General features: G+C 38.9%; 12 protein-coding genes, 4 long non-coding RNA genes and 1 other non-coding gene across 26 annotated transcripts; 7 read left to right on the top strand and 10 right to left on the bottom strand.

Annotated features, from left to right (window-relative positions):
* Positions 1 to 13,653: 13,653 nt before the first annotated feature.
* Positions 13,654 to 594,910, bottom strand: LOC139698975 (protein similar-like). 2 transcript variants are annotated; one of them, XM_071597969.1, is made up of 13 exons: positions 594,380 to 594,910; positions 322,371 to 322,558; positions 319,694 to 319,845; positions 318,875 to 319,057; positions 316,642 to 316,853; positions 303,996 to 304,102; positions 186,665 to 186,812; positions 25,261 to 25,802; positions 23,746 to 24,062; positions 22,081 to 22,520; positions 21,005 to 21,225; positions 20,012 to 20,535; positions 13,654 to 15,179 (listed from the first exon to the last, which is right to left on the bottom strand). In XM_071597969.1, the coding sequence occupies exons 1-13, from the start codon at positions 594,418 to 594,420 to the stop codon at positions 14,883 to 14,885; spliced, it is 3,372 nt and encodes a 1,123-aa protein (XP_071454070.1). In that variant the 5' UTR covers positions 594,421 to 594,910; the 3' UTR covers positions 13,654 to 14,882. The 2 variants fall into 2 exon arrangements, with proteins under 2 accessions (XP_071454070.1, XP_071454069.1); XM_071597968.1 differs by lacking the exon at positions 594,380 to 594,910 and adding an exon at positions 407,845 to 408,455.
* A 164-nt stretch (positions 594,911 to 595,074) lies between these two features.
* LOC139698894 (uncharacterized) lies at positions 595,075 to 595,904 on the bottom strand. The gene is made up of 3 exons (XR_011703024.1): positions 595,747 to 595,904; positions 595,560 to 595,644; positions 595,075 to 595,468 (listed from the first exon to the last, which is right to left on the bottom strand). It is a non-coding gene; the product is annotated as an uncharacterized lncRNA (long non-coding RNA).
* Positions 595,905 to 613,095: 17,191 nt separating this feature from the next.
* On the top strand, positions 613,096 to 614,657 carry LOC139698941 (uncharacterized). Its single transcript, XR_011703031.1, has 4 exons — positions 613,096 to 613,617; positions 613,774 to 613,935; positions 614,009 to 614,136; positions 614,247 to 614,657. It is a non-coding gene; the product is annotated as an uncharacterized lncRNA (long non-coding RNA).
* A 3,500-nt stretch (positions 614,658 to 618,157) lies between these two features.
* mEFG1 (mitochondrial translation elongation factor G 1) lies at positions 618,158 to 651,997 on the top strand. The gene is made up of 15 exons (XM_071597558.1): positions 618,158 to 618,260; positions 618,383 to 618,541; positions 618,611 to 618,743; positions 621,186 to 621,390; positions 624,621 to 624,737; positions 627,940 to 628,058; positions 628,881 to 629,076; positions 634,944 to 635,139; positions 637,778 to 637,924; positions 638,557 to 638,751; positions 640,338 to 640,490; positions 644,651 to 644,768; positions 645,662 to 645,781; positions 648,683 to 648,843; positions 650,649 to 651,997. The coding sequence occupies exons 1-15, from the start codon at positions 618,192 to 618,194 to the stop codon at positions 650,832 to 650,834; spliced, it is 2,274 nt and encodes a 757-aa protein (XP_071453659.1). The 5' UTR covers positions 618,158 to 618,191; the 3' UTR covers positions 650,835 to 651,997.
* Positions 651,998 to 654,965: 2,968 nt separating this feature from the next.
* mRpS5 (mitochondrial ribosomal protein S5) lies at positions 654,966 to 667,267 on the bottom strand. Its single transcript, XM_071597913.1, has 10 exons — positions 667,124 to 667,267; positions 666,928 to 667,041; positions 666,695 to 666,820; positions 666,353 to 666,580; positions 664,466 to 664,500; positions 662,492 to 662,687; positions 658,776 to 658,975; positions 657,881 to 658,027; positions 656,173 to 656,289; positions 654,966 to 655,175 (listed from the first exon to the last, which is right to left on the bottom strand). Exons 1-10 carry the CDS (start codon positions 667,191 to 667,193, stop codon positions 655,056 to 655,058), a joined length of 1,353 nt encoding a protein of 450 aa, XP_071454014.1. The 5' UTR covers positions 667,194 to 667,267; the 3' UTR covers positions 654,966 to 655,055.
* Positions 667,268 to 671,092: 3,825 nt separating this feature from the next.
* LOC139698835 (uncharacterized) lies at positions 671,093 to 672,454 on the bottom strand. The gene is made up of 4 exons (XR_011703017.1): positions 671,891 to 672,454; positions 671,654 to 671,781; positions 671,329 to 671,409; positions 671,093 to 671,253 (listed from the first exon to the last, which is right to left on the bottom strand). It is a non-coding gene; the product is annotated as an uncharacterized lncRNA (long non-coding RNA).
* Positions 672,455 to 674,239: 1,785 nt separating this feature from the next.
* Rab1 (RAS oncogene family member Rab1) lies at positions 674,240 to 682,098 on the top strand. Its single transcript, XM_071598142.1, has 7 exons — positions 674,240 to 674,408; positions 674,935 to 675,007; positions 675,086 to 675,133; positions 675,208 to 675,255; positions 675,339 to 675,566; positions 677,741 to 677,952; positions 680,649 to 682,098. Exons 1-6 carry the CDS (start codon positions 674,383 to 674,385, stop codon positions 677,936 to 677,938), a joined length of 621 nt encoding a protein of 206 aa, XP_071454243.1. The 5' UTR covers positions 674,240 to 674,382; the 3' UTR covers positions 677,939 to 677,952; positions 680,649 to 682,098.
* A 7,840-nt stretch (positions 682,099 to 689,938) lies between these two features.
* On the top strand, positions 689,939 to 690,014 carry TRNAA-GGC (transfer RNA alanine (anticodon GGC)). The gene has a single exon. It is a non-coding gene; the product is annotated as a tRNA-Ala (tRNA).
* A 3,132-nt stretch (positions 690,015 to 693,146) lies between these two features.
* Hr96 (Nuclear hormone receptor HR96) lies at positions 693,147 to 705,146 on the top strand. The gene is made up of 7 exons (XM_071597656.1): positions 693,147 to 693,278; positions 693,688 to 693,886; positions 697,297 to 698,507; positions 699,999 to 700,239; positions 701,483 to 701,695; positions 704,028 to 704,255; positions 704,874 to 705,146. Exons 2-7 carry the CDS (start codon positions 693,707 to 693,709, stop codon positions 705,075 to 705,077), a joined length of 2,277 nt encoding a protein of 758 aa, XP_071453757.1. The 5' UTR covers positions 693,147 to 693,278; positions 693,688 to 693,706; the 3' UTR covers positions 705,078 to 705,146.
* A 13,263-nt stretch (positions 705,147 to 718,409) lies between these two features.
* LOC139698965 (uncharacterized) lies at positions 718,410 to 722,501 on the bottom strand. 2 transcript variants are annotated; one of them, XR_011703034.1, is made up of 3 exons: positions 722,220 to 722,501; positions 721,968 to 722,144; positions 718,410 to 719,662 (listed from the first exon to the last, which is right to left on the bottom strand). XR_011703034.1 is itself a non-coding variant. In XM_071597960.1 (3 exons), exons 1-3 carry the CDS (start codon positions 722,249 to 722,251, stop codon positions 719,338 to 719,340), a joined length of 516 nt encoding a protein of 171 aa, XP_071454061.1. In that variant the 5' UTR covers positions 722,252 to 722,501; the 3' UTR covers positions 718,410 to 719,337. The 2 variants fall into 2 exon arrangements, 1 of the variants encoding a protein (XP_071454061.1); XM_071597960.1 differs by having other exon boundaries at positions 721,968 to 722,126.
* A 138-nt stretch (positions 722,502 to 722,639) lies between these two features.
* On the top strand, positions 722,640 to 754,671 carry Afti (aftiphilin). 5 transcript variants are annotated; one of them, XM_071597955.1, is made up of 9 exons: positions 722,640 to 723,003; positions 723,252 to 723,375; positions 723,983 to 724,158; positions 724,250 to 725,403; positions 728,343 to 728,567; positions 729,540 to 729,737; positions 735,540 to 735,600; positions 741,547 to 741,660; positions 749,407 to 754,671. In XM_071597955.1, exons 3-9 carry the CDS (start codon positions 723,999 to 724,001, stop codon positions 749,802 to 749,804), a joined length of 2,310 nt encoding a protein of 769 aa, XP_071454056.1. In that variant the 5' UTR covers positions 722,640 to 723,003; positions 723,252 to 723,375; positions 723,983 to 723,998; the 3' UTR covers positions 749,805 to 754,671. The 5 variants fall into 5 exon arrangements, with proteins under 5 accessions (XP_071454056.1, XP_071454058.1, XP_071454059.1 ...); XM_071597957.1 differs by having other exon boundaries at positions 723,986 to 724,158; XM_071597958.1 differs by having other exon boundaries at positions 724,069 to 724,158.
* On the bottom strand, positions 754,660 to 766,066 carry LOC139698963 (putative leucine-rich repeat-containing protein DDB_G0290503). Its single transcript, XM_071597953.1, has 6 exons — positions 765,877 to 766,066; positions 765,297 to 765,795; positions 759,923 to 760,038; positions 757,090 to 757,324; positions 756,518 to 756,648; positions 754,660 to 756,438 (listed from the first exon to the last, which is right to left on the bottom strand). Exons 1-6 carry the CDS (start codon positions 765,945 to 765,947, stop codon positions 754,737 to 754,739), a joined length of 2,754 nt encoding a protein of 917 aa, XP_071454054.1. The 5' UTR covers positions 765,948 to 766,066; the 3' UTR covers positions 754,660 to 754,736.
* A 7,644-nt stretch (positions 766,067 to 773,710) lies between these two features.
* On the bottom strand, positions 773,711 to 781,159 carry LOC139699049 (lysosome-associated membrane glycoprotein 1-like). The gene is made up of 5 exons (XM_071598052.1): positions 781,075 to 781,159; positions 778,152 to 778,348; positions 775,373 to 775,610; positions 774,826 to 775,005; positions 773,711 to 774,173 (listed from the first exon to the last, which is right to left on the bottom strand). Exons 1-5 carry the CDS (start codon positions 781,157 to 781,159, stop codon positions 774,037 to 774,039), a joined length of 837 nt encoding a protein of 278 aa, XP_071454153.1. The 3' UTR covers positions 773,711 to 774,036.
* Positions 781,160 to 844,881: 63,722 nt separating this feature from the next.
* Positions 844,882 to 934,929, bottom strand: sky (GTPase-activating protein skywalker). 2 transcript variants are annotated; one of them, XM_071598154.1, is made up of 12 exons: positions 934,868 to 934,929; positions 934,456 to 934,673; positions 934,129 to 934,279; positions 874,424 to 874,612; positions 874,046 to 874,179; positions 873,787 to 873,897; positions 870,733 to 870,987; positions 860,337 to 860,555; positions 857,454 to 857,540; positions 852,738 to 852,896; positions 849,696 to 849,937; positions 844,882 to 848,690 (listed from the first exon to the last, which is right to left on the bottom strand). In XM_071598154.1, exons 2-12 carry the CDS (start codon positions 934,657 to 934,659, stop codon positions 848,549 to 848,551), a joined length of 1,893 nt encoding a protein of 630 aa, XP_071454255.1. In that variant the 5' UTR covers positions 934,660 to 934,673; positions 934,868 to 934,929; the 3' UTR covers positions 844,882 to 848,548. The 2 variants fall into 2 exon arrangements, with proteins under 2 accessions (XP_071454255.1, XP_071454256.1); XM_071598155.1 differs by lacking the exon at positions 857,454 to 857,540.
* Positions 934,930 to 935,792: 863 nt separating this feature from the next.
* On the bottom strand, positions 935,793 to 960,206 carry Mo25 (calcium binding protein Mo25). 3 transcript variants are annotated; one of them, XM_071597623.1, is made up of 8 exons: positions 960,032 to 960,206; positions 959,275 to 959,521; positions 958,988 to 959,155; positions 956,675 to 956,793; positions 955,847 to 956,015; positions 954,470 to 954,634; positions 946,851 to 946,955; positions 935,793 to 937,801 (listed from the first exon to the last, which is right to left on the bottom strand). In XM_071597623.1, the coding sequence occupies exons 2-8, from the start codon at positions 959,374 to 959,376 to the stop codon at positions 937,619 to 937,621; spliced, it is 1,011 nt and encodes a 336-aa protein (XP_071453724.1). In that variant the 5' UTR covers positions 959,377 to 959,521; positions 960,032 to 960,206; the 3' UTR covers positions 935,793 to 937,618. The 3 variants fall into 3 exon arrangements, with proteins under 3 accessions (XP_071453724.1, XP_071453726.1, XP_071453725.1); XM_071597625.1 differs by lacking the exon at positions 960,032 to 960,206 and adding an exon at positions 959,663 to 959,987; XM_071597624.1 differs by lacking the exon at positions 960,032 to 960,206 and adding an exon at positions 959,637 to 959,987.
* Positions 960,207 to 974,205: 13,999 nt separating this feature from the next.
* Kap-alpha3 (karyopherin alpha3) lies at positions 974,206 to 996,401 on the top strand. Its single transcript, XM_071598102.1, has 11 exons — positions 974,206 to 974,723; positions 975,841 to 975,943; positions 976,457 to 976,655; positions 983,436 to 983,596; positions 986,416 to 986,642; positions 987,586 to 987,711; positions 988,864 to 988,998; positions 992,522 to 992,626; positions 992,971 to 993,205; positions 993,505 to 993,596; positions 994,864 to 996,401. The coding sequence occupies exons 1-11, from the start codon at positions 974,661 to 974,663 to the stop codon at positions 994,957 to 994,959; spliced, it is 1,542 nt and encodes a 513-aa protein (XP_071454203.1). The 5' UTR covers positions 974,206 to 974,660; the 3' UTR covers positions 994,960 to 996,401.
* Positions 996,402 to 1,013,288: 16,887 nt separating this feature from the next.
* LOC139698805 (uncharacterized) lies at positions 1,013,289 to 1,014,633 on the bottom strand. The gene is made up of 3 exons (XR_011703014.1): positions 1,014,190 to 1,014,633; positions 1,013,978 to 1,014,071; positions 1,013,289 to 1,013,776 (listed from the first exon to the last, which is right to left on the bottom strand). It is a non-coding gene; the product is annotated as an uncharacterized lncRNA (long non-coding RNA).
* Between the last annotated feature and the right edge of the window lie 138,800 nt (positions 1,014,634 to 1,153,433).

Genomic DNA, 1,153,433 nt, shown 5'->3' on the forward strand with positions numbered 1-1,153,433 from the left:
AAGTTTGCGAATTTGTAACAAAATTTTGTTTCAAGGATGTCAATAAAGAGAAGTATTTATTCAGCTGCCTTGTCTTCTTAAATAACTGATAATAACACATATATGCTACCCAACACGAGAGAATATCTTTCAACTTGAGATCCTGAGGAAAAAGGAATTTATTATTTTATATATCCCTGAAAAGTCGTCCTTTTAATGATCGTAATCCGTTCATTCCTCCTATCGTAGGCATTCTTTTAGTAAATATTTAGTATATATTAATAATCTAGTCTATTAATAATCTACAAAACTCCTCATATTGTTTGCAGTCTTAAATAAAAAATAACTGATATTGAAACTGCTAAAATACTAGGAAGTTATATTGATAAAAAACTTAACTGGGAGACCCAGATCAGTCAGATATGTAATAAACTGTATAAAGCTGCTTTAATGTTAAGAAATCTCAACTTTCTCATGTCAAGTAAGTATCGTTCAACACTTCACCATGCCTTCTTTCAATGTCATTTGAATTATTGTGTTGAGTTGTTGTCATTCCCCATGTTAAACAAATTTTGCTACTACAAAAGAGACCTATTTGCTCTCTTGCTAATAAACCACCACGTGATTCCTTCAGCCCTTTTTTTATTAGATATGGAACCATTATTGTATTTGGTTTATATATCTTGAAGGCTCAGATTCATGTAAAAGTTAATCTAGAAACTTACCAATTTAGATCTTGCATCCATAACTACACCGCAAGAGATAAATCGAATCTAAGAACTACTTATTGTAGATTGCCATCAATTTACAACACATTCCATAATATGAACATACAACTGTATAACTATCTGTCTACTCAGTTGAAAGCGGACTGTATCCAGAGTTTCAAGAATCAGGGTATATGGCAACCTGGTTACTTGCTCACTCACTTTACTCATTGGATGAATTATTTTGTGACAATCTTCATCACATTTAAGAACTTATATTTATGCATTTAGAAATATATTTATATTGATGACATTTAATATGGTGGTACCATTGTTCAAAATGAATAAAGTGTTATTATTATCATCAATGTATAACACTGGAGTTTGCCCGGAAGCTGTAGTCATACAGGTACATGCTAGGGAATTTTGCTTACCTCTACTATTGTGAATAGATGCTTACCATTATTACAAGCAACCACCTACGAGAGGGGCACTATCTTAGGCCTAGATTCTATATATTCTGCAGAAACGAAGATTGGAAATACAATGAAGAATTAAAAGTATGGCTAAGCGAACCAGGGATCAATATCCATGCTCAGTCATGACTGATGAAGAATTTTTTGTTTTGCTATGTAAAGTATGACCAAGAAAAGGTTTTAGCATAATACCAGATAAATTTAAATATTATGGTATTACTGGAACAGAACTTACCATATTTCCATCTTACCTAGTGGGACACTCAGAGTGTGCTGAACTAAACGGTGTGCAGTCTTCCATGCTCCCAATTCAATATGGTGTCCACTATCTCAGTTCTAGGTTCTATTCTATTTTTGTTAATGATTAATAACCTTCCCTCTAATATTGCAGTATTGTCCTGTATGCAGATGATGCAACCTTTATACATGCATACCCTAATCTACAGGTATCAGCAACTATGGTTGATGCCTCCTTAATTGCTAACATTAAGTGGTTTAAGATACAGAGTTTGACAATAAATTTAGAGAAAACGCAAACTTAGGAGGCAGCTTAAGAATATATATGTCAAGAGGATAACATGGTGTAATTATTAGGATTCCATCTTGACTCTAAAGTGAGCTAGAGTTCACATGTCAACATTATCAGAAGGAGGTTATAAAATATGCTATACCTACTTAGAAAACTTATTATGTAAATTACTTCATAGCCTAAGGTCCATTTATTTTGCTTTCTTTAATATTCGTCTTAATTATGTCCTAGAAATCTGGGGCTATGTTCCTAATATAAAATTTGTCTTCATGCAACAAAAAATCCATCAGGATAATAACTCAATCTTCAACATCAGAACACTGCAGGCCATTATTTATAAGTTTGAATATTCTTTCTGTGTGTAGCATGTATATCTATGAAATATTGATCTATGTAAAAGATAATAAACATTTGTTTTTTCACAAGACTTGAAGCACATGATTATAAACCAGAATAAAAAATCACGTCTCCATGTGCAACGGTAGATTGACCAAATTACAGCATTACTTGAATAACTTTGGTATAAACATATTTAATCAACTGCCGCAGACTGCTAGAAAAACTAGCTTTTCCAAATTTAATCAAACCTATTGTTCATGGCTAGTCTCTAAAGCTCTGTGCTTAGTGAATGAAGTTTTTATTTATAGAAAAATGGATATGATTTTCTTGTGTGATATGTCTGATTTGCTGCCATGTATTATATATCTGATATGTTGATATGTATCATAGGTACAACGTGTTCTGTTTGACAAAATCTATTGTATACCTACTTAATGACCAATAAAATAGCAATAATATTGAGGAAGCTTGACCACAGATGAGGAAATGGCTCTGTATTACTGGAGCTTTTACTTTCATAAAATAAGATAATTGAGAATATATGGGTTCATCTGATAAATCAGTAAAGAACAGACAAAAAAACACTTGAAATATTTCATGACAAAATGCCACTTATATAAATAGCTTTTATTACCTCTCTTAGCTTCTTTCTCCACAACAACCAAATATGTCAATCATATTTTTGATGCCCGGCTTTCCAATAAAAGGTAGAAGCATATGAAGATCATCAGGCCACTACCCCAAAACAGTAACTCAATCTGAGAAATGAGTTCAGGCAATTTACCACATGTGCCAAAAATTTCAACTCGTCTCTCACAAAATTCTGAAGCTGCTATAATTGCTAAAATGGTTTATGGTTCTTTTTATTGATTGATCATACTTTTCTCTGTTGATATAAGCTCATGCAGATATACATGTGGTCTAAATGGAAGGATTCTCGATTTGTCGAAAATTCTTTGCTCCACTTTGTATTACTTCTTCAGTGTGTGTAGACACATTGTATTGTGATTATGGTAATTGCAGTGATAATTGCATTGCTGGAATTTTGGGGGATGCTGCATCTACTGAGATTGCAGGGGAAACTTTGTTTTCATTAATGAAGTAAATCAGCCTGGACTTGTTTAAATTGGGTTTTATGAAGTTAAGAAGACACCATTCATTACAAATCTGTGCTACTTCAGCTGCTATTTCTGTCAAACTGTCCACTGAGGAGGCTGACACAATAATATTTGTATCGCCAACATACAATAATGTATCTATTCTTTAAATGGACTCAAGTTTATCTATTAGATCATAAATATAAAGTAAAAATAAAATAGGGCCAAGTACAGAATTATGGGGAACACCAAGTGTTACTTCCCCACCAGGAAAACAAATTTGGAGCCATTTCTTAAAAGATTAAATTCTTTATACTAATTCCAATTCCATTATAAACCTCAATTGTAGAAGCAATCCTCCCACAATTTACTTTCCACCTGTCTTATTTTCAGTATCTTACTGCTTTGAGTCTATATTGCCTATTCACTGTTTCATTCCACAAAATTTCAAGGTGTACTACCAAGATAATATATTTTTTATAAAAATTCTTTGAAATGCCTCTAGGTGTATCATGGGATTAGAATCTTTTGATTATATAATGCTTAATTATTAGACATAAACAATATTATTAGTTAGTTCGACCCTCAATCCCTCCTTTCTTGAATATGCTACTATTATTGATTAATGATATTCTCATCATTGAATAATAATTTATTTCCATTTGATAGATTCATAGAGTAGCCATAGACTGTCATGAACACACATGCATAAGACATTGCAAAATGTAATACACATATGACAACATATCCTCCAAATATTCAAACTATAGCATAATTTGCTCTTCAATATTAGCTTTATATTTCTTTTAAAAAGTTATAATAATGAAGTGAACTGGATACACAGAGGAATATTATTAAATTTAAGAGATGCAGCATGATTAGACCCTTTGAGGCAGAGTGTGTAGGGATACTGAATGGTATGAATGTCATTTTTCCCATGCATGTGATCATTATGAATACTAGCATTCCGAGGAAAAAGGCGAGGATCATTTTTTATAAGCAGGGCTCATGAAAGAATATAGACTGAAGGAATAGTTAAAATTTAATAGGATAAAAAGAGTGGTTTATTAGGTGAACAGATAGATACTCTAATCAAAACCTTTGTAGTATGCTTTTGTAATGAAAATGCCTTAGAAGAAATGAAAGACTTCCCCAAAACATAATACCCTATGTACAAGGTAAGCAGGCACTTTAGCATAATACAGTGAAATAAGTATGCCAATGAACACTAAAGGGGTTAATTTTCTGATAATGAGGATATTGGTATCCAGTTTATCAGACAATTCTGGTATATGAATGGAACAGTTCAGCATTTTATGGATATGGAGCCCAAGAACTTGACAGAAACTGAGAAGGGCATATAAATAATTAAATCATCTAAATAATATCCATTTCCTTTGTTATATTCTTGATTGTACTTTGTGAACTTAAATAATGGAAGTAGTGCTGCAAGAGGTTTTAAGATGCATGTGATTGAACTTTAAGGAGTTTATGGCTGACCGACTATTGAGCTAGCTAAAGTACCACACCTGGTAAAAGTAAGTAAGCTGGTGATTGTAACTTTTTTCTCTGCTTGCAAACTAATTTTGAGAGAGTAATCAAACAGTGTGGGTGCCCTGAAACTTCAATCTTGGCCCAATCTCCAAATCATCATAGAATCAATAAGTCAGATTGTGATAAAAGGCATATGACTGACAGTTATGGAGGCAAATTTTACACTTCAGATGAAGGAAAATGTGATCTTTACTTATTCTACCAAGATCTATGGTTAGAGGAACACTATGTTTCCATAACTATAATTAGGAAATACCATCCACAGTTACATCTCTCCAAGAGATGGAATTTCTCAATCAATATGGTTTGTCTAAGAACAATAGGATGCCACAAGAGGCAATTTGGGGGTATCTTACAACTTTGTGTCAGTCAGTAAGGAAGGTTATTATGCAAACCAAGAAGTTTTCATATGATTCCAATTTTTTTGTGTGACGTTGTGCTTGGCGCAGCGTCACTTGCCCAGTTCGAATACGCGCGCCCCTCTCGCGAGCCGTAGAACGGCGGGGCGCTATTTGTGGGCGCCGACAATGTATGTAAGAAAAAAAGAAGAGCGGAGCGCGCCGCGCGCGGAGAGTGCCGGCCAACACGTGGTAAGGAGAGTTCGTTGTGAGATGCCCGAGAGAGAAGGTCGTGGGCTATCATCGTCGAGTCACCGACAGCCTGCGAACACCGGGGGTGCGCGTGCCAGCAACCGACCTCGCCGTGTGGGCCCCCCGCAGGCCCCGACCGGAACATCGGGAGCCAGCAGTCGACAGCGAGGCGGCCATCTTCGGCTGCAGCCGAGCGGCCACCCAACATCGTGGCCCAGCAGGCGTCGGCACCGCGCGTCATGTTTGCTTGGGAGCGCCCACACCTTTTCTTGTGATAATAAATAGTTCTTGTGAAGTTTACTCGTCGTAGTCCATTTTTATGCGCCTCCTAGCGTCCCTCGTGATTTCAGCTGAAGAGCCGCTGCCCACCCCGGGGCACATAAAAGGTGAGCGAGCCCTCCCCTGGGACGAGGAGTGTGATGGGCCAGGTGACAGCCAGCGGCGTGACTCTGCGGCTAGCCATGTGGCTAGCCTGGCGCCCTCAAAACAAGTAGAGTCGCGGCCTCCCTTGTCTCGCGGTATCGGGGAAAATTTATCTATAAATTAAATACCGCGTCACAAATGGCGCCCAACGTGGGGCAGCCTTTCTATTGTTGTGCGAGAAAAGTGACAATTATATTTCGAGAGTGCGCATGAGGCGCGAGTGTAAAATGGCGTCGCGTCGGCCTTGACGAGGCAACAATGGTGTGAAGGAGAGCGAGCGGAGTGATACCGGCATGGTGTGCAAAGCGTGTGTGTGAGCGGGAACGATGCGTGATTAACATCGCGCGAGCGCCAGTTATTACGTACAGCTCTTTCGCGAGCGGTATACAATTTTTCTATTTGATTTATAAATTAGTCCTTTTTTTCTTTCGCTATACATTTTCATGAAATTAAAAAATTTAAAATTCTTTGTGAGGGAAGCAGTAAATAAGAGATTATAATTTCTACTCAATCTTTTGTACTTGAATGTGGTTTGTGCGGTTGCTTTGAGTGGTTGCTTGGCGTTGAGGGTGGGATGAAAGCTGTGAACATTCCCGAGGCGACTTGTTTCCAGTTAAGTTGCGGAGGGACGATCGGTTTCTAAGATTAACTACTATTATTGGCTTGAGGGAAGCTCCGTGCGTAGCCACGTATCCCCAGAGTGGCAGAGGATCCTTTGAAAAGAGGAAGCGGAGTTTGTAATTTTTGAATTTTGAGGTTAGGTTATGCTTTTAATATAGAATTCTGATTTATTCTGCCCTATTTGTTATAATAACTGTAGAACAGGGAAATATCTTTGGATTAGGATTAAATTTTTGCAGTAAGCGTATTTTAGGTTAGGTGGGGCAAATCCTTTAATTATTCAATAGGTTAAGAATTTTCTTCTTCCTAATTTACAATGGAGGGTGACACTGGATTTTTGGCGAGATATCAGAGAGATATGAGGGCACTGCTACGGCATTCAGCGGTAAAGGCAGAATTTGAAATAATTAAGCAAATGAGTGAAGAAGAGGTGGAAAATGAGTTGTCAAGTAAAGGACACTCCTTGGTAGGGCCACTCTTAGTGCGCAAAGAGCGATTATTGCGGGCTAAGCTTCTTTTGGCACAACCACGGTTAGGGACGAAGACCTAGATGCAGGGCGGAAAATGAAAGGAGCATGCAGTAAGGGGCATAAAAAGAAGCACATCGAGACGGAGAAAGTTGCCGCAAGCGAAATTAATGAGGAACTGAACCCCATTCGGACCATTACAGCAAACGCAGCGGGAGGCCCTCAGCCCAAACTGCCGCTGATGGACTCACATGATTTTCCGCCGCTGGGGGAAAGGAAAGAAGCGTCAGATTTGACCAGAGAAAAGGAAAAACTGCGCATTCTGCCTTCGGAAGCGAAATCAAATCAGAAAGAGATACCAGTACAGAGCGACCGCAACTCTGAGGAAATAAAGGAGTTGCGGAGTCAATTGCAACAGCAGAACGAGATGATCAACAACCTAACGGATGGAATTAGCCGAATTTTACAAAAATTGGGCAGTGAGAAGAACGATAAGGAAGTGAACTTGAGAAAGGGTTCCAAGAAAAAGTATCGGAGGGAAATAACATCCACTTCGTCATCTTCTTCAGAGTCGGAGGTAACGAGCGGGTCGTTATCTACTGACAGCAGTGATGACTCGGACGATGCATCAGGGGACGATGGACATAGACAGAGCATCAGCTATGAGTTAGGAAGGGCCATAACGAGACCTACGTGGTCTAGGCCTTCACAGGCGAGAGACCAGGGACCGGGCTTTGACGGAGCTTGTTATTCCTGCGGAGAGTCGGGACATAGGGCAAATGCGTGCCCAAGAGTCCAGTGTTTCAGCTGTGGCGCAAGAGGGCATATCAGTGTCAATTGCCCCAGTCGACCTGGAAGGACACAAGAAAAGTGCCAACTTTGCGGCAAGGTCGGCTTATTGGCAATTAATTGCCCTAATTGCAAACACCTGTTTACTCGGCAGGAAAACGGACAAGCGGGGAGTCGCCTAGCCCAAGCGGCTTCCCCGCAAACCAATCCGTCGAACACGAAACGGCTGAATTAGATCTAGGTAATCATAGGAATAAGTCGATTAGGTTAGGAAATGGTGATTCGATTTTGGAAAAGCCGAGTTGGACAGCCAAATTCTGCGAACCAAATTCGATCAAGGGAGATGTAAATAGTGGAATAAAGGATTGTATAGGGAAAGGAAGGGAGATAAACTCAGATGGGCCAGATGAAACATCTGCTCCTGGGTCGAGTTGGACAGCCAACATCCACCACCCATCTGAGGCGTTGGCAAAGATCAAGGATGAAGAAATCTACAGATCGAGGTGGACAGCCAACCTCTATCGATCTGGCCAATGCTATGGAGCTATCAGGAAAAGCTCTCCAGCTGAGCAGTCGAGACGGACGGCCGACCTCCACTGCAAAGCTGATATTTGCTGTCCAGCCGTTGATTTCGCCGAGCCGAGCGGGTCAGCCCGTCTCCGCCCACCAAATCAACCGCATATGGGGCAGAAGGCGCATTGGTCGACGGAGTCAGCTCCGCTCTGCCAATCCGTTAGGTCGGGAGAAAGCGAAAGGGTCAAGTCTTTGGTAGGATCGAACAGGCCAGCCTGTCTCCAGCCGCCAAAGCAAGCAGAGAGTGAGAGAATGAGTGAGAGGCCTCAGAGCATCTCGTCGGTGCCACAAAGCCCGCCGAGACATGCGTGGAATGTAGATTCTGCCCAGTCGCTTCACGCGGGCCGGAAATCAGAACAGGAGAGCGATTATGAGAAATTGCCTCAAGTACTGTTCACTCTGGATCGGTTGTGTTCCAACAAAGGGACGGGCAGGAATGAGTCGAGTGAGAGTGTGACATACCCTGTAACCATTGAGGACAAACCTGATAGGCTGTGTCCGGTTCAGGGAGGGGGAGTCGGCGTGGAGTCCACGCCTAGAGTGAGTTTAGCGAGTGTGACGGCAGGGCTAGTAATCAATAAGGAGAAGAGCGAGTTTTGTTGTACCAGGGCTGCATATCTTGGATATCTGTTAGACGCAGAGGGACTTAGACCAGATCCGGAAAAGATAGCTCCAGTCGTGAATTATCCAGCACCATCTAACCTCAAACAACTAAGACGATTTCTTGGTATGATTGGATGGTACGCTCGGTTCATAAAGGACGATTCGGAAATCAAGCTTCCATTGGTCAAGTTATTGCACAAAGGTCAAGAGTGGGAATGGACAGAGGAACAGCAGAAAGTGTTTGAGACATACAAAAGGGCCATTACAGAAGCCCCGGTCTTGGCAAGGCCGGACTTCTCTAAACCCTTCATCGTACAAACTGATGCGAGTAGTGAAGCAATTGGAGGTGTTCTTTCTCAAGTGAATGAGGACGGAGAACATCCAATCGTTTATGTCAGCCGAGTTCTCACATCAGCTGAGAAAAACTATACGACGACAGAGAGAGAGTTGTTAGCTATTCTATGGGCCATAAAAAAACTAAGGCCTTATTTAGAGGGCTACAAGTTCCTCGTGATCACAGACCACTCCGCACTCCAATTCCTGCGAAATCTCAAGGAACCTACGGGTAGGCTCGCGAGATGGGCGCTGGAGTTGCAGCAGTGGGACTTCGAGGTGGTGCATCGTCGAGGTAAAATCCATGATTTGCCTGATGCACTATCTCGTATGTACGAGCAACTTTCTGGCGAAGAGAAGATCGCTGAAATTACGGAAGTAAAGGATGAGGACTACCAACGCAGAGTCGAGGAAGTCAGCAAATATCCGGAGAGGTATAAAAATTGGAAGGTCGAAGCGGGCCACTTGTATCGTTACAAGTACGATGAGCTGCTCGATCCAATCGCTGATTGTGAAGAGGGCTGGAAACTCGTGCTTCCAAAAGAATGTCGAGAGCGGGTCATCAGGGATGCCCATTGTGAACCTTCATCGGGCCACCTCGGAGTGGAAAAGACATTCGATCGAGTCGTACGAGATTACTATTGGAGAGGGGCCTATCACGACATTCACAACTTTGTGAGGCAATGTCAGGACTGTCAACAGTTCAAAACGTCGCAGCAAGCGCCTCAGGGACTATTGGGTAAAAGAACGGTAGAGAGACCATGGAGCGTCGTAGCAGCAGATCTCATGGAGTTTCCGCTTAGCAAAGCCAAGAACAAGTACTTAATAATCTTTCAGGACTTATTTTCAAGATGGGTGGAGCTAAAGGCGGTCAGAGCTGCTACGGGGGCCAACGTGGTTAAAGCACTTGAGGAGCTTGTCCTATTTCGCTGGGGAACGCCGGAGTATCTCTTGACAGATAATGGAAAAGAGTTTGATAACAAATGCGTAAGAGAAGCATTGGCAGAGTATGGAATAACGCATACAACAACGCCTCCATACCATGCTCAGGCAAACCCAGTGGAAAGATCCAATCGAACGCTGAAGACGGCCATCGCGATGTTTGTAGAAATAGACCATAGAGATTGGGATCAGCATTTACCCGAACTAAGGCATGCAGTCAACACCGCGAAGCAGGCCTCGACTAAGATCTCGCCAGCCTATTTGAACTTCGGAAGGCATCCACTGCCAGTGAAGAGTTTGCGGCGCGAGCTTGAGAAGGGGGAAGGCATAGAGAGCAGATTGGATCCACAAGCGTGGAAAAAGAGGGCCGATAGGTTAGGCTTATTACGAGATCTAGTAACCGAGAACATAGAGAAAGCTCAGGAAAAACAGGCGCGAGCGTATAATAAGGGTAGAAGAAACATCGAATTTAATGTAGGAGACCTAGTAATGCGTAGGACCCACCATCTGTCCAGTGGGATTGATAGGTTTTCAGCCAAGCTAGCCCCTAAATTTGAAGGACCAATCGCGATACTAAAAATCCTGTCTCCAACAGTTTATATCGTAGAAACGCGTTCCAATAAGCAAAACGCGAAAGTAGATATTGGTGACTTGAAACGATATATAGCACCAAGATCCACTCGTCAAAGTGGTGAGTTCTCCGAGCGCCAAGCCCAAGGAGCACACTCTCAAAAAAATTCCTTATGAATTTTGGTATTATGTAATAGGTCAGCATTGTGTGTTTGCCTCATGTTATCTGGTCTGTGAGTCAAAGTGAGCGATGTATTTTTCAATAATGTGAAAATCTCTGTCGGACATTATTGTTGCTATGGCACATAGCCCTTGAATTGTGGTGAATGAAAGTTTGCAAACGAGGTGTGATGTGTTTGAGCTGAGGACGTACTGCCTTTTATAGAGTGAATTATCTGAGCGAGTGATGCTTTTGTTGAAATTTTGTGAGAAATTCCCTTGGAATGTATGAAAGATTCATGCCAAAAGTTTGTTCATACCAAATGTATTACTTGATGTTCATAGAGAATGTGGTTAAAATTAGAAAAAGTTGTGCTATCCATTTTCTATCCAATAGCTGAAGACAGAATCTCAAAACTGAGTGAACTACTGGTAGAAATCTGTGAAATTGTTGTTATTATATTGTGTTCATAGGTTTCAGTTGCAGGCTCGTTTGTAAGCGGTCCACTCGGACGAGTGTCCGGCTTAGGGAGGGGGTATGTGACGTTGTGCTTGGCGCAGCGTCACTTGCCCAGTTCGAATACGCGCGCCCCTCTCGCGAGCCGTAGAACGGCGGGGCGCTATTTGTGGGCGCCGACAATGTATGTAAGAAAAAAAGAAGAGCGGAGCGCGCCGCGCGCGGAGAGTGCCGGCCAACACGTGGTAAGGAGAGTTCGTTGTGAGATGCCCGAGAGAGAAGGTCGTGGGCTATCATCGTCGAGTCACCGACAGCCTGCGAACACCGGGGGTGCGCGTGCCAGCAACCGACCTCGCCGTGTGGGCCCCCCGCAGGCCCCGACCGGAACATCGGGAGCCAGCAGTCGACAGCGAGGCGGCCATCTTCGGCTGCAGCCGAGCGGCCACCCAACATCGTGGCCCAGCAGGCGTCGGCACCGCGCGTCATGTTTGCTTGGGAGCGCCCACACCTTTTCTTGTGATAATAAATAGTTCTTGTGAAGTTTACTCGTCGTAGTCCATTTTTATGCGCCTCCTAGCGTCCCTCGTGATTTCAGCTGAAGAGCCGCTGCCCACCCCGGGGCACATAAAAGGTGAGCGAGCCCTCCCCTGGGACGAGGAGTGTGATGGGCCAGGTGACAGCCAGCGGCGTGACTCTGCGGCTAGCCATGTGGCTAGCCTGGCGCCCTCAAAACAAGTAGAGTCGCGGCCTCCCTTGTCTCGCGGTATCGGGGAAAATTTATCTATAAATTAAATACCGCGTCACATTTGGAAGAATAAAGTTGTAAGCGGTTCGGGCAAACTATGCACAAAATTCATCCTAAGCATCATGAATATAAAGATTATATGACAACTAAAAGACTTTATCAAAAACTTCATAGACTGATAAGTTTACCTAAGTGTTCATGGTGGTCATAACAATGTCTGAGTCCATCCTAAACCTACCTTGAATGGTAGACTACCAAATAAAATATATATTTGTTTGAAATCATATGCATTCTGAAACACGCTTGGGCCTCTCAGAATTTGGTAGTCAGAGCATCATTATGATATTTAGTAATTACAGTTTATTTCAAATTAGAGTCTTGTGTCTACACTATGTATGCACCTTGTTTTCATGCCAGTCTGCCTTCTGAGCTGAAGGGCAGGTAAGAAACTTCTAATTTTTCCATCAGTGCTCCTTAAACGCTGTTTTGCTAAAGAGCCCAAAGCCCATGAAGCAGGTAGAGCATTAAACTATGATAATATCACAATATGAACTCAGTATAATTGTGGACCCATGCCCATTCACACTGAAGGTCCCATTCTGTGCCAGCCACAGCCTGAAGGCTCTTCTAAAATGTTCTTGACCACACAGCTAAGTGTAGTTTGCATACAATGGAAAAAGTTTATGTATACATTTCAATAGAAATGCCTCTAAAACAGATCATGGTTATTTTTCTTACCTTTTCTGTGATTCCAATTGCCTTCCATTTTCATTCTCTTCTTATCCATACCCAGCCTTCACTGCAGCACAGGTAAATAACTTTCATGACCAAAGAACGATGCAAGGCAGAAGGCAACAATTTTGAGTATGCATACCAGTGCTCCACTCTCACTATGAATGATGATATATCGCTCATAATATGATAAAATATTCCTTTGGAGGAGGTCTGTCATCAGGCCATGAAAATATTGATATTGGACTGTTACCATATTGAGATTATTGGTATGCTTTATTCCATATAAATAGGACTAGTACTTTTATCAGAGCAAGACTGCATCATGAGCATAACTCTGCAAATCAATGCAAATGTGTACCAAGCCTTACAGTAAAAGCTGATCAGAGGGATTCTACCATAATAATAATTATTCCTTAAAATTTCCTGTTTCCTTAAATATCTGATCAGTTGACTCCTTGATTACATGGAGTCATAAATAAGTAAAAACATAAATGCAGAAACACAGAAAAATATGGTATAAATGAGATTTCACAGTATTCACAAATTAAATACTGTGAATTAAAAGATCTCAATTAGCAAATTTATAATAACCACAGTTATCAACACTAACGTTGGTTTGATAGGTGAGGGTTGAGCTACCCTAACACTGAGCCATATACTACATTGAAATTCACAGACGCATTGGTATGCTTTGGTATAAAGGTGGCCTAAAGGTATATGAAATTTCACACATCACAGGTTTCCCAGGAAGATCTGGTACCCGCAAAAATCACACGGCTTGTGTGCGGCTGTGAGTGTCTAGAGGTGTCAACTAAAAAACCAAAATTAGGCCCTCCAGTCATTAATCTAGCACTAAACCCACTGGACTACCATGCCCCTAAATTTAAAAAAGTAACATCATTTCCTGCTGTCTCCATTGACTCTACAGGATAAATCTCGACTTCCTTAAAATAAAACACAGTGAATTTTATAGTACCAAATAAAATTTTAATTTCTACATAAAGGGTTAAATATGAGTTAATTAAACATTTTTCAAAAACATTCTTTACAACCTGACATTGATTTAGTAGTTGGAACAAATGTAAAGACCTAGTACATTAATTCATGATTTCAAGGCTGCTTTCATAAAATAACTCATTAAAAATATTTTCACAATATGTAATTACATTGTCACCACAACTGTATGTATAACAGATATATGAACGTTTGTACATATTCGTTTGCAAAGCTAGTAAACACTAACTTAACAACTTCTCCAAGTATTGCAAATATTTAAAAACACTTAAATAATAGGCACATTAAGTTGATTAAAAATTACCAATTTTCATAATCAAAGAAGAAATGCTGAACGCAGAAAAATGATAATAAAAAAAATGCAACTATAGGTATCCATGTTTAATAACCAAGCGATAATTTTGAAAGTAAGAGTTTGTAACAATTGTAAATAAAGAATTAAAGTGAAAAAAATCAATGAATCAATAATAAAAATGTACAGAATATTACTTTCAACAAGTACACCTTACGAGTTATGTCAAAAACCAAAATTTCACATAAATGCTTATGGAGATTAACATAATTAAGAGAGTACAAATTTCTCTCAAATAGTGTTTTTATTTGGTTCTCCAAGATAACTGGATCATTTTGTAGTAAGGTAGGGACATGTAAAAATAGGAATTCAGAGTGTCACCTTTTCATTGGAGGTATTTTGAACATTATTCATTCGTTTGATTCAGAAGCAAAAAAAAGTTACATGCTCTCACAAATAAAATAAATCACTGAATCCTCAAAAATTTCTAGGCATCTAGTAAAGAGCACAAGAACTATAAGTAATTATGTAAGCTCATAAAATATAAACTCAAATGTAATGAATAAATGTTCGAAAAGACAAAACAATTGTACTATCTAGTCAAGGTATAATCAGCTACACAAATTGATGATGCCTTAGTATTCCTTTTACTAATTTAATGTAGCATCTTTTTCCAGGATAATTACCATCCTATAAAAAAATAACAAAACAATTATACAGTGTCCATCACCAACAATTCTTCTCATTCAATTATTCCAACAAACAATGTTGTTAAGTTGGCATAACACCAATGAGGGGTACAATCACGAGAACTAGAAAGAGTGAGTAGCATTGGTTGATAACATTTAAAGCATATTATTAGGTGATTATACTAATATTCCATCTCTTTCATTCCATTGGTACGTCAGGTATCTCCAAGGCAGAGAGTAAATCACGACCTTGTAGCAGACTTGAAGCTGACCCGAGTGGAGCATTGACTTCACAATCCTGTCGGCTGAGGTCAATCAATGATGGGATCCCTGTACTGTCAGGCTCTAGCAGCGAGAAGGAATTTTTCCTAAATGAGGCTTTCCTGATGTCTTCCCTTAAACTGGCTGAGTCACTGTACTGCATCTGGTTGTACATCCCTGGCATTGCATTTATTGACTCCATTGGGCTTATACTCAGTTTCCTGGTAACTGCACCCTGAGTGTTAAACATAGAATAGAGTTCAGTAGCCGTTCAGCATGATATGTCTACTTCAACAAAACTAGGCAATGATTAATTAGACAAAAACATACATTTTAACCTTTCTAAACTTTCAAAATGAAGTTTTCAAAAGGTTCAGACAATTATCAGAAAACAATTGGATTTGTTTTAATCAACATAATGAAAGCCAATGTTGCCATTGCATATGTTCATTGTGACTCGGAAACAAATTATTTGAAGTTACTTTGAAAAATAATATTTAGATGAAAATTTCATCAAGTAAATGCCTAATATAATGAAAAGTATTCAAAACTGAAACCAGTCACTTTTTTAAAGGCAATACCAAGTCTTTGCTGACTTGCAAGACACTTAAGACAGATAAAAAACCCCAAAACAAGAGAGAAAAAGAACTTTTGAGAATTAGTTTAAAAGTTAAATCAATAGATATATAAAGATCAAAATAGAAAGAGTTACTACTAGCAATAAAAGTCAGGAAAAAAGCCAACAATAGATTTAAGGTACAATTTAACTAATCACTACATAAAAACTGTTTTAAATTCAATTTTCTCGGTGATCACTTTGTTTTTATGAGGCCATGATCACAACGTATGTTTAACTAGAACTTAGAACTTATCATTATTCACTGTATCTCTCAGTGTGGATTCCAAGAAAGGGAGAGTGGAGTAATCTCTTTTTTTTTACACATTGTATTTTGTTAGAATGTTTTAAGGCTAGGTATGGATTTTCTTGTGTAGTGTCATTGGTGGGTACGGTGTGTGAAAAATTTAAAAATGCAATTACTTCCAATAAGTGCATATTTTGTTTTGCAGCAGCACTATAAATGTCAATTCACAAAGATAATTTAGAAGATGATGACAAAATAATAAATACACTGTGAAAATACTGTAGGCAGATAACTCTTAATGTTTCCAAATTAGTTATGACTAGAAGATCATTTTCACTGCAATATGAATACACTTCTCTTTAACCATTCAATGTTTTATACTTTTCTTATTACAAAAAGAGTCAACAAGTGATTGAACAAATGTGGATCTTTGAATCAGACACTATGCAATGTTTCGCAAACATAACTTCTTACTAATGTCTTTGCTGTCAAGGACTATGAACCGTGATGATCAATGGCAGTAGAGTGAATGATGACATGCAAAATCATAAATCTAGCCAGAAAATTAGTCTGCACTAAGAAAAACTAAAGCATCATTAAAAAATCTGGTATACTAAAATGGCTCATCAGCAAGAGAAAGCTGATAGTCAATAATAATATAGAATTTACCATGAAAATTACTGGTATGCAACATGAGCCTCGGCATTACTCTACAACCCAGTATGGCATTATTTAACCTACAAAATGGCCAAAGCTTTATGATCTAGAATATGATTTGGGTGATTCGATACGATTAGGGTTTGGAAAAACATAGGATAGAGTAATGTCTGAAGGACAATGAATTAAGAATATCAGTTGGCTCAACAAAAACAGATTTGAAAAAACATGAAAAGAGTGTTATGGTGATCTGATTTCTTACAAGGCTATTTCATACAGTTTCCTTTTTATACAATGAAACATATTTAGAATTTTTTTGTGATATATCATGATTCAATTTCATCCAAAAAACAATTGAGCAGGGACAAAACTCCATCCTTAAAAATCAAAAACATGAAATGTTATAATGATTTACCTAAGATCGATTGACACTTCAGGATACACAAATTGATGTTTTAAATATAGAAAGATGGGAAGAAAGATTTTCCAAATTAGGAGAATAATTATGGAACAACAGACAAATAATGAAATTAAAATATGGGAGAAAAGGCAATATATGCCTTGAGTAAAACATTGTGGATTCCACAAACTTGGTGGTGATATTGGTGGATGACTAATGAAATAACAAGCAGTTGATATTATAACTGCAAAATATAGATGGACTTTGAGAACAGTGATTGCAATAAGTTTTACAGCCCAGTTGCAGGTTCTCATTTATGGATTTGTTAAAGTGCAAGTAAAATGTAAGTTAATATTAACCACACTCAAATTGTATTCTTCAATTTGAATGATTCAATGTGAAGCGAGATAAATTCCTTTAGACAATAATAAGAAATTTAGAAACCTCCAATAGTGTTATTTTGGTCAGCCGGTAACCATCAATGGGGAGAGGTAAGGGCTTGACAGCAAGAAGATGTCAGTATCGTAGCACTGTTCAATGTCTATGGCTTGACATCCAACTGTGAAATGAAAATTGAATGATTCGATGTCTGAAACTTCAAGGTGTGACACATTGATGACCTAGACCATTTTAGCTCTTTCATTTTTTCTGAAGCTAAAGAGGCCATGAAAATATTTTGTTTAAGTGCAAATACTACTAAGGAAATTGAGATTTTAATGAAGCAAATGATATCTGAATACTTTTTCTTTTAATTATTAATCAGACTGCAACTTCTCATTATTTCATTCTTTCCTAACTTCTTGCCAATGGTAGTGGGAAGCAATAGCTTTTCTCAGAATTATTAATATGAATTTTTTTCAATCTTCAAGAAATATGATGCAATGTTCCGTGAGCAGTCCTGTATCCTTCGGCATAGTATCTAAATTTTAACCATCAGTCATCAGCCATTCTTTTCCAATGATGAAATTCTAATTTTGATAAAATAAAAGAAATTCATGTAATCAAAGTAGGCATTTCAAGTTTTGTGCATTTGTGTGTTGAGCTGTTCCTTGGTGCTTGCATTTATATCTGATACATTAGACAAATCAGCAGTCATTTTAAGAATTAATGGATTGAGTAAGTAACTTGTTAAAACCAATGAGAGAGTAAAAAGAGGAATAAAGAAAACTTTCAGGCTCTGCATAGGAATAAATGTAACACAAATCATACCATGTCAGATGTAGGGGGGAAATTTGAAGGAGATCCACACCAAGAAAATAATTAGCAATAATTAATTATATTAATAATAATATTACCATATATGAAAATGGCTTATAAATAATTATAGAAGAATAAAAACTGCAAAAACAAAAAACATATAACACATAAATTCTCCGTGGTCAGATGAGCCAGATGAACAATTCCCATTCCTGCCAAGTCTACTTTTAGGTATATTAACCAAATGCTGGCCAACAAATCTTCCCAAGAGGGCATCTCTATCCAAATACCGATGATTTAGAGCAATTTTAAGGGCATTAACGTGCCATAAGAGACATATTAAATCAATAATAAGTAGTTCTCTGGCTAAAGGAAATCATTAAAACCTTGTCTATGAATTTAATGATATCAGAATTTTTTTATAGATAACTTCTGAATTCATTATATAATGAGCAACTGCAATATTATTTTTGATATTTTAAACAACAACAAAACTTTTAATACGCTAAATATTTTAAAATGATAGCGATTTATAAGAATATATAAATCTGACAAAAAATAAACCCAATACAACTCCTTCACATTACTAAGGATGGGTAATTTGAGATAATCCTATAGAATCCCTATGTTTTAAATTGTATTTGTGAATTACTAGACATGTAGGTTCATTATATATATTTGATGATCATATTTTCTTGTGAAATCAGAAATAAAAATGAATAAAAAAAATATTTTAATCAGAAAAATGATTGTCCCTTTTTTGTGAATTAAATCTTGTTAATAAAAATGAACCTAACTTTCTTAAAACCTCCTTACCTGTTCCCCTTCTACTGCTAATGGTGATTCATTTTTGTTTCTAAATATTTTTTGAAAATGTTGAATTTTTGTCATAAAATTCCACATGAAGTTTTATGTAATTTGTTCATCTGGATAGCATGTGGGGGAGTGTAAAGGCATTCTTAACCAAGTAAAGAAAGTCATCAAGTATTAGTTTATTTTATTTATATACCAGAGAGCTGACATTTCTGCAATCCAATCTGTGACCAGCATTCCTTCAATATGGATTTTTACACTACTGATTCCCTAAAGGCATTATTGATTTTTTTCTCAACAGGTACAGTCAACAAGAATGTCATGTATTTATTACAACCAGTTTCTTACAAACACATACAGGCATGAGGTTACAAGCAGGATTTTGGTGTCAGATTGTATTTCAGTTGTACTACTTCATTAAGTCACTACATACCTACTTTCTTGGATTTCTTAAGCTATCTTACTTTATTCCCATTCTATGTCTCCAATACTTGAAGATATACTTGGATTTCCTTTCTATTTTTTATCTATGAATTCCATTTCATATTTTAACACTTCCATACCTCCAGAAAATGCTTCTCAAAATTTCTGAATAACACAGTTCATTTCCTTGTATTGCTCATTAAAAATATTCTGTCAACAATTCCTAAATATAATATGTAATCCTCTTTTTTTTTTACAGCAATCCCACAGGATTATAAAGCCGATGATGACATCTATATGGTACAAAAATTACAACAATGTAATTCATCAGCACTCGTACATTGCACATCAATATGCAGCATAATCATACACTTAGGCCTTCCAAAATAATCTATTCCCTGAAAACCTGTGATGATATCTTTTTTTTTAGCATTTCCACAATGCTCTCTCCCATTAAGTATTCGAGCAGCAAAATCCCAAAACACTTACCATTTAACCCCCCTAGGGAAGATTTTGGGCAGTTTTATTCAACATGGACAAAATAAAGTCCTCCTGTGGCCTTAAACACAGCATTTTCTCAAATATTCTTTATTCTTTTTTATTAATTTCCAGGCAGGCAGACTAGGTTCGACTGGCCACACTGACACTTTTACTCCGCCCTACCCTGTTCGGGCCCCAACAAATGTAACCTGCGCTCATGTCGCACCCACTAACCAGTAAATTCATCAGGACACTGTCCTTCATGTTTGGTGGCACCTGATGCTGTTGTTGCTGAATGCCTACTGGAGCAGGCAATGCCTTTGAAGCCGTTTTGGATGCTGTGGTCGTTTTAGACTGCGCCGACTTAGCATTACTCTGGACCTGGCTTCTGGTCTTCCCATTAACCATCATACCCTTCCCCCCACCATTACTCAACCATCCCAAGTTGTCCTCTGAGGGTTGCGCTAACTTCCCTATCGTATCACCCCCACTCGGGGCAATCAACTGTTGCAGCAGCTGCGAGCCAACCAATGTGGGAGGAGACTCCTCACTCCCCCCTTTAGGTCTCTTGCAAGAGGACTCCACGGAGAGCACTGCAGGGCTTGTGGACGATGAATTGTCGGCTGTGCGACGTTTACTCGTGTGGCGCTGTTGGTGTAGTCCATCTCCTGTCCCACCTCTGCTTCTCCAGTTATTGCTGGCCACAGAGGGAGGTGTCCCACCGCCAGAAGCCCAGTGCATAGCTTTCTCGCATGAGCCTTTGCATATCAGAAATAGGCATTAATCTCACATTTTGAAATGAAGGTACCTCAAAGCACTTGACACAATGACCTCAATGTTTAACTGTAATCACACAAATGATTCCTCCTCACCTTCCAACATGAGCAGTGATGACTTTTCATTGCTTCTGCACAAAAAATACTTATGAAACAACGTGGGGTGGAGAGAGGGAGAAGATAGCTACATTTATTACTTTTTACTTGATGATATTTTATATTTACTTTAAGTTAAAGTGGTGGTTTGACAAAAAAACTAGAAGCATTAAGGAGGTAACTTTAATGGATGACCTTAAATACTGTTCATATTGTCATCCCAACACAAGATTATGAGGAGATATATTTTTGTCGCATGAGAGCTATGGAAATGTCAGATTGGAACTAATAACAGCTTAAAATTTTCAATAACAATAAATAATGTAATTTAAGTAAGTTACATGTTGTCACTTACTGTTTCTAGTGTACACCTGATCTAATATTTCACTGGGATCCACCAGCCCTCCTCCATGGTCATTCATTCTGTTTCCCACTTTGGATACTACAATATGGTCTTCATTGGTTGGCAAGGTTTTCATCTTTTGAGATTGCTGAGACACAAGAGAGGTCTCATTTCTCAACAACTGAGCCAGACTTGAGGTATCAAGGTTTTTGCTGTCCGAAATGGTAGTGGACCTTGATTTAAAAAAAATGCAGACGTTTAACTTTGATTTAATGACAATTCTTTTTATGTCTATGAAGAGAAGTTCTGCCAATGGATGTGCCTTGGTGGATTCAGACAAATCACTTTATCTTTTAAGTTTACTTTACAAGTTCCATCTCAGTTATCACATGAAAAAGCTACAGAGTGGACCATTTTATCTTTCACAGTTAGCCAGTAAATAAAAATAATCAATGGGTGGTCATTGGACACCTAGTGTTAATGGGGTGGCACAAATGCAAAAATTTCTCAGCGGCAGAATTTGAAAAGGTTGAGTGAAAAGTAACAGCAACACTACACTATGCATTCCTTCAACAATTTTCCCTTAATGAGCCTTCTCAAGCATAGGGCAGAATTTTTCGAGGCCCTGAATCAGAAGAGAAGATGATAGTCAATACCCAAGAGTAGCCTAAAGCAAGTTTAAAAGGCTGAAACAGCACTTCCGGATCAACAACTTGCTGCCCCAAGGCCATAAAGCAATGGACTGTTTGCATGGACCAAGAGAAGCATGCGGCAATGAATGAATGCTACTTGCCAATTGCTTTGTGGGTGAACTCTGTTCAACCAAGGCAAGGTAATGGCACAGATAATATTACTCAGGCAGTATGGACGGAACACAGTCCAGGAGGAAATTAAGTCCACCAGTACATATTTACACGATTAGTGAATTAAGTTCGAATTAAATTAAGGATTGTCCTCTGAACATGAAGAATTTCAAAAGGTTGGCCACTGTTTCTTTTTCACTCAACCCTCATAGAGCATTAGGCAAGACATAGGGAAAATAACAAGATCTCTCCTTAAATCCAAATTGAGAGAGTTGCTAAACCTACCAAGAGTCTTTCAACATTTTCTCCTTTCTGGTTAATCCAATGCAGTTGATGGCATCCCCCCCACTGTTCTGGGCACCATCCACCACCACCCCGCCAACGTCCCCACAACCCCTGATCAAGTCCTCCCTGTTAATTGTTGCACCATCTTCCACAAATATCTTTTCCCCTACATCCACCACAACTAACTGGTCAGACGAAGCACCCCACATGAGGTCTGTGGTGACAAGGAGGGGGAGGTCCTCAGTTATTGGGGGTATGTAAGGAGCACGCATGCCCACTTCGTCATCACTTGAGTTGACCATGCCAACGTGAAGGCTCCCCGTTAACCCACCAAGAGAGTCATCGTCTTCATCCTTCACACCTCCCACCAATGAACCACCGCCACTCAACTCCGGACTGCCTAATGATGCGATGCTCGAAGACTTGATGGCACTCGAGCACTAGGGAAGGGAGAGAAGATGTTTCATGGCCCTGCATTGCATCATGGGAACCCTAATTTATTCTGTACTTCAGGGATTATAGACAAAGCCAAAGCTTGCAGTGTTCAAGATGCCCAGGGAAAGTAGGTATGGAAGGAGTATAAAAAAACGAGATTAAGGGAGCTTTAGGCAAGGATGGGCAGAGATACCAACCCAAGTTGACCTTTTTCCTGAGACATGTGCCTATTCACTTCTGGCACCTGGAGTTCTCATTCTCCCTACTTTATTTTCCCAATTGTCAAGTATCCCTAACCTGTAAGAAGCTAAGCAGCACTTTCAAATTGTTGGGAATCGATCATTTTTTCTAGGAAGGGATCTACACTCACAAATTACCCTTTCACCCATTTTAATAACTCAAGATATTCCTTCCTAAACAGGCCTGCTGCACCAGTGCCACAAGCTTTGGTTTGGTCTACAAGTTAACAGTCTACATGGAATCAGGGCAATTTGTGGAGGTTTAACCCTTCGACATGAATGCACTGTCTAATGCTGTAATGAAGTTACATTTTCCAGTAAAAGGTTAATGAAAAGGTTACAATGCTGTATGGAGGGTTCAGGACAGATATGTGTTATCCAGGAAATATCAAAATATGCCCTTCAATGCTGTGGAAATGTTGGTGATATTACAAATGTGAATGGTTAGGATCAGAAGGAAACAATGAAATTTACGACAACACAGAACATGTTTGAAAAATGTTCACATCTTTTTGAACACAGCATCATTCTCTCCTCAAATAACCCCATCAATTTCACCGTGACTCATTGAAGAACTCCCTTTATTTTCTCTGTCTGCGCAAACAAAAGAACACATTTTTTTCTGAATAACATAGATTTGCACCATACATGTGTGCACCAGAGAATTTTATTCCTAACAGTAATTTCACAATGATGACAAAAATTATGAGTATAAGGTATTAGAGAGGGGTAAATCAAAAACACTAAACCATTCCAGAGAAAAGGGTAATTTTATTTTTACAGTTAAGTTTCACCAACATCATAGAACCTTCAAGATGACAACACATGAGAAGGAGCCAAGACATAAAACTTACCTCTCACATATTTTCCCCTGAAGACACCATAATGTTGGAAAAATCTAACTCCCTTTTCCGAAGCATATTTCAAAGCACTTATTCCCCAAATATCATTTAATTTAAACAAATGATCCAATGCGGTGTATCATGTATACCTCAGAGGAGGACAGGGGTGAGGTGGAGATGAAATGATCACTAGGTGAACAAGAGGCGGACCCAGAAGAGTCCTCTCGGTATGCCAGGAATTGGTTCTCATCTTCCTTGCATCCTCTCGTGGGGTCTGCCAGACCCCCTACAGTATCAGAGTCTTCGTCCTCTGGTACTGGGACCATGGACAGTGGAACGCAATAGTCATCTGAGAGCATGATATCAAACATGGAGTCCTCAAGGAAGGAACTACCCCCCAGAGGGACGCAGACATCTCCAGCAGTGGGGGCCAAGTGGGTCAAGTCCTCAGGCTCCTCCTTCAACACTGTGAACAACAATGGATGAATGAAGAAATTTCTTCTTCAAACTCAAGGGAAAAAATGGATTTTGAGCAGAGCAAAACAAATGACATCAATCGTACTCCCACAAATGGGGAAGAAACCTTAAAACTTCAAATACATTTATTTCAGGACTATTGCTCATCAGCACTGGTTAAAAGAATTTCCCTCAGAACATAATTCATTAATCTATATAATTTAATTCCTATATTTTAAGTGAATAATTGATTATATAATGGATTTGTGAAATGTTAGTGGCTCCCAGATGGGAAAAACCATATAATTCAATAGTTTCATTGATTTGAATATGCAAAATAAGTACATATTTCTTACAGGGGAATGATGAAACATCATTCCTGCTGGAGCAGATTATTTTTCAAAAGCGGATACCATAATTGCTCTGCACCTAAGATTGGGCAACATTTTTTGTTGAAAAAAATTTTGAGTTTGGGATGCTGCAGCATTTTATCTTCATCGAATAATAGTGATCATGTTCATAATTGCCCCATGAAATAATTAGGCCAGTCAAAGAACCATGAGCATGCCAGTGCATTGCCAAGAGTCCCTTATATTATACTGCTTCATGGACCATTAATTTTACTGCTCTTAATGAACCATCTTATTTTTTTTGAAGATCCCATGGTGAGCACACATACTTTTTTGACCAACTGGAATTGAGACCGTGGACCTGCCATCCATGCTGAGTGAGGCCCATCCATAGCATCCCATTGCACAAGTCAGAATCAGATGGAAAGCACAGGCCAGAGTTAATGCCATCAGTATACCATAAAAGTGGAGAATTTCATGTTCCCGATCGAAGACCTGCTGTTCATCAATTTTCGACATCTTTTTACTCCTGGATATTTGTTTGTAAAGAAGACTTGGGTTTGCATGAAAAAGTCGAATTAAAAGATCTCCACTTGCATTTCTGGCATCACTCTGGGGTGCTTTAATTTCTCTGAACAAATGGTTGGAATCATTGGACGGACTCCTGTGCAATCTGCAGCTTTATCCAGCCTGGAGGCAGGCCAGGAGTAACAACTCCAGATGACCAGCAAGTATTGTGCTACCATGAGTGGTAATCCTGAAGCATCCTGCCAAACTGTATCATCAAGGAACACACAAACTGAGCCGGGATAAACTCCAACGGCATCAGACCCGACTCAAATCGGCCGTGGAACTCACTAGTGAGCCCGGGCTCGTCGTCTGAGAACATCAAGAAGCCCTTGTTCATCTCTTCGGTCTTGGGCACGAAAATCTTGGAGGTGGCCGCCTGGGGGCGAGGGAAGAACAGCCTCGAGGGAAACGGTAGGGGTGGTGAAGCGGGCCTCAACTCCTCCTCCACCCGTCCCACCTCCTCCGCCTCCTCCTCCCCTCCCCCTGCTTTTCCTGCTGTCGCTTCAGACGACACCGCTATGTCGTCGTCGAACAGATCAGGGGAGAGTACCGAGTCATCTGAGCCCAGTAAATCGACAACCACGGCTGCGGACCCGGTGGCGATGGGGGGCAGCGGTTCCTCCGCCCCGGGCTGGGCGCTCCCGCGCCTGCCCTCGGCGTCTTCTTCGTCCTCTGCTTTGATGACCGAAACCTCTTCGTCGTTAAGCCCTTCGGAGGTTGTCAGGGCCTCAGAGGCCGGGATGGCCGCGGTAACTCTGGAGTCCTTGGCGCTGGGCTCCTCCGCTACGAGCTGACTGCAGGAGAACACCTCATTCTGGCACTCGATCCCACTGTGAACGAGCAAACGGCGACGATATGGTCGGGAGCCAACAAAAGAGGAAAGGAGGTTGAATGTTTGGACGACGCTACGTTTGGTCGGTGAAAACCAATGCTCAATGGTGTTCAAGAAAATTGACTTAAAGCCTCACAACCTTGATTTGCCTTGCAAAGGATGCTGAAAATTTGTGAAAATTCGAAAATTCAAATATACATGTAATGTCATGGCTGGTCTCACATTTTACCAACAGTTGACAGCCTTTTTCCATTATTTGTAAATCTATAAAATTCCGAAGAATATCATTTTCCGCCGTGTTTTTGCGTGTTCTTTTTATATTTCTCCAATTTTAACTTAATTAAATATTATAATTCACATTTGATCACCAGATAGCGACATACACAGACAAGAGCATTCTCATTTCCATCACCTTTCAATAACCCATCTCTCTTTTAAGATCAAACAGCAGATAAAAATCTTCTGTTTTAAAGTAGTCTCGTTCATGTTCGTGACGATTTTTAGGACTCGGCTAAGTCCTTAACTACTACTCGAGGGAGGAATATGCGGGATATTGGGGAAGAAACGTTTAAGGGAACCCAAAGAGCCGGAAAGGGAATCATCAACTTTCGTCTTCCTCGAAGGAGAATGTAGTGAAAAAAAACCTCCGCAGGTATCCACGTGATCGGAAACCAAAGAGACGAATGGAGACAAATGAAGAGCGATTGCCGTATACGTATTCACCTGGAGAAGAGGAGTGGAAGTCGGATAAGAATGAGTAAATACGGAGGAGATGCAGGTTGCATACCATAGCAACGTCGGCACAGGTGGGCTCCAGCGCGGAGAAGGAGAACCATCGTAATTGGTAAGAGGACGCGGCTGGCGAAATAACATTTACTCGTTGAGCCACTTTACACTGAAAACAAAATGAATGGCGATTCAATTTAAAACCCACGAATTTCCTTTTAAAATGAACCTTTTTTTGGCCGTTTATCATAATTTCCTTGCAATACATACTGCCTGTCAGTTCACATAAATCAGCCCTGCAGGCGTGCCATACCTTTCAGGTGCAAATTGAGAAGTTAAATGATGTTTCAATCACGTGAAATGCGTTTCTAAGAATCTCCCCTCATGCTCTCCTTAAGTGTTTTCTTTGAATTCAATGGCACACTTGTTGAGTTCCCTCACCATGGTGACCGACCGAGGGATTTCTTTTCGCGAAACATTGCCCTCAAGCACGGTAGTCTATTTTTCAACGTCGCATGTATAAAGTTAAAATTTTTGTTTCTAACACACACCTAGCGGCCAATTTCGAGCACCATCCGAAGAAACGACATCAACAAACAAACCTTGAACTTGGAAACTGTGAATTTTGTTGCTTCGAATTTGTGGGGCCGTCTCCTTCTGCGTCTGAGGTCTATTCATTCTTCGGAGGCCAATGTGATCGAGGAAGAGACAACACCAGGGGTGTAACGGAGGAACTGGAAGGAGAGGCCAAGTTGCCAATACGGTTGACAATGCTTTGTACCTCCAATTTCGTTGACAGGTGATGAGGAAATATTTTGACGGGTGGCCACAATGGACCGTGGAGATTCAAAGAAACGTCGTTCATTGACGATAATCGGAGTAACTTATGCCCGCTGTGATAGAGAAGAGGCGCCCACAATGAATTAGAAAAGCTTTGTAAAGTTGCCAGCGTCTGTTCACGCTAACACTTTTGCGGGCGAGGAGAATACAAACAGATCAGATGGACTGACAGCCGCTGAAGATCCCATCTCCAAACCTACTTCAGCCAATGCAACAATTTCAAAGTGTAAAAATCATTAGCCTTGACCCCTAAAATTGTTGCATTGAAATGCATATTAGCGGATGACTCCCTTAAAAAATACAGTTGCAGCACCTCCCGCAGTTTCTGGGAACTACTTCAGCCATTTTACAATTAATACAGAGCAAGGGTTCACCATAATTATTTACGACATGGGTGACCACTTATTTCCAATTTAGAAATTACCACGATTTTCATAAAGTATGAATTGAAATAGATCAGCATATGCGACCATTTTACAAATCGAACAAAATAAAAATTCAACGATTACAGTTGAATCGCTAAATTCTAAATTCTTTAAAAATGCGTAAATCAGAGCCCGCATTTTTCTCATTACGACTGTTAATCGGATAAAACTAGGATAAAAAATCGGACAAATTCGTGCCGAGGGGATTACGATCAACTAGAACACGGAAAAAAAGTTGGGTCCAAAGTTTGAGTTAAGATTTACAGCAACCCAAATAATCCCTATCCCCACACTACTGAGCACGTCCTGCGTCATCGCAACCCGAGGCAACTTCTCTCAGAGATTAAGCCGGCAGGTCACGGCGGAGTCCTTGAATAGAGGTGCAGGTTGTGAGGACGGAAACGACACTCTTAGTAAGGACGAGTCTTGGTCGGGAAGGTAAAGAGTTAAGGAATGCCCGACTGCACGCGAATGTGTCCACGTTCGCGAATGCTACCTTCGCGACTGTCATCGCAGGAAAAGGAGAAAAAATGTGCCCCTTGCAAACGCGTCTGCTCCTATTTTTATAGCAGCCTGCCTAAACTCGCCCCTTCCCCTCTGCATTTCCTTCCCCACCCCCTTTCTCCATTAGACCGCATTGTAACGCCACCGTAACTAGTTTTCCGAGATCCTTAATGCTACCACCTAGCCGAAGAGGCATTTACAATTTAAATAAAGGATTTTAGGAACACTGCTTGGAAGGGGCATGGTATTAAATATGCCTTTTATTTAATCTTATCTTATTTCCAAAGCGACTCTTTATTATGTTTCAGGAGCACAAATGGTACACCGACTCCTATGAGCCTGCGTCATCTTTATCAACGCAAAGATCACCTTAATGTAGAAGTGACTCTTTAAGTAAATGACGGAGAGAAGCCTATTGCCACCATTAGCCAATATATAGCCGAGAAGTGTCCACTTCCCAATAAAAAAAACTGCCGAAATGGCAACGAACCCATCCGATCCTTCATTTAAATACTCCTCATTGGTCCTCCGTTGCAAACGAATTTCGTGCCACCGATCGACGACATTTATACGGCCCAACATATACTCTCGTATCAGTCGCCGGGATTTTTTTATGAAGTGGACTTTCCCGTCATAATGAAACCCGGCTCGTTCGTCTCGGGGGCCTCGGAAATGGTCGGTGAGGGAGACGTGACGATTACTATCGCCCACTTCCCGCGAGGAAGTGAAGGTGGGCGGGTTGAGACTCCGGGTGGTGCGACGTCGCCTAGGGCTCCCCACCTGTTCGTCTTGGAATCTAGTCGCGGAATTCCAAGCAGTCGATCGTTTTTAAGATGCACTTAACATAGAGCCTCCATTGTAAAGACCTTAGAAAACATGCCCCGATTAAAAAATATTGTGTGTTATAACCTGTCCTTCATCGATTTATTAATAAAAAATAATGGGGGAGTCATCGATCATTTAATACCCATGACAAAACATCTTAAAACGTCTTTATCCGTCTTGAATAGCACTCTCTTAAAGACGGGATCATGATATCGTCCCTTTCAACCAATTCTCTCTCGAAATTTACTCGCTTGTAACTTTTAATTTTCTTGTAGAAAATTTTGTCACGCAAGCTGACAGTTTATCCTCATGTCATCTTAGCCAAACATACTTTTCTGCACATGTGCAATCGAGCATACAGGTATAAGAATGAAAGTCAAGTTTTCAACTTTCGCATAAAAAATGGTTGCAGTTTGTAGATAACAAGCAAGGACGGCAATCTTATTCTCGTTCGGCCGTCCAAATCAACACTGCCGCAACGATATCGCACAAGAAAAAATGTTCCGACAGAGAGAAACCTGGCAATGTCTTTCTACAAGCAAGTCATAAATAAAAATTCTAAAATAAAATTTGAACGGAAAGCCCATTTTATTTTACTATAGGAAATAGAAAAAAATATAACAAAAATCTACAAGGAACTGCATCGGGTTCTGATTTCAGATAATAGTGACGAAACCAACGCGATGGGACCCATTTTAAGGAGAGCCAAGGGTAAAGTTGTATGTACGTGCTTTCGTAAAATGGCTAGCTGTGGCTTGGTAACGCGTCAATAAATTCATCTGTTCTGAAACGCCACCGAAACATACTCAGTTACATGTTTACACCCATTGTTGGAATCAGTCAGCGCATTATCTTGCATTTAGCTGAGTGTAATTTGAACCGAATACTTAAATCGAAATTCAAACGAAATCATCTTTCCAAGAATATTTCCCGAGAAAAGTGATAACTACTTTGGAGCACTCTTTGAACGATTAATTAATCAAATTCGACGCAATAATCACGCAGGAATCAAACCATCGAAGTTTATATGTTTTTAACGGTCGCCTTTGAATGCTCTGTTGAGCATATAGGGTAGGAGGCCGCCGGTACAGGGTGACTTAAAAACAGCCCTTAGAGCGTCGCGTTACCGACACTAGGAAAAACCTCGCGGGGAGTCAAGCGTCTTGCCGCCGTAGTCGGCCTCCAACCGCGATCGCCAAGCCTTCGTAACGGCAGGAAAATGTAATGGGATGGGGATGGGGGTGGGGAGAAAGATTACAACGGACGCTTCAGCTATGCCCGGTTAAGGGCTTCGCGGCGTCTCGGACCGGAACCGCACGCTCTAGACTCCCCGGGCGTCGAACTCGCGGCCCTCTGGAATGCCGTCTGCGCCCGTCTTCGCGCGGCGGCTAGTAGAGACGGAGAGAGAGAGATATATAACCCGGCCTCCTGTAGAGGCACCTCCCGCATCGCCTTCCCAATCGCCGAAGTGAGCTCCGCGGTTGCCGCCGCCGCTCGACTTTTCCCTCGTCTCGTGCGCCGCATCTCCCCTTTCGGCTCGGATTCTCCCCCGCACACTGCCACGCGCCACGATTCCTCCCGCATTCCCACGCGCTATTTTTGACGTCGCGAAGTCAATTTAAGTTTCCTAGAGGATACAGGCGTCTTGTTTGGTTGGGATGCCCACCCGTGGCGACGAGAGTATGCCAAATTGCCATGGAGGCCGGTTCACAATTAATAACGTAAGAACTTGAGAAACGCAACTTAATTTGTAGTTGGACATGAGTGGGCCCGGTCACACCCCTTAGTTGAGAAGCTAACGTATCGAGATTGATGAGCCATGTTTATCGGTTATATCTAAATAGTTTATGTTGTCTGATTACGGATGAGAATGTGTCGATTTACTCTTGAGTTTTCCAAGCACATGCGATTTGAGCTTACGTCAAGTCTTAAGTTGAGTTATTAAGTTTTTACGTTGCTTGCGAACGAATTACGGCTATGCACCACGGCCCAAGTTTCCGTACAATATGTCTCCAAAAGGTATGTACGAGACAACTCGCATGCGACTTATCTAGTATACAACTTTCGCATGATGCGTCTCAAAGAGTAAAACGTGTGTGGCGACCAGTATGGTTTACTCTGACAGTTTAAATGATTGCTGCCGTCAAATTAAAGGTGTTCCTACTCTTTGTTAAGTGAAACTTCCATCGTTCCTTTATGCCACCTCCCATTCACATTTCTGTGGCATCGTCGTCACCTCACTGTCACCTCGTTAACATTACAAGCCCAAGCACTCTTTTCTTTCTAAGAAATCACTCTTCCACGCTATGTTGCATAAACTATGAATTGGAAAATGGAGTCTACACTAAACCCTTTCTCGTACATTTCAATACAATTCCGCATACGAGTCATTCTTCGATCCGAGATGCACGGACACTTGGCTAGTGCGTCACGTGGCCTTTGGAGAAAGGCGAATCGAACACAAAAAGTTCATTTTTCTGGCACCGAGGGAACTTCTGAAGGACCTCCATTAAACTATACAGTCGGAATAAACCATCCGGATGGAATAAGAGAAATACAAATGAGGAACTCTCGCATTCAGAGATCTGAATACACATTCTTTCCCCACTCATTTAACGATAAAAACAAAGTCAAACACAAATGCACCAAAGTCTCTTGATCTCATTCGTCTTCGAGTTCATCCGTCATCCTTTTGATAAACGATTCGCAACTCTTCACACTCATGCATTCATGAAAAGCATACCTTCTTGAAACCTTCTCTCACGTGGGTAGTTGACGGCCAAGTTGAAGAAAGCCGACCTAGGTGGAGTGACACTCGACTGAAGGCATCAATTTTATGGAAATTCATGAGATCACAAATTAACTGAGACTATTTGCCTCGATATGCCTTCGTGTTAGATAAAATAATTTCGGCAATAATTATCCAGGTATGAAAGCTAGATGTCCAGGTAAAATTAAAAGGTTATAGCCTCCGCTATGCTAAATGTAAGACCACTAATTCATTCAATCAAAACTTTACAGCTAACACACGGTGATTACATTGCAAAATGGTTCCATTTATTCTAGTAACGAATAGTGAATGTGGGAATACCAGCCGTACCTACAGCTTTACACACTTAAGTCGTGAAGTACATGAAAACGTGCTAATGTTTCCCAACAACCTGAAAGTCTTAGGCAACTAAAGAAAGTTGACTTAAACTTAAAGATTGTGAACATAGGACAGCGAATCCGTATGCTTGGAGGTACATATTTGAGGAAAGAGAGATAAAAATGCGATGCGTGTACGGGACTAGCCTTCGAAACAAATATTTTACCAAAAATTTTAAGGAAATTGCCCGCGATCCAAGTGCTATGGACTTAAACGCACAGCATTATTGAAATAGGGAAGCTTTCGTAAATCGAGGTAAACATACTATTTCTAAATAATTACGTCACAATTATGCCAATCAGTCTGCTTCCTACGCATGGCTAATCAATGTCAATTAATACAGCCTTCAACTACAGAAAAACACAGGTCCGCTAAATATCGCAAGTAACTAAGCCTCACTTCCGCAATTTTGGGCGAAGTGATTAATGTTTTACACGGCTACAAGTTCAAGACACGCTTGTTCCTTAAAAACGGATTTCAAAAATACTCACAGTGAACTTTTCTGTGAGCCACACGATAGAATATCAGTATTTGCCATTCCTGTCAAAATGGTTGTTAACGTAATTCTGCTATTAGTTAACTCCATACAGCGGCCACACAATACCACACTAGCATACCCCAAACTGACCACAACCTCTTGCGACGGATTGCAGGATTGTGGCGCAGAATGCCCTTTTTATTGATTAGAGGTACAACATAAATTCAAACACGGCTCACGGCTGAAAACATGCAAGTACATAAGTCAATTGCAATGCAACAACGAGACGAGACGGATCCCTTCTTTCTTGGTCGCGTTCCTTTATGCCAAATCGTTATGCATATAAACGCGCGCCGCGGGTAGACGCAGCGTGCAATTCGCTTTCAGTCCACCCTCGCGGCAACGTATTCGTGGGTGGGGAGGGCCTCCAATCCGCCCACCCCCTCCTACGATTCCAACTCCCCCACTTCCCCCCCCCCTCAGTGATTCGATAATTGGCTCCGAGTGAGTGCAGTGTTGCCTTTTGGACTCGGGGGGATGGGGGGGGGGAGGAAGGTACCTATCCCTCTCTCCCTCCCCCGAACACGCTCCCCCGGAGGCTACGACCGCGACGCCAGCGAATCGAGCTTGGGCCCGAGCATCCGAAGACCCGGTCCACACCCACAGGCGCTTGCGGACGAGTGGGTTCCCTGAAAATCGTCTACGAATATTTAATAACAGAAGCCCGAACTGGGAACCTTAGCAACACGTGCTGGCGTACACTCCCGTGAACAGAACCCTCTCCACCACCCGCCAACGAAGTAAAGAAGCTAAGTTTTCATTCACCATGCAACGAAATTCGACGAACCATCGTCCACATACGTGACCTCGAACTCGAGTAAACATCCTTTTGGAAGAGACGGTAGGGATGTGCTGGCGACTGGAACGAACTAACAGAACGAAATCCACGCACGTATTTTCAGCAGGGGTAAAAAATTACAGAAGTCCGTCAAAAAAGCCGTGGCCAATTGGTTGAAAGTTTTCGGAGAGAGTGAAGCGCTAAACCTTTCAAGAGTGTGCTCTTCTAGTGACAAAAACAGTCGTTCACAGCCACATCGCAAATGAGACTTGTTTGTGTGAGGCAAACAACTGAATCTGCTTCCGTTTATGGTAGAAGGCGACGGTCATGTCGAGGTTTTCGTTTGCAAGCGTCAGCAATCGTCGAAAATACACATTTAAAAGTTAAAATATTAATAAAATATTTTATGTCGCAGGCGAAAAGCTATGGACACTAACAAATATGGACACAGAAGAAATAACCGATTTCTTTGGAAAATTTCCGTCGCACAATTCCCAAGCGAAAGTACGGAAATGAGGGTATGCATTGTCAACATTTTTCAGGAAGAAGAGGTAGTCCAACCATTTATATTCCAACAAAATCAGCGAGTGTCATTTTCTATGCGCTTTATTTTTGCGTGTCCCACGCCTTTGAACATAAATATTCATTCTGCAACATTCGTTAGTTTAGGTTAATCAGCATTACGTAGGTAGTTAGCCACTGGAATTTTGAAGAATAATGTGTGTTGGCAGGAGTTAAACATTTGACATATGAACTCCTCTATATACTATGTGTTTACCAGCAGACAAATCCCTGCAGGTGTGTACTCAGCCAAAGAGGATCCGCCGAAGCGCGAATCGAACGAAAGGAACTCTGCCAGAGTGGCACTAATTTATTGTCTGATGGCGGCGGGGCAGGTCCCGCATCCCGCCTCTTCAATTCAATTTCTGGTGCGGGATGTCGGCTAGACGCGGGCGGAGAGCACCGAGAAGATGGATGAATATTAACGCCTAAATTCTATTATTAAACCAAGAAGGAAACAAATACGGACAAAAATCAACTAGAAACTGTTGCTCGTTCTCCTCGGCACAAACAAAATATTACCGCTCCCTGTCTGAGATACTGATGATATCTCTAGGCCCGGCAAAAGATAATGAAGAAAATCACTGATTATTATTTGGAATCCGAACGCGCTTATATCATCTCTGCCGGGAATCCAAACGCGAAACATTCCATTTCTTGATAAATATTTACCATGAAACTTGAGTTATAACGGCACCTGAATATTACATAGGGATTTGGTAGAGAAAAACTGTTTCTAATTAGGCTCACTTAACGTAAGTCAAGTTTAAAAACTTGAAAACTTGAGTTCGTCAGCTTATGTTCAAAAGATAGTCAAAGAGCGTCAGTGAACATTAACGCCCACCAGCGAAAGATGATCCCTTATTTCTTACGTATTGAATGCACATTACACATTATTATTATTAGAGGATGAGGATCCATTTGGATCGACTATAACACCATGACAACTGCAGTGAAATGATTTCATTACTATTGTATATTATTCGCTATTAAGACCTTCTTGACACATCAATGATAAGCGAGCTGGAAGAAGCAAAATGGATACGAAGTATTGCTATCACCAGCTAATCCAAGGTCAAGAATTCCGTCTGGAGTTACCGGCGTAATGTCTGATTGTGAGCGTGGTTTTAGCGAAGGGGGCTCATACAGAACCTATCTTCGCAATGATCTCAGGTGTCGTCGCGTCTCCCTCCGATCAACGCTACGACCAGCATACCATTAAAACGTTAATACTTATCAAGAAAAAATCAGTAAAACTTTGGGAAGAGGATAACTAAATATTAAACAACCCCTAACAACAAGCTGGGAAGAAAAAATACAACTGAAAACGCTCAATTGCTGGTGCAAAAAGCAAAGTGAAATGTCATTGAAACAAAAGTTACAAATTCTCGACGCCGAAATTCTGCTCACTTTCCTTAGAAAAATACTGGCACTGCAAAAATTGCGCGTAAAAAAGGTCATGATTATCGTCTCAAGCTCGGTTAATCCTCATGCTCTATAGAGCATGCAAAAATAAAGAGAACGAAACGTTTCAATGAAGACGTTTCCCACACGCTCTCGCATAGGGTGACTGCCGCATGTTTTCGCGCATTTCCCTCCGAAGTTACCCCAGTTCAGAGCACGAGATGAAAAGACTCTCTCCGACGGAGACGACTCGGCATCACTCTTTGGGATTACCTACGCTTCCCTTTTGAGGGGGCGGGGCGAAAGGGCGGGGGAGAGTGGGGGGTGGGGTGGGGTAAGAGGAATGTGTGAACCTCCAACCCACTCCCGCTACGGACCAGCCGCTAGGGCATGGGAAGGGCGGGACTGGGAGGTGCAGGAGATTCAGAGCACCAACAGGGCCACGCCCGCTAATCCACTCAACAATGGGAGCCTTGCGAGGAAACGTGACTTTTTTTGGGGAGAGGAGGGGAAGAGACTCTCGCGGGATAGGGGGGGGAGAAACCGCCTAGGAGGGGGAGGTCTCTGAAGGGTGGGTGTAGACGGGGAGACGGGGGCCACGCACGCAACAGGAAACGAGTCGAATGGAAGCCTTCCCTCTTCCCCTGTCTCCTCTTGCAAGTTGGAATTGAAAAGTCGAGGGGACGGACGCTTCGACAAGGAGACGGGGCAAAAAGGGCGAAGGAGAATCGAAGGAGCATGACGACTTTCGGGAACTGCGGTCTATCTATTTAAGACATGCGCAATAATATATCGCAAATCTCCGCAAGGGCGTTGGTTTCGGGATTCACGACTCACGAATATGACGATCGCTGCAAGGGGACAAAATTTTTGTCATTCCCTCGTCCCCCCTGCATTTCCTCCTGCTACCTGAGTTGTGGTCGCGAACAGTCCCAAGGGAAAAAGAATTCGTTGAACTCGACGGTTTGGCGGCCGATCTTTTAAGAACGTTATCCGTAATATCTGACTTGGCGATGTGGTTCGGGGATTTAAATATTTCTTCAATCTGTCTCCTCAACTTCACCACAATTCGGTAGGGGTAATGACCCTCGGTGACGGTAGTTGAACGAAATACAATATGGTTATTTTGAAATCCACAGCTTAAATGTTAGAGAAGACAAAATTTCTAATGAAGGCCAAATAAGGACGACACATTTAACATCATCATAACTTTTTTTCAGCGACGAGGGTCTCCGTTCACTATGCCATATTCAGGACCGAAATGATATTTAGACGGATAAAAATTGAAATTCACGAAGCGTCATCCTCCAAGCGTCCATACCTGCTCTCTTGCTAGCTTGCGGTGAAACATTTAATGGCGCGGAACATGAATGGCAGTAGGTTATTCGCCGCAACTTGTTTACAATAAAAAAAATATATTCCCGGGTAACACTCTCTCGGATCGGCCGGAGTAATTTTAAAGCCACGTCGTCATTGACTTTCGGAGTGAAATACGCCACTCCAGCACTCACGATATTACGATTACGATAAGTTCTGAAGATCCGATGCAGTCAGTTGCCATCAGCAGGCAGAAGCAGGGCGACAAGAACGTTATAGGAGTACTGGGTCGCATACAAGAAGGGGAGAAAATCGCATGGATCCTAAAATCGGACTATATTTAAAGCATCATGTGCCGGGTTAAGTTATTTTGTCGTGAACAGTCAGTTTGGACACAGCTGAAGTACATTCAGGTATGTTTCATGGCGAAGTATTGGAATATCCCATTTACAAGAGACGAAGTGTAAAAAGGGCGATCGACCACGATAAGAGAACGATGGACTGCATCAGGAGTGTCGGTGTGAGTGTGTGTGTGTGTGTGTGTGTCTGAGAGAGCGAGATGGAAACGTTTTTGGGTCATTAGTGCCACATTTCCACGCAGCAAAACAATTTCGCAACTTCATTCTCGCGGGTTTCGCGAGTGTGCTCGTGTGCCTGTATATTAAACGTTGGCATTTAATTCTCGGCGCAATCCCGAGCTCTGAATTATGCACGGCAACGAAAATACTTCCTTTGCAGGTAGGATCGCGGTTAAATTATCATTAGTATCCGACGCCGCACTCCTGCACACTCCGGGCGTTCGAAGAATACAAAACTATTGCTAAACGCCCATAGACTCGTGGGTGAACAGTGCGTGGTTCTTTCTCAATCACGCCTGGGTGTACGAGTATAGTATGTACTTCTCAGACACCAGGCACTCACTGGGAAACGCGACAAAATTTACACCCGTCCTGGAGATGAACAGGGGAAGTAGGGCAGGCATATTCACTGGTAGAACATACAGAGGGAGGGCCATTGTGACTAAAACCGCGTCCCTTCCGATCTTGAGTCATGACAGGCACGTACCATCACAAGTAGCATACGATTAAGAGAAAAGTTTTGTAACTTTCCAGAAAACTAAAGCACATCGCCACGAACTTGCTGAACTAAACTTATTCACTTTTGACTCAATATACATATATTTTAAATGTATTCTTCACAGTTTATACCCTTCTATAAGCAGCCTATAATGTATATTCTTTTTATCCCTCTTACCCGCCGTCTTGACATTTCACCCTTTGAGTCTTCTACATCCCATTTCCTGTCGATCCGCCACCTGCTCTCTCTTTCCTCCTCGTCATTTTCCATCAATTTCTTCTCTCCTCCCTTTCCAGCTAGGCATATTAAAAAGACAAAAGTATTCCAGGATAATTAGTCTACGATTTAACAGCAATCCTCTCCACCACCTGCCGCCATCGAGTCTATTTGTTTGCACACGATTGGCATACCTCATTTTCCAATGAATCATTAATTTTTGGAAGTCGCTTTAAGTGTCGGGTTGATGAACTATTTGGCGCACTGGACAGCTAAAAAGTACCAGAGTTTGAAAACTCTCGGTCCTCCTCCGTCGTTTAGTTGCGTCAAATCAAATTGGCGCGGATAAAATTTAATAACACGGATCATCGTACAGCAACTGTGGTGGGTATTATCAATTTATTCCTTTCCTGTCATTCCCATGCATGAGGCTTTCCTTAACATTTCTTTCTCCTCTTAACAACTTCCTTCATCACGACTGAGCTACAGTGTGACTCACAAAAATACCTCTTCCGGATGATAACTAAGGACTCTTTACACGGAAATTACGGGTCCATATTTCGAAGGTAGCACTCATCTCTTCTTCGGAACGAGAATAATAAAGAGTCATTATTCAATTACTTTTCTCTACTAATAACCTGGTCAATCAAGTGCACGAAAGAAGCCTTCTTTTTGCCTCGCATTTTTCCAACCTTACGCTCGCCAAGTAATTTCCTCACCAAAAAAATGACACTTGGAGAGCCCTCAAGCCGAAAATCACGAATAGATTAAAATAAATTGGAAACGCCCTTGATAATTACGTTCGAATTGGATTAAAAAGAACTGCTTTCCCGGGAGGGTATCGCCCAATCCTTGAGGGAGTCCGAAAATGAGGCGAAGCCACATCATTTCCTTCACTATAATTTAGTGATGTGTCCGTATATCCTGAGAAATTACAACTTTTTTAAACGCTATGAATGGCTACCGAGGTAGTTAGGAAATGTGAAAAAATGTACTTACCAACTAACGCAAAATTATCTTGAAGAAAACTTAACGGGTAAATATCCTCCCCAAGTCACTGCGAACGCGGAAGGAAAACAAACCCAATTATGTTCGAGAACTTTAGACAGCTGTCTAGGATCAATGCAATAAATTACGATAATCAACCGAACGCACCAATTGAATCGTTTATAATGGAACTATTCACCGTGAACGGCTTGGACGGGAGTCGTATATTATGCACTTCTACGCCTATGCTAAAAATAAACATTGAATCACGCAGATCCATGGTACATTTGATTCTTTTCACTCTTCCATCCACAATGACCGTGTGGGTAAGACGCAGTCGGCTTTAACTCACTCTCTGAATCGAGAATGCACGGAGAAAGTGCGAGGGGCGGGTCTATTGGCGGGAGAAAGAGGATGGGGGGGGGGGGTGGCCTTTGGGTCTCCAACTCACCCGACTAACGAATGAGCAACTAACTAACTCAACGTTCCTACCAACATCCCTTTCCACACGACTTTGGCCCACGTGAGGTAGCAAAATGCGAATGCAATTGGATCTAGTTTTCGAGCCAGTTCACGCTTTCAATCGGGCGGCGATGAATCACGAAAAAAACGACCCGGCTACAGAACTTCTTCTCCGGTTGGCAGCACTGAGCGAATATGTACTCCCTCTCGCTATCTCTCTCGGGCGCTGTCACGGCCAAGGTCCGAGGGCGAAGGGGTTGGGGCCGGAGGGAGAGGGGGCGGGGCGGGATATGTATTTCGGGCGCCAGTGGTGGACCGTCGGAGCAAGAGAAACGGGGGGGGAGTGAGTGGAAAGAGGGTTGGCGGAGGTGGATTGCGCTCTCGGATGCGATGGAGCAAAGGAGGCATCCTCGACATTTGCCCGAACACGAGAGAATGCGATGAATGCACGATGACATCCCGTAGAAGGGACCCAAATTCGAAATGAATGGTGTTTAAGGAGAGACCGGGATTTAAAGCGACACGAACCCCGAGTTTCCCCGGAATGACACGCCCGGAAATCTTTGACACGATACGCCTCTGAAGACGATTCAAATTTGAGATGGAACATGGAGATGAAGGTAACGGTGATCTGAATAGGATTTAATACTAACCGAACCAGTTTCTAAGGGTGAACATCTCCCTCTAACAATTTCGCACACGTTCACAAATAAAATGAAAACCTAACTGCCACTGATAAAACATTAGCAAAATAAAAAAAAAATTGGCATGGAAATATTCTCAGAGGTTGCATAAATAAACCACAGCCCTGCTACACCAAATTAAATGCCACAACAAATCTTCTAGTTATTTTGTTACTTCAACTCGGAAAGTCAATTTCTCATCGACTTTTTTACGCCGTAATTTGTTTCAAAATAGCAATCAAAAATCTCGAAATATATTAGTAATTTTGCGACAGTCCATTTCAGTATTGCTTGCATAATTCTCAAGTATTTTTAAGCAGAATTTCTTTTTTCTGAAGGGCAATAGAATTCTCAGAGAAGCGACTCCTAGAGAGGGATAGTTTCACTGCTCTCGAAAACTTAGGTTCTGAGAACTCAGGACATGATAGACTAGATTTAAAATCAGGATAACATATTAGTACCGACTTGATGCATTGTATCATTATCATTGTCTTTCACTCTACGGGTTCCAATTACAGTAGCGATATTTCTTTGATTATCCCTTCTAATTCCACAAATCTACAAGCCCATCAATAAGCCGTGGGTACGAATTGTGCCATATCTTGACCTGATACGAAATATTAAACAAATTGATTAATAAATGGTAAGCCAGGAAAACTACTAAATAAATATGTAATTAAACTGGGGGTTGGAGCTAATATGACGCAGAGTGTTAATTAAAAGTTTAGGTTGCAAACTGTTTTCGAAGCTAATGACTTAGATATTAGACAACTGAATATCACAGACCTCGAGAATTTATTTATTATCGTGGGTGTTCGAACGCTCTAACCCAGAAATAAAAAAGAGAACTTGGTCAAAAATCTGACCAAAATTGGTATTCGTGACGATTCCAAAAAAATATATTGGTCATCCAGAAAACAAGGGCTCGCGGGTTAGAGTAATTTAAAACGAGACAGTTCAAACAGTTCTTTCAAAATGTTTTTTTTTATTAGAAAAACAGAAAGTATGATACCGTGTCACCGATAATGCAATGTTTTTTCATGTCGGCATTGTGACCCAAATGAAATTTTTCAATTTTATCGTTGGAATTGTTAGAAAATATTTGTCTGAGCTAAACTCCATAATTTTAAAGTGCCAGGTTAATGTTTTAGAATACCTAATATTGGTTAATTCCATGATTTATCTGTTCCAGCTAAGTAATGCGGGAAAACAACGGGATAAACGACGGCCACTACAATTATGCACCAAAAATATACGTAAAATCCCGCAGATGGGGATTTATCTTGACAGGAGGATCATTCTGATCATAACTAACTCTTAAGAGATAAACATTACAGTGTCCCTGCCCTTTTCCCTGTTACTAATGAATAATCCAAAGACCAATTATTCACAGGTATATTTACTTGGTGGAAAAAATAATTACCTTGCGAGTCCTTAAGTAATTTCTATCAGAAGAATCGCATTTGTACACCAAGCCTTTATCACTGAGCATACTGCACAAATGCAATGTTTTGTGACGCGTACACGAGAAATGTCTACATTCAGGACCAGAGTCAACAGCTTTCCAAGAATCCAACACGAGAAAGGTCTTATAGACAAACAATGACCATAATCACAAAATCAAATATTTCGTCAATATTCTGTCCGTGAACGCTGAGGCAAGGACATTCGGGAAACTCCAAGAATAAAATTGTTGTGCATATCTAATCATTCTTACTCAAAATTAACAGAAAATGGAATTAACGCAGGGAAGGAAAAGCTGAAGATATTTGAAACTACTTTCCACCAATCACGGAGCCAAAACACGCATTTTCAGCAACTGAGCGTTCTCGAGTTTTCGATATCTTAATGCACAAGTGAGAATTACTGTGTTTCCAGATTGGAAGGCATTCGGGCAAGTATTTAACGATCGTGAAAAACGGTTAGATAAATAACTATGGTACGAAAGATAGCCATCAGTAAACTTGATGTAAACTAAGATAATATTCCCCTTATCTCCGTTTTACGAGCTTATCTGGCATTTTCCCTGCGATAGCATCTTTTTTCAAGAGGCCATATATCCCCAGTTCACTTTTTGTACTTTAAAACTGAAGATCTGTCTTAAAACCAGCCATTTAAAATTACCAAAAACATCCCTTGAAAAATCACCAAGACTTGTAGTTACGAATAAAAAGTAATACGCATGCAGAATCGACGCCAGGAAATCCATTTTTAAAACTATCTCGACTTCCGCTATAGCCACAAGTCTTAAATCTAGCCCCTTCTTTGAACTTCGCTTTCAGTGATTATGGACTGAACTCCTTTGGATGCAAACCATCTACACTGAAGGCCACAGAAATACAATAAGAACATCCAAATTTCATAAGTGTGCTGACTTCGTGAATTCAGAACATGGGTAAGAAATAACTGGAGTTGTTTTCATTTCGCCAGCCGACACTCTCCTCGCAGCAATACGCATTCAAATTTCTATATACAATTTTTTCCACGTCGTAAGATACCCGAAATACCCAGAGATTAGTTAATATTCTCTTTGGATTCTTTTATTATCCACCGAGATGACACAGTGAGCTAAGCGTTCCGCTACTGACTGGAGAGCACATGTACGATCTTCCACCGACTAGCTTCAAGCTCAGTACTTTCCGAGTACCAGATCTTCCTGGGTAACCTTATGTGGTAGAGGGGACAGGAACGGGGTCCATTACCTGATCCCTCCAGAAATGGAACCACCAGGATTGTGAATTTCACACGCCGTTGCACTGAACACGAGGTGATCTTTATCCACTTCTATTAAACAAACCTTCGGCTTGAACACGGCTGTGGATTTTTTCGCCGATTCCTCACCGCATTTCCTCTGAGCATTGAGGTGAAAATGACGGAGGAAGATCCACCAAGAGAACGCGACGGATTTATTTTCAGTGGAGGAGGGGGCGAGGATGTGCCTGGAGCGCGATCCCCAAGGCGTGACTTTCTGCATCTCCGTGTCGTGAGGCAGCGGGGGAAGAACGCCGTCGTGTCGGGGGACACCGAGATGGGAGGGAGTGGGAGGGATTTGGGTGGCCGGGAACGGAGAGGTGAGGGGGAATTGGGAGACCCTGTGCGGAACACGCGTTGGGGAGGGCTCTTCTCGGAGGGCTACCGTTCTGCGCACCCAATTGGCGGAGGAGGTCGGACACGATGGTGAAGCTTATGGCAATGGCATTTACATTTGACAGTATGACACGCACCTTAGCATTCACGGCAGTGAGCATGCAACCGTGAGTGTGGACGTTACCCCCCTTACATTAGAGCAGACGATGCCCTCAAGTACTCTCGAGAGCTCTTCCTCTAGCCACATTCTGATAATTACCCATTCAATTTGACAGAGAGAGAGACGAATTATTTACAAGACAGGAAAAATTACCGCTTTGATTATTAAAAAAATTACGATTAATTACATCCCTCTATGCTTCATAATTGCAATATAGAATTTTGCAAACATTTTTGCTCGCCTGGGAATTCAATAAATAATTAATTTCAATTTTATCGTTTCAGCAGAATTAATTAGTAATTAACACTGAGATTGGATAAGTTGCCACCCGTAATAAAAGGAATTTAAACCTTATTTGGACTTAAAAATCTCGTGCTAGTCGGGTCAACCTGGAGAATAATATATTTTCCAGACAGAAAAAAAACAAGTACGTCTCAATCGCGGTACGGTAGTTACGTTATTAGGTTCTGCATTTATCCCAAGTGTAATTTAGACAGCGATGTACCCTATGCATCACACCTGTCAAAATTAAAAATTCTTAATTTATCGGGAATTTTTCGGTTTACTACGGTCAACCAAGAAACATATTATTGATTTCCATAAGTTTTTTAGTTCCTAATCACAGCAGACTCCAAAACGTGATTTAAAAAGACATGGTTGTCTCTTACATTGGTCGAGTAAAACTATCCTTCATGCACTTCATTAGTACTACCTTGTAATGTTACGGTTATTTAAAATAAAAACTAGGATTCCATCAACATCTTTAAAAAATAATCGGTATTCCATCTAATTATACCCTGTTAAAAATCCCTTAGGCTGATAAAGTTAAAGTTAATGATTTCTCATTCAATACAATCCGTAGTGTCGCCGTTTTTCTCCTTGGTTTTGAATGATGAAAAGACGGATTTTTTTTGAGACTACTAGGTCAAATATTTCAATTACAGGAAAACTCTAAATGCTTAAACTTCGAAGAAAACTTGTTTATTTAAATTGAGAGCGCTTAGGTATGAATTTTACGTCTTCTGTCGATAACACTGGTGCCCCACCACTTCCTCGGGTAAAGAACGGCAGAAAGTTACCAAAAATATTTTCTCCTATTGCCTCTCTCAGTGCGTGAAAGGTTATGGATGATAAATTCACAATTTTAGCCACTCTCGTGAATTTTTACATCGCGAAACGATTGAATCACAATAGCTGAATAATTGACGAACGAGGATTCGGACAACTGCGAGGGTGATGAGTTAACGTGTTCCAGGTGTATAAATAAATACTGGTTTGGAAAGGTTTTACTCGAGGAAAGATAATTACGATCGAGGTACGGATGACATTTCGAGAGCATCAAAGAGTATGGAGAGTGTGTGAGAAAGAGGGGGGCAATGCACCGTACCCGTGAACGAAGCTGAAGGAAAGAAAAGGCGCGGTGCACAGCCACCACCAGAGAAGTCACGCTCTGAAAAATGTAAAATGATCTGGGCAGTACGAGAAAGCAGTTTTCGAGTTACGAAACACGCTGAACGAGGAACAAAGGCCATCTCGCGTTCCTATTCTCTAAAAAAAGTTTATCGCCTTACGTATCCGGCCTGGCCGACCCAAGTCGGGTACGACGACCCGCGTAAAATCTTTTTAAATGATACAGTTCAGTTTGAGTCCTATGAAAACACAGACGATGGTTCGTGAAGTTTTTGTCGTAACTGATGTCTAGTAAGAGACACGCCCAGGAAAGTTCTCCAGCGGACATATTTTTTTCAAATCTTACAAACATTCATTGTCAACAGTGTTTGAATCCGAAAAAAAACGTTTGGTAGGCAAATTCATGAAATATAAGATTCAACCTTCACCAAAGAAAGGAGAGCGTTTAGGGAATATGAGAAGTAGTACCTAAAAATCTACCGGGGATTAGAAAATGCGCGCTTAACGACGCAATCGCCGAAAATTACCTCGGATGTGGGTCGCCTCCCCATGAAAACCACAACTGCTCGAAGAAGATACAAAATCGGAATTCAGTGTGGGCAATAAGTAGGCTAAGAGTTCCATTAATACTTCAGGTACCTCTGGTGAAGTGAAGAAGCGAAGAATCGAACCCATGAAAGGTTTCAGAAATAACGACAGGCATATCGCTCATAATAACAGAGCAAGTAATCACTAAAGCCATCAATATTTATAAAAATAGAGAATACTTTTCGGTTTCCCTGAACGGAGCAGCTCTGATACAAACCATAAGGTCACTTTTGGAAGTTAAAACCTGTTAGCTAAACAAGCAAAATGTTTCCCACGGCTCATGACAAAGGCTGTAGAATTTGAAAAAATATCAAAATTTCAAAGGGGAGGATTTTTACCATATTGATCCCACTTGGAAATATTTATTCTAAGACCTTGAACATACGGGAAGAATTTCATTGTCTTCCGCTTAAATTTGAAGGCGAGGTCAACAATGAAAGAGGGCCTGACCATTGAGTAACGACTACTCTATAATAAAGACGCGTATAAACCAAGACAGTTGAAAACTCACTGATTAAAGGAAGCTAAACGTTGGGAAAAATAGCAATTACTCCTGGGAATTAAACAAACATTCTATTAATAAACCCTGTTTTAACACGGTGAAACCCGATTCTTACTTTGGACTATTTGACCTAAGTCTTGATTTAAGAGCAACTGATTTATTTTCATTCAAACAGTAGATTTTCCGTGGGATCAGAAACATAAAATATAGTCCTCCGCAAAAGCTGAGGATTGACAAGTATATTCGGGATATTTGATGATAAATTTAGACGAATCTGTGATCCCTAAATAATAAAAATTTGATCGAACTTATGTCAAAAAAATAAAAACAATTCCGAACGTAGTGCAGCCGAAATCTCGAAAAAGGCAAAGATGCGACAGTCCATATTTTCGAAAAGCTCATCGGTGACAGGTGCCGAAGGGTCGAGAAGAGAAGATTTCGCGGAAGAGTGAAAACACGGTTAAGGAGGATGGGTGAAACGAAAGGAGGATGGGGAGAATTGTTTCGGAAGAAGCTCAAGACTTTGGAAGGATCGATCTCCGTGGATAAGGAAAAATAAACAAGTCGAAGCGAAGAGGAATCCGGACCACTTATCCGCTAACCCACGCGGAGAAAATTTATCGAGACGGAGGGGGAGGATCGAATCGGAGGGGGTGGATCGGGGGGAGGGGGGGGGGAGATATGACTGAATGGGAACAGCAGCTAGAGGCGTGGGCGTGACGTGTTCTCACACGTGAGAGCATCCTCTGTCTGAATCAGTTTCCCGACCGATAGCTACGAAAGAGCCACGGGTGGTTCGATAAAAACGCTCTCTCTCTCTCTTTGTACGCGTTGAGTTCTCCGGAACATGGAGTGATATCGCGGTGGCTTTTTCATTCCGTGGTGAAGCCTTTAAGATTCCACGTGAAACAGAAATGGCCGAAACAAACAACGCAAGGAGGTGAAATTTGGGATGAAGAGCAGGAAAAACGTTCGGGAAATAGGACGAGGAAGTTAGGCGTTCGAGTAAATGAAATAGGAGAGATAGACACTGCCACAGACAGATTAAAAAAATCCTTCTTCCCTCGCATTATACGCAATCATAACGAAATCGAACCCAAAGGCAATAACAAAATTAACTTAAAATTTGATCAATGGTTCAAACTTAACCATTATTTCATTGTGCACTCAGGCATGTTTGTGCACGAGAGTTTTTGTATGCCAGCAATTGCGCATTTAAGTGTATTTATGAAATAACAATTCTGCAAGAATGACTGAAGCCATAACACTCTCTGCCACACACCCTTGCGGAGTATTGTGTATGTAGATGCAAGCATTCGATCTTTGCGACTGAGTAAGGAGTTTTGTGGGCTGGTCGAGCGAGATAAGTATGTGGAAGCGGAAAAGTGAGGACGAGAAAGAAACTGGCTGTCAGCATTGGACTAATGCCACCAAATTGCGCCAAGAGATCATTCTCTTTAAACTTCCATCCAACCGACGATTATGTCTCATTTCTTCGAAACGGGAATGTGTATGAGACCGAGAAGGCAGAAAACAACTCAACAACTCTGGTGAAAGCATTCAGGGTGCTGAATCATCACAGACACTTTTAAAACTGAAAATAATGCCGAGTATGCAGTATTTGAGACCTTTCGTTCTCGTCCCAATATTATGTCGTTCTATTTTTAGACTAATGGCTTTATGCAAGATTTTAATATCGCTAAAAGGGTTACCGAGTGTTGCTGCATATGGGAGCATCAATGGGCACCAAGTTTCCCACATTGAAGCGAGCGTCTTAAGGAGTGAAGACGATCTCTAGGCACTTCATCATTAAGAGTAATCTACCTATTTAAGGTGGATATCAGACGTGCCTAACGAATAGTACTTCTTTCCTTAAGTCCACGTATGCAGCAACGCAAGAGAACCACATATTGCTCCGTACACAACCAAACTTAAAAAGACCTTCGCCTCATACTTTTCTGTCCCATTAATTCGCGATAACTGCACACATCCCACAAAGGGTGGCTAACTAGCGATTAGCGTGACATGGGAGTGACAAGAGGGGCGATGTTGCGGGGAAATTAATTTTTCCGGTTCCCAAAGGACACGCTTTGCACCTATTACTCGCGCGCGACCACACCATCAACGCCATCGGAGTGACTTTTAGGCGGCTGGATTCCCCGCCTGGGCCCGCCAATGGGAAGGCAACCTCGCTACACCTGGAAGGGTTCCACGCTCCCTGGCTAACGGTGCCAGCGTGTACAGGAGCGAAGAAATAAATGGGAGGGGGAGTGAGAGAGGGAGATGTAAAAGAGTGAAAGGACAAGACCCTTTTTCATGCCCGCCTCCCCTCTGGAAATAGGGGGCGTATAAATAGTCGCACCTGAGAGGGGGAGGGTGTGGAGCGGGGTAGGGCGAGGGAGACGCGGACGCGTGCTTGCCTGCCCTCGCCGCCTAACAATCACGCGACGCGCAGTCCTCCACTCACTTGCATCCGACCAACTCTCCCTAGTCGCCGTCGGCGATTATTCGCGGACGGGTCGAAACGGAACGTAACCTCCGCGGACGGGATATTGTGATTTCAAAATCGCACGTAACCTGAGCGTCGTAAAAGCGTGCGTGTGCATTGACGTTAAATTTCACAACGCAACGGAATATTCACGTCGCATACACGAGGTGTTTACGTTTTGAGCCGAGGGATTCGACAGAATTATTTATGGCATTATATCACGCACGACGTCGATGAAATAATCTATCTATTGACGTCGGTCTACGCCATTCGGAGGAGACAGGGTCCACTGGAACCCCTGACCATAATAATGTTGAGCGGAGGTTAAATAGAAGGGTAACATCAGAACAAAACTGGAAAATATTATTTATTTTACTAATAATTTTGTTAAAATCAAATGTATTCGGTGTCTTAGGGCATGGTAACTTTAAACAATTTATTGGGACCGAAATAAATAAAATATCTTATTAGGGAAGGTGTCTCGGGAGGGAGGAAAGATGGTGTGCCCCCGTTACCCCTCCCTTCGGATACGCCACTGATACTACAATTCGGGTAATGAAATGGAAATTAGAGTGAAGTAATCATCTCAATTATATCGCCTCAAAAGCCACTTACGGAAACCTTTCGTCATTTTTCCAATCAAGCTTGTATACTCGGGAGAGAATTTCCCAACACTGGGCTCCAGTAATTTGATAAGTACCTATAACTGCTAGGATAGGTTGTATTAATACCGGTACTTATGGCCTTGAGAGATCCTGATGGAGAGAGGTGTGATATGGAAGAGTAGGAAAGGGGTTCCACTTCGATTGGATAATCGAAATGTGGGCGGCGATGAATTTCACTCGGAAAATACATGTTCGAAAATAAAAGAAAACAATGCATGACAGCATGGTCGGATCTATGAATTTTTGAAGATTTTTTTTATGCCATCTGATCATTTTCCGGTATTCCAGAGCGCGTCGCACGTCCCCGTACCTTAATGTGCCACATGCAGAGAAAAATTCAATTTCCTCCGAGAACATGAACCATGGGCATCCCTATTTCCGGACTTGGGGGGGTCGATCAGGTGGACTACCAACCCTTCGGACTTCGTTACTATTTCACAATACCACTGTTATTCCAACTCAACTTTCAGGTGGTGGCCTCTTTCAGGAAACTCGACAATACTCTAACTCACTGCTTATACATCACCGAGATAGTTTCACAAGCACTGTCCGTTTCGTTTCGTAATCGTGAACGATGTGAAAGCCAAATAGTCATAGCCCTGTACACATTGGACGGTCATTCTCACCACATTTCTTCCAACTTTTGTAAAAAGGCTGTTTAACCCTCCCCGATAATCACATAGCTGAACGAACTGCACATGATTCGCCATGGAAGGGTATTAAGAAAATTTACGAACTTCAATAGAACTTCAACAAGAGCTTCAATTACAAGATTCTATACAAGTCTGCACCTACACAATAGCCCACTAGGCGTTGCGGAGGGGTGTGGAAGGGCGTTAGGACACCAGCTATGAAAATAATAGGTGAAACCATTAAACGGGAGATTGGTATTAATTTGTTGGTGGATCACCGCTTTAGTTTTCAGAAGAGAGATAAAGAATTCTTGAATTTAACTAATGGAAAGCATTTCACTAATTATACCAAACCCGATTAATTAATTTTATCCGACCTACCGATGTAGGGTGAGATTTCTCTATTATGTCATCGATCTCACGAGTAAAGTCGCACGACTGAAGCCTTTGCAATAAGTTTAATCTTACGATATACCACAGAATGATGAAATGGGTCCGAATTTAAACCCAAAGGATTTCGTATTTGGATCCCGTCTACGAAGTTGCATTGGCCCTAGTATTGGTTACTATAAAGTTAGACGGTGGGATATAATCTTAGCCGTAGAAGCACACCAAACCGTAACACACTTCTATGCTTTTAACTTTAATGATTTCATCCCGGGATATTGACGTCTTGGTCGCAGAGCTGTCTTTTATCTCCTAAATTATCCAGTCTCCCTCTCGATATCCCAGTCTGGTTCTGTGGGTCAATGCGAGTTGCCGTCGATAGCATGCGACGTATTATTTTTGAGTGGGTCTTCGCATTGGCGAGGAGAAAAGGGGAAGGGCGAAGCGATTGATAAAAGGACTCCGGGTGTTCGATTTTCCGATGTTGTTGTCGAGATTCCATCCCTGCACAACCAACTCTACCCTTCGGCCCACGGCGCTGAAGTCGAGAGCTCTCGGCATTTTCGTGGAACCCGGATCATTTAAATGCATTTAAAGTTTCGTGAACAGCCAATCTTACCTAAAAACACTCATATATACGCAATTATCTTCTCAAATCTATCTGACTAGCGGCAAGTCTTTTAACCTATCGAAGACGCATCGCAACAATTGACTCACGCATGCCGTGCACGACGGTGCTATCAGAACTACTGTCCTTTCACAGCAATCCCCCAAAACTAATTCATCAAATTATTATGCCAGCTCTCATGAGACGTTCTTGCCTCCTGAAACGAGAAGCGTACCGTGCAATCGTCACTGATTTAAGCGTCCGTTTGTTTGTGATTATTGACTCCATGACAAAGGATATGAATGTCCAATGTCCAGAAGGGACGACGAAAACTTTATTATATATATATATAAACTGACCTAAAGAAGGCCTCAGAGTAGGCCGAAAGCTCAAACAATCTAAAATGTGAGTGTCCTTTTACGTGTCATTCATTTTATTTTGTGTTCTATCGTGCCGTTAAAAAGTTACTATATTCCTTATTTATTCAATCTTCTCCTCTGCTCGTATATTAGGTTTTGAAATGGAATCAGAAGGAGAATGAATATTTGACCACATTTTCGAGTAACCAGACACCACAAGAGGAACATTCTAGCGCAAAAAACCGATGAAGGCCGGAGTTGCTCAATACACACGATTCACTGACACGCGCTGCAAGGCATTCCAATTTGACACAATAAGGAAAAGGTAATTACTTTTCCATACGGAGACTCTCATATACCTGAACACGTGCTCAGTGTCTCACGGATTCGAATGATACAACTTGCAGACTATAATCCTACGTTGCGATCGCTTTACGGCCGCAGAGATCACGAGACTATGGCACCGAGGGAGTGATTCATTTCCCTCAAGAATATATGCGCAACGCTTGTTAAGGAGAGAACAGCAGCCGGTCATAAGCGGGGACGCCCGATAATAAAACTTCGCCAACGAGAATTACAAAAAAATTAAACCGGAACGTAAGATCTGGTCGAATGAACTAGATTTTTCCCAATCGAAATGAGATTTAAATGGTTGGCTGTGGCATTTCGAGAGGTTTTCCTATTCTCCTGGACTTTCCCTTTGTAACTTAGGGGCCGACCACAACACCGTACCATTAACTTTCACGATACCATGGAGAACAATCTGAATATCTGGGAAGGTCAATGGCCTCCATTACACCACTAAATAAGGACGAATACCGTATCCACATTTATTATTTAGGCCAACTTTGAAGCTTTAGGTTCATTTTTAAGTTTCATGAAGATCTCGCAAATTCCTCTCACTGTATCAACATCACTTCTATTTTGTTAAAAAGAGGCCGAAAATAGTACAATCAGATTGGCTCTTGTAAATGTAAAAAGGCAAATATAACAAATTTTAAAATTAATTGTGAAATATCATTAATAAAACTACTAGATGTAACTAAAGGAAACTCTTCGATAAACTATGGTACAAATTTTAATGATTCATAACGAGTAGAATAGGAATGAAAATCCTCTGTTCTTTAGTAATTGGCTAGCCTTAATTATAACAGGTGATCGGCATTATCATTATTTTATTTGTTATTTCAGAGTATTACTTTCAAATAATTTTAGAGTAAAAGTTCTTTTATTAATTTTGATCTTAGTGATGTACACCCTTTGTTGCTTGGCAGCGTTTCAACTCCGACTCCATGCAATTTGTCATGCACATATCGACTAGTGGTTATACTTTTCAACCCACTTGGAACCATGAAATGCCTTTAGCGCCAACGCCAACATGCCTTCCCTATTTTTTCTCGTGGAATCCCTCAACAAGGAGAACGTTCAAGTCTAAATATAGCAACAAAATCCTCATCGACCTTGTTGTCTATAATTAAAATGAAACGTACTTTTATGTCTTTTTCTAGTTTTGATGAAGTCGAGGACCTACGACTGCAAGAAACTTTTAAATAGACGAAAGCCTAAATGAACATAATCAAGGCAGTACCATTGGATTGAAGAATGATTATCGTCTGGAAGACTAGCTTGACTTGACCGAAGGCGACTTATAAGATTTGAATGGATAGGAAAAGAAAGTTTCGGAGAAGGCAGAGAGATCCAATAATTACGGGGAAAACGGTCGAATCAAATGAAATGACGGATATCTTGAAAACAAATCTTAGCTCTTTTACGGCACGACCATAAATTGCAATCGTTTTCGGTGCGCTTACTGAAGTGGGTCGGTCTCCCAAAGTGTTGACACAGAAGTTTTACGCGCCTGGGCTGATCCGCAACTCCCTAACCCTTGGGGAGCATCCTAGATGTGCGCGTGATTCCTCTGTCAGTAAACCAGCCAGTAGAAAGTCCCGGGAGAGAAGAGAGGGGCGGGATACGGGAAAGAAGAGACTCCCAGGATCGACTTGGGAGCCAGTCGGGTGTTAGATTCCTCCCACCGACCCACAACCCCACCACCCCGCAAAACACCGGGAGTATCTCCTTTCCGAGACGGGGGGAGAGAAGTTGGTGGAGAAGGGTAGAAGGGGACGACTCAGGGGCGAACTCCGGGATAGGGAGGGAACATGAAATCGAGGGAAGAATTACTGCGCCGAAAAGGGTTACGGCGGGGGGAGGAGAACATGGATGGGAACACTAACACGGTTCCACGGAGGTATCGGGTCGACTCCCTCAGGAAATAACACATATATATGTGAGACATTTCCGCCCCGCCCAGAAATAATGGAAAAGAAAGTCGGAGAAGTTATATACGTTTTCCCAGCTGGATCAGGGTCCTTTTGTTAAGTGCTTCGAAAAGGAGAAGTCATGGAGAAGATATTTCAAGGGACTTCTGATATTAGTTTGACACAAGCGAATTCCATCATCGGCAGGGCACAGACCAACGCGTGGAATAAATCCGAACGATTCGGTGTTCCCTCGCAACTATGCTGCAGGTGTAGCATATAGTGGCTAAATTTTATACCTTTCGGAGTACAGTTAATGACGCGCTAGTGATATATCCCACACTGCCGCCATTTTTTTCTAGGACACTAATTATTACTATATTTGATGGTCTTCCGTTTAAGGTAGGTTTTGGATGGGCACAGAAGGAACACGCCTACATTTCTTAGCTAACAAGACAGAACCTTACACCCTACAGAAACATATTCTTTTACTCCGCATACATTCTGTCCGATATGACTATCCTTTTCCACCCCGTACATGGCCTACCTGACATTCTCCCCTCTTATCACAGCATTCAATCGACAATCATATTGTTCTACATCCACCTTTAATGCCTCCTTTGGATTATTCCTATCAACCCTCTTTCCTCCTCAAGAATGCTTAGCACTTTAGGACGGTAATGACTAAAAAACGTATCCCATTACCCATGTTTCATTCGCCAACGTGTTTCCTTTTCCTTCAAAAAATTAGCACCACCATGCGACCTCCATAATTAATTTCAGTGACTAGACAATTTTCGTATCAATAACAAGTCACTTTGGTTAACGTGCCAAAAAAACTCTGGTCGAAATTCCAAACGTAAACGTCGACCTTAACATCGTAGACGGATTCGCGATCCTTTAATGTTTTACCACGCTTTAACGACCGGTGCGCGACGTGACTCCTCCCTCACGCATATGTTTAAAGCGATCTAGTGGCAGCAACCTTTAGTCTGTGACGCCAACGGGTGTGGGTGGACTCCGCGACTGCAATCGATATGCTCACTGAGGGGGAGCTTAACGGGGGTTGAGCGCCCCAAAATGTATGTGGGGGACGTCGCGCGCGAAATCCGACGGAATTGGACGAAGTAGGAGATTGAGGAGAGAGGGGATGAAAAAAAAGGAACGAATTATGGGGAGACGTGGAGCACGCGGAAGGGTGAGAGAAATGGGAATGTCGGGATCCCCTAAATCGCGACCGAAGGCATGAGGAACAGGAGGAACGAATTTCGCGGATAGGATCCGATGCGTGATCGACGACACGAAATGGTTGGGAATAAGGTCTGAGGGATGATTGGGAATGACTTTGAGGTTCCCTAGGGAAACGGGTGGCTTTGAGAATGGCAAATTCTGACGCGAGAATGGTTGGATAGCGGCGCAGAAAAAGTGTTTTGCGGAGGACCCAGAGAGATTGGTGATCAACTAGGAGGAGGGACAAAAAAAATCACGCATTCAGTTTCCGGCAGAGCTACTCTTCACGAGAGAAGAAATCTGAAAGAGATTCGACTGATGAGGTCAACATCATCCTTACATAAGCATGAGGGTGATTACGAAAACAGCACACATTCATCACTTAGGAGTTTAGTTAAATTTTCAATACATGTATTCTAGGGCGTAGCGATTATGTTCACAACTATACCTAGACTTACCCTCTGGACATCCGAAACATTCCTTCGTAATACCCACACCTTTTTCGTAACGCTACTCTCTTCTTAGGTCGCACTAGTTTCTTACTCACACATATTAGCCAAAATACTAATTCTTCCTACCCTTTCCGATTTTATAACGCTACCCAGTTCTAAAAAGCATGTGGTCATATATACTAGGACTGGTTGAACGAGCTATCCTGTCAAATTCATCTGCGAACTTCTTCACGTTTCCCGACTTTCACTTCCACCATTATTTGTACCGTCTACCTCGTTCAGGGATGTCGTCCGTAATCCTTCGCGGTCAAATTTACCCCCGCAACTGTTATATCACATCTCAAAATGTCCCCGATGAGTTCATAGGTACTTATTTCCTTGATTTACACAGACAACTTTCTTCTTCTCTTTTTCTTCGAGTTCTACTCAACAGATTCTTCGATTTGTCATCTTCGTAACTCGCCTGTAGCACTATGTTCCCATTGCTAATATAGCGACGAATAAATAAAATCCAAACATCCGAGGGATATATTATACGGGTCTCAATCATGCATATGCACCAAAGAACCTATGCCAAAACGTCTCGTTTTTGCTACAAATATGTATAAACACTTTTGGGTCGGTAAATTTCTGAGTCAGAGCTAATTTCACGACGGGTTGAAAAGAACTTGAAACTAGAACACACATCGTACTTACAAGAAATTTTAGGTGACGCAAAGGAAACCTAGTAGAAATGATTCAAGTTATCACATAAACAAATACATAAAGGAGTTAAACAAAGCATAAAAGCTCTCGCCAGCAATATTCGCGCCGCCGCAACGGCTATCTAGAAGAGGCAATAAAAGAAGCACAAGAATTGAGCATAAAAGTAGTCGAGGTGAATGGCGAAGAAATTAATACGATCCGGTTCGCAGACGACTTCGCAGCAGTTGCAGAAACGCGAGAGGACCTGCAAGCAACTGTGAATGCTATGGGTCAAGTATTTCGGCAATATAGGACGAGCATCAACAAGAAGAAAACTTGAAATCTTTGTGCGTGGAAGAGAGAAGCTGAAGGAAGATATCACAATACGAGGAATGAAACAAGAACAATTGGAACCCTTTATCTACCTGGGTAGCATTATATCTTGAGATGGAAGAAGTCGGCTGGCATCAATCGAAGTATAGCTCAAACTATGAAGGCGTTCACGAAGAAGAGGCAACTAATATGTTCACAGAACCTTAGATGGCAACCTAAGAAGCAGTCCATCAAAATGTTTGTATTCAGCATGACACTCTACGAATTCGAGACATGAAACATCGGAAAAGTGGATCAGCGAAGAGTAAAACCGTATGAAATATAGTGCTGGAGTAGAATGTTGAAGATTAAATGTACAGCGGGGAACGAGGAAGTATACAGAAGAGGTAAGGACAATACGGAGAACTAAATAGATTACAAAAACCATGAGGTACAATGGAATAACTGGAAACATAATAGAAGGAAAATCGTATTCCCAGGATACACGAAAACGCAATCGGGGGGGATTAAAACTATAGAAAAGAATGGAGGGCAACAGTAAACCAATCTCAGTATTGAAATACTAATGATGATGCTGATCACAAAAACATCTGAAAATACGGCTATGTTGAGGGCGGTCAGAGGGCAGGGACATCTCTATTCGTGCACACACTAACTAACCTGTCCAACAGTCGAGAGACTAGAGCAGACCGACCGGGGGGGGGGGGGGGATGGAGAGAGCGACGCCGCGAGAGATTCGTTAGCGCGGCACATAATCACGGGACAAGGGCGTGACACGCGCAGGAATGGGCGAAAGAGAACGTGGAGTGGTCGGAAATAGACGAGCGGCCCGCGGAGGGGCGCAGGTGGCTGGTTGCTGGGAGGTTGCTGCAGCGGGGGAGGGAGGTGGGCGACTATTGGCCGCGCGCCCAAAAAAAATTTAGTCGTTCAAATTTCGGTTGAAACTGTAATCGTTTGTTCGAAAATTTCATTTTTCATTCTTTTCTGGACCCCGTGCATGATAAATGTGAAATATTAAAGATGTCCCAAAAACATATATAATAAATGATGATGCATTTATTCCTTGGGTAATGATGCACTGTCTTGTACATCGCCATTCCTTCGCAAGCCCTCTGCCCCGTTGATAAATTATACAACAGAGGCTCAGTTAATGCAAATGGTTCTTGCAATAAATCTAGTAAAATAAAATGGCGGCGAAAGCATGGCATGTGGATTAATTTTAGGACAATACTATTAATAGATATCTATACTTTCTTCCTCAGAAACGAAAGGAATCATAGTCTTAATCTTTTTACAGCCTTCGAGTCGCAAATAGGATAAGTTTAAGAAACAACCAACACTTATCAACAAAAAGCTGAAGATAAAAGCCACAATATAAAAAGCAGCCGCGATTTATCGGTTTTCTCGTGTATCTTCGGTTTTTTCCTGAAGCCTCAAAACTATTTTAGCAGCAGTTTCAAGGGGAGGCAAGGACCAGGAGTCTGGAACAGCTGACGCATTGCTAGGGATGGGAGAGTAAGCTGGTAGAGGACGGATTTTTGGGGAATGGAAGGAGTAATAAAAAAACGCCAAAGTTGCCAATGGTCTTCTTTTAACGAAAAAAACAAACAAGGGACCACGATTCAACGTACCATCCGACGAACAGTATACTGCAATCCCCTGCAAACCCACAAGCAGGGTGTGGCATACCCTCGAAAAATGACCCAGAGCTGGGAATCGAACCCTACATCTCGTATTAGAACGCTGTAACACTCCATTCTATTGCACTGCCATTAATATGCTTACATCCTGATTGAATTGGAGAGTATGAACAAGAGACTAGGCACCAGGGCTCAAGTATCTGAGCATTATTTTGAACGATATCGGGTGCAATCGCAAGGGAGTCAAGGGAAGAATCTGCTGGATATAGGCAATTAAGAAGACAACAAAAGACCAAAAATAATTACAATACGAAGTTAAAGGGAGTTAAACATACGGAAGAGACGAGTAAAAAAGGTCATTCAAACGTTTATTACGGAGCGTTGGGTAGTATATTTCAAACATGGCCTTGGTCTTCATCATCAACCTACCCAGCAAGTAGACATGGAGGCGCGTGGCGGGGAATGTTAGATCAAAAACCAAAACTGTATTTATTGATTATTAGCAGATGGCATAATTTATATTTTCAAACTGCTGTGCGTTGAGTTCCATACAGTTGTGGTCACATCTTGTGTGGAGGAAAAAGAATTTCTTTAATAGGCCTGTTCGGCAGTTCATTTCCCTTCATCTTTCCCAGTGATCTCATCTACCATGCGGGGTTAAAATTATTACTTCTGTATCGGTGATTAACTCAAATAAATCGCATTCATCTAAAAGTTTGGGCCTCACACGTAATTTTCGTACTTCCAGTGGATTCTAACCTACGATTTTCAATAATAACGTGACGTTTACTATAATATAACGCACCTCCTTCACTTTTTCATTACGCGCTATTCGTTTTATTAAGTCAAGTTTCTTTAACGTTGTAACCCGTTTTAAGTGTCAGTGTGATTCCCTAGTCTTCGAAGTGTTTTCACGACTGCCATGCCGCCGTCATCACTAGGGCATTGGAGAGGATAGAGCAAACAAACCAAGTGAAATGGAAGACAAACGAGAAATGTTTGATAAGGTTGGGGAATGAGCGGAAGTTGACGGAAGAAATTGGAAAAAGGCAGAAGTAGAAGTGGATCACAGAGATATTGAGAAGCAGTGAAACCTAGACAACTCTGAAAGAATGCTGGGAAAGTGGAGAAGTCAGAGTAAGAGAACAAACATTTTGCGAAGACATGAAGGGGATAAAAAGAATGTAAGGCAAACGAGGGTTTAGGTTGGGAGGAAGGGATTCGGAAGTTTACGCAATCAAGATTAAGTTTCTCAAAGTCGAAACAAAATTTACGACTCCGGTGGATACAGTCGTAACGCAAGGGAAATGAATTGAGACTAACGTAAGCTTCGAAACAATTTTTTTTTCGATTATAAAACAAACCCTGCGAACAAGCCAGCAGGACTAAACTGACTCGTGGGCTCCAGGTGTACTAGTTCACGGGGAAACTCCTAGTCCCTTAACATTTTGGCAACAATCAATCCGTGGCGTGGTGCATGTCTGGCGTGGAATCACACACCCTGGTAGTGACTACCATGCTGTCATTTAGAAGGAGAAATCTGCCTCCATCGGCAAGCTGGCTATGATATTGATCTCGGATACTGTGGAAAGCTCTAATCTGTAGAAATTCCTTTAAAATTAATAACTTAGGTTTTTATTTTCCACTATAATTTTAATCTATTGCACAACGTGCTTCGGCATAAGCCTGCCATATTTAGGCACCTCCATGTATGTAACTTAAAATAATGTAATGCCGCCAAAACGTATTGCACACAGAAATAGAAGTGAAGCATAAAACAGAAACCTAATTTATTTATTTGCTACGATATTAATGACTATGCCTCGTCAGTAGGACTCCAAAGAATAGGACTGGCATATTATCGAGACGTGTGCATGCAGCCCATGGCTGGAGGAGGAGACAAAAGCAAGAGCGGGAGGAGGGTGGGAATTCTGTGGGGAGGAGGGAGTGAGATTCCACGGGGATGGCGGACGGAAGGGGTTTGGCATGAATCCAGGGAGGGGGGGAGAGAAGAAAGGAGAGCGTCTTCCATTAGCTGTGGGAGAGGAGCAGCTGTTCGATTCGGTCTCCAGGAGAAAGGCTCCATCCATGAATGGCGTCACCGCTCCGGGTGAAGGGAGGAAGGGGGAGGCGAATTTCCTCCCGACGTAACGGTACGTGACGACGGGCAAGGATGTGCCCGGGGGAACCGTTACGTCACGTTAGGTACGACTAGAAAATGGAAATCGTCCGCATTTGCCCGACCCATCAACTCACTCAAGATTTAAAAAAAAGGCTGCTTAGCAACAGAGATAAAGAAACAAGTCGGCACTGTGGAAAGACAATACATCAATTTCATCCAAATACTGTTCCGTTGATGAATCTTTGAGAACTTCGTTGTGCTCGTTTAACTTGATTTCTGCGACGGGCGTCACGCAAACGTGTTACGAATGTCCTGAAGCACGCGAGAAGAGTTCAGTTGACTTTATTCCTCGCTCTACGGCAATGATTTCCCGTAAAATTATTAAGAGGGTGGGAGGTAAGAGAGGGAGGACGATGAGAGGAACGTCATGTTATTTTAGTGAAGTTAACCCCCGCCTGAAAGAGTGTGAAGACGAGGGAAGAAGGGTGGAAAACGGCCAAAATCACCGTTACGTCATATATGGCAGACGTAAAACGCAAGGGAGAGAATGCAATAGAGAGAACCTCAGCGGGAGCGGAGAGATGGCGGACTAATAAGAGAGAATGTAGGCAAATGATTCGGGATAAAAACGAACCGATTCACGATGTTTGTCTCGAATCTTCTTGATAATCCCGCATCGGCACAGAGAAGACTGTCACTAGTATAGCAAGTGGTCCATGGGGCAGAATCAGTTTTGGGAAGAGCCCCAAAAACTAGCTCGCATCCTTTAAGATACCCGAGATTCTTTCCAAAAAAACAAAAAATACTTGCATCCCTATGGTAATACCTTCTTCCGCTCCTCTTATTATCCACCACAATTCAATTAGACTAAAATCTCGATTCAATTTCTCCCTATTCGAATCTATTTCTACCCGTGCTCCACCAAACTTCCATCCGTAACATCATACTTTATCATTCTATCAATTTTTGCGTCTTCTCCTCCTACGGTTTCTTTGGCTTATCCTACCCTCACCGAATGAAATCCTTCGGATAATAAAAATAAAGAGAAATATGGAACCTCACTGGCAATAATTTTGGTCTGTTTTTACAAGCGAGACACATAAACGATACCATGAAGATTACCGATTACGCACGCCGTATGAATTTTGAAATAATCTTGCGATAACTAATTATACTTTCTTATCCTCCTCCACAGGGAAAATGTTCTTCTGCCTTCTTTAATTTTCTAATCTAGTCGATATTGAATTCACAAATTTCCGGGCGAAGTCATGCGAGTAGCTTTCTAATCGAGGGGGAAAATAATGCCCCTTCCCTCTACATCCTCCTCCCCTTCTACCATCTGCGTGTGAGAATTTCTAGAAAACATCACAGAAACTATAAAAAAAACCATTCACTTTCTGGAAGAAACATATCACGGCACGGGAAGAGAGTAATTTCATTTGGCGAAAAAAAAGTAAAAATCTCGAAGACTAGGAGAACGTGCTCGGATGAGGCGGTGGAATTCCGAAGACAAGCAGGGGAGAGAGTTTTAGAAAACATGAGGATATTTAATAAAAAAAAACCAATATGCCTAAACAGAAGGAAGCATGGATGCGCATTCGAGACAGTACCACTGAGTTTGGACGGCGCGTCGTGCCTGCGAGAAAGAAACTGATAAAATAGAATCTCACGGAAAGTGAGATCGAAGAAACCTCGAAATAGTCCCTTGAGTTCTACTGTACAAATGAAAAAGCAAAGTGTAACGCATAAAAGCGGCCGGATTTACCCACGGATGGCAGCACTATTCCAAACCACCAAAGGGCGGCGAAACTCAGACCGTGAATCTCAGAATGCTGCGGAGAATTCCAGGACTGACCGCAAAGGATGGGGGTGAAATTATAAGGGACAAGGGTGGTGCGCTTGCCACCCTAGAATGGGACGAAGGCATTAAAATTCCAGATGATAACGGAGAGGGGAGTCCAACGATGGGAGACCGGTGGTGAGACCTGGCAAGCCGTCGTCATCTTTTACGGCACCATCCCCTCGTCCCTTCTTGGAAGAGGAGAATTGATGAACGCGCGTAAATTATGCAAGGGTTGTTGAGTAAACAAAATTTATCACTCGTTTGCACCAAAAAAAGAGAGATTATAAACCTCGTCTCTAGTAAATCGAAACAGTTAAGCAAAGTCTCATGACGGGGAGTGTCCTTCAAGAGGCAAAAACAATTAAGTGTCGCCAACTTCAAATTGCTATTTTAGTCTCGATGATAAATTTTGTAAGAGGGCCGTTCTGAAACGAAATTCGAACTTAACAAAAAATCCCATATTGGCAGAGAGTGCTTCTGAAGCTCAGGTTTCAAAGCTGAAAGTCCTTTTAGGTTGATCGTGCAGAGAGTATTCCATGTATGAATCTGTTCCGATACTGGCCACGTCCACATTTCACAGGCTATGAGGGTTTAGAGTGTTCTATGTCACATCTCCGCTTTTGCCTACTGGCATTGAAACACACTTTTGGTTTCGAGAAAGACTGTAGGTGACCATTCCACATCGAAAAATGAAATTTCTATCGTCATTTCTTGTCCAAGGACTGAATTTGACAGACTCTTGCGTGACCTAAAAGGAACGAGGAAAAACCACAAATTAAGTGCAGTCAGGTGAACTTCCAAGGTTGCAAGTTGGCACGGAAGGAAGCAGCGGTAGTGACGAAATAAAATAAAGGCTTCTTTTGAAATGCGGAAGGAGGATGTGGGTAGGAAGCGACATTATTATCACTTTCAGGAAAAAAGAGTGTATTGCAAACAAATAATAAAACGCGAAAACTTCAAACTTAGTCGAGAGGAGAAAGGAATCCCAGCTAAGTTTGTCACTATCTCGCCAAAGAAGACAGAATAAAAACAGTAAACAATCAGGCGACGGTAAAAGGACGACATAACGCCCAGGTTTTAAACTTCACACACCTAAACGTACACATTTTTTTGGGGAAGTCGTTTAAAAAATAACCTAAAAAATAAGTTAATTAAAAATGTACATAATTACCTTCAAGTTAGTTCTACATGCTGTACAGTAGAAATTTAAACATAACTTGAGAGGGTTGATAAATAAAACGTTCCTAAATAAACTCATTCCATTTGAAACTCCTAAATTAAGAATAAAAAAACGAACTCGTTAGCTTATATTTAGCCATCCATTCAAACGAATTTCTTCAATCGATAAATCAAGAGTTCGCCCAGAGTAAACAATTACTTTAGGGACTTACTAAATATTATTCCCAAAATTAATTCATTCCATTTACAACTTCAAAGTTAACATTCAAAAAGCAAGCTCCCTAACTTATATTTACTTAATCATTCTGACGAACTATTTCAATCGTTAAAAGCAAAGATTTGCCCACAACAAACAAAGGAATATATCAGTTATTAGCTCTTAATTGAAATGGCAAATTTATGCGGTGCCTTCAGCATGCCCCTCAAAGTATCGATCAAACGGCAAGAATTCCAAATCATGTAAACATCGACATAGGTCAGTTCCGCTCTTTACTCGGAGAATACGAACATTTCAGTGCTCGAGTTTAGGTTATTATCTTGCGACACGAGATCGAACTATATACAAGCAGCCTTAATGACGGCTCGATAGGTAAACGTCTCATTGTGGTCACGCAAATTCCCTGCAGTCCTTCTCCAAATCATTGCCTTCGGCCGTCTACGCCCAAAATGCTCCCTTCGCTTGAGATTATGACTCTTTTTTTCCCGAAAATTGACGCGTTTATCTTTCGGATTCCAACAGCAAACCACTTTCGACGAGAGAAGGTAGATTTAAATTTTTGAGTCTCACGCGGACGGAGAAATATCAGGAGTGAATATAATAACGCGGGGACCGCAACCGTGGAGAAGGTAATACGTACTAGTGGCAGCAAGTCAAAAATCTACATGGCGCAATTCATGAACGTCTTCACACACATTGGTTTAAGGTCTGATTAATTTTGACGGTACAACAATCCGTGATGAGGGTATTTGAAAATCCGTGACGTAGGAGACAGTGAAATTTTACTTCTAAGTATTAGATATGGATAAAAGCACACGATTAATTTTTAAACTATTGACTTTGCTCCCATAGTTATTTGAACCTTTTACGTTTTTCTAATACAATCAACAATGATTCTAGAGACGTATACTATATTTGTCTTTGAATATTCACGTGCGGTTATGACAAACTTAAGTAGCGTTACAAAATTATTTGAGGATCTAGGTTGAGAATTACTTACGGAGCGAATGTTAAATTAAAAATTAAATGTCCTGCATAAATTGGATGCTTCTTTAATGATGATGTTAAAAATGTATTGCTAGTTTCATCGCACTAAGTTAGGAGAGATCATGTAAATAAAATCAGAGAGATGAAGAGTAGAAAAGATATATTTAGGATGTCATTTTTCCCACGAAAGATAAGGGATCAGAATAACGTTGTCCCACTGAGCTAAGAAGGAAAAAGTATTATGGATCAAAAGTAATCTGATGTGTAATCACCCCCTGTCACACACATACTAGCGATGGCTTTGTAAGGTACTATGTGATGTTGAAAACTGCGACAAATAACGTGACGCGTTTGCAAAGGACGCCCATCGGGCTCACAAAAATGGGTAGAAACTAATACGACTGGTAGGCAAGCAATGAAGGCTATCTTGGACTTCTCACGACGGGAGCGATGATGATGCAGAAACAGGAGCAAGGAGGCTGATCTTACGTCGGAAGGGTATCGGAACTCGGGAAGACGTCACACACCAGATTCCGCAACAATGCAGTCGGCCGGTATGACGAAAACATGACACGATTTAACGCATACAATTTTCCGATAAACTTATATTCAATGGCAGATAATAGATCCTGATTTTTCGTCAGTAATGGGTTGGAAACATTTGTCGACCTTTATCGCAGTATGGGGTACCGTTCTTACTCTCATCCTGATCCATACCGTTGAATTTTTTCTACGTCTATAGAATGGGTGTATGTACTAGTCCTTCGTTTAATATTATGCGTAGTTAAAAAAAAACTTAATCGTAATGAACGAAATTTGGGGATCTTCTGAGCGCATAAAATATCATTACTATCATAATTAAAAGTGCACACACAAAAGAGGAATCCACAAGAGGAGTAACTTCTGATCAGAGTTTATCTGAAATATTACGTATTATGTGTTAGGACCTCCGCGTCCAAACATTGCATATTCTGCGAGCCGTCACGTCACAGAGACCAAGCGTTTCGTTATAATATCATTGTAACAATTACTCATCTGTTGAGTAATATGTTGGCGAAAGGGGAATTACAGCGAGGTCGACACAATTGGGAGTGCTAAACGGTGCAGCTGAAACTGCGAACTAATTGCGCAAGGGAGACGAGTATTTAAATCCATCAGCGAGTGAGACCATCTCTTTGGAGTTTTTAAAGCTACAGGTAGTCTACTGAAGGCGGATTCGGCGCAAAAAATGAATTATAAATAACCCTGGACTTGAAAAAAAGCATCACTAAATAATATAAAAAACCTTTTTTCTTAGAAAAATGGACCTGCGTTCAATGATGACCCCACCCGCCAGACTGAACGAGAAGTTGTGCACGTCGTGACCCTTCGACAGAAAGTGAGAGTATAAATCGATTCCAGCAGCTCGAGAACTTAACATACTCCCACCCCTCCAAGAGAAAGTGCAAGTACATCGCATCCCCTCACATGCCCTCCCCTTCTACCTTTCCCTCCACCAGAGTGAGGGAGGGAGGGGAGAGGGCGAGGAAAGGAGGAGGGGGAAGACGGGCGTGAGATTTCAAGGTCCGCCCGAAGATGCGATGGTGATCGCAGGGAGGAGGCGATGTCCGGGTTACTGGAATTAGTTACCTGGATAAAACGGCTACCTCTCACGGGTGCCTGAGATAGAGTTTAGATATCTTCAAAATTTAAGTATTGGTTTCGACCAAAGAGAAATCAACTCTTTTCAAAGAAAAATACAGCGAGGGCAAGCCAGCCAAGTTGAAATTTGGCACTCCAAATGCTTTTAATTAGCAGTCCACTTACGTCTCACGACGTCATAGCTGCTACGTCATAGTTGAGAATATTGTCATATTCATAGATGTAGCCCGCAGTAATTTAGCGATACCATCATCAAAGAAAAAATCGCACTATCTATGAGAGAGATAATTAAACTCATTAACAAATTCCAAAGAAACTGCGGGAGATGCCGCAACAGTTAAAAGCCCCAAAATTTCAGAGTTTAAGAGGACGCCTCGGTAGCTTAAGTGGCTAAAGCACTCGACCGGATATTGAGGGATCTGGGTTCGAGTCCCAGTCAAGGCGAATGATTTTTACGCTCTGAAATTGTTGCATTAAACTCATTAAGTATATCTCCCACCGTTTGATTGACTTTACCTATCTTTTCAGTAATTACGTAATATACCTGGCGTTCCCTTATTTTTAAAGCAGATCATAGGCTTGTAGCGGGTCTACCAACCCACATTACCTCGGGTACTTGGAAAGAGAGACATATCTAAACTCTACAATTCTCCTACAGTATATACCAAATGGATGAAAATAAGTTTACCGATCACGACCTTCAAACGAAACATACAAATATTATAATAATCTGAATGGATTTTTTAATCCTCAGCTTTGTAGAAAAACTGTTACGGCGGACAGAATATTTATCATGTCCTGATCTGAGAAAAAAAAAGAATGGAAAAGGGCAAATTTTTTATATTTTATGCGCTTCAGGCATCGCCAAATATTGACTAGATTTGCGACGAAACCTTTTCTAGGTTAATAAAATTTACAGTTGAACTCCATAAATTTTTCCCCTTTCCTCAACTTGCAATGCCTTGAGGTTGAGCGAAAGGACAATGGAAAAATAGAATAATCTTTCGTACTGCGATTGCCCCGAGGAAGAGGAGCCGTTTCATTACTTCGCCACCTAACACACAATCTAGATCAATCTCTTTCTTGCCGATAAGGTCTCCTTTCCACGCACGTGGCACCTTCCCACGTATTACGGTCCAAAAACGGTGGCGACCACGCACGGGGGCCGGGCACCCCCAAACCCGCGCTCCAACATCATGTTTCCGTCAAATCAAATCCACCGCTCGCACAAACCACGGGTGATTATTAATTCGGTACCCCTGGCCCAGCCACCACATCCCACCCAGCCCCTTCCTCCCCTCCGGAGGCAAGTGAGTCTGTAACTCCTACCTACCCGAACCCCAAAATACAAGGGCAAGGGAGGAAGAGGGAGGGCAAGTTATCGATCCGTTGCGAAGCGACGGACGTCTCAATCGCTAATGAGCAATCAGTCTCCTTTCTGGCCTCTGTAACTATACGCCATCCCCGTATTCGCTTCGGTGATGATGCCATTAATTGACGCGGCTATTAATGCAATTTGAAGCGGGCATCCAATACATGGGGACGACGTAGAACCGCACTCGACGGTTTTCGACCGAAAGACAGGCAAATTGGAGTTTCCACGCGAAAAGAGACGACATCTGCTCTCAGAATTGACTGCCATCCGGGGTGGAAAATTGCTGAAGGAGATTTTACGTTTAACCACACGAATTTGCACTGTGTATTGGCGATTGTATCGTTGACTCATTTCAGAGCAGAACAGCAGCAGCTGAAATCACTAACAATTTGCCTGAGACTTAAAATTCACGCAAGCACACTTGTGACACCAAGCAGTAGTAGTTAATGAATTTAGGATCCTCGACGACCGATGTCTTTCGAACAACTTCCTGGAGATATTTTAAGAAAGATAAAGAGAAAGCGTAAAATATGCTAGTTTTTATGTAATCTATCGTGTACATTCATGTCTTGAAGCTAAAATTGTGACGACGTGGGGATTATTTCGGATACAACATCGGGGGGGATGCAGCGGTCAGGGGTTATGTGCACATGCACCAACCAAAATCCACCTAAACCTATTCCCAACATCAGTGAGACAACGCAACGAACACAAATAAACCTGAAAAACAGAGAACCCAACTCACGTCCCGCGAAATCTCCAAGGAGCCATTACTATGTAGACTTAACAAGCGAGCACAAATCAGAGCGGTTGAAGTAGGGTAACAAACTGGAATATGGAGGTCAAAAGTAATACGGAGAAATACTGCGTAGGGAAAGGCAATAAGGACACTGAGTGTGCGTGGGAGTTGAGTGAACCGGAGACGGAGAGCGGGTGCGGATGCAGTGACCGCAATGAGTGAATAAAGGGAGACGCCCATCGGTTGGATATAAATCTACCCGACGGAACAAACTAAACGAGGGCACCTGTTGTCCCCCACGACTCCGGGAAAGAGAAAGGCCTGACTTCGGGTAATGAGTGCGTCGATCATCTACGATGGGAAGCTGGAGCCGAAGGGGGTGAGTGACCAACGAGAGCTGGGATGAGGTCATGGAAATCCTACGCGGCCGCGATCGATGCAGATGACGGCAAACCGGAGTAAATTCAAACGATCCGGACGAGATTTTTCTATCCTGTCACGCATTAACTTTGATGGTTCTCCAGTATCCAAAATTTAAAGACTAAAAAAAAACTCGATGATTTTAAAAAGTGATTAAAACGTTTTGTAACTGGGCAATTTATTTCCACACGGAAACCAGCTTTGTTCACATTTTTATGGCACGCGCTATCTTATATCCTCCGACGAACTACGCACATAACCCTAGCTTGAATTTGCATTGAATTCAATTGCAGTAAATTAAATAAAAACTGCTGGAAAGTAAAGGTTTAATCTAATTTTTGGAAATAATAGTATCGCTGTAGTGGATTTCACGACGAAGACAAAAATGGTTTGCGTGCAAGGTATTTCTGACCGGTATTATCGGCCATAAAGTTGTCCCGCAAAATTAATAATACTTCCATAGCAAAGGAAGATAAAACATTGAAAATGTGCGACTAAACTAATAAAGATTGGGGAAACATTTTGTTAAAATTCGGCGTCGATCTAGCAAAAACTGTTCATATGGTAATGCCAACAAGTAAGGTGTTATTCCTAGGGGTACAGAAATTTGACACTTTTCATTTATCTCCCAGATAACTTGATTTTAATAATGTTGAAAAGAACATACTCGTAACCAGGTAACTCGTATCAAAAGAAGCTAAATTCCAGTGTCTGCCTCATTGAAATCTACTCGGGCATTTTTTTTAACGATCAGCGTCAAACTAAGGGACATGTAATTTCTCCGCTCACAGTACCCAAATCTCCATCATCTTTGACGATTGTTTTCATCGACCCTGACATGCGACGTGGAGGAAGATTTCCCTTGGGGGTCCACCATCGCGCGAGAATGGTGCGCGCACCGCATGGTGCGCACGCCACCGCACCACGGTCCATAGGACATCAAGGTAAACGTGAAGGCGAGACTGAGAGAAGAGGGCATGAAAGATCACGTGACGTTCGGTTGCGAAACCACGGGTATTCCAATGGGTCACTCTGGATGTCATTGTTCAGTGCGTGTGGAGCACGACTGAATTGAGCAGGGGACGCAGCATCCAGAGCGCGGTCATCACACGGAGGCATGGTCTTTCATTGCCATTATCCCACTGTCCGGCGTCTCCAATTGGGTGCGCAGTAACGGCCTGAAAATGATGGCTCAAAGGACTTTCCATGGAAAAAAGGACTGACGGAAGTCTAGCAAATTAACAGCACTCACAAATCGGAGGAGTGATAAGAAGAGTAATTATCCTTCCTATTTTTTTCAGAAAATTCAAAAGTATTACACCCTGATTATCGACACGCTCGTGTTGACGGTGTTGCGCTCGCAATGAAGAACAGCGCTTCTGAAACACATGCATCAACTGTATTCTTCGACCATTATTATCAGCTTATGAGCTGCCGCAGTTATTTAAGTTTAATTTCATCGATAAAGCCATTAATACATTCGTTCAAGATCATTAATTAGATGTATTTGATGCTTCCTCCAAAAGTATGGGAAATTTTGTACAGATTCAAATACTCCGTGAGATCAAAAGTCGTACGCAAAAGGCTTTTTTGCTATTGAGGGGTCCGCATATTTGTCTAGGGCATTCCGTTCCGGCCGCCAACACACATGACAAACATTGAAGTTGCTACAATGAAGCATGATAAGTGGCAGGCAAATTAGCTATCTGGGACAAAACACGTCAACTTAACCACCCATAATACCGTTGGCAAATCAAACAACACAGTCCCTTTCCCAAAAAAAATCGCAATCCTTTTCTTTCCCATTGAGTTGAGGCCACTAGGACTACGACGCATGTTGAAACTCATTTGCACCTATATTTTCGCAATATAAACTTCGATTTGAACAATAGGACGAAAATTTGATTCATGAACTACACCCCAATACCTTGCCTGAATTCTGAACTCCTCGACGAATAAACGCGTATTGTTATTGAAACGAGAATAAAAATTTAGGGGAGTCCTACTACGCCTAACCCGCCACGAGCATAATAGAGTAATTAATAGGGATAGAGATTGCATTCGAGAATAAAAACAGAGAAATAATATAAAGCGTTGCGGAATACGACAAACGCGAAGGGAAAATGAAAACAGCGACGCAGAAGGCATGACAATCGCGAGTAGTATCAGAGGGGTGAATCAGTGAAATGGCTCAAAACTTAGAGAAAAATAAGGAACTGTAAAAGAATTAAAAAAGGTTCCATTTTATTTTTATATCAGATTTAAAAAATGGGATCGAAAATAAAAGGTCGACCGTTTTCATCCGACCACCGCAATGATCCACTTATCTTTTTATCCTGCAAAAATACCACTTACGGTTCACAGTAATACGGCAGAATGACAAGACGAGTGATAAAATATACATCCAGAGAACAAGGTATAGATATACCCCGGATCCATAAAATTTCAATTACATATTATGTATCCAGAAAAACTAGTTTGTATAAGAGACGATAGGAATAATAACTGGTAAATGTTTCTCCGTCTCACGTTCACGACAGACTATCTTGATCCATTTTCATTGAGCTTTCAATCGTAAATGGGAAAAAATCTATGGGGACTTAAAATGTAATGTTATGATCTTTCAATAATACCTCACAATGAATCAAGCTTTCTATCCATAAATCAGAAAAAAATCAAAGATTTGCAGAATTGTAAGCGATTGTTCATCGTGCTAGTCATTTTATTAATGGTATGCTAACCGAATCGTCACTAAAACCTTTAAAATATCCTCAGAGTCAAATATATGACCCTAATAAACCAAACCTTTGGTAGGAAAGAGATCTGAACGTGGAAAAAAAATCACACACTCGACAACACAAAAATCCAACAGCCTCATCAACACGTAGAATAAAATCGTCATAACCGGCGAAATCTTCGATGCACGAAGTGTGTAGGAGGTGCGGCGCGCTAATTCGTGAATCGTTTTCGCAGACATTCCTTGCAATTACGTCTACTTCATGAAGGCACTCCAAACCAGACTCATTATTATTGGGGACTCAACGGAGCAAAGTCTACGCGACGCCAAGGACGCTCTCCCCACCCCGAAGCGATAGAGGCTCCGGGGTCACGTGATCCGAGAGCTTATCTTGCGTCGTCTGTCGCACGACGTGGGGACCTCACGCGAATCCAGTTGCATCACACACAAACATACGCGGATTCTCCCGCCGCCGCCGCAAGCGCCAGCCCTCCCTCTACCAGGGTGAAGCGTAAGCTTAACTCGGCGGCAGTCCGTCTGTGGAGACGGCCCGCGCGCTCGACTACCCGGCTGCAACGCCAAACCCACGATCTGCGCTGGACGGTCGCCCCTCGGGATGAAAAGAGACGAATCGCATTCCACGGAAAAGATTGGAAAGGAGAAAATACGGGAGGGGGAATGAGGGAACGGGAGACTTCGATCTCCATCTCTCTTGAGACTCCACGGAGACGACTCCGAAAGGGTCTTCTTTTGCAAGCCTATGAAACGGAACGGTCTTCTTTCATACGAATCGAGGCGTTTCGCAATTCCTCTAGTGGGGAAAGATAAGAAGTCGAGGTGACGCGACTTGGGATGACTGGTGACAACGAAGTAATATCTCCGAAAAGATAATAAAGTGCATAGGGAGCAATATTTGCGACGTGCAGACCCACCGCTTAAAAGCCTAAATCTCTTCTATATTTCCAGAAACACCAAAATCCACGACCTCACAACGAACATTTCTAGTCATATGATCAACGCGAGAATTCTCCAATTCCAAAATGTGACATGACTGCCTCAGAGTTTTGATGTGAATTAAACGTGTATAGTGGACGCGTGAAAAGAGATTAGTGACTTTCATGGTATACATTCATGACATGCTTTGCGTGTTCGTGATAGTTTTTTGCACAAAGGGGGAATGAAAGGAGTCAACGTGCGCGAGTAACGGCGGAAATAATGCTCACCAAGCGAGCGGAACTATAGGAGAGAAGAACGTTTGAGCGAAGGATGAATGCGAGACCAGACTATGCTTCATTCAAGTATGATTCTCCCAACAAAACTCTGAAATGTTAATGAGTTCTAAAAAATAAATTGCAAATAGTCATGGCTAAGAGCTTCTGATTTCAAATATGAGTTTCAACATTCAGTAATTAAAAACGTTCAACGAAAATTTGGGTTGCCATAAGAATGCTTGTTAATGGTTCGTCGAAAACAACTCCAGATTATTTCTTCCACCCAATTACTTTATCATTTCAGCCACGTAGCATCTCGGAGAATAGCAAAAACACTTCTAAGCTCATAAGCCTTACGTACTTCAAAGCTTCTAAGCCACCTGCTCATTACCGAGGCTAATGAATTAGCTGTAATAATGGAATACTCGCAATCACCGAAAAAATTATAAAACGAGCACGCACTTGTGTTAAATTCACAATTATTTCAGGATTGTCTCCAATATATTATTGTTAACAGATACCAAAAACATAACTCGCCGAAACACTGACGCCTGCGAGAAACCCCAACTCGAATGAAAAAGAAACTCTGCGCCCCTGCACTTTCCTGCTTACTGAAATCACATGATGTTCCCGACTCATTCCATACAATCTGCGAATGAAGCAATTCGGAATGCGTGACTGCCAACGCAAATGGGAAGGACCGGCGCGAGAAGTGAGCAGGTACGTATATTTCCTAAGAGTCGTAATATCTTCTCGATGATGGCCATAAAAAAAAGTGAGAAAAAAGGTAAACGACCGACCGGCGCACGCCCCAGAATGCATTTCCTGAAATGGTACGGGCAATACACAAGCGGGAGCGTGCATACTGGTTGGACGGTTGGACGAAACGCGACTACCCCGAGGGGTGGAAATATGCAACTGAAGGCGTCTTAGCGTTCACGGAGAGAGGAATTTAGCTCGAGGGTGGACATGAGGTCAAGGATGGGAAGAGGGATAAAGAGAGGGAAGAGAGATCGAAAAGAAAAATAAAAGCGGGGAAGAAATGGTGTGGAAATGACGCATTTCTAAGAGGTGAGGTTTTATCGGCCGTTAAGCTTGCCCTTCCCGCGATAAGCTGTTATGCCATCGGGAGACGTAAGACAAACATATATGAGACGAAGTGGCGGAGAGCAATGGAAAGAGATAGTGGGGATTGGAAATTTCAAACAGTCGGGAAAAAGAGAAAATCAAACGATTAATTGCGTCCCCTCCCCTCTCATAAGTTAAGGAAAGCCATTCCACCAAGTAAACAGTGTCAAAACGTTTCACAACGCTGAACTCGCGGTCCCGACCCGTGAACGTCGATCGACGCTCCGCGAAATAAAACCAACGAAATTGTACAACCTGGCGGTGCTAATTTCTGACCTCGTCCGTTTTTTTTGAAAGAATTTCAATTACGACCCGTTGGCTCGTAAATGAATAGTATTTAGAACTCAAAAGTTTCGTTATTCTCGACAAAATGAAGAGGTATTCAAATCTGTTTTTTAATTTTTATACGTTGATACGGTCGCGTTTCACAAAGCACAAGCACCAAGTTGTCCTTGCAAGTGGACACTATTTACAACGCACACTGACATTTTACTTAAATATTGCATAAAAAGTTTGCGAAGACACACAGTTAAACACGCTATCATTAATATTATTAACATCGACAATCTACTAGTTAAAGCAGGTATTTTCATGAACACAAGCAGCCAAACGATAGAGCAACACTTCCTTTGTCTCTATTAACAATGAAGCGGAAAACAAATACTAAATGTTTCCTCTCACTCTGACATGGTTTCTGGTTCTTAAAAAGTATTATTGTACTTGGGTTTACGATTTAATTCCACTATGTTTCCGAGTTTTACTGGTAATATATGATAAGTGCTTCCAGAAGCAACACAACTTTAAAGTAATATTTTTATACCAATATTTTAGAATAAACTCTTTACTCAGAACATGCAAATGAGGCAGATCAGTTTAAATAAATAATACTTACGATTCTCCAGCAATTAAATAAGTCCCTTTTTCGCAGAAAAACGAAAACGCCTGAAGAATCGGGGTAGATCATACAGCAAATAGGACGCAACATGAACATCGAATTACTCAAACGATTATATCACAAAATAATATAACTCGATAAGATGAAGAAGAGAAATTATGTAAAACTTAAGGAAAGGTTATCTATTGTCTATTGATAGCTTTAACCTCAGTTGGAACACGACTAACACCCGCGTGGTACTAATAAAATTGAAAGAAACGAAAGCCTTGATAACAAGGGTTGAACTTTGACCCCAAAAAGACCGGAAGGGAGAGAATATGGAATCTAACACTATGAAACGAAACTCATAGAAGACCTTCGAAGTGAAATAAAATTGAAGAATTACAAGCGAATTGTGAGAGTATAATCAATCAAAAGTGAACTTAATAAGTGCAACTAAAGGTGAAATCTTGACATGATATCACGTATGGGGTTAAGAAGCATAAGCGAAAAAGAAATGAAAGAAAAATGAAAAAAAATCTATAAAACCAACGGTGGACTTACAGAATGGTGTTTACGAGGTTGGCTGCGTAAGACGTTAAACTTACAAGCCAACTCAAAGACCTAACGAATCGTTAGGAAAACAAACTACTGTCAGAAGTAGACTTTCATGAGTGAAAATTTCAAGAGCTAAGTAGAGTTCTCTTTGCAAATTTGATGAAGAAGCCAGGAAAAGAAATACTCTTCGAAAGTACGCTTATAACATGGTGTCCATCGAGTGCGCCAGATAACGAAACGTTTCCACCGACAAAAAGAAAAATATGATTTAACTGTCACAGCTTCTTTTAGAAATGCTTGTGGAATTTTTCATCATGTAAATAAAATTAATGGATGTTTCGGTTTCCAGCGAGAACATACATTTGTTTATTACACTGGTGAAATGGCAGCTAGAGACTGAATTCTGTTACGTCGAAGTTTGCGAAATCAGAAACAGCAGTTTTTGACCTATATGTCTCCTTATAAATCCCAACTCGGTCCATGATAAAGAAACGGGAAAACGCGTGAACCATTTAAATCCAAATTAACGGTATACAATATTCAATGAACCTAAAAGCAAAAAAATAACACATTTCCATATAGTTACCATACAGGAGCACTTATGAAATACGGCATCTTCACAAAATGAAGCATTGACGAAGAAAGCAGAGAATACAATGAAAAGACTCAACAATATTCTTATCAGCAAGGGGTATCGAAGAAAAAACCTATTCACAACAGCTGTCAACTTGTAAGAGACATAGCGGAGGGGGACATTTTGCAAGTTCAACACGGTACCTAAGGCGCAAATAGACTGTTAGAATAAGAGAGCGGCTAAATAGGGAGGGAATAAATTTAGTATAAAATATAGTATGATCAGATAGCAATCATACACCATATTCCGATCAGCAATTAAAAAATAACCCAACAATTTCGGAATCTACGATTAAAAATATCAAAACAAAATATATAATCTTATATTAACATATAATTTACGCTTTCAGTCTACTTCTCCGTCCTAATTTGAAAAAAAGCACTCCCATTTCGTTTCAATTATGTTCGTATCCTTGCGTTTATATTTCCCACAATGCACACATAGCAATGGATAGCTTCAACGTGGCCAAATAAGACGAAATCATTTCAATTCATTTTGCTGTAAACGATATAGATGGCAACGTTTGTAGATGTAACAGTAATGGCTATTTATCGAACAGTCATAGCTGAGTACAAATGTTGAAATAAAAAAAACATGGAAGAAGTGATCGTACACAAAAGATTATTCAAGAAATAAACGGTATAAAACCTGTCTCGGAAGTTGACTCCCCATTTTAAAGAACATCGAAACGATTTTCTATATTTTGATTGCGTGATTTTTAACTTGTTTCCTTTTCTTGAACTACTTAAAGTGAAACCAGTATGGATAAAAATAACAAATAAAATTAACGATTGGTTTTGGAATCACCCATGCCCCACTACACCCTAGCTAGGTGGCTTGCAGGGTCTCATGTAGATGTAATGTTGGTACTCGCGTATCGGTTCCGAATTTGGCCGCACGGAGTGGTTGGGTGTACATCTCTTACCCTTCTTTCAAGGATCAATAAGATGCCTCACGTTCACCGAATAACCGCCGACAGTTTGTTTCTTTCTAATGCGTACGGAGGGGCGAATCGCGCAAACTCGCGGCGAGTGACGAATGGCAGGAGAGGAAAGTGCGAGAAGGGATGGACTCCCGAGCTCGGCTCAAACCACTCACCACCCCCTCGCACACGCACACCGCCACGGCTGACGAAGGACTTGCCGGAGTCCCGATCGGGGCGATAGAGATGACGAGGAAAAACGGGAAGACCGCCGTTACCTGAGGGAAAAGCACCAGGGTGGAGGAAGACCGGACCGAGGCGTTGAGAAGCCAGCCATTTGTAGTGGTCGGCGCCACGGAAGGGGCAATAAACGGAGAGCTTTCTGGGAAGAGTATGAGGGGGGGGTGGGGAGCGGCGGCCTTGCGGGAAAGAAGAGTGCACTGCGAAGGGGCGGCGAGAAGAGAGTCCCTTAATATTGATTTCCGGGGAGAGAGAGATAGGGGAGGAGAAGAGGAAAGGTCAACACGGAACACATTGACACGTGCGAGAAAGAGAGAGGGAGAGGAAGAAGGGGAAGAGGAACGTTCCCGGCGCTCCAGTGCTTGTCATCGTCACGGATTTGGGAATAAAAAATGGAACAGTAGGGGGGAAATTTTTTTCATTTCCTTTCGCATAATCGCACTCGGCTTGGAATGAGGGATGATGGAAGAGCCACCATGTTCCGCCCCGACCACCCTAAACAAACAAACCACGCGCGAGGACCCGTCGACCCGAGAACGGGGAAGGCAAACAACTATCTGAAAGTGCCGAAGTGTGCAGAGGGAAGAAATACCACAAAGGGTGACCCATCCCACAAACGACCGCGATATCCGAGAAAAGCCTCCTTCCAACACGACATGGAATTCCCGCGTGAGAGCTGTAAATTGCTCAATTAATGAGTGCTCAACTCTCTTCTCTAAATTGGTTCGCTCCCTATTACGAGCACATAAAATTACCCAACAGCATGAATTTCATTTGTTTTAGCGAGAAGATGTAATTGAAATTCGCATCTTTTTTTTATCATAACCTTGTGCTCTCGGTGACCGAAGGTCGCAGTCCGAATTCTCCCTCATTATGAGGTTTTTGCAACCTCCGTTTGTTCAATTCCCGAGGGCAAGCAAGGAATTATAAAGGTTCCAGGGTCACTGGGAGATCTTCAAAGTAAGATTAATCTCCCAACACGCAACGTTCAAAGTTAATAAAGACGAAGGTCGTAAGAAAGACCACAGTAGATTCTCCATCGAATTCAACAACCATAAATAGAAATATTTTCATTTCCTTGAATGATTCGTACATTCTTCACACTCTTGAATTAAAATGGGTTACGCGTACTGAGAAACAACCACTGCCCTCGAAGGTCTTGAATTACAGCAATACCATAACAAGCGCTAAATAATACAACAACATACATTTTGGCTGAATGTCCTAACGTGAACATACTAAATAAACGCAGGTACGAATCTCACGGAATTCCTCAAACGGTCCCCCGTACACGTATCGCCGTCAAACCCGTAACGGAAGCAAACCCTCCCAGTCATCCAGGGACGGGAGTCGAACGTGGGACACCCAGTTTGAAACAACACCCACACTTATCGATTCGGGCGCTCTCCCTCTCGTGGAAGCATGAGGGGAAATGCGCTCCCTTGTATATATCCCGCCCACCCAAAAACCCACTCCTTCCGGGCAGGCGCGGAGAGTAGTGGTGGTGGGGGGTGGGGATGTGGTCGAGGAGACGGGGATGGGGTGAACAGCTGATTCGGCCACATAGCGAACTCCGCACCCGCCGGTTTCGAAAACTCCGCCATTCCCCAAACGGAAATTCACTCTCTCGCATCGAGGCACTCCGTTTCGCAAGAGTACCGGCCAAATTGCAACCTCTCCAACACTCCTTGAAAGTAACATAAAACGTTCTCAACCCCACCCCGACGAATGTACAGGGCACGATACGTATTTTGACGGGATTCATCATCATTAGAAGGTTCTGCAAGGGAAATATTTTCAAGGTCTTTGACTGGTGCAGAATCGGGCGCAAGATGCACTAAGTCGCTATCAATCGACACCTTTACCTTACAAATGAATACTGATTTAACGACGTAAATGACAGTGAATTGAGTTGAAAAATTCTCATCCACCAACCCCAATTAGTGCCTCCGATCATTAAAGCGTTTCTCTAAGCTACTAGTCAATTTACAAGCCCTTCCGAAACAATCTTAAATGAAATACAATGCCTTCAAATTCGCATTCTGTGTGATTCAAGCAAAGAGTACGCTCTGCACCATTTACGTACTATCACAAGCAGACTCCGTATATGTGCCGAGTGCAACGACTAGTAAACTGACTTTTAGCTTTGAAAAATGGGAACCAGATATTTCGCTTACCAAAGGTAAAATACAAATGTAAGTCACTTCTGTTGTTCGAATACACAGCCTTGCACAGCATTTGATTTAGTAACTTAGCTGAGTTATATTTGAGGTCACACCTATCACTATTTTGAGAGAACTAGCAAACTTGATTCATATGTTTGAAAAATTGCGCCCAGGACTTTGGAACACACGCTACAGCGGTATTTTCTTAATTGGAAGACCGCGAAGTAGACCCTTATTTTGCACGAGAGTTTGAAAAAATAAATCCATACATGGGTTCGATTTTACGCACTTAAATCGATTGTGAACATTACCATTCGCCATAAGCTATGAAGAACACCACTATGTGAATTTTCAAACTATAATTTAACTTCATAAATTTTCACGAATTATTCACAAATTGACGCCAGACTTTTTATCTTCCATTACCATTCCCGACTCGAATCACGTTTTATACTAAAATTTGTGAACATTTTAAACGTTTAATATTATTTACCGGAGAAGCCAGCGTCACCACTCAATTGTGTGTACATGTATATCTTAACTATGCCAAGAACAGCGATTGATAAACACTGATCTATATTAACCTATCAGTCTGTGCCAGTGATGAGATTAGAAATCACGACCTTCGGGTCAATAGATGGACGAGATAATAGCCAGGCCAACGTGCGGTTATCGTCAACAGGGATTTACACACCACTAGAGAAAGGTATCTGGAATTTGCTACTTTTAGGACCCAAACCTTTGGAAAAGGCGCCCGGAGATCCTGGTCTGTCGATATCTAGTCTAGTCTACGGGAAAAAACAACTGAAAGAATACAGCAGATGGAATCTCGGCCGTGATTGGTCGAAGAGAGGCGAAGTACAGGTATTATAGGAAATTTCATCGAGCGAACAACAGAAAAGGGAAAAATTATTTCTCTCGGCTTCAGACACGACTAGCTCAATTGTACAATTGACAACCACCTACGCTTGCAAGCAATATTAATATATAACTACCATTCCACGATGAAGATGATCAGCCGACGGCAGTTTCGGATTGTCATTGTGACTACGACTTTCTAAATAAATGATTAATGGTCGATTCGATCCATACCGCAACTCGATAGAAAATATACAAACTTGGAAAGGGTAAAACGGTGCTCATATTTGAAAATACTTCCAAATAAACTCCGTAACGTGAATTATCCCACGAATTCTCAATAGGTTACTTCCCGATATTTGTTATTTACAAGTCAACTTCGCAGAATATCAATACCGAAAATTCGCGAAACGTAAATATGGATTTTTTTTAAATCAAGACTTGATGAAAGATAAAGATTTATGCATATAAAATGTTGGGATATCTATGAAATAGTCATTGCTGCGACCGCGAATCGTACGAAGGAAAATAGATCGTTAAAATCTATGCACTCGACTTATTATCATCTATCGATTCCACTTATTTATCTGGGTGGTTTCATCGTCCAATAGAGTCGACGTCTTAGTGTCAGAACTGAACATGATGGATCAGCACCTTTCAAAAATATTTGGTCTGGTTCATTCCCTGTGCGATTGGATAGACTCACGAAACTAATTCCCACAATAACCTTTCTTCGAGGCTTTCTTTCTAATAGCTAGCATGTTGTCGCGGGAGAAATCCGATGGAGACAGGAAATATAACTGGAATAAGTAACGAGAGGAAATGCGTTCTTGGAAACCTGTTATGTACTTCAGAATGTGGAGTTGAAGAAATCATGTAGGATACAAGAGGATCGCGTGCTCAGTGTAATGCTGAGAAGTACTAAAATCCTAAGAGAACCACGACTAAAATTTCAATGGGGAACTGCAAATTAGTCTTGCTTAGACCGTCGGAGTCAGTTCTCTCTAGTAGACCACTACACTAAATAGCAATTAGAGACGCAGGAGAAAGGGAATAGGGAGAGAAACACGAAGCAAAAGGTATAGGTATTAGGCACGGGTATAAGAGACTGCACGGACGGTCATCGCGTGGCATTTCACGACACCCAAATGGATTGATCTGTCCTGCGTGGGTGGGGGAAAGGACTCTGCTCCCCCCCCTCCTCCTCCCCCTCCCGCAGACAATTGAAGGGAAAGAGAAAGGGGGGATGGGGTTTCGTGCCGCGGAGGGAGGTCGGTCGGAGAGGGGCAGAGGGGACAAAGAGAGAAAGAGTGAGACCGAAAAAACATTGACATCATGACGTCACTCAGCGTGGAGAGGCCAAACAGACGATCAACAACCGACAAAACACCATCGCACAACTGCGAACCTCGCTCGTCCGCCTTTAATGATATCCAAACGACCACCCTTTCCCGACAGTTAAATGCGAATAGTCACACGAGTGCCGCAATTCCTGTCCGGCGTCGTGCACTCATACAAATCTTAGGACTCCGGTTGGTAAATGCGGCGAGACACTCGATACTGAATATTAGATAGGAAAGAGGATGGTTTCGCAGCGACGACCGATGGGTTTGTACGTTTACACGACTGCCACCGGTCATTCAGGAAGGGGTCTGGACGCAACTACGCAAAAATTGTAGACCCACTTAATTAACATATACACTCATTTGGTTTAAAAGAGTGGAGGTTTGCCATTAAATAACCAACTGACTTCACTTAACATGCCATATCTCAATTACTGGTCGGGCGCGTCGGACTGATACATCGACCGATTTTCCCGCAATGATAACGGCTTCGTTATTTATATGAATTAATGTCAACACTTCCATCAAAATATTTCAAAATAAATAATTCGTCAAGCAAAAGTCTCGATATGGGTATCCTAAGAGTAATTATAAGTGGCATTCATTGTTGAAATTATCGCAAGGCAAAAGAATCGAGTACGATGATGCGACTTCAAGTAAAATGGAAATGGATAGTAATTATAAATCGAAAGTCTATTACCAATCAGGGGTGTATCGATAGCATGCCCTAAAAATATATTTCTTCAGGATCCCTCCGGAAACTTCTCACTACGAAACGTAGGAGCCCGGAGTTTGCAATATACCGAAGATTGCATGTATCCAATTTTGACGAAGTGCTTTCCGCCATGACAACGTCCATTCCCGAGGTAGGGATATTTCCGAGGCCTTCTACTTATCTACTGGCTTCGGCAAGCCACGGTGAACACTCTTTTGGACTAAAAAATGATGCAGAGGACGAAAATATATTATGGTTTCGGGTTCGGTTTGGGTCCATCCGGACCAGTCCGGAATTAATGCATCATCGCTACGGATGCTTAAATCTCGCAACATCTTCGACGTCACGGATCATCGCGACCGAAGGAATATAATACCTCTTTGACCCCAATCGCCCCAGGACTTGACACCAATCAAGAAGAATGGAGAGTGGGGGGGTGGACGAGAGAGAGAGCGAATGCCGAAACTGCACGGTTTCAAATCGGTCGACGCACGCCTTACGCATACGTACTCAGGCCCCTTCGAATCTGACGTAAGACCAAATACTTCACACCAAACGGCCGCACGAGACCTATTCACACGCGGAAGTACATCTAGTCACAGTGATAATTATCTAACACTGCACTAAGTTTCCGGGATAAAAATTTTCAGAACGAAGATGACGAATTCATTTCGTTTTAATGCGAAGAATCGTTACTTCAATACCTAACTGCAAGTCACGGTGAATAATTGACACAGCCATTTTAGCTCATGATCAAATTATTCCAGATATGAGATACAGAAGCCATTGGTCGTCTTCACTTTAATGCTATGCCAAAGCCAATGGAAAGTATTGAGCTTGAATTCACCACCTTAGCGGGATAACAGGGTCGAATTGATGGTCTAAATAAGACTTAAAACCGGCAGTCGTGAAGCGACGTCGATGACAAGCTCCAATCATTCCTTTTGATCACCTTAGATGTTACAAGAGCAATAATTCACCAATAGATGATAAATCAACTGTCATATATGAATTGAGTGAGAAGATAACAACCTCAAGACACTATTTTACTTTGAACAAGGGAAACAAATGAAAGCAGTTAGACTATCTTCGCGACTAACGATTATTTTCTTTCATCTACCAGAAAGTAGGGATGGTCAGAGCAATAAATTTGTTGATGCCGTTATCACATAAAGATCAGGATAAAAACTTGAAACCTGAGGTGAGAAGAGAACTGATCAAACCAAAATCGAAAAAGGGAATGCGAAGAAGAAAAACGCATTTTAGAAGTCACAATTCTAAAAAAGATTAAAAAATAATTAAAAAACTCCCCTCAAAGCAAATCAAAAATGGGATTAAACATTTAAGCTCTATGTCCAAGATATGCTACCAGCATACGGTTCAAAAATCCGAAAATGCCAATACGAGAGGCGAAATTCATATGCCCGATCTTGTACAATAGATACCCCAATTGCGCTTCGTTTCCTCTACTGCCATTGATGATAAAACAATGGATTCTTAGCCCATTACCTTCTAATGACTGGGTTTTATGTTATTTCTTTGGTTACCCGCAGAAAAGATGCAAAGAGCAATGAAGATGCATCCAAGTTCGGGTACACTGCCCTGTATAAAAGGGAATAAAGACTCCACAAAACGGAGAAAATAAGTATATGCGAAAAAAACATTCACATGAATGACAAAAATTGACAGAATGCTATACGCACCAGTGAAGTGCTCCTAAAATAAGACACTTATCGACGCAGGATGCACAAGAAAATCTCACTCACAACTATTCAGAAGTTAGCGAGGAAAAAATATTAAAAAATAAGAGAGTACAGAAATGCAAAAAAAAATCATCAGTTTGGCTAACAAATGAACCATTAAATATCAACTCCCATCCAAAAAAAGGTTTACCACCCGTTTCCTCTCTCATAACACTTTACTTAAACAAAACCTCACGAAATAAACAACACATCTTTGCCGACTGACATAATAAAAACAAATTATTTTACCTCTAACTACTGTCTTTTCAGCTTCTCATCACCTACCATCTTGATGCAGTACTTCTATGAAGCCCCTACTCTCTACAGCACTCTTCCCTAAATACCTAGCAACTTCTCACCACCTCATTGATCCACTTTTTCTCCCTTCTAAGAATTTTGGAACATCGATTTCATCTAGTCTCATTCTATCCATGACTCCCTCCTTCTATCGCTCTAATTCAGTGAGCTTAACTTTATTAGCTTCTCAAAATCCATGCACCAATACTTTCTGTTTTCCATACAGCTTCCCCGGCGAGACGTAATGAAAGCGAAAATGCAAAAAGATTCAACGAGAGCCCAAGAGAGCAGAGGCCTCCTCCGGGCGGACGTGCATTCCTCTTTGAGAATACCTATTAAGCTCCTTCCCATCCGTTTCGACGATGACTCAAACGGGACACAGCGGGGGAATGGAGGGAAAGGGCGAAGGGGGATAACACCGAGCGATTTCCATTCCACATTTAACCTTCCCCGACGGGAATTTAAGGGGAAGAAAAATAAATCATGCAAAGGGAGAGATCACGAAAAGAAAAATTATATGAACGGGAGGCCAATTTCTTCTCCCGGAGAACGTGCGGCCGGAACGCCGAAACCCCTTCTGTTGTTATTGTTGTTTTGTGCGAACGGACGAGTTCGAGAGCAGAGAGGAACCGGAGTGGGGGGGAAGGGGGAAATGTGTGAGAGTGGAGGGGAGATTGCAGATGAGGGGGAAGTGGAGTCGCCGCTGCCACGCTGATTGGACGACGGGGTGGGTAGGGGATCCGCGGGGAAGGATGATGGGGGCAGAGGGGGTGGGGGAGGTGTACGAGTGCGTGTGTGTGGGCGCTCGTACGTGTGTTCGTTCGCTTAAGGCATCCATCGTGCACATCGCTGTAAAAACACGCTGGATCGAAAATAGTGCATCGCACCGGCACGGGATGAGAGGGGTTAGGGACGGAGAAAGAAAGGGAAAGCTATGGGAATCAACGGAGGTGGGGGGAGAGAGGGTGGGTTTAAGTGAGAATGGGTTCGTGGTGTGAAAGGGAGAGTGTTGGGAGGGGGAGATGGGAGAGAGAGGGAGGGGCGAGAGCGAGGGACGGGAGTGTGGGCGAGGAGGGAAGTGAGGGGATTGGTCGGTGGCACAGGGAGTAGGTATTGATCGTCGAATCGTGGTTGGGGCCCTTTTATACGAGGAGGAGAGGACGTGGGAGGAGAGGGGTTAGAGAGAGATGGGGAGGGGAGAAGGAGGGAGAGAGAGAGAGTTTTGGGGGAAGGACTTCCCTCTCCACGTGAGGGAGTTGGCGTGCCGGGGGGATGCAAGGACGCGGCCTTCGCAAGTAAACGCGCTACTCCACCGGCGACGAAGACGCCCCCCCGCCCGGCCCATTCCCCCCTCCCTCCGCACGACACTCCCGCTCCCCTCGTTCCGACGCCCTCACATCCCCGTAAAAACCAACCCTCCACGCCCACGCAGGAACACCTGGTTGGGAGGAGGGGGGGGACGAAAGCGACACTCCCCTTCTACCAAAATAAACCCACTCCCCTTTCCCCGAGACGAACACACTTCACTGGAAACAAAACAACACTGCACCTCGGGTTTGGTTGGTCGGGCGAAGAGGTGGTTTCTTTCTCCAAGGGGGGGCACCATGATGGGAGGGGAGGATTGAACCTCCCCCACCAAACTCCCTCGGAATTCGGATCTAAATTCGGGGGAGCACATCCAGCCCATTTTCCTCCTCTACGAGTACACCACCACCATGCGCCGAAAGAAAAAATAACAAACCCGGAGATGCGATCAATTCCGGGGGGGCGGTTTACATTTTTCGTCCGTTCCTATTCTTTCCATTCACACGAGAGAGAGAGAGAGAGAGAAAAAGAGAAAGGGGTCGCTTGGGGTGGGGGGAGAGAATTCACCACTGGGGGAAGGGGAGACGCGTGCGTGGAAACGAGTGCGGGGGAGGATTTCGCGCGAGAACATCCACCCCGAACGGCGAGGTGTGGTGGGCGATCAACACAACAATGGGGTCGACTCTTCCAGCGAATTCCTTTGAAAGACGAGCCGGAGGGGGAGGAGATGGGACCCTCCCCCGACCAACCAAAACGACGACGGGGGGAGAAGCGGGCACCTTCTCCGGCCGTGGTGTGGGAAGAGTCCCGCGGCGATCCAACGGTTGATCCTCCGTAGACGAACACCGACGGCGGGGTGCGACGTCCTCGCGGCAAGGGGCGGGGACACCCCCGGCGTCTTCTCCGCTCGCTTTCCGGTCGAACGCCAAGTCCCTTCCCCGAGTGCTGTTGAGTGTCGGAGCGCGTCGCCTCTTCCCTCCCTCGCAGGATGAGTCTTCCACTACTACTGCCTCTCGCTGTATCTCGTGCGCACCTCCGACCGTCGCCAGCTCCAGTCCCAGAATGAAGCGGTAGCAGAAGGGGGAACGGCGGCGGTGCCTCCACCTCCTCACTCCGGCCGAGAGTGAGAGTTGGGGGGGGGAGGGGTCGGAGGGGAAGGGGGAATTGCAGCGGAGGGGAAGTGGTATCGGAGGGAACAGACGAGGAGGGGTTGGAGGGAGGGGAAGGAGTAGCAGGGCTGCCAATCTCCACCGACGAACGAGACGACAGACACGGAGACAGTTGAAATTTTCGAGATCCTAATGAGTTTCCACAGCCTTCACTCCGACCGACTCGTGCCCGGGGAATTTTTGCGATTTCAACGATACCGCTGACCTACACCTGGGCGTAGGATTACGAGTATTACGGTGGTCGGTGTACTGGGATGTATTGGGGGGAGGGGCTGAGGGCGAATTCTTCAACGGTGCTCATACCCCCAACTCGGGTGCCGTGTAAAGAATTATGGCTCTGAAGCTGACCCGGAACCCGTTTCTTAAAGCTGCAATTGAAGTTTAAAGTCCATTTCAGAAGAAGGAGAAAATTCGGGACGACACGTAATATGGAATGCAGATGTGATAAGTGATGGAAGGAAGTCTTAAGTCATCATAAAGCTACGACTAAAGGAAGCTGCAACGGCTAGTGAATTGACTATTGATCCGAAGTACCCCTGGGAATAGGATTACTGGCTGGTGACCAGAATAACGGTGGATCCTAGGGTAATATCCCTTGGTGCTTCAATCCTTTTTCGGATTCCATGGGGGGGCACTAACAGTAGAGAAAACCCTCAGTCGAATCGGTCATCATGTGTTTTCAGTGCCTTGCAATAGGTCGCAGCATCATGTCACAACATTTTCAGCTCTGATTTACCATTTCCTTAGTCTCATATTCTTCTATCTGACACTAACCAGGAGATTGATGACAGAAAATCGCTAGTTTTTCCTTAGTCTCATATTCTTCCCTCTGGCACTAACTAGGAGATTGATGACAGAAAATTGCTAGTTAAATTGCCCGGCAGTTTTTAGCATAAATCCTCTTCATACATTCTCCCTGAGGAGATCTTTTCCGACCTTGGCTGGAGTTAATGGTTTGACATTATTTTCTCTCCTCATGTTAATTACTTGATTCACCCACGGAACGAAAAAACTACCTAATACTATACTATCACTTTGTTTCATGATGACGCCACTAACGAGAACTAAGCTGAAGTTAATCAAGCAATATGGCTAGGTTCCGCTTCAGGAAGTTAAATATGGTATGATAAAATTCAATCAATTGACGTCATCGATGAAATTAGCCCTGAATGATTTTAATATTTCATTTTAGCCATTTAAATTGTCGATTTTGAACTTAAATAGTAGAAGATATTAATGAAAATGCTCGCTAATTAGCTTGATGAATTTACGAGTCGAAGAATACCGAACTGATATTTTCACATTCATGTAAAATGAATATTATTTCAGTCTCTTTCCTGTTTCCGCATTACTTTGCATTTAATACAGCCTTTCTTCGTGGAATGATTATGTTAAGTGTTTTCTGCGTTCAATAAATATCATAATTATTCTATTTGGTACAGTCAAATGCCAGGGATCGCAAGATGAAAAGTTTGCTATTATCTTAAAGAAGATTATGACATCTATCCTATGACCTAAGAATTATTCCAAAGCAAGCAGATATAAGAAAGGGTAGAGGTTTCACAAAATAAAGATTAAGTGCTGAGATGGAAATGAGTACGTGACAACATACACCTTCGAGGTGGCGGGGTATTATATAGATGTTATTTAAGTATCCTGAACAAAGCATGTTTCTCACCTCGACGAAAAATCCAAAAACCCCGTCGCCTCTTGGCTCATACACTTTGGAAACCTTGGCAAGAGCTCGCGAATGACCAGATTCACGAGATTGCCATCTAGACCAGTCTTCTGATGAAAACACTGTCAACGTGATCGAAAAAGATAAAAACAACTCACAAAGTTATTTCCCATTTTTGAATTGGCAAACACAAAGAGATCCGATAAACACACTTCTCTCCCGACGCGAAGAGCATTTAATATCACCAGAGAGGACCCTGTCTGGTATCGGGTTTAAGTCATCGCCCCTGTCAACGGTCAGCTGGCCACTCAATCAAAAAGCTAACGAGCGACCAAAAATTTCAATACGAAAGATTGTAAGGGAAACGTAATACGCGAAGACCTATTTAACTTGAAAATATATTCACCCAAAAAGAACACAAGAAGGAGCACCAAAATGATCATGATGTTCGCTGGCTCTGAGCCGCGTGGATGTTTATGAGATCGGGCTTTGGTGCAACGCTCGGGTTATGCAAACCTGCTCCTCTCTCATACATGAGATGGTAACTACGAACAAAAAAATGCGAAGCGGCGTCATTGAATTATCGCCCGACCCCCAGAGAGACCAGGCTCCCGCAAAATTACGCAAACCGACCCAGAGTGATAATCTCGGATCCCGCAGATATTAAATTTTATTTAATATGTAGCACACCAAACACAGGCTCTCGTCATTTATCACCGTAAGATTTCGTTTTAATTGCTCTGATCCATTAAAAAAGCATTTATGATCCCATGCTAAACTTTGAATAAAATATTTCATTATACGAGAATCGGGATTGCTATTCTGTACAAGCTGACCGTATTCCACCATGACGACATTCGGAAAAATAATAACTTGTGAATTTTAACTCCCTCTGGTAGCAACACACTAAATTCCTGTGCGGGTAGGTGATTCAGAAGAACCCCATAAAGAATCTATGCCGCGTATACACACGCGGTAGGAATGATCGTCGTTACTCGTTGAGACCTCACGAGGGGAAAATACCTTAAAATCACATTGGATTGGCTCGGGTGGACAGAAAAGAATATCTTGTAGGAATATTGGATACTCATGAAGTTTTATTGATTGCCGAATTAGATCGCGCAGATGAGCCATATTCGTGAAACACTGTCACGATTAACTGATTAGTGTATTTTAATAATTAAAGGAACTAGTTTGATTATCACCCGCGGAGTAAAGAGATCAGAATAACATTATCCGGCCGGATTACCAGACCGGGGGAAAAGAATTTTCATTTTTCCATTCTCCATAGCCTAGCGCGTTGTTTATACATCTGGCTTTATTTTATTGCCCTTCCAGTTCCTACAGTTCCTCTCGTGTGCTTAGGGAAGTGTATCTCACTTACATACCATAGTGCAGGTGTTTGGAGAGTTTTCATGATCTTCCTTATTTGAATTATTTTACAGAAATATATGGTAGATAAAAATTAAGAAAAACTTAATTTTTGATGCTGCAATCCTGATGTGTAATCATCCCATGCCACACACTCTAGCTGAGGCTTACAGGGTACCATGTAGGATAGAATAAAATATTATTTCATAGTCGCGGGGCAGCTAGCGGGAACTCGGTTGCAGAGCATTGACTCGTGCGAAATTGATTAATTGGCAGCAAGGCCTCAGCGGCTTAGCAAGAGAGATACGTATTAACACTGAAATTGCCTTTCACATTCCAGCGCGGAGCTTCGGCGCTGGGATTCTAGTGCCCTGCTAGTTTTTAGGGAAGGGAGACATTTTTCCTCAGATTAAGCTCACACGAAAGAGCAGCCCTGGAGAAAGATAGAGGAAAAACATTTGAAAACTGGAAATTTCACAAAAATATAATATCAAGTTTCTTCATACATGATCTCTTCGATCTCAGGACGAAGAAGCTCCCCCTCTCCAGATCTCCGATCTCGAGTCCCGTCAATCTTATTTGATCGCCGTCGTTTGTTTTATTTCGTCGTATTGGTTTTTTGCCGCCTCTTGTAATGCACGTTCTTTCCCGTGAATGTGATTGCATCGGTTTTTTCGCAGAATGGTTTCTTAGTTGGGGTATGCCCAACGGAAATGAAGACGGCGACCATCTTGGTATCACAGATACCTGGAAGATCACTGGCGTGAAAGAGATGCATACATTGGATTGTAGAGATAACGTCTCCGTTAACCTTATCCTTGCCGGCTCCGTGAAATGAATTTAACACGCTTGCATAAGGGTAAAGAAGAGAGGGAATGACCAGAAACAACTTTCATCCTTCACTAAATCCAAAATTCGCATATTTATAGCCAATTGCGAAGATATGTGGGGAAAGTGAAATGGACAGGTCAAATAACAAAGGGATTTAATTAAGATAAGGAGAGGAAAGATAAAAATGGGAATTAAAAAGAAGGACAAGCCTTCCTGGAAGGAATAAACTCATTAGGAGAAATTCCTTCTGATCAGATACATAAAATAAAATAATGACAAACGTCCAGGGAAGAAGAAAATATGCAGAAATGGATTGGTAGTCGGATAAATAAAGAGCGCTGAGCCTTACCCAAGCTCCGTGAGGGGTAGAAGTAGTCAGTGACGATTATTTTTCTTAATCAAGCAAAAGGTATGCAAGATATAGCATCAATTAGAGTGAGTGGTTGGAAACAATCCTGATCAACAAGAACAGAAAATGCACTTTCAGACTTTCAGTGGTATCCTAGAAAGAAAAATTCGAGCCAAATTGCAATTTATTACCACAGGAGACTGTTCCACCCTGATAAATAGATTCGACCACCGAGATAAAATAGGAGAAACAAAAACCGTCACCGACATATTCAACTATTGGTTCTTACCTCTCACGAGGGATAATCTTAACAAAATCAAACCTAAGCCCCCGAATATATTTGCCTAAAGAACAAGGTTTGATGATTTGATTAATTATTGCATTAAATATATAGTAGACATATTTTTGCAATTGTATACGAGTTTTTCAGAATGTGAACAGATATATATTCAAATTTATTGAATGAAATTATAGTTCAGCACGAATAACTGGACTTTGAGGTGGTTAGCGGGATATTATGTAGATGAAGATATATTTTAAAATAAGATATCATTTCTAATCGAATTGAACGCCGAAGGCAAGGAATTAAAAATATCTTATAAATTTAACATTCAACATAAGAGTGTTAGATTTAAAAGGTATTTTTTTGTAGTCGTTAAGCCTGAAGGTGAAGTTTTTTTCCATTTCGCTCTCTCTCTCTCCTCTTATCCTCCCACACAAACTGAGCAACGATCCAAATAAGAGGAGAGCGACAGGACTAGTTCCAGACCTTGTTTTTCCCCCAATGGGCCTAGTGGTTGGGAAGCTGGCACATAAAGGTGGTAGATAAGGTATTTCTCGCGGGAGGACTACGAAATGGAAGGAGCTCACGAAGGGAAGATTGGACTCCGGAAGAGGGCGCTGGGTAATTGGGATGCAGGAGAAGGGAATCACGAGCGGAAGGCCGAAGAGAGAAGGGGAGCCAAGCGATGCAGACCAGGGAACAGTCGGAATACGTAATGGTGACGTATGCTGACACAACCCTGGGATGCTACTGCAATTTACTAAGATCCTGGGACTGCATATTACGCTGCATTATCTTTATAGTGACCAGAATGGTAAAAAAATATTATTCGATAAATTCAAAGAAGTGAAAGGCATTTTTTTCCACAATATTTATTTCAAACTAATACGACCGGTTCCAACTTAAAAATGACCAGAAGATATCTTATTCAGGTGAAATCCGTCACACATGCTTAAATAAATACAGTGGAAAAATACTATGCATATTATTTTGAAAATATGCAAGAAAGTTACACCTGAAACTACCAATACCATTTGAGCAGTCTTTTAAGTTTCATACCTCTCGACGTGTTTCAGGCATTTGACCAGTATTCTGGACGAACAGATACACGGTTGAAAGGGTATTAGAAAACGGAATGGAGGTAGCTAAAGAAGAATTTACAAAGGAAAGGAAACTGCTGACCAAGAATCTCCAATGAAGACGCAAGGAAATCTTTAGCAAAGATCAAAAAAGATTGTAGCGCTGCAAGGTCTAGAACTTCGTCTTCGAGGGAAGAGGACGACAAAAGATAGGTTTTCCAGATGGGAGAGAGAAAATGCGCTGGACAGGGAGAAGACAAATAAAGCGATGTTACATATGGCTGGGACAGAAAGGAAGTTGCTGGGGGAAAATCGAAGAAAACAGAAAAGGTGGATGGAGGGAATATTAAGTGGTGGTGGGATGTTGAGGAGGATTCGTAGAAAAGGAAGTATGTTGTGAAACGGAAGAGGATAAGACGGTATTTTAGGACGTTATAAAGAGGGGAATGGGGTAATAGTTGGCATAGAATGGAAAAAGGACAGCTCAGAATTTAAATAGTTTATGATTTTCAGAAGTGGTTTCGCAGGCCACGATAATGTGTATCAGTTTTCAGAGACCGTTTAAAATTTACCTTGCCACACACCTACCATAAACAATCTCAAAATACGCGTTTGCGATTGCGTAATCCGTATATGATGCAATGTACGGAGCTCTTACAAATCCCACTCATATTGATTTGAACCTTTTCTGCTAGTTCATTGCGAATTTCCCAACTAGGATGAAAACGATTCAGACGGGACGATAGATCACATTAAGCTATGGAGAAGGAAACGAAAAGGATTCGACGAACATAAATATAAAAAATAATGCAGTATCTACGCATAACTGCTACTTCACGTAACTCATAAATTATTGACGACATCAATAAGTGTAATGGGAACAGGAGAGAATACTGATATTGCGTTTTTAAAAACACGCCACTCTCAATGTCACAGGAAAATTCCAGAGAAAATATAAAAAAATCACCTAAACTAGAAGTCGCAAACCATTTATATAGTCCTTTCTACAACATATAATGAAGATTTAAAGGAAATAAATTTCAAAATAATCTTGAGATAACTTAAAACAATCCACGCTTCAGCTGAACAACCACCATTTCCGCTACACAACCCCTTCTAAAATTGGAGTTAACCCCTTAATTTACATATATATTTAAGTTTATCGGGATGAGTTTACGTAAAAATAACACCACATGAATTGCCGACTTAAGCAGCCCTACCGGACACTAGTGAAGAGTGAAGTCCCCATTCTACTTCGGGATTCCCGTCGCGCATGCTAACAGTGCAGACAACAGTTTCACCCCGTCCAGGGGGCAAATTACGCAAATTTGCGTAGGTCCACTAAGCCAACTTGAGCGAAGCAACGCCGTGAGAAAAATGAAACCTCCATTAAGACGACGCCGAGGAAGCCTTCCACACGACAGAAGAGCCTCCCATTGAAAGCTAGAAACTGGACAACATTTCTCTGCCTTTATATGTCGTGCCAGGATTTTTATTTGCTTCCATTCAATTAGCAGTCCTGGGAAATTCAATAGAGAAACTTACCTTGGTTAGTTCTCATGAAAATTAACTCTCTCTGTTAGAAGTACCGTAATAATTTAACAATTTATTCGTATTTTCTCGAATGAATATTTGAGTTAACTTGTAGCCATTTATAATATAATTCATAATTATATATCCACGTATTAAAATGCACTCCGGCGCTATCTTCTCCGCGCAATCTTTTCCTGCATTAAAATCAATGAATATCCACATATTCATTGATTTTAATGCAGGAAAAAATTGTTAAGTTAAGAAATTGTTAAGATTGTTCTCAATATTCCTCTATTATTTATGCCAGATAAAAGTTCAATTTTATTTAAAATACTTAAAAACTTATCAACGTATATCCACTTATTGACAGTTAATAAATTTTAATTGGTAATTCAAGCATGGAGCCGAGTTATTGACTGGCAGTCGACCGCTCCCGAAGCCTCAGGCATATAGTATTTCGAGGAAATGGAATCACAGTATTAGTCAAATCAGACGTATTTCCTGGTATATAATTCGAACAATATTGAAATGATACATTTTTAATAAGCATATAATTATTGGAGTTGTTTCATCCGCCACTGTTCCATTTCCAAGTGGCCGGAATATAATTTAGGTGCAGTGTACACTCACAGAATTGACGTTAGCAACCAGTGACTCGCTCAATCCCACGGTTAAGGGCAAATATGGAGCAGCGCCCATTATTGTATCACAGGGCGTAATTTTACCGATGGGAGTGAAAGTAGAAGGCGGCTGAGGAGGAGAAAAAAAAAGGCAGACCGACGTAAAACGTCATCGCGTCATCTCTCCCTGTGAGAGTGACGCGAAACCCAACAAGCTCGGACAGCAATCGGAGTCATTGCCCCTTCAATTGGGATTGCCCGCCGTAAAGCACCGCGTCGAAGAAACTCGCAGGGAACAACAGGTGCAATCGCGAACAAACACACGCCCGCTCTTTTCAATGAAGTCATACAAAGGGGGTGGCGAGATAGAGGCGGAGGAGACAGAGTTGTAGGTTGGGGGGGGGAGGGAAATGAGGGGAAGAATGTGAAGTAGATGGGAGGGGTGGAAGTGGTGAGGAGCGTCGACGGGTTGTTGGGGGGGGGCGGGGTAGGCGAGAGGAGGGAAATTCCTACCGCGTTTGCCAAAACGAAATCATGAATGCGGCTGGAGAGGACGGAAGACAAAAAAGAAGACGTGATCTACCGCACGGATCTCACGACACCACGGAAATCCTTGCCAATTCAAGAGTTGACTCACCGATTCGTAAATTTATCCAAACGTGGTAGACCGAGCATTCTTTGCAGTGATTAACGGAGGTGAGATCAGGCTGATGAGGAAATTTCCGGTGTTTAGGGATAGATGGCGAATCGGAGTAGGGTAGATTTTCTTGAGGGAGGAGGGAATGCACAAAAAATCCAGGTTGTCTTCGAAATTCCTCCACTATTTCAAACGAAAGGCTTCAAAGGAGAACAACCTCGATGGAAAAGCACTTAACCGAAGGTTCTTTAACATGGCGACCAAGTAAGGAACGATATACCACAAAAATATCGTACACCGTTTGCACTGAAACTTATGCGCTCGACATAACAAGTTAATGAGATATATTTTTCAAATTTTTTCAATCTTCAAGAAAGAGTCACGGGTGTAACTTAAATGCGGTAATTTTTCATACTACGACATAATATCGTAAGTGGAAATTTAGGCGTTGTTGTTTCATCAAAATTTCTAAGTTTATCAAATCTCCTTGTCCTCCAGAAAGTGCGAGGTTACAGAGAAAGAGAGAGAAATGTTACAGAGAAAGAGAGATAAATAAAGAAAAGAAATCTCAAATCGAGAAACAAACACAATGATACTCAATACAAAATTTATAAAGTGACGACCCACGTTTCAGCGCAAAGCATCTGCATCTAAAGATTTATACCAGATAATGACGAGCCACATCGAAACCCGGATCGTAACTAAATAAAAGTTTGGAGAAATGTCCAACTGCTTACGTCTCAATTCACTATGAATGTATTCCACAAAGATACGCCGCAATAAGAGTAGTATTGCCAGACAACGACTTAGAGCGATGTTTATTTCCGCCAAGGTGGGTTGGATGTTTGCGACCATCTTTGTAATTATTTTAATTAATTATTTGTTTTTTATTATAATTCATATTTAATTTAAATTAAAAAGTCTCCTTAAGGCATTGAGGGTTTCCTGGGAACAGTTCCAACAAAGCAAAATCCGGGGAACACATTCGGAATAGCTGGAATCAGCTCCGGTGCAATCCCGCTACCTATTGAGTCATGACAGGAGCATGATCAGCGATGGCGACCGAGTTTCGTCATCTTTCTCTCCTGCGATTACAGCAGTTTTTGCTCCACTTAATGTGAATATTCCCTAGATGAAAAACGAAGAGCTGCTTTCCATTTTTGGAATCTAGGCTGTTGAAAAGTTGTTGCCTATCGTGAAAACGACGAAAGAGAAGTTAACTTGTAAAACAAAATCTCTCTGCCTCAGTGTGTGAATACTAATAGAGTGATACATGACAAAACCTTTGCGTGTGGTTCTTATTCATTGTTTGAACCGCTTGAAACGTTGCTACTTCGATAAAATAAACTTAGAATTATGCTTAGAATTAGAAACGTTGTATTCGATAGCCAGCAGCGTAGAGGGGCTAGATTTCTAAAACGTAATGACAAACTGAGTAGCGCTTCAAAATATTTAGATGAAATAAGTTGGGATTTACACACAGATCGGAGTTATTATTACAGATTAACTCTCTTGCATGATTTGGAAGGATGTTTCTTTACCAATGATGTTGAACATGTATTATTAGTCCCAACGTACTACGGTAGAAGAAATCATGTAAATAAAATTAGAGAGATGGAGTGAAGAACAGACATATTTAAGATTTCATTTACCCCTATTTAAAAATTTAGATTTTAAATGTCATTCTTCCTCAGAACTATAAGGGATCAGAATTAATTAATGGACGGCACTTAGGGGAAAAGTATTTTTATTTTTTTCATTCTACATAGCCTAGTTTGTTGTGTATCTAAATTACATTATTGTACTTCTTGCTATCTTCAGCTACCGTTGTACACGTAGAGAGGTGTATCTCACTTATATACCGTAGCACATGTGCCTGGAGAGTTACCATGATGTACCTTATTTGAATTATTCAACAGAAATATACTGCCATTAAAAATTAAGAAAAACTTAACTTTTGATGTTGCAAGCCTCGTGTGTAATCACCACCGACCAGAAACCCTAGCGGTGGCTTGCAATGTACAACTTAGAATACAATAGAGTTTCTTGTACAATATCAATGGCAAAGAAAAACGTAAACTCTCCGTATAATGAATTATGTAGATAAAACAAATGCCTAGTATAACGGAGCCACCACTGAAGTGTAACCATAGTAATTCAATTGGTGCACGAATTAGCGGCGGAGCATTTTTTTTGGCAATAAAATATAGGGTATCAGGCATCAGTCGGTGGGAGAATTTTAGGTTAATTTAGAAGGAACAGAATCACATGGCATTCTTCAACACGTCATATATTTTGCAGACCATGGTTTCGACGAATTTTCAAGGTGTCGGGTCAGTGAACCATCACAGGTATATTTAGGCATTTTGGAGGGGGGGGGATGTTGTTTCTGGGTTGGAGTAGGTTTGAAAAGATAGGGCGAGGCCTAGTATATCATCTTTCCAAACCCACTCTAACGAAGAAATGACACATCCCTCTTCCCAAAAGCCTATATTTACATGTTATGGCTTACCAAAGAAAAAAAGACACTCGGCGTCGAAACAACGATCGGTAAACAAACTGAGTGCGGCAGTACAACAATTGATTCCATCCGTTCAAAATAATACTATGATATTATCAAGCCAACTGACCCCATAGAGACATTTGTGGCGACTTTATCTCCACAAAGGTACCTGCCACGCAGCATTAATTTTGTGTTTAAGTTAAATAATACTATTGTTATCATAGAAAAAGTATCGGTTTTTAGGATGAGACCCTCCAAAATCTACGTTAAACAGTAGACCATGTAATGATAATATTTTTATTACATTGTGACAACAAAATTAAAATTACATGCACATTCATGCATCAAGATTAGAGTGTGCAAATTTCCCGCTTTGCACTTCGGTGTCCCTTGTTTACCTTTTGTTCTCTCGGAGAATGGACCGAGTTCTTGAAGTCCCAACATAGAGGTGCCCTACTTTGCATTATTTCGGATCGAAGCTGGAGCTGGAGGAGAGAGATGAGCAATAACACACCGAGTCCACTCAGTTCCGCAAAAGAACGTCAGAAACGATTTAATATAGAATCGGACCGCATTTATGAACGATGTAATCCGTCAAGGATATAAAAACAATCACAATTGGCAGTCACAATCGCATGGAAGAGAAGGTATATTGGCAAACGGAAGAAACCATTGTCAGTAAGCGATGATGAGAATGATCGCCAGGGATCGGATTTTGTGGCTATTTATGGCGGATAATACGTTTCCGGAGCGCAATCGACGTGATAATAGCTGTGCGGAACAAAAATGAATGGCATAGCTGAATGAGCGTTTGGAGGTCTCACATGACGTCATCTACCCAGTGGCGGCGCAACGCGAGGAAAGGTGAAAGGCTTGATTTTTTTATCTTCATTTTATGGTCTCGTGCATTTCAAAAAACTACCTTTTCGATTTTATATAAAGGTGACTACCCCAAAATGAGCACAACATACTTAGGTATGTTGTGCGCTTCTATGTAAACATGAGAATCTTTTCCGTAAAAAGGCACATTTCTATACATTCCAAATTCTTGAATGAATTTCCTTCGTTGGTGAACAAATTTTTCGAATACATCGTGAACCACTAGTCACTTCTGACCTGAAAACGTATATATATATATATATATATATATATATATATATATATATATATATATATATATATATATATATATATATATATATATATATACATTCAAACACGAAATCCCGCCAAACGGCGAATAAATACTCATATATACAGAAACATATATAAGGAAAAGGGATAGGAACACGTATAAAGGACGAACACAATAGAGGTGGGGAAGGCGGAATCGAACGGATCACAAGAGTAAAAATATCTCCTCAACCGGGACTCGAACACCGGATCTTTCCACTTGCCGGGCGGATGCTCTTAACCACTTGAGCTATCGAGGATATGTAATTTACCCTGAGATCCGTGGGTCTTATATGTCGCCAAGCGCCCCGATTCTTTAGCCAAGAGATGGCGTCAGGGGGCTGTTTCACCCACCCTGATCGAGGATATGTAATTTACCCTGAGACCCACGGATCTCAGGGTAAATTACATATCCTCGATAGCTCAAGTGGTTAAGAGCATCCGCCCGGCAAGTGGAAAGATCCGGTGTTCGAGTCCCGGTTGAGGAGATATTTTTACTCTTGTGATCCGTTCGATTCCGCCTTCCCCACCTCTATTGTGTTCGTCCTTTATACGTGTTCCTATCCCTTTTCCTTATATATGTTTCTGTATATATGAGTATTTATTCGCCGTTTGGCGGGATTTCGTGTTTGAATGTGTATTTGGCCAATGTGGCTCATCTCTTTCTTCTGGCTATGCGTGCCACGAAACGCACTGTTCCTTTCCTGTATGATGTTGTATGAATTCTAACCCACTGTCCTTTCCTTTCCTTGTGTATTGTCTATTTCTCCTTTGGTGGGTGAAACAGCCCCCTGACGCCATCTCTTGGCTGAAAGAATCGGGGCGCTTGGCGACATATTAGACCCACGGATCTCAGGGTAAATTACATATCCTCGATAGCTCAAGTGGTTAAGAGCATCCGCCCGGCAAGTGGAAAGATCCGGTGTTCGAGTCCCGGTTGAGGAGATATTTTTACTCTTGTGATCCGTTCGATTCCGCCTTCCCCACCTCTATTGTGTTCGTCCTTTATACGTGTTCCTATCCCTTTTCCTTATATATGTTTCTGTATATATATATATATATATATATATATATATATATATATATATATATGTGTGTGTGTGTGTGTGTGTGTGTGTGTGTGTGTGTAAAGCGTTGGACTACTGCCCGGAGGGCCCGGGTTTGATTCCCGGGTAATGCTCTCTGGGAACCTGAAGCTCTATCCAAGCTATGTGATTTTTCGGGCACCGTCAGGCTTAGTACTAAGTGAACTATACATCACCTGCCAAACCGACCTCCGGCTTGATTACTGTGCTTATATATATATATATATATATATATATATATATATATATATATATATATAAATATATTTTATAAACGAAAAGTCAAATATATTCGTGAGTGTCCTTTCTTTTTGTTTCTGCGTATAGTTAAGATTGAAATAATATTTTACACGTTTTTTGTTTCTGCAGCAGAGCTTTCGTTTTCGAAGACATTACATGGTGTTACACGAACGATTATTTTAACCTGGGTATAGTACTGGCAAAAACCTACAACATTCAAAGATATCGAATCACAACCCGCGATGAAAAGACCGAAAAATACCACTTAGTAAAAAAACGTGCTGGAAAGTGTATTGCGGGCTGGAAAATTATGAGAACCAAGATATTCATAGAGAAATCAAAGGTATAATTGCATTAGATAAGTACGACAAATCAAATGCGAATCGAGCCTCGGAGACTTGTTCATTTTTAAAGAAAAACAAAATTCGACGACTGAGACGAGATTTAGGACGCGGCTAATGTGGTTGGAGTGTGGCCAAATTGGGTCGACGAAAAATCGTGGACGTTTATCAAATTACGAATGTTTATGGGAGTGCGGGAATGAAAAGTCATAGGAGGCGAGAGCGGTCGAGGGGTTAAGCTGCGGCGCCACTTACACGTGCCGTCGCATCGGCTGCTTCCGTGCTCGACAGCACGCTTGAATCCACAGGTTGGTAGAGGGGGTGGTTGTGGTGGTTGGGTATTTTCTAAATGGTATTAGGGAAGGGTGGGGTCCGAGGGATCGATGGTTTGAATCCTACGGTAGGAACCCACCACCCACTCAAGGTCACTCGAAACTCGCCACCACCCTCCACTTCCCCGCAAATGCCGCAATGTCCCTGAAGAAGCAGCTTTTCCTTTTACCCCTAGTCCTCCCCAATAAAATCCCGGATGTATAACCAACCCTATTCGGGCCAGGAAACCACACGACGAGTCCCTAATTCATTGATTTTTTGCCACGAACAAGAACAATTTACGTCGTGTTTATTCCGTCCTACTACGTCGCAACCTAAGCGAATGCCGTGGGTGTGACGTCACTACACCGTAAGATGGCGTCATTGTGAGCCCTGTTCATAGATTTTGCGGTTCTCAAAATAAAGAAATGATAGGGTAAATACTTTATCAATGTGTTCTAATAATTAAACAAGAATATTTGGATAATTTGTGGAACCTTATAATAAGTTATGAAAGAATATATTTGTATACCACACGTAAATATGTCTTTATTGACTGACCCAGATTTCGATATATCCATGTTAAAAATATTTTTTATGCTAAAATATATTTTTAATTCGAATATTTTAATTTTTCAGAGAAGAATCGCCACTGAATGATTTTTTTTAATTTCCATTTTAGTGAAAATTTGCGAAGATTTATTAAAGGAATTATATTATTCAAAATCAGTTCAAAGGATATATTTAATTTCAATATTAGTTGAAATTACTCACCCAATACGGAGGTAAATAAGATGAGAAAATGCCAACTCTACGTTTACGTCGCAAACTCAAGTACATTTTTCGCAGGCTATGAGCGCATTCAGTTTGCACTTGTACGACATTTGAAAAATTGCATTGGTTATAGGAGAACGATTCATCCAGATGCCGACGGGAGAGTATTTTTATGCAGCAGCTAACGCCAATGGACAACATCCCCTCACGTTCTTGCAACGGCTTGCAGCGTGTATTGCATAGACGGTTTGGCTTGCGTGACGTTTCCGACGGGAACCACATGAAAATATTTCCCAGAGAGAAAAGACATTTATAATTTATTTTAATTGAATTATAAATAAAGCATTTAAATTCCAACATCCGAAGAGTGAAAAGGATACGAAATTTCGAAGAGTGTACGAGTAGTTTCATTTACGTACGCAAACGTTTTCATACTTTGTACCTTCTTGCATGAATTGATAAGTCGATGTTTTTTTTTTGGGAATAACAATCAAATGCATTCTGTCGAACACATCACATGCATAAAAAGTGAGATGCTGCATCACTAAGAAATGAATATTACGCACCACTATCCAAAAATATCCAAAATATGTGTATATCGTATGATTGCAAAATAATGTTTAAATACTCTTGATTCTGATTCCGAAGTCTTAATTATACGAGACCTCAAGGCATAAAAATGACGCAACGACTGTCTCGAAAGACACGAACTTAACATTTTCTTTGGATGCATGGAAGAATGGCGAGTATGATATTTGAGCGCGGAAGTGACGCAACGCGGAGTAAATCTTGCACCCACGGAAAATCGGTACCTCGGAACATTCGCACAAATTCTTAAGGGTGGGCTGCGACACCGCCACGACGACGGATCGTCGCGTCTTTTTCCCGCATGGCTTTTCCCCCTCCACCCGACAAAACGTACTCACTTACTGGAAATGCGATAACTACCCCACACAATGACAGCTACACCTCTTATCATTCATGGAAATGACAACCATGAACTGTGTGCCGACCGACGAATATGGCATACGCTAAGGTTTCTGTGTGAATGACAAGAACAAGCTCACCATATCCGAATCCTTTCTCACTTACCACCTTGTACATAAACTGTGTCCACACAGTGAGCAATATATAATATGGGCTACATAGCAGTCATAGAAAGAGTTATTCCTTACGCGGGTAGCCCGTTTTCTTCTTTCGAGAATGAAGGAGATGAAAATCGACAAAGAAGTATGACCAAAATACTGAAATCCTCTTCGAGGTTTTGAAGAAATTTCAATTTTTCTCCGAAAGCGTGTGCGAAATTGGTAATTTATTCAGGTTTATCAGGCTGAAATTATAAATAAATCTTGGTCCGCGAAAATACACTCTAAACAGAAATCACATGACTGCCAAGGTAGGAAATGAAACCATTTTTTTTTAACTGCTACACACAAAAACCACAACAGAAGAGAAATTATAGATATTAATCCTTTCGATTCCAGTAAAATGTCGCCGAAAGAGTGATGGGTTAAAAAAAACACCCGAGAAAATGAAAAAAACTATGGAGAAAATTAACATCAACTTCGATTAAATCGGCTGCTGTTCAGCAAAAACTTCTTTGCTGGCCCGGCTCCTCGCCAAAGCCATGACGTCAGTTTGGAAAAGGCCGTTTCCAGGGCAACAGACGCTACTGTATCGTGTCCAACAAACGGCAAGCAAAAACGCGCTCCCCAAGGACCCGAAAAACATACAATACCCATACATGAACCCACAACATTGACTGACATGCAGAGGGTTAGTTGCGGCACGTGGAGGATATGGCAATGACATTCGTATCATCTTCGAAAATTAGATCATGGCTGCAGCCTTCTCAGGGTTGGCCACATATTTTTTTCGGTCCGCTGCGGTGCCTAGATGGCGCTGCAAGTGAAATATCGGAACGAGTTACGTGCCAGCAATTTTTCCAAAGCGGACTCGGCTGAAAATACATTTTGAAACAAGACTCGCTCAAAAACAAAATGCTGTCAAACTCATAGCTGTTATTCCCCAGCTGCTTCGACGTTGTCTTGGCGATACGGTGCATGTAAAACTACGGAATCTTTCAGTTTCAACATTTCGCTCTCGCTATTGAGAAAGAGCCGGGATGTGTTTTTCTATCAACACTCTTAAGATGTAAGGAGAACCAAATAATAGGTAGCATATGATACTGCGGCTCCCAAGACTGAATCACTCTTCCATTTATATTCTGGAAAAAAAGCCTAGCTATGACTAGTTAATCTTCTTAACACTTCACGCAGCTTTCATATTAATGGCAACTGCATTGTGTGAAGGAGTATATGCAAACGCAAATAATGACACATTCCCAGGACTAAAAAATTACTTTCGTTTGAATTTATACAAAACGATTGAAACAGCTTTCGGGAGTACGATAACAACGTGGAGTGGAGCTGAAGTGGACACAGGTGGGCTTCAGGGGATAATATGATGTGGTCCACTCTTGAATGAAAACATTACGGCATATTCTTAAACAAATAAATGTGATTTCCCAGACACATATGCTTATAGAATAGATTTATTTTTCGAATTCAGCAATAATTGCCCGTGTTATTATGATAACAAAATGTTCACAACTTCATGGTAACCGACTTGGTGGACAGCCATGGGTGCCAAATATATTATTTTTACGTCAAAACTTCAGACAGAGAAGAAGGGATTTAACTGCATATGGTAAAAAAATTGACGATTTTTTCAACTGTATCACATAAAATATTCCACATAAAATGTAACATTAAAACTTAAATGAAGCCCTTAAGATTGACGAGTTTTATTCCTGGCGAAATAAATAATACTGTTAAAAATGTGTAGAGAGACGACTATAATATAAAGTAAAATACTAGTTTTAAAAACACAGAAATATTTTAGAAAATTCTGAAGAGACAGGTTTTGCCATACGAATCTGGTATAAACTATGAGAAGTCTAACACGGCAATTACAAAAAGGCTTTTTAAACTATTCCACAAGATACTGAAGGATGTAAAATTAATTCCTCTGGACAATCCATTAAACTCAACAATCGACATGGTAGTCTAATTACATTCAGCAGGAGAAACCTTCCGTCCACGGGATACCAAAAGTGATTCCATAACAAAATTTTAGACTTCCGATCACCTCCCATTTAGCGATCCACAAACAGTTCGCCATTGATTCTTGGCGATAAGTTGCCTTGCATTCGGCGTAGCTCCACCCAGGTGGGCGGGTTAGCGGGGGAGAGGCGCCCAGTGGGAGGGGGGAGGCGTGAGGGGGCATACCGGCTCGCAGCGTGCCTTGCAACGGCCATCGTCCCCCCTTGCATCACTCCAGCCCGTCCTCCCACCCACGCGTTCGGTAGCTCACCCCCTCCCCGGGGCCCGCGGCACCCCGGGAGACGAAGGGGGAGGTAGGGGTGGGGACGGGGTGGCTTCGGGCGCCGAGGAACAGTTGGGGTGGGGGAGTCCCCATAGTTCGAACCCCGACGAGGGCAACGACCTCGAATGGGGTAAAACAACCCTTCCGTTCCACCCCCTTCTGCACGTAACGATCTAGTGATCTCGCCGGGATTCGAAATGGAAACCGTGGCGATGCAGTTTGATTCCTGTGGGTCAGGAAAACGAGTTTTTCGTTCATCTTATTTCATGACAAGAATCAGGCGTGAAAAAAACCCGACCTTTTTCACAATAAAGGAGGCAGCGTGAGATTTCCATTTGAAGAGAAATGTGCAGTCGAAAATCAAAAGGACGGGAGAGAAAGAGAAAAAGGGAGAGAGAAAGGCAGGCATGAGGAGTCGAACTCACGACCACCAATCGACCCGTGTCGTTTATTTTCCATTACCAATAGCGACGGAATCGATTTTCCATCCTCCCCCAAAAAGGAGGCCCTAGGTGCCCTCGGGAGGTCCACGTCTACGACGAGAAAAAAAGGTCGGCCTTATGTTTTTTATCACTTCGAGGAATAAATGAATAAGCTCCGGCACGAGGGCTGCGAAACAAAAAATAATGGAATTTGCAAGAGCGCTGACGGAGGCGAGGTGGAGAGCGATCCTCACAATGGGCGGTTGAGGGGAGTTGTGGGGTGGTAGTGGGTTAATTGCAGATCCCCGGAGACCACGCTACTAGGTGGTCACCAGAATGGAAAGGTGAAACTAATGGACGGGCGTGCTATGTGCCACCAGTCACGTCCTCTCCCACGACCTCGACCCGTTCATGAGCGGACATGATTTTTTTCACCGCCCCATTCTCCCGATTTTTCTATGCCACGTGGCAGAATGTTCTTCTGCCCAATCTTGCGACAAAAAACCCAAGCCACACTTCGTACCTTTCTATTTTTCAACTAGAATTTGGCTAAGCTGTTTACATTTTTACCACACATTTCCATGAACTTAAGAAATTAGGGACACTACTCGAAGAAGGACGAACGATATTGGGAAAGTTTTGACTTTGACTGTGGAGGATTGAGGAAGAGGTTGAATATAGGCCTATGTAACGGTGAATGACCCGAAAGTTAGAAAGAATAGGGAGACAAACATCTTTGCTGAAAATGACGGCCAAGAGGGAGGTCAGCTGGGTATGGAAAATTGTGATGCATCACCACTTGATAAAGAGATTAATAGAAGGAAAAATTTAAGGGAAGGAGGAGGATCCATATTCCAAAGAAATATGAACAGGGCAGAAGAGGAGGGGAGAAAGTTTTCCAACTGATACCTGCATATCTCCATTCAAGGATAAGAGATAAACCGAAGTGACCTATGTGCACAACCAAAACGGCATCCACGACACAAAAGCGGGTATGAAATCGCTAATACCACAATAATCAACCCGAAAGTTGATTTCGTAGGTGAGGGAAGAACTCACCTCTTAATTCGTATCCAGTGCAACTGCGTGTGAAATTCGCACATCGAAGGTAAATGAGGCACTTCCTTCCTCTTACATCACCTGGAGGATGAACGTTGTTAACGAGCGAATGTTGAAATATGCGAAGGCATTCCCATTATGAACACACATCGCGCATTCTCCCATAATATATCAACTGTAGCCGAATTATCTCCAAGTGTAAGCGTTCAGCTTAAACAGAGCAAACGGATAAAGATTATAAACGCAGAAAGAAAATACTCTCATAACGTAATCATCCATTCGAGGCATATTCCTCTTAACTAGAATACAATATGTTATAGTGGTTTGAGCATCACAAATTATTTTAATGACGTAGCATTTGGCACCTACCACTTACTCAAGCTAGCAGAGGTATTTCATCATGCTCGAATACGACCTACTTGCGGTACACGGAGATGACAGAGCTACCATCAAAGCATCCCCACCCAAGTTAGTCACTCCCATGGAAACAGAGAATGCGTAACATACTTTAATTCATCGAGTGGAATGTATTTTCGAATAACATTCACTACGACCCGTACCATGTTTAAATGTTAAGAGGTTACACGATATTTACCTTTTAATTATTTCGGTTTCACGAAAATCATTAATGAAGCCGCTGATTTGTGGACTCCTTAAAAAAAAGGCCACCACTAATCAAGGCTGGGATTGAAATTTTTCCGGATTTAAGCGCCGCACCCTGTATATCAACATTATTAGAGGATATATGTTGGGAAAGAAGGTTAAATTACAGATTAAATCTCTAGCAAAAATTGGAAGGATGTCTCTTTAGCAATGAAGTTGAAAATGTGTTATTTGCCCCATCGTACTAAGGTAGGAGAGTTAATGTCAATAAAATTCCAGAGATTCGGTGCAGAACAAATAGATATAAGATGTCATTTTTTCCACGAGCGATAAGGGATCAGAATAATGTTTTCCGACCGCGCTAGGGGAGAAATGTGTTTAGAGTCAAGCATATACTGCTGTGTAATGAATCCCTGTCACTCATCACCGGCGGTGGCTTGCAGGATTCTATTTAAATAAAATATAAAATTATGTGATAAAGTACAAATAAAAACTCACTCTACTCACCCAGCTTCAGGTTAGAGCAAACACGAGATTACGGACGCACGAATTTAAACGAAACTTGCGGTGACTTGGTACACTAGACACCAAAACCAACACATTCACCGGCGGAGAAGCGTTCCGCGAACAGTGCTTCTTTTCAGAGATTAGTTTAGCGCCAATACGCGTTCTAACGTGGTTGCGGCGAGATTTCACGGACTCGGGATTTTGAACTGTGCATTTGCCCCGAAGAGAGCACACCTCTTCCACGAACGAAGTCAAGAGATTTAATCAATCTGTTTTCCCGAGTAGAGAGAATGTCTCACGATGAGAAGGCGAATCGTGGCATTTGAGACGCTGGTTCGGTTCAATAGCCCACTGCTATTTCATGGGTTTCGAAAAGTCGCATCCTCAAACTAGAAATGCCATAAATACGTGAATCTTTTAAAAAACTCACCAATCAGTCTTACAGTAGTATGTTAAACTAAAATCATAAAATCGACCGAAATTATCCTTCGGTGTCTCTGCTTGTATGGTCATTTAAATGACATCAATATATTTTCTATTTAAGATAGTAATAGAAGGAAAAATGCTAAGAAACAAAAGTAGAGAGAGGAAAGGAACAGGTATTTTGCATGGTATTGAGGGAGATGAAAACAACATAGAGCTAAAGAATGAGTTATCGTAATGTGTAGCATGGGGTCTACGGCTATTTTACGTCAAACCTGTCAAGTTTTAGGAGTGGCAGGCAGGTTTTAGACGTGTCGTGGCAGGGTCCATCCTATAACTGATATGAACCGATAGAATACATCTAATAAACATAAACTATTATGTCTAAATACTTATGCATTTGTGAAGAGTGACACCCATACCCTTGGAGCAGTTACCTCATTCGTAGCCATTAATAATCTCCGCCTACTTCTCAAAATTTTGCATTGGCATTCCCGCACTTCAAACTGTCGCCGCCATATCCAACGTGCCAATCCGCCAGAACGCCATGGAATGGGTTTTAAGTATGAAGAACTATCAACTGAGCAGTGCAGTGCGTGTGTACGCGCGCGCAGCGATTCTATACTCATAAACTCCCTAGAAGTGGTCGAAATAGTATCACATGCGTAAAAAAGCATACAATCCATATACTTACACAATTTATTCATTTCTCACCCTCTCACATTTTTTACCACAAACACTCCCCAATGATCACTTTCCCACTGCATTTATTGGACATCTACGCAAGTCCAAATTTAAATGCCGTGCATTTACGTGGGAAGGAGTACAACTTTATGAACTTCCATTTTTTGCTGCCTCCGACTAACATTTATTTTTTATGCACACCATTAAGATGATAACATTTTGTCCGATACCCACTATCAATTAAACGCACACTTTACACGAGCGGGCAAGATTAAGATTTTTTAGAAAGATTCAGAGCATCCCCAAGTTTCCTGATGACACCGAGATCTCAAATAATGTTGGTAGACTCGGCCACTGGGATGAAATAAAGGGAGATTTAGGGTAGGCAAAAATTATGTGGTGTTATTACCACTTATCTATAATCCGAACACGGCTGTAGGTCAATACACATTGTGCCAAGGCAACCGCATGTGCAGCGAGAATACTCGGAGGGCAGCTGGCACGTGACGGCAGACACCGCTATGCCCCATTTCGTAGGAACCACTCAGGGCCACGTGGATGGCTGGAAAACCGGAGGAAGGCCAACGGCTAACGAACTGACTCTGTGCGGTCGAGAGGGAGAGGACGAGAGAGAGAGAGGAAGGAGGGTGAGATTGGGACTGATTCTTCCCTTCCTCCACCTTCCTTACCCACGCCTGGAACCCCACTAACCACAGCGTCCCCGTTTGCTTCATCGCCAGATTGATTTATCGCCTTCCGCGGTTCCCTCTCTCTAAGTGGGCCGACTCGACGAGGGCCATTGTGCGAAAGTGTGAGTGGTGCCGTTCACCCTAGGGAGAATTCTCAGGGATACGCGATGGGACCATTTTAAAATTACTCTCCGAAGTCGCAGCGTGGAACCCCTTGACCCCCTCCAGCGTGTTACTGGACGGCCGCGCGAGCAACTCTGTCTTCGGGCATCGTGCTCACTGCAAAGAGAACGAACGATGCTTCGATTTCCGGCGTGCAGCCGATCGCCTTTTCATGCGAGTCAACTCCACGTCGTTCCACAACAAAATAAACACACCATGTTGAATTTTGTGTTTATTTGGAATATGAAAAAAGTTAACACTGTTGATATGGATAGAACTGGGAGAAACTCGAGATGTCACATTTAAATAAATAAGACGTATAATTAACGAGAAACAACTTTGACCCAATCGCCATCAAGGGAACACAGAAAGCGAACGGTTCGGTCAAACTATTGCACCACCCCCAAGCCAATCAACAAATGTACCAAATATTGTAGGAAAAACACTAAATAATAATTAAATTCTCAATACACAGGTGGAAATTGCGAAAAAATATAGATGGCCAATATTCGTGAACTCTTTCCGACAGAGAATAAATACGAGTGCACTGAAGCATATGGCATATAGTATATAAAAATATCCATAGGCTGACAATCACTCTCGGAGCGAAGGTTAAAATACAGATTGGAGCTCTTGTATAAATTGGAAGGGAGTCTCTTTAGCAGTGATGTTGAAAATGTAATATTAACCCCATCGTACTACATTAGGAGAGATCATGTTAGTAAAATTAGATAGATTAAGTGTAGAACGGATAGATTTAAGATGTCATTTATTCCATGAACAATAGGGGATCATAATAACATTGTCCGACCGCGGTAGGGTCATGTTCGGGTAAAAATTATTCTGGTGTGTATTCACCACCTGCCACACATCCTAGCTGTGGCTTACAGGGTACATATATAAATAATAATGTACATCATAAGAGGAAGATATCACTTATGGTGTGATGAAAGAGGAGATTACATCCTCGGGTATGAATTGGGGGCGGCAAAGAAGGACTTAGTTGAAAAGAGGGTACCAGCGAGATTCAAAATACCCTCAGATCTAATGAAAAAAATCTGACTCTCGTAGCCATACGATATACGCGTAATTTTTGATGTTTGCGCCACAAGAGAAATATCGGTGGCATAGGGATCAGGAAAAGATAACATTGCGTTCGAAATTTTTACTCGTGGTGTACAGAAGGTAATTTAAATGTATAACCTAAAAATCGCACTCAGAACATGAAATAATAATTTATGAAATGCGCATCGGATAAGTCATGGTATTACATGGTGATATTTACACGGAATTACTAAAATAAGGAATAAGAGGGATTAAGGTTTTAAAGGTGAGGATCGAGTAAATTAAACTATTCGTTACTTTGTGCTTTTTTTCCTTACAAAATACAATAACTAAAGTTTGCAGAAAAATCACACAACTAATCACGACGATGTGAAAGTATTGTAACCCATGTCGCGGTTTATTTATTCGTGCGGTTTTCAGCTAATTTTGCAATAGTAATAACTCGTAGGTAAGAATCGAGCTTTCTTTGATTAAACACTTTATACATTCAGAGTAACGAGAGAATTTTCTTCCCTGGACCACCACAGTTGTGTACGAAATTTTGGTTCCTATAAAATAATACCGCTTGAAACTCAAATGAGGTTTTTCAACGGTACTACACGAGATTCTTCCGTCAATAATAAAACGCTCTAACCACTAAACTACAACGCAATCGTTTGATATCTATAAATCTATAGCGACCCATATGCTTTCTGGGAAAATTCATCAAATTCAAAATGATGTCGGGTTTCCTGGCCCCCTGACCTGTCTCAACTTGGGCAGAGGGAATAAAAAGAAAACCTCGGGAATTTCGCCGGATTTACAGGTAGATGGACTCTCAGTCAAAGCATCACAAACCAGCTAGCACACGCCTTCCTCCCGCCGGGGTCTCCGTATACCCATCCACAGGAATAAAGGAGGAGGCGGGGCTTATGCCAATATCCCTGATCCCCTCCGCCATTCTTTCCCGATCGAAATTGCTGCGCCCGGCACGAGAGAGACGGAGAAAGACATTCCCCGTGAAGAGGGAAAGTGCACATGGGAGATCGATTGCCAATGGGGATGGGGGAAATGGAAAAAGGAGGGGGGATGAACTTCGCCCAGGGTGTGCTTAACACTGCACAGAGCAACAGAACAATTGCAGATTCGTGCTCGTCGTGAAACCCCGTGACTTCGAGGGCGGAGCGTAGTGAGCGGCCCTATAATGACTAATCGCTGCTAAGACTAAACCGCGCGACGGTCGAAACCTAGCCACCCTGGACCATTTAATTTCTACGACGTCGATGTTAAATGTTACAACGAGATATGATAATGGGCTAACGGTACAGATGCGAAATAATATTTGATGGAGTCTGAAATTTGTATCGGCGCGATACGAAGGCGAGAGAGAGGAAGGCAAACAATAAAGAGTGACGCAATAAATGGCCAGCCCATTTCAGACATGTGACTTGGCAAGTTACTATTGGTATGTTCATTTGCGGCATCGATCCTTTCACAACTCAATATAAGTTACACCGATATAAACAACATTGTCTCCGCTTACCCAAACATTGGCTTAATCCTTAATTAGATAATCGTCCCTCGCTCACATCTATATTAAATCTATCTCCCGCTCATTTCATTAGAGACGCCTCCTCCTTTCCCCACGCACCGTTCTCCTCTCCTAGCCTTAACTTCCTCTTTTTCATGCGCCATCCACAATAGATATCTATTTTATATGAACAGTTGTCTATTAATAAATGAATGTGTTTGATTATATATATATATATTTTATAATATATATATATATACATATTTTATATATATATATTTTATAATATATATATATATATATATATATATATATATATATATATATATATATATATATATATATATATATATATACTAGCTGAATACCCGGCTTTGCACGGGTTAGGGAGAAACAATGATATAAATATACTACATAAATAAAAACAACAAATTATAAAGTACAATAATACACTACTTCATACAAATTTAAGAATCTTTTTTATTTAACACCTGTTTATAAACTACATTTTTTGTTTCATATCCAGGAGAAAGAATATATAAATTTTTAGGCGAACCTACTCTGGAGCAAGCAACATAAAGTTGCCCGTGGCTAAAACATGGCGATCTTAGATCAACACCACAAAACTTTAGAAGACTGTCCCTGTGATTTATTAATGGTAATTTAAAAAGCTAGCCAGACTGGAAACTGTAATCTTTTAAAGTTGAAGGGAAGATCAGTTGGGATTAGAGGTATCCGTGGAATAAAAATTATTTCACCTTTTCCTTTTCCAGTTAAAATGACTGCCTGTATTATATTTTTCATTAATTTTGTCGCACACAATCGTGTCCCATTGCAGAGTATTGGTGGATCTAAATTTCGCAATAAAATGATTGGAGATCCTACTTTAAGTATAAGGCGATGTTGTGGCAATCCAGCTGAATCAAGTGAATTTAGGAATTCCGTTGGATAATTGACGGCTTCGTCAGCATCCACTACGGTATCAACCGATTTATATTCAATCACGTCTCCTGGCAGCATGGCTAGTATCTCCTTGTTAATTTCATTAACATCATCGTTCTTAGGAGCAAGAATGGCTCTTTCCCGCAACCATTCTAAATGTTTATAATTTTGATTAACGTTAGGATAGACTGCTTGTATCATATCGCGGACAGTTTTCACCGATACACATAAATCTGATGACAATTTTATCATACCAGATGCTTCAATAACTAATCTATCTTCTCCAATCTCCAAAAGTTTATTTGCAAAATTTTGAGCATTCCTATCTCTTAAGAGGATTCGCATGTTTTGTTTAAGGCTAATTTCTTGGACATGATTCCATAGAACAGAATGTTTTAAACAGGTATAAATTTCATCGGCTGGAGTCGATTTTGGAACGACAGGCAGAGTTTGACGGAAGTCTCCACACAGGAGTACCAGAGCTCCTCTTATTAAACTGCAGTTTCCTCTAAGATCGTAAGTGTTGCGTTGAGGGCCTCAAGAGATTTTTTATGAGCCATGGTACACTCATCCCATACTATCAATTTACATTCTATAAGAACTTGTGCCTGGCCGCTTGTTTTAGTTATATGACATGTGGGATTTTCTTGTCGGGAAATATTAAGTGGCAACTTAAGGGCTGAGTGGGCTGTTCTTCCTCCTTCCATTAATGTCGCTGCAATACCTGAAGATGCAACGGCTAGAGCAATTTCTCCATGAACCCTGATTTCAGCGAGAACTAAATTAATTAAAAATGTTTTTCCCGTGCCACCAGCAGCATCAAGAAAAATGATACCTCCTTCTTGTTTATCTACTTGATCCATTATTGTTTCGTACGCGAATTCCTTATCTTCATTAAGAAGTGGCTTTTTATCCGCGATGTATGCTTCTAAGTCTAAGACATTGTAGCTAGTTTCACGTATATAATCTGGATAAAATACACCCTGTTGATCTTGTACAGGTGCAAAAAGACCGAGTTCCACTAAAGTCTTGTTAACCATGGTGATACACTTTTCCTCCAAAATAATCAAAGTTTTATTAAAAATGTCGGAGTTAAACGTAATATCCAATGTAGGATTTTCACTTCGAACTTTAGCCAGTATATCCTCATTCATTGATTCTTTATATTTTTCCCATAATGTTTTTGGGTTAGATGGATTACAGGAGGTTATTATGATGGCAAACAAAATTCGGATTTGTCCTGGAAGAGAAATCAAACTGGCCTCTCGCAATGAGTCATCCCAGTGTTGATCTCCTTCTAGGAACCCTAAATTCTGGCAAGCTTCTCTGAATGTCTCACATATTTCTCCGTTTACCGTTCTTAATTCTGCAAATGAGCGAGGTCCTCTAATGTTATGTGGAAGCATTCTTAAAAAATAACATTCGGCGTTGTTAGGATGGACTGTGTAGACTCGGCCCAATGCGTCACATGAATAAATATTATTCTCAGGATCAAAGTTGCCCATTTTTCTTCTACAAAAGACTTTCCTTGATGTATTCCACGTATAATATCTCGGCAATTCTGAATACAATAGTGTTCTTGCAAAAGTATCCTGCTGGCATAGTTGGAAAAATGCTGTTTCTATGACAGCAAAAAAGTAAACAAATTACATACATACAAACAAACTCTCTCCTTTATATATATATATATATATATATATATATATATATATATATATATATATATATATTTTATAACATATATATATATATTTTATAATATATATATATATATATATATACACACACACACACACACACATACCTACACATTTTGCTTGTTCATTTGTTTTGTATTACGAGAAATTTTCAGCGAGTGTACTGCCTCACTATCTATCGGCTGCTTTCCATTATCCATCTATCCCACAAGAGAGGAGGGTTATTATAGCAAGAAACTGATCGGCTATGTACGAGGCCTCTCCTTGAAGTATCACCCCTGAAAATGCAAACGTGAGCGAGCTGCAATCAAAGAAAATGGACGACTGACAATGCTAGAAATAGAAGATGATTTAGGGATTCCAAAAAGTATTGTCTCTGATATATTAACAGAAGATACCGGCATGAAACGTGTCGTTACCAAATTATGGGGGTGAATACAACCTTCACCATGATAATACACCTGCCCATTCATCGCATGTGGCACAGGATTTACTGGAGAAAAATAGAATCACACAAGTCGCTCAGACACCCTGCAATCCTGACGTGGCTCCTTGCGATGCCTGCCTTTTTCCTAAGCTAAAACGCCGCTGAAAGGACGCAAATTTCAGTCCGTTGACGAGATAAAGGAGAAAGCGATGAGTCAGCTGATGGCCATTCGGAAAAGGGACTTTGCCGACTGGTTTGAAAAGTGGAAGACACCCCAGGATAAGTGTGTGATGTCCCAAGGGGAGTACTTCGAAAGGGACTATGGCAAATTATTCCAGGTAGGCTATTTTTCTCAAATTATGGCATGGCTGGATGCTTTCCTGACAGACCTCTTCCATAACGATTAAACCTTAAGGGAGACATTGGAAGTGAAGAGTTAAGACATATTGAAAATAAAGCACACGTAAGTGGAAGACGATACATGACTTTGCTATGCATATTTAAATTGAAAATTAAAAAACTTGGCTTTTCCACAGAGAAAATGTGGAAAAGCCAAGTTTGTTAATTTTCAATTTCAAAATGAAGATTTTCCACCAAGTCACGCCAGAAACAGTTTTATTTATACAGTATTTAATTAAACTATTCCGGAACCTTCGATGATTTCAAGACACACGGGATCGATAAATACGATGAAGATAGCTTCTCTAATGCAAACGGCCACCTAGCTTCCGAGTGGAAATTTGGCCAACGGCCTTGGGGCTGGACTATCGACTCGGCCCAGGGAGAGTGGGCCATCCACGTGCATCGCACTCCCGCCGACGTCGTAAACATGTCTCCCTCTCCCATCGAGGGGAGGACGGCGGCTTGGCGGGGGGGACGCCGGGAGGGGGATACTGGGAGGGTTGGTGCTGGAAGGGAAACATCTCTGCGAGAAGGATGGAGAGACGCAGGGGCGCTGTGCCACTTTCACCCGAGAGACGAAAGTAAGAGTTTCAGGGGTCCGTTAATCTTTCCTGACTATGCCCGAAGGATGAACACGGATTGACCGGTAATCCGGACCTCGCCTGCTTTCCATCTGTAAATCGACCGCTGGGTAAGTCCCACACGCTGTGAAGCCCTGAAGAAAGAAGTCAGCATGCACCAAACCTACCTCATTTACCACTATGAGGTTATTCAACAACGCAATTTCATCTTCTAAGAAACACGAACCTCCATTTGGAGTAAAACAACCTCTTCTGGGTACTCAAAAAGATAGGAATAGGGCCAAATAATCGTAAAAATTAGTATCGAACTTAATCGACGCTTTTAGCCTACCATTGGGCAAGGGTACTAAGGTAGGATACAGTTTTACAGCAAATGGATACTTGAAAATGTATCCACTATGAAATGACTTCAAGTCCTAAAACTCTTAAACGCGGTAACTAAATATATCAGTCGTCATTACTTTTCCAGTCAATCCAACATAACTAATGCTACACCGGATTGGTGGGGATTGTACAAGTATTTAAATTTGGCACTTTAGAAGCTTTGTTTGCGCCCTACAGACATTTTAGGGCACTAAAATAACTTCCAATTCCCATTGTTTAAACTTAGTCTCGAGGTACATCCACTAGAGACACGACTAAAATTTTGTCGATTGCCCCGGCACTCTAATTGCTATGAAATCCTAATAATTATGAATTGGATAATGCGGAAAGGGAAATTTCGGCGTTAAGGCCATACTGCGGCTGATGCTCTTCGAGGCTTTATATGAGCGTTTCGGTCATGCTGGCGTAATTAACTTCGTTTCACGCCACATAACTGCCGCACACATAAAACATGTTGTCATCGATGGCTCGACTCTCCAGTTAGTTCTCCTTTGATGTCTTGGAAAAGATACGCTGGCGTCACGATACGATGAATACACGCTTTAAATATATTTGAAATGGATGAGCGATGGAGAAAATTTAGATTCCACGTAAATAAATGATACAAGGTACCTTTCATTGGCTTCGTCCCATATGAGCAATCATTCAATCATGACAACGACCTTTGATGATTAAGTCAGGGTGACATCAAGTTTTTCATCTTTCCCCATAAAATTTTACAAAACTGAACCTGTAAACGTATGTCTTCAAAACGAGCAATTAGAGAAGCGGAAAAAGACGGTAATCACGATCGCTAACCTTTCCGACTGCTCCGTCATTTTCCATAATCTATGCTGGAGGTATTTTCAATGTAGAAGACTCGAAAAAACCAGGATTGCCATTGCGATGATAAAATCTCAACAGCTGTCACTAAAATAGTTTCGAAAGATATATTCGATAGAAAGATTAAATGAATATGCAAAATCTCACCTTGTACGAAGGTCACAAATAATTGAATGACCCGAGTTCCTTGCCGAGGGGAAGGATGATTTTACTTACACATAAGATAATTCTCTGGCTTGACTAACTTGCAGAGCCAAGTCGCGACATTTAGGTCTGGAGGCGCATTTGAGGGACCCTTCACCCTCCAAAAGGTCTCCTCCGTGAAAATGGGTAAACTATTTACTACGATCAAAGGTCTAAACTTTCTTCCGAAGGGATGTGGTGTCGTACCTGTGACTTCATGCAATACTTGTGGAGAACAGTTCGTTGAATATGACGGCGGCGCAAGAGGAGCTTCGCAACAAGCGAGGACGTGAGAGGGACGTCGTAAAAAAATAAAAGACACCGATCTGCACGCAACCCGTGCACGCGAGGCGCGTTATCTTAGCGAATTGACGTCTCCATTAGGATCGTGCGCACCCTCGTATGACCAGAAAAAAAAAAACACCTCCTCCTTTTTTTTATGAAGAGTGGACCTCCTTCACGAACTAATTCATCCAATCTCACTAATGGATGCTATCATTTACTCGCTTCTTAGCGATGCGACGTGCCACATAATTACGTCTAAATGGACTCAACTTCACCGATCGAGGAGCCAAATGGCCCGTGGACGGCCAACAGATGTACGCCCTCACGAGAGTTAAAAAGAGTTGACGCGAGGAAAACATAGTAGGGGTTGACTAAGTTGACGACTCATTTTTCACCAATTACCGAAACCGACATCCTTTCAATATTTTTCTGAAAAATATTATCTTCAAATGAAAGCAAGAAAATCACTAAATCCAGACATTTTATGTGATGTGAAAAAAGATTCCACCTTTCCAACGTTTAACTGAGATTAATACCGCCACCTTCGTTCGTTTGAGGATTGGAACTTGAGCTTCATTGAACATACGGAGTTGGGACCAATTGAGCAGAGCCCATTATGAATCAACAATACCTGAATTACTGATTTTCTAACCACTAAGAAACCTTTCCAAATTGCCACTAACCAAAAAGGTTCCTTTTCCCACTAAATTCCAATTACTCCGCGGACATTTGCATTTCTTGGCGGTGAATCATCATGGAAATTATGAAATCATCATTAAAAAATTCCCAAGCGTTACCTTCATTCCTTCCTCCTGGGTGAACAATATACGGGGAATATGTCGAAAAACTAGCAAAAAATGGGATTCATTAGAAGAGTATTGGGAAAGTTAGACGAAAAGGTTAGAGAGAAATGTTACCTTTCGCTCATTAGGTCTCATTTAGAACATTGCTGCTCCCCATAAAGTTGGATTAGATATTTAGATAGATATTTTAGCAACCTGCAAGCCACCACAAGGGTGCGTGGCAGGGGGTGAATTTGCAGAATCGGTTCGTGTACAACGTTGAGGAGCTAGGTTTGTGAAACGTTGTTATGGCAAAATGAGTGGCGCACCACCATTAATAGAGGATCTACATATATTGGGAACCACTCACGGAGGGAAGTGTAAATTACAGAAAAAATCTCTTGCATAACTTGGAAAGATGACTCTTTAGCAATGATCATTAGCCCCATTTGAAAATGTATCATTAGCCCCTTCGTATTATGGTAAGAGAAATCATGTCAATAAGGTTTGAGCGATTAAGAGCAGAACAGATAGATTTAAGATTTCGTTTATTCTACGAACGATAAGAGATCAGAATGACGTTGCCCGACCTTGCTAGGAGGGAAACGTGTTTTGGATCAAGAGTAGTACGGTGTGTAATCACCCCTTGCCATACACCATAGCGGTGGTTCGCGGGGTACTTAATTAACTCAGAAAATTTAATAAAAACTTATAAAGAATAACATCAAATTTCCAAAACTCAGACGAAACATGTTTCCTTTAAAAATGTATACAAATAAACAAACGGTCACAACTGGTGATTTGGAGCTAATCGAGGGGTACGCGAATGCACAAGTCCTTCCTCAAGATTGCGAACCGTCGCCAAAGATCTATTACATATGGCCCACAATTTTAGGTTTCCTCCCGCAGAAACCGCCTGCCTAAGAGCCCGAGATGAGAAGTGTGATATACGCCCAAGATGAAATGGACGAAAATCAACTGGTATGGAACGGGAGGGCTGTTGGGGGAGCGGGTAGGGGGGGGGGGAAGCAAGTATGGATGGGCGGGTGCTGAAAACCATCCTTTTAATCCCACCGTCCGTCGGTAAATCTCCCTCTCGTTTGACTCTTTTGACGGTGACGGTTTATCGCTTTGAGATGGCTCGCCCAGTAAATAATTCTTTCAGCGCCCCCCGTCACGCCTGATTCTTTTGATTTCTCGGAGTTGTCTTATTTTTTCGCTTAAAGGAAGGACACCGTAAGCCGATAGAAAACGATACGGATACTGGGAAATATTTAGCACGAGCAAATGAAAGTTCCCGCGACACCCCTTCTCGTCCACCCTCCTTCCATTCACCCACGCTCTTTTAAGTTTTAAAATAGTCACCGCGCTCTCTCTGTTCCCAAGGGGACAATCCTCCTCCCTCCCCACCCAGATTATTCCTTGACCGTTCGTACGCCATTCCCAGAGTCTTTCCTGTTTAAGTTAGCATACGTGTTTCACTTTACTTTAAACACCCATAATTCCAAGAAGTACGTAAATCAAGTAAAGGCTCTCTATATCATGTAAATATTCTTGACAATTTAGAATTTTTCGTCAAAGGAACCACGCGCGTCATAGCAGGACCGTATTTTCAACACCAGTCCCAGAGGGGAGGACGTATGAAAAGGAAGTTTGGAAACATCAAATGAGCTTAATGTACTTTTTACAAAATGTGTTAGGTAATTCTTGTCATATATCTTTGTATGTAACACTGAACGTTCGTATGTAGCACCGGACGAACGCAAAACGAACTGCAATTCTGCTTGAACTTTAGAGAGAGTGCTTTCACTTTGCATTGCCATTGAGAGGAGACATTCGTTCGGGGATGGGATCACATGTCCCCGTTACCACCCCCCTTGGACTTGCATACACAGATACTAAAACGCACACAATTACCTACAGTGTTATTCCATGTAAACCTTAATTATCAGTCGATGTGCGTCACCAGTGGATTGCCTTGCGTCACAACTCGACTGATTCCAATTTAGGTATTCAAATCAAGGTAGACTAAATTAATGTAAATTGGATTAAAATGAACGACGTCGCAATATTTGACTTAAATTTCACCAAGTACTCGGCGTGTCTCTAAACATCCACGTATTTACCGAAGGATTTCCGCAGACAAAAAAATTGGGGACAATTCCCGCCTACTCTGAATTTCTCGATTGCAAGAGATTTCCCTCTATTCCATTTGCCGCGAATGCAATCCGTCATTGTGAGCGGAGAGCAGCATTTAAATAATTCAAATTTATGAATTTTCCTCCCGTTTATTCCCGACTATCGATCGCCGGATCCTCAATTTTAAGCCTTAGGCAAATTAATTGTTCCATGCTTTTATATCCGTTTCCTTTCCTATTCACTCACAGCAATTAAAAACTTTTAGCTTAAGAACGTTTGGACTTGCAATTTACAAAGATATACCGAATTAAATTTTCACAAGACTAATCAAGACAGGTGTATATTTGGCTTGAAACCAATTTTCAGGAATAGACACACAAGCTGCGGGAATCAGTAGCTCAATCGAGAGTGGAAAGGATTAAGACTCGTTTTAATGGGCTAAATAATTCTATCCAATAGCATTCATCACCTTCTAAACATTCAGTTGAAATAATTAAACGTAATTATATTTAATCACAAGTATATATCCTTTAATTGTACGCACGTATACAAGTATTGGAAGAATTTAGAGTTTAGTGGTAGATAGATAGATAGATAGATAGATAGCGGTCTTTATTTGGGCGAAATTGAGACCAAATGGTCCCTTCTTCCATTTAACCCATCGTCATATACATATTATATTAGCCATTTAAACTTACAGTTACATTCAAATCTAAACATAAACACATAGAGATAGACATAAATTCATTAATCCAAATTTTCACATCGAAAAGAAAAAAGTATATACATATATATAAACACACACATACACACACATATATACCTATATGCATACACGTACATACACATATACATACATATCCACACACACATACATATACACACATAAAACATACATACATGCATTCATACACATGCATAAATACATACATAAGTACGCACATACACACCCATACATACATACATATACATATATAAATTAAGAATACTCCTTCAAATACTCAAATTAAATGACAGTGAAGATAGAGTACAATAACAATGAGGAAAGTCTAAGCAAAGAATGAGGTTTGTGGGAAAAGCTAGGGAGAGCGTGGCATTGCTCAACTAGTAAAAACCCACGCAGGAAAAACACCCACGAAGAGAAGGGGGGTGTGAAAAACCTGCGAAAACCCTATTAATTAGAGGAAAGATACATGTACATTGTAACAATCAACCAAACAACCAAAAGTGGTAGAGAAGAATGAAGATCAAATTGATAAATTGAATTACGAGCGACAAAAAATTACAACAGAAGAAGAAGGAAGAATACTGAAATAACCAAAATTACGTAGCATTAATTTATAAAAAAATATAATAGGGATAAAGGGATTTGATAGGCCAATAAATAGGCTACCTGCGTACCTACGCAGCTCGTGCCGCGTGCGAAGAAAATTCTTTTATAACTAGAAACCGCAGTGAATAAAAGATGTTGTAAAAATTATTTCCATCATTTAAATTATTGAGAATTTCCACTGGTAACTAACATTTAGCAAGGCTTAATTTTGGTGTTGAATAAATGGTGACAACCCCTGATACACAATCGAGCGGTGTCTTAGAGGATACCACCTAGATGAAAACAGTTGATGAATGATAAATGTAGAGGAAGTACTATAGTGTAAGATTCGGGATGAATTGCATGAAAAAAATGTTGACGCAAGCCAAGGAGAAAACATGTGCGCATATTGAAGAACTGAGCGGAGAGATGCGACAGAAACCAAGAACGGATCAGAAATGTTGGCGACCACGCGATGGCATAGAAGTATTTTTCTTTTTTAATTAAATCTGTTCAATTATGAATTCATGATTTCATCTAGCCTTATTTTACTGTCCTAATTCTTACCAGAAATTAATCTCACATACGTATAGAAGAGTTCCACACTTAGATACGTAGTATAAATATATACCAACAAATAATATTATCGGTATCATTTGAATTATTACGCATATGTATTGTTATCTAATAATTAAGAAACCTAAATGTTTGTTTATGCCTGCTTGGTGTTGAATAATTCCTTGCCACAGACCCCAGCTAAGTGTGGCAGGGTGCCATGAGATGTAGACAGACAAATCACAGGATTGCCGGTCATCACTGGGGATGTTTAATTACCTTTACTCGTGCAAAAAAAGTTGTACGTATAATTTAAAATGTACGTATAACTTCCCAAAAATTTTCAACTTGAGTCGGCGACAGCGTTCGATGGAAGTTCTGCATATGTATAACCACCCCACGTGATCGCCACCTTTCTTTCCAACCACGCAATTATCTCTTTCTTGCCATACAAATCCTCGCTTTAGCATGCCAAGGAGCTCCCTCCGTTCTCTGCTACATAAATAGCTCGCATCTCTTCTTCCACCCCTCCCACATCCCAACCCTCTTCGTCCATTCAGCCAAAGACGCCGAAGCGAAACCTAGGTCGCGTAATAAAACGGCTTCATCCAATTCACGAACCCGTTTCCCTGTGATGCTTCGGTATAGATGGCGAATATAACAGTGAAAGAGAGGGAGGGAACGATGTTAAGGTCACAAAGGCAGCCATGACAACGAGAAACTGGCTAAGAGATCATTAGGGAAATTCTGAGAAAAAGTTGGAGTATCCAGATTTTTAGATAGAGCGAACTAAGTTAAAGTTTTGCCTTGCAGTGAAAGGACGCTCTCCCCTGAGATCCGGTTCCGCTAGCCTCTCAAGGGGAACACAAAATTATTTAAGAGCGCAAATAGGAACTCTGACGTCAAATCCATCACGATACTACGTTATTTATAGATGCTACTAGACGCATTATCATGATTCTAAGGACGTTCTGCGTTTGATAAAATGTACATGGGTTTAAAAATCCCCAAAGACACTTTACACTTTGATGTTTAAAACGTATCCAAAATCCCATTGCACAATGGTATGTGAGATCGTTAAAAAAAGATTATTGAGATTAGCCGTAGAACCTTCCTGTTCTACAGGTCGTTTTTAACGTATAAATATTACCGAACATTTAACATCGAAGTAAACAGGGTAATAGCAACTTGTAACAGGACGCATAGATTTACACGTAATTATAATTTATGTTAGTGTAACCATCACAAGACAAAAGTACGCGAATTATCCCATAAGAGCACATTTCGAATGCGTATGTTAGTGGCTGAAACCTGATACTTTAAAGCACGTTTGTAAGGCATTTCCATCGTTTGTGTAAGACACATCACCTCCCCGTTAGCTCGTAAACTTACAGTAACATGTAATATGAGCCACAAATTCTTATGACATTCCGCAAAGTGCTATGCGGATGTAAAATCCATCTCCGGTTTAGAAGAAAATTATCCGTTCCCTTTCCCAATTACCGTAATTGAAGTTTTTTTCGCACGCATCAAACTACATGTATCATACTGTCGACAAAGGAAACCGTTCGAAGCGATCTGTCTCGTACTTGAGATATATTGGCCACAACGATAAAACATATCTGTCTGGTCTTCTACCACCGAAATTTCTTGGACTAGCAACATAGACAAGGGCTCCAAACGTGACACAAAAGTGTTGCAGAATCCTTTATTATTACACCACCATAATCCATTTAAATAAGAAACATAGTAGTAGTGTTCCATTAGTTACATATAGCTTTCATCACATCTCAGTTTCGAGTCAACACATAGTTTTCACGTAAATGTAAAAATTTACTCGACATTCATGCGCCATGTCGTAAATATTATTGATAATATATCATCAATTAAATGAAAAATTGCAATCGTGTTTCATGAAGTAATTGAACATTTCCATAAAATTAAAGACTTCATACCGTAAAAATTATACGATGGGAGAATCTCTGAAAAAAGGCTAAACATGCCATCTAATTTCATTTCTCCCCGCAAAGTGAACGTAGGATGAAAAATAAGTGCCCACCCCCCTGCCCCGGGATCTACAGGTGGTGGAACAAACCTCCTTTTCTCCAGTACTGTCCGTCTTTGCGCCGGATTCCGTCCGTCTCCCTGCACCCCCTCTCCCGCTATTTCCCGCGTTCTTGACTACACGGCCTCGTGTTCCACATCCATCGACGGGGGTGGAAGAAGTGAGGCGCAAGGGAGAGGGGGGGGGGGAACCCCTCGCTAACGACATACGTCGCACATACCCCGGCAGCGGGTTTTGAAAAATACCCTTTAGCCAAACCGTCCATCAGTCAACTTCAAAAAAATGAGGCGCCAAACAATAATAACTTACGCAACAGCTCAACTTTTCTGGATTATAATAGTTCTTTCTGAGAGACACCGCCGCTTCCCTCCATTACATCTTTCCCTACGACCTCTTCGACTTATTTCTTTGCTTCGTTTCCCCCTCCCCCCACAACACGGCGTTCCCCGCAAACCATGCACGATATTTTGAGCTCACAGCTCTCATACCCCAGAGTCGCCTCATGTTTCGCGCCCGGCTTGAGTGTCAATCACCTCCCTCACGGTCACACACGTCGGAGTTTAAGGCCCATCGTCTGACACATCATCAACGATGAACACTGAACACTGCCATCACGTTTCCTGCGCTCACATCCGATACGGAAATCGTGTCACACTTGCGATTTGGGAGCGCACAAGCCTTCACATGTTCCATCCACGTTCCAACTTGGCAATGATTAGTTGAAAACAATGTAGGCTTTATTTATCACATAGTTTGAAAAAAAGTATACCAATCTTGGGCCCCTAGTAGCAACCAATTGTTGCGCACCAGATTGAAGTCAGTAGTTTAAGAACCGGTTGGATTATTTCAAGCATTGAAAGGCCTCCTTCAATGCAAGGAAATATCAGTTCATTGACGAAACAATTTATTTTATTCATTTATGTACCCTGCAAGTCACCGCTGGAGTTTTTGGCTGGGGGTGAATACACACCAGACTAATTTTTACCTGAGCATGACCTTACTGTGGTCGGGCAGTTATTATGATACCTTATCGTTCGTGGAAAAAATGACAATGATGATGGCAGTGGAAGACAGAATCTGGTAATGAGTCAAAGGAAAAGAAAGTTCTTCTGCAACAGATATACCAATCTGAAATTCGACCGCAAAGAAACTTGACGCTTAACCTTCGTTCGTTTCATTGATTTAAAAAAGGAAACAACGATTATTTATTTATTTATGTACCTTGCAAGCCACCGGCAGAGTGTGTGGTAGGGGGTAAATAAACACCAGATTAATTTTTAATCAAACATGACCATGATGTTAACTAACGATGATTATCACAATTGATAATTTTCATAGGGTTAACTTCTATACTAATTGGATCCTAATTAAATTCAGACTGTTCAATAGACCAGATGAACGTGTAGTTGGACAGGGAGGTTAAAGGGTTGAGCATTACACGAGCCAGTATTGGCATAAACGTATGAACGAAGTAGAGGGGAGGAAATAGCGGCGTTATTCCACTGGGCTTCGAGCCAAGAGGAGCGCTTGATTTATTCACTCCAGATATGGCCATTAAGCTCATTGTTTCAGAAATATTTGCGCGGAAAATGCCGAGGGACCAAATTGATCAACGGCACCACAGCCGTTATGTTCTGGACCAACTGTGGTGAAATGACAGCAAATTCATTGACTCGAGTATACTCTTTCAAATATAATAGCACAAGTCGTTCAAGCATTATTTCCCTAGTTTTATTTGATAGCTATATTCTAATACGGTAATGTTTTATTTAATAACATGTGGCACTATGCTGCTAAATTCAGAATACGCTCTTCAAAACTGTACAGTTTATTAACACTGCACCATTTTAACTGCAAGGCCGGACCCCATCGCTGTTGACTTGCGAAGTACAGGTACAACACGACATTTCGCACTTACTATTCCAAGTGCGATTACATCCGCAACGCGAGATGCTGTCACCTTCGGCTTGCAAAACAAGCGACGACATTCCGTATTTATCATTCCAAATGCGATTCCTATCACTCGCCTAGCTCTTAAGATATGCTTCTTAAATTCATTCGTCGCTTTTCCAACCTTCTCTAAGCGTCGCCATTGAAAACGAGCACCACTTCCGAGGAAGGATATATTGGCAAGACTTTATCTAGTGATAATTTTAACAAACGTTAATATGAATTAAATACCATAACGGGAGACTGAAAATGATTTTTACACTCCAAAATTATTGCATTGAAATGTACACTTAGCGGATGACTCCGTCAAAAGTTACTGTTGCGGCATCTCCCGCAGTTTCTTGGATATGAAAGAAAAGTTTCTGCCACGCCACCGAAATGTATCAGCAATTTGCGTAATTAATGGTCTCCGGGAAACAGAAAAAGGGGCTTGCGTTGTTCACCAATATTAATACATCAATATCAATTTCAAAGTCTGCAATAAATTTTTAAAATGGGGGTGCGAAAATTTGTCTCGAATATTCCCTCTTGTAAGAACATCATCACAGTAACGTTGCTCAACTACATGTGGTTATTCCAGTACTGTATAACTTGTCAATTGTTACTACTTTTTTTCTTTTCATTAAATATATCTCTTATTCCTTCGTCTTAACATCATTATTTTTGACATTATTAGGCCTTTCTATATTTTCTTTGCACAATATGACTAAGGAGGAGCACTCCGATTTTCATCAGGCGCACTCGATTAAAAAAGATTCGTGGAATATCTAAATGCGAAGAACAAGGCCGCCATTCATCATAATTATTCGATGACCTCCTTGTCGAGAAACACATGCATACAAAAAATAAGTGAAATGAGACCAATGGTGATGACCGCAATGAGAATTACGGCTGCGATTTTATTCCGACGGTTTCTTACTTAACAATCACCGGAAAAGAAGTCCCATCTTCTCGCAAGACTGCTCAGCGTCGCGCCGATCAATCCACGTAAAAAATATCGGAATCGACGCCCAGCAACCTCGCAGTTCCCTTACCTCGATCGCTGCCACTCCCCTCCACCCCCCCCTTTGGGATACGGGACGTGTGTCCCCAGAGGACTCTGGTCGGATGATTCGCCGCTCATTTACCCGAGCGAATTGTGAGGGCGGGAAATGAAAGATTACGTTTTGCGTCGCCGCTGAGTGGGGGACAAGGGAAGGGCAGCGAGGGAGGGAGAAAACGGGCTCAGTACGTGACACACTCGAAGACAGCGGCAGGGACGACGGATGCCAGAGGTCAAGCAGGGAGAAATCACAAGAGGCAGTCGCGCAGCCAAGGTTTTCATTCCGGGTTCGTCCTCAGGCCTCTCATTAGAGGGACAAACACTGCTGGACGACCGAAGCTGGGGGAAATATGATAACCGGAGTATTGTGTCGTTTGGGAATGAAAGTCACATAGCCTGTTTCACCGACTGAATGGAAACGCCAGTTGCTATTCAACGGAGTATTTACACACTGGAAGTGAAGGTCCGAAACCCATGGGAAATTGAAAACATTTAATTTGTGCAAGCCTAGGGCCTCTCGGTCACCGTACTTGGGAAAAAGGAAGAGGGGGCACAATGAGAGCGAATTAAATGGTGGTCACACTGAAGAAAGTGATTTAAAGCAATCGATTTCGCAAAACATAAAAATAACACTGAATATCACCTATACAGAGGCTGTGAGGTTTTCGAGAAAGAGGAAGGCTAACGTAAACGTTAAATAGGAAGGTAAAAGTCAGAGCAGGTCGAGATACTTTAGCTTTCTAGACAGCGTTTTGGACCAAGATGATCAAAGTCGTCAGGACAAATGCGTCAGGCAAAGAAACTTTTTCGAGGAAGAAAGAATTGGTGATAGGGACTTCGAGAAAGGATGTTCAGAAAACTCGTCAAAACTTTGATATGGAGCGTAATCATGTACGGCTCGGAAACATGGTCGTTGAAGCAAGATAATAAGCGTGGATTGGAGGTTTTTGATACGTGGGTGTGGATAAGGATGGAAAAGGTGAATCGGACAGAAAGGAAAACAAACGAGGAAGAAGAGGAGAGAGGGTTTTGGCAGAAATCCAAAGGAAGCAGGAAAGATGAATGAAGAGCAATTTGATTGACGCTAGGATGGAGAAGACTGTGATAGAGGGAGAGCGTATTGCAAACAATGAATTTTGGACGATATGAAGGGAGGAAGGAAGTATGTGGAATTGAAGAAGGGTTTATTATAGCAAAAGATATCAGGTTTTGTTTTCTTAAGAGAGGCTAAAACTGTATCGGTACCTTCAACGTCAATTTTCCACTTATTTAAACTTTCAGTCGTATTAAATTATTGAACAAATACAGAATTATTTCGATCACCTTGAAAGAGAAATATAAAAATTCATAAAAAAATTGATTGGAAGAGGAGGTGACCGCTATAATATCCTCCAGGCTTGGTCCTCTCTTTCTAAATATTTTAGTCATATTTTTAATGCTCTACAAGCCACCTTTAGGGTGTGTAGTAGGGGGTGAATACAAATCTCTCTTCCCATTCTGTATGCTGCATTAATTACTTATTTGATGATTGCCCGTTTAAGTGTGCTTGAAGTTACTAGAATAAAACCTAACGGCACAAAGTAGAGTCACTCAACCCGAATCCAATCAATGATAATCACACTGTATTTCCTCACTTCCCAAGATCAAAATGAACCGTAAAATTTTTCAACATTAAACGAATATTTGATGAAACTCAAGGTTGTCTTGAAAAATGGATCATTTTAACGAAACCACTGGCAAGCGTCACTCTTTTGGTGAAAATTATTCAAAAACACATCAATCATTTTTTTAGCCAACTTCTCTTTTGCTACTGACTAATGACTACATTGACGTGGTAACAATTTGAAACTTGAATTGAAATTTGCATCAAATCTGCGCATAACTGGCGAAATTTCTCCTTCGCTTACCAAATCATCAAAATTTAATTAATCTTCGCTGGAGAGGGGGGGGGGGCAGGAAACGTATACCCCCAAAAAGTGAATGAAGAGGGATGGGGGTCAATTGAATCAATTTTAATTTACATGACTCCGCGATAGAAAATCCCTTTTGAGTTCAGCCGAAAATTTATGCGATAAAAACACGAAATCGAGAGTGTGGGAAGCATTTAACAGTGGGATCCATAAGGTAAGGTAGTCTTGATTGGGAGATGTAGCAGCTCCTGTCAATTCCAGTGGCGAGAAAAAAGGGACGACGATAATCAGGAGAAGAAGCGAAAGAGAATCAGTAAAAAGGGAGAGTTAAATTGGAATTTGTAATTCGCAATCATGTGACACGTCAATTCGCATCGGGATGGTTTTCTCAGAGATACGAGGTTCATCCGGAAAGTAGTACCCGTTCGTGCCGCATGAAGTGCTGACGACGCGAGTAGCCGCTGGACGAGGTCAGATAGCTTCAGTGGCTTGTCTGCCTTCTCTGAGCCAAGTTGCGTGACGCTAGCATTGCCTGTGTTGTTTCTGTGATTGTTTACAATGTTTAAAAAAATTGAGAACGCCGCCAGTTGTGAAGTGAGGGCAGTGATTAAATTCCTCAATGCAAGAAACGTTCGCCCATGTGATATTCATCGCCAATTAAAGGAGGTGTATGGAGACAATGTAATGGACGAGTCGTCTGTTCGGCGGTGGTGTCGCAACTTCAACATGGGGAGGGGGAACACACACGACGATGAGCGTTCGGGGAGACCGTCTGTCATTACAGACCAACTGGTGAGCTCAGTTGACGAATTCGTGAGGAACGATCGGCGCGTCACAATTGATGACATCTGTGAGCATTTTCCCAATGTTTCTCGAACAATTGTTCATGAAATTGTTAAACACCATCTGCATTATGCAAAAATTTGTGCAAGATGGGTCCCTCGCGTATCTCAATGAGCTGGCGGCGAAGGACTATGCAGCAGGAATACAGAAACTTGTCACACGTTATGACAAATGCCTTAATTTGCTTGGAGATTATGTTGAGAAGTAGTTTAAAGTATCCTCTTTCAAATAAAATTTTTTATGTTTGTTAATATTTACTTTTGTGTCTTTATTTCACGAACGGGTACTACTTTCCGGATGACCCTCGTACATAATTTCGGCCTTATGTCCTTCAACGTTTACAACAGCGATTGCGTACGGGAGTTGACTCACATATCTGAGATGTATCATTAACCACTCGCACAAGGGTTGAGTATCGCTCACGAACGATTTTGATACTTGAGCCGCCGTCTTAGTGAGTGAGTTTAAGTGAATAAATCTGATGCCAAGGAGCGAGATAAAGAGATTAGCGAAAAATTTTATCACTAACGATCGATCTGCAAAGGGTTACCAAAGCTGTAATGGCGGCAATGCTGAATATGTAGCAGCTACCAAACACCAACAAATTTAGCCCGACTCTCCATCCACACAGTACTCTATAATCAACCGCTAGGGTGTGTGGCTGGGGGTGATCCAACACCAGGCATGCAACATCAAAAATTAAGTTTTTCTTATTTGTTTGTTATTTTTATTTCTATATGCATAGTATCCTGCACGCCACCGCTATGGGGTGCGGCAGGTGGTGAATATACACCAGACTTTTGACCCAAAACACTTTTCTCTCCTAGCGCGGTCAGACAACGCTATTCTGATTCCGTATCTTTCGTGGGAAAAATTACATATTGTATCTCTCTGTTCTACACTTAATCTCTCGAATTTTACTGACATGATCCCTACCGAAGTAACATGGGACTAATAATAAATTTTCAACATCATCGCTAAAGAGACATCCTTCCAATTTATGCAAGAGATTTAATCTATAATTTAGCCTCCGCTCCGTGCATTACAATACACAACATACGTAAACATTCAAATAGTGAAGATATTGATTATTGCAGTTACATGTACCACGGCACCTCAGCGTGAAATACTTGTGTATGCAAGGGAGACGAGCTGCTATTAACAAGAAGGACAATTAACTAAGGTTAGAAGAAATAAAATCTTCAGCGGTGAAAGCAACGCTTAAACCATTTTAATCTGCCGAGCATCAAATAATTAAGTAATATGATCTAAGCACTATTTCGTGAAAATTGGGCTTGAATCGTCATTATTCAGTGTTGTTTAATGACGATTATTCACGTTGAATGGAGTGGGGGTTACATCCGCGGAAGAGGATCTAGTTCCGCAATTTAAATAGAGGTTCGAATCGAAGTTCACCACGCTGTGGGTGCTTCGAGGAGCACCGGGGTTGCGTGTGTTTCCCTGGAGAGAAGTCAAAAGTCAGTCGGCGGAGGTCGTCGCGTGGAACGAATCCATTCCAGGCCGAGGAGGTCAGAAAATGAAGGGGGGGGGGGCGTGAGACGCGGCAGGGGAGAGGCCAAAATTGCGTGCCGCGGAACCCTTTGGGGGATTCCTATGAAGGAGGGAGATGTAGGGGGTACGGAGAATAGGAGATAGAAATAGAAAAATAACTCGACGCTCTGATGGAAGAGTACTTCCTCACTCGAGACAAGGAATCCTTTGGGAGAACCGACGCGATCGCACGCATTCATCTTTCGACGGTCAGAATTCGGTCGCTCAGCTGGTCCACGTCATGATACAAAACATCGGAGGATATAGGAAATAGGAGCTGACACATTTGGTAGTCCACTAGTTACTCGATCCACTTTTAAGTATTACACATGAACCCCCTTACATGCAACCAAGAGTTATATCGAGCCAATCGATTTTTATCGAATCGTATATCAAATCGACTCGATTTGGAAAGAGAAAGTCTAACCGCGCTCAAGAATGTTAACAGCAAAACTGTGGTGATAGGAACACTAATGCCAGCTCAAACAAGCGCCTGGGCGTTAAATCAATTCCTAACCGATAAATTAACAATTGAATTGAAACCTGAAACTAAATCATACATGAAACGCGCGACTTTAGGGAACGGTGTGGTCCAAAAAATCGAAATAACTCGGATGTTGACAGGAACGGTGGCGACTTCGTCGTAATATCGGAATCGCAAGTTTTATTTAGTACCCTGCGAGCCACCACTAGCGTGCGTGGGATCTTCCCGTTAAACCGAAGGCGGCACACGCAAAGAACTGTCCTCCCATAGCTCTAATACGTGAATTTCACGTTTCATCGTAAGGTTCAGTACAAAGCGAGATCTAATCTCAGATGTCATGCAAATTTTGTTTTGATTACTGAGGCCAGTGGTTGGCATTTATGTTTAAGATTTAAGACTCCACGTGCAGCGCAGAGGAGCTAGATTTGCAACACGTTGTTATGATAAACTTAGTAGCGTATCCAAAATATAAGAGGAGCTACGCTGGGAATCACTCACGGTTAAATTACATATTATATCTTTTGCACAAATTGGAAGGAATTTTCCTTAGCAGTGATGCTGAAAATGTATTATTACCCCCATGGAACTGCGGTAGGCGAGATCATGTCAGTAAAATTAGACAGATAAAGTGTAGAACAGATAGATTTATAATGCCATTTTTTCCAAGAACGATAAGTGGCCAGGATAACATTGTCCGACTGCGGTCGGGTCATATTCGGGTCAAAATTTGTCTGGTGTGTATTCACCCCCGGCCATACAGCCTAGTGGTGGCTTGCACGGTACTAAAATAAATAAATAAAAAAAGGACTTACTGAATATGACTCATGATACATTTTTAACGCCAAAAAATTCAGTGGCTATAATTTCACGAATTTAAATCTTTACGTTAAAAATTCAACATCATCAACATTAGGAACGAGAATTGAAGGGAAAATATTTTTAAGAAGTTACAAAGTTTGGGAGCAATTACCCCACATACAACTTTCCCTAATCAGTACACCACTCAACGGGTGAAGGACCGTTAATTACGTGGGGAAGGGAGAAAACACAACGGGAGACGGGCTTCATCCCTTTGATTGCGGTACAGCCATACAATCACCCGAACCAACGGCGTAAGCAGAGAGCGCTGGGGGATGATTCTGGAACGAGCACTGCAGACAGACGGGCAACGTGACACGCGTTTTGACCGAATGGAGGTGGCCATACGGAAGGGTTAGGAGGCAAAGAGGAGGGTGCAGGGCTGGATCGAGCGTGGGGAGCGACGGGCGGCCGCCGACCTGGGCGCCGCGCGTTACGTGCGCGACCGTGGAATCTCTGGAAAAAGAGAGAGAGAGAGGAGGTCTGGGAGGGGGGTGGCAGACACGAGTCCAGCCATGTATACGTGAGCTTTGGCATGTTTTGGGCGACGTCCCACTCTCACCCTCCCCTCCCTCCCTCTCTCCCTTCAACCCCTACCCTTGGCCGCCAGACTCCATGCACGCTGTGGGTGTGAACGTGTGACTAGAAGGGCTAGTGGAAGGGATGGAGGGGAAGAAGGAAAAAAAATCCGGGAGCTTACCTTCTCGGGAGGAGAATGATGAAAAAAAAGAAGCCTCACGGGCGATGATAAAACGCTGGCATGAATTCTTGACTAACCCCATTTAAGACGCAGGAAAAGCCTAGTATGCTAGCAAAATTTTAACTCTCGCACAATAAATTCTCTTTAACTGATAATTGCGCAAGCTTTTAGGTACTTAAATATGCACTCATTCATGTTAACTGACAGCGACAAAAGAAATAACATCTGTACACACACGTTGTGAAATATAAATGGTTACATTCAATAACATTTAGCTTCTGCAAACAGTATCGTACTCTTATTTAATAACACTGCAACGCTTTTCAGCTTCATTAAATGGATCCTAGGATGTTAAAAAAAACAGATCACCGAAGTAAAATACTTTTGTGCATACGTAGCATAGGAGTTGCTAATTGAGGAATTCTGGGAATCATTATTTTCAAGTCAACAGATAACATCTGCACACACCCCCGATGGGATTAGCAGAGAGTTCGGAAAATAATTTCATTCCGCTTGACATTAAGAACTGATTTATTACGTACGGGCATGAAACTGTGCAAACTTTCTCTCCACAGGTAATTTAAGCAACATTCAAAATTTTTAAGAGTCCTAAGAGGAACGGATTAATTCTGGTCACCGGCGAATTTAAAGCAAAAAGTATACAAATCAATTTCAGCGCGTCACTACGCTTTTGAGCAATACGTAACTATCAGTAACAAATAGTATTTATGATTCATAATGTTGTTAACAGAACGTAGGGCATAATAAGTTTATTCAGGTCATCACAAATATAACAACGATTAAAGCCATTGATTATTTTAAATATTTTCAACCTAGATTTCGAGGTGGAACGAAAAGCGTATAACTTAAAAAAACCTTTGACTCGAACGACTAGGAGTGCAAATAACTTTTAAACTATTTTCTCCATGCTAAGTTTTACAAGTTAAATAAAAGCTTTCATTATCGGACGACAACAGAGAAACAACAGACAAATAGTCACAAGGACTGTGAAAAGGTAAAAAAAATAGAAATAATAATCAATTGCCAAACTAAATGGCATATATAAATCCTGTGAAACCTTCGATTGGCGAACTTTCTTAAGGAATAAATAACCGTGCGCTATTGAGAGCGTCTACTATATTGAGAAGACATGAACAGAGACAAAACAAAACTTCATTTACTTTCACAATTACTTATTCAAACGACTAGTTTCGTCGAACGGTCTACCCAATCAACTGAGTATGGTACCTGCACGGTGAAACCAACTGTTTAAATAAATGATTATTAAATACATCAAAGTTTTGTTAAGTCTCTGCTCATAATTGAGTTCCATAAAGTTGTCCCTAATAACAATTAATTCGAAAAGACTGATGAGCATGTCCGCAACTTTTCCTACCATGAAACATTAAGAGCTGGTTTTTCTCTGAAATTTTGAAATGCAATGCTTATCGCAAGATATATTCTAAAATGTTCTAAAAATTATAATGAAAGGGAGCAGACGTTGGCAAACTCTACATGGGTGACTTAAACAAACAAAATTCGTCAACCGTTTGAGATGTTTTCTTACAAAACTGCATGTAACTACTATGAAGGAACTCGAAATTCCCTCAAAGGAAATATATACAGTATCTTAGAGCTATATTTTATTTAGGGACTGCTATTTAGTGGTTTTTACGTCGGTTTCATAACATTATATACAGAATCCGCAAATGTATACGCTTTCAACGAATTTTCTCGTGAAAAACAGTAGGGCGCTCGTAGTATTATAGCACACGATATGACAGTTCGACAGACAATTTGAATCAAAAATACTGAGCAAGGAGTGCCCTCGTATATATAGTCATTAAGGATGAAACTGAGGTGTCAACATAAAATTAATCCATATAAAAAGTATTTCACGATGAATAAACGCACCCGTGAACGTGAACAACAGAGGACTCTTTCGCAAAAGAAAAGGTCATCAGAAAGGAGGAGAAAAAAAAACACGTTCGCCGCTTTCCCCGAAGGCCACGGCGGCGATGTGTCACTAAAAGAAGGATGGATGACAAATTGAGGCCGACGACTATTTGATTGTCTGATTGGTTATTGCCTTCATTGCGAAGCGACAACGGGGACTATTAAAGTCTTGATGACTGCTACCTAGGGGAGTGGGGGTCAAGGGAGGAGGAAAAATGGCTGTTGAGGAGGAAAGAAAGAGGCGGGCTTGGAAATGCAGGGCGGGAGGGAGTGTTCCACAGATGGTTAGTGAGGGGAGATTGGTGATATGCGCTCGGCAAAAATAGGCACCCACAGACACCTGACTGGGGGCTGTCCTACCATCTACATCGCAGCTCCTGAAGAGTCGGATTCCGAAGCCGCCAGCCATTGGGCGTCCGCCCAACCCATGAACCCATTCTAGTATTTTTTTAGTACCCTGCAAGCCACCGCTAGGATGTGTGGCAGGGAGTGAATGCACATTAGACTAATTTTGACCCGAACAAACTTGATGAATCCCACGGGAGGAATAAAAGGGATGGAGGGGGAGTGGGGAAGGGATGGGGCGGAGGAAGTAATTAAAAGAAGCAAATTGACTACTCCCTCGCCCATTGAAAACAGTGAACGAATAAAATAGCTCATTCAGTTAAATCTCGTCCCTCTTCGACTAAGTGCGCCGTCGAGTATATAACACGAGACATTAAATTTCTTGCCCTTAACAACTTCCCACGTCAACAAAAAAGATCTACCTTTGGCGTAAGAGTTTGCAGGTTGGATTTCAAAGAACTGAGAGGAAACGCCGCATTGGCTACTTCTGCGGAATAACCCCCTGCTTTGAACAAAAATGTGAGCATGGAGCAGTAAAAAAATTATTCACCTCAACGGAGATTCGAACGTTGATCCCTTGATACCCGCCGGGGTGTCATAGCCAGTTAAACTGCCGAGGCTTCCTCTTATAAATTGACAGCAAAAGCTGACGCCCAAGTAGCTTGAATGATTTGAAAAACTGTGTGGGATATTGAGAGATCCAGGTTCGAAACCAGGTCGAGGCGAATGATTATTACCCCGAGGAACAATCTCATTAGAAATGGAAAGATGGCGGCCCATAGTCAATCCATCTCCGGGCTTAAATCACGACACAAATATTACTATGCCTCATACGACATCCGCCATTCCGTTGAATGTACAACCCAAGAGTACTTCCGCTGTGTTGAAGGCGGTTTAGATCGTGCGTGCAATGCTTGGCTATCCATGAAAATGGTAGAGGACGTTATAATCCATCGATGGAAGGGAATCAAACAGGAAATAATACCAAAATGCAATGCTAAGATAAGAAAAAGCGCTGACCGCAAGGGGAAGGCCCTTCGTGAATACGAGATCAATCCATTATCACAAGAAGAGCAAATATTTCAATGCCTAACTGGTGATACGAATCTCTGATGCGAGTCTCTCGTAGTCTGATAGTGCAAGTTCTGAACCAGATAACGCTGCAAAATTGAATTACTACAGAAAAGTTTTTTGAAAAATATTCCCTGTGTCGATAAAGATTAGACACACAATATCATCGCTAAAATAAGGTAATTTGTAAAATAACTTTCATAGAATAGATTGTAAAAACATTAATCAGAAGTTACAAAACAGTTTTCTTTTTCTCCCATATTTATCGATATCAAAGAACTACTGCCTCAATCCGGAGTTGTTTCTTCACATTCAAGGTTTTGACCACTTAAGATCTCCAAAAGCGGTCTAAAATACCGGAAAACTCTCTTCCTTGGCATCTACGAGTATCAATAAGTTAAAAACCCGAAAGCGGGAAACCATCTTTACAACACCTAGGGCGTTTGTTTTAGCAACGCTGTACTATTTATCAAATATAAGATGAAAATATGGTTTATTTCAAAATAATAATGAGGAAATTATGTTATCACCTACAACAAGACAAGATAAACATTTCACCGAAATATATATATATATATATATATATATATATATATATATATATATATATATACCGATGCGCTACATATATACACATGCACATACACGTACACATATATACAGAAGACAATACAAGAAGATGTCCGACATATGTAAGACAATACAAGAAGAAGACAATATACAAGAAGATGTGTACGTATGCGTAAGAGCATATTTCTGCATATGAGCTTATATAAATTTATGTACGTATATGAACTCATATTTGTGCATGTACAGGTATGGGTGTCCTTAACACTTCTCACCCACCCTGCCGCCACACGCCCTTGCGGCGGTTCACCGAAAAACCCTCGGCTATATTTCCTTTTCACGAACGTATTTATTCCTCTTTTCTTTCACTTCTATTAATCTAAAATCAACCACTATATTATGCCAATCCGGTTGCTATGCTCGGACGCATAGTGTAGAATTATACGGGGATGAAGTTGTAAGAAGCCAAAAAATCAGCGACGACGGACGCCTATTTTTATTGCTTTTCGTTCCGCAAGTTTCGTGGTTCTAGGCCAAGGAGAATGCAACCGCTACTACGTCGAAGGAAGGTTTAAAATGCTCAACACCGTTTCATATTGGACTACACACCGTCTGCCCCCACTGGCGTTTACATGGAATTCATGACGCCGCTCCCTCCCCATCGATACACGCGAGCCTTCCAATTGGAGATCCGGACGTTCCATCTGCACGGAGCCACCACACCTTGCGCGTCAAAATAGACGACGAATTGTCTACCCTCGCCTGCTCAACGCGGCAAGGAATAAAGTGGGCTGCAATACATATAACCACTCTTACCAACCTTCCGCCCACAATAGATGAAAAGGATGGAGTGAAAAATAAGAACGAAATCCTAAATAACGCTCTCTTATCCGTTTTTGGACACCCACGGTGCGATCACGTGCGGTTTTATCTGCCATAGCGCGTGACGTCGTGCTCCGTATTACCGCGTTTGAACAAGGATCATGCTGCCCGTGTCCAATGAAACTTTGAAGTGCCAGGATTTACGTTATTTAGGGTTATACACGAACGTGATGCGAAATACGAAAAACGATGATTTGAATTTCCGTCAAGCGTCGCTCTAATAACAACAGTAAAAAGTGTATGAAGCGAACGGTAACTACGGCAGTATGGATATTATGGGAAGAGTCAACCCTAGCCGTACTCTAATAAATGGGCAAAGGATAGGCGAGGTAAATTAGAGAGGAAACAGTAAAAAGCGCAGGTGCAGGAAATCTGTGAACGCTAAGAGATAGACAAGATTGAAATTGAAGCTGCAGAATAAATTTAATTCCAAGGAGAGCCGTTATTGCTAGATTTATTTCATCTGAAATAGAGTAATTTACGTGTATGCACGAAGGAAAAATTTCCTAAGAAGAAAACAAAACCCTGGTCTCCCGTGTACACACAAAAACATGTTATTCTTGGCTAGGCTCATTATTAAAATAGAAGTTCCTTTGATGAGCGCGTGCCAAAATACAATATGAATACACCTTAAACTACTTAGTAACATCTGATGCAACGACATTTTTACAATGATACTACCCCTTGAATATGATTATTTTGCAAAGGAGAGTGGAGATGGCGATATCTCACAGAATACAAGTAAGTAAGAAAGTAAGTAAACCTAATACAAGTAAACCTTTTGAGTAAACCTAATTATGTCGCCTATGTGTAGAAATCGGTAGTATCGACATTAATTTCCTGTAAAAAATATAAACAGTTAACTTATTCAGGGGTGATGAATTTTCACTAAGTTGAGTCTGATACAATGTACTCAATACATTTCATACACCACATAGTACTCTGCAAGCCACCGCTAGGGTGTGTGGCAGGGTGTGATTACACTCCTAACTACTCAAAATACCCCCCCCCCCTAACGCGGTCGGACAAGGTTATTCTGATCCCTTATCGTTTGTGAGAAAATGATATCTTAACTCTATCAGTTCTCCAGTTGCTCTCCCTTTTATTTACAAGATCTTTCCTGTAGTAGTGCGACGGTGCTAATAATGCATTTCTAGCATCATCGAAAAAGAGACGTCCTTCCATTGTACGCCAGAGATTTAATCTGTAATTTAACCTTCGCTCCGCGAGTGATTCCTAACCTAGATCCTCTAACACTTCATGGGGGTTGGTCGTACCACAGTATTTAATGCATAAATATTAGAACATATACCATTGAAATCGCGGCAACAATTCCCTGAAAATGGTCCAGTGGGTCGAAATAAAGTCATAAGTGGATCGCGGAAACGAACACAGAGTATCGTCATTTTTTTCATGCACTGGCAGCAATTGGGCGTTGGCCAATGAACGCTATAATGACACACGGGGGGTACAATATTTCGAGCGAGCGACTGGCACGATGACGGGCTCATGGCAAGTAGGGAACCATGCAGGAATCCCTCACAACAGACACTTAAAAATAGAGTCCCAAACGGTTTATGCGGTCGCTTTGGCAGCCGATATTTTATCCCGGCTCACCTGAGTAGGTGATGTGGGGGGAAAGGCTGGGACTATGAGGAGACTAGTTCTCCCCTCCCACCCTCATCGAACATTTTATTTTCCCATTGCGGGGCGACAGGCCGGGGGGGGGGGGGGAGACGCACCGCTGAAAGACGACGCGCTCACTCCCCTCTTGAGTTCACTTTCCGGAAAATATTCCGAGTGAGGGACTCTTTCTAGGCGTGTGAAGTAATGCGATGGGGAGCCGTATCTTGTCACCTGTCTCCCGCGAAGCCTTCCCTCTCCCCTTGCGCGCATGCGAAATCCCGAACGCGTCCAAGTAAAACGACTCGCCTCCGACGCACGTCATCTATCTCGCCTTTCATACCCGCGCGCCCTCTCGTGGTGGCAGATACTCTCCCGGCGCCCGTGAAATAAAAGAAGAGGAAGGTGATGGGGCGTAAAGGTGGGACGAATGACTGAAGGCCACGGACCTCTCCTAAAAATCCCTGAAGTGCCATTCGATGGCTCACTAATTTTGCTTTCAAGGTCGCTCTGAGGTGTTTCTGGCAACGCCTCTCTCTCTAGGGTTCTAGGGGATGCTGGGTCCTCGGAAGTATGTGCAAATTGTTTCCCGAGAGAAATGAAAAGTCGATGTTAATATTCACTTTTATCCGTTTACATGTTTCTTTTGGTAACCTGTCCGCACATAATAGTACTGCCTATGTAGAACTTTTTTTTCTCAGCCGGCGAAAACTCCAGGTTCAGTATGAAAATTTCCTTCAAGGAATTCTCAAATATGTTCATGTAAATCCAAAGGAGATTTTTCAAAAATATCGCCGACAGTGCTCAATTTATTATCATCGAGTCTTATTTGGTCCAAGATTGAAGAGGTCCATTCGTGATATAAATTAAACATAACTGATTCAGCTTTAAAACGTAAGATTTCAAAATGAGAGAATTTAGCGTTTTAGACTGTACCGATATATTTACGATATCTTTTTCCTCACGAGCGATAAGGGATCAAAATAACTGCAAGCGACCGCGCTAGGGAGAAAAAAGTATTTTCTTTTTTCATTACTATCGGGTTCGCTACTTACCGCGCTAGGGGGGAAAATAATTTTTCCATTTTAAGTAGCCTAGTCTGTTGTCATTTCATTTAATATTTTATTTTCTTGTCCGTATTGTAAATAAAATGCGAAGAAAAGTACTTTAGGCAAGGGTACCGCGGTTCATGTACCTGTAGTTGTCATTATTTACATTTTTAAAACTATTTTACGTATTTAATGTCACTAACAATTAAAAAAACTTAATTTTTCATGACATAACAAGCGGGAGATAATAAGACTATTTTGGAACGCGGTAATCCGCTAATACAAAATTTCGGAGTTTAAGAGAACGCCTCGGTAGCTTAAATGTCTAAAGCACTAGGTCGGACATCAAGGGGTCCGGCTTCGAATCCCGCTCAAGCTGAATGATTTTTACACTTAAGAATTGGTGCATTTTCAATTTTGATGTTGTATGCCAGGTGTTGAATGACCCCCTCCAAAATATCCTGCGGTGGCAAGCAAGGTACTGTGCAGTGGTAGATAAAAAAAATCTAACGTCGAATTTTCCGATTGTATTTTGATTACTATAATGCTGAACACATGATGAATCATTTTTTCATCACCTGGCTGATATCCTGGACTGGTATTCTGCGTAGAGTTTTGAATTATTCTTCCAGTTCCAACTAACCTCCCCCAGACCATACGAGATCTTTATTTGGCTTAAAATTCTATCCCTGCATTCCATCCGCCCAAAAAGACGATGCTACAGTCCCTTCAATTTCCTTAACGGGGGTTAACGCACACCATACCAGCAATGCCCTCCGTTTTCTCACAGATACCTTAAGAAGCGTTTCTAGCGCAGTCAGCCATAGTTCGTACTGCGATCAGAAATTGAGGTCACCTCCATATTTCAGGGTTAAAAGTTAATAAGGACAAGGAAGGGACGAACTAGAGAGAATCATGCCGTCCGAACGTACTCTTTAACTTCGTATTTTCACTCATAAAGAATAGTTAGTTAGATCGTACATTACACTTTAAAAAGGATGGAACACAAATGATGGCAGCTCTGTTTGGCGTGTGACTCCTTTGATATTATTTGAAGGCTTAAAACAAACTTCCAATCTTCACGTAATTAAATTTTAATAGCAGGCATTTTGCTAGCATAACCATGTCATAAATACCCGAAAAATAGGATAAGTGCACAGGTACCCAACAGTGAACAAGTCAGTGCCTCCGCTTAAGATTTCTCAAGCAACTGGTAGAGGGTACATTTCTGGTTTCTGATATTTACGGAGTATATTTAATAGTGAGTGCACATTTTTCATGCACGACAAAACATTATTTATTGCCTCGGAGTGCTATCAGGCCAGTCTTTCCATCGATTGAGACGTGCATGATGTCGGATGAAAGCAATTTCAAACTTGTGGGAACGCTTACAAAGTTAATACTCGCGTGGAAAGTACCTGGGGAATTGGAACAGATGGCGATCGAATTTCTTCCGCACACGCCAAATACAGCTCAGCAAACAAAAATCTATCACATGCAAGCGTCTATTCTTCTCTTATCTTAGTTTACCTATCCCCGCAAATTATCTTGAAATAAACCAACCATTATTATTACGGCCATTCACCTATAGATTTCCAATATTGAGAAGCATGAAGATACGCGAAAATCTCGCAAATTAACATTTCCGGACGATCAAGGAAGAGAAAATAGACATTAAAAGTAGAATTCGATGATTTTAACACATATTTAATTCACGTTAACACATTAAACAAAAATGCTTTAGTTAAACCACGTTTATAATATGCGGAAAGTATTTGAGAACAATGGGAGTAAACTTACATTAATTGGAAAAGGTTGAGAAAATCGATTAAATATTTTTTTAATTGTTAACAGAAGAGTTACAAGCGTCAAAGGTATTTTGGCATGATAAGTTAAGGAGTTCCTCGGTTCACAACGAGAGCAGGTATAGCATAAAAGAGTTTTAGAAAGGTAAATGTCACCTGAGTTTTCTTGCGACTCCGAGGGAATTATGGGAATCGCAAAGGTAAAAAAATAGGAATAAATATGGCCGAAGTGCAGAATTAAATAATAAATTCCGCGTAACTTATAATTACGGATCATCAACACTTTAAATATAATACCAGCAAAGACTTTGCAAAGGAAGCACTGCAAAAAATAAGGAAAAAATTGCGATAGTTAAACCTCTTTAGTCCCGGTCTGCATTTAGCCGCTGAATTATATTTCATAAAATATAGCTTAAACTGCTTTGATTAACTTAGACAATTTTACAAAATATATTATTGAGCAAAGCGGGTCGTGGTAGCCCAGTGGGTAGAGCGTTGGACTGCTGACCGGAGGGTCACGGGTTCGATTCTTGGGCTAGGCACTCTGGACACCTGCAGCTCCACCCAAGCTATGTGATTCTTCGGGTACCAGGTCTCCCTGGTAAACCATAACCGGCACAGGGAAAGGAACTGGCCCCCCTACCCTGATGTGTGAATTTTCACACGCCGTATAGGGCTTAGTACTGGGTGTACCTCTACCATCACCTACTAAACCGACCTTCGGGTTGATTAATGTGTTTATGGTTTTATTATTGAGCAACTGAAATTATTAATTTTTAAATGATCTTTAGGAAACACATGGCTAAAAGACTGCCCAAATCGCGTTTACTACTCTCGCCTTACATTACTGAAGTAGTCACACCAAAGGTAAGTTTTAATGATATGTAGCAGTGAACTCGTGAAATGTCAACCCATCTATTTCGCGCTCTGTTTCTCTCACGTGAGAAACATCATAAACGTACATCGTATTTTTTCCATTCCTGAATTAGTATAATAATCTTTTAAATCATCATAATATCATTTCATGAAATTTAAACAACGAAGAAACACAAAAAAACACGCCAGAGATAATTTCGTCCGTCTTGTATATTGTCGCAAATCAGGCACGATGACAACCTATTCAATCACAATAATAGGTGATCCAGAATTTGATCGAAGGAAAACGTCACGAATTTTCTCCCAGTGAAAATAGTACCGCATATCATCACTAATATCATTAATAATTAAAAAAATTCGGAAACCTGTTAGACAATCATTTTTTATAAGCATCCAGAAGTTTTATCATATCATATCAGTTCAGTTTATTTTGATTTTCCTTGGATCCTGAGAACAATTACAAAAAACCAAGTTATTACTACGAACATAAAGATTGTAAACAATCTACAACTTTCATCACACAAAATCATTTCCCACTTCACTTAAATTTACCCTGCTCACAGAGCATACATGACCCACTGTCTTAAACAACACATTGCTCTTAATATCTTTCCTATCCATATTCCCTTCGTTCCTCAAACAAATGGCAATTCCTAATAGGAAAATTTATTTTTCTACATCAGAGATTTAAATATTGTACTTGTTAGTTGTATCCATCCAAAACTTACCATAACCGGTAGATACCCTAGTAAAACATCAGAGATAACTGTCTGCATGATCAAATTTAGCCGTTACACCAATGTTTAGTGTATCTTTCTCTGAGTACCACTTGTGGTTACATAGAAAAGATACAAAAAATAAAATGAGGTACATTATCAGCAGAACTTTAATGTTGAAACGCTTAAAAAAATTATTTTAAAAATATCCTAGGGGTTGAGCCCAATAACAAGGCGATCAAACGTGACTTTCGGAAAAAGCTAATAATAACGCTCGCGATGCCGCACCAAAACAGACTTCTTGAGCAATGCCCGAGAATTGTATGATGTTTTGGCTATCTTGACGAAAGTGATGGTGTGTTAAATCCCATTTAATTCTCACTATGAGCAATACATTTTGATTTCACAAGTCCATCTACCCCCACATCGAGTTTCGGCAAACATTTCTCGGACGAAATATAGGTAGATCTTTAAATAAAGAACTTGAAGTAATGATGGGGTGAAAACAACATCAAATGCAACTCATTAATCCTCAGAAATTTCATAAACAATGTTCTTAATCAGAATCTTGACGGCGGAATGGTAAATTAAACTTATTTATGTAAACAATGTCACCATGGACAAAATTGTGGTAGGTTAACTTCAGCATGTGCATCATCACAAGGGTCAAATGACGGATTTGCTATTTGCTTACACGCTGCAATTACCACAAATTGGCGAATATGCGATGCATTGGAAAATTAATCACGGTACTTAACCAATTGACAAAAACAATGAAATGGAAATTCAACAGTAAATGAACCGACGGAGGGAAAGAAGAACACGGAGCGAATTTGAGTTCTAGTGAGAAAACATTTCACTAGCATTACCCCCTTATCCATTCGAATGAACAATCACCGCTACTCCTGCAATTCTGCCTCACTCTCTTCTCTTCCTATTCCTTCACACGCATATTCCCACATACATACCATATATATATATATATATATATATATATATATATATATATATATATATTTTAAAGGTAATCTACCGGTTAAGGTAGGTTTTTCGATGGACACAACTACCAAACAAATATTTTATTACTCCTAACAAAACACAAAATCCATCATCCTACTCCATATCAATATATATATATATATATATATATATATATATATACATACACTTTTACATTACTTCTATATCTTCAGATGCAGACGGATTGTATCCGTCGAAATATCAAGAAATAACGTGTGAGTGTTCTTCTTTTTTTGTGTTTCTATATTGAGTGTTACTGTGTATTGTACTATTCGGCACTTCCGTGTTACGTCTACGAAAGCATATATATATATATATATATATATATATATATATATATATATATATATATATATATATATACACACACACACATTCAAACACGAAATCCCGCCAAACGGCGAACAAATACTCATTTATATAGAAACAGATATAAGGAAAACGAATAGGAACACACAAAAAGGACGAACACAGGAGAGGTGGGGAAGGCGGAATCCGGCAGATCTTGAATGTAAAAATATTTCCAAGACCGGGATTTGAACTACGGATCTTTCCACTAGCCGGGCGGAGGCTCTTAATAAGTACACACAGTTACTTCATTTTTTAACAAGCGGTGCATATTCCACGGCCCGCGCCATCTATAGTTGATTTTTGTAATTACAAAAATTTTAAATTTCATATTACATCTATGAAATTTTCCAATAATTTATTTAATTTCATACGCATATATATATATATATATATATATATATATATATATATACATAGATATATATAAACACATATATTTACACACGCATGCATACATATATGTACATGGGTGTGTGTATTTAGGATAAATGGGATTTGGAAGATCAACTCCCCTTTTACCTCTGCGCCAAGTTCGAGGGCTTCCTTGACGAATGAGAAATCGAACCACCGATCCGGGTTTCCATCGAGAGGGGAATTCTTTCATTTCCGGCCGCGACGACTCCGGTTCACGTTTGCTCCGACGCCGCCCTTGTTTGGACAGCGAACGGCACGGGGGTCGAAGGGGGGAGGGGAGGACGCCTAGATCGCGTAACCCATCAGGAGAACGCTCCCGCCACGCCCACGCACAGCAGCGTCGACGGGATCCCTTAACGCCTAGTACCTTCCCTTCGACGGCAGGGAGGCGCATGTGAATTAGGTAGGAATGGCTTCCAGGAGGACATTCTCAAAGGAAAGTAAGCGTCCTTTGGGGCGTGGTGACATACAAACGCGCCCGCGAAAGGAAAATTATTACTGAAAACCATTCTCCTGTTGCTAGCCATTAGAATGGATGATGAAATACGAGTACGAGGTCGTTTTGGGTCTCACAATCTGGAATTCTTTCATCTTGAAAGGATGGAGAAAATCAACACTGCAATCCATATCAAATTTGGTGTTCGACGAAATTCAACGAACAACTGCAGTGCTATTCTTCTCTATCCTTTCCGGGTCATGTAAATATTACAAGTACATTATTGAAATGTCTATAAGACATCATATTTTACGGAAAGTTAAACCATGATATCGACGCTGAATATTTTTCCTCGCTATGATTTTATCTCACTTCAATTGAGATGAAAGTCTTATTGCGTATTAATGCCTATTGTTCAACTGCCATAATCTGGGACATTATCAGTAACTTTTTTTGCGCGTTATCACTATCGCTACTTATAGTGCGTTTCTCTATTCCTGTGAATTTACGCAAAGAAAAATCTTACGCGGACCTATTTACTTCATTACATTTCTTGTACATTTGTTAATAAGATCAGAGAGAACTCTGGAGGGAGATATTTCGAGTATTAAGAGGAGATCTCGTGTTACACTTCGGAAAAGAAAAAAATCAAAGATGCGGAGAAGATGGGCGCAGGAATCGGTGAATTCCAATGATGCATTATATACATTAAGGAAAGTCAACAAGTAGATGAAATAAAAAATACGGTAGCAGTTTTTATTCAGTAAAGCAGCGATACCTAGTGGCATATAAAGTTCATTCACAATTCAGTACATTACTCAAAATAGATTACGTTAACTTTTCCACATTATCATAGCCTGAATAATTAGCATTTTGAACTAATGGCGGAACACCTCGAGAGTAATCAAAAATATTATTTATGTATAAATGTATATAATTGCAGAGATTTCAGTCTTTTTGCCTTTTATACTTTAAAATAAAGTGCGACTATAAAATTATCACTTAAATAATGAAAAACACAAATAAGGTCGATTTTATACAGACAATAACAAATAATTTCGCATCAAAACAGCCAAACGTTCTGTATACGAATGCCTAATGCAAAGGAAAATACAATTCAAATGTCTCGTATCATTACTATCAAGTAAGCGATGGAAAATCGATCAAATTTTAGACGGGATACATCAGTGTAACTGAAACAATGATAACATAGTTTGAGTAAGCAAGTAAGAAGTAATAGTCCCCCTGACCAAAACAGTTATCCATTTCCATCCAATTTGGATGCTCACCTCTAACACGAACTTGCTCTAAATTCTTTGAAATAAAAAATACAGGCATTAACGTATCTAACTGTCGTTATACTTAGGTCTTTGTTTTTATGCGATTTTTTTCGCGAAAGAACTTGGCCCGCTCTAATGGCACAAGTTTTTTAAGGCGGAGAAGTCGTGGAACAAACATAGGTTGCAGTGATATTAAACAACCTTTTTCTTTAAGAGTGCCCAGAATCGGCTGCCACAAGATGCTTCTATCCCATTATTCGAATCGGTGACGAATTTCTGAATTAACCGGTTGAATACCAAATCTGGGAAATAACCAAAATTTTCGATTAACCTTAAAACTAGTTTTTTCCAATTGTTTCGCATATTAATCTCTTTCTTCGTTTTAAATCATGCTTAAATCTACCTTTTAAATCATGCTTAAATCTACCTGGGAACATGAGATAATATGTTTGCTAATTTAAAATAAATATTCACATCGAGGAGAGGAATTGGTATAACAATGAAAATTTCTCAGCCAAAAAATACCAGCAACTGTGGAGCTGAGATTCTCTTTCTTTGCTTGCTCAGAGGTTTTGCTTGCTCAACAAATGTTATTCTCAAATTACCAAAAGATCACATTTTTCAAACAAATATTAATAAAAAGATGGCTATACCACCAAGATGGCTTTGAAAATGACATTTACTGACGAAACTACAGTTGACTTTTATAAAATGTCAATAATAAAACTAATTATGTTTATTTTGTTTTTTGTTCCGGTATAAATTGCCAAAATATTTACAAGTGGACACATTTTCTAAATAAATAAATTGTCATTACCTGATGCTTGACTTCGCCTTTAAAAATCGCAATTTTACCTTACGAGGGGTAAACACATACGATATGAACACGAATTACGAAAAACTAATAGGATGATAATCCCTCAGTAACTACAATGAAATGGATGGGCATACACAAGATGTCATTCAAATATCATTCTTAGGAAATTAATATCGTGAGAAACAAGTTTGAAGAATTTCTAAGGAATCGTGGGAACTACTATCAAGTCACGGTCGGTGTTTTTATGACGGCTTTGTCTTCGAGAATCGTAGAGACAATGACACAAATGAGGGCAAGAAAATAATTCGCCCATTTCCAATGGAGGAGAAGGAGAAAAAAAAATTAATGAAATAGGAAAGTGAGAGCGAAGCTAATAAAGGGATTGGTTTTCGGAGGGAGTAATTTTTTTACCGAGGAGGACTTCGGTGCACGGAGAAATGAAAGCAAGAATAAATGAGATTTGCGAAACTCGCACTTCGAAACGTAATGAACCCGAAGAGGCGTCCTTAATTAAGGCAAAAGGGTTGGTCGGTGGGAGTAGGGGTGGGGGGGATGACGGAAAAGAAGGAGAGCAGTAAAGGGTGAAATAGAGGGGGGGGCAGACGTAGAGAGCCGACGTCACTTATTTCACTCCCCAAAACGCACTTCCTTCCCTAATCCTTAAAAAGGAACTTCCTCGGCTTCCCAGATGGAAAACTGCCCCTTGATTAAGAAAATTCTCGCGACACGCTAAATTCGCTCCAACGAAAACTCTCCCGACGGACGCGGAAAGAGAACGATTGAAGTGGTCGAATCCGATCGGTAGGTTCACGCCGAGGAACATTTTTTTTACGTCTGCGGACGACAGAGTCAAAGTGGCAATGGTTCCAGGTTCTTTTCTTTTTTTTCCACTTTTTTATTTAAATGCTGTTTGAATGAATGGGTGCACTTTGAACCCTCAACGGGAACGAATCGATCATTCTCCCACGCCGCTTCCTGGGATCCTCTCTGGCGCGAGAGCAGGCTAGAAATGCGCATTAACACTACTGAAAGCCTTGCTCGGTTTCTAAGGGCACGCTTCCGTTATTGAAGGTGGAAAAAAGTGCGAAGAAGCCACCCTAAAAGCATAGGCGCATACACGATCACACCGTCAGGTACTTTACACTCAACGAGCCCATGCCGGGGATCCATTCTACTCGCAGTAGTACACAAAACATCAATGAGGAAAGGAAGAAGATGTTCGAGCACCAACCATGCGCAATGATTACGCAACAATTCTAATCACTTCTCAGTTGTGGACGCGAATCGTGTGCGAGAACAAGAATATCCTGTATCGGCTCGTTTGACGGTGTTGTCCCCTCAACTTCTTACTGCCTCCTCATCTACGAATTGCATATGGGATCAGAATTATTTCCTTGGTGTCATCGTTACACCCTTAGGTACTTGATGTGTTCTAAGCTAAGTGATTACACTGCCCCATTATTAATAATAATTTATTGCGGCCATGGTTTATACGTTACTTCGTCATCTTCAGGTTACAAGAAAATTATGATTAATTTGAAGTGTAATTATTAAGTTACTAATCTATCGTGTTCGCCTTCCACGACATCATGCTTGAATCGACGCAACAGTAGGAACTTGTTACGTTCCAGATATTTAATTCTTGATTGTAATATTCGTGAGTTGAGCAGCTCAAAATTTTAAGTACCCTATAATCGCGTGACCCTTCCAGTTTGTTCGTAGTACGATTTTTGGACTAATACGACAACTTTTCTTAATATTTTGTTTTATTTATCATCTAAAATCCTCATGTGCTACATACACCGGAGAAACTTTCCTCTTACGCTTCAATAACCAATTCAATTTAGAATTAGGTATTTATCCTCATTTTCATTTTCTTCGTATCAAATCTTAGTTTCTCCTAATTAGTCCAACGCCGTAAAACTCTCCTGGTAAACCCCTGGTGGCAATTAATTTCAAAACCAAATTTTAACCCACTCGAAAATTCCTGAATATCTCTTCCTCATTTCCCTTACTAATTAATAAAATTTTAAAAAATCTTCCCATTCGTCACATTGCCTGGGCTAAAGACCCACAAAGCTTTTTCCCTCCCGCCACTCAGCTGCTCTCTCTCTCCACCTTCCCACATTCTTCCCCAGCAAACTGTGAATGGCTGAGGGAGGTTCCGCTTATTCCCTTCTCGGTTCCTTTATTTCGAGATCCATTTCTGTTACCAACGTACCGGATTAAAGACCAAGGACCCCGCAATTATTTTTCAAATCAAAAACTTTTAATATCATGATTCCTACCGGTGTATCCCCAGATGTATACTTTCAAATGGATTTAATACATGAAGGAAGAAGCAAAAAAAATAGCCATGGTTCACTTCATCTTAGTACGTAGCTGAGGGTCATGCAGAGCGGTAATATTCGCTTGAGGATCACATATAAGTTATAACCGTTGTATTTACTCAAAAACCGGAAAACGCTTTGGTAGAAGAATAATGTCGGATATCAACAAAGGAATCGGGCCCTAAAAATTAGAGCGTAGAAGTTGAAAGACCAAAGCTAATGACAAGAAAGAAAATATAATAAAAGAGAAGACATAAAATGCTTTTTACGGAAAGTACTGTTACCCTTAGCAGAAATGTGGATTATGATGGCTAGAATGTACCTATCTATTTGGAGATGCGGTCAAGGATAAGAAAAGATTAAATACGGCCGGCCCGAGGTGGGGTTAGGAAGGAGGAATATTGCGAAGGGGAACGGCCGAATTGAGTTAAACTGAATACCAAGTGGTGTAGAAGAGAGTCTGCCCTGAATGTCATAGGAGGGAAAGTGCCAACGAAGCAGCGTAGGTTAAGGAGAAGAATTACCACACTGGGAAAACTAAAGGCCTGCGGAAAGTACGACGCACTGAGACAATTGTACAGCCACAGGAAAGGGAAGAGGAAAAGGCATAATTAAAACATGTAATAACAATTATAATGAAAGTTGAATGCCAAAAATGTGGTCTACCAAAGGGTTAAAGAGAAGAGGAAATATTTTTACAGCACAATGAACACACGAATTCCAATTACCGTTTTTGGAACTTAATTGGAAACCTTACTAATAGTAAGTTCAATTAAATTTTGGGTCTCACATTCCGAAATTTTGATTGAGAATTACTTTTGAATGAGTGAACACAGCCAATATGGCTCATTAACCAAGCTACAGAAGGGAAAAAGGACGATGAAAAGATGAAATAAAGCTAAAAGTGAACACGATGGCTAAAGAAGTGAAATGTCCAATTTAGTAAAAGTAACACCTAGTTCTCAAAATATCGGAGAGGTCCTCGGAAACCGAGGGCTAATTAAGCTGTAAATTCATCTCAGTTAGAGCTCCCCAACATAGGCATTAGGCTTCAATGGCTAAATAACAAACGACAAAACCAACCACCTACGATTCTAATTAGAGACTTAAATGAAATGGAAACCTAGGATCACAGCAGTTATATAGGTAGAATGCTGAAGGGAATACATTCTTCACTTATCCGGGAACGCCCATAAAATCTTCACTACGATAGCGTTTTTCTTTTTAATCGATATCTCAGGAAACCTATTGAAAACACGTTTTAGTTTCAGTGCGTAATCGAAGTATAACAGCTAAGCACCAAACTTTAACCAGAAGGAAACGGTTAAAGTAAACCAGGCGAAACAAATACGCTATGCACGGTAGGTGGTGTAGCAGAACTAAAATAAGAATACGCCGCGAAAATAGCAATAATAGGAATGAATCTTTTTCGGGTCCATAAACTGATTCCTTTGCCATAAAAAGAAAATATATATGGAACCTTACAGTTAAAAATGATAAACGCGAACGCTCCTCTACGTAGTCTCAACTTTCCTTCGTATTTTATGCCCCAATGAGTTAATTGGAAATATATCCCACTGCACTTGAGTTACTATCAAATTGAGTTTTAATTGAAGTCACCTTAATTTTTTGTGATTCGAAAATGTATCCAATTGAATAAAAAAACCTCCAGTGAGCGGCGAGTACTATAAAATACAACATACATTACCCAAGATGAATCGGAAATTTTATGGTAGCACGAATAACATTTGAATTGGCACAGGACGACGTTCTAAGCAGAAAGAAAGAAACGATGAGTTCGTACACATACGAACTCACTTCGCAGGAAAACCAGGATACGTTTTTAGGCCAAATACTATTTTTTGCGAGAGGTACGTCAAACATTTCACTTTCCCTTTCATTCCTGCTCCTATGACGGAGAACTACTCTACTTAAAGCGCAAATTCACCCAGCAAGTTTTAAAGTGGTGGTTTAAAAACAAGAATCAAAGTGAAACATAAAATTTATGAAAAATCAAAAATTGGGTGGGGGCTGCGTCATTTCCAGGCCGCTCTGATGGTTGTTAAACCAACCGTTTCTCTTAAGTAATCAGCGTATGAAAAAATGCGCGTGGCGAAAGTTTCGCGACGAGCAATATGTGTTTAACGGGCGTCCCAATTCGTTGCTGACGATGCCGCTACAAAGGAATACCGAGACCGGAACACGCAGCAGGGTCCGCCGCCTTGAGAAAATGAAAATGTCCCGGGAGAGGATGGAGCCGGAAAATCGTGAGACGGGGGAAGTCAAGGGGGACGGGCCAAGTGGCAACCCCTTAATGCGGAACTCGTATTAAGCGGGGAGTGTGGCAGGGGGTGTATGTTGGAGAAGGGGAGCCTTAATCCCGACCCAATCCCGACGTGCCGCGGAGAATACACCGCCATCCCCACTTCCCGTCGACGGAGAGAGCGGCGGTGGAGGGGAGGATTGCCTCGGGGTCGTAACCCGGGCGACGAACCCGTGCCACCGCCCCCCACCTCCGCGGCCGGAGGCTGAGCGAGGGGTGTGCCCCTATTCGGGTGAGGGGGCGGGGTCTCGAGAGCGGGTGGCTTGAGAGGCGCTTGGTGGGTGCGGATGAGAGAGGGTGTAGAGATGAAAACGGTTTGATCATCATTAGGAACAAAATGAGGCCATCGGATCCGCCGTGTCGTTAAAAAAATATACGCCTCAATGAGTGAAACATTGCTTGAATAAGGATAAGGTAAGAATGAGGAGTAAAATGGCATGTTCACTAAGATGATACTTTTACTGACAGAAAAATTAGGACCACCACGTCTCCTCCAGTTTAACCACCGAAAACGCACATGACTCAAGTGGGACCTGAAGATACAAGCTTGGTATAGGAGGTGCCCGTTTCTCAAAGTTACATCTCGATTTATCAGTCCTCTAAACATCATATTTAATATAATACAAAAACTTTAAATCATATATTGTGTACTGTAAGCAAGTAACAAGAGGATATTCTATCAATGCATCAGAAAACCTAGTAAATGTGTAATATACTCGCAAACCGACTTGATACTTTGAGAATGGGCCCCAGATCAGTTTGACTGACAAATGGATGTAATGTTTAAAATAATGCATAAATTCTCTTAATACGGGCTTCCCATTTGTTGGAGAGCTTGCTCTTGTTGAATTTTAACAATTTTCCTTCTTCACCGTAATGTACTTCACTGTCAATTCATTATTTACAACCTAATTTTATTTAAACGGTAAGGAATGGATCGCCAGCGGAATGTTTCAACAAGAAATGTACATAAGCGAATCTATATTCATAAGTTAGAGTGACGAGAATTTTTCCAAGATATATTTCTTGCATTCAGTGGCAATACGTACAATGATTTAAATAAACCAACCACCAAACAACCAAATAAATATAATTTTCACAAACTAATTTCACTCCAATTGTCAATGACTTCACTCTTCACTTCCCGCTCAAATCGCGCTTAGGATGAAATTAGGCCCTAGATACGACACTGCTAAGTTACAATGCTAATACGTATAACAACAGTAATAGACGTTGCCATTTGTAACCCAAAGGAAGCTATGTAAAAATGGCGATAAATAAGCTAGAAGCTTATGGCACAGATAAATATATCCTCGGCTGGAGAAAAGCATTTTGAATGGCCGAGTATGAAGAGTAGTTTTTGGTGTTAGCTCTAATACATTAGAAGCCACTTCAGGTGTCCCCCAGGGGAGTGTCATTGGACCTCTTCATAGTCAAGAAATAGGCTCGACAAATAGGAGTTCCTTCCCAAATGCCTAGAGCGTCACAAATATCGAAACAGAAAGTGTAGACTTGGCTGGTTACATACCTAGGTGTTACCGTAACTCACGACCTCTACGAGGAATATGTGGATAAGCTAACAAAAAATTAGAAGAATATTGGGGAAATATGATGAGGTTCAAGAACAATGTTACCTTTCGCTGGTCAGGCCTCATTTAGGAAATGCTGCTAGCACATGGCATCCGCATGAAAAAGGATGATTACCGAATTATGTACATAGATCGCGTCCAGCGAACGGAGCTAAATTTTTTAATCGTTACCATGAAAAACTAACTAGCGTATCTAGATTATCAGAAGAACTAAGTTAAAAATCACAAAAGGAACTGAGATTAAATTGACAATTAAATCTATAGCATAAATTGAAAGTAGGTCAGTTTAGCGTTTTATTATTAGCCCCATCGTACAAAGGAAGGGGAGATAATGGCAAGATGAGAGAGATCAAGTACAGAGCCGATAGATTTGTTATCTTTTTCCAACGAACGATAAGGGATCAGAATAACTATAGGCGATCGCGCTAAGGGAAAAAGAGTAATATTCTTTTTTCATTTTAATAACACCAGTATGTTTCCAGTATTTTATCTAACCTAATTTTATTGCCCTTCTTGTTACTGAAAGCTCTCCTCTTATGTGTAGAGAAATATATGTCACACACCGTAGTGCATGTACCTGTAGTAATCACTATATACATTTCAATTATTTCACATACCTCAAATAACAATCGGTAAAAACTTAATTTTTTCAATGTTACCCGCCTCGAGTTTAATCGCCCCTTGCCACATACGCCAGAAGGGGGTTGCATGGTACAATATAGATGTATATGAGGCGTTAAAGCGAGTACTGGGATACAGAGTTCAGCGACTAACGGTATACATCGAGAAATGAAATAAATTGTGGCGCGAGAGTAATTAAGAGCTTTTCCATACCGTTTCCTAGTGACGCCACGACGCTCATGTCGCTAGGGAAGCTATATGATATGCTTCCACAGTGAGCGAGATCAGGGGACCATACATTCGCGCACGTAATTATCTTCGCTCAGGCAAATTCTGGGACAAATTCTCGAGGATTGCTACCGCAGACTCGAGGAACCCCCACAAATTAAGCCCATTGCAGGAATTTCGCGGAAGAGTGCCCTTGAGAACCCCTGGCGTATACGCTGCAGCGTGATTTTTGCGTCAGCCGGGTCGACGACAAACCACTACGGGATCCCGGGCGGGATTATCCGGGAACGACGAAGGGAGAGGCGGCGGGAAGGAAGGAGGGGGACGGAAAGGGGAGGACGGGAAGTGGTGAGAGCGGGAAGGGGGTAGGAGGAGGAGGAGTCGGATGGAACTGAGTGAGGGGACGTGAAGAAAGAAATTGCAGCGAGTCGTGAAAAGACCACCGAGAATATTGCACGGCGAGAGTGGAATATGGGGGCAGGGTGCGTAAGGGGGCGGTGGGTGGGATCTGTTGGGGTGCTTTGGGATTCCGGGGGCGAAGTCAGAGGGTGCGCTTAGGAGGAGAAAAGTCGGGCAGGGGGAGAGGGGGTTTGCTTGTGTGGGCAAGGGAGGGGATGGAGGCCTGGAGAAGGGGTGCCGATCACCCCCGTCCATTTCCCTCCCTCCGACCCAAAAACACGCCGCTTTCTCACTCTCTCTCTCCCATCCCCCCCCTCAGGCCAGGAGCAAGGAGTAGCGTGCAAATGAACGAATTTACATCTTCCCAGTGACATATGAGGGTCTAAAATAATTAACCTGTAGTAGGAAGGAAGGGTCGCAGTTACTGCCAGCCTCGAACTCAAATATAAGGAAAACGAGGGATGAAACACATTTTCGACCGTGGTAACTGGTGAGGGTGGGAAAGACAGGGACATTTCGTGGAGTGTGTACTTTTTAATGCATTGGCTGATATTTCACTGGATGTCTTCCCTCATTCAGAGCTTCTGAAATTTAATTTGTTCTCTGTTTTAATTTTCACCAATGATGAGTGTGTTTTCACCTCCTCTATGCGACCTAAGCTTTAGGTGAAAAACTAATGCCAATCAAACTAAATTCACACGGTGAAAAAGATAGGGACGTAAACTCCGAAAGGAAAAATATTCAATTGTCTTCCTTTGCATCAGTCTCCTCCATTTAATAATAACTGATACACTATCTTCCATTCATTACACCTTTGTAGAGCAAAATTAAATTATTAGGCATGAGACGAGTGAGTAGATATTTGCCCCAAGTCTTCAAGAAAAAACAATTTGTGGTATTCAACATTCTTCCCCATCTTTGAGATGTTTGATATAAGCTTATTCTCACAAATACTTCTCACTAAATCTTCCTTAGCAATAAATCCGCACCGCACACAAAATCCATGAAGGCATAAACGGTTAATTACAATCTACTACAACTTTCATATTTACATCATATCGCTGTTTTTCATTCCTACGACGAGTATCACTTCCAAGAACGCCAGAAACGGATTCATCACCCGGAGTTTTATCTTATCACTCCGGAATTGTTCAAACAGCCGTTGCATAATGCTCCCTAAGTATGCGCCTGCGCCACGGTCCCATAATCAAGGGCTTAAAAGAGGGACACTTGCTGTCTTAACTGCACGGTGGTAAGAGGGAAGAGAGAGAGATCAGTAGGCACTATGCATGGGAAATACTAACCCCGGCCTCACGGCGAATTGGCGACTCCTCCCAAAATTGCGAGGACTCCCTCCACGACCTGGGGGTGGAATGAGGAATTGGTGAAAGGGGGGGGGAGAAGGGAAAGGGGTGGAGACGAGGCGGTTGCCATGGCGACCGGAGGGGCCGGAGGGAGAGGAAAGGTGGCGCGCACGTGCGGACTCGGAACCTCAATAAAAAGGGAAGAAAGATAGAGAGAGAGAGAAGCATTTCGGTTTTGAAACTCCTTGACGCGGACGTCCACCCTGAATGTCCCACCCTCTTCTTCATCTTCCCCGGCGACTTCGAAGACCAGTGGTCCCCCCCCCCACCCAATCCCCAAAAACGCTCTCCTTACCCGAAGGAACACTTCCACTGGACTCTCTCTAATCCAACCGTCTTCTTCCCCTTCCCAAAACGATGCCGACCGGTAAAACGGACGGCAAAGCGACGTTGAAATATTTATCCGGATCGACAGACCACAAAGCGATCCCGGTGAATCCACTTTGCAGTTGAATTGTTTGTTTTTCGACCCTCATTAAAATGAAAGCACCTAGGAAAATAAACACAAGATGAACGGAAAATGAAGGAAATACCTCATGTAATGCCTCCAAACATACCTTGTACATGCAAGGGCATAAAGCAAAGTCCACAATCTTCTGTACTAAGTAATATTGTACACTGATTGACGTTTTTTAAACCAAACACAGCATTAGCTTCAGATGTACATATGCCTGGAAGATACTGCTAATTTATGCGGGTCATAATTATAATATAAATGCCGTAAGGTACATTATTATAGCTAGAAGTTTTATAACGGAAATATTTACACTGAGAAACTTAATTTCACAAACTCATCCATCCTGCTACGCTTTTTGCGATAAAAGGAGATTCAGGGACGCAATACAGCCACTGAAAATGAATTCAAGAGGAAAGGCCGTCCCGCTAAATACCCTTTTATGACTTTCCCTTCCAAAGAAGATGGCGGACTCTCAAACCGTGTGTAACTACGTAGAACTACTTTTATTGGCAAATAAATTCCAGGAGGCTATTTTGCAACGAAAAGCCCAAGGCAATTTATAAGCAAATGAAATAGATAGAAATGGAGGAGAATCCTGAGATGAAAATATTAAGTGACCATAAGTCGTAGACCAAATGCCAGATATATTGGGCGGCTCATACAAACTCTTTATTCGAAATACAAATCCAAACTTTATCCGGATACTACAAGAATTACATGAATGAGATTACAATAACGCGGCCTTTCGATTTTTGAGTCTGCCCGCCGAAACGAGGGGAAAAACAGATTAAAATGAAATATTGATTGCTGAACCCGGTTTACAGTTCCTCTAATAAATTTCTCGAAGGACGGATATTTATTTTCATTACACTATTATCCAAGACGGAGCGTCGCTCTGTATAGATCCGAACGCCAGTCTTTGTTGCAAGAGAATGAGTGGAGACGAGTACACAGGCTTTTGAACTGTGGGAAGAATGGAGAAAGTACGCGGGACAGAGAGGAAGACTAATTAACAAGTTTAAAATAGGGTGGGCGAAGAGAGGAAGTTACTCGGTGAACTCCGAAAATGGCAGGGAAAGTGGGAGAGGGAAATACTGAGCGGTAGGGGGATACTCAAGGCCGTGATGAAAGGGAGAACGTTGCTTAAGCAGGATTGAGGAAGGAAGTGGCTTTGTTGACGCCACGAAGGCAAGTAGAAGGTACGAAAAAACAAAGCAGGTAGTAATGTTGGGCAGGCAAGAGGAATATGATAGTCACTCAAACTTCTTTTAATGCACAGTCTACCTTGAAAAAATAATTATTATCTAAAGAATTGCATGCTACCCAATGCGACAGGGAAAGACATTTTCCTCAGTGAACTAAGTGCTGATAAAACTATGGAAATGTAAATTTTACAATTCCAGTTATTCCTCGTTTTAAAGTCGCTCCAAAAACATTGAGCAAATATGGTTCCACGTTACATTATCCATTTGACAAAGGATTATTTTTACGTTAAAACTGGGACTCTCCTTAGACTGGAAAATACTGCAAAAAAATCATTCTGAAAATGCCTGCATAATTTTTGCATTACTCCAGTGAGATAAGTAGGAATAAATGATGATGATTTCGCGGCATGATAAGATTCGTACACGAAGAGAGAAAAACTAATCTAAGAAAAACCGTGCTCAGAATTAATCAACTGCTTCAAGAGAAGGTAAGGAATTGTTTTCCATGCATGCTGCCTTAATTGGGGTTCGGAAATATTATATTTCAGGGAATATTTAGATTCTTAATGTGATTTCTCGTCTCTGATGAAGGAAAACTAACGCACTTCATTTTTCAGTAAAAGGAAACGGAACATATATATATATATATATATATATATATATATATATATATATATATATATATATATATATATATTTCTTTTATTGATTTAAAATTCCCCAGCAGACGGAAATCACCTCTTTCGGAAATGAGATCTTAATGCAGATACCGAAAGAAAAATGAACTTCTGCGCCAACTTATACATTAAGGAAATTCATGAGTTTCTGTGCCTTGTACTTAGCTATGGTTACTTAACATATAGATAGCATTTTATCAAGTTAAGCTTAAAAAACAATATAATTACAGAATTACTTTTCCAGACAACTACGGTTGGACGAAGGTATATCCTACGTGAGATCACAATTTGTATTAATGGCTAACCACCGTTTCTATGGTTAGCGCAAATTATTAAATGAGACGTTATCGAATGGACATCCCTAATTTCATTGAATATCCTTGACGTGCAATGTGGTAAACGCAAACTTGCATGCGGCAACGGCCGGACGGGTGAATTACTTCTTAAGTCTCCTAAACCATTTACATGCTCCCCAAAAAAAGTGATTAAAAATTCCGGCTAAGAGCAATAGGGCAGTTCTGAAAAACAAGGGATAAATTTAAAAGAAAGCAACTGTAATTGATCATAATACAGTGAGACTCCTTTCTTTAGACGGTAAATATCATTTTGCAGCCCACATAATTTATTCCTAAAGAAGGAACTGAATGCATACTGAAATATTGACGCCACCTGAACTTTACGCAGCAGTTATGGATTTAATTTTCAGCACGCAAGCACGAAATCAGACCGCCACCGCCATGGGCGGCTTCGGAATGCTATTTCTGGAGCACAAAACATTCCCTCACCTCAATCCACAAACCAATATTTTAAGACGAATATATGACATGTGCGATCGCTAGAAAAGCATCTTAAAACAAGTAATGAGGAAAAATGTAAAAAAATAAAGAAATATCTATCATAGATGCATTTATCATGTCAGCTGTATGTATGGTTAGTAGGGTGGGTACTTTCCTTCAATGAAAGCGTGTCGGAGTAAAAATTGTGACAAATCAACCGTAGGAAGTGTACGAGTAAGAAAATGCATCGCCGGCAATGTAATGTTAGGCTGTAGGGAATGCAACATATCTATTACAAAGTTAATAGCGCATGCGATGTAATATTGCGTCATGGAGACTCCAAAAATGGATTTTTCCGCTTCAAATCTGATGAGCGATAAGCTAATTTAACATCGAAACTCAATTAAAAATATCATGGTAGTAACATTAATTTTTAGGTTATATCGACAAATTTATAATTGCCAATAGAGTCACACTTATGGAATGAAAAAAGAGGGTAAAAGTCAACAAATCTTAGTATTATCTATTCGAAAAGCTCCAAGTAATTTTGATGATCGATATAAATACGTCCATTCACATTGCCTAACTTATCGCTATTTTTTAAGAGAATATACGGTTTTTCTATGAAAACTAAGATTTTTAATAATTGCATTAAACCTTATGTAAGGTAGTTTACGGGTTGAGATGACAATTATTTCCAGTAATCAGCATATACAATAGGGAAAATAATGGTCTCAAATCTAGACCTACGATTCGCTGCACGAAATTAAGGGTAAAACCAATGAGGGATTACCGATCAACATAAAATATGCACAGCAGGGTAACTATAGAAAGAGACCGACAATATTTGACAAATATTGGTGCTGCTTGCTCTATTGTGCAAGTAAAATTGAAATGAAGGGCGGCCGTTGCTTCTGTAAGGCATTAGAAAGCAAAAGAAAACTATCCCCATTTGAGATCACGGTGTGAACAACAAAGGACATTTATTATGTTTCCGTGCTCTAAGATACGAACGCACCAAAGGTTCTGTGTAACTGATGTTCAACATCAACGAATTTGAATCAAAGTTCAAGAATTTTCAATTGCTGTAAATGTGTCTGTGGTGGAAAAGAATTGACTGAAAGACCAAAAAGACAAAGAGCTCGGGGAAAATGGTAACAACCAGAACTAATCCAAACGATGCAAGATTTTAACACTAAACAAGTTAGAGCAAAATCTGGAAAAATTGCTGCCAAGTAGTTGCAACCTTTAAAGCCTGAATTCAGACTATCGAGAAGAGAACTGGTCTTATTATATCACAAAGAACCAAGCCTCCCAAAAACTCTCGCTTTTTATGAGTGTTCAACGCTGAAAAACATACTATCGCATTCATTATACGAGTATGTACTAAGGTTTCTTTTTCTTGTTAGTGGAGTCCAAGACATCCATGAGTGCTTTTCATTTTGATAGCCAAGACACCAACCTCAGAATTTTGGCTAGTATATTGAACGCAGTACAAATTACAGCCGTTTACCAGCAATTCCTGCCGCCTATTCAATCGTGTGTGAATGATTCTGACACGTTTGTCAAGTTTCTTTGGTTATAAAAACGTCAACACATGTCCATCGACGGCGGGAACACCGACCGTCACTCTATAAATCAGCAGAAATACTTACTTTCGAAAAATGTGTGAGCTTTCAAAAGAAACGGCATCAAAACAAAAATAAATTTAGACTCGACAGTAAAAACACAACACCGTGAAATGTACCCGTCCACTTTACACAGACGTCCGATGTGGGGAGCCACTGCCACCGAGAAAATACTTTTGGAAAATAAAAACAGTGCGCCGCTGAAGAATTTGAAATCAACGCACCAGCAGTTGAAGAAGTAATCCTACAAGTCAGTGAAAAAATAAACCGGCGGCGAAGGCGGAGTAACGGCCTTGTCTGCCACCCTAAAGGTCACGTGTTCGATTCCCGCCTGGGTGGATATTCCTCCACCTAGGGCTTAGGTGTTTGCAATTGTGTCAATTGTTATCATTGTTAATATGTAATACGATGTAAAGGGAAAAAATGCTGTTTACGGAATAATAATAAATTTAAAAAATCAGTGGAAAGAACTTAAGGCAATGAGATGAACCAGTGCGACATACTTGTTATACACAGTATACATACAGTAGCAGTTTACTGAAGACAGTGATTGAACGATCCTATGAGCAGGAAGATTGAAGAAGGATCACGAATGCCGTGCACTGAATACGAGTAATTGCAGATTTTGATACAAGAGTATGCAACGTTGTGCACCAACAATAACATTGTTCGAGGGCGGTAAGGTCATTCTCGGCTAAAATTATTCTAGAGTGTATTCATCCCCTGCCATACACCCTGGCGGTGGCTTTCAGTGTATATAAATAATTAAAAAAATAAAAACATTAGACAGAAAATGAATAGGGCAGGACCGAAGAGATGGGTTATATCCAACTAATATTTTGACTGCTAAGCAACAGTGAGGTTAGGAGGTATGTAAACTACATTACCCTATTTTTTCCGAAAGTTCCTTCAAAAGATACAATTTTTGAAACAGCGGCGACTGGCGATTTGAATGCCATGTTCCAGAATCCATTCAAGTTACATATACCCTTTTTCCTTCGGGATTCTTCATAGATCTGCGTGTGTGGGGTACAAGTTCATTATTTATCCCACTTACGAACGAAACGTTCAGCATAGGAGATTCTATTTCGTAGGATCCAACCTCAAACCGATCCCTGAATTGTCATTGGGGGTGAGCTGTGACCTTAATGATGTACCCTGGGTAGAGGTCGGTCCGTCTTAACTCAGTGACGGGGAACGATGGTGCAGGGGCGAGTCAGCCCCGGGCGGTGAGGATGGGGCTCATTATCCCGGCCGGCGAGCGACTTGGTGGGGGAAGGAAGGAGGGGCCCTCGACACAAAGGATTTTATTTCGAGCAAACCATTTCATTTCGTGAGACCCTTCTCAGCGTTACTGCCCAAGTGAACCAAAGTAAACAAATGTTTGCTGTTGTACGTCAACGCGAGAGGGCGCCGTGGGGGTTCGCCGACGGGGTGGATGGGGGGCAGGGTGGGGTCCATAATAGTCCCGGGCGTAAGAATTCGTCGGAGAAAAAAAATACAACCATAGAGGAATACCATGGTATGCGACCTTTATTTGCGCTAACATGATTTTAAGAAATGTTTTCGCAAAGTAGTGTTCATTTAGGACTTTGCAAAGTTCGAATTCGGCTACTGAAAAGAGATATACATCGACAATATCGTACTTCAAAGAATAAAATGTAAGCAATTTAACGGAATTTTGATTAATCGAGGTATTCTGGATATAAATGGTAGGTTTTCGAGAGCTACTAACAAATATTATCTTCTATGTTACTCTCCCTTGCTCTAAATTATTTCCTTCTCCATATTCACGTAAGTTCTTCCTCCCATCAGCTTGCCTTAGAAGATTAATTTCTACCTTCTTAAACCCAGCTTACCCAACCCTTTCAATTCTATCATTCCCTTCAGCATTCTCCTCACCATCTTTTGCAGCTCTCTGGATTTTACATAACATCTTCCTCTCTCCGCCCAAAATATTTGAAAGTTGTCATTAGTTCTCCCATCCGTTGAACTCATTTTCCTCATTTTTTTGCACGCCCGTTTTTAAAACACACTACCCTGCACTCTTTCTTTTGCTTCTAAGACCAGGTTTCAGATACAAATAGCGCTACGCTATAGTATATTAAAGTCTGCTGAAATGTACGCATTTCAGATTGAAGTCCAAATTTTCTCCGTGCCACATCTATATACGAGGGTCATCCGGAAAGTAGTACCCGTTCGTGAAATAAAAAGACAAAAGTAAATATTAACAAACATAAAAAATTTTATTTGAAAGAGGATACTTTAAACTACTTCTCAACATAATCTCCAAGCAAATTAAGGCATTTGTCATAACGTGTGACAAGTTTCTGTATTCCTGCTGCATAGTCCTTCGCCGCCAGCTCATTGAGATACGCGAGGGACCCATCTTGCACAAATTTTTGCATAATGCAGATGGTGTTTAACAATTTCATGAACAATTGTTCGAGAAACATTGGGAAAATGCTCACAGATGTCATCAATTGTGACGCGCCGATCGTTCCTCACGAATTCGTCAACTGAGCTCACCAGTTGGTCTGTAATGACAGACGGTCTCTCCGAACGCTCATCGTCGTGTGTGTCCCCCCTCCCCATGTTGAAGTTGCGACACCACCGCCGAACAGACGACTCGTCCATTACATTGTCTCCATACACCTCCTTTAATTGGCGATGAATATCACATGGGCGAACGTTTCTTGCATTGAGGAATTTAATCACTGCCCTCACTTCACAACTGGCGGCGTTCTCAATTTTTTTAAACATTGTAAACAATCACAGAAACAACACAGGCAATGCTAGCGTCACGCAACTTGGCTCAGAGAAGGCAGACAAGCCACTGAAGCTATCTGACCTCGTCCAGCGGCTACTCGCGTCGTCAGCACTTCATGCGGCACGAACGGGTACTACTTTCCGGATGACCCTCGTATATATAACATAAATAATGCTAACAATGGCGTATATTATTCTTTTTTTCGTCTATCCACATCCGTTCAATCCTTTTTTCTCTCTCGTCAACAGAGAAGATTTAAAAATGGAATATTGAAAAATGCTTTCAGGAGCGACCCGACAAAACATTTAGCAGTCAGTAGATCACAAAATCGCGCAGAGCTGATTTGATAATTAGCATCAAACAGAAGCCGATCAACTATTAGCGGAGAAAGAGTTATCAGAGACACCCTTGGTTCCTAAGTTTTGAGATATTTTTCGAAAAAAATTAAATGCGTATATTAAGACCTATTACCAGGAAAGCGATCGAGTTTCAACCTTGTTAGAACCTTTGGCTACCGAACAATTGTAATTAGGTAGAATTGAAAATTTTATGAAAAGACTAGTCCAGGATATCAACGCATAAAATATATCAGCGGCAAAAATCCTGGGGAAAGATGTCTCGAAAGGCGTTTAGATTCAAGCCGCAACCAACGAAAAAAAATTGATAGAAGAAGAGGAAATGGCATATATACTTAACTGGAAGGAAGAGACGATACGGAAAGACTGCCCAAATATTAAAATCAATAAACTCAAAACATCGTTTTTACAGGAATAAGTTCATATTAAAATAGGCTATAAAAGCTGACAAGAGGGGAAAAATATTTATACCACGGAAGACTAATCGCCAGCGATGGAATAAGAAAGGAGGATATAGGAGGCTGGATAGACCCCGAAAAGAAGAATTCCTTCCCGAAAAAAAATATAATTTGAGGGTGATTTTCATTTTAGAGAGGTATTGAAAAAAATAAAAGCAGAAAAGAGAAGGATGGAAGTAAAGGAAATGCAGAACTACAGACGAATTAGGAAGCCTTCATGGATTGAGCGAAACAAAAAAATCTTACAAAAGGGTATTGCCATTAAAAGGGGAAGAGATAGGGCTAGTGAAAACAAGGAATGAAAAGTCTTCATGTTATACATCCTGAAGAAAATAAAATAAGAAATTTTAAATTGGATGAACGTCAAAGGAAGGAATAAATGGAATACTTGATTTAAAATAATGAGAGATTTGTAACGAAGGAAAAATTGCGAAAAATAAATTGGGTTAGCACTGCGGAAAATGTGGACAAGAGAGCTGGAGAAAACAAATTTTCGCATTGATAACTGCCAACGATGATCGATTAGCCTATAGTTTGATTTCGAAAAAGTTTCGCCTATGTTCCACTATACAACTCATCACATCTCCAACCGATTGGTTGAACCGCTGCCTATGGAGCCGGGCGGTAGGCGACAGTTCCAAGATATGAGGAGACATCGTCCACATTTTTGCACGCGGAATGGAAGAATAAAACTACGGCGCGCGGGAGAGGAGGGTAACGGAAGAGTGAGCGGTTGACTGACGGGCCGGCGAATAGCACGACTCGGAAAACAATAAAGGTTGAGGCAGGGGAAAAAATGACGAATGGGAATGATGAGCGAGTGAAAGAGGGCGGAGGAAGAAGATAAAAAAAAGAACAAAAGGGGAGGCTCCAAAGGATTACGAGGATGGAGTGAAAGGGAGGAGCGAGGAGGATGTGTGCGAATGGAGGAAGGGGCAAAAGAGAGTGACTTTTTGGCAGACGATTCCGAAATGATGGTAGTACGGGGGCGAGCGCATATTCGGCGGGTTCGAAAGAGGAGGAGCTCATGTCTCTCGGCAATTTTCCAAGGACAACAGGAAAATGCGAAATGGTGAACCGAGGGGAAAGGAATGAACGGGGGTGGAGGTCTAGCTATTTAAGGCGATCGCACGAATTGTTGCCCCGCGGCTTAAATCAAGAACATCAAAACAGGGCACGTACAAACGTTTTGGGAGACTCAAGTGCGTTAAATTGTGTGAGGCAACAAGAGACTTTTACGAGGGAGCTTTTGCTATGGGCCTTGAAAAGTTTTCTCAAATTATGGCGCGAGGATGTTACTCATACAAAGTACTGTAGACAACGCATAAACTTCCATGGCTCAAAAGGAGTGCGAGAGACGAATGTCTGTAGATTGGGGTAGTTTCTATTACATTTCTGATACAAAATAACATTTTGAATCTCTCTCTTATGCCCATATTCTACAACCTGATGTGTCTTATTCGGAGTTTATTCAATCAATTTTTATGGTCTACCTCAGATATCCGACGAAATATTAAGTGTTCTTAAAATTACATATTTTAGTAAAATAAACTTTCCCTCACGGGGCTGTCGAAAGATATGTAAACTGTAATGTTGAGTCTCCCCACGTCCAATAAATCCATCACATAAGTTCAAGTGAAAAAAGTGAAGAACATATGAAAGAAAATAACAACAAATTAATCTGAATACCACAGCTGTGCTGACTAATGTATTCATCGGAGACCTGAACAGGCCAGTATGAAAAGAAGATTAAATAAAGTCCATCTCAGAACAAGTCAAATCATTGGTTGTTACACTGACATCAACCTTTTCATGAAGGACACACTTCAGAAGAATATGCGGGTCAGCCCCAAAGAAGCTAGGCTCCATGAAAGAGGTAGCAGGAAAATGCAATGGAAAGGTAAGACAGAAATGTTACTACGCTTTAATTAGGATACATTTGGAATAAGACTCAAAAATTTTGAATCTATGGGAGAAAACAACTCACTAATTGGAAAAGATTCACCGAAAACGTATCGGTCAGATGGTTGAAATGGCTATGCGAAGAGAGGAAGGGTGACAGGTATGTTAGAGGAATTATTTCCGAAGGCCCTTTATTCACGAGAGAAGAGGGCACGCAAGACTTAAGACGTTTACAAAATAAGAGGACGCCGAGTTATTCTTGCGACAATGTGTGGGGGATCGAAGATGGTGTGGGGGCTAACGTACTGGCTTCCCACCCAGAGGGCGCGGGTTCAAATCCCGGCGGTATTGAATATTTTTCAGAGGTATCTCGATCCCTACTTGAGGTGCTTTGCGGAGGGCACTTTGAGTGAGTACGCCGTCCGTCGGATGGGACGTTAAACTGCGGACCCCTTGGCGCCTTTCGTAAAGAGTAGGATAATGCCGACGCCGGGTTTCTCTCCACCCTTCATCCTTTCCTGTTCATCCCCTATGGCGCAAATGACCTCAGCAGTCGGTCGCCTCCCCTAAATACTACTACTTCAATGAGTGTATTATTATGGCTCCCAATGATATTGATAGATTCGACCACCGATATAAAAGGAGAGACAGACTCCGTCACCGATAGATGCAAGTACACGTCCTTCCATCGCACGATACGCAACCATAATAAAAGCATGCCAAGCCCAAGAACATATTTACTTCAAGACAAACTTTAAATGATATAATCCATTATTGCACGAGTTAGGAGGGTAGTTTGAAAGGTTCTCGGAATCGCCAGCAGTTGTCAGCGCTAGCGCAATGAGTTTCTCGCGTAGTAAATGGCAATTCTTTGAGTAAACACGTGACGCTTCAGTGCTCTGGGAAGAGATCTTGTGAAAGCCTCTTTGTTGTTGTCCCCAAGCAGTGAATGTGAAGATGGAAAAAATGAGATTCGAGCATTGATTAGATGCTAAATAAAAACGGCATGAAAGAAAATGATATTCATGCCCATCAGATCACTTTGGGGGACACTCAGGTCCTTCATATTCAGCTGTTTCCAAGTGGACAGACGAGTTAAAGTTTGTTCGGGACAGCTTAAATGATGGTTAGCGTAGTGGTGGGCCAAACTGTGCCACTACCCCAGAAGTTATTGTTGAAGTGTATAAAATGGTCATGGAGGATCGCCGACTGAAAGTGTGAGAAATCGCTGAAGCTGTAGGGATGTCTCCTGAATGGGGATATCGCATTTTACCAATGGGATTTTTTTAAAAGAAAATTATCTTCTAGATGGTTGCAGCGACTCTTGACGCAGGATCACAAACGCATCAGAATGGAAATTTCCGAACAATGTTTGACCAGTTTTTAGAACAACCAACGAGATTTTTTGCGCCGGTTTGTGACCACAGATGAAACTCGGGTCCACTACTATACCCCAGAGACAAATTAGCAGTCAAAACATAGCAAGGAAACATGTTGATTCACCACCAATAAAGAAAAAAAAGACACTACAATCAGCCGGAAAGGTTATGGTTTCAGTTTTCTGGGATGCGAAAGGGATTCTGCGGATAGATTGTCTTCCCACGGGTCAAACAATGACTGGGCAATACTACGCTAACCTCCTGGACCAATGACAGCAAAAGATACACGAAAAAAGGCCAGATTTGGCAAGGAAGAGAGCAATCTTTCTTCAAAACAATGCTCGCTCTCACATGTGTCGTCGCCTTGGCAAAAAAAACGCGAACAAAGATACAAATTTTTGCCACACCCGCATTATTCGCCTGATTTGGCTTTATCAGATTTCCAACTCTCCCCTTGGCTCAAATCTCCTCGGTGGACGTTGATCGAGATGGGATCAAGATATTGGAACATCAATGGACCAAGTGCATTAGTGTACAAGGAGACTACATTGAAAAATAAAAAAAGTTTATCTAAGGTAAGTCGTTTATTTCTATTCCATTTCGAGAACTTTTCAAATTAATCTCTTGTACCGGCAAGTATGTGTGCGAGCGTTTTGTATACATGCAAATATACTTATTAAATGCATATATGAACTAATATTTGTGAATTATATGGCTATCGTCCAAATGAACCCATTCAATAGCTCTTGCGGCGTTTTGAGGGGTATTATGTAGATGTAGCCTCCTACAAGCATTTATTAAGTCCAAAAATGACCCATGCTATTTTATCGTTCAGTTCTTTGTATTTCAATCCCAACGAAAAGGCAATAACCGCTTCAAAAGGGTATACAAATTATGGCGACGGTTTGATTTACCGAGAAAATGAAACAATCGCCCGACAAAAGCACCTATCACATGAAACTTGGATAGACCTACTCGCTGAAACATGAAAATTACACAAATAATTCTGAATATTGGATCTCTTAGAGATTTCAATTAAAAAACTTTCATTTTTTAAATTGACATGTAAATACCTTTAACGAAAATGATTTCAATATCTCATTATCTGCAATCAATTAGCGAGCAACAATGTGGAAGAACTTTTGGAAGAACCGTAAGGAGAATACAATTAAGGTATTTTGAAATACGTAATCAAAAATACCTTTTCATTAACTAACTTTTCCATTGCGAAGGTCCTATTTACATTATATTAGGCCAAAAGGTCAATAAAATTTGACGAATAAAACCGAAAGGGAAGTTTTAATACATCCCTTGAAATTGTGTATTTAATATGTAACTTGAAATAATGCATACATGAGTAGAATGATTTCTTAAATATAATTGAAAGGTTCGGAGCATGGTAATGGCAAACATTAATTACGAATACTTAGTAATTAAACATAGCTACTTTTATTTTTAAATATTATCTTATTAACGCTGGGAATCAAACAAGTTTTAAAACTAAAGGCATTACATTTTCATTTATGAAATATTGAAAATCTTCAATAAATCATGTAAGTCTAATAAGTCATCAGTATTTACGCATGTCACTATTTCTTCCTCCAAGGCCTTCAAATTAGTAAACAAGTGTCTCATTTCATTACGCGTCTAAGTCTTATGGGGCATGAAGATTAACGCGACGATGCCAAAATCATATTCACACCTTGTTTCGAACTCCTTAACATTAAATATGAAGAGATACCGAGATCTTCAACGCGGACACATTTCCACCATTGAGGTGCGTCAGCTCTCAAAGCGATGATTTATGAAAGGTGGTAAGCATTTTATTACTCAAATTAAAATACTAACAAATAAGAATATTATTTGGAACTCATCTTTCCTCACGTCTACCTATTACAATATTTATAATAGTACATATATTTGTCAGTCTAAATTAGCCGCGAGAGAGTAATAATAATAATGACTTATTTCCACTATCACTACAGAAAAACTTTCTATTATGATGAAAACCTTACCATGCGAAATTTCGTAGTAAACATAAATGTACACAGATCAGAACTCAGAGTGAAATCAGGATGCTAAATGAGGTAACTAGCATAGGGGACCAACTGTGGAGACCACACTTTTAGTCGAAATTCGGTTATTTCCGCCAACTATTAAGATGTAAAACCTGGCACTTTCCTCATAATCACGCCAAAGATGAAGGATTTGCATTTTCGGATCCCAACGAGATAGCAATCGGTGATCCATAGTTGGTTGAGAAAGCAAAGGGTGGGGACGGAGAGTAGGGGGAGATTTTTGACGAGGGCGGAAACAAAAAAAATGCTTGTGGAAGTAGGGGTAGAGACAGAATAGGCGGCATTGTGGTCGCTGCTTTCATGTATTTCGCCCTTTTCGTGACTTATATACCCCTCTTATCATTATTCCGTAAGGGTGGCTCCCCTGGGAACCAACGTAGCCTCCCTCACGAAGAAAGAAGGCAAAGGAGTCCTCCCCGCTCCACCCTCCACTCCCCACCGCTACATCCGCTCACTACACCCTTCATCTACCCCCGTCCCTCCCCCGCGACGTGGATCGATCCATGTAAGGAGCACTCCCCTCCCCTCTTCACTGGCTTCCTCATGGGCAGAAACAACTTTTCCTTTTTCGCCTCACTCGAAATTCTCGCGTGCAGCCAGGACCCCCCCTTCCTATATCCCTTCAAGTGCTCTCTCGCCCCCTTCCCTCACTCCCATTCGTCAGAACTGAGGGTTGGGAATGGACGGAGTTGAGAGACCCCCCCACCATCGCCTCCCCAGCTCACATCCCTTTCTAATCTCCCCGACGTCATCAAGGGAACTAAAAAGAACTCAACCGCGTACGCGTACCATTAAACACCGCAGGAACCTATTAACCTCGATATTAGTCACGGGAGCGAGCGGAAGAAGAATGCAGAATCCCTTAAATGAACGTAAGAAAAAAATACCCCACCCATGATGAGGACGGGAAATTTGGCAGACGACGAGGCAAACATTTTAATGGAAGCGCAGGCTGAACGATTGAATGAGAATTTAAGAATGAAGGGACGTGAATTTAGAGGACCGATGTTAAAATGATATAGAACCACAAGAAAGTAACATTAAGGATAAAATTGAACAAAAAAGCACGGGCGGATCCAAAGTAGTGGAGCTAGCCCCCCTCCCCTTCTCATACGGAATATTTTTGGCCTTAATAAAATCAAAATTATTATTGATTTTCCCAGCACTAGTTTCTGAATAAATTTTGTCCCACCAGCATAAAGTTTTCTAGCGCAGATTTCGTTGAAGTCTCTAAATTTGTGCGATTAGCTTCACATTAACATGTCCTATACATTAATTTTTAGAGAAACAGGCAGTGAAAATATTTTTTACACGTGGAAATGATCACCCTTGGATGTTTCTCGATCCGTTACTAACGTTTAAACATGCTTATTATTTTTTAAATTAAGGATATGAACAGTCATGAAAGAGGTAGAAAGATACTATTAGAAAGACAACCTTAGCTGTCAATAGGACAAGTTGATTTTGATAATAATCAATAGCATGGACAAAAAACGAATGTTATTAGCATACATGAAGGACGAGAACAAGAAAATTAAAATAATGATTAGCGAACGCGAAGCACATCTTCTTATACACTATCTCACTGGCATGATGCAACGAATTTACAATTTTGAAACAATCCGCCCGATAAAAAAGATTTCCATTTAAAAATTGAACTCGAAAACATTTGTGCGAGCGAAAGGGGCACAAAAATATCATTAATTTACATATTTTCATTTTGTGATTTGCAATAAGTTTAAGAATAATTAGGTTACAATCAAAATACGAATAAATGCATCAAATACTGAAAGAAAAATTTGGATTATACCACATAAAGACTCGATACTTTTCTTTTTTCAACCATTACTAACTCTTGAATTTTCCGAGTATTAATCTCTCAATGCTTCAAAAGAAACATAAAAATAAATTACTAAGAGTAAGGTTAAATAGGGTTACTTATTATTTCAGTTGTAAGAGTAATAGCTACGAATGTTTGATGGGCACTATTGCTGATGCCTGAATATTCTGCTTTAATTACAAGACAAAACTCCAACAAGGGATGAGTGCATTATAAAGCTATTTCTATAACGATTTCAGTTATCTTGATTCACGGTTTTACAACGCAATCTGAAGAGAGGAAAGTTCTGCCCAATAAAGGTCGGAAATTGTGTTTCGTAGCTGCGATCATGCATTAGCCGACCGTGGGTTTACAAGAGTGAGAATCACACTTTCCCTTGTGATGTCGTCAGTTGGAGATATTTATGACCCCAATAAACGAGGGCGAGAAACATTTTGTTTGTGACCAAAATTAATTCGCTTATGGAAAATTGTTTTTAAAGAAAGTAGTACACCTTTTTTATTTTGGGTCAGCCCAGGGAAGTACACTCCTTATTGCATATTCTTTTACAGGACAGAACTATCTCATCATTGTAGACCTACTACCATCTCTCTATGTAAGAGTTTAAAACATATAAGTAAAATAAGTAAAGTAATATTCTCTCAGGCTGTAATATGCCATTGAAAAAAAATTAAAAGTATCTGTAGATATGATTCATACAACGAAAGCCAAAATAAAAATTTAAGAATCAATGCATTCATCTTTATTTGCATTCATTTCCATTTTTATCGGAAACAGCAATTAGTCCGGTGTTTTTATGCAAATCATTTCTAGCTAGTTAATGGCCATACTGCTCAAAATAAATGTCCAGAGGTGAACAATTGTTACCTACTTTACTAAGAAAAACTAAAAGCAATTGAAGAAAACAAGCCATTGCATTTTTTATTCAGTCGAATCAATTTTTAACAGACGGAATGGGTTGTTTGGAGAATAATTACTTTCGCGGGGCCAGGCCAGGATGATATTTAATCGCCGAAAATGAAGCGCACGCGAAAAGATGACGGACTACTTCCGCAGCAATACATCGGTACATCCTTCCGAACGTCAGATCTTCGCCGCTTAAAATTTCAAAATCGAAGACAAAGGAATAAGCTACGCGTGAAAATTATGTTCCCGCTTTTATGCTTGCTATAAAAATCTCCAATTCCATAATCATGTTACTGCAGTACTACTACTGTAATAGCAGTGTTGACACAACATGAGGTATGCCTGCAAGGAATTTTATGAACATGAGGTATTGGAATGCAAGGGATTTTATGAACCTACACGTTAATAGTTTCCCAACCGCAATCATTGTTTTAAAAAGTTAACGGGCTTCTTCACTCTTTCCCGTGTCGAATAACTCTAGTAAAAAATGCATAATTTTTTAGGCTTAGTATTCTCAGGAAATAAAAGAATCTCATCTTTCACTTCTCATCATAAAATGTGCTAAAAGCGGATTCTCATACAAACTGAAAGGGAATTATATTCTTTCCTTCACTTCATCGTTTCATTCGAGATATTTTGTTTTTTGGGTCTCATCTTTTATTTATATCATTAATAAATACACCTGTCAGTGGTAACAAAACTGGGCCCCAAAATATTTTTTTTTCACCAACAAACCTTCGACATGCTACCTCACGAGTGCTCCCTGCCGTCACTTACGAATGGGACGGAAAGAATCACCACAGGAGGTAATTAAGAATCGAGTTTCCTAGAGTGTAGGCATCCCACATGCCACATATGCAGTGCGGGTTAAGTCTCTCTCCTCATCCTGATAGAAACCTCAACGGTAGTTAGTTCTTGCTCTTTCGCTTCAGGATTTTGAAGACGCCCATGCGATCAAGGCTTCTCTAGAAGATTACTAAAATCAATTATGGATACGATTAGAACGTTTACCTCCAGTTTTTGCATCTGTTGACTGCATCGACAATTCCATCGCTTGCTAAATCCTTGGTAAACTCCTTTTATCCGGCGGAAAAATTAACAATTTACTTCACACATACTTCAAGGAACTTGCCTGGTTGGATGTTAAATACAGGAGAAAGTATCAGTTTGCGACTATATTACATGAATTGTTTGATTCACACTGACCGCATTATATTCTGCATATCTTCCCGCCTAATAAAAAGATATAAAAACCGAACTGCTAATGAGCATCATTTTGCCCCGGCACATAGAACAACTACACATAATTGGTCATTCACAGTGGCTGGCGAGCACTTATGGGATAACATCCCTCGACAGACAGAGGGGGTATCATTATTAACCATTCCCAAAAGGAAAATTTCTTTAAATTCAATTAAAAGGCAAACAAGGTATTTGAATGCTTTGATTTTAAATGTTATCTTCTAGATGTTTATTCCTAGGGCATTTGCAGTCTCTTTTTAACGGTTTGTACCTATGATGTGCTCTACGTTTATTACATTATTATTATTATACATTTTTCTTTGATATATGCACATATTCAATTTTTTCTGTTCGCATATTCAACTTATTATGGGTTATGCTGCTTTTTATCAGCTCTGAAGTGTAAATATCTTATTTTCCAAAGGCACAAGACGCTTAAGAGCAACCAACTAATTCGTATTCCATTACATACTGCCTGCTTCCTACTGATGGGATACGAGTATTTCACCTTCCTCGGAAGTAGCAAAACATGAAATGGACGGAGGTTGACGGGCTTCAGAAGGATATTGGTTCAAACTACAAAGCGTATATCCTGACGAGGAAGTTGTCATGCTCAAAGAGGATAAATGTACAAATACGTAAGAAATACGTGAAAGTGTTCGTGGAACTCTATGAATTAGAGGTATGTTACCCTGGAAAAGCAAACCGTGGAAGAACAGAAGCCTTTGAAACTTGACTATAGGTGGGCTGTAGAGATCAAAAGGACAAATAAAGGAAAATCTAATGAATATGTAGAGCAGCAGAAGAGGAACAGGTAATGTACAGCACTAAAAGGAGAACTCACAGAAGAGTTTCAAACGCTCCTGTGAGTTACCATTATAAAGAAAATAACGGAGGTAATATTAATAATTAAAATTAAACATAGCCATTTTGCTTGATAAGTTAATAATAAAAAGGAATTCAAAGTCTAATGCCCAAAGCATAAATTGAATTCAACGATTTTCCTGCATGGCGGATCTTACAGGCACTCTAAGTATGACTCCTCACGCAAATTCCTTCAAAGAGACCATTTCACCCTGAATAACCTAGAATTAACCTTTTCCATCCCATTTAAAACAAAAATTCCATTATTGGAATGATATGGATAAAAATTCGCTACAACATTCACATTTGGATCAAAAATTATTGAAACTTCACATGCATGAAATGTTCACGATCATTAATTAAAGAAATATCGAACTTTCGTAATTGTATGAAGCGGAATTGTGAACGCCTTCCAATTACTCGGAAGAAATAATTAACGATTGACATCATAAGCTACACGAATACAAATCAATCGAAAAATACTAATATGAATTTATACTCAACATGTAACTCCAGAATTACAGGTTAATACAAAAACATTCAATTATAAAATATAGCGTACGTAAACCTATTATGCATCATTCGTAACCAACATTAAAGATATAAATCAATAGAAATGAGTGAGAAATAAAAGAAATACATTTCCCTCAAGTTGGGACTGGAAAATGAAGAGATAAATTATTGGTAGCGCATTTTCAATGACTGTAACAAAAACCATTGTTTAGGACAGCGGGAATAGTGTGATTCTGGGCCTTATTTTACGCTAAATGCACCAAAAGTATAATATAAATTATTATCCAAATCATTATTGGTACGAGTATTCTAGGGATAGGAGGCTTATTTATATACTGAAAAATATTCAACAACACTATGTACTTCTGTAGCACATATAAACATAATACAACAGATCCAATCCTTTCATTATGTCGAAAAATAAGAATGCGTTTCCCTTATCTTCCATAGGAACTCCTGTCCACATCAGTCATAAAACTCGCCACAGCCGCTCAATATATACTTTATCCACTCTTTATTTCTTCTTCGAATTTTCCCCATCAACTCCACTCTACGTCAGCCCTCTATACGACTTCTTCATTTGTCGTCCCCTTAATTAATATCGTAAAATATCCAATACAATAAAAATACGAGGGTCATCCGGAAAGTAGTACCCGTTCGTGAAATAAAGACACAAAAGTAAATATTAACAAACATAAAAAATTTTATTTGAAAGAGGATACTTTAAACTACTTCTCAACATAATCTCCAAGCAAATTAAGGCATTTGTCATAACGTGTGACAAGTTTCTGTATTCCTGCTGCATAGTCCTTCGCCGCCAGCTCATTGAGATACGCGAGGGACCCATCTTGCACAAATTTTTGCATAATGCAGATGGTGTTTAACAATTTCATGAACAATTGTTCGAGAAACATTGGGAAAATGCTCACAGATGTCATCAATTGTGACGCGCCGATCGTTCCTCACGAATTCGTCAACTGAGCTCACCAGTTGGTCTGTAATGACAGACGGTCTCTCCGAACGCTCATCGTCGTGTGTGTTCCCCCTCCCCATGTTGAAGTTGCGACACCACCGCCGAACAGACGACTCGTCCATTACATTGTCTCCATACACCTCCTTTAATTGGCGATGAATATCACATGGGCGAACGTTTCTTGCATTGAGGAATTTAATCACTGCCCTCACTTCACAACTGGCGGCGTTCTCAATTTTTTTAAACATTGTAAACAATCACAGAAACAACACAGGCAATGCTAGCGTCACGCAACTTGGCTCAGAGAAGGCAGACAAGCCACTGAAGCTATCTGACCTCGTCCAGCGGCTACTCGCGTCGTCAGCACTTCATGCGGCACGAACGGGTACTACTTTCCGGATGACCCTCGTACAAGGTATTAAGTGAGAAGAACCCTTATTCGCAGAATTTTGTAACTTTTGAGAAAATATATTATTTTACGACTCCAAAATCAATTGTTTTCCTCCATCTTCTTCACATCTTTCCTTATATATTTTAGACTTACGGATAATGAAAAAAGATGCTGGAGGTCACGTCCTAAATCTCCTTCATTAATCGAAGAGAAGTGCACGCGAGGTGTCGTCGCACCTGACATTTTTCTTAACGGCATTTTACATGACGGGGCTCGACAACCAGGTTTGAAACCAGGCTTTTCTAAACATAAATATTACATAATTTTAAAAACAGCAATAACCGACCACGTTTTTGGTGCACCTCAAGTATGTTCCACCATTATAACTTGCCTTTACACATAAGGGTCGATATATATCGTTCACCGAAAAAACAGAAATTCTAATAAAATTCTAACAAAAGTAACGAGAATACGAAAATAAAATACAGATATTTACGATAACGCCCATCTCAGGCCAACACTGATCCCTCCAACAACTCACTTCATAGCAGACGCGGGTACAGGCCAACAGAATCAAACAACAATTTTGAAAACCTCCGTTCTCGAAAAATGAAATCGTGAAACATTGCTCGAAGGGGTACGCTGGAATTGAGGACCCCCCCCCCCAAAAAAAAGACAAAGCCGGATATACGAGAAAAAGAAAAAGGCATTAAGAAACTCAACCCTCAAATTGCTTTTTGTCCCGGGAAAAGAGGGAAGGGGAGCGGAAATCATCCTTGGACGGATATATGTAGTCAATGTTGAATAACAAATTAATGATATAGAGAGGAAACGGAAGAAGAAAAAAAGTGGGCCGTACTGCTTCCTCCACTGAGAGGTCAATAACCCCTGACGCTTTCATTTTCAAAGGAACTCCTTCGAATGAAATAGATTTGACTCCACTGAATCGTAAACACGGGTGGCCTCTCACAGAACTGAGGAATTACGAGAGTGCTTCAAACTTTGAATCTCAAGTGTTAAGGAAAACAGCCTAACGGCATCAGTCCCTTTTCACCGAGCAATGAAACGATATTATGTGCCTAGAATAATGCGATGTGTTTATTCCACTGGAAAATCGTCACCAGAGCGACTTAATACATACGTTATTAAATAGAAACGTAACGTTGACTTTCATGAATATCAAAATTTCATAAACTTGTCTAATTAATGGGAAATTGGAATTTCAAAATTTATTTTCACAATTAATGTCCATCCAGACTTGTTATCTTCCCATTCCACTTTATTTAATCATGTTTGTATGATGTTTCTGCGTATCACATTATACTCGTAAACTCTAACGTAGAAGTCTCATTAACGACATTCATGTCTGAGGTAGGATTCTATCTCTTCACCTTCGGTTTGAATTAAAAGAACACCGTATCATGTTAAGCATTTGACTCTCTTTAATTAATTTTGTCTAATCTAACCTCTATATATCAGATTTTTAACTATAAATTATTATTAAACATGAAATGTACAACGAGTAAAAACTATTCATTTCATAATGAGCTGCCACGCCTGACAATTGTTCTTTGGAACAGTTAGGTCGCCTAACTTTCTTTTAGTTAATACATTTAGTATTATCTTCCCATAAAAATATGTGGAAATGCATATTAATAAGTAAATAGCTGTCCATACAAAATAACTTACATTGAACCACAATACATAAATATGTGAAAATATTCTCCAATCGTTTAGCATACTATTATTATTTATTTTAATTAAAAGTGTATCTTGACTACCCTAAACTCACTGTATTCCAGAGACCAATTTCTCGCATTTTTCAAATTTTATTTTACAAGCTTCCTTTTCCAAATTTCACTGGGAATATGATTACCGTTTCGTTTTAGTGCAATTGGTGCATTTTATTTTCAGCTGACTGCGACCTCACGTAATTCTGAATGTGTGACACTTGTAATCGAGTAAAATCACATTAAGGAGATGGGAGCACGTGACGATGCCGACAGCAGAACACTGGTGTGGAGAAAAGGACATCACATTTAACTTCAAATCACGCGTCCATGGGTTACGTACAGTGATCAGGGAAGATAGGGGTGGGGAGGGCACGTGAGTCCCACACCAATCACGGTCACGCATTTATCCGAATTTCGAGAGTGATCTACGAATCCTACGGACGGAGGGAAGCCGATTCCATCAACAGCAAGCAAAAAAAATCGAGGAAGAGAAGGGAAGGCTTAAAACGGTCCATATATCACCGTGGAAAGTCAGAGGCAATCTTTGTGGACAAGGCTCCGGAGCAACACGGCACAAACAGAAAAAACTCCTCGCAATCACCGAAGGGTTGGTGCAAAAACGAAAAAATCAAAGAGTAAATTTGCGCTGAGGAAAGCAGGGAGGAGTGCAAATTCATGTTGAATCGTCAAAAAGCGATATAATCAACACCCCAAGCTACTAGTGTATTATAAAACATACGCTGAGATGAATGCTGATTTTAAGTAGAGAAATCAACCACAATCATTCAACTTTTGCTGCAGATCATAAAAACTCAAGGAAGGGTTGACCCAAATAAGCAATTTACCATCTTAAAAGATTTTAGCGACTTCCTTTTACTGCTGTCAGGCAGAAAATTATTCTCGCTAAACATCATAACGGCACCAGTTATGTGTTATGTAAATGGAAACTCCAAATTAATCCAAAACAGCAACTTCAGAGTTAAGTCGTCGACTGCAAAAGACATTCAATGGTCGGGGAGATCAACAGAGGGAGGACTTAAAAATCGCATCAGTCATCGTGTTAGCCTCAAGTTGGTTTTATAGCCCATGCTGCCTTTACAATGGGAGCCGTTAGCCTTCGCATTTTATAATTCCAGACCTCGTTTGTATTCAGGGAAGACCGAGGAGAATAGTAACCTGACACTGTTTCGGTTTCACTCAAATATATTTCTCCTTTATCCTTTCCCTTTTAAATGAAAATTCTCAAGAGTACCGAATTTCTTGGATTCAACCAAGAACAAATGTTCTCTACCCGCCCCTTCGCGTCAACGGGCAAGTTTTTCAATTCCATCCCAAGGTCTCTTCTCGGAAAAGAAACCAACTAGTTTCAATAAAGAAATTCCTTAGCCTTCACAGACAAATATCTATTAAATGGCTCAACGCTCTTTTAGAGAAACCATTTACTACCATAAGTATTGAAATGTAAAGTTGTCGAGTTTTCATAAAAGCTCAAATACCCTCTGAAATTGCACATGGCAATCGGAAACGCAATCAAGTTAATTTCTTCTTAAGTCTACAGAGTACTATTTTAACATGTTGTAGTAACGTTGACCATTGCCTAATTAAGGAGTCGAACGATGAGTTCCTTTTTATAAAGCTCAGAATAAAATGAAATATTTGGCTTTCTAACTTCCAGGTCCAACTTGAAACCCAAAATGAGTTCACGATAATTCTAATCAGACTTATGCTGAGAAAAGTATTTCTATTCGAAAATAAAACAAAACCTCGTCTTGAGAGAATTCATATTTTAAACTAAAGTAATATTCCATCTGAATAAATCCACATTTATTCACAATTCAAGTACATATTTTGGCAATTTACAACGTGAAATAACACGTCCGACGTAATGTAACCGTAATTGTACACATTTGATCGCTAGTTGAATACATTTGACGGATCCCATCTGTACAGCTCAAGGTTTTTGACGTTAGGATATTTCCGTTCATTTTACGATCGTGCAAACCAAAACTTTAAGTCCACTTAATAAATATTTCTAGTCTTTCGGGATTGAAATTAATCATGGAATATTGGTTTAGAGCCTCATGAATAGTATTTATCAAGTTTCTGCTCAAAATTAACGAATAATCATCGCGAATTCACTCTTCTTGGAAACCTAACTCATTACGAACGTAATGAACTGCAGGAATGTTGTCCCAATCGATTTAAATCTCTCCCAGCTCACCCCGCTTCGATTTTTTGTTCCTATCTATGACCATGGCGCCCAAATCTTAGCATAGTACTATTCCGCTGTCGTTTTTGTTCTTATATAGCAGGAATTACCTTCTCTTTGTATTTCTTGTCTACCCACATACCTGCTTTTGCTATGGGGTAAACGTTACTATTGAATGTCTGCCGATTTCGCTCCTGGTTATAGTCCTCCGGAATTAATTCATTGAAAACAATAAAAAAAAAGACTTCTTGGTCCCTGGTGGTTAGTTCTTTGGTGCGCTTTACTAATATTTCATCTCACATTCTTACTGAATCGAGTTAAAATTGCACTGGAAACTACAATTTAAATAAAAATATCAAATGTGTAGTTCAACTGTTCACACACATAGTAATAAACAAAAATTATTACTAATTTGATTAGAAATATATTGAGCGAGTGAACCCACCAGTAGGAACAAGCGATTGAAATATTTTTATTGGCGCAGAGTAAAATGAATAGGGCCGCATGCCTATGAATATGATGCTAAGTTCCATCAATCCTAAATCAGTAGTAAGGGCAAGTTGCGTTCCTTTTCTTCCAGGTATTTTGTCAGCGTACACATTTGATTTTTTGGAAGAGAATGTTTCGAAAAACTGGCTCATCATCGGTATCACATTTCCGGTTGATTTAAAAAATGATGCCGAGATATAAGGCAGAATTATAACGAGGAGCTGCGACAAAGTAGAATCTTGAAAGAACGAAAAAGAAAAATATTTATTCTCCCCTACATTTTTCAATGCAGTCGTCAAGCAATCTCGCATTTCTCCTCGAACATTGATCTCACATTTCACCCCGTTGGAGGCGAAATAATGGCATGGGCTCCCTGCCAATCACTCAGATAACCCCCTGAAATCTTAATCCCACCCATCCCGTCATACCTCCATCTCTCTGGGCGTGGGATTTCTGGGGATAAATGGCATATAATAAGGGGTGACACACGGCCATGTGATGGGCTCGGGATTCTACTTTTTTAGTCATTCCTAGGTTCAATACACCAACCCCACCTCCCCCTGCTCTGCTGAACCGGGTGGGTGTCTCACTCGCTTGACGGCGGTTGGGGTTAAGGGAGACGGCTGGCCGCGTATTCCCGACGCGTTGAAGTTTTGAGAACCCACGCCGAGATGATGATCGAGACACAGAAAGGCTTTCTAGCGCGAGAGTATGTAAAGCGCTTACCGATTAGAGAATGCGCCCCCTTTTCGTCACGCACGTAGCCACTTCCCGCCGTAACCCTTACCCACCTTATCTCAAAACACTTTCCGTCACTCCGGCCACCTCATAAGTTTTGCGGTATTTTTAGCATTGATTTTCCTTTCGTAAGCAGATCCTCCCTGAGGAAATGCACTCGGAGCAATGGATACCGTCAAATTTTAAAACAAAATAAAAATATACTTCAACGCGAATCACATCACCAATTAAACTCAAAAATGATTTAAAAACAACAATTATTCACTATTTTACGCTGGATTAGATTTTTTCAAAGTTTAAATAGCAATTTTTTAATATGAATACTTCAAAATAATTTTACAAGTTTTTATTGGTGGAAGCTGTTTTGTGTGGGGTTTAAGGCTATATAAACTAATTAAGTATGGACTAAACATAGAAGACTCTAGAAACAAAATCAATTTAATTCTTTTAAAATGATTTCATTCACCTCTAAGTAAACATTATGGAAGAAATACCATTTAATAACAATTTCCTATTCCTAAATATTCTCTTATTCAATCGAAATTAATTTTTTTATTTCAAAATTTCTAGACTCGAAAAATCTGATTATAATCTTCTTTGCGAGGGCTTATCCTCCCACAAGGTCACCAGAATTAATTAACTACGGTATGATAACGGCCGAATATCAAAACCTCCTTAAATCAATATTTTTAAGCATAAATCCAAGTAGCATGAAGGCTCTACACAAATGTTTAATTAAAAATAGAACTCGCAGTTATTCAATCTACGGACATATTTTGCATTAAGTTTTTACCGAGGAATTGGTTTATCATTCGCTTCCAGGCAACTAGTCCTCGAATTTGGCCAATGCACTCGTCTAAGCGGATTTTACTGCCCAGCATAAGGAATAAGAAAGAACTCCTAATATGGTATCCCTTTTAAGACTTTCGAATTCTAAGAGTAAACAAAATTAGACATAAAAATTATAAAAAACTTTTTTTAAGCTCTTCCATGTAAAGCCGTTGGCGATTGAAGTCCACTGGAGTCTTCTAAAGTACTCAGGGAAGGAAAATTAAAATAGCTTTCATGTAAGTATCACACGACGTGAAGAGAGCTAACAGAAATGTTTGCTGAAGCTCTCGACTGCTAATCCTAAGCTCGAGTTTTCATGTTCGGTACAAGCGTAAGAGCTTCGTCTTGAATTATATTAAACGAAATGGAAGGGTGGAGCTTAAGCTCCATGTTTATCCTAGGATAACATAAAGGATATTAATAATATCGGTTTTCATATTACTGGATTAATAATTTCATTTGGTCTTATCAATGATTTGTCAAAATTTTCATTCTTCAAATTTCACTCCCTCGGATCATTTTTCCTCGTTACCTCATTAGATTGGTCAATTCATTCTAAATATAAAGCACAATTCTTACTCGGGATATCTATTATTTTTTACAGTATTTTATTTATTAAGGGTGGGTTATTTTATTTCCGATTATGGCTGACTATAATAGTGAGACGGTGATAAGTAAATGTAGGCACTTTTTGTGTGGCTGGAACAAAATCTAAAATGGATCACATTTTATTATGTGACAAGATAATTTTTGTTCATATACTACCTTGTGTAAAATGAGAATACGAATATATTTTAAGAATTTTCATGATGATGCGACGTGAACATTAATCGAGATGTGTAGTAATGATTCACCATGTAACATACTACACTTGAAACGTCTATAATTTGAATAAGAAATCGGTAACTACTACAGAAATCAATGATGGGGTATTTGAATTTCCGTTTGGCAGGTTGGAACCTTCTCGGCTTAATATAATGGAACATTCATGCGAAAGCTTGAATATTACATTGTTCACATTTTATTTGAGCACACACATACTTGAACTATTCGGCATTATTTTTCTAGCAATTCCCGCTTTCTTAAAGAATAGAATAGTTGCCACTGGTGAACAAAATGTAGAATCAATTGCTGGAAAGAATATACAAGACACATTCATTCCAGACAAAAAGATCTGCTTTTTGTACCATTAGATTGCCACGAGATAGGATATTTTACACCAATCGATAAATAAACAATCCTCACAATATTTACACCAAAATTATTATGCATGAAAAACTATACTACATTCAAACAGTAGAATCCGCAATCTCGAATTGACATTGCTTTCCACTATGAATAGCATTCTTGCAATCTTCCAAGAAAGAACATTGCAGGGAAAAATTGCTGAAAATATCGATAAATGCTGCAAAAAAAAGAAGAGACGAAAAAACACAACGATTATTAAGATCACATGCAAAAATACACTTTTCACTTGACACGCATGTTCTTCAAATGTGTTGACAGATGAGTCATGGCAACCACCTGAAATCAAAATGAACATGGACACGTCTGAAATAACAAGGGTTGCCTGAAACACTCCCGCGTCCTTCATGCAGAATACTTAAAAATCTCGGTGGCATTATTACACAATTGGGCATTACTCACATGACCAAAATTTCCCTTCAATAGAGTTCTGCAAATTAGAATCTGGTAAAATTAAGAGTACTCACCACCAAAATTTACCTTGGCAGCAAAATATACTGTGGCAACATAACGAGATGGAAATTGTAATCTACAATGCAATTAAGGCTATCAAAATAATTTCTTCATCATTATACAAACGATAGTAAGTTTATCATTTATATTACTCTCGCATTAAAAGAAAAAAATAAAACAATAATTATCACTTACGCAGCTTTAGGCAAATAAAAAAGTTGTGAATAATAAAATATATAGCATGCAAGCAAACATTTACCCGAATTAAATATCTCGATTCACGTTAATCGCGGAGGGATTCGCTCTTCATTTACTCTGCATTTGAATAAATATGCATTCACATTGATCATTAAGCGTTAAGTGCTTTATACGAAAATGAAATTAACACATCGTAGATTCGAAAAACGATTCCGTGTTGCGAAAACTTGTGTTAGGCCAAGATCTACGGAATACATTCACGCCAAAGATAGTGGATAAAGGAAATGGTAAATTTCATTGACACCTGCAAAAAGAAAGTAATGCGACACATGCTTGCTACATTTTGCATTTCCCGTGGATTTTCTCGATATTCCACAAGTACACTTGTAGAAATATTTACCAGATTAAAATTTCCAATGCTTGATACATATGATTTTTTTCCAATCATACTTCAGTCAACTTATGATTTATAAACATCACATCGATGACGAGGTATTTTACGAATGCAATCCCCGAGTTTTCAAATGTTAAAACGATTATCTTTTATCGTAAAATGTTTACCAGGCTTGTAGCAAGCATGTAGCACTGAAATCTACGTCTTCAGGGGACAACATATGATAAAACGTTTACGAAATGCCTCCGAGATTTCAACACCGCAAGAGTAATATCCCGAGGTTCTGACTATGCGAAACTGCGACCAACTGCAGAAGGACACAAAAGGCGGGTAGCTTAGTTCGTAACAGTCACTCGGCAGATAGGACGGAGAACGTGTCGCAGAATTACCACGCTATGAGATTTATCTGGCGATGAAGCGGAATGTGGTGAATGGGGGCGTTGAATAGGGCACGTAGCTCCTTACCTGATGACGAAGTTGACGCACACGACACTCGAGGGCCTTTGTCCCTTGCTGTCGTAGAGAACGGTGGCTTGCGTGAGGACCCAGGCGTAGCCGCCACCCTTTGCTAGAAAGCGGTAGCTGCTTGTTTCGCACTGCCCCTTGGAGAACACTGGAATGAGAGAGAGGAAGGGTAGACGTTCAAATTAGTTCAATTTTGAATACGAGTGCCGGTTTCAATGATTAATACATCTCATCTCAGCTCTTGAGCATGAGCGTAACTTTGAAGATGAAAGATGAAACTAGAGTAATCCGCCAGAAGGCTAGTTTATTAAAAATCCGAAACAGGGCAGATAAGAATAAGGAATTTCCATTGAAAATTGCAAACACACACGCACATACATACACAACCACATACAAACACATACGCATACATACATACACACACACGTATACATATATGTACACACATATACAAATGTATATTTATTTATAATAAGGCAGTAACACGTAAAAGGTCTCATCGCATTAATATCAAAAACTGAAAATACGAATGTGGCATTAAAATAGGGTTAACAACACATTCCATTTGGCTTTTGAGTGCATTTTTATGAATTTATATCAGCAGAAATCTATTTAGCAGAAGCCCGCATAACAAGTATTTCTATTTAAAAATGCCACGGTGTGTTTGTGAGACCTCTGAGAAAAGGTTTATAACGTACCTGATATATGTACTTGTACGTACAACCCATAATGGAAGGTCTTACAGGAAATAATTGAATAAAACATATTTACGGGCAGAAATGCGACACCAAACACACCTCCCGGATCTCGCACGGGTCAATACTTATAGTTTTTTTAGCCAATATTCTGCACTATTAATTCAGCCAATCGACGATCACACATCCGATGGAAACGTAATTTCGGTCTTAAATATTCGACTTTAAGGCAGTAAATGTACGTTGCCATTAAAAGGCCATTGCATACAATGCAAGTAATTGACGCCGCCTAATCCAACTTTTGGAGAAAAAAATTATTTAGAGAATTTTAAAGACCGTAGATAATTGCAATTCATTTTATAAATCCGGAAGTTACCTCGAAGAAAGTGGAATGATACTTATTTCATGTGTCAGAATGAAGTTCACTTTCGTCATATGAAGAAAACCCTGCCACTTCCCAAAAATCTGGCAATAGTTACTCAGACACCCTTAGGTGTTCCTAATAAGGCAGAGAAATAGAAATATCCATAGGCATACTTAAGCTTGAAACGAGAAATTTAATGAAAATCCAGAAAAGGATAATATTATAGCATACACAAAAGTAAATAAGTGTGCCTCACGCGAAAGAGAGTTTTGGTTATAGAACATCTTAAACTTATATGACTTTTATAGGATCATCAAGGCAATGTGGAGACTTCCTTCAGAGAAAGAAATGGATTTAAAGTAGAGGAGGCTTAAAGTACGAGAAAGGCTGAACGTAAATGCGGTACCAACATACTGCAAACACTGAACAGCGGAATGAAATTTTACCTCCACGCTACCTCAGGAAAAAATGTAAACTCTTCTTTCTTAGCAAAGAAACCGGATTTTAATAATAAAAAAGTAAAAAGATGAAAACGGACCGCAGGCATGGAAATGCATCCACGAAAAATGAAGAATGGATTCGGTCGACAATCCAGAAATCCAATTCTCTATCTGAGTTCCCTTAGGACGAGAATTATCCATATTCTGTTCACGTGAAAACCTCAGAGCAACACCACGAACATAAATTTCCGACTCCATGGTGCAATTCATTCCCCAAGTTACGTGTAAGTACGTTTCTGAAACATAGGAAGAAAGAATATTTTCAACATTTTACACAAGTCTCTAGCCCAAACAACCTACGTCGTGGCTCATATCTAATCTGGTTCCGTGACAGCTCAAGCTCATGCTAGGGATTCCCAGACACGATATTTTCAAATTTAATACTTGAACAAATTCTATCGGACAGCCCCTTCTCTGAACGTATCCGCGACCCTATCAATCCTCTGACACGCCCGGATACTTGTCTTTTCTACGTGATACATTACAGAGAGATACACATTCAAAATAGAAAGACTAAAGATAAGAAAACAAAGGGAAAAGGAGGAAAGGCAAGGGAAGGAAGATAATTAAACCCGCCTCGTAAAAACGGAAGCGGGAAGGAGTCCAGATCGGCCGTGGTGATATAAAAAAGGATGCAGACCACAGTAACGCAGCGCTTATCAAGAAAATGACTTTTCTCTCAGAAGAAAAACAAACTCCATAGCTGATCCGAAAGAAAACGTTTAATGACTCGAGATCGCAAAACATAACAATGATTCCCTAAAGCTATTGGACTAATGCACTTTTAAGCAGTGCTATTGTTGCTCAGATACATAAATGATATTTTCCTTCTCTGGCCTCATGGTACTTATTCCCTGAAAACGTACATGTCCGACCTCAATGCTTCGTCCTCTCTCTCCATCAATTCTACCGTTCACTATCCCCAAATCACCTTCCTGGATGTAAACGTATCATTAACATGCAAAAAATTCCCCACGTTTATATATATAAAACTGACCAACAAACAAACACTTGCATTATAACAGTTGCCATCCATAGCAAACCAAACGCTATATTCCTTATTACCTTTCCATAAGAGGGTAAAGAATCTGTAATCCCCCCTACTCCCTTAGTAAATTCCTCTCAAATCAACACCATTCCCTCCTCCGAGTTTATCCTGAATCCCTCCTAAACAAAATAATCCGAAGACATGCTAACACTCCCAAACCTTCCTCCACCGCAAAACCCCACACTCTTTCAATTTGTACCACATACTTCCCTATCCTAGAGTCTCTGAGATAAATCCTCAAAAACCATAATTCCACCACCAACGTTTATCCTAAATGCCCCTCCGTTACTTTCAAACGCCTCGCCAACTTATCAGATCTCCTCAAATCAACCAATCCACTACTTAAACCCCTACCCAGTCCCAAAACCACTCGCATTCCCAGCAATAAACTTAGATGCAAAACGCCCTATGTACCTCTAGCAATTTAGTTTACCTTCTAAAGTGCCAAGTTTGCCCTGCCTTTTATATTGGGCAGTGTATCACATTCCTAAATATTAGAATCAATAACCACCAGGCCACATACAAAAGAAATCTTCCCTAGCTATGAGAACTATTGACGACCACACTCCGACATACACACAAACACAGGTAGAGCAGCGACAACACACAGTATAAATTAGAGACACTATTAAAGATCAAAATGCAGGCATTTAAAAAAGGACACTCATTAATATTTCGGCCGTCAGACCGCCTTCGCTAAACGAAGACTATTCTTCTTTGTTCCACGGAGGCCTGGCCGCAGAAACGTTAAAATACACGTGAAGTGTCCTTTTTATCCGTGTCTATATTTTAATAGCTTTGACTATTCAGAAATAATTTTCTTCTGTTTTTATAACCTACATATGATAGTTATGAAACCTAGCGTGTTTAACCAACGTGCGTAGGTTATAAAAGCGGAGTCATAGATATTCTGATATCCTTAGCAACTTCATTACTGTTTTTCTTTAACAAACAATATTGAATTAATGTTTCGATCGCCGTTACCCATCGTGACTTGGATGATATATGGCGCGATAAATTACAAAAACCACGTACAATTTATGAACAAATCCAGATTTTCTGAGGATATTTTTCCTGATCGAGCAAACTAGCCGACCCTTCCAGATTATGGACGAGTTCACGATGCCCTGATGCAGACAGGTTCGCTCTCACATTTTGAAAAGTTGAACCAGCAGCGAACGCACAACAGAACGAAGTGAAAACGGAGTCTGCTGTGTCTGGTTGTCACTCGCAACCGCCAAGTTTTCCCTTCCCATTGTGTCTCCCGGAATCCGAGTGACATCTAAAGTGGATATAACGCCACGGGCATTCCATTTTCCCGATGGTGGCCTCTCTGGGCATCTACTTCTCCCTTGGTGTTAATAGGACAGGGGCAAGCGTGAAATCAATTCACTCCGGGGAGGAGACTTGATTAGGCGAACGGCTCTGGCGTAATGGGGTAATCAATCCGGAAGCGGGTACAGACACCACGCACGTTGCAACACTTCTGAAGCCATATTTCAGTTGTGGTTGTAGAGAGCACTTCGCAAAATTTGTAAATCCTAGGACAAGAATAAAAACGAGTGTGCAAATATGCGTCATCGGCTAATGAACCCTTGGAACGTGTTTCCTGCATTTCTGTACACGCAAGGGGGTTCAATTTCCGCCAATATCATGAAATAAAAGCGACAAAATACATTTTTAGAGCTATTTCATTGAGAGTGCAATCTAACTACTAGCGCAAATGCTTTGAATTAGATATCTATTCACGTACTCGCCCTTTTGCAGTTGGTAATTTGCAGCAAAATAAATGTCGCTATGCGCGATACAAGTCTTTATAGCACAACACTTGAAAAATGTGTACCAATTATTACGACGGGGTTCCAGCAAACGTACGAAATAAACACGAAAAGATACAACGAAATTACTTATGATGTTAGTGTTTTAGTCAAAGATGTACAACACATATTTATGTATCCAATATCTTAAATGCATGTATGTTAACAATTACATAAATAATACGATAAAAATCCTAAATTACTGAATCATTTTCCACATGCACAACGCCTCTTGCAAGTTTTGAAAACAACAAAACATCACAGGGAAAACATCAAACGCATTAGACAAGAGGCCCTTGTCCTGGCAATACAGTTTTCTTCAAAACTTAACCTTACCACCGTAAACCACAACAACAAATCAATGTTGACTCAATTTCTGTACAAATGCAACGCAATGACACGCAGGTGTTAGCTTCAAGCAAACAATTGGGTGACACAAGTTGCAAAAAAAATACGAAATAAAGGGAATCTTTCACATAAAGTTCATTGTGATAATGTCTTAATAAATGTCATGTGTATATTATTACTCTAATATTAGTGCATCTGATTTATAAACAAACAGAATAGGATAACGTAGAAAGACTAGAAACAATTTCATCCGACTGTATTCCAGTGCAAACAGGTTAAATCAAGATGAAATTATTATATGGGAACGATACATTTTCCGATTATTCCCAATCCCAGGTGGAGTTCTCATTTACTGGAAGATATACAGGGTGGCGCAATAAAATTTTAACGAGAGAAACGGGAAGAGCTAGAGCATAAGTGAGGCGGTGCACAGAGCAGCCAACGGATCCATTTGGAAAAGAAATAATGGGTTTTGCGGTGCTCTCCTTAAGATGAGGGAGAAGTTCCATATGGCTCAGGGGGGGCGAGTGGATGCTGGGAGAGAGGGAGGGGAAGACGAAATGGAGGCACACTTTAAGAGCGTCTCTCTTTACCATCACACATTTCTGGGGATCGCCCGTATCTCCGGCGGACTTAATCGGCTCAAAACGATTCAAAAAGAAAAGCTCCTGCCAGAGACTAGGCGTCACTCAACACGATTGATGAATTTTCACACCCCGAGGGAAACAAACGATCAAAGAAATCATCGTCGACCAGTCTCATTCTTTCTTGGAAAATAATGCGACTGATGGGTGGAACTGCTCAAGATATGAAAAATATACTTTTAATGGGCGCGTGACAGTTCAAGGGAGGGAATTTATGTGATGACGAAAAAAAAAACAAAAATCCTCGCTCACGGATTGGAAGCAACTTTGTAAAAGGAACCCTTCCAAAAACGTTCTCGGCTGTCATGGAATCATCACAACAACGCTGTGGAAAAAGTGGACGACTACATACAAGAGAAATTATCATTATATTAAGAAGAGGTAACCGATGTTTCAACTTTCTCATTAAATTATTTTGTCAGAAACAATAAGGAGTGTTTAAAACTTGACGACGCCTCGTAAACCTCAAATATAACTCCTACCACGGTGCAAGGACAGAATTCAATTCTATAATTAAAAAAGAAATTTCCCATTATTAACTACAGACGTAATACTACCTTGATCTAAAATTTCCCGGAATTTATTCAGAAAATTAAAAATACAAGTTTATTCATCTAAATCTATATTGTCCCCTTCAAAGTAATCCCCATCGACTGCAACACACTTATGCCAGCGCTTGATCCAATCCTCGAAACATTTTTTATATTCGGTTTTCGGTATGTCCATCAGTGCTTCCTGCGATTTTTCCATTACTTCCTCTCGGCTGCTAAAACGCGTTCCCCGTAATGGTTTTTTAACTCGATTGAACAGAAAGAAGTCACAGGGAGCCAAATCAGGTGAATTCGGTGGCTGTTGGATGGTATTTGTTGCATTTTTCGTCAAAAAATTACGAATAATGATAGCACTGTGCGACGGTGCGTTATCATGGTGCAAAATCCACGAGTTTTCTGCCCACATTTCTGGTCTCTTTCGGCGAATTGCTTCACGCAAACGTCTCATAACGCCCAAATAATACTCTTTGTTTACTGTCTGGCCTTCTGGCAAAAATTCATGATGCACTACACCGTTGTAATCCATGAAAACCGTCAGCATTGCCTTCTTTTTTGACTGAAAACGACGTGGTTTTTTTGGTCTCGGCTCATTTGGTGAACGCCATTCACTTGCCTGATGTCTGGATTGCGTGTCGTACTCATAAACCCACGTCTCGTCTCCAGTAATGATCCTTTTGATGAATGTGGGATCGGATTCAGCCTCGCAAATCATGTCTTTTGCGACGTCAACACGGTCTCTTTTTTGCATGAAATTGAGGTCTTTTGGCACCAACTTTGCTGCTACACGACGGAAACCCAAATCATTAACCACAATGTCTTGGGCGGATCCATAGGCAATGTTCAAGTCCTCCGCTATTTCTCTGATGGTTAATTTGCGGTTATTGACCAACATTTCTTTTACTTTATCCATTTTTTCACCGACTTTCGATGTCGATGGTCTGCCACTGCGTTCATCATCTTCGATTGACTCACGACCACTTCTGAACCGCTCGTGCCACTGGTAAACGACCGTTTTTTTTAGAGAATCGTTGCCGAAACACTTTTCCAACATTTCCAACGTCCGTGCGCCACTAAATCCGTTTTTTACGCAAAATTTAATACAAGTTCGTTGTTGCAAATTTAAATCCATTTCTGAAATTGTAAAAAATCGCCAACACACACAGAGATAGATGTACTCTTGGCTACGTAACTTTTGCAAATGTCAAGTTATGACACTAAGATTTAAAGGGAATATCAACAACAGATGTACCAATTTAACAAAAAAAACAGAACTCAAATCGGAACGATGGGAGCGCCACACGGTGGTTATTCCGGGAAATTTTTGATCAAGGTAGTATTCCTCTCTTAATTGTTACTTTAAATAAAGGGACGAACAGCGAGTGGTCTTTCTTTTCGAGAAGAACAAAAAAAAATTACATCCGGTTGAGGTGAAAGGGTACCACGACGGTACTTAGTATGAGACATTTCAATATCCTACAGTATAAGAAACTGTTCCCATTGTGCATTCAAAAGTGGCAAACGCTGCTCACTGCAAAATAAGGGAGTGTGCGAATATTCCTGGAGCAGGACCTTACAGCTTTCGAGCGGAATTAGATATGGCAGTAGCGAAATGATTAATGAAAAGGGATCCCTTAACTTTATCTCAGCACAATAATACTCAAACACTACACAAATATTATATAAAAGATTAACTAAAAACAAAACGACTTCTTTAGTATCAATAAAAATACGCACTTTGCAAAATAACATTCAATCAATAAAGCATCATCATGAAAAGGCCTCGAGGCTGTTGAAACAAGTAATGGTCCATCCAGTGTGCCAACCTAGGCAAACGTCAGGTATGCTTCTCCTTAATAATCCATCGTCGAAGAATTAGTGCGAGAGGGATTTTATCGGGAAAATCCAGAGCGACAGAGTTTGGAGTGGCGCTCCGAGTTCAGGGGATCGTGACGGATCGCATGTATCCACGCCGGCCATTCCCAAGAGCGTCGTTATCCGGATGCCACTTCACATTAATTGCCCTGGAAACACACTGAACAGATTCCTCCTTAATGACTTGACCAACATCGCATTATCCATTTTCGGATATCCTTAGCATCAAGTACTGATACCCATAGCAACGAAGTGGTCAAAAGGAATCCATGAACAATATTCGAGCGAAAAATAAGGAGAGCAGGTAGTTGTTTTATCATAATATTCGAAGTCTAGTTATTTCTGAAAAGAAAACTATGGGCCTTACCGTACATATTTATAGGAACGATAGGTTTACAAAAACAATCGTGAAGGTGGATTTTATGAGGGATACTTAGGAATGTGCGGGGCATGAAGCTGGAAACGGTAGCCAAACAAGCTAAGTTACACGATAACATCAAGTTGGGTGCATATTAGAAAAGTGAACTGAGCTCAGTACGATAGTTGCTCCTATTGTTAAAACGATACATTTAGCGAAATAATAATTTGGTCTCAAATAAAAATCGTATGGCTAAATATCAAAACCGTTTTTTTCCAAACCAAACGAAGGATCCAAAAAGACCAAATGCGCCATGATGGGCAAATAGTAAAATTATCAAAATATTTATCCATTACAATGAAGTTATCCATGACGCGTAAATGGTTAATTTAACAAAGTGGCTTAATATCACGGAAAAAAATTTAAACAAATTAATTCTTTTATAAATATTTAAAATTGTGTTGATTTTGCGTCAGGGTTTGAACGGCTACGAGACTACATATCAAGATGCAGACGTGTAATATTGAAACAACCATTTCTTGCGGTGCGCACACGGTGAGGCATCATTTATCTAATAAGGAGAAGACAAGGAACTCGTATTTTTTTCCAAAAAACACTGAACGAGAATGTCTGGGTAAATTTGAACCAATGAACTCCGATTAACAGCCGCAATTTGTCTAATGAAAAGAGATTCGCGTGATAAATCGCGACCGTCGGCATAATGAGTGGGCGCAATTTATTTCGGGAACAACAACGAGAACAAGTCATCAATATGGCCATACCAATAGCATTCAGAACGATAATGCAACATAAATAACAAGCTGCAAATTAGCAACTACATAAACACTACAACTTAACGATACTTGAACAAAAAACAGGTTATGAGGAAATTATCCATACAAATTAATAAAATTGTACCCGTTTCGATTATCTCCACATGACTATACCTCATTCACTGAAAGTTCGATCATGTGAAAAGAGGATGCACTCATTTATTTACTTAATAATATGCTCGTATCTGCAAGTTAATAATAACCGAACTTTCAGCTTGAGGCAGGTCTGTCTTCGTTGAAAACATCGTAAATCTCAGGTGAGGAAAACACCATTATATTGAAAGCTATTTAGAACTATTGAGTTAAATGAAAATAGGATATAATGCCATCGAAGAAGAATAACCCATATTATTGCAATATACTCTGTGGCTGTCGTTAATTTCGAAGAAGCCTCAGCACTTGGTGCCAGTATCGAAATAACGGCTATGAAAGGAGCACGCAAATTTATGCGTTAAAGTCTTAGACCTGGTTACCATATCCCATTCCGATCCATGTCCACTTAAAAGTTCAATATTTTAGACTCAACAAATACATGACTCCAATGTGATAACATTCTTTCACATCCCGTAACTAATCTCCAAATTTTTTAAGGCTTATCATACGAACAAGTCTTTAATGCTGCCCGTTACAGCCGAAAATTGACCATTACATATGTCCAGAGTCGAGCCAGGATGGAAGAATTGACTACCCCGTCGGTCCTTGCCCCAGAGGGGCAAAGGTCATCACCCTTCGCAAGGGTCGGGATGCAGCGAAAGAGGTTCTTTTGTGGCAGGGGCGTGGAACTTGAGAAGCAAAAGTGTGACAGGAGAGGGGCATGGCGGGGCGGTGAGGTAACTGCGCGTAGGTGGGGGAAATCAAGGGAAGGGAGAAATGCAGGGGAGGGGGACAAAAGGAGGGGAAGTAGGTCGGTGGGGGAGGAGCTCGAATGGTTCCTCGCGTCCCGCGCGCCCTCGTAATAGACCGAAGGCGTGCTCTTAAATTCCTTCAAGTGCTGACAGCGCTCTCGGAAATAAATCACACATTTTTAAAATGGCAGCTCGAGGAGTTCTTTATTAACTCGCCCAGCCGAGGAAGGCTTCTTCTCTTTGCTTTTCCTCCTGGTCCGCATCCTAGAGGCATCGCCGAGCACGGCACATGCGCGAGTGAAACGGGAAATTAAAGAAGACATAAAACGTAAACAAAATCGCAGAGTAAACACGGAGGAAATTGAAAGTCAAATTTCACTGAAAAGTTTGACGGGAAGGAGAGAACAAACGGAAGGAGACTATGGTGAAGCTGGTAGGAAAGGTCGCTAAGCCGGTGTACTAATTGACTGAACTATAGAAGTACCATCGCTTCCAAAAGTCAGTACGCATTTACCTGCGAGATGAAAATTGGGGAAAGATTAAAATATTCGTTATGGTGTCACTTGGACTGTGATAGTTAACCGTCGCTTCTAGAGAGGTCGGAGTGCTTGCCAACCATTTGATGCCAATATAACGAACGGTTTTACCACGGCAAATTCTCGGCGCGCATCTGAGAGAGAACAAAATTTTGGAAGTGAGTACATAGAACGAGAACGTTTCAAATAGCATTCTTAAAAAATATAGTTTTTCTATTTTATGGACGCAATTCATATATTTTTGCTATAGAAATTTCAGACAAGTGAAAACGTTTTTTGATTTGGAATAAGGCGCCTCCGCAATCCTTTGCAGTTTACACTACGAGAAATAAACATATCTCATTTTGACGAGCGAACATCTCGTGAGACGAGGGCACGGGTACAATTCCCGAACAGCGCCAACACTTTTAAGTAAAACGAAATGATTTTAGGCTAGACATTCTTGAGCAATTTGAAACATCCTGCCGCAAGAATTTTAACGCGGTTAACAAAAATCTCTCCCCCAAACGTACAAGGAATGTGACCTTAGATCTGCATTTCAACCATCTTGTTTCCAACTCTCATTCTCTTAAAATCCGACAATAAAATACATTCCGTAATTTTTAACGTTGCCATTTTCATGGCACCCCGTGATCACGTTTGGGTAGATGAAAACGATATTGCTAATAATTAATATCCTGCGGAAATTGAAAGACCATATTAGGCTTCTTTCGCATCAATCAAACAGGTACCAGTTCACAACTTTAAGTTAGAAACTTCCGATTATGTAAGTACCGCAGATAAGAATCAACGCCACAGTCTCTAAGTGACATAACGTCCATGGACCGCTGGAAAAACCAAATGTATTGGGCAAACTTTAAGACATAATGGATTTATTAGAGGTATAATAGAGAGAGAATCAAATGAGAAGATTCTTCGAGAAAGGTCAAGGAACAAATCTACAGACCAAGTAAAGGGGGAAGTAAGATGGAAGAGTTATCAGAGCATACTGGAGTTAGCAATCTTATTATTAAGCCTACAGTCTAAAAAGCAGGATTTTTTTAATAGATCCACTTCGTAAGCATAGTTACATTTCTTATCCCCACCCACGCGCCACAAAATGAACATTCTAAAACTTGAAATACAACAATCATTCTTCAAATCGATATATTACCCTCCTTGCCATCATTTCATCCATTTAACCGATACTTTTCCTGTCTCCACCTCTCTTAACCATTATCCCCCCCTCTATCACATTCTTCAACGTTTCATTGCAAAGAAATACACCTGAATCTACTTATTCTGGGTCATTTTCATTTCTCCCAACAAACTTCTCTCCTATCCTACAATACCTAGAACTTCATAGTTTGTTTTCCTATCCACCCACAGCAGTTTTTCCAATCCTTTACACGACCAAAATTCAAATAATCCCAATCCAAGCTTATTTTCTTGACCCGAGTTGTACTATACTACGCTCCATATTAATGTTTTCAATAGTATTTCCTTTACATCTTCATTTATGGGCCTGGGCTTCTCTTATTCACCTTTTGAAAACGGGAAGTTATCAATGGAAAGGGAAAAGTGGAGAGTTGCATCTCACCATAATTTGTTTGAAAATTTACTAAATAATATACGAGTGAGAAGACTATACATTACTAAGATGCACTCTCTGCAGCGAGTTTTCTTAGTTGTCTGAAGACTATAGTATATGGGCAACAAGAGAACATTGCCTTTACTTACTCCATTTGGCAGGCCTACTCGTAGCCAGTTCCTTCTTTGTATCCGACTTTCGGTGCATGTCTAAAAACCGCACTTGTCGTCTAACCTTTTTTTTAGCATTTTTATCTGTTATTTGAGTTATTTTCCTACCTCTACTTCGGCCTACATTGACCAATATTGGAAATGCAAATATTCCACATGCCAGCAAATAATCCCTTAGCCTGCAGTGTCCAATCTAAATCACATTCATTTTCCTGACCATTTCTATCACATCATTTTCTTTTCCTGCTCCACTTAATACCTTCTTGTTCCTCACTATCATCTTTCCTTTTCACTGTTTCTATTCCACTCGATATTCACATTTCTAAGGTTTCTTATCACTTTTCATCTCCCTTTAAGAGTCTCCGCTCTATACAGTTCCACAACGCAAATAAAGCACTTGGCTATTCTTACGGTCAAACCTTTACTTAAAGGTTCACCTAAAATCTTCCCTTTCCTTTGGAACGCTTCTTTCGTCATATAAGAACTAATACTGATCTCTTGAGGTTCAAGGCACATCATCCATTTTCACACTACCCATATACTTAACCCGCGTTACACATTCATCCTTAAATCACCTCGTAAAATGAAAGAAACAGTGAAACGTAATGATAATCACAGCTCCCGTCGTTCGATTTGAATTCGACGAAAGGATCCTATTTCAATCTCCTTCCCTCATTATCAAACTTAAATAAAATATACCATGCCAACAAATACACGGTCACTAACAAAAAGATGACTTCCATTACATGCTAACGCAGAAGTATGTACACAGCATTCCTCTCAAAATTTCCATTCGCGTTGAACACTTAACGTATTTGAATTTCAAAACGCCTCCCCGGAGTCCACAGCTGATGGGTCAAACGATATGTCCTCGTTTTTGTTATTTTCACTCTGTTAGTAAGATTTACGCGAACATCCTGGTGCTGGCGGCGATAATAATTTGAGTATCCGAAACATGTTGCCTTAAATCAGGTTGGTCATGGCAACCCTTTATACCAACCAGCTTCTTCAAAAACACACTAAAAACTACTTATTGAATGTAAGAACGCAACAGAGTTTACCAGGACAAATTTTTACAACATAACTTAGATATTAATTATGCCCAAAACCCTGAAAAGTTCACAATGCTAGCGCATGTGCATTAATCTCAACCAATTCCAATTTCAATCCATAAAACTCAACCAACTCAAATATTTTCTTTGACCCTCATATTTAAGAAGACTCCAGATAAATTACCAACTGTTCTGCCTTAATAAGGATAACTTAAAAGACGAACATGATCCATCATTTGATTAACGTTATAATGTAACGCAACGAAACGTAACGCGATCACTAATCGTGAACGTTCCCTATTTCAAGAGTGGGATAAATTTTAATCTTAATTAATTGCCCTTCTTGCAGCTAGCAATTCATTTATTCAACGTAGCGAAGTATTTCAAGCTTGGATATCGCAGTACGAGCATCTCTTGTTCTCAATATCTACGTTATTTGTATTATTTTACATTTTTATTGTAAATAATAATACAGAAAAACTTAATTTTTGAAGCTGCATGCCTGCTGTTGAATCATCCCCCTGCCACATACCCAAACGAGGTATTACAGGTTATCACGTAAATGTAGCCTCTGTGCTTCCCAAGTTCATTAGATATGTTGTAAAAGTCAATATGAACCTCCATTTACACTCGTCCACCATATTGTTCTACAAGAGAAAGTGCAGTCGTGTTGTGTACCGAGGTCACGGGGAACGTGGTATTATGTCCTACACTGGGATCCAATGAAAGGGTGTCAGGGAAAAGCTATTCTTGGACGCTTGGCATTCATTATGTCCCTAGCGGAATTACCTCGAGAGAGGAAATTCCAAGCTATTCCCAAGCAAAATCCCTACACTTTCGTTCATTCGAATTCTGCAAGGAGGTGAATGCGAATTTAAAATGATGAGTGTTAATTTCTCTTGTAACACCTAGGAAGCCTTGAACTATCAACGTGACGTGGGGTTGTCGAGACTATCCCTCGTGCCAGAGGGCAACGTGAAAACCCCACATAAAGAACCCCTCGAGAGCGTTTAACTCACTATTATTAAATCAGTCTTTCTAAATCTTCGGTGGACCGCAGAGGAACCCCTTTATCCACAGAAGAAACAGGGGAAAAGATAGAATTTTCGGTCCCCATTTCCATATCTTCTGCATAAATATTACAATTTCGGGGGGAAAATTTGCAATTCATAATTGCTTAAGCAATTAGACGGGGTCGAAAGACGAAGAGAGGGAAAACTAGCGTACATAACAGATGACTTTTTTAAGGGAAATGGAAACCGGAATATTTTCGACTCGGGATCCAGGAACTCTTTAAGTATGGTTCCACCTACTACTCTATTAAATACAATTAATCTCATCGCATATCGCTTTATGTTTATATACAACCCGAAGTGAATGACTAGTAAAATAATTCAAACTCGTAGTGTAACGCCGAAAGCATTATACGGTATTCAATAAGTAGGATAAGATAAGTCGAATTTTAGTTACGAGTAACTTTTATTTGATACATTCAATTATTGATGATAAAACTAATAGCGTTGCTCATTTCAGACTTTAAAACTTACAACTGAGTAACAAAAACACGATATTTTCAAAACCTTAAAATGTGCCCCTAAATGCTTACCACCAAGGATTTCTGTTTAATGACCAAGAAAGAGAACATCACGTACAAGCACAGGGACTCGTAAAAAAACTGCTGAGGCACATTTTCTCACCAACACTAGATCGACGACGCCATTCACGTGCAAGTATTTGGAAAGTTCTTTCGTGTGCTGTCGTAAAGGAATTTGCTAGCTCCCAAACCGTAGTCTTTTCCCATTATTACCGGAGCAGGGAGATCACATGACTTGAATAATGAGGCAACGGAAACGTTGCGCATTCTCAAAAATGAACAACAGCGAGCAAGAATCCTCTAAGCTCGCAAAAAATAGCACCACTTGGACCGTTTCCACACGAGCTCGCGGGGTCACCCCAACGCCAAAAGCGAGCCAATGCGATCGGAAGGCCGGAGTCAAGATCGCCTTATCCACTAGCATATAAATTAGGGAGAATTCAAATTGAAACGGTATTCATGGCATGAACATGAACTTCCGTAATCAGTTGAGTCAGAAATCATTGAATCGGTTTCATCTCATAATTTTCAAATTGAGAACAAAAAAGAGGAAATCAAGACAGAAATGTTATGAAGCCTTTGAAAAGAAAGTTACTCGAAAGGGTTTTATTTCGATCACAAATTGCTAACAAAATATTGAGCAAATATAAATATTTCAAGTTCAGATAATTTTTATTTCTGCAAAACAAATACTAATTTCTAGTACAAACTACCCATTGTTTTATGACACTCCTAGTGCAATATATCCTAGGAATCGAATGGTATCCGTACATTGCTGCACATATTGCCAGGCCTAGAAGCTATTCAAACGCGATAAAGTATGTTCACTAGGACATGAGACATGCAAAGTAATTTTTTCTAGATATTAAATAAACAGATCTCTAGTTTAATACCATAGCCGTTAAAGACATCGAAAACTTTGTGCCAGCTAATTGCAAATTAAATTGCAATAAGCTGAAAAAAACTATTGATTAATTGCAATTAGCTGTGATTACAAATGTAATAGAAAAGCTCCTACTTCGTACTATTAAATTTAGGGTCATTTTGCAGATAGTAGTAAGTCTTACTCTGAGAATAAAATGGTCGTTAGTGTAGAAATAATTACACAGATTAACGTTTGGTATTTCATTCATTCAAGATATTCCACCTTATAAGGCAGGTTTTTGGACGGTCCCTCACGCTTAATATTTCTTCATACCATAAGAACGTCCTCTTGTTTACCCTGCATTAATTTATTTTTAATTTCTTCGTAACTTCCGACTGCCATCATGCTGTCTAAAAACCTATTCCCTTCCTTCCCGTATACCGCTTGCTCAAAACTCTCTCATCTGACACGGCCTTCGACATGTCGCTACCTATATGAAGAAAGTTACCGATAACATCAAGAATTTTGGCAGCACAAACGCGTGGCTGGGTAATTCCGTACGAAGTATAGTTCGAATTACTTGAGTAAAAAGATTCGTTTCGCCCACAGTAAAAATATAAATGGTCCGAATGATTTTTTCAAATTCTTGAATAATACTAAACACCGCCAGCAATATTTTCTGTTCTAAACACTAATTTATACGATATGTCAAGACCAAATCAAAGACACGAATTTGCACACGAGATTTTTTAAAGTAAACAGCTGAATATTTGTTTTTAAAAGAGAAAACTTTCAACATTACATACTTTATCACCCGCATATTCCTTAGGCCGGGACCAAGGTTGACCGTTGAGACAGGTGAAGTATATTTATTTTGGCTACACATATAAAAACTTTTTTTACGGCAACCTTTCATCGGGATATCAACGCGAAAAATGCTCAAAACCATCAACGGTTCAGTCACACAAAAGAGGATCCTCACTGCTGAGGTTAAGGAACGACATGATTGGTATGCGCTTATTGAGCCTAAACCTAAATTTCACTGCTCTGCGTCGCCGTTTAAACATAAAAAATCCGAAAAAGAAATTTATTCGCGCAGATGCTGAACGGGTGGAGGGGGAGGGCCTGAAGGTAAAGGCGGAGAACGGTTTAAAAAATGACAAATTAACAAAACAGTTTTTCGAGGACAGGCGACACAGAAAAGGGAACTGCTTTCCGTTTCTTTACTGCGAGGCAAGGAACTTGTCTTCCGATTCCCTTTGGGATCTCATCTCGCCACGGACGGTGCTGACGGGAGGAGAGAGTGTGTGGGAAGTAGGGGCGGGGGAGGATGGCAGCGAAGGAAGAATGAGAACCACATGTTCGCTTACGGGGGTGGGGGAGGGGTGGAGAGCAGGTGGGCATCGGGCCAGATGAAGTCGTTGGATGGGGTGGGATTATACAACTAGGCAACTAGGCCAACAAAGCGGACCGCTGATGCACTTAGGTATCGCGCGATGAACGACTTTTATCGCCACATTAAGGTAGGATTTAAGAGACCTCCTCCGCAACGAGTTGCTCATTAATGGGTTGGCACTCCTGCACGTTTGGTGGTCAGGGGTCAGCGACCTGTGTTTTCCATCGGGGATCTCGATAAGGTCCCTCCTTCGAGCCTAATATTCTGGACACCCCGGGGAAGAATTGGACAAGAGAAGAATCAACGCAGTTCAGGAAGAATTGACTTGGAATAAGTTAATTAACGTAATGGAAAATATAGTAGAGGAAGGATCAACTCAATTGACCGTCACTTAAGAGATATTTAAGAATTTAGGGAAAAGATGGCATTTCCACTAATTACTACTGAATAATCAACCCGGTTTCAACAAACCACTGTCATCATCATGTGCGAATAACAATGTGCGTAATAAAGAGGAGACATTATTGGAAGAAGATACGAAGTCATTTTTTATTTAATAAAAAGGCCTCATTCGGAAAATTCAGAAGGTTCAACGCCGGTTAGCCCGTTTAGTTAAAAACTCTTAAGATAAAACGAAAAGCGTCACAGTATTGCTACTGGAGTTGGGGTGGGAATCATTATAAGAAAGAGGATTGAATGCTAGGTTGAACTTAATAAATAAAAATGAAAATTCCAATGACGCCTCATATAACACATGGGACCCTCAAAAAATCGGTTTGATTGCCGAATTAAATCGAGTGCAGCCAATAGGAACTGGACACGTAAAAGAGTGTTATGGTGAACTAATAAGCGTATCCATGTTATTAGAGGAACCTGTCAGGGAATCACTCATGTAGCGAAGGTTAACTTACAGAATAAATCTCTTGCACATTTTGAAAGCAGGTGATGATGATGAAAATGTTCGTGTATCATTACCTCCAACTAAGGTAGGAGAGATCGTGAGAATAAGACTAGCGAGATCAAAGGTAGAACCGACAAATTTAATATGTCATTTTTATTAAGCAATCAGAATAGCTGCAAACCAAAGCGCAAAACGCAAAGCGGGGAAATGAATTTTTCAAATTCTAAATAACCTAGAATGTTATCAATGCTTTATTACACCCTTGTTTTATTCTTCCTCTTTTTACTAACAACTCGTCACGCATGCCTATACTAGAAGTATTTTGCCCTAAGATACCGTAGTTCCAGTAACTGAAATTAACTTCATCTACACCATTTACGAGATTTCACAAATTTATTGGAAACTAACATTTCCGTAACGCTTCCTAGTGGTGACTTGCAGGGTACCATGTTGATAACACATTCAGATTGATACATAAAAGTGAAATATTTATCGTGAGGCTTAACACTATTTTTAATTCGCAATCTGGCGGATTTACTGCACTTCTTGAAAACTAAGTATATTGCCCTTAGTAGATGCCATCACTACTGCGTTCTGCTGTCCTTTAAGCCATCATATAAATTCCCTTCTTTCTTAATCTGCACCGCAGGGCTTGACGCGACAGATTCCCAACCATACACATAGCAGGACCAACGGCAGAAGAAGAAACTTCATATTATCTGACAAAAGCATTTGAAATTAGAAAAGCTACCAGAAGGTCAGGGATGAGGCTGCGGTGCCAGAAACGCAAAAAGAAATTATAACACATAAACAAAAAAAATTCCGTACAATGCATAAATATTCACCAACAGAAAAGCGCAAAATATAGCGGAGACAAAAATAAAAGTATTGACCAACAATACCATCACACAATATTAGCGAAATAAGAAAATATGGCAACATACTTTTATCGTTTGATTTATTTGCCTTCTCAACTCTATCCTAGCATGCCAGTTATACAAAATGAGGATAGACCACTTTTGGCATAGTACACGTGTTTCCAAACACACTATTCGTAGCTCACACGTATCTTTAAATACGGACAGCTTTAACGATAGCCCTTTCTTGCGGTGGATAAGACCAAGAGAATTAACCTTTGTAAATTTTTTTCGCAGCTGGTTATTCTCTACCGGCACATAAGAGCGAATAGTTATGCGCAAGAACATGGTCGGCTGGTTAGTAACATTAAAAATAACATAGAATTGGAATAAAAAATTGTTATTAGTACCTTGTTATCTAACGAGTTTCGTTAAAATACCTCCTTATGAATATTACTCGTATTTTAGACGGAATAAAATTGAATATCCAGTTGGAACCCATTGGCGTAACGGGCTCCCGGCCCGGAATTTTTCCCGTTCTCCCCGGTGACGTGAGTGGATCGCTTCCAGCACAACACGCTGGCTTCCTGGGATACGATTTTATAAATACTCTTTTTATGAATGCAGGTTAATGGACGCCCTCAGGGTTATCCCCAAGCTTCTGTGAAGGAACGCATGCGAGTGAATGTAAGCATTGGTTTTCGGAAATATTATGTAAAGAACGAGCAATTTTAGTACCTCTTAAATAAATAAAATTCACATAATAGATTATTGGAAAAATAATCCTGGACCAACCAAGAAAGGCTCTTCTTAAAGCATGCGTTTCAATGGAAAATATGGCAAATTTTGATGAGTGGTGCCACAGCCGAATTTTCTGCTTCTAAGTTTAAAAACAATTTCGCTCTGTTGAAACTTTGGGGAAATGTTTGCATGCCCTAATGCATGACGATTCGATTCTCTCCAAGGACAAGGGCTGGCTCCCTGAAATATTTTCTTAGGTTTTTATGCGAGGGAAATAAATTAATCCTTTCTAGCCGGAAAATCCGAAAGACTACATGCCAGGGTTCCAGAAAAAGAGCATAAAAATACCCAGTTCAACTCCCTGGACTGAGGCACAGTGGCTATGCGGGCGACCGGAGAATTTTTACGGAACACTTAAAAAGTCTCCTCCCTGGTCCAGACAGCCGCTTCTTCCGCTTCATGAGAACGAGAATATTTTCCACAAACAAATAAAATAAGTTTTCCTCCGTCGCACGCAACTGTCAGCACACATTTTATGGGAATCGAAAGGATAAACTAACTCTAAATCTCTTCCCTACATTTATGCCCCAAAACCCACTCAAAGCTGTTTGGTAGGGACTACCAACTTCAACGGACAGGAATGGTGTATGTGAAGGGGAATTGGTGTGAATGAACCAGGGGCGAGGATTTCTGCTGCCATTGCGCGTTTTTCGCGAAGAAGAGAAATCAATAAATCTCTGCTTCTTATAGCTTCTTCGTCCCTACTTTTATATTTGGACCACGGACAACCTACTGAACTTCAGGAGTGAACTTCCTCGCTCTGAATTTCTTAAAAACATCGCATTCTGACGTAAAAACTTCATTCGCATTACGATTCCGATAAGAGAAATCCTTGCAGCTGACGCTTCATCTTAATAATTTGCAACGAATGAAATCGGTTTTCGTAGTGTTAGCAATAGTTATCAAGGGGAGGCGATCAACTGCCGAAGTCATTTGAGCCATTAGGGTATAGGTTTGTAATTGGGTAGGGGTGTGAGATTCAGGGAATGGGAAAAGGGTACAGAGAAACCTCTACATGGTATGATATACATCTACATGGTACCCTACGAGAAACTGCAAGGGTTTGTGGCGGGCGTAATTCAGCACCAAAAAACCAACATAAGAATATTGTTTTTATTAGCTGTTACTTAAAATAAATATGTAACATAATTCAAATACTGTACATAATTATTACTATAGGTACATGCAATACGGTATCTTAGGATAAAATGATGCTCTAATCATACAAGATGAGCTGAAAGTAACAAGGAGGAATACACACAACGGTTAGATGAAATAATGACACCACAGCAAAATACATACACAAAAAAAAAGAAAATGATTATCCCCCACCCACCTAGTGTGGTCGCTAACAATTATTCTGATTACTTTTCCATTTATTTAACAATTTGACAATCATTTGACGATTTATTTTAAAATTTTAACGTTCCATCAGACGGACAGTGAACTCCCCTTAAAGTGGACTTCCTATGCCGCCCAAGTTAAAGATCAGAATACCGCTGAAAAATTCTGCCCCCGGGAGTGGGAAGTCAGTACCACTGGCCATTGTACCAATCCGATCCACTGAGCATTTTTTTTACGTCAAGAATAATACCCCTTCGCATTTTCATGCCGGAAGGCGTTGTCATCGAGGGGTAGAAACAGAATAGGACTTCTCTGCCCAGTTAAAAAAGTGAAAGGGGGTGGTCGGATGAGAGGAGAAGAATGGAATGGGGGCTCGGGCCTTACGGACGCCCAATTCCCAGATTCAATCTCTCGAGATTGGGACTTGAGGAAGGAGGAAAGGGGAGGAGAGTTACGACGGCTGCGAGTCGGAATTGAAGAGAGGACGGGGATTGCTGTCTTGCCACAAAAATGGGCGCTATTCCCGGCGTTACAGGGGGCGCTATCCCGCCGCTAATCCCTCATGAGGAAGGACCAACCCGTACAACCCCTCGGGGATCGCGCTTCAGTTCGGCGATCCTTCCGGGCCACACCCAAGATCCCCTCCTTGACCAAAACCATGGTAACAACATGTCCTCCCTCCCCACCCAACGCAGCCTACCACCTCCCCCCGGGCCGGTTCAATGAAATCGCACGGAGGCTGTTTGATGGCGACGTTTTAAGGGTCGTTTCGTCGGATTACGCCTTCCCTCCATATGTGTGGGAGGGCTGGGGAGGAAGAGAAAGGAGATGGCCCACGCGGTGCACGGGAAGACCGGGATTAATACTCTGCGGGGATCCGTGAGTTTGGGAGGCCGGGAGGAGATCCCACCCCGACGAAGGAACGGAAGGCGCATTTCTTTTTATTACCCTCGCTAACGAGGACAAGTGAGGAAACCCGGCCGCAAATCCTTGCTAGTCTTCAAGGGAACCGAAAACGATAGGACGTTAAAGGAAGCAAGTTATCTGCTCCATTCACTTCACCCTAAGTTTTGCGAGGAAGTAACGCTGTCCAATTAGGACTCTGCTAAAGAAAATATTCATCAACTGCGGTTCTCAAAGTCGGTCATTAAGATGTAGGAGCGGAATATCTAAGAATGCTGTCACTGACTATCTAAATCCTCATGCTGGATTGATTCTCCTTTGGCAGCATTGCAGTAATGAACGGGATAATACCTCGCCGAGATTATTAGGTACATCCGGCGACATGATTACAAGACATGTCGAATGGGAGCCAATAATAAGGATAAATCAATATCTTGTCAATGGAAGAAATGAATGAGTTACCGAAAGAAGTTACATGAATGGGAAATATGGCATCATCAACTGGAAAATGTGTGTCTCATTACGCACCCGATTGTGTGAAAATAAACGCCACGAAAAATTGCAAACGTTCATCAAACAGAATAATTCACTACACTTAAAACAATTTTCCAAAAATATCCTATTCTTGTTGGAAGAAGCTAAGAAATGTGGTGATGCGAAGTCGGTGTCCAACCAAAACCGTCCTTAAACGAAAGACGGCCAATTAATACATATTTGATCCAACATTAATGTATAACATCCAAATCCCGCATTGAGCGCTTACATGAAAGATATATTTTACTATTGTATGCTTTTGCTCCTTTTCAATTTCAAAGGATTACATATCAATTTTATTATTTTTCCAACACGAGCGGGCAGGAACTGTCAACTTCATTGACGAGAAATGGCAGCAGGGGGTGTATCAGATGTAAAAAAATGGCAGGCGAATAAAAATTAAAGAAACAAAATTTAAGAAACGACATTGCAGGTTTTTTAACTTCAAGGCTAACACTGTATTCCAAGAAACCGAGAGAGAAGCAGCAACAGTAACTTTTAACGGAGTCATCCGCTAACATGCTTTTCAATGCAACAATTTCAGAGTGTAAAAATCATTCGCCTTTCCCGGGATCCCGGTCAAGGCGAATGATTTTTACACTCTGAAATCGTTGCATTGACTAACATTCAATGTAGAGAAAACACCGATTTTCGCAGGGAATCTTATTGGATAACGCTATCCTGCTAATGCCCTGCCCATCTTGTTTTTTTCTACGCTAATCTTTACCAGCGCTTTCACCTTCCAGCTTTAGATTATCCAGGATTTAACATTTTTATTATCTTCTGCCCTTCATAAAACGTTACTGCAGCTTTGTCTTAGCGAATCGTTTGTAATTATTTTCAGACGATTCTGTCCGATTCATGACTTTCCCAAGAATTTTTCCACCTTCGGTTGCCTAAAATACGAAGATCGAAAAATCGATACCAATTTAATAGATTTCACGAAAATATACATATGAAGTACAATCGGTTTCTTCACACTGGTAACATCTTCCAGTACTTCACGTATGACTGAGAAGTGATGTTATGTGATTAAGACAACTGTACCGCAATAAATAATTTTCGTGAAATCCACTTTTTTGCGAAATCTATTGAGCTTTTATCTATTCTTCACGATGAGATTTAATTATGTTAAACCTGAAACGGGTGTATGCAACAGGAATGGGGAGCCCATTAGGAGAATACGTCTTTGACGTAATTGTAAATACTGCCTATACGTCCGAAACTAATTTTAAATGCCTAATTCACGCGGAGCATAAAATTCCGAGGTTTCACGAAACTTACGAGTTGACTAGAATTAAATTCCTGCAGGGTGTGTTACGTTCTCCTAATGAGTCTAATCTAATTTCAAATTTAAAGCGTTTTTCAAATTTCTGTGCAGGAAAACAGGTTATCAAATTATTTTATTCATATATGAAAACGTCCACCGTTGGTTTTGGGGTTTGATAGATCCACTGCACACTGTTGATTTCGAAGATCACCGGTCCAACCTCCTTTTGATGACACACCGAACGGAATCGAGAGACACGTGGGAAACACACGAGGGGTCCGTCACGCGCATCCCTCCCCCGCTTTGTGGAAGGAGAAAGCGGGGGTGGAAAGCGGGGAGTGGAGGGGAGTGCAAGGCGACTCCATTTTCGGGAGGCAAGTACTCCTGCCAGCCCTGGATCCGCCGCCTCCCAGCATCTCGTCCTAATCTGGAGAAGGATGAGCTCGTTCCGGAACGAAAATAGGAAAGGATGAAGGGATAGTGGCGGGACGGAGGAGGGGGACGGCGCGTGACTGCGGAGGTCGCCACGAGAATCAGGTTGGGGGGTGAGAGGAGGGGGGTCTGCCAAGTTCAACATTCGTCTACGTGCCGATCGGGAAGGGTGAAAGGGAGGCCGCCTCGGCGGGTCACGTGATCGCCCGCCCTCTCGGGTCGGTGAGAGGGGCGGGGGAAGGGGTTCACGTGCCTCCTCATCTCACGTGGCACCTCTCACGGGGGGTGACGAAAAGGGTGTCACTGCACCACCGATGGGATTGGGAGCCAGGTGTGGTGGATACAGAGTGAAGGGGTGATGATGTGGGAAACACAACTGTCGGCTCGCAACGATGGAACACTCGCAGATTACACAATATGATGACCCCGAATAAAAATCCAGCTCTAATCAAACAGTTATAACCAGAAAAAAAGAACCGTGAGAACATTTTTCCATTCACTCAGGTGTGATTAGGTACACCATCCCTGGTCTGGCGGTATGCCGCGATGTTGCTTGAAGCATATATGAGGCAAAGAAAAAAAATACAACCTAAATTAGCAGGCTTAATTTTTTGGGAATTCATGATGAATACCAATCCATTTCACATTTTAAAGATTTAAAAAATCCAGTTGCTTTGCATTAAGGCAACCACTCATTTCTACACATGCCCAACTTTTTCACAATTTTACTACCAAGTGTCTGACAACTAATTGGCTACTTTTATGAGGATCATGCCTAATCTATTCGCATGCCTCTGGCATCACTAATGTCGGTCCGAAACTACATTCTGGCATATTTCCAGGGCCTGCACGTGCGAATCCCCATCAAAAATACCAACTGATCACTCAAACATAAAGAAACACGTTCTCGACGGGTATTCCTGATTTTCACACCGTAATCCCGATTCAAATTTCAGAATTTCCCACATTAACCCATTCATTCCCGAGCTGTTGAATAAATCGGGACATCCCTGACATTTTTCCCCGACTGAGCGGTCACCCTTTTCACGAAAAAAAATTGAACTTTCAGCCCATCATCGCCAAGAAAACAAACTTTTTTGAGTTGATGACCTTGATTCACGTTATCGCATTACGACCCAGACTCCACCGGACAGAAAACAATAATGGACATGCAACTGATTGCGGAGACTGACATAATCGACAATTGACAAATATAGAGTAGAGCAATTGCGCCAACGACTCATGGAATAATGAGAAACGTGGGGAGAATGTGGGTACTTGGAATCTTACACTCAAAAGGCGTCATTTTTTTCATTTCCAAATCCAGCAAAACTTTCTACCACTTAATTTTCTGAATGGGTGTGAAACACTTATTTCCAACAAAATATAGATACGAGGGTCATCCGGAAAGTAGTACCCGTTCGTGAAATAAAGACACAAAAGTAAATATTAACAAACATAAAAAATTTTATTTGAAAGAGGATACTTTAAACTACTTCTCAACATAATCTCCAAGCAAATTAAGGCATTTGTCATAACGTGTGACAAGTTTCTGTATTCCTGCTGCATAGTCCTTCGCCGCCAGCTCATTGAGATACGCGAGGGACCCATCTTGCACATATTTTTGCATAATGCAGATGGTGTTTAACAATTTCATGAACAATTGTTCGAGAAACATTGGGAAAATGCTCACAGATGTCATCAATTGTGACGCGCCGATCGTTCCTCACGAATTCGTCAACTGAGCTCACCAGTTGGTCTGTAATGACAGACGGTCTCCCCGAACGCTCATCGTCGTGTGTGTTCCCCCTCCCCATGTTGAAGTTGCGACACCACCGCCGAACAGACGACTCGTCCATTACATTGTCTCCATACACCTCCTTTAATTGGCGATGAATATCACATGGGCGAACGTTTCTTGCATTGAGGAATTTAATCACTGCCCTCACTTCACAACTGGCGGCGTTCTCAATTTTTTTAAACATTGTAAACAATCACAGAAACAACACAGGCAATGCTAGCGTCACGCAACTTGGCTCAGAGAAGGCAGACAAGCCACTGAAGCTATCTGACCTCGTCCAGCGGCTACTCGCGTCGTCAGCACTTCATGCGGCACGAACGGGTACTACTTTCCGGATGACCCTCGTATTAGTACTCATTTATACCTGGTTACGAGGTCCTATTGAAACGATCAAATTATGGCGCACTACTCCGAGGAGAATAACGCAATAAACACATTAAAGGGTGAATCCATCGAACACGCCATAAGGTACACCGGCTTGCTGACGACAATAACCAAATGGAATCGTGAGAAAGAAACTCAAAGGGGACTACAACAACAATGGAACATTGTTTTTGTAATGATGATTTACATGGAGTACGAGGATATTATGAAAATAAAGGACTTATTAAACAAATAGACCAATGGCTCTATCAAACTATTCCAAGCAATGTCAACCGAACAATAATAATTTGTGGATCATAAAGCCAAATATGTTCCAAAAAGCATTAATCGATTCCTTTATGTCATCTATTTGAATCTACACGAAGGAAGTCCTTTCAACGAGACACAACAGTGGTTACTTCGGGTCTCAGGCAGCACGAAATTATCTCACCAAATAAGAAATAGGAACGTGAGTCACATGGGTCGGAATAAAAAGAGAATCTTCGAATCAAGGTAGTGGGCAATACGGATATTGGAGGATGGCTTGTAATATATCTCTATTTGTGCGTGGATTCAGCGGGGCGTTAAAGGGAGGTCTAGGGATAGCCGGACGTGTCACAGACACGAGTCGATCCGAAGGCGAAACCACCTCACAGACGAATAGTACTTATAATTTGAAGCGCACCAGTGTCTCTAGCTCCACTTTTCCATCAAAAATCGCACCAAGCGCAGCAGTCGCCGACGGACACAACGAAGCTTGGTCTCTTCGCCGCAGCATTAATAATGTTTCGAGAAAGGGATAACTGAATAAGACACATCGCTTGGGCAAGGATGTAGCCACATTGACACTCCTGTTCCCGTTATATCACCGAAGTTTAACACTGTTGAGCCTAGACGGAGGCTGGACGGGTGAACGCCATAACTTTACCGTGGTACTCCTGCCACCTGCCTGCACATGGCAGCCAGTTTTAACATAGTTGGCACAATAGATGAAGAGGTATAAGTGCTCGGGGATCTATAGAAAGGCATTTCGAGCAAACAATCAAGCTCTTTGTATTGAAGGCATTGCCTGGGCACCTGAATGATTCCCTTGTTCTCCCACAAATTCTTGGCAAGTGCGTTCTTTTTCGGCAACTCGTGAAACTTATACGTCTCTGCCTCTGGTAATTATGCTCCTTATTAGTTTGATTTTTCAATAGCGAAGGAGACTGAAGATTGTTTGTAAGCCCACTGAATACCCCAATCTCTCACGTCACCTACAAAATAAGTAAAACGCTCTCTTTTATCAAATAACTTTGGCTCGTTGTCACTCTTTCAAGTGGGTGAGCAAAAATTATTAACACAAAATCTGTTTTTTTGGCGGAGCTTAAATACATAAAATAGAAAAAGGACGATCACAATGTGCTATTTTTTTGTATAAACCCCCATGGAATTATACAACGCTTGAATAATTAAAGCTACAGAAAAGATCTATTTAAAACTACTTACTTTCACAGCTTAATTATACTACATGAATCTCGAGTTTTCGCTGAAAACATCATATTCTATTCCTATATACTTATCGAGTCATTAAGATTTAATTCTAGTCACTTTAACGGATTTTTAATAGTTGCAAAGAATCTCAACGCTAAAGTATAGAAATTTTGAATATTGAATCAACTAGAAGGCCAAAACATTACCAAGAAAAATTTCAACAAAATATTCAGACATTAAGAAAACGACGATAATTACACCAGAATCATTCTAATACCAACCGAGGTCTAATGTGTGTTTAGCGTGGCGTCCAACTAGTATTTAGCTTTACGTGAATATTTAAGATTTAAACTTTACGAACTAGCATAACTAACTGTAATTTAGAGTGACTTAGCTATAAACTAATATTCTCTTTGTCATATTAAATGAAAGGACGACTAGACAAAACCTATTAATATTAACTAAGCGTATAAAATAGGGCGCCACCCATCTCAATAATGCATGCTCTACACACACGGGACAGAGACATAGAACAAAATATTATTTCAATTAGTTTAATAGTAGTATATCAATAAATGGAAAGAGAGGCCAACATGGTAGCATTACAAAATTTTAGCACTGTAGCATTACATTATTTTGACAGTGTAACGGAACAAGAATTATTAGAAAGAACTAATTAGCTAACAACTCCTTCGTTTAACTGGTAAGTGTAAAACAGGAGAAAATGCTTCGAAGAATAAGGATAGTCCAAGGCACCCTCAGAGCATCGTAGTCGTTTATTTGGTCCAGCCATCTGAATTAGATACGTAAGTGGTTTTTCGTAGTTTCCACGAAGGGAAACAAGTACCAAGCGGATAGGAGGCGAGACCCCTGGGGTGAGAAAATCTAGAGTGAAAAGTCTTAAAGCATGAGGCCATTGCGGCTAACAGTGTCCGAAAGGTGTGACGCCGTAAATCACTCGGATTGCACGTGATTCGCAGTAGAGAGTCACACTCGCGTGAAAGAGAAGCCCCTAGAAGCTCCCCGAGCTGATACGTGGGCTATTTCCTCCCCATCTCATTTTTCCAAGCCCGGAAAGTAGAATGGCATGCCAACGAACGATTACTTTGCAAGTGCAGCGGTCCTATGTTCTAATCAATTTGGACTTAATCGCAACTGGCTATCAGCCAATGAAAGGAGAGAAGAAACAGAAAAAAACATGCTACTCTGTTATTATATGGAACAATGTTCTTAGATACTGGGGAAAGGGTGGGGGAAAGTAAATCCTGGTTAAGGAAACTCGATAAACAGGGCACTTACCCTAGCTTACCTTTTCTAAATTGTGAATTGGTGGGATTGCATCCCAGGGAACTTTTACGAAAACAAATAGATGAGGTAGTTATCATAATTGCATTAAAATGTTCGGAAATGTTCAAGGGATGGCGAAAACTACACAAGTGCACATTGTTTATTATTTAGACGAATAAATTATCACAATGAAAGGAAACGTTCCCTAACGAGTAATTCCGCAGACATTACAAGCTCAACTTGAGAAACTAGTTGATGTCGTAATAATCTGCTGACCTGCGATCTCGGATTCGAACCCGGGATTGGCAAAATTTTTCAGGGTTATCCCGATAGCTACTTGGGGTTCTATACGGAGAGTATTTCGAAATGTAGCACGCCCTGCGCCGGATGGAACGTTCATGCGTGGACCTCTTGGTGCCGTATCTTGAGAGTAGGCTAATGCCGACGACGGATTTCTCCACAATTTCCTCCATTCCCTGAAAATCCTACAGCTATCCCGACTGTCCCAAATGGCGCAGATGACTTATCTGTCGGTTGCCCACCCTAATAACTACTACTAGTACTAACTCATACAATATGGCAATGAGAAAGTTGCAATTTTAATTATTTTTTGTAACTTCCACGACTTGGGTCATTGAAGCCAATAATTAAATGCTATTTCCGCAGAATCAGGGCAAAACGGCGACATCAGAAGCGTGCTTCAAGCAGGTCGCCTTAGACTAATCGGACACCACCTACCGGTAGTAGAGAATTTACCAAATAATGGTTTACCTTTTCTCAATCTTGCACACGCGCTGCCACTTTCTCGGTAATCATTAAGTTTTAATTAATGCGGAGAAATTTTCTTCGAGTGAGTTCAGGCTCAACACCCTTTGAGGAACGCGACACTTTCGCTAAAACGGGATATTGCCGCACCAAAACGGACAAGGAAACGCTCTCTGGGTCTCTGGAAGTGACGAGTTTATCCGAGTAAGAGAAATGTGGAGAGGAAGGGATGGGGGGAGGGTTAGGATATCATGGGAAGACTATCGTGGCAACAAGCGCCGCTGGGGAGCCGGCTGAAGTTGTGGGCTGTGGAAGAGGTAAGGGGACGCCGGGAGGAAAGTGGGAGGGGAGGGGCTGAGGGAATGGGAAGCGACACGGCAACGAAACACACATCTCTTCCACCCCCACCTCCCTCTTCTTCCCCCAACGAAAACTTAGGGATCCCTTTGAGAAATCATATTCGCGAACTGGGTTGGGGGTGTCTCAAGCGCTGACGGGCCGGAACAACCTGAACAGCTCAAGAAGAGAGAGAGAGACCTTTCCTCACTGAATTGGCCCGCTCAATCGCGAGCCTATATCTTCGCCACACCCCGTAGGTCGCCCAGGAAGCGTGCGGCACGGGTTGTTAGGTCACCTGCTTTTAGCGACTATATGGATGAGTCAATATACGTGTATAGGCATATACATTTTCAATATTGTCGCTAAAAAGAACTACTTCTAATCTCCATTCAAGCCGTGCACTGCAAGAAGCGTGTTAGGTCACCAATATTCAGTGAAAAGATGGATAAATGTTCGAGTTTTGTGGTTCGCAGCTAGGTTATTCGCTAGTAGTTTTTTCCCTGTTTATATACGTTTTTTTGTGATCGCGAGTCGTACGAGGAAAGAAACAGTCTCTGAATCTATTGGTCCTGCAGTCTATCCTCTTCATCTCATCCAATCCGCCAATCATGTCGAGCTTTAATGATTTATTCGCTGTCATAAATTTAATCGGGTGTCCTCCTGTCCCTTTCCAATAAATAACCTTAGTCCGCCCACTCCTGGCGTACTAGATGGGAGTCCCATTATATGTCTTCCATTAGCCGCGTTACACTCGTTTTATATTCTTGGCATTTATTTACAACCCAAGTGAGCCACTTGCTTGCTGGCACATTTTTCTATCTACTTAATCTACACCTTCGACGGATGTGAAATACTTGCCGTGTATTCCATGAGCAACCACGCTACTTCAAAGAATCAACCCTCCCTTACTTGTTCGTTACATTTTCCCATAACTCGTCGAATGACTCAAAGTTTCTTCCTAATCAAGCCTTCAACAGGGGAATGGGAAAAGATTGTTTTCAAGTTCGGTCCATGTTCGCCGTACATAATTCCCACGCGCATTCATTTCGATTCAGGCTTTGGGAAATATAAAGAGGAGCAAATCCTACCCGATAAATCCATTAGTCTCCACCGTTATCATCGTCGAAAAATGGTTGACTTCAAACCTTCATTCTTCCCTCACTAATGCTAACTTAACACTATCACGTCCTTACATATCTTCCTATCGTACATTTTTACTTGGCTGATTCTACAAAAATGAGTCAAGGACCTTCTTCTTCATAATATTCCTAACAAATTCATAATGTCTTAAGGTGTGCCATATTCATCTGGCTCTAATATCTCCTCGACCATTGTCCCATTATTAAAAAAAATATAAAGTTCAAGCGTAATCATTCTCCCTAATCATCAATTCCTAAGATATCATTTAGCATTTGAAACTTGATTCTTACAGAACCACCATTTCTCCCCTGATTTTTAAAACATTCATTCCTGAATTAGCCTTCCAATTTGAAAATCCGTTGATCTCAACCTCCCCGCTGTTCCCTGACCAATGACCCGTTCACGTAGAAAAGATTTTTTTGGCTTTACGTGGGCGGAGGTATACCCAATTGTCATCTTATCGCAACTGACCTTGTATGGACTAAAGTAGCTTTCACTTTCCCATCGAATCACAGTAGAGGGGCATAGAATGCATTTTAGGGAGGAACTAAATCTCTCTCTGACTGCTTTGAAGTTCACTTCGGTCTGTTACTGTCTCTGATGTCAAAGTGATTGCCTGCGAAAAGCGCCGTTTTCGTATCGGCGGTTTGCTGTTTTACGGTCTACAAGAATGTAGGTCAGTTTCTTAGGATACCAAGGCAGGAAGAAAATTTTTTGTCCATCGAAAAGGAAGATAAATTATTCATTTGAACTTCGACAACACAAACAAATCCCAAACCAAAGAGATAAATGGGAAATATTTGAATTCCTTTGTAAATATTCATGACCAGCGTTTATTGCGACTCATATCCATGTATTTATTCACAAGATCTGACAAAGCTGTTCTGCCACTACGCCTCCCGTGACAACAAAGTGAGGTGAAATGGGAAACGCATTTCATTGGATACTCGATCAGTGACCTCCTTCTTTCTGAGACTTTCTCCGCGATAATTTTTCTTAACGAAGGCATTGTCTCTTAAACTAGATCCACTTCGTCCGGTTCGCCGTCTGTATAGACTTCAATGAGGCCTTTTCCTAATCTACTCTCTTGTATACTTCGTTTCCCGTCTCTTATTCGCAAAGATATGATCATTTCGGATTTGAAAAAACGATGCGCATAGCCACAAAAATGCATTATCACCCTTCACGTCTCCACGAAAACTTTCTCCATTCCAGTAATGCGACTATGGAGAGTCTCCCTGGCTGGCGGGCAAGGTCATATCCCATCATAAATTCCACACCACGTTATTAAAGTTAAGGCATCACAACATCAATTCCCTAGTCAGATTTTGAAATCGATTTTTTTCGGTTTTGCCCATATTTTAGCGATTTTACCACAGAACTAACTGCATCAGCTCCATACAATCAGATAGGTGCCTCCAGAAAACTTTACTTTCTAGGGCCTGCCGATTTCACTTTTTCGTTTTGGCCATATTTCATCCGTCTACGTCTTTCCCCACTGAATATAGTATTCCTTAATATTTTCCCTCCCGGAACGACTTTCTATAAGTCCATCCTCAGAGCATCATAAAGATGAAAATAAATTCTCTTTCTTTGAATTCATTCTCACGACATAACTCCACCGAGTGCGCTATGCTTTTAATGATATTTTCCACACTTTCATCCAAATGTCCCAAGTCCCGAATGAAAATGAAGCCCTGAAGACCGTCAAAGCAGCAAAATGGTATCGTTTAAAAACAGGAGTAAATTGTGAAAGGGCCCAAAACGGAAGATGAAGAATGGTTTTACAGATAATATGATCAACTTGTTTTTAAGTTTATTATCAATCAAGTTTTCTTAACTCTGAATATATAGTTTCTTGTCTATTTAAAAATACCGAAATCGACAGTTTCACATCAATACTCGCTATGGGTTTCGTCAAAGTCATTTTCCTATGTAATTGCTAGTTGATTCTGTCTTAACGTTACTGACACTGTATGAGATTCGGGGGAAATTTTGATTGGCTTTTAGTCTGATTTTAATTATAGAATCTTAATGTAAAAATGCCGAAATATCGTTTTAGAATTGTTCAAATATTTTTATACCTAAGGATATTAGAAGCCACACCGCGATAATATGTATTAGCATGAGCGAGGAAGTGGTGAACGGGCTGATTACACAATTGTAGCAGAATTGGAAGCTAATGGTCATATCCTTACCATGGTAAAGAAGAACAGTAGAAAGTAATGCACAGAAGATCATTACGTACATAAAATTAAAGGCAGTCAGGGAAGCGGTATATAACAGCAAAATTTCCCAAAAGCATCTTTACAGGCACGAAAGTCAGAAGGAACAGAATTGAAAGTTGGGAAGAGTAACAAGCCATACCTCCTTGAATTCGAATCAACCTCTCTCCCAAGAGTAATGCCATGAACCCAAAATGGAACGCCTCCCCTGATATTGGGAGAGATAAACATTCCGAAGTTTCTCCTTTCTGAGCCCTGAGGCGTCGGTCCCTCGAGTGAGTGCAACATCAGCCTGGGTATATCATAAAAACGAATTAGGGAAATGTCACACCAATGAGGGAAAAGAGGAGCCCGGGAGGTTGCTAGATGCGCACTGCTAAAGAAATGTCCACGACAAAAATAGATTCATGCCATGAGAGAACTCACAGTGGAGACACATAAGAACTCAAGAACTAAAGAATTCATTTATAAATTAAAGTAATCCATCAAGTGTAGTAGAAGTCTAATATTTAGTAACTGTAGCCCATGATCATATTCTTCGTCCGCTGTCATTCTTAAACAATAATTACCCAGAACTTTTCACTAAAATCTAAAATAAAAAACGACGTGAGCTTAAGGGATGAATCGCCGTTTTTCATTTTATATGTTGTCATAACGTATTACGTTTATTAAAAGTCAGTAAAATATGAATAGCCTTTAGGATCCAATTGATTTCTAGCCTTAACGTAATGCTCAGTCAATTGAAGGCCGTAATAGAAATATAGAGTCACTTAAGTGGACCTTGTTCCAATGAAATACACCGAGTAAAATAAGGAAACAGTTAAGTTTCGTACGCGCAATATATGGGTGGAAAAAATTTATTGTATCTTTGTTAGGTCGGAAACTTTTCAGAGCACCCTCGTAAGATACCTAATTTATTGGACACTGTTACTATCGACACTGCACCTAATATGCAATTAAAGACTCAAACACGATTGAGTGAGCAAAATAAATTACGCAAATCTTTAACGAAAAAGATCTAAACTAATCAGTGTCGGAAACCCAGAGCAATAAACTGTCTTAAAATTCAATGCCATCATGGGAAAAACTTACACGCATAACATTTCTTGAAGTCGCCGTTTCTACTTCAGCAGTTAACAATACATTTTTTACGCCATAATTCCTATAAAATCACTCTTTCTGTGTCAGTTACAGATTACACGAGCCGTGTGATAAATTCTTCAGTAGAAACGAATCTCCATAATGAGAGGGAAAACTTTGATTGAGTCGTAAATTAAAATTGAGTCGAAAAATTCTTTTCAATTTAAAAAAAATGAGTTTCCCAGAGTAGATCATTTTATTTTGGATCCCCTTTAGCTACATCCCTCACGCACCGACGATCGAATATTATCGAAAAAAAAACGAGTGTTACACGGTCGTACGAAAACCGCAATCAATCCCCATCGAGTCACATCATTAAAAACCACACTATCTCCATGCTTCCAAATAGAATCGCGCTGGCTCGCATGATACAATCTTAGTGAATTTATTTTAACAGTAAAGGCAACACGGGCCTCCTCATAGTGACTGCCAGGGCGAAATCGTGGCAGCCGACGGGACGACGATGAATGACGTCGTGTGGGAAACATGTCCTGGGATCAAAATAAACAGAGGAACAACGAATATAAAAGGGATCATTAAAAACAATTAAGATAAGGAGGATCAAAGACCAACGAAACGCCTGTGGAATTCGAAAAGAGGTGAAACACTCAAAGTGGAAATAAACGTGGGGTTACTCGCGCGTCGAGCTGAATACAAATGATATCCGAGTATTGCTCTCCGATTTCGGCCACGCCACTCCCCCTGACTTTGAAAGAAGGTTAGGGAGAGACTTGATAAAGGAGCACACTCGCCAAAGACAAACGGTAATCAAATAGGCGCCATTTATATCATTTATTGAGAATATAAATAATATGAGCAGCGAGAAACGCCCTTTTCACGAACCAATACTTGTAGTAACCTAAACGCAACATACAGCATGTAAAACTTTTTACAAATTCCAAAAAAAATCGTTGTATTGGAGAGAAACGGTCACGAAGAAAGTAGAATGGACGTGTCCAGGCCACCACTAAAGCATCCATCCTGTGATAAACCGTGTGTGCGCAGTGGTGTCTTATCTGATCCAGTAAAATATCAAGTAAAATCATCCCTATAACTAGGTTCTTATCCATGTATCTCGTAAAATAATTAACCTTTTTTCAAACATACGATCTCGTATGGTTTAAAGAGCAAATTAGATCTCAGAGAATAACTACAACACGTTATTAACAGCTTTTATCAAATTATAACGAAACAATTTCAAGGAAGGAAATCTTTCCAGGGGATCTAGCTATATTCCTCCTAGCGGTTGGGGGCACACTTAAAAATCTTCACCTTCCAAATGAGAAGTAAATTAATAAGATGCATGGGCAACGTTCATGCGGAAATGAATTAATAATTAACTAAGATATAAAAAGTATTGTGGGCCAGAACCAAATCCCTTTTCGCGAAGGAAGATTTCTAGGGAGATCAGTTCTTAGAGAGAACATAAGACGAGTGATTGTTCAGGGATTAGAATTTTCTATGGTCCGGGGAAACTTTGATTTGATCTTGATTTTTTTTCAATTTTACTATGAGAGCAAACATTTAAATTTTCTATACATTCCATCCCTGTGATCGCACCTGGGATAAATTAACCTGGATTTAAAATGATAACGACTCTTCCGCCCAGCCGGCATCAGGGTAACCACTTTCCAAAATTAATTTCTCTCACCACAGACGTGAACACGATGGTGTGGCATTCCCTTAAGTGTGGTAACAAGTTTTGTTAAGATATCCAAGAAAATTTAAAATCTCGTGATAGAAAAGGTATATGCAATCGAGGTGATGATTCTTGATTCAAAACTTGACGTACAGTAATCTTGACAAATCAAAATTTGACAAACTGTAATTCATCAAATGACATTAAAGTGGATATTTTCGGCAAAACAAAAATGATGATAACAAGTAAAAAAACATGATGTGGGCAGTTCCAATTAAGGAGAGATATATATATTGCAAGTAGTAATTAGAGGTCTGAAAAGGTGCTCTTTCGAAACTGAACGAACAATGATGGGGGTCCGAGGAGGGAATGTGACCCAGGGGCCTCTCATATAGCGTCGAAAGCCGGCCCTGGATGTGGGTGTGATCTTTCGAGGGAAGACAGGTTGTTGAAATGAGAAGGGTTTTAACACTCAAACGTCTCCTTGACATTTAATACCCCTCCGGTCGACGGAGAAAGAGCAAGCAGCTCTGGTTTTGCGGCCCGGGCACCACGGACCCGCACCTTTTACCTTATTCCCTCCCTCCCCATCCCGATCCTCCGGCCCGGGAAATAGTGGGCCGTTTTCCCCAAAGGACAAGCAGCGCCACTAGATGGAGAGAGAGTCCCTAACCCTCCCTTTCGCACCGGATTAATAAAAATCTCCTCGCGAGCCGGCCTTTTGACGAGTTCATTCGCACCTCCCGTTACCCTCATTCTAGAGCTGTGTGGCCATCAGTATCACATAATTTCTCATTCTTTATTGAGTTAGAACCTGGTAGAGGAACGAGGGAGAATACATGTGAGCTCTAACTTCGTAATGTAGTTGTCTTTTTACGAAAATATAGACCGTGGGAATAAATATCCCACGTCCTCTTACAGCATTTTCAATCGAGAGCCAACTATCGGAACACGGAGAGGTTTTCAAGGTTCCCCGATTATTTGTAAACCATGGGAATTGATTGAATGTAAATAACAAAATAACTTAATGCCAAGAGTGGTTCCCTTTACGTATGGGCAATTCTACGAGACGAAACTGAATATTTTGAGCAATCAATAGTTTAAGCGAACTTAGTAGTTTTCCACAAATGTATTCGTCGGCATTATGACGTGTTTCCCTGTATGATAACATATTCAGGTGCACTCAATTACGATTACTGTAAAGGAAGGAAAAAATATCGAATGTAATTTATACATAGAGGAAAATGACAGCATAACACATTTCATACAGCTAAGGAAGTAAAATCCACCCAGAGCCGTCGAAATTAAACCGAATATAATTGCATGACATTAACTCATATATCCCAAAGCACGTCAAAATGTAGAGAAAAATTGATTGGCAATATGTCGATGCTGGTAACACGAAGCTTGTCGCAAAAGAGAAGTTGAGGTTTTTCAAAGAGAACAACAGCTTAAGACTAAAAGAATCTTATCGTTGACTAAAATTAAAATTAGGTCTAGGCCGGTATGTGGCATGAACATCCGATATCGAAAGTAATTATAAAACCATTACATAAAACAATTGTCAAAATAACCCTTTCTTGATAATATGCCAAAAGAAACATTAGGGAGAAGAGTGGGTCAGATAAAAAATATATCTGCCACACAAATATTCTGTACTCGTTGATTTTTTCCTACTACTATTACTTCACTTTCCGCCAAAGACCACTTCGAAGCCGGTCAGTAAAATTTACTCTCCAAAATACATACAAATAACATAAACCTTTCAATAAATTTTCATTACACTTTTACATAAAAATGAAATCTCCTTGGTGCCAATAAAAATCAAGATCTTTCCTCTTTGTTGATCGATTGCCTTAAGTTACGTCATATGTTACTCAAACCTTTGTCGTATGTTAAATCGGAAATTACCGATCAAAAATGCATGAAAAAGACAAAGAACCGAGTCCTTCTATTAAAGAACATCACTAAGTAAAAAGATTAGTAATAAAACGGATCCCACCAGAACTAAGTTTTGATGTTAAATTGAGTTTCGAGGCACGACATGCCAATAAAACGTGTATACCAATTATAAGAAAACATATTAATAAAAAATTACTTCGAAAGCAAACAGCAAGGAGACCAATTATCTGATGCGAAATTATTTCTTAGGAACTTTACTTAAAGGCAAGCATTTAAAATCCTCTTCAACAAACACATTTTGGAGAAAATGTATTCCATTACACGCGTATGTCCTTCATTTTAAGCAATTGAGCGGGGTCCGCATTTGGTTTGGATTCACACCCTCTGCTCTCTCTGAAAACAGTCCTGGTTAGAGAGCCATTTTTATTCCCGTAAGCAGGCACGCCTACATCTCGTCACTCTTAAATGTTTGGCTCGAATTAACAATGATCACGCCAATATGGGAAATTGCAGCGTGCAAAAAGTGTTAAGATATGTCTGCGCAAATCTTCTAGAAATCACCTAAGTGAGAATACCATAAAAAATTAGGAAACATTTCCAATTTCAGCTGCTATGCCATCGAGTGCCCCCAAAATTCTATATTTTTAAGAGATGGTACCCGATGAATTAGGAAAATAAATATAAATTATTTCCGAAAGAGAGAATTCTTTCTTTAAACGGTCTCTGAATTTGAAGAACTAGGCATTTAAAAATTCTTTTAATTTGAAGCACTGAACAAACAGAAAAACCCAGGAATCCTAATGGGCGATGCAAACCGTCCCTTGGTCTAAATCCCTGGCTACGCGCCTGGTATCAACGAAGGATAGCTGCTTTGAAAAGACTGAATTGGAAGCTTTACCGAAGGGACAATCCACGACTTAGGAAATGATTCCACTCGGAAAGTCGCCATTAAACCTAAACCACTTTCTCCACATTGCGCCGGTGGATTACTGAAGACGCTTCCTCCGTCCCATTGGGAGACGTGGCAGAGCGGCGGCTAATTAGAGGAACATTCAACTGTATTCCCGTTTCAAAGATATAGTCGAGCTACTGGAAACTTACCAAAGGCATTATCGAAGGACAGGAAAGAAAGCTGTGCCAAGGTAAGGAGGGATGATGAGAAGAAATGAGAGCTGAGGAAGAAAGTAGACATGTGGGAACAAAAGATACCTAAATAAATAGTTTCTCGGGGTTAGAGCTCAGGAACACACCTTGAGTATATCCAAACACGCATGTCATTATTATATGAAAATAAAACTTGCGGAGGCGCGAAGAATGATGAAATGAAGGGGCGTAGAGCCTAGAAACTAATTCGGGACGAAATAACTGACTGAATCAAGTAGACTTCTCTCACATGCGGAAAAGATCACGCCACGCATACTCGAGCACTATTGGTGGAGACTCAAGGTCAGAGTGGTTAGCAACACTCCGGGAGGCAGGCAGAATTCATTTCATTCGAGGAAATCACCGAATTAATACTAGGATAATGGGTTCTAAAACTTGGATATTATGCTGGCGTTTGCGTACAATCATAAAAGATAAAAATCAACATACACGCATACATATATATATATATATATATATATATATATATATATATATATATATATATATATATATATATATTATATAAACACACATGAATACTATACGTTTCGGTTAGTAGTTCTATTTTTATCCTGTATTAACATGGAAGGGTGCATCAAGAATTAGTGAACGCGTAATATATATATTATATTACATATGTAAATGTGCGTGTGTTCTGAGTACTGGCTTATAAGATTACTTCCGCGCATTGAACTATAAAATTCCTACATAAATCTTTAATTAAACCAATAGCAGATTTTTTAATATGCATCGCCTAACTCGCCATTCGTAACTTTTTAACCGTTCCAGTAAACTTAAGCACATTTCTGAGAACTTCTCGAATATTTTCAGCGATATAATAAACATACTACCTTAATCAAAAAGTTCCCGGAATAACCACCGTGTGGCGCTCCCATCGTTCCGATTTGAGTTCTGTTTTTTTGTTAAATTGGTACATCTGTTGTTGATATTCCCTTTAAATCTTAGTGTCATAACTTGACATTTGCAAAAGTTACGTAGCCAAGAGTACATCTATCTCTGTGTGTGTTGGCGATTTTTTACAATTGCAGAAATGGATTTAAATTTGCAACAACGAACTTGTATTAAATTTTGCGTAAAAAACGGATTTAGTGGCGCACGGACGTTGGAAATGTTGGAAAAGTGTTTCGGCAACGATTCTCTAAAAAAAACGGTCGTTTACCAGTGGCACGAGCGGTTCAGAAGTGGTCGTGAGTCAATCGAAGATGATGAACGCAGTGGCAGACCATCGACATCGAAAGTCGGTGAAAAAATTGATAAAGTAAAAGAAATGTTGGTCAATAACCGCAAATTAACCATCAGAGAAATAGCGGAGGACTTGAACGTTGCCTATGGATCCGCCCAAGACATTGTGGTTAATGATTTGGGTTAGCAGCAAAGTTGGTGCCAAAAGACCTCAATTTCATGCAAAAAAGAGACCGTGTTGACGTCGCAAAAGACATGATTTGCGAGGCTGAATCCGATCCCACATTCATCAAAAGGATCATTACTGGAGACGAGACGTGGGTTTATGAGTACGACACGCAATCCAGACATCAGGCAAGTGAATGGCGTTCACCAAATGAGCCGAGACCAAAAAAACCACGTCGTTTTCAGTCAAAAAAGAAGGCAATGCTGACGGTTTTCATGGATTACAACGGTGTAGTGCATCATGAATTTTTGCCAGAAGGCCAGACAGTAAACAAAGAGTATTATTTGGGCGTTATGAGACGTTTGCGTGAAGCAATTCGCCGAAAGAGACCAGAAATGTGGGCAGAAAACTCGTGGATTTTGCACCATGATAACGCACCGTCGCACAGTGCTATCATTATTCGTAATTTTTTGACGAAAAATGCAACAAATACCATCCAACAGCCCCCGAATTCACCTGATTTGGCTCCCTGTGACTTCTTTCTGTTCAATCGAGTTAAAAAACCATTACGGGGAACGCGTTTTAGCAGCCGAGAGGAAGTAATGGAAAAATCGCAGGAAGCACTGATGGACATACCGAAAACCGAATATAAAAAATGTTTCGAGGATTGGATCAAGCGCTGGCATAAGTGTGTTGCAGTCGATGGGGATTACTTTGAAGGGGACAATATAGATTTAGATGAATAAACTTGTATTTTTAATTTTCTGAATAAATTCCGGGAAATTTTTGATCAAGGTAGTACATCTAGCAAAACTAGTGACTTCCAATAAAGTTAATACTTCCTTCATGCCATCTAAAATAGCTTCTCTCTTCCGTCCAGTAAAAAGATTACCTAGCAATCCCCTTCGTAGCGGACTTGAGCATCTTACGACTCGATATCTCTTAATTATGGATAATTTGACGTCTTCTTCGAATTTCCCCGTTTAATATCTTCCCTTCCTCAAGCCTACCTCTCCCTTTGATCTTCCTACATTCATCTTATGTTCGCCGACTTACATCTCAAATGCTTCCAATCCACTTACACTACCTTTCATCACCGTGTTTTTTTAAACATTTTAGCGCTATAGTTGAGATTAATGACTAATAATAACGATATTTCAATTATTTCATGCAGTTTCGTTTTGGTTAAATAACGAAATGACTAAGAAAAATATAAGTTATACACCTACATAAATGCTTCGCGATCCATAAAAAGTTGAGTGGCAGGGGGTGCAAACATAATTAGGGATTGTTCTTTACCGAATGATCTCAGTCGACCCGAATTTAGGATGCCGATTAACCCGATTTTGGTTGAATGGAAAGTAACGCCAACTAACAAGCTAAAATTGAATAAATGAAACAATTCCAAAGAATAATTTCGACTTTGAGCTTAATCATCATCAGGTCGACGCTCAACGTCGGAACATCAATAAAAAACCATTCTGTAGAATTATTTATCCTATCAAAATCAAGATGGAATTCCACACAGTAAAGCCATAAATTGTCTCATTCACAGAACCTACGCTTCCCCGAAAATATATTCACTGTTTAAATAGTTTCGCTAACTTTCCAGGGCATTTTCTTGTTATTCTTAGGAAGGGCACTAGAATGAAAGCAGATTGCTTAGACAATTAACGAAGTCTTCATATCATGATATTAAAACAGCCAGAGCTACAGTTAGAGCAGATTTCCAACTTTTAACGAACCTATACTTTAAGACGTTAGATGTGCATAGTGGAGCAAATGAAGACATCCTGATGAGTTCATTAGCTTATCGTACTCCGACAGCTATTCATCAAGATGTGGGAAGTACATACGACTGCATTGGTACATTCTAAAAAACTAAGAGCAAAAACATTTGGCTTCCGTGACTGACATGGAATATCTGCCGTGCGATCCTTTTAAAGAGTGACAACAAACCTTGATCATTAATAAAAGTACAAATTAGGCACGAGGCATGCTTTTTAAAAGTAATCCGGGAAAACTAATTCCACGATGCGATCTAAAATAAAAAAGACTCGCTGAAATATGCAAATTCGCTTTGAAAATTGATTAATACCAAATTCTAAATCACAACTGCAGCGTCAACATCAGTAAGAGCAACATCAGAATGAGAAATTGCTGTTGACGCGAACCGAAATAATCAAAAACTGGTCTTACTTATCAGTACGACTAAAAGGCAACACAGTAAGGAAAACAGTAACAAGACGCAACCGTCAAGGGAACAAATGAATCGAAGGCGACGGACATAGCTAAGGGTAGAGTCTATCAAAAATTACCGCGGGGAGAAGGTTAAACCATTAAAAGAAAACAAGGTAGCAATTTATTACACGGGATAGGTACGATTTAAATGGGGAAATGCAGCTAAGTAGAATTTAGGATCGGGGTTTCTATAAGATAAATATTAATGAATGACTCCGGCAAACATCAAACGGAGACGGCTCTTCTAAGGCAAGTCGAGTTACACGTCCTTGGCGCTTCAAGGATAGTTCCTGAGAATCTCTTGTCGTGAAACCAGCGTTGAGAAAGACGCCAATAATCGCCCTGGGACCTGGTTGAAATGAGGTGGAAAACGAACGCGCCGAGAGGCGAGAAAGGGGTGTCGCACGTGACCACGGGCGACGATGGGGCCAGGGGCTCTGAAGGGAAGGCGTCTCGGACCCCGCGAATGGAAAAGCGAAAGTTGACCGGCGCTCTCGCGCGCAAGTGAGACGGGGGCGGGGGGAGACAAAAGGCGAAGGAGACAAACAAGAGGACGCTAAAATAACCGCCTCAAGTCATCCTCAACGATGCTTCAATTAGTGTCGCGAGAGTGACGAAGCTCTTTTGAGATCCCGGATCTTAGGCGACGTCCGAACAAAAGTGATTATAGATGCGTTAAACCTAAAAGTAAATATGATTATTCAATAAGGGATGAACATACAATTTAATACACGAAGTTTAATTAATATAATTCAATCGTACGTCATATACTTATCTTAATGTGTACTGTATATGCGGTATTTTTTCCATTCATCGGACTCCAGTATTTCGTCAACGAAGGCCGTTAAAGTTGAAAAAAGTTCAATTCGTCTAAAATTGTTTCTAATGCAAATAGCTTTCCGGAAGGGGTTCTTTACATATGGAGCTAAGTCTTGATAATAGGAGAATGAGGAAGCAACTTAAAAAATTTTCGTGGGATTTTCATAAAAAATTTCGCAATGTGAAACTGAGCATTATCATGTCGCAGTATCCAGTCTGTTGCTTTTAAATATAACCTTTTGTAATATGTATAGCCCATGAGAATTATCGGCGCATCCCTGTATGCACCATTTACAATTGTTTGTGCTGATACAAGATGATGATTTACCATTCTCTGCAAAACGAAAATGAAATAATCTGTTTGCTTCGATGGTTAACCAAATTGCTCTTTTATTTGTCCAGTAATAAATTTATTACATTTTGGAAATTTTATTTGAAGGTCCATCATTCCCGTATCTCGAAAATTTCATTACCCTGTGATAACTAGCATATTATTTTAAGTTCCTAACTTTGCAGCAGTCGAAATTATTGATAATCACATTAATTAGCAACTCAAAATACATTCTTATATTCATGTTAACGCGTAAATGATTACACAAAGGTTTATAATGGCGATTAACTGCAGTCGTCATTTAGAAATAATGGTCATTCATAGCAGAAGGAGTTAAGCAGCTGTAAGCACTTTTTCCAATGGCTATTATCGTGCGAAGGCAAAATAAAACGTTTAATGCCGTTTTCTTAACAATTTAAATACCAACTGTCAGCATTAAAAAGGAAGCGTTCGTCGGCAACAATTACTTGTTCAATTCCCCTGAGGTTCAGGAGATTAAATGTCCGTAACTGCATAAGACACATGTTCACTTACACGTATTCAATTATTACAAGATAATGAATAACGTCGCATTACTAAATTACATACAAATTGATTTCACCAAGCTAGTTACAAGAATTAAACAACTATGAAAACTATACTTAAATTTAAGCAATAATAATATTTTTAAATCATGAACTACACGTGAAATTAACACAATAGGTTAAATGCGATAATGGTCTGCTAGCTTAATTAACGCATTTGAAATAACGAAGAAATTATGTGTTTGAAATGACGTACACAAATTAAAATTCTAATATACCTTCAATAAGTAAGTTCTGCTTTCCCCTACTCCTAACTTTCCCAACCACATAGGTACCTATTCTTTGTTAAGTTACGTAAGGCCATTTTCTCATACCATACATGATTCTGCTCATGAAATATTAATAAACGTCAACCCTAAGGTAAGGATATCCTTTTTAAATTTAAAATTGAGCTCCGACAGTCATTCCAAAGCGAATATTTAACATGAAGCGCTAACTATTTGACAAAGTAATTGATTGGTTGAATTTGAAAAAAATGCTTGAAGACACAATGACCGCGAAGAAAATCAAACCAATGAAATTCATGATCGCACTATTACCAAGAGAAGGTGATTTAGACCACCCAAGGTTTCGTCGACTGAATTTCTAAGTAAAATGTTCAATTCAATTGAAAAGCCATGATTTATTTTATTATTTATTCGCCGTGCTATGTTGCACGCAACATGAAATACAATTTCAATAGGTATGCGATCTATTGTTGATTCCGCGTCTGACGTAAGGAGATAAAGCAATGCCGCCGCGCCCTTTCTGACGATCCGGCGTCAGAGTGAGTGACGGGTGGGTGGTGGGGGAAATGGAGAAAGGCTGACAGGAGGTGGGAGGGCGCTGTCAAGAGGCGAACGTAACCGACTGCGTCACTTCCGCCAAATTACGCCCGCCCGCGTTGCATCACGCGGTTGCACTCACCCGACCGCTGCTCTGCGTCTACACCAGGATGCAGAGAAATCTAATGGATTCCCGAGAGATTAAAACGGAAGCCGAATCGCTAAATACCGAAGAATTGCAACGGTGAGCTTATGTCCCGCATACTTTCAGGGAAACAAAACAATATTGCCACTAGAGAAAGAATTCAAATGTTCATTCAGAACGAACACGATTGACATTTAGAAGCTAAAGAAATGAGGAACGTAGCAATGATAAAAAAAGATCGAAATGAATGCACTAACTCGGACAATGTCAATAACTTAATACGCCTAGATCTATATTGTACACTGCAATGCACCACTAGGGTGTGTAGCACGGTGATTAAACACCAAGCATACCACATCAAAAATTACTTCTCTTAATTGTTAGTCACAATAAATATGTAGCATTAATCAAATTATATACCTGTAGATGATGATCGCTTTAGGCACATGCACTATGGTTTCTTAGCGTGAAACACCTCTCTCTAAATTTGGGACGAGCTGCTAGTAAAAGGACAATAAACTACTAAGGTTGGATGAAATAATGACAACATATCAGGTGATTAATAAACATAATCGAATATAATTCTTATAGACAACATTTTAAGGAATGTAAAATTTGCTATAAAAGAGTTGCGATTAAATTTACTACCATGAAACATGCTTTAAACTTAAGCCATTAGAAATTACCTTTTCCAATAAAATTTTCATTGAGAACCGACATTAACACTACATAAGGTCCGCATTAGAGAAACCTGACTTGCTCATACATACTTATATGGTGGGAAAAATAAAGAAATTAAGGAAAGGTATAACATATCTATCTATCTCAGTCAAATTTATACTATGAGGCAGGTATAGGTATTTCGAAACAGTCGGCGACAGTGTTAATACATGGATTACATAAAGTCCCAAGGAAACACACTACAGTTGTCAAATGTTACGAGGAATCATAAAAATCATTAAAAAATGAGGAAAGGACGGAAGCCCCTCTATCAATGAACATCAAGCGAAACAGTTACATTTAAAATGATAGGGGCCACTTGGTATTACTTCGGCCATTGACGAGAAAATTGTTAATACATTACCGCAGGAGCTTATGAGACCACCAAAGGGAAATGTAAGGAATAAATTAAATACTTACTTCGTTCTTACTCTTTCAAAAGACTACATGAATACAAGGAGAACAATACCAAGGATACAATTCTTAGTAGAGTTCCGGATACACAGATATCCTTACATTCTCACTGATGATATCAATTACGATATGCAACAAAACACAAGATTACACATTTACATGAAATACAATTTAGGCAAGACTTAGACGTACATTCCCCACCGAATACCTAAGGCAAAACTTGAATCGCCTTAAACTTTGTACGAAACATAGATAGAGTACTACGCTGTGTTCCTTTGTCCTTTGTACTATTCATAACATTGTCCTTTATTAAACGGAATAAATCTTTGACTCTATCTGCATTTAATTTTTAATTCAAAATCGCAAACTACCCAACTCTAAAATTGCCCAACTCTAGTCTACGTAAACAAAACAACGAAGGCGTATCGACGACTTAAACTTATCAACGGTTACATGTGCTTAAATCAGCTATTTAGAAGAATATTTCCTAAGATAAAATTACAACGAAATATTTTATCAACAGTACAAGATAATTTATTTTCCGCGATTTCAATACACTATACTCAAGTCTTTATAAAATTTGCTGACTGTCAAAACCGACTAATCCCATGATCTTAAAATACCAATTTATATGGCAACGCACAAGATAAGCTGATGATGTCTAGATAGAAACATGAGAAGGACGGATAAAACTTGGATGAAATATTAACCCATGTATAATCACAAAAAAAATCAGTTCGTAACTAGGCTTTTGTTCGAAATTTTATCACCTCCGTTAATTTTTACATCAACTATTGCAAACCCAGAGAGCTGTGAAAAATTCTGCGCAGTAACTTTAAAGAAGTCATCCACTAACTTGCATTTAAATGCACCAACTATGGCTCCTAGGTCTTACATTTTGATCTAATGTACGCAGTTACGTGTTTGAGACGTGAACTCAAGCCAAAGAAATTCTGCAGGACTAACCCTTTTTAAGTTATTCTGTAATTCCCGTTATCGAGAGAACATCAATATTATTCAGCCTTTCATCTGACCAGCTTTTTAGAACATTTTTTCAACGTATAGGCAAGCAAGCGATTTCACCAATTTTAAAACAAGACCAAGATGAAAGAAAGTAAACTGCTTCCTGAACACGACTCCCAAGTGAAACGCATGACACGACAGAATAAAATATCGAAGAGCTAATGTCTATTATTTGCCTTCAAAGGGTTTGACGCCGCGAAAAATTCTCAACCAGCCGTGAGCAGTCGAAGCATAGGTAGCGTATTGTAGTCCTAATCCTATCTCTGGCCACTCCGACCCACCAATTACAGAATACCCTTACTTAATTATCCCGAAGGAAAAAAATTGAATACCTGACCCCTTAAAAAGCTTCAGGGGAGGAAAAGGGGATTATGGCAATGGAAAGGCCAGAGGTCGCCTTTAGTAAAATCTCTTATTTCCTGACTATGGTAAAGAATTCCATAAGAGAGAACCGATATGCTGATGCGTGGGGGAAATCAGAAAGAAATACGAAAGAGGAGACTGCGGCCGTTGAGAGAAAAGACATATACCTTTAGGGTGCGGATAAGGGCGAAAAGGGATCGAATGAAATATCACCCAGTCCCACACGGAATAGAGGAAATAATTCAATTAAGCCCCCACGCACTCCACGCAAACAATGTTCTGGTCGCAAAAAAAATGATACTCATGGGTCAACATTCTGCGTCGATGTTGATTTACAGAGATAACAGGAAAATACTACTTCATATAATCAGGTTTCCTTTACAGAAGCTCCAATGTTTTTTTCGTGTGCCTGCAAAAGGACGAGCGTAACTGCTCATGGACGATATTTGTCCATCTTTAACTCTCCCTACAACTATATGGTAAACATAGATTTACATTTCAGAATTTCCCCTAGGAAAAAGTTTATATTCATGATTTGATTTTCACGAACTTTTGTTAAAACAGAGCTTATGTTTAGAAAGAACGAACCGAAAAATTTAGAAAGTTGAAAGAAGCCACGATCCATCGATACGTGGCAGTAATAAATTAGAAAAAAATATCGATGTTCCCTCAGACACCAGTGCACAGAATCCATAGTTAATTCAATAATAAAACGCCCCAGAAGTCCGTGAATAAGAGCAGGAGTGCCAACTTAATTTTGTTTCATCAGTTCTGTCATTCTATAAACATTTCACCGGTCGATACAACAACACATGCACAAAAGTAGCTAAGTAATTTGCCGGCCTGTTACGCAACCTTGGTCTCTTATTCAACCCCTTTAACGATAACCCATTATTTTAATTATTTAGGAATAATAACACCAAAAATATTATTTCTCTCATGGACCCTCCGTTCTAACCTTAAGTTTATAAAGTTATAAGTGTACAGCCGTAGGACGAGTATTGCCCAATCATTGTACGTACGTGGGCGTGAGATAATCGTCCTCGGTGAATTGAAAGCTAAGTAATAATTCAGATTTCATAAGGACTGATATATTAGGGATTTGCGTCATATTTGCAACGTACATTTGTTTACTTTAGTCTCTCATTATTCGTGATATAATATTGAATAGAAAAAACCAAATGATTTAAAAAATTGAAATTGACGGCTTGCAAGGAAATGTAACAAGGTTAGAGAGAGGTGGCATTCAAGCTTTATTAGGCAACATTTGGAAAACCCGGCAAGTATTTTGGATCCATGTAAGATAGCTTTAGTTGGGGAAATAGAAAATTTTCATAGAAAGTCCACAACATTTGTTTAAGATTTCCACGAGAAGAGAGAGTAAGTATTACGGGTACGTCGGAGGAAATAGTTTAAGACATTTAGAAAGGCACAAAATACTTCATATTGATAGCTACACCGAGGAAATATTGTTGCGGCCACAAATTGTGACGGTAGCTGCGAACACCGAGATAAAATGAGAGAGATAGACACCTTCCCCGTCAGAGATAATTATTCCATCTTCCCTCGCACGATACGCAATTATAACAGAATCGAAAACTAACACTGAAAATATTTATATTAGGATATACACTATATTACATAGTCAATTATTGCAGTACGCAAATAGGCACGCATGTTTGTATTTGAACAATTGTCTTTGTATATGAGCTAATTTACATTCGAATTCATGAATGAACTAATATTTGTCCTTGTATGGTTGATGGCCCCCGCCCTACCGGCATTTTGTGGGGTATTGTGTGGACGTAAATAATATTATATTACGCAGTTTAATAGGATACGAAGTTGATTCCAACTTCCTATCAAGCAAAATAAATTTTGCCGGGAATCGAAGCTTGGACCACGGAAAACATTCCATCAAAAAGGAATGCCTGGTCGAAGGGGCGACGTTGGCTACTACCAACCATCATTCTACGCTTTTCAACCGATCAGTCAGCGCCCGAGGGAGAACCCGTTATTCACCACTGAAACCGCCTTTGAAAAATATCATCCCTGAGTTCGCGGTCGTCGGAAACGTTTGGGAAGAGTAACCACAGGCATTCGTCTGGGTTCCCAGTGCCCTTACATAAAGACATGGAGTGTAAAAGCAAACGTTCATTAAACAGCATGTTTTAGGATGAAGTGAAAAGCATAGAACCGACATAGAATAGATAGCAAAGACCGAAGGACGTTTTCAAAGGAAGCGAGTGGGGAGGGTTTTGCGCTTGACCTCAGTCGTCTTGTATTTAGAGCATTCGTTTCTGCGCTGAATAGAGCAACCGGCATTCTTTCGGTGAACAGGAGAAATAAATTCACAGGACATGGCTGCCACTGTGTAACTATAAGACTACAAAAATATGTAATAGCGGGCTTTACTAACGATACACATCTGAAACGTTTAACATTTAAATACAAAAATTCTACAGTGACACTGTTTTCAAAATAAGGGAAAGATACAGGACAACCTTGAAATATAGTTTGCGGAAAAAATAATTTTCTAAGGAGAGATTCTTAAAAAAAATCAAGAGACTTTTTCGAACGAATTTCGAATAACTCATTATTTTCACGTCTTCAGAAAACTTTCAGTATTAAATTTGTGGAAACGCTAAACATTAAAATTAAGTGAAACTCTGTGATTTGTCACATAACAATTGATTCAAAAACGACCATGATTTAAACAGGGAAATATAATTTTCGAAGACTTGAAAGTGACCAGCTGAAAACATGCCTTTACTGCACAAAGTCATTTTTCACCAAATGTTTTAAGAATTATTTCGCAATGTTTAACATCATCCCAATATTTGTTGCTTTCCCTTCGACGGTGAACAATTCATCCTAGTCCATTATTCCACTGTGCGCAATGATTTGATCGAGAAGAAAAAATTAACTAGAATCATGAAACCAAGGCATTGATTCCTCCATGATACTGGTGTGAAGTTACATTGCTTATCAAAATGACGTAGGGAAAGATCGCTCCTATAACTCCATGCCGCGTTTACAAATTCAATTTGTTCTAAGTTTTTCATTGAAAAATAAAATTTCTTACCGACCGCAATTTATTCTTAAGCATAATTTGGCATACTAAATCCCAAAAAACTGGGAATAACGTCTATTTGCATTTGCAAATGGGCCACATCAAAGTCAGTCCTCCAGAATTCGCATTAATGACGAAGTTCCACACAATCCACTGGATACGTCTTTCAACAATTTAACGATAGAACTTCTGATTACATAAGGGGCACGAGGGTTCCGTACAGTAGCTAGTTTGAAGAAGCTAAATTTAGTTTCGCAAATTCCCAGAATCACACGAAAACTGTTGTCAAGATAAGAACCGAAACTTCTTGCTTCAGCAAGGCTTCTTGGATTAAAAGTAACGGGTAGTCTACAGAAGTAAATTGACCTTACAATAATTAACAGAAACTTATCAAGTTTCACAAAGGACTAAACACGCTATCCTTAATCGGACATTTAAGTTTTAAATCCTGATATTAAGGGTTAGAAAATGTACGAACTCTAAGTTAGCTTATCTTCAACGTATTAATAAAATGGTCCCGCAGAAGAGGGTAATGGTAAGCGCTAGTGGTTTAGCAATAGCCATGATTCTACATCAAATAGGTCTTATATAAAACACCGCTTTTGTGTAAGAGGGGGTGATTCAATATGGGGTGAATACAGTGCGAATTCAGATAGTAATAATTTAGATATTATTCTACAATTAAGTTTTCATAACTGTTGTTTACTAATAATACAAAAAATAATTCAAATTATGAGGATACTGGTAATTTAAGATGCACGGACTACGATTAATTAGCCCATATGACTTCTATTCACGCAAAAGAGGCGCTGTCAATAACAAAAAGGACAATAAACTGAGGTTTGATGTAATAATGGCAACATCTAGGCCATTTAAATAAAAAAGAAAGCTATTTCCCCCTCTAGCACGGTCGCTTACACGTATTTCTGATACCTTACCTTTGGTGGAAAAAATGACATCTTAAATCTGCAGGTTGATTGGAACCACTTGATCTCTCTTTTCTTATTGTCATGAAATCAACTACCACTATACTATGGAGCTAATAATAAATGTTCGTCATCATTGATGAGGAGATCTGCTGCAGTCGTGCCGATATATTGATATATATATTTATTTTCCTTGGAGTTAATAATGATAACAATAACGGATACTTAAGGCAACATTATATTGATGCAAACTCTACTTCAAAATATTAGGCAGACTGTTAATTCAATATTCCCTGAATCAGGGCCTATTCCAAATCACGTATGATTAAGCACAAGCAAGCTTTAGCAAATAAGAGTTAACACTTTCAATATCGTTCCGCATGCATACTTCTGCACAAAATGAGTTCAAGAGAGCCTATCGATAATTACCCCGAAGGTAATGGTCGTCACGGTGATGGACATAGCAAATGACCTTCAATGTTAAATATTGAAATTAAATCACTAGAGGAGGGGTTGCTGATAATTTCCCAACCGGCGAATTCAGTCCCCTTATCCTATCTGATATTCAAAAGAAATAGGAGTCCAAATTTTCATTTTGATAAATTTGAACTTATAAGGTCATTCCAAATAACTAAGATATTAAAGCCTCAATTATTATTACCATGCGATAGTTGGACAAACATTTGAATGCTTAAAAGGTCAGCACATTTTAAAAACACCATCTAATGTCAACAACGATTTATTAAGCTAACTCATGATTTCCGGTGCTTATTTGGAGGAGGTTGCCGCTTTTGATTCATTTCAAGAAGCCCCATATTACAGAAATCAGTAAAGGTGATATTTCTTCGACAAAGCAAACGTAACAGTACCATTAAATCAACGTTCCTATGGTCTCGCGACTCTTGCAGAGTCGTCGGCCCAATCAAAATCCATCCTCAACTCAAGCAATCAGCAATGATTCCAATGTTCACGCTGATTGCAATGATCCCGCAACGTACGTTATGATACCTCATTAATTGATTACTATTAGCAATTATGAATCACGGTTTTCAAACGCAAAAGAATATCGGATAGCCACCAATGGAATATTCAACGAAAGTGAAAGGAAAGTTCCATCAAATACTCGTTCTCTGCTCAGAAAACGTCGAAGTGAAGGTAAACAAGCGATATTTCCTATCGCCGACTGGTATTAAACCATGAAAAAACGAAATTTATTTGCATTAAAAAATTATTTTTAACAACTTTACCATATCAAAAATTTATTTTCCTTAGCTATAAGAAAATGGTAACAACATGAGGTCAGTAAAAGAAAAAAAAAACAAACAAGCAGAGTAAGCTCCATTAAGAAGCAAAAAATAAGCATAGCGGATAACAAAAAAATCCTGTTAAAATAAATGGAACTCCCCCATTTTCAACAGGGCGTATGCTTGCTGGTCGTTATTTACATTGAAGACAATTGCAAATCGGAAGTTAACAAGTTTAGTATGATAAATAATTTATTCAACACGGCAGAATTTCTATTTTCCTGGGTTCTTTATTAAGATTTCCCTACGGGGACATGGTTGCAATTGACAAGGTATGAACCAGCATTCATACACGAGCACTACCGTGGCCCACTGGAATTTTAAAAAAATAGTCCTGGTAGCGGCGAATAGTGTCGGATATCTCTCGTGTGACGCCTGGAGGAAGACTCGATAAGGGTAAGAACGCCATAAGAACCCACATACACCGGCTGATTGATTAGAGAGGATTCCGTGGTTCGTTCTGTCGCCCTCATCCTTTAAGTCCCTTTCAAACGTGGACCTTTCGCTCTATCATTTAACTTCCTCCACACGATTGATTCGCATTGGTGGGCACGAGGGGGCGAAGGTAGTGGGTGGGGAGGCGAGTCCGAACATCGAACTACTGGAGAGCCACCCACTTTTCTGAGTGACAAATGAGCAGGAAATCGACCGGACTCTCCCGAATGAGAACCGGGGCGGGGAGTTAGGAGTCAAGGGGACGGAAATGCGTCCTTCGCGATCCCCATGGGAAGCAAGCAGACGACACCCGGAACTCACGAACGCTTCCTGTCCGAGGAATCCCTTCGGAGGAGGAGGGGAAGAAAAGGAGGGTACATTACCCCTTCTCATCGACACTTTCGAGGTCCTGTTCAGGGTAAGAAAACGTCCTCGAATTTTCCCTAACGCGAGAAACGTGGGTAGATGAGGGGGGAGAAGAGAGCTCTCGCCCAAGCTGGCTTGGGTTGACGACAGGGAAAACCAATCACATAAATTCGTACCGAGTTCATCTGATCGGGTCGCCTGAACGCTAGAGAAGAGGTCACGTGGTGCGGAACGTGGGATGCGTGGAGCAAGATGGAAACCGGACCATATACTGGGACTGACGGAAGAAGAATACCGTGGAAATGAGTCTAGACGAAATTATTTTCAATCAGGACTTAGGGTATGCCGTCAACATCAAAGGAGCACCGCGTTCGAAAAGATCGTGCGAATAATATAAAAAGGAAAAAGGGCGGGAGTCCACCAATCAGGAGTTGAGCAGACACGAGGAGTGAGCGGGGACGACTGATAGAGGGCCAATTGCAAGGTGCCTGACAGCAGGAGGGCGCAAATCATTCGGACGCAAGCGTTCATTTATTTATAAAGTTCGCGCCAGAAGAGGAGTTGCTCTGAAACCTTAGTTCCCATCATCTGTTACATACCATTTCCGTTATATCTGAACAGTACCAATTATCTTATTTTGCATGGGAAATAACAACAATGATATTACTGTTGCAATGATATTAATTATTTATACAGGTACTTGAGCACATAAAGCGGAGTTTAATGAGTTTCCTTCACGGTTAGAGAGGCGGATATAGAATTACCACTTAGCTTCAAGCATAACTCTCACATAATGCAGATCATCATATGGTCCACCTTTTTCACTCAGTCCGAAATGCCTAATCATTTTATTTGTCCCCAATTACTCAAAATCCTTCTTAAATAATATTTTAGACACCCGCTATCTTCCCATTGGTATCTTTTCCATCCATTTTTTTGTCTTCATCGTATTTATTTTGCCAACTATTTCCTCTTTTACCCCATACTATCTCACACTTGTTTGTTTCTATTCTTCTCCAAAAAGTTATTTTTTCATCCTTTTCCATTAGAGCTTCACACATGGAGTCCGGTGTAAGCTTATTCTCTTTCTTAGAAGACCAGCTTGCACCATACAATGCTCGCTATATATTTTCAAGGGTTCAATTTTATTGTTCGTTCTTCTTTATTCACAAAAAGCAATGGTTACCCTCATTTAATACTTTTCCATTGATGACCTCACAGGCAATTTAAACAGGGTATGATTGAATATATTATTTTGAAAGAGTATCTTGGTCTAACCTAAAGATTTTTCTCCGGCATGAAATTTTTTAGATATGACTAACAATTTAATCTCTGATATAACAAATGATTTTATAGCCGGATGCAGAATATCAACAGACAATTATCACAGATTATCATGCGAATATTATTTTAATTAAAATCCCAAAACTTAAACGTAAACATTTATACTCTGGTTTTAACGCTATGTCGCATTGTAAGGAAAAGTCAGCATATCAACATCGCATTGCGGCATTAATTCCCTATGTTACATACATATATACATATATACATATATATATATATATATATATATATATATATATATATATATATATATATATATATATGATGAACGTGCCTTTTTTATTGTAACCCAGAAATTTAGCCGTAACCAGCTCACACAAAATAATGCGGGAATGCAAAATAAGAAGCCAACAGCTAAACCTACAGCTGTAGCAAGGTCGCAGACCGTGCATGAAAGTTCTTAGCTTCTAGTCAGCTCGTTCACTTACTCAAGAACTTTGCTTAAAAGTTATCGCTATCATTTGCCAAGTTCATCATCATAAAATTTTCACTACGATTTGAACATATTCTTATTCCAAAGGATCTGTCTTTACGATTACACACCCGTGAGTGTGTGCCCCAAAAATCGGAGTGATTCTGATAATACAGATCTACGTAAAATACTCATACTACATACTTATCGTAAATGTTCACACACACAGGCAACTTTTCCACGAATTACCAACAGAAATTCACCACTACCTATTCTGGCAAACTTGCTATAGCAAAAACTATTATCATTATTAAAGTCAAATAAATGATACTCTAAATTTTGTTTGTTTCGAATTAATAGTTCACGAAATTATGACGTCGTTTAGAAGAAATGTACCTCTTTTATCAATACAGAGTTGGGTAAATATGCAGAAGGAATGAGATTAAAAGGAATAAAATTATTTTCGGATGGGTGGAACCGAAGAAAATGAGGTCAGAGTATATGGAGTGGGATAGAGGAAGATAAGACGCCGCCGCTATCTCAGAGAAGGGAGAGAAGAGCAAGAGAGGAGAATGGATGCGAGCAACGACCGCCATCCAATTCCTAGCCCCACCCCCGCTCCTTGTATCTCCACCCCCTTTTCCATGGACGTCGTCCTTAAAACCCTAGCGAAGAGGAAGAAGGCGGAGGGATAAGTGGCGCGGGGCTGGAGATAGGGAAGAAAGGGACCGGAGGGGGGAAGACTGGAGAAGGGATAGGGAGGGAAAGAAAGCGAAGGCGGTGGGGCGAGAAATCGGGGCCCAAAACGACAACGGCCCGAGCTCCATTGTACCCCGTCGCCTCCCGTCCCTCTCATCCAGGCCACCTCACTCCCCGAAAGCACACATCCAACCATCAACCTAGTCCCCCAGGACTCCCTCCGGAGGGGGAGAGAGCCCGGTGTGAGCCACCCCCCCTTAAATTCCAGGGGCATGCGGCCAAAAAACGTCGGGGTACGGACACGAGTCGGCTGTCGGGGGAGGCGATCGTGGAATACGAATTGCGAGGACAGAAAGGCTTGCGGGGTGGGTTGCTAGAGGTGGGGAGGGGGGTTACGGAATGATGAGAAAGGGTGCGGCCGGGGGTGCAATTCTTCCCGGGGAATGGGGTAATGGGGTGGTGGGCGGGAGGGAGGTTTGCAGATCGGGGCCGTTGGGGAGGGGCCGAGAGCGGACGGGATGGGAAAAGCGTACCTCACGGAAGCTTTCTTAACGCCGACTGACAGGTTTTTAAGGGATCGTTTTCCTACCCAGTCAGGAGAGGGATACTTATATATATATATATATATATATATATATATATATATATATATATATATATATATATATATATATATATATACACATACATACATACATACGAGGGTCATCCGGAAAGTAGTACCCGTTCGTGAAATAAAGACACAAAAGTAAATATTAACAAACATAAAAAATTTTATTTGAAAGAGGATACTTTAAACTACTTCTCAACATAATCTCCAAGCAAATTAAGGCATTTGTCATAACGTGTGACAAGTTTCTGTATTCCTGCTGCATAGTCCTTCGCCGCCAGCTCATTGAGATACGCGAGGGACCCATCTTGCACAAATTTTTGCATAATGCAGATGGTGTTTAACAATTTCATGAACAATTGTTCGAGAAACATTGGGAAAATGCTCACAGATGTCATCAATTGTGACGCGCCGATCGTTCCTCACGAATTCGTCAACTGAGCTCACCAGTTGGTCTGTAATGACAGACGGTCTCCCCGAACGCTCATCGTCGTGTGTGTTCCCCCTCCCCATGTTGAAGTTGCGACACCACCGCCGAACAGACGACTCGTCCATTACATTGTCTCCATACACCTCCTTTAATTGGCGATGGATATCACATGGGCGAACGTTTCTTGCATTGAGGAATTTAATCACTGCCCTCACTTCACAACTGGCGGCGTTCTCAATTTTTTTAAACATTGTAAACAATCACAGAAACAACACAGGCAATGCTAGCGTCACGCAACTTGGCTCAGAGAAGGCAGACAAGCCACTGAAGCTATCTGACCTCGTCCAGCGGCTACTCGCGTCGTCAGCACTTCATGCGGCACGAACGGGTACTACTTTCCGGATGACCCTCGTATATTTAGTACGCGAGCGGCATTACGTCACTCTAAAAGGCTTTGACAGGAGGGTTTTGAAATGCCGTTGCCACCCTTCCATAGCAGTTAAAATGCGATCAAATTTTTATTACCCGACCGAAACACTTTGGTACGACGACCCGTTACTTTATACCCGATGGAGAAAAGGCCCTATTTTAAGTTTTTCTTAAACTGAATTTCTTCGAAAGTAAAATCCATTTAAAATTAAGCGATCCACTTATTTGTTTGACAACTGGCAATTGAAATTAAAAAATGTAATGGCCCTGAGTGACTTCCGAAAACCAACAAAATGGAGCGTAATGATGAAAATTAAGATAATGACTTGCACTTTCCACTCGCGAACTAGAACGACGATGAATTCTGGCCCACACCGAATTGGATTATATTAGATAACGCTCACATTTAATTGACAAAATCAGAAAATATATTAGATGTAGCCTAGCTTATTTAAGAAGGCTTTCGAAGGACCTATTCCCTACAAACTGCTATCCTTCTAAGACCTAGCAAACTTTACAAAAAAATACATTAAACTCTATTATAAATATTACAATAACTCATTCTTTGGATACACATTTGTTCTACCTCTCTGAACTCCATTCAAAATCCCTATTCCTTTCATCCCAATCCCTAGATTTAATTTAAAAAACGCCTTTCAACTACAGCCTTCAACATCCCATTTGTTGCAAGTACAATTATCTCGGCAACCACTGGTTTTGCCTTTTCCGAATTTCGCCCAAAAGTATACTCTCTTCCCCTACCATTTCCGCAACTTTTTTTTCCTTACTGTCATAGTGTAGAAGAATATTAGTAAATATCTCCTAGAGCTAGAAAAAAAACCGTCACAAAATACCTGAGAACACTGAACCTATTAAACTATACTAAAAGCATTTTGTGAAAACAGGTATTTTTCATTCTAATTAACCTATTACGTTGCCATTAGTTAATCTAATATTTATATCAATGCCTTCTTGTTAATAACAGTTCATCCCACATGCGTAGTGAGGTATTCAAACTCAGATACCGTGGTGCACGTACTTTTAGTTAACATTATCTCCATTATTTGAAATACTTCGTGTATTTATTGGAAACTAACAATCAAGCAACACTTAATCCTGGCGTTTGCACGACTGGTGTTGGAACCCTCTGCCACACATCCTAGCTGTGGCGGCGGAGTAACATAAAGCATAAGAGCAAAAAATAGGAAAAGTTAGTAGCATAATTTGACCAAGTTATGGCGAATAGTAGTAAATCTGTAACTGAAATAAGGCGGCGTCATTTTTTAGAGAGATGCATGTGAAGCATGTATTTTCTAAGAAATATTACCTTGAAGCAAGGAATTAACTATGGAGGCTATTCGCAAGACCACTTTGATAGAACTGAATCTCAGACAAATTACCACAAATGATATATATTTTAAAGTCTTGTATGATTATTTCTCAACACCTTCAAAAATAACAAGGTGGAAACTAAATAACTTCAAAAATATTATTTAGGAATACGTATTTTCACAAACAAGATACAAATATCTCTAGTTCCGAGACGATCAGATAATTTAATGTAATATTGAAGTACACCCATAGCCACAGAGATGATAAATAATGGTATATAAGATTAATGTCTACAACGGAAACTTAATGATTTCAGAGAACGGAAACTGAATAGCTTGGTCCCGCAAAAGCTGATTCAACGCTTTTCGCCAAGATCGGCCCCGAAATTTGCTTCATGCGATGGAGAATTATGATGAATTCAGACACATCATAAAACTTCCCCCGCAACTTCTTAGCGCCAATGGATAGATGTTACGCGAATACTACTTGAAATCGGTCCCGATGTCGACAATCGATTTCCAAATCTCTACGAATAAAATTATTATTTTATCATTTAAGAGTTACGTTGCAATTAGGCGATTTTCCTTGTGGCAACGGTCAAGTTTGGTCAAAGATCACTCTCACAACGAAAAATACTTACATACACGCACTAGAAAAACAGATAAGAGACAAAATATTCTTACATACAATGACACTTCCACATCACATACAAACAATATTTTAATAACTACAATGAAGTTTATTACCCAGTGGCTGCTTTACATTTGTACTTAAAACTTCTAAAATTGGATGGATAGGGCTCAAACCATCAAATGATCGCCATGTAACGAAAAGTGCGTGATATTAAATTTCCAATATTGAATTGATTGAAAGGAAATACCGAAGTGACGATAATTATCAGGTAATTCGAGCAATTTCGACAGTATTCGTACAATTTATTCCCGTAACATTGCATTCATCGCATACCCTACAATATATAAATACCCACAGTAAAACGAATTGTATAGTAAAATATTTGAAATTTTAGCCGATTTTTAATAAATGAATTATCGTCCATAAATAAAAAACATACTACAGGTAGATACACTACAATTTTGGGACATTCCATGTTGCATTGGTTACGCAGCTCACATTTATCCTTATATGCAACGAACCAATATTGTCTTATCGAATATATTGTCCACCGAAAGACTGTCATGAAGACATTATCACCTACATCATCACATAGACGATAATTATCAATTAGAGATGTACATGCTTTAAGCTTACCGATCGATATAACGATTAACGAGTCTCAATATAAAATTACGACGACCCTCGATCATCAAGAGTTCACAAGTTTCTAATAATTATTTTCAAGACATACATATATTACTGTACGGTTGTCATGCAAAAATTTGAGTTTTGTTCTGAAGTGTTGAGACCAAGGAGCCTATAACAATAAAATATGCATAATAATACAGAGGCTTAATGCTGTTTAATTGACATATTAAATGTGAACCGTTTTTTTACTTATATTATTGATGCATCGAGACACTTTAAGGTATTATCATCCGACATGCCCGATAAGGCAAAAATATCGATGTTATTACGATGCACGGTCACATAGTATTCCCACTGGCAAAACCGAATGGAGGATGGATTCCGTAGGATAGCCCCCTCTCCATGGTCGACTCCTTGCAAGCATCCATCCCCTTTTTTACCCTACCCCTCGCGATTCCCTGCGTTGTCTAAGGGATCATTTTCCTCTTATACGGGACGGGGCGAGGCCTCTTCCACCCTCCCTGCATGGCTGCCTCGGCAGGGTGGGTGGCGCGGAAAAATATTTCCCAAGGATCGGTATTGGGGTTTAAGGAACGAAGATGGATGGAAGGACGGAAGGGCTATGGGTCCCCCCGTGCCTTCCCTCGAACATTCCGGGAATCCATTGCTCTTCATTCGCTTTCGTCGCGCGGAGATAAAAACAATAATGGTGCTGAAAGATGCGGGTGGTGAGGGAGAGAAAACGGGAAACTAAATGCTTAGGAAAACATACATGATTCTGCACTGATCCAAGGAAATCTTTAACCGAAATCACCGGCCCACTATTGATCAACATTAAGCTACTATTTTATTAAAGACAAAATCGGCGTTCATGACAGAAGATTTGTAGACCATCGCGACCGTGCTTTCTTCCACTTATCCCAAAATCCGGATCGGACTCACAAACCGTCTTCCTCGGAAAAAACGACGAAACTATGATCTAGCAGAAAATAAATGAGAATAATCGGCTGAGTACATCACGAGAAGGTATATTCGGTAGATCATATTTATTTCCATTTTTCTTTTAAATACGTCGAAGCAACATCTAGTGCAGTCACTAAGAGACACCCTCTCCACAAAAATAGATATTCGCAGTAGTATTCATTAAGGAAAGATACGTCGAGCTTAGGCCGAGTTGCCTTACATATAGTTAATATTTGGGATAGTTAAGAATTTGTGAAATGGAGGCGAAGAGGGGACAAGGATTCGGTTTCAGCATCTTTTCATCACAGAGACTTCTGTTTATCGCTTTATTGCTGATCACATGCTACCATGTAAGCTCGGCATGAAAATTAGGGGGAGAACTGAATATCACCAAAACCCACATACGAAGAAATAGAACCTAGGCCTTCGAAGATGGTTTCCAGTAAATACCCGCGGTACCTTATCGCCTTATGATTGTGTATGGGGAGCGAATACCGACGTCCTGTTGAAAGAAGGGGCATAGTATCTGTCCTGTGACCGGTTCATCTAGTGAGTAAGAAGGGCATGCCTGGTATTAAAACGAACACGGAGTGAAAAAAATTAAGCACATAAAATACGACATTCCCTAAGACCTACGTGTGAGAAAAGGGACATCGTATCTATCGTTGGCGCCATAAAGGGGCATCGCATCGTATCATCGTTGCCTTGGACGACCCAAGATTGTACCCGTTTCCTCCTTCAATACAGCGATCTAATAATAAATTATCGTCATCTGCCACCCCTGCAGCAAAGAAGAGCATTGATTTAGCTAAAAAAATTACAATGGAGAGAAATTACAAAATCAATTTATAGCATTCAAATTTGAAACATATTCATGATTTAACGTAACGATATAGTAAATTAAATTTCTGGAAAGTGACGCGCCTGAATTCTTTCATATATAGGTGGGAACAATTCCAGAATAATTTAATTAGCTAATGAAAATTCATCATTCTACAGGTCGAGAAAAAATGGAAAAAAGTTACACATTCAATAAGTATGGAATTATTTATTAAAAAAAGGTGAAGGAATGGAGTTGGCCATGAAATATTGTAAACCTGGTAATTCAATTACGAATGAATTAACATGAACGATAAATTTGGAATTATAGAGGGAATGCATGGGCAGGTTACAATGTGAAAAAGATATTTCAATCGATGTATACAATGAAAGGAGAATGCTGTCACACGCCGCGATGACAGACGAACACATCCACTGGGCGATCTGAAGTAAAATTTACATTTGTCATTATCAAGTACACATCGCGTCAACTCCACGAATGATTCTTCAACACCCTAGCAGAAGTCCCCACAAGCTCTATTATCAAACAATGCATCAGAGGGTTAGACACTCGATAATGCATAAACGAAGCGCATCTTCCCTCCAATTCTGATTTGTGGAAAACACATGCATTCTGTATGCTTTGATGGTTTTTCACTCAAGTTTCCGAAATAAGTATAAAATATTTTTGGACCGTTGAAATAGCCATATTTTATGAGACTTAATGAGCACGCGTGGCATGATGCGATTAAAAATAAACTAAATAAAAAAATGACATTTTAAAAAGTTGTAAATAATGCTACTTAACGTCCAAAAACAATCAAAAGTGAATGGCCAAAGCTACAGGAATTATGCCCGACGAGCTCGTTCCAACATTATGTTTAAGGGAACCCAGAAGATCAAAATTTCACGAGTACGCACCCATAACGCCTAAGCCTGTCTTTTTATAGAACCTTAACATAGGTAATAATTTTTAAGTTATAAATAGTAACGACTGAGGAGATGGCATGAACCGAAACTATAAATCTCAGCTTTGTTTCATAAAAGTTGACGATATTGGATCCCGCTGCTCCCACCAAAGAGTTACTTCCGAGATGCTGTGTGGCGTTCAAAATATTGGGAAAATCCAAGGTTTAGAAAACCTCTCAGAGAACATGGGCACGCGTTAAAGTTAACTTTTCGACGAAAGCCGTTCCAAGCGGTGAGGCTGAAATAAGAGCATTCGATATTTGATAACTGGACTGTGATAACAGTGAAGCTGAATTGTCTTAAGACACAAAAAATTCAAGCATAAAATTGGTAAGGATGCAAATAGAATAAACCTCAAATATTTTTCTCCTCCATCGGTACTCACAATTGCTTCAGACAACGCCTCGCTTTAATTCAAACTGACCATCTGAGTTTAAGCATTAGTACAAGAATTTTTTCAATTGAAGCTTAAGATGATTTCAAAAATTGCTTCTCAAGCGGTGCTCCTGAGAAACAAAAAAAGTGAATCATGCCCTAGTACTAGAGTTTGTCGTCGGCCGAGCGGGGGGATCTAGATGGTGCGATTTCTTAAGTACTGGCCCTCCACCCAAAAGACCCAGGTCCGAAAACCGGAGGTGGCAGAATTTATTAGTGATATCCATATTCCGATTTGGGGTACTACGCGGAGAGCAATTCAGCAAGCGCAGTACGTCGTCCATTGGACGAGAGGTTTAACCATGGGCCCCTTGGCGCCTTTCGCTGAGTAGGCTAATGTCGACGTCAGATTTCTCCCTCCTAACCCTACCAAATTACGCAACTATCTTGATTGGCGCAAGCGATCTCAGCGGTCGGTCCTCCAACTACTACTTCTCGGTCAAGCGTGGCAATAATTATCAACATTTTAATTTACAAAAAAAGTACATTAAAGCTACACACGCTCTGATAATCCTGAACAGCGAGAGGGGGACCCGCAGACTTCCAAAGATGGAGTCAATAGCCTACTCTACAATACAGGTCCAGTGTATATTCATGAAATACTATTTAGGAAAAGAGTAACAGATGAAGAGCATCGGAATTTTCTGCCACGACTTAACAACAAAAGCGAGAGGGAAAAGTGAAAAATTACGAAAGAAAGTACGTCTTAAGCTCTAAAAGTGTGGACTATAAACTGGAGGGAACGTCACGGTCATTTTTCTTCCCCACGCTACCACTCTCCTCCACAGGGTTATAGGGGCAGGGGGGAGGGATTGTTGAGCGACAGAGCAACAGGGGAGCGAGCCTACAGGGTGGGAGAGTGTGTTTTCAATATTCTGGGATGTCGACGGGAATATATAGTATTGCACGTCACTTTATTCTCTTATCGAGCAATCAGATGAGTCTGCTTGGATTGCGTCTCACGGAAGGAAAAGATAAACCCACATCCCTTGAATACTCGGCTAGCGATGGAATGGGGAAACAGAATGATGGATCTTGGTTTCAAGTTTGGGAAGAATGGTTCCTTCGGAGATAAAAAAAAATTGACGGAGATTTTATTTACCTTGGAGGAATCGAAACTGAACCTATCGCAAAGTCCATTTTTAAGAAAGAATTGGAAATTCATGGTCGTTTTGTCTAAACTTTAACCTATTCCAATCATACTTTAACATAGTATTTCTAAACGGGGACGTCCCTTTTTTCCTAATTACAGATAGAAATATTCTATTTCATGGTCTACCTCTTAATATAGGTTTTCGATGAACATAGATTATACAACCGTACAGCGACACACTCCCATACCTCTCCTGACAAAGCACTAACGGATACCCTGTACTGCAATAAGTCCCCCTGCTATTCCTTATAACTCCTTCCTGCCTTCATTGCGTCTAAAATACATGGATATAATTTTACCAGTCTCATTTCTACCTCTTTCTCGTTCTCCCAATGTTCTCCCCTATATCACATGCTTCAACATCCCATTGCCAATCAAAATGCTTTGCACCCATTTTCCCTTTGGATTTCTCCCAATAATCCTTCCTCCTATCCCAGCATACCTGGCACTTCATCGTATGTTCTCCTCAAATAGTATCAAAGATGGAATGAAAAGTAGGTGACAAGCTGCAGTATTATAGAAAAGAAACACAAATAAATATTTGGACTGAACTGGAAGAGTTTTATTAGAGTTTTATTAGAATTTGAACAAGAAAAGCAATATAATTTTGAAATCGTATTTCAACAGCATTACCATGATTCACACAACTATTTTATTTGCTACTACACGACAACAAATGGTTAGATGATTAATTAACACAGCAGCCTGAAACCTTGATAATTTCAAATTACTAATAAAAATACACTTTTGAAAATTTGAGAGAAATTGAAGTTAAAGGGGCAGCGATTCACTTCATTAGAGGCGATTGAAACGGTGGTGGGAAAGAATCTTAACAGAATTCTAGTACAGGCGTTTCAGAAGGTGATGATGGACTTGTAGATTCGTGGTAGGTGTTTGACCGAGTTGGGGGAAGACTATTTTAAAGCCTGATAATAATTAGAAGTCATTTAATTGTCTTGTTTGATCTATACGTGTCCAGTCCTGGAACTTTGTAAATACACGGTGTATTTCATTAGATATTCTACCGGTTACCGCAACATTATTAGTAGTATAAGGTAAGGCTATGGTAAGGTTTTTACTGCAACTCACATGACTCCGTATACATCTCTTTACCTCAAATATGACTGTGAAACTAAGTTCATGGTATTCTCAACGGACTATTTTTAGTCATTAACCCATCCTATTTTCTCCTTAGATGCAGTTCATTTCATACATTAGGGCGCAATGATGACTCATAACTAGTTCATTCTTCATAGAGTTTAATATTACAGCAGTACAATATTTATTTCTACGATACTTATTGTCTTCTTGCGAAATAAGTCACACGGAAACATATATCCAGGACACATTTCTCTCTAAAGCACTCAAAAATTACTGCACAGTTAAAATGCGAAAAAATACCCATGGGTGTACACATGCTGTATTACAGACGAATAATTGACTGTAAAATAGCAGTCAACCCATTGCATATCTCCAAAAATGTACACCGCAATTGTTTATTTTTGATTTTAAAATTACGTTGCAATTAGGCGATTTTCCTGGTGGCAACAGTCAAGTTTGGTCAAAGATAACGAGATAAATAATAAGATAAAAGATGGGGTCTCCGCATGAAATAAGTTCATCCTGTCGTCTCGGAATATAGAACCCCTCACGTGAAAATAACATGTTAAATAGCAGAGTCAGGAGGAATAATTAAACATAAATTACCCGGAAGGATGCTATAATATTTCCCCGAAATAGGAAGTTGCTTAGCATGAGCGACCAGCGGCTGAAACGATAGACCCACGAAATGTCTGAAACGGTTGACTCATGGAAATAAAAACACCTCGTGAGAGGTGCCACAGAGGTGAGAAAAAGGAGAGTGAATGTGAGAGGGACGGGCGGTGATGAGTCGAATAGTCATCAGGGGGCCGAGATCCCTGGGAGATTCACGGCAGAGCAGATCAAACGCTCCTTCTCTTTCTTTCTTCCTCGGAGTGGCTGCCGCCCAGTAGGAACAAGTCATCCGGTGGTAATTCAGCGTGGAGGAGACGGGAACGGATTTCGTGGGGCGTGACTAAAGGGGAATGAGGTTATACATTTCTCCGCTTCCCGAAAAGATTCGCACACGCCGAAGGTGGCGATGGCAGAGTTGGAGAGAGGGGAAGGTGTGGGCGTAGAAGGGAGAAAGATAGAGTATTCAGTACACCCGCTATCCCCTTCTCATCCCTCATCACCAGCTAAATCATCCCACGCAGTCAAAATCCGAACGCCATCAGTTAGCATTACTCACATTACCCACAACTTTGCACAGGTAACAAGGAATTTATGATAGAAACTTGAACCGTCCATTTTTCTTCACAATCATCTTCTTGATGTAGCCACCTGGCTTAAACTGTTTTGACATAATTTTTACCTTAATACGACCAACGTTCAAAATTAAGTTTTGAATGTAAATTAATTCTTTAAATAAAACTTTAACAAGGTACCACAAGTTCAAAAAACCTGGGCATAAACTCTCCTTATTCGGAAATTATGTTACCTATTGCAAACGTTTATTTAAATCATTTAATTGTGATGGAATGCCAAAAAGTTTCCAAAGGAATAGTTTCAATTATACGTTAAATTTTTGGCTGGTCCCCATAAATATTTACTCATCCTTGAGCTGCTCTCAAACACTATACGATATAAACATATTTTCCAACATGAATTCCCTGCTTAGAATTAAATATGGTGGCAAAGTTCAATCGTGTTGAAACACAAATTAAATTACTCGATACTGTCTCCATTATAAATAATTATACGCATATTAGATCTTCCAATAGTCAATTAGCTTTCCTCATAACATACGACGTAAAGTAAGTGAAGGTGCACTACGCGAGGACCTGATCAGATATCCTAAAATTGCCGTCAACTGTGCTTTGCGCTACGATAACCCCTACTAAAGCATCTACTTTGTATTTGTCCTTATTTGGGATGAATTGCCTTTCTATTTCAGAAAATTGAAGCGAGAAAACCGAATATGGGAAATTCATCCATCGATTTCATGCCCTTCGGGTGCAAAGGTGTACACTGATAACGATTCAGGAAGAGAGAACTACAAAGCAGAAAAAAGGGCAGCTCCTACCCTTAACAAAGGTGCTCGTCATAACGGTTGGCTGGCTCCGAAAATGACTCCGAGGACAAAGAAAGCCAAAGACAAGAGGGCGATCACAGTAACAAGGGTTGACTTCGTCTTCTCCCATTTCCGATTGCGTCTTTCCCTACGCTCTCAACCCGAAAGCGTTCACTTCGTCTGATTTCCTTCCCTTACCCTGACATTGGTACACCTACCTTCGCTCATTCAAACGGTTGAAATTGGATTACTTGACGGAACATACATTCCTTTATAAATGATGAGCGCAGTAACAGCGTATGCTGGATGGTGCCAGAGAGGGCGAGGGCCAGAATTGTGAAAAGTTACCATGGCAGGGTTGAATATATAAATAATAAAGACGGCTGAATGAATAAAAAAAACCTTTGAGATGGAAATTTTACGAAGAAAGAAGGTTATAAATAAGAGCACCAATCCTTGACAAATGAATGCGAGAGAAATTTATGACGATGCAAAGAATGCTAATTTTAGAATTCAACTTGTGAGGCAAAATGAACCAAAAAAAATAGGTTGGGGCTTTAGTATTAGATGCTGTGCCAGTATCATTAGAGAAGAATTCAATTGTTTGATTTCTAAAAAAAAGTAGTCTGTGTTCAAAAGAGCAAGAAGAATGACACATTGAATAATTTAATATACTTCCTCTTAAGTTCAGAGATGGATTTCCTATCTTTTATTATCCTAAAATATGTGACGTTATCATTCAGGTATCAACTGACTTTGCTGACGATGTCTCCTTCGCAAAATGAACCTTATTCTAAGGGCAAAGAGTTATTCATCAAGCTGATGGGTTAAAAAGCTAAGAATAGTTCACATTAATTATTCCATAAATGAATGAATGAGTGCGCCTATTAAAATAATACACAGCAATACGATTACAACTTAATGAAGATGTCCCATTATAAGCATTTCAAACAACATTTTTATAGGTGGTGTCCTAACACTGTCCTGTCACGTACCAAAGCAATAACTCGCGGAGAATTGTGTTAGTCGAAATAGACCCGATTTTAACATGGTAGCGAATTTCAAGAAAATTATAGCAAAGAAATATTGTAATTAAACACTTGTAGTTTATTTGTCCAAAGAAACGGGCACTGTAGCGAGATTTCCATTTTCTTGTAAGGATGGTCATTTATGCAATGCATTACTAATTACGGGCTAAGACTTGGATGAGTTCAAAGATTGGATTAGAAAGAGGAGGAAATAAAAAGAAGATGATGAAGTAAAAGAGTTAGGGGATAAAAAAAGTTTTATTTCGAAAAAAACTGTTGTAATACCGATAAATTCTAGAGATTTTGTATGTTCAGAAATTATCCCAATCAAAACCATTAGAGAAATATAAAAATACACATCTTGAACTGATGGAAAAAAATTTTCATGGCCCTGAATATACGACCTACAATATAAATATTACTTTTTAGACATAAGCTTGAAAACACTTGGCGCACTTTAATGCAGATCATAGTATGTTTTCATATTTATCAAAAATAGACAGCTCGCGAATAGGAAATAAGAAAATAGGATGAGATATTTTGAGGGCGTGTGTTGTGGATAGGCAGATAAAAAAATGACATATAAGAATTAATTTATCGCATTGACATAACAAATGAAAATGCGACATGGCGACCAGATAGCCTTCTTTGCTGAAACATCAACCGGTATTAGGAGGCTATGGCTAACGGCCGAATTTTGGCCCAGAATGAAGAACGGCATTTTATTCTGTTCTACACAAGCGTCGTTCTCGCATAATTAGCTGGCGGGAGATGACCTATGGCGAAACATCATCCAAAAATATATTCATTCGCTTAAACGTCAACCTAGGAACACAATTGGAGAATTACTGTAAGATGTGCGAAACTAATGGGATCGCGTTAATAAAATGAGTTCGGAAAAAGCAAAAGCCAAAATTTTCATGCAATGGCATATTTTAGCTAGCTAGTCGACATCAATAGGAGAAAGCATGTCTAAGTAAATTTTCTACCTTCAATCATTACGGAAAAGTGGACGTTAAATATTCGATATTCATGACCCCTCCGATAAAAAATATTAGTCCTAACTAGTTTCTCTCAACACAAAAAAAATCCAAAAGAAACGTCGTAAGAGCCATTAGTCGCGATTCTTAAAACATGACCAAATGTTTGGCAATAAGGATTCCGGCAAGCAAGACTCTCACCAAAAACCATTCAAAATATCCAACACATGTCGAAGGGTCTCAGAAATTCATTAGCGTTGTAAAACAACGAACAGATGTGTACTGAACATATACACATAACAAATAACGCCTCGAGTTAATACGATACAGGCCATTTCTGGATGACAAATAAAAGAATAAAATGTATTCCACCAGCGAGGGAGTCGTCTCGTCATTTCTCTCGAGTAGCGGCCGCCACGATCCAAAAGGCAACAGCTCTTCTTTTATCTGCAGAGGAAACAAATCGGAGAGAGAGAGAGAGTGAAAGAATAGAATACGGAGAAGTGGGGAGGGTGAGGATGACCGAAATAGAAAGAGGGTGACTCCTGCGAGCGCGCGTGGTTGAGGACGAGTGAATTTTCGTCTTCCCTTTTACAATCCACTTTCGTTTTTTCCTCTTTCATTTAACGAGCCGAGGGAAAGGGAGGTGCGCGGAGAAGAGTGGGAGGCCGACAACTAAACTCCTGGAAGGGAGCCAGGGGTCCCCGAGGAAAGAAGGATCGCGGAGGGGTGGGTGACGGAATGGGAGTACTCCGTTTGACACTGGTGGATTTCTAAAGAGCACCTTTTCCGAATACTTTTTGAGCCATCGTACGTAGGCATTGCGAAGAAAATGGTAAGAAAAGCTGAAGAGTGGCTTATGACACCTTGAAGTCCCTTCATAGGTACGAAGTGTACTGGTAAGCACTTTTTGTCACGATTATTCCCTCGCCTTCAATCATTCTCTTTTCCAACAATAACTGGTATAAATATTTTACCCGTAGAATTTTGTTAAAACAGAGAGTTACCCGAAAGTTAGAAGCCAATCTAGCCCCGTTAAGCGCTGTCAGCCCTGCTTTTATATCAACCACAGAGTTTATTCAAAACTTGTCATTGTGCTAATTTTCGCAAGAAGGTGTTTAGAAAAATAACCATTCCTTTCCATGTAGTTTTGGGTTAAGGGTTCAAATCAATATCACAAACCAACCGTACTGCTCAACACTAAATGTGTCCTTTTATGTTTGGGATATTGTTTTAGCGTCCGTCTTGGTAATAGTATAGGTGCAGAAGCAATTACCTAGTTTCATTTCCGCAAGTCGCGTTTCTGGATGAAGTCAAAATAAAAACCTTAACAATTGCTCTGGTAAGGAAGAAACTACTAACATAGCGGAAGATAAAACTTACCTCTGACTTTAAATTTCATAAGGAATCAGAGATAATCCATCTTCGAAACCTAAATGAGCTGAGAGACTCAATCTGGTCACGCCAAAAACCCAAATCTCGAAATTGCTGTAATAATCGATATAACACAACGATATGAGAATTCCTGGTGAAGATGATTGACTCGACCGTTTTCTATTATGTACTAAGGAGATTATTACAAACTAATCAATGACGAAATGGGACATGATAACTTAATATATCTAACGAAATAATTTTATGCCGACTATCTGTTTTTATCACTATGTATTACATTTGCACTAGAAGAGATCGTTATTATCAAAATACAGGGTTAAGTATTGCAGGATTAAATATTACCTAAATATCGAGTTATTTAATCCTTACATTAACATTATGTTCTTTATTTCTTAAAAGTTATTTCATAAAAATTGATTCTGAATCGTCTGTATTTAGCATTGAAATCTGATTAGTGTTTTACCTCAGTGCTAGATTTACTTCTTTGAAATTAGGTTTGTGATTTAGGGCCATTATGCGTGATAGTAATCATGAAATCAGGACCACACCCACTATTGGAGAAATAATCTTTCCGTTGATCAAATCCCAATCACTCTCTCTTTAATGATTGTGAGTCCCTCAATGCTGTTTTAGAAAACGCGTTGGGCACCCCATTACTTCACGGGGTGAAACTGATACAGGGTGAAAAGGCCCTGAGTGCTACTTATAAAGCATGGAATCTTACTGTTACACTCCACGACTCTTGCAATAACTGCTGTGTTTCGAGGGAAGAGGGTAATGTAACATGAATGGGCTTTTGAGCTGTATCCGTCACAACCCAGAAGCGTGAGTTCGCACGACCCACTTGCTGAATACCGGAAATGAGAAGTCGTAAATTTAATGATACATAACCAGAAACTCATGGACCATAAGAGCAGCGGAGGAAAGGAGATTAAAGGCAATGGAAATGTGGCACTATATAAGAATGATGCTGATAAAATGTACCACTATTATAGCAAAAGAGGGAGTAACCCTTACAGAGAGTGAAGACAAGCCAACAGAACACAAAGAATAAGAGGAGTATTAATGGGGTAAACCCTGAGGTATGGTAGTTTACTGGACACCATAATTGGGAGAACAATGGTAGGGAAGAATTATTTGAGGGGATAAACAAGGATGAAATGTGGGAAACAAACAAGGGGAGATAAGATACCAGTGCAAGGAGCTATTGACAACGAAGAGGTAGACAAGTAAAATGAGCTGGGAGAACTGCACCCTAATCTTCATTCACGACACACACCGACGAATTAAAATCCCCAAGAGAACAATTTCATTTATTTTCTAGTTGTGCCTCTTTCTGAGTATCCAATTATTCAATATTGCGATTTATTCATGACGCATTGAAATTTAGTACGAGTATTAACTTTATCGACACAACGCCTTTCTAATGAGAGACATTATTCATTTTATATGAAATGTAATTATACGCGTTCTTGTGCACGTCTAAAACACAGTATTGCGACTAGTAGCCTTGCCGGGGCTTTGAGAAATTTATTACATTGAATATTAACAAAGGAATTGAGAAAATTTCATTTAACATTAATTAAATATTAAATTAATTAAAAATTACCATTGGAATCCCTTTAGTCACGACGAGCGGAGGGAAGACTAAAAAGACTTCCAGAAAGGTGCACATCACCTTATTTTGCTTGTGACGCCGAGGTAAACATTGTAGTCCATTGCATTGGCAGACTGAACCATTAGGATAAAATATGTAAGTGAGATAGACACAATCACCGGTAGATAGACTCAAGTACCTGCTTTTCCCTCGCATGTTGCACAGCCATGGAAAATTCATAAATGAGCCCCCCTACATTTTCAATTCAAAAAGAAAAATTTATCTTACGCTTCTAAAATTTAAACATCACCCGAACATATATTTTAATTCATGATGTAAAATTGGTGTAAATGCGTGTAAATATAATATACATATTATATATATACACACACACACACATACATATGTGTGCATATACATGTGGTATTTGTATGTGTGTGTGCGTACATATATATCCGTATTCATACAAACATAGATACAAATAACCGCATTTTTAATGCATAAACGAAAATCGCACGCAACGTTGGTTTATGCACAGAGAGAGCGTGTATGAAGAGGCGAGAAGGATTGCGGCACCCGAAGCCGTACAAAGAACACAGCGGCTGAGCAAGTCAGTGAAGCGGGCGATTCGGCTGCGATGGTCTCTCCATCACTCGCCGGGAAAAAAAGGGGCGAGTGCGGGGAGCAGGGGGCAGATCGTGGCCGTAAAAGTGACGACGTCGGCGAGTAGAAGGACGGAGAGGGAGGGAGTTCGATGGCGAGAATGAGACTTGTTGATTCCAAATGAGCGTTGAGCAATCAATGACTAGCGAAGGGGAGCGTGGCGAACAACACAAAACGAAATGACGAGCGCAGAGGAGAGGGGAGACACAAATGGTCGCTATTTCTCTCGGCGGCTGCGAGGGAGGGGGGGATGAGAAATGAAAATGCTCGCATCGCCAGAGGTTATTTTCGATAAAAAAAACGACGAGTCCCGAAAACGAGAGCAGTAAAAAGTTTCGCAATAACGATGTTAGGAGAGGTGATGGAGTTCGACTTCACCGCAGGGAGGGAATCCGTATCAAGGGCTCAGTACGAGCTAGAGCATGATGCTACTGTTATAATTGCTGGGAAAAAACATAATATTTCCAAACCTGTTCTCCATTTTTCCATGTGCATGACAAAGAGCAAGCGACTAAATGCCACTATCGGTATTTATTAAAAAAACAACTCTACTAAGACCTAAAGTTATCATTTTTTCCTAAATTTGAAGTAACATATCTATGCCAAACAAGAAAACATCTTTACATGATTTACCTGGAATAGAATCTTCCCTTAAGATATTCATTACTGAAAATTAAGAAAAAGAGACTAATTGATGGACGCGCAAAATCACAACACACATGAGAATTTCTGCTAAATCTAGCATTCGTGCATTTCAGTATACTTTACGAGATAAAACTCCGTTAACGATTTCCCTGACACAAAACGGAGGTCTGCAGGACTAGATAAAAATGGATTGCAATGCATGGTGAAAAGAAGACAAAGAACAAGAATTTGAAATGTCTTTCTTAAATATAATTTTTGGTGGCTAACAGCAAATGTATAAATTCATTCCTTAAACCCGAAAATTGTACAATTAATTTAACTGTGTACAGGGTGACGTGGAGCAGCTTTCTTAACAATATGGGATCCTAATGAAGTTAGATAAATAATTGAGTTAGATCGCGTGCAAGTAGAGGAGCTAGATTTCTAAAACGTTGTTGTGATAAACTTAGTAGCGTATCTAAATTATCAGAGGAACTAGTAGTAGTAGTAGTTTTGAGGGGAGGCGACCGACAGCTGAGGTCATTTGCGCCATAGGGGATGGATAGGAAAGGATGAAGGGTGGAGAGAAACCCGGCGTCGGCATTAGCCTACTCTTTACGAAAGGCGCCAAGGGGTCCGCGGCTTAACGTCCCATCCGACGGACGGCGTACTCACTCAAAGTGCCCTCCACAAAGCACCTCAAGCAGGGATCGAGATACCTCTGAAAAATATTCAACACCGCCGGGATTTGAACCCGGGCCCTCTGGGTGGGAAGCCAGTACGCTAGCCCCCGCACCATCTCGATCCCCCCAGAGGAACTACTTTGGGAATCACGCATGGAGATAAGTTTAAAGTATAGATTAAATACCTTGCTTAAATTGGAAGCAGGTCTTTTCAGCGATGATGCTGAAAATGTATTATCAGGCCCGTTGTGCTGCGGATGGAGAGATAATTAAAATTAAAGATATCAACCGTAAAACTGACGGATATTAATGCCATTTTTCCCAAGAACGATAAGGGATCAGAACTGCAAAAAACCGAACTATGGGGCAAATTATAATTTTTGAAATTTAAAAACTCTCAAATTTTGTTAACGTTTTATCTAACCGTTTTTTTATTCTTGTCATAACTAGCAGATCGTCTCTTATGCGTAGTAAAGTATTTCACACAGATACCGTAGGGCATGCAGCGTAGTTGTCATCAACCATTCATTTTAATTTGTTTTACATATTTACCCCAACTAACAATTTAAAAAAAACTTAATTTTTAATTTTGCAGTCTTTCTATTGAATCACCCCCTGCCACACACCCTATTATAGGCTAGCAGGGTACCACGTAGATGTGAATAAAAATAATGAAATCCCAATGTGGTACCATCTTATGTTTATATTTGCAGCGGGCGATTCAACGCCTAGGTGACATGATTAGGAAAATGTGTGAACATATACTATATTACGTCAAAATAAGTCAGCGGTTAATTCAATTCTTTTCATGTTATACCACAAATTTAGAACCGGCGGCCAACCACTGGCTATTAATCAAGAAAAAACGTCAACTAAAAGTTCCAATATTCTCAAGGTAAGAATCTGCGCATTACTCAGAGATGTGCACTTACTAAGAACATGGCAATATTTATGACATACTTTCTGCAATCGTAAATATTTAATTGTACGAGTACTCATACATCAGGAAAATTATTACTTCGAAAAGAACTACTTATACCGCAATGAACGATTTGTAGTTCGCAGGAAATGGCACAAATGAAACAACATTTATTCTACAACATTTTCCCGCTGCTTGAAAATCTGGCGCAAAATTTAAAGGGCGTACCGCTCTTGAGAGTTAGGTTAAATTGCATTTCCGCTCAGCGTTACTTTCAATATGAAATGGGATGCAACGGCATACTTTAAGCGGCGGTGGATAATGGAATACTGAGTCCTCTTTCTATGCTCAGAGCCACCATTACAAGGTCCAGCGAGTCACGCCAAGAATTATAATGGATGGATAAAATAAATGAAGGAAGCCTGGCACTTTTCGTGGCCCGCAAGACATATATCTCACAGCTGTCTCAGGAGGGGGAGAGGAAAAGGAAGCAATGGAAGAGGCCGAAACACACAAGAAGCATTAAAGGCGACCCGTTACAGTTTTTGAGAAAACAAGGGACTTTAAATAAAAGGGTGACGAGAGCAGGTAAACGGTAATGGTCGGTTTGAAGACCCGGGAACATTAGAGTATGTCAGGTTTTCTAATTAATGATATAAAGAGCACGGCCGTATACTTTACGTCAATATCCATTTTTTAAATTCTAAATAACCGAGAATCTTGTGATTGCCGTATCCAAATATTACTTCATCGTTCTTCTTGTTACTAGAAGCTCGCCTCTTTTGTATAGAGAAGCATTTCACGAAAAGATACCATAGCGCATGCACCTTCGGTAATCCTAATTTACATTACTTGAATTATTTAACACATTTATCGTTACTATCAATTAAGAAAAACTAAATTCGTGTGCTTTCATTTCCAAATGAAGATCCCGGGTTCGATTCCGGCTGACACCTCTACACTAACCCAACTCTACCTTAATTATTCGTCATTACGAGTATCACAACTTTCTGGGATACCGCATGGGGTGGAGAGAAAAATGCTGCCTTTCTTCCCTCTTCCCTGAAGTAAAATTCACACACGCCGTAGGGATTAGGAGGAGATTAACTCTAGCCTCATCTTGGGCTTGATAAATGAGGTCTTTTTAATTTATATTTCAGAAGCACTTTTGGGATTTATATACTGGTGGTTCGAACGAGGGATTATCTAGGAATTTTCTGATATGTTGCGATGAGTTGATGAAGCTAAAGAAACCACAAATGATTTCAGCAAGGCCGATACCTTTCCAAAAAATATTGTGCTTTTGATAGGATGTGTGGCCTCCTCACACTTTGGAAAAAAAGGATGTCATTCAAAATGTTTGAAGTCCTTTAAATGTTTTTCATTCCTGAGTTCCCTGATGATATATACCCCTGCGAGCGTGACTGCTCTTTAAGAGCACAAAACGCTCTCACGGGCATCGAAAAATAAACGACGAGCTCTCAAAGATTATGTAAACTGTACGCGGGAATAACAGGTCGACTACCTCCGGTCATTTCAACGTTTTTGTTCATTTCCAAGAAACCGAGAACCTTCATATAATGAGCCGTGTCATAGATGAAGAGGGTGGGGCGCAGTGAATTGAATTGAAATGGGGAGAAAAAGAGCCCTTGAAAATTCCCGAGTTGATCTTTGACATGGTGACATCTGGTCTCGGAATCAAAAGTTCTTATCGCGAAAATGCAATATGCGCAAAACCACTCCCACGTGAACACAGACCGGGATGTGGACTTACCTTACGGCAATTATCCTAATGGGGGCGACAAAATTCAAAGACTACGAGCTCGCCACACTCCCCGTAGCTTTTGGGTCATATTCTCTTTTTTTGTCTCTGGTAAAAATCATACACGCCATTTTCACGTAAAAATGCCGACCTACATCTATATTTTCTGGAATATTACTTGTAAAACTGATTTTCATAATGAAATCAAGGTAGAGACGCAAAACTAAGCAAAATATAAATGTCCTATATAAATGAACAAGAACGTTCATCTTTGAAGCGGAATTCAAGTGGTATTAATTATAGTAAAAGAGTTAACTAAATGGCTGGTTTAATTAAGTCTTTCGTGAAATTACACTAAGGCCGCTCTTGATAGTTATACCCTAAAACAATGAAAAAATATTAATACATATGCTGAAGGTTACTGCGGATGTCAACATTTAAAATAGACATTCGAAGACATTATATCCATATTAAAATAAAACTAGTTCCATTTCTAAATTATTTAACCACAAACCGGGTCACGAATTACATGTAATATAAGTACTGGCATTTACTATTTTTGCAATTAAATTATTACATTCGTGGAGAAAAGATACCTAATGAAGACCGCGACCGCAACTCATGTTGCACAGTTTTGAAGACATTTTGTCGGCAGGCCGTTCGCTCGCGAAGGTAAGAGCGAAAGACTTTTTGATAGAAAGATTGCAAAGACTAAGACGAACAGCGTAAAAAAATATTAACAGGAATACTTTCATTACTATCAAGAAAAACAAGCAGTCATCATAGAGCACGACAGTTTTAACGTAAAAACGGTTTAATTAAGAATTTTTAACCTCCATCCCCATGACTATGAACAACATTAGAAAAAAATACTCTAGCCATTTAGAGCGGTGAAACCAGGAATGTCCTTCGCACTTACAGTTAATAGTAAAACTTAGAGGGATATCGTTAAAATGGTTCAAATATGTACTGAATGCTTTCCAGTGCAAATTACGATTGACGTCAAAAAATATTTCCCCGAATACGTACACAAGCAATACATCTTTTTGTCCGTAGGAGAAATAAAATCACCCACCAAAATTTTTAAATTAAAAAAAATATTAAGCGCCCAACCCCGCAAGGTAAAAACCATGAGATTCGGTACAGTAATGCATGCCTCTCAGTACTGAAAGGATGCTCAGAAAACGTTATGATATCGACTCAACACCATCGAAAGCCCCCTTCACCTTACGATCGGGACAGATAGTTCATGTGCAGAATAAGGAGACTTTAGGTACGCTCTTCCCGCCTTTGAAAAAGTGAGAAGAGCGACATCTGGCCCAGGATCCAAAGCGTTTATCGCGAAAACATGAACCGGGCATAAACAGGAAAAAGTGGGAGAGATGAAGAGGAGAAGCACGCGGTACGGAAGGAGGGTGAGAGAGGGAGAGAGAAAGAGAAAAGGCTGGAGACAGAAACGACCCCCGACTATGCATGGCACACAGGGAGGGTTTAAGCAGAAACGGGCGTAATAACACGAAAACGACCACACCGCGAAGGAGATTCCATGCTTGTTCGCAGCGGGGGGATGGGAACGTGGAGGCCGGAGGCGTTCAAGGCGGATCATTACCCGCTGGCGAATTTTTTATCGCGGCACTTTCCTGCTCGGAGTGGGGGCGAGGTTATGACGAGGGGCCAAATGGCACAGGGCGTGGGCCCCGAAACCCGCACGGGGTGGAGGGACGACCGCAAGGGTAGCAGGGGCGATGAAAGGCGGTGTATCGCATCTCTCCCTGGCGCGAAGCGAGTAACTTGGGCGTGGCGTGATCGGTCTTTCAAACAGTGAACTAACCACGAAACGCTAAATACAATCATCACGCGCCTGAACACAAAGCATGTCGCTAAAAACCACTATGCACTCCTCCGCCCTTCCGCACGCAAGGGGCTGGCGCAAACAAATTCACATTTTTTTCATAAATAAGAGAGGGAGGGTATCAGCGGATCTTGTCTTGGCGTTTGGTAACCCTGTCCAAGGGGACAGCGAAGCCAATGACACAACAGCGCAGTATGACTAAAAGAACAGGAAACAAGGCCAAACAACGCAAGAGGAAAACCTACCGTAGATTTTCACCCATAATTGATGGACAATTTAAAAAGTTTTCTCCCACACGTCCCTTTTCATACTAAGTGTTAGTGCGATAAAATAATCGTTACGTCACCCAGTCCGGGGGAAAGGTCATGAATACTTTTACGAGTTCTACAAACTGAGTCCGGGTCAAAAATAACGTAACATGATATACAGCATCAGCATAGACCCTCGCCGAAGAGGCTGTGATAAAGGGATAGCTTAAGGTTCAGAAATCGGTAAAACCGGTATATATTTCATTCGATTTAGAGAAAGGCAGCGAAGCAAGGGAAACTCGTTAAAGAGACTATAAACTTGTTTTTTTTTAAAGAAAATACATTGCGTGACGGCAATTATTCCGAGTTTAATCGCCCAAGTTGTTCCATAAAAATAAACACCACGCAGCCATAATGATCATTGATTACGTTCCCTGATTCAATTTTTCTAGAGTTCAAAGATAAAATTTAAGTTTAACATATTTCCGAACAATTCTTTTACTTCTTGGCAAAGTAAAATTCTGGGCTACGTGATTTGTTAAAAACTATAATATTCAATATAATTTGAGAGCTTGGGCTGTTTAAATTGAGTAAGAGGAGATTAGATTTTATGGGAGAAATGAAACAAAATACTGGTTTTTCCTCTAAGCCAGTATTTAGCCACTAAAATAATAAATTTTCGAAATTACTGATATCTTTTTCCAATCCAATATTTCCTTAATTGATTTCGTATTCCTAGTTTTATGAAAATGACAATGGCTTGGATATCTTATTTTTCTAGGCTATGCTTTGTAGAACATCTCTACAGAATTGCCCTCCATTTTAATCATATCATAAATGCACCATATTAACGATTGTATTCGTGAGGATAGCATTTATATAAATTTTAAATACACCTACACAATAGCCAGGGAACCACCGCTGGGGTGTGTGGCGGGGTATGTAAGGTCACCAGTAATACATGCACAAATACTACTTCATACATCAATTTGCACATGTAGAACCTCGTTACAACCTTATTCCTTACTTCCTTGAGGACCTACCCAAAAACGAACTTCCAGAAAGAGATTAAGATGCAAGGACCACGGCCAACTTAACCTTCCACACCCTCTAAAATTTCTCTCTTTGCCTAGTGAGTATAAATGTATCAACAAAACGAACTGAAATTCAAAAGTTTACCTCATTATGCCTAGTCGTTAAAACACCAGTTGTGCATTATACTAAATCAGTGAAAAGAGTAATGCGTGTTCTTCATAAACCTACATCAAGAAAGAATACGACGAAGAAAAGATCAAGGCAGACATCTGTAAATGCCTATTCAATGCTTCGGAGCTCCATAAAATAATAAGGGATGAAAGGTCCATTACTAAATGAAAAAATACAATGCAACAATTTCAGAGCGTAAAAAACATCATTCGCCTTGACTGGGATTCGAACCCAGATCCCTCAATATCCGGTCGAGTGCTTTAGCCACTTAAGCTACCGAGGCGTCCTCTTAAACTCTGAAATTTTGGGGCTTTTAAAGGAACAAATAGTTTCTTTGGAATTTGTCAAAGGGAAAACACCATAAGTGTTTAAAGTTGGCTTTAACCTCGTGGACAGTGGCGCCTCGCGCACGACTACGAATGCATGTGACATTGTATGTACGGCATTTCGTCATAATATCTAGTTCCTTTAAAAGCCCCAAAATTTCAGAGTTTAAGAGGACGCCTCGGTAGCTTAAGTGGCTAAAGCACTCGACCGGATATTGAGGGATCTGGGTTCGAATCCCAGTCAAGGCGAATGATTTTTACGCTCTGAAATTGTTGCATTGAAATGCACATTAGCGGATGACTCCGTTAAAAGTTACTGTTGCGGCATCTCCCGCAGTTTCTTTGGAATTTGAAAAAATACATTTTATTTGTCGCATACACACTCTCGTCACTCAAACTGAAAATCGATTAAAAAAAATGACATCGCTCTGAATCACTATGAACGCATAGAACAGGAATGGGATCCTGTTACTAGAAATCGATGCTGATGATATGCCTTATCATGAAATACCACATATTGAAATAATTAATCTTCAATCGTCTAGTTGCTAGAGCTAACAGACATTAAAACAATAGTCCAGCGACAATTATGTGCATTCAGGAGATTATTAAGGCGAAGCAGAGGGAGACGTGAAGGAGGATTTGATTTAGAGATGGTGCGATCTAGAGAAGCGGTTGGGACGGCTTCTTTTTGGGGAGAATGAGTGAGCAGAGAGGGGGGGTAAACCAGGGCACAGCGAGAGGGAATGAATAAGAAGATGGAGAGTAAGGGAGTGAGGGAGAATCTTCGCTGAGAGAAGAAAAACCGGGGAGAATTCGGGGGAGTAGCGCGGGGCGAGGGAAGAAAGGACCAATTGTGGCAAAAAGAGGATAAGGAGCATGGAGGGAGACGGGATAAGGGTTTTAGGGTACATGGGGCGAGGCGTGGGAATGAATGGGGGAGGAAAATGGGGTCAACGAGGGTTTCTGTAAAGCCCTTCCGTAGCCAAGGGGTGCGAAAGAGGAAATGGAGGACAAAGGACGATTGAAGACGAAAGTTATTAAGGAGTAAGGCGGGGAGGGAAGACTAAAAGCCCTCTACGGGAAAATAAAGACGTCTCTGCGGGGAAAACTATAGGATTCCTGTACATTTAAAGTACACATTATTCAGGGGGAAAGGTAGGTTAGAATGGCGAGTACCGAACTCTTGTCTGTTAAAGTACAGTCACGGTAAATTAGCCAGGCTGAAGGAGAAATCATGCTCATAATACTTCTCAACCCCACGTGATTCATTCGACTTGGATAAGATACATCTACATAATACCCCGAAAGCCGCCGCAAGGGCGTGTGGCGGGGGGTGTTAGGACACCACCCGTAATTTAGAAAAGAAAAAGAAAAAACCGCATGCAATAACCACAAATTCATACATCCACAAAAAAACATGGCATACATTCATGCATGAACACTTATACCCCACACACATCAAACACTCAATCTACATCTTACATACACATGCACCTGAAAGTATACCTAACAGCTTTGCAGTGTTTAACTTTGCTCTGACTTGTAAATTCAATGTTTTCAATATTTCTAAAGTGACTTCGGCTTCTTATTATTATGATTTCTGATTGTTCGGGGAAAGAATGAGTATTTGTACCTATCTGTCCTGGAATCTATCTCCCTTAGTTTATCTTTGTAGTCTGATCTACCTAAGTAGTGTGATACGGAGGTACATGAATGACTACAAGTGTCCAAAGTGTCATTTCTCGACATCAAAGAAATTTTCCACGTATCTCCGACACGAATTTGGGAGAGGAATGAGTAAATACTTCAATTCAACAATAATACTTCAATAAATAAATACCAATACAATAACAATACAACAAAAATACTTCATTCAGGAACGGCTGGGAAAAAAAACTTCAGAAGTGAACCCACACGGCTATGCCGTCTTAAGTACCACGAAGAAAAGTATGTAACTAGGATGAATAGGGGATGATTATTATAACGTGGGAAAAAGTACATTAACATTCCACACAAATTATTTAATTCAACTCCAATTTACATGCATTTGCGAAAATTTATATCAATGCAACTTGAAGGAAAGGTGGATATGGAGGAAAGTTGCACCTTTTAAACTGGTCTAAGTATTCAAACTGACACCACTGAATTAAGGGGGTACTTAGTAATAATTCAAGTATCAAAAAATATGGCAACCTATTTCAAAATATTGTATTGATTTAAAACAAACATCGTCAGCGAGATAAACACGGAGGAACCAGTATGCTATCTTGGAAAAATTCACTGCAGTTTACTTGCATAAAAACCGTTCCCCTCACATATTTTAAAGCGTAAGTGATTCAAAATTTATGGAACAACAATCCACGGAAAAGGGTATCAGACGAACGCCGTCTGTACCTTGGGATGTAAATGGCGCAGCATTTTCAGAGGCTCCCTGAGGGTAATAAGCAATACCGATGTACTGAGTACATATTTATTTCAGTTAGGGGCAATAAATGAGGTAAGCCCTACGCTCGGCTAACAGGGGCATCGCTTGGTTGAAGTTGGAATTAACTGCGACCTATTCCGCGCATTTTCGGCTGTAAATAATCCACAGTAATGGCTTCTCTTCGGGGGAGTTACGCCAGGGAGGTAGTTAGAAAGGAATGGGGGGGAAGAGGGGGGCGGGGCGGGCGCTAAGGGAGGATTGAGGACGGAGAAGGGAAAGGGAGATACTAGCCGGGATGCGCGTGGGCCGCAGGCGTCTGTGCGGTCGGATGAACGACCTCGGGGTGGAATATTTATCGCTCTATTGTCGGGGAGATTTCGCCCTTTGAAATGCGAACGGAACCAACTTTGGCGGAAATTTTACAATCCTATCGCAGTTTGGGGAGAATGTTTGCCGACCTAAGCAAGAGAATCGTGAGACCGTAAAAGGTCCAAGAGATCTTGCAATCATCTCTCTTCTTCTTGGAACATTCCCCATGCCCGTTTTTATTTGTGGTCGGCCCCGCCAACGTGCTCCTAATTTCGTCAATATTCTGCATGACTCACAGCCTGGAGATCTATGGCACACACGGTCAATGAACGAGGAGATGGCAACCTATACATACGAATACAGTCAGTTAGTGCGACAGGGAGTGACTCAACAACAAGTATGCAATATCAAAAATAAAGTTTTCTTAAAGTTCCAATAAATATGTTAAACAATTCATATAAAGTAGATACAAATAACTACAGCCTACACATGAGTTACTAGTAGATACAAGGATAATAAACTAAGGTTGGATGCAATATACTTACGCAAAATACATTCCTATTTATACGAAAACTGTGGTTTGTCTAGGGTGTCTTATCAGAACTAAGGTGTTTGATTAGGTACACCTTTCAATGCATACCCCTTGCAATTACGCCAGAATCCTAATAGACCCTGGGAACTGGCTACTTCGATTTCAATGGGACCAATGAAAAACCGTCGTCGCTTATCCTCAGTCATCTGCATCGGCTAGCGGTCGCCAATTAATAGTAATTTTAATTTAAATATAGTAAGCCAGAAAAAACAACGTACGTCACGTAGCACCCTTTTCTTAATTTTAGAGGGTGGAAAAGTTTATGAAATCCAATTACAACGCACAGAATAATTAATGTGCGTACCCGTATACATATACAGAATGGCCGATTTGGATACAGTGAACGCCGAGTGAATCAGCCAGGGTTTCCCTATCTCATCCATTTGGAGGCTAATTAGTCTCAGAGTGAGAGCAGAAAGTATTCAGTAGCATTCCACAAGCAACGCAAATCCAAATATATTGCTATACGCTGTAAATCTACAATTCTCTCCCACTTACAGCGCACTCCTGTGATTTATCTCCCTATAATTGACGCCTTCCAACTTCTGCTGGAACATGCAACTCATAACCTTAGAACCTTTATCTCGCAAAACACGTTTCTGGTTGTAAATGCCTCAAATAAATCACTTCAATACAGGTGAGCGGAATAATAAACGCACCTTTGAAATCTCAATTTTGGGAAAAACGTGCCTGTCTATCAATTATTTACGTCCTAATAAAATATACAATATGACAATTTAATCTGCAAGCCTTCAAATAAAAACTCTAAATTGCTAAAATGTTGGCATTTAAAAATATCTTTCCATCTTTCAATATATCTTATCATACTTTCGATAATGTTATCAGCAAGACTTTACAAAGGAATGATTTAGCCAAATGCATAAATTATAAAAGTCTGTATATCAGCATTATGTGTGCTTGTGCACAAATGGTTTTGTATATTAGCCAATTATAATGAATGCATGATCTAATATTTCTGCATGAATGGCTGGTGCCCATACGCCCTTGCGGCGGCCTGCGGCGCATTGTGTAGAAGACTGCACATAATATTCTTTCACTTGTCAAAATTTGTTCAGAAATAAACAGCAATAAAACACTTGAAATACAAAACGAGAAAAATATCTTACCTGGAGTCAATATCCAAAATTCATTCGGCAGTTAATCTAGAATTCATACTTTTCTTGAAGGAAAAGAACCAAGAGTCATTCGTCCTATATTAGCCAAGATTAGAGTTGAAAAAAAGAATATCTATCTCTCAGGGTTACATAATGTTTGACAGCCGCTGGTCCACATAAATACAAAAAAAAAGACTTCACGAAATTATCATAACCTTAAGCATTAAATGTTCTGACAGTAACTTAATCCACAATTCCGTTAAGTATTGGGAACAATTAAAATTAAGAGCCTTAAAGATAACCATTAGGTTTTGGCGGTAGCCAAATCTCAACAAGTAGCAGAATTCTGTGCATTTAAACATTTCACGGACTGGCAGCAAATCATTCGTAATTGAAAAGAACATATTCCTCTCATTCTTACCGACTCCAGTCACGCACAGGAGAGTTGCGTTCAGTTCTAACACGCCAACAAAAAAGCAGATGGGGAAAGAGGAGGAGGTGGAAAAATAGCGAGGGGGTGGGGTGGAAGGACCAAGACCTGGTATGGAGGATCCGGGATGCAAATGATTTTCGAGTGGGGGACCGTGATCGGAGAGTGTTGGGGGAGGAGTGGCGACAAACACACAAGGGAGGCGATTCAATAATGCTAATGAGTGCCGCAGGAACGGAATCTATATGGGTAGGGATGAGCTGCGAGGGAAGTGACTTCCAGCTGCTGTTTGAACCCCGCGATGCCGGAATTATTGCTCCACGGGGATATAGAACCGGAGCGTGTGGGCGTGGAGGAATGACTAATAATGATTCACATAGGGACATATACTGTTAATACCACGGGAGAATAACGTATCGGTTAGAGCCGCCGGGGAGAAGCTTATGACAGTTGTCATGGGATTAGGACTGCACGAATGTCCTTGTGCCACGGAAGCATACCCCTTATGCTTAACCTTTGACGAGAGGAAAATGACAATTGTATAAGACTTTCTACGCAATGATTCAATAGCTGGAAATTAGCTTCAATTTAATTTCACTAATAAGGAAACTAAAAAACTCCCTTCATACAAAAAATACATTCCTTTACAAAATGGATATAGGGATTAGGGATTCCAGCGAATATTACTTGCAATAAAACCAACTCCTCTGGAATATTAATCGATTCTCTCACTTTCTGAATTCACACCATTTACTGCTTTTCTGAATGGCAATGCGATGCTAATGAAATATTTCTTAGGGAACGACATTTTTGCAATAAATACAAGCACCAAAAATACATACATGAATGAATTTGGGATTTCGAGAATCATCCATCGGGGCCAAGGTATGAACGGAATTCGTAATATCACCCCATCAAGTCGAAATAGGGACGTATAGGGGAAGTTGTATAGACAGATAACTGAATATAAACACTTTCGCGAGCCCATAACAAAGTTTGAGGAATGTATTTAGAATCGGCTCTCCCATTTAGGCGTCAGCTGCGCCCGAAATTGAAAATTAAATATTTAACTCGGGAGACCGGTAAGTGACTTCTAGATCTAAGAAGACCATTACTACAGTCAAATACACTTACCTAATGCGTGAAACCGAGTTTTAACACCTCTTGGTTAGAGTAATTAGCACGGTTACTTATGTTAAATTTCCTTTCCATTAACAAATTAAACACTTCGGTCCTTATTGGATTTAAAACAAAATTTCCGTAATAACCTCACCGAGTTCAAGCCCTGCACTCTTTATTTCATTTTACCGGCATAGTGCACCAATGAGGCAGCACAATGACATACTATTAACTCGATTGAACAGAAAGAAGTCACAGGGAGCCAAATCAGGTGAATTCGGGGGCTGTTGGATGGTATTTGTTGCATTTTTCGTCAAAAAATTACGAATAATGATAGCACTGTGCGACGGTGCGTTATCATGGTGCAAAATCCACGAGTTTTCTGCCCACATTTCTGGTCTCTTTCGGCGAATTGCTTCACGCAAACGTCTCATAACGCCCAAATAATACTCTTTGTTTACTGTCTGGCCTTCTGGCAAAAATTCATGATGCACTACACCGTTGTAATCCATGAAAACCGTCAGCATTGCCTTCTTTTTTGACTGAAAACGACGTGGTTTTTTTGGTCTCGGCTCATTTGGTGAACGCCATTCACTTGCCTGATGTCTGGATTGCGTGTCGTACTCATAAACCCACGTCTCGTCTCCAGTAATGATCCTTTTGATGAATGTGGGATCGGATTCAGCCTCGCAAATCATGTCTTTTGCGACGTCAACACGGTCTCTTTTTTGCATGAAATTGAGGTCTTTTGGCTGCTACACGACGGAAACCCAAATCATTAACCACAATGTCTTCGGCGGATCCATAGGCAATGTTCAAGTCCTCCGCTATTTCTCTGATGGTTAATTTGCGGTTATTGACCAACATTTCTTTTACTTTATCAATTTTTTCACCGACTTTCGATGTCGATGGTCTGCCACTGCGTTCATCATCTTCGATTGACTCACGACCACTTCTGAACCGCTCGTGCCACTGGTAAACGACCGTTTTTTTAGAGAATCGTTGCCGAAACACTTTTCCAACATTGCCAACGTCCGTAGTAGTTTTGAGGGGAGGCGACCGACAGCTAAGGTCATTTGCGCCATAGGGGATGGATATGAAAGGATGAAGGGTGGAGAGAAACCCGGCGTCGGCATTAGCCTACTCTTTACGAAAGGCGCCAAGGGGTCCGCAGTTTAACGTCCCATCCGACGGACGGCGTACTCACTCAAAGTGCCCTCCACAAAGCACCTCAAGTAGGGATCGAGATACCTCTGAAAAATATTCAACACCGCCGGGATTTGAACCCGCGCCCTCATGGTGGGAAGCCAGTACGTTAGCCCCCGCACCATCTCGATCCCCGCCAACGTCCGTGCGCCACTAAATCCGTTTTTTACGCAAAATTTAATACAAGTTCGTTGTTGCAAATTTAAATCCATTTCTGCAATTGTAAAAAATCGCCAACACACACAGAGATAGATGTACTCTTGGCAACGTAACTTTTGCAAATGTCAAGTTATGACACTAAGATTTAAAGGGAATATCAACAACAGATGTACCAATTTAACAAAAAAACAGAACTCAAATCGGAACGATGGGAGCGCCACACGGTGGTTATTCCGGGAACTTTTTGATCAAGGTAGTAATTCCCCCCACTAACACTGGACACCTTTCAGTTCGCCAGAGTCGATGATCAATGTCTCAATCCGCACCACATTGATTAAGACTAAATAGTACAGCCATTCATTGGGAAACAAACCTAAAGAGACAATTTCCGAGGTGGGGAGGGGGGGGGTGTTAGCTTTTTCCCCAACTAGTAAATTAGTCAACATAACTTTACATTGCGTGAACCCAGTCGTGCGGCAAAGGGATACCCCCGGACATAATTTGATAAAGTTTTAACTGTTACACTAGGCAGCACGGAATTTTAAGTCATTCGTCGAAGTGAGGAGGGACACAACAACTGATTAACTAAGGCAACGAGCTGAAGAAAGCGAGAGGAAGAACGTGGAAGGAACGGAGGTGGAGAAGGTATGGGGCGAGGAGAGGAAGCGAGTGAGTCCCGAATCGGTGGCCCGAGCGCTGATAATGCGAATCACGAGCGGCAGAAGTGCTAAAAGACGAGGACCTGAATATGTATTCCTCCACCTCGCAGCCGCCCCCGGCCACACCTTCCCTCAATTCCTCTGTCCTCAAGGATATAACTCCAGGACCCCATTCAACCTGCCTTCGGGGAATGTCACAGCGGAATAGAGAAGTACCGGGGGAAGGCGGCACCTTGAGGGGAAGTCAGCGGAGACGAGATTCGACAAACTATCTCCACAAGTGGGGGGGGGGGGAGTTTGCGAGGAACTCCAGAATTTACTCATTTCCCCCGAAAAGAGAGAAACTTGGCTTGACGGGTGATGCGAAATTAAGTACTACTTTGCGAAACCAAGTCAAGTTTAAATTTTACGCAAACTTAAATTGTTTTGCTAAGCTCGGTCACAACATTTCTCGTCTAACTTCGAATTCCCATACGTTTGAAGAGATCCGATGAGGTTACTACTACCGCGGTAAACGCCGCGCCAGCTGCCGCGAATGTCATGGGTCCTCATAGAATCAGATATTACCTCTTGCTGTGATAGTTTTTTTCGAACATCTAGCAGTACAATACGAACCCAAGCGTTTTAGAAACAAAAACCGAAATACATTAGGCAATTATATTGAGGACTTTAAGGAGAAGTTAAACAAAAGTAGTCCCATCGTATATAATTTTCACCGAACCTAAAGTAAATAAATGTTACGTAATTAAGAAAAAAAACGCACTGTATGGAGCGATGTACACTTGTAACATTTTAAGTCAATAAATTCGCGATTCTCTAATATACTACCTTGATCAAAAATTTCCCGGAATTTATTCAGAAAATTAAAAATACAAGTTTATTCATCTAAATCTATATTGTCCCCTTCAAAGTAATCCCCATCGACTGCAACACACTTATGCCAGCGCTTGATCCAATCCTCGAAACATTTTTTATATTCGGTTTTCGGTATGTCCATCAGTGCTTCCTGCGATTTTTCCATTACTTCCTCTCGGCTGCTAAAACGCGTTCCCCGTAATGGTTTTTTAACTCGATTGAACAGAAAGAAGTCACAGGGAGCCAAATCAGGTGAATTCGGTGGCTGTTGGATGGTATTTGTTGCATTTTTCGTCAAAAAATTACGAATAATGATAGCACTGTGCGACGGTGCGTTATCATGGTGCAAAATCCACGAGTTTTCTGCCCACATTTCTGGTCTCTTTCGGCGAATTGCTTCACGCAAACGTCTCATAACGCCCAAATAATACTCTTTGTTTACTGTCTGGCCTTCTGGCAAAAATTCATGATGCACTACACCGTTGTAATCCATGAAAACCGTCAGCATTGCCTTCTTTTTTGACTGAAAACGACGTGGTTTTTTTGGTCTCGGCTCATTTGGTGAACGCCATTCACTTGCCTGATGTCTGGATTGCGTGTCGTACTCATAAACCCACGTCTCGTCTCCAGTAATGATCCTTTTGATGAATGTGGGATCGGATTCAGCCTCGCAAATCATGTCTTTTGCGACGTCAACACGGTCTCTTTTTTGCATGAAATTGAGGTCTTTTGGCACCAACTTTGCTGCTAACCCAAATCATTAACCACAATGTCTTGGGCGGATCCATAGGCAATGTTCAAGTCCTCCGCTATTTCTCTGATGGTTAATTTGCGGTTATTGACCAACATTTCTTTTACTTTATCAATTTTTTCACCGACTTTCGATGTCGATGGTCTGCCACTGCGTTCATCATCTTCGATTGACTCACGACCACTTCTGAACCGCTCGTGCCACTGGTAAACGACCGTTTTTTTTAGAGAATCGTTGCCGAAACACTTTTCCAACATTTCCAACGTCCGTGCGCCACTAAATCCGTTTTTTACGCAAAATTTAATACAAGTTCGTTGTTGCAAATTTAAATCCATTTCTGAAATTGTAAAAAATCGCCAACACACACAGAGATAGATGTACTCTTGGCTACGTAACTTTTGCAAATGTCAAGTTATGACACTAAGATTTAAAGGGAATATCAACAACAGATGTACCAATTTAACAAAAAAAAACAGAACTCAAATCGGAACGATGGGAGCGCCACACGGTGGTTATTCCGGGAACTTTTTGATCAAGGTTATCGGCCACATAATATATCACACACAATGTACGAATGCAGAAAATTTCTCTTAACTTTCCTCAAAATGTTTAACTGTCTGGGATTGAAAAAAGCACATTTTTAACTATTAAAAAGAGTTCCACGGACCACTATAGCGATGATAAATGTGAGCGGTAGGAACTAAACACCGATGTCTTCGAATGCTTGATGATGAGACAAAAAATTAAAATGGTACAATGATGGTAGTATTTACAAATTTTGCTAATGGAGCACAAAGAGTTGCCTTTTCAAGAAAATTAAACATCTGAACCTTTGGGAATAAATCGTTTTAGACGGGTGGCATGCAAAACCGTAACTTAGCGAAGAGCAAGAATCGCGAGCAATTCCTTTCGAATACCTTGAGTCACGAATGCCTCGTGATACGGAGTGCCATCCATATAAGCCGGTCCCAAGCATCTCCTCAGTAGTCAGCATATTTTAAAGATGCAATCAATCTATAAACGTTCCTCCTTATATTATGGCAATGGCAAACTAATAGACACATCATATTACACATATTTACTTTATAAGGATAGATATACTTGTAAAATGTTTTCGAATGTTGTGTCTGATGACCAACTAGCGCTCTGGCTATTTTAAGGACATGGAGGGCCAAAACAAATAATCCTAAGCAATGTCTTCCTCATAAAGTTCTGTTTTAACAATAATGCATTATAAGTTATGCCATAAACAAATCGAAAGAAGATATATTAGAATAAAATGCTTAACAATACGCAAATGTTCAATCTAATAACAACTTCAATTATTATTCTCCAATATTATGATTTCTGTGACTAAGCATATGCATGAAACCAAAAGAAAAATCCAAAAAGTTACTTCTATTGATTCATTTATAGTCTTTCACTCTTTTACTATCGGAAGGAAGTGACACCTCAAAACAAGACAGGGACATCATTTAGTACAGTTGTCACTTCAATTTTAAGCTGAAAGATTAAACGTTATTACACACAAAACTCACCGTTAAATTTAGAACTAAAGCATTTGTTTGAAGGGACAGAAATATTATAACAACAGTGAAAGTATAAATACAATAAAATTCCAAAATTAGGACGGTATCAATGTAGAGTAGTTCTCATGTTAGACGTCCTACTACAGGTGCCAAACATGAAATTTTATGATTGGAGGGCCAGCAGTAAATTATTTCAATACGGCGCTACATGGACTAAAACGTAAAATTCAGGGTTGGAATTCGTCTCCTCTCAAGAAAAGGCGCTTATGTGACCAGAGTTTCTTGTCCCAGCCAAATGGAAACATACTACTCACAAATATCACCTCGAATGATAAGTAGGATACCAGCGAGAAACCGTTCCGCACACGGAAATCGAATCCTGGGCATTGATGTTAGAAGCCGAAGCGACTAGCCACAGCATCTCACCTCATCCCAAGGAGCTTAAAATTCGATGATAGAACGGAAAGTTTGAGTGGGGAGAGACGGAGGGGTCCGGCGGCGAATATTCAGCGCCAAAAATGCTGAAAATGGAAAGGGGGAGAAAGTACAGCGGCAAGGGAAAGGGGAATTGAGGGACGCGAAGCGAGGGGGGTGGCCCCAAACGGCCCGGAGGAAGGGAGAGGGAGGAAGGCCCTTGTCGCTTCGAGGGGGCCGAAGGCCGCCACGTTGCGATACGGGGTTATCGAACGATCCACAAACCTTTCCCTTCCTCCCGGCAACCCTCCCTCCCCCCCGCACGTACGTTTGCCTCTCGGAGAGGGCGAGTGGGCGAGGAAGGAGGATTCAAGGGGAGTTCAGAAAGAAGAGGAGGGTTGGTGGCGAGCACTTGGGTGGCTGCATCACAGGCTTTCTTGGCTGGTAGTGGAGGGATGGGGTGGGAAGGATGGATACACCCTTGCGGTCGCCCGGGGTTGTTAACGGGTGGTTGCCCATGCATACATATCATTCCCCGACTCGCTCCTCCATCTTTCTCTCCCTCCCTCTCTTAATGCGGACTAAGCACTTTCACGCGACACCACCGCAATCGACGTCCGATGGATAGCACACTCCGTCGGTGATCGCTTGCCCTCGGAGGGGGAAACCGTTTACCGCTCTCGTGACGCGGAAGCGAGCCCGGCATATAGCTGCCGCGACTACAAAATATTGAACTCAAATTCCTCGGTGAAAGCATGAGTGCAGATCTGGCTACTCCTCGATTCCCATGACGAGTTCGTGACTCCGGACTCCCACGAATAAACATCGACAACTTCTCGAACGGTCAAGGGTAGGCCCAAATGATTTTTTCCTAAAATAAGCCGAGTAGTATTTTGCATGCCCGGGATAGAGATAAAAGTCGATTAATCACTAGTGTCACTTGACACTCGTAGAACATTTTATTATTTGAAATGAATTACCTCCATTACTTACTTGAATTACCTCGACAGAAATTGTTGGTATGGGGACCGGATGAATCGATCATAAAATTGGTTCTCAAGTAATGGGTCACGGATTGCCAATAAAACTCGTAAATTCCTATTTTCAGGTACGGAAACCAGGAAGAAAATTTCTTCTTCACTGACATGTTTTACGCGAATTACCAGCGTTAACAAAGAGCGCAAATAGAGACAGAATTAAAGAACAGATAGAAGATCAAGATATTCTAACATTAGCATAAGGATTTGTGAACTTTCTTCACAGCCAAGAATGCAGGTAAGTTATTTATTAATGAATTCACATTTCCCTATGATCATACTCTTTAAGGAAGAGTGACATAAGAGAAACGCTATCTATTGAGCAAATTACAGCACGGAAGCAAGAAATCTTAAGCCTAACTTTATTATTATATAAATGATGCACTCAGTTTCATCTGGTTTCTAAAACATTTTTCAGATAAAACCCTAACTGTTATAGAAACAGTAATATTTATTGTATCACCCCGCCGTAAAATAGTTCTACCCATGATATACCATATACAACCTTAAAATACCCTTCACAATGAAAATTCAATGATATTGAGTACCTTTAGAAATTTAGGAAGGCTTTTTATTACATTTAATAAAAAGGCTACCACACAGCTTGACGCCGTCTTTCTTTCTCGAGTGGAACGTGTCCACTTCACACCCACGCTGGAACACAGGCAGAAGCTGAACGAGCCTTTCTCCCAAGGCATGGAGATAAAAATTTACTGAAAAGCAGCCCGCACAGTATTCTTTTCCTCTGCGGGGTGGTGAGAGAGACGAAGAAGAAGGCGTTTGTAACGCGGCGGGGAACAGCTGCGATGAACGGCGTGAGATCCCCCCCGATTCAGGGTACGCGTGTACCCTTGGAGCACCCGGGCTGACTGCGAAACAGCTGCGAGGGCAAAGAAGTGGGTCACATCGATCAGGAGTTGATTCAAACGACCTCCGCCAGGGGGATTTCGGGGCGCCACCGCGGAACCCGCAGCCTTAATTGGCTTACGCACTCACGCAATGCAAGAGCGATTTAAATTACGATTATTTATTTAAATTAAGCAAAAGGATGTAAATTTAGCAGCAGACTCAACAAAGAGTAGGTGAGACGCAGAACTGGGTCGAGGCATTTGTGATTAGAGTCAAACATATTAAAACACGGGTGGTAATTCACGTAGCATGTAGGAATGAAAGTATATGCATGTTTTAAAATATCAACCATTAATAACAGTACATGTTTGACAACATGATGTCCAACATACCTTGTATTTATCCTTACCCCGACAGATGAGTTACAGAGAACTGTTACTCGACCTGTCTTATTAAATCGCTAAGAATGCTTATAAAAAACTAAGCATCGCGGATAAATCTCCCTCCGTCTATTTTCTCCTGAAAGGTGGGAGAATGCGGCTGAGACTAACGCACACTCGCCGAGAGAAAACGGAACTCCGGAAGAACGTGGATCGGACGGCCCCGACGTAAATGAAGATTCATCAATCTTTACTTCATCTCCAGGAAAATACTTTTGGTGCATTTACGGACTGAGAGCACTGGCACTTTCAAAGATAGCATGAGAGAAGCACTGCCCTATACCACTTCACTAAGGGGAGGGTAAGACACTCGCTCAGCGATTTCTAAAGGTTAAAAGAAGGGAACCCCTCGTAAATAACAGGAGAACCAAACGGTTCCGAAAGATCGATCGATCGGGAAGCGGTGTGGGGTGGAGGAAGCCGCCGGGGACCCATTCCCTATTCACTGCCGAATACCGTGGATCACCCTTTTGTCCCACGCACCCCCTCGCCCCGACACAGTAAAGCGACGGACAAGAAGAGTTATAAACGTCGTCTTCCTACCGCCCTTCATCTTCTCTCATTCCCTCGAGAGATAAGCAAGGCCGTGGGCGGCAGTTTTATGGAATGGCGAAATTCCTCGACGAGTCTTTCTCGTGTCGGGCTGGTTTGACTGCCTTGGCCATTCGCTTCCTCTCTTTGCCACATCAATTCGCCGCGGGAGACCATCAGGGTGGTTTGGCACCAGCACCACCAAGTGTGGGAGTCACTGGCCCCATCAATGTCCTCTTGTTCACAATAGAAGCTTCTTAGGCGACCATTTCGTTGAGCTCGTGAAAGTTCGCAGACCACAGTCTAAATTTTCAGCCACGATTACATTTCCCTGGTTACCATCTCACGGTCCTGGCTTTGGTTTCCTTTTAAAGTCGGTTTTAACTATTAGAAGGATCAATAATCGAATATTTTATGATAATATAAATGATATTACGCAATTAATGAAAAAATCAACAAAAGAGATAAAAGAAAAACGAATCGTCGCCGACTGTCTTTGTTCGTATTGCGATCAGAATTTAGAGCAAGGAGGCTCCCCATTCCTCCTCAATCAATTCAGATTATCTCGCACTCAAATGGCTCTTCTTCCTCACATTCATCCTAATTTGCTACACAGTCTTATCGAGGGCCCTCCCCATATATTTTCTCATCCATTAGTTTTCAAAGGAACCCATTGAACTCATCGGATTCTTCCTTTCTGCATGGTATTTTAAATGGAATTTTCCTCCTCTATCCTCGTACTTACCAGCTGCTCATTTTATGACCCATCCTCCCTGTAGCATATCCCTGCAGCACTAGCTTTGCAAAACTCCAATTTTTCGCGTTTGTATTTCCAGTGTTGCATGCCTGTAACCCGGAGACGACAAGCCCCAACAGGAATGTTTTGACTCAAAGCTTCTTAATTGGTAAATCTATTTCCTTTGAGGGAAATAGATTCACGAAGAAAGTAGACCCAACTTAGAGACTTTTTGAGAAGTATAGAACACCTGAGTTTACTTGCGACACAAAAGGTACATGGGAGGTCTGAAAAAAGTTTCCGACCTAACAAAGATACAAGACATTTTTTCTGAAATTTCTGAGGTCGGAAACCTTTCAGACCACCCTCGTATTACTATGTCAACAATTATATCGATATATTCACCAAGAAAAATATGAGAGATACACATCACCACAGGCAGATTCACGTACCCGTTCTTCCTTTGCATGATACGGAATCATAACCAAATCGAAGTGTCAAAATATATTAACTAAAAGACTAAAATTTAATGATAGGATCAAACACACCAATTATTGCATGATACATAAATGCATGCATTTGCACGAGAAATTTTGCGTATTGCTAACATATATTCAAATGATGTATAAAACTAATATGCCTGCTTCTATGGCTGAAGCCCTAACACAACAAGCCCACGGGGCGACTCGCGAGGCATTGTGTAGTTGAAGATGAATAGTTTCCTCTTTATGATAAACCCCTCAAGCTTCAGCCTCTCCACCTTTGATGTTCGCAGAACCTCTTTCATTCCACATTTTTTTGCTTTCAAGGTTGGCAAAATATATTAAACTTCTTTCTCTTCTCGAGGAGAGCCGTATCCCGGCTGGTTGGTCCATTAATAATAACGTATACGGCCGTGCAATGCCGAGGTGTTCAGATTACGCAAACGATCATCTTGAACACATTTCCAGATGCCAACACACCTATGGGAGCAAACCGGTGCCAATATAAATATTTTTATCAGTAATTCTTACTAACTTAAGGAACTGATAATGAAGAGAGACATTAGGTTTTTTGGTGCTTCAATTTACCAAATTTCCTTCCTACAACTCACTGAAAAGACCCACCACAAGCATTCCGTCGCCAAGATTAGATCAACGAAAAAGAAGTGTGGTGTTGCAATATGTAACAATTTTTGTTCACCATTATAATGAATCTAAGTCAATCGTGTTATCATCTCACAAAGTAAGATCAAAAATACACGCTCAGCGAGTACGACTGTTACGGGAACACTTCCTAGGAATTATTTTCAAGAACAGAATCCGAGTAATATTAGCGTGAACAGTCATAAGTGGAAAAGTGTCATTTCAAAATGAGAAAAGAGGTTATTATTAAAGTACGACAATAGAAATATTTATATCCATGTTTATCACTTTATATGCCTACCTATAAATATTAATAATGATAAGCAGATAACCAAATCAAGTCGGCAAGTCTTTCTCTACAACTGCAATTAGCACTACAGAGTGAATGGTAAAATAGCTCAAGAAATTTCTACAAATACTTTAGTGTAACATTTACATTCATCAATCTCTTTTCAAAAAAAATATCGTTCATACATGACTTGATTGGTTAAAATAACGCAATAACTTATTACTCTGTATTGACGACAATGAAATAATCACAAAAACCTCTATAATTAGAGTGGCATACTGATAAATGGTTCCATGTCTGAACAATGACACATGATCCTATATAAGAACACAGATGGGAGGAGAAAAGATTTTAAAAACCAATATTGATTTCCGGAAAGTACAGCAGAAACGTATTTCAATGAGCGAAAAAGGAAACAAAGATGTTTTTGTTATAATTTCGTCTCGAATTCGTTTTTCAATCGAAGGGTTCATGGGATGCTTATTCTTCAAGAGAACGAAAAAAACAAAATTCCTCTGAGAGTGCAAAATCCATTCCACGCCATCCTACGAGCACTGCCAATGGTCGAAGACTGGGTGTGTTTTTTTTTATTTGAAAGGGTAGGAATAATAAAAGGAGGAAGGAAAATTAGTTGATCCTTTGAAAACGGCAGGAAGAATGAGAGGGAGACGAAACGACACATATTGGAAAGAGTGCGGGATGGTGCTATACGAAAGCATGCCGTAAAGGAAAACGACCGGCAATCCCTTCCTTCCTTCCACCGCTTCAAGCGAGGAAGGGCGCGAGGCAAAAGCGCCACCCTCCCAACAAAACTGAAGGCTTCAATTCTTTCCTACCCGACGACAAAACAATCGCGACGGAGGGAAGAGGGGTGTGAAGGGGTGGGGCAGGGCGGATGGGGATTGGGGAAGGGATGAGGAAAGAGGTGGAAGATGAAGGGTTAAGGCGAAGGGGATGAAGGATGAGTGACAAGTCGGTAAAAGAAACGATGCCTGGAGATGAGAAATGATGCTGCCGAACAAGGACCAAGCTCCCTGAGCAACAATAAGAATGATTACTGCCTCATCTATAGTGAAACGCCAAACAAAGGCGGCTCTATGCGACTTAGATTGAAAATAGAATTAATATTAAAATAAATTGCGACCCATTTAATTGAAATCCATAGAATTACGACAAGGAGGAGCCAGTGCGCTCAATGAAAAAGGCAACTCATTAAAGATTCCAAAAATAAATATCCGCGGACAATTATTTCCACTTTCTATAGATAAGATGTGTTAGGCATTGAACATAGTCGAAAAACTTACCCCATTACGAAACGAATCCCTATATATTTAATTTTCCCTAAATTAGTTTTACTGAGTTTTGCTTAAAAACTGACAGCAAACCCTCTAATAATTGAAAAAAATAACTTACTCAAAACATTTTTACCTTAAATAAAGAATAATCTAACTCAGCAGCGCATTGTAAATACATGATTTTTATAAACATGACTTGAATATTTTCTTAAAATTTAATTACCAAATCCAAAAAGTCAGGGAATAAATTAATAGGTTTCAATAGTTTTACGCCCTTAGGCGACGATTCACAATTCCAAAGAAACTGCGGGAGATGCCGCGACAGTAACTTTTAACGGAGTCATCCGCTAATATGCATTTCAATGCAATAATTTCAGAGTGTAAAAATTATTCGCCTGAGGCGAACGATTTTTACACACTGAACTTATTGCATTGACTATTTACAAGGTATTTTTGTCATGAGTTCCCTAAGGTACTCATATTTAGAATAAAAATATTGACGATAAGCAGAAGATTAGCCGTAAAGACTTCAAGAGAGGTCATGAAACGGGCAAATACAACGTAGGTGTAGATATTACGAGCCTCGTAGCCTCTAAAATAAAGGGGCATGATAAAAATCCTTTAAATGATTCTTGTATACGGCAAGTGTGCACTGAGAGAAAAAGTGATCTCAAGGCAACCATAAAACCGGGTTTGAGAAATGATGACTTTTCGCGTGGAATACCTTAAGGTACCAAAGTAAATGCCGGCTCTGGTGATATTATTCCCTTTAGAATTTAAAACTTCGGAAAAAAATCTTCCAAATATTTTATTCGTCCCCATTAAAACCAAAGAAACCTGTCGAGATAAAATCACGATGAGTTCACTTCAATGACTAATGACAATGATAACGAGGTCAAATAATATTATTTTCCTAGGGATAATCAACGGCGAACTCACCCTGCGAAAAATGCCAAAAAAATACGCTTAAAATGTTGGCGTTGATGAAACGACGGCAGAGGGGGACAAAGAAAGAGCGAGTAGAAAGAAAATTGTAACCCTCCCCCTGCAGGCTTGACAGCACTATGCGGAAGCCTGGGGCATTTTCTTATCCTGGTAACAGGAAAATGTTCGTCGCACGAGGGCAAGGAACTCCTTGAGATGAACATCTACATTCGAGAGGGCGAGAGAGAAGAGGAGGAGGGACGAGGGAGAGTAGAGGGGAAAGATGAGAAGGTGACGGGGGGAAGCATGGGATATATACAGCGGGAGAGTATTGGCAAATGACCCCCCTCAGGGAATGGGATATGTTGGAATTGGGGCATGGATAAGAGGTGGTCATGGATAACGGGTTGGGATGAAAGAGAGGGAGAGGACGCGGGGGAGAAGTATGGCGCTTTTTATGACGCGCCCTGGGAATTTGAGAATAAAAACGGTGTGCGCCGAAATGAAAGGGGGCACTCTGGGAAATGGGAAGAGAAGGGAAAAAAGGGAGAAAAAGTGAAAGAAAAAAGGGAGGGAGGGAAGGAACTTGGAGAAACCGATCTTCGTCGAGTCCCATCACGCGCATTTTGCCGAAAAGGCGAAACTCCCCACCCACCCATAGAGCTGGGAGAGGCCTTCTCGAAAAAGGGACAAGTAAGTATCACCCTAAAAATGCCTTCACACCACGGGTAGCATATGCAACAATGGCATTAGCGAATGAGAATGGTTCATAAATATCTAAAATAATGGTGGAAAAGAGTAAAAAAATGAAAACACGATATAATACACTATTCTTAGCTAAGGCCAAGTTACGATACATGTTGTAGCTGGAGTTTTTTGATTTACCAAGGGATCAAACCCTTCCAAGCCCAACCTAATACGCCACTCTAGTAAGATTTGAATAAAATTATCCTTTTATTAAATAGTGTTGCATGTAAGTACTCTATTTCGTGTGATTAAAATTTTTTGAGTGCGATTGTGTATTAAGGGTCGAGACCTAACTTCCCCGCCACACGCCCTTGCGGGATACTGTGTAGATGTAGATGTCTGGTAACATCCTACAATGAACTAAACCATTCTTCAACTCCAAACGCCTATGCCTATTAGATTCTAGCTTTAAACTGACTTGACCAAAACTTCCCCCGCCCCCCCCCCGAACAGCATTCAACATTAAATAGGGACGGTTTTTTAAGGACCCTGGGACTACACACCACAGTACTACCACGCCCTAACAGGACACAATATCTTCAAACTCCATATTTCAATAATTCATTCTATAGCTATCTATACTCTCTGCCTCCTATAATTCCATTCAAAATGCCGATTCTTTTCATCCCTCCACCTCGCTTGCCCAGCATTCTTCCGTCTATTACCACTTCGGTACCCCATCGCCTCTAAGTGTCACCGGCATCCAATTGTCCTGGTTCCTTAGAATTTTTCAGAACGACCTTCTTTCTTCTCCTATCATCCCAACCACTCTATCGTTTGTTATCCTTTCCCAGCATCTAATTTTTCCATTCTTCTCCCCACCGACATTACGTATCAACTAGAATAATTTGATAACTCAGTGGAAATAATAGTGATTATGATTCATTGTTGCATCTAACCTTAATGTGGGTGGACAGTAAAAGAATACGTGGGTCCGTCTTAAAAAAATTTGTCTTGACTTGTCAGGTAGGTGTATTAAGATAGTAATGGCGGCATGTACCACACACGAGGGCAAAAGAGAAACATCGGAAATACATGGAAAGCATGTCCCTTTGAACTGGAGAAAATTTTGATTTAGCATTAAGATAAAGTTCAAGGAAAAACCAACAGATTAATTAAAATATTGTACTAAACTATTAAGTTCATGTGATAGAATAATTCGGTAATCTAGGAAGGGAGAAGGGAGTCCCAAAGAGAGCAAACCAAACTAATGATAAGACCTTTTGAAAGGTTCGTGGCTCGAGTATCTACTTCGGGTATAATTAATTAAAAAGGGAATAATTAAGCCCCTTTACTATTCAGGCATATTAAATCACCGGGATAAAATAAGAGAAAGATTATCCAGAGACTCACGCACTGATAGATTCAAACTACTCCTGCTTTCAGTTCTCCGTTATAATTCGGGATCGCATTATAAACCTAACGTTATAATTAAAAAATCATAATATCACTAAGATTTTACAATTATAACTCTCATGTTTCTATTTTGTCGACCATTAAAGCTTTAGTGGAACTTCATCGTGCAGCGCATGGTAGTAAGCCAAACTATTAAATTAAGGGGACATGATTCTGAGAAACTATAGTTTCTCAAAAAGTGCATACGATTTCATAATTTAAGTACAGGAAATAATCACACCGCACATTTCAATCACCAATAGATTTTTGGACAAATAATTCGGAAAAACTTGCCATTAAACTCATGCGATTAATTTTCATTCGTACGGCTTCATGGCATTAAACTCATCGATTAATTTTCATTCGTAAGGTTTCATGGTACACCGCATAATGCAAACAAAAAATATGTATAAAGTAATTAATAAACCAAAAAATTACGTGAAAACAGCTTTATTAATTTATAATACTTATGCCAGCGAACAATATTACTTGGAAATCAAGATAAAAATGTTTCCATTCATAGATGCTTTTTTGCATAAATAGTAAATGATAACGAATCTACATCCATCTTACGACGTCAGATTTCGCTTTCCCGTTCTGGCGTTCTTCGTAAATATTAGTCCTACTTACATTAGTTAACTTACGAACCTGTGACCCTCCACTGCTACCATACGCTCGTGTCATCCACCTCCGTAAAAAAATCCTAAAATCCAAATCTCAAAATGACTTACGTCGAAGGACGACGACCTCATACGGTATTTTTTCCGGTGGGCCAAACCTACCCTTTGGCATGGGGGGCGAAAACGAAACCCCATGAGTCGAAACGACTAAGATATGGGACCGTACCCGCTCATCTTTCTCGGCCGTGGAGAGAGGAGCCGAGCTCATCAAGGCGGAAGCAACGATAACCCCCATCGGGGAGGACGGAATCGTGCACGCAAGCACGCAAGACATACACGTTGCATTAGGCAAACTCGTTTTTCTTGCACCCTGGGTATATAGAACGAAATATCGCAGGGGAGTGAACCAAGTCACTTGCGCGCCGAACACGGAAGAAAATCGCCTGCGAGAGAAAAATACCTAGTGTGAGGCGTTGAAATCGATACAGGGAAAGAAAAGAAGTGATGAGATGTGACTATTCTCATTATCTGTCCTCGGAATTAACAGCTAAGTGGGAAAATTCCAACGTGTTTAAATACTTCATCAGGACTTGTAAACATATGGTGCCACGCACTGTGAGGAAAAATATTCACCTGAAATAAAAATTAGCCGTAATACAGTAAAATTACTGAAATCACATAAAGACTGAAAATATCATGAGGTGAACACGGAAAAAAACCATAAGGACCACAGCAGCAGATGGTGATTTTGCATTGATATGCGCTGTAAGTTAATCTTAAAATTATTGATTAACAATAATATTAACTAGACATACATATTGTTAGGTAATTCATCATCTCTTGGTACCATCATTTTACTTGCCTGCTTCATGGACACAAAATGCCTATGATCTGACTTTAAAACTACATGGAGATAAACTTTCATTTTCTTTTCAGCTTCTTGCACATTATCTATTCTGAATCCTTCATTATTTATTCACCGCAATCTTTTTAATATTTAAAATGTTCACCGCTTTCCTATTTATCATTATCTAAAGGAAAAATCCGTATCATGCCTGTGGTTCATTAACTACGTGCATAAATTAAAGAAGATTGAGGATAAGGGTTAGGGAAGTGGGCGGTTCTCATCGACTAATTGTGGTTCTAGAAAACTATTCAAGGTTTTTAATCCTTTTTTTTAGAGTTCTACAGCTCTTTGTACTCTGCTTGGCTACTCACATTTCTTGCCACACTGGGTCCGATAACACTTTAGAGCGGGTGTTCATTAATTCGAGGTATAAGAATTGACTTTTGGAATCTTAAACATGATTCTTCACCAAATAAAATTTGCAAATGGGCTAACGCATTAAATACTTGTTCTCTCCAACCTGTTGTTCCTAAATGAACAGCCAACCGTGAGGCATCGTCGGTTATTCCCCGGAGAGGAAAGCTCCTTTCCCGGCAATAGAATTTTATACGCTCCACACACAAAAAAAAATACGGAACATAAATAGGGATTAGAAGGGATGGCCTGGAGAGATTAACGGATATCAAGGAGCGAGGAATTGAAAGGGAGCCAGAAAAAAATTGGACTGAATCACGCCGAAATTAAACCAAAAAATGCCCCAATCCAGCCTTGATATAGTGCTGAATGAATGTTGCTGAACCCATGACGAAATGCAAATGAAAAACCGCAAAAATCCTTTAAATACATCAAAAGGAAGGGTTTCTGATCTCGATAAGTGGAATATAGGAACGCTTGACCAGAAAAGTCACTAAGTTTTCAGGTAACGCTAACCCACTTTAAACTAAGTCATTCCGAAAAAAATTACTCAGTAATGTGGCAACAATGAAGATAAATATCACGATGTAAAACTTATGAAAACAAACTTTCTAATCTCATCTCGTGATTCAGACCAGTTTAACTTTTATTGCCTGGTTTGATAATGTTTTTTTCAATAATTACACATTTGATAGTATTGACAGTAAAAGTAATTAATCACTTTCATAAACAAATGCTTCTCACGTCGCATTGCAACCATCGCATTGTAATCATATACGTATGCGATTTTGATATTCTTCTTCATTTCATTTAAATTAACTGCGATACAAAACTAAGAAAGACAAACATATATCATGATAGCCCAACATGCTTCGTGTAAAAAATATTGCTTCGGTTACTGTTTCGCACGTATCGTGAAAGTTGCAAGTCCCTCCAAAGTACGCCGAACAATAGATTCAGCAATTTTAATATTCGCACAAAACTTCGCCATAACCAGAAAATAGCATAGCATTTTATGGAAATAAGTTGCCTACTTAACATAAAAATATATTCTAATAATTTAAGAAATAAATGATACCAGTAATAAATACATACTAATAACCAAAGTTGGGAATTCGTGGGTAAATGGTTCGCAATATAGTTGAAAAGTTAGTTTTGTTAACTTAAGCCATTAGTAAAGTTATCTCATGGCTTTTTATCCCTAAGCGTTAATATTTCCACGAAATTGGTTCCATGAAGTCACATAAATATTAATTTTCCTCTATGAAGGAAAATTCTGCTGGGATTGTATTGGCTTGGACATCAATTAGGACTAAGTAGGGATCAGGGTGAGAAGCATCCGTGAACCTACAAAAAAAGTCTACTTTAGGAGCTACTTACTGCTCCCCAGTGAGCAAGAATTAGGGCAAACCTGAGGGTGAGGCTGCCCTTTCGTATTCTTTACTGCGTAACGTTACGTTTGGGAATACAAGATTAGTTACCTGTTACGGTGTGGGTCATTCCTCATTGAATTACTGCCTCACACTTGAGAATTCGTTGGATCAACACATTACTTCAAAATGAAGAGTCGGCAGCTTAATTTTTCCCACATAATGGGAGGAACGATAGCTTCCTGAAGTTAATTTTACAAAATCAACCGAACAGGAAAAAATGAAATTTAAGACACCGGACGTGATATATGATACTTCATTAGATTGTATTTCAATGTGCCAGAAGTCAAAAAACACTCACATCATATATTTGCGTGTGTATACGTATATGACTAAACATACACAAATTCAAAATTAAAAAAAACCCGTTTTGGTCCTGGGTTCGATTCCCGGGCAAGCCACCTGCAGGCAAGCCACCCGGGCACATGCAGCTCCACCCAAGCTATGTGATTTTTCGGGTACCAAGTCTTCCTGGGAAACCATAACCGGCACAGTGAAAGGAACTGGCCCCCCTACCCTGATGTGTGAATTTCACACGCCGTCGGGCTCAGGACTGGGTGAACTCTACCATCCAAACCGACCTTCGGGTTGATTACTGTGTTTATGGTTTATATATAAACATATATATACAAATATATATACATACAAGTATATATATACATATATATATATACGAGGGTCATCCGGAAAGTAGTACCCGTTCGTGCCGCATGAAGTGCTGACGACGCGAGTAGCCGCTGGACGAGGTCAGATAGCTTCAGTGGCTTGTCTGCTTTCTCTGAGCCAAGTTGCGTGACGCTAGCATTGCCTGTGTTGTTTCTGTGATTGTTTACAATGTTTAAAAAAATTGAGAACGCCGCCAGTTGTGAAGTGAGGGCAGTGATTAAATTCCTCAATGCAAGAAACGTTCGCCCATGTGATATTCATCGCCAATTAAAGGAGGTGTATGGAGACAATGTAATGGACGAGTCGTCTGTTCGGCGGTGGTGTCGCAACTTCAACATGGGGAGGGGGAACACACACGACGATGAGCGTTCGGAGAGACCGTCTGTCATTACAGACCAACTGGTGAGCTCAGTTGACGAATTCGTGAGGAACGATCGGCGCGTCACAATTGATGACATCTGTGAGCATTTTCCCAATGTTTCTCGAACAATTGTTCATGAAATTGTTAAACACCATCTGCATTATGCAAAAATATGTGCAAGATGGGTCCCTCGCGTATCTCAATGAGCTGGCGGCGAAGGACTATGCAGCAGGAATACAGAAACTTGTCACACGTTATGACAAATGCCTTAATTTGCTTGGAGATTATGTTGAGAAGTAGTTTAAAGTATCCTCTTTCAAATAAAATTTTTTATGTTTGTTAATATTTACTTTTGTGTCTTTATTTCACGAACGGGTACTACTTTCCGGATGACCCTCGTATATCCATACATACATACATAAATACATGAGTTCCATGAAATACGCACATTACACATACATATTTAAGAACGGAAAGATAAAAGAGAACTTATTTCATTTCACTAAATATAGTTATTTATTTTATTTCACTGGACTCGTTTGTTTTGTTAGAAGCTCTACCCAAACAGCTAGCGACATAGATTTTACTTTCTCAAGTGCCATCTAACACCATGAAGCGTTACAGTCGGAGGTCAAGGATTAAATTAGAAATTTATTTTGAAATAGCACTATACAGTAACTAAATGTTGAAGGAAAAGGGTAAAAACGATTCTACGCGTAAATCGGTCGAAAGATAATGGACTACCTCATTTCATGGAGCTCACTATAGAAGAATGAATCTTTCGGAGAAACTTGGCGCTATCACAACGGTTATAGAGAGTAGCATGAGTAAGTTAAGAAGAGATGACACTCGCCAATGCTGAGGTCACATTTGGAATAAGTGGCTAGAATTAGAATCGGAGAAAGTTAAATCAATAAATCACATGAAGTTCTCAAATATGGACCTCCAGAGAAGTAAAAGAATTATTTGTAAGTTTTATGGGTTTACTAGAGAAACTAGAATGGGAGTAACCCTCGAAAAGAGAAAGGCGGTACAAGTAAACAACTTTGTACAAGTAAAGTAGCTTGGAACAAATAAAGTATATTGGAATTTTACTTATGAAACCAAAGGAATTATTATGGCTCCACACTATGTAGGTAGATTAAATTACCAAGAAAAAATAAGCGAAATAGGACTCTTAAAGTAATATATTTCAACAGTCCTTCCCATGCACAATGTGCGATCACAACAACACAAAATGATGATCCAATAACGTCACTGTGATATGACACCCCCACTAAGAACACATCACATTAATTTGAATTTATATAGGAAATATTGTGCACTAAAACCCCCCACCAGACGCACCCCAACGTGGTTGGCAGAGTATAACGTGCATGGAGATCAGTCGTAAACTACTTCATACTTAGTACCCATGAAAAATCAAAGATTTTAGAAGTAAGACACTTATTCTAGTGACACATGAACGTGTTAGGCGTGCATTTTTCTCGAAATATCCGGATCATTTTCCGATCAAAATAAATGGTTAGCTATGTAATGAAAACGGAACACATTCGAATTTTATCTATTTTTAAATAAGAGAATTTTTTCTGCGTGGGGGATGCTTATTATTTCTGTATTTATATCTATCACAAATAATGGTAAGTCCTGTGTAAGCAATTATGTTCATCCTAAATACCAAGGTTTTCATGCGACACCGAAGGCATTTTTAAGACACCAAGAACATTGGTAGATTCCACCAGCTGATATATAAAAGATACGTCGTCATAGACAAATTCAACTACTCGTCCTTCCCTCGTAAGATACATGGGTCATTAAAAATCTAACCTTAGCGCCCAAATAAGCTAACTTAAAAATAAAAATTATATCATTAGTCAAGCACACCAATTATTGCATGATATGCTGTACATAAGCGTGCATGTGCACGACAGTTTGTGGGCATCGGCAAACATTTATTCAAATGCTTGTACGAAATAATATGTGCGATTCTATGGCTGGTACACTAACAACCCCCGCCACACGCCAATTTGGAAGTTTCAAGGGGTATCGTGCGTACATATGTAGATGTTTTGTGACGTTAGGACCGTGATTATTTCGACAAACCTTCATCAACTTGAGAAGAATGATCAGACACATCGCAATTTGCAGTTCGGGGAAACTGAACGCGATCTTCACCCTCAAACGACAGGTCAGGTACCGCCTCGAATTTTATACCAAAACCACCTATACCTAGGTTCTCCAAATAAATTGCGCAACAATATCTACCTTATCATCGGCAGCGAAAAGGTCGATTCGGGAAACAAGCTCAATCGCGACTCCTTCGGACGAAAATGCCGGGCAACCGCTATCAGAGATCGCCAAAACGAGGTTTTTTTCCCCTTCCAGAATTTTAAAATAACCTCTCGGCTGCCACGTCCCTTCCCTTCGGGGCGTAATTAGCCACAAAGGTTTTTGTACGGGCCACACAGCGGCGTGCAATAATTAATGCCTTTGGGAATACCACCAGTCAGATAACGACCGACGAGTAAGTTTATAATGAGGAAAAAAAAGGTAGGGAAAGCAGGAGGCCACAATTTTAGGTAATTCCTTTGGCCAATCATTAAAAGAGATAAAAAAAGACCAAAAGGTTCCAAGATATTGAGCATAAAACACCTTATTCATCCCGCTCGGTCTTCAAGGAACACCTTCGTGGATCATTCACGCGGGATAACGCCCTGTCTGACCGTTCGAAATGAATAATAATATTATATTTCAAGGATATATTCGTAAAGGATTTCTTTTTTTTTAATCCACTATTCCATTTTATTGCAGGAGGGAGTTTAGTGGCTCGCCTGAGTTCATGGCGGTATAACTAAAACCAAGAGGATGGGGAGAGTAGGGAAAAATACTCTCCGTTCACCGTAAATCTCGAGGTCGTAGTTTGGCAAAATGGCGGAGGGAGGGAGGGAAGCTTGGGCGGGGATTGCTCACTGGGGTGGAGGCGGAATAGGCGATTGGGGAGAGAGGAGTTTGAAGATTCCGAGTCCGATGTTTTCCGGCGATGGGGAGTGAAAGGGCAAGAGAAAAAAATACCCGGCAGGGGAATCCGCGAAAACGCTTTGTTTAACGGGGACCGACCACTCATCCGATTCGGGTCGCCTCGGGATGAAGAAAAGAAATGCATATCCCACGCCGCCACTCCATGAGATGGGAGTTTGCGCTTTGGGGAATAAAATCAAGGCGAGGCGAAGGAGTGTGGGGGTGGGAGGGAGGGCAACGATAGGGAGGATATACGAAAAAGAAGGAGAAAGTAAAAGCGTGGGAACAGTGGGTGAGGGGTGCGAGGAGGGATGGAAGACCAGGACGAGGAAACAAAACGTGACGAGGAGACAGGGGAAGCGGAGATGAGTGGAAGCATAGAGGACAGCGTTCTCCATTCACGACGACAAGCGGGGGGAGAGAAATAAAGACAGCGAAAGGGAGGCGACGAGGGTGAGAAATGACGCCTATAAATAGACGCATTTAGGAGAGAAGGGGTGTCTATCAAAGTGTGGAAAGGAAAGTGGGGTAGGACGTGAGAATGAGATTGGGTAAGAATAAGCACGTTCGATATGTACCGACCGCCTAAGTGGGGAAACTGCGGCGAAGAGGGTTATAATGGGTGATAAGGAAAATATGGGTTTCTTAAAAAATTGGAGAAACGCTTTCTAGGTCACGACTGCGGACAAATTTTTGAAAACCCTATAAAAATAAACGTAAAAATCTTTAGAGAATCAAAAATTTATCCTTTTTGAACTGCAAATTTTAACTTTTCATATATATGAATAAAATCGACCACCATAAACGTGGATTAATATTTTCAAAATAATGATGAAAATGACAAACTAAAATAGGTACCACTTGCATTGGTGACCATAATAACCGAAACCATTTATCGAAGAAACGCAGGCATTTAATATTACGATAATATTTTTCTGTATTAACTCGCTGAAGAATTATTTTTTACGTATGTATATTTAGTATTTAATAAATGATATTCTCAAATATTAATTTATTTGACGTAAGGTATATGAAAAAGACGACTTCGTCGTTTACCAGGTGGATCAACGAAGTTTTGCCTTTCTGTGCGATGTTATTTCAAATTTTCATTAAAGTTCATAATATGACTTCAGTTAAACCTACGAAAGACTCATTAGTGACTACCTCCGTACTAGTAAAATATATTATTTGACATGAAGATGGTGGGCGTCTTTATTAATTCCGGTTCAATTTTAACTAGATATTCACCAGGTACGTACATATCTCTGAAGTCATTCTAGATCAAATTCTTACTTTTTTTCGTTTTCTTACATCAAATTGTACAATTTTATTCAAAATGAACAAGTTAAAATCAATAATCAATTCACATATTATCAAAAGAATCTCATTAAATCTTGAGCTTTCCGAATAGTTCAGCGAATACATGGATGTTACCGAGACATTCAGGAGCAGAATGTGATTTTTCTTCGGTCAGACTAATGTATTCTCAAACAGATGCGAGACACACGCGGCATCGCACATTACTGTTACCCCCACCCCTCACTCCAATACTCGGCCTGGGGGGAGATTGGGAGATAGTGGTCACTCGGATGGAAATAAAGGCCATAAAGGAGAGAATGCTGAAAAATATATAACGCAGTGCCACAGTCTTCTAGTTAAAATTACCCTAAAAACATTTTTTTCATATATTTCGTATACTACACGATTCTTCAGCCCGTTATACTTTTCGGATTCCCTAATTTTCTCCGAGTCGCCTCTTCTTTTCTCCCTTAACCTAGATTAGCCAAAATTTTCCCAATACCCCCTCTATTCACATATCCTGTTAAAAAAAGTATTACTCGAAAGTGGAAGAGGCGGCGTGGATCGTCCATCGGAAATGAATCCAAGTCCGCGCAACGGAGGAAGCAAACACCCTGGAAGGCAGTGGTAGAGGCAGGAAATTTGAAGAGGTATCCGCCGACGCCCCCTCCGTGCTTTGAAGTCGAGCAAACAAGAGCTGCAAGCCTCTCACGCAACGGAATGGGATGGGTGGCTGGCGGTGAGAGCTGGAGTTTTCTTTCGCCCAATATTTTTCTCCAAATCTCTCACCCTCCCGCTCTTCCTCTCACTAACGCTCCCACCCTCTCACTCGAGACTATTTCAAACGGTCCCGGAATCCTCCCCCTGGCGACAGCCAAAAGAAACGGGAAGGTGGGGGAGGAGGGGTCGAAGGAAAAGGAAGGGATAGAAAGGCACAGTGGTTTGCCAAAACAAATTCGTGCGAAGCGTGATTCTACATCTCTGCCTCCTCCCCCCGTTCCAATCACTACGCCGGGAAGAGGGTAGCGATAGAGTGTTTGAACACTGGGGTGGGGAAAGAGGAAGGGGGGTGACGGAGAAGGGTCGAGGACGAGATAGGAGTTGTTTTTAAGGGCAGCAGACTTCACGAGTACATGTTAATTCGCCACTGTTATTCACTCGAGGTGGTTAAAATCCGGGGGTACCATTTTGTTGAGAAAAACACAGGAGTTGAGCCGTAACTATTCGCGTAGCAGGTGGAGAAGGAGGTTGAAGGGGTTTCAAAGTCGTGCTGCCTAGCACCACTCGATCATGTCACCGAGAGCGTGTAATTAGGCTTTACCCCTTCACGTTCCCCGGACGGCTTCATCTCCAATTACGCTGAGTCGGATGGATAAGAGGCGGCAAGGAGACTGTGCGCTTTCATCGTCTCTCTACTCCTAGCTATCTAGCTATTAGAATTATTACGGCAAATCGTAATTTAGTATCGTAGTTGTTGAGTGAAAACGATATAATCATATATATGCACATGCATAAACATATATATATATATATATATATATATATATATATATATATATATATATATATATATATATATATATAACGATTGTACGGAAAAACTCATACGAGCGGCACAATAATGGGCTGACACAACATAACACAAATAGAAAAGAATAGACACATATAAAAGAACACTTACACGGTAAATTGTTCGAGCTTTCGGCCCTCTCAGGGGCCTTCTTCAAGAGAGACTCTCTTGAAGAAGGCCCCTTCTTTTCTATTTGTGTTATGTTGTGTCAGCCCATTATATATATATATATATATATATATATATATATATATATATATATATATATATATATATATACATATATACATATATATATATCAAACTTGGATAGCAACAAACAATATAAGAGCACATAAAAAGATCACTTACACGTTATTTCTTGATCATTTCGACGGAATTCTGCTCCGTCTTCATCGATAGAAGTAATAATCTATAATTAATATATGTATGTATGTACATATATATATATATATATATATATATATATATATATATATATATATATATATATATATATATATATGATGAGATGACGACGGTCGCGCCGTCGAAACGTCAAAACTATGTACATATGTGAGGGTCCTTTCTTTGTGTTTCTATGTTTTAAAAATCTATATCTGTGATTTTATATATTTGAGCGTCGCCGAAGAGCATTTCATTTCGAATATATATATATATATATATATATATATATATATATATATATATATATATATATATATATATATATATATATATATATATATTCGAAATGAAATGCTCTTCGGCGACGCACAAAGATATAAAAATGTATATATATATATATATATATATATATATATATATATATATATATATATATAGACACACACACATAAAAATTACCAACATAAGTAAAAGAGAATCTCAGGAGTCCACTCAGTCGACGAGGATGTGACGCAACATTGCGAATGTCTGAAATTGTATTGGGATGACAGTTCAAACTTCGTTCCTTCACCAATCAGAGCAACGAACACTCATTTTTCTTTCCTTCTCATATTGGATCGAATTCCAACCATTCACCTGCGCGACTATCTCCACTATTTTTGCACGCACGTCACTTAAACGTCAAATTCCGAATTCTTTCAACGCCGCGGCGGATTTCGTTCGTGTGGAACACTCACTCGACGAGATTCCGGCGAAAATAATCCCAACTGCAGTAAATTTTCGTCCTGTCTACAGTTCAAACAAGGTTAGTATTCGAATAAATATGAGCAAAAACCAGAGATGAAAGATCTCATGTTTATCCCTACGAATCATTTATCTCTATGTATAATCAGGTACAATTATGTATTTTACTGCTAATCATCGAACTCTGATGATGACTTTACCGCCGAAACGTCAAAACTACGAGGGCGATTCGAAAAGTAAGTTCCTCTATTTTTTTCATGAAAAATCAAATTTATTCTCAACTTTGCGTACATCGTCGGGAATTTTGAGCATTTAGCTATTTTTCTACACAGTCGCCTTGACGATCAATCACTTTTTGCATCCTTGTAAGCAGCTTTTTAATACCGGCGTCGTGCCTTTCTCCCGCCGCGTCGCCAAGCACTAACGACTACTTCTCCGATATAAATTCATCCCCACTTAGTGGAAGTGTACGGTGAGAACTGTATGGACATCAAAAACTGTGGAAGTGCTGCACGGAGTTTTTTGATGGCCGGGAAAACGTCCACGATGAGCAGCGGTCGGGGCTGCCGAATTTGCCCGAATCAACGGTGGCTCCAATTGACCAGATTGTGCGCAATAACCGAAGAATTACCCTTCTTGAGATAAAGGAAGGCCTTAATGAAGAGAGTGGCTACTTCTCCGTGCAGAATATTGTGTCGGAGGTCCCCGGTTACAACAAGGTGTCTCACCAAGGAGTGTGTTTGCATCATGAGAATGCACGTCCACATTTGCCACATCAAACGACCACCCTACTCAATGAATTCGGCTGGGATATCATCGACCACCCTCCTTACAGCCCGGATGTTGCCCCCAGCGACTACCACTTGTTTCCCGCTCTCAAAAAACACCTTGGAGGACAGAAATTCAAGTCAGACGAGGAAGTGCAAGAAGCAGTCGTCAGTTGGATTCGTGACGCGGTGGGGGAAAGGTACGACGCCGGTATTAAAAATCTGCTTACAAGGATGGAAGAAGTGATTGATCGTCAAGGTGACTATGTAGAAAAATAGCTAAATGCTCAGCCTCTCCTAAAAAGTACACAAAGTTGAAAATAAATTTGATTTTTCATGAAAAAATAGGAGACCTTACCTTTCGAATCGCCCTCGTACATATGTTTATGTGATAGTGACACATTCATGCCCTACATATTTCAATGGAATTTCTCTCCATTTTTGGGTCTTTGTTACATGCATTGATATTGTTGACAACAATTTTGCTGGTGATCCGGTGGCTTCAGATCGAAGGCATTAGATTAAAGTTTGGGTTTTCTTTATCTAGAATACTCTGCGAACTTGTTTCTTTCTGATTGACTCGTTCTCCAAGGATTCTCTTCCAATTACTATGGAGAGGGTATCTGTCTTCTCTTTCATATTTTTGGGCATTATTGTGACTTTGATCGCATTCTCTATCAGTATCCTGAAGATGCTGGCTAGAATACCAGCCAAACTGTTGCCAACAATTTCAATGCACATGATAAAGACCCAAACAATAGAGAGGAATCCTACTGATCAATGCCATGTAAATGTAAGAACCAATATATGTATTTTTACAATAATGTAAGACTTTCACACAAATGACCATCTCTCATACTGTGCACATAACCTATATTCGTTGGAAAATAATAAGCAAGAGGCAGAATGCTTTTTATTATTTGTCATAGCTTTCCTATTTTTATGGATTTTTAAATGTATATATCACACCTGAAAATCAATGCAATAGTTTTTAATTTGCCGATTTGAGTATTTCTCAGGGGGAAAGAGCAATGACGAGAAACATCTTCCTCATAACACTGGCCAAAAGTCTCCAAACTTCTAAATTAAGTTTGTGGTTTCCCTACTTCTGGGCTACCTCTTATAGATGAGCATTTTGTAATGAGGCAAGGCACCATTCTTTAGTTTTCAATTCTTACAGGAGAGTATAAGTGCACATGATTTGATCATGACCAAGTTATGCAATTGAATTTGCTAATTATTAGTTTCCTCTCCCATAATTTATTAACTAAAACATAAATATGAGCTGTACTATGATTCACACTACAAAATTATGCAAAACCTTACTATAATTTGTTTATGGTGTCTTGTTTTCCTACTCTTCACCACTAGGAATATTCAGAAAGACAGGGATTTACTTTTTGTGCCCAAGTAAATAATTTATTCTTATGAATTTTCTCTCGTGTTCATGCAGAAGGCATTTTCACCAAAAAGAGATCCTTGCACATTTTCTAACAGTTATGATTGAGAGTCAGGGTATTGACCTTAGAAGGTAAATTTATTGTCCAGTTCAATTTAAATTTTCAGAATTCTCTTAGCCTCTTCCATGCTTCAACATGTTCAATTTTCACCAGGAGGTGTAGATTTCACAGAATGATACAATTCATGTAAGTCTGACATTAAACATATTGTTCTCTTTACGTAATATTAAGATTTGAAGGTTCAAATTTTACTGTTCTGAGATTCTGAGGGCACTGGAGAAACTCACAGGTAGACTTGAACGTACCCATGGACTAGAACTTAATACAAATGGGTAACATACGGCCCTAATTAGGAATATAATAACCAACCCAAAGGTTAAGAACAGGTAGGAAGGTTGTAGAAGGTCAATGATTGATAGATGAGGAAATACAACGAGTTGTATGAGGTAGGATGAAGGGGTTACAAAGGGAAATGTGACTCAGGGGATTGAGACCATGCAGTAGCTAGTGTACTGGTTTCCCACCTCTAGGGTCCGAATTCAAATCCTAGTGGTAGCAGAATTTTTTTGGAGATATTCCAATCCTTAATTATGAGTCACATGGACAGCACTTCAAGTAGGGTATGTCACCCATTGGAAGGGCTGTTAAAATGTGGGGCTTGGTACCTTTTCTTAAAGGTAGGCTTATGCCAACATTGGGTTTCTCTCAACCCTAGCCCCTTTACTTGACCATCCTACCCTTACCAAGTTACCCACCTATACCTAATGGCACAAATGAGCTCAGCTGTTGGTTGCCTCCCCAATTTACTACCACAACTTATGATGGTAACTCACAAGGATCACTCACTTGCTGGAGAATCTGTTCATAATGGGTGCCTGTAGAACCAGTTGGATGGGGTAACGCCAACACAAAGGTCTACCCTCAATTCAAATCAAAGGCTAGTATGGCAAGACTCAACTTCAAAAGCCATAATTATTTGGTCTTTGGGACTATCCTCTTACCTTATGACACCAAAAAGTTGGTTTGGGATATGATAGTTCATGGCTGAAGCCATATGCTATAGCTGTGAATGTCTTCTTGGTCAATAACATTGGTGCTCCACCCCCCCAAGCCGTTACATTACTACGTGTGTTTTCAAAGATTTGGTACGCAACCTCAAATTTCAAGATGCTCGTCTCTTATTTTATGACACTCATTTTTCCACAAAAACTCTGCTCAAAAGTATACTCAAATAACTTTGAATTTTTAACTATGAATCGGAAGAAATTGAAGAAAAATCCATTGAATAATAAATAAAGAGACCTAGATATGATTTCAAGACTAAGCAACATTTGGATATCACAAGTAAAATGAGAATGCTAAAAACCATGCATGGATACTCACAGCTCTTGAGTCCTTTTTCAACAGATTCGCTGTCCAGAGCATGATAGTACTCGTACACAGATCTCCCAATCAAATCTTCAGGGTTGTATCCAAGAAATTCACCAATTCTGTAATAAAAATAAATGTAAATCAATTCACATGGAAGATTTAACTGTGATTTTAGTAGTAATTCATATGTAAAGGTCTACAGTTTAATTCCTAGAAGTATTATTAAATTCAAATATTGTTTCACACACTAATAAGGTATTTCACGGCAGTGACTCCATGTGAGTTAGACGTTACCATGGTCAGACAACCAAACTGAATGAATATTGTGCTATAGAGGGTAAGGTAAATAAGACAGGGTTTCTCTTGGCCCTTGTTCCTCTTTTCCAAGCTTTTTCCTGAACAAGTGATCAACCTTATTGGTGCTCCCGAACTTCTTACATGTCACCTTACACTTGAAATTTCTGACCTTTTCAAAATAGATCAATTCAAATTTCCATTTGCATTATAATCATAAAAAGCATATTTTATTGCTGTAAGGAGAGCCTGAATGTCAAGGGTGCTGGATTTTCTTCATGGGCATAGACTATAAGCATTTCTAATAAAGAACTAAGCGGCCATTTAAATAGAAGAAAAACTATATTTGTTCATGTATGGGTATTAAGTAGCATGTCATTTCAATGCACTGTTATATATGCAACTTAACCTGTTCGACATTTCATATCATCCACGTTCAATGTCTACAGATTTATTTTAAATAAACGTTTAGCCATCAGTGACAAATAATGTAAATATTCAAACAAATCGTTTTTAAAATGCATCCAACAGTTTAGTAAAATGACATTGATTTATTTTATCAACCAATTTTCCTGATGCTGAATTTGTGAACCTGAGAAGCATAGAAGATAAATTAAGCATGAACTCTGTCTCTTAAAGCAAGAAATAATGAGCTCTACGGCCTCTCAATAAAGAAGAAAGGGGAAGAAAACTCCAATGGCCGTAAGGATTAGTTGCCAATCTCTCGTCAGACCAAATGTTGTGTTGGTGTGACGGGAATCACGTCAGGGACCAACCACAACCTCTCGACCAGAATACCCTCTGTGGTGGTTTACGGGAGATTAATCCGCGTCAGGGACCAACACACAGCCACACGCACACTATCCTGCCTGAAATCCTTCACGAGGCTGTGAGACCCTGTTAAAGAATTTCAGATGGAGATGGAATCCTTCACGAGGCTGTAGAGTAGACCCCGTTAAAGATTCCAGGATATTCTCAAGCACACACTCTGTGGCGGTTTACGGGAGATTAATCCGCGTCAGGGACCAACACACAGCCACACGCACACTATCCTGTCTGAAATCCTTCACGAGGCTGTGAGACCCTGTTAAAGAATTTCAGATGGAGATGGAATCCTTCACGAGGCTGTAGAGTAGACCCCGTTAAAGATTCCAGGATATTCTCAAGCACACACTCTGTGGATGGCACAGACCAAACACACACACAAGCACTCGAGAAACGCACACACACTCAAAAGGGCCCAACTTCTGGGAGAATCTGGACACAGGTAAAAAGCAACTAGGAAGTGCGTCGAACACGCGTGTTTCGGCCACAAAGTGGCCCTCTTCAGCGAACCGAAGGGCAAACACCTCCAACACAAGGTTGAAAGTAAACAACCGTAGACAAACGTCATATTTATATAGAGACTGTGGGAGTTGGGGGGACCAATCGAAATAGGTGGAAGATGGAAAGGGGAGGGGTACTTTAAACGTATTGGTGAAGAGGAAGGAGGGGGGGGGGGAGGAGGAAAAACAGATACCAAGGGACTGAGTGGAACGGGAAGGAGTAATTATTGAAGGAGAAGGGGGGGGAAGAGGGGGGGGGTTGGGTAAAAGTGAAAGGTATCCGAGTAACGGATTATGAAGGGGAATTGGGGGGGGGGGTTTAAACATATTTCCGTTGGACCATAGTCCAACGGAAATATGTTTCAAAACTAGAGAAGTCATTTCAAAAGGGAATAAAGTGGGGAGAATGGAATCGGCCCTTTATCGTTGTTGACAACCACATTTCTAAATTTGTGTATGAAAATGCTTTCGTATGCGTCTAAAAGGTGGTTGGGGGTCTGTTTGATCAACTTCAATTCCTTTTCTGATGTTTTATGGTCTTCCTTGAGTAAGTGTAGGGCAATGCTCGATTTATCTGATCTGTTGTATCTGTAATGGGCCATATGTTCTTTGAATCTAGTTTTAATATTCCTCCGCGTCTGGCCGATGTAAGTTGAATCGCAGGAGGAGCAGTTTATTTTGTAAATGCCGGACTTGTTTGAGGCGTCGATTTTGTCCTTAGTGTTGCCTAATAGATGTTTTAGTTTGTTGGTGCTGCTAAATGATATATTAGTGTCAACGGTTTTAAAAATCTTTCCTAGCCCTTTTGTTAAATGTGGGTGGAACGGCAGTTTGATATACCGCGGGGTTTTATGTTGTGTGAGGGTGGTCGTGTTTTGAACTAGTTTTTTATGTTTGTGCTTTTTCACTAGATTGTCAATTATTGACTCTTTGAAGCCATTTTTAAAAGCTATAAGTTTGATGTTTTTTAATTCTTTGTAATAGTTGTTTCTATTTAATGGAATATTTACTAGTCTGTGTACAAGGGCATGGAAGGTGCCCAGTTTGTGACTGTTGTGTGTGAAGGAATCATGATGTATGTAATTGTTGGTGTGTGTTGGTTTGCGATACACGTCGTATGATATTTTAGTATTTCTTGTTAATAGTAGATCAAGGAATGGAAGTTGGTTATTCTTTTCTAATTCGTATGTGAATTTAACCGAGGGGAATAAACTGTTTAAGTCGTTAATAAACTGATCTATGTTATATGTAGTTGTGTCAAAAATAGCAAAGATATCGTCCACATATCTAACAAAACCCACAACACACCAACACAACATTTGGTCTGACGAGAGATTGGCAACTAATCCTTACGGCCATTGGAGTTTTCTTCCCCTTTCTTCTCTGTCTCTTAAAGAAAAAAAACATTATCATAACAGATTACATGTATTAATCCAAGAATTGGTTTGTTGAAGCTCTATCAGCTGCTATATTACCTATCAATATTTTCCTTTCAAGAGCTGCTTCTGATAACATCTTTCCCTGCCTATATTATTTCCCTTTTTCTCATTATTTCAAATTATAAACTTTGCGAAACACTTATGATTATATGTTGTCCGGTTAAACCTAATTGGGAAATCATATCTTTTTTGCTGGTTTACTAATAAATAAAGTGTGGGCAACTGATTCTTAGCTTTGAATATTAAAAAAGGACCAGAGACTGTAACTATCAAACATTTGTAATGTTTTGGTAAAATGCTAGCAAATGAAATTGTTTACAGTGGAAATTTAGCATAAAACTTGGAACACTAATTAGCCAAATTAGCAAGGCTTGTGACTGAGCAGGTCAAAATAACAAACAGAAAACACTCATAATATTTCTGTTGCAATTCAGAATGATAAAAAATTTTTACTTTTCTACAAGCTCATTCATTATTGTCCTAGAGGTGATGTTTTTGTTCTTAACCTTTTAACATTGACATCATGAAGTTCGCTTTCTATCAGAAAAGAACGTGCTGCGATACAAAAATTGATAACATTTAACACAAACCTTAACGGAAATAATACTTTAACGAAAAGCAAATTATTCATTGAATGGATTTATAAAAGTAAATTCTCAATTTGATTCTATCCCACACAACTTCAGCTCAAAAAAATTCATCATACATTCCTGTAAAAGAAAATAACCAGTGAAACTTATTTTTTGCTAGATAATTAACCATACATGAATACAGTGACACTAAAGTTTTAAACATGAAATACCATTATGTATTAATGACATGGGTTAGTTACAGGAATTCCTAATTTGAATTAAAATATATCTGCAAAGCAAGATCTTCCAGTAAATCATTAAATTTTATCTGTTGATCTAAATTCACAGAAGGCCTAAATATCTTTTGGCTGGCGGGAAGAAAAAAAACGTGTCATGAGGTAAAGTTTAAGAGGTTGAGTTTTTAGTAAGAGGGATGATTTATCAAAAATGACTAGATGCTGATGTCTAAAGATATTTCAGAAAAATATATCACATCATACAACCATGAAAGCATCAATTCTTGATTGAAACAAAAAACTTATGGTAAAATTGAGATATTTATACAAAAACAAGGAAAAGGGCAATGACATGTTTATGTTTAAAAATTTTAAAGCATACATGAGACTTTTCTCTGAAATTCTAATTGAAATATCAAGAGCTGCTGTCACAAGTTGCTGTATGAAACAATGCACTGAGCATTACAAAACCGATCAAATAGCAATTGAACTTTGCACATGTGGAATGAGTTTAGTATTCAGACCAAAAATTTAACACAGTAAGATAGAACCTCCCTTTGAAATAAAGCTCAACATTTGCATCCTCTCTGTATTCTTCAAATTTCTTAACTAAGTACATTCCCTGTCTCATAGGGAGTCCTTCAGTTACTATACATACAGCAGCAAATATGAAACAGAACCTATATGTACCACGTGAATTTCTATGATTTTCTTCACGTGGAGACGTTTTCAGCATGAATATGTAATATGTTATTGAATTTTGTGAAAATGAGATAAGTGAATAAAACATCATGATCCATTCTTTTAAATCCATGCAGAGGATTATCATTAATGGATATTAAAAAAAGATCATAAGCATGATAAACAAAATAAAAAATTCAACAATACTATGGAGAAGATGACATTGACATGACAATACATGGATATATGACAATAATGATCAATCAAATAGACAATGACACCGCTAAATTTCCCTTTTCAAAGATGCAATTTTCTGCTTCAAAGGAAGACTCTCCATGAAAATGATGTAAAATGGATTTCAAATATATAACAAAATTTAATTAAAACATTCTTTTTAACAATGAAACCATGAGAATCCCAGCTTCCAGTTCTAATAAAGATTCTTAATGCTGACCTGATTATTTTATGATGCTAATGGAGTACAAGAGCATCAGAAAACTTCTGTAGAAAACCAAACACTTGACACTGCTGTTAAAAATTTACATATAATCTATAAAAAAAGAAAGTGCACAATTCATTGATACATAAATTGATTCAAGAAAGAAGTAAGAATAAGAGGATAATGAGACATGTTTGCCCTATATCCTCTCCCTTATTAAACTTGTTCATTGAAGATAAAAATCACAAACTCAGAAAAATACTAAAACCATAACCTAAAACCAAAAAAGCTTTTTAATTGAAGAAAATAAAGATGAAGCAAAAACAATGGGGGTGGAAAACAGAAAAGAAAATATAAAAACTGATATCAAACTGAAAAATACCATCTTAGAATTGTTTGAAAATGTCTACCAACAAGGGAGCATCATTGATAAAGAAAACGAATATCAAACAGAGATAAAGAAAATAATAGCCTGGGAAAAAATAGCATTCTAAAACCAAAAGAATTTATATATAAATAATCTCATAAGCATGGAGGCCACAAAAATACTTCCCAAAACATTTGCTTGGAGCACATTCTATACAAATGTGAGACATGGACAATTAGGATAGCAGAAATGCATTGCAAATATTCCAGAGGAGCCTACTGAGGACATGTAGGGTAGATGAAATAGCAATAAGCAAGTTCTAGAATAAGTGAAAAAAGTAAACCACTTTTGAAAATAGAGGACAAAGAAAGGAAAAACTGATTGGAGATGTAACATATAATCAATTGGACATAACGCATGGAAGAAACAAAGATAACATCTAAGAGCTGTACTATTTGAGAAAATGTAGAGGGAATGGATTTCCCAACATAAAGAAGGCAGCTTGAAAATGGCAGTGATGAAGAGATAGATGCCACTATCTTGGCAAGGTATTACTTTAAGTGACTGATGAAATTATGGGTCTAAAATTAAAAATACAAATGGAATTGTGTGTTAACAAAGACCTGACAAAGTGGAGAGCTAATGAAGTGAAGTTTAACATAGCATAAATAAATGTATTGTATTTGTCACAATCATTCCTTGAGGAAAAGCAAATAAGAGAGTCGAGAAATTCAAAGGATAAGTCATTTAAATATCAATCCCATGTAAATGAAATAATGTTTCAAGAGTCCAAGTGCCTAAGAATTGTCTGCAGTATGAAATTAATGATTCTACATGGTACATCCAAAATATCATATTAATGACTTAAGGCAATCAAAACATCATCGCATTTTTACAATTACCTGACCAACTATTAAAGACAAACTTTTTGGTGATACCATGAAATTCTTATTTAAGTACTGAATTCAATGAATGAACGAATGGAGAAAAAAATTCACACAAACTATTAGAGACACACATGTTTACATACCTATTTTGTAAAATATCTATTCAAACTTGGGAAAGATAAACAAACATATAAAACAAAGCCCAGATACACAAATAAGTTCATGGTTAAAATTATGCGTATGAAAATTTCACTACGAATGATACTCGGCAAAATATTGTTAATCATTTATTCAGAAATTGTTTTAATATTCCATCTCTTAATGGAATCCACACCATATTTATTACCTTTGAGATCAAACTGGTATTTAAAACCATCAGTTCATAACAAATACCTTCATGAAAATACAGGAGAAAATAGAAAGAGACGTTTCAGGCGTGATATGGTGGAATATCATGATTAATTAAAAATAGCAATTTTCCACAAAAATAAAATTTAATGCGACCGGTTTCAATGTTACTACATCATCATCAGGTGATAGTTAAACCTCAGAGTCCAGTATATATATGATTAAAGGCAAGTAAGGGGAGGGTGGAGGAAAAGAGGGGAAGAGGGGGGAAGGTGGAAGGCAGAATGGGTGACTATGTGAGTGGGGTGGGGGGAAGAGGGTTGGGGAAGACAAGGTGCAAAGACCCTAGGAGTCCGGAGAGCGCGTCGTGGCCGAATGGAGGGGGGACACCCCCCCCTCCATTCGGCCACGACGCGCTCTCCGGACTCCTAGGGTCTTTGCACCTTGTCTTCCCCAACCCTCTTCCCCCCACCCCACTCACATAGTCACCCATTCTGCCTTCCACCTTCCCCCCTCTTCCCCTCTTTTCCTCCACCCTCCCCTTACTTGCCTTTAATCATATATATACTGGACTCTGAGGTTTAACTATCACCTGATGATGATGTAGTAACATTGAAACCGGTCGCATTAAATTTTATTTTTGTGGAAAATTGCTATTTTTAATTAATTAAGGAGAAAATAGGACAATTATAAGAATAAAATGTGCTGCCAACCTTATCTTACATCATTATTTTCTAAGGCTTCAATCATTTCCCAGGTTCATGATTTGGTCACATCCACCCTTGCTATTTTATCAATTATTAGTTTTATTTATTCAAGCCTCCAGCTATTTTATGTTCATTCTTGAAATGAATGGAATCATTTTTTATTGTTACGGCTAATACTGAACACCATGTGGTGAGAAGCTTCCATGCAAGATAGAACAAAGCATTGGATGAAAAGGCTAGGGATAGAATAAAATTTAATTCCAAATGCATCTGTTAGGTGTTGGAAAATACATTAGCCAGATTAAAGAAAAATTACATTCTTTTCCTGAATTTCTTTGCAGTGTCCATGTCTTCGCAGAATTATTGAGAAAGCTCAAATATTCTGTAAGATTCTTCTCATATGAAATGAGCTGATTATTGATCATAATTTAACTTCTTTAGTTCAAGTAAAAGGATAAAGTTTGGTGTAGTTGATGCAAGAAAATGATCACAGATTATGAAAGAGGACTTCAGGTTTAAGTACGTATATATTCCCTCAGATTTCCTTTCCATCATTGAATTGGGAAACAGTAAATGTGTAAACATGGATATAATAATGACGGGAAGAATTTTTTATGGAAAGCCAGATGAATGGTCTGTCTCCTACATATTTTCTCCAGTAAGATGAATATGAGACTTAAATCTTCCAACATACTATCCAACATCAAAAATTTTTGGAGCGGCAGGAATTATTGATGCATCAAATCAGTGGAAATTGGAAGAGCAAGTTCTAAGAAGGATGAATAAATGCATCATCAGCCAGGGAAGATGCCCTCTATTTAAAAGACAGATTATTCTAGGCAATTCAATTTTAAGAATATATTCCCAGCCAGGGAAGCTGTCCTCTATTTAAAAGAGAGATTTTTCTACGCAATTCAATTTTAAGTATATATTCCGTCTATATATAGCTTTCTTCAGATTAATATCTTAGGAAGGGAAAAATATCTGCACAGCGTGTTTTTGATTACCAGTAGGGCATTGACTGACTGAGTGTTCAGTGAATGCCACCGAAAAATCCCTGAAATTTCAAAAAAATCCTGCACAATATGCAACAGCTGCAATTGGTCTTGAAATTCATGTTTTCTGAGTCTTTCCTTTGAAAATGCGATGGGTTTTTTCTAGATCCTAGGAGTACAATATAGAACTGTATATTTATGCTCATAGGGATACGAAACTTAATTGTGTACATTGTTTGAGACAAGTAGTTATGAATGGACAAATTTAGCAAGAAAATCATTGATGTTTGAGAATTTCCAATAAATTTAGACATTTTCATGCTCTAAAAAGCTTCAATCAGAATTTTTATAAAAGCACTCACTATCATTGGAATAAAAACATGAGTTCCTCGAGCAATATATAAAAAATGTTGATTATTCCATTTCATGCCTCCATTTTGTACACTTTGTTAAATGCTAGAAAATTTAATTTTTTCAAGATGATGTAATTGGGTATTTTAAGGTGAACCAATGATTGAGGTCATGTCAAACTACAAGTTATTAAATGAAAATGCAGTATCCTTGTTTCAGGCAGGGTTTGGACCCATGACCCTTAGGTTAGTCATAAAACCTAACCACCAAGTTTCCGTTTGGCTCCAACTACGAGCTAATTTCAGACAAGGAGAATAACATACAATTAGCAGCAAAATTCAGTACTACTTGGCGATTATACACACCAACAATAGGTGATGTATTGACCCAATATCCTATGTGGCTTGGTTCTTCAACTTTCAGACATTGCTCTTACTACTCACCCTACTCTTACTCCCAAAAATTGCTCATTTAAGAATTTTCAGAACAAATATAACCTTATAAGGCAAAACTGCAAAGTCCTTCTCCTCATCAATCACTTATGTGGCATGAAACATATGTGAATAGTAAAGAATGCCTCAGGGCTTAAATTTCCTTATAAGAGGATGAAAACATGATGTTCACAAGAAAAGGTAGTGAGAATCAAATTCTTTACCAATTGAAGGAAAACTTATATTGTGAACCATATATCATATATTACCTTTGTTTTTTTTAAATTGAGCCAAATTACAATATATGAATTAATGGAAAATTAACCCTGGGGCCCTCAGAGGTAAGAAACTAAAATAAAAACTGCACGATGATAACACTTTTTCAGTTACAATTACTTCATTATTCTACAGAATATACCCCCAGTGGTCTGATGTACACTTGAAATTTTCAAATACTTCAGACTGAAACAAAAACAGTCAATGATAAGTATTTTTGTGGAGCTCATCACTATTACATCAATATCTTCCGCAGTATGTGTTTCTCAGCTGTTCAACGATAATCACCTGAAGTAAGAATTACTGAATTAAACAGGCCACTATGTTGAAACCACATGTGGGCCAAATGTGGTTTCAACATAGTGGCCAATTATTACCACCCATAAAAAGGAAAGCCATTGGAAGGAAAAAGAAATTAAACTACAAAAAAGAAATGAAGATGATCACATAAGATGCATCTACCTACTTTACAAGTAGGTAGATGTATCTTATAGATATATCCATATAACCTATATTTGTTCACTGATATGAAATTCAAAGACAAAATCAAGGGAATTGAAATGCATAGTTACAAAGATGACGTTAGGCATATAAAACTAGCACACAAATACTGATGACCCTTGCAGAAGTATAATTCGCAGCATACACATGTCTGTCTCAATTCTCTATCCCAGCATGTAGTGCACAATGTAATGTTTACAATGATAATTCGCATTGAAGCAGCAATATTATTATCAGTTTTGCAGTTCATCATTATCATACTGCATTTTTTCAAAAGAGAATATTAAAAATGTAGGTACTCTGAGAGTTAGGTGAAATGTGGTGAGTATTCTTCCTCAGGACAGACATCCTGAGGAAGGAGACCTTTGAAGAAGAACTGATGAGAGACATATTTTTCCAGAGATTATGGTAGTTCAAGGTGACTCTGGATCGTTAAAAGTGTAAGACAATGCTTAGTGACTGGGTGATGGAAGAAAAATCACAACTAAATTTAAGAAAACACTAACAAGGAAACCATTCCATTAAAGCAACAATATGTTAAAATACACCATGTCCTGTAAAGTGCTTGAAATATTTTTGGGAGTTTAATAAGAGACCATTCATAAATTATACTTAGATGATTGGAGCCTTTCCTGTTACAACAAGAAAATCTTTTTCCAAACCATTCCAAATACCACCAATAAATATGCCACAAATGCAGTAATCTTTATTTCACACTAATGATTGAACTGAATTTAGTGCTAAAGAACTGAAAGACTTTCTTGGAGTGTTGATAAGCCTTTACCAAAGATTATTGGCATGGTTTAGATGCTTTGTTCATTGATCATTTTTTATTGACACATGCCACTTTGTAGATTTGAAATGTATAAAGATATCTTCATGTGAGTGATATTGTACAGGAGAAGATTTGTATTTTTTCTTAAGAATTGAGGAATCAGTGATAGATACTTTCCAAGAAAAGAACCAACCAAAAGCAAATATTATAAAAAGTAACCCTTTTAACACAAGATAAACACCAGGAGCCAGAAATTCATAAAGATAGTTTATGACAATATTCATTTTGGGTGACTACAAATAGATATTCGAAACTATTCATGAAAAAAATCATTGAATAAAGAGGGAAAACATATAGGTTTCTGCCCATCCTCATGACTACATACATCAAAAGAGTTCATTATCTACTGAAAGAAAGGATCAAGGATATTTCAACTGGTATCAATTGGTAACAAAAGTGTAGACAAGTTTACCTTACTATACTTGGGACAATATTTTTGCTTTAGCCAATTATGTTACTCTACTTGGCTCTTACTGAAGTGCATACTTCCAAAATCAAACCTTAACAACAAATTTGCTACCTTATCATACAGATCAAGCCATAGATACTGAGCTGAACATAATGTTTCTAAAATATAACCCATTCCAAATTGAAAATGTATGATACGAAAAATTCTGAAAGATGTCTCCGGTTATGATCGATGTTTTCAGGCTTAACTTTGTGGAAATCCATTATAACTGAAGTAGAAAAAAAACCAATATATCTTTCCACCAAATTTTTAATAGGTATTACTAGTTTCAATGCATTGGCATCATCAAGAGTGAAATCCATGTGACACTTGGTACATGAGGATAACACTGTTACATTGAAATAAGTTTCTTTTTACTTCAGTGACGTATCCTGTGCTCGAAAATGGGGATCACTGATTGTGAAGAGTAGTCCTCAAGGTATGGCTTTCCCAACTGCTGAAAACAACTCCCTTCTCCATCAGCAGAAAGATCTGAAGAGAGCTGAGTATGTTTCTTCTACCTCAATTGCTCTTCTCCTTCCCTAAATATCCTCATCATCGTCTCTTGCTTGAAAGGGCAAAGTGCGGAAGAAATTTGGGATCTACCCTCACTGCCCCTCAGATGTCCTCCACCCCTCAAGCACCTGGCTTTACACAAGTCTCTTAATTCTCATTGTTCAGAGACAGTGGCTTCATTACCTGGTGTGACATGAAGTAATTTAACGTTTTTCTAATTATGTACTCACTATCACCGGCATATAGCGTCAAGTTCTAACTAGTAATAACATTTTTGCACAACACAGATTCCTGTTCCTATATTATTTCTTCAGCCTAAAATATTATTAAAATCCATTGAAAATGTAGTTACCATTGATTCATTCATTATATGAAAAACAGTAGGGAGGGAATCTAAATTATAAACTCAAGTTTAATGTTGATATCTTCTAATGCTAAGGAAGTCAGATCATTTTCAGAGCATCACATTCAGTATTAAAAACTAGGCTTAAAATAATCAAAATACTCAAATATGTTGTTTTCCTCTGACTTTTCAATTTCATTTCAGGATAATTCATGAGTAGTGCAATTGTTCACTAAATACATTATATCTTTGTTTTGACAACTCCAAAATATTTTACAGTTATTCTATTAAAAATAATATCTGTACATTTGAAATTTTGGGCCATCAAATATTTCATTTTTTCTGAGGATATGTGATACATATAAGTGTGAATACAGTCTTTGAGGGTTTTATTTTAAATGTGGATAGATTTATTTGCCTACTCTAGTCGAAGAGTGAAATCTTAAATACTCTTTCATTTACCACCCATCTACATCTTTTGCTCAGCATTTTTATCTACATATACCATGGTGAACTTACTTTTATGGAAATGGCCCACGAACGCGAAGCATTCACACTTGAAATGGCTAATAAACTAAGGACAGTGTGCCTTTACTAATTACTTTGTAAAATCCATAATAGGATAACTGGGAAATGGCATTAAAAATATAACTCAATCAAATCATACCTTTCATCAGCATAAGTGAATTTCATGTCCAGACTATGCTTGCTCAGGAAGGTCTGCTTGCCCAGAGGGATCTCAATATTTGAAGGATGTGGGATAGGCTCCCCAATTGCCACCAAGCATGGCTGCTGAGGGTTCCCATTTTGCTTCTCCTTTTCATTCACCTTGGTGTCACCCCTGAAGCCAGATAGCAAATGGCCCAGGCAGTGAATAACCTGCAAGATAAGATTTGGATGATAACCTCATAACTGGCACTATTTCTTGATGATTTGGATGAAAAGATGAATTTATCATGTACCTCTCATTGTTTCGATTGATCATATCTCCAAAGCAGGAATACTTCACCAAAAATGACAAGTTGAAATATGCTGTTTTGACTCCATGTAGACATAATAAACAAAGTTGCTTCCACCTCAAAATCCTCTAGATGCACTGTGCATCACAAATAAAGTGAAGTATCCAGTAAAATTGTGATATTTCCAATTGAAAAATATTCTCAGAAAAATATTTAAAATGTGATGAGGTGCTGGCAGTAATGAAAACCGATTTCAATTAGGTAATATACCAATTTTGATCTATAAAAATATAAATCACTAAAAAGAGCCAATTACCTATATCAGATAGGTATATGTGATATTTAAAATTCTTGGGGTACCCAAGCAATTTTCTACAAGCCAAGAAAACATTACATTAAAGAACCTCCATTAAAACATGGTACCACTCTTGGTAACAAACATGCTATCAGGAATTTACTGTGACTTTCAAAGGCCATGTCTACAAATTGATCAGCACCATTACCATATCATGAAACATCATTTGCCTATGAGAATTTAATGAGACTACACTTGAATATTATGAGAAGTTTTAAGAGTAAGAAATCTATGAAAACTAGAGTTTCAAAGATGTAGAAATGCAATTGTTAAATCTTTATAACCAAAAATTCTTATGGATATCCCTGATAGCCTCTCAAAACATACAAATACTACAGTGAAAAGCTAAGGCCATCACTCAGAATAAAGACTAATGAACAAATCTTATTGATGGAAAAATAAATTTTCCTAATGACTTAATTTTTATTACAGTACATTTCATTATTATTAATCTTGCTAAGGACTACAATTACATCTGTGTCAGCTTTGTGATTCTATTAATTGTACTCAAGTGTTAAACTTGACAACTTATGTTAAAGCACTCATATGGAATTCATCTCATGACTCAGAAGTATTAGACATTTATTCTTAATAAAATGCACAAATAACCTAACTTTTTCTAATCTTCTTTAAAAGTTGCCTCAAAGAAATTCAATTCCACAGAGGGGAAAAATAATTCAAGTGATCTTTCAATGATGCAACACCCCTTAATAACAATGAGATATAGAACTCAAATACACTTTTTTAAACTGTTTTTGTATTTAAGATTCAGAGGAACAGGCTATAAAAAGATCAGTTTAAATATAACAAGCAGTACATGGAATTTTGGCTGTTTTGAGAGTTGAAGTCACAATGCACTAACATCCCAGCCAGAGAATCTATTCAATATAGTCATGAAAAATCTACACTGTGTTAAGTTTTGGGTCACGTGGCAATTACTTAGCTCACTATATGGTCTGATTTGCAAATGATGGCAATAATTCAAGTACAGTTTTCAAAATGAAATATTTTCATTTTATGAAAATACACTCTTAAATGCCTAATTTTCTGTGCAATAATGAATCACTTTGCTTATTTATATAGAAAATAATCTTTTGATTTTGAATATTTACACACACAAAATAATTATCTACATCTAAATCTACATCAATACCCTGCAAGCCACCAAAAAGGTGTGTGGCAGGGGATTATATCAAGTTATGAATATCAATGGCAACAAAGAACACATTTTTACCTAACAAACCTGACTGAATAACTTCAAAGAACTTTGCGAAATGCCATGGAAGTTACTTCAATAGTGCCACCCACTAGTGTGCACCAAAATGCAGGTATTTCATGGAGTAAAAAATCACTCAATTTATGCTAAATAACTAGTAAACAATGAGAATTGTACTTATCTGACTAAATACTGTTACTTTTGAAAGAAACACGGAACAAGTCATTTTAATAGAAGACTACAATATTAATCAAGCTATAACTAGCAATTATTTTCACTGCTATTTAAAGTTTATTAATCCTTGGACACCCAAATTTTGTACATTAGTCTGTTTGGGATACACAAAGAGAGTCAAGTTACAAGTACTTACCTTATAAGAAGCTGATTTCACATTCACGTTCCTTCCTTTGCTGGTCAAAGTGCATTTCAACCGGATAAAGAAGGATCTTGGGACTGATGGCAGCGTGACAGATTTAGTTGAAAGTATCTCATTTATTTCATCATGATCACATGGATGGGTATAGTCATATATGCTATGTCCCATCATATCAATCTGCAATGAAAAAATAACTTATTTTTAAAACTTAAACTGATGTCTTCTTAAAAGTAGAAAAGAAAATAAAAAATATACAAGAAAGGCTTACGGCTATTAAGCAAAAATATATTTTTGTCTTTAATAAGAAAATTTTGGCATAGGAAAAAATTAATCATATGAGGAGAATTAGCAAATTTCTAGTTGTACTTTCTTAGTTGATATACACCAAAAAATAAATTAATTCAAATAGAGATTAAGACCTTGATTTATTTATTGATAATGCAATAAGAAATGTGAGAGGAAAAACATAAGGGCATCATATTAATACATTATTAAAACACACTAAGTTTGCCTGCATTATCCACCCTTTCCTATGCTTGTAGAAGAAAGAAAGCAATTTATTGAATGTACAGAGAATAATATGAGTTCAAAATCAATCAGAAAGGGAAAGAAAAAGGATCATTGATCCTCAGGATTTAAATTAACTGTAAGTTAGAAATGAAGTACATATTTAAAATTCGATTAAAAAATGAAGTTCGAAAAAAAATTGAAGTTTCTTTTGAATGATATGAATCCATACATACATATTTCCTGAAATTAATATACATATTTTCAATGACAAAAGTGAGTGAGTGAGCTCGCTGATGGACACACCTGAGTCAATCCAAGATACTGGTTCACGTTTTCTGAAAGGAACACCAATTCCCCATCACCAGACACCACCATTAAGAAACCTTCCAAAGCTTTGAGAAACAATGAATCATTGTTATGGCATTTTGGTGGCTTCTTTTTGTCTGCATTTGGGACTAGAAGAAGAAAAAAACCATTGAAAATTTTAACTGCTCATAAATACAAACATGCATTATAGGGGCATTTAAAACATTTGGAAAAACAATGCATACATACTGAAATTATTCCTTTTTTTAAATTTTTTACATGATTTATAATGCTGAAAATACAAAGGAAAGAGCCTTTTCTTTTTGATCATGAATGTTCATACTAAGATGAAATTAACTATAATATAATATTTATTCTTTTCCCCAACTCAAATTATGCCCACTGTGGTAGGATAAGATTTTCAAATTTTATATAGTATGAGCTTTAAATGTGACTTTGTTTGCCCAAAGAAAAAAAATTTAATGAATTACATTTGATTAATTAAATACCACAGGGAGGCTTTCTGTTTTCCATGGGTTACATATATATGTGCCCCCACTAGCAATGTAATAGCATACCTTCCATTGCCCATTAGGCATAAAATATTATGGAAAGATGAAAGAAAAACCTTTGGGCAATAAGGGACATAAAGAGTTATTTTAACATAATACTAACTATAAAAAAGTCACCTACCCAATGTTGCATCAATTGCATTCAGTTTAGAAGAATGTTTCTCACTTCAAAAATTCAATAAAAAGGTGTATGTTTATAAATACAAAGAAATGCACAATTATATATATATATATATACACACAATTTAACTTTAATTAATAACTTGCGAGACATATTCAAGTCGACAAGACTACCTGCAGGTGCCCCTGTCTCTTATCTGCCCCTGTCCGCACCATGCAACCAAATACTGCCATCTTTGAAGACCCACCACCTACCTTACTAACAATTCCCAATCCGATACCACCTGTACCTCAAAAAACATTTTATACCACCTCTCCTGTAACTTCTGCCCTGCCTTCTACGTGGGAGAAAACACCACAACCCTTTCCCTCGGCATGAATAACCACCACTATTCCACCAAATCTCCTTTCCTTAATTGTCAAATCCCTACCCACACTACTTCCCACGACCAATCTTTCGATGACTGCTTCTCTGTTTAGGTGATTGAAACCCTTCCCAAATCTGCAAGTAGCAAAGAGGTAAGAGCCCACAAGATGGCACATATCTGGGCGCTCCAGTCATTCAAACCTTTCGGGCTGTATCAAGCCCACTGAATCCATCCAATAGCCGCCTACATATCCCCTCCCACTCCCTTGTCCGTTTCCAATTCGTCCCTGACTTCTCCTCCCCTCACCCTTCCCCCACACACACCCTCTCCGCTCTTCCACCGAGAACGGCATTCTGACGATGACGGCCGTGTCATCGAAACGTCAAACCTACAAATGTGAGTGTCCTTTCTTTGTGTTTATGAGTTTTTAAAATCTATAGCAGGGCTTTAATATATTTGTGCGTCGCCGAAGAGCGTTCTATTTCGAAGATATATGTATATATGTGCGTGTGTGTGCGCGCGTGCGTGTGTATGTGTTTGTATATATATATAAACATTAGAGGAGTTTAGGGATATCATCTATTTTTCATTCATTAAGAAATTTCACTTCCGAAAAATTCATTTTAGCAATACACTAAGCACTGATGAAAAGGAATTACGAAGAACTCCTTTCGGAGTTCTTGGAGTTCTTCGTAATTATTTTTATTGGCCTTAGGATCTTCTTCCTTGAGATTATTTCTTTAACAGCCAATAGCTCCACATCCTCCACTGATGAAAAGGGCCTCAGAAAGGAGAGGTTCAGTAATTTGAAGGATCGAGATGGTGCGGGGGCAAACGTACTGGCTTCCCACCCAGAGGGCACCGGGTTCAAATCCCGGCGGTGTTGAATATTTTTCAGAGGTATCTCGATCCCTACTTGAGGTGCTTTGTGGAGGGCACTTTAAATGAGTACGCCGTCCATCGGTTGGGACGTTAAGCTGCGGACCCCTTGGCGCCTTTCGTAAAGAGTAGGCTAATGCCGACGCTGGGTTTCTCTCCACCCTTCATCCTTCTATCCCCTATGGCGCAAATGACCTCAGTTGTCGGTCGCCTTCCCTAAAAACTACTACTACTTCAGTAATTTGATAACTTACGTGTTTTAGATACAACCGAAAAGGAGAGAATCGCAAGTTTTTACTTTGGATAACCACCCAATGAAAATTGCTTAATTTTAATCACATTATCATAGAGGCTCAAAGGTATGAAATTTACAAAAAATGCCACAGTAGTCAAGCCAAAGGGAACATGAGGGATTACTTCAAGCTATCACATTAGCGTGTAAGGTGCAAAGAACACCTGCATTATATTTGCCTTTCACCAATGCTAATTGAACGATAGCCAGATATTTTCAGAATTCTTTGGCAAATTCAGGTAATCCGAGTTATTTCAGTCATGGGAGAACCATATAGTTTTAGGATGTTTAAAATTGATTAAATACGCTTGTAATTGATCCAATATTGAGCAATGGCACCCCTAGCCAAAACTTAAAAATTTCGTCTTATGCCTCGCCTACAGTGCATTTAAAATATACTCTTTGTACTTAGTACGGTTTTCCAGACGATTATGGACTCTTACCTAGCTCGAAAACGCTGCGAACTTTGAGATAAGAAATGGCGAGTCGCATTACGGAGGCCTTGTCCAACTGCGCGCAGGCGCTCTGCGAGATCGGCAGAGCCTGCGCCAAGTCTGTGAAGATCTCCGTCTCTCGACTCCTGCGACACCTGGCGGCATCGCGGGATTTCTCCTTCCTCTTCTCAGAATTCCTGAAGAAGAGAAAAAAAAACTTGTGAGAATAAGAAACGAATGCAAATAGACAAAAATTAGGGTAAGACATCATGCGAGGAATTACTGAAAAATGGGAAATATTATTAAAGTGGAGTCGGCCACTGAAAAATCCAATCTTGGGTTTAAAGAGTGACATAAATGAAGGTCCGAGATAAAAACAAATGACGGGTGATCTTAAACTTAATGGAAATACTTTAAGAGGAGGTTAGAGCTAATAGCATGCCGTGGTTAGCAGGATACAATACTTTGTCATATATTTATAATCGTACTATATTACCAAGCTGAAACGTTTGTTATTCAGCTAAACAACGCCTTAAGATCGTCTACAGGAATACTTGGCAGGGGATGTTAGGTATTGGATTTCTGTTTCTGGATTTAAAAGTACTTCTTTCGGCCCTTAACAATTTGTTACGGAACTCGTTTCAATGCCAAGAAGCAGATCCGACAATTGCCGACTTTTAGATGACTGAGATACCAGCAAATGCTTCAAAAATTAACTAGTTCTTTTATGAAATATAAAAAATTGGAATTCTTCAATTACCTCTCCGGTAGACAACTACATAACTGTAGAAATGTATTAATTCGTTCCATTTAAAGAAATACCAAATAAGTACAGATGATATTTTCAGGCAACAAACGATCAACCCTGGTTTTGTCGTTTCTATTTAAGATCTCCTCCATTCAGAGTAGATCGTGCCCGCATGCTGGTCCGCGTGAACTCTTGACCCAATGAGCAAACGGGGTCTATCATAGGGGGCAAGAGAGGGACAATCCATCGTAATGCCTCAGACTCTTAGCGGGCCCCCACACTCATGCTCAAAGCTAATTACGTGTGGGACGAGACACTGCTAAAATATTAAAAAGCTGGAGTTTTATTCATCTTTTGTCATCCTTGCTGATTTGAAGGACGCCCACGAACTTATTAGGAAATGGGGCAGTAAGAATACGGAAAATGTCATCATGGCAGCAATAGAACATTAAAAATGATTAGCTATATACTGGAGCATAGTGTTAATTCACCAATACAAGCGAAATATACTGTTCATAAGCAATGGTCTAGGACTAAATATGCAGATAAATAGAAAACAGCAATAATTAGAAAATAATTTTCTTAGATTTACATTAATGGCATAAGGGTATGGTACTAGGTAAGTAAAGCAGAATGAAGAAGAAGGCAAATGAGGCAAAAATAAATATCTCTTGAATGAGCGCAATGAATGAAAGGGAATAAAAACCGGGAATAGTGATAAAATTCAAGGAGAATTGAGTTATCGTGCGGATATTTTTCGTAACAGAAATACGAAAGAAAAATAACCATAAAAAGGCAAACAGATAACAGCCACATTTATACGTATTTCTGAATGTTTTTAACATCTTCGATTAAACCTATCACATATTTATTGTGAAAAAACAAATCCAAAGGGAAATCAATGGAATTGAAAATTTTGAAGATATTTACTAGTACACAAATATTAAAAGACCCTAAATTTGTCCCGTGTGTAAAGGGACAGTTAAGGAATTCTCATAAAATTCAATAGCTACACAAGTTTTGAAGAAGTCCACTGCGAGCGGAAAAATAAATGGGTTTTGGAAAGACCAGCTTCGGTAAACTATTATGAGATTGTCGAGAATCAATGCTAACGCTGATAATTTAGACTGGCACAGCCAAATTCTTGACCATAAATATTCAGAAAAGAAGACCAAAATCAGCGTCCATGCCATCGGTGAGATATGAGATCACGATGGCTTTTATGTCATTCATGATAAAGATGTTCCGGACAATGAGAAATATTTTAATTCACGCAGAAGGGCAGAATATCGATGCAATGCATAGATATTTCTATGATATACCCGTGATGTAACAAAATATAAATAATTACTCATCAAATAGCTTCATCATTTTCTATTTGCCCTTCCATTGTCGATGCATTTTCTTCATTGATTCCAAAAATTAACCGATCGAACTGGTATTTAATTGCAAAACACAATTTTTTTATTATTTTAACTACTCTGGCGTACAGCCACATTGAAAATGCTGTTAAAACTTCCACTATCCGCGTGCTTTGCGAAAGGAATTCATGCGATTCTTGAAAATTTTCCACTCCAACAGCATACACACCAATTACTTTTAATTAAACCAATATATCATTTTCTTAACAAACAAAACGCGTAGGGGCCGAACAAACACAGCGAGAACAGGTGAAACGACCTTTCACTTTTCACCAGTAAGGAATTTGACCCTTGCAGATTTTTTTCGATAATAAGTGTAATAATAATAAGGCGGGTGCAGGCAAGACGATTTCAAGATGGTGACACGTGATATTTGGAATCACATGAAGAGAGGAATAAATTCATTGGCCAAAAAAACCGCCCAAGGTTACTTTTTAATAACGGTGGGAACTGAATGAATGAATCCGGAGTAAAAAAGTCAATCAGTGCGTCACGTTCTGACTGTTTTGTATGAGTGTATCTAGCACAAACAGAATTAGCGGACGATATGAAGAGACTGCAGCGCACGTGAACGAAATCCCACCCCCATATCTCACCATCAGAGAAACAACAAAACTGGTTAACACGGAAAATAAAACTGAAGCAAATAAACACTTCGAAATGATCACGAAGAGACGTGGAACATTTTCCGCTCGCTGCGTTGTTATTTTTCAGCGCGGGATTTTTCGTCACGTGCAGCCAATTAACGGCAGCAAATAAAAGAAAACAATACATTTTAACTCGATGCGCAACAGTAGTTTCGAGAAAAAGTGTGCAGGAAAAAGATCTGCTTCTCCCATTTACTCACATTGCCAATCGAAAAAGAAACATCAACTACAAGGTGCAGAGATGACAGACAAAATTATAGGAAAGGCTAGTCGTAAGTGGTAACGACATTCTTAATTAAATGTTCTCGGCTAACAAACAGTACTCATCAATCAATGAAAAAAACATAATACTTCCTAATCTTCATCCATATGGAAAGAAAAAAAATGTGAACGCATAGCTAACTTTGATTAGGCATCGCTTCTTCATTCCCCGTCGAGTTCTTCAATTATTTGCAACAATATGACTCTTTCTTTGGCATTCATGCAGTTCAGGCGTGACTCAATTTATTATCACTTATCTGCACTACATTAAAACAAACAGAAAAGTTTCCGTGGCATCCAATTGTTTTATTGGCACTCTTATTGGGATAAAATATCGAAAGGAAACTTATGAAACCATTTTAGATCCTATCAAGCAAGTAGGCTTATCTAAGAGGTGCCTCTATAACAATGTTTTGAAACACAATTTAGTTTCAAGATTAACATTTTTCAATTTTTAAGACTCGGGTATTACATTAAATATCCACAAGTTTATTAGATTTATTTTCCATTTATTTATTGAGTCAGGAAATTTAAGTTAAATTCGCATTATGTTTAACATCTTGGCTTTGCAACTGTTAATAGTTTATCCTAATCAGATTTATACTTCAATCGTTAACATAAATCGGTGATCTAATGGCGAGGTACCAATCGTTTTGCACGCATTTTGAAAGAAAAGTTTATTTTTTTAACAATAATTTTCCTTGAGCGTTAATTTCAGAGCTCTTTTCTGCTTCCGGAATAAGCTATTCAATATATTTTCATCATACTTGTATTTCCACAAGTTAGAATGTCATCCAGGATTACAGTACTTTTCACGAAATCATGGAAAACGACTGTTTGCACTTCATCTGGCAAAATAAAATGAAATTTATAAAGTTGATATGACATTCAATCAGCTCTGATCAATTTATATTATTTTTTATTTGTTTATTTTATTATAGATTACATGTTCCTGTAATTATAAGTTTTCACCTATAACCAAACAATAAGGTATACTCGTTTCGTTCGTATAATCCTATCGTTTGATATATGCTGAAATCATGTTTTGCTTATAAAATGGACAGAGAGGAAATCAAACGAAAATGTTCCATGGGATGAGAGAAGGGTGTTGGAAGAAAATAGAATAAGGTATGACAAGAATATGTAACAATTTCCAACGAGTGTAAAAATCATTCGCCTTGACCGGGATTGGAACCCGGATCCCTTGATGTTCAGAGGAGAGCTTTAGCCAATATGATATCTAAGGATGATGAATAAAGCGCTCGGCCGGACATCGAGGGATCCGGGTTCCAATCCCGGTCAAGGCGAATGATACATACACTCTCAATGTTAATGTCTCAATGTTATTATGCACATGTAGCGGATGACTCCGTTAAAAGTTACTGTCGCGGCATCTTCCGCAGTTTTTTTGGAAGTATTGAGTGGGAATGTGATGCTGATGACTGTGAAAATAGGCAAAAAATATCATCTAAGTGGACGAAAAATACAGGAGGTAATCCAATGTTCTCGGATCGACTACGGAATTGTAATCGGATCGATTGCATGAGAATGAAATATCAACGGGCTAATTGGGTCTCCTTCGAAAAACGAATATATTAACTTCACGAGCAATTAAAGAGTCCACAAACAGTAATAAAAACATTTTTAGGAAATTCACTCTTCACATTTGACAACTTCACTCAAAATTTCGACTCTAAGAGAAAATGCCTTAATTCCATTTTATCCCGGGTCACGGACACGTGACCGTGATCGTAGCCTTGTTTGCAACCTAGCCATTTTCGAATGATTAAAAAAAAATTCCAGTCGAAGCACTACAGGTGATTGGTTTCCCACACCAACCCCGAATGGGAACGAACCAAACCCCTTTTTGGCGTGAATGCTTCTTTAGAATCCGAGAACTCGTGTCGTTCGGAAGGCACCCACCACGTGGGCGCGAGGTGGGGGTTTCGTGGGAGGGTGATGATCGTATTTGAAGGGTCAGTTACTTGATCGATCGGTTCTCGCACCGACAAAAATACTACACTGATCGAACGCGAATCACGAGGGAGACAGGGAGGCACGCGTGTCAAGGTCACGAGGTTAAAGAAATTGATTCAATCTATGAAATTCGTATCGCGTGTTGTGACAACGTTCCTTCACCCCTAGTCCCAGAGGTTCCAAATTCTTCCATCTCCCTAATGGTAGTTAATGCTACGGATTTTCTCAGGGGAAAACCTGTTCCTCATACTCAAATATTCGTACATATATCCCGTAACGAAGACAAATAGCTCGCATTTTGTTCAATCAAGCTAAAAGTACCACGCTGCTAATAAACCGGTGACCATATATCCTTAATGATTCAAACGTTTTAATTAGCAGTCATATTAAAAGAATTAGCAACTGAAGAAATATTAAAGCTCTTTATTAGTCAGGTGCGCCATAAATAAGGGAATAACAATGAAAACAACTTATTTGTGCAACATACACCTGTACATTATGACGATGCTCGGTGATAACAGGGACATTATGCTACCAATCAAATTCAAGAAAATCGCTTAAGAATAAAACAAATAGTGCTTGAAATAATCTCTGCAACCTGAAAAGTGCACACATTTCTAGTCAAGCATCCCTAACCAGTAGCGGATCTAGGAAACCTCTCAATGGGGGTCATTTTCGCACACCAAAGTTGAATAGAAGAGCAAATTTAAAAATAATCGCAATAATTTAGACCTCACAATCCACTCTGCGGTAGATAATTCTATTTTATGGGGATAGTAGGCATACAAAAGTGGTATTGGGCCAATAGGAAATATTAATTTTCAATATCATTTAAGGCGAAAATATTCCTCATAATGGGTGGTGGCCATTCAACTCCTGGATCCCCCGTGCCTCTCTCCCCCTAAGTGCTGTGTGATATTGGAGCATTAAAGGCCGCTGAAGATTTGTGCTTCAGCTTGTAGGTAAACATTTTTACAGCTAAAACAAGTTCCCCAGATGGAGATTTACACTTCAACGTGCAGATCAAGTTGCTTAGAGATTTTAAATATTTATTTCGCTCTTTTATTTGCTAATCAAGGCATCTCGTTTATCTGTGCTCCGATACACCTGCGCATTAGGTACAGATATTCCCGTAACTTGAAGTTGGAGGAACCTGATGCCTGCGACTATGAGCATCTTTTATGTTTTCTAATTTACCCGCCATGGGACTTGCTTTTGAAGACTATCTTCGACACTCCTTTACAGGTCCCAAGAGGCAGTTTTTGATGTAACTTAACGTGAGATATTGTAGGCTCGATTGTTAAATACGAATTTGGAGTTGACTTGGTGAAGTCTGTAAGTGTGACAAATTTTACGAGTTTGGACTTGAATTCTTCATTTGTATTTACCATACGTATTCCCTTTGATGCGATTGAGCGAGCGAAAGCGTGTTGCAGTGACTTTTCCAGGGCATGAAAACGATGAGTGGATAATAATTTTGCCAACAATAGAGCCATGGAGGAAAGCGAGTTGTTGCTTTGTTTTATGATTTAGAAATTTCCCAAATTCCCACGATTTCCAACACCTCAAAACTTTGCGAAACGAGAAATCAATGGTAAACACCGCCGCATTTTCCCCATCATTTACCCTGATGTTATAGTTGACCTTCTCTCGCCAACTGACATGTTGCTCCAGGAAAACATTCACTACTCGTTTTATTTCCCCTTACCCTCCTCCTCACTCCAAAAGCCACTGGATCGATTACAATGCCCTCTCTCGTACACGTGGCGAAGATTACCCGCGAACCCAGACGGCTGACGGGCGTCAGCAAGCAAGGTCACGGATTGGAATGGGCGTCATCGAGAGACTATCAGCTTAAAATAAAGGATCGGCGGATTTATTACATCTATATCCTCATACTATTGCCCAATCAGAGTGCTCACTTTGAATACTACATTAATTAGCCACTCCTGTAGTCGAAATTTTTGCACACAATATCGGTGATTACAGGGAGAGTACTAGGACACTTCAATGCGTTAGTATCTCTAGTGAAGAAAGCCGAGATACCTCAGATAAGCCGAACATTAATAGAACGCCCATAAATTACACGCGATCACTTGTGTAATACGAAAAACATGTTTATTAAAAGTGCATGAATTAAACAATACTTCCTTCGACTCTATTGAAAGTTTGAATGGCGAAGGAAAATATTTCTACTGCAACAAAAGGGTAATAAAGTAAATTTTCACGCTGAATATGTAATATACCTACCACTTTTCAACATAGTATATATTTGTTTTATTGTAATTGAAATATAATATTTGTCAATGTGGACATTGCCCTATATGAAAGAAAATACCACGTTTAGTAACAGACAGAGCCTACGACACATCATAGTTTCGTTTTGGGGAAACAATCCACTTCCCTACTGTATGCCGTCCGCGATTTCCCCCGCACATCGGTCCACCAGGAAGATACTATTATCTCGAGGATGCGAGTCATTCCAAAAGTGTCCTTAATAATCTAATGGAGAACTTTTCAATAAAAATTAATTAGAAATAAAAGCTCAATCTCCCGAGAGTTCCAGGAAAGCGATATCTCCTTTTTTTGAGACACTGACTAATGAGTCTAACTCCAGCAAACGTAACGCGTTCATACTTGAGGCTGTGAGGAATCCATCATTTTCAGCTCTTAAAAAAAAAATAAAAGTTTTCGGCTACCAAGGACGTCCATCCCTTACGCAGCAAGTGTACACACACGTGTTGGCCGGCGATCACACTATTGATTCCGAAGGCCTCTGGCCGAAATTTGAATGGGGCCGAATATAATGGTCCGTACATTGGATCATGCGGGCTAAGGCTCCCTTTCTAACGCCTATTGCCCACCGATGAGCATCAAAGATCTAGTGGAATGTTTTCTTAGACCCAAGTAATACCCCGTTTTGCACTGAATAGAGAATTAGATCATGATTTCAACAAAAGGGGACTTATGCCAATAGGACCATAACTTTGGTTAGGGAAATGTGAAAGTATCAAAGTTTCTTCAGGGAAACCATTTTCCTCGTTTCCGTGATGGTGATAACATTCAGAGCTGTTCCTCCTCAGTGAAAACTTTAATAGAACAGGTCTCCTCAGGTTGTATCTATGGCAAAAACACCAATTTTTTCAGCTATCAAATTAACACATTATTCAAAATGGGGTGTTTTAGGAACGTGTTTTCATTTATTCTGATAAAATTTCTACGTGGATCAAACAAGTATCGAAGGAGAGGGCAAATGAAAAGATTTTCCCCTACCCGGAGCCCACAGTTATTCACTGTACTACCGTTTTCAGTTCTACTTAACGCCCACTAAGAACAATAAATTTTTAAACCTTCACATTAAACCCCGATCGCATACATGGATCAGTTCAAGGTAAACCGCGAAGACTATTTCTCTGATCACCTTAATATCGCTCATATGCAGAATAACATGGGGAAGAAATTACATATTAGTCAAGAAACTCGGCATAACTTGGGATAAAAATAACTATGAAGATCCACGCAATACCTCGGCGTGACGTTATCTCGCGGTAATAAGTTTGCGTCTGGTTCTTGATGCCGTAGGCAAAAGTGTGATAAGTCTAATTTGAAAGTTAATATTTGACGGATAAAACAACAAACATTTGGGTTTCTCATGCTTATTAATGACAAATTTCCCTCCCTCCCTTTATTTAAAACCTCTCCCTCCCACCCTCACTCATCCCGACCTATTTAAACAAGAGACCCCAATGCATCTACCATTGTAACAGCATGATTATGGTGTTTTATCATCAAAATCCGGTCATCACATCAAATTGCTAGGCATATCACAAAGCGATTATTTTATTAATTTACTGACACGAGATTCCTCCGAATTGACACGCCAACCATCAATTTCACTAATTAACAAGTGACAAATGAAATTCGGAGAATTTCGATGAAAAAGGCGAGTTCAACATTCCATTATCACCTTCGGAGACGGATAACAAACATTCATTCCCAATTATGTCACGCGCGATGCCTAGCACGTGAGCTATGAAGTGCCATGTGCTTCTTTCTTTGTTTGTTTTGCACATTCCACTCTTTCATGACTTATTACTTTTTCGTAAAGATTAAACTTCTTCCCCAATGAGGCGACATACATGGATCAAAAGATAAAAAAACGTCCGTGTTTACACAACAACCGGAGATTACGCAACAGGGATGTCGCGCTCCGACGAAATGTCGAGACGACAAGGTCGCCAACATGCATTTACGGATTGGTCCGCGACGAAATCACGAATAAAGCATCTCCCCTGTGCGGGGCATGGGCCCAGGAGCCGTCGCGCCGCGTTCGGAGACCGCCGACAAACGGCCACTCGACACGTATCCCCGATAAGAGGAAGAGAACGTGGTTCCTTGATGTTGACTCTCTCTTTATCTGCCGTCCCCTGATATCCCAACGTGGGGGCGGGGGTGCTCAAGTATTTAACTGAGGAATGGTCATTATTGGAATGGTCAGCCGCCAACCGGAAGATCCAAGCACTGAAACGCTCCTCCCTTGTGTTTACCCACGAACGACGGCCCAACACGTGCTCAGCCGTCCGTCGATGATGACGTCGCCAATGTCTTTTTTTTTAAGAGATGAATTTTCGTACCCCCCTCCCAATTCGCCAACCTCTTTTGAGATACACCGCTGGCGACGTCACGTTTCCGACGGGCATCATCATTCTGAAAAAAGTCGTGGATTGAACGCCAAGCTGAATGGAAAATTTACAACACTGACTGTTATCAACTGGTCTTCCAAGATCTAAAAGTTTAATGAATAAAGCTGATTTAATGAACCCTCTGACTAATATCAACACCAGTCAAAATGACATTAATAACAGCTAAATTAACAAAATTTTCATCCTCAACGTAAGAACGAAAGAAATACCTTAACTATGGACGACCCTCACGATCTACTCGAAAGTGCCGCTTACCTGAAGGACATTTACAACAATTCAGAAAAGGCGATTGCACGTAAACTTAACAATGATTCAAGTTTTCATTATCCGTTCAGCGTCTTCATTGAAATTATGGACGATATTATGATATTATACGACGCCCTGACTCTTAAAATTTGTTCCCATTCCCCAACAAGTGCTTCCATGACTTCTTCCCATAAACTCTTAATATAGTTGGTCACTCATTGATTTTCTCATAATCCAACTTCTTCTTCTTAATTTTATCACTCTGGTGTTACCCTTTAGTTTAAAAGGTTCATGTTCACCATTCTCTCTATTTCTTCTTAGCACAGCTCCATTTTTATATATAGTATACGTATTCACTTCCAGTTTCAGTTGGAAAATCACCCTCATTTGAGTTTCTTTCAATTATCCCACGTGCTATTTGACCCAAAAAAGGATATATTTATTGTACTCCCTTCAAAGTAATCCTCATCAGACAATGACAATTGATGATTTTTTTTCATATCCTGAGAAAAAGTTTTGGAAATGCACATTTTGACACTGCTTTCAGATCACTCTACGAGTATGCTACACTTATCTCCTCTATGGTCCAAAAACGTGGGTCTTTCAGTTCTTTTTCATCTTTAGGAATAAAATAAAATTCGCGACACAAGGGTTTCATTCCAATGCAAGGGCTATTACTTACAGGAAATAATCGCATGCTTGACTAAAATTAACACTTTGGCGTTTTGATCTCGATTACGACATTCCTGTTCACAAACAAAACTAAAAAAACAATGAGATGAGAAATACACGAATCCATCTCGAAGACACCATCCATTCATCGAAAATTAATGCGGCTTAGGCACATAGGCGATGTCAGATAGCCAGAAGTCAGTTGCAGCGAGTAAAGTCGGTAGATCTTGTAGACCAATGGTTAATGGTATATGGAAACAGCAAAATTGGTCCAAAAAATTATTTTAATACAATAAGACAACTTGCAAATCTTTATAAATTCATCTTCCACCTATATTCGGAACCCAAGTTTTCTCAACAATTTCACTAATTGAGTAGCTTCAGACGTAATGTGGTGGAAGTCGAACATAAAGAATCAATCATGTGATGCTGACGTAATACATCGAAACGGTCGTTATATAAAAATTATCCAAGTGGAAAAGTGCTACGATCGGTTATTATTTCCCTCATGTCTGACAATTGCACCGGTTTTGATGTGATGAGAGGTGTGGACCCCTTTTAATCTCTTTCTCCCTCCATGTTCCTACCCGTCTGCATGGACACAAAGAAAGAGAAAAGAAAGCCACTCAGACTGAAAGATGCACATGTAGGGAATTATACGAATAACTCAGAAACCACCACCGATGAAGAGAAATGAATAGAGAGGGGGACTGAATAATTTCAGGAAATTCCAATAAATAATAAATCTTCATTCTACTTCTTGCCTTAAAACACTGACGAAATGATTTTACCAGAAAGAAAATAATGCTGTAATGACGGAGCAATTCAATGTTTCTCCCGAAGTTTCGAAATGAGAATCTAACTATGTCGGCAGACACCGAAAATTGGCACTAGTACTAAATATTTTTCTTCCTTTCCTACTATCATATTTATTTACAAGATAAATGGAAGGTTTTCCTTGCCGGCCCTGGTGACGGTAGGGTGACGTCCTCGCCTACCAACCCAGAGGTCACGGCTCCGATTCCCGCCTGGGTGGATGTTCCTCCATCTAGGGCTTTGTTGTACGTAATTGTCTTCAATGCAATGTTAGGTGGAAGAACGGACTAAAGTCTCAACCTCGCCCAATTAAGTCGATAAATAAAAAAATCATATTAATAACCTGATAACAAGAACCAAAACGTTGGATTGGAAAGGTTTCAATCACCTTTCTTGGAAATTTCAAGAAATTCTATTTACTATGCATGATGAAACCAGCCCATGTCCCTGATCCTTCACAAAATGAATGCGTTACATTAAATACAAACGGCCGCGAAATATGAGGGCCCTCTGTCAATGCGCATTTGCGTCACCTCCTGCTGCTAGTCGAAGTTCATTCCGGAGGCATTTAAATTACAGATTTGGACGAAATAAACAATGGAATCGCCATTTTTTACCCGTACTGACGTCACTGCTATTCACGTGAAATGTCGGCCGCGTTTGATTCGGTGGGAAAAGGACTAGCTGGCTCAAGCAAAGGTAACCCCCAGGATATTCAATGACGAGTTGAAAGTTTATTAATTCAGGAATACAAGAGCACGTTTGAAACAACTTACGAAACATAGGTGAGAAAAAGTACTCCATGATAGAGCACGATGTAATGGATCATTAAAAGGGATTAAGTTTCCCGAAATAAATCGGATTTTTGCGATTCGCATTCAAACGGCGCCTCCAAGTTTTTAGGTACCTCAATGTCTTCTTTCTCGGGTCTGGGAGTAGATGCAGTTAAACTCAAAATACGCAGGTACTCTTATTGAATATAAGGCATCGATGGCTGCACTCTAAATTGCACAGGATTCCAGTAGCTGTAGTAGAGTGAGGAACGTTTTCAACACTTCGAACTATATAGTGAGTGCACACGAATAGCCTGTCATAGTCCGTTTTCCTCACTCGTGTGGTTTAACACCAATCGAAATCATCGTCAATTGAGTGAGGCATGCGGTGATGGTATCATGGGTGAGTACGAAATGTATGCTCGTGGGTGTGGAAGAGTTCAAAAAAGGCAGAACGTCGTGTAATAACGAACCCAAGAAGTCTCGGCCACAGGTCAGCCGGTTTTTCAAGTGGGCAAAAATAACTGTTACAGAAGCGTTCTTAGCGGCCATGGAATCATGGCGTTGTGAAAACCTTTTACGTATAGAGATTATTTCGTAATAACAAAAGTTTGAAATTCCTGGTTGTAGTAATTTGAAATCATAACATAATTAGGAGACCTTAGAATTTGAAGGCACCTCATATATCATTGCATATGAAGACGAAAAACTAATGAGTTTGCGAATTAGCACCAGTTAACTTATCATTCCACAGACTAAGCAGAGGTTTAGTTGATAAAAATGCCCTAAGGAACAACCGTTCTAGCAGTTCCAACCAAATAACTCTGAAATTGACGACATGTAGGGGCTAAAATGTACCTCTGGCGAAATAATAAGGCAGGAGAAAATGGAACAACAAAATCAATCATAGCGACTCTGGAAGTATTATCTCATGGAGTACATCCGCTATTGATATTATATCATCTTCAGGTGCCAGGAGAACATATCAGATAAAAATGGCTAAACCAGGCTGTAATCTCCTAGCTCCACGTGGTAACCAGACAAGATTTGAAACGATTTTACGAAAACAGATAAATCCGCGAAGCACATGGAGTTCAGGGAAAGCAGAAGAACTCAGAGGATAGATTATTTTTACCAATAAGAGGATCCAAAGGTTGAGCTCGCCTCGCTTCAGAAGCACGTTTTAATGCAAATAGTCAAAGCACTTGAAAATGAATGTGCTGAGATCCAGGCCTCGTAGCGGTTAGGACCAGATAACAAAGAGCTTGCAGGGCTATCAGGAATGGTGCTGTATATCACGTAATTTTTCGTCACACAATCCACGCTGGACACAGACAGACCCTCCGGTGGAATCCCAAAAATGCTATATGCTGGAATGATCCGAAGCAATTGGAGTGGGAAAGCGATGTAGCGGTGGCCATCGTACTGGCTTCCCGCCCAGAGGGTCGGGGTTCGAATCATGGAGCCGGCAGATCCTTTTCTGCAGTATCCGGATCCCTACTTGAGGTGCTTTGTTGAGGACACTTTTGATTGAGTACGCCGTCCGTCGGATGGGACGCTAAACTGCGGACCCCTTGGCGCATTTCGTTAAAAGTAGGCTAATGCCGACGCCAGGTTTCTCTCCACCCTTCATTCTTTCCTGTCCATCCATAATTACGCAAATAACCTTAGCTGTCGGTCGCCTCCCCTAAATACTACTAATACTATCCATTTGAATGTTGCGTGTATTATGTGGTATTTCACGGTCCGGAGAGGTTCGCAAATCCAGAGGAACGCAAAGTTTTGAACTTTTGAGACGTATGCCTGAAAGACAGCAGAAAAATCTGGTAGATCAAAAAGAATGCTAGCAGTGGAGAGTTGGCGTGATGTTGTATGTGGTGGGTTGATGGGTGTTGTGATGGGTATGTTGGAGGGATTAGGTTGAGAACCCCATGAGTCACGAAAAAGCGAGAAACATCACAACTTTCAGAAAGGCATAGGACACCATAGTATGCAACCACCGGGATAAAATACATCTACACAATATCTTGAAAGGTGCAGCGAAGGCGTGCGGGGGGAGATACTAGGACACCATCCATTCACGCACAAACATTATTTCATACATGCGTAGAAATACTACCTTGATCAAAAAGTTCCCGGAATAACCACCGTGTGGCGCTCCCATCGTTCCGATTTGAGTTCTGTTTTTTTTTGTTAAATTGGTACATCTGTTGTTGATATTCCCTTTAAATCTTAGTGTCATAACTTGACATTTGCAAAAGTTACGGTCGGTTTTCGGTATGTCCATCAGTGCTTCCTGCGATTTTTCCATTACTTCCTCTCGGCTGCTAAAACGCGTTCCCCGTAATGGTTTTTTAACTCGATTGAACAGAAAGAAGTCACAGGGAGCCAAATCAGGTGAATTCGGTGGCTGTTGGATGGTATTTGTTGCATTTTTCGTCAAAAAATTACGAATAATGATAGCACTGTGCGACGGTGCGTTATCATGGTGCAAAATCCACGAGTTTTCTGCCCACATTTCTGGTCTCTTTCGGCGAATTGCTTCACGCAAACGTCTCATAACGCCCAAATAATACTCTTTGTTTACTGTCTGGCCTTCTGGCAAAAATTCATGATGCACTACACCGTTGTAATCCATGAAAACCGTCAGCATTGCCTTCTTTTTTGACTGAAAACGACGTGGTTTTTTTGGTCTCGGCTCATTTGGTGAACGCCATTCACTTGCCTGATGTCTGGATTGCGTGTCGTACTCATAAACCCACGTCTCGTCTCCAGTAATGATCCTTTTGATGAATGTGGGATCGGATTCAGCCTCGCAAATCATGTCTTTTGCGACGTCAACACGGTCTCTTTTTTGCATGAAATTGAGGTCTTTTGGAACCAACTTTGCTGCTACACGACGGAAACCCAAATCATTAACCACAATGTCTTGGGCGGATCCATAGGCAATGTTCAAGTCCTCCGCTATTTCTCTGATGGTTAATTTGCGGTTATTGACCAACATTTCTTTTACTTTATCAATTTTTTCACCGACTTTCGATGTCGATGGTCTGCCACTGCGTTCATCATCTTCGATTGACTCACGACCACTTCTGAACCGCTCGTGCCACTGGTAAACGACCGTTTTTTTTAGAGAATCGTTGCCGAAACACTTTTCCAACATTTCCAACGTCCGTGCGCCACTAAATCCGTTTTTTACGCAAAATTTAATACAAGTTCGTTGTTGCAAATTTAAATCATTTCTGAAATTGTAAAAAATCGCCAACACACACAGAGATAGATGTACTTTTGGCTACGTAACTTTTGCAAATGTCAAGTTATGACACTAAGATTTAAAGGGAATAGCAACAACAGATGTACCAATTTAACAAAAAAAACAGAACTCAAATCGGAACGATGGGAGCGCCACACGGTGGTTATTCCGGGAACTTTTTGTTCAAGGTTATACGATTTTGCTCAAACACACCGATACGTGCACAAATAAATGCTAACATACAGGATGAAACTGGCTGGCTAAATCGTTAAATTTTGTTAAATTGTTAAATTATATATATATATAAATATATATATATATATACATATATATAATATATTCCTGTTTAATAACAAGTTCAGCAATTCCTATATTTACCATTGAGGGTAAGGATTTGAAATGATTTCATGCTGAGAGGAATGTACATTCAAAGTATTAACTATCACGGCATGAAGATTCCAATAAAAATAATATCCATGTCCCTTTACATACACCTAGCTACAAAACACCACCGAAAGATGCCAGAATAATGAAAATTCCTGCTTCTCTACATTTTCCCTTGCCACCCATGCCTTTCCTTCCGATCCAAGAGGTTGACCAGCAGAGAAAGCATATGATTCACCAACACCAGTGACTCCCAAGATGGAGGAGAGGGATAAGGAAGACAAAGGGAAAAAAATCACCTCAACGCCGGCAGCCATTCTGGCAGAACATGCACCTTTCGAGAGAATCATATACAAATTTGCTTCAAAGAACTAATGGCTGGGAGCGGGAGAATGCCTTTCCAGATTCCACGCAAATATTTATATAGATATATTTCAATCAGGGAAAATGCCAACCCACATTCCATGCAAATATTTGTATCAATATATATTTCAATCAGTCGCACTTCTACGCGTTTTCCTCGCTGCCCAATGAAGCGCCCTTTCCTTGAATTCCACTTGGGAAGAAAATTAAACGCAAATGAATTCCTTATTCCATATTTTCCGTCTTAAAAATGTCCTTTTTATTTTTAATTATAATATGCCTTCCGCTCCCTTCTTCCATCAAACGAAAATCAAGTTCTTTTTTTTCGAACACGGACAATATTAACCAGAAGTACAGTTCTTTTGATATCCTTGCAGACAAATCAAAAATACGATTCCGTCCTGATTGCCAGATAAATTTATTTAACAATGTTTCCTTTCACCAAAACATTTTTCCGGATGATAAATTTAACGTATCATGCGTATTCGCTCCTTGGGTACTTGTGCCAGTTGAAAAAGACGCGAATGCCAATTTCCTGATTCTGACACTCAGATGTTCGAATCTATAAAACTACACCTTTTTATTACGTGGTAGCCTGCAAGTCACCGTTAGGGTGTGTGTTATTATAGAAGTTACAGAGGTTGATTATACACCAGATTACCCCTGACCTGAAACATCTTTCCCGGCTAGCGGGATCGGAAAACGTTACTCTGATCCCTTATCGTCTGTCGGAAAATTGACACCTTTAAAATAAAATTTTCACGGTATTTTCTTTCATTCTTAACTCCCAGTCCATGGCATCAACTCCCTCCTCTTTTGTGAGCGATTTCTCCTTACTCTGGGGTGCATTTCAAAAACACCTTACGCATATGAGACCCAGCGCAACACAAAGTTTTAGTCAGAGAATTTCATTTAAAGATGAAGAAAAACCGAGAGCTTCGTTGCATATTATTACGATAAGAAAGTGAATTATTCATGATTTCCACATTTTTCGGGCTGCGTCCGCGTATGTCGTTTAAATGTACAACAGTTTCGCCAGCTATCCTGCTGGCGTCCTCAGGTCAAGGATGAAAAGAAGCTTGTTGTCCCGTCTTATATAGGAAAAATCCGGCGCCAATACCGTGAAATTTCTTGGCCAATCAGGGAACGTCCTCATATTTGCGCGGAATAATTCTTTTCCACGCACTGTGGAGTGGATATCCATCCTCTCTGTTAAAATTTTCTGGCCTTTTAACGATTTCAATGGCCTCTCTGATTATTCTCTGGAAGTATTTTCCTTCTTTCGCTATTATTTTAGCGTCGTCGAAGAGAATAGAGTGTCCAGGTTCACTCCAGGCGTGCTCAGCGATGGCCGATGCTCTAAACTGTTTGGCCTTGGTTGCCCTCTGGTGTTCACTCATGCGTGTTTTCAGCGCTCTGCATGTTTCACCGATGTACCATTTGCCACAGGAGCATGGCACTTGGTACACGCCTTCTGATATTAACGGTGAAATTCCATCCTTGGGTCCGGGTAGGGTGTCAGCTATCTTGGTGACGCAGTTGAATCTGGTCACCACATCATGTTTCCTTAAAGCCCTCGCGATTCTTTCCGAAGTCCCTGCGATGAAGGGGATGGTGACGTAAGCCTTCGGTCGTGGTCTGGAGTCTTCCTCCCTGTCAGGAACAGCGGTGGTTTGTCTCTTCTTTTCTTCCTTCTCGGCCCTTTTTTGGATCATATGAGCGCTGTATCCATTCCTTTGCAGGGCATTTGTCAAGTGTTTCTTCTCGTTGGCAATAGAATCGGAGTCACATATTTTATATGCTCGGTTGACAATAATTATTCCGCGCAAATATGAGGACGTTCCCTGATTGGCCAAGAAATTTCACGGTATTGGCGCCGGATTTTTCCTATATAAGACGGGACAACAAGCTTCTTTTCATCCTTGACCTGAGGACGCCAGCAGGATAGCTGGCGAAACTGTTGTACATTTAAACGACATACGCGGACGCAGCCCGAAAAATGTGGAAATCACCTACTGATCGCCGCGGAAACCTTCGAACGAACGTGAATTATTCATGTTCATAAGAGGAACAAAAATGGCAAAAGATAAGAAGAAATTAATAAAAATTTTGGCAAGGCACAGGGTACTCGAGTTTACTTTTGACGCCGATGGGGTTAATTAAAACCACGACCTAATTATGTATGCAGATACGTTTGCGGATTAGGCCAACAAAATACAAGAACAGTAATAGAGTCACACGCATACAGTACTGTACCTGTATTCGTTGAAAATTCTTAAGGACTCCATTTATCGCGTTGTCCATGGTTCCTCCTACGTTACCACACTGTACAGCGTCTGTAATCGAATCCCTGGCACTAGGGTAACAATAAAAATTAAATAATGACTGTGGGTGTCCAAAACTTGCCTTCAACGCAACGGATTTTCTACGTTTTGAATTATTATGGTATCAAATTAGAAGAAAATAACACCTAAATTTCAAATACCAGTAAATTTTCCACCGCATTTTCATCGCAATGACGATTTATGCTTTCGTCGGATAATCTCCGCATACAGCCCCTGAACACTATTTCCTAATTAATTTTTGTTTACTTATTAGGAAAACCGATTTTTACCGATTTTATCTAGTTTTCCTCTCTTTTCAATTTTTCCCATGTCATCATTTTTTTCAAATTCGCAAACAAAATTCCGTTTCACCATCCACAAAATCTGCTCGTAGGTCATAATCCTAACCTCACCACCGCGATCCTCATACAAAGAAATAGCAGCTGATACGAAAGAAAAGATGCTCGCAAGGTGACGAACGCTGACGACATACTATAGGTGTCAACAACACGGCCGGTTGGCGCCGAGGGACCACGTGTCATCGATCTGCAATCGGTCTATCTTTTGATCCGGTGTACATCACCGCTGATAACGGGAGGCCAGGAACACACAAGGCCACGATGGGACGGCCACGAAATCCATCAATCTGAGAACAGCATGGACTGCAAAGGCGTGTCCTGAGGCACGGCATGTCGAGGAACGACTGGCGATAACGAGAGGGATGCCGGTGAGTTAGGTCAGTAGTACGCGAGGATCAAATCGGTGCTTTGCAATCTTCACCCATTTGAATCGTGACATATGGCAACGAGAGAAGAACGATATCTATCAAATACACAAGAACAAAATCGCCATTAGAGAATTAGAGGCCGAAAAAAATAATATAGACAGAAAAAATGAGTGGAGTGCAGACATCTTACCAGACATCTTAGTGCAGACAAGGGTGAGACATCTTACCAGCACTGTTCTATGGCTTCTTGAAGGAGAACAAAAAGGATGGGAGAAAGAATAGGAATCAAATGAAATACGTGGAATGGGAAGAAATGGTTTTGAAGTTCAGCGGATAATGTCAAAACAGTTGCTAGAAATCGAAAAGACCGGCAGGCATCACTGCTCACTATGGAACAAGTATGTACGGCAAGGATACAACATGAAAATTGTCAGAACAAAAATTCAAGAACGTGGAAAAGTGAGCTACATATACTGCGTCGAGAGGAGAGAAATAAATACGTATTTTATCATAATCGGAAGTAGATATTTGATGAAAATGGTGAGACGGTCATCAACGTGAAATCGTTCAAGCTATGAACACGTTTGCCATTTGTTTCATATGAAACGCGGCTGGTATCACTCCGTAAATATCCAAAAAATCACCATGCCACCGGAGTACTTCCCTTGAAGGATGTCTTCAGGAATATAATATTATCACCATTACAGCGGAAAGTTAAGGACAAAGGGTCACGCTGGCATCTTAATCATTCTCGGAAAGTTTGCAATTTTCAGATACACTATCATTTATTTCTTTAACCCAGACAATAAAACATTCCATGAATATAGGATGGAAGAAAATGATGCACCCTTAAAGATAGGATGAGAATAAGGAGGTAATGATAAATGATGAAGCTCTCTTGTCTTTTGCCCGCTATCGACATAAAATGAATCTGATATTAACGTCCGTATGCACTAAAAATGTCTTCAATGGAGCGATAAAACTTAAAAAATTCAAAAACAAAACCTATCAATCTTATCAACACTGAAAAATTTATTTATGACTAAAAATAAAGGCAATCGAGACGATGGAAATTCAACCGGAGGCAAAGTCATTGGGTTTTAAATTCCTGTTTCTTTCACTCATTTTTTAAGTCTCCCAACAGTCTCCCATTTTCTGTCATCAATCTTTGCGATGCGTAGACTGCATTCAGTTCTTCGTATTTTTCGCCTAAGGTGTTAGCCCTTATTTAAAAATACTTAGAGAGCATATTGCATACAGTTAACATATAAGAAACTTCGATGAACGTTTTCAATTTGATCATCGACGTAAACATTTTAATAAGAACGCATAAAAACGATTTAGGGCTCCATTACGAATTTCAGACGCTCGTCCAAAACGTCCTGGATAATATCTGAACAACTTTCGGGATAAAATAAATATCAAATAAAATGTAAACCAAATTAATACGTAATAGTCCACTAAAACTTCATACATTACTCCAAGTAAACATTTGCAAATCGTATTTTATAATCAATTCTTGCAAGATTAAATTTCAACATTATGTACCACATATTTATTACGAAACCTTCAGCATTTCATGCGAGTTAAGTCGGATGTATCGCCGGGCATAATGTCCATTGGCAAACACATAACCTAATCAACATTGTTATCGACAGAGTGCTACCAAATTATATACGTGACGAAGATAAGAGATTGCCCTTTTAGTAAGAAGATTAAATTTAAGAAGACACTTTAGTCTGATAGGACAGGCAGACAAGATGTCTAACCTCGCCATGCAATATTCTTCGCCATTGGATCATATACGTATATTACCTTAAATTACTTCCATCGGAAAATAAAAAGTTATGAGCTACAATTAAGAAAATGTTCAAATGAGTTAATTATTCTCCTAATTTTCTTCTTCAAATTAGGCCAGCATAAGATCCGCATTTCAATGGATCATAATTATTTTAAGATGCACTTAGTACTCTTTATGTGAAAGAGCATAATCGGGATTTAAGCAAAACATAACCACATTACTATCACGAGTGAGTCTAAATTTGTAAATTCCAATTAAAACTAAAGGTTAACAGCCAGCCTTCTTATGTAAAATTACTTTGAGGCTTTACTTTAGAGGTAAGTCATGATGTGAAAAATGAGTGTACGAGTATGAGTAGATGAAGCACATAAAAATGCACGAAGCATTTAAATCATATTACTGCCCTGTGTGTTAACTAGCGGACTTTACGTTTTCCTATCATAAAATATTCTTTTCCACAAATTTACAAAAGTGTGGACTCGAAGATTTCGGACCTAAGTAGGAAAACTAAGGGTTAGTTCTATTTTTACCAAAACGCCATAATCCCATCATCCACGAAAGCCCACATTGAATTGAAATAATTCATTATTTCCGATCCGGGCGCAATTACAAGAAGAGTTACGAATAGGTTCCCACGAATAACTTAGGGAATATTTTGTTAACCAGTTTCACATGCCAGACAAGGTTTACAATTCTATTTATGGGCAGTATACAAACTTAAGATAGTTTTCTCAGTCTCTAACCAATATTTAACACATTCGTGGACTCATCACTGCCTCCCAGCCTATACTTCTGTTCTCCCGACAAAAATCCTTCTTCAATTTGTCACAACACCTGCCACTTTTCGTCCCACCAAAAATTCCTATTCATCCCCAACATTTTCCATCTGCCGCGGCCTTCTTCATTCCAACATCTTTTAACGCTTCTCCCCCACTTTTTCTGCCTATTCCGAATTTCACCAAGGAACTTTCTCCCTTTCACCACCATTCGTGTGATTTCGTCGTTAGTTTACTTTCTTCCCAACTTATACCCCTTATTCTTATCCATACCCACATCTCAGAAACCTCTAACATGAGCTCACTTTCCGGTATCATACAGCAGTAAAATAACAAAAGAGGGTCACGTCATATACCGACATTTTCTTTTACGTCTTCACATCTATCATCAACACCCTCCGCTTTGCATATGCTTCTTTCGCCGAAGTAATCCTTCTGTTCGTTCCCAGTTTTTACTACACCCACTTCCCTCCAAAACACGGCCCAAATATGAGAAAAGCTCAACGTTAAACAAATACAAGTACTTGATACTTGTATTCAGTCCAGCATGCGAATAATCGAGTAGTCCTTCCCATGGTTTTCACACATGCAACAATCGCGAAGGTGTTTTCGTGTATTTTACAACACCAAGGCTTGCAATATTTAATTTTTTTAGGGTTCGCAACCAATTAAATTATCCGCCCACTTCCCAAGCAGCACTCGTGAAAATTTCATCGTTTCCAATCGTTCACAATGGACATTCAGGGATCGCAAGGCTGTCGCAAATGAATCTCCATTCGAACGCTGCTGATCCTTATAGACCACGGCACACTCGTTCGGTTTCTCTGGCCTGGGCAAGTGAATGAAGTTGGCCGGATCAATTCACCGCCGGTCGCAATAGGGTCGTTAATCTGCTTAAGCACCACTATTGAGGACAATTTTGGTGGGAGCGGTTCCTCTCACCCGACATCGCCTCAATTCTACGAGAATCTAATGACCTCGGGAGCATTTAACTGTCTCTCCTCTCTCCTTGACACGCGAGAATTCACCGCGGGATTGAGAAATATATTCGACTATTCCAGCGTTATGGAGCTCACCTCCCTGTGGGTCACTGCCCGCGTTCAACTTCCCCAGTGCTGATGACGTCCTTATCGATATTGAGCGCGGGAGTTAAAAAAGCCTGATTATGCCGGAGAAAGTTCGCGAGGCTGGAAATAAAAATACGGCAGAGATAGAGACCCTGAATGCAAAGCGGTATATTCGGGGAAACTAATTAGATTAGGCGTGAAGGTTGTGGTCATTCCATTTAGGTCTAGAAAGCAGGGTGAAAAGAGAACCGGAGAAAATTTGAATAAAAATAATACCTATTTCCATTCAAATCGGTAAAACATATCGAATTTAAAAAGTTAATTAGTGAAGGTTTCAATGCATTCCACGAAGTCTTCCTTTTCCCACTCTCCATACCTTACGGTCATTCCTTAGACCACCTTCTAACCCCCAGCTTTTCTTTCATCTATTAGGGATTCCCTCATTTTCCATCCAATGTCCCTACGAGTCCGTACCATCTTAATTGCTGTTTTTACGTCATTACTACGGTTATACATAAAAGGCCTTCATAATTTACCAAACTCTTTCGTTTCTTATCCTTTATCATTTTATTTTTCCCGCTGACCTTCTACACAAGTCCATCTAGGTAGTAGGCAGAAATAATATTTCGGATTTTTCTTTTATATACCATACTTCACAGCTATAAGTTACAATGATTTTAACAACGGCATTTTAAATCCTTTTTGTTTTAGTGAGAGATAAACTGATCTCTCAATAAACTGTTCAAAAGAATTATTACCTTTTATGCTCCTTACTATAATGTCCGTAACTACTGTTCTATTTTCTGTAACATGTACCACGGAGTGTTTATACCTTTTACAGAGCCTAATATATTTACCCAGTTTATAAAATAAAATTTTGTTGTTTTCCTAAAATGCGCATAATTCTGTTTTGATAGTGCTGATTTCAAGACGCCGATTTCGATATCCTTGTATTACTTTTCTAGTCAGACATTCCATATCATTGAAAAGTATGCATTTCTAAAAAACTAACATGCTAAACATAAAATTCCCCCACATGAAAGTTAATATTTAAAGGTTGTAAAAATATATTCTGCACAATATAAATAATATATGTGCCATTCTCTTAGTAGCAATGCCACACAATTAGCAGATGATACTGCTGCGAATTAGTGCATGGAAAAAATATAATTGTGCAATTGCAGGGCGTTTTTTGGTCCACCAAACCGTCAATACAAAAGAATTCCCCCAAGTTGCACCGGAGACTATTTCTAAGGGGGCTTGAGCAAGAATTCTGCAATACCAGTTGCCAAATTTGGTAAGGTCAGTTGGGTGGGACATAGTTCCTCAGCGCATGTCTTCCTTTTCGTAAATCAATCCTTCAATTTTTGCAAAGTTAGCGTAGCAAAATATCTGAGCACGTATCAAAAAATGTTCTCAACTTTTTTTCTTCTCTACTTTTCCGTTCTGATATTTTCTCCCTTTTGCTTAGTATCACCACCACCATTGCATTCCTATTCTTGGGAAAGAAGGCGTTTTTAACTTGCAAAATCTTTATATTGATAAACACAGGTTATTGAGATGAATTTTTCTATTCCGTTACAATGGCAAGGAATTAGTAATTCCGAAGAAAATAACCTTTTGACGTATTTAGAAGAACAAAAATCATCCATAAATAAGTTTTCACTCAAACATTTATAGATGGATATCCCCAGAGAGTCAAACGTTTTTCTGTACATTAAATACCATTAGCTTCAATACAAAATTGGTTTTTTGCGTCAATGTTGATCCTGCGATTTCTCTACCTAATTATATGCTTTACTTCCTGTGATTTCGTTAATTTCCTGATTTCTTGATATTTAGGTAAAAGTTAAAATACGTAAAAATAACCTAATTGGTCTTAGCTGAAGAATTTCAGCATATGTTTTAAATATAGATAAATGATGTAGAAATATAGAAATCCAGGAAGTCTAACCGAGATGTTGACACAAATAAATAACGATGCAGAAATAAAAGACTTAAAAGTGCCGCGGAGAAAACTTTTGACGGAATAATCCGCTTTATGTGCATTATAATTCAACAATTTCAGGGTGTGAAAATCATTCACCTTGACCGGGATCCTTGAATATCTTCATCCTTCAAATGGTCCCGGTTAAGGCGAATGATTTTTACGCCCAGAAATTGTTGCATTGCAATTGAAATTTCTCATTTCCCGTAGGTAAACGGTTTTTTAACACATACCCCCAGAATCATACCTTCACAAAAGCTCTAAGTTAAAACACCAAATATACTTTAAATAATTTGTTTAACAAACAATACACGCAAAAATAATTTACACCAATGTATAAAGGCACTGACCCCTCCCCTCACACAAATTTCAGTCGCCACATATTAATACAGTTGGTGAGAATGTTGAGAGGATGTCCGCAGGCATGTGGAAAGCCATTTCGCCCATTTATACAATCCCATAAAAGTCTATGTTACTCACACACAGTATAAAACAATGTATCCAGCGAAGTGCCACCTCAAGAATCCTTGTCACATTCGGGTTCATAGGATCAAAACAGATTTTAAAGGACAAACAAATAAACCTGTTTCTGGCCAGATTATCGTGGAATTCCTTTATAAATTGTGGGAAAGGAACGCGAACACACTGCATTTCCATGTTAAAAAAATATTTTTCACGGCTTGGTTAAGGCGTAACATCAACAGTTCAAGCAGTTCACCCTTTGTATATCTATTCTGGGTGGGGTGGAGCGAGGAATGGAAGGAGAGGATACCATGTTAGAGGGAAACCACGAAATCCGCCATCCACGAAATAAATGTTTTAATGTGAAACGCTGTTTTCGTCCCTTTACCATTCCAGCAAGATTCAAGTTTTAAAAAATTGTGCGAAAATATGTCTCCAACGTGTTCATTTCTGCGCTGTATTGCTCCTATAAACCATTACAAGTAATGTGCGTATTTCAAATACTCGTTTATGTATGGGAATAATTTGAGAGCCAAGTTACTGGGTGAGGATTTACAGGCTGAAAGGTGGCAGAAAATATTTTTTTTCCGCCTAAGCATTAATTCCAAAGAAACTGCGGGAGATGGCGCAACAGTAACTTTTAACGGAGTAATCCGCTAACATTGACTTAAGCATTATTTTACGACATAAAATAATCTTTGCAAAGTCAGTTTTCCTTCGTTTCGTGTTTTCCAAATTAAAAATATAAAGGATGGCAGACCACTGTTAAATACTGCATCGCTGGACTCCCCGTATTTCTTCCAGGCAGGTAAAACAACAGTTTACGCTCACTGATATTCAGAGCGACCTCGAAGGGATCACGAGCAGTTAAACACTCATATTTAAGGAATCGTGAAGCTAGCATGTCGAAGGGTTGAATGTTTAATGACAGAATCGTTGAAAAAGCTAAAAAAGAACAAGGCAAAATTTACACCAACGATTACTCCTCGCATTAATAAAGGTGACATTTGTTAAAAAGAGGTACAGGTATAATCAAAGGATAGGAAGGCTAATTGATGTCACGTCATAAGAAGGCTATAGATGGTTATAGACGGGGAGATTTACGAAAAGAGAGAGAATAAGGAAGAACATAATTTTGAATTCTGACAGATATTCAGAGAGGCCTACCAAGAAATGAAGCAAGAGGTATAGGATCCAGGTGCCTGTCGCAAACAATTATATTGAGACATCTTACAGTGACGATTGCATGAGTACATCACCCTAGCCGTGTTGCTCGCCACTAGAAAAAAATGGCAACTTATTAGGCCTCATGGCGCCGAGATAATCTAATTGGCAACTTTTCGATTAATGGCTCCTAAGCCACGTCTAGGAGTTCGTTATTTTTGACCGTTTTGAAGAGTAAAAATACCTAATGAATACCCATCACAATATCAATCCACTTCTTAAAAAGATGAAAAGTCATTCATCCAAAATTCGAGGCAAAAAGAAACTTGTTTGCAGTCCCCATATGTACCATCAGCAGGCAAATGACTTTCAATGCATCGGGATGATTTTATCCACATCTACAAAAAATCACGCAACTCGCGTCAAGGGCGCGTGGCGGGGGGTACCAGGACAACATTTCTATAACTTGATTTCCACAAGCCTGCTTTATATTTATATAACCTGGGGATAATAAGGGAAGAATGTACTTTTTATTCCCCAACAATTTGGTATCAGAAATACTCAAAAGGGTAAAGTCATGTACTAACCATGCAAATATATAATGTAATCCTTCATAGAAAAGTTCTCCGAATATCAAAAACTCTATTTCGCTCATATACAAGTGTTTTATAAATACTCCTCTTAAAATGCAGGAAACTACATTGTTTTTTGTTCACTACTGTGGAGATCTAAGGTGAGCCTGAAGAATTGTAATTGATTCAGTGACATGTTTTTCTCGTCTCAAAACACAACTGGTAGCCCTGCCCATCAAAAGAAATCGGGACCCACATCACAGCAGCGCGATGCCCCGTATATTTCAAATGCACAAAGCATTAACCCAGATTGATCGCGAGCGCACCTATTTCGTGTGGACATAACTCTATGCCATAACGTCATTTAATGGATCAGATTTTACACCGCCATTTTAAGAAGGCGTCCTCAGAAATCTTCAGCAGATATTTCCGAGGACACACGATAGTGAGAAATAGCGATTCGGGCAATCGTTTGTTTCTCTCACTAAAATCCCTAACGTAGTAAGTTTCTACCCGCATTATGCCTACGAGGGAAACGCTCATAAAATCCAGTAATGGTTGATGATCCAAACAAGTTTCAGCTACCAAGGAAAATCGCATACGCAGGCAGTATTTTTGAAGTGGGGACGCACGTAAAACAAAATGCTGGTAGGAATGAATTATGGGAAAACAACCGAATCGAGATACGCGTGAACGCATCACACGGTTTCATAATGGAAATCGCAGCGACTTGTGCGGAGAATGAGGGAGTCGAGTTTTTGGGAGTGTTTTTTTTGGACAGAAATTGAGCATAAATCTATTCTATGTCAAAATACTTTAAATAGTTTTAATTGATTTATATTCATTCTTGCACGACTCAATGATTCTATTTGTAACACAAATACATAGGGGTGAAATAAAAGTATCAATGCACAAAAAATATTTAAGGAGAACCCACTGAGGAGACAAAGCACAAGTAACTCTGGAAAATAAATTTCGACGATTTTTGGAACAACTGGAGTACATGGAATATTAATAACTGCTACGCCACCTTAAAACAATGAGTTACCAAGGTAGGACACCACGTGTAGAAACGCAGGTAGGTTACGAAATCAAATCCTGCCACTGTGAGATGTTAGCAATGAAAACAACATGGCATAATTGACGTAGGAGTCCCGAATGAATGACATAAACAGGTTCACGGCGATGAGACCACACTCCCTAGCTCCCCTCTCCGCGGTTGTTGCAGCGATCTGAGGATTAAATGCTTGTGGCGACCGGAGCCAGTCGGGACCCGAGACACAATAAAGGGAAATTGAACCCATATTGAACGCAGCGATGAGGACCCCGAAGTGGAACCCTCTCAGACTTGGGCCCTTTGTTCCGGGTCTTCCGCCGCAGGGGTCGGCGAGGACGCACTCACGTACACACAAAATGACTTAAAGATCCCTTACCCTATCGACGCAAGAGCCAAAGAGGAGAGGGGGGAGAAGCGGGCGGCGGACTCCAAAAAACAGGCAACTTCCTTCCAAGCGATCCATTACAATACCTAATATTTTCCCCACCTTATTATTCACTCCCCCCCCCCCTAGCGTGATAGGAAATCGTATTCTGGTCATTTACGACGAAACCACACTGATTCAGGACGGACAGGTGAGGAGGGTTAACTGGTGGTGCCACACCATGCACCGGGGTGCAAAATATACGTGTATTCCTTCAGATCAGGGAGGAGGGAGATAATTTCGTACCCTGCCCCCATTGAGGCTCCACTGACATTCCTGGTACAGGAGAAACCGCGCACATCATGGTCCAAGGAGATCTCCGGATGCGAGATTGAGACCCTGAATGGGAATCTGCTGGACCATCACTTGCGCCGAGCGCGATTTAGGAACTAACCTCTCCTTGCGCCTCATCACCTTCGCCACCCACAACACGATTTTCCTCGGTGTGCGATCACGGATCTACCAACTCAGCTCCACTGATTTCTGAGAGCACCAGGGTGTCACGTCACCTGGTGTTTGGCAGCACAAAATGAGGGATGGGTATGAGATTTTCGTTGTCAATCAAGTAAAACACCAAACGCGACAACTCGCGGCCGTTTTCCGTAATCGCGTCCCTTACTGCCGGGTCGTGCGCATCTGTGACACCACACATCATTTTCACCACAAGCAGACATCTCGTGAGTCGGTGACGTCTTAAATTTAAAGACCCCTCTCCCCCACCTCCCGCTCCTGAGTCTGTTTCCCCTTAAACTATAGGGTTCACGACTAACTCACATAGGATCCCACGCACCCTTCCCAACTCCACCGCCCATATAAGAGGCGAATAGTCCGAGAATTATTCGCCACTTCGGAGGGAAAAGAAATAAGTCTCGTTGAGATGACGTCGCCAGATACGGCAAACAAGTGTTTTCAGTTATGAGAGTAAACAGGAAAATCCTTTCACCGTTCGGGCACATTCAACCAATTGATCATTTTCCATCCGAAGTATTAACAAGTTAAGAATTTACACTCGCTCATCACCATCGATGTATTCATCCAAATTCAAATGTAGAGCTTAGACCAACAAATGAGCGAACCAGCAGTCGGGGTGGAATGCCTTCGGCTCGCTTCGAATTACTTCATCTTAAAGATAATACATCGTGCTAGTTTCACGCACGGTGACTTCCAGAATCACCACTCGAGTGGCCAGACGACACTGTTATTTTACGCAGGAGCATGTTGTTTACGGACAAAAAGTGTCGCACGGCGAAGCCCTGAACGGGATTAAAATCCGCGGACTTCAGTTTATCCAGCAAATTATACTACACCACGACAAAGATACCAGTCATATGCGAATAAAATTGAATGAAGAAGCCGATTTTATAGAGGTATTTTCTTACACTTTACATTAGCAGCAGAGCATTTCATTGGTGCACAAAAACAAAACATTTCTCGGTCGCTTGGGGATCGGGCTGGTACGGTGGCTAGCATACTGGCTTCCCATCCAGAGGGCCCGGATTGGAATCCCGGAGTCGTTTCCCGCAGATATTTTTCAGTAATATCACGATTCCAACTCGTGTTTTGTGAAGATTATTTTGAGTAAGTACACCGTCCGTCGGATCGGTCTTTTAACTCCGGCCCCAAAGCGCCTCTCGTTAAAAGTGGGCTAATGCCAGGCGTCCACCCATCATCCTTTTCCATCCATCCCTAATGGCTCAAATGACAGCTGTCGGTCGCCCGCCCTAAAACTACTACTACTCGGTCACTTTGCCCATACCGCGGCCGTCTCAAGCGGGGTTCCTCGTAATTAAAAGCATCCCGTTGCCAAACTTCGGCTCAAGCTAGAAAATTGAAATTTGCCATAAAGTAGCAATAAGAAACAAGCTCTGCACTAGTTCTTCGCAAATGTTTTGAAAGCGCTCGTTCTTCGACCAAGAACGGAAACTATGATATACGAGGGTCATCCGGAAAGTAGTACCCGTTCGTGAAATAAAGACACAAAAGTAAATATTAACAAACATAAAAAATTTTATTTGAAAGAGGATACTTTAAACTACTTCTCAACATAATCTCCAAGCAAATTAAGGCATTTGTCATAACGTGTGACAAGTTTCTGTATTCCTGCTGCATAGTCCTTCGCCGCCAGCTCATTGAGATACGCGAGGGACCCATCTTGCACAAATTTTTGCATAATGCAGATGGTGTTTAACAATTTCATGAACAATTGTTCGAGAAACATTGGGAAAATGCTCACAGATGTCATCAATTGTGACGCGCCGATCGTTCCTCACGAATTCGTCAACTGAGCTCACCAGTTGGTCTGTAATGACAGACGGTCTCTCCGAACGCTCATCGTCGTGTGTGTTCCCCCTCCCTGTGTATGTTGAAGTTGCGACACCACCGCCGAACAGACGACTCGTCCATTACATTGTCTCCATACACCTCCTTTAATTGGCGATGAATATCACATGGGCGAACGTTTCTTGCATTGAGGAATTTAATCACTGCCCTCACTTCACAACTGGCGGCGTTCTCAATTTTTTTAAACATTGTAAACAATCACAGAAACAACACAGGCAATGCTAGCGTCACGCAACTTGGCTCAGAGAAGGCAGACAAGCCACTGAAGCTATCTGACCTCGTCCAGCGGCTACTCGCGTCGTCAGCACTTCATGCGGCACGAACGGGTACTACTTTCCGGATGACCCTCGTATATACTACATATGTATATGTATATATATACATACACATATGTATAATATACATATATATATATATATATATGTGTGTGTGTGTGTGTGTGTATATATATATGTGGGTCGCTGTGGTCCAGGGGGTAGAGCGTTGGACTACTGACCGGAGGGGCCCGGGGTCGATTCCTGGGCAAGGCATTCTGGGCACCTGCAGCTCCAACCAAGCTATGTGACTTTTCAAGTACTAGGTCTTCCTGGGAAACCATAACCGGCACAGGGAAAGGAACTGGCCACCCCACCCTGATGTGTGAATTTCATACGCGGTCGGGCTTAGTACTCGGTGAACTCTACCATCACCTACCAACCCAACCTTCGGGTTGATTACTGTATTTAACTGTGATAACACGTATAATGACACTGGTATTTTGAGTCTGTCCAGAAGAAGGCCTCAGAGAGGGCAGAAAGTTCAAACTTTTTTAAATATACCCTTTTCCGTATATTACGTATTATTATTAGGTAATCTACCGGTTAAGGTAGGTTTTTGGATGGACACAGCTACTAAATAAATATTTTGTGGCTCCTAAAAAAGCACAAAATCCAGTATCCCACAACATCCCTATCCTGTTCCTTCCCTTTCCTCGTTTGCCTAACATTCTCCCCTCTATTACAGTCTTCAACATCCCACTGCCGGTCAATACCCCCTTCATCTACTTTTCCTGCCTCCATATATTACGGAAATCTTATATATATATATATATATATATATATATATATATATATATATATATATATATATATATATATATATATATATATATAAATAATGCACACACGTAATAAACGGAAAAGGATACATTTCAGAAGTTTGAACTATCGGCCCTCTCAGAGGCCTTCTTTAGGTCAGACTATATATTATATATAGATATAATATATTATACAGAAACATATGTATATGGATCGCCACTAACACGCCCCTTAACCTTCTCTTTCAATCCATTCCGATCCTTCCCTTACCCAAAAAAAAACCTTGCCGGGAACCCACTGCCCAGGCGTGGCGCCAACTTTTGGCGGGAGGGTAAAAACAAACGGAGTGGCGGGCGAAGAGAGCAGCAGGAAACGGGAGAGGAGGGAATGAAAATCCCGAGGCCACGCAATAATGTGGGGGGAATTTTTCTCCATCGTCGTCATCTTTTTTACTTGTATACGAACGTAAAATCCACATACTGCCAAACTCGCAATTCCCAGCTTAGGGTGATCCAGTGGGCCAGTGGAACGTCGGGTGGAAGAGCACTCACGCCACGCCCTCCCACCCCCCAACCTTCAGCAATTCGCGAAATACGCCAAAGAACCCGAGAGAGAAAATGCAACCCTCCGGACCACTTGAAAGGCGTTTGAGGAGCACTCAACTCCCAGATACATATTTCCATGGAGCTACTTCAGCTTTCAACGATGCTTACGTTACTGGAGACATTTCGACACTGTTACCGCCGGCATCTTTGCCGATAAAAATACCGAGGGACATCTTGAATAACTGGCATCACGTGTGCGAAATTTGGATGAACACAGAGAAATGAGGATTCTGCGAAATAATGGCAATTTGATTATACTCAAAACAAAATTCAACCAAGATGCAAACGATAGTGGCTTAGCCTCAAAGGTCAAAGTCAGCAAAAACTAGAACATACACAACGGAAACATTAAACATATCATAAACATGACTCAAAAGAATACTTTGTATTTCCACATACACTATTTACTCAATCAATCAATCAACAATCTAGGTTTCAACACGTAATGTCATCATCAGGTATCACCAGGCACGCATTGAAACCTAGGTCGTCTGAATAAATAATTTATGCGGAAAAAAAAGTGTATTATTTTGAGTTGTTTTCAAAAAGTACATCTGGATAGTACACGATATAAAATGAACACGGCATGGGCTATTCTCGTTTTTAAACGCAATGAAACAGGAGGGAGATATTTCACCCTGCAAAAACAGGAGACCTTCCTGAGAAAGAAGTTTTTACGGACACGTATTTCGTTATTACTTTCTAACGGTTGCTATTCCTCTATTACCGGAGAGATCAGCAAGTTCAAATTTCAACTATGGCTTCCTCAACCACACCCTCTAATTCCAACTCTACCAAACTCACCCCATTCCAGGACCACACGGGAATTATCGAGAGTGCATACATGCGACGATCCCGTTATAGCCTAACTTGGTAACAACTTAATATGCACCATGAAATGGGAAGAGAAAAAAGGTCAGTGAAATTCCACAAATTTAAAATGGATCGACTACCACGTACTGTGGCTGTAACCATTTATTTGCTCGTGCCAACCAAATATTTTGCAACAGCGTGAAGTCCGCTCTCGCATAATTAGGAAAATATCTCTTTGTGTATCTGAAGCGACTGGATCACTGGGATACGCTGTGATTACTCGAAGCAATGGCACCTGAAAGGATTATTAGTCGGACCGACAAAGGAGATAGATACACATATTACACATATCACCAATCATTCTTTGACCAAACGATCAGAAACTAGTAAACTTCTGAATGTAACATATAAACGGACGTAAAATGGATCCTTTGAAATACATATAAAATAAATACGCAATCGCACAACAACACATTGACTTGAAATTGCAAATTTATATAATTTATAACACTTAATTCATTAAATTGGCAAAATGACTCGGATCTTACGGCTTAACTGTTATGTACAAGCGAGAAACCACCTATAGCCTAATAAAAAATAAAAATCAATATTTCATTAATCAATAAAGAAACTATAAATACTGATTCTGACAACAGGAAGTCATTGACACGAAAAGTATTCATGGAATACATCTGAAAATGGAAAATAAGGTGATTTTGAGTAAATCACTTCCCATTTTTAGGGTTCATCTATACCGGCATCAACACAGTACACTGCTAGCCGCCACTAGGATAAGTAACAGGCGTTGATTCTATACCAGATTTGCAACATCAACGTTCAGTTTTTGTCAAATGTTAGTCATCAATAAAAATACAAAAATATTCAGTTAATGAAGGCAATGTTAACTACTGCAACATGAACTTCGATACCCAAGTGCAACATAGGTACTTCTCTATGCATGCGAGGCGAGCCGTTGGAACCAAGTACTAACAATGTTGATAAAAATTAAAAGTAATAACAATAATAAAAAATTACTTTTTAAATTTTTATTTTGATTATTTTTTTATGAACAGTATTAGTTTTCATTTTTACGGTCATTCCAAATCATACTTAATGGTAGCCTACCGGTTAAGGTAGGTCTAACTAACCACCACTACATACATTTCTAAGACTCACTTAATGATGCCCTACACAACAATAAACCCTTCTTCAATCTCGCATACTTCCTTCCTCCTTTCATTCCAACCCGCATTCGTCCAAAATAAACGTCTATTCTTTTCCTGCTCCTACCTCGCCTGCGTATTTTAATAAAATTCTCCCCTTAAGCAGGCTTCGACATTCCATCGCCTATCAAAATTTTCTCAATCCAATTTCTGTGCCTCTCTTTAATTTCTCCCAACAGCCCTCTTTCCCGTTCACAACGCATAGCATTTCTCGTTTGTTCAGTTCACATTTGACCCACAGGAAATAGTATCGAGCTTTTTTTGCTAGAATCACGAGAGTGAATATAGAGAAATTTATTTAAAAACATACAGTATTTCTGTTTTTCGGCGATCAAAATATGATTGCAAAAAATTAAACTTCACGGAAAGATTCTCGAAAATACGTTGGACGGATACGAAAAAGTGATGCAAATCACTGGGAAAGAGTTGGAGCTGCTGGACGGAATTCGATGGTAGGATTAATGAATGGTGGAGACATTGAAAATAGTTGAGAGATGCTGAAGGCTATACAGGATAGAGGGAGACAAATGAATAATCGAAGAAGAAAATAACACGGAACTAGTGCCGTTGGGTCCGCAAAAAAGTTGATCCAAAACGCGAATTCTTTCTTCCTTATCCTTAAAGTCGCCACTCCATGCGATATCATTCTTATTAATAATATTTTTCCAATTACACTTGCACACCGCACCTCACCATCCTTACTAGACTAGCGATGCATACGTAAAGGGTTGCATGCGAAAATACGGAAACAGAACAATTGCAACAAAACAAAGACCTGAGGTCATAACATATCTATTCCAGTTTTCGGCTAAGTCATTTTGATACGGTGAGCTCACAACCAATGACATGGATACTAAGTGGAAAGCAATCGACCTCATGTAAATGAACGGCTTATTTTTAACAACTCTTAGGCCTCCCACATTCCTACTCACGGTCCCCCAAATTCGTTGATGCATACATACAGCCCATCTTTACCGGGTTCAACTACCTTCCTCGAGGACTCACCAAACTGGAAACCTCCCCGCACCTTCCCACTGACCCTTCCCCTCCCCACAATGAGTTTTCGCCCCGAATTATCTCAATAATGGAGAGCGGGTCGAGGGGGATAGGGGGGTCACGATGAAGAGTGCTCGGGAGTAGGAGGGGAGATGGAGAAAGGAGGAAACTGGAACGGGGATTTATTTACAGAAATGAGATTCGTCCGAACGATTATTCGGGTGTTGTCCCCGGTATACAGAAGGTGAAGCCACTTCCTTCTCCCTTCTTTCCCACTTCTCTTCTCCACCGAAGTTTCATTTGCGATTACTATTGAGTTCCTCCGCTCGGGACTATATTTCCAGGATAAACAACCGTCTACTTCTTCCCCCGTTCCATGCATTTTGGGGAGACGAGCGGGGTAGTGCCGGGCAGGGAAATTGAGGGGGGAATAGGTAAGAACGAAATTTCGCCCGAGTTACGGGATTTAGGCTACAGAAAACATTTATTAACCTTATTCCGAGTAGTAGTAATAGTAGTTACTTGGATGTGCTATCGACATTTGAAGTAATTTGCAGCATTAGGGGCAGAGGGGCAATTTGGTACAGATTTGGATGTTCAGGGAATGGAGGAAGGGTGAAGAGAAACCATGCATCGGTAATAGCTCACTCCATAAACAAAAGGCGCCAAGGAGTCCAGAGTTAAACGTCCCATCAGACGGGACGCTGCATTGCATTGCTTATTACGGGACGTATTGCATTGTTTTCCACAGAGTCCCCGAAGTTGAGATCGGGATACTAATTAAAAATTCTACCACTTCCGAAGCCGGACTCTAGGGGTGGTAAGCTAGTTCAATAGCCACCGTACCATCGTGCTCCGAGAGACGGACATTTTGATTTTTTTCCTACTATCAGAACGCTTACTGATGGAAAAAATACTTATTAATACTACCGATAGGTGGTCTACGGGACAGAGAAATGTACCCTGCTAACATCCACTAGAGCGTGTGACAGTGCGTGATTCCGCACCATGCACGCAACGTTGAATTAAGTTTTGCTCTCCTCCCTCCATCTTAGATCGCAGGCTTTTGCGGGGATTTGGTGATGCTAAGGTGGCTTTCGAGGAACGGTGCGTCCGGAGCGAAAGAACGTTTCTCTCGCACTGCAGCGGGCGTCCCTCCGAGGGGAGTAACATTTGTCATTTGCTAACGTCATTCCTGAAGACGATCCCTTCATAAGCAACTTTCGAAAACCATGTTAGTAAGCTCCTCCACCCACTTTATGGGTCATCCCCCACCCAAACTTACGTACCATATACACTTCCTCTCCTTTCTATCGTATTCCATTCCAAATTTCGAACCTTCCCCTTGAAACACATATTTAATAACTAAATTTACACGAATTTATACTGAAACGAATTAAAAATAATTAATGGATGAAAAACTGAATGTTTTATCATAGTCTTAATAGAACCAGTTCTATGAATGAAAAAGACATCCTTGTGGTTCCTGTCTGCAACCGCAGGTCGACCATTACACGTAATCGATCCAGTCAAATACCAAAATCGTCGAGCTCTCAAGACACATACATACGAGAAACTCTACAAAACACAAACGAGTGAATTCAACGCTATATAAAACAACAAAACAATTACAACAACAAATACAACGAAAATATAAAACAATTATTTCGTGAACTTGTTTTAAATTATCACTTGTTCATTCAATTGTATTTAAATTATTGTCATCTAAGCAAAAACTATGAAAGCTGCTTCCAAGAGTTAATGGAAACCTTTCAGAATTTGGCACTGCTGTAATTTACTCTAAGAAACAAAAATGAGCGATGTCTGCTTGCGTTACGCAGGTGGTGCGATCCACTTGACACTAGATGACGTGAGATTGCATAGCGCGAGCCCGTGTACACCGATTAAAATAACTCAGAAGGGATTTTCTTCGTATTTTGACATCTACAAGTGTACTTATTAACATGGGTTCAAAGATGATACAAAAGTAGCATTGAAATTTACTACAAGGAAGTTTGTTTTGCCACCTGTATCTACTAGCTTATAAAGAAGTTAACATATATTGAGGTTAGGATGGAAAGTCAAAAACTAATACGTACGTAGGGCTACAAGATGAATCCTAAAAGGTTTTATTTGCATTACTGTCAATAATTTCGTACACCCAAGCAAATAACCAAACGCCAAATTGCTCAAAATACTCAAGCACTTTATTAAATAACGAAACTTCATATTTAGCATCTAGGCGCATTACTTCCAAATAAACTAAATCCTAATACACTCATAAATAAGTTTAAAATAATTAGAAGTAGAACAGGGAGGTTACTAAACTCCTGTATAATTAGTCGCGGCACGGAAAATATTGGGAACATAAAGAGAAAATGAAGAAAAAGAAAATCATTTCTAAATGAAAGAATTTTTCTTCATGGAACGGAAACGGCACACAGATGTTCACAATCGTAGCCGACTTGAAGGATGACCTGCCTTGAGGTTTAATAAGTAAGACTTGAATTGTATAGCGCTCACCGGCGCCAGAAAATGCTCATCAAGGTAAGCCATTCGCTATCCAAGGGTAGATCACGATTTTCCATATTACAGTACAAATATGTAACTGTGCGCAGACTATTGATTCAAAAACGCTAAGGACTGTAGCTGAAAACTACAGCACAAATAAGGATTTATAAGACATTAAATATCTTTTTCTAAACATATTTTTTTGTTTTCGTTTCCTCACTCTTCCTAACCCTCCTCATATGCCTTTTCTTTGACTTCCTGTTCGGCCCTCATTAAACATTCACCCCGCTCTACTAAAGTCTTAACAATCCAATAACTCTCAAATTTTCTTCCATTAACTTTTCCTGCTTTCTTCGAAATTCTCCTTAAAAACTTCCTCTCCCCCCCCCCCCCCGCTTAATGTATATCCCGCATCTTCATCCTTCTACCTACCCAAACACTTTTTTCCTCCATCCTCCTCTTAACCTATACCTCAAAAGATTCCAGCATGAGCTCATACTCTTCCCTCCAAAGCCAGGCTACGGAAACATAAAACTCTACACTCCATGCCTAAGTCTTAATACATATTTTATTTACACCATCACTCGAGAGTTTCAATCATAAATTTCTTTTTTCACATGCTTCTTTCGCTATCTCAATTCTTCTCCCAATTTCCCAACTACTGTACCCTTTTTATCAGAAATACTTCCGAAACAAGTGCATTATTTTCCGCATACTCCAATGTATGCCCTCCTTGGATTTTTACTTTCCCTTCCAATTAACTGAAGATTTTTTTAAAACTAGTTTCTTATAATGCATCTTTATCGAGTATTTTTCACGATGACTCTGTGATGGGGTCAACAATGAATGTAAAACTTTAGCTAGTTGGTAAACTTTAGCTTTTCTGCAAATATGGTGAATAAAACCGGTTATACTAAAACCCTAATAACGATATACCGAGAAGTCTGGATTTTTGGAAAACATGGATTACTTAAGTATTCAATTGTTCCCGGTTCAACTTCGTGGAAGTTCGTGTTCATTAAATGAACAACACAATGTACATTCCTTAATAAAGAACAGTGGAAATATACATTGTGTTCTTCATTTAATGAACATGGATAACTCGAGTAAAATTTAATTTTTGCAATAAATAGTTCGGAAAACCCCAGCTCAAAAATATGCTTCATAAGGAATTTACACGTAATCAAAATAATCTGTTCTCTCTAGCCATAAACTGTGATGAAATTATATTATCCACAAATTTTACATCGAGGACTACTTTTAATATAGCTGATAGACTTGGTCACGGCATACCTATAACAGAAGTCTTAGTGAAATGTTCAGAGTGAATAAGACCAAGGTTCAAAGATGATACGAACGTGTGTTTCCAATTTGTTTGTCGTAGACATTCAAATGGAGACAAACAACTTGATATTGTTGACCTTAACGTTATTTAGGGTCCGTCATTCAAAAAAAATTAATTGGTTGCTACGATCTGGATACGCGGATTTTGAGGTAGAGAGAGCTGTTCAATTATTTGTTTAAAATGTCCACATTTCTCAATTACCTTATTGCTATTCAGTATTTCATAGGGTAAAAAAGGACTGCATGGGAAGGAGCTTAGGCCTACTATACCCTACGTCCTTACAAGACACTTAAGGTACCTGGGAGACAACGCTACACACGTATACGCACACGAATTGAGTGAGTTCAACTACATTCTCTGTATTTTAAACTTTTTAATCGATTGAAAATTCGTTGTTTCCTTCCTATTCAAGGCAAAAATTTAAACCTGGTCAGTGGATTACTCAAAACATCAAGAGAGCGGTTGACATAAAACTTCACTTGTGATGGAATATTTTTTGACTAAGAAATTTAAAGAAAAACCATTACTGAGGGTTCCTCCTTTGCACTTGAAATAGGAAAGAATGTGGAAGAAGTGGGGAGAAAACTGAAATATTGAGTTCGGAGGGATTAAAATTGATCGGATGGAACAAGAAGTGGATGGATCCTTTCAAGGAATAATCCGGGAGAGATATTCCAAAATGTACCAGACAAATGAAAACGATTGTCGATTTAACGCCGTACATGACCTCATAATACGATCTACAATAGCAAGTCATTGTCTCAACAGAAACTTCTCCTCCACGAGCCATCCTTTAGGTGACAAATATAATGCCAAAAAATTTGGATAGGAGAGTGAAATTAAATACAATATTAAACGACATTAAACGAATTTCCCATAAAATGTATGAATGCGATATTAACTTAACATCTTCTTGGATTTGTTATTATATATAACGGCTATCCCGCAGTAAAAGCTGTTTTTAGCTCATAAAAATACAAGAATCTCCTGGGAATCTAACGGTAAATGCATGAATGCGGGAAACAAATTCCTGTTCGAAGAATATTTTACTCACATACCTTGCCAAACTTTTTATTTATTACTTCAACTAATCATAGAACTAAGAATAATAATATACCGATAACATACGATTTATGCACTTCATCTTGTTCACGTAGAGTGTTTTCATGAAAAAATCACCTCCATTTTTTCATTGGTTCACTCGTTGCTTGCTCTCTTCTGTATGGACTCATGAGTAACAGCCTCACACTTACAAGACTACTTCTGACATAATTAAAGTCCTTTCGTGATTTCAAAGCATTTCAAGGTTAATTTATCATGGAATATTGAAGTTGAAGCGTTCATTCTTCAACAGGTAAAAATTAGTCTCCTGTCATTCTATGTTACCCCAAAGTATTATTGTCGTCAAGTATATCCTTCAAATCATCCTCATTGTGGTACTCTTGTCACGACAGAAGCAACCCAATTGGTATGAGAGGGTATATAAAAAAATCCCCTAATATAATGAGTTCACTAAAAATCCCAATAACGGGAAATGCAAAGTCTACGTAAAGAAACGCGCGGAGAAGGAAAATTAGACAATGGTATTACAGCTATTTTCTGGTATATTCTGGCATTAGTATCTGATAGGTAAGAAATTAGTTTTCCTAGATAATATATTTTCCAAAAATTTTTCAGGTACATATTTGATTTAAACCAGTTAATAACCAGGCACCCTGACCAAACAAAACCACAATAAAAATAACATTGCCCAAGGTTAAAAAATTTAGAAAAACTTCTAGTAATTCTGGAAGAGAGCTACGAAGGTGGTAAGTTTCGATGGAATTTCAAGAACAGTACTATTTCAGCAATACTGAATAGGATGAGACCCCGGGGATGCAAAAGGTACCAAACCGAAATTTATGATGAAGCATGCGTCCAAAATACTAACACTATGTCACCAGAAAAAGGGTGGAAGTAAAAACTGATGACAACCAATCGGAAAACCAATTCGAATTCAGGATGAAGAGAGAAGCGACAAAAATGCATACTAAATGCACTAAGCACGCTTTGAAGCCATTTTATAAGCAGTATATAAGATTCCAACATTTCACTGTCTCTTATTATGACTGAAATCAACTTCTTACAATACATAACCCACCCTGGAAATCTACCCGTGTTTCCATGGATAACTGCAAAATATTTACATACTTTTAACGGAAATCCTTAAATTTATTAAACCAGAGTATTAATTTATAAAAGGTTTCACCCAGAGGGAAAGGCATCCCGTACATTTCGGCTGATTTCCGAGACAACTTCTGCCGGGCTTAATGGCAATCGATTTAAATTTTGAGGCATCTAATACAGACATGGCAAAACTATATCAAGCACCCACGCGAGAAAATGTGACAAAATTCAAAATTCTTTTTTGACAGTACGGTGTAACGGTGTACATCATTCGAGGACCTTAATTACGGCCGTCCAGGATCACCACATTTGACTCAAGCTGTAAACAAACAACGAAAGTATCTTCCAATATAAGTGAAGTCTTCGCGAGTGTTTCGCCATGTCAGGTGTTCCGACTACCAGATATTTCAATGGCTGACTCTGCCATCACTTTCTGGATGAAGAACAGCGCGTTGGGACGATGGAAGAGTCTGAACACACGAACCTGACCTTGTGGAACACCCTATAAGACCTTCCTCACATCTTACGTCGGGAAAGTGCCAAATCTAAAATCTTTTAACACGTATCCCACCCATCTAATGCTATGGGAACAAATTGATTCACACACCCCACCTGAGACTTTTGATATCTTTCCCGAGCGTGCGAGACGCGGAACCGAAATCCCTGACTACCCACGCCATGATGACAAGGACGGCCCTTAGAACGTGTACGGCGAGTGGGAGAGACAGCGACCCCTTGCAAGGGGCAACAAAGGACTGACCAATCTGCGAACTCCGCGACGGGGCAGGGGTAGAAGGCGCAGCAAGGGTATCCGTAGCAGTTCCACTGGTTGCCCACGGGGGGCGGGGCTGCGATGTTCAGGTCGCAGCCTCGGTATGGGCAGAAGTCGCACGAGAACATTGCCCGAAACACTCCTCCGATGGCGGACCGATGCGGGAGGGAGACGGTGGCGGTGACCGGGTGGGACTGGTGGGTGGGAGGCCGGGGGACGTACGGCGGTCCCCGTTTCGAAGAATCCGTGCAGACGTCTCGCTCGCGACGGTGCGCCCGGGGCGCTTGTCAAGGTGGGCGGCGGAAAGGCGCGAGGGAGGAGATCATGTGAACTGCGGAAGCCTTTGGATGTCACTGGCGTGATTTCGAGGCGGGGAGGGGGAGATGTGAGAAAAGTGGGTGGGGCATGGGGGGCGGGAGAATATATCAGAGCGAGGGAAGGGGGAGAAGTGCGTACAAAGGTGCGTGAATGTCTCCTGGCGGACGAGGACGGGAAACTGAGGAAACAAGTGGAGGACAAGGGTGGAGGGGACGAGATTGGTTCGGAGAGATCTCCAGGGAAAAGATGGAACGACTAAGGTGAACTAGAAAATGAATAATTAACAAACACATGAGAAATGGCTGAGGCCGAGACTTAGTGGAATTTTTTTAACAATGATTGGAAAGTAACACATCACGTTCCACGGAAACACTTACGGCCAGCCATTGCCGACTATAAAATGCCAATGCCGAAAAGTAAATTTATAGCGTAAAATATCTAATACCATCCAATCACCATAATTAAGAAGGTTGTATTGAGATGTCACCTATATGTCATTTTCATAAAATTTTCTTTATAAGAATTTATAAGGGCACTCTATAAAATGATGATGATGAAACAGGGTTTCCCACCTTATTTCTGATCTTACTGATATCGGAAATACAAGATTTTACGCGTGGTCTTAGGCAGCATGGGTCTAACACCAGAAAGATAATGAATTGATGGTGCAGAAATATATGTTCTAACGAAGCACTAATATCATACGAACTATTACAATAGAGTTGTAATAGTGTTAACATAACAGATCATAGTCACATTTATTTACACGATATTAATTAAGTTGTGGGAAAATATAGTGGGAACGGCTTTGTTTCAAAAATTGGCGCATTATAACCAGCTGATAATAAGTTTAAGAGCACGTTTTGAAAATTATCAAAAGCTAAATTATAGCTCAAAAATTGTATTTTCCCATCACATTAGTTGACGAAGGACGCATGAATGTATGTTACATTAATTTTCATCAATCCTCATTAATACAGGAACGTGGCACGTTGACACGTACAGTCAAAGATGCAATCTCTTTAAAAGAAAGAAATATCAACGGTCTAAACGGACGAGGAACAGATGTTACAGGCGTGGAGAAATGAATTAAAACCTTAAACACGCGCACGACATCAACACAGCTAAATAGCGACACACCAGGACCCCAAAATTAGGCAAAGTTAGGGGAATCCGTGACTTCACATTTTTTTCCTGAAAGTGCCTGTGGTCGAAACGGTGCTACGGCTATGCCGCCAGGGGTTAACTACATAGTTATGAGACAAAGATTAAATCTAGAACGTTTAAATTTGGAATAAATGATCGGGGATGCAGTGGTAGAGGAGATGAGTGGAGAAGGGGAAATGGACGATCAGGGTAAGGAATGAGGAGAGCCGATGAAGGTGGGAGAAGAGTCTGATAAAGATGACAAAGAAAAGGTCCGGACTACGAAGGAAATGTTTACTGAGAAATGCACGATTTGGAAGCAAGGAAGAATGAAGAGGAAGATTAAAAATCGCTACATACTTGTGTATAAAGAAAGGAAGTAGACACAAAAATATGATGAGAGATGCTGAGGACCTGAAGAAAATGGAGATCCGATTCCAGTCACAAAACAGATTCAGAGAAAAAGAAGATATATTCAATGTCTGAGGAATTGAAATCTTGAGTTCATCTTTACAGCACAGTAGATTTTGAATTGGGGAGACGAAAGGCTATGGGTGCCATGAGTTACCCTGAAGCAGCTCCTTTTATGTCGTGCCCACTTGCGAAGAGTGGAGAAGGCGCCACAGCACTACTTCAAACCTGGAGTTTTTTGCAACCAGAGTAAAACATCTCGGCAAAACTACGGATTGCGGTGTCTACTTTTCGATGCATACAATTGAAAACTTCATTGAAGATTTTTTTCTTTTCGTCACATCTTGTTATCTTGAATGGTGTTAGAAGACTTACTACCTCTTTTTAAGTTAACTTGCTGCTGATGAAACCCAAGAATTAGAACGTTCGAAGACTTCTCAGCCAATTTACGTCAGTTTACGGCAGTCGTCGGAGACTGATGGTCTCACGGGGTAATTCAATGCTATCTTCACCAAAGAAATGGAGGAGAAACTCAGTATGACGCACCCAGAGTACAACATCGGGCACCAAAAGACAAAATAATTCATCTCATTCTTTTAAAAATATCGCAATCTAGCACCAACCTCGCTCAATGACCATTCATGTTCTTGCCACTCAGTACAAATGTAGTCCTTATACAATCATTGGAAACTTTCGAAAATTGTAAATGAACACAGCGAAAAAAAATTGAGATTTCACAAAACCTCTCTCTCCTCTTCCGCATTTCCCCCTGAAAGATCACAGGCATTAAGGATGACGAGCATAATTCGAAAAGGGTGTATAATCATGTATGGAATGGGGCAATGAGGAACAGAAATAATTTCTGAGAAACAGAAGAGTAAGAATCCATGTAGACAGCTCTATGGAAAAGAAAAATCAGTATTATTAGAGGCAACGGATTTTCTACTGAAAAAACATACGGAAATGAAGAAGAAAAGTTTCTGGAAGAAGTCAATCGACAAAATGTAATTTGAGAAAGAGTAGTGATTTAGAGCTTTGAGAGATTATCATGTTATAACGAAGAAGGAAACAACCGCTCCTTATGCTGGAGGACATTTGACGAAGTTTAATATCATCTGGATAGAGAAAGACGCTTGATAACTGCACTCATTTTTACGGAGTACATAGTAGCCGCAGAGACTATCTCTGATATAACAAAGGAGGCGACTCCCGGCAAAGAAATAGGAAGCGCCGGAGAGCGTATAGTAATCAAACCGTTTCACCCACGAATATTCATTCTTCAGGTGTTGCATAGTTCAATTTTCCACATTCAACTCAAGATAATGGAAACCTTTCTAATTTAAAAGGAATAACGGTGATAGTGAATAATTTCTATTAGGTAATGAATGACTTCAAGGCACATTACACTCCCATTACACGCTTTTGATAATTTTCTTTCTCTCGCCCGAGACTGCTGCTCACCAAAAATCGAACCTCAAGAACGTCAAAACAAACCTTCTTATGCATTCATATGAAGCGGATGAGCACAAAAGTATCAATTAAACGCAATGTTAAATAGCAGAGCTTTGCTTACAAGAAAATAAGTTGAACGCATATTTGAATATACTCACTCATGCATACAGACATACGAGGGTCATTCGGAAAGTAGTACCCGTTCGTGCCGCATGAAGTGCTGACGACGCGAGTAGCCGCTGGACGAGGTCAGATAGCTTCAGTGGCTTGTCTGCCTTCTCTGAGCCAAGTTGCGTGACGCTAGCATTGCCTGTGTTGTTTCTGTGATTGTTTACAATGTTTAAAAAAATTGAGAACGCCGCCAGTTGTGAAGTGAGGGCAGTGATTAAATTCCTCAATGCAAGAAACGTTCGCCCATGTGATATTCATCGCCAATTAAAGGAGGTGTATGGAGACAATGTAATGGACGAGTCGTCTGTTCGGCGGTGGTGTCGCAACTTCAACATGGGGAGGGGGAACACACACGACGATGAGCGTTCGGAGAGACCGTCTGTCATTACAGACCAACTGGTGAGCTCAGTTGACGAATTCGTGAGGAACGATCGGCGCGTCACAATTGATGACATCTGTGAGCATTTTCCCAATGTTTCTCGAACAATTGTTCATGAAATTGTTAAACACCATCTGCATTATGCAAAAATTTGTGCAAGATGGGTCCCTCGCGTATCTCAATGAGCTGGCGGCGAAGGACTATGCAGCAGGAATACAGAAACTTGTCACACGTTATGACAAATGCCTTAATTTGCTTGGAGATTATGTTGAGAAGTAGTTTAAAGTATCCTCTTTCAAATAAAATTTTTTATGTTTGTTAATATTTACTTTTGTGTCTTTATTTCACGAACGGGTACTACTTTCCGGATGACCCTCGTACATGCACGTAAAATTTCAGTTTACAAAAGCTCTCGGATGTAGTGATGCACGATCTTTCATCACATAGATGTGACACTCACACATTGGGGCAAAAACACGCTTAAAACATTCTTTTCGCATTTTTTGATGGCCCCAACCACTTTCACCAATGTAGTAAAGTAATAACACGCCCCAAAGAGCAGGGTTAATTATGAAAAGATCACAACGCTACGGTACAAAGTGCACCGCCACTTTATCCATCCTGACACTAAAATCTCACGACCGAATGTCACTCAAACGGGAAATATTTTTATTCGCAATTTGCACGCCCTGAAATTGGCAATGATAAGTAGAGTAATTCGCAAAGCGTAAATTTTTCCATCGAAAATGGGCACGCATCAGATTCAATTTGGACAGTATGGCTCAGGAAAACAGTTCTTTCCACGCGGAATAGGTAATCGCTCATCGATGACTGATCTGTCAAAGCAATCAAGAGGGAGCGATAAATTGCCCGTGCCACTCAACTAGCGGCAGAGCAGCGACGAGAGCAATGAACGGGGATTGCCACGCGACTACCTCGAAGTTAAGAGTTGAGGCAGGTCCACAATGACAGACATGGACAAGAACGCCCCGGGAGATCTCAACGACCGAGGACGATCGAAATCGGCTAGCACAAGAAATGTATACTATTAATGTAATGAAAACGTAAAAGAGATATATCACCTGGCTTTAGTTAGGCTGGATTTAGAATACGTGACAAGTATTTGGGATCGATGGGAGAAAACATTAATTAAGGAATTGAAAAAGTTTCAGAAAAAAATCTCCTAGGTTTGTCAAAAGCCCCTAATAGGACACAATAAAACGGGCTAGGCGGGACGAACGGACTGTGATGGGTAGTTCGGGAGCTAATTCACGAAGAGAACAGGCATAACTAAAAAGTTGAGAACAGTATTGAACATCCGAGTTTGCATTTGTTAGGGAAAGAAACTGGTCCCCTTAACCTGATGTTTGAATTTCACATGACATAGGATGAGGTGAGCTCTGCCTTTACCTATCGAATCAAACTTCTGATTGATCTCATGACAATATTTGGTGCTTTTTGGTGAGATTTGTGAATGCGAGAAGAAGCTGAAAAAATTGGCCGGCGACACATTGTCGTATGAAAAATTCCCGCGTAGCTTCCCAAAAAGCAACTTTTATTGACGTAAATTGTTTCTCTGTGATTTATTCTTGTGTTGAATCAGAAAAAAATAGTGACCTAAAGTCCGGCTAGTTGCTTTGCCCACTAATTTCAACCTCTTAATTTTGCACACGTTTAAGCGTCGATATTACAAAATGGAACGTAAAAGGAAACATTTAAACCTTGAATCTGTGTAGCGGTTACAGTTATTTTTCAAAATATTTGTTACTGGCTATGTGAGGTAATTGTCAGTTCTAACTGTTTTCATAACTACATTAGACAAAATGCATGCGCTGAGTTTCCCTGTAAAGTCCGATTCCAGTTTCGGACGTGGAAAAAAACCATTCACACCCGAGCAAACAATTTCGACGTGCACTGAGTGATTACTAGCAGTGCTTCCTTTAATTTATGGTGAGTTTAATGTCTGGTGGTTCATTTCTGTTAACCATTGATGATGCTAAATGGCCCTAGTGGTCATCTTGAGTACCGAGACCTTGATATCTAAGTTCGTAGAATCATTTAGGAAGGCATTTTTGATTTTATAATTTTGTGCGTGTACTTTTTGTAAATTTTGATAATTCAAATTCATAATTCTGTTTGGCCATATTTTTAATAATCATCCATAAAAAATTTGACAATAAGGATTTATTAGGTAAAAATTAATGTGTTAAAAACGAATTCTACTGTCACATCCATAATTTTACTAGGCACTGTTTTCTTTTACTATTTTTACTGACTTTTTAAAACTAAGTGACGCTATTTATATAGATAAAATTGGATTGCCATATCAATATACAATGTTGCATGTAAGCAGTTTCTTCCGTGTGATTAAATTTAATCGAGTGCATGATCAAACTAATATTTGTAGTGAATGAATTGCAGCTGCAGAAGTTACGAAGGATAAAGTATGAGTCCTTCGTAACTTCTGCCTTCCTTCATGCTCTATTAAAAGCCTATTTCCTTTCCTCCATTGCCCCGGTAACCCAACATTCATCCCTCTTGGTGACCGAAAAATAGCTTTGACAATGTCACTCCGCCATTACGCCTAAGATCGATTCTGTTCGGCCCTCTATCACAAACCTTCAACATACCATTGCCTTTACATAGCGCTTCCTCTATCCACTTTCTCTGCTTTTTTCGGATTTCCCTAAACAACTTCCTTTCTTTACCCACCCTATTACTTCTGCGTTCGTCTTCCTCACTATGCCGATGTTTCTAAATCCTTCGCCACAACCACATCTCAAAACCCTCCAATCTACACTCATCCTCTCAGCTCATAGAACGGACTCCAGATCCATAGAGCTCCATATTAAAGTCTTTCCTTCACATACTCTTATTTACTTATTTTACCAGCAATAAATGTTCTTCTTCTTGTTAATTAATCTTTCGCTAACGAAAGTATTTTCCTTGTGTCCCCACTGCTACATGAGTTCATTTTCTTCGAAAATATTGCCCAAATGCCCCAATTTATTCCTCCTATTCTATCTGACTGCAGCGAAAATAAAATACCGCCGTATGTCCTCGGGCCTTGGAATATGTCTCATTGCAATCGCGCCAGCAGAACGTTGCGACAAAGGAAACGGAACGCCAAAGAGCAAATCTCCGATGGTCTTCTCTTTTATCAGTCACCGACGGCTCAGGCGGGGGAGGGAAATTGAGTGAGGAGGGTCCAAGGTCTAAACACCCGCATCCCACAATCTGTTTCAAGAGGGGGGGTGAGAGAGAAAGAGATAGCAAAAGTAGAGTCCTCAGATTAGTACGGAGATAGCGGTCGTCCACGTGGGTTCCCAGGCAAGACTTGCCGAACAATATACCTAACTCGAAAACACCTTGGGGAGACAATGATAAGTTATTCGAGGAAGAAGCAAAAGTTTCATAGTCTTTCCATTTCTTCAGACCCATGCCAACATATTTCCCTCAAATAATTTCGGATAAAAGCCACTAATCATCCATTCAACCGTAAAATTTTTAGTTGGCAAAACCTATGATTTGAAATCACACCGCAGTTCTCCTAGTCTCACTCTCATTTTATGGAGCATATTTCCCACCCACTGCTAATGGCAATTTCTATATTAATGCCCTTACAAAATCAAGCCTGCAATAATTTTAGTTCAGGCCTTCTCTCTTGGGTACGAAAGCATTCAGAGGGAAATGATTAGCAACCCGAATTACGAGATACAAGATCAAATGAGTAACGACGCTGGGTAAAAGACTAAGGTAGTGGATTAGATCATATCTGACCACTTCCCTCATATCGGGCCTCTTGGCGCGCCCACGTGAATGACCCGTTAATCCGAAAATAAATTCAAAATATTCTCCAATACCATTATGTTAATACAGATATTGACACTATTTGTTAGGGGATTTATTTTCCCAAAATAGTGAAGCAGGGAAGTAATAAACCAATTTATTTCTATAATATAATGTAACATACTTGGTCCTATAGACTACTGTCCTAGTACAGAAGTAGAAGAACCACACTCCCACCATGTAGTAATCACAGCTTATTTTAAATTAAGATGACGCGGCCTCAGTAAAACAACCCAACTTGTTTTCCTGCCGTTTCCGTCTTCTGAGGTGAAATAAAACAGGAAACATACCGTGAATACATTACGTAGATTCTTGATATTCTGAAGAGTTCGTGATGGGGGGGGGGGGGGAAGCACACAAAATATTCAAATTGTACATTGTGCAAGACATTGTGTTACGCTCTCCTATGAAACGGAGCATTGACAGAGCGAGAGGCTGGTTGAATCGTGACATGATTAAGGAGAGTCGATCGCTACGTCAAGCTCTCTCGTATTTTTAATTATTCGCTAAAATGAATAAGGAATACAATTCTCCCTCATTAGCGTCGCGGATACGCAATGAAATCAAAGCATATCCCCAAAGGGGCACCAAGACGCCTAACACCGACATCCAGAAAAAAAGAGAGAAGTGGATGAACTTGCATCCGTCTTTATGATGACGCACCGAAAGGTCAGCATTAAATCTACAAAGCTAATCGGCGTAGAGGAGATAAAACCACGACGAGCAGGCGACGTGGTAGGCTGGTGGGTAAATGATTCGGGCACTGACCACAGGGTATCAGATTCAAACACTGGGTAATGCAAATGGACGAACCCGAAAAAAGAGGACCAGCATTTTGGTTACTAAATCTTCGTGGAAAGCCTCGTAGGCTTTGCAGGAAAATGAACCACTTTTATATGATTTTTTTCTCCATACAGTTTACCTAGCTCCAGGTGGGCCCTCACAAACATTAAATTAACCTTCGCTTACTGTGGCATAAAATATACCACGGGTGCAAAAAATATCGCAAAATATTACGCCTTTGAACTCTGAATCACAGAAAATCACAAACTAAAATTCGGTTTTGTCATAATACATGTTGACTGATAAAAGCGAAGTTTTTGTTGAAAAATTCTGGCATTACAACAACTGCTCACCCTTTGAAGGTCACCCTTCGTGACTAAAACCCCTAATAGAATTGGTCGAAAAGAGCATCTTGCAAAGTTGAAATTTTTCCAACCTATTTTGATCCTCGATCGGTTAATACAACTATACTGGTAAATTCCACCTCTCTTTCAATATTCTCCCTCAACATTTCTTGCAGCATCACTTACACCGACAAACGCCAAGCCACAGAGAGGTTGGATATCTACATTTGGATTTAGATAAAACCCAACCCTTGAACATCTAGTCTACATTTTTTGTTAATGATGTCATCAACACGATAACCGTAAATTCATGCTTACTCGATATTCACAAATCTCTCGATTACATTATCTAATAAATTTACCGCATATGCATCTATCAGTAGCACAACGTTTTTGAAAAGTAACTGCACTGCAGTAGCCAGACGTCATTCTATAGAGTTAAGAGCTGTTTTTTTGTGACTAGATAAGAAGTCATTGAATCGACCTACATTTTTTGGACTTGAGACTATTTCAAGAGAATGAAAGCAGAGCACTATACTTGTACATATGCCAGAGCTGCGCTGATGCAGAATATTGATAGATATGAACTGCATTACTTAATGTACACTTTATTTTTTAGCTTTGGAAATGATTCCACCGTTGAAAATTATAGCAAAATGTCTTCATTAACATAGTCATGAACTTCATTTCTTCTAAAAATATTAATTTCATGCATGTCACATCTTTTTATTCTCCACATGAAGATTAAAATTGTCAAGTTTGAACTAAATAAACGGATTAGCCAATACTTATCTGTAAATAATGAACTAATAACATCTCCGAAATGAAATTAATTATCAGCTCTATTTGGGAGCGTTAAATCGAATGAATATTACGCAAGCAATTTTGTTAAAAGTAGCTGGATAAGATAAGAAAAGGGGTAGACATGTTTAGTAAGAAATGCTAAGGATGTAACATGCTAGTCATGTAATGAAAAACGAGAAAATAATCTGATCGATAGGAGAAAGCGACCAGCTGGATGAGCACCTGCGAAAACAATATGAGAAATGTAAATTGACATTTATTTTCATTCAGTGAAAGAGATTATGATATCACTTAAACCGTATATTACGCACTGTCAATTGAAGATTATCACAATAAACCGGGCTAAGTGACTTTGGGGCAAAGTTGCCCGGCAAAATTATTTCAAATTGTGACAAGGGACACGAAAACATGGCCCCACGCCGACATGACATGTTCGTCTCCGATTAAAATAAATACTATGGGCATACCAAGATTAAATATAGCCTGACTATCAGATTGGACCAAAGAATTACTAAGATTTTTCTGGATGGCAGAAGTTTTAATCATTCTTTTAATCGTCTAACTTGAAGAAGGTTGTAGCGTCGTCTATGTGACGAAATTGACGCGTTTTTATGCCTCCGATAAAAACAGCTGCTGTTCCCTACTGGTTTATTTGCTCCTAACTCCAGGGAGCAGTGCCCGTTTTGAGAGAAAACTTCACTTTCCATCGCCATGTCAAAGTTTGTTTTGGGTAGACGCTGCGACAGAAGCGTTAAAAATTTGGGGTGTTATCGTCACAATGACTAATCACTACAGAGTAAAACATTTGGCGAAAAAACACGGAAGAATCCACACCATACTAACTAGCCTGAAGTTTGGTTATGATCTACATCTACACAACACCACTTACGCCCCTGAAAGGGCGTGTGGCGGGGTGTGTCAGGGAGACCAACCATGCACGCACAAATATTGAATCATACGTGCGTTTGAAAGCATATTCGTTCACATACACAAGCATTAGTTCATATATATGCTTATAAACTTCATGCAATAATTAGTTTGTTTTATTAAATCACTTAATTTAGTCTTTAAGTACATATATTTTGGTACTTGAGTTTGATTTTGCTATGACTACTTTTTGTGCGAGGGATAAACGAGTATTTTAATCTGTTGGTTACGATGTAAAAGCATCTCTCTTATTTTATCTAGCTGGTAGACTCTAGAATCTAACAATTCGATTTGAGGCCATCATTATACCCTAGGTGCCGAAGGAGAACTAAGCTCTCCTGCACCTTTCTTAAGGCCTAAGTGTTGCCAGTTCTCTACGAGAATCAAGATGCTCCTAACCTAATAGCTCAAATATTCTCGCCACGCTTACCCTCTTGTATCAATTTTTAACAAATCAGGCGGATTTATTATGGACCATTTCAAATTACTTCATCATCGTTTTACTCCATGTATCCTACATACCTACTTTCTGCGTATTCTAAATGCGGAATAACTTAACCGGTGCAACACCTCTCTTTTGCCATTTAATTACATTTTCCTACAACCCTTCTATTGAAACCTAGATCCATTAGGGCTGACGCGTACATTTTTCTGATGATTTATGAACCCTACGAAGCTCTATTAAAGGATCAACAAATGATAAAATAAAAGAAACTCAATGCGAATTGACGCAACAATAATTTTGGCGGAGACACTCGCTGGTGTGCACAGAAATTTAACAAAATCTCTCTCTCCCTCTTTCTCAGGGCTCTAAGGAAAGTGGATCAAACGTAGCTGGATAATTTAAACACGAAGTATTCGAGACGACTGATGGCAAAAACATTGACCGAAGAAGAAAGAATTGGGAGTTATCACTAAAGAATTCGAGACAACAAGATACAAACAATATGATAGGAACTGATGAAATCCTTTTATCCCACGGACATGCCGTGGGATAAAAGGACATCCTATTGAATGATCTCAGGTTTTCCCGGAGTATGGTATTCAAGAAGTTCTCTCGGGTTTCCCACCGGGTCAGGTTGCAGTACACCGACCTTTCGATGGCTGACTCTGCCATCGAAACGTCGATGTACTGCAACCTGACCCGGTGGGAAACCCGAGAGAACTTCTTGAAGGATTTCCTATTCTTTGGGAACATTATACATTATGGACATATTGAAGGAAGCCTAAAAGTGAGGATAGCGAATGAAAAAAATCTTAAAATCAAGACAGAGCAAATAATAGGTTAGGAAAAATAAATAGAACTGGAGTAGAATGAATGGGTGCCCGAGTTCATATTCGGATAGAAAAAATAATTAACGAATCTAGATGCATTCACCTCATCCTCAAACTAACTATACAAAACCAAGTATAGTAGGAAGACTTGCTTACAGAATCATTTTAAAGATATTTTTAACATAATATTAATGCAATAGAAACTGAAATCTATTCCTCTAAAACAAAATTTACAATTGAATGAAAATTTAATAACAATAGCGATTCCTCAATCCTGAATGATAACTGATGCATCGAGATTGGCGAGGAGAGTGACTGGAAGAAGTTATTACTGGTGGTGCCTCGGGCAAAGTAATAAAAAGGATTGAAGAGGAAGAACTTAATAAAGGAGCAAATTGACTGAGTTGACCAATTACGAATGGAAGGGTGCCAAAATGCACACAGCTTAGCGTTCCACCGATAGATTGTTTAAAACGGAGGTACAATGGTGAATTCGATTACACTTGGTGGCACTTAATATATTCCCTAAATTTGTACTATAAATTCACATTCCAATCAACACTATGAATTATTATAGCCCAGTAACAAAGATATATAATTGTGACGATGATCACAAACACTACGTTTTTCAGAAGAGAAATCTTCCTACTCTTCCCTCATCATCATCAGTATTTCAATCCTAGGATTGGTTTAATGCAAGCGATATGTTTCCATTATACTATAATTGAATGTAAGGCAAGGCCGCATATCCTATGGAGAATAATCTGGTGGTTTCCCGTGGCCTTCCACATCGCAGTACTGCGACCGATACCGCGAGCTTCACTCTCGCCCGCAGCTGTGGCAGCTGATGCCGGCCCGACCGACTCGGTCTGCGCCAACAGAGCCTAATGGTGAAACTGCTGCCTTTCACCATGGGACTCTTCCATAGCGATGTTATATTCACAACACGCAAAACAATGGAAACAACTGAAGGTAGGACTACCACTAAATATAAAAAGTACCGATAATCCAGATTTTCTATGACTAAAATGTACCATAAAAGTACAAGCAGTCGTTTTATTCTTGAAAAATAATAACATACGAGTTTCTTACTTCAAAGAAATTGATCGCTGACTCCCACGAGGCAAGAATTGGAATTTGCTAATAGTACTCCAAAATAACCCAAGGAGTAACATTTTTGGGGTATCACCTTTTTAAAACTGAATTTGACCGTAATGAGAGGATATAAAAACGTATCCTGAAATGACGCAGTCTATGTCTCAATATCTTTTTTTTCACTCATAATTTCATTGTGAATTTCTAATGCTCCTCTTGCACTAATCCCAGACATTTATAACTCTTGTACCAGTATACGAAGAGCCATGAAACTGGTACCCCCAAATCAATTAGCTTAAATGATGACAAAGTTGCCGCAATGATGAAATGGAATTTATAAATGCAGTTCATTATTTCTAATGCTTCCCATTTCCCATTTAATTAGTAGAAGTGCATAGTATCGCCATCACACATAACCTCGTACAGCATTCACAGCACCAACAAGGCCGTCAGTATCATTATCACCACGTCAAAATATCCGATATCCATTTACGAAAGCGTCATTTCACATCAAACTTGCTATCAATAGCAAACAAGACCGAGAACAAAATTAATCCTCTGCTGTCCTGTTATAATCATTCTGCCATCGCACAGGCTAATATGAGAAAGTAATTCACTTTTATAACCACTTAAGATGTTGAAGTCAATATATTTTAAACATTAAAATAAAATATATAAAATGTGATCAGTGAAGTGAAATAAAGCAACCCGTATCGTGCCTTTCGGATTATGAAAAAAAATTACGGAATTAAATGTTTTCATCACCGAAGCGGACTGATAGAGTTCAATAAAATAATCCCAATGCATTAAATCGATGAGAATATTTTTGATTCGCCACGACTTGTTCCACGTATAGAGGAGCATACATGGCACAAAATTAGTCTCGTACAGTGGAGGGAAAAAAGTTCTCCACAGTTAATCTTTGATTAATATTTAGTGAGGGAAGGTCTCCAGTACAATTGGGGGTACGCTGAAATTACGGAGAGATGGAAGTTTAGAAGAGGAGGAATTTAGAGAGGATCCTTTCGGCAACGTTAATATTCCCCACGCTGCAATGCGTTATTACGTACAGGGTCTGTACCACAAATACATATTTCTATACTCGTCGTCTTTTTCGACTCGAAAGGCGTATTCCACCAAAATCTCACTGCCTCGGGGCAAACAGTGAACAGGGAGTTTTATGGGGAAAACGTCTAAAACGCTGCGCAACATCGTGCAACAAGTCAGGAAGGAGCTATTCGCCAACTGGAGGCTGCACCACAAAAACACGCCGTCCCACACTACCTTCTCCATGACCGAGTACCTGGCCAAGCACAAGGTGGCAACGTTGCCTCAGCCGCATTGCAGCCACGATTTGGCACGGCCTGGCTTCTTTTTGTTCCCAATAATATAGAAAAACTAATAATGCATCCATTTTGGAACGCTGTATAACGTCAAATATGCCGTGGCATTCCGGACGAATGCTCTTCCATAAAAATATACTCGTATATTACAGCTGGACTGACCTATTGCATATTCAGCTCCCTTCTAGGCAATAAAACTAAGGGTACCTGGTTCAATGCTGTATAAAGTGGTCTGCAAAAAGTGGGGATGACGTCCATAAGCATGGCTCCCTTAAGAAGAAAATTAAAACGACCAGGGTTTCGAGAATGGCCGAACCTAACAACAGGCAAATAGTGGAATTACGAGAGTAAGAAAGAAGACTAAGCAAACCAATGCGGGAATACCGGGAAATGGTTTCTGCCAAAGGAAGTAAACAGTTGGAATTACGTGGTCCATGGCTGGCCGAAAGGAAAGAAAAATACGACCTCAATAATAAGAATCGAATACAAAAAAGATGTAAGCTTTCATCTAGACCCTGGATACAACAGGCGGCTAAAAGTGACAAGGAAAAAGCTACTCCCGCGGACGAATGCGATAAAAGGTCACGCGAGTGCGTTCCGGGAGGGATTGATGGAGAGCAGGGAGAGAGCACGGGAGGAAATGTGGAGCTGGGATTCTTTCCCGGCGGCGACAGGGCGGAAGCTGAGGCGACCGTGGATATCAACTCTGACCTTTCCGAGGCTCCGTGACCGCTTCGAGTGCGCCGAGGCGCTTACTCCGGGAGAAAGAGCACGCGACCAAGGGTTGGAGAGGAGGCCGCAGGAGAAGAGGGCTACGGGAGTGAACAGGGTAGACGGGAAGATTAACCCGCGCGCTTCGAAGAGCTTCCGCATCATTCCATGTTCACACGAGAGCAGCCGCATCTACTCCTGGTATGAGTGACCCGCGTTCAAGAAACAGCGAGAATTCGTCAACGGCCATCATTCCTATGACTGCTTTGACGGATCACTGGCCTTCCAAAACGAATAACCTTGGTCGTTCTTCGTAACGCCATGGGAAGGAGCGTAAAAAATGCCCGGGGAAGTGGAAAAATCTCATGAATCATTTAAAAGTAAGAAGTCAAGATAGCCCAATAATAAAATGTGGACCACCACCGTTATCAACTCGAAAGTTGGTTTGATGGCTGATGGTAAAGCTAACCTAGTTCTAGGCGCGTCACAGTGTGAGAAATTTACACAACGTTAGAGAGGGGGGTAGTTACTTTCTTTGTGCCGTCTATGGTTTCCCAGGAAGATCTGGAACCGGAAAATCACGTAGTAGGGTGGAGCGGGTGTACCTCAGAGAAGTATAAAAACAATCAGCACGTAGTCAGGAAAACCCTCTCATGCAGGACCCAATTAGCACTATTCCGCAACTTACTTTTATCGGGGGAGAGTGGTAGGCAAGTGGATGCGATCTTTTGGATTTTCAAAAGGCATTTGATAAGGTTCCCGATTGTAAACTCATTCATAAATTGAAGTTCGCCGGTACAAACAAGGGCGCAATAACTTGGGTTGAGGACTTTCTTTCAGAGCGGGAACAGAGGATAGTCCTTGACGGCGCTAGTTCCGACAGCGTACGAATGACCTCTGGGGTACCTCAGGGAATTTTAATCGACCCGTTGCTTTTCTTGATTTTTGTTAACGATTTGAACCGCGAAGTGAAAAGTAAGATTAGGATGTTCGTGGATGACACGGTGATTTATCGGGAGATATCTGGGGATGAGGATCGTTTGATTCTAGCACAGGATCTAGATTACATTACTAAATGGTGTTCAAAATGGGGATCATCAGTAAACCTTAATAAATGTTCGGTGATAAATGTCTTCAAAAGATCAACGAGATATTTTCAAATTAGCTGGAGTTAACCTAGAAGTATTTGATACGGCAAAATAACTAATGTTACAATCACTAAAGACTTACCTTGGGGCACCCACATACGTAAAATCTGCGGGCAAGCACATAAAAAATTGGGATTTATTAGATGCATTGTTGGCAGGAGTGACTAAAGAGCCTAGGAACGTTGTTACCTTGATAACACTTGTAAAGCCTCATTTAGAATATGCATGTAGTGTATAGGATCCGACTGAAAAAGGCCCTATTCGGGAAATTGAGAAGGTTCAACGCAGGGCAGCCCGTTTCGTTTAAAACTGTTACGATAAAACGAAAAGTGTCACAGAAATGCTTATGGCGGTGGGTTGGGAATCGTTAGAAGAAAGCGGATTCAATACTAGGTTAAACTTGCTAAATAAATCCAGAGCAATATGTTTCAGCTCCAAGGTCTCGCAAATTATTCGCACTCTAGCATAAATTGAGAAACAATTATGGCCCCACATAATTTAGGTAGATCAGACCACAAAGGTAAGATAAGGGAGATAGATTCCTCTACAGATAGATACATGAACTCGTTCTTTCCCAAGACAATCAGGAATCATAATAATAGGAAATCAAAGTCACTATAGAAATATTGAAGACATTCGATTTAAAAGTCAGGACAAGATTGAACGTTGCGTAGACATAAGATATATTCGTAGTGCTTGTGTATGTTAGCTGATAGTATATGCATTTGCATGCGTGTTAAGTTAAAAAGATTTTCGCATGAATATTGCATTCTCCTCTGTGGTGGGTGTAGATTTTCATGAATTTGTTGGCTTTGCATGTGGTTTATTCTCTTTTACGGGTGGTGACTTAACACATACGGCACACGCCCTTGCGGTGGCTTGCAGGGTATTCTGTAGATGTAGAAAATATAACATTTTCAAAGTGTAAAAATCATTAGCCTAGACAGGGATTCGTACCCGGATCCTACGATATCCAGTCTAGTGCTTGAACCTGGACGCCTAGGCAAATGAACTGGCTTAAACAATCGGCAAGATATCGAGGGATCCGGGATCGAATCCCGATCAAGACGAATGACTTTTACACTTGCCGATATTGTCGCATTTTTATACTTAATCGCTGTTGACTTAACTTTCCCAATACGAAAAACCTCATCCACTCCTTTAATTCCCCCCAATTTAATAGTTGTATCTTTTTTTAACCTTATTCCACCGGGTACTTGCTTTTTTATTCAGAAATTTTATTCTCTCCTCTCATCTTTGAACCATTAGCAAAAGGGTTGATCATTCAACACGTTTTTGAACCGTACATCATATACGTATCGCACGGGCTGCCCCTACTGGTAGTAAAAATTGGATGCCTTCTAATATTTTATTTTTCATTTTCCTCGCCAAACCGGCCGGGCTACTAAAAGACGTAAATTCTCCATTTTAATTCACATGCCACTTATAACTCCCGAACGGATTTTCCATCTAGGGCCTGGTGAATAGTCTGGCGATTCGCAGCGCTCCGTGAGAATGCTGCGCAAAGCATTAGTTTTACGAAACTTGCATGGTAAGTTTACCCGCCGATCGTGAATAATGCATAGTGGATCATTCACTGCCAGTCGAAGTCCGTCCGTGCGGTTTCCCCCAGGGCTGAATGACCCAGAACTTAATAATCAAATCACTTGGACGGGCCTAGTATCAAAATATTTCATTATCTCTGCTGACCTTCGGTTCGAGGTCTGAGGAATACAAAAATATCAATAATATCATATTTAATACTCGATGAAAGCTGCATTCTTTCTTCGTTATTAGCAACTGCTTTTGGGTTGGGAAAAAACGCTTTCGTGTTGCGGCGTAAAAAATATTCAAGTCTAGTCCCATACACGTCATACTGAACAGGGTGACTGAACTAAACGATACCGGCTTAAAACGGATGCGGGAATTCTCATGAAGAATAATCCCTTTTTCTTTGAAGAAGTTTCATATAATCCTCTTTGGCTTAAAAATTCTTATAATATACAATCAGCTTACTACATAATAATAAATTCTTGGGGATGTGCATTAACAGGATTGCAAAAACTTATCGAAGTTAGGCGAGTGGATTTTTATCTAAGTAAAACAACCTCGAAAAAAAAGGAATCGATCATGATGCCATGTCGTCATGAGTCGGAGGGCCTTTTGTCGGTGATAAATACACGTTATTCTCTCCCTTTTACATTCCTGTATTTTGTGGACATTTAAGAGGTTGGAATAATGACGCACTAACGAAATTATAATAGATGAGATTTTAACTCCTACAATAGAGTGCCTTATAACGAACGTGCCTCCATCAAATGAATATAGTATGCCATGCTGGTAATTAATAAGTTAGTCATAAGAGCAACTTTGCAGAATCCCACACAGAATTCAATTGCAGTATGAGCAGTTTCATCCATTTGGCATCAATAGGTACACAATATCGTTTCCGAACCTGTAATTGGTTTTGTTTACGGCATTTTTAATACGCAGTGGTTCCGCCAATTAACGCCCGAGAACGTTCACTTTAAGCGGACGCAAATTGATATTAATTAATACATGCATCACAAATGTGAACGAACGCCTTCTCACTTCAACTCATTCATGAACAGCGAGAAAACATCATCGCAGCATTTTCCAATCACACAATATTGTAATACTTTATTACAACGCGACTAAAAGAGTTCGTTGAAGGCATGTAATAGGTGCAAACGCGGATGTCGCTCACTCAGGAGAAGGCAAAATCTCACGACACGCATAAATCAACATCCTTTACCCTGATGGGTAAAAAAAAAGTTGTTCATCAACATTCCGCGGGCACGAAAATAAACTCAATGGTTTTAGCATTGCCTTCTTTGATGATGGATGCAAAATGGAAAAGTGATATTTTTTCGACTGGAGAAGCATGACACTACCGTTGCCGTACACAACTTTTCAACATGTACTTGTTGGCATGGATGAAATTTTATCTAACAACAAACCCAAGTAAAATTACTGAAAGCATGAAAAAGGAAAATATTTTTAAAAAGCTTTTCCAGAGCGTCTACAATAAAGATAGAAACGCACTAAGCAAGCTTCCACACCCACCCAAGGAACACACAAGCAACATAACACTTATGACTCGACATAACAGAGTCACTAAACGGTTAACGAGTAAAAAATGTTTACGCCAACACAAAACAACTCAGGACCCAGGTTGTAATGAACGTTCATCATCTTCAGAGAGAGAGAGAGAAAACGCTCATTTATTGTAATCTGGATGGCGAGTTGGCTCTATTTTAAAACCATTAAATTATTGAAATTAAACCCCACAAACTTGCCATAATTAGAGATAATTGTTTTCTACTTTCACGGAATGTGTATCTACTTCTTTTTAATACCGTTTCCAAATTTTAAAAATGGCAGGTACAATAATTTTCATTCGTAAGACACGACCAATTTAATGCACATTGATTAGAAGGTCGAGCATTCTTTCTAAATTATAAGCGTACTCGTAGTTTTACTCGAGGTTCCATCTGCGTTATAAAAAAATAATCCCCCGTCAACGCGGTTTTTAAAACATCACCGAGGTTTTAAAAACCATGGAGAGGGACTTGAACCACTGTGAGAAGAAGTGAATAGAGGGCGAAAGGATTTAACCGCGATCGTGCACACACGTTCTATGATCTAGCCACTTCCGTCCATTTTACTTTATGTTTTATTTTTAAGATAAGGAGATTTATAACTAATTTGCGAGTTCTGGGCCGGCCGTAAGACAAGATATATGTAGTAAAAGTTTTACGTATTATTCAGACGGTGCCATTATCTACGCGGCAGTTTTAGGACCAAAGACTGCATTTTACGCAGACCAATCTACAAGTATTGAGGGTGAGGAGAAAAACCTTGCCATCCCTAGCCTAAATATGGATACGAGAACGAACAATGGGGATCGAGATGGTGCGGGGGCTAACGTACTGGCTTCCCACCCTGAGGGCGCGGGTTCAAATCCCGGTGGTGTTGAATATTTTTCAGAGGTATCTCGATCCCTACTTGAGGTGCTTTGTGGAGGGCACTTTGAGTGAGTACGGCGTCCGTCGGATGGGACGTTAAGCTGCGGACCCCTTGGCGCCTTTCGTAAAGAGTAGGCTAATGCCGACGCCGGGTTTCTCTCCACCCTTCATCCTTTCCTATCCATCCCCTATGGCGCAAATGACCTTAGCTGTCGGTCGCCTCCCCTAAATACTACTACTACGAGAACGAACAACGATCCCGGCAGGCAAAGACCATCCTCAAAGGATTAGGATAGAAAAATTAGCAACATAATTCCCATACATTAATGTAACTGAGAGATTAAAATGTCCATAATAGGATATCTGTTAAGTATCTGAAATACAAACACGAATAATAAACAAAATCGATTCCATACGCGAAAAATATTGAGTTGTATTTTTTCTGGTTGAGGCCTGGCACATGACATTTAATGATTTTGGAGAGACTAGAGATCTCATTATTTCAAATGCAATAAAGAATTTATCATTAAAAGTATTCACTTCTGATTAAAAATAAAAATTAAATGAATGCAGGTACGAGGTCATCCTTTGAGCTCGGAATGGAGATTCTACAAGAGGATCCAATAAATGTTCTGAAAAGGAACGCTGCGAAGGCAGTTAAGATTTTAGATGAATGACTTGATTTTTTAGTCCTTGAAGGATAATTTTAGTATGCCTAAGGCGTTATTCGAGCCAGTGACCTTCGTGATGGCCGGCAATCACGCAATATACCCGGCTATCTGGATAGAAAGATGAAAAACAATGGCCGTCATAGGGCTAACGGTTTAGTGCGAAACTTTTATGCCGAATTCTTCGATTTTTGTGTCCTTAGCCGTCAAAAATATATTCGTTTGAAACGAAACTCATTCACTGTCGCTCTGAGCTGCCACCCCATTCAAAGGACATGAGATGTGGCATTTGACAAGATATTCACCTGCTGACTCGGAACTTACAGGTCGCAACCCTCCGCATCTTCTGCACGCCCAGGACTCAAACCAAAAGTTTGGCTAAAGGATAAGGGATTCATCAAAAGTTTACCATCATACGATAAATTATGTCCAACCTTGTGGTATAACAGAAAAAAATGCCTTATGGAGAGCCTAAACCAGTCGGGACTTTACCAACTGCCCTTGCCGCCTCTCACTCTGGAACTAATTAAATTCAGTGCCGGCAACCCCTGCGACTCTTAGGAACGGCCGCTTGCCCGTTATGGATGGGAGGACCTGGATCAGTGGCGTCGTTAGTTATTGAGCAACAGATAACTTGCTAAGTGGCGGAACCTCACGGGAGGGAGTGATGTTTTTTTACAGGAGTATACCCTATTGCAAAAACTTGCAAGGTTTGCCACATTTTCTAACACTCGATTGCAGAGCAAAATTGACCTGCCAATTATTCACATCGAAGTTTCCATCCAACTCGTATCATAAGAATCGCCATGGACTAAACTAGATTTCGGCAGACGAAAGAAGGACGGGAAGGAGAATATACGCAGCATTAATGGTCTCAGACGTAACTTAACGGGATCGATTCATGATGAATTGAAGGACAACACTTGTTTACTCGACGCAAATTTTTATTCATGATCACCTGAGTTTTCGACGTCACGTCAAGGTGTCCCATCTCTTTGCGTGCTTCAAAACTGAAAAATGACACTTAAACTTTGAAATCTGGGTCACCTTTAATTAAAAATTTACGCGGATTAACCATGTGTTGACTTTCGATTCATATACGTAAACATTCAATCGTAGAAATAGCACTTAAACTGAACTAAATATATTTTTTCCCAAGCATGAAAATATGTTCGGTTGAATGACTAACTACACGTTCGCAAAAACTTCATGTTTAAACCACGGCCGGCAACTTTTATCTGGCCTCAGGCAAGACGATCAAGATCCAAAGTTTTGGAGGGCCACGCCCCGTAATTAGTCCTCCACGGTTATCAAAACAGTGGTGCACAATAAATCTGAAAGAGTATAGTTTAACACTGGGTGGCCAAGACGGAAATACATTTAAGAGCCAGATCTGGTCCACGACCCACTGGTTGCAGTATCAAACCCTAAATGATTATTCGAAAACAATATTGCTTGGTGCGCTGAGGCACATGTGACATTTTAAGTCCCTAATGCCACTGAAAAAGATTATACAAGTACCAGATGTGATACGTGAGCGGCTTGGCTGAGCGAGGCTTTGGCCTTTGCTTAGTGAAAACTAATTTCTTAGGAGCTCGATGGACGGAAAGGAGGACCTAAGGCATGAATATATTTTGGTTAGAAGGAAAAAAACACCGGGCGATATACTTTTTTTCTCCACAACATTTGGCAGATTCCGACGATAACATAAATATTAGAGAATTTTTAAAAACGAAAACGCTACCTAAATCAATTACGGGGCTCTAAATAATTCACAATGCCTAAGGGAAGTAGATATTGGCGATACGAATTCCTGTAACTGATTTTATTGCACCGAAGGTCCAGAGACGACACTGCGGAGAAAGGGGAGGATCGGCATAGTATCAGAGAGAAAGAAAAATCAAATGAAACGATGGTGTGTGTGAGAGAGAGAGGAGATTTATGAGAAGAAAAAAAAGTAATAAAATTGAAAAACCGAGGACGACGACGACAGGTGATGGCCACTCCCTGAACCACCTAACTCAACCCGTTTCTTCGGTTCGGGTGGTATAGCAGCAATTTAGCGGCCTAATTTTGTTTTCGCAAAGCAGCGCGATGGTTCCGAAAGAGTTAGAGCGTTATTTTTTTGGTGATTTGAAAATACATCGCGAAAAGTTCACGACGGGAAGCTTATTCAAAATAATTTACAACTCCTAATAAAGTGATCCTGTGTGTGGACGTACCTACCAATATTAGGGCCATCGTTACAGTTAGAGAAACTGTCGCAAGTTTAAGTGTGTATTTTTTTCAAATCTATTATCCGTCGTCGTATGTTCTTTATCGGTAAAATTCCTCCAAAATCACCAATTCACAGTAATCAACCCGAAGGTTGGTGTGATGGGCGAGGGATAAGCCACTCTGACAATAACCCTTTCAGCGTGTGAAATTCACTCATTCAGGAAATAGGGGTCAAATAAGGTCCATTTCCCGTCGCCACCTGCCAGGTTTCCCAAGAACCAAAGGCGACTGGAAACTGGTGAGGCTAAGACGCGTCATCCGGATCATAACCGTAGGAAAAGAAACCAAACGCTCTAATAACCAGATTACAACGCTATATCATCGACATGTTACTTAAGAGTAATCTTAATGGTAGGGGTAGGCATTTGTTTGACCATGTCACTACACACTACTGCACTCCTTAAGCCCTAACGAACACTATGCAAAATGTCCTTCAACTCCACATGTGATTTACAAATAGTCATCACTCGGCTCTACACCTACCTTAATTCCATCGCAAACGCCCATTCTTTCCCGCCCTCTTACTCACTTTCCCAGAACTAGCCCATTTATTAACAGTAATTATCAACATTACTAAGACAGAAATCACGTCGGTCAAGTATGCATTGAATGCCTCTGTCGTTAAAAACCAATTGCCATTCATCAAGGTGATTTTTAAACCATAAAAATGTCCCATAAAATCCTTTGAATATCCTTAAGAAACGAAACCAATGAATCAGGAAGTTTTACGGCTTCCTTTCGCGCAGGCGTACCATTGATGGGGACGTTTCAACTACCCTGCCATAGACACCCTCAGGCGAGGCATACAGAACTGAAAATTACTTCGAAAAAACCCGATATTTTTGTATAAGGCCACGGAGGTGTCAGCACTGTTGTTACTCGATAATTTTTGAGAGCTTTTTCAAAGCAATCACCACTTGAATCAGGTTTGAGGACGCCTGCAACAGAATAGAGGACGCGTCGCCACTAACGGGATGCCAACACGGGGTAAAACCCGTAAAACTGCCTAATTAATCTGAACGCCCCAATAAAACCAATGCTTGCAGGAAATAGTATTCCTAAATTCAAATAATAATACAGGAGCAAACATATTACTCCAATTATTAAAGTCGGGAAGAACATGACGGCCCTCGCGTATCTCGTTAGGAGGCCGATTGCTCTTAAGGAGGGAATACGAAATCATCCGTGCGCATGGTAGTCAGGTGAGTACTGCACCTCAACGCGACATCTATGAGACAACAGCGAAACGACGCCTTTGATAGTGGTGGGTCCCGCCACAACGGCGCCACCGCTTTGAAATTTGAAACGCCAAGGAGAAGCCACCGCGTAAATGCGACTTCACAACCAACGTCACCGCCGGCATCATCAAAGCCAGTCTTAAGTTTCTTCCTGTTAATTGCGCGAATCAGCTATCGTACTCTGCCGACAGAAATGAAAAACTACATGGAAAAATGAGGTAATGAATAGTAGGGATAGTGTAAGGCCATTCATGGTCATTTGAAAATGATGGACCAACCGTTTAACAGCCTGAAATCAGTTGTGTGCCAAACGAATGCTAGCTGTCTACACATTCAATGTCGAAGACGTGTTATACGAGGAGGGGGACGAGATGCAGTCGGGGGAAATCCGAAAAGGGTAGAAAAAGGAGATGGAAAAGCTTTTGAGAGATCCGAGGATGTTGAAGACGCTGTTGCCATGAGGGTGAATGGTGGGTGTTGATCGCAGAAGATGAAAGAGGCGAAATATTTATTTTGGAAGGCCTGAAGGGAGGTGTGAGAGTTTGAGGAATTATACGAAAAGAAATGATTTTAAGTAAACAGAGTAATTTTAGGAAAAAAATTCCTGAAAATTCCGAAACAGTTCGTGACAGTTTTCTGGGACCGACTAGGAAGCTAACTTTAACCTGCAGACTTCCTGTGATGACGATATCGCCTTTTCGATCAGCCTAACCATCTAACGCCTCCAACTATCCACGTGCCTTTCGCATTCTGTAAAGATGGGAGGCGGATGAGTATGAACAGTCGGATATCAAATGAGAGAACAGAAGATGTCAGCAAATGACACCACCCTGAATGTTTTCCGTAACTTTATTATTATTTTTGCAATCGTTAATGCGTAACCCGCAATAACGATTGCAAATATATTTCCACTGTCTCTAATTAAACTAGAAATGCTACAAATATATTCCTATTTTCTCGGAATTAGCACAGAAATTTCACAAAGCCTATAGGGTTGTCACAGACCCCTTTCATAGGTAATAATGGGGCATCAACTAAACAGTGGTAAGAGCTGTCAAATATTTCAAACCGACTTTCGGGTTGAAGACTAGTTACCTAACTTGGTCCTCGACCACTGTCTGAAAGATTCGTAACCCATGGTATGTCCCCAACGGTCGACAAAAATGTGCTCTACGAAAAAAATAACAACAGTTCGACTTGCGACAGGAATTATCCAATAGTACCGAACGTTTTCCGGTAAACTTGTCGAAGGCAAGGGCATGAAAAGCTAAGGCCGCAACTCGAAGGCCCACTCCTTGAAACAACTTTCCTCTCAGCCTTGCGTTAGTTGAGCATACGAATGAACAAGATACCTGTGTTGCTTTTTGTGAAACATCTACGTCTTCCGCCACTGGCATAACCAGGGCGAAAGCTAATTGAAATCAGAGAACACATTTCAGCAGAGTATACTCCAAAATGTTTTCAGATTCGGTCTTAAGACTCGTACCGCATTCGTACAATCGCTCGCTGTTGTTTTGATGGGATCCTCCTTCCCCGCTTGAAAATGTTTTTCCTCAATTTCGGACACGATATCCTTCATCTCACAAGCCTTTTTTTCATTGCCTTCCATTTGGTTCCCCGCCGACTGCGGCGCCACCGTGGACAGCTCGTCGAGGGACCTGCTGACATTGGATCGAGCAACCTCTCGAACTGGCGAGCCTTCGAGAAAGTGCTTCCATTTAGAAAATCGAACTGGAAGGCGAGAAGGACGGGCGATTGAGAAAGATCTATTTTTGAAACACACTCTTAACTCTCAAATTTCTTATTTATTTCAATATTTTAAAGCTTCGGAACAAAACCACGCAAAGTGTGAGACTTTCAATTCATTTCGAAGATTTTATCCCCTTGATTTTGCTCTCGCCAATTCTTTAATCGTTCAAAAGGTTAAATTCGAAAAGGCAATCACATCCGCAAACTCGCACCATGGACAAGGCACGACTGGTACGAAAATAAATCCAAGTTAGCACCAGCAAAAACATTTCTGGTTATGTCGGAAAATTTGAAACGATTTTAAAGTATACGTAACATTTCTTGATAAAATCAGATTTCTTCAAATGAAAATGAAAAGTATAATGGCCTTAGTGTATTACACGCACTGTACGTTCTGAATTGTAGCAGGTGGCCTAGAAGGAAATAAAGAGGGGCAATATGTGTGCTAGGAAATGTGACGAGTAACTCTAAACAATACAGAAATTCACAAACAAAAAAATACATGAGCATGCATAGGTAAAAATAGTTTAGCAGTTGCAGAGAGAAAAAAATTACTCAATGACATTAATATTATTTTTCATGCTATAAGAGATTCAATTTAGCTAACAAAGTGCATTTCGGTGATATTTAATCATTCCTTATTACACCGGAAAATTGATATTGTGCGTTTTAACTTGCAAAACCCCAAATGAGCCAGATTCGCACGCCTCTTAAGACAAAAGGGATGTAAAATTACATTGTTATGCCATTAAAATCACTGCTGCAGTCCTACAAAGCAACCACTTTCAGGCTAAGACATCACGGCTTCTGACCGGATTCGATATGCAGTCAGCTATTTGAAGACCAGGATGTGCTCAGTTAAAAATTGCATGGAGCGGGGGTAATAAAAAAAAGCCAAGGGTTATCTTGAGTTGGTACATTCCCAGAAGGTTACACATTTTAAATTTTGGAATGAATTCCTACTACTTTATGCAACCTGGTTAGAAGCAAGCATACTATATTGATTTTTTTAACATTAAAGCAACAGGCAATTGCTTCTATAGAGCACTTAACAAATTAAGCAGTTTGGCTATGCTTAAGTATCTCAAGCTTGACTGAAATGGCTGTCTATGATGCGTGGGATTTAATATACTTTTTTGACAAAACGTGACTGAAGACTCGAATACACACCAAAAGGAGGGCGCCGGCGCTCTATAAGGATGAAAAACACTGACACAAACACACGAACGAAAGTAACGACATCCACGAAGAACAAAAAGGCTTCCACTCCTACTAAGCACTTCACGGTGGTGGAAATGAGTACCAGATAAAAGGAGACACAAGCACACTCCTCACGCTGAAAACTGTAATCCACTTGAGAGTTGAAATCACTATTATATCCCACGGGAGGAAAGGGAATAAAATTCCATTTTTAGCGGGAAAACTCGCGCGGAACAATAATTTCTAAGGAAACGTAGTGGAGTACGTATACACACAAATGTGAGGATATACGTCACGAGAAAATTATTCGACATCATCGGGATTTGAATCCGAATTTCCCAACTGCCGGCAATGCTTTTTTTTAACAACCAGTGCCTACGACGTAAGGGAATTGCCAGCTGTTGTGAGATCGGAGCTGAAATCCAGATCAAGTCGAATGATTTTTTGCGACGGATTTCCACACACAATCGTAACCATACCCACACGCGTCAAACCCTTCTGTGAGCTTCCGATCAGCTCGCTCCGGGACATTTCGATGTCTCCCCGGTGGGATCGGCCCTACCGGTACGCATGGCCCGGATAAGAATTCCCGCATCCGGTCCCCGAAGCTCGTATGGAACCCCATCGGAACGGTAATGAGGTCCCAGGCTCACCGATCCCTTCGTGAAACACCCGATCGCGTCCCCTTCCCGACAAAGAGGCGACAAAACGGCGTCGAACTTGGGACCCTAGTACGAGGGGGAATGCGTCGAGTGACCCACGGGAATCGGACGCGGGGCAGCGCTAAAGGCGAGCGGCACTCATCAGCACAAGAGCGAAACCTGGCGGAACTTGGCCTCCTTCCCTCGCCTGGGAATGACCGCAGGGTGGAAGTTTGGATTTTAAGATTGGGGTTTGGTCGCGAACTTGGGTTACTAGGCTTAGGAGGAGGCACGAGTCTTTGAGACAGCGAGACGACCGAGCAATGCAATGCGAAAAATGCCGATGCGCGCAATCCCCGCGCATGACCCAGTGAGAGAGGTGGGGGGGTTCCCCTGTCCGCATCTAGGTCAACATAGGCGAGCGGTGAGGCGGGAGAGGGGGGTAAGACTTGATCGATACAAACTGCAACCCGCGAAAAGGGATGCTCACTTTCACGGGGGGGCTGGAGGTTCGAAACCCTAAGCGGAGAGAGACGTGGGTAGTCACAAACATTCAAGGACAATACGTCAGAACGCTTCCAGGTTTTACAGATCAAAATTTGCAATTTTTTTCCATTTTTTTCGCAATTTATATTAAAATATATGCTACTATAAGAAAACCGTAGTCTTCAATAAATAGAAATTATAGATTCTACTGAGAAGCGATTTCTCAAAAATAAAAAGCGTAAAAATCCTTATCGGTTGGGACAAATTTATTCATATTATGAAAAATATTTGTGTGAGGAAAACAACAGCGTACATCTTTAAACAATCCCGAAAGGTTATTCAAACATTACGCATGGAGCGAGGCATATGTGTCGGAAAGCAGCTCCATGATGACACTGTAATCACGGCTAATTTGCTGGTAAATAAACTAAAACACACTCTCCTCAAAATCATTTACGCATTTCTGTTATTTTTCAGGAAATTTCCAGGCCTTCCGATACATTCTAAATCCAGGACATTTCATGCATATTTATATGTGATGAAAAGGTCAAAGAGAAATGCTATCTTTCGCTGGTTAGGCCTCGCTTAGAATGGAATCCTCACAAAGTTAGATTGATTGACGAATTGGATTGCGTGCAACATGGAGGGGCTAGATTTATATAAACGTTGTTATGATAAACTTAGTGGCGTATCCAAAATATTAGAGCAGCTAGGCAGGGAATAACTCACATCTCGAAGGTTACATTAAAAATTAAACCTCTTGCATGAATGGAAAGGAGGTCTCTTTAGCAGTGATGTTGAAAATGTATCATTACCTCCATCGTAATACGGTAGGAGAGATCATGCCAATAAAATTAGAACATTTAAGATAGATTTAAGATTTCATTTTTTCCACAAATGATAAGGGATCAGAATAACAATTTCCGACCGCGGTAGGGTTATATTCGGGTCAAAATTAGTCTAGTGTGTATGCACCCCCTGCCACACACCCAAGTGGCGGCTTGCAAGGTGCTGAAATATCTTTAAAAAAAAGATAGACCATCATTTTCAACGTAGGCGACGCCTGAAATATTTTAAGGGAAATGAATATCACGGCGTACCGTTCTAGTCCTGATATTATGATACCCAGATAGCCACCACTAGGGCTTGTGGCAAGACTTCGATTCCATCATTACACCAGGCATTAAAATTAAATGTTGCTTAAATATTAATTAGTAATAAATGTACGTATTAATTATTTAAAATAATAGATATTAAAAAAAAACTATACGCCCTAAAATATCTGAGTGTAGAAGTAGGATACATCTCTACGCATTCGAGACGAGCTGATCATGGGAATAAAAATTAAAAATGGTTAAATGAAATAATTTCTAGATTTTCAAGGCTCGTGGACATCAAAGAGAAGCTGATCCGCGCTTTTTTCCCATGGCACACCTATCCCTCACCCCGTCCCCACTATCGGGAGTGGACGCCTATCTAGTGTGTCACAAACATCATCTTCATTTGCGCGTTTTCCTCAACGTTCCTTAATATTCGTCGTCCATCGCGCGGATAACGGAAACACTACAAAACGCGCCCGTTATGGAGAACCATGATCCAGCCTCAGCCTCCTTTATATACGTGTAAGTGCCGTAATGGACAGGCAGAGGCGTTCGAGGGATTGGACCACTTTGTGTTGAGGCAGCGCAGGGAAATCGACGTATAGTGAGTGCTCCAAGGAGAATCTTTGCTCTGACCTCGACTGAAAAGAGCTCGACGTTTAACCTCTTTAATGGAGAGATGCTGATTTTTATGAAGGGTTCAAAGGCTCGAATCCAGAAGTCCCTGCAAAGAGGAGAGATATTTACACAATTCCTACCTAGGAGGGAATACCCTTTAATCCCAAATCTAATACTTTGACTTCCAGGAATGATGTACTGAGAATAAACCAGGTGAGTTCTGTTCTTTCTCAGTAGTGGCCAGTCGGCCGCTTGTGCTTCTTTGTCTTGAGAACAAAGAGCATACTATTTATTTTATCCCTCCATCCGTGCTCCATTAGCTATCAAGTTCAACGGCGTCAAGGAAGGAAGAAATTTTGGCATGTTAATGTTTACAAAAATTAAAAACAAAGCTAAACAAACTAAAAAAATTAAAATTCATCGACCACGGGCACAGGAGTAACTGCATCTTCCTCTCCCCTCCACGCGGAAGGAAAAGGGTTTCCATGCTAGTGTAACTGGAGATCTTCACACGCGAAAGAAAGCACGCCCCTTTGAATAACGATATTCCTTCTCCTTCACGATTCCCTGTTCTAAATCCCGCACCGGGTTTCCACCTCGCTATTCCCCTGTCGCCTCACCTAAATCGCCTAACCACCACCGGCTACCCCTACCACACCAACTCCCATCGTGTATCCTCTTCCCCAGCCACTGCTAACCAAATAATATAGACGGTCATAATTCTAATATTTTGATGACACCCAATGATACTTTGACGGGTGCAATTGCGTGCATAATTTTTAACAAATTACCTGTGCAGCCAAACCGAGTTTCTTTTTAATGCTGTAATAATGCTCCATATCAAATAATTAATACCTGCCGGAGTGTATTTCTGCCGGAGTCTATTTCCACTAGTAGCTCACTTTCGCAAATTTTGATGCTATTACCTTATTCTAGTGATTCCATCCATTTTTATTCCGAGGCCATGCTCTTCTTTCAATGAGATAAACGGAGAGAGGGAATTTTAGGAGAATGTCGATTCAAAACTTCCCGTGAATTTCCACCACCCTAGGGTGTGTGACAGAAGGCGAAGTATTTCTGGTCCAAGAAATTTCACGAAATGGGGAAAAAATGGCTGCGCCGTCACTCTCAACTTTCAGAAAGCATACCTGTCATAACGCCATAACTTCCCTCATATACTTACCCTCTCGCATTCTGTTCCCCTCAAACACTAAAGACTACTCCTTAAATATATAGAATCCTACTACTCTTTGAGGACGTTCCAGTGATATACCATCAAAAAAATTCTTCCTTATATTTGACATAAATCATGATTTCACAATATACGTATTCTACCAGGGACAGAAATTTCAATTCCTCAAGTACGATTCTAGTTTTGCGCGCGCTTTATCCAATTTTGTCTTGCTGGGTAAAATATATTCTCATTTATTTTACTCCCCCAACAAACTGCTGCCTTAAAAGAAGTCTCCGCAAGAACCAAGTCAAAGTGCCCTAAAACTTACGGCTGGGCGAATTTGAACATCTTCACATGCATTGTCTCATAAAGGTTTAAAGCTGCATGCCAATTACATTAGGAAGTACCTTTTTATAATGCTTTACGATAAGTCTGTTAGCAGCCTCCCTCCATTAAATGTAGAGGAAACCTATACGCGATGCTGGCAATAATGTTAGTGCTAGGCCAAGGGCGCACAATACCTGTACATTCGAAGATCTGTCAAAAAAGAATCGAACGTCATCAACGCCTTGACCAAGGCCTAACTCCCCCCTCCGCTCCCAACAACTTCCATATTACTCCCGCACTTCTAAAAATTTCCCTCTCAACTACTCTTCCCTTCGCAAACCTTTCCCCACCTTACCCTTCCACCCCGCGTCTCCAGCCCCTTCTGTTATAACCGTCTCCTCAGTCCCTTCCTTCTCTTCCTTGAACTTGACCAACAAAAAATTCGTTAAGTGTAAGTTTCTTTTCTTTTTTGTGTGTTTTTGTTCGCAAGGGATAACTTCATACACATTATTATTCACATCCGTGAGACTTTCTCATAAGTTATGCATATATATATATAATGGGCTGACACGATATAACACAAATAGAAAAGAATAGACACATTTAAAAGAACACTCACACGGTAAATTGTTCGAGCTTTCGGCCCTCTCAGAGGCCTTCTTCAAGAGAGACTGAAAATATGCTATTGCAGAGGAGAGGGGAAAGAGCTATGGGCGTGGAGGGGAGGTGTGGAGGGAATGCTGGGAGGGAAATTAAATATGGCGGTTTAGGATGGGAATTTTAAAGGAACGGAAGGATAGTATGTAGGCGGATTCACGAGTTCTCACCTCTATGTTGGTGGCTGAATCAGGTAGGGATTCTAGGATGCTTAGAGCAAAACACTGGTCGAATGAAAGGTTGTGGGAATTGGCGTGTGAAGGGATAGGAAGAGAAGAGAGTGAGGCAGAATTGCAGGAGTACCGGTGATTATTCATTCGGATGGATAAGGGGGTAATGCATTCACCTATGTAAAAGGAAGTGCAATGCTTGCATGATAAAAGATAAATAATATTTTTTGAGAGGCAATTAGCGTGGGAACGAGGTGAGGGGGCTATGAGGGGATGTAGGGAGAGGGGAGTAGGCATAATAAGAGGACAGGTTTTACATCGGGGGCGGTTGCAAGTTGGGGAAATATTGGGAAATTTGTCACGGGGGGGCGCCAAAGGGTTGGTGGATCTCAGAAGGTTTTTGAGATTGGCGGGTCGTCTGTATGCGATAGATGGGCATTGGGGTAGTAAGGATGAGGTCGCGTCATTGCCATGTAAAATTGGAAACAGTTCTTTAAGGAGGGTTTTCAGTCTGTGTGATCCGGGGTAATAGGTGGTGCAAAGGTTGAGTCCTGCGTCAGATGTGGGCTTGTTATTGTGTGGTGTGTTTGGTTGGGTGGAACGGTGGATTTTATTTCGTAGTAACTTTTCTGGGTAACCGCGTTTGAGGAGTGCAAGGTGTAGATTGGCAAGGTATTTGTTGAGAGTGGCTGTGGTGTTGCAAATTCGGTGTCCGCGGATAGAGAGAGAGTTAGGAATCGAGCGTTTCGTGTGTTGAGGGTGACAGCTTGTGTGGTGTAGGTATTGCTGATGGTTAGTGGCTTTGATGTGTACTGAAGTAGTGAATTTGTTGTTTTGAAGTGAGATGTCTGTGTCAAGAAAGGTGATGGTGGAGTCTGAAATGGAAGAGGTGAATTTAACAGTGAAAGATGAATTTAAAGCGGATAAGAAATTGTTGAGAGAATCAGAGCCATTTGTCCAGAGAATAAAAATATCGTCTATGTAGCGGACCCAGAAAAGAGGTTGAAGGGGTTGCTGTGACAGGAAAGTCTCTTCGAGATGGCCCATGAAGAGATTGGCGTATGATGGTGCCATCCTCGTTCCCATCGCTGTGCCTTTTGTCTGTAGGTAAAAACAATTTTGGAAAGTGAATGCATTTTTAGTTAGGACGAAAGTGGCAAGATTGAGGAGAAATTCCGTTGAGGGGTGCTGGGGTAGGGGGCGTAGAGAGAGATAATGCCGGAGGGAGGATAAACCTTCTGCATGGGGAATAGAAGTGTAAAGTGAGGTAACGTCGATGGTGGCCATAAGTAGGTTGGGTGTGGAGGGAATAGAGACGGAATTTAGACGGTCGAGGAAGTGGTACGTGTCTTTGGTGAAGGAGGGCAAGGAGAGTACACGTGGTTGTAGGTGGTGGTCAAGGAATGCGGAGATTCTTTCGGTGGGAGAATTGTAACTGGAAACTATAGGACGACAGGGGATGTTGGGTTTGTGTATTTTTGGGAGGAGATAAAACTGGGGTGTTCTGGGGTTTGGGGGTGAAAGTAGGGAGTTTCATCCGGCGTCTTCAGGTCGAAGACGCCGGATGAAACTTCGACGAAACTGTTGTCGGCTTCAGACAACAACGCGGTGAAAACCCGGTCATGCAGAATTCTTCAAGCCACCGCCGCGAAAATCTACGCAGCTATATGACAATTAGTTTGATATCCCACGCAGCTAAAGTTGTTCTCAGGATCATAAACAAAAGGATAGAGAGTAGAGCAAATGATTACTTAGGGGATGATCAGTTTGCGTTTAGGAAGGGGAGAGGTACGCGTGATGCCATTGCAGTAATGAGATTATTAATCGAGAGGAATATAGAACACAACCAGGAGGTATTTGCCTGTTTCGTAGATTTCGAAAAAGCGTTTGATAGAGTGAATTGGGAAAAACTAACGAGTATTCTGCAGAAAATAGGAATAGATTGGAGGGAAAGGAGGCTAATCCGCAACCTGTACATGTCTCAGACTGCTCAGGTGCAGGTGGGAAACGGGGAGTCAGGATGGGCAGTGTTAGGAAGGGGTGTAAGGCAGGGTTGCCCATTATCACCGTTGCTGTTCAACCTGTATGCAGAGGAAATGATCAAAGAGGCATGGGAAGAACTCGAGGTAGGAATGAAAGTGGGCGGGGAATTCGTAAAATCAGTTAGGTTTGCTGATGACCAAGCTTTAGTTTGTCAGTCAGCCAAGGGGCTGCAAGCATTGCTGAGTGAATTGGAAATTCAGTGCGACAGGTATGGGATGAGAATCAATATTAATAAAACAAAGGTTATGCCATTTTCTAGAAAGAAAAAGGCCAAGCTTAACAATAAAATAGGAGGGCAAAAACTTGAGCAGGTAGAACAGTTTACGTATCTCGGTAGTGTTTTGGACCAACACGGTCAAAGTAGTAGGGACGTAAGGAGAAGAATTGCGCTAGGCAAAGAGGCTTTCACAAGGAGGAGGGAGTTGATGACGGGGACTTTGAGTAAGGATGTTAAGAAAAGACTCGTAAAAACTTTGATATGGAGCGTAGCTATGTACGGTCCGGAAACGTGGTCATTGAAGCAGGAGGATAGACGTAGATTGGAGGCTTTTGAAATGTGGGTGTGGAGAAGAATGGAGAAGGTGAAATGGACAGAGAAGAAAACAAATGAGGAAGTACTTGGTATGGTGGGCGAAGAGAGGGGCTTGTTGGGAGCAATCCTATGGAGGCAGGAAAAGTGTATGAAGGGGGTGTTGACCGGCAGTGGGATGTTGAAGACTGTGGTAGAGGGTAAGGGTAGAGGGTGGTAGAGGGTTGGGCAAAAGAGGAAAGGGAAGGAACAGGATAGGGATGTTGGATGGGATGAAGGGAGGAAGAAAATACTCAGAGATGAAGAGGGACCTGATATAGAGTAGGATGATGGATTTTGCGTTTTGTTAGGAGTAATAAAATATTTGTTTGGTAGTTGTGTCCATCCAAAAACCTACCTTAACCGGTAGATTACCTAAAAAAAATATATATATAAATAATATAAATAAAAATATGTGTATATATATTATATATATATATGTATTTTTATAGCAGAATTATTTATTACTCTATACAGGCCATTGTAATGAATGATCTGGGGGGTAATCAACTGCGATTATTGTGAGCTTGTTTCAACTCACGCTGCTCGTTTGCGACAAAGATCAATTCACAGAATCTTGAATCAACCCAAAATCTATTCAATGCGGGTAATCAAATTCTCTATGATTTTAAATCTAGTATGCATACAATAGAAATCATTACAAGGAGCTCTTTAAGGCATGTGGAATGCAATAATGTGCGCAAATAAATTCGTACGCCGAGGAGTACTTTACAAGCCGAGACGAATAATGAACGATGAGCTGGGATTTAAACACCGATGAATACAAATTTATGAGAGCGAATTTACTCGTCAATACGCCTTCACGTCATATGTTGCTGCTTTCATCTCATCCCGTGCAACAACGGAGAGGAAAGATTTAACTTAAAACTTAACCAGAATGCAACGACGAAATTCTCAACTGACACTTGCAAAAGCTTCCGCGACAACATATAAGGAGAGATACCGCAGAAGATAGAAGAAAGAGAAAATTCATCTTCGGGGAAAGATAAGGAGCTTCTCGGAGAAGACCTCGACGCCGCGGAACGAATTAGAGTAATGTAATAGAAATGGGCTCTCTTTACGCCAAAAGGTACAACGCTCGGAGAGAAAACAAAGTCTTTGGAAAACTATCCATAAAGCTACACAAATATTAATATTATAGAGTGGTAGGCGAAAAAAGGCAAGAGAAATTATAATGCACTCACGATAAATCAAGGGTAGAGTAAACTGCTTTTCAAGCTTGTCTAGCCCATTCCTTTGGTAAAAACGTATACTAATCCATTTCAAGGGAAGAAATCGCGCAAAACAATGACATCTTGGACGTACCTGAGCTATCATTTCCTCTACCAGTAGACGTTTCTTCCTTCAATGCAAAACATGCGCATGCTTATCAAAATAAGATGGTGCAAATGTGTGCAGTTATGGTTGAAGAACAGACGCAAACTATCGTCATACAATATCTAAATTATGTTTGCGCACGTGGAAAAACCGCAAGAAACTATGAAGAATTGAAGTAAAAGAATGGGGCAAATAGGAGGAAGTCAACCAGATTCGTAAGTCGACAAGCCTACCTTTAATAGGCAGATTACTTCTGAATGAAAAATGATTATTCTGAGCCATAATTGATTGATAGGAAACTTTCACAAACCACAGTTACGGAGTCAGACGACCGGGATTTCAATGCATTAGAATCATCAAAAGGTACGGTAAAGGAAAAGCAACATTCTTCTACACTCAACAGGATAAACTTAGTGGTACTTCCAAAATATTAGGGCAGTTAGACTGGGAATAACTAACAGAGCGAAGGTTAAGTTGAAAATTAAACCTCTTGCATAAATTAGAAGGTCTCTTTAGCAGTGATATTGAAAATGTATTATAAACCCCATCGTACTACGTTAGGAGAGATTATGCTAATAAAATTAGAAATATTAAGTTTTAAATAGATAGATTTAAGATGCTCTTTTTTCACAAACGATAAGGGATCAGAATAACACAGTCCAACCGCATAGGGTCATATTAGGGCCAAAATTAGTCTGGTGTGTATTCATCCCATGCCACACACCCTTGCGGTGGCTTGCAGAGTACTAAAAAAATAAAAAAAGAAGTGGAGGATAAAGGAGAGAAATAAGGAGAGAGGAGGGGCAATACTATGTGACTGCTGCAAGGATGGGGAAAAAGCTGGATACGAGTACTCATCAAAAACGGCCACTTTAGAGCCACCACTTTTAAAAATTTCTAGTAGTGTTAACCTTACATCAAAATGCTAGTGAAAAAGAATGTTCTCATTAAAATCAATTGTGTGGTCGCAATTTATAAGGTCTTTGGCAAATTTGCTCCTAAGTTCACAATTATTTGTACAAGCACTAAGATGTTCTTCAGTCCTTACATTACAATTTCGGGTAGTCTGTTCGGCATATACCCCATCACGATTACCACACCTCAGCGCATAAATTTCACTTTTCTCCTCGGGATCCACGGCGTCTTTAGACTTAACAAACAGTCTACTTAAATTTAATGGGGTCTTTAAGGACACGGAATTCTTCTTCGGGGATTCTTTTAACCATACGATTGGTGATATTGCCTAAAAACCGGATTGGGCACCATTTATTCTTTATTTTTTAGCGGTGTGATATCTAGAATCAATTAGGCCAAATGAAATTTTCTTTTCTTTATCAACCATGAGTGAATCTATTCAATCAGGTTGATAACCATCATCACGAACGATTTGCCTTTGTTATATCAACTTCTGTATTAAACTCCTATTTGAACAATGATACATTGGTAAGGCGATGAATAAATTAATGGAAGTCCGAGCGCTTAACATGGTAACTGTATCTCGAGTCTGCAAGGAGAACGTGATCATACAGGTAGGCCAACGAAACACGGAAAAGATAAGTCTAACCTCAACCAGGGAAACGGATTACTCCATAAAATTCAAAGAACGGGCACAACCTTGCTCACAAGTAAATGATATATTAGGGTGAACATTATTCAGAAGAGTCGAGGATTTGTTTGTGGTTTTTTAAGGGCGTTTCGTAAAATCTTCCCATCAACCAATAACTTGCAATGGATTACCACAAAGTTTCGAAGGAGAGAGTTTTATATGGCATTCCGGGAAGCTACAGACAGCAGGTGGTAAGAAGCTGGCGGCACGATTTCAAACTCCATGGGGCTTAGTACAAGATTAACCCACACTTCATCTATTTAAACCAATTTTATCTATATGCAACAAACGAAGACGTTATAGGCATTTTTGGGGCGAAGAGAGCCAAAGAAGGCAGAAAAAATGGATGTACGGCATATGGTGTGACAAATGACTGTTTAAGAATGCGGTAAAGGGTAGAATGCACCGAAGAGGACGTAGATGCACGTTTAACGGATTAAATGGAGAAAGGGAGCTTTCTGATTTGAGGATTAATGGCGTAAGATAATGCAGGTTTTAATGAGCATTTATTTATTGTTGCACAAGGTAAGGTTAGCACTGTAGCAGAAACTAGGAATCGAATCCACACAAACCAACCATGACTGATAGATTACTCTCTAAACGAAATATATCTGAACGCATTTAATACATTTAACTGATGCTTCCATCCATTATCACTGTTAAATATTTTCAGATCACCCCCATCACAAAACTCGTGGCAAGCCCTCGGGTCACGTTACTCCTGACTCCCAGGAGGAGTGACTTTCGGCCATCTCGCAAACACGAACTGATCTTGGGCTACGACAAGAAGAAAAGAATTTAAAAAATAGTTTCCGAAGGTCCCTCTGCCAAAGATAAATTGGGAGGGCAAAACAACATGCCATTTACGCGCCGGACTCGCCCGGCGGGGAGAATATTAAATCACCCGGCTGGGAATCCGATCCCCGACAGATGACGTCGAAGACATGAAGACTCCCATCCACCCCGATGTCGCGCGTCACCACAGCAATGCACTTCGCACGCATTCCCGTTTATGGACGACGCGCTTCGGCATTGCACGCGCGTCGCTCATATAATATGATCTCCAGGAGACCGTCACGTGACGCCCTGGAAGAGGAATGCGTGCGAGAACGGATGAAGCAAAAGAGATGGGTGGGGCCCAATACATTCAAACGCAAATTTTCTCCCGTCTACGAATTGTCATAAGGATCGCAGATAGGATTTTCATCATGAACCCGATAAAACTGCTCCAATTGAAACTTTTGAGAAAGCCGAAAAAGACGCCATTAATGCGAAACAAAGTGAATTAATGCGACCCAACTCCCAAAACTTGAATAGCAGGTTTCGCGAAGCCTTCACGTGGTCGTGTAATATTTGGCGTGGATGCCGGATTTACTGTTGGGGCGCTACATCTATATGTTAGCCTGCAAGTTACCGCTAGGGCGTGTGGCAGGGGGTATTTCAACGCCACGCATGAAGCATCAAAATTTGAATATTTCTTAATTTTTGGGTACGATAGGTACGCACAAAAATTCAAACAATGTAGCTCACGACAACTGAAGGTACATGCACTACGGAATCTGAATGAAATATGCATCTCCAAGTAAAAGAGAATGGCTCTAAGCAACAAGGACAATAAACTAAGGTTAACTGAAACATTAATAACATACTAGGCTAATTAAAATGAAATAAGACAAATACTTTTCCCACTAGCGCGGTCGCTTACAGTTATTTTGATACCTTCTCGTTCGTAGAAAAAAAAGGTTAACTTAATTCTCTTCTACACTTGATCTTCCTAATGTTACTGCCACGACCTCTCATTTTGTATTAAGACGGGACTGATAATAAATTGTCAACATTATCGCTAAAGAGACCTTCTAATCTATGCTAGATATTTAATATGTAATTATACCTTCACACTGCGAGTGATTCTCTACCTAGTTCCTCTAATAATCTAGATAAGCTCCTCAGTTTATCATAATAATATTTTATAAATCTAGCTACCCTTCGCTGCACTCGGTCTGATTCGACAACCAATCCAACTTCATGAGGATCCCATAACCTAGCAACATATTACAAATTAGGCATCAATAGCAAAAGATAGCATTGTTCTTAAACACTCTAGTCACATTTCTCCAATGCGTGTCAATCTTAATTTTTTGTTATATTCTCCACACATTCCCCAGATATGTTTCACCCAGGAGAGATCATGAGTAAGGGTAACGCCAAAGTATTTAATTGAGGCTAAACTTCCTATTTAACTATTTTTGATGCAGTAGACATTCGGGAGGGAACCCGCAACCCATTCAAAATATTCATGGCTACACAAATTTTAAAGGTAAATTCTAACTTTCAACAGTCAAACCAAGGCTGTGCTGCATTTTGGTAACGTGTCCGAACATAAACAAAAAAACGATTCACGTTAATGACCATTCGATGCAGCAATCTCAGCTAAGTTCCTCCACGGTTTCGATCGATAAAACGGTTTCGAATCGATGGATGTTCTACAAACGTGAGTTACTGCTGTGTACCTCCATTCAATAGCATTTGTAAGCCAAGAAAGTTCGACGGAGGCTAAGAAAGATAGCTCGGATGTAAACTAAACCATTTAAGTCGATTCGAGTTAAATATGGCCGCAAATATGATTTCATTTACAATCAAGTGACTTAGATCTCATGCATCTACTTAACCTGCTTTACACAAATTACTTCAAAATGCGTAAATTTCCCTTTGAAAACTCCCTGGCAACTAAAAAAGATATGGACGAAACTACTTTCAAAAACTGAATTTTTCCACAGGTCAACACTCAAGAGTGTTTCGCATTGGGCGGCAAATGTTGCAAATATGACATTTGCGTGACTTTTTTGAATGGAGAACTGCCAAAGATAAATTGTTTCTTGAGCAAAATGTTCGTAATAGTAGACCACTACATCTCCAAATCACCCCAGACCCATAGGACAAGTCAAGCAAGTCCCTATAAGCAAAAGTAAATTTGGCATAAAAAGTTTTGCAAATTGTCCCGTGAAAATAGCATACGCGATATTTGTGGGAACACATCAATTATCATAAGAAGGCGCTGGACCAGTGACGTACACAGATTACTCATCCTACTTGTCGCTTTAAGGATTTTTGTTCTACACCGTCTCGACTGTGCCGGTATTTATGGAGGAAGATACAGGATTATTGATGTCTGCGACACTTCAACACGAGGCAAGATGTACGCCGACCACGTCTACCTCTTCGAAGGAGTGGATTCACATTTCCGTAGAATTTCTGGTAAGCTTCTGAGTTAACTAATTTACGACATCTCCCGTCTGTTTACGGCGCCGCAAGACTTCTTTCGACGAGCCCCGATAGTTATAACCTCCCGTTTTACGGCCAGTGTCCGACACGAGGAAATCCTCGACAGACTCCTACGCGGGAACCGGAAAAGAATGGATATGAAAACGACTTTCGTGAAGAAAAGGAACCCGAACCCTGGACGTAGACATTGCATTGACATTGGCATTTGGGTCGAACCCCTCAAAACCTTCAAATTAACGTCACATCTCACCGAAAGTGATGCTTTGCACTATAGATGTTTTCCACGATAAACTCATCTTGGATCGGCACTATGCGCAAAAACCTTACCTTCAGAGCGGAATGGGTGGTGTTAATCGCATATTCTTTATGGCCAAAATGACCTCCCACAAGGAGCATTTCATGTGGAAAAAGCCAGACGAGGGTAGCCCCGGGAAGCAAATTCTCCGACGAAGAAATCCGTAAAACAAATGCAAAGGCTTAACGCAACAATGACTTCGAATGTTTCGTAAACGTAGGATAATGTTGAAAAAGAACGCGAAGTCGAAACCTAAGTCGTGAATAAATATTTTATGTGGAAAAACCAAGTTTTCTTTTTCAATATGTATCGTTTCCACAAAGTGACGCCTGAAGTTATCTCCTTTTGTAGGATAATGTGTACAGGCAAAAGTTAGGATTTAAACTACTCTCTGATTGAGAACTGCACAAAATATTTCAACACAGAGGAGGATTCTAATGAAGCTTTCGATTGGGATTTAACGTTTCTCTTACTTCGAAACGAGCATCTTCTTGGACGAGAAAGTGACTAGGAATAAGCTAGTAGTGAGAGAGCAACATTAAGCCATAACACGCTCCATACGCAGCCACACTCGGAAGCAACCTTGACACCATCAAACCACTGCAAAAAAAGCCTAAAGCACAAAACCGAGTAATGGTTACTCTGCTATACATATTGTACAAATTTTTAACGGCTCCTAACATCCATTACATATCTTAGGGGGACTACCCCACGCATAAGCTCTTGCTAGACCAATATCATTTCTCCCTCCATTGTTTCATACTTTATGCCGCCTAAAATATTATCTTCCACTCCCTCCATTCGTTTGACATTCGCCCTTCTATCATGGCCTCCAGAATGGCACTGACTGTCAAAAACTCATCAACCCACCTTTTCTGCCTTCTTTGGATTTCACCTCGGTGACTCCTCTCTTTTCTCAAAACATTTACAACTTCATCATATTATTTCTACTCTGACAAACGCATTTTCTTAATTCTTCGCTTTACACGTATCTGAAACGTCTCTCATTTACTCTAATCCCTTTGCCTCGAAGATCAGGTTTCCGATCCATTGAGCGCCAAGCTCCATGTTCTAGTTAATAGCGGTTTTTGGTACAGAAATTTCTGCTGGGAGTAGTACTTTTCTGACTTATGTTTAGAACATTATTTAGCGTACCTGCTATCTACTTCCTCCAGTGCTGGATTCAATGCACTCATTACCTCGGAAGTTTCTCCCAAAAATTACGCTAATGACTCAGATACTACATTTCTGGACCATGAAACGCTACCCTTTACATTCATATCTTAGTTGATCTTTGGCTGATATATTCGCGCACCTGTCACTCATTCCCCTTTCGGAAAGGAGAAATGAACCCGGTGGCTGGTAACCAATATCGCGAAGACGGGGTTGGGGAAGAGGTGCCCATTAGTTTTAGGCCTTCGAAACTCACCCCCTCTTCTTCCTCACCCCTCCTTCGGCGGGCGGGGCGGGGGCATCGCCGAGGCCCAAGTCGAGGAGGTCCAGGTCGGGGAGGCCCAGGTCGGGGAGGCCCGGGTCGGGGACCGGAGGGGGCGGCGCGGGACAGCAGCATCCGCACGCGCTCACGCCGAACGGGCACAGGGGCAGCGGCGGGTGCGGGGCAGCGGAGCGACCGCACCCGGGTGCCGCGGAGTCGAGGCAACCACCTGTTATCACCATCGCGGTACGGACTCTCAACCACCCCACACCCTCTCTCTCCCCACCCTAAACGGGCACGAACACTTAAGCCCGTAAACACTACACACGAGAAGGGAGAGACACCGGCACACGCGCGGGCCCGGGGGATATAACACACACACTCACACTCTTCCCTCCCTCGCTGTTGTTATTACTCCCCGGCTCACACACGCGCGCACACACACTCTCTCTCTCGAGTGGAGATGGACCGATTGAAATACAGCCGCAGACTCCTCCCCCCACTCTATTCTCCTCTCGTTCGTGTCGTCCTCCCTTCTCCGTGGGGCGTGGACGGAAAACTAGAACGCGCCTTCCTCCGCGGGGCGAACGAGACGTCGACGCTGGACGGCGAGACCTGAGGAAGCTGACGACGAAGGCGCACGCTCTTGCTTCTCCAGCTGGACGCTTCCCCTCCGTCCCGAAGGCGCTCGGGGTTTCCGCGGAGGGGGAACGGGGCGACGTGTCCGCCATCTAGCCGCGTACCCCCGCACGACGAAGGAGGGTGGGATTGGGGAGGGTGGGTAGGGGGATTGGGGTGGGGGGTGGATTCGGCGTAAGGCGTCGCAATGGGGATCACGTTCGAATTTGCGTGTGGGGAGTGCGATTCGAATCGAACGTACGTATCGCCAGAGCTTCCCCTGTACCCAACCAGGGATGACAATCGAAACGGAACTCATTCGCTTCGTTAAGATCCGGGATGAAACGAAAACACGAGTCGCGTTTAAGTTCTCCAAGGTCACCCAATATTTTTTCTCGGGAAGTGGATGGAAATTTAAAGATGTGTTGAATTTAAAATAAGCAGAGCCTCTTTATGAATACAAGACAGAGAGAACATGGTCCATTATGCTACCGCTAGTGTGTGGTGTTTTCAATACTTAAAACATGATTTAAAAGAACAGCGTGTAGTCATCAGTTTTTTCCCAACTTCCGTGGTTTAACACCCACGGAAGTTAATCTTTAATGGATGGAAACGTCGAGCTGCGACTACACACACTACATACTAAATACACTATTTAAACAGAGACAAATAGAAAGCACACGCATTATTAGATTTACGTTTCGTCGATCATGCAGGAGTCAGTGTAGGATGGGGAACGTTACGTACAGATAGGTTCGGAAGGTTGTCTTGGCGGTAGTGGGGAGGGAATGGTGGTTTTTAAATTATAATGGTGCTTGGTTTAACCGGGATGATTCATGAGCAGCATCTGTAGCCAAAATACATGTACGTATATGTCATCACCCGGGTCCTTATCTCAGCGCTATAAAATGATTCGGATGGGACTTTAATTACCGTTACGGTGAAGCAGTAAGAAGCGATATGTTTAGGAATGGGGTGATTGAAGAATGGTGGAGATTTTGTGGAGTAACGGTGATCATTGACACGGATGGAAGAGAAGTGGTGCATTCACCAATGTAAAGAGGAGTATAAGGTATAAGAGAGACGATGTGACGTTTATCGAGGCGCATGTGGGCATTGAGATTCATTTGAAAGAAGAGATCTAGCGGAAAAGAGCATACCATTTACACCTTATGCTGTAGCAGGGCGAGAGATGACGAAGAGGAGAGGCAGCGGGGGAAAGTGAGTGGCTTGTGGATTATTGAATTTTGTGCAAATTTGCGGGACGTACGGAAGAGACGGAGGGGCAACATGTTGGATGGTGGCATGTGGAGTCATTTTTTATTAAAGGGTTAAGTTCCTTAAGCATCGGACGGGTTTTATGGGCGCCTGGGAAGTACGTATAAGGTGATAAAAAGTGAAATTATCACGGTGGTGCGTTTTGGCCCAAGGTATACATCTAGCAGTGGCAGGTAGGAGTTGGCTATAAAGCCATTAGTCCGTGTACCCACGTTTGCTAAGGAAGACGTGGTCTTCTGTCTATTACTGTTGGAAGAGAGACCTATTCAACTACAAATGCGGTGGCCGCGAAAGGAGGGGAAAAACAGTATGAAGCGTCAGGTGTTCGATGGGAGGAAACTTCGAAAATTGAGGTATTGTTGGAGGTGTGTTCGTTTTTTGTGATACATGTATTATTCTGGAGGTGGATGTTAATATCTAACAATGTTACGTACATGGAAGTCTGATATTGAAGAAATAAAAGACGGAAGGTTAGGGAGAAACATTGGTCGAAGGAAAGGTTTTGGGAATTCGCGTGTAATTTCCTTCAACCAGTTTCTCTCTAACCATCCAAGAATTCTAACCCGATTCAACCACTAATATAGAGGTGAGAACTCGCGAATCCGCGGGTACATGCACACATTCACCAATTAATATCAATCAGCGGTGAAAATGGACTCAAGGATAGAGAATAGGAAAAGTGATGAGAAACACACAAAAGAATTATAGTTTAACAACTGATAAGGTTTTCTTTTAACAAAACAATGCATCTTCAATGCATTCTACTGAAATTATATGGCTTGCCAGTGAATACCTTGTCAAAAATATACTTTATTGGTATTAAGCACAAAGCCCATCACGCAAAAATTCACCATACCATATCAAATTGCCGTGCCAATGTTTTACCAAAATAAACCGAAAAAATACAGATATTTTGTATTTTAGAAAACTCACAACGGAGCACCCACATCTTTACTAGTAGCATTATACAAATCCGATTTTTTTTCTAGTTACATCAACTCAAGATCTTTTTTATAAGTTTCGCAAAAATGATCAATTTTTACGGCAACCTAACATTAACTTGTTATAAGCATAATATTAAAAACACATTTTCTTTATGTCCATTTTACTTTTCTGTAAAAGTTAAAAACATATTACTTTCCGACAGTTGTATTCGACTCATTTTTTTCTATTTTACAGCGGGTTAAATAAAATTATGTAAGTACCCTTTTCGCAGTACCATCTATAACGTATGGAATAACTAAACAGAAGAAGAGGTTCGCTGATTCTTTAAGTTTAGCCGTATATCCACGGTGAATTTACGGATGACCTTAACCTTCACATCTCCATCCCCTCCCCGACGAGCGTCACGCATATCCGAACCGCTTTGGTCTTTCTCTAACCGAGGAGAAAAATTATGAACGACGCCCTTACCAAACTGCGCTGTCTAATAATAACAACCATCGTTCACCGACAGTTGCTGCTCCTCTGACACCTTTTTGTCGGTTGTATGGAATCACACTAAATTTAAACTACCTAAGAAAAATTGTGTTTTTTCTAATTCGTACTATCGTGCCAAAATTTGAACTGCCCATGCCTTGATACTCGATCAGATGGGAGAAAACACTACGATAAGCTATAACTTTCGTACGGAATGATTAAGCAATTTGGTTTGATTGTGTCATTTGGTATTGACGAATAACATTCGGTACCAGCATAAGACTGATGTTCACCAGATGAGAGTTACCACCTTACCACCATATTTAATGCCTCGTGAATTCTACATGAATACAAATATGAATTATCAGTGCTCGACGAAGATTCTTGTGGGACCTTTTAGTGAAAACTTAATTTTATAAATCCTCTTAACTTACTCAAGCTGCCACTTTTAATAACATTCAATATTTTAGGGTCATCAATCATCCTAATATACATGAGATTAAAGTTTAAAAATTTTTATTTTATATTTACAATCGTTTTAGCGGACTTGAATATTGACCCAATTTTGAAAAACAAGAATGGTCTCAGGGATGCTACCAAATGAACTGATCATGTCCATGACGTCTCCTATTGTCATACTCACTATAGTAAACACAACAGTACGGTCTCATCGTCGCACTATAGGGGGAGAGAATAAATCATGGACGAAAGTATCCACGAAGTCAATCTGAGACCCATAATTTAATGGAAACTATTGTCAAATAGCCACTTAATATTGATTATATTTCCACACACTCTTAGAAATAAATGAGTATATTTACTCTAGTGCATATCCACAAAAGCATTAAAGAAAACATATGTTCAGTACCCCTTCTTGGGGTATTATCAACCATTGCACAAAACTGAATCATACGCTTCGAGAATTCATTCAATGGCATTCTTCTCATGAGGAATTTTGTTTAAAAAACTAAATGACATATTCCCAATAATTGAACACAAATTCCGCGCAACGAAACAGCAAAGGCCATTTTGCTAACCGACCCTTTCACTCGGAATTTCCATCATAAAATGATAGCTCATGCGTGCTAGAGCCCCGGGGCGTCATTGAAATTGGTGTAAGGAGGTGAGCCGGAGAAGGCAATTCAAATTACATCAGCCGCATGAGCGTACATTATGATTCTGCGAAATATCAGGCATGATGCCCGAGTTACACAAAAGTCGTTGTAGAATAGCTATGATGTCAATCGTAGAGCTATAACAAAATATGACATGGAAAAAAATGACAATTACACTAACTTTCAAAAGGAACGTTTCTGAAGCTCATATGCATGGAGAAGTCTTCTAGGTTGCATAAAAATCACTAACATTACATTTCAAGTAACAGTAATCGAGAGTTTTTTCTAGGAAGAGGTAAGATGAGAGAAATCAAAGATTGGTTCCTTGAAAACAAACCACGCAGAATTAAATAAAAAATATTCCAGGCTTGGCTAAACAGAAACTTTTACTAACTTAATGATGTTTTAATTTCAGTTAATTTCTTATGTATTCACCAAAATGGGAGCTTAGTTGATGTACCTTAACTATAAATATTTCATTCACGAAGATCTCAGCGGTAACTTCTCAGAGTTCTCCTTTCACACCATGAGGCATTGGACAATGAGATAAAGTGATGCGCCGGCATTTGATGCATTGAGAAGGACAGTTTTCCTCCTCGCTTCGCAACTGCTTTCCAAGCCATCCGCGTTTACGCACGCAACAATCCATCCCAGCGTTCCAACCGCCCGCCCACCGCTCCCCGAACGTCCGCCGATCGATAGCTGGTAAGTTGTGAACATTTCAACACAACTTTTGAGACTATAACCTTTGATCGTCGTTCCACTTCTGAATGCATCTCGTAATTAGCACTTTCACAAAGGCCAAGTTGGATTTATTCCCTACCTTGCCAAGGCCCCTCGTAAAAATCGAGCTCACTCGTATTATGATTGGCGATGTCAATTAGTGCGGCAGTCTAATGCTAACCAATATAATAAGACGGAGGGTAAAACTGAATGTACAGGTAGACGTAATGGTAGGTAGGTAGTAGTAGTATATAGGGGAGGTAACCGACAGCTGAGGTCATTTGCGCCATAGGAGATGGAATGGAAAGGATGAAGGGTGGAGAGAAACCCGGCGTCGGCATTAGCCTACTCTTTACGAAAGGCGCCAAGGGGTCCGCAGCTTAACGTCCCATCCGACGGACGGCGTACTCACTCAAAGTGCCCTCCACGAAGCACCTCAAGTAGGGATCGAGATGCCTCTGAAAAATATTCAACACCGCCGGGATTTGAACCCGGGTGGGTGACCCTTGGTGGGAAGCCAGTACGTTAGCCCCCGCACCATCTCGATCCCCGTAAGGGTAGGTTTTAGGGTCTCCGTTGACTATCTCCATAACTCGGTATTCCCTCATTTTAATATGTATTTTTATTACGCCCTCCGGGTTCATCACTCATTACAACCGTAGTGTGTACGTGGGCTACATGAAAGGTGAGGGTAAAACTCCTTCCATACCCTACGGGGTATGACATTTTACCCATCAGGGTGGGGGGGGCGAGTAATTCCTTTCCCTTGGTTGCATTCGATATCACAAGGACCTATCACCCGAAAAATTACAAGAATTGGGGTTTTATCAAAGCACTGGATATGAACCCGAACCTTTTACTGAGAAGCCGAATGCTCTACACACTAAGCCACCAACATTTAATTAACGAAGCACGCAACTGATAATTTCGATACTTCCCTGGGCATACTTTTCAATTGGTGGATTTTTACATGAACCGGTTTGTAATTTAATGCGTATCACTAATGCCTTTTAGTATTAAAAACTTTATTAACATATTACATTCTAGGTTAACCCTTACTTCGAAGCATATTTGCGTGTTCCGGCACTTGCCTCCGTTTGTACCCACTTTTGCGTAACTTCAGGATGCGGTTAAGACTAATGTGATTACTGGTGAAATGTGATTAAGTAAATGTAAAAGGATATATTCATTGATAATGTAAAAATTACATTTACATGTCCAACACCTCATTTTTCGCAAAACAACTAGGATCGATTTCATTGCGTAAAAAACTCACAACTACCCTAGCCAAGTCACGCCTATAACGAATGGGTGCGAAAGAAGGTGAGAGACGTGAATGGATGGCATTGAAAGACAAGCGAATAAACCACACTTCCAAAATTGTTGAAAGATGAAGGAGCTCGGATAGAGAAGCTTGATTCGGAAGGACATGGACCCATGTCAAAAGATCCGACTCCGGCTGCTTTATACTGTGCTATGACAGAGAGAAAGTGGGTTTGGCCTCTTACGTACGAAACTTTCAATAGCCAGTGACCGTGGAAAAGGGGACCTTTTTCGGCTTAGGATTACTAATTTCCCCAAATGCACGTAGTTCTTTGCCATCAGTATTTTGGGTTTTGAAACGGTGTACATGCCGAGCTTATTTCGTACATTCTAACTTCGTACTAAAACTAATGACTACAGGACAATTACTCGTGTGCCCAGAGCGGGATTCCAACACGCGTACTTCGTGGCCGAGTGAAAATCTACTATACACAGACAGCTTAAGTCCCATTGACATTCACATTTATGACTCAAGTTTTTAAGCACTAAAACTTAAAACCAAACAAACTTGCTACCTCGTCTAAAACAGTTGTGCAACGAGTGGCTTTTATACGTAAAGAGTATATCCCAAAAAATATTCAGAATTATTTACCGATGAGTAGAATGATTTAGGCGTTATCCACAAAGAGTTTTGTGCCTCAGGAACAGACGGTAAACGGTGCGTTTTACGTGAAAATCCTCGAAAGGTTGCGGAAAAGAGGGTAACGTGTAAAGAAGGATAATTTTTCCAACTGGAGGTTGCACCAACACAACGCGCCGTCCCACACCGCCTTCTTCGAGTACCTAATTTTACAGCTCTACACGTAAAAAATAAAAACGGTTAAAATAGGCATTTTACCCAAGTTGAAAACAATATTTTTCCCTATTACTAAAAATACTTCGTTCGTATTCTAATTTTAAAAGGTGTATTCATTTATAAGATGCTACATTTCTTAGCTTTGCCTAACAAGACAACCTGTTACCCTACAGTTCAATTCCACATAAATTCTGACTCCCTTCACTCCGTCTAACATGCTTATCCTTTTAATCCCCCTACCTCGTTTGCCTTATGTTCTTCCCTCGAACGTCTTCAACATTCCATCGTGAATCAAAGCGCTCTGCCTCTTTCTAAAATCTTTCCTGCCTCCTCTGCATTTGTCCTAACAACCGTCTCTCCTCCAGACCATGACTACTACGTCCTTACTTGTTTTCCTTTCCGTCGATTTCACATTTTCCATCCTTGCCCACATTTCAAAATCATCTACGCCTATCAAATAATTTAAATTACACTTTCCGCGTCGTACAAATCCACGCTCCATACCAATTGTCTTACTAATCTTCTCGTAATAGCCTTACTCAACGTATTTTTTCTCGATTCCCTTCGCCTTTTGGAAGCTTCTTTGCCTATCGCAGTTCTTCTTATGTGCCTACTATATGTACATTGATTATTTCGACCCAAATAACTTTAAAGATAGGTTAACTGTTTTACCTGTTCCAGTTTTGGCCTTTCTAGTTCAACGCTTAACTTAGTCTTCTTTCCTCTCGAAAAACTCATGACCTTTGTTTTACTTGCAATGATCCGCATCTAATACCTATCACCCGGATTTTCTAAAAACATTAATATGACGCATATTTTTTGTGCGACTCTGAAGCTTGGTCGTTCGATGAAAGAGGATACGCGTGATTTGATACGCGGCTCTCGGTTGTATATTTATAACACAATCTTGACATTCTACATCGATGCATTATCATAATACGAATAAAATTATCATAAATAATAATTAATCCTCAATCACTCGATAAAAGACAAAAAAGGACAGCCGCAAACTAGTTAGATATCGCTATTTGTATAATTTAAACGGTATTACGAAACTGGAAATTGAATTAAATACCATTACCAAAGGAAAGGGAAGGAAATCCTAAACAAAATGAAAGATGGAATGCTTGAAATCATTCACCCGGCGGATTAGAATTTTTCATCACGCTTTCATTTATCCTTCCTTTTCCGCAAGACGAAACTCTATCGCAGTGCTTTAACCCGATGTCCCTTCCGTAAACACGAGACCCACGTCCGGACGGTGGCAAGTAGGTCAAAGGCGTAATATGCCCTTTCAATGTAGCCATCGTAGTAACAGTAGTCACCCGGATCAGCCTTGCGATCCAAGCACTCGCCAACTAGACCCAAGGTCGCGGGTTCGGATCCCTACTTTGCCGCGAATGCCGCTAGTTTTATTGGGGTATTACTCTTGGATGCGCCTGCGGTGTTAACTGACCACATCAGTCGCAAAATATAAAAACACAACTTCATCGCTATTCGCTCTACCACACTTTCATTGAGTAATTAATGGCCGACGGAATTCTTCAAGAAACTTTTCGCCCGCTACCAAATGTCACGCCACTGATTTTACACGCATGAAGAGACGTCGTATAAGATAAGGGACTGGAATTTGGAACAAGTAAACACATACATATGTGTGTGTGCGTGGTTTTGGCTATTCTCTTTAATTGTTTACTAAAATTCTGCTGGCTGAGCACGGTTCGAGAGAGGAGGGCCTCAGGAAAGGCTGGAGGACGGTTGAAATTGACTCCCAGCCTTTGCGGGGTGCGAATGGTTCGTTTGCGAAACCTCTATAACGTGACTTCGATACGATCCGTAATTAACCGGTCATGGGAACAGCGCAACGTCATCAAATTTTGCGTGAATATGGGCAAAACCGGGAAAGAGGCGCATGATACACAGAGAAGATGTTGAAGACACCGAACGTTCAGGACGCCCGACCGCAGAAGGCGACGAAAATCTTGCAGGAGTGAGGTCTTAGTTGGACAGAGATCGCAGATTTAGTGTTCACGTGAATTCCGATGAACTTGGAATCTCTATAGTGACGTGCATCGACTTATAAATGGGCATGAGAAAGGTGTGTGCGAAGTTGGTGCAGCGAGTGCTCTCGGACAAACAAAAGGAAACTCGCACGCGGATCTGCCAAGAATTTCTTAACTATGTGGGCAAGGATCCAAATTTTTTAGACAATGCCCCTTCAGACTTCTTTCTCTTTCCCCGCCTCCAATCCATGCAAGAAGGACGTCACCACGGCTCGGTGGAAGCGTTACAACAGGCCGTGACGAGGGAGCTTAGCAGAATTCTGGGCGCCGCCTTCCAGAAGGCGTACGAGGCGTGGAAAACTCGCTGGCCGCAGTGTCTGGTCGCACAAGGGTACCAATTCGAAGACGTTAGAGTGAATGCATATGGTCTGGCGATTTTTTTTAATCGCCTCAGTCCTACTACTTTTTGGACAGACCTTGTATGTATGTACACGTATGTATATATTTTATACACACACACGTGTGTGTATAATATATATATATACATATATATATATATAACGATTGTACGGAAAAACTCACACGAGCGGCAAAATAATGGGCTGACACAATATAACACAAATAGAAAAGAATAGACACATTTAAAAGAACACTCACACGGTAAATTGTTCGAGCTTTCGGCCCTCTCAGAGGCCTTCTTCAAGAGAGACTCTCTCTTGAAGAAGGCCTCTGAGAGGGCCGAAAGCTCGAACAATTTACCGTGTGAGTGTTCTTTTAAATGTGTCTATTCTTTTCTATTTGTGTTATATTGTGTCAGCCCATCATATATATATATATATATATATATATATATATATATATATATATATATATATATATATATATATATATATATATATGTGTATATATATATATATATATATATATATATATGTATATATATATATATATACACACACATATTCATGTATTTTTACGTGTACTAGACGAAATGGTGCGAGTTTCGAATTTTATAACGAATATAACAGTTGCACTCAGGGATTGCTTGCTTATAATAAAATTAATTGAAGCGCATATGAAATTAGATCCTATTCCTTTCTTTTTATTACTTAGAAGGCACTTCAAGCACATTACGCCTGCATCAGAGGAAAAATTAAGTTTCTTCGCCAAATGGTACCGGCCTGAAACTCGAGCTGGGCAACTGAATTACCGACCTTACTTGGTGATGATAATCGAGTATGCACGTTAAATCCTGAAACGCGACAGGTTTTTAATTTGACCAAGAGCATATTCAGAAATCCCATCTGTCCAGCGCCCCCCCCCCCCACTTCACTCCTCCCTCAAAAACGCTCGCACTAACATAAGAGATGTGACTGACCGACGCTAGAGAGGGAAAATTAAAACCAATTCAGGGAATTAAGCATGATGTCGCGCCGTGTAAGATGTGCGGCACTCCTATTCATTGAGAAGCGGGAGAGGGAAAGGAGGTGGAACGTTACGGAGGCCGAAAAACCACACCTTAGGAAGGAAATCGCGGGGGCAACAAGGTCGGGTCACGGACCTCTCACATATGCGCAGTCCTTTGAGTGTGAGTAGCTGCTTTTTGCTCTTCACTCGCTCGCCCCGCCCCGCGTCCTTTATTGCGAGAGAGACGCGGGCCAGAGGAACAGGTCGGGTGGCAGGGCACTGTTGGGGGAGGGCGGAGAAAATGGGAGGAAAGCGGGAAGAAGAGGGAATGGTGGGTTGAAGAGATGGTCACGGAGACGTGCAGAGCCCGCGGCCACCCCCAGCGACCGCATAACCCACAAGGTTACCCCTTCATCGAGTGGTCGCCAAATGGGGGGGGGGCAGGGTGGGACGGCGGGGAGGACAGTAGGGGAACGAGAGCGACCTTCGCTGCTACACGAGCCAAAGAATGAACACCCAACCCGAAGAATCCATTCTTCGGTGTGGATCCCACTCCTCGATTTCGAAATGGTAGTTCGATCGATAGTCAATCAATGGTGACTGAACACGATCAGGATGTGACACAGGGGTCAAGAATTATTTTGAATTTGTAAAAAGAGTACCTGGGAAATACGAAAAGAGGGAAATAGAGCGACACTAACTTTCAGAAGTTAGGTCTGATTTACGTAACAATTATGGAATCCTCACGAAGTGGAATAGACCTTTGCCGAATTGGACCTTGTGAAGCGAAGAGGAGTTATGTTTATAAAGCGTCAGAACGATACATTATACTTAATAGGCGTGCATGGGTGGAGGAGGAACCAGGTTGAGGATCACTCAAGGCGAGAAGGCTTAGTTACAGATTGAAATACAAATTGAAAACAGGCCTCCTCTCCGATGCTGGTCAAAATGTATTACTAGCCCCGTTTTACTATGATATCATGGAAATAAAATAAAATGGATCACCTGCTTAACCGACAGATTGAAAATGCTTCACATTTCTTCTGAAAGATAAGGGGACAGCACAACTGCAGAAGACCACGGAAAACCGTCATGTGGTGAAAAATTCTATGAAACCTTCTGAATTCTATGAAATATTGGAACATTATTTTATTTAAATCTTAATTTCTTGTTCTTCTTATTTGCAGCTGGTCACGCATACGTTGGCGAGTATTTTACACTTGGAAACCGTATTGTATACAGCGGTTGTAAACCTTATTTCCATTTTTACACTTATTTAAAATGTTTATTAGTTAATAACTTTAAGCAAGTTTCAATTTTCATGCCGGATGTGGGCCTCCTGCCACACACACTAACGTTGGATTTCATAGTACCGGGTTGATGTAGATAAATCACGACACATTGAACTTCCTGCATGTCATTTTTCATCAATCATCAATTACTCTCACGGTTGGTGATCAAACACCCCATGCCACGATTCCTTGTGGCGGCTTGCAGAGTCAAATGCAGTCCCCTCGCCAGATGGATTGTTACTAGTGTCATAGCCGAGTCCTGTAGAAATAATATAGGGTAAACGAAGGAGTTCACAGAGTACGTAGTACATAATAATAGCTGTTAGGGGCAGTCCAAAACCTATATTTAATAGATACATTGTCTTTGGTGATGGCACAGTCCTACAAGAGTTCACAATCGATCACGGCTGAGTGCGATACTTCTTCGATGGCCACTGTTTAAGTCACCATCCAAGGGAATACGATTATTTCGACTGAGTCGTTAGGGTCGGGGGAAAACACATTTTGTTATTAATTCATCGCGTTGAGCATTTAATGAAATTTCATTTAATTGGCTTCGCACTCCAAAGAATTCACCATCTAGCTCAAAATTTTCGGATATGAATCCCTCTCAGGTCACGGTTGTTGCTAACAACTAGTAAATAACCTAAATAGTTCGAAACGCTATGGAAGAGCCGATGGATGCGTTTCTACTGATACAATTATTTTGGCGTCTGTTATAATGGTATAGTCATGATTCGCCGTCCAATTCGAGCCGAGCTGTCGTTCGATCCGATAATAAGCAATAAAGAGTCGTACCATAATAATCAGTGAGCATTAGGATCTTTGTCTGACAGGCGCGCGTTATCTACATATTTGCGCGATGAATAACCACTTTTACCGTTCTTCAAATTTTTCTCAACAGTATACAAAATTCCATTGATTCTCGGATCTATTGGGTCGCAAGTTCCGCGATCGGGAAGGGCGAGCTCAAGAGAAGCTATGTGTAGCGATACCAATAACAAACAAGAGAGACCTCTGATTCCGTCCCAGTTGGCGTTGCTATAGTTACAATTTCCAACGTGAACAACTTAAAGTGACGTGGTTCGTTTAAACCAATTTTATTTCCCCGTCCATCTAAATGAATACATTGTTTGTTTAAATTAGTTTTTAAGTTCAGAGACATAGCTACCACGCTCAAAAGCGATGTCAGTTCGCGCTCATGAACCCATTTTAATAACGATAATAAAGAAAAACCAAACGCAATTCAATTTTGATGTGCTTAAAGATTTGAAAAGGTCTTATGAGCTACTCCAATGAAGTTCTCCGTGATGAAAACTGCGCTCACAATCGCCACCCGAAACGAAATTATGAATAAATTTTACGCATCATAGCCATCGCTACGAAAACGAAATTTTCCGTATCCTCAGGGCGCAGTTAGCGATTGCGAATATTGCGTCGCAACTCCAATGATTCATGGGAGCATCAGGAATAGTAGTGGCGTGGGAAGTGAAGATCCTTGATCTCGGACCAGGTTATTTTTATTCGTACGCAATTATAATAAGGCTACGAGAAAATCACATTTATTCAATTCAAAGTCGTTTATTCACCATCATAAAAGGTAAAAATGTCTTCTTATTGAACTCAATCGGGTTTGCATGCTAGGCCGTTCCATAGACGTTTCTCGACAAACCGACCAAGTCCAATGGGAAGTCACGAAGAAAATTGTGGAAAGACGTATTCGTATGCGTTAATATTTACAAAATGATTACTGATAGCTAGTTCCTTCGCGCATCCCTCACAGCAATTCGATTTATAAAATAAACACTCCCTCTCTGAAGAAAAAAATCCAAATTCCTTTCCGCGATTTTACTGCACGAGTCTGCATTCTACATTTCCGCGAACTTAGCGAGAGACAGCAAACGAATGATGAAATAATCATCCTAACCGGAGAGATTTATTTACTCTGCCCCACGTGGAGATGTCATCCGTATATTTCCTTAATTAACTCTTCCGTGAAGGTAAGGAAAACTTACCTGTTCTTTTCTAGCCTTCTCTCGTTAGTAGGAATGAACATGTTTTTTTATAAACTGAGTTTAATCTTAGATAAGTGTATTTTTCAATATATCAGTGGAAAAAAATTATCTCATATTCGAAGGGCTTAAATTAGAAAAAAATATTTCGGCCCAAAGAGGTGCCGGTTGCATCAACAATAAGAGATGTTTGTCATCAAGAACGTATTTGAAATTTCGTGAGATATCTGAAAAGTCTTGAAACAATTTGGACATGGCCTTAAAGCCCGACAAATCGTCGCCTAAATAAACATTGGTAGCGTAATCGAAAATAATGGCGCTGTCAATAGCACAATACAGTAACACTGGATATGTTTTTTAAAGAGTCACGACTCATGGAAGTCTTTGTGAAAGTGTCCATCAGAGTCCAGTAGCGGACTTCGGTAAGTGAATTATCATGAAAAACTAAACTTAAAAAAAAATCCTTTCTCAGTGGTCCCAAATGCTCTCCCGTGCCTTCTGCCGGGGTCAGGTAAACGTAAATAGGACAGAGAAATTTCTGGCAGGTCGTCATCCGAAAGACTAAACAAACCGTTCAACGACCTGAAGAGGCGGTCCAAAGCGTCTCGGGACTCTGGGTGAAGAAATTTTCTCATCCGAAAAATCATCTGTAGATTTTGACGGGTTATTCAGTTTCGATTTCCGAGGAAAAATGAAATAAATTTCGGGATTAACGAGGGAACTTTAAAATTCACGGCTCTTTTGTTATAGTTTTAATGCCAGTCCGAAATGCAAAGCGGTTAAGAAAAACTTCTTTACAATTTTACGGACCCCCGAGCAATCGTTCAATAACCGAGTTGTACATAGGTAAAAATTGCATTTTTAGAAAAATAATATATTGTAAAATCTTTCGGTAGGACACGTGACACTGACAGATACAGGGAGATGTAGACCAGTAGTTCTCCCTTCGTCGCCATTCAGTTTCCCAGTAGGTCCTGGTCCACTTCCGACAGCTGACATAAGTAAATAATGAGGTAGACGTCATGTCGGCATGGAGATAAATACCGACTAAAATGCAATTCATATTTGATTGATCAGTGCCGGTAAAATCGTCCACATCGCATAACTACTAAAACTGATATCGACTCTTTCATCAATTCAACTAAACAAAATTATCATCATTTTTATCAATTATAATACAATTAACAAAATATAACAATTAGCATTCGTCGACTATGTGGCCCATAGTGCATGCCGACTGTAATCATCGACCCTCGATTATGAGGGTTCCGTAAACCTATCCATATCGAAGTGTGGTCGATATATCGTCATATCCCCCTGATCTACAGGGAAGCAAAAATGAGAAGGCAGTGTGAAAGCACCAGGGGGCCGGGGAGGAGAGCAGCGGTCGAGTCAAGACGGGGTCTTCCGCGCCACCATTCTCGGGCGCCGCACCGCGTACTCGTAACCCCGCCCGCCGGGAAAGCACGCGGCCTGCGAGGGCGTCCGAGTGAATGTGAATGCGATCTCGCGGGGATCGGAGCGATTAAACAACCGCGACAAATTCCGGGACACACATGTTTTCATTTATTTTTGACGGGGCGAGTGTTTCCTAATGGTTCGTGCAGGCGCCGATCCGCCACTCCGCTCCCGGCCTACTTTCGGGCGCTTTAGAAGTCCGCACGGCGGGCCATCTCCTCCATCGCCGAACCGAGGGCGATCGGATATTCGGAATTTTGCGATTCCGTTCGACTTTGTGACGTGGCTTTTAAGTTCGCTAAATCACCTCTAGCACACTAAATATACTCCACTACGTCTATGCGTGTCTGTAATTAATTTTATTATTAAGTGCTGTCTACCAGTCAAGGTAGGTTTTTTTATGGATTCACTACCACAGCAAGGCTACATCATTTCTGAGCTCTACCTTATACGACGCTAAATACGTAAATACTACAAAACCTGAACGAAATTCTTCGGCTTCAAAAAACTCCTTCCATTCCGTCCAACATACCAATTTTGTCTTCCTGTATCTCGTCAATCCAACTATATTCTCTATCAAAGTTTTCTTTGAATTTCTCCCATCAACCTACTCTCCTCTCATGCCAAAATATTATTCGTTTGTTTTCCAATCCCTCTATCTCACTTCTAACATTCTCCTTCACAACCACGTCTACGAGAAATGGTGAAAGGGTGTCTTTCTACGCTTATCCTCTTGCCTCAACGACCAAGTTTCCGAGCAGTACAATACTCTCCCCAGATTGTAGCCTTCACTAGTCACTTCTTTACATTTTTACTCAGGGTCCCAGTCATCAAACTCTCCTCCTTGTAAAATCTTCTTTCGCCAACACAATTCCTTTTTTATGACCTTAATACTTTGTCCACTTTCAACGAGTATACGTTTCTTTAAAATGCATTACCATCGTAGGCATGAGATTCACTCCCCAAGAGCATGCCACTGCATTTTTATGCACACATATTCCCGTTAACAACCACGTGGGTACATCGGTGTGCCAAGGAGGCGATAGGTCACTAGGCTTATCTAACTATACCGAATAATGAAATTGCTTTATGAAGAGTTCGTGAAAGCAATATACAGATGACATCCATCCAGTTCACTTAATCAATTGGGACAATTGATGGGGTGTTTAGGCTTGCATGCTAAGGATTTCGAATTGAGTGAAGAAAAAATTAGTATTTAAATATATCGGTGATAAATGTATTTCCCTTATCTTTAACCTTCAGATATAAAGTGGAGTCTTAATTATCAGATTAAAGGGTATTAGCGAGCGTCATTCTTTAAGTCTATCTCGCTTACTGTATGTTTGAATGAGATCCAACCTAGTGTATTAAATAATTCCATACCGGAAAAAACCTACTTCCTTAGCAATTAAGCAAAGGATTTCATATTACTAAATTAATTCCTAAAATTTTACGTATCTTGAGTTAACTTTAGCTTATTCCTTAAATAGCACTTCATCCGATGGATCCAAATACCTGCTGCGTATTTTAAATGTTGCCGCATCAATGTTAAATCATCTAGAGAGCAAAAAGCATATGGAAATAAATAACATCTTGTGATCGCCACGTACGTGGAAATTACATTTTTCGAAGATTACAAAACTATTTGTAGAATGCTGAATCCTGAGACATTTAGATATGTTTTTAATGTTTTACAGGACGACAGAGTAATTTATTGAAGATTTATAAATATTTTTTAGTCTAAAACAAAACTTCATGAGCTCAGGACTTCTATTCCACACGGAAACATGGCAGAGACTCAAACAGGCTGGGGTTTAAATGTACTACATACTCGCACTCCATGTTGCTATAATCCCTACAAGATAACCCCTGCGACAATGGATGAGTCCGTCGATTAATGCTATCCGTTGATTAATATGCATCGCGGCGTGCTAAAACTTTTATCAGATTTAACAACCTCTTATTAACTACGAGGGTCATCCGGAAAGTAGTACCCGTTCGTGCCGCATGAAGTGCTGACGACGCGAGTAGCCGCTGGACGAGGTCAGATAGCTTCAGTGGCTTGTCTGCCTTCTCTGAGCCAAGTTGCGTGACGCTAGCATTGCCTGTGTTGTTTCTGTGATTGTTTACAATGTTTAAAAAAATTGAGAACGCCGCCAGTTGTGAAGTGAGGGCAGTGATTAAATTCCTCAATGCAAGAAACGTTCGCCCATGTGATATTCATCGCCAATTAAAGGAGGTGTATGGAGACAATGTAATGGACGAGTCGTCTGTTCGGCGGTGGTGTCGCAACTTCAACATGGGGAGGGGGAACACACACGACGATGAGCGTTCGGGGAGACCGTCTGTCATTACAGACCAACTGGTGAGCTCAGTTGACGAATTCGTGAGGAACGATCGGCGCGTCACAATTGATGACATCTGTGAGCATTTTCCCAATGTTTCTCGAACAATTGTTCATGAAATTGTTAAACACCATCTGCATTATGCAAAAATTTGTGCAAGATGGGTCCCTCGCAAGCTTACAGATGAGCACAAAACCAAGCGTATGGCTGCAGCACTGACGTTTTTGGGACGTTATTCTGATGAAGGAGACTCTTTCTTGACTCGCATAATTACTGGTGACGAAACATGGGTTTGTTATGCATCACCTGAGAGTAAACGACAGTCAATGGAGTGGCATCATGCTCATTCACCAAACAAACCAAAAAAATTCAAGACAGTTCTGTCCACCAGGAAACTCATGGCAACCATTTTCTGGGATCGACGAGGTGTATTGCTTATTGATTTTATGGCCCGTGGAGACACTATTAATGCCAATGCGTATTGTGAAACATTAAAGAAATTACGGCGGGCAATACAAAATCGGCGGCGAGGTCTATTGTCTACTGGTGTCATTCTCGTTCATGACAATGCCAGGCCTCATGCAGCTGGGATAACACAAAAACTTTTGCAGCAATTCAAATGGGAAACTTTCGACCATCCACCGTATAGCCCGGACTTGGCCCCTTCAGATTTTCATCTCTTTACAAAGCTTAAAGACTTTTTGGCAGGAAAAAGATTTGACAGCGATGAAGAACTTAAAGAAGGAGTGACCCTGTATCTCAATGAGCTGGCGGCGAAGGACTATGCAGCAGGAATACAGAAACTTGTCACACGTTATGACAAATGCCTTAATTTGCTTGGAGATTATGTTGAGAAGTAGTTTAAAGTATCCTCTTTCAAATAAAATTTTTTATGTTTGTTAATATTTACTTTTGTGTCTTTATTTCACGAACGGGTACTACTTTCCGGATGACCCTCGTACATATACAGACGCTCATGCCTAAAAGAAAAAAAACCTTTCCCACAATTCAATGGGCGTCACGACATGAGTCTTAGTGTCATAGACTTATCACCAAATCAAATAGTTATGTTATTATGGGCGAAATGTTTCGTTAGATACCAAATGCTCTTCATCCACTCAAATGAAACCTAATAATGTAAACAGAGTTCCGTGAGCCCAGTCATGGAGTCATTATCAATACGGTGGAGAGCGTGGCAATAAAAATGGCGAAAACAACTGAAGAAATCGTTTTTAGATATCAAGTTTTCTTGGCCATTAAAGCAATGCAATAAGAGTTAGCCTTTAACTGAAAAAAGTATATGCCTCTGGGGAGGCTTAAGCCACATTTTCTTCTACCCCATCCCATAGTGGTAGGCAGTGTTCATGTGCGGGATAGACAACCGCAAACCCATCCTTTCGACAAAACGGATGAAACGTAAACCGATACAGATGGTAATTTTTTTTTACAGCATTTCCAATGACTCGGAAAAAACTAACCTCGTATCGATTACTACTTGTGGAGAACAGCTATTTAATCATTTGCTCTCCCAAGGTTATTCCTTGGACTTGTATTCCATTAATTTACTGATAGAGAGTTGGCCAGATATTTCGTAATGATATGGGATGCGCTGTCCCCGCAACCTCATGATATACATACATGTACTCTCCATTAAAATAAAGAACAATGGAACTGGCTTAATGTCATCAAAACGTTAGTACTAAGAAGCCTAAATCTCACACACGTAATCTGAATCATTTCAAAAAGCATTCTCAGCATCTAAAACACTTTCTCAAAGCCAAATGTCACATTGGAAACCTTTTAAAAAGCTTTTTAACGTAATATAAAACGTCTCAATTACCCATTCTGCAACATTAAACACGAGGAAACGGTGATAATGGATTCATTACCGTTAGAATTCTCTCAGCGACTGAACTACGTGGAGCTTTGCAAACAAACCCAGTGAAATATTTAACATCATGTACTGGTCGCCGCCCAGAAACGATGAGGGGACCCAGAGACATTCTGACAGAGGACAGATGACCAGCGATAAGTTGGGAGTGGTAAACCATTTTCACCTCTCGATAGATATCCAAGTGACGACAGATATACCCAAGAGTCTGGACCAAAGATAAGAAGCGAGATGGTGGGAGAGATGAACCATACTCCCTTATCACCAGACGCGAGGAGGGGTCAGCAGGCCAAAGGCCACCCTGGAGCGAGAGACCATGCACTCCCCTCCCCTGTTTTCCTTTCACCCCCACCCCATCTCTCCCCACGGTGGATGAGTGTATTTAAACGCCCCAAAAAGGGAAAGAGGGGCGTTCTCTGATTATTAGACTTGTAGCTCTTGGACGGGTCACGTCAGACCCAGAGGGCAGCCATTGTACTCAACTGTAACTCTAATAAACTCCTTGTCGATTCTAATTTACTTTGAGTAATAACTCTTAAGTGTCCAAAGACCCTACCGGAGATTCTTCGCAGCCACTCGAGATGGATCTCCTTTTCCATGTCTGATCAAGAGATCACTACATAGGGAAAAATTTGGTGTCAGGTGCGGGGTATTGGCACAGTAAATTAGGATTGAGTACCGGCGGACCGGAGCAAGGAAGAGAGAAAGAGAGAGACAAGGCGGAGTCCCGGAGAGTCGACGGCAGAAAGACGCAGAGCCCCGGCAGGTGACCGCTGCACAGCCGATCGAAAGACCGAGAGCAAGTAGAGACCACGGGACGCAGAAGGGAACGGAGAAAGGAGCTTGGGAACGCAGAAGACTGCGAAGATAGAGGGTAAGTCACACCCTTACTTTCCTTTCCTTTTGCTCCATCTCAGATTTCATTACTGATTAGTGATGGCTCCTCCGGAAGCCCACGTTAGCGCAAGCCGTGAGTCGTATTGTGGCATAATGGACGCCATAAAACTAATTGCTTCTCCATTTGAGGGAGATAAAAAGAAATTGAAGGAATTTATAGAGAACGCGGACGTTGCCTTTGAATTAGTCAATCCTGAGGAACACGGAAAATTATTGAAGTTTGTTAAAGCTAAAATAACCGGTGAAGCTCGAGCCAAACTTATGGTGAGAGACGAGTCCAATTCTTGGGAGCAAGTTAGGGCCATTTTGGAAGAGAACTATGCGACCAGGCGGACACTTGATTACTATGCATGCACTATGTTCAATTCGCGCCAACATGCAAAGGAGAGCATTGCTAATTGGGCGAGTAGAATGGATACGATGCAAACAGATTTGCGAGATGCTGCTGCAAAAGTAGTCGGGAGTAGAAATGTTGCGGGAGCCATATCCCTTATAAATCATTTAGCTAAAGCATGTTTTGTGCAAGGGCTTGAAAATGAAAGAATTCAGACGATCGTAAGAAGTAGAGGGGATGGAATATTTCTTCCCGAGGCCACTGACGTAGCCTTAGAAGAGGAGAGTGCCATACTCTCAGCAAAAGAGCGGATTAAAGTTAATCCGAGAAGTAATTCCAAATGTGAGAATTGTAATAAAATGGGACACGTAGTTTCGGACTGCTACTTAAGGAAGAGTAAAGTTGAAAATAAAGCAGTTAGGGCATTAAGTGGGATTAAATGTTTTAATTGTAATAAAATGGGACACTTAATGAAAGACTGTAGGGCGCCGAGGAAAAATGGCGATAGGAAAAGATGGGAGAATCAGGGTGAAAGAGCGCGCCAATCGTATGGCGAAGTGCGCCAAGTGAGGTCCGTTAATATTGAAAGAGGGTGCACTGTCACTTTCGAAGCTAAGGAAAGTAAAAATGGAAGGCTCAAATTATTAGTTGATACGGGCGCGGAGGTAAGCTTAGTAAAGGAAACCTCATTGAAGAAGGGCACAAATTACCTCTATGGGGGAAGGGTAACCTTAAAGGGGGTTACAGATAAAAAATTTGAGACGTTGGGCATTATTAAATTAGGGCTGATGACCGGAGCAAAAGTAAGAAGCCACAGTTTCCAATTAGTGGATGAACAAGTCGCCCTAGAAAACGATGGAATAATTGGTAGCGATTTCTTTAAGGAGACGAGAGCTCAAATAAACTTTGCGCAAAGAATGATCAAAATGGGGAATGTTGTGATACCGTTTGATACGGAAATAAACAAAGAGATACGGGTAAAGGCGGTCAGACGGTTAAAGCTACCTGCGCGAAGTGAAGTAATAGTGAAGTGTCCGACTGAGAGTGTTGGGGAAGGACTTATCGAAAAGCAATCAGTTGCTCCTGGGATATATTTGGCCGAGTCGCTCACCATTGGCAAGGACGGCGAGTGTATAACTAGTATGGTCAATATTAATGAGAAAGACGAGGAGATAGTGCTCCCCGAAATAGAGCTGAAAGCGGTAGAAACGGAAAAGGAAATTTTGCGGTTAGAAAAGGCTGACCGAGTGTCTGAGCGGAGGGCTTTAATGATCTCCCTTCTTAGACTGACTCATTTGAACGCGGAAGAAAAGATGGAATTACTGAAAACCTTGGAAGGATTCAGTGATGTATTCCACCTACCGGGAGACACCCTCTCATGCACGAAAGCAGTGGAACATGCAATTCCAACTCCTTCCCTTGCAACTAACCAAGCGATAAAAAGTAAACCTTACCGTCTACCTGAGGCCCATAGAGAGGAGGTGAGCAACCAAATGGAAAAGATGTTGAAGGATGGGATAATTGAGAAGAGCAGTAGCGCCTGGAATTCCCCGATAATAGTGATCCCTAAGAAGATGGACGCCTCCGGAGAGAAGAAATGGAGAATAGTGATAGATTACCGAAGGCTGAATGATGTTACGGTGGGCGATGCTTTCCCCCTCCCTAACATAGCGGAAATATTGGATCAGCTGGGTAAAGCACGCTATTTCTCCACCCTTGATTTAGCGAGCGGGTACCACCAGATACCCCTAAGGCGAGACGACCGGGAAAAGACGGCGTTTAGCACACCCACTGATCACTATCAATTCTTGAGGCTACCATTTGGATTAAAAGGAGCCCCAGCCACATTTCAGAGGCTTATCAATACTGTTTTGAGTGGGCTACAAGGGATCAAATGTCAGGTGTACTTGGATGATATAATTGTCTATGCAGATTCCCTGGTGAATCATAATGAGAGACTGAAGGAGATATTGAAGAGATTACGGCAACATGGCCTAAAACTGCACCCAGACAAGTGCGAATTCCTGAGGAAAGAAGTAAACTATTTAGGGCACGTGATCACGGAGGAAGGTGTTAAACCAGATCCAGACAAGGTGAGAAAAATTCAAGAGTTTCCTGAACCCAAGACCACCAAGCAACTGAAAGGATTTCTTGGATTGGCGGGATACTACCGCAGGTTCATCCCTGAGTTTAGCAGGATCGCCAGGCCATTGCACACATTGCTAAAGAAGGAAGTAACGTATGAATGGAGTATGGAGCAACAGGAGAGTTTTGAGAAATTAAAACATCTCTTGACGAATGAACCTGTTCTCCAATACCCCGATTTTTCACGAGAATTCATACTCTCCACCGATGCCAGCAACGAGGCATTGGGTTGTGTGTTATCGCAAGGAGTCATCGGTAAGGACAGACCGCTGGCTTACGCAAGCAGGACGCTCAACAAGGCCGAGAAGAATTATTCGACCGTGGAAAAGGAACTGCTAGCGATTGTTTGGGGGACAAAATATTTTCGTCCTTATCTATACGGAAGGAAATTCACCATTGTGACCGATCACAAACCCCTAGTGTGGATTTTCAGTGTGAAGGATCCGAGTTCGAGACTTATGAGATGGAGATTGAAGTTGGAAGAGTACGGTTACCATATAGTATACCGAAAGGGAACTCAAAATGTAATCGCGGACACACTCAGTAGGGTTCATCATGTTTCCACCCCGAATAAGCCTGGAAGGGAAGAGAAGGAAGATGATGAAAATGAAGAAGGAAGAGAAGAGAAGGAAGAGAAGGAAGATGATGAAAACGAAGAAGGAAGAGAAGAGACGAAGATCTCGGAAGAAAGAAGAAAGAAGATTCTCCACGAGTTCCATGACTCACCAGTAGGAGGTCATCAAGGCGTAGCGAGAACGTACGAAAGAATAAAAATGTATTACGATTGGCCAGGTATGAAGACAGAGGTAAAGGAATACATTAGAAAATGCGAGAAATGCCAGAAAAACAAAGGTAGCGACAAGAAGACAAGAATGCCTTTAGAAATCACCAGCACGCCGGAGATGGTAATGGAAAAATGTGCAATGGACATATGCGGACCATATCCAGTAACGGAAGGGGTGAATGTAGTAATATCTAGACAGGGCAAATGTGTGGAGGTACACGCGAACAGATTGAAACTGTTTTTCTAATGTTTGGCGGTAACAATGAAAGGGATCGCCGCCGTGCTGATAACGACAGCGTGGATCTTTTACCTGGTGGCGGGATTCGATTATACGGTTACCAACATCCGAGTTTCCCCTGGGTTATATTATGAGCACGAGGGAGAAGCTCAGTTATATCATTCTGAGTGGAAGTTAGTTTGTTACGTTGATTTAAAAAACCTAAATGAACAGTTTAATCAAGTAAAACAGTATGTCAGCGCGACGGAGGGATTTTGCAATAGATATCAAAATACCTCCTGGGCGAATCTAACAGACTGCGCGACCTTAATACAATATGCTGCGCACAAATTAGAGGAAATCAAACAAATTAAGGGACTAATTGCGCAGATAGCTAAACCGACTGAAGAACCGTTAAGGATCAAAAGGGGAATTCTCAATTTTGTAGGAGAATTGGGAAAGGTATTGTTTGGGACTATGGATGACGAAGACGCTAGCTATTACAGCGAAAAAATAGGGAAATTAGAGGAAGAACAGAAAGACGTTTTGCAATTGGCAAAAGAATAAATGACGGTAGTTAAGTCCACCCTGAAAACAGTGAACACGACCATTAGAGGGTTGGAGCGGAATGAGGAATCCCTGATGGAAAATTTAAAATCAGTAGAGGAACACATTAGTCAAGACGAGGAAGAAATACGAAGGAAATTCGGGATAGTTTCTGTTATGATCACTGTTAACAAACACATGATCCAGCTGAATAGGCTAATGGAGGAAATAAGGAGAAGGTATGAGGTACTGCTGACCTCTATTATAAATGCACAAAAGGGTATAATGCAACCTCACATAATAAGTCCGGCCGAAATAGTAAGGATAATGAAATCTGAGGATACCCAAATACCTAAAGACCTATCCTTACCCTATCCTTCGGGTGTGACTATAGGCAGTGTCTTACAAAAAATTGTGGAATTTGATGTGTTTGTAAACCATAATGTGCTGGCCTATATCCTGAAGATCCCGCTGACGGATCGAGTACAGTTCAATGTGTATCGTGTGATTCCCTTTCCCATAGCCCTAGGATCTAAATTTATTTTTATTCAACCGGAGAAACCGTATATTTTTATGGATGTTAATAAGCAGTATTACTGCAAAGTTTCCCATAGTGTGTTTGCCAAGTGCAAGGTAGTGAGTGAGCATTGGAGGATGTGCAAGCAAGAATTCCCCGTGCATTCTACCCACTTCAGGGAAGAATGCGAAGCTCAACTACTACAACCAATCAGAAAAATACCTTCTGATTGTTCTAAAAGAATTGTAGAGCTAAATGAGACCCTATGGACCAAATTAGATGGTAATGAGTGGTTATTTGTAGCACCAAAAACTGAAAGATTAACCATACTTTGTGAAAATGAGGAGGCCACTGATGTATTGTTAAAAGGTTCGGGTAAATTGAAATTCTTGAACAGGTGTAGAGGATATAGTAACAATGTAATGTTTCAAACTCAAATACGTGTAGCCTCAAATACCACCAACAAGGATGTGATACCTGATCTAAACATTATATATGACTGTTGTGAGGACGATGGGGTCAAACTAAAGTTTGAACAAGTGAAATTGTATGCACCACTTAAACATGTCACTAATAATTTAGAAGACTTACAATATGCTAGCCATAAGGTGGATGAAGTAGAGAAATTAATATCGGAACAAGAATGGAAACTACACCATTCTGACAGAGTGATGCATCTGTCCTATTTAACTATTTTAGGATTAGTGGTGATTGGATTGATGATTTTATGTTATTGCTGTAAATGTTGTCACAGATGTTTTCCAAACCATTTCAAATCCTGTAAAGATTGTGAATCTTTTAAGGCCATAGTGTTTAAGCCAAAGTTTGTGAATAAGGTAAACCTGTCGGATGAAAGATTTCCTCAAATAGAAGAGGAAATTGAGCTAACTTCCAGTGTTGTGCTACCATCCCCTGGGAGAGAGAGACGATCGGTTTCCGAACCTGCCCGAGGGAAACGCTAATGAAACAGAGGAAAACACCTGGAAATAGGAGTTTCCTCTTCTCTGAGGAGGGAGGTGTACTGGTCGCCGCCCAGAAACGATGAGGGGACCCAGAGACATTCTGACAGAGGACAGATGACCAGCGATAAGTTGGGAGTGGTAAACCATTTTCACCTCTCGATAGATATCCAAGTGACGACAGATATACCCAAGAGTCTGGACCAAAGATAAGTGACGACAGATATACCCAAGAGTCTGGACCAAAGATAAGAAGCGAGATGGTGGGAGAGATGAACCATACTCCCTTATCACCAGACGCGAGGAGGGGTCAGCAGGCCAAAGGCCACCCTGGAGCGAGAGACCATGCACTCCCCTCCCCTGTTTTCCTTTCACCCCCACCCCATCTCTCCCCACGGTGGATGAGTGTATTTAAACGCCCCAAAAAGGGAAAGAGGGGCGTTCTCTGATTATTAGACTTGTAGCTCTTGGACGGGTCACGTCAGACCCAGAGGGCAGCCATTGTACTCAACTGTAACTCTAATAAACTCCTTGTCGATTCTAATTTACTTTGAGTAATAACTCTTAAGTGTCCAAAGACCCTACCGGAGATTCTTCGCAGCCACTCGAGATGGATCTCCTTTTCCATGTCTGATCAAGAGATCACTACAATCATTACAATAAATAAGGGACATTAAGAAGGGAAGAAAGGAATATTGAGGAAGCAGAAATTGTTCAATGATCATAGTCTGTTTTTTTAATAAAATATCATGTTTCATAATTAAAAAGATCCGTATCGAAATTATCACAAAAAACAAACGAGTAATCAAGTTAAAGAAAAAATACCTCTTTCGGTGAGTTAGTTCTATCGGTGTTATAATGGTACATAAGAGGCGATTGAATTGCCTAATATTTTAAATTAGCATCAGAGCCCCACTGGCGGACGAAAAAGGGAGATTACACTTAGATACAATGATTATTACAGTTTGATTCTGGTTGAGCCTTCAAGACATTTGTCAAATCGCATAGGCTTAAGATCAATTCGATACGACGTCGTCCATTTACATAGTCATGCCCCCGACTCAGCGTTTCGATACCTAATTAACAACAAATGAAGCTTGCAGAATCTAGAAATTTAAGTACTCGTTCTTCCCTCGCACGATGCGGAATCATAACCAAATCGAACACAGGGGTCCAAATATATTAATTTAAAACCTAAAATTTAATTATTCAGTCAATTAATCAATTATTCCATGATGTATATAGTACATTAGCCTTATACTTGCTAACATATTTTTATATGCATTTAAGAACAAGCATGTCCGCTTGTATGAATGAAGCCCTAGCATCCCCCGCCAAACGCCCTTCCAGCGACATGGGAGTTATTGTGTAGATGTAGATGTAAATACCACTCTTGCCCCGATATCGAATCGTAGTTTTAGGGGAGGCGACCGACAGCTGAGGTCATCTGCATCATTAGGGATGAATTGGAAAGGATGACGGGTGGAGAGAAACTCGGAGTCGGCATTAGCCTACTCTTAACGAAAGGCGCCAGGGATCCGCAGTTTAACGCCCCATCCGACGGACGGGGTACCCGCTCAAAGTGCCCTCCACAAAGCATTTAGGGTAGGGATCGGGATACCACTGAAAAATATCCGCCTTAGGGATTCGAACCCGGGCCCTGTGCGTGGGAAGCCGGTGCGTTAGCCAACGCACCATCCCCATCCCCCCCCATATTTATCGCCCATCGAGAGATGACATATACGATGTCATGACATGTCTCTAAGCAAGAGGATATTTCTTTGAAGTGGGGGAGTAGGGTACCTCCATAATATTATTGTGTTATTACGTTTCCAATTTATTCAGATTTCTGTAGTGAAGAAGAGATGCTGACCAGCAGCTCCTCGGAGTAATACCGAGCCGGTTTACAGTTGACTTCTGAATCACAGAACCGTAGCAGTTACAGTAACCTCTACCATGCCACGCTCTTATCAGTTGGATGCTGCTGTACGGTCCTCTGTGGCCTCACTCTATAGATCTGCCGCCCGCACTTTCGGGAACATTTGTCAGATCCTAGCCTAATGAGATTACCGCGATTGGTAGTTTCTTTAGGTACCATTCAATGTGCCATGACTGCTGCTGATCTGACAAGCACGCTCGCTCATTCCCCAGCTTACCTCGACTCACCATCCACAAGCACTTGGGCTCACTCGTTAGCTTTTTAAGGATAGCAACGCAACCGTTGCGGTGGGAGATGACAAATGGCAGGAGAAAACGAGTTTGATGGAAGGATCGGTAGTGGTGAGGCTCCTACTCCTAGTCCCAGATGCACTGAATATCGTGATAGGATGTCCGACAACATCTCCGGAATACCGTTCGTGAGCGAGCTGAAAGAGGGTGGGTTGAGAATAGGAGTGAGGGAGAGGTGGGACGAGCGAGGGGAGGACGCGGGTGACGCTTCCTCATTTGGGAACTGGAGGGAGGAGGTGGATGGTAGAGGGAGGTGGAGATCCCCTCCTCCCCCCCCCCCGGCGGGCAAACGTAGCGACACCGGGCGATGGGAGTCACGCCGCTGTCACGAGGACAGAGAGAAGAGGGCCCAGCGGGGCGAGGCGGCAGCCACGGGAGGGCCGCCCGCCGCTGAAGATTCGAGACATGCCCAGTGCTTCCGGAGGACGTCGCATGTCGCATTGGTGCGGAGACCTAACGTTCTCTCACCACGGCCCCGCATTCGTGGTTCGGGAACGACATGGACACCCAAGGAAAGAAGCCTCAACGACCGATTCTCACGATTGACACAACGGAGGGCTTTTGAGAGGTTCAAGATGGAGGGCGAAGTGCGACGAATATCCCCCACAAAGGACACAAACCATCCGAATCCTAGGTTTAGTTCTTGTAGCACAAGTGTCACCGGACCGGGAGGAACGCGTTCTCCTATTACAGTTCAATCCCAAACGTTTAGCTGAAGCCCCACTCGTAATTCCGGTAAAACCTAGAGGAATTCCCATCCTTGAGTCATCGCGAGGATTTATTTTGTATTCAAGTCAGCTATTTTAATTATGCTATATGTATCCCTAAATATGTACTTCAAGGCCATACCCTTGACGAAGTCTTCCCAGCCTTGGCCAACCCAGTGGTTGAGCGTACTGTTTGGCATAATTACGCTTGAAAGTGTTTCGGAGTCAACGGAGACACTGGATTCAAACTGGATTGCCATCATTTTAATTGAAACTTAACGGGAAATTAAGTATACTTTCTATGATATTAATTTTAAGAGGGGTTTTAACGAATGATTGAGAGAGGTCACGTATAAGTGCTTGTGAAGCAAAGAAAGATGAGGCAAACCCGAATCGACAAATTTAGCGCCAAGTTCCACGTCTACTCATTGCCCACCTGACATAGTTCGCAGCAAAAGGTATATTTGCAAGATGACCAAAGTTATTCTAAATCACACAAATGCAAGGAATATTTCCACCACTTGAAACCAACTTATTCCAAAGACTGCGTAGATTTTCGCGGCGGTGGCTTGAAGAATTCTGCATGTCCGGGTTTTCACCGCGTTGTTGTTTGAAGCCGACAACAGTTTCGCCGAAGTTTCATCCGGCGTCTTCAGGTCGAAGATGAGGGACTCAGATTTTGGCCGTCCTTATATAGGTGGTCCCGTCCAAGTGCTGCTCTCTGATTGGCCCTTTTTCGAAGGACTCTCTTCCACGCGTTGTGGAGATGGTAGCCTTCATCTCTATTGAAATTCGCCGGGTTTTTGGCTATCTCAATAGCTTCTCTGATTAGGCGTGGGTAATATCTACTTTCTTTACTTATGATTGTAGCGTCATGGAATAGAATATCATGGCCGGGTTCACTCCATTTATGCTCGGAGATGGCCGAGAGGTGAAACTGTTTGTTCGTAGTAGCCCGGAGGTGTTCTTTCATCCGAACTTTCATAGCTCGGCATGTTTCCCCGATGTAGGCTTTCCCACATGAACACGGTACTTGATAGACCCCTTCGTATAGGTCTTTCGAGATTTTGTCCTTCGGTCCGGGGAGCGCGTCCGCTATTTTCTTGGTGCAGTTGAATCTTGTCACCACGTCGTGCTTTTTAAGGATTCTGGCTATCTTCTCGGATGTTCCGGATACGAAGGGGATAGTCGCGTATGCCTTTGGGTCCGGTTCCGTCTGCTTGATTGACTTGTCAGAATCTCGTCTTCGCCTTTCTTCCCTGGCGGTCCTTTTTAGGACCATATCGTTCCGATAGCCGTTTTGTTTTAGTGCTCTCAGGAGATGTTTCTTTTCAGTCAGCAAAGAATCGGCGTCAGAGATTTCATACGCTCTGTGAACTAGTGTGTCCACCAAAGATGTCTTTTGGAGCGGATGGTGGTGAGAGGTTGCGTTTAGATAACGGTCGGTGTGCGTCTTCTTTCTGTAAACAGCATGTCCCAGCTTCCCACAACTCTTCTTTTTGACTAAGACGTCCAGGAAAGGTAGTTGGTTGTCCTTTTCTACTTCCATCGTAAATTTGATGGAATGATGTTGTGAGTTGAGAAATTGAAGAAATTTCTGAAGTTCTGTTGCGCCGTGCTGCCAGATGACGAAAGTATCATCCACATATCTTAACCACATCCTAGGTTTTTTCTCGTACTGATTAAGGATCTTTTCTTCAAAATGCTCCATGAACAGGTTAGCCACTACCGGAGACAGCGGCGAACCCATGGCTGCACCCTCTGTCTGCTCGTAGAATTCTTCGTTCCACAAAAAATAAGCATTCGTGAGGCAATGCTCCACCAGTGTGGGGAAGTCTTCCGGAATGCCGTTGGTGGTTAGGCCTCTGATGATCTCCACCGATTCCTTAATCGGGATGTTAGTGAACAGTGAAACAACATCGAAGCTCACCAATAATTCGTTGCTGTCCATTGTGATCTTTTTCAGGATGTCGATGAAATGCCCGGAGTTTTTTACGAATGACGATGTTTTTCCGACGTAGAACTGTAGAGATTGGGCCAGGTATTTCGCCAGTCCGTATGTTGGAGCATCGATCTGGCTGACTATAGGTCGGAGTGGTATCCCCTCCTTATGTATTTTCGGCAGTCCGTATAATCTGGGTGGTTTGGGAGCCGAAGAAAATAGTCCACGTTGTTCTTCCATCGGAATGAGGGATTTCTTTATTAGAGCTCTGGTGTTTCGCTCTATTTTTGCTGTCGGGTCGGTCTTGAGTTTCTTATACGTCCCGTCTTGGAGAAGTTCCGTAATTTTGCTCCGGTAGTCCTCTTTGTTGATTACCACAGCTGCATTCCCTTTGTCTGCAGGTATTATGAGAATGCTGTCATTTTCTTGCAGGTTCCTCAGAGCTCGTCTTTCGGCAGTTGTGATATTAGACTTAGGTGGTCTCCAAGACGGGACGTATAAGAAACTCAAGACCGACCCGACAGCAAAAATAGAGCGAAACACCAGAGCTCTAATAAAGAAATCCCTCATTCCGATGGAAGAACAACGTGGACTATTTTCTTCGGCTCCCAAACCACCCAGATTATACGGACTGCCGAAAATACATAAGGAGGGGATACCACTCCGACCTATAGTCAGCCAGATCGATGCTCCAACATACGGACTGGCGAAATACCTGGCCCAATCTCTACAGTTCTACGTCGGAAAAACATCGTCATTCGTAAAAAACTCCGGGCATTTCATCGACATCCTGAAAAAGATCACAATGGACAGCAACGAATTATTGGTGAGCTTCGATGTTGTTTCACTGTTCACTAACATCCCGATTAAGGAATCGGTGGAGATCATCAGAGGCCTAACCACCAACGGCATTCCGGAAGACTTCCCCACACTGGTGGAGCATTGCCTCACGAATGCTTATTTTTTGTGGAACGAAGAATTCTACGAGCAGACAGAGGGTGCAGCCATGGGTTCGCCGCTGTCTCCGGTAGTGGCTAACCTGTTCATGGAGCATTTTGAAGAAAAGATCCTTAATCAGTACGAGAAAAAACCTAGGATGTGGTTAAGATATGTGGATGATACTTTCGTCATCTGGCAGCACGGCGCAACAGAACTTCAGAAATTTCTTCAATTTCTCAACTCACAACATCATTCCATCAAATTTACGATGGAAGTAGAAAAGGACAACCAACTACCTTTCCTGGACGTCTTAGTCAAAAAGAAGAGTTGTGGGAAGCTGGGACATGCTGTTTACAGAAAGAAGACGCACACCGACCGTTATCTAAACGCAACCTCTCACCACCATCCGCTCCAAAAGACATCTTTGGTGGACACACTAGTTCACAGAGCGTATGAAATCTCTGACGCCGATTCTTTGCTGACTGAAAAGAAACATCTCCTGAGAGCACTAAAACAAAACGGCTATCGGAACGATATGGTCCTAAAAAGGACCGCCAGGGAAGAAAGGCGAAGACGAGATTCTGACAAGTCAATCAAGCAGACGGAACCGGACCCAAAGGCATACGCGACTATCCCCTTCGTATCCGGAACATCCGAGAAGATAGCCAGAATCCTTAAAAAGCACGACGTGGTGACAAGATTCAACTGCACCAAGAAAATAGCGGACGCGCTCCCCGGACCGAAGGACAAAATCTCGAAAGACCTATACGAAGGGGTCTATCAAGTACCGTGTTCATGTGGGAAAGCCTACATCGGGGAAACATGCCGAGCTATGAAAGTTCGGATGAAAGAACACCTCCGGGCTACTACGAACAAACAGTTTCACCTCTCGGCCATCTCCGAGCATAAATGGAGTGAACCCGGCCATGATATTCTATTCCATGACGCTACAATCATAAGTAAAGAAAGTAGATATTACCCACGCCTAATCAGAGAAGCTATTGAGATAGCCAAAAACCCGGCGAATTTCAATAGAGATGAAGGCTACCATCTCCACAACGCGTGGAAGAGAGTCCTCCGAAAAAGGACCAATCAGAGAGCAGCACTTGGACGGGACCACCTATATAAGGACGGCCAAAATCTGAGTCCCTCATCTTCGACCTGAAGACGCCGGATGAAACTTCGGCGAAACTGTTGTCGGCTTCAAACAACAACGCGGTGAAAACCCGGACATGCAGAATTCTTTATTCCAAAGACTCTTCATTGGGCAAGGAATTCAGAATCACACCTGAGGTGAGCCAGGGTGGGATACAACCGCTATCCCGGGAATGGTTTGAACAAGCTCTCCAACAAGTCCTCCCATCAAGAAAATCTTCGACGCACATGACATCAAGCTCGTATGGTCCTAAAATAGTATTCACAACTCTTTATACGCTCGTATTGGGGAATGGGTGATATTGCTATCATTTGGAAATCCATCGGTATTTTCCTAATTGTGTGCCCGTCGCAAATTAGTTTGTTTGGCTTATCTTAAGTGTTGTCCTCATAATATAAAAATTATCTCCAAATACAGGGTACGGCAACGCAACTTCCTTTTTTCAATGCAAACCTGTATTGAAAAAAGGAAGTTATGTTGCCGCACCCTGCATTCAACGCCTAGGCTACGAAGGCATCACGCCCAGGCATATCTAAATCCTTTATTTCCTGCAACATTCAGTGTCGTCTCTCCTTCACCCTATTCTTCAAAGTTGTCGTCTTCAACTATCTTGAAGCTATCTTCTCCACCGTTTGATGTTGTCCCTGATATTCTCTCCACTTCTTTGCTTCATCGTACGTTTAAATTTGACTTAGACCACTTTGGCTACCAATAGAATTACGCGTTGCGTAGGGTCCAATGAAGTTGATTAACCCTAAAGGGATTGATGATGTGTTTGGAATAATATAAGTTCGTTTTATTTCATAAACATTAACACCTGGGAAGCTAGTTTTAATTCACTAGCTTTTTATCATCAAATTTGCGATTTCGAGTCACCCCTGGGATTATATAATAGCGGACTCAGATTGTTGTTTTCTTTAACGAGGAGTAAATAAAACGAAAAAAACTTTTATAACTCGCGATCCCTATTCAAAATGGCTTGATACGTTATCCACGGGATGGATACCTGTATATTTGAATTTATATCCCTCGTCAACAATGTCTTCTTAGAGTTAAGAATTCAACTAAGCAAGACATTAGACATGGGTCTCATATGTAAGCAATGCAATAATACGTATGCAAACCCAAGCGTATAAAACGAAAAAGGACTACCATAAGACCGGAAGTTAAGCATTCTCAATGGTCAGGGCGAATGATTTTTACACTTTGAAATTGTTGCATTATTGATTGAAGCCGTGTTGCAGTCGCAGTAGATAGCACGAGAGGGACTAACAACTATAAAAGTGTATAGTTGCTAGTAATAGTAGAGTACTTGTATACCGAATCCGGTGTTTTTCACAGGCAAACTATGGAAAACCAAAGAAAAACCATGTGGTTCTCTGAGGGTAAATTCGAGGGCTATGAGCGAAAGAGGCTATGCTGACAATTCTAAATCTACATAATTTCTGCAAGACAATCCCACGTCTACATTCTGCCTCGCTCCTCAGTTTTTCCAGACTGACTCTCTCGATTCACGCGGTCGGCCAATGAAATAGTTTCCGATCCAAATAAAGGCATATGAGACCATTTCCCCAAATTACGAGCGGACGTGCTAATGATCCGAAGGCCTACGAGGTAATAATGTCAATAACCCCATTTCTTAATGGGGAAGAAAAACCTGACCTCCACATTGATCATTGGCATGTTTTTTTCATGTTATTCAAAATCCTTGGAGTTCCATCACTCCTGAAAACGGAATTACGCTAGCGCTTAATAATATTAAATGTATTCCAGTCGATCGTAGGGTTTAATAGCGTCATCTGTGCCATTTACAAATATGGTGGAACAGCCAATATTACAATGTGGCCACGTAAAATATGAAATAACACCAAAAAATAGGCATCTTTTCTATTACGTTAATGCGGTCATTACTGAATGTAATGCAATGATAGTTATTATATGAAAATCAGTTACTGTATCGTTTGTTCAGCGTATTTCCCTCATTTCCTTCCCAATAAAAAATGCATCCCCACCTAGAGTGGTCGAAGCAATAATGTAAGTTAGTCACTGGTAATAATTTTTTTACCATTAAAATAATTTTAATGGTAAAAAATTTCAAACTGCATAAGCACCGAAGAGTAACTCCTATTCCAGTCACAAAGCGCATCTAATGACTAATCAATCGAATTTGAAGCTTACTTATATCTCGTGAGTACATATCCTTATGAAGGTGCCCGAGAGTAACGCCCGAACCCTTTACTCGTAGTTCCAGCGGTTCGTTGCCACGCCTTAACAAACCCATCGCGTCGGGGTGAAACTTCGATAATGATATTCCTTCATGAGCCCTTGAAGTCGCTATCACAATCACCGCAATGAAATTTTCTTACTACCGAAAATTCAAGTTTCCAATATTAACACTAAGGCCTCATGAGGCTAGAAAAAGGCGAGTAATAGGGGGCATTGCGGAGGGTTCGTTCAAAGATAATCATTAAGGTCTTCATTAAATTCAATTGAATAAAGAGAGAAGGAAGACAACTTACTCATTGCCTCCAACCTACTACCAAATTTAAAACATTATTATGGAGATTTAAAGGTTCTTGTGCTCTAAACCAAACTATCAGCTGTTATTTTTGGACCTATTCATTTATTATTATACACTATTACCATTAGTTACATTTTTAGCTTCACACCGCATACTCTAGGAATATTTATAATCAAAGCCGTTCATACTTTAAAATATTATACCAGTTCAAAATTTTCACAGAGGATTTAAAGAAATGTTTTATCTTTTATCTTCCCCAACTCTCAGACTTGATACAATTTATAGTATTAGATTAACAATTAAAATGAATTTAATATTAATGCACAAACAAAAGCATATAATACAGTTTAAATATTATATTCATTAAGAAACTTAAGCAATAACGCCAATGACGTGTGCAGTATATATGCGTTATTTTTTATTGTTTCAAAAATCTTGTTTATGCTCTTATTTATTTGGGCGTATCTAAAAGGGTTGGTTTGTAGAAGGGACCATCTAGTCTCAACAACACCCTTATAAAAGACGTTTATAATTTGTATTTTCGTATATTCGAGATTCCAAGAGGCTCACAGTATGAGATCACAAGTTAACGTCATTAAAGCTCTAGAAAAAAAAGAAAAATGGAACCGAATAATTCTATTCGGGGCTTGAGAGTGTTGCCACGAGCATTATGTGTTTTCTAATGCTACATACGCACTAACGCTCAAAAGCCACCTTAGCATCATCATCAAATAGCTGCGAAAGACTACGAACTAAAATGGGGCAGAATAGTTTAAGGCTTAAAACAAAAAAGAACTGCTAAAAAAGGTTTTTACATATTTTATTTGATGCCCATACTTTTTATGGCCATATAATTTTTTTTTACACAATGAGCGAGTCATTAAATTTGCGATAAAAAATGAATGCAATAACATCGATACTATTAATAAAATTAAATATTGGATACAGCGACTGCGGGGACCTCTTCCTATCAGTATTTCCAGTAGCCCGAACAGCAGCTCCTTTGTTATTACAATTTAAACAAATATGTGGAACGGGAACGAAGATGTCATCGTTTAAGCTTACTAATAAAATGCCAAGCCTCTCCGAAAGTTTTAAATGTCAATTGGATATATCGTAAATTGCAGGTGCAAATTGAAACAACGAGTTTTTCCAACACTTATGATTAACTCTTTAAAAATTTATAAGTCATACTAATGCTTCAGCTCGCGAGGATTATTCAAATGCCAAACTCGTCTTGGTAATAATCTGGTACAAAAGATGTAGGCGCCATGCTGAAGGATAGCCGTGAGCACTTTTTCTGACAATGCTTCCAATTATACCGCATTGTGAACACTGACGCAAATCAACGTCAAATACATTTAAAGGCCATAAATCCTAAGACGAAAAAATAAATATCAATTGGCTGGGATGGGAGTCAAGACCTTAAATGTGAATCTTCTATTGCTTACGAGAATTTTGTTCACGTCTACTGGTTGCTAAACTCTCATAAAACTTACGACTGCTCTCTCGATCGAAAGGTCGGGTGAAGGCTGCTAAGAAATGCAATCCTTTTTCAACATATTTAAAAACGTTTTACGGAAATATTATAAAAATGTCTCCCCGAACAAAAGATTAATGCACCTACAAACAAGGGATATTCCCCAGTTTAGACTATTTGTTCTGCTCTACGTAAACAAAAGGCCCCACGCAACCTCCCGCACGGTTAACGTGCCCTCTTCCGAAAAAGACTACATCTGAGGGGCTTCCGATGAGGGGTGATGTTCAACCACGGAATCAAGAGTTTCCTCGTTGAACTAAAAATCGCAAAGCTTTCTGATTGGACGTCGCACTGTGAATGTTCGACTAACCGTATCGACTTGCGTAATGCCCTTGTGTCTAAAGGACTACATTTATATGAAATCCTTAATACACAAGGTAACAGTGTAACAATATCGACGGCAACGTTGCCAAAACAACCGATCTGTAAGATCAAAAACGTCGATATTCGCAATAACTACGGTTGATACCAAAAATCGAATATTGCGCCTATCCACATTGGCCAACCGATGACCAATTTTGATAGGCGGGGGTAGAGCTCACCCCAAAATAAGCCCCAGATGAGTGGAAATTCACATATACAGGTAAGGCAAGCCAAATCCTTCACCTAGATTCATCATTCGTTTTCCCACCACGCTCTAATTATTAGATAATCGTACATGTTTTTATTTCGAATGAGGATGATTCAAAGGCATCAACCTGGATTTGGACCTGGGACTCTTAAGCATGTTACCGAAGTCTACGGACTAGTTTTCCACACCTCGGATGGGCCACGAATATCACCACCCTAATTGCATCGCATTCCGCACCGGCTCGCCATCGCGCCCCAATATCCCAGATCGGTATCACGTATCGAACAAAATCGATGCACTGACGTCGGCACATCGGAATCAAGTACGCAACGAGACCGATTCCACCGCACGGACGCCTAGTGGGTTTTCCTGCGGGCTTCCCTCCACAGCCGACACTATCTTCGCCTCCGCTCTTCCGAGAACCAATTCTCACTCCCAAAGGACGCCGTGAAAGGCGCATGCGCCTTTCGAATGCCAATCGGATGGACTTGCCCGACGTGCCAGTCGTCACGTGCGCCCTCACGACTAGTAAGAGGGACTTAATACACCATGCGGGCTCCTCCGCCCCGTTGGCGACCGGCATCCGAGCAATCGAAGACTCGCGGAATCGGCGCTCTACCCCATGGACACTTTCTCTTCCTGCTCTGACTCCGGTGGTCGCGAATAAAAAATATTTGACCGTGGTCTATTTTCTCGATGACAAGGGGATGTCCTTTAAAATAAAAAAATAGCTAGGGTGCAGGAGTAATCTGGACGGACGGAGAAGTACGGCATGCCCACATACTGACATTGGGGTCAATACACCTGGCAGTCACTTCAGGTGCAATTTTGGAATATTAGGTAAAAATTATGTACCCGTTTCCAATGATATATTTTTATTTCACAACCCTGTTTCAACAAAACATTGTAATCTTCAAGGGCGATTGCAATGACTTGCTGATGGTGAGTAGTGGGAACTGCGCGTGTACTAAAAAAATATTACCGGAAATTGATGCAAAGCCATTCTCAACCAATCTGGCCACGTACCTGTCTCAAAACCCATGGTACCGCGAATGTTCGCTCGCACGGGTACTTGCGTATACATTCCCTCATTCATTTACTATAGCCTTTCAATCCGGAACTTGGTTGCTTGAAGCCCTCGAATCTTCCGTCATTCAGCTTAAGTAGTAATCAACCCGAAGTTTGGTTGGGTGAAAGTGGCGCTCACCCAGAGTCACAGATTCAAAGTAGCTGGTGTAGTGTCCTTTGCTACGCCACCAGAGGTTTGTCAGGAAGATGTTACCCAAAAAAATCACATGGCCTGGGGTAAAGCTGAGGTCCAGAATCACACGGCTTTCATCCTGGAATGACCTGGGCAGTGTCCACACTCTCTAATCGTAAAACTTCCACCCCTTCTTAGTCTTCCAAATGCAAAAATGCTAACGCCTACCTCTCTTACACCATGATAACCGTTCTTTCGCACGTCCCTCTTCATCTGGTCATCGTAATATCTCATAGCCTTCTTCGCCGGGCCTTCCCCATAATCATCCCTTTTCTTATCTTCTCAAAAATCTTAATCGAGTCAAGCTCTATCGAATACTTTTGGTTTTCTTTCCCGTATTGCTAATCCAAATGACCTTTCCCTCTTCTACTTTAATGTCTACTTCCTCGTTTGTATTTTATTTTGGCGTTCTCCCATTCCCCTCCAGCATAAGGTTCCTTCTGTTCTTCTCTTATATGCTTATCCAATGTCTATGTTCTTCACTCTACGAGTTATTATTGATATGAGTTATAATTAAGGTAGTAGCATGTAAACACAGAATAATCTCTGTATGACTTACTAAATTGGCGAAATTACTGCCACACTCTTAAAACGACTCAGAATAATTAATTAATATATTACCACCATTTCTATTTCATAGTTTAACTGATTGGTAAAATGCACCGCATCATAATTTCCCCATTCTTCCGAAATCCCACAAGCATTTCCGGTTCAACAGTACACTAATGATGTTCTCTGAAACATTGGTAAAACAAGTCCGCCGCCAAGCAGGGTAGTTTTTTTAGAATGACAAAAAAGCAACGAAAGGGAAACTTCTAACATTCGAACTGTCAAGAACATTTCAGCACACGTTGACCATAAACTCGATGCCATTTGGGTTTCTTCTGTTAAATTACGATTTCCGCTCACGAGCTCGTGGTGATTCGAATTTACCACTAAAATAGAGTCCCTAAAATCAACCTCAATTGATTACAACCATCGCATTCTCGCGTTTCCACTTCCGAAGCGTAATTATAAAGGGCGTGCGAGCCCGACACCTTCCTTAACACGATTCCGATTTGCATTTTTCTTTCCTCTTCCAAAAAAATGCAAATGAAAAGGTAAGATAGACGTATTACGATAGAATTTACCGAAAGGCAGAAACAAATAATGGAGGAAGTTGTGCGGGGCGATATATAGGGCAAGGAACGTTAATAGAATTATCCTTATCAATTCGCTACCGTTTTCGAGTTTCGGCGTAATAAACCTTTACAGGTTTGTTACACCTGTATATTACAAACAAACTTTAACAATGCAATTGTCTCTTGCTTGCCGACATAAAACTAAAATGACGCTCTTAGTTCGGTGTAGTATATTTGCAGAATAAATTATGGGAAAAAGTTTTGTGATCAATCTAAAATGAACACCCCTCGTATTAGTCACTTTAGTTAGGGCGGAGATGTTCAGCAACGTCAAATTATTCTTGATATAAATCGAAAGGAGGAAGGGGTTTAGCACCCGCAACCAAATGACCCCTAAAATTGAATTTGCCGTTCCCTCCCTCGGGCAATGACCAAAAGAAAAACTCTACCGCACTTATCTATTTTTCCAGCGTTCCCACCATCTCAAGAGTAATTCAAATCTAGCTTCTAAACTCTGACCCATTGAGATAATTGATGGTTTCAGTAAGCAGGAATCACGTCATGTTAACACAAATTAAAAGTTTTCTCATTGCTCTTTTTTTTTCAATATTGCTCACCAAATGATTAAACGAGATTCACAAACTGAAATCGTTGCCCACCTTTAGTGCAAGAAGCCTCAGTTCGTATTCTTTGTGAAGGCTTCCACGGAACGATGTTGATGAATTTCTTTCTACTCGGTATTTCATCCACGTAAAATGCTATAAACACTTTAAGTTTCGCCAGCGCTCCAGTCGGCTTTTTCGGGTTAAGGCCAATTCGTTCGTATACTCTTACTCACATAGGCTTGGATACAGTGTGCCGTTATTGGCCTGTTCGTATCCCCTCCACAATTTCTGACCGTCATTAACGGTTTTTCTACTTTTGAGGGCTAAAGAAATGCTTCCAATTTTCGGAAAAGTGACAACCGCGTCTTCCCTATTGAAATTGTCAGGTTTCTTAATAATTTGAATAGCCTCCCTTCTCAGCGTGGGAAAACTGTTGTGTATCACATCATTATATAGGGATGAAAACCCGAAGATGAATATATTCATTCTATTTTCATAACCCAACGCATTAGATAGCAACCTAACGCAATGACTAGCATTAAAAACTTACCCTAAGCAAGGCATAAATGCAGCAAGTTTTAAAAGCTTTCGCCCCAAGGGTTGACTTCCAGAAAACGACAGTATTTTTGCACAGGAATCAGTTCAAATATGATATGCGAACGTATATGAACATTGGTACATTAAATTATGGACACAAGAAAGCAAAGCTCTCGTGGGTAATTGAATGAAATTCAGAGGTCTACTTTATCCTAATTAAAACCAATCTAGCAATGATAATATGGAAAGTCTTCTTGCTTGCCAACGTTCATCCCCCGACGAATTAGCGCTCCATCAGACGGAATTCACATGTCATGGCGTTGTTGTGCAGGGCCTAATCAATTCAAGAAATTAATCTTCCAGTTTTTCATCGTCTACTTCTCACACTATGCGAGAAAATAAAGCGTTTTAGAAACACTTATTCGCCATTTTAACTTCCATTAGCAAAATTGTATACAGTTTTCGAAGAAAATTTAACGACTTCGCTTGACTTCGACAAAATGTTGAGAAGGCAACTCCTTTATAATTACCGCAATAAAAATCCACTGGTTGGCCTCCAAAAATGTGGGCCCGCTCCGCGTCATCAGCCTCGACTCGCACCAAATCCACACTTAATTGATTTATTAAGCCACTGGACAAGCGAGCTCTGACGTATTCTTCCATCTTTTCCTTAAAACCCACCGACAACGTAATTTTGGAAATTTCTCCGGGCTGCGCGTGTGTACCTCTTCCTGCCAAAATTATTAATGTTATGCCAAATTTAATTTAATTTTCAACCAAATGCAAGGCTAAAACGAAGAACACATATTTAGGTGAAATATCTCTGGTTAAACGACAGCGATTTTCGAAAGCATGTCTGCAGTAACTTCCATGTGTCTGCCAATTAAATCACTACCACTGGAGCACTTAAGATCAATCTTAAAGAAGGCCGGGAATATTTTGTTATCCATGTATGCACGTTAGTATGCGGGCATTAATATTGATGCTTTTTCGTTATCTATCAAAATTATACACATTTGGCTGAAGTTTGAATTAATAAGTGAATTCTTTTTTATGCATGCACATATACATACGTATGTATGTGCGCGTGTTCTCTCTCACACACACACACGCACACGCACGCGCACGCACGCACGCACGCACACGCACTCGCACTCGCACGCGCACGCACGCACGCACGCACGCACGCGCGCACACGCACACACACACACACACACACACACACACATATATATAAAATACACACACACAAGACCATTTCCGCACCCAATTTGAAAGAGATTTTTCGGCGCTATGGCTGGGGCAACAAGTACTGTGGCATTATTTTTTATTTTCCAGCGAAATCATTTGTTTGCAAAGAATGAGATGAAAGTATGATGAAATTTTGACGCTGGACAGGTTTCATGATCAATTCTATTAGTTCGTCTGAGGTATTTTTGATGCACTGGTGTATTTTTCAAAACAAGTAAACAACGTATTCTGTTTCCTCTCATTTTTTTACAGGCTCTTTAATGGTAATAAAATACTTATTCATTAAAATCCATGGAAATGGCAAAGGCATACAGCTTCAAGCCATATTGGAAACTCGTCATCTATCTTTCAATACCATTCAAGTGGGAGAGTTATCATTAATGATGAAAGCTGCACGTGGAAGCCATTAAAACGGCCTCTGTAAAATGAGTCTTACATTGCCACTTAATCAGATTATACGTGGGTAGGACCCACGTATTTACTATACGATAAAATAAAAAAACCTGATTCACGGACCGTGTTCACATGTGCTTTTATTAAAACGATGGAAAACGAGAATACTCTTAAAATTTTGCGCTACAAAATCCAACATAACCCGATACCTTTCGAAACAACGCGCTATCGGATGAAGCTGTTGTGTCCCTGTCCGCACGTGGTACTACGGAGGAAAATCACGTTATGAGCGGCGATAGCGGTTAAAGGACTGTGAACTCATCTGAGGTCCATGCCTGGATTTTCGGTTCATCAAAAACTGGAGAACAAGTGACGACTGATCTTGCGCACTTAAACAACAACCACTCCACCTTTGCGACATTCCGGCAATGCCTGAATCTTAAAAAATTTCTTTTACTGAAAACAATGAACAATATACCCAACTTTGAACAACTATTTTCTACCCTTAGCTACGGCAAGAAATTGCATAAAATTACAGCCGTTCCCTGAAAACCAAATGATTGAATGAAACGCGCGACATAAACGTAAACATCAACAAACTGTTCCGCGTCGTGACAAGTAAAATACGAGCGAGCGGAATGGTTCACTTGTGACGACGATGAGATTTCCGCCGATTATGGTAGTCACAACATGTCCACAGTCGACTTCAGAGATGCTCACATAGCATTTTTTTCCTCCCACAACTACAGCCTTTGAAAGAGAAGACTATCAGACCCAAGGCCTCATCGGAGGTCGGCTGTCGGACGTCAAGGCATGGGAGCCGTTTGGATATAATTCTTGGATTTAGATCGCTCAAACCTCATTTTACACTGATATCAACATACGGAAATGATTAAATAATTCAAAATTGCTCTCACGTTTCCATTAAAAATACTGCGGGAACGCACCGAATGAGTCCGAGTGATTGGCGCTTCCTTCAAGCCTATTAACCTCGGGTCGCAGGAAACAGGAAAGAGAGTACAGACACGAATCCGCGTAACAAGTATACGACCGATTCAGGAGAGTAATTGCGGGTGCTAGCAGATAATTTCACTCGGTCCACGAAGAAATTGCAACGACATCAAACGATAATAATGGTCTACTGAAAGACTTCCAGGAATGCGAAATTGTAATAACCCAGACTTGTACGCTGGAGGTGTAAATTTCCTTATTTTTTTCTATCTCCGCCGCTATTTATTCGCGGCAAGTAGTACCTACGTGACCAACATTAATCCGTACCATTCATTGGCTAATTTATCGCTCCCAAGGCCTCGTGCGAAGAGTGTTTTAGTTTGAGAAACTGCAGCAGCTGGGATTTGATTTAATTCGCCAAGCAAAACGAAAATACTGGCTCGTTGCGGCTTAAGAGCAATGCGGGAGATAGCATCTTTCATGTGGGATTTTAGAGCTCTAATTTGCGCTCCTGCCATCTGTTGGACGATCTCCGTATGACGTAGGCAATGGGGCTAAAGGGTGAAAGGAGCAAGGAGACTTCTACGCAGGCGCATAATGACTGCCGAGTGATTGACAACTGTTAACACTTTTAAGCTAGCTGGATGCAGTGCCCGTGAGATGGAAATTAGCGCGTGACGACTGGATTTCAAGACAACTTGATTTTCAGAAAGGTTGCTAAAAGTACCAACTCTCATGAACTGATGCCACGCGATCGGTTCACACTTGCACTTCAAAAGTGGACAGGTGTTACATCTAGTGAGCAATTAAACTCTCTCCACCACTTCCTGAGATTTCGACCCAAATTAAGTCAACGCCAACTTTTCTCACCGTTGGCGCGTTTGTAAACCGTAGTCCTTCCCGCCGCTGAAAGAATATCACGTACCAAAATAAAGTATGGAAGTACAGCAGCCACCTCCACTGACCTCCAAAACCAAGGACTCCTGCTTCAGTCATCTTCAACCAGAGTATTTGATGAATACGACGGTAGGCTGAAAAGTAATGCACACATACTTGTAGAGCGCGAACGAATTGGCCTTCAGGAGCGCGCCAGGTGGCACGTGGAAGTAACATTCCTCCTCAATACCCATGTACAGGTTTGAGGTCGTTGCGTTCATCCAGTGTATTTCGAGAAGCCCAAGTATGGAGCCGTGTTAGGGTTATGTCAACGAGAGTCAAACAGCATGCTGTTATCGAATTTTTAACTGCTAAAAAATTGACTCTACTGAGATTCATCATTAGTTAAAGCCTGTTTATGGTGACGATGCTGTTGATAGGTCTACTGTGAATAGATGGGTAGTAAAATTTCGTGGTTTCGAGCCTGGAAGAGTCATAACTGTTGATGAAACTTCTTTTGACCATGTTTTGGGATGCTCACCAAGTTTATGTGACCGATTTTCTAGAACGAGGGGCAACGGCAAATTCTTCTCAGTATATACTGACTCTAAAATACCTCCGACGTCGAAATTGTCGTGTTAAAGGCAGCCTGGTGCCAATAATCTTGCAACATGACAACGTCCACACACCTCGCGCGCAACTGGAGAGGCTCTGCGGAATCTGAAATTTGAACCGATTCCACACCCTCCTTATTCCCCAGATCTTGCGCCTTGCGATTTTTATTATTTCCCTCAACTCAAGAGACACCTCTAGGGTAATCATTACACCTCGGACAATGAGGTGAACGCAGCTGTCAAGTCCTGGATTCGAGAAAAGTCAGAAGAGTTTTTCAGTGACGGAATGAAAAAAATTGTTACACGGTGGGAGAAATGTGTTTGCCTTAAAGGTGACTATGTTGGCAAATAAATGTATGATATTGAAATTTAAGAATTGTTCTTTAATACACATTTTGTCTGATTGGCTATTTGTTTTGCTTGTGGTCTTCAAGAATGTGTGCATGACTTTTCAGCCTACCCTCGTACTATTCCGACGTCACCATGCTATCGGGTGGAGATCACCTCAGTTCAACAAACCAACGGAGAGAATGAACAAATGAAATCTAAAGACCTCAACTGTGGTGATATTACTACTACATAAGAAAATACAGGTACGTGTTTTCCGCTTTGATAAACATACAGGTAAACCCGGTTTTATAATGTCTCGTTAAATCCAATCGTTAGTTAATATGAACGTTAACTTAAAGCGGAGGTTACCGACTAATCCGATTTTAGAAACAAAAAAGATTGCTCTTTAGATATTGTGCACACTGCAACCGTAGTAACATCATCTGTTAGTTATTGAGCTGTTAAACGGTGGGTTTTTGAACTTAAAAACAAGTTGTCACAAAACTAACTGTTAGCCTTAAACAGAGCATAACGCTAACCTTCAGCTCAGTGAAACATTTTCAACCTGGCCTTAGAATACTAAGAAATTTAGATTTTCAAGGGATTTATTGATTACAAAGAATGGATTGCAAATCCATATCGCCCATAATCTTATCTATACAATGCTTATCTCCACTCCCTGCTAGCACTTCCGTCTTGTATCTCCCTTTTCTTTTATGCCATGCCTATATTTGGTTAAAGTATTTGTCCCTTGGTTTCATCATGGGACGAATCTTTCACGCTCCCCTCCATCGAGGTCTTAAAAAAATCCACTGCTCCTTACTTCTGTACAGTACTCCGCAAGCCGCCGCAAGGACGTGTGGCAGGAGGTTTTAGGGCTGCAGCCCATTTACTGCACAAATATAAGTTCACGCATGCATAGTAATATTGTATTTATCATACACACGAATACTCTCATACTCTTAAGGTAAACTCGATGCATCAATTTCGTCTTCAACGTACACTCTTCAAGTGTACTTTCCCTCTCCTAACCGTCTTTATATTTTATTATATACTTGTACCTACTCGTACCCAACTTTACCTATCAATTTATCCTTCTCATATTCATCCAGGAGTTCGAAAAGAGAGGAAAACCTGCAGCAAAAATCCCAACTGGCTGCGCCAGAGAGTTTGCACGAAAAAATCGAGAAACCGGTTCCGATTGATTTTTTTGAACGGGTAGCCAGTATGTGTGATGAAAGGTAAAGGATAGGTGTAATTCACACTGATTGGTTAAGACTTGGAATATTCGTACTTGAGACCCAACCCAGAAAGCGTGGACCGGGGGAATCGTATGCAGCTCACCGAATACCCGTCAGATTTGTCAAACACCGCGGAGATACGGAAACCACGGAATGCGTAACTAATGATGTACTTTTACTAAGAGAGGTATAACAATACCGGTCCTTCTAAGACACAAGCATTATTAAAAGGTGCCAGTTAAACATTTTACAGCAGTGGAACGAAAATTAAACATTGCAGTGGTGAAACAAAACTCACAAATTTCTAAAATTTACTACAAAGATTAGTGTTACATCAAATATTACACATAAATAGTTAATACATAGCCTTTTACACTAAGAGAAAAGATTTTTTTTATTCTTACCCTCGCTTAGTAACCAGTCTTTAATGTTTACTTCCACTTCAATCTTATAATTTAATGAATGCATCAATCCGGGCGTTTTGTTTATTTAATAAGGAACGACGAAATTTGGTAGCCTTTTACCACAATAAATGAAATATTGTACAGTTTGTAACGTTTGGGTATTTCTACTCTCCATGCCATGAAAACATGGGAATAAGGATCATCTGGCGTTTATCATTAATACAGCAATTTCACGAAGAAAAACATTCCCTTTGACCATCCTGATCAAGGCAAATAATATCAACACTGTGAAATTCGGGCATTTTGATGCACACCAGCGGATGACTCCGTTTAAGTAACTATCGCGGCATTGTCAGTTATGAAGTTAATTTTTCAAGTAACTCTAAAATAAACTTCTTATTTTTTCAGTTAATTTCACCAAAGACGCGCTCTTTTCATTAGTAAAATCAACACTAAACTCGAAACGTAAAACATTTATTCTTCAGACGAAAGGGGAACCTTCATAAGAATAACGATTCGTTAGAACAGATGCGAAACAAAGGGAGGGAAACAACACTGACACTCCCGAAGTCACAAATCAATGAAAAATCTTATTAAAAAATAGGCATTACGATTCATTTTATTATTTGAGAAATAGACAAATGTTTTGACGTTAGTTCTCACGGAAGGAAAAATATTTTTGTTAAATTAACTTGAAGAGTAACTCAGAATTTTGATCATCGCAAAATCTTGACATCGAAATGAAGACCATCACAATATTCGGGAATGAAGACTCATGTCATACTTTTACGTCTACGGATAGGGCATGGATTTCAGACTTGCTACTGGGTTGAGGAAATTGTCTTATTTTCTGCTGGAAATGTATTGAAACATTAAGAGCCTTTAATGCTTAAACCAATTAAGGGTAACAGATAGAGATTGCTTTATTTCCTTCGTATAATCGAATGGTGGATACTTTGGAATTTTTATGCCACATACTTGAGTCCTGTGTCGATGGCACGTTTGTCGTACGATGTAATTTTATGGGAGGAAAAGGACATTTGAGTAATTTTAATTATCTCCCGAGGGATGAGTCAATTTCGTATCGAAGATAAAATTTACGTATTTATTTTACCGTAATTGCAGGAACAACTAACCCATGCCAGGAATTAGAGAGGAAAAATTAAGATGATAAATGCAAAAATATTGGTGGGCGTCATTTCTAAGTAACCAACTTTACTCTTGAACATCAATTAGCAAAACAATGTTGAACTACATTGTGCACTGAAATGCACCGAAAATCGTGGTCTGTAACGGCGTGCGCCGAGCTACGAGTCGTTACTTTCCATAATTTACTTTTATGCTCTTCAAAATACAGACTGACCCTCCCGCTAAGATTATTCAAACAAAATATTTAACTCGCAACGAAAGGAAATCTCGTTGGCGTGCACAAACACTAAAATGTTCCCGGATGTCTTCCCACTATCATTATGCCATAGAGAATGGCAGAGGAATTGCGGAAAATCAAAAGAGTTCCAGGAAAATTATGAGAAGTAGGGAATGGACAGAAGAAGTTTTGAACCAAAGATATTTAAGTATCATTCAGACACAAAAGTACCTTTACTCGTTTAACTCGTCCACCGCATAAGGGAAGCACCTCATTGCGAAAAAAGAAATGTGAGAAAAATTTTATTTTCTCCGAGATATGAATAAATTTAACGTGACCTGAATTGAAATTTCTCGGTAATATTGGCTGCTGTGCCATTGGCCACGCCCTAAGCCCCTCCCCTTTCTCACAAACTCCTCTTTAATCAGGCAACACTGTCACGAGCCGTGGATGATCGAGTTTCTTCACTCAAATACTTCTCGAGACCCGAGACGACCTTCCGATGAAAAGGCACCGAAATGACGGACTCGCAAAGAGGGTGGTATGGGTGGGGGGAGGGCGGTGGCGAATGCAAGTCTCACCATCAACACCCACGGCCCCCGCCTTCCCTGCACTCCGAAACACAGCTGATGGAATCCAGTTAATTGCCCGGCGTGTGTGAAGGGCCGGCCGTTTTCCACGGACAAGTTTCATAGCAAGAGTACAGGAGGAATGCCTGGGGGTATGTATAGTATAGGAGTCAAAGGATTCACTTGAATATCACCGAACATTTTTCCAATATTTTTCCTGAACAATTTCAGCTGCATTAGCAGTTACACGGTACCAATATGGTATGAAGGAGGTTCCTATATGATCATATAAGAGCCAAAAAGATTTTCTAACTTTTTATATAGAAATAAAGACGAATATCATTTTAAATTTGGAACTATTCACACTAAATATGGGACAACAACTCACCTTTAGAGTATACGAGTTATCTTGTGGTGGAATTTTACGGCTCAGTTAAACTCAAGGTATTTTCACATAAAAACTTTTATTGGCGAAGCTATTTCGAAGATGAGGCCTTGGTCGATTATTCATTCAAGGTATTCTACCAATTAAAGATAGGCTTTCAACGGATCCTAACGGCTAATTATTGCAACGAATCACGATAATTTCCTCTTTCTTGCCCTATATTATTTCTTCCTTCATTTCTTCGCAACGTCTACCTTCCTTGATGTAGTCTACACAGTAGTCTTGATTCCCCAGCCCGGTAACCCAATCCAACCCCGGTCTCCCTTTTGCCGCGGCCTTCAAAATACCACTTCTTCTCAACATTTCCTCCCATCTCTGCCCTTATCTCTGATTTCCTCCACCGACTTCCTTCCTTCGCCCACCCTATTTAAAACTTCAGAGTCTGTTGTCTCCCAACCTGTTCCACTCACTTCCTCAAATCTTTGCCACATCCACATCTCAAAAGGTTTTCAAATACATGCTCATCCTCTTGCAACAAAAACAGGACTTCGCATCCATAACATGCCATGCTCCACGTTGAAGTCTTGAATAATATTTTCCTCGAATCTTACTAAGTGCACCTGTCATCAATCCTCTTCTTCTTGTACATGCTTCTTTAGCAAACGCAATTCTTCACCTTATGCTCAAACTACTATGCCCCCTTTCCTAAAAAAATACAGCCTACAACATGAAATGCTTCACCTTTTCTAGTTTTTTACCCCCTATTTGAATACTTGCTCGTAGCTTCCAGAAACTGACCAATGGTGGCATTTCCTTAAATTAATTTTTGAGATTTCTGGTAAGATCAACAATTTAAAATTTTAGCTTGGCTCCGTCTGGATATGCCAATAAATTTCGCATTGACAGAAATATTTCAAATCGACGTTTGGCGTTTGGAAAATTGTTCTAGTCCTTTTCACTAATTTTAAGATTTCATAAGCATAAGCAGCCAAAATGCGTCAACCGTGAGCGTAGCGGTGTAGTACGGACACTTCGGCGTACAGCCGAGACGATAGTCGTCGATTGGAGGCTTTTGTAATGTGTGCATGAGGATAGAAAAATAAAAATGGATAAGGAGCAAAACAAACGATTAAATAGTAGACAGACATAGGGAGGTTTTTGAAAAACATTCAAAAATGGGAGAAAAATTGGATGTAAGGCATTTTGATTGGCGGTGGAAAGCTGGTCTCTGAGAGGGGGAAGATTTTGAGGCAGGCGAATTCGGTGGACAATATGTAGGCATGCTGGACGGAATGAAGGTATACAGAAAGTAGTTATTGGCAAAGTCTATGTATGTCTATTCACAATCTATCGCAACAAATATACTACCACTACATGTAACCATGAAAGTTATAATTCATCGGCATTTTGTCCGAACTTCGGCAGTCTAACGAAGATCCTCGGAACTTTGTGCTTAGTATATCCTGCCGCCAAACTTCGAGTCGAGCTAGAAAAATGAAATGTAGCCAGTAGATATTTATTGAAAATTGACCGGATTTGTTTACATTTTTTAATTGAGAAATCGTGTCTCCAAATTTCCCAAATTTTAGCTCCATGAGAAAAGCATAAGATTCATTTCAGAGATTGCTTTGGTTTCTTATTTTTAAATTAGTTGAGTTAAGATAAAATCTTGGGATTCGAACTAAAACGCGGCTTAAGAATTAAATGATCGTCAGTTCATATTTTCGCGTATCTCGGTCGAAAAATTGAGTCCATCCTTACGGTAGGAGATTAGTTAAAGGATTTATTTCAAATTTTTCATTGGAGTAACAATTACCGCGGAATTAACCCGCTTTGGCTGTTTAGTCCTGAAAGAATTTCTATTTACGAAGAAAGTGGTGTACAAGGAAGTTTTCACAATAGATAGGTATCGTTCTTAGGTATTTTTTAAAATGCATTTTTTCAAAACTCAATAATTTCTTTCGGCTTGCTTTTTTCCGTATCCTCATTTACTAAAATTGGCAAAATTAAAATAAATCCCTAATGGAGTATCTCTATACGGGATCCAGGATTTCGCATCCCAGCATAGAAACATTGCGGGAAACTCGTTTATTTCTCGATATTGCGGCTTCGGGTCATACTTGAAACCATTTTTTCCCCTTTACAAGGCATGGAGCAACCTGGAGATGTTGCATTTGACTGCAATGCAATCGCTACCCTGGCTGACGGCATGCTCTTCGACCTGTGCCGACGCGGCGGAGAAAGCGCATGCTATGTCCTTCAGAGCGGAAGGCCCGAGGGCGACGTCGCCGCCAAGCCCCAGCCACGTAAACCGATTGCCGCGAATTCCTCGACGGACCATCGCGAGCGGCACCGCTTTGAATGATTTCGCCACCAAAGCGCCAAAAGAAAATCGACCAGGTGACGACCGATGCAGCGACTTCCATTTAGGTGCAAAGCGGTGACTTTTAGTCCAAATTCTAACCCCAGAAGTTAGTAGGAAATTAACGGCGTATACCAATGCATTTTCCTGTTTTAACGGATATCGTATAATAACCGACATTGGTATAATCGATGATAAGTATTTGCCAATATCTGGACAGACATATTTTTTAACATAAAAATTATTTTATATTAACGAGTTGCGTTCATATTCTACGATCGACCAATTTTTTTCTAGGGAGATTACACCGTAAATCCGTAAATTTCAAATGATTCGACTCCACACACATCGGAATATTTATCGTATATAAGAACACCTCCTATCACTAAGTGGGCATCGCTGCTATGATGCTTACGACGGTCCACCTCGGGAGAGTGACGGTTAAGGCTGGGGATTTTAGGGCATCTGGAATATTGACGAATGATCATGCAAAATTGGATGACATGTGGCTGATTTCACGACACTTCCAAACGGACTACTTCCATCCTTGTGGTTTTCTAATGTTGTAGCTCGGCCAGGCCCTATGCACACCCAAACAGTGTGATTTTCCAGGTTTCAAACAATTTTGGTACACCGCGAAGGGACTGGCCCACGGCACTGCATTCGTCAACTAATTATACACCCTGTAGGGATTAGTACCATGAGACGAGTTCTTACCTCAACTGAGAAACCATCTTCCGTTATTGGAAGAAGAAAATTATGCTGGGAATTTCGTTCGTAGAACCCCTGGATCATTGCGATTGGTCCACCGCAAAAAGTATACCCGTTGCATCATTCTTTCGTTCAACTGTATGCTCGTCATCCTTTCGAAAAAAATTTAGTGCGCAAATAGAAAACTCGAGCCGACGATAGTCAAACACAAGCGACGGCCGGAGTCATTGCTCTCAAGGTCGCGGTTCGCACTGCGTACAGAAGGTGAGACGAGACGAAAAACTACGACGCGAATGAAAGGGTGATACACACGCCGTCGCAGCCAACAGCAAAAGAGTTTTCCTTCGCGAATGAACAGAGCGAATAAAAAAACCTTCTTTGCCTTCCGCGTCTTCTTTCAATACTGGAGGAAATAATGTCAGTAGTCTACAGCAGAGCATTCTCAAGGCTTTGAGTAATGCACTCCTTTAGGGAATTCCAGATTCCAATCGGAGCTGTATCACGTAAACACCATATTTTGAAGCACGACACCACAGTATTCAACCACATATAGAGTTATTCATTTCCACCATGTCGTAATAAACAACTTGATCATGAACATATGGTAAAATCGTCTCCGTGAGTCCTCTTTTCCCGTCAAATATTTTCGAATGGCCATACTCTCATTTGTCTGTACATCAACAACTTCGTGACACTCCCTATAAACTACCTCCTAGTTTAATTAAATCAATATAATTTCCACATTTCCCGAGTGCTAAAACTATGGATTTGAAAATTAAGATGTGCAGCTACTTGACTGGCAAGTTAAAATGAAAGAGATGAATGCACACTAATCTACAATCGCTTCATTAAGATGTAAAAACCTAGTAAAAATGTAAGTAGTCTGGTTGTTATAGATGTTTATGACTTCATATACAAGTTCAGAAGTGATTTTGTTTATAAATGATGGAGGTCTTTAAGGTAACATATGATTCATTCCACTGTCTTTAGATTTAAACTTCAAGCATCAATCAAAGGTGACACCAAACAAACAAAGGCGCAAATAAATACACATTTTCTCTTCACCTTGTATATCTAGACAATATCCCACAATGAGCTGAAAGGGAGTCTGGCAGGGAGTGTTGAAGGACGGAAATCGTAGCAACGGCAAAGATAAAGCGGTTTCAAAGAAAGAGAATAGATAAGTTGACTATTAAAATAGAAGTTCATAAACCCAAGCAGTGGAAAAGTTTACCTATATATGAAAAGTTTTGGGCTAAGATGGTCTAAATTGTAGCAAATTTAAGCAAGGCATTTAAATAAGGTATGGAGATTGATGGGAAAGGTAAAATGGCAGAAAGGCAAACAAACCAGGAAGTTCTCAGCATAGTGGTGAAGAACACTGGTTTATTTGGAGAAATCCAAAGGGGTCAGGAAAGATGGATTCAGAGCATTTTGATTAGCGATTTAATTTTGAAGACTGTGATAGAGGGGAAAATATTAGGCAAGCGAGAAAAAAGGAGGAGAATGAGAATCATGTTCGACGGAATGAATGGAGGGAAGTAAGTGGAATTGAAGAAGGGTTCACTGTAAAGTGAGGTCATGTTGTGTCTTGGGCGAGGCTAAGAAAGGTTGGGTGTTAGGCACGTGTCCATCCTTAACTTAACTTAAACGGTAAACTTACAAATAATCACAAAAATAGAGTGTAAATAACCTGCAGAGGAAATATTTATGATAATAAGTTGTGTTAGGGTCGCGGATCCGACAGACAAAAACTAATCTCGAAATTACCTTTTCGACAGGTTCTCTAATTGTTTTTCTTTCTTTGTTTGGCCGAACAAAGAAGTGCTGATGCTTGAGTTATTTCTCCAATGTCCCACACATAATCTCACCACTGATGGGTATGATCGAGAGCCTGATGTGTATTCATGGGCTTCTCCTTGTATCTCAGGTTACGTTGTAACTATACAAGGTTTGTATAAAAAGTATCGGTAACAATTTTTTTCTGACGCGTGCGTGAAGGGACACTCACTAGGTTTCGAATTTTCGGTGGTCGCAACCACCTTCCTCAAGGAAGAGAGGGATAGAACTCTAGTTCTGTAAGGTTGCTGCGACCACCGAAAATTCGAAACCTAGTGAGTTCCTTTTCTTTTTTGTGTGTTTCTGTCTGTGTCCACTAGTGCTAGCCCATCGGTTAAGTGTGTACATGATCGCACATCGTATTGGCATTGATAAGATGACAGTGCACACCAATATCCCTGAAAATTTGGCTTTGCGAAAGATCTGCGCTAAAATCGTCTTGACGGACGGCGAAGACCAGAGTCTGCTTGCGAATACCTATTGCAACGGCATCGGGACGATTCCCTAATTCCCTTACAGTCCCGACTAGGCACCAGCAGACTATTTCCTATTCCCAAAAGTTAAATCCTCCCTCAAAGCACACCACTATGGGACCTTAAGTGTCGTCAAAGCAGCTTGCACGCGCACCCTTAAGGACCTTACGGAATCCGCATACAAGGGAGCCTTTGAGTCGTGGCAAAGCCGCTTACAAAAGTTTGTCCAAGCTCAAGGGATATACGTTGAAGAATTTTGAGCCACAGTAGCAATATCTGATATAAATTTATTTTTCCGATACTTTTTATATAAAATATGTCTACAGCGTTACGCTCTTAGACGACAATAAGGTTTGTCTCACGAAAGACGAACCCTTCCTCTGCATTCAACTAAAACTGCCAGCAGGTAGGGACGAGGAAAACACGATAAAAACAGCATACTCTTCGTACGAGTATCACCAAAACCTGGCCACCAACTCTGGGAATTAATGACCATTCCCACTGAAAGACGCTAGTATGTGCATCGTAAAGGTATATGTGTACGTGAGCAGAACAACTTTTAAGTGAACTGCGAGGATATCTTTTAGGTTTTACCCAAGCTCGAGCGAATCTTGTGACCTTTAAATTTACGGGAATGCCTGGGATAGTTTTTCCCTTCTCCCTCCGGTTAAAACTTCCCCCTCGCCCGAGAGCTTCATTGTGGGCCCTCGGGCACCTCAAAGCGACGAGACAAGATTACGCGCTGTGGAATCCGACCCACAAAACTTCTCTTCCGGTCACCGACGGGGCCTCCGCTGACCTCAAACCTCCACTCCCGCTCTTCTTCTTCCCTCCTATCCCCTTCCCTCCTATCCTCTCTTACCCTCCCACTGCCCTCCGACGGAATAATAACAGTAGGGATTGACAAGGGACTCATCACGCAAACGTCGCCGGGGGAACTCGAAATGATCGCCACAAATTCATAATATTCCGAAGGGGAGGAAAAAAGGAAAGATCTAAAGGTCTGAGCGAGATAAAATTGGAAGATTCTGATACGATAAAAAAATAATAATGGCACCGTCCTTGCAATTTTATTTCTCCACTTTGTCGATTCAACTTGAGCAGCGGAATGTAGGATTGCTTAGTGAAATCAACAGACCGTGAGAAATATATAAATATCGCCAAGATAAGTGCAGCACACAGTTGTCCGATTTGGGGAGGAGTAGTGTTCGGCCGACCTTCGGGTTGATTACTGTGTTTATGGTTTGTATATAATGTATAAAATTTAGCACTAGTGAACACAGACAAAAACACAGAAACACACAAAAAAGAAAAGAAACTCGAGTTCTATTACCTATCTTCCTTGAGGAAGGTGGCTGTGACCACCGAAAATTCGAAACCTAGTGAGTTCCTTTTCATTTTTGTGTGTTTCTGTCTGCGTCCACTAGTGCTAAATTTTATACATTATTATTCACGTCCGTGAGACTTTCAAAAAAGTATTTTATATATATATATATATATATATATATATATATATATATATATATATATATATATATATATATATACATTCAAACACGAAATCCCGCCAAACGGCGAATAAATACTCATATATACAGAAACAGATATAAGGAAAAGGGATAGGAACACATATAAAGGACGAACACAATAAAGGTGGGTAAGGCGGAATCGAACGGATCACAAGAGTAAAAATATTTCCTTGACCGGGATACGCTGTTTGCCATTTACAGGTCACAGAAATAAAGACTACAGGTATGTATACATCGCCTGCTTGCTCTTCGGCCTCGAGATTAATGGAGGGCGTGAAGATGGAGGGTCTAGACTAATAAAAATTTCGCTAATCCCTCAGGACACCACCAGTAAGTTGCAGCTCGGTGAATTTCTGAGAAACGGATTTTCCTGTGAGACCTCAGTGGGTACCGAGAGAAAGGCGCCTTTTATTTCCTGATGAAAGTTTTTCAAGGCGAATTGAGCTCTACACTACCCACTTGCCTTGCAGATTCGCCAGCAAATGGTGTCAAAGTGATCACAATCACTAAATTTCATTTTCACTTCAAATTGCAATGGCGATTCTAAGAAGTTAACGCTGACCCTGTACGAGAAATAAATACGATTTCCGTGGCCAAATTCGATGTGAAATGTATTTTAGAATGCATTCGCATACTTCTCTCCACCCTTCATCCTTTCCTGTCCTTCCCCTATGGCGCAAATGACCTTAGCTGTCGGTCGCCTCCCCTCAAAACTACTACTACTACCCCCATTTGCGTGGTGGTAATTACATCGGACTTTAGTGTAACTGGAAATCCTCAGTGCCGATGTTTTATTATTTATTACTATGATTTATTATTGGTCGTACGTCAGAGCGGTTCAGAGAAATAAATCAACTGTTCATTCAGTCAAAAATAATAAAGGCGAAAGAGTAACAAGCAGTTTGGAAAAGGCTAACTTATAGAATTTCTTCTTTCAAAGCGTCTTCACCAATATCTCACCGAATGCCTCCGATAGATTACCAAATCGTGCATGCCAACCGATACCCAAAATTGAAATCTCAAATATGGAATAGAACGTTTGCTGAAAAATATTAAGCCTAATACGTACATGTAAACTTGTAAATCCTCCTGGCCCGATATCCGCTAGTATATTTAAGGATCTAGCGTCGGAAATTACACCGTGTCTCGAAATTATATTTAAAAGTCGCTAGTAGATCACAAGGTTCCCAGAGATTGGAAAACGGCTAACATAACACCAATATTTAAAAACGGAGACAAGTAGGAACCCGGTCATTACAGATCTATTTCTCTCACATCCATTTCGTGCAAGGTTATAGACAATATAGTCTATAACCCTAGACTAGTCCGATCCTGAGACGCCTCGATAATCAGGATTTATTAACTAAAAATCAGCACGGTTCCCAAAAAAGGTAGATCCTGCGAGACATAGCTTATGCTTATTGATCATGATATTCTTATTTGGAGAGAGAGCCATGCTCCATTGGACGCAGTTTTTCTACATTTTAAGAAAGCCATCGACAAAGTACCTCATAGTCAACGACTCACAAAGCTAGAAGCATATGGCATAGATAAAAATATCCGGGGTTGGATCAAAGACTTTTTGAATGGTCGGATACAAAGAGCAGTTTTAGATCGAGTTAGCTCAAATGCAAAAGAAGATACTTCAGGTGCTCTCCAAGTGTTATCCGACCTCTTTTATCCCTATTTTACGTTAACAACATTGACTCCATAGTCACTGGTAAAATACGTTTATTTTCCGACGATTCAGTGGTTTACCGTGATATCCGTGATCCTGAGGGCACAGCAGCTTTATCAGATGAACATAATGCTATTCAACGCTTGTGCGACACTTGGCGATTAGAATTTAACTTAAAAGTACGTAGTGATTGGGAACACCGAAATCGAATGTTTAGACTCGATTAAATACTTAGGCGTTACCCTGACTCACCACCTCTCCTAGGTGAAACACATACGGGGAATATGTGGAAGAGCTAACAAAAAATTAGGATTCATTAGAAGAGTAAAGGGTAAATGTGATGAAAAGGTCAAAGAGAAATGTTATCTTTCGCTGGTTAGGCCTCATTCGGAATATGCTGCTAGTACATGGGGTCCTCACGATTTTGATTTGAGTGCCGAATTGGACGCGTGCGGCGTAAAGGAGCTAGATTTGTAAAACGTTGCCATGATAAGCTAATTAGCGTATCCAAAATATAAGAGGAGCTAAGCTGGGAATCCCTCACGGAACGAAGGTTAAATTACAGATTAAATATTCTTGCATAAATTGGAAGGACGTCTTTTTAGCAGTGATGTTGAAAATGTTTTATTACCTCATTGTACAACGGTAGGAGAGATCATGTTAATATAATTAGAGAGATTAAGTTTAGAACAGATAGATTTAAGATGGCATTTTTTCCACGAACGATAAGGAATCAGAATAACATTGCCCGTTGTCCGTTGAAGTGAATTTTAATTGCTAATATCGTACCTGTACATTTAAGGTTCATAATAAACATTTTTCTATTCCAAAATTAAACTTCGAACATTAGCCATGTTCCCATTCTCACTGGTTTTACTTGTTTAACTATCCAAGAGCCCCTTTTTTTGGCAAGGAAGAAGAAATTCGTATTTCGCACACAAAAAATGACGCTCAGTTAGTGCACGCGACTCACGCCTGAATGCAAGCTATGAACGCTTGAATTTCGAAAGAGAATAATCGTAAAGAGCGAGACTGGGGCATAAAAAATAAACCAAATATGACCCCGAAAGGTCCTTGATCCTCGGAAAACGAACGGCGAGGGAACGGGGAAGTACGCGACACGGCGGAGAATGACGGAAGGAGGAAATGGATGCATCCGAGACCCTTCGGAGAGAAGGAAATCCGTGCAGTCATTGGAAATCCCTGTAAGAGGACATTTAGATTGCAAAGACCGGTTCCTTAGGATCGCATTAAGAAAAGCAAAATGTCCACATGACAAAGATGATTCGTGAGTCTTTATCTCAAGTCTTGTCTCATGCCAATTTTTTGCGCGTCACCTTTCCTTGACCTACGCCATCCAGCTGACCAAGTACGTTTCTATCTCTGTCACCCTCCTTCCGAGCAAGTGTCGTTATGCGAAAGTGGATGTTCCACCCAATGGAATACTTTTTCCTTCCCTTCCCACGATTCCGAAAGTACAGGAATGGAAAGGCGCAAATTTTAATTACGCTGCCATTGGAAACAAGATATGAAATATCAATTCGAATGTGTAAATCGATAGCGAACCATTACTACGTCACCTTTGAGTTTCATAACCTGGGCAACGTTCCTATTTGAGTACGCTCTTCCCTGACTTGCTTAGGTAGCTGCTTCTCCACCATCGATTGGGACGCTAGGTGAGCTTATTGGCCTAGCGTCTCATTCGATGTTAAGTGGGCTTGACAAAAGAATAATAATACGGATTAGAAGATTGTGGAACAATTGACGATACATCAGGAACCGCAGGCTTGGGCGTTTCTCAAGGTATCTCAAGAGGAATACCAAAAAGAAGCCAGGAGTATATGTCACTATCACCACATCGTACTAAGGTAGGTAAGATCATGGAAATAAGATTGGAAAGATAAAATATTACATGAATAGGTTTGAAATATTTTCCGACGAACAATAAGGGATCAGAATACGTTCCAATGAAGATACGCAGGACAATGTTGTAAGCCGGATAGCCGGGTCTCCCACGGGTGGTCTGTTACAAAATACTAATTTAATTGTACACGTAACTAGCAGCTGGTTTCATTATGCGAAGAGTATAGCGGACCTCTGACGAAAGTGTAAACACTAACAGATGAGTAACACGAGGAGTGCGATCGTACGTACGTAAAATCATGAGTTAAAATCTGTAAATCTTTCATTAATTTTCTCTTTTTTTTGTAACTTGGCGTAGCTCCCAAGCATCGACTCGCGTACTTCCGGATCGATTTTAGATGCACTACTCCGGTTTGCATCTAAAGATTCATTAAGCCTTCCAAGGAATTTTCTACCTATTTAAAAGTAGGTTTCGGACGATCTCTAGCGACTACTTACTTACAAGTACTTATTTCGGGAATTTCCTCTTTCTTTACCCCACATTATTTCTTCTTAACTTATGCCTGCCTTCATTTAGACTAAAATACTCTCCTCCTTCTTCTATATACCGCTTACCATCTACATTTTACTACAAAAACTGTTCCAACGGTTAGAATGATTTAACTCCTACGTCATACCCTATCATTGAAGTAATGGTAGAATTGAGTAAGTTTGGAATCACCCCCTGCCACACAACCAAGCGGTATTTCACAGGGTGCCATGTAGATGGCTGAATTCGAATGCAAACCAAAACGGGAAAGAAGAGTGGAAGGGCACAGGGCAGCAATAACAACATCGACGGATCATTGACCCTACGCTCCCCGACTCCAGAAATAAACACGACCTTCCCCCCCCCTCCCGCCTTGACAACCCGAATACGCCCTTTCTTCCCACATCTCTGGGACGCATTGACAGTGTCTTCCGCTTCAATAACGACTAAAAGGCCTTTCCAATTCGTTCCAATCACGTATAGTGGACCCATCTCCCTCCGCCTCGCCCTCCTCTCCCTCGAGACAAGACCGAGATGACAGATAAAAGAGTGCTCAGAGGAGGTGCGGGGCTGGCTCCACTCCACGACTCCAGGAGTGTCCGCGGGTCGACTCACGCTACCCTCGGACTCCTCCTCCCCCCTCCCCCTTCCCCAACACCATCTTTCCCGTGACGTCAAAAAAAACTGTTCCTCTTGTGTATGTATAAATGAGCATTGTAAGAGCGACCATTGCCACCAGGACAATTGCTTATTTACAACGAGATTTATATAATAAAAATAATATTAAAAGAAAACGCATGACGAAATGGGATCGAAGAGGATGGGTGGACTTGCCATGAAAACTGTCACGTCGCGACTGAGGGGACATGACACGCAACAGGGCGGGCCTCACCAAACTACACAGAGCCTAATGCGGGATTCTAATAATGACGTATCTAGTCGGCCATTTAAGAGTGCTGACGAAATCAGAACAAGCGCCCATCGACCAGCGCTGTTTGGACATTAGTGTGATTAACCTTTTGGTGCACTCCTTTGTCTAGTGGTTATAATTCGCGTATGACTTTTGAACAGAGTTGGTCTGAACTACTGGGAATTGAAATATTATGTTTATTTTTGCAACAGAACAAAGATCTGCAGTTACCTCAGGATAATATAGAAGAGGTTAATAAGATGTCTTTCTATGTTTTCATTTTTGTAGTGGTAATTTTATGTTTTATGGTGGCTTGATTTAAAGGCCTTGAACATTGAAACTATGCCTAGAGTCTTTCAAATCCTAAATATTTATAAAACATTACTCCTTACTTTTACGTTGAAAGGATAATGCTTTAATAAACTATAAATTCTTGTTAAGAGGCCTGCAGCGATGTTTGCGTGGATTTGAATCAAAAGCAAACTCCGGGAACATTACTTTTGAAAACAAAAACTTTTGCTAGGCACGCAACTAGGAAAACAATGCCGAACTCAATACAGGGTAACAATAATGACATGGTATAACAATTATGACGTTCATCAACGCGCTGAGGTAGATGGCGCAGTTAGCCACTGGAACGTTGGCAACTGAGAACCCGCGAAGACTACACTGAAATCATACGTCAGACAACACCAAATCATATAATAACGACGAGCCTTAGTCATTTTTAGAACTGACGAAATCCAAACAACAGCAATTTGACGAGCGCAAATTGGGTACTTAGCCCAGGGGTTGGTTTTGATAGGCATGAACGCAAGCAGCGCGGGACTCACGACACTACACCAAGCCTAAGGTGAGATAACGATAATTACGCGCCATTTCAGACACGTTTCCGTGTTGAGGAAAGGCCAACAAGTGGCCATCGACTGGAGCAAATCTGGTACCAGGCGAATCGGGGCTCGATTGGCTAACCCCGGAATAAGCTTTAAATCGTGTCAGATTCACATAGTCAAAGTATTAACAAGGTGACTTTTTCCTTAACCCACTCTACCATTTAGCTTTCAAGCATTACTGCAACCCATATAATAGAATCGATGTGATTTTTCGACGAGGCCGTAGCTAGGAATTTGAACCCGAGAACGTGAGGCAACTAAAGTAATGGATTAAAATTACTCATGCCCAACCTAAGTCCAGCGGGTCTGATTCGGCAAATCCTAAGGTTCGACCAACCAAAGGGTTCCGGAGAAACAATCGTTCAGGAATTATTTGCAATGAACTTTTAAAATGTTAATTATTTTCACAAAGCAAATTACTCGGCAGAACCACAGAAAAGAAACAGCCAGTATATGTTTATTCACTGCTTATATTGTCCTCACAAAATTGTAAAAGAATTTTCGGCTCCAGGACAAAGTTGGACATAACTAAATAAAATAATCAGACTCACCAGGGCACCCATAAAATTGCATGTGCAGTTCTGCGAGGAGGAACTCACCTGGAAGAAAAAGTAAGTTATCAATAAACAATTGGATAGTTTTTAATATCAATTTTGATCGCTGCATTAAAAAAGGTTTGTCCATTATGTGAGGTCAGCTGTGAAGGAGTTATCCTGGCCCAGTAAGCGACCATGTTACATTATCACTTGAAGACGTTTAGCTTCAGCTTTTCCAGTAAAAATTAATACAACTTACCCATCGCAGATTGGCTGGGGTCATACATGACTGGCCAGGCATAGAAATAAATTATGCTTTTACTCAAATGCCAACAGAATTTCGTTTCGCATGTAGAACGTCACTTCAAAAGTTTGTATTTCTATGCTTGGTTTAGCCTCGTCGTACCGATCAAAACGTGTATTCGGGCCGTAAACAAATAAATATGACACTAAAGCAAGTTCACAATGTCTCATGCTGGATTTCAACCGCCAACCAAATCAACTAATTCTGACGCAGTTGGGACAAACGTACTTCGTATGCAATGCATTCTCAACACAACAGCGCGTATACGTAGAAAGTGTAATCTGCTTAATACGTATCAAGGTAAATGTTTATTTAATCATCAACAAAATATGGAATTTTCCTCGAGCGAGAATCATCATAACAATTGAATAACGTATAATAATACCGTTCGATGGATAATGTTATAATTGGTATAATTAGTGCATGTTAATTATTGTAGCGCAACAGGATTCCTTATTTCGTTTGAATAGTTCAAGATATTTATTGGTAATAATTCATTGTATAATGATTACCTTGATGCAATTATGATTATTAGTTTTATTCATCTCATTTCAAGGCATTTAAAAACATCAAACTGGAAAAACCCTACATCTGCAATTGGGTACTACGTGGGGAAATTTTAAAAATAATTTCTACTTCCAAAAATGTAAATACACATTCAACAATATTTATTGATATTTGTCTAAGGTATGAAAAAGTAGGAGAAAAATTGAACCAAATATAAATGCCATATCGTACTGCTTCAATTCTTCACATATGCCTTAAAGTTGAAAGATGTCAACACTTTGACAAAATTTGTTCATATTTTATAGAATTCTATGTCCAGTTTTCCATAACATTGAGTTATAATAGCTATCTCATCAGTCATTTTATATTAATATTTCCCTGAGATACATGCTATGAAAACTTAAGTGGAAGTGTAAATCTTCATTCTTTAAACTAATCAATTTACAGCTGTTGTTCAGATGATCGTCAAACACTCGCAATGTTACTGCACCACGTACATATTTTCATTCAGTTATGAATAATCAAGGTTTAGAATTTCTCCGTTAAATCTTCGGCTTCTTTCATTAAATTATTTACAATTTTCTATTTTCTCGAATGTCTACTGTTGCCCTGTCATCGCACATAATTGGCTAACGGCGTAAACAATGACCTTACTTAACCGCTAAACCTTCTACCCTAGGGTGATCTCTACCTAAGCGAAACTGTAGCGACTAACACAAAATAAAGATCGCAGGAACCTCAAATTTTAATCCATAAAATTAATATGATTTTCGAAATGTTCTTAAGTCCAAAAGATTTTTTATTTTAAAATTGTCTAAGTTTAGTCCAACACCAATCGATATCCCGCGAAGCATTTTAAACCACATTAGTTTTCACAATATTAATATCGCGACGCCATTTATTAAGCGAAATATTTATTTAAGTCTTATTCCAAATTTTTGACATTAAGATTCCGTAAATGAAATCCCGACTTCTTCCAAATGAAAAAAATGTCTTTCATGTACAGCTATTTCTCGTCTACGATCCGCAATTTTTATCGTAGTATCGAGTTAAGCATTTTTCACTTTTTTTATTTTTCAATTCAGCACGGAAATGCTAACTTTAATGCGACAATATGCGCAAAGAAATGAGAAGATCCCCAATTACTTGAAATTTAATCTACTCGTATAAAGCTTCAAGGTAGATTAGTCGCACTCTTTCCATGCCGGGTAGAAGCATACTAAATAATAATTGTAATCATTCCAAGCCATAATAAGCCAGCTATCCGATAACTGAGTTGGGTAAAGTTATTCTCTCATATGCTCCTTGTAGAATTTACGCGTTCCATCAGCGCAAACACACTATAACATCGTCAATAACTTAACTTATTAACGCTCGAGGTTTGGCCTTTTGACCCTATGAAAGCGGTTTTAATATCATTTTGGATTTTTAAAAGTGTACTTTCTTTGACAGACAGACCAAGTTATTTCAATCGATAAAAAAATATTAGACAACATAGTTAAATATTCTATTGTACGATCAAACTATAGCCAATTGTACATCAACTTGTTCACGAACAAAAGAAATCAAAGTTGTATGCATTAAGTGCTGAAAATAATACCTTGCAAGGAAACCAGATCTACTTTATCCATGCTCTTTAGTCATTACTTACTTAATCAACGATTATCAAGTTCGGTTCTTCGAAGTAATAGCCAATTTTAGACGCCTTCATTCGCGATATTGCTTTTTGAGTTTATTATGATAAAAATGCCATTATTCAATGAATTATTTACTGATGAACTCAAACCAGGAAAGGAATCAGACAAGTGGCAACGCCTTGTGTGGATATCTAGTAGTAGTAGATTTAGAGGAGGCGACCAACAGTTGAAGTCATTTACATCATTAGGAATGCGTGGGAAGAGAGAAACCCGGCGTCGGCATTAGCTTACTCTTATCGAAAGCCGCCAAGGGATCCGCAGTGAAACGTCCCATTCGACGGACGGCGCGCTCACTCTAGAGTGCTCTCCGCAAATGTGCGAGGATATCAGTACTCAGGGGTGCGCATATTCTGGATATTAACTAAAATGTGGTAGCTTGAAACCTAGCGAGCTTCCTTTACGCCGAATGGACAGTAGATCATACAGCCTTCCCTCCGAACGCCTCGAGTTACGTAGTTAAGAACTTCGCGGGAGAAATTCCAGAACAAACAACTTTTACGGTAGAACTAACGACTCTAATGTCAGGAATTTCCAAACAACTCCCAAAAGTTATGACTTAGGACGAACATTTAAGTTTCGCGCTCGCATACACGTACACTTTATGAGTAGAAGGTCCTCAAAATGTGCCCCCATGTACACTGCTCTGTTTGCAAGACCTATAGGCACATTATTTGACTTTCTCCGAAAACTTACCTGATGTTAATGAATAACTGATCGAAGCACTTGTCCACTTGATAATCTATCAAGTGGAAAAGTGCTTCGATCAGTTATTCGTTACGTTGGAATTCCACCACATCACGCCTGAAGCTACTCAATTTGTTACCCAATGTTATCTTAATTTCATTCTCGCCGGCCAAAGCGATCGCATCTACCAGAAATCCTAGGCGCTGCGAAACGCGGTGGCTGCCGGCCATACAAGTACATACAAGTGCGCCATTTTATATCGTAACATTCATCACGTTTTGAACATTGGACGTTTCATATGAAAGCCGTTAACGAGCTACAAACGTATACGGACATGGTACACGGTATACGGACATTAATCAATGATAGCACGCAAGTTTGCATCTATCTGCTATGAAACCCACAAATCCAATAAGTGTACACGTGGGTCGTTCAAAAATCCTTAGAAAATACAACAGATAGCGCTCGTAGTGTTGGAAAAGGTTTGTTTGCAGTAAGTCTCATTTCTCACAACACTGCTGTTAAAGTTTCAGTTTTAATATCCATCACATGGTTTCAATTTCATTGTCGATTGAAGCAGCAAGCTTCTGTTCAATTACAAATATGGAAATGAGGTTTGTCCATTCGTAGAAGATAGGAAAAGTGGAATAATGAGACGCAATTCGATACCGAAGACGCTAAAAGAGGAAGTAAAGCAGGGAAAGTGAGACTGAGGGCGGGAATTGTAATATGCATTATGAATTACAAGAAGGGAGGTTAGAAGTATGCAGTTAAAAAATGAGGTATTTTAACATGTAGCATGGACTCAACGGATATTTCTTGCGATGTTAGTCAAGGCTTAGGATTGCAGCAGTATGCAGTCTCAAAGTTCATTAAAAACCAACCAAAAGACGGTGGACTACGACTAATTCATGCTTTTTTCCAGGGCATTTCCAAGTCTTGCAGAATCTCCAGGCGGATGGCCACTAAGTACATAATATCTACCAGTTGGGACGAGTCTTCTTCAGGGCCTCAGTATTTTATGAGGGGGTTTAATGTAGGCGGAAGCGACGCCCTCTTCTTGTCATAGTCGACAGAGGGGGCTACAACGCGGGAGGGCGGTGTCCAGCCGGAGAGACTCGAATGCAAGCCTTCTAGTGAGATTAGCCGAGCCGTGAAAACGGCTCGCGAGTGGGGAAGGAGTTCTGCTTTCACGTCAATCGGGGTAAAAGCGTGGGAATGTCCCTGACTACATCGATTATGTCGTAACCGAACACAGCGACTGGAAAGAGTGACGCACACGGAGCTAATTGCGTCGAAATCGATTTACCATTGAAACCAATCTCGATAATGGCCTCCCTAATAATTAATCACAGCCTAGATTTTTTAAAGATTTTCTACATTAAATTTCGATCCTTATGCATTTCAAACATTAAAAAAATAATTCAAGGAATCACAATTTCTTTTAACGTACTAAAGGATGAAGGCTTAAAAATCATAAATCACTGACATAACGGCCTATAAAACGAAGCCTTTAATTGGAAACTTGCTTAGCATGGCACTCACAATCCGAAGTACTTACACAGCGGCATTAAGTCCAGATCAAATTTTAAAATCCAAGTTTTGGAATGAGATTTACTCATAATAACATCATAACATTTCCATATTATTTCATGTGACGTGGCAGTCATTTGTTAGAGTGTTGGAGTACTGACCGGAGGGCCCGGGTTTTTTTCCGAGCCCGCCTCTCTGAGCAGCCTCAGCTTCACCCGAGCAGGGTCATTTTTCGGGTGCCAAAACTTCCTCGGAAACCTTAACCGGCACCGGGAAAGGAACTGGCTTCCCTACCCTGATATGTGAATTTCAAACGCCTTCGGGCTCAGTATTGGGTGAACTCTACCATTGCCTACCAAACCGACTTTCGGGTTGATTATTGTGTTTATGGTTATAGTATTATAGTTTGATGGATGGAGAAGGTGAAGTGAACAGAATAATAACAAAAGAGGAAGTGGTAGGCATGGTGGAGTAGGAGAGAAGATTGTTGGGAGAAATCCGAAGGGGGCAGGAAATGTGGGTACAGAGAATTTCGATTGGAGATGGAGTGGTGAAGACTGATTGGGGGGAGAACGTTGTGCAAACGAGGAAGAGGCAGGAATACGATAGGCATGTTGGACGGAATGAAAGGAATTGTTAAGTTTGCTGAATTAAAGAACAGTTTCATGACGTGTGGGGTGTCTGGGTGTGCATCGTTAGATGAAGCTAAGGAATGTAGCAGAGATTAGCCTGTGTTCATTCAAAACCTACCTTAAACAGTAACCTAAAAATATTAATTGTTATTATAGTACGTATTGAGTCCAAATAAGTGAATGAGTTTCATGAATTCAAAAGGACCTTTTTATTTTTAACTGACGAAGTTACCGTAAATCGAAATGGAAAATCTCGTCAAATATATTTTCTAAAGAAAATGTGGTAAAAAAAAGAGACACGCAAGAATTCTTATTCAGAACAGATTCGAAATTACAAATAGGTGTGTCACATGACTAATCGAGCGAATTTTACCAGCCGTTACAATTCCTTAGACGAAGAAGCAGCAGAAACCTATTGCAGATTGCAAGTCAATGGGTTTCCTACATAATACATGTACAAGATATGCTTAACATAATTAAAGTCAATTTTATTAATGATGAAAAAGAATTATGTGGGTTTTCTCGCGAGTTCAAACTCCCATACTGCGCACTGCTGGTTAGATAACGCAAGTGACAATAAAATAAGAGTCATTGACTTTAATTTCACGCACGAAGTTCCCACAAATTCATCATAATTTGAAAGGAGCAAAATTTTGGATTTATCAGTTACTAAATTAAACTACTGGACGTAACCCTGTGGGGATAGAGATGGTGCGGGGGCTAACGTACTGGCATTCCACCCAGAGGGCCCGGGTTCAAATCCCGGCGGTGTTGAATATTATTCAGAGGTATCTCGATCCCTACTTGAGGTGCTTTGTGGAGGGCACTTGGAGTGAGTGCGCCGTCCGTCGGATGGGACGTTAAACTGCGGACCCCTTGGCACCTTTTGTTAAGAGTAGCCTAATGCCGACGCCGGGTTTCTCTCCAGCCTTTATCCTTTCCTGTCCATCCCCTATGGCGCAAATGACCTCAGCTGTCGGTCGCCTCCCCTAAATACTACTACTAGGTGTCTCTGTGTTGAGATTCAATTGTGCCCACGTATTTCCACTACGACAGTCTCGATTAGTAATTGCGACCATTTCAATTGTTTTAAATCTCAATTTAATAAAATAATAATTGTAGATCATGTAATGGATAGTGATCCATTACAAAAAGTCATACATGACTGAAATCAATGCAATAATATAATAGAACGGGATTAATTGAACTATACAGAAAGAATAATACATAGGTTAGTTTATGCAGTTGTCTGAGTGGGATACCACTGAAAAATCCCGCCACCCACGTAAACCTATCGGGGTAGGAGCCTGTACCTTAATTAGCCAATGAACCCCGATCGCCCAAAGCACTTAAACTTTCCTCCAATCATAACTATCCTGCGATTAACCTAGGCCAGACGAAAGGTTCGCATCTCATTTTTTGCAAATAATTCCCAGGAGCTTTCTGTTTATCAACACTTCCAATGAAAACCACAATTTGATTAACGCATACTCGTATGTCGTGTCATGTGTAGGCATTTCTTCTGCGGTGGCTTCCAAGTGGCAGGTGAGATTTCAACTCGCGATCTGATCTTATAACATCTCATCATATTCTTCAAACTATGATTTTTTAAAGATTTCCTAGGATTACCAACCTGTATCCCAACGTGAAATAAAGGGGTTGGAAAACACAGTCATACCCAACAATCACTCACACTCTCCCACTCGGGATTGTGGAGACCAGTGATCCTCGCGAAGCACAATAACAGACGCACTCGGGGTTTGCGAGTTTTTACTACGTACACCAGTGATTCGCCAATCATACTTTAATTTATAAAACAGGGGAAAAAAGATAAATAATAAGTTAACTCATTTCAATCATAAATATCACGCTACATGCTACATTTTCTGCCCCACAAGATGTCCCAGATTTTTTCGGAGGCGAAGGACGAAAATTAAGTTTCCGCGGCAATAAATTCAGACGATTTGAGTTCAGCACTCGCTTAAATTTCCACGCTATTTGATTGGAGTCAGATAAAAATTTCATAAAAGCATCACACTCCCACAGAGATCAGCATTTTTTCTCTTCATATGCCCCTCAAACTTTGTACCCCATTCCCATCTTCCCGCACCCACTTAGATTGATACCGAACGAGGAAAATGCGTCCACAACGCCATTTAACACAAAAAAAAGAAACGTTGGGGCACGTTGCTAGGGAACTGAAGGCAACTAAATTAGAAGGTAGGGAGGACGACGAATTCGGAAGAATTTCGGGCTGCCATGGCAACCTGCCGTGGTGGGGCAGTGCCGAAAAAGACAAGAGACAAGGTACACACGAGGGCAATCCTAAGAGTGGTGATCGATAGATAGAAAATTTGCAAAATAAGGTGTCCATTTTCCTGACACCTCGAACTCTTGACTTAAAACTGATTTCCACTATGATATTGGAACATGTATGCGAGAGTATACGTGCGATATATGTACGCTAGTATATGTGCGCAGAAGTGTGAAACATATAAGTAAACTTTATACATCGTTTTCAAATATATTCTACTATGCAATAAATATTTTCATAAAATGTCGACTATTCGGAGTCTACTCCGAACACTTGCAAAACATCAGAAGGTTTAACTTTACACAGATATCGTTATATGTTTTCGCGAAAATAGAAACCTGTACACAAAGGTACTTGGTTTATCATAAGTCCATCGGCCAAAGTAGCTTAGCGATAGGCCCATGGAAGACTTAATCACTTTTAGGTATAAAGGTAGGTCTTATTGTGCTTAATAAATTTTATGTAAAACAAAGCGGTAGAATTCACTTGAAATAAAAATCCCTCTTCAGTTTTCACTTTTATCTTACAAATTTTATATCTAAAAATCTTTTAAACATTATTGCGCCGTAAGCAACTCTTCTCCCATCTCCTCGATTTTTTTGTTCAAAACACACACATATAATCAAGGGACGCAGTAGTCTTTTTAAAACACGCTGGGATTTGAGTAAAGGAAAAACAGATACGGACGCACAAACTGATTAACACAGTAGACACCGGGACCAGATATTGGATGTATCATATTTTTCCATGAAATTTACTAATCACTGGTGTTCGCCCGCATGTTTTCTTACCTGTTTTTCCTTTACTATATACTAAACAAAAAAATGTATACATATAAATATAATTAAACATTTATAAAAAAACACTAAGTTGACACAAGTAATTAAAAACACAGATCACAAAAAAATGGAAACTCATATGAGGTATATATATATATATATATATATATATATATATATATATATATATATATATATATATATATATATATATATATATAATTATTTATATATATATATAATTATTTATATATATATATACATACACACACAAACATATTCATATATATGTAGCTAATAGAACAACCAACGATACGATCTAAATATCTGCTGTGGAGCCACGTATAGCAACGAGTGCACTCAACGATCGGAGCACACAAAGACCGCAAGGTCACCGGAAATAGTGTCAATTTCTTTCAGGGACGCGAATCAGCCCGCTGTTTCTCATTAGTGTTTTCCCTATGGCTTACACGTGGCGCCGCACGGGGACAGGGAAAGGCTTGTCCCACTTGTGGGACATCGTTAAAAGGGAAGGATAACGTCAACCATATATGTGCCAAACTTGGCTCAGACCCCGCGAACCAATGCACGGGTTGCATCGCTCTCGTCGAGTCGGCGAACCGTAATTTTCAATGATTAATTGCTTTATTCTTAGTTGAATTAACGGAAGAAATAGTAGGTTTGGTTATAACCAATCACAGCAAATCAACCCTGATGTTAGCATGATAGGTGGGGTACACTTAACCTAATCATCAAGGGCCATCAATCCTAGGATTGGTTTGTATAAGCTATTATTCTGTTCCTTGTCAATTTCTTTATTCCCTAATAGGTCCTTGCGCCGACATAATCCATCATCTGCTTCTAGTATCACATCCTCGACCTTTCTCTGTAAATATTCCCTCGTATGGTCTTCAGTAAGCCATCGTACCTCAGGAATATGTCCAATCAATTTCCCTGTTCTTTCATTTAAGTGTCCTCTCCAAAGGTTTCTCTCTTCACCTACTTCTCGAAGCAATTCCGTACTTGTTATGCATTCTGTTTATGCATTTAACCAACCTAAGGCATGAAGGCAAGTGAAATATAAACATCAGGGTAATATGGGTTGGGGAGCATTTCCATTCCTGCGCCGCCTGCAGTTTTCCAGGGAGATATCTGGTATATCTGAAAAATCACACTGAGTGGGCTATGCTGTGGGTGCCCGGATCAACGGAAATTGAAAACATGAGTAGCCGAACGACCTGCCCGCTAGGCTACCACCTACCTGGCCAACGAAAGCCCGTAACAAGAGCGATTTTCCAACAGACGTGACTGATGTGAGTCGGGTATAATTGCTTGGAAAAATAGTTTTTATGAAGTAGATTGTTTCCGATTCCGTAGAAGCGAATCACAAAGAGAAAGAAAAATTTAGTTTTCAAGCATCAAACATGTAACATGGGTGGTATATTAAATTTTTGATTGAAATTTTGGATATTTTTCAAAGTAGGCGCTGTTACATATATATATATATATATATATATATATATATATATATATATATATATATATATATATATATATACATTTTTCTTCGACGAAATGTTTTGGAACCAAAGACCTAAAGAGGTGCGATTTTGCGACAGTTGTGGACACATATGCACAATATTGCGTTCAGTTAAAGATATTTACTGGATCAATATGAAATATTATCGTAATTTTATTTTATAATTTAATACCCCAGTCGCACCATCGCTGAAACTTTTGAGGATTTTATTTAAGTTAAGACTGCTTTCCATCGCCGGATGCACTCCAATCCACAGTCCTTTGCATAAAGTTAAAAAAACGTGTTTGCGTTTGTATCATAAATCTATCGCAAAATTATAACTAAAGGACGACATACAGTAAAACATTTAGTCAATGGAGGAAATGGGACTATTGACAAAAGGGAAAATTTCCAAAGCTTAACCTACTTGGCTACATTCAACGGTGGTTTTTATGAAACCTCTTCTCCCAAGCTATATAGCTTAAACAAATTATTAGTTAATCGAAACTAGTTCGTTCGCCCAAACTTCGAGACATGGATTCAAATAATGTATGCCTTAATCCACATAAAATTTTTGCAACCATTTTCTGTGCAGCGAACTTCATAGTTGCATCTTTGGTCAGCTCACCAAGTACCTGCCAATTTCCCATCATAGGTTTGCATCCGGTTTCCCATCGTAGGCATTGAATCTTAAGTGCTGCATTTATTAAGGAACAAGAGGGGAAGAGGGGGAGAGGCAGGTTAAAAAAAAATAAATGAAAGGCATGATCGTGTCAGGTTGGTAAGGAGGGAAAAGTAATCTATTTCCCAACTCTTTCTTGCAAAAGAGGATTAGGAAGGAAAAGAAGGGTAAATACGACTAAAAAAACACCAATCGATTCACTGATTAGGAGACAAAATATATTCATGAAATCTTTCACGTGTAAGAAAATATGCTCCTTGCGTAATGATTAAAATAATATATTTCACGCTAGAGACTGGAATGAACGCCAACATAGTGAAAACAGAATGAGAGTGACTGTGTGAGTGAACGTCCCTGAATCTTTGTAAGGGTTGGAATGCACTCAAAAACCTCGTTCAAAAAATAAAAACCAATCCGATTAAGTTCCCCCTATATGCTAGTTTGGAAAAAGCAGTAGAGCGGCTTCGGTATCTCGCACTGAAGACGGGAACTAGCTTTATTGGACGCCCATCACTGAACAAATGGTCGCCTAATGCAAAACAAATGACAATAACACTGTTCGATACATGAATTCGGGATGAGAAAGAATGTGGATATGGGCGGAGGTGAAAGAGATAACATTAGCCACGTCCGTATTTCCTGGAGAATGGGAAAAAGCTCAAGGCAACCGTTTATTTTCGGAAGAATTTGACGAAACCGTGGTGAAAAGCTTACCGCCGAGCACACTACACCGACTGAGGTAACGTTGATGGGGAGCCGCGTTGGAGGCAGCATCAGAATATCACATTTGTTATATTCTCATTCTCAACTTGAGAGTATGAAGAATAATAAATCTCGTCGATTTAAGTATACCGATATGTCAACTATTAAAAAAATATACAATAACTTACGAGTGCGGTTCAATAAGTACCCGTGTTTGACGACAAAGGGCGTTCCTGAGGGAAGTTTATGTTATCATCGTGTGCTGCCATCTATCAAACGACGGTGAAACAAATTTCAGACTGTTTAAAAGGCTAGTTTAGATTCGGCAGCCAATCGAGTAAGACTTGCATCGTGATTTTCGCTAAGATGGAAAAAGAACAGTAACGTTCGGTAATTCGCTTTTTGTTTTTGGATGGGAAGAAATGCGAGGAGATAAAAGCAAAGTTGGATACTGTTTATGGGGACACTTCGCCATCTATGACCACAGTTAGATACTGGTTCAACGAATTTAAACGTGGGCGAACATCTGTTTTTGATGAGGAGCGACCAGGACGCCCGGCAGACGTGGTTACCGAGGAAATCATTCAAAAGGTCCACGCCATGATTCTCGCTGATCGACGAATGAAAATGTGCGAAGTAGCAGAGGCCGTGGGTGTGTCGACCAGAACGGCAGTTAATAGTTCACATGATAAATTGGCGATGAAATGATTGTCAGCCCGATGGGTGCCGCAATTGCTCACGGTGGACAACAAGGTGATCCGGCTGTCAACTTCGAAAACTGCATGAACTACGTCATGAATTGCTACCGCACCCCCCGTATTTACCCGATCTGGCTACCTGCGACTGTTTCTTATCCCCTAACATGAATAAATGGCTCGCGGGAAAAAAATTTAACTCAAACGAGGAAGTTGTCGCCGAGACAGGCGTATTTTGGAGAGTTCGACAAATAGTATTTTTGGAGGGGTTAAGAAAATGGCCGGAACGTTGGGAGAAGTGTATCTTTCTAAAAGGGGACTATGTTGAAAAATAAAAAAAATGTTTTTGAAAAAATGGTTTCTTCATTTCTAACACGGGTACTTATTGAACCGCCATCGTACAATAAAACCCAAACACTGGGCGAATCATGCCCAACGTCTCCCAACCCGAATTCCCCAGTACAACACAAAATTTGATGGCGTACCGAAGTTCAATCGTTCGCTGCCTTTTGCACATGTACCAAGTCACTTGGCAGAGGTCCAATAAAAAAACCATCTAGCCATAAAGAACGCTCGCAGGAGATTGGCGCTTGGAGCGTGTTAAAAGTCAGACCCTCTACCAACGAGCCTACGGGGCCCCGCGCTGCAACGTACGATCACGTCAGGAAAAATTGTTCCCGATACTGTTTATCAATACCTTGTATGCATTATTTTTTCATGTAGTTTTACTGTTTACGGTGAATAACAATGCATTCCAATTTGAAAGCGGAATATCTTAGCAGGTTTCGAGAAAAAAATGTGGTTTCTCATAGATTGTTTGTGGGATAGACACGGGAGGGAAAGAAATGTCAATAAGATTAAAGGATACCGAGCTTGGATTATCATCTTAACACCTTTAGCACAGTCGCTAATCGATAAATGCACAGAAATTCTAGTAACCATCTAAAATACGTTTACGCATTTCAAAGCAAAATATTATTCAAAATTTCTAGTCTGAGGGAAGTTCTGTTGCCATATTATACTATTAATTTGATTAAATCGTATCGATAACATATCAACTTGTTCCGCAGGGAGGTTATCTACGCCGGTTTCAACCGCTGAACGCTCTCATCAAACGAAGAAAAGGGAATTCGCTTAGTGAATATGAACTAATGGTTGAGCATTTAATTTGCGTCGATAAGTAAATGAAGTTAACGACGCGCCTTCTGACGGTGAAAATTTTGTTTTCATGCCCACTGCGAATTAAGTACTATCTTATTCAAGCTGTTTCACAGGCCGACCGTTCGCTACGGTGGCGTTCCATGCATCGTGAACAATTGGTTGTGTCGCATCACTCGAAGAGGCCCGAGAGCCTGCCGGCCAATGTATGCCAACTTAATCAAGGTTTTCACTTTTCCCTGATTCTCATGGCCGTGATTGCCCACAGACTTTTGGAAATGACAGTGAGCCAACGTTTCAATGCTACGATACATCGAAAAGTCAGACAATGTGACAAAAAAAGAGAAACCTGGAGGCGAAAATAATAGATTCGAGCATTTTTCCAGGCATGGTTGAAAAGGTTTCCTCGCGAACCCTAGCGATCCATTTGATGGATCGCTAGGGTTGGCGAAAACCAACCTACAAGTTCGTGCCTACCATCAGGCATGGAATAAGGACCCTTTAGTGTCCAAATTATAGTAACAAGAGTTATTAAACGGGCAGTGTTTCTTAGCTCGGACCTATCCCGATACATAGAAGCATAGTAATCAACACTATGTCTGGTTTGATAGGTTATAGTTAAGTTCATGTGGCAGTAAACCCTATGAGGCATGTGATATTCATACGACGCAGGAGGGGGCCAGTTTCTTTCTTTTTACCACTAGTAATTTCTCAAGAAAAACTGAAAATCCTGCACACCGTTTGAATGAAGCTGAGGTTGCCCTGAGGGGTTCACCGGAATCGAACCAGGGCCCTCCGGTCAGTAGGCCAGCTCTCCAACCACTGGACCAACAAGCACCCTTATCTCAGTTATATTTGAACAACTAAGGAAATCTACTACCTTGAGCAAAAAGTTCCCGGAATTTATTCAGAAATTTAAAAATATAGTATTATCATTTTCCAAAAATACGCCATGCTTCATTCGACCTAAGTGCGTAAGGCTTCCCGCCGTTTCGTCAGCTGCGTTCGCCGGGGAAATGTGGGCCGGGTTATTACTCCAACTGTCGTCGAGCAGAGGAAACGTGTTCCTCCGCTTCGCCTCATTCCCCCTCCCCCTTGCTCGACCTTATCTCGTTTTCGGGAGGGCGTGTGATGCTGAACTGAGCGCCACGAAACAGATAACGCCTGTCCCCGAGAGAGGAGAGAATGACCCCGCATTTCATCTCGCGACAAAGATAGTGGCCGCCGCCGCCGGCCACTAAGCCCGACAAACTTTTCCTCCTCCTTCCTCCGAGCTCGGCAAGACTAAATAAAAACCGCGACCACTTTCAAGATGAGGAAGGACAACAGAAGCATTGACATATTCTTTCCATCTAGACCAGAGCCATAATGTTATGAAACGAATGCGAGGTTATATTATATATGCGAGATACCGCTACCAATACATTAAAACTATATCCAACAAGACACCGCGAAGGTATGTGTTGAGGAATTTTAGGACATAAATATGCACTTGTACATAAACATCATTTTATGTATGCAAAATGTAGAAGTACATGTAAACTTGAACATGTGAACACACATGCATATCAACATCATGAATTAATGTGCATGTCGAATAAATCTTTAAATGTTGCTTTTATCATGATCATTATATGGTAGCCTACGGTTCATGGTAGGTTTTGGATACATGCAAAGTTAACCCACCTACATCCATCACCCTCACCTAAAATGACCCCACATTAATACAAAACCCCTCTTTAATATCGCATGCATTTTTCCTAGAATCCGTCATGTTGGTGTCTAAGTATCTCTCTCTCATTTTATATTCGTTATAATCAATATAACACGTAATTTGGGGAATTCCCTTGGCAGTCACAAGCAAAATCGGGTACCCACAAATTTTCGAACAGTCTTTAAGACTTCTCTGCTCGTGACTCTAAGACCTCCCAACCCAATCCTCCAGCATTCCTTAAAGTAACTATTCTTTTCCATTCCCTCGTTTGGACCCTGGATATTATACATGTCGATTAATGAGGGTGTGTGTATACATATAATAAACTATAAAAACATTAATCAACCCTAAGGTCGATTTGGTATGTGATGATAGAGTTCACCCAGTACTAAGCCCGACGGCGTGTGAAATTTACATATCAGGGTCGGGGAGCCAGTGCCTTTCCCGGTGCCGGTAAAGGTTTCCGAGCAAGTTTTGGCACCCGAAAAATGACACAGCTCGGGTGAAGCTGAGGGTGCTCAGAGAGGTGGGCTTGGAAAAAAACCCGGGCCCTCCGGTCAGTATTCCAACGCTCTACCCCCCTGAACTACCATGACCCGCATAAGTACGAGTATAATATCAACGTTGAAATACAGTTAGTAGGGCAAACTAGAGCATGGGGAAGTTATATACCTATCTTGTCGGTGTTTGGGACCAATATGGTCAAAGTACGTAAGAAGAAGGAAGGCGTTCCGCAAAGAAGCTTCAAAGGAAGCGGAAAACGATGACGGATGTTTTGTAAGAACGTTCAGAAAAGGACTTGTTAAAACTTGGACATGGATTATGCTTTTGTACGGCGCGGAAAAACGGTCGTTGAAGCAAGATGATTGGCGTAGATTGGAGGCTTCTGATATTTGGTTGTGGAAAGGATGGAAAATATCTATTTAATACAGGTAAATAATGAGCGCTAACGGTATCAAACCTTAACCTAAAAATATTTTGGTATTCAATCACTGGCTATTTTCTCATCTTCTTCAATGTAAAAAAATTGTCACGAGGCGAATTCTTTCATTTCTTAAGTGAACAATCAAAGTATAACACCGTTACATATGCTGTCATACGATGAGTAAATATCAGTGAATATTTCCGTTTCTCTTCTACGAAATTGAGCGCATAAGTTTACGTCAAAGTAAAAGGAATACTCGAACAAATATTTCTGTCCATCTAATTTCACCTGTTTCGACATTAAATTCCATTCATTCAAGGCCATTATCATGAAAGAAACCTTATTGAGGAAAAGTAACTGGGGAAGGGTACATTTAAGGTTAGTGTTTCTTCCACTGTGAAAGATTTATATCGCATCATTTATAAGAAAAATATATTTGAGTCGCAATAAGATTTATTATCTCGGAGAATTGTAGACACCATATTAGGAAATTTTTGCTGAAAAGGTATTATTTATTTTCCCTTCCTTTGACTGGTTACAATAGCGATCTCGACTATGACACAGGGCATGAGAAGGACGGAATGAGTACGTGCACACGAACAGTCCACATGACTATCGTCTAGAGGAGTGCCAATCATAGTAACCTGACTCCATGAAGTACTAATTCACCAATATATGAACAGAAAGGTTATCTACAATTATACTGTTCTAGTATGACTATAAAAGCCCTAATTCTCAGTATTTATCCCACGGCAGGGTATTCTCTAGCGACGATCCTCGGTACTTTGCCAAGTTTTAGTTCCACAATAAACGTAATGAGCTCATTGCCGAGGCTTCCTTTTTTTATTTTTTAAATGACTTCTGTTTGAGCTGCATTCTTGAAACATGGAACTAGAATGCGGATGAAGAATTGTTATTTTCCTGTTCGTGATTCTTTTGTCTATCGCTCGATGGAAGGAAAAAAAACCTATTCATCAATTATTTGTTAAAGATATTTTTAGATTCTTGTTTAGGATAACCTTGGCCAAGGTAGCATACTGTTTGATTGTGCACCCCTGAAATTATTTCTGCTAGCAAATAATTTGGAGCACAAGGAAATTTTCACATTGGATAGGTTTCAAGTTTATCTAATTGAATATTGGTCCTCGGTATTTTTGTTTAAAATATTCCACAGTTTTGGCGAGGTCTACTCCAGTTAGTTAATAAACTGTGAAGGTAATATTAATTATCATTTCGCCACAGTGAAGACAATTTCAGTGACAATGAAATCGGTGTCTTCAAGGTTAAGTGAAAACGAGACAGCCAAGGGAGTACTTGGAAAACAAGACGTCCTATATTTTTGCGTTAGCTCTGAAAATATACGCATCCGAGGGCATAAAATCACAACCTCATTCATGCCGGGAAAGGCCATTATCACCCAAATGTTCACTTGTTGCACTGAAAATCTTCATTAAGTTCACTGCAAACACAATGCTGAAACAAACCATAAGTACTTATCAACGTCGAAGGTAATCTGCCCATTGAAGGAAGAAGTTATGAACAGTTCCTCACAAACTGCCATGTGCTAAGCGTGAACCTCCAATCATTTGAGCTAAATCATTTCCTTCTTCAGTTCCACACACATTCATTCTTTCTATTTGCCCGATTTTCTCCATTCCTTTGATCATTTTACAAAACCTTTTCCCTTTCAACTCGGCCATTAGTAACCCATTACATTTCAATGTTTTCCCTGGCCACTTTCTCTGACTTCTTCAAATTTTAACTAACAACAAACTCTCTTCTCCCACCATCATTAAATGATCGTCAATAGTCTCCTCTGTCAGACATTTGCATAAATATTCGTCATTCCCACGATTCAAGATGCTTTTTGTAATCAGCACTCATCCTCTTACGTTCGGATCCATAAAGATCCATGGACCGCATTTAAGTTTTTTTAATTGATGGTTCAAATTTCCCATCGCCGTTAAGGCACTCATTCATTAAATTCCTTACTACATTGTATTAATCTAGTAAATTATTATCATTTTACCTAACCACTTGTACTTTACGTATAATCCTCGAAGAATGTTTGATCTGATACAAGATGTTGTCACAACAGCAACATTGATGGTAGCTTTGGACTTCCGGACACGATCCGCCTCGCAAGTTGAGTCGATTTGGCATTTAATTCAATAAATACCGATTAATGGCTGGTCAATATACGAGCTTATCTGTGGCTTAACGGTCGCTTTACCCTTATTGAGCCACCTAAGTCCACTTCCAGTGATTTTCCATGGTCTCCCATTAATTTCACGTCATTAAAAGCCGCTCAACGAAGTTTCCTTCACGCAAATATACAGGAGATATCGCAATTTATATGATAAAGGCTTGCAATTTCTGAGAAAATAGTTCTTTACTACGCATCGATTTCCTCAGATCTACCTTCCTCTTCCTTCATTCAAAAGGGGGAAAAATTAAGTTGTCACGAGTGCCAGCAGGCGCCGGAAGGAGTCATTCAAGTAAATGCAAAATACCCGATATAAACAAGGGCGGCAGGTTCCCACCGCGACGCGCCCCTTCTCGGCACATTCGTTACAAGGAGAAGCAAGCCACGCCTCGCATAACTGTCAGTTCCCAACTTAACTTACGAGAAAATAAACCAGGAGCGGGAGCCTTATTTGGGAAAGAAAGAGAGAAACAAAAGAACTTCAAGTTCCTTGAGATCAATGCCCACTCGACAATTTTCGTAAAGGAAAATCGAAATGCAAAATTATGATGTAGATTGGTTATTGAAATTAATCGAACGGAATTGGTATATGCTGACATGTTATGTTCAACAAAGATACTCTAAAACTAAAATATGCACGTCATGAACATAGAAAATAGCATTTCGATGACATGGTAAAAGTCTTCCGAGTGGAAAATGTTCTGTGCAGGAAAAAAGCATTAGCTGGGATGATAAATCTAGGTTCATCGAGGGAAAGATTAAAAAAAGGAAAACTTATACTCAGGGCAATATGAACTTGGGTTTAGAAAGGCCCAAGTGGTAAAGGGTTATGGTATCGTAAGCCATATATCTCACACGTGATGCTTAAGCAGTTAAAAGTTCTCTAACAGATATGAAAAAAGAATAAAACCTGATGCGTGATTCGCGGTATTAAGAGAAGGACTTGCGTTTATGTCACAACTAAAACAAAATATCTTTTGCGGTCCAGAGGAAATTATTTTCTATAAAACGATTGTAACGTGGCACTGTTAATAGCAAAATGTCGGTATCGTTACGTTGTTTATAGGAACAAACATAATATCGAGGGGCTTAAATAAGGGGGGTGAAGGGACGCCTCGATAGCTTAACTGGCTAAAGCCACCAGTCGGACATTGAGGGATCTGGGTTCGAATCCCGGTCAAGGCGAATGATTCAATTTTACAATGCAGCAATTTCACACTCTGAAATTGCCGCAATGTAATGCACATTTAGCGGATGACTCCGTAAAAAGTTACTGTCGCGGCATATCCCGCAGTTCCTTGGTAAAAGTTTAATTATTAAGTGACCATGAATGTTCACAAAGTAGAGCCTGAAACCATCGCAGCTTCTAGTATCTTGAAAATCTTCTTCCATATGACTTTGTCGAAGGCCTTATACAAGTCCAACAATGTAAAAAATATAGGCAGAAAATTTGAAAAAAAATTCCAGTAGCATTTTGGTCGTACTGCAGGAGTCAGGGAAATAAATCAACAGTTAACTCAAATAAAAATGATAAAGGCGAAAGAGTAACCAGAACTTTGGAAAAGGCTAACTTATTAAATTCCTTCTTTCAAAGCGTCTTCACCAATGTCTCACCAAATGTCTCCGATAGCTTACCAAATCGTGCCGGCCAACCGATGCCCGAAATTGGAATCCCATAATATGGATTATAAAGCCTTCTGAAAAATATTAAGCATAATAAATCGTCCGGGCCCGATCAAATACCCGCTCGTATATTTAAGGATCTAGCTTTGGAAATTGCCCCGTATCTATAAATTATAATTATGAAGTCGCAAGTAGATAACAAGATTTCCAGAGATTGTTAAACGGCCAACGTACATGAACCATTATTAAAGCAATGCGCCTTATTTTATTGTGACGCGAATATCCATGGCAGCGCAGTAAAACCGGGTAGGACATGTGGTAGGGGGTCTGCCCCTCCAACGCAGTCGGTTGCCAGTTTGCTCCGAGCAGTCTGAGCTGAAACGCGTGCCTCCGCGTGGAGTGTGTTTTTCGACTTTGTAACACGGCGCGATGGAGCGCCAAGCCACACATCCTTCATCGCTACCAACTTCCTGGCCCGGGGGACCCCGGCGGTCCCCAGGCCCCCTTACAGTCCCGACTTGGCTCCATGCTCCTTTTTTTGTTTCCCCGACTGAAAAGAGAGCTGAAAGGAAAGCATTGGAAGACCGCGGAAAACATCCAAAAGCATGGCACAATGTTCCGGAGAGACATTCCCGTCGAGGAGTTTCAAGGTGCCCTTCGAGTAGTAGTAGTAGTTTTAAGGGGAGGCGACCAACAGCTAAGGTCATTTGCGCCATAGGGGATGGACAGGAAAGGATGAAGGGTGGAGAGAAACCCGGCGTCGGCATTAGCCTGCTCTTTACGAAAGGCGCCAAGGGGTCCGCAGTTTAACGTCCCATCCGACGGACGGCGTACTCACTCAAAGTGCCCTCCACAAAGCACCTCAAGTAGGGATCGAGATACCTCTGAAAAATATTCAACACCGCCGGGATTTGAACCCGCGCCCTCAGGGTGGGAAGCCAGTACGTTAGCCCCCGCACCATCTCGATCCCCGTGCCCTTCGAGCTTGGCAGACACGTCTCCGCAAGCGTATTGATGAAGTTGGAGAGTATTTTGAAGAATTTGTACAAGAATGACCAATAAATCTTTTTTTCTCAGAGAATGCGTATTATTTTTATAGAGTCCGTACTACGGTAGGAGAGATCATGCCAATGAAATCAGAGAGATTAAGTGCAGAACAGATAGATTTAAGATGTCATTTTTTCCACGAACGATAAGGGATCAGAATAACTTTGCCCGACCGCGGTAGGGTTATATTCAGGTCAAACTTCGTCTGGTGTGTATTCAATCCCTGCCACACACCCTAGAGGTGGCTTACAGGGCACTAAAATATCAAAAAATCAAGTATCAAAATCCATAAATAAGGTGCATTCAATAAATCTATAGCAGAAGGTCGCGTTAATGGGGATGAGTGACTTATCCGAAACCTGTACATATCACAGACTCCAACAGTGCTCCTGCAGATGGAGAATCAGGATGTCAGGAATAGGCAGAGGGTCATTATTATCACCGGTGCCTTCCTAAGTTCACGCGGAGGAAATGGTAAAAGGGCATTTGAATGATTGGAGGAAGAAATAAAAGTAGGCTGGGAACTCATCAAATCAACGCCACTTGAAGTTAACTGAAGTACAAAGTCATGTGATTCATTAAAAAAGTTGAAATTAAAAAAATTCCTTCGAGTCGTCGTAATGCACTGACCTCTTATCGGACTCAATCCGTTTTTCGTGCACGCGACAATTCCCGCACCGAGGATGGTAACTACGTAACAGAATACTGGAATGCGTATTTGCTTCATACATGTATTGGTTCGGATTATCACTTATTCTCGTGATGCTGTGTTTATTCGTCAGACGACGAGTAGACATTCCTAAACGGTAAATTCTACGGGAATGCTAGAATCGGAATCCGCATGTTTTCAATTTTCACATGCCTACGGTAACCTTTGAAGAAGGAAGATATTTTCGCCAATGGTTGACACGATAAGAGAGTCCGTCAACCACGAGTCAGAACGACCTCTTTTCTTCCATGCGTTGCAATTCAAGTCGTACGTGAACAAGATGCTTAGCATTGGGAAAGATAATGTAATTCTCTTTCACCGCAACGTCTAGCGGAGGACTAAAGAACAAGGAGAGAGGCACCTAAGGTCAGGAGGTTTGAAACCACGAATGAGATATTCATTTATCTAGATAAAAACGCTGGAATGTAAAAATCGAGGCATTGGCATAACCAAGACAGGAAAACAGTTACTGATTATACAGAACGAGACTTAAAACGCCGATGATTATGCCATGAACAACCAGACGTTAAGTGATGATGAAATACTGCAAATACTAGAGAAACAGAGTGGTGAAGGACATTATCTCCTTCACAATATGCCCCAGTGTCAGGCAGAGACCTCCTCAGTCATTCCCTTGGCAAGGAATTATAAATTCTTAGAGCCCCCGCATTTAAGTAGAATTCGAGCGTGATTAATAAAATTATTGTAACAAAATACCAATTTTCAACCGTGAATGTATGTTTAAGCGAAACCACGTCTTTAATACCCATATCCATGAACATGGAGTAAGGATACCCTCCAACCAAAATGAAAATGTTAATTTAACACTTCATAGTACGTACATAGACCGTCAAAAATAAAGGAGATATATAAATAAAAATAGGAAATGCAATTCATTGGTTTTCAGAATGATATATTGAAGTATAAAAAATATCTGAGAGAAATGATTAACGAATTAAACTTGAAACCTGCCCACTGCGAAAATGTCACGATACACCATACGAGTATTCTTAACACTCAGGAATAAATTCAGTAACAAAAAATGAAAACAATACAATTCCGCTACCTTGGTCACAGTAGACATACAAGTAAATCATTAAGTAATAGCATCTGATAAGATTTATTCATTTTTTCGATGAATTCACGCAAAAAATTAAATTAATAAGGTCATTCATTTCTATAGCCTCGTTTTTGCAAGTTTCAAGTTCATAGTTCAAACACAATTAACTAAAATAAAACGACAATTATTTAATAAATGAGTCACGTAGGAACTGGAATTAATCAGCTCGGTCGGTGCTACAGCACTGATTGATTTTCCCTGGGCCGGCTTGTAATCCCAACGGGGAAGCACTTATCCCCTGAACCCTACTTGATTATCCCAGGCGGAGAAAATCTGCACGTGCAGAAAAAAGAAAACACTGCGGTACCACCTGGCGTCAAAAGGGAATGTCACTGCGGACACGGGGTTTCCCTCCAACTTAATTCGCCCCCGTTCCCTAAAAATCCTTCATGAGCCGAACTGCACAACTACTTAAAATGGTAAATTATCTTAGTTTTCGGTTGCCCCTTATGACTAATTGTCCAACCGCTACTGAGAGTTGGTGAAAAATTTATGCCATAAGCTCAAACCCACGAGGCTTCTTAAGTGATTTGTTTTAGCAACTACGATGAAATTTCGCAGTAAGATTTCACGTCACCCGTGAGCATTCATTGGTTAACCTGAACATATATTTGTCGCTGACGCAAAACTTCCAATGAATGATTTCTTCCTTCCGCGCAACGATCAACAATGAACCATCACTTACGATCGAACAAATGAACTCTTGATTGCCAAGGAAAGAGAAAAGGATGATTTGCGTCTAAATTTACTCATTAAGAAGTAGCTGGGGAAGAGAGCCGTGAGTATGAGAGAGAGAAAATTGCTTTTCCTAATCTTAACCAACTAAGAGGTGTAAATGCTTGAAAATCCAAATGAAATAAGCAATGAAGACTTGTACTATACATTATTTTCTGATGTCGAGTCATTATAACACTTCGACATGAGTTCTGATTTTCGCAGCCACCATAAGATGTCAAACACAGGAGAGGTGGGGAAGGCGGATTCCGCCTTCCCCAGATCTCCTGAGTTCGTTCTTTATCGTCCAAATGTTATACAAGTAACTTCTATTGCTCTCGTGAGTGCTTCTACAGCATATATATATATATATATATATATATATATATATATATATATATATATATATACATACATACATATATATACATACATATATATATATATATATATATATATATATATATATATATATATATATACACACACACACACATCTTGTTAATGTGAAAAAATACACAAAAGAAAAACGACGTTTGACAAATTGATATTTCAGTGGTCCCAGTAAACTTCATCAGAGTATGAGCAGTGACCGGAAACGATCAGCCTGAGAGGGCGTCTGACACGTCTAAATATTAAATGATGAAATTAGTCGCTTTTATTTTGTTTGAGTATAACTACACAATGGTTATATAAAGTATTTACCATTTCTACTATTACATCATAAATAGACTCTGGCGTCCCAACACCCACTGCCACGGGCCTCACTGGTTCGAGAATAACATTTATGCCACCGGACCACGTGACTGCTGAGAATTATTTCGGACGGTTTCAAAGACAAGCCCCACCCTGGCGCCTTTCCCTAGGAGCCCCGCCCTCAGGACGTCGACGTAGTTCTCTACCTCCCCGCACGGTCGGGCGGCCTAACCGAAGGCCTCGAGCGAGACAAAGCAAAACGCAGCGCGACTAGTCCTGAATGAAGGGGAGGGCGGCGGGAGCAGGTGGCGTCAGCCTTGGCCCTGGCGCCGGCGCATGCGCGGAATATAACCCTGCACCTGACCCGGGCGATCCTGAGTGCGACTGGTCGGGGGTGGAGAGGAAGATTCACGGCCAAAAGGGCTCTGCGGCGACCTTCAAACGCGAGGAGAGGCCTCCAGAGAGAGGATGCAGGAACGACGGGAAGGGCTCGGATACACAGAGGATGAGGGCGGGTTATATCGAGCGGGACGGTCTCGAAGGGGGGGGAGGAGGAGCGGAGCAAAGGGGTCTCTTTCACACGCAACCCCCCTCTCCGCCCTTCAACCGTCATCCCTTGCTTTCATTAAAGGGGAACGGGTGCGGGAGAACGGACGGAATGCAGGGAATCAGGAAAGCGGTCGCGGAAGATGGGGGGAGGGGGATGGGTCCACGGAAAGGGTGCGCGCGAGTGTGTGAGCAGGGGAGTGTGTTTACGCATTCTCCCGCACATCTAACTTATCCTGAACCTAACCGGCAGGAATGAGTAACGCCGCGAGAAGTCGTCTGAAACATGAAATTCCCTTGCAATAACCTGACTTGAACTGAATGTACTATCACTTCCAAAAGCCTGCAGGCAGTCACACGGCGCGCCGAGATTTGGGGAAGGGTGAAAAACGTTCATAACGTTTTAGGAGCTAACCGGTTGGCGGGCAATCCGACCTTTCAAGAGGCTTTTGAAGAGGGACGTATAAATATCGTCACCCAAGTGCCTGCCAACCACTGAATGCCAACATAACGAACATTTTCTCCTTTCCCCAATACTCGACGCCTTTTTGGCTACCTACAGTTTATTCGAATGATTTCACGGTGCAGTGCTATGACCGGAAAGGATTATTTTGATTCGAAATGATGGTGTAGCTGGCCTCGCGCTATGCCCAAAGCCATGTTAAATCACTCGTTCGGGATAGAGAAGTGGGACGGTCGGCGTCACTTTCCATGCGTCACCTTCAGTTAATGAAAGAATTCAGAGGGTTCTTTAGGTCTGGGTAGGTCTTTAAGTATCCAATGAATTACAGTTCATTGCTATTACATCCCTACCGCAAATACTTCCGGCCGCTAAAATCAGACGTGAGGAATTGGACAGAACATTTTCAATCGAAACGTAAGAGATCAAAATGTTCTGCGCAAATAGCCCTGGGGAGAGATAGTGGATATTCATAATGCGAGGGAGATATCTTAATCTTCGCGGTGGATAACGAAAATCCCATCACGCTTCTTCGAATTTCGTCAGCTTTACGCTATCGTCTATCAACGAAGCTGGGTTGCAAGGTTCATGAACGGAAACCACTACAAGGAGAATCGCATTATGAACAAGCGATTGCGCGCAATGAAATACCCGTGAACCCGGCCCTGGCGTCGAAAATTATTACACTTCTTGCGTCATTTCTGAGGACTCCAAAGAATTTGAACCCGCAATCCTCTCATGTGTACACTTCACGCATGAACGTCTGGGCTGGGGAAATTCGAAATCGCAAAGTAAACATTGGATGGGATGCCTTCCAATTTAAATAAAGACAACAGATTTTTTAAAAAGACACATTTTTTTGGTACAATCATGCATAGTATGCGATAAGAATATGGATATTATAAATACGGAGAAGAAAAACGAGTGCTTGGAGACCAACTTTAATCTACAAATACCTTATGCCTCAAATTCGGCCAGGTCAAGTCCTCGTCTGCGAATCACCAGGTCACAATTTAAATTTCCAACCAAATGAATTTTTCACCGACGAGACCTCAGGATTAAATTACATATATCAGACATCATAATGTACGCAGCTTGGGGATAGTCCGTGTTCAATCGATTAAGTACTATTAATGTTAATACAATCAAATTCGATTCCATTTTAAACGTGGGGACTTGATTTGTACAATACGAATGGAATACGGAAGTCATCGATACATCAACGATCCAATACCGACATCATTCATGGTGCGTTGACGACAGAGGGCCTAAAAACCTATGAAATCTTAATGTATATTCAATATGCTGTGTTGCCATGTGAGCGGAATAAGTTCTATGAAATGCGATCTCGCCCATTTACGTGGCGATTCAGGAGCATCGACACTTAAACGATATTCAAAATTCAAATTTGAACTTAACAAGAGTTCAACTCGTCACCCAGCTCCTACCTACTTACATCAGAATGCTTCTAAGATCGCCACATGATCAAATGTGCACACACACCTCGATGCACGTGCAGCGTGCATTGGTTTCACGCCATCCAGAGGCTTGATATACTGTGAAAAAAGGCTATGGAAATGGGAGCCGTAGAGTGTGATCTACGTACATTAATCAAAACGAAGTCTGGCTTGCTATTCCAGTGTACCACTCACCTCGGACTAAATTCTACCACGAGAGGAATTATCTCTCCAGGGTATTAAATACCCTTTTAGTTTTATTGCCCTTTCCCTATGCCACACACAATACAACGTCGTAATAAAAGATTATAAACGTTATAGCAGTCTCTCCATTTTATATAATCATTTTATATGTAACTCTGGGCTCCTGTTTCTTGAAGTTAGAAATTTATTCCAAGTTTCTTGTGGTTCGCCCATCTCAGAATATTCTATCAACATTAATTTGCTAGAAATATCACTTGCCTAATCATTTATTATTAGTCTTAATCGACCGCCTTAGGGCAGTGTTTCAATGGACTCTGTGACTACACATTTCTCTACCCTCAATCCCAGACTAAAATGACACAAAATACCCTCATATCTGATACGCTTTGCATCCTTCCTATGTACCTTAATTATATCCAAATATCTGTTCTGTTCCTTCCTTTTCATCGCATTCCCAACATTCTCCCCTCCATTGCTATCATTCAGCATTTCACTGCTTCAAAATATGTCCAGCATCCACTTGTCCTGCCTTCTTTGATTTTCTGCCAACGAGCTGCTTTCTTCCATAACATGCCCAGAACTTTGTCGTTTGTTTTCTTTCCGTCCACTTCATTTTCTCCATTCTTCAACACACCTACATCTCAAAAGCCTCCAAATCTAAGCTTATCCCTTTCCCCCAAAAATTAAGCTTCCCTTTCACACAAAATTACTCTCCATGCTGAAGTTTTCACGTCTCTTTTTTAGATATTCACTTAAGGCGCACGTCATCAAATCCAACCTTTTCGTAAAAGCTACTTTACCTAACGCAAATCTTCTTTTAACGTCTCCACAACGTTATCCACTCTCATAAAAAACATCAAATAAATGTTTCAGAGTGTAATATAGAAAGTTTTACATTGCATGCGGCAGAAGAAACTCATCCCTTATAAATTTGTGATTTTGACCCTCCATATCACTTATTTAATTGTGAACTTGACCCTCGTCGACCAAAACTGAGTTAACCACATTTTTGAGTGATTTTAGAGGACTTTCAAATTGAATAGAAGTTAATTTGGGAAGATTCGCGTTTGTCCAATCGTAGTTTATTCTCATGTCAAACCTGCCTATTCCAATCTAACTGAAAAGCTTGACGTGTGACTATAGCCAATCGATGTACCCCCTGCAATGGCGAATACATTTAACATCCAGGTGACTTCACCGTTAAGTGAGTTCACTTCGCCGATGATAAACCTGCCCTAACTCACTGCATTTTAATGGCCATCGTATAACATTTGCAGAGAGTTTTAAAATCAAGCCCTGGGTGAGTCAAGTTTTATTGATCCACGTTTTTTAAGTGTCCATGGAAAACCCTTGAAATAAAACACTAGGAGTTGCAGAAACATGGGAAGAGAGCTATGAATCAAGTTACGATCGCTGTTAATAACCAATTTCAAAGTACCCTCTCAACATAGGCTCGTAAACGACGAGTTTTGGGACCCCGGCGTCTCCCTCCTGCGCGCTTCTCGCGAAAATCTCCGTTGACGTCAGGCGGCCTTTCCCTCCCCTCCCATCTACTTCGTTCCAGAACCTTCGGTGCCCCCCCACAACGCTCAACACAACCCGGATACTCCCGTAGCCCGGGAGTTTTTCCTCACGCGCACACACCCACCCCACTCTGAAGGATGGATCGCTATGACAACAAATAGCAGGAAAAAAATGATTGGCGCCGGAATAAATAAAGCAACCGAGAGATTCCCACGGACCTTCACATTAAACTTCCTCGGTAAACCTTTCGTCAATGGTTCTTTTGACAACTTGGAAGGATTCGGTTCCGACTTATAATCATGATCCATTGTCCACAGACAAAGAGATTTTTCGCAACTCTGAGGGCAACTAAATGTCACTGACTGATGCGCGAAACAAAACTCACGAGCGCGCATGCAATTGAATTTTTTTCTAATAACTCAATGTACGATGACGATCGTAACCGTTTTCCATGTGGTTGAGTGATCACCCTGCTCAAATCACTAGTACTGGATTTACTATGCGTTAATACTATCATTGGGTCATGTCAGCATATGACCACATGCCTGGTGATAATAGTAAGTATCTACACATTGAGTTATGAGTGGAATTTTAGTCCTTAACTCACCATAAAGGTTATGCCTGCAATGAATAAGGTTTATTTGATAGATGGTTGAAGCCTGTGGATTTTCATTATTACGAAAAAGGAATAATTAAATAATTTTGCGTTTCCACAAAATATTTCTAGGAAGTTAATTGATTTTCCATTTTCATTCCATCGAATAACGTTTACTTGAGGACCTTATGAAATCTACTTTTAACCTTCCTCTCCCATATCCTCCCTTATCACTAACCCTTCCCACCTGGTTCTTGCACCCCCTGCCACACACCATTTCGGTGGATCGCGGGGTACTCATGTTGATGTCGATTATTGCCACATTATCAGCTGTCATAATACTACATCAAATGTACATTTCCACCAATACTAGGAAGACCTTTGCCTCGCGAAACAGTAATGGACAAGTTAATACTTTTATTTTTTTATTCACAAGTCACGCCTGTGTTAGCACACTAAGTGGATGTAAATATCGTCTAAATCAGCGCAACGCTTATATTTTTTTGCTTCAAAAACGGTCAAGTTTGGTGTTTGGTCAAATATTTACTCAAATATAACGTCAATTTCAAAATAAAAATACTAATATACTCACAACACCTTTCACAGGCAAAGATTTGCCGTAGAGTGACCACTACGGTGTGCATAACAGTAACGTCGGCGGTAATTAGTTTCTCATGTGAACACCGAGGTAAACGCTTAGGAAAGAAAAAAGATGCTAGGGAACAATAAAGTACATTTTTCGCTAATATTTTTGAATACAGACCTTCGATCAAGATATGTTGCTTATTCAATGTACATAGTGCATTAAATAAAAATTAGCAGAAGATTCTGTGCTGAAATATCTCATTTATTTCTAATGATATTTTTTCAGAAAATTATGTTCCACCCATAAGATGTTATGCGTACGGGATGATACACTGAATAAACTATGGGCTCCAGCAATTCATATGTATTCTTATACGCCAATTTTTCCTAACCTCTCATAAAACAAACAAGATTCCTCAAGGGCGGCATGACCCCTTTACTTTCCCCGGGATACACTTTGAACCAGAGAGAGTACCGTTATATCTCGCGATAGGATTAAATAGTTTTCATCTTGAGCTAGTGAAAACTAAATTTTAACAAATTTTCCAATTATCTGCGCGGGGTTATTTGGGTTTCGAAAGATTCAGTTTTTTTGAATTACAGTAAAAGTGACGACAGCATGTCGAAACTGACACTAGAATGAATAATGACCTTGAATAGGTGATCCTAATTGAAGGAGGATTTGTGTCGAGACCTACAGTTTTAACAGTGCGCTTCGTGTTTTCAACAAATGCTCCTTTTAAAGTTTTCACTGAATAGACTATATCGCAACCAACAGAGTTCCAAATATAAATGAAATCGATGTCAGTAGATACACTTTCAGGGACGTTTCCTTCCTTCCCTGTGAAGGAACGTATTACAAATATAAATTTTAATTATTAAAAACCATAAATATTTTTATAACGGGAATCTATATGCATAAGCTACGGTAGTTAAATATGCTATATGATTTTAACTAAATTGTAAAACTCGTAGATAGTTACCATGTAATCCCTTTCTACATTCATAAGGCCACATCGAATCTAACGATTCACTCCTTTTTATTTATTGACTCGCAATGTGTGAGATAATCCTTTCCCACAGGAATATATCATCTCCAATAAAACACTATGTTCACCACCACTCTAAGTACACCATTAACAAATAAACTAGGGTTTACCACCCAAGAGAGCCTTAATCCACGAAGAATTTATTTTTTTCAGGAATACACTTCGCCCATATTTAAATACGAGATTAATCACAACCAATAATTCACTCAAGAAACTTTGTAATCCATATTTACTTTCCTGATTCCATTTATCATCGATCCTCGCCAGCATTGAGGGCCAAAAATAATGAGTCCCCTTTTTTTTAAAAATATTTCGGGCTTAAGCCAAAAGTTTTGTTTTTTTCCGCTCCTCATACTACGCTGGCCGGCCTTGATCTTTTCTCACGCAGAGCGAGAAGTCCGAATAATGACCAGTTTTAACATCGTATTTGAAGCTGCGCAGAATCAAAATATTGTGAACAAACGACCAAAGAGAGGATATTGCAGCCGGATACCGACCGTTCCCTTCGGATCAAGAGAATATTTATTTATTCCGAAAACTTAACTCCGGAGCTATCCCAAGGGATCCCGATTAAAGAGTTTTTTCCAAGGCGCACCGGGAAAAAATAACAAGGTTCGAAAAACTCCAATGCTACTTCACCTCATTTCATAATTTTTTTTGTCCCACACACTATGTTTTCCTCAGATTCGACATTGGACGTCCTACTTTGGACCTGAGCCATTGGCTGAGACACGCGCTCATCAGGGTGGCTAGTGGCTGGGAACGTCTCGATACCGACCCCGGGTGGTGGGTGGGTAGGAGGGGGGAAACAAGCCACTCTCCCTAGCTGACGCACACGACTCCTGCTCGAATTCGGGGAATCTGGGGAAGCGGTTGTGACAAAAGAGCGCCACGTGCCGGGGAGAGTCGCGAAATATACCTACCTTCTTCTTTATTTACGCTCGACGGAATCACGTAGGCGCTGAGCGGGAATTGGAGAGGGTCCACTGGCCGGAAGAAAATCTTTCCGCACGAATAAGTCTCGTATCTTTTCGGGACCTTACAAGGAGTTGCCAGGGTGGCTTCCAATTTTCGACGTCGCATAGATACAGATGGGGTCCAGTTGTCGAAGACTCACATCTCCATCATGGCTTCGGAGTGGCCACGTGGATTACTCGCGTGGTAGCGACGCCATCGTAAAATTACATGGTCGTACGTGATTATAAATATATGTTTTAGGAAAAAAACACATTTATCAACCAGAAGGTTGGTTCGATAGGCGAAGGTGGAGCTCACTTAGTACTAAGCCCAACGGAGTGAAAAATTCACACAAGGTAGGGGGGCCAACTCCTTTCCCTGTGCTGCAAATGGGTTCGCAGGATGATTTAGGTCCCGAAAAATCGCACGGCCTTGTTGAAGCTGAGGGTGCCCAGAGGAGCCACCCGGAATCGTACTCCGGAACTCTCTAGTTCCCTGTTTTAGGAAGTGTCCATGAAAAGAAGAGCAGGTTATATCGCTCTTTCCGTCAATTTTATCGGGATCCTGAACCTTTGTTTTCTTGTTACTGTACGTAATCTAATGCGAATACTTAACCAGCACGCGAGTCATTATAATTTTCAGCCATTTGGTCTAATGCTATGAAGTCTCAAAGCCACAATGTGTCTTTATCATTCTTGTTTTCCCGGTACCTTCCTATGTGTCTTAACCAGTTTAACTCTCTGTGACTTGAGCTTCACAAGTTCCCATTCGATTCTCAAATTAATCCTGTAACACTCAATTTTTCTTTTAAAAACCCATCCGCATTTTAGTTAAAGCTCGCCAAAATTGTAAATAATGCTCTTACTTCAAACGGCGGAAAAAATTAGCATACTATTCAAAATGCTCCTACGTATAATGAGAAAAAATATTGCCTCAAATTTTTGGCACACCTATTACCTATATGTAATACGATGACTATCAATACCCAAGAGAGAATAAGAATGTCGTAATAAGTGATCAAATAAGCCGTTAGTCTTATAGCAAAGGAGTCTGCTCCTCTCCGAGGCTTTCGTTAGTTTTCAAAGATAGTTCATAACTATCCCGCGTACAATGGTTTTGTGCCCCTTAAAGCCCACTTAAAGTTTTCAAGATATATTTTGGTCCCCTTTAATCTTAAACTTAAGTTAAGTTTAGGTCTTTTAACTCTTACAGAAATACAAACATTTCAAATAAATGAACTAGCGGGAGTTGTTTTCACTTTATCAAAGAAAAAAACCGTAGGATAAACAATATTTTTACACTGATTTACTTCAACGTAAAAACATACCGTTTACTAACCCAGTAACCCGATGGGTCATTAGAATACTGGTTTACTAGTACAAATCAAGCATGGCATGGAGTTAAATTATAAAAAAAAGCAATAAAAAATCTGATTCTCTAGCAGCAGAAAGACCAAGATAAGCATTAGAGTAGAAAGGAATAAATCTGAGCTAGTACTGAAGTAACAAATTTGAACAACACTTAGGAGGAAAATATGAAAAGTTGTACATGGAATCCTCAAGAAGTCGGTTTGATTGCCGAATTGGATCGTGTTCAGTGAAGAGGAGCTATATTTGTAAAACTTTGTTATGATTATGTATCTAGATTATTCATAAAGCTTGGATAGGACGGAGCGAACCTATTTATATGTATGTGTATATATATATATATAAATACATATATATATATACATATATATATACTACCTTGATCAAAAAGGTTCCCGGAATAACCACCGTGTGGCGCTCCCATCGTTCCGATTTGAGTTCTGTTTTTTTTGTTAAATTGGTACATCTGTTGTTGATATTCCCTTTAAATCTTAGTGTCATAACTTGACATTTGCAAAAGTTACGGTCGGTTTTCGGTATGTCCATCAGTGCTTCCTGCGATTTTTCCATTACTTCCTCTCGGCTGCTAAAACGCGTTCCCCGAAATGGTTTTTTAACTCGATTGAACAGAAAGAAGTCACAGGGAGCCAAATCAGGTGAATTCGGTGGCTGTTGGATGGTATTTGTTGCATTTTTCGTCAAAAAATTACGAATAATGATATCACTGTGCGACGGTGCGTTATCATGGTGCAAAATCCACGAGTTTTCTGCCCACATTTCTGGTCTCTTTCGGCGAATTGCTTCACGCAAACGTCTCATAACGCCCAAATAATACTCTTTGTTTACTGTCTGGCCTTCTGGCAAAAATTCATGATGCACTACACCGTTGTAATCCATGAAAACCGTCAGCATTGCCTTCTTTTTTGACTGAAAACGACGTGGTTTTTTTGGTCTCGGCTCATTTGGTGAACGCCATTCACTTGCCTGATGTCTGGATTGCGTGTCGTACTCATAAACCCACGTCTCGTCTCCAGTAATGATCCTTTTGATGAATGTGGGATCGGATTCAGCCTCGCAAATCATGTCTTTTGCGACGTCAACACGGTCTCTTTTTTGCATGAAATTGAGGTCTTTTGGAACCAACTTTGCTGCTACACGACGGAAACCCAAATCATTAACCACAATGTCTTGGGCGGATCCATAGGCAATGTTCAAGTCCTCCGCTATTTCTCTGATGGTTAATTTGCGGTTATTGACCAACATTTCTTTTACTTTATCAATTTTTTCACCGACTTTCGATGTCGATGGTCTGCCACTGCGTTCATCATCTTCGATTGACTCACGACCACTTCTGAACCGCTCGTGCCACTGGTAAACGACCGTTTTTTTTAGAGAATCGTTGCCGAAACACTTTTCCAACATTTCCTACGTCCGTGCGCCACTAAATCCGTTTTTTACGCAAAATTTAATACAAGTTCGTTGTTGCAAATTTAAATCCATTTCTGAAATTGTAAAAAATCGCCAACACACACAGAGATAGATGTACTCTTGGCTACGTAACTTTTGCAAATGTCAAGTTATGACACTAAGATTTAAAGGGAATATCAACAACAGATGTACCAATTTAACAAAAAAAACAGAACTCAAATCGGAACGATGGGAGCGCCACACGGTGGTTATTCCGGGAACTTTTTGATCAAGGTAGTATATATATATATATATATATATACATATATATGTACATACTTATATATATATATACATATATATATATATATATATATATATATATATATATATATATATATATATATATATATATATATATCAGTCTCTCTTGAAGAAGGCCCCTGAGAGGGCCGAAAGCTCGAACAATTTACCGTGTAAGTGTTCTTTTATGTGTCTATTCTTTTCTATTTGTGTTATGTTGTGTCAGCCCATTATTGTGCCGCTCGTATGAGTTTTTCTGGACAATCGTTATATATATATATATATATATATATATATATATATATATATATATATATATATTCGGTTAACTTACAGAAAAATCTCTTGCATAAATTAGAAGGGGGTCACTTCAGTGATGATGTTGACAGTACAATATTAGCCCCACCGTATTATCGTAGGAGATATCGTACATTAGATAAGAGAAATGAAGGGTTAAACCGACACAGTTAAGATGCTATTTTTCCCGAGAACGACAAGGGATCAGAATAATTTCAAACGAATTCGCTAGGGGAGAAATTATTTGCTTAATTCTAAGTACCATTTCATTTCTAAGTCATTATTTTATCCACATATTATTTTATTGTTCTTCTCAATACAATCACCTCTTCTTACATTCGTGAAAAAGTGTTTGGCACTTAGAAACCGTAATGCAGGTCGATGAAATTCAAATTGTCCCAACCGTTTGAAATATATTGCATTTACGGGTTCGTAAAATGTAAGTAAATTTTAACGTTTACGTTGCATTCCTATTGTGGAATCAATCCGTTACTACCCTAGTGTTGGCTTGCAGGGAACTATGCAGGTGTAGATGATGGACTTAATCGTAGGGGCATTAGTAGAAGAATTCCTTCGCCTTAAGAACCGCATGAGAGAAGGGAATCGATAAAGGGTAGGTTAAGTAGTGAAGTAAAGAAACGATTTGTAAAGATTCTAATATGGAGTGTAGCGCGGTAAGGGTCCGCAAGCTGGTCTCTGAGGCATGAGGATGAGCGTAGTTAGAAGAATATGTGTATAGAGAATAATGGAAAAAATAATATGGACATAGAGAAAGACTAACGACGAAATAGACACTCGTATATGACGGGCGATGAGAGGCGGATGCGAGGTATTTCAAAGAAAGGAGAAAAACTGAGTGACGGAGATATTGAGATGCACTGGGTGTTGAGGGACGCGACATACTAATTTAACCAAAAATAGTACCAATTTAACAAAAAAAACAGAACTCAAATCGGAACGATGGGAGCGCCACACGGTGGTTATTCCGGGAACTTGTTGATCAAGGTAGTAAGTAATAACCCTACATAAGCTGGGAAGAGGAATATAACTCTTGGATGGTATGAAAACAAGTCGACAGCATGAAGATCTGTAGACGCATATCATACAGACGTATAAGAATAAGTTCACGCGATACGTAATAGTTGCTGAGAACCTTCCAAAATCTTACCTTTTATACGTGGACACGGTCAACCAAGACGAGGAAGAGGTCACCCACCCCTATGTGTTAAGCTGACCAAATGGGTTTAATGACCTTTTCAGAATAATTTAGTAAATACGAACACATCCTCATTTATTCAACCAACCTTTCGACAGCACACAAGAGCCCGGGAGAATGCAGTCGGTGCGGCGGGGCACGGTTACGTTACGAGATCTAGCTCGAAGAGCTTGTGAAAGTTCGTTCAGGATGGACCGCCTCCCTGGAGAAAGTGGATGCAGCAAGGGTGGGAGGGGAGGGGGAATGAGAACTTCAGAGGAAAGGGAGGTAGGTGACCACATATAAAGAAACGGTTAGGACGGTGGTAAGCTCTCTCGAGGAGGCGGATAAAACCTGCAGCGAGACATGCATAATCACCTGTCTCCCTGGCATCCGAGGAGGCCTTCACCTCTCCTAATTCCTTCCAAGCACATTCACGATATATATCTTCCCAGTTTCACCATCAATGATGACAGCCTTATCACAAAATTTAAAAAAAATCTTCCTGGAGTTTTAAATCCATGGAATCATGGAGTCACATGTGAAAGACGGCCTTAAGACCTCTCCGAGCGGTATAGTCAGCATTTTTTCATAAAAAAATGCATAATTATGCATTACAGCAATAAAGAAATCAGGAAGTGGCAATTACTATTTCACAAAAATTGAATGGTTAATAAAACCTATTATGACGGTGACAATATTAAGAGATATTTAGAGAGTTCAGAATTTGTCATTTTTGAGTCAAATTTGAAATTTTAACACAAATATACGGGCCGGACTCGATGAAGTAGCAGGACTGGCAGATAATACTTAGACATACCCTTATAACATGGACTATTTTCTTTGAGAACTTATGTATTTTCAATAAATGTGATAATATTACAAATCACTGTGAAAATTCGTCAAAATTAAACACTCAAAACAACAAAGTAATCTCATTCATTTTTAAGAGGGGTAATAAACTTATTTTTTGTCGAATTTCCTCGCTTTAACACTGATATTATGCATGTGATAGGAAAGCGTGTATAATACCCGCGTCTCACATACTTCTCAAGCTGAAACATGAATGTGAGCGGTGGATTCACAAAGAGGTGGACTAAAACCGATGGATATATAAACTCGATGCAGATGAACCTACAGCATGCTTCAAGGGAAATTTTAAAAGGAATGGATATAAAGTTCTGATCTAGACAAATTCAAAAAAGACTCTTCATACAAATTTTTAACTCAAACGTGAAATATGGATTGTTCCTTAAGTTACCACAATGCAACAAGAATATAAAAGCCAAACTATTTCTCGGGGAAACTTAACGTTGGCGTTAATGGAACCTGTGACCTTTCACGGCTGGCAAGTTTACCCAAGGCGATTAAGTAGCAACCTGCACCAGAATAATTATTTCCATACGAAAACTAATTAAAAAAAAACCATTTTTGACACATAGCCTGACAAATGTACGCCCAGAACTAAGATATGGTGAACCAGAGGTGTGTAACACTCTGAAAACCGCCGGCACGGTGTGCATACCAAATACGCGAAGAATTGAGTGCGCGTACCGTACATGAAAGACTAGTAGTCACAAAACTCTTGTTTTCATACAAGAGACACCACGTTGACGAAAATAAAAATTTATTTGAGCAATCCTAAAAAGCCTATGATGATCCCCCGGATAGAAGAGGAAAGCAAACAAGGTATCAACTATAAATGAGAAAGAGAAGAAATTGGGGAAGGAAATTCGAAAAAGAACAAAAAACTTGACAAACAAATATGCGGGAGGATGTGCAGTTTGCGAGGCTAAGGTAAAATGTAAAAGAGAAAATTGGAAGAATCATTCTGGACTGCGAGAATGGAGGGAGAAAGTATGTAGAGGGGAAAACATCTTAGTGTATTAATTAAAAATTGGCAATTTTCCACAAAATAAAATTTAATGCGAGCGGTTTCAACGTAACTATATCATCATTAGATGCACCTAGTTACATTGAAACCGGTCGCATTAAATTTTATTTTGTGGAAATTTGCCAATTTTGAATTAATCATGATATTCCACCATATCACGCCTGAAACGTGTCTTTTTAATCATAATGAATGTGAGTAGATTTAGTCAGATTATTTAAACAGTCCACAAAAGTGCATTATAGTTTTCAGGGTACGTCCAAAAGCTGCATTTACTAGACAGGTAGCCAGTCTAACAAGAAAAACCACATTGTTACTAAGTAAATCTCCTAATTAACTATTCGCTATAAGGTAATATTAATGGAAGATACTTATAAGTCATTAAAACCGATGAAATAATCAATTCCAACAGAATTAAGGAACTACATATACCCTCTCGTGCCTAAGCATATTGAATTGAGAGTGATAACCATTTTGTATGATACATAATTCAAAAATGATTTGCATATGTGCACGTACATTCGTATATATAAGGTAATATACATTCGTATTTATGCATAAGCTAATACTTATGCATGACTGCCCAGTGCCTCAACAACTTCCACCACCACATGCCCTTTCGGCGGCCTTCGTCCTATAACCCGAAGGTCGTGAATATTGAAGTGCAGATTTTGGAGCACCTTCCATTAACCCAATTGACAATCTCGTCTCAGCTCAAGGGTCTACTGAGAAATACGAAATTTTTACACAGGAGACTATCTAACACTTCCAGAGCGGAAGGGTGACTATTATCGTGTTTTCAGTTGAATTCTCATCGATCGGAGAATGCGTTTCGGGAGGTATCACGAGGACACCCAAGTTCGCCAAGATTCAAGCTTGTGACATTCTCGTTAGCTATTCCCGGCTGCTAGTCACACGCGATTGCTACGCCCACGGAAGGAGAGAAAAGAATCGGTCAGGCGCTCATCATTCACGCGAGCGACGATGAAAGTTCCCAAAAGCGGAAAGGTCTACGCGTCCTCCCCCCCTTAAGGGTCTACCCGCTTTCGAATTCCTTTCAGCCCCTTCTAATCGCGCAACGGTGCATAAATAGAACGCGATTCCTAGGAAGCCCCCACCTCGCGTCAGTTTAAACCCAAGTCCCATTGATTCACCTGCACAGGAAGCCTGCTGAGATCGAGTGCGAAAAGGGTCACAGTCAAGGACGCGAGCATTGCAACAGAGCCTGATCGTTCCGAACCAGTGTCAAGAGCACCCACCCCATCGCAATTAGTACGTACTTCATTCCCTTAGCGCGACGACGACTTCAGCAAAACAGGTGCCTCAGCGCAATGAAAATTGTCCGCTCAAATCTAACGGAGTACCCTTGAAGCGGTAAACTTTAACGACAAGCCTATGCCGAACAACCACCATAGCCATACTCAGGATTTTACCCCCGAGCACATGGGCGCGAAATGCAAGGGATGACTGATACGATGAAGGGAACCTAAATGAAATTAGTAAGCGAGACAGGGTGATTGGGAGAAACCAGGAGGAGACTACAACCATACACGAAGAGAGCAAGCAATATTGATTTTTCAATGCATTCCAGCCTCGGTTACGGTGGAGGTCGCGGGTTCGATTGCTGCAATTGTACAACGGGGGCAGTATGCCACTTATTCCATTTTTCTAAATCATTTATAATTCACTCTTATGGTTTAACGATTACAACTACATTAAACAAGGGTTAAGGGTTACAAGCAAGAGTGAGTCTTATGACACTAATTTCGCTTCAATATTAAAACATCTCATAAAATAGGGGAAATTTGGATTTAAATGTGACACCGAGGGAATTATCAGGGTTCCATACAATAGCACGGGGTCAGAAAAACAGGATAAACCAAAATCCCCCAACCTGGAGTTAGGCAAATAATCTGACTTCCCTCGCACAATTCACGAAAGCTAAATGAAGTACCCATCCAAAGCGATCGAAAATCTAAATTTAATTTTACGTTGCCTAACCCGCAATTACACAATTAAGGCCTGTGCCCGTGCAATTTCTACCACACGTCCCCGTGGTGGTAGAGAACAATTTGGATGTAGTTGCATAACTGTCAAGAAGTGAGTTCTGAATTAATAATATCATGGATTATGAAGAAAAAATCTGATTATCCTCCAGTAGGATATTAAAGCACGGAAAAGATTTTTAAATGCAAATCAAGCGTTCGACGGGAGTTGAAGGAATGTAGTAACCAGATGGAAGACCAACATACGAGTATCTAGATACTTGAAAAACCAAAGGATATTACCACCGTACATATTGCATTAATCAATTAGGTTTTGTACGCATTACTTATGTCACCATACGGTTTTCCTACCCGCTATTCAAAAGGAAGCTAGGCGGTCCCAATGAACGGGTAAAATGAACCATCTCTAGATCTAGGGGTTCGCAGGGAATAAAGCAAGAGTATAGAAGGAATAAATAGCCATGGAAAGTAAGTAGTAGCACTCGGGAGGGTTACATTTCAGGCACGCATACAGAAACTACGAAGAGAAATGCCAGGGTGGGAATAATATACGTCAAGGGCACCAGAATGAAATATGTCTACACTAAAACACGGTAAGAATATTAACTAATCACATGGATACTATACAAGTGTAGATACAATTGTTGAATTGTTTGGAACTTAAATAATCGGGGAAAGATGGACATCGGTAAGGGTACCGGCGAAGGTAATTAAAAATGTAAAAAAGAAGAAAACCTGATCATCTAGGAGAATCCAAAAACTTTGTTTAACAACACCACTTTCCATGGGTTTCTGTAGATTTTATATGCCCGAAAAAATAATGATACTAAAAAAATTGGCAAAGATAGAGATGGAATACATTCATTTTAGAATAGCAGCATCCAATTGTATAGTGTGATCCACATCTACATCTGTATAAAAATCCCGCGAACGACCAAAAAGGTGCGCGGCGGACGGTGCAAGTACCAGATGTGATGAGTGAGGGATAATGGATAAGAATGGCGTGTAAAGGGTAAGGAAAAGAGAATATTATTCATTAAAAACCTCGAAAACACATGAAAATCCATGTACGTGGTCTGTAAAATAAATGCGCAAACTCGCGTATTTATGGGACAGATTAGTGCATGCTATCGGAAAACTTAGTTCCAAATAATTGTTCATTTAACCCACCAAAAAGTTCTAGGATGTACGAAAAAGGTGGGAATAAAAATGAATCACAACCACTTATACGATGGACCACCACTTATTCGTTATCCGGCGACGACAGAACAAATTGTTAAATCACCAACACGGGGCCAAAGCATACTAGACATCTTTGCGACTTATATGCCCGAAATCATTACTAATATTGAAATAATAGACGGAATCAGTGACCATAAGGCTATTCTTGTAGAGTTAAAAACTAAGTTCGTCAAAATAAACAAAGAAAAGCGTAAAATATACCTATAACCCAAGGCAAATTCTAACGGACTAAGAGAATATTTAAAGATAAAATTACCAGAATACAAGAAAAAAACACTGATAACCAATGCAGAGAACACTTGGAATTATTTCTTAAATATTTTGCGCGAAGGAATGAAGACGTACATCCCGTCCAAACTCAAATGCGACAGTAAGGAACCTAGATGGTACAACGGGGAAGTCAGATCGGCATTAAGAAGGCAAAGAGCGCTACAGTCAAATTTTAAAAATAGTTTAAAAAGTGACGATATAGTTTATATGAATACATCCAAACAGCAACTAAAAGAATGTCGTAGTAAGACGAAAGGTATTATGCGCACAGCACTACACTCTTTTAAATCTAAAATGCTTAGCGAATATCTTGAGGAAAATCCAAAGTCATTCTGGTCCTATGTCAGGGAGATACAGGGTAAACGTCCCACTGTTAACTCTTTGAAGACGGAAAATGGAGAAACCATTACAGATAGCGTGAAAAAGGCAAATATTTTAAACCATTTTTTCCAGAGCGTCTACAACAAAAACACAAACGCACCAAATGATCCTCCACACCCACCCGGGGAACACATGAGCGATCTTACACTGACCAAGCAGGGAATAGTACATTTGCTCCGTAGTATCAAAGCACACAAGGCACCTGGTCCGGAAGAAATACCTGCTAGAATATTAAAGGAATTAGCTATAGACATTGCCCCGTTTTTACATATTGTTTTTCTAAAATCGATAGAAGAAGGCTCAGTGCCTCGCGACTGGAAGCTAGCCCATATAACTCCCATCTATAAAGGCGGAGATAGGGATAAACCAACCAATTACCGACCCATTTCTCTAACATCGATCTCTTGTAAAATATTGGAACACATTATTGTCACTAACATTATGAGATTTCTTGATAGTAGGAAAATACTAATCCACGGATGCACGGATTTAGGAAAAGCAGATCTTGCGAAACACAACTTGGTCTCTTCATTCACGATATACTTAGATCGGGAGAAAACAACACACAAGTCGATGCAGTATTCCTGGATTTCAAAAAAGCCTTCGACAAAGTCCCACACAATAAATTGTTACATAAACTTAAATACTATGGGATCAATAAGAAAATAATTAATTGGATTAGAGACTTCTTGTCAAACCGCAAACAAATAGTAATCATAGATGGGTTGTGCTCAACCGGTAGAGATGTAACTTCGGGCGTCCCCCAGGGAAGTGTAATAGGGCCTCCTCTGTTCTTAATATGCATACATGACTTAAGCACACACGTTAGTAGCAATCTAAGGTTATTTGCTGACGACACGGTGGTATACAGGGATATAAGGAGCCAACTAGATCGCGAGCTACTCTCTAGAGACTTAGACAATATCTCGGAATGGTGCAATAAATGGGGATTAACACTTAATATAGATAAATGCGCAGTTTTGAAATTTTGGAACAAAGGATGCGAGGAACAGGATATAAACTATAAAACAGAGGGTTCAGTATTGACTACGGCAAATCAAGTTAAATATTTGGGGGTTGTTCTAACACCACGCCTTTCATGGGGAGCACATATCAGGACAATATGCGGATCAGCTTTAAAGAAACTTGGCTTCATAAAACGGGTGGTGGGGAAATGTAATGAAAAAGTTAAAGAGAGGTGTTATTTTGCTCTAGTTAGACCTCATTTGGAATATGCCGCAAGTATTTAGGATCCGTGGGAGAAAATTTGGCAAAAAGAATTAGATAAAGTCCAGAGAAAATCCGCTAGATTCGTTAAAAATTGTTATGATAAGAACACAAGTGTGACAGGTCTCTTAGAGGATTTAGGCTGGGAACCACTTGAAGTGCGGAGAGAACAAGCGAGGCTTAGACTTTTAGAAAGGTTCAGAACAAACGAGTTTAACTATGACACTGAAGGAATTATAATGGCCCCACACTACTTAGGTAGATCAGACCACATAGATAAACTAAGGGAGATAGATTCCAGGACAGATAGGTACAAATACTCTTTCTTTCCCCGAACAATCAGAAATCATAATAGTAAGAAACCGAAGTAACTTTATAAATATTGAAAACATTGAATTTACAAGTCGGAGCAAAGTTAAACACTGCAAAGCTGTTAGGTATACTTTCAGGTGCATTTGTATGTAAGATGTAGTTTGAGTGTTTGCATGTGTGTGGGGTGTAAGTGTTCATGCATGAATGTATGCCATGTTTTTTTTGTGGATATATGATTTTGTGGTTATTACATGCGGTTTTTTTTCTTTTTCTTTTCTAAATTACGGGTGGTGTCCTAACACCCCCCGCCACACGCCCTTGCGGCGGCTTGCGGGGTATTAAGTAGATGTAGATGTAGATCCACTGCCCATTGAATTCCAATCGAAACTGCATATATGAAAATTACACATAAGGCGATAAAACACGAGATTTAATTTTTAATTGAATGAAAAGGCATATGGTACTGAAAATTATGAAAGCAAATTACTTCTTGAAAATGATCGTATAAGCCCGTGGTATCTACACAAATACACTTCATACCAAATGGTAAGAGGTAGTGGGAAGTTAAAAACCTAGCCTCGAAATATTTCATTGAAGATCGTGGCAACACGAAAGTTGCATTGTTTAACCTTCGCAATATCACGACCTCGAAATCCGTACGATAAAAATGCATATTTAATTCCATCAGTACGAAAAACTTCTTGCTCTCTTGTTAGATGAAAATGACATAACCAGCCAGGTAAGGGTACGTAGGGGTCTCCATGCACTCTTCGATGCACGAAGTAAATTCGAATTCCTTACACCGTTCGAAAATCGTAGTCTTAGTTCCTATCAAAAAAAACTCTCCATTAAAAAGTTACAGTTGCGGCATACCCCGCAGTTCCTTGGAATACTGATATCCACTTCCTTACTAGAGAACGCGCGAAATTCTTCTAATAGTATTGCGTCACCGAGGGTTCCCACGAATCGGATCGTTGGGGAAGTCCGTCCTTGAGAGATTTTTCAGCTACACGGTCGCTTTGGAATAAAAAGGGAGTGCAAGACGACCCCGTCGCCGTCGGCCTTGATCCGGCCAGGCTGGTTGCCCTCTGCCCGAGCCTCTTGTACGGGATAGCTGGATCTTGGGTGGTGTCGATGGCTCCGACTGACGTCAGTTGTGACGTCGTAGGGAAGGGCTTTGCGCCGAGGAATGCTACTTGGACTAAAGGTCGTTAACAACATCAAATGGGAAAGGAATGAAAGGCTGGCGGCGGGGCCCTCGGTTACGCACTTTTAAAAACTACCTGCACATCGTTGTAAATGTGAGCCTATGCTCAAGGAGTTTGGTGTTCCTTTCAACAAACATTGAAAATAAGCACAAACTCAGCTTGGCCCTAGACATTTGCCGATCCTTTCGTTAAAGTTTACCCGGAATCCCTACGTACTAAAACTCATTGGGATCCTTTAGATGGGGATACGAGTAATTGACTCCACACCCCTGCAACTCTGAATTTCCTACGCCGTATTTAAGTATAAACTGTGCACTGGCCAATGAGAATGAACCTTTGGATTATGGATTTTGGAAAATGGATTATTTCTAAGGTGGTGGGTGGTATAGGAAACTTCAACTATCTTTGCGACTGGTCCTTCTAATGCTATCGGGATCACCCGGCTACATATATCCGTGCTTTCCAAAAGAAAGGTACATAGAGAAACTAGACAGTGTCAAATGTACGGATCACAGCAAATATAATCTACATCCATATGGTCATCTTGTTCTACAAAAAACAGTCATGGTTTATCGCGCATCGCTTCCCAGCCGAGAACACATTTGGCAACCCAGCACACAATTCCCACGTGCAAAACCGGAGATATCTAGATGCATCTACAAAATTCCATGCGAGCCGCTCGTACATATATACACACACACATTTAAATACGAAAACCCGCCAAATGGTGAACCCGTATTCATTCACAAGGATAGAGATATAAGGAAAATAGATAGGAACACACATAAAAGACGACCACGGGAATGGCGGGGAAGGTGGAATCGATCAGATCACAAGCGTAAAAAAATTTCCTTGAATGGGACTCGAGCCACGGATATTCGAATTGCAGGGCCGAGCATCAGGTTTGGGAGGGAAGGAAAATTTTCCTGCTTATGCTCCGCCCACCGATTTTTAGTTGGCTCCTATGTAAGCCAAATGAGGGGCCACTTTTTTCTCCCCTTCTTCTGGCATCGTAAAGTTATTAGAAACGGACCATAGTTGGTATGGAGGGAGTGGAGGGATCTAATGTATAAAGCAAATAGCCTGGGTGGGAGTGTAAGGAGGGTTCAAAGAGTGAGACGGGGTGGTCACTGCCCATGAAACCCCAACTCACAGAGGGTCAACGGAATGAGTCCAGACAGCGTCGAAAAATAAAAAGGTACGCCTGGAAAAATACTATAAATTGTCTGAGCTATAAAAAAATTCGACCCGTGGCATTTCTTCGAACCCGTCTACCTTGGAGACGAGACGTGTTTGCCCCAAGTTGCATTTACCTTGGTACTCAAAAGCTGGGTGAATTTTTGGATGATGATATTTAAGTGGCATTTGCTGCTATCCTAGCGTCAAATGGAAGGCGTTCAGCCGTGGCAGCAGGGGTAGTTAATAGTCAGTTGACGCCTTGATAGGAGCTGTGACTCATTTATTGAATTCAATAATGAATATTCGAGCATTCCAAGTTGTTTTTATCGTCTATAGACGAAACAAAACCAAAGTATCTGGCCTTTTTTTATCTCTTTCCCAGCTACCTCTCCCTCGGTGATTGATCTTCGTTAAGACGGCTTTCTCTATATCTGTTTAATCCATGTTTATTTCATTTATTTATACTTTACATCAGGTCTCCCTTCTATCACTATCATAAAAGAGCAATGAAAAAAACGAAGGTAATGAGATTACCTACAAATATGAAAGATAAGATCTTTGCCCGGATAAAAGAGGCTTCGATCAGAAAGCGTGGTACACACCCCGGGCTAAGCTGTTTGGCTCATGCAATTCACGTATTCCAGTTAAGGGAGCAGTTCCCTTTCCTTATGCCACCAGCGATTTCTCAAAAAATTCGGAAAATCGCACAGGAAGGGAGTTTCAATGGGTATAGCCAAAGATATCCCTAAAAATTTGGAAACGAAACCTCCGCTGAGGAGACGAAAGCTCTACCACCTAGATCATCACCCCCTCGATAAAATTCAAACAAACTCTTTGCAAAGATTAAATCGGCACCGCCCGAAAGAGTAATAGAACATCACAACTTAATTTTGACTCGTAAGGATTCGTCCATAATTTGCCACAGAATCTGAGTACAAACAAGTAGCCCGGGTGAGAAGAAGGTCCACGACAATAGCGAAAGGTTAAAGAAAATGAACTTAAAGGAAATGACACGTCATAAGTAAAACATTAATGCCTCCTCACTAAGAAAAACTGGAAAGGCTGGGTCCAAAATAACTTTTTTAAGACATTGGTCTGGAAAGTGTATGAAAATGAGGCGGGTGACCTCAGAATCAATTTCGAATCGTGCGAAAACGGATATATAAAAGGACTTGACTCTAATGAAGTCTGCACTCTGATCAAATCACAAATTGAAAAAATACTGACCTACATATCAAGCTTCCGAATGTATCAATAATTAGCTCAAGTCGGTAGAGTGACTCTTTCAAAATTTGGCTCTGAAATAAGATTTTGCTGTCATTCTTCAAACCCTTTCTTCTAGTGTTAAATAATGACGGGCCTAATTTTAATGAATACTTGTTGGATACATAAGGTACGTTAAATACATTTTCTTGTCTAACCAGTACATGTTAATAAAATATAAATAAAATTAATAAAAAATAAACGTATGCAGTCTAAAGAGTCGAAAACAGCCGCCTTGTCTTCTAAAAAAAAACTTAAAAAATGTTCAGCCAGAGAAATGATTTTTAGGTTCCTATTGAAACCCTTATCACTTTTTCGTGAATTTATCAATCGACCATCACGAAAATATTTTTTTAGGAATCGGTCGTGCATCTTTTATTGCGCTAAAGAAGTTAGAGTGTAAAAAGTGGGGAATATATTATATATATATATATATATATATATATATATATATATATATATATATATTTCTTTCCCAAATAAAATGATATCAAGGTTCATTTCGCATTTATAAATTGCAATACTCAACCAACTTTCATGCGAAAGGTCAGAAAACAACTTAATTTGCGTACAGCAGCGAGTATGATAGTATGGGCCGAAGCCGTCTTTCTGAACTATTCCAAAAAACTTACCGCATTCTTCAACCCGAAAGTCGGCTTTTGGCGGCAATAATATACTCACTTAGTGCTAAGCCCATAAAAAGTGTGTGGATTTTACGCATTCAGAATGGGGCTCAAATTTTCGCCCGCATCACCTGCGTTTTCCCACACAGCCTTAGTAATGCACCCAGAATATCACGCAGTTTGGGTTTAGCGGGGAATCTACCACACTAGAAACCAGAACCATTCGGTCAGGTGACAATCACCATTCTTATGCTTCTTAGTGATTCAGCGATCAAAATTGATGCCGGGGCTTCACAGATTTCTAAAATTATTACCCTTTTTACTAGATAAAAATGAAGTCTACAAATCTTTGATTGTGTTCTTAGAGAATGCAGGAAAATCCACGACAGAGGGATGTATTCACTTCAGAGCAAAAACATGAGAAATATTTGAATCCAAAAAAAGAATAATCTCGACCAGGATTCGAACCCGTATCACATAGAACAGTGATGCCCAGACATTTTACTCGGAAGGCCAGATTTCACATTCCCCAAGGCTAAACGGGACAAATTTGTTTTATATACTCATGACTACAAAATGTCAGCAGGGATACCCGTGATGGAGGTAGCAAGAGAGAGATATAGAAATTCGAATAGGGATGGTGGAAATGGCTTTCTCTCCGAAGAAGCAACCGCTAACGGAAAATATTGCTAGAATAGACACAGAAGCGATTCGTTAACAGTTATAGTATAAGGAGCCTACTTTTCTACGGACGCTGGATTTGGAGGCGATGGAAATATGGAACTTTAGAAGAATGTTGAAAATAAAGTAGATAGACAAACGAGTAACAAATAAATAAATGCTTGAGGAGAGATCTACGGAGGACACTTCAAAGATGAAGAGGAACATTAATTGGGCATATCCTTAGACACGACAGTTTACTGAATATCATAATTGGAGGAAACATGGAAGGGAATCATAGCAAAGAAAGGCCAAGGAAGAACCAATGGAAGCAATTGATGGAAAATGTCGGTGAAAGGTGACATGAGGGAATGGGCAGAGTGGCAGGGAACGGGATGGTTTGGAGCGCTGGTACAAACCAATCCTCGGATTGATAACCCGCAAAGATGTATATTCGAGGGTAGTCTGAAAAGTTTTCTACTTAACAAATAAACGAGATTTTTTTTCTTCAAATTTATTTAAATTTTTCAAAAAAGTCTCCTTTCAAGTCGATACACTTTTTCCAACGATGCCCTAACTTTTTAAACCCTTTAAGAGCTGTTGACGTCTTTCTAGGAATATATTATTTCTCGGATATAATATTCTTCGAAAAAAATTGCAAATTTATATATGAAGCAATACTCTGGCGTTAAATAGGTGAGGGCGAGAAAAGGATCTAGGAGAAATGTTTAATTTAATCTATTAATAATTATTTAATGATAACCTATGAGCTATACTACAGATACCTTTGATGGGGCGTAGTTTGGGAACCTCTTATACGGAATATCGAAGTTTAACAGGACGCCGCGGCAGTTAAGGCTTCAGCTCTGAGCCGGAAATCGAGGGATCCGGGTTCGAATCCCGGTGAAGACAAATAATTTTTAACTTGTGGTATTCCCCACGCTCGTTTTAATCAAGTACTAATTCATCTACATGCATAAGAAGAGGTGAAACATTTGAAATTTAAACAATGATTAAGTAACCAATTCTATCACAAATAAGATGTTAGATAGGGATAAGTCAGGGGAAGATAAAAGATAGGGATAAGTCAGGGGATTTTTAGAATAACCAAAGTTTGAGACATATTATTTCGTAACAATCAAAAGTCAGTTACCAAAAAAGGAAATGGGCACATCAGTTCTCTACCAACAAACTGGAAAATACGCGGTCTGTTCAAAAACTTCCCGAACTTTTTTATTGCTCGCCTACAGTTGGTTATTATTTAATCCGCTTGGAGGCGTTGTGTCTACTGAAACTTACCGAATAACCACCTTCAACCACTTTGTTGATTAGTTAAGGCCGTTTATGTGAAGGGGCGTTTGTAGAAGACGACGAAAAATCGGAATCGCGGAAATGCTCTTTGAAGGAGCAGCGCTGTTCTGTGAAATAAAGCGTGAAACTCTGCAAATGGGGATCGAGATGGTGCGGGGGCTAACGCACTGGCTTCCCACCCAGAGGGCCCGGTTTCAAATCTCGGCGTTGTTGAATATTTTTCAGAGGTATCTCGATCGCTACTTGAGGTGCTTTGTGGACGGCACTTTCAGTGAGTACGCTTCCGTCGGATGGGGACGTTAAGCTGCAGACCCTGGGACCGACTCCGGGTTTCTCTCCACCCTTCATCCTTTCCTGTCCATCCCCTATGGCGCAAATGACCTCAGGTCGGTCGCCTCCCCTAAATAATACTAATACCTCTGCAAATCCTTCAAGGCAACTTTTGAGTTGATTACCAAGGCTTACGGTGAGAGTGCTATGAAATGCACCGCGTATTATGAGTGGTTTACCCGGTTCAAAAAGGGGCAGCAATCAGTGGAAGGCGACGAACGTTCCGGAAGACCATCAACGTCGACTGATGACCCCCAAATCGAGAAATTGAACGATCTGGTTCGTGAAAACCCACGTTTTACTGTCAGGGAACTTGCACAAGAGTGTGGTGTCTCGATTGGTTCGTGCTATGAAATTCTGACCGAAAAATTGAGAATGCGTCGAGTCGCCGCCACATTTGTGCCTGGCCTGATGACAGCAGACCAGAAACAACATCGAGTTGGTCTATCGCGAATTTTTTGATTTAACTGAATAGGACGAAACCTTGTCCAAGATCATAACAGGTGATGAGCATGGGTTAATGTATATTTAACCATTTTGGTCCAAAATACTTCCTAGATACGTAAATTGTTCCAACTGCTCTGCCATTATGATTGTGCATTTAATAAAATATATATACTACAATAGAAGCGCTATTATTATTTTGCAATACTGCCCTAAGACAAGTATGAACTGGCTGTCCAACCTTACCGATAGATATAGTTTCATCTGTTCATGACTACTTCCCATTATTTTCGACAATGTACTGCACTTTTTTCTATCTCTTTCCCAGCTACCTTTCCTTCAGTGATTGATTATTGTTAAGATGATTTTCTTTATATTGTCTAATCCATGCTTATTTCATGTTTGTATACTTTACAACAGGCCTCCCTTCCATCATTATTGCTACAAAACAATTAAAATAACGAAGGTATTGAGATTATCTACAAATATAGTAGGAAAGATAAGATTAACATTAATGTATGAGAGCGAGAGAAGGTAAACCAGGTCATTTATCAAGGAAGTACTTCGGATAAAAGAAGGAAACGTAGTAAGGACATAGAAGGAGAATATCGTCGTGTAAAGAAACTTGAAAGAGGTTGATGACACGGACCAAAAGTAAAGATATGAAGAAAAGACTACAGAAAGCTTTGATATGATGCGTAGTTTTGTATCACTCGGAAACTAGGTCAATGAGACAAGAGGCCAAATGTAGGTATATAGGAGACTTTTGAAATGTGGTTCTGGAGGCGGATGGAAAATGCAAAACGAACGGTCAGGGAAAGAGAAAAAGAAAAACTACGTATGGTGGAGTTAAAAAGGCGGACATAAGCAGAAATTCAAAGAACTGTAGGGAAAATGGATGCAGGGTAAATTGAGTGTCAATGGGAGTCGTAAAAACGGGGAGAATGCTGGATAAACGAGACACGGGCAGGAAAAGAACAGGCAAGTTTGTCGAAATGAAGGGAGGGAATAAGCATGTGAACTTGAAGAGAGATTTATTGTAATCTAGTTGGTGTGGAGTATTTATTTAGGATCGCGTCTTAAAAGTTGTATGCAGAGGATTTCATGATCATTCCGTCTCCTTCATAAAATATTACAATTTCTCGTTCTTCTATTGAGATTAGTTGGGAACTAATTTCAAATAATTTTTTTTAATAATAAATATTATTTTAGAAAAATATGGTACCACATTGACGGAAGGACTCTATCATAGTAATAAATTAAATTTTTGACATACTGGAGACAGCCTAGTCTCTTAATTGATCCCGAGTTTTTGTATAACGATGATATTTCTCTAAATATCTAATTGGCATAGGATTTTGACGGCTTGAAATGCAGCAGTGATTAGGTAGAGGATCCATCAAAAACCTATCTGGGCTGGTAGGCCTAGATAGGTAAAACAGTAAAACCTTCCGAAGCCGGAATCTGCATGAGACGGAAACCTCCAAAATCAGGAAGCATAAGTATAGAAATTATCGCCTCTGCAATATGTGACACGAGGATAAAAAACAAACTCTGAACCTTTTCCAGCATGACTGAGTTGCATTTGAATATTTAAGTGACAATAATCCAGACGAAAACAAAGAAAGTAAATTTCTGCTCGTGCTCGATGTTTTTTGAACTTGAAACATCACCCGTGGACTCAAAAAGTCATTTTTTTAAAGTACTTACTGTTTTTTCTGAACTTTCAATTAGTAACGAAAACAATGCAATGCAATAAATTTTATTCTAGCTTCTACGTAATGAATATCCGACAGATGTATCTAATTCTTGTACAAGAATTAGTCAATAAATAAGTAGCAAGCGTTAGCAAGACAAAATTAGGAGCTACTCCGAACATTTCATCGGGAACGCTTGGAGCATTCACCGTTCAGTCCCGACTTAGCCCCCAGTGATTTTCATCTATTCGGTCCCCAAAAAAATTGGGAAGACCGACGTTTTGAACATTATGATGCCATAATACAAGAGGTTATTCGGCTGCGACAGCAAACAAAAGACTTATTTTCTGCCGGCTATCAAGAACTTGTACATAGATGGGATGTCTGAATGCACAGGGTGAACGTGTAGAAAAGTGAAATAAATTTCAGGAAGTTACTTTGATTTTTGTTGCCTACATCCACTTTTGCGAGTTATTTATTGACTTATCCACGCACAAGAATTAAATAAATTTTGTTGAAAACGTAACATGACTAATGCATGGTAGTCCTGTGGGAGGAGTGCTGAACTACTGACCGGAAGTCCCGGGTTCGATTCCGGGTGACGCCTCTAGGCACCCTCGGTTTCACCCAAGCTGTGAGATTTTTTGGGGTTCCAAATCTTCCTGGGAAACTATAGGCGGCACAGGGAAAGAAACTGGCCCCCTTTATTACCATGATGTGCAGGTTTCACACGCCGTTGGGCTTGGTACTAGGCGAGCCTTACTCTCACCTATCCCTAACAACTTTCGGGCTGATGACTGCGGCTGGTTTTTAATAAGTAGAAACCCTATTATTCCCGAAGATTCACCAGAACTCCGCCACTGGGAAGTTTTTTTAATACCGTGTTTAGTACGTAGATCCGCTATTTGAAAAGTGCTTTGATGATGGTGGGCAGAGTGGAGGTGGCAATAAAAGAAGAGTCGTGTTAAGTAAAGAGGCGTGAGAAGATGTGGTCGGAGTCGATGACGGTAAAACTTAAGCAGAGATGTAAAAAAAATGACTAGTGAAAACTTCAATATGGAGGGTAATTTTGTGTGAGTGGGAAACTTGGTACTTGGGACAAGGAAATAACCTCAGACTGGAGTTTTTTGAGGCATGGGTGTAGAGAAGAATGGAAAACATAAAATCGACGGAAAGATAAAGAGACGACGAAGCTCTAGGCATGGTAGGGGAAGGAGGAAGGTTGTTGGGAGAAATTCGATGACGGTAGGGCAAGTGGATGCACAAGATATTGAGAGGTAAAGGGATGCCGAAGACGGTAATTAAGTGAGGAATGTTGGGAAGGCGAGGTAGATCGACAAAAAGAACAGGTATTTGGATATATATAAATAGGGCACATATGAAGGATGCAGAGCTAAAGAATGATTTATTGTAAAATATAGAATGAGGTCTAAGGATATTTTGCGTTATGTTAGATATGGATTAGGAGCACAGTGGAGTGCAGTGCTAGGGCCCATCAAAACCTTACCCTAAGACTACTACTAATAATAACTCAGTGTGCTGTTCATCAGGGATCCGACTCGGGAGCGACTCGGGAGCGACTTTCGTACTGAACCCGGGGTACCGACCAACGGCGTCTTTTCGGATATGTCTTTGTGGTCAGACTCCAGGAAGGGTTCCTACCATGATTACTCTTTCGAGTTAACTGCCGATGCTGACTGAGTGAAACAGGGCAACTGAACGGAGTCACATGCCTTCACTTCGTCCTGGCGCCAGCGGCCGTCGGTGGCATCTATCCTTGCGACGGAATAAGTAAGTTGGAGGACTCGACAGGACTTGGTGGAGTTCTAAGTGAAAGAGCGGGAAGAGGGGGAAAGATGGGGGACTGGGGGAGGGAGACGGACGTCCTTGACCCCGTTATCGAGACCTTTAGAGAGCGAGTGGGGTGCGCTGAGAGATGGGAGGGGAGTTGAAAAAAAATGTGTACGGAGAGGTTGGAGGCTGCAGGGATCGATTTGCATTCATCCAGCTTTCCCGGATCAGGTCGAGGATAGAAACAGCGTTCCCTAGCCAAGTTCACGGATCATCCAAGCGGACTTGACGTATTTCGCCGCGGGCGACGCGAAGTTGAGGCGCGGGGCACGATTTATGGGTGCGCGCGACCCTGCGGCCTAATTTTTTTTTAATGTGTTATCATCGAATTGAGACGAATGGTATAATAAATTGAAAACAATAATAATCCCTATGCCTTTTCCATCTTCAGCCAATGGTTTGGAGATAGAAAATATCGACGTCATTGGGAAAGGCAGATATTCCTAAGTATTTTTGAAGTTAATTTTTTTCTTTCATGCCAGGAGTCTTGAATTCAAGAAAGCAACATAATTTTATCTGCAATGATACGAATTATTCATGACAAAAGGTCGCAGGGGTTAGTTCCCAAGCTTAAAATCCCAAAAGAAAATAAAGAGCAAAAATATATTTTTCTTCGCATGGAAAATGGAACTATTAAAAAAACCGAAGCACGAGAGTTTTGGGATATTATACAATTTCAATTTATCCAACCGATAAAATAGTTTCTCCCTATTCAACTAGTTATCGTGCAGGAACGTTAAGAGTGAATTGCAATGGCCGCTGCGAACACAACTCGGGGTTTTTCGTACTATAGAGATTAGCCCAGCGTTTATTCACTATAGCAATTTTAATTAGTTTGTTTACAACCATGCATTCATGCGTTCGATGGTAATTTTTAGACTAATCTTGAGGTACGATGTTTTATCTAACGTCTTAATTTTATCAAACAAGAATGGGTAGAATTGTAATAGTTGGTAGTAATTATTAGAGGAGGCGAACGACAGCTGAGGTCATTTGAGCCATTAGGGATATGTAAATAATTTGGTATAGCAAAGATTTTCAGAGAATGTGGGAAGTGTAAAGAGAATCCCGGTATTAGCATAGGTCTAAAATTAACGATATGTGCCAAGGGGTCAACAGTTTCACATCCCATCCGACGCAAGACGTACTCAATTGGAAATGCTCTCCAGGCTACACCCCATGTAAGGGTCGGAACACAACTGAAAAACCCTGCCATGACCGGGAATCGAACCTGAGCCCTCGAAGTCAGAACCCATTCCATCTGCATCACCTAACCACTGCACCATTCCGATCGCCAATAATTGCAGTATCCCAAGAAAGGATAAACGAAAATATGGTGATAGAAGATACCAGCACAAGGAGTTATGGAGGGATGAGCCTTAAATGTATCAAGTAGCTTAGAGAGATACTATAAAGTAACCCTCCGGTTGATTACACAGATGCTGAAAAATTAAATCGTTTTAAAAAGGTTTTCTCCAACGAATGGCTCTCCAAAAAGGACCCTCGTAACGGAATGAGAAATTTAATTTTTACAGAGCAAAATAAAACCATCTCGCCCATATTTTTAGCAGGAACGCAATAAAAAATAAATAGTAAATAAACATTGGGAAAACCAACGAAGACATGCTAGCTATGGCGGGGGGGGGGGGAGGGTAGTAGGGATTGGTCCGATTTCGGCAGGAAAAGTGGATGCGAAGTATTCTGATTGGAAATGTACTGCGACAAAGAGGAGGATACTTGGCAAGCGAGGTAATGGGAGGGAAAAGATAGGGATGTTGGAGAGAATGAAGGGAGATAAAAAGTTTCGCAATTGAAGAACAGTTTAATGAAGTGAATGCAGTGTATGGTGTCAAGCCGTGATCATGAAAAAAATAAATAATACAAAAGGGTAAGAAGTCAATTGATAATAGTGAATCATTCTATTCCAAAGAAACTGCGGGAGATGCCGCAACAGTAACTTTTAACGGAGTCATCCGCTAATGAAATGAAATTGTTGCATTGAAATCATTCTATTTATAAAATCCCGAACCACCGCTCAACTATTGGGTAGCCCCCATTCTTCTAATAACGGTCATCAAATAACCGAGGTTTTTTTACGATCGACGTGGAAGCTGTTCGACCACATTCCAGCTCTCGGCTATCGAAGATCCAGAGGGTCATGGAACCAAAGGGTTGAATCTTAGCTAAACAAGCTTACCAGCAGGCTAGAGGAACGATCTTTTATCGAAGGTTTTCGCAGCGATTACTGTTCTCGCTGTATAATTTTCTCGAGTAACGCCCGCCCGCTTGATGGCCAAAGACTTTTAAGAGTTGAAAATAAATACCCTTGCGATCACTTATTATCGTTAAAACCAACATCCACCCACCCAAAAATTTTAATTATACCTCCCTACCGGACACTAGGGTGGGTAAATACCTCAATTTTTAGTAATTTTGAATTCGTTGAGGAAAAATTATTCAGATTTGCCACCTTTAATACAAAGCAACCATGAAAAAATAAGTGAAGTAAGGTTTGGATGTGCAATTTTAGTGTTAGGAATTTAGGAATTTTTTAGTTTTAATTTCACTTCTTTTGTGACGCTGCGAATAAGTGTGTTTCGTTGATTGTTATATATCACTTTATGTTCCTTCTTTGATATTAACTAAAGTACCCAATGACTAATTGTAAAGAATTTAGCTGTAAAATGTCTGACAGTCATCCTAAGACGATAGGTATCATGAGGAGCTTCTTGCTATCAATCGGCACCAATTGCAAAACGTAAAAAAAGGTAAAATACTGGTGTCACAAAATGTTCCTTAAAATCTGCGGTAAAGGAAAAGGTAAGTTTAAAATAAAAACTGCATTACAGCATTGGAACCGAATCTCCACGTTTCCAATTCCAACGCCTAAATTATGAAATAATATTTGGTCGTATGAAAATCGCTTTCTTTCACTTCCTTTCTATTACCTTTCCGAATCAAAGATCAACATTTAGATTACTCCGATCTCAACTAGAGATTCCAACATTTTCAACTTCTATTTGGTCTGTTCGTTTTCCCTTAACCTTTATGGACCAAAGATAATGCCCACCTTCATGGAGACCCTATATGGCAGTATAATTGCAATAATTTATTCATAAATTCCAATTCATTCCGGGATGAGATTGAGGTACGTTGAAGTTCTCAAGTCTCTTGGTTATTTTCTGACAAACTCTTTACACCAGAAAGTTGGAACTTCTGCTCTTCCTTAACATAATCTCCCAGAAGACAAATGTTTTCACAACTTCGACGGTACAACCTGTATATATCATGACCGCCGATGACGTTTTGGTAGGGCTCCATTTTATCCACTTGGAAAATCGGCTAGTTCGTAGACGAGAGCACTTCGCTCATTGTCACGACCTTCTTTCAATTGTCGCACCCCCGAACCTGCATTTTCCACATACAAAACACCATCACCGCATGTCTCACTCAATTTACGATGAATTTCGAAGGAATTTAAACCACGCAAAAGAAGAAAACGGATTATATGCCGTTCTTCTACACTAAATGACGTCGTTTTAAGTAAAGGAAACGCTTCTCAAAAGGCAGAGACGTACTCTGTTCACTGCATGGTCCATTTTAACAACTATTCAGATTACACAATCACAATCATTCCAAAATAATACACAGGAAAGGAAAACGATATTTTCCTAAATGCCGGTGGAATGTTTATCATTCAAATCTGTTTAATTTTACAGAAGGCGAATCACAAAGATAAAACAGTTTCTATGGACAAGTTTCTACTATTCAATGGATTTACATTCCAGCCCGGGCTTGTACACGGTTAACTATCAGAAAAACACCCATTCCCATGGCAAAGAGCGAAAATGTTTGTAATTTACGTAGGATTTCACCACCTCGCGCACCGTGATGCTAAAGCAGTGTGACTAATATGAGCAAAATTATCTTAACGGAATAATCAACATGACATTGACACTCCAACAAAAACTACGCGATATGAGAGTTCACTAACGTCATTTCAAGATAGGATAGTGATATTTTCTGAGACAAGGCAGAAATAGTGATAGAACAACTAGGTTGGGGGCAAAAAACTGATAAAGAACTCCAAATACAGGGATTTCCCAGAATAATCGAGGGAGGTTTGGCCACTATGTAGGCCACAAAGAAAACTCACTCGCAGTGGAATCACGATTACGTACACGAATGAAACTCGCAGCGACAGATGTCAGCGGTAAACCCTGGAAATAACCACAGAGACGGAAACAAAACCGCGAAATATGATATGCATTTGTTTATAAGTGGGGACCCTCCCCACTGACTGCAACCTTGACGTGGTGGAAGGACTTGTGAGTCCTGATGAACTATAGAGATATGCGGGCGAGAGAAATCAAATTTGCTCCTGGTAGGGTCAAAGGGTATTAGCCAGACGAAAGGTTGTGCGCGCAACGTCTGATACTCAATGATGCGGCTGCAGAGGCGTCTGACCCAAGTGGAGGGGGGGGGGGCATTGAGGGATGGTGCCAAGGCTCCTGCGGTCGTCGTCTCACGAAATCCTAGCAAAGTGAAACCGAAATCAGCAACAACAAAATAGGACCGAACCAGGTAAAAAAGGGACTTGGAATTTTAGGATAATATTGAGGACAGGGAAATTGGTAATATAAAGCGAGAGATAGAGAGAGGAAATATATATTATATTTAAAAAAGAAATATATACATATATATAAACATATATATCGTATATAAATATATATATAAATATATATATATATATATATATACATACATATATATATATATATACATATATATATATATATATATACAGCAGGGATATTACTGGAGCAATTGATATAGTAGTAGTAGCAGTTGTAGTAATATACAGTGGAGGCGAAAAGAGCCAGCGTAGGGTGGCAATTATATTGAACCAAAAAGTAGAAAGTAGCCTAGTAAAGAAAGAGCAAGCGGGTGAAAAGTAGGATATTATTAGTAGAAGTACAGGCTGAACCAACGAACTTAGTCACCGTTCAGATATTCATGCCACCAATCAATGATTAAAAGGAAAATGTGGACAGGGTATATGATCAATAAGAGCAAATAAATACGGGTGTACCTGGAGGGAAAATTTTGAGTTATACAGGAAAAGAGGTTATTCAACTAACACTTGGTTATGACAACACAATAGATGTAGGTATACATAGAAAAATCACGGCAGATTCAGGAAAATATCAGGACATGCTACGGTTGGACGCATACTTAGGAACAGCATGGTATGGATAGTTTACGCAGGAAGGGTTAAATTGGTGCGCTATACAGTAGATGAAAACGGTGTCACGAAAAAGGATGGGTAAATCCGTGCAAACAATTAAAGATAAGTCGTGGAAATTATTAAATCAAGAAAATTTCAAAGGGGACCGATAGAATATATCAAAAAACTATACGGTAAAGGCATTAAGCCAGCAAGCTTAGCCATACAAAGAGAATATGACACAGATAAGGATAGCTTAGGTCCAGACATACTTGATGGCGAGATATAAGGCCATTAGGGGAATTGAAAGCAAATAAGGCCGCGTGGGAAGACATTCCCGCGTAACTACTTAAAGGTTTAGGATAACGCTGGAGGAAGAATTTTTATGGACTGATTCGAAGCATTTACGATATAAGGATGGAATTTAGCCGGAAGAATCAATCCAAAAAAGAGACAGGCAACCACATGTAAGAACCAAAGGGCAATAACATTGATTTTGCTCGCTATTAACGTGGTTTTAGGGATCATCAATTAGAGAATAGGGAGCAGGGCAAATGATTGTTTAGGAGATGATCAGTTTTGGTTCAGAAAGGGGAGAGGCATTCGTGATGCCTCAGTGATACTAAGCCCGGAAATAGAGAGGAATATAGAATACAATCAGAATGTATTTTTGTCTATTAAATTTCGAGGTATTCGAACTGGGTAGAATTAATGACTGTATCGCAGAAATATAGGAGTATATTGGAGGAATAGGTGCATGTATCAGACTGCTCAGGTGCGAGTCGGGATTGACAGCGTTAGAAAGAGTAACACATGGGAAGACCTGGAAATCGGGATAAACGTCAGTAGACAAATCATAATATCAGTTAGGTTTGCGGAAGAGCTATAGCTTGCTAGTCAGTCAAAGGGTTTCAAGCATTGCTGAGCGTATTAGAAAGTCAAGTGTGAGAAGTATGTGATAAGAATAGATGTAAACAAATTAAAGGTTATACGGTTTACAAGAAATAAAAAGCTAAGCTAAATATTAAAATAGATGTTCATCAACTAGAGCAGGTGGAACAGTTTGCCAATCTCGGAAGTGCTTGGAACCAAGACAGTTAAAATACCTACCAGGGACATAGAAGAATTGCTTTAGGCAACGAACCTTTCACGAGGGGGGGATTATTGACAGGGTCGTTGGGTAAGGACGTTAAGAAAAGGCTCGTCAAAACTTTGACGTGAAGCGTGGTTTTTCTATGATGTGGAAACATAATCGTTGAAGCAAGGCGGTAGGCGTAGACTGGAGGTTTTCGAAATTAGGAATGGAGAAGGATAGGCGAAATCTATGGGGAAAGTAATGGGATGTTGGACGGAATTAAGGGAGGAAGGAAGTATGCGGAATTAAAGAAGAGTTTATTGGAGTACCGGATGTCAGATTGTGGTTTTTTATAAGATGCAAAGAAATGCAACGAAATACCGCTGAGGAGTATTTGTCCTTCCAGCATCTACGTTGTCCGGTAGAATATCAATAATAATAATAGGTGTGGAATCTGAAATTTTACGTGCATTGGATTTTAGACTGTAAAACATTCATGATATTTATAAGCAACAGTCAAAAATCTGTTTTTCTTATGTAAGGAGAATTTCTTTACATTTTCAACGTTCTTTTTGGAAAATGATCCTTATTCTCAACCGTTCCACGACGATGGTCTATAAACAAAAATGGCTATGTTCCTGATGTAAATAAACTGTGGAGTCGATTTAACTCTTATGCGATTGCAATTGGCAAAGAAATGCCAAGTTACAAAGGAAAGATCAAATGTAAAAGTAAAAGGGAGGGCATAAATGTCACATTATTCTACTCATCCAGTTTCTCTGTTTGAGATTAGCCTCAGCAACTAATACTAATGATCAGATGAGAATATGTCGAATAGAAAATTAATTATACCATAAGGCAGGCAAATATAAAGAGTACAAATATTCATGCTTTCTCGTCAAGTAACATAAAAGCTACCGATTTCGCTACCCTTGACTCTCGATCATAGCGAACTCGTACACCTACGTATCACACAGATGAAACGGCGGCATGAATAACACTGCCGCCAGGGATAAACGAGATTTCCTACTCACTCAACAGTAAAAGGTCTCCGTTAAAACTTCAACGTGCACATTCACTTAACCTAAAGACTTCTCATTCAAATCAACCCAAAGCATTTCTGTTCAGTTCACATACCTGCAACGAAAATGAAAGTGTTAAAAATACATCCTTCAACTTCAACATCGCACTTATTCTTATCTTCATTCATCAACTTAACTTATTGTTAGAAAAAACTTGACAAATTGTCATTCACATTAAAAATCTAATGGATAAATTTATGCAATGAAGCATCAAATGTGATCCAAATTTTGTAATAAATAAAATTTGAGCCCCATTTTGTTGTCTGTACTACCCAAACGGAATCACGACAAATTTCCATGTAAATTAATTTATGCACGACAAAATCTAAATAGTAATTAGGATTTTTATTACCACCAAGGCATTTAACACATACTGACTTAGGCCCGCTTGCACCAGTTTTGCTTACATTTTAAGTATCACTCAAAACCCTGAAATGACATAAATCCTCTTGCGCCTCATGACCTCTCTTAAGGGATACTTCAATTGATACGAATATTGTTTTAACCTATACTTGACGTAAGTTTGGTTATGTTAGAATGCACATACTTCATATTTTCTCCCGCTTCTCAGTTCAAAGTGCTAACCGACGTTGCTCAAATGGATAAAACGAGTAGCATCGTGAAAGTGAAAACTTCACATTTTTTAAATGCTATTTACTTTGGTCTCTGTGACATTTCCAGTACTTAGATACTTTGAAATCAAGTCTAAAGTTAGTGCAACCTTATCCCTAATATAGTAAGCATTTATCGATCGTTTAAGTTCTTTTATTTAGATATTCTATTGCGTTATAACTGTAACATTCAAGATACACCATGAACACCTCCGTTTCAGCTGGTCGTCACAAAAGTAATTAGCACCAAAAAATCATATATTTTCATCTAATTTAAATCTAATAAAATGAATTGCACATACGTGATAACACTTTTCCTAGGGCCATAAGAAAACAGGTGACTATTAAATTTTCCATTTTTTTAAACTCTCTTGTCAATCATTCATCTAAGCGAGGGAAACAAAATTCTCGACAGTCGACATAACCAAGATAGAAAATATCATCATATTGACTAGTGATGGAATGCTGAAGACAGTGATAGAAGGGAGAACGTTAAGCAAGTGAGACGAGTGGGAAGAGATTAAGCGGGAGGCAGAAAATATACGGAAATAAAAAATGGCTCATTGTAGTATTGATGTTATATTATGTTTTGTTAGACGAGGGTTAAGAATTGCGGTGTTAGTCAGTCTGTGCCCATTCAACTCTACCTTAAACGGTTAATTAGCATCAATAAAATAAAGAGTTATCTGTGTGTCTATACGTTCGTCATCATGTATATGTATGTAACCACGGATACAAGCGTTCAACATAAAATTGAAAGCAATCGCCAGGGTATGAGTTCCTACATCTGTTTTTATTACTTGTTTTCACCTGTACTGTTCTGAGTTTCTGTGTTGTATGCAATTTAAAGATATAGAAAAGAAAGGAAGAAAATGAAAGGTATTGAATATTTTAGGGTTATTCTGACGGCAGAACCATCGAAATAGGTTGTTCACAGGAGAGTCCTTAAGATCTCATAGACCGAAAGCGTTTCCAACAAAGTTGCGTGGACAAGAATAGAAAAAGAAGCCGATCTGGATATGGAATTGAATAAAAGATGTATGAGCCTGTTCTGGTGGACGACGTTTTGATGAGATACACAACAGAAAGGATAAAAGAACACGACATGAGGGTGGAGTAGGACCATGGAAGTGTATATCTCGCACATTACTAGCAACGCCGACCGCGTTACCCAATGAAAAATGAAAGAAACACCAGGACCGCGAACTTTCGCTGTTCAAAACTTTAACCTTAGTTCAACTAAGCAATATTTAGGAGGAAGTAGTCGTAGTTTTAGGGGAGGCGACCGACAGCTAAGGTCATTTGCGTCATTATAGATGGATGGGGAAGGACTGAGTGTGGAGAGAAACCCGGCGTCGGCATTAGCCTACTACTAACGAAAGGCGCCAAGGCAGTTAAACGTCCCATTCGGCGGACGACGTACTCACTTAAAGTGCTCTCCACAAAGCATCTCAAGTAGGGATAGGGATACCACTGAAAAATATCTGCCGTCTCCAGGATTCCAACCCAGGCCCTCTCGGTGGAAAGCCAGTAGTTTAGTTACCGCAACATCCCGCTACCCCTACTTTGGAGGAACATGGACTCAAAAGTAAATACAGGAGAACTGGGATAGGCAAAGAAAATTTTTCAAGGAAAATGTAATGAGTGGTCCACTGTTCGAGTGATAAACAATGCACTGTGGTAATCCGCAGAGATGAGGCAGAATAAGACTGGACATAATCTTGCAGTTTTGCGTACAATACAGTCAATAAGTAAAACCAGAACCCCCAATTAGAAATAAATAACTCGTAATAATGAATGAAAGATTGATATTTCGATGTGCGTTAGAATCGTAGCCCGATGTCGAAACACGTGTAATCCTCATGCTAATTTGATTCCCTGTTATCAGTTTAAATAAGCAACAAATCATGATACAATGGAGTCGCGAACTACTACATGGCATGTACAAACACATGTACATAGCGTTTTCACGGTTATTGAAGTGAAATTTGTAAGCGTAACTCCTCATGTTTCCTCCTTGCAGTTCATGACCTCAACCTTCGGATTCACTCTCGCCTATTGATGCAGTGAGTTGATCCCTAGCATTAGAACGCCACGCCTCACGTAAGGCGAGAGAAAAACACTCGCGAGAATATTTCCTTTAAGAGCCGTTTTGGCCTCTGCACTCAACTTGCCGAGCGCTCGGCCCTCGCGTATCTCGATCGGAGGTGCCAACATTTCGGATGCCCTCTTTCCCATCCGCTTTTATCGCCCCACTCGCACTCGGCCCAGCTCTAAAAAAACTGCAATTGACTTTTATACTCCGGAAAACAGGAAGCGAGCAAACATTTGATCAAAAAATACACACGGCATACTTGGGGTTGTCTGGGATTCCATGTCTTAATTCATCTCCTGGAGAGTATCTCCAGCATATCTTCCCAACGTTTCGACGTGATCTCGCAAGGAAAATACCCACGAAGAAAAAATTAGATTGCGGGAGATGGGGAAGAAAGAGTGAATTCCTTTCCCTATACCGCCTTTGATTTCCGAGGAAAATCTGGGGCCCCTATATTTAGGGAGCCTCGGGAAAGTTAGGGGTTTCCAGAAGCGTCAACAGGATTTGAACCCGAGCCATCAACGCTCTGTCCATGGAATAACATTACTGCATAGAGATTTGCGCTAATTACCCGCCAGCACATGAAGGTTGGATTAAAATTAGAATTCAGAATTTATTCACGACAAAAATCACATGCATTGCTAAACACATGTATTAATTGACATAAGTGATTTCAAAATTCCACTGTTCACCTCGTTAATTCCATTTCAAAAAAATGGAAACTGATGATTACTGAATTAGAAATTTGTCAACGACCATAGACTTACCTAAAATTGCCAAATATTCTACTAGGTAACACGTGAGTTGCACTGGGCGTGCGAAGAAAAATAATGGTAGAGCGGTAACTGAAGTAAATGGCGTAAAGTGTTAACGCTTACCGCGTAGTGAAATCTACGAGTATTATTTATACTTCAGGTAATGAGGGCCAGTTCCCTTGCATGTACCGCCCATGGTTTCATCCTAACCGAAAAATCCCACAACTTGAAAGAAGCTGAGGGTGCCCAGAGGTATCAACCGATTTTGTAACGGGCCCGTAGCCCAGCACTCTACACAATGGATTAACACGAATCCAGTTCATTTCCTCAAATTATACAATATGTAAATTATCCCATCAAGGTAAGGTTGCATAGATGCATTGGGTGACATAGAGATTATTACATTTGCCGGCCCCAGTGGTGGCGATAAAACATCCTCTCCTGTTAACCTAAAAGTCGTGTGTTACTCGTAGATTCCCGCTTAAGTGGGTTTTCCTCTACCTTGGAATGGGATGGTTATGACTGTCCTTTATGTAATTTCATGTTTATAGTCCGATACAAAACTCGAGACTCAAGATCCGAGCCAAAACTCGGCCATTTTCAAATAATGCTAGATAAAAAAATGAAAATATTAATATTCCAAACGAGTAATAGTCTTTCCCAAGTGCGTTTATATCATTCCTATACATGTACGTGTACATCTTTATATATACCCCGAGATACGTCAAATGGCAGGGTGGAAAAGGATTTGTAGCCCCTGAAATTTAGGGTAATTCGTGATTTCACCATGCGAGAACAATGGGTAACATTTCATTTTCGGGTATCACGAACAGTGAACTTGATGTTTTCTACGTGTTTACAAATTTCACGAGGGAAAATGGTTCCTAGTTATGTAATTTCATCAGTCGCTTTCCCGTATTGTCTCCCGTATGTACACTAGTATGCAATAATTCTGATATGAATAATATCTATCATACGTCGTTTTATCCCCACCCGTTGAACACTGGACACTTGGAGAGGACATGGTTTCGTGTTCCAACGAGGAAGCCAAAAATATTTTCCCCACCAGAGATCCCAGCCAGCAACGAATACTAGGGATGAAAAAATATTTTTTGAGGTGGGTCTGGCTTTCAAGTCCCGCAATTTTTTCACGTTTATCTTAAATAAAAGAAGTTGAAAGCGTCTCGTCCACGCCTGATTAAGGTAGTATCTTTATCCCAAGGATAAGCCAATTGAGTCTTTGGAAAATAAATGTAAATGAAAAAAAATGTCACTTCTAACTTCAGATCTATCGATTATCTTCCACGTCAAGGATTCTCCAAATGCCGGAAAAATATCGCAAGACTGACGCAATACACGACCAAACAATAAGATGCTCACATTGTTATTACCATTCTCCAGATAAAAAGTTCCCCACGTCAATTGAACATGCATGACATAAATTTGAGATGGAGGCAGACGAGAGGCAGGACTTTTTCCCAAAAATAATTCACTGGATAGGTTAGCCACATGAAGGTATCTTGTGAAGCTTTAGAAGCCAAGTTAGAATCATGAATAACTGAACGCGACCATATTACGAGTACTATGGATTGAGGCACAAAGACGGCTGAACACAAGCTTTGAGTACCCTTGGCCCTGCAACGTTCTAAAAAAGAATTAAAAATTTGGAAGAAACAAAACGGGCTAATGAAGGACAACCAACTTAAGTATTTTTAAAAGAGAAATCCAAAACAATCCCAACGAATCTTAGACTATCAACATAACGAGAGTTATGAGTTTTGATGCTTCACGAGTGGGCCGATTTTATGACTGTGTGGGCAACATTTTTCAAAAGAAACGAAATTGAAGGTCAAATGTATGGAATCTCAATCAAATTTGCGTCACTACGGTTTCAAAACCAGGAAAAACCATATTAGGAAAAGGTACGAGACAGGTTGTTAGGCTGGAATGAGAGGAAAAATGTCTAAGTGGCACGATTGAAATTGTAATAATCGCTGTTGGAAAGTCGTTACATCAATTGTCCATCTTTCCGCAAGCACATTTCACGCTTTGATTTATGAGACAGGTGCCGACAGAGTAGATGATGTTTTACAGTTTACCAAGCTTTTCCATACATATGTCTCATCTTATTTTTAATTCCCAGAGCCTTTGCCTGTGGGTTATCATTGCACACATTTCTGTAAGGAAAATGTCACCTGTCCTTTCTCCATTCTCTGCCGACACATCCCGCATCCTCGAATAAATTTAACTCAATACCATGGTCTCTAACTTTGGATTTTTCCCAGCAATGCTCTCTCCTCCCCCACAATGCCTTGCACTTCCTCGCTTGTTTTCCTTTCCTTTCCTTCCTTCCGTCCATTCACCTATCTCATCCTTCTCCACACACCCATTCCAAGAGCATCCAATCTTGCCTCGATGAGCATGCTTCCGCACCGCACAAAACCACGCTCCATATCAAAGTTTTAACGAGCTTTTTTGTACACATCCTTACTCAACGTCCCTGGCATCGATTCCATCCTACTTGTGAAAGCTTCTTTGCCGAATCCAATTCATCTCTCTATGTGCCTACTACTTTGACTATTTTGGTACAAAACACTTCCGAGATACGTAAACTGTACCACCAGATCCAGTTAATGAACTTCTATTTGAATGCAACAATTGCAAACCAGGATCCCGGTCAAGGCGAACGGTTGCTGAAAATGTTACACTTTAATGCGTTATAGCGGATGACTCCTCTGAAGTTTCTGTCACGGCATCTCCCGGAGCAATCTGTCCTATTTTAACTTACCTTTCCTCTTTATCGAAAACAGCGTTAAAATTATTTTTTTTTACATTTATTCTAATCTCATACCTATCACACTAATTTTCTAATGCGCTAAAAAATACATTTCAGCCCCTTGGAACACTGACTATTTCAAACTTAAACATCCGCAATTTTGACTATGACGGACTTTCACTCTTGTCACCAGTTCTTCCCATGCCTCTTTGAATACTTCCTCCACATTTACGTTAAAAAAAACGGGTGACAATGGACACACCTGTCATACCCCTCTTCTTATCAATATCCACTCCGACCATCCATCCGCCACTCGCTCCTGAGCAGTCTGAGGCCAAAAAATCAAAGGTCCTCTCGAAATCCTTCATCTACATGAGAAATAGAAAGCCTTCTCAAAATGTCCAAAACAAACCAAACCAAAGCATCATATTTTTTTCCGAAGTTAATTTCGGATTCAACACCTTTATCAAACACGATTCCCCCTTTAATTTATATTATTAGGGTATTCTGACTTAAGTTCTTAAGCCTCGTGAAGTATAGCCTTTACCAACTGGTTTTGTATTTTGAGAAAAAAGGATGTTTGCCAATTGAAAATTCGCTTGCAAACTCCTACATACGAGTATTAGGCATCCTCGGCCTCTAACATAAAAGGGACTGGAGGAGGGAGAGGAAAAGTAGCTCCACCCCACTGGGCATAGGGTTCGCTAGAGCGAATGCACTAGCTCATCTGGTTGACGCTGCGAATGGTACGCTCTAAACGAAATCCCACAAGTGCATTACACACCGCGAGAATCCAGCCTCCCATCTAAGCTTAAGTGGACTTCGTTGTCATCTCAAAGGGTGATTAAGTAAGCCAATAACGTCACAACATACGTCTCTTCCAGTTCTCGGAACGTAATTGCTAGTGCATGGGAGTCCATCGACGTGAGCGAAGGTCTTGTTATTCCTGACGGGCAAACCCAAGCGACCTCGATCTCTTCAATCCTCCTCTTGAGTTCTCTCCTCGGGGTGGGCCCGAAGCTCGCGGAAACGAGCATGTGCGGATGAGAGACCAGTCACGTACGTACGAAGTAGGAGACCCGAGGAAAAAAAAGGCGGGAGACGAGCGCGCATTTGGGGTGTCGCGGAAATCAGAGGATGGGAGAAGACGCGAGGGAATAAACAACGGGGCAAACCCGAAAGTGATTGACGCGTTCAAAAAAAAAACTGGGGGCTGGTGGAGACCCACTGAGAAAAAACGAGACGGCAAGGATTATGGGAAAGTTCGCCCCCCTTTTAGGGTGAGAGACACCGGGGAAAACTAAAACGAAGACGTAATTATGGGTTAAGAATAGAGTTCCGTTCGAATCAGGCCAGGCAAAAAGTACCGCCACGCGCATTCACTGGAAAGCGCGAACGTAAACACGTGTTCTTGGGGAGTAACGCTTTCTTTTTGCATTACATTTCAATTCTAAAAACGAGACTGTTCCATGGCGCCACGTGATCTTTGGCCGAGGTCCATAGCTTCTCTTTTGTTTCCGCCGCTTCATGTTTTTCGGGGGTGGGGGACGGGGGATGGAAGGTGGTGATCATCCGGGTGGATGACAGGGCGTTGAATCATTCACGACGGTTTTTTTGAGTGGCATCATTTGGTCGTGGAAGACGACGATGAAAAATGACCGCCGTCCATGAGAGGGGTGATTAATCCTGAAGGGTTATCTCGATTCCGTCGTGTTTCCTTCGTCGTAATTATTAATTTCGCTCGGAAGGGGAAAAATATTCGCGCCGTTGGCTGTTCAGACCCACAATGATGAGGTTTTAATGAAGTAAATCTGATTTCGCTCGTCTGTCATCAGGACTCATCGGCAAGGCATTCTCTACAACGCCCAATCAGGGCCGGGGGCAGAGAACAAGGGTGTCCATATTTACTGCCTTTGACCACAGAAAAAAAATGACCAAGCGATAAAAAATTTGTCAAATGGACAGATTGTGCTTCACCAACCAAAGTAAATTTTTGCAGTATCACAAATGCGTAATATTTCAAAATATTTTTCTTTAATAGCACATCACGTGCTTCAACGTTTAAACTTGCACAATTAGTGTCTCGATATTTCATTTAATTTTAATAAATTTTCAGACTCCACAAACAATTTCATCAAGCCAATACTTTCACAGCTAACTTCATGTTAAAAATACCTTTTTTTGTTTTAAACCAGATAAAAACCACCGCAGTAATCCACTAGAAGATTTATTTGATAGGTGAGAGTACAGCTCACCCAATAAAAATGCCATGGCGGGTAAAATTCACGAGTTGGGCTGGGGAAGTATTTCCTTATGCTGTCAGTGGTTTCCAAGCAAATCTAGTAAACTTAATGACACACAGTTTATGTGAAACCGAGTGTGCCCAGAGAAACCTGGGCACACTCGGTCACAAACCTGAATCGAACCCGAGCCCTCCAGTCAGTAGTCCAGCGCTCTATCCACTGGACTACTACGCCTCTTTAAAATTAAAACATAAAATTAGAAAAATTTTCTGGCAGCTTAAAACATGTCTCGAAATAAGAAAAAATATTCATCGAAATAAGTACTTCTCGGTGGTGAAAAGAGCATTTAAAGTAATTCATACGGGCGACTGATGAGAGGACATTATATTACGAGGGTCATCCGGAAAGTAGTACCCGTTCGTGCCGCATGAAGTGCTGACGACGCGAGTAGCCGCTGGACGAGGTCAGATAGCTTCAGTGGCTTGTCTGCCTTCTCTGAGCCAAGTTGCGTGACGCTAGCATTGCCTGTGTTGTTTCTGTGATTGTTTACAATGTTTAAAAAAATTGAGAACGCCGCCAGTTGTGAAGTGAGGGCAGTGATTAAATTCCTCAATGCAAGAAACGTTCGCCCATGTGATATTCATCGCCAATTAAAGGAGGTGTATGGAGACAATGTAATGGACGAGTCGTCTGTTCGGCGGTGGTGTCGCAACTTCAACATGGGGAGGGGGAACACACACGACGATGAGCGTTCGGGGAGACCGTCTGTCATTACAGACCAACTGGTGAGCTCAGTTGACGAATTCGTGAGGAACGATCGGCGCGTCACAATTGATGACATCTGTGAGCATTTTCCCAATGTTTCTCGAACAATTGTTCGTGAAATTGTCAAACACCATCTGCATTATGCAAAAATTTGTGCAAGATGGGTCCCTCGCGTATCTCAATGAGCTGGCGGCGAAGGACTATGCAGCAGGAATACAGAAACTTGTCACACGTTATGACAAATGCCTTAATTTGCTTGGAGATTATGTTGAGAAGTAGTTTAAAGTATCCTCTTTCAAATAAAATTTTTTATGTTTGTTAATATTTACTTTTGTGTCTTTATTTCACGAACGGGTACTACTTTCCGGATGACCCTCGTAAATACCCCCGAAAATGAAGAAAACATCATCAAAATCATTATCAAACACGTCCGTTTGCTTAAGACACCGGTGGAAGTCAAGTGAATCGTAATGGCAGACAGGAATATCACTGATGCGATACTGGAATAGATAACGGTAGGCACGAAAGCGTTTAAAAATGAAAACAAGAAGAAGCTCGTATATCGGAGAGTCGGGGGGAGGGCTGAATTAAACCAGTTCTGCAACTGATAACCATTGCTAATGAAATGCAAAATCGGCAGACGGATGCTTCAAACAAACTGGACCGATCGAGTGCGAAATTATAAAGCGCTGGAGCGAGTGGACAACGGCTACAAATGGTCGATCAAAAAATTGCAAATTGGTGTACACATTTACGACATGAATGACGAGACACCTAGGAAAAGCAAAAAACTCTTTGGCTCCTCGCTCAGAGAAAAATGGTGAGACGTTAGGGCTGCGAAAGGAAAGAAAAACGCCGACTGAAGAAGTCGAGAGAATTATCAAAACTGTATGAGTCACTTTTGCGAACAGCAATTAACAACGCGACGATTTCATAAATGAACTCACCTCAGATGTTGCTTAGTGGGTGCTTGCCTTCAAGAGAAGAAATACTAGATAGATGTACCATTCTAAGTTACGATTGATCGTTAATATACGTTGTACGTCGCATTTCTTCCTTTGAACATCTCCTCGTTAAAACGTTTCGCCTAGCAGTGTTTATTATAGCATACAATACATTTTAAAATTGTGAAATATAAAATATTAGTGGTTAATTTTGTGCAAATATTAGTTGAAATAAACCTTTAAAATTCAAATCAATATTCAAAATTCATTTCAAATTATTGGCTAGCATGTATGTTTTCGAATGCGGAGACACCAATTAGGTTGTTCTTCAATTTATTGAATTCTCCAGATCGAGATTCAAAGGAAAATGCTAATCATCATTTGATTTTCATCAATTAGATTTACTCACAGGAAAGATAGAGAAATCAAAGGCAAATATGAATATTAAATTAAATATAAAAATTAAAATTAACAAGGCAATATTAAATTGTTGCATTGAAATATGAATATATTCGAAGTGCACCCACGGTGCCCTGCAAACCACATCTGTGGTTCGCATCTCGGCAATACGCTGAGGAGGAATCCACTTCAATCTACTGCCGTACGCAAGATATTTGATGCACCATGAGTTCCTATCACACACTGAATAAATGGAACGAAGGGGTCCAGAACGATTTTCTTCGGCACAACTTCCCAGGCAGTCTTCTGCAACTACGTTGCAATGGGAAACATCTTAAAGTTTCCAATACGTACGTAATACAACCGCAGGCTTCCCTCGCCGTATCAATAAAAAAATAATACCTACTAATGAATGAATGACAAGCAACGGTGAAATTAGGAAATAATCATAAACACATCACTGAAGGTATTCGCTCGTTCGATTTTCGGATATTCTTTCGCTAAACAACGCCATCGAAAGAAAAAAGTTCAGCTCGCAAGGAGGCAGCACTGTCTGGAGTCCGTCCTCAGCCGAAAACTTGTTTACACGAACTCTCGCCTTCGGCTGGTTCTGTCTGAAAGAGCTTCCACGAAATGTGTTCCCCTTCGAAATCATCTCGCTCGAAACTGCAGCTCAGAAACTGACACCATTCCGTCCCGTTTTAACCTCACATCTTCAACACTTCGAGTGTATTAACAAACCGTACCATAAAAGAATACTAATGCCGTTGCAAGAGCCATCATTGATACAACAATTCCAAGAAGAATCGCTAGAACTCTGTAAACTGTTTCAATAAGATGGAAAGTGTCACTGAAATATCGTAAGAAATATGCTGAGATCTCAATCCAGTCACGAAGAAGGTGATCCAGACTGATAAATTTAGGAAGGAACACAGCTAGAAGAAGATGACGAGATACCACTAACTAGAGCAGAGAGAACAATGCGTAGATGTCCGAAGTATATCAAAAGTTGATGGGAAAATTAATATGGACATAAAAGGATATTTTATTAGGTCAAGGAGTTTTCACAAAGAGAAGGAAGTTGATGGCAGGGACCATAAATAGAGATGTAAACAAAAGTAGTGAAAACTTTGACATCGAGCCTAGTATTGTACGACTCGTAGTGAGAAGATGATAAACGTAGATTGCCGACTATTGAAATGTGGATCTATATCTACCCTGCAAGCCACCGGGAAGGTGCGTGGCAGGGATGCACAGCACATGAACAGACACAGTCACGCAGTATGTAAGAATTGCATGAGCCCCTTGGGATGAGGAAAACGATGGAAAAAGTAAAATGCACGGTTGGGGAAACAAACGAGGAAGTTTTAGGTGTAATAGGGGAAGAGAGAAGGTTGCTCGGCGAAATTCCAAGAAGATGCAGAACATATGTATTGGGTGAAAACACAATTATGAAGCCTATGAAAGAGAGAATATTGTAAAATAAGCTTGTAAAAAACTTACATTGAACGGAAGATTATTCTTAACAGTAATAATATTAATAATAATGACCCTTTTCACTTTTAACGCCAATTATATCAACAGATTAGCCCATCAGAGTGTAATAAAAGAAACAGTCTCACTATCTTGCACTTAAAAATAAAGTTCGCGACCACAAAAAAAGTAAGGGCACACTTGGACGAAAGTTCAAGAATTATTTCACATTCTAATTTCAATAATGCCACAATGGCGTTTAATAGCCTCTCATCTGAAGCCAATTATTCCAAAAAGAACGATGAAGATGCGTAGATATCAGTCATCAGGAGAGAGAAGACTTTGAAGGAGGTAATTAATACTTATCTCTTAAGTAATTACCTTTGCGAACGAATTTTCCAGCGTACGCTGATCAACCACCGAGTGCTATTGATTTCGAACTTCCTAACGAGCAGAAACATCCGGGAAATTTCTTGTTGTGAGGACGAGAGAGTTACGCAATATTTTCGCTCCTCATCCCACGAATATTCTCAACGATGGAACACCGCTAATGAACCCCGGAACATTGAACACGGCCAGAAATTGAGCCGGATGAGGAGAGATGTACATGTATGGGTCCTTGGGGGCCGACAGATTGGAATCCACGAAACGAGAGTGGGGAGAGTAAGAAGAGAAAGATACGGAAAATGTTTCCGTGACATCGGAATTCGTGCACGTATTTAATTTACCATAAAAACCTAATCACAACCCGTAGATTCTACACGCTCGCCGGCCTACGTGAAAACCACAGGTTCGAATCCCGCTCTGAATATGAACGCGCAATTTTATCAATGGATTTACGGAGCAGCATTACAAACATTATTGGGATTGCGGAGCGGGAATTTTTCTTTGCGAAATGAGGTTTTACGAATCGTTCGCAAGAGCGATTTCATAATCACATATATTTTAATTGCAACTGTAGCTACTACATTATGCACGTACGATTATTATACATCATACATTGTTTTTAGCTGGAGGCTGTACTATCGTGTTTAACTGCCGACTTAGTGCGTGCACGAAGGCATGATCCAATGCGATGCAATTAAAAATAATGTAGTCTAAACTGTGCCTACGAAATTACCAGAACCGGACTTGAATGTTACTTTCCACCAGCACAATCCTGCATTGCACATGAGTAACTGATAGAACTTCCCCTTTGTGGCTGCTGACACCGGAGAGGGATTCGGAAAATAACAATGGCCCACATTTGAGAACGCTGAAGAAAGATAACGAAACTTCTGTGACATGTGACGCAATACTATTTGATAGTATTTTTGAAAATCACAAAACACTCAGTCATAAATTTGGCAAAGAAGGTTTTAAAAGTACTAGCTTAGGGTAATTCGATTGGCAAACAGAAAACTACGGAAGCAACCCTCTTTAAAGACGAAGATCTTCCGATAAAAAGGTCTAATCTCTGAACGCGCATTCAGAAAGATAAGAGCACTATTCTCGCAGTGGACTCAGATGTGAAATTTTGGTACGGGCCTGAAAATAGGATTGAAAATTTCCCACTTCAGCCACTAAAACACCAGTTATTTTTAATATTACAGAACCTTTGCGTCAAAATGTACGGTTAATTCCTACGGTGTCAGAATTAAAGAGTGTTCTCTGCCTTGCTAAAATTATTAAGATTGTCTTCCTACCTACGAGATTAAAGGAGATCCATTCATGATTTCTCAGATAACCCAGTAACCGGGTCCTTTAAATTTTTCTATTGCATTCTGATGAATGGGCATTTTTTTCTATTAGTACTAAAACTTTAACCTGAACTAAATCTGGATTCAGAACTTTCTCCGAAGGACCTCAACAATTTAAACAGTCAAACACTCGCAAGTGAAAGTGGAAGATTTGGTAGCCAAGGTCCCCGTAGCGACCATGTTAGAGGACGGATGAGTCGGAAAAGCGAAACGAATATTTTGAAAGTTGTCTAATTCAAATGGAATTACGTCCCCCTCAACGTTTCCATTGCTTTCATCCCACACCCGTCGGATTAAGTCAAGTAACTCAAAGTAATTCCGCATACTCTTCAAATACCTATGTGCTTCCCATGATTGGTCTGAAGCGAGAGTGGCCCTTGAGTAAATGGTCAAACCAGATCGGATCTCTAACTGGATGCAAACATCACCTGCTGCTTTCATTTGACGTTTACCAGTTGAGAAGTAACCAAACTGGACTTAGGGAGACGGGTTCACGCACACTAATTACGCGCGTTAACGCTATCGTTACCCATAAAGCAATTATCCCATGCGGCACAACTTGCGATCACGGATATTGCAACCGAAAACCGTCACAGGACGAAATTCGAAGAAAGATGATGGCGTTTCCGATACCAATCGCGTTAAAAACGATGGCGCCCGCTTAGGTTTTCAACATCAGTGACTCACTGCAGACTTTCGAACACAAAGGGATCTTTGATTTTAATAGGTTCACCAACACATCGTTTTACCAGATTACCTCAAAAGAACTCCTCCTGGATTCCGGGTGGGTATACATGCTAAAACTCTGTTTTTTTTAGGGGGTGGTAGAGGTTGGAGCCTATTTGTCTACCAGTGCAAATTCCTAAATATACGTATGAAGAGAGGTTTGAATTTGACGGTCTGAGATTGGATGTACTCTGAGATCACATTCGATGGTTTCCTCGAAGTCGCAAGTAAAATCCCACTGACAGTAACTTTGCGGTAAGATTGATGTAGAATTGAATCTTCAAGGTTCAAGACATTCACGGATTTTTTCTAATCTTTCATCTATTTCTACATAATACCCCGCAAGCCGCCGCAAGGGCGTGTGGCGGTATTAGGCCACCAACCTTGCATGCAAAATCCCAATCATAACACACCCCTACGCAAATATTAGTTTGATCATGCACTTGAACCAAGTTAATCACACGAAAGAAGGTACTTTTTGCAACAATGTTAAATAGCATAATACGTATACTCAACGCATGCGGTAGAATTTTTAAAAAGATGGGTCTATCAAATACAAAAATAACATGCAGGAAATAAGGTGCAGGATATTGACAAAATATATACACTGCAATTCCAATTACCTCAAACGCGATTTCTGTCATACCTATTTTGATCTCTAATCGTACGAGGAAAAAACTACATAATAACAGAAGCTAAGACTATTCCAATTTTCCACTTAATAACTATTTTATTAAAATTAATTATTCAGTGGAAAATTATAATAGTCTTCGTCTCTGTTATTATGGAACAGCTCAATCACATCACACCTGAATCTGTAATTAATATAAAAAACGACACTAAATTATTCATTCTACTATCTATCTCCCTGATTTTACGTACGTGATCTGATCTACAATAGTAAGTCGGGGTCAGTTATGTCTTTTATATCCTCAGATAAGTAACTGCAATAAATTTACGCAGTAAATTTAACCTGCTTTTAAACCTACAGTCAACTAGTGGCTCCCATCCTAATTCCTCCCACAATGTCGTGACACCGTTACCTTGTTCATAACTTTTCACAAACTTAGCTGCCCTACGCTGCACTCGAACTAGTTCCAAAATTAAGTCTACCTCGTGAGGATCCCATACACTCTCAGCATACTTTGGGTGGTGCCTAACAAACGTTAAATAACAAGGCTCCTTGACTCTCTCATTACAATTCCCAAGTATCCTTATTGTGAATCCCTACTTTTTATCTGCAATTCCGCTATATTTTTGCGACTCTTTACGACATTCCAAGGCGGTTTTTCATGACTCTGGAGGCATACATCATAATTTTAATTCAATTTAAAATTATAATTATTTTATGACTATTATCGATTTGAAATCAGTGCTTTAGTACATAACGGGCAATTTAAAATTTTTTTCTGGCTCTTGTGAAAGTGTCATATTGATTCCACCACGAGAATAGTACATCGCAAGTACATAATAGTACAATAATACTATATACTAGCACAATATAATACGTAGTACAATCTTCCGGGACTGTACTGCGAAGTGATTATAATCCATTAATGAGAATACAAATACACGCAAAGTATTTGAGGATGGGTCTAATAAAAAACCGGTAATTTACTCCTCATATAGTTTTCAAAATAATAATAAATGTAACAAAGACTCTTCATTAAGGTATCGCCGGTAATCACGGGGCATTTGTTATACTCTAATTAGGCTTGGCGACAAAGAAAGTAACGTACACGTCAGAAATGCTGATTTGCAAGCCTCAGGGTTCATAGTATGCCTCGCATGTTTAAGGGTATCAATTTAGATCTTTATGCGTGTAATTCAGTATACTGGTCGTAAATGTATCATGGTAATTTTTTGTCAGATGATTTGTTTTCGTTTTTTTCTGCTCACATTCTGTCGGCGAGTAATCCTGCGTTGCTTTCTCTTTCGGAATCAATGTCACTCATACATAAGGAAGAAGAGGTGACTCATAAAGCTTCCCTGAGGGACGTCAGGAATAACTTTTACATAACTGGAACTCGAGCTGTGTACCATCCACATTCTTCTATTCACGTTTAGGAGGAGATTCCAGTATAACAGCTTGTTAGTTTACTTAGTGGGTGGCTGGGATTAATGACCGTGATACTGCCACGAGAGGTGATGACGCCAATGGAGTAGGAGGAACGGAAAGGATTTCGAATTTTCGTGGTAGTAGGATGAGGTGTGGGACTTGAGGTATGACAATATATCGACAACGTTGATTTTTTTTCATAACGACCAGGTCGATAATTACATGGGCTAACTTTTGATTCATAACATTGAGGTGGATGATTTTCACCGTTATGGTTCATCGTTATGAGCCCATAATTACTATCGACATGATATATCGATAATTTAATGGATTATTTCTAAGGATCCCGCATCAACAATCAACATCAACATGGAAATACGAACGACGCTGCCGATAAGAACTATGAAGACAATATTCATCAACATCTACATAATACCCCGCAAGCCGCCGCAAGGGCGTGTGGCGGGGGGTGTTAGGTCACCACCTACAAAAGAGAACAAAACCACATGCAAAATCAACACATCCATACAGACCTACATCCACAGTGGCGTATACATTCATGCAAAATCCCTTTAACCTTACACGCATGCAAATACATATTACATCAACCGGCAAAAAAGGCACCTTAGGATGCAGCAAAAAATTTATCCAACAACGTGCAAGCTAGAATTCGACAAGTAAGAAGTTCCACCACCACACGGACATGTCAACCATCATGCCACCACATGGACAATGGTCGCCTACCCCAAGGACACCGGCACGGAATGCGACCCAACGCTGCAGGCAACGGGAGGGTCCCCCCACCGAGAGAGACGAAGGATGGAAAGGAAACGCAAAAACAGAAAAGGCAGAGCAAGCAATACTGTTAAGAGTAGAACACTACCTAATGGCATTCCAATGCGGTCATGCGGGAATGGTTCCGACAATAAAACACACGAGGTCAGCGAAAGTGCATGCAATTGAGCAGAACCAACTTTTCCCCAGGCGCTGAGGATAGCAAGTGGAACTCCTGCCATCCACAAACCCACAACTGCCACCCCGCACTGTCCATGGGAAGGAGTCCCCGAGTCTGCCGGTTCCGGCATCTATTTCTCGAAGCTTATATACATGATCCAAGCGACCAATGTATGTTGGAGCGCGAACAATTCGTGGGACCTCGGCGCCGAAACACGCGGATTTTAATCCACTCAGCAAGTACAAACCAGCATTGAATCGTCCCTCCTCTGATGATTCCCACCCCAACTGCATAAGCATATAAGTGACGTCCCTCGTTTCATCGCAAGAGCCTCCAACGAAACGGGCCGCCTGCTGTTGAACCCTCTTTATCTCCCGAATGTAAAGAGAGGTGTTATTTTGCTCTAGTTAGACCTCATTTGGAATATGCCGCAAGTATTTGGGATCCGTGGGAGAAAATTTGGCAAAAAGAATTAGATAAAGTCCAGAGAAAATCCGCTAGATTTGTTAAAAATTGTTATGATAAAAACACAAGTGTGACAGGTCTCTTAGGGGATTTAGGCTGGGAACCACTTGAAGTGCGGAGAGAACAAGCGAGGCTTAGACTTTTAGAAAGGTTCAGAACAAACAAGTTTAAATATGACACTGAAGGAATTATAATGGCCCCACACTACTTAGGTAGATCAGACCACAAAGATAAACTAAGGGAGATAGATTCCAAGACAGATAGGTACAAATACTCATTCTTTCCCCGAACAATCAGTAATCATAATAGCAAGAAACCGAAGTCACTTTAGAAATATTAAAAACTTTGAATTTACAAGTCGGAACAAAATTAAACACTATAGAGATGTTAGGTATACTTTCAGGTGCATGTGTATGTTAGTTGGTAGTTTGAGTGTTTGCATGTGTGTGGGGTGTAAGTGTTCATGCATGAATGTATGCCATGTTTTTTTTATATATGATTTTGTCGTTATTGCATGCGATTTTTTTTTTATTATTTTTCTTTTCTAAATTATGGGTGGTGTCCTAGCACCCCCCGCCACACGCCCTTGCGGCGGCTTGCGGGGTATTGAGTAGATGTAGATGTAGAAATGAGCCCCTCCCCCACTTGGACCCCATACACTACATGCGCATTCCAAATGAGGCGCCCCACAAGAGCGCGGCAACAACGCTCCCTGACCCCAGAGCCACTTCCGCCGACAATGCGTCCAACAAATCCCAACCTTTTACATGCCTGCCCGCAGAGCCCATGTATGTGGGTCCCCAAAGTTAGGTCTTCAGTGATTGTAGCACCTCGGCACTTCACCGAATCAACGACTTCTACGCCAAATCCAACCAATTTACAAACAAATCCCGTTGATTTTTCAAAGAAACTCACTACCGAACATCTACCAAGGTCCTAGGACTATCCCCATCCCGAACACCACTTAGCAATACAATCCAGATCCCGTGCCAGAATCAGACGATCCTCTTCACGTCCAACATTGGGAAATAACGGCAATGGAGATCCTATCCCAGTAGTATCAGACCATAACTTCGGTAGATGATGTGGATAATATTGTCGATATTCAAAAAAGGCCATAATGCCGATATACAAGACGGTCAGTATGGTCCATCTGCAACACTTTCAGACACAAACGTTGAAAAGGACTTACTCGTCATACACACCGATTATCGTCTCGACGATATACGTATAACCGCCACCACTATATTTATGTAATATCGAATATCGTCAATGGAAAATGAATATCGTGCAACGCCGCCACCGGCGGCCGCGAGTAGGTACACGCCGCGCGAATGAAAGGGAGCGCGGAGATTGTGGAAGGAGTGAAACGGTGGATGGAGATGGAGGGCGTGGACGGCCGTTGGTGGCAATGGGTCTATTGCCACAAAACTTGCTCTGCTGCCAAGGAAACTGGGGGTAAAGAAGGGGATAGAGGAGAGAGTGAGGGGGGGGGTGGAAGAGGGACTGGGATGGGGGGAGAGAAGTGGGGCGAAAGTATTTAAAAAGGGAGAGGGGGGAGGGATGGCGGTCGCTCTTAAAAAGCTTCCGAACATCCAGAAATAAATGCGCATCGCCCTCGTGACAACCCCTTCCCGATCCCACGAAGGTCCAGGGGAAAGAGAGAAGCCCTCCCCCTTGCTGACACCCGAATCGTGGCCAGCAGAGAGAGAATGACGCCCTCAGTGAAAAAAAATTAGGGAAAAAATACATCCGCTGCAAGACCTCCGCCTCATCTTGGAAAATCGCGAAGAGGTACTCGAATACAGCGACGCCATTGGTGACAAATGCGTCCTTCGGATGCCAGTCTCATGCGCTAAAAAAATACAATGAAAAAAACACACTTATGATAATTTAAGACCCGGGTAGGCAATTGTTAGCAAACGGAAGATTTACATTGTTATTTCAAGGTATTCGATCGACTAATGGTGAACTTTCAACGATACATTTCTTTCCCCGAACAATCAGAAATCATAATAGTAAGAAACCGAAGTCACTTTAGACATTAAAAATATTATATGTAAGAGTCGGAACAAAATTAAACATTGCAAAAATATCAGGTATATTTGTAAGTGCATGTGTATGTTAGTTGGTTAGTTTGCGTGTTTACATGTGTGTGGGGTGTAAGGAATTTTGCATGAATGTATACCATGTTTTGTTTGTGGACTATAAATCTGTGGCTTTTGTGTGCGGTTTTTTTTCTTAATTACGGATGGTGCCCTAACATCCCCCGCAACACGCCATTGCGGCAGATTGCGGGGTATAATGTAGATGTAGATACCTAACTACTACTCTCATCTACGGATCACGAAAGCTTCTCTTATGGCCTACATTATTTCCTCCTCCGTTTCTCCGTAACTTCCACCTGCCTTCATGCTGTCACAAAAATCCTCGCTATCCTATTATCTTCCTTTACCCCGCTTACCCAACATTTTCTCTTCTATTACGTCTTTAACATCCCACCCAGATCGATTGAGATTGATAAGATAACAGTGAACGCCATTATGACTGAAAATTTGGCGATGCGAAAGATCTGTAGTGTTATTGGAGTTAGTTTAACAATTCAAAACGGATGAATTTCTACCTAAAAAGTAATCGATTCTTCCTTCCTCAACTTATCCCTATTATACAGACGGACAAAGAAAAATAAAGTCTATTGGCGATCGACTTAAAGACTCCTAATTTCCACCAATAATATCAATCATCAGCAACCAGCGCTTTACTCCCACCTATTTCTTTCCATTGCATCACTATGTGCCAAACAAATATGAACACAAACAATTTCGTTCATTTGTTGTTATTAATCAGTATTCCAAACAAATTTTTTCCACGTTTCTTTTCCCTCTTCCACGAAAATATTCATCATTGCAATCTCGAATAGAAGCATCCAGTGTCTGAGTTACAATTCATCACTAATTAATTGCCTGAGACGACAAAATTAACTGTGGCTATTATTTCAGTCCCTGTGATTTTAATACATCTTCTTCTCCATCATTCCTTTTCGCTAATACTTGAATCCCCTAATACAAATCGCCAAGTGGCTTTAAGAGTGCAATTCTATGTAATTAGGAAGATATTCATTCATGAAATTTAAAGGCAGTGCACGATTGATTCAGAGGTACGGAAAAAACGAATGCAATCATTATTTTAATCTTCTTGGACTGATCAACCGAAAGAAAACTCATTGAATATGAACATATCAATAAAAAGCAGTCAAAAAAAATATTTCAATAATTTCGAATTACAGTCAATGCGAAGGAGGAGAGAGAATAAAATATAAGATAGGAAAACTTGATTTAGGGTGCATTTAGGGATAATGGGATTCAGATGGATATGGAAGAAGGGAGAACGGAAGGTAAGCGGAGGTGTTGAGGATGAAGAAAACGGGAATTGTGAACGGTATGAGAGCAGTATACGCAAAGAGAGCTCAGGAGGGAACTGGAGCCACACAATAACAACCTTTGGTCTTTTTGATTAAATTCCAAAACAAATAATTGTATTTTTAAGATAAAAGTTTTTTAATGCATTGTTAGAAGTACGTACATATCTCAAAAGTCACCCATTATACTCACTACTAACCTGATCGTTTAAGAACGAGCAGAGAGTTCCATTAAATTGGAAATTCTTGGTTGGTAGACATTGGAAGCACGTAGATAACATATATGACTTAAACTTTTACATAAAGACAAATCATTTGAGTTTAACATTGATTCAGAAGGAATTATCACAGAGCCTGATTACAATGGTAGGTGAGATCACAATGAGAACGCAAGGAAAAGCGACCACCGAGCGGATAGATGTGAGACATCATTTGTCCCTCTGCTCTACATGGTTCACCGCAAGCTAGGGTTTGTGGCAGGAAGTGATTCAACACCAGGCAAGCAGCATCAAAAATTAAGCTTGTCTCGCAATATTCGAGACCTCAACAGCACGAAATATCACGTACGACAATTTTAACGCCCAAAAATTAAAATTTCTAATCAATAATTGCCCTAATGCCTGATAACCCAACACCCTCCACTACAAGCTACTCTGGCAGTTTGGAGATTTAAGCAATTTTCGTATCATCCTAAGCCTATTTCTCAATTGCATTTGCGTACCTGTACGCATGTATTTAGCATATCATATCAACGTACATATCATCAACGAAGAAATATCATCTACACACACATTAGACCGAAAGTTGCACAACAAGGTGTATCGGCCAGTTATTAGGTCACCAACCATGAAAAAGGAAAGGAAGGAGTCTTAACGGATTGATTCGCCGTTTTCGTTGACCATTGTGTGCACGCTGCGGCTGCAGCGATGTGTGAATAATTAGTAACATATACGTGTATTTACATGAATACCATTTCCCATCATGATGTCACGTCAAAAATTACAGTTTGTTCGCTAAAGGATCAACTAACAAGTTAGTAACAAGCTCGAACAAATACACTAATCGCTCCGCATGCTTGGACGCTTAAAAAAAACCACTTCCGTTTCCTCTTTTGCCCAACATTCTACCCTCTATCACAGTCTTCAACATCCCACTGCCGGTCAACACCCCCTTCATCCACTTTTCCTGCCTCCATAGGATTGCTCCCAACAAACCCCACTCTTTGCCCACCATACCAAGTACTTCCTCATTTGTTTTCTTCTCTGTCCATTTCACCTTCTCCATTCTTCTCCACACCCACATTTCAAAAGCCTCCAATCTACGTCTATCCTCCTGCTTCAATGACCACGTTTCCGCACCGTACATAGCTACGCTCCATATCAAAGTTTTTACGAGTCTTTTCTTAACATCCTTACTCAAAGTCCCCGTCATCAACTCCCTCCTCCTTGTGAAAGTCTCTTTGCCTAGCGCAATTCTTCTCCTTACGTCCCTACTACTTTGACCGTGTTGGTCCAAAACACTACCGAGATACGTAAACTGTTCTACCTGCTCTAGTTTTTGCCCTCCTATTTTAATGTTAAGCTTGGCCTTTTTCTTTCTAGAAAATCGCATAACCTTTGTTTTATTAATATTGATTCTCATCCCATACCTGTCGCACTGAATTTCCAATTCACTCAGCAATGCTTGCTAGTTCGATTTCGTATTATTGCACATTGTGTAAGGAAAGATAAAGTACTTGAATCTGCATGTGTGACGGTGTCTATTTGTCTTATTTTATCTTAGTGGTCTAATCTACCAATATAATTTAGGGACGAAATTAATCCCTCGGTGTCGCAAAAGACTCAGGTGTAGTGTACATACCTAAAAATGAAGGGGCTTCGTGAATGAAGGGGCTTCAAAACTATTTCCTCCAACATAACCTCCACGCTTACTCTCTTCTCGCAGCAATTTTTACGAATTCTAAACTAATTTCTCATAACTTTTTCCCGATCCTGAATAAAATTGTCTCCCTTAGGCCACAAATACCTTATGCTTCAAATATGGCTTAACTAAAGCGACCTGCAGCTCTCTTAACTTTTCATTAAGTCCCTAAAAACCGCCTAAACGAAACCTAATATCATTGAGGGTAGCCTTCCATGCATCGGTACAAGGTGATTTAAAATAATATCTTCTTTTAAAAGTTCACTACAGCGAATCAAAAAAGTTACAACACACCAACGTATAACAGGGCTAAAACTTCCCCCTAAAAGGTGTAGCGCGAAACCCACAATTATTTCCCGGCCAATGTTTACAGGAAATTAGCGCGCTCGCATCCGCCTTTATCCCAACGTCGACGAGCTGTAGATATGTTTGGGATGACTTCAACAAGTGCACCAATACTGAAAGGAGAAGAGATGTCGTATTTGCACAAGTTAGTGAGTCCTATTTTCTTGCGAAAGAATCAACGGGGATCGAGATGGTGCGGGGGCTAACGTACTGGCTTCCCACCCAGAGGGCCCGGGTTCAAATCCCGGCGTTGTTGAATATTTCTCAGAAGTATCTCGATCCCTACTTCAGGTACTTTGTGGAGTGCACTTTGAGTGAGTTCGCCGTCCGTCGGATGGGACGTTAAGCTGCGGACCCCTTGGCGCATTTCGTCAAAAGTAGGCTAATGCCGACACCGGGTTTTTTTTCCACCCTTCATTCTTTCCTGTCCATCCCTTACGGTGCAAATGACCTCAGCTGTCGGTCGCCTCCCTTAAATACTACCACACAAATCAACATTTACGCGATTTTCTCAAAACAACTTCAATAAGAGGATGTAGAGAAGTGAAAAGAGAGATCGCCTTCCTGCACGCAAATTATTATTTCATCCGTAAGCAAAAGAGAAAAACTTCTTTCAATACCTGTATGGCAGACTAATTAACATTCAATTAGACTAAAAGGACATGCATAATGGTCTGACTATTTATTCCGCGTTATCTCTCTCCATGGTTCCATCACATACGCTCCTCCGCTTAATCAGTGAGGCGGAGCGATAATAACAACAAAAAGTCGCGGTGCACACACGACGACGAAACATGGCGATTAATCGACGCATAGTTGTCCCCCAGTCGAAGGAGCGAACTCTGCTCACGGTCGCTACCGGGGGGTGAGGGAATCTGTTTACAAAGCGGGTGGTAAGGAATATGGGGTGGTGATGTGGGAGGCAGGCGGGGGAGAGTTGAAAAAGTAGGGAAAGTGAAAGGAATGAAAACAAGTCGGGAGACGGTATTCGATCGCTCGTCAGCTCACGGCCACCCTCGCGCCGCGTGACGTCAACAAAACCAGGTCATGTATTTCGAAAAACGAAACTGATAAGAAGAAAAAACAGCGCAGCGTTTATGTTTTCCTTTTTAAACGACAGAATAAAGAAGACATTGATGAGGCTGGCCTTCGATTCGATGGGAAGCGGTTCATTCCCCTCCACACGGACAAGGATTTCCTCCCGACAAACCACGATTCCATGTCTCAAGACAACCGCGAAGCTCCATGTGCAATGCGACGAGGAACTATTACCACAGGGCTTAGTACGCAAGTGAAACATGCATCCACGCTTTCATGGATGACTGCTGTATTCCCGCCGGAAAACGATGATTCATCACATGGATTCATCAACAACATAAATTCGTCCAAAAATAGCTTGCGTGGACCAACAGCCTCGTGAAATGGTGACGCTGCGCATAGCATCTTAATACTTTACGGCGTAAGCTGAAAACCACAGTAATCAACACGAGGTTGGTTCTAATAGGTTCCACTAGAGCTCACTGAGTTCTAAGCCCAACGGTGATCGAACAGACATTAAGGTAAGGGGGTGCAGTTCCTTCACTGTACCGCCAATGGTGCCCGAAAAATCATACCGCTTGAATGAATCTGAGGGTGCCCAGAGGCGTTGCGTCATGAATCGAACCCTGGCCCTTTCCAGCAGCCCAGTTCCTTATCCGTAGGATAACCTCGAAACTACGTAGAACGCTAGAATAGCATCCTAAAGCATTATTGGATAACCTAAGTTGAGAGCTACTGAAACTTTACAGGCAAGACTTAAGAACTAATAGATCATCACACAAATAATTTGAGTTTAACGATGAAGGAATGATTTTTAACTATTAATGAGACAGGTACGTGAGACCAAAGCAATGAGTTTAGAGAAACTGATCGCATAACAGATATATATGAGGAATCCGTTCTCCCTTATTCAGTTCGTAATCATAACATTAGGAAAGATTATGTGCGACAGTTTAAAATTGCTGAAACTAAAGTGACACCTAAGCATAATCACAAATTACTCAAATGGCTGATGACCCGACGCCACACACCTTCATGGAGGCCTGAAGAGTAAATTAAAGATGTAGATGAAAACAGAGTAGCAATGCAATTCAAACAGCCAGACTTCACCAGCAACTTACTCTGAGCGAGTTCTACGGGGATGGAAATTAAATAGTTCCGCGTCTTGCGAAGCTGATTTGGTTCTTAAATGTGAATTCGTGGAATAAATTAAGTAGCAGCCTTCAGTAGGGGAGAGGGGAGATAATCGTTGTTTCAAGGGGGACGTGGTTGAAGAGTTGCGCCTCGAAATGACGTTTTTGCCTCTTCATATGGATTCATGGAATAATTTACGCAGTAGCCTTCGATTACAAGGGGGCTAAAATGTTTCGTTCGCTTCCATTGGACGCACTGGGTACATTATATGACCAACTACACGACAGGTAGGACACGTAGATTGATATTCTATGAGACAACTGATTATTTTAGTGGTTTCTATCTATTTGGCGGCAAAGGTAGATTCGTAGTAGTAGTTTTGAGGGGAGGCGACCGACAGCTAAGGTCATTTGCGCCATAGGGGAAGGACAGGAAAGGATGAAGGGTGGAGAGAAACCCGGCGTCGGCATTAGCCTACTCTTTACAAAAGGCGCCAAGGGGTCCGCGGCTTAACGTCCCATCCGACGGACGGCGAACTCACTCAAAGTGCCCTCCACAAAGCACCTCAAGTAGGGATCGAGATACCTCTGAAAAATATTCAACACCGCCGGGATTTGAACCCGCGCCCTCGGGGTGGGAAGGTAGATTCGTTCCAATGATAGGAGATCCAATGATACCATAAAAGTGATGTAAAATAAAAATAGAAGTCACGCCAAGAAGAGTAAGCTAAGGGCAAGGGGTGCGAGTATTATTCTGTGCGTAAGACCGGTTTCGTACTTACGGCATCATCTGGTACATAAAATTTCATTTTTATTCACTTGATGATGGCATGCGCATGAAACCGGTTGCCCACAAAATAAAAGAAATTGCTGAGTGTTGCAAAGTTTATTTTATAAGTATTCCACCAGAGCCCACCATGCAACGCCGGAATACTTCAACTATATCAAATGACTTAGACTGGACCTTAATGTGTTTTCAAGAGCCATTAAAAACCACACATGCCCGAAAGTTCCCTAGTAAGTTCTCGGTGGTCTCGTTACAAAATACGATCTCTAAAGGTATTCCCCTTTTAACTACAACCACGTACACTTTCGCAAATTTTTCATATTCAATTTTTTTAAGTTAATATTTCCAACACGAGCGAATTAAGATTATTGAAAATTAAAAGTTATATTCATTTATTTATAAATAACTATCACCCTTGATATATAATATTCATAATGAAAAAGTAATATCAAGAAATAGATGAGTACGGCATTACTACACATGCAGAAAAGAAAAATGATCCGGCAAAGATACTAGCCTTCATGGATAAGCGGATGAAAGAGCACAACCTTGGGAGAAAAGAGACTAAAACTAAGACAATGGTCTTCAGCCGACGTACGAAGATAATTCCCAAATAAAACTACAGAACGACACTGCAATAAGATGAGTCTTTCACTATGGCAGAAAGATAACTATCGATAAAAGAGGCAAGAGGGAAACCGAACGTTTAACAGAAATGCCAAAAGAAAGCATTCAATCAGAAGAAGCAATCACTACTGGTAAATGGTACTAGGTTATACTACTGGCAAATAGTAATAGGTTAGGGAGAGAGAAGCGATCTAGTAAAAACTTATGTAGAGTGTACTACTGAATGGCTGCGATACAGGGACAGCAGGAGGAGCGGAGACAAGACAATGGGAGGCCATGAAAATGTGGCACTACCAAAGAACGATGAAAACAGAATGGATTGAGCAAACAATAAATGAATGACTTTGAGGAGTGTGTGAAGATGGCATGAGTATAGAGGAAACTTAGGAGAAGAAGAAATTGAAATTATTCTGAGGCATGAAACTGAAGATCGTAATTGAAAAACACAAAAAAAAGAAGAGAAGTTTTCCAGACGAAGTCCAAGGATACGTTATGATAAACAGGAGATGAAAGATAACTGCGTAAGGAACTATAAAGGAATGAAAAGAATTACAAATAACATGATAGCCGCTGAAAATCAATCCTCGGATTGATAACTCGTAAAGATAATTATGACGCTCAAATTCATAAAAAATTAAAACCCTTTCAGAATGGCCAAAGAAGGTTGCTCTTCAGCAACTTTAAAGACTCCCACATCAACAGAATCGCCAGAAAATTAGGTGATAGGATGAAACACACCTTCTTCTGAATGAGTAGATGAAGCAGATAATGACAGACGCTAAAACGGAGAAATATGTGGACATGAAGAGATTAGCCGATGGTAGAACCGACTGAGAATGTAAGAAAGCCATTCTAGGATTGATGGCCAGTGATTAAAGGGGAAACAGCTACAATTGAAAATTAAATCGCATTCGAGAAAGGCAATGCCGATACCACTGTCGAAATTTTACGCAACGAACAAGTCCCACCATAAACTGATTCGGCCCATCTCAAATTGACCAGTTTCTTCCCTCCTGGCGTCGAGAAATAAAATCGCCTATTTCGTTCCGCTTTCCGTTGAGGCCGTCACCGCGGAATGAGTGCCTAGCACGAACTACAGAGTTTTGTGTCTTACGACCTCCGTGCTGGAAAGGTTCAACTTGCACGCTTGAGAATCGACATAATCGATACCTGAGTCGATTCCTTCAACCCTCTGAGGGCAACGCCACAGAAGACCCACCCATTAAGGAGTTAGGGGACTCCTGAGTTATGTATAGCGAACGGCAGATTCCGTAGCAGATCTTCTGTTGAATGGTAATAAAAAGTTACCAATGAGCAATCCCTCAAATAAAGAGCGCACTTTCTTAAGGTTGCCATTTCGCCGAAGGCAATAAGGGCTCAATTATAATTCGGAAAAAATTCGTGGCATTGCCGAAAATATATTGAGAAGAATTAACGAATGATTAGTTGTCTATTTCGTCGTGGATTTTCGGCGGAGGTAATTCTTGAATTCCACAAATAGAGACGCAAAAACTCTCATTATGTGCTTTGTCTAATTGAGAGATAAGATAGCGCCTCCGATTAATTCATTGTTCAATGCAAAAAAATAGGTCCAGTCGAAAGGTGCACAAATATCAACCTTGTCAAACAACGAGAGTGACATCTATTTAGAATTATTTATTGGCAGTTATTGTGGGGATAACGCACGAGTATACATATACCCTTCACGCCGTTCCTTTCGGGGTAGGAAAGGTAAAAAAAATTCTCATTCAAAGTTATTTCAGAGAACTTATTTCCTTGCGCTAATTTCTTCCATGCTGCCCAGTCCTTGCATACTTCTTTCACCAAAATCTTATTCACACATAGTTTCATACATGCTCTTCTATTCCTGAGACTTGTATTCATCGCTTCGGGAGTCACTTCAACTACAATCACCTATGAATCTTTCTAGGGCTGCCCATCCCAACCAAAACTTTTCTCTCATATATCTGCTCGGCGATTTTACTCACCTCCTTGTCTATTACCGGTTCGCCCAAACACGCCCACTCTTTCCTCACCCTAACTCCTCTCCTATTTTTATAACAAATACTCCTCAAGTGCCCAAAATCTCCCCACTCAGTCGAAATTGATGCCTAAGCGGACATGCACCAAGTTCGCTTCCATACGTTGATTGAAAGTACATTCTGACACACTGCCAGTTTTGTCCCCTTGGGCAAACATTCATTTTGTCATATTATCCACATTCAACCCCGACCTTACAGCCGAAATTGAGAATGCTTTTTGGCATTGTGAGAATATAATTAATAGAAACACGACGAAATTAAAGTTTTTAACCAAATCAAGAAAATTTAGTCACATAGAAATGACAATATACCACCTCAGCTAAATTGCCTACCTACCGTAAAAATGAAAACACGAGGTCAGCATCGTTACATCTAGCAAGGTAGTGATTTTTTAAAGAGCAAAACGGATTAATTAACGCTAGAGAGGGAAGCGGTTGACTCTTCTGAGTAATCGCAAATGTTGCTCACTCTCCAATCCCAAATGGTTCGGGAGATCTCAAAATACAAGGTCTCTAAGGTCTTTTTCAGGCAAATTTAATATTTTTCAATGTTTATCATAAATACATTTTACTCGATAAGAATACGCCTAAACGGGATACATTAAAAAAAATACGAATTGAAGCTCTCCTAGGGTTTTCTTTATCATTATCGAAATATACTTCTGGAGAAGGTTTTCCTGACAACAATCGCAGTTTTCTTTCACCAAATTACGTATGAAAAGCATGATATCGTATACTAACGTCGCCCAGCTCAAAACGCAAGGCAATGGGATTTTTCGATACCTGTACATTTTACGGGCAGACATACCCACCTACTCCGTTTCATGAAGGACGTAGCTATTAACGGTGGGAGGGCAATTAAGATGGCAGAACATTCTGAGACTCCCTCTTCCCACTACCCCTCGCAACAGGGCCGGACTCGGCGAAAATAAAAGTACGCTCCACGTCCCTGAAGTGCGGAATAACCACACGGTCTAACCTTCACTAAAAATCGAAATAAATTAAATCGCCGTCAACCATGGCTTTAATTTATTGTTTTCGGAGATAATAATTTGGTTACATTGCACTCACGACGAAGCCAACGGAGTCACGCGCGTGTTTCTGGTAAGTATTATTGGAAACAAAGTTTCCCTCGAAATTAATAACACCTTATCACAAATTAAGAAAAAACTTTGAAAGTTTGCGAAACAATTACAAAGGTTGGCATAGAATGGAATTAAAGTATGACAGCCATCGAACCAAAAATATCAACAAAAATTATTATATGCCAATGGTAATGTCTCTAAGTTTGGAGCTGCTACCTATGAGTCAAAGAGCATTTTTTTTGTTTTTTTCTCAACTCGGCGTTATTATTGACATTATTTATATTACGTTGAAAAAATGTTATAATTCTGACCGTTTTATTCCAAATGAATCAGGTTAAGTGTAAATTTTTGTTTCATCGAAATAGGTCCACGCATTTTCTTCATAATCAGCGTCAAACTTCGCGTCATAGTCGCATAATTTCTGTGCCAAGAGCATTGGGAAGCGCACTTTTTATTTATGCCGAACTATTGTGTTCGGTATAAATCATTCGCCCAGAAATTCGCTTTTGCTCTCTGAACAATATGAGTGATGGTGAATTAAAAATCAAAATGACTGAATGTACTACATAAAGAATATCACAAGACTCCCTGACCTCGATGTGACTTTCACTGACGCCCGCCTGGGCCTATTCTCCTTGGCGTGTGTCACGTAGTATTTATCATGACCCCTAACGGGCAGAATATCTGTGTACGTACATTTTTACCAAATTGTGTTACCACTCCCGGAAACATCAATTCCTTAGTTTCCTTTTTCGTCCAACTTCCTTTACCCGGGAGAAACACTGCCGCATTAATAACACACAAAACAGGAGGGGATGGTTAATCCAGACGTTATTCCTGTCCTCCAGGTTACACATTTAGTAAAAATGGGCAATGGTGAAAACATAACCCTTGTACCGGCTACCGAACCCACAAAGCGGTCCCGAAAAAAATATCCCAACTGAAGAGACAAGATTCTACGTGTTAAAAGGGTCCATGAATTTAAAGTGTAGACGTATTAAAGTGTCATGTATATCTACGTGTTAAAAGTGAAAGTCGCCCTCATCTACCAAAAATATTTCCAAATTTTTTTTTTCTAAACCACTCAAACATTTGTGAAAATCTGTCACGTTTTCGATGAACATCCATGACAAAAAAGTACTTAAAATATTATATCATGAGTAGCAGTGGGAGCGAAGTACTTGATAATAGATAGAATACTTTTACAACGAATCTCTCTCACCAAGGTTCCGTCGAAGAAATATCTAGACCATGTGAAGATGATCTTCCTGGTGCAGTAGAATTAGAGGGGCAATACTTGACGCCACAAGTGCATTAAAACTATAACCATTTACCAACTACGGAATCAAATCCTTCTCGCACGCTGACGAAAGTCAAAGGTCGGAATCATAGCGGTAATATGAGTGTAGTTTGACAGTTTCAAGCAATCACCACCAGATGCCAGCACTAGCGCAACCAGTTTCCCTCGTAGTAATTGGTGGTCCTTTATGAGTAAACACGTAACGCGTCAGTGCTCTGGGAAGGGATCCGTGGAGCGGACGTCTCTCTATTGTTGTTCCCGTCTACTGAATCGTGAAGATGGAAAAAATTGAGATGCGAGCAGTGATTAAATACTTCGCAAAGAAAATTATGAAAGTAAATTCATGCAGACATCCAGAAGACTCTCGGGGACTCTGCTCCTTCATATTCAATAGTTGCCAAGTCGACAAACGAGTTTAAGTTTGACCGGGGCAACTTAGATGATGATCCGGGTAGTGGTCGGCCGAAATGCGCCACTACCCCAGAAATTATTGCAACAGTGCATTAAATGGAGGGCCGGGACATGGAGGATCGCAGAATGAAATTGCGAGAAATCGCTGAAACAGTATGGATGTAATCTGCATGGGCATATCACATTTTAACAGCGGAATCGGATACGATGAAATTATTTTCTAGACTTCTAGGGTATCGCGACTCTTGCCGCAAGATCGAAAACACATTGGAATGGAAATTTCCGAAAAATATTTAACCCGTTTTAAGAAAAACCAACAAGATTTTCTGCGCCGGTTTGTGACCACAGATACAACTTACAGTCACTACTATACTCCAGAGCTAAAACAACAGCAAAGCAGAGGAAACATGTTGATACACCACCATCAAAGGAAGCAAGGGCAATACGGTCGGCCGGAAAGATGATGGCTTCCGTTTTCTGGGATGCGAAAGGGATTCTGCTGACAGATTATCTTCCCACAGGTCAAACAATTACACGACAATACTACGCTAACCTCCGGGACAAATTAAAGCGAAAGCTCCACGAAATAAAGGTCGGATTTGTAAGGGAGAAAGTAATATTTCATCAAGACAATACACGCCCTCACACATACGTCGTTGGCATGGCAAAAATACGCGAACTAAGATACGAATTGTTGCCACACCCGCCTATTTGCCTGATTTGGCTCCATCAGATTTCCATCACTTCGCCAACCACAAAGCATTCCTCGGCGGACGGAGATTCCCTTCAAACGAAGAACTAACCGCCGAAGTAGACAGATATTTTGCAGACCTGAAGGAATCTAACTTTCGAGATAGGATCAAGACATTGAAACACTGCTGGACCAAAAGATTTGAGCACAGGGAGACTACATTTTTTTCCACGAACGATAGGGGATCATAATAACATTTTTCGACCGACGTAGAATCATGTTCGGGTAAAATTATTCTGGTGTGTATCCACCCCCTGCCACAACCCCCGACGGTGGCTTGCAGGCTTTAAATAAATAAATACATTGAAAAATAAAATAAAATCGTAGAGGTAATTCTTTTTCTATCCCATTCCGAGAACTTTTCAAATTACCCACGTATCTACGATATGATTTATTTAAAATAACTCATTAAATACTGTTACTAGCCGTATTTAAAATTAGGATACAACAGAAATTCAGCAAGGCGAAATTTCAGCGACTTTTTCTTTCATTTCACCTGACGCTAAACAATTTCAGAGCGTAAATATAATTCGCCTTAGCCGGGATTCGAACCCTGATCTCTCAATGTCCTGGCGAGTGCTTTAGCCAGCAAAGCTATGGTTCAATTTATTTTAATTCGGTCTCGAGGCGTCCTCTTCAACCCTGAAATTTTGGGGGCTTTAAAGGAACAAAATGTTGTGACGAAATACCGTACATACAAAGCAACAAGTATTTCGTGTTCCTTTAAAGCCCCCAAAATTCAGAGTTTAACAGGACGCCTCGATAGCTTACTCGTAACTGGCTAAAGCATTCGACTGGACTTCGAGGGATGCGGGTTCGATTCTCGGACAAGACCAATGATTTTTACACTCTGATATTGTTGCATTGGATGCATATTAGCGGATGACTCCGTAATAAGTTACTATTGCGGCATCTTCCGCAGTTTCTTAGGAATTTGACTCTAAATCAGTTTAATACAAGTCAACACTTTCCACTCTTGAACTTCGCCCAGCACTTATTCTCTTATACTGTGACCTCATCTGTCCATGATGATTGGATACTGGATTACCTTTAATTGGAAACCATTAGTGGGCTAGAATCAGGAATTTGAAGGCTTTTCATTTGGCACGCCTCTGTTTCCTGCGCTACCATTTCCTGCATGACTTTTTGTGACTCTTGAACATAATTTAATTTGGTTTTCCTACTCTTAAATTATTTCATGTTCAATTAATCAGACATCCATGGTCCATTCGGTACAAGGGCCCGATATACAAAGGCCTTCTTTTCCTGATGGCTACTGAGATCGTTTCCATCTGACAGCGTAGTTCTTGTTTCCCTCGCCTTCAATATGAACCATTTTTGATCTTCAAGATCCCAGCATCTCTCCTAAGATTGTTCTCCTCATTCATTGCAACCGCTTAACCAATTCTGCACTTGATAAGGTCAGACACTCGTATGTGTACAGTGATTGACGGCGGTCAGAATTCAGGGTTTCAGCAACGCTTAGTATTACCATTAATAAAAAAAACCATAAACACAGTAATCAACCCGAAAGTCGGTTTGGTAGGTGATTGCAGAGTTCATCCAGTTCTAGGCCCGACGGCATGTGAATTTCACACATCAGGGTAGGGGGGGCAGTTCCTTTCCCTGTGACGGTTATGGTTTCCCAGGAAGACCTGGTACCCGAAAAATCACATAGCTTGGGTGGAGCTGCAGGTGCCCAGAGACTTGTCCGGGAATCGCACCCGAGACCCTCCGGTCAGTAGTCCAACGCTCCAACCCCTGGACTACCACGACCCACGTTACCATTAATATACTATTTAATTAAGTCACTACTCGCAAAGAGATGTAGCCATACCTAAATATGGCTTCTCCTCACTTCAATTTAAGAGAGGAAATTTTCATGGTCTCGAAGAAGATCGATCTAAATTGCGGTCACCTTCGCATAGCATCCATTGTTACGAAATCATCAAAGATTAACAAATGTAACCTAGTTTGTTTCTATTTAGAAGCCAAATTTCCGGTGACGAAAAATACATTAATGATACGATATAATTAATGGTTAGGCACGGGCGAACAAACCTTTCCACCAACACAAAAAATTGTTAACGTCAAATAGCTTAATACCTTAGGCATTAGGAAATGGTACATTAAAATGTCTCCACGGAGTTTTCTTTTTTCCATGGGTCTTGAGATATGGCGAGCGCATCAGAGTATTTGAGATTATAAACGACGGAAGTGCTGCGGAAGAATGAATGAAGTATTTCGAATGGGGGGTGGAGAGCAGCCCGGGGAGAGAAGTAATTCAACTAGGCACATCTTGAGACATGGTAGCCCACCTGAATTACTAACAGGAGAATGACTGGGTTACGAGAAGCAGGTTAATGGAGGACGCCATACACGAAAGCTAATAGCCACGATCAGAAAAAATCTAGAATAAGCCAGGACAGCATCCAACATGGTGAAATATTTTGTAGGTTTCGTCGAACGTACTGTCTTTGCCATGAATACCAGTTGGCAGAGATAGTTCCTTTTATTAAAATAATTTAATGAGAATCTTTGAGAAAGGCATAAATACATCCAGTCGTTTTTCACAGCTCATCTGGACACTTTTTCTGAGTGTATGCGTGTGAAAGCATGGCCTGTCTAGCCTCCCCCAACTCAAAGCAATCTAAATAGCAAAATATACCCGTCACAGTCGTTGCTAGAAGGAAGGGTAATCCCGTGATGCCGGCGCCTATGCCATCACTCCGACGCATGGTATTTTGTTCCGCTACTTATGACGCTTTTCAGAAGACGATTAGATAGAAAACACTCGGTTCTTCAACCTGCCTACCAGGAAGTCAGTTTGAACGCAAACAGAAATTGATATCGAGGAAAATCAGAACGATTAGGAATAATCACGGAAGAGTCAAATTAGGTCACCACTCCAAATACAATGTGTCAATAATGTTCAGCTCGTAGCTGTCAGAATAATTAAAATAGCTATCACTTCAACATTCTGTGCTGATTATGACAACAAACTACATTTCATTTAGGACCACATAGTTAGTGCGATTGGTTAGCCGTTGAAGAGGATTCAAATAACGCATAAAGTGCTACTTGCGTGATTGGGAATAGTTGCCAGAGCCGGAGGCGTACATATTACTGTAGTTGAGTCATATATAATTAAAGTTATTATAAATTAGGAACTGAGGCATCGAAATAGTAGTGATTTAGTAATACAAAAAATCTAGGCAAAATGCAAACGTGTGAATCTATCGCTTACAATAACTTTGACTTATTTGATGAATTTCACCCAACGTGGTAACTGCTCAGTAGAGAGAGCTAATAACTGGGAGCACTATTAGTATATGGACCCAATGCACACGACTCGATTACGCTCACGCGACAAGAACAGACGACTTCTCACGGGCAATGGATGGATAAATGACTGCTTCCTCCCCAGCAGAGCGGAAAAGTTTTATCTCGACAACAGACTACCGTCGGCCGAGACGGAGCGAGGAAACCCGGCCATGCCATTTGGAGGAGGGGGTTGTGTACGGAAGCCTGGTGGTCGGCATTCCAGCGAACTCACTCTCGTTAGCACTCGAGCCGAACCGCGGAGTGTGCAAGAAAATTGAAAGAATGGCTTTGTCTCCCCAGAGAAGGAAGTCTTAAACGACGACTATGGACATATGAAAACAGTGCACGGACGGAGGACTTCTCACGATGAAGTTTATGGAGACTAGGTAAAATATTCAAATGAAAAATCAATTGGCTTACAGGTATAGATTTTTCGGCATTGTAAATTATTTTCAGCAATAACATATTCACCAGGAGATAATGATGAAATGACATAATTAAGATTGAAGAATCTTTAGTAATTGCTTATGCGTACACTTCATTTTCTCAATTTGTTTCAAGTGTAGGGCGCATCAGAAATTCAAGTCCTTCTCTTCTGAAATCGTGAATTAATGTTTTTTTACTTAAGTTTATTTTCTCCTAAGCTAGGTTATTATTGAGGACGCAGTGGTCCAGTGGGTATACCGCTGGGCTAACAGCCGGAAGACCCGAGTTAAATTCCCGGGAACGCCTCTGGAAACCCTCAGTTTCACCCAAGCTGTGTGATTTTTCGGCTACCAGATCTTCCTGGGAAACCATAGGCGACATAGGGAAAGGAACCCTTCCCTTATGTGCGAATTTTACACGCAGTTGGGCTTAGTACTAGGTGAACTCTACCCTCGCCTATCAAATCGGATAGAACTAACGTCGGATCGATTGATTGGATGAAACTCTTCCATTTGTAGGATGCCTTTAACAGATAATATCTTTCATCCAATGGGATGAAACTCTTCCCAACGTTACATTTTCCACAGAACATTTCAAGAGAGAAGTTAAAATAATTTAAGTATCCATAACCATTGTAAACCGTTATTCGCCGCACAATATAGACAAATTTATTTTCTGAATACACAAAAAAAAACAAAAATTTGCTTAATATACTCTGATGAAGGCGAACAAAACAAAAAGAAAAAGGGGTGCTCATTCACTTCCTTACGGCAAATTATCGACAAAATGTAAATAAATAGCAACACCAAAATTTTATCAAAAACTACTAAAACTTTTTCTGTGACGTATAAGAATTATTGGCGTCTATGCTCCCATGTGAAATTACTGGTTAAGTGCCTACGATGGTCAAACTTCCTTCGAAATTTTAAGGACTGGCCACCATTTCCACGTTTTCCAAAACAACTGCGAGTAAAGGCCGCACACCTTTTTTATTTAGACCACATGGGTTATTTTAATGCCAACATTTTGCATTCACGAGTACCAAGCAATAGATGCAAGCACTAAGCTCTACAACATCTGACATTTAAAAAACGAAGGACTCAAGTGACAATGGAGTCATTCTTGCATGTGTTTTTGATTCCCGTTTTCTATCCAAGAGGTAGTGACGCGATAACGCAACCTCTCTCTACCCACCTTCAATCCCCTCAACTTTGCTTTCTTTGAATGAGAGCGACGCACACTGCATTTACCTGATTATGTCGCTTAGGCAATGATATCCGGATTGTGTAAATTTATAACCATGATGCGATAAACTTCTTAGAAATAAAAATAAAAATGTAATACGACAAAGATGCCTGAGATAAAAAGTCTCAAGTGGATGAGTACGTGGGGAAATGTAGAAGAGAAAGTTTGTACCCTAGACCTTGCTGAACATTGTCGAAATTCTTTCCAACAACGTGCACGGAAAAACAAATATTAGGCAGACGAAGTCACCTTTAGGGAAAAATTTGCAAATGAGACCCAATCAATGCACTTGGGTTGTTTGTGTGTGAAGCCCATTAGTAATGGAATTCGTACCGTGGAAGAGTAAACTAGGGAAAACTACTACGATCCGAGGGAAGAATTCTAAACAACATAAACATCTTTTTCCAAACATTATAGTTTTTATCCATTATTGAAATAGAAAGAAAGACTCACAGATTTTATTATACGGCACGACGCGTTTCACCGACTTGCGGCATCATCAGGTACAGGTACGTCGTGCCGTATAATAAAATCTGTGGAAAAGTACGAGTCTTTCTTTCTATTTCAATAATGGATATCAATTACTTCCACGAAGTGAAGCCTGAAACAATAGAATATTATAGTTTTTATTAGTAGTTAGTCATAGATTCCGTGCAATTACATGTCCTTCAAAAAAGGCATGTCTCCTTTAAAGCAATGCTCCTACTTCCACTAACAACTCAACAACTCCCTACCTCTCAACACTTCCTCAATCACTCTTCCGTCTTTTTTTCGATGCAACCTTCCACAAATCGTCAACCATAAAGTAACCCATCGTTTCCTTTCCTCTCTGTGCGGCTTTATTTGTTTCCATCCGTCTTCATTCATAAGAGAAAAAAAAGCTGCTTCTCACTAAACTCCCTTCACACGCCACTCTACGCTAATCCTCTTTCATCAAAGAATGTCTCTCTGAGTCAAGAAAAGGCAAGGTATTCAATCAAATCTTCGCTAATCCTTTCATTACTTTTTCATACAAAGAATTCCAGTCATCAATCGCTTGCCGTCGTAACTGTTTTTTTTCCAACGCAATTGCTCTCCTCGAGTCCTCATTACCATTCCCATTTGCGTGGAAAATGATGTCTACACACGATAACTGTTACATCTACTCTATTAAATTAGATTATAAGAGACAGTTCAAGTGTTTGGGTATTATAAATTACAGATTCAGGTGTGATGAGGTGAAACTGTTCCATAATAACAGAGACGAAGACTATTGAAAATTTCCATTTAATACTAAATTAAGTGGAAAATTGCAATGGTCTTCGTCACTGTTATTGTTAGGGTATTATTTTCCAACATTTACATACCCAGCATCTCTATCATCTATTGACCTGCTCGAATGTTTTACTTGGCCTTCACACTTCTTGAGAGTGAGATTATCTCCGTTTTCTCGCCAAATGACTGCAAACTCGCACCTCTCGCACTCATATCTAATGCGTAAGTATTCGGAAATAACTAAATATTTTTTACCCGGAAATCTTATTCAATCAGCTACCACCCTATTACAGGCTTTGTACTACAGCCATTACATCTCTATTCACAGCACTACCCTTGTCCATTTTACAATTTCCTCGTCAGATTAGATCAAAATGTTTTGCATAATATGATATCAACAGACTTCGCGATCACTAGATTGAAATTTAGAATATTGGGTAAAGCTGGCTGTCCATTTCCATGAATATCTTTTTATTTTTACTGATGATGACAAGGTTTTGTTAAAACCAGGTTGTTTCATAAACGTTATTCGTGGAAATGAAAATCAAGCCATTTTTACACATTAATTGTGTACCTATACGAAGAAGGTACAAGTGGAAACAGTGGCCAAAGGACTTTCTATTCTTACTCCCACCTGCATATCATAACTCAGCTTAATACTACACTAAATACCCTTACTAGTACAATCTCATTTATGTAAGAATTTCGAACAAGACGCTTATCGCTGCAATCTATTCCTCTAGCCTACAGTACTTTTATAATCTTAGTTCAATATTTACGCTTTCGAAAACCTTCTCGTGCGCCACGAATTAAGAAAAGATATCCTACGCTCTATTTTTCCCGCGTTCTCATCAGTACTTGGACTCACTCTTTAAGCTTACTCTTCCGAAACGCAAAATAACATTCCTCTAAGTAAGTATTCGCGTCCCCTGATCTATTTTCTGTTGATGATCCTCGTCAACCTTTCCCGCTTGCGAAATTAAAAACAGGGTACCACAGTCATCATTAAGTCCCAAAAGTTTTTCCATGAAATCACTGGAAGCATAGAAATTCATACTTAGCCCTTTCTCTTTCAAATAAGGTACTCTATTATGAACGGTCATAAAGCATTATCGTTCCCGAAAAAATCTTAAGATTCGGCTCCAAATGAGGGTCCAAAAGCAAAGGAAAGAAAATGGTGACATTAGTTATACGTTAATACTTTGTTACATCAATGTCCGATAATTTCAAGGAATTTCAGTCAATTTAAGCTTTAAAAAATGAGTGTTTACTCCACTGCAGTTCATGTTTAAACAGAACATGGAGGATTGGAATTAATGACGTTACTCCACATAGAGAAAACAACACCTTCACACTTCAGAAAATTAGATCAGAGATATAGATACGGCGTCGCAAGTTGTATCGCCTATGCATGACGAATTCTTTAATAAAAATTTAAAGTATAACATCCACCTTAAAGACAACATTTAATGGAGAATAAAGAATGGAAAGAAGAACTAGGATGCCCATGTAAGGGATAAATGAGAAGATTAAAAATGGAATATGCCAAGCTGATAATTAAGAGAGCTTTCGTAGTTCACAATCCCTTTATTCTTGCTCAATATGCTAGAAATATATTTTAGGGATATCAAGTTTTTCTTAATTGTTTGGATGACTTTCCTAAGAATGGTGATGGTCCTTCCACGACGAATTAGACAAGTAACTTTTTCATTCCGTAATAATTCCGTGTACCGCATGTGACCCTAACTCTTAAGAGCACTGTGAACTGAATTGAATGTATTATTTGATTAAAGAATGGAGGGAAGGGAACCATACCTTGGAATGACCAGGCTTACGATGGTGAAATTATAGATTAGGTTGATTCTCCAAAAAGTTGGATTGACAATGAAATCAGTTGTATTCCTACAGCCTAAGGATGCGATGAGACACTGCGGGTCACAGGCCGGGTGGATCGAGAGGGTAAGCTGCGAGTCAAATATTTACAAGCGTCACACACTTCCGCATCCAGATTTAGTCCGAATATTTGGAAACGTCGAAACATTTTCGGTTCGTCATCGCAACAATACTACACATACGACGCTTGCCGGCATCAAAAACATTCAACCGCTAAGGGCTCACCTCTCCGTGAACGACGAAGAGAGAGAGGCCTTTGAGGACGAAATTCCCCATCAACTTATACCGCACACAACCCCGCAGACAGCCATCAAATGATGTTCTTTAAAAAATCTCGCTCTTGGGTCGCTTTAAAAAATACTCTAATCTTGATCGGAGATCATATTATGTTAAGCAATGTTTAGATTCGGTTTCGCAATACGCTATGAGATTTCGGGAAGGAATATTCCATATACCAGCTAGTCAGATGCTTCTACCCTCCTACTAGCTCCCCTTAAACAATTAAGCTCCTTTTCTCGGCATGATGCGAAGTGTCACAAGTTGTTAGCACTAAGTGTCTGTGATGCTAAAACCCAGGCTTCTTTCCCGTCACTTCTTACGAGACTATCCGATCAGATTTCAAAGAATTTTAATTATTTTCCTTATTTGTATTTTTTCGAGGGTATTCCGATCCCTCTTTCAAACCAACCAGTGGGTGAGGTTTCAGTTTCAATGCTGTTAAACAGTCATCCTCCCCTTAATTAATAACTTTTCTCAAAATATCAATCTAGGCTTGATAAAGTTAATTAGGTGATTAGGCGCTAGATACAATAACAACGATTACATCACATGCAAGATATACAATGTTATCTCAAGCACCGTGCTAATGATCAACGGACGTAGCTTCTTCCGTAGATATGCGAAGCGGCAAAACAAAATTGGGGGGTATTTTAGTGAAAAATTACAAGCAAATTATGATCCTGGTTTTAAGTTCATTAGATATTTAATTCACCAGCCATCGGCGATAGCAGCGGCTACGGATTATCTGTATACACCATGTTTTTTTGAGCGGAGCTCCTATTTTCCCTCTAAGCATTTTATCTTCTTTCGACGTATATCACACGACATCGCATAGCAATAAAAGGAATTCCATTCAATTTAATGCGTATTGGGACCCATTTAGGGTTGTAGTAAATATTAAATTCAAATAGATTGCTAACATTAATGGCAGCCTAGTTTTTAGCGCACTTATTTCCCAACTCTCCCATATAAATTTTTAGGCGCAGGCTGACTATTCTGGATGGACTTCTGCAGGTTTCACGCTCTTGTGTTGACACTTTACATTGTTGTCAAGACATTGTGACATGGTGACGCAAGCAGGCGGCCGCGTGTTATTACTCTTGAAAGATAATGAAAGAGGTATATGAGTATGGATTACCGCAAAATATTTTAATGTTTTCAAAAATGGTAAATTTCCAGCTTTCAAATGGATAACCATAATTTTTCTATTTTTTAGGTTCTAGTTTTCTTTCCATTTGTTTTACAAGCAATAAGGATATTAGTATGACAATCTGAATGCTGGTATGCAGATTCAACGGAAGTCGTGTTTTTCACGCTAAACGGACACAAACTGTGTTTTTACACCGATGGAAACAGCTTAGTTCAATTCAAATCTTAAACGATTTAGAACACAAACAGAAGACCTGTACACCTTCGTATAATAGGTTTTCCTGTACAAATGTTCGTGGTAAATGCTGAGGGTTGACAGATAGCCAATATACCGGTATTTGCTAATTTTCCACAGTTTCAAGGGGTAAATTGCCAAGCCAGTTACTTCTATGGTTAGCCGAAATACTTTCGTAAAAACGACATACACAACCAGTGTTTCATGTACGGAAAAATTAATACGGCAACATGTTCAAACTCTGTAAATCTAAAATACAGCAATTTCAAAGTGTAAACATCTTCCACATTGACCAGGATTTCGCGCAAAGCTAATGATTTTTACACATTAATATTGTTGCAATTTAAGGCATATTAGCGATTTACTCCGTGATGGTTACTGTCGCGGTATCTCCCGCAGTTTTTTGAATTTCTGTAAATCTATTCAAAGTCAATGGACACTTGGCAACTTATTAAATGATAAAAGGCAATTTTTTTAAAGCTTCATTGATGTTTCACCGTTGGTGTTCTTGTAGTACCATCACCAATATTCACTATATTCGATGGTATCCCGTTGAGCATTCAATTGAATTGAAGGATTTCCGATGACTAGTGACTTCCACATTGTTAATTGTCACTGACGACACGAATTTTACATGGAAAACTTATTTGTGCACGGTGGTCTTTAAATTATGGGTCATCACTTTTTTACTCAGAATCTCAATTCTGAGAGAAGACATCAGGTATCGAATGGTTCACTCTCGCATGTAACCAGTGGTGTTAACAAAACTCGTGCTGCCATCTCGAAAACTTGTATGTACATGGTAATGGATCAATTCAGCAACTTTATTTCCCCCTTAAGGCCCATAGGTAGTGAATCTCATCTGGGTTAACCCTGGTAAAAGAGCCCTCAAGGGGGCCCTTTTATCATGGTTATACAGGGTTCGTCCGGAAAATAAGTGTACTGAGCTCATGAAAAAAAATGTATTACACTTATACATATCTTAAGCTAATATTCCTCAAAATAGGACCCCTTTTGTGAGTCGATACACTTGTTCCAGCGACGTTCCCATTCCTGGAACGCTCCCGCGAAGGCATCATCGGGAACCTCTCGAAGACACGTCGTCACGGCCTCTTTGACGGCGTCCAAAGTCCCGTATCGCGTTCCTTTCAAACTCCTCTTTATCTTCGGGAACAGAAAGAAGTCCGGTGGTGCCAAGTCCGGGCTGTAGGGCGGGTGCGGCAGCGTTGCCACTCCGTGCTTGGCCAAGAAGTCCGACACGACAAGCGCGGTGTGAGACGGCGCATTGTCGTGATGCAGCCGTCAGATGTTTTTGATCACTGGCCGGACGCGGGCGACTCGTTTTCGAAGCCTGTCGAGCACTTGGACGTAAAATGCAGCATTTACAGTTTGTCGTTCAGGTACAAATTCGTAGTGGACGACTCCCCTTTTGTCAAAAAAGACAATGAGCATCGCCTTGATCCGAGATTTGCTCATGCGAGCTTTCTTTTGACGGGGTGATGATGGGGTGTGCCACTCCGCACTTTGTCTCTTCGACTCCGGGTCGTACTCAAAGATCCACGTCTCGTCACCCGTAACAACGTTCTCTAAAAAATGTGGATAATTTTTGCAGTGATCCGCAAGTTGTGTCGCGATTTCCAAACGATTGAGTCTTTGATCATCACTGAGCACTTTCGGCACCAACTTTGCACAAATTTTTCGCATCTGTAATTGCTCCCTAATAATCTCGTGCACTATTGTTTTTGGCACATTACACTGCTCTGCTATCATCCGAACACTAAGAAGACGATCAGAGTTCAGTACATCGCGAACTTTTCGCACATTTTCGTCGGTGAGTGTCGTTGATGGGCGTCCAGGCCGTGGTTCGTCGTCGACCTCTTCTCTGCCCTCCACGAACATCTTGTGCCACCGAAAGATCATGTTTCTGGACATGGCTGACTCCCCGTAAGCCTGGTTAATCATACCGACAGTTTCGGTAGACGATTTCCCAAGCTTTACCGCAAATTTGATGGAATAACGCTGCTCCAAAAACTTCGGCATCGCGTTCCGTGACGTGGGTCGAGGGTGGAGGTTCGCGTTAACAGAGCTCCTCACTACACCACAGCTCAGAGCCGACTGCCTTTTTCAGCGTGGCTTGCCAACATACCCCCCTCCAATCGCAGCCCGTCAGAGCGGTGCTGGGCGCGCCTGGAGCGGCGGGAAAAAATCAGTACACTTATTTTCCGGACGAACCCTGTATATAGCAAGCTTCACGCGTGTAAACTACAAGGATTAGTAAAAAGGACTCCAACTTTGGCAAATACTCTAGCCGCCTGCCATCGTTTGCCTCCTCCTCGCCAAGATGGCTAATTTGAACACTAGTGTTCCAAGGGATGAATAGAGCACACATTTAAACGTTCCTCTACCACTGGAGATTGTCGCTCCCGCTCCCACCGAAGGAGACCCGCTCAGACGGGAATACTAATACACCTATTTGGCGGTTGGGCGTAGGGATTGAAGTTTCCCTCGGGAAGCAACGAACTTGCCGTCATGTGCTCGCAAACTTCATTACAACCACCTTGAAAGAAAAGTTTCTATTTTATACCACTCCATACGATTCACCCACGTTAACTAACCATGATCTATGAACAATTTAGTGGCACTACTACCATGTTTATTACTACCATAATCACGCTCTCTTTCGTGAATTATCCTACCTCCAATTTTCTTCACATGATATTCTCAAAGACGCAATTTCACCAACAGTCGGGGCATTACTAAACGGAAGCTCTGCGAAAAATTCATACACCAACTGTTTAAGCAAAAGATGGACGGTTGCGAGCGGCTTATCGCAACCAGACCGCCGGGAAAGCGGGGGAAGGGAAGAGGGAGCGAACGGGCATTCGGAAAAGGGAGGATGAAGTGCGCACCAGCCTTCATTCATCGTTCCCCCTTGTTAGCCGTCACAGTGATATAAATGCCCGCTTTGGAACTATAACGAGGATACTGGGACGGAGGGCGATTATACTGACATGTGAAGTCTAGGTGGATCCTAAAGCTTCATAGGAAAAGATTCATTCCAAGTCTTGGGTTATAATTCCACATGTTTCAAGGCTTCAGCCTAACATTTTATCCCGATCGAAACCTCGAGAAAACTTATTTCCAAAGATTTTTTGTACTACAATAATGTGTGGAGAATTAAAGCACTGGGATTGAATACAGCGAGTGTAAATTATTAATTCATTTAAATTTATAACTTTTTCTTGGGAAAGATGAACGGTTCGATTAGCCTAAAAATTGGCATAACACCATGAATGTTTAGAAGTAGTTCTCTAGCCGAGGCCGAGTGGCTCAGGAATACCGCCATAGAAAGTGTATACTCGATTAAATACTTTGGCGTTACCATCACTCACGACCTTTCCTGGGTGAAACATATAAGTATGTATAAGTGGAAAAGCTGACAAAAAATTAGGATTTATTAAAATATTATAGGTAAAATGCGACGAGAGTCCTTAAAGATTTATGTTAACTTTTGCTGGTCAGACCTCATTTAGAATATGCCGCTGGTGTATTATAGGACCCTCATGGAGTTGGATTGATTGCCGAATTAGATCGCGTGCAGCGTAGAGGAGCTACTCGTATATTTGTAAAACGTAGTTATGATAAACATTGCTCGGGTATTTTAGATGAAAATACAAGCAAAAAAACCATTAACTCATAATTATTTACTTACAAGGGAACATTTACGCAATGTTTAACCAATAGCTTGTTTTACTGGTATGAATTACTCAAACAGCATAGCATCAGCATTCCACTTCCTTGAGTTTCCTTGCAGGTTCACACTCCTTTATACAGTCAAGAGATTACATGTTACCGGAATCGAACAAAAATACTTAAGATAGTACGACAACAACACTAATGGACTAATTTGCCACAAAGTAGTCTTAAAATGATCAGAATGTAAGCCAGTGATATGGAAAACCCTCAGGAATCCACCTTCTCGCTACGATTCACAGTTGAAAGGTTCACATTGAAAAGAAATTACAGCATTACCCTGACTGTCGCAGGTTTTAGGGGAAAAATTAAAGAAGAGACGACTAAAAATCCCCGAGTAAGATTTACAATTAAGTAGTATATTCTTCTTTCAGTGTCTAACATTTACAGTTTAGGCTCAAAGCACTGGCAGGCAGAGGGTCCTGAAAACGTCAAATTTATTCAAGAAACTGATGTTCCAGTTTCCTTTAAGATGATATCCGACCGGTTACACCTCACTAAGGCATATTTTGCCGACTTTTTTAAACTCACATTCCAACATAGGGAGGCGAGAGTTGAAGGAAGGGTATTTCATAAAATTTTACCAGGGAGGAGAGCGAGCAGATGACGAGATGGGCGCGAGTTTTCTACGCCGTGTTACTGACCATTATTATCGGGAGATATCGATTTTAATTGCTCTTCTACACAGAAGTTTGCCCCTCTCCCCAAATAAGACGTGTACCAATTTTAGCTTTATCAATTAATATTTCATGTTCCTTAAAATAGCAAGGGGAGGGAAACGAATTTAGGTAATCCATCCTAAGACAAAAAATGTTGAATCATGATGTAAAAAATTGATTTATTTTCCTATAACACCAACCTTAAAATTACGTAGATGTGACGCGCTTTACAAACTAATGACGCGAAAACCACATGCAGCACTTGAGCTTAAGAGAGAGAGAGAATGGCGCACATCGTCTAAAGTAATGTGTCCCTTTAAAACCCCCTTACCTTCGCAAAGCTTTCTCAGTTGAGAAATCCGAACGCTTAAAACTTAAGAGCGGTTCCACCGATTTGCACAGTTCTCTGTTTGTTCAGCGCGAATATTTATGTATTACACGTCAGAAAAAAATGTCCTCGTCGGTATTAGAGTATTTACCTCGGGCTTCAACGAATAATAAAATGTTTAGCAAACACGAGGAACTTCACGCGAAACGTAAAAGTAGAGCACAATAGTTGTTATGGAACGTCCAAAAAATTCTGTTAAATAATTAGATTACCTCTATCACTTGAAACAAATACTTTTGTCACATTAGAATGTTTCGCGGATAGTTTTTTCACGTAGCTTTGCACCAGGAAATATTCCCCAAAGAAATGTTTCGAAGCAGCATTTCTATAGGATGGCCGGATCTCTTCCAGGTTTTTCAAAGAATTTCGGGTACCTTAAATAATCCATCACCAACCCTTAAATGCAACTATTATCACAACAAAATCTGCACCACAGAACATCACACGTACAGACTACTACACTAGTATTTATTAAAGGAACCGTAGGAACCGTATACGATGATTTTGCATGAAAACGAATCGGTTAAAAGCTCTTCCACCTATTAAGTCTTCCAGCCACTCCCATGTACTACAAACTCCTAGTGGTGGAAGGGTTGAACGTGCTCTGATGGCCTCCGAAAATGTACTGGCGAGAGAGTTATGATGATTGCTCCTGGTAAGGTCAGCCATACCAGATAGGTAGAAGGGCAGGAGCCAGAACAGACTGAAGGTAGTCCAACTGTTCCTCGGTGAGGCGTCCGACCACAGCGCGGTGACATCGGAAGCAATCGCGACACGCTAAATACACAATTGAGGTAGGCAACGAGGAAACAATTCAATATTTACCCCAAGTAATTCTGATAGGGCCAATTTGTTAATAAGTCCTGACAACTACGGGAATTAGCCCACTTGACCTTGCGTCGTGCCCGGCAATGGAAGAAGCAAGACCGCGGTCGTCATCACAAGAAATCCTTGCAGTCGAATTGACGTTAGCAGTAGAAAAAATATACAGAAAAGGACCGTGGTAGAATACGGATGTCGAATATTTGGACGAATTCACGGTGTTCGGTATCGTGCTAGGAGGAGTTGGGAAGTTAGACCAACGAAGAGAGAGAGTCGGAACCTCGGTGAAACAACCGCGAAAGGTACTAGCATTAAAATGGCGTTGCATATTGTTGCAAACAATTCAAACCTTCGTATCATAGTTAATCGTAACATTCTAAAACTAGAAGCAACTCATATCTGATGCCTTGACAAATTATCTGAGTAATTAAGTACTAAGCACAGTATTAGCGATATGAACCAGAATGTAGAGGATCTATGAAACGATTCCCCTTTGACACTGTTCACATAACTGTTTTAAATAATAAAAACTCAATTTAAAAATATTCTTTGATGCAAATATGGAACTTCTTCAATACTCGATCACAGAACGAATACAGTTACAGAGAGATACAGTTAAAGAACACGCCACAAGGACGTTACCTCCGCCAGGAGGGTGGTAGGCTTACTTAAAGACAGAGCAAATAATTACCATTAGTGCCGCTCGAATCTCCTGGCTATGTCCCACCGGGAAAATGTTTTCAGTGTTATAGGGATCAATACTCCTTAATTATTTATGCTTGTCCAGCATTTAAGAAACACTGTTCAACCATTTGACAATGTGATGTTTTCAACTAAATTCTAACCAACAAAACACCCAATCTCTCAAGAGGAAAGCTCATCTGAAACACAACTCAAAGATTAACGTGAAAGGAAGCTAGCCTTCCTCCATCGAGTTGGGCCATTAATGATACATTAGGGAATAACTGCAAAGCGTCCGTATATAAAAACAACATAACGAAAACATATGGGCTTCAATCCATTAAGTTTTACAACAACACCTACGTCCCCTCCGAAGAGGCAGCAGTGTGGACAGGAGTTTGACCTTACCTTCCAACCTTCACGATGATCAACACGACATTGTGGGCTGAATTAAACAACAATGACGCTTGTGTGTAAAAATACCATTTTAATCTCCTAAATATGAACTACATAATGTACGTGGAGGACGAATACGTAAATGGAATGGGTAAAAAAACATCATAATATGAACTAGGGATCGAACGTACACACCGATTTATCTGTGTAACCGTTCCATTTTCCAAAAACATGAACTGATATTTTTTTTAATATTTAGACTATGCACAGTGTGGTAGCAAAGGGGTAGAGCGTTGGGCTATTGACCGAAAGGCCAAGGTTGGATTACCGGACCTGCCTCTGGGCACCCTCAGCTTCACCCAATCTGTGGGACTTCTCGGGTACCAGAATTTCCTGGGAAATCATAGCCGGCACAGGGACAGGAACTGCCCCCCCTAACTTGATGTGTGAATTTCAAACGGCGTTGGACTTAGTGTGGAGTGAGCTCTACACTCACCAATCAAACCGACCTTTAAGTAGACAACTTTGCTCATGGTTTTTTTATATACACATTAGTTTACGGGATGCAATAAATAAGTTACACCACCATTTCTGACTAGCAAATGGAAATTTGCTATCTCACGGTAGCATCGCATATAACCGATTCATAGACCGGCCTCTACTCCCTCCCTTTACCCTCAAGGTGCCAACGGCAAGAATCGTGCAGGTCTCGGTATCTAGGTACTGGTACCAACCACCAGATTTTCCTAAAATCATAAGAATATCACCCATTTACAAAATCGTTCTGCAACTCATTCATTAGTTGGTATGTTTTTTTCTAAATTTATTAAGGTTTTAGAATGACTTTACGCTGAAATTTGGGCACAAACAATTAGCAAATATCATCAAATCTTGGACCACAAAAAAATATTAATGGAAATGTATGTATGTTGCGATATATTTCCAAATAGTTCATACTTAATAAAGCTTAGTTTTGAGAGAAATTAAATTATATATGGGCCGATTACTCAGTACATGACTCAAACTGCACAGGTCCGAGTGGGGAATGGAGAGCCGGAATGGACAGTGTCAGGGAAGAGGAAGCTAGACACTGTCGATTGTTCTTTTCAACGTGTACGTGCATGAAATGGTAAAAATTCATGGAGAGAACTGGAGATATGAATGAAAATCAGTCAGGAACTCATTAAATCAGTTAAGTTACAGATGATCAACCTTAAATTTACCAATCAGCCATAAGGCTGCAAGCATTGCTGGGCGCATTAGAAAGGTAGTGTGATAGGTATGGGATGAGAATACATGTAAAGAAAATAAATATTACGCGTTTTTCCCAAAAGCAGGAAAGCAATTGAAAACATTAAAATGGGAAGTCATAAACTAGAGCAGGTGAAAAGGTTTACCTATCTCGAAAGTGATTCGAACGAAGATGCTCAAAGTAGTAGGGACATAAGAAGAAGATTTGCGTTAGACAAATCTACCCCACCGTGGATCAGCTTTCAAAAATCTGCAATGCAAAAAATATACGAGGATAGGCTGAAAACTAATGCACACATTCTTGTAGACCACAAACAAAATAACCTTCAAAAGCACTCCTGGTGGCATGTGGAAATATCAACAAGCAATGCGCAGGTTTGAGGTCGTTTCATTCATCCAGTATATATTTCGAGAAGCGGAAGTATGGAGACGTGTTCTAGTGCTACGTCAACGCGAGTTAAACAGCGTGCTGTTATCGATTTTTTAACTGCTGAAAAAGTGACTCCTACTGAGATTCATCGTCGTTTAAAGGCTGTTTATGTTGACGATGCTGTTGATAGGTCTACTTTAAATTGATGGGTAGTTCGTGGTTGCGAGCCTGGAAAAGCCATAATTGTTGATGAAATTCTTTTGACTGTGTTTTGGGATGCTCACCGAGTTTATGTGACCGATTTTCTGGAACGAGGGGCAACGGCAAATGCTTCTCAGTATATACAGACTCTATAACACCTCCGACTTCGAGTTTGTCGAGTTAAGGGCAGCCTGGCGCCAATAATGTTGCAACATGCCAACGCTCGTCCACACACTTCGGGCGCAACTGGAGAGGCTCTGCGATACCTGAAATTTGAACCGATTTCACACCCTCCTTATTCCCCCGATCTTGCGCCTTGCCATTTTTATTTTTGACCTTAACTCAAGAGACACCTCAAGGGTAATCATTGCACCTCGGACGATGAGGTGAAGGCAGCTGTCAAGTCCTGGATTCGAGAAAAGTCGGAAGAGTTTTTCACTGACGGAATGAAAAAACTTGTTTACACGTTGGGAGAAATGTGCTAGCCTTAACGGTGACTATGTTGAAAAAGAAATATATGCTTTTGAAACTTAGGAATTGTACATAAACGTACTTTTTGCCCGCTCTTTCTATTTGTTTTTGTTTGTGGTCTTCCAGCATGTGTGCATTACTTTTCAGCCTACCCTCGTATTTTCACAGGAGGAAGCTGATGATAGTGAAATTGAGTAAGGATATTAAGATAATTCTCGGGAAAACTTTGGTAAGGAGTGTGGTTTTGAATGAAATGTAGGAACCATGGCCGTTGAAGCGATATGGTTAGCGTAGATGGGAAGCTTTTGAAATATGAGCGTGGAGGAGAATGGTAAATGTGAATTGTCCTAAAAGGAAAACAAACGAAAAAGTGCTCGGCATGGTGGGGGAGGAGAGGTTATTGTTTGTAAAAATTCAAAAGAGACAGGAAATACAGATTCACAGCACTTTGATTAGCGACGGGATGTTGAAGACTACGATAGACGGGAGACCGTTAGGCGAGCGCGGGGAAGGAAAGAGGATAAGCATGTTGGACGGAATGAAGGGAGGAAGGAAGTATGCGGAATTGAAAAGTAGGTATTGCAGCGTTGAAGGTCAGGTAGTCGATCTTCAGCAGAGGCATAGAAATGTATACTTTTTCTGTCTGTCTCCATCCAAAACCTACCTTAAAGGAAGAATACCAATTACAATCGGTGGATTGGAACACTTTACCGGTTTTTTTTTATTTACCGCCCATCCCTATGGTAAATCCTTTGTAATGAGTAAATATTGTTCATGCCAAACAACATTTTCGTGCGGAAGCCAGAAGTAGAATATTAATATTTACTAGCTTTTTTTGTCAAAGCTTATCGGAGGTTCCGCAGAAGATAGAGATGACCTTAACGTGACAATGACACCAAAAGCAAAACAAAGCGTCGAACGCAATCGGAAGATAACACCGTTCCATCACTATGACAACGAGGAGAGATTGGGAATGATTCCTCCCAGAATGAATTCAGTTGACAGAATATGGATTTAACGATTGGTAGCAGCATTTCTACTTTTTGAACCATCGGTCACTTGAACTGTTCACTACAGAGCCCACGTGCTCCTATTTTCTCGATGGCCAGCTAATCACGCATTCCCAAACATCCATTTCGCTACTTCTCTGCCCCTGCCCTTGTAATTTAAAGTCAGCATGTTACCGACAAATGTAAAAGGAATGCCACTCATGCAAGAATATTTTTGAGGCCTTCGAGGTAAGTGAATATTGCTTTTAGGCAAGCTTTAAATAACAACGAGGCGGATAAGGATTTTAAGGTCGAAATTTTGAGACGATGAAAAACCCACTTCCACACGTAAGATTAAAATTAATCCCACCGAAACGAAGGGATACTGATAAGAAAATCGTCCCGAGTACAGGCGCGTCCCGAGAACTTTTGATACACACTATTCGACCGCACGTGTTTAGTTTTATTTCCCCACATGTTTCAAATATATACTTTCTCGAGGTTAATCATGTGGCTGCAGAATCATTTTAGCGTTTCTTTAATACGTTATCCGGCGAATGAGTTGGTTTTACGACAGCAAAATAGCGAATTACAATAGACATTAATTGAAATGTAATTATTATCAATACATCTCCCATTACGATGCATCAAATCGAACCTGCAATAAATGAATTAAGTAATCGCGATGAAATTCGAGAATTCACCAAGGAAATAAGGGGATGAGGTAGAGCGTTGTGCAACTGACCAGAGGTTACAGGATTCAATCCCGAGTTATGTATTGAAAAATCAAACCAACCCCCAACGGCACCCTTAAAAGCAGAGGTGTCAAAGCACTAAATTCAGAGGGATATACCCTAAATTAACAAAACCACCTTTACTAAGGAGTAGTGGAAGGTGAAGTGAAGAAATGAATAGAAATGAGGAGGATAAAATAGTCGGGAAAACTAAGAACAGATGGGAGTGAAAGACTTAGAGTGTTGTCATTATCTCATGTAGCTTTAGTCATTGTAATTGTTATCTACAGCTCCTCTCTGTGGTGGCCTAACACCCCCCGCACTCCGCCCCGCGGTGCCTTGCGGGGTGTTATGTAGATGTAGAGCAGTATAGTTCACCTAAATACCGTAGTAAATGAACCTGTGGTGATCATGATGTACATTATTTGAAAATTATATATATTATATGTGGGTCGCGGTTGCCCAGGGGGTAGAGCGTTGGACCGGCGGGTCCCGGGTTCGATTCCTGGGCAAGGCACTCTCGGCACCTGCAGCTCCACCCAAGCTATGTGATTTTTCGGGTACCAGGTCTTCCTAGGAAACCATAACCGGCACAGGGAAAGGAACTGGCCCCCCTATCCTGATGTGTGAATTTCACACGCCGTCGGGCTTAGTACTCTACCATCCACCATCACCACCTCCACCAACTCTACCATCACCTACCAAACTGACCTTCGGGTTGATTACTGTGTTTATGGTTTTTTATATATTATATATAGGGACTAGCCCTATGCGGCGTGTACAATTCACACATCAGGATAGGGGGGCCAGTTCCTTTCCCTGAGCCGGTTATGGTTTCCCAGGATTGGTGATGTTACATGCCGGGTGTGCAATCACCCCTGCCACACGCCCAAGCGACAACTTGCAGATAACCATGTAGATGAAGCTACACAAATTGTGAGTGTAAAACGTAATCGTAATAGCATCGGCGCTGAGAGTCATGATACTTGATAGTGAGTGCTCGGACAACAGCCATAGAAGACTTCGGGTTGATGTCCTCTTCTATCTACCACACGGCTAATAAAAATTTCCCCGAAGAATATACAATGAGTGCATATATTGGTAACAGCGATGCATCATCCATCCCGTCAATTTCACTTTGCCCCAATTACTGAGATCAAGCCGCGTCCCTTGCCCCCCAGTTCACCGGGGCTGACTTTTATCTAGAAATTCTCCAAATTGTGCGGCCAACCAATAATCATCACGCGTTCATTATGCTCCATTACAAGTCACACCAAGAGTATGCTATACACTGTAACGGGGTAGTTTTGCATTGAGGAAAATTTTCTCACAATGTATCACTGTAACAATCTCGATGAAAAGAATTTCTACGAATCAAAATGAATGCCCTGAACCAACCCGATTCCTTGACAGAGTACCGATGCGCTATTAACGGATTCTTCGACCGCCAAGGATCTTCAGTCACCAACTTCAATTTTTCCCCTATACACAAAGGGACAGACTCGAAATCGCCATCAATCCCGCAAATAAAGGTTTTCCACCAAGGTTCGCGGTTATTTAAGGATGCTCACGCGATGCCAGATTAAAATCAATTGTAATTTGTTGGTGCTTCAAAGAGTGGCGATAGAAGAGAGAAATCTACGGAAACACGATAAACGGGAGAAATAATAAGACATCCTTAGACAAGATTGCTCATTAACAACCAATACTGATGCAACCATGGAGGAGAGGAAATACAGGCGAAGGCACCGGATGAAATACGAGAAGCAGGAGCTTCTCGTAAAAATTATAGTGCAAGGAACTACAAGGAAAAGAAGTTATTGTCAGGGAACAGAGACACCCTGGAGAGCAGCTACAAACCAATCCTCGGATTGACACCACACGATGATTTTTTAGAGGTATGCGCATATAAAACTTGGTTTTTGAGGAAAGAGGATGAACCGGGAATGGATTTTTTTCGAAAGGCAAGGAGGAGGAAGGAAAAAAAGTAAATTAAATACGAAAAAACACGAAAACGCGCTAATATTGGGGAAGAATGGATGATAGTTAAGGAATTTAAAATAAGGCAAATGGTAGTTGAAATATGTTAAGAAATAGGAAGCTTATGAAGAATGAATAGGAATACTTGGTAAACGGGATAGAGGAAAGAGTGAACGGTCATTTTGGACGCCATTAAGGCAGTTAACAACGATTTGAGGCTGAAATAAGTCAACAGCATAAAACAGATGGCTTTCTATTGTTTATAAACGTTTTATATAGTCCGGGAGAATATATATATATATACTTTAGTATATACTTATATATAGTACTTTCTTCCTCATATATATATATATATATATATATACATATATATATATATATATATATATATAAGAGGAAGAAATTACTCAGAGCTGAAGAGGGGCCTGATGTAGAGTAGGATGTTGTGTTTTGCTAGGGGCCACGAATTATTTAATTAGTAATTACGTTCATCCAAAAACCTACCTTAACCGGTAGATTCCCTCATATATATATATATATATATATATATATATATATATATATATATATATATATATATATATATATATATTTCTAGATGATTTCGTCGACGTAACACGGAAGTGTATAATAAGAAAATTGGACAGCAACAAATAATATAGAAGCACATAAAAAGATCACTCGCACGTTATTTCTTGATCATTTCGACGGAATTCTGCCCCGTCTTCATCGGAAGATATAGAAGTAATGACTTCTACTTACTTCTGTATCTTCCGATGAAGACGGAGCAGAATTCCGTCGAAATGATCAAGAAATAACGTGTGAGTGATCTTTTTATGTGTTTCAATATTGTTTGTTGCTGTCCAATTTATCATACAGATATTTATATATATATAAATACACACACAAACACACACTAGTTTACAAGAACCGTTAAAACCTACCGACAAATAAAAAATATGGCCGAGTTTTGTGCGTGCGCCGGCAATGATATCATTCTCAATGGACATTCAAGGGCAAACTGAACTAAGAATCCCTGATCTAACGGAAAACTCGACAATGTTCCTCGGATTGAGTGGTATATTGAACGGCTAACCTAGGTCGTGCCACAGAATCCCACGAATAGGAGGTAATATATAACTTTGGAGTGATAACTCTGGTAACTATCGTAGTTTTCTATGGTTCTGAGAAGCCATAAAACGAGTCGGAGTCCCTGTCAGCCACTAAGAACCAAAATATCGAACGCTTTCACCTTTGCCTAATTCTCGTCGCGCCGATGATTGCCTATCGCATAGGCGGTCGGTAATGATAACGTAGTGTACGTAAAATGCTGTTAGCAATGCAGGAGGAGAAAACTGATGACATTCCCATGAGTGTTCTATACTTTTGGAGTCTTTGTGTCCTTTATTCGCGCGTGAGGAAAATGATTTTATTCCTTGGTTCAACATCTCATATCCCTTTAATTTCTTTAAGTTCGCATACAATTATAGCGGAAGTTTGGAGTAATTCCTGATGCGCTTTAAGAAATAAAAGTATCTTCTTCGTATCGTATGTATTTTTACACTGATCTAAGGCCTCAGGGTCACCGCAGCAATAAACCACCAAAAACTTACACGCGTCTGTATTCGATATCGAAACTAGAACCCACATAAGGCCGCTCCTAAAACGCAATCCACCCAGCAGCAAATGACGGCGTCAAAATGATTTGCCGCTGGGCTTTTTGACAATTTATACCGGGTTCGTGGATGTCTCCATTTTCCGGGTTCCCGCCGCGTTGGTTGTCATGGTTGACGACAGTTTCGCCTGGATTCCACTGTCGTCTGACGAAACTGTCGTCAACCATGACAACCAACGCGGCGGGAACCCGGAAAATGGAGACATCCACGAACCCTGAACGCCACGGAAGACTACGATCCAAAATTTATACCGGGTTCAAGGACATGCTTACGTAATATACACATCGCTTAAACATATTGCTACTGAAAATATTGTCATTTTTTTTTAAATTCGCCACACACACGCAATATAAATACACTAGAATATCATAATTTAGTTCGAATATTCTAACATTAGCGGCATTCCCAGCTTCCTGATATTCAGTTCCCTTTAACTTAGGGAAAACTAGCATGTCCACAGCAATTTACTTTCACCAAAAGTTGGAAATATGAATAAGGATAGTCATTACTGCAAAAAATATTTCCAAATGGCGTAGCTTGTCGTTAATTTAACAGCAGAGTTTGAACAACATCTAGTGCTACAATTTGTCCCGAAAGGAAATATTAATAAAATATGACGAGGTTCTAATATACTTATAATTGTTCCCATAACCTGCAAAAATCTCATTCTGTTTACATGTTAATTTAAATGAATGCCGTGTTGTCAAAACCTAAACTCGTCGAACGGCAGCCCTACGTAATCAAGCTGTTGTGAGCTTCCACAGCAGACGTGGCAACGCAACAGGCGTCTCTTGCGTTCTTTCGAAAGGTTAGAATATAATATGCATTACGCATAAATCATATTTTATTATTAACAATTCAGGGATGATCTATTTATTACAATAGGAACGTAGGCACGATTTCATTTCGGGGATGAACAATACAAGCGGCTCCTGTGTTAGATCCGATGGGAATATCTGCAGCGGTCGTGAAAAATGTGGTATTAGATAAAATATTTTTGAATTTGACAAGGCCCACTTCATGGTATATGAAAGAAATGGGCAGTTTTAAGTTTGAAAGCAACGCAATAGAAATAGATGACCCATGACGGAAACGTGTACAATCCCTACAACTTCACTGATACATTCCAGTGGTTTTGATGCTAGGTTTGCATTTCGCTAACATTTAGTGAGAACCTCTGTGCACCATTTCACCTTATTAACTAATATACGGGAAGCCGAAACCCGAATGACAAACTCGGGAAGCGAGACGGGTTCCTAGGTACCCGCGAATCCGGATATTTTAAAACCAGTTAAACCAATTTTTAAAAACTCAGGTTCCAACAGCAGTGCTGGACACGCATTATTATAGAGACGACGACAATCGTCTGGAGGTCTACAGGAGCGAATTTCGATCAGTTGAAAATTTGAAATTAAGGCAAATGGTTTAAGTTCAGTGGAGGTACGAGTGGTTTGAACCCTTTGAGTCTAACAAAAACTCTACTTTGAACGAAGTTGAGGAATTAAACTTGTTCGCTCATTACTTGCTTTCGCCTCCAACACAACTTCCTTATCATACTTTTGGAATCGGGAGAAAATAAAGTTGGTTTTCCTAGACTTCAGTATTGCTTTCGACAAAACGTACCATAGCAAGCTATTCATGATGGGAGAAGCGTATTGGATATTTCAAAATGCTATATCAAATATTTTTTTATGGCCGCGCAAAAAGGACTTCTGTTCATAGTGTTAAGCTCTAATGCAGATTAATTCACATCAGCTGCTCCTCAAGGAAGAGTCATCGGTGAAAACTGCCCAAATGTTAAGTGTAGAAAATATTTAATACTTACATGCTAGACTCACGCATGACACATCTTGTGGGGAACATCAAATGGATTTATCCAAAAATTACTTGGGGAAAAGTGAAGAGATGGTAAAAGAGCGATATTATCTTTCACCAGTTAGGCCTCACTTAAAATATTCTGCTTATTAAGTACATGACATCCTCAAGAAGTCGCATTGACTCCCGAATTGAACCACACACAGAGAAAATAAGATAGATTTGTAAAATTCTGTCATGAAAAATATAATAGGGCAACAAGATTGTCCGACGAATAATAAATAGGATGAGAATCGCCCGCAGATCGAAGAATAAATTGTAGATAACATAAAAAGGAAGCAAGCCCATTTTGTGATTATATTAGAAAAAAGTAAATTGATACCCCCGTCATCCTACGATAGGCTAGATCATTTTAAGCTTAGAAAGAGTAATTGTAAAACCGATAGGTTTAAAAATGTTTTCCAAGAGCATCAGGCATTCGAACAACTGCCAATAACGGCGCTATGGATTTTTTTAAATACATACAAGTTTTCGGCTATTCTTCTATATTATCTTTTATCAGCTCTACTAGCATCTCATCTCGCAGATACATAGGGTAATATTTTCAACTTGGCAGGAGGTGCCAGGTCACCAGACAAAAAGTATAAGTACTTAGATATTACCGCGTGAAATACACCGTATAAATATATTCCTATAACAATCCCGAAATTTACTAACGTTTAAGTCGAATTCAAAGTTTGATGGGGGTTGCCACGTCAGGCATTCCCCCTGCCACACACCCTGGACGTGGATAGCAGGGTACCATAAAGACGTACTTTCGAATACTGCAAACATGTTCCGTGGACCCAACCTTCCTCCCGCCCTCAAAAGAACAATTCCTTAAGAAGCCGTTAACACTGGTATGGTATTCCCCCATGACATGTATGAACCCTTTTTGTTTCCTCACACCATTGTTACACTATCTACCATTGAAATTATCAGGGTTACATTCTTCAGAGGACGACGCCCATGGAATTGCAGGGTCGTATCTTACTCTAATGGAGATATTAGTGAGATACGACGAGATATAATGGGGAATTTAGGGTATCTCATTCAACATGGCATGGACGAGATAAACTGAGATGCAATTTACACTCAATATAAAATCCTGGGGAATGAAAAGCATTAAAAACTATTCCTTATGATAACTTTTTTCACTTTTACCTGTTCTACCAGATATTTAATTTCGTTCAACTCTTAAGAATCTCTTTGTTTCACCGATAGCTACTTACTAAACACGTGCTTATACGTAGTTGCAAAATACTAAATATGCGCCTTAGCCTCAATTCCAGCATTCGTATTTCGGGGTCAACTGATTCCACATGATTCGTTAAGTAGCTCATATTAGGAGGAAATTTAAAATATATCGGAAATGGAGACAGTTTAATGGACATTATTTGAGAGTTGTAATTTTTTTAATGATCACCAGCAAGCAAGCGAAGACATTTATGATACACTATTTCTTTTGCTTATAATTAAGAATACGGCTGGGGTTGATTCTTACCATAATATTCATACGGCCGTAGTTACCGTTCCTTTTAATTCATTTATTACATCACAGCCCTAACTATCGTCTAGCAATAGGTTTCACAAAATAACTTTGAGTTTGATATACAAATAGTATTTGAGAAAAGAAAATATAAATACACCTATTTACAAATAGTTAGTAAGACCATAAGTACGTCCTCACATTATTCCATGGTAGAATTTAAATTGACATAAACTAATTTCTTCTCTTAAGACAGAGATATATGTTCTCCTTAAAAAGACACTACATGGAAATGAACATATAAAATAAAATATTAAAGGAGTTTTAATTGTCCAGAGACTTAAGTTTTTAAGTGGAAAATGAAAAACTCTTTTAATGTGGACATCAAATGATTCGACGAAGTGAAGCCTAAAAGTGTATAGTTTATAATAGTATACATACAATAAAAGTTTAAACTATGCCTCCTAAATTGAACAGAAAACTTTTAACACATACACTACTACCCATACTCCTCGAAAATTTGAGTTGAAGGAAGAGTATTCAAATATTGGTTATTTGAAATGAATTATTCCAGTTTCTTTGTAAATACGCTTCATTGGACTGTTTTGTCCTCAACCGAAATAAATTCTTTATTTGTAATAATTATCCATCAAATCCGAGGATTTCATACACTCCTCAATTCCATAAGAATATAAATGCAACGTATTATTCAAAAAACAAAACATGAAAATAAAATTTAACAACTGAATTACTCGGACCAAACAAAACTATTTATAACCCATGCGAATGAAAAGAACTAAAATTCGTAAATGCCATTACCAATCCAACCTTCATCCCAAAGGTCATTTTGATTGGATGTGTAAAAATAAGAAATACCGAAGGGTTCAGAATATTAACAGCTAATTGGATTTACTGTTTGTTGGAAACTGCATATGTACACTAACAGAATAGTAAATCGTGGAATGTGAAGTTAGTTTCCGTAATCAATCGTGTAGGTTATTTTCAACGTGCTTTGTAACTAACTTCCGATACTACGAATTCAAAAGCTGATAAGGAAAGGCCAAGAGAAAGTCAGGAAACGAAAATTCTAGTTAGTTATTATAACGAGGTATATTTCTTCGATGTACCAATCCTCTTCTCATGAAATGATAGAAATTATATTTTCACACTTCTGCCCCAGTAAGAAGGAATATCTCCTCAAATTACCGTGTGATTATTACCTTATTAACATTGGAAAATTGAAACATAATACGAATTAAATTGTGCATTGTAAATGCTAAAATTTGTAAGGTACACGAGAGGAATAGTATGAACATCATATGTTAACATTTGAAACAATAACATGGGAGTCAAAATAACAACGATATTTCGCGCCATGATGAAAAGCAGCATTACTGTTATGATGAGGATTGCCCAAAATCTATATCAAAAAGCAACGGAAAATCATTCCCAATAGAAAAAATCTCCCAGCCCCAATGCAATTATGAACTTTACAGCGAATTAAATGCAAAATAATTAAACGCATGGTATCCGTTTTTTCATCCGTAAGTATTAAGAATTCTTCCTTTAATGAGTTTGACCTAATTGGCATGATAAAGGCAATTAATGAATCTAGCAGGAAGAACCTTATTTTAGCTTAAACTAAATTCTAGCATTAATAATTTGATTTTCAAATCCGTCCTTAAGAAACTTTTGTTTACATTAGCACACACACATTAAAGAAATCTACTGCCAACATATCCCTTTGAAATTTCACACACAATTATTCCACATCTAAAGACATTTAAAGATATTAGATTCCTTTTCCAGAAATTCATGAAATTGAGCCACTGAAATACGAAAAACTCTGCGAGGCAAACTTTTGAACTGAGAAAGGCAGCGCCGTGTGTCCCAATTTCCAAAATAAAAACCACTCTTATTCAACAACAATTGGGACACGCAGTATGAATCCCGCAACAATGAATTGTTCTATTCTAAGCTCATGTCACTGTCTCACAAAATAAGAGAAATACAACTGGCATAATGAATGCACATTGGTCGGGGATCCACATACCTTGGTTTATCCTTGGCTGATTTTGTTGACTTCTTCACCATTTTGATGAAAAATTCACAAATGTGTTGAACAGAGAACACACATACAATCTCAAAACACTGCTGAGGATAGTATGGTATTCTCTTTTTCTACATAAGCACTATTTACTTTTTTCTTCACGAGAAAAACCACTCACAGGCAGGAACCGTGCGTGCACATGAAAGCCAGCTGACGTCAGTCGTACTACTGCCACCTAATGGATGAATATTACATTGCCCACTGCGATGGATGAAGATTGAAGACAATACTAGGTTGACCTCACTGTCACTAATCTTTCATCATTTCTTTTTCATGTATTGAATCACTCTTTGTTCACACTCCTAAAGTAATTGTGTTGATACAAGGTGGACTTTTCTGTGATCTCCACCACCTTCCCCAGCAATATGTTTTATATTAGCCAAGGGATTATGAATCTTCTAAGAGGGATATTGGGTTCTACCATTCGAAGGCACGAGACACAACCATATGCAAATAATTCCTTACTTGTTTCGAAGACGCCGAACGCGCACCTTATAAAAATAGAAATTAAAGAAAGAGATCTTCTTTTGTTTTGCGTATGCGCTAACTTGCGTGGAATTTGAAATTGACGATAAATCGATAGGCAATTGTACCAGAGTCATTACGCAGGGATTTTGAAGACGAATTCCATCAAAAAACATTTATTTCGATTCAACAAGATATTCAGATACAAGCAATCATCTGAGTCCACGGAAGTTCACTTCCCAAGTATTCAAGCACATCAGACCACATGGCTACATCATTAGTTAAAAACCTGTTATGGACATGCAACAAGAAATAGAAAAGTTTTTACAATTCTACCCGTCCTCGACCACAAAATCAGGTGTGTTTAAAATCTCTTGAATTGCTCAGAAGTGAAAGAAGATATGGAGACACTTTATGAATCCTGTACACACATTTTAGACCTTCATAACGGCCACAGAGTGCGAGAGAGGTGTGAACTTTAACATAGAATTTCGACGGACAGCGAAGGATAGCACCACAGGATTCAGGGTTAAATGTCACAACATCAACAGGTATCGCTGCACCAATCTGAAATATTATAATCAGGCTTAGAAATAGTGATATCAAATGCTTATGAAAAAGATCATTACCTTAAAGTAAAAAAGAGGGAATCACATACCTCGCCGAAAAGTGATAGAAGAGCACGTGTGACATGATTTTTAATATGTACACTGGTAATCAAAGGAACTTTACCCTCAATATCCCTGAAGAAGGAAGGAACACATTTGTGACATGTAAGTATATATCAATTTATAATGCGTATCATTACACAATTTCTAAGTTCACCATCCAACCAAACGACTAACAAGCTGAGATCGAAGTAGAAGTATTGGCTCATACTGAAATCTTCCTCATTCAATTTATTTTGATCAATAAAAGTCAAGTTTCACCCCATTTAATCTTACTATTCCCGTAATAACATACACAGTGCATAGGGCTAGTATCACCGTACTCCTCACTTGAATTTGACGGCCACCGCTAATCATTTGTTTTTAAGGCGGAATATTAAAAGTATCAAAATAAAAGCGATAGATAAGAGCTTCAGTATATTTATAATTATCGAAAACATTTATTCAAATTGATCAAAGCTTTTTATCGGCACTTAACGTTTTCGCAAAAGTCATTAGCTTTAAAACATTAACGATGGCTATTACAAAAATGAAAAACCTTCAGAGTCAAGTACAGATATACCCATTTGGAATTGACTAACATTATTTATACATGTACTAAATCCGAATAGCTATTTTATTATTTAAAATTTTATTTTCGAAGGTAAATACTTCTCAACTTTTATAAACTATTCCATCTAGAAAGATAGAAATGTAACTTAACAAATATTTTTCAATTTATTCATATTGGCAAGAAGACCTGTGGACCTCAACTATTGGAATAAATTATACTTATTGCTTTCTGACTTCATATTTTCTCCTCCTCCATTTAAAGCTCCTCTTCCATTTCTTTTTCCTCCCCTCTTTATTTCACTTCACTAAACGAGTATTAAGAAAAAAAATCCTGGAATATTCCTTATATCTTCCAACTCTCCACATGAATCTTGAAACATTTTCTCCAACTGGAATAAAAAGAGTGGCAATGAATAATTATTATTGACTATTAATATTTTTTTTTAATTGGAAATATTTTTAAAAGCCATTGATCCAAGCCATTAGATTTGCCATAAAAGCCATATTGATTAAATTAACATCATGACTAGTAGGTAGCCTATATCAGCCAGTTCTTGGTGTACTAAAATGGTGAATGAGTGACATTCTTGCATATATTCAAATTCCTTTTAAAAAGGTGGCAAAGCAGAAAATGGATCCTTGTCAGACATGTATCAATATTTAAAGAGATTTAGAGATTAGTAAAATAAATTATTTTTTTATAATTATATCTAAATGAACTGCTTAAATCAGGAAATAAAAATTTTAAGAAATGAAAATTGCAAGGATCAACTGCAAGAATAGTTGCATATCTGTGGGTTTTCATACCCATATTTCGAAAGACTCCAATTAAAATTTATCATCTTACATCAATGATCATGATTCCTTATACCATTTTAAACTACAGTCAATATCAATGTTAAATAAGTGTTTTCTTAACATCCTAACTCAATACCCGTGCTATCACCTACCTCTCGTGAAAACTTCTTTTCTTGATAGAATTCATCTTTTCATGTCCCCAATACTTTGGTCATTTTGGTCAAAAAAACTTACGAGATAGATAAACTGTCCCACCTCCTCTAGTTCATGAACTTTTATTCTATTTTTCTATGAAATTCTTCTCTCTTTATATCTTTAATTTGGCTTTTATATTTCTCAAAAACCACATTACCTTTGTTTCATTTAAATTTATTCTCATCCTATACCTATCACATACCTTTCCAATCCACTCAGCAATTCTTGCAATCCCTTAGCTGACTGACTAGCTAAAGCTTGAACTATCATTCCTATCTCCAGTTCTTCATATGTCTCTTTAACCATTTCCTCTACATATCTGTTGTACAGCATAGGTGATAATGGACAGCCCTATCTTACACCTCTAACTAGCACTGCTTATCTAGACTCTCCATCTGCCACTCGCACCTGAGCAGTCTGGGTACCAATTTGGGATAAGTCGCCTATCCCTCCAATCTACTCCTATCTTCTGTAATACCTTCACTTATTCTACTATATCGAAAATCTCTGAAGCAACACATATTTCCTGATTGCATTATATGTTCTCTCTATTAGTGCCCACATTGCTGCAATTGCATCATAGGTGCCTATCTTCTCTCCTTCCTGGACCCAAGCTGACCATAACCTATAATAATTTGCCTTCCTCTTCATACTTTGTAGGTGATTGGCTGTCTGTTGATTCTAGGTACAACTTTATCTGCTAAATCAATTGTCCTCACAATTGGCTGTCTGTTGATTTTTTCCCCTATTCTAACTGGTTAAGCCCTCTTCTGTGCTGCTGCTGTCGATTTTGCTTCAGAAGGATTTGGCAAAAGGAAAACCATGGAGGCCTTCTCTCTCCCTCACCAGGCATGATACAAAGCCCAATGGGCTGAGTCCCATAGTTTCCAGGACTCAAACTCTTACACCAGATGGAAAAAGGAATGAGGATGGACAAGTGGGAAGAGCTCGAAATAAGGAAGAATTTAAAAACGGGTCATTTGGTTAACGATTTATTGTTTGAATACCTCTCCCCAATCCTGGAAGTACCCCTTTCCCTCACAGATAGACCCTACAAACCCCCCCACCCCACTGTAAACCAACCAAGCACCTGTCCTAACACTTAAAATCCCTCTCCCCCCTCCCTATCAACGCCAATTGCAACTCCATTTTCTTTCGCCTCCTTCTCCCCCCTCTCTCACCCACCCCTCCTCTCCCTCATGAATAGTATATAAATGGACTGCGACTTGTTTAATTTGTACCTGATGATGACGCTTGAGCGTTGAAACTGGTTGTACGCAAATAAAGGATAGTGGAAAGATACATTGTATTCTTCATTTAATTAAAATGAATTTCCTCAAGGTTGAGGCAGGAACAATTGAATACTCAATCTCATATTTTTATCCATCATATCTTTTTCGGATAAATAATTGAGGTGGTTTCTTGTTGCCTTTCTCAATAGTGTATTTAACATGACCTCATCACTGAAAAGGCTGTCCCACTGGAATCAGACACCTTTTGCAGCTGCATCACTGAGGAACAGATGCTGCAAAGACAAGCTTTTGTCTGCCTCCTACCCTACAAGGAGCAATTATCATTGCTGCAACTAGCACAGAATTCTAGGGGATATCAAAATGTACAAACCCTTTCACCATGTCAAAGTTGTAGTCCATGAGTAGGGCGTATAACATAAGATAACATTAATGTATGGGCTGTAAAGAGTCATAAGGCAATTTACAATGGTAGTAATGTTACTGGCAGTTAAATCGTTCATTATTAACTTCTGATGCATTAAACATCTCATTCAGCTAATTCCTCCCTATACCAGCATGCACATGTACAATTCTATTCCTCTACCTTTGGGAGCCAAAGGCATCCCCGTCCAAGAAGGGGTGTGCAAAGCTTCTGACCATACCTTACAGCTGGCCTAGAAAAATTAGGTAAAATGAGAAATAAATACAATTAAGGTATTTGGAATGAGTAATAAATGGAAGATTACTTAGTTCAGCTTGTAAAGCAATGGAAGGGAAAATTATTTTTAGTCATATTATGGAATTTGTTTGAAAGACAGAAGCCAGAAGATCAATTAGGTCAAGTCTAATCCCTATACCAAAAATGTTTCATAAAAAACAAAATGAATATTCCTCATCATTTATTGTCAAATCTAAGATTGATTTGATGTAGCTCTCCACTTAAATCTTCATTTGGAAACCATTTCATTTTTCTTCTCTTTGATGTCTTTGGTAATTGTTCCATGTAGTTTTTCCTGTCCACTTTCCCACTGTCATTCCTCATGCGGTCATCATGTCTCAAAATGAATCAAATGAGATTACTCCCAATAAGTTCTCGACCCATCAAAATTACTGTTATCACTAGATAGATATGTGTATAGTTTTTCTTTAGTTGGTTGGTGGCCACTTCGTTGACCTACAAAGAGGTTATCTAGATTATCTTTGTCATGTGTTCATACTTTATTCATTACCTAACACAATACATTAGGGAAGCAGAATGTATGGAATGAATATATATAAAATAAGAACATGGAAGTAAAAAGTAGGAAGTCTACTTTAAATATTCAAGGAGGAAGACCTAAATTATAGCAATGCAAAAATTAGAACAATAATCGTGGAGCTATGGATTATAGCAATAATTAGACAAAAATGAATCAGTGCGTCTGCTCTCCAGCTATCGAAACTTGCCTTGAATTTTCTATGGAACATTATCAGTTTTCCAGAGAGTTCCACATCCAAAAACAAGTTCATGTTTTGGCAGTTATTGGTAAAGTTACCGACAGAGGACTCTCTCTTTGAAGATTGTGACCTGACTGAAAAAAATAAATAAAATTCTGAAAATATATGATATTAGACCATACTCATGACTAACTAACTTTTTTTTCAGACTCAAAAGTCAAACTATCTAACAATTAAGCAAGTTTCTGAGCCACAAAATACTATTATCAATATAGATGTTCTCAGCAGTATTTTCTTTGTATTTTTACTAATGTTTCCGACTACAAATAATGGTTTGTATTGTTCATACTACTTTAGGTTTTTCATATTCTAATTACTTTTTTTTAGCAATAGTATAATTTCTGTAATAGGATTAGCCCAGTCTCTTAGCCATTCCCTAAAACTTGTGGCAGTGGGTGAGGATGATGTCAAACTTCTTGGCTTTTGATCCGGTACTAAACTAAAATCTATTGGCCACATCAATGCTATTGGGATAAAACTTGCCAGAGTCATGTGCTCATGAAACTAATGAGTACATTATCAGTGCTTGCCATGGATACTTTCATTCACATCTTAACTATGGTGATATATCTTGGGAGTAAGCCTCCATTGTAAACTTGATATTTCTTTTTCAGACAAAGGTGATCAAAATTATTACCAGTCTGGGTTTTAATGAGAATTGCAGACCATTCTTGGCTCATTTCAATATTTTGACCATGTACACCCTATTTATATTTTATTATTTATTTCTTGAAAGTTGCAATTTCCAAAACCACATTATTAATTAAAATGAAAACTTTTATTTTGATTTCTCAACTGTGTATTTTAAGTTTTACCTAATGTATTTGTACTTATTGACAATCTCCATTATAATGTATATCATACTATGAATGAATAAAGGTTATTATTGATAGATTTTTTTCCTAATTGGCCTCATATTCTCTTTCTACATTTGAACTTACTGGTGTTCAAATTCAATTAATACTTTTCCTGTCCTAGCTCTTACACTAAATAGACTTACTTTTATTACTTACCGAGTGTTCCTTTGCTTCCACACTAAGTATATCCATTTCACTTGGTCTCTGTAAACTCTTCACATTCTCACACCAATTTTTCCACCACAATATTTTCTCACATTAAACCGAAAGTTAGTTTATCACTTTGTACTTTCTTCTTCCTCATTCTGCTTACATTCTCCCATGGACTTCATGATTAAACACTTTATCAACCTGAAGGTTGGTTTGATAGGTAATGGTAGAGCTCAACTAACACTAAGTTCAACGGCATGTGAGATTCGCACATCAGGGTCGGGAGACCAGTTCCTTTCCTTGTACCATCACCTATGGTTTCCCAGGAATTTCTGGGACTTGAAAAATCACAAGGCTGAGGAAATGATGTAAGAGGCATGGGAAGAACTAGAGATAGGTATGAAAGCTGGTGGGGAATTCGTAAAATTAGTTAGATTTGCTGATGACCAAGCTTTAGCTTGTCAGCTAAATTAAACATTAAAATAGAGGGTAAAAATTATACTAGGTGGAATAGTTCAAGTATCTTGGAAGTGTTGTGGACCTAAATGGTCAAAGTAGTAAGGTGAAGAATTACACCAGGCAAAGAGGTTTTCACGAGGAGGAGGGAGTTGATGACAGGGACATTGAGTAAGGTTGATAAGAATAGTCTTGTAAAAAATTTTAAATGGAGCCTAGTCATCTAAAGCATGGTAACATGATCACTGAAGCAGGATGATAGGCATAGATTGGAGACTTTTGAAATTTGGATGTTGAAGTCAAGTGGAAAGGAAAACTAATGAGGAAATGCTGGGTATGGTGGGGGAGGGGATTGTTGAGAGAAATCGTAAAGAGGCAAGAGAAATGGATGCATAGCATATGGAATAGCAGTGGGATATTAAAGACTGATAATGGCGAGAATATTCGGCAAATGAGGAAGGAGCAGGAATGGGATAGGGATGTTGAATAGAATGAAGGGAAGAAGGAAGTATATGAAGATGAAGAGGGGCTTATTGCAGAGTAGGATGTAGAGCTGTACTCTAATGGGAGAAACAAGTTAATTATTTTTGGTAGTTGTGTCCATCCAAAACCTAACATGTGTGAGTAGATTACCTAATGATTATTATGGCGCCCTGTCTTTTCCAAGGAGGAAGGTAGTTTGGCCATCGAAAGTTCTGAATATATGTAAAGATCCTTTTGTAGGTGTGTTTGTTGGCCAAGGCTATCTCTCTCCTTGGTTTAAATCATTTTTCATATCCATGAGACTTTTGAATAAGATCTATATATATTTATATATATATTTTGAATTACTGTCCTCATAATGGCATTACCCTGCCCTGCCTCAGCTACATCCACTAGCTGACTGACATGGCAAAGGGAGGTTTGATTGTCTTCTAAATTTAAAGACAAGGGAACACCACTTGTTTGCCAGTTAATTCATTGATTGGGCAATATTTAAGAGCTTGTGCTGCTGTGAAGCAAGCCACTACAATTGATTATGCAGGTCTTGGTTTCCGGGCATTGAAATTAACATTTGTAAGATATTAAGATCCTTAGATAACTAGTCCTGCCGTAGAGCATAAATCTATGCATCTTGTACATCTATTCTGATGGAAGTTACAAAAATCTCTATTTAGCATATATACCTTCATCTTACAGTATTTTTAATCTTTGTTCTTCTTCAAAATGCACCCATAATTAAGAACTGCTATAGCTCGGAATAGGTAGGGAACTCTCTCCACATTTTTACAAAATGATGCAGGAACAGTTACATATAAAATTATTGTGCCACACCAAGGGAAATGTTCAAAAGAATAGAAAGGTGTTTTTTCAAAGCAATAACAAAAACAGGAATAGTTAAATTGCTCCATTGTTTCAAAGCATAACTTAATTAAAAATATCAGTATGCAAGACAATCAGCCTAAGAGTGTGAACTAAACTACTACTGTAAAAAAATCAGCAAATCATTTACACGTTAACATGAAAAGGACTTCAAGCTTCCTCCATTTTTATTACTGTGAGAAATTCATCACAAGAAAGAACTAGCTTGATAATTAAAACCAATGTAGTATACTTGGAAAACTAAGGATCACAATTAATTTTCAATCAGAAAAGAAAATGCTCTATTCTTCTACATATAACATATTATGCAAGACCCAAGTTTCAACTTATCAAGTCATCATCAGGTGAAGTACAGAGGACACATAGCTTCATGTACTAGACAGAGCATAACCTAATTTGCCTGATTAATTTTTAATAACTAATTAGTTCAACCAGGTGACCAAGGCAGCATTTGTATTCCTATATTTCCCATACATGATTGTCATGCATTAAAATTGATTCCACAGAACCATCAGGAATCCTGTCAAGAACAAATTTTGCCATTTTAAGAAATATAATGTAAAAATGATGAAAATAATGAAAATTCACATGTTTTTTTTAAATATTTATTTGTAATACATCTTTGAAAGCAAAATGAACAAAAAATTACCCATGTTATTGGTTTCTTCACAGATTCAAAATCAAGTCAATAACAAACCTCTTGCAATGCTAATGGATTTTATTGTGAAACAGTTATATGTAGTTTAATTTTCATTTATATTCTATTGCATATTTTTCCTAATTTATTAAAGTAACATTTATTAAATAATGAGTTCTATAAAACCAACTATAATACTTCTGATAAATAGTTATTAAACTTGTAACAAAGGCTTTTGTAATGAAGTACTGATAACACCAAGGTCATCAGATTGCTCCTACACTGATCTATTTGGCTTTCACTGCAGTCAGCATCTTCACAGTTAAAATTCAGGACTGAACATCTGAATATGCTGACTGCAACAATAGTAATACCATCGTATAGCCAAATGGATCCACCTGATACCTTAGTGTCAAATAGCTACTAAATATGAAGCTTTATCGGTAAATCAAGATACCTATGTATCTGCTTAACAATAATACAGTATTTTACAGCACATAAGATCTTCTTTTCTGTAAATGATGTCTTCAAATATCAACAAGCACCTAAGATATGAAATTTTTGTCTCAAAGGGTACCCGAGTCCAGGGACTACATTGCATCCCTATCTACATTATGATAACAATTCCAACCAACCCAAAGTGATACTTTAACACACTATATTACTTTGCCATGGCCATTGATATTTGCATGCCACTTAATATATATGCCCGTACATAATCACAGGTATAAATTGCCCTATAAATTGTTTTCCTAAAAAGGGAGTACATCTTATCTGCTGTAAAATACAATCAGTAAGTACACCCTAGAATTTTGTCCAAAGGAATAAGTACTTCAATTAACTTTTGAAATTAAGCTTAATACTCATCAACAAAATCTCATAATAATTATATTTTTACAAAATCTGAAAATCAACCATGGGTTAAATTCCACCAGATTGTTTATGGCTACATAGTAACTTCTGTAGATACCAAATAAAAGAGATTGCATTTTAATATTAGTCATCACATACTTCAGTGACTATTGACAAAAAACAAGTATATCAACATAATTTACTGGATATTGGCTAAAAAAATTTTGGTGCACTTAACCCCAAATATTCAAATTTACATTTGCAGTGGAATAACAGTGAAATCAAGTTTATTGGAATATTTTAGTAAACTCTGCCGTATCGGCCTTCATTTAATTTAAAAGTGATAACATCACTCACATGATGGAATTACTCATTTAATTTTTTGGCAATAACTTGATTGCCAGAGAATTACATCTTACCACCTTCATTGACTGAAGGTAACAGTTTTCATCAATTATGTGAACAGGCTCAATGCTGATCCTGAATGTAAGTTAACAAGTATCAAGATGTGTCATCAATTAAAACACTCATCTTGAGCAACATATTTTACCTCCATGAGTGTAGCCCCTTCCTTTTGTCGCTGAGCATACAGAGGGTCACGGTATAATGAGCCAAAGAGCAAGACGGGTTTTATACAGAGATCATATTTCTTTCTCATCACAGCCTTTTCTTCCTAACATCCCTCTGGAGCAATTCAAACCCACACTAATTTGACTGAGCATGCTAGGGCAGTGTAGGATGGACAAACTGATTTCATGCGGACGTAGCCTAGCAATGGCCTTCAAACCCTCTTATACCCAATAAATTGAGCATTCCATTAATTGGCACATAAGAAATGGAAGGATTCACACCACTATGCTACTATGTGACAATACACGTTGAAATTACATCAGGATCATATTATCAATGGCTCTTTTAAGAGGTCAGTATGAGCAACACCAATGTTTATTGCTTTTCAGTAATTAGTGAAAACTGGTACTTTCTAGGATAAAATGTTATTACTTGCTATTAGGATCACCTAGAACTGAAAACTTCATTGACAGATATTACTCACTTTAGTAGGATACATATTTTTATCACTATGAAAAAAAACTTAATTTTCTTTACTAAAACAGAAAATAATAGACTTGATTCTTGAAATATTTAATGATGAGACAACAACTACTGGCTGTCATTTAAAATGAGCAATATACACTTTAAAAAGTGTATCTAATATTATTTTTTTATTTTCATGAATTTATTTTACTGCATCCAACTTTGAATGAGTTGAAAATGTCCCATCCCTGGGATATGTCAACTTATTTGGTTAACAAACAATGAAAAAATATCCTTCCACATTGTTTAAGTCAAGATAAACGCAATACTGTGCCATGCATGCACCTAAGTAAGCACCCGATTGGCAGTTTAACCTTGACTGGCATAAGTGCTCTATGCCAACAAACCATTCAATTCCAAAGAAAAATATAAGTTGCAGTCCAACTGATGCCACCCATAATTAACAAATGTCAAAAAATTCACATGCTCATAATTTTCACAAGTCAATTTTCTACTGAACCAGTGGTTCCCAAAAAAAGCTATGTTATCCCCTTGGGTACAACAAAACATTTAATCTGGAAAAAACCAGTTTGAGCAGCTACAGCCTTGTTACCAAAAAAATGATGTTGGTACCAGGTACATTGCCAGTGGAAAAGAATCTCACTGTAATTCCCTTCCCAATAAAATTTTACAGAAAGGTTGAATTACCACACTATATAGACATTTAGCATGGCACTCAGTTTGGGAGTCACTGAAATTATGCATGCATTCTTAATAGGCAATTAAAAAATTGCAGTATTAAATAAGCAATGGCAAAAACAAAAAAAAATAAAATTTTCACTAGACTAATTTGGTAGTAGTAGAAAAATGTAACAGTTGATAGAGAGAAAAAAGGGCCAGCACTAATAAATTGGGAAAAAACTTAAATTTTTTAAAGGCAATGGATGGAAAGTATATTCCACTAGCAGAAGGTGGACAATCTTAATCATCAAAAGTAATCAAGAACACTTCAAATGGATTACATTATTAGCCGTGTTCAAAGTTCCAGCTAAGCTAGTCCTTCGAATTTCCTTTACACTTTCTTAAAAACACCTTAAAATATAAATCCTTAGGATACAAGACAAAGATTTTTTTTATTTTTGCAGGGGATTATAAAATTTTTTACCAAAATTTGTGATGAACTATAAAGCTTACAGTACATATTTTGAGCATCAATTTGATACCAAACTAATGACCAGCAACTCAAAGAAATAATATTAAATTTTTATGAAGATCATGAGACCCATTGAAATGAAATTGTTACCAGAGGGATAAATATTTTGAATATTGTTAATAATAATAAGGGGAAGGAATGTAGCAGGCACTACCACACAATTAAAGAAAAGGTCTACAGGGTAGCCACTCGTATTCTGAATCCTAATTCCAATTGGCCTTATTCTTATTATTCGTTTGTGCCGGCACTTGAACACACAAATTTTCCTCTCATAAGCTCTTATTGCTTATCCAACACAAAAAGGAACATCCTTCTCATTAATAGTTTTTGAGACTTATGGAAAAATTAAGCTTTTTCTGATTGTTGAAGGAAATTATGTAAATACCAATAGAGTGACCACCCTATTCTAATTGTCAGATAAACTAGACAGGGAGCTCAGATACAATCAAGTAGGAAAATGCATAAGACCCTTTAAGCATATATTTTCCAGACCACAGAGAAATATTACAATCCCAAGAGATGGAGAGCAAAGTGGTTGAGAGGTTACTCCCAATGAAAGATGGCCCTAATCTCAAGAGTCCCCAATGGTCAACACATTTGTCTCTTGAGAGCTGTGTTGCCTTTACTACACACACTATGTTAATATTTTCTTTCTCTTCATTGACCAATGCCAAGGCTCTGCCCTCCAAAGAACCCTCTCTAAATCATAAGTTTTCATTTAAATCACACCATAGGCCCACAGGGCCCAAAATATGGAGCAAGGTAAATAATTTGGCCTGGGTGGGTGGTGCTTGTTTTGTCCCCCCTTGAAATGGCCTCCCAACTACTCAGGTTGAAGCTGAATTTTGAGAGAAAACAAGAAAAGAGCTCATCACCACTGAATCCTCATTTGCCATAAATATCTTTATAAAGGCACACTCTGGCTGTGTTCTCCAGGAAGACAACATTTCAACTGGTATATGCCCTATTTGATAAATTGCAGAAATTAACAATCAAGATCTCCTTTGTCTTGGCAAAACTTGCTACTCAGTTAGCGGATTGGGAAATGATTAACAGGCTTATTCAGGGTTGCTACCTAATTGATGGGATTCTCAGAATATTTCTTTAAGAAATTTCCCTTTTTTCTGGGTAAAAATTTCAGTGACTGAATTATAAGTGTGGAAATTTGACAAACTAAAATAGTTTAAATCAGTCAATGATTAGGTCTTGTACCAATGGCGGCAGTGTTGCTTCTATTTAGAATTCAATCGACAATTGAGAAACAACATTGGCTGCAAATTTATCAGGATAAGTTTTCATACTATCATTGAAATATCACAAAGTGTAAATTTGAGGTTACACTAAAAAAACATCACAATTTAATGGTAGTAGATATTTAAAAATTAATTTTTCCCAACTTTTCAGGAATCACATTTTATTTCCTGGACTTTTCATAGCGTTACATGCTTTCCAGGCTGGTAGCAACCCTATTGCATGGTAAATAAGTTAAAAATGTAAAATACTTCAAAGCATCAAAAAGCAATGCTTGATTCATAAGCACCAATTTTCATGCCCAATAGCTGGCTTATTTTGCCTTAATTGTCCTTTAAATGAAAGCTCCGGGAATTAGTGTAATCCAAGCCATCTATTGACTAAGACACACTAGCAGGTGAGAAAAAGTCACAAAAATAGAGTTGACAGGATTCTGTGCAATGTTTGAGCCATTAGGAACAAGCAACTATTGCATTCATGCCATACCTTTGCTTTGTACAGGTAATTATGATTGAGATGTGCAGCAATGGAGGTTCATCAATTACCCCACAATATTCCTGCAGATTTCGATATTTTGTCACAGTGATATGGATATTTTCATGCAATTTTGATTTAAATTAGATACTGACAGTGAGAGATGGGTACAATACACCAAGGAAGGTCCATGAAAATTTTATCATCTCAACATTCATTCTTCATATTAAACACTCATCAACCAATGAATGGTTATGTGCAAACACTCAGACACAAATCACACAAACAGGTTGGTGTTTAAATTTAGGGCCACCAAATGACCGTAGGCCCAATTGCACACATTAACCAAATTACTGCTCAACTTGAAAGTCAAATTCAAAGCAAACTTCTGGGAAGTAAGTCAATTTGGATGTGCCAAAAATTTATTTTTTTAAATAAATGTTTCCATGAAATCTTAACCAGCTACTTGACAAGAAGTATTACTTTTTGTATTCCTGCTGTTGATGTTGGATTGTAAATAATCCACTCCTTTCAAAAATCAAAGTAGTCAGTTAAAGTTTTCTCTGTTTACAAACTATTTCAGCTGATTCGTAAGCCATTAATAACTGATGCTAGGGAGAGATCTGATAATGAACTGCTCAATCATCTTCCACTCAGATTCAACCAAATTAGGTTTTCTTTTAAGTGTGAGAACAATACCTATGAATCAATGGCAAATTAATTTCTGAAAATCTGTTTCTACGAAGTCATTTAAAAGAATAATGGACTTGGTTCGAAATATATCAATTGACTCCTTAAAATTGTTAGACATGCAAAACAACAGATGCAAGAGAAATATTCCCTCTTTTCAACAAGAGTTTCTATTCATATAATACGGAAATTAACATTTAAAGGCAAGGAAGCTCAAATTTTATTTAGCCCTACACTACTGAATAATGGTCCTTACATTGTTAACTTGAAACAAGATATCCTTCATTTTCTGATAGACTTCCAGAGGTGATTTTCGAAATACTATCACTGTAACATTAAAGATACTTGACTCAAGAATATTAGTTTTAAGAATAATCAATAATGTATTACAAGAACATAAATGAATGAGCAAAAATGTTTTTTCCGGCTTCAGGAGTTACTTGAAGAGAAAAATAACTAATGGCAGGGCATGTTGCTTGTCAGATTGAACTTCAAATCACATTCACTCAACCAGAAAGATAAGGAAATACAATTTAAATATACATCAGATTTTTTAAAACTGACTTCAGAACAAACCTGATTAGTCTTGAAGATATTTAGCTTCCATGCTTATTAAAGCAAAGATTTTGATTGCAAATCAACCCTCTCACTGCTATGGGCATAAACTTTCATTCAGCTACACAACATGTTTATCATTCTTGGCATAAATCTTCTCCTCTCTGGTCAGGTACATACAGGTATTAAATAATGTAATGCATTGACATTCATGGGCACAATCAACTATGAATAACCATTCACCTGCAGGTGAGAATCAAAAAGTTTGGTCTAACTGGTTTAAATATGCTAAGCCTTGAAAATTCAGCACTTTTGGGTAGGCATATGGAGACAAGCTTTGATGTCAGATGCAATGCACTGACTTCTGCACGCATACAGAAAGAACAAAAATAAATTTAATCACACAGAAAATATTTTGCACCATTGTATCAAGAACTGGAGGAAAGCACAACTAACATGGGCAGGACTTAAGGTATAACATTCAACCAATGCAGAGCACTAACAAGGAAAGACAAAATCACTTAGTTCCCAATGAAAATTGCCGCACTGACACTTTTGGAACTATGACGCTCCATCGGAATTGAAAAGATTAATTTATAAAGAGAGGCACATGATGCCTAATGAGTTGTACCACATCCACCTGCTTAACATGTTGCACAACACAATCTGAGAGAGAAAGAAGCACAGCTTCGGTCAGGGTTGACAGAATCCTGGACAACACAATGCCTCTGTCGCATCAGCTGCTGGACAGCATGAAAATTTGAGGAGACCGATCACCTAATCCAAGCCTGATCCTCAACCCAACCACCCATTCCCTTTTTTAAAAATTAACATCTGATTTGAGGGAAGAAATTTAAGAACAATGAAGATAAGAGAATTTATTTTCTGAGCATCTCAAAGACAAAAGGTTTTGAAGGCTTACTTAGGATCAATGAAGAAATTTTGAGACAGAAAGATGGAATTTTAACAGAACCTTGTAAAAAGGTATCACACCAGCAAAAGAAATAGAAAAAAAACGCTTCAGACTATTTTTTAAAGTCAATGATTTGTTAGTAAAAATATGCTTGCGGAGAGAAAAAATTTAAGTTGATGAAAGTAATGAAAAATATATACTAACACCAGGAAAAAGAGTGATGGAACATTACAGAAACATTCAGAACCTATCATATTGCAAAAAAGTGCCTGCTTTTCAAAGCAGTTTCGAAAACTACCCAGCAGTGAAAGGGTTAAGAGGAACTTGCCCAATAAAATGTCTCGAGAGGGAGCTGATAAATCCTGCAAGCTGATTTCAAATGAGAGTACTATAAAACTCTTGAAGGCACATCCTTAAACCACCTTCATCCATATAATCTTAGGCATTATGCAATTCTTTTTGGTAACATATATTTAACACTTGATCCATTTTCAATTTAACTGATTTCCCTTTTGCAAAGTTTCAGGTCAGTGAAAAAACTGAGATATCTTGACGCGAGCATTGATGATTAAGCATTTACTGGGTGAGTTGTCATGCTGTCAATCATTAACTATAAAGATTCTATTAGTGCATAACACTTGTGCACCTATCCACATAATTTACAACAGCAACTTTAAAATAAATGTAAAGCTATGTCAACAAATATAAAAGGGTTAATTCAAACAAGAGAATACAAAAAAGGGAGGTAAATCTACAAAAAAATAAGTACTAAAATTATATCCTTTTCAGTTACGGTCAAGTGCAGTCAAGGGCATGAAAACATATATGTACAACTGGAACTTACATTGCAATGAGCATGTGGAATTGGAGCTCCTTCAATTCACAATTTGTTCAATTATGACGCAAAGCAATACTGAAAATAAATTCTATCAAAACGAAAGTATAAAATTAAAGAGATTTATATGGTAGAAACGGCTGTTTGAACAAATTCATTCCATATGAACCCTATCAGAAATGTGTAGAGCATACGGACTGGAAACCTTGATTTCTTTCAAAGCATTAGCACTTAACACCTCGAACAAGTACTGAATTAAACACATAATGAAAGCCCATCATGCACTTCCAGCTCTAAGCATCTTCCCTTCACCAGGGAAGACACCCATAGATGGAGGAGTGTTGATAGTAACAAGGCAACACAGTTTGTTAAGTGTCTGCATTAAACACTTTTCCATCACATTCCCCATTATAATTATGGGTTCAATCATTAATACTATAGTCAACTAAAATAAAGCCATCCGTATTTTGTAAATTCACGGAATCTAGGTCAGTGAAATTTATAATTTAGTATCACAGTACAACTTAAGCATTTTGGCTTACTTAGACTATCTGCAACACGCCCAACTCCTTCCTAATATGGTTCGGCAAGATTTTATAAAATGTATCAACAAAATTAAAATGCGATCGACTGATACAAAACACACTTCCATTTTAAACCAAAATTAATGATCAATAGTAACGGTTAGTTTTCCGAAACCGTTGTCGTATCCGTTTCTGGAGGCTCTGCCACTCTCACCTGCAACATAGAAGACATTATGCAACATAAGGTATATTATGTAGAAATACAACATAATATTTAACATGCACGGATGAGTCTTACAACGGTCTGACGACTGGTAAATTCTGGCGGCGGTTCTGAAGTCGACACATGAACTAACTCGAAATCTGCAGCGCATATACAGCGAATGAAAATGGTAACAAATCCTAGCATCCAAAAGCCAGCGTTCAACCATGCCGCAGTCTTCAAGACCCAAAAGAGAACATTTGATTGATCACACTATTCGTATCAAAAAATCATTACACATAGTAATAGTACGCTAGCCTGAAGACGTACCTCTGAAACCTTTAAACCATCTAAATGAACAGGCTTGTTAGAGAATGCTCGAAAATCATATAGAGAAATTTGTTCACAATCGTCAGCATGCATGTTGCGAATGAAGTTGAAGCAAAACGTTTCTATTCCATTTGTCAGGAAAGTAGCAGAAACAATCGAGACGATTGAATAGGCTGCATTGAAAATTAAAGCTGGGTAAACAATTCTCCATGGACGTGCCAGCCTTAAAGATAGAGAAAAATGTCAGACAAATGCACATTGTAAAAATGAGTAGTTAATAATGAGTAAATTACAACACTAAATGTTTCATGAGCGTCTACGTGGAGGCAATATTTTATTCCTGCGTACTCAAAAGCTTATTGCACTAACGTGCAACTTATTCTCACCCTTGATGCGTGCTCCCTCCTTTCCCACACATTAAGAAAAACGTCGCCCATGATAATCCGAATAAGATGGAAACAACGGACACACACAGGCAAAAATTGCAGATTGTGCCCTTTCCCCAATGACTATTGGCAGCATCAAACGATATCGAAGACACGTTATAAAAAATCGACGAATTAAAAGTAATGCTGCTGTACAAGATGCAGTTGCCACCAACACTGTCCATAAAATACGCGAAAGAGCAACTGCATACAATGCCACTAGTAATGGCTCCAAAATAAAACAATATTGAGAACACTTTCCATGCTACCGAAACATTTTCCGAATCTCTTTCGACGAGTTCATAATAACTCGTTTTAATATTCATCTTAACAAGCCCATTTTCAAAGATATGATCCAAACAAATAACACCTACGCTATTCTACATTCTCTGCAGTCAGTTTGTTTACAAAGATGACGTCATCCCGCGTCACTCCCCCATGGTCTTATCAGAATTAATAACATGCCAATCGGTTTTCTGTTATCAATAAAGGAGACCGCAAAGGTGGTTTCCAGAAAGATATTATTTATTAATTGGTATGTCAACTCGGCCGGTTTCTCATTTTGAATTACTCATCGTCTTGTGTTTAAACCAACCCACCAATTATTTCAACAACCTTCAAAATTGCTTTTGATACATGTTTGGGATGTTAGGTAATGGGATATTCTAGGCAAACAAAGAATGACATTACTGAGCCTGTTGGTCATTAAACCCGTTCAAAAAAATCGATAACGTTAAACCTGTTACTTCCATTTTACACATGATTACTGTCACAAAAAATCGCTATGAGCGCTATGTTCGAATTTGCCGAATAGAGTGGAGGCGAATGGAAACAATCATATATTTAAAATAACGCATTAACATGAAACGCGTCTAAACCCAACGTTCTAACTCCCAACTTGGATGGTATTACTCCTCGACTGCTTCGCTAAAGGAAGTAATTAAGATGGTTCCTGACCCAGACAAGAACTCATTACAGGAATTGACGAACCATCTAAAACATAGCTGCCACAGGTAACGCTCATTCGCCTAAGTCTACAGTGAAGATATCCAACGAAATTTAAAATATTTACAGTCAAGTTTACGAAACTCGTGAAGGGGGGTGTATAACTGGAATGGCATTATGTATTTCTTCATCCAACTTTTCTCTAATTCTTCTATATTTACAAGCGATTTTTACGGGAGACTTGAACAAAATCACAAAAACGAAAATCGGAAAAGATCATGAAGTGACCGCGCCTGAAATACATAGCCAACATATGACGTATGCACTTCAATCATTTTCCTTCCACTCATTAAGAAAAAGCTTGATTGAGGCTAATGGTTGTACCCGTAAGTCCCATTTAACAGAAATCTACTTCTATTATATGTTTTTCTCGATTCTGACATACTTCGTTTATTGCAGATAATGGACAATTGCTGAAAATGATAACAAAAAGAAGTAAGAATGGTTTTGGATTTCCCTCACTGGAAGCATCTTTACTATCTCTAGCGTTTTTAACATTTGCAGTATATTTGGTTAATCTAATTCAGGTGATTATATAAAAAGCAATACATTATTATGATTGGCAGAGGTACCCCAATACATTTAGAAGTCCCACAGTAATTAAATTGACTGCATGCTGTGTGCTTATGTCTTTCAGGTCTTGATAAAAACAATGCAAAGAAACTAGGTTTGAAGTGCCTTCAAAAATAAATTCCTAGTTCATTTATGAAAACAACAATCTGACTAAATGCAATGGAGAGATTAAAACAACTTAGTTTATTGGTATGTCTTTGCAGACAATATTAATAGTAGTAGTACAGATGGTAAATAAGTAGGCCATAAGAACCACAGAAAAATATTTTGCCATTTACATACTATTCATGCAATAATATCTTGGGTTACAGTGTTTTTTAAAGCCAATAATACCTTTTATACGGCCAACTATTGCTTTTATTTTCTGTGAGTAATTGTTCATCCACAGAGCAAAAAAATGCGTAGAACATGTGCTTTACCCAGTTCACACAAAATGTAATCATGAAATCATCACGAATACTGGAGTTTGATGCTAAATGGATTTTTCTGATAATGAGAATAAAACTTGGTAGAACAATACTGTCAACTGAAGTTGATATATAGGTACTACTATTAATTTAATTTTATTGCTTAAATTACCATGTCAATAAGTCCTGAAATAGCTCGTTGCACAAGTCTTAAATAATAAATACCCTACAAGGGTAGGTAGCTCAATTTCCAAGACACTGAAAAAGAAAGATATTCCAGGATAAACAATATAATCACAAAGAGCTAGCTTGCTACGTTCGCTCTCAACAATTGAGTTTGATATACAACCAATTTTTGAAAGGGCCGAGAAATGTAGGTGATTACCCTGATAAAAGGAACAGAATGGAAGCAAAATCTTGTTTCAGGGTGAAAAATCTTGTTTGATGATCTTTTTGGAGGATTTTGTTGATTCTTCAAAGGAATAAGACCAAAATTATTTTTGCGGAATTTGTGTCATTTTCTTCAATTAAAATACAATGACGAGATGCAGGTTGGCTCAATTTACTACATATGTAACAAATTAACCTTGAGGGAATGCAAATGAAATTTTGAACAGCAGTTAGTCACAAATGATTCACAATGAGATAAGAAAAAAATTATTACCATAAAATGCATGCAAAGGGATTGCCATTATTGTTTTGCTTTTTTGCCACTTATCTAACATATTATGCATTTTGGTGATAATCTAGCTCTAACATATTATTTTCATATGTTTAATATTAGCATTGGATGAGGTGCGCTACCATCTCTCAAATCAACATTTATTCTTTTACTGCAATCTTTAATAATGAGCATTAGCTTCCTACCAGAGGTAATGAGGAATGGTAAGCTGTATATGAAGATAAAGGTCTTTAGTTTAAACCTCTGAAAGGTCCAGTTACTTCACATTGTGTTTCTCCCTGAAGATCTTGTTCTTCCCTTACTGCCCAAGCACTCTTCTCACTAAGATACAATAGAAATATTTTGTTTATGAAAAGAAGATAGTTGAACTTAGGTAAGGTATGATTAAATTAATAAAAGCTTGAATTACGACACATCTTCATTAAAACCGTAATTGGAGAACTTAAGGTTTAATTTTTTTTGGTGGATAAAATATGACTATGAAGAAGAAGGATATTGAGGCAACAGCATGTGCAGATTCTTTATGTTCATCAATTCTACTAGGAGATAAATAATACTGTCAGGGAAAAGAATATTATATATTGTACCTAAATCATCAGAAATAACATAATTTGAGGCTACATCCTGGCTGATCGTATGACATTCCTCTATGAAAAAATATTATTCCATTGATATACATAACAGTTTCAGGTTCAACTTTTTGGAATTCCTTCATGATGAGGGTAAAAGAGCAACTTTACACTTCCACTATAAGGATCTAACATTTAATGGATATGGTTTCAATGCTGCACATCATCATCAGGTAAAATACATCAACATTTTTTCAACTCATATAGTCTGGCTCCAAGAGTAAGAGGGAAGTAAGGGATAGGGGGTAAGTTGAGTTTAGGTGAAGCAACCTATTAGTGGTCTAGGGGAGGGTATATGGCTCAAATTTAAGTTTACATTAATTAAATGAAGAACACAATTTAACGCTCCATCATTCTTAGGAATTACGGTGGAAAAAATACACATTGTGTTCTACATTTAATTAGGGGGGTGATTGTCGACAATGGTTTGACCTTTAAAGGGGATGGTTGATGATCATCACTGCTTTGGTGGGGGTGGGGTTGGTGCAGGAAAGAGTTTGGGAGTCTTTTAAGAACTTTAGGAGGGGGAACATGAGAGGTATAATGTTTCACTGACCACCTCAAACCTGTCAGAGAGAAGGGATTGCCAAATTTCCAACTCCTCAAAATCATTCAACCCGCATCCTTTCATTTCAGTGTGAAGACTGTCTGCTGTGAAGTTACTGGAGTGAATTTTTTCCCTAGATGTGTTTGGCGAATAGGGATCTGTTGTCTTTCTTTGTGAAGCATGAACGGCATTCTTTAATCCTAATATCGAATGTCCTCCCTGTCTGTCTAATGTAGATGGCGTTGCAGTCCTCACAATTGAGTTTATAAATCCCACTTTGTTGAATTATGTGAATTTTTTCTTTGGGTGAACCTATTATGTTTTTTAAAGTATTTGTGTTGTAAAAAGCTGTCTTGATTTTGTTTTTGGAAAGTATTTGTTGTATCCTGATGATGATGCACAGCATTGGAACCATGGTCGTGAAATATTAAATCTTTATAGTGGAAGTGTCAAGTTTCTTTTTTACCTTCATTATTGAAATGTATTAAATTGGAATATAAATCCTGCATCATTAAACCAACTCATTTTTAAGGAATTGATTAGGCCTAATTTCAATGTGTGTGTTATATTCCATCAGTATACAGTGAGACTTAATTCATTGAAAAAACTCAGGAAAAATTTAATTAAACCACCGCATGATATTTTCAGCTCGATTGTAGAGTGTTTTGTGGGTCCAGGGCCAAAACTAAGATTCCTGGTTGAAGGATTACTTCCTTAGGGTGTAACATCTACTACAGGAGCAGGTAAACGTATGCTTCTTATTGAGGAAAATGTCATCATTACTTCATTTGGATCAGCTCATTTGACAAAGATGGTATGTATATGTGTGTGTGTATTCTAATGTTGCATTCAAACTAAATCTGTGTAAACTATAACAAAGCAAAATATATCACGATATAGATGGGTTTTTTGACCATTTTTTTGCCAATTTCTATCTTTTTCATACTTATAAATACAACTTGTCTCACGCGAAAGTACTTACTAACAAAAAGAGTCTATAGTGGCTTGAGTAATAGAATTATGTCCGTAAGTTAAATTGTAATTCTGTATGGGCAATGCGGGCTGTTTTACTCACCGTCAATTAAATTGAGATGTGGTTGATAAATGGACCTTAATCTGTGCGTCTCACATTTCAGGGACGAATATCTATGTATGCTCGGAATGAACAACTTCTCAGCCTAGTTCAAGGGCAACCACAGAAAAAATATGTTCATAACAAACTTATTCGCGCCAGTACTCTCATTCGCTGAACATGTAACTGACGCTCACCAATCTTAATTTTATCGCAAATACCAACCTACGAAAGAGCGTTACCTTATATTGCGGTAGGTAAATGACTTTTTCCAGAGGATAATATATGCAGAATGAGGATGAGACATCTGTTATCGTTTATATTAAACGCGATTTTCAGTTCTGGCTTAATTAAAACGCAGTGTCATGCGAAGTGCTTATTTTCCTTATTAACCGATGATTGTTGCATTCGTTGTGCCATGCCATCTTTGTCAAATTAGCTAATCCAAATGAAGTAATAATGACATTTTCTACACTGATTTTTTTATCACATTATTCAAATGTATTAATCCCGTTATGCCGAAAATTTTGAAGTGATCATCGTCATGTTCTTGTCAGCGAAGTAAATTGTCAGTGTTTGAAATGATGGCTTTACTTGAAAGTAGTGCGAATTACAGAAGTACTGAGAGCGCATCTCAAGGCTGGTAACCTGACACACGTGAGTTAAATTAAAATGTATTCCATCGGCCGGAAATCGGATTATTTGGCAAAATTTGTTGAAACTGGGTCAAAATTGCTAGCCGTTAGTATTTGAAAGCATTTTATTATTCTAGCCTAAGCTTAATTTCCAGGATTGGCCTATAAATTCATGACTCAAAATTTTATAAGCGTTTTTATCAAATTAATACGTAATTTACTTTGTAGAAATGCCCGAAATGTATGTCTTCATTCGCAAAATTCGCGGAGCACAAAGATTTAGATCACATAAGAAATATTGGAATATCGGCTCACATCGATTCCGGCAAGACAACTTTAACAGAACGAATACTCTATTATACCGGACGTATAAAGGAGATGCATGAGGTATTATTCTGCATAGTCATTGGCGTTTTATAATAGTTATCATGTAACGTAATTAGTTATTTCATCTAGGTGAAAGGTAAAGACAATGTCGGTGCAACAATGGATTCAATGGAACTGGAAAGACAACGAGGGATAACTATTCAGTCTGCGGCTACATATACTTTATGGAAGGATCACAATATAAATATTATTGACACGCCCGGTATGTTATGGTGTACTTTTAATATTTAAGTAAAATAATTGGCGGTCCATTTAATTTACGGTTCTCCAATTGGTTATTATCAAAACTTCACGTGCCATGAATTGCCAAAAATACTAGTGAGCACATTTGTCCAAATCCTAGTTTACGTTCCAGAACTAACATCGTTACGTATTATTGCTGATCGCCTGTATGAGAAGACTTACATCTTCCGTCTAATGCAAATGCGCTATACCTCGCACCTACCTGCATGCACATTCATATTATTCATATTTATGTGGCATTGAATGGAGATTCAATGTCACGTAAGTGTACAGTTAGTAAAACATTCAAAATAATATATTATGTAAAACAATGAATTTTTTCGAGGTTAATATAAAGTTCATATCCATCTCAATTCACAGTATGATATGTATTTTACAGAGTATCTGTAGTTTTTGGCAAAACAGAAGTATGTTTATTATTTTAGTGGTCTATTGTAAGGTAGGTTTTGGAATAGACACATTGGACATTAGTATGTCCAGACGATGGTCTGCTACCCCCACTTACTAATAAGCCCTCTTCAATTCTTCCTCTTATCATTCCATCCAGTATGCATATCCTAATCCTACCCTATATCACAGTCTTTGACAACCCCCTGCCAATTCAAATTATCGGCATCCACATTTCCTGCCTCCCTTGGATTTCTCCCAACAATTCTCTTTCCTTCCCAACCATGCCTTAGTTTTACTTTCTGTTAATTTCACCTTTTCAACTTCTCCACACACACATTTCGAAGACCTCCAATCTATGCCGTTCATCTTGCTTCAAAGACCGTTTTTGTGTTGTAAAAAACCATGCTCCATATCAAAGGTACAATGGACCTTAACATCCTTACTCAACTTCCCTGTCATTAATTCCCTTCACCTTGTTGAATTTGCTTTACCTATTGCAATTCATCTGATGTACTGGCTACTTTGGCCATCTTGGTCCCAAACATTTCCAAGATGGGGACCCTGTTCCACATGTTGTAGTTTATGTCCTCTACCTTTTAATATTTAACTTAATCTTTCTTTTTTTTAAACTTTATAACGTTTCTTTTGTTATATTGATTGTCACACATCTACCCCACATTTTTCTCTAGTCTATGTGTAGGTTGTGAATAATTTGAGCTTTACAATCTACTCCTATTTTGTGCAATACATTGTTAATCTCTCTTTATTTGCTCCAATGTTCATATCAATTATATTAAATGAACTATTTCATCATGGGTATACTCTTATTTTCCTTTCTAATTGTTGACTTAATTATTCCTATAAATTCATTCATACCTCTCCCATTTTTAAACCAAAGCTGATCATCCCACAAAGCAATAATTTACCCTTCTATCCACCCTTCAATTGATCCTGAGTAACTGTTTAGCTGCATGCAAAATCAAATTTATTGTATAGTTCTTGCATATCTTTGCCTATCTGTTTTTTGGAAAGGAAACTAACTTTTTCTCAAAGTCTTGTGCCCAAATTTTACATAAGTTTGTAATATTTTCACAATAATATATTGATGTTTGGTCCGTTTCATCTCAAATATATAAAGGAGGCTGTTCTTGCAATGCAGCTAGTAATACAACAATAAAGAACCTGGAAAATATTACATAATTGTGTTATTTAGTTTTTGCAGAATTTTTTGGTGATCCCATTCCAGAACTGATCTCACTAGTAGCAGTCATTGAAGCAACCATTGGGTTTTCATTCTTCATAATTGGGCAGTTAAAAATATTTGGCTTTGGAAAAAATATTCAAATGCTACTTAAATAATTTTGATTAATATATAAATTAATTTGGTTGATATAAGTTGAAAAGAAATAGTGCTAATGTATAAGTGACAAAGATTACTGATTTTTTCTGTGTGATTTCATTTTTCCTCACACAAATAAAGTATTCATGTGAAATCAGCAGTTAGTTTTACTCATGTAGATATATTACTCAGCTGTTGCCCGGTCATGTCGCTTGCCGTGGATGAATCTCTCATCTTTATTTAGTTTGCCTTTGATATTGGAGTGCAATTGGCAAACTATTACATTGTAAATCCACATAAAACGTAAATGCTTAATGGCATTAAAGTTTATTTTCATATGGATTTATAAAGTTTTATTTTGATGTTATTTATCATGGAGCAATTCCACAAAGTTATGCCTAAAACAATTTAAAAATGTGCAATTTTCAGTTGATAAACTTCTCGGTGTACTGATGGTAAAGTTGAGAAACCACAATGGCCTGCCACTTGATAACATATGGGTCTGTGATAGACAGTAAAATTTTAATTTTGATTATTCATCAGTGAATTAAACATTTTGGACTCTGACGTGCTTTTTAAAGATGATTTTAGTGGTCTTTCAAAACAATAAGTGTTCATCATCTTCATGTTGGTGTTTACTTGTGACTTAAAATGAGATTTTTTATTTCCCAGGTCATGTAGACTTCACTGTGGAAGTGGAAAGAGCCTTAAGAGTATTGGATGGTGCAATCCTGGTCTTGTGTGCTGTTGGCGGAGTCCAAAGTCAAACTTTGACAGTCAACCGACAAATGAAACGTTATTCTGTGCCATGCCTTGCATTCATTAATAAACTAGACAGGATGGGAGCCAATCCTTACAGAGTATTATCTCAAATGAGGTAATTATTTAATGCCAACATAGGGTTAATTTTCATTGCCATTTTTTCAAGTTTGCGAACATGAAATGATCCGAGGGGGCTAAATCTGGTGAATAGGGTGCATGAAGTAGCAATTCAAATTTTAATTCACGAATTTTGGCCATTGCAATAAGGGATTTGTGAGCTGGTACGTTGTCTTGATGAAACAACACTTCTTAGCTAAATGCAGCCGCTTTTGCTTGATTTCTTCGCTCACCTGTTGCAATAAGTTTGCATAATACTCGCTGTGGATAGTTTTTCCCTAAAACAAATATTAAACTACGTAGCGTTTTCAAATTGAAACATTTGCTTTATAGATTGCATACTTTCTAATACGGTGATATTTTTCAAACAGCTACCGACATCTCTAGGTCAGGCCGGGTACTTCTGGGACCACCCTCGTATATATCATTGTTAATAGTCCGATGTTGAGGCCAAACAATGCTGTTTTTGAATTATTGCTAAATAAATAAAATAAACTGTATAACTTTGATATCCATGAAAGTTAAGTGGAGACATAATTTCATAACATCTCAGTTGCTCTGGTCTCATTCATTGCATGATAATATATAGATGACACTAGATGTCAGTAAATATTGACATCATAGCTTGCAATGTATCTGGGTAGGTATTTCTTGAACATCATGGTCTCTTGACCAACTATGGCCAAAGATTAGGGAAACAAATATTTGAATGAAACATCTTTAAGTTCATCTTGATTCTAATTTTATTATATCTGGAAAGGTAAATGTGCAGGTGAAGGTGGATGACAAAAGATTTTTTCACAATATTGCAATAATCCATGCCTATCACCTTTTGACACACTACTAAGGTGGATGTTATAGAACAGTCCTGTGTCCTTCTCTTCAAAAATGTATTAATTATTTGGACGATTTTTCTTCAAATGTCCTCTCTTGGACTTCAGTCATTCCTTTGTGTGATCCAAGTGTGTTAGCCGCCTGAGTTTGTCAATAATGAATTTTTAATCTCACACATTATTATTGAATTTCATTTTGATTCAAGGCTTAATTATCGTTCTCATTTCTGCTTAAAAAATCAATTTCAAAGCAGAGATTTGATGGATCCTGGGAATGTTAATTTGAGTCAATGCATGTGCCATGATGCTGCTGTGTTCTGGCTAAAATTCTTAAATAACATGGGAAACAAACAAAATGCACAGGTGCCTGAAAAGTTATGAATGATATGGTGAAGATGTGCTGTTTGCCATTAAATATGGACCCAATTTTATATTTCTCTATTTACCCAGATGTGAGACATACTCAACATTTGAGTTATCACTATGAATGTTAATATGTGAATGTTAGGTCTTGCTATTACAAATAAACTCAGAATATTTATCTTTAGACTGTAAGCTGTACAGTGTGCAGTAGGTGTGGCCAAGCAAAATTCAATTTGGAATTCCCACCATTTTATACCACATGAAGAGTTTGCCATTGGCACTCAAATAAGCTTGATGTATGTACTGACCAGTCATAACCTCAAAACAGTCAAAATATTGAGAATAGGTTTGGATTATAACTGAAGAGCCAATGTCGATATATTTTACTCCGAGGAATTCTGGCCTCTAAACAAATGAGAGAAGGGCAAATGATTACTTAGGGGATGATAAGTTTGGGTTCAGGAAAGGGAGATGTACGCATGATACCATTGCAGTAATGAGATGGCTTTTAAAGTGGAATATAGAATACAATCAGGAATAATTTGCCTATTACATAGACTTCGAAAAGGCATTTTATGGTGTGAATTGGGACAAACTAATGAGTATAATGCAGGAAATAGGAATAGATTGTAGAGACAGGAGGCTAATCCATAACCTGTAAATGACTCAGTCTGCTCAGGTGCGAGTGAGGAATAGAGAGTCCGGATGGGCAGTGTTAGGAAGAGGAGTAAGGCAGGGTTGTCCATTATCACTGGTGGTGTTAAAAATATATGAGGAAATGGTTAAAGAGGCAGGGAAGAACTAGAGATAGGTATGAAAGCTGGCAGGGAATTTGTAAAATTACTTAGATTTGCTGATGACCAAGCTTTAGCTTGTTAGTCAGCCAAGTGTTAGCAAACATAGCTGAGTGAATTGGAATTTCAGTGTGCTGGATAAGGAATGAGAATCAGTATAAATAAGATGATGGTTATGCAGTTTTCCAGAAAGAGAAAGGCTAAATTAAACATTAAAATAGAGGGTAAAAACTACACTGGGTGGAACAGGTCAAGTATCTTGGAAGTGTTGTGGACCAAAATGGTCAAAGTAATAAGGACATAAGTGGAAGAATTACAGTAGGCAAAGAGAATTTCAATTGGAGGAGAGAATTGATGATAAGGACGTTGAGTAAGGATGTTAAGAAAAAGCTCGTTATGACTTTGAAATGGAGTGTAATGATGTATGACGTGGAACAATGGTTGTTGAACAGGATGATAAGTGTAGATTGGAGGCTTTTGAAATGTGGTTGTGGAAAAGATGAAGTGGATAGAAAGGAAAACAAATAAGGAAGTGCTGGGTAGGGGAGGATAGGGAATTGTTGGGAGAGATCACAAAGAGGCAGGAAAAATGGATACAAAGAATATTGAATGGCAAGGGGATGTTGATAGAGGGGAGAATGTCTGGCAAACGAGGAAGGAGCAGGAATGGGGTAGGGATGTTGAAGGGAAGAAGGAAGTACATGGAGATGAAGAGGGGCATATAATATAGTAGGATGTTTGGTTTTGTTTTGTTAGAAGAAATAAGATATTTATTTGGCTCTTGTGTCCATCCTAAAGCTTCCAAACCGGTAGATTACCTAATTATTATGAAGTAGACTAAATCTAGGAAAATACTTTTCTGTTTTCAATCATGCATATTTCATTGAATTAATTGCAAAATAGCATCTATTGTGTCATAAATCTAATTATTTTTAGTTAGGCTTTAAAATATTAGTTATTAATATTTTTCAAGGCAAGGAAGCTTTTACCTCTCATCAGTTAACGAGTTTGAACAAATTATGGTTATTATAATGAATAAGGGAAAGTCTTGAAATGGGGATGATGGGAGAAATATAGTGGATTGGGAAAAAGCTTTTGCATTTGTCTTTAGAATTAAAATTTTTCATGAATAAAAAGAGGTGAATTTATTTGAATAGTTTTTAAGTAAATAATTGCTTAATTTATTATTAAATAATGCTTATTTTGTTGTCGCTAATTGCTAATCAAAACTTTTTCAGGTCAAAGTTGGGACACAATGCTGCTTTCTTACAACTGCCCATTGGTCTTGAAAGTAAGACAGCTGGAATAGTAGATCTTGTACAGGAAAAAGCACTTTACTTTGAAGGAAATTATGGGTAGGTTTTTTTCAATATTTTCTTTTGTTTTTTGCTTTATATAAACAAAAACTAAGTGTCCTAATGTTTGGGAGATTTATTGCTTATTTAAAAAAAATGAACTTCATAACAATCTCCAGCACTGCTATAATAATCTGATCCATAAATGTTTGGAAAATTGATGATAATTCATTGATGATTAATAATTCATTAATTTATGAAATCATCAAATCTCAGAAACAGAAGAACATCTGTGGAACTATTTTTTTACTGTAGAATATGAAAATAGATGCTTGGGAAAAAATAGGTATAAGGTGGTAAGTTTCCTGTGTTAACAATGAAAACAATATGCAGTATCTGAAACTCAAATGCGTACAAATATAAACTTTTGTTGGAATCTCATGGTATTGCCAACTGTTATTGAAAAAACCAATTGAAGTAGTAAAAACATTCTTGCAGCTAGAATGACATGATTCAATGCTTAATGGCATGAATATTTTCCATGACTGGAGGAAAGCAAAAAAAAAATCATGTATTCATTTCACCATTGACCAGCTACATTTTCATGGTTTCATCTAGTCTTCATATGAATAGAAAATAGAATTATTTCTAAGTAAATGATTGCCTTACATATTTAATAGTGAATCTTCCAAAAAGTCACTGACCATATAGTAATACTTTTTGGCAAGAATTTTTTGACCCTCATTTTCAATACTTGAGGAGAGATGATGCATTGATTACTTTGGAATTCTGTTTAAATAGTACAAAGGGAGTGATATGGACCTTTTCGATTAAAAGGGTTGGTGTATTGATTTGAATGCACAGTGGAACCTCGCTTAATGAGTAGCTTGGACAGTGAGTAATTTGAATAAGGAGTAAAAATATTTGGAATTATACCAAAAATAGCATTCTTAATGAGTGATGAGTAGAGAGCAATACCTGGAATACTTGAGCACCAAAAACTTCAGTTTGTGTTTAGCAATCATTCTGCTAGCATCTTATTGTCACTTGTGGTAAAACATTTTTCCAAAATTTTGTTCTGACATTATTTGTGATTTGTTTGTGCAATGTTTAATATTTTGTGCATAGATTTTAAAATCTACCTAAAGAAAAATGTACAAGAAGACAGCCATAAGAGAATATAAATGACTGTAGAAATGAAAAGTAAAATATTTGAAAAGCAGGGATAAAAAAAGTAGTACTGGCATGGCAGAATGTTTTGTATGCCCATGTCATACCAGCGGCGGCGAGCTGGTACGACATGGGCATACAAAAACTGTCACAGCATTTAAAAAAATGCATTGACTGAAATGGTGATTATGTAGAAAAATAGATAATTGATCTATCTTTAAAATGATGTATATATCATAGAAAATAAATGGCTTTTTCTATTTCTAAAAAATTGGAGACCTTACTTTTGGGATTACCCTTGTATGTGCCCATAGATATTTTGTTGAGTGTAGTGCAAGCATTAAACATTCATTTGAGGTTATAAGAGACTATTAGCCCCAGGAACTTGGTGGAAGTTGCATTCATAATGCGATTGTTTTTATTTGTATGTGGAAAAGGATTTATTTTATTAAAATTCTTGTGCAGGAATACAAGGAAGAATTTATTTTCTTTTGCTATGAAATTATTATTACTGCACCTCACAATCAAGTTAAATTAAATGAAGAATAAGGAAGAGAAAACCTGTTCATGTCCACAATTTCATGATGAATTTTATTGAAGCTTGAATTAAGTACCGTAGATCCCTGCCTATGAGACACTCTGATTTTTCTGGTTAGAATTTACGACAAATACTTAAATCAGACCAAGGGATCAAGTTGTTCTGATTTTAATTCTTAATATGAAGAAAATTGAAGTTTTACATTAAAAAATAAGCAGCTACATATATGTCAGCATTTATTCATCATAGAATCATAAAAATTAGATGTCACTCAGGCAAAACACCTTTAAGCTGCCTTGTTTCTATGTTCTGAAGCATAATTTATGAATTCAAGTTTGAATGCAATACTGTATGACGATGTTCTCTCTGAATATCCCATTAGGTCATTATCATTTAAACTTAAATGCTACGCTAAGTTGCTGATTTGATACTATCAAAATTTGGATGAGAAGCAACAATGTAATAAAAAAGTAGAGTAAAAGAGTAAAAAAGTGCATCTAATGGGCCAGGATATATATTACTTGGTAGTATTCTGCTCTTTCTGCATCAGTGAGATTTTACAAGTTCCTGTAGGATTTCCAATATCATCTATCTGTGTAATTTTGATAATCACATGTGCATTGTAATGCCTCTGCATGCTTCTGGTACTACTGGTGGGAATATTGCAGTTATCATTACAATCACTAAATAATCTTCAAAATACATTCCTCCTGCATCGATGCCCTTAGTTAGGCATGTCTGCCTAACATCATGTCTGTCTCATCAAAAGCCCGCTGGAAGTTGGTTTCCGGCATCATCCCCATAAGCCTGGGTTCATGGGTCTCCGACGTGGATTTCCCGAGTTTAACATAAAACTTCACAGCTTAGCATTGCTTGACAGTGCGCTCCATGTTGGCACGATGACACCACAAACAATCACACATCACAAAAATCCACCTCCTGTCTCAAAACATGCCCGGAGGCGACTGAACTAAAGTGCGCCTGAGTGGTGGGGGACCCCTCTACCGAGCCAACCGGTTGGACCCCCATCCACCGCTCCCCGTTGAGGCTACAGCGAACCAGTCCCGATACCAATTGTACGGACCCTGTATATATTTATATCCTAAGCCTAACTATCATGTTGAAAGAAATATGAACTAATCCATGCTAAACAGTGACATGCATGGTCATAACACAAGAAGTATTAATGATATACATTACAAATGTGTAAGAACTAAAGCTTTTAAAAGGTGGACTGAAGGAAATGGTTCCTGATCAATTGAAAGTGTTGGTAGTTTTAAAGTGAAACTTAGGGAATGCCTGCAAAAGAAGATATTCTTTTCTGTGAAGGAATACTTATATACTCAGAAGTATCTCTTGTAAATTTTTTCTTATTTGTGTGTAGTGTGATGTATTTTTTACATAATGAGAGTTTGTCATAATTTTTGAATATTTCTTTGTAGTTAGTGATCTGTCATACATGGCTAATACCATGTGCAATTGACCTCTTGTTGTACTGTATCCTGATTGCATGGTGAGAATAAATAATCATAATTTGTATTGATGTTTCCTCAGTGAAGTGATTAGAGCAGATGAAATTCCAGCTGATATGAGATCAGAGGCACAAGAACGAAGACAGGAGCTAATAGAGCATGTTTCAAATGCTGATGATACTCTGGGGGACATGTTCCTAGGTATGAATATTCATATTGGCATGGCAAAAAATTGACGTTCTTGTTACATTAACTTCATAGATTTAAAATTCTTTTATATCTCTATCATATTATAATGCCAGTGCTCATTAATTATTGCTATAAATAAGTGAATATGATGATTTTTATAGTTTACAAATGCTAGAACAATCATAAATGAAAAACCATTAATTTTTTAAGATTTAGTTAGTTCAAAAACAGCATCATGTAAGTTACTTTGGACAAATTACGAAGGAAAAAAAATTATATCAATATAAATTTAATGGATAACAATTAACAGCTCCACATAAAAAAAAGTTTAGTTTACATAGTTGGGTACAAAATAAGTATTAAGGAAGAAGGGATCCAAAGAAAATTAGAAGGGGAAGAGCATGACAGGAATGGATGGCATGAGGAGTTAGTAAGGAGTCGAAATTGGAGAAATTTTTATCTTATTCATTTTAAATGATTAACTTAGATAATTTCTCTTTATTATCGCATTCTTTGGAAGTACAATGTCAGAAAACATGCTAAGAGGTAAATTTTACTTAAGGTCCTTATACTGACCAAAGTAAGGTCTTCCAAGCACTTAAGAATAATAGGGAGAATATTATTATGACAACCCATCTGTTAGAGATGCTCATTTGGATTACAATTCTAGCCAAACAATAGCAGAGAGTTCCACCTTCTCTCATCTCAATCCTCCTAATTTGGTGTTTAATTTCAATTGCTGTTTTTTTGGTTCCATGAGGCATTATTTATAAAAGTTGTGATGATGTGAGTTTAAATCATTAATGCATTGTTATTCATGTTAATTTTCAACAGAGGAAAAGGTTCCGACGGTGGATGACATAATGGGTGCCATTCGTCGTGCTTGTCTACGTCGTACTTTCACCCCAGTGTTGGTGGGCAGTGCCCTTAAGAACAAGGGGGTGCAACCATTGCTGGATGCTGTGCTCAGTTTCCTTCCCAGCCCTGGGGAAGTGAAGAATTATGCATATTGCCAAGACACAGCCCAAGGGTATGCTGTTTGTTCTTTACATTTTAAATTGATTCTTCTAATACTCTTACTTTATCCAGTTTATTAGTAAGTTTGCCCCGAAGGAAACTCCGGAGAAACTGTTAAATTATTCAGTTTCTCTGATATTATGGGAAAAGTCTAAAATGGGTTCAAATTTTTTGACATGAAGTGAAATAGAATGAGGTTTATGCTATGGTATTAAGAAAAATAAATTTACTTTAAAAGTAGTTAATTTGTATTTTCTAGTTAATCTAAAGAATATCAATTATTTTAATCCTTCTGGCGTAGCTCACTCTCCAGAAACCTAGTCCTCACATGCTGCAAAAGGCGAGGGTTTCATGTCTCCTTGACCTTTATTTTTTTTAAGGTAATCTACCGGTTAAGGTAGGTTTTTGGATGGACACAACTACCAAACAAATATTTTATTACTCCTAACAAAACACAAAATCCATCATCCTACTCTATATCAGGTCCCTCTTCATCTCTGAGTACTTTCTTCCTCCCTTCATCCCATCCAACATCCCTATCCTGTTCCTTCCCTTTCCTCTTTTGCCCAACATTCTACCCTCTATCACAGTCTTCAACATCCCACTGCCGGTCAACACCCCCTTCATCCACTTTTCCTGCCTCCATAGAATTGCTCCCAACAAACCCCTCTCTTCGCCCACCATACCAAGTACTTCCTCATTTGTTTTCTTCTCTGTCCATTTCACCTTCTCCATTCTTCTCCACACCCACATTTCAAATGACCTTTATTATTCCTCAAATATTATAATAATCTAAATAATAAAAATAATCTTGATTTGCTGTTTATTTAATGGAGTATTTTTATTAAATTAATTTGATGAACATAATTTCATTAAAATTTCGAAGTATGATAGTGTACCATGAAGAAGATGAAAAAGTATGTCCACAGCAGCAAAAAGGCTAAACCAATGTGTGTGCTCTGACTGAGTGGTCATTTGTGAATTTATTCTGGCCTAGCATAGTTGGTGCTGATGAGCCTAGCTTTTGAGTGATTTTCTTGGAACAGTAAACTTTTAGAATGATACTGTCAATGCTTCCTAACATTAAGCTATGAACAGATATCATCGTTACGTTCCTTAATCCCCAGGGCATCATGCATGGAAAAGGTGTGAGCTCTTGAGAACCCTTGGTAGCCCAGCAAGGAGTCCTGGGCTAGAGGGCCTGGGTTCTGTTCTCAGGCATGCCTGCGGGTATTCTCAGCTTCACAAGCCTTTAAAAAGTTTCAAATCCAAAACAACTGGCTAAATGAGATGTGGAGGTCACAGGAAACTTATGCATCGTACCATGCATACAAGGCATCACCATAAATAGGCAGTGGCAATGCACGCTATAAATGTATTTAAAGATCATTCTGAGTCTCATTTTTACATAATTGTGAAACATCAGTGAAAACAAATGTCTCTTTTTAGTAAAAAAACAAATGACCTCATTCTAGTAAAAAGGAATTAGGTATGTATCATAAATAATCAACAATTTATTTTGGTTTTTTTTTACTTTTACAAATCGAGTTCATTTCCGGCTGCTTCATTCCGTGATATAAGAAAAGGTTAACGTGATCTATGATCCTAAAGAATGCATGCATTGTTAATTTTGGATAAACCTTGATCATAATTTATTTTTTGGGCATGTAATGCATTATTGTATTTTACATTAATTTTTGTGCAAAAACTTGTTATACTAAATGCTTTCAGATAATTTTGCATTACAAGAAAGATCATTTAATGAATTATGCTCATATTATGAGGTTCCACTGCACCTATATGTACATTATTTAGGATTGTGAATCTTCATTTTTTTCTTCTGTTGCTACGTGAACCAACCTGGATTGTAAATTTGATTTTTAGAAAAAAAGAATGATTAATTTATCATCAATAATACATTCCCAATTCTTTTTAACCAGGAAGCTGTCCATTGTCATTAATTGTTGCCGAAACTTGAAAATGTTGGGAAAATGCGACACAGCATTATCATTAACTAAATTTGTAGCATGCATTGCCACTGCTTTATTTAAGTGATTCTTCTCAATGCCTTATGCAACAGTTTCCCATGATCTCCACATTATATTTAGCCCGCTCTTCTAGACTCTTCACTCCTCGAAAGCTCATGAGTTTCTCAATGGTAAATAAGCAGGGGTTTAGTATTCAAATTGCTGCTTGCATTGGCACAAAATAGCAGCACGAGATGGTCTTTCATTGGCTTTTGGCTGGGCTAGGCATTCTCTTTGGCTGTTATACAGGTTTGCTATGGCATCTTTTTTCGTAAGAGACCCATTTCGTCACAATTAAAGACCTCTTGTGGCAGGTAACCCTCAGAATCTCTGAGCTTCGTGAAGTTGCTGATGGTCTCTGCTGCCTTTGTGCCAGAACTGGCTGCTTTGCCGAGCCTCGCAATGTGGATGTCGTTTCTTCTCTTAAACTTCTCGAAACACCCATGGCTTCCCTCAAATACTTTTTTGCTTGCTATTGACCCTGACATCTGCTTAACGAGGTCACGAAAAATCACTTTTGCCCTTTCAGAAATGATATTATCGTTAATAGTATTGCATCGCAATTTTTTTTCATTTATCCCTATGAGGAGCAATTTTTCGTCATCATTGAGGATGTATTATCATTGCGTACCTCTATTTATTCTTTTAATTCATTTTGAAGCATCTATCTGCCTAATTTTGTCCTTGTTCTTGAGAATAATTCAAATTGCTGATGTGAACTGATTGTATTTGTCTGCTAGATCAGCCATGCTCGCACCTCATTCACTCTTTTCATTGATTTCACTTTTCATTTTTATGGTTTTTTAATTCTCTTATGGCTGTCTTCATGTGGCTTTTTCTTCGGGAACATTTTTATAACTATGTTCAAAAGATTATTAAACCTTGCACAAAAAGATCGGCAAATATATGTCTGAACACAAGTTTAGAAAAATATGTGATAATTAGCGACGCTAAAATGCTTGCAGAACAAGTGCTAAATGCATACTGAAGCAGCAGGCATGAAATCTTTCAGGGCCTGCCCCTCTTCTTGCCGCGAATGTAATTTTTAACATGTGATAGAATCTGATACAATTCTGGATCTCCTTATTCATATGACTGTATCCATTACACATCAATAACTTTCTCCTCTTAGAACTCCTCTCTTGAATAGAAATGAATCTGTAGGAGCAATTGCTACAAATGTATAATGGCATGTGCGAATTTTCATGTTTTGTAAAAAGTCCTATCAAAAAATGGTTTTGGTCACATTATGACCATCATCATATTTTTTAGGCTCCTGGAAGGCATATTTAAATTTGCTTATTTAGAGTATATTTGGAGTGAATGTACATGTAATTCTAATTTAGTTAAAAACCCAGTGCATCATCATTTTAGGTACTTTTTTTGGCAATGTCTCGTAAATATAATAGTAAATTTTTGCTTGCCCAAAGACAAGAAATAGAAAATAGTGTGTAGGACATGCCAGTCTGGTCATGTGTGGAAGGAACAAGTACAATGCGTACAAAAATGGATAGTTATGAAGTGAATAATACATAAAAATAATATCAGGTAGAATGTTGTGATAATGACCCAAATGGGAGGCACAGAATTATAACTATGTGTAGAGCACGTTAAAAAACATTACAATAAAACAAGAAATGATCCTTATACTTTATAGTAATAGCATTTTTGTTTTTTCATCTAGGTACTCATTCACAGAGTGATACATTTTTTGTTAAGAATATTGTAAGGCTGGGCTTGGTGGTATTTATTCAATAAACAAATTTTAAGTTTTCAGGTACTTTGTTGTTGTCTTAGACCTATTTCTTGCTATGCAAGTTTAGTTTTGTTAATGTGAATGGAGCTGTTGCATAGCTTATTTCTATTCTTGATATATGAGATTATCTGATATAAGATTATATTATTTATAAGGTTTATAAGGAATATGGGGGGGCTGGGGTGGACCAGTGGTAGCGTGTTCGACTCTCATTCCGAGGGCCGCCGGTTCGAGACCATTGCACGGAGAATATTTTTCTGGATATTCTGTGGGAGAATAATTTTCAGCGGTCGACGACTTTTAAACGCAGCACAAAATGACCCCACTACTGAGAGGAAGCAGCTCTCAGTAAAAGGCAATGATGGCGCAGATCAAGGAGATCGGCCCGGCATCAACTGCCACAGCTTTGGGCGAGAGTGATGTTCACGGAATCGGCCGAAGTACTGCGATGCGGAAGGCAACGGGAAACCACCGCATTAAAACTCCCGAGGAGATGCAGCCCTGCACCATGGAGGGCTGCAGTACACCAATTCTAGGATTGTAATACTAAAAAAAAAAAGGAATATGTAATATTTCCTCTATTTCTATCGTATAATAATAAATTTATTTGTCCAAGGATTGGTGTGTAACAGCAATATAGGACATGTCATACAAAATAGGAATTCAGAGGAACATCCACAAAAATGTCATCAACACACAAATCAACTTTAAGGTCGATTTGGTGGAGTTCATCCAGTACAAAGCCCCATATGGGATTCCAATGCAACAATTTCAGAGTGTAAAAATCATTCGCCTTGACTGGGATTCGAACCCAGATCCTTCAATATCTGGTCGAGTGCTTTAGCCACTTAAGCTATCGAGGTGTCCTCTTAAACTCTGAAATTTGCTCATATGGGATGTAAAATTCTCGCATCAGGTAAGGGTGGCCAGTTTCTTTTCTGTGCCAGTTATGGTTTCCCAGGAAGATCTGGTAATCGAAAAATCACACTGCTTGGGTGTAGCTGAGGGAGGCTTGCCTGGGAATCAAACCCGGGCCCTCCAATCAGTAGTCCTCCAACACTACCCCTGGAGTACTGCAACCTCATGAAACATTCATATACAGGGAAAAAATACAATTTTAATCATAGTTACGCACGCATAGGTCATGTCTTCATAGATCCTATTTTGCACATGTTATATTTTATCATTAATAAATTCAGACATGCTGTAAAATTTTTCTCTGTCAGGAATTTTGTATTTACCTTTTAAACCATGATGTCTGTTGTCTTTGTACTTCTGTGTTAATTTATTATAGAGGTTTAGTCCGATTGACTTTGCTTCTAGACTTGAAGTTTGGTTTGAATGTATTTGATGTGCAGGTTTGACCAAGTTCTGGTACGGTGACTGTGGTGGTGAGAATTTGCGTGGAAATCTGACAGATATCGTTTCATGTATGTTACTTTGAATAGGATGTATATAGATGGGAAAGGAAGGAGCCCAAGATCTTCAAAGATTGGACGGGCAGATGAAATTGGAGGTTTAGATGCAATTTTGCGAATAGCCTTCTTTTGCAGTTTAAATATTCAGAGAAAAGGGATGAGATCTAGAGAAAGATACCATATGTAATATTGGAGTAGGCCATAGAAAAGCATTAGCAGCATGTCTTTGTTCACTAATCTAGACCTAGACCTAGCCTTGATCTAGACACTGATGCTATAAAAATGACAGATCGATCATTTTTCATGCACACCATGCAACATTCAAACTTTCTCTTCAGTCAAGTCATCATATGTGGAATCTACATTTTTCATTGCTAGCGACTGTGTTGTGAGGATTAATACACTATCATTTTGTATTCTGAGCGCCAATAGATTCGCGAGAGGTATGACCTCTTGGGAATTAGTAACACTCACTTCATTTTTTTGTATTAAATGCCCATATAAATACACAACCCTGGGGTTGGCTTCTCTGATAAGTACTTCTAATTCCAACAGCCAAGAATGGTTTATATTTGACGTTCAATTTTGCTTTAACCATATTTCTTTCAAGTTTTCAAATTGGATATGAAGTGCATTTTCAATTGAAGGCTAAATATAAGTACATTAATTACCTTTTTAGGGCTAGGCAGCAGTTCGGCGAAGTATCAAGTGAAGATGGAATCTTGTTGAGTCCGGAGCGGAGCGACAAATCACCATTCCTAGCTTTGGCCTTCAAATTGGAGGCTGGGCGATATGGGCAACTCACTTACTTACGTTGCTACCAAGGGGCTTTGAAAAAAGGTGAAAACATTTACAATGCCAGGACAAAGAAAAAGGTTGGTCTATTTCTTAGTTTTCATGAGTAAAGAATCAAGCTGCTTCAATTTAATTTATATTTTTCGTAAAATGGAATATGGTGAAATTGGGCAAGTCTAGTTATCAATTACCTAAGTCTTTGGGTTTGATACAGAATCAGAGTGCTAGTGCCGATCTGTAATTTGAATGTAATGGTCATAAAATTTGATTTCAGTTAATGTTCTTTCAATTCATGTTGCACATGGCACCATGCATATTTGATGTCATATGAGTGCTTACTGTATTGATAACTTAAAACATTTTAAGAATATTTTAATTTGTTAAAGTAAAACATGATAAGTATGTATCAGATCTTAGAAATTACATTATGTATAACTGCATGTGTGTATTACCTTTTGACAGTTGGTGTTGCACGATGAGTAGGAAAATTGAAATATTTGAAGGGAACATATACAATGTATATACAAATAATCGACAGCTATCATGAACATAAGATAATATTGTCACACCTCTTCCTAACGTAGGGTTATAAGAAACTTGACATAGTGGATAGGTTTTATAATGTCTTGTAAAATCCAGTAATCATTTAAGGTATTTTACTATATGTGGCTGTTTATGTTATGTCAAAAATTCCAAAATGTCCAGTTTCATATGCAATTCAGACTGCTTGAAAGTGAACATGAACATGCCAACTAAAGTAACTCTATTTTTTAATTAATGAACACTTAACCAATTAGTAATGGCTTATTTAGACTTTTGAATTTAAAACTGATTTTTGACTTAAGACTTAAGTTAACCTTCAGTTTGACAAGCTTTTTAAAATTGGAGCTTATATGTTCTATAGTGGTTAGAATGTCATGTTTTAACAATATTAGTAGATATATAAGCTGTTCATTCCCTTAAAATAGGCAGAAAAATCAACTAGGTTGGCTTCATAATTGATTGTAAGCAAAAGTTAGATTGTTTTTAACCCAAATGTGTATTGTTAAAAAATGAATGATCTATGCCACCTATAATAATTTTCAATTGTCAATTAAAATTCAAATCATTCTATTTCCTAGCTTTTTCACCGTTACAGACATTATTTGCTTTTAAGGACCTCAATGGAATATACCTACAATAGCCCCTCACACATTCCACTTCACTAAGTGTACAAGTATGAAATGTGGATTTTAGACACCAGATGGTGCACAAATGCAGTTTGTCGCTTTAAGATTTGACAACTATGCTATTTTGTTGTGCCATCAACAAGTGTCTGATGGACATGAGTGTTAAATTGAAGAAGTGTTGGCATTGCGTTGTGTTGCTGTATTCAATATGGTCAACATTTATACCAAGCAAAGAGCATTCGCAAACAGCATTAATTTTTTGTTTTCATTTGAAGAAAACTGCTACTGAATCGCACTGATTATTTCGAGAAGCTTTTGGTGAATCTACTCCATCACAAGATATGTGTGAACAATGGTTTTGGTGTTTCAAAAGTGGTGACTTCGATGGTGCAGACAATGAGCAAGGAAAACCACCAAAAGGGTACAAAGATATGGAATTGAAAGCATTTTTTGGCAAAGACGATTCAAAAACATAAGAGCAACTCGCAGAGCAATTGAGAATTAGTGAACAAGCTGCTTCCAATTACCTACAAGTTACGGGAAAGATTCAAAAGACTGGCAGATGGGTATCACATGAGTTCAAACGACAGGCAGATGGAGAGGCAAAGAAACACTTGTGAAATTTTGCTCTCATGATAAAAAAGGAAGTCATTTTTGCATCATATCATTACTGGGGATGAAAAATGGATTTATTTTGAGAAAACCAAACGCAAAAATCATGGGTAGACCCAGGCGCACTATCCTCATCGACCGAAAGACCAAATTGCTTTGGCAGAAAGACAATACTCTCTGTTTAGTAGGACCAGAAGGGTGTGGTCTATTATGAACTGTTAAATCTGGTGAAACGGTTAATAGCTAATGCTACCAATGACATTATTCGATTTTAACTGTTCACTGCTTGAAAAAAGACAAGAATAGCAAAAGAGGCAATGCATGGTCATTGTACTTAATGGCAATGCTCAATCACATGCAGCAAAACTGGTTCGCGACATGTTGGAAGCACTCAGCTAAGAAGTTTAACCCCATGCGGCTTACTCACCATACTTGGCTTCTTCTGATTACCACTTGTTTGCATTGGTGGGTCACGCTGTTGCTGAGCAGCGCTTTGGTACGAAGTTGTGAAAAATATGACTCAATGATTGGTTTGCAGCAAATGAGAATGATTTTTACTGGCGTGATATCCACAAATTGGCCTAAAGATGGGATTAATGTGTAACTAGCAGTCGAGAATACTTTGAATAAAGCTCTTTGTATCATTCTTCTGATTTTTTTAAAATCCTCATTTCATTATTGTACACTTAGTAGTCATGTGATCTCAGCTGACACTCAGTAAAATGATTCCAGTGTTCATAAAAAGTATATCATAAGTCATAATTTCCTACAGTTCATACAGGTATGTATTATGTTGCATAGAGGTAGACTGGAAAACCTAAATTCTGGAAAATTGTGTGCACAGTATAATTAAAATGTAGTATATCAGGCGAAAAGTCACATTTTATGTGTATCTTATTGAGTGTTTGACTTCAAAATTTTGTCAATATTTTCCCAGGTTCGAGTTCCACGTCTTGTGCGACTTCATGCAAATGAAATGGAAGATGTCAATGATGTATATGCTGGCGACATATTTGCTTTGTTTGGTGTGGATTGTGCCAGTGGTGATACTTTTGTTACTAACCAAAAGCTAAACCTTGCCATGGTAAGTGTGGAGTTGTAATTGTTAACTTTTTCGATCATGCATCACTTTGGTGTCCATTATTATTAGGAAATCCTAGACTAGAAGATACTAGCATATGGGGAATGGGAAAAGAAAAAAGGCTTTAAATAGCCTATGATATCATTAAAAATATTGAATTCTCTAAATATATTTTGTTAGATGGAGTTTTTTTGATAAAATGTTCCATGGTTTTTTGGCGTTAATTTTGAAAACTTATATGAAAATTTTTATTAGCTATTTCAAATGGGATATTTAATTCGATAAAAATTGTTGGAATTTGTTAACCAGGGAGAGTTGGTATTGATTCTATCACATTAGCACCCTAATGGGATATCTACTACTAATTAATTAATTTTAAGCTTTAGATTTCTCTTTCATTATTGAAGAAATTGTAGTGCATTTAGTATTTAAGGCTATTGATATTTCCAATATATTTATATATGTTCAACTCTGAATTAAAAAATTGTGATATTTAAAGAATGCATCCTTCATTCATGCCCTGAAACTGATTGCTTATTTTCAGCATGGCCATTCCCAATTTTCTTAATTATAGTTACTTTTTCAATGTTTCAAAAACTTAAATGAGGTAAAAATACTTACTCTATGTTTTACAGGAATCAATATATGTCCCAGACCCTGTAGTGTCAATGTCAATTAAGCCCAAGGATAATAATGACAGGGATAGCTTTGGGAAAGCAGTGTCTCGCTTCACCAAGGAGGATCCTACCTTTCAACTTTATTATGATACAGACAGCAAAGAGACCATAGTTTCTGGGATGGGAGAGCTTCACCTTGAGATTTATGCACAGGTGAGTGTATAAGCATAGATTCAGTTGTTGCAGTGACCTTAATTGTTCTTTGGCGAACATGTTACTGTATCTAGCTAGAATAAAGCCATATAAAGAACTTTTTTTAAATAATTTTTTCCATGAAATGTTCAGACAACTGAAGTGTAAGTGTATTTTTCTCCTAAAATATTAGGTAACAATTTATCATTATATGAATATAAGTTAATGGAATAAGAAAACAATGCATGAGGAAAAATAGATGGTTGAATATTTTTAGTAGTAAAACCAGCTATGTCTACCTGTATATTTCCAAAATTAAGGGGGGACAAATTTTGCAAGGTCCATGCATTCCTTGAAGTGCAAAGTTTCAGTAAAAAGTATCGGGAATCGGAAAAATAGATTTATTTCAGATATTGCTACAATGCCTCAGAATTCATCAAAGTGCATCCCTTGAGCCTTGACACACTTTGGTCAGTGGCTTTTCCGTGACTGAAGGCTCCCTGGTAGGTAGATTCCAGAAGGTCCTTATAGGTACATGTCCTAGCTTCTTTGACGGCACTTAGGGTTCCATGGTGGTGTTCTTTGAGGGAGGATTACACTTTTGGGAATAGGAAATAGTCTGCTGGTGCCAATTCGGGACTGTAAGGAGTTTTGGGAATCATTGCATTGCAGAAGGTCTTCACTAGCAGGCACTTGACTCTGCTTATGATCATCCGTCAAGACCTTCGGGATTAGTTTGGCCCAGATCTTTCGCATCGCCAAATTTTTAGTGACAATGATATGCACTGTCATCTTATCAATGCCAATACAATCTGCAACCTTGCGCACACTAATTCGATGGTCTGAATGCTGCACTTTAAATACACGTTGGACGTTGTCAGTTCTTGATGTCAAAGGCCATCCAGTGTGGGGCTTGTCCTCCACACCATTTTGGCCATCTTTGAAGAGCTTTTGTTCCTTAAAAATGGCAGTTTGTGACATGCTTTCATCCTTCAACACTTGCTGAATCATCTCCAAGGTCTCTTTAACTTTCAAGTCATGGAACAGCCACTGGCAAAAGTGTGTTGATGCTCAAGGGATGCACTATGAAGAATTTTGAGGCATTGTATCAATATCTGAAACAAATATATTTTTCCAAAACTTTTTCCTGTACTTTTTATACAAATCTTGTATATTGGGTGCTCTGCCACAGGGTCTATTCCCTTGCAGAAGTCCTCTCTATCTACCACTAAGAAAAGTATTTGATGCCCAAATGAAGTTTTAAAACTGTTACATTCATTTCAGACTTTTAAAACCAGATTTACTTTTGAAATTAATGATTTATAAAATTGTGTAGTTAAAATCTGGTAGAAGTCTATAGCCATAGGTATAATTAAATATATAAACCGTTACTGTTAGTCACTGTGGTGGAATTTCTTTTCCCACAAGCTATCAAAACAAATTTTGTTTTCACTGTGGGTCAAGTGTTGCCAACTTATTACAGCTATAGGAGTTTTTATTTTATTGTATTAGTATAAGCTGTTGCAGTTTTACTTCCATTAGATGAATATATTTTGGAACAAATGTCATATTTTTGCTTATTATTTATTCTTATTTATTCTCTTTAGAGAATGGAGCGAGAGTATAATTGCCCCGTGATTTTGGGAAAGCCCAAGGTCTCATTTCGTGAAACACTTGTATCTCCATGTGAATTTGACTACCTTCACAAGAAACAATCTGGTGGTGCTGGCCAATATGCCAGGGTGACAGGAATCTTAGAGGTGAGTTTTTTATAATCTTACATTGCTGTTAGTTTTACTAATTTGAATTATCCAGAAATATTGTGAAGAGCTTAGACCAGTGTTTCCCTAACTTTATCAATCCACCACCCCTTTGGATCCATAAAACTATGCTCAACGCCCCCCCAAGCTATAGCTTTAAAATAATAATCAAAATCATGAAACAGAATAACCTAATGAGGAACATTGAAATAATTAAATTAAAAACAATGACTAATTATATGTTTATTTACAATCCATTAGATGTATAGTTTTCTTATCACATTTATGCAAAAGACTTAATACACAATGAAAGGAACTTAGGTGTGAATATATTTTTTACATTAAAATAAATTATCAAAACAAATATTTTTGAAAAAGCTCTTTTTAGTAGTTAACATGTCATTTTTTTACTTCAATTAAGCAATTTTATAACATGAACATTTCCTATTTATAATAATAGAAAAGTTAATCATGTTTTGTGAAAATTAGTTAAATAATTGACTATTGATTTTAGATATTATGTTCTATAAGTAATTTAAGGAAATTCTATTGCCTAATATAGTAACATATTTCCATCAAAGAAAATTTTAATGGGATTGATGGGCTTGATTAGCTGATACCAGTTTTCCAACATCCAGTTTAATGTCACTTAGGAGGAGCCTTAAATCACCACATTCCTCCAAATATTAAGTCGGAAATGCTAGAAGGAGTTTTTTAAAACACCATTCATAATGTAGGATAACAATCAGAAACCTTCTGTAACCAAAACTCTTGATAATTTATCTTTAACTTTTGTTTTAATTCAATGTCATTTTGTAGTCCAATTAATTCTTTCTCTAATACACCGATTTCCTCAATATCCACAAAAACATTCATCAGCCAGTCTGGTATTTCCAACAAAAATAGATCCTCAAATCACTGCATCATATTTTTTTTCAAGGTGGCTAAATGGTCAGAAAAGACTCATCATCATCACCCATACCAGCTTGCTCTTCTAGCTTAGGCAGGGAAGGAAATGATAAAGCTCGTGGCGACCTATGCTTAACAAAAGCGACTTGGAAATAAACACAGTCACCACAGATTTTGCCTTTATAAGGAAAGTATCATTTCATTGAACTTTGCAATTAGTTCAGACAAAAATGCAACGTCACTCCTAATCTCTTTAAGGTTGTCGCTGAGAAAAGCATTTTCTCCTCAAAAAACTGCACAACAGTGTCTAAAGTTTCTAGAAGCACCTTATGCAATTGCCTTTTGATGGCCCACTAACTTCCATGTGTAGCAACAAATGTTTGAAATCTACATCGTTCTCATCACACAACTCTCGAAAGAGTCGATCATTAAGAGCTTTGGCTTTCATTTTGTGAACCGCTGTAATTATAATGTTTTAAGGACTAGTGAAGGGATCACTCAGTATTTAAGCCACTAGATGTTGTTGGTGAATGACACGATGCATAGCAAATGCATTTGGCGCATATTTTCTCAAGTGTACCGTATGACCATGGTGACGACCAGTCATTGAAGTAGCTCTGTTGCAACAGCAAGGACGGGGATTTTAGAACAGGAAGTAAGTGGATTTTTTTTGTCCCTGAAGAACTGCTGTATGATACTAAATATTGACTCCCCTTGAGTGTCAGTTTCTAATTTCCTAGCCAACAACAACTCCTGAGGTAGCTTTTCATCTTTAATGAAGCATACGTATGTCAGAACACAGATTCATTTCCTGGCAAAGTTGACTCGTCCAACTGTAATGTAAATTCTGTTGTTCTCAGGATGCTGCACCATATATCTTCCACATTTTCAGCCATTTCATCTATTCATCGTTGAACTGAAGTGTTGCTTAGGGGAATGATTTTTATTGTATCATATGGTGGCTTATGTAGAACAGTGCTCAGGACTTCACTTACCGCCGTTAAGATGAGTTCTTCACCAATTGTATGTGGCTTTCCAGATTTGGCAATTGATAGTGAAATATTGTGTGATGCACACAAACCATCTATGTTTTGAATCATTACACAACATACTTGAGAGTGTAGGGTGATTTTGTCGACTCTGTCACAAAGTGACTGAAAAAATGTTGAGGTCTTTCCTATCTTTTCCGGATGTGCTTTCCTAAAATGGTCAATTAGTCTGGAAGGTTTCATTGCCTCATTTGAAAACATACTTTCGCAGAGTAAGCACATAGTCATGTGCTTGTTTATAAGGAACTCTACCAATCTGTACTTAAGATAATCCGCATAATACTGTCTACATTTCCTCTTTTATGAGTGCCATTCTGTTTCTGTAATAAAGGATTAAATATTAAATTTTGTTAAATTTAATATATATTAACTAAATAGAATAAACATATGAGTTAATGATTTGGCATGGATTGAATCTTTTAGTGATTTCTTTTTAAAATAAAATTACTAATAATCATATGAGAGACATCAAAACAAAATATTTATGTGCTTGCGGCATAATTTCAAACAGAAATAAGCAAGGCTGAATATATGCATTTGTTCTGCATGCCTGGTATAAAACAGTATTTATTTACACATTATTTTGCTCTTGAGCGGTAATAGTTTTACTTTAGTAAACTAAAAATATTGGTACAGTTTATTTATTTTTTATAAAAAGTGTACATTATATATACAAATGCAATACATTCATCACGCGAGTGCAAAATCAAAAATGGTGTGTAGGGAGTTTGTGCCGGAGGTCTGCACATGCACCTTTGCCATTTTTCATAGAGAAACCAATCACTCAGCTGCCAAGTGAGCTAATCTCGAATTTGATTTCAAATACTGTTCTAGTCAGCTGAGGATGAAATAATAGTTCTCTGGCTCCTATTCTATTGTTGTGATCATATTAAAGCTGCAGACTTAAAGCTGATTTAAAACTCCTCTAAAACACCCTAACTTCGCTATTGATTGCCCTGAACTGCTATCTTTCTTCAACTTCAGGATACCAACCCGATCCACCCGCACCCACTCCCTACTCCATCTGCCTATTCCTAGAATGTCTCTCACCAAGCGCTCACTGTTATTTCGCCTCTCCTCCCTTCTAAATTCACTCCCTCACACTGTCGACCCCTTTAACTTATCATGCAACAACTTCACCACCCAAGCTTTATCCCACCTTTCAGTAAATTAAAATTTTCCCCGGTCCATGCTTGGTTCTCGATGTTATTGTTACGCTGTTATTGCCTTTTGTCCTCTTTCATGTTTGTTATATTTTTCACTGTAAAATGGCGCTACTGCTGTATATGAACAATGTTTTAAAATAAAATAAATAAATAAAATAAATATTAGTCCATGCAATTCGCTAAATTGTATTAAAGAGAGAGGCAGTTCGAGGGACTGTAATGGTGAAATTGGCTTTGGTTCAATTTTTGGATACATGTGTGTGTGTTGGTTCAACTTAAGTTTATTCAACAGCAAGGTCACCTCTTCATTTGATGATATATTACTAAGAGGAATCTTGTGAAGAAGTACGTTTACTGCTCAATTTACTTGTAAAGGAAAAATGTTTCCAAAGTTTTCGTTTTATTCAAAGAATTATTGTGAATATTACCCATTGTTTGAAAAATGCTATGCTTCAAGGAAATGTATAATTTCAGGAAAACCGTGACCTAGATCAGTGAGTCGGCAATTTATTTAGTTGATATCCAGCTGGCAAAGGGAAAGTTCAATCGTATATATACGAAGTATGAGAGAAAAGGTGTTCTTTTTGAACTATCTATTACAATTTCATGAAAACAAACAAAATACTGGCAGTTTATTTTTGTGATATATTTTGCCGTCATAAAATAATACAAAAAATTATATAATAGTACTATAACAAGAATGATATTATGCGATGAATGAAAAATAACTTACCAATACAGTATTGATAATATCGTTGGAACTGAATTGTTTGGAAAATGAATATCTAAGAGATTTAGAAAAGTGTATTGGACAGAATGAAGGTAGGAAGTAAGCATTATAGAACAGTTTAATATAGTATGGGCAGTCAATTTCTCATTTTAGATGAAAATGAGAAGTGTGGTGATGATCAGTTTTTGTCCATTCAAAACTTAAGTTAAAAAGTTGACTACCCGTTATAGTGATTATTATTGTTTGCTGTAAATCCTTTCATTATTTAATTGCTTATTCTATTCTAATGCTATTCTTCTTTTGCAGCCACTCCCCATGCATGAAAACACAAAGCTTGAATTTTCTGATGAAACAACTGGAACCAACGTGCCCAAGCAATTTGTGCCCGGGATTGAGCGTGGCTTCAAGCTCATGGCAGAAAAGGGTGAGGGGGAAATTATATTTTTGGAACTTTTCTCATAGCTCGCTGTAATAGAATATTGTTTTGCATCCTAAAAGAAAAAATTTTGACTCAGTCAGGGTACTTAGCACATATGAGGGTATTCCCAAACCTCTCAAATCCCAAACCAAGGTCTCCAGTTTTTTTAGAAATAGAAAAAAAAATTTCTGCTCAATAATTGTAGCATATTTTTTTAAAAAGCTTCAGCATTTATTTTCATCATTATTTTTCTACATAATTGCCATTTCAGTTGATTTGTAGGCCATTTTTGACGGTGATGGGGCTGGAGCATTTGGCCAGAGGGCACGTCAGCAATGATGACAAGGTGAAGGATGAGGTCTAATGATTCCTCAATGACATGTTTGTTGAACAGCTATGCATGAGCAAACAAAAACTGCCCCAGTGCATTCATAAAAGCATAGACTGAAATGGCTATTACATGGAAAAATCAGAGGGATGTCTCAACTTTAAAATGATGTATCAATTATTGAAAACAAACATTTTTTTCTTTTTATAAAAAAATCGGAGGCCTTACTTTTAGGATTACTGTCAAACGCAGGGATTACTTTTACAAACAGCTTATAGACTTGATATTTGTAGGGTGGTCAATAAAATGTTTGATTTAATTGAAGGAATTACTCATGGGTATGATTCAAAAATTAAAAGTGCTGGTATCTTTCTTTTGGGAATATATGTTTTATTAATGAAAGAGAATACCTACATTTATGAGACTGAGAAGTTAAATTGTAGGAGAGACTGTATTGCGACGAACGTGTTATTACACTTGAGTACTAGTTTTAAGGAATTTCTAAAACATTCCTCTAGAAGGGAGGACTACCCATGATGATAACTCACTCTAAATTGATTTTTACCTTCAGGGTTATTGACTGGCAATAGATTATCAGGAATTAAATTCCGCCTCCTTGACGGTGCCCATCACATTGTGGACTCAAGTGAGCTTGCCTTCATGCTTGCAGCTCAAGGGGCTGTGAAAGAAGGTATGTAATTTTATTTTGTTTTCCCGTGATTTTCTTGGTGTACCTCTTTCTTTCAAGCCATTTATTCTTCTTTCATGCAGCTGTTTGGTGATTTGACTCTCAGCCATGCTTTTTCTTCATTGATGGCTAAACAGCAGAATGGGTAGTTTTACTATGCAAAAAATTAGTCAATAATTATGTACGTTGCATTGGTCCATAAGTTTTGCTGTTTTTACTCCAAAATATGCTTTAAAATCAACCTGCATCATATGGGCTGGGGGCACACGAACATTATTCCGACCTTTTAGCACAAGCCGGAAAATACTTAACTGCATCAGGCATAGAAAATGAGTGCAGTTATTACAAATGTCGATGATATCACTGTTTTGAGTTTCTAGTAAGCAACAGAGTTTTAATATTTCATTGAAAGTACTTCCTGAAAAAATTCCCAAGTAAATCGTAAATATATACACAGTAGCAGGTTAAGCTACATCTCACTTGTGGTGCTGTCACAAAACTTAAAATGCAATGGGCTAACTGGGATAAATGCATTCATACATTGTATCTCTTCTGATAAACTCTGTGAGCATTCAACCTTAATTAATACGATAACTTCATAAAGGCTTAAAAAATGGTTGTTTGTAATACAAATTTCAACAATATCATTATAATAATCTAAACTTAGCATTGCATAAAAAGTTAGATGATAATAAAGGCAAACAATAATAAATTCATGGAATCTTAAGAGAGGAGATTGTCGTACAATATTGCCTTCAAACTTGAATTTTTGAATTATGCTTCAAAAGCTTGGTAACATTGGAGCTGAAAGGCATTTTGGCCCATTGATGACAAATTTTCAGGATTCTATGATGAATGAACGATATGCTGCAAATTTTTTAATGTAGCTATTCAATATGCATCGTTTAAAGTGTTAAATAATTTGATCTTTTCTGTCTGATCAAGGTATTTTTTGTGAATTATGGCTTGAAAAGTCAGGGTGCATTTTATGGGCAGGGAAATATGTGTATGTTACTTTCCATTGCTGAAAAACATCAATTAATCACAAGGAATGAATAAGGTGAGTCTACGTATATTACCATTGATATCATGACCATATTTTCTGCATATTTCGGTTTGCTGTATTTTTTGATTATTGTAGCTTCATCCATCCATTAGCACAGATAGTCTATTTTGTATATACATGGTGCCCATGATAATCTGAGGGAAATATACTATCTCGCAAATTGATTTCCATATTTTTTCTCACTTAGCTGTGTTAATACATTTTTTTTTAACTCTGTAGCGGCATTATTATTTAGCCTGAACCCAAAAATGGTCTTTTACGTGATTAAGTACTATAGGCGCCATCTGATATTTCCATCTGAAAGTTTGACCCTTTTAGCTCTTAACTTTCTTCAGGACATTTTGTCGTTTGATCATAACTTGTGTTGTTTACTGTCATTCGAAAATTTTGTCTCGGTGAAAAAATTAACTCGTGAACACTTTTGTGCGATTATTTTTTATGCCTTTTGACATGGATTATCAAATCAGGAGTGCATCGATCAACTTACTTCCACTTTTGGTAATAAAGCCTCATCCTTTGCCACTGTGAAATGCTGGTATAATGAATTCCATCATGGCCGCCGTTTGTTCAGCGATGAATGTCGTGAAGGTCTTCCAAAATCAGTTTTTTTGCCAGAAAACATTGGTGCTGTGCAAGAACTAGTGAAGGAATATCGTCATGTGACTTTGAGCGTGAGATTGAGGTATTGGTATGATGAATATCAGTAAGATATAACATTTAGCTGGGGAAAAAATTTGTCTGCGTTGGATCCTGCATAATTGGACAAAAGTCCAAAAAGAGGCTCGTGTCCATTAGTGCAAAAAAATGCTCAAGAAATACAATCGCAGTGCTTCAAAAGCTGTGTGTAACACCTGCACAGGTGATGAATCTTGGATTTATGCATATGAGCTTGAAACGAAACAGCAATCCTCTGTATGGGTCTTCCAAGATGAGCAAAATCGGACAAAAGTGACTTGTGCACAAAGCACATCGAAGCAAATGATTGCCTGTTTCTTCAGTATACCTGGACATGTGGCAACTGTACCGTTAGAGCAACATAGAACCATGAATTCGGAATGGTGCAAGAGCATTTGTTTGCCAGAAGTGCTTGGTTAAACACGGAAAAAGAATCTTTCTTCACCATGACAACAGAAGCTCTCATAGATCGGATGAAACAACTACCTATTTGACTTGCCAAAACATCGAATTGATGGTTCATCCTCCGCACAGCCCTGATTTAGCACCAAATGACTTATTTTTATTCCTGTTTATCCAGAAAAAATTTCATGGCCAACATTTTTCAGCACCTGAAGAAGCCGTTGGTGCATTCAAAAATCATGTTTTGGAGGAGGTTCCTCAATAGGAGTGGAAAAAGTGTTATGAAAATTGGTTCGACATGCAAAAGGGTATAGATTATCATGGGGAATACTTCGAAAAACAGTAGAGCCATTTTCAACAATAAATTACTTTCTCTTCATTATTAGGCTGAAAATATAAATAGCAATCCTCGTATTAATAGTCATAACAATGGACATGATTATGCACATCCAAGCCCTAGGTGGAGGAAAATCCACCCAGGCAGGTATCGAACCTGTGACCCTTGGGTTGGCAGACGAGGACATTACCCCACCGCCTCCAGGGCCTGCAAAATTAAATATTAATATTTTATAATTGCAGCATTCAAAATACATTATTGATGTTTCCTCCATATCTGCATCTAGCTCAATTGAAGCCGATTGCTTCAAGCTGACATGTTATAATTGGTCTTAACTAAGGTCTATACTAATTTCTAACCACATACTCATCAATTGTGTATCTTGTTATAAGCTTTCTGGTGCCATGATCTTTCTCTGTTGCAGTTTTTGAGAAAGGCAGTTGGCATATTCTGGAGCCAATAATGTCTGTGGAAGTTACAGCACCAGATGAGTTCCAGGGAGCTGTAATGGGTCAACTTAGCAAGAGGCATGCTGTCATCACAGGCACCGATAATAATGAAGGGTGGTTCATTCTGCAGGCAGAGGTGTGTACTTACAATCCACTAAGTGGTACCAATTTAATTAAGTGCTAAATAAAGGCCCTATGTGCCCATTGACGCCAGGTGTTATATCAATGTTTTTGTTGTTTCAACTGAATTTGTCGGAATAAGATCTAGATTGTTTCATAAATAATTGAATTTGGTGTTTTCACAAATTATCAATTATAAGGGTATGTGGTGATTACCAGTCCAGTTTAGAATTTACGGAGTGCAAGAATGCCTCTCCACAAGTACGTAATCAAGTCTTGGAGCATGTTACTTATCTTTAAGTCTCTTTTTCCTGATTAGTTGTTAAAATTCTTTTTTTAATATCTTACTTAAAATTCTCCTTATTCTCCGTAACTATTAGGTTATTTTTTTGGGAAAATATAGCTTTGTAGAAGTGGCAGTTTATATTTTTTCTTGCCATATTTGGTATTGCTATTATATATTTAGGTAGCATTTGTCTTCAGCCACAGTCAAGAAGCTTTTAAGTTTTGAAATATGATCAGCCTGTAATACACAGTGTAAATGAATAGAAGGAATGGGGTTATGGGTTAAGACTAAAAAGTTTCTTGCTTCAGTGATAAAATTTTTTAAGGAGTTTGATATTTTTCATATTTGACAAAGCTGGACTTTGGAGATATAATTGGAAGACTTTGCCTGTATGAGTATGAAATTAGACACTTGGAAGATTGGGCTAATTGTCACCCAAACAATTTGATGGATGTAATGTTGTGTATTATTCCTGTTCTTTTCCAGTGTTCCTCTCAGTCCCATTTAATCTAGCAGCTAGACTTGTGGAGTGTGTGTTCAGAAACCTAATTGTCAACAATTTTATTGTAGTAGGAATTTTATAGGAAAAGACCTTAGGATGAGTATGTTCTCAGAATTTGAGAATATTTTATGTATTCCTCAATTTTGTGATGCATATTCACTCTAAAGTTTGATCAGGGCTGGTTCACTTCCATGAGAACCTATAAAATAGGCTTCTCTCTCTATCAACATTGGTGGCGTCTGCCTCAGTTTTTTTGTGATAATCGATTATAACCGTCCAAATCAATTGCATATTCGGCTCCTAAGTTACTACTGATTTCTTTGCCAGGAACTACTGGGGAAACTAAAGCATAATTAAAATTTGATCAAGTATTCAAGTTTCTCTCTTCACTCTTTACAATATTTTGAAATTGGGCAGGATTCTGTATACTATTTTGTTAATATTATTTTCCATTAACTCTTCTCTTTGATTTTTCATTTCATGGGTCATCATATTTTACATACACGTTGAGGGTACTAATTGTAATCCCACCTTATCCTTAATAGTAATGGTTATTTGGGGGTATACAATTTAAGGACCCATCTGATCGTTGGTGTGCTCCTCTTGAATACTCCTCATTTAGCTCCACAAGTAGGGATCAGGGCAACACTAAAAAATCCTGCCACCACTGGGATTTGAACCGAGGGCCTTGGGGTAAGAAGCCAGTGCACTAACCACCAGGCTAGCTCAATGTATGTGCGGGCATGAGTGAGCAACTTCAGATGAAATTCTATGGCTGTTAGTTAGTAAGTGATGTATGGACAAAAAATTTGGAAATAGTTAGTTAAACTCCAGTTGATTACCAGAAAATAACAGATAATGTTCATCATTTCTTTTACTTCATATCCATAACTTCATGTTATGGATTAAGGGCATTCACTATTTCTGAACGTCATCTAAAAAACAATACTAGTTATGCAGATGTATTAATTGCATATTCCTCTTTGGTTATATTAAATCACTGATTTTGTTTTACTCACTTCTGATCCTATAGGTTCCCCTGAATGACATGTTTGGTTATGCATCAGAACTTCGTTCTGGAACACAGGGCAAAGGTGAGTTCAGCATGGAATACTGCAGATATGCCCCAGCTCTACCAGAAGTCCAAGAAAGGCTGATGCAAGATTATCAAGAGAGCTTAGGTTTAGGTCCAAGTCAACAGAAAAGGAAGAAGAATTGATGTGAATCAATTTTTAGTGAATCTGTTATAGGAATCTGATGTATATGTGGGGACAGGCTGTTGAAAATTAAAGTTGTGATGTTTGATTGAATGAAAAAAAGGAGAAATGTGTGAAACTTCAGCAGGAGTGTGTTTTATATTTAAAAAAAGAAAACTTATCGGCGGGTCCGATTTAATAGGATGCAATTTGACCAGATCCATATTTGAACAGACTCATGGGAAAGTCACCAGGTGATCATCATATAATGAAGAGTTATCAATTAATATTTGATACAAGGTAGAGCTGCTTCTTTTCAACAGTTGGTACTACTTTATGTTGCTACTTTTAGTTTCTCTATCTGGCATGATTCCTGAACCAAGTCTCTTTCAGAGTTTGCTACACTAAAAATTTGTTTCTTTGTATGGTAATGTTTACAGTGTTACAAAAATCCCAGTTGTTAATTATTTAAAAATTGAGCTGGTTCTATTATGCAATTAAAACTCTAAATAATGCCATTTTGATATAAAAGTGAGCAATTATGAACTTTGCTGTGTACACTGAGGCATTGTGGTAATTTATCCTCAGATCTTAGGTGGGATGCACATTGATAACCATTCATGTGAATAGTAAGGACTTGTAAATGAAAATTTGGAGTTGACCGAACTGGGGACATTTATTTTATTGAACCTTTGGTGAAACTTCTTTCAAACACTGGTTACCAATTTTACCTATATTCATGCTGTGTTAATTAAGCTTGAAGGTACCAATCTATCATCAATAACAACAATCAAATGTTGACCTGATTCTTCCAGTATAGCCTTCTTGCTCTCCATTTGTGTACTTAATGGTGAAATATGTCCCCAGTTGTATTACCAGGGCATTTTCCACCCAAAGTGAATAGATTATCTCCCTTTCCCTGTCAATCCCACAATTTTCCAGCTCTATTTTTTTGAGTGACTCAAATATGAAGATCTGAAAGTACTATGTGTGTGAACCATTGGAGTTGGTTTACACAACGTTGAATATCTGGAACCTAGCTACTAAATTTAGTTATTTTAGAATGATGCACATAAGAAACGGTGTCTAGTGAGCGTATTACCAAAGTAATGGTACTCATGTTGACATATTTAATTGTTAATGTAAATTTGTGTTAATAAATGTTTTGATTTTTTTTGCTTGGTTATTAAGAGCCGTTATTACATCATATGAAAAAAATATCAAGAACTAAACTGGCTGAACACCTATCCTGATGGAAAAGGTGAATTTTAATCATTTAAAAAAAAGCAGAAAGTAATGCAAGAGCTTGGAATGATGATCTGTAAAGAATTACTTTATTTGCTTGTTTCACCACAATTCTGCATCTTCAGGTATAATTTACCAGCTTGGAAATTCATAGTTTTCATACATTTTCATGAGGATGTAGGAAGGAAGATCAGCTGGAGAAAGGGAGGGATGGAAGAGTGGGCCTGCTGGATGGACAGAGGAATCAAGGGTTGGTCACTCTTTTGGGTAGAATACTCGAAGGGGAACAAATGGTCACTATTGATGTTTTCATTTCTTTCTACACAGGATAGGATGGCTATCAGTTTTAAAATTTCTAACCATGTCCCTTTCTTTTCTTGGCAGATCTTCTTGGAATAGAAATCTGTATGTTGGTTATTCTTTAGGAGATGGCCACGAAAAGGTGAACTCATGCTCCCGTTGATTAATTGTGATCATGTCGTCACAATTTAATTTTCAGGCCTCAGCAACTGAGATAATATGCTCCTCTGGCCATTGTCCTGCTGCCTGAATGTGAAAATTCCTTCCTATCTGACCCTTGTGTGGAAAATTATTTTCTAATTTCTTTTTAGCCTCATTTTGTGATGAAAGATTTTTTTATTTGCTTTCCTTTCTCAATATGATTTCGTTGATCATGTCATTTCTGATCATTAGCGTGAAGAAATCCATAATGGCAGAGTGTTGGATGTGCATAAATTCGGTGTTATTGGACTGTTCATTGAGAAGTCTGGTTAGTTGGTCCGTCAATACAAAAAGTGAAAGCTCCTATTTTAGTTGATGGAAATTGTGTGAGACAACTTAGATGAAATTGCAAGCAGTTATAATTTTTCTAAGAGTCGAATCATTTTAGACCATTGGTTTTAATCACTATTATGCCTAAAAACTGGGAGAGTTGTTCTGTTCATTTTAATAAGTGAAATCAAATGTTTGTCGCTGAATTTCATTTTTTGAAATTTGGTTTTCAATTTATTTAAGAAGTCATTGTACATAATTTGTTGATGTCAAAAAATGGCACTTATGTAACCTGTACATCTAAGTTATGATTTTGAGAAATAATCAAGGCTGCTCTTTTATTCATTTTTAAATTAATGTATTAATGTAAGAATAGTTTCAAACAACCAGAGGGTGCATACACTAACTAAAATATGGATGGGCCACCAACTATATTCTGTTTGCGAGTAAATAATACATAAATCACAATGCAACCACTGGTTAGTGAAGATTGTGGATGGATACAGCCAAAACATTTGTACAAAAATTCATTTACTTGCCTCTCCTAAAGAAAACCTGAAATCAGGCACCACAGTAAGTTCCTCTTCAATCCACATACATTTTACCTCTCATAATTCCTTTCAAAATTCCTATCATATTCCTACGCCTTCCTCATTTGCCCTATGTTCTCTCTATCACAATCTTCAACATCCCATCGCCAAGTTTATCAACATTTCTGGTGTTTATAGTGATTTCAAAACTTAAGTTCACAGATCGGGTATCATTTTTATTCTTGTGCACTCTACAGAATCTCTTAAAATCAACATTCACCATATGAGAACAATGGTGTGAAATATAAAATATTGCTACTTGAGTTACTGCGAAGATAAAGTCATAGCTTGGGCTTTGAAGAGCAAGTGATTCTTCCATGGACAATGCAGGATAGCAACTGTAGGGTTAAAGATAGCAAAAATTCTAATTGCCACTCACAGCATCTTGGGAGTCATTGGTTTTATTCAAATGCATGCGCTTTCACTAATTTTGTGGGCTTTGTTGTCGAATCCCTTCCTGCCTGACTGCACTGGACTGCTATTTAATGAATGTATTGCTCATTACAATATTGCCAACCCTGCTTTGTTGTCCTCAAGCTTCTCCTTCCATCCCTCGTCTCTCTGAGGGTGTGACCCTGTGTCACATTCCCTACCTGTGACTTTAGGGCTAGAGACCATGATTTGCACGTCCATGTAATAGTAGAATTTCCCCTTCTTACTTTTCAGTTCTGCATAACCTGTCTTGTTATTGTGGTCTGTCAATGGTAAAGTATAATCATGGTTTGACATAAAATAGCATAAATAAAACTAAATTGCCTTCCTACTCAACAATTGTCACTCTTTGTTACAGTGTAGTAAAACAGAAAAAAGATTTAAAATTCAATTTATCAAAGGTCTTTTGAGAGTAGTGAGAAATAGGATAGGCAAAAGAGTTCATTCCTCTTGGAAAAATGGAGGGGGACTTCCTTAGTATCAACGAAAAAATGGATGGTCAGAAATAAAGGATTTAGCAGGTTGTCCAAAAAAAGACAAAATTAACAACAGATGAGAAGTGTTCCTTTTGGTGAGACTTGTCAGGTTTTACATCCAGAGAAGTGTTTCAAAAATATCCTGCAAAAATTTTAAAAATATTTTCTGAATAAAAAGTAAACTTTCTCCCTCAAATCAACAGATCTAATTTAGCACCATTTCCAATTAAACATGTCCAATATAAATCTGTATAATAATGATATACTCTAATCTATCATAATTCTTCTTTCCAATCTCAACTTAAATGAAAGTGTTGAGGAAAGAGTATGTATCCATTGAATAAATGGTAAGGCCTTTATGGGGCTTGCTTCAACAAAACCCTGTTTATTCATACCAATCATAGGTTTTTATTAGCAGTAATCTCTTAACTTAGGGCATATTTTTTTGAGCACCCCAACACTACACACCACTCAAAAGCCCTTATCAACATGGTACAAAAATCTGTAAACCACATACGACAATAACATTTTCTCTAACAGAAGAATGAGGCTACCAACATTCATACAACTGCATTAATATGGGGTTGAATGGAACTTTTTAAATTGGGTGAGCTGTAATAGTCATATAAATTAAAATCAATTTAGAAAACAATTATTTATTATCAATGCATACTTGACAACAAATGCTTTACACAGACGACAATTGTTCATATCTTGGGGATAATTTTAACTAATTAACTTCGGTTTCCTCACTTTTCACTTTCTTAAACTTGGGTTCCACACACTCTGGATATTTATCAGCCAGAAAACTTCTAACTTCTCCATATTCTGCTAGTAGATGAAGCTTTGTCTATGATCATAAATAAAAAAATAGAAACTATTAGTTTTATTTTACATGAAAAAAAGATTCTGCCCAGCTTCATGATTCCCTCGTACATAATCTTTATATGTACTTGAAGCATAAAATCTCAAAACATTATAAACCAATAGATTCTCCCAATTTTACAGACAGTAGCTTATTGCAAGAATGGAAAGTTTTCACAGGCAGTGGTGAGGAAGTCAAAAACTGACTGTAAATTTTATTCCATGAAAAATCGCATTGCACTTTGCTGTAAAATGCACTTTGTTTAAATTGCCATAAGATTTAATGTCATCAGGCACTACATATAAAATTGTTTTAGGAATTAGATGCTCAGTTTCATGCCTTGATATCTCCATACCATTATTTTGGGAATTAAGTATTGATTGACTAATAACAAATATTTACAATTACATTGCTGATAATTAAGGTGCACAATGAATAAAATAAGCATAATTTTACTAAGTTTTCTCAAATATCAATGTATTCCAAAATAATGAAGGCCATGTGAAAGTATTGGCATTCACTTCAGAATATAAGGTGGTGGTGGCAGATAAAACAATATTTTCTCAAAACTACCCAGTAAAACTATTGTAGATTTAAAGAAATGGGTGAAAACTACGTACACATTATTTTTCATCTACAACACAGATATGATAATGAGAAGTCAAAAAGATTATTAATTTAAGTTTTTCAAGGATGGTGTACTGGTTATATCATTCAAAATTGATGGAAAAAGTTGATGAAGTACAGAGACAGGACCACAATTTTTTTTGTCTTGTCTGTTATGTTTAAATTACCATTAATGTACTTAATCCAATTATTTTACAGTAAGAACATAAACAAAAATGAATTAGGATGGGGAAGGCTTAAAAGCCAGTAATGCCCACAAAAGATTCATTTACTGCTACTAATTCAAATACTTTCTAAAAAAAATGAAAAAAATCCACTAAGTTTCCAAAACAGTTTCCTCTAAATTATGACATACCGCAGGTTGACCCCGGAACCTTTCCACCCTATCCAGGTACCTCTTATATGATGGAAGCAAGGTATAGAAGATTGGAAACTTCTTCTTCTTAAGCACCACTCTCCCATCCAGGCCATGCTATCAAGAAAAATGATCAACTCAGAATTCATAAGCATATGCACCGAACACCATTACAAAAATAATTTGGAAAATAGCCTTCAACTTAGACATTAGGAACTTATACACAATCTTAGATGGTTGGATTGAAATTTTCATTCACCGTGAACAAATTTTAATTTTTGAGTTGATCTTGTCAACCAAAGAAATGTGTTCAATAGCAGCACCATTAACTTCATTACATTGTAGCATATTTATAAAGACCCTACCGACGCACTGGAGAATTTTCAAGCCTTTCCACTATGTTTAGGTGATAATCCATGATAGGGACTGTAAGACTGTGGCCCCAGGTAATCTGATCCTATATTACCAGGCGTACATATTAGCTTAAATCTGGCGTTTACTCACATACGGTGATAGTAAGCTGTTAAGTTACTATGGACACGCTATTCTTTTGTTTCTATGAAATTAACATCTGTAAAAAAATAATCAGTGCACTTCATGAGCAATTTCATACAATCACCTAAATTTTTTGTATGGTAATGATGCCAAGTTTCTTACCGAAAAAAGAGCATATGGGGGAAGCTCTACTTTAATTTGAAGAAATTGAATTGCATTGAATGCTTGTTGAGGCCTAGGGTGACAGTGCTTTATCGGAAACAACATGAAGAGATAAGTTTCATTGGTTTAAAGATGGCCATTTTGACCTGAGTGATAAGGAGCATGAAAATCTGCCTAGGAAGGTTCAGGACCATCAATTGCAGGCTCTTTTAGATGAAGATGATATGCAATCACAAAAAATGCTTGCCGAGCAATTGGATATGACACAATCAGCCTCCCTTTTGAACCTTTCCCATGTGCTTACGTACCATGGAAAAGGTTCAAAAGTTCAGAAAATGGGTGCCACATGAATTGAACGATAGGCTGATAAAGCAACGTCAAAACACATGCGAAATAAAGTGGATATACTTTGAAAATCCTAAATGCAAAAAATCATAGCTTGATCCCGATCAACCATCAACATTGTCTGCAAGACCAAATCACTTCGGATGGAAGCCGATGCAGTGCGTTTAGGTGCCATCAACTAGGAGCTGTTGAAACCTGGTGAATCTGTCAATGCTCATCTTTACCACCAACAATTGATCAAATTGCACCGTCCTCTGCGTAAAAAAAGACCGGAATGTGAGCAAAGACATGAGAAGCTGATTGTTCTCCATGACAACACACCATTCCATAGATCAATAATGGTCCATAACTATATGGAAACACTCAACTGGGAGGCGCTACCCCACGCTGCTTATTCGCCAGACCTGGCTCCTTTAGACTACCACCTATTTTTGTTGACGGGCCATGCGCTCGCTGAGCAGCACAAGCATACTTACGCAGTTGTCTGAAAATGGCTTGACCAACGGTTTGCATCGAAAGAGAAGAAGTTTTTGGCGTGGTAACCACTAATTGCTCGAAAGATGGGAAAAATGTGTAGCCATCAAGGAATAATATTTTGAATAAATTGTTTTTTCACTTTCTATGAAAAAAAACGTTTTTCTGACCAAAAAAACAGCAGATTTAAGTTTATACACCTGGTGTAAGTATTGATGAAAGCATAAATTACCTGGACAAAGTCAAGGTTATCACGATCAATTTCCTCCTCTGTCAAGCACTTAGTTGGTGATGCAACCACCACAGGGAAATTATCTCTATTTTCCCTCAACTCCACAACATGAAGACCCTTTTCTTCAGAAATCTGCTGATATGTTTTCTGGAACAAAAATTTAGCATATTCAACAATCTGATAATACCACAATATGTTGATACCTATGTACATAATACATGGTCAGCCATTGTATCAAGTGAAAGTTTTTTCTACTTAAATACCTCTTGAAATTTACTAATCTTTTATTTTGAAAAAAATTACAATTGATGGTGATAAACATTGTTACATATCAGATTGAGTAGAATGGCATTAAAATCTACCTGTGCATATACTCTTACATCTTCCACCATCTTCTAGCAGAAGAACTGAACAGCAAATTATGTTTTCAAATGTAAAATACTATTTCCCATGATTAAGACCATTTCACATGATTAACAAAAATTGCATCATTGGTGGCTCACATGGAAATAAAAAAAGAAGTTGCACTGGAAAGAATTTAGGAACCGACTACTTCTCCCTTCATGTTGTTCACAGCTATTATGAGACGCAAGCATTGTGTGATTGCTAATAACTTAAGTACACTGAAATATGAATTGGAAATGAGGTGACAATGCCATATAAATAGAATATGGAATGCACATGACATTGAAATTTTCACCCACAAGTAAAAGGAATGACATTGATTTTACAAAAGCCAAGATAAAAACTGTTACAATAAGCCCTTACAAGTCATCATGTGTGATTGTCTCAAAGTTGAATGAGAACTTGATACATGTGATAGCCTTAGCTAAGTAATGGTTGAATCTCAAGCAAATATTGGCAATGAATAAATGCAAGGCAAGTCAAAACGTACCTGTCTAAGGAGACCAACGAAGAATGCTTTCACAATATGCTGAAGATTTGTTGACCCTTCCACTTTGGCATACAGGTTTTTAATTCCCAAAACCTCGCATATTGTTCGAATAGCACGATGGCACACTAAGCCATAACCTTCAGGTTTTTTATTCACAAATACCTTTGTTTTTCCAAACTGAGAAAAGAAGTCGTGAAATACTGAAAAATAACAAAACATGGTACATCAACTGTATTAGTATGCATATCACGTGGCAGCTTAAACAAACAGATAATTCTAACATTGAATTTGGTAGTAATGGAGGCATTTTAAAACTGAGATTTGAGTTACATACTTAATGAGGGAGGATGTACATTCAGGATCAGAAATAATAACAATAACATTTCAAGCATATTAGTTTTCAATTGAAAAACCATACTTGAATATTTAAAAATGTGATGATAATAATTTATTTAAATGCATTACATATGAGCCAAGAGTGAAGAAATTATGAAGCATTGACAAGAATGCATCTCTTTGGTTAAGAGGTTGAAAATGGAAACGTCAATGTGGCATTACCCATGGGAGTATGACTTGGTAACCATACTTTCAGTTTTTCCTATTTAACTCCTCAATTGGAAAAAAATGGAACCATAAAAACAAATATGTATTACTGCACAATCAATACACTTTAGTTTACAGCACATAATTAATCAAATAAACTTAATCATATTCATGTGTATTCCATGGATATTACATTATTTATATGGTTCAAACTTATGCAAACAGTTCCATCCAATGATCCTAAAATGTAGGAATTTCTGAAGAACTGCAGTTTTCCTTCATTTAAGTAGAATAAGCATTTACATTAGTGAGCACACAAAGATCACTGGGAGCCATACCACAAAGTTGATTAATTACAAGCACACAATTCTCAATTGAACAAGAATATAAAATAAGCTTAATAGCTTTTTTTATGCAAATCTATTCCTATGCAGGCTGTTGCACAAACCAATAATTCAAACGTTGCAGCCACCTTATTCACAGGTGACCAGCTCAGGCAACATGGATATTTTTGCTTTAGTTCACTGAGACATAATACTGCTTTAGAGACAATCATGATGCATGGTCATACATTGACAAATACCTTTGAAGGTGTTTAGAAATAGAATAAATATCATTGAATTTCTATGCATACAACTTAATATACGTACACCACTGTTGACTGGAATGTTGAAGGCTATGATAAAAAGGAGAGTGGTGGGCAAGCATAGGAAAGGGAACAAAACAAAGTGTATTTTATACTCTATGAGGAGGGTAAACAGAGTATGGAGCTGAGGTATGAAATATAATGGCTTACAGAAAATTTATATCAAGCTTATGCTAAAAAATGAGTAATAGGAATGGGAAGAGAATAAATGTTAACAATGATGAGGGTAGAAAAAGAAACTTAGCACTTCCACATATAGATTTAATACTCCACACGACCATAGTTTTGATGCTGCGCATCATCGTCAGATGACATACATGAAAAATTTTTCAACTTACCACATATAGCCTGGCTCCAAGTGGGGATGAAGTTAGGGGAAGTAAGGGAGAGGGGGTAAGTTGAGTACTGGGGCAGCAAACTATTATGGGGCTAGGGGGGCGTATGTATTCGATGGTTTCTGGCTCAACTTTGTAGAAGTTCATGTTCATTAAATGAAGATCAAGCTGTATCATTCCACTGTTCTTTGGAAGAACAGCGGATAAAACATATTGTGCTCTCTTAATTCAATGAGGGAGGGGGTGTTCGTCCGCAATGGTTTGACCCTCATTAAGGGACAGGACGGTCGGTGGTCATCACTGCCTTGGTGGGGGTGGTGCAGAAAGATTTTGGAGTCTCACAGGAATTTTTGGAGGGGAAAACAGGAGAGGTATATAGTTTCGTTGACCACCTCGAATCTACCTGACTGAAGGGATGGCCAAATTTCCAACTCCTCCAAAGCATCCAACCTGCATCCTTTCTTTTCTGTGCGAAGAATGTCTGCTGTGAATTTACTGGTGTGATCTCTCCTGTCCCCCCTCCTAAAATTCCAAAAAGACTACAAAATCTTTCCGCACCAACCCCATCCCCACCGAGGCAGTGATGACCACCGACCATTCCATCCCTTAATGAGGGTCAAACCATTTAAAACTGAGGGCATCAATATAAATTGAAAAAAGTAGTGGACTGAGAACTACGGGTTTGGACTTGCCTTTGGGGGTAGTAGTTTTGAGGGGAGGCGACCGACAGCTAAGGTCATTTGCGCCATAGGGGAAGGACAGGAAAGGATGAAGGGTGGAGAGAAACCCGGCGTCGGCATTAGCCTACTCTTTACGAAAGGCGCCAAGGGGTCCGCGGCTTAACGTCCCATCCGACAGACGGCGTACTCACTCAAAGTGCCCTCCACAAAGCACCTCAAGTAGGGATCGAGATACCTCTGAAAAATATTCAACACCGCCGGGATTTGAACCCGCGCCCTCAGGGTGGGAAGCCAGTACGTTAGCCCCCGCACCATCTCGATCCCCCTTGCCTTTGGTAATGTCTTAAAAACCACTGGCTGTTATAGTGACTGTATCCTCATGATATTTAAATATGAATGGATCCACTGCCTAAGTACCCCTCTTACTGCATAACACTGCAATTTTTCAGCAAGAATGCTATGATCTACAGATCAACCCACAATGAGTCAAAAGGTTTGGCTAAAACTAAGAAAATGCTAATTACCTCCTCCTTATTGCCAAGAGAGGTCAAAATGAAGTTTATGGCCTCACTTGTGGCTGAAAATGGTGGACCTTTTTTCATGAACCTATGTTGATGACTTGATAATAAATTATTTTTTTTCTAAAGTAGTATGTGAGTCCACTCAGAAATATTTTCTCAAATCTTTTAGTGAACTCAGACTGTATAGCAATTGATCAGTAGTTATTAGAGTTGTTTTTGCTTCCTTTATTTTAACAAATAGGAATAACTTTCGATGCCTTGAGAGGTGTTGGGAAAATACCTTGGAAAAGAGAATCATTAATTAAATAAAATAGGGGTTCTTTAATTAAAGGATAGTGGAATTTAATTACAGAACTTGGGACTCCATCCAAACCAAGAATACAGTTTGTACGCCGTGATTTACTGCCGAACCTAACTCTTTTTCAAGATATGGATATAAGAAGAGAGATTGAATTGCTTGGGATGTCGAGGTGTTATTATATAAGGCATTAGCGCTGCTTTGTTTACTGTTGAAATGATTGTAAAGTAGTGATGACTGTGTAGGATTAGTGACTACATTTCCTCTCGGATCATTTTATTGAAGTGGCATGTGAGGGTCATATGAAGCTATTTATTATCCTCCAGATTTCTTTTGATTTGTTTTCAGCATATACAATTCTATTATTATTGTAATAGCATTTCGGAAAATCCTGAGATTTTATGCTTACAGATACGTGTATCTAGTGTAATAATTAAAAACAACTACAATTGGGAGAGGGTAAAATAAGTGGCAGCCACAGGCAAATGAGTACAACATCTTTACACATACAATCTGGCATTCTCCCTAATTATAGCAGTATTTAGAAATATTTTCAGCAGATTGCTTCAATAACTGCCATATCAAAAGCGATTCAAATAATTAGAAGTAATAGGAAAACACATTCTATACCAGCAAGAACAAATTAATGAATTTAAAAGTATACCTGTTAATAAATATAAAATTTTGAATTACCAGTATGATTGTCACACAACTCATAATGAAGTAACTTCTGCCCAGCCCTATTCTTAGCTTGGCTCAGTGCAACTCTGCCATCAACAGCCTTTCCAAGGGCAAAACCAGCTAATCCATTCTTGTTCCCTGTTACAACCATTACACTCATTCGTCTGGTGCGACCCAAATTTCCCCGCATGTTGAATACTGTCTTCATCTGAAAGAATAACATATAAAAATTCAGTATCACAAAGCTCATAACACATTTCAGAGGAAATAAGCAGCAAATAAACTTGGCATAAAATTACAGCAAAATAGTAGGTGCAGACTTACATTGCATGCATATAAGAAGTTGAAATTTATTACGAATCTAGTTTCTTTCAAATTTCAAGTCAAAAATATGGTTCAATTACATTTACAAGGAAATTTAGCATATTTTAAGCTACCAAGCCCAACCAAAATATTTTTCATTCCCAGTACGTCTCATCATTCCTCAGATGTACAGGAAAGGGATGTTATGTGATATTTTCAATGGAACATTTTTAAGTTGCATCAATGGTTGTGTCTTTGTTTTCTACCTTCGTGATCATGAATTGTGGCTGGGATAATAGAATTCCTTGTAATCATTTGCATGGCAACCCACTTCACTAACTCTCCATTGCGGTCTTGGTCACCAGTGCAATTCTATGGGGTTACAAAAATGATTCCCACAAAGTCAGATACTCTTCTAGATCTTTGAATCAAATAGTACAGACCAGCAGTTCAAAGAATAGCTTAACATGACAGAATAAATTATCTGAATAAATTTCTTGATTATAATTGACTATAAAAAGAGTTAATTTAAATTGGTAACTTTAATTTCTAAATGAATATATTCCAAGTTTCTGTGTTAAAAAAATCTCAATGGATAATCCCTTTTAACACACAAATTCTTTTAGACCTTTGAAACAACCATACATGCATATTTAAATCACGTGTGAGGCAAGGAAAGACATTAACTTTCAAAGGGCGTTATACAAAAATTTGCACACATATTTGTTATTTCTAAACCAAATGAGAAACACCAATGGATATTAAAAAGAATACAATTATAATGGAATATAAACAAAATGACCCCTCAAAATCCATAACTGATCATCGGTATAACCAAGTTTCATTATTACCAATGGCAATTTTAAAGCTGCTAATAAGCTTATCTCCATGATTCTCAACTTATTAAAGGCAGTTCAGCCTTCAATTCTTTGTATTAATATTCATTCTGAAAACAAATCCTCTCTCATCAAGTGATTACCAACCCAGGTCTTAAAACACAGTTGTAACATTCTTCATTTAATGATGACAACTTTAACTAATATACTTGTACTGGGGTTAATTTGTAAAGAGGTAATTTTTCATTTTATATGACATCTATAGATAGAACAATAAATTTTAATATGATTCAAAACTTTGTCATTATCTGAACTGGGAGAGCATGATAAAGAATTTAATGCTTGAAAAATTTTAACAAAGTATGTAGATATCTTCCTCATGGACTGCAACCTTGATATGGTGGAAAGGTTTCTGCATTCTGAAGACCCCTAGAACTACACTGGCAGGAGCAATGATTATTACACCTGTTATGGTTGCCTATGCAGGATTGGTCTAAAGGTCGTAGCTAGGCAAGATAGTTCATACAGTCTGTTTCAGATATAGGCAGCTACAAAGCCATTTGACTCCAATGAGGTGGTTAGAGTGATGGAGTCACACTAAAAACACTCTTGAGGAAGTTAACTGGAAACAACCTAAATTATTTAACAAAGGCTCACACTACTGTGATGATGCAAATTTAGAAGAAGGACTATAGTGTCGGATGTCAGGTTAGGTGAGGCATAGAAATGTATCGTTATACCATTGAATAGTTTGTGTTTATTCAAAACCTACCTTGACCAGTAGAATATCAACAATAAGAAAGTAATGAATTATTAATGCTAAATTATACAAAAATTCAATTCTTACCTCTAACACTTTAGTGTCAAATCCTTCAAAGGTATCTAAAAGATAGAAATAAATGAAATTATTAAGAAAACTTCATAATACATATATATCCACAAATTACTGTGGTTATTTAAATGATATTTTATATAATGACAATGTGAAAACATAAATAATAATTCGCTACATATTTTTATTACTTCGTGCAGTTTTTGTAGCATAAATGGCCATATTGCCCACAACAAATCTGAAATAGAAATAATTGTACATAGATTCACAAAATATTTTAGACCTAGTACTGTAAAATGAGTTTATTCCAGTTTCCAGGGCTGAAAATATAGCTTATGGTTTAATATAATGCATTTAATAATTAAATAATATCTCATGAAAAGTAAAAGTAAAGTATCTGGTAATTTTGTGAACTCTATATTTCTCTACCAAAGTATTAATATACAAGTTGTTTAATGTATTTTAAAAAGACAATACCACTAACTCTTACTGACTAAGACAAACTTCGTGAAATTCACCAAAACTTTTTATCCATACAGTACTACTGGTTTCATCACATAGGTGACATCTTCAGGTACAATTATCTAAAAGGATATGTGTCAATATATATGCGTGAAGGCTCCGAGAGAAAGAAAGAAGTGAGGGGTGATTGGCCATGGTACCAAGGAGGTAGAAAAGGAGAGAGGGAGAGTGAGAATAGGGGGGTAAGGTGGGGGGGGGGGGAAGCTTGAATCGCAGGTATTCTGGGTGTGGAAGTAAGCGGCTGTGGGTTGAACATGGTGCCATCAGTGCGGTTGCATAGGTAGCGGAAGGGATTCCAACATGGGAGGGAGGGGGCAGCAGTAAGGAGGCTGGAATGTGCTGGTTAGGGCCGCTAATGTGTAAGTTTGTGGGAGATATCGGAGAGTGAGTGGGGAAGAGAACAAGGTTTTGCTTGACCAGCTTCTCCTTTGTGTGGGTCTTCTTAATCTCCATTTTATCGAGGGCGTCCATCCTCCGCCCCTTCCTTTACTCCTGTAACATTTCTAGGATGAAGTCACTGGTGTGGCCCGCTTCCCACAGGTGTTTGGCAAAGTGCGACTGGTCCCAGTTCCCCTTCATGTAGCTGCATTTTTGCTCTCCGGCTCGTATTTTTAAAGTCTGTTTCTCTTCCCCACCCTTCTCCTTGATATCTCCCTCAAACTAACAAAATAGTGGCCCCAACCAGAACATTCCAGCCACCTTACTGCTTTCCCCTCCCCCCATGTTGGAATCCCTTCTGCTACCTATGCAACCACACTGATGGCACCACGTTCAACCCACAGCCCCTTACTTCCACACCCCCAATTACCCCACTTCAAGCTTCCCCCAGCCACCTCCGCTCTTATTCTCACTCCACTCTTCTTTCCCTCACCTCTTCCCCCCCTTTTCTTTTTCTTGGAGTCTTCACAAACATATATTGACACATGACCTTTAAGAGATGGTACCTGAAATTGTCACCTATGAGATGAAACCGGTAGTACTGTATTAATAAAATGTTTTGATGAATTTCACTAAATTTGTCTTATTCCTCATGACGAATGTTCAAAAGGTTGATCCCGATACCATTAACATCTTACTGATTATGTAGAATTCAGCATCAGACAATGAATGAAATACAATGAAAACTCCTATAGCCGTAATAAGTGAGCACCACTGGTCCCATAATGAAAGCAAAATTTATTTTTGTTGTTACGGTTTGTGGGAAAAGAAATTCCACGACGGCATTTTACATATTTTGGCTTAGATGGGAATTCTTCGCGATACATTTACGGTAATCAAGGTCATAATTCCAAACAATACAGGTACTAATACCTTATAATGTAATGTAAACCATGTTACAAAGCTGAGGTTTTAGCTATCCTATTAAAAACGAAATCTGACCTCCTCCGATTGGATCTGGTGGGCCGATACTACGTCCAGGCATTTTAGTTCCCGACCACCCTCTTTCTATTGGAGATAGTTTCAAAGAGCGAAAAACTCCCATCTCATTTCTCATTTGAAACAACTTTTGCTCTCTTTCAGTATCCTCAGGTAATTTCTGTTGTTGCACAAGTTCTCGCCCTCGGAGAATTGGTGCATTCAGCCCTGGCCATACTATATTTGCCTTTCCTGCAAAAGAAACTCGCATCAAATGCTAGAATTCATAATTTAATGAGCCAGGTTTGAATTTGTCTGGTTTGCAAATACATCGCGAGGCAAAACTAGATCTAAATGTGTACATACCAACACCTAAAACTTGTCCTTTGTTCAGATTTTTCGCAGTTTTCTTGCCAATTCCTTTCCCTCTTCCTCGTTTTTTCCCGGCATTGCTCACACTTGTCACTCCCTTCCAGAGGTGTTCCGCAGGCACTATTATATTTCATAAGTATGAAAATAGTTATTTAAAACAGCCACTTTTTATCTATCAATGACTGTACGAGTTATTAATCCAAGGCAACCCAGATGAAAGTACGTACATTTATTGAAGAAACTGGTGTACCTAACAGACTGTGCTAAATTCGTTACTGGAACTATATTATTTTTGTTTAAATATGGATCGATTAAGCTCCGAAGGCACCCATGACTAAGAGCTGTAAAATTCAATATTAATCTTAATACAAGAAAACGATTTTCATTAAATAACACCATGACAAAACGTCACTTAAAAATTACCGCTTCCGAACGACGCGTTTTGGACGCAAACCCTCAAGGACCTACTAATGGTCAGAATAGAAGAAGTCATTTCTAAACTGAACTAAGGTAAAAATACTATCCTCACGATTCCATGATGATTTTAATTTCAATTTTGTTACCTGCGCGCCCCGAATTTCAGTTGTTCATCAATCCGAAAATCAGTTCAAACCAAGATAAGGGACGAAATCATGGATAGAAACTATAAAATTAAAGAGCAATCTTTGGAATAAGTCTACTCTAATTCTTTTTAAGCTTAAAGCTGTGTGATCTTGATCTATTTAAACGGTTGAAGACAAAGTTGCAAACATGAAGGAATTGGCGGTAGTTTTAACTCCCTGGGCAGGTGAATAGAAATCTGGTAGCCTAAGTAGAAATATTACGTGACCTATAGCTATTTTTACTGCTATCTTGCAGTCTAAAGACAGCATAATTACTGGCTCACGAAAGTTCGTTTACCACGGTCTCCCTCCTATTCGCTTAGACAAATTCCACTGCTTTGTGCAAATTTATCTCCTCGGGGCCAATCAATTTTAAATTTTAACGCTCTCAAATGGACCGAACCAAACGACTTTATTGGAGATCAATGTTCTGATTAAGTAGATGCAGTCGAGTACTTTATGGAATCCGATTATAAAGTCGCCCTTAATAGAGTACCTTAGTGATTGCAAATCTGTACAATTTGTCTTTTGAACTTAAGATATTAGTGGTCGTATTTGATGCAGGTGACTGCCCCGAAAATAGAAATCACTAACATATTAATTTGTATGAAACAAGTAAAGAGTTTTAGAAACATATTCTGAGGTGTTCATGGGGTAAGAAAAAATAGGTTTTAATGTCATCATAATTCCTAATTTTTATGGGATACCCCCGTACAAACCATTATATCTAATATTAGGTATCAATCATAACTCTTTTTGTATTTTAAAAGTGGATATGGCCTGTGAGGATGAACCCCATAAAATAACATTTGAAATACGAGAATGTAATTTGAGAATCATACAGACCATAATGAAATGATAGAAGAACGTTATTTGAAACAGTAAAGCGGATCGACCGGATTAGGATACTTAGCGGATTGAGTTTCTTTAAGAGTATATCAATATGAGAATCCCAATAAACATGACAACTTAAATTTGTGCCGAGAAATTTCACTGACTCAACCTGAAGCAAATATTTACCTTCTAATGGTATGTCCAACACTTGGTATGGAGTTTTCATATGAACAAATTGTATTACCTGGGATTGATCAGTATTGATTTTCAGGAAATTGTTTATAGACCACAAATGAATTTTCTGGGTTACAAGAATGCTATTGTGAAGGAGTTGCTGAGGTGAGGCTGAAGAAATAAGAATGTTAGATAAGCTAATTATGAGAACAAAACGTGTGTAATAATCTTTCATGAAACATATTTGCCTCGTTGATTAACGGACATCGGCATACCGTGTAAGTAGAGACGGTTCAATAACACCTATTTTCTCCAGAGGATTTCTTTTTGGTGATATTCATAATATGAACCATATAAGTGACAATTGAAGTTGCAAGATCATGAAAAACACATAACTTCACCTCCTTGGTTCTTTCGACTAAAATGAATGTTAGTCCATATTTTATTGTCTAAGAAGTCAACAAATAGTACTCTCTTCTCAACCACATCCATTAATCAACAATTGTACTCATGTTAATGTGGTATTCGTTGTCACGTCATTCATTTTTTTAAAGAAATTATAATTATGCATGTAACAATTTCCATAAAATCTCCAGTTAACCATATCTCCACCATTGGCAATATTATTTTTGGACCGTATGAATGCAGTAATTTTCATAAATACAATGCTTCTGGTTACTGTAAGAGCAAACCTTAGGTTCAATTAAGTCAAAGGCCATATGATTTTTCAGGGACCAATTAGTCAATCTATAAAACCCCAGGTGTCATGGGAGAAAGGACCACCCCCTAATGTTTAAGTTTCATACTGTGTAAGAGTTATTATTTGGTGAGCCTAGAATATTTTTGATAAATTTAAACAAATGTTTTAATTAAATTTTTTTATATAAATTAAACATTAATATTATATTACCTGATTTTGGGTGCATTGTAGTCTCTAAATTTGGGTGCTTATTTTTCAAATTTCATATAATTTTCAACTCTGTGAGAAAAATGTTTCTAAATTATTGTATTTTTTATGCATCAAGTATTCATTCATATATTCAACAGATTTTCTAGAGCCATAATCAGTCCAAAGAATCTCCTGTACAGCAAACGTTGTGATTGAAGGAGAGAGATCCTGACACTTCTTAAATGGACTGAAGCATATCATTGGCTAGGCTAGATGCTTTATGAAAGAACAGAGTTAACTTTTTCCTTGTAGCTCCTAGTTACATAAAAAAATAGTGGGACTGCTGACTGACCACAGTTAATCAACTGGGATCTCAAAATGTTCGACGCACCCTGATGTGAGTGAAACCACACCTTGTTAATTGAGTGTACTTTAATGATAAGAACATAATAGTGCCCTTCAGGAAATATTTTTGGAACAGATGGAAAACACAGATCCTCATAACGAGGGCCATTGCTCTCTATACAGGGGACTTTGTTACAGTGAAGGCCACGACTGACCTACAGAAGTTGCTACCACATATCCTTCATTGAAGAATTCCATGTATAGCTTATATAGATGAGACATTCAAGGCCCATGGCACTGAGATGAACAAGTGAGTGAGCATGTTTACGGTAGAAAGAATGGGCATATCAGAGAGGACGCAGGAGTGGCAAATATGCCAACCAGAGAAAACCTTAATATTCTAACTGGACACACAGCTCACATTTGTCTCTGCTGTTTACTCCTGATAGTCAGTCTCCTAACACGCAAGTGTCAAAACATGTTATCCAGAGTATCTAAATTTCAGGAATGGAATGCACACTAGTTACCCCTTCATTCACTTTGGATTTCCTTCTAAGTGCCCACTGCAGTAATACCATGACCTTTTGTTTTGTCTATACTGCGAGAAATTTGAAGCAATTTGGTGGATCACCAATAGCTTAAGTTGGATATGAAAATCCCTGCAATTATGATATTGTTTGATTCAAAATATCAAAAAGTTCCCTCAACAAACCCACGACTTGTGTGGCTTTAATGGATTTTATGACTTTAACACCCCAGAGGGAATGTGAAGCTTAGTCATTAATGATAAGCACTACATGTAAGATTAGTATGAAAAGATATAAAGTATCAAATCTAGGTGCAAAGTAAGCCTTTGGAAAGCAGCATTGTGTTCGGATGGGTCAGTGGAAGTGGTAAAACAAATCAACAAGTCGAAATATGAAGGCTAAGGGTGTAAGGAATTTGGTTTCATTACTTCAACAATACAAACTATAATGTGACAAAAGGAATAAAATTACTGATAATAAAAACATTGCAAACGATTAGAAAGCCAACAAAGTAATGAGGAGGAAATTACGTCCAAATAAGTAAAGCATGAATGATATGCAACTACATACCAGTAAGCTGACTTTAACACGAACGGCAGAAAAACGTTAACTACTGACTAATTCACAAGGTTTATACCAGTGATTTTATTATACATGTATTTTAGTCAAAGGACTTTGAGGGGTGTGGTAGACTTTCTTTTGAAAAAGTTGGCGGCTAAGTCCCACTTTACCTCGTGGTGTTTTCAAGTGGCTACTTGTCCGCAAAATATTTAGACAAAAATTAACACAGAAAGACATTTTGACAGAGAGTATCCTAGAGACCAAATTACAGTCTTAGAACAAGCTCCCCAAAGCATGGTTTCTGAATGGGCAGAGTATACGCTTTCTGAATGGAGAAACCCTGATTGCAGATGGCAATAGAAAAAAGGCATTCTCATGCAACCAGAGGAAGGAAAAACACCAGATTTCACGTGGCTACATGGGTCCACCATTTAGATGGTCACCCAAAGATGATTCATACTGCAGGTGTTCGCATCATCACTTTATTTTCATTATAAAATTGTAAGTAATGTATTACATAAAATTTTAATATCAATTGTTTGCTCCAGGTACTTTTTTTTCAATAAGGCTCTGAATATCAGAGTATATTCTTTCCAATCCACATAATCCGGGGCAGGTCCCCTGAAATTTAAAGTTGTGTCAGAAGACATAATGAAATGACTAAGAACGGCATTTACCTAGAAATAATGAACTTACCGTTAGAAGAGGAATCAACATCTGCCCTTCTTTGGTACCTTTATTCTCAACCAACACACTTAGGTAATAAAGGACACGCTGCTGTAAAAGATGCAATACCAACTATTATTTAAAACGTTAAAACAAACTGATGAATTACAATTGTAAAACATTTGAGAATTATTACATTCCCTCACACGAATGCGCATGAGAAATCAATTTAAATAAAATGCATACATTTCAGTTTAAAAATCATTCGCCTTGACTTTACAATCGCGGCATCTCCTACAGTCCTTGGAATTTAAGTTACAACTATTACGTTGGCATATGCACACACAAAAATTACCTTCACAATGCACTCATGAATAATGACGTCCTTAACCGAATCCCAAGATATGTATTGAGTGGAGCTTTGGCCGGAAACATAGACAACTTTAGTCTGGATCCCAATTGATGCAACAACTAGAATGCTTTCTGTAATAAATGAGAACTACATTAATGCAAGCTCCGACACTATTATAACAAATAATATCGAAATTAACTGGTGTATTCTTTGACAACCTTATTTATTTGAACAATATACCTTTATGAACTTTCCATAGTAATTTTGAGAGCGTGTAGTACAGGGTAATCGAAAATAAAGACCCATACACGATCGACCGGAATTGTAAGACGGTTTCCAACAAAAATACTGTTATTAAAGGGACTAAAAGTAATAAATCATAGAAGGTATATAATTTGGCATTTTCGACTACATATTCGACACTTAAGCGGTTCGGACCATGATGAATAACATGTATTAGTAATTTCTTGCCGTTTACACTCCGGTGGAAAGAGGTTACAACACTACCCGTAAGTAATGCAAACATTAATATTAAACTACGAATTACAATAACTCCACCGACATTCTGCGAGTATAATACACCACCACCGAATGCTTTAACCTGCCTACCCAAACAAAAAGCCAATAAAATAACACTACAAGCAGGCGTACCAGCTGTATTGTTTAAAACAGTAGCATGAGCTATTCATACCAACAGTATAAACTTCATGCCGGTAGTATAACTAAGTGAATTTATTCCCGTCAATTTCAATCTATTTCTTTTATTCGTTCGAGAACATCAATCACTGAATTCATTCAAAATCGATCTGTAATCAGCACCGCGATTGCCTACCTAAGACATTATTGCAAAGGTAAAAACGCCTAAAAAACAATTTAAATTTAATATTATGCCATTAGCATTAAACGAACAGGTGTGCCTAATATTCTTTCGTAGTCTTAATATGATTTTCTACCTCCCTAACTCAGATAGCAGTTACATACGGAGTTTAGATTTTCAAAATAATGTAATAACTTCTGTGACGCCCTCCTACAATTTTCAATTAATTTCATTTATCACATATTTACTTATACATTTGACGTAATTTACTGTCGAAAATTTATTTCACGCTTTCTTATTGAAATTTATTTGCATGGTGAGGCTAGCCTGTGGACGATTTATTTTGAAAGGATTGTATTAAATTGTTCCACAAATTTTTCATACCTTCTACCAGTGTCGGACACTCACCAGTTAAAACGCTTCGCAGGCGACATTCACGTCAGCGATCGTCACGATGAAGTGTAGTACACCAGAAACTAAGAGCCATTTTTTTCTTAATCATTCCCATACTGGCCCCACCGTATTCCTTGTTGCCCTCTCACCCCTCGCAATCCGTGTTGCATGCACGAAGAATATGTTTTAGGGTGTGCGGGGATTGAATTGAAAAACACTAGAAGTAATTTAATGGTTTTCTTACGATTGTTAAAATGTTCATCCACTCTACTTGCAACAAGGCAAACTTTTTTTAAATAAATAAATGAGAACTCCCATAGCCGTAATAAGTTAGCGCCACTCGCCCCGCAGCTTAAAATCTGGTTAATGTAAACTACAATTGATGACATGATCAAAGCAGTAACAATGATGTCATATGGTCATCAACAAATTTCTGAACGCCTTCGTTTACACGATCTATCCACCTTCATTTCAGGAATAGTTTCCTCAGCACATCAGTCCATCGCTTAGGTGAGTATTTTAGCAGAATAGAATTTTGCATGACTTTTTAAACGTGAAAATGATGGCATTAATGTTACACGCAGCAGGGAGTAAGTGCAAGAGTAATTTTTTATGCCCTAACACTTAAAAGCCGCTGGCGTGAAAAGTGTGTGTCAACGCTCACAAGGGATATACTTGAAGAATTTTGAGGCATTGTAGCAATATCTGAAATAAATCTATTTTTCCCAAAACTTTATTTACAAACCATGTATATCATCCCAGAGGGCCAAGGAAAGTGAATAGAAAGCTGCTGTGAGGAAATGAATGACAACGTGAAGGTGGAAGGCATATCGAGGAGACAGGTATGAGACATTGAAGAAAGGTCGAAAGATATAGCCTGGAAAATACTGATGGAAAATGACTCGATTACTGATAAAAACAACAAATAGGGCTATATTAACCGAAGAGATCATGGAAAATTTCAATACATGATCTAAAATTGCATGTTTGGTATTACATGTAAACCCTTATGCCTCAATTAAAGGCATATGCTGAGTCCTATCACGGCAAGGAATACATCACGGCGTTATATCATGTGCAATTGGCAATCTTTGACGTATTCTATCCTGATCGCCAGGCAAATATATATATATTATTTCAATTATATCCTTTGCGCAGGCGACATGCATCGCTAAGGTAGTGTGAATGTGATGGAGGGGATTACCCCCAAAATGTCCGAGCTCACTGCTGATCCGGAATATGGCCCTTAGTTCGTAGTGTATTACACTTGGTCGCGGCGATCGCTCTCAAGTTCCACGTGACCATATTCTGCTAGGCTCTTCACCTTTTAGAACGTTGAGTGTCCACACTCTGGTGCCAAAAGGCCGCCCTCTGCCACACAGGCATTACGTCAATGGTACCGACCCCCATAGGCTAGAATTGGTGGACGTAGGCGGTAGCCATTGCGATTGCAAAGAGTAGTGTCTGTAGTTGTACAATCTAGTACGTTATAGGAGTAAAGGAATTTGTGTACGCTACCAAAATGGTTTCAACATTGAATCCAGAATAGTAAGTACTGTTCTTACGCATTATAGTAATTTAAATTGCGACTTAAATAATCTTGGTTGGATTTGGCCGAAGTCATTTTGTGTACTTAATAATGAAATTTAATGTAATTGCGAACTGTCACAAGGGCACAGAAGGAAAATGTTTGTGATGGGTATCTCATTTTTGTAAGTGTATGATGTGTAGAATTAATTTCCTTGAAGTGTCAGAGGTGGTGATTATGAGTCATCGTCCATGATGGATATTTCAGTTAATATTGCGACGTATTTCGATGTTCTAAGTTATTTTGTGGATTGTTTCAACCAATCATATATTCTAAATTTAATCGATCGCATCGTGTAGGATTAAATTTGTGAGCATTTGTTTTCATGGTGTCAATTGATGACATTCTGAATCCATTGTGGGTGGGTTCTAATTATGATTGTAGCCACAAGTCATTCGTGGTTTTAAGTCGCATAATTAGGGAATTACGTCGTTTGAGCGGAAGTAATGGTATCATGTTAATGCTTTTGTTTATTTTTGTATTTAGTGACTATCTATTCAAGTTGTTACTGATTGGTGACTCAGGGGTGGGGAAATCATGCCTCCTCCTAAGATTTGCGGTAAGTATTTGTCCAATTAAGAAAATCTTCTTCATCTCCTGAAAAAATTTATTTATTTTGAGAAAATTTTATTTACAGGATGACACATACACCGAGAGTTACATTAGTACCATAGGTGTAGACTTCGTAAGTAATTCACAAAAAATAAATTCTATCTGATGTGAAAAAGGAAACTAGTAACTTGCATTTTCTTATTTCAGAAAATACGTACAATCGAACTTGACGAGAAGACCATCAAACTTCAAATTGTAAGTTCCATTTTTGTTATTCGCAATGACTAAATACCTACTCCATTACGCCATGTGTTAATGATTGTTTTTTTTCATCAAAGTGGGATACTGCTGGTCAAGAACGATTTAGAACGATAACATCTAGCTACTACAGAGGGGCTCAAGGAATAATTATTGTGTACGACTGCACAGACCAAGATTCGTTCAACAACGTTAAGAACTGGTTGGAGGAAATAGATCGTTATGCATGCGATAATGTGAATAAGTTGTTGGTTGGTAATAAAAGTGATCTGGTGCAGAAGAGAGTAGTTGAGTATTCAACGGCCAAGGTTAGTACTCAATTTCCACATTTAAACGCATGCGCGTGAGAGATTCTCATTGTGTTTTATACCTTGTATATATATCAATCAAATAATTGCTCAGCGTGTGTGTGAGAAAATGTTTCTCCTTTATTTCCCAACTATGAATGATAGTTGGGAAAATAATGCTAATTGTTTTCAGATTTAGAGATTTCAAATTATTTTAAATCTGCAGTAATTTGGCTCTGGGTTTATTTTATAGGGTTGCATTTTGGTGTGTACTTGATTAAATGAATATGCTTAAAGAGAGTCGTACACCTTATATTGATAGAATTATTCGACATAAATTCAACAATGATTCCGAATATATGGTAAACATTACACCTGTGGTTCTAATCTTGCCATTTGAAGTTCTCTGAAAACGTTTTCATCCATAATACTATCTCATTTTAGGGGAATAATGTGATAATATTTCTATTGATACATTTCTCCTCTCATGAGAAATTTCTTCCCAATTTTTGTTAGAAAATAAGTCGCGCAAGGTATGGGATGGGAAAGAATAGGAGTGTTAGATGTACTTCAGGGAAGTTAAAGCAGTCTGCATAGTGGAAGGAGGGTATATTGAAGAGTTAGTTATCATGACTGAAGTCATTTGGTACATATGTTCTCAGTCGTTAAGAGACCTAAATATCAAATTACTTCAACCGCGGATAAGCACATACAGAGACAACCTGGTAACTTATTCTTCAATTTTCCCTTCTTTAACCATGCATACTATCACCCTTCCATCCAACATGCCTATTTATTTCCTCCCCCTACCGTCCTTTACTTAAATTGGGAAGAAATATCCCAGGAGAAGAGAAATATATGTTTCAATATGTGCCAAGCAATAAGACAAATACTGAAAATGTTTATTTAAATTGTTAGGTAATCCATAGGAAAAGAAGTGCACCTATTGATGCTTAATGTATCTCTAAGTTTCAGCCTTTCTTTACAATTATTGACTAAAATTGTATTTGGATCAAAAGTAGGTTTTGTAGATTTTGGGAAGGTGTTTGATAGTTAACTGGCTTGACCAGCCTGTAAATATTGATTTCTTGCTTGCATTTTATTTGCTCTGATAATTGCTCTCTGCCCTTCATGTTTGTTGTTTTCATGGGTTTGGTTTGATAACAACAGTTAATGTTATGTGTGTATGATGACAAAGAGCCAGTGTCCTCTTGCAACCTTGAAAAAATGACTAGTAGCTCATATAAAACTACCTTTTAATTGTCATTCATTAATTTTACTGATATCAAAATTATTTTTGTACTAAAAATTAACTATGAAATGACAGATCAATTAGTTGTCGAATGATCATAAATTATTATTTATGAATCAGTATTATGCAACAAAATGTGAAAATTGGTCCATTTTAATGTGAATATAGTGGGGTAGTGAACTTGGTTAAAAGTTACTTTTGTAGCATTTCCCGCATTTTTTTAATTATCAGGATTATGTTAGTAATGAATTAATGTTCTCAACATATTCTTATGCCTTCCACATGGTATTAGCAAATGAATCCCATCCCATGTCTTACTGTGTTAGCCCTTTAATTAACAAAAATCACAAGATTGTCATGATTGGAACTTGTTATCATCGCATTACAATGTTTGTAAAATAAGCTTTTAAACTAATCACTCTGGTAATATCATTAGTTATGCGAGAATCTCAATATCCAGTGTTGTTGAGTACACCATGACCTTGGACTGCATGCCTCAGATTTATTCAAGTAGAAGTTTTACTTCTTCTTTCATTTAAATTTAGTTAGATAATAAATTGCAAAATAGTCTCTATTTAGAATTCTGGCAAGTCAATTTATTTTACTGCTGAAAGTAATACGGAAATAAGTTTACCATTTTGCATCCAAAGTCAGTCGATTTTCATCTTTACGTTAGCAATTAGCAGAATAGTGGGTATCTAGTGTAACTGTTTAATGTTGCAGTTCCTGATTCAATTAAAATACAGAATTGTAAATGATTGTGCTCCTGGAGGTGCACAATGAATGATGCCAATTTGCACTTAAAACAATTAATTGAATGTAGAGCTAATGCACTTGATATCTCCGATTTTAAATGATCCTAGTTTTCATTATCTATGGAACAAAAGAGTAATGCTTTGTTGGTTAAATTATGACTAAATGGTCTGAAAAAATTTTTAATTAGGAATATGCTGACCAGCTTGGGTTGCCGTTCCTTGAAACATCTGCCAAGGATTCCAAGAATGTTGAACAGGCATTCATGACAATGGCAGCTGAGATCAAGGAAAGGGTTGGGCCACCATCATCTGCTGCTGACACGGCCAACAAAGTTAAAATTGACCATGGTAGACCAATTGAGAACGTTAAATCTGGATGCTGCTGAAATTAAATAATACAGTAAGTTGCATTGTTGTATGTATTAGGAGTGATTATTTGCAATTTGAATTTAGCCTTCAGTATTACTGTTTAATAAAATTGGCCTGGCCTGTCCTTGTTTTTCTTATTTTGTTGGCCTTTGTTTTGGATTACCGTGCACTGTATTAACTTAGGAAACCCTTATTTACTTAGAGAATTATTCTCAAATTGGAAAACCCCTTTTCTATGATGCCATTTCAATTTTTACCAATTGTTTAGGGTTACAAGGCTGTGCTATAGTTTGCCCTTGTGCATACATGTTACCCAGGAAATATCCATTGCACATTCTTGCTTTATAGTACATCTTAATTGAAAAATAGGAAATCTTAATTGTATTAATGTGCATGTTGTATAGTGGTGTCCTATCCCTGTGTACTCTGGCATGTTAACATTGTCTTGAAGTTTGGCTTATAGATTTTCTAATTATGGGGCCTATTTCTTTTATGCCCCCTTTTTCATTTTTATTGATACACACCTTTCTCAAATAAAATCTGTTGACAATGTGGAGAATCATGATTGCCTCTTGGAAATTGGCCAAAATACTGTTTAGGCCCTTATATTTTTTTCTCAGACATTGCTACTGCAATGGTGGGCATCTCATATGACTTCAAACCCATCCGCCATCTATATGCTCTTCCCTTAATTCCCAAGTTAGATGTGTCAACCCCCCTTGCCTCCCTGTCTTGACACACAGCATGTGGTCACGGAGAAATTTTTTCTTTGCTTTTTGTTCAAGGCCATTGGGCATTGGCTATGTGTTGGTTGTACTACTAACTAACACTCTTTCAACAATATTTAATAACTGTTGTGAAGTATTATTAGAAATAACATGAATTTGATGTAATGATTGTATGTTTTGTGTTTTGGTCCCCGGAGGAAGTATGAAATTGTTTTGATGAAAATATGTGATAGAACTTAATATAATATCAGCCGCAACTGGAATATTATGCCATTCTGAATTAATAATATTCAGTTTTTAATTTCATATTATCATTCCCGTAATTTGTCTCAAAATTTAGCATGCACTTTTTATTTCTGTTCAATGTTTTTTAATATGTTATCATAACTACAGGAAAAATTCCAATACAACAATGTTACTGTGTGAAAACATTACAGTTGTTTATCCACTTGATAATTATGAAGAAAGGGATCGACATTTAGAATTCTACTGTTCTCAGTGGCAAAGCATGCATAGAATCAGCCAGTATTAATCACAGGTTGTCGAAATTATTTGCCTAAAACAAATTTGGCAATTGAATGAGCAGGCTTATTTCAGCAAAAATGATGACATTATAGTAATTCATGGCAAAAAAATAATTTTTCGAATAGTTTACAACTTTCTTTTATGTTGTGTATTTTGAAGTACATAATTGTATGGCTGAATAAATAACCTTAACCTTAAATATTGTGTGATCTGTAGGCATGGTTTTTTGTGTGTTTATGCTGCCAAAATTAAACCATATTTGGCAGCACATAATATGCACTTTTTACCGAGATGATGGCCGAACTTTACATGAAATAGAATTAGTATTCATTTAAAGAAGGTAAAAATTATAAATAACTGATGTTAGTTTCTGAGGTTGGCCAGCTGGTGATTGCATTGACTTGATCCACGATTGATAGCATACATTTGCTGCTTGGGTATTAAAATATGCACTCAGTAATAGTCTACTCTTTTCAGCCATAGATTGTTTTGGAATAAGACACTGGATTTTGTTTTGAAGCAGTAGTCATCTGCAATACATTACTTCTTAAAGATTAAATTAAAGCATGGCCAGATAAGTTGTTTTAATTTTGGATACATACTTAGTTGATACATGGAAATCGATGGAAGAGAAACAGATTCTGTGCATATGTAAAAAAAGAAGTGTAATCATAATGTAGATACTTCAAATATTAATAGCAAATAAATACATGGAAGGCCATCGTAAATACAGTGTAATCCTGTTAGGTGTTCCTCGATTGCATATTATCCTTGTTAGTGCATCCATTCCTTCACATCCTGGTACAAAATTGTAAGGAAACACTTAAGAAAGTAAATGACATCATTTTAGTTGATTTGTGGTTTTACCATCGTCTTGGCCAGCAGGATACCCCAGAGTGCCTGTGCAGTAAATTTCAACTTACTCTTACGACTATAGCTTTAACAACTTACATCCTTATCTTATTTTTCATGGAATGTCAGTAAATGCTAATTTTTATAATCTTAATATAATGATTTGCTGATGTAATAATAAAATTTGTTTATTATTTTAATATTTGCTTACGTTAAGGTGATTGCATATATAGTGATAATTGTAATGTGGACTTATTCCACCAGTGAAATGTAAAGTTTACATGCAGGAGTTCAAAGTGATATATTTTTATGTAAAGTGCATATATAAAATGCTGTCCCAGAGTCTGGACTGATGCTAAAGATATCTTCCACATACCATGCCTCAGTAATACTCACTAGCCATTAGACCAGGGTAAAATCACTTCAATGACTCTTAATTGATAACATAAACACCACAATACCTATATAATTACCACAATGTTTATTTTATGATCACCATGTTGATTATTTCTTTATTCCATCTTTGATCCATAATGCAAGTCACTCTTTGCCATTTCATAACATCACTGTGTATATAAATGTATATATATAATGTATAAATAGTTTATTTGCTTTTTTTCAGTAATTATAAAAAAAGAAGGTACTACACAGGAATGTGGATAAAATATTGAATGGGAAGGGGCTGTTCCTGTGACTGAGAAAGCTGTGCTAAAGTTAATTTGTGAATATATTTTCACCCAAAGAAGTGGAAGAAGATGAAGACGCAGGGGGAGAGAGTGGGTGTGCATGAGTGAGTGTGTGATACAAGGACAAGCTTTTGCCCTGTATGCTGCCCTTCTGATGAAAGTGGAGTTATATATAACTGGGTTTCAGATGTTCATATCTCTTCGAGAGGTGCTGCATAGATGAAATTAACCGGAACCGTATAATTCCAGCAAAATCACGAATATAAAGCCAGGTGCATGCCATATGCTCATCTCAACAAGTTGTCAATGATGCCAATAGATATGAACTATCTGAAAATTCCCATAATGGAAGTGTCACAGAGGAACTCTAGAGTTTTTATTTACTTCTCCATAGCATTCACTGTGTAGATAACTTAAAAAACAGTGCTGTCCTTGAATGCTTTTTCAGGAGTAGCCCTGTAAGTGTTACTGTCCTTCGGAAAGGAGGGTCAAAATTTGTATTTAATATTGGTATTTCTATGCAGTTGTAAAATATATACATTCTTTACACTCATATCTGATAAGATCACAGAATGATTTTTTCTTTGCAATGCCTCATATGAATGCAGGATTTGTTTGTAATGTGATCCTAAAAGAAAGTTTTGCACTCCTTTGGCTTACTCAGTTATTTTATAATTGATGCTACAGTGTTTTGAGGCAGTGGAACTTTTTATTCCCTGCATAGATAAAAAAAGAAAAGGGTAGATAAAAGTTTTGTCATTCCATAAACACATAAGGCCATAGCAACATGTTTAGCTCATTGTAAGTGTTTCTTCTGAAAATAAATGTTCCCAGTATAGATAATTTTTGAGCTCCATTTAATTCACTTTATGAATGGTAAAGGGCTTGTTTATATAATGTACTAGTTAATTTTTCAATTTAATTTTCGAAATTTGCCAATTTTATTCCAGTTATTTCTAACTGATTTATGCTTGTTAACTTGTGTTATATGGTTATATAAAACATTGTAAATACATGAAGGTAGCTGTTTAATTTACTGTATTTATTTCATCTAGCACTTCTTTTCCATAAGGGATTGTTATTTTATTCTGACCTTTTTTTAGGCCTGAATTTGCTTTAAGAAACATTTTATTGCTGTACATATCATAAGTGAATTATTTTAATCATATTATCATCATATATTTATCTTCATATAATGGGAACTGGCACTAAGCATAGTGTCTTTAAATGCTGTTTAAAGTGGGGTCCTAAATTTTTCTTTTTTTTTGTAGTTAAAATTTGGAAGGTTGTTCATTCTTTGGCAATTGTAATTTTATTGGCATGATTCTACTTAAAGTGTGCTAGCATATACGTTTTGAGCTAATTAAACTATTTATTTAGCAATAATGATGTTTAACATTTTCATTGTCGGGTAGATAGTTTTTTTTTGTTATTTATTTTTGTCATTCCCTTATATATTAAATTGGTCATATTAATTCTTGTTTGACAACCATTCTTTTTGGTTTCTTTGGCAGTCCTTTAACTACTGCTACCCTTTTATCAATTTTGTAGGAGGCTAATTTAAGGGTGACCCCCTACATATAGTAAAATCGCAGAAGCTTACACTTTTCTTTCCCCTACCAAGTGCTTAAATATTTTAGGTAAGGTTCTTATGTTTCATTATTACATTGAAAATTCATCACTTGTTGCAAAAAGTGACAAATTTACCATGAAGTGATGAGAATATTTATGAAAATATGCATGCACCACTCATTTTTTGTTGGTGGTTCTTGGGCCATAATGAAGCCTGTAAGTGGAATTTGATGTTGACTATATTTTATACAAGGATCATTATTTCATCTTCTTAAAATATTGGTGCTGCTTTTATATTTAAGGTGTGTCATGACCAAGTTTTATGTTGTTAAGCATTAGATGCACAACAGGAATGTCTTCCTTTGTGGCCTTCTCTATATTATGCAAGGCCATATTCGTTACCCCTGTTTAGGTTCTTAAAGATACAAAACTCTTCTTCTCTCCCTCTTATGTAGTTAATGAAGCTATCACCGATATCAGAAAGACAAACTTAAAAACAAGGTTTGATGGAAGCATTTTCTACTACAATTACTGATCAGTTAGATATAGGTTTGTATTGGAAAATTACAGTTCTCTAAGATAAACCAGTTTTTGTGGTATTAGAATGCATGCAGTGCTATAAATTTCATATTTTTTTAATAATTTGATAAATGATTAAATAAATCTAAAATAGCAGTTTAATTAATATTTATTTTTATTATGATGATCGAGGATAATCCAATGTCTGGTCATAATATGTAATCAATTCATTAACCCTTTCGCTGCTATGAACGTTCCTTTTCATCCCTATGTTGCATTATCATACTTTGAGATTAGACTGAAATTATGTTTGTCTAATTAAAGTAATAAATATTTTCCATTGAGTAGTGAATCTAGATTATTTTTATTTCCATCATTTAGCTTAGTTATATCGGGAATAATTAAAGTTAAGGAGACACGATTGCATCCCTTTTCTCCCACATATGCAAAGTATGTTTCCGGAGAGTGAGATGCAGTGAAAGGGTTAAAAATTCACTTTCTAAATAGGAAATTATCATGTGGAAAATAATCGGATGAGATTTTTCATTTCCGGTGAAAATATGAAAGTGATGACATACATTGGGGAAAATTTTTTCCAGTCTCCAGCGTATTGACTGCTGAGAAGTCATTTTGAGCATAATGTGATCATAATTTTGTACCTTTCAATGATGCTTAGCTTATGCAGATTTCTGACTTCAATGTGCACCCCAGTGAGTTTTGTTAGTTTATTTTCTTGGATTTTGTTTTAGGAAGGTATTGTTTCTTTATTAGATCTTTTCAATTGTTTCTAAAGATTTGGTAATCTTTAGAGTGGTGTCATTGAATATTGTTTTCTTTAAATGCCACCCTCAACGTCTGATTCGCTACACAAGGTGATGTTTAAGGATATTAAACTGCTCATTTCCTGGAAGTCACAGATATTCAAAAAAGCTACATCTGATACTGATATGACACTGCATCCATCACAGTCCTCTGATGAGCATGGTTAGGTGCAGATGGAGATAATTTATATCACCTTGATAATGTGTTTCCTCTTTCAGGAAATAGCAAACCCAAGCATGTCCCGAACTTTTAGCCAATTGGATATTTTTTACTTAAATTTTGTCTCTTGTTGCTGACATTCACTATCTTCAGTTGTGGATCTCCTCTATCTGGATGATTATCATCCCTAGTAAAGTGAGAAATCTTCACAAATTTTTGGAAAAGGATTGCATCCATTTAAAATTTTGGAATGATCCAGAAATGTATATCTGAGGAATCTCTTCCAGTGGAAGTTTAGTGCCTATTGATACGAGGGAGATTGTTTAACAGCAGGAAATATAGTGTATAATATTTCATACCTCTTAAATGCCATTTATCACTGTCTTCATGAATGGCTGGTAACTTCCTTTTGGCAGGTTGCTCTTTAAATTTCATGTATCCCGTACTTTATTTTCAGCATAGATAATGTATTCAATGACAATTGCTGTGAATAACAGTCTGTTAGGAACTTAAAAATTTGTTGCAGCTCTTGAAAAAAATTATTTCCTTGGAATTAAGTTTTGGCAGCTATGTTATATAGATAGGCATAGATTTCTTATGTACAGGTACAAGCAGTAAAGATTGAGGATTAGAGGATGGGATGTACATTAGGTTTTTCATAAAAGTAATGTAACCACTTCTATTCTAACATTCCCATTGGTTTAAGTGTGATCCAATATTGGAGTTATTAGCTACCCAACACAATCTGGCTGTTTCCTGTGAGCTCCCTAAGGTTCAGGATGTCCATAAGCTAACCTTTTTGTTTATTGGTCTGTTCCAGCTGTGATGCAGCATTCAGTTGTACAAATGTATGGTGGGCAGTCATTTAAGGTTTTCATCCAACTTGTCTACTGCCAAAATGTCTTGGTCAAATGACATAATTTGCTATGGCACAAGGCATTTTTGAAGGTTGTGATAATGTCAGTGATGAAGCACCCACTCAGGATGCTCATTGATGTAGAAGTGACTACAATTTAACTCGTGTGAGTGCACTATTGAATGAGTTCCTGCTAAATATATGAAATTTGGTAGACCCAAAACTATTGTCCACGAGATTGTAACCAAACATTTGCAGATGAATTCTGTGCAATATTGGTCTGGAAAGTTTTGACCAGTGACCACAAATTCTACTTAGTGCTCATTTGAACAACTTTGTGAAATTATGCTGATATTTGGACAAAGACGAAAAGAAAGGGTCTGGTGCAATGCCGCTTCCCATTCAAACTGCAGTGTGAATGCACAGATGATGTGAGACAGAAATTAGAATCTAGAGGTTAATCTGAAGGTGCATAATTATTTTTGTATTTGCAAAATTGGTTTTGGAAATTCATCCAACTAATTTAGTAAACATTAACTTAATTCCATTTGAACAAAAGATGAGAGTATCATCCTAAAATTAATAAAATCAGAAAATATATTATTATTATTATTACCTTTTATTTGCCCAGAGATCACAATACAAAAATACCAGGTGGGTGAAGTATGTACATGATATAAGGCACGTCAATGAGGATCAAAGACACAGGCTCAGTTAAGATACATAAAAGAATAGATGCTCATAGTTACATAAGTGTTTGGTACAAACCCATGAACATCGGCTGTAACATGCACATACAATATCAAATTCAGAAAAATCATTGATCACAAACATGAATCAGACCATTACCATTGCTAGAAACTAAAAGTATGAACTTACTGGTCGGGAATATTGTTGAGATATTCATCAACCGAGTAAAACATATTGCGTTGTAGATATCTTTTTAGTTTATGCCTGAATACGGCAGTTCCCTGTGTATCCTTGATACTTTTGGGTAGTTTGTTAAATAATCTGATGCCCATTTCATTGGGTCCTAATTTCAATGCTTTAGTTCTTATATTCCCATAATGGAAGTCATTCCTGCCTCTGGTGTAATGATGATGATAGGCAGAGTTAAGAGAATAGTTGCCGATGTTATTTTTTATATATAGAATTAAAAACATAATGTAGATGCATGGGAGTGGTAGCAAATTTAATTCATGGAAAATAGGCCTTGATGGAGCATTGTAAGGTTTCCTGGCGATGATTCTAATAGCTTTCTTTTGCATTTTAAAGATGGTTTGAGAAATAGCAGCTGATCCCCATAATATTATACTGTAGGTTATATTTGAGTAAATTTCCCCATAGTACAAATTGAGTAGTACAGTTTTACTTGTAGTTTCATACAGGTGTCTTAATAAGTAGCAAGTTGAACTGAGCTTGTGTTGGAGGGCTTTTACATGAGTATCCCAAGAAATATTTGCACATAGAGAAATACCTAGAAATTTGCATTCTGTCACACGCTCAATTGATAGGTCATTGATTTTTACCAGCAGATCATCTGATATGTTCTTATTGTGTGTAAAGTTTACTATTTTACTTTTATTTACATTTAAGTCTAGAAGGTTGTCTGTACACCACTTGTTTATAGCAAGTGTGACAGACTTAGCTTTTTCCACAAGGCTGGGATATGTTTGTGTTGATATTATTATATTATTATTATATATTATTACTTTATTATTATATGATATTATTATATATAATTACTATTCAAATTATAAATGTTAAGGCTGATCCGGGATAAAAAAATGAAGTATTAAATCATCAAAACTAATTGTGTCCGTTATATCTACTACAATTAATGACCTTTCTAAAGATGTTAGTCTCTTTTGACATGGCTGATAAGATGTATTATTTAAACTAGAGGCTTCTTTGCTCTAGCCTCTGTTTCTGATACAATCTACTATCCTGTGTGTGACAAATATTTAGAGAAGTATGCCTACTAAATTTTGTTCATGAACCTTAAAACTAAGGCTGGAGTTTGGTATATGTTGGAATTAAATCGAGTAGTACTGCCTAAAAATATATATATAGGATTTGATGATGCTGAAAAGAATGTAAATCCTACCTAATATGCCAACTGCCTTTATTGTGCAGTTAGCTACATCAACATGGATTATATTAAACAGGCATTTGCTCAAGTGTATCAAATGCCATTGGGTTTAATTGAAGGATGTAGTTATTATTCAAATGCACAAGTGCAGATGGTATGTCAGGTCAAGTCTCAAGTATTACAATCAAGCTTGCCTTGGAAAAATAACATGACATCTCATATCCAATCAATATCACAAAAGATAATAAATGATCAGTCAGAAAAAAAGTAATACACATAAGGGAAACTTCCTAACACCAATCTCTAACAAAAAAAAAAGAAAATCCCCATCTCATTAACATCAGTTTCCCAATTAATAAGAAAATATCAAAGCTAAGCTGTTAGATACAATTTTAGACATGAATCAAATTATTATATGAATTGTTTGCATCTTTTCTGAAAACTATTTACCCTGTTAAGAAAGGGCTCGAATAGTGTTGTAGGTAAAGTGTTCCAATCAACAATTGTTTTATTAAGAAATTAAAAGTTTTTTAAATTTGTTCTTTGTGCCTGGCATTTTACCTTGAATTTATGATCATTCCTCCCTATAAAATTTGGATTTCCCACCTCTTTCCTTTGCCATGCCCAAGCTTTCTCTCCTTTCAGAATGCGGAACATTCCACGAAGCCCGCTTATTTTTCTTCTACTTTGTAAAGGTTCCTAGCCCAGCATTTTTAACATTTCAGTCACCCACTCCATCCTCCTATGCTTCCCCACTACATATCTGGTAGCCTTTCTTTGTACCTTCTCCAGTTTTGTAATATGTCCTTTGTGTGGGCCCCAAACGAGTGATGAGTACTCTAAAATTGGTCTTACCAGGGTCGTATATGCCTTTTCCTTAGTTGCTCTAGTGCTCCCTTTGTGATATCTTATCAACCAGTGCAGTTTTGAAAGCTTTCTTAACTATATCTTCCACGTTAAGCCTCCACCCTAAATCCTTGGTTAAATATACTCCTAAGTATTTACAGCTATCACTTCTAGGACTGACATTTCCCGAGAATTTGTAGTCTCTATTGGTTCCATGTACCCTGTTACTAAAAGTGATGGATTTGCATTTGCTACAATTAATATCCATCCCTTTATTTGTCACCCAATCCACCATTTTATTGATTTCCCTTTGCAGTAAATCGCAGTCGCTGTCATTCTCGACTTTCTTGTAGATATTGCAGTCTTATCAGAAATTTAATATTTTACAGGAGATCATTTATATAGATTAAAAACAATATTGGGACAATTACGCTACCTTGTGGGACTCCCAATGTTACCCTCGTTTTTTCAGAATACACTTCTCCTAATATGACCCATTGTATTTGACCTTTCATAAAATTTTTGACCCATCAGATTACTCTTCCATCAGTAATAATGAAGTCGTAATTGTCCCATCTTAAGCATTAGGCGATCAGGGTCAACTTTGCCAAAGGCTTTTGACAGGTCGACTATGATAGCATCCACTTGTATTCCGGCATCCATAGAGTCAGACTTCTCTTGGCAGAACCCAAATATCTGAGTTTTGCAAGAGTGCCCTTTTTTGAAACCATGTTGGCGACTGTACAACCAATAAAAGTGGAAAAAAGAACAATGGAAAATGTAGTACAAGGAGATAGTAAGTTTACAGAGAAAGGGTGAAAGTTTTACATTATACAGGAAGGTTAAAACACTGCCAGGTTGTAAAGGGAAAATCGTTGCCAACAATCAAAAATAAGTCAGGAAAAATATCAGTTGTACCAGAGAAGATTCAAGGGAGATGGCAGTAATAATTGTACATAGACGAACTACAGGGTAAAGACATTTGCTCGTCAAGGTTAGACACCGAAAGTGAATATTACGTACATGAGGATGGCTTGGGCTGAGGTTTACTTAATGGAGAGATAGAAAAGGCATTAAGGGAATTAAAAGACAATAAGGCAGTGGGGGTAGAAAACAATGCTGAAGAACTATTAAAATAAACATTTTTATAGTTCTTTGGCAATGTAGAAGGAAGAGTTTTCATGGACTATTTCATAGCATTTATGAGGGAGGAAATTGGTCGAAATATTTCTTCCAATCAGTTTTAGTTCCTATCCCAAAAAAGGGAAAGGCAATCACAGGTGACGTCTACAGAACATTAAGTTTGATTTCAGACTCAGGTAAAGAAGTTTTCCGGATCATCAATGAAAGGATGAAAAGCTGGGAAAATGAATACTTAGGGGATGATCAATTAAGGTTCAGGAAGGAGAGAGGCACATGTGGTGCCATAGCAGTAATCAGGTCACTTATATAGAGGAACACAGAATACAACCAGTATGTATTTGTTTGTTTCATAGATTCGAGAAAACAATTTATAATGGGTGGAACTAATGAATGTATTGCAGCAAAAGAAGTAGAGTGGAGAGATAAGAGACTTATCCCCGAGTAGTAGTAGTATTAAGGGTAGGCCACTGACAGCTAAGGTCATTTGCGCCATGTGGGTGGGAGGCCAGTACGATAGGCACCGCACCATCTCGATCCCCCTACCTATTCCTTCTGACTGATAAACTTATATTATTCTTTAGCTTGCTCTAATGTATGTGTAATCTATGATCTCAACCTACTGGTGCATTACCGACCAATGATGGATAATTTATCCACTATTATGAATAGAAATGAAGACCAAGAACTTGTACGAGTAGTCTTGGCTAAAGAATCGGGGCGCTTGGCGACATATTAGACCCACGGATCTCAAGGTGAATTACGTTTCCTCGATAGCTCAAGTGGTTAAGAGCATCCGCCCGGCAAGTGGAAAGATCCGAGGTTCGAGTCCCAGTCAAGGAAATATTTTTACTCTTGTGATCCGTTCGATTCCGCCTTCCCCACCTTTATTGTGTTCGTCCTTTATATGTGTTCCTATCCCTTTTCCTTATATCTGTTTCTGTATATATGAGTATGTATTCGCCGTTTGGTGGGATTTCGTGTTTGAATGTGTATTTGGCCAATGTGGCTCATCTCTTTCTTCTGGCTATGCGTGCCACGAAACGCACTGTTCCTTTCCTGTATGATGTTGTATGAATTCTAACCCACTGTCCTTTCCTCTTGTGTATTGTCTATTTCTCCTTTGGTGGGTGAAACAGTCCCCTGACGCCATCTCTTGGCTAAAGAATTGGGGCGCTTGGCGACATATTAGACCCATGGATCTCAAGGTAAATTACGTTTCCTTGATAGCTCAAGTGGTTAAGAGCATCCGCCCGGCAAGTGGAAAGATCCGAGGTTCGAGTCCCGGTCAAGGAAATATTTTTACTCTTGTGATCCGTTCGATTCCGCCTTCCCCACCTTTATTGTGTTCGTCCTTTATATGTGTTCCTATCCCTTTTCCTTATATCTGTTTCTGTATACTATATATGAGTATGTATTCGCCGTTTGGCGGGATTTTGTGTTTGAATGTGTTTATATATATATATATATATATATATATATATATATATATATATATATATATATATTTTTTTTTTTTTTGAAGGTGTGGTGCTTGATGAATTGTTTTAGGCTAAGGAAACCATTGTCTTTCACTTATTTCCGATTTTTGAAAACTTAAGTATATCCTTTATAATTTTTGTTATAAAGGATTCACATTAGTTTTCAAAAATCTGAAATAAGTGAAATCTAATGGTTCACAGACTACTCAGGTGTGAGTGGTGGGTGGAGTTGGGATGGGCAGTGTTTGGAAGAGTAAGAGAGGGGCGTCCATCACTACCTATGCTGTTCAATGCATATGTGAAGGGAAAGAATTGGAAGAAATGGAGTAAGGAATGAAAATTAGTGGGGAATTTATAAAATGTTACTTTTGCTAATAATTAAGATTTAGTCACCAGGCAGCCAAGAGTTTGCAAACATTTCCAAGTACACTGGAAAGCCAGAGATATAGGTATGGGATGAGAATAGATGTAAACAAAACAAAGGTCATGCAGTTACCGAGAAAGGCTAAGTTAAATATTAAAATAGGAGTTCATAGACTAGAGCAGGTGGAACATTATTCCTATATTGAAGTTGTCTTCACCAAAATGGACATACTTGTGGAGACATAAGGAGAAGAATTGCATTTGGCAAAGAAGCTTTAGCAACAAAGAGGGAATTTATGACAGAAACATTGAGTAAGGAGGTTAAGTAATGCCTCGACAGAACATTAACTTGGAGTGTGGTTTTCAACAGTGTGGTAGGAGAGAGGATTGTTGAGAGAAACCCACAGAAGGCATGAAAAATGGATTCAGAGTGTTTTGATTGGGAATGGGATCAATCCAACAATTTCAGAGCATAAAATCCCAGTCAAGGCGAATGATTTTTAAACTCTGAAATTGTTGAATTGAAATGCATACTAGCTCTCTCAATAAATCTAGTCCAAGCTAACACAGATAGTCCAATAAAAACAAGCGGATGACTCCGTTCGAAGTTACTGTTGCGGCATCTCCCACAAGTTCTTGGAATGGTATGTTGAAGGTGATGATAGAGTGGAGCAAACAAGGAATAGGATAGGCATTTTAATGGAATGAATGGAGGGAAGAAGCACCTATGCAGAATCAAAGAGGGACCTCCTGTGGTGTCCATTGTCAGGTAGTTTTTTGTTAGGAGAGGCAAGTAAATTTATTTCTGAACAATTGTACTGGCTGTGTCCATATAAAATCAATAATTTCATATTTAACTTAGCATTTCTGTTCCTCAAAAATCACATAAACTTTGTTTTTTACATTTATTCTCATTTCATGCCTATCATACTGACTTTCTATTAACACTCAAGCAAGACACACCCCTTTGCCTAATGAAAAACTAAAGCTTGATGAACTGAAAACCTAATTGATTTTATGAATTCCCTGCTGACTTTCATAGCCATCTCCAGTTCTTCTCTTGCCTCCTTTACTATTTCTTCCACACAAAAATTGAAAAGCACAGGTGATAATGGACAGCTGTCTTACTTCTCTTTATAACATTGCCAATCCTGACTCTCCACCTGCCACCCACACCCGAGCAGCTTGAGATATGTACAGGTTAAGGATAATTTGCAGATTCCTCCAATCTATTCCTCAGTGGGTCGATTTTGACTGACCTTTCAACTGTGGGAGGGTTTTAGTTTGTTGGTACCCACACTTGGATTTTATTTATTTTGTAAACAAATATTTTCAATCTGGTCATTCACTGACGTTTGGTCCAATAAAAGCAAACATTCTATCATGTATTATTTCTTTCTTAGGAGATCCCAATTTTTCAGAGTAGTCAAGTCAATAGCAGGCGATGAAGATGTGGCAATCCTTGCTAGAGGCAGAATCTTTTTCAGCAAGGTTTTGGTATCTTATACAAAATAAATTCGAAACGATAATTATACATTTAATGAATTAATGCTTTGCACTTCGCAACATATTTTATAAATGTTATAACTGGGTTTACCATCCGCAGTCATTTGGAGAGAAGCAATTTATATGAGGCAGTTTTCCTGTTTAGGAATTTGTGAGTGTTTGGCACAGGAAAACTTGTAGTGGTGAAATAAATTTGGGTGTTATATTTGCTAGCTCTCGGGTCAAAAGGATTAATTTTCCATTTTATGGAGGAAATACTGTAGCTGGTAGTGCTCTCCTCAAGGCATTAAATATGGAGTGGGAATGCCATTAAAAAAAGTTGCCATTACCTGGATATGAACACAGCTTCTCCAAAGAGAACGCAGTAGTAGTCATTAAACTATGAAAATACCGGGGTATTCCATTATTACACGATAGAGGATTTTATTATAAGAATGTGTCAATGTAATAGTCCATGGTAGAGCAGAAGGAGCCACCTAACTACGAGGGGGTTCTTGGTCAGGTTATTATTAACACACAAATCGCATGGACATCTGGTTTATTAGTTTTTCCGAATACAAGAAAAAACAGATTACGGTTTTTGCTGCCTGCTTGGAAGACAAAGAATTCTTCGTGCCGAAATACCAACCTATGCCATTATGCTGGGTTGCATTTTACTAATGCAGAGGCCATAGATATGCCATTGTTCTCACCTTATTGCAACAGGTAGCCATAGGGAAGAATTTGGGTTAGTTAGTCTCTTCTTTCATGTTATAATACCAGAACTTACATTTCCATCAGCAAACGAGCGAACACCCAATTACAATATATGGTGGAGGATTCGAGGCATTGCAAGTGAAAAATGAAGTTCGACGGTTGAATGAATTAGGATGACTAATACCACTAATAGGCTTTGAATTTGAAAATCGGCGAGGCATTCCTCACCCCACTACGGCAATAAACTAACATTGACCCTCATTCCAGTACTGCAGAAGTTCCCCACCCCACGGATGATAAACCCCAATCACGCGAGATTCACGCTCCATGACAGTGTTTTGTCTACTAGGAAAAAATCAAAAATAATGTATGACAAGCAGACGTGTGGGGATTCATTTTCCCATTGACGTGTATATAATGTTAAACTTCTCACCAAATAACGCCATTAAAGTTCATCTTGTAGTTTATTTTGAAACCTAAGTGTTACTTGTTACTATGTGACTCCCTATCACAGGTACGTAATCTTAATCAAAAAACGTCGCAAAACCTTAAGATTCTGATAGTAAGGCATTATCAGACACCTATCTTATCACTTATTTTGCTTAGACTTATAATAAATTATGCACATGTAATGGACCTTGCAAGATAAAGGTAAAAACCCAAAGGAAACTTAAAGAGTTCAAATACTTGCTACATTAGCTCAAACTTAGTACATAGTAAATAGTGAGAATGGCGTGTATATCTCTACCCCTTAGGTGCCTCATAAAATTATTTTAGCATCAATTAAAATTTGTGAACAGAATTCATTGTAATGTTGTTATTCATTCATAGTCAGTCATTAAATTAGTGTGTGCCATCACTATTAAGGCATTTCTGAAGGAAGTTTTACCTAATTGATAAATCAATTCACTCCCTGCGACTAGGTTTCCGCTTCAAATAAAAATGGGAGAAGAAGATATCTCGCCGGACACACCCCCATCGCAAGGATCTCAGGGCCGTGAATCATCCAGAGGAAGTAAAGTGTGTGGAGTTTGTGGTGATCAAGCCCTTGGCTACAATTTCAATGCGATAACGTGCGAATCATGTAAGGCGTTTTTTCGACGTAATGCTTTGAGAAATAAGGTATGTAGAGGTTTACTACCATAATAAGTTTCAAGGAATTTGCATAAAAATTAAAATTTTGTATGGATTCTTAGGATTCAAGAGAATCCAGTTTTTTAACGAGCTCAACTCTTAATTATGGATATTACCTCACCTCAAAGTCTCAGGTCAATGAGAAGGCAAAGATGGAATGAAACAATTTGAATCTGAAAACAAGCTAAATTCTTAGCTGGTCATATATATCATAAGAAATGAAAGAAATATCATAAGAAACATGAGATGACTAAACAAAGTAAAAATGCCTAGGGTTAAGATTTTCCATAAATAGGTTCAAAAATTCAGAAAAGATAACATTATATTTTTGCTCAAATTATAGTAATAATTCTGCATCGTGATAAAATGATTTTTCGAGTTATAATAGATGGCTGAAGGTATTAAGGTACCGGGCTGGGCACCTTGAATTTTCCTAGCTGACCCTGTACTCAAGCAGATGGCCTTCAATTTTAAAGCTGCCCATCCAATTTGGCATTTGTAAAATTTTACGACAGCTGTCCCTGATTGGTGGTTGCTGGGCATTTACTGACATTTTTGGAGCAAGCCGATTTCTTTGGCGGTCATTAATATATTTTTGAACCTCTGGCTGAGGATACCTGTATCCAGATCATCTTAGCTATCAAGAGTGCCTGTATATGTATGGTTTCATAACATACAAACTACACAGCAGTTTACCCAAATCTTCATATCTGTGTATATTTTTTAAATCTATCTTCTACGTAAATTTGTTGTAGGTATTCGGTTAAAATAGGTTATTCAATCCATACACAACGATACATTTTATATCACAAACCCCTCTCCTCGCCCACTATACCTAGTACTTCCTCATTTGTTTTCTTTTTGGTCCATTTCACCTTCTCCATTCTTCTCCATACTCACATTTCAAAAGCCTCCAATCTACTTCTATCATCCTGCTTCAGTGACCATGTTTCTGTGCTGTACATAGCTATGTTCCACATGAAAGTTTTAACGAGTCTTTTCTTAACATCCTTCCTCAACGTCCCTGTCATCAATTCCTTCGTCCTTGTGAAAGCCTCTTTGCCTAGTGCAATTCTTCTCCTTATGCCCCTACTACTTTGACCGTGTTGATCCAAAACTCATACAAGATTTGTAAACTGTTCTACCTGCTCTAGTTTTTGCCCTCCTATTTTAATGTTAAGCTTAACCTTTTTTTTTTGGTAAATCACATAAAATTTTGTTTTATTGATATTGATTCTCATCACATATTTATTACACTGAATTTCCAATTCACTCAGCAATGCTTGCAACCCCTTGTTTGACTGACAAATTAGTGTTTGGTCATCAGCAATCCTAACTTATTTTACGAATTCTCCTCCGACTTTCATTCATACCTCCAGTTCTTCCCATGCCTCCCTGTTGGTTTCACTGTCAGTTTTCTTTTGCAAGGGTTTCATGAGATGACGACCGCGGAAGCCTTGCATCTCCTGCTGCCGGGCACAACACATGGCCGATTGGGCTGAGTCCCGTAGCTGCCAGGACTCATATTCTCTATGTTGTCCATCATTATATTTTTGGGAATAAAAATTCAGGTTATTTCCCATTGCCTTCCTCAATAGTGTTTTTAACGTGACAACATCACTTAATGGCCATCCCACTGGGGTCAAAGACCTTTGCAGCCACCTCACTGAGGAACAGATGCTGTGTGGACTATCTTTCGTCTGGCTCCTAACCTTCAACCTATCTGGCATGGGTGACCCTACCAGGAGCAATTACCATTGCTCCTGCCGGCACAGCTCCAGGGGTCATCAGAATGCACAAGCCCTTCCACCACGTCAAGGTTGTAGTCCATGGGAGGGATGTATATATAGTGTTTAAGGTTGGGAATTTTAAAAGATCAGAAAGCTAGCATATATGGGGGTTCGCGGGTTCTCACCTCTATATTGGTGGTTGAATTGGGTAAGAGTTCTAGGATGGTGAGTAGAAACACTGGTCGAAGGAAAGGTTGTAGGAATTTGCATGTAAATGGATAGGAAGAGAAGAGAGTGAAGCTGAATTACAGGAGTAGCTGTGATTGTTCATTTGAATGGATAATGGGGTAATGCATTCTTCTATGTAAAATGAAGTGCATTGTTTGCAAGGCAAAAGATGGATTATGCTTTTCAAGAGGCAATTAGTGTGGGAACGAGGTGAAGGGGCAATGAGGGGATGTGGGGAGAGGGGAGCAGATCTGATAAGCAGACATGTTTTTTGTACATCAGGGGTGGCTGCAAGTGGGGAAAATATGAGGAAATTTGTCAGGGTGGGGTGCCAAAGGGTTGATGGATCTCAAGGTTTTTGTGATTGGCTGGGCCGTCTGTAGGTGAGAGAGGGACATTGGGGCAGTAGGTATCTGTTTGTCTCTGCATTCTCCACCCTTTCATCATTATGAAGTGGATATATCCTTTACATCCTTCTGAGATTTTTCTAAGGCCTTTATTGAAGTGTGCCTCTCTCTTTTGCTCTCCAAACCTGAAACTTATTGTTTTTTCAGGCAATAATTATCTTGACTGCAAAGCTACCTTTCACAAAGTAGTATTGTTTTGAAAATTCAGGGCTCAGAATATGCCCTTTTTGTTGTTTTGCCTATTCTACATCCAAGTCCTGGTTTTGGCTCTATTCTCATTCTACTATTTCTTAATAATTATGAATCCTCTTCAGTCAGAAAAGCATTCTCTAAAATACAGACAGTGTAAAGATTTTCTGTATGATCAACTGCTGAGACAATCCACAGTATTTTCGTGATAGATGTTCCAAAGTGCAAGTTAAGAGCAGTTAAGGATAGAGATAGCAGTCAACAAAAGCACTGTTTTCAAACCTGAAAACAAAGATTTCCTCTGAGGTATCACAGAAGCTCATGAACTTAAAAAATCCCCATGCAACCTTGTTTGAAGGTCCAGTTGAGGCATTAAAAATAAAATACCATTTGTCAAAGATTCCTAAGTTTACATTAGTAAAGTAATTAGAATAAACTGGAGGACCTCCATAGAAGAAGATGTCTGAAGCTAATTTTTCTGAAGACAGATTCCTTATAGATTCATTAAAATTTTGTGCGTAACAGGTCACAGTACATTTTCAATTTAAGGCATTATTTTTTTGGAATATTATCTGAAAGGTAACAAATGGGATTCATTTTGGCCACATTTTAAATAAAACATAGGTTATGGATGTGAAATTTGACATCAATGGTTGTCGTTTCCCTTGAAACATAGGATAATAAAGTTGGTTGATAAAGGCCTCAGTCAGTATGATGAACCAAGTCAACTTCTATCATTTTTCTTTTGTATTTTGAAGGTGATTCATGGCCAGCATTAAATTTTGTGTGTGGAGGTATTCACTTGTTGCATTGGTTAATCATTTGATGGGTTTCTCTGTTTCAGGAATTCCAGTGTCCATTTAATGATGCATGCGAGATCACAGCTGTCACCCGTCGATTTTGTCAGCGATGCCGTCTCCGCAAATGCTTTGCGATTGGAATGCGAAAGGACTGGATCCTGTCTGAGGAGGACAAGAGGCTGAAGAGGGAGAAGGTGGAGAGCAACAAGGCCAGTGGGCGCAAGAGACCTCGCTCAGGAAGCACTCCATCTTCTTCCAACTCATCTCGAGGTCATGAGAAAGCTGTGCCCTCGCCTGCAATACCTGCCGATGTAGCTATTGCCACCACCCCTGATTCAGTGTTGTCTGATGAAAAGAGCTCTGTAAAATCACCTCTCCCTCCCTCCGTGTCCCCTGGCCCTCAAACATCCCCAACAACCCAGCAAACCAAACCACAGGCATGGGTGACGGGAACGCCACAAGTCAAAGTGCCAAAATTAGAGTCCTCTGCTGAGGAGATGATTCCATCCCTCCCTCGTTCTTCACCCGTCAGTGTGATCACCTCCCCAAATTCCATCATCACTCAAATTTCTACGGTTCAGTCAAGTCCTGTACAGGTCTCATCCATGTCACTGGAGGAGGAGTTGGCACCCTCTTCCTTTGATTCACACACCTCTGTGTATGCCTCACCAGCCCCCTTGAGTCATCCCAGCAGTGTCCTCACCGAAGAGTCTCCCATAGTGCCATATTCCCCGTCCGCCTCTATCAGCTCCCCTCCATCTGCAGCAGGCTCTCTCTCTCCCCATTCGGCCACCACCCTCCCCCGTAGCACCCCCCTCCTTAACTCCCTCATTGTAAATCAAAATAGTGAGGACTACATTAGCACATTTTACTCCAAGGATGCCACCTCAGAGACGGTTAAGCTCCAAGAAATTGGGAGGAGGGTTAAGGAAGACAGGAGAAATGAGAGCAATGAGGTGTCCAAGATGAATCCTGTTAAAGTTGAGGGGCTGGTGTCTTCGACATCACCATCACCAACTTGGTGGGTGGGAGGTAGTGGGCCAGATGGTACCTTGGAGGATTCTTCCAGGTCCATCCTCTTGACTCCTGAGTCACCTGATGAATCCACAGTAGACAAAGCACAGAAGAAGACAGTCCCAGTTCCAGAAGTGACTGAGAGAATTGATTGCATGGCGAAGTTGGCTAATGACACAGTATCACAGTTGGCTCCCATAACACTAGAAGATAACTGGGACTTCCACACTAGTCTCTCAAGGTTAGTTGACAGTTTTGCGTTGAATGAAATTTTAAAGTTACTCTTCAAGATTATTTTGACCCTTCATGGAAACTTTCACACCCTGAATGAGCTCATTAGCTGACTCCTAGTTTTTAAAGGGTTCATTTGTTGCAACTGGTAGTTGTGGCTTTGGTATTATTTTTGGCATTTTACCCAGCCCTGAGTTTTACTGCTTTGAGTGGAAACCGCATCCTTAAAAGCATGAGTATGTTTTTACCATATCTGTTTTCATTCTTAGCTAAAATATTTTCCATTCTTAAACAATTAAGGATGGCCATTAAACTGTTCTGGTATATTGAAGGGTTCCTCATTTTTGTATGACTATGATATACACACATGTACAAATTCAGTGAGCAAACTCTGTACAAGATAAATGACCTTACGTTAATGGTAGTTTTCTTAGATATGAATATATAGTGGTTAATTATGATTTTTGCTGTGCAGTTTTGTGAGCATAGGGAAATGCAATTTTAGCCCTGTTAATTTAAACACAATGAGTCATCATGTCTTTCATCCTATTAGTTGACTTATAAAATTTATATAAATAAGGGAAAAAAACTTAGGTATTCCTGGAAAAATAAACAGCTTGCTAAAATTTCAATTTTTGTTGAATAACATGATTATTGTACATTTTTCAACGTATGCAGATTGTCTTTTAGAAACAATTGAAGGTGACAAATTAAACTTGAAGCATCTATTTGTTGCACATTGAACTGAGAACTTTTTTCCAGTTATTGATTTTTACTCTTTTGAGATGGGATGTCATAAATTTACAACATGGGCAATCAATTTTAAGTGAAGAAGTATTTGATTTGGTGGGAAGGGGCTATGGGTTTGAAAGAACACTGATTTTTATTATGATCCAAGTAAATTACTAGATCATCATATTCAGGAACACACCCAAAATTTTCAGTCATTGTTAAGTTTTTTATTTAAGAGGAAAATGTACTCGTTGGCAATTGTTTTCAGCCTACAGCATCACACCTGAACAATCCTAGTTAAATCTTCAAGATGTATGATATAGCAAGAATGGTAAGTGGAAAGGTTATATGGTAGCAAGGCAGATATAGTATTTGGGATCTGGCATTGGGACTTGGGTTTATATTGAAATGATGCCTCGGAACACCCTCACCTTCACACAAACTGTGATTTTTTGGCTAATGGGTCTTTCTGGGAAACAGCAGGTTGCACAGAGAAACAAAGTGACTTCTTCACCCTTGAATGGTTAACATTCTCACACTTAAAGGCTTGGCATGAGATGTTTTCTACCCTTTCCTATTAAACGAGACTTAAGGTTGAGTTCTGAGGTTTGATTGGCTATTAAAGGGACTCATTGATGGTCAACAAAAAATCAAATCCTTCCAAGAATTAACATAATGGTAAATTAGTGGTAGATGAATGAAAATGAATCATTTTTTGGCTAATGCTTAATGCAATGGTAACTTTTCCTCTTCCCAAATATTTGTTCAGGCGGATACCTATTGCTCCCGACTCAATTGGATCAATTCTTAGCGAAGCAATCAAGATTGAATTTGAGGCCCTTGGACCCCTCCATTGCAGTATACCAAGCAGTGGTGATGGAGGCTGCGGAGGCAGTGGCAGCTTACAGAGACATTTGAACGAGGTGGAGAGGTCTAAACTCAATGAGCTTGTTGTGGCCAATCAAGCTCTCCTGGCACCGTTGGATGCAGACTTATCTGCACCATTAGATGTTAGTACTCATGTTAGCTTTTATCTTTTGTCATGCCTCTCTCTTAATGGTTGTCCAGTGGATGGTGCTGGACTACTGACAATAAGACTTGGATTTGATTCTGGGTGATGCCTCTGGGCCCCTTCAACTTCATCCAGTTTGTATGATTTTTTGAGTGCCAGGTCTTCCTGGAGAACCACAGGAAGCACAGAGAAAGGAACTGGCCCTCTGCTATTCTGATATGTGAATTTTACATGCTGTCTTGTTTATTACTAGGTTAAATCTACCCTCACCTATCAAAACAAACCTCAGATTGATTACTGTGGTTGGTTTTCTAGCTCTATTTCCAGGAATAGATCTCCGAGGATCTATCTGGATAAAAGATTCCCCAAAAAATTGGCATAAAAGAATTATACGCGGTCTAAGGACTTTGGGAAAGAATAATTTTTTTTAATAAGAGCCTTGCAAAATATCATTACTTGATATTTAATAAAAATATAATTTGCTCTGGTATCATCTTAAATGACATAAGTTTGTGCAGTCCTAAAGTTGTGTTCATTCTACGGTGTGAAAGTTTGTTGCATTCAAAAGGTTCATTTTTTTCTGTTTCAATTCCTAGTGAAGTCATTTAACTCTGATGTTGCTGTGCAATGGATATTTAATAAAATTAGTATCTGGTTACAATATAGAGCAAAACATTGTTTGGCCCATTTGAAAAAACCTGACCATCTCTGGGATGAAATTGAAAACTTGTAAGAAAGAATTGGTTATATTAAATCCAGAATTTATGTTCGTTGGAATTATTTGCGATAAAAATGAAAGTAATTAATTTTCATTTTAAGGAAAGTAGATTTTGTCAATTTTCATTAATTGATAGAATGTGTTATTACCTAACCACTTTAGGAATGTGGATGAAAAATATACATATAGAGCTGCTATTCATACTTTCACATTAAAACTGGAAAAGGTAGCCACAGTATGCTTATTGTTTAAAAAAAAGCATACATTGAATACCATAGCCATTCAGTAAATATAAAGCCCCTTATGTTTTAGATGAATCTATGTTTTTTTAAAGAAAATCTGATTAAAATATTCTTGTTTAGAGTGCTCCATAAAGTCTTTAATTTATATTAATCTTAATTAGTTTTCATTTTGCTATTTTTAGCTGTGCAATTTTACTAAATTTGTTAGCTATTGATATAATTTGAATTTAAGGTTGTTAGAGGAAATTGATATAATTACCTTTTTGTGCTTCTATTTACAGACAAGTGTGTGTGGTGGTGGGGAGCCAGTTCTTTTGGACATAATAAACCTCACAGCTGTAGCAATAAGGCGACTTATAAAGATGTCCAAGCGAATTGGAGCATTCAAGTCTTTGTGTCAGGAGGACCAGGTTGCTCTGCTTAAAGGTGGCTGCACCGAGATGATGATTCTACGGAGTGTGATGACTTATGATCCAGACAAAGATTCTTGGAAGGTAGCTAACTCTCTTTTTTGGTAGTATATTGCTTTGATTTTCATAATGTTCCAGTATGCTCAGGCACCTAGGCTAAACTGTTGTTAAATTGGGGAGAAGTCTAGAATCAGTGAATTTCTTGAAAAATTTGTGACCAAGTGAGTCCACATTCTTTTCTAAAGTCTGGGATTTGATATTCAAGCTGGGGTTATGATATGAGTGTCAGGAATTACTACAATTGATTGAATTTATAACAATATTCCTGAAATGAAATTAAGAATACCAAAGTAACATTCCACTGTCTTTTATTAGCGTACAACCGGTTTCAATGCTCAAGCGTCATCATCAGGTACAAAATAAATCAGTCGCAGTTCATTTATTTTTTTTATTTTGTACCTGATGATGACGCTTGAGCGTTGAAACCGGTTGTACACTAATAAAAGACAGTGGAAAGTTACTTTGTATTCTTAATTTCATTAAAATGAATTTCCACAAGGTTAAGCCAGAAACAATTAAATATTCCTGAAATGTTGAGATCAGTTCTTGATCAGTGTGGGCATCACCTATCTAGTTCCCAGAAAAATCGAAAATTGTATAAGTAAAAAAAAATACCTAAATCAGTCTCTGAACACCTATTAGAAAAATCTTAAAAAAAATGGATGAAAAAGTTTGGTTGATGAAAAAAATGAGAGTGAGAATCCATAAAAATAGTTGTCTTCCTGTTACCATTGGATCAGGAAACAGGTCAAAACAGGATATTTAAGGTAATCTCAAATGAGCAACCATGATTGGAAATAAACTTTTAGACTGCAGCTTTACTTTTATGCTGCATTCCTTCTGCTCTACAATGTTTATACTTAAGATTTCCTCTCCCATGATATACTAAAAAATATCAATCACATGAAAAAATATGACTGGAATTTCAGCGTAACTATAGTTGGGTGAAAAAAAATATGAAAAAATATTGCAATCATCTTTTACCAGTTCTTCTCTACCCTGAGCATGTTTAACCTGGTACAGTGGAAACTCTCGTGAGAATAATTTGTTCTAGAATCTATCTTGTTCAGCAAAACAATTTTTCCCAACATAAATGCAAAATACGAAAATATATTCCATGCTGAAAAAATAAATTATGCTCTTGTTTTATTGAAAGAAAATTCTATAAATATTTTTCAGGATTGTGAATCATCTTCATCTTTTTTCTTTCATGGGATGAAACAAACTGGAATTCTCCCTTTGTAAAAAAAGTAATCAAAATGTGTAATTAGTTTATTATTTATGATAAATTCCTAATTAATTTTTACTAGAAAGCTGTCTTGAGACATTTGTTTTTGTCAACACTTCAGCATTTTATTCACAAAAAACTTTTAAAAAACACCTGTCTTGTCAAAATTAAAAACCTATTGCAGCTGGTAGCCCTCAGAATATACGAGCTTCTTGAAGCCACCAATGAAGTTCTCTGCTGCCTTTGAGTCAGAGCTCACTGTTTTGCCATGCCATTCGCAACACCATGGATGCCAATTTTTCTCTTAAACTTCTCAAATTACACATGTTACCTTTAAATACTTCTTTTTTGGTCATTGATGTTCTTGGCATCTTCTTAATGAGATCAGCAAAAATCACTTATGCCTTCTCGCAAATGATGTTCTCATTAATTGCATCCCCTCGAATTTGCTTTTTGTTTATCCATATGAGAAGCTACCTCTCAACATCTTTGAGAATGCGTAATCATTACATAGATACATTCTGGTCACTCTCTATGAAGCATCTATCTCCTTAATCTTATCCTCAAGGAATGTAAATCGGTGATGTCAACTGATAGTATATGCATGTTATATTAGCTACACTCACTCTAGTTCTCAATTTTCAAAGATTTTAGTTTTCATTTGTATGGTTATTTTTATCTCTTATGGCTGTTTTATTGTGGTTTTTTGTCTGTGAACATTTTTGCCAGGTTTATTCAACATTGCTAATAAAATTACAAATAGTATGTCTGGAAGCAAGTTAGGAAAAATGTGTGATCACCAATGACACTAAGATGCTAGTGGAACAATAGCTAAACACAAAATGAAGCAGCAAGTGTGCAGTGATTGCGGGAATTTTACTTTCCTCATCTCTCGTTATGTGAAAAGTCACTCATTGAGTAATTTAAAAATAATATTTTGTCATGCAAATTACCGGCTATGTGAGGGGCTAGTTAAGGTTCCACTGTATGTACTTGTGGTGTGTTTACTCTATGTTATGGAATTACATGCATAGCTGCAATTTTTTAAATGGGTTGTCCCTGAATTGCTCTCGCATATTGTATGTATGTACCCAAGCATATTTTTCTACATTAAAAAAAAAATTCTAGATACCACATTCTGGCACATCAAGAAGTCGAGGTTCACCTAATCTCATCAAGGTTGATGTCCTGAAGAAAGCCCCAGGAAACGTATATGAAGAACACCAGCGATTTCTGCGCACATTTGATGCTCGATGGCGATCAGATGAGAGTGTTATGCTTTTGCTCTCTGCAATCACGTTATTCTCCCCACAGCGACCTCATGTTGTTCATTCAGATGTCGTAAGGCTAGAACAGGTAAGCTAAGAATATTCAATCTACATAGGTATAGTTAATTAATGGTGTTTTCTATATACATGAGGGATTCTCAGAGGCTATTGCAAAACTTGTGTCAGTCGGCAAACTTGGTTTTGGGTGATTCAGGGTCTCTGCTGGGACAATTCTTGATGGAGGCAATTCTGCATTGTATTTTCTTGCCATGGATGGTTCAGAACCCACACTTCAGATCTCATGGCTCTTGAGGGAGTCAGAAAACTAGTCACCCATTAATTCTCGTTCATCTAATGCATTCGTTTTGTTGTTCAAATGGAATGATTAAATTGTAATGTGAGGGGAGTGATTTTTCTCCATGAGGATTATTCGGAGGGACATTGACTTCAATAGTTATATTAGGATAAATAAGGTTATTACAGTACATTTTTGTGAGGTATTGGAATTGTCTGAGAAGAAGGTATGCATCTAGATTAGTTGTGCAACTGCATCCTAGTTGCGTTATGCATTAGCTTTCTATGAATAATAAACGTTCCTGCTTGTAATTTAATGGTGATAACGTACTATTAGGGTAAACTTTTTGGTACTTGATAAATAAGACTTCCTATAAGGCCCCATGTGTCATTTTTTTTTTCTTTTTGACAGAATTCCTACTACTACCTCCTACGCCGCTACCTTGAAAATGTTTGTCCCAATGGCTGTGAAGCACGTTCCACGTTTCTCCACCTCATACAAAAAATGGCGGAACTTCACCGATTAAATGAGGAGCATGTTAAGGTTTATCTTGATGTGAATCCCCGAGATGTGGAACCTCTTCTCATTGAAATATTTGACCTGAAGCCTCATTAGCATCAAGGGCATTCATCTTTTTTATATAATATATTTTATTATGCTCAGTTGTTATATTTTATTGGTGTATTTCATTTAATTACACTTAGCCATATTGAATAGTTATTTCTATGAAGTATGAATTATTTTACATTTTATCAATTTTAAGAATGTTGTTATTTGAATACATATTAATTGTTTGACTTGGTTTGTGAAATCAGAGATGTAATTTCTTATGTTATGTCCAGTGTTCCCTAAGGATTTTAAATCATTCATTAAAAAAAAAATTGTTTGCCAGGAAAGATTTTCCTTTTATAAGTGAGTTTGAGTGATTGAATTTTACACAATAATAAGACTTAAAAAAACTTATAAATATTCCTTAGTCGGGATGACCATTGAAGTTTCTGCAATATATTTTGCTGATAACCTGCTAGAAATTAATTTTCATTTATTAATTGTTGTTTGTTGATTACATGTTGACGTTTAGTGTACCCTGAAGGTGGGAGTGTTAATTTTATGACTGGTCAATTTCATATTCTATAAGAATTCCCAAATTTATGATTTCATTCCTTTAAATATTCAGCACGTGTATGTTGTAACTGCTTTCACAGTGAATACACTTTTATGTGTGAATCTGTCATGATCATAAATGGCTAAATTTACCTTTTGGCAAAAACAATGTTTCACTACTTCTCACAATCAGTTGTCATAGATATACTTGTACCTTAAAAACATAAGTTCTTCGCAGATGGCAAAAACTTTGTGTTTTAAGTAAATTAACTGTGGAAGCACCAGTGAGTTAATAGTGCTCTGGGTTTGTTGATAACATACAAATTTATAATCGTATAACGATTGTTGTTACTATGGTCATAATTTTCAAGTTACAAAATTATCATTTTTGTTATATCCTTACCATAAATGAGGACCAATGGTTCTCAACCGCAAGGTTTTGATGGAAATATGGGCTTCCTTGGATTAATTTGAGTTTGTCATTTTGTATTAAGTGAAAGAGAAAGAAAAAAGGCCGCTTTAAAAGCTGAAAATTTGTATCGGAGTCCATTTATGATGGAATTTTAAAAATATAAATAAAGTAACTAGGAAGTAGCTATTTTTGAGAATGGAAAGCGGTGAAATATGAATTAGTGGTTGAGAATCATTGGTTGAAAGCAGTTCTATAGTGTGACAGAATTTGGGAAATAAACCATTTAGGTTTTAGTTTTTCCTATAACCTCAAGATGTGATATATAATCTCAATTTTATGCCATTTTGTTTCTCTAAATAATATATTTATATATTCCAGCTTTGTGGAACTGAAAATGACTGAGCAATGACTAGGGTAAATATGTATGAGAACATTTTAGTTTATGCCTTGGCCAGCAGTTGAATAATTTCCAGTCACTAATCTAAATTGGAACAGAAAATGTTTCTGTGTTGCTTTGCATTGTCAACCTAGGCTCCAATTTGGCTTTGATATTTGAAAATAATAACCCATTCTAATGTTTCCATTCTTTGTAGTCGCCCTATATTTAATGATAATTTTATTTGTAAAAATATTATTGTTTGGTATTTGTTATCCTAAAATCATTGCCAGAAACTGGCAGTTGACTATAAAAAGAAACCTGCCCAAAGTTGCTGGCCAAGGGTAGTTTTCTATTTTGGCAATAGTGTCATTCATTCCTGTTTCTACAAAAACCTACAAAAAGTACAGTAAGCAAGCTTCATTTGATAGTGATTTAAGTTCTCACAGGCATGCAAAAGTACATTGTAAATTATAAAATTATGTTTTCATTCCTATTAGTGGTTGTTTGTCATACTAAGCTATTTCCTGTTGACCGAAAAAATTCCTTCTTCTTGCATTATTGACAAATATTTTTATAAACTATTATAAAAATTCATAAAATAGCATATTGCTTGGAGAAAGTCATAAGACTAGAATTGATAGAGGAAGAGAAGTTAAGTTTTTGGTGCTTTGTATTACCTAGTAAAGACCTTAATGAGGATTGACTGATTGCAACATATCATTCATGCTACTGTTGTGGTGAAGGTGACTAACTCAGTTACCTCAGATTGGAAAATAATGTTCCACAGGTACCATACCACGACTATGTGTATCCTGTAATAATAAACTGACATTTTTTCCAGAAAAATTTCATTGAACATCATTTATGCCACTATTTGATGACATCTTCATGCTAAGCAAAGAAACCTAAGTTTATATACTGGAAAATAAAGTCAGTTCATTATTACGATGAGGTAATTCCACTGAGTTCAGTCCAAAACCAACAGTTTCATTGTGTATGCCATTCTTCATTACACTAAATTGCCGCACTATTTACTTATATTTGTATAAATAACTATATTATTCTGGATACTTGGTTGTCTATTTATAGTAATTTTGCTCCATTTTAGAAGTAAGAGTATTTGGTTTTAATATGCCCTCATGGCTAAGGTCCTCTTTAGCTGTATAAACTAATCGCATTAAACACTGATATCAAGACAGAATCAGTAGTCATATCCACTTTTGACTGTCAGTTCCAAATGAAAAGTCCCAACTTAAAGTAATATCCAGGATTTTTAAGTTTAATGTGTAATCACACTTATATCCTCTAGATTTACCAAGTTGGTGGCATTAGTTGAACCTATCCCATTTTGATTGTCCAAAACGTTTGGGATTTGTAAGGCTCAGTTGGCCAACCCACCCTGTTTTTATTTAATAAATACCACACACATATGACACAACATTCATGGGAGAGGTATTTGAGCTCAGAAATCTTTTAATTGCTGTCATATCTGTCGATCATTTACATTTAGCTTACCAGTGAGCATTCTTTCTCCAAATTTCAATTTTAACTCTTTCTCAACTTTATTTTTAACCTTCTACTGTATCATAAAAATTGAAATAGATGAAGTAACTCTGCATTATTTTCTAATCCACATAAACCTACAGGAAAAGTAACAAAACCGTTTCAAAGTAAATCCAAGAAAATATATTGTATGGTGGTTTGTGTGGCCTTTGTAATTTTTGTTCATATATGTGCTGAAATTTCAATGCTTAAGATAATGGAGAAATCTGGTCACCACTCCAGTCAATATCAAATTTGAAGATTAGCCTTTGCAGATGGCTGCTAAATTGAATGCCTCAATTATGCTGTAAAAATGTATTGTTGTCATCCATGTACAATTAGTCCTGAGGAGGATGATATTGTAATGTGCTTAATGACGAGCTATTTTTCATTCATATTATGTAAAGTTGCAACTTACCCTTTTAGATACATACTTCGGTTGCCGATTGGAAATTCCTTGCCTCAAATTTTGGCATTGCTTCTGTATATCCAGCTTATCCCAAACTGAGATTTTCTTGGGACCATAACTTAACAGGCCACTGCATGCATGGCAGAGAAATAGCCTACGTCACTGGTTGTATAAATTTCACGTACTTGGGTCTTAGTGTGAGATAAGCTCTATACTGACTTGTCAAACCACCATTTTGGTTTTTACTATGGTTAACTCTAAAAGTGCCAAAGTTGCTGTCGGCGATGCTGATGAATTTTTCCAAAAATTCCTATGTCGGAATAGGATACTTTTCTCAATGGCTATAAACGTAAATAACAATTGAATACTTTTTATTTTTATGCCTTTTGGACCTCGTATAAGTTTTATTAACTTTCAGCAAATTATTATGAATGATAATGTTTTTACAGACATTTTTCAGGTATTCTGCATTTCTCTTGAAAAGAGCCTGGTAATTTTTGCATGAAATTAAGCAATTATGCATGACACCCAAAGGGTTAATACCATGAGAAATAATGTCAAGCTTTAAAGAGGTTCATTAGAGTCAGGAATGCCTTTCTTTACAGTGTGCCTAACCCAATATGCTGTTATAAATCAACTTCAGCGTTATGCATCACACAAAAGTCCTTGAACTTGATGAAGCAAATTTTCTAAGCCTCATGCAATGTAGTTTACCATGAAATACTGCAAAATGTGAAGTCTTCTTTATAAGTTTACAAACTATAGCTCCAAATGCACTGGGCCTACAAAAACCTTGAAAGTTTTGGGTTTGCTCCACTGAACTTAGCTAGTAAAAACTTTGTGGCCTTTTCAATTAGTCTTAACCCAAAAAAAAAAACCAAAATAAAACAAGACTTTGATATACTTTTTTATCAAATATAAGAATGGTTTTTATTTTAGTACTTAGTCTGAAATTTTATTGAACATATTGTTTAGGGAATGTAATTAATTATTTACACTGATAAATGCATATGCCAAAATAATCTAGTGAAATGAGTAGTCATGTCCCTTATGTGAAAGAGTTTAGATTACTCTCCCACAAATGAACCACATATAAAAGTAACAAAAATGGATAAATAATCTTTTTTTGACAATGCAACAATTTCTGGGTGTAAAAATCATTCGCCTTGATCCCGGTCAAGGCAAATGATTTTTACACCCAGAAATTGTTACATTGAATGTACACTTAGCAGATGACTCAGTTAAAAGTTACTGCTGCGGCATCTCCCGCAGTTTCTTGGACTCTATTTTGACATGCTATTGCCTTATAGAATGTGATTGCCGAGTTCAAGGGCCCTGGAAGGGATATTAAGCGTGCAAACATGCAAATAGAATGATCAAAATACATTGAATTAATTTTGCAAGGAGAATATTAAAGATAAATATGTTTGAATAAACCTTGCTTTAAATTTATATTGATCAAAGCTTCCCATTTTTCCCAATTTATATTCCTCTTTAACTTAAAAAAAAAGATGCATTATATCATGGTAGCACATGATGAACTTGGTCATCCCATATTCTTAAGGTGTGAATTTTGAATTATTGTTAAACCCCTGTCTATATTCCCATGTGAAATCTGACTTGAATAGAATTGACGGTATAATATGATTTTTTTGTGGTGCAAGTAAGATACATCTTCTTGCCATATAGAGTGGCAAATTTAAGTTGTGATTTGCTTATTTAATGTTAAAGAAAGTCCCTAAAAACTGCATCAGTTGAGGGAAACATTTTTTGATCAATGCGGTGAGTAGGAAATTTTCCGATGCAAGAGTCTTGTAAGTTAACAAATCATGTGAGCTTGCTTACATTATTGCAGTGGAGTTTGTGTTAAATCGATTGTGTGTAGGTTTATTTTGCTATTGTCTTTTTTGTAAGAAAATTGTATGTCAAATTTGTTGTCTCAGGCGTAACTTTGTGGAATTTGCATAACATATTGAAATGTAATGAAATAATTGACTTAGTAATTCCACACACTTTGATTTTTTCTTTTCTTTCAATTTTCCACAAAGTGTGTGGAATTACTAAGTCAATTATTTCATTACATTTCAATTGTATGTCAAGTTTTCCATTATTAGCTTTGTTTGTAGTATGAATATAACACTCAATGTTTTGGTATTCCAATGACTGGTGGCTATCTAGTCAAACAAATGGGTTCATTTCTGTTATATGTATTTTATTGTAAACATGTCTTTTATAGACACTAATTTTATACACTGTCAGTACAAACATTAATATATGCCTTATTTCAAAATTTATCATTAACTATTTTTGAGAAATGCTGTTCGATATAAATATTTCTTCCTTGAATAATGCCTACATAAGTCTTTACTTTAAATGTACATATATTTTACAAAACATAGGTAAAAATTTTTATCACACCAAACATAACAGTTTATTAGTACATATAGAAAGGAAACCAAATTTGTCAACAACTCTTTAAGATTTATGAACAAAACAATATATGTTATGATAGGTATCTGATAACTGTCACATTTAAAAATTGTTATTTAGAAATAAATAAAAATTACTGCTAATATATCTACTGCTTACAAATCTTTCTTTTTTGCAGTATGAACTGCATTATTGATATTCAGCTAATGCTGAATTAAGTGGGTCTATAATTTACAAAACATTTTCTGAATGAACAGATGTACCAATTTGGTAATAAAAATCACAGTTTTGAACATTGTATCAACAATGGTGGGATGGTATAAGTTGTAAAAAATTACACTTTCTAAGATTTGGTGTTGTATGATATAATGACTTATTGCTTATTAGGAACACAAATAGAGATTTTTCATGGTCATTCTGGGCTACACTGACTGTAAACTTGTACGAGCCAATTCACCCATATAAACTTTTCTTGGGCTTCTTACAATACCAAATAGCATGCAGAAGCATTTCAGTTTAATAAAAATCTTAGAAAATACATGTATAATATATTTTTGTACTTTGACAAATTGTGAGATTCTAAGTATGACTACGCTTGTATTTTTTGTATAATTTTCATGCCATAGTTATTAGAAGAAATACCTAGTTGGCGCAGAATATATTATTTTTATCCAAGACCTAAATCAAATTCTTTGTGTCAGTCTATTTCAAATAGTCTCAACACTGGTATCTTGATCATTATTTAAAAGTTAATTCCCTTTTACGTTATTGCCTTAATATGCTGTAGGTTCCAAGCAGCTAACATTTTTTACCTTTTATTGTTAAAAGGAGGCAACTATTTTTGTTTAGTGTGACTAGCAGATGTTTGCATCTGGAGAAGTTTAAGTAAATGCTAATATCAAATAACTGGTTTGCTTTATGTGAACCAAAAAACACCATTCCTTTAGTCACATGTCATCAAACAATCTTAAACAAGCAAAAATTATTTTGCTAATGTGATTCCTAAAATGAGAACTTTTCATCACAATTTTATGAATATGATTGCAAAACATAAACATTTTAGGGTGTCATTTAAATACACCAAAATCAATAACCAAAAACTTACTAGTATTAAAGCAATATTTTTCAAACATGGCAAGTATAGAAAGCATTACTTTTACATTTTTCTAACATGTACAAATCAATATTTTTTTAAATTTCTGTACATTCGATTCAGCCCTAATATCTCTGGTGGTGTTGCCTGACAAAAATCCCAAATTTGTACAATTCCTACCCCTAGATGACTATACTCTGCAGTATTATTTAAACATGGATATTCCACTTGTGTTGCTCAACCAATTAATTGCCCAATTTCTTTAATTATCAAAAACCAATTTATTATTATCTGGGCCATTTGAAATGTATTGACTCATTTGCCTTTCACTAAGCACTTTGGTGGGTTGCATTAACCAGATGCTCTAAGATTTTATCTGTCATTTGAGTATGCCGATAATAAAGTATATATTTATGCCTACTCCCAACTTCTAGTCAAGAAGCAACATAACACATGATGAGAGCTTAACAAACTCATATCCTTGGAAAGAGGGAAAATATGTTTATAAAAATTAATGCAAGATGCAAGAAACTACGTCTTAGTAACTTAGGTACCTTATTAATATTATACTAGAGGTGTAGGCATTGCAAATTATTTAGAAGAGCACAAGAGGGGGGAAGACAGAAGAGATAAAAGAGTGAGTTCCTTTTTCCATTAGGATGGTAAAAATATGCATAGTGTGTCAATTAATGTTCCTTATGATTGCCCAAAAATGAAATTAAAGGTGAACAGGAAATATACACAATGCCCAGTATAGGTAAAATCCATAGGTAGACATTTAATGTGGTTGCACCATTTTCCAAAGTGAATCAAGTATTATGATTACAGGACTTTCTTGGGTTCACTATAGTGCGATGAACGAAATAGTTCTATGGATCACACCTGAAAAGAGGTGATAATGAGTACTGTAAAATTTATGGCTAAATTTATCCTCACCATAAGGTATTTTGATGGTGTTAGATGCATCAAGAACTTCTCTCATTCAACTGAAAAATGTTCTTCAATTCATCACTACTGCACAGCAGAAATAGACACTATAGTAAAGGCAAACAATTAGCAATACCATGCATTATTTGAGAGAAGTGTTTTGTAGAATACGTACCATAATCTAGTTAAAGGATAATGAGGAAAGATATACATACCCACATAAAGATGGCAGTAATGCTAAAAATTGTATAAAAAATTAAAAGCTACGAGCAATTTTAAGTGACATTATTATTCATACATGAAAAACAAATTTCTATTTAAAGTATGAAGCATACCAAAATGTAATGCATTAATGTGAAAGTTTAGAAATGGCATGGTCCTTGATCATTGATTATGCTGCTGTTATCTCTTAATGAATATTTCATAGATTCAGATGGGCTCTCACAACTCATTTGAATAGTTATTCATAAACTAAAAATATATTTGAGTTTACAAAAAACACATATAACATGCCAAATATGTAGATAAAAATAGTTTCAAGAGTCAGTTAAAAGCCATCTCTCACTTCTTCAGGTAGGCCAATACACAAGACTTCAAAACCTTCCTCTCCTTGCACATATACAGGTATAGATATATCTAACAATGCCCAGTTTAGTCAGCCATGTTGGGGTGTTAGTTAAATTCTTACTTCAATTTTGAAGTGAGCTAGCTAAATTTGTTTTCGCAATTTAAAGCTGAATCAAATGGAAATCCAAAAAGATATCACCATAATATATATTAATAGCTCAACATCTTGTCAAGCCATATCAATGGTCATGAAAATTACCATTGGATTCTACAAAGGCAAGTTATCTCATCCCATGTAATAAACCCATCACTTGTGATGAATTTTTGCTAATTAATGAAATGATGTCAATTCTAGGATAAAATTTAAGGATTAATGAGTAACTTGGATATATCCTATCACAATGTGTTCTCCACCATTCACATTTGAGAAAAATTAAATTTTTTAGAACAATCCACACTACCTTGTGGGGCAACCAAAAATCTATTTCTTGGGGTCTTTTGCTCTTGTTTATCACTGTCCTATTTACTCATAATCTAGAGCATCAACTGTTCTTTGATTTATTCTCCTCACTTGTTCTGAAGAACGAAAAATAATCTGGTGGTGTAAAATGGTAGAGTGATCTTTTGCCCACATAATAAATCAATAAAATGGCCTTAAACTATATTGCAACAATTTGGAGCAAAGTCATGCTTATTGGAAATAATTAATGTAGTAACATATATTTTAAAAGTGTTTTATGACTAGAACTAGATTTGAGAGTGACTTTAAGTCTAATATATTTATTTTACATCATCTTTTCCTGCATTTGATTGTTTTGCAAGTTAATTTTTCATACACCTTCAATTAAGTGAACAAGAATTTCATTATTACATTAAGAATAAAGAGAATCCTATTCCATGCCCTAGGTTAAAATATAGGCTAGCCCCATCTGCTCTCCTTTCTTCCTTTTGCCGTAGTTAATACTATCTACCAATAATCTAAATACATACAACTAGCAGTGAGTTTGTTAATTTAAAAATTCATGTAACTCACTTGATAAAGATGCACTTGGGAACACTTGGTGTTAGCCAACTCACAAAATAAATTAATTAAGAGTAAATTTCCCACTGGCCCATTGTCAATGTGTTTAAAAGGAGGAACAGATATTGAATGTTCTCTCACTGTATTATTTAGTTCAGCAGCCACTGGCTATGTCAAGTGTACCATCATTGACCATGGACAATCCCTCATTTTGTACTAATTAAAAAAGTTTAGACTCCATTAAAACTTTAACATTCTTTGAAATCATACCTATAAAATAATAATGAGATATTGAAAACAAAATATCAATAAATATATATTTTACACATTTCTAAACCAACTCATTGGCGGTTTCCAAGGTATCGGCTAAATGGCTGCATACATCTATTCATTGTCAGCACTGAATAGTAAAATGAAACCATCATTATAATTAACCCTTTCACAGATAAATGAACTGATTTTCTGAACTGGTTTTCCTGGTAGGCACATAGCTGAATATTGAGGCTGTGATGCAACATGACATTCAGCAAATTAAAACAAAACGCAACAATGAAGACATACAGCTACTTGTGGTAGTTGAATTTGGTAATTAAACTGTGGTACATTTATGAAACAAGTTTACACAAACCTGCATTAAACAGGAAAAATCGGCAACATTTTATGCAAAAGGAAAACTTATTTTCAATATATCTCAAGATAACTAATTACCATGTTTATATTGTACTGACTCACAGACTTGTGTTAAAAAAACAACTTCTAGAACACTAAAAAGTGGAATAAGTAATCAATGTTCACTTTTTAATACAAAATAGAAGTCATCACATTTCATACCAAAGGTAATGAGCGCACATGGAACATGCATGACTCATGGTTAAAAATGTACTGCAATCTGCGCTGACAAGGAGTGATTGGGACAAAATGTAGGTTAGTATGCACCGCCTACACTAGTGCAGATGCATGATTGGAAAGTACCCAATATTATGGATTACCTGATGAAAATTCTTCATGTGTATGGGCATGAAAATTTTAGGGAAAGGAAAATATTAATGTTTTTGGTGAACTTCTCATAATTAACATCAATCCATATTAGAATGTGACACAAAACCTCCCTATGCCAGCTTGGCCTCTGATTCGTCAGCAAACTGGACTGGTATATAGGAATGACAAAACCTGAAAGCGTCGGTTGAAAAGCGTTTAAACTTTAGGAGTGCACCACCAGGTCTCTGATGATGATAGAAAACAAGAATGTTCCAAAAAAGTGTTATTCCACGACTATGTAGAACACTTTGGCATGAAAATTCATAAAGAAGACCTCTCCAAATGCATTAGGAGCATCTAATATACATTCCAGGGAAACATCGAAAATCTCCTTCATACGGAAATTTCTCGAAAAAATGTAATTTTTCAGACTTTAATCATGTTTTCTTTAGGTAATAGTTCTTTTGTGGCATTAGGCATGAATAAGAGAACCAACCTTCTTAATATACAATTGGTTTTATATTTGCATATGCCTTGGAATTTACTGTTTCACAAAAATATATCTGACATTTTTCTTGTAGATGCTGAAGTTATGTGGGCTATTTAATTATTTAAATTACATTAACCAATGGTGAAAATAATCATGCAATAATTACAATGACTTAGGTTGGCATGATTACCTTACATTACATTAATCACTTTCTCAAATTAGCACTTTTTCAATAGCTATATCTCAATAGCTACTCAGTATCTCAATGTAAATATGCATCAGTAATGATTAGAAAAATTGAAATGAGCAACAGGTATACTATATGACAACAAAACTTCCACATCCTTTTCTTCCTCTACACATAGCAGATAGTAGTCAGGTGTCATCTGGTGATGAGTGTTGAGCATGACGCAAAAAATTTTCATTGCATTTAAATGAAAACAAAATTTCACCACATTAAAGATGAAAGTTTGATGCATTGTTTGAATTTTTAAAAGATGAATACAAGAGTATCAATGGCATTTAATTTTGAAAATTTAAATAGATTTAAAAATAAACTTTATCCTACATAATAATGAAGTTCCAATCGATCTATCTGGGCCGTTCAGATGAAAATATTTTCAAGTGTTCATTTAATAAGCAAAATATTATCCTTTCACAAAACAACTTCTTGAGACTCAGTTTTGGATGGGTATCAATCAGTCCAGAAAGTTTGAACAAAATTTGATAGAGTGACTGCCTAAACATTAGTTGAATTGGCATGAAATGACCCTAATAATACAGAATTTTTTATTATTTGCATACTGTGTACCATTTATTGGAGCCAATGTGAGGGGTGCAATATTATATAGGCTACAGTATTGGCCATGAGTGTGTTCAATGGGCTCAAAAATCTCACTTCCACCTCGAGCAAAAGAGCTCATAAAACAGGCTTTAGTTAATAAACCATAACTTTTGATTCAGTTATCTCAGGTTACTGCAGCCCATTGAAAAACTGCAAATGTTCAAGAAATTGGAAATTCTTAAATTCCAAACTCCTGTCCAAGTAAGACCTGAAAGTTACAAGGTTAAGTGCAGTAGCCAAAACGAGTAAAGATAACTATATTGTAAATGGTTGAACATAGGAAACCAGACTTATTTTTACTTCACTGAATGCTGGTCATGTTTTACTCTGTGAATTTACTCAATTTAGCTTCATTATATTCATTTATGTTCCATTAATAACACACTATATATGAATAGTGTATGGTATTATCCATAGTTTCTTTAGGTAGCTTTAAGTCTTAGAATATATTTTTTACCCATAGTTTCAAGAACACTACTGCACTCACTTCAAAATTATATGCAAAAAATAAAATCTGCCGACCTATACAGAAAATAAAAAAAGATATATTTCAACTGAGTGTTAATTCTAGCAGAGATATCAAATAATTACTAAGGATAAATCAATAGAGCATCATTTTTTACTTCAGAGCATCAGAGAATGCCATAAGGCATGAAAACTTGAAGTTTGCTGTGAATGTGTACAGTGAACATGAAGAAATGTCGTTTCTTCTCACTCTGCTCAGAGACTCAACCTATCAGTCATCAATGCACTTAGACTTTTGACTGTTGTGCATCTGAATTAATGAACCAGACTATGAACTCACTCTTCCATCCCTTCCAAATAAGTTCACACCAACACCTACAACATGTAATGTGTCTCAGGAAGTGAGCCATTTCCTTCATCTGACAATGAGTTAAGGTGAAACTCTGGGGTCAACTGACATGGGTGAAAAAGTATTCATTTTTGCTTCCAACCTTTGGCTCATAACTCAAAAAAAAACCTGTGGCAAAACTATATTTTGATCTATTAAACAAGTCAAGTAATTTTTCATGCCCATAAACAAAGGAATTTTGGTTTTGGAAAATCAGTTACATTTAACTATTTCACTTTACATTGCATGAGTCTCCATTGGAAACGGGTCCAAGACATGAACTGAGAATTTTCTGCATACACAACTGTATGCCCAATGACTCCTTTTTATAAACATATTTTTGATATATGCACATAAGAACATTGGTTTACCTCTCAGTGTTGACATTAAAATGTTTAAAAAATATTCATATAAAACATAAGCTTCTACAGATAATTATAGGGGATTTCCAGCAAATTAGGTAATCAAATTACCATAAATACTGAGATATTAAAACAAATGGAGCAATATCAACCAGAATTTTCATGCTAATCTTAAAGACTATCAAAAATATAGCCATATTATACTGAAAATTTAACATCGCTTGGTTATCTATATCAAACAATTGTTTCAAATCATAACAAATTTAAAGATGAGACAACACCTAATGCCACAATCAGCAAGCAAAAAATGTACACATTCATCTGACTTCCTTTATCCAATAAAATAATCACAAATGTATACATGCTAAGGAAAAAAATGGATGACAATATTTATATTACACTTATTTGAGGACCAATTTCATGGGAGTAACTACCTTTGTGTATTGTCATAGGAACAAAAAAATGTATATCTTATAGAAAGTTAGAGCTTTTATAGTATTTACTAGACCTATATATCTCATGGCTTGTTAGTTAAAAAGGACCAAGAACTAATCTAACACCACATTTCATAGTATTAAATACAACCACTTGTTTGACTTTCTAAATGGATTATTTGGTCATTGGTAGAAAAAGATGGCATATTGAGATAATGTCTCCTCACAATCTAATGTATCTGCTTGAAAATTTACGTCTATATATAAATTTATTCCTCAGCAAGGTTAACCACACAGGTCACACCATTGGTGGCAAGATGCATTTGCAGTTTGCCATACATCTAATGCACATGGAGAATTTAAAGATCTCAAGAAGTGTCTCTACATTTAATTATGTGCACCTTTGGTAAGGTTATACATAGTGTTAGGGGCTGTCCATATATTACACTGTCCACACTTTGTCAATGAGATCCAACCTACCAATGCTATATCACACTTGTCCCATTACCTCCCTACATAACATTAGAATGTTAGCCAACACTTTCAACTGTACAGATTACTATCTGCCATTCCATGGGCAGGAATGAGTAAATAACTTAATCCAGTCGGTGGTCCTTGCCACATATGTATTGTGCTAATTCTAGTTACCCTCCATGTGAAATGGCACCATGAGAAACCCAGTGCATCTCCATAACACACTTTTACACAAGTCTTAAATCCTTGGATTGAATATTGTGCATACAGACAGCCCCTGAGCATTCAATTGTATTCCTGTAGTTTCCTACATTAAAACCATGAGGAAAGTATTTGCAAAAGTATTGCTTACTACCTAAGAACTGCAATACCAATCCAAAATTTTCAATAAAATATGTATGCATAAAATGCTAATGTGCTTTCTCAAAATAAAAAGAAAACTTAAAAATTATATATTTTTAGGTTACATTTTCAGAGTATTTTTAAAAGTATAGTCTCTTTATAAAATATTTGACCAAAAAAATGGTTTAATGGATAACCCTCATGAGACCACTTTTCATGCATGCTTCTCCTCCTCTTCCGCTGCTGCTGTCCCACTTACTTCTCCCTCAATCTTTGCCAAGATCCTTGGCTTTAGCAATGTGCCCATGCCACCCTCGCAGCAGGGGCACTGCCGATAGTGGATTCCTACTCTCACCTTACCCTCGATACTACCGCACTTCTGTGCTCTCGTCTGGATGATGCTTATCCTCCTGGGTACAGCTGCGGTGCTTGTTCCTTTCCCTACAATACCCTCTTTCCTCACACTGGACCTCTTCTGACCACCTGGAACTTTTGCCAATGCTCTCTTCTTAGTTGGCTTCTGTATACTTCTCCTTTTCCTGGAGTGGAATGAAGTATGTCAGTTAACTCTCCAAGTTCATGATGTAAACTGACTTGGGTGTAACATTGTGGAAATTATTTAGCATATGTAGTATTGGAATTTTATTCTAGTCACTACAACCAGTATCCTATATTTTCACAGTCTTGATTCAACATTACAAGGTGTGCCTGACGAGACCATTTTAAAGTTGAAAAGGGGGTTGAAAAAGTTAATTGTGCCAGCAAAATATGCATAGATTTATTTCTAAGAAGAAGGTATACAGAATAATTTCTATGAAGTATGTATTCCTGATGCCATTTTGGGAGGCTAACCATTGATGTGGCCATAAGAACTACTTCCTTAAATGTAAATCCTTGGGCTGTATGAGCACCACACGGAGATCAGGCAGTAGTAGTAGATTTAAGGGAGATGACTGACAACTAAGGTCACTTGCAGCATAAGAGATAGATGGGAAAGGAGGAAGGGTGGAGGGCAACCTGGTGTCGGCAATAGCCTACACTTAGTGATGACAAATGGGTGCGCAGTTTAACGTCCCATCCGACGGATGGCGTACTTCCTTAATATGCTCTCCAAAAAGCACCTCAAGTAAGAATCAGGATGCAGGATCAGATTGGTACAGTGGATAGTGTTATAGCTTCCCACCCAGAGAGCCCTGGTTTGAATCCCGGAGGTGACAGATCTTTTTTAGTGGTATATTGCTCAATCAAGCATGTTGTCAGTTCATTAATTTTTCTAATATGCTAATATTTTTCCTTGATCATTATTACATAGTTGAGCATGACATGAAAAATGTTTAAGACATTATCTGTTGAAATTTTTAAATGACTGTAAAATGGAAAATTGCAAAATTGTTGACACCATATGGCCCCACTTTCTTTAAAAAAACTATTACAATTCAGGAATAGAACAGTTCAGGGAACAGGGAGGTTGGAAAACATCAAGACAGTAATGGAATACTAGAAGGTCTGGTGAAAAAATAGGCATTTGGTATTCCACAGTTGATTGTTAAAGGTCAGAAGAGTCAATGAGAACTTAATGTGGTTTATTACAGTTAACTGTTTAGAATGATAGTCAACATGAACTAGATATGTGACAAACTAATTTAGTAGGGATAAAATTACATCCAAAAGATGAAGCCGTAATCCAGCTGTACATGATGCCTATTAATTATAGAAGGAAGAAGTCTACATGATTCACCAAGGAAACAAATTTAGGAAGGCTCTTGAAGGAAAATATTAAAAAAATAATAGGGGATTGGATTGGACCAGTGTTGACAGGTGAGTAGAATTTAAAATATTTTGGGAATTGCTGACTGAACTGAGAATAGAATGATGCATCACAAAGAAAAGATTATGATCACAGACAGGGGGTTCATGAAATGCAAACATGCAGAAAGATGGAAAAGGTAAGCTGGTTACAAAGGAAGGTGCTACAGTAAGAAAGTCTGCAAAGAAATTCAAATAAAGTTGACGTAAAGGGTGGAGGAGATTTTGAAAGGTACATCATGGGATCCTGAAGATCTATGTCATAGCAGAGTATATTGGGCAAGCCTGATATGGATTTTGATTGGCAACCTGAGGAACTGAATAAGGGAATCATGTAGCAAAAGGAGTTTGTATAGCCACCAAAAACCACAGTTATCAACCCAAGGATCAGCTTGATAGGCGAGGATAGAGCTCACCTAGTATTAAGCCCAATTTCATGTGAAATTCACACATCAGGGTAGGGGGGCCAGTTCCTTTCGCTGACGTTTATACCTATGGTTTCCCAGTAAGATCCGGTATCTAAAATGTAACACAGCTAGGGTTGCGCTGGGGGTGCTCAGGAATTAAACCTGGGCCTTCCGGTCAATAGTCCAATGCTCTACCCACTGGGTTCCTACATCCCCCAGAGTTAGTATAATTTCTCATAAATCCTGGAGGACCAGAGGTATTCAGGGGACATTCTTTTTTCCTATCTGGTGAACCACCAAACATAATGAGGAAATAAATTCAACAACAGAATGATATTCACTCAAACTTGCCAAGTACCATAAATATGATATAGGTATTACAAACTTCCAAAAAAAAGACGACCAAATTTTTTATCATTAAATGCACAGAGAAAAGTTATTATCCCAATTAGAGAAACTAATTTGAGGAGTTGATGATATATGGTGTCCTAACTTGTTCAGGAATAAGAATTAACTAGGGTAATTTAAATAATTAACTTGGTGAAGAATTTCATGATTCCGATTTTCTGTATTAAGCTACATTAAGTTAAAAAAATGAAAAATATAGCAATATACCCAACAAATCTTTTACCTCCCTCTCTTCCTTTTCATATTTTGCCGTCTGCTAGCTGGGTTTCTCACAACCTCGGGAATTACATGGGATGCGAGTTTGCTCTCCTCTACATTAGAAAGATATGGAAGATTGACTTTTGGCCATTTGGCATACATATGGTCAATGAGATGAAACCACCTAAAAGAAATGTTAAAACTGTATCTAATATTTTTTCAGTATCCGAGCATAATTACCGTTGTCACATCATCAAAGCTAATCTCTAATACTTACTCATTAGACTTTATTTCCTCGATTAACTCCATTCTCTTAGAATTCTCGACGGATTATCAAAAATGACCAGTCAAATCATGCTGTAAGGATCATTGAAGATGATTTAAAGATATTATAAATTGTTTCTTAAAATGTCAACGCCCGGCTGCTTGTCACACACATATCACATCTATAAGATCCTCTGTTGCATTTTGTTCTTCATGACATTGCAATTAATTACTTAAGAAGAGATTTATCTTTCGAAATAGTAAACAAACTATTTCAAGACCACCATCAACATAATTATTCGTTAGTAACTTGTTTATCAATAATGGAAATCACCACGGTAGATGGCGTTCCAATAGAAACCAAAGTGATGAAAATAAATTTCGATTAAGTTACTAACGCTTGCAGGGCCAATTTCAGCCCTTTATTCTATATAAATTTATTTTTGAAAGAGTTAGCAACATTTCATGGTCTCTTTATAACATTCGTGATACATACAATGGAATAAAACGATCTTCTAGCTGGAGTCCGTGGAAGTGAATTTACTATGTGATAATGTTCATGCACTTGACCAAGAGTTCAGCGTCGTGTTTGAAGTTTAGTCTAGTATTAATTTTCATATAAATGGAATAATGATAAGCGATGAGCTGGCTCTGAAACGTTTTGAAACAAACAAGGGTACTTCGGCATTAACATATTGGTGTCCTGTCCACGGAGGATTATCCTTTACTCTGCAGACATATTAGTGCTTCGTATTTACTTAAATAGCGCCATGACTGTGATGGACTACCAAATCCTGGTGAGGGAAATAATTCACATTTTTGCGTAACATTCAATTGAGTTCTTGATAGTGAGATTTTTTAAGATTTTCAATTTGGTATGCCTTTAAGGCGACAGAGGGAGTTTATCCGTACAACGTTGCCAAATAAATTTCGTGTTATTTAGTTTCGCAGACGTCATTTCTTGTTTAAGTAAATATTTTATCTCAAAGAGCCTAACATTTTCTAAACTTATATTTTTCTTTTGTATCTTTATGGCTCTTAATAGGGTGATTCCCTTTTAATAGCTATCCCAACGTCTAATCACCTTGAAATACCAGAGCTGGCAACGTAAAAGGTGTGCTCATTAATGAAGGAAGAGGAGAGGGTAGATATGGAGGGCAGGTGATACTGTAAGTATGGTTTCCAGTAGGTATTGAATTGCTAATGCTCTTTGTGTGTGTGCAAGGATCTAATTGTCATCGTATCAATTGATTGGCCGATTTAGTATTAACCTCAGTTTTGGTAAAAACTTATATTTTCCTCAATAATGTTGGATGCCACATCGATCGTGGTAGCAACGTTAGTGAGTTTAGGTAGTTAAAATCGTATTAATGCATATGTGATATGGTTCTTTCATAAACTGATAAGTTAATGAAATCGCCTACATGGTTACGCAGATGGGTTTAATACTAAACCATATGGTACGCAAAAGCAGGGTTGACCTTCAGTTCGATGTCATCCTTTGGTGCAAGTTGAACGTGTCGTGTAAGATTCCACTAATTATTTACCATTAGTGTTATAAACAATGCTGGTACTCATTTCGATTCTAATTAACTCGATGTGTAATTTTTAATGCCTGTTTACCAATACGGTCGTATATAGTGGATGTGTATGAAGGCCTAATACTCTGTAACAGCAATTTCCTTGCATTTCGAATTGAGGAACGTACGATTAGATATTTTAGTTGTTAAGGCTGTGACATTGAGGAGACTTAATGTTATAAATTATTTTTTCCAGAAGAAAGGATTAATAGATGAATAATTACAAGAATACTAAATGCTTAAACGCGATGTCTAGTGCAATCCCTCCATTGATTCCAACAGTGCCACCTCCAATGGGAAGTGACGATGAAAATAATGTGGATGATGAATTTGGTGATTTTACTACCGCTAGTTTTACCTATGATTGTTTGGGTAAGGTTTTACTGCTGATGTTCAAGTTTGTAATAAATGGATTTCCATGTAATTGGATCATTGATATAATCGAGGTGTTTTCTCATTTCAGGAGAATCAAAGGGGTCAACGCCTGAAAAACGATCACCTTGGATAGAGTCTGTAGATCAAGATGTATTCAAAGAAACAATTTCTACCAATTCGGATAAAGCTGATCACATAAATGAAATTTACGAGGACGAGGTGTATCACAATTGCTCGGATACAATAGACAGAGAAGAGGAAGTGAAAGAGCTAAACCTGGAGTCGGATGAGAAATGCATTGAAAGATTCGGTTTGGAGAATAATGCCGATGATGATGCAGAAGACGATGGAAGCGATTTCGGCAATTTTGAGAAATGTATAAATGAGGATGTGGAAGAAAAGAAGGTGGACTTTTTATCAGTAGACAGGGGAGTTTCATCTAGCAATTCCGGTGTTCAGGACAATACAAGTCAAGATTCTGTCATTTCATCTGGAGCCACCGACTCAGGACTTTGTAGTGCCAGCCAAAAGAGCGAGGAGGAAGAAGTGGTTGATGTTGAGGATGTAGGAGCAAACGTGGATGCCGGTTTGGACGATTCTAGTGGTAGCGATGAGACTCTTGTTGTGGGAAAGAAAAGGACATGCCAGGAAAAAACAGAGGAATGGCAAGAGGGTCGTGAGAGAACGATAGACGAGAGTGTGTTTCCTCAATCTTCCAATGTTTCAAAGGATACCAAGTGTGACGTTGGGGTAGACGATGGTAGGACTAGACTCAGTGATGATGATGATGATTTTGCAGATTTTTCCGCATTCCGTGCCAGTGACAATCGTGTTGAAGCGAATGATAGGAGTACTTTCCCTAGCGTTGAGAGTAATAGTGGTGTGGACGAGAAGTTTGAAGATCAAAGTGGTGATTTGGAAGATGATTTTTGTGATTTTGCAAGTGCGCCTGTCCCTGATCACGGCGAAAATTGTGCGACATTCCAGTCCAAAACTGAACGAAGTTCGGATAAAAGTAATGTATGTTCAGATGATGAATTTTCGGATTTTGCCTTCGCTCCGTCAAATTCTACGGACCCAACGCATTCTGAAGAGGTTGCTAAAGATCTAGAAGTGGTTAGCGGTGAGCATCGACCCCAGGACCTTGTAGATTCTGGAGCTGATTCATCTAAGGAGAGTTCTGCTGAACAATTTAATCATACTGAAGATTTTAAATTGTTTCAGCGACTGCATTCCGGAGAGGTAATAATGGTTCCATTCTTAATCTTCAAGCTGGCTACTCTTAACCATCGAATGTAGCATGCATTTCATGGCTTATATTAATTTTATGCGTAAATAATTAAGTGGTGCCCCCTTCTAAAACTTAAATATGCATTTTTACCTCAGTCGCTTCGCGAAAAATTATAGTTGTATGAGGAAAGGAATATTTGGAAACTGTGAAAAACGAACTTACTAATTCTAGAGTGCAATTAAAGTGGACCTTTTGAGGGCATTATTTTTAGTGGAAGGTAGTTGAAACTTTCTGTCGCTGCAGTCATTTACAGGAAGCCGTTTGAGGTATGAACTGCATGGTATTTTGCTGTGCTATTTCAGGTTGAAAGTAGTATCATTACCAGCAAGTAACTTTTGGCACCAATTGAGTTATAACTCAATGCCAAAACAGGTGAAATCAAAATTGAAATAAATCTAATTGAGGTTGTTGATAGTTTAAGCAGGTTAAAGAATGCTCATCATTTTACTGTTGATTTGCATTAAGACCTGGGGCATGTTTCTATTAGTTAAGAGTCATTTTAACTTTAAGTCTGTTAAGTTTGTAATATACAGCCTTCGAAAGACAGTAACATAATCTGAAAGTCAACATTTTCCTTCTTATGATGGTAGCAATGCTTGAGCATGCCATTTTGTATTTCATAATAATAATACTTGATTCAATGTGATGACTAGTACAACCATTTTAAATGTCGTCAGTATGAATATTGCTTAATATAGAAACAAAATCTTAAATGTGATTAAGATTTTCTCAAAAGAATCCATCAATTGGGTAAAGGGGGTTAGCAAGTAAACCAGGTGTATACCCTATTGTTGAAATTCGGGATACAGTTCAATTTCAACTGAGTTAACTTTTTACTGTCTGAAATTGTTGCATTGAAATGCACATTAGTGGATGAATCCATTAAAAGTTACCGTCGCAGCATCTCCCGCAGTTTTTTTGGAATTCAACTGAGTAGGCACAGCCAGTTATACAGTCGAATGTCCACATTATGAAATGAGTTTTAAGTTGAGGGCAGTCTACATTAAGTAGTATTTTGGTTCACTTCACCTGTGTTTAACATGTGGGGAATGACCCCATAACACCTTAATTCAAATGTCTTTGAAAGATGGCATGGTAAAGTGTTAAACGATACTCATTTGAAATGAGGAAGTTGAGCTTTCTTAACATATAAACAGCTTTACTCAGTTTATTACAGATCTGACTGATGTGTGTCTCCCAGTTAAGTTTTGTATCAATATAAATGCCTAGTATTTTAGCTGTTCCAATTTCAGTTGTTTTTGATTTAAGACTGCATACAATATGCTGAGTTTTGTAAGTATTTAAATGTAAATGATTAATATCAAACCATTCTTTGGGAGGTACTAGATTATGCTTTTGTATCTTCTAGGTGTAAGAGACTGTTTTAGCCGTTACTCTGTGGAATTTTTCCATCGTATAGAAAGAAAGAAAACACAGCATTTCCGGATTTACTGGAAATTCCACATTTACTGTAAATGTGGAATTGCTGTGTTTTCTTTCTTTCTATATCTTCTAGGTGTTGACATTTTTGTACAAAGTGGTGTCATCGGCATATAAAATGGATTTAGATTTCATTTTACGGGGATAATCATTAATCATGATAATTAATGAAAAGTACTGGACCAAATGCAGAGCCCTGTGGGGTGCCACAATTTACTTAAAGAGCTGGAGATCGACAGCCATCAAGTTCAACCAATTGATGGCGATCATACAAATATGACTTCATTAATTTCAGTGCAATTCCCTTAACACCATAATATTCTAGCTTAGTAATATTGAATGATTAACACAGTCAAAAGCCTTACTAAGATCACATAGTGTTACAGAGACTGACTCCTTCTCTTCAAATGCATTAATGACATAATTAACTATGGACTCTACAACCATTATTGTAGATTTCCCAGATCAAAAGCAAAATTGTGATTCAAAAAACAGGTTATTTGAATCAATAGCATCACTTATTTGATCTTTCATTATGGCTTCAAAAATTTTACCAAAAACAGTGACTTTGGAAATGTGGTGGTAGCTAGTTAAATCTTCTTTATCACTTTTCTTATAGACACAGGCACTGTGTTGGAACATTTTAGAGCTGTTGGAAAATATACTGTCTCAAAACCTTTCAAATTTATAGTTGATACCAGAAGACTAACCGTATAGATTATGAAAATGCTCCCCTGATTGAATTGGTTATAATTGACTGTAAAGCCAACCAAAATTGAACGTGTAATCTGAGGTTGGGAGTTGGCCTCCTTGTTCCAACAATAGTTAATCAGAGTTTGGTGATATTTACATTGGATAAGAATTGTCATACTTTTATTCTCTGGACAGGTAATTGTTGCCATTTCAAATTACATTAATTGGTCTATATTTGAAGAAAACCAGGCATGGCCAACTATGACAATGTTAATACACACACTAATAGCTGAAGTTCAGCTTACCCAAATTTAAGCCCATTGACACGAGAAAATCTTGAGTTGTGGATAAGGCATTAGGTCCCTTCTCTGAGTCAATTAAGGTTTGCAGTTAAGGTATGATATTCAGAAAATTATTCTAGTTAACTTAAAATGGAGTTGTCAAACATCTCCTAGGATTTGTATGCAGAATCCTCTGGTGAATATACAAGTGTACTAACTGGATATAACACCATCAAAGTATGACTTTTCCATGAGAAATTATTGTTAAACACCTCCAGAGCATACAACAGACAATATGTTGGATAGTGTTTTAGTAGTGGTATTTTTTACTGGTGTTATCACAACAAAATGGATTAATTAAATGTCCTTGTAGCAGAGAAGGAAGGATTACATTAAACATCCCTGAAACAAATGTAAATAGAATAGAAAACATAGGACTTGAGTGAATTTTCATTTGTGATGGCCTTCCCTTTCAGGCTGATCCTCTGGTGGAAACTCTAGCCGAGCTTGCCTTTCAAAGTTTGCCAGCAGGTGATGACAAGGATGTCAGCAGTGAGAATCTTCAGGCTAATCTGCACTTCGGGCAAGTTTGGAAGCAGTTGCAAGATGTGGAAAGCACACATGCCCTTTCCTACCAGTGGGGTGGTTCCTCTTCCAATAAGACTCTCCTTTCTGCCCTTGCTATAGACTCGCGGAATATTGTGAGTGTAATTGCTGTTTTATTATTAGCCGCATAGGCTTTTGCCATTAGTTTAGGTCTATCTTAGGTTTATCTTAGGTAATTACTGGGATTACTTAAGCTGTTGGGTAATGAGAAGAGGGAAAGTACCTCGAGTACACTTGGAGTATGCCAAGCAGTAATCAATATGTTGGTATTCTCTGGTGAAATTTGTTCTTATCAGTAGGTTCATCATCTTAGTGTGTGGGAAAATTTTTTTTCCTCTGATGTGACTGGTGCTCTTCTCTGAGAAATAAAAAACCTATGGACATAGGTTACTAGATGAATTTAAGTCCATCAATATTAGCTCATGGGAATTTTTTTAGGTATTTTTTGTAATAAACTGTGTGAATCTTGAGTGTCTTTAAATTTGGTAGTCTTTCTTGGTGGTGGATGGTCTGACAGGTTTTTGGTATGTGCATCACCATATGCACCTGGTGGCATGGAATATTTCCTTTCCTTTTATTATTAACTCATGCAGTAGATATTGAAGTTCTGTCCTATGGAATAAATTTCAGTTTCGAATTTAGGGAATTTTTTGTCAAATTTTCATGGTTAATATAGTGATAATAACTTTTGGGTTGGGGGTGATGTGATAATTCCATGAATACGTGGTTCATTGCATGAGGGGTATTTGGCATTTAATTCACTGTGTGACCAGTATGCACCCAAAGCAGCGAAATGTGAAATATTTATGTAAGGCAAAAGAGAGTGGCAAATTCTTGGACATAATCCATCCCTTCTCTCATGGCATATTAGACTATCATACTTCATCCATTTTATAAATGTGTGGTGTATACTTTCTTTAATGGTTCTTGTTATGTTTACCGTTGTAACAATTGCTTTGCTGCTCATAATGTTCCCTCTATTACATTTTTCTCACATATTGCTTGCTTTTGTTGTAACCCTGTGAGTTCTATTTCTGTCACGGTGTGGGGTTTATTTTTTGCGGCAGCTTTTTGGACCTCGATGGAATTCAACGGCTGTTCCTCGATTTGCTGCCAATTTAGGGTTTAATCCCTTGGAACCAGTGAGGGCACCACCCGCTGCATCTGTAGTCAAGACACCCAAGGAGAAATCAGGACCATCGACTGGGATTCAACCACCTGCACCGATTCAGCCTACTCGAATGAATGCTATACCTAGTTCTGAGGTAAATAATTTTACATTTCCGAGTTTTAAGATGTCCCTTGAGTTTTAGAATATTTGAATCAAGAATGTGGGTATCTCTGCTTTGGATTATACAATGGATAATAATTAGAATTGTTGGGCAGATGTGTATATGTGAAGTGTAGGGCAGATGGAAATATGGAGTTCTAATTATATAGGATACTTGTGTGGTAGTGTCACATATTGGTTATGGAGTCCATGCCTAACGTTAATATTTTTCAAAATTTTAAGCTAAGAAAATGAATGAAATAATTGTTGACACATTCCCTTGAAAACCCTTTCATTTTGCTGATTGAGAACCTCTTTTTGTAGTTAAAAAATGATTTATTTTCGTTAAGAAACTTTTCCAGCTATTCATTGTTACTTTCTAAGAATTTTTCTTGATCTGATATTTGATCATGATGTGTAGTTTGATGTTTGTAAGAGAAGGTGGTAATATGATCCTTGGGAAAGATTCAAGAGAGATGAAAAGAATACATAGAGGATCTATATGGTAAAGACATTAGGTCAGCAAGCTTAGACATAGAAAGAGAATATGATGTAGATGGGTATAGCTTAGGTCCAGGCATATATGATGGCAATAGAGAAGGGGATTAAGGGAACTTGCATTAAATAAGGCCATTGAGGTAGGAAACATTCCCAAGGAGCTACCAGATGGTGTAGAAAAACATGGGAAGAAGTGTTTTAATGGGCTAATTTTTTGCAATTATGAGGGAGGAAGTTGACATGGCGGTTTTGTTGTATCACTGTTAGGTTTCATTGCAAAGTGCAGAAAGGGAGCCCTTTGTGAGGACCACGGATAAATAAGTTTGATTCTGCACGCAGGGAAATAGGTTTTCAGGATCATATATACTGGATGGGGAGGAGGGCAAATAATTCCTTAGAGGGTGATTAGTTTTGGTTCAGTTGAAATCAATTAGGTTTGCCCATATTGAGATTAAGTTGCCAGTCAACTGAGGGGTTGCAAACATTGCTGAGCACAATAGGAAATCTTTGTGGCAGGAATGGGATGAGAATAAATGAAAACAAAGCTAAGGTTTCACAGTTTTTAGAAAGAGAATGGCCAAGTAAAATATTAAAATAAGAGTTCATAAACTAGAGCAGGTGGAACAGTTTACCTATATTGGAAGTGCTTTTTATATCAAGATGATCAGAGTAGTAGGGACAATAAGAAGAATGCATTTTACGAACAAACTTTTACAAAGAAAGAGTTGATCGCCAGCTTTTTGAGAAAGGATATCAAGAAAAAGTTTGTGAAAACTTTGATTTGGAGTGTGCCATTGTGCATAAAAGAAATAGGGTCATTGAAACAAGATGATAAGCTTAGATGTGAAGAGGATATGATGGATTTTGATGTGTGAGTATGAAGAAGGATAGAAAGGAAAGCAAACAAGGGAGTGATAGGTATGTTGGAGGAGGATAGAGGAATTTTGGGAGGAATCCAAAGGAGGCAGGAAAGATTAGTGCTGAGTATTTTGATTGGCCATTATATGCTGATGACTGTGGAGGTAAAGAAATATATTTGAAAATACTGAAGTGCTATCAAAAAGGCAGACATAAAATTCATAGTACAGATATTAGGATGAAGAGTTTAAACATATCAGGTAACAAAGCATAATTTTATGCATGAGATATGGCTGCATATTTTAGGTCTATCACTATGTAATGAAATTAGTTTTTTTTTTTAAGTTGACTACTGTACTTACTTACGTAATTTACTTTTCCGTAGTGTTACAATTTATGAAATAATGATATAAAATGAAACTTTTGCATATCTTCATTTGATAAATATAGATAAAATGTGGAATCCTATAAATGTAATACAGATACCTCATTCTGTATTGATTAATAAGTTTACTATATACCGTAAAATGCCAATGATCAAAGATTATATGAAAACCATGTTTATCCATTGAGACTGGGGATGGCAGTGATATAGAAATGAATATGATTCACTGATCTGTATAGTATTCCTTCAACATTGATTCAGTTTTTAGAATGATAATTTGTAAGAGTTATCAATAATAATAATATATGGATGTTTGTAACATTTAATCCATAATTTACTGCGTACAATTTGTGATATTAATTAGGAGCTATATTGGTATGTTTGGCCTTTGCTTCTTTAAAAATATAATTACACAATTGAAGCACCATAATGGATTGTCAATGATTTCATAGTTGTATTCCATGCTTCTTGTAATACAGTGAACATAGGAGGGCAGGGCAGTGTGTGTATAGCAATCTCAGTGACACAGCAGTGACATCTAAGCAAGTTTTGAGCTAAAAAAATAAGAGTTACAGTTGTCACTTAATGATATCTCATCATACAAGTGAAACTGAAGAATAATGCGCATTCATTTATACAAGTATATGTTTGTGAGATGAAATATTATATCCTGGGAAGATAAAAATCAACAAAAATAAATGCAATCAGGTGATCAGTATCTGGAAATATAATCACCAATAGTGATCCATTCAATAGAAAAACTTTAAAGTAAAATCAAGTCCATCCCATTTTATGAGTGTTCGTGCATAGTGCTTCTTATTGTATTAAGGTTTGTTTTCTCTATTGTATGTTGTTAAATAGGAGATCATTTTATTTTAAACTTCTAATGAAATGACTTTGTGTTCCTTGAATAATGGCTACACCCAGATATGAATTTTCATAGAGAATGGAACCTCATACAGCAAGCAAAATTTGTTTTGTGATCTTTCTTGCAAATCAGAACGCTCGTTTAGTGAAACAATTCTTCCCAGGTAAATTAATGCGAAATATGTTAATGCGCTCTATGCCAAAATTTAATAAATTATGAACAAGGGTAATTCAAAGAAAATAGCTTATGAACCTGAATCTGAACAAACCTGGAGTGTGAACTCAATTTGTAAAAACAAAAAAGAATTGAAATAATTTGTTTATTGTTTATAATGAATTCTTTATTCCTTTTTACTAGGAAGCTATCTAGAGGATATTGTTTTGACTCAATATGTGGAAAAAGTGCTACTCAGCATTAACATGAAATAAATTTCTAGCACACCTAGCCAATGCCATATTAGGGTGATGCCTTGTAGGCATGGCACAATCCCATGACCTCCATATCACATTTAGCCAGCTCTTCTGAATTTGACTCTTCTTGAAGGGTCTTGGAATTTTTGAAAGACAAACAGGGGTTTAATTATCACATTGTCACTTGGATTGGCCCCAAATAGCAGCGTGAGAAGGCCTTTCATTGGCTTGTGTTTAAGCAATGCATTCTCCTCTGCTATTACAAATACATTTACAGAGGTTTGCTTGGGCATCTTCCAATTTTCATGTTGTTGCTTGCGTTTGCACAAAATAGGTGTGTTAGTTGGCCTTTTATTGGTTTGTGCCCTAGCAATGCAATCTCCTCTGCTGTTATGTGTACACGTAGAGGTGTGCTTAGGTATTTTTGGTATGAAATTTTTAGGAAACTGTGGGAGGAAGAGGCTATATAGACTGGTTCGTAGAATCTATGAGTAAGGAATCTGGCTGGAAGATTTTGTGAGATCAGTGTTAGTTCCTATTCCGAAAAAGGTAAAGGCTACATTTTGTGAGGACTGCAGAACAATTTTTGATGTACTATGCAACTAAAGTGGTTCTGAGGATCATCAACAAAAGGCTGGAGAGCAAGGCCAATGATTACTTAGGGGTGATCATTTTGGGCTAAGGGAGGGGAGAGGTATGCGTGATGCCATTGCAGTAATGAGATCACTAATTGAGAGAAATAAAGAATACAACCAGGCTGTATTTGTCTGTTTTGTAGATCTCAAAAAGGCATTTGATGGGGTGAATTGGGAAAAACTAATGAGTATGATGCATAAAATAGGGATAGATTTGAGGGGCAGGAGGCTAATCCGCAAACTGTATATATCTCAGACTGCTCAGGTGCGATATATGGAGGAAATGATTAAATAGGCATGGGAAGAACTTGAGGGAGGAATGAAAATTGGAGGGAAATTCATAAAATCAGTTTGGTTTGCCGATGGCCAAGTTCTAGTTTCTAAGTCAGACAAGGGGCTGCAAGTGTTGTTAAGTCAATTGGCAACTCAGTGCGATAGATATGGAATGAGAATCAATATAAATAAAACAAAGGTTATGCGATTTTCCTGAAAGACAAAGGCTAAGCTAAACATTAAAATACGAGGGCAAAAATGAGACAAACATTGCCAAAGTAGTAGGGATGTAAGGAGAAGAATTTCACAAGGCAAAGAAGCTTTCACAAAGTAGAGGGAATTGTTGACAGGGATGTTGAGCAAAGATGTTGAGAAAAGATGTCAAAACTTTGAAATGGAGCATAGTTATGTACAGTGTGGAAACATAGTCACTGAAGCAGGATGATAGGTGTAGATTGGAGGCTTTTGAAATGTGGGTGTGGAGAAAGATGGAGAAGGTAAAGTGGATAGAAAGGAAGACAACTGAAGAAGTGCTGGGTATTGTGGGAGAGGAGAGGGCATTTTTGGGAGAAACTGAGGAGGCAAGAAAAATGGATGAAAAGCAAGCTGATTGGCAGTGGGATGTTGATGACTATGATAGAAGGGAGAATGTTAGGAATACATGGTCTGCACAATAAGTATCGCGACTGGTTTGCTGTAACCTCAACGGTTGATGGAGGTCCGACCGGTTGGCTCGGTAAAGGGGTCCCCCACCACTCAGGCGCACTTAAGTTCAGTTGCCTCCAGTCATGCGTTGAGACAGGTGGTGGATTTTTGTGATGTGTGATTGTTTGTGGTGTTGTCGCACCAGAATGGAGCGCACTGGCGGGCAACGCTACGCTGTGAAGTTTTGCGTTAAACTTGGGAAATCCACGTTGGAGACCCTTGAACTCATTTAACAGGCTTATGGGGATGATGCCTTAGGCCACACAAGAGTTTTTGAGTGGCACAAAATGTTTAAGGAAGGCTGGGAGCTCATCAAAGACCAGCTTTGTGTCGGACGCCCGACGACTGCTCGAACCGATGCTCAGGTGGCCAAAGTGAATAAAGTTTTGGACTCTGACAGGCATTAACCATCACCCTTATCAGTGAGGAGACTGGCCTTTCAGTCGGAACCATCCACACTATTGCGAGAAGATCTTGTAATGAGGAAAGTGTGCGTGAAGCTGGTGCCGAAAGTCTTGAGCGAGGAACAAAAATTTTGCTAAAAATTTTGGGCTGTGTTTGGGCTAATTTTCTCAACAATGTTATTATCTCAAAGGATAGCTCAAAAGGAGCTCCAAGGATATCAGTTTGACTCCATCAAGGTGGTTCAAGTGGCGACGACAAAGGCTCTCAACAGTATTCCAGAAACCGACTTCCAGTGGGTTTTTGACGAGTGGCAGATCTGCCGAACTAAGTGTATCGATGCAGGAGGAATGTATTTTGAAGATTATTAAGTAATTGTAATGATAACTGCAATAAATTTTGATTTTTGGAACCAGCCCTGATACTTATTGTACAGACCCTGTATGAGGCAGGAATAGGAAAGGGTGTTGGACAAAATGATGGAGGGAGGAAGTATACGAATATGAAGAGGGGTTTGTTGTAGAGTAGGATGTAAGGTCATGTTTTGTTGGAAGCAACAAGATATGTATTGGGCAGTGTGTCCATCCAAAACCTACCTTAACTGGTCGATCACCTAATAATAATTAGCAAAATAAAAGTATGAATGTCTTTTTTGATGAAGTTCTACCTTCTGGTTGATAACTGTGGTCTAGTTCATTGCTAATAAGTTTTATTTAAAAACATTTGAACTATGAAATAAATTGTTTTTCTGTTTTCTTTGTAGGAAAATGTGCCTGCAGCTCAATTTGACTGGAATAGCAGTGGTCTGGTTAATCCTTTGGAATGTGAGTATTACATTGAGTCTTTCCTCACTCAAGTGTTTTCAAATATACACAGATTCATCAACTTGCCTTTTGTCATTGAGTGTGCAGTGTTGCTAGATTAGGCACTGTTACTTTTTATTATGTTGTCACCTCCTTGGGGAATAGAGTGGGGTTGCTTCTTTGATTTGCTAATAATTTATGTGAGTGGTGTATGTTCAACAATTAACACAATACTTTCATATGAAATTTTGCCACATGCAGTTGGGAAATGATCATTATGGAAAAAATATCTGGCATCCCTCAAGTGATGACAGTTCTGAAATAATGTTAAATTTCATTTTACTTCTTTATTTCAAGCCTCAATGGTATTATATGGAAAATGAGGAGTATAATGGATTTCTTAGGAAGGTTCTTGGAAAGTGAAAATGATTAACCTGAGAAATTTGATAACCAGTTAAAATTAATCTAATCAGCAAATTCAGGAGATTATAGCATTGCATATTTATTATATATGTGGTCGCATCTGGAATTAATCTTAGTGTATGTTCATGTTAAATTCATAAATAGCTTTTAACAGAGGGATGGAATCTTAGATAATTTAAACATTTCTTATGCATAAATAAAACAGTTTCTGGCGTCACTTGGTGGAAATTCTTCATATTGAACTTAAAATTAAACCACTTGGCTTTTCCACATGAAAACATTTTCATGTGGAAAAGCCAAGTGGTTTAATTTTAATTTCAATATTTCTTATGCATGTAAAATACCTACAAATTCAGAGGATCATGCCATATTATTATTATGAGCATTTAATGGAAACTGCAGTACAATCTTTAAATTTTAGGTAAAAGATAAGCTACATAATTTGATTGAAATTTTAACTTGACTCACAGTTTTTGGTCTTACAACCCAAAACTGTGTATCACATACTCCATGGCTTCTAACTTCATAACAAGTTGGTTGAGGGTGTGTTACTACCTGCTGATCAGTGACCACTCTCTCCTATTCTGAAGCCACATTCTGAGCCATAATTTGAATTTAAATGCTTTCACGTATTTAGCTGATGCTTCACGCATTGTTTAACTGATGTTTTGTACAGTTAGCTCAGTGTAATGTAAGTCTTAGTATCGATGGTCATTTTCAAATAAACTGTGGAACTGGCATACTTTAAAAAGTAGAAAAATTTTACTATTTTGGTTGGAGGGCAACCAGTGATAGAAGAAGCAAGAGGAAGTTATTGAGCAGAACAATCCAGGCATGAAAGGGTTTTTATCAGAAGAAACAACTGCTGGAAGAAGAAGAAGGGATGCACATTTTAGGCATATTTTGAGATAGACAGTCATTGTAAAACATCTAAAAAGCAATACAGAGGATGATATTGAATGATATACAGTTGAACAAATATGGGCCTTCATGAAAGAGAAGAGATATCTAGATGTAAAGAAGTAACCTAGTGGAGAAATTTAGTGAAGAGCCATGTGAAAACTATGTCTGGGTTGTAGACCAGTGATAATTATTTTTGCAGTGCAGTAGTATAAGCAAAGCAAGCAATTGTAGCAGTACCATTTGGGCAGTACTCCTGGCTCTTGATGGTGAATTTTGGAACCCACCCTGACAATAATTGATTATGGGCGTCACTGTCTATGCACTGAAATAATCTAAATAAACATCTGTTATTCACAATTCGACAACTACAATGTTCAGTATTAAATTATATTTATTTTGGTCCTTATTGTGTGAGAACATGCGGTAAACCAAAGTTTACAAGTTATAATAAAAATTAATTAGCATAATTTAACAAATGTGAAAAAAACTCATTTTTATTATGCACGAAATACTTAAAAAACAGAAATTTTAAGTAAAAATTCAGGTGTCAACCTTCACATAATTATGTACAGTGTTTAAATTTTGCTTTTACTTGACAGCTGGGATGTGATGATAGTTGTGTGAAATTAAATAGAATCAGTGACCAAGACGTTCCCTAAAGAGTAGGTAGAAGAAGAGGGAAACAAATTGGGTGCATCCTAGGGTACAATAGCTTAATGAAGAATGGGATTAAAGGAAGATGTGTAGAAGGGGAAGAATTATGAGAGGGAAGTTATGGGAAATGTTAGTGTTAGGAACTATGAAGGATTGAAAAGATGGACAGGATAGAGGGCAGCTTAGGAATTTACTACAAATTAATTATCCTTATTGGAGACAAAAAGTTTTATAAATGTAATGAAGCCACCGTACCCTTTTTTCTTAAATTGAATTGTTTACTCAGTAAACACTGAACAATAGAAGAAAAATCATGGTCCACCACACTTAAGGATGGAGTCATTACATTTCTGATGTGTCTCCCTTCTGTCAAGTCATATTTATGAGGTTGTTTAAGTTCCCTAATAGAGTTGTCATTAACATTATTATTCCCTAAAATAATAGTGTTAATGACAATCACATGTGTTCAGAATTAGTAAATATGTACACATTTTGAAATTCTTCCAACCATTTATGCTATAATTCTCTGTTGATGAAGAATCTACTGCATGCAGCTAAATCTCCATTTACCATATTTGACAGTATAAAAGATTCACTCTCATTTCAATAGGGTACGCATGAAAAAAAGTTTTAACTGCCTGGACAAAAGTGTGACCCTGCCGACTAGAGTTTTACTTCCTTTTAATTCTTACATTTTTAAAATACTTCCCCACAGCAATAAGAGCACATGCTGTTTTGTTATGATCAGTTTTGATAAAATATGGTCAAGTTCATTCAATATCTTGCTTATGCCTTTTACTAAATCAGAAGTGAGCGACACTATATTTTATATCTAAGGAAATATAATGATCTAAATATAATGGAGTCAATATAGCTAGTACTAACTATCTGGGTTAAAAATAACATTTGAGTATTGGATGCTTACCCATGGTGTTCAAACCTTCATATACGAGATGCAGGTGACTTTTTTAAACAAATTTTGAAGGAAAAAAGGTGTCTAATATGCCATCAAATATAGTAATTACTAGGTATTTTCCCTTCTTTAGGATTTCTATCTATTTAAATTACTTATTTCTGTCACGTTTACTGGGTATTTCTCATTTTTCAACTTCTTGGATATTATATTCATGGTCTTCTTTCTTAAAAATCATAAATATTTATACTGTGCATCATCACATCACTTGTAATTAATACCTAATGGTTTAGATAAATCAAGAAAACACATATGGTTCCTGATAAAGCCCTAGAAATTTCTTAATCAATGAAAATAAAGGCGAAGTTTGTCGGATTTATTTTTTGTAATATTTTATAAAAATCTTCGGCCGACTTACAAAATTTCTGGTAAAGGTGTTAACTTTGCTAAGCAATTGTGTTCACTTTCCCCTTCATGATCGTTTATTCTAATTAATTTGTTTATCCATTAGAAATATATCCTGAGTTTTCATTCCTTACAGTTTACACCCTAGAAATTTCTCATTCTCTTTTTCCAGATAGAGGTTATCTTTCTAAATTTTTGTAGAGAGGGAAATAAAGTTAAATTAATAAAAGTTGTGTACTGTAATATATAAGTATCACTACTATAGACTAATGTCGGTGATTTTATGATTTTGAAAGAGTAATGTTTACGCATTTTTTTGAGTCATGATTTTACTTCTGCTCTTATGGCACATATACCATCTACAAATGGTTGTTTCCTGACATTGGTTGTATGGAGATTCATTTTTCTTCAAGACCCCAGAGGAAAATAACTACAGTAATTTTGCTCTCACTGGTTGTATCTGTCTCCATTCTCACGTTTTCATTCTGGAGAATACCCTATTTCTAAAATTATTCTACAATCATCTTCTCTCTCCTTTTTTTAATTATCTTCCTGCAATTGATGATGTCTTGATTGTTATAAAGTTGTCCGTAGAAGCCTTAACTACTTAAAGTTACATTTTAATTTGGAAAGTAACAAACGTCTGAGTAAAAATTTTACAATTTATTGATAAAAATGACACCTGTCTTAATGGATGTGTTACCATCTAATTGAATTTTTGGTGACTGCGTGATACTGATGATTTTGTTGCATGCATCGGGGAACATGCTATGTTTTTAAAGTAATTTTGCGCTTGATTGTTTCCGTATGAAATTAAAAATGTAAATATTCGGTGTCATGATGAATATTTAGAATGAGTTATTTACCCAGTTTGTGAGATAAAAGGGAACATATTTTGATGGAAAGAGGGTAGAGGAGGAGAGGTGATGGAGACAGCCTTCGAAGGCTCTTTTGCTAGTTTGATATAGCTCTGATTTAGTCTTCTGGAACCATTCCCAAGATGGTGACTCCAACCATCCCGAGTCTTTGTGGCCCGGCAATTTTATACCAAAAATCTCGCGTAGAAACCCCCAAGGAGTGTACGCTTATAAATATTTTCAAAAATGGTTTACATTTTCATCTATGCCACCCATTGATTATTTTTGTTTTGTGCTTACTCCATTCTCCCTGTTTATCCTTCTATTAGGCTCACATATAACAAATTCTTTAGTATATGCTAGAAAAAATGTCATAATAAATCATTTTTTAGGTGAAAATTTTAAAAGGTTGTGAAAGATTTAGATAAAGCATTTAGAAGAGGTACTTGGGTGGAGAGGCCATAATTGTGGACTTGGGAATTCTTATTCAGCATTATCCCTAATGAGTGTTCCCATTTATTACCAGCACATTACATCATTGATGGTATTTGTTTTCAAATTATATCATAAAAAAGTCACCTCACCTCTTTGTTAAAAGTTACCTGTTTTTCTGGTAACCATAGGCTGGACGTGAAGAATTTGGACTGATAAAATTTCATCTGTCCTTATTCTGGGCTCTTGCACGTCATTCTGTCATCCGTCAATGCAAAATCATATTGATTTTAAGCGTTCAATCGGATACATCTGGTGGAGGGAAGGTATAAAACTGCTCAAATTAAAGAAATGCTTGTGGAGAATCTGAATTTTATAGAATTGTTCATCAGAAAGATGTTTATGAAGTCCAGTTTCACATCATTCTGAGTGATTCAGTTGGACTTTGACCTAAAGAAATACATGAGGGAAAGAGTTGGAGTAAGATGTCAATTACTTAGGAAAAATAATACTAATGTTGTCAAACGAAGTTTGACTCAATGGTGATTATGTGTATTGAATTTAAATTATGAAAGAAGTATTTCATTGAAGATTTAGTCCGAGTTTGCAAACGATCATATTCCCACTATATCATGACTGCTGTGACGTACCTGTATCATGAAAATTTTTAATTGGGTACCATTTTTGGGGATTTCAGGATGTATTGTTGACTTGTACCTGTAACAAATGGATACCTTTCATGACATCTCAAGCCAAAGTTGACAATTTTACTTTGAACTTAATAAGCCTACATTGGGTTAGTTTTGTAAATTGGGCGGGGTGAATTTTAATTGGTTGTGGGTATGCCTTAAAAATGGCAGATTAATCAAATGAATGTCAGGAAAATTAATTTATCATTGTGAAAATTGCTTTATTCATACTTAACACAGTTTGGTTGGAGTCAAAAGTGTACATTGTCTGAACACATTAATTTATTTATTACAAGTTGGTTAACTTTACAATAACTGGATCTGTTGTGTTCACTAAATTTTAAGTATAATATTATTGTGTGTAGTGTAGCTTTTTGAATATTCCTGAAAGTAAATCATGACAATAACCTAGATATTTAGATGTTGCTATTAATGTTGGTGAAAAGCACTGCTAGCTTATTTTTTGTTGTTCCTTTTTATTTCCAACCATTTTTGTCTATTTCCATTGGTGAAGGGGTCATCATCATGTCATAAAGAGAAAGAAACCTCCCTCCCCCCTATGGGTATCTGTGGGTTTGCTTTGACTCCCTTTAACTAACAAATTGTTCTTCTCTCTTCTCTCCCCTCCTTTTTTTATTAAATTTTGGGACACCCTTGCTTTTGATGATTGGTGCTTGGCACAAACACGTAGCAACTCATAGGTCAGCCCTCCTAGACCTGGACTTTTTCACGACATATGATAACTTTGCCTCCTCCTCCTCTTCCTCCACCGCTCCTCCTACCGATGCTGCTTGGAGACTTGCCAGTAAGTAAATACTGGCATTTACTCTCTTTTAGAAAGCCTGAAAGAAAAGGAATGGATGTTTGTTTACATTTTTCTCTCTTAGTCATGGCTGCTGAGCACAACTTTTGATCCTGTTAAAGTCTTTGCCGAGTTCAGAGTACAGTGAGAGATCCCCGCTCTGTTTGCAAATTAAACTTGTTCTCTACAGTGGTAGAAAGTTAAGTACATAGTTGTAGGACATCACAAACCAGCAAGTCGGATAATTCCTCCTGAATTTGGATTTGTTTTAGCCTATTACTTACTAAGTTCCTGTTGGTGACATTCCACTCCCAAATTTTTAGTTAGCATACTCTGAACTGGAACTGGATAAGTGTGTTGGATGAGGTTATGCATTTATGCTCTATCACCATTGCCGGGAATGGTGACAGTGGTCTGAAATCAAATGTTGTGTGTTTCAGCCTTGGTTGTACTAGGTGGAATTTTGGTATTTTTAATGTCTCTGTCTTGCCTAAGTTCTGTGGTGGATGTTGTTATGTTTTAAAGTCAACTGAATATTGCTAATTGCTTGCATGCCCACATCTCATCGCACATTGAATGGATTAAACATACAAATAGTACTTCTTAATATGTAGATTGATTATTTGATTCCTGGCACTGAGTAATATGTACTAGAAAGGTAAACATAAGAAAGATTTTGCATTGAAATGCACATTAGCGGATGACTCCGTTAAAAGTTACTGTTGCGGCATCTCCGGCAGTTTCTTTGGAATAAGAAAGATAACTACACAGAAATTCTGACGTAAGTAAATGATAGTATGTATTGAAGGAAGTTTGAAGTTCAAAAAAGGATAGGAATTAGTGTTGGCTTGATACCAGTTTTTTCAGTTCCTGTTGTGGATCGTAGATTCCTTTCTTGGTATCGGTTCCAATGAATGGTGTTGAGTTTTTAATTGGTGAAATAGTGGACTGATTCTACAAAGTAAATGAGAAATCCAGTTGAAACATTGAAGTAATAATAACCATTGAGGAAAGTTTGGCATTGATACATTTTACACATTACCAAAACCATGTGTCAAAATGAGGATGTCTTGACACAATTATACGTGTTTTATAAATACATGAGAAATATTTGGGCTGAATAAAACCCTGATAATCATTATGAAGTGGTTCTTCCGTGTAGATATATGAATGGGTGCAGTTTTTTTTATGTGAAAATGTTTGGGAGCCCTCTGTAGATATGTGCTGAAAATGCTTGCAAAATCACATGTAGGATCTAGGGAATGTGTTCTCACATAAATATGTCACTATGAACCTGTGTATCTAAGAATCTAGTCACAGAGATAATTAAAGATGCCACCAGTTGTTGGAACTCCATGGTGAGACCTAATTATTATCTCCTTTTTGTGTTATATTTCAATTTTGGTAGTCACCACATGATAGTGTAGTGAAAGCTCGAAATATTGATACTTCATTGCCCTAACAAAATTGCTTGCTCTATTGAATCCATGTTATTACTAATGTTGATATAATAATCAATTAATAGCTCTTTCCTATGACTTTTCATGGTACGATAGCTGTCAGTGTGGGTATTTTGCATCATAGCTTGATCTGAACTGGGAAACCATCAATAGTAATTTCATATACATAATTATGACTTGAAAGGATATTCTTAGCCATTCATTTTCATTTTGTGTCAATATGTATAAAAAGTTTTGGTGGTTGATCCTAGTGGCTGTGCTAGTTTCATACGGCACAGCTGTCAGTGGCTTGTGGTAATGGATCACATGTTAACATGGTTATTAATGTAATCTATAAATGCAAAGGCTTAAAAATTTTTATTATTTGCCTTTTTTTAATTTTAATTATTTACTTGTAAATACTCATTCTAATATTACCTGATGATGAATGTTATCATCTCATATTTGCAGCTATATTTTGGGTGCAAAATTACCCACCATCTGCATTTGCCAGATAATTATTAAAAATAGATTGAAAACATTTTTCAAACAGCAAAAATAATGAATGGACATTACCATAAAAAAGCCATCCACAGTTATAAAATTGAAGGATGGTTTGAGAGATGAGGGTAGAGTTCACCAAACTTATAAAAATTCTGGAAATATTTCAAAGACCCAGATCTCAACCGTTGCTTGATATTTGGGCAATTTACTGACATCTTGCATGAAACCTCTGAACTTCTTGAATGTTGTCTGCTGACGACTGATGAGCACTGTTACAGGCATGACTGTTGAAATAAACAAAATCAATTGAATAGGGTAGATTATGGGATATCCTGAATTATATGAATTAATTGACAAGCAACAATGGTGCCATGGATGTACTGAAATCTGTTCCACGTGAAACAAATAGCCAAGAAAAGCATATTTACTTGGAAAATTACTAATGTGGAGCCTGGGATGATTGCAAATATGGGTGCTTGTCGATGGAATGAATATGCAATTTGACCAATTCCATGCTCCCGTAGGTGTTGAATTTCCCATAATATTGAAATAATGGACCATGTATGTGAAGGAAATAATAAAAAAGGCATGAGAAGAACTCGAGATAGAAATGAAAGTCGCCGGGGAATTCTTAAAATAAGTTAGGTTTCCTGATGGCCAATCTCTTTAAGCTCTTCAGTCATCCAAGGGGTTGCAAGCATTGCTGAGTGAATTGGGAATTCAGTGCAATAGGTATGGGATGAGAATCAATATAAATAAAACAATATGCAATTTTCCTGAAAGACAAAGGCTAAACTTAACATTAAAATAGGAGGGCAAGAACTAGAGCAGGTGGAACAGTTCAGTTATCTTGGAAGTGTTTTGGACCAAAATGGTCAAAATAGAAGGGACGTAAGGAGAAGAATTGCACTAGGCAAAGAAGCTTTCCCAAGGATGAGGGAGTTGATGACAGGGAGGTTGAGTGAAGATGTTAAGAAAAGGCTCATCAAAACTTTGATATGAAGTGGAATGGAAACATGATCGCTGAAGCAGGAGGATAGACAGAGATTGGAGGCTTTTGAAATGTGGGTGTTAAGAAGGATGGAGAAGTTGAAATGGACCAAAAGGGAAAAACGTGAGGGAGTGATATGGTGGGAGAGTACAGGAGATTTTTGGGAGAAATTATAAGGAGGCAGGAAAAATGGGTGAAGGGCATATTGATTGTCAGTGTGAAGTTGAAGACTGTGCTAGAGGGGAGAATAGTAGGCAAATGAGGAAGGGGCACGAATAGGCTAGGGATATTGTGTGCCTGATGAAGGGAGGAAGGAAGTACAGAGAGATATAGAGAGATTTGTTGTAGAATAAGATTTTGGGTTGTGCTTTGTTAGGAGATTTTTATTTAATAGTGGTGTCCATTCAAAACTACCGTAACTTGTAGATTACCTAATAATAATAAAATGATATTGGACAAGGTAGTCCAGTGGGTAGAGCATTGGACTCTTAGGTATGTCTCTGGGCACCCTCAGCTTCACTCAAGCTATGTAATTTTATGGGCACCAGATATCACTGAGAGAGATAGGTGGCACAAGGAAAGGAACTGGTCTGTCTACGCTGATGTGTGAATTTCATGTCCCGCTGGCCTTAGTACTAGGTAGCTCTACCCTTACCTATTAAGCCAACCTTTGGGTTGATAACCATGGTTTTGTTCTGTGAGATGCATTCTCCTTGATGGGTAGCAATTTTTAACTTGAACTCACCCAAACCTTACTCAGTCACTGTGCATGATGTATAGCATGCATGCATCCCTCACTCCTAACCCTTCTCCAGCCCATATTTCCTCTCTTGCATAACATAGTCAACCAGGTTGAGGTAAATGGACTATAATATGTACAGGAATACAGGATACATAAGGAATGCAGCATGTATATGTTTACAATTCATTGCTACGGACTTCCGTAGTTGTTTAATTTATGGTGTTGAGTTGTAAATGATATATCCATTATCTAGTGGATGTGGTAGTCATAAAGTTTGAACAGTAAGGTGATATTACCCAAGCTCATGTTTTCCAATTGTGATTTAAGGTAAATTTTATTGTTATTTCATGCTTTCACAGTTACCCAGAGATTGCAATCCTTATTACATCTGGCTTTTGAGTTTTTGTTTATTGATGTTTCCATCCCAGGTTATTTAAATGACTATTTTGATGTGTTTCATTTTAATGTGACAATATTTTAATGGTGGTATTTTCTAATATATGTTTACAAATCATACCTTTCATCATAAATTGCATATTATTTTTGTTTTGAATCAAGGAACAGCAGTGAGGCAATCTGACTTCTATGTTATTGACTATAAATTATTCAAGCAATACATAGTGGAGCTGCATGTGTAGAACTAAGATTTTGCACGATAGTTATCTAAGTTCAAATTTCAAAGTGCAAATCGGCATTTGTGCAAAAATGAGAAAATGACAGATTCTTACAACTTTTTTGTATCATAAGTACTCTTTTTATGCAATTTGTGTGTTACTCAATTACTATTTGTAGTTGAATAATGTAAAAAGTGATGTAATGGGGGCCATTAATTTAGTGTAGATTATATTCTATTGTTTCAGGCTTCACTTCGTGGAAGTATTTAATATCCATACTAAAAAGGAAAGACTCGTCGTACTTTTCCACAGATTTTATTATACGGTACAATGCGTTTCACCGACTTGCGGCATCATCAGGTACAAATTTGCAAAACAGACAGAGCAAGAATATACTATATACCCTCAGGACAGAGTGGGGGCGGGGAGGGTTGGAAGGATTTGAGAGGGGTGGGGGCTCGCAGGTGCGTTGATGGATTGTTTTGACCATTTCCAGGCTAGTTTTTCTGAGAGGAGTGGGGAGGGGTATGGGAACAATTGCTCATTACAAAGTGTCGTGCTGGGGTTTACCAAGTGCCTTCTAATCTGTAATTGCTCGAGAGCGTCCATTTTTAATCCTTTTGGGAGTGAGTGTAATATCTCTGGGACAAAGTCACTGCTGTGGTCGAATTCTAGTAAATGCTTGGCGAAGAGAGAGTTGTTATTCTGATTTTTGTGACACCTAGCATGTTCCTTGACTCGTAACTTGATATTCCTGCCGGTCTGACCGACATAAACGCTGTTGCAATCCTCGCATTTCAGTTTATAAATGCCTGATTTGAGAAGGCTATCCTGGGTGTCTTTTCCATTGGCTAACCTGGGTGTCTTTTCCATTGGCATTGTACCTGATGATGCCGCAAGTCAGTGAAACGCGTTGTACCGTATAATAAAATCTGTGGAAAAGTACGAGTGTTTCCTTTTTAGCATGGATAGTGTAGATTAGAAAAAACATTGAATAGTTCTTTGTGCAAGTGGGCTAATTGGAACACTTCCTACAGAAAAGGTATACTACAATGTTAAAAATAAATTAAGACAATTAAGCACATTTTTCTCATTTTAAGAGTTGTGTTGTCCACAAAAATTACTCTAAATTCGTTGTTTTTTCAGTTTCAGTTTTCAAACCATAGTTTAGTTATACATGTGAATGCATCTACCTGGATTTTTAGGCATAGTTACCAAATTTTGATAAAAATATTTGAAAGTTTTCTCTTAATGAATTCTCAGCAGTATACATCTTTACCACCACACTTGACATTTTGTTTAAATTCATTAGAATGCAAATTTCATGCAAAATAACAGAGTGGGATGAAAATAATAGTATATCAGTACATATTGCTATTTAGATTGCATGGTGATACACAGCACATATTGTTTTCTACCCAATTGTACCTAATTAACAGAGTGAAGTATATTCAAATGCAATTGATTTTAATGAAGAAGTATGAAAATTTCTATAAAAGCTATATCTTCTCTCAAAAAGAAGATGAACTGAGGGGATAAATAGAGGGAATTGCCATTACAGCCATTAGCTAATTAAGTGGCAAGGAAACCGTAGTGATTAATGTTAGAGTTACAGCATGTAGGACCATTAAGCCTTGAAGATAGATTTTTAAAATTATAGTTCGATATAATTTGTGTGAAGATATGTGTGTGTGTGTATTAAGGTACACTGGTATCTTCATACATATGTTCTATCAGATACATAAGTATCTTCATACTAAGTACATGGAACTAAACTTCATGTTCACACCAACTCAAAATTTAAACTGGTTTTAAGATATTTTTGTTTATTCATTTTATTTAAAAATATAATATTTTATCTTTAAAGGAATTAATTTTCACAGCTTGTTATAAATGATTTTTATTCTCTTATTATGCATGTATCTAAATTCATGTATAAATTACATTATTAACTTTGTTAATTTCTTAATATATAATTTACCCTTTAGTCGATGTTTTCAGTTAATGTGAGAAGCATGTTTAATTACAATTGAACTGCCATATGTATTATGTATCATACTTAATTTTTCCAGGGTTAACACTTAATTAATGTGATTAATCATTGATTTGCAGATCGGGGTGGCCACTTGTTTTTTATTCTAATACCTGATTTTTCTCAGATGTTTCTGTTGAAAGTTGCTGATCTATAACAGTGATTGAAATGATAGGCCCTGTAATATAATAATTACAACGATAATATAATTTTTGACAACATATCATAACATGTAAAAACAGGTTTTTCATAAGAAGGCTGATGCATAAATTTCATATTTTCATTACCAAATTCCCTGTAAAATAAGGTATAAAAGGTCCTGAGTACATTTATCTTTTTCTCAATGCCTCTCACTAAAATCACTACTGTTGGGTTTATTGTAGTGTTGGGTTTTTAATAGTCCTAAATAGGTAATTGTTCAAGTTTGATTCCACCTCCTTGTTAATCTATAAAGAACATTTTTCTTGTTAGAAATTCCTGAATCAGATACCAAATTTTACCCCTTTTTCTTTTTCAAAAAACTTGTTAAGTTACTGATATTTGTCAATTGAATGGTCACCATGGTTATGCATTAATATTCCTTCACAACTCTGAATTGTTTCTTTTTCTTGGATTGGGATGTACTATAGAAAGGAAGTGTTATTTTCTTATGGGCACTGTAGTGGCTTTGGTAGAAAATGTTTTTAATTAAAAAGACTGCATTCGAAGAACTTAATGAAAGTGCACCCTCAGACTAGATGTGAAAGCGTAGTTTTGTCATCTTCATGGGCAGTGGTTCTTGATTAATATTAGATAAATAGAATTTACGTAGACATTTTTTTCCTAGTGCTGTTATTGAAGTGCAGTTTTTTGACACATTGTTTCTTTTCCTCTCCACATATTTCATTTGCCTCAGTGTATACTATACTCAATATACCACAATTCCCTCATGTGGCTCTTGCATTGGCAAATAATGACTTATGTGATTCTATGTAGATCAAATAATTCAAAATAATTTAAATGAGCAACTGTTTCATTGTTATACCACTCATTTAAGTGTAGGAGATTGCTGAGAATGTCTTTCATGCATGGATTCAAATACTAATGGACTCAGAAACTATGGTAGATATGTTCATTTTAAATTGTTGTACATTTGGGAAAATCGCAAAAGGAATGAGAAAGATACATGTTAGGAATTTGAATATTTACTCAATCATAAGTTCAGGCTGAAAAAAATTTCTTTTTTTCTCAGTTGTGCAAATTAATCAAAATATCTAATTTACATGTATGATAAAAGGATGATATCACAAGTAAAAATTTAGTAGCATTTTGAGCTGCATAATGATAGCTGTTTTTTTAATGATTATCCTTGGTTGGTGGTAGAAAAATTTTATCTAGTTACAATTAATTGAATTATGATTAATTCATACATTGATGCTTCTTAATAGGTCTTGAGAAGGAGTTCTTATCCACACCAGAGGAGACGATGGGGACGACGTGTTTAACTCCCAGCCAGCAGCCACTTCAGCCAATGAAGAAGTTACAGCAAGACTCACATCAGAAACTTGTTGAGCAAATATTAGCTTCGGACAACTTGCAGAAACCAGGGCACAAATCCAAAAGTTCGTTGAGTAGTAGGGCTAAGACTAAGCGCAGGCAGGCCGAAGGTGTAACCCTGTGCCCTGAGTCATTAGCTGTGATTCATAATCTTCCCGATTTGTCGTTCATCAATGCACGGATGCTCATGTTTCCTCTGAGGGAGTCACCCAATGTCGATTCTGGTCCACAGAGTTGCCCTGTGTCCCTGGTAGGTGCCACGAGCTCGTCATCTGCATATCCTGACTAGAGAATCAACACTCATCAAATCACAAATGAAATAATAAATAGGCTACTTGGTGGTGGAAAAGAGGCAGGTTTCTAAATTAATCATTTTTCTGATGATATTATTGGCCAAAGAGAGCTTTTACACTCTAGAAGGAAAGAAATAACATTTTGCTTCCCAAGCCCAGGTACTTATAGTCTGTAGTGAATTTATTCATGTTTGGATATTTTTCCAAGGTAATTTTCTCACTAGCAGATGTTTTTTCCTGCATTTTATTGCCCCTCTGCAATCAGTTGGTGGTTATCGTTTCTAAACATAACCTGTTTGATACACAGTTTGTTTTAATAAGCTGGTTGTCTATTAGTCAGTAAACTTTTAGGCTGCAATGCTTTTGCCTGGTTGATGGTAAGTATTGGGACATAATTTTACTATATATGCAGTGTTTTATTTATTGACCTTTTAATGTGTAAATTGTGAGATATTTTAATCAAATAAGTTTCCGTATGATGGTTAGGAGTTGTATATTTGTAATTAAGCCTTATAAATTTTATATTTGTGTAAATATTTGAATATGTTGAATTTGTTTTATTAGAAAAATTTCTGGTTTGAAATTGAAGAGCCAAAAATTGTCTCTCTTATGTTAATATTTTGAAATCTAATTCTATGGCTGTTAGAGCAACGTGAATTTTAAACAGTAAAGGCCCACTTTTTAACTGGTTCCCAAAACCAATAAAATTAACTATTATCAGGAATTCAATTATCTCTTTTATACGTTTGCCAATGCATGGGTGTGTACATGATTAACTTGAGCAAAGAAACTGTTAAAGGTAGCAATTTGTCAATTATTCTTATTGAGGGAAAATTTCCTCGCCAAGAAATTTAAGGGAAACAGATTTGGCGTAAGGTAAGAAAATTGATCTTCTCAATAGGGTTTATCTTATATATTTTGCTGTTTTTGTCATTTGGAATGAAAATTTCAGTATTAGTATAAAAGAAAGAAGATGTTATCTTCTCTGTGGTTTGTTCCTTATTGTTTGAAGGGAATGGGAGTGCCTAGGCTTACTGATTAACCAGTTGGGAAGGCTTTAACCTCTTTAAAAACTCTGATGAGATGACTTCAAAATATTAGAGAATTTGACTGAAAACTTTATCGGCGTATTTTATATAATCAAGCAATAAGTATCGACCCTAAAAATCAAAATGTCATTGTTGAGTCCGTTCCTCTTTCTTTTTATAAATAGTATATCAGACTGAATTCACCATGTTTCCCCAAAGAAGGTCATGATTTTGACACCTGTACATTATGCATCTAATTACAAAATTGGTCTATTTCTTTTTTAATAAAATTAAGTGAAATATTTCATGTAATTCAATTTTCAGAAAATTTGATTGTTAATGGAACTGCAGTTGGTAATTTGGCACACCAAAACTTGTAAGACAGTACCCTGATTTCATCATATAAATGTCAGTTAAATTAATATTATTTTATTAGGGAATATTTCATTGAAGTAAAGCTGGAAGTGATTTTTTGAAAGTCCTATTGTGTTTTTTATTCTTAACTTAGAGCTTTTTTCAAAAGAATCTTTTTAAAAGTCACGCCTTCATTATTAGTTTGTTATATTCCTCATTGCATTCCAGTCTCTTACTTTCTTTGTCATTCCGTTCTTTCTTGTCGGGTTTCTTTTTTGGTATCTATAACGTTATTCATGATTTAGATAGGCAAATTTACCCCAGAAAAAATATGCCTGTTTGGCGGATGAACTTTTTCATGACATGTATGGTAAACATTGTTATGAATCATGCAGTTTTTCATGTTAGTTACCACACTATTCTCCAGACAACTACCTCCATGGAGAGTGAAAGGAAAGTGTGTATTATATTTCCATAGATTATGTGTTGTGAGAGGTAATTTTTTTATGACCTTAATGGAATTCTAATGGTCCCAATGATTGAGGTTGTATATTTTCTGTCTTTGGCTAAAGGTGAGATTTTTCTCTTATATATTAAATTATGACAGATAGATTCATTGAGTGCTATCCAGCCAAATGCTTAATTCAAATAAGACATTACGTTGCTGGATCTTTCTTATTATTTCAGGGGATGTGGCTGTCTAGTGGGTTAAATGCTGGATTTACTGGCTTATTAGAGGACCCTGGTTTGATTCCTGGGAACGGCTCTGAGTATAGTATTTACTATTAGGATAGCCAGTATTTTGTTGCAGTCAATATATCAGATACTTTCTCCAAACTGAAAAATTCCATAAATTAACTCTTGTAGCTGCATGTTCTTAGATATAACAACTTTTGTCAAGGGAAAGTATAGAAACCATTCAGATCTGCTGAAAGTCATGCATTTTTGTTGAGCTTAAACGTCATGGATCCTGTTGCATGATGTTGATAGCCTTATATTTTCTTAGGGGATGGTGTTGATTACAATGTTTTGGTTTCATGTGAATCATTGAGAGCATCCTCAAATTCCGATCTCCTAATTAGTGAATATTAATTAATTATTTTGCACTCCAGTATTGTGTTATTAAATTATTTCCCAATGTGAAGTATCTCTCTACTTTCTCTTAACATCTTTTTTTTCCATGAGAATTTCCCCTAACTATTTCTGATTAGTTTGCTGTATGCAAAGTGAAAGTGCTTTTTAAGATAACCAGTTCTGTGATAGGCATCAATTTTTGCTTGTGATAAGCTATCATGCAGTTCTACGCATGAATATGTCATCCACTGTGAATTCTCTGCTTTCCTTTTCCTCAACCTAATTATATTTTTGATCATTTGTCTGTAGTGGTTAATTTTTTTCTATTTCTTCTCTCCTCTTATAAAAGAGGAAAGAAGACACAATAGTAACTTTATTAAGTACTCAATTTTTCTCCTGCCTTTCCTGTGTTCTCTTGTTAATAATCATTTTGTTATATATGTTCTATTATAAGGCAAATATATCTTCAGCCTTTCATCCTGATTCATGAAGTACGCAAGGATGTCGAGCATATGTGCTTTTGTTTTCTAAGGAACCCTAAGGTATGCAACCAGATAGCACGACTGTTAATCAAGGAAGGAATTTTTTATCATGTATCAAATACGTGGGTCGAGGTAGTCCAGTGGTAGTGTGTTGGACCACTGACTGGAGGGTCCCGGGTTCGATTCCTGGGCACCTGTAGCTCCACCCAAGTTATGAGATTTTTCGGGTACCAGATCTTCCTGGGAAACCATACCCGGCACAGGGAAAGGAACTGGCCCCCTACCCTGATGTGTGAATTTCACATGCCATCGGGCTTACCACTGGGTGGATTCTGCCATCACCTACCAAACCAACCTTTGGGTTGAATGCTGTGTTTATGGTTTTTTTATATCAAATACTTATGCCTATAAAAAAGCCTTACACGTTTATTGTGTCTATTTCCACTGCTGCAGGCTTCTAATGGCCATTAAAGATTTTGGAATAATTAATTTCTGATTGATGGTTTCTGAATAGATCATTGTTGCATCTTTGCAAACTGAGAAACTGTGAGGGAACTGACAGCAGTACTCGGACTTGGGATTTAAAGCTTACTCCAAACCAATAATTTTTATTTACGTCATTAGTTCCCTTATGCAAAATTTTCATTTTATTTAGTTGGCCATGAAACATAGTTTTTTTAGTTCATTCATTGAAATATTGGCAATGCCTTAAGTATTCTATGAATTAATATTTAACGCTTAAAATTTTGAATGAGAATTCGAATATTTTGAGAATGAACTGTACTGATGATAGGAAGTTGCCAAGCATTTAATGTAGATATAAGTAATTTTCTTTGTTCTATGGGTTCTGAATGCCATGAAAAACTAGTTCACTCAGAAAATTAAGAATTGTGGTTCAATGTGCATATGTCCATTCGAAAATGTTTTCCAGCTCACTCCACCCAGCATTTTTTTTGTTAAAATATGCTACAATTTTTGGAATGCATTATTTAGCGTCCTAAGAATGTAATCCCTGTAATTGAACATCAAGTTTTTATATATACTGCATAAATCAGAGTGGAAATTGATTATTGATAGCCTTCAATTCCATTAAATTGAGAAGATGCATTTCATCCACAATATACTTCTCACCAACCTCGTATCAAACAAGTGTTCTGAAATTTCTTATGGTGGCACATATAAAATTTAGTTGAAACCTTCAGGCAATAAATGAAGTGAATTAAGAAAATTGAAATTTTCCAATTTGTTTGAGTGAAAATTAATAATACATATTAAGGTGCAGCTTCAAGAGGCTACGTATAAGCTAAATTTATAAAATTTACCCAAGTATAAAAGAAACCACGCCGTTCAAAGAAAAGATATTAGTTTTGATCTTTACTCATTGGAAAATATTTTATCACATTGGTTATTATTAAAAAATTATAGTGCTTGTTTGAATGAGGCCAAATCATGAAATTGTTTAGGCAATCACATCATGCCAATGACTCGCAAAGTTAAGCTTGTGCCAGTTAAGTGGGCTTTTACTGCATTTCAAGGTTCTATTTTGGTTTCAAACCATATTGAATTGCTTTGAAAGTTAAATACTTAAATTGTTATCTTTAACTCATTGACTTGTGGGGTGTTGCCTTAAAATGTTTACACTTACTCTAAATTTTGTTAAATTATTGCAGGTCTAGTATTATTGATGCATTAAAATGTGATGTAACTTGAAAGTATTTCTTGTTATATTTGTACAAGAGATTTTTAATCAAGTATTATTTTCTTTTCCTATCACCTTCTGACTGAGATTATATTGATAAATGGTGTTAATGGAAAGAATTCCAAAATTCATAAAATTAATATTATTTATTTAATAAGCGGGTATGTATGGTATCCCAATCAAATACATATGTACAAATGTAAAATGAAGCTTGCTTTCATCAATTGTTATTGTAAATATAATAAATTAATCAATATGATAAAACATATTATTTGAATATTGCATGTAATGTCACCATAATTCAGAATGATCTTTTTCCTTGCTGTCATCAATTCCTATGGACAGTTTTGGGCTACTACTGTCTTCTCCAGAAGATACTGACATTTTTGTCCTAAATGCATCAGTTTCCTGAGATAGTACGTCACCATGTGCATTACCATCTAACTCACCTTTCTTTTGATTATTTTCCTTATTTACATCAACCACTGATAAAGGAAGGGGATCTGCCATCATGGAAATACTTCCCTCCTTTGTTTTCACTTCCATTCTTTCCCCTAGCTGCTCAACAATGTTGTTTTTGTCAGCCTCCTTGTACACTGCTGAAAAATGATTCTTTTCCTTAATACGGCCATTACCACCATTTCTTTCATCTAGTCCCATTTCAAAGTGTACACTCCGTTGATTTTCCTTTGTAGGGAAGTCATTGTGGGACTGAAATATTTGCCTGTGGTCATTTTTGAAGGTAAGATTTGTATTCAAGTGTTCAAATCCAACTGGAACCTCTGATGATGAAGGAAGTGCAGTTTTGGTTGAATGAAAAGAATTTCCCTCAGTTTCTATTCTGAATACGTGATTTCCTGAGGAATCCTTACGAGCATTATTGTTTTGTACTCCACTTGCTGATTGCATAGATTCCATACCATTTTTACTTTCAGTTCTCAATGAATGGCATAACCTAGTTATAGGGGGTGGAAAAGTAAGATTTGAATTAGTTGGTACTGAAATATGGGGTTGATTTTTCACAGGACCACCAGGATATTGAGCATCTTGCCCTTGATATGGCTGTAAATCTGGATGCTCATCCAAAACCTTAACAGCAGCATTACCTTGCAGCAACTGGTAAGGTGTTGTTACTGGGAGTGCACCATTTAGAATTGTCGACATGTGATTGTACATTGGGACACTTTCTCGAAGGGTTCCAGGAAAAACATCACTGTAACCAAGTCCAGAAGTTCCACCTGTATCTGCCAGGTGTTTCTGCCTCAGCATAAAGAACTGCTTGTCCACCTCATCCGACTCCTTCTCCAACCGTTCTAATCTACGTCTTGCCTCCTGAATGATTTCTTCAGTTGGACTGGATGCAGAGCTGCTCTCACTATCACTGCTGTGCTGTCTGTATGTCCTTGAAGTACCCCTCAATTTCCTGTGAGCACCATCTCTGAAATACCTGAATCTATTGGTTCCACCTTCAACTGATTCTATTGGTCTCCTTAGCCCTTCCCTGGATCTTTTTTTTTCATCTTGCATCATTGAAAGGACTGTTACCCTCTCTTCTAAACTATTCTTTGGTTCTAAATCTGATGGGTGGCTGTCATGCGAAGAGAGTAGACGCAAAGCTGCCTTAGCTTCTTCCAACTGCTTGGATAGTTGTGATGCTGTTGAAGACAGTGCATTTATCTTGGATTGCTGCTCATCAGCTAGTGTTTGGAGTCTTTCATTTTTCTCCTTGACTTCACTTACCATTTGGTGGCAATCCTGAATTGCTTCTTGATGCAAAGTTTGAATTGAATGGACCACGTTCATAGTATCCGAGATGGGAATATTATCATTTGCTTGTTGTTGAATTCCCTTTCCATCTGTCTTTGAATGTTTACCCGAATTGTGGAACTGCAGCAAACTTGGAGACTTGCCAGCAGTTTCTTCTAAGACTTGATTACGCCAAATCTCCATTTCTTTTTGTAAGTATTGAACAGTGTCTTTCTCCTGATTAAGCCTGAAAATATGAAAAGCATTAAGCAAACAATGCTGTGAATTGCATCCATCTTTGATCCATGGATGTACTAATGGCTTACTTTTTGAAACCTTCCACTAGTTGTTTCTGTGCTCGTACAATGTCATTATGCCTATTGGCCAAAAATTCAGTTTTCTGTTTCAGAGTTTCCTCCAGCTTGGATTCCTTGTCTCTTAAGTCGTCCTCTTTTTGCTGACATGAAGATATATGAAAATGATTACTTATACGTCATCATGCATTTACTTATACTTAAAGAGAGTACAAGAAGGTATACTTGATGAAAATACTAAATAGATGAACTGATAAACCATTTGAACTAATTGAAACTTGAGAACTTCTTTCCACAGATCATATCAGATGAAATTTGAACAAGAAGAGCTGTAGTACTGGGATCAGATATTTGAAACATAAAATGACATTTGACAGAGACATAATATAAAAAGCTTAATAATAAGTTTTCTACGCATAGCTTATTTCAATTTTGGGAAGGAATTGGGTCTTAAAATAAGACAAAAACATAAAGAACAAACAAACTGAATGCTTTGATAAATGAGCCGCATTTGGAAGGTAATGCTTACTCTGGAAGGAACGTAAAGATAAAAATATAAAGTTTGATTGGATTCAGTTCCAGACCTGGATTTGTTTTAAATGCAGCTTGACTTGAGCTTGCTGATCTTGAAGTTGATTCATTATGTCCAGAAACTGCTGCTGCTTGAGCAATACATCCTCTTTGAACTTTCTCTTTTGAGAGGCTGCCTCTTTTTCCAGGTCTTCCCGCACTTTCCTGGCTTCTTCCTTGATCCTCTTCTCTAATTCCTTTTGGTTCCATTCCATCAGGTGCTTCTTGATACTTTCCCCATATGACTGACTGGATAATAGAATTTTAACATTGAGAGGTGAAAACTTGAAATGCAGGAAGACATTCAGCAGTAGCATGGATTTGTATAGATACAAACTGCATAAAATTATGGCTGATGAAATTAATTTAAAATGTAAAGGGAAATATTCACAAATATCACCATCATATGGTTATGATGTAATTAATTACCTAATGATGAGGTCCACTAAAAATGTACACCCTACTGTACATACAGAATGATATGTATTCAATTGTTCCCAGCTCAACCTTGCGGAAATTTGTTTTAATGAAATGAAGAATACAATGTATCTTTCCACTGTCCTTCATTTACGTACAATGTTTCAACGCTCAAGCATCATCATCAGGTACAAATTAAACAAGTCCCAGTCCATTTATATACCATTCATGAGGGGGGGTGGGTGAGAGAGGGGGGGAGGTGGCGAAAGAAAATGGAGTTGCGATCGGCGTTGATGGGGAGGGGTGTTAAGCATCAGGACAAGTGCTTGGTTGGTTTACAGTGGTGGGGGGGGGGTACTTCCAGGATTGGGGAGAGGTATTCAAACAATAAATTGTTAACCAAATGACCCGTTTTTAAATTCATCCTGATTTCGAGCTCTTCCCACTTGTCCATCCTGAGGAAAAGGAATGAGGATGGACAAGTGGGAAGAGCTCGAAATCAGGATGAATTTAAAAACGGGTCATTTGGTTAACAATTTATTGTTTGAATACCTCTCCCCAATCCTGGAAGTACCCCTTTCCCTCACAGATAGACCCGCCACCCCCCCCCCCCCACCCCACTGTAAACCAACCAATCACCTGTCCTGACGCTTAACAACCCTCTCCCCCCTCCCCATCAATGCCGATCGCACCTCCATTTACTTTCGCCTCCCCCCCTCTCTCACCCACCCCTCCTCTCCCTCATGAATGGCATATAAATGGACTGCGACTTGTTTAATTTGTACCTGATGATGACACTTGAGCGTTGAAACAGATTGTACGTAAATAAAGGACAGTGGAAAGATACATTGTATTCTTCATTTAATTAGAATGATATGTGAATACTGCCCTTCTCTTTTGAACAACCATAACGAACTTCTCATAGTGTATCAATTTTTAAATAAACATATGACCTTACTGTCAGCATTACAATACAAGATGGTTCTAAGAGCATGGCAGAGAAATATTACTTCACCTTTCACTTACTCCAGGGCTAAATTGACAATTCAGTAATCCACCAAGCTGTAAACAAATCTATTGTTTCATACTTTGCAAAAGGATTTAGTTTTTGGAAGACTTGGGCATTAGGTTTGAGTGGTCATGGACAGCCCATAAGCTATGGGCTGAGAACCCAGTTTAAGACCAATTAATTTTGTGGCATTGAGAAATTAATATCGTGTATCAAGGGTTTGAATCAAAAAATTTGGAGCCAATTAGGTACTTGGGAGCCACAGTCATGGTAAACATGTTATAAGAATTGTACATGTGTCTGCCTTGAGGAAAAATTGTCCACACATCTTTCCAGATGTATAGACAGTAGGTCGCCAATTGATGAAGGAGAGTATTAGTTGCACATTAGAAAAAGTTTCAATTAGCGAATTTAAAACAATTCAGAGATGCAACAATTTCAGAGTGTAAAATTACACTAGATTAAAAACCATTTTGCCAAATAGCTTTCCATATATTTTATTGGAAATGAGAAGCTTTCATGTCACAAGAATGGAAAGTTGATGATTTGGATAATAAATCTGTGAATATGGAACTTAATAATGTGGTATTGATTATTAATAATTATAATTAACTCAGAATAGTAAACAATTGGCAAAGTTAAGGGATAACTAGGACACTGTATGGAGTGAGATATATAGAAACCTAGTGAAACACAGGTGGAAGTAATGAAAGTATGTTAAAAAGTAAATTTTCATTATTAAAATCTATTTTATCATCCACTCCATGTGTAAAAATTTAAATTGTTGGCACTGAATCTGGTGGGAAATTACACTTGGGAACTATGGATGATCCTCTCAATGAGACTTTGAAAGCAGTAGGTGAGAATTATATAAAAGAAACTAGCACAGAGATGCAAATATGGAAATGATAATACCCCAACAGGGAAGTACCAACATATTGGCGCCAGAGGGAAAGAATCCAGCAGTGGAGACCCTATTTCTACAATTGAGAAAATTGAAAGTCGCTCAATACAAAAAAAAACATACAACTTGTAGAAAATCTAGTTGATAAGAAAGTTAATAATCATAAAATCTTATTGAACGATTAAGGGTGAGATTTGCCAAATTGGCTATGGAATCACTAAATCTGCTGCTGAGGTATCTAGTGTGGAGTAAATCATGAAATACAAAATTATAAAAGAAATCACAACCATAGTTGTGCCATGACAAATCTTGAAACATGTTTCACACCAACTATTAACCCTGTTAAACAATTACATAAAATTGCAAAGGATGTGAGAGATTTCTACCACACCAGGCTCTACAGTTGTAATGAACCATAATGTAATTGTCAGTAGAACATTTTAGTTCACTAGTAGATTAGTTTAAGAAACAAAAATTGTTGTCTAATAAAATAAATGAAAGTAGACCACAAAATCACCTTAATTCAGCTTTTTCATGATTTTCCAGTAATTGACTCTTAGCTGAGATACCAAGATTGGTTGGCTTGACCCCGGGTTCAGCAGATACTGCTGAAAACAACTGTTGATCTTCATCCTTTAGGAAAGAAACACGATTATTTAAAAAACTTGAGAGTGATATTAAATGATCAAATGATCAAATTGTTAAAAAATCATTAAATGATAAATGACCATTTCAATTCATCTATACTTTTTTTGCATACTCCTCTAGTTTATCAATTTATTTGTAATGATGATCAATAGAATGATATATAAGAAAAGTGAACATTAATGAGCCTCTAGTAGGACAAAAATCTTGGTAGATACATAATCTTTGAAGAGTTATAATTACAATTAATTAAAAGTATACCTCATGCATACACACAGATTCTAGTACCTTTGGTGCTACCGTTTAAATAAACTAGCTCCCTATCCTAGTGGATTGCATGTTCCCTCAAAAAGACAGAAATAACATTTTAAAATCATAGTAAATGTTACATCTAGGATCCATACATTTGGTTGCAGACACTTTATTGGCCTATGCACTCCTGTGACAGTGAAAATCCTCTTCTTATCACCAGGTTTCCTTGGGGCCAAATCACACCCATGTCAGCCTTCAGGTTATTAGGACTGCAGGCTATTCACCAAACTACACCAATTGGCTAATTTTATTTGAGTAATACTGCATTACTACTTTAAATGTTTATATTCATTACATCATTTAACCAGGGATGAATTTTTATTTTCTTGCAAGACATTAACTGGGCAAGAGCCTAACAACACATACCAAGCTTCTTGACTTACCTCATCCCTACAAACTTCTGAAATACTTAACCCTTGCAAATAACTATTAGGAATAATCATTTCTGCTTTATGGTAAGTTATAACATGTTATTGCTCAACTATTATATTAAAATTTACTTATATTACTTTTTTTGTCAGATTTTCTAACTGCCTATCAAATGCAAAACACACAACAGGGCATATTAGCCATTTTGAAAGTTCTAGGGTGGGGTGAGAGGCTGGTTGATTGAGGTACGACACATTTCCAAAATTTGATGCCCAGTATTACAGCAAGCACCATGAAATTGCATTACAAGAAAATATTTTTCTGGGCAACATACTTTCTAAATCCTCACAACCAAGTTTGGGAACAACACAATATTAAGCTCCACATCCAAGTTTTTACAAATTAAATGCCATTTTGTCAAAAATTTGTTAGTTGCCAATGCATTCATGAGGAAATGTTCATTTACCAATGGTCTTATTGAAAGAATACCCTTTTTAGCCTGTGACCACACGGAAAAGTGTTCATAAGCGAAGCGTGTTACCCGCCTCCAAATGGGAATATCAAAACCTAAGTCCTGACTAGGTAGTGGCATTAATTTATTTTGCCAAAATGTGAGATGCCTAAGAAATAAGATATCGGAGATAGAGGTAGTTGTCAAACATGGTGGTTAGAATGTGCTATGTCTCAATGAACACTGGATTACAAAAAATGAAGTTGATGCGTATAACATTAGTGATTTTAGCTTGGCATCATTCTACTGCCGATCTGTAGCAAAAAACGGTGGTACCTGTATTTATGTCTTGAAAGATAAGCCCTTCAAAGTAACTGACTTGGATACATTGTCTGGAATTGCACTTTGAAATATCTGCGATCATGTTGAAGGACCTGAATCTGTTCATTGCTTTTGTGCATCACTCCCCTAATGGTGTATTTGAGCAATTCTTGAATCAACTGGAACTAGTACTATCCCTATTTTTGACCCTGAAAGCCTATATCATAATTTGCGGAGATCTCAACATTGACATAACACTAAAAACTAGTTATTGTCAGGTTCTTGAACATCTTTTTCTTTCATATAATTTATACTGGGCAAACCAACAGCCTACTTGATTTTATTCATGCCTAGATAATGTAATTACCAATTATGGCCCTGAACTGTATAGTATAAGTGTTATTGACTATCTCCTATCTGACCATCAAGGTATAAGCTTCACTTTTAAGACTTTAATGACTCAAAAGATATTCTCAAATAGAGGTAAAACCATAATCATGAGGCCCATAACAAGAGAAGGTTTAGAGAGTTTCCAACTGCTTCTATCTTGTATCAATTGGCATGGTACTTGCACAGACTCTGTAGAGCAAACTAGTTTTTCAAGTTTTTTACGTAATTTCCAAAACATTTTTGAAGAATGCTTTCCTAAAAAATACTAAACTCCATCGACACTAAAAATAATCTCTGGTATACTGGGGAATTATTAGCTCTTAAAAATGATTTACTTAGTTCCTACCACTCTCTTGGAAGCCTGCATGACAAAGAGGCTTACTTGAAATACAAAAGAGATTATTATAACTCAGTTGGGTGTGCCAAATATAAAGCTTATAAGGATTTTATATTGAATGCAAAAAATAAACAAAAGGCAGCATGGAGAGTAATCAATCAAGAAGTTGGTCATGGTAATAGAAAAGAAAATCATCTTTTTACCCCAGATGCTGTAAATAATTTTTCTTAAAATCTGTTGAAGACAATTAGTGCTATTGAAATGTTGATGCTGCCAATATTGGCAATATGTTACAAAATCTTCCTCCGAATAATTTAAATTTTAAATGGAATTTTGCTATTCCATTTGATATTATATCGGCTGTTAAAAAATTTAAAAAAACCAACAGAAAGAATATTTATGGTCTGTCTAATTCCCTAATAAAGGAAATTATTGTGTTCATTGCGGAACCATTAGCTATGTTAGTTAACTTATGTTTTGAGAAAGGAGATTTTTCAACAGCTCTAAAATATTCCAAAACAGTACCTGTCTATAAGAAAGGTGATAAAGATGATTTAACCAACTACCATAGCTATCTCCATAGTCCCCGTTTTTGGTCAAATTTTTGAAGCCATTATTGAAGGTCAAATATGTAATTTTTTGAGTCACATAATCTCTTTTCCAAATCACAGTATGGCTTTCAACCTGGGAAATCTACAATTTTGGCAGTAGAGTCGAAATTTAATTATGTCATTAATGCATTTGAAGAAAAGGAATCAGTCTCTGTGACACTGTGTTATCTTAGTAAGGTTTTCAACTGTGTTAATCATTCAATATTAATAAAAAAAACTAGACTATTACGGTGTTAAGGGAGTTGCACTGAAATTAATGAAGTCATATTTGTATGATCACCATCAATTGGTTGAAGTTGATGGCTGTCGATCTCCAGCTCTTAAAGAAAAATGTGGTGTACCACAGGGCTCTATGCTTGGCCCAGTACTTTTCATCATTATGATTCATGATTTGCCCTGGAATATGAAACCTACATCTGTTTTATATGCTGATGACAGTATTTTTGTGCAAAAATGCCAACATCTAGAAGATGCAAAGGTACAATCTAGCGCTACCCAAAGACAGGCTAAGGAATGGTTTGATGCTAATCATTAGCATTTAAATAATAACAAAACTAAGTGCATTGTGTGCAGTCTTAAATCAAAAATATCTGATATTCAATCTGCTAAAATACTAGGAATTTATATTGATACAAAACTTAACTGGGAGACTCACATCAGTCAGACCTGTAATAAACTGAGTAAGCTGTTTATATGTTAAGAAAGCTCAACTTTCTCATTTCAAATGAGTATCGCTTAACACTACCATGCCTTCTTTCAATGTCATTTGAATTATGATGTTGAGTTATGGGGTCATTCCCCACATGTTAAACAAATGTAGCTACTACAAGAGAGACCTTTTCGCTCTCTTGCTAATATACCACTACATGATTCCTGCAAACCTTTTTTTAACTAGGTATGGAATCATGACTGTACTTAGTTTAAGGCTCTGATTCATGTGAAAGTTAATCTACAAACTTACAAATTAAGATCTAACATCCATAATGACTACACAAGAGGTAAATCAAATCTAAATGCTACTCATTGTAGATTGTCATCAACTTAAAACACATTTCATAATATGAACATAGAACTGTATAACTATCTGCCTACTCAGTTGAAATCAGACGGTATCCAGAGTTTCAAGAATAGGGTATATACCTGGTTACTTGCTCACCCACTTTTACTCACTGGATGAATTCTTTTGTGACAATCTTCATCACATTTAAGAACTTATGTTTATATGTTAAATAATATTTATATTGTCCACATTTAATATGGTTGCACCATTTTTCAAAATGAAACAAGTAATATTATTATTTGAATTACTGCTTTGACTCAATTTTTCATTATTTTTCTTTGCATTATTCTTAATTTCTTATCTAGAAAAAAAATCTTTCTAAAATTTCAATGGGGAAATTTTTCTCTTCATCCTGATGCCAAGCTAGTAAATCATAGATAAGTACTTCCTAACTTTATTATCTCAGCACCCTCGCTAACACTGTTTCAGCAACATTATTTATATCAAAACTAAGGAAAAATGTCATGACTTTTACTTTTTCAAATGGTAAAAAGGTTAGGGCAAGCTGAGAGTTATGGAGAATGGAATACAAAACTGAAAAGTGGTAAAGCCCGTAAAATAAAGTAAAAGTATGAACAAAAAGTAGCTCATGAAGCAAACAGTTGAAGATTTCTTTGATTGTATCAGGAAGTTTGAGAAACTGTAATGATTTACAGTTTCAAATAAAGTAAGGAGATAAAACAATAATCTGCACAATTAGAGTAAAATTAGGCAATTTACAAAGAGAATGACAGTATATGCAAATGTCTGTTAAACCTTCTTGAAAAACACTTCATCCACATAAAATCTTGAAGGCCGCCGCAAGGGCGTGTGGTCTTAGGTCACCACCCGTAAAAGATATAACTACATGCAAAATCAACACATCTATGCAAACCTACACCCACGGTGGCGTATGCATTCATGCAAATACCCTTTCAACTTTCACGCATGTAAATGCATACACTATCAACTAACAAACAACTGAACTTTAAAATGTAGTAAATATCTATCAATAACGTGCAAACTAGAATATGAAAAGTAAGAAGGCAAAAGTCCACTTTCACACAGGCATGCAACATACAATGGTCTACTCTCCCAAGAACACAGGCAGGGAAATGTGACCAGACGTGGCAGAGTTCCCCCACAAAGAGAGACGGGATGGAGGGGGAAACTTAAAAACACACAAAGCAGAGGAAGCAATTCTGTAACGAGCACAATATTATTTAATGGCATTCTAATACGGTCATACGGGTAGGGCTTTGACAAAAAAATCACGAGGTCAGTGAAGGTGAATGCAATTGAGAACTAATTATTCCCTAGACACTGAGGGCGGCGAGTGGAATTTTTTTGTATCTACAACCATACAGTTGCTATCCCGTATTGTCCGTGGGAAGTAGGAGTAGTTAAATAACTTACCATTCTGTTTGATCTGGTACTAGCATCTGCGACAGAAACACTTGCTCCAACACCACCAATAGTTTCGTTCTCAGAAAGAGCCTCAAATATAGCCCTTAAAAGCGAAGCAGACTTGTCCTTCTTCTTTTCGCCGAAGTAAATGTTAACAACTTTCTTCCCTAACTTCGAGTCAGTCCTCAAATTCAAGGTTCCCAAAATGTCTTCAACATCTTTCCCTTGTAAATAATTTGAACTGTCCATACATTCTGCAGACTGCTCCATTTGTGAGGGAAAACGACCAAGTCGTGGCTCCTCGCTGTATAATATTGAAATTGTGAAATGATAGTTTTGTGCTAGCAAATGCTCTGCCAATAGAAGATTTATGGCATGAATTTTAGGAGACAAATGAGTCCTCTTTTTACTTAGTAACGTTGAACGAGGATGTGTATGCTTGAGAGTCGATATCAGCTGATGTCTCAAATAAGTTCTCAAAATGGGAAGAGTTCCCCTCTCTTCTAGCCTGATGGAATTAAGACCGGTAAAACAGAGGCTAAAATATTTGCGAATACTTTAGGAAAGACTTGACCAGATGCTTACTTACCAGTGATGAAGCTTTTGTTGAAAATCCTCAGTTGATAAGTCACCCAATAATTCAAAATTGGGATCATCCATGATTGCATCCACTTATGTTCAATTATAACTCAATGAAAAAATTAACTTTCCATCCGTATATAAATACACTAATCAAATGGAGAATTACGATAACGAGAAACCCCTGTGATACATTTCAATCCATAAAATGCCGCTACGAGGGATACTCATGTGTTCGGTGAGTATGTTGTCAAACATCAATTTAGTACTTCACTTGTTATTTTGTGCTACGAAGAAGAGAGATATGAAATACCTATTTCTAGTTCGTAACAACCCTAATGAAATTATGTTTATGCCCATCACCTGATCGTTTATATATATATATATATATATATATATATATATATATATATATATATATATATATATATATATATATATATATTCTAAAGCTCATACCCTGCTCTGTTCTGATTTTTCCACTGGCTAGTTATTTTTAACAATTGTAATATGGCACCGAAGTCTGTTGTACATTTATTGTCTATGTGCTTTACGTAGTTTGTGATAGAAACACCTTTCATTTACATTGATATTGTTATAACTTTAGTTAACAACAACCAGATAATATGATTTTAGAACGCCAATAGAACTACCATATTTTAGTCATAGTTTGGAGAATTTTAAAGGATAGGTTCTTCGTACGGCTGACTAAATTCAACCCGACTACAGGGATTATAGGTGTCATCCGTTTTTCTCCGGACCTCATTAGTTGTCCGTATACTTATTGGGCTCGCGTTGGTCATGGGTTGTCAACCATCCAATTTGGACCAACACCCTAGCCCGAGGCTAGTTTCGTACCCATGCGCTGGGTTATCAGCCCTCGTGCACGAAGGCTGGTTTAATATGAGTGTATGTTGCCTCTGCTTAGAGAGTGGGATACAGAAAGAAGGTCCTCGCTCTATTATGGCAGTTTCCTTTAGGCGACGACCTCATCATCACTAAAGCTGTGTGAACTTTCTGGCACCAATATTCCTGTGAAAGTGGTCATGGCACAGGATAAAAACCGGTCCCCCTTTTTAATCTAGCTATACTGATGAATGCCATGTTCTTTAGGGCCCCTTCGTGTTCTCACAAATAAGATCCGATGCGACAATGTCACCCTAGTATTTTACGTGGTATACAGCGCTCATCTGAACGACTTCGAGTGCGTTCGTAAATTCTGCATAGGTTTTTCATTTTTTACGAAGTTCAAGACGGTATATTTTTTTAGTATTCAATTCCAAACCCCATTATGGACGCCAAATTTTAAAGTTATGTTTATATTTAGTATTTCCCACGAGCATCACGATATGAAGGGCAAAAACTACGTATATTTTTTCGATTGCTCAAAACATTTAATTAATACCTTTATGAACTTTTCATCTTTATCAACAAAACAACAATTTTAAATTAATTATTCATAAACAATTAAAAATGGAACATCTCTTTAAAAATTCATAAATAATTGACTGGAAAACCAGTGCCGCAATTTGCATAATGTTTGACAGATGGAGGTAACAATTCCGATTTTGAGAGTAAAACGCCATTAGTCATGGCAGTTAATCGATTCAGGTTCCAACTCTTCTGGTTTTGACACTGATGCAGTTAAGGATGATTCTGGATCTGCTACTACTTTCTCTGCAGAATGTATTGCAGAGCGTACGAGGTGTCTCCTCCTAGAAATTACTTATCCACCCAGGGGCAACATACTTTATGGACACAGAAGGTCTTCACTTGAAGGTCTCCAAATTATTTTGAGAAGGGTTTGAAAAGGATTTAAAGGATGTCTGGTTTACCAAAGGATCTAAGGACTCTTCTAGGTACTTATGGATTAGTAAAGATTGTGGAATCAAGTGAGGCAATATTTTTGTACAGTTTTCCTGAAATCGGTGGGGGCTGAATTCTATACTAGGGTTTCCATGAATAGGCAATAATAGGGAGTTTTATTTATGTTACTTTGTCAATTTCGAAGATATAAATGTGGTAGTTTAGAAGGTGTTGCCTAGTACTTTGTGAAATCTGATTAAAAAGATGACTTGCCTCTCCATTTTGTTTGTGCATTTGTTGTGCCCAAACAATGTTCAATAGTTCTAAATGCTCGATAGTTTTTACTCACAAGCCACATGCAAAACATTTCAAGGGAGATGAGATCAGTTGAAATAGGTATTCTATGTAACAGCTTTAGTTCCCTCTTAATGCTATGTATTTGCAATATTTACTTGATTACTCAAATTACAGGATATAAAATTATTTCACAACATAAAATTGAGTTCCTAACCTAAATGATTCATCATGCATTGAAAAACATTCTGCGCTGACATAAATTTTTTACTATTCATTCCAAGAAGTCCTTTAACTTGGTCAAAAATGAGATTAAATTTAGCTGGTTATCAAATTTTATGTCATAACATAGAATCTGCCAACTCGATTGAACCAATTACAACAAATGAATCATGCATGTGTTTAAGCTAGTTTCTCATGAGACAAAGTCTCAAACTTTTGTATCTAGTAAATGAAAAAAAATAATATGTTACCTTTTATGCAGTCTCAGAATATGAGAAGGTCTTACAGCATTTGTGTGTAGTTTGTGGCTTCTTGCCTCCAAAATAAATATTGATCCTCAATTTTTATCCACTAGGGTCCAATCACTTGGCATTCTTGATTTACATATTATCACATAATTTATTCCAATTTACTTATCTGGTGTGGTATTATACTAGTATCGATACAGGAGTTCTTGAGCATGTAGATATTTAATGATTATGGGCACTTAAGTTTGTCTGTCTGTGTTAAAACCATGAATTAATTCACCTTGAATCCACATAAAATGTGAAACTACGACAAAAGAGCAGAACTTATGTTCCTCACTCAATCAACTCTCCTACTTTCTTGGGTGGACAAAGAAAAACTCCATAGGTAATGTGTCCCACGAGGCTATTACCTCCTTTTAAGTTCATAGGGGTCACAACTTGTCCTCATACCATAATGTATCCTAGATTTTCCAAGTGTATTGAATGAGCACATCTTGCAAGTTATTGAATCAGTTTTACCATCACTGCCAAATGAATAATTTGATACAACTACTAAGGAAAACTATGATGCTTCTGTCATAAAATAAAGAGGACAATCATTTATTATTAAATAGTAGTCTACTGTAAAAGGTAGGTTTAGGATGGACATTGGCGGAATATCATTCCTTAGCGTTCTCTAAAACAACCTGACACATCGTGCAACATTAAACTGTTCTTCCATTCTGCATAGATTCCACCTCCCTCCATTCCATCCAACATGCTCCTTTTTGTACACCTAATCTGCATTCTCCCCATAATCACAATATTCAGTATTCCATTTCCGATCAAAATGTAATCATTTATGACCTTATGATAGACATAAATATGAGGGGGGAGTGTCAGGCTACTGAACCTAGGGCCAAGGTATAATAACTGGGCATGCCTCTGGGCACCCTCAGCTTCACCCAAGCTGTGTGATTTTTTGAGTGCCAGATCTTCCTGGGAAAATTGCAAGTGGCACAGGGAAATGAACTGGCCCCCATGCATTAATCAGCCAATCATATATTACTATTTAAAAAGACAAGTTATTGGTATTCCAAGGTTCTTTTTCAACCTCAATTTAGATTTTATAACCAGAGTAATTGTTGGGGTATCAGACATATGATAGTTGTTCAAACCCTGCTCAAACTATAGGCCTCATACCGGCCAATGCTGGCATAAGCATGCATTTTTATTTGCCAAAGGTTAATGTGATATTTTATCATTAAAATTCATGATCTCTTTCTACTTTATATCTTTCAACAACTGATATCTTCTTTAATATTTCTTTACCTTGTCTGCATAACAATACATACTGACCTCGAAGGAGAACTAAATACTGTATTCCAGTGCTTTCCAAAGTGTTGAGAAACATGAATCTGTACCATTCATAAAGATGAACATTACTCCATATCTAGAGGAAGTTGCCTAGTTGGAGGTTGAAGCCAAGAAAAATTTATTGCTACATTTTTACATGGATTAAGATTACAAACCACAATATATTCAGCACATTTTCCCTGCAAGGACTAATATAGCTAGTGTAAAAACGCAAATAGTCTTTTGACCATTCTAAACAATTTAAAAAAATGTTCTTCATCACCTATGTGCCCTCAGACATCGAAATACTTCCAATGACTGGTAGTTCATACTTAATGTCGAGGTGAAGTTATGGAGTTTCTCTAAAGAGGAAATGAGCTATCATTGTTCGCCACTTTTAAATTGTAGTTTTTTGAATTAATGATAAAATGTACATATTCTGTTTAAGTATTGATATTAATAGATAAATCTGGCTTAAAATTCATTTATAAAACTTGAGACTTAAAGAACATTAAGGAATTTAACTATTACGGATTATCCTAAACTATTTTTGCCTATTACTTATAGAGTACACAATGATCTACCCAAATGTAGGTCTTGGTATGCCAACTCCCAAATTACAGCAATCAAACATTTGACTTCTTTCTGTTATTCCCTTTTACCAAATCCACATTCTGGTCCACTTTTGTTTTCCTCTAACATGTTAAGGCTTGTTTTTTTAATGGCTTATTAAATCCAACTGTTAGTTAATATGAGCATTAATTTAATGCGGAAATTGCTGATAGATCCAATTTTATGATCAAACAAGACTGCTCAGAAGTGAATGTGGACATTGCAAGTATAGTAACCCCATCTGTCAGTTATTGAGGTGTTTCACAGTCTGTTTTTAACTTTCTTTGTCTTCATTTAATGGTTTTGGCCTTAACCAGAGGTTACAATTGACCTTCAGTTTGATGAGATGTTTTAAAACCTGGCCTTGATAATTTGAATATCTCACTTTTCCATTCCAAGTTAATTCCCTCTTTTGATCTCATGGTTTTTCATTGAAAGTTGTTAGTCCTTTGTTTTGTTCATATATTTAACTACAAATAGACAATTTGGGCCGTTTGTGGACCAATTTTGTAAATAAATGTAATAAGATAGCCAAATAAAGCAACAATAACAGGTATTGTTTTGCTTCAGGCTATGATTGAATTTCCACAAACTTTCATGGGGCAAGAGTGTTTATAATGTGCTTGTGATACATAAGCAGCACCATTTCATTTATAGGATCCTCAAAAACATTAGAAAGGAGACAAGTTAATGAAGTGTATGTGCTGAGCTCATCTCTATTATAGAATTTACACTTGCATACATATTCACAGCACTCAACAAGGTAAAGCAACTGTAAAAGAAGTGTAATATTGATTTATCTTAGATCGTAGGCTTTCGCAGCTGTTGAGAGATGCAGAGGTAGTTCTCGGGCTGGACTGCGTGAGAGACATTTTTGGCTCAACGTTTCTCTCCCGTTGCAGGGAGCATCTTCAGGAGCGAAGTAAATTTATGCTGGCTGATCCGCCGGTATTTATACCCGGTTCTCGGTCCTTTCACTTTTTGACCGTTAATACCGGGGGTATGGGTGGGGGTGGTAGGTTGCCTTTCTCTTTTTTTGACCGTTGGTGACAGTTTCCCCCCCACGCAAAAAGCGTTTCCAGGTATCTGGCAGGTGGAAGCCGTTGTCTCGGTTGAAATTCCGTGGCTGTTTCGCTATTTCAATAGACTCACGAATTAGCCTAGGGAAGTAGAGATGTTGTTTCTTCACTAGGACTTTCGTGTTGTCGAAGTCTATTTTATGTCCTGGCTCCGACATGATGTGCTCCGCAATGGCTGATGTTTTCCATTGTTTGTTTTTTACTGATGTTCGGTGTTCTTTTATACGTGTTTCTATAGCACGTCCAGTCTGGCCAACGTAGCTTCCGCCGCAGCTGCATGGTACTTCGTATAACTGTCATCAACGGTCAAAAAGAGAAAGGCAACCTACCACCCCCACCCATACCCCCCCTCCCCAACACAAACATCAACGCCCGTTAACGGTCAAAAAGTGGAAGGACCGAGAACCGGGTATAAATACCGGCGGATCAGCCAGCAAAAATTACTTCGCTCCTGAAGACGCTCCCTGCAACGGGAGAGAAACGTTGAGCCAAAAATGTCTCTCACGCAATCCAGCCCGAGAACTACCTCTGCATTGATTTATCTTGTTTGTTGCCCTAATATCACTAACCTGTATTCCTGCATTTTTTGTCAAATATAATTACAGCAACGAGGGGTTATTCTCCCTTTTGCTTTTAAGGAGAGGTTGTAATGAAACATTTTTACTGTGAAGACAGTTTTATTTTTATTAATTGTGACAGTTTACCTAACATGGCAATTGATGGTATTTATGTTAATTCAAAATGTCAAAATACACTTCAAAAATATTTTTACCATAACCTGAGTTTTATTACAACCTAAATTTAAAATATATTTTCCACTGGCCCCTTAGGAAGTCAAAATGTGAGGTTTCTGGTGAATTCTTTATGCCTTGAGGCACCATGGGATCACCCCTGGGTTTACCGATATCTGCATGGATACACAATTTGCCATAATCTACCTCTAGGTGGATGATAGGGCATGAGAACACCAGACAGCCATCATAAGAGGGGAATACGTTACGTATGTTAAATGAGATACATATGTTGAAAGGTATCAGTGTTACTCTTTCCTGTTGTGCCTATGGATAAGGAAAAACAAATCCATGAATATCTCTATTTTCCCTGATATCACTGAACTGACGTGCCTATGTAAATTATAGGAATTTGATATTTTGAGAATTTCATTGATTTCACAAATGATATGATCAAAGGAACATTTACATTAGATTAATACCTTTGTACTTTGTTGGTGTAGTATATAGTAGTGGGCAAAATTATATGGCTACTGACAGAAAGACCCGATTACTAATCTGGGTGAATCTATAGTAGACTGTCAGCATTATAATTTTCTCCCTATCTTTTTGTTTACCTGGTATGTTTGGGAACCAGCAAGTGACAAAGCAAAAATGAACTGGTCCCCCGACCCTATTGTGTAAATTAAACATTCCCTGGGGGTTAGTATGGAGTACTGCTACACACCTATCAAGCCAGCCTTCAGATTGACAATTATGGTTTCTTTGATAATGGATTGACCCTGATATTCCCAGTATCGAGTCTCCAGACTTACCCATCCCAGACACAGTAATGCTAGGGGGTATTAAGTCCCTTTGTAGCAATTTTATGAATTGAACAGCTTCTCTCAGCATTTTTCGCAATCCTTGAATCAAGTGTTTTATTAATATTTGCAATGAGGATAGTACTACTCCAACATGATGATAGTGGAATGCTTCCATGTCTCATTTGTTGAATAACACGATTGGTCTTATATTAACTTTGAAATACCAAAATGTTTTCTTTTTAAGTTGGCGAGGATTATACAACTAAATGTTAGTTTGTTTAATGTGCATATTAAAAGATGCATATCTAAGATGGCTGAAGTGAGGGCGTGCTCATCAGTTGAGACTATTGCACGAAATAAATATACATGAAAATCATTGAGAGCTGGAGCTCAAGTGAACTTTTCATTCAGTGGACTTTTCCAGTGGTCGTTTAAGAGCTCAGATGTAAGATTTAGCAGGATCAATTTCATTTATCTATTTGAAGTAATAATATTTGCTCATAAAAAAACACTGCACAAATGTTGTAGCTGTCGGCAGCATTTTCATAAATGGAAGGTTAATTGGTGGTTTTGAAGGCATGCTTGATTTTACAGGCAAAAATAGAAGAAAGTTGTATCCTTCGAGATTAAATTGGATCTCTATGCAAAATTTACTGAATTTCATTGGTTCCTTATGTGCAATCTGCTTAATAATACATGGCATTTGCTTAATTTGTTTAATAATGCATGACACACATCCTTTTTTCGAATGCATTGCTGGGCAATGCACATTATATGTATCAAATTTTTCTAGAACAAGTTGCTGCTAAAATAAGACAAAGACAAATTTAATTATTTCTGTTGAAGTAAAGATTCAAGATAACCATGTGAAAAATTTAGGCATGCTATTTCATTCCTATAATCAAACCATATTTATACGGCTAGTCTTTCCGTTACATTTTTGTGGTCTGCTTATCATAGTCACACTTTGATGAAAGATTTCCACAACCTCTTCCAAATCTCATCCTTACATAGTCGTGTACACTCGCTCAAATGTTCTAAGATCTTCGATCTCTCTTCCTCCACCATTGGCAGAATGCATAGCTGCTTAATGCTGATACAATTGTTGCTCCAAGGAAGCATCCAATGCCAATAGCCACATAATCTGTGCCATGTGTAGGCTTGCAAATTATCTCTGAAATAATCATTATAATTAACATGATACACACACAGTATGTAAAATTTGCAATAGAATCCAGTAAATCCTCCAGAAAAACTTTAAGCTTCTTATGATAGATTTTTTAAAATTTTGATACCAAAATTCCAATACCATCACCACATCACTCACTCTATTGAGAGTGAATTTTGATGGGTGTTAAACCATGTGATTGGAGCAAATGAATAATTACATAATATTCTTGTGCTCTAAGCAATGGCATTTCAAGTATTGAAAACATTTTAAACACAGTTATTCAAACATGTTCCCTGTATAATGCAGTGGTACATGATTTGCATTCATAAAGAGTGACCTCATATTTTGAGCTTATCCGTATCATTCTATCTATTCCCAGTCCCAATAAATAAATCAGTCACCTCAGAACTTGAACGTACCTTTTAAGTCATAATTGATATTTGTAACTGATATTGAAGAAATTCATCAGTAATGGTGAACAAAGTTTTAGCTTCAAATATAGTCCAGTAAGTTGGTGAAGAAAAATTAAGGTAAAACAGTTACATAAACTGTTGGTCTCCTCAATATATCACTGAATCAAGACTGAAATACTGATAAAAAAAATTTAAAGATGCTTAGCTCAAGAGGTAAGATTTAGGTTTAATTTTCTTCATACCTTCAGCAAAAGTAGATCCGCTGATGTAGGTTTGAAATTGTACGTCCTTGAAGACAACAGTAATAGGGCCCATGGGGTCCTTCGTTTTTAGCTTTGACTTAACTTCCTGGCACTTGAAAGATTTATTCAATGGTACTTCAAAATATTTCTCGTTTTCCACTAAAGCGGTCAGATTTCCAACTGTGTACGGTAATAGGAAGAACATTACTCAAATTCATTCATAATTTTCGGCTAAATATTTTCATCTAATATTTATTTTTGCATTGATTATTTGATGTTAAAACACTTTTTGCTTCACAACCCTGCATTTAATACAGTATTAAAAAAAAGTATATATGTATATATATATATATATATATTTTTTTTTTTTAGATTAAAATATTGATTGAATTGAGCTCTTACAGCAAGTATTATTGAATAAATGAAAAACTCCAATAGCGGTGAACAGTTTATGGCTATTGGAGTTTTTCATTTATTCAATCTTAGATTAAAAACAAAATTACTTTAATTTAGAGTTTCATTGGAACATTTTTGTTATGTTACTCACTAGGTTGCAGCATTCTTGGGAACACCTCTTCATCAATTTCCATTCTCAATGATACTTGATTGACAAAGTATTCATGAATATCATCCTCTTTGGATGATGATATTTTTGGATTGGCGTGGATTTTTAAGCTTCTTGAGCTACCTTTGACTCCTTTCCAACTTAATTCCATCCATTGTGGGCTTTTACAGGATCCAGTTACATGAGCATTAGGTGGGACGTTTATAAAAGTTGTCAAGTCCTTGTAGATAGAAATTGGAAAGTGTGTTCTAAGAAAACTGAGGATTTCAAATGCCAGGACATTGTTAGCCTCATTCCACCTAAATTACCGTATTTGCCCATCGGTAACGTGCACCTTATGTATAACACACATCTAGAACTTAGTAGTTATCATGAATTTGTATAGATACCTCGCACCCTTTTTCTCATGGATTTTTGAGATGAATAACTGTAACAGTAGCAGATCTGTATAAAATAGAATGCAATTAGAAAGGCATGAATCCAGACTAATTTATTTTTGCAAAACTTCTTTAAATTATTGTGTACATAGGTACAGGGTTCGTCCGGAAAATAAGTGTACTGACTCCTGGGCTGGGCGCGCCCAGCACCGCTCTGATGGGCTGCGATTGGAGGGGGGTATGTTGGCAAGCGACGCTGAAAAAGGCAGTCGGCTCTGAGCTGTGGTGTAGTGAGGAGCTCTGTTAACGCGAACCTCCACGCTCGACCCACGTCACGGAACGCGATGCCGAAGTTTTTGGAGCAGCGTTATTCCATCAAATTTGCGGTAAAGCTTGGGAAATCGTCTACCGAAACTGTCGGTATGATTAACCAGGCTTACGGGGAGTCAGCCATGTCCAGAAACATGATCTTTCGGTGGCACAAGATGTTCGTGGAGGGCAGAGAAGAGGTCGATGACGAGTCTTCGAGAGGTTCCCGATGATGCCTTCGCGGGAGCGTTCCAGGAATGGGAACGCCGCTGGAACAAGTGTATCGACTCACAAGGGTCCTATTTTGAGGAATATTAGCTTAAGATATGTAAAAGTGTAATAATTTTTTTTCCTGAGCTTAGTACACTAATTTTCCAGACGAACCCTGTATGTAAATGTTTGGATTTTTTCAATTTTCATTTAACATAACTCGCATAGTCATTTTTTTTTGATCATATGAACATTTTTGTATAGATAATGCGCACAATATTGATGGGAAAATATAGTAATTGGTAATCCAATGCTTCAAATTGTGAATCCTCATATACATTAAGGTCTGGAGTTGCATTCTGAGTTAGGAGAGTTAAAAAAATCTCATTTCAATTTTTTTCAAACCCTTAAATACTAAAATGTTTATTTCCTATTTTCACAATGATTATGTATCTTATTTTAAAATGCTTTTGCTCTGAAATAGAATAATGTGAAAAAACTGTTGGATTCACCTATAAGTTACTAATAGAAAGCTTTCTTACTTCGTTGAAAGATCATTGAAGTAGAGAGGAGAAATTTCTATCCTTGCCAGAGAATGGAACCAGAATAAACATTTTAGAAATTGAAAAAAAAATACTAATTTCAAGATAAAAAATAAATACTAATCAATATGATTCAAATTAATAGCTTTACTATTTCAGAACAACCATATTCCTCTTTATTTCCCAGTTTACATTTGCTAACCACTCATTGAAAACCTGAATTTTATAAATGACAGTAGGAAAAGTGTATTGACAGAATATATAGTAATATAAAAATGATACCAGAGATTGGCTGGTGCATAAAGACAAGAAAATGCATAATGATGAACAATTTGATAAATTTTGCAGTATGCGCTGCAGTGTTTGATGGAAAACACATCCAGCAGTGCTTCAGAGCTTGTAATTATTCTGGTATAGATGCATATATACACCATATACACCAATGGATCATTCTTAATCATAACTTCCTTTCAATATTTTTTCAATACCACCCGATCATTTCATACTTCTTTCACTCTTGTCAGTCATAAATTGTTTAATGGCTCATTGTCCAAGCAGATGTTTATAATGAAGACATTTTCAGTGAGAAATTTACTGGCATATTGACATTGAATTCCCTCCATTTGATGGTTTTAAGCTCAACCTTGTGATATTTCATCTTGAGGAAAGAGTGGGAAACTCTCCAGATTTCATGAAAACATGATTAAATTAAAACAGGTAATATAGCAAAGGTGACTTTGAAGAGGATGAAGCCATTTTTTTGTAAGTGTATGATATGTTAAAACTTTTTGTTCAGTGGTATATGATATTAAAACTGCAAGGAGTTATTTAATAAGTTTGGAGTCAATATAATTTTACCAGGAGATATGATACCCTTCACCAAAACTGTGCACCTAAGCTGCTTTCCATGATCCAAAAATACTGGGTCTATAAATTCATAATATACTACCATCTCACCTATGAGGCATCATGATTATGAGCTCATCCATGTCACATATGAAGCTGTTTCTTCATTCTTAATGGTATTATTCACCTTATGAATGCTTTCGGGACACTTCCAATTGAATTTTCCTCCTGTATTTTGTGCTGTATAATCTTTTGGTATTGTTTTGTTGACAAATCCTCTCCCAAGAATAAATGAATTTTACACTTAGGAAAATTTTTTTTTTTTATTTTGTAATAAATTCTGAGATCTTTTGGTTAGCACCTGTTATGAGTTCTAGGTATCAGTTTCAACTGTATTATAATGCAAATGTGTCCTGCTGTGGCAAATCATACCCTGTTTGGTATAGTCTTTTACACTTCATTGATCAAATCACCTACCTCATTATCCAGGTTCATGTACTCAACCTTGACCTGCACCCCCATTGTGGCTCTGATGCATGGCACACCCTTTCCACCACCTCCTGGGTAAGTGAAATTCACGGCTGTGGGGGAATCCACATGTGTTCGACCTATGTGACATTTGACATCATAGGTCTTGTGGGTCACAGTATACTCCACTGGGTCTGATCCAGCTCCTGGTGGTAGATGAGATGTGACCATGTGTTATTTACTAGATTCATCCAAGAAGGATAAGGTGTCAAGTCCGGAAGGTAAGGATAAAAAGTATTCAATGTTCGAAGTTATTATCTGTTCAAGATATGTTTCCAACTTAGGGGCAGGGAGAGGTAAATGCCCTGGTTTTATGACTGCGGGAATCAATAAACAATTAGGCGGGCAGGGCATTGCAAGATTAAAATGCAGGTGCTTCAACTTTCGCCTCTCCCTAGCGAAATGTTGCCAAATGTGATTGCGTATTGTGTGAGCAAGGAGAAAAGAGTGAATCTGGCTCTTCGTATTAAAGTAAAGATGATGATAGGATGTATAAACGCACAGTGGATGGCCGGTAGTCTTCCTTAATTATTCCATCCCTACTCACACTGTTTCCGATTGTACGAAAAACTCACACGAGCGGCACAATAATGGGACAGCACAATAGAACAGCAACATTTAAAAGGACACTCACACGGTAAATTGTTTTAGCTTTCGGCCCTCTCAGAGGCCTTCAAGTGAGACTAATTGTAATAAATAAATAAATATATATAACAATATTATATATATATATATATATATATATATATATATATATATATATATATATATATATATACACACATATATATATATATACACACACACACACACATATATACATACACATTCAAACACTAAATCCCACCATATAGCGAACAAATATTCATTCACATGGAAATAGAATTAAGGAAATGGGAAAGGAGCACGCAAAGGACGAACACAGGAGAGGTGGGGAAGGGGAATCGAGCAGATCACAAGGGTAAAAATACCTCAATGCGATGATTTCGAAAAAAAAAACGTAGCACCAGGCATAGCTATCAAACCCATCGTTATACGACAAACTGAAAGTGATAATGGTGATATTGATGGCGACGATGAAAATGAGGATAACGAAGGTGATTCTGAGTTATTCGCTTGGCCTTTGGATTCTTCAATGTAAAAACTAGTACATTTATTTTGAAACGTGTTAGGATTAAGATAGGAATTGTCTATAAAATGAACAGATGTATACACGAGTTTAATCATACAAAATGCTTTTGCGACCTTTTTATATGAAATTAGTTTGAATATGATGAATGAAATGTGATATGGAGGAGTGTAAAAAAATTACAATGATATTCAATAGTTTCCAAGATATTTTTCCTACCCTTGCAGTCAAACTTGAATCGAGATTATTATTTGTATTCCTTATTCCTTGCCGGTCCTCTGAGTGCCCGCCTATCACTACTTTTAGAGAAGAGTAAACCATAAATCTTAAGCTTGAAAGGGTGGGGATGTATTCATGTTATCTATAGTTTATAGAGGGCGATGGTCTACCTTTCCGGGGTCCCCTTTCAACCCACTCAGGGTTCCTGAAGGCTTAGCTCTTACAGAGAAGTGGCAACGTTGGCCTTAGGCTCTCCCCTTCTCGGTGTACTCACGAGTGCGCTCGACAAGTTCCAAACTCGCATTAAAGGCCATTGTCAAACATATTGTAACAGATAATAAGGAAACCGGTTCAAAAAGTTGCTTGTTCAAGAAAAATGAGAACCATGCCTTTCTAATTATTCTAAATTCATTCTCCATATAAGCCATGCTAATGAAAGGTCACTGGGAGATTTATGTGGCCAAAAAAACCAGGAGGCCTAAACTAAATTAATGGAAATCAAAAGAGGACATTATTCAAATGGACACACTTGGGTACTGTATTTCCTTATTACATATGAACGTTCTCATTCATTGCACTCTTTTGCTCTGCCACTTCTTTTTTCGCACTCGCATGAATAGAAAACTAGGTACGTGTAAATTTGTAACCATCTCACGCGACTTCTCTTCTTTGCTCCGTCTTACGCGACTTGAGAGCTACACGCAAGGTTCGATATCGGGATGCTGCGATACCTATCATTATCTACTTCTTGTGGATCCGGAGCCATTCGCACCTTTAAAAAGAAGACGTTCTTTCGTCAATACTAAACTTCCACGGTAAAATAAACTTATCTCCAACGAGTGCTAGCTCAAAATAATAGTTACTGAGAAGGAAAGTGGTGCTGTCATTTCTATTCATGTTTGAGAAAAGCAAGTTTGAAACTTTTAGTGTCATTAATTAAATTATGGAATTATAATTTATAACTACACTAAAGATATTACGCGATTTTGATTCAATAGCAATATGCTATTAAAATTTAACAATTACATTTTTTTTGTAGGTTTGTCCTCCTCAATCGGTAGATTACTTGATAATAATAATTTAGAAATAACGCTAGCGCATAGCTAATCAAAGCCATATTTTTTGGATGTCCAATTCGCTTATGAACCATACATTTTTAGCAGACGCGGATGACAGTTTGACGACGCAGGTTAAATAATTCTGACCTGATTGCAGTCGAGATAATCCAAGAGCAGCAGAATTCACTCGATAATTCAGTAATTTTCTTCGTGAATTATTTGATTTTGCTGAATAGTAGCACACAGCGAAAAAATACCCCCAATGTTGTCAATTTCTAATTTGGATGTCCCCATCAGCTGAACTGTGAATTTCATGATACCAATCTTACTGTGAGACCAAGGCACCCGCAAATCATTTAGGCATTTCAAAATTCTTCGCGACATAATGACGGGCTTATAAGACCCGTATGCTATTCAATTACGGGCACGTACCGATTGATTCTATTGCACTTTGAAGCTTACTTACCTGAAAGCGGTGGAGGGAATGAGGTGATGGTCGTCAGGGCGGCGAAGATAGCAAAGGACGTTCGGTGAGCGTAGCCTCTGTCCATCTTACACCAAGGGTTCACTCTAACTGGCGAAAACGAGCGAAAAGCAGCGCACAAGGCAATAGCAAATGACGTGAGCGTCTCCTCGAGGCGATCTTCAACTGTCGGTTGCCTCTACTCCCGCCATGCGGCTTCCTTCCTTCAGGATAAGTCCTGTCATCTGACTGTTGATGGGAGTTCGACCGTTGGAGCTTCCTCATCTTCTTCCCGATCGTACACCCTCCTCCTACCGCATATTCTCTCACCGATAGCGCCACCGAACAATGCTTCGTCCTGATTTTGGAGAGTGGGGGACAGGGAGAGATTCATCGGTCACCCTTTCCCAATTCAATCGAACCTCAGTCCTCATTTAGCTTTCTCTCACCTGTAGTTTCAACACGTCCTCCCACTATCTTTGGTTTTATCTCGTCGTAGAAGGGCAAGAGGGGGTGGGGGGGCGTGGGTGAGTTACTAGGAATGTGAGCAGATATCGCGCTTTTATTTTCGTGTTTTATCGGCCTCATTTAACGCCTCAGCCCGGAATGCGTGAAGTTAACGATTAAGCGTGCATTCCGTCCAAGGCAATTGATTTAATATGCGAATCTTATACACAATGGCTATAAATTGTTCTCTACATTCAAACCCCTTGGAACTTCGTTTTCGGCTTCGTAAGGTGTAGGCTTCCGCAGGGCCTATGATGATAAACTTGCCATTAAACTAGGAATTCATCATCATCCCTAGTTCTTGCCAACTCAAAATCACAAAAGGTCGGATCGTTGTGGGCACATGTATACTCATGATTACATGAAAAAAATATTTTTAATTTACATAGGAATTCTGTTATTCCTGATATTTGCATGTTGAGATAGGGCGTGGGACAAATAGAACACTTTTCAGATTTCCAAGTCAATCAAAATCGTTTGAAAACATATTCTTAAAGATGGATTTAGATATGAAGTATAAGGAATATATGTAGCCTAGTTATGAAGATCGCAGGGTATAGTAGGTAAGGTGGAATTCTAAGCAGAAAAATATTTCCCGAGCCGGTAAACCTTGTGGACTGAATTCTGCCGAGTTCGGTTCAAGATTCATGCGCTTGGCGCATCTTGAAATATCGTTGTGATTATGATAAGATTGTTATGATGATATGAAAAGGAGATAAGTGACTTTCTATTAGAACGTAGTTCATTTGTTATTGCACTAAAAACGCATGTGTATGGACTGTAAGGGAGAACTAACTACTTGTCTTAATTTGCTAAATTTCCTGTAGATACTACCGTGTGTGCATGCATAACGTTTTCGTAATTATTTTCTAGAAATTAGATGACTCAAGGTAGAAATAAGTCCAGCACTGCTAGAATAATCAATATTCATGGTTGTAGCTGGATAATCTTGGGAGGCAGGGTAACGTCTTCGTCTGCCAATCCAAGGGTCGCGGGTTTGATTGCCGCCTAGGTGGATTTTTCTACACCTAGGGCTTGAGCGTTTCTAATCGTCTCCATTGTTTTCACTGTTAATAGTCATATGCAAAGGCCAAAAAGTGCTGTTTTCGAATGAAGGCTAAATAAATAAATACATTTCTTACAAAGGGATATTTCTTCGAATCACATATAAATAAACCATATAGTTAATCATTTCCTTTTGGATGTTCCTCCTACTCCCCAGGGGGACTATGATTGAAAGGGAGAGATGTTTTGGTTACAAGCGTATTTTAAACCATTGTCATCAATTGATTACATTTTTACTTAATACTATGATTACTTTTAGGACGCTTCTAGGGGATCAAGATGGTGCGGGGACTAACGTACTAGCTTCCCACTCAGAGGGCCCGGGTTCAAATCCCGAGGGTGTTGAATATTTTTCAGAGGTATCTCGTTCCCTACTTGAGGTGCTTTGTGGAGGGCACTGCGAGTAAGTACGCCGTCCGTCGGATGGGACGTTAAGCCGTAGACCCCTTGGCGCCTTTCGTAAAGAGTAGGCTAATGCCGACGCCGGGTTTTTCCCTACCCTTCATCCTTTCCTGTCCATCCCCTAAGGTGCAAGTGACCTCAGCAGTCGGTCTCCTCCCCTAAATACTACTACTACTAGGACGCTTCTATCCGGAGAAATGTGACAGTGTCCTTATGCTTTGAAAACGACATTAAATGCGTTTCTAAGAAATGTAACTGCCTGGAAGATTAATGCATTGAAAATTTACCCCTGGAAAAAAATCAGGGAGTGCGAGTGAATGTCACTGTAAGTCAAATGATCGTGACCTCTTTCGTCGGTCAGGACGTACTTGTAGTTGCCGTTATCTTTTCATAGGTATCGATGGGGTTGGTCATATTAGCAACTTCAGAGGCGGGTGGGTGAAATACATCAAGGAGAAGAGGGAGAATGGATATCCTAACCCATTGCAGTTTTCAGTAGTAGTATCACTGCTGTGCTTGACTGCGTTTTCAACGTGTTCCGATGCCTTATACCATATCCCAATCGTGATTTTTGAGTAGGTTTTGGGAAAGAACGCACTCGAATACAATCCCAAGGACGCCGTTTTGAGTTTCGTATGGAGCTTAAGTGGTTTCTTAACTGACGCGACTCAGCCCCTTGGGTCCTTGTGGTGAGTAAAATAGGATTAATGAAGATCACAGTGGCGTTTTATCAGTAGCGTTCGGAGAATAAAAAAGGTCTTTGCCAAGGCAATTCAAATGCGACGCTGTAAAACATGCCTATCACGTATTGGAGCTGGATTCCTCTTCTGGGGACTAACGAAGAGAATTTGATTCGAAGGCCCTCTGGTTAGTCGGCTAGTTCGTCACAAGGATTGTGCAGTTAGGGTGCTAGTTTATCTTCCTTGAGGGATAACCTGGATTATTGCTATTATTGTAAAGAATGAATTGAATGATTTAATTCAAGGTAATCCATCTTTTTGAGTTAGAAGGTTTTCGAAGGTTCCCAGCGACTATTATATTCCACGAACTTATAACTAGTTTGAAGATGCAGATGAATTTCTTATGAGAAGTCTTGTGAATGGTTGCCGCTAATGTCAGGTCATATTTCGAAGTATAAGAGTCACTGATGAAGCGTTTATCAATGTATCAGCAAATTTTATGAAGCATCAATAAATTTTTATCTGGTATTAGATGGCATTTATTTCTCGAAAAATATAAAACAGTAGATCAACCTTGAGGCGTAAACGTTTGAATTTTTCCAGGTGAAAACTAAAGCTCGCTTTCGAAATATTGAATAAATTTTCATGGATTAAATAAAGATGACACGTGATAGATTGTCCTGCTCTCAAGTGTACTTAAAATCATTATACACCAATTGTACGGCTATAAAAAAAATTCAGAAAGACTAAGTAATTATAATTTTAGGGATTCAGGTCTGAAAGAGAAACAAGTTGGTCAATCACTTTATTTTGAACTTACAGAAAGCACTTTAAACAAACTAGTTTTCAGTGTTATCCCGATCCCTACTTGAGGTGCTTTATGGAGAGCACTTAGAGTGAGTACGTCTGCCGGATGGGACGTTAAACTGCGGACCCCTTGGCGCCTTTCGACAAGAGTAGGCCGACGCCGGGTTTCTCTCCACCCTTCCTTTCCCATCCATCCCTAATGGCGCAAATGACCTCAGCTGTCGGTCGCCTCCTCAAAAAAACTGCTAACTACCCAACTACAAATCAGGATACCAAGGACAAAAAGCGCACCAAGCAATAGGCCACGCAATCTATAGCATCCCTATAGCCGAAGCTGTTCGGAAACTGAATTGTAATGTTACTTTCAGCGGACGTCCTTCATGCATTTCTTCCTTAAACAATGAATTACGCCAACTTCATAGGTTAATAAAGTAAGCACGCCATCAATTAGATTTCTTCGCTTTTTTCGATAAATCAAAATTAATGATCTCGCTGCAGCATCCACGTTATTCTTGATCAATTCGGTGTTCCCTTCTTTACTTCATAAAACGTATGAAAAATTAGAACGCTTATTTCAAAGCAGATGACAATCGAAATTCAGATGTCCGAGCCACGGTCGCATACATCGGGCCTGTCCATCTCAGGAGCTACGATTGAGTGGAAACGCAGAACGCTCGTCACGCAGATCGCCGGGGCAAATTAGTAGTAGTAGTTTGTATTGGAGGCGACCGACAGCTAAGCTCATTTGCGCCATTAGGAATGGATAGAAAGGGAAGGGTGGAGAGAAACCCAGAGTCGGCATTATCCTGCTCTTGTCAAAAGGCGCCAAGGGGTTCCCCCCAGTTTAACGCCCCATCCGACGTCGTACTCACTCAAAGTGATCTCCACAAAATACCTCAGGTAGGGATTGAGATACCACTGAAAAATATTTGTTATCTCCAGGATTTGAACCCGATTCCTCTCGGTGGGAAGCCTGTACGTTAGCCACCGCACCATCCAGATCCCCTGAGGGAATCAAAAAGAAAGAAATTGCATCAGCGTGAATCGGCACACACTTTTCTTTGGTATCAACATTATTTTCATCACAGGGATGTCAACCTGAATCGATGGAATCTTCATAATCAAAGCATCACATTTTCATCGGAAGTGGAAGGAGGGGGACATACGAGTAGATGACGGATGAGTGAGGGGGTGACATAGATGACGACTCGCGTATTTCTATGCCCCGGTGATTGGAGGCACCGGTGGCCTTGGGAACCTGCGCCAAGCTGCGCGCCTGCGGATATTCGGAAAATTAACTTGCTCAATTCGTTATCTGAGGTTTGTTAAGTGCTCATCTCCGCTCGATAACACTCAGTGAATTGACAGATAACACGAATTGAAAGGGTGATTCCGTAATAGTGTTTGTGATTCTTAAACAATGGGAGAGAATGATTTTACATTCGCCTACTATCACTGGAAGCTGTTTTGTGCAAGTATCCAGCTCGAGTAATGCGAAGTAATTGTGAAATCAGTAGCTTCAACTTCAACTTGCGAAGTCCCTCTTCGCATTCATTCCTCTAATTGAATCCAATGCCTTATCCTTGAGTAACATTATGTATTTTTTCATTAACTAAGAACTTCGGTGTTCGCCGCTTTCTAGACGCACAGGAGGCATCGATGACTGGTTTAGAGGTTGTGCGTGGTGTTAGCCTACGGAAATTCGGGTTAACGTTGCAATTAACGTTAAAATTCGAGTTCAGGTTACGTCATACAGTCCACCTTACGGAAAAAGCAGCTAGCATCTACATCCTGACCTGCAAGCCGCCACGAAGGTGTGTGGTAGGGGGTGCTAGGTCAACAGTCATTACAGCAATAATAGGAGACCATTACGCAGTGATCGGCGGTAATCTACGGAGTTGGGGTAGGTTTTCGATGAACCCAGAGACAGAATATTACTGCACTTAAAAGCTCTTACCCACAAGTTCTTTACGTACATCAATAGATTCTGCTGTCAATCTCCTTTTACTTCCCAATGTGATCCCGCCGCCTCTTACAATTCTCGGCATTATCTCCGTCTTGACGTACTCGCCTTTTACCCTCGAAGGACTCTCCTCCCGTGTCAGCATTAAGCATGAGTGGTATAAAATTTTCTAAAAGTTTGTCGCGTCTGAGATATTGTTTCCGTCTCCGAACCAAGGCCATCCAATAACAACAATGTGAGGTTTTCTGATCGTTAGCAACAGTTATTTACGAAACGGTGAGCTTCTCTTTGAATAGTTTTATTTTGATTTATTTAATACCCTGCAAGCCACCGTTAAGGTGTTTAGCTGGGATTGATTACATATCAGACTAATTTTGACTTAAAACACCTTTCCCTCCTAGCGCGGGCGGACAGCAGGGATTCTTCTGATTCCTTATCGTTCGTGGGAGAAAATACATCTGAAATCTATCCGTTCCTTACTTAATCTCTCTAATTTTATTGGAATGATCCCTCCTACCGTAGTAAGATGGGTCTTATAACACATTTTCAACATTATCGCTAAGAAGACCTCCTTCCAATTAATGCAAAAATTTAATCTGTAATGTAAACTTCACTCCGTGAGTGATTCCCAGGCTAGCTGCTCTAATATTTTGGACACGCTACTAAGTTTATCATAACAACGTTTTACAAATCTAGTTCCTATACGCTGCACGCAATCCAATTCGGCAATTAATCCAACTTTTTGAGGATCCCATACACCCATATAAGCATATTCTAAATGAGAGTTAACCAGCGAAAGATAACATTTCTCTTTGGCCATTTCATCACATTTACCCGGTACTCTTCTAATAAATCCTAATTTTTTGTTAGCTTGTCCACATATTCCCCGTATGCGTTTCCTCGTTGTTTCCGATGCAGTTGGTGTTCGGGAGGGAATTGCTGTTCTCCAAAAATTGATCGCTTTTGGTATCACTTTTTTGACATGTATTCATTTTTCTTCTACATATTGCACGGGGCTCCCTTCCCTCGCCAATTATTTTCTCTGCAACCTTCTGATACTCTTTTCTTAAGGATCCTTGGTTTACCATTTTGAATGTGACGGTAAACTTCGTTGGTACATATTATCTGAATCCGCATCCGCTCCCGGGAAACTGCAAATTAATCCCGCTGCTCCTAAATCTATACCTAACCTAATTGTGTCTAACCGATATCTTTCTGAATCCCCGTGCATTTTCCATGTATATCTACACCTATTGTGGTGTCTAAACCAAGGGTAAATTAAGATCCTGTATCCTGCAGAACTCTATTCCTTTTTTCTCAATGCCGTTTCATATTCTTAAACCGTAGTTTCTTAACCTACTTCATTCTATTTCTTCGCCCACCGTCGCGTTCCAACCCTTATCACTACCTAATATTTTCTTCCAGGAATTCTCGCAATCCTTTCTTCCAATTCATAGTTTTACCCTGCCTACTTTGAACTCCCTATGTGGAATGTAGACCGGAATAATGGCCATTGGTAAAATTTTAATTGAATAACATTGATAACATTTTACTTCTTCTAAATATATTCTATCACTCCTACCTGTATGCTCCGTGTTTATCATGCTTCTTTCTACGTGTTTGTTCAATACTATGGCTATCTCTCGCTGTCTCTTTCGCTCTCCGCTGCAGATTATTATATAATTATCTTTCCAATTATTTCCACCATCCTTCCATATTACCACCTCGTACAGCCCTAAAATGCTTCCGAGTAAATTTCCTCTCTCCATCTCCCGCTTCATATTTTCTAATTTTCAACATCGTCCGAGCATTACAATTCATATTTATCCGGTCCTCAGTTGTGCCTCTTGTGCTGCGCCTGTCGATTTCGCTTTGCAAGGAATGCGTGGGATGAAGGCCTTGCGTCTCCCGTTGGCGGGCACTACACGCGGCCCAGTGGACCGAGCCCCGTGGTTACCAGGAATCACCTTTTACTTGTCTCTATCGTATTTTATTGTTATGTATATTGAACTTTTTTCTCGTTTTTTTTTCGATAGATTTTTTTATGTGACGCCATCGCTGAAATGGTGACTCAACAGGGGCCAGACGCGTTTTGCAGCCGCCTCACGAAGAAACAGAAGCTACTAGGACTACCTTTCGTGTGCCTTATACCCTTTGACCACTTGAACGTTAACATATTTGGAATCGTGGAAATAAAATTACCAACGTTATAACGGATCGCCTTTATTCCCACCGTGACATTACGTCAAAACGTGAGTTTACTAATTTTGATAATATTTTTGATATTTAGTACCCTGCAAGCCACCGATAGGGTGTGTGGCAGGGGGTGAATACACATCAGACTACTTCTACAAGATTGTATTATGCTTTCAAAAATATCTCTAAAGCTCATTAATTTAGGGTAAATTATAAGCCATGGAAATATTAATGATATTGATACGGAGCGTAGCTATGTACGGCGCGGAAACAAGGTCATTGAAGAAGGAGGATGGACGTAGATTTTGAAATGTGGGTGTGGAGAAGAATGGAGGAGGTGAAATGGACTGAGAAGAAAACAAATGAGGAAGTACTTGGTATAGTGGGCGAAGAGAGGAGTTTGTTGGGAGAAGTCCTATGGAGGCAGGAAAAACGGATGAAGGACATATTGACCGGTAGTAGGATGTTGAAGACTGTAATAGAGGGGAGAATGTTAGGAAAACGATGAAAGGGTAGGAACAGGATAGGGATGTTGGACGGGATGAAGGGAGGTAAGAAATACTCAGAGATGAAGAGGGACCTGATGTAGAGCAGGATGCTGGATTTTTGGATTTTGTGCTTTGTTAGGAGCCACGAAATATTTCTTTTGTAGTTGTGTCCATCCATAAAACTACCTTTACAGGTAGATTACCTAATAATAATAAATGCCCTGGAAATACGAGTACATGAGTTTTTGAGATTAATGCATTTTTTTGCAGTCGATGATATGCTTTTGATGTATTTTTTTTTAATCCGACAATTATCGTGAGTTCAAGAAAACATTTATAAGAACCAAAGTCATCATGTAGAAGAGTCTCAGAGTTTTTATTACACTATAAGTTTACAGATATAAATGAAAATATTCATAAATAACCTACATTTCTATAAGATCCGGTGATTTCCCAGCGTCGTAATTGCTTGATGAAGATTTCTCGACTCGTGCATCGAAACGGCCATTATGGAACCCCTGACCCGAGAAGACTACATTTCTATACTTCAAGCGATGAATTATCCTCTTTATTTGAAATGTATATTGTAATGAATCTGACGTAAGCGTAACATTTTTCTCATAGAGAAGGCAAATGTGTACATACAATCAAGAATTTGCATACTTAACACCTTTCTAGCTTGTTTTTTCACGGTATTAAATTGAAATAATTTGTGTACGTAAGGAAATAACGAAGAATGAATGAGATCATTGGCTTCAGATGCAGTAAAAAAATAGAATTCCGTCACACTGGTCAGTAGTCTTAGTGTGAAACAAGTTTTCATTTGATGGCAAGAATTACAGTCGCTGAGCATTTTTGGCATGGACATTCTTTGAATTACGGGCACATCCCCAACCTCAACGACATGGACGTGGAGGCTGAGGAATGCATACCGCAGTTCTGCTCATTGGTCCATAGCATTTTATTACAGGAAAACAGTTGTCGTCAAACACTTTTCTTTATCCAATATATTCACAACGAGCAAGGTTGATCTAAATAGAGATAAAATAACAACAACAAAATTTCACGTGCAGCGAAAATTTTAAAAGACTGACCTTCCACGCAAAACCTTGGAAAGAAAACTGAATCATCTTTTACACAGTTGGTGCAACTACTGCCATTTTTTCCTAATATCTAGCTTACGCCATATTCTAAATCATGACCACATGGGGTTCTCTGGGGCATTTCCACGCAGAACTAACTGCAACTCACGAGTGTCACATTGACTGAATCGGGAGAACTATTGACGACTTGACCGCGTGCAAAGAACCCAAGAAATGAAATATGATTGTGTTGAAGTAATGAAAGTAAAATATGACACGGCTCTCAACCATCACCCATTTTTCCCCATAAACGCATGTCGAGATATCAGACCAATGCATTCCAAAGTATAGCGCTCGACGATAGTTGCCAAGCATTTTACTTCTCAGAGCCTCAACAGTAACAGCCCCTAATTTGAAATACAAAGGAATGGGATAAAAATAATCATTGATGCCTTTAGCGTAACACAAGAGCTTACGATATAAATGGTACATGGTGCAATTAATAGAGAAAGCGATTGGGCATTTAGGTAAAAATGGGGAAACCTCGGTCGATAGGGATAATTCGCGTCCTCATGCACAAAGAGCGGGGATAAGGTTTAACATTTTTAGTTTAGTTTGCTTTAATCTACTCAAATATTTTTCTAGTGTTACAGGTATTATGTGAAGGTATTCTGTGCCGATTTGATGGTTCATGTCTTAACTTCATATAATAATTAAAATTCCGTTATTGTTCGTTGGATTTTCTACATGACTTATTACAATATGGCTGTACAAACTTGAAAGATATGATGTGGATAAAAAAATAAAACAATATATCCGGGAAAAAACAGCTCCACTTCAATATGACTATTTTTTCCAAAAGGATTCTAGAGATTGAGACGGCTATCATTAGGTGTCTTTTTTCATTAGCTACTTTTTCCTCGGGTGTTTAATTCGCCGTTCTCTAACTCGAATCTTTATAGTTCTACTAATTCGACGTCTCCGCTCCTCTTTTTCGGTTGAAATGAAAAAGAAAAGAAAACACAATTTTGTTCGATCTGCGAGAAGGGTGAATGACGTTTACTCTCGCGCGACGAGAGCCTCTCCACTCCGCGTCTCACCGACGCGAGTTGGGATTGCGGTTTGCTCCAGCCGAGCCAAGCCATTGCTGGATTTTAAGCGTCCGAACTTGGGGGCTCAAGCATATGATTCCCCGAGGTTGAATCCCCTCGTACGGTGGCGTCTGATGAGGTAGGCGACGGAGGCAAGGACCGCCACGATGATGACCACGGCCGCAGCGGAGGTCCCCGCGATAAGGGCGACATCAGTGGTCGTGCCTTGGACGTCCTCTGGGCACTGATACGCTGTAGGAGACAGAAAAGAAGTGATCGCCTGGATACCACTTTTCGTTCAGTCGTGCAGAATGCAAACTAGGGTTGGGAACTATTGCGAGGGCGATTGGTAACGCTTTCTAGCAAAAGAAGCATTCAAAATTTACGAGGAAATGAATGCACCTACAGTACACTGACGGATCAAAGGGATGGGGGAATGTCCCCCACCCTCTCGGAGAACATTTTTCAAATTTATAAAATTCAAAATAAATATTACTTTCACGCCACCCTGTACTTATTTTGAATACCTACTAAAGCTTGAGGATAAACTTAGTTATTTTGTGTTATGGTCTCTTAGTGAGTGCAATTATTTTCAAAAGTATGAATGATATGCTCGTAATATACTTTTAAATTTTATGAGATTTTTTATGCTAGAACCAATCACTGGTACAAATATACTATCAGTGGTTTAGTCAATTTAAATAATGAAATTGTCCTCACCTTCACCGAGCGCGCTGGTGTGGGACTGGAATTGCACTTTGGAGAAGGACATGGAAACTGAGCTGAACGACGCCATTCCAGTGCTCATTCTTACCTTCTCCGGTTTATCACAGACGAAGGCCCGGTTGGGTGGAGCCTTGAACAAAGACAGCCCCCCTTGCACAGCACTCAGCGTACTCCCTAAATGAAGTAATACGAAGGGATTCGAGAAGTGATTAGTGGGATTAGAACAATACCAATTTTTGCACAGTGGCATTTATTGTATGGTTCGCATGCTTTTTGTGGAGGCGCTCTGTGCTGCCTAGGGTTAGTTGTTTAACTGGTTAAAGCACTCGGCCGGATATCGAGGGATCCAAGTTCGAATCCCGATCAAGGCAAATGATTTTTACACTCTGAAATTGTTGCATTGAATAGCACATTTAGCTGATGACTTTATTGAAAACATTTGTGGCGGTATCTCCCACAGTTTATTGGAATTTGTTTTAGTGCAAATACTTCGGTATAAGATATCAACTCATAAGTACTGATCTTAGACAACGATGTTAAAACCACAGTACCCTAGTTTGATTACATAGTTTATTGTAGACATCTCCTACGCTTTACGATGCACAGCGGGAGGGTATGCAAGGGGGTGGGCATCCCCCCCTTATGAAATATTTTTGACTTAAAAACAGTCAAAAATTAACATGTTTTGCCCAAAATTACTTATCAACAACTCATTTCCATTAATCACAAAGGTATTTAGAGAAAATTGCGCTGCGTTCTCTAAATAATTGCGATTAATTTAAAATTTAATATGATTTTTAAACGAAATTTTTCCGGAAAAACACTGGGTAAAATTATTTTTGGTCAGGTGAAAATGTCCTCTCTCTTGTCTAGCTCCGTTACTGATGCATAATACATACAAATAGAAAAAAATGGCCATAATTCAGCACTTAGTATATGTCATCCGAAAAATGACGCTGCCTTGAATCCAGAACCGAAACTGAACCTGGGTCCTCCAGTTAAAAGCCGGATGCGATACTTCTCTCATTGCTCTTGGATGTAAAATATTCGAGCCATGGGTTTTGAAAGCTGGTCACTTTGACGAAAACCGGAGTATAATACGGATTCTTGAAGTTTCAAATACCCGGCGCAAATTTATCATAAAAGTTTACATACAAATATTTTCATAGGATAAATCCTCGGAAAAGACCGAAGGGCTAGGGAAAATTAGTATCTCGTAAAATTCATCGTCATTTGAATGAGATATTCAGTGATGGTGTTCTGGATGTGAAAAATATGCGTTTGTGGATGCGACAATTCAAAGAAGACAAAACGTTGTTCCACAACAAACCCAAGAAGTTTTGGCCACGGACCAACCGGTTTTTTCTGGTGGGCAATATAAACTAAGAGTTTCTAACATTTTCCACTCCGAGCGGGTGTTTATTAATAATTGTCTTGTGCATAACTACTACATCCATTGCACCTTTAACCCATGGCAGCTCCGATACTCGCATGCGATGGAGCCGACGTTTCCAACCCCTTTCCCCTTTGGTGGGTAACAAAGGCGCGTTTCTTTCATAGGTACTTACCTACATGTTGGCAGTAGGGAAACGTGTACTGATCGAGGTACGTGTTCAGTTGGACACTTTGGATGTAATGGGCGTCTACGGCGGCCCTGCGACGCCTCCGACTCCCAGGGACGGCGGCGCTGCCGGTGTGTATGGTGACCGTCCTCGCTTGCCCGTGGCTTCCCGTCCACTGGAGGACCATGTACTGCGGCTCTTCGCAAGACCCGGAGATGCTGGCGTTCTCCGGAACGTTGATATAGGTCGTCAGCACTTCCTTCACGGAAACGAAATACTTGATTTGATGAAAGAAAACTGGGGGAATTGATCCTTTGGGTGAATCAACATAGGGATTTTAGGAAAGATTTGTTTTGGAGACTTTTTTTGTGTCATTAAATGGGTGCTTTAAATGTTTATTAGTCTATCCAGTATCTATTAATTGAATATTTAATACAATCATCGCAGGAATTGACAGAACTCATGCGGAAAACCTTTTTCTGTTGAAGTGTTTATTTTATGGAGTGTAAAGATTGCTTTAGTAAAATAATTTCTTTGCACTCAATGCCTTGGCCGGCCTCGGTGGCGGTGGGGCAACGTCCTAGCCTACCGATCCAAAGGTCGCGGGTTCGATTCCCGCCTAGGTGGATTTCCCTCCATCTAGGGCTTGGTTGTATATGATTGTCTTCAATGTAATGTCTGTAATGTAAGGTTAGGTGGAAGAAGGGACTATTAGTCTCAACCTCGCCCAATTAAGCCGATAAATAATTGGATAAATGACTTCTCGTCAAAAAAACTTACTCAGCACTGAGGAGAAAGGCCGTTGCCGCTCGTGTAAACCAGTTTATCTACGATCGCCTTCCTTCATTTTCAATTGTAAGCTGCACTTCATAAAATTTTCTCGTAACGAAAGTGCTGCGAAATTCAAATGTGAGTATTTCGGCACCTCAGCCAGCCCGTGTGTTTTCTCTTCTCCCCGCCGCTCCCTCCGCCAGCCACTACCTATCCTCTCCGGCTTCACTCTTCGCGCAGGCGCGCACCACCATATTCTGCAATGTATTATTTATCGTACTTCACTTTCTTTTATTTCCAACCTAATACTCTGCCTCTAAGAATCATTTTAATCCCAATAACGCATTAAGGAAAGGGTACTGTCACCGTTAAATCGTGTGCATAGAAAATTAATCGGCACATACGACACTTATAAGCACTTTTAATTTTGTCGGAAAGTGCTAAAATCTCTTTAAAATATGAATCCCGTCCACCATATCAAGCAGGAATAATAAATGTTACTCATAACGTGTTATCTAATGTAGAGAAGTTCTCTTTGTTACGCCAAATATTGATAATTCCTAATGGAAGGCAAAGAAATACCAATTCTAGAATAATATTAAATTGAACATGATTATGGCTACGATATTAGAAATCATATCATGTGACGAAACATTTTTGCAAAGATCATTCATTGTGTTGACAGACATTGGGAAAAGTGAGGGAATTGGTAATCATCGGAAGGGAAGTTGAGGGTAAGATTTTTAGTTTCCTTAGTAGTTTGCTGTAGGCTGTTGAGTCACGATACTCCGTCGTCACGGCCAGGGTTGAGGATGGTAATGGAAAGTTTATCGGAGATATTTAAGAACTATAAGGGAGAGGCGAAGATTGTAGATTTTCACTGATAATATGACAGATTTTGAAGTTCAAAAGAATTACCAAATTTTCCATGCTTAAAAACCTCTCTCCTTTCCTATCCGAGTCTAAGTAAATATTTACGGAAATTTCCCTTCCTTTTCCGTTATTCTGCTGACATTTGTAAGAAATTTTGCGGTATGTACGTCTTTACTTAATTATGAGGTATACAATCGAAAACATAGTGATTTCAAAAAATATTACTTCGAAATTACTGTTTTTCTTTGCCCTACCTCAGTTATTAAATATTTATATTATTGAGTGGTTTCACTAAGGTAAGCCACGGTCTCAAAAGAATCGATACCCTTGACCGAAAAATATCGAAACCAATGATGGCGTAAATAAAATTTCGCAAATTATCTTAGCTGGTCCCCATGAAATTGTAATTAAGTTAAATTGAACAATGAAGGAGATGGATTAACTAAGGATTTTATATGGAACAATTTGGAACTTTTGCACTTGCGAGCGGGAAAAAGTTTGGATGAGGCATTAATCATCGGGAAGAGGATTTTAAGTGGAGGTTACAACCAAAAATTGTTTATAAAGTGGATGGAAAATTACAAACTCATGGTAACCATAAAAACTATAAACACAGTAATCAACCCGGAGGTCGGTTTGGTGGGTGATGGTAGAGTTCACCGAGTATTAAGACCGACGGCGTGTAGAAATTCACACGTCAGGGTAGGGGGGCCAGTTGCTTTCCCTGTGCCGGTTATGGTTTCCCAAGAAGATCTGGTACCCGAAAAATCACATAGCTTGGGTGGAGCTGCAGGTGCCCAGAGTACCTTGCCCGGGAATCAAACCCGGGCCCCTCCGGACAGCAGTCCAACGCTCTACCCCCTGGACTACCGCGACCCACAAACTCATGGTAATGACTTTAATTTGTGACTTTAGTGGAAAAGTGCAATGAGTTCTATTATCTGAAGGGCACACGTTCGCATCATACTCGTTTACCGCTCCAGTTATTACTGGATCCCCTACTGAATCCATTTCACACAGAGGCCGTGATTTTCAATAATTAAGGATGACGCTGCATATCCATTTAGGGATGCCAAACCCCCTTGGCTAATTTGAAGTGGAACTACAGTTTCTGCCCCAAAAATAAGAAGAATTATTTTTTCCCGCGACGCGAACGCGAACAGCTGAAGAGGAGCAAGTTACAGCGGGGAAGGTAGAAGAAGGTCTTGAGAAAAAAACACGACCCACATCATTTGTCTGCGGGACATAACAGCGTGCGGATCGCTGCTAGATTGAATCCTTGTTCGAGAGTCACGTTACCAATTCACGATTCATGGAGCAACGATACGCAATAAAAGTTTGTGCTAAGCTCGGAAAATGGGGTTCGGGAGACGAAGTAATGTCCCAAGAAATGGTTTCCCGATTTCAATTCAGTCATAGTATTTGAAACTAATTTCTAACAATAAATTATTTACTAGTAATCCAAATGAGCGGGCAAGGGCCAAACCACGTTAGCACTCCAGTTCCCATATGATGACCTACAGTTCCGCAATGTTGGGTCCAGATGGAAGTTGAATGGGTAACCTCTATACCTTTTCAGTGATGTTCATGTCCCCTGTCCACATGTGGAATTCAGGAGGTTAAGTAAAGGTTTGCACAATAAGTACCCGGGGTTCCTGTAAGAGGACCCCAAACCAACAGACACTTACTTATCAAGTTAAAGGGTCTTACTTCTTAATAGAGAAAAGGAAACTTTCGGCGTCTAGTGAATTTCCGTTCTAGTAGAAAAAAATGAGAGACAAAAATGTTAGAGACTGGCCAAAATAGAATAAATTTAGCTTAGAAAATTGCCTACTGATTTTTCGAGCGACTTTGTGTAACCAAAGAAACTAATGCTTCCTATTTCCTCTGAACTGTAGGAAGTCACCATCCTACATGTCATTCGTGCAAGAAACAATTCATGTATTCTTGAAAAATTCACCAAACATTGAGTTTCAGCGGCTTTGCCCCGATAACTAACGTTTTCCGATCATTTCATCGAAATTGCGTTGCCAGATAATTGATATTCTATCGTTGACTTTGAGGCTCGAAATGACCTCTGTCATTGATTTACCCAGAAATACTCAATTAAAACGACTAGAAGAGATGCCAAGTCTAATTACTGAATTAACGGCACTTTTTGAGGTGCGTTCAAGTCCTAAGTTCAAGCAACATTTTCTCGAGATTGGTATTCGATAGATGGGAGCTGTTGAGCTTAAAATACTCGGGCACTCTTACTGAATTAAACGCAGAGAAAAATGTGACAATCTAAAGGCGATCATAACTGTCGTCAATCCTTCCGCGATTTTACCCAAATGCCATTCAGCGTATATGTAAATTCCTCACATTTATGTAAAGGGCATGTAAAGCACAATTAAGGCTGCTATGTGGGCACTTCATTGACTAAAGATGGTCCGTCTCCATTACCATTTAGTAAGTAATGGCATTGGCAAAATTCAGCTGGAGATCGAGTGAAGAATTATATATGTGTGTGTGTTTATATATATATATATATATATATATATATATATATATATATATATATATATATATAAATACACACACACATATATATACCCTGTGTGTATATATATACCCTGTGTGTGTGTATATATATATATATATATATATAATGTATAACACTTAGCACTAGTGGACACAGACAAAAACACAGAAACACAAAAAAAAAAAGAGACTCACTATTTTTCGAATTTTCGGTGGTCGTTGCCACCTTTATCAAGGAAGAGAGGGACAGAACTCAGAGTTCTGTCCCTCTCTTCCTTGATAAAGGTGGCAACGACCACCGAAAATTCGAAAAATAGTGAGTCTCTTTTTTTGTGTGTTTCTGTGTTTTTGTCTGTGTCCACTAGTGCTAAGTGTTATACATTATTATTCACGTCCGTGAGACTTTCAAAAAGTGTTATATATATATATATATATATATATATATATATATATTTATTTATTTATTTATACACACAGGGTATATACGAGGTCTGTAGAAAAAGTATTGCGAATTTGGAATTTTCGCGGGCTACGTATATTTGATTTTTGATTTTTTGTGGCGTCATGTTGGTACTTATGTCTCTCACATCTGCGGAAATGTTCGGCCATTTTAAATGTTCAGTTCATTGTTGAAAGCTGTTTTGCTTGAACGTGCTTTGGCTTGTCTTCGATTTTTGTCTCTTCCAAAAAATGGATCAATGAATCTGTATCAAATTTTGTGTGAAAAACAAACATAAGTGCGCGGACACTTTCCGAATATTGACTGTGGCATATGTAGAAGCTACCATGGACCCACGCAACGTTTATCGGTGGTACAACTCGTATATATACCTGTATGTAAGGGCTATACTAAGAGCGATGGAAGGATAGCGGGGATTATTTGGAGAGAGAATTGTCGAATTTTATGCTGCAGAGGAGAACAGAGCCATTTGAGAAGTAGCAGTGGAATTGAACGAAAATGCTGGCAAAAGCGGAGTTAGCATAGAGCATGTGATTGATAGAAGATTTTCAAAAGATATAAAAGAGGAGCGAACGAACTTGGAATTAATACAGAGCTACATGAAAATAAATCATGGATAGCCACTGTATACGCTAGACTTGGGACTAAATATGTGGTCTTCCAAGGATTAGTTGGGTAAAATGCATGGACTTCATGCATAGAGTATGCCTGAAGTCCATTGAGTTCCCCTATCCAACGACATTTCTGGCAATGGTGAAAACTCAGGGATAAGTAAAGACGTGTAACTTTTCTCAGTTCTAGAAGTTTTAAACACCTACTTTAATCCAACAGTTTAATTTATATAAGCCATTGGAGAGTGATTACACACTTAGAGACACATACATACGAAATAAAATTAATGACCCGAAAATAACCAACGATTAAGTAATAAGTGAGTCAATAACTAACAACAGCTTTAGTAATAAAGAAGGTTAACCAAAAAAACAGAAAATTATTTTTAATAAGCGAAGCTTAAGTGGCTAAAGCACTCGACCGGATATTGAGGGATCTGGGTTCGAATCCCAGCCAAGGCGAATGATTTTTACACTTTGAAATTGTTGCATTGAGAATTAAGGAATAAAAATTTTCTTTTAGAAAAACTTTCTGTTCAATACAGGAGAACAATGAGCACCATTAATAAAGTTACCAAATGATTAACCATTTATTGACTTGTGAACAATTATTCCCGATTGATTGCCATTAAAAAAATTACTGCATACAATATGCAACATGAATTAGAAGAAAAATGAAATAAAACCAATACTAGTAGGAAATCAACAATGAAATACTAACCGAAGAGTTTGCAGTCTTATATTGCAGAGTGACTTGTACGGCCATTGATGCAAGTAGGCAGGGGTTACCATCCTTCGACTTGACTTGAAAGTTGCCGACCACCGGTGGTGGAAGAGTGGGAGGAGGAACAACAGTTCCAGGCGGTGGAATGTAGATAGTCGTCCTAGTCGAAGACATATGGGAGGTTGTAGAAGAATGGTGTCCACTTGTCGCGGTCGGATTAGCAGTTTCCGTTCCGCCAGGTGTATGTGGTGTAGTGGAGGTAATTGGCTCAGAGGTGGAATGCGTAGAAACACCGGCGTGGGTCGATGATGCGGTTGCGGTGCTCGTTTTTGGCGTCATCGAGGTAGGAATAACTGTTTCCGTAGTGCCGGTTGTGCGTAGTGTAGTGGAGGTATTTGGCTCCGAGTTGGAATGCGTAGAAACACCGGCGTGAGTCGATGATGCGATTACTGTAGTCGTTTTTGGCGTCATCGAGGTTGGAATAACATTTTCCGTTGTGCCAGTTGTGCGTAGTGTAGTGGACGTATTTGGCTCCGAGGTGGAATGCGTAGAAACACCGGCGTGGGTCGATGATGCGGTTTCTGTAGTCGTTTTCGGCGTCATCGAGGTTGGAATAACAGTTTCCGTTGTGCCAGTTGTGCGTAGTGTAGTGGAGGTATTTGGCGCCGAGGTGGAATGCGTAGAAACACCGGCGTGGGTCGATGATGCGGTTGCTGTGCTCGTTTTTGGAGTCATCGAGGTAGGAATAACTGTTTCCGTTGTGCCGGTTGTGCGTAGTGTAGTGGACGTATTTGGCTCCGAGGTGGAATGCGTAGAAACACCGGCGTGGGTCGATGATGCGATTTCTGTAGTCGTTTTTGGCGTCATCGAGGTTGGAATAACAGTTTCCGTTGTGCCAGTTGTGCGTAGTGTAGTGGACGTATTTGGCTCCGAGGTGGAATGCGTAGAAACACCGGCGTGGGTCGATGATGCGGTTGCTGTAGTCGTTTTTGGCGTCGTCGAGGTTGGAATAACAGTTTCCGTTGTGCCAGTTGTACGTAGTGTAGTGGACGAATTTGGCTCCGAGGTGGAATGCGTAGAAACACCGGCGTGAGTCGATGATGCGATTACTGCAGTCGTTTTCGGCGTCATCGAGGTTGGAATAACAGTTTCCATTGTGCCAGTTGTGCGTCGTGTAGTGGACGTATTTGGCTCCGAGGTGGAATGTGTAGAAACACCAGTGTGAGTCGATGATGCGGTTGCTGTGCTCGTTTTTGGCGTCATCGAGGTAGGATTAACTGTTTCCGTTGTGCCAGTTGTACGTAGTGTAGTGGACGAATTTGGCGCCGAGGTGGAATGCGTAGAAACACCGGCGTGAGTCGATGATGCGGTTGCTGTGCTCGTTTTTGGCGTCATCGAGGTAGGAATAACTGTTTCCGTTGTGCCGGTTGTGCGTAGTGTAGTGGAGGTATTTGGCTCCGAGGTGGAATGCGTAGAAACACCGGCGTGAGTCGATGATGCGATTTCTGTAGTCGTTTTTGGCGTCATCGAGGTTGGAATAACTGTTTCCGTTGTGCCAGTTGTGCGTAGTGTAGTGGACGTATTTGGCGCCGAGGTGGAATGCGTAGAAACATCAGTGTGAGTCGATGATGCGGTTGCTGTGCTCGTTTTTGGCGTCGTGGAGGTCGGAATAATAGTGACCGTTGTGCCAGTTGTGCGTAGTGTAGTGAACGTATTTGGCGCCGAGGTGGAATGCGTAGAAACACTTGCGTGAGTCGATGATGCGGTTGCTGTAGTCGTTTTTGGCGTCGTCGAGGTAGGGATAACAGTTTCCGTTGTGCCAGTTGTGCGTAGTGTAGTGGAGGTATTTGGCGCCGAGGTGGAATGCGTAGAAACACCAGTGTGAGTCGATGATGCGGTTGCTGTGCTCGTTTTTGGCGTCATCGAGGTAGGAATAACTGTTTCCGTTGTGCCAGTTGTGCGTAGTGTAGTGGACGTATTTGGCGCCGAGGTGGAATGCGTAGAAACACCGGCGTGGGTCGATGATGCGGTTTCTGTAGTCGTTTTTGGCGTCATCGAGGTTGGAATAACAGTTTCCGTTGTGCCAGTTGTGCGTAGTGTAGTGGACGTTTTTGGCGCCGATGTGGAATGCGTAGAAACATCAGTGTGAGTCGATGATGCGGTTGCTGTAGTCGTTTTTGGCGTCGTCGAGGTAGGAATAACTGTTTCCGTTGTGCCAGTTGTGCGTAGTGTAGTGGACGTATCTGGCTCCGAGGTGGAATGCGTAGAAACACCGGCGTGGGTCGATGATGCGGTTGCTGTAGTCGTTTTTGGCGTCGTCGAGGTAGGAATAACTGTTTCCGTTGTGCCAGTTGTGCGTAGTGTAGTGGACGTATTTGGCTCCCAGGTGGAATGCGTAGAAACACCGGCGTGAGTCGATGATGCGATTACCGAAGTCGTTTTTGGCGTCATCGAGGTAGGATTAACTGTTTCCGTTTTGCCGGTTGTGCGTAGTGTAGTGGAGGTATTTGGCTCAGAGGTGGAATGCGACGTGGGGTGCGTGGAACCACCGGCGTGAGTCGGTGATGCGGTTTCTGTAGTTGTTTTTGGCGTCGTCGAGGTTGGAATAACAGTTTCCGTTGAGCCAGTTGTGCGTAGTGTAGTGGACGTATTTGGCGCCGAGGTGGAATGCGTAGAAACACCAGTGTGAGTCGATGATGTGGTTTCTGCAGTCGTTTTTCGCGTCGTAGAGGTAGGAATAACGGTTTCTGATCTGCCAGTTGTATGTAGAGTGGTGGACGTAAATGGCTCAGAAGTGGACGGTGATGTTAAATGTGTATATGCAGCGGAATATGTTGATGATGAAACTTTCATAGTAGAATTTGCCAAGTTCTCGGGGGGATTAAAATTCTCTGTACTCTCTAAACTTTGAATGCTGGAGGATATACCTGGACTAAATGTGGGCTGTATCGTGACATGGCTAGAGTAGGTGGAATTTGCCGTTAACATGAATATAGCAGTAGGATATGCGGAAGTTGTTAGTTCAGTAGTTTCTATTCTCTCAGATGGTTTGAAGGATGCGGAAATACTCTGCCTGGAGTTAGATTGTGATGACGACTTTACTATAAGCGTGGATTCTCTCGGTGAAAACCTATCTGTTGTTTTATTTCCAGCCATTACTTCTTGTAAGGATGACATTGAGGAAACAATACCAATACCCTCAATGGAATTTATTGATTTCTTATTAACATAACGCCGGCTTCTTGCTCTTAGTACCGACTCCGTTTTTGAATGCGTTATCACCTCTGGTACGGTAACCAAATTTGTTACATTCGTTTCCGTTTGCCTAACTTTGTCTGTGTTGTTATGTAAAATTTTTGAGGGTACTTCGGGTAATCCTTTAACATAATGTAATGTTATGTATGGGAATGTAACTCTTTCAGTTTCTTGTGAAAGAAGTGATACACCGTAATTTTGAGTAATATCTACATAATGTGCACGATGACTTTCAGTCTTTCTTGTTTTTGGACCTAATGAAATGGTGTTATTTTGGTTATTATCTGCTAGGCTATCATCTGAAACGCTGTCTTTTACATTATTTTCTTTTGCTATATACTTTTTCCGAAGATTAGTCTCCACATTTCCGCTAAAAATGTTCCTTGATGAATCGCCGTGTTTTTGTTCCTTCACTCTTACGTCCATACCCTCCTTGTCTCTTGTATGAATATGTGAAGAATTGGAATTCACAGTTTTTTCGAAATTTACAATGTGACCGTTTTCCATGGGATCACTTTTTTTCGTTAAATCTTCATTGCCCATAAAAATTTCCGGGTTCATATTTAACTTGACATATCCATTTAACTTCTTTGGACTCTCTTCCTCAGGTTTATTGTAGAAATTATATTCTTCCTCTCTTCTTAAAAATTGAGATTCAACCGCCAAGGGCCTCTCACCGTCTTCCGCCATTCCTGTGTTAACGAATGAATATTCATTTTAATTACCTGGACGTTAACTCACTATGGTTTTATAGATATATTTCTAAAAATATATCCCTTAAGGATGATTGCTTTTAAAAATTAGAATTCATATTTTATTCAGTGTCTCGTAAACTAATGTGACATGAAGGGAGTTGTTTTTAAATAATGTATCCAACCATTTCAGAGAATCTAATTGGTAAGCGGAACATGTACGATATTCTCAGGACAGATTACGCTTATATACTGCCTCGAGTTGTTTAGCTAACATGATTGTCTCTCGTTAATCCTTTTAATGTAATTTGCTATCAACATAATTTTATAGCACTGTTCTAAATTATTTTAACTTCGTTCAAATGTTACTGTGTTGCCCTATGAAGTAATGGTGATATTTCTTAAAGCCACCATTTAGTCCTAATTTGCGCTTCTGAAATTTTTTAGTGCTTTTAAGTATTAAGGATATTATCCAATGAAAGTAAAAATAATTAGCCTAAAACTGTGCTGGAATGATTTATTTTCAGACCTATCATAGTTAATTTTCATCGAATACAATTTATTTAATTGAATTTCATGTACATACATTCTTAGAAAATAGTTCTCACTCTATAAAATGAATGGCTATAAAAATTGACGAAACAAACAGCTACTTTTTTGCTTTGTTTTACACTGTTTATTTAGAATATTATTTCCGCACTTGAATTGCCTAGATAATATTTAACCAGACTAATACTACGTCACATCTCACCACTACACGCATCAGGTAGCTTCAATCAAGCATTTACTGAGTTTTTCCAGCGGAATTTACTTGCGTGAAATGTTCTTTACCACCGCCATTAAAACACTTATAGCTCGACATTTTATCTCTGTAGGATACACTACAAATTTTCCCTCGAGTTCAAATTGGTGTTGATGGTTATCCGCACTCTATAATACGACGGCGGTCCAGAAAGTAACTTTTAAAAATAAAATATGAGCCTAGTGAAAAAACAAAAGTTTTATTACATAAGTTTGAAAGGCATATTCTTAAACTATTTTTCTACCCAGTTGTCATTCAAATTAAGGTATTCATCATAACAATAGACCAGATTTTCGATTTCGTCTCTATGCTAATGCATATTATTTTTGGTATAAAATAATAATCACTTGCAAGTAGACCTGCATATATTATTATTAAAATTCAAAATATTTAGCTCTAGTGTTTCGGCCTACTCAAAGTAGTATTTTGCAACTAAATATAGACTACTCCAACACACAACAATAATTTAAGTGACCAATATTTATATTAATAAACTATCTCGGTTGCTCATTAGAGGAAATATCGTATGAATGAGTGAAAATGATTATTATTTATGGATGTGGTTGAGCCAAGCATAATATGCTTCATCGGAGTGAACTCTTGCCGCTATCACATTCAAATATCGATATTATTACTACAGGTAAAATATGCTTCTTCTCAAATAATATGGTTTTTAAAGTCTATAAACAATGAAACACAAAGATAAGTAGTGACTAAGACCGTAGTTATAAAGAGCATCAGTCACAGCTCGTGACCTGGCAAATTGGACTTCACGAAATGCATTTTGATTCGAAGGATATATGATTTAAGAAATCATTGAAAAAAGATATGAATATGCAGCCTACACTTGCAAAATGATTCCGAAGTGAAGCGATGTACCAAAATAACTAATATTTTCTCAGCAATTTCATGCAAGCATCGAATAGGTAACTTTCTCCAGTAATGATTTCAGAGAAAACCTCTCATTTGTGGGCTATTACACTGTGCATTTAAAATGGCACTGTCGTACGCGAGGGATATATTATTTAAATAAAATAAATCCTACGGAACTGCGTAATTTGCCGTAGCAGTAACTTTTAACGGATTCATCCGCTAATGCTCATTACAATGCAACAATTTGAAAGTGTAAAAATCATTCGCTGTGACTGGGATTCCGATCCCACGACGATCTGGTATTCGCCAACGAGTTATTTAGCCAGTCAAGCTACCTAGGCGTCCTCTTATACTCCAAAATTTTGGCGGCTTTAAAGGAGCAAGATGTTATTACGAAATATCGTACATACAATATCACAGGTATTCGAGGTCGTGTGCGTTGCGCCTCAGTCCACGAGGTTAAAATCAACTGAATAATGACCAAGTTTGCTGGTTCAGCTTTCACTTCTAATAATAATACACTATCAGTCCATTACTCTATGTTTACTGCGCTTTTTCCTACCTTTTCGATGAATATGATTGCCCTCCCCCCCCCTAGCTGGCTGTCTTCTTCCCCGCCGCATAACTATTACTCCAGAATCTCCGATAACCTTCCATCTCACTCCGCAAATTTTTTAAGTCTCTACATTTCCTTTATCCACCAATCGATTTGAATTTTTTAAATTTTTCTGTTTTTGATATATCTCTAATATTTTAAGTCCCTATTTTAACTGGTTCGATCCTCTCCTGTGACTTCTATTTTGCCGATGTCATAAATTCCGCGTTTCAAGGATTTCTCGTGCTGACAATTGACCGGACACAACACAGGGACCTGTGGGTCGACTCCCATACTTGCTGGGACTCGTCTCTATCATCATTGTTACGTGGGATAGTCAATTGAGGTGGATTACCGTCGCCTCCCTAAATCATAATTTTAACGGAACTCCATCACTCAAATGGCCACCCAACTGAGGGACAGACGCTCCGCGGACTACCTTTCGTCTGTCGTCTATCCTTCGACCTATTTGGGTGACCGTAAGAGGAGAAATTCTCATTGCACCAGCCAGCACAATCCTAAGTGTCATACAAACATACAAAAGCCCTTCCATCACGTCCAGGTTACAGTTCATTAGGAGGGTTGAAAATTATCGGGAGCATTTTTTCGCAAGATCTCTTGGAGTATAACAAATAAAGAGGTCCTCCATTATTTACTTATATCATCAACACCACTTTTCTCTTTTACAAAAGCAAGGAAAAGGAAAATAAACCAAAATTAGGATATTTCAGCATAATCGTCACTCTTGTGCCTGAGCATTTCAGTAAAAGATCATTGAGTGCGAATTATTTCGGTCATACTAAAGAAAGCATTTAAACTTGATTAAATGAATGCTTTTCGTTTTAAACGTTAATGATTATTGCAAAATATTCCTTCCTAATGTTTAAAAGTATTTTTGTCAACGCGTACAAGTAAAAGAAGGGATATAATAATTTTTTACAAGAACTAGTCCATTTGCCCCTATTGTGCAATAGCCATATTGCTTAGCAAAAGTGACTGCTTTTTTCATTAGGGGCTCACAATCAATTTTATTGGATTCTGGATCCTTAATTTAAATGTCATGATATGTTCTGCAGGGTATTGGGAGGGTAGAAGGGTAACACGTTTGAGTGGATGACGTGGCAGCTGACACCAAGTGCAAGAGACGCCTTTTTCGCCTCGCCTGATTTTTTTTAATAATGACAATTTGAACCTATAGCACAACCTTCAATTTCGATTATATCTCATCACGTTTGACATGTTCTCTTGTTACCTATAGAGACTATCTGTACGAGTTTCAAACATACTCTCTCAAATACATAACGTGGCGGCAGATCCGTAGAACGCAATCTTTCTTCGTGAGTTTTAGTCACCCGGTGTATGAACTTCTCTGTGGTTACCAAATAGTGATTATCTCGACATATCATAAAGAAAAATCCCCGTCCGCGAACTTGGCGACGGATTCGGGGGATTTACGACTTCGTGTACGGCAACTGAGTTGCCGTAAGCGTACTCAGGGGCAGGGATGCTAAGGTCTCCATTTCGTCTCATCACTAATATTGCTAAAATTATTGCAATTTTCATTTTAATTTCTTCCTTTTTTTTGAGGGATTGAATTATTATTGTACACATGGAATATCCAAGGAATAAAATTAACTATATACTCTACCAAAATTGAATGATATTACTTAAACTCAGTATTACAAGGGATTATTATAGTTAAAAACGGGTAGGCGACGTTTTCAGAGAAAAAATATAAACCCTCCACCATCACAAGCCCGGAAAAACTTTTACAAACCACATAAATTATCAGTAACATATTAATCCCTTAAGGTCACTACTGTTAATTGAAATTTGCGCACCTCAAGTCAATTCTTTGGACAGAATAATTGTGAATTTTGTCCAAAACAGAAATGCTTGCATTGTTGGGCCCTAAAATCACATTACGATACCCAATTTAACTATACATCAATAAAGGATTCATTTGCTTTTTTACCAATGTACCAAAAGCTTATGCCATTACTATCAGGCTATCTCTACGCACGAGAAATAGCATTAAAATATGAATTTCGTTAGGTAAAAAAGCTTTCGCAAGAAGGGGGCTGTCGATGGCATAGCTGTTGTGTAAGGATGTTAAGACGAAATTAGTGAAACCTTTGATATGGAGGCTGCATTTGTACGGCGAGGGAATATGGTCGTGAAGCAAGAGGATAGGCATGGATTAGAGTCTTGTGAAATACGAGTGTAGAGAGGGTGAAAAAGGAGGAATGAACTGAAAGGAAAACAAACGAGGAAGTACCAGGCATGGTAGGGGATGAGAAGGGATTATTGGAAGAAATCCAAAGGAGGCAGGAAATATGTATACAGAACCTTTTCACTAGCAATAGTATGATGAACTCTGGGATAGAGTTGTGAACGTTAGATAAAAGAGGAAGGCGAAGGAAATGAATGGATGAAAATGTTGGATGGAATTAACGACGGTAGGATCCATGCGGAATTGAAGAAAAGTTTATTTTAGTGTGGGGTCTGTTTATATCTCGGGCAAGACTGAGAAATATAGGGGTGCATTCAAATACGAAAACCCGCGTAATAGGGAACGCACATTCATTCAACTGGAAATAAATATAAGAAAAAGGGATAGGAACGCATATCAAAGACGAACGCAGGGATGCTGGGGAAAGTGGAATGGAACAGATCACCAACGCAAAAACTTTTCCTTGGCCGGGAGTTCAACCACGGATCTACGACTTGCCAGGCCAATGCTCATTCCACTTAAGATATCGAGAAAAAGTAAATTACATTGAAATCTGCGGTGGGTTTATGCGACCAAGTGCCCCGATTCCTTTGGCCAGGAAATGGCTTTAGGGAGCTATTTGCTGTGTTCGTCTTTTGTAATTGTTAATATCCCTTTTCCTTATATCTATTTCCATTTGAATGAATGTCGCTATTTGGCGGGTTTTCGTGTTTGAATGTGTATATGGCCAATGTGGCTCGTTGTGGAATTGGGTGGTTTGTGACGAGGAATGGGGACGGAGGTCTCGGAAAAGCAACGCGACCCGGGTCAGTTGTCTGAGGATCGAAACAATGTGCAGATCGCTGCTAGACTGAACCCCTGTTCGAGGGTAACGTCACGGATTCAAGATGTCACGTTCCATGTGGGAACGATGCGCGATAAAATTTTGGGCCAAGCTCGGAAAATTGGGTTCAGGAGACAAATTAATGTCTCAACAAATGGTTTTCCTCTGGCAAAAGATGTTCCGGGAGGGGGACAAGGAGAAACCTGGAGGTCCATCAACGATACAGTGAAATGTGCAACAAGTGAGAGACATATCCAATTCCGATCGACGCCTGATTGTCAGAGGTGTAGTAGAAGAGTACAATGAATATTCGGAAACCACAGTGCATCGCATTCTTACGGAAGATTAAGCCATGAGAAAAGTAAGAGCCAAGATTGTTCCCAAGATGCTGTCGAAAGATCAGAAGGTTGTTCCTCTGGCAATCTCGTGTGATCTCTTGGACCGCTATGAAAGTGACCCCAATATATTAGATAACTTGGACACTGGTGAAATTTGTTCCCAAGAATGAAAAGGACCTTCAGAGGCAACCATTTTGGAACGCTGAGTATTATCAAAGAGGCCGTAACGAGGTGCCTGAATGAGGTTCCCGTTGACGCCTTCAAGGAAGCGCACCGCGACTAGCAGAGGCGCTGGCATCGGCGTGTTGATTCACAAGGGTAGTTTGAATATTGAAGAATTTAAGTAATTTGCACTTAGATCTGCAATACCTTTTCCCCCCGGATTTTCCTACTTATTCTTGGAGAAGACCATGTAAGTTTAGAATATGTTAGGGTATTAGGGAATTTCCTACTCGAGGCATAGAATGCCGATTTCAAAGTCTTGTTGTTTTTTCCTTTGAATGGCCAATTCTTATCCGACTGGACCTCTTTGAATATTCTTCTCTAAACATCTTATTTACATCAACTTTATAATTGGGTATTGTGCAATGAATCATGAGATAGAGAGTTATTTACTGCGTCAGTCTCCCTCTAGAAGTACCGAACACTTTTATCGGAACTCCCTGATAAGAAATGATAAGGATGAATTCGGTGAAGGTTTATGTCTGCGATGTCCACTTCATCCGGCAAAAATCAATCTCAAACACTTGTGTAAGCATTCATGGGTAGCATGACCGAGTAAGGATATCGCAATATCACGTGCAATTTTTTCCCCCTGAATTATTATTTTTCTTTATTTGTTTGCATCCTAGAAAACCAGACGTGGCGTTATCAGGTTACAAATTAACTGCAAGTGAAATAGATTTTTGTTATCGTTGCTTGAAATGGTTAGGGTTTGAATACTTCAGGGTTTAAGGATATAAATACTTAATCTTTTACTTGGATCTATGCATATCAAATTCAAATGTATCGCTCATTAATGATTATTAATTGCTAGCAACAGGAGTATTCTTCGTGCGATACAAATTAGTGGTCATCATAATGCAATTAAAATAAGGGAGATAGATTCCAGTACAGATAGATACAAATACTCATTCTTTCCCCGAACAATTAGAAATCATTATAGTAAGTAACCGAAGTCACTCTAGAAATATTAAAAACATTGAATTCATAAGTCGGAACAAAATTAAATATTGCAAAGCTGTTAGGTATACTTTCAGGTGCATGTGTAAGTTAGTTGGTAGTTTAAGTGTTTGCATGTGTGTGGGATGTAAGTGTTCTTGCATGAATGTATAACATGTTTTTTTGTGGATGCATGAATTTGTGGTTTTTGCATGCGGTTTTTTTTTCTTTTCTAAATTACGGGTGGTGTCCTAACACCCCCCGCCACACGCCCTTGCGGCGGCTTGCGGGGTATAAGTTGATGTAGATGTAGAATTATTCCTGTAAGGATTCTTTTGTGATTTCCACTTGCGCACATGAGAAATCGTAATTTCCCTGAAGTAAAATATCCAGCCAAATGGTTATAAGACAGTAGGTCGACGGTAAATACGGTCGCTCCGCAAAAATGTCGTAGCTGTCCGCCGATATTCGCAGGGTTCAACCAATCGTCGGTGAAATCTAAACCGTCACTTCTATAATTCTGGGGAGAATATTATCTTAATTTTCCACGTAAAGGGTCCCATATGGAATTCAAGTATTCCAGAATCAATAGGAAGGGCAATTTATCAGAACATTAATCAATATTAATTCAACGCCCAGCCGACGAGTACGATTTTCTCAATGGCGATTGCGTTGGCTAACTTCAGCCACTGCCAGCGTTGACGTTGGCTTTCAATATTACAGCAGTCGACGCCATCAACATTAAAAAAACATAGAAGCAACAATAGACATCATAAAAAGACAGTAAACGTCGACTGCATCAGCAATAAAATCGAAAGATGGCACGGTAGAGCTCATTTCGTACAAAACCCTGAGGCGTGTGAAATTAACAAATCAGTCCATTTTTTAGTGTCGCTTACAGATTCACGGAATAATGAACCGGGGAAATGATCCGCAGAACCCAGGCTCTCCGGTTAGCAGTCCAATACTATACATACTGCGCTACCACGATGCCAATATCATTGAGTTAGAACTTAATTTATATTCTTTTGCGAGGCTATGCACTGGGAAGAGCACCCTTGGAGAAAACGAAGATGTGGTGTGTAACCATTTCCCATAGCGTGGGGTTAGTCCTATATTTTCTCCTAATAGTTTCAATCTGCTGCTGAATTTTTAGGAAAAAAAACAAAGTTTCGCAATTTAACGCGGCATATCTTTTTTTCGACCCAGATGCTGCTTCATTCTGTCCGGAGAGTAAACGTTTGTATCGGGGAAACCGGAAAACGGGGTAGCTTTTATTTAATTCTTGGTATACGCTGCATAACTTGAATTTGAGTATACATTCGATGCAAATGATGGAGGATAAAGTTTCGGATTTGCAAAAATTATACTAGGAAGAAAATGCCGAGAGGGAAAATTCTCTGCGGCCATCCGACGGCCATATTTATGAAAGGCCATATGCCGATTCTCCCCTCTACTACTACCCACGTGATATTGAAATTGAAATGGTCTAATTAACAGTGACAATGATTATTTGTCGATTGGCTGATAACGACCGTTAGTAGCTAGCATTAAAGACGTTCCATCGAGATGTCTAGTACATGTCATTTTGAGCAAATTCGTGTAGTTCTAGCCTTAAGTGCACTCTGTCAATCAAGATTTTCCCTTAATAGTTTCTATGAACATTGACATCAAAAATACAAGATTTGATTCCTATTCTAATGCCAGTGAAGAACTCTCACTAGAATAACGATGGGTTGAAGGTGCAGAAATATTTGTAGTTCTCACGACAAAATGATATAATGTGCGAATTTAATGTCTAAGAGAAGTAATAATTTAAAATAACGGCACCAATTTTAAAAAATCGGTGCCTCAAAACTATTTCAAAAGAAGCATTGGGGCACGTTTAAAAAATCAATAAGGAACTCATTGTGCTTAAAAACTGTATATGCTCATATTATCATTAAAGTAAATTGTTACTAGTGGGTAGTTGAATATGTGGTAGTATTCATTCAATTAACATTTGTATGTACACTTTCATAAATAAATAGAATTATCTCAGACATTTTTGGCACCTTTTCTCAAACGTATTAATACTGCCTGGGAAGGACTAAAATAGTTCTGTCGGTAGACCGCGCCATTCGAAATTAATTTTTTTATATTTATCCTTTCTACCTGCCATTTCATCTTGTATTGGTGATTATTTATCCCTATAAAATTTGTTTTTCTCACGTTATTCCGTAGTTCTCCACAAAATTTTCTCTATTAAGCATTTGGGACATTTCACAGAGTCTGCTTCTTATTCTACGAAATTTCAAAGTTACCTAGCTCTAATTACCAACAATTACGTCAAACAGAAATAATGTTAACACCAGTTACATGCGCCAAGGTTCCAAAGAGTAAAATACTTCCCTTCGCAAGCGAGACGCACTGCTAGTAACTGGAAGAACCATAAAATAAGGGTAAGATAAAAATAATAACATACTCGGTTACTTCGAACAAAACTTCCTTTTTTTCTCTTAAAGCGGACGTTTTCCGTTATTCTGATCATTTGTCGTTATCTGGAAGAATAACATTTTGAATCTGTTGGTTCTAGTGTTGATAACCTCTATAGTAATGGGGCTAAAAACCAATTTTCAACATCATGAAGAGGCTTGATTCCAATTTATCAAAGAGATTAAATCTATATAATTGAACCTTCGCTGCTTGAGTGATTCCTACGGTAGTTCTTAGTTTCTCGTAGGTTTTAATTATATGGATACCCTACAATTCTGTTTATCATAAAAACGTTCAACAAATCTGGCTTTTCTTCGTTGCACACTATCTAATGCAGCAATCAAAGCAAATTCGTGAGAAACCCATGTATTAGCAGAATATGCTTAATCTAGGCTTAACTATCGAAAGATAGCATCGCTCTTGAACCATCTCGTTATATTTTTCCAATGCTCAGTTGTAAAATCAAATATTATGCTAGCTTTTCAACATATTCCCTAAAAACGATGTCCGCAAGCGATGTTGTGAGTAACCTCTAAATTAATCGAGCTTACACGTGCTATGTCGATGTTTTTAATGCACTAGGTATTCGAGGGAGAACTAACTACACCTAATCCAAAATCTAATCCTAATCCAAAATTAATCATCGCAGGCTTCTTTAATTTGACTTCTAAATTCCAAATGCCGTACAAGCACTTTATTGCAATAGGGAAATCTTCTAATGGTTCTCTATCCTCAGGACCAAAGGAATGTCCCTATAGAAGACTGAGTCATCAGTAAATAAGCGAATTTTATCATTAGCTACGGTGTAATGTTATTAAGAAATGATCAGTAAGCAGGCATAAACACCCGTCACATCTCCGTGCGAGTGTGAGAATAATGTAAATTCGTTTTTCTTTACAATTTGAGCCATTACTGAGGCCTTTTTGTGAGCACTTTCGGTGAGTATTACTTCTGACCGCTTCATCTACCGTCCACTGACACAGCATTCTCTGACGATAAAATACATTGCAGAGGTTCATGGCACGTTAGGGTGTAGACGTTAGTGGTTTTCCCGGTGAAGTTAGGGGTTAAATAGTTTCGAAACACATTCTCGAAAGATAAATATTCAAGTGTCACTTTGTGGAAACTCGCGATGTCCTTTCTAATAAAAAAACACTTTACATTTTTCACGCTATAATTTCAACTCACAGACCATGTTGATGGCACAAGCTGTCGAAACAATGGTCGGCGAATGAAAATTTTTGTGTGAAATATTGACGAAATTGTTTTTATTGCGGACTCTTATTTCCTATAAAATAGGTGAAATGACGGGGAAATGTTGGTGATGGGTTAAATGATTGATAGAATATGGGTGAAAGTCGGAGGAAAAAATTAAAAACAAATTTCCGAGCGATTATTTAATTATGTTAATTCGAAATAATTTCCCTTGAAAAGATCAGCGCTTTCCTGCAGCTTTCGTAATATATTTACTAACTTGAAGCGTGACTCCCCATTTCTCGTCTCGTAACGAAATATTTGAATTATGTTTGATGAGAAAACGGAGGTGGCAACTTACCAATGATTTACATAGTTATGCCAAAGCATTCTGCCCATGTGACGTCATGCGAACATATTCCGAGCAATCCTAGCTCCCATCATCGAACACATCTTTGAAAACAGTTATTGAAAATAAAACCTCGCCTAATGCTCCTGCGTGATAAAAATCGACAGTTTCCCTTTTGGCTAATTAGTGGCTACCTATCGCCACCTTCAACAACTTTGGTGGCTGCTTGAGAGATTAGATGCAGATGAATAAACAGCCAGCTTAAACATTTGCCTATTTTATTGCGTTCGCTAAGAAAAAAAGGGAGGTTCCTCAACTCTTGCCACACATACATTTCTCCCTTGCCATCCCTCTTAATAGCATTAGCTTGACACTCACGATCCATGAATGCTATCTCTGGAATTCGAATTCGTTTTGGTACGTTAGTTCGGCATCGACTTGAATTTTGAGAATTGGTTCGACAAATCATATAGCAATGCTAATAGACAGAGGAAACTACGACACTTCCGCGGTAGTGGAAAGCACCAGAAAATCCTTGAGAAGGGTAATTTTCATTTATGAATCTTGCAAATTAGGTTAAATCTGAGAGTAATCGTGCTAATTTAGATACAGCAGCGGTCTTTGAAGCAGATAATTTTATTCTCGGGGTACTGCAGGCTTTCTTAAATAGGGTCGTGCATAGGATTAATCTTCATGTTAAATTTTACATAAGTCAAAAATATTGCCCAAAGGGGTGGACATGACCCCCGCGCCACCCTCGAATCCGACTCTGCTCCAACGCATGCTCTTCGGCAGTTTGAATTTCCCTCGCTCGTAGAGAGAGCCGATATGACGACACACCGTGATGCTCACTTCGAAGATCGGAGGCTTGGCTTTGGTTTAGCTCCACCCACTGGCAATCTAAAGTTTATTTTCTACCCGAACGAATGATTGCCTCGCGTATATACCTGTAGGCTCCTTGCGAAATCCACTATTTCCTTGCCAAACATTGTCGTCGATAATCGGTCGGTAGTCTTTTATCCCATAACCTTTTAAGAGTAACGAAAGATTTTTTTAGGATAATATACAAGTTCCTTCATCAGCTTGCTGAGTGGGAGATGATTTTTTAGGGTTTCTCCAACATATACCGATAGTTGGAACCCATTTTTTAAAAGTTTTAATTCATCGATAATTTCTGACAGACTTCATTGTCTACAAAGGCACAGTTGTAAAAGGTTATTTTCTCTACAGGATACCGAAAAGAATTTACGTGGCAGGGAAAGAAAGGTTGAATTAAAAAGAAATGGTATTTACCATTTTTTAATGAAAAGGATATCAGCCATCTAACGTATATCGACGGTCTGGTTGAAACGTTGATGCGGTACCTATTGTGTTCACTCCCCTAAATGATTATCTTGTTCACGATTCATGGAATGAGAAGAGCTGTCGTCCCATTCTGGCCTCCTATTCAACTCGACATATTTAAACAAGTTGGTTTTTAATGGTGTCATAGAACTGGGAAGCATTGCCTCCTTTTCTCTTAGATTAGCAAATTTTTGCTATGGTATTAATCCAGAAGTGCCCCCTTTTCCTTCTTATAAATATATACAGAGGCTTTCTTTCCGTATTGACTTTAAGCTCAAGAAACGCCTAAAGAAACTGAGAAGATAGCGGCGACATTATTTTATCAGCAATCTCTTTGTACTTGAAGTAGGAGGTCTGCTTATTTGTTCCTTGTACATTTATAAATTAAGGAAAAATTAAAGCGTTGGCGTGTGAATACATGGAAAAGGAATATGTATGTTGCAATGTCCGGACGACATAGTTATACCAGTAGAGAAGAAAAAACTGGCATGATATTAACCACTTTCAAGAAATGGATGGAAAATACAACCACAAAATAAATAAGATTAAAACTTAGGTAATAGACTGCAGTCGAAGCAGGGAGGATACGTTATATATATATATATATATATATATATATATATATATATATATATATATATATATATACATATATATATATGTGTGTGTGTGTGTATGTATGTATGCATGTGTGTGTGTGTGCGTGTGTGCGTGCGCGCGTGTGTGTATGCTCGGTGTTTTCTCGGAAAGATACCTAAAAAACTAAAGGTTAAAGTTTTCATTCAATTTTCCAGAAATTTCTTATCATTCTAAAGTGCGCAGGTAACAGACTAAGAGTGACTTCAGTGATGGAATGAAAGATAACCAATACGAATGTCACTATGCCGGGTGGCTTCGTGATTGAGGCGTAAAAATTAAGTCCCGTATTTAAAAATCATAGCCATGCACCTACTTCCAATTTCTCAATTCTTCATTGCCATTTGTATCGCATCGTATTTTGCATTCATCAATCATCATAATCAAACGCCTTGCCATTTATTGCAACCTACCCATTTTATTCGTTCTTCACGTTAGGCTGTTCTAACTTTTCAAAAACGACCTATAACAATATCCCTGTCCTCGTATAACAGTTTCCCTTCAACCTTACTGCTCAGTTCGTCACGTTAAAATTGTTCTCGTTAATCGACCTATTAGTACGAGTCGTATGTGTTGTCGACCTATGAGTACGAGTAAGTACGTAGAAATATAACCTGGCCTGTAGAGAACACGTTGCGAACGCTAGATAAGTCAAGGTGTGGCAATGAACATGCTCTACGCACACGGAAAATTCCTATCAGAAAATCAATTCAGAAACCCGCTCCCACATTTTCCCCAACGATATAAAAAATTCCCCGCGGCAAATGAAAATGAAATTAAGAAAATTTAAAAGCTTGGATAACAATCTGTTCGTTACTGAGGGGAGTGTTCCTGGTGCAAATCTATGTGATGAGAGATCCTGTTGAAAACCTGGCGGGGATATGTCCTAGGCGCCAGAAACTTCCTGGATTTCAGGTCAGGGTTCTGAGTGTGGATCGCTAGTGACGGTGGGTGTCGTCGTCAGGTTTAGAATGACGTCACCCTCCCTCTCGCCCATTTAAGCTAACATTCGGGTGGGAAAGTTAGGTTCTCAAAAAAGGATTCCACTTTAACATAAGGCCGTTTGCAGTCCTGGATAGAATTTTATTTTTAAGAAATAATCACGAAAAATTATAAATTTCAAATATTTTTGGTAAGTTGAAGTCGGAAACAAGTAAAATATTAATTGCATTACAAAAATGAAACAAGATTACGTAAAAAGTAGATTTAAATGTTTCTTAAACATTAATTAGAGAATTGAACACCTGTAAAATTATTATTAACGCCAATTTATATTTAGTCATAAATTATTGTTTACCTTTTTGTTCGATTAGCAATACGATTTCAAGCTCCACACATTTTTTACCAATCACTTTCACCAGAAAATTGAAACTCCTCTTTCATCTCAACATAATATCCCTGTCGACGTGCATACTTTCTTTTCACGACGGCGCCATGTATCCATGGCCACCGAGAACACTTCTGTAGGGCACCTTTTACTCAATGGAAAGTTTCTAAGACAAAAGCGGTCCGAGTAGAACTGACTGGTTTGGTCTCCTTTAATCTATCCCACCCACGAACGCACATTTTCCACATCCACAATGCCCTGACAGCTTGCGTATTTTGCTCAATTGATGAAGAAATTCGATGGGTGTTAAACCACGCAAGCAAACGGATGAATACGCGCTGCTCTTGTCTGCCACGACGCCATTTTAAGCATTGAAAACGCTTATTACTCTAGCGCCAACAATACAACCCCTGTGTTCAGTACGTTACAGCCATCTAATGTCTTGTATTCATAAAGAGCACCCGCGTTTTTTGAACTACATTTTTCTGCTTACTCCCAGGCCTGGGAAAAATTGGAATGCCTAAGAGCTTGTGGATACCTGGTAAGCTAGTTCTCTGAGGTCAGAGATAGGCTTTTTATGCTTCTCAGGATGGCAACTTGTTCATACCTATTTATTTAGGTACCTAGTTTATACTTATGTTTAGAACTTTGCAATATGTCTCAGCTCCTTTCCAAACGGTTTCCACGATAAGAATAGCACCTTTCATTTGGTATTGGTCGGTGATTCATGTCAAAGGCCTATGACCTTTGTTGAATTAACTTAATGTTCGCCCTTCCATTCGTATTATCTCTCAGGTAAACTCTGTTACCAGTGCTGCCAACGTTACGGCTGCATATATGTTTATGATCTCGTGACGTCTTTGTAATGATATATTTTTTTATTTTCATTGGTGTGGCGTTATTTTTTTAATGTCGGTGGTTACTCTTGAACCTGCAGCTTTTCCCATAACTCTTTGAAAACGTTCAAAGTAGAGGTTCTGTTCTAGAATAGCGTTAAGATAATTTTTGATGTGGCTTCATGAGGTTGCCCGGATCTTCATTCAAATATATTTAATCGCCGGGGTCTTAGATCTTGATTTTCCAAGCATCACGGCCAGCGTCTCGCTTGAATTAATTGTAACTCTTCATTTAGTATGCCTACCAGTCTTTAAATTTGTCTTGTGCATCCTAGGCTTTCTGCATGCAGCTATAGTTACCTGGAAGCTTCCGTAAGTTATTTCATCATCAGCCACATAAAAGGCGATATTCCTACACCAGTTCGCGATGGAGCCAGAGCACGGGTACCAGATATTTCGGGGAAAAATACCGGCGGTACAGGAAAATGAACTGCCCCCCGCCCCCTACCAAGCTAATTTCTGTTATTTCCCATGCTGCTGGGCTTAGTGTTAGTTGATCTCTATGGACACCTTTCAAACCAACCTTTGGGTTGATTACTGCGTCTTTTTTGATGCATTTAAAATGTGCGGGAAGATACAGATTTTAAGTAAAATTATTAAGATGCAGGAATGATTAGAAAGAGAAGTAAGTAATTCAAGTAAGTCAAAATTAAGAAAAACCTTTCTCTTCATTAGCTCCTTACCGTATGGATGTAATACGTTGGTCGGCACAGAAATATCTGAGCACAGAATAAAACCAAAGCAATTTTTGCATTAACACTATGTACCTTCTCATGCCTACTACCGCTTTCAGCCATTGCTGGATGTATGTGAAACGTACAAAGTTAAGATTTTAATTTACTTATTTTCATAATTTAGGTATACATTGTAAAATTTGATAAATTTGTTCAATAGTATTATTGTTAATTTTTTAATATCTGTTAACTTTTTTCCGAAGAGGTTGATTAATTAATTTTAAATTTTTCTAAGACTACAATTTTCAAAGTTAAAATTACTTAGTGAAGATTATTTAAATATTCACTTCAAATGATTGTAGTGTTTTTCCCTCGTTAATTTTTCTGCCATTTCTAGAAATCACCCATGTTATAAGAATTGATGCAAAATTATGATTGATAGCCATTCTATTTATTTGCTTAATACATTAATTTTAAGTTCAAATGCTTGACTTGCAATCATGGGGACTCTTTATATAGACAACTGATAGGATAAAATTAGCACCTGACATTACGTTATGGCTCACACCTTAAATCCTGTGCACATAACGAAATGATTTCAAAAGCTCCATTCCAAAAACATTTACAGTGGCTGGGGCATAAATCAAAACCAATAAAGAAAGCTTTATAACGCGTCCTTATCTCTTTCGGCTCCATAGATTTGTTTTTTCCCGACAGACCCACATAAATATTGGAGAGCCAAAATCGGTGTATTGCCTCAGGTGGTCTCCTAATTGGATTTGATTAACGACAGATGACGTATTGATGAAAATATAGCGATCGGGGAATAATATATCATGGAAAAAGTTTAAATGAAATAATTTCAATAGTTGACTTACAGCGTAATGAATTAAAATTTCAATCTTATGTCTGTAATATAAGATGACTACTTCGATATTGAAAATCAGTAATGGAATCACCTGTTTTCTTTTTCGTTATCTCACACCAACCGTGCTTATATCAGTCCAATTAAAAAATATTGTCTACAGCAAACAAATGCACTCTTTTGGTGACTTTGTAACAGCAACCTCATCATCACCTTTAATATCGACAACACGCTATGTTTAACGGTTAACTGACGATCATATTATTCATAGCAATTATTGTCAAACTGGAGGATATCCCTGGGACGTATGTAATTATTTATTTAAAACGTTATCTGGTCATTTAAACTACGATTCACTGGATCACTTTATCACCTCTCTTGTTCTTCTCCTTGCATACGCCCGATTCTATTTGAATTAATTCGAGAGAGTTGTGCTGAACATAACTCTAAAACTCAATACAGAATCAAACCTAAGCCAAAGTACAGGATACTGGTTCACAATGAACCACAAAACATACTTTAACTCCTTATGTTTACAAATAAATGCCGGGACTTCGTCAATATCATCCCTAGTATCCAGGTATCATCAATAGTATCCCTACAGTAATAACGAAGCATTAAAAATGAAGCTTGTTCCTCTGCAAATGGAAACAAATGGATAAAAGTCAACAGCGAAGATGGAGAACATTTAAGAAAAGGAATTTAGCAACGGATGAGTAAATGCGAAATATTTAGCGAATGAGGAACTTAGGAAGAGCTATAGCGATAAAAATTAAGTTATACAGAAAAAAACAGATATTACAGTTTCTTCGGAGATGGAGTGGATAAAACAGATCATGGAAGTCTTTGATAAAAAGTTAGAAAAATAATTAGGTACTTTTGCAATAGTTCACGGGAGGCATTCATGTCGTGAATTAATTAATTGCAAAAAATTTATATGAAAGTCAAGGTTAAACAGCAAAGAGTGGAGTAGTTACGAATTAATGCAGATGTCGACAGTTGAAGAAACATAATGGAAATCACTTATCGGAGCCGATTCGGTAACATTAATTAAAAGTTAATTAAAAATAGCAATTTTCCACAAAAATAAAATTTAATGCGACCGGTTTCAATGTTACTACATCATTGACCTGATGATGATGTAGTAACATTGAAACCGGTCGCATTAAATTTTATTTTTGTGGAAAATTGCTATTTTTAATTAATCATGATATTCCACCATATCACGCCTGAAACGTCTCTTTTTATTAATTAAAAGGTCTAGGTGCCAAAATCTGCCGATATCAAGAATTGAAATTGGCTGACTCCGTTACGTCAAGTACTTAAGAAGACGTGGGGAAATGGAATTAGCTCGATTGGAAGCACTAGAGAAATACAGCCGAGTCTTCCGATAAAACAATGCAAGATGAGACTGCTCTTAAAAGTTATGGATTTCGATCAAAATAACGCTACTTAAAGGATTATACACCTCACTCCAAGCCAATTGAACCATTTTGTTACCTTTGAAAACAGAACTTACTTGCGCTTAACCCGTTTCAGTAAGTAAAATTTTGCATGTGAATTCGTACATCGAGTAATTACTATGCTACGTTCTATAGAGCTAGAGTGGCGCTGTCTGTTGGTATCAAACGATTCTTGAGGATTTTCCGCCTTTAGTTACATATTAATCAATTAAACAACTTAGGATTTATTCAAAGGACCACCATTATGCTCTAGGATTACTCAAGGCAGTATCTAATCAATGCTAAATGATACCTCTCTTTTAACTTTTTCGCTCCAAGAGACCTCACTACTCGTTAGATGAAACCTGATGTTTCAAAATACCTTTTCTAAGATATTTCGAAATTTATTTCGGGCCTCATTCAAACATTTCGCATGAATTTTCCATCCTTGCAAAAAATACTATTGAGCCAGGGGAGTTAGGGAAGTGCATCGCTGGGTTTGTTTTTCAAGTATCAACTCAAGAACCCGCGATAGCGAAAACCTACCCGGCCACTTCCACACTGCAGCTCTAAGACAGTTGATATACAACGGTCCTGGGCGTTTAGTTTACCTCTATCGAGTTACCAACTCACCGCCGCATACGTTGTGGAATTCATTGGCGACCAGCAGTAGCAACACCACAGACAGTATAAACGGGTGGCAACGACAACCACTTCCTAGTTTCGCCATATTCCGTGAGTGAAGGGGTCAAAAAGGTTTTTTTTCGCAGCACACTGAAATAACAGAATCAGTCCCGAGGCTACATATGCGTGGCACCCCGACTCATTTTCTCCGACGGAACGAGAACACTGAGATGAGGAGTATCCCAAAGTCTTGGGTCGACGGAGATAGCTCGAAGTTGGGGACGAATCTTCTGTTACTCCGAAGTTCGATCGGTGCTCGATTAAGAACGCCCAAGGATCGCCGTCCGGGAACACGTCCACGCACATCCCTCCCCTCCGCCCCGTAGTGCAGGATAAGCTCATCCCCGCCAACCCCTCTCACCTTCCCCTCTCTCCGCTTCTGCGTCGATCCCTCTCCCAATTCAGTGTAATCCTTTTTCAGTACCCGCCGGCAATTACCTTATCTACCTGTCAACGCACGCATGTGGTATCTATGTCGCCATTCCTCCCTACTTAGACACTCTTCACTTTATCTCGTAGCGTTCCAAGATGCTTGATGATTAGGTGCAGAATGCTTCACAGGGGTACCTCGGCTTCACATTCGGTGCTCTCGTACGGTGACCACCCTGTTTCCGGTGCTGCAAATTGTACCATAAACTTCACTGATCGACCCATACTCAGCGCTGCACTATGGGTCCCAGCCAAGGAATTCGAATCCATTGTTTGCTTTTTCTTTTGTATGCGTTGGTGCATTTTTTAATTAAGAACTGTGGACTCATATTCTGGATTGATACACTTGCTTCTTAGCACTGCTAACCCTCTTGCTCATACCCCTTTCCTCTCCTTCCTACCCACATTCCTTTGCTTCCGTTCTTACAAAACACACCCCTTTTTGTCGTTTCCTTCATTCCTAATCTTACCTCTGAAAAATATATTTATTATTTTTAGTATTTTCAGTCTTTTAGTATTTATGGTATTTTTAGTACTCTGCAAGCCACCGCTAGGGTGTGTGGCAGGGGATGAATACACACTAGACTGATTTTGGCCCTAGTATTTTTACCCCTACCGCGGTCGGAAAACGTTATTCTTATCCCTAGTCGTTCGCTGAAAAAATTACATCTTAAATCTGTTCTAAACATGATCTCTCTAATTTTATTGACATGATCTCGCCTTTACGATGGGACTAATTTTTCAGTACAATAGTGCATTTTTTATTTTTTCTCCGCAAACTGAGGGAACTCCGATCGCTCCAGAATGCCACGCGTAATGACGGGTGATGGTTGAGTATCCATCGAAAATTGAAATTCCTCCGCAAGTTTTAAGTTTTGTTTTTTACATGTTTCTATGCTTTAAACGACGGTCCACCAATATATATATATATATATATATATATATATATATATATATATATATATATATATATATATATATATATATATATATATATATATATATATATATATATATATATATATATATATACACGAGGGTCATCCGGAAAGTAGTACCCGTTCGTGCCGCATGAAGTGCTGACGACGCGAGTAGCCGCTGGACGAGGTCAGATAGCTTCAGTGGCTTGTCTGCCTTCTCTGAGCCAAGTTGCGTGACGCTAGCATTGCCTGTGTTATTTCTGTGATTGTTTACAATGTTTAAAAAAATTGAGAACGCCGCCAGTTGTGAAGTGAGGGCAGTGATTAAATTCCTCAATGCAAGAAACGTTCGCCCATGTGATATTCATCGCCAATTAAAGGAGGTGTATGGAGACAATGTAATGGACGAGTCGTCTGTTCGGCGGTGGTGTCGCAACTTCAACATGGGGAGGGGGAACACACACGACGATGAGCGTTCGGGGAGACCGTCTGTCATTACAGACCAACTGGTGAGCTCAGTTGACGAATTCGTGAGGAACGATCGGCGCGTCACAATTGATGACATCTGTGAGCATTTTCCCAATGTTTCTCGAACAATTGTTCATGAAATTGTTAAACACCATCTGCATTATGCAAAAATTTGTGCAAGATGGGTCCCTCGCGTATCTCAATGAGCTGGCGGCGAAGGACTATGCAGCAGGAATACAGAAACTTGTCACACGTTATGACAAAGGCCTTAATTTGCTTGGAGATTATGTTGAGAAGTAGTTTAAAGTATCCTCTTTCAAATAAAATTTTTTATGTTTGTTAATATTTACTTTTGTGTCTTTATTTCACGAACGGGTACTACTTTCCGGATGACCCTCGTGTGTATATATATATATAAACCATAAACACAGTAATCAACCCGAAGGTCGGTTTAGTAGGTGATGGTAGTTCACCCAGTACTAAGCCCTAAACGGCATGTGAAATTCACACTTCAGGGTAGGATATATATATATATATATATATATATATATATATATATATATATATATATATATATATATATATATATTTTTTTTTTTTTTAAAGGTAATCTACCGGTTAAGGTAGGTTTTTCGATGGACACAACTACCAAACAAATATTTTATTACTCCTAACAAAACACAAAATCCATCATCCTACTCTATATCAGGTCCCTCTTCATCTCTGAGTACTTTCTTCCTCCCTTCATCCCGTCCAACATCCCTATCCTGTTCCTTCCCTTTCCTCTTTTGCCCAACATTCTACCCTCTATCACAGTCTTCAACATCCCACTGCCGGTCAACACCCCCTTCATCCACTTTTCCTGCCTCCATAGGATTGCTCCCAACAAACCCCTCTCTTCGCCCACCATACCAAGTACTTCCTCATTTGTTTTCTTCTCTGTCCATTTCACCTTCTCCATTCTTCTCCACACCCACATTTCAAAAGCCTCCAGTCTACGTCTATCCTCCTGCTTCAATGACCACGTTTCCGCGCCGTACATAGCTACGCTCCATATCAAAGTTTTTACGAGTCTTTTCTTAACACATATATATATATATATATATATATATATATATATATATATATATATATATGCATCCGCCCGGCAAGTGGAAAGATCCGGTGTTCGAGTCCCGGTTGAGGAAATATTTTTACTCTTGTGATCCGTTCGATTCCGCCTTCCCCACCTCTATTGTGTTCGTCCTTTATATGTGTTCCTATCCCTTTTCCTTATATCTGTTTCTGTATATATGAGTATTTATTCGCCGTTTGGCGGGATTTCGTGTTTGAATGTGTATATATATATATATATATATATATATATATATATATATATATATATATATATATATATATATATGTCGCGGTAGTCCAGCGGGTAGAGAGCGATAGATTACTGATCGGTACCGGGTTCGGTTTCCGAGCAAATCTCACCTACAACCACTTGTACTCTCCTTGCCCTCCTTCACGAAAGACACATACCACGTCCTCAACCGTCTAAATTCTGTCTCTATTCCCTCCACACCCAACCTAATAATGGCTACCATCGACGTTACCTCGCTTTATACCTCTATTCCCCATGCAGAAGGCTTATCCTCCCTCCGGCATTATCTTTCTCTATGCCCCCTACCCCAGCGCACCTCGACTGAATTTCTCCTCAATCTTGCCACTTTCGTCCTGACTAAAAATGCATTCTCTTTCCAAAATTGTTTTTACCTACAGACCAAAGGCACAGCGATGGGAACGAGGATGGCACCATCATACGCCAATCTCTTCATGGGCTATCTCGAAGAGACTTTCCTGTCACAGCAACCCTTCCAACCTCTTTTCTGGGTCCGCTACATAGACGACATTTTTATTCTCTGGACACATGGCTCTGAGTCTCTCAATAATTTCCTATCCGCCTTAAATTCATCTTTCACTGTTAAATACACCTCTTCCATTTCAGACTACACCATCACCTTTCTTGACACAGACATCTCACTTCAAAACAACAAATTCACCACTTCCGTACACATCAAAGCCACTAACCATCAGCAATACCTACACCACACAAGCTGTCATCCTCAACATACCAAACGCTGGATTCCTAACTCTCTCTCTATCCGCGGACACCGAATTTGCAACGCCACAGCCACTCTCAACAAATACCTTGACAATCTACATCTTGTACTCCTCAAACGCGGTACCCAGAAAATCTCCTACATAATAAAATCTACCGCTCCACCCGACCCCACACAACACATAAAAACAAGTCCACATCTAACGCAGTACTCAACCTTTGCACCACCTATTTCCCCGGATCACACAGACTGAAAACCTTCCTTAAAGAACTGTTTCCAATTTCACATGACAATGATGCGACCTCATCCTTACTATCCAAATGCATACAGACGACCCGTCAATCTCAAAAACCTTCTGAGATGCACCAACCCTTAGGCGCCCCCCGTGACAAATGTCCTAATATTTCCCCTACTTGCAACCGCCCCCGATGTAAAATTTGTCTACTTATTAGATCCATTCCCCTCTCCCTTCATCCCCTCACTGCCCCCTCACCTCGTTCCCACGCTAATTGCCTCTCAAAAAACATTATTTACCTTTTGTCATGCAAACATTGCACTTCCATTTACATAGGCGAATACATTACCCCCTTATCCATTCGAATGTACAATCACCGGTACTCCTGCAATTTGCCTCAATCTCTTCTCTTCCTATCCCTTCACACGCCAATGCCCATAACCTTTCATTCGACCTGTGTTTTGCTCTCAGCGTCCTAGAATCCCTACCTGATTCAGCCACCAATATAGAGGTGAGAACTCGTGAATCCGCCTACATATTAGCTTTCCGATCTTTCAAAATTCCCACCCTTAACCGCCATCTTTAATTTACAAACAATATAAGAACACATAAAAAGAACACTCACACGTTATTTCTTAATTATTTCGACCGAAATTAGCTCCGTCTTCCTCAGAAGAAAAAGTAGTGCTCATAGTACTAGTATATTATTATTAGGTAACCTACCGGTTAAGGTAGGTTTTTGGATGGACACAGCTACTAAATAAATATTTTGTGACTCCTAACAAAACATAAAATTCAGCATCCTACTCTATATCAGGTCCCTCTTCATCTCTGAGTATTTTCTTCCTCCCTTCGTCCCGTCCAACATCCCTATCCTGTTCCTTCCCTTTCTTCGTTTGCCCAACATTCTCCCCTCTATCACAGTCTTCAACATCCCACTATACTTTTCCTGCCCTTTCCTAGTTTACCTAACTATACCCCCTCTATTACATTCTTCGACATCCGGATACAACGGATGGCATATATGCATGCATGCATACAACGGAACGCATATATATATATATATATATATGCGTTCATGTGTGCATGTATTATTAAAATGTAGCACCTTTATGACGTTCACTAATGATTGGTGCACATGAAGATATAAAGATAAAAGAAAAAAATTGTTTAAAAAAATAGTTTAAACAAAAATAACTTACTTTCATATTTCGGTGGTCCCAGCCACTTTAATCAGAGTACGAGCAGTCAATAACTGATTTACACATACACACATATTTCATTTCAGTCTCCTGGTTAAGTAAGGTTTTGGATGGACACAATCTCACGTCCGACTCTACATTAAACTGTTCTTCAATTCCGTATGCATTCGACTTCTCTTCATTCCATCCCATGAATATCTCCTTTTCATCCCTCTTCCACGTTTGCCCAATCATCTCCCCTATACGTATATCAATCTTCATCATTCCTACACCTAACAAATTGCTCTGCACCCACTTCTGCCTGGGCTGGATTTCTACCAACAAACCTCTCTCCTCCCCCACCATGCCTAGCTAGCACATCCTTGTTTGTTTTATTTTGGGTCAATTTTACGAGTCCCATCCTTCTCCACCCCCATATTTCAAAAGCTTCAGATCCTCGTCCATCAGCCAGCTTCAATGACCATGTTTCCGCGCCGTTCAAAATCAAGCTTCATATCCAATTTTTGACAATTCGTTTCTTAATATCCTTACTCAACGTCCGTCATCAATTCCCTCACCCTTGTGAGAGGTTCTTTTCCTAACGCAATTCACCATATATTCAGGGTAGGGGGGTCAGTTCCTTTCCTGTGCCGGCTATGGCTTCTCAGGAAGACCTGGAACCCGAAAAATCGCACAGCTTAGGTGGAGCTGAGGGTACCCAGAGAGGTTTGCATGGGAATCGCTTTACCCCTGGACTACCGTGACCTACCGCGACTATGCGTCGGTATTTATGTATATATATATATATATATATATACCTGTCTATATATACCTGTATACATATACCTGTATATATCGTATCTCGTACGAATGTATACATACATGCATAAGTTACATATAGTAACTTAGCTGAAGACAGAAACACAAAAAAAGGACACTCACGAATATGTTTGACGTATTCGACAAGCAGACCGTTACTTCAGACAGCCGTTCTCGGGGGAAGAGCAAAGAGAATACGTATAGGGGTGTGTGTGAAGGCGAGGGGAGGATGTCTAGAATCTAGGAAGAATGGACAAGGAGGTAAGAGTGAATAGCAACTGACATCCATCCCCTCAGTGGAATGAAGAGGGTTATTAATTTGGATAGAGAGATAGGAGGAGCATTCATCCATGCAGGACAATTAGAAGTTGCACGAAAAGCGGTACATAACATTTTTAGATCTGCATGTGGTGTAGATGAGGTTGGCATGAGGATTAAGTGTGAACAAAGAGATCTTTGAGCGAATTATAAGGACGCACAAACATGTATATGATGGTGTGTGCTTCCTTATCCTTCGCCCTCATACATGTTATATCATGGGCATTTGAAAGTTGATGAGCGGAAGAAATAGGAGGTAAATGAAAATAATAAAGACTTCGTTGATTTGAGAATGTAGCGTAAATTTGGGAGTCGCCTGAATGACAATAATCGGCGCTGACTTCAATTCCTCATATTTGTATGATGACGATCCTCATATTGATATGACGTACATTTATTTCAATTTTTTATTTTAATTTTTAGGTGACAGGAAGAAAGTTCGCGATAATTTTAAAATGTTCAGAAATGCCCGTCAATCGTGGACGAGGAGTATAATTTGGCATTAGGGGGAGCATTATATTGATGAGTATTTTTTCAATCAAGACAATTTGCCTCCTTGGTTCTTGAATAAATGAGCGATGAAATGAATGTGAAGCCCATTCATGCGTAATTAGAACACTGATATGATCTGAAAATACCGTTTTCAAGCACTCAAGAGTTTGTGATTAATTTTTATAAGTGCTGTAAAATTATTTTGCACTACTTCTGGGGCGCCAATTTTCAAAACGACGAAATTACGGCCTTTTTTCCTACAAAACAATTAATTTTATTTAAACAATCAACGATAGGTGATGTTATGTTGACACCATTAGAATTCTTACATAATTGCACACCTAATATCAATTTTTTGTGAGATTGACATGCATTCTGCACTATCAATTCATTATGGCTTTGATGTTAGTCCTCCACTACCATGAAATCATGAATGAAATCTTCGATTCCCGATATCAATTTCTATTAAAGCGAGCATCTTAAGATCGTGTTTTATCATCGTTATTGGGTATTCAGCACTTGACACTGCAAAGACGGAAAGTTTATCAAAATTTTACCTTGACATATCGATTAAACCTCCTTAAAGTTTTTATTTGACTCATCCTCTTATATTCGATGCGCAAATAGTAGTGGAGGAATTTGAACATTGTACATCATGCGGAAGCAAAGGGTAATGAAAAATTATGTTTTCAGCTAATGGGTTTCAAGAATAACTGTCTAATTAATAGTAGCGTTTAAACCGCCATGATGTCGTTGACCAGTTCCAATTTAACAAACAGAAATAATAGTTATTTACGCATTTTCATGTTCTATTTTAAAATGAAATTATTGAACTAGAGAGTAATTTACATTGTTTTCCACCAGTAAAAAGAATAGAATGCTGCCCACATTTCGTTTCTTGCGTGCTATAAAGATCTCATCATCAAACCCTAAGCAAAATCAAACTTGCCCTGTCGCAATAGCCAAGCCTATCTTTTCACTATTTTTCCTTCAGGCTAGCACATGACCTTAAGTCCATCTCATGCTCCATTTTCTTGAAGAAAGTAGCTATGGGACGTCCTCTTGGTTTCTTCCCTACAAATTTTCCTTCAAATATGTTCTTTAGGAATCGGTTATGCCTTATTGAATTCTCGATTGGTTAAACTCTTCTTTGTCCTATTGTTTTTAAGAGCGATCTCTTTTCTTTCACTTCTGCTTACACTTTTCATTACTTTTTCCTTCTACTCAGCTTGTTTTTGTTAGCTTCCTTCAAGTTCACATTTCCATTGCCTCAAGCTTTTCTCTTTCCGCTTTGCTGATTGTCCACGTCTCACATCCATATCACAATTCACTCCAAACAAACGTTTTGATAAACTTTTTTCTGGTTTTTATTCTTATATGGTTATTGAATAGTGAATTCTTCTTGCTTTGAAACACTTTTTTGCCAAGGCTATTCTTCTCTCAATCTCTGTGTCACGTTTATTTTTGTTGTTAATAAGACTCCCCAGGTTGCAAAAATGTTTAACCTGATCCGAGATGGCGTTCTCAATTTTATGCCAGTTTTGAGAACTTATTTTCTCTTTTCTTTTGCCATTTTCTTGGTCTTCTAGTTTATTTTCAATTGCAAATCTTGTGTCTCTAGCAGTATTTTTGGTATCTTATTCATGTCCTTTTCAGAGTCTTCAATTATTGCTATATCATCAGCAAAGCGGGTACTGTGAGTTCTTCTTCCATTCAATTTAATACCTCTAGTCCTTCATTTAATTTTTGTAATTGCCTCCTCAATGATTAAACTAAACAGGTTTAGGTATAGGGGACAACCTTGTCTCACGACACTTTTTATTTTTGCTACTTTCCTGCATCCTTAAATTTCGGTTTTCTGTGTCTTGTACAGATTTAAAATTATTCTTCTATCTTTCCAATCAAGTTCGTTTTTCATCAATATTTGGAATAGTAGAATCCAGCCAAATTTGTCGAATACTCTGTCTAAATCTATTAAGGCCACTCACGTATTTCTAATAATATCTATCCTCCTCTCTAAGATCTGTCGTAGTACTAATATTACTTCTCCGGTTCCTCTTCCTGGCCTTAATTCAAATTGATCATCTGCTTAATGTTGGTCGATTTCTCCTTTTATTCTGTTTTCTATTATGTTCAATAGAATTTTGTAAGAGAGAAAGAACGGAAAATGTTCTATGCTTGGAACAGTCTGTTGGGGACTTTTCTTGGGGAATGTAACTATTTTACTATTAGTAAAATCTTCCGGTACCTCTATTGTTACAAAACTTTCAATAATAATTTTGAACAACCGTTCTCTTGTCATATCGCCTTAATCTTTGAGTGTTTCTCCAGGTATATTGTCTGAGCCTTTTGCTTTGTTGTCCTTCTATCCTTTCAAAGCAAAAATAATTTCTTTTCCAGTTACTGAAGGACCTGGCCTATCTTTGTCTATACCTTTCTCATCCCCAATATAGGCATGATTATTTTGTACCCTTATTTCATGGTAGACTTCTTCTATGTATTCTTCCCATCTTTCACCCACTTAATCGTTTTCAAGGGGTACATTTCCATTTTTGTCTTGAATCAAATTTGTTCTGGTTCTTTCCTTCAATGGAAGTGGTTTAAATTTTGTATATGCTTTGTCCGATCTCCTCCTAGCCAAATTCTCTTCTATTTCTTCTCTTCTTCCTTTCACTCATCCATTTTTCTTTCTCTTCCCGACATTTTTGAGTAATTTGATTCTTTAGCTTTTTGTAACCTCAAAAATCTTTCATCCTCATCTTATTTCTTCCTTGGATTAGATGTAATATTTCTTTGCTCATCCATGGTTATCGCTGTTCTAGTTTACTTTTTCCTAAAATTTGTTATCTCCGGCGCAACTTTATGGAGTTTGCATAACATATTAAAATGAAATAATTGACTTTGTAATTCCACACAATTTATTCAAAAAAATAGGGCCCAGGTTTCGACGTTGAACGTCATCATCAGGAGGCCCTCATAGAAGCAAACTTTATATATATATATATATATATATATATATATATATATATATATATATATATATATATATATATATACACACCAAGTTTGCTTCTATGAGGACCACCTGATGATGGTGTTCAACGTCGAAACCTGGGTCGTGTTTTTTTAAATAAAGTGTGTGGAATTACAAAGTCAATTATTTAATTTCAATTCTATTTCCTAGTATTTTTGTGTCGCTGTTGTAATACGTTTATTCATATGTTCCGTCCTTCTTTTTCCCAATTAACTCATTTACTGCTTCAGCCAATCATTGGGCAATCTGTATTTCTTTCAACTTATCCAAGCAGCATTTCTTTGGTGCACTAATTTGGTATTTCTTGAACTCAATATTGCACTCTGCCATCACAAGAAGGTGGTCACTATCCACATCAAAAACAGGATATTTATGACTAGACTTGATCTGATTCCTTTTTCTTTGCTTGACTAGTACGAGATATAGTAACAGTGCATAGTACTAGTACTCGTAAATAGTCAATTTGATATCTTTAAGTGTCCCATGGTGATCTCCAAGTATATTTTCCTCTGAAGTGGATATCGAAGAAGGTATTGGTAAATATCATTTCGTATTGTTCATAGAAATCAATCAATCTTTCCCCTCTGATGTTCTTTTCTCCTAATCCAAACTTAGAAAGATCTATCAAAAGAAAATAAATCATAAATGAAAGAAATAATTTTCTCATGACCAATCTCAAGAATCAATTTCTCCGCTGCCAAAATTTCATTTCTCTTATGTGTACACTGAAGCATTAGTTATCTCTTACCACCGAAACAAAATGAGATGTGACCTCTTGCCGGTCTATCTGCGTGTATAGTATTTCAAAGCTGAGGAAATATGGGTTTTGTCGGATGCACTGTGCGGAGTACTTAAAGCATCATGCCAACGCTCGCGTAAGTAACGATTCTCGCATGCATGTACTATGGTGGGTAATTGTCAAAATACGTAGATGCTGGAGGCAAAGGTACATATACGGGTTTGTAGGACGTAGGTATTGGGTACTCGGTTTTATTTGGGGCTGGGTTTAAGACCCTCAATCCTTCGTGAAAGCAAATATATATTAAGGAAGTGAGGTATTGCCAGGGACAAAAATGTACGTTGATAATACAATTCCCAGCTTAAATTTCGCCTTCCTACCCGTTCAAATTTAAATCAAGGTGTAACTCACACTGAAAGTCTACATATCCTACATTTTATCATTTCTGTATCTGCAATCGTATGCAAAATAATTGGGCAGTATTTTTAGTGCTTAGTAACCAATTTTGCTGGAGGTTGTTGACCACTTAAAAGTAAAACCATTAATGATAGTAGAATGAAATATATTTCCCGTTGATTTTTTCTTACAAGCGAGGTCTTTTGCCGCGTGGTTTGGTCATGATAGAAAATTGGATAATGCCCTTAATTTTTGTAAAAGTATTGAAACCACTCCGCTGGTTTATCGTTCATTTTGCGTAACAAAGGAGCCTATGACCTCGGGAAATTTTTTCTGGTGCATTTTTGATTCGGAAAAATAATAAAAAAATAAGATTTTTAGTGAGAAACCTGGCAGACAAATTACAATACATAAAGTAGAGGCTTCATGCCTGTTAAAACATTGGCAAATTTTCATGCAGTGATTCACAGGCCACTCAGTATGCCCTCGTATAACCAAAATGTGGAGCCGGACATGAACATGTTCAAGGATTTCATGAATTAATAGAAATTTAAAAATTCAATATCTGAAGAATTTATCTTTATAACGTCGTAAACATATTTTCCAGATAAGAACCGGAAAAAGATCATCTTTAATCCCCGCAATGCGAGACACCATACTTGAACGTTCTCATTACTCATCGATTCGGAGATATTTGTCAATCACCCGTCATATCCAGGATGAATCATTATTTTCCAAAGATTACCCTCCTTCATTTTAATAAATCCCAATTCCGCGTATAAATCGTATATCCCTCCCATGGACTATAACCTTGACGCGGTGGAAGGGCTTGTGCGTTCCGATGTCCCCTAGAGCTGTGCTGGCGGGAGTAATGATAATTGCTCCTGGTAGTGTCACCTATGCCAGATAGGTCGAAGGTTAGGAGCCAGAAAAAAGGTAGTCCACGCAGCGTCTGTTCCTCAGTGAGGCGGCTGCAATGGCGTCTGACCCCAGTGGGGCGGCCAGTAAGTGATGGTGTCACGTTAAAAACACTATTGAGGAAGGCAACGGGAAACCACCTCAAAACACTAAACTAACTAACAGCAACAGGACAGAAGAAGAAGATCAAATTAGTTAGAATAGGAATTTGGAATGTTAGGACGAGTTTGAGGACAGGAAAATTAGAGAATATTAAGCGAGAGATAGAAAGAGGAAATATAGATATTTTAGGTTTATTCTAGGTGAGATGGAAGGATATCGGGGGTTACTGGAGTGTTAGTTATAGAATAGTTAACGGCGGTAGGGACAAGAGCCAACGAGAGGTTGCCATGATATTAAATAAAGAGTTAGAAAGATGCGTATTCAACATAAAACAGGCAACGCATAGAATATTACTAGTTGAGGTAAAAGCAGAACCGACGAACTTCGTTATTGTTCAGGTATACATGCCTCCGAGCAACCATAAGGATGAAGAAGTCGATAGGGTATGCGATCAGTTAGAGGACATAATCGCGTGTGTTCCTGCAGGGAAACATTTGATAGTGATGGGGTTAGGAATGCGAAAGGTAGGCGAAGGAAGAGGTGGTAATGAGGTGGCGGACTACAATACATGTAGGTACAAGGAATGACCGCGGGGAGAAAGCAATTGAATTCTGCAGGAGACGGGCCATAGTTATCACCAACACTTGGTTTGGACCCCCGAACACGGCGGAGGTATATAAGGAAAACGCCAGGTGGCTCAGAAAGGTATCAGTTAAATTATATTATTGTTGGGCTCAGATTTAGGAACAGCGTGATCAATTCGCAGAGTTTCACGTGAGCGAATGCAAACTCTGATCACAATTTAATACTCATGAAGTTTAGCGTCCGATTCAAAAAGACAAGGCTGGGGCGGTGGGTTAGGAAATGTAATATCGAAGCATTAAATCGATTTTCAAGGAAGGAGTACCAGCAGGCTCTAGAGAAAAAAAATGAGTGAGGGAAAAGAGCTGAGTGCTATCGGGGAAAATGGGAACTATGTCAAAAAAGGGATATAGAAAGCCGCAAATGAAACTATAGGAACCGTTAGTGGGAAAAGGACAAGGAAATAAATCATGGATGAGATGATTACAAAGATGGATGAGAGTAAAAATGGAAGAATGTAACCGCAGAGTTGGGCAAAATGAAGTACAAAGAGTTTAATAATCAATTGAGGCGGGTAACAAATAAAGCAAAAGAAGCATGGTGGAAGGCGCAGTGCGAGGATATAGAAAGTTTGTGGAGGAAGGGTGAAATTGGGGCGCCGTACAGCAAGGTTAAATCACTATCGGGAAGAAAGAGGGGATCCGTGTTAACAGTTAGAGATAAGTCAGGTAAGAAAATAGTTGACCCTAAACAGATCCAAGAGGTCAAGGTCAGCAGAAAAGATCAAGTTTTCATTAAATTTTCCACTAATTCTTTATCGTTCGAAAGTGCGTAGGTAACAGACTCAGAAAGTGACTGAAACAAATATAATTAAAGTGAATGATACTACGCCGAGTTGCTTCATGATTGACGCCTATAAATTAAGTTCCGTATTTAAATATCATACCTGTGGTCCCAAAGGACCTGGGGTACACCTGCGTTCATGAATCGTAATTTTATTCGCAAATAATGGCCCAGTCATTCCAGCGATTCCGTGGATAAAGTTTCCCCACACCCACAGTCCCCCCCCCCGCACCAATTTGCCTAATGGAACAGTTGCAAATATATTTCGTCCACCAAAAGTTATTTCATCATTTCGATTAAGAACTTTTTCTGTCAACAACATAAAGTTTCCAACTTCCGTTTTCTTACATATAATACTCTTATCGCGGTTTTTCGAAAATTGTATATATTTTGAAGAAGAGGTATGCTATTCCACAAACAAAATTTATACCTGAATTTTTTTAAACATAAAGCTAAAACATACTATTTTTAATATAAATACAATCAATTATGTAAGATCAACATTGCTAGTTCTATAATCGACAAAAAGACCGATTATGTTTAGCATCTATATCGCAGCCTTTAATATTTTGCACTGTGTGGGCTGTCATTTTGCAAAGCAAGAGTAAGTGTCAGAACAGCCTTTTTTTGTCATTTCAAGCATTTTATTTTGGTCAAGATCATAATTTCACTGCCCAGAATAATCATAGCAGTAGGAGCTGATCTTCCATCTATGCGAGAGCATCCCGCGAAAACCCTAGTTATGAATACGAGAGAAACTTGTAGAAAAGATTCGTTATTTCGGGAACCACACGTCTTCGAAAGGATTGGATTTGACAAGCTATGGCAGAAGGCGCTGAGTCACTTTTAGCTTGAACATAAAAATTGACGTTTCAAAATATGCCAGGTAAATCCTGCACTTTCCACCGAAACGTTGGTATCCGCCCCCCTCCCATTTCCCCATCAAGATCTTTCAACATTTCCCCTTCCGCGAATAAGTGCAAACGTGCGTCTGTGTATGAAATCGCTCGTTTAATCTGCGCATGTCACCGGAAAGGATCCCGCTCTATCTTGGAGCAGGAAATCATCAAGATTCTCCCTCCCAAGAATAGCTGAATGCGTCATATTCATGTCACGCCGAATGTAATTGTCCCGTTGGGTTTTACGAGCCAACTAGAGCTGTAAAGAGCAACATCACCGTGTTGACATGGAGTCTCCACGCCCGATTGATGCACTCCGTTATGTTTCCGGTTGTCAGCAGGAACATGAGTTTTCAGTCAATGAATCAGACGATCCAAAAATACATTGTAGAAGGATGTATTGAGGTGTAGTGTTAGATTGATCACGTGCGTAAAATCTGGGTGATAGAAAGTAGAACGGATAGATTTCAAATGTCGTTTTTGAGATTAAAATAGATATGACCGCAGGCGCGAAGTAGAAAATTAGTATTGGTAGTGTATATATTTTTTGTCGATTTCCTGCAAGAATTTTAAATATACCCATCTTTTTAGCCCTTCTCGCGCAAGATTAGAATATATCCTGTTATTGAATGTTCTTGCATGTAAGTACTTTCTGTCGTGTGGTCAACTCTCTTCCAGTGAATGATCAAACTATTATATGTGTTAGGTTGTCATGATCGTGCATGCATGATGAACTAACACTCCCTTGCAGTGGGTTTCGGGGCCTTGTGCAGATGAAGAAGGGTTTGTTGTTGGTTATCACGTTGTGGCTACTCGGGTTGGGCTTAGTAATTAAGTAGCGGTTAGGTAGTAATAATAATTAACCCGAAGGTCGGTTTTTATAGTTCAGGGTACAGCTTACGTGGTGGTCAGATCTGATTCAAACATTGGGGCCTAGTTCATGCTACCTCAAATAGTGTGGTTGAATTTGTAAAAACCGATTTTGAACCCGAGTGCTCCATTAATTATCCGGACGAACTTAGCATGGACGAAGTAAAATCAAGATGAGTTGTAATTTGAATGTTTATCAACGTAAAGTAGTTATAATAGAGTGAACTAAATCACAATTTATATGACTTTTTTAGGTACTCATAGTCTGCAATTTGGCGAAACCTTGAAGTTTTCATCTTAATTGACAAAGAGCACAAAAATCAAATAGATAACACGTAAAAGGACTCATTTAAGAAATGTTAAGCTTCCTGCCTTCTTCAGGTCAGACGGGAAGGTTTCGGAAAGAGGAAAAACGTAAAAAAACATGAAAGTATTTTGAAATTTTTCTACATTACAGAGGGATTACCAACTCCATTCGAACCTGATGAAAAGCTTAGGGAATATTAACAACGTCCTCGTGTACGTCTGTAGTAACATTCAGCTTCTTCAAGGTTATATTTCCTAACTGTTAGGATCCAGCATAATTTTCTAACATCATTGATTTATCTCCGCGTCGATTGACGAGAGTACGCATTCCTTGATAAGGGCGATAGAAATCTGTAAAAATTCCTGAAATCTTGAAAATTCTTTTTATCTTAAAAAATGTCTTCAATCAAGGGATAAAATTCGTTAAATCCAGCTCAGGATATTTTTATCTTTTCCATTGGCTTCTAGCTTTGTGAGTAGTTTATTGAAGTACATCATAGTAAACTACCCACAAAGCTAGGAGCCTTAGGCGTGGATGAAAGTATCCTGGGCTGGATTAAAGATTTTTTTAATGAACAAGTACAAGGAGTAGTCATAGAATTTCTTAGCTCTAATCCAGTAGGATTCTCATAAGGTGTTCCCCTTAGGCGGAATGTTTATCGGAACTATTTTATTCCCGCTTTATGTTGAGACATTAAGTCCATGATTAATAATAAGATACGTTTATTTGGCGACGATGCAGTGGTTTATAGAGGTATGCGAAATCCTGAGGATAAAGTAGCTTTAGCAGATTACCTAAATGCTATTCAATTGAGACACTTAGCAATTGGAATTTAACTTTAAAAAGTGCGCATTGATGAATTTTGGGAAAAAGAGCGATGCCCATCCGAACGCCTACTGCATTGGGACACCGAAATGGAATGTGTATTAGAAGTACCGTAGCCGATATAATTGTAGAAACTGGGAGCTGCAATGTATTGCTGGCTGCAAGACATTGCAGCTCCCAGTTGCGTAGTCAACATAGAGCAGGTAACGGATAGATTACTACTATTAGAGATAAAAGCAGAACCGACGAACCTGGATATTATTCAGGTATACATGCCACCGAGCAACCACAAGGAAGAAGAAGTCGATAGGATATACGATCAGTTAGAGGACATAATTGCGTGTGTTCCTGCAGGGAAAAATTTGATAGTGATGGGGGATTGGAATGCAACGGTAGGCGAAGGAAGAGATGGTGATGAGGTCGGGGACTACGGTTTAGGCACGAGGAATGACCGCGGGGAGAAAGCAGTTGAGTTCTGCAGGAGACGGGTTAGTCATCACCAACACTTGGTTTAGACAACGCAAAAGACGCAGGTATACATGGAAAATGCCAGGTGACTCAGAAAGGTATCAGATAGATTATATCCTGGTTAGACACAGGTTTAGGAACAGTGTGATAAATTCGCACAGCTTCCTGGGAGCGGATGCGGACTCAGACCACAATTTAGTTGTTATGAAATGTAGCGTCCGTTTCAAAAAGATAAGGCAGGGCCGACGAGTTAGAAAATGGAATGTAGAAGCATTACATGGTTTGAAAAGGAAGAAGTACCAACAGGCGGTAGAGGAAATCATGGGGGATGGTAAAGAGCTAAGTACTATCGAAGAAAAATGGGAAATGATCAAGAAAGGGTTGTCTAAAGCCGCAAAACACACTATCGGAGCCGTTGAAGCTAAAAGGACTCGGAAACCATGGATCACGGATGAGATGATTACAAAGATGGATGAGCGGCGAAAATGGAAGAATATAAATAAAGAATTAGGCAAAATGAAGTACATAGAATTAAACAATAGATTGAGGCGGGCAACAAATAAGGCAAAAGAAGCATGGTGGAAGACGCAGTGCCAGGATATGGAAAGTCTGCAGAGGAAGGGTGAAATCGGTGTGCTGTACAGCAAAGTTAAATCTCTATCGGGAAGTAAGAACGGAAGAGCTATGCTAACAGTTAGAGATAAGGCAGTTAAGGTAATATCTGACGCAGGAAAAATCCAAGAGATGGAGGGAATTAAAGAAGAACTGTACAGTAAAGAGCTTAGACCAACAAAGTTAGACATAGAAAAGGAACATGACGTAGAGGAAGATAGCTTAGGTCCAGGCATACTAGACAATGAGATAGAAAGGGCATTGAGGGAGATGAAACTAAATAAGGCCGTGGGGGTGGATAACATTCCCGCGGAACTTTTACAATGTTCAGGAAAATGTGGGAGGAAGAGGCTATATGGGCTGATCCGTAGTATTTATGAGGAAGGAATCTGGCCGAAAGACTTTGTGAGATCAGTTTTAGTTCCTATTCCGAAAAAGGTAAAGGCTACATCATGTGACGAGAGGTATATAGAACACAAGCAGGAGGTATTTGCCTGTTTCGTAGATTTCGAAAAAGCGTTTGATAAGGTGAATTGGGAAAAACTAATGAGTATTCTACAGAAAATAGGAATAGATTGGAGGGAAAAGAGGCTAATCCGCAACCTGTACATGTCTCAGACTGCTCAGGTGCGACTGGGAAACGGGGAGTCCGGATGAGCAGTGTTAGGAAGAGGTAGGGCGGGCAGGGTTGCCCATTATCACCGTTGCTGTTCAACCTGTATGGAGAGGAAATGATTAAAGAGGTAAGGGAAGAACTGGAGGTAGGAATGAAAGTGGGCGGGGAATTCGTGAAATCAGTTAGGTTTGCTGATGACCAAGCTTTAGTTTGTCAGTCAGGCAAGGGGCTGCAAGCATTGCTTAGTGAATTGGAAATTCAGTGCGACAGGTATGGAATGAGAATAAATATTAATAAAACAAAGGCTTTGCGATTTTCTAGAAAGAAAAAGGCCAAGCTTAACATTAAAATAGGAGGGCAAAAACTAGAGCAGGTAGAACAGTTTACGTATCTCGGTACTGTTTTGGGCCAACACGGCCAAGTAGTAAGGGCGCAAGGAGTAGAATTGCGCTACGCAAAGAGGCTTTCACAAGGAGGAGGGAGTTGATGCAGGGACGTTGAGTAAGGATGTTAAGAAAAGACTCGTAAAAACTTCGATATGGAGCGTAGCTATGTACGGCGCGGAAACGTAGTCATTGAAGCAGGATGATAGACGTAGGCTGGAGGCTTTTGAAATGTGGGTGTGGAGAAGAATGGAGAAGGTGAAATGGACCGAAAAGAAAACAAATGAGGAAGTACTTGGCATGGTGGGCGAGGATAGGGGTTTGTTGGGAGAAATCCTATGGAGGCAGGAAAAATGGATGAAGGGCGTACTGACCGGTAGTGGGATGTCGAAGAATGTAATAGAGGGGGTATAGTTAGGTAAACTAGGAAAGGGCAGGAAAAGGATAGGGATGCTGGATGGGATGAAGGGAGGACGGAAGTACACAGAGATGAAGAGGAACGTTTTGTAGAGAAGGATGCTGTATTCTGCTGCATTAGGAGATAGTTACTTGGTGGTTGTGTGCATCCAAAACCTACCTCAACCGGTAGATTACCTTAAAAAAATTACCAAAATGGCCAAAGTAGTAGGGATGTGAGGAGAAGAATTGCACTTGGGAAAGATGCTTTCACAAAGAGGGAGTTGATGACAGGGACTTTGAGAAAGAATTTTAATAAAAGGCCGGTGAAAACTTGGATATGGAGCGTAGCTATGTACGGAGTGGAAATATGGTCACTGAAAAAGGAGGATAGACGTAGATTGGAGGCTTTTGAAATGTGGGTGAGGAGAAGGATGGAGAAGGTGAAATGGACTGAAAGAAAAACAAATGAGGAAGTACTAGGTATAGTGGGCAAGGAGAGGGGATTGTTAGAAGAAATCCTATGAAGGCATGAAAAATGGATGAAGGGGGTATTGATCGACAGTAGGGTGCTGAAAACTGCAATAGAGGGGAGAATGTTAGGCAAACGAGGAAAGGGTAGGAACACGATAGGGATGTTGGACATGATGAAGGGAGGTAGTAAGTACACAGAGATGAAGAGGGACTTGATGTAGCATAGGACATTGGGTTGTGTTTTGTTAGGAGAAACAAAATTTGGTAGCTGTTTCCATCCAAAACCTTCCTTAACTGGTAGAATACCTAAATAAACAAATATTGAGCAACAGAATCTATTACTCTTTCTTGTTTATCGATTTAGCCGGTTGGTGAACACTGGGCAATTGCTGTCTCATGGATTTGTTATCTAAGAACTGCACACATACACGTACAAATGAAACACTAATAATATATAAATGAAACTTCACAATTCGAGTACTAAATATGCCCTTATCATATTAAGTAATGCATTCTAATTATATCCAAATCAAGTATTAAGGGAAGCATGATCCTGATACTAACCCCATAGAATTGCTTTAATCCATAGAAATTTCAATGCAACAATTTCAGAATTTAAAAATTATTCACCTTGACCTTGATTTTTACGCTCTGAAACTGTTCAATTGTAATGCACACTAAGCAGATGACTCCATTAAAAGTTACCGTTGCAACATCTCCAGAAGTTTCTTATAATTTACCACGTATTCTCCATAACAGGTGTAAAAGTATGAAACTAGGATTTTTTTTCAAAAGAGCTTTATTCAAAGTATGCTCCATTGCTAGTTAGACATTTTTATCATTTTTCAGGCAATTTTTTAATACCATGCCAGTAAAAATCTTTCCCTTTTGCTGTGAACCATTCATTGAGCCATTTTTTCACATCTTCCATACAAACCTAAGTGCTGCTCAGGAAGTGCATGATGATCCAATGCAAAAAAGAGGTAATCAGACGGAGCCAAGTCTGGTGATTAAGCCACATGAGGTAGAACTACCCCGCTGAGTGCTTCTAATGTGTCAAGAAATGGTTTGGCCATATGTGGTAGAGCAATGTCATGAAGAAAAATGACCTTATGTTGCCTCTCTAGGTATTCTGGTCTTTTTTCAAGCAGCGGATGGTTGAAATCAAACAATTGTAGTTGGTAGCATTCAGTATTAACTGTTTCACCAGGTTTTAGCAGCTGATAAAAGACCACACCCTTATAGTCAAACTAAACACAGAGAATTGTCTTTCTGCCAAAGTGATTTCGTCTGCTGTCCATGTGGATGGTTTGCCTGGGTCTACCCATGATTTTCGCACTTGGGTTTCTCAAAATAAATCCACTTTTCATCCACAGCAATGATATGATGCAAAAACAACTTCCTTTTTTATCATGTGAGCAAAATTTCACATGTGTTTCTTCACCTATCCATGTGCCTGGCTTTCAACTCAAGTGGTAACCCATCTGCTGGTCTTCTGCATCTTTCCCATCTCTCATAGGCGATTGAAAACAGCATGTTGACTAATGCTCAATTTCTCTGCGAGTTGTTTTTGTGTTTGTGAATCATCTTTGTCCAACAATGCTCGCGATTTCACATCTTTGTACCTTTTTGGTGGTTCTCCATGCTCCTTGTCTGCAACATGAAAGTCATCCCTTTTGAAACGTCTAAACCATCGTTCACAAATATCTTGTGATGGAGCATGTTCACCATTATCTTCTTGAAGTAATAAGCATGATTCAGCAGCAGTTTTCTTCAAATGAAACAAAAAAAATTAAACCTGTCCACAAATGCTCTGTTTGGCATAAATTTTGACACATTGAACACAGCAACACAACAATATGAAAACACTTCTTCAATTTAGAACTCATGCACTTCAGACACTTTTTGATGGCACAAGTGTCAAATATTTATACCACAAACTGCATTGATGCACCATCTGTTGCCTGAAATCTGCATTTCTCACTAGTACACCAGGTACAACTCAAAACTCACTTTAAACAGGGAGCTCTAAAATATTTTTCCAAGTTGCTGTTACATTAATATGACCAGCTCAAAAATGAACTGCACAAAATGCTACAGCAGTAACATTACCAGAGTCACCTGCTCGTAAGCAGAAAAATTCAAGAAATTTCATTTGCCTAGTCCAGAATTCGAGCCCAAATGCCTGAAGTTTTGATTGATTTATTAGACCATATTCAAGCCATATGCTTTGATCAATAACTTATGGCTCCCAGAATTACACAAGCTTTCCTGTTTAAAAGTTGAAAAAAATTGAAATTGCTACGCCCTAATTTTCAATTTAGTCACCCAATCAGTAAACCTTAGCTTATCAACCCAACCTCAATGATAGGTCATATCAGCTACGTTTCATTCCATTTTGATTTATAATCATGTGGCAGGAATATTACCTAAGAACACTTAAATTAACATGCCATTTATATGCTATAGAACAAATATTGTTTATTAATTGATACATAATTATGCTATATGCCAAATGAAACAGTTTTCAAAATATCTCACCCCCAAGAACACTATGAGGAAATCACAGCTATTTGATAAGTGAATCATTTAATATATGTATGTATTGTTTTAAGTCTCACTTTTGTACTCAACAGCACAACAGTAATTATTTATTTTGTGTGATTAACAGCACACAAACAACACACTACACAGAAGCTCAAACATTCTTACTGTAAATTTGTACATACTGTACAATGTTTTTCAATATGTGACTACAATAAATTTAGATTTAAAAAAATAATAATAATTAGCACAGTGAACTATATACATCTTTCCAAGACATTTGCTAAATGACTAGTATTAAATCAATGAAAAATGTAAAACAAAATTTAAAAAAAATAATACAAGTTAAAATCAAATGTTTTAACACACATTGATAGAAACAACTGTAGAGTTAAGTATAAAGGAATATAAATATACCCTTTAATATCTTTACGCTGACTATATTCTTAAAAAATAATATAGCAATTCAAGGGTTACATAATATTATAACTATTTTAATTGTACTGAATTTCAATATGAAAGTCAATGGTTTAAAAGCTGTCAATTGCTAAGATGTCAACTCATCCTTAGCAAACAGCTAGAATTATATTCCAAAAGTCACTACCGTATGGAGTTACATGAGTTTTTTTTATTTGAATCCAGCCACTGAATTTGACAACTTAACACTATTTGTTGGCATCAAAAATGAAATGCTAATCTCATCTTATAATAAGTTTATATTGCTGTAAAAAAAGAAACAGTTGGGATTTCATGGACAGAGAACTTACAAGCAAATTGACAGTCAATGCAAGAACCATTGCAAATTAGATGCACATTCCTAAATGCTTGTCCATGTACACTGAGAAACAGTAGGTACGTACCTACCATGCACATTCAAGGCAATTTTTTTCCATATATTTTTTACACTACCTCTATACTACCTTGTCACTTCGAAGAGCAAACCTACAGGAGTTTATTACCAATTTATATCACCAAAAATTGCTGCTGAATTGATTATGGGTGAATTTAGATTCTTGCTCAAAATACATTAAAGGGACGCAGTTATTACACTCAAAAGAGCCCCACACCAAAGCATATCCTAAAACTCATGCAGCTCAGAAGTTGATGACTCAGTTCATCGCATCATTTGGACCCAGTGCTCCAACCAAGAGGGTTTAGTGGGAGATGGACAAGCCAAATGCTTCAAAGTGACAGAATGGAGAAGGAACGGACAGCTGATGCATCAAGCTTCAATGTGCTTCATATGAAACTACATCCCACAAGGGCCACTAAGGCTGAATAAAATAAGGGTGTCACATTTAGCAATTGACTAAATCTGGAAAACTAAACACCACTGGACTACTTCCTGACTTGGGAAAATAAAAGAGTCTGCTAACTTCTCAAGAGTTGACTCTTTGTCTCCATCATCTCCTCTTCCCACCTTTGACTACCTCATGTTTCCTCATGGATTGCAGCATAATTATATCATGTGCAACAATTTAAATGACTTGACATAAACAGAACTACCTTTCCAAGCATAAGCTTTCATTGGCTTGAAATAAAACTACAGTCAACAATATATATAGCATGAAATATTAAACAAAACAAAATAATCAACAAAAAAAGGAGGCAGAAAATGGCAGTTATATAGGAAAATTACCATAAATAATCAACTGTAAGCTGACCTTCATTCATCAAAATGGCCTTCCAAAATTCAGTACCAGGCTTGTTGTAATATCTTACATTTATTTAAATGAATAAATACAAGTGGCACTATAACCAGGGCACTGTTACAACACCACAAGGAAAGAAATGGCTCTTCCTCATGTACTCTTTGAAAAGAAAACTATAAAAAATTATATCTTGTGTGAAAATTATTTCAGTGGGTGCCCATTTCCTACACTGCATTGGCAGTCAAGCAATACATTAAGCAAGATGCACGACAATAAACTTCTAAAAAATGCAGAGATGAATTGAAATATGGAAAAATGGCTCATAATTTCAGAATGGTGATGATACTTGAAAAATTCTCAGTATACGAGGATAAAATTGAGGCATTAAATTGAGAACAAATATTAGAAATTATAGCGTTGATCTGTGTGGAAATTAATCTGGGCTACAAAAAAAAATTTAAATTCAAGTATTATATAGATTTGGGGTTCTGAGGTTTCACTCCAAGGAAGAATGACCACATTTCTAGGAGATAATTTGATACAGAATTGACCTGCATCTTATGCCCTGGAGGTAAATGCCTTCCAAGTTGGATGGATAAGTTATAGCTGCAGTACTTCCTTCCTAATGCTGAACCCTTCTATACCTCACACATCCTAACTTAGACCAGAGAACTTTTCCCCTTAAACTTCCTCCCTCCGAGGGAGGGAGGAAGTTTAGGGGGTAAATTATTTTGCCACTAATTACCATTTCCTTCAATTTGTCCTACTCATTTTTTCCCTTTCCTCCCTGCTATCTGATGAAATAAATTTGATGGCCTTTTCATGACCAGGCCACAGTGAATTCTTTTTGCCAAATCCTTGTTAAGTAGCATTTCTACATCTTGTAAAATTCTACACAATTTTCTCTGAAGACAGCCATTTCCCAAAACAATGCACAACCCATTAACACATTCCCCACAATTTATTATGATGAGGTTTAATTGCATCAATACCTTTGCCACTTCCCAGTGTTTCAGGTAAAAGAATGTGAACTCTTTCATTTACATATATTAAATTGGTATTTGAAACATATTTCATATGATAACTATGTATCACAAGACTAAGAAATCAACATAGATAGAAAAATTATTGCATTGATTTTTTTTAAAGTGGAAACTAAGGAAAAATGGGTAGAAAAAGAATTAGTCATTAGGAAATGTGGTGGCAGAGGCTCAGCTCCCCTCCTTTACCCCATCCCTTTACTCTAGAGAGGCTTTGAAGGGGATGGCTTAAAACCAAAGTCTGCTCACAATCAATTATTTACAGTAGGCAAGTTCGGCAAATTCATAAAAACAACAAGATATAATATTATTTGCACCACTAACTTCAACAGACTTATACAAAGACAGCAGCTGAAAATCAACCTGAGATAAATATGACTTTTAAGGGTCACACACTCCATGAAAGGTCAAAATGCCTTGGCCATATGAACCCTTTCAACTCCTTGCACTTATGGAAACTGATAAGGAGTGGAGGCAAAATGAACAAGACAAACTACATGACCATATTGTAGCCACGGTTGAAGGCATTTGGAAATATTGGTATGCGGTCAAGATGCCCGGCAGGCACTCCTAGTGGCAAGCACAAGAAATCTGATCGTCATAAAAATGTCATTACAAAAATACATGCACAGTAAACCCAGGCAGTTAACCCAATGGGTTAACAGCACTCTGGTCAGTTTCCAATTATTGATATTTTTTTTCTACCACTGCGGCTTATTGTTCAACTGACTCGGCAAACACAACATCTACGTGGGTGTTATTTTTTTTGCTGCCCACTACCATGACATTATGATCACTTCGGTGTAAACTGAGATTTTTGCAAGCGCTTGAGGGTGGCACCATAGCCATAGCATTTCAACTGCTCATACGGTATGGTCCCTATTATACAATTAAGTAGTTTTCACACCAATGCTTAAGACAAGGACAAACAATGAACACAAGAGATATTGACGATAAAAATGAAAAAAAAAGTGACCCTCATGGAGAACAAGAAAATTCGGATCCAAGGGAACAGGTCAAATGAATTAAATATGCACACAAAAACAATAATTCCAAATAAAATCCCACTTAGGCCAATGTAATGAAACGATTCTGCATTGGGAATCATAAGCAAAATGGTGAATGGAGTGCATTCCAACAGAAGGAGCTCTGCATCAGGGTTACAAATGTGCGCATATTGAACTCTCACATATTTTTTTTTACGTCAATGTTCCCATAATCCATGTTATTCGAGTAAAATACTCGTCATTATATTCCATTGCATCACAACTCACAGCCATTGCACATTGAATGATGTCCGTCAACAATGGAGACAGTTATAATAGCCCTCATTTTGAAGGTTACCAAATTAATTCTAATAGGTAGCTACCCTATGAAATGTCTCTGCAGAAATACTTTGCACACTGAGAACACAGACTAACTGCAAAACATAAAAGTCTTCACCACTATGGGAAGAAAAATAATCTCTGCAATTCGATGATTCTAAGTATTGCACCATTGCTCCCTCCATAGTTCTATTACTACATTTATTATTATAAATAATTACATTCTAAATAGGAATGACTGAATGGGTAATCAGCTTTCTCTCTCCCATAAGCTGATTTACTTCGATGGCTTCACACTAGGCTCCAGAAAATCCATACACTTCAAGTACTCGGATCTCAAAATCTCCAGACTCACACAGAGGAGGATTGTCAAAGGTCTGGCATCTTTCTGTTTTGCCAAAACGAATGTTTTCGTCCATCCAAATGGCTTGTCCTTCCCTTGAAGAAGAAATGAAAAATTAAGTAAAAAAATCAAGAGAGACGAGTGAAAATAGAACAATGAAAGATGATTTTTTTGTCTCTTATTGAAAATGGTATTGTAGCAAAATATTATCTGGAATATTACACAGTTTACCAACTTTTAACTCTTGGAGTTAAAGTAGTTCAAAAATTGTACTTTACATCAAACACTACAACTAATGACACTAAATGGAACAATTAATTATAAATAATAACATTTTGTACACTGAGTTGGGTACCTATGTCATCGGGTGTGCACCTTATTGAGTACTTTCACCTCTTTTATAATTGCATCAAAATTAATGTAGTTAAATATTATTTACTGGGTTCATTTAAAATCTTAGCAAAGGAAAGTCTTGGTATATCAAGAGTTCAAGAAATTGCACCATTAAAACGCAATAAAATTTTACTTACAAAAAGTGCATTCGATATTTGAGATGATTATTGCATTGGGAGAGAGAGAGGCAATTGGAGAACCAAAAACAGATCTGGATTATAAGGAGTTGGTTTCACCTCAGAGGTGAGACCATGGGTGCATTATCATACTTTTCTTCCAGAATTGACATACATGAGTTTCATAACACCTATGTTTGTTATGCTCCTTCATGTCTGCTGAAGGGGTGGGGTTATTCACAGCCGAAATTACACAACAATGAATTACAATTATACTTGAAGGAAAGCATTCAAATGAACAGAATGAATACCTGCCTCTCTTAGGTTACCTCAACCATCTGAACCAGTAAGATTAGACTATAGCATAGAATCTCCAGGCATTTCAAGGAACTTTATTTTTTTAAGGGCACACAGACCTATTTTCAGCAATTTTTTATAATGATTAATCATAACCTGTCAACTTGATCCTCGCGATTCACCCAGATCAAATTATTTCATGTAGTGAAGTTTTTTATACAGCTATTCTTAGTCTAAATCTTCTGCAAACATAGCTTGCCTATGTCATGTGCACATCATACAAGAGCAACTTACCCTCCTCCTACAGTGAGCATCTTGGAATCAGCTGCCATAAATAACTCTGCAGCATGGTCAAAGTGGTCTCCTCCACGCTCCCCTGAAGTGGTCCTGTCCAGGCCAACCCAGGGGTAACGATGTCTCTCGGGTAACAGGGAGAAAACAAATGTCTCGCCAGTGCCAAAGTATGCTTGCCTGTTACCTCTGTCATCCTTCAGGTTCCTCTCCACCCACCGTGTAGAGCAGTAGGCCCCAAATGTCTGAAAACATCACAGCATTTGAAGGTATCATTTGGAGAGGGAACTCACAAAAATGAAACACTCATTCACTAATGCAACCAGGCACTTCCTAAATACCTATGTGCTTAAGCTTTTCATTTAGTCCAACATGACCAAAGAATTGAGATTGTTGGGACAAATGATAAAATATTTTATGGCTACTTTCTCAGGATAGTAAACAAACCAAAGGCAAATGGTTTTTAACAGGGCAAGCAAAGAGAGAGAGTAGCTATGGGGGAATCCAAAAAAAGGCAAAGTGGGCGGAGGAAATGGTGAATGGCAGTGATAGTATATTGAAGGTCATGATAGAAGGGAGAGTATTGGGTAAGGAGGGACGGAGGAGTGTAGGTTTTTTGAACATCATAAAGACAGGCAGAAATCGAGAAGAAATATATAAAGAAATTATGTATGGCAAAGCAAAACAAGGTACTCATGATACTTAGAAGTAAATAGTCAATATGGACCACCTGAAACCTCTGTATCACCAAGCCTGCAGGTTTTCAAAGAGAAACTTTCCACTTTAATCTGCAGAGGTAAGAGGACAAATAGAATTGTTTTGGTATGAACATAGGGTAGACACCTGGATAAAAGACAACCATACACAATCACTAATCATTCCTTCACATATTCCTGTTGCAAAGTGCCCATTAGCTATAAACCGTCAACATTTACTTACTTCTCAGGTTCCACCAAGGTCAAGTTGATACTGTGCCTGGCAATAATAAAGCCAATTTTTTTGCCAGTTTTGATCCCTGGCATAAATAACTTCTTTCCTTATATTTTGTCTTAATTTAGCCAATTTAATTCCAGGGTGTTAAAAGAATTAACTACGTAAAAGATATTTTTTTAATCAATGAAACACCATTTATGTTTGGAGGAAAAAAGAGGTCACAAACTACTCACATATCAATTACTTAGTGGTGCCAACAGACTTATGTTTTTCACTAAGTTGTTGGAAGAGAACAGAACACTTTGTTTTTGAACTTGAAATAGTTTTGGAATACGCATGTTTTTAGGGCCAAACACAACTCACTAATCACTGGAAATGGAACCCCTTTCCGAAAAAGGATTTCCTCAGCTAACTGGAGGGCTTCTTGGGTGGGGACACTCGGAAATAGGCTGCAGACATCAAAAGAGATGAGGATGTATATGGGAGGGAGGATTAACTCGGCAAGGCGGCTGGCCAGTTCCGAGGAGTTTTTGATTCCAAATTTTTGGGCGAACTTGGTGTGTTCCTTGAAGATGGTGTTCGCTCTTCTCGACAGGTGGTGATTAGGGGCCGAAACATTGGGAACCACCAGCCTGATGGGAATATCTGGTTTGTGGGTTTTTGGGAGACCAAAAAAACCGGTGCTTAGGGATTCATTTGCAGTAACCTATGCACTTGTTTGGTTGGAAAATCACAGAGCAGGATTTAATTACTTATTTGCACTCTTTTTAAAATTTTGTAGTTGGATCACGTTGGACTTCGACAAGCTGCTGTCATTCAAGAACACTTCACACTTCTTAATATAACTGCCTTTTCTGAGAATCACCACTGAATTTCCTTAATCAGCCTTCAGAATCAAGAGGTTTTCTGATGCCATAGACTTCTTAATGGAGTTCAAAGCGGCCAATTCCCAAAGATTGTCCTTGTGATTGAAGGTTGGCTTTGAGTGATACTTTTCAAGTTCTCAAGTGACAAGCTGCTTGGTACCTTTATTCTCTTGAAGGAGGGCCACCTCACGGCCCTTTGTTGACCGTAATTGGGACATTTGGGACATAAAAGCAATAGTTTATTTGGAAGAAATTTATGATTTGTTAAATTCAATTTTCTTTCATCAAAGGAATGGGGTACTGGGACTGAAGAGGCTTTACTGCTTTACGGGGACAGCTTCACAATTTCCATCAAATAAAACTTTTAATTTTTGGGAAATAGTTGATCCTCCTCTTCTCTGTCTAGTATATAAAGCTGTGTGTCCTCTGTACTTCACCTGATGATGACTTTGTAAGTCGAAACCTAGGTCGTGCATAATAAAATATAAGTAGGAGAACCAGGTATTTCCTTTCCAAGCTACAGCTAAGTAATTGGGAGCTTTTTGATTTACTACGCACCATAAAAGCTCAGCAAATGATATTAAGCATTAAGACAATGCTGATTTGCTATTTTTGTTGGAGAGGCAGGGGTCCACTAAAGAGCAGTGGACTGGGCATTCTCACAAACAGCTTTCAGGTGTTAGTGAGATACTTTAAAAAGAAAACAGTCTAAAATTTGGCAAAGTGGGGAGTGGTGGTTCCACCATGACAACACAGCCACTCACACCACCTTGCATGTGAACGGTTTTCAACCAAAAACCACAAGATTCCATTTCTCAATCCACTATATTCACACTATCCCACTCTGTATGATGTTTTTCGTTCCCAAGGATGAAAAAATACTTTTTAGGAAAACATTTTTAGACATGGATTAGGTTAAAAAAAATACTATCTTGGAACAATATATCTTTGACAGGTTTTATGAACTGCCTCCAGAAGTAGAAATAACTGGAATACTTTCAGGGTGATTAAGATATAAACTTTTAAAAATAAATACAAAATTTTTTATAACTTGTGTCCAGTATATTTTTCGTCCCCTCCTCTTACATCTTTCCATCATTCCTTCATTCATTATCACTTAATATCATCAAATAACTTCTTAGACAATTTCTGAACAAATACTATTTTAAATTAAAGACTAAAATATGAATTAGATATATATGATGGAAAATAAAATAAAACTTTTTAGAAAATTTTTTAAACCCACCTCCCCATTACTGGTCTTCACAATGAGAATTGTCGGTTCATGTTGCTCCACCCTCACAAAAAATGTGGTCAGAGAGCATCCATGCTCCTCAGTGGTGTACAAAAGGATTGGCTGGTACATCGTTATCCTCACAGGCAACCAGGACCAGAGTGTGATCAACTGCAAGATGATATTTTTTTAAATGCATGAAAGATATATAAAAATTTAGTAGACACTCACATGAACAGCGGTCACCATTGAAACCAATCTAATTATATTTGGCTCATAAAATATGAATTCCTAACCTTATCATCATGGAATTGAGCTATCACAGGTAAAAAATGATAGAATGGTTGATAATGAGTCATCGGTTTGTAGGAGTTATTTCCTATCTACAAGTATGAATTATGTAATCATATAAGATGTATAATAATCATCAATGCATAAATATTTTTAGGCAAATTGATATGAAAAGTTGGATGTCCTATAAAAAAGCTAGCTTTATGTAACCTGTAAAATAAAACTCTAAAAGTATATGATATGATATCAGGTCTGATGTGATGGACTTATCTCATAGTGATAAAAACAGGTTTTCAATTTTGCACATATGTAATCAACTAGTTTCAATAAATTACATCATTTTTCCAGTTCCTACTCAGTATGAGAAGCACATTTATATGCTCCATTTGAAAGGTATTAATAATAGCACCGAACATGCTAATGGAAAGATTTTCAACTGCCTCAACATATTTCTGCAACTAGATTGTCTTTTTTCCTTTTCAATTCGATTCTGGTGACATAAAACTTGTGCATCTGCTTCACACCTTTAACTGCAGTGAACAACTTTAATACACAGTAAACTCTTGATTATCCATGCTAATGGTTGCACAATGAGGCAAGGATAATGGAAAAACAAAAGAGATTAAATCAGTATCTTATTTATCAGAGGTGCATCAGTTTTCCATATTAACAACAACATTTTGAGTAACATTTACAATATTTCCATTATATTTAATAACTGTCAAACTGAGCAGGCCCTAGGAAACATGATGGATCAAAACTAGATATTATAATAAAATATTAGTGGAAAATTGTTCTTTTAGCACTTAAACTCTTCAACTACCAAATGTTAAGAAATTCATTCGTAACTATTGAAACAGGCAATCAATTTCATATTCTAATGAGTCATTCATACATTCTAGTAAAAAATAAATAATTTTGCATTCATTATAAAAACAAGAACTTTACCACAGATCATAAATAAAATATGCTGTCATGTATAATAATACATAAATTGGCATGCAGTCAGGTTGACTCCATCATACATGCATGGAAACAATTATGACGGAAATGCAGAAATTAATGTATATATCAAGAAAAACAATGGATATTACAGGTAATAAGTTGAGATAAAAGAACCTTCAATTAACAGTGATAGAGTGTGGGGGCCAGAGGATATTTTTTCTTGTTTGCACATTAAGTTTCATGCAAACCAGTATTTCATTAATGAGAAATCATCTGTGCTATGCAAGATAGATTAGAAAGTATGAGGCTCTTGATTTCAATTTATTGACCGACTGGCTTACTGAAACTTGATCATTCATACATCTGACTTGATCCCCTGACTACTTCCTTTCCTTTTGTCAGCCCTTTACATTTTTTTCTTACAGTGTATTCCCGTTTCTAACCATTGGTGATACTGGTTTATATGTCTTACTCCCAGGTCTTCACTACCTGTCTTTTGCAGCCTGAGTCATGTACGAGTTTGAAATTAGTAAGCCAAGTATTGCTTTTCATCATACCTGAGCTCAAATAGGTAGTTGAGAGCACTCATATCAATTAGTAGTTTTGAATATTCAAGTGATGTCTAATAGAACTCTAACATGTTTGTTAACAATAGATATGCAGTTTTAAATCCATAATTCCCAAATTTGATAGTATATAAGATGCATAGGCAAATAAAATGCACCTCTATTTTGGAAGGCATATTCAAGAGAAAAACTTTTCAAAACCTGACATTTACCTTATCTTAAATTTCTCACTATATGAAAATAACTTATCTTACATATCGACCCTAGTATCATTAATAATATAATATGTACAGGTAATAATAATTCAAAAAAATCAGCTTTTACATAACTTAATAATATTGAGCCAAGCAAAGTAGTACCAAGTAGACACACCTTGGGTAAAATTATCCAACAGTAGTGAGCATCGGGGATAACATTTAACTTCAGAAGGCCTCAGATGTTCAACCCATGCGGTGATTTGTTGAAACACTTGGGAAATACATTTGCCTAATATAAGGGTTGCTATTTATATTTTGAGCCTTGAAAACACTAAGTGCTTTAGGTGCCATCTGACCTTTCCATCTGAAAGTTTGACCCTTTTAACATCAACTTTCTTCAGAACATTTTGTCGTTTGATCATGACTTGTGTTGTCTACAGTCACTCGAAAATTTTGTCTCAGCAAAAAAATGAAGTTAACTCGTGAACACTTTCGTACGATGATTTTTTTATGACTTTCAATGAGGAAAATCAACACAGGGGTGCATCAATCAACTTACTTCCACTTTTGGCGATGAAGCCCCATCCTTTGCCACTGCAAAACACTAGTATAACCAATTCCATCGTGGCCGCCGTTTACTCGCCATCCAAAATCAGTCGTCGTGCCAAAAAACAGTGATGCTGTGCAAGAACTAGTTAAGGAAGATAGTCATGTGACTTATCGTGAGATTGAGGCATCTTTGGGGACTAGTATGAACAGCATCAATAAGATATTGCATGAACATTTAGCTGTGAAAAAAATTGGTTCGCATTGGATCCCGCATAATTTGACAACAGCTAAAAAGATGCTTGTGTCAATTGGTGCAAAGAAATGCTCCAGAAATAAAATCACGGCGTATCAAAATCTGTACACCTATAACATCTACACAGGTGGCAAATCTTGGATCTATGCATATGAGCCCGAAACAAAACAGCAATCCACCGTATGGGTCTTCCAAGACAAGCCAAATCCAACAAAAGTGATTCATGCACAAAGCACATCGAAGGAAATGATCGCCTGTTTCTTCGGAATAACTGGGCATGTGGAAATTATACCATTAGAGCAACATAGAGCCATGAATTCTAAATGGTACACGAGCATTTGTTTTCCAGAAGTGCTGGATGAAATATGGAAAAAGAAGTGGCAATGTGGGATTATTCTTCATCATGACAATGGGAGCTCTCTCAGATCGGCTGAAACAACTACCTATTCAACTGGCCAAAACGTCGAATTGATTGGTCATCCACCATACAGCCCTGATTTAGCACCAAATGACTTCTTTTTATTCCCGTTCATCAAGAAAATATTGTGTGGCCAACGTTTTTTGGTGCCTCAAGAAGCCATTGATGCATTCAATACCCATGTTTTGGAGGTACCTCAATTGGAGTGGAAGAAGTGTTACGAAAATTGGTTGGAGCGCATACAAAAGTGTATTGATTATCATGGAGAATACTTTGAAATACAATCAAGCCATTTTCAACATTAAATTACTGTCTTTTCATAACTAGGCTGAAAATATAAATAGCAACCCTTGTATGCTGTCAAATACTGTATTTATTCACAACCCAGATATTAATGAGGATACATCAATTTCATCATTATTTATCAACTTGAAAAATTAGAACCCACATATCCTAGGTTATGCATAAATTATTATATTTTTGGAAAATTGCATATGCATGTGTATTTTTATAAAATTAGCAGTTCATCCATCTTTACTCAATGCTATTTTTAATATATGAATACCATAAAAAAACTAATAAGCAAGCAACATAAGATATTCATGACAACTATTCAAATTCTACATATTACGCAGCATTATATTTTACCAGTAATGCTATCAGCCCATATTTTGACTAAGATTGTCTCCATAGCTTTCAACTGGCCCCAGTCACATAGAACATCTTTCTCCCAACATTTTTTTTTAGATGCATACTCTAACTTAATTCTGATGGTCTAACATTGTCAACTGGTATTTTCAACACTTTGTTTTTAACATAAAAAATGAAATTCTCTCAAAATATTTTGCAACAGAACTGTGGAATAAAGATAAATAAGAAATATAAACTAAGTGCCTAAAACTGACACAAGAAGGTAGTTTACCATGTAATACGGGCAACAAAAATTTTTGTCCATGTGATCACAAATTTATTCAAATTCAGAAATAAAAAAGTGGCAATTCATATGCTATTCAATGAGTAAAAGTTTACAATGTAGCAGACAACTTGAGAAATACTATACATAATGTAATTAAAAAATCAACATAGCAAGATACTAAACAGAAGAAGAGATGTGAAACTGCAGGGAGGAAAGGACTTTCTTGTACTCTTATATTTTTCAAGCCTTACGACTAAAGAACAAATTGAATTTTCTGAGACTATATCACCTGCAAACAATTGAGAAGCCCATAATCGAGACATCACTGAATTTAAGGAAAGTATTGGCATAAATCTATAAAAAAAATACCTAGAGATATTAAAACAGAAGCAAAAAAATTAAGCAACAAAAACAGGAGTAAATGGAGGCACACTGCATGCGGCAAAACTTCAAATTAAAAACTGCCAAACCTACAACAGTGCAAAAAATTAAGCAGAACTGAAAAAAAAAATACATTTAAAGTTCTACAGCTGTATGATCCAGAAGGTACCTTTTGGCATGACAAGGACACCAAAAGAACAGAGTTTACTCACGGCCTCTTGTTCCAATATTTGCGAGTTGATGGCTTGTATCGGGTATGTACCCATGGACGGGGCACGAGGCCCAGGGGAGGTAGATCCCTTAATGTGTTCATTTTATACAATCAATTATATTCAATCCCCCAGGCACAGAGTTTCCATATTCCATGCAGCATTAAAGGTAATATAAGACACACACAATAAGGTGAATAAGAGGAAGACACGAACACAGTAAACATAAGAAATACCCTTGAAAAATGGACAGACAGACAAAAGCGATTTCTTTAACCTAGCAACTTGAATAAATAACGATTCAATTCAAATCAATTAATGGAGGGAAAAAATGACAACATACATTTAATAAAAATTACCAACATTTCATCAATTTTTACCTTTTTAAACCTTTCATCCTAACAGATTAACTGACATATTTCACTGATACAGTAACCATAGGGCTCCAAAAACATGATTCCACCTCAAGTTCCATTACTCAGCATAATTGATTTTTCTCCTAAGGAACACACAAACAGAAATGTATACATGGCTCCCAAGACTATGCTTTCTTAAATATTGTGTATTATTGTCTTTTGCTAGGAAAGAGTTGCTTGAACTTACATATCCATGGAAGCTTCAAATCTTGGATATGAGGATTCGAGATGTGAATGTTTGAATCTTTCTTAAACCAAAAAGAGCTAAAATAGGTATTGTTGTTTTTAAATTTCTTAATATATGACCCATTAACTCAAGATCATTCTGTTTTTGGGATGGCTAATTAACACACATCTGGATCACTTTACGATAACTTTTCTGGGACTGACACTGATGATAAGAATGTATTATTGACATGATAATCTGCCATACAGATTTCTTATGTGCATGATATTTGCAAGAAATATTTTACATATACCTTATCAGCAAGCAAAGAGTAAAAGCCAAAGTTTTCTTTCTGATATGACAAATAATTATTAATAATTAAGACATCACTGCCATTTGGCTATATATTTATAAGTGCTTTTAGTCACCATAATACAAATATTTTATAAGCCAGAATATGTAAAAATTAGCATAAGAGGGCTCTTTTTCATGTCTGTAGAAGTGGAAAATTTTCATTTTTTTGGTATAAAATTAACACCAGAAAAAGTAAGCAACACCACCTTCATAAGATATTGCAGCTTCCTCTGGAAGTAGTTATGCCTTAAAAAGATTTCTCTATCCAAACAAGATTTTTGAAACTTGTTTTTTTATGCATAGTTTTGAATGGGTTTCCATCTTCAAGATTTTTCAGTTTCACTAATAAGTTCCTTAATGTACTCCTTTATCTTCTGCCATTTCTACTTCCAGGTAATGTTACAGTTACAACCTTCCCTCTGTGATTAATTCCCTTCAATGCATTTGAGAAACTTTTCACAGTGATTATGAACCTTTTTTCAACACAATTTTTTCAGGATCTTCTGCTGAGCATTGATCATACAGTATTTTTCTTTCAATGGAGAAAATCATCGGGAACTGATGTAATCAGGAGGTAGAAATAAATGCTGAGTTTTTTGAAAATATGTTTAATGCATAGTAGGAAATCCGTAACAAATTATATGGCTCCTCCAATACCCACTGTCTTCAATTCTTACTGCAGTCATTACAACAGACAGGTGCCTGACTCTATGTCATGTGTTTGGTAACTATAAAGTTGGAAGTAAAAAGCAGTACCGCACGTTCCAAATTATCTAGAATATACTTTCATGGGTAAATCCAAACTTCACTCAACGTATAATCAAAAATAATGTACACCACCTTAGCAATACAAAAATAAGTTTTGCTCAAAAAACTATTGAATTCTTTAAAATTCTGTACATTAAATCCTCTTGCTTCGATCTGAAATTCTGTCATGGCTTTACTAAATGAAAGAATTAACCCTTTTCATTTCTTATGATGGGTTAATTCAAAATTCCAAAGAAATCTGAATGGCCCCTTGGTCATTCAGATTTCTTCAGAGTTTTGAATTCCTTTCCGCCAGTTTAATTAGAAGTTCAAACAGTCCCTAATATTTGTTACAATACATTCTAAATTTCTAACATACAACTTGGCTTGATATTTTCCCATGACATCAATGCATAAATACAATTAACATATCTACCCCTCTTATCAGAAGATATTTGCATTTTACCCAAATACAATTCCAATTTTTTGATAGTATTTTGGTGATGGAGGAATTCGGGAAGAAAAATAACAGTAACATTTCACAGCAAACAACTTAAAAAAATTTGTTGTCTCAGGCGTAACTTTGTGGAATTTGCATAACATATTGAAATGTAATGAAATAATTGACTTTGTAATTCCACACACTTTATTTAAAAATGTAATTCTCTTTTCTTCCCAGCTACATTGTAACCTTTTTACCCCTCCAACTTCCCTCTCTGACCAACCCCCTATGAGGACCACCTGATGATGACGTTCAACGTTGGAACCTGGGTCGTGTTTTTTAAATAAAGTGTGTGGAATTACAAAGTCAATTATTTAATTACATTTCAATAAACAACTTAAAGTTCACAAATTATTCCCCGGAAGATCCAACTAATTTACACTACAACTTCTCCAAGCAGTTGTCAAATTTTGAGTAAGTTACCACTTCCATTTTCATCACCTACCCCCTCCTTCCCTTCCATTTCTTTTTCTCCCCCTAACCCCTATTCTTCTAAATCCTCAGCTGTCAATCACAGGATATAATTTTTCATCTCAAATGGCCAAGAGGTTGTTGGAAGAGATATGATGATTTCCCACATATTCTGTCTATCTTTACAATGTATACTGAGGACATTAGAACATAAGTTTAAAAATATCCAAACATTTTTAAAACAATGTGTGAATTCATTTGAGACATTTTCACACAGCACAACAACTTACCTCACGTATGGTCATTGTATGTGACATCATCTGCACATTGACTTGAGATTGGCTAGTTGGCAAGTTATCAGAGGAACGAGAGCGCACCAACTGCCGATTGCCACTCAGCACCGTGCGGCTGCGTAAACTCATTTCAGTTTTTACAAATACCCTAGATATGTACACAGATCTAAGGGCACGTATCCCAAATGCAGTTCTCAGCAATTTCGATGGAGAAACCTGAAACAATGGCACACTGCAATTAATGTGATTAATCATTCCTTTATCTCAGCAATTAAAGGCTGGCTAAAAATAGGCTGTTAGCCAAGAATTACTCAAAGACTGGGTGTTCAAAGTCTAAAAAAGTATTTTATTCCAAATCAACTAAAGTACCAACTACTCTATGATATTTTAAATAATGTAAAAGAACTGTAAATGATGAGTTCAAAAAATAACATTGACAATACTTTAAGGAAGATAAAAAGCAAATGGTTAACTACTCATAACATCATTTCCGAAATACCGATTATATACCATTAGCTGACTGTCAATATGGAACAAATTTTTCTATAGAAATTATTACCCTCTAATATTTACATGGAACAATCCATTTGTGTGCAAGGAAAAAAATATTACTTTGCAAACAATATTCACTTCGGTATATATGCCTTGTAGACCTCATGGTTTGAGCAGAGTTTTGGAGAAATAATTACCAGCGGCCCTTACTTCTCAGAAATTAAAGAATTTACAATTTCAAACTGTACCAGTAAGCAGATTGTACATTATGAAAGAATAAGTTGGGCACAATCAGAAGTCTCCAACCAATTGAATACTTTCCTCAAATGGTTCAACATTTATGGCAGGGTGTTTTCATAACATAGGCAACATTTCACTTGGAAGTAACATTTTCTTCTACGGGAGACAAAGATATATTTGAATTTCATTCAAGTCAATTCTACAGAAAAGGAAAAGATATTTGTATTATATCTCTGTACTATTTATTTGTTAGTTTCACAATTAGATCTTCGGATAAAGAGGGCAGCAAGGAATATTAGGAGGGTAAAAAGCAATAGAAAGCAGAGGCTGAAATTGAGAAACAAAAAAATAATTATACCAGTATAAGTACATGCTTGATGAAAAGCTTAGCTTACGTATCTCAGTGAGAATAAGAAATATAAATTAAAAATAAAAGCGTGAGTAATGCTTGCAAGAATTTGGTGAATGTGTAGCATGCAGTAAAAGTTCAGGCTGAATGATAAAGTGAATGATTCTGTGAGTGTAAAGAAAGAAGCATGAAAGAGGATGATTATAACTAGAAGTGAGGAAGCTTGGAAGATTCCATATGATGTTCTTAAAGAGGTAAAGAATTAATGCAAAACTCTTATAAAAGTAAATATAATGAAAAGAAGGAAAAAATACCTGCAGAATCAAGGGATTATTTCAAAGGTTTGTTTAATTGTGTTGAGCATGAACATGAATCATATTCATTTGGTAGTGGCAATGAATTCGGGTGATTTTATATGAGTGAAAATGAGGTGGCAACAGTACTAAAAATTTGGAATACTGCAAAAGCTGTATGTATGGATGGAATAATTAGTGAAATGTTTAAGTTCAGGGGCAAGAAATGTATTGCTCATCTATGCAATGAGTTTAACTAATGTTTGAAGATTTAACTGTGCCTAATGATTATAAGGATTTGATAACTGAAAGAGCCACTACACTGGGTTTGGCAGCATACTTTGCTGATTTGAATTGGGTGCCAGGAAGTGAGGTTTGATCCCAAGGGGATGTGGATGGTTTAATTTGATTGGGTGGGTTGGGAATTTCCTTTCTCTTTGACTTTAGTACCGAGAAGGCAAAGTGACAGCGCATGTTTCCCGTTAAGGTTTACTTTCCTAATGGTCACTCAATCACCCCACACAGCAAGCATTCAACAGGCAATTCAATATTGCCGCCCGAGCTCATGTTCCTGGCTAAAAATAGATTGTTACATGGGTAAAAGTGTTACTGTTTGTGTTTCATTGTGAATGCACAATTATGAACATGTAGCTGTTTGATGTGTACTGTTGATTATATGGATTATTAGATCCTATTTGTTTAAGAGAATGAGGTTGCAGTTGCAGCGAATAGTGATCGCTATGTGGATAGAATCAAAGATTTTTTTCAGCCCCATCTTGATGAAATGAAAGACTGAACACAATATTAATAGACAAAGTACGAAAGAAGGGCACTTAACTGGCTTGGCAAAATTAAGAATGTAATGCAACAATTTCAGAGTGTAAACATCATTCGCCTTGACTGGGATAAGGCGAATGATTTTTACACCCTGAAATTGTTGCATTGAAATGCATTCTAGCTGATGACTTCCCTAAAAGTTACTGTTGCGGCATCTCCCAGTTTCTTGGAATTAAGAATATAGATTAGAGTCAAATCAGAGAGATACATTAAGCAGAGATGGGAAGGGATAAACTGAGAAGTCACAGGTGAATGTGGTTGAAGAGAGTTTCAAGAGAATGAGAATTAGTAGTCTCGCAAACATTAGATCATATACATTTAGCAATTTGTGATTGTGAGAGGCAAAAGAACTAAACCAGGATACGTCAGAATGGAAGAAATTAGTGACAATGAGAGAGTTTTCTGAGAGAACTTAAAAATGGTGGTCTTTTTGACTCGGCCTACACTAACATTGAATGGCATGATAGGTATGTACGTATATTATTATAACCATTTTGAATAGTAAATAATAAATGATAATTAAATAGTACTAGCGAAGACCTAAGGAATCAACTCCTTAAAACATACATACAGAGTCTACTTTCCCACAAATGCGAGATGTGGAGGAAATTTGTGGTAAAGAAGATTGGAGGCAATGGAAATATTGTGCTAACAAAGATTGGTGAAAACAAAATGGATGGAAAAAGTAAGTACTAGGAAGAGTGGATGCAGAGAGCAGGTAACAGATAAAAATTAAAAGAGGAAGAGGGAAACCAATTGGACACATCCACAGGCACCATAGCTTACTGAAGATCATATTTGAAGAAGACAAAGTGAAGGAATTATTGATGAAGGCCGAGGATGTAGTGGAAAATGTCAGTGCAAGGAGCTAGGTATGGATCGATAATTTTGCAGAGAACAGAATAGTTTGGAGAGCAGCCACGAACCAATTCTCAGGTTGATAAACCATAAGTATGAAGAATTGATTATTAAACAGGATAGATTAAAAAATTAATAAACAACTAAACTCACAAATCACCCGCAATTGCAGTACATTCATTCATACAGTTGGACACAGTGTCAAGAATGATAATTTCATTTAATTGTGACATACTACCTTGAACAAAAAGTTCCCGGAATAACCACCGTGTGGCGTGGTTCTCTCTTACCCTCCGGAACTCATATTTGACACTATAGCCTGACAAATCGTCGGGGTAATTAATTCCGAGTTAGGGATTAACACCACTGTTTGGCCTCCGGATTATCCACGGATCAAATCTTTACAGACGGATTCAAGGGAGTGGACATAAAGGTTTTTTCTTAATCCCCCAGTAAAATTCTGGACCGTAAAAAGTTACCCATTGGACAACGACTCGTGTTTTCATTATGTCATAAGTTTTAATAAGGGACATACACGTACTACCTTGATCAAAAAGTTCCCGGAATAACCACCGTGTGGCGCTCCCATCGTTCCGATTTGAGTTCTGTTTTTTTTGTTAAATTGGTACATCTGTTGTTGATATTCCCTTTAAATCTTAGTGTCATAACTTGACATTTGCAAAAGTTACGTAGCCAAGAGTACATCTATCTCTGTGTGTGTTGGCGATTTTTTACAATTTCAGAAATGGATTTAAATTTGCAACAACGAACTTGTATTAAATTTTGCGTAAAAAACGGATTTAGTGGCGCACGGACGTTGGAAATGTTGGAAAAGTGTTTCGGCAACGATTCTCTAAAAAAAACGGTCGTTTACCAGTGGCACGAGCGGTTCAGAAGTGGTCGTGAGTCAATCGAAGATGATGAACGCAGTGGCAGACCATCGACATCGAAAGTCGGTGAAAAAATTGATAAAGTAAAAGAAATGTTGGTCAATAACCGCAAATTAACCATCAGAGAAATAGCGGAGGACTTGAACATTGCCTATGGATCCGCCCAAGACATTGTGGTTAATGATTTGGGTTTCCGTCGTGTAGCAGCAAAGTTGGTTCCAAAAGACCTCAATTTCATGCAAAAAAGAGACCGTGTTGACGTCGCAAAAGACATGATTTGCGAGGCTGAATCCGATCCCACATTCATCAAAAGGATCATTACTGGAGACGAGACGTGGGTTTATGAGTACGACACGCAATCCAGACATCAGGCAAGTGAATGGCGTTCACCAAATGAGCCGAGACCAAAAAAACCACGTCGTTTTCAGTCAAAAAAGAAGGCAATGCTGACGCTTTTCATGGATTACAACGGTGTAGTGCATCATGAATTTTTGCCAGAAGGCCAGACAGTAAACAAAGAGTATTATTTGGGCGTTATGAGACGTTTGCGTGAAGCAATTCGCCGAAAGAGACCAGAAATGTGGGCAGAAAACTCGTGGATTTTGCACCATGATAACGCACCGTCGCACAGTGCTATCATTATTCGTAATTTTTTGACGAAAAATGCAACAAATACCATCCAACAGCCACCGAATTCACCTGATTTGGCTCCCTGTGACTTCTTTCTGTTCAATCGAGTTAAAAAACCATTACGGGGAACGCGTTTTAGCAGCCGAGAGGAAGTAATGGAAAAATCGCAGGAAGCACTGATGGACATACTGAAAACCGAATATAAAAAATGTTTCGAGGATTGGATCAAGCGCTGGCATAAGTGTGTTGCAGTCGATGGGGATTACTTTGAAGGGGACAATATAGATTTAGATGAATAAACTTGTATTTTTAATTTTCTGAATAAATTCCGGGAAATTTTTGATCAAGGTAGTATATAATCTATGGAAACTTTTTAGAATCCTACATCAAGAAGCACATCTGAACTCCTCTATTATTATTTCCAACAATTATTAAAATTTCCAATTGCTGAAAGATACAAACTAATATGCAACAATTAAGATCTTTTTTGGAAAATAGTTAAGATCAAGAGCAATTTAATAAAAGTGTGATTCTATTAATTATCCCGCCTAATCATTATAGACCAGGTGTTTAAGACAAAAGTCAATCAAAGCAAAATGTGATGCATCATCATCAGATCAGGAGAAATCAGCTGTTGTTTACCTTGTTCGAAAAAGTTATTCAAAATATCCAACCTCTTAAACTATGTTTTTTCATGGCAATAAGCCGGAATGATCATTTCGACCAAGGGCATTCCTTTTTAATACATACTATGAATTTTCCTACTGCTATCTGTACATGGATTCATCCTATGGAGCAATCCTTATGGTATCAAATTTATATTACTTCCACAAAGGAAATCTATCAAAATAATCTATGATGCGGATTCTAGAGATGACTGCAAACCCCTGTATATTGCTGATTGTATTATGACAGTTTGCAGCCTATACATTTATGTGATGAAAAAGAAAATATTGCCAATTACTTGACATAATGTGTCACCTACATACATCATTATGAAACAAGAAACAGATATAAACTAAATGCATCATATCCTCGTTTATCTAAGACCCAGTATTCTGTGAAATGCATGGGCATCACATTATTTAATAAACGACCAGCTACAGCATGAAGAACTATCACTTGAGCATTCAAACCCAACCTGTGCTATTGGATATCAACCAAGTCCTTTTTCACTCGATTCATTTCTTGAGACTGACACTAGTGATTTATCATTCAAGTAAAATTTATAAAAATATGCATATAGATACTCTGTTCTGTGCTTTTCGTAATATTGACACTATTTATTGTGGTATGTAACCATCTAATGATAAATAAATATTTTGATTATAATGCATAAATGTCATCTTTTCATCAAGTTTAATTTGATCAATTGAAGCTGAAGGAAAATGGTATTCCTAACAATAATATGTGGCAATACATAGATAAATATAATGAGAAAATATTAATAAAACTTGAAAGAAAATTTAGTAAGAAGCTAAACAGCCTCAATTCATTCAGGGAAGCAAAATTTACCGTTGGGAAATTCCATGACAAGTTATTGCAAAATTAAACACTGAAGAGCTTGACATGCACGTTTGTGCGACTGGAAGACACCCAAACAATTGGATTTTAGCTTGCTGGATATGGAATCATAAGCACATTTATAATTAAATTTGAGATGCAAACATAAAAAAATGTAGTTATGCAAAATAATCTTACATATATGCAAAGTCTCATAAATGCAAAAATTGAGAAGCATTTATTTATGTAATTGGCTATTTACCTGATAATTAATTTGGCAAAAATTGAAAATTCATTGGATTCCACATGGAAATAACCAGCTGTTAAACCAACACATCCAATAATCATATTGCTGATAAACAATGCAAGATACCTCCCTAAGCACTGAAATATAAAACCTCTAGAGAACAGCCACAGTGTCTATGCTGTTTCCATATAAATATCCATTACATATGAATACAAGCAAACTCATTCATCAATTAAAGCGAGAAAAACTGTTTTCATTTAAATTGTCATGGATTTTCTTCTCCGGCTAAAATCAAATAGTTTTATAGTCAAATAGTCAAAATAGTTAAAATAGCTAAAGACAGTTTCTGTAGATGAGACTTTTTTATTGCCTCAAATGGGCATATACTTTCCTTTTGAACTGACACTTCCAATAATTTCACGCCATTTTTTATTGCAATCCGTGAAATATTAATACATTCCTTTGAAAAGTATTCATATGTAAGGGTACTCTACAGAACTCTCTAGGGTACAAAATGTTGTATGTTTTGTAGAACCCTTTCTCTCAGTAGGTCAGGGCATGACAGCAGCTCATCTATTATCCTCCTAACCTGAGTGTAAATATTATTCTCATCATACCAATGGCATTTTTATGATTTTGAAATAAAAGGGAATGTTATCCCGGAATTTGAGGACGTGCTATGAAACAACGGCATTTCAGGGTCACTCAACACTTGGCCACAAAAAGGGGACGTCCTTTCAAACATATATTCTCAAAGGGACATGATAATATGCAAGGGTTTGGCAAAAAAAAAGTTCAGGTGAAACTGTCATCCCTGTCAGGCCGAACAGAAGGACTAAATTGATTTTGACCAACCTAGAAACATTTAGCATCTCTGCAAGATCAAATTTAATGCTTTGAAATTCCCAAAATTTTAAGAGAATGACTATCCACCATTGGCACTAATATTATGGTTGGTAGCCAAAACGTTAAAGTCTGTTGACAACTAAATCTTGGGGCTCTATTATTATGGATATTGAGAGAACCAGAGATAGGGAAGTATAAAAAGGGTCATTCATCAAAATAACAACCAAAATGCAACAAAAGGTTTCAATAATTTCAAATTGTTGAGAGTATGTTCTGGGCCTGCTTTCCTGTTGAATCTGGAGGTTCTTTGACACACAATAACTAATTTTCTTTTAACTTCTATTATAATATTAGATTGCTAGAAAAATCCAAACAAAATTATGTATTAAAATATTAAGTATGAAAATATGAAGTTAACTTCATAATAGAACAAAACAATACAGCAATAACCTTTAAAAATATTGTACATTCACCCTCGACATGAGAAAAAATGTTACCGAAGTGTATAAAACATTTGCTGGATAAAGAGGAAATATTTGATGTTGATGTACATGATGACAACAGATATTTTATTACAAAAAGAAATTGATGTTTACCAAAGAAGTACTTTACTTCATATCTTGAATGCTTAGTAGTAAAGGCATAAAAACTTCCATACATTCACTCATTCTTTTATGATATGGCTTTTGGATTACTTTTTCCTAAGGACTAAGCCACACATTTCTTATTACATATTAATTCTTCTTTATCCTACATCCACTGGTAAAAACAATTTGATATTATTAAAAATCACATTGATATTTGGCGAAAGAAAGAGTTACACTAAAAATAACAACAGATTCAAGTTTAATTAAAATAAAGTTGGCCATGAAATAATGAACAAAATTAACATTATGCTGCACAGTACACAAAAATTATCAATAAAACATTAGGTGGAATTGCAAAATGCGATTGAAAATGAATGTCTGTACTGAAAAAGAACCTTGTACAAGGCTGAGAAATCATAAGTTTTACTTGCATACATTTTGAGCACAGCAAGCCACTTCTTTTCCATGTAAATCTGGGCAAGGGTGCAAACAGACAAAATAGTGGCATGCTTCATATTCTGAATTCATGGACTACCTATTATAGCTCTGCTTTTCATGAGCTACAGACCATCATGTAATGCTGAACAAAGTACCTAGCTTTTTCCTATCTTAAAAGTTCAACAGTTCAATTTACTGTGTTTTCTAAATTTGAGATACAAGAGTTTTGCATTAGTGCACAAAAATCATAACTGTACATTCTTTTATGCCCTCGTTACATACAAATTATGGAAGCTGAGGACAGAAAAAAAACCTTATATGAAAATTTACCTTCATAACCAACTAAATGAAGACAAACTTATCACTACTTAATTACCATTTAAACCTCATTAGTTTTATTCCATATACCAAGAAACATTTTATTGTATTAACACTTTAAATGCTTTCTTAATGACTTTCATAGTATTAGCAATATCTAACCCAACATACAGCTGTATACGACTTCTTTTCCCATTGAATCAGAAATTTTCCTAGGAAAAACAAAGTTAGGAACCAGACCTCGTGAGCCTATTACTTACAGAGAGTTAATAAATTCAGTTTCACGGGCCTTCCAACTATAAGAATTGATGGGAGAGTAGGAATCAAAATGAAGGGAAATATATTTCTTTCCCTTGTTGAATGAACATTCATAGAATGGATGTTGGACACTTGATGCTCTACAATTAAGCTTAGTATGAAGCTGAAATTAAGAGAGACAACATTTTGCACTATTTCCCACTCTACATCATTTCCAACACACTCATAAGGGACTACTTTACTACCAAAACCTAAAATATTGCAATATGTCTACTGACTGAATTGGTAGACATTGATATTGAAATTACTAGATCTAAGAAGCATAGAAAAGAGCGCTAAACTAGAGTAGTTAGTATTTTGATGGCTGGCTAAGCATCCAAGCAAATAAAGGAAATGATAAAGGCTAAAGGGGTATTGATAATCCCCTACCTTCAATTGGCGGTGACAGACAACTCCAACAATGCACAAGAAATGAAAACAAAAATTACAAACACATGGAGCATAGGAGGAATAAATTTGTGACTACATCTTTAGGCTAGGTAAATGGGATCAAAAGTCTGCATGCAACCAGCCCAATTAAATATTTTCTCATATGAGATGAAAATAAATAGATACCTACATTATCAAATTTTATTGTGCATTTTATAACAAAATATAAGTCTTCAATGGTGTTTAAAAGGTAGTTTGAAATGTTAAAAAGTTAATGTCTTAAAAGTGCATTTCAATTACATCATCAATAGATTTTATTAATATTAAAGTTAAGTTTTCTATAGTAAATTTCACACAGTCATATAATTGGAAAATACATTTAAATAGAAGCATGCTATTTACTGCAAATTTAAGGGGCAAGTGATGCTCACCCAGTTTTAAATTTAAATACATTGAGCATTAATGCACCTCAATGCTGAGACTTCTGGAGAAATGCTATTACTATGCATACTTGATTTAACCAGAAGGATTAATTAGCCAAAACAAACACAACTGACCCAATATTATTCTCTCCAGATATGGAAAAGTTATTTATTAGATATAAAGACATTAGTGGAGATTTTTAGAGCCTTGCTAGTTAATCCTGTATCAATGGAAATATCTTTAATCAACATCTTTACTATAAAAGATATGTCACTGACACAACTCCAATATATTACATACAATCTCATTCAAACAAAACATCTTTTCCCAAATTTCTACTACAAGCTCTTACACTCTTAGAAACACATTTTTATAAGAACTACAACATGACAATAATCCAACAAAGATTCACACATTGAGATAATTATTACAAATGTGATACAACTGAAGCATTGTCACTGTACATGAGGAACAGTTACCACAAGAAGCACTAAATTGCTATGACATCACATGAATTCAAGAACCACACAAAAAATCCAACCATCTAAATAAAAAAAAAGTGATCCAAATTGCTGAAGAGAATTTTCTGAGTGCATTACTGAGGTGAATGAGATGCATTACAAAAAAAAAATGAACAGGGAGGGTGGCACTCTCCGATTTAAGACCAAACTATACACGCGCACACACACACACACACACACACACATAAAAGGACTACACACTTCCTAAAAAAAAGTGATCACGCAACAACTTACCGGCATTTGGCGGCAAAACTTGTTGAGTGCCGCTTCCACTCCATTCAACGAGATTTCTTGGAGCCATGATGAAGAGCAAGTGCTTGAAGAGGATGGAATGGTGGGGTGGGCGGATGCATTGGAGTTTTGTGTGTGCACTGGGCTCGAGCTATATGGTGATGAACCGGAGTTCTTGTGGAACAGTACAAGGATGGCCATGGCAACACGATAAAATACCTTAATTCCCTCATTGAGGAAGCAGTCAATTACTCTAACCTGAAGGAAAGCAGAATGGAATGAAAAATATTTTTATTGCTCTGGGAATGCTTCCTAGAAACTTCTAAGATAGAATTGAACAATTGATAGTAATTGAGTACTAGCTGCCTTTCCATGACTCTATTGAAAGGGTACAGATTGCTGCCCTGATGTAAAATCTGGTGTAAAACCTCAGTCAAGGTAAATATACAGGGCTTTAAAATTATAGAAAATAGCAATTACCTCAAATATGATTGGCGATGGCTCATACATTTCTTAGTACATTACAGCAAACCATTAATACATGATTAAGAACCATTGTGTAATTTTAATAATTACATTGAACAAAAGAAAAAAATTAACAATCTGCCCCATTAGTGATTAAATGTGTCTCTAGGATTTACATTACACACACAACCATCTATCTCAGCACAATTATAAAATGAAATATTAAAATAAATATTACTTTTAGAGTAAAACAATTAGCACCATCAAGGGAAGCACTTTTATCTTCATTATGAAAATGCCACAACCTCAAAAAGAAACAATCAGGCACTGACTAACTATAAAGAGAAAGCACAGAGTAGTTGCAAAGGTTCTTTACCACGCCAAATACTTCAGCATTGAAAAGTCCTCTTAATTAAAATCTGAACTGGTTTAACATACTAAGGAAGGAACAGATAACCAAATTCATATAAGATGTTCATTAAAGTTTGTGACAAAAGAACATAATAAACAAGAAGAATTAGCTACACACGAGCATAAGAAATGGTATCAGATATCACTTGGTGGAAACATTATATGTTCATTATGAAGAATTTGAATCAATTGGTACCCTATCCATAGCCCTTATACCTTGTCATATCTCTCAAATACACTATAATTTAGAAAAAATCCCCCTTTCCTCAATTACAGTTTATATTAGCATTATATATTACTTTTCAATGACCATGTGTTCCCATCTCACTCTCCGCTCCTAAACCTTCACCTAGAAGCCACAGGATGCTTGTTGGTTGCTTTGCATTCCATTGGTTGCTTTCAATTTCTGTTATATAACAACTTTGATCTCTAACCATAGTCCTCATACCTTGCCTTTATCTCTAGACTCACTCCAGTCAAGAAACAATGCTTATGGCTTACTTACCTGACACATTGACAATGCTACTGCGTCAAAACTAAGGCTGAAGAATAAATTAAGTGTGGAAGTATACCAATTGATTTTAATTCTTCATAGCCAAACTAGATCAGCATCTCAAATTAAACATACTACAGTTAAAGGTGGTTCTAATTAGAAACGGTAACAAAATGGGGAACATGGTATCAGTTAGAGGGGAAGAGAGGTCTCTCTACACAGGAAATTGCAGTATTGCAAAGTGTGACACTACAAGAAAGTGTGCATGACCTGATAATTGCTTGATCTTCAAATCAGATTAAAAGACAATAAGCTAAATGCCACTATCTGGTATTAGGGAGACACAAAATTAATGAAAAATCCAAATGAAACAGCCTACTTATTCATTTGAAACAGAATGGGCATGCCATCTGTTTAACTAATTATTTTACATGATGCTGCTCCCGCACATTAGTCCTAAGAGATTTGAAATGGAAGCCACTTAAAATGTCAATGCAAATGTTGAGATGAAAAACATCAAGGTGTTCAAGATGATGAAATAATGGGTCAACGGCACTGTGTATCACCATTAGAGGTTATATTGGGAACTGCTCAATTAATAGTGTATGGGTGAGACAAATAGAAGTAATACTATTAAAATCTGCAACTTCCTGAATGAGTCATGATTGATCAACACATGTGGTAGTGTACATAAGAATTCACAGTATTTCGGAGTGCAGTCACAAGTGCATATTTATGCTCCCGGAGACATATTAGACAAACTGTGAAACATGGCAAGGTTTGACTGGTCTTACTTTTCTGCTTCTTTAAGGGAGTATCAGCATTTTGTAGTTATACGGCATGGATACAGTGCTGTCCACTTTGTCTATGGGTTATAAAAATAAATTCGCACAATTAATGTGATGAACTGGCAACAGAATGATACTAAGGAATACGTGAATTAAAGGCAAAAATCAAGGAAATAGAATTCAAATTAAAAAATTATTAAAAAACCTTCTACACCATCCCTAAAAAATTTTTACGGAGGTAGAATAATTTTATTTCTGCCATTACCCTTCCGTGCAAAGTTAGGAAAGAAGATCAAGATGATTACAGTTATCCTAGGGTATAGGACATCATGACATAAAATTCAAGAGCAGCATTTATGTTGATACAAAGTCAGTGACATGATTTTGGTAAGATGAATTAAAAGGATTGTTTTAGCTGTAAATTTAATGAAAGCTGAATTAAACTGGTTACCTGAAGGACAGTAACTGGCTCAGTGAGGATAGAAGCTGTATTTGAACTCCCATTTGTAGAGGTAAAAATTGACAAAGCTATTCTAAAGATCAATGATTTCACCTATCACATCACATGGGGAAATTTTGGATAATCATATGTATTCATTAGTCCACTTACTAGCCACACCGCTTTTATCAGCTTTAGCAATTTTCTCATTCGCCATTAGTTAAAGAGTGACAAAATAAGATTCGAAATTAAAGACAGCTCAAGGTCACCTGATGTGATATTTGGAGCTTACAATGCTTTAGCAATATAGAAGTCTTGAATGGCAAGCCATGACATTCAGCTTCTAATCATCTGTGAAAAACTACGAAGAAATGATGTTGATTCTTTTTCCATATTCCAGTCCACTGAAAACTTTTCTAGACTATGCCTAATTTAAAAAAAAAACTGAGACCCAAATTTACCAAGTGATGAAAAGGAAGTCCCTGGAATATCCACCACATCCAATCTTGAAACATATGTTCCACTTTGGTATTGTTTGGGCACTGGCGTAACAAAAAACTCGTTGCAGATTTCTGCAGTAAAGGAACAATCATTGGATTAGTTGAACTCATTTTGCAGTAATTCCTTACAAAACTTAAGGTATAGTGATTTTTTCAAACTGAATTGTAAATATCTGAGTTCATTTCAATTTTTACGTGCTTACGTGCTTAATATCCTTACCACATGCTTTTTGCTAATTTGCATTGCTGTCCTCCATGTGACTTCATACAGCAACTTTGTCTGAGTGATGAAAGTTTCCTTAGCTTTTGGGTCAGACTTGACTAAGCTGGTCATGCAATTGTAACATTCTTCCTCTGAAAATAAAAAGAAAGAAGAGAAATGATATACATTCCATGGGCACCAGCATGCTGTTGTTTGAAAGGCCATATAAGTTTAAGTATTGTAATAATTTGGGGATAGGGAATCATAAGGGATCAAAGTATACATTTATTTGCAGAGTAGAAAAAACTTGAGCGACTCATAATACACAGAGATAATACTTCTTATTGAGTTCATCATTATCATCAGGATACTAAAAAATAAAGAAGGTGACAATACCACTCATGAAATGTAGGAGTATAGCTGTAATTGGAAAGAGAGTAGGGCTGTATGTGATGTCAGGGCAGGAGTATCCAATCACGGCCACCACCCTCTCTGCTACTATCTTCCCCTTGCGTGTCAAGTGGTAAGCCAAGCAATGTGATCCCTCCACAAATGGTGGTAGCATGACTGATTTCTCAGGTAGGTCTGGAATAGAAAAATATAGCCTCAAATGATGCAACTTATCATGCAAAAATCACCAATAAAAGGGGGGACTACTAGGCAGTACTCAAGTGTGCTGCACCCTACTGGCCACCAGTGACATTTAGTAAAATGCAGAATAGCAAAAATGTAGTTTGCCCAATTTAAATATCATAAAAACGAACTTTTTCCTTCCCTCTTAAGGTAGGATCACGATATGAAAGCTATAAACAATTCACATTACAATGTCATTGATTCGAAATTTGTTTGCAAGGAGGATATATTTGGAGCATGGAACCTCCCAGATTTTCACTGCCCTTGCATATATATGACAAAACAAGATGCATTTTGCCAACCCAACCATTGGAATCTACCAAGAATAATGCTGGAAGAAAATGGAATCCCTAAAAAAAGGTGGGGAAAGAGAGGTACGAACATTGAGGAGGCTTTGTTAGCCATTCACCTCCCACCCAAACATATTTTGACCAGCATGTTTAACCCCTTGAAGGAGTATGCTCTATTGTAGAATCATTATCAATCTCATCTGATTCCCATCGAACATGGAAAATAACAATCATTACATTTCTGTCACAATCAAATCATAGAAAAATGACATTTCCCAACAACATCATTAACCTTATGTAGAGAATTTTAAAATAACAACAATTTACTTCACTATTATATTAAAATATATTAAAAACAATTTTTTATACTCCATATGTTAAAGATAAATTTCAACACAAAGTTGGTCACATTTTTAGATATTGTACACACTATAAAGGGTTACGATGTTGGGTTTAATGCTTATCTCTCTGGTTTTTGGCCCCATAGAAAAGAGGCAGCACAAGTGGGTAGGCAATAATAAATTTCCTAGGAAATCGTTCGAGAATTTTTTCGCACATTTATCAGTTTTTTTTGCTTTTCAAGTATTGAATCAATCAAAATTTCTAAAATTCTCATTTCTCTAGATACTGAAGAATTAAGAGCTAACGCAAAATGTGAAACATGTTCAATTTCAAGGGGCATAGTAATCCATCTTGCTAGAGGGATGAGCTATTGATGAGAACCAGAGGACTCTGGTTCCATTCTGAGTGATGTCTCTGGGCACCCCAGCTCCATCTAAGCTTTCTGTGATTTTTTGGGAACCAGATCTACCCAGAAAACCACATTTCCACACAGAAATGAATTCCTCCTATCTTGGAACATGAATATCAAATGTCAATGGGCTTAGTATGTGAGCTTTTTTCCTTATCTATCAAACCAACCTTCGGTTTAATGACTGAGGTCAGTGGTTAACTTTCAAACCCAAAATTTACATGACAGAATATCTTAAAGCAATTAAGATGAGAAAACATTTTATTTCGAGAAACATTCTTGGGGAGTATTCGCAATTTTTTCCGCTTTATAAACTCCAATTTCGCAAAACCGGAAAAATGCGTTACAACACGGGAGAATCTGGACAAATGTTTTTATTCGGAAAATTCTATCACTACTCATCCGTATCTGCGACCCTTAAGTGCCCATTTTCGCAGTGGATAGGTCCCAGCAGTCGTTACGCGCAAACATAAATCACCCACGAGTCAACGCGGGATTTGCTCAAGCGGATCATGAATCGGGGACGATTGACGCCAATTAACGGAGAAGTCACCCCTGGGCCCCCTTTCAACGGCCCCCGCGACGCCCGTTGGAGTCGCCGGGAGCGGGAGTGCGTGCGTCCGTGATGGCGGTCACGACGCCGATGTGTTTCCTCCTCCACTCCCCATCCCACTCGTCAACCCAATCCCGTCCTCACAGCCGCATTCTAACCCCTCCCACGCTCCGCTAGCGTAGCTCGCCTCGTCAGGGATCAAGGTTAGAACGTCCTCCGCCGAGGTGCGCGTCGAGTCAATGGCGTGCGCGCCATGCTCGGCGGGTGCGGAGGAACTGAAAGAAAACCCGCCAGCAACGGCAAACGAGTGACGCACTCGAGGCAAAGGAGTGCGTCATACCGCGAGGGTCCCCTTAGGGAAGGGGTGGTGGCGTCATTCCCGGGGGTGATCAAGCTACGAGGCTGTCCAGTCGATTTTATCATCTTCCAGGAAGAGAAAAAACCGATAATTTATACGGTTTGTGCGAAACACCCGTAAACACATTTCTGCAACCATTATCCATACCCAAATCTCAATAGCGATAGCGAAAAAAGCACATCATACTAAGGAACAATTATAGTAGATAAATTCTAATTATTTATTTTGGTAAGCCGTTTAAGGTAGGTTTCGGATTGACAGACTAAACACCCCTGCGATTCTAAGCCTGGCGTCGCAAAACAAAACCTGACACACTACACGACAGTAATCCCTTCTTCAATTCTGCATGCAAATATATACGTACTAATACTTGCATTTACGTACCACCTCCACTCCGTTCAACAAGACTATTTTTTCCTCGCCCTACCTCGAATGCCTAACGTCCTCCCCTCCATCGCAGAAGAATAATATTAATACTTGCCAATTATTTAAATCTGGTAGATACGGATGAAGTCATCAAGATAAAACCTAGGTGAAGAAGGTTTTAAGAAATGTCTGGGTGATTATCTAGATTACATTCCCATAAGCTATGGCCTATGGGCAGCCTCAATTTTAAGTCCACTTACCCCGAATCATTAGGACTATTTGTACGCAGAGAAGACGCATACTAAGCAAGGCATACCCTGGACATTAAGAATTATTAGACTCATTGAGTTCATAGGACTTCAGCTATCTTTTTTGGAATCCGAATCCTAATTTTCTGATACCTTTCAAATCTAAAGGAAAAACTCGCGTAATGGATTGTTTCCGGAAAATTACTTGAGTATATTAAGAAAAATGGTTTTCCACCAATGTACCCAGCAGATAATTGCGGGAGATTTTTAATTTCAGCACACCTAACAAAGTTTTTCTCAAAACATCACCCATTTAACTAAACACCCTTAAGACACGTACAAATACAGTCGTCGGATGATATTATGTAAATAATAAATTCATTTACACTGAATTTTTTCACGATTTAATGGCACAAATCCCAACCACGCCCATCAGATACGAAATGGCTTAAATCAATTAATTGAAGAGAGAGCTATGGAGGGGCTCTCCGACAGAATATTCAAAGGTTTTTTTATTAATATCAAAGAAGGTTAACGTTCAGTGGTGGGTGGAAATAATTGAACTTAAGCTTATTGGATGATTGAAAAAAAGGGTTATCACCATCACTATCAATCACCATCGATTTTGTAAATATTCGAAAGGATGATTGGGAGGGAACTGTGCGGTCACCCGTTTTAAGGACTGCTCCTACCCCCAATTCTTCAATCCCCTCTAGGGCCCGTGTATGTGATACACGAATCCCAGCTCCTGGCGACTCTCAGTGGTCTCCCTCCGTCCAAATTTCCCATCTATGCCTACATAGTACCATGCAAACCACCGCTAGGGGGTGTGGCAGGGGATGATTCAACACCAGGTATGAAACATCAAAAATTACATATATTTTTCTCAAGTGTTAGTCACAATTTATATGTAAAACAATTCTGATAATTTAGACATAACTATAGGTACACGCACTACAGTATTTAAGTGCGAAAAACTTCTCCACGCAAGGAAGACGAGCTGCTAGTAACAAGGACAATAGGCGATGCAAATGAATCAGCAAAAGTCCTTACCACTATGGTGTCAAACTGTACAACGGTCGACACAATTCAATAAAAAATGTATATTCTGTTATGACATTTAAACAAAAACTGAAACTTTTCTTGCTGGAAGTACCGTTGTATTCTATCGTGAGTTCTTAAAAATTGCAGAATAAAATCCGTAAAATATAGAGATGAATAGATAAACCTGACAGTGGTTTGCGTACGATATGAAAATGTCTTGTATTGATGATTTCTTGTAGCAATGCTGGATAACCCTGGATGAAATCCTAATGATATATTTTAAGTCCATACTCGTATCCTGACGACCTCTATGTAACATATATGTGACTTAACGGATCAATAAATAATACATGAATAAAATAAAAAAAATAAAATTAGGTTAGAAGAAATAATCGCAACACACTAGGTTCCTAATAATGAAAAAGAAAAATATTTCTTTCCCTAGTGCCTTGGCTTATTATAGTATATCAGCTCTCGGAGTTCTTGAGGAGTCTTCTGCTTACAAAATCATCGGCAAAAATGGCATAGGAGACCCCTTAAGGAGTCTTCCAGAGTTGGAAGACGGTAATAAATATGGGACTAAGTAAACTCACTACGTCCGAGGTACGGCTGAGAGATGAAGAGGACTTCTGCGTCGATCATACAGGTCTTTATCATTTTCATGACATTTATTTCGGTTCGAAATTTGCTAAAGGCGGCGTCCGTTTACTACTCTTCAAGTACATTACCGACCACGCATAATACGTATTTTGAAAGGAAGGGGTATATTTGAGGCAGAGGCGTAGCAACAGAGGGGAGAGGCTGATGAGTGTGGACACAGGAGGGATAAACCCTAGGCCATGCATTTTAATCGCGGGGAACTCACGGGGAAAGGAATAAAAGGCTGAAATTTATTTTGAAAAGATTAATAACACACACACTCCTTTTTTATCATTAAGTAGGGTATTACGGTATTAATAAAGTTTTTTTGCCTTTTAAAACTGCCAATCAGGACTTCTCTGCAATTCATAGCATTAGGCGTATTTTACAGTAAAGAGGGAGTGTTTGCGCAATATTTTTTCCTATTAACAGGGTTCACAAAGAGTCGCATTCTTAAAAGGAGAAAACCAACATTCACCCATTTTCAAGCAATATTTAAAAATAGATTAATGATATTCGTTCCGAAGGTTCTCAAGTTCATCGAAAAACAACTCTTTATATCCTTGACATCTTCACAGCTAGGTGCAAATATTGCACACGCCATTATTAGATAGTGGAATATCAATGTTAGAAAAAAAGAAACATCGGTTGGCATACGACGGAACTTAATTCTGCAAATTAGGCAGTAATAAAACAGTGTACATTTCACCCCCTCCCCCCGGACTGCCCCTTAAGGAAAAATAAGTGTAGTAGCCAGTCATTTGAGCAACTCGGGCATGGGTCCAGTGGATGTGTGCCAGATTTAAAACATAGAAACGTGTTTAGAAAATCACTAGTTCTCCAGTGCCAAATAGCACAGTCCACAGATTTCACCTAAACGAGGTGCAAGCAGTTCAACAGTTGTGAGTCGTTGAGTGTTATTAATTTTCCTAAAATTGATTGATATTTTGATTTTGATAAATTATCCCACAACGTAAAAACCATGCCTAGTCATTTATATGACTCCGTCGAATCCCGACGAAAAATAAGTAAAAAAGAAATCTTTTTTGAGTGGATTGATATGAAAATGAAGGACGGTAATAGACGCCGCCGATTTTAAACAAAATATTATCCTTAAGATATGGTTCAACATACATTATCTTTATACGGAAATATATATTTAAGAGTGGAATTAAAAACAAACATCGCTTCAGCTATCGTCACCAGTTGGTCTCAGTTTTATTTAAAAAAATATGAATTGCTGAAAAATACTCCAGTAACATTGTATTTTCCTCATGAATAGGTCCAAGATCTCCAGGAACACAAATGCCTTATTTCAGCGCAATCTATGAATACGAAAAAATCGATGCAACCACTTAAAAGCAAAACGCTAATGAGACGGGATCAAACGCGCAGATAAGGTTGCAAAATGATGTAAAGGCGACACCTGCTGGGTGTACGAGGAGTTTTAGGTCCGATTGTCATGATTATGTGGCAAGATATTCTTGAGCTCGACCTTCCGCCCTTCTCTGAAGTATGGGAGAAAACAATACAACAATAAGTGCCAAGTCGTCAAAACTTAGCAGTATCGAAATAAAAAGGTTCGATTTCTATCCCATTGGCACTTGGCATTCCCCTCTTCCTCTTCAGGCTACGTTCTCGATGAGGGACGAAAAGAAAAACTACAGCAGCAAAGGCGAAGAGGTAAAAAATCATTACACCGCAGGAAACCCGCAGTTATCAACCCGAAGATTGATTTGATGGGTCAGGGCAGAGCTCACCACGAACTAAACCCTACGAGCAGCGGCTGATATTTACACATCAGGGTACTTAGGGGTTGAGAGGAGGGGAAAGTTAATTTCACCGTACTATCTCAGGAGGAACTGGAACCCGAAAAATCACACAGCTTGGCGGAGCTTAAATGGTTCAGATTCAGCGGGAATAGAACCCGAACCCTCGTTTTGGTAACCCTAGCCAATAAGCTACCCATCACCACACTACATACTACTTTCATTCAAGGTATTTATCAATAAAATGCAGGTTTTGGAAGGCTCCTAAAAATATTATCTTTTACGTATCACGTGAACTTCCTTTCGTTTCCCCTACATAATGACCACCTTCATTTCTTCGTTACCTTCTGCCTGCCTTCATGCTGTTTAAAAAGCCTATTCTCTTCCTTCCTCAAACCACGTTTATCATACATTTTCCCTTCTACCACAGCCTTCAACATTCCACAACCTTTCATAAGGTCTTCCGTCCCATTTTCTGAATTTCACCGAGCGAATTTCTCTCTTTGACTTAATTACACATTGTTTTTCATCCAACCTGTCTAACTTATGATATTTCCGGTTCCTCACCACACAGACATCTCAAAAGCTTCCAAACTACGCTAATCCTCTCGCTTCAAATACCAAATCCAGAAGGTGCAAAGCTTAACATAATGCGAACATTTCGAGACACGTATTCACACTCCATCGGGGCAACTAGTCAAAATATTTCCACACCGATATACACGCTAACTCCCTAATTTTTCATTTGAAAACGCGTCCACGATAGGTTAACCATAAATCGCAACATTATTAATAAACGAGGAAGGGGAATGATTTTGCGAGATAGTATTGAATCTGAAGGATGAGCGAAACAAGGTAAAACGGATGGAAAGCTCAAAGCAAGGATTGTGGTCCTCAATTAACTCTCTACCGTCATTTTCAACGTCTACCGGAAAAATAATTTCCCTAGTTCGTAAACACAATAACGAGGAGCCAGAATCGCCTTCGCTGCAGTGAATAGAATGGCTGTCTCCACTTATGGCGGCTACATCTCTGGACGAATAGATAATTCTTTAATACTAATTCACAAAACGAAGAACTTGATTTCGCTTAATAAATAATAAGGCCAATTTAGTTCAGGCGTTTCAACAAAAAACTATTTTCCTTTCCTAACCCTCTGCTGAGCTATATTTATAACAATAAAAAAACCATACGGCAATGCAACTGATCATGATACGTTAAGTTCATCCTGAAATGGGCTGTATCACACAAAACTATGCGGAAAATTACTTGCTCTCCTCCAAACTTTAGAAAGAAGTCCCTGTCGGATCACCCAATAAATAATGAAAGGCATTACTTTCCCTTTTTCATAATTCGCGAGCAAACTAGAGAAAATATAGTGAAAATTTCTATTAATTACTTCCGCGAGAGAGAATCTTCATTTTACCGACCGCTGAGAATGAAAACGCAGCGCTATCATTTTACGTCCGTTGATCACATGCAAGCCGAAGGTAAAATCGACAAACGTAGATGGCGTGCTCTCCTTCACATCTGCATAAACGCAATAATTGCATGCCCGTAGTAAATGAAGCTGCTACGTCCATTAGCGTTACGCTCGTACAGTCCGGGATCTAGGGGGGTTCGTACTAAAACGATACCATAGTCTTTAAGACCAGGAACGAACCGGGTTGATTCCAGGTGACGTGATGGACAAGGGAAAGGGGAGGTTAAGGCGAAATTGATGATATTTTGAGAACGTTCGTAAACGACTCAGCTTTACGACCCTTTTTGGCCTCTGATCTCACCCCGCTGTCTAAACTCACCCATTTCTCATACGCCACCTAAGACACTGATGAATCATACTATTGATATTTTACAAAGAAATGTCGTATTTGCCCCTCCTCGAGAAAAGAGAATAGAGTTCAGGATCTGGGAAATATTGACAGCTTTAAAGAGTATCAATTAAGTATTTTTTAACACACATTGCGGCAGGTAGAAACCACCTTTCCCAATCGTATCCCTCGGGAAGATATGCAAGGTTGATGACACTTTCCAATGAGATGCAGAGCTAAGGTTGCCATTAGCTTCCCCTCCTCACCTACCCACCTACGCCATGGCTATCCCATTCACCTCCAGCCAGCATGTGAATAACAGCGAAAACATTTGTGTGAAACTACTACGAGTACATACACCATTACAATGAGTAGAATATTAATGAATTCAGAAAAAATACCGATTTGATGCCAGCGATGGGATTCGAATGGACAACGTTTGCAATAAGCGGGAAAGCAAATCGCCTTAATTGCCCTTTCTCGATATTATAGCCGGCTAGTTTCCAACATAGAAAGTAATGACGAGTTTCACCGCGAGCATGGCATCACCAACAATTTCATACTGTTGCGCAACGTCCTTGCCTTGTTAAAATGATTGAGGAAAAGTGCAAGGCTATTCAACACTGCGGCCAAAGCTGCACCAGGAAGGTGCTAGACGTGCAATCTTTAAACCAAGCGCATGTTTCTTAATTACCGTCTTAAGTGGAGGCTGTCTCTCCTAATCTGGTACATTCGTTGCCCTGAAACACGCAATATCAAGATGAAATATAAAAATTAGTCGAAACAGTCATCTGAACAGGCTTTTAGGCAGCGCGACTGCTCTGGAAACTCCAGAAATATTTCCTTATCTTTTTTCAACTCGCATCGAATTCAAGGTTATTAGCAGAATTGCTCACGTCGTGCAGAAAATGTAAAGCACGCGACATTAATTTACCATGACGAATTGAAATGTTATGACTTTTTTTGGCAGTAAGGTTTTCTGAAAACACGTACCCTTCCCTAATTTTGATAAAAAACATTTCATTTTCCTCAGGGAGTAAGAATACCTTGGGAACGGAAAGATATCGATTAATTAAATATCCTACTGTAATCCCACGGCCTGTTCATACGAGCAGTTGGAGCACAAATTTTGAGGGAGAATTTTGGACGTTTAACGCTGCTTTGGAAGGTTAACGCTGGTAAATGCTGATAAAAAAATAATCATTAAATAAGAAAGAAGAATGAAAGGAAGCAGTAACTCCCATCATATTTGACCCCAAAAAAGGGAGTTTAACATGCCTCTACGACCGCGGAGAAACCAGTTAGGGTGGATAATAATTTCGTCAGAAAGTTGCTTCCTCATTTTTATGATCAAGAATCTCTCCGTGGACCATAAGAAAAGTTTTACTTCCCGCTGATTTTCATCGCGACAAAAATCGTTTTAAAAAGAAGTCCTTAAGTTTCCAAATATTCCCGACAACTCTCTACCAGCAGGCTACGCATAAAAAAATTTTATCGGATGCTATTTCAGCTTAAAAATTCTCGAACCTCTTTTAAAAGTTTTTTGTGTTACTAGCTATTGGATCCTGAGTCCGCTTGATCTTCGTGAAATACTTTAAAGCTTACCATGTAGCTTTCAGCGCGCGCTGACCTCTTTTGGATCTATTCCGACATTAAAAGGCAATAATCTTGCAAGCAAGTGGGAATTTCGCCCGATTCTTCGCAAATAAATGAGACTCAAGATATTTTTCTCATTTCTTTGTATTATTGTCAAACGATTACTATATTGACTAAGGTTGTCTTTCCCCAGGACGAGTTCCAGATAACTGTATACCTATCCGGTAGAAAAATTTGGTTTCCCACCGAAAAATAGGGCCTCCGAAAAATATACCCGCACCCCTAGGCCAATTTTGCAGCCCTACCGCTGTTCCGTAGTTGGAATTGAACGTAATACGCATTTCCCTCTCACAGAGACGTGCGAAACGGCGATAAGAGAAAGTCTTAAATACCTTAATATACAAACAACTGTTGGAATTGTTTTTAGAAGGCAAAACCATGTTATTTTATGCTCCTTTCTCCTCATAGTACCAGCAATGAACTCAACCGGAAAGTTTAATAATACTAATTATTATTATTAGCAGTAAAATTTGTGCGAAGATTTCCGCGACGTTTAACTGCTTGTCTCTTAATTTCCGGGTTCTCCATCCGCGTTGGTTGTCTTCGGGTGACGAGAGTTTCGCTAGCCATCCTGAAGACGCAGGGAGGATGGCCAGCGCAACTGACGCCACCAAAAGACAGCCAACGCGGATGGAGAACCCGGAAATGCAGAGACCAGCATTATTAGTTGTAATCGGGGTCGATAGGCGTTTGATTGACCCTGGCACTACACACTTTTACACTAGGACTTAACTAACAAAACAAAAAAATATCCTTATGCCCCATACAACACATTACATCAATACATTTTTTTAGCCCTACACGCGTACTTTTTACCTCCCTTAATTCCATCTAATTTTCCTGTTCTTTTCCTCCTCCTACCTCGCTTTCCCAATATTCTCCCCTCTGTTATGGCATCCACTTGCCTTCCCTCGACATTATCCCAACAGCCGTCTATCTTCCCCTACCATACCTATAACTTCAGTTTGTTTTCTTTCCGCCCACTTTATTTTTCCACTTTTCTCCACATCCACGTCTCAAAATCCCCCAATCTATGCTTATACTAACGATCTAAAGACTAAGTTTTCAAGCCATGCAAAACTAAGCTCCACACTACAGTATTCACTAGTATTTCCTTTTATTCTTTACTAAAGGTGCACATCAACAACTCCCACCTCTTTGCACACGCTCCTTTACCTAACATAATTCTTCTTTTAGTGTCGCTACTATACTGCCCACTCTCCTCCAAAAGACTTTCTAAATGGGGTAATTGTTCTACCTACTCTATTCCCCCAACTTTCATATTTCTCCGAGACTGTTTATTTCCTATTTAATAATTGTGAGGCATTTATTATAAAAAAATTCAATGCCAAATTTCATTGGGTTCCCAATTTTTCTCATAATTAAAACATTTCATCCTTAAAGTCATAAGGAGCGCAAGTAAAAGTACCCACGCCATTTCAATTCATCAAACATTAAGTGGCACGTTTAAACTTTTAACACCACCTCTCGCACGAATTGGTCCACGCCATCATACATAAGAGTACTCTACTGTGGATAGGCAGGTAGATCCTGAAACTAAAACAACTATCACGCTGGACTTCCCAACCAAACCCTTGTTTGCCTCACATCATGTTCTTCATCGGTACATATTTTCTACCAGCCATCATGCTGTCCCAAAATCTTATTCTATTCCTTCCTCATCCCCGTATTTTCCCTTTAATACGGATTCGAACGTCCTACTAAACATACACGTCCTTAACCTCTCAATATCACACCCATACAGTTTTTCTACTCCCTTCGAATTTCACCGAGTAATATCTATCAACTTTTCCCCAGCAAATATGAAACTACATTGCCTTCCTTCCTCATTCGCCCATGCGTGGAAAACGAAATGCCTCGCACAATCCACTCCAAGCCAAAAGCTCCGGCATCGAATTTTCGTTACCGTCCGCGGTCGCAGTGGTACCACGACATCGAAAAGTACTAAAAAACAACTCGCTAGCATCAGTTAGGTGTCGAAAAAGAGCACTGGTATCGGAAACCACATTACTTTCACCGAAGTTCGCACTCTAGCCTGGACGCCAACCGCGGCGGTTCGACGCTCGTCCAGACATCTCGTCTAGGAAAAAACCCATTTCACTTCTCTCACTCCGGAGACGACAGACGGCAGAGCTCATCGGGGATTCTCGATGAAATCGGAGCGACGTCACAAAGAGCGTGAAAGGGAAGCTCCCTCTCTCCCTTCACGGGCATAAATAAACCTCGCTATCGTATTACGGCGCTCACTCGCACCCAACACTTCTACAGCTGCATGCTAAAGCCTTTCCTCCGCGAGAGGAGGATTCGCACCATATAGCACGAGGAAGAGGAGGGATCAGAAAGAATTTTAATTACGGATGTTCGTCGTTGTTGGGGGAGGGAAGAGGGAGGGGGGGGAGAGGAAAGCGGGGTTATGGCGCAGGTCACATTAAAGGGGAGAGGGACATGTCGGACCCCAAGCTGTTCTCACTCGGGGGGGAGGGGCATAGAGTTGGTGTGAGAACAAATGGATTCCAATTTGTTCTACTGTCATTTCATCTGGGGAATGTCACATGTCTCTGCCCGCAACATGATGGGAAATTGAAATTGATTGAGGCGTGTCGTGTAGCAATGGGAGCAGTTAACAAAAATACATTGCAATAGTCGTGCTGGGAAGTGGTATTTAGGTGGACCGTGAAAACTACTGAACAATGCCGAGGTGCTTCAAGGTAACAAAAACTTCTGCACACATCTACACACCAAAAAAATATTCAAATTAAATTAAATTATTCTCCGGCTCCATGTACTTTCAACTTCCCTCCATCCCTTCCAAATTCTGTATTCTCTTCCTCCCTTACTTCCTAACCGAACGTTCTTTCTTCTATCTCAAGTCTTCGACAGCCTCTCAACATCTCTTCCAACCTACCCTTCCAATTTCTTGCTTCATCTCTCTTTCTCTCCTACCCTAACATATCTAAAACTTCGCTCAACTTCCTTCTCAACTTTATTTTTTCCATGTCCTCATATCCTGCAACAAAGGGTTTAAGGATAAGACTGCAAAATAATATCTTATCCTTGTTTGTATAAAACTATTTGTTTAGAATCAACCCTGTGTGATCACTTCCTGTGTGTTCCTCATGTTCTCGCATACGAGGTATGTTCAAAAAGTATCACGAATTTTGAATTTCCGCGGGTTACGTATATTTGATTTTTTTGTGGCGTTATGTTGGCACGAGTACTTATGTCTCTCGCTTATGCCGAAAATTTCGGCCATTTTGAATGTTCAGTTAATTGTTGACAGCTGTTTTGCTTGGACGTATTTTGGCTTGTCTTCGATTTTTGCCTGTTCCAAAAAATGGATCAAAGAATCTGTACCAAAATTTGCGTGAAAAACGAAATTAAGGGCGCGGAGGCATTTCAAATGTTCACTGTAGCATATGGAGAAGCTACCTAGGACCGAAGCAACGTTTGTCGGTGGTCAAAATGTTCTCAGAGGGCCGAGAAGATGTGAAAGACGAAGAGCGTGCCGGCCGCCAGAGCACGTTAACAACAGACGAAAACATTGATGAAGTGAGGATAATAGTATTGGCCAATCGTCGAATCACCGTCAGAGAAGTTGCTGAGGACCTAAACATCTCGATTGGCTCGTGCCATTTGATTTTTACCAATGATTTGGGCTTGACACGGGTCGCCGCGAAATTCGTACCAAAATTGCTCAATTTCGACCAAAAACAGCAACGCATTAACATTGCTAATGACTCTGTCCGCGACTACCCAAATTTGCTACAGAGGGTCATAACTGGTGACGAATCATGGGTTGATGGTTATGACGGGTAAACTCAAGCTCAATCATCGCAATGGAAGCTGCAGCACGAGCCAAGACCGAAAAAAGCGCGCCAAGTTCGGTCGAATGTAAAAGTTTTGCTAACCGTTTTCTTCGATTGCAGGGGCATGGTGCACCATGAGTTCTTGCCACAGGGTAGAACGGTAAATAAGGAATATTACCTGCGCGTTATGCGCAATTTGTGCAAGCAATCCGCCACAAATGCCCGGATTTGTGGAGGAACAAAAATTGGCTTTTGCCCCATGACAACGCCCATGCTCACATCTCGTTACTTGTGCGTGAATGTTTGGCCAAAAACAACACAATGATGATGCCGCAGCCACCGTATTCCCTGATCTGGCCCCTAGTGACTTTTTCTTGTCCCCGAAACTGAAGAGGGCCATGAAAGGACGACCCTAAGCTACGATTAACGAGATAAAGACTGCATCGAAGGAGGAGCTGAACAATATCACAAAAAATGATTTTTTGAAGTGCTTCGAGGATTGGAAAAAGCGTTGTCACAAGTGTATAATATCCAATGGGGATTACTCTGAAGGGGACAAAATAGATATTCATGAATGAATAAATAATTTTTGAAAAAACAAAAGTCACGATATTTTTTGAACAGAACTCTTAAGTAAATTGATGTAAATGCACTAATTTGTGCCCTCCTACCCAGGTAAAATACTTCATTTAGCCTTCTTACTTATTTATCTCAATAGTCTTGTTAAATAATGATATATATATATATATATATATATATATATATATATTTCCACGGGTTGGTTTTAAGGTTTCTAGAGCGTTTCTGGAGATTAGTAGAGTTGTAAGCGACTATGGAATCTCTCCTGGAGTCTTTGGTCAGGAGCCTTCTGAAAGAAGAAAAATCCTAAGGGCAGGAAGCCTTACGTAACTTCCCCAATAACTCTCTCGCTGATTCTTCAATGCGCCCAGCAATGACTACAACGGAATTGGATATTGGCATGCATTTATTTTTTGCCGATTTTCCGGCAATACTTCTTAAAGCTCAGGCAGCACGTTTTAACAAAGTAATGTTGTAAAGGTTTATTAACAATCGATTATCTCCCAAATAAAAGTAAACACGGTTCATAGCACACCCAGAAAATAATTAGTCTGCCAACATCCTGTCAGAGCAAACAAAACAGCTTAATAGAGGCAATCAATTACTACTTGACCAATCTTCGAATTGAAAATTCCTGACCATGATGAATAATGCCAGATAAACAAAATTTTTTTAAACTTTCACAGACTTTAATATTTTCTGGATATACAATCATTTTAATGAACGACTAAATTAATGCCAAAAATAAAAAAGACTAAATAAGTAAATAACAAGAATTTCTAAAGAGTGTATGTAACAAGATGATTTTATCGAAAGAGAAAAATTAAAATCGCTCATTCAGTTTTATGTTGCAATGTTCACAAAAAAGGACATCATGAATTTATGCAATGGATATTGACTAAATTGTTATAATTAATGCATTATATTTATCATAAATGAGTCCCAAGTATCATTCTTTTTCTGTGTAATTCCTTAAAAATCATTGTGGAGACCCTATGAAACAGAAGAATAGATGAAAACCATGTTCAGTTGTTTACTTCGCATGCTAGAATAACATTTGATAATTTTTTTAGTGATTACCTTTACAAAAAGTACAATCAACTCTTTCAAGGCCGAGTCCTCCGAAAGAAGATTCCTCACTGGGTCCAAACGAATTATGCGAAACCTAGTGCATACACGCGTACCAATCACATAATGTCTCTCCCCTCTAACTTTTTCGGTGATTTTATCAGCTGCCGCTTTCCTTATAAAGGTTCCATAGGCTGAAATTGCCATTGCCACGAAAAATGTTGGCAATTAGTTATGATAGAAACTAAAACTGGCGGCAGAAATAATTTCAATGTGATTTCCATCCATCGTTTCATTGGCTAAAAGTGCCATTGCCTCGAAAAATGTTTGCAATTAATTATGATATATACTAAAGCTGGTGGCGAAAATAATTTCATTGTGATTCCTATTCATCAAGCACATCCAGCTAATTCTAATCGTTAACAAGTACACATTAGGAAAATGCAAATAACTGACGTACTTTATTTATTCTTCTTTGAGAAAAAAATGCATTCCTTGGTTACGTTTCACGCTATGCGTCTGTAGCGATCCAATTGTTCATTGTTCTTTATACGAGTTATGATATAACATAGATTGACGCCGCTAACTTCATCCTAGATCTTTGGCAATTACAGGTGACATCGATTTAACAAACACCTCATTTTGCTACAACTGTTTACCGAGGATCCACTTATTACCGAAGATCCAGGATTTTGTTCGAAATGAATACCAATTCAACTACCAGATCGGCTAATCGTGCGTGGCATAATGTGGACAGGGTTTTCTTGCTGACGAGTGACACTGCAACGGAAATTGGGTTCATCAAGCCTCTTCGACATACACAAGTATATGTACTTTAATCGGAGCATACATTGGCAATTCAGGGCATTAAATACGTTAAATAACTCATAGAAAAATCAAGCATTCAGGTCATTGGTATTTTCCTACTTTCATTGCTTTAAAAAACATGCAGAAGTAACTTTTTCACTTGGGAGACATACTAGGAGAAGACAATGCAATCTGATAGTTCAAAGTTCAAAAGTTTACACATGGACGGCGGTTTACACATGGGTTAGCGATGTTCTAAAAATGCTGAGGAGAAAACCGGAGACTGAATACGTCAGCATGTCGAGCGGATTGTGAGTGGCCTTCCACTTTTCATCGAACCATCTATCAAGGAAATCCACCAGTTTTCCAGACTGATTAGGGAATATTTACAGTTTCCTACAGTGTGCCACATTCCCAAACAAGGTTATGCGAGGGGAGACACTGGCCTGGCATTAATAATTATTGAATGCAGATATCGGCAATGACAAGGAACGATTAACAGTTACATTGCCATATCGGGCGGGACACATACTGCTGGAAACCATCTCTTAAGTGCAAGTTACTGGCATTTATACCTATGGACACTTGATGAATAACTGATTGAAGCACTTTTCCACTTGATAGTGCTTCAATCAGTTATTCATTATGTTCGACTTCCAGCACATAACGCCTGAAGCTACTCAATTTGCTATGGACAGTTGTTGAAAATCACTCATAATTACAAGAAAATCACTTCTTGGCAATTAGACGGTCGAGGAACAAAGGGAAACATTTTGTGGCAGAAATCACAACAAACAGAACCACATTAAAACGGTAGCCCAGGGGGTAGAGCGTTGGACTACTGACCGGAGTGCCCGGGTTAGATTCCCGGGCAAGGCACTCTGGGCGCCTGCAGCTCCAACCAAGCTAAAGTGATTTTTCGGGTACCAGGTCTTCCTGGGAAACCATAACCGGCACAGGGAAAGGAACTGGCCCCCCTACCCTGATGTGTGAATTTTACACGCCGTCGGGCTTAGTACTGGGTGAACTCTATCATCACCTACTAAACCGACCTTCGGGTTGATTACTGTATTTATGGTTTTTTTACAGTAAAAATGAACACACAAAACTGTTAGAACACGAAAGAAAAATATTCAGAAAACATTATAGCCCTGATTTCCACAGACACCTACCTCTGACTCAGTTTGAAGCCCATCTCAATCCAGTTTCTCTGCGTTAATGCACATTCAAAAATGGCAAATACTACGTTTATGAATAGAGATTCTCATGCACGCCTTAGTGATGCCTCTCGAACCAAATCGAGATGGGACATTTTCCTAGGTAGTATGTGTCAAAAACTGATTTTTCTAGCACATGCAACATATCCCCCGATTTTTCCCGGAAGGCTAACAAAATGGTAAGAGCATTCCGCGAAGAATTCGTCCGCAGTCGTATTTGTTCGCATGGGCAAGGAAAAGGATTAGTGTGGTAACTCAAAGTGAACCCCAAATGGTCTCAATGGGTCAAAGCTTGAGATTCGGTCGCAAATACTCGGAAGAAAAAAGACGCAAGGTGAGGGGCTGCCGACACGCGTCACAACCAGACAGGGAATGCGCTCGAATTACACAGCCTTCATCGAAATCTACTGTGGAACGGGGATGGGAAGAAGACTGGGAAAGAGGGGCGAACCAACTCTATGTACATCTACACAATATACTGATAGCCGTCGCAATGGTTAATAGTCGGGAAATTCGAGAAAATGTATTGGGACACGGAGTCACGGAACTATTGAGGACCGTGTCCAGCGACTATACATTTTACTTTTCCCCGGTTTTTCAAGTTTTCCACATCAGTTTTAGCGCTTTCCCAGTGTAATTTTTTTAAACCATGCGGTCGAATTATTGTGTAAAATATCCAAGGAAAGTGCAAATTTCGTTACAGATGCGTAATGGAGGCGAGGGTGAGGGAATAACTGTGTGTTATATATACTATATATATATATATATATGGGTCGCGGTAGTCCAGTGGGTAGAGCGTGGGGAGAGCGTTGGACTGCTGACCGGAGGGTCCCGGGTTCGATTCCCGGGCAAGGCACTTTGGGCACCTGCAGCTCCACCCAAGCTAAAGTGATTTTTCGGGTACCAGGTCTTCCTGGGAAACCATAACCAGCACAGGGAAAGGAACTGGCCCCCCTACCCTGATGTGTGAATTTCACACGCCGAATAGGGCTTAGTACTGGGTGAACTCTATCATCACCTACTAAACCGACCTTCGGGTTGATTACTGTGTTTATGGTTTATATATATATATATATATATATATATATATATATATATATATATATATATATATATATATATATATATATATATATATATATATATATATATATGATTGATTTCGTCGCCGTACCACGGATGTGTTGAATAATAAATTGGACAGCAACAAACAATATATATATTGACTTTGAACATAGAAAAAAATAAGGATACTCATTGCTTGAGGTTTCAACTTCACGACATGCCTACCCACTCTTCCTCAAAAAAGTCAAATAATATGTTAGCGTCCTCTTTTTTGTACTCCCTTTTTAATGTCCTCGTAAGTCGTCACTAAAAATTATACGTCAGAGTATCTGACGAGATAGAAGAAAAGTAATTTTAAGTTAACCAAACCAAATATTCCATGATGCTACATGGATAGCCGGTACCTACAGGTATCCTATAGGAAGATAAGCACTTGGTAGGTACGCTTGGCAACAGCGTCCGCCATAGGGCTCACATTGTCAGCTAAATGTGGAACGCACTGTGCTCATGAAACAAGAATGAAAAGTTGAAGGTTAGTTTCGCGGTGATAATATTTTTTATCGGGTGGTCTCTGTCGAAGTAAATAGGATGTGCGGGTGTGCTCTAGAAACGTGGAAGGTACACAACAAATTTTGGGACAACGAGGACATATTTTGGCCCGAGTTGTGAAGGTTCCAGCTCTATTCAGATCGCGGATACTACCCTTTTCAATTTGAAATTACGAGCGTCAGTTGCTACGTTGAGCTGTACTCACAGCATTGCCATGGGCGGTAATACCATATTTTTAAATCTGAGCATTCCTTCTTATCGGGCAGAACCTGTTTCACGCCTTTCCAGAAATATTGGGAACGTTGAACAAGTACTATGGAAAGCTCGAGTGTATCAAAGACCATTCAATAATACCCTTAAAGAAATCTGATTACTAAATCAAACGACTATTATAAGTATCTATAAATTTAAAAGTAAACATAAGCACAGACATTTCAATCAATTCGATGTTCACCTAAAAATTGTCTTTTATTAATGATTTTTTCCAATAATAATAAGCAAAATAATTAAATGAGGCCATACATTTTTACGTAAGTTTTAAAACTCTGACATAATGACATACCTTAACCAATTTTCCGAAGAGCAAGTAAAACACCATAGATAAACAGAAACTACAGTGTACTATGCATAACTAAAAGAACCAGAACTAGAAAAATGAAAATATAGATATTTTACGCGGGCATAACTCGGAAAACATTTTCCCCCAAAACTGTTCTGAAAAATACTGGCCGCGCTGAGGAAATGACTTTCTAATCACGCACGCAACAATGACAACACATTTAGGGTGATCCAACGCGTTTTCATTTGCTTCATTTCATGTAAGTTTTATAAATTTTATTTTATTTATTCCTTGCATATTAATAATTTAAGAATTTTATCCGGGGCCATGATGGTGTCTATGATTGAAATATTCAACAAAGTACCTGATAACACACTGTGTTAGCGACCACTGTCCGCTTCCCAGGCTTCGGAATATGCTATAAAGAGCAGTTCGAAATATTTTATTTCTTTTGTATATCCGAAATAGAGTTAACGGGAAAGGTAATATTAAATTAAGCAAGCAAAATGTCCGTAGATGCTAGGACCTGAAGGAGTTTTCCCATTTTTCAAGCATATACAAATTGTCACCATTTCTTTCACTTAAATATAGCTTATCCTGCTCTCTATCAGAAGATGTAAAAGTTAAATGAGGTTACGAGTCACTTAACGAAGATAATCATGTCTGAACGCAAGGATGTGCAAGTAGGTTAAAATGATATTCACATAACTAGAACCCACACCTGCATCGATCATATCTTGAAGCAAAAGTGACACGGTTTTAGTGGTAAAAGAAACACCATTATGGCATTAAAGGAGTCATTATATTAAATGAGGGATTCTAGTTCACCTTATGTCACCTTAAAATTAATGTCAAATTTTGGACTGCTTTTTGCTTCATTGATCGTTACTTTTGAAGTCCAAATAAATTTCCGACGCCACAAATTCTGCATTTCATCGACCATCTACAGCCGAATCCAATTTGTCGACTTTGAATTATTTCCAATATAGAAAGTACGCTATTGCCGGCCAAATAAATTTCTAATCCAAAATATCCCACGAATACCCCTGCAAGAGGTGATGTAACTTTTTCGAAAATAGTAGGAGTCCCCCATCGAAGATTTCGCAAGTTGTTGACAATACTTTTTTATAAAATGAAACCCTTTTACATTGCCCTCTGTAATCCCTTGAGCTTGTTAAGAAATCAATTGCTGTCAATTTCACCATAGTCGCTTATTAAACAATTCAAAGGCGCCATCTATTGATTTGATTTGGCTTTCGCGTAGGAGTTTAGGGACCAGGGGGAGTGCTTAGCTAATGGCCGATAATTTAATCGTAAATTTCATATTCTTATGACACTATGATATCTATGTAAATGCCTTAATTGTGCAATTGCCTAACCATTAACCTTCTGTTGGAAATCGTTTTGTCTTCACTGTTCAATATTTTTATTAATTACTTAAGTAAATTGTTATATTTATAAAATTTTTTACTGTACACATAGCTAATGATGATGTTGGAAAACGTTATAATTCTATTTGATTCTATTGTGATAAACTGCAACTTTTACGTTGCTTAATATAATCCATGAGAATTCATTAAATCCCCGAACGATCAATATTCTTTCTCAAGAAAATACTCAAGTTTACATAGTCTACCTGCCTACATGGAAAGTTTACATAGTGTTCGACTTTTTTACGTATCATTAACTGCATGGTGCTGAACGGCCATCTCAGTATTTTAACAGACATCGATACGACCTACGTAATTAACACACGAGACAGTGTAGGAAATATTACAGTTGGCTTTTCGCTTACGAATGCGAGCAACTGATAAGGGGACACTGACGCCGAGCAGGAGTTTCCCGACCTTTTCCAGACGAACGTCCTTTTTCCAACTTGTCTCCCGAAAGTTTGTACTGTTACTGTACTAATGAGGAACATCCTTCTAAAAAAATATTAGGCTGAATTCATGAAAAATACTCTTAAAATTTAATGGTTTCCATTTTTATTACTCTTTATTTCTCCTGGCTGGTATCATATTTTCCGAGAGTGGTACTTCCTTTGGAGGTGGAATATATTTTCTTATTATGGTATGTGGTGACAAAGCTTTATGAGAGACATTTAAAAAATTGAAACAGAAAAAAATACGAAGCAATAACACGCACTCTTCTACAGAAGGTCATCGGGACATACTGTGTTTACTTATTTATATGCACCAAAGATTACGTCCAAACGATCAATAAAGCTAATGAGCGACTTTCTCCTCAAATACAGCAAAAATGGACAGTGACAGGAAATGGATAGAACGGCCTTAATTGCTTGAAACGTAAACGCAGCTATGGATATAAAATCCATTACGGGAGCCTGTCAAGGGACCATGACATATCAACGATGGCGAGTAACGTTTCAATATTTTCTGATTCAAGAGTATTTTCCAGCGTTCCATCAACAAGAAACAAGTATTCACGGAACAATCATGTTAACATTCTATCAATATATTGATATAGGTAATTTGTGTTTTCCGGAACGAATATGGGATATCTGCATTACTGATAAACAAAACTTTGTGAAATTCCACAACAGCTTTTGTTTTGCGCACGACAGGTATCGCCTTAAACGGCATCATCGGGTACATAAAAGCTACACTTCTTTCACTGAACTTTACCACTTTCCAAAAATATAACCTAGTTTCTCTCATTCCAACAATCAACAAATGATTTTTTTAAAAACCACATTAATGGATTGCAATAATCCCCCACGCTAAAATGTGTATTATTAAACAATACCGAAAGAGAATAGTTTAATAATTAATACGCGATGACAGTATTAATAATTGAGTACGATATTACCATAGGAGCATTTCCATTTCACGAAGATCCAGTGAAAACTGTTTGCCATTACACCGTTCACTATTCCAAGTGAAATATTTCAATGCTGCGAGACTCAAGGATGCTTCTTCCCAAGTCAAGGTTTATGCGGATATATTCCCATTTTCGGTGATTTCTGTGAGCCCAGCTAGCATTCCAACACTGATACGCATTCGCCACCGAGAGCTTATGTAGCAAAGAAAAAAATATTAAGCTGGCAGCATAGATTTAGAGAATCTCCTTCACGATTTTCTTCTCTTCACACGTCTTCCCCACGAAGGCATAATATTATTAATGGTTATTTATTCCAGCTTTAATCTTCGTGAATCATTTGAAATTCTCAACATGACCGACACAAGAACAGTGTGTCCCACTTACGCTAAGTACGAGAGCACTCAGCAGTCGTCCCCACTTGATAAATGATCGGGAGATGTGTATGGTAGGGAGGACAAGCAATAGTACCGCTGGCACGGACGGAATCCACTAACGGCTTCAATCCGAGCTAGTCCCATTGCGGAGAGAATACCAAAACCCGGCGAGCTAAACACTTAAAAAAACCGTTTAGTTAGGTACACGACAATGTTTTAAAATTATGACGCGCTCCGACAAAATTTTACGCCTTTCGCTGCAGTCATGGGAAAGCGATGATTTTCCTTTTTGGGTTGCCACCCCAGAAATCTCAAGATCACCGCTTGAATGCCGCAGAGGGAAGTAAGGGTGAAGGCGGAAGATGGACACGGGAATATAAACAACTCCCGGCCTACGTGCTGTTTTAAAACCCCTGCCGAAAAATGTTGCCGCGCCCTTGAGGCGATCTCCATATACGACACGGACACCGGAAAAGAAAAGTGGTTAAAATTCGCCCACCACCGAGAACGGGAACTGTGACCTTCAGCTAAGCTGGTCTGCTCAATGCAGTTCTTCCAGGTTTTTCAACGGGGATGTTTTACGGTTCATTCTTTCCTTGCTGATACTTCAGCAAACTTTCCTATTATGTATATTCATCGCGAACTCCCGCAGACACTGCGCAATTGTAATAAACAATAGGCAGCAATCGCATTATGTTGAGCATACTACAAGACAATGGCCACCGAAGTTCCTGCTAATTATACTGACCAATAACAACAACACTAGCACCGTGTGCACTTAATAGAATCATCGGCATTGAGAAAGTTAACTGCCTCTCGCGGAGAACAGATTCATCGATTCCTTAGACGCTCACTTAAAAACTTTTCACTTAAGAGGAAAGGGTCACCGACAGTAACAGCTTTCTCCCCGCATAAAAAACTTGGAAGAAAATAGTTATTCTCCGACAAATGTCTGTTGACACGTCTGCCGCCCCACCGCCTTTTTTTGTTTGTTGTTCTTCGCATGTTTATTATGTACGAGCGTGTGTACGTGACGCAATTCAGCGCTTTCTTGCCAAGGTCTTCCGAAGTTCCTGGCTGAGGCTCGCGGTAAAAACACGAACCCCAGGAGAACGCTCAGGCGGAATAATCTGATTTATCATTTGGGCTCTAGCTGAAAAGGCCACCCGTAAATAGGTGAAACGGGTTCGAACACAGCGATCCCTCGTTTTTCAGCTGAGGGAAATAGCTTCTTTTGGAGAATCCGTCGAAAATTCTGTTGGCATCAACGTGCCCTACTCTCCTAGCTTCCTTCGCTGCAGTGGTTGAAATATAGTCGATGAGACTAACGCAATTCGAGAAACGGAAACGTACGTAAATAGTACTTGAAATGAGATTGTCACGATGCAGTGAGGCCTCATTATTCATTAAATTGAGAGGATATAATCTAAAGCAGAGGGACAATTCATATTTAGGGAGTATATTAGTATTTAGGGAGAAGAAATTTGGCGTAGCAGTACGGGAATTACGAGAAGAATTTCGTTAGTAAAAGGCATTTTTATACAATCGAAGGAAACGGGACTCGAAAGCAATGACATAGATGAGAGACGGAGACTGGAGCGAAGCGTAGTATGGCTCAAATACTTGATTTTTGGGGAAAGAGAATGAACAGAGATTGGAGTATTTCCAGATACTATCATAGAGAAAATTAGGTATTGAGGGATGAAGACAGAAGAAAATGTTTATGTGGAAGCGGAAGAGGGAAGAGGTTTTTGCAGGAAAGTCTATGAGGGCAGAAAAAGCAGAAGCAGAATGTATATACAATTAGCAGCCTTTTAAATGAAGGGATAGACATTTAATTAAAAAAATATTAGCTAAGCAGGCAAGAAACGGGAAGAGATAAGGATCTTAGGACCGGATAAGTGGAATTGGAAAGTACGATGATCATAAGGAAAAGGTGAAGGCGTAATATGCTTCTATCGTGCTAGTATTTTCGAAGCCCCAACAACATGGCACGCTTTCAAGGACGATCTAAAATCAACCGTAAATGGGTGGTACATTGCCTGTAAAAACGATTGAGTACGTACATCCTAAATATGCAAAGGCAATAGAATTCGTGAGGCAAACTTTTTCACGTCAAATTGCGTGAGCAGAAAGCATGACAGTCAATATTTCAGGAAGTTACAATTTTTAGCAACTACTTTAATCATACTTGATGCGTGAAAATGATTTAAGAGTTTGATTTTTCCCAAGAAATGTTCACTATACCAGGATAATTGTCCCTCGTCACTTAACGCACTTAGATGATCGACACAATCCACAAAACGCATCTGGAAGAGACGATCTTATAACCTTGTATATACGTAAAACCCTTCTCAGGTCGTAATAATTATTGAGTCAAATAGAACTGTCAGTGTTTGCTGGCATGGTTGATGGAGATTAAAATAGGAATTAAGAGTTATAAAAACTATTTTTTTAATTGTAATTTTTCATTTTTCAATATACTACCTTGATCAAAAAGTTCCCGGAATAACCACCGTGTGGCGCTCCCATCGTTCCGATTTGAGTTCTGTTTTTTTTGTTAAATTGGTACATCTGTTGTTGATATTCCCTTTAAATCTTAGTGTCATAACTTGACATTTGCAAAAGTTACGGTCGGTTTTCGGTATGTCCATCAGTGCTTCCTGCGATTTTTCCATTACTTCCTCTCGGCTGCTAAAACGCGTTCCCCGTAATGGTTTTTTAACTCGATTGAACAGAAAGAAGTCACAGGGAGCCAAATCAGGTGAATTCGGTGGCTGTTGGATGGTATTTGTTGCATTTTTCGTCAAAAAATTACGAATAATGATAGCACTGTGCGACGGTGCGTTATCATGGTGCAAAATCCACGAGTTTTCTGCCCACATTTCTGGTCTCTTTCGGCGAATTGCTTCACGCAAACGTCTCATAACGCCCAAATAATACTCTTTGTTTACTGTCTGGCCTTCTGGCAAAAATTCATGATGCACTACACCGTTGTAATCCATGAAAACCGTCAGCATTGCCTTCTTTTTTGACTGAAAACGACGTGGTTTTTTTGGTCTCGGCTCATTTGGTGAACGCCATTCACTTGCCTGATGTCTGGATTGCGTGTCGTACTCATAAACCCACGTCTCGTCTCCAGTAATGATCCTTTTGATGAATGTGGGATCGGATTCAGCCTCGCAAATCATGTCTTTTGCGACGTCAACACGGTCTCTTTTTTGCATGAAATTGAGGTCTTTTGGCATGCTACACGACGGAAACCCAAATCATTAACCACAATGTCTTGGGCGGATCCATAGGCAATGTTCAAGTCCTCCGCTATTTCTCTGATGGTTAATTTGCGGTTATTGACCAACATTTATTTTACTTTATCAATTTTTTCACCGACTTTCGATGTCGATGGTCTGCCACTGCGTTCATCATCTTCGATTGACTCACGACCACTTCTGAACCGCTCGTGCCACTGGTAAACGACCGTTTTTTTTAGAGAATCGTTGCCGAAACACTTTTCCAACATTTCCAACGTCCGTGCGCCACTAAATCCGTTTTTTACGCAAAATTTAATACAAGTTCGTTGTTGCAAATTTAAATCCATTTCTGAAATTGTAAAAAAATCGCCAACACACACAGAGATAGATGTACTCTTGGCTACGTAACTTTTGCAAATGTCAAGTTATGACACTAAGATTTAAAGGGAATATCAACAACAGATGTACCAATTTAACAAAAAAAAACAGAACTCAAATCGGAACGATGGGAGCGCCACACGGTGGTTATTCCGGGAACCTTTTTGATCAAGGTAGTACTATCCATTATTTACACGCATGATAACTTTTTTACAAAAAATATTATTACTGCCATTCAAAGTCAATAAATACTTTGCTGAATACAGTAGATAGCAAATTTAAGACTCGTAAAAAAATGGAGATATATCAAATACGCAAGCAAAATCAACAAATATCTACGAATAGTATAGTACAATACATATTTAGAATATATATGTATTTGTGTATGCTATGAATTATTATTCGTTTAGGATGATATAGTGTAGCGAAACTTGCTGAATGTTAAATATACTTTCTGTATAACGCAAGCATAGACTCTAGTGTGTACTTCCCAATGTTTATAATGGAATTCCTTAAAGCCTCAGCCTCAAGTTTCTCTCATAAATACCAAACGTAAGAGAAAAAAAATGTTCCCTACTAATGTTGGATTTACAATATTACGAGGTAGGCAGTGTAATAACTGCCGCAGCTGGTAATATTCCTGTACGTTTCCCTCCGTTACTGTTAGTTCCTGCGCAGTTAGCAGATGTATACCGTACTAGCGGCTATATCCGGCATCGCCGGACCAATTTATTCGTACAGCTGCAACTGGATTTAATATTATAGGCCATTTTATGTACTTAGGCAGTTTCTTTATTACGGAGTCGCTAGTGAGGGCACGGTTTTGCAGAATCTTAGTGCAAATGCGATTTGACTTCGGCGAGCTCTGCACGCATCTCTCCTGCCTCCTTGAGATTTCTTCCGGCATTCCCCTCTGCTCCCCCACCTTGTCTAGCACTTCCCTTGTTTGTTTTCCTTTCTGTCCACTTCACCTTTTCCATCCTCCTCCACACTCACATTTCAAAAACCTCCAATATACGCCTATTATCTTGTTTCAACGACCATGTTTCCTCCCCCTACAAAACAAAACCAGAAATTTAACAGAAATATATTATGACTAAAAATTAAGAAAGCTTTATTTTCAACCTAGTGTGAAATCACCCCTGCCACACAATGTAGTGGTGGCGGGCCGTTACCATGTCGATAGATAGAAGCCGAGGGTGCCTGGCGGTGTCACCCGGAACCAAACCCAGACCCTCCGGTGAGTAATTCAGGAGTCTATTCACGGGATCACTGCGCCCCAGAATTGAGAAATTATTTTGAAAGTAACTATATTGCATATGAGTCTTAAAAATATTGAAAACCGTATCTCCAATTTTCCTACCTGGACATCGAATCGCAGCCATCAAATATTAAAAATTTCAACTCAATGGATAAATGATGGAAATAAATTGTTAGAACTTAAAAACAAACTCGAACATACAGCCAGAATCTCGATAGTCTTTAAACATCAAAAATGGAAAACAACTTCACCCGACAAGTATTTTACACCAATGATATTACTGACATTTAAAGTTTTGAAAATTCTTGCAACCATTCACACAATTCTAATCTTTAATCTCTCTTATTCATCTCCTGTCACTTCACATTAAAATTGGCCTAAAGTTAAACTTAAAAAGTTCATATTCACCGGAAGATATGTTAATTTCGTTAATAATAAAATAAGTATGTCTTGAAGAATAGGCGACAGAAATATAAATTATCAACTTATACGACATACCCTTCCGAATAGACTTAGAACCTTGACGTGGTGCCACGTGGTGCAGGGGCTTGTACGTTCTCATGACCCGTAGAGCTCGGAGTTCACATGACCTACATTAGGCGCTTTATATTATAAAACTATTTCGGCGAGCGCAGTCTCATGAAAAACCGATGCACTTTCAAAATTATCTTATCAGGAGATAATTTGAGGCCGTAGAATTTCGCAGTATAGTATGTGTTTACCATGCACGAAGCGTCTTCTCAACTGTCGGCATAAATCATAATATAACGTACGTATTTAAAAGATATATGTGAGATGGATAAAGACCGTGGTAGTTAATTGTCCTCCCTTGTTGAAGTTAATGAATTGAAATCTTAACTCGAGTGAAACGCGCTCGCATATGGGTGCAAAAAAAGAACTTTGTTAGAAAAATTTATTTTTTTTATCGAAAAAAAATTCATAAATGTATATCCGAATTAGATATCCTGACCTGTATGTTACTTTCTGAATTTTTCCCCTATTTATGCATAAAATAAGACTCCGTACCGTCATGGCGTGATGTGCCTCCAAACAAACAAACAAATTTACTTCCATATTTATAAATCATTAGGATTTGGATATAGCTTCTATCCATATTTTCTACGCCTCGGTAACTCGGTAACAGAGTGCATATTTCCTCCTTAACACAGGCTAAAAGTTTATACGGTAGACATTTTTTGAACTCCTCCGTTGCATCGAAATGAAATAATACAGATTGATAAGGGTTAGTAATTGAGCTTAAATAAATTCAGTGACAGGGAGTTTTGCTCAGGCCAGGACCCCACCATGATATAATTTTGCCACGGTTGGATATCAAGTATAAATGGATTTATCTGGAGTGGCATTAATCCGCCGCAGGAATTTTATGTCGAAAAATTAGCCCCTTAAAAGCCCCCCGTTCCCTGAATCCCAACTTCAATTATGGCGTGCACATTCGCTATGTGAAAAAACTCGCGTATGAAAGCCCTTTACAATTAATTACGCTGATTTAAGCATTGCTAGAATTTCAGCGACGATGACGGTAGTTCATAATGTGTACACACGATTCTTCTCCTAAATTCTCCATCTCCGTCAATAGATGGGTAGTTAATTTATCGTTCCATGGCATTCCCTACAAGGACGAATAATTGGAACACAAAAACGTTTCTCCGGTTTCTATACTTGTTATAATGGTACAATATGAAAGAACTAAATGGCCTACGTCAAACATAAGAATATTTCAGTTGTCCACGGTTCATATACAAAGCAAATAGACGCTTACTATTTTTGTATATTAGTATGTGTCTGTGAATGGATCGATGTATATGAATGAAAGGATTTTTACAAATGACAGGATTTTGGCATGAATGTATACGCCACCGTTGTGGATAGTTTTGCATGTACAGGTATTTGTTGATTTTGCACGTGGTTTTGTTCCCTTTTACGGGTGGTGACCTAACACTCCCCGCCACACGCCCTTGCAGGATATTATGTAGAGAGTAGAGTATAATTTGCTTTTTAGATACTACACCATCTATTAAAGCGAGTAAATATGTCAACAAGAATAGGTCAAATGATGACAGATGTACTACACAGTATTCGATTTGTTATAAATTGATCAGTTACTAGCCAGCTCGGGAGTATACCTGAGGGTTTATGCGAAATGTAAATTTGGCTTAGCGACACCCAATTTCCAAAATCGATCTTCGATGTAATAGATTCATCTACATCTACTTAATACCCTGCAAGCCGCCGCAAGGGCGTGTGGCGGGGGGTGTTAGGACACCACCCGTAATTTAGAAAAGAAAAAGAAAAAAAACCGCATGCAATAACCATAAAATCATATATAAAAAAAAAACATGGCATACATTCATGCATGAACACTTACAATAGATTAAACGAAGCTAACAGAATATGCCGGGTTATAAAAAGGTTTCTAGGTGACGTACTTATACAAGCCAAGGTTATGGCATCGCCACGTTTTATTCTCTATCCCATTGGATGATATTAGAATTTTGCTGAAAGAAGACCTATAAGGTGGTTACGACCAATCTTATGAACCATGTATTCCCTATACGCATTTAATTATCTTCCATGCTATACCATCGATCCATAAGCTGTACAAAATTAATGACTATAAATGGTCATGACATTACACAGTCCGGGTGGAAGACAAGAACCGACATCAAATGAACAAAAAATATCCGAAAAGAAGAAGAGTCAGGAGAAAATAATGTTTTCCTTTAGATCACTTGGAATAAATACGATTTTCCGAATAATCATAATGCAATTCTCGTAGATAAAAAAAATATATATAATAAAAACAATATCATCCTTCGGGCATTTTCCGGTAGTTAGACAGATGACAATTTCGATTTTAAATAAAAATTACAATTTAATCTATGCACACGTGTTTTTTTAAACGCAACGGTATCCTTGTAGACAAGATGCATCGCAGCTCTCAGGACTTCAATAAAATGGCAAAGTAATTGAGATTTATGAAATATATGCATAAATGATTTGCATTAGTGTCATCTACTAATTATTAAAAACTGCGCTTCGATTGCAAAATAAGTCATCGGAATGCATTCACTAGCAGTATCGAGGGGTTGGGGTAAAGAGTAAATTCAATTTCATCGTCTTTTTCAGGCAATTATTCATCATGAGTCACAGATATTTTATGGTCTTCAATATTTCCGAAAATATTTATGAAAACGATGGCCGACTCATTTTTTACGGCAATTATTAATTGGTTTTGGATTAAATCAACGGATCTTTAGACCAGAAAAGAATTGATGCGAGTGCTGATAAATGAATCATCCAATTCTAACAATTCTATCTGGTGAAGAATAAGGAATAAAAAAGACTGAATGGGGTGCCTTCCTTACTAACTCGTTCAAGAATGTGATGCAAAATTATGTCGCGTAAAACTAGCGATCCGATAATATTTCGTGAAACGTTTCAAGAGGGCTGAATACCGAAATAGAATTAAAAATTACAATGAAATGTGGAATAAACACTTATGACAAATTTGACTGCAAGAACATTAAACTATCATCTGTTCCTAACTTCGTATTTCGTCGTCGTGTCAGATTCATCACCGACAATCGAAATATTCGATTGAGAATCTCGAGGCAATCGAGAGAGGGGGGTGAGAGAATATTCCGTTCTTCAAATTTTTATCGAGACAAAGGAAATCTAACTAATTTCATGTAAGAGGAAAGAGGGGAGGGCAATAAAGTCACCATCCAGAGCGCCAATTCATTCAAAAGCGATAACCCATGCTCGGACAACCCGAGAGAGGGAAGACGCAGTCTTGCGCCATGAACTCACTGACATAGTAACGGGAAAACAACAATCTAAGGACCTCTCGCCAAGGAGTTGCTGAGCCGCATTTAGAGCATAACGACGGAAAAAGACTTTCAACTTTTCCACCACTCCCACGAAAAGAAGCAGCTGGTTTTATCCTTTAATTGTAGTGGTTGGATCGTGGGGAAGTTTCGAGTTTTAAAGGAACGCTCTTACCAGTCGGGATTTCGCGGTCAACGGGCATTCTCCAACAAAATTCAAAGAATTTCAACAAAAAAATATACATACATATATAGTATCGGCGAACCAACTCGGGAACGCAAGTGTGTGGATATATATATATATATATATATATATATATATATATATATATATATATATATACATACATATATACACATATATATATACATATATATATATACATATATATAAATATATATATATAAATATATATATATAAATATATATATATATAAATATATATATATATATATACATATATATATATATATATATATATGAACTGAGAGATAGTCACTTTAAACTTAGGCACACAAAATGCATGTACTCAAAACACTCCCAGTAATTTTAACTTAGGATGGATGGTCAGCCATCTTCTTCAGAGGGAAGAATAGGAACTCGTATCCAACGAAACTTTTAACTACTGTGATTGCTACATCTATTTTGCGATAACCAAGTTTTGTGCTAAACTGAAAAAATCTCTTGAGGAGACTAACAAAATGATTCGCGAGGCTTACGGGGACTCCGCTCTATCCTAAGTTTCAAGGTGATTTAAAGAGGACCGGGAAGAGGTTCACGACGAACAACGCTCTGGGCGGCCCTCAATCAGCAAAACAGACAACAAAGTGTTCGACAATTGTGTTCTCAAACCTCATATCTGGCCTTTTCCCATTTCGGCACTGAACTCTACGCGGAACTCGGCGATCATCCAGCAAAAGCATCAAAAATACCTCTTCTCCTTTCATACACAGGACGATATTAATCACGCGCAAATCAAATATGATCGATAATGAACCAAAGTAAATGAAAACAAGCGCATGGTCAAGATACATTGGCTTTAATTAAAACTCCTCAAATACCGTTGATAACAATCTCCAGCGCTGTCCCGAGCGCCAATTCATCTCCGGAATCCCGCACTTTCTTCAATTACCTCTACACATCAATTTTCAATTACCTCTATACATTTGTTTTAAGGCGATCACTTCCCCATTACACTCGTAAAAACCTGATGACCGGCTAATTGCAGGCAAAATTTTGCCTACAATTTCTCAGTCAACCACCGGAGTTTTTGCAGAATAAAGTGGACAGCTTCAATTAGAAGCATTAACCATCATCTCTCTAACTAGCACCGGTCTCGGATAAAATGACTCATTCTTGCAATAGTGGTATAGAATACGTATAGTATTGGAGTGAAATCCTCAGATTTGAGGCAAATGTGATGGATACAACTTGCCATGGCTCTTTTATCTTTTCCGCATACCGCCAACATCCAAAGACTCTCAACTCTCAATCACTGCCAACGAAGCGTTTCCCAGTCGTGAAGCATCTAAGAAGACGATGCAAGAGCCCGTCGAAAGTGCTCGCTTCATTTATTTGGAGCACGCGTGAGCTAGGATCCAAGTGCAAGCGAAAGTTTCGCCAGGGACGCATTGAAGGATTCAATGAGCCAGAGTATGAGCCGGCATATTCCCTATTAAATTAACGCCTACGCGAAACTCGAGGGAAGGCGGTACGTGAGAATCACTTGGGCATACCATCGGCACAACGAAACGCGGTTAAGGGAGCATTGCGCCCTTCAGCTCTTTAAAATTCTTTTCGCAAGTCATTGGGCTTATTTTGGAGGATGACATTTGGATGGGAAATGATTACTTCAAAGATCGAGGGTTGGAAAGCCATCGATGACGTTAACAGTCGCAATCATTATGATGAGGACAGTTTAACGCGCGTAAGAAGCAATCGCATGAGTACAATTTACGATATATCTAAAAGATTTCGCCAAACTTACATCTAGCCGTACGCTTATTCTGGAAGCCTACATTAGGGTGCTTGGAAGGGAGTACCGGGCCACTGACACTATTATCGGTTGAGGTGATGCGTTCGCAATAAGATGTCATCGAAATGAGGTTTCTAAATCACAGTTCTTGGTGCAATATGCCCTTAAGTAATGTAATGTTTGACGTTTTCGAGGAAAGGAGTATTTCTGTATGTGCTTGAATCTATTTCTTCTACAATACCCTGGTATATAGGGCGGCGGTCAGATTATCGTGGATGTTGGATTCTAATAATCACCAGTGTATTTCTAAACATCGGTTTTGCTCGATTTTTCCTTGCATTGGGGGAAACCCCAAGTTAGACTGTTTTAGTTACAGTTAGACTGTACTGTTAGACTTAGTAACAGTTAGACTGTTCACACTTTTCGTGACGATTTTTCATAAATCTAGCTTATCTTCTTTGAATGTCATCAAAATTCTTGACTAGCACTTTCTCACATGAACCTAAATGAAGAAGTATTACACTGAGTGAATTTAGTCTCTACATATCAAAAGAGATATCAATTTCCTATTTACCCCCGATAAATATACGCATACGATAACCTATTTTCTCATGATTTTGTTAAATAACTAAGGATATTTCTCCATCGAAACACTGCTCGTAGCCTTTGATACATAGAAAATTAGGGCAACATCAATCAATCAATCTTCGGAACAAAGGTTCGACAAGTGAATAAATTAAAATATTGATATTAAAAAAAAATATTTTCTTTGTTGAAACCTCCACAGAGAAGAAATTACTCATGAATTAATTATATTTCCGACGCCACCAACACTGCTCAGGATATCTCAAACGCTTGCTCACCGTGGCAACTATTCAATTCATTGACGGCGATGCACGCCAGCGAAAGCGTGGAAAAAAACTTTTTGCCCGATCCACAGGAAAGTGAAATCCGTGAGGAAAGCTCAAACATGAGGCGATTCAGGAGTGACTGAATGAAGACTGCGTGGCGTTCCCGATTACGAACAGAGAAACGCTTGAGGATTAGTACGCATGGTCAATCCAGGCGTGGCTACCACCTAGTCTGATTCCGTTTGCTACTTCTACTCCGGAAGAACTCACCGAATTAATCCGACCGCGACGGCACACTTAAAATCCCCGACGTTTGCTCTCTCCAACTTTCCTGAAATGTCCGATTAGCCGTCCAGCAAAGAAAAAGGCATTAGTAGCACCGTGCACCTCTCACGACGTAATCTCCTGCCCCAGCGCAACAGTTAATCCACCGCAAAAAAAAAGATTTGACCTACTGGTTCCCAGACCCTAGGAGACGACCTAACTTGAGGCAAATAAAAATGTTTCTCATGCATGGAACCGTTTTAGTGTGAATATCCCTAAACTTGCTCATTATCCTCTCCGCAATATTAAACGGATCCCATACGACCTTTCAGGACACAAGAATCTACCGCTCGAGGGTGACAAAGGAAGGACGATTCTCTCTTACCCTCCGGAACTCATACGAGGGTCATCCGGAAAGTAGTACCCGTTCGTGCCGCATGAAGTGCTGACGACGCGAGTAGCCGCTGGACGAGGTCAGATAGCTTCAGTGGCTTGTCTGCCTTCTCTGAGCCAAGTTGCGTGACGCTAGCATTGCCTGTGTTGTTTCTGTGATTGTTTACAATGTTTAAAAAAATTGAGAACGCCGCCAGTTGTGAAGTGAGGGCAGTGATTAAATTCCTCAATGCAAGAAACGTTCGCCCATGTGATATTCATCGCCAATTAAAGGAGGTGTATGGAGACAATGTAATGGACGAGTCGTCTGTTCGGCGGTGGTGTCGCAACTTCAACATGGGGAGGGGGAACACACACGACGATGAGCGTTCGGGGAGACCGTCTGTCATTACAGACCAACTGATGAGCTCAGTTGACGAATTCGTGAGGAACGATCGGCGCGTCACAATTGATGACATCTGTGAGCATTTTCCCAATGTTTCTCGAACAATTGTTCATGAAATTGTTAAACACCATCTGCATTATGCAAAAATTTGTGCAAGATGGGTCCCTCGCGTATCTCAATGAGCTGGCGGCGAAGGACTATGCAGCAGGAATACAGAAACTTGTCACACGTTATGACAAATGCCTTAATTTGCTTGGAGATTATGTTGAGAAGTAGTTTAAAGTATCCTCTTTCAAATAAAATTTTTTATGTTTGTTAATATTTACTTTTGTGTCTTTATTTCACGAACGGGTACTAGTTTCCGGATGACCCTCGTATTTGACACTATAGCCTGACAAATCGTCGGGGTAATTAATTCCGAGTTAGGGATTAACACCACTGTTTGGCCTCCGGATTATCCACGGATCAAATCTTTACAGACGGATTCAAGGGAGTGGACATAAAGGTTTTTTCTTAATCCCCCAGTAAAATTCTGGACCGTAAAAAGTTACCCATTGGACAACGACTCGTGTTTTCATTATGTCATAAGTTTTAATAAGGGACATACACGTATAGTATTTTACGAAAGCCACTAATTTCAATGAATACTATCATTCGTCAATAGTGTGACTCCGTAAAACATACACGAGGGTAAAAATTGTTATGAAAAAGATTGCAAATATGAATAATATCACTTGTTATAGTCGGGTAACGCCTCAGCCAACTAACTCAGGGGCCGCAGGTTCTATTCCCGCCCCGGTAGGTTTTCTTCCAGTATAGTATTTGGGTTTTTGAACGTGTAGCCACTCCAAATATTTGCTATCAATGAATTATTCACTATGCATGTCACGACAACAATCTCTACAAAGAAAACTACACAGTAAATAATAAAATTTCAAAAGCGTCATTCTCTTAACATTTCAGTCCAACTTCAACGCCGTTGGTTGTATTTGGTCGGTCTAAGTGCGAATTATCACATCGTTCCGATCCAATTCGACCAATTTCATAGATATCAATAGAAAGCCAATTGATGCCATCCACAATTCAACTTGAAACGCAACATTTGACTTTCAGTTGGCTTTTCATTGAAGTGTATGACTATCGAGAGGGCTTGGAGGCCTGACCGCTCTAATTGTAAGAGCACTCAGTCACAGAACGAAGCGCCCAAGGTTCAAATCGGCGGGGAGAGGTGGGGGGGGGAGGATGCGTTGCCAAGCGGCCGTCGTCACCCCGGGAAAGGAAGGGAACTGACGGGTTAATTCGCATCTGGGATTATAAACAATCCAACAAATTAATCCCAGGGTTGATGACACAAAGATGTCATAGTAAAGCGTTTAAATCCAGGGCCCGTTGGAACTAAGTCATCATCAGTGTGACAGCATATTCTCCGCCTTCTGCGGTGGAAATCGGATTCTTCTATATTATGCCGCAGATTCGAGGAGAACTCTTTTCTATGTATCCAACTCCGTTTGCAATAACATTAGCAGGTACAGTCTAAGAAAAGCACAATGATTTTTACCTAAAGTTATCCCTCAATTAGGGTTCCTTCTCAAAGAGTGGCAGAGGTGGGAATAGGCTGGAGAGTAAGGCACGGCTGCAAGCACTTTTCAACATTTATGAGACTATGTTAATTAAAGTATGGGAATGGTTTGAGCTGGGAGTAAAATTGGGCTGAGAGATGACAAAGTTAGTTACATTTCTAGATGATCCAGCAACAATTGATAAGAGAGCCAAGGGATTTCAATTAACGTCGAGAACTCTAAGGAGCAGTGGTAGACGTGAGAAAAGACAATAGTTAACCACATGGAAATAAAAGTGATAAGATTCTCGGGAAGTACGAAAGTTAAGTTAAACATTAAACCAGGAGGAAATCAACTCGATAAAATGGAGCAGATCACATGTTTGGGTAGTATTTGAAAGGTAAATGGGGGAATAGTAGCGGGCACATAACCCACTAAGCTAAGAATTTCATCGGCGAAAGAAGACATTTTAAAGAAGGGAATTGACGGTAGATGCACTAAGCAAAGATGTAAAGAAAAGATAAATAAAATAAAACTTTAAACTGAAGCATACCACTGTTTGGATCCGAAACTTGGTCATCGAGGCAAGAGATGAGCTCAGACTTGAAGTTATTGAGAGGTGGATATGGAGCACAATGGAGAGTCTGGACGGAAAGGAATACCATTGATGAAGTTTTAAATAAATTTTGGGCAACAAGAGGAAGTTTTCACGGGGAAATCCGAAAAAAGACGGACAAAAAAGTGAATGGGGCATTGAAAGCCGGCGGGAGATCGTGATAAAAGAGAGAACGTGGGGTACGTAAGGTAGAGGAAGAAATAGCATGACGACAGGCAATATTTAGACAGCATGACGGTAGGTAGAATTTATGACGAATTGAAGAAGGAAATAATGCAAGGAATTTCTCGCGAATAGTAGAAGATAAAATTTTTTTAGGGAACTTCCAAAACCTGCATATAATGGGCAGAATACCTTGAATTAAATGGATTATAATTGAGAAGTCACGCTTCCGCGGCATACCCCACAATTAAAAATAGGCAATTTTCCACAAAATAGTATTTTTATAATATTAATAATATTTCAATAATAGTTTCCTATTTCGCGGAAAATTGCTAATTTTTAATTAATCACGATATACCATCATATCACGCCTGAAACGTCTCTTTTATCCACCCTTCATCCTTTCCTCTCTATCCCTAACGGCGCAAATGACCTTAGCTGTGGGTCGCCTCCCCTAAATACTACTACTGCTCCGGTGAATAAGTCCAAGGAAGGATTTAATAAAATGTATCACTCACTGAACCACATATAGTGTGGATCCATATTTACAAAGAGAAGTAGTTTTCCATTTGAACGCGAAATCTTGTTCATATCCACCTCAAAATAAAAGGATCAATTCTATGCTTTCCGTTTTTGACGCTTTTGCATGGATATATTAGTCCTTATTTGGTTTAAAGCCATTTCGTTTTGTCTCGTTTTCAAAAAAATCAATAATGATTATGGATCATAGTCTATGACAATGAGAATCTTGGGGTTTTTATTTAACCCTGTCATGTCCCTACATTTAACATAAACGAATACTTAGGTGCGTAAATTCGTTCGGTAAAGACAGCTCCGAAATAAAACGTGAACATTAGACATTACTACCGAATTAACTAAATTTCCTCTCTCTTTACTTCTAGGGTAGACCGCTTTGGAAATAAATTATTTCTACCACGAATACAGCGATCGGCATCCTCAAAATGAACACATTAACGAACCAAGAGTTGAAAACGTGAAAGGAGAAGCGAGTTCTGTCGACATACAGCTTCATAACCTACACCTCTTCCTGTTATCTCACGTAGAGTGAAACGCAGAAACCTGTCAGATAATTTTATCCGTCAATCGTCGACGCCACCGAATGAATTACGAATCTTGGCAAAGGCGTTAACGTAAACCGACAGCGTACTTATGATCAAACTGTGGAAGAGAGAGCCGCGCGCTCTTTATTTGAGTCATCCTGGTCGCCCTTCAACTTCTCGTGAAGTCATTGAGGAGTCATCTGCGAAGGTTGGCACGGCCGTCCCTACATTCTAAACGGGCACGCAACAAAAAACGGACCCTCCTAAAATCGTATTGCCATGGGAATGCGGATATCTATATCGATGCAGTGATGCATCGGTCAAAATATCACTGTTATGCAAGCTATTTGACTACACGCTATGAAAAATGAATTCTACAAATGGGACCCATGTTTACCGCTACAAAGTTTTGTGGCGTTGGAAATGTGGTGATACAGAAGCAGACTTAAAAGAACATGGATTGACAGTGTAAAAAATCAGCAAGTAATTCGAAGAGTGGGTGAAGGAAGACACCAGCATAGGGCTGAGACTTGGATGATATGACTGAAAAGAAGATTGGAGGTGACGGAAATGTGGTGCAACACAAGAAAGATCAAAATAAAATGGATAAACAGACAGAGTAACAAATGATGAAGAACTTCGAAGAGTGGGCGAAGAATAAGACCGGAGATAAATTACGTGAAGCAGGTGACTGAATGCGTCAGCGAAAGGAATTGTGAATAAATGAAAATTTTGCCGGTAGCGAAATAACTTGGACAACTGCTACAAAATAATCCTCGGTTTGATAATGACCACCACACAATCCGCGGATCGGGATGGTAGGATGGCAAATGAAATGGCTTCCGGCCCTGAGGCCCCGGGCTCGAATTCAGGTGGTGGCAGGATTTTACAGCGTTATTCCCGATCCCTCATTGGGGTACTTAGAAAAGAGCAATTTGAGTACGCCGTCCGTCGGATGGGACGAGAATATCTAGAATCGCCAGGATTTGATCCCTGGTGACTCTTTAGCCAGTTTCCGAACACTCTACCTCACCTTTAAGTGATTTCCCTTATTTTTATTTCAACCTTGGTATTGCGAGAACTTCATTCTACTTGGGATCTTAAACAAACGATAATGAATACCGTTAGACTACTGATCGGAGGGCCGAGTTCGACACTCGGGAGGGCCTCTCTGGGCTCCCTCAGATCCACCCGACCTCGGGGATTTTTCGGGTACCAGATCTTCCTGGGAAACCATAACCGGCAGGGAGAAATAAATTGCACCCCCTAGCCTGAATAACAGAATATCACATGCCGTCAGGCTTAGTACCGGGCGAACTCTACCATCACCAACCAAACTGACCTCGGGGTTGATTATTGTGTTTGTGGTTTATTGAATACAGAATGTCTCTTAACACAATACAAGTACGAGGTCTGTTCAAAAAGTATCGCGACTTTTGTTTTTTTTCAAATATTATTCATTTATTCATGAATTCGCCTTAGTGTACCCCTTGGCGCCTTTCGTAGAGAGTAGGCTAATGCCAACGCCGGGTTTCTCTCCACCCTTCATCCTTTCCTGTCCATCCCCTATGGCGCAAATGACCTCAGCTGTCGGTCGTCACCCCTAAATAGCCGAGGCCTTGCCGGCCTCGGTGGCGGCGGGGTAACGTCCTCGCCTACCAACCCAGAGGTCGTGGGTTCGATTCCCACCTAGGTGGATTTCCCTCCATCTAGGGCTTGGTTGTATGTGATTGTCGTCAAATGTCTGTAATGTAGGGTTAGGTGGAAGAAGGGACTATTAGTCCCAACCTCGCCCAGATAAGTCGATAAATAAATAAATACTACTACTACGTATAGAGCGGCACAGAAAACCCGAGTTTGCTAATGACACCGATGGAAATATTATGGCCTCAAATTATTTCTATTCGTGAATTCGACCAAAAGAATAATACAAGAGGGATAAAACCCTCACTGACAGGTTCAAGAACTTATTCCTTCCTCGCCCGATACATAATCGTGATCAAATGAAACATCGCGGCAATTGCATTTTTAATTTAAACACACAAAGTTAAAGCTTTATTTCAACACGCTCATTATTGCATCATGGAAATAGACAAGTAGACGTGTACTTATGGATAAACCTAAATATATATTTATAATTATGCACAGGAGCTAATATTCGTACGTAAAGAGGAAGGCGCCGTAACACCGACCAACACCGCACGCCCTAGGGGCGGCTTGTGGGATAATGTGTACAAGATACAGACGAAAGGGCAAGCACAACACAATGACACAGCCAATATAATCGACACGCGGGCAAAATACCCCTGAGACACATTTTGACAGGTTTATAAAAGCATGATAACACGCCTTATAATATTCATCTAAATACAATTGCGTTCCCTAATTCGTCACTTGGGTCTCAAAACTTTGTGCTCCATTAAACCACATGAGAATCACCTATATCGCGTAGAAAACACTACGCAAAGAAATCGGGGACGAATCACAAACCTCCCACAGGAAAGAATGATATTAAGGGTTGTGAATGTACGACACGAGCGTAAATGGCCATCATTTTCGATAGTTTTTCACGCTGACATGGTGAATGTGGATAATTTTGCGGGGTCGAAAATTATCGTAGATGCAATAACACTAACGAAATGATCGATTTTTTATATGAAAATACGGACAGCACATGGTCGATATGACGAAACTCTCATCATGCTCAAATGGTAGAAATTACTCGATTTATTAGAAAAATAACACCACGTCAGTGAAAATCCCCCGCCTCGACATTTACTTTGTATATCGACGATCGATATTTTTAAACGGTTAATCACAAAACCTAGACGCAAGTCGAAAATCTGACGCGCTCCCCACCACTCGGAATGACGGGAATATAGGAAAAGCGATCTATCACTACTCCCCGCGGAGTTGTGGTCTTCCCACTTCGTTGGAACAAAATGTGACATAGAAATACTCTCGAAATCGTGTCTAACATGATATTTCGAGTGAGGAAACATATCCTCTACATGGCAACACGCGCGGCCATGAATTCAGCACGCAGCATTCGCGAATTCTTACGTCAACGACATCCCACCGGTGCCTAAACGTATTTCCTAAATATTTTTAAAGTTTGGGCTGACGCTAAGCGCGATCCCTTAAAAGTTACCATAGAAATATTTCTGCACCAAATCAAAACACTTCCCATTTTGTTAAAATATCTACAATTATGGCTATCTAAAAAAACACGGAATACGACACGGGTGTTTGAAAAAATGGCTCTTCATTGAGAAAATGTGACTTAAACTCGACTGCAAATCAAGTAACACATACATGAAAGTATCCTGACAGGACTAATTTTATTGATTACCAGAAATATGCTGACATGCAATTTCAGAACATTCTTCACGTAATTACCCCAATATAATGAAGAAATTCTTTTGCAATCTACTTTCCACAGTTTAAGTTATTTTGGAAAATCTTGCATACGAAATTCAATTGGGTTATGCAAACCCTCGCGACAGTCGAGCCGTGAACTGATACATTTTTTAAGGAAAGAATCAACCAAACAGTTATGCTTCCGACACACTTGATACAAATCCTGACTTCTTAAATTTTGCATTCAACGCCAACCTGATTACATTCGATTCTAAAAATATTATTTTGGGTGAAGTCTCTCTTTAATTTACTTGGTTCGAAGAAAATCCTTAAACGCCACTCAAAACCGTCACTAAATTTCTCACTGAAATCTAGCCTTCCTTTTCCGCGCAACACTACATTGCGTGATATCTCATTAGCCGCAGATCATTCGGTTCGAATGGGCATATCGTCATCGTTGCGTTACCCACGCCATCCGCCGCCCCTCACTCGAGTTTATCTCTCGCCTTATGCATCTGCAGAATGACACAGTCGACGGCTCCGTCCGTCAGTGTCTTGTCACATCCAACCCATTTTTTAAAGACACAATATGCCATGCACATCCGCGTCAATGTCCACAAAAGACATTAAAAATACATTCACGATGACTCTACGGATGGGGGCGGAACTCGTGACAGATATGACTCAGAAAGAGTATTGGACTCGACAGAGACGACTATATTTCTTTAAATTTATTTTGAACGAGGACGCAGCTCCTTCAATCAACTCTGTCGTGAATACCGACAGCAGTGCTAAATATCGTCAACCACTTTATATGAGCACCTTTCCGTGCGATAAGGCGAAAATCTAGACTCATTTTTATTAAAAAATAAACTCCCTGTGACAATCGAAAGGCATATAATATTCCATGCTTTCAAGCAAATTTAAACATTACCTTATTGGTAATGGCATTTAACTTAAGACCATAAAAAAGTTAGAGAATTTAAAATTTTCTGGCTAAAATACGGGTACATTTTCGCTTAATTTCTGAAATTTATCTTTGGATACATCCTAATTACTAACGCTTCAATACCAAAGTAAAGAATCGGTGAAATGTAAATAAAAGTTGTAATCAGCTTCAATAAACATCATAACAGGCCTCGAGGTACCGAACGATTACGATACGCACCACTACCAACCAGTTCATACCAAATAAGGTATGAAATGTGGTCAGAGCATTCATTTAGTCATCCTATTATTCAGGGTTGTGTGTGGTGCTACTGAATACCCACAGATATTTCCACAGTGCGTGGTTTACTGTACACGAGAATCGCCTCTAAAATCTATGAAGGGAACACTCCTTCCGATACTGATTTCTGGTCAACCACCAGTGTTCACTTAAATTGTACCATCTCACAGTAATTAACGAAAGGTCACGATATATCATTACTGATATGGATACTGGTTACTGATTTAAGGATCTGGGATCGAAGATAAATATTACCCGAATGAGTATAAATGCAAGCTGAAATAGTACATCCCCAGCGGTGTAGAATCTATGGCACTTCCCTGGAAAAACGCCCAATGACTAAGCTCCGCTCGATATGGGACAACGGCACTTCTCAGAGATCTTTTCTAAATAAACACGATAATTTTGGCAAATTGCATTCCATTCTCAGCATTTTCCCCGATGAGCTCTAAATACTTCCCGAATATTTTTAAAGAGGCCTATCTAATGCGATGAACTATCTCTCATTTTCCTTTTTCATGATATACACCTACGAGATGTCTACAGTATAAAACAGATCTTTAAAGAGTGATTGCACATTGTCTTCGTGTGTGTTCCCCATGAAAGAGAGGAGGAAGAGAGAGGGAGAGCCCAAGGTATTCGACGCAAAGATAACTTTACTCCGAATCTGCTGCTGCAAGACAAATACAAGGCTCCTGGGTCACGTCACATCACGCCGTTCATGGGAATGGAAGGAGGGCCAAATGAAACCAGCTCGGTTGTCAATCCTCAGGTTCGCTGGAAAAGCAAATGCAATTTCTTCCAAGTGAACAATCTCCCGCAAAAACAACGCAGCCTTCCCAACCGCAGATCCACTGCGAGGATAGAATATACCATGACAAAGAGGAGAGAAACATTGGATCAGCTTGCAAAAAAAATTCTTATAGAAATTCGATAGAGCCGAGCAACTGACGCAGTTTCATTTCTATTCCTCGTTTTTCACCCCTATGAGGAGACCTCCTGGGCTCCTTAACAGACTCTCGGTGCCGAAAAGAATACCTCATCGAATAGCCATCTCGGTCAATTGGAGAAATAACGACTTCTACCGAAAAATTAAAGGCGCCGTATTTTTAACACATGAAACCTACGTAAGTGGTGACTGATGTTAGCGTTGCGAGCCACACACGAACTCCCCGGAATACTGCTGGGAGGAATTCTTTCGGGCGATTTTCAATAGGTCTCTTTTTTTGGTGGTAGCATTTTAAAATTCGAATTGTTGCACGTATTTCCTTTGCCGCGATACAAAACATTTTCAAATTTCAGTTAGAATATCACACGAGATCTCAATAATAAAAGTCTACTCTAAACTTTTCAACGTAGTCTGTCAGATCAGTTCTGTGAGTTGACGGTTGTGAACCGAGAATATCATATCTATACGGAGAGCTGTGTGCGGTTCAGATATTACGTAAGAGGAGATATAGGAGAATAATTCACAGAAGCAACAAGCTAGGTCTACTCTACAGTAGCTAAGCTACAGATCATGTCAATAAAATTAGAGAGATTAAAGGTAGGATAGATATATTTAAGATTTCATTTATTCCACGAGCGATAAGGGATCAGATTAACCGCGCTATTACCACTGACCGCGAAATCTTGTGTGTATTCACCCCCTGCCACACACACTGGCGGTGGCTTGCAGGATGCTAAAAAATGCCACACAATCTTTCTTAACTTTGACGAGTCTTGAAAACGACTCAAGAGAAAAAAGATTAAATAATATTTTAATCGTTAATGGCACGAAGTGATTATAATCCTAAAAATGACAAGCCTTTCGTCACCTTAGCTTGAAACAGCCGTTTTCACGGCGTTAATATACTTCATATCATCCATAAATCCAGGAAAATATATTCAATTGTCGGACTGAGTGATGCTGTTTATCACCGAACAAATAAATGCAAGGGTATGTTTTCGTGTAATTCTCATACTTATACCAACTCACTTGTGGGGCTTGAGAGAGTACGGAACTGGGAGAGAGACTTATGGCGGGAATCCATAGAAGATGCAATGTGACAAGAATGAAAAAAGCAAGGAGAAAAACCTCAAAGAGTAAGAAAGAACTCACATATTCGAAAATGAAATAAGGGTTCAATTACCATTCGTGGACGGAAGATGCGAACTTAACGCGTAGATTGAGAAGTCAGTCCATCAAAACTAACTAACCTTTTCTGACAAGAAATATCTTTAAAAATATGGAATAACACAAAGTAGGATTTTCACAACCATTTGATCGATAAACTACGGTGAGGCATTAAGTTGAGAAAAAATTTTTAACTCCTAAGTATGAGCTAAGAAAATTTTTTTCGCCAAAATCTGAGGTTAATTTCCTTCAGATTTCGTGAAATAAGAAACCATAAACATCACTGATAAATCATGAGGAAAATAAATAAAACAATATATCCACCTCTACTATTCAAGACTATTTTATACCGCAGAGGAATGTAAAAAAATGAAAGATATTTTAGTATAAAAAAGATAAATGGAGCGATGTACGATCACCTCTCGTATTATCTCGCTATAAACTCTTCCCTCCTCCACAAGATATCCGATTAAAACAAAGGCAGAAGATTACAAATAAAAACAAGATTAGAAATGCCTAAATTTTAAACACAACTTTCTTTTTGAGAGTCACTGGCTTCAAACAATGGTTCAAAAAAGGAAATTTCAGTTTCTAACTCGTAGTTTGGAAATGGCTTGCCTAGATTTATCGTAAATTCCTCTTATAATGCCCCCTATCCGTCCACATTGTAATATAATGACGCGTTTGAAATTCTTTTCGTAGAAGAAAACAAAATATATACGCAAGACGGAGTGTGGACATAAAAGTCAAAATCCCCAAATGCTACATTTTGGATTGATTTGTTTATGCTGTGCGAATGCGATAAAATCCAATTACGGACCTTGGCACTTACTGTTTATACATTGAAATCAATTCTCGCGAAATCGTGTTCAGCTGACGAGAAGAATTCGTACGAGGGGATACCGTGATCATATTGATTTATGGGATGTGAGGAGAGTTGATGCTTCCATTGCCATGAAAAGGACATCGGATTCTGCTACTAAGAATAGACAGCTAAAGCAGAAAACTGCCACGTTACTAGCTCCGGCCAAGCACATTTAAGCTTTCAGTATCAAGTATATGACTGCAATTAGCTTTTTAGCAGCCATCATGATAGGTAAACCATGGCATATCCTCCATCTCTTAATTAGTAATTCACCAACATTGAAATGAGTTTTTCGATCACATATAATGAAAACAATCGATTAAGACGGATTTGACTTGGAGCAACAGCCTATAACTACCTTCATTACATGAAGTTAACCGAAATATACTTTCATAGAAGCTGACATCGCATTGACGTGTGGCATGAGGTTTTAGTACACTAGTTTCTACAATTTAACTGTTACAACACTAGACATGATACCTTGCAAGCCACCGCTGGGGTGTGTGGCGGAAGTGATTAAACACCATACTACTTTTGAGACAAAATACGTTTCCTCGCCAGCGCGATCGGATCAAGTTATCCTAATCCCATAAAGTTCGTGGGAAAAATGACATATTTAATTAATCGCTTCTACAAGTAATCTCTCTAATTTTATTTACAATATCTCTCCAACCGTAGTATGTTGGAGATAATACTTTCAAGATCATCGCTAAATGGACCTCCTTCCGATTTATATAAGAGGTTTAATCTGTAATTTAACCTTCACTCCGTGAGTGACTTCCAACCTAGTTTCTCTAATACCTTTAATACCCTACTCAGTTTATTATAGAAACGTTTTGCAAATCTAGCTCCACTACGCTGCATGCGATCTAATTCGGCAATCAATCTAACTTCATAGGGATTGCAAGTAATCAGGTCAGGAGCCGTCTCAGTTTTTCTTTTTGACAACGCACTTGTCAGCTAACCCGAAGTTCACAGATTCGAGTCTATCTCGGGCATTGAGGGAGACGATTTTGCAGTAGGATGGGCCATTCTGAATATTACTGCAGTAATTTTCGATCCGTATTTCACACCCCAGTGGGTACATTAACATCAATGCGGGCTATATAACCAACATCACTCATACATTTCGCATTAAAAAAAATTATTTTCCTCCTGTACTCTTAATTATAATAACATAATGATCACTTACGCTGGAAAGAAAAAAGATTAAAACTATATCCAACAATACGTTTCTTGCATATTTTGGTGCATACTCGTATAGGCGAAACCATTGGCAGACGAGAAAGTAGATTAGTGCGAGTATCACAAATAAAGTATCCTGGTATACACAAATGCTGCAAGGTTGATTTGCTTACTTCAGACTATTTATTGGGAAAGATAACGGCAGGACGATTTTCCAAAGTGCACAAGGGCATTGTATGTACAAAACATAAATCATATGATAGCGAAATAAAAGTGAATTGCGCCTGTTTTTTAACGCATTGCTAATGTTTTCCACAGATTATTGATACAACTTGTGGGGGGAGGGGGGTTCAAATATTGGTATTTATTCAGTGTTGTCTTTCGCTCTCACTTGAACGAACTGCCATTGAATTACAGGTTCAAAACTTTCACGAAAATACATTGATTTCAGAAATGTATCTCGGATGGAAATAACACATCTACACGACTCTAAATGTGAACCGTATCTCGAGCCTCGCTTGAGAAAACTCGAAATATGAGGTGGAGAGCGTACTGGAGTCTAGGGAATGGAAACGCGTCGGTATGAGGACTAGAGACGACGAGGGTGCCATGCGTCACGGCTACAAACTGAAACGCGGGGCCCAATGGGGTGGAGACGTGAATCGATGACCGGGGTCGGAGATTGATGGTCGGATCACGCACGATAGAGGGCAGGGCGGGCACGCACCGCACCTGTCATTTACTGCACGTTTCACGCGGGTAGACTCAGAAGAGCAAGGGAGAAGCAGAGAACATTACGCGACGGTTGTCGCAACTGGCCTCTTTTCTTTCATACCAATGTCTTGAAACTCGAAAATAAGAACTAGAGCACGATTTTGTTGGGAGAAGACTATATTTCACGCTGAAGTTACTGCTTGAGACAGTTATGAAGGATGCGTCGAAGGCAGAGGTCATTTTGCACCACATACAACATTAAAGTAATATGCCTTCATACATAAGCGATATCATCAATGGCATTTACAATAACTACAATAATTTTTTAAAGAATCGTGACTGCTTCAAATTTTAAAATCAGCTGTACAGTATTGGTTTATATATTAAATTTTCTTTGAAAAACAAAATTTTTAGGCTGAAATGATCATGGTCGTCCCACGGGGTATGTTCTAGGTCTCCCCCAATCCCACGTCCAAGTATTAGAAGATAAAATTAAGAAAAACTGCTTTCTAGGTTTCAGGCTCAACTTCGTGGAATGTCACTTTGATGGATGGGACATTTTTTTATATTTCAAACAAACTTCATTGGTATTGTGGAAGAGGCAACGTGAACATTTAATAAGGTAAAGAGGAATTTAAAAATGTTTAATGTTCCTGAACCAGATGTGGATTTGGTTAAGTATGGGAAAAATAAATCGGACCGAAGTAACGATGTAACGACGAAGTAACGACCAAAGTAACGACTGCGTTTGCTAGAGTATAAAAGCCAACACGAACCGTCCTAAACCTAGATTTAAATGGTAAAATAATTAAAACGAATGGAGCCCGCGTACCCATTTTACGAAACATTTACTACTGCCTTTTCGTAATCGAGAGAGCCGGGGATAATTGACTTTTTGAAAGAACTTGACAAAATTTCAAATTGTTGGATCACAATCAATAATTCTCAATAAAGCTTTGAATTTCAAGATTTTTCGTAATGATCTCATTTCTAGACACCCTGAATTTTTGAACGGAACATACATGTGGAAAAATACTTCAAAAAATTCATCCGAGTTTACTACTCTTAGATCTGCTGGTTTCGATTACGAATATTGTATTTCGTTCCACCATTTTCAAATTCTTTCCCTTAAGTATATTCCTCAAATGCATAATCTCCGCATTCAGACATAACAAGGCGAACAGGTTCACAACTAAGCGAATCGTGGCGTTTTAAGCTGTTTAACCTGTAAAAAGAACATTTGGTTTTTATCAAAGCAAAACACGAGATATTTAAGGACCTTCAAAACAGATGCTATGCCAATTCTAATCATCATGCCGCTGATAATTGTCTCCGCTACAAAACCAGTTCTAGGACAAAATACGATAAGGCGTTTTTAGGTCAACACTAAAAACGTTTTTCAAAATAAATGTTTATATATTTTTGAATGGTAAACCGATGTTGCAAGAGATTCCTTAATTGTGCATACCATTTGGATTCTTAATTGAAGTACGCCACGGACGATACAATGAAACATTGAGTCAAAATGGAATACAATATCTTCAGTAATAGGTCGAACATGCACTTATTGATTAGACCCCGTAAGCAAATAATATAGGCATTGTCTATTTTTAGTGAAACGCCACAATTAACAAAATCGAATGAAAAGTAAACCATATACATTAGGCGATAAAACGATTTCATCACAGAGGCACTGGATGTGCACTGAAACACGTAAATTACAGACTTTTTGGAGCCATCGCTTTAAATGTCTTCTCTAAACACTGGTGCACGAGTATGTTGCTATATGTTTTCCGATGGGCAATCATTACTAATTGGGAGGCTAATCGATGAACATCGATTTCCTTAATAACAACGTGAAAGATCATAATGATCTTCACAAGCTAGAATCGTAGCGTACACGATAGAGTAAAATTTTTTATCCCAACGCTAAAATTTTCCAACGCCAAACTCGCATGTTAGTCGCCAAATTTTTTTTGATAGGCAACCAAAAATCTTCGCTTGAAGTGTGTTCAGTGAAAAATTATTTTATTAATTCAAGTGGAATCGATAACGCCCGGACATTCGAATGGGGTGAAAATGCTAACTTTTGCGCTTTTCCTTAATGACTTGGGCCGTACACGTCGCCGCACTCTAGCTGCTCGTCCAAGAGGAAAGAAGTGATTTATCCTCGAGCTCTAAAGCGCCCCCCAAAACAAGAAACTTAACACACTGCGACCCAGTGGATGGGGGACGGGCAAGAGCTCTGCGCGGATGCGGGCAACAATAGTAAAATGTAACCACGTGAACGGAATACAATGAAGCAAAGTTTAAGTTTTTTTATTCATACGTGAACATAAGAACGCCATGCTTAACTAGCATACCAAGTATGACAGACGTCCTTCGAGATCCTGAAATTCAGGAACCGGCCCTAGTTTTTTTACAACGAGCTTACCCCACTCTACTACGTGTTCGGAGTTGGTTTGACCCACGGTCGACTCTTTGCAGCCCTCTGACCCAAACGACCGACCTCGACGCATTTCTCGTGGATAAGCAGTTGGACCCACTGTTGTAACATCGCTTACATAAATAATTAATTCACATAATTTCATCACCCCCTACTCTTTGAAAAATTGAAATTTCGTACCTACGTCCGCACAGAGTGTATATGGGGTACGACTGTATGATATCGATGACTGCACAAAGTGCCCTCCCTAGCAATCCAATGAGCCTCTCCAAAGAGATTGTGCCTAAGACTTTAAGAGACAATGCTCTTAAATGTTTCATTTACGTTTACGGTACTACTGGACCACATTGGTTAAAAGAAATCCTATTTCCGTCGAAGACACTTTATCCGTCATGAAAAAGATGTAATCCTCATACCGTGACATAACCTATACGCTCATGAAAATTGCATTTCGAGAACATTACCGAAACCATAATTTCAAGAGAAATAATTAATTACTACCCCGTTCAGTCTTAAAGTTCACATCATTGAGAGTGGCAAGAAATTAGAAGAGTGACTCTCAACGAAGATATTTATTTTTTCGACATCGGCCTAGCTTAAGCTACAGAAGAAACACACCCAAGCTTTTCATACTAGGATTCAAGCCATTTGTAAATTTGTACATACCATAATATTTTCACAGTTATCAGAGAACAAGAGTTTTTCATATCCAAAGAAGTGGGAGAAGTTTGCGGATGGTGACGCTTATGACATTAGCGCGTGAATCTTACAGTCACACAAGAATTGTAGGCCCACTTTTTAGAAGAATGAGGCTCCTGAAATCTAAGAGAACGACTTAAGGAGTTTAATGAACGGTTTATCTCGAGGGGAATACCTTATTATGCGTCACTTAATTTTCCCATATTAACACTGCCGAGTTCTTCGTGTTTCCCAAATATTAAACGTGAAAGAAACAAAGTTTGCTTTAGGTCCCTGAAAATATATGACTCGATCTCTATAAAAGATAACCTTAGTCATAAGACTGTCCAATTATTTTGTCTCAATACATACATATTCCAAATTGGGGTGGGTTACATATATTTCTTCAAAGAAATGGTCGGAACTATGAGGTACAGGCCATTAAGTAATAAGGATTTTACACCTTTTGATAATCACAGCAGTTACGTTGGCATTTCTGTGGATATTTTAAGAATAATTCTTCTTGCGTAAATAACTCCTTTCATTGGAAATATTGTGATTTAGGTATTACTACCATCATCATGAATTATTTGCTAAGCTCGTTGTAAATCTTACTTTCTAGAGCTTCGCTACTACTGTTCCGCCAAGCTATCGGTCCACAACCAATCTATTGCGAACCACGTATTTTTTACTACTTATGTCTTTGAAAGAGACAAATCCCCAATCACGCCTCAAGAAAACGGCATAATTGGAAGAAAGACAGAACTCTATGGCATATCCACGACGAGCCGTAGGATACGTGCAAGCTTCCGTCATCACTATTCCCGAAAAAATATTAATTGCAAATTGCGACTACACTCAACTGCGTCGGTCGCCCCAAAAGAATCACTTGCCACAGCTATTCCGACTGGATCGAAGCTGGCTAATGATTCCACTATCGCAAGGAAATTTCTAAACGGATGGGATCTCGGATCCCTTGTGTGAGCAGAGTGCCCCGGGTCACGCAGAGGTGTGCGTGTGTGTGAGTGGCACCAAATACACCCGGGAAGGTTTCAAGTTGGAGTTGTGGTCGTTATTGTGGAAGGTGACCGACAGCTGAGGTCATTTGCGCCATTGGGGATGAATGGAAATGGAAGAGGGATGGAGAGAAACCCGGCGTCGGCATTAGCCTACGATTAACGAAAGGCGTCAAAGGGTACGCAGTTTAACGTCCCATCCGACGGCTCCACGAAGCGCCCCAACTAGGGATCGGAATACCACTGAAAAATTTGGCCACCACCGAGCTTCGAACCCGGGCCTTCATGCGTGGGAAGCAAGTACACATTAGCCACCGCATTATCCCGATACCCTTCGCAAGTTTTAAAATTCACAATGCGCATCAGTACATTAACGCAATGAGACTTTGTCCAAGAAAGGACGATCCTTCAAAGAGGATTACTTCCCCACTGTCATGGTATTAAAGGACAGAGCAAAAAGTTCGCATAGGGATCTACAAACAAATTTTTTTACGCCCTTGCCTTTCGAGCGATACGTGAGTGGGATTACGCTAGAGATGTTGACCATTCCGGGAACGTCATAAATTGAAAACACTGACACCTAACAGAATTTTTCCTTCCTGCATATATTTGGTCACAAAATTTACCGTAAATATCATACATCATTAAAAGCAATTTTTAGCATAACGATGGCATATGCCCAGCTTGCAACAGCACGGTCACAATCCAACGGATAATCAGGTTCACCCTCACTCGACGAAGATCTTACATTTAGCACGGCTCCATCATCGCCAATGCTTTGAACTGAAGCGATTAGTAAAAAATATTATCTCTCTCTAAAACAAATTGTTTACTTTTTCGTGGAAAACAAGCAGAACACAAACCTTGAAAACAAGTAAATTTTCATTTCGTACAATTTGAGATAATGAACATGCTCTAAAAGAGTTTCACTGCTGGGTTCAATACGGCACCTTCGCTTTGAATTACTAGGAGAATATGGATGGGAAACGATGCAGCGCAAACAAGATAGACGGAATCAAACTAATCTCGTGACAGCGTCTCTACTTAAGAATTAGAAAGGCGACTGCGAAGGAATTACGAGCATTCGTTGTAAAACCAAATAATATGTCATCATGTTAGATTATCTGAATAAAATATGAGAAACAGCCCCGGCATTAATAAATTTAATGTCTTTTTTCCCCTCACTTCACTGACTGTTTAAAAAAAACCAAGGTTATACATCCTATCATTCGTCATGTAGAGAACTTGACGTCGTCTGACTTTTCATTAAATGCTTCATAACGTGGGTGCCAGCAGGTCAGGACCAAACGGTGGGGGACGGGAGAGAAATGGCTTTCCTTAATAGTCGTTACATCCCCTTTCTCCGGTAATCCTTTTGCAGGGATGTAATTTTATTGCAATACAAATAATCTTGTCATGCTTGAGTAGCTGGGTAAACCAAGAAACTGGTCTGAAATGTAAGAGTATCATAACACCGAAAAGCTAAGAGGAGCGCCTAGGCTCTCCTGGAAATCTTTCGATATCCTTGAGTCATAACAATTCACAACTCCCGCAATTGCTTACTGGACGTCCTAATATTCTTAAGCCACATTCCTACATGGTGAATGGCAGGGCGTGATATTTATTAATCCGAAATCTCGTTCCCTCATTAGAGGCTCATGTTTTGCCTACTGGGACGAAAATTTCATCGCAAAATCAAATACTCTGGGGGTTAAATAGAACTTAATTACAACAAATAGGAACCGGAGAAAATCAAAACTGTTAGCCAACATGTAACGAAAGAGATAGTCAACCAGCCCTTCGAATTTCCATTGGCTATCATGTGTCTGAAATGCATTACAGGACCAGAAATACATGTTTTTACAATACACTAGTAGGTATGAAAAGTCGTGATATCTTCACCAAAGCGAGGGATCCAACGACTTGCAACTTAATTAGGACTGATCACATGAAGTGCCTAATTTTGGTCTTATGTTTAACTTACGTGGCCCTTGGATGATATGCACCCCACCAAAGAACCTGCTGCTTACGCCTCTGACCGAGCCTCGCGGCCTGCCTTTCAAAAACACTGCAGGGCACTCAAAGATAGCATATAATCTAATATAAGTGAAATCTTTTTCAAGTGAAGCCCAAAGCTTCCGCAATAGGTTTCCGGATAAACCAACTCCTTCTCGAAGCGAAACACTTTGCGTGCATATCATCAATTACAGAGAGCAATTATATAAACCAAGGGAATTTCAACTTTTAAATTTAGCCCTCGGGAGCAAACACGGCAGTACGTAACTTCATCGAGTGAAAAATGTATATTCACACACCCCCGAGTACATTGGATAAAAATTTAGGTCGAATTAACTGTCAATGACACGTCATTTACAGGTTATCGCAAAACCTTTGCCGACCGAAACAATAGTGATTTCACTTCATTCTCGTCATTAATTAAGGGAATACTATCTCAAAATGACAAGAATATGAGATGTTACACGTTTGGTCCGGCATAGGAATCTTTCAGTAATAACTAAACAAGGAAACCTCTCGTCAACAATATGCAAGGTATTATCTTTTATAACGAGTGGACATTCTATGGCGCCCTATGTAGATCGACATATGGAACAGAGCTTCTTCGACGGGAAACAAACTATGGACTGGAACGCAAAAAGATCAAGAACTAACAATGACTGGCAATCAGCAGTAGTTTTTTATGGGAGGCGACCGACAACTAAGGTCATTTGCGCCGTTAGTGACGGACGGGAAAGGAAGGGTGGAGAGAAATCCGGCGTCGGCATTAGCCTACTCTTGTCGAAAGGCGCCAAAGGGGTCCGCAATTTAACGTCCCATCCGACGGACGGCGTACTCACTCAAAGTGCCCTCCACAAAGCACCTCAGGTACGGCTTTAAGAGGAAAAAAGTAGCTCAATGTAAACAAATGTAGCCATCGACTGCACATGTAGGCCACAAGGAAGTAGACGAAGACTAGAGTGGGTGGGGTCTTCGGCAATCAGTTCTCTCTATCGCGGGTGGTGCCATTTCAATTCGCGGGAAGGTAGGGAAGTACTGAATAGAAACATTTCAACGGTCTTACCAATATAACTGAAATAACAGCAAAATAAAGATGATATGCACCCACAGCCTGAAGATTTTATCGTTGGATTAACGCAAATAGGCAAAGTGGTGCACAAAATATACTTTACTCCACGTCTGCCGGAGTTGTTGACTACTGGATTCGTATACCTTAATATCCACTCCCCGTGACACCCCTCTCTTGAGCGATGGTTCTGGTTATGAGACGAGTAAAATTAAAGTCTCCGTACATTTTGAACCAGGTCAGAAACATAATACATTCAGAAAGTCTCACTCGCCTGAAAAATACTTCGGTCAAAGGAATCCCTCATTTATAGAACGCTGAAATGCAATAGTGAGGCTTCTAGATGCATAAATGTCCCTTCGCCACTCCCCCCTTGATGTCAAAGTATAGTCTCATTATCCAATAAGCATTTCAAGCAGTAGAAGAGAAGGATAATTGACGCTCAAATAATATTGGAAGAAAATATTAGGGGTGGTTAGAAAATTTTGAAACGAAAAAAAGGAACATTAGCAAACCTGTCCAGAGACAATTCACATGGCCTTTTGAGTTTCCTATCTGCGAACCACAGCGTTTAAATTCACTGTCGAAATAAATATTATTGTGTGAAGCAGAACGGTTTTAGAGAGAAATATATATTTTCCATACTGCTCTGTGATAATGCGGGGTTTCAATGCATTTTCCTTGATGCTAAAATGTCTTACTTTGAGGATGTGTTGTTTACAGAAGAGTGGGTACTGAGAGCTGCATCTTGGAAACAACAATTAAGTCGAGTATATCAGGGAGACCGAAAATAACAATAGGACGAAAAAAATGCAATAACATATACTTAAAAGCCTACACACCTACCTACCCACAGTAGAGGCATATAGCAATGGTAAGAACTGAAACATCTTCTATGTATTTGTAAGGCAAGGTGTTGAGTTCAAAATGGCAGCGTCAGATTATGATTTGGTTTTTCAATCACAGTAATTGGGGAACTAACGTTTTAGTTGGGTTGTGAACTGTTTGAGGGAAGGAGTGCCTATTTCAATCAGCCAGGCCAAGAGTCACCGTAGATTATCCTATCCCTAGGTTATTACCACATTAAAAAATAAAACTCTTAGCTCTCAAAAAGCATGATAGGTGGGATGTGATCATGCTTACCACTGCTCATATAAGGAAGTTCAAAAGTTTTTCCCTCTTCAACCAAAGGATGAGGTGGAATTGCAATTATTTACTCTTTAATAATTACTTCTTTTAAGAATAATCAGCATAGACAGTAGTTACTGGCCAAAATCGAAAGGCCGCTGCCCTGTGAAGAAATCATTTCCCCAAATGAACCATTTACATTGATTGTATGGGATATGCATACATCTCCACAAAATGTGAATATTTAAGATGGGAACCACTTAATGGAGGTGACTATCGAGATAGGTTTCACTGCACATACCAGGGTAAGTTGAAATGTTTTGGCCTGACAATGATAGACTGCTATTTTCAATCTGCCAGGCCAGGAGTCACACCCAAATTTATCCCTGTGGTCTGATCTGCCAATATGTTGTTGGACTATGATAATTCCTTCATTGTCTTAAACCAATTCAAGTGTCTGTATCTAACTAACTATTTTGCAATGACACTCTCTTTTTGTGCAAGGAGGGACCTCCCTCTTACTAAAAGTTCTCCCATTAACCCTCTCCCACTTCCTTTTTGCAATATTTTTTCTGGAATTTTCTTAATTTTACCGATTTCTTTAATTATTTCATCAATGGATCTCAAATACTTGCTGGACATTGAAAATATAGCCTTGCCAACACAAAATATCACCTAATGCCTCACACCAATTAATACAATGATGAAAGACTTCCTGGTTTTAGCCTAAGTAAGTAATGCATAAGATAGAGAGGGAGTTTCAGAAATTTTGCTTTCACTACAAACGAGGTAATCTCTGTGTGTGACAATTATTTTCTCAATGAAAGTTTCATTAATAGTAAGCTTTAAAAACAGTGGTAATATATTAAAAAGTCATAAGGGAGAGTGTCTTAAAAATTAACCTCCTGGATGCATTCACACAATATTATTTCCTTTGAAATAGATATTTATGAGCATTAACCAATCACAACTGTTATCTAGACTGTGTACAAAAATGCTTATGGACACCAGAATGAGAAAAAAACCTCGCAAATTGAAACCACGGAAAAAACGCAGACTCAACACACCTAAGATACACTTACATGAAACGGAAATAATATGTCAACCATATAGTCAACAATGAGGCCAAAGGAAAGGGTTACTATTTACTTGGCATAGGTCTAAATTATGCATACAGCCAAAATTTACAACCAACAATTTGATTTTGAAAATTGACTCAATTTTTTTTCAGATTTCTGTTCCTGCTACACCAAGTCTATCTACTAATAAAATGACATCATTTGAGTAATAAAATTGAGGGTAGGTGCATTGACTTGGCAGAAATCCTTGCCATAGTAACCTCATCGTGATGCATTATCATCACAAAGTGGTGTTTTGTTATATTAAAATTAGATGGAATACTACCACATATTTTTTGTGATCATTCTACTAAACTCATGGAAGCATAATAATTATTGTAATTTATTTACAAATAATTAGATATATAAAAATAGGGTTATAGCTGTGGTATTTCAGTGGACAGAGACCTGGACTACTGATCGTTGGGCATGGGTTCAATTCTGGGGATACCTCTGAGTACTTGGAGCTTCACCCAAGCTGTGTGATTTTTCTGATACCAAATCTCCCTAGAAAACCAAAGGCTGAATGGACAAAGCAAGTAGCCACACTACCCTGGCATGCAAATTTCACATGCTATTAATGTTTATACTAAACGGTAACCCTCTATCAAACCAATCTTCAGATTGATAACTGAGGTGGTAAACATAGGAATAATTTGGTACTTGGTAATGTCAAGGGAAAAACAACAACACGGCAGATAGATATTTACTCTGTTAGCCTGAAGTTTGCTAAGACATTGAGGAAAACAAACTACCCATTACAAATAACAAAAATTTTTCAATGCAATTTACAGCCATTTCACTTTATCATAATAATAATAACAAAAGTTATTAAAAACCATTAGTAGTGCAGTGATTCACCTGAATATTAGTTAGGTAGGTGTGCCCTAAGTTGGATAAGTGAACCCTAAGGTTATACTATTTATATTTACATAAAGGGAAACACAAGTGTAATTCATGAATTGAGACTGGGGAGTGAGGGAAAACAGTTCCTCTTCCTATACAGCCAGTAGCTTCCCAGGAAAATCTGGTACCCTAAAACCCCACACAGCTTGAGTTTAAACTGAAGGCAGCCATTGACAACTCACAGAACCGAACCCAGGCCATTCAGTTTGCAACCAAATGCGCGACACACTGGACTACCATGCACCCCAAATTATTGATGCTCACCAAAAATAAAAGTGCTCCAAGAAAAATTACATTATTTTGTCACATCCCAAGTAAACATCTGCATACCATGAATGTTGTAAGCATGTGATAGGGTAGGAGAGCGACCTCCCACGTTCTCACACCCCTTTAAAATATCGACACACCACACTTCTGAGAGACTGCATTGCCCTTACAACAATGAAGTCCTATTATGAATGACTATCAAATATCAACTCATTTTCGTTTTAATAATGGCGGATGAGAATAGATCCTCTTTTCTGCGGAGTGATGATTCTTGATGTAGCATCAATTAATTTCAGAGGCACAATATTTTTCAATGGAACACCTCACGGTGCTTGATATTTTGAAAAACTTAAAACATATAAAAAAACTAATAATTCATAGACTTATACCAACAGGTCTCATCGCAGAACTACCGGGTAATGATATTGTTGTGCGACTAGTTTCCATTTCTATATTATTCCTCAAGAGTCGCGTCCTAATTTCTCCATCGACTACTAAATTATAACACCTACAAATTTCTAAGCTTAATTTGACTCAAGACTTGGCAGTTTAAGAAGCTGAGATGAAACGTTTTATGATTGAGGGCAGTCTTACAAGGATAGCGTTAACAAACCAATCTGTATATTGACATATTCGTTAGCACTTCCGTATGCAAAAGAATGAACATCCAAATTTAAAAAAAGTGGGCATTCATACGAAAAGATACCCTACCGGGACCAATACTCAATGCGATATGTGGGCGTAGTTGGTATTACCCGTGTAACAGATCTCAGGGGCCCTTTTAAATCACAAATGAAAACATTAGTATTCTTCATACCTCGGGTAAAGAGCTGGCAGATTAGGCCTACGCTACGTTAGCCAGGTAACAACGCAGTGGATTAATCCAAAGAAACAAGACCGTTCCGACTAAATAATTGAACACGCTGCCATGCTTAAAACACTAAAAATTAGTTTAAACAAAAAATAAAGAGTTTATGGCTTACCCGTTGTACCAAAGATCTGTTTGACCATATCCCAGTAAAATCCTTCCAAAACAGTTTTATCTTGGGCATGTTGTTGACAGAGCAAGGGCCACAGTTGCTTTCGTATTGAACTATTAATTGGCCAAGAGTTTTCCCTAATGATTTGCTTTAGCTAAAAATAAAATTAATAATTAATTTCCGTAGCAAAATTCTAAACACATTACAGACATTACCGAATTATCTCGTACACGTCCGCCACTAACGTTCGGACGTATCTGAGGCGATATAGATGTTTAAGAATTCACGTTAACATACAAGAATTAGCTAAAATAAATAGTTTTAACTAACCTCTCTTTTCTTTCCTGCTTGAATTAAAGCTTGTAGTTCCTGAAATGTTTTGAGAGATCCTTTCTTGACTGGGCTATCTGACAGAATAGATATTGAACTGGTATCCACATAGTCGGGGAAAATCTCATATATGTCAGATTCTTCTTCCAAAACAGACAGCATACTGTGGATCACTTTGTTACCTGATTCACCATGTTTCATCATTCATTTCCATATACCTAATTTCATTGTAGTTCATACATTAAAGAGAAAAGGCATAACTTGCCGGATCATATTGAATTACCACACATAAAACTATAACTCAAGGCTCAATAACGAATTTTTAATTGTTTTGGTAACCATAGAATCGATAAAATATCAGCGTTAAATATTCCTTTCGAATTAACTTCACGAAATGTCTAACTTAGCTTACCAATCTAAGGAGAAGCTCAGCGTCTGCTAACGAGCCCTCACAACGCGAGAAACTGGTTCAACTAACATCCCTTGCGCCTGCCCCGTGCTACAGAGAAAACAAATTACTCAACATGGCGCGACTTTAAAAGCGCAATACGCTTGGCCTTCAAAGCACGGTAGAATACATAGGCGAGAGCAGTTTCAGAAATGTACTTTTGGTGAACTAGAAAATGTTGCAACAACAGTGCGTAATCGTATTAACTGGTAATTATTTACAGTAGTTTTATAAAAGGCAGTAAGTATCCTTGATGACTACTTCCGCGTTTCTACATGGCATACGTTCCTACGTAGATTTTCGCATCGATTAGTTCCATGTGTCAAACTTCCAAGAGCCAATACAATTTGATTATCAGTAGAGAATTCCGCCAGCCTAATAATATCGGAATAATTATCCATGAGAACATCATCACAGTAAGAGTGCAAGAAATTACTTAGTACAATCGTTCATGGATTCAGTCAATCCGCGCTCACCCATATTAAGCTCGTCACACCGTTAACATTAGCCGCCAATTATAACCTCTCAGGGAAGGCTTCCTAACATTATATTAGCGAAGATAGCATGATGAGAACATGATCATTGCAGCGATAGCTAGTAAGGAACAATTGTACGCGGGAGAATTGACTTCCATATTGATAAAAATTTTAATTGATACCTACCCATCTTGGCGACTCCCTATCCACTTTGAAACACTGTGCTCTTATCCACGAGGCTGTCAGAAAATTTAAAGTATAGCATTGGAAAATGGACAATAATCCTCTACTCCATTGGTGATATTGTGTTCATTAATTAATTGATTATATTGCAACTGCACCTATCCTTCCATAGATATATTATCATAGGTTTTATGTGGCAACTCATAATTATCCACAGAAATTAATAATTGTTTGCTAGATTATTTATTAGGTAATTGGTTATCATTTCATCATTTGAAGAAACAAGTATTCATCATATACCTGAAAATACCTTAAATGATTTTTAATGATCCAAATAAACAATATGAATAACTATTTAAATAATGACCAATAATCCAAATACCAGGTAGCCACATTTAGATCCGTGCTTTAGAATATAATTTAGTCAAATGAAGTGATAAAAGTGCAGACTGTACCTCAGGCAAAGAAGATCAAATATACATTACATTAAAAGTTTAAAATAACTCTATTTACATTAAAAGCCATTTGACAACCCAAAAACACAATATACCGGACTATAACTTAACAGTGATTAATAATGCATGTGAAAAAATTCACATGCCTTAAGATAATGCCACTGAAAGAAAGGTATTCTATCTTAAGGAAGCATACACACAGCCATACAGCAATGACAGCATTGCAATAGAAGGCTGAATAGAAAGAGGAGGAAAAGTCAAATACTTCATGAAGAATCTATGACTAATGACTCCTCTAGGCAGGGATGTTAATCCCTCAAACATTTTTTTCTCTCTCTCTCTCTATGTTCACTTCACTCTCATTCAAGTATGTTGAATAGCTGCAGTTGAGAGCAATTTTTAATTCCAATTTACACAAAATATTGACATTAAAATTTATTATCTTTAGCAGTGTGATTCAACTATACCCAAAATGCTTTTTTCAGTAATGGGCAAACAAGATTACGAACGATTCCAGTAGCCACTAACAAGCTGGGAGAGTGGCAGCTAACTCAATATTTCACCCAGCTTTCCTGGATATTTTTTTTCACTCTTTTCCACACTTTCTCACTTTCACAATTAAATGTGTCACTGACAGAGGCCAAGAAAATAAATCCATGTCTCACATCACTCAATCACTCTTTTTATGTTCCACAGCAGCTGTTTCCCTTGATTAAAACCTACCAGGAGTAAAGCATTGTAAGGGAATACTGGCACAGTCCTAGCTTCTGTAGCACAAATAAGTCTTATCTGAGAATAAAAATATACTAGTAACAAACAAAACAAGAATCGTCTGACAACTAAGTTTTAAAAATTCTCAAATGCCATTATTCTACCGTATGCATGGAAGATAAAAATAAACAAAACATTTTATATCATAATGAACTATTGGTAGGAGGCAAGTCCTTTAGAAGAAACAAAACATCCATTTGGTGTTTTTGTGGCTTCATCCAGACATTTTAGCACCTAGTGCAATCTTACTCAGCACCCCCGCACAGACTTTGGCATTATGCTCCATTTTGATTGCTATATGAATCACTTATGCAGTCTTGGTAGCTTTAACTGGACAGCAGTGAAATGCAGCTCGTAAGTTATCTCAAAGAAAACATGCTGCTTAAAGGCTTACAAGCAGCCAAAACAAAGATTTCAATTTTTGATGATGATATACCATCATGATAAATATTGTATTGCAGTTAAATTGGCTAGCATTCCCTACCCAGCAGCGGGGTGCTTTTGTAAACTTTATTTTGAAGTAGTATGACCACAGGAAGAAAATCTTTTCAACCAAAGAAAATACAGAGAGGTGAAACAAACTGACTTCTGTGCTTACTGAATGGGTAAACTATATATGCTTTATAACCACAAAATTTGTTATTGTGTATTGATTTGACACCAAAGATATCACAAATAACAGGAGAAATTTGTTTCCATAGTAATCGGGTAACAGGTGGAATGTAGGAATTGCAGGTGGCCAGAAACGTAGATGTGCGCATGATATGGGCTATGACAGAATGCAGCTGTCCTTCTTGACTGACAGGTCACTGTTATACACTCTATACAGGTTAGTGCTCAGCAGCAGGTTTCAGCTCTTTTATCTGCTTGATGAGGTAAGCCTTTTCATCATTGAACTGCTCATCTTCAGACCTCTCTGTGTGGAATCTTGTGAGAAAATCAACCAGCTTCTCTTGATTTCGTAGCAAGATGTCCAAGATTGGCTTGGGTTTGTTGGGATTCGCAACAAATACCTGTCAATAAGAAAATATACATTGATATAAAGTGGAATCACATGTTTTTCTTTATTTTGGGGCTACTAGACCTGATGATTTTGCAATTGCACCACTTTATTCTGGCATTATTCCAAAAACCAAGATATACTTAAAATTAGGAGGTTTCACATAGGGTGATTTTGATATAAATGATAAGTTATCTTTGCCAGGAGTGAAGATCACTTATAAGCATCTTGATGGTAGCATGAAGCAATTTCTTTTACTTTTCCTAAAAATATATTATCTAATGCACATTCATTTGGTGGGAATAGCTGCTGCTGGATAGTAGACATTTTATCATGTAATACCTACATAAAGGAACAAAAAACAACTGAAAAAATGAATGCAGTGATTTCCTGTAGATTTGAAAGTGATTTCTTTGTTCACATTATGGTAACCACTAATGTATTACCATATTGCTAATAACTGTGATGCTCAGTTGAACAGTAATTATGCTAAATTCCAAAGAAACTGCGGGAGATGCCGCAACAGTAACTTTTAACGGAGTCATCCGCTATCTGCATCAGCCGCATCCGCTAATTTCAGAGTTTAAGAGGACGCCTCGGTAGCTTAAGTGGCTAAAGCATTCGACCGGATATTGAGGGATCTGGGTTCGAGTCCCAGTCAAGGCGAATGATTTTTACGCTCTGAAATTGTTGCATTAGTAATTATGCTGACTAGCAGCATTCATTCAACACTCTTCTCAATATTTTTAAAAATTTTGCATGAAATTGATCAGAAATTCTATTCATTAGCCATAAACTATACTTATAAAGAGGGGCCAATATTTTTTCCAGCCAATAAATTTAGAAAAAGCATTTATTGCGGTCTCAAGAAGAAAATTCCAGAAAATTCCAAATAAGCTTCTTCACATTAAGAAAATTTAAAAATTTCTATGAAATCTGAACCATAAAATACAGAATGTTTTTTTAATAGTGTAAATGATGGAAATTATACTGCTGTTATTTATGATGAATAATTCTGGTAATAGCCCAGCTAAGATAGTTGGGTTAAACACTTAAAGTAAAGTTCAAATTCACCACGGGTATTAATGTTGTGTAAACTCTAGTGGTTGGCCCCTAAGAAATAGGAAGTGGTTAGCCCCTAATGGCAAGCGAGGAGTGGCTTATTGGGAGCGCAGGGCCAGACAAGACCACCAGTGACATATAGACAGCAACAATGTAATAATATATCAAAAAACTATTTTCATAGCAATGTAGTTTGCCTAAACCATGATTTTGACAGACAGTTAGGAACAGGAGGAATTTGGAGTAAAAACATCCATCAATTTAAAAAACTATAAAAACTTTAAAATCAAAAAAGTTTGCAGCAAGTACTGCATTAGACGAAGAGTATGTTCCCAATTTTCACTGATTTTTGGACGAATGATTGAGCAGTGATAAAAAGAAACTTGCTGTGGCATCAAAGATGCTCTCACTGATTTGTAATAATTTAAATTATCTTTATTGGTAAATGAATCTCCATTCTGAGGAGATATTCCTTGAAAATTATATCAGAGTTGGTTGAAATATCATATAAACGAAGAGAAAATAATTAATGCATGAAGCATTATCAACACAAAACTTCTGTTTTATCTTCTTCATGCCTGTATCATTATATCCTTCATTAGTATCTATCATTACATATATTGATACTGCAGAACTTGAAACAACAAATCAGATGGCTGAAAAATTGTATCAAAGCACCTTGTTGAATCCATAATCTTATGCAATAAAATTTTCCAAAATGGCCAATTTTTTGGCAACATAGACAAAACATGGGAGAGACAAGACCAGATATGGTGGATGCTTTAATTTTTCAGAAGAGATGAGAAGTGGTATGGATACATCCCAACCCTTTTTGGTCTTTCATTACCTTTTGATACCCAAGAAACTATCCCTAATCCTTAGGAGTCCTCGAAAAAAAGTAGTAAGGAATCTATGCTCCCACTTTCGGAAGCATCCCTTTTCATTAAATGATATCGATATTTCTCTGGATGAACTGAAAACTAAATGAGGGAATTAATTTTCTTTATCAAATCTGGAAAATGGTGATGCAAGTGAAGACATAGTGGAAATCCTATTGAGATACTTAGGGGAGATGAAAGTCAGTTGACAAAAATTGGAACAAACCTTAGCATGGCACAATGGACAAACTTTTGCCCCAACAGGAGGGGAATTTTGATGAACTAATTTTGGAATAATTAACAACTTTGTTTCTAAGGAATACCAATTAGTGGATCACTTATACGTTTTTTTGAGTGTGTTGATTGGGAACAGGTGAAAAAAAGACCAGTCAGCTACATGCGTGAGTGTACTGTAAATAATATGCTTGCATTTTTGACTATGATGATACCACCACCAAAGAAAAAACATTCTCCTAACTAGTGCTGGTTCAAGGATTCACCTAGCGCAACAACAAACTTCAGTAAATACATGTGATAAGACAGATTATTGGTAATTCTCCAGTTTTTAGATTTCTCTGCTAATGATACCAGTGGATTTGGAAGATTTTTGCATTAAATTAATTATATTTTCATAATTGTGAAAAAGTCCTTTTACTATTCAGTCAATTTCAGAATTTTCCCTGGAGAAAATGGAAATACCTATCATACAAAAATATTCTGTATCATGATTTGGATGAAAGAATTCTGTATCAATGGTTAGGAGTTGTATACAGCATAATATATAATTGTTATATTGCTGTGTGGTCAACAGTGGTTGTCACAGAATACAGAGCTGTGATTCAATGTTGCTTATACTGTACCTCATGAAACCATTAGCACAAAGAGGCACACTAGCAGTCTCAGATGAACAGAGAGTCTGCTTGAATATATAAATCTATGGCCATATGCTCAAAAAACATTTAAAAAACTCCCAAAAAAAAGGGATAAAAATTAAGACAAGCTACAAATCGTTGGCTGTAATTTCAAAATAGTATTACCATTACCCAAAAAGTGGCCTGGCTGTACAAAAAAATGGTTAAGACTATTATAAAAAAATAATATCTACAAATAAACACTGCCCATAGCTAAGCGTTAGGGTCAGCTGTAGGCAATGCTAAAAAATTACTAAAAAATAGCTTTAAAGTTCCTAGTTGACAGTAAAAATTTAAGGTACAGCAATATATTCTGATGCCATCTCATACCATGGCACAAGTAGCACCATATTATAATACAGAATTTTTCTCTACTATTGGTGACAAAGTTGATCAGTATTTCCAGTATCTTTCTATACATCATTTTTCTCTTGGGTTGTTACTGAGAAATTGACTTTACTTTTCAAAGGGAGGCTGTCATTCAGCAATACATTCCCTCAAAATGGCACAAATTTGAAATATATTTTTTTAAATGTTAAATGGCAAGACAGGCATAATATTGGGGTAATTACTTGAAAATTGTAAAAATTATGGAAAAGAAAATAAAGAATCTAAGGAATGCCTGGTGCACTTCTACTGACGAAGTTGGAAAAATATTTAAAAAAGGGGAATATGCCGAAAACCAGTAAAAAAAAGTCCTTAACCATATAATTCACTTGAGGACAGTACATGAGCACATTAAAAATGAACGCAGAGGCCACACCAAATTTTTACAAAATACAGTCCAGAACTCTACCACATTAAAAAACAAAACTCTAGCTCAAAAAAAGCATGAAAGCTAGGATGTGATCATGCTTTTTGTTCTTCACTGTTCATATAGGGAAGCTCAAAAGTTTTTCCCTCCTTAACCAAAGGATGAGGTGCAATTGCAATTATTTACTGTTTAATAATTACTTCTATTAAGCATAATGAGCATAGACAGTAGTTGGAGCATAGACAGCTACTGGCCAAACATCGAGTGGCTACTGCCCTGTGAAGAAATTACTTCCTCAAATGATGAGCCATTTACACTGATTGTATGGGCTATGCATACATGTCCAAATAAAGGGACTACTTAAGAAGAAAACCACATCATGGAGGTGACTATTGAGACAGGTTTCACTGCACTTACGAGGGTAAGTTGAAAAGTTTCTGGCCTGACAATGTAAGACTTTTAAAAAATTATTTAATTTTTTTACATAATCTCCCTTGACTTCAAAACACTTGGTCCAGTGTTTCTCCAACATCAGTATTCCTTCCTGGAAATGAAAGTCTGGAAGGCTGTGAAAATATCCATCTATTGCTCTGGCAACTTCTTCATTAGACATGAAGCGCTTCCCAGAACCAATTTTCTTCAAGTTTGGGAACAGATGGATGTCTGAGGGTGCTAAATCAAGGGACTAGAGGGGATGGCCGAGCAAATCGTACCCCAAACCCCAGAGTTTTCCCATATTGCCAATGCACCTATGTGAGCAGGTGAAAGCAGGTTGTCCTGGTAAAAGATGATTTTTTTTCTTCTTCAAGTCAGGCCTCTTTTCACGAATTTTGGTATCCAGCTGGTCAAAAAGGTTGGAGTAATATTCGCCAAAAATTTTTCTGAATTTTTCAAGGCAATCAATTAACAGGATCCCTTTCGTATCCCAAAACAAACTGGCTATGACCTTTCCAGCAGATGCCATCAACTTTGCTTTCTTTGGTGCTTAACCACCGGCTTCCACCCTCCACTTCGATTGCTGTTTCATTTCTGGCGTGTAGTGGTAGACCCACGTCTCATCCATGGTGAAAAACCACTGCACAAAATCAGTCGGTTCCCTCTTGAATCGGCCCAAATATTGCTGAGAAAATTATTTGCGCATTTGCTTTTGATCAGCATTCAGCAATGTGGCACCCCCCTTGCGCAGAGCTTTAGCATTCCTAATTCTTTGAGCAAGATGCTTTGCACCCTTCTTCCAATATCCCCACGGCCTTAGCTATCTCACTCACCTTCACTTGCCTATTGTCCAATATGACATTTTGCACCTTTTTGATGGTTTCTGGTTGTGGTATTTGGCCATCCTTAACGCGTGTCATCTTCAAGAGATGTGCGACCATGCTTAAATTCAGCTGCCCACATTTTAACAGTTGATATTGAAAAAGCAGAGTTCTTGTACACTTTTTTCTCCTTTCGGAATGGAACTGCTTAGGGGTTAATCCATTAAAAACAAAGAATTTTATGACCGCACAAAATTCAAGTTTTTCATTTGAACAAAATAGACGAAAGAAGTCTACTGCCACAATGCATGTAAACTATCTACACGAGAGAACAAGTTGAAACTTATCTTACGGACCAATGATACATGCACCCAGACAGGAATCATAAATTTTTGCTGATTGGAATGCCATCTCTGTGTCAGGCCGAGAAATTTTCACCTTACCCTAGTATATCCAAAGATTCATCACTATCAATTATTCAGTGACACCTTCACCTCATTCCATGGATAATCAATTTTCTACTGTACCCTTACGGGAACTCTTGTGAATCTGCTCATTTAGTAAGGAAACAGAGCTCAGGGACCGCTTACACATACGTAATTAGGATTTGCTTTGTACCGGCTACAGTTTATCCTTTGGTGTATGCAACAGGCAATGGGAATCCTTAATGTAGGCAAAATGCGTAACAATTAATTCAAGTTAATTCTTGGGGGCATTTGGTACCAGTCTAATATGATAGCAATGGAAGCAAGGCATGTCACACAAGTGCATTCACAATTGAGCATTAAATGAACTAAATTATTATTAAATGCACTGAAACATCAATTTAAGTATTATTATAAATGTGAAACTCCAATAGCCGTAAACAGTTTACCTTTCTAAGCAAAGTAAAAATGAAATTAGTTGGCTAGCGCCACAAGTCAAGAAGGGGTAAAGGTAAAAAAGGATAATGAGGTAGGTAAAAGGGGTAAAAGGTAAAAAAGGAGAGGATAAGAAAGGTGAATACGAATACGCATATTTCGGCCACAAAGTAACCCTCTTCAGCGTACTGAAGGGTAATCGTCACTACAACACAAGTCGAAATGAGAAAGGGTAAGGGCAATCCAAAGAATATATAGTGTTACATGTGTGGGGGAGGGGGGGGGGTGAAAAAGACAAAAGCCAATGGACGAGGCTGATGGTAGAGGAGTTTGAAACGATAGGTTATGTAGTGAGGGGGAGGGGGAATTACACGGTCAAGGAAATGACCGTTGCAAAAAGGGGAAAAAGTGAAAGGTACTTGACTTGTGGCGCTAGCACAACTAATTTCATTTTTACTTTGTTTAGAAAGGTAAACTGTTTACGGCTATTGGAGTTTCACATTTATAATATATTACTAGCCGTAAGAGCTCATTTCTATCAATATCAATTTAAGTGTTTCATGGCATGACCCAAATCATGCTTTCTGTGCATCAGTAAATATTTCTGAATGCCACCCACATACATATTGAGATATCTTATCATCACCAAACGGTATATCAGACCAATCATTTGTTTAGTAAGTGATATGGAAAACCTTAACCACTCTTTCCAAGTTAACACTTTCATCATGGTTAAATGCGATATCAATTCCATGAATTGTCATTATAACACCACTGTAATCCCTCTGTTGAACCAAGCCAACCAACTTTGAACATATGCTCATTACTACATCAGCACCATCAAGAAAGGCAGGAATTTCTTCATGTACCTTAGTTTAATTTGCCCTGAATTAAATCAATAAGTAATAAAGGCTTCATAAAGTAACAATCAAAGCTTCTAAAACTTTAACAAAAAAACCATAAACACAGTAATCAACCCAAAGATCAGTTTGGTAGGTGATGGTAAAGTTCACCCAGGACTAAGCCTGATGGCATGTGAAATTCACATATAAGGATAGGACAGCCAGCTCCTTTCCCTGTGCCGGTTATGGTTTCCCAGGAAGATCTGGTACCCGAAAAATCACATAGCCTGGGTGGAGCTGCAGGCGCCCAGAGAGGCTTGAACGGGAATCTAACCCGGGCACTCCGGTCAGTAGTCCAACGCTCTACCCCCCCTGGGCTACTGCGACCCACAAAACTTTAATATAATATGAATTTGAGGCATATGATTACATTCTCTAATTAATTTGTAACCAACTCTTTTGAAGAGCTGTCATTACTTCTGAACTGACAATACAAATTTTAACAAGCTTGTTAAATGTTTATCTTCATTCCAGAGATTTTTTGTCATATATGCACATGTTTACTAAACACTTTACAAAAAGTATTCAAATGTTTGAATTTGAATTATTAAGCCAAACTATAAATTGAATTATTTTCCCACTCCATTTTCTAAATTTAAAATACTACCTTGATCAAAAATTTCCCGGAATTTATTCAGAAAATTAAAAATACAAGTTTATTCATCTAAATCTATATTGTCCCCTTCAAAGTAATCCCCATCGACTGCAACACACTTATGCCAGCGCTTGATCCAATCCTCGAAACATTTTTTATATTCGGTTTTCGGTATGTCCATCAGTGCTTCCTGCGATTTTTCCATTACTTCCTCTCGGCTGCTAAAACGCGTTCCCCGTAATGGTTTTTTAACTCGATTGAACAGAAAGAAGTCACAGGGAGCCAAATCAGGTGAATTCGGTGGCTGTTGGATGGTATTTGTTGCATTTTTCGTCAAAAAATTACGAATAATGATAGCACTGTGCGACGGTGCGTTATCATGGTGCAAAATCCACGAGTTTTCTGCCCACATTTCTGGTCTCTTTCGGCGAATTGCTTCACGCAAACGTCTCATAACGCCCAAATAATACTCTTTGTTTACTGTCTGGCCTTCTGGCAAAAATTTATGATGCACTACACCGTTGTAATCCATGAAAACCGTCAGCATTGCCTTCTTTTTTGACTGAAAACGACGTGGTTTTTTTGGTCTCGGCTCATTTGGTGAACGCCATTCACTTGCCTGATGTCTGGATTGCGTGTCGTACTCATAAACCCACGTCTCGTCTCCAGTAATGATCCTTTTGATGAATGTGGGATCGGATTCAGCCTCGCAAATCATGTCTTTTGCGACGTCAACACGGTCTCTTTTTTGCATGAAATTGAGGTCTTTCGGCACCAACTTTGCTGCTACACGACGGAAACCCAAATCATTAACCACAATGTCTTGGGCGGATCCATAGGCAATGTTCAAGTCCTCCGCTATTTCTCTGATGGTTAATTTGCGGTTATTGACCAACATTTCTTTTACTTTATCAATTTTTTCACCGACTTTCGATGTCGATGGTCTGCCACTGCGTTCATCATCTTCGATTGACTCACGACCACTTCTGAACCGCTCGTGCCACTGGTAAAAGACCGTTTTTTTTAGAGAATCGTTGCCGAAACACTTTTCCAACATTTCCAACGTCCGTGCGCCACTAAATCCGTTTTTTACGCAAAATTTAATACAAGTTCGTTGTTGCAAATTTAAATCCATTTCTGCAATTGTAAAAAATCGCCAACACACACAGAGATAGATGTACTCTTGGCTACGTAACTTTTGCAAATGTCAAGTTATGACACTAAGATTTAAAGGGAATATCAACAACAGATGTACCAATTTAAAAAAAAAACAGAACTCAAATCGGAACGATGGGATCGCCACACGGTGGTTATTCCGGGAACTTTTTGATCAAGGTAGTATATATTTTTTAGTCACATTTGATGACCCAAGAGTAAATATTAATTCTTTACTGTCTTTATTAACTATTTATAAAGGAATCTTGAGAATACCAGTGGTCAGTGACAATTTTAAGCACAACTTTAAGATAACTACCAATTTACACTATATCATCAGGTAAGCATTATTAGGTATTGGGGAATTCTGACATGATCAACTCCTAAAATACATAAATGATCACAAATTAACGTGAACCCTAGATAAAAAATATCCAACTGAATTCATATTTTAAAGAGGGAGCTCACTAATGTCCAAATATTACTGAAATTGACACCAGCCAGGAAAAAAACTTAAGGTGTCCCAGGGTATTGATTCAATTGAATCAGGAATTTTAGCCTAACCACGGTAAAGCTGTCTCCCATGACATGCTCTCGGGATAAAGCTTTTAAGCACAAGATGGCTGTTTATAAACCTATCATTCATCATGAATTAATGCCAGAGACTAAATTATTGTAGTAAACAATACCTTAAAAACATGGAAGGCTTCAAATTGAATATTTCGTGATTTTTCCTTAAGCATATTCATCATCAGCTTTAAGTTGTCTGGATTGGATATATATCGAGTCATCACCTGAAACCAAACAATAAAACATTATAAAATTGCTGCTAACCAAAAAGGGTCAGTTACCTCACACCATTCAGTAAAGAATGCAATGAGATTTACAGAAGAAATCATTTTTTTCTTTTTATTCAACTATGATACATTAAAAGGCATGAATGCTGTCCTGTCCACACATGGCATGCAATGCAGACTTGGATTATTGCTGCAGTAGCCCCCACCCTTTCAGGCCTGTAAACCCTCAAGCTCATTGCAGGCTCCAAAAAAGCCAAGATAGAGAAACAGAGTAAGTAGTCAAGCATTTGAAAAGCATGAATTCATGTATGTGGTGAGGTGAGACATTGGTTACATAAGACAGAAACGGAAAGCGACTGGATAAAATAATTCTACCAACAAAAATCCAAGGTATGCAGATGTATCAAAGTGGAGCTATATTGATCATTTATTCCTAAACCTGACTTTCCTGGAAAGAATGAAACAAGTTTTCAGCTGACAGATAGATTACCAGTCAAAGGAAGGTTGCCCAGATCTTAAGTGTTTGTATACGATTCAAAAGAACTTACTCCAAAATTTATTTATCTAGCATATACTTTTTATTTCTTTGTAATTTAAGGAATATGTTAAATTAATAAAATAATTGAAGAGAATTTTTTCTATCAGCCAAAAATGTACACTTCTAAAGCCATTAACTTGAGTAGCCTTGGCCCAAAAGAGTTATTCTTCATAAATAACTTCTAAAACAGATTTTTAAGCAAATTATTTGGTAATATCACAAATTTGTCACAATTGAGTCTAAAACAGAAAAGATTTTCCTAGTTCATGACCAGGTAATGACATTTACACCTCACATAACTTTTTTTCTAGGGAAAATAACTATAATTAGTAACAAAGGAAAATGGTCATAAATTTTGAAAATAAAAAATTTATCAGCATGATACCTCCACAAAATCTCATGACATAGATTAACATTTCTAAACTCAGGAATCAAGTAATGCCCCCCCAGCTGCTGCTTTGTTTCAGCAGTGCTGACCTTACATATTTTGTCAAAAAGAGTCTACTTTGAATTGTCCAAGTATCATCTGTATATGTCAACTGGAGATTTCCTCATTGAAAAATAGTGAATAACTATTTTTTCGTAATTACTCCATTCACACTATGTTTATCTTGGAAGGTCACCTTGTCGCAGGAGGTACTTTGACAGGCAAATAAATCAAAAACAACAATTTATTCAAAGATTTTGGAAACTAATTTTAGGAAACTTTCAATCCTACAAAACCTTCTATTCTTTCGTCACACATTAGTGAGGTTCGTCTGAAGGAGATCAATCATTGTTAATAATGGCAAAGGAGTGCAGGCATCTGATTACATCTGAGATGATCTAGTCCATGTTCTACTTCTTATTCTGATATATAAGCTATACTAGTGACTGCTGTACATGGAGATATTTGACAAAGATTCATAATTACTAATTTAATATCAAAACATTACCCATCATATGTGGATAGAACCATGAATTTGAATTTGCTGATTAGACGCCTACTCGGTACTCAACAGCCAATAATAATTATTATGTAGTCTGCCATTTAAGGTAGGTTTTGGAGGGGCACAGAGGACAGATAAATTTCTTTGTCTCCCCAACAGAATACAAATTGACATATGGCACGACAATTGACAGAAAAAATTTCAATTCTGCATCCTTTCTACCTCCCTTCATTCCAAAATGGCCATCCTTTTCTTAACCCTTCCTCGCTTACCTAACATTTGCGTGTTTTTTTTAATGTCAATCCTTTATCACTATCATCAAAATTACATAGCCAATCAAAATACTCTGCATCTACCTTTTGTTTCCCATATAAAACTCTGCAAAAAGTTCTCATTCCTCCCTCACCATGCCTAGCTATTCTTAATTTGTTTTCCCTTCAGCCCATCATTATTTCCATCCTCCACGTTTCAAGGGTTCAACTTAGGCCTATCATCTTGCTTCAGTAACCATGTTTCTGTACTGAACAACACCACACTCAACATGAAATTTTCATTAATATTTCCTTAACATCCTCACTTTATATTCCTGTCATTAAATCCCTCCTAGTGAAAATCTTACTGACTAATGTGATTCTTCTTCTTAGGTCCCTACCACTTTGATCATCTTGGTTCAAAACACTACCAAGATGATAAAACTGCTGCACCTGCTCTCGTATTTTGATTTTTACTAGGCCTTCTTTCTAGAAAACCATATAACCTTGGTGTTGTTTACATTTATTCTCGTCCCATACCAATTCACTCAGCATGCTTGCAACCCCCAGGCTGACTGAAAAACTAGAGCTTGGTCATCGGCAAACCTAACCGATTCAATGAATTCCCTACCTATTTTCATTCATATTTCCAATTCTTCATGTGTCTCTTTAACCAATTCCTCCACATACACATTTGAATAGCAAGGGTGACAATGGTCTTATCGCTCTTACTAACACTACCCAGCCTGAGTCTCTATCTTCCACTCGTACCTGAGCAATCTGTGACATGTGTAGGTTACAGATAAGTCTCCTATCCCACCAATCTACTTCTATTTTCTGCAATACATTCATTAATTCTACTCAATATACTCCACATTAATTGTATTCTATGTTTCTCTCTACTACTAACCTCGTTACTGCTATGGCATCACGTATATGTATTCTTTTCCAGAACTCAAATTTATTTTCCTCCATGTATTCATTTGCTCCGCTCTCCATCCTCTTATTATTCTAAGAATCACTTTAGCAGCATAAGCAATCAAGCTCATTGTTCTGTAATCCTCACATATAGCCACATTTCCCATTTTTGGCATAGAGACTAAAAGAGAGTTGATGAATTCTTCAGGCAAAATTCCTCCCTCATAAGTGCTACAAATTAGTCCATACCAACTCTTACTACCACCTTTTTCAAATATTTTAAGTATTTCCATAGGAATGTTATCTATCCCATGATCTTATTTAAATTCAATTCCTTGAATACTCTTTTTATCTTGTAATCAAATATATCTGGACCTAAGCTACCCTCATCTATGTCATTCTCTTTCTATGCCTAAGCCTTGTAGACCTAATGTATTTACCATATAGATCCATCATGCATTTTTTCCATCTATTTTGAATCTTTCCTGGTTAAATTAATAATTTTCCTGACATTTCTATATTTGTTAGCAACAATTTTCCCTTTTTACTTCCAGACATTGCTTTCACCTCCTGCAAACCACACCAATTTTACCTTTCCTTTGTAAAATTTCTAAATCTTCACACTGCATCTTCCACCATGCTAATTTTGCCCTATTACTTTCTCATCTCTATTTATTTTTTATATCCTTTTATTTCCTTCTACCTAGTTCTGTGTTTATATTCCTCCATTTTCTTCTCCTATCTACCTTCTCAATCATTTCATCTGCAATCCTTGGATTACTTCCTCTTTTCTTTTTTACAATTCCTATAATTTCATTTTTTGCTTCTCATATCCCTTTTTAGAACTAGAGCAAGTGGAAGCCTTCATCTACCTGGGCAGCAGCACAACATGGGATGGAAGGAGTTCAACCACCATCAAGCAAAGAATAGCCCAAACTAAGAATGCATTCATGAAGAAGTGGCAATTACTATGTTCAAAGAACCTAAGACTGAAACCAAGGAGGCAATTTGTCAAGACTTTCATGTGGAGTGTGGAGCTCTATGATTCCGAGACTTGGAACATTGGAAAAGTGGACCAGCAAAGAATAGAAGCCTTTGAAACATAGTGCTGGAGGAGAATGCTGAAGATTAAATGGACAGACAAAGTAACGAAAGAGGAACTAGACAGAAGAGGATAACCATACCGAGAACACCACAGCAAAGAAGAAATAGATGGATTGGCCACAGATTGAGGCACAATGGATTGATTAGGAATATAATAAAAGGAAAAATAGAAGGGAATATTTCACGAGGAAGACCAAGAGACATGAAAATAGGACAAATTAAGATGGACGTAAAACAGAGAAGGTATCAAGGATTGAGGGAATTGAAATTAAATAGAGTAGAATGGAGGGCTGCAGTAAACCAATCCTAGGATGGAAATACTGATGATGATGATCCCTTTTCAGAAACCTTCAAATCTTTCTTTTACAGTTAAAAATTCAAAATCCACAAACATTAACTGTAATAACTGGCTATTTTGAAGGCAAAAACTTTGGGAAGCGAGTTTTATGATGATGATATGGTTAAGAAATTTCTTGGTACTTAAGTTTATATTTGACCATGTTCACAGTTATTAAAATGATAGAAGTTGAAGTTTACCAAAGAGATTTGAAGACATAATTTTTAATAAGATTTTATATTCAGGCCATTTTAGAACTAACTGATACCCATCCAAGATTACAGTGGAGGATTGTTATGACTTTTGATGGAGTTCAAAACAATTAACATCTAATGATGGACCAATATTTTCATTTGCTTTGTTTTTCACAACTTATCATTCCACTTTTTAAAATAGAAGCATACTGACTATTTAGAAGGTATTTAAAGCATCAGCCACCATCATTAATATTTTTTTAAATAATACAATTACCTTTCTTTCAGTTTATAGAATAATATTTTCCTTACACTTATTTTCTCGCTCTTGTCCAAGCAAAGTATTTATACTGGCTAACTAGAGCAAAAAATCTTCACAATAAGAAGAGATTGACACATTTTATGAAAGGGATATATAAATGGGTTAGAGCCCGAGTGATCAGTTTCAATTGCATATTCTTTCTCTTTGAACCAGGTGTCATTGCTGCATATAACTATGCTGCACCTATGCAGCATTATGAGGCATACTACCTTGATCAAAAAGTTCCCGGAATAACCACCGTGTGGCGCTCCCATCGTTCCGATTTGAGTTCTGTTTTTTTTGTCAAATTGGTACATCTGTTGTTGATATTCCCTTTAAATTTTAGTGTCATAACTTGACATTTGCAAAAGTTACGTAGCCAAGAGTACATCTATCTCTGTGTGTGTTGGCGATTTTTTACAATTTCAGAAATGGATTTAAATTTGCAACAACGAACTTGTATTAAATTTTGCGTAAAAAACGGATTTAGTGGCGCACGGACGTTGGAAATGTTGGAAAGGTGTTTCGGCAACGATTCTCTAAAAAAAACGGTCGTTTACCAGTGGCACGAGCGGTTCAGAAGTGGTCGTGAGTCAATCGAAGATGATGAACGCAGTGGCAGACCATCGACATCGAAAGTCGGTGAAAAAATTGATAAAGTAAAATAAATGTTGGTCAATAACCGCAAATTAACCATCAGAGAAATAGCGGAGGACTTGAACATTGCCTATGGATCCGCCCAAGACATTGTGGTTAATGATTTGGGTTTCCGTCGTGTAGCATGCCAAAAGACCTCAATTTCATGCAAAAAAGAGACCGTGTTGACGTCGCAAAAGACATGATTTGCGAGGCTGAATCCGATCCCACATTCATCAAAAGGATCATTACTGGAGACGAGACGTGGGTTTATGAGTACGACACGCAATCCAGACATCAGGCAAGTGAATGGCGTTCACCAAATGAGCCGAGACCAAAAAAACCACGTCGTTTTCAGTCAAAAAAGAAGGCAATGCTGACGGTTTTCATGGATTACAACGGTGTAGTGCATCATGAATTTTTGCCAGAAGGCCAGACAGTAAACAAAGAGTATTATTTGGGCGTTATGAGACGTTTGCGTGAAGCAATTCGCCGAAAGAGATCAGAAATGTGGGCAGAAAACTCGTGGATTTTGCACCATGATAACGCACCGTCGCACAGTGCTATCATTATTCGTAATTTTTTGACGAAAAATGCAACAAATACCATCCAACAGCCACCGAATTCACCTGATTTGGCTCCCTGTGACTTCTTTCTGTTCAATCGAGTTAAAAAACCATTACGGGGAACGCGTTTTAGCAGCCGAGAGGAAGTAATGGAAAAATCGCAGGAAGCACTGATGGACATACCGAAAACCGAATATAAAAAATGTTTCGAGGATTGGATCAAGCGCTGGCATAAGTGTGTTGCAGTCGATGGGGATTACTTTGAAGGGGACAATATAGATTTAGATGAATAAACTTGTATTTTTAATTTTCTGAATAAATTCCGGGAACTTTTTGATCAAGGTAGTATTCGGTTCAGGAATTGACCCCGTGAAATGGTTACATGACTAACTCTATAGATTTCTATCCTAGAAGCATGCACCAGCAAACAAAAATCATTACATCATAAAACATGATTATTACCATAATATATGTAATCACCAGTGCACCTAAAATTTCATATAGTTGGGACAAATTGGAATAATGAAAAACATGCTTAGAAAAATGGAGATACTTTTATATCAAACTAAAAACTGAACAATGAGTTTTTTAAATATGCAAAATTTTAAATAGAGAACATATCTTTTTTTAAATATGAAAAATAAGGTGCTATTTAGAATGATTTTCTTCCAATAAGGGGGCTTCAAAATGGACATAACAGGGTTAGGGGATTGGACTTGGAAAATAAATTTATCCATAAAAATACACTATATAATTGCAAATAAATACCCTCAATAGAAAAGCAACCTCTAATTTCAAACCATTACGATTTTTAAGTCTAAGTTTTCTATTCCTTTCAACTTTGTTTTTGAGGAATTATATTATATAACTCAGAAGTCTAGATACAAGCATATATCATTGAAATTAGACCACTTGGCTTTTGGAAAAGCCAAGTGGTTTAATTTCAATATGAATATTTTCCATCAAGTGATGCCAGAAACTGTTTTATTTATCATATAACATTGCATCATTAGCAGATTTCATTCATTCATCCATTAATTTACATTGGCAAGGTGTCAATCCTGTAGCTACTATTGAATTTTAAATAAATCTAAAACCAATATTTTGGTCAAATAGTAACCATTAACCAAAGTGAAAATTAGACAACAGGGAAGACAACAATAGCAAAGTATTGCCCATGGTCAAGTGAATATACCCATCCCTCCACCTCAAGAAATCTATCCCCCACTACCTCTCCCTCTTGACGTATTCACTTGACCACAGGCAGTACTTTGCTACTATTATCTTCCCCAATCGCTGTCAAATTCTCACTCCCGTTGATGATTACCTGGTTGAACAAAATATCAGCATTGAGTTCTTGAAAATTAATATTGGCTATAGGATTGACAACTTATTAATTCACAGTCAATGATTCACACCCTCTTCATTTTATAAATTTACAAAAAAACTCCATCCACAATTTTACCCAGTTATTAATTAACCCTGCAGTTAAGTGACCATATTGTGAAAAAGAAAACTTTTTCAATGTAACATCTACTATGACAGCAAAAAAAGCTCTCAGTCTTTATCGTTAAACAACTTATGTAAATGAAATCAAGTATGCCATTTTACTGAATAGACAATATTATCAATGCATCAAGACAATTTTCCAATCTAAAATTTTTCTTGTAAATTAGATGGAAGCAGGGTAAGACAAAATACCACATTTGATAGCTAGATTATTAAAGAAAACTTTACTGTAAAATTATGCCTGTCCAGGAGAAGTTCACCAAGAAGTTTCAGACTCTGCCTTCGTGTCACATAGTTCTCTGAATTAAGAAGACGTTGGTAATGGGAAAATACTTTATCATAGTTGACCTCCAAGAATTCAGCACATAAGATTTTATGGCGTGTCAGGAGTTCCTGTTATGGAAAAAATATTTTAAAACACATTACTATCATAGTATGTTTTACAGATCCATTGTAACCTTAATTAAATATACATCCCATAAAATGTTAACGTGCCCCAAGGCAATCTGATTATTTCTTTGAACAACTTAATTTTTGCAGCATTCATCCTTAATTTAAAGAACAAAATTTTAAAAAGCATGATATATACAAGCTTGTATATGCATAGCTATATCCAAATTATACAGTTGAGGATATTATGCACATGAATTCATTATAAGTATAGAGTTACCTCTTAGGGAGTGATATCATAAATCCAATACCTGGAAAACCATTTCACAACAAGGAGTTATGTTATTACCTAGGGGTGTATAAGCTTTGCTATATTGATTTCAAAGTGAACCAGTCAAAACTCTACACACTAAATATACTAACAAAGAATGGCTAACTGAAACCATAAAACTGGTTGATCAACACAAATAATTTTCTTGAATCTCAAATTCCTAACCATAAGAAAATTTCTAACTCTCAAGATGAATCAGAGAGAAGATTTCCTATGCCTCAAAACAAACCCCGTGCTGGTAATCACAATCTATTCCAAAATTTTTTATGACTGAAGAGTCATAATTACAGCACACAACTTATTTATTATTTCTGCAAACTGTAAAGGGATGAATATTCTTGATGTCTTCTCATTCAGGAGGATATTTAAAGACAATTGGTTTGTGAAAATTTTACTATACTCAGGTGATTTTTAAATTACATTTTGCTTTAATTATAGGGCTAAGTATTTTAATTATCATAAAATTTCACTATCAAGATAATTTTTTTAAAGTTTGAGGGGACCCTTAAACAATCAATTTAGAAACGAAAATTAAAGCATGTATAAAGCTACTTTAAACCATTTGAAATAGTATTTCATTCTAGAGTTACACCACCAAACCAATACGTAACCGTTTCTTTTTAAGGAACTAAAATTAAACTTTTATTTCAATTTTAAGTTACATGCAATGATATATGCATAAGTACAACAAGGTAATGTTGATTTGATAAATGAATGATTCAGTACATAAATCTAATGAAATAGGATATTGATATAGGATATTATTTTCTTATTACTCCAACCACTTATCTACTAAATCATTTAATAAATATCCAAAGGTTAATATTTTCAAATAGGAGATGAACTGATAACTCTTATTGATCAGACATGTTTCTTATATTTACCTTGAAAGTTGAAAAGGCATCAGATGCTATGTCAAAAGTTGACACTTCAACATATCGGAAAAAGTTGAAAAAGTCATCTGAATAAAGCATTATTTTTGCCAATGCCTCATAGCGAGCACATTCCCGGAGCATAGTTCCACAGTTCAGAGCAATTTCTTGATGCTCATACCTAATTTAAAACAATTAACAATATTGTTAATTAATAAATGAAGTTACTTTCATTATCTGCAAGCTACAAAATAATGCATTAGACTTTAAATCCATGCAGGGCCCAGATGATCACTCAATTTTGGATACTCATTAGGATAAATTATAATACACACATTTTGTATTTTAAACATACTAAGTTTAAGGACAACATCACAAACAAATTCTTAAATATGTCACTTTTCAAAAGTTTTAAGGAGCCCAATACTTATCAAAGCCTTCAATGATCATTTCAACATTTTATTTTAAATTACTGATTCACTCGTACTTGAGGAAAATAGTACAGAATCACCACATTCAGATTCTAAATTCTACTAAAAAATAAATAAACTAGTCCAATGCATCTTTAAGCATGGGCAAGCCATATAAGACTAGTAAGTTTTATAAATGTATTCCTTTTCTTTAGACTTAGTTCGGTGCCTTGATAGGCCTAAACACCAAATTACAGCCAGAAAACATCTCCAATGTTTAGTCACTCTTGCTTATGCTGAACATCTTAGGGCAGAGTTATCTCAAATAACTGGGATAGTTAGTTCAGTAGGAAGTCTTAAGGGGAATATCTTTCCAATCACTAGAACTCGAGAGTAGAATTTATAAATATTTTGGAAATAAAATACTAACCCTCTCATTAAAGTGAACAGTATTTCTGGCTTTGTGCAGATATACTCCACAGTTGGTGAACGTGTCCCTATTTGTCTGCGCAATATGTTATTAAACACTTGGGCAACATCTTTTTTCCCCTGAAAAAAATAAAAGATTTTAAATTATTAATGATGGCTATCTTATTCACAAAGTAGCATGAAGGGCTATGAAACTTAAGATATCTGAAATCTAAGTGATCAGAGATATAAACACATACACACAAATGCCCATTAAATTAATATGGGTACAAGCCTAAAGGACCATAACTATCTTCTCCCATCATTTTCATGAAAATAAAAGTATGTTCTATTTAGTGTTAAAACATACTTCAGTACTTTAAAAAAAAACACACAAAAAAGAATTCATAGAATTTACATTTCTTTTAATTTTGGTGACACAATCATCTTCAACCAATTTGAATCATGATGGTGCTGTAACTATTACACATTAGTAGGAAAGGGTCGCTAGCTCACAGAGTTGTAAGTATGCTACTAACAAATATTTCCACCACCCTTTGAAACCAATCTTCAAAATAAGGGCACAAAGAGTTGATACTTGGTTCTGATTTAAGAGTTCTCACTTTAAGATAGTGTGTAGGTAATATTGAAACAATTGCCAATCCCTCAGAAAGATCTGAGTCATACTAATTAGGGATTCAATGGGCAACAAAACAAAGGAGAATTCTGGTTAACATTATATTTTCTGGTATCAGTTGCAAAAATACAGTACCACTCCTATTTCAATGAATGAGACTTACGGGTTTCTAAATTACTGTTGAATGAATTTGGTAAAAAACAAATGATATATCAAGGACTGAATTACCATACCAAAACATGCAAGTGTGTTTGTCTACAGATTATTTTGGGAAAATAGTATTTAATTCCCTAGCTTGACTTATATCTCTGATTTCGTATTTCCTTTAATTATATTATTAATTTTAGGTAATTAATGCAGCATCTTCTTCTGATTTCTTACAATTGCCAACTATATTATATCAAATCTGGCATTTTATCACCATTAAATGTTTTTAATGACTTTAATGAGGTGTATCTCTCCACCAATCACTCTAGAAAAAGAAGGAATTAGAGAAATCTCTCACAACCTTAATTAAAAACAATCAAATTGACTTATTGTGACATAAAATACTTCACTTTGAAATAATCATAGAGAATATAAGCCTACCTATTAATATTTAACTTTTGCACAAAGCATGCAGAGAAATCAAAAGCAGCCTGTGGTGTATCTCAATGATTGGAATTCCCACAGAAAACAAAAATTCCTTCAATTCAGTGACACAAGTTTTTGGGTAAAAAATTTGGGATGTGAATTTCAAAATCAATTTGGAGATGTCAGTCATCTCCACAAAAAAATTTCATGGAAAATTATTCTGGAAACCAGAACTCAATCATCTTAAGTTGAGAAAATTAACTGCATTGCAAAGTATGATGAATTTTCGTTGTAATTGTTGAAAATGGACCAAATAAAACTTTAAAATATAATACGTTCAAATCGTTTCAAAATATTAAATCTTTTGCTGAAACCAGGGTGACTCGAAATCTTATTTTTAAATTGATTTGAAAGGTGAATAACATGATTATTGACCTTCAGTTTTTACGATATAAAGATATCTTATTCAGTGCCCTTAAACACTGATTGCAGATACATGAAGTTGGCAACACTTCTGAATTGACTATGATCTCCAAAATGTTGCCGTTTTTTCTGTAAATCAATAAGTCCCATTTACTGCCTGATTTTATTTTTTCAGAAAAACGCAATCATGAATAATTCATCTCGAGTGAAGCTAAGGTTATATAATTACTAAATTTGCAAAGGGAGTGTGACCTTATGGTTAAGTGTCTATCAGGAAAAGATCTTTTGGATAGGGGCGAGAAACGCCCGGTCTATATTCAGCAACATACAAATCGACGACAGAAAGGGGATCAAATATCTCAAGAGGATATCAACTCCGACTTCTATTCTTTGCTTCAAATGGTTACACCATCTATACCAAAGAAAAGTGTTGTCAAATATAATTAAGTCGTTCTTTAAGAAAAGTTAACCTGATAATCTCCAAAATCTAGGCTTTTCTCCTTACACCAATCTAAAGTCAATTTTAACGTCGCCACGATTTGATAAGAAAGAAATCATCTTGGTCCTCTTTCTTAGCCTAAGACATGTACTTGGCCAAACAATATTTGTAAAACTAAAATCATTAGAGTTAATTACTCACATTGCTTCCAAACGTCATCAAAATATGTAAAAACACCCTTGTTTCTCCAAGGAAAAGCTTACCTCAAAGTCTATTCTATTAAGATTCTGAATAAGAAGGAGAAGAAGATTGCTATTGTACAATTCTTGGGCCAGCTGGGCTACAATAATATCAGTCTGAGGCTCTGCATCCGATGTACCATACAACATATTTTTAATTAATACGAGGTTTTTACTGACATCTTCTTGGGCCTAAAAAATTAAAATTATGGTTCACTGATTCATATGTTTACAGAGATAAAATGATTAGTGCGGGATTACTGAAGGGCACAATCCTTAACATATCTATGTAACTGAGTTTGAAAACTCACCTTTTCTGCTTTCTTGTCCCCTCTCTCAAGAGCATTGACAGCCTCCTTGAGAGCTTTAACTACCTCAGCTGGACTTTTCTGAGACTTTCCAAATAGAGGCATGACTGTCGTTAAGGCTTAGATAATAAATTAGTGAAGACAAGTCACACTCAGGCACTTAATTGAGGAGAAAAATCAAGACGGGCAGTTCTTGTCTGCCGCTGTGATTTGCTTCCCTAATATTTACCCACATAGATGACAAAAATACCTGCGTAGAAGATATGACGAAAGATTATCAACTGAAACTCTTGAGAAAATGAAGAAAAATAAAGTGAAAGATAATTTTAACCAGTTAGAAATAACGATCCATTAGAAATAATCACATTAGCACGACGAAGGCGAAAAATACCCGACCAAGATTATCGTTTCCAAATATCGAATAAAAAGACAACCATCGACCGAACACAGAGCATGCACTCTTTGTGTACAGAAATAAATACACGCAATTTGGCAAAAAATTTAATTGACATTCACACAATAACAATCAATCCATATATTCTCAACTGCATCGAACTGATTACAAGTGAAGGTTGATGGGTAATATTGAATTGAAGGTTAAACACCGAAGCATGGAAAACGGACAGCATTTACAGTCATCAAGAAAGATTACTCGACATTATTTTCAAAGGAATCCCAGAGGTATAGTTCATTCGATATTACACATATTTTTGTCAATTCTCAAATGAAACCTATGAGAAATGACACCATCTATACATACCGTTTTACGACTTCAATTAGTCTTTAATTCATAAATACTGAAAAGAAACGGGTTTAGGAGTATTGCTAACAGTCTGAGCTGTTAAAAACTTGCAGTTATAAGCTTAAACTTTATAAATTCTTATAATTATGACGTATTTTTCCCATTACGAAAGACAGGATAAATACTGCCACCATACATATGTACCTGAAACTTACGAAACATCCTACTAGAGTGCAGTATTTCTTGTTGATTCTAATCGCATTAATTTTCATTGGCTGTCATCCTCCGCGGGCCAAACAAATTTCTTACCTTATAATCATATGTAAGGAGAGAGTATAATTCTGAGACGGAAATTTAATGAAGAAAGTAATCACATAGTCACTAAAATGATGGAAAGCCTTGATCTTAAGCGATTTATTTCGATAGAAAAGTATTTTTTACTGAAATTTGATTTGGAAATCTTATAAACACTGTAAAATATTTTATATCACAAAGCTACTTGAACTATTTACACACCAGGTATTTTAGGTCTTCACTGCAAATTAAAGCATTTTCAAATGATATCGGAATGAATGAAAATTTTCATAGGTTCCACATTATAAAGCAGACATCGGTGTTATTCTTATTTAAAGCCAAAATTTGCATGGCCTGCAAGCCCATTTCCGATTAATCAATCATTGAAGGCATGCCTATAATTTTTTCTCATTTATATATAGTCATTGATTATAAGAAGTTAATATGTAAATATGTTTTTAAAAATGTCTTCATGCTTATGCATTATTGGAAATCACCCCAACAACCTTTAGGCAATGTTTTTGTATTCTTCTCAGTGTAGAGATCTCAGCGCAAAAAAAAATATCATTGTGTAAGAGTGAAGTGAAAATGTTGGCCATTAAGGCATTTTTAATATTTTTTAAACTTTCATTTCAATGCAATATTTACCAGTGATTTGTTCCCTGGATCAAATGCTACTCTCTACTGATGTAAATAAGTGGCTGTACAAGCTTGCAGGCATTTACATAGCTAATAGTAGGTAACTATATCCTCCAAAACAAACTGTATTGGTGAGCTATTAGGCTGTATAAACTTTTATACTGACTGAAATATGTCGTTACACAGATCTGTATTTTGATATATGTAGACAGGAGTTTGTCTATAGTTAAAACCAAGCTCCTCGATATCACATTTGGAAGAAAATTCATGTTTTGTGATCATTTATGGAATATTGGTACATCCATAGGTATTTTAAAGTATCATAGAGTAGTCAAATCGAATTTTTCCAGGAAGAAACTGGTTTAATCCAGCTGAGTAAAGTAGGCTAGAACCCAACCAGAAATGGCAGGATGAAATCCATCAAAATTTTGATAATATAATATTTAAATCTCTTTCTTATTGATTTCTATAATAATCAATATTCAGAGAACCTAAAACAATGCTATCTCCTGTTTTACCTTACTTCTTTATTTAATTATTCATGTAAAACGTAACTGTAGTTTTATTTGGAAATTACTATGATATTTTGTAGTACGATAGTAAAACTACTGAGAAATTGTATATAATTAAATGAAAGTTGAACAAATAGCTCTGCTTAAGAGGGCAATGTTACCAGTGCTAATACCCACCCAATGAAAATTGAATATTGGCTAGCTGTTGGGCTTATTGATCAAATGATAGAAATGTCAGCCAAAGTTATCCTGCATTCAGGCTGCCAGCAAGTCAAAAGATCTGTGGTTCAAGTCTCAGTATACATTCTGCTCAATTCTCCCTTCTCCACCACTACTGTGTTGTCTTTTATGTGTTCCTGTCCCTAATCTGAATCTGTATATATATTCACATGGAAAAAATACACACACATACATATATATGTGTGTATATATATATATATATAATGGGCTGACACAACATAACACAAATAGAAAAGAATAGACACATATAAAAGAACACTTACACGGTAAATTGTTCGAGCTTTCGGCCCTCTCAGGGGCCTTCTTCAAGAGAGACTGAAAATATGCTATGGATCAGGAGAGGGGAAAGAGTTATGGGCGTGGAGGGGAGGTGTGGAGGGGAGGTGTGGAGGGGAGGTGTGGAGGGAATGCTGGGAGGAAAATTAAATATGGTGGTTAAGGGTGGGAATTTTAAAGGAACGGAAGGATAGAATGTAGGCGGATTCACGAGTTCTCACCTCTATGTTGGTAGCTGAATCAGGTAGGGATTCTAGGATGCTGAGGGAAAAACACTGGTCGAATGAAAGGTTGTGGGAATTGGCGTGTGAAGGGATAGGAAGAGATGAGAGTGAGGCAGAATTACAGGAGTACCGGTGATTATTCATTCGGATGGATAAGGGGGTAATGCATTCACCTATGTAGAAGGAAGTGCAGTGTTTGCATGATAAAAGATAAATAATATTTTTTGAGAGGCAATTAGCGTGGGAACGAGGTGGGGGGGCTATGAGGGGACGTAGGGAGAGGGGAGTAGGCATAATAAGAGGACAGGTTTTACATCGGGGGCGGTTGCAAGTTGGGGAAATATTGGGAAATTTGTCACGGGGGGGCGCCAAAGGGTTGGTGGATCTCAGAAGGTTTTTGAGATTGGCGGGTCGTCTGTATGCGATAGATGGGCATTGGGGTAGTAAGGATGAGGTCGCGTCATTGTCATGTAAAATTGGAAACAGTTCTTTAAGGAGGGTTTTCAGTCTGTGTGATCCGGGGTAATAGGTGGTGCAAAGGTTGAGTCCTGCGTCAGATGTGGGCTTGTTATTGTGTGGTGTGTGTGGTCGGGTGGAACGGTGGATTTTATTTCGTAGCAACTTTTCTGGGTAACCGCGTTTGAGGAGTGCAAGGTGTAGATTGGCAAGGTATTTGTTGAGAGTGGCTGTGGTGTTGCAAATTCGGTGTCCGCGGATAGAGAGAGAGTTAGGAATCGAGCGTTTCGTGTGTTGAGGATGACAGCTTGTGTGGTGTAGGTATTGCTGATGGTTAGTGGCTTTGATGTGTACTGAAGTAGTGAATTTGTTGCTTTGAAGTGAGATGTCTGTGTCAAGAAAGGTGATGGTGGAGTCTGAAATGGAAGAGGTGAATTTAACCGTGAAAGATGAATTTAAGGCGGATAAGAAGTTGTTGAGAGAGTCAGAGCCATGTGTCCAGAGAATAAAAATATCGTCTATGTAGCGGACCCAGAAAAGAGGTTGAAGGGGTTGCTGTGACAGGAAGGTCTCTTCGAGATGGCCCATGAAGAGATTGGCGTATGATGGTGCCATCCTCGTTCCCATCGCTGTGCCTTTTGTCTGTAGGTAAAAACAATTTTGGAAAGTGAATGCATTTTTTGTTAGGACGAAAGTGGCAAGATTGAGGAGAAATTCCGTTGAGGGGCGCTGGGGTAGGGGGCGCAGAGAAAGATAATGCCGGAGGGAGGATAAACCTTCTGCATGGGGAATAGAAGTGTAAAGTGAGGTAACGTCGATGGTGGCCATAAGTAGGTTGGGTGTGGAGGGAATAGAGACGGAATTTAGACGGTCGAGGAAGTGGTACGTGTCTTTCGTGAAGGAGGGCAAGGAGAGTATAAGTGGTTGTAGGTGGTGGTCAAGGAATGCGGAGATTCTTTCGGTGGGAGAATTGTAACTGGAAACTATAGGACGACAGGGGATGTTGGGTTTGTGTATTTTTGGGAGGAGATAAAACTGGGGTGTTCTGGGGTTTGGGGGTGAAAGTAGGGATATGTCTTGGGAGGTTAGGCCTTCTTCTGGTCCGGAGTGGAGGAGAAAAGACCGAATTTCGGTTTGGAAAGTTTGTGTTGGGTTTTTGGTTAGAGTGGTATAGGTGGATGTATCGTTCAGGTGAGCGAGGGCTTTGGAAATATAATCATTGGTGTTTAGAATTACAACAGAGGAGCCTTTATCGGCGGAGGTAACAACGATGTTAGGATTGGACTGTAGGGTTTTTAGGGCATGACGTTCGTTCATGGAGAGGTTATTTTTCGGTCTGAGATGTTTTCTGAAGGATTGATTGGAAACTTTTTCGATGAGAAGACGTATGAAAATCTCGACAGGATGGTTACTAGGAAGGGGTTTTGGCTCATGAGTTGAAGCCGGGCGGAATTTGTCAAGTGCGGGATTGGTTTTTAGGTTACTGAAAGGTTTACTTTGTGATTTCCAGAAGGCGCGCCATCGAAGGTTTCGGCAGAAATTGAGGGTATCAGTGAGTATGTTTATGTGGTTTATTTTTGGTGTAGGGGAGAAGGATAGGCCTTTGCTAAGAACGGATATTTCATTGTCTGAAAGGCTGGTGTTTGAAAGGTTTACAATGTCATGGGCATTGTCGGAGGGAGGGGGGGTGTTGGGATTGTTTGGTGGTGGCTGGCGTTTTGGAAAAACCGGAGGGCCTTTGGGAGGAGGGGGAAGGTTGTAAATGCTGCGGAGGTCAGGCTTATATTGAAAGAGTGGGGGTGGTTGAGGAGGAGGTGGCGGGAAAGGGTGAGAGTGTGGAATTTTGAGACCAACTCGGAAGTAGGAAATATACAAGTTGGACAGCTTTTTAAGGAGAGTTTGACGTTTTTGTTGGAGGGAACGTAGGGCAGACGAAATTATGGCGTTGAGTTGTGGAATTAGGTGAGCAGAAGGCAAAGAGATTATTTTAAAGAGGGAAAAAAGGTTTGATTTGTGTTGTTCACGAATGCATTGGTATTGCTTAAGGATAAGGTGGGTGTATTCTAAAGATTTTTGGTAAGAAAATGCATTAAGTATGGGGTGGATATCGGGAAGAGTAGCAGATAGTGGTAGGGAAATCAGCATCCTAGAATCCCTACCTGATTCAGCTACCAACATAGAGGTGAGAACTCGTGAATCCGCCTACATTCTATCCTTCCGTTCCTTTAAAATTCCCACCCTTAACCGCCATATTTAATTTTCCTCCCAGCATTCCCTCCACACCTCCCCTCCACACCTCCCCTCCACGCCCATAACTCTTTCCCCTCTCCTGATCCATAGCATATTTTCAGTCTCTCTTGAAGAAGGCCCCTGAGAGGGCCGAAAGCTCGAACAATTTACCGTGTAAGTGTTCTTTTATATGTGTCTATTCTTTTCTATTTGTGTTATGTTGTGTCAGCCCATTATTGTGCCGCTCGTATGAGTTTTTCCGGACAATCGTTATATATATATATATATATATGTATATATATATATATATATATATATATATATATATATATATATATATATATATAATATCTTCGAAATGGAACGCTCTTCGGCGACACACATATATATAAAAACACAGATGTAGATTTTTAGAATATAGAGACACAAAGAAAGGACACTCACAATTTGTTATTTTACGTTTCGACAGCACGGCTGTCGTCTTCAGAAGGCGTTTGTCTGATTCTGAAGACGACAGCCGTGCTGTCGAAACGTAAAATAACAAATTGTGAGTGTCCTTTCTTTGTGTCTCTATATTCTAAAAATCTACATCTGTGTTTTTATATATATATATATATATATATATATATATATATATATATATATATATATATATCGATGGTATAGAAACACTCACAAGAGCAATATAACATTTGGATGAGACAATAGAACACAAATAAAATTGATAAGTAATATAGTAATATATCAATATATTTGGCAGAAGGCTGAAAGCTCAAACGATCTACAATTTGAATGTCCTTTAAAGTATTATCTATTTGATTTGTATGCTATTGTGCCATCCAAATGCTTTATATATATATAAACAAACACACGATAAATATAAATGTACGTGTATATACATATAAAAATATATAAATATATATTTGGGTCAAGGTAGTCCAGGGGGTAGAGCATTGGACTACTGACTGGAGGGTCCTGGGTTCGATGCCCGGGCAACGCACTCTGGGCACCTGCAGCTCCACCCAAGCTATGTAATTTTTTAGGTACTAGATCTTCCTTGGAAACCATAACCGGCACAGGGAAAGGAACTGGCCCCCCTACCCTGGCCCCATGTCGAAGCCCGACGGCATGTGAAATACACATGCCGTTGGGCTTAGTACTAGGTGAACTCTACCATCACCTACCAAACCGACCTTCGGGTTGATTACTGTATTTATGATTTATATATATATATATATATGTCTGTATATATATATATGTATATATATATATATAAATATATATATATATATATATATATATATATATATATATAAATGTAATGTATATGAAGTTAGCACTATTGAACAAAATCACAGAAAAATGAAAAGACACACATTTTTGAATTTTCGGTGGAGACCACCTTTCTCAAGGAAGAGGAGGAGGGAACTGAGACAAAGGTTATAACAGAAGGGGCTGGAGATGCCGGATGGAAGGGGAAGGTGGGGAAAGGTTTGCCTGGGAAGAGTTGGGAGGGGAATATTTAGAAGTGTGAGAATAATATGGAAGGTGTTGGGAGTGGAGGGAGGATGAAAATATGTAAATATTGGGGTAATTAATATTTAATTGTAATACCTCGGTAATTCCAGGAATCTAGGAGCCAGATAAACACCAGCTCTATTATTTTGAGTTTCAGTGGAGGGTTACAGGGTGGAAGGGATGCTCTAATGGATACAATATAGCATTCATCAAAAGGAGTGTTGCGTTCGGAGGTTAGTTTTGGGATTGGGAGCATCCCAATTAGGGAAGAATTCTTGTATGAGTCCTGGTGGTTATTGATTCTAATATTTAGGAATGTGATACAGTGTCCAATATAAAAGGCAGGGCAAAGTTAATACTTCAGAAGGTAGACTACATTGCTAGGGGTACATGAGGAGTAGGGAATAGGTGGAAGAGTGTTAAAAAGTGGTTGGGAGAGGGATGGGATTCTGGTTTTGAAAATAGGACATATTTAGCATCTAGGTTTACTTCAGGGTATGGGAGTGGCTTTGGGAAGGGGCAGGGATTTAAGGGGTGGATTGACAGATTTGAGGAGATCTGATAAGTTGGCGGGTCGCTGGAAAGTAACAGAGGGGCATTTGGGAAAAAGATTGGTGGGGGAATTATGGTTTTTGAGGATAGAGTAGAGGTTTTTTAGGATTGATCTCAGAGACTTTAGGCCAGGGAAGAATGTGGTACAAATTGAAAGATGGTGGGTTTCTGCGGTGGAGGAAGGATTGGGAGTGTAATCATGTCTTCGGATTCTTTTGTTTAGGAAGGATTCCGGGTAACCTCATTGGCGGAGGGAATAGTGTAGATTTGGGAGGAAATTATCAAGGGAGTCTGGGTCATTGCAGAATCTGTATCCTCTTATGGACAGTGAATAAGCAATGGAGTGTTTGGTGTGATATAGGTGTAAACTGTTATAATATAAGTATTGTTGTTTGTTGTTGGGTTTTATATGTACAGAAATGTGAAATTTTTGGTTTTCTAATGATACGTTTACATCTAAGAAGGTAATAAGGGAGGAGGAAACGGTTGAATTGAAAGAGACAGAGGTCGAAGCATTGAGGTCAGAAATGAAAGTTTTCAGGGAATCAGTACCATGTGGCAAGAGAAGGAAAATATCTTCGATATAGCTGAGCCACAATAGAGGTTTCAAGGGTTGTTTTATCAGGAATTTTTTCTCTACGAGACAAAGAAAGAGGTTTGCATAGTAAGGGCTGAGCCTGCTGCCATGGCAAAACCCTTGATATGCAAGTAGAATTTATTGTTAAAGGAGAAGGAATTACGGGTGAGGATAATGTCAGAAAAGCTAAGGAGAAATTCTGTGTTGGGTATGTGTGGCTCAGGGTGTTGGGAGAGGTAGTATTGGAGAGCAGAGAAACCTTCTGAGATGGGAATGGATGTATTAATGGGTATGGAATCAATGGTGGCCATGGTAATCTCAGAATCTGGAGAGAGGAAGGTTGATTTTAGTCTTTCCCAGAAATGGTATGAATCTTCAGTGAATGACGGTAGGGAGTAGACTATTGGTTGCAGGTAGTAGTCTACAAATGCAGAGATTCTTTCCATTGGGGAGTTATGGGAGGATAAAATCGGACTACTGGGATTGCCAGGTTTATGGATCTTTGGAAGGATATAGAAATGAGAGGTGTATGGGTTGGGAAGGGAGAGAAGGGCCATGTCTGAAGGAGATAGGCCTTCATTGGGCCTGTTGGAAGCAAGAAATTCAATGAGTTTCTACCGAAGTGTGGGATCTGATATTTGCTAGTAGGAAGAGGTATTAGAGAGTTGTATGTTAACCTTACTTACATAATCTGTTCTCTTTAAAACCATAACTGCTGAACCTTTGTAAGTGGGAGTAATGATAATATTTGTATTATTAATCAATCTTCTTAATTATATCTCCTGGTGAATCAGTGCATGTTACAGAAAGGAAATGTAGCAGAAACGGAGCTCCACAATCTGGTAGGTATACATATAAGAAGGGCTGAAGGACATACTAGAGACAATTTTGAAAACACACAGAGAATGAAATGATTTTATTACTTTGATCACAATATATTGGGAAACAGAAAGGCATTTAGTTGACACCCACATTATGAGATTCCTGAGCTGGTCAGGGGTAAAAATTGCTTTCTAATTGAAAGTCATTCTGCAGCAGACAACTGGAAGGTCAATGTCATTTCATATGAAATGTAAAACTAGCCACTTATCTAAGTGGAGTCATTCATAAAATGCTGCAGTGAATTCATCAAACAGAGGAGCCATATGTCTGTGAAACCTGGTGATACCTTAATGCTCAGCAGTTCATCCCAGTCATCTGTTAATGTCATGTCTCAGACCAACTGTCATCTGCATTAAAAGAAAATAATATTTTCATCTTCCACAGAGTATGATATCCCATATGATTTAAAATTCATGAGAGAGGAGTCAGTGTAGGGAAGCAGGGAATAATTATGAGGATCATGACGTCAGAATGGAAAAGTCTCATAACTGCTGTTCCTATGAAAAATGTGCTTATTAGGTTGCATGTCAATTTGAAAAATACTCTCAATTTGGTGATGAAAGCTGATCATTAATCATCACCTAGCATTGATGATATTTTCAATTGTTTATTTTCACTTTTCTTGTTAATGCAAGTGCTTATGCTTGCATCAGCAAGAAAATGAATTGATTAAGTCAAGCGCCTATGCTTGACTTATCCAATGAGTACACAATTAGCAATCAGTGAATTTAGTGGAATAACACTTTCTTGGGGTTTTATCAGTATCAAAGGTTATGCTGCAGATTGAATTCTGCTTTTAGTATATTCCAGTCTGCCATTAGAGAAGTATTAAAAAGGAATAAGGTATGTTAGCACATGACATTATGATTGGAAACTGCTCTATATGAGGCACTTGGGTCATCTAAATGAGCTGGGAATTGAAATTATTTTAGACCAGTGTGCCCTTTTTAAGGTTTCAGTGAGGTACTTAGGGTACTGGTACTGTCTAAACCAGAATGGATTACAACTAACTAGAAGCAAAGCGGAAGCTATATTGACCACTCTGAGGCTAATTGATACTAATCAATGAAAAGGTCACATGGACCTATTAATGACATGTTATCAATGGTTTATTCCAATATAAGTGGGCAATGGGTGGAATGTGACTCAAACTCACTCAAAAGTTGACCTCTCCTTCATGCAGAGCATCCTGCTCCCTCTAATGAGGCCAAACGACTTCTGGGATTGAGGTCAAACCTCTACTCAGGGTCAATGGCCTATTTTACAGGAGATAAGTAGGTTTAAGGGAGCAATGAATTGGAATAGTAGGTCAGGGCACCCCATTACCCAGGAAATGAAAAAATAGGTTCCAAAGATGCACAAGTTCATAAGGATCAATGGCATTGGAATGGGAAGGCAACAGGAAATCACCCCATTCAAGCCTCATCACATTCTCCTTCACCTTGCCAACCAGCTATTGAGAAGACTGAACTTTGTTTTGGGTGATAGCTATGGAGGCATCACTCATCTCCAGGGATGTCCTTTTTTTAGAAAACCTGGAGCAAGTCCCCTACAACTGCAGCATGAAATTCAAGTGAAAGAGATGCTGGGATAAGAGTGTGAGGTCCCAAAGGGGAGTACTTCAAAGGGGCTAAGGCATTATTGTTCTAGGTAGGTTATTTTTCTAAAAATATTGCATGGCTGGATTCTTTCCAGACAGACCCCGTATATGTGAACAAAATAGTATGGAAGACATGGGAAGGGCTGGAAAATAAGTAGGCAGAGAACTCTTCATATCAGTTAAATTTGATCAATCATTAGCTCGCCAGTAAACCTAAGGGTTATAATCATAACTTAGGACATTGAAAAATCAGGTTAATAAGCATAGAATGAAAGGAAATCATAAGAAAATGAATGTAATAAGATTAATAAGAAAGCCAACCTTGGGAGAAAATGAGGAAGAGGTGGAATAAGCACAAGATGAGACAGAAGGAAATGGAGGAAGGAAAATACTTCTGAATGATAGTAATGAGAATTGAACAGTGGTGGGATGAAGTATTAAGAAATCATACGGAATACAAAAAAGTAATGATGCAGGAGAGATACTTGTGGAACTTAACTTCAAGGAGAAAAGGTTTTCAGTGGTATACCAATCCTACTTGGAGACACTAAGTGGGAAGAATCCTAAGTGAGTACACCATCTGTTGGATGGGATGTTACGTTGCAGACCAATGGGCACCTTACGTTTAGAGTAAGCTAATGCCTTCACTCCACTCTTCCTCTATTCCCTGACACATCCTACCCCTACCAGATTACCCACCTATCCTCTCTGGTGCAAATGACCACTGCTGTTGGTCACCTTTCCCTATAACTACAAGGACGATGAGATATAAAGAATAATGACCACAGTTTGTAAACCTGCAAAAAGTTTTTGAAAAGAGTGCATTGGATGAAATGAATGCACAGATTTAGAAAAAGTGTGAAGCAGAGGGATATGAGAATGATTGGAAGGCTATATATGGATCCATGAATTGTGGTGGGCATTGGTGGAGGAATGAGAGAGTGGAGTGAGGTATGAGACAGGGATACTGTATGTTGACAACACTCTTTTTAAGTATCTGGAAGAGATAAAAGATGAGAGTTTGGAGGAGGAAGAAAACGTAGGAGGAAACATGGAAGGCAGAGGGATAAGATACATTATGTTTGTGGATATGAAATGATAGAAAATATTAAAAAGTTGAGCAGAATATCAGGGACGAGGATGAAAAAAGAAACTGATCAAAACAGTGAGGATCACAAGTGAGGAGAGGATACATTTTTAAATATATAGAATAGACATTGAACAGACAGAGAAGTTCAAAAACTTAGGAAATGTGATGAAAAGGAAATCTGGGAAGGTTACAGAAAGAATAGAAAAAGCAAGATGGGTATAAACCTGCAGAAGAGATTGACGAAATGCCACACTTGGAATGAGCTTTGGTGTGCCAACAGAAACATGGAAGTTGAGAGCAGAAGATAAGAAATGAATCAACTCTTTCAAAAAGTGAACATGGATCAGAATGGAGGGAAGGGACAGTAAATTAAAATTGACTTAGTGAGAAATGTGATTTTTTATGTGAAAGAAGAAGCTACCAAAAGAAAAAAAGACTACTAAAGACATTAAAAGAAAGAAAAAGAACTGAGTAGATAAATTTCTAAGGCATGAAGGTATACTAAATTTGGCAATAAAGGTACCAGTGGGATGAAGGAATGTGAGAAAAATAAGAGAAAAAGAAAGGTAATGGATGAGCAGAAAGGATGGGAGGGGCTCAAATATTTATGCCAAGTGAGAAAAACGAGATGTTTGGGAATTGAGTTCTTATTCCCTCTATCTTACAAAATTCGTGTTTGACGTGCTACATGACCACTCTGGTATTATTGGGCCCAAATGATTGGTAGGTCGTATATTTCAAGGGAAACTATCAAAATTGATGCCAAATAAAAGGAATTAGAGGTTGCCTATTTTTCGATAAGAAACATGGATGGTGAAAAGCAGCTGTTGTCAAATAAAGTCGCACTTAGGCAGAAATTAGATTTTTTGTCTTTCAACTTACAAGTTTGCGTTGTTGGTAAATTAAAAAAAACAAGGGGGCGAAAGCTTGGATAATGAATTCTCGCAGAGCTGGCAATATTATGGAAAAATTGTATAATACAGGCATTGAGGGGTTACTACTCATATAAAAGTTACATGGTAGTAAAATAAGTCTGTATTTCACGGTTGTAATTTTTCGCACTTTATATATTTAATGCTGCGTGTTACTTGAATATTTCCAGGAAAGCCTAGGTGCCAATAAAAATTACAATACTATAGCTGAAAAGTGACGTAATAGTGTGAGGTGTTTTTCTTGACAATTTAAAGCATCAAAGAATGACTACACATTAATGTACATCATTACGTTCAGGAGCTACTCCATCCATGATAGCACCTAGATAATCGACGTACATTGTAATACTCTGATCCACATTTCTTTAAATGTACCAAAAGCTAATAATGTATATCTCTTCCTCTTCACTGCGCGATTATTTCGGTTAAACAAAAGAATTTAACCTTGGAATAAGAAGCGGGAAAAAATTTTCCATGATGATAAGACTTGATTAGATGGACGTAAATCTTTTCCACGGAATTCTATGGGACCAAATGTGATATCTATCCTCCGCAGTTTGTAAACCAACAAAAAAACTGGGGGCCATTATCGTCATTCATGTCACTGTAACAGGGGCGGAATGGCGAACACGAATTGAACCCACGAACAATATTTCAAATGATCCATATGCACCTCAAACTTACTACATTTTTTCGCAAAACAACCTGGGCTATATCATTTTTCATCCATCAAGTAAGATGACCAAATGTCATTCACCCTCACACGGGTTGCGAGCACAAATCCACAGATAAATCCGCGGGAATTGGCTGTTTCCCCCTACTTCTTATCAGACGGAAATAGTCGATAGACTAATCGATTTCATTTATCCTTCAGTAAATTCATACGTCTTTCTCTAATACGCTTTAAGGTTTCAGCCGTAGTTTCTTTACTAATATTACCATATATACTTCTGAAAAAATTAAAGAACGAGCTAAAGAAAATTTAACAATCCATCCTTTTTTATTAGCGATTTACCTGTAATAGCTTAATATTTGCGACACCAATCGATATATCGTTTTCTGAAATACAACAGAAAATATTCTACCAGCTGGCTTTCATCATTCACGATGCTATGATACAGCGCCTCTATCGGCGTAATAATAATAATAATAATACATTTATTTGTCCGGAGATTTGTTGCATATTCATACATACACAAATATAGGACACGTCAAATATAATTTTCACAATTTCACAATAGAAGAGATACAATATATAAATATATATATATATATATATATATATACATACCAATACACTAGTATAATTACATATCAATTGTTTAAGCCGGAATTGATGCATTGCGACAATTCAAGGTATTCATTTACAGAATAGAACATATTATTTTTTAAAAGGTTAAACAGCTTTTTCTTGAAAACAGGTACTTTTGTTTCATATTTCATTTCATGGGGAAGTTTATTGAATAACCTTAAGCCCATTGCTTTGGGCCCATGGGCAGTATTGTATGTCCTGACCTGTCCTGGCGTAGTTAGATTAAGATTCAAAGCATAAGTAATATAATAAATAGTTTGAATGAAAGATCAAACACTAAATTTCAAGCTCATTTTTGCTCAAATTTGGGCATTTTTACCTTTGCCTGGTGGTTTATTTTTATATCGCCGATCTGTTAAGCATAGTGCACAAGGAAAATTTCCGTGCGCATTCATAATTACATCGAAACTGATTTTACGAAGTGGCTTATCACTTTGACTGAGAAAACCCTTTGTAGAATTAGACTAAGAATTCAGAATGTTAGTTGATTCATATGTCGAATCAAGTAACTAATTGTAAAACAAGTATTTTCACGAGATCTGAGGTTATCATACGGAAGAAATTAGATTTTTTCATCATTTCCATGGCAAACCATAGCTTTTAAGTGTATATATCTTTTCTCAAAGTAAAAGCTTAAAATATACTAACTAATATTCCTATATTATCCGTTATTTTGCTTATAAATTTAAATAGTTTAACAAAACAGGAATAAATAAAGCTGAATTCCCGCTCTACCATTCCCTTTGGACATACAGATGGCTCTGTTAGCCATTTAGGATTTTCAGTTTCCTGCATAACATATGATTTTAATTTTCTTCAACAATTGTAGTTCCTCATGTGAACACAGATACGTCAGCGCTAAGGGAGAAGAAGGCTTTATTGACCTGTAATGCAATATCTGACGAAATTCTAGTGTATATGTAATTAGTTGAGTTGTAGGCACTATAATTTGGATTCCAACGTTTTATTAAGTTACTGAAGAGTTTTTCTAACTATACCATCGAATTAGGTGGCACTAAAAGCAGTTCGCGCGGTTTGCGCCATTCCGTGCTGTCGCTGATCCTCGAGGGCTGCTGGTCGGGTTACATGTCAAGTCCAACGCATTAAATGCCTATTTCAGTGTTATGCCTTATTTTTTGCATCCAGAGAGACATAAGCTAAGTTGTATTTTGTTTTGTGGGAAGAGTTGAATTGACTGTTAATTGACGTGTGCAGTGGACATACAAGTATCCTCAGTGACGTCACGGAGCATCGGCCATAGTGTAAAACCGGCATTTTGAACGGAAGCATTGTGGTTATCGAATTTGGTTAAAAATGGCGTCTGATCAGCTCAAGAATAGAATGCAGACATTTAAGAACAAAGGGAAAGACCAGGAAGTAAGTGAATGTGATGTGTGCAAGTTTGCTTAGTTAGTGAAAGTGCCATTGTCCCACTAAAATTCATGAGGTATGCCTGCCTCCAAACCGAAAAGCTGTCACATTCAGTGCGACCGTTTCCAGTACCGCGATCTCAGTGATAATATTCCTTTTTACTTATCATGGTACAAAATGACTGCAAATTAAAAACAAATTTGAATGAATATGAGTGTTTCGCTATTGCTGTCACATTGGTGTCCTTGACAGGCTATAATTGAATTCTATCTTGATGACTAATGTCTTCATGAAGCACATGTTGCCGATGAATGTAGTGTGCAAATATAATTTTACCCAGTTTTTTTGTTATAACTCTAATTAATCAGTACTACGCCATTATCAGCTGCGCACTGTGTTATTGATTCTTTCCCAGGAAAATATGATGTTGTCTTCTGAAGGCTGGCTTTTGTAAGCACCTGCGAGAGTGTAGTTTAATTTGATAATGGCCGAAGTTTCTATTTAGAGCTGAGGTTTTCATGATTGTCATTTGCCTTGGGGATATTTAACTATTTCACCTTTCGCACCTGCTGTATGCGTGAATGGCGCTCAAAATGTAGCTGTATATACCACACTACAGGGTACATCTCAATTCTTTATATCTTTATTAAGTTAAAATATAGGTGCCCTGGTCGCCAATTTCATTTTAGTTTTATTCCGTGGTTTTGCCTGCATTTGTACTGTTGAAAAAGTCGAAACTATTAGTTAACTATAGTTTGGAACGTCATATTTCTTTAATCAACACTTAATAAATTCATCGGCTACCCTTAAATTACGATTGTTGTTTTTAAAGAAATTGGACCGATGATATTCTCAAGTTGATGTGCTTGGGGTATGACTTAAGCAGTCGATAGTTTTTATGATTCTGGCAATGATAAGTGTTTTTGTGAAAAGAGGATATCCCATGATTACTGTTACCGGGTCATTATGCATCTGGAATTATGTGCTGTGTCTCCCACTCTTAACTGGGTTAATTAATTAAGTTGGACCATTGTTGATATTTTGGACTAGTAAGACGTAGATTTAAATGAATTGATGAGACAAATTTAAGTTCAGTATAATTATCTGATTAATTTTCTTGCAGGAAATGAGGAGGAGAAGAAATGAGGTTACTATTGTACTTAGAAAAAGTAAACGAGACGAAACACTTCTGAAGAGGAGAAACGTACCTCAAGTAGACTCCACTGGTGAGTGATTGATTCTCTCTTATCCCGGAGATAAATTGTGACGGGAAACAATGTATTGAAGTACTTTCAGAGTGCGAAGAGCTTTTGCGCCGAAAGTTTTGAGCACACAAACATAGCAAACAAAAAGCACTAGCTTTTCACTCTAAGCTAATGCTTTTTGCATTAGAAGGAATCAGCTGTAATTTTTGACGTGCTTAAGTACAGGTTTATTTTTACGCAAAATTAAGGTTTGATTAATGTTAATGTTGCTGATCATGAAATCATGATTCGAGTTTGTTTGGCATTCAAGTTAGCCTTGCATCAGAACCAAAGTTCATGAATCGTGAATTTTAAAATAATCACCATTTTTGTGTAGTACTCTTGTTTGTAATTATCCTGGAACGTTGATCTTTGCAGTTGGCATTGCCATGCAAAAGTAAAATATTGCATCATATCTTTATCAAAAGCTCTGAAAAAACATAAAATGTTTTGTTGTTATAGATGAAGAGGTAATCATTGAGTTTTATATTTTAGACGAAGAAGAAATTGATAGAACTACGACTAATTTGGAGCAGCTTGTAGCTAATGCAAGAAGTGACAATCCTGCAGTTCAGTTAAATGCAGTGCAGTCCGCCAGAAAGCTACTTTCATCAGATCGAAATCCTCCAATAGATGCACTAATAAATAGTGGAATTTTACCAAGTCTCGTCTACTGTCTAGAATGTCATGAAAAGTAAGTATAGAAACACTTAAACTTTCAAATAAGAAACATGAATTATTTTAGTCATTACAACTCTTTTTACCCTTTGATTTTTTTGATAAAACAGTCAAGTTTTTCTAATTGTTTTTATTTTTGGATATTGTTTGCCAAGTGTCTGCTATATTTTCTTTACAAATTACCTTTAATTCAGTCGATTGGATTAAGGTCCCTCATAAAAATAATGTAACTTATTGATTACTTCAAAGAACATGTATAGTTTCCTTATTGTCTGTATTTCAAAAGAAGAATTTAAATAATTGTCATTTCAAAAAGTAGTTAGTAATTGATATTTTCAGTATAATTTCATAATATTGCTAATTTCACGGCTGAGATTAGAACTTTTTGGGTTGTATAATCATCTTTCAATATAGATGGCTGGTTAAAAATATATACACTGAGTGTTGATTCTACTGGAAATAGTGTCATCATGGGTATTGAATGCAAATTGTCTTCTGGATACCCTGTACTCAGATGTTAGGAAGATTATGCGAAGTTCTTAACTGGGAGAACTTAATTTTTTGGGTTATTATTCAGCGGGTTGATAAACTTTGGCATGAGGAGGAAGAGAGTCAAAGCAGCATCCAAGGGTGTTTGCAATGTGCAATAACTTCATTGATGATGAATTATATAATTGTGTGTTTGTAAAAATGTTGAAAAGAAAGTTTCATGATTTTTTGAAGTTTAAAAAATATCCAAACCAGGTTGAACCTCTTCAGGAAAGAAAAATAAAATATCTTTGTAGTGAAAATGAAGGCAAAGACAGGGAATGAGTTACAAAGTAATATGGACAAAATGGAATAGCCAGAGGCTGACCACCGTACCACACAATTCATAACAAAGTGGTAAAGCAGAACATGAGACCAACCCTTTTTTGACATGGTACGTTGAATGCTTATAGTGTGTGCGGTTCCACACTTGTCCTGGGCTGGGCTAAATGCAGCCACTTTTATCAGGAATATGTGTCTGTCATCATCAATAAGAAACAGAATAACAGTGGAGTAGTGGTTGAAAGCAAGTGTTATGTAAGAGAAACAAAGTCATGAAAATGTTTGGGTGTATGTGAAGGTGTTGAAGTTAGACATGAGAGCTCCGGATGGGGTGCTCATAGGGCTGGCTATCTCATAGGGACTGAAGATTACTGGCAATGCAACCTAAAAAGAAGTAAAATTGGTACATTCAAAAAGCATTTTTCCAATCTTACAAGCATAAAAAAGTTAGATTTGCCAGTCATCTTTTTTCAGGGAAGACTTCAAAAGTTTCAGATAATTGCTGCACTATGGATAAGACATGCTACATTAAGCAGATCTCCGAGACATCTGGTATGGACAAATTGAAGGTTAAGGTATTGTTTCTACACTTGGATGTTCTAGTCGATAGAAAAAATGCCCAGGATATGAAGAGGTCTCTAGTATAGAAAAGATACTACTGCCCAGAGAGAGGACATTTTTTTAAATCTTGCGGCCGGCAATAAATCAGATGGAGCATTTGTGACTTGCCATTAACTCACCATTAGGGGCCATTTGGAGTTGTCCAAAGTTCCTAAAGTTAGGAGATCCGAGTGAGAGAGTACATTAATGCTGATTGAGCCAAAGACACAGATGAGAGAAAGTCCTTCTATAGATTCATTATCTTTGGGTTATTATTCAGTGGGTTGATGAACTTTGGCATGAGGAGGGAACCACATGGTACTTGAGGAGGAAGAGAGTCAAAGCAGCCTCCATGACTGAAGCAAAATACATTGAAGTAGAGGAAGGAGTCATGGAGGTGAAGTGGAACTTACTGCATGCAATGGAACGAATTCTATTTTTGGAGGACCCATGTATATGAAGGAACAAAAGGCATGATTGTGATAGTCAAGAACAAATGGACTAGAAAACATGTCAAGGCATGTAGAGATATTGAATCATTTTTTAAGGGATTAAGCAGAAAATGTCAAGATTTGCCTTAATTGTGTCATCAGAATGAAACTAGTGGGTGTGATGACAAAGACTACCAGGCGTTAAGTGAAGTTCACCATTAGCAAAATTGGTTTTGAGTATTTGTAGTCTGGTGTAGATTTTTTCGTTCTGAGATATTTGGTGTTTTTTAGGAAGGGCTTGAGCAGTTGATCTGCAATCATTGAAGGGTTTCTGTAAATTTCAGTTTTTAGATGCTACCCTTTTGATTGCTAAAATATGCTTGGTGAGGAAATGGAGTTTTTTTTTATGCACACATGCAAAGATTTTTTGAACATAATGGGTATATAGGCCTTACATGGACTATACATTAGAAATTTTTGCGTCTTTTTTGTTTGTTTGACATGTTGAAAGATGGGCTATACATTTTTGAGAAAGAATTGATCTCCTTTGCCACAATTCTTTACAAGGAAGGGGTGTTGAAAATAGTGTTTTGTATTTTTGTCACTTAGCTTTTGAGCAGTATTTTTGTTCTTTTTGTTTTTGGGTGCCCTAAAGGGCAGTCTCGATTTAAACATTGGTGGACACAAGTGGTTGTACTTTCTTTCCACTAAAAAAACTGCTTATTACTTTTTACGAAATGAATCTTAATAATAGCTTCACTGGAAGCAATCACAAGGCAAAAAACCTAACAGTTGGTAGAGTAAATAGACCATGTGTTAATAATATGTATGGGGTAATGAAGGAAAGAAATTCACCCCAGCAATGGTACTTATGGATCTTAGATTCGAGTGTAAATATTTCTGCAGTTATGAATTGAGTGATATCATTATTTTTAAAATGAAAAAGCTCCCTATGAAAATGCCTTCATCTCACAGTCTAATTGTATTAATTATTTCACGAAGCATCGCCTAACTTTCTGGTTTGGAATAAGGAATTTTAAGGGGATATAAAGGCAGGAGAATAGCCAATTACTGACTTCTGTAGAGAAATTTATCTATTGTGAGTATTCCTTCAAATAATCCATGTAATTATTTTAATTATACTCATCAATGTCTCCCTGGTACCATGAGTAAATCCGTTACTTCCTTGCTCCTTGTCATTTGAAGGTGGCTTTATTGTTTTGAAGATAAACTGTCATACCATAAGTCCATACTAATAAAATTTGTTGTCTCAGGCGTAACTTTGTGGAATTTGCATAACATATTGAAATGTAATGAAATAATTGACTTTGTAATTCCACACACAATTACAAAGTCAATTATTTCATTACATTTCAATATGCCATACTAATAAGTTATGGAAATTCTGCAAAGTTAATCATGTAATGCACATTTTATCCTATCATATTACCGTGGGAATCAATAATCTATTATATAGTTCAATATGCAGGGAGTACACTTTACAAAGTAGTAATCTGGGGATTATCAGATTAAGTAAACCATTAAATGACCTACAGTAAACCTGAATGTAAATTTGTTAACTGTCACTATATGAATTGTCATTTGTTACCATCCATTCAGAGTAGTTCTTCATTATATGTGTTTGGTGATAGTGAAGTAATCTTTTTAAATGATCACCGATTCTTTTTCTGTCCATTGTTATCACATTTAAATATCAAAGTTAACTACGTGATAGGCACACAGTTTTTAAGAGGTATATTATTGAGCCTGATTTGGTTTGTTTGATAAGTTTTTTAGCCTTTGGTAAGCCTAATTGCAATGGGTTGAAAGAATGTGTGTTTGCTTTCTACAGCTAATAAAACGGTGTTTTGTAATGGATTTTTCTTAGATTGTGTTTATTAACTGATATGCTGTTAGCTAGATTTGGAAGAAAAAGCTAAAATTGAAAGTGATATAAGAATCATGTGATCATAGGTTTCAGGTTTCCTGTCAGCTTTTGAAACTTTGAAGGCTAAGGCCAGTTATTGCTCGCGGATATTTTCTTATTGACAAAGGATATAATCTAAGTCATTCCTTTCTTCCACTCCTAAGTTTGGGAAAATTAATTCTGGCTTATTATATTATTGTTTTTTGTAGATAGGAGAATCATTGTTATGATATTGATGTTTAAGGACATAAAAGTTAGTGGGAAGTGTGGTTATTGTGAGAAATGTGTGTACTAGTGGCCTTAAAACATCTTGTTATATTGTTCATTTTTTAACCACAATTCGTATGCCCTAAGTCCCAATTTCAATGAAGTAACCTTGCATTAAAAATACTAATCATCTTAAATGTTGTGAGTGCCAAGATACTTAGGTTTGTCACACCTTTAATAATGCTGTGATGTTGAAATGAATCATGATAAATTATAAGTATGTAAAATATGACTTGACACAAAATAAGTCTTGGGGAATTAAACACTTGCTTAAGTGTCATATCCTTTGGAATTCCGCTCCTATTAAGTGAATTTATTCTAATTGTATCTTAAGAATTCACAAAATTTCTGAATTTATCTTGGATAGTGTTATGTGCTGTGCAAAGTCAACCTTCTGGATGATCCTCCTTTAAAACATTTCATTGTATGAGTTCAATGGCGAGACAAGAAATCCAAAGATAGTGTGTGAGCTGGCTTTTCAAAGGGGGATATTGCAGATGCCTTGAGTAGTAAGAAATAATATTCATAGAGTATTTGATATCATTTATACAGTTTACAATTTATCTATTCTCATACTGATGAAGCAGGGTGAACCAACTCCTTAAAGGTTTAGGATGGCTTAAGCCTAGAAACCACTTGCATTGAAGTATTTCCTCATTCTGTGTCCCTATTAATATCTAAGTAGCATGTATAGCCTTAAGGGTCTTAGTGGGCCCTTCTTAATAGGAATTTTACTCATCAAACCTGTAATGGTGCTGAACCCTTGAACATTCCATGTACCAACCTAGCCCTGAAATTTTTCTGTCAAATTAGCATCCTGAGATGATCAAGACGTTATTTGTATTACAGTAAATCAAGCAGGTTCAGTAAGCTCATGAAGTGGCTTGGGCCAGCTGAAGCTTAGAAACCATTTAGATTACAATGTCACTTTTCCATTTTTCCTTCCTTTACATAGGAAATGCATGACAGTATGTGCATTAGGCAAGGAGTGTCATTGTACTGCTCATGTGAGACCCTGTTTTCAAATGGATGTTATCCAATATACAGTAAACCCTCACTAATCTGGACGGGAACCGATCAAGTAATGCCAAGTGGCTTAGTAAGGGATCAGGAGAAGCAGCACTTTTGTACTCTCGTGAAAAATCTGACCTTAATCTTCCAAATTTCTTGAGTATGTTGAAATTAATTATAATAGTTCAATCAATATTCCAGTTGCACATTTAAAATTATAACTGTTGCTATATGAACTATAAATCATATGGTCATCTACATGCTGGTTGTAAGTGACCAGTGCAACAAATTTGAGATGTGTAGCAAATTCTTTCCATGTGATTTCGTGGACTAAATCAACTTTGACTTAAAAAATGTGAAGTTAAGAGAAGTCGGGTGCAGAGGTTTCTTTTGGGAGTTGGGTATCACTTAACACGCTATCATATATGAAAAAGTAGTAGTATAAGATTAATCTAACTGACCCTGGGTTAGCATTAAATTTCCACAGAATGGAAAGGCAGGTTTGGGGAATAATGTTCCTGGAAATTGAAAGGTAGCAAGAGGCCAACCATATGTGGTATGTGAATTGATGAAGTGAAATGGGAATGTTTGGCACTGGCATTTAGGACACAGGATCATGACAATCTTTCCAAGTAGAGAACATATTTGTATGTAGTGGTTGGCTATGGCTGTTTAGGTTTATTATTTACAATGAAGGTGCCTCACTAGTGCTGGTAATTACACTGTTGAAACACCTAAGGAACATATGCAAGTACTGATGACTGAATATGATTTGCTAAAATCAAATGGAATTCAAGTGCTGTTCTTTAATTTGTGACAACACAGAACATTAGTTGTAATATTTTCAAATATTGTAGCTGCTACAGCCAATTGTTGGTGTTTATAATTTGACAGCAAATGGTAGAATTTAAGTATGTCGGAGAACGGCAATGACCATGTATTGCATCATTATAAACAAAAACTAGTGCCAGTTTCACCTTTTTATTTATGAGTGCTTGATTAATTTAATTATCTAAATGATTGAAATGTATTTGACTGAGATAGTTCAATCAAGTAGTCATTACCATGGGTTTTTTCCATGTAATAGTGATAATGAGATACTAATGCTTTACTGCAGACTTTATCTTAGGAAAAAAATCCTTGATTTATTTTATTGAAATAAGTCTTTCATACTGTAATGGTTTCTTCTTACACTTAAGGGCTCTAATGCATCGTATGAAATAATTAGAAGCCAATGGCAATCAGCTATTGCCACAATTCAAAGGAGAAAGTGTTTCATGTGATTATGTGTGTAAAACCACCAGAATATCAGAATTTTGCCTGATTTGGATGACTCTTCGCATAGCATACAGATTAGCTATATGGGGAGCCAAGGTTAATTATTAGCTATTAGGGGTTTGCTGAATTGGCTCTATTGAAGATTAGCTTTTAAGAATTTTACCTATCAATATTTTTGTCATTAAATGACTTTTGTGATAATGAAACCTTAATATTTATTGCCAAGTGTAGAGTGAAGTGGACAAATTGCGATTGTAGTATTTAATGTCTATGAAAATAGATGGCGTTAATTTTCAAGCCTTTGAAAATTCCACCAAGTAGTCCACCTCACTGCAAATTTTATTTGTCATTAAAGATGTGAAATATGTGTTTCTAGTTGGAGTGGTATGAGAAAAAAAGTGAAATTTTTTATGCCTATGTACATTTTACTAATTGGAAGGAATAACCTTGTTTTTGACTTGCCTTTATTTAGCCCTGCCCTACAGTTTGAAGCAGCCTGGGCTCTTACGAACATTGCAAGTGGAACCTCTGCACAAACGAATGCTGTTGTCAATGCAGGCGCAGTGCCTCTTTTCCTGCAGCTTCTTCATTCACCAAACCACAGTGTCTGTGAACAAGCTGTTTGGGCTTTAGGTTAGTTATGTTTCCTAATCAGAAATTTTTTGGTGTAGTTTATTTTCAAACATTTATTCAAAACTTACCTTGAACTCTAGACTACCAACTAATGACAATTAATGGTAAAAATGTTCATTGGGTAGTGTCTACATTGTGTTGTCAAATGTTACATTTGTTACCTTGCCTATAATTATAATTATCAAAATACATTCTACAGATTACAGCAAAAAGTCTCCATAATATGATTTGTAATGTCTTCATTTTTTTGCAGAGATTAAAACTATGATTTTTATTATCTGGGACCATTGCATCCTGAAGAAGTGAATCAGAGTCCACTCCACCCAAGTCTCATTGTTTTACAAAATTTTATATGTTCCACAGCTTTCATTCAGATAGAAAGAGCAATTCATTATCAATAAGACCAAAGCACTTGAGAGATATGTACGCTGTTCCACTTGCACAAGTTTATAAACGTTGATTTTGATATTTTACTTGGGACTTTCTCTTTCTGGAAAACCTCGTAACCTTTGTTTTGTTTACATTTATTCTCATGCCGTGTATACACATTACACTCTCATGCCATGTACACACACTGACTTTTCAATGCATTCAGCAATACTTGCTACCAATTGGGTGACTGACAAACTAGAGCTTGATCATTATGGAAAGTAACTAATTTAATGAATTCTTGACAGATATTCATTTTTTATTTCCGTTCTTTCCCTATCACTTTCAATGATTCATATGAATATATGTTAAACAGCAAGGGTGATAATGGACACCCCTGTCTTAAACCTCTTCCCAACACTGCCCAGCCCTATTATCCACCTGCCACTCACACCTGAGCAGTCTGTGACACATACAAGTTGCAGATGTCTCCTGTCCCTCAAAGCTACTCCTATTATCTGCAATATATTCATTAATTCTACCCAATTCTCTTTATCAAATGCCCTCTCGAAATCTACCAAACAGACCATTACATCCTGATGGTATTATATGTTCTTTTCTATGAATGACCTCATTACTGCTATGGTGCCACATGTGCCTCTCCCCTTCTTGAACCTAAATTGATCATCTCCCAAGCAATCATTTGCCCTGTTCTGCATTCTCTTGTACATGTTCCTTAGCTAAGCTGCATGTGAAATCAAACTGAATTGTTCTGTAATCCTCACCTTTGTCTGCCTTGTATTTTTCTGGAATCAGAACTAACACTGATGAAACCTTCTGGCCAAATCTCTCCTTCATAAATGCTATGAATAAGTCCATAAAAACTTTCCTTGCTGCATTTTTCTTTTATTAGTTCTATGGAAGTTTTGTCTGCTACTGCAGACTTATTTGATTTCAATTCACTTAATGATCCTTCTATTGTGGCATCAAGTAAGCCTTGAACTTAAGCTATCCTCATCTATGTCATATTCTCTTTCCATGTCTTAACCTTGTTGATCCAATGTTTTGCCTTAGAGTTCTTCTTTGTGTTCCTTCCGTTTCTCGTGAATATTTTCTGATTCAACTAATATTTTTCCTGACATCTTTGATTGTTTCCAATGGTTTTTCCTTCTGACATCCTGACAGGATTTCAACATAGTGAAAATCTTACCAATTTCAACTTTCGTATGTGAACTTTACTTGTTATTACGCTGCCTCTTCCATCACACTTCTTTTGCAGTATTTGTTACTCACCTTAGTTTATTATTTAAGCTTTTATACTTTCTTTTGCTTAAGTCTGTATTTACATTCTTCCATTTCCTTTCATCTTCTTTTATATATCTTGTCCATCATCAATGGTTTCCTAATGTACTTTTTCTCTTTATAGTTCCTAAAGTTTTGTTTGTTGCTTTTGATGTCCCTATTTTTACTTCTTTCCATTATTCTTTTATAGTACCCAGTTACCTGTCATCACTCATAATTTTCCCTAAACCCTGCTGATACACCTTCCTTGTCAATCCAGTTGTCAAACTATATTTCACTTTCCTTTATCCTGCTTTATCTTTTGGAATATAACTACACTTCATAATTATTAAATTTTGATTCTAGTCGAAATCCACTTTTGGGGAAATGTGGCCATTGATCACACTTATCTTAAATCGGTCGGATCATAATTTAGTCCAACTGATATCTCCCTGAATCCCCATCATTTTCCATATGTACTTTTGCCTTTTGTGGTTCTAAACAAATTTTTGGTGAAAATTAACCTGCAGAACTCAATTGATTTCTCCCTGAATCATTTCTTGTTACTCATAAACATCTGAAGCTTCAATATTTTCCTTCTCCATCTCATACTTTTCGTTTTCTTATTTTTCTGCCTCCAACATTGTCTTAAAATTCCAAATCACTTTGTCTCATTTTTATGCTGATATTTTAGAAAATGGAATTCATATGAAAAACATACTGGAAAGTTATGAAGTGTTGATTCTTAAAGTATCAGCTATGCATGTATTGAGGAAGTATTTACTCCAGAGGCATTAAATGATTTTCATAATAAATATTTGCCAAGTGAAATATTGATTTGCCGTGGATAATCACCTGTGACTTGTGGAATAAATTACAAGGTTATACTATAAAGATTACATTTGCACATTTTCATGGTAGGTCAATTGTTATTGGTTAATATGAATAGAATTGAGTCTTATATTGTGTTGAAAGCATCAATCAACAGTGTGCGAGGAAGAACTACTTACCTAGGTGTTTTGTCTGTATTAATTTCTTGAATATGCTGAAAGAATTGGCTGTAATCGACTTGTTAATAAATTGTTTGAAGTCATTGGTTTCGTTACTTTAATGTAATTTTGACAAAAATCTAAAATGTCTAATTGATCATCTTATTATTTTTATTGCAGGTAATATAATTGGAGATGGACCTGCACTGAGGGATTTGGTGATTAACCTAGGAGTTGTGCAGCCACTTCTCTCATTTATCAAGCCAGACATCCCCATAAGTTTTCTGAGGAACGTCACCTGGGTTATTGTAAATCTTTGTCGCAACAAAGAGCCCCCTCCATCCCAGAAAACTATTCAGCAAATACTCCCTGCTCTGAATGTACTAATACACCACACAGATATTAATGTGAGTCATGGTCATCTTTTGACATTTTTACTCTCTTTTTTCATTCTTTTGAGTATTTTTAGATCTAAAAACAAAGCAAAGCTCTTAGCAGTTGCAATGAACTTGATTCTAAAATTGATTGAAGCCTTAACTGGTGTGGGTGTTAAGAGAGTCCTTTGCTGATGAGTGATCTTCTCTGATAAACTTGAAAGAGTTGTTATGAGAGCTGAGGTAAACATCAGTAAGGATAAGTCCCCCCAGTTAATGAACCAATGAGACACTTAAAAGGATTTCTCTGTTTGGTACCTATGCTGGTAGTTCTCGCCTGGTTCCCATTTGTCCAACCCTCACTATTTTACTACATCTGACCATAAAATTCCATTTTCAAGATTATTGCAAGCATTTAATTGAGCTTTTGGTGTTACCTATTTACTCTGCTGAAATGAGAAATGATGACATTTTTGCTATGATTTTACAAATCCCATTGCTATGTTCAACTGCCATGCTTGTCATTTCAATGGGAAGAGTGGGTACTTATATTCTGTGTGTGTTTGTGTTGTGTGTTAATCGCCAAAATGGTTTGAATTAATATGTGATAATAGAAATTAAAGAAGTAACTTTGTAATTCTATGTACACATTATTTAAGACATTACCTAGGTTTCAGAATTGATCATCATCAATCATGTTTTTAAATAGTGTGTGTGCGAAATTACTAAGTTACTTATTTCATTTCAATATGTGTTGTAAAAGACATAAAATGGAATCTTGACTAACTAGAGGTAATTTTACTGTAGCAATAATGGGGAATTCATCCTATTGAAATCAGTTAGATTTTAATGCTCCTGATAGTGAGGTTAATACAAGTGATGACACAAGTCATCCATCCATCATGGTCAGTATTTACGTTTATTCTCTATGATAATTTTTTGCAATATTAGTTTTTCCTTTTTCTCTACATTTCAGATTCTTGTTGACACAGTGTGGGCTTTGAGCTACTTGACTGACGGTGGCAACGATCAAATACAGCTTGTGATTGATAGTGGAGTCGTGCCAAAACTAATTCCACTCCTGTCTCATAAAGAAGTTAAGGTAAGGACCCATAATATTGTACTTCAGTGGAAGCTTAAGTATTGGTAATTTAATATGGTGGTCATTATCAGGCTGAAGTTGCAGAAATATTCCAAGGAAAATATTGTGCAATTTGAGGTGCTACCTTGACTTTTTGCTCTGCAAAAAATTGATGTTGCTATTGGCATAGGTATTCAGGAACCCATTCAGATATTGGGGATCGAGTTTTATGAGAGTCATGAAGTCAGATATCATTGCTTTGGAAATCAGACTCATGCTTTTAATATGGTTTGAATGGTTGCTATATCATGTTGGCATGGTTTGAGGGAATCCTGAACCTGCAAACCAATCTGCCAAGCTCTAAATGTTAGTAGGTTGGCAAAATAAAGTTAATTAATTTGAAGTTAAAAGGAAACAAAGACTTATAATTTTCTTTCTTAATAAATAGTTCATTTTACATCCACGTTTTACTGGGATCGATGATGGACAAAGAAATCAGTATATGTATAAATAAATTATGTATTCATTCAACCTCAAAGCATTGTGATTTGACAGATGAATAATTTCTTTGGCCATTTCATTAATAATCATTCTTCAAAAGAAATGATGACCAATAACTTATGAAAATAACTGCCTATAAGATATCCTTATTATAATATTAATTACACTTCATAATTAACCAGTAGCCACTTTCCAGCTATTAACTAAACCCATTATTGTCAATGTTGCCCTAAACATTTTTTGTAGATTTTGTATTATGGGATATACTTATGCTCTAAAATTTCGCATTACAGAATAGTAGAGTTCACTGGCTTTCCAATGAACGCTGTGATGAAATTTGTAATTTAAGGCTTGACTTTGTGGAACTTATTTATTATGGAAAGAAAAAATACAGCTTTGTTAATTCCACTTATTGTGGTATTAACCAAGGTCTGTAATGCATGCGACGCTGGCTCACTGGTTAACTGAAGCTTGATCATCAAGAAACTATGATTGATTTTATGAATTGCCCACTGACTTTTGTTCTCATCTCCATTTCTTCCCATTTTTCTTCCATCAATGCCTCCACTTATATGTGGAAAAGCACAATTCAACCATGGCAGAATAAACTGTTCTTACATCTCTTAATTTTTCTGCTCTTCCTCTAGTAAATATAATTTACTTATTTTACAGGTGCAAACTGCAGCTCTTAGGGCAGTTGGTAACATTGTTACTGGCACTGATGAGCAAACTCAGGTAGTGCTTAACTGTGATGCCCTGTCGCATTTCCCTGGCCTGCTGTCTCATAGCAAGGAAAAAATTTGTAAGGTAAAGTTATGAAAACTTAATTATCATTTTATGTGATGTCAAGGACAAATGTATCAACAAATTAATCGGCAGGATTGGTATCAGGATTAATTGTGTGATTTTATTCTTAACATGTGGGTCATTGCATTGATTTCTCTCAAACATTTTAAAAAACATCCTATATTTGATGGAACTCCCAGGTCCTACCAGGCAGAAGTCTCTCATTGTGGAGGCCAAAGACATAACATAACAATTCCTTTATAAAATTTATTGAAACATGAAAAACATTAATGCTATGGTTGTCCAATCCGTCATGGAATGGTTGCCCTATATCATCATTTCTATTGAATAATACTAAGTTATCCTGTGCAAAGAAATGGGTGTCAAAACTGACTCAGAATTCTGATAGCATCTCTGGAGAAAGTGATTTGTTATTTTTTTCATGTGTTTGAGCGGCAGCTTCCATAAGATGTCAGCATTTGTCTCAAGGACAAGTGCAATTATTTTGGTTATTATTTTGGACTTCTAAGACATTAGCGCTTTGGACTTAGGGCATTTAGGATAGAGAATTAGTCGTTAAAAGCTCTGAACAGTGATACTTACAGTGAACTCTGAACAGTGACGTTACCCCGCCGGCCCCGGTGGCGGCGGGGTAACGTCCTCGTCTGCCATTCCAAGGGTCGCGGGTTCGATTCCCGCCTGGGTGAGTTTCGCTCCATCTAGGGCTTGGGTGTTTGTAAAATGTGACCATTGTTATCGTTGTTAATAGTTCGATGTTAAGGCCAAAATGTGCTGTTTTCGGACTTATACTGAATAAATAAATAAATAAATAAAATACTTTTATTTAATTAGTATTTATAAAAACTTTGTTTATCTGAAATAATATGTTGTTTACATGACCTATTTCAGAAAGTCATGAAAGTGCAAAAATGGGATCTCAATGAGATTATATTAAGCTCCAATTTTGAAAAAATACATTCATGAAATATTTTTCACATGCTTCCTGCACTTGTTGGACTATAGAGAGCTTTTCTAAATGCAAAAAATCAATAAAAAACTATAAAGATGACTAGCAAATTGTGATGTCAAAACATTTCTGAACCGTGCTATTTTGTTGTTTGCTCAAACTTCCCTGGGGCATATGCTTCAAAAGAAAGGTTAGAAGAATATTTTGAAGTGGATAGTTCTGAGGATCCAAACATTTGGTTCTAATTGACAGGAACATCAATTTGGGGACTGGCAATAACCAAATGAGGAACTTATTATGGTTTCTCTTGAATTTCTTCTAAAACTTTTAAATCAAGTTGTTAGCAGAAAGCCTTAGTTTTTTAGTTAAAAATTGTTGATCCATTCTCTGGCAACTTCAGTAGTGATGTCAGCGGATAGTCTTAGCATAAGTCATTTAGATGTTTTTCAGACCTGTTTCTGTTAATTTTTTCCAATGTAAATTCATGGGCTTCATCAGCCTTAACCAGGCTTAACACTAAGTCCATCGAAGTCATAGGGAATTTCTGATGAGTGCTAACTTAATATGATTTATTAAAATGAGGAAGACTTTGGAGTTTGAGCCGATTGGTATTTCTTTGCTACCCCTCATGGGAAAAGTTTATGCAGTGAGACCGACATGCGGAGAGTCCCATCTTGCAAGGGAAACCCCCTTGGCTTGCTTTTATTGATCAAATCATGACTTAAGGTTAATTAATGAGTGGGCTTAAGTCTGTATCGCCTCTATAGAGCATAACCTGGCTGCAAAGATGAGGGAATTATCTCAAAGGACTGGAAAATGTCAAAATAATTTGAATTGCCTTACAACTGCACTCTTGCATCCTCGTGATTGGGGTTACTAGACTACCTAGACCAAATTCCTTATCAGCATCTTCAAGGAAGGCAGAAATGTGTTGATGAACTAGATATCACTTAAATTTTTGATTTCCTGACATTGTGACTTCTGGTAGATAATTGCATTCTCAATTCTTATGGAGGTGATGAAAATCAGGGTCTCTCTCCTTCATCTCCATTTTCTAGTTTCAGTATCCCTAAATACCTGTATTTCAATATTTTGTGCGTCCTGGAGTGAATGAGAAGAATTAAAGGGTACAGAGAAAGAAAGTGTAACCTTAAAATTTTTAGCAGTAAAACAGCTATACAATTTTGAACTTCATTCTTGCTGCACTTCAAAAGTTATTTTTAAGTTCCCTGTGCCTCAATTTATATCGTTTCAAGTATGGTAATGCATTTAATTAAATGCAAATTTAAAAAAAATGGGTTTTTGTAATTCCTATGAATTTCCTTTTGAAACATTCAGGTTTCCCTGAGAAAGAGCTGGTAAACAATATATTCTTTTATTCAGATTCAAATAAAACTATTTGAATTTTTCAGAGAACAGGATTTTTTTTAATCGTCTTACAAATTTGTCTATAATTCTGTTGTCATATGTTGAATACCATTTGAAGAACTTAAAAATGATATCATTACTAGCTCTTAGTGAGGGTTCATTTTGAAAGCAATAAAATATTAATCTGTTGTTATTATTTTGGCAAATGTTAATATCCTTACAGCCATAACTAAAACATTACCCATAGGAAAAACCTGAGACAAAATGGAATCCCTTGATCTACAGAACTATCAGAATTCTGAGTTTTGAGTAGATTGCTGAGGGTGAATTTGATATCTATTTGGTTGAGTCAGCACAACCCCTTGTATTTGGCACCTGACAAATAAATTTTGGCACCCATTTATGTTAAAATTTCAGATTGTTCTTATGTATGTATTGTTTTCTGAGAAAAATATTTGGCAATGCATTCAATTGCAATGCAATGATACAGGTTGCTCTTCAGTAATATGAAACTGGGTGTATGCTGTTCTGTAAAATGGATGAACTCCTAAGGCTCCTCAAAGATAATTAATAATTTCAGGAACTAAGCTCCGTCTGATATGTGGACAAACCTGCACAGCTAGCAGCTAATTGGTGCTGCCTCTTAGTGCTAGCTCTAGTCTCATTGTTTTTATGGTTGCTTATTTACAGTATAACTTTTATGATAAGTTAGTATTAAATTTGCTTTTTGCTTGATTCAAGAGTCAAACAAACTAATGCCACTCAGTGTTGCTGAATTATCATTATTGCAATTATTTTATGATTCTGAAACTCTGCTTGGGCTATAGTGTTTTCAAATAGAATGTTATATGTTCAATAGAGTCATTTTGCCATCTTTTTTTTTGCATTCTTACCTTTGCCAAAAGGTGTCTTTTGATGTTTGGTACTAATGGTTTTTACCAAGATGGTTTTGGCTTAGTATCTTTACAGCATTATAGCTATCTTATTTTAGGAGTATCGACAGCCTATGGTAGTGAAGTGGGAAAGAATAGGGATCAGTTTTTTAACTCTTTTCAATATTCTAGTCCTGATTCTTCAGTAACTGTTTCTGGCATGTTATGGTAGATTCCCAAGTATAATACTTCTAAATTATTGGATGTGCATTCAATATATATAGAGGTTATAGAGCATATAATTGAGGTTACTAGTAATAGTTATTTTAAATTTTAGGAAGCTGTATGGTTCTTGTCCAACATAACTGCTGGAAATCAAGTACAGGTCCAAGCTGTGATAGATGCAGGCTTAGTGCCTAAAATAATTAGTAATTTGAGCAAGGTGAGTCCTTAAAGTAATTTTGCTTTATTTTGTAATTTAATCCCTAATGGAAATTAGAATATTTGCAATCTTTATTGAAAGCCATTAGAATGGAAATGCCTGCATAATTTTACCCTAATTTTTAACCTCTTGGCTAAATTGATGGTAATTGTGCTTTTGAATCAAATATTGCAGAGAGATTTTGCCTTTAAATTTATTCTATGTCAGTATGATAACTTAGTCTTAAATTGCCAAAGTAATCATTCTTCGCATGTGTTTCTTTGAAGCCTAAGCATAGTTGATATGTATAACAATTCCAGACATGATTTGTTTATTAAAAATATGGAAATACTGGTATATTTTAGGGAGAGTTCCAGACTCAGAAGGAAGCTGCTTGGGCCATCAGTAACTTAACAATTAGCGGGAATCGGGATCAAGTTGGCTACTTAATACAGGAAGGTGTTATACCACCATTTTGTAATCTTTTGGCTTGTAAAGATACGCAAGTCATTCAAGTGGTACTAGATGGTATAAATAACATCCTAAAGATAGCAGGCTCAAGGGTGGAACAGATCGCTGCTATGATTGAAGAATGTCAAGGTTTGTAGACATCAAATTTAAGTTCCTCATTAAGATTTACTAGTAAAATGTTGAATGTCCATTATTTCAGTGAGGCCAGTATTAATTAGCATAGAATACAGAGAAATGTTAACAATTGGCATATAATTAATCTAAGTAATTCTATTTTCTGTTCTCTTATGACTTATAATTAACTTTGGGCTTTTTTGCAGAATGTCTAAAATTGATGTTTAAAAATTTGACTCTAAGTAAGCTGTTTAGATTAATAGTAAGGTATTATTGTGTGAATTAATCTTCTTAATTGTGGATACATTTTTCAGGCTTGGACAAGATAGAAGATCTCCAAAACCATGAAAATGTGGACATTTATAAACTAGCATATGATATTATTGGAAGTTATTTCTCTGGCTCAGTAAGTATATTTCATTTCTATTGGTATTGATAATCAGTGGTGTATATGAGGATATCTCAGAATAGATAAAGTGTTGGCATAGGTATAGCAATGTGTCAGGATTTACTTTGAATTTGCATTGGATTGGAACACTGGTAATCATTATTTGGGGCTGAAGTGGTGTTACCATACTATGCTGATCTGGGTCCATCTTGGAGCAAAATAATCAGCCTACGTAGAATATGCATTTTAACTTGCTGAACATTGGAATGTGCCTTTGTGGTTCCCAACAATGAGATATGCGGTGAAACCTTAACTTAATGCGTTTTAAAGGGCAGTGTAAAACTACATAAATTCAGGGTTTGTGTGAAAATGAAGCTTGGGGAAAAATACTTGAACCCTTCAGTTGGAGCATTGTGGTTGTTTTCTTGTCTCTCAGTACAAGGGACACAAGAAAACAATCAGAGAGAGAGAGCACATCCTGTGCACACCTCTGTGAATAAAGGTGAAGTAGGCAGAGGAAGACCCTTGAAATTCTATGAATGCATTTCTTTTCTCCCATCGTGATGAATGATGAGAGCATTATGATAACTCATTAGTGGAACTTTAAATTCTAGACTTTTTTGTTTTAATTTTACCTAGGAAGGGTACTCCTATTATGTTTGTTTTTCTTGCGATTGATTTGACCCTGAAAGGCATGTAAATCCGTTCATTTTCAGCCATGTAATATATGCTGAAAGTAGCTGGCAGTCAGAAAGATAGGTCATTTCTAATGATGGTGGAATGCAGGCCCTAATGAGTAATGGTAGGAACCAGTTAGGGAGAGAATATAGGTGACCCATTCATGAAAAGGAGCTCAGACTGTGAAATTGAGAGGGAACTCTGAGCCATTGGGGTGATATACAGTGAAACATAGTGCAAAATTCCTCCCAAAATTTACCATGCATACGTACAAGTATGTATCCCGCAGCTTAAGAGTTAAAAGTTTATTTTTACGTTTTACAAGTGATATGTTTTGCATAAATAATATAAACAGCAATTAGTTTATACAGTTCAGCATAACTTTTCACTCAGTTCAGGTAATGGCTCTTGGAGATAAGTCTCGTAACATATGAAATATGAGGTCAGGGAAGATAGGAATTTATTTTAATTCCTTGAGTAGGTATGAACCCGCAAATTTCTGAAAGTACAGTTTTCCATTGCCTAGTTAATAGGGTCTTGGTGATTTTTTTGAGCTTCTTTGTCTTTTTTTTGCATCTTGTTTAATATATTTTCTTATTTCTCACAGGGTGATGATGATTACAACCTGAATCCCGATGCAGCTGAAGGGGGATACCAGTTTGATTCAAATACCAGCATACCCAGCGAGGGTTTCAAGTTCTGATGTTTTTATCAAGAAAACGAATCTGCTAAGACATCCCGTCCCTCCTGCATAATTTCCCCATCCTCACATGTGCATTGATGAACTTAACTGCTGCTATTATTCCTGGTCTATGAAATTCATTTCCTTCAATTACATTCTTCTTTATGAATGCCCTGCTTCTGACTTTTTCAACAGCCCAATCTCAGACTCACTCTTGGCGGAGTATGTTCTTGGGATTGGGCTGGCTCACCAAAAAAAGAGAAGGGAATGGCAGTAGCTATATTGTAAAAGAGGAGTCACGAATTTTTTTCCCAAGGTTAATAAATAAATAATAATCTTCATTGGAGTTACAATAGTGTTGAGTGAGAACTGAGCGAGTGGGAATTGGGGTCGACATAATTCACGGGAAAGACGAAACAAGAGAGCTGGTGCAGCACAAAAAAAGGAATGTTGTTGAACGTGGTGTTTGAGAACTGTGTTGACTCTCCAATGAATGGAAGTTTCCTATGAAGGAAGTTAAGTTGGAAGAAAGGGAAGGCTTAATCATTGGTGATGAGAAAAAACTTAATGAAAACCAGTTTTTGCCCAACCCAACTGCTTCAAAAATTTGTTTGTTAAAAACTGGAAAGCAAATAAAGCCAGGGAAAAGGAAATCAATGGATTTGCAGTTGAAAAAAATGATTCAAAGCATGTAAAGTGAGTCGAATTTTGGAAGGGAAGTATATGTCTAATGAGCCAAAATTCGCTTCAGAATTTGTTTTTAATGAAGCAGCTGTGTTTATCATTAGGTAGGATTTGCCCAACTTGCTTCCTTTGAGTGGCTGTGCACTAAATTCAACTGAGATTTTTTTGAGGTAATTTTAATTCGCTTAAGTCCTGTACATATATTAATCCTTTGTTTAAATTTGACTGTGGATTTACATGTCATGGTAAGAAGAATGCTATAAATATTAATCTTTCTATTTATATCATTTTTAGAATTTTGTTGGGGTTTAGTTGCAAGATTGTACTGAGCTGCTATATTTTCAGTTATTGCTACATGACGGTCAGAACTATTTTGTGATTTAACACAGTTTGTTTTAATTTCATAACTTGTAAATTAAAGTTAAGTGGTTATCAACACAGTTTCAAAATCAGTAACCTTGCTCAATTCCACTGTATGCATGATATCTCATGTTCTTTCATGTAGCTCTTACCATAAAATGATTCTTCTGACGTAATTTATAATTTTAAAGTGATAGTTTAAATAGGCTGGATTTTTTTAGGTGTTAAATGACTTTCATTGGAGATAATATTTATTTATGAATTCTGGATTTTATGGGACTGTAGAATTTAAAGTGAATTGCTTTTAAAAGCATTTCCATTCAGTAATTAAAGAGTACATATTGTCATATATAATTGAAGAGCAATATTTTCTAGGATTACTAATTTAATTAAGAATATGACAAAGTATGTTGACGCAACTGAATATTTTATTTAACCAGTTAAGTCTCTCCTACTCCGTTTTTAATATCTCAAAGTTTGTTTAGTTCTTTGAAACTAAAAAAAAATTATGAAATTCTTTTAAGGTTTTAGAGTATCTTTTAATGACTCTGTATAAATTAGAGCTTTAGCCTGTACATGAACGTTCAATTTTTTGAAAATAATGGAGTCAATTTGATGAAGGTCAAATCTTGGTGTCAAGTCTTTTTGGATTCTTTGCAAAAATAGGTGAATAAAACACCATTTAATCAATTTTCTCTCTGTACCAGGGATATTGGAACCCTTCTTTCGATTGACAAAATTCATCCTGAAATTATTTATGGCTTCTGTAGTGAACTTAATTTGGTTGCTGACATTAGTTTCAATATAAATTTTATCAAGTTAACCAAAACTGTTGTGCAGTTTTGGTATTGCTGGCGGTGTCCTATGGATTTCCTTGATCTCCCAATGGTTAATGCCCATTGCAAATCTTTTCTTCAGAGAAGGAAGTTAAATACTTTTTATCATAAGGACTAATACTATAATAAATTTGAATTTTTGGGGATTCGTGATAGTCCATGCTTTGTTAATTTGAAAGCTACTTTCTCTTTTCCTGGTCTGTTTCCACGAAAACTACTGATTTAAGCTAATGCTGGCAAATTTTTCATATTTACATATTCCATCTGCATTTATGTTTAAAAGTGCACGTTGTTTGCCAAAATTCCAGTGGTCTTCTGTTGGTAATACCATGTTCTGCACTTACGAATTTAGTTTTGCTTCATTGATTTAGCTGAGACATATTAATGGATTTCTAGAAATGCATGAAATGCTGTGTGAGAAGAAAAAAGATAGTTCTCACCCACATCACATATGCTAAGAAGTTAAGCAATCAATATCTGAATGAAACAGGATATTAAAAATGTCGATAAAAGAATAAAAAATTTTGTAACAAATTGAAAGGATGATGGAGACCAACAAGGGATGGAAAGTTGAGACACATGCCGGTTTGCGTGCGATTTTTAAGTGAATAAGTTCATAATAATGCATAGCATTTCCTCTCGAGGAGCCACCAGGAATTTCCATGAAACTTTTTATATTAATAAATTCCTGTGAAACCTGAAAGGGTAAAATTTTCAACATATGTTTGTATTTTTGGTGATATGTAGTCAATTAGTGTAGCTTGATCGCAAAGAAGTCAGTGGGAAAATGATTGAGCCTGTGATATAGTTAAATTCCCAATTCTGCTCAAGGGTAACTATTCCTAGGTGAAGTGTCGTGAAACATTGTTTTCCTAGGAAACACATTGATCCTGCTTGAAGACATAAATACTGCGGACACTAATTATTGGAGCACAATCCCATGTACAAACCTGTCTTACAGTCAATCAACATTTTAGCTGGTACCTCAATGTGTATCTTCTTACCTTGTCAGCGATATTAAAAATCCTCTATACTGGGAGGGGGATTAAGAAGAGTTAAATTTTCAAATAAGAGGCCTAGTAGGTACAATTTCTTGAATTATTCCGAATATTATTGTTAAGTGATGATCAAGAGCATCATTAATGCTGAGGCTAATGGTCATGTGTAAATCTTTTTGCAAGAGATTATTTCTATGGTGTTCATTCTTAAGGAAAGTATTTTCTTGGAAGAATTTTCTTTTTTTCTTCTTTTTGTAAAGTAATCCATTGAACTTAATCTTGTCATACCTCTTAATTTAGTAAGTCTGATTAAAATTTACTACTTGGCATTTTCCATGCAGTTTACATTTACAAAAACCGGTGATTAAAAGTTTAAAACACATTAGGCAATTAGAGGTTTGAAATCAATTTGTTGTATATTTTGTTTACCGCAAGCTAAAGTGCAATTAGGAATTTACCTGTTATAGTTATTCAAAACACCTGATAATAATGAAACCAATGGCATGGGTTTTTGGTGTGTATATCTGGATACATTGTTGAAGCTTATCCTTGTCGTGCATGATTTTCTTTTGCTCATTAAAATTTGGAAATATCATCCAGTCTTTTTTGGACTTAAACTGAATTTTAAATGAAAATGTTCATTTTAATTACATTAATTTGTTTTGCCTGCCACACAAAAAACGTAATAAGATAATTAGTCAGCTGGCCCATATTATTGACATTGGATTTACATTTTTTGTTTACATTGTCTTTTTATGTGTAACATTCATTAACAATATTGAAGAAATTTGCAGTCTCAGACATTAAAAAGAAAGGTAGTAATTGTGATAAATAAAGGTTAGCTTGACGTAATGGCTAAATTATACAGAAACCTTATATTTATTGAATATTTGGGTTCGACCAAAGAAGTAATTCTTCAATGAGTAAATTCCATTTATTCATTGTTAAGGTAAAAATGAGCATATAAGTCGTGTGTATAAACTTTAAGTTTAATTCAACTGGATGTTCAAACTTTTACTTATTTAATTTGTATGTAAATAATATTAGCTAAGACATGCAATTTTTTAACATGTGATTTTTAAGCATGTGCATTGTAAGTCCACCCGAGCTATAAGTAGAGTAGAAACTTTTGTAGGGCCAGTTTTTTGTAATGGGTGGCTTTATTTAGCATTTAATGTCAACAGGAATGGATTATGACAATTCTAACGAGTGTAGAAGTTCATTTTTCATCAGCCTATTGTTATTAAAGGAGAGAATCTTGAAAAGGAGGTATCTAATTTTTTATCAAGAAATTGTTTTTCTTAATATACACTCAAGGAATGCTTAATAGAAACAGTTCAGTGAGTGAGATGCATGAGTGACTACTGGTCCTCGGTAGAAGACTCGCCAACCTGGGCGTGTGCTGCATGTGAATTATTAAGGGATTATGGGAAAGGTCTGTGACACTCATCCTAAATGAATTTTTAACTAGCAGGTTTATATGAATATGGTTGCAATTATATTGCTTCAATCAATGTTCCAGTTGTGTATTCAAACCAAGTGCCAGGCTTTTTGTAGATGTCACATTTGAAATAGCTTATTATTTCAACGTGATTTTTGTGAATATCTAAATATTTAATCATCAGGAAGGAATATATAGAACTTCATGGTAAAGAACTTAAACCAGCAAGGTTAGACGAAGAGAATCTGATCTAGATGAAGATAGCTTAGGTCCAGGCATACTCTATGATGAGATAAAGTTTAATCAAGACCATGGGGGTAGACAACATTCCGGCGTAACTACTGAAAGGTCTAGGAAAATGTGGGAGGAAGAGTCTTAATGGACTAATTTGAAGCATTTATGAGAAAGGAATCTGGCTGGAAGACTGAAATCAGTGTTAGTTCCTATTCCATAAAAGGTAAGGGCTACATCATGTGAGAACTGCGGAGCAATAAATTTGATTTCCCATGCAGCTGAAGTGGTTCTGAAGATCAACTAAAGGATGGAGAACGGGGAAAATGGTTACCTAGGGGATGATCAGTTGGGGGTTAGGAAGGGGAGAGGTACACATGATGCCATTGCAGTATTGAGATCACGTATAGAGAGGAATATAGAATACAGTATGGATGTATTTGCTTATTTCATAAATTTCAAAAAGGCATTTGATAAAATTTGGAAAAGTTAATAATATATTTCCGAAAGTAAGGAAAGATTGGGGGGATAGGAGGCTAATCTGCAACCTATCCTTGTGTCCGTGGTGTAGATTGGAGGCATTTGAAATGTCGGTGTGGAGAAGTTTAAGGGCACAAAAAGGGAAACAAATGAAAAGGTATTGGGTATGGTGGAGGAAGAGAGGGGATTGTTGGAAGATATCCCAAAGAGACTTAAAAAATGGATGCAAGGCATATTATTATAACCATATTGATTGTGGGGTATTGAAGACTGTGAGAGAGAGAGGACTATGTTGAACTAGTGTGGAAGGGGCATAGGTAATAGGATAGAAATGTTGATTGGAATTAAGGTAGGAAGTATTCAGAGATGTAGAGGGGCTTGTGCAGTAGAAAGTTGTGTTGTGTTTTGTTAGGGGAGAAGATATTTATTTGGTAGCAGTGTCCATCCAAAACCTACCTTAACTGGGAGATTACCATAATAATCATTATTATGGGATGTTATGGGCGAAAAAATAAAGAACCTCTCACAATAGCGTTCAACAAGAATATAAGTTAAGAGGAAATGAAAATTTAAGGTTTAAACAGTGAAGCTTCTTGAGAGAGTAGATGTAGAAGTATCTTTTGGGAGTTGGGCATCTTTTTGCATGCTAATTGAACTGAGATAGAAGACATCTCACAACCGTCTTATTTGCCATAGGTTTGAATTAAATTTCTACAAGATTGGAAGACATGTTTGGGAAATCATGTTACAGGAAGTTGATGCTGATCTCATGTTACATGCATCAATGATGAAATGCAGTAGAAATACATTTCACAGGGTCTGCCCCAAAAATACATTTTTTTTCCAGTGGAAGGCTGGAGTGGAGCCATTTGTGGCGGGGAAGTTTGTGGGAGGCCTTGGGAAAGCTACATGACCAATGTCAGTGGTCTGTAGGCTGTTACAGTATATGAATTGCAGGTACCAGACCGGAAAGCTGTTTGAGGGTGGTTTCAGGATGTCACATTCCACGAAGCAATAATATGACAAAATATTGTGTTCAGCTTGGAAAATAGGGATCCTAGACCATGGAATAATCAAGGAATGGTTTTATGCTGGCTCAACCTGATCTGGGAGGGTAGAGGGAAGGTTGACAATGAAACTATCATCAGCACAGTGCCAAGAAAGTATGCAAAAAGGGAAGAGATATTCTCAATTCTTAGTGTTAGAATGTGAGTAGAAGGGTGCAATATTCCGAAAACCACAGTGCATCACATTTATATAAGATTTAGCTGTGAGAAAGGTATGTGAGTAATTTCTCATCCTTCCTATGAGTCCAGGTGATATTTCTAACCCTCTTTAGTGGAATATTTTTGCATTGAAATTGCATTATTTGTCAGTGTCATCAAATTTCTTAGGTGCATATTACTAAAAGTATTATAATAGTACATAAAGGGTACGCTGTAGACCAGGGGGTAGAGTATTGGACCTCTGACCAGAGGGTCACAGGTTTGGTTCCCGGGCAAGTCTCTGGGCACCTGTAGCTATGTGATTTTTCAGGTACCAGGTCTTCCTGGGAAACCATGACTGGCACAGGGAAAGTAACTGGCCCCCCTACCCTGATGTGTAAATCTCACACGCCATTGCGCTTGGTACTGGGTGAATTCCACCATCACCTACCAAACTGACCTTCAGGTTGGTTACTGTGTTTGTGATTTAATAGTAAATAAACATGGTATTACATATATAAATAATATTCGGCAGAATGAGGGAAAATTTTTGGTCAGCAAACCTCATAGCACAATAGTCAGGTGAGGTATACAATTTCTTATTTAAGTTAAAAGCCACGGAATGACATTGTATGTTTTTCAGTTAACTTGATAAAATCATCTCTTCAGCAATCGTTATCACCTTTGCCAATGATTCATGAAATAGATGATTAAGGGGCGAGTAGGAGCATAATTTCATGTATAATTATTCTCACATTGCCATTCAGATAAGTGCTAAACATTAGACATACAACATTTAGTAAAAGATATATTGTATTGAAATTTGAGGATATTGTTTAGTTGGCACTTCATGTGTTCATTTATTCTAGTTATAAAATTCCTTTGTGCAGTACTGAAACTCATATTTAATGATTATCATTATGTCCTATTGTTATCATGTGCAAGGGTTAGCCTGACCTAATATATGTTTTTTCACAATGCTCTGCATATCCACTTATCTCGGATGCCCTTCATCCACTTTTCCTGCATTCGTTGGTTTCAACAACATCATCCCCCTACTTTGCATTGAGCATAGTTTGTTTTCCTTTCTCTCCTTTTATTTTTTCCATTCTTCTCTGCATGCACGTTTTGAAAACCCATAATGCCTCTGACCTCAATGACCAGGATTCAGAGGCATTCAAAGCTATGCTCCACATTCAAGTTGTCAACATTCTGTTTACTAGAAATATACTTTTCATTTTCACCCAACATTTTCATGACTAGAAAAGGTTCTTGTCATATGTTCCTCATCTTTCAAAACCTATTTAACCCAATTCCTTTTTAAAAGCCATTGCAGCATTGTAAAACTTCCTGGACAGGTGAAGTGTTCGACCTGTTCTATTTAATGCTCTCCAACTATAATGTTTATCTTTTTAATGCTATTCTTGAAATTTTCAGTACCTTCAGCTGCTTATGATTGATTCTAATAGTAAACCTATCATACTGCCTATATGCTTTGCCATGGTTACAATCCCTTGGCTAATTGGTTGACTGAGGCTTGGTCATTCTCAAAAATAAATGGCCTAAAAGTTTTCCACCTATTTTCATTCTTGCCTCCAGGCCTTCCTTACCATTTCCTTTGAAAATTATGACTATTAGGCGAGAACTTAGGCAATTCTGGCTTACATCCCTGTCATATAGTATACCCATCCTGACTGCTGGTTTTTAATATCTGATACACTTACGCAGTCTGAAATGTAGGTAACTATTTGTTATTGATTTCCTTAGTCCATATCCTTAATAATTAAACACTTCTGCACTAAAAAATAGATTTATGCCAAGGAGTGAGTGAATGGAGGGAATTTTTAGGGCACCATTATTAGCACATTTGTTTAAAGATTTGGAATAAAGTATTTTCAGAATAGGTGTATTAAAGGAAATTACTAGTAACAAAGAAGATATTTTTGTGAAATTTGCTTTTAAAAATTAAGCGAGTAGGCTGAAAAGTAATGCCCACATGCTTGTAGAGTGCAAACGAAATGACCTTCAGAAGCTTGCCAGTGGCTTGTCTAAGTAATGTTCCCCCTAATGCTTATGCGCACATTTTAGGTTGTTGCATTCATCCAGTGTATTTCAAGAAGCAGACGTATGGAGATGTGTTCTAGTGCTATGTCAATGCGAGTTAAACAGCGTGCTGTTTCCAATTTTTAACTGCTGATAAAGTGACTCCTGCTGAGATTCATTGCTGTTTAAAGGCTGTTTATGGTGATGGTACTGTTGATAGGTCTGTTGTAAATTGATGGGTATTAAAATTTCGTGGCTGCGAGCCTAGAAAAGTGATAATTGTTGATGAAACATGCAGTTGACGTCCATTCACTGCCACAGACGATAAACATGGCAAACTTGTCGAAGATTTGAATCAAAATGACTGGGGAATCACTCGCAAGCATATCGCGAACCATATTGGAATATCCAAGGGACAAGTTTGTCATGTTAAAGGCAGCCTGGTGCCAATAATCATGCAACATGACGATGCTCATCCTCGTGTGCAACTGGACAGGCCCTGCGAAACCTGAAATTTGAACAGATTCCAAACCCTCCTTATTCCCCGATCTTATGCCTAGCAATTTTAATTTTTTTCCTCAACTCGAGACACCTCAAGGGTAATCATTACTCTTTGGCCAATTAGGCGAAGGCAGCTGTCAAGTCCTGGATTTGAGAAAAGTTGATGAGTTTTTCAGTGATGGAATGAAAAAACTAGTCACACATTGGGAGATGTGTGTTGGCCTTCACGGTGACTGTGTTGAAAAATAAATACATAATTTTGAATATATTCTATTGTTTCAGGCTTCACTTCGGGGAAGTATTTAATATCCTTGTTAAAAAGAAAGACTCATACTTTTCCACAGATTTTATTATACGGTACAATGCATTTCACCGACTTGCGGTATCATCAGGTACAAATTTGCAAAACAGACAGCAAGAATATATACCCTCAGGACAGAGTGGGGGCGGGGAGGGTTGGAAGGATTTGAGAGGGGTGGGGGCTCGCAGGTGCGTTGATGGATTGTTTTGACCATTTCCAGGCTAATTTCTTGGAGAGGAGTGGGGAGGGGTATGGGAATAATTGCTCATTACAAAGTGTCATGTTGGGGTTCACCAAGTGCCTTCTAATCTCTAATTGCTCGAGAGCGTCCATTTTTAATCCTTTTGGGAATGTGTGTAATATCTTTGTTCCTGATGATGCTGCAAGTCGGTGAAACGCTTTGTACCGTATAATAAAATCTGTGGAAAAGTACGAGTCTTTCTTTTTAGTATGGATACATAATTTTGAAACTTAAGAATTGTACTTTAATGTACATTTTGCCCGATCTTGCTATTTGTTTTTGTTTGAGCTCTACAAGCATATGTGCATTACTTTTCAGCCTACCCATGTACTTCTGTTGTTAATCATCTACATCTACATAATACCCCGCAAGCCGCCGCAAGGGCGTGTGGCGGGGGGTGTTAGGTCACCAACCGTAAAAAGGAAAAATACCACATGCAAAAAAACAACACGGAAAATTACACCCACAGCAGCGCACACACTCATGCAAAAATCCCTTCATCCAATACTCATGCAAACACATATACCGCAAAACAACTAAAAAACTGCACCCCATGATGCAGCACGAAAGCCATCCTACAACACGGAAGCCAGGACACAACAAGCAAGAAATTGAAACACCACATGAAAATGCACCATGAAACACTCTACCCCCAAAGAGTCTCTAAAAGGCAGGGAATGCGATCCAACGTTGCAGGTAGCAGGAATTTGCCCCCGCGGAGAGGGACGAGGGATTGAAAGGGAAACTTAAAAACAGATGAACAGAACATGAATGAGGTCATTCGGAAAGAATGGGTTATTATACCAAAACACATAAGGTTAGTGGAAGAGCATGCATTTAAATACAACTAATTATTTTTTAAACGCTGAGGGTGGCAAGTGGAATTTTTGCTATCTATGACCCTGCAGTTGCTATCCCGTATTGTCCGCGGGAAGGAGGAGTCCTTGAGTCGGCTAGTTCTGGCATCTATTTCCCGAATTTTATATGCATGATCCAAGCGACTAATGTATGTAGGAGTACGAATAATTTGCGAGACCTCGGTGCTGAAACATGCGGATCTAAATTTATTTAATAATTTCAATCTTGCATTGAATCGTCTCTCAGCCAATGATTCCCACCCCAAATCCATGAGCATTTCGGTGACGCTTTGCGTTTTATCGTAGGAATTTTTTACAACTGGATTGATTATTGATTGGCTTCTATGTTATCTCTATCCTTTGCCTTTATCTTTACATCTGAGGATAGAGTATATCCCATATATTCCACTGTATGTTTCACATACTCCAATCTGGGTTGTCCTCTGGAGTTTCGGTTTATTTTGTTCCTTCCAGTAGTTTGTCTACTCCTTATAATGCAGCAAATGACCAACTTGCATATCCAATCTTCTCTGTGGTGTCTTCTTCAGGTTCTGATCTTTACCTACTTACCTCAACACGTCTTAATTCACCAACTGCTTTGTCCAACTTGTTGTGGACACCCTTCCATAGTACCATGTTTCAAAAGCTTCTTGCCATTTTGTCTTTGCTTGTCCTATGTGCTATTCATGTTTCAACACGATATAGTCTCACATTCCATGCTAAAGTCAACAGAATTTTCATCAGATCCATCCATACTAATGGAGTCATAAGTGACAGGTCCCTTTGTATTATTAAAATCTGCTTTTTCCTGGAGCATCCTACTCCTTATTCCTTCTAAATTGCTGTTATTTTGGTTAGTAAGGAGCAAAAATTCCACTTTACCTAAGTGTGCTCCACTCAACAGAACCCAGGCATCACCTTCTTTGCTAGCAATGAGATCTTCCAATTTAGCTGCACAATGTATTGACTAGTAACATATTTTCCATTTCTGAAAGAATCTCCATCGACTCATCTCAATTTTATGACAGAAATAACTACTTAGAAATTTTAACAAACAAAAAAATTAGAAGTTTGTTCTAAAGAATTTTGGAAAAATTTTTTTCTTTTCAACTTTGGCACAAAAATTTGGCTCCTGCCTGCTGGGGAGAGTACATGGGCTGTATAAAAAATAAGTAGGATAAATCCAGGAAAAGAGATTAACTGCAGGTCAAAGTACAAATTACTAAAATTCTTCAAAATATCTCCTTGGTGCATAAAAACACCAATGCCTGTGCATTAGCATGTTGCATTATGCTTCCTGAAAGACAAATAGGAACCTTGTTTAGACACCTCATCATGGTCTCATGACATTATCCATTGCTCAAAAATGGTTGCATTTCAAGCTCCTATTTATTCTTGGGAAAAGAAGAAATCTGGTGGTGTCACATAAGGGAGGTGTTGCCACCTTGTCAGCCAGGTGTTAGGTCATGAGGAAGTTGGTGTGGAATTGTGCATTGCCATGGTGCAGCCTCCAGTTCCTGATGCATTACACTCTTCTGCAGCCTTTCATGTTTACTGTCTGTCTCAGAGGCACAAACTCTTGGTTGATAATGCCGTTCGTAACTAAAAAGATGGTCTAAGCGATACTTAGTTTTGGGACAGACCTTATACTATATATATACTATATATATATAGTATATGCCCAGTGACTCAATCTGTATCTGCTCCAGGATGTTTCCTTCCCCTTTAAGTTCTCTGTAGTAAACAGAATGTCGAAAATTCTGGGTATTAGGGTCAAAAGAGACCTTTGTGAGTCATTAGAGTCAAGCTATTTCAAATTTATGGTTTGTGTCATTAAGTTGAGCTATTTGGTCAAGGACTGTTATAATATTCCAGTTGCTTTATGGATCAGTTATTTGATTACTGTGGCGTGAATGAATATCTGTAGTACTTGTTAAATAGTGACAGCTGGTATGAAGTGGGCTGGCAAAAATTGTCCCAGCACTTATGAAAATGCAGTGATCAAAATGGCAATTATGTATAAATTATAGAGGAACATTCAAGCTTCAAAATATGTCAATTTTGGTTTAACCTGTGGACATGCAGCACTTTTTCTCAAGGAAAGTATCATATAACCTCTCCAGAACATCATTTCTTGGGGAATATCACCAACAGTTTCATAATGTGTCATATTAGGGAAAACCTTCAAATCGTTATTTTAAAACTCATTTTGACCAATCCTAATTTCCAGCCAGAGATATTTGTGCTAGATTTACAAAAGCAATTACTCTTTTTGGCCTAGGATTAACTTAACAAATAATATCCCATCTGATTTAGCATGTATCATAGCCTATACCATGACCTCAACTGTGAACTACATTCACATAAATCAGAATGCACTAGGTCTAGCACATATGCTTCTAGGAATGCACCTTCTCACATGTTATGCTGTGCGATGTAATCAATATAAGTGCACTGCAATATCAAATATCCCAAATAACTCACTTGGGATACCAATTGCAGAGCCCATATACATCAGGAATATCCCCATAACAGACTCAGATCCTCATACGGCAAAAAAATCAGCTTCCATGCACTGTTATTCCAATTTGTTTTAAGAGGGCACAATGGGAATCTATGCAGAGGAAATGATTAAAGAGGCATGGCAAGAACTGGAGGTAGGAATGAAAGTCAGCGGGGAATTCGTAAAATCAGTTAGGTTCGCCGATGACCAAGCTTTAGTCTGTCAGTCAGCCAAGGGGTTGCAAGCATTGCTTAGTGAATTGGAAATTCAGTGCGACAGGTATGGGATGAAAATCAATATTAATAAAACAAAGGTTATGCGATTTTCTAGAAAGAAAAAGGCTAAGCTAAACATTAAAATAGGAGGGCAAAAACTAGAGCAGGTAGAACAGTTTACGTATCTCGGTAGTGTTTTGGACCAACACGGTCAAAGTAGTAGGGACGTAAGGAGAAGGATTGCGCTAGGCAAAGAGGCTTTCACAAGGAAGAGGGAGTTGATGACAGGGACGTTGAGCAAGGATATTAAGAAAAGACTCGTAAAAACGTTGATATGGAGCGTAGCCATGTATGGCGCGGAAACGTGGTCATTGAAGCAGAAGGATAGACGTAGACTGGAGGCTTTTGAAATGTGGGTGTGGAGAAGAATGGAGAAGGTGAAATGGACAGAGAAGAAAACAAATGAGGAAGTACTTGGTATGGTGGGCGAAGAGAGGGGTTTGTCGGGAGAAATCCTATGGAGGCAGGAAAAGTGGATGAAGGGGGTGTTGACCGGCAGCGGGATGTTGAAGACTGTAATTGAGGGGAGAATGTTAGGCAAACGAGGAAAGGGAAGGAACAGGATAGGGTTGTTGGACGGGATGAAGGGAGGAAGGAAGTACTCAGAGATGAAGAGGGACCTGATATAGAGTAGGATTGTGGATTTTTTGTTTTGTTAGGAGTCACAAAATGTTTTATTTAGTAGCTGTGTCCATCCAAAAACCTACCTTAACCAGTAGATTACCTAATAATAATAATAAAATGGGAAAGGGCTAATTCCATTCATAACACCAGCAGCCAACCAAATTGCCCATGTATTGCCACCATCTGACTTTGCATCAGAGGCTTAGAGCAGGCATTTCACTCACTCAGGAATGTCCAGATTTGCTCTTCAATATTTTATATTTCTTCACCAACAAGGCAAGACCAAATTTTAGGAAGTCTAGCATATGAAATGTAAATAAGAATTTACAAATAAGGAAAAAAGTTCCTTTTTTGTTTTAACACCATTTGGTTGATAGGCATCACATGGGCATGTCCTAGCAAAAGCTGAAACTAGAGCAGAACATTCTCTCGTGATGCCAGTGGTATGCACAGCAATGAGGGATGACTCAAATGAAACTTTAAGCCATTACCTGGTAGGATTTTTCCATCTTTCAGAATGATTGATACAGCAATTCAACAATTTATGTCCATTATCCACAACCAAGGTTTCACCCGAGTGTTGCATCATCAGGTGAACATGCATTGGCAAGTTAAGTATATTCATTTGAACCTTACTTAACAAGTAACGTTTCCCATAACAAGGAGAGGGGATTATTCATCTGCTCCATCAATCTATATTTACCATTCATTCCGCTAGAATTTTAGTGTTGCTTATGATCACACATTTTTCCAAATAGTGTTCAGACATTTTCGATTTTTTTGAGCAAAGCTTGCTAGAGCCCTTAACAAAATATACCCAAAGAACAAGCTGTAAGAAGACTGCCATTGAGGAACTAAATTGACAATAGAAATGAAAAGTAAAATCACTGAAAATTGAGAATGAGGTGCGAGCAAGGTTGATCAAGCACACACATACAATCAATCTAAATCACCAATTCAATTAGAACTATCATCAAGAATGAGGACAAGATTAAGGAGATAAATGCTTCAAAGGTAATACAAAAGAATATCTACGAAATGGTCAAGTATTCTCAATGATGTTGAAAGGTTGCTTCTCATGTGGATAAACTAAAAGAAATTGCAATGCAACACTAAATGATAATATTCTAAATAACGACAACGTATAAATTATATATTACATTCAATTTCCCTCAGACTAAACAAATTTTAGATCAATATTTCAACTTGTAGCTCACACACTAAACATACCAATACATGACACTTTTGCCAACTAATAGAGTTTTATAATATTGCCCGTAACGTTAAGGATGAACTAAGACCCATTAAAAATACTGTTTAGGAACAATTTTAACAGTAATAAACACATTTTGCAATCAAATTTCAGTTTTCTACTTATTCTGAAAGTTTGTTAATGTGTATGTTACACATACTCTGGGCTGTTGGAATCCTAATGCATGTATGCTTATACCATGACATAAGCAGAGTATCCATAAAATTGGAGTGATTTATACATAGACCCAACCTTGCAACATAAATTGCATTCAGTACTAATTTCTACCTCGAGATTACGGCGGCAAAACTATGATGCATAAAGGTTTTATAGGCATAATATTCTTCCTACCAAATTGAAATAATTAAAGATATTGTTACCTGGAAAACAAAAGTCATAAAAGGAGAAGGTAATCAGAAAAAAAATTCTTAGCTTAGACAACTTTTGAAAACAGTTACATTAACCTGCTTTTTCAAAGGGGGAGTTGATAGCAAGAACCATGAATAAAGATATGTAGAAATGATTGGTTTACACTTTGATATGGAGTGCAGAAACTAGGCCAATGAAGCAGGATGATAGGCAAACACAGAAAGCTTTTGAAATGTGGAGGAAGATGGAAATGGTCAAGTGGATAAAAAGGAAAACAAGTGTAGTACTACACATGGTAGAGAAGGAGATAGGGTTGTGGGGAGAAATCCAAAGGAGGAAAGAAAAGAGGATGCACGACATGTTGATTGGTTAAGAAATGATGAAGATGGTGATACAGGGAAGAATGTTAGTCAGGTGAGGTAAGGGGAGCAAAGGATAGGCATCTTGGAAAGAATTAAGGGAGGCAAGAAGTATATATTTCAATGTAAGGAAGAAGGGTTTACTTTAGTGTATTGTGTCACATCACGTCATGCTAGGTAAGGCTTAGAAATGTAGTAGTGTTTAGTCAGTGTCTCCAGGCAAAACCCAATTTTAACGGTAGACTTTATCTAACAATAACTGTATTATTACTAATAATCACAGGCATGGCTGTTTAATTGATAGTGTCTCCCTACTTCCCAGATGTATTGTTTTGATCCCTGGTGACCAATTACATGAACTCAACTTTCACATATCAAACCAACTTTCATGCTCATAAGTGTGGTTGGCGGTAATCTTAATCACTAAGTTATCTAGAAAGGTTATATATTACAATTAATTACAGAGAAGAGGGACCAAAAGAATCTATGTTTCCATGAATGGCATATATCACACCATCAAAACCAGATCCCTCGATGTCCGACTGAGTGCTTTAGACAGTTAAGCTATCAAAATTTTGGAGTAAGAGGACACCTCGATAGCTTAACTGGCAAAAGCACTTGGCTGGACATTGAAGGATCTGGATTCGAATCCTGGTCAAGGTGAATGATTTTTAAACTCAGAAATTGTTGCACTGTAATGCGTATTAGCGGATGACTCCATCAAAAGTTACTGTTGCAGCATCTCCTGCAGTTTCTTGTAACCTAACTAATATGACACTAAATATCCCTACACCCTATTTTTTCAAGAACTCGATTCTTTAGCTTTGCATACTTCCTGTCTCCCTTAACTCTGTCAAAAATTGCCTCTTCATATCCTAAATTCAACTTGACTTCTTTGGAATTTCCCCTGCATCCTATTGTCCTGACTCCTTAGAATTTCTCCCAAAAACTTTCCCTCTTCCAATAACATCCCTAAAACTTAATCAGTTTTCTTATCTGTCCACTTTACTATTTCCATTCTTCTCCAAACCCATATCTTAAAGGCCTCCAAACTATGTTTATCCTCCTGCCCTGATGACCAAGTTTCTCAACCACATACAAAACTGAACTCCAGATTGAATCTTTTGTGGGTGTTTTCTTTTTGTCTTTACCTAAGGTGCCCGCCATCAAATCCCATTTCTTTGTAAACAGTTCCCTAACTATGCAATTGTGATAAGATGCCGTCTAAGGCATTATTTGGTGGAAGTCTTTCATACTAAGGATAAATGAAGGAAGACTAACTTGGCAGACTCTACTGGAATTTTTATTATACATTATGTTGCCTTGCAACAAAACTGTGGTCATGCACAATAAAAATTCTAGTGGAATCCGTCAAGTTAGTCTTCCCTCATTTATGCCTAGTATGCAATTTTTCTTTCAATATTCTCAGCACTTTTCCCATCATCATCCAAACCAGTTCCTAAATAAATGAACAGGTTAACCAATTATAGTTTATGTGCCCAAACTTTAACGCACATCTTAGCCTTTTTCTTTCATCATAACCTCATTACTTTAATTTTCTTAAGATTAGTTTTCATTCCATACTGATTTGAAGTTACCAACCCACCTTCTGCCCTTCCCATGTCTCTCTTACCATTTTGTTCACATACATATATTGAAAAGAAAATGGACTTCTCTGTCTTACTCCCTTGTCTAGCACTGCCCATGCTGACTCTCCATTTACTATCTGCACCCGAGCAGTGTGAGACGTGTAAATGTTCCTGATATATCATCTATCTGTCCAGTCTACTCCTATCTTCCACAAAATGTACAATAATTGTTCCCTGTTAACTCAGTCAAACACCTCAAAAATTCTACGGCTTCACCCATCTCTTTCTAAATCCTTATCTCCTTAGTACTCACTTGCTCTCTTCTTTAATCTTTTGTTGATGTTCCAAAGTAATATCTTTATCAGGGGTGATATGAACTTCTAGCCCTGGCATACTGATTCTTTACCATTTTTAGGATGGTGTCAATACTGATCTGACACTCATCCACCCACATTCCTCCCAATTACATGCTGCAAATGAACCCATGCTCTTCCTTTCATATATTCCTGACGTCTTGAGTAGTTTTACAGGGATACTACCACTTCCCACAGCCTTCTATCGCTTCATTTCCTTTAATGACTTTTCTGTCAGGTGGTAAAGTATTCTTGGTCCTAAGCTATCATTATCAACGTCATATTCCTTTTCTATATCCGAACTACCTAATATTTTATGCTTGTCAATCCTAATAGTGTAAACAGTATTCCCATTCTAACATCCTGGCAGTTTTTTCACCTTCCTGCATGATGCACTCATTATGTCCTGTTTCTGTAAACTCTCCATATCTTTGCACTGCTACCAATCCATTCATTCTGGTGGTGACAAGGGCCTCGCAGGAGATACCTTGATGCAGTATTTCTGTGCTCTTTTTCCTTGAATTGCATAATAGACGTATTTCAGACATAAGCAATACATACTTGAAACCTAGCCAACATCTATTTCTGGTCAACCACTCATCCAATGAAGCAATATAACCTAAGATAATGGGAAATGTGATTTTAAGAGACCAACTGATAGATAAATATTCCTCCTGCGTTTCAGATTACTTCATTTACTTCAGCAGCTGAGCTCTAACTTTGCTCACAGAAAACTTTTAGTAACAAGTTTTCGTTGTGAATACGTGCAATCACAATCCAAACAGTAACTGGGGTGGACTTCAACAGAGGAATCATGCATGACTGCCTTAAAATTTGATTCTTTAGCTAAATTCAGTCTTTATTATACTAAACTCTCATACAGATTTAGAATATATTATCTACATAGAAAAGTATTAAAAAGATCATAACCTGCATAAAATCACCAACGATACATCACAATGGTCAACCGGAGCACTCCACCCTTTAACTGTAGCAGATACAAACAATCTACTACTTTTCAACATATAAAATTGATTGAGATAGTTTTCTCATCAGTTCCAGAATTTACAACAGCACAAGTCTTCTCGCCTTGAATGACGTATTACACAATCAACTAATGTATCAGTTTAAAAACCATCAATTCAATCATAAAAGTCCCATTTATATACACAGGAAAACTGTGCGTGGCCTAACGATGTCAAGCCATTGTCGAGATCTTGAGTTTTTCACTTGGTAATTTCTGAATATTTTACCACAAGGTGTTTCAAAAAAGTCCATCAAATTCAGCCATAATTTAAGAGTGCCTGCATAACGGACAACTACGAACACCATTATTCTGAAAAGAAGAAATTGAACAGATTACATATTACAATTATGGGGAGACGGATATAATTATTTGCTGCAAACCTTGATGTCTTGCGAAATAAATAGTTTTAATGGTCATTCTGTCATGGGTTAGGGGACAATTTTTAAGTCAGATGAGGATAATTGAGAATAATGTTTCGAAACAAAACACCCATACGAAAGTTAACCTTACTCGAAACCAAAGACTGATACAGTTGCTGTGAAACTCATGCAAACATTGCAAAACTTTAGTTGGCCCATCTTCGGTGTCCAAGCAAATTCCACACCTGAAATGACAACTGTGGCTGAGTGAGGCAAACAATTTTCATAAATTCGGGAAGTTACTGAAATCAATAACAACATTTACTACACTAAAACGCGGTTTAATCGATCAAACGTACTCACCGCACACCAGACACTGAATTGCCACTGCCTCGACGATTCCAGGGGCCTCTTGTGTCTGGGCCATGTCTAGGCACATCGTTCGAATGTGAATGAAGGCGAGGGGTTTCGCGCGAGGAAACATAATACATTACACCAAAAAATAACGCCCCGAATACGACCACTGCTGCCGTATAAACAGGATGCATTTTGTGTCACAGGAATCTATCAAAACTGTATCTGACTGCTCTGGTGGTGACTGCCCCTTTAGAGGCCTACGGATTTTAAGATTTCGTCAACTTGCTCATTAAAATTGTTGTTTTATTTCAAGATCACGTGAAAAAGGCCGTGATTTATATTTTGCTTGGATGTGACTTCATCATAACTAATGTGCAGATACCTTCTGCACAACTTATACCACATTTCAAACGATATATCGATATGGAGGTCCATTGTCAACATAAACATATGAAAATTACGATTAATAAATAGCATGAAGTTACTTTAATTAGATATGGAGACGGTTTAATTTTATTAGTATTTTACAATCAATGATCGAATGTGTTAACCTTACAAATCAATAGGGATATCTAGCAGATACATTAAATAATAAAAAGTGACAGTGGCTCCTTGGTGTTACAGGCTAGACCCATAAGGGGGCACGCGCTTCGAATTACGTGAAAATGACGGAAATATCGTGAGAAACAAGCAACAGTTGGGGGTCTCTGAAAATTCTGACTCACTAATGTCAAATGAATATTTTAAGTGGATAGGTAAAATATAATGCCGACTTCTTATGTGAGTGAATGAATGTAACATCGGCATTGCCTGTATTTTCCGTCATACATTTTGCATTTCTCTGATAGAATTATTTTTTTACTAATGCTATAAAAGTCTCTTTTCGAAAGTTTCGTTGAGTTTAGAACTGTGAAATCCATACTCATTAATCAAACATCTTCGGGTCAATGATGGTAGTTTAGTGAACCCATCTTAACCATTGATTGCTATTTCTGCAATTTTAAAATATATTTTCCTTAAAATCTAAGCCCCCCCTGACCGTCGTTGGCTCCTCCAATTTTTGCCTGTACTTCTCTGTAGCCTAAGGTGTAAATAGAAAGAGTGTCCGTTTCCTGATTCACTTACTACTTTTTGCTGCAAGTCCTTTTTGAATGTGTGAATGACTGTTTTCCTCAGTGATTGCGAGTGTATTAGCTCTGTAGTGGTCCCTGGCGCAAAATTAAGTCCCGTAAACAGTCACGGATACTGTATATCCGTTCGTAAACCCAGGTATCCTTAACCGAGTCCCTTTAACCCTATAAATGATCCCAATTGGGTTTGAGTGTTTGGTCCCTTAGTCGGTCACTGACGAGCATGCAACATTCCCGAAAACTACTACAGAAGGCTGTTCTGGTTGTAAGGTTGAGGTAGGTCATTGTCGTGGAATTTCTTTTCCCACACACCATCACCACAATTTTGTTTTTATTGCGGGACTAGTGATGCTAACTTATTACGGTGATAGGAGTTTTCATTTTATTTTATTATATTTTTTTCACAATAATGTGCCATCAAAATTGGTTTCAAAATAACTTCATGTCGATAAATATACAAAAACCAGTATGCACACATTTTGGCAAAAATCCTTCACTGTCAGTTAATCTCTGGGATAAGGACCTAAATCATATTGACAGCGTTAATTTCTTGGATGATCAGATTTAATCTTCCACAAAATGGTCCTTATAAATTGACAACTGAAAATCTAAACTTAATGAAACTCATTTTCAGCTGAGATATTTGCTTTTTAGTACTAGCTTGAAATTCCTAAAATGTATTTATCATTCAAATTTTCAGTCTTGATTATCATATGGCATTATATTCTGGGATGGCTCAAGCCATGGCCAAAAGATTTTTAACGCGCAAAAGCTGGCCATAAGAGCAATCTTAAATTTCCTTTGGAGCACCCCTGCAGGCCTCATTTTCATGAGCACCAAATTATGCCACTGGCTTCTCTTGATACCTATAATCTACTCTTATTTGTTAAAAATAAAATGCATATTTATACGAAGAAAACCTAAATATTCATCATCATGATACACATTCTAAGCTTGACATACATGTACACATTGAGGCAAGATTGTCTAATTTGAGTAGTGAGGGATGATACCATCAAGGAACCAAATGTTTAAACTATCTTCCACTGGATTTGAAAGTATCTTCTTCAAATAATTTCAAGCATAATCTTAAAGCATACTTGCTTATTAAACATTTGTACTCTGTTGATGAATATTGTGCATTATGTCAAGAAAAGTCTAAAATGTTGTTTGTTAAATATCCATATGTCATATAAATAACTTTTTATCATGAGATGTATTCTAGCAAAGTTTATGCACATTTTTATGTTTTATGATAAAACCATGCTGAACTGGCCAATGGTTAATAAAGCAATAAGTAAATAATAGTACCTTCGCAGCACATTTTAAATAAAACATGTCTTTCAAGGAAATATAAATGAAAGTCCTGCTAACAATTTTCCTTGGGGATATGCATATTTTTTCCAAATTTTTATAATTTTTAAAAATATTGTTACTTGAACTATTACATTTATATTGCAGCTGAACCATTCCATAAAGATGGTTCTCTTCCCTTATAATGCATTTTTTTGCCAAAATATCTTCATATACAGATTCTTGTCCCCAGGTGTAATATAATACATCATTTCAACTGCTGTATCAACAATAAATTGGGGGGACTGCACTTTCATCATTGATATCTTTCCTATACCTGTCTGATGAGTAAAGGGCACATTTTATCCTAGAGATGCTACTGATGTAACATATACAGGATAATAATGTCAATGAATTCAAAGGTCTGCTTTTCCAATAATGCTAACAAATAATTAATTAATGCTTGGAGTTCTTTGGAATGAGTGGGATTGTGAATTATTGGGTCAGGGAATGCAGTCGGTAGTTTCCATGCATTACTTATTTTATGTGTCGTTGAGAGTAGTGCATTTTCTTCCAAATGTTTCTGCAAGTATTTTTGGCATATATATCATCTTAGTTTGCCTTGTGTATTTGAAATTAAAATAAAATCATGCTTAATGTATTCACAGTAATGTTATGAATTCACGTAATTTGACTTTATTTTCATTTGGAATTTTATAATTATCTGACCATTATTATTCTCCTTGGTGGTTCTTATATACTCCTTGAGGGGTTAGGTACCCTTGAAGTAAACCCTGGCTCTACACAATATCTTCCACATTCTCTATTATACATTTATTAGCTTTATTTCAGAAGTCCTTATCATGTTCTATTTTTGGCCAGTATCAAATACTTATTACTCCATTCTTATATATATTTTTTGCTGCATTTCTTACTGGAAATTAGCAATTTGAGTGTTTTCTACATAGTTTTTGAGGCTTTTAAATGCCATTTGTCAATTCATATTACTTTAGCTTATCCCCTCTTCTTAGATAATAGTAAATATTCATTTTTTTATTTTTTTCTATGCCAACTCTTTTCACAATGCTAGTGTCAGTATTCATTTCATTCATTTTTTTGCAGAGCTAATATTGATTTTGTGACACTTCCTAATTATATGTTATTCATGGCTTATTTAAACTACTACACCACATAGGTATTATTTTATCCTTTGTATATTACTCTACTTAACATATTATTAACAAACTAGGCATTAATGAGGGAAGACTAAGTTGGCAGATTCAACTGGATTTTTTATTTTTCATGACCATGGTGTTAATGCAAGGCAACATCATCATCATCTGATGACGTTGCCTTTCAATGAAATCATGATTCTGATAAATGAAGATTTCTGTGGAATCTGCCAAATTAGTCTTTCCTCATTTACGCTTGGTATGAATGACATCCACCAAATAATGGCTGAGACTGGGTATTATATTAATAAAGAAATGATATTTTTATTGTCCACTGACCCTAAATATCATGTTGGTATTATTATAAGGTAATCTACCGGTTAGGGTAGGTTTTTGGATGGATAAAACTACCAAACAAATATTTTGTGACTCCCAAAAAAACACAATCCAGTAACCTACTCTACATTAATTCATTCTTCATCACTGTGTACCTTCTTCTACCCTTCATCCTGTCCAACATGCCTATCCTGTTCCTGCCCTTTCCTCATTTGCCTAACATTCTCCCCTCTATTACAGTCTTCAGCATCCCACTACTGATCAATATGCCCTTCATCCATTTTTCCTGCATCCATAGGATTTCTCCCAACTAACCCCTCTCTTCGCCCACCATACCAAGTACTTCCTCATTTGTTTTCTTCTCTGTCCATTTCACCTTCTCCATTCCTCTCCATACCCACATTTCAAAATCCTCCAGTCTACGTCTATCCTCCTGCTTCAATGACCACGTTTCCGCACTGTACATAGCTACGCTCCATATCAAATTTTTTACGAGTCTTTTCTTAACATCCTTACTCAACGTCCCTGTCATCAACTCCCTCCTCCTTGTGAAAGCCTCTTTGCTTAGCACAATTCTTCTCCTTACGTCCCAACTATTTTGACCATGTTAGTCCAAAACACTTCCGAGTTACGTAAACTGTTCTACCTGCTCTAGTTTTTGCCCTCTTATTTTGATGTTTAGGTTAGCCTTTTTCTTTTTAGAAAATAGCATCACCTTTGTTTTATTTATATTGGTTCTCATCCCATTTCTGCTGCACTGACTTTATAATTTACTCAGCAATGCTTGCAACCCCTTGGCTTACTGACAGACTAAAGCTTGGTCATCAGCAAACCTAACTGATTTTATAAATTCCTTGCCAACTTTCATTCCTACCTGCAGGTCTTCCCATGCCTCATTAATCATTTCCTCCAAATATACGCTGAACAGCACCAGTGATAACAGACAACCCTGTTTTACACCTCTTCCTAAAGCTACCCATCCGGACTCTCCGTTCCCCACTCACACTTTGGCAGTCTCAGAAATGTACAGGCTGCAGATTAGCCTCCTGTCCCTCCAATCTATTCCTATTTTCTGCAATATACTCATTAGATTTTCCCAATTCACTCTATCAAACGCTTTTTCAAAATGTAAAAAAACAGGCTAATAGGTCCTGATTGTATTCTATATTCCTCTCGATTAGTGATCTCATTACTGCAATGGCATCACGTGTACCTCTCCCCTTCCTAACCCAAACTCGGCATCCCCTAAGTAATCATTTGCCCTACTCTCTATCTTTTTGTTGATGATCCTTAGAACAACTTTAGCTGCGTGGGATATCAAACATATTGTTCTCTAGTCCTCACATGATATAGTCTTTACGTTTTTCGGAATAGGAACTAACACTGATCTTACAAATTCTTCCGGCCAGATTTGTTTCTCATAGATACTACGAATCAGTCCATTTAGTCTTCCTCCCATATTTTCCTAAACATTTCAGTATTTCCACAGGAATGCTATCCATCCCCATGACCTTATTTAGTTTCTCAATGCCCTTTCTATTTCATTGTCCAAACCAAGTGTTGCAGATGACCAACCCCTGTCTCCTGCAGAACTCCATTGCTTTCTACCTGCGGTCATTCCTTGTGCTGAAACTGTAGTGCATCACCTCATCACCATCTGTTCCTTAGCCTACCATCGCATTCCATTACAAAAAGGAACACATGATGTATCCTATCGACCTCTTCCTCCGTATGGTTGCTCGGTGGCATGTATACCTGAACAATGGCCAAGTTCGTTGGTTCTGCTGTTATCTCTACTGGTAATATTCTATCTGTTGTTTTTTCTATGTTGACTATGCTTCTTCCTATCTCCTTATTTAATATTATGGCAACTCCTTGTTGGCTCTCGTCCCCGCCGCTGTGTATTATTCTATACTGATCTGATCACTCCAGTAATCCCCGCTATCCTTCCATCTCACTTCGCATAGACCTAAAATATCTATTTTTCCCCTTTCCATCTCTCGCTTAACATTCTCCAATTTCCCTGTCCTCATCATTGTCCTAACATTCCGCTTTCCTATTCTAACTAATTTGGTCTTCTTCTCCTGCATCTTCTGTCCTGCTGCTCCCGGTTTTCTCTTGCAAGGGTTTCGTGGGATGACGACTGCGGAAGCCTTGCCTCCCCTGCTGCTTGGCACAACACACGGTCGATTAGGCCAAATCCCACAGTTGCCAAGACTCATATTCTCTCTAGTGTCCATCTTATTAATCTTGGGAATGATAATTGAGGTGGCTTGCTGCTACCTTCCTCAATAGTGTTTTTTACGTGAAACCATCACTCAATGGCCTCCCCACTGGCGTCAGACACCATTGCAGCTGCCTCACTGAGGAACAGACGCTGCATGGACTACCTTTCGTCTGGCTCCTAACCTTTGACCTATCTGACATGGGTGACCCCACCAGGAGCAATTATTATTACTCCCACCAGCAGAGCATGTAGGTGTAGGAGTTGTCAAATACAAAGGAGAGTACAAAATCCAGGTTCATTTTGATACTGTTAAGATGCTTAAAAAGAGCATATACATTAAAGTGTGTAATAAAACCCCAATGCTTTATGACTGCTTGTCATTTAAAAATTCATTAAATGTACAATAACACTTCAGTAGAGGGAGTTTCCTGATTTCCAATTTGAAATTACATAATTTATCACTCGTTTTCAATGATTGTGGTAATGTGTTATAAATTCTTACACTCATTGCTATTGGCTTTATAAAAGAAGTTGCTGATTGATGTTAACTTGTGTGGATATTGTGATAATTTCTTGTTGAATAAGAGTGAATTGCTTTTTGTGTGAAAGGTATGAATACTATTTGATAAAGATTGACATGGAAAATATATACATGGATGGAATGGTAAGGACATTTAATTTTTTGAATAAGGGTCTACATGATAAACAGCACCAAGTACATATCTAAAAACCTTTTTTTGAATTAAGAAAACTTTGTGCAACATACATGCAGATAATCCCCGGAACACTATTCCGTATGATGCCCTGGAGAAATAAATTAGACGAATAAAAGAGTTGTAGTACTTCAAGAGGTACTGTGTTATGCAGGAACCAAATAGTGTTCATCTAAGTGTGCACTTCAGAACTCAGATTATTGACATGAATATTCCACCCACCAGTTTTTTAAACCCTGAGACCTAAGAACTTAGTATTGGATGCACGAAAAATTCTTCCATTGCTAAGATTTAAATTAATATCCTCTCATAATATTGCCCAAGTAAATGTAATAACCTCTGTCTTTTTGCAATTTAATGTAAGTTTGTTGTCATAACACCAGTTCCAGGCACTGTCAGAACTTTTGCCCTTTAATCAGAAGCATTTGACTACTTTTGTCAGAAATTATATGTTAAAGTATGAATCCTAAGCATATATTATGGAATTAATGCTTTTATCATTTTTAGTTATTAATGGTAGGCCATTAATAAATAACAAAGATGAGATAAGTACCAATATTGAGCCCTGTGGAACTCCCTTGCTAGTAAGATAGGAATCTGATTTATATTTTACAGATTGCAATGTTATTTACATTATTTGTGATCTTCCAAATCAATAAGATTTTACCCATTACAAGGCTACCCTCTGGCATCCACTTTATATCAACTTCACCGAAAAGGAGGGGATGGTTGAGATCAAACCTTATTACCTCTCTCAATTTATTATTTAATTATTTATACTTCCTTCTACCTAACTCTGTATTTTTTTCTAAGATTTCCTCTTCTTGTCTAGCTTTCTAATCATCTCAGTTGTAATTCATGGTTTCCTTATACTTTTTCTATTAACAGTTGCTATAGTTTCTTTTGTGGCTTTCAGCTTACCTTTTTTGATACATTCCCATTTTTCCTCGATAGTACTCTGTTCCTTTCCCTCACACATGATTTTCGCTACATCCTGCTGATTGTCCTTCCTTGTCAATCCAGTTAATGCTTCTATATTCCATTTCCTAGCCCAGCTCCTTTACCTTATCTTTATGAATCTGAAGCCACACTTCATAACTACTAAATTGTGATTAAAGTCTGCATCTGCTCCTGGAAAATTGTTCAAACTGATCATGTTGTTCTTAAACCTGTCTAACCAAAATATAACCTAACTGATACGTTTCTGAGTCACCTGACATTTTCCATGCATACAGTCTGGATAAATCAATGAGGTAGTTTCATGTTGGCCTCTTCAATAGTGTTTTTAATGTGACATCATCTCTCAATGGATACCCCATTGTGAGTCAGATACCTTTTTAGCCACCTCACCAAGGAACAGATGCTGAGCAGACTACCCTTTGACCTATCTGGCATGGGTGACCCTGCTAGAAACAAATATCATCATTCCCACCAGGGTAACTCTAGGGGTCATCAGAACACTTAAGGTCTTCCATCATGGTAAGGGAAAAAAGTGTGTATAGAAAATACATATACATACATATATAATATATATGTATATATATACATATGAGATAACTTTGTAGTCCAGGGTTAAAGTGTAGGACTGCTGACTGAAGTGCCTGCATTAAATTTCTGGGCATGCAACTGAGCACCCTGGGCTTCACTCTAGCTGTGGGAATAGAGAAACTGGCTCCTTTACCCTGATTTACCCAATACTAAGCCTAACAGCATGTGAATTTCACATGCTGTTAGGCTTAGTATTGGGTAAACTTAAAACTTCAGCTGTCAAATCGACCTTTGGGATAATAGCTGATAGATGTCAACGTTGCCTTAGCCACCCTACAGCCACCACATGGCATCGCCGTACTTCTATTTGTTCTCAAGAATGAAAAGGAGCTTCAAAGGCCACCATTTTGGAACGCTGAAGAGGCCGTGACGGGGTGCCAGAAGTAGGTTCCCGTCGACGCCTTCCAGGAAGCGTAGTGTGATGGCGAGGCACAAGCAACAGTGTGTCGATGCACAAGGGTGCTATTCAGAAGAATTTTAGCAAAATATTTTCTCTTCCCGGTTTATTCTATTTATTTTTTCGGACAAACCCTGTAGTGTTTTTTGTGGGACGTTGTATTTAGGCTATACTGAATGGGATCCCCTAATTACGAGAAATTTTAATTGAATACCTATTGGTTTGTGGAATTGTGAGGTGTGGGATATTATCAATGGAGAGCCATTCGTATCAATGCATACGAGGCGAAATCAAATAGAGTTGGGCAATCATTTTACTGCCGTTCTGAAGGATAATACGTAGTTACGAAGGTGAAGGACGGTTCCCATTTTTCAGAAGTATATCGCTTCGGTTATATCCCATTCAATGGGAGGACCAAATCTTTTGCGTCATCTTAACCCTAGAAAGGCCATTTATATCCTGACCGAAGATGATCGAATTACAGGTGAATTCATTGTATCCACCACATCAAAAATGAGAATTTTCGCGGTTGCGAAGTGGTTTTTTTGTCCTCAATTCTTTAAGTTCAGAGAGGCTATCCATATTATTCTATGTAGTATATCTTCTCTAGGAGGCATATGGTGTTATCTCTACGTTTATGAGTTAGCCAGGATTTCGAGACTAATATTTCAACATTTTCTCGAACATTTGGGACAACAGTTTACCCATCGAATGAAATGTTCCTTTGAGGTGGAATTGACTTTAAATGGCACTAAATAACATCCTGGCGCTTCAATAAATCTTTTTTGACTTCACATATTTTACAACTCCCTTCATTCCGTCCAACATGGGTGATCTTTTCCTGCCTCTGCCCAGTTCACACAACATCCTCCCGTTATGTCATATTGCACTGACGGTCACGTACTGAATCCATTTTTCTGCCTCTTTCGAATTTATTCGAACGGCCTTCTCTCTTTACCTGCCATCCCCACACTATATTGTTTTCCTTTCCTTATATTTTATTTTTTTCATACTTCTATACACCCAATCTTCAATTAATTCCACCAATCCCCTCCTATCGTCTTGCCTCAAAGACCAAGTATCAGGGGTATGCATAGCTACGCTCAATATTAGTTTTCAGGGATCTTTTTCTTAGGTATTCGTGAGGGAGATGCAGATTTCCGAACTGTTTGGCATTCCTGAACTCCACGTTTCGCCGCGTTAGAGCTGGAAGTGATCTTAGCCCCATGCTATACATATTTTTGTACCGTTTGATCATGCTAGGCAGTTTAAAGTGCATTTCCGATTCACTTCCATATCGATGAAATGTTCTACACACCTGTAGAACATAACGGAAGAACACCTAAAGAACATAACCTGTTCGGTCATAGGCACATATCATTGAATAGGTCCCTTTGTGGCCGCAATATGCGTATTCGCCGTTTTACCTTCCGTGTTTGTGATTTTTTTCCGCCCGAATGAAGGTCATCAGTCTGTTTACACAATGGTATTTCAACCCTGTCTTGGTGTTCACTTTCCTTTTTTAACCGAGTCGAAGAAATCCGGTGCCAGACAGAGCGAATGCGTCTGTCTTCCCGTTGTTTTAGGTGAGTGTTCCTCGGAGTCAAGAGCTGGTGTCTGGCTTCAGCTCCTCGAAGGCTATCTAGAGGTGAGAACGTTGCGTGTAAGTTGTTCCCTGGAGTTGGATTGGTTTCCTTGGAAAACCATTTCTGTGTGTGAAGAGTACTCTGGAGCGATCGATCTTGTTGGGCTATTGCTTTCTACGTGAGTCTATCCATGATGAGGGATTATTTCCTCGTATATCACCGCGTAGCACCGGGGTTATTATTTATTTAATTTTAAAATACGATCGGAATACACATACTAATTAGAGTTCGTCGTAAATTGATCCCTGGGCAGTAAAATTGACAATCTAAAACTTTTGAAATACGCATACCTCTCCTCCAAATATATTTTTAGACCACTCGATACCATTCCGTTTTTCTTCTAATTTATTGCGCAACAATCAGGAACTATACTTGACGAGGCAACAGCAGGTTTTTTCTTCCCTTGTAACATGATCTGAGCTCAGAAAGATAGGAAAATCACCCTGCACTTACACGTAATATTTCCAAATATTTCATGCACGTCTGAAATAAAAGTTTGATTAATTATAAAAGTTTGAAAAATTATAAGTTTGGCACATCCTGATGTGTCAAACTAATAATTACGCACATCGGATCTTGCAGATTTGAGCCAATGGTGATCAATTTTTCCCCTCTGCGATACCCATCTGTCCAATCGGATGTCAACAATGCTAGTTTATAAAATATCTCTTCCTTCGTTGTTCTTCCATCATGAAGTTTTTTCCAAATCCAAAAGTCGTATAGAATGAACTAATAATACGATTAGTTACGATGTAGCATCAAGGATCGCATTTCAGGATCTTTGAAGTATTGAATTGTTAAAATATAAGAGTGCACGAAAAGGAGTTGTACTAATATAAAGGAACTATGCTAGGAGGCTCTACCCTCCGGCCGTCCATGGGCTATGCCCCCAACTCCTGCTGGGCTGTACTGCCCTCGCTTCACTCTCTCCGCTGATACTCATACTAAGGAAGAAAAAATAATACTTTTATAATCCTCGATTATGGTTGCTAAGAAAAACTTCGTCAACATTTTGATATGGAGTATGGTTTCGTACGGCGCGGAAACATGGTCACTAAAGCAGGATGGTAAGCATACATTTGAAGGCTTTTGAGGTGTCCGTGTGGCGAAGGCCGAGGAGGATGAAGTGGACAAAAAGGAAAACAAACTTGAAAGTGCTAGGCATGCTGGGGAAGGAGAGAGAGAGTCGGGAGGAATCCAAAGGAGGCAGGAAAGATGGGTGCAGAGCATTTTGATTGGCAATGAGATGTTGAAGTCTCTGATAGAGAGGAGAATGTTAGGCAAGCGAGGAATACGATATGACGGAAGAAAGTATTCGGAATTGAAGAGGGCCTTATTGTAATGTCGGATGTCAGGGTGTGTTTTGCTAGGAGAGGCAAGAGAATTTTCGCTGTATCGTTTGGTAGCCTGTGTCCATCTAAAACCTACCTTAACCGATAGACTACCATTGATAATAATAATCAGCACTTTATTTCAAAACATTTTGAAAAATGTTATTTATATAATCAGAATTTTGTGGTTTTATGTTAGTAATTGATCAACATTTGGATAGTGCTACGGACTTTGAATATAAATGGACAGTTACAACCGTAAATTAATAAACATAAGTCGATCGATATACTCGAATGAAGTATTGCCAAGGGAAAGCTTTCCAAATGGCGCTAAATTTTAGTGCATTTTGGGATTTTCTTTTTTAAAATTTTCTTGCAAAACTCCTATGTAAACAAAATTTGACGATAAAAACAAATTTCATGCAATTTTCTTTCTTGTGGCACTTCCTTCGCGTTTGTACGACCATTATTTCTAATTTACTTCGTGAAATAATAAAGCCTGCGAGAGATAAAAATGAACTTTACCAGTATTTTCAATCGAAGTTAATGCAAATGATCTTGGGTCGAACAGAAGAATTTTGGTCTGCAGAAAATAGCCTATTATCTGTGCAACAGCGACATTTAATAATATTAAATTAAATGACTGTTGAGTAGCTTCAGGCGTGATGTGGTGGAAGTCGAACATAATGAATAACTGGAAAAGTGCTACGACCAGTTATTCAAAATGACTGTTGCTGAAAAAGGTACAGTTTTAGGCTTATAATTTTACATAGGATAAAATGTTCGTAATAATGGTGATAAAAAATATATCAGAAACATGCTGACGGCGAGGTAGAGGAAAAGGCCACGCCGACCAATTCCTTTGAATGAAGTCTTCTCGAATCGGATCCACCGCTATTCTAATCAAGTTGAAAGTCCTGTCGCTGGATATTAGTCACAAGTTGAGCCGATGTGTCGCGATTTTAAAGCTTATGAGCCAAACATATTCAAAGTAAATTTATAATGCTGTTTGTGAATGTAATTAAAATATTTTGCTAATAGTTTTTAAAATTAAAAATAAAAGATAATATGAGAGATACATGTGTAACACTTCACTTCTCGGTACTATTTATAGCTTGAGAAAATCAGCTGATAAATTACTTTTTCAAATTGTATCAGTCTATTTTATACTAATCCAAGACCGCCCAGTAGGGGAACCGTTACATGTTTTCACATCAATTCTCCTTACAACCCGTTTAAATTGTTTCATTTGGAATTATAAGGAGTTCCTTCCTTTTCTAGACTTATTTTCTCAATGTTAGCTAACAATTAAAGTTAGTTAAAGTAAGTCTTTCATGTTTAAAAGTTTTGCAAGGACGTTACTTCAACCTTTCTCAGACAGAAAACGTATAGCTCCAGGAAATATGTGGTCCTCAGCGATTCCTTAATAGGATTTACTATGCGTAGCTTGTAGATCTGCGAGCATAGCAGAAATTGTATCTATATTTGTATGTACGTACGTAGATTGCATTTATTGTAATATGTTATTAATGCGATGTGGCAATCTTTATGTTGAGTAAATGTTTTGTGATATAGCATTGAGCGTTTGAATAATTGTTACGTAATTTCCTCTAGAACGAGGCCAATAACCTGCTAGCAGCCTAATCCCAATTGAAGAGATAAAGTTGTTCAAATACCTGGTGATACATATTTAACCATAATGCATAATTGAAAATTTATCATTGGCATTTAAAAACGGAGTTGTATTTAAGCCCGATGGAGTGACTCCATGAGAGAAAATATTGATTAACATGAAGCAGTTTCTATTAATTGTAACGGAAGACGTAGTAATACCTTCTTTTCATGTGTTTACCTATTCCTGGCAGAAAAATTCCAGTATAACTAGATTATGGGAGAAATAACAGGTAAAGAGGGGCCATTTTATAACCCAAATTCGCTTTAAAGTAAGAAAATCGAATAGGGAGTACCTAATTGATGATGATAACACTTCAATAGTACATATTTGTATGATAAAATAAATTTACGAGAGATTTCATTTTTAAAGTCGAGTGCAACCCAACTTCAAACCATCTTAAATCAGCGCGTTGGGTTGAGATACAAGTTGCATTAATGACAAATAGATGGCAGTCGCATCAGCGTTTTCGCCCAATCGTCATGGAAAGGAAAAGTGGTCCTTCCCTGTTCTGGAGTTTCTCAGGGTAGCAAGATTAATAAAATTTGACATTTGCGAGATTTATTTGCTAATTGGTGGAATAACTTAGTATCTACTACGGCCTTTAAATGGAGTCAAAATAACCTCAAATACTCTCACTTTGGGGGAAAAGGGTGGTGATGAAAGTTGAATTTATCAAAAAAATATTAATCAAAGGATGAGAACTTGTCTTAAACAGGTAACGACTACCACTATGATCCCTATTCTGAAGAGGCCTACTTGTCAGGCGAAATTCTTGGGATCGAGATTTTTGGGCCCTGAACATCTTCAAATTTCAATGATGTTAGATATATTAATTTAAAGTGTGTTTAATCATGAACACTGTTTTAAAATATAATAGGATATTTTTGGTGTCTTTAGGCTAGCTCTCCCTTAGTTTATTTGTTGTTTATGTTCCCTGCAATATGATGAATATTCCTCTAAGCCCAGAGTGTCTTTTTGAGCGACTTCCAAGGATCGCCATACATAAAAAAATCGAGCGTGAGAATGTGCATTTACCACACACTCCCCCACTCCGGGATATTTTTTCAGCTTGTATTCGTAAATGTTTTCGTTAGCTTCAATTTTCGTCTCTATTTGTGCCCCCCTACCCCTCCAAAGAGTCAAGGGGTCAATTCTTTAAATTGATTTGCCTAGAAAAATCTCGTCGACATAAAAGCATTTATGTTCTTGTCCATTCTACGAATAAAGATAATATATTATTAATTGTCTCTTTTCAATATATTTCCTTTTCGTTTCATTTTCTTCCACTCCGCATTAATTTGACTCCGAAAATCGTTTAATAAAGAGGTTGATTTTTTCAAATTGTACCTAGAAATCATTTGTCAATATTTACCGCGTTCCCAGCAGTATTCTGGCAAGTGATTCGTGGCGGGTAAGGTTTTTGGGTGTATTTTGGGAATGTAAGGAAGATTTCACGGATATTTTATTGATTATGGTTTGGTGAATAATTACAAATTAAATCTGATGCATAATTGGAAGGATATCTCTTTAGCGATGATGCTGAAAATGTATTATTAGCTCCATCGCACTACGGTAGGAAGGATCTTGGAAATAGAATTAGAGAGAGTAAGTGCAGAATGAATAGATCTAAGATGTCATTTTTTCTCCGAAATATAATGGATCAGATAGAAATTGAAATTAAACCACTTGGCTTTTCTATGTGGAAGATCTTGGTGGAAAATCTTCAATATGAAGATTTTCCACAAAGTGACGCCAGAGACTTTTATTTATAATGAATCAGAATAACGTAGTCCAACCGCGGTAGGGCTGGAAAATTATATTTTGTGTCTTAAGTAGTCTGGTGTGTAATCACCTCCTGCCACACACCCTAGCGGTGACTTGCAGGTTACCATGTATGTACACGAGATAACTTGGGTTCACGAGGGGAAGTGGAAAGCATTTTCTGAATGGAGAGGTAAAAGTGTAGTAGTTCGGGGAACTTCGTTTTGAATTCCAAAAATACACCATCACAGGTTACAGTAGAAGTTAAATGCTTCGGCGACAGTATTAACATGGTTGATTCTGGAGTTACGGTTCAAAGGATGGTTCTTTATTTAATACAGTGAGTTCGTTCTCATCTAGAAGGACGGAGGGAAGGTTTATATTTCGTGGTCAGCTTCGGACCTTTGTGCTTAGGGTCGAAGCTTGGGAAAAACCGGGATGTCGCGTGGTGGGGCGAGGCGGTGGGGAAGATGGTAAAGCGTGGCCTAGACAGGTTTGGATAGGAAAAGAGACGGGGTTCGGGCGGAGGTGGTGGCGTGGGTTCAGTAAGAGGTAAGGAGAGCCCAAGGCGGAAAAACGATTCTGCGAGAGTGGAAAGTTTATCATATCACCTCTGTGTCTTCGCGTAAGGTTTCGAAGCTCTGAGGAAATAATCTGATTCCTCGAAGAAACTGATTGGGGGGAGAAAGAAAGATTTCGACGAAGGAAATAAGTGTGCATTAGTATTCACATAATGGAGAGAGGTAATGAGAGAAGGTAGGGTGTGTAAGCTCTTGTGTTTGGCTCTTGATGAATGAAGCTTTGGCTTTTGGCAATTGGCTCATGGCAATTGAGTATGAAGACTAGGTGGAATGCCAGAAATAGGAAGATTATTAATAAGGTCGTTGGGTATGATTTTTAAAGACAAGAATGAGGTATTACTAGGTGTACGTACTAGGTATGCGTACTAAGTATGACTAGTACATACTCGTATATCGAGCAAACTGGAAAGTTGAAAAGCGATAATTTGTTAGATATTCTGGAGCAGTTCAAGAGATAACGTTTCTAACTTAACACTGTGACTGTCACTGATTCAGAGACAACAGGAAGTAGTCCTAGTCATGGAAAATATTTTTTGATTTTAGGAAGTTCAAAGTTAATATTACTTCTTCGACACAGCAATCAATACTATATACTCTGTGCCCCGCACATAAAATTGTCTACGGAAAGGTCCGTGGTGGTATCTAGATTATTGCGATTAATTAAAAAAATAACGCAATTTTCAAATTTATTTGTCGGGGAAACGCTGTTACATGATTTGTGTTCATATGTTAATGGCCCATTCCCGCAGATCCTGTAGTTCTATTCTACAGGATATACTAATTCTAGATCCTGTAGTTATTATCCCGTGTAATATACTGAAAACATAACATCATCATAGATTCATGAGTTAAGAATGTGGAGTATCGATGAATTCCTTTCGTTTCGCTCAAAAGAGCAACAAACAAGGTTGGGAAATATTATTTAGGAAACGAGAAGTTGCCATTTGTGTTCGGACAGAATATATTAAATATTTCTAAGCTTCCGAAATGTAATAATAGTCCTTCTATTCAAAATAGAAGTCATGTGACTTCACAATAGGCCATTTTAATGCCCGCGAGAGAGAGACGTTCGCATGATCACTCGTAGGAATGCACACGCGAGATGAGAGAGCGGACCTTCCCTCCCACCGACCGTCTTCTGCCACCACGGAAAAAATCAACACTAGCCCCGCGGAATCAGATCCTTCAGCGTGAGTTGAATTTCCTTCTTTTTCCCCGGCACTCTCTCCTCCGACGCCCTTCCACTACTATCATGTTGAAGCTTGATCCGGGTGGAGAGTTTCGAAGGCATACTATACAGGGTGGTTGGCAAGTCATTCCAAATACTCTGTGTTACGCTAGTCTACGTCATTTCAAACAATTTTCCTCTCCATGTCATGTGTCAAAAAGTATTTATTTTGGAGTTATTACAAGCAAATATTAAATTAAAAAAAAATCCTTCGTAACCATTAAAATGATCCATTTTGTCCATGAATATCAACATTAATGCGTTGAATATTTTTTCAGCCCATTAGTTAAAATGTGCATTGCCAATGAAAGGTCATCCGTTGCTGGAAATGACACACTTGTTTTTAGATAAAATTGAAATTATTCAAGATTATTTCAATCGAAGATACCTTTTTTGTCGCTCTCAACAAAGGCTAACCCTTTGGTTGACAGGCTAACTAAAGCTGTATCATCCGCAAATCTAACAGCTTTTTTGATTTCCCAACCGACTATCATTCCAATCTCCGGTTCCTCCCATGCTATTTTAACTATTTTCTCTTCACGTCGGTTGAAAATCACGGGGGAAAGTGGGCAACCGTGTCTCATCCCTTTTCCTAACACTACCCATCCGACCACACCATCAGCCACTCGCATCTAAAGTCTTGGGACGTAATGGTTGTGGAAAAGTCTCTTGTCCCTCCAATCTACTCCCATTTTCTGCTACATACAGGGTCGCATCAAAAAGTGGCAGGACTGATTTTCTCTGGCGCGAATGGAGCGGTGGAGGGGGGTCTGCCTGGCAGGGTAAGGTGGGCGGGGCTCTTAGCAACAGACCGACACCAACCTCAGTCGCCTGCGGGCTGTCGTTGAGTGAGTACACCGTTTTTAGTGAAGCAAGTTTTTTGTCCGCGTCGAAAAACAAAATGAATCTGAATTTAGAGCAACGTTATTCCGTGAAGTTTTGTGCGAAACTCGGGAAGACGGCAATTGAGACCCTCGATATGATCAAGCAGGCTTATGGGGACACTGCCTTAAGCCGTTCCACAGTATTTGAGTGGCACAAGTTGTTTAAAGAGGGTAGGGAGCTCGTTGAAGACGACCATCGCTCCGGACGGCCGTCGACGGCAAGAACCGACACGAATGTGGACAGAGTGAGGACGCTGCTGAACACAGACCGACGCATAACCAGTGAAGGAATTGCAGACCAGTTGGGTCTGTCTACATCCAACGTCCAACGCATTATTTCACAGGATTTGGCCATGCGCAAGGTGTGCGCCAAGATGGTGCCGAAAATTCTGAGTGTCGACCAACAGGCAACGCGTGTGCGCATTTCCGAAGAAGTGTTTGCCAATTTGCACCGAGATGAAAATTGTTTGGACGATGTGATAACTGGTGATGAAACATGGTTTTTCAATATGACCCCGAAACGAAAAGACAATCCGCGGAATGGCACACTTCCGCGTCCCCACGTCCAAAAAAGGTTCGCATGAGCAAATCAAAAATCAAAACGATGTTGATTGTGTTTTTCGACCGTCATGGAGTGGTTCACAAGGAGTTTGTCCCACCAGAGGAGACTGTGAATGCGAACTTTTACGTGCAGGTGCTCACCCGCCTCCGAGAACGCGTGAAAAGAGTCCGACCGGCCATCGCAAACTGCTGGGTGCTTCATCATGACAACGCGCCGTGCCATGGCGCGCTCGTCGTCTGACAGCTCCTGGCCAAATACGGCGTTGCCACGTTGCCGCACCCGCCCTCTTCTCCCGATCTGGCACCACCGGACTTCTTCTTCTTCCCCCTGATGAAAAGACAGCTCAAGGGACGACGTTTTGACTCGATAAAGGCCGTTCAAGAGGCTTCGACGAGGGTCATCAACGGCATCCCCAAAGAAAATTTCCAGCGGGCGTACGGGGAATGGGAGCAACGTTATACTAAGTGTGTAGCAGCTCAAGGAGCATACTTTGAAGATTATTAAGTCGATGTAAGTATATCGTCAATAAAATTCTTGTAAAAAAAATCAGTCCTACCACTCTTGGGTGCGACCCTGTATTCATTGAGTCTACTCAAGTCACTAATGCCTTCTCGAAATCTACAAAACAAATACATTCAGTTTATTTTCTATATTCCTCTCCATCAGTGAGTGGCCTTATTACTCACCATGACATCACGTGTAACCCTCCCCTTCCTGGTCCCAAACTGATGTTCCCCTAAATAATCATTTGCCCTGGTCTCCATCCTTTTATTGATGGATATGAGAACCTTTTTAGCTCCGTGTGAAATCAAACTTATTGTCCTGTGGTCCTCACACACCAAGTCTATCCCTTTTTTGGAATTAGGACTAACACTGAAATGACCAAGTATTCTGGTCAAATTTCTCTCTCATTAATGCTACGCATTAGTCCATAGTCTTTTAGTCTTTCACTCACCTTTTCCTGAACCTTTAAGTTGGAATGTTGTCTGCCTCCACTTCCCTATTTGGTTCGAGTTCCATTAATACTATTTCTATCTCGCCGTAGAGTACGCCTGGACCTAAGCTACCCTCATACAAGTCATATTCTCTTTCTAAGCTGGCCTAAGTTCTTTACCATACAGTTCTTTTACATATTCCTTCCGTCTCTCTTGGATCTTTTCTGGTTCAAGTAGTATTTTTCCCAATTTATCTCTAATTGTCAATATATATTTTCCCCTCTAACTTGCCGATGGTGTTTAACGTTCTTGTATAGCGTACCAATATCACCCTTCCTCTGCGAACTTTCCATATCCTCGCGCTCTATCTTCCACCATTTTTCTTTAGCTCTATTAGTTTCGCGCTTCAGTTTATTATTCATTGTATATTTCTATCATGTGCTTACATTCTTCCATTTCTTCCTCATGTCTATTTCCTTCTCTCATCTATCCTTCTATTCATCCCGTCAGTAATCCATGGCTTCATTGTTTTTTTCCCTATTAATCATTCCCATTGTTTGGTTTGCGGCTTTGATATCCCTTTCTTGATATGTACCCTTTTTTTTCGACTGTACCCGTCTCCCAGTCCCGAATTATAATTTTTCCACTGCCTCCTAGTACTATTTGTTTCCCTCCCGGGTAATGCTTCTACATTCCATTTCCTCGCTCGTATTCTCTGATAAATCCTCTTGAATATTACGTAACACTTCAATATTACGAAATTATTGTCTGATTCCGCATCCGGGAATCTGTGGGCATTGATTTCGCTGCCCTTAAACCTGTGCATAACGATTATATATAAATAAATAAATAAATAAATAAATAAATAAATATATATATATATATATATATATATATATATATATATATATATATATATATATACATATATATGTGTGTGTGTGTGTGTGTGTTTTATTAGGTAGTTGTGTCCATCAAAACCTACCTTAACCGGTAGATTACCTTATAATATATACATATATATGTATATGTATATATATATATATATATATATATATATATATATATATATATATATATATATATATATATATATATATATATATATATATATATATATATATATAAACACACACACACACGTGCACGCGTACACACGCACGAACACACACACAGGCATATATATGTGTGTATATGCACGTACATACGAGTATGTAGTTTATAATTTATATGTATTCATCTATTTAAGCATCACAAACACTGGTATACTTGTATACAGACTATGTACATATATGTGTAGTGTGTGTGCATGGATGCCTGCATGTATATAGACTGATTTGGTTTTCATTTTTCTCCCTCTCTTAATCAAACAAGCCATCGATATTAAGAGACCCTTTGCAGCAGGAGTGAGAGAGAGAGTTATATCAAATCACATCACCGTCCCCCTCCATCCCCTTCCTTTCGTAATTCTCAAACCTCCATTTGGTTCTTCCTAGCTTTGAAAGATGGTATTATTTTCTTCCTTTCTCTCACCCTCTACCCACCCCCGCTCACCGCCACTAACCCCACGTCATATTCCGTTATTCTCGGGGCGGAGGGAGGGGGATCAGTTGGGGAGGGAATAAAATAGGTTGTTGGGTTGGAAGTGAGGTTTCCATGGGGATTCGGAGGGAATGGCGATGGGTGGGAGAGGAGGAGTCCGAGGAGGAGGGGAGGAAAGACATATCGCAAGACGGTTGGAGTTCCTGCGAAAGTGAATTTTGAGGCATGGATTTTCTCTCTGTCTTCTTTCTCTCCCCCACCCTATCCACTCCCTCCATCGCTCCTAATTGGTTCGTATGGTTTTTCCGTACGATTTAACTCCCTTCCCCTCTCCTGCCCCCCGCCGCCGTTCCCTCTCCCCCCCGCCACACCCTCATCCTCCAGACCCACCCCATTCTTCATTCCAGCCAACTCCTCCCTCCGGTCGACCCTCCAGACCCGGTTCTCTCCAGACCCCATTTCCTCCATCCCTCGACACTCCTCCAGGACCCCCGTCCCCAATGCTCCCCCCCAATATGCTAATGTGAAGCAATGAATTTTGGTTTCTTTCCCTTCCTAAAACCCTCTATTTCCGATCCGAAAAAAATGTGGCGTGTGGGGTTGGGGTGTGTTTGGGAGGGGGGCGGGGTACGCAACGAGGGAGGGCAAGACATCTTGCGCTCAACGTCTCCGCCCCTCATACGCCCCTCTCCTCGATGCGGCCCCACGTCCCCCTTTCTGGAGGGAGGAGGGAGGAGGGATGGGAGCGGCGTGAGTTATTTGGTCGTGGGGCTTATGCCACGCGTCAAAAAAAGAGAAAAAGTTTTCTCCTGGAAATATTTGATCATTATTATTTTTTTTCATCATTATTTTTTTTGAAATTCTGCCTAAATTTTTTCCCTAACTCAGTGGGAGGGATTAAGCTAGATAGGGATCGTGTTGGTGTGTTGGATCGTGTGCTGACTTCCCACTCTAAGAGGAATGGTACGGATCCCGCCTGAATTATTAATTCCTATCCAAATATCCTTACTTATGTATAATGCCATGTGGAGAGAAGTTTAACTGGAGTGCACCGTCCGTCGGGTGGGACGTCGAATTTTATGATCCCTTGGCACCTTACCTTTTTAGTGTTAGCTAATGGCGACGCCGGGCTTCTCTTCACCCTTCCCCCATTTCCTGGAAACCATACCTCTACCAAATTACCCACCTATCAATACTGACGAAAATTGTTCTAAGTTGTCGGTCACCTCCCCTATTACTACTACTTCTTAAGGCAGATATTTCAACTATTACGAAGCAAATGAGATCTAACTATGGTAGCGGGTTTTTTTGAAGTTAAATAGGTGTTACTGAAAACAGTCATCATAATCATAATAACTCCTCTCTCTATTAAAGGTATATTTATGGGCGAGTTCCATAGAACTATTGTGTATTACATTCTCCAATGACATCTTTTTTTCTTGCCTTGATTTATTTTCTTTCTCTGTCACTAATAATTTGTTTCAGCCTAAATAAATCTGTCTTGCTTTACTATAGTCGCCTTCATAATCCCACTTGCCTCATAGTATTTCCTACCCCACTTCTCTATTTTACGAATTTCACCTAGCCACCCCATTCTTCTCCTGCCATGCTTTAGACAACGTAGTTTGTCCTAACCTCCACCCACACCTCAAGAGCCTCAAATCCATGCCTATCCTCGTGCTATGAAGAGGAAATCTCAGAGCTCGGGAGGATGGGAGTATTTTTTTCTAAATCCACCCGGCGGCGAGTGGTCGTATTCGATCGTAAGGTGTTTGCGGAGGTCTGAGAACTATTTGAAGATAGGAGTTAGCTCCGTCGCTCCACTGAGAAACAAAACCGCCACCACCACGGACATCCAGGTCCCAGTCTCCAGACTATACCAGGGGGGCAAATTTCCCTCCCTTGCCGAAAACTGACCCTACCTCTATGCACTTCCAGCCTATTGGAGTATATTTTGAATCCATAAAACGTTATGCCTTCTATCACAGTTTTTTCTTTAGGTTTATTAATGTCTTTACTCTATGTCCCCGCCGTCATCTCCTCCCTATTCGTAAATTATTCTCCGACTAAACTATTCAAAATACTATATTTTATGAAATTAGTTAACTGATCTTGGAAGACTGAATGGTAGATTTGAGGCCTTTGCGATATGCATTTTCCAATATCAACTGTCGATATAAATCACGCATCGATGTGTTGGGGATACACTGACTTTGAAATAATTATCAGGTGTATCGGGAAAGGTCGATAATATTGGCTTCAACGAGCGATATTGATACTATTAGGATACCAATCAATATAGATGATACAATTAACTTCGTTAGTATCTTCAACATCAGGCACTAGTTCGGTTTTTTGAATAGAAGCTCCTATCATCATGCTGAAATTACTACTTGAATTACAGTGTAGCGTCTCTTTAGTCTTCACCCTCTGATGAGCGATAATTATAAATTGAGCTCATGTCGTCACAATCTCGATGTTTCAGTTTCTTGCGATTATACATGCCGACATGGGCGATACGAGACAATTAGCTGATTGATGTGGATATATAGTTCGATATTGCTGTATGTATCGTACAGCCGATCTCCAGAAATGCAACCCAATGTGGTGATTCGAATTTTACCAATTTTACAAATATCTGTGCATGAATAAATTTTATGAAGTGAGGTCATTATACATTTCTTATATGATTCCCTGTCAGTGCCAGGCAAGAGTTGACTGTTGCTGCGATTCAATATTCTTTCGTCTCGGAAATTGCGAAATCACGTTGAGATCAGAAGATGTGGAAGGAAAAAATCATTGATGTGATCTCGGTCAATTTGAATTCGGATTCATTAACCTCAAAACAAATTTCTTACTTTTGTACGCGACTTCTACCGCAAAGTTTCTCTCGACTACCATAGCACCTCTTTGAGCACCAGAGAGCATCACACCTGATGACGAGACCCTCTCTGCCCTCTTCAGGGTCCGATTCTTCCATAGACTCGGCTACGTTGACGTCAGTTACTTCTTCTAATTCCTAAATGCATTTTAAGTCTGGAAATAACCTCATAATCCTTCATCTAGGACTTTGCTTTCTTCTCTTTTTTATACGTCCTGAAAACAGAGGGAAAAATAAGGCGAGGGATAAAAGAGAAATGAAAAGCAATTTCGTGGTGTATTCGACCGTGTTGACTTAATTTCGTCTCTTTCTTTTTCTACTGCGTTTTTATTTTTAATTCTCTGCTCTGAAGTAAAAATAGAAGACTTTTATACGTAAGGAATCGTCGGAGAATTTTTAGGTAATTCTGGGAATGGGCTTTAAGTATCTTAAGCGAAATCAAAAATTATATTTAGGTTCATGGCTCATACTAGTTTTTCCTGGGTCTTTCCGTCACAACTCAGCAAGATTCCGTGGACGTGAATTGGATTACTATTAAAAACTAGTTCATTTGTTGGGTTACAAATTTTCCGGGAATAATTAGTAAACAATGGTAATGAGAATTGTCAGAAAATGCGGTGGAAGGAGCACTACAAGGATGTGGCGAGTTTACTGAGACTGCGTGAAATTGTTTCGCTCTTGAGGTGAAAGAACTAACTGTCAGGGGGATAGGAAAAGGAAATACGTTCGCAATATCAGAGAAAAAACAGAAAAAAATTATTAACGGAACCGAAAAATGTTCAGGAAATGTTGCAGGATGTACAAAGATGTTTACATCTTTATGTAGGAGTAAATTGTACTTACAGGTATGTATGATTTGCCTGTATATAGTATATGATGTGCGTTCAAGAAATGAAATCTCTTAATTTTTTCTAGCGAATTACCTATACTAGAAAGTTGATACTTCCATTGTTTCTTAAATTTATCTTTCTCTAGAGGTATACATTTTACAACGTCGACGCCATGATTTCAGAGTCACCGAAAATGCTTCTGCAAGGCTATCTTTAACCCACTGGGAAAACCGTCTGGCCCGTGGCAGAGGCTTCTTGGGCTCGTTGTCACACGCTATGGGTTTGGCTTTCTTTGAACTGTCGTCCCTAATTTACGCAAATTTTCACGTCCACAACACCATCACCTCATGTTTCACTCAATTGACGATGAATTTCGATGGGGTTTAAACCACACGAGTTGGGAAAACGGATGATCATGCTGTTCTTGCACACGTCACGACACCATTTTAAGTATTGAAAACTCGTCTCACTCTAGCGGTAGCTATACAAACTCTGTACAATGTTCTATACAGCCATCTATATACCTTGTATTCCTAAAGGGCGTTAGTGTATTTTAAGCCTAACAGTTTACATCTTTATATCGACTCACATTCCCGATAAAAAAATCGGTGACGTATAAACTTGAACGATCCTCGTTTAAGAACTGTTATTAATATTATTATAAAAATACTCTACCAGTCAAGTTAAGTTTTGGATAGATTCAATGCTTAAGCTCCTCTATATTTCTAAGTCCCACCTAACACATTTTTACATGTCTAAAACCTACATTACAACAAGCACTCTATTCTTATGCACATATATCCTGCCTCTACCACGCCTACCCAACATTCTCTCCTCTACCACAGTATTCAACAGTGAATACCATTGCATCCCCTGTATCCCCTGCATCCAGTTTTCATTCTTAGCTTTAAATCCATCATTATCTATGAGTTTCTCCCAACCATTCCTCCTCTACCAGTATTTCCTCCACCATGCCTGGTACTTCGTTTGTTTTATTTACACGTTCATTTCAACTTTTCCAGCCTCCACTAATTCTACAGCACACTTCCTAAGCTTCTTGTCCACTCTTATCCTTTCCTCAACCACCAAGTTTCCTTACCGTATGATACTGCTATTAAGGTTTTAAACAGTATTTTATTTAAATATAGTATGACATATAAAATAACCCCCTTTTTGGAAAAACTACAAGAATTATGTGATTAAGATATTATGCTAGCAAGTTTTGGCGTGATATCGATGAGCACCTTAGGTGAGCATTGAGGGTAAAAGTGGGAATTCTGCGATACTAATTTCTAGGAGGGCAAGGAGTTTGGAATAAATGGATTTTTGAGGATGTGCTACACTTGAACTAGTCGGAAGGGTGAGAAAATCAACCATGTCGAAGACACAAACGTGAGTGGTGCATATGATTGTATGAAAGGAAAATGCGTTGAGTGTACTGAAAGTGTAGACGGAAAATATTTGGTCCCTTACGGTTGATCTTCGTTAAATAAGTTTAATAAATGGGTTGAATTTCCATCACCACATTGGGGTGCATTTCTCAAAGATAATGCTATCATAAATACGATATGCTGATATTATTCCACTCTTCCTTTCGTGCAGAGCGAATGGATATGAATAATTTGAAGGAATCAAATTATCGAGGGTGTCACGATGTGAGATGAATTTCGACTTATCGCCGATATGAAGATACGGACTGAAAGGACGATAGTTCCGATGTTCAGGATATTGAGGAAATGTATTGTATTAACTATACTCATATGTCGAAATAAGCTTGAAATGCATCGATTTATGAATTAAACGTGTTTGGGCTAAGAAATTTAAAGCAATACATGAGACAGAGATAAATGTAGTAGATAAAAAATGCCCTTCGCCCGAGGGCATCAAACTCTTGCGTATTCATTTCAATTAAGAAAATGTCAAAAATCTATAATAAAAATGCATCCTTAGTCCAAAAATAATTTTTTCTGTCCTGGTAATCGGTTTATCTATCTATATAGTGTCGAGGAGCCCAAAAATGGTATTTATGACAAATAGTTGGACCCGGGCAAAATTTGAGCAGATGTTAATTAAAAAAAAAATAATAAAAAGTTCTTGAAGAATGCATTCGCGGTATACATTACGTCGTAATTCCTACTGTGACTAATCAAACTATTATTTTTAGCACGCATACAGGTGTTATAAGTTTACATCATTCACACAATGAAGTGGGAGTACAATTGCGGCTCCATGCGTATTTAAATAATATTTAAGCGTAAATACTAAAGCTGATGTACATGAAATACTCGTAAATAAAATCATGTCTCTCAAATTGCACTATTTATTAATATAATATGCTTTTTTATTTGAGTTTGTGTTGATTGAGATCATCAGTCTCACAAGAACCAATAATTACTTGCATTGTATGGAACAAAAAGGATGAATTTGGGACCTCCTGATATGAGAGTACGTTTGGACAGACTTCCTTTGTTCTCTTAAGTTCTAAGAATATTTATTATTTTAAGATTAAATTGAAAAAAATACCTTAAAATGTATTATTCCATCGAAGAATTTATGGGTCACTTGTTTTTACTTTGTAAATAATCCCGTTATTCCGTTAACAGCTTCAACGTATTTATATTACATGATCTGACGCAACTTATATTTTGCATAGTCTCACTGCATTTGATTTCTTGGGTGAAAATTATATTATGATAATTATTATAACGTGCCATGTGATTTTTGCAAAATTTTTGCAAGCATCATTATGCTAGTGGAGATTATTACTCACAGAGTTGGTCTGAAACGCTCGTCTTATGTTCACCTCCCGTTTAAACCGCTCGAAACAATATCGCGCAATGCCTTCTACATCTCATTTTTTTCTGATCATATTGCGTGACTGCACTACTCCGCTACCTACTACTCTAATAGCCTGAAGAACAGGCCAGCGAGGTCAATGCTTTCTCTGTTTCTCTGTCGGAAAACTGCGGGCTACGAAGAACATAGGCCTCCTCCGTCTGTTATGTTTTAGCATTCTCACCTGGGATTTTTCAATTTCATGGCTAGAGAAGGAGGACCTGGCGTTTTCCTCTGCTGCTGCCATCTCAAAGAGTTCCCCTCACACCTCTTTCTGAGTGACAAGGAAGAGGTTTTGCAGGAAATCCCGCAAGTTAAGAGAGCGCGAACAGTCCCCCAGAACTTCCCGCATTCCAATAATTACAAAACAATATTTAAGAAGGATCAAGCAGAAGCTCTTGGGAGGAGGTGAGCGGGAATAAGATGGGTGGAGATGGAGATGAGGGAAGAATGAGTTTGGGCGGAGTTGAGGCAGTGGGGATCTCGAAGTGGGCGGAGGAGATACTGAGAGGCAAGGGGATGCTGAAGGCCGTGACGGGAGAGAAGGGTGGATGGGAGAGGAAGAGAATCAAGCGCTTTGGGTAGAGAGGAGTTGGGAAATATAACAAGCTAAGAAGGGAAGTATTGCAAGGAGAAATGTGTATATTGTCTGTATAGTTGTTTCTACAGCTAAGGATAATAGTATACTGAGATAATCCCTTGGCAGAGAACGACCCGAGGCCTTCTATTTCATTAAATGCTCTGATAACTAAGTGGAGAGGTAAGAAGAAGGAATAATGCAGTTTGTTAGGCACGGGGGTGCGTGGAATGTATGTGAAGACGGAGAAGGCTGCAGAGTAAGACAAAAGTTCTTTTAATTGTTGAGAATATATTTCGAAGTCTACTAAGAATTGTAATGTTATTTTAGACCTCCCAAGACCTACCTCTACATAGTTGTCTCCCTGGTATAACATTATCATAATATGGTCATTTATTTTCCACTGAGTTAAGTCGTCTACGAGTTCTTTCCACCCCTATCCAATAGTGCCAACCTTCAAATGGTGTCATCTTATGTTAAAAAAAATCCTAGAAAATGTGGTGAAAATTGTGAGTATTTATTTTCAATATCCCGTTGTCGTTTACAGCTCAAATTTCCGGCGCCGGAAATCATTACGTCAATTAGAATAATTGAGGTAGTAATTTTCTCTTAGGAATATGAAGAGGGAGCAGGAGTTTCAAATTAGAACAGGTTCGCGCTTAATTGCGGAAAACATAACCTGTTAATCCTGTGAACTTTGAGTAGAAGTAAAAAGAGATCCGCCATTTTAATTTTGTTCCCTCCATTCTTCCTCCTAAAAATCACATCTCTCATTTCGTTTAATAAGCTATGAGATTACACCAGAGCCTAAATCTTAGAATTGCGGGGCCGAGGGCGGATTGAAAGGGGAGCGGTGATGGAGGGGTGAATTCCTCCGCAAGAATCCCCGAACACTCAAATAAATTAACCTTTAAATCCTTCAGTTCCACGTGCGTAGATTCGAGCTAATAATTTGAAATATGTTTCAGTAATTCCATTCACTCACCATTTACATCTTTCCGTTAAGTATTCCAGTCATCTGCGATAAAAGTAGTTAAAAAGAAAGGATTATGTTGACTCGTAATAACGTTTCATTCTGAAATCACCTTATCTATTTTTTTCCAGCCCTACACTTTAAACATAAACTTCAAAAGCTTTTGACTAAATCTTGTAAATGTTCTCCGTTTGATAATGGTATGAATTAGGAAAGAAAGTGGTCAAAATATTATTTTGCAAGCATAAATTTACTTCATTCTATCCTGGATGAAGTCTAGGTTGATGAATGAGTGTTCTTCAGAGGAAGTTGGACCATGGATTGGGCCAGATGCTTGAAGATATAGTTAAAGGTGTGACGTTCCTAATCAAGAGGAGGGTTCTCAGTTAATTTTTCTGAGAATGAGGAGGAAACAAAGAATAAAAATGTCTAACTATTCGTCGGGAATTTGATTAAGATCCCTTGGATACTACGATAGCTCTTGAGTGTTACGCTTAAGAACTTTCAACGGAAGAATATTCGGAGAAAATCGAAGACGCGCAGAAAAACGCGCCGAACCGAATCCAGGCTACTACCACCCTGGATAATTAGGTAACTCTCCGTTTCATTAGTCTAAGCTCTAATATTAGCTCGGTTATAGTACAAGGCGCCTTGCGCAAGAGCTCCTGGATAATAACTAGCTCTTAAGTTGATTAGCACGTTCTGATTTGAAGTAATAAAAATAATCGAAAACCTAACGAAACTCAATTCGGCCCTTATAAAGACTCGTAGATTAGTATGTGGTGGGATTGAAAAAGAAGAATTGGGACTATTGAAAAAAATCCATTCCTAAAATAGCGTCTCGCTTCACTTAATCTTTTACGTAGCTCCAATATGTTTCCTTCATTTTACTCCAACAATTTTTTTACTCGGAAAGCTTCTTTCCGTTGAGTCCGAGAGAAAACCTTGGCCTTCGCTCGACCCTGAAAATGTTACTCCCCCACTCTTTACCAATAGACGAGAGTATTTTGATTTCTTCAAAATAATTTTCATAGCTACTCTCATTGAACGCATCAAAGCACTCGTGACAATATAAATCACTGATCAAAATAATTACTCTTTCTTAGATTAATTATTTGAACATGTAAAAAATTATTTAGAACAAAACATTTATGTCAAAATTCCGCATATTCGTCATATTTATCGACTTTTGAAGAGATATAAATTGACTGAGATGCAGTTGTCAACCTGCCCGTCAATGAAGTCAGTGATTAGTATGATCGACTGGATTTCAATAATAATCTATTAGAGCAATGCCTTGATCGGCATTTATCGACGAATCATTCCTTATAATCAATTCATTAATTGATATTTTAGCTGCATATGAATAATATACTGCCCACTGCCTTCGAATACACCCAATTCTCAAACGTACGGCGGATTTAGATGAGGATATCATATAAGGACCACTGCAGTAAGCAATTTACGTCACACAAACGAATAGTATTGGCGGTGCGACAGCCATTCCGCGTTTGTATTTGTGTCTGGTCTTATATTCCTTCTTTACATCAGGTTATGGAACTTATCTTAACATTTTCCCGAGAGATACTGCCCTTGAGTTAACATATGAAGCACGAGGGAAAATGTAATAGTTACTTGCGTCACAAATTCAAGATGGCATCTCTAAAGAAGTGGCCCCGCACCTTCTCTGATGTAAATATTAGGTGATATGTTTTCACTCGAAGATAGATATATCACAATCTCGCCACATGTCACTCCTCAGCCGAAGAACTGGGCGCCTTAGATGAGAATTATCTACAACTCAGTGGAAAGATTTCCGGCGGCACTCGACGCATTTCTGCAAGGGAAATCGCTTAAGCGCATGCGCAAAACGGATCTAATGGATAGGTTCGTGCGTACGAAGATCGGTGACGCGGGCTACGTATCACTTCGGTTGCCACACCGAGGGAAAAATCTACATTTTCGTCCATTAAATTTCTCGGATCAAAATCCTCAGGATACGGATAGCCGTCATCTTCTGTTTCCTCATTGCATACAACGGGGTGGATACGTGGGTGGCATAGTCCACTGCAGCGGTACGGGAACTTAATTCTTACCAGCAATGTGCCTTCAAGTTTCTAATATCTTAATAATTTTTTTCTGACTCGCTACTTCTACCAGAAAGTTGATACTTCTGCTATGTCTTCATATAATCTCCGTACGCTATAATTCCATGTCATCTGAGAATTCATTCACAGATTTCGCTTTTGTCCCCTGGAAAAACCGGCTGGTCCGTGGCCAACGCTTCTTAGGTTCGTTTTTACCCGCGTTCGGCCTTTTGTGAACTGCTGCACCCACAAGCGTACATTTCATACACATCCATAACACCATCATCGCATATCTCATTCACTTGGCGATGAATTTCGATTGATGTTAAACCATGCAAATGGAGAAAACGAATGATTACACACTGCTCTTGGGCAGTAAACGACGCCACTTAAGGTATTGATAACGTTTCTCACTCTAGCAAAAGCTATAGAACCTTGTTCACTATAAAGGTGGAGCCATCTCTGTTTTATATTGAAATAGAATTCCCGCCTACTCATCCTCATTTTTACCATAATTTACTCCCAGATCCGAGAAAAAATTGACATATCTTAGATTTTGAAGGCACCTTGAAATTATTTAAATAAAATATTGTTCATCGTAAAATAATCTACTAGAGCCAGGTGAAGGTTAACGATCACAAAAAACCTTAAAAATGGCTTCCTCGCTTCAAATCGGGAATTTAAGTACCCAATTGGTGACCCCGGTTATTTGCTGACCATCCGATTGACGGTTAGATTTCGGGTTAATTTTGATTTTCATCGTCGAAATGCAAATAATGGCCCCCGCAGGAAATGATCGGCGATCAGTCATTTATTGGTGTTCCTGGAATCGGACCTAGCCATCCCAGACGGCAATCAATGCTTCATTTTCTAACGTGTCCTGATTTGGTCACTGTCTGCGTCCCGCCAGCAAATATCAACTGGGACGTGACCAAACTATTAAGCTGATGGGCAAAGAAATGCTTGGCAATCAATGGATATCAATGAATTTGACAACTTTTTTGTTGATGCTTTTGTCCCATAGGTCAATTCTACTGTATTTTTGTATATCCCCAATGACTTAATGGGCGCAACATGTAATAAACCTTAAGGCGTGCGAAATTCATTAATTAATGGTCAACGAGATACCTTTCCCTGTGAACCCGCTTGATTTAGTGATCAAGTTTCATAATCCTGAAAGTCTTTCCGCTTGAATTTCTGGTGGGATGTCAAATATCGTTATCCGGGACTCTTAGGTCAATAGCTGGGCAGCCGCCCGTTAACCGCAAGTTAAATCGCTGCGAAAAAATTCAAATGAATGAAATGAATATCATTAATTTTCCTGCACTGCTAAACTTTTGTCACTGGGCATTAGACGAACGGAGCCACTTCTGCTTGCGCTGTATACGTATTCAAGGGGCACGTAATTGAAAATACTTATTTGCATTCAGCGAAAGTATGTATGCGGTTTGTGAGAGCAGCAGAAGCGTCTAAAAGTCATTCGGTAATGTTAATTTAGAGAAAGCAAAACTCTAGATGACCACAGCATTCATATGAATTGGATAATTAAACTGAATCATCATTATTAATCTTGCTAGTTTACCGATTAAGGTAGGCTATGAATGTACACGCTGATTCTCAACCGTTACATTTCTAAGTCTTACCCAGCATGAAACAATGTGGTACCAAAAGCAAATAATTGCGGTAATAAATTATTAAACTATATAATACGAGGGTCATCCGGAAAGTAGTACCCGTTCGTGCCGCATGAAGTGCTGACGACGCGAGTAGCCGCTGGACGAGGTCAGATAGCTTCAGTGGCTTGTCTGCCTTCTCTGAGCCAAGTTGCGTGACGCTAGCATTGCCTGTGTTGTTTCTGTGATTGTTTACAATGTTTAAAAAAATTGAGAACGCCGCCAGTTGTGAAGTGAGGGCAGTGATTAAATTCCTCAATGCAAGAAACGTTCGCCCATGTGATATTCATCGCCAATTAAAGGAGGTGTATGGAGACAATGTAATGGACGAGTCGTCTGTTCGGCGGTGGTGTCGCAACTTCAACATGGGGAGGGGGAACACACACGACGATGAGCGTTCGGGGAGACCGTCTGTCATTACAGACCAACTGGTGAGCTCAGTTGACGAATTCGTGAGGAACGATCGGCGCGTCACAATTGATGACATCTGTGAGCATTTTCCCAATGTTTCTCGAACAATTGTTCATGAAATTGTTAAACACCATCTGCATTATGCAAAAATTTGTGCAAGATGGGTCCCTCGCGTATCTCAATGAGCTGGCGGCGAAGGACTATGCAGCAGGAATACAGAAACTTGTCACACGTTATGACAAATGCCTTAATTTGCTTGGAGATTATGTTGAGAAGTAGTTTAAAGTATCCTCTTTCAAATAAAATTTTTTATGTTTGTTAATATTTACTTTTGTGTCTTTATTTCACGAACGGGTACTACTTTCCGGATGACCCTCGTAGATAGAAATGTACGAAATCTATATATGTGCCCATGCTCCGGTTTATTGAACTGATAAATTTCAAATAGAGTTTGCCGGGATGCTAAATTTGGCGGACTATATTTCTTGAGGAAAAATTATTCGAGGGTAAAAATCTAAATTATTTTTTGTAGATGCGTTAACTCTTTTCTTACCAATAATAACTTCCTGAAAGTTTTATTTTAATGAGGACCAAGGATGAACTACGAGGGGGATGGTGGTAAATGTCGTTGAAAGGAAGTATGAGAGAATTAAGAGATAGGCTCGGAAAAGGGTATAGTCTGGAGAGCCCCTACAAATTCAGTCTTCAGGATTGATAACCCGTAAAGATGACGTGATGTGTCTTTCCATTTCTAATTGTTTCAGTTCTTGAGTAGTACATGAGTATATGCATACGGACATCTGCTCCAATTGTTTCGCTGATCCTTACGTTTCATCAGTAACGACTGCTTAGCAGAGTATATTATCCCTTAGCGAATCCGCCACTCGTTCGTGCACCCAAGTGAACACTGAGTCGTACTCCTTTTCAGGGAAAGAGTACGGCATTGACTAGCACTAGAGAGAGGGGTTGGGAGAACTATCACATTTTTCTACGCCTCCTTGGGGAATATAAATTGAATCGGAACGAGGGAGAAATAAATCTAAGAGCAGTGGCAAAGAATAAGGAGGAAAGAGAGAGAGAGAGAGAGGAGGGAGAGTTGTTGGGGATGGGATTTGAGGGAGGGTGAAAATATTTTATTTTTTTCTCCCCTTTGAGTTACGGCCAAAGTCCGGGAGATGGCGTTCGTCTCCTTTTTACACCCTCCTTCCCTTTCCCATCCTCTTCTCCATCCCCTCATCTCTCTCTCTCTCTCTTTCCTGCATTCTCTCTTAATATATATTTCTTTCCTCTCTTCGCTCCTCCCTCGCCCCGCCGTGCCCTTTCTCTCTCTTCTCTCTCCTTTTTAATCAAGGGACTATAAGGAAAGGGAAAAGATCGATAGGAGACTCCAATAAAATTAGACTTTGAATTACTCCTGCAAGTTTTGCAGTGGCATTCGTCGGGGGCAGGGGAAATTGGGAGGGACGAGAAGGCTGATTTGGAGGAAGGGGGCGACTGGCTTGGGAATAGGTTAAGGGAGTCGGGGATACGGGGTGCCGTAGGGGAAGGGAGCGCCATTGGGGTGTAGAGTGATGGGGATGGCCGCTCCTCTCAACGCGGGAGGGAGGTTAGTGGGAGGCGGAAATGGTTATAAACGGAGCCACCGCTCTATTCTCCCAGAGGGGGGCGGGAAAGAATTGAAATGAGGTTTGATTGAGGGTTTTGGTGTTAGCAGAGAGAGGTATTGCGGGGAGAGGGATGACATATCGGGGCAAGTAGGGAGCGAAAAGGGGTCGGAAGTTTATATATTTAGCATGATCAGCTAACTGTTGTTAAAGAAGTAGGGAGTGACCCTGAGAGTCACTGCAAAGCTTCATATATTCCACTATTCGATCAGATGCATGGGGAGTTCTTTCGATTTATATACTAGGAGGAAAGAGTCACCATTCCCGAATGGTTTACATGTATACATACAAGGTTAGTATAAAAAGTATCGGTGAACATTTTGCCTGACGTGTGCGTGAAGTACTGAATTAAAACCATCGGTTTAGTGTGCACGTGATCGCAAATTGTATTGGTATTGATAAATGACAGTGCTCACCATTACCACTGAAAGTTTGGCGATGCGAAAGATCTACGCTAAACTCGTCCAGGACGTCTTGACGGACGACCAAGAGCAGAGTCGAGTGTCTGCTCACGAAGACACTCTGCAACGGCATGGCGACGATTCCCCAATCCCCTTACAGTCCCCGCTTGGCACCAGCAGACTATTTCCTAATCCAAAAAGCTAAACACTCTCTCAAAGGATACCACCATGCGCCGTCAAAGGAGCTTGCACGCGTGTCCTTAAAGACCTTCCGGAATTCACCTACCAGGGAGCCTTCGGGTCGTGGAAAAGTCTCTGGCAAAAGTGTGTCGACGCTCAAGAGATGAACTTTGAAGAATTTTGAGGCATTATTAATCAATGTAAAGAAGAAGGGTGGAGAGAAACCCGGCGTCGGCATTAGCCAACTCTTAACGAAAGTCGCCAAGGGGTCCGCAACTTAACGTACCATCCGACGGACAGCGTACTCACTCAAAGTGCCTTCCACAAAGCACCTAAAATAGGGATTGGGATACAACTAAAAAATATCTTGGATTCGAACCCGGGCTGACTGGATGGGAAGTCAGTACGCTGACCACCGCACCATTCCGATCCTCACGTGAGGAGAAACTCGAAGGACGGTGGTGACTTTTTAACTATTTCATCGTTTCAAACACTATGCCACGCCTTCGTTTAGATTAACTGTGATCGTTCTCTTTGGAGCTCTTTCATGTGAATTATCCACTAAATGGACCTCGTTTCATTAGCAGTTTCTAAACAAACACCGCGGTTTGTAGTTACGGACGAGTCACGTGGATTCTGCTAGCACTTGGTAGAGCGCCGCGTTCTGAATGCTATAAAATGGACGCCCTTATCATCGTAAGCTCTTGATTAACGGTTTCGAAAACAAAGTATCTAACAATCGGTCGTCATAGACGTAGTACCCCTCGCCACCACTTGAAATACCATCACTGATCGCGGAGCTGATTGCTTTTTTTTACGTTCATAGGTATTTCAATAGTAAAACGTAATCAACGGGCAACTATCTAGGAATCAAGGGTTATCACCGCTGACATGGTATCCAGCGTGGAGACCGGTCAAAGGAATTCAATTAACCACGTTCCCACCCGTATAATTCATTATTTATTCTCTGCATGAGCCAAAAAATTACCTCACTTTGTATTTCACTGTTAATTCTGTGCCCATCGGATACGAAGGCTACGCATTGTGGATCGAGGAATTCGTGCGCAGTCTGTAGGCGAGAGTTTCAAGCCTCGGTTTCATGATCCTGCCTAAAACGTGGCCTTATTCTCTGTTTCTAACTCAAACATCCACATAATTGAACCTATTGCGATTTTCATGTTGACCTAAAATAACATCGTTCATCAATCATTGTCGGTAATCTCTTCAAGAATACATAAAAAACAAATCTCTTAATCATAGTATAATATTTTCCTCCTTGAATCCTCACTCCTGGATTATGATTCTCAACTTTGAAATAACGTGAGGCCACGGGAAATACACATAGAAATCTAGTTTTCTCATAAAAAATTTGCATTGATGGTTGCAGGTCCATTTTTCACTCCATAGGGAATGTTAAACATGTCTTTCCTTGAAAAAAACTCAGGTCTTCATATTTGAGCAGGTAGTATCTTTTCATATATAGCGATAGTTCAGGGGGTAGAGCATTGGACTACTGAACGGAGGGTCCCAGGTTCGATTCTCGGGGAAAGTCTCTGGGCACCTGCAGCTCCACCCAAGATATGCGATTTTTTGGGTACCAGATCTTCCTGGGAAACCATAACCGGCATAGGAAAAGGAACTGGCCCCTCTACCCTGATGTGTGAATTCCATACGCCGTCGGGATTAGTACCGGGTGAACTCTACCATCACCTACCAAACCGACATTCGGGTTGATTACTGTGTTTATGGTTTTTTATGGATAAGTAAGTATATTAACCAACTTCCACTCCCAACCCCCGCTTTATGTGTAAGATAATAGGGTATCCTTTCCAAAACTATCGTTCTCCTTCCCTCCTTTTTCAAAATCTCCCCTTAATTTCACCTCGCCCCGCCAGCACCCATCCTAGTCCCATATACATACGAGATGTGATCAAGAAGTAATGGGAATATTTGATCTTCACATTGAGCATAGTATAGTGCACCTTGAGTTCTAGCGACAAGGTCAAACGACCAATAAAGAGTACTAAATACAAGTTCAAAGCCATTTGCGTGTGGAGGTATGAAAAAAACACCCACATTTGTGGCGAAACAATTCATGACTTTTGCACCATGAAAACGCATCAGCTCACACTGCTTACTGCTTGTTCGTGAATTATTGGCCAAAAACAGCACTTTAATAATATCCCAGCCTCCGTATTTGTCAGATATGGCCCCGTGTAAATTTTTTCTGTTCTCAAAAATAAAGAGAATCTTGAAGGACCGTATTTTTATCAGCAAAGATGATATTAAAAACGCATCGCTGGGAGGGCCAAAAACTATAACAAAGATCTAGTTCCAGAAGTGTTTCGAGGATTAGGAAAAAGTGCTGACATAAGTATATTATATCTAATGGGGACTTATTTGAAAGGGATAGGTTTGATATAGACGAATGAATAAAATTGTTTCCAACTGACTCGAATTCCTATTATTTATTGAACACACCTCGTATATAGTCGACTACACAAAACACGTTTTTATGCAATTGAAGATGATGTAGTAACGCTGAAATATGTTGCACATCGTAGTAAATATGCAGCAGAAACGTACAACCCTAAGTTATTTATTTATTAGTAAATTATTGTCCAGCATAGATCCTCTATCACATAAAAGTATAGCAGTGATGAATAATCGATGTAAAGAATCGATATTTTGACCATCGTCCCTATCGATATCCTTCGTAAGGCGATGAGGGACTCCAGAGCAAAGTGTCAAAATAATTTTAATAAAAAGTAGAAAGAAAACTTCACTGGACCTAATTATAGCCGTATAATTATGTGCATTGGAGTTTTATTTCCACTTCTTAATTTAGTTGAGGTCTTACAAATCTAATAATAAAAACCATAAACACAGTAATCAACCCGAATATCGGTTTGGTAGGTGATGGCAGAGTTCACTCAGTACTAAGCCCGACGGCGTATGAAATTCCCACATCAGGGTAGGGGGGCCAATTCCTTTCCCATTGCTGGTAATAGTTTCCCAGAAAGATCTGGCACCCGAAAAATCACATAGCTTAGGTGGAGCTGCAGGCGCCCAGAGTGCCTTGCCCGGGAATCGAACCCGGCTCCCTCCAGGGAAAACTCATAGCCCTAAGTCGATATGCAATGACATCCATTGCATTGTGAGATCAAATCTTCGATACTTTAACGATTCTCACTGTCGCATGTAATCGATCAGAGATCCGAGAAAAAAATTTCGTGCGATGCTTTTTTTCCGTCAATGAAAAATTTAGAAATATATTTGACCTCACGCGAGAATGTTTATCTTCCAGATGTTTTACATGAATGGCCGAAGAAGTGCCTCTCGAAAAAAAATTTGGGAGGAAGGGGACGTGGGTGATGATTCTCATTGGGTGCCTGGAATGGAGCGGACTTCACTATTCCCTCTCCTTTCATTCTGGGGGACAAGGAAATCCCTCCGAACCTCTCTTTTACCTGCCTTCTCACCTTCAGCTTCCCTCCGCCACCATCCTGCCCTTAACATCTTGTGCCTCCCTTCCCACTTCATCTCCTCAGGAAAGTCGAGACGCCTTCGTCTGAAGCAGGGTTGCCATTTCTACTCGTATGATCTCGAATGGGATAAATGACACGAATTCTATTCCCAAATGGCTCCCTGGTGGAACATCTCTGTTGCCACGGAGCGGGACGAATTTGCTACAACCAGGGGAGAGTTTGGACAACGAACGTCTTTCCTTAATCCCTTCATGATTATAATGAAATTTGAACAAAAAAATGACATTTAAACCTTTCTCTCTTTGACTGTGTAAATACTAAGGGGGGGGGAAGTTAAGAGACATGCTTGGGCTCCTTTATCTGGTGAAGATCCCCAGCTTGGGAAAATTGCCATAGTAATGCTTACGATGTTGTTATGGCTATGTCTCGGTGAAGACTTCTCTTACGCTAGGACCTTGAGTACCTATAGGTCTTACTTGATATATTATAAGTTATAGATCAATCGTGAATGTACTAGGGGTATCTATATTGGCAAAAACCTTCCCGAATGACCCCATGGGAATGCTATTAAAACATTTAGTACTCGTTATAGTATTGCTTGCTCTGCTTTGTTTGTTTTTAAGTTTCCCCTTCCATCCCTCGTCTCTCTCTGTGGGGGGACCCTCCCGCTCCCTACAGCGTTGGGTCATATTCCCTACCTGTGTCCTTGGGGAGAAGACCGTTGAAAGTTGCATGTCTTTGTGGTAGTGAAATTTCGCTTCTTACTTTTAAAATTCTATCGTACACGTTATTGGATAAATATTTTTTTTGCATCCTTAGGTGCAATTGTTTATCAGTTTATAGTATACACATTTTTATGCGTGTAAGTTAAAAAGGTTTTTGCATGAATATGTGTGACAATATGAGTGTATGCTTGCATAAATATGTAGATTTTGCATGTAATTTAGTTCCCTTTGCTGGGTGGTGACCTAACACCCCCCGCCACACGCCCTTGCGGGGTATTAAGTAGATACAGAGATTTATTTTGGAAATAGGAACGTGTTTAACGTCAATATTTTGAAGACCCTGTGCACGAAACAAGAAGAAAATATAAAAGAAACGGAACCCCATTTTATTACGAATCAATCGCGAAAGGTTTTCTCCTTATTTTAAGGTTAGGTTTCGGACGGTCCATAGTTACCATTTATTTCTAAGTACCGTGGGATTCCTTTATCTTTCTTCATTTCTTTGAAACTTCTGGCTGCATTCATGCTGTTTAAAAATCCCACTCTCATCCTTCCTACCTAGCTTTCTGCTTAAATAATGAATAGATGCGATTAATTTAGAAAAGGGTAATACAAAACATATTCAAAAGGAAGGGCTGTTTTTGAAAATTAAATATTGGTGAGTCACGACAAAGTTGTGCCCATGCAGCGCCATATATTGATTGTTTCAGAAGCCAATATAGTTACTATTTTGATTCAGTAAACGTTTGCCTTTCGGTGAATGCAAGTAAAAATGTCCGCGAAATTCGTTGCTCCTACCAGTTGTAAAGTGCATGCTGTGATTGAATTTTTGCTTGCAAAAGAATACAAAAACTACTATCTGATACGTATTCAATTGATTGGTCTGGCTGATAAATTTTCTCATGCGGACGCACCGCTATTTACACCATTGCTTCGGAAAAGGTCGGATATCACAAAATGTGTGCAAGGCGAGTACCGAAAAGTATGCCAACCAGCATAGAGAGCGAAGTACATGAATGGTGAGTGGACGCGCGGTTTCGGACCACCAGTCCCCACCTTACACCTAGTGACCATTTTCTCTTCTTGCACTTGAAACAATGGTTTGGTGGACAACGGTTTGAAGACGACGAGGAACTCAAGGCCGCCCTTGTCAACTTGTTCAATTGCCAGGCAGTGAACCTCTATTCTGAGGGATTGAAGAAGCTGATGGAACGTTACAAAAGGTTCTTCGAAGTGAAAGGCGATAATGCAGAAACGTAAAGTAGGTTTGCAAGAAATTAAATTCACCAATAAAAACTTTGTCTAAAGAATATACTTTTTATAACAAAGTGGCCCTTACGTTTTGTTACCTCATAGAATCGATATTCTTGGTGACATTTTGATTCTTAGAAATACCACTCGTTAATACCGTCAAGTTTTAATTAGAACGTATCATAGTCAAGTAATAGACACTAAACTTTAGTTATTCGTGAGAAAAGAGCAAATTGAGGCATCAATTTTTACGGGTATTATTATGAGTAGTACATCACTCTCTCTCTCTCATACCATGAAATCGTGCATTTACATGATATTTTTTCAGATATTTTTGTTATCACGTTATACATTATTGTGTTAGCCTAAATCTGCATTTCTTGCAAAAAAACTCTCTACACAATGAAATATTTTCCTCCGTCGCATAATTCATATTACTTTATTACCTGAATATTTAAAATTTATCACCGTGATTACCTAATCAGAGAGTGCTTATCAATCAATTTCAAGAAAGAAGAAAACCATTCGATTAAAACGAACTCAAGTCAGGCACGCGTTGAACGGGGTCATGTCAAATCCCTAACCTTACACGCGAACATAAGTGTTAAGGAAACCTTTCCACAGGTGAACTCGAGTCAATATCTTTCTCCCCCATTCTCTCCAATCTCCACCTCCCAACCTCCTCCCACACTTCCTTTCCCAACCCCCTTTTTCAAGGTCTTCGGGTTACTTTAGCCCTCCACCTCTTGAAACCTTCCCTTTACCCGGCGGGATCGCAGAAGTAGCCCACCCCCAACCTACCCCCAAACTCTGCCACCCACGTAGAAGCAATTAATTACTCATCCCCTCTCACGAGTCACCCCCGTGCAATATATATATATATATATATATATATATATATATATATATATATATATATATATATAGAGAGAGAGAGAGAGAGAGAGAGAGAGAGATTTCTACTGAAGGAATTTTATATACATGTATATATGAACACACGCACATATATGTTTTCCCTGGAGGAATTTTTCCTCCAAGGGAGATGTGTCTCGGCCTCCTGATTCATTGTCTGCCCCTTTCTTAATAATTCCATTTTTTTCTCATTCTTCACATCATTTCCCACCCTTTTCAAAGCTCCGAACGCCGCCTAAGAACCTGAACGATTGGCGGTGACGTTTTCATTAAATCCAAAGGAGAAGGAGATGTTATAATTATTAATGAGTGAACACGTTTGGATTGTTTGAAAATTTTCCTTATTTTTTCTTTATGAATATTGGGTGTTAAATGGGGAAAAAATTGGTTTGGAGAGGAAAACAAAGGAGTATCGGATGGAGGGCAGGTTGAGAGAAAGTTTGTGGGAGAATTTCGGGAAAGACGACTAAGAGGTGGGTGGAGGAGAGATATTGAGGGATAGCGAACTTTAGTTAACGTAAGATAACGACTTCAAAAAGATTCTGCGGAAGGAACTGAGGTGTAATCAGCCACCGGCGGAATGGCAAGGGACTACTGCCTTCTCTGGAACGTGCAGGTTTCCCATTTCATATAGGTTGAAGACCACGATTATGGACGTCCTTGCATCTTAACTCACTTTAATTTAAAAGAGAACAGGTCAGTAAAAGAAGTGACTGGGATGAATTTATTACCACATTTGGTGCTCAAAAACTATAAACAACTCCAATCGAGGTAGAAGCTAATTGAAACCAATTTTCTGAAAATTTATGTCCACCATTATCGGATTCGAATTTAACCGATTCATAGATACTCCACGACATGGGCTACGTCGGGTGCTTTCCGTCAAGTTTCATGCATTCAGTGTTTCAAAGCGGCTTGTTTAGGAAAAAATCATTCATTATATATTTTAAGTGCCCTATAGTACCCAGTATTCGGTAGATTTCCGCCTTAGACAGGCTTCACTGATTTTAGCGCAGATCATGAACCACAAGATTTCGGACATTCAGGGATCACGTCAAAAATGTATACCTGCTGTCACGAATAGTCAGTCAATGTTTATTTCAAAATGCTGGGAGAAATAGCTCATATAGCCAACATTTTTATAAACCATCACATTTCTTATAATTTTAAATAATTTTCTCTTTAAATATCAAAAAGTCATCACCATGGCACTAAGAATATACCATCGACGAGAAATTAATTTCCCGAATGCTCGCATTTCAGCTGGGCCGAGTTTAAGGCACATTTTTACTAGAAAAATGAAAAACAATTTTTACTTGAAATAAAATAATTTTTCAAATACACGCTAATTTTGAATTTTTCGCATAAAACTTATGTAAATTTTACTAAATTTAGCGTCAAAATTAAGGTTTCTCTTAACTCTAAGTACCCTCTGAGACTATCATTTGTGGAAAGCAGAGGTAGAGGAGAAAGGAAAGAAGTTTAATATTTATATTAATGGATTCAGACGTCGGTTTTGATTTTTTAAAGTGGAACAAATTCTATTTCCAATATTTTGTTGAGTGTTGAGAAATTTATTTTGAGTTTTTTTTTTAAATTTGGACTGTGATGTATTTGTCGGAATCGACCATTTGTAACCGAATTCTCGCAGAATACATTCTTTCGACATTGAATTAATATTCATTCATCAGGCTTAATATTAAAGTTCCCTACAATTTTCAAAACCAAAAGTTAGGAAAACTTATGCTTAAATATACGTAAAAAGGTATGAGACGGTAAGATATGGAATAAATATAACCAAAATGATATCAACATTTTAAGTAAATTAGTTATCATAAAATTTGTACTTGCATATTATTAAATATCATATGTTAACAGCGTATCTATTAGCTATGAGAAACTTTTTTAAGCGCTAGTACTATCAACTAAAAAATTTCGCCAACATGGAATTTTTTGATTTTTATCTCAATATTTTTGAACACTCTGAATGAATGATTTTAACGGAATTTAATAATGAGGATTAATTAGGTACTAATGCATAAATTGAAGTGGCTGGTTTACTGTAGAGAAAGTCATTTAGCCTAATATTTACTATCAGATTCTAAATTTTTGAAAATGTTGAAACAAAAAATAAGGTACTTGTGTTATTCGAAGGCACGTGCATTGGTTATTGAATTTTTCGACGCTCGTCCGTGAGAGAATATTTTTTTTTCTCCACATTTACTACATAACCAACCTATCAGCGTCCCAAATACATCAAAGAGCATGCATAAAAACTTCGCTCGGGAACGAAAAAAAATTTTTTTTTCTCGCGCAAAACGAGAATTCGCCGAGTTAAAAAGTAGTATATTTTTTTCGCAAACCTCGTCATGAAAAGCGTAACCTCGCTGTCACGGACCAGTGGGCCCTACGAGTTGAATTTTAAACTACCTAACTGCGGGTGTTTAAAAATAAACGATTTAAATCTGTTTAAATATTTCCTACACCTCTCCCTTTCCACCTCCCATATTCAGCCTGCTGTGTAGTTCGAAACTTACGGGGCACTCGAGACAGCAATCACTCGCCACTCGTAAGTGGCGGAGACATTGAATTCCAACGTCCAACTGACCGCTGTTAACGACACGCGCTCATTCGCTCCACGTCAAAAGGCCGAAGTGGTCATACAAAATGCGGCTCGTCCCACAGTTTGAAGAAAAACATCATGGTGAATGCGATTGGTTTAACTCAGCACCCCACTCAACTATCCTATCCCCATCACATTTACTCGCTTTAACATCAGTCATTATTCACTTCTAGTCCTGGGCCCTCATCTGTATTCACCCGCGTTTCTTCTCCTCTCATAATCTAAATATCAGCATCGAACTAAGTTATAGTTCCTAAGAATGGAATCGATAATTTCATCCCATCTTTTTTTGCAGTGCATTGAGGCCCTTCTCTCTAACTTTCCGACACATTTTCCCTGATTAATTGCCACTCAAATAAAAATGCCAGCGAGTTAATGGCCTCTGTACTACTTTCTGTTGGCCATATCTAGATTCGCAATTTCATTTAAAAACCCTTTTGGGTTTGCTAGTCGGTGTGAAGCTTTTTCCGATGATGGCTAACTGTTCACAGGCTGGGAGCCTACTGAGTAGAGCAATCGTCCTCCGATTAAGGTGACCAAATTCGACTCCCGGTGGTATATCACGATGCTAAATCTGAGCTCTGGGTTTTTCCTCTGGCTCCCTGTGCCTTCTGAAATCCAAAAGCGGTACTGGCAAAAAACAGGAACATCTTATTTCTTCTGCAAATCCTTTAAATCCCGTAGGAAAGAGTTTTAAGTAACTGATGCCATTTGAAATTGAGTTTAATATTAATAATGTATTTCCATACTTAAGGTGGGTTCTTCCAAGGATGGAATCGTACCCCTTTCTGAGCTTTATCCATGGATATCATCCCAGAAATAAGGTTCAAAAATTACCCCAGGCTCGGCAATTCATGACGATGATGCTTGTCAGAATCTAAGTATATGGTCCTATATGACTGCCGCGACTCAATCCATCGGCTAATATATACGTAAAGAGTTTGTAAGTGACATAATTCTTTTAATAGGAGGCGTCTGAGTGTCATTTGGAATCCCCTCGGCCTGATTTCCTCCCCACTCCCATGTGAGAGAAAAATCTTCTCACCCGATTTGCACGAGAATTGATGAGCCATTGCTTTCCATTCTCTTTAAAGGCGGTCCACATTGAATAGCGTATAAAATTTAAGAAATTTGGATTTAATGATATGAGTGAGAACGGGACCGTTCAAATCACGCCCTTAAAAACTTAACACAAACGCGAAAGATGGGTCATGTTTAGCTTTCAAGTCTAATTGTAAGTCGCTAAGCTAGCCAATCACGAATGATAACGATTTTTAAGTTCTAGAATTACGTACGATCATGGCTGACGCTCCAACACCGCGAGTGACTTGAAACATGCAATGCTGATAAAAAAAACTCGATAATTTGGAGGCGGAGTTAATTGAACTTGTGAGGGCACAGCCGTTTATTTATGATAACTTAATTGGTAAAATTTATGAACGAGCAATTACATAAATATCTATCAACTCCTCGGCATCCATATTCACCCTACTACTGCTATTACGACTTCATTAGTTGCTACGGATGACCTCCCTGAGCCGGTAGGGACGGGTTTTCCCTCCTGTTAGTGAGCTTAGAAAAGACAGACCTGTGCTCATAATGGCTGAAGTTCTGATATTTTTGGTCATGAGAACGACGCGAAGATTTCTGTGTACGTTACCTTTATTGTGCTTATCGTATTAAAATTTAGGCTATTAGAATGGGATGGATCAATGGTGACAGGAATTTAACATGCATGAGTTAACATTTCTTTTCCATTGACGCACGTCGACGACTCACTTCTCTTACCCTTAGCAAGGACCACGCGTTAATGCGTGAAGACAACACGTCCTCCGTTGTTCACTTTTTGGTACCAAACAGGAAATCTCACGACCTTGCGACCCATTGACCGTGTCCCCTCGTCGATCCACGTAACCTGGACCTCGATGTACCCCAGGGGTGGCCCACTTGTCCACCGTTTCCTCTTCCCTCCCCTCCACACAAACTGTCTCCCCTCCTCCCTCACCATTATCCGTCCCCCTCCCTCCCTCGGGCCATCAGGGGTCAGAACGTTCGAGGGAAATGACACAGAAAATATCCTTTTAATTTTTATTTATTCATCCCTCGCCATCAGTGCTGATTCCAAAGGATGGTACGACGGGACGCTGCTGGATGCACGGGCAAGAAAGGAAGGGATGGAGGGAAAGCGGCATCTAGCCTGAATTTTAATGTATCTTTCGATGCGGCTGAGTGCATTTTGGGATCTCCCTTCTCTCCCAGTTCTGCTCAACCGATCCTTGCCCAGCGCTCCCAGGAAAAAAAAAACGTAGTGCACCACTCTGAAACCGTCACTCGACTCGCGAGGGGGGGAAAAATGCAGCGGAAGGAAAAAAAAACTCGATGCCTGAATTATGCAGAGTGCATGCGCGCCATGTTCCCCCACTCGTGTTCTTCCATTCTCTTCCGTGGACATTCCCTCCGTCGCTCCTCCCTTTTATTCCCTTCTCCCAACTTCGCACCACGCATTTGCATGGAGGAGAAAGTGGTGCTCTCTTTATTATTATTATTATTATAGACGCATTATCGTCATCATCGCCGACTAAGAGCATAGCATCGGTTGCTCCGCAAGGCCTTTCTCCTCTGTCAAATCTCCCCCATTTCGTCTTCATGGCTTCCTGGTTCTTACTTTATGTGTCGATATTTCCTTTATTTTCGTTGTCTCCCTGCGATGGAAACGATCAACCAGTAGATTTTCGTAGACAAAATGGAAACCGCGGTGAGAGGATGAAGGACAGAAGCATTTACATAGATCTAATAATAGGTGTAGATGTAGGTGTGGATGTAATCATGCCGCGCGATCACAAGCTGGGGAGAAGTGGAGGTATTTGGTTGCTTGGGAAACGGGATCGACAACGATGGACGAAGTATGGGTGTAAAATCACGGACACGCACAGACCAAGCAGGGTTTCTTTGGAAAGAAAACCCCACTCGCAGTACAAATCATGTACCTCGATATTGAGAAACCACCAGGATGGAGATGTGAGAAATTGATGGAAGAAGTTATGTAGAAAAGAATATTAGCAGCAATGGGAATGTGGTGGCGAAGTAGAACGATGAAGATGGAAGTTAATTATTGAATAACTAACGAATAAATTTCACGAAGTGCGGAAGAAGAAGGAAATTTATAAGAAGCATATAAGAAGAGGAAGCATGGGCTTGCGGTAAGCATACCTATAATGGCATTGAAGCTTTTTGGAGAAACTCGATGAAGGATAAATGTACGGAATGAGCTCCTGAGTGTTTCCAAATGGAATTAATGTAACAAATAATTGCTATTACCTGTAGTCTACTGGGTTTGAGTAGATTGTTGAGAGACCATAGCCCTCTACACTACTGTACTCATAAACCTAAACTAACATTACAACAATCATTCTTAAACATTTTGGTATATGTGTGCATTACAATAGTTTGTTCTTTAGATCTGCATACTTCTATTAATTCAATCAAAATGCCTACTCGTTTATTTCCTCTATCGCATAAACTAACATGGCAACAATAATTCTTAAACATTTTGGTATATGTATGCATTACAATAGTTTGTTCTTTAGAACTGCACACTTCATACCTCTGTTAATTCAATCAAAATGCCTAGTTCTTTATTTCCACTATCTCGTTTATTTTTTCCTGCTCCACACCCACATCTTAAAAGCCTCCAATCCACACTTACGCTTGAACTCTGGCCTCAAGAAGCAAGTTTTGTAATCATAAAAAACTACTCTCTGCATTAAATTTTTCACCAGTCTTTACTCTATATTTTACTTAAGATGCCTGTAATCAACTCAGGTATCTTTGTAAACACTTATTTAATAAACACAATTCTTTGTCAATGCCTTTACTTCTCTATCCACCCTCCACCGAAACACTTCTTAAGTAGAGAGCTGTTCTATCTACTCTAGTTTATGTCCTCCAAATTTCCTAGCCATTGTAGCCTTTCTATTTCCTGAGAACCTTACTGAACGTTGGTTTCCTTTTGATAAATGATCATCCCCCATCTATCGTACTAATTCTGCAAGATACCAAATAATGATTGTAACTCCTTGGCTGACTAACTAACGAACGCTTGATCATCGTGAAATTGAACTGATTGGAAGAGTTCCCCACCTATTCTCACTCCAGCCTCCAGCCCTTCCCGTGTCTCCCTTATCTTTTCCTCCCTGAATATATTGAAAATAATAGACGTCAATGGATACTGATGCACAGGGTTTGTCCCAAAAAATAAGTAGAATGATGTTTTGCCATCAATGCAGATGGATGATTGAGGGGTGATTTTCATTGGGAAAGGTAATAGGAGATCTCGCAAAAGCAACGCGACCCATGTTAGTGAACTGTGGGTATTTACAGTGTGCGGATTGCTGCTAGTCTGTACCCCTGTTCGTGGAGCAATGATATGTGATAAAATTGTGTATTAAGCTTGGAAAATTTGATTCGGAGACCATGACCATGGCTAAGAATACGTATGGAGATGGAGAAATGCCCCAAGTGATGGTTTCCTGCTTGCACAGGAAGTTCTGAGAAGGTAATGAGGAGGTTAACGATTAGGAATGCCCTGGACATCCATCAACAGCACAGTGTGGTGAAAATGTGCCAAAAATGAGACAAATGCTCAATTCTTATTGACTCCCAAGTGTCAGGATGTTAGCGGAATAGTGAAATATTCAGATAACCACAGTGCATTGCATTCTCACAGAAGATATAGCCATGAGAAAGGTGCACCAAGATGTCCTCCAAGGTGCTGTTAGAAGACTGATTGTGTAATAACCTTGTCTCGGACCTTTGGGCCACTTTGAAAGTGACCTAAATTGTTTAGAATTGGTGGTTACTGGTGACAAGCCTTGGTAATTGAATACAACCCAAGTATGACCCCTTATAAGTACTATGTCAGACGACTGGATTATTTCAACGAGGTCATGACGAGGTGCCTGAACGAGATTTCTGTCGACGCCTTCCAGGAAGCGTACCAGAAGCGGGTCAGATACACTGGCATCGGCGTGTCGATACATAAAGGTGTGCTCTTATTAAGAATTTTAGCAATTTGTACTTTGATCTGTGATAAATTTTTTCCCTCAGACTTATTCTACTTATTTTTTGCACAGTCCTTGTACTAATCCCCTGCCTAGCACTACCCATTCTGAGTGTCTATTCGCTATCCTCACCTGTGCAGTCTGAGACATGTCCAGGTTCCCGATTAGTCGTGTATTCGAAGAAAATAATGGCATATGCAAAGAAAGTGGAATATTAAAGAGTGAAAGGGTATTAGAATATGGGTATTATGTTGAGAGCTACACCATATCTATTCCAGAATTAATGAATACTAATAATGATAGTTATATCACCGAGAATTTCATCTAGATCTTCTCATCACACTCGCCTAGATAGGTGGCTTTTCTATCCTATCATTCATGACTATTACCTATCCCTAAGCATCAAAATTATTAGTAGATGTGTGACTGTATTGACGACTATTATCATTCTCCACCGAGCAATACACGGAGCATTCGCCTGGAGAGCAGAAAAAAGTAGAGATCAGTACTCTGTGCATAGCTGGGTTCTTAAAAGCTTACTGCACCGTATCCAAAATGCTTGGGTTCGACCCAATCCGGGAGATCTGGGGTATCTCGGAACTAGAGCGCCGTGAATCCCCGCCCCGGCAATCCACTCTCCCTCAGCTGCCCATTCATTCTTTCGCATACAGCTTCGCTCAACAACCTCCCGCCTCTCCCTACCAATTCTCCTCCGATTCTTCGCCTCCGTTTCCCACTCCACCTTTTCTTCCATCCGACTCTCTAGAGCCTTTTACCCGCCTTTCCGTCCCTCTCTCTCCTTTCGTCACCATCACCTGTGAAATGAAAAATCGGTGGAGCCATGGAGGTCGTTGACATTAACGTGCATATCTCATTTCAAGGGATTAAAAAAAAATCATAAACACAGTAATCAACCCGAAGGTCGGTTTGGTAGGTAATGTCAGAGTTCACCCTGTACTAAGCTCAACGGCGTGTGAAATTCACACATCAGGGTAGGGGGGCCAGTTCCTTTCCCTGTGCCAGTTATGGCTTCCCAGGAAGATCTGGTATCCGAAAAATCACATAATTTGGGTGAAGATGAGGGTGCCTAGGGGAACTCGGACCCGGGCCCTCCGGCCAGTAGTCCAACGCTCTACCTCTGGACTACCGTGACCCACTCAAGGGATATACAACCAGTAAATAATTGCATTCAAATACTTGCGAAGTTATTAGGCAAATGGCGGTGGAATAATGCATTGACTTTAGCTCTGTTGTGAATACGTGAATTTTCCAACGAAATTAGTATACTTTCACAATATTAAAAATACGAGGTGCGTTACCCTACTATGGCCTTTTAATTTTTTCTGACAACCTACATGAATCAAAGATTAAACCTTCTGAGAATTTCCGCATAGGAAGATATGTGTATGTTTATGGTTCCAGGAAAGGGTATAAATAGGATAGATATGCTAGAAGGAATAAAGAAATGTAGAAATCATGCAGACATGAAGGTTTGTTTTGCTGTAGGGTGCCAGCTTGTGTCGATAGGCAAAGTTTAGAAATTTAGTGGTTTCAGTGTCCCCATTTATCCATGGTTGACTTATAAACAAAATTGATGAGGATATGATATAACTAAGGGTGTAACTTGACTACATCTCTGCTTCAGGAATATTTCGTTTCTTTGAAATAAATCGACATTATATGAATATAAATATCAATTATAACATCATATTTTGTTTCCTTTGGACCGAATATAAAGAATGATGCGATTACAAGTGAGGCTAATGCATAATATTTTACATCCGTCATATTCCGTTCACTGTGAAAATGCTCAAGTTAAATATGCCACAAATGCTACACACTGTTGAAAAATAGATACAAATAAAAAAGTAAACTTTCAGAAATATATTCGAGTGGGTGGTCAAGCCGTCTTTGTCCAACTAAGAAGAATCTTCTTTTTAATAGCTTCTAGAATACATAATATGTATGTGCATACATGTTTGTACGCGCGCGTGTGTGTGTATATATATATATATATATCGTATATATATATATATATATATATATATATATATATATATATATATATATATATATGTATATATGTCTATATATATATATATATATATATATATATATATATATATATATTTAAATATATATAGACAAATCGAAAAAAGTTTAAGCTTTCGGCTTTATCTGAGGTCTTCCATGCACAGGTCAAACTGGAAGGTTTCGGGCGGAGGGAATGCGAGGGCTGGGGCGGTGGAGGCGCAGGGTGTACTAGTAAGGCATCTAGGGGTGATGGTTGAGCCCGAGAATTTCATAAGATTAGAATGCTAAAACGAGTATGTACACGGATTCACGAGTTCTCACCTCTATTATGGTGGCTGAATTGGGTAGGGATTCTAGGATGGTTCGGGAGAAACACTGTTAAAATGAAAGGTTGTGAGAAGTAGCGTGTGAAGTGATAGGGAGAGAAGAGAGAGAGACAGCGGCAATTGTTCTTGCGGATAGGCAAGAGGGTAATGCATTCACCCATGTAAAATGAAGAGAATTGATTGCATGTCAGAAGATCGATAATAATTTTGGAGAAGTAATTAGCGTGGGAATGAGATGGGGAGTCAATGAAAGGATGTGGGGAAAGAGCAGCAGATCTGGTAAGCGGACATGTTTTACATGGGGGCGGTTGGAAATAGGGAATAGGCGAGGAAATTTGTGAGGGAGGGGGCACCAAAGGGTTGGTGGATTTCAGGATGTTTCTGAGATTGGCGAGTCTGTATGCGAGAGTGGGACATTGGGGCAGTAGATATGAAGTAATATCATTATCGTATAAAATAAGAAACAGTTCAATGCAACAATTTCAGAGTGTAAAAATCATTCGCCTTGACTGGGATTCGAACCCAGATCCCTCAATATCCGGTCGAGTGCTTTAGCCACTTAAGCTACCGAGGCGTCCTCTTAAACTCTGAAAATTTGGGGCTTTTAAAGGAACTAGATGTTGTGACGAAATGCCGTACATACAATGTCACAGGCATTCGTATTCGTGCGCGAGGCGCCACAGTCCACGAGGTTAAAGCCAACTTTAAACACTTATGGTGTTTATCCTTTGACAAATTCCAAAGAAACTGCGGGAGATACCGCAACAGTAACTTTTTAACGGAGTCATCCGCTAATGTGCATTTCAATGCAACAATTTCAGAGTGTAAAATTGTTGTTTCAGAGTGTAAAATAAAATTGTTGCATTGAAATGCACATTAGCAGTTCTTTAAGATAGGCTTTCTATCTTTGAGATCCTGGGGAATAGGTGGTGCAAAGGTTGAGTCCTGCGCCAGATATGGGGTTTTATTTTCCGTGGCCTGTAAGGCCAGTTGGAGTGGTAGATTTTATTTTGTAGGAGCTTTTCTGGGTAACCGCGTTTGTGAAGTGCACTGTGTAGATTTTGAAGGAATTTGTTTAGGGAGGCTATGGTTGTGCAAATCCGGTATCGCGGATGGAGAGAGAATAGGGCATCGAGCGTTTGGTGTGTGTAGGGCGACGGATGGTAAAGAGTAGGCGTTGCTGATGGCTAGAAGCTGATTTGTAATCCCGTATACCTTTTATCTACCTTCGTTCTGTCCGATATGCCTATCCTTTTTCTATCTCTACCGTTCTTGGCATACAGGGTTCGTCCGGAAAATAAGTGTATTGAGCTCAGGAAAAAAAATTATTACACTTTTACATATCTTAAGCTAATATTCCTCAAAATAGGACCCTTGTGAGTCGATACACTTGTTCCAGCGGCGTTCCCATTCCTGGAACGCTCCCGCGAAGGCATCATCGGGAACCTCTCGAAGACTCGTCGTCGACCTCTTCTCTGTCCTCCACGAACATCTTGTGGCACCGAAAGATCATGTTTCTGGACATGGCTGACTCCCCGTAAGCCTGGTTAATCATACCGACAGTTTCGGTAGACGATTTCCCAAGCTTTACCGCAAATTTGATGGAATAACGCTGCTCCAAAAACTTCGGCATCGCGTTCCGTGACGTGGGTCGAGCGTGGAGGTTCGCGTTAACAGAGCTCCTCACTACACCACAGCTCAGAGCCGACTGCCTTTTTCAGCGTCGCTTGCCAACATACCCCCCTCCAATCGCAGCCCGTCAGAGCGGTGCTGGGCGCGCCTGGAGCGGCGGGAAAAAATCAGTACACTTATTTTCCGGACGAACCCTGTATTCCCTTCTCCCAGAATCTTCAACATTCCATCGCTAATCAATCTGCATCCTTTTTTTCCTGGCGCTTTTTGATTTCTCTCAATAATTCTCTTTCCTATCCCACCATACTTAACACTTCCTCATTCGTTTTCCTTTCCATCCATTTCGCCTTTTCCATTCTTCTCCACACCGATCTTTTAGAAGTCTCCAATCTACGCTCATCATCTTGCTTCAACTGCCATATTTCCACGCCCTACGAAACCACGCTACATATATAACTTTTAACGAGTCTTTTCCTAATGACCCTTGTGAGCGTTCCTGTGATTAAATCCCCTTCCTAATGGAATCTTTTATCCCAGCGCATACCATCTTTTTATGCCCATGCTTTTTTTACCCATCTTGCTCCAATATGCTTCGGAGATAGGTAAGATTTCCGAATACTTTTATTCTTTTCTCCTATTTTTGCGTTTAACATAGCTTTTCTGCTACTCGAAAAACATAAAATCCTTTAAATAGTGAAATTTTGCATAGTTTGTTCCTTTCCATAAAATCCTTTGTTTTTTTTTACATAAATTGTCATCGCATACATATCAAACTGATTTAAAACTGCGCTCGGAAATGAATTTAATCCATTGGCTGACTGAAATGCTAAATCTTGAACATATGCAGCCTTAATTGCTCTTTTTAATACCCCAAATACTTTAATTCCAATTTCCAGTTCTTCCCGTCTTTAACCATGTCCATCACATATGCGTAGAAAAGAACGGGTGATAATTGGACACACCTGTCTCACCCCTCTTACTAACTCTGCCCATCCCGACTGTCAATCCATCGAACGCACCTGAGCTGTTTGAGACAAGTATAGGTTACCGATCGATACCCTATCCTTACAATTAACTCATTTTCTTCCCATTTTCCGAGAGTCGGTATGGTTTCTTTACAATGCACTCTCTTTGGGTTGCCGTGATGAAGGCTCAGGGCATAAACGAAACTCACCGGCGACACTTGAGAATCGATGGTTTTGTGAAAGAAATCATCAAATATCAAATCCTTGAATTTGCTTGGATTTGAACGACACGTAGAGTCATGGGTCCACATGTATTGATATTTTGTATGGTTTACATCTATTCTGAAAAGACAGGTGTATTGAAAGTACTTGTAATATGCCAATTAAAAAAAATTAACTTCAAACATCAAGCATCAATTTGCTCTGATTGAGGAGAATTAGTTAAATTTATGATTACAACATTATTATTGAATGGGTGATAATGGAGCTATGATATCTTAAAGGCTGCAGTTTGCGTTAAAATTACGTTAAAAGGCCAAAAATAGTTAATGTTTTTGTCCTCAGAGTTTTATTTCACACCTTGCCTTTTGATATGAACAGAGATAAACATATTACCAAGCAGTATAACTAGTTCGGAATGCTCTATAAAAAGCTGATGAATTACCGTCGAACGTTACAAAACTCGTTTGAAGAATTTCAATATTATAAAAAAATTACGAAAATATTTGTTTATATATTTAAAGCCTGTGTTACTGTAGGAATAAGTCTTCAATGACAGTATTTTCAATGGTGCTAGTGACTATGACCGCTCTCTAAATACTAATGCAGTTGCTAGAAAATATTGTATACGTAAACCCACCTTTGGTAAATTATCTAAGATTAGATAAGATACTAAAATGAAGTAAATAAGAGTTTGCAAACTTTCACGTGAACTCGAGTCAAATGATAAAGTTTATTTTATGCCTAAACCACGGAAGTAACATGAAATGCTCAGAAATTTTCATCTTTTCCCTTTTTTCTGCCAAAAAACATACATTCAGAGTTTAAACCGAGCTTTTCTTGGGATTTTCAAAATTTTCGGATAATTTGGCTTTCATACGGAATTAAGAAAAACGTCAGTCTGAACCAAGTCTAATTTTGTCCTTGAATTCTAGCAAACTCTTACCTGAATGGCAATCAAACTTGTATTTAAGTTCCCTCGGAGCGATTTCCACGAAATTCACGAGCAGGTTCGGTAATAGGGAGCGTTGGAAAGCACTACCAAACTTTCCATATCGAGTTCGAAGGCACGAAATTCGGTTCAAATGGCAGGAAGTAACGGATATTGCTTTTGTCTGTTTGAATATTTGTGATTTTCAATGATTAGGCATAAAAATATCATGACTCTCCGTTGAAGAATTAACGAATGCCATGCACTTATTAGTAATATCTCAGCTAGCAATAATGTTTAGTTAAAAACCAATTAGTAACGTTTGAACCAAGGTTTAAGGAATTATTATGAACTGAGGTTGTAATAATTCCATGAAAACAAAATCTCTAAATTTGTTTGAAAAATAACAATTTGTATTTTGTCTACGCGCTAAGAGGATAACTTAAAAAAAGTCGATATTACGATTTCACGTGTCATTTGATATGTAATACTGGAAAAGTACGATTGGCTGTTCAAATGAAAGCATTACAAAAAGTCATATTATTTAGTCGCGTACCTCTTAGCCGACTCTAGCGCTGCAAAAATTCTGTCAAATACCTCGCAAATTCCGGCTCCACAGCTCTGGCTAGGGCAAATACGAAGACTATCTAGAAAGTAACTTACGTTTCGGTCTAGCGTGGCGGTGGTTAGAGCTAGAACCACCATATTGGTGTGTAAACGTCCCTGTACTCTGTGCACATCTTATTGCGGTAGTGTTCTAACTGCAGTTTTTCTACTTTGCTCCCTGCGAACTGTAAACATGTGCGCTGCTATAGGAAACCCCGCGAGTCGTTAGCGAAAGCTGTTCAGAAAGTAACTTACGTTTTGAAATAAAATATGAACCTAGTAAAAAGACAAAGTTTTATTGCATAAATTTGGATAACGTATTTAAAAATATTCTTCTACATATTTTCCATTCAAATTGAGTCATTTTTCATGACGATACACAAGATTTTTATTGCCGTCTCTGAAGAAATCTACCGCCTTACATTTAAACCACTTTTTTACACCAGCACGTAATTCTGCGGTACTATCACAGCGCTGTGTTGCAAGCCACGTCTAGAGAGAGATCTTTAATCGTAGGCCGCGATTGTTACGAATTTTTTCTTTGATTTTCACCATCAGTTCATCTGGCACAAGGCTAGGACAGTCACTGCGGTCCTCGTCGTGAATATTGGTGCGGCCATTTTTAAACTGAATTCGCAACTTCGCAACAATCCGCCTTAACTCATTCCGTCTCCGTACACTTTACAAACTTGCCTATAAATTTCAATTGGCTTGTGGTTTATTTACCAGTGAGAACCTAATCACAGATCGCACTTCACAACTCGCAGGATTTTCTATTGCAACGCCCATGTTAACAGTTCGCCATGAGCAAAGTAGAAGAATTATAGCCTGTACACTACCATAGCAGGGTACGTGCTGAGTGTAATGACGTTTAGACAGCAAAATGGTGGTTCTTGCCCTACCCACCTCCAATCTAGACCGAAAAGTAAGCTACTTTCTGGACCGAAGGGTTATTAATCCGAGAATTAGTTTTGCAGCAGCTCTCCAAACTACCGTGATACCTGCCAATATCTTTATTCTCTTATCTTCCCTTGCACCGACATATTCCACCACCTATCTCTCTTAGTTTATCCTAGGTCTTCCTCTATAAATTTTGACTTCAGTTATGGAATTATGTCTACCTTATATACAAGAAACAGCCAAGTCCTTGAATGAAGCTCCTAATATTACGAACGTCTATCAAATAGAACATTGACAGTTACTCAGGGTTTGTATTAACAATGCTGATTAAATGACCCCCTTACATATGATCGTTAACAATAATCATAAAAAATTAGCGTTGTATTATTGAAAACAGTCTTGGATACTAACTACGACTAACTCGTAGTTTCACTGGAGCAGATTGGTGGAGATATAAATACTAATGGCGAAATGTATCTTACCACTGTATCGCGTAGCATTAATCGTCGGTATATGTATGTGAATCTGATTCCAACTCATTATAAACTGCTATTTTTAAGTGACATTTTGTTCATCATACTTATTATAGGTATAAATTGACTTGGTGTGACTGGCTCAATTTTTCGCGCAAAATTTTCAAGCTTCTAATATACAATGAGCATTTATTGCCGTAATTTTTATTATAACGGAGAGGTGGAAGCTTTTAATAATGAAAGACCGATATAAAGCTTAATTTATTTTATTCCATTGGATTATTCGGGACGGTCATTAAAAAATACACTTTCATTCATTAATTATGAAAATAAAAGAGACCGGAATCGAGACAGAGAGAACTCTCGCTTGTTTCAGAAGAGAGCAGTGATTAAAGGATAACCTTGGGAAATAGAAACTTGAGATGATATATTCAATAAAATTAATTAAGGTGGTTTGAAATGAATTGAGAGAAAGAAACCCTTTTAAGGATAATCCTTTGAGAAAGAGAGAGAGAGAGAAATAGGGGGAAAGGGAGAGAGAGAGAAATAGGGGGAAAGGAGAGGGAGAGAGAAAGAGGGGGAAAGGGAGAGAGAGAGAACGAGGGGGAAAGGGAGAGAGAAAGAGCGGGAAATGAAGAGAGAGAGAAAGAAGGGAAAGGGAGAGAGGGAGTAAAAGAGGGGGAAAGGGAAGAGAGAGAGATATATAGAGAGAAAGAGATATAGAGAGAAAGAGAGAGATGGATAGAGATAGAGAAATTATTGAAATTCAGTGAAAGGAAGACATTTTGTACAAAATGCACTCAGCTTCCAGTGGTAACAAAAGATACTCCAAGCTGTTTTTATCTAAAATAATCTCTTTTTAACGGATCACAGCCCATTTTGGAAATTGAAAAAATACTGCCAATATATTGTTAGAAAATGATTCTTGAATATGATAACAAAGCCATGACCGCGGAGAACTTCAATCGATTGGAAGGGTGGATAGTGTACGCGTTTTTTTTTTTTTAAGGGCTGGGAAAATTTCATTTACTGGAAGTTAAAAGGCGTAGTGATGGCAAATAATGCATTATTATCAGTAATCAGCCCTTGTTACACGGATGAAATGAGGAAGAATCGTATGAGATCAATTTTAATCCATTTTGGATTAAATTCATAGCCGCGCGTTAATGAAATGGTTTGTTTTGAAAGTTTATTTTTCAGGAGAGTTAAACGTGGGAACGCTCGGATGCACAATTTCTCTCCAAAGATTACTTGATATATTTATAGTTATCATTACAGCCACGTGCCATCTTTATATGCACTCTTTGAATACCACAGGATAGCTATTTCCCACAGCCACATATTTTCCCTCGGTTGCAGTAAGCTCACTAAACGGGGGCTCGGCAATAACATTCCTTATGCTCTGGTATTAAAAAGCATCAAGTTCCTAAATACATTGAAATACGCCATCAGCGCAGCGTGCATCTTTTCCTTTTGCGTCTTATCGCTGTCGCTATCCATAACGGGATATTCCCCTGTAGCACCGTACGCGATTGCGTATCTTACAACCGAACTGCAATGACTCATGGCTGCTGAGTCGCCAGGACTGGCGTTTCGTCATGTTCTATAGTGCGAACTTCGAAGAAAAGTGAAGAAATATTCGATATACATCGTAGTAGTAGTTTTGAGGTGAGGCGACCGACAGCTGAGGTCATTTGCGCCATAGGAGATGGACAGGAAAAGATGAAGGGTGGAGAGAAACCCGGCGTCGGCATTAGCCTACTATTTACGAAAGGCGCCAAGGGGTCCGCAGTTTAACGTCCCAGCCGACGGACGGCGTACTCACTCAAAGTGCCCTCCACAAAGCACCTCAAATAGGGATCGAGATACCTCTGAAAAATATTCAACACTGCCGGGATTTGAACCCGCGCCCTCAGGGTGGGAAGCCAGTACGTCAGCCCCCGCACCATCTTGATCCCCGATATACATCGTGTTTATACTGATGAGGACAGCGTTATGACGATCCATGAACGCACGTCAGCTATCTAAACGTCACTAGGCAGTCCGTTGTGACAAAACAGGGCAAGACTTGTGTCTCTGAGATTCATTCGTTATTCTCATATTTTGCGTGGTCATCTGATCTTCATGAACTGCCCGTGGCCCTCATATAAGAGGCTCTGGAGACTTAGATTTTCGGCGTATGATTTATTTTATTGCAAAAATTTCAAACAAGTGCGATTTTCATAACGAATTCGATGGAATCATACAAATCCCGCATCACTAGGTAGGGCAGAAAATAACGATAAAATAAGAGAATATATTATTATTATTAAAAATACACTTGTGCTGATAGACAGTGTCAGGTGGCACACAAGTCCCAAATAATCACAAAAGATAATAGATAAAATCAGTCAGTAAAACAAAAGTACACTTAAAGGAAACTTCAAAGCATGCATCTCTTTAACAAAACAAGAGAATCCCCATCTCATTTACATCCATCGATCAGCAAGAAAAAAAAGATAGATTAAAAAAATTAAGCTTTTACATATAATACAATACACCACACATCAATCAAATTATTACATATATTCCTTACATCTTTTCTTAAAAGTATGCACTCTGTTAGGAAAGGGCTCGAATATTTTTGCAGGTAAGGTGTTCCAATCAACAATTGTTCTATTTAGAAAAGAAATTTTTTTAAAATTTGTTCTCTGTGCCCGGCATTTTACCTTAAATTTGTGATCATTTCTGCCTATAAAATTTGGGTTCCCCGCCTCTTTCCTAAGATCTGCCCAAGCTTTCTCCCCCTTTAGAATGCGGAACATTCCACAAAGTCTGCTTACTTACCTTCTAGTTTGTAGAGGTTCCCAGCCCTGCGTTTTTAGCATGTCAGACACACTCTCCATCCTCCTATGCTTCCCCAGTATGTATCGGGCAGCCTTTCTTTGTACCTTTTCCAGTTTTTTGATTTGTACTTCTTCATGAGGGTCCCATACTAGAGGTGCGTACTCTAAAATTGGTCTTACCAGGGTCTGATATGCCTTCTCCTTAGTTGCTCTAACGTTCCCTTTGAGGTTTCTCATCACCCAATGAAGAGTTTTGAAAGCTTTCTTGAAAATGTACTCCACATTTAGCCCCCACCCTAAATCCTTAGTTAAAGATACACCTAAGTATTTGCAAGTATCACTTCTACGAATGACATTTTCTGAGAATTTATATTCCCTATTGTTCCCATTTACCTTGTTACTAAAAGTGATGGATTTGCATTTGCTAACATTAATATCCATCCCATTATTTGTCACCCAATCCGCCATTTTATTAATGTCCCTTTGAAGTATTTCGCGGTCTCTGTCATTTTCGACTTTCCTGTAGATAATAAAGTCGTCTGCAAAAAGTCTCATCTGAGAATTAATACTTACTGGGAGATCATTTATATAGATTAAAAACTAGAACGGGCCAAGTACGCTTCCTTGTGGGACTCCCGATGTTACCCTTGTTTTTTCAGAATACACTTCTCCTAATTTGACCCTTTGTGTTCGACCTTCCATGAAATTTTTCATGGAAGTTCGCTGGCTTCCATGAGTTTCGCTGGAGTGCCCTTTTCTAAAACCGTATAGGCTACTGTACACTATATCGTATATCTATCGTTTCAAAACATAAATTCGTTTTATGTCTTACAGAATATCCAATCGCAACAAAAAGGGTGACGCACTAAGCATCATCAGCATCAAAAACATCACAGAATCATGTGTTTCGAAGTTCGCTGCTAATTACGGACGCCTTCAAATCACCCAGTTCTTTGCCAAAAATACTTCTACCCCCTCTCTTTTTATTACGTTGCCCATTACGTAACAAGATAATCTGAAAATCTTTTACGTGGTCGACCTTCTATGATTCTCTTCTTCTATATTTTGCATCTCTTCCTACAGTCACTGTATGTGTTTCTTTCTTGCCACTTATTCATTCCATTCATTTTCCCTTTCACTTGTTCATTCAATTCATTGGGTAGTATTTCATATAAATCTGAAATTTTCTCTTTCTAAACCTTTCCCATCTGGTCTTCCAGACTATTTTTCTAGTTGATTATTTCTGCATCTTGAGTTTTTTTTGCATGCTTTGGTTGTATCTGCTACTGCTTCCATAGAATATCTCACGATGGATCTGATACTTGATTGTATTCTTACGTAGTGCAAATATAAAGAGTAAAATGGTTGACGAGTGTGTGTATGAATGTATGTATATTATTGGTTTTCTACCGATTCAGATAGGTTTTGGGCTACATAACGGTACAACGACACACTTCCTTAGCACTCCTAACAAAACACTCCCTGAAATTAGCCCCTACTCAGTCCCTCATAGTTTCTTCCTCCCTTCATTTCGTCCAACATGCCTTATCCTATTCCTACCCAGTCTTCACCAATCTAAAGCCAATTTAAATTCCATTTCCAATTTTTCTGACAATTGTACATCTTTCCCGACAACTTTCTCTCCTCCCAAATCATACCTGACACTTCGCTATTTTTCCTATCCGTCGATCAGTTCTACTACTCCACTCTATCCAACTCCTTCCCTAAATGTAAGAATCAAACAAAAATATCATAGATGTGTTTCCCTCGCTATTAGTGACCTCATTACAGCAATTACGGTGTATCACCCCATCCCGATCCCGAATTGATCATTTCCTAAGCAATCATTTGTCCTGCTCTCCATCCTCCTCTTGATGATCCTGAGAGTCACTTTAGGTGCAAGCGAAATCAAACTTTGTTCTGTAGTCCTTATATGATATAACCTATTAATTTTTTGGGAAAGGAATTAACACTGATCTGACGAAGCCTTCCGGCCAAATTGCTCATTCAAATATGCTTCGAATTGATCCATAAAAACTCTTCCTCCCACATTCTCCTAAACCTTTGAGTAGTTCTGAAATAATGTTGTTTACCTCCATGGCCTTATTTTATTTCAATTCCTTTAATGCCATTTATATCCCGCCGCTATGCTTGGGTCCTGGATTCAAGCCATCCTCATATACTATACCCATATTTTTCTTCCATGTCTAAAAATGCTGGCCGAATATGTAGGCCCTATGCTCTTGCCTCTCCTGCTGTCGGGCACAACACACGGCCCGGCGGACTGGGCCTCGCATTTTTCAGAACTCATGCTCTGATCTCTGTCCGTCTCTGTTTCATTTGACAATTAATTGAGGTGTTTCCCTTTGCCTTGCCAATAGCGTTTTTAACTTGGCACCAACACTCAAATAGCCCCGCAAGAGTTAGATGCCTTTGCTATCGCTTCACTGAGGAACAGATTATGCACAAATTACCTTTCGTCTGGCTTTCACCCATTGAGATATCTGGTATGGAGGCAATTCTTATTGCATGTGTCAGATCCGCTCTTGGGTTCTTCTGAACGAAAGTTCACTTCCACCGCGTCTAGTTTGCGGTCCATGAATAAGTTCACGAGTACGTGTGTGTGTGTGTATATATTTATTTATTTGGCACTGGTCGGAAAACAGCGCTTGCCCTTTACATCGGACTATTTGCAATGATAACAATGAACATAATTATATACACCCAATCCCTTGTTGGAGAAAAACCCACCCAAGCGGGAATGGAACCCGCGAACCTTAGGTTGTCAGACGAGGAATTTACCCCGCCTCCACCGGGACCGGCAAATATATGCTTATGTATTTATTTATGGTCATCGTTGCAAAAATTATCCATTCATTCTTTTCTTTTTCTCTCCCGAATCATCCCACCAACACGTACGTATAACGTGTACCACCAACACTTGCATAAATAGTGTGTATTTATGTATTTTCTACTCCTTTCAATGCTCTCTCTGTGACAGAATATCAATTTTATAGGTTTGTATTTGTTAATTGCTAAAAATATTAGAATAGTGTAATCGAGGCTAACTTCGGTTGCCCTTGGATTTTCAACCGTATGTAAAGACATCTGTGGTCGAACATGTTAATGAGAATGTGTGCTGATGAGTTTCATGGAAATCATCGTGAAATGAGTAAGGCCATGTTGTTATGAATGTGATGAATTTGCGTTCATGGGTGCGAAATTTCATTGAAGGAGGAGCGTTATTGGACAAGGAACTCCACAAACCTCGGGTGTGGACCAGCTGATTTTTTCAGTGGGCGGAAAAAATCACTACAGAAGTGTTCTCGGTGGCCATGGAATCATTGCACTGACCTAATGAAAAATGTGTGCGTTTACTGATGATTATGCAGTGAAACGACATATTGTCATACAGATTTCTGGATAAGTAGTTTGCCAGAAAAAATAGATGAACTTGGAATCTAAACGACCCTCGAACTGTAATCAGTTAACTCGTCGCTGAAACAGGTGTGCGCAATTAATTGGACCCTGATAATTCAATTACATGAAGAAGTTATGCGCCTCTCAATGAGTTCATTATTGTAAAATGTATGTCTGGAATAGGGTTTGTAAGCTTTATCTGATTTCACGTACGACCTTTCTACATTCCGAAAGTTTAAGAGTAATTGAATAAAATGCTTCGTTAATGATGTCTCTTTTTATATAAATACCTGGTTGTCTTGGCTGATCAAACGTGATATGGACACGCCCTTCAAAAATTTCATGAAACGTAACTGATGATGGGGATAGTTTACTCATAAAAGGACCAACACAATGGTAGTGAGGATGAAAGAAAAATTCTGAAGGGAAGATAAATGTTCCTGAACGGGGGTCGAACTTCCGACTTTGTTCTTTCGGGCTGATTCGCCGATCATAGACTATTTATTTATAGAACCTGATGTGGACCACTTCCTCATCTTATCTGCCGTTACAAATGTAACGGTAATACCACCGGTTCAAAATGTGGAACAGGGGCAGGTTTAAAATACTAGGGATAGAGACTTGAAACCTACACAAGGGTGTCGTATCAATCTAATAAAGAATTGGAGAACTAGCCTGGGCATGCAGGTTGTTTGCGGACTAAATTTTTAGAGCGATAATTATCTTCTTCCCTCGAGCAGGAAATTTGTGTTTATCCTAGAATCATTAAATTAGCATAGGCGATGCGACATCACCTAAATCTAAAAAAAATGCAGGCGAATGTTCTTAATTAACTACAAGGTATTAAACCGGATTCGCGCTTTTTTGTGAATGTAAGCGGAAAGAAATAATTTGCGAAATGTGTGTAATTAGTTCAAAGTTGGTGAAAGTTACCTCCGGCATCCCTTAAAGGCCTTGCCGTTATTTTCCAACGAAACTAATTACATTAATTCTGAAATAACAAGCGAAATAAGATTATTCTCTGTCGATACGGTCACTTGGGCAGAGTTGTATAATGAAATGGACTGCGAGGCTCTTTCCAAAAGATCGCAACAATATTATTGCACGACATTATTGGTGATATCTCTAGATGTATTTGAAAAATTAAGAATTAATTCAGTTTTGAAAAAAGATATCCCGTGATACACCCATGCATGGATACAGAGTGATAAATAATGGAGACGTGCTACTCTTACCGCGGTAACTTTGATGTATTATTCCGCGATAGTTTAATACTAATTCGCGAAGAGGTTTATCAGTTGTGGATTTCTAATTTTGCAGCAAAAGAAAGATGAATTAAATCTTGTTCCTGTATTTTTATTTTATGCTTGAGTTAAAAAAATTAAAGAGCATCATGATTAGATTAGGTATCAAACTACCCTTTCCTTTGTCACTGTCTTTTAAATTTTAATCTTAATTAATTGTTTGATGTTTGAAACCCAACTCACTAAAAAACGGCGGTCATATGTCGAATATCACCGTAATTCACCTTGGTAATTTACCCTATGTGGAAATTAAGTTATTTTACTAATCTCTTGATAGATGTTGCCGTGATGGAACAAATAAAATACACTGAAATGATATTTAAAATCGGCCGAGCATAGAAACTAAACACGTTAGAATTATTTACGGAAGTACATTAAAGAAATTAGGCTTCATTAGGTGAATTATGTAGAATTTTTTAGTGACAAAGAAAATAATATTCGTAATTAAATGTTAATATGATAGTTATTGAATATGTATCATGCATTTTGGACGAAGGGTAAACTGATTACAGTTCTAAATAAATAAATACCATGGAACACTCTTCGATTCGTTAAATAAATTTTACAAAGGAATAGAATATGACTCCGATAGAGGGATCTTAAAATCTTTACTTGATTTTAATCTCCTTTATAACTGCAAATTATACCTTTGAGTTTAATTCTGATGCCCAGAAAAGTATTCTGACCTCCACATTGTATTAGTAGCTAGAGAAGCACACTGAAAAAAGAAGGCAAAAGTATATGGGCCTAATTTCGTTCACACTATTCATCGATTACAGCATTAGATAATGTAGGGATAGCCATTCAGCCTAAAATACTACGTAAAGTAATTGAAAATGAAAATTCCCTCGATGACGAATTGCCTGGCACCCCCTGTCACACTCTCGTGGAGAATCGCATGGTAATTCGAGGGTAAGTCCATAAATAAGTCGCAAACCTCAGCAAAATAAACGCAGGAGCTCTTACGAATATTTCATTCGAAACGCTTGAAACATCCACCATACAGTTCTGACTTAGTTCCCCGTGATTTTCATCTGTTCGAACCCCTAAAAAATAATTACGATGGCCACCGTTTTGAAAATGATGCCGTAGGCCGTAGACGTACCTTGTTTGGTACGACAGCAAACAGAAGACTTCTTTGCCGCCGGCTATCAAGGACTTTTAAAGAGATGGGAGAAGTGTATGAATGTACAGGGTGAATATATAGAAAAGTAAAATAAATTTCAGGAAATACTTTGATTATTATTACCTCTATTCAATTTTGCGAGTTTTGTATTGACTTACTCTCGTACAAATCAGAGGATAAAATCGAAACATACACGTACCTCTGCCAGCCAAAGTACAAACTTGATTGGCCATGTGTAAATTCAAAATCGACCAATTATATTAAAACAAATTTGGACTTGGCCAAGCAGACTCTGACGGATACAATTTCAACGGCTCTTCATACTACGCTTCGGTACACAACTTGCTGTTCATCTACAGTACACTTACTTTTTTTCGCCACTACGTTCAGCCTAACATTGGAAAACATTAGTGGTTCGTATGGCGCGGTGAAAACTTCAAGGGACATGTATGCATTTGTTGAGCTACCAAGTGTACCGTTCATTGTACATTACTTAAATCAAATGTTTTATCATTAGCATTAGCCTATTGGCTTAGGGTAGGTATTTGATTGACTTCGGCACTACGGATCATTGTTTTCTAAATATTTAACTGACAGAACACGAAATATCCTTAAACATCATACTGCATGCAACAATTTCAGAGCGTAAAAATCATTCGCCTTGACTGGGACTCGAACCCAGATCCCTCAATATCCGGTCAATGATATCCCTCAATATCCAAAATTTCAGAGTTTAAGAGGACGCCTCGGTAGCTTAAGTGGCTAAAGCACTCGACCGGATATTGAGGGATCTGGGTTCGAGTCCCAGTCAAGGCGAATGATTTTTACGCTCTGAAATTGTTGCATTAAAATGCACATTAGCGGATGACTCCGTTAAAAGTTACTGTTGCGGCATCTCCCGCAGTTTCTTTGGAATTTATCATACTGCATATTACCATAACCCATTATTTAACCCTGCATACTTTTTACCTTCCTTGATTCAATCCAAATTGCATATTAACTTCCTCCCTCTTTATCACTCTTTCAACAACATTGTCCCCTCTTTTATATTTTGCAATATCCCATTGCTTTTCCGTTCTTCCCTTGCCCACTTGCTTTGTCTTCTTTGAATTTCTCCCAAAAATCGGCCTATTCCTTTACGAAGCTAAAAACGTCATCATCTATTTTTCTATCCGTCCACTTTATTTTTTCCATTCTTCTTCATACCATAAAAGCCTGACTTTCTTGCAAATGGGTGAAATGCAGTGTTAGTCATTTTTACCTGGCCAAAAAATAAAAAAAGTTCTTTTGACAAAATATTTCGTCGGAATCGCATAAGTCGAGACAGAACTGAAAGAAATGAACATAACAGAGCAAGGAGTGGGGAACCGGAATTAATATAGGAACAAAAATGCATCATAATTCAGAAAAGATAAGATAAATAACAAAGGAGAAGCTAAAAAATAAATATGGTGGGATATGAACAGTAGAGAGGAAAGATCATCAGAGAGAAACTCCAAGAAACTGCGGGGGATGCCGCGGCAGTGACTTTTAACGGAGTCATCAGCTAAATGTGCATTACAAAGCAACAATTTCAGAGTGTAAAAATCACATTCGCCTTGACTGGGATCATTGAGAAAGAAAAGTAAAAATATAGTAGAAGGATAGAAAGGACAGAATCATGAAAACGCTGTGGTACGTGGTCCACAGATGGCCAAAACGTAGAAAGAAGGTCATCGGGAAGAGTGAAAATGGAATTCTAGAATTTAACTAATCGAACTTTTGAGTAATTATTTAATTTTTCATGAATAACCTGGTTTCAGGCGTAACGTGGTGGAAATCCTTTACGATGAAATAAGATATTTTGCTTTTCCACGTAGAATATTTTTATTACGACCAAGGTTTAGTTACAGCGTAACATCTTCCTGAAGATATGACACTGTAACGAAACATAAGTCAAAATAAAAATACTCTACTTGGAAAAGTGTCTTCTTTAATAATTTTATCATTATCAAACGGCCATACATTTGGTTTTATGTCGATAAAAATAAAGGTAAAAACACGCTTTTTCTCTCTAGTTGGACCACAATAGGATTTTTTCTGCGAGTAACAGAAAGCGTCATGCTATAATGGGAGTATCCAGGAAGATATCCCTTAATAAGCACAAATATTCTAAAACAAACATTTCAATTGCTTGTGTTTACTTCTTAAGGCGTTGAGTTAATTATCCTAGTCCAGAATAACATTGTTACATGAATCAGTGGTGCCAAAATAAAGAGAAAAGAGAGGACTGATTGTCAAACAGATCCCACGGCTCGCATTTCCCCTCGGACGAGTCGCGGAGATTTCGCAGGCATGAAATAATAATTTATACAAAATAAATTATGAAGTTTCGCTCATGCATGTTAATTTTTCTTTATTTTTTATTTTTATGTTCCATGAACTCTGCTAATCTCCCCTCCGTCAGCTCTCGAAGAACCATGCCGACATTGATGTATAAGACTAGCCAATGCTGTCATGAGCCACTGATAAAAGATAAATGTATCTCTATAAAATGTATACTTATGATAAAACTCGGGGTAGCATAATGGAATGATGCACTTTTCTATTTTCTTAAAATTTTGATCATAATAGTTGGACTGAAAACTAAGATTTGTAATAGATGGATATCATAGCTTCTTTTGTCAGCTCACTGATTAGTTCATTGGTTATCGCCAGTATTATCGTGGGTATTATTAACTTGCATTATAGCGGTTTTTCCTTTTTCTTATATTTATATGAACATATCCTGTTCTAAATTGAATGTTCCATATTCAGTTTATAAAATATGATAATTTTATCGGTTACAAAATTCCGTCATTCGGTGGCATAAAATTAACATTTGCGTCTTTTCCATAATATTGCTAACATATATTTATTACTCTTTCGTAATTTACTAGCCGCATTTTTACATTTGCACCTACACAATATTTCACAAGTAGCCGAAAGGACGTGTGGGGTCTATCAGAATACCGACATTTAATGCGTAAATAATCAATTATGTAAAAATATATATTTGGCATAGATACGAGGGTGCTCTGAAAAGTTTCCTACCTCAAAAATTTCAAAAAAATGTCTTGCGTCTTTGTTAGGTCGAAAACTTTTCAGACCATCCATGTATTCGCATAGATATGGCATAGAACACTTGCACACATGCATGGCTCGTATAAATAGTATCGCAAAAATAGATTTATTTCGGATATTGCTACAATACCTCAATATTCTTCAAATTATATCTCTTGGGCGTCGACACACTTCTGCCAGCGGTTTTTCCACGACCCAAAGGATCCCTGGCGGGCTGATTCCGGAAGGTCCTCAAGCATACGCGTTCAAGCTTCTTTGAGGGCACTTAGAGTCCCACAGTGGTGTTATTTGAGGCAGGATTTTACTTTTGGGTATAGAAAATAGTCTGCTGGTGCCAAGTCGAGTTGGGGAATCGTCGCGATGCCGTTTCAGAAGGTCTTCGCAAGCAGACACTCGACTCTGCTCCTAGTCGTCCGTCAAGACTTTCTGGACAAGTTAAGCGTAGATCTTTCGCATCGCCAAAATTTCAGTGATAATGGTGAGCACTGTCATCTTATCAAAGCCAATGCGATCTGCAGTCATGTGCTCACTCAACCGACGGTCTGAATTTAGCGCTTCACGTACATGTCAGGAAAAATTGTACCGATACTTTTTATACAATTCTTGTTCGTGCCAATTACAATCACGCAATAAAAGGTGTGTTTGAGCTAAGTTTTAAAATTGGTTTTTATAGCTTAAAAATAAATAGTGATTGCGTGCGATTTCTGCAAAAATTTCTATATAATTAAGGTATTATTATTATTTATTATATAATTCTCATTGCAATTAGGGAATTGTCCTGGTGGAAATGGTCAAGTTTGGTCAACGGTCACTCTTACAATTCACTGGATACATACACAAGAAAAACATATATGAGACAAAATGCACACTTAAAGATTACCAACCGCACCTTTACCATCACACATGGGCTATGTTGACACCATACATACAACACGCCGTCCATCGCCGCACTCCGTCCATAATTACGCTCTCTTCAATTTCATAAACCGTTGAAAATCAAGCACCGTTAACACATCGTTCTCTTTTGCAATACCACTTCTCACGTCATCCACATCACATACAAACAATATTTTTAATAAGATAACTCACAAGTATAACTCATAATTATTATTATTAAAAATCCACATGTGCTAATAGACAGTGTCAGGTGGCACACAAGTCACAAATAATCACAAAGGTAATATTAGTCATTAAACAAAAGTACACTTAAAGGTAACTTCAAAACACAAATCTCTTTCACAAAGCAAGAAAATTCCCATATCATTAACATCAATCAATCGGCAAGAAAAAAAGATGAATTAAGAAAAAAATTAAGCTGTTACATATAATTTTACTCACTTACACATCAATCAAATTATTACATATATTCCTTACATCCTTTCTTAAAAGTATACACTCTGTTAGGAAAGGGCTCGAATATTTTGACAGGTAAGGTGTTCCAATCAATAATTGTTTTATTTAGAAAATAACATTTTTTTTATTCGTTCTTTGTGCCCGGCATTTTACCTTAAATTTGTGGCCATTTCTCCCTATAAAATTTGGGTTCCCTGCCTCTTTCCTAAGATCTGCCCAAGCTTTCTTCCCCTTCAGAATGCGGAACATTCCACAAAGTCCGCTTACTTTCCTTCTAGTTGTAGAGATTCCCAGCCCAGCGTTTTTAGTATGTCAGGCAAAATCTCCATCCTCCTGTGCTTCCGCAGTACACATCGGGCAGCCTTTATTTGCACAGATTCCAGTTTTTTGATATGTCATTCTTCATGAGGTCCCTCTTAAAGGTGACTATGCAGAGAATGTTAAGAATAACACATCAAAATTAAGTATTTATGTCGATTGTGTTTTAGTAATAATCAAAAGTTTTCGATACCCCTTCGTATCTGGTGCCAAGGAAATCTTATAGCACGGTTGTAAGATCGCTTGCATAATTGGATAAGAATATAATATTATTATGGATAGTCTACTATTTAGAGGTTGGTTTTTGGATGGGCTATTAAATATAATTTCTTCCTTGAGTTGAGAAATACTTCTGGGTTGAGAAAACGTTCTTTTTCCTCCTTCGGCTCCTCATAATTTTTACCCCATTATATCTGTCCAAAATGCGTATACCCTTACTTCATCTTTGCCTTGTGTCACATCCTTCAGCACCCCGCTAATTTTTAATATGTCTCCCGTCCCTTCTTTGGATTTCATCCACCATATTCTTCTCTTCCTCCACACTTATACATTTGTCTTCTCCTCCGACCAACTCACCCCTTTCACCCTTTTCCGCGTCTCGAAACCCTCGAATTTACGGTCTTTCACTTTCCTTTAAGAATGATTTTCATCAACTACATCCACATGGTGCACCATAGACAATCACTAGGTGTGTGGCAGGGGGTGAATCAGCATTGAAAAATTATATTTTTCTATTTGATAATCACGATAAATGTGTAAAATAAGTCCAGTAATTTAGTTTGATAACTAAAAATATATGCACTATGGTATCCATGCGTGAAATACTTCTCTACGCTGACGAGACGAGCTGATAGTAATAAGAAGGACAAAAATTACCTATCTTATCGAAAACATTTATATTTAACCTTCCCATCACATTTCCTCAATGTTCTTTTAATAAAGTATAATTTTTCGTCGAACGCAATTTCTTCTTAAGTTTTACAAGCAGACTATCTTAATTAAAATCTTGCCTTGCAATTTTTTTTCTAATGTTCTCCTTAGAGTTCCGGTAACTAGTTCACCTCCTCCATGGAAGCACTTCATCAGTTATCAAAATTCTTCTTCTAATATTCTTGCTTCATTGTGATGTCGGATACAAAGGTAGGGACATGCCAATGGAAATAGAAAGTGCCGATGAAATTTTATGAGCCGGGATGAAGATTTAGATTTGCCGATGTTCGACTGAAGTGTAACGAAATCGAGCTTTTATGTTCGCGTAATATGAATCTCCTTGGTATAAATCATAAATAGGTTTATAATGAGAATTTATTATTCTCAGGGACGACATGGTGGCTGGATCAGTTCCTCCTCCAATAAAACGAGAGAAATTCATTTTCTCTTTAATGGATTTCAACAATCGAAAAATTATCGATTTCGACGGCGAAAAGGTTAAACCGCTCAGTCATTTTAGATTCAAAAATGTAGTTTGTCTGCCAAAGTCTTATGAAGGTTAAAAAAAACGCTCAATTCACTTAAGTAGACAATAAAAATTGAGTAACCTTTTTTGGATACACACGAAGGTATATATCCTCTTGCAGGGCATGATTATAATTGTAACTATACCTGCTTTGCTATACGTGTTTGCCCATTTATTTGGCTCTGTCTGTTATTTGATAATGGTAATCCAAATTTAAATTCGTTTTTTCCTTAAAATAACTATGCCAACTTTGGATAAAACTATGGATAACTATGCCAAAACACGATATTATCCATGCCAATACCAATTACGCCATCTTTAACAAATGGCTGAAGATTTAAAACTCCTCTCCTGTTGTTCCACTGTGACGTCTCATTGCTATTATTTTTAATATTCATAGAAACGAAAAGTTTTCAATTCAAAGTTTGTTGTCTTGCAGCTCTCCACCTCGTTCTCCACAAAACGTAGTTTCAACAATTTTTTCGTAATTTCCTACCTTCACATCTCTCATTTAGACGTATTTCAGTTCTGATCTTCCCCTTCAGTTCGTCCTGCCCATTCTTTCTCCCGTTATTGCCTCCTTGAGTTTATATGAATGCCTTCGAGTTTGGCCTCCTCCTCAGCAAACTTCCATCTTCCCTTTCGCCCTTCCGTTGGAATTCTTCATTGGTGATTCATTCCGTCCAGTTAAACAATTCTGTTACTGTAATCAATTTAATTTAGCCGATGGGGGTTTATTCAGTATAGTTAAATGATTATTGGGACCAATATCATTCATTCCAAATGAAGCTAATTTTATTTTCTCAGTATTGACAGAGACGATTACAGACTTGGCGGTGCTTACATCCAGGTCGTTTCCAAATCTTAATGTGAAACTGTAGTGAACATTTCTGCTGTCGCAATAAATTCAAGCTATATCTGTCCATTTCCATAAGTTTTCAGTTTCCCTTCTCCGGAAAGATTCAGGGTGTTTCAAAGTTTATCCAGCGTAAGGTTACAGTGTATGAAGTATTATAGCTCCTATGGTCAAATAGGGTTTGGTTTAATGGTGCACGTTCACTGGCCATAGTGATTTTATGTTAAAATGGGTGACCCGCTGCTTTATTTAGGACGATTTTGGACGTTATTGAAAACTCTTTCTCGCGAGGTCACCCTTGAACAAAAAACGTGCCCAGCCTATAAGGGAAAATGATGAATACGAATCCTGACAGCGACACCCTGCAGATTGGTCGTAGAGGGACAGGGTGGTCAGTGAAACTACACCGATTAATCATACCCTAGCGAGGAAGAGATTTTGCAGCATAGCTTTATTTCAGAGCGTTCTCTCTCTCCTTATTATATTTCATTTGGATTTCGGACAAAAAAAAGTTAACTCGTGCTGCGTTGTGAGAAAATTTTAGTATTGAATATTATTCGTCTCAACTCGTCGGGCACTCGAACACGGGATATTTTCTCCCTCAAGAGGAAAGTGATTTACGCGATTTTTTTTACGCTTTCAGAGAGGGGGAGGATTGTTGAATAAAAAAAAGTCGGTGACTGGAGTTGTGTGTAAGTCATGCGTTAAGCTTTCGCTCTCTGGGAAAATTTTTGCCTTTCTGACCGCTCAGTGCCGGGGTGGGCAAAAATAACCTGCTTCTCGTTCTTCGCATTCGATGCCTTCTGTGATTTACGCCTTCCGCTCCCAAAAGTCTCGGCTCGGGGCCTGCCCTATTTTCTTTTTCTCTCTCTCCTTTTTTTTTAACGGTCTTTTTCGGTATTCGTTCGAGCGAAATTTCGCATACTTTATATTTCATATTCCCTCAACAAACGGAATAGCAGTCGTTTCGAAATTTCACATGGGAGTTACGATAAAAAAATGTATATATATATATATATATATATATATATATTGGATTAGTTGGACAGCAAAAAACAATATAGAAATACATAAATAGATGACTCACACGTTATTTCTTGATCAATTTGATAGATATCTGCTCCGTCTTCTTCGGAAGATATAGTAATCATTACTTCATATCTTCCGATGAAGACGGAGCAGAATTCCGTCGAAATGATCAAGAAATAACGGTTGAGTGATCTTTTTATATGTTTCTATATTGTTTATATATATATATATATCGTTGGCCGCATATAACAATGACTCTTCCTCTTAAGTGGTTCCTAGGCAGACTAATTTCATTCAGAGGGTAGCGAATGGTGACAATGGAGACTCCCGGGGATGTATTGAATGAGCACAGTCATTTCTAGCCTTCACATTGATTCCCGAGGAAAGGGTGGGGTTGTGAGAGGAAAAAATGTGTCGTTCGTTTTTGCTGACGACCGTCGCGACCCAAAATTTGTAAATTTTCATGAGGAGCGAGTGAGTTAAAGCTAGTGGAAACAAAGATGTCTATTTCCCGGAGCGCTGCATAGCAGCTTCCGACATTTTCGTTACCCATGGGGGAGAGAGAGCTCTTTTGGAGTGTCCACATCGACTGGGATTAGATCACTCGTTTTTCTCTAACACGATACAAGAAGGCGAAACAAAGCGATGCTAAAACACAAAAAAAATCTGATGGAACGATCTTGTTGTCATCTGTCATTGTGATTAGGAACATTTAATAAAGACGAAAATTGGGCCATTACTCTGCAGTCTCTCCCAATAACGTGTCGAACCTCCCCTTGGGGCTGACAATGAGGCATATTGAGCAGCTGCTCGGCTCAGATTGCCTTCTTAATAATCATGTGCCAAAATTTCTGCTTATTTATTTATCACTTAAGTGCGGAAACCTATCGGTGAATTGACGGAAAATTAGTCCTGGGTGCACATTTTACCATGCTTGTACTCGTATGTTACCATGATTGTCTCTCACGAGAGATGAACTGGAACTTTGAATGGTGAAAAGTTTTTGATATTCTGCGTTGGATGATTATTTTTACGTTTAAAAACAGAAGCTGATGTGACCTTTTTGTCTTGTTGAAATATTAATTTGCCTCATCTTGCCGAAATTTTGAATAAACCCTGTTTTTAAAAGGTTGACTAGACTCAGCGGCCAAAATAGCAATGCGGCTGACTCTCGGGTTCAACTATTTTCCGAATCAATAACAAGGTCTGTGGTTGATATTTTCTATCTCTATGATAAGCATCGAAAAATGGATATATGTATACATTTATAAAACACAAGTAAGTCATGAAGATGCAAAGAAAAACTAAACTGAATTGTTCATTATAATTATGTAATGGCAATTCCCTTGGCCCTTAGAATAAATGAGTCTGCCGCACTTTTATTACCGTAATGGTAATCTATTATTATAGTTCATAAATACATTCGTAGTTGCTTTACTATAATTGCGACAAATCTAAATGGCAGAATTAGTTATTTGTCGACCTAAAGGTTGTTTTGCATACATGCTTTCCCTGTCAATGATCCCAATTGGGTTTGAGTATTCGGGTCTGTAGTTGGTCACTGGCGAGGAAGTCTCATTCTCGCAAACTACTACAGAAGGTTGTTCTGGTTGACAGGCTGTGGTTGGTCACTGTCGTGGAATTTCTTTTCCCACAAATCATCACAACAAAATTTTGTTTTCATTGCGGGACGAGTTGTGCTAACTTATTACGGCTATATGTAGGGGTTTTATTTTTATTTTATTGATTTACGAGTCCTTAGAGCTCAATTTCTTTTATTTTATACATGTTTTCAATTACTATATCATATTTGTACTTACGAATGCATTTAATGTTTTGTAGCATTGAGAGTTTTTGTCTAGATTCCGTTTCTATACTTGGTTTAATCTTCATGAAATTATTTATTAAGTGTAATATACATTAACTGATAGCGGAGATTGTTTATCTTTTAATTACAATTTAACCTTATAATAGTCTGATTTTAAGTTTATTGCAGAATTCCCATTGGTAAAGGAAGAGTAGAATTATCCTAGTGAACCACGATGTTCCGATTATATTCCGATGTGCAGTTAGGGAAATATATGAAACATGTAAATTAAGAAATTAAAATTTTATGGGAAATGTTTTTACGACAATTATAAAGTACAGGTCTAATTTTTTGTCTTACCGTTTGTCGGAATGGCAACATTGAAATTACAATGTTGCCAACCGTACATCGGTAACAAAACCGACGAACTTGAGGAAAATACATAAGTCTAGTTGTGGATACTTTTAAATTAATCGTTAGTTTCAAATTATTTTCATGTACTATATAGTAGCTGGGAGGCAGTCTCAGAAAACTGGAAATGAGTATGCTATTTGGGATATGTTATATTTAAGCATTTTTTTAAAACTAAATATCATTGAATTTTCAAAGTATTAAAATTGGATGAATCAGGTGGCTAATTAAGTGATGCATCAAAATTATTATTGGGGTCACAATGGATTCTGAAAGATGACAGCCGAAAATATACCTGAGAACGTTAAGCATGGCTAGACCGTGACGTCAATTTTCGTTTCGGTTAGCAACAGTTCGCTTGTGTGCTGAACTGGCCTCATTGTTGTATTTTCTCCCCTGAACTGTTTGGGATTTCGAGTATTAAATAAATAGTGACGGCGCGGTGTCCCTACCTTGGCTATCACGACCTCGGCTCCAACATTATTTCACCGTTGCTTACCTAAGGGTCACTCGTTACCTCACGTCTCTCCTCTCCGAAACGCAATGAGCTCTGCTTGTTTTTCTGGACGAGGATTATTGGTGTAGGGCTATGGTTTGGTGATTGTCAAGGACTTTTTTATTTCATGTGTAAAACTCAGGCCTGAGATTTATTTAAGTCAAATTTTTTATTGGTATAACTAATATTTTCTGGTGTCAGAAGTGAATAAAATGTTTAAACTAATATTAAATGGCAAACGAATTTAATCTTAACGTTCATCCTGATATCCAGGCTGGTTTTGGGTTGGCAATACCAAGGATGATTCCTCCTTTAGGTCACGAGTTAAATCTAATGCCATTGATGCACCATTTGTGTTAGGAAGTAAAAGAAGTTGGCTCCACATATTGGGGCTAGAACGTTATTGGAATATGCTGCATGTGCATAATTATTCTATCGAATTTTTTAAAAATAAATATATTAGATATTTTAGGAGGCGGCAAGCCACCTCTAGGATGTGCGGCAGAAGCTGAATACACTGCAGACTAATTTGATCCGAATATGACCCTACCGCGGTCGAACAATACTACTCTGATCCCTTATCGTTCGTGGAAACAATGGCATCTTAAATGTATCTATTGTGCTCTTACTCTCTCTAAATTTATCGACATGATCCTTGCTATCGTAGTACGATGGACCTAATAATACATTTTCAAGATCATCGCTAAAGAGGCAATTTTCCAATTTATGCAATAGATCCAATCTGTAATTTAACCTTCGCTCCGTGAGTGATTCCCAGCCTAGCTGCTCTAATTTTTTGGATACGCTACTTCGTTTATCATGGCATCGTTTTACAAATCAAGCTCCTCTATACCGCACGCAATCCAATTCGGCAATCAATCCAACTTCGTGAGAATCCCATACACTAGCAGCATATTCTAAATGAGACCTGACCAGCGAAAGATAACATTTCTCTTTGACCTTTTCATATCACATTTACACAGTACTCTTCTAATAAATCCTAATTATTTGCTGGCTTGTTCACACATTCCTCGTATGTGTTTCGCCCAGGAGAGGTCGCGACTGAGGATAACGCCGAAGTATTAAATCGAGTATACAAATTCCATTTCGGTTTCCCGATGCAGTAGGCGTTCGGGAGGGACTTGCTCTTTTTACAAAAATTCATCGCTACAAACTTTTTTAAGTTAAATTATAATTGCTAAGTGTCGTAATAGCATTGGGGTCATCTGATGAAGCTACTGTGCCCTCAGGATTACGGACATCACGGTAAATTACTTCATCGTTGACAAATAAAAGTTTCTTACTAGTGATTACGGAGTCACGTCGTTTACGTAGAATAGGAATAAAAGATTCCGATAACACTTCTCTGGGAAACACCTGAAGTATCTTCTACCGCATTTGAGCTAACTCCATCTATCACTACTCTTGGTACCCGACCATTCAGAAAGTCTTTAATCCAACCCCGGATATGTTTATCTATGCCATATGTTTCTAACTTTGCGAGTACTTTACTATGAGGTACTTTGTCGGAAGCCTTTTAAAAATCTAGACAAACTGTGTCCCTGGAACATTGCTCTCTCCCGAAATAAGAATATCACGAACGAGAAGCGCAAGCTGTGTCTCACTGGATCAACTCTTTCGGAAACTGTGCTGACTTTTCATTAATAACTCCTGACTGTCGAGGTGCCTCACGATCGAACTAGTAACTACCTGTAAATGTTCCACAACCTTACACGATATGGATGTGAGGGAATCAGATCAGTAATTACTCGGTTCGTCCTTGTCACCGATTTTTAAATATTAGTGTTACCTCAGCCGTTTTCCAATCTTTGGGTATTTTGTGATCTGCCAGCGACTTCTTAAATATGATTTTTAGATACGGTGCAATTTCTGACGCTTTATCTTTAAAAACACGAGCTGCTATTAGATCGGGCCCGTAGGAACTATTAGGCTTAATATTTTTCGGCAAACGTTCTATTCCATTAAATGAGATTCCAATTTCGGGCATCGTTTGGCCGGCACGATTTGGTAAGCTATCTGAGGCATTTGGTGAGATATTGGTGAATACGCTTTGAAAGAAGGAATTGAATAAGTTAGCCTTTTCCAAGCTGCTTGTCATTCTTTCGCTTTTATCATTTTTGAGTGAATTAACAGGTGACTTATTTCCCTGAACCTCTCTGTCGCCCGACCAAAATGCTTTCGGATTCTCTTTCAAAATTTCCACCAATATTTCACTTTTGAATTCTCTTAGCGCTTTTCAAAATATCTTCTTGACATGCGACCTAAAAACCTCGTAATCATAAAAGATCTAATTCTTTTTGTCAATGGAGGTATCATCCTTAATCTTTTATTGGCGAAATAAGAAAAAAATTTATTATAGGCTTCATATTTCGGACCCTATGTAGCGAAAACTTAGAATTTACTACCCTGTGGTCACTAATTCTTTTTATAGTTTCTATATTTAAGACTTTTTTGGTAATATTCGTTTATAACAAATGAAGAATCCCCTATTTGATTAAATTACAAGTTAATTCAATGAGTTCAACGTAAAAGAACTCAATAGCGGTTCGCAGATATCTTTGCCTTTACCGCCCGTTTTAAAACTACGTGTTCTCCAGTCAATTGATGGGACATTGAAATCTCCACCAATTATAATGCCGCGATCATTGTATTGGGATATAAAACCTTTGATTTGCCGATCTAATTCTAGCATTGAATTGTCTCTGTCGACAGGCGGTCAGTCAAAGGCGCATGCATAAATTCTTTTGGATTGAGGACTTTAATTTGAGCACCAAACGCTTTCCAAACCATTACCCGGAATTACCTCAGCCCTGCTTACGCAAGAATATTCAACTGAAACAAAGACTCCGCCCCCGATTCTATTTGTTCTGTCATTTCTGTAAATGGTAAAGGATTGGAAAAATTTCACCGTCGGCAATATCAGTGGATACCCAGCTTTCTGTCAAATAATTTATCTGCTCCTGTGCTTTGAATAAGGTGATAAAATTCTGGGACTGTTTTTTTTTAAATTCGGCAATTTACTACCAATACAGATAATGTTTCCTTAAATTACGGTTTCTTGTATTTCCACAATGATCGTTTCTTATTAACATTGAATCCCTGATGAAATTTTTCGTTCGATGCTATACGATTTAAAAAAAATGAAATATTGCTAGCACTGACCCTCACTTCATTTAAAGCTAAACAATTAGGTAAAGAAGACTTTGGAGATCCACTATTTGACCTACATGTTGACCTACATTTTTATATAAAAAAGCCCTGCGGGCTCGAAAATCCTACCCGATACAATCCTGAAGGCCTTAGACGTGTAGTGAACACCAGATCGGTTCAAGAGTTTCCTACACGATCCCTGTAGAAACCGCATGGTTGGATATCCCTGTAGAAACCGCGCAACCTCTGTTTGATGTCTTCCACTTGGCTCCAAACCAGATGTCTACGATCAATCCTCGGGACAAGGCTACAGATGGAGAACGTCACACCAAATCCCACGACATCCACCTATCTGCTTCACCTCCAAGTTCAATTCTGTGATGGAATCTAGAATTTCTTCAGATCCACAGTCCATGGCATCGCTGATGCCAACATGAGCAATGGCAGATATCAGCAAAATAATTTCATTTGGAAATGCTGTGACATTTCACTCGGTTTTTTTTACGAGTTGCGTGAAAAACAAGCGTTGTAATCTTCGAGTTCGAGACAATCATCCATTGTTATAGTGTTTTAATCGATAGTTTCTGTCTCTTAATAATTTTTTCGCTCTCGTAAGTAATCTTGAAAAAGTTGTACTCTCATAGACCGCTTACTATCGTGTGAAACCTATTGTCAGATCAAATGGTTACAGGCGTGAAGTTTTCATAATTAAAATAATATTTTATATTATAATATTAGTTTTCATAATAAAATCGTAACTTTGATTTCCTCATACATTTTGTTTAAAACCCGGATTTCGTTTAGTCGCGACATCTTCAGGTGTAAATTTGGTGTCAAAAACATGGGTAAAAATAAGTCTGGTATATATTACTCCCTACCACATACCCTAGCGGTGGCTTGCAGTGTACTGAAATAAATGAAAAAAATTATATTAGACTTTACTTGTATAATGAAGGAAGTGATGGCCCTAGATCCCACTTCCTATAGCCCACCTCATTACCTCCCACCTATACATAGTTTGCATAAAAAGTATCGGAAAAATAGAATTATGCCGGGTATTGCTACAATGCCTAAAAATTCTTCAATGCATTTCTCTTAAGCGTCGACCCACTTTTGCCAGCGGATTTTCTACGACTGGAAGGTTTCCTTGTAGGCGGAAACTGGAAAGTCCTTAAGAGTACGCTTCCAAGCTTCTTAGACATCACTTAGTCCCATAGTGGTGCCCTTTAATGGGAGGATTTCACTCTTGGGAACAGGAAATAGTCTGCTGGTGCCAAGTTGGGTCTGTAAGAGGGTTGGGGAATCGTTGCGAAGTCGTTGCAGAAGGTCTTCACAAGAAGGCACTCGAATTTGCTCTTGGTCGTCCTTCAAGACCTTTGGGTCGAGTTTAGCGCAGATCTTTCGCATCGCCCAATTTTCAGTGATAATGGTGTGCACCGTTATATTACCAATGTCAATACGATCTGCGACCATGTGCACACTTAACCGACGGTCTGAATGCAGCGTTTCAGCCACACGTCAGGGAAACATTATTATTGATAATTTTTATACGAACCTAGTATTTTGATGTAAATATCAGATGCCAATTATGAAGGCATTGATTTTTTTGTGAAAGACGTCATCTATAGTTCATGTTGGAACTTTTAACAACTAAAAAGTGTTGTGTGAGTATGTTTATCTACAAAAGACTTCATAAGGGTTCTCTTTTCATGGTATGGAGTTAAAAAAGTGCGGGAAACCAATTGATGGTACTCCGGGTAATCGACATTTTTCATTCAACCAGCTGTATTGAGCTTCTCGTGCATGTCCACCTATTTTTGGCCGAGATTGAGTTACAATCGTGAATAATTTTATACCCCATTTCACTCAGAGAAAAATAAGAGCACGATTAGTTGGACCTTAAAGTTTACCCGTTGATCTGTCAATATCTAAATCCTCTGGCACCGGAATTCGTCTCTTTCCAACTTGAAGGTAAAAATACGTCTCGAAGACTTTCCTCTGCAACCATTGATCTACGTGAACGATACGTGGCTCCAAGTAAATTCTTTAACAATCAATTAACCTTATGCAGCATTTTTAGATCTCACCCTCGTTCTTTTCAAATAATTTACCTCAACGCCCAAAGTCTCTCTGCGCACCTTGACGAATTGTGTCAACTTCTACCTGACAACGACGTTCATGCAATTTCCATCGCTGAGACTTGGCTTAAGCCTCATATGCCTACCTCATCCATCGACATTCCTGGCTACAACTTCTATCGACATGATCGTATCGGCAAGGGTGGTGGAGGCGTAGGTGTCTACGTGAGAAAAGATCTCTCATTCAAAATTATATCAAAAAGTTCTTCCGTTTACTGCAAAAGACCCGAGTTTGCATTCTTAGAGATAACCTTCAACCTACAAAAAATTCTTTTAGGCATAGTTTACCGCCCACCCAAGATAGGTTATTTTTCCGACTTGGAAGAAGCATTATCTTCCCTCATTCCGAACTATGACCATGTTATTATTACTGGTGACTTCAATGCCAACTTTCTTTCCTCAACTCATGACTCTAAAACAATTACTAACTCTATGTCATCCCTCGGTCTTAGTATACTTCCCCTAGAACCTACCCATCATACATCTTCATCAGCCACTTGGCTTGATGCAATAATTACAGCCAACCCTGACAAAATCACAACATATGGGCAACTTTCTGCCCCAGGAATATCCATGCATGATGTGTTATTTTTAACATACTCAGTTAGATGTCCTAAATTTAAGCAGAAATTCATTCTTACTCGCGATTTCAAGTCCATAGATGACAAATACCTGGTATCCGATGCGGCTACCATTCCATGGCAGTCTATAGAATTCATCAACGACATAGATAAAAAAGTAGAACTATTTAATACGTTCTTAAATGATCTAGGAGACAAACATGCACCGTTTAGAAAAATCCGACTGTCCAAACCACGCTCCCCTTGGATAACAGATGAAATAAAATACTTGATGCGTAGGCGTGACGCAGTCTATAGCCTGTTTAAAAAACATAAAAACGAAAATGTATTCAATATCTACAAAAAACTGCGTAACAAAACTAAACAAGTCATTAGAAATTCCAAAATCAGATATGCCTTCCAAATATCTAAAGAGCCCCCGTCACATATTTGGAAAAGCTTGAAGTGCCTTGGTGTTGGAAAAACTAAAAATCAACACTCCCTACCTGCTGACATTTCTCCAGACGACCTAAACCGTTTATTCACAACCCCACCGACGGAAATCGACTTTAATGCAAAAAATGAATACATATACAGTTTGCAAAATTCTGAACCAACTCCAGTTTCTGCTGGAAGCTCATTCAAAATTTCTCCCGTCACACAAATGGAAGTCCTCCAGGCCCTCAAAAAAATCAAGTCCTCCTCAGATGGAGCTGACGGAATTTCAGCTATTCTCATACAAAAGTTACTTCCCATTGTACTTCCTGTTTTAACTCATATCTTTAATTGGTCTATTTTAACTGAAACATATCCCTCCCTCTGGAAACGTGCCCTCGTCCGTCCCATCCCCAAAAAATCCACACCCACTAACATTGCTGAATACAGACCAATCAGCATCTTGCCTCCTTTATCAAAAGCATTCGAGAGACTCATTCACGAACAAATTTCAAAGTTTCTGAATGAAAATAACTTACTTGATCCTCTACAATCTGGCTTTCGGTCCTCTCACAGCACATCTACCGCTCTCCTTAAAATAACAGATGACATCCGACTATCCATGGATCGCAAAGAGGTGACAATAATGACTCTCCTAGACTTTACCAAAGCCTTCGACTCTATTGACAAAGATATTCTCTTAGCAAAACTTCAAAACCTGAATTTTTCTTCCTCGTCTTTACTGTGGATTCGCTCATACCTAAGTAACCGATTCCAAAGTGTCACTACACATAATTCATCCTCTAACTGGCTTCAAATACACAGGGGTGTTCCACAAGGATCCATTCTTGGACCTTTGCTTTTTTCCCTGTATATAAACGATATTAGTAAATGCATTTTAAATTGCAATCATCACCTTTATGCCGATGATTTACAAATATATCACCATTCCCGCCTTCAAGACCTACCTACAATTATAAACGAAATTAATGCAGATCTGGCTGCTTTGTCACTATGGGGAATAAAAAAATTATTGAAAATAAACCCAATCAAAAGTCAGTCCATCATAATTGGATACCATAAAATACATTCTAAAATAAGTATTGATAAACTACCACCACTAAAATTGCAAGGATCTATCATACCATACCTAAGGACAGTAAATAATTTAGGCTTAACCATAAATGAAACATTATCTTGGACTGATCATGCAATTGCTATCTGCAGAAAAATTAACTCATCCCTGCATTCACTGAAAAGGTTAAAGCACATTGCTCCCCCCTCCTTAAAGATGCTTCTTGTGTCCACTCTTCTCATACCCCACTTTGATTACTGTGATGTAGTATACCAAGACCTTTCAGGCGAACTAAAAACCAAACTCCAGAAGACCCATAATTCCTGTGTGCGGTTCATATGTGATCTTAGGAAGTACGATCATATTTCCGACTCATTTAATAGAATATCCTGGTTAAAGCTAGAAGGCCGCAGGCATTTACATATTCTTTCACTTCTCTACGGAATACTTTCAAAGCACACCCCTAATTATCTATACAAAAACTTCCTCTTCATCAACTCAATCCACAACAGACATACCAGGGGTAATAACAAACTTCTTGTCCCACACCATCGCACGGAAATCTATCACAAATCTTTTCATGTTACAGCATGCCGTCTGTGGAACTCTCTCCCAGATGACATAAAAAACTCTTCATCAACAACAACATTTAGAAGAGCACTTCACAAGTTCATTTTCCTCAGGTACTTAACTTAACCAGTATCCCTCCGTCATTCCACTCAGCTGTTATACAGATCACTGTGTCTACTTTGTTTTTTACCCTGCTTTTTGTTTTGTCATCTCAAGCGGTAGGAGTTTGCGTAATTATTTTTAGAAACATCACGCTTCTCATTACTCCGCATGTGTTGTCAATGTATTTAATTTCTCCATTTCAATTTCAGTAACTTAATAATATGTATACTCTGTAAAAATTATTGTTACAATGTACATGTATCTTTCCTCTAATTAATAGGGTTTTCGCAGGTTTTTCACACCCCCCTTCTCTTCGTGGGTGTTTTTCCTGCGTGGGTTTTTACTAGTTGAGCAATGCCACGCTCTCCCTAGCTTTTCCCACAAACCTCATTCTTTGCTCAGACTTTCCTCATTTTATTGTACTGTTGACTTCACTGTCATTTAATTTGAGTATATGTAGGTGTATTCTTAATTTATATATGTATATGTATGTATGTATGGGTGTGTATGTGCGTACTTATGTTTGTATTTATGTATGTGTATGAATGCATGTATGTATGTTTATGTGTGTATGTGTATGTGTGTGTGGATATGTATGTATATGTGTAGGTATGTGTATGAATATAGGTATGTATGTGTGTGTATGTGTATGTATGTGTATGTGTGTGTCTATATATATGTATATACTGTTTTCTTTTCGATGTGCAAATCTGTGTTAATGAATTGATGTCTGTCTATATGTATTTATGTGTACATATGACTGTATTTATAAGTTTAATGGCTAATATAATATGTATATGACGATGGGTTAAATGGAAGAAGGGACCATTTGGTCTCAATTTCGCCCAAATAAAGACCACTATCTATCTATCTATCTATCTATCTATCTATCTACCTGTCATTATTTTCATCATTTGCGAGTTACATCTATATCTACATAATACCTCGCAAGCCGCCGCAAGGGCGTGTGGTGTGGTCACCACTTGTAAAAGGGAAAAAAACCACATGCAAAATCAACACATCCATGCAAACCTATACCCAAAGTTTCGTATAAATACATAAAAAAATCTTTTCAACTTGTACAAATGCAAATATATGTATATTCTATCAACTGATAAACAATTGCACCTTAGGATGCAGTAATAAATTTATCCAATTACTTACACGCTAGAATTTGACAAGGAAGAAGCGAAATTCCATACTACAAAGACATGCAACATACAACGGTCTCCTCCTCCAAGGACATCGGTAGGGAATGTGACCCGATACTGTAGGGAGCGGGAGGGTCCCCTAACAGAGAGAGACGAGGGAGGGAAAGGGAACTTAAAAACAGACAAAGAAGAGCAAGCAATACTATTGTACCGTTAAGAGCACTATATTATTTAATGGCATTCTAATGCGGTCATGCGAGAAGGATTTTGACAACGAAATACACGAGGTTAGTGAAAGTGCATGCAATTCAGTAGAACTAATTATTCCCTAGACGCTGAGGTTGGCAAGTGGAATTTTTACCATCTATAACCTTGCAGTTGCTATTCCGTATTGTCCGTTGGAAGAAGGAGTCCTTGAATCTGCTAGTTCTGGCATCTATTTTCCGAATTTTATAATATGATCCAAGCGACCAATGTATGCTGGAGTGCGAATAATTGGCGAGACCTCGGCGCTGAAACATGCAGTCTTAATTTATTTAGTAAGTTCAACTTAGCATTGAATCGTCTTTCTTTTAATGATTCCCACCCCAAATCCATAAGCATTTCAGTGACGCTGATCGTTTCATCGTTTGCGTTTTTAACGAAACGGGCTTCCCGGTGTTGAACCTTCTCAATTTCCCGAATGAGGCCTTTTTCACGCGGATCCCATACACTACATGCATATTCTAAATGAGGCCTTACAAGGGCGTGTAAACAACGTTCCTTGACCTTGGTCTTGTCTTGCCTTGAGTCTCTTATGCCGACAATGCGTCTAATAAATTCCATTTTTTTATATGCTTTCCCGAAGACTTTACGTATGTGGGTCCCCCAAGTTAAGTCTTTAGTGAATGCAAAACCTAGGCATTTCAACGTATCAACTACTTCTAGGTCAACTCCTGCTAATTGGTAAACAAATCCCGTTGATCTTTAAAAAAAAATTACCACCGAACAATTATTAAGGTTTAATGACAATCCCCATTTTGAACACCATTTAGTAATGTAATCTAGATCCTGTGCTAGAATTAATCGATCCTCATCCCCAGATCTCTCCCGATAGATCACCATATCATCCGAGAACATTCTGATCTTAATTTTCACTTCGCCGTTCAAATCGTAAATAAAAATCAAGGAAAGATTACACTTTCACTTAGATTACCCGATTACACTTCCCTGAGGTGCCCCCGAGGTCACTCGTAAGCTGTTGGAACTAGCGCCGTCAAGGACTACCCTCTGTTCCCGCTCTGAAAGAGTCTTCTACCCAATTTATTGCGCCCTTGTTTATACCTGCGACCTTTAATTTATGAATTAGTTTACAATGGGGAACCTTATCAAATGCCTTTTGAAAATCTAAAAAGATCGCATCCACTTGCCTACCACTTTCACCCGATAAAAGTAAGTCTTTAGTGAATAATCCTAATTGGGTCTCGCATAAGCGGGCTTTCCTTAATTCGTGTTGATTGTTACTTAAAAAGTTAATGTTCTCAAGGTATATTATAATAAAACTGACAATTATGTGCTCCAATATTTTGCAACATAAAGTAGTGAGAGAAATGGGTCTGTAATTAATGTGGTACTCCCTGTCACCTCTTTTAAAAATAGGCATTATTTGCGCGGTTTTCCAATTATTAGTTAATGAAAGGTATTTTCCGCATACATTATTTTTGTTAACAATAGCTTTTCCTGCAAGTTTTCATCAACAGAGCGCACTATTAGGGGAGAATGCCGTCATACCTTGGAAGCCTCCCAATATTTACTGCCAGTTGACGCCAGCGCTCCGTTTAATCATCATGCAAAACGATCAAGCTACCTTGGTTGGCGTTAGCCTGTTATTTCTAAAGGTTGGGCGTCAGTTTTTGTGATCCATCCGACGCAAAATTACTAATGACTAATTTTCCGTTTGAGTCACTTTGAAAAAAGTGTGACAAATTATTGTAAATACATGAATGTTTACCTTCTACATGGTTTATTGGTAGAAAACCGAATCTAGAAAATAAATCAAATTACGTATATAATATTTAAATACTGGTAAATCATTATTTTTACTTTTAATAGGCATGGTAGATTAGGATGATTTTTCATTTGAAAAATAGATCCATGGTATCATCAAGAAATGGATTCGGATTATACAATAAAGAATATATTATCATCGTCATTTAACTGCTGTAACAGAGATGAAACAATAAACGCGCATTGTTAACATTGTAACGAATTTGTACGGCAGGAAACAATAAACGCGCAGTTATGACACTGAAAACTAAATTAACACAATAATATAGCTTATCACAGTAATTACGAGCGTTATTCCAACCGTGATCACTTTCAGGGAGGCACTATAATACCTCTATTTTAGTAAAGGACATGAATATATTTGAGTTAGTTTGTTATTGAGCTATATAAAATTGAGACAGAGATATAGTTGTTGTGTCGAGTAGAGGAAATAAGAGAATTGATTTGCCAGTGTATAACATTATTTGAATCGATGTATTGGTGGTGATATTAAGAGCTTATAGCAAACCTAACATGCTTATCTTTTTTCAAAACGATCACATCTAAGAGTTAATGTATCCGCAAGGTGGTACTAGCAGATTTGCTGCCGTAAAGAGTGATTTACCGATGATGTGGACTTGAAAACGTTCTTTAACAGGCTTGGTTCGCACGGAAGAATAATTGATTTTTCATTGCACCAATTTGTTTTCGCCGATATGAGATTAAGAAATGGATTCATTGCCTTCTTAAGATCATCGGAAGAGGCACATATAGATGTCTTAATCTCCAACTGTAATTGATGAACACTCTCTTGGTTATTTCCTTGCCGTTTCACCGTTGTAAATGCTAATGCTAAAGCTAGCGGGCAGCAGCATAAAGACAGTAGGAGCCTTAATGATGCGAAATGTCAGAACTGTGGCGTCTTTAAGATTGAGAGACGAAGTAAGATGTACTATATATTCAGATAATAATCCTACAAAACCCTCACCGTAGGTGGCCACCTGTTGACCATAATGTTATTGCTTGAGTAATTATTCGGAAGAAAACTTATTGGAGGAATTGACTGATTTACACTTAAAATTGGGAAGGCATTTCATAAATGAACGATTACCACATAGTATATTTCTCCATTCTTAATCTTTAATAGAGCTTATTTACATTGTAAAGGTTCATTTAAAATGAATGTGATCTGTATTAAATATTAAATTTGGAAAAATACTAAGCAGTGTTTTTGCACTTTGAGGAAACCTTAACTTAAGATTTTCTTCATCAGTAGTACTCTGAACGATTTTTCTCCTTAATGTAGCGGTGGCTCCGAAACTTGATCCATGAGGAAAGAGGAGACTTAGATTGAAGACGAGTATTATGTTTGTATGAGTGTAGAGTATTAGAAACTACAAAATGAACAGAAAGGATGACGAAGAAGTGCTAGACCTTGTGGGGGAGAATAGAAGGTTTAAGGGAGACTTACGAAAGGAGTAGGAAAAGTGGATGCGGGGTATATAAGTGATAGTTGGATGTTGAACACTGTGGTAGACGGTAAAATATTCGTCCAAAGAGGCAGCGGGAGGTTGAGATTAGGCATATTTGCCGGAATTAAAGGGGGGGAGAGGTAATGGTAAGGTAAGCAATTCCTTGTAATATGGATCTTAGGATATATGCATATAATGTTTTGTTAGGTGTGGGTTTAGAGGCGTAGCAGCACTCTGACCCTGTATCCATCAAAATAACTAAAATTCACCGGAAGACTGCTTCTAACCACATCAGCAAACATTGGCCATCCACAATATCCACAATTTGCATTGTATCATTAAAAAAAGCGAATTTCACCATAATAAAAACAGGAAAATCGACTGAAAACCTCCATATCTGACTCACCATTTTAAATTTTGTCATTTTCACATCAAATTCAAAATCAAACACCCATGTTAGTGTACCAATTTTAGCGATTTCTATGAACCTAAGCTCAAATTAGTGTTTCATAGATTTTGTCCCAGCATTGTTATAATTCCGAAGAATGTGCAAAGTGGGCGGATATGTTTTATTTTTTAAATTTGAGATGAATTAAAATTCTTCCGCCTTCCCGTGGACTGTATAAAATGAGTTAGTTTCCCTTAAGATAATTATTTAACCCCTCAAAACCTAATCGTTTTTCTTGCTCCTGCTACAATTTGTCCCCTGGCACATGGCTATGGCGGGTAGTTTGGGAACTAGATTGAAATACGTGTGCTTTCTCACAAAAATCGATTATTTTTAGCGTACAAATTCCAACATTTTTCAAATTTCGAAGAAAAAGACCTGCCCTACCGTTTTCCGATCAGTTTCGGAACGATTTTGTAGCAATAGCGGTCCAGGCGGTGATTTTTGGCATTTAATTCTATTTGTCAATCGTTTTTACTGATTACCTTCATGAACTTTATCCAAATGCTGTTCGTTGAATAGACACATTAAGTACACGTAATAGGTGGGAATAATGAGGGTAGTAAACCAAATCTATAGCGAAGTACTCTCCAACGCAATCTAATCGCAACTTGCAGTTGAAACTGAAAATTTTCAGATAATGCTGGAGTACAATTTGTCATGAGGTATGGTGTAAGGAACGCCCACCCCATGGTTTTGACACTCATTTAGTGGGACACTTAAGCGAATTATTTTCCTTCTTACGCCATCAAGCCGTGATTAAAACTTTGCTCCACTTCTGGAATCAAACATAAGCACTGTTGAGAGCACTGAATACACAGTATCCATCTTGCCAGTATTCTTCGAAAATTCCAAATTTTCTTGTATTCCCCTAACTTGTTTATAGCACTTTAATACCTTATGTGTGGGCTCAAATCGCCATCCTTTCATTGGATCCAGAGCAGCAATGAACTTCTTCATGCTCGTCGTTTACGTCCTTGTTGTCGTGACAACCAATCCAAAGACTTCCCTTCGATGACGTCACGCGGAACGACATTGCATTAAAAGGGCTGATAGTACACATAATAAAAAGATATGAACGCGGAGTCCTCCGAAAGGAACTAATTTTTTTTTGAAGCCATTACAAAGATTTCTCTTCCAATGCATTCATTTGTTTTCGCCGAAGGAATTGGTCATGAAATGCAATCTTTAAGTATCAGATAAGACGCAGTAGCAGCGACCATTATGCCGCCATTACGCGTCGCGCGAGATTGGCTCCCATTTTACAGTAGTTTTTAACAACAAATTATGAAGGAAATGAGGGAGTAAACCAATGACAAATGTGCAAAAGCGGCGTCTTTACTGGCGTGGTGTTTTATGGACTCAAGAAAAGGAGTATGGCCTATAAAGAATTGAGTCGGCGGAGAAAAATATAAAGTCAGTTTCCGCGCACTGTGACCACCGTTTAATATTCGCCTTAAAACTTTTATTGGCAGACGGTTCGCTTGCGTCATTTATCTGGCACTTTGAGAAAAGAGTTTTAGCTTTATATGTGCCATCGAGGGTACATAGGATAGACTATTCTTCATTTCCGCTCGCTTCTCTTTAGTGAATCTTTTTATCTCCTAAAAACATATTTTTTGCTCGTCTCACGAAAAAATCAACCTTCCCCCTTGGAGATTCAATCGTATAAAATGAGAAATAGAATCATCCTAAATAGTTTAGTTATTATACATTTGATGTGAAACATGAAGTTTTGAATAGCCTTAGTATATTCTCAATATTTCTAAGAATTTATTATTGACCAACTATAGGCTGTTCTTGTCCTCTCACCTTGGAATTTTTTTCCACTTAATTTTTTTGGCTAATAATTATGGTACTCGAAATAAGTGATTCGATTCAAGTAAACCCTGATATAAGTAAATAGTTCAATTTTCAAAGCAAGGTACAATGTTTAAATCTTCCGGAAAATATGTTAAGATATGTTCTACAAAGTATTAAAGTAAGTAATATCAAGAGAATCTATTGCGTAAAATTAGGATAATCATATACTTTTATGAGATTTTTCCCACTACTTCCTCACTCATACAAGTACGTACTTGAAGTCAAACTAGTTTTACCAGGCGTACGGCTGAGAGAGTTAAGATTAAATGGTTAAATCGAATAGTCCATGTCGATTTCTTTAGCATAATCTATCGTATCAGCAGTTATCTCAGCTACGAAATTCAATTTCCTGTAAATTTAAAACGAGTTTTTTTTTCGTATCTTTGGGATTAAAAAAGTTTTGAAGGAATATTCTCATTTATAGAAGAAACATCGATGAATTTTCGGTTCCATATTGAATACATTGAAGAACATAAAAAAATGCATTACTTGAGTTTTGTCGAAGATAGGCAATTTAATGAATGGGTCACAAATGATTTTTTTTCGTATTTCTGCCGGCTCAAATCATTCATTCTTTCAAATCTTCTCACGATTGCTGAGAAATGCCTTGAATTGAAATTTATTCGGCACGGTAATTTCGTAACTACAGGTAAGAAGCTATTTGGACCGTATGTCCTAACTTCTAACCAGCTCTCAACATTATTGAACACTTTTAGAATCGTAAAAATTAGAATTTTTGAAAAATTGTCTTTTGTAAAAAATTGATCTTTATTTTTTAAAGTTTTATGAAGTCGAATCACACGAATCTATCCTGAGGGAAATGGCGCAGAAAAAAAACTGTTGGAAAACGTTGGTGAATCGAAAGCATGAGATCAACTTTTTTCTAAAAGAGGACGGTAGGCTTTATCCCGAAACGTTTGGAAGAAAGACGTGGAAACTGCGGATACAAGATTGTATGCCAAAGAATAAAAACCGGTTCCTCTCTCCGTTCTTCTCAGAAAACCACCGGTCCCTAATCCCTTTGAAGGAAAATAAATGCCTTTCCTAGTCGAGTTATGGGAAAAAAAGACTAACGAATAGAAGTTTGAGTGCAGGATTTCATAGATGACAGTTACAGAAAGGGGTTGAGTAGTGACTTTAGCCACAACATTTTCGCCACCTTTCCCTGCAAATTTGCGCGTTCCCGTTGAAGCGACGCTGAAGATGCAAACGACAGGACTCAATCGACTCATCCAAACAGCGAGACAGAAAATCAATGCAGATAAAGTTCTGCGGAACGAAAAGGTCATAGGAGTGAATGCGTCAAATGACTAAGGCGTCGAGTACCAGTTCGCTAAAATTTTACAGTCGAGTGAATATTTTGATTTCGGTACATTACGCTAGGTAAGTGAAAAAAATGTTATAAAACCATAATTTAACCATGTTTATGGCATTTTGAATGACGCGGTCTTACATGAAAATGTCCTATGACATAAGGGGCTTAGTTTTACAGATGTTGGGATTGCAAACTCTTCTGGGTTCTTTATAATAGCGAATTAGGCTCGTAGCCAATAGGAGTATGTATGTTTAATAAATGAGCAACCGAAAGTCTAATAAAAAGAGAAAAAAAGAGACGTTTCAGGAGTAATATGGTGGAATGCCATGATTAATTAAAAATTGGCAATTTTGTGGAAAATTGCCAATTAATTAATAACGATAGTCTGATGTCTGCCAGTGGGTGCATGGAAGCATTATATTAATCTCTCTGAGTGAGCTATGAGGTACGATAAAAGGTCTTTCAACTCTCCAAGAGTTTTGTTTTTTCTCTTCGGGACTGTTTGTGCTTTCTCTGGTGAGAAAATTTACGTTTTTCATTCTCGCAGAAATGTTCTAGTTATCCTGGGGTTATTCCAAGAAATTATTTTAAAAACACGATTAAAGCAATTCTGCGATAACTTCCTGAAACTTCTTCTCGTACCCTAGGTGGGACTTAACTACCTAAAATTAAGTGTCTACCATAAAATGCTTGCCGTTCAAAGGTGTCCAGAGTTCATTTTTTAAATTTCCACTGGTAATTATTCTTGACTGGATTTTCTTTCCACGAAAACGCTGCGTAAATTACTTAAACAAAGGTAATAATGCATGGCTAGCTGGTTTTCCACAATGAATATCATCGGTTATATTTGCATTGTTTATTATAGTCAAACATTCATTTCAGTCAACATGTTGAGCGCTGGTTTTCCTTCTTTTTAATCTATAAAAATCACCTTGAGAAGTTAGGAAATTGTAAAAAAATAAAAGATAAATGAATATTTTAAACGACTGCATTTCCAAGACAATATTCATGGGAAGTGATATTATTCATTATCAATTATAAAAACCCAGACTTGGGAGCGTCTTTGAACTCCTACAGGAGCCTGTCGCATCGTACGGACTTAACAACAAAACCTTAATGCAGTTCATGCACAAATTTTCCAATCAGCTCAAAGTGCAGGAGTTAGATGATGACCTCCCACGTGATATCCTACTCGCATCATCGTTAATGTATGGACCAAGCATACACACATACCCGCACAAGACCGGGGCAAAATATTTCGTTCGCGCACGCGTGTTCAATTGTTCAGTTTCGTTCGTCCTGGCAAAGTCAGAGGGGGGGAAATCTTGGGGCGGGGTTATGTGGGCCGCGTGGGATCTCCATGTACGTGAAACGATGTTGACATTGTTGATTGTTTGCGGCGAATTGAAGCGAAACGGGAGAGCACCGAGACATGCTACTCTCGGCGAAGGCATTGTGTGCCCTTGTGACCCAGTCACCTGGACGCTGTTAGGAGGTCGGTTCACGTCCCACAGGTCTCCGAGGTTGTCAACGTTCTGCGATAGCGTTCGATGTTCCCACGGTTACGTCAAAAAAAATTCAAAAAATCCATAAACTTGGTATGATGCTCTCTCGTCACACATTTCCTACCCTTAAAAACTAAAGATAAGTGCTAGTAATTTTGTTGATTTATAAATGATGAACTCCTCGTGTTAAGGACTTCAGTGCCTAATGAAACCATTCCTCGAGGTCAAGGTGCATTTCTTGTAAACGGAATGGTTACGAAATAGGAACACATGTAAGCATAAATACCAGGGGTGTAACCATAATTCTACATGCCTCTTCCTGTCCTAAATAAGTCCTGTTTTGTACTAAAAAACTCGTGTTTTCAAAATTTTGTTTTGATTGGCGCTATGCAAACGCTCGTTATTTGCTATTTTTACGAATGTGTACTTAAGTTCATATAATATTTTCAGCTTTATTAACTTCTAAAACGGGCCTCCCACCTTTGATTGTGAAGGAGTTGGATTAATCTGATATTTGTTCCCGGTTTAAAAAAAAAAATCCATCAATCTTAAACCTTATAGCCATGTATAGACATAAATGGAAACCAGCAAGGATTCATCGAAAGCCTCACCCATTGGTTGAGCTTAAAAGAATTACCAATTAGTTTCTAGGAAGTGATACGAAAAAAGTTTAATTATGGAATAATCTTATTAGAAATATTTAAGGTAATGAGTTAATGATGACCGGTATGGTCTTTGATTTAGAATTGGATGCTTAGACTGGACGGTGAGGTATTGAAACGTGCAATACATTAGTGAATTATAGATATCTCTTTGTGTGAACTGGTCAAAAGTGTCGTCCTTGAATCGTATGGGACAGTGGTCACAAAACAACAAGAAGAATAAAAACAGACTCACCTAAGAAAAATATTTCAGGGTTTCCACCACCTGCATCAGCACGAGTTCATTGCATTAACCCAAGGTATCTAAGAATATTCAACCCTTTGAATTAGATGTTTGAGGATACCATGAATCATTTTCTTGATAAGATAATTCAACCTTTTGATTCAAATTTTCGTTGACGACTTAGTAACTAAGGAGTTAATGAAACACGTAAAGAGATAAATGGCCATATAATTTGCAGATTATAACACCCCTAAAATATTTACAATAACTTTTTAAACATCCTGCGAATATATGTACACGGAAAAAACAGAGACACACTCATATTCGTATGTATGCGTAAAAATTTCATAAATGACTGACAATGCAAGGCTCTATGTATTTTTTTATATTCAATTAATTTCACTTTTTTCAATTAGCCTACCCCAAAATATCAACTGGGATATTTCAGGGGGCTCTCCACATCGGAAACTATGGCCCAGTACACTTGCACTTAACTGTTAGTTGTTAAGTAAAAGGCCCTCGTGGAAATTTCAGGGGTGATTGGACCGGGTCGATATATAAGTGACCTTGGCTAAGTGACCTCACCCTCACCCCAAACTCGACTATTTCGCCCTTCCAGACCTAGGTTGACCCTTGCAACCTAGGAGCTATTAGTTTGCTGACTTAAACTGGGACGGACCGGACAGCCATGTTGTTACCGCCCCACAGCACAACCGAGCGGCCCTTCCTTTCGATTGCACGTGAAACAGACTGCGAGACTTACGAGGGCGACGTGCCGGGAGCCAAAATGTCCGTGAGACCCTCGTGAAATGTTGGGATCCATTTAGAATGACCGACCCGGATTGTTGGCCATCCCCTGGCTCAATAAACGTCATACCATCCGAGGGAGACCCGAGTGGTTCTTGGTAAGACGATGCGAAATATTTAATCTTTTCACCCACCACCAGTTTACCAGGACAATTTATTCTGTTTATTAGGATAGTCCGTAAAAATTACTCAGTCGGGCTTATTAACCAACCTGATTCATTTTCATCCCTGATTAATGGTGCCCTACGCGAAAACGAGAGTATGGAAAGTGATTTGAAGTGGACTCGAACGGTAATCCAGATTGGCGGCGGCAGAAAGTTTCACTTTTAACCCTTTATTAATATTATATTATGCTATTGGGGTTGTGGCGTAAGGGTATGGTGTAAAAATCACATGGACGATAATTGATAGACACAATCATTACGTTTTAACTAGTTTAACCTTGTTTTCCCTCCGTATCATGGGCGTGGCTGCTATTTAGAAATGTAACGTTCTCTCTTTAAATAGTTAATTGAAAACACCTCGACATAGGTGGGCCTCGACTTGAAAACACCTCGATATAAATAAATATTTATATTTATGCACACATTAATATTTATCGTATGAACTAAACTATAAACTGTCGGCATCCTAACACCCTTCACTACACGCCCTCGAGGTGGTTTGCAGTGTACGAGGGACGTGCGATCGTATTACCTGGCCACATAATTTTATCTCCAATCCACGGAAAATAGGAATATTTTACCCCAATTCATTTTTCGGAAAGATTTTTCTTTTAAATTGAATTCAGTAGATACGGCATAAGGTATGAGAATGAGGTTAAGGAAACGACCTTTTATGACTTTGGTATACTTCGATGATGCAAATATTAATATAACAAATACAAGGTGTGGTGCTTTATGCATTTGAGATCTGATCTTTGATGCAAAGGGTTGAGAGTAGATTGGAAGCTTTAGAGGCGCGTCGGGCGAAGAATTGAGGCAATAATTTGGGGAGAGAGAAAGACATACGATGAAGTATTACATATGGTGGACGGAGAGAAGTTATTAGGGGAAATCTGAAAGAATCTGGAAAAGTGGATGGAGAAAATACTCAAAGGTATTGCGAGGTTGAAGGATGTTGATAGTTGGGAGAATGTTTGGTAAGTGGAGTACGGGACATCAAAGAGAAAGCTTTTCATACAGTCTGGTGCGATTTGTATTTATTATTATTTGTATGTGTGTATGTATGTGTGTGTGGATATGCATGTATATGTGTAGGTATGTGTATGCATATATGTATGTATGTGTGTGTATGTGTATATGTGTGTATATATATATATATATATATATATATATATATATATATATATATATATATATATACATATACTTTTTTCTTTTCGATGTGCAAGTCTGTGCTAAATGAATTTATGTCTGTCTATATGTTTTATGTGTACATATGAATGTAACTATAAGTTTAATGCCTAATATAATATGTATACGACGATAGGTTAAACGGAAGAAGGGACCATTTGGTCACAATTCCGCCCAAATAAAGACATCTATCTATCTATCTATCTATTTACGAAGAAATTTAAGTAGAAATAATGCAGGGTAATAAAAGTAAGTTTTAGTGATACTTAGAAGATAATAATCGTTAGACACCGTCCAAAACTCATCTTCGAATAGGTAAAATACCTGTTCATGAATGGAATAAAATGGGGAAATATTAATGCCTATTTTCACTTGAGATTTTCGAAACTCGTTCAAAAGTCCCGATTGAACGTTAAATGCTACGCCTTAGCTTTGTTACTGTTACATTAATTAAGCATTGAGTACGTCCGATCATCCTACTCACAGTAGATGCAACATTCGGTTTTAATTAATGAGTGAAGAACACTGGGAAAATTTTTATTTCCCTAAAGCTGAAAAGGGAAATTTTTCGTACACAATTCCAGAATTAAAAAATGGGAATTAAAAAATTTAATTCCGTCAATAGCGAATCTACAACTCGAAATGGAGTAAATCGGGTCATCATAGTCTTATCCGATGGTCAGTATTCTGTACTTGGTGGTACAACTGGCGCGTTAGCCAAGTAGTGATAGGAATACCATCGGAAACACAGGAATTATTAAACCTACACCATTGGTATGAGAAGCCCTAGGACTAGAAATAGTGATAGAACGTCCCATGCTCTCTCCCATAATCCCATACCACTGACAGGGAGAGTCGTCGGAACGCCCCATCCTCAAACTGGGCCGTGATAGTCGACGATTTGAAATGGGGCCCGGCAGGAATTTACCATTGGACCTTAGGGTATAGACGCCGTGAACGATGCCTCATAAAACTGAGCCGGCACGCACGTCGTAAAGTGCGTGGTCGTCTCATTATTAATGGCGGCGAGGGTCCTTCACGAATCTTCGAGTTCTTTATTTCCCATTTTGCGCTCTTTGATTGCACAGGGTGAGTGTGTATCTGGAAATCTTCAATCGGGTGAATCGAGAGAACGGTTCTCTCATGCGAAAAAGAGAAATGGTGAAGCAATAGCTTCGATACTATGTTGGCATTGTTCATTCAATTTAAGTGAAAGGATAAATTGGAAAAGTCTTTCTTCTCGTTGGGTTTCTGATTTTCTCACCCAACGGATCGAATCTCAAGCTCCGCTCCTAACAGCTACCGTCCGTTTCGGCCATTGAAGTGTTTTTGTTGCAATTAAGGGAGGCGAATTAAAGTTAAGATCATTTTCGCGAATGGGGAAATTGGATTATCTGGTCCATAAATTCAAATTCGGTTGGAATCTGACTTGAATTGTATTTGAAAATTAAATTAATACAACTGCATTATATGTCATTTTTTATTTTATTCTGAAAACGCGATTAGTTTGGCTAATTATGATTTACAACTTTAAACGATTGGAGTTAAATGTAACCAGTGATTGAAAAGTATCTTCAGATCAATTAATGACGAATGGGTAGCATTAAGGAGTTTTTAACATGGCGGCATTTGCTTAATTGGGTTTACATATCTCGTGGGTTTCACAGGATCAGTTTGATTTAACCCACCTCTACCATTTTGGCTACGCCACTGCTGTCGTTTATAATTCGTCAAAGATGAATTAACACTGCGCGTATATTTTCATCGACGAATGCGTCTGATACCATTTAATGGTTACTGATGTGTGTAATTTTGAATTAAAATTATTTAATAGTCGGAAGTCCCATTGAGGTGGCATGAATGATGAAATGGTACACTTTTATTTAATTGGGTCAACGTTTTTGATAGCCGCTGATTCATCACCCCGGGCAAACTTCTTGTTTTTGTTTTAAAAAACATCGAACAGATTGTGGATATTGCTTGGTCAGGCGATGTTCTACGCGGTATAAAACTTTCCTCTCTCTCCACTGCCCACCGCTAGCGGCCCCATCAAACTTCCTCTACGCGCCTATTTCCACCGACCTTATAAATAAGTTTAGGCGAACTTTCGAAGAAAAGGGTCGCTAAAAATTAGCACAGATAGCGATATTTTTCCTCTCCATCTCCCTCCGCAAAGGACGTCCGATGGCATTCTATCCCAAAACATCATTTCGCTGAGATCTAGAATACAAATTACGGGAACACATACACTCTCATCCTCTCAAATGCAGCGAGGTTTACTCTGAGCCGAGCTTGCGTTCGAGCCTTGGGTGAGAAGGAATGCGACAAAAAGCGTGAAAAATACTCGTATTGTGCACTGTAAAAGTAGAAGAAAAAAAATGGTTTTCGGAGAAGTGTACGCGGGCAGGGACACGGGGAAGAAAGCCATTAATTATGATGAAGTCGCGATGGAAGCGAAGGGCGTGATTCTTCTTTTGTTCCGCTTTCCTTTATTCTTTCATTTTTATTTCTGGGTGGTGATCCAGCGGGGGCTTCTAGTTGTTGACATTTTGAATTCTAATGCGGTCGAACGTTTCCAACCCCCTGCTACTGTTTCGTTTTATTTCCTCTGTCCTTCCTGCCGGGGAGAAACCAGCGTGGCACCCACCGACGTTCCAATCTCATTCCCTCGCTCGCCCGGAAAGTTTAGTCGAAACTTCCCGGCAGATTATGCGTGAGCACGCCTAGAGGACAAACGCGTGCCCCGCGGGATCCCATCCTTCGCCCGCGGTGACGTTGACTATTTATGACGCGCTTTGCTCGCTTTTTATTCCGCGCCTCCGGTTCGCTTCTTTCGACGGATTATGCATTCCGCCGGGGTCCCGTGGGTAATTGAGTCACGTGGATCGCACCCGATCTCGAACCGCGGTGTTGTTCCTTCCGTCCGATTTGTTGCGAATATTTCCAAGTTTCGCATTCCTGCGCTGTGAGCGTCAGAGCAGATTAGTAACGGGTGACCGCGGTACCTCTATTAAGTAGGTCGCTGGTTCGAATCCAGCACACAAAACCATTGTCGTTGCTGGATTCGCGTACCCATATAATTTTCTCTTACCTTCGTACAATCGTTTCCAAAAGTCTATGGGTAGTAAATTGGTGCGCCGAGAGTTTGGTAAAGGTGATAAACAGTCGTTATGTTGGCATTCATTGCCTGGCAGGCACTCCGACCTCACGGATCTATTTAACTATCGAACCCCAAAGTATAGATGCAGGATTGGTAGAGTGCGCAACTAGTGCTCAAAGAAAGAGAGAGAGATAGAGCTAAAGTGGGACCAACCCAGTCCGAGGCTTTTCTATATTTTGTGCGGCGGTTCAAATATTGCTTACATGCAAAAATGATTTAACGCCAAAAATACGATCATCAGCCAGCTGAATCCTATATACATATCGTCATGTGTCACATGAACGGCATCCTAAAGAAACAATTGTGAAATATTATCCACCTCTTGATTCACCAAAATTCGTAAATACTGCTTGTGCAAAAAAAGGTGTCCCACTATCGCATGGGTAAAATGAAGTATCCTAAATGTTTACCGTAATTTTCAACGTCTGGGCGGCTTTAATGACCGTATGCAACGTGATGTGGACAGTATTTGACAACGGTTTTGTCGCTTCGTGTGACGCCATGCTTTTTAACTCTCCGACTCCAAGTACTTGACAGACACTGAATGACAACATGACGAAATATTTCACCCTTCCCAAATTCTCGGCGCACCAATGGCTGCCAAAAGACTTCTGAAAATGTCATTGCAAAATAGCACATCGATTTTTCCCTTTAATGAATAAAAGGGTGCGACAATCTGTAATTCGATCGAACTCTGTTTCCAGTTAAAGGTATGCACGTCAGATTTTGAATGATGCTGGCTCTTATCAGTTGTATTGAGCTGGCCTTAGGCACGTGCATGTTCAATCCATTGATAGCAGACAGCTGATTTAACTTAAAAACAAGTCTAACGGGTAGATCCGAGGAGAATAGGGTCGCAGGGCTCAATAGGTGTGTGTGAGAGAGATGTCATGTGGCCATCCCCAACCATTCAAGACAATTCATTTCTTTAAAGAAAGAGTTTACGATATAAATTTTCCCGCGATTTCACATCAATTAATTGAATCATTGAAAACTTATCTCTAAAAATAACGCATGTTTTGTAAGAAAATTTTGATGGATTTGCTCTTCCGAAATTGAGAATTGAAACAAACATCCAAATTTAATTCTTGATCACTTGAAACAGCCACTTGCAAATAATGCTGCGTAAATTATCAACTGCTGAAAGTCCTCACCCTCAATGTGGCCTCCTTGATTTAAAGTCTCCTTGCTCTTATCATAAAGCAACCAAATTACTCTATGCCAATCAGGTTTCGGATGATGGAATAATGCATAGCAATTTTTATGAAGACGTTCAGCTGCCAATTTGTTACCGCAATTTAATGCTTCACTCGCTCCCATTTAATTCGCAGACCAATGCTACAGTAAATACTCACATTAAATGAAAAGTGCCCAGGTGTCATCTACCATCATATTAACCAATCATTCCATCTCGTGGAAGTTTATACATATTAATAATAACCGACCCGGGTGTTTATAATTGAACTGTATTTGATACAAGCTGTCTTCATGTGTATATTTCTGAACACGAAAGAATACTCGTACATATTACCGAAAGAAGAATGAAACAATTTATAAATATATTATAATTATCCCATGGATATTAATTGATCTTTTTTCTCTGCACTCAATAACTCACATTTAAAATGAACATTACTTGAATGTTACTCTAAGTTGATCAAGATTAATAATCAGCCCTTCTTCATTCATTATCATCAGACATAACCAATGTCATTGCTATCACAAAACAAACTCCTCGAACGTTCTTCAGTGAGTATCTAGCCATTAAATTATTAAAATCGCCGAACATAACACGAAGTTGTTCACATTTTAAATAATTTTTATTCAAAGAATCATACTATTTATAAAAAGAATATGCTCTTCCTGCGTTGTGATAACACATTAAATATTGTACTTTGCTGTAATTAAAATCAAATAACTTTCTAAATTTTCTCAGATATATTTTCGGGTTGAATTTAAAATAAATACCGGTTTGTGTTTAACGGGTCTAGGTTTCGTACAAGTGTGCACACGGAAATTTCGAAAGATAATTTACCTACGGGAAATAATTAATTGCTTAAATGTTAAATGTAAACATGCAAAAACAATCTTCATGAAATAATATAAATAATTTAACTCCGCTCATGAGGCTGACATACTATTCTATCCTATATACAAAGTTAAGCTATGATGTCATCTGTGTGAAAAACGATTTTGTCAAAAGCACCGATATTTTCGATTTATTAAAATTCCAGCAAGCTCTCCGTCTCCAACAAGCAATTAAATTAATTTTCAGATTTATGTATAATAGTAAGATTTAATTTGATGTGTTTGTGTCTATTTATTTAGACGTAGACAATTTGCCATAATTGTACTGCCGCAAAGTTAAAAACAAATGGATTGGGGTTTAGAATGAATGATTTCATTAAACATGGCAGCTCGAATGGACGAGGATTACTTAGACTCAGCGCTATTCCTAATTCGTATTTTAAATCCGTTCTTTTCGTCTTTTATTTAAGTATCGCCAATGTAAAATGTCTCCGCTGAACAGGACTTATATTTGTCAGTGATTTCCCAACGGTAACCGCCATCTTCCTCCGACGGCTTTATGGACCCCTTAAATTGCATGCTTTCAAGGACCAAAATTTGTGTTCTCCCCGCCCGATAAAACTGCGTGAAGCCCGGTGCTTTGCCGGAGCGTGTTAAACTCCCTCTCTCCCCACTGATTTAAATCCGATCGGCGCACATAAAACGCTCCCTTTTCGCTCCGTGGCAAAGGTCTAAAGGCCGACAGGTGAAGTGCATTCATGGCCTTTGTCCCATTGCAACATTTCTGAAAGCTGGAAGTTCAACCGAACTCACCATTTGAACACTACCTACGTTAGGGTTAATCTTGATGGGTGATCATAGACTTAACTCGGGTTTTGCATGCGTCCTAATTTTCCGAGTAAAAATAAACGCTCACAAGCAGTTTCGAAAACAGTATACTTTTTCGCAATTGGTTGATGTTAAGTAAAATTCCTCTATGTAATTTTTGCAACGTTATTCATAATATTATTACTACGAAAATGGAGGGAGCATTTATATGTACAAATGCGTATGATACCTAAACTTCGAAATTATTTTTCTTTCGGCTGTTTTTTCAATTGAATGCAAAAAATATTAATTTTAGCATTAATTCTTTTACTGATTTTTGGTCGAGATTCTAGTTGAAACTGACAAGTAATCTGTTTGCCCATTATGATACTTTCGATGTGTGTGTGTATACATGTATTATTATTATCTATTATAAGGTAATCTACCGGTAAAGGCAGATTTTTGGATGGACACAACTACCAAATAAATATTTTGTGACTCCTAACAAAACATATATAATGTATATATATATATATATATATATATATATATACACATATATATATATATATATATATATATATATATATATATATATATATATATATATATACACACACACACACACACACACACACTTATATATATATATATATATATACACATATATATATAACACTTTTTGAAAGTCTAACGGACGTGAATAATAATGTATAATACTTAGCATTAGTGGACACAGACAAAAGCACACAGAAACACACAAAAAAGAGACTCACTATTTTTCGTATTTTCGGTGGTCGTGGCCACCTTTATCAAGGAAGAAAGGGACAGTTCTGTCCCTCAGGAAGTACACAGAGATTAAGAGGGACTTGTTGCAGAGTAGGATGTTGGGCTGTGTTTTGTTCGGAGGAACAAAATATTTATTTGGTAGTTGTGTCGGTCCAAAACTTACCTTCATCAGTAGATTACCTAATAATAACTTATATGTTCTAATTTCAGTGGACCACAAATCGGGACCCAAAACCGGTACCCAAGTCATACTTTCCCTTACAAACTATACTCTGGCGACAGTGATAACGGCAATAAAAAACAAGCACGCATTGACGCCATGGGCTACTTCAAACTAAGAATGTTTTTACAAATTCCACAAAAATTTTAAATGGATAACGCATATTAAATAATATCATAGGAACAAAGAGCACTTTAAGAATACGCAAATCTGATATTATCATCGATTTCAGTAAAAGGAGATGTGCTAAAACAGAATAACGGTGATTAGGCTTTTATTTGTATCCAGCCAAGATCGGATGCGATTTTAATAAAGCTAGTTTACCTCCTGAATAATCATTTTATTCATTCGGCATATTTTTCACGCGCAGTATTGATATTATCAAAGCAAATGCCAATGCCTTTGAGCCAATGCTATGAAATCTGTTATTTTTTAAAGGGTTGTTCATGCACAATGACGGTTGTTCAAGATGACGCTTCGAAATGTTGACACTACCAAGTAACGAGTCAATTTCAGCTTCTGTTGGTAAAACAGTGGTTGTTTACAAGGGTTGAGTAAAAATAAATAGTTTCTCCCACCGCGTTTATTCCTTCCGGTTCCTGAGATTTTGCTGACTGATTGACAGAAGGAGGAAAACAGACATTCTGGGGATATTAAAAAAATCTTTTATCGCGATATTCGGATCATATATTAAAAAAAATGTTTTTGTGCTGTTTTAATGTTAACATTATTAATTTAATAAATTGATGACACAATATGTATATAGAGCTATTCAGCAAAAATAATAAGAGAAGTTAAATGGAAATGTATCCGAGGCATGCGAAATAAGAACCGAAGTAAGTAATATTTCTCTTATTCCTCTAATTAGAAAGTACTGTCAACGGGACAAGTTAATCAGCTCGGTAATCTTAATGTGTCTCTATGGTTTTTATATTTATTTTGGGTTGCTTAGTATTGGCCAGGATCAATTCTTGAGTTTATTATTTAAAATTTTATTCATACTCTCTAGAAAAGAAATATTGACAGCATTGATATTCAACCTATTTGGGGTGAAGACATTCGTATGGAATTATTATTAAAAATACACATGTGCTGATAGATATTGTCAGGTGGCACACAAGTCCCAAATAATCGCAAAAGATAATAGATAAAATCAGACTTCAAAACACAAATCTCTTTAACAAAACAAGTGAATCCCCATCCCATTTTCAACCATTAATCATCAAGAAAAAAGATAAATTAAAAAAAATTAAGCCATTACATATAATACAATACACCACACATCAATCAAATTATTACATATATACCTTACATCTATTCTTAAAAGTATACACTCTATTGGGAAAGGGCAAGGAAATATTTTTGCAGGCAAGGTGTATTATATTTCACAACTTATGAACGAAATCTCATTCCTAGCCTATAACGTGGCACACTAAGAGAAGTACCATCGAAATGTTCATTGACTACCCGAACAAACAAGTATAAAACGTCCCGGTGAGTGAAGTCTCACCTTTACCGGTCATTGCACAAAAGGATCCATGGCCCTGAAAGAAAGAAACATGGCTGAAGTGAAAGTGTGGTTTGCGAGAAGATGAAACTTAAAACTTGGAATGATATAACAAATCTTAACCTAACAAGAGAGGAAAACCGACAGGGAACGGATTTGTACAAACAAGAACAAATAAGAAGGTCAGTAACAGCACTAACTGCCCATCGGCACACTCAGGGCATAGAGCGGTACAAAATGGAAACGGAGGCTAGGGGCGTCAATTTCTCCCCAGCGGGAAATCACACGTGGGCAAGGAGAAGAGGGTGGTAGCAAGACTTGCGAAGCCGATAAAACGATACCAAAAATAACATGGAGGATGGAAAAATATATCCGTCAGGCAGTGAAGCGGCTTATTGCTATGAAGAAAATTAAAAGACACAGGAAAGACTCATATGCGAGTAATATCTTATAGCAGTGTATACGTACCTTCTACGATTCCTTTCAGTATTATGAAATATGCCAAGAGCTACTCACTTACGTAAAGTTGTCTTAATCTGCATTGTATAAATTGCAAATATTTAAAATAACACGTTACTGGACTATGTGTATGTGATTCGCTGTCGCATAATTAGTAATGAGGACGCGCAAATGCAATTACCAATGTTAATTGGCGTTGTCTACAGGATTCGGGTTGGGATGGACCTAGCTGGCACGCACTGCTGTATTAACACCCCATGACTAACACGGTACAAAATATTCTTAAACTCTATATTAAGCCTTAAAAGAACTCGTTATTCAGCTCTCTGCATACTTTAAAATTTACCCTTTGTTTTTCACTCTCTACCTCTCTCAAGATTCTCCCCTTCGTGAATGTAACATATTGGGGAAAATTCGAGACGATTGGGGTGAAAACCACTTGGAATCTTTAACTAGACCTTTAACTTCCACATAGGCTGATCTCAGCGGTTACATTGTGCAAACATTTTCCCAGGTGTCAGTTTCATTAAACCCTCATTCATCTAGCTCGTTTGACTTCTTACCCTGCAGATGATAATATCGCGGCTACCGTTGGACTATCTCTCCAAAATCGAATTCAGCTCAGTAACCGAAAGGTAAAGAAAAACCAAATTGCCCGTTACCCACAAACTCTCGGATCATGATGACATCATGAAAGGAGTTAAAGAAATCCTTTGACCAGAAAAAGCGATAAAATCCGACGATCTCACCACTTACATTCCATTACTGGGCCTTCTATGTTTTGTTATATTTAACAGTGGTTTGGGTCTTGATTTCAATTAGTTCTCAAAGGCTGATCGCTCTCAGTGCAACTAAAATCCATGCTACGGCGGACAATTGCAACCAAATTGCGAGTCGCGATTTATTTCTTTTCTTGTGCACATAATGCATTTGATACTATTATTTACTCCACTGCCTCTCCACGATTGATGTTCCCTCCTAGTAGTCTCCAACGGAAGATCCGATTGTGGAACTATTAATGCCTCCGAAACATTCTACCGGGAGGAATGCCATCACGGCACATTTGAATTCAAGGCTTCATCTCCTAGGGAGTATCTCATATCGCAGTTTCGCGGCTGATAACGGACGGATCTTCTTAACCTGCTGGTAAAACTCCTGCCTTACACCATTGGTGCGGAGTAATTTATTGTAGGAGCCACTTCTCTCACGGCCTCGTTTCGGAAAAAATTGAAAATACCCTTGACCAAAATCTAAACATTTTTTGCATCTCTGAGAACTTTAGCTCCTTAGTCAAACCCTTTGGACACTCCCGGCTGTTATTACTTATTCATTGATCACTAAACGCTAGCCTCCCTTTAACAGAATTTTAGTCTTAATTAATTTTCCTTTTGCTATAAAAAATCCGAGTTATTTTCTCAACTTGTACGCGTTTGTTGGATGTGGTGAGTGGCACAAGGAAAACAAAAATGAAACGCCTCATTCTTGGTTTATATTCTTGATACCTCGCGTTCTCCGAGATTTCGGCCTAGACTCCGACATCATGCCCCTACCAAAGCACGTTTCGCGAGAATGGACGTGGGGGCATTAGAACGGTAGACAGACACACCGCGGCAATGAGCGAGGGATTTGATCGTCGCCGACCGGATCCGCGATTCCAATCCCACCACACGTGCACTTTGGAACCTTATGAACCAAACTCGGGAGAATATTTTATCGGATTTGTTTGTGCACCACCGCAGCGTCGGATGGACTCACTAAAAAATAATCCACCCTTCTCGACGGTGGGAAATCAAGTGCGGCGGACGCGCGAGACGAAAAAAAATGCCCCTTTCATACTTCACCCTCGTGGTTTCATTTTATTCTTTTTAAAAGTCCCGATCGCATCCCTTGTCATTTTTTTGTTAATTTTTGCTCCTCTTTTTAAAGTTCAAGATGTGAATAGAAAACTTGACGCACGAGCAATTGGGTGGCCACGGGCGTGCGATGACCGACGGTGGGAATGAAAACGTTCGCGGCATGTGGGGGAGGGGGGCAGAGGCAAGCGTAGGGTGGGTGGAGGCAGCGTCTCGTTTATTCTGGATAGCCCCGCGGTGTGTAGTGGGGTATTTGTTTTGAAATGGCGTCCCCATGCATGCACCGATGATGATTGAGTTCATGTCCGTTTCAAACCCTCATCCCACGAAGCATCCCAATGAATCCTTTCCCCTTTCTTCCCCCTTTCCCCCCCCCCCACTACATCCCTCCCCTCTTCCTCCCCATCGCCCACCCCTTCCAAAACCCCTCCGTGGCAGTTTACACAAACACACGCATTCGTCCCTCTGCGAATGTTTGTGCGCAGCAGGATGGAAAACAGATTAGAACACCTACCTACCTGCCCTCTCTTCTTTGCCCGCAGGTCACTAGCCACGCGTTATATACGAGTTCCGCCTCTTGTATTGACAAACTGGGAACACGCGATCCGGATCGTCAACAATGGAAAATTAGACGGTAGCAACGTGACAGTGGTCCCCGCTCTTCCTCGGCGGATTTTTTTCGGTTCACCTTTGACCCGCGCTCCTTTTGGATTTGTGTAAGGCAGTAGAACGCGCCGGGAATGCGAGTGAGATATTAACTAGATATTCATTAACATCTTGCGATGTCCACCGATAACGGTTGATTAGTCGATGTTAACGATCGCTCCTCTCCCCCCTCCCTCTCTCGACACTTCTATCATCGCTGTGTTTAAGCCTCTCAACAATTTAAGCTGCGTTCGACACGCGATTGAACTAAGATGGATGGCTCTGGAATTTCCTCCTCCGTGGAAGGATCAGGAAGTCCTCCTCGCATTCTACTCCGAGGCAACAATTTTGATATTACTATCTAACATCCTCAAAAAAGTCCTGGAATACGCGACCAGTGTTTTGGGAGTATTTTCAGGACTTAATTGATCAGGGAATGAAGCATTAATGAGAGAAAATCAGCCCTTTTCGCGAAGAATTGTTTTAAACTACCATAAAGTGTCTCGTCATTGGAAGGCTATGGATGGGTGAAATTGGAAAGACTTATTTTACAGGTTGGGTTTTAAATTTGGGAAAAGTACAGAACACTCGAGTTGAACGTACACGCGCCGCATTGTACTGGGAGGCGAAAACCAATCCGGGGAAATTGGCAAATGAACCGACCGCTCCAAGGTTTTATTTGTCCCTTCCAACCATTTGAGACCACGATAGAAAGTAACATTATTTACGAAACTTCAATAGATATTGAATGGTAGCCTAAAACCCCCTGCCACACGCCTCTTAGCGGCTTACAGGTTAAGATGCCGATGAAGATAGGACTATGTTATAATTATAACAGGATATGTTTTGCACTCAAGTTTGAATTATGATATAAGATAAAAAAAACCTATCAACTAGCTAATCATAATAGTAGTTTTTAGGGGAGGTGACCGACAACTGAGGTCATTTGCGCCATTAATGATGAGAGTGGAGAGAAACCCGGCGTCGGCATTAGCCTACTCTTAACGAAAGGCGCCAAGGGGTTCGCAGTTTAACGTCCCATCCGACGGACGGCGTACTCACTCAAAGTGCTCTCCACAAAGCACCTCATGTAGGAATAGGGATAACACTGAAAAATATCTGTCACCGCCGAGATTCGAACCCGGGTCCTCTCGGTGGAAAGCTAGTTCATTAGCGCTGCACTATCCCGATCCCCACTAGCTAATCATCTAGGGTTTTTTAACCTTATAGAGGTCCTTGTAGTTTACACCAACAGTGTGCTGTTGGTAATAAATGTCACAGGTACTTGCTTGCTCTATTGCGAAGTGTGAGTACTATAACGTTTCATAATGTATTTTAGACTGATTTAATAAGACTAGCCAATGAACAACTAGCTATGGGAAACAGGCTTCAGTTCTTCCATTTTAGTGATCGAGGATGGAGAGCCATCTTTTCTTTAGTGAAGAACGCAGAATGGCGTCTTTCGTCTCGAGGAGCATCGCCATTTTTTCGGCAAAAATATCCAAGTATACTCCTATATTGAGGATTAAAATTTCAGTGATAGATAAAAAAGTAAACATCTGCCCAAGACACATATGTTCAAAAATTTAATATATTCAAAATAAGCTAATAATATCAAACATACTTTTCTTCACGAATTTATGTTCATGTTTGCCTTCAATGTACTTCAAGGGTTTATTTTTGCCGTCCACGCCACATATGCCCACTAATGTATCGCTAGAAATTATTTGGATTCCATAGCTGAAGATTTGTATTTACTGCTGCGCGACTGCAGACTTTATATAAATTCAAGGTGTATTGAATGCTGCCTTGATTTATTATTGCAGATTTGATATCAGCACATATTATCATTCATGCTGCTTGTGTGCTGGTACTCTCTCGACGTAAATGCGAATGAAGTGATTTTTCCATCGGGCCAAAAGAGCCATGAAGTTTGACTGACTGCCGAAGTAAATCGGGTGCAGCATAGTGGAGATATACTTGTATAGCATCAATCAAAATCTATCAACATGTTTGCTATGATAAACTTAGTAGCGTATCCAAAATATTAGAGCAGCTAGGCTGGGAATAACTCGATGAGCGAAGGTTAAATTATAGATTAAATCTCTCTCGCATTGATTAGAAGGATATCTCTTTAGCAGTGATGTTGAAAATGTATTATTACCCCTATCGTACTAGGGTAGGAGAGATCATGTCAATAAAATTAGAGAGATTAATTGGAGAACAGATAGATTTAAGATGCCATTTACTCCACGAACGATAAGGGATCATAATAACATTGTCCGACCGCGGTAGGATCATATTCGGGGCAAAATTAGTCTGGTGTATATTCACGCCCTGCCCCACACCCTAGCGGTGGCTTGTAGGGTACTAAAATCAAGAGATAAAGTAAACAAATATGTTCGCGATAGAGTTAAATATCAGGAATTTGTGGGTCAAATTTGAATTATCGAAATTTCTTAAGCCGCGGACACTTCGGTTTATGGAGCGCATTCATTTATGAAGTGCTTTTATTACTCATGGTAAATCAGAGTGGAGGTCTTTGAATGGGCATTGATTCAATAAAAGTCCCATTCACGGAATTGAGAGTTCTAAAAATAAACCGATAGCGTCCATTGTCAAAGAATATAAATCCATTTAAATTCATATCGGAGACGTTGTGTGTTTGAATTTTTGTGACGGTAAACGAAAAGTTTGATCTGAGATGAGATGACATAAACCCCGCTCCATATTTAGGGCATTTATTTTCTTACCTCGAAAACTAGATGCAGACGTTTAATAGAGAAAGAAAGACAGAAATCTCATGGATAAACTGGTTCCCAGATGAATATTTTATGGTAATTATCTCTTGGTTCTATTTTAGGAAAACGCGTCGTCACTGTTTGATTTCTTCCAATATATTAGATACCAGTTCAGCCACCGTTATCAGCCCGAAGGTTGGATTAATATGTACCGGCAGAGCTCGCCTAGCATTAAAACCAACGACGTGTGATACTCATACATAAAAATATTGGCTCCAGTTGCTTTCCCTGCGTCAACCCCGTTACTTTCTCCCATGAGAAGCGACTAATATCAACCTTAAATGAACTTCTAAACGCAGATTATTGAATTAAGACAGAGAAATTGCATCCACATGAAGACAACGTCTAATAAGACAAAGTTTAAAACTTATCTTGAATCGCGCGGAAACATATGGATATTACAACTGTAAACTTTACAGATACATTTCAATTGATTCACCAATTGCCCATACAATCGTGGTAGAAGTGGAGCGCAGTATTATTACACAGTTGTTTACAGTTTATCAGGGAAAAATACCTTATGATAAAACCCGGTTTTGTACATTTTTTTCTGGCGTGAATGTATGTATCGAAAACTTTAAAGACCATAATTCCCAAATCACATGAATTATAAATATTGACCCGATCATATTGTCATGTTTTCAACATTGATGTACTCCGGTGAAAGTTGTTGATGAGGGTGTGTCACCCATGAAAATTTAAAATTAGTGTGACCTTTTAACATACAGAATGGAATGTTCCCGTAGTGTGCTAAATTTTTCTGGCCGAGGTTTCAACAGCCAGTCCCCATTGTTCAGCCATGAATAACATTGAGTAAAACTAGAATCACTCCAACATTTCGGGCAATGTGACTGGCGTCCGAATTATGGACACTCCTAGCTCGTGGAAAATTATGTTTCAATGTTGAAACTGTAATTTTGAAACGTTTGAACAATGTAGTGCTCTTTCAAGTATTGCTTGCTCTGCCTTGTCTGTTTTTAAGTTTCCCCTTCCAACCCTCGTCTCTCTCTGTGGGGGGACCCTCCTGCCACCTGCATCGTTGGGTCATATCCCCTACCTGTGTCCTTGGGGGAGGAGACCATTGTATGTTGCGGTGGTGGAATTTCGCCTTCTTACTTTTCAAATTCTAGCTTGCACGTTATTGGTTGAATTTTTTACTGCATCCTAAGTTGCAATTGTTTGTTAGATGATAGTATTTGTGTATAATGAAAGGATTTTGGCATGTGTGTAAAATGAAAGGATTTTTGCATGAATGTATACGCCGCTGTGGGTATAGGTTTGCATATCGTGTATGTATTGTTTTTGCAAGTGGTTTTGTTCCTTTTTACGGGTGGTGGCTGAACACTCCTGCCACACGCCCTTACGGCGGCTTGCGGGCTATTGTGTATGGTTAGATGTAGATGAAACTAGGGTTGAAGAAATAACAATGTATGAAATAAATATATCTCAAAGTCATTATTCATTTAAACTATGGATAGATTCATCTTGGTCAAACTTTATATATATATATATATATATATATATATAATGTATAACACTTAGCACTAGTGGACACAGACAAAAACACAGAAACACACAAAAAAAGAGACTCACTATTTTTCGAATTTTCGGTGGTCGTTGCCACCTTTATCAAGGAGGAGAGGGACAGAACTGAGTTCTGTCCCTCTCCTCCTTGATAAAGGTGGCAACGCACCGAAAATTCGAAAAATAGTGAGTCTCTTTTTTTGTGTGTTTCTGTGTTTTTGTCTGTGTCCACTAGTGCTAAGTGTTATACATTATTATTCACGTCCGTGAGTCTTTCAAAAAGTGTTATATATATATATATATATATATATATATATATATATATATATATATATATATATATATATATATATATATATATATGTAACCGGAAAGGATCTTCGTTTTCCGTTTAATTATGATTTTATTGCGGCTAGTTTCCATGGTTTGCATCATTAATAAGGAAAATTTTGCAAGTAAATATTTTAACTTAAAACTAGTTAAAAAAAGCTTGAGAATTTCTTGTCAATTGGAATGGCACAACACATATCGAATGCCGTATGCACTTGTATGAAACTTAGATATAAATAACGAATTCTAAAATAATTATATTAGCGTGTGAGCTCCATTTTCACCTGTCAAATCAACCTTCGGTCAGGATACCATGTGATTTTTCATCGTGGCCTTGTGAAATTTCGAATGAGTTGTCGTGGGATTCTCCTACTTCATACGATATTTACGGTTAGGGCCTTTAAGTACATGCAGCAGACCTGCAGTATAAGAAGGCAATCGATGTCGGAATCGAAATACGGTTCTCTATGAGCTGAGTGGTGTTTACAGTAAGGGTGGGATGAAAATACCTGGTGCAGGCGTGTTGGGGTGCTAAGGGGTGCGAGGGTTGAGGAACATACTCGTGAATTGATGGTTCGGGCTGGATGAGGAAATAGATGGGAGATCTTTAAATGGATTTCACACCTGTTATCTTTCGGATCGTCCTATGCATTTGTCGGCGTTTGTATGTATGGCGGCCTCCAGGAGAGGGAACAGAGACGGGAGGAGGGGATCAGAGGGGCCGGACATATGTGTGCACAGCTGATTGGCAAAGGTGTGCTTTCAAATTGAATTCCAATTCCGATGGAGGACTATAGCTCTGAAACGTGGACTAACCGGTTATGCGGAGCAGCATGGCGGGAGGACGCTTTTATCACAACAGAAGGGTTTACGTGAGGAATCAATTAGCGCTTTCCGAGGATTTTGGTTTATTTTTTTGGGACGTAAAAACACATTTGCCTACATCAATATGTGTATTCAAGGGGCGGAGTGCTTTTGAATCGCGGGAGAAAAAGCTCTTTCGAAATTTATTGTTCGCGTTCAGTTTTTGTACTTCAAGTATTGAAGTCATGGTCTTATTTTTTTGCCGCTCACCGAGAATATACACTTTTGTGGTTAGTGAGTTCAAAGAGATTGCGGGAAAGTTCGGGACAATAACTTAAGCGGAGTCGGAGCTTTGGTGTGCGCGCAAGTACGAGACTTTCACAGCGTACAAATCGTTCGCCTTGACCGGAATCGAATTCGAATCCCATCGATATCCGGCCGGGTGCTTCATTCGGTTAAGCTAGTGAATTAGCTCGGTATATTATTTGGCCTAATCCGAACCCAGATCCAGGAATCCGGGTTCGAATCCCGGTCTACACGAGTGACAATTTTCCCATCGGTGAAGTTTCTGGAATGTGTTCAAGTTCGGAGTGCGGGATTAGTTTCTGTTTGCCAAACGTCTATTGAGCGAACTACTCTGAAGGGCGACCTAGTTATATTTCATAGTGATAATAACGGCTTGAAATCAAGAATCGTGTTTTAGGCCACGGTACCCACAAGCCGAGGGAAAACAGGAGAATTGATTAATAATATATCAGGGTATAATGCACACCTAGGGGATATCTTAATTTGTGGACATACGGGGAGAATTTAATTCTTTGGTTTATGATGCTAAATCGACCCTTCTGGCTTACGTATTGCGTTTCCAGTTTTGTTATACCATATTAATTGCTGAATTCTACATTACCACAAGTATTGCATTCATGTATTTAACTTTATATTGCAGATATTCATTGATTTAAAGTGTTCTACCCAAAAAAGGTAGGCTATTTGAGGTTTCCTAACGCTTTTATCTACTTTATATCGTGAGGATTACCTCTTGTTGGGCGTATAGTATTTCCTTCGTGAATTATTACTGACTGCCTTCGTACCTTGCTTCGTATCCTACTTTGTATCCTACTTTATTCATTCTGTCTTGAAAGATACCTGGCCAGGTTGACATTATTTCAAGATCATTTTCATAGTACTTGCTGCCCAAATAAATGATTTATTAATAGATTTCTAATGAAAAATATGAATTTATTTTTTAGGCCACATCCACAGGTGGGGACATATTATTTCTCTCTATAAAAAAATAAATGCAATTCCAATATCACGTGGAAAAATTCACACTATATAAAATTGCATAGAATTTGCACATATTTAAAGAGATAGTTTGATGCGAAAGGGAAAAAAACATTTATTATCAAGTTAACGACAAGTTAATACTTCTGATTTTTGAATTTGCAGCAGAAAGGAAAGAAATTTATGTTTTCATTTTGCAAATACATTAATGATATTTTCTAAATTTTTAGTGCCTGCATATTTTTCATATCCTGTGACACTCAGGCTTATTTCTCATTGCAGTAGTTCTTGAAGTAATGATTAGAAATTAATATAAATTATTGCATCTCATTTTGTGCATTACCTCTCGGTTTCAACGAGCAGCTCGTACGTCTACACCATGGGGCATTTTATGATTACAAAACTCGGGTCAATGCTAGTGACCGTCTAATCAAAGACCAGTTACCTCGAAGATATATTGTTTATCGTCTAATCGAACAATATTTTGAACATCCATTTATACTTTTACTTTTAATCGGCAAATATTACCTCAACAACTTTAATTACATAGAACATGGCCAGGTTTTTGAGTTTGTGTAGCACACACTTCGTTGACCACACGCACCACAATAATTGTCTGACAAATAGCCAGATGCATCATTGCCGTTTTCTTTCTGATTTCGTGATCCGACGTGAATTCATGTAGCTCGACGTTATTTTCAAGTATTTCCAAAATTGTCTCAATTTGCTAAGCTAGACCAAATCAGAAACACTCACCAAATGTTCAAAATTACGCGTATAATTCAATCGCGCAATAATTAGAGTTCGCAAAATAAATTTAAAAAATATTGAATGTTAATTAGAAATATTTAGCAGTGTTCCAATAAATCCAAGAAATATCACAAGTATCAATATTTTATATGAGATTTTACCTTTTCCTCCACTAAGTGACGCCATTTTCAGAAACATATCTACGAGCTATATAGTTCAAAATCTGGGTACTAGTTCCACATTAGTGAGAAAACGTAGGATTTTTTTTCACCGCAGTTGAGCATATTGCCCAGTGTACACATAATTTGACACTTGTACCGTAAAAGCCTATTCTCTCCTTTCCTCATCTACACTTACCTAATATTCTCTCTGCAATGACATCTTTCAACATCCTTATACCTTTCAAAATTTCCCCTTCTACTTTTTATGCAGTAAAAATTGCAAATGCGTTATCTTGACCACAGCAAAGCGTGAAGATACAAACCGCATTCGACTAAAACTTTGGAGCGATTTCATTTGGGAAATAGGTAATAAAAGACAGTTTCTACCCCTTGGATTCACTCTGATATTTCGAGAATGTATTTTATGGCCGAAATGGCAGCTGGATTAACCCTGACATTGCATTTCTCCTACCATTTCCGCCACCCTATCCGAGTGAAATTTACAGGACGGGGAGTGAGAATTAAAGTTTTATATCTATAATGAAATGGCTAGACAGATTACCCATTGTGACTCAATTTCCAGCTTGCTCGCACTTGGTGCACGAGTACGATTACTTGAAAGACTTTTTATTTGGCTCAATATAGCGTTGAAAAAAATATACTAAAAACTCATTGTAAAGCAGTCTTGGGAGCATAACAAGACTCATTCCTCAAACCACATCCAAGAATCCTTTAACGAGGTGATTTTTAAGACTTCCGATGGGGGGAACTTAATCTTTTCACCTGCAATCTCGTTTTTTACAATCACCTCGCTGAAATCCACGCCAACCCATAAAAAAGACCGAGGTCCACTCGCTTCCAGCGACCCAAATTAGTCTGGCCTTCACGATTGCCCAGACAGCGTCCCCTTACTCGTGATTTAAACGTTACCTTTAGTGAATTGTCGCGTTTAGTAGATATCGTCATCGGAAGAGCTTCCCTCCAACTTTATTCCACTTTATTCCCATTTCTATATCTAACCCCCAAGTGTATTAATAAGAATTGGTAAAAAAATTCGCATACTTTAGATGAAAATTCATTAAAATTAAATTGCTCAAGTGCTTTGCTACTCAAAGACTTCGTTATCTTTGAGTATCATAATCACCTTGCTCCGCATATATGTCTCGTTGATAATTGAAAACTTACGTAATTGAGTTTCAATTAAGCAGAAAACGGTTTCATTGTATAATTCCATAGTTATTTTAACGGAATATTCGATGAGAAGGGGGAAAAATATTGTGAGCAAATGTAAATTAATAGTTTTTTAGTTCCCACGTTGACGTGTGCATTTTAGATATGTTTATTATATTATTCGCAATATATCTTCCAATTAATATAAGCGATGGTAGGTAGCATTGATGCTATGTTAGCACAGTGTATGAGCAAAGGCTATAAGCTTGACGATAAAGGGGAAGGCTAAGTCGAATTTAAATTGGAGGGATAAACTACAGCAGGTTTAACAGTCCAAATGTGCAGAAAGTGTTTAGGAGCAAGATGGTCAAAATAGTAGGGATATACGGAGAAAAATTGCCATTGGCAAAGAAGCATTCATGAAGATGAGGGGGTTGACCACAGGGACAATGAGTAAGAATGTTAAGAAAAGATTAGTGAAAACTTTGATATGGAGTGTAGTTTTGTACGGCACGGAAAATTGATCATTAAAGAAAGATGATAGGTGTAAATTAGAGGTTTTTGTGATGTGGAGACGGGTGTAAAAGATAAAGTGGAAGGAAAAGAAAACAAAGGAAGAAGTAATAGGCATGAAAAGAGGGTGGGGGGGAAGGATTTGTTGGAAGAATCCCAAACTAGTCAGGGAAGGTGGTTTCGAAGCATCGTGACTTTCGGTGGAATTTTGGAGACTGCGATAGAAGGGATAACGTTAGCAGGCGAAGTAGGTGGATGAAAAAAATAGACATACGAGGGTCATCCGGAAAGTAGTACCCGTTCGTGCCGCATGAAGTGCTGACGACGCGAGTAGCCGCTGGACGAGGTCAGATAGCTTCAGTGGCTTGTCTGCCTTCTCTGAGCCAAGTTGCGTGACGCTAGCATTGCCTGTGTTGTTTCTGTGATTGTTTACAATGTTTAAAAAAATTGAGAACGCCGCCAGTTGTGAAGTGAGGGCAGTGATTAAATTCCTCAATGCAAGAAACGTTCGCCCATGTGATATTCATCGCCAATTAAAGGAGGTGTATGGAGACAATGTAATGGACGAGTCGTCTGTTCGGCGGTGGTGTCGCAACTTCAACATGGGGAGGGGGAACACACACGACGATGAGCGTCCGGGGAGACCGTCTGTCATTACAGACCAACTGGTGAGCTCAGTTGACGAATTCGTGAGGAACGATCGGCGCGTCACAATTGATGACATCTGTGAGCATTTTCCCAATGTTTCTCGAACAATTGTTCATGAAATTGTTAAACACCATCTGCATTATGCAAAAATTTGTGCAAGATGGGTCCCTCGCGTATCTCAATGAGCTGGCGGCGAAGGACTATGCAGCAGGAATACAGAAACTTGTCACACGTTATGACAAATGCCTTAATTTGCTTGGAGATTATGTTGAGAAGTAGTTTAAAGTATCCTCTTTCAAATAAAATTTTTTATGTTTGTTAATATTTACTTTTGTGTCTTTATTTCACGAACGGGTACTACTTTCCGGATGACCCTCGTATTTGGCGGAATTAAGGGAGGTAAAATGTATGCGGAGTTAAGAAGGGTTTCTTTAAGGGTGGGCTGCCAGGTTGTGCCTTCTTAGGTGAAGCCATCAAATGAAGGTGTGTTCAGCGTGCCCACCAAAAACTTACCTTTAACGGTAGGCTACCAAATCGTGGCAAAGTAAGAATATTTGCTTAAGTGAAGACCCTCTAGATTTTTACTGATTCAAGTGAAACGGTAATGTAAGGAACCAAATATTTTTCTAAGTATAGTTTTATTGTTGTGTCTTACCCATTTAAAGATTTAATCATTATTTTTTGGAGCCACGTAAATCAGGTATTCGTCTATACCTAGCCTGTTTTTATGGGATAGTTATTTTTTTATAAAAGTACCCACCAAGTGGTTCTGAATTGGTCGAACGCGTATCGAGGTATTTTGGTGAATTTATAATGATAATGGAGAGATTTTTTTAATGATTTGATTTTTATTATTCCTTTACTTATCTTTTAAACTATAATTATAATTTTTTCATACATTTTACGCTAGAATTGATTTGCTCAAATTTTAAGATGAATTTACCTGTTTCAACGCAAGAATTGGAAGTTTAATTAGCAATTAAGTTTTCTATTTGTACTAATATTTACAGTATCTTCTTTTAAATAATGTTATTTATTTGTCCAACCTAAGCTTTATTTTAAACATGATGTTAGAGGTCTCGATGTTACGACACGACGTCGTTCAGCAAGTTATCATTTTGTAAAACAGGTACAGGACCATGCATGAACAAATAAAAAGTATGGGTAAATTTCGACAGAAAAAATATAACAAATCCTGAGTCTGAACCTAAGGTGTGTATAGATTGTAAAATGCCTCGGTAAATGCATACTTTGCAAGTCATTCAAGAGTATTCATCACTATAGTTTGAAATTTCAAATGGGTTGGAAACACTTTGATTTTGGGATATGGACTGGCGAACCCATTCTTGTTGAAGCGTTGTGAAATGGGACATACGCCGTCCCAATTTCAGAATGGGGCCTACGCAGACCTTAGTGATGCCCCTGGTGTAATCTCGGGACTGGGGCCAGTTGTCATTTAAATGCCCGACTTCTAAATTTGAGAATTAATGGTCTTCAATATAACAGAAAAGGATACTCACTCCCCTCTCACTCGAATTACTGACTTCGGAAATACAAAGATCACCTTGGAATTATATGGCCCTCACACAAAAACGTTGGATGTCATAATTAAAGGGTATCGGTCATAAAACGGTCCCCGCAATGGGTCCACGAAATAACCAATAAACATGTCGGTCTGGGATCAAAGCGATTTATTGCCGCGATCGCATATGCATTGATTGAAATCGATAGGGCGAGTTATATTGTTCCTCGAAATACCTCACACGATTTCTGTCCTTGGTTTCGAGAAAAATCCCTTCTCCATTACCCTCCGATTATTCAAATCGTTTTCTTTTGGCGATTGTATGATGAACGTGAATGAAATCTTTTAGCATTTGGGCATTCACGGGACACAATTCCGAATACCGAGGAATTTTGTATGCATGTGTAAGCTTGAATTTCGTGCGGAAAAGAGATTTCTTATTTTTTTTGGTAATTTTTATAGCGCGTAACATATTTCGATGCGAAAGGCATTATTGAGCGATCTGGATGCCTTTTGTTTGCAACTGTCGGAGGCATTTGAGGAGTTGATCGGATTCAACTGATACCGATGGAATTCTTTTGGGTTGTCAGAAATGGTAAAGCGGCTCGACTTTGGTGTCGTTAAGAAAGGCATTTTCGAAAGTGATCTTTTGTATTCTTTACCATCGCCTCATTAATATGTAATAACAATTGTATGTTCCGTCTCAAGAAATGCGCCCAAGAGGAAACAGGCAATCAACAATTTATTTTGTCGATCATATTTTTATACTTATTTCGTGGGAGTGAAACCCTTTCGGTGTGTGTCCATTTTTGCAAAGCCTGCGAGTGACTTTTGGCGGGAAGGTACCATTTCAAATAAACGCTCCATAATCCATGCTACCTCTACGAATATTTGATATAAAAAATTCAGTGTGATAACAGGTAGGCAATGTGCTCAACGAGGACGTATCTGCCAACTGAGGGTAGTGAATGTGGCATAATAATTGAAATTGTAATTTGTCTATTTTTATTGCGAAAACATCAAACATAATGATGGAATGGTTTCAATCGTTCATAAATTATTTATTTTCTAAAAAATAGTCTGAGTAATTATGTTTAACAAATTATCATTGCGTAAATATAACTGCGTGTGAAAGAGATTATAATAGCTTTTTACAAAGTATTCTTCCGTTAATATACCCCTTCCCTCCCAAAGAGTTGCCACCTTAGCATGACGTGGGGGTCTGTGTTCCAAAGACCCCGAGAGCTATGCTGGCCCGAGCAATGCTCCTAGTAGCGTCGCCCACCGATGAAGGTTCATGGATAGGGGACGGGCAAAGAGCGGTTTCGCTCTTTGCCCGTCCCCTATCCATGGGAGCGAGCTCCCGACCTGTTTCTCCAGGTCGGGAGCTGGACGTGAGGTGCAGAACCGCACCCTCCATAACAATAAATATGTTAAGAAAACCTCGAAATGTGCTTTATTCACGAGGACTATTATGCTTACTTAACTAGACGTCAATCGAAACACAAGGCCATGATAAATTCAGAAATAGAAAATCAGCGTGAATTCTTCCCAGAGCTGCATACATACGGGAAGGATATAAATTGTATAATTAACTGAACTTGGCTCAAAAAGAGGTAGCCCGCGACACTATCCCGGCCTGTACAGACTATACATAGACATTTCAGTATTCTCAACGTGATCTATCAACAATCCCCTCTACTCCCCACCATACCAAGCACTTCCTCGTTCGTTTTACTTTCCGTCCATTTCACCTTTTCTATGCTTCTCCACATTCACATCTCAAAAGTCTCCTTTTTACGCTGATTATCTTGCTTCCACGTCGTACAAAATGTTTCGTCGCGGACCATGTTTCCATGGCCATGTTTCCACGCCGTAGCAAACCACGCTCCAAATCAAAGTTTTGACAAGCCATTTCTTAGCATTCTTACTCAATTTTCCTGTCAAAAATCCCTTCCTCCTTTTAAAAGCTCCTTACTTAACGTATTATCGGTTTTATTTCTCGAATGCGTTGACTATTTTAGCTCAAAATACTCCCGAGATAGGTAAAATGTATTACCTGTTCGAGTTTATGACCTCCTATTTTAACGTTTAACGTAGCCTTTTTCTTTCCCGAAAACCGCATTACCTTTGTATTAGTCACATGCATTCTCATTCCATATATTCCTAGAGCCTTCCTTCTTTCCCCTTCTTAAATTTTGCTTCCCATCACTCTCTACCATATTTTATAACCCCTCGCCATGTTTTATTTTCCTAAAAGTTTCCTTATTTCGCTTTCCGTCTTGACATCTTCTTATTTAGGGTCCAGTCCAGGGGTTGGCTGACAGCAATTCTCTTATGCTGTTATTTTCCGCCTTGTTTCACATTGCGAAGTAGCTCCTGTATCCTGCATCTTTCACTATCTTTCCTAGGAACCGCAACGGGACCTTACCTTGCCCCCTTTCTCCTCCATACGCTCCTTATTATTAAATTTTAGAAGCCCTTTATGCCTCAATAGCGGTCCAATGAACTGCTTTCTTCTTTGAGCTAGGGTCTCCCAGTAACCACCCCCTAAAACTGAAATGAATTTGCCTCTCTTTCCGAGGATCCAAATTAGCATCTGACCTATTCTAAACTCCAGAATCAATTCTTTTGAAGCTTTTTAAACTGTTTTCATAGGATTTCAAAAGCTTTTTTTATAAGGTTTTATTTGAGTGTTTAAAATTCTAACTTCAGCTTTACATCGTCCATCCCTAGGGATCCTACTTCCAAATAAATAAGCGAGTTAACATCTTTAATTTGCTCGTCACCAATAACAATTTGTACTTTGGCTTTCTCGTCCTTGTTACAAACATTGAATTTCGTTTATTCTCATTTGAAACCTTATTCTCCCATTCCTCCTTTCATTTTGTAGCATTTTAATGGGCCTTCTTCATTATTCGTTAAGGTAGGAATATTAAATTCGTAAATTTGAGCATGCCTTCTCTTTAAAACTGCACAAATTCTCTTGCCTTTACTTTTGATCTCAATTATTTTATTGAAATGTAATGAAATAATTGACTTTGTAATTCCACACACTTTATTTAAAAACACACGACCCAGGTTTCGACGTTGAACGTCATCATCAGGTGGTTCTCGTCTTCTTTTTGCCAAAACGTTCCCTCTTGACGCTTGGCTTGCAGCTGCCCGATGATTTAATCATTCAGCTGCTGTGTTTGCGGCTTCTTAGCCCGTCGATGAAGGAAGGTCCAATCAACTCCTTTTCCTTTTCAATGGTGGTTGGTCGTCGTCCCGTCCCGTTGCTGCTCTTGGGCGTTTGTGCCTTTCCCAGGAGACAGGTTTTAAGCCGCCGATCGACCGCAAGTGCTCTTCTTTTTTGCCTTCAAGCTCCTCGTAAAAGGCCGTCGCGCGAGTCTTGATGACATCTCCAATGGGCGCAGTTTCAGTTAAGGCGTGGAGAATTTCTGCGGCATAGTTCCAGCCAAGCCCAAGTACACTGTTGAGTGCCCCTCTTTCCGTTACCTCCAAGTGGTGGAAGGCCGTCTGAGTCATTCTGCCACTCCATGCCGGTGAAGCGTACATCAAGATTGGGCGAATTGCCGCCACGTACAGATACGTCTTTGTCTTGATAGAGAGGGACGGTGAACGCAGCAGCGGCGAGAGTTGTAGTCGTCTTCCTCTTGCCTTCCTGGTGGCAGCGAGGGCGTGACTTTTGAATGTCAGTCTTTTATTCAGTATCACGCCTAGATAGGTCACCTCTTCCTTCCATGGCGCCTCCTCGGTGCCCACGAGGATTTCTCCTGGTTCTCGCAGTCCTCCAGGTGAAAAAAGAATCGTCTGTGTCTTTGCGCTGTTGACGCTGATTCGCCACAGGGCGTACCACTCCAGCAGTTTGTCTACTGCTCGCTGTAGGTATGTTGCCGCCATGTGTGCTCTCCGCGAAGTGGTCACTATTGCTGCGTCATCCGCATACAGGGCAACCATGGTATGTCGTCCAAGGTCTACCGGGAGGTCCGCCGTATATAGATTAAAAAGTATCGGTCCGAGCACCGATCCTTGCGGCACGCCTGCGTGGACCTGTTTCGGCTGTGACAGCGCGCGTCCCCAGGCGACACGGAAAGTCCTTCCTGTCAGGTATGATGTTAGCAAGCGGCGCTGCCAATTTGGAAACCGCTGTATTGCAAGTTTTCGCCTGAGACCAGCGTGCCATACCCGGTCGAAGGCTTTCCTGATGTCAAAGAACGCCGCCGTTGAGCAGCATCGCCGATTGAATCCGGCCGTCACCTGTTCCACGAGACGGACGAGCTGGTGTGTGGTGGAGTGTTCCTCTCGAAAACCGTACTGTGATGCCGGCAAGATTGAGTAGGCCGCGATGTGCTTCAGGAGATGTGGCAGCAGTACCCTCTCAAGCAGCTTTCCCAGGGTCGCTAGCAGGGCGATCGGGCGGTAGTTCTCTACGTTCCTAGCGGACTTCGGCGGCTTCGGCAATAGGATGACTTTTGCCGATTTCCAGATGGCCGGAAAATGTCCCATGGAGAAGCAGGCCGTAAAGAGCGTAATCAGGTGAGTTGCGAGCGAGACAGGCATCTGTCGAAGGGCCTCGTTCGGGATGTTGTCCTCTCCTGGTGCTTTCTTGCAGCGTAGTCGTCCAAGGGCTGCTCTCAGGTCGTTTTCGGTAACCTTCGTTACCGTCATGGTGCCCTCCTCCGTTGTTTCATCCTCTTCAGGAAAGTCGCTAGGATCATCCGGTACCAGTGGATCCGGAGTCGACGTGAAAGTGGCCTCCAGCGTAGTTGCTGCAAATTCAGCCTTTTCGTCTTCCGTGATAAGAGGGCCACCAGGTGAGTCGATCGGTGGGTCGATCCGAATGCTGTGGCGAAGAGAAGCTGCCATTCTCCAGATGCTCCCATCTTCGGTTCGGAGGGAAGCAACCTTCCTTTCCCACGTCGTCTGCCTGTGGTCCTGGATGAGCTGCCTCACTTCGGCTCGTTTTCTTCTAAACCGTGCCCCATCCGCGGGACATTTGGTTCTTTGAAATCGTCGTCGAAGCCGATTTCTTTCGCGGATGCGGCGAAGGATGGAATGAGGCAGCGTCAGATGTCCAGAAGGGCGGATCAGTTTTATTGGCACGGTGTTCTGTAATGCTTGGTCCACGCCAGCTGTTATGACAGAAGCATATTCGTCCAGCATAGCTTGTGACGTCAGTGATGGCGGCTGTTCCGGTAAAATGTCGGACAGGATCTGCCTGTACCCTGTCCAGTCTGTTTTGTCCAGGCATCGCACCGGCCGTGGGGGAAGTAACGTTGGGCAGCATCCCAGATAGGCGCAGACTGGGTAGTGGTCGCTGTCCAACGTCGGTGTCGCCACGAGAGAAAGCGAACTCGTGAGCCTACGGTGCAGCGCAATATCTAAGACGTCTTCGCTCCTGCCGTGATGCTGATGCGTTGGCCCATGTGGACCCGCGACGCGTACTCCGTTGTTCTGAGCCCATGTGAGCAGCGCTTCACCCCGAGGGTTCGGTGTAATTGAATGCCATGCAGCATTCTTTGCATTTAGATCCCCGAGAAAAAGCGACGGCCGTGACCCGGAGAAGATGACTTCGAAATCCTGTGTGGCTAGAGGTCGTTTTGGGGGGAGATAGAGTGACCCCACTGTGAGAGAGCCGATCGAAGTATCTACTTCAATGGCTGTCGCCTCTAGATGCAGTCGAGCTGGTAGGTCAATTTTTCTCGCAGCCAGGTCAAGCGAAACGAGGACCGCCGTGCCCCCTCCTCTTGTTTGCCGGTCATCCCGGTAAACTGCATAGCCTGGAACGCCGTATGAAGTTCCAGGACGGAGATGAGTCTCTTGCAGACAGACGATTGAGATTCTTGCCTTCCGTAGAAAGGCAAGCAATTCAGGGGTCTTTCGCTTCAATGCGCCGCCGACATTCCATGTGGCTAGGATGATAGATTTATTTAATTCTCGCCTATGGTCCATTTTGGCTTGGGAAAATAGTGGTAAGGGCGACAGTTAAAGCTTGCAGCTGTTGTTGCAATAGCGCAGCAGAGGACGTCAATGCTTCCAGGATGGAAGAGAGGGATGTAGCCAAAGTTGGAGTCGGCATCTGCGAGTCTGCAGCCCGCCTCTTCTGGGGAAGAGGAATTTTTATTTCTTCTGCTGTCTCCCTGGCGACCGGAGCCGGCGTCGAGAGTGGAGGAAAGTCAAGATGCTTGCACATGGTCGGACGTTGGGTTGCGTTGGTTGGGTCTCCCGGCTTCGACGCGTTGAAGGTACCAAGCGTCTTCTGTTGAGGAGAAGGCAGCTCTGTTTCAGCGGCGGTGTTCTTCGCCCCCTGGGTTGGTGCGCCTTTCCTCCGGAGGCTAGCCATCTTCATCTCCTTCTGTTTGGCGTAGACAGGGCAGGTCCTGAGAAATGCAGGATGGTTTCCTCCGCAGTTACAGCAACAAGTCTTCTTCCTTTCCGTATCCGGACATTGGATGCCTTCATGTGCACCAGCACACTTGTAGCATCGCGGGGCTGCCGTGCAGTTGGAAGATGCGTGTCCGAATCGGGTGCACCGGTAACACATTTGTGGCTCCCTGTGCTGATATTTTGCCACCCTGACACGGGAATTGCCGATGTATCTTATGGCAAGCATTTCTTTTGTTTGCCATTCAGGGTTTTCCTTGACAACGACAAGGAAGAAGGTTCCCTGCCGCACCAGATGCACTCGTTCCACCGGAATCCCCATGGCGTCCATATCTTCTTTCAGTAGCTCAACTGGGTAGGTGCACGGAAGTCCACGAACCGCGTAGAAATTGGCTCGTAGGGATTTCGGGCCCCAGGTCGAGAATTGTGCATTTGACTGCACCAACAGCTGCTTTATGGCCGCATAATCAGCCGCAGTCTTTAGTTGAAGTCTCGTCGAGTCGGTTGTATGGATTGCAGTAAAGGACTTGTCCGTTGCCTTGGATCGGACAAGTTTCAGCAAGGCCGCGTGGTCTACAACATCGTATATGATGAGTGCCGGGGGGCGTGGTTCCTTTTTTCGGCTTGCCGGGGATCCAGATGGTGCAGATGAATTTTCAGCCTCCATCGCCACGGGAGCAGAAGAGTTGTCCGTGTCCGGATCCGTGACGAGCGGTGAGAATTTATTACTCGCACTTACCGGGCGCTTATTAGTTGCTTCTTCAATGGAAAGGAATGGTGCGCTACGCTTCCCGGCTCCTCTGGGATCCTTGACGTGTCGCCAGTCGTCGTTGAATTTCGCGGCAGGGGCAGACGGCCCGTTCTGATGCATGGAAACGTCCATATTTAGAGCGCCGGCAGTATGAACAGGGTTTGAAGAAGTATTTTCCAGCTGCTGGTCGAGAGGAGTCCTTATAGTGTCCGCTGGCAGCGGCACGATGTCCATATTGGGCGCCACCGGCGCCTTGCTTCGCTGTCCCTCGATTATTTAATGATGTCAGCAACCAGGGTTAGAAGTATCCAGTAGAATATTCCAAGGGAGGCGTACGTCGAAATTTCTGTAGGTATATCCAGGTCTGATGGTCTATCCTCCGTCTCCAACGTTCCGAATCCAGGTCCAGGTCAGGTCAGGTCAGGTCGGAGGTCAGGTGGTCCTCATAGAAGCACGCTGGCTATATATACCTTCTGATCATAGGAGGGGGGGGGTTGGTCAGAGAGGGAGGTCGGAGGGGTAAAAAGGTTACAATGTAGCTGGGAAGAAAAGAGAATTACATTTTTGATTTAGAAGAGTGGTAGGTCTAGGAGTGGGGAGTGGGAGGGATACAAAATTTCGTTGGCAAGATCATCTTTCCAACGGACACATTTCAAAATTTCTAACTGCTCCAAAGCATCGAGCCTTTGACCTTTTTCTTCAAAATGAATAATTTTTGTCACAAAGTCACTTTTGTGATCACTTTCGATGAGGTGTTTTGCAAAGAGGGATGTTATGTTCTTATTTTTTACACATGTTTGGTGTTCTTTAATCCTTTCTTTAAATTTCCGTCCTGTTTGTCCAATATACTTTGTGCTACAATCCGAGCACTTTAACTCATACACTCCACTCCTCTCGTTTTCGGGGACTTTGTCTTTAGTGTGAGAGATCAGGTTCTTAAGGCATGAACGACTGTAAAAGGCACATTTAATTTTTTCTTTAGGTAAACTTTTAATTACTTTTTGAGAAATAGTCCCAAGATATAGTATTCTCCGCCATTTGGCAGTGGGATCTTTTACATGTTCGGGGTTGTAAATGTGGCTTAAGGCTATTTTTGTAAGTTTATTCCGGTAAAGTTTATTTATTAGATCTTCTGAATACCCATTGTTTACTGCTAACGTTTTAATTACATTAAGTTCCTTATTTACATTGAATTTTGACATAGGGATAGCGGTCAAACGGTGGATCATTGCATGAAATGCCGAAAGCTTTTGGGTGAAGCAATGCCTTGAAGAGGAATTAATTAATTGGTCTGTATACATTTCTTTCCTAAAAATGGAATACTGTAACCCATCTTTGTCTTTAGAAATGGATAGGTCGAGGAAATTCAGGGAACCTTTTTCCTCTTTTTCACACGTGAATTGTACATTAGAATTGATAGAATTTAGATGTGCTAGAAACTGATCTAGTTGCCTATCAGAACCTGTCCACACACAGAAGACATCGTCTACATATCTTAACCAACAAAATACATTATTAATGAGAGGGTAGGCTGAGGAGAACAAAACTTTTTCAAAATTGTCCATATACATATCGGCCAGGAGTGGGGACAAGGGCGAGCCCATGGCTAAACCATTGGGTTGTTAGAAATAGGTACCATTAAAAATGAAATAATTTTGGGAAACACCCATGGAAGCGGTGAACCTTGCCGAAGACATCCTCATCCGGAAATCCATCCCAGTTCCAGTTATAAGTGAACTTTGTGCATTACTTAAGACGTGTGTTTCCCAAAATTATTTCATTTTTAATGGTACCTATTTCCAACAACCCAATGGTTTAGCCATGGGCTCGCCCTTGTCCCCACAGGGCGGCCTTTTACAGTCGTTCATGCCTTAAGAACCTGATCTCTCACACTAAAGACAAAGTCCCCGAAAACGAGAGGAGTGGAGTGTATGAGTTAAAGTGCTCGGATTGTAGCACAAAGTATATTGGACAAACAGGACGGAAATTTAAAGAAAGGATTAAAGAACACCAAACATGTGTAAAAAATAAGAACATAACATCCCTCTTTGCAAAACACCTCATCGAAAGTGATCACAAAAGTGACTTTGTGACAAAAATTATTCATTTTGAAGAAAAAGGTCAAAGGCTCGATGCTTTGGAGCAGTTAGAAATTTTGAAATGTGTCCGTTGGAAAGATGATCTTGCCAACGAAATTTTGTATCCCTCCCACTCCCCACTCCTAGACCTACCACTCTTCTAAATCAAAAATGTAATTCTCTTTTCTTCCCAGCTACATTGTAACCTTTTTACCCCTCCGACCTCCCTCTCTGACCAACCCCCCCCTCCTATGATCAGAAGGTATATATAGCCAGCGTGCTTCTATGAGGACCACCTGATGATGACGTTCAACGTCGAAACCTGGGTCGTGTGTTTTTAAATAAAGTGTGTGGAATTACAAAGTCAATTATTTCATTACATTTCAATATGTTATGCAAATTCCACAAAGTTACGCCTGAGACAACAAATTCAATTATTTTAGTTGCTCTTTACATAAATGCTATAACGGTGATTGTTCAGCCATTTTCCTCGCCACTTTCAGGATTTTTGATGACCTAATAATAGCACTTTTCCACTAGATAAAAATTTTTTACCGACCAGGTTTTGATGTTCTACATCATATGCAAAAAATTCCTAGAAAGGAAGGAGGGGGGGAATTGGTAAGAGGGGGAATTTGTGGCGGGACGAAGGGTGGGGAAGGGAGATAGGTTAATAATTTTTATCTGGAAGGAAAGGACTGTCATTTGGTTATTACATTCCGATTCCACCATTGCACGCCTAAAACTATAAAATTCGTCAACATTTACAAATCTTCTTTTTGCTACCCTCCTCCTATAATAGTTCTCACCATCCTTCATAAATGTATTCCATATAAGTTCCCGGTATCTGTTGTCAATTCCAGATTTTCTCATAAACACAGATCCATCAAGATCGTTTGAATCTATTTTTCAATTCTGTTTCAATAATATTTTAAGACATCTTTTTCTCCTAACATAATTTTACACTATATGCAGTATTTCCACCTTATTATGATTTCATCATTTTTATCCAGTAGAATTTCACTCTTTCTCCATCACTACCTTGACTTTATTCCCGTATTTCCCAACTCATTACTTTACTAGCTTTTAATCCGATTCTAGTTCTCCCGTTTAAGTATTCATTAACTTTGATCAATCAATCAGGCTAATACGCTGATAAATATGTCACATATTTCAATGAATCCATCGTCGAGTAAGACTTAGAAGATGCGGATCGTGGTAACGCATTCACACACCTAGAATACAGGAGATAAATTACCGGTGAGGATGTAGATAACGTTTCTTAAGGTGCAGGTGGCAGGTAGAAAAATAATACAAAATGTACAGCGAGAGGGATCACAAAGTGCGCAGAGGAGCACAGAAGAGACGGTGGGTTGCGCAGGTGGCCTTCTCGTATGTTAAAGCCACTTAAATAAGTTTCTTAATACAGAGACCCAAAAAGAATTAGAATAAAGAATATGGTGAAGCTTTGGGAGTTGCGGGCTAGGAAAAAGCCCCGCAATGCCCACCCCATCCATTAGGAGGTAGCCTTCCTTCATAGTGATATCTGTTTGATGCATGCATGCATTCATATACGATAATGTTTCAACCGGTGTTGGATTAACAGGTATTGCATTTTGGAGAATTGATCTTTCGAAAAACTTCATCGTCAGTGGAAACATTGCGCGATATTTCTAATGAAGGTGTTTGCAGATAGAAAAGTCAAATATTTAAAATTAAACAAGAAAAACTAAATTGGTAATCATATGATATTTGATCGCGTGGAAATAAAATATAATTTCTCAGTTCATTTATATGTTTAATGATTTTATACTTCCGTATTTATTTCGTAGGAATGTCATGTGCCACGTGGAGATGTATTCGAGTTAAACTTTCATATATGTCACACCACTACGAACATAGAATTATATCATCTAGATCTACCAAATCAGTGATTTAATACAATCTCTACATGCTATGATACAGTGTATAATTATTTTATTTTTAAAATTTAGGGAATGAAAGGAAAATAGCTTGCAAAATCACTTAGGGTAAGTGCCACATTGATGGATGGCTTTCGTGCGATAAGCGAGAATGCATTTCTCGCATTACTATTGTATATTGCTCTCATTCCGTCCTCTTTGAGATTTCAGCCGATATTCCAACGTCATACTCGCCCAAGGCCGTTTACCAAGAACGTACTAATGAGCACTGAGAAAAAAATCTTAATTTACCGTGATTCATTGCTGTGCGAAAAAATTGCACATATAACTCTGTTTTTCTCCACCCTTACGTATACCTAAGTAAATGGTCACTCGCTCTTCTCTTTAGATTTAGATATCCCCCTAAGGCTAGCTAGCAGAGCGTAGGCCACTTCTTTCGAGATATTTAAGAGACGGATGGCCACTAGTTGGGACATTTCCTTAAAAATTAATTTTTTTTCAATCAAATAGGACGAAGGCAAGCTACAGTTTTCACCAGAGTTTCCCCTTCAGCGCTCTCGGAGAAAATCTTTTACCGAGTCCATACTCTTGCGAGTTAAAACCTCTGAGCGGAAGCGCATCTCGGAAATAATGAAGAAGTAAAAATTCGAGGCCAAGAAATATAGTGTGCTCCTACGAAGTGCGTACCGCTCCCCTTTTGTATATGCTTCGTTGATTCATTAGCCCTTTACAGGAGCTGGCAATGGCCAGAGGTGGAGGGAGAGGGAGGAAAGCTCACAAAAAAGATGGAAAGGATGTGTATCATTTAGAAGGATGATCTAACGTCCCCTCCCACAACTCTTTGAGCTCTGTGGGTCTCCTTCCATCCCCAACCCCCGTCTACCTCCACCTCCTCCTTACAGCCTCAGTCCATCTACACCCTTCCCCCGCACCCATCTCTTCCCACAACTTCTCTCTTCGACAACCGTAATTTCCCGAACTATAAATCCCCAGAGACGGAGTAAGGAGGGCTTTTTCTCAATGCACTTGCTATCGCCAACATCTCCGTCAGCTGTTCTTCTTTTTTTTTAATTCCTTTTTTCCGTGGAGGGAAAAAATTCGAGTATGAAACAAAAATATATAAAAAAAGAAAAACACTTCGCTTCGCTTTGCCTTTTTGCACTGCCTTCCCCTACCGACCACTTTTATCTCGAATGCTCACCAAGAGATGTCTCTTGAATGATGGAAGTGGGATGCATGCCACTTCTATCATTCAGGATACCCGCTACCACAGAAATTCCTCTTCCGTCTTATTTTCATTGAGTGTTTTCTAAAATTTCAGTTGATATCATTAGGCACTAATTTCATTTATTTCGTATATCTATATAGGATCCGGATATTTAGCTCTAGACGCCTATCCGGTTCCTTAGAGTATTGATTATTAAGGCAGTATTTATGCTTAAAAATCTCCGAACTGAAAAATGTGGCGGAATGGATTTCCATCATCGATGCACTCACAAGCCAAAAGAAAATTCCCTGAATTATGTGTCAGTATGGTGAAAAAAAATCAATTGCTTTCCGGAGAGTCCTTGTTTTTCATCTGATTTTTTACATCTGCATGTAATCATAGTTTTATTCACTACTAAAGTGGTTCGCTGAAAAATGTTTAATTTCGAGGAAAGTTATATTTCCTCCACCCGCAAAACGAATATGAGAAGATACGAAAGATTACTCCCCTCTCTGAATTGAATAGTGGTCAGGCGAGATGGAAAAAATATTGAAGTAATAGGTCCAACTAAATGGCTTGACAAGGGTAGATAGATGTACCGCCGTGATAATTCTTTGGAAAAAAATTACACTGAGGTAATGGGTAATCGTCAATTATTATTCAATTATAATGCACTAGGTTAGCCGATTCAGTTGTGCGATACGAGATTTAAGCCATTGAAAAGTTAATTCTTGCACCTAAACTTATGTCAAATCATGCATTCATATGTACACATAATTTAAACATCTTGCACGCGGATGCGTAAAACTACATTTCTTGACAGGTAATACGGCACAGCGTAAGAATTATTGCAAAATCCAACGACCCAGGAGAGAGGAGTTAAATTCGAATAGATAGGCTGTAATTTTTACATGTTTTTCCCGTGTATGACGAGTTTCGAAGGTACGCTTTTATTATAATAAGTACTGTCATTTTGAATTGAATAGTGGTGTATTTTGGCGTATCAATCGTTTAATTCGGTAAAGGATTACTTGACAGTTTGTAAGAGTATACTCAGGCATGCCTAGCCATCATGGTTCAACTTACCACAGAGGGAGTGCTGTTAATTTTGTGCTACCTACAGGCACATAAGGAATTCTGGAGATGTCACACTGATCCAATAGTGAGGAGACCGATCAAGAGGATGTGAACATTCTAATCTTGTTAATACCTGACGGTCCGAGTTTTTGGTTATTGAAACTCAATCATAATAGCAACAAGAAGCATTTCATCTAAGACGAAAAGTGAAAAAAGAAATGTTGCATTATCCTTTAGCTGTGCGGAAGAGGTTTTTCCGAAGGATTCGAAAGATTTCTCAACCAATTTTATGGTACAACAAACTTCCCAGCTCAATCAAGCATTCGACGTGACATTTCAATTCCTCGCCACCCTCGTGGGTGTCCCTAATGAATTTGTTCTCACCAACCACTCAGGTGGGGGGAGCAGTGACTGTTATTGGTCAAAAAGGCGGAGCAAGACCGAGGCCAATCGATGGCATTAATTTGCCCTGCATCTTTGACCTCTGTATTTTATGATACCTCTTGTGTGCTCGGACCTATAAAAAGGAGGTGCAAGGGTGGAATTTCAACTGAGGGGGGGTAATAAAGGGAACTCAAGCGGTGTCGTCACCTGAGGTCTCACCGTACGGCTACGCTCAGTTAACGAACTTAAACAAAAAAAAATGATTCTCCCTCGGACACCGAGATTTCTGTGGTAGAGGACTTGAAATTAAGATTGTTTATTGCGGGTGCGCCCGCAAAGAGTAGTGGAACAGTTGTTAAGGGATAAAACCTCCCAAAGATGTCTTCAGGCCTTTACGACTGTCCCGCAAATGCTGCCTGTAATGACGTGTGGAAAAACATTTGCGTGAAAAGGGATCTTGTAAAGGAACGTTAGCTGCGTATTATATGATTTGGACTTAGTGTGAAGACAGTAATTTAATTTGCTCTTAAAAAATATCATGTAATTCAATCGATGTCACGTTAGTTAAACTTACACATGTTCCAGGAGTCGAAGGTATAATGGACTCCAACCAGCCACATGACGTAACAAAAATGGGGATTGAAATTACGGTGCTGGAAATAAAGATGATAATCGTTACTGCCTCCGCCATATACGTACGAGGGTCATCCGGAAAGTAGTACCCGTTCGTGCCGCATGAAGTGCTGACGACGCGAGTAGCCGCTGGACGAGGTCAGATAGCTTCAGTGGCTTGTCTGCCTTCTCTGAGCCAAGTTGCGTGACGCTAGCATTGCCTGTGTTGTTTCTGTGATTGTTTACAATGTTTAAAAAAATTGAGAACGCCGCCAGTTGTGAAGTGAGGGCAGTGATTAAATTCCTCAATGCAAGAAACGTTCGCCCATGTGATATTCATCGCCAATTAAAGGAGGTGTATGGAGACAATGTAATGGACGAGTCGTCTGTTCGGCGGTGGTGTCGCAACTTCAACATGGGGAGGGGGAACACACACGACGATGAGCGTCCGGGGAGACCGTCTGTCATTACAGACCAACTGGTGAGCTCAGTTGACGAATTCGTGAGGAACGATCGGCGCGTCACAATTGATGACATCTGTGAGCATTTTCCCAATGTTTCTCGAACAATTGTTCATGAAATTGTTAAACACCATCTGCATTATGCAAAAATTTGTGCAAGATGGGTCCCTCGCGTATCTCAATGAGCTGGCGGCGAAGGACTATGCAGCAGGAATACAGAAACTTGTCACACGTTATGACAAATGCCTTAATTTGCTTGGAGATTATGTTGAGAAGTAGTTTAAAGTATCCTCTTTCAAATAAAATTTTTTATGTTTGTTAATATTTACTTTTGTGTCTTTATTTCACGAACGGGTACTACTTTCCGGATGACCCTCGTATTAGAATCAATGTAATAAAAAATCAACTATATTACCCTTATTTTCTAGTATACGCTCCCTTTAACCTATTCTCTTCAAATGTTTGGATAGGCATAAATTTCCAAATTAATTCCCACAAATTTCTGCGGAATTAATGAATGAAATCTGTCTTCAGAGGAGCAGTGCCTCACGAAAATTACCAGTGAGGTCAAAATTCACAGTTATTACCCAAAAGCTGAGTTAAAATCATTCAATTAAAAATAAAACCTCAAAAATTTCATAGATAGACAAAGTTACCTCAGGTGTAAATGAGCCACCACTGAAGATATTAGTCATTGTTACTGGGTGAGAGTAAACTTTTTTCTCGTTTTGTTGTCAATAATAGGGAGTTATTCATATAACGATTTCAATGCAGTATGAATATATATGGTACCCAGCATATCTTTGCAAGGGTATATTTGACCGAGGGCACTTCGACACCTACCATACGAAATGCGAAATGCATGCAAGAAAAAATATCAGGACTGAAGTCATGTAATTCGAAGAAAAGATGTAGCTGTGGTCAAAAACAACTTTATATGCGGTACAGGGTATCAGGGTAATTGGTTTTCTATTTTTAAGGGACGAATAATTGGTAGAGATAATGAAATAAAACATAACAGCTACATGAAACGCAATTCACACCACTTATACCAATAAATATAGGCTCCAATTTTTTGGCACGCTGAATGCCCACAGTACCCAATGAAGAACAACACTATCACGAAGAACTAAAAAAAGAATGATTACTTGAGGTCAAAAACGGATTCGCATATTGCGATGTTGCAATGGTTGAAGAGATGAAGAAAACTTGCAGAAAACACTCACCAGAAAACGGCCTTTGTAAATAGGAAATCAAGTCATGTCGTACGGGAACTTATTATTCAAGGTTCTCAACTGAATATTTATAGGTTTGGACACAAACTAAATCAAAACGCAGATTTCCGGAAAATCAAATGAGTAAACAGTAACTTGTGGAAAATGCAGCATATGCGATATAAAGCACCACTATTTTCACTCAATTGTACACTGGATTAGCAAAACGTATCCAAAGAGTCAGATTCAAGACGCACAGTGTATTCCGAATATGTTCTTGATTGGGTGAGTCGTTATAAGGAACAAATCTGAAATACGGAAATAAGTCGAAAAATAGCTCTAGTTTTCGTAACTTATTCGGGAGAGCAATAGAACAGCCCAGCAATTTTGATGAGGTGACTGCAATAAGTACTCGTCAACAATCCCTGGGAATAATAACTGTAATATTTCGGAATTGTGAACCTGAGTTTTAACAAGGCACAGCTGAGCAAAATTAAGATACCGCAGAGGTTGCCGGGGAATATGTTGATCAACTTCGTCGATGCTTCATGCAAGGGGGGGGGGGCAAAATCAGCCTGAAAGACCGCCCTGTTGTTTTTCACGCGAAGTTAATAAACAGAATGGGTATATTGGATAAACTTCTCCTTGTCTATCTAAAAGTTGAAGAATAAGGGTTTGTGCACGTTTTTAATACTTTAAATATGTAGGTTTAGAGGTAGAGAATATTTTTCCTTCATATTTCGTACATTTTTCTTCAATAGGATTGCATCGAACTGTAAAATCAATAGCGCATATGTGGCTATTAATGCCGGATACCGGATGGGTTTATTTGAAGACTATAAATAATGCAAAATAATTCATGAAAATAATTATTTATTTATTGGCTTCAGTTTATCGTGAATTATATATATATATTTATATTATATATATCTTATATATATATATATATATATATATATATATATAACGATTATACGGAAAAACTCACACGATAGTAGTAGTTTTAAGGGGAGGCGACCGACAGCTAAGGTCATTTGCGCCATAGGGGATGGACAGGAAAGGATGAAGGGTGGAGAGAAACCCGGCGTCGGCATTAGCCTGCTCTTTACGAAAGGCGCCAAAGGGTCCGCAGTTTAACGTCCCATCCGACGGACGGCGTACTCACTCAAAGTGCCCTCCACAAAGCACCTCAAGTAGGGATCGAGATACCTCTGAAAAATATTCAACACCGCCGGGATTTGAACCCGCGCCCTCAGGGTGGGAAGCCAGTACGTTAGCCCCCGCACCATCTCGATCCCCAACTCACACGAGCGGCACAATAATGGGCTGACACAATATAACACAAATAGAATAGAATAGCAACATTTAAAAGGACACTCACACGGATCGAGCTTTCGGCCCTCTGAGAGGGCCGAAAGCTCGAACAATTATCCGTGTGAGTGTCCTTTTAAATGTGGCTATTCTATTCTATTTGTGTTATATTGTGTCAGCCCATTATATATATATATATATATATATATATATATATATATATATATATATATATATATATATAAATTTGCATGAAAACTTCATCGCTCATTATAGCCGTACTCTTCTTCTTTATATCATTTGAACTATGCGTTCATGTACTTATTATCTAAGTATTCATTAACTTGACAAGTTACACAGTTGGGACAGCATCTTAATTGGACCGAAGGCCAATTATCAGTTTTTTCCCCAAAAACCTTTTTACCGTATCCACTTCCCTAAACTATTCCTAGTAGCTTAGTATGTTGTCATTATTTTACCAAATCCTTATTTCATTGCTTTTCTAGTAACTTGATATTCGTCACCCAGGCGTAGAGAAATATTTTACATTTAATGCACTACATCTAGCTATAATTAATACGGTTTACATAATTTGAAATAATTTACATGTTTATTTACGCCTCCCAAGCAATGTTTAAGTATGATGTTGCATGCCTGGTACGGAATTGCCTCCTGACACGCATCCTATCCCTAGTTTGCAGGGTACCATGTAGATGTAGAAACTTGCTTTGGAAATCATCACCGGTTCGAAAAATATGTTAGCCTAATCCCAGACATAAGTAATTATGAATTACTATTACTACCGAAAGAGCTTCAAATATTTCTTCACCAAAGTTATCGTGAACTGGAAAAGAATACTCGGATCCGTTC

This window comes from Hetaerina americana, unplaced genomic scaffold (genome assembly GCF_022747635.1).
Source record: "Hetaerina americana unplaced genomic scaffold, ioHetAmer1.1.p SCAF_9, whole genome shotgun sequence".
Taxonomy (NCBI): Eukaryota; Metazoa; Arthropoda; class Insecta; order Odonata; family Calopterygidae; genus Hetaerina; species Hetaerina americana.

What these genes read in the sequence shown, in the direction of transcription:
- Afti (XM_071597955.1), top strand. Translation starts at nt 723,999, where the DNA reads ATGAATAATTACAAGAATACTAAATGCTTAAACGCGATGTCTAGTGCA. An exon ending in TTTTACCTATGATTGTTTGG is followed by an intron (nt 724,159 to 724,249) that starts GTAAGGTTTTAC and finishes TTCTCATTTCAG; the next exon opens with GAGAATCAAAGGGGTCAACG. An exon ending in ATGCTATACCTAGTTCTGAG is followed by an intron (nt 729,738 to 735,539) that starts GTAAATAATTTT and finishes TTTTCTTTGTAG; the next exon opens with GAAAATGTGCCTGCAGCTCA.
- sky (XM_071598154.1), bottom strand. Translation starts at nt 934,659, where the DNA reads ATGATGAAACATGGTGAATCAGGTAACAAAGTGATCCACAGTATGCTG. An exon ending in GACTTCCTTTTCATCACTTG is followed by an intron (nt 870,988 to 873,786) that starts GTAAATTTGGGT and finishes GCTTTCCTTCAG; the next exon opens with GTTAGAGTAATTGACTGCTT. An exon ending in ATACAATGACCATACGTGAG is followed by an intron (nt 857,541 to 860,336) that starts GTAAGTTGTTGT and finishes GAACACATTAAG; the next exon opens with GGATCTACCTCCCCTGGGCC.
- LOC139699049 (XM_071598052.1), bottom strand. Translation starts at nt 781,159, where the DNA reads ATGGACAGAGGCTACGCTCACCGAACGTCCTTTGCTATCTTCGCCGCC. An exon ending in ACATGAACCTGGATAATGAG is followed by an intron (nt 775,611 to 778,151) that starts GTAGGTGATTTG and finishes TCTATCTACAAG; the next exon opens with GACTTGACAACTTTTATAAA. An exon ending in CGGATCTACTTTTGCTGAAG is followed by an intron (nt 774,174 to 774,825) that starts GTATGAAGAAAA and finishes TGATTATTTCAG; the next exon opens with AGATAATTTGCAAGCCTACA.
- mEFG1 (XM_071597558.1), top strand. Translation starts at nt 618,192, where the DNA reads ATGTATTCCATCGGCCGGAAATCGGATTATTTGGCAAAATTTGTTGAA. An exon ending in GTATAAAGGAGATGCATGAG is followed by an intron (nt 618,542 to 618,610) that starts GTATTATTCTGC and finishes TATTTCATCTAG; the next exon opens with GTGAAAGGTAAAGACAATGT. An exon ending in ATGCCAGGACAAAGAAAAAG is followed by an intron (nt 635,140 to 637,777) that starts GTTGGTCTATTT and finishes ATATTTTCCCAG; the next exon opens with GTTCGAGTTCCACGTCTTGT.
- LOC139698975 (XM_071597968.1), bottom strand. Translation starts at nt 408,092, where the DNA reads ATGGTGATAACAGGTGGTTGCCTCGACTCCGCGGCACCCGGGTGCGGT. An exon ending in TTCACTTATGCTGATGAAAG is followed by an intron (nt 304,103 to 316,641) that starts GTATGATTTGAT and finishes TTTTTATTACAG; the next exon opens with AATTGGTGAATTTCTTGGAT. An exon ending in GTGTCCTGATGAATTTACTG is followed by an intron (nt 15,180 to 20,011) that starts GTTAGTGGGTGC and finishes TTTAACACTCAG; the next exon opens with GGTGCAGTTACCAGGAAACT.
- LOC139698963 (XM_071597953.1), bottom strand. Translation starts at nt 765,947, where the DNA reads ATGGATGATCCCAATTTTGAATTATTGGGTGACTTATCAACTGAGGAT. An exon ending in CAACAAAAGCTTCATCACTG is followed by an intron (nt 765,796 to 765,876) that starts GTAAGTAAGCAT and finishes TAATTCCATCAG; the next exon opens with GCTAGAAGAGAGGGGAACTC. An exon ending in CATGAAAAAGCTGAATTAAG is followed by an intron (nt 757,325 to 759,922) that starts GTGATTTTGTGG and finishes TCTATTATCCAG; the next exon opens with TCAGTCATATGGGGAAAGTA.
- LOC139698965 (XM_071597960.1), bottom strand. Translation starts at nt 722,251, where the DNA reads ATGGAGTTAATCGAGGAAATAAAGTCTAATGA. An exon ending in GAGGAAATAAAGTCTAATGA is followed by an intron (nt 722,127 to 722,219) that starts GTAAGTATTAGA and finishes CATTTCTTTTAG; the next exon opens with GTGGTTTCATCTCATTGACC. An exon ending in ATGAAAAGGAAGAGAGGGAG is followed by an intron (nt 719,663 to 721,967) that starts GTAAAAGATTTG and finishes ATTCCACTCCAG; the next exon opens with GAAAAGGAGAAGTATACAGA.
- Rab1 (XM_071598142.1), top strand. Translation starts at nt 674,383, where the DNA reads ATGGTTTCAACATTGAATCCAGAATA. An exon ending in TCAACATTGAATCCAGAATA is followed by an intron (nt 674,409 to 674,934) that starts GTAAGTACTGTT and finishes TTTTGTATTTAG; the next exon opens with TGACTATCTATTCAAGTTGT. An exon ending in TTGAGTATTCAACGGCCAAG is followed by an intron (nt 675,567 to 677,740) that starts GTTAGTACTCAA and finishes ATTTTTAATTAG; the next exon opens with GAATATGCTGACCAGCTTGG.
- Hr96 (XM_071597656.1), top strand. Translation starts at nt 693,707, where the DNA reads ATGGGAGAAGAAGATATCTCGCCGGACACACCCCCATCGCAAGGATCT. An exon ending in GTAATGCTTTGAGAAATAAG is followed by an intron (nt 693,887 to 697,296) that starts GTATGTAGAGGT and finishes TCTCTGTTTCAG; the next exon opens with GAATTCCAGTGTCCATTTAA. An exon ending in TTCCACACTAGTCTCTCAAG is followed by an intron (nt 698,508 to 699,998) that starts GTTAGTTGACAG and finishes ATATTTGTTCAG; the next exon opens with GCGGATACCTATTGCTCCCG.
- Mo25 (XM_071597623.1), bottom strand. Translation starts at nt 959,376, where the DNA reads ATGCCTCTATTTGGAAAGTCTCAGAAAAGTCCAGCTGAGGTAGTTAAA. An exon ending in CTGTTCACTTTAATGAGAGG is followed by an intron (nt 956,016 to 956,674) that starts GTTAGTATTTTA and finishes GTTTTAAATTAG; the next exon opens with GTATGAGCATCAAGAAATTG. An exon ending in TGGACAGGCATAATTTTACA is followed by an intron (nt 946,956 to 954,469) that starts GTAAAGTTTTCT and finishes GTTTGGTTTCAG; the next exon opens with GTGATGACTCGATATATATC.
- Kap-alpha3 (XM_071598102.1), top strand. Translation starts at nt 974,661, where the DNA reads ATGGCGTCTGATCAGCTCAAGAATAGAATGCAGACATTTAAGAACAAA. An exon ending in ACCTCAAGTAGACTCCACTG is followed by an intron (nt 975,944 to 976,456) that starts GTGAGTGATTGA and finishes TTTATATTTTAG; the next exon opens with ACGAAGAAGAAATTGATAGA. An exon ending in GCAAGGAAAAAATTTGTAAG is followed by an intron (nt 988,999 to 992,521) that starts GTAAAGTTATGA and finishes TTTAAATTTTAG; the next exon opens with GAAGCTGTATGGTTCTTGTC.
- mRpS5 (XM_071597913.1), bottom strand. Translation starts at nt 667,193, where the DNA reads ATGACTTCTTCTATTCTGACCATTAGTAGGTCCTTGAGGGTTTGCGTC. An exon ending in ATAACCTTGACTTTGTCCAG is followed by an intron (nt 656,290 to 657,880) that starts GTAATTTATGCT and finishes TTTTCTTGATAG; the next exon opens with CATGGCCTGGATGGGAGAGT. An exon ending in GGTTCCGGGGTCAACCTGCG is followed by an intron (nt 655,176 to 656,172) that starts GTATGTCATAAT and finishes TTATGATCATAG; the next exon opens with ACAAAGCTTCATCTACTAGC.